Below are 1,100,146 nucleotides of genomic sequence, written 5' to 3'. Positions count from 1 at the left end.
AGTTTCTCAACTTTTGTGTCAATCTAACAATTAATCAATCAATCATAGTTTACGATAATGAAATATTAGTGTACAATTATTTACCTTTATTGTTGTAGTTGTTGTAAATGACGAATCTAAGCACTCCACATTTTCACTACAGACACAGCTGACGATACTTTAACCACACGTGTGAACTTGTATTATGACGCTTTCTCGGTTTTCCAACGCCAAGAACGCTCGAGAAAGACAGAGACACAAGCACGCACCGATTCAACGCGCCTTATTCTCTAGTGCTACGCGCGCAGCGGACCGATCATGTTTGAGTGGGAGAGAGACGCAAGGCATTCGCCGGTCCGGCGGGCCTCTCTCTCGTTCGGTGACTCATCGTAACAGACGTGAGCGGGCGTTACACTTTTTCATGAGTGACTCCGAGCCACAACCTAATTTAAGACGTTGTCACGTCAAAAATATTAATTTATTTATTTGAAATTATTTTAAAACGAGAATTATCAAAATTTAAACAGAATTTAATCGGACGACATTTTTGACAATCGTTACGAATCGAATCTTTTAATGACAGATATTCTTTTAATTTTTTACTTTTCATTTAATTTTATTTAATAAAACAACCCCATCGAGTGAAATAGAGAAGCAAAATACCTAGGAGTCATCATGGATAAAGGATTAACATTTATAAAACACGTTGACGCCACAATACAAAAAGCAAACATGGCAAAAGCGTCAATAAAAGGACTCGTAGGAAGAAAAAGCAACCTGGGGATGAAATCAAAAATAAGATTAATATATAGTATAATTTTTCCTACACTAACATATGCATCTCTCGCATAGGGACACATAGGCAATACTACAAAAAAGGGAATACAAGCGGCTCATAACAGCAGCCTAAGAGAAGCAGCTAACGTATCGAGGTACGTTGCCTAAAGATTTCTATTTAGAGAAGTGAAATAATGCCAGGACAAAGTTCGCAGAACTGGAGAACCATCCAAGTCACATAATGCGAAAGATCATGAGATACGACGCTTTCCACCGAAGGAAGCACAAAAGACTCAAACAACAAATAGTGGAATAAAAATAAAATCAAACCAGAGAGAAAATAAACAAAATACCAGGGAGAAAACAAAAATCACCTTGGAGAAATCGTGGACAAGCGCAACACAGTGTATGCTCAGGTAAATTAATTATATTTATATACATACACTAATTTTGATTTTATGTTTCAAGACATCCTTCACAAAACATAAAAAACACAAAAAACGGCTTCAGTTACCAAAAAAATTATAAAAATTACTAACAAAAACAGGCGAAAGCCAACAAAAGAAATATTAACAAAAATCATAAACACCCGGGCACGTAAGGCCCAACCCCTTGATCACCAAGTCTCCGAAGTGGGCATAGCCCTTAGTTTTGCGGATAAGCCACATGAAGATAAAAGGAGTAAAGCGACTAACGCTATCCTGAATTTTTAATCGGATTGGGTACCATGTTGGAGTTCTATTACCCAGGACTACCACATGAAGCATATTTGGCTGATAGTTGTGCCCCTATCGTGCATCAGAGTGCTATAGAGGGAAAGGGATGGTCTGGAGCATTGGAGCGCGGTGGAGTGACTCCTGCATATATGTAACTCGAATCAATACACCTCGCTCAAAGCGTATAACTAACATGTAGTTAAAGTTATGAATAAACGTATTTCGTCGAAACAATGTGTTAAGTTTATCAACGAGAAACATAAGGAGATCTCTCTTCCTACCTGCTGCACGATCACTAAATCACCCTAGCACCAATATCACACTATTATTCATTTCTTCACACCTGAAGAAATCGAACACGGTGAACACGTGGAATCGTTTAACGATGAGAGATGCTCTGTGTTCACAGTAAAAGAGTTGAGGAGAACACTGAATTTATTGACAAGGTGATGAATTAATTTGGAGAGTAACCTAGACGCCCTCAGTTATTATTCAAATTGTAACGTAATACATGGATTTTCTAACCTTTTTGTTATATAAAATTGACTTAAATATATAGAATATGTCACGGTCTTCACGAATCTAACGACACATAGTTTGCTAAAATTAGTGCAAAAGCAGTTTGAGCCGTAGTGCATTCTGTTGAAATGGTTATACAGATTGAACGAATTTAAAACGGAACATACAATTTAATATATGTCTGTTTGAACTGCATTTGAAATAGTGGACCAATATAAAACTTAGACAAAAATAAATCCATACCCAGTGATAGACATTGTATAAAATATCGTTCAACTATCTGTCTCCTTTAAAGGAAAGAGGAGCTTGCCTAATAGTCGGAGAGATAGAGCCGAAATTTTGGAATGATCAGTAATATGACATTTCTCTATTGAAATATATTCATTGTAACTGGGTTAAGACTTTGCCTTACAGGCGGACGCCCCTCGTGGTACAGGGGGTGGCTATACAGGGATGAAGTTGTAATTTTTTTCGGAAAAATTAACGATCGATAATATGGCTGAAAATTTGCCCAGAGTAAGATCTTGGTATAACTAGACGAAATCCCAAAGGGCAGACGCGAGAGTGGATACATAAGGAGTGGCGGACAGGGGTGAAATTGCAATTTTTTAAGAAAAAATTAACGATAACTAATATGTCCGCCATTTTCATGGCTCATTATTTAGCCCCTAACAACTCTAAATCTAAAAGAGCGGACAGCTGGGTTGGTACAGAGAGCCATAAAACGGGGTCAAATGTACCCATTGCCTGCGCATTTTAGGTCTCGGTAACAGTTTTCAAACTGATTTTATTATGATATTTTTATACCGATTGATTTGAAAATTTGTATGCTCACTTATGTTACTATTCTGAAAAGCGTCAAGTAGAGTTTTCCTCAAAATTTTCCAAAAAAATTTCCGTAAATGAAAATTTTCGTAGTTTTTTGAGGTAAAATCTAATTTGTAGAATCCTTTCGATTTTCTGTCAGTTATACCATGATTTTTTTTAAAAAATTTTCAAACGATTTTTCCGATAAGAAAAAAAAATTTAGAAAAACTTTAAAAATTTCGTCATTTTTCTCACTCTCATTGATGTCATCACATTCATCATCTTCGTCACTTTCACTTTCAATAATATCACATTTATTATCTGCTTCATTTTCAATCTCTACTTCTCGAACTGATTCTGGCATCTGAGGTCCCCTAAACCATTTGAATTTATATGTTTCATCTTAAAACTCCCAACCATGTTCTTCAACAATCAATTCTGTTGGTACTTTTTTATGAGCATTTGTCCAAATATTTGAAATATAATGGGCTCGCAGTAGATGTTGGTGTAATTCATCTTGACATGGTGGTAAGCTTGAAGCATCGAAATTTTTTAGTTTTTTTTTTAAAAAGGCTCGTTTACATCATGCAACTTATACTGCCGGTTAATTAGTGAAAATCTGACATCGTTTACTTTTCTTTTTGGAATTGTTCTCGTCAGTCCTGTTCCATATAAGTGACATATGAAAGTTTCTAAGGTTTCAAAAACTTCATTACAATCGAAGTCAGTTTCACCAAGTTGGATAAAAGCATCTTGATACTTACTACATTTAGCGCATGCGTCTAGAATTACTGGTCTAAATGGAACGCGCATCATTATTATTTTAATATTTTAAAATAATAATGATGCAAAATTAATGTCCAAACAGAATTTGTAAAATTATAATTAACTAATGAAAAAAAAAATTCAATCAATTTAAAAGTTAAAAAAAATATTGAAAATATCTACAAAGTAAATTTCAAAACTTAAAAAATTGATAATTCCCCTATTAAATTGATTTTTATTAATAATTATTTGTAAAATGTTAAAGGAATTCTACAAATTGAATTTTACCTATTGATAAATAGAAATAATATATTTTGTATTTGATTATTAATGTAATAATAAATCAAATTTTTCTTATATCTGAACAACCATTATTTATGCAATATAAATTTAAAAACCTTTTTATTGTAATAAAAAATAAGTAAAATTACTATTTGTTATACAAAAAATATTTAATAGTTAACATTATAAAATTACTTTAATTTATATTACTATTTAATTAACAAATATCAAACATTTATTCAATTAAAAATTAATTCGTAAAATATTTATATTTAAGAAAAAAATGTGATTTGTAAAGTAAATATGACTTTAGTTTGAAAAAAAAAACATTATCATAATATCATTTTAAAACTACAAAATATTCTATAAAAGATTCAGACGATGACGTAGAGTTTTATCAAATGTTTTAGAAAAGTTTTTCTAATTTTTTTTTCTTATCGGAAAAATCGTTTGAAAATTTTTGGAAAAAAATCATGGTATAACTTACAGAAAATCGAAAGGATTCTATAAATTAGATTTTACCTCAAAAAATTACAAAAATTTTCATTCACGGAAATTTTTTGGAAAATTTTGAGGAAAACTCTACTTGACGCTTCTCAGAATAGTAACAGAAGTGAGCATACAAATTTTCAAATCAATCGGTAAAAAAATATCATAATAAAATCAGTTTGAAAATTGTTACCGAGACCTAAAATGCGCAGGCAAGTGGTACATTTGACCCCGTTTTATGGCTCTATGTACCAACCCAGCTGTCCGCCCCTTTGGATTTAGAGTTTTTAGGGGCTAAATAATGAGCCATGAAAATGGCGGACATATTACTTATCGTTAATTTTTCCCCAAAAAATTGCAACTTCACACCTGTCCGCCACCCCTTATGTATCCACTCTCGCGTCCGCCCTTTGGGATTTCGTCTAGTTATACCAAGATCTTACTCTGGGCAAATTTTCAGCCATATTATCGATCGTTAATTTTTCCGAAAAAAATGACAACTTCATCCCTGTATAGCGACCCCCTGTACCACGAGGGGGTCCGCCTGTAAGGCAAAGTCTTAACCCAATTACAATGAATATATTCCAATAGAGAAATGTCATATTACTGATCAGTTCAAAATTTCGGCTCTATCTCTTGGACTATAAGGAAGCGATAAGTGGTTTGATAGCATAATACCTGCTTGTGTAGTCTAGTTTTTTCAGTGATTCTAGGCAACCTATTTGGGTCGAGTTTTGATTTGTTCTTGAATGAATTCAGAATCCAGTAGCCCGCTGAAGTATTGGATTTTTATAATATAATTATTTGACAACCTTTTGTTGGCCAACCACCTAGAGCGGAGTTGAGCCGAAATACATTGATTTCGTATGTTCCGTTTTAAATTCGTTCAATCTGTATGTATATACATAAAAACATACCTACATATCTACGAGCCCCTTTCCATATCAGTTGGCCCATCTATGGAATTTGCAGTTTAAGTCGATTACCATAAACAAATTATACTCTGCATGTTTTGCAAGTTCCCATATTAATGAATATGGGAACCCCTGAATTGGGAAATAGGGGAATATTTCACTAAAACCTGGCTATGTCAATATACGTTGATTTTTTTATAATTACGTTAAATTAAGAGGTAGCTATGGAAAAATAACATCAAAACAATAATATTGTCAGTTAATGTCAAATGTATTTTGTAGTATTGTAAAGCTTTTTGCCGTTTGTGGATTGTACAATGGGTCGAGGTAAAGTTATCGATGAGAAAGTTGGTTCAATCACTATTAGATTTTTTAATTCTGGAAAATCCAATTCGGAAATCGGAAATATGTTGCAATTGCCACGCTATAGTGTAAGTGTCGAAGGGCATTAAGTCCCATTATAGTGAAAAATCGACGAGCAAATTATATAGAGTTAAGCATTTTATGGAGTGACGTTATAGGAAGACACGTTTCTAAATCAACGTGTCACCGAGAGGCCCACAAATTAGGATTTGGTACTGAGAATAAGTTTTATAGTTGAAAAAATTAGTATGAATTGTTTTTAATAAAGTTCATTTATTTTAGGCTAACGAAAAGCCACTTTTAACATTACAACAAAAGAAAAATGAACTAAGATGGTCAAAAGAGCATAAATATTGGACTCACTCGCAATGGGATTCAATACAATGGAGTGATAAGTCCAGATTTGAAGTTGTGTGTTGGAGACAGTAGGAGTCGCCTCATTCGCACGAAAAATGAAGCTTTCCATCCCGACTGTATATCTGAAGAGAAAAGTTAAATTTCCTGGATCTGTCACAAACTGGGACAGCAAGTCGTCTAAAGATGTGAGAAAGTTACATTTTATCGATGGGGTTGAAAACACGGACAAATATTTGAATAAGAATCTCTTTTACCAATTATAGAACACTGTTTCACTTTATCGGAAGATTTTGTCTTCCAACAGAACTGCACAGGTTGTCATATCTCTAAAAAGAGTTCAAAATAGATTGAAGATCATAGCATACCACTTCTGGAATGGGTTTCTAACAGTCCGAACTTGTCCTCGATAGAGACTTTCTGGTGCACAATGAAAAAAGCTTTGAGAAAACATCCTGCCAGGTCCGCCACCAAATTGAAGGAAAAATTGCAAGAAATATGGGATTCGTTTACATTAGAATTTTGTCAGAACTTGGTAAAAACTACGCCTTGAAGAATTGTGCATTTCATTAAAAACAAAGGGGATGTAACTCAGTGGTAAACTTTCACGTTTTTTTATTATTATTATATATTCTATGCGTTTTATAAAAGTACTATTAATCTGTTTAATCAATAGTTTTCATATGGTGAAAAGGATCAGGTAGAAAACTACAGACCAATTTCCATTATTTGCAATCTATCGAAAGTCTTTGAAATAGTTTTGTATAATCGTATTTACTCACGCGCTCGTAATCAGCTATCTCAATATCAACATGGTTTTGTCTGCAATCAGTCCACTGTGACAAAGTTATTAATGGTCACACAATATATCTCAGCGGCCCTAGATAATACATAGAAGTCAAGTTGACGTCATATATACTGACTTTACGAAGGCGTTCGACAGATTTCACCACGGCGTATTACTTTCTAAATTGTGTCTCTTTTGTCTTTCTGAGGATGCCGTGACTTTTATGAGGTCTTACTTGTCAAATAGAACGCAGTTTGTTGCTTATAATGGTTACAAATCGGAAAAGTACCTAGCTTCTTCAGGGGTTCCACAACGTTCTAATCTAGGTCCATTATTGTTCTTGTTATTTATTAACGATCTGTGTGAATCAATTTCTGCACCATGTTTATGTTATGCCGATGATTTACAGATTTATTCATTGATAAGCGACCTTAATGATTGTCATTTTCTGCAGCGTGAACTGAATCGTGTACATAAATGGTATAATGCAAATCATTTGAATCTTAATGCCAATAAGTGCAAAGTAGTTAGTTATTCTAGGAAACAGTCTAATATATACCATCCTTATATTATCGACGTCAATGAACTTGAACGTTTGAATAAAATTAAAGACCTTGGAGTTACATTTGATTATAAACTCACCTTTGTTGAACATGTTAATTTAAAAGTTACAGAAGCACTTAAATCTTATGGATTCAAAATTAGAAATAGTCGAAATCTCACTAATACTAAGGCAATTAAATTACTTTATTACACTTTTGTACGCTGTAAACTGGAATATGCCTTTGTCATTTGGTCACCTTTTTGTGATGTACGTATCCAAATTATAGAGCAGGTGCAGCGTAAATTTTTAAAATTTTTGTCTTTCAAAATTAACGGCAAATATCCCAAGAGGGGCATCAGCAATAGTGAGTTGTGTAGTGGTTTGGACGTAGTATCATTAGAATCTAGACGAATTAATACCTTCCTAATATTCCTGTACAAGCTACTACACAATCTCATTGACTGCCCTGATATTCTTCGACAAATAAATTTTAACGTTCCATCTTATCCAGTGAGTAATTCGATTACGTTCAAAAATACACCTCCTCTATTTCTCATGTGCAACTATTATAATTCCTTAAGTGCTTACTGCGATATATTTCACTGCAGTTTAAAGCAGCTTACTAGGATGGCTGAGATTTACCTAGGTGATTGAGTAGTTTCTTTATGTTAAGGTAAAATACTCGAAAAATGTGTTATTTTGTTAGTACCTATGAATTATTAATATTTCATTTAACTTTAGTATTGTATTTTGTCCTATAAATGGATTCTGTTGGACAATAAACAGTATTATTATTATGTTATAAAATATTTTCTATAATTAGGAAATTCAAAAATGTTGTTGCATGCATTAAAACTTCTAAAAATTACGCTGCGCTTTTATTTTTGTCTCCTCTAACATTTAATTTTCTTATCAATTTAACGTTGAACCAACTGATATGGGAAGGGGCTCGTAAATACATACATTATATACATCCACTCGAAAAGATTTACCCTTTCGTTGATTCAGTGGGGTAAAAAATATGTAATTTTTTTTATGCACTTTATTGGCGGACAGGTGAGTGTAGTTGCGCCTTCTTGTACCCTGTTGCCGGCGCTCATGAGACCATAATGATTTTTGTTTCAGATAATTAAAGACCGTATTTATGTAATGCAGAATTTTAAAATTGCCGTAAAAATTATTTTGGTTTAGTATTTTCTTCATTGCATGTAGCAGTTTATTTTAATGAAAAATATGTAAAATTCATGTAGAAAACTCTACTCCCGGGAGCTTTTAACCGTTGATGGAAGCTTTTAGTTGATTAATTAAAAAGTAGAGTTTTATTGCTTCACGCTAATGGCTACGACGATTTAGAGAGGGTTTTATTTCACTGATTTTGTTAGTTGCACTTCTATTCTTTTTAACTGTAAAGAAAAAATCAGGTGATATTCAAAAGACTTTTTGGATATTAGAAACAAATATTTGTTGTCTAGTTTTCGTAGCTAAATAAATAAACATTTAGTTGAGAATATTTCGGACGGATCTTATACAGATTTTTTTATAGACAGAATTTATACAGTGCGCGTTTAAAATTCTTTCCTTCCACAAATATTTTTTGAACCATAACACAAAAAAAATTATTAACTTTTGGGTAACTACAGTACATTGAACCAACTTACATCTTTAAACGATTAACGAAATTCGCAGAAAACCTTTCGTTGTAGTAAAAGGAACGGTAAACTGTTCAGTATTATTTTAACATTTCGATTCTTTGGCATTCGTATAATGTCACCAAGCCATCTAGCTCTTTGGGCTCGTATTTTTGCCGTAATTGCTGGTTTTCCATACATCCTCATTATTTCTTTATTCATTAGTCTTCTCCAAATATTCTCTGCTGTCTTTATTCCTCCGAAGATATTTCTGAGCACCTTTCTTTCCCAGATCTCTACTTTATTTTCTTCTGGTTGGTTCATAATCCACGTTTCACTGGCATACATTACTGTGGGTCTGATTACTGTCTCGTAGACTCGCAGTTTAGCTGTTCTTGACACAATTTTTGCTTTCAGTAATGAATTTAGTAACCCTATGGCTCTGCTTCCCTTCATTAATCTTTTATCTATCTATTTTTCTTTTTTTCCTGTGTTCGTTATGGTTAGTTCTAAGTATTTAAATTCTTTTTCAAAACTATACACAGTCTCTGCTCCTTTCATTTTGATATATTTGTTATTATTTAAAATGTCTCCTCTCATTTCCATATATTTTTTGTTTGGTTTATTATTAATCCGCATCTTTTTGCTTCTTCTTCAAATTTCTGGAAAACTTTTTCTAAATGTTTTTTTGTTCTCGCTAGTATTTGTTCTAAAACTAGGTTAAATAAATTCGTTGACAGCGGATCCCCTTGTTTTAAACCTCTATTCACCATGAACTTTCTTGAAAAGCTTCCTTCAATTGTTACTCTATTCATCGTGTTCCTAAGCATCATTCTCACTAGCCTTATGCGCTTTTATGGTATTTCTATTGATTGTTCTCATGGCCTTATATAGCATAGTTTGATTTAGGGAGTCATACGCTTGTTTAAAATGGATAAATAGCATATGTCTTCCTAAGTTTTGTTAGTAGCTATTATTTTGTATTAATTTTAACATACTTTGAACAAATTCCCCTTCGTTGGCTCAGTGAAGATGTTCGTTCAGTTGTAATGGAAACACCAAATAATAGTAGCAGAGTTTATTGTTGAGACGTACACTATGGGTGTTGAACCGGGATTACTTTGAGTAGAGACTGATGAAGTTGATCGTTGAAGACTATCAAGTTTGTTGAGTGAATATTGATTGAATGCTCCTCTAGGCAAGAGATCTTAGTTTTATATAAGTTTTAATTGGGTCAATATATTCGCGGACCTCGCGTGATATGTGTATTTAATTTATGTAAATTGTTTAACTTTGTCAGCACTTTTGACTGATGTCCAAATTATATTATTGATAATTGACCAAATGTGTATGTAACCTAATTAACTACGTGTGTGTATTTAATAACAAATGGATTCATTCGGTCTACTGGGTGATAAAAATATACTGTCCAATTTCGGATATGAATTCTGAAGATTTGATATTGGACATACTTATTTGATCAGTAGTTGTTCTTCCTGATCTAAAACCTCCCTGGTATTCTCCAATCACTTTGTTATCATATTTTATTAATCTTTTCCTAATAATTTTTGCAAGTATTTTATAGACTACTTTCAATCGTGCTATACCTCTATAGTTTTCGCACTCCGTTTTTTGTCCTTTTTTATAAATAGGACAAATAAGAGCACTATTCCATTGTTTCGGCATTTCTTCATTTTGCCAAATTATTGGTGTCAAGTGAAATATCCTTTCCTTCAATCTTTCGCTATCTTCTTTAAAAATCTCAGCTGGGATTCCACTTTCTCCTGCACTTTTGTTATTTTTTAGGTCTCTTATTATTTCTTTGACTTTATTCAGAGTTAGTTCCTCGCACGTCTCTTCTTCATCTTCTTCTTGCCACATAGTTTTCGATCGTATGTCGGGTATTATCTTTATCTCTTTGTAGTTTTGCCCTGTTTCTTCTTGCCAAAACATTCCTACATTCTTTATCGAACCAGTCTTGCCGTATTTTTATATGCTCTCTTCCTATATACAGTTCCGCTGCTTCCGACATGGCTGTCTGTATGATCTGCAGTTTTTTATTTATTTCTTTAGTACAACCTGCTTCTCTTTAAGGCGCTCTAATTGGTAATTTAATCTATCTCTAACATGTTTTGGTATTATTAATAGTTCTTGTTTTAGTTTTGCTATTATTAATGTATGGTCACTGTTGGTATCTGCTCCTCTGAGACTCTTGCAATCGATTATTGTCTTATCATGTTTACTTGTAATTAGGACATGATCTATCTGATTTTTTTATTTTTTCATCTGGAGAAGTCCATGTTTCCTTATGAATATCTTTGTGATCAAACTTTGTGCTAGCTATCTTCATTTTGTTCTCTGTAGCAAATTGTATTAACTTTTTCCCGTTTTCATTTGATTTCATATGTAAACTTCGTCCCCCTGTTATTCTTATATATATTTCCTCTTTTTCGACTTTCGCGTTCATGTTACCAATGATTATCTTTATATCGTATTTCTGTATATTTCCTATTAAGGTGCTTAGCTTTTCGTAGAACTTTGTTTTGGTTTTTAAAGGTCGTGGCATATTATCGTGCACGTTGCGTTTCCAGCACATATCGTTTCCGAAAAATATAATTTAAATGGTTTTAAATATGACCAACGCACACTGTCCGGAACATTGCGTTTCAGACACTTGTTCAGTATATTCGAACACAATATTTTACTGATGCCGACGGCTGCGTAACGAGTCGTTACCGGTTTGTAAGGATAATGTTAATTAGATACCCGTCGTTTTCCCCTTGTTGTTTATTTAGGTCTTTGTTTGATTTTGATACAGAGTATTTGAAAAAAATAATTTTCGAGGCTGTTTTTAATAGGAATTTAATAATAATTAATAGGTTTAACAATTATTTTAGAATGAATAGGATTCAGTTTAAATATGTTTTAAATTTAATTTCACCTTCAGTTAAAAAACAAAATACTACATTTAACGAAGCCATACATATCAAACCAAAAAGTATTTTTAAAAAGAAGAGGTATCACTTCCGTACAAAAGTCCTACTTGTTTATCACTTCCGTGATTAATTGTCACAAAGCAATAAAAACACATGCATAAATGACAAAATAGCCTCGATAATTATTTTTTTAAATACTCTATATCAAAATCAAACAAGTTCCTAAATAAACAACAAGGGGAGAACGACGGACATCTAATGCACATTATCCTTACCAACCAGTTACGACCTATGTCCCGGACAGTGTGCGTTATTTATATTTAAAACCATTTAAATTATGTTTTTCGGAAACTAAACGCTATGTGCTGGAAACGCAACGTGCACGATAATATGCCACGACCTAGTCTGCATACGGTATAAAATTATATAACATTAGTTAAATTTATTGTCTATAGTAAATTATCCATACTAAAATTCTTTAACATTTTTTTTAAACCCCATGCCACCCCCACCCCTCAATCAAATCTATTGAAGTGAAGCATTGTAGTCTTTAAAAATTACTTACTAATTTTCTACAGGAAATTGTTGCGTGCGAAAGACGTTATTTCATTTTTCTCACGAAAAATTCTTATTTAGAAAGTAATTGTCAGAATGTGAAAGCGATCACTTTTACGAAATCGATGGCAATCTCACCAAATTTACCGAGAAAATAGTTTCCTTGTGTGTAGTAAGAAACCTCACAAAGGAATTTCGAGATAATCGAAAATTGACCAATAATCTTTTAAGAATATCGCATCACGAAATAATAGCAAAACCGATTAAGGTCTAAAGTAAAAGGCACGTAGCCATTTCTTAAAAACAGCTTAGACAAAAACATCCAAAGAAGTTTCTTGAAATTACTTGTTCCTTGAGTAAAATATCGCATAATGAAGTACATACATTATGTAAAAGTTAAAAAAACGTTTCACTTCTTTTCTTCTTCTCGTCTGCTCTTCTTCTTAAATCTTTATCTTCATTTTTATTTTGAATTAATAAATTTTATCAATTCTACCATGACAATACATTATTCTTCTACTACATTTGAAAATGATTAATTTTATTGCAAGCGAGATAAAACCCAATATAACATTATAAAACAGTGACGGGGTTTTTTAAAATAAAATATTCAGCATTGTTCTGAAAATGTTTGTATTTTACCTAAAAATTTTTATCATACCAATTTATTTCAATTTTTGTCTTGAATTTTGTAGGCATTTTAATCAACAAATGATATAAGTAGGTAATCTCTACAGGTACAAAATATTTACAACTTAGGTATAAAAAAGGGATGCTCAATTTATAAGCCTTCAACTGTCTTAGAAACTATTAAAATTTCCAAGTGGCAGAACCTGTTTTACAGATTGTGAATCATTTTGGTTAAGATTAACAGGTTGTGTTTGTAAAGTTCTGTGATTATAACTCGCAGAATTGTTAGTTCTATAATAAAAAGCAAAAATAATAAATGAACTTGTGTAGTAAAAATGTCACAAACGTCTTATTTTACTCCTACTGAATTAAAGTGTCATTTAACAGTGCCAATGAAAATGTTAGTGTTAAATCTACATGATGCTCCTAAATATTTGACAAGTACTATTATGAGTACAGTTTCAGTAAAGTGTTCAGGTATGACAGGAGTTGAGGAAGCAACTTTTTAAACTTTTAAAGCAACCAAAGAGTGGAAATATTACAGAAGCACCTAAAAGGTCAACATATTAATGAAGACGAATCTTTGCCAAACATTAAAAGAGATAAATTGTGGAAAACTTTACGTGAATTAGGATATATTTATACTAATAACAATAGAAATTCTTCGCTCATAGAGAAAGAAGAAATTATTTGTTAAAGGAGGCAATAGTTAAGGGAAATTCGAAAGTTAGGAAGAGAAGGCCAAAAAATATTTTTTATTTGGATGAAACATGAATAAATGAAAAGGCATTTTGTAAAAAAAAACAAATTTGGCAAGATAAACTGGTTACAATTGCTCGTCGGACGTTTATATAAGATTTATCTACGGGCTTAAAATTTCCAAATGGTAAAGGTCGCGGTTTAATTATCACTCTTATTGGAGGGGACAAAGGATTTGTTGATGGAGACTTGGTAGATTTTTTGCAAATTCTACGAACGACTACCATGAAGAGATGACTGCTGATATTTTTGAGGAATATTTTTTTAGTCAAATGATAGATTTATTACTGAACAATTCTGTAATAATCATGGACAATGCCAGTTACCATTTAAGAGTAAAGGAACTATTACCTAACACTAAATGGAGAAAGCAACAACTCCTAAATAACCAAAGAAATAGTGGTGCCAGCAAAGCTATGCAAACAATAATCACCAAAATTTAAGAATTATAGTGTAGATAAAATAGCAAAAGACCATGGAGTTAAATTGTCACTATTACCACCTTATCACTATGAACGTAACTGTGTTACATATTTCCCCTGGATACTTTAAAACCGAGATTACAAGCACAACAGAGTTTTACAAAAGCTGGAGACTTCAAGGGAATTTATAGGGGTATTGGACCACAAGCTACTGGAAGTGTCCCTCAAGCTGCCCTTTTCTTCCTCACCTATGAAACTATTAAACAATATTCAGAAGGGGTAGTACCAAGCTACGCGGCACCAGCAGTACACATGTTTGGAGGGGGTGTTGCCGAAGTGGCAGCATGTTTAGTAAGAGTACCAATGAAAGTCGTGAAGCAGAGAAGACTCAATCAGGAACTAAACCTTATAACTTAACCCCATAAAACTAATCTGTGCTCAAATGAAGCAATACGTCGGGAGAAATAATACAGCATTTAAACCTCAAGATGTTCATCAACTATTATCTGACTAAATATAAAAAAAAAATTTTGACAATTGGCAAAAAGCTATAAGACGTATCATAGCAGAGGAAGAAACATTCTGGAAACTCGATATGTTATTAGAGGAAACAATAGAACCAGTTATTATTTCTGTGGGAAATAAAGAAACTGATGATGATGATGATGATGCCTCCTTATCGGAAGAAGACAACTTATTGTTTAGGTATATAATTATGTATTTATAGTACTAATTATAAGTTTATATGACGTTAGTATCTGAAATATATTTATTAACAAATTTTAAGGAAATATCCTAAACCAATATTTAGTATTTTTATAAAAATTAATGTTGGTACGTAATATAGACATTTTAGTTTTTTTATATTAAAGTAATTTTATGTTCTCCGTCACTAAAGTGTTCAGTTATTGCTTATTCTCTTAAGGTTTGCTCATTTGCATTTTATGATGTATTGTATTTGAGGTTTGTCGGGATGGTCATATTAAAGTCGACTGAAAATGCAGATAACGTTGTTATAAAATTTGTGCTATCCATTATTTTGAAATGCACTATAGGTGCTATGACCTCATCACCCAACCGTGCCATTCTAGCGAATCTGCAGAAGCCATAGACACTCCTATTGGTTCTAGTCAGCAGTATTGTGTCAATATCAATCGTTCATTTTACAAGAAGCGAATCAATCAGTGACCGACTCCGAATACGATCGAATCATTCAATCGTTCATTCGTATCAATACTTTTCGTTGCCGTTTAAAAGAAATTACGAGTAACCAATTGATTGAGCTGAATCGACTGAAAAGCATTACTTACGCTATTTCACATGTGAAATCACCTTCATTGTCTTTCATGCGTTTATGTTAGTGCAAGTAGGGCGGATAGTTGTTAGTGTTTGTAAACATTGACTGCGTTACAATCTATATTTTCACGCGTGTCGTTTACAGTCGTTGAATTTGAAGTCAAAGAATGTTTCTTTTTTAAATTCACTGTTGTAATATTAAATGGAAATATTAACAAGGGTCTGTTTTTGGCTGTATACATGATTTGATTTAATCTTGGTTAAGTCTTCTGTACTCTAGAGGCACTGCAAATTTGAGGATAATCTGGAATAAAACATACCGTACACATACTTATTAAAGTATCAAAAAATGTTAAACGATAGTAATATTTTTATCAATATCTAGTGGACTCCTGTGTACATTTATTTCTACTTGCTACATACTATCATGGTGTTGGTTTTAACATGGCTTTATACTTTTTAAAGAACCGAACTAAGCTATAGCTAAGTCCCTGTCTTGCATGCAATTCTTAATTCAATATTTAGTATTTTAATTTTTCGATAATTCAAACGAACGGATTCAGCCGCATAGAATATATCGGTCTTCTTCACAAATAAGGAACTACCGAGGACCGAAAGTAATAAAAGTATTGGCTATGGGATTTTGTTTTGGTTCGATCGGCGCCATCGATCAATCGATTTTTGTCACCGCACGATCGGATCGTTATGAACTAGTGGGATTCGGTCGTTCAATATTTTGAAGTGATTAAATCAAAACGAACCAATCAATCGCGATTGATACAGCACTAAGTCGGACCCAGTTGTTGTTGTCATTTTTGCAAAGGATTTGATTTTAGTTGACATCCTTAATCGTAATTATATTCTAAAAGTTTTCATTTGTGATATAACGGCTTGTATACCTAGTTTTAAGTGGCTATTTACACTTGTATCAAGGCTCATTTATGATGGTCTGATAATGCGATGAAAGACGTCAGAAGACGATTTGATGTTTAAACTAATCCTTTTGGATAATTAAAAATTTGAAACGTACCAATTACAAAAAAAAATGTTTTCACACTTTCTTTTTAAAATTTTAAATTACCACTGGTAATTTTCTAATATTCAACCACCGGTAACTTTTCCTTAGTGATTTTTTATACAAAAATTAATGTAAATGAAGAAAATGTTCGTATAAACACTTATGTTTTAGTGACCTTTATCTAACCACTAGACTTCTTTTTCGTTAGTTTTAAAACACAAAGTAAAATTATTATTCACATTGTTTATTAAGTATTAGTTGAAATTAATATTTCTAGTATCTTCAAGTGCCGTGCCCGATTTACACTTACGCCGCTCCTCTACACACTCAATTCATTTATTACCCAGTAATATAAGTCTAAGTATCACTTTAAAGTGTAAAGTAAAGGATAAACGACACAATTGAGGAGTGAGAAAAGGCGCTAAGGTGCTATTATCAAACTCTGTATCTTTAATAATACATATTAGGTGTATACGCTTCTGCTCAGTATATGAACGTGATATATTTTCATTAACTACAAGTGTAGTTTTAATACGCCGAAGATGTCTTGAATTATCATGTATAATATAGTGGGAATCAGAATGTAATGCTGTATTAATTGTAATAGAAAACTCATGAAGAAATTCTTTTTGTAGTTTGTTCTTTGTTAATGTGTGATAAATAGTTTATTAATATTATTATTACTACTACTACTAAGGATTTTCACAGTTTTCACTGTCTTCCTTCACTCAACCGTTTTCTCCAATTTTCCCTGTCATTCCAGTCTCCATCTCGCAGGGTTCTTTTCTCCATAGCCTCGTCGATTTCATCTCTGAATGACCTTCGGGGTCTTCCTCTCTTTCTTCTTCCAATCGGGCTCCATTCTGTGATTTTGTTTATCCAGCGTCCTCTGTCCGCTCTTCTGACGTGGCCGTACCAGGATAGTCTCTTCTCCTCTATATAGTCGATTATGTCTGATTGCACTCCCATTCTCCGCTTAATCTCTGCGTTTTCAATTCTGTCTCTTTTTGTAAGTCTACAGCTTCTCCTCAGGAACTCCATTTCTACTGCTCTTATTCTACCTCTATTTCTCTTGTTTATTGTCCAGTTTTCGGACCCATAAGTCAGGATACTTCTTGTCAGGGTGTTATATATTCTATTTTTTGTCTTTATCGTAATGTTTTTATCCCACAACACTGAGTTTAGTTGTCTTATACAGTTTCTTGTTTGTCTCAGTCTGTTGTTTATATCTTCTTCTGTTGTTCCCTGGCTCGATATTATGGTTCCTAAATACTTGAATTTATCTGTTCCATTTATTTGTCTTCCCTCGTCTATCTCTAGGTTTCTCATATCCTTGTTTTCTGTTGTTAGGTATTCGGTTTTCTCTAAGTTTATTTCCATTCCGTTGTTTTTATATTCTTCTTCTAGTTTTCTGAGCATAAAGCTGAGATCTTCTTCATCTTGTGCGATGACTACTTGATCGTCGGCAAAACTTAAGGTGTATAGGTATTCGTCTCTTACTGTTATGCCCATTCCTTCGCACTTTCTCCTCCATGGTTTGAGTGTCTTTTCCAAGAATATTTTAAACAGAGTAGGGGACGTAGCACAGCCTTGTAGAAGTCCTTTTGTCGTCTTAAATGGATTGTAGGCTTTATTTCCACATTTAATAGCTACTTTGTTTTCTTTGTATAGTGCTTTAACTGCTTTTATTAGTGTTTGTCGGATTCCGAGATCATTCATTGCTTCCCATAATTTGACTCTAGGTATTGAGTCATATGCTTTCTTTAGATCAACAAAGGCCAGATGGACCGGTCTACCTTTTGCCATTTTCTTCTCTATCAGTTGTTCTAATGTGTACGTATGATCTAGGCATGATTTTCCTACTGTGAACCCTGCTTGGTCTTCTCCAATTTTTCCTATTATTTCAGTTTCTAGTTTTTTTTTAATAATTTTCCCGTAAAGTCTACCTACCGACGATATTATACTAATTCCTCTATAGTTTTTACATTTTTTTCTGTTTCCTTTCTTATGTATGGATGTGATGTATGCTTGTGTCCATTCCGCAGGTATTTCTTCTCCATTTAGTCCTCTTTCGAACATTCTATGTAGCATGAGAAATAACTTTTCCGTTCCGTTTTTAATTAGTTCGTTTGGTATTCCTCCGGGTCCTTTGGCTTTTTTGTTCTTCAATGTCTTGATTGCTCTCTTAACTTCTGCCAGGCTTATTTCTATCTGGTCGTATGCCCCATTTCCTGCATGTTCTATATTCTCTTCCTGAAATTGGGGACGGTTTTCTGTAAGTAGTTCTACGTAGTATTCTTGCCACTCGTTTTCACTAATTTTGCCGATCTGGGTTTTCTCTGTCTTATTTCGTTGAAGTGCTTTTAATATTCGCCATGATTCTGAATTTCTCGTTCCTCCGATATGTCGTTCTATCTCTGTGCATGCTTGTTCCCATCGTTCGTTCTTTTCATTTGTTACTCTTTTCTTTACCTCTCTGTTTTTCGCTCTATATAGGTCTAAGTCTTCCTGTTTTTTGGTGTTTAGGTATTTTATGTGTAGTTTTTTCTTTTCTTTTATGCATTTCAATGTGTCTTCCCTTAATTTGATATTCTGATGGGTGTTCCTTTGGTCGTCTTCTCCAAGAGCTTCTAAGGCCGCTGAAATCAGGCAGGTTTTTATGTGTTCATGCATTTGTGCATTACTGCTAATATTATTATTCTAGAAGTTATAAATAGAGAACTTACTTACATTTTTATTTTATTTTTTTAAAGATAGCTTAAAATAACTTTCCTAAGAAAGTAACAGTAGCTTACGTACTTTCCTCAAATATATTCATTTAATATTCGGAAAAAATAATTCATAAATCGCTTAAACGGAATAACGATTAAAATTAAAGTAAGCGGCTCACTTATCTTAGATATTCTGATATTCTGATAACACTATACTTATTACAGATACTTTGCGAGACTTAACAAACACTCCTGCAGGGTGACAGAAGTAAGCAAGCAAAGTGGACTAACCCATAACGTTATTTTTTCCTGAGCTTTCACATCTTTTACGAAAGTACAAGGTCAGTCTTGAAATTACTAATTTATTTGAAACTACCACAACCTAATTTCTCAAGCTTTTTCGCAATTTAATTCTCCTTCTTTCTTCAATCATTTAGCCTTTTATTTTACGTTTTATTACTTAAGTCCACTTACAATGTGTCAAAGGTTATTCAAGTTTTTTATTTTTAATATTGTATATATTATTTCTTCATTACTTATCCTCTTTATAACTGTGATTTTGACTAAAAAACATAGTTAGGATTTGATTTCACGTACAGTGCCTCTACTACTCGCATATACGTTTGTCGTCCTAACGGGACTCATCAGAACGACTTCTTCCCAGATGATCTGGAAAATTACCGAAAGGAAATTTGAGCCATACCAACCAAAGGAGCAGGACGGATTCAGGAAGCATTACAGTACAACAGAACACTTAAAAAAACTAAAAAAAAATAATAGAAAAAACAAATGAGTATGATGTACCTTTGTGGTTGGCCTTAGTAGATTTTAAGAAGGCGTTTGATACTATTGAAATAAACCCAATAATTATTAAGACTCAAAATGGATCAACGATATCAACCAATCTTAAGAATACAGCTACTTTAAATAACAGAAGAAGTTACAATCCAATGAGGAATAGAACAAGGTAATATAATATCCCCTAAACTATTTACTTTATTTATTATTAATATATATAAATAAATAAATAAATATTTATTAAAAACATTACCCTTATGGTTTTTTATTTATTTTCAACAATAAAAAAAATTCACTAAACCCTTGCTACGCATTCGCTTATATCAACATACGTTGATTTTTTCATAATTACGTTAAATCCACAGGTAGCTATGGAAAAATGACATCAAAACAATAATACTGTCAGTTAATGTCTAATGTATTTTATAGTATTGTAAAGCTTTTGCCGTTTGTGGATTGTACAATGGGTCGAGGTAAAGTTATCGATGAGAAGATTTGTTCAATCATTATCAATGTTTTAATGCTGGAAAATCCAATTCGGAAATGCGAATATGTTGCAATTATCACACTATAGTGTAAGAAATATAGTCAGAAGATACAAAACTACAGGTTCGGTCGCCACAACCTAGAAATGTACGAGAAAGTAAAATAAACAAAGCAGATCGAATGGCATTACGATGCATGCTAGTGAAAAATCGACGAGAAAATTATATGGAGTTAAGCGTTTTATGGAGTGACGTTATTGGAAGAAACGTATATAGATCAACATGTCACCGAGAGGCCTACAAATTATGATTTGGTACTCACAAAATAAGTTTTATAGTTAAAAAAAATTGATATGAATTGTTTTTAATAAATTTCATTTTATTTTAAGCTAAGAAAAGTCAATTTTGACATTACAATAAAAGAAAAATAGACTAAGATGGTAAAAAGAGCAAAAAGGTGGGACTAAGTCGCAATAGGATTTAATACAATGGAGTAATGAGTCCAGATTTGAAGCGTGTGTCGGAGACAGTAGGAGTCGCGTCATTCGCAGGAAAAATTAAGCTTTCCATCTCGACTGTCTAAAGAGAAAAGTCAAATTTCCTGCATCTTTCATGATCTGGGGCAGCATTGTTGTCTAAAGCTGTGGGAAAGTTACATTTTATCGATGGGATTGTAAACACGGACAAATAGACCTTCAAATAGACAAATCAACGGTTCAAATAGACAAGAAGCGAAATGAAAAAAGCTTTAAGAAAACATCCTGCCAGGTCCGTCAACGAATTGAAGGAAAAATTGAAAGAAATATGGGATTCCTTTACATTAGAATTTTGTCAGAACTTGGTAAAAACTATGCCTTGAAGAATTGTGAATAACATTAACAATAAAGGGGATGTAACTCAGTGATGAACTTTCACATTTTTTTGTTAATATTACTATTCTATGCGTTTTTTTAAATTAAGTATTATTCTATTTAATCAATAGTTTTCATTACGTTATAAAACATTTTCTATAAAAGACAAGTGGCCACAAAATTTTAGAAGACATTGGGTAGATCGCCAGTTAAAACAGTTGTGCCGTGGGCGCTCGACCCTAGAGTCGGGATTGACAATATAATTATTTCTTTATTTTTTTATTATAACCTTATACCTTATGCATATATATATACATATATATATATATATATATATATATATATATATATATATATATATATATATATATATATATATATATATATATATATATATTATATGCCTTAAGATGATTTTTAAGGCATTTAAGTTACCTACCAAGGTCATGCAGATTCTCATGTTAATTTTGTTAATCTTATACATCTATCACACACAGTTATGTCGAAATTTTACATATTATACCTAGTAAGCATAAGAGCTAACAAAGTTTTTTTATCAGAAAACACAATAGATACCGCAAAATGTTCAATTTCTCCATTTCGGGATAGCATGTTTCAAGTCCCGATTAAATGATTTTACGTTAAAATTTATTTAATTTATATTTAAATGGGAATAAGCCACAATTAAAGGTTAAAATACAAATTAAATATAAATTAATTCAAAATGCCACAAGAAAATAGCTTCAGAACAAAATTTATTTTGTTTATATACTTCAAGACTCCAGTGTATAATAAATAATCAGGTGTAATTTATAAATATTTCATATAAAAACGCTTTGCAAAAAATATATCTCTAATCAGGACGATAAAATATCTTTTACTTTAATTTGGTATTTGAACGCTGTATTTAATTATGGGATTTTAACGTTATTGACTGCTACTACCCTTATAGTTACATTCATGCATTTACACGGCAACAAATATGCAAAGACACGATGTTGACTAGCAGCCGAAGAGCTGTTATGTTCATCTACTCTTGGATTCTAGTAACGTGCCTCCGAGCTGTTCTATTGATTCCATCTTTGACAATGTATCTCTAACTATGTATAAATTGCAAACATAAATTTGTTGTAGTTATATTAGGTATATATTATTCAAATTGACTTGGAACAAGAAACAAAGCGAATAATGTAGAAGTCTGTTTATTGAGACCTTGATTGTATGGTGTTTGATTTAAGCTTTTCTTCTAATTTCTCTTTTTCAAGTATATCAAGTTGAGGAGTTGCACATTAATTATATAGTTTATTTTTTCACGGATAAGGAATATTCCAAACTTGTTCAGTTTTTAATACATTGAATCCTTATCGAATCGTAATTTTTAACGAAAGTTAATCTTTCTAAACACTTATTATATAGTTTTGTTTATGTGAATTGTTGACTTTGTTTTGACTTCGCTTCATAAATTATACTTTAAATAAAATCCAAGACAAATAACAGACAACCGCCATAGTAAAGCAGACAACTGAAAAACTGAAAAGACGTAAGGAGACTATCGAATAAAGCCAAAAAATTGGAAAATTGAAATAAAACACAGGAAATTCTTACTGAATACAGGAAAGAAAAAAGAAGAGCGAAAAGGGAATCTTGGACGAGGTTTTGCCAGAGTATTTCAGATATACCTACTAGCACTAGAATCCGCAAGATTCTTTCCGATTCCGATTTTTTCGTTAGATCCGACACATTAACCAGGCCTTTTAAAAGACATGATAGCACTTATACAACCTGTAACCTAGGAATAACCTGCTATAACCCCTATATGGAAGTTAGTAGGGACCAGCTTCCATATAGACAGACAACCAGAGATACTAAGGGTGTACACTTTTCTCTTTGTTCTTCTTCTTCTTTCTATTCTTCTCCATTCTATAATAACATTAGTCTTTCAAACCACTTTCTCCTTTTCCTTCCGAACAGGAACCAGACCCTCCCCTAGGTGTATGTCGTTATTACGTATGGATCGTTGGACAAGCCCCAAGACCTTCTACAAGAACACTCTTCCAGACTGCGCAGGATATCCCCATATTTAAGATTCAATTTGGTTTCAGAAATAATTATTCCACTATAGAACAAGATAGTAGTATACAAACGCGGTACAGGTGTTTGTCCCTACAATTCTTCTGATATGAATGCTTTCAAGCTTTTCTTCAGTTTCTTATCATATTATGTATCCATTCTTAATTCCGATATAATCAATCTTTTCCTTTTCTAATTTTCTTTAGTTGTTTCATTCTGTCTTGTCATCGTTTTACTTAATTTTTTAATTTTCGCTTTTCTCCCTTTATCTTCTTGAGTTGTTTAATACTTTCAGTTTGTTATTGGACTGAAGCTATTATCTTGCGGTACTTTAATGCAATTTATTATTTATTAAAATTTTAAAGTAAAATTGTGGCTTATCTCTATCAAAAATAACAATTTTCAGTTTGTTTTACCTTATTCGTCATTTCTTCATTTTTATTTATTACTTTTTGCATTATTTTAATTTTTAAAATTTTAAAATAATATACGGTAAAAATATGTCTAATACTTACAGACTATCGAACGTATTTCGATTGTACTGGCCTATTGAATATATTAACGTCTTAAGTTTTTGCAAATCTTTTTCAGTGCTACTGAAGCTTTAAAATCTTAGCAACAAGCAGATACCTCCTCTTTGCTTCTGTTTCAATTCATGCTGATTGAGGCGTCTACCTCAGAGTTTTTACTGTTTTAGAAAGTTTGTTTTTTTAACCAGTTTTTATACATAGTGCTGTTAAAAGTAAGTAATAATTTCAAATTATCTTATAAACATTTCTAAAATTATACAAAGATATATATATATATATATATATATATATATATATATATATATATCGAATTTTTAGTTTTATTTGAATATTTACCGGTACATTTTGTAGTGTATAAAGACCAAATTAAATTAAAATACCTAATTTTTTTTATGTAATGTCAATTCGCCACGTGTTAACCTTTTTCTTCTTTGTATTTGATTCCTATTCTTATTCAACTACATATTTTTCGGTATCCATGCATTTTTATTTAATTTATACTATTATAAAGTTAAAAGAAATTTATTCTTTCATTGTTAACTTGGCATGCCTTAACCATTTTTTCTTTGTATTTCATTCGTATGTTCATTCAACTACAGAGTTTATGTTGTGAGTACGCTCCCGTAGGAAAAATGTTTTTAATTCAGTTTCTTTGTGGATTTTTGTTCAAAAATGTCCCCTTTAAACAAATCTGATGGGTGCCGGGCGAAATTTTTGGGCAGAAATTGTTTAAACAATTTTTGGGCAGATATTTTTTACGCAATTTTGGTACACAAATTCCAAAAATCACCTTTTTTGCTTAAAAAATATTTTTTTAAATTTATTTATCATTTTAAACACAAAAGGTAAAAGGTCTCCTGTGATTTTTCTCTAAAGTTGCTGCTTTCGAGTTTTAAGCGATTTAAAATTTTAAAAATGCGAAAATACACATTTCAAGGCTTCAAAAATCTCATAAATAAGTAAATTATTATTTTTGAAGTTTCCACATGAGTAAATTAAAGTTTAAACATTCAATGAAAAATACAGCAAAGATTCCATTTCACGTACAAATCGTCTATGTATCTGTTTATACGTATTTCGCTTTAATAAAGCTCATCAGAACAGTTATTCATAGGCGTTCTCAACGTGAAAAATAGATCTTTCCTGTCTTTGGGAAGCAACAATAAAATGGCTTCGAAACGGACGCAATAGCGACATCTGATATTAAATCCGTAAAATAGTTTCGAAACACAATTCAGATTTCTGCTTTAATCTAAACCTTCTATAAATGCAAGGTATAACAGACGTTGATAAAGATGTTAATAGAGACATGGGGAATCTAAAATTTGCATTCCACGACATGTCTCCTTAACTAAGCAGAAATCGTTAGCGAATTGGTTTCTTGTACTCATACAGAGTAGATCCGAATAAAATGAAAAAGACAGCAAAGATTCCATTTCACGTACACTACTGCTAAGTGTGTACAGCGGTTGCGGCGATACAGGCGTGCGGCACGTAGAAATATTTGTTTAAATTTAAAAAATTAATTCAATACAAATATTACGTACAATTTATTAAAAAAAAGATATTTCTAATTATTTTTATATAGACATATAATTAAAACAATTAAAATTAATTTTTTATAATGCTATAATAATGTAATTTTTCTTTTAATATACGTGGTGACTATATTATTGAATGTTTTATTACAGTGAAATACATTAAGCAATATATAATTAATTTTCATTGAAAAATATAATAAAATTAAAATATAATATTAATTATACATCGTTTTCATTGTCAATAATTTGAAAATTTTCGTCAACAGCAACAGGAATTCCATCTAATAAGCTGATTTCTTGTCTTCAATAGAGTCGTCTTTAACATTTTTACAATTCTCTGGTGTACATGCACATACTGCGCAGCATTCTAAATTATAGGAAATACAATTACAATTTTTCGTAGAACATTTTCCGGTACATGAGCAGAAATACTTTTGTAACATATCTAAACTAGTTTCGCCTTCAAAATAATTAAAATCGAAACAATTATTTTCCATTGTCCAACCATGGGTTAATGGATCAAGAGATGAAGTAATATTGTTTTTTGCTTGAATCCATTCATTTATTTGCCACTTTGCTCTTAAGTAATGTTGTAATAATGCTGGTTTCGAAGGTGGTCATTTTTCATTAGATGCATTTTTTTTAGCGCCTACAGCACCTCAACCGCTGTACACGCTTAGCGGGATACTCTCGAAAGGCATATTCGAAATATTTATGTCCACGTTTTTAGCGAGATAGAAACCATTTATCCTTGTCAAAATATTCTAACTTATACTCGACGGTTTAAAGATTATAAAGCTATTTGTAAAATTGCAATTCATTTAGTAGTTTTTTAGAAAAAAAATCCCAAAAATCGCTAATTACGGCATTTTTTCAACAAAAAAAAACAAATAACTCGAAAAGGAAGCATTCTTCGAAAACTTATCAGAAAAGTGTTTATTTTGATGAGATACACCTAAAAAAATTGATTCCGAAACAATTCGGTGAAGTTGCTTTTTTGTATAAGTAATTTGTTAATGACAATTGCCGGCCCACTTGTAAAAATTAAAAAAAAATACATTTCATCTTGGAAAAATATATAGAATCGAATAAAAAAGGTTTGGTGCATTAGAAATACAAAAAGAATTTTAGTCGGTTGATGCTCTGCTTATAGGGGTAAACCGCTCGCCTATAAACTGTGAACTTTAGAGAAAAATGACAAGAATAATTTTTTGTTTAAAACACAAAAATCTTAAAGCGGATAAAGGTGTTTTTTTGAATTTGTTAAAAAATTTTTTTTAAACAATTTCTGCCCAATAATTTCACTTGGCATCCTTTAGATTTTTTTAAAGGGGACATTTTAAAACGAGAATCCGCAAAGAAACCGAATCACAAACATTTTTCCTACGGGAGTGGTCCCACAACATAAACTAACAGATTTTTCAGTATTCATCAACTTTAATTTACAGTCTAGGAAAATATGTATTTTTCAGGAGTTCACAATAACAAGATATTTAACCAAGACCAAAATTGACGCAATTGCCGAGTTTTTCTGTTAGCATATACCTATTATAAGAAAACCTTCATGTTTTCTATAGAAATTGCGGTGTTTTTTAATTATTAAAAACAAAGTTTTACTTACCGATAAACAGGTATTTTTATTTATAATATAAACATTTTATATGTTAAGAATAAAAAACATTCAAAATGGCGTATTCCAATTTTTTGTTTTAAGTTAATTTGTTGCTTCAAAATCGGCAAAATAGTTAATTGTTTATAACTTTGGTAAAAATTAAGTTGTTTTTTCATGTATTAGCAGATAAAATATTTATATTTAAGTACATATATAGATACCTTTCTCAAGGATTCTCAATAAATAAAAAATAATGCCGAGTTTTCTGCAAAAAACGTATTATAGATATGTATTAATGAAAACTTCATCAAATATCTGTCTATTTTGAAGTCCCTGGACTGGTATTAAGTTAAAATAATTTATATTTTCAACCCGCTACGTGATAAATTTTATTAACTTGTGATTTAATTCATACTATTTAACGCGTATTTATAAAACATATGTAATTGTTTTTTGTATTACACTTTTTTTATACAAAGTAGTTTTTTAGTTTTGCAAGTCTAGTATAAAAACTTTTTATCAGTGAAATTACACCTTCGTTCTGAAGATTTGCCAATCGTATTTGAAAGTTTTATCTTTTAAGTTTTAATAGTAGGATACGTAGTATAGAAAAAGGGTAATTAAAATAAATTTTTCTTTCGTTTTCAGCTATTTGTTTCTAGCCTTCTACATCTTTTATATTTTTGATATTAATTCAATATTACCTCTATACCCAGTTTTCTTTCTTAAAACACGAGATTTTAATTTTTTTCAATGCTTTTTATTATATTACATAAAGGAACTATTTTTTTTGTATATATTCTTTGAATCAGTTTGAAAAAGACGTGTTTTTGTTGAATTCTGATGCATGTACAATTTAGCTTTTTATCTATATGCCTATAATATTTATTTTCAAATATTTATTATTCAGATATTATTTAGTTCTAGAAGTTTCACAGGAAAACAGTTCTTTATTGACAACCTTTATTCTAGACGCTCTCAATCGCAATGGAAACTGAAGATTTGTTATGGTTGGTTTTCTATACCAAAAAAAAAACTACTTAAATTCCCAATGTCAATCTTTTATATGTAGAATGCTTAGATTTACTTTACATAGCAGAGGGTGGTCATTAAGTAATTGTACAAAAAAGAACCGTAGATTTTACACTTTAAAATATGACGATTTAAACCAAATTGCTTTAATAAAATGTTGATATTAAGAAAGATACAGGGTGTTAAAGTGGAAATTTAAAATTTTAATTTTCGCTATAACTTTTACGTTTGTAAACATTTATGTATCAAAATTCATAACTGGGTACTATTAAACATAAAAAATTACAATTTGGTGCATGCTTTAATGTAGCTGATAGGGGGCGCCACATATGCTACATATGTGGAATACATTTGCACATTAATTTAATACAAAACGTAAAATGTTTGATGTAAAATCCAATTATTCTGTTATTTTGTCAAATCCTACTATTTTATCCTGCTAATATGTTTATTTTATTTAATATTTCGTTAACTATTAACTTTATTAAAGGCATTTCATACTAAAATTCAAAAGTATTGATATTTTTGTCTAATTTTCTTTCGTTGCCTGGAGTAAAAAGCAAAAAAGTTAAGTGCAAATGTATGCCACATATGTGGCACATGTGGCGCCCTCTATCAGCTACATTAAAGTATGCATCAGATTATAATTTCTGATGATCAATAGTACTTAGTTATGAATTTATATACATAAATGTTCACCAGTAGCGCACCTAGAATTTACCTCTGGGGGGGGGTTTTGGTTGGTCACCAAATTTTTTTATGATGTTACCTCCATTTTGAGTCCTTAAAATGTGTAAGTAACAGTGTCGAAATAGGGTCTGGGGGGGGGTTTAACCCCCAAACCCCCATCCCCCCTCGGTGCGCCACTGATGTTCACAAACATGAAAGTTATAGTGAAAATTAAAATTTTTAATTTCCACTTTAACACCCTGTATCTTTCTTAATATCAACATTTTATTAAAGCAATTTGACTTAAATCGCAATATTTTAAAGCGTAGAATCTATGGTTTCTTTTTGTACAATTACTTAAGAACCACTCTGTATAAATATACATGGATACATTTTTAATAATGTATATTTTAAACGCATCTTGATTTTTGATCATTTGGACTGATTTTTTTTATTTGAAACTGCTTCAACCACAAGGGTTATTAGCAATGGTCGATTTTACAGATAACATAAATGTAAAAAAAAGAATACAATTAGATTTTGATGATTAGTCCTGAGGAAACCAAAACAAGTATGGTAGGATTGTGGTCACTATGTTCACTTAGAACGTCTTTTATTGTTGTAATGCGCATTTTCAAAGAAGTAAATAAGTTCTTCCTGTGTTAAGTATCCATTGTTGAAGTTTTCTTTAAAGAATTGACTGGTGCATTTGGTAAAATCTTCTACTAGGTTTCTGTTGTTTCCCTGTTGAGTTTTTGGTTTTTTGCTTTGTGGGTTTAGTTCAACGAAGGCATTTTCGTTATCTCTTATGGGGGAGATATTATTTCAGATACGTTTGGTTTAGGGTGCTGGGATGAGGATGTATCTTGATCTAAGGTATCCATTTAAGTTTCATTGGCTAGGTCACAGTTTACCGGAATATGCTTATTTGATAGAGACGTAATAATTTTTCTAGACGTTTCAGCTTCAGTAAGAGAAGATTGTGTAGAGGAATTTATCGGCAATGGACTGATTTTGTTATGTGAGTAACTGCTGTTTTAATTTATGTTTTCCAATATTTTTTTTTACTTAAATTTTAAATAAAATAAATTTTCTATGCTGTAAAAAATATTAATGAGTCATAAACTAATGTTAGTACATTAAATATATTGTAAACTTTTCAGTTTGGCTAGTTGAATATTCCAAGTGACTTTTCCAAGTTTGTGATTTGCGTATATACCTTTTCCAGTTTTTCTAAAATAAGGTTAAGGTTAGGTTAATGTTTGATCTTCTGTAATTCTGATTATTTTTTTCAGTGTTATTTGCAGTAGTTCTTCCTGCAGTTACCTGTTTGTACTATCTTCTAGATGTTTTCTGTTGGGAGATATCTACATATTTTTTTGTCTATTTTTTTTCTCATCTAGATAATAAGGTTATTTTGGAGATGACTAAAAAGTGATCTGACTTAATGTCGTTTCCTGTGAGAACTCCCCTGTACTAGTGAATTCAGTTTTGTATTTGCAACAACATAGTTTATTATATATCTGAATCATCTTGCACACCTTGGACATTTATGTACAAATTCTCTAAATTTAACCCAGTTTGTTACAATTAATTAGCATAAAAATTATTTCAGGTGAGAAACGATGAAGTCTGCAGTACTTCTTTTAGCCGTGATGACGGCCACTAGAGCAAATGTATTTAATCCTTTGGAGAGTATATCTGATTTAACCAAGAAAGCTACTGACGCAGTAGAAGGCCTAACAAAAATCGGGGAAGGCAGTACAGCGTCTATACCCGACTCTCTAAAAGTTCCTAGGAAAACAATAGAGGAACTAGTCCGAGCTGAAGAGTATCCAGTCGAAAGTCATTATGTTACCACTGAAGACAACTATATTCTAAATATGTACAGGTAAGATCTCTTTAATATAATTTCAAATAATTTAAACCTTTATAGCCTAGTACTATCCTTGTAATTTGCAACTTTTTTCTTTGTTTTCTTTGTAACTCAAGCTGTGTTTCATATATTTCCATTTAATTTCATTTGCACTTTTAAGTGGTTTCTAACAAGTAATTATTGTTTTTTTAATAATCATGTAAAAATTTTACCTATAAATGTTTTGTGTTTTTAACTACATTGGTTTTTAATTTAACTTTTAAAATAGTTAATTGTTATGTGACCTATTTGATTCTTGTACCTCCCTCCTGATAATTTCTATGTTTTCTTATGTATCCACTTATGTTTAAAGATGCTTTATGGTTTATCACAAGGCATTAGTTTTGAAACATGAAAATAATTAAATTCTTTACTTTTTTAGTACCGAATTTTTATAGGCTGCTTGTTTATTTTTTTGTAAGTTTGTCACTTCAAACACTTCCTAGAAAACAATCGGATGAGTTTCCGAAAAGCTCATATTCTGGTCCATATCCATTTACGCAGTGATCTGTTTTATTGCGTTCATCTATACTCTAATCTGGCTTCATTTTGTTTGCATCTTATTCTGTCCACTAATGTTTGAAAGTCTTTCGTTTAAGCCATTCGAGAATCAGCAGTCTACTGCTGTAAAGTTTAATTGAATATTTAAATATTTCATATGACTTCTAAATATTGATCTGTTAATAATTTTTTTATGGGATCTTTATCTTGAATTTGGGCAATTAATTTTGTGAAATTATCTGCCGTCTAAATTTTAGACGTAACGGCAAATGCATATTTGGTAAAGTGGTCTACAAGTAACTGGAGGTATTTTTTTGACGATCGACTGCCTCCTCATGATGATCTTCCTATTGTATCTAAGAACATTATCTCAAATAGTTCTTTTGACGGACCCAATTGTGACAAAAGTACATATTTTGGACCTATTATTTTTACGGCAGATCTCGCATTTTTGTCAGATAATCTTTGCCAGTGAATCCGTATTTTTAATGTAGTAAAAATTTCTAATTTTATTTGTTATTTTACCAGCACAAATATAACCATAAAATTTGTGAACTTTTGATATTAACTCTATTCGAAAATCTTTGGATAAAATTATTTTTTTTTCATTCTTCCTTAATTTATAAAATACATCTTTGTTAAAAATTATTCCCCTTGTATTGTCTATCATTTGTCGATTATTGTTTCGATTTTGTTTTATTTCTGTTAGTGTAACTAGGTTTACTTTTCTTATAAATGTTTTAGCACTTTAGCACAGTCGGCTTCTACATTTTCTTTTCAGATTCATCTTTCCAAGTTCGTAATTCCCTTAAGGGGCTTATGATCAGTAGTAACTAAAAAAATTCTTTAATCGAAAAAGTAAGCTACTGGTTTCATTTCTCCATCTCTTTGTTTTTGTTTCAAAACTGCACCAATTTTTAAAATACTTGCATCTGTATATATATAGTTGCAAGACCATTTGGGTCAAAATCGATAGAATAGGTCCCGAGTAAAGGATAATATTAACCCTGTCAAAACCTGTTTGGCAGCTCAAAGACCACTGAAATTTGATATCTTTTCTAAGTAAATTAAGTAATGGCATTAATAACCTAGCTGAATTTGCTATATATTTCTGGTAAAAATTTACTTTTCCCAAAAACTGTCGTATTTTTTTTTCTCGTGTCTGTTGCTGGAAAATCTTTAATTGATATTCAATTCTTATATAATGGACAAACTGAATTGTTCTGCACAATATGTCTCACCTCCTCTCTTGCAAAATTACATTTTAGTAGTTTTAGTCCAAATCCCTCATCGAGAACTGCTTCCATGAGTCTTCCTAAGTGTTCTTCAAATGATAATGAAAATATTAAAATGTCATCTATGTAGTTTATACAAAATGAGTTTATATGATGTTTTATGATAATATTACTAAAATTCTTTGAAATATGGCTGGGAATGTTGTAAGCCCAAAAGCTAAACATTTCCATTGCCATTGACCATTTTATGTAATGAAGACTGTCTTATATTTATCTTTTATCCGAGCTGGAATACAGCAAAAAGCTGAAAAAGTCTAAATTAATAAAGAATTTAGCAGTACTTGTTCTGGCTGAAGTCTGGGCAATTAATGGAAAATGTTAAGGTTCAGAAATAATTAATTTGTTTTATTCACGAAAATCAATCCACAATCTGGCTTTACAGCCTTCATATTTTTTAAGAGCTAGTGTAATCAGGGCTTCAAACTGTGAAGCTGATTAAATTTGCTTTTAACAATTTTCCTATTTGATATTCTATTTCTTTTTTGTCATCTATTTTGCATCTATAATGCTTCTTTGCAACAAATTTGATATAAATGTTTAATTTGTGCTTTATTATTTTGAACCTGCTTAATGATAAATTTATGTTTCGCAAAAATATAGTCATATTTATTTAATAATTTTGCTTCCAAAAGCTCCATGGGAATTACCTCATTAAAGTTTACTGAATATTCTGTAATATTAATAATATTATTAAATTTTTCAAACTTTTCTTCAATATTTGCATACAATCTTTGATAAACTTCTAAATTAAAATTTTATTTCATTAAAAAACACAAAAAGAATCTAATTCAAGTTAAATATCAGATCCAAACATATTCCTTCCATATCTTCAGGAATATCTAATCTTAACATTTATGCCACCTTCGAATTCAGAAGAGGAACATTTGAGCATGGGTCATAAGCTCAAAAAAATTCTTTATTATTTAGGAATATTTTTAATTTGATCAATGGCAGCAAATCTAGCTTTTTGGTCAGTTACTGTTTCATTTATTGTTTCCTATATTGTTTTTCTATCCCTTTGTATTAAACGGCATACTTCTTCTGGATAAAACCGTCCAGGGAATTCTTTTTTATCACAATATTGACAAGGTTTCTTTTCTTTTAATTGTAATGTACATATTTGATTTGGTAAGTATTTGGTCAAGAACCGATTTTGTTTGTGATTTATTTTTTGGTTTTATAATTAAACTTTCCAGTTTTCGTAATTCATCTCTCAGTTTTTCCATTGTTGTACGTCAGCTCTATCAATATTATCTTGTATATAAATTGGCATGTCTGACACAATTAAATCAATTAGAGGATCAATAGTAAAGTCATTTTTCACATTTAATATTAAATTTTCTTATGAAATGCATATCTAACAAGACCTATATACCTAGAAGAATAAGCTTCCCTATATTTCTGCCAACCTGTTTCACAAAAACTTTCTAAAAAATTAATTTTTCGTACATTAAAGCTATTATCTAAGCCAAATGTCAATATTTTTGATTTAAATAATTCCTTTGTTATTCCATCAAGGAACAAACGTAGAATCTTAGACAAGGAAAGAGAGAGGAGAGGTAACGTTCATTTAATAAACCTTCGAAAAGTGAAGCCAGTTTCGATGTGACCGCATGTTTTGTGACTGTACGTTGCCCATTACTACCTCTTGCAGGGTTACCAGGTCTACTAATTTTTCAGTAGATCTGCTGATTTTAACTTAAATTTACTGATTTACTGAAACACTATATCGATCTACTAAAAAATATTCAATGATAAAATCATGTTCAAAAAGTGATCATTATGTCAGTGTTCAATTATAAATTAAAAAAATATATATTTATTGATATATATCCATTATTCTCAATATACTGAAGAAATAAAATATGACCTGGCAACTGTTCTGGTGACGGTTGGTGCCAATTTAGGCTTCAGTCAATTCCATACGATTACGCGTTCCCTCTCTTGCCTTATCTAAGCGTAGAATCATAATCTTGTTTTAATCAGCATCTACTTTACAACCAAATATTCTGATTCGAAGCTCTTGAGTCATGAAGTTACTAGAATACTTTTTCCATTAATATTTCGAAGTACAAAATCATCTTGTTCACAGTTCTTTCTTTCAACTTACGGTATATTTTATATCACTAAACTTTTGGATTAACTTAATTAATGACTGAGAATATTTAATTGCTTCTGTCTTCTTTACACTGGTGTTAAGGTCTGTTGTAAATACTCATTTTGCAAAATCACATCGTCATCTGTATCAAAATTAATCTCCTTCAAATGATCTTCTAATGATAGTACACATCCTGAAGGAGCTTCTTGTTTTCATAGATGCTAATATTATATCCTTTTTTAGATGGAATTGTTGAAAATGATCATTTTAAAGTTGCTTTTCAGCGGAAATTTCTAAATAAAAACGAGACCTCGTTGGCCTTACATCTTCGAGATGTAAGCTTCGAGATAGCTCTTTTATAAATTTTTTCATTCTTGTATTTTATCGTTGGTATTATAAATTAACTGTCCGTAACTATTTATGACATGGCAATGTTGTTTTTTTATTGACATATGAAAGTTCTTTCACTTTCTTGTACATCTCAAAGGAATCTTACTGTTTTCGGAATTTCTTTCCATGTTATATTTATATTTTGAGTAGTTAGTTGTGTTTGGTGTATTTCTAATAGTTTTTTTTGTTTAGCTTTACAGTAGTTCTATCTTTATTCTACTTTAATCTGTTTTTAGTAGACCTAGGTTGGGTTTTGAGTTTTACATATTTATTCACCTTAATTTTTGTGCGAATATTTGCCACTACTGGATTGTGGTTGATGTTTGCATCAGTACTGGGATACATTTTTAATCTCTGGTATATCTAATATAATAGGTGAGTCTTCTACAGCTGGCGCCGTTTCTCGCATCCTAATTTCATGCCTAATAAGCATCTGGCGGTCATTGCATCTTTGACATCTTCTCTCCATGACCGTCTTGGTGTACCTGGTTTTATATCTTTTTTGGCTATCTATTTTAAGGCATTCTCTGCAGTTAAATAGAATATTGTCTATCTTCTTCTTAAAGTGCCTATCCGTTCCGGATGTTGGCGATCATCACGATCATCACGTGATGATATTGTCCATAGTCTATTTAATTCCGTATTGCTTTTTGTGTGCACTGCTGAAGTCCAGATGCCTAACCTCCATGGAAATAGTTTAAGCCTTTGCTTACCATATTTTTTTGGCAAAATTCTCTTTTATTGAAGGTATTTTGGAAGTTCATCATCATCATCTTTGGCTCAATAATCCTTTGTGGATCCTGGTCTGCTCTAAGATTTGTCGTCATTCTGTTTAGTTTCTAGCGGCCAGCGGCCTCTTGTCATCTTCTGATTTTTAATATTCCCAACCACCTAATTTGCTGTCGGCCTCTGCTTCATTTTCCTAGAAGTGTTCCTGTGGTTAACTTCTTAGCAATCGTATTGTTTGGCATTCGTATTATGTGTCCAGACCATCTAAGTCGCTCTTTTAATGAACTTTACATTTTGGAACTTGCTTCTGTCTATTTTAGCATTGACGTGGCTTAGGACGATGTTAATATCTTGTTTCTTTGGTAATTTTATGTTTGTACATTTTTTTACGATTCCTCAAGTACGTCATGTGTTTTATCATTCTGTGGTTGGTGTATAAACCTGAATATAATCTTTGTAGAGAGTTACAAAATTTTAAACTGCATCTATTTTAGTTTATTCTTAATTTCTAAGGTACACTTGATTGCAGTTTAAATGACGATGTTGTGAAATTAGATTTAAAAGGTGTAATTATCTTATTCTGTTTTTACTTTTAGTTAATTTTGAATTAACTTATTTTCTCGCATTTATGTTTTATCTAAGTTTAGTTTGAATTAAAAAAAAACTTTAATTTTTAGAATTCCTTATGGAAAAACTGACAAAAAACCAACAAAAGTGGTGTTATTGCAACATGGACTTTTGGCATGTTGTACAGATTGGATTTTATTCGGTAAAGAACGAGGTTTAGCTTATATGCTCGCTGATCAAGGATTTGATGTTTGGCTAGCAAACTGCAGAGGTAACTATTATTCAAGGAATCATACCAAACTCAACCCCGACAAAGATGCAGAATTTTGGGACTTTAGTTGGCATGAAATTGGTATGTACGATATCCCCGCCATGATTGATTATATTCTTAAAGAAACTAAACAGGAAAAACTGTATCATGTTGGACACTCTCAAGGTAAATATAAAGATATTATTTAAATATATTACACTCTTCACTATATTTTTTACACTATTACGTGTTTGCCATATGTTTTTTTCCGTATTCTTAAAATTCCTTGGATTGCAAAAGTCTCAAACTAAGAAGTGTTAACACGAATTGGATATGACAATAAGCTTATGGACACAATTAAAATAAGAAAAATATCATGTCTGGGCCACATACTTCGAAACGATAAATAGTCTTCTAGACGGCATTATGCAAGGAAGAGTAGAGGAAAGAAAAAGCCTAAGAAGAAAGAACAAATCTTGGCTGAGGAATGTCAGAGATTGGACTAACTTCAGTGTTGAACAGATATTTCATGTTGCAAAAGATAGGAAAGCGTTTAAAGAAGTTATCGCCAACCTTCGTTAAAAGACGGCACAATAAGAAAAGGAAACTGCAATTTTTCATGCTGAATCTAGATTAGATTATATGAGGTCGTTAAGGCCATGCAGTCTCATCGCATTTCAACCTTTAGAAATCTTTTGTGCATAACTTAATCTAGTTAAAATCTAAGATGCCAATACTTCTAATGAAGTTGATTAGCTTTTTAGGTGACTTATTTCCTATATCAGAGGGCTCTAAACTGACTTCTACTAGGAATTTTAGTCGTTTACAGAACACTGCTACGCATATTATGCTGTTTCTTTTTCGTTGTCACAGAAACGACAACTTTCACTATCTGATTTGCCCCATTTTTTTTTAATGATATCTCAGAGGGCAGTGATCAATGAGAATGCCAATAACCATTTTAATATATTTTTTACTTATTTCGATAAGGCGGTATGTTACAGTAGGCGACACTCTTATGAATCTTTTTGCTTGCCTTTGTCCTGATGTGTTAGACCAGTGTGATCTTTGTTGATTTAGTTCCCAGGTCCAGAGTTCTTTTCCGATGTGGCTTTTCAATAGTCCACAGAAGAGTTCTGGTCCCTGGAGTGGAGTATTAGCTCCTTTTTTTGCGAGGCTGTTATCTTCATCATTTCATGTAATTCACTCGTAACCTGGTACCCACATCAAATATACTTTGTTGCGTTCAGCCAATTTCTTGAGGGATTGTCAGTTAACTGACTTTCACTCACAAGTTAATGACTTTAAAGCCTTTAAGGCGGCTTGGCTATGTGATAAAATAAAGTATTTTGTCCTACCAATGTCTTGGTTGAGACATACTTGGACACTAATATCTATAGCATGTATTTCTGCCTGAATGATAGTTGGGGCATTTCCAAAAGATTTGGATAGCCTGAATTTGGGCCCAGTTACTCCGACTTCTCCCTTTTCATTTTCATCTTTTTCTGGTTTCGGTTAAACTTCTGATCCCATTTGACGGTTTTTTGTGAGCACTTAATATTTGTGTCTATCGCAGTTTTATGGCGATAGTTATTGCCTCCCTCCTTATGCATAACTACAAGGGAGGAAGGTTTAGCATCGCCTAGAGCCACAGTGGGTCATGTTGACATTTCCCCTGTGATTCTCAGACAAGCTAGTTGCTTCACTTTTTGCAGCTTGGCGTTAGCTGTTGTTTGATATATTTTTGACCACCATACGAGTAATGCGTGACCATTGGCCTAATAATCGTTTTATATGAACAGAGGGTCATTTTCGGTTTCAGGCCCCAAATGTCTTATAGCAGGTCCAACTTGTAACCAAAGCTATCGACAAGATTTTTTCGATATAACTATTCCAGGTGAGTTTTTGATCTAGGGTTACCCACAGATATTTTACTTCTTTGAAATAATATCTACCGTTCTTAATCGGAGCCTGTAAATTGTATTTACGTCTACTTGTTAAAGGCATCACAGTCATTTTACTGGGGTTGACATTTAAGTCCTTCTTTGAGCACCAACGTTTAATTTCGTTAAGATAAATTTGCATGAGGCTAGATAGAGTCTGGTCTTGGAGATAGGTCTTGGAGCATCCTTTAGGTGATTACTTTGTGGGTCATCCTCTAGTATTTGTTTAAAAGCCAGGAAAATGAGTCCTCAACAGCTCTCTAATAGTTTCCGTTAGACTCTCAGTACGTTTATCTACAAATGTTGTAAGTTTTTTCTACTTAAAAACTTCAAGAATAGTGTTCTCCTTAAACATAATAGCTTTTTACTGTATTTGATGATATTTGATGTTTTCCACATTTATTTTAAATTGAAAGAGGCTATGAGCTGCTTTTATGTTTGCATTTTATTCATTACATCAGTATATTTTACGTGACACAAAATCGCTTGTCTTTACATTTAAATCAATAATATTTAGAACACTCTATAATTATGTAAACTGTGAAGAAAAAATAAAAGTTTATAATTTGTTGATAGGTGTTAGTTTAACAATGTTGCATTCTTATAATTGATCGCTTTCTTTAAATACAGGTACAACTTCATTTTATGTGATGACTTCAATGAAACCCGAATACAACAAGAAAATCATTCATCACATCAGCCTTGCGCCTGTTGGTTTTATGAACCATCTTAGCAGCCCTGTAATTCAGTTCGTAGCTCTTAATACTCTTCCATTTGGAACACTGTTGCAGTTATTAGGACGTAATGAATTTATGCCCGAAGACGGCTTTCTTAATTTGTTCACCGATGTTTTTTGTTCGAATACTGGTGCGAGTAAGGTAAGTTATGTACAATTTTTATTCATTTTTCTACATCACCTTTGATCGCTATACTTTGAGAATATACTTGTAGTGTTGCTGTTTATGTTCACATTTTTTTTAACAAAGATATTACTCTTTTGTTGTTTCTTAATTTATTTTCGTTACTTACTCCGTGGCATTCAACCCTTCGTGGGTTTTAACCGACCCGACAATATGCGTCCATTTCTCTCTGTCTTGTGTTATCTCCTTATCCAATTCTCCACGCCCATACCTTTAAAGTCTTCTGCTATATTGGCTCGCCACTGGAATCGAGCTGGTGGTTTTCTTTCAGTTGGGACTTGAGTCTAGACTGGAGTCTTCTTGACTTTATTTCTTTTATTATTTTGGCGTCTCGATATAGTTTTTCGAGCTCTTTGTTAGTTCATATTATGTGTTGTCCTGTTCCTTCATCAAGCATGGGCTCAGATCTTCCTTAGGATTTTTCTTTTCCAAATATATAGTCGCTCTTTGTTGTCGTTGTATCTCTTGCCAGCTTGTATCCTGTTTATTTCTTGTGATCTGTTATCGTCTTCAGTTGTTCCAAGATACTTAAATTCTCTGACGCACTCAAAGTTTAAAGTTATATATTTAGTTTTGTTTTCACTGATTAGGAGCCCCATCTTCTTTGCTTCCTTCTCGAATCTGACGGAATTCTCCTTCATCCTTAATCTGGTGTTTCGTATTAGATCGATATCGTCTGAAAATGCCAACAGTAAGTTTGGTCCTTCTTAATGAAATACTGTAGTGGGGGTTTTCGACACCTGCACTTCTAATTATGTGTTTCAGAGCTAAATTAAAACGTAGTGGTGAAAATGCATCTCCTTGTTTTAGTCCATCGTTTATTTCATATGTCTGTTTCACCTTACATAATATCCTTTCCATATAGATCCATATCAAGTTGACTAGTTTTTTTGGAAATCCAAATTCTTTGCTGTCCACAATCTAACTCTGCATACTCTATCAAATTCCTGTTTAAAATCTATAAACATCTGATGCTGCTTACGATCAAACCAGCATTTAGTCATTATCTGTTTTATTGTAAATATCTGGTCAATAGTAGAGCAGCTCAATCTAAATCCGCAATGATAATCTTCAACGATTTTTTCTGGTTCTTTCTAGCAAAATGTTTGCAAGGACTTGTAGGTGGTATTTAGGAGCGTTAGTCACCGGTAGTTAATACATTGCTTTTGGTGTCCTTTTCTCTGGATTGATAGTGACCCCTTCTTTTCGTTCATCTAACTTTGTCTCTTCTCACCAAATGCTTTGAAATTGCTTGTATATGGATCTGTACAACGCTTCTCCTCCGTGTTTTAAGCACTGTGTGGATATACCGTGGCGTCGCTGCGTGGTGCCTTACTATTTTTAAGTTTTTTAGTTGCCTGGGTTACTTCTTCGTATGTCAGGTATTGGTTTTTTATTTCAGCTATATGCACTTTAATTTTTGATATATTTTTGCTAAATTGGTCATTTAACAGTTGATAGAAGTATTCCTTTCAGATTTTTAGGATTTCCTTGTCATCAGTAATAAATTGTTCGCTGTCGTTCTAAAAAAGTTTCCTGTTCTTGCTTGATACTTTACCTTGATCTCTGAATCTCATTTAAAGAATCGTCTTACTTGATTGTTTTTCTGATTTTTCTATATATCTCTGATGGTACTCCTTTTTTTCCTTTTCATAATTTTTCTTGCCTCTGATCTTGTCTGTTTATAACTTACACTATTGTTATGCGAGGGATTTTTTAGCATATCGCTTCTAGCCATGTTTCTTTCCTTTATGGATTACAAGCAATCGTCATCAAATCATTTTTTTGCTATTCTCTTTTTGTGTCCTAGTATTTCATTAAAGACGCTTGTAATAGTTAATTTTATATTTTTCTGCCATGTATCATTATTCCTCAAAACTTCGGTATTCCATAATATTCTTAGTGTATTCTTGTGGATTTTTGGGACGCTATTCTTGTTCTTATCTTTGTTTTTACCAGAAGATGATCAGTGTCTCCATCCGCCCCTCTTAGGCTTCTTACATCTAAGCAGTCAAATGTATTGTATGTCTGTATGTAATGTATGTCTTATTCTTTTTTGTATATTGCTATTTTGCCGCCAATGGCATTCAACAAGATTCTCAAACCGCAGAATTCCTTTACTTCTCTTGTATGTTTTTCATCAGAGTATAAATATTGTTTCTATTTTTTTTATTTACAATTAAGGCGCATCAACCTATGTGGTTATTAGCGCCGCTCATATATACAGATTTTGACATACATAAAAAATACTTTTGTTTGCTGCATTAATTTCTGTATATCAATGGGATCTATTGTTGGGATAGTTCTCTTCGTTTTTGAACGTGTATCCTTAGTAGGCCGTATAAAGCATTCAGGAGTTTCAGGTGGTCTAACTGTTTCGGAGAAAGATGTTTTGCTCTGTGTTTGCAGTGTAGGTTCTGTGCTAATTGGTAAAGTGATCAATGACTCATTAGTTTTTGATCCTGTTTCATTAATGTTTATACCTTCATTTGTAAGCGGGTTATCGTTTTTGGCCTTGGTTTATTTACATCTACATCTTTATTTTTGGATGGTTTAGATTGAGTGTCTTGTACCAAATAATTTGGTTCTGAATGGATTTGTGCTGAGTGTTGTGTTACTTCGGTTATAATGTCTGCTGTAGTCACTGTGTTATTTATTATTGAACTGGAGATATTGTTTTTTTTTGAGGACAGTTGAGGCGATATGGTCAATCTTTTTACAAATATAACAGGAGTGTTGGTCTACAGACATAAAAATTCTATAGTTTATATTGACATGACAAATTAACAAGGATTCAGAAAGTATTAGGTCCACTAAAGGTGAAATATATACCTGTCTACGAAAACTTAGTACGTGTTGAAATTAGGGACGAGATGTGCCAATTCTAAGGAATAATAAGGGAGACATTAGTTATTTTCTGTAGTTCTGATTCTGGAGTATTATGAGGAATTGTTGGACATACATTGGATAATATTAGTCGTTCACTAGGAGTAATTAATCTTCTTCCTTGTATTATTTGATTGTTTACCATGATTTTTCCTTGAACATTGATAAATTTGTCAACTAATTTTTCCTTAGATAAATAAATACAAATACTGTTGTTAGCTATATGAGAAGAAAACAATATATTTTTTGAAGAAGTAATTGATCCTAGTGATACAAGATAATCTTCTAATTTTACATTTTCTAATAAACTAAATACAAGAGCTTAATTTCTGGATGGAAAATTAAGAGTTCTGGTTACTGATGAGTACGATTTTTTAAGTGTTGGTGGTAAAATACAGCTCATTTCCTAAGCTAATTCGGAATTAATATCATCTATTTAAATAAACTTTGAAACTAGTCATTAGATCTGAATGCGGTTCTGTATCCAAACTATAACAAGACAATTAAGCCGGTGCAAAAACAAAAAAGATAAGAAATTCTTGCTTGTATTTGAAATATTCGGTGGTTCTTCTTATGTCGTCAAATAGATAATTTTGTTTATTACTAATAATTGATATAATATAAGCTGACTTACAGAGTCTCTGATGTTACTCCTACTTAGGAACTTCACCAACTCACTCTTGTAATTTTTCAACGGTTTGTTTCTATTTGTATTTTTGTTTTTAGTATTTTTATCCTTTATGATCTGTGATGTTATGTAGTTATCCTTGCTATAGTGTTTAATTTTAAATTTTTATTTTAAATCATTTGACTCTTTGAGCTGAGTACATACCAAATATGAACCTAAAATTATTTAACTTCTCCATGTTTACTACATATTTATCTTTTTTATTTTTTATTATCTATTTATTGGTAACTTATAATAGATACTATTTTTGACTTTATAATATTCTGTAGACTGAATAAGCATTTGTCTCCAGGTGAAATTCTCGCAGTTACGCCATCACTGTTTTTATTTCCTTCTGTAACTATTGATCCCAAATATTTGGAAATGTTTAATCTTTTAAATATTTGCCCGCTCAAAAATATATGAGTGCCTCTCATTTTACTTTTTCCCAAGTTGTTTTCATGTACTTTGTCTTCTTCTTTAAGTTATATCTCCGCGACGAAGGTTGGCAATCATCATGCTATTCTGACCTTCGAGGCAGCTGCCCTGAACAATTGCCTTGAGCTGCAACCAAACCACTCTCTCAGGTTCTTCAACCAGTAAACGCGTCTTCTTCCTACGCCTCTCCTACCCTCCTCTTTTTCTTAAATTATGAGTTTCAAGATGTTGTATCTTTCGCCTCTCATCACATGTCCGAGATATTGCAATTTCCTTTCTTTTATTGTATTTTCCATTTTCCTCTCTCTGCCTATTCTCCTTAACACTTCTGTATTCGTGACTCGTACCCATGGAATCCTTAACAATCTTCTAAATGTCCACATTTCAAACGCGTTAAGTCGATTTATTGTATTCCGGTTTAATGTCCATGATTCAGCTCCATAGTAGATATGTGTACATAGCATTTAATTAGCCTCATTCTGAGGGCCAATGTCAGATCTTTGCTGCATAAAATATTTTTTATTTTCACGAAGTTGGCACGTGCTTTTTGAATTCTGACTCTTATTTCTGCAGTATAATCGTTATTTTCTGTGATTATCGTTCCCAAGTAAGTATTTTTTTTTACTCTCTTAATTTGCTGGCCGCCTACCGTTAATATTTCGTTTGTATTGTTGTTCTTACTAATTTTCACGAATTTGGTTTTTTTATGTTAAGAGAGAGTCCGTATTCTCCTTTAAATCTTAATATTTTGTTCATTATTCTTTCTAGTTCTTCCAAGTTGTCGGCTATTATGACTGTATCGTCGGCATACCTAATGTTGTTAATTAAACTTCCGTTCACTTTTACGCCGACTGTCTCGTTTACCAAAGCTTCTTATATGATTTCTTCAGAATAATCATTAAACAATAACGGCGACAGTATGCAACCTTGCCTGACCCCTCTCCTGATCTCCACTTCTTCTGACACTTCTCTTCCAATTTTCACATTTGATCGTTGGCTGTAGTATAAATTTGATATCAAAGTTACATCCCTCACACCCAGATTCTTGTTTTTGAGTACTTCTATAAGTCAGTCATGTTTTACCTTATGGAATGCCTTGTAGTCTATAAAGCATACATAAAGATCTCGATTAACATCCAAACATCTTTGGGTCAGCACGTTAAAAGAAAATAGTGCCTCTCTTGTGCCCACTCCATTCTTGTGCCCACTCCTGTATTCTATTATGGATGATTTTTAGCAGGGTTTTTAAGGTATGTGACATTAGACTGATCGTTCGATAATCACTACATTCTTTGGCATTTACTTTCTTTGATAGACAAATAAATGTTGATGTCAGCATTTCACGTGGAATGATTCCTGTGGAATAGATTGTGTTCAGTAGTTGGACTAAAAGATCTATGTTTTTTTCATTGACCAGTTTTAGCAATTCACTTGGTATTTCATCTGGACTAGCAGCTTTATTATTTTTCATGGACTTTACTGCATGCATAACTTTTGACTTTGTTATTTCAGGTCTCTCGTCTTGACTCTGATTATCTATATATATATATATATATATATATATATATATATATATATATATATATATATATATATATATATATAATGAACCAGAAGTATTTGTTGACAACGTAAGGAAGTAAACGTTAAATAGTGGGTTTGCAGCAATAAAAAATGAAACGAGTACTCTTTTAAATTTGATATTGGTCATCTAAATGAAATGTTCTCCTATTTGTTACTACTAGATAAATGCAATAATAACACAAACAATAATTTATCAATTGACATTTAAAAGAATTTTGTCAAAATAATGTCATGTATTTATTTAGAATAATTAAGTGTTTTTGGATTTATAGTAATTTTTTAAAATTTTTAAACATAAAAATAGTTTTTATATATTGAAAAAAGATGAGAGACTATGATAAATTTTATCAACATTATAATACATCTTCGTTGATACAACCTCATTAAGTTTGTAAGTAGAAACATTTTTTAATTAATTATACCAACGCCAACAATTTATTCATCACATTTGTAGCTCCCTGATGAAGGACATAACCAATGTCCGAAAGTTTGGAATAAAAATTTAAAAGAGTACTCGTTTCATTTTCTATTGCTGCAAACCCACTATTTAACGTTTACTTCTTTCTATATATATATATATATATATATATATTTTCCTGTCTCTGGTCATGGAATAATTCCTCTATATATTCTTTCCATCTTCCTAATTTTTAATTTTTGTTCTGTCTCCATTATTCTGTTTCCTTGTTTGTCCAATAGTATACTTTAGGTATTTTGTTTTGCTACCCAGCTAATTCTTTAACTTTCTTATGGAGATTGAAGTTATCATATTTGTTTTGTAAGTCTTCTATTTCTTGGCATTTTCCAGCGAAATAAGTCTCTTTAGCTTCTCTGATTTTCATTCTTATTTGATTATGCAGCTGTTGATACTGAGTTATGTTAATATTCTTTTGCCTTCTTCTGTTCTCCGTCATTTCCAAGATTTCTTCTGTCATCCAATCTCCTTTCTTGCATCTGGTTGTTGTGAGTTATCTGAGACTTGGTTCGATAATTGCATTTTTAAAGAATTGCCACTGTTGTTCTACATCACCATCAATTGATTCCGGTATGGATTCTAGGTTTGCATTAATTTCTTGTTTCAGTTTTTCTTTGACGTCTTCTGATTCTAATTTTTGTATGTTCAGTTTATCACTTTTGTAGCTTTTTTGTATCTTTTTTAAGTGAAGTTGGAATTTTGCTACAAGAGGATTGTGGTCCGACGCCACGTCTGCACCTGGGTACGCTTTCACCGATTGTATTCCGTTTCGGTATCTGTGGTTTATTAAAATATAGTCAATTTGGTTTCTAACGATTTTATCGACCTTGTCAGCTGGCGATTTCCAAGTGTAAAGGCGTCGTTTAGGCAGTTTGAAGAAAGTATTCATTACCGCAAGATTATGTTCTTGGCAGAATTCTCCTCTCTCATTTCGAACACCGAGTCCATATGGTCCTACAGTAGACTCACATCTTCCTTCTCCAACTTTGGCGTTAAAATCACCTATGACTATTGTTATATCTCTAGATGTTGTATTTTGTAGGGTGTTTTGAAAGTAATCTTAAAATTTTTCAATTTGTTCCTCTGTTTTATCGGCGGTTGGCGCATATATCTGAATAAGGTTTAATTTCCCATGTGTTGTCATAATTTGTATTAGCATAATTCGATTTGGTTGATCTTTGTAAATATTGTACTTTCTCTATCTATATGAATTGTCATGTTGACAATTCATTAATATTAAATTTATCGGACAGTTGATTTTGAATTATTACTTTTGCTTTGGTGTTAGTTAGACATAGTTTTACTAATTCGATTACCATTTTTTGTACGTTTAATTCTTGCATTATTCTATATAATTCATTTCTAATTATTGAGTCATACGCTTGTTTGAAATCTACAGGAAGGTGATGAAGTTCGGTATTCTGTTCGTAGAATTTTTCCTGCGTTTGCCTGACTGTTAACATTTGGTCTATAGTTGACCTTCCTTTTTTGAATCCTCCTTGATAATACTCTGCTTGTTGTTGCTGTTGTTTGTTCCATTATATTGTTTAACCTTCCTTCAAATGTTTTGCTAACTTTGCATAGTTGACGTGCAAATAACCTTTTTGTTGGTTTCGTGTTTTATAATGAATATTTCTTATTGTTACAGTTAATATGCAAGAACGTACTATTTCTAATGGCTGGATTTAATGCAGATCAAATGAACAACGATGACATCCCACCGATTATGACATATTACCCAGCTGGAGCAGCAACCCGTCAAATCATTCATTACGGACAAGAAGTCAATTCTCACAGATTCTGTAGGTACGATTACGGGCTTATGAAAAACAACAAACTTTACTTAGGCCGGCTTACTCCACCAGATTATGAATTGAATAAAATAACAACAAAAATTACTTTGATCTTCAGTAAAAACGATTGGTTATCATCTGATATAGATGTTGAAAGATTGGAAAATGCACTTCCAAATGTGGTGAAGATTGAGGCCCCGCTGAAAAACTGTAATCATCTTGATTATCTCTTTGGCAAAGATGCACCAAGGCTAATCTACCCGCTAATTACCAAAATCCTTACAGAAAATTAATGTTCTTAGAAGCAGGGATTTTTAAACGTTGTGTTGTTTTAATTTGTATTGTGAATTTTAAATATTTTTATAACATTAGTGATACTTCACATCAAAAACATTTTTTACTTCTGGTGTGAAAATTATGTATTTTATTAAAATTTATATTATTCAATTTACTAAATGAAAATTTTTTAGATATTGTTTCAAATAAATATTTTAAATTATTTTTAATCTGTGACTTTTATTCTTATATCCATACCCAAATACTAGATCTAACTTTATTGAACATGGCAGTAATTAATAAATTAGGTTTTGAAAAAATACGAACAAAAAAAAATAAAAATGCAGCAATAGGAACCAAAAAGTCTTCTTTTTCTTCTTCTTTTTATATAGACATGACTCTTTCTATTTTTCAATGTACCTCTAAGTTGTCGTTCCATCGTTTTCGTGGTCTTCCTACTGATCGTCTTCCTACTGGGGAACCGCCTCTTGTCGTCTTTACTACTCTATTTGTTGTCATTCGGCTTATATGATCGTTACATTCTACTCTTCTATTTCTTACCCAGTTCTTGATTTTCTCCACCTTGCATCTATGTCGTATATCAGTACTTCTAGCTATGTCCCATAGTGTCTTACCATCAATTTTTCTAAGTGTTTTCATCTCTGCTGTTTCTAACATCGTTTTTGTCCTCTCTGTATCAGGTCTTGTTTCTGCTGCGTATGTCATTATTGGTCTGATGACTGTTTTGTAAATTCTGCCTTTCGTTTCTTTTTCGATATTTTTATTTCTCCATATTGTTTCATTTAGGCAGCCTGCGACTCTGTTTGCTTTATTCACTCAATCTTCCACTTCGGTTTCGAGCTTTCCGTAGCTAGATAATGTGATGCCTAGATATTTAAACTCCATCACTTGTTCTATTATCTGGCTTTCCACCTCCAATTTACATCTTAGTAAATTTACTGTTATAACCATGCATTTTGTCTTTTTTGGGGAAATTAACATGTTAAATTTTCAGGCGTTTACATTAAATTGGTGCAGCATACGTTGTAAATCATCTTCACTTTGAGATAGTAGTATTGCGTCGTCTGCATAGCAGATTATTTTAAGTTGTTTTTCTCCCATTTGGTATTCTTTTTCAGTTTTTACTATTTTTATTATTCCATCCACTATCAGGTTAAACAATAGAGGACTCAGGAAATCTCCCTGTCTTATCCCATTGCCAGCTTCAATAGGGTCGGTTAGTTCTTCTTCTACTTTTACTTTTATTGTGTTGTTTTGGTATATATTTTCGATCGTTTTGATTATTCCTAGGTCTAATTTTATTAGGTTTAATTGGACCCGGTTAAATGCCTTCTTTAGGTCCACGAAACACAGATATGCCGGTTTGTTGTATTCTAATGATTTCTCTTGCACTTGCCTCATTATAAATATAGCGTCGGTGCATGATCTTCCCGACCTAAAACCTTGTTCTTCTGCTAGTGTTAGAATTTAATTCAGTTTATTTGTTATCACTTTGGTTGTTAATTTTAGTGTTGTGTTTAATAAATTAATTCCTCTGTAATTTTCCGCGTCCAATTTGTCTCCCTTTTTGAAGAGAAGTATTAGGATGCTTGATCTCCATTCTTGAGGAATTCGGTTTTGTTCTATTATTTTTTGGATTAGTTTTAATAGTTGTTTGGTCAGATGTGGTCCTCCGTACTTTAGGAGTTCGTTTGGTATTCTGTCCTCTCCTGGTGATTTTCTATTTTTTAATTTTCTTAATGCTTCCTTTACCTCTTCGTCCTTAGTATTTATTTCTTCGTTTGACGTCACCTCTGGTGTTGGTGGTTCATTATCGTCACCTTTAGAGCAAATAGGGATCGAAAGTAGTCTACCCATGTTTCTTTCTGAATATGTTTTGTTTTTATTAGTTCGTTTATCTCTTTCCTTTGTCCTCTGAACATTCTCCATATTTCTTTTTGTGTTTCATTGAAGTCGTGTACCATCTGTTTTGAGAAGCTCTGTCAGTGTTCCTTTTTATTTGTCTAACCAAAGTATTCGTTTCATTTCTGATTAGCTTATAGTGGTTGTATGCCTGTTGTTTTTGTTGGGTTTTGTATTTTAAAAAGGCTTTTTCTGCTTTTCTTCACATTTTGTTTTTACTTCCTCTCTCAACTGTAATGTATTCCTCTTTAGGACTGTTGGACATAACATAAAGCTACTTACGATAGGTTTTATTAATTTATTAAGCTTTATAAGAATTGTATAACTTAACCTTAATTCAGTTCACATGTCGTCCATGACCTAAATCTATTGTCATGTGTGGTTGTCATGTCACTGCTGTCACTTAAGGTTCCGTTTGCCAAGTGCAACGTTGCCAAGTATATCCGTACATGAAAACCATACATAACACGTCCCCTTTAATAAAAACAAAATAAACAAAAATTAATTCACATAATATATCATAAGTACATAAATAACAATAATTCACAAATATATCAATAGGTAAATCTATCAGGAGGGCGAATGACTCTACCACTTCTGGAGGTTTTCAAACCAGGTGAAGTACTGTATGATGTAGAAGGTACATTAATGTCATTGATGGGTGATGTTCTATTAGATGTTGAAGGTACATCAATATCTTTGATAGTGTTATTTGTTTTACAGTCCCATGTATCATCAGGTACATCAGGACAAAGAACTGCTCTCATATTTCCCATACTTGTCCTTCCAGTAGTCACAATATCATTTTCATGACTAGTTTTCACATATGCTTGCTCACAATTTGCATTTGCATGTTGCTGTGCTTCTGACCGTACAGGTCTAAGATAGTGTCTATTACGTCTATAAGCAGTATCATTTACTTTAACCATGTAATCCCTTGATCCTTTCTTTGCCATAACCACTCCAGGGTTCCATTTCCTTTTCTTTTCTTGAAGTAAAATTTGTTGTCCTGATTTTAATTCTGGTAACCTATTTGTTCCTTTGTCATAATAGTGTTTTTGTTTTCTTTGATTTTCTCTCAATTGTGTAAAATATCTTTTATTAGAATGTCTGGGCTTTAGAAATTCCATACTGACTGGTAAGTTGGTTCTGAAATTTCTTCCAGTTAGCAACACACAAGGAGCAGGTAAATTTTGTTTTGGAGTTGTATTATAATCTAATACAGCTAGAAATGGATCTTTCTTAGTTTGTACAGATTTTAAAAACAAGTTTTTTATTGTTTGTATTGTTCTTTCCACCATGCCATTGCTACGAGGATATTGTGGACTTGATGTTGTTACTTCAATATTATATATACGGACAAAATTTAAAAATTCATGAGAGCTGAATGGAGGACCATTATCAGAAAATATTTCACAAGGCAGTCCATTAATAGCAAACAAATTTTTTAATTGTGTTACAACACTGCTAGCCGTTTTGTTCATTAGTTTATTAACAATTGCAAACTTCGAAAAATAATCAACCACAACTAAAAAATCTTGTGAGGCTACTGTCATGAAATCAATACCAATTTTTTGCCAAGGTATTTCAGGTACATCATGTGATTTTAATGGCTCCCTATTGTTGCTCTTATAGCTCATTTGACAAGTCAGACAGTTCAGAACAATGTTTTCTATATCCTTCATCAATCCCGGATAATAAATTGCTTCTTGAGCCTTCTTCTTACATGATACTACACCCTGATGAGACTGATGTATAACATCAAGAAATTCACCCTTCAATTCTTCAGGAATAATTAACCTTTTTTTATAAAATAATACATTCTTTAATAAATATATATCATGTCTGTCAGACCAGAATTTTTTCACCTCAGAAGGTACAGAGCTTTTATGCTCAGGCCACCCATTTAAAACATAATATTTAACTTTTTGTAAAGATGGGTCAGTATCAATTGCATTTTGCAATCTTTTTTCATTTTCTTTTGATGTTGCTACAATAGAATACACTTTTAAATTATTTTCATCATCTATAAAATTAGTATTTATGGTTTTATTCAAAGGATCTCTACTTAAATTGTCAGGAACTTTGAGATTTTTACCAGGAACATATTTGAGTGAAAATTTATATCTCATTAATTGCATTGCCAGTCTTTGGATCCTAGGTGACATTTCATCTAAAGGTTTTTTTAACAAACCTAAAAGAGGTCTGTGGTCTGTCTCTATTTCAAAATCTATGCCATAAAGATAGAATGAAAATCTTTCACATCCATACACTATACCAAGAAGCTCCTTTTCAATGTGGTTATACCTCCTTTGGGTTGGAGTTAATGACACTGATGCAAATTCAATTGGAAACCCATCTTGCGAGACCATGGCCCCCAAACCATATGGGCTGGCATCAACAGAGAGTATGGTCTTTTTGTCAGGGTTAAAATAATGCAAAGTAGTGGCTGACGCCACAAGATTCTTTAGTTTATCAAAACATGCCTGTTCATTATGTCCCCAATGCCACTCATTTTTACTAGAAAGTAAACATCTTAGAGGACTAGTGTGTTCTGACAGGTTTGGTATAAATTTTGCAAGATATACTATGGTTCCCAAAAAACGTTGTAATTCTGTTTTATTACTTGGTGGTGTCATTTTTGTAATAGCTTCTGTTTTATCATGATCAGGTGAAATGCCAATATTACTAATCTGATGACCTAAAAATTTCACTTTTGTTTGACAAAATTTAGATTTTCCTAAATTCAAAGTTAAGCCACTCTGTTTAATTTTTTCTAAAACACATTTCAAATTTTTATCATGTTCATTTTTAGAACATCCAAAAACCAAAATATCATCAAAATATGTTATTGTTCCTGATATACTATCTAAAAGTTCAGACATATATTTTTGAAAAATTTCAGGTGCACAGGTAAGGCCATATGGTAATCTCAGATATCTATAACGACCAAAAGGTGTAGTAAAAGTACATAAAAGTGAACTTTCATAATTCAAAGGCAACTGAAGAAAAGCAGATGACGCATCTAATAATGTGAAATAATTAGCCCCTGAAAGCTTAGCAAATAAAGTATCTTGAGTAGGAATTGGAAACCTTTCTCTTTTAACATATTTATTTAGATACACAGGATCCATACATATTCTAATATCAGATCCCTTATTTTTCGGAACAACTACAATAGGATTTTGCCATTCTGTGGGTTCACTAACTGGTACAATAAGGTTTTTACGTACCATATCATCAAGTTTATCTTTAACTTGGCTCCTTATAGCCAGTGGAATTTTTCGTGTCCCACTTATGAATGGCACTGCATCACTAGATAAAGTTATATTAAAATACCTGTTGACCTTTCCTACACCTGAAAAAATGCTCTTATAACTATTTATAATATGATTTGTTTCATTATCTATCATACTAACACTAGGCTGATCACAAACAATTTGAAAGTCTCTTGCTGCCTTTAGGCCTAATAGAGATTTTTGTTTATCATTATCTAAAATATAGAACAGACAATCTTTAAATATTTTCTTGAAAGAGCAAGGTATATAAATTTTACCAACAACATTAATAACATGTCCAGTATAGCTAGATAATGAACTATTAGTATTTTCAAGCATTTTATAATCAATATTTAAATTTTTAAAATCACTACTGTTCAATATATTGACTTCACTTCCAGTATCAACTTTTAAAATACTCTCTTTACCATTAATAATGATTTTTTGGAACCATTCTGAAGAGTTCGGATTAATTTCATTAACAGTCCACACTAGTACCTGTTCATCAGTTAAATCAGTGTCAGAATTGCTACAACTACTATCGTTATCATTGATTTCATGGTGTTGTTATTATCAGGACAAAATTTACGGTAGTGTCCTTTTTTGTTACACAAAGAACAATATCTGAAAAATGCAGGACACTTACCCCTAATATGCTGAAGTCCACATTTATAACACTGAATATAATGGTTACCTGTATTTTTGTCAGTAACTTTGTGGCTTGTAGACTGCTCCTTCTCATATTTTGAACCATACCTTGACTGTCCTGTAGATCCAGGTCTGTTTTCTTCATTTCTTTTCTTCACAACACTAACACTTTCACTTTCTTTGGATATTTCACGTTGAGTAACAGCACTATTTTCCATAGCCCTACAGATGTCTATAGCTTGTGCTAGTTTTAAATCAGCACATTGTAATAATTTTTCTTGAATTCGTAGATCATGTGTACCCAAAACAATCCTGTCCAAAATTAAAGTATCCTTTTCTTTAAACTCACATGTTGATGCTAATTGTTTCAAGGCAGTTACAAACTGATCGATACTTTCATTTTGTAATTGATCTCTTTTAAAGAATTTAAAATGTTCATAAATTAAATTCTTAAGAGGGCTGCAGTATGTATCAAACTTACACAAAACAACATTGTACTTCTGATCATCTCCAACATTTTCATACTCGAAGGTATTGAATATCTTTAGCCCTTCATCTCCCAGCTGATTTAGGAGAATAGCGATTTTTATGTGGTCTGATTTTTCACTTTTGCCGGAGGCTGTTAAAAATAACTGGAACTTTTGCTTCCAAAATTTCCACTCGTGAGAAATATTATTTCCTTGGAAACTAAACGGTTCTAAGCCTTTACAAGTATCTGTCATCTTGATTCGAGCACAGTATAGCTCCTTTACTTACATATATTTTTTTATAGGCTTTTGTCACATGCACCGGCTTTTAACACAACTTAACCTATCGTCACTTTTCCGCTGCCACCATGTAATGTATTCCTCTTTAGGACTGTTGGACATAACATAAAGCTACTTACGATAGGTTTTATTAATTTATTAAGCTTTATAAGAATTGTATAACTTAACCTTAATTCAGTTCACATGTCGTCCATGACCTAAATCTATTGTCATGTGTGGTTGTCATGTCACTGCTGTCACTTAAGGTTCCGTTTGCCAAGTGCAACGTTGCCAAGTATATCCGTACATGAAAACCATACATAACATCAACCATGGTGTTTTCTTTTTTGATATGTTAGTGTTCGTTACTTTCCTCTCTCTAAGTGATTCTGTTGCTGCGTTAATTATGTTTTTTTTTGAGTTTTTTCCCAGCTTTCCTTGGTGTTATCATTTTCTAATATTTTATTTCCAGCAATCTTCTCTGATATTCTTTTCCTGTATAAGTGTTCCCTGGATTTTGTATTTGGTCCTTCGGCTTTGATTTTTGTTTGTGTTGGTGCCGCTCTCTTGGGTGGGAAGTATTTCAGGATGATTCTTATTTTACATAATACTATGGTCGCTACTTACATCTGCTGAGACCAAAAAAGTGTAAAGAATAAATATTGAACGTCTGTATCAACAAAGAAACGAAAAAATTAGATCATACTAATTAGAAAATACTGAAATATTTAAAGTAACGAAGTAACGATATAATATGCTCAAACTAATAAAATGGTTTAATTATAAGGGTTTAACCATTTATTATGAAAAAACGTTTTTTGTTCCATTTTGCAGTTACAAAGTAACACTACCTTCTTATACTTATATAACAATTAACAACACGAAGGGAAACGTAATTATAAAATCAAGTAACACTATAAAATATCTTGGAATAAAAATCGACTCTCATTTAAGATGGGATGTCCAGATAGATGAAATAACAAAGTGTTTAAGAGCTTTAGTTCCAAAGTTTAAATTTCTCAAATCTAAAAAAGATTTCAAATATTTAAAAATATTATATTATGCACTAGTTGAGTCTAGAATTAGATATGAAATTCTTGGGTGGGGCGGTGTATAAAAGACTTATTTAAAGAAAGTCGACATATTACAAAAAAAATATTGAAAATAATAATTAATAAAAAAATTACATACTCCTCTCATTTATTATTCTGTGATACTTACGTAATGAATACGAGACAACTTTATATGTATTCCCTGCTACTGTACACATACAATCATAAGCATATTCTGCGTACCTTAAGGCGGGTACACATATGCGAGCAGAACTGTTCGCGAACCGTTTGTGAACGCTATATTCGTTAATTTGTACGACGGGACGAACCGCTTGCGAGCTGTTCGTTCGTTGCTCGTCAGGAACCACCGCCTGTCGGTTTTTGGGACGAACACAAAGAATGTTCGCAGAACTATAAATTGTGTCTATAAATTGTTTCTGCTAAGTGTGCGATGAGATCATTCGGTTAAACAAAATTGCTGAACGAGCGCGGCTTATTTAAAAGTAATTAGAGAAATTAATCACAGATAATCTAAACAAAATACCGAAATGTTTAGATTAACGAAGTAAATTAATTCTCGGTTTGTTATTAGATACTTAGGGTATTGGATAGCCTGAACATAAACATATTTTCAACGAACTCTTCGCGAACAGCTCACGAGCAGTTCGCAAACAGTTCGGCTCGCATATGTGTACCCACCTTTACCTCATCACTACGAGACTCGTACTAAAACCAATCAACATGTTCAATTGGGAAATATCAAAAAATTAATAGGGCAGAGATCTGCTATGTGTCTTGCTCCAAAAATATTTAATCACTTGCCCAACATGTATAAAATATATATTAATACTCTTAATTCAGTAAATATGGTAAAATCTATATTTAAAAAGTATGTGTTAAGTCTAGATCGTATGTTTGTGCATACACTTTTCGATCTGACTAATTAAGAATAATCAAAATTAAAAAAAAAAGAAGAATATTTGCAATAGAGTGATTTTTTATATTCGTTCGTATAAATATAAAAAAATTAAATACATGTAATATACATACTACATATATATATATATATATATATATATATATATATATATATATATACATTATTATACACATAAATAAATATAATTAAATGTCGTCACACACTAGATTCCCGTGTTCGACCAATAGGTTTTAACGGGTACTGAGTAAATGTTTTTTTTTGATTTTTGAGTGATAAATGTAAATTTAATATGTACTTATGTAAAAAAAAAACTACTAATTATACTTTTTTCTTGTATATTGAAATCAATAAACATTATTATTATTATTATAATATAATTCTCGGGTTGGTATTCGATACTCAGGGTATTGGATAATAACGAATATAAAGTAACGAGTAACTTTTTCGACATCACTTAACTTCATTCACACTTGAGCTTTCCTTCGAATCTTATGTAATAATTGTGTTTCATCTACTCTTAAAATACAGTCAAGTTTATGTCATTAATTTAGTTTTTTTGCGTTTTAACCATGTTTTAGCACATATAAGCTTATTAAATGCAAACGTTTATTAAGAAACAGATTGACTCCCGTAGGACATGGTAGATAGCTCAGTCAGTTAGAGCATAGGCATGGATCGCTTAGATCGTAGGTTCAAACTCTATCCGGTGTCAGTTGTTTAGACATTTATTAATTTGGTTGGTGTTTATTATGATTGTTAATTCAAACTTAAAATGTACCTACTCTATTACGTTGTTCTAAGATCTAAAGTAACGTTTAATAAATACCAATCGGCTAATGGGTAAGTGCGAAAAATTGCAAGACTCTTGCTGCAAGATCAAGAGCAAGACCGAGACCGGGAGCGCAAAACCAAGACCAAGACCAGATGTATTGGCGCAAGACCAAGACCAAAACTGTTCAAGTCTCGTCTTATTCTTGCATTTGGGCATTTGGGCAACACTACTTGTAAGTTTTGGTAATCGTAGGATATTCATGATCTTCTTATAAATTTTAAATCATCCGCGAACATGAAAGAGTGTGCATGGATAAAACACAAGACAATATCATTCACATAGATATTAAAGAGAAGAAGACCTAGGTGCAAACCTTGAGGTATACCAGATGGTCTCAAGGTTCGCACCTATGTAGATCTGATTCGATTGGAAGCCTTCAATATGCACTATGCGGTAAATACAGGAAATGCAAACTTCGTTACTCTGTGCAGTAAGTAATCGGAATTCAGTAGGTAATAGAAATTGCCTACATTTGAGTAAAATAATTACTATTTATATAAATTAACATACATCATAGATAGACAGAACGTTACTAGAAGTTTAGTTTTTCAAGATAGGAAAAATTGAATTGAACGTATTTAAATTTATTTGATTTCCTTCTATTTCTGTTACTATTGAACACTAGCTAAAGATAAAGGTATTTCTGAACTCAAAGAAAAACTCTGAAATATCTAAAAATCTAATTAAACATTTTTTTTGTTAATATAATTGAAATTTATTAAAAATAGACATTTTATTTAATATTCTACTAGATTTTTAAAATCATAATAATATATGTATATAAGCAAGTTTAAATGTGAAATACGGTAAGAATATTGCTGATTAACAAGATATTTAAAACGTGGATCCGTTTATCCACATTTTTCTATTCACGCAGGTTCAATGTCGTGTCCGATCCTTTTATTTTTGAATACCTACCCTATAGCGTCGAAGACGTCTCTTAAATCTGGATTAATTTGAATTAGCTCTTTGATCTAATATAATCGTGGGGTTTCATCCATTTGGGAAAAGTACGTTTTAGAGAATTTTCACGTGCACATTTGAACATTCATAAGGGAGGCAATGAATCGAGAACTTTAGCCAGCAGGCAATTATCGCTAATTAGAAATATTCGAAGTCGATCAAGCATAAAATATCCTTTGACTGAAATGAATTGAGGAAATATTTTACATACCCATTTTTTTGTTAGCCATATGAAAATCTGGAGTTATGTGCACAGAAGGAGAAAAATTTATATCCTAAAAAGGATATAGATTATTATTTATGATGATATTTTTCGAATATGATTCTGATTTATTACAATTCTCATTTAAAGTGTTTTTACATGGGTACAGGTTTAAAACGTTAATTATTATTTAATTTTTAAGCTTATATTTTTTAAAGCAAAGGTCGAAAAATAAGACATTTTAAAAGCTACTAGATATATTTTTAAGTAGGTTTGGTCGTCTACATAAATGTTAAACCATTTCATGAAATAACTGATAAGTTCAGCTTTTCCAGTTTTCATTAGGAGGTACTTTGCAATAAAGTGCTTTGGAATCTACAAAGAAACGTTGGAAATCATGCTGCACAATTTTGATTGAAATTATTTAAAAGATACTTAGCATCATAGAAATTCGAACACCCAATATAAATTATTCTATTTTTAAAATAATTTTGTACAATTATACAATTATCATCATTCTGGCCTTACAACCCTGCGTGGGTCCTAGCCTCCTCAAGAATTTCTCTCCAGTCGTCCCTATCCATCACCTTCCTCCGCCAAGCACGTATTCCCATATTTCTCATGTCTTCATCGATGTTATCAAGGAACGTTGTTCTGAGTCTTCCTCTTCTTCTCTGACCAATGGGTCTATCAAGGAGCGTTTTTCTTGCTGGGTCATTTTGTTCCATTTGCATTACATGCCCTATCCACCTCACATGTCCTATCTTAATATGTTTTACGATATCTGGTATATTCTAGAAAGTTTGAAATTGTATTGTCTTCTCCACACTCCATTGTTATTCACTGCTTCATATATTCGCCTTAGTACTTTTCTTTTGAAACATCCTAACATGTTTCATTATTTTTCTTTGATCTGAAGCTATTTTCTTGTGGCATTTTAAATTAATTACTATTTAACTGGGAATAAGCCACAATTAAAGGTTAAAATACGTTTATTGACGTTTCAATTTCCACTTCGGAAATCGTTCTCAAAATACAAACATTAGTAAATTAAACAAATTTTGTTTTTGTTACAACAAAAACAAAATTTGTTTAATTTACTAATGTTTGTATTTTGAGAACGATTTCCGAAGTGGAAATTGAAACGTCAATAAACGTATTTTAACCTTTAATTGTGGCTTATTCCCAGTTAAATAGTAATTAATTTTTCTTTGAGTCCAGGTCTCTGAAGGATATGTTGGGACTGTTCGTATTATTATTTTATAGAGTTTTATTTTTGTATTTCTCGATATAATAAACAATTCTATAAATATAATAAAAAAAAAAACAATTATAGAAAGTAGCAAAATAAAAATTGCTAACTAGATCCTTCATATTGTGAGTCCTCTAATTGTGGCCTTGGCCGTCATTGTTTTTTGGACTGCCACGTTTAGGTCTATTGTGAACATTAAACCTTGGTCCATTATGACTCCTATATATTTATCTTCATTCTTTCATTCGCTGGGTCTATCTTGTACTGTTAGCTTTTCTTCTGGGCTGTTTTTTTTCTATTTGAAGATAACCGCCCTGGATTTATGTTTACTTTGTATTAGATGCTCCATTCTTCTACTGTATCCAATGCCGTCTGTAGATTTCTTACAGCTATATCTAGGTTCCGGTGTTTTTTTGCAATTGCAGTATCGTCTGCATAGATCTTCCTCTTCTTCTCGTAACACTACAACCCGGGGTAAGTCTTGGCTGACTGCACAACTCGTTTCCATCTCAAACGATTCTCGATAGTTGGGTCATTAATTAGCCTCATTGTTGTTAAATCTAACCATATGTTACCTTGCCATCGCATTCGTGGACATCTTAAGGGGCTTCTCCGTGTTAGAGCTGCGTCTGCCTAGATGACAAGTAGTATTTTGAGTGTTCTTGGAACGTTGTATATATGCTATATAGAAGGAGTAATTAGACTGCCCCCTGTGGTACTAAAACTTCAGAGCCTCTGTGTTCAAATAAAACTTCCTTTGGTCGCTTAGAGACGGGATAAGTCCAGTAATGGTCTTGCTCTATCCCTAATCCTCTCATTTTGTTTATCAATATTTCATTCTACACTCTGTAGAAGAATTTGCTTACATCCAGGATTTTTCTGCATATTACTTATCCAGTTGCTATGTACTCTGTAAGTCTGAGTACTTGCAGTTCGCTGAAATGTAAAGCTCTGAATCTAAATTGGGCTTCTGTGATTAATCCTAACCTAGCCAAGCCTAGCCTTATCCTTAGGACGTGGAATTTGATTTGGACGACTTGCTCTACTATTTTACTAATTGCTGATAGTAAGCTAACCACAACAACTTAGAAGGGGATCCTATAACATTCACAAGAAATAATACGATCAAAATAACAATATCATACATCAGGGTTAAGCAATCTTTTTAATCAATGGGCGAATTTAAATTTTAAAGGTAGTTACACATACGCAGCTTTCTAATCATGCATCACTCAGTCTTGATTGGTAGTCATTTTTTTATTCATTTTATGGCTGAAAATAATTGTTCGGAAACATACGCACTTCCGAGCAGAGACATCATTTGCTTTGCATTTTTCGTCAATCCAAAATTTCTCGTGGCTCACATTTGGAATCATAATTGAAATGTATATTATGCGCATTTTTGAGAAGTAGCAACGTTTTGTGTGACACATTATTCTGTAAAAGAGGCTGTTTCCACAATTTTATTTGTGATCAAAGTCCTCAATTTTTTTATAAAAATTGTGAAAAAACTGTCCTTTGCTTTAAAGTTCCACATTAAGATGCTGAGTCATGTCGATAAGAAACCCAAAATCGCATAGCCATCATTTATTACCAAAATAAGGAAAGGAATATCCCTTCATATCCGATAACAATTGTATTTCGCTTTTTAAGTTGTATACTTATTTAACATTGCACCTCTACTAAGCCAACGTACTTCTGTATTAAAAACCATGTCGCCATATTCAGTTTCTAATTCTTTCCGGAATTCTTTAAATTCACTGTGATTTATAGCGCGCGATTTTATAAAATTGATTAGTTTAATTATTGGTACTGTGACATGTGGCAAACTCTTGGCATCTTTTCGTACACAATTTTTTCTGGTATATTATGCAATGGTTAACGAATATTTCCCTTCCTGTGACCTTCTTAATATCTTGAAATAGCCTTCCCGATACTCCTACCTCCATGTTTGACATTGCTCGTGCTCCGTGTGTCGATATACCAATAATCTTTTCTAATAACATTGATTTCTAATACAGACTTTAGTTCGTCGTACAGGTCTTTACCAGTTGTAGTCCCTAGCATTGGAATCAGTGAACAGAATTCTTCGGTAATATTAAATTTGGTGTCAATATCACGTAAAATCATAGTCAGTTGTGCTGTATCGCTAATAATGCAACACTCATCAAGTGCCAAAGAACAGTATTCGAATTTTGCAATGCGTTCTCGAAGCATTGTTGTTATGTTATTAGACAAGTCTGCAGTTCTCCTTGCAATGGTGAATCTTGATAAACTAATATTTGAAATAATATTTATTCTATGACAAAATGTTATTTATGTAACAACAGTCAAACATTCTTTTATTATCTCTCTATCCACAAAGGGTTTCATTTTTTTTTTGTCAGTATGTAACTGAAAACAAAACTAGCCTTTACTGCCATATTTGATAAAATAGCTGGATTTTTAAAAATAGCCTGTTGTTTTCCTAAGTTTTACCACATTTGATTAAATTTATCTATTCGGGGTTGTCCTGTTAAGTTTTTATATTGTTGTTCATGTTTTGTATCATAATGCATTTTTATGTTATATTTTTTAATGTCGACACAGTTTGTGACCATAGTAAGCATGGAGCTTTATCTTTGACAAAAGTCAAAAAAATAATCAAATTTCCACATTTCTTGGAAACGGATGTGCTCATCCGCAACCTAATGTTTTTTGTTTGCTTTTCTGACATGCTATTATGGATTAAAAATTTGAAAGTTAAAATAATTGAATTAATTTTGAATAAAAAATTGCTACTATTACCTTTTTGACACATAATATTACAGTCACGATGGTCAAGAAACAGAAGATTTGCTAAAATTACTAGTTAACAGCTTACCAGTCTGGCTGATTGTGTGAAAGACTTGCATCTCCAGACCCGGTTGAGTTTCCAGATGCGATTTTCTAAATCCCCCACTTAGAAGTTTAAATTTCCCCAAATTTAAGCTCATATCCCCCAAACTTAAAATTTTGTCGCATAATTACAATTTTTATAAATTTAAAACGACTGTAGATTGGAACACACTGTACTATAATTTTTTATACCGTTTATACTAAAACAATAACAACAATGTTACTTTACGATTTATAAAAACTAATGTCACTTATATTTAAAAATTTCATAACGTCAACCTGAAGAGTTGAAATTTCATTAACACATCCAAAAATACGACATACGACGAGCTACTCAATCTTTCATAGGCGTCAACATGGTAGATTAACAAGAAAAATATAATCGTGATTACATTGAGAATAGGGATGTTCACTAATTTTTAAATATTGTTAAATTCAATAGGTTATAACATATATAAAAACAGAGCAAACATAAAATTGTTTAAAAATATTTATTTAAAGATAAATCAATTCTTAATTTTAATTCTGATGGAGGCTAGAAAAACGGTTCCCCGCAGCGAGGCTACGGTGTGTGACGTCAGCAGTCGTATCGACAACTTGTTTTGTATACGTATTTACAAAGTGTGACCAGTTCTTTAAGTATTTAATCACTGATAATGAAGCCAAATAAGTGGTGTTTTGTTCCTGGGTGTCTAAATACATCTAAAAATAATTCTGAGAAGATTTTTATTACAGTTCCAAACAATTTAACACCATATTTACTTAAAATTGTCAAACCACAGGTTTTTATATCTGTACCTCGGAGGGATACAACACTATGTCCATTTTTTCAATTTTGACACTTTTACAGACTAATAATTAACTTTTATAACTTTATTTAAAGGAATAGAGCATTAGGTCCTAAACCATTTGCTGATAAAGAAAGTGACCTTTAAAAGAACACCAAGTCCATTTTTACTTAGAGGGATAAAACACCATGTGGACTTAATGTCTTGTCCCTCTACGCATGTGAATTACCGCCGCGCATATCTCTATGATGAGAGGTAGACTGTTAGTGATCTAATAATAATACTTTTGGCATTTATGGTGTGTTTACAGCGGTTTGTTACTAATAATAAGAACAATGATCCATAATTCTCGTAGGAGAAAGATTCTTGAAGTACCTACTAAAAAGTTCTGCGAATTCTTCTACTGCATTTACAGGTAAGCTACCTTTTTGCTCATTATTTTTAAATTATTAAAAAACATAACCTCAAAAGGGTAATGTAGTGATTTGATACTAACCTTAGACTAGCAATATTATTAAATCTTTTACAACCAATATTATACGCCTTGTTTAATTTCAGAATCAAATAATACACCAAGCAATGATGTTTTAAATGAAGAGCATATTATTAGAGATGCCTTGAGTTTTGATAACGAAGATCAGTCTGATATAGACAGAAGTTCTGATAAACTATTCGTAGTGGAAATGAAATAAGATCTGCATTACTAAAATGGGCAGATACCGTCATTCCTGACAGTAACATAGAAGAAATCATACTACGGTCTTACAAATGTTACGGCCAGAATAAAAATGTAAGCATTAATACTTGTTTAAAAAAGTAAAAATTATCATCCAGAAGTTTCTACTAAAGAATAATACCCACATGGAGGCGGACACTGTCCATGCGCTGATAGAGCGAAAGAGAAAAAACTTAACATTTCTATTTACACGTCCTGGGACTGGCAGCAGTTAGTCAGACAAACCTCAATGAAACATACCGTACATAATATGGAACTAGATTTTAAAAATTTAAGGTCTTTGTATGATGTCAAAACATCTTAAAATCCGCCTTTGATTAATAGAAAAGAGACATTAACAAACAATAAGTTCTTCTGTCGAACTGTGTTTAACTGCAAGTTAAACAAAACAGCATTGGAACTCTGTTTTTAAAAAGTAATTTTCATGACGAAAACCAGGAGATTGACCTTCTTAGGTTTCGGTTATCACAAAGTCCAATACTTATATCACAACAAAAGTATAACGATCTATTGGCATTACTGTCAAATGTTCCTACATTTTGCCATGATTTTTATCAAAACTTAAAGCATACCTACTAGTAATACTAATAGTGACTATCCAGAAGGAGACTTACTTGAGGATGACTCAGTGGTTTGTACCTAAAATGCCATTTTTACATACATATTTGTATTTGTAAAGGTAAATTGTATGGTTAAATAAATTTTATCAGTAAAAGTCAAATAGGATTGTAGTTTTTATTGAATACCCCATACTAATTCTTACAGTACAATAACTTTATTAGATGGATACAACACCATGTCCGTTAAAAGGGTTAAAAAAACACAGGAACAAATTTGTTTTTAATTATAACAAATGTATTATGTAAATAACAATAAACAGAATGTTCTATTAAAATATTGTTTCGATATCTCAATAAATAGCTGCAGCAATAATACTTTTTGGTGAAAAAAAGTTTAAAACTGCTCTCCTGTAAAGTTTTAAGAATAAACATAGGTAGTGTTGATTCCTTCCGAGGTACAGATATTTGCATTTATTTTTTTTTCTAACTTGCATAATAACTGCCTTTTCTAGTTTTTTCCCTCTCTTTGTAGCAAACACCACTTATTTGGCTTCATTATCACTGTATAAATACTTAAAGAACTGCCTTTAAGGCTTAAGGCCTATCTTTTTGTAAAATATTTAGATAAGTAAATTTTTTTGGTTGCCTTAAAGGTATCTACTAAAAAAACCAAATATGTATATTGTTTTATTTATGTAAGAAATAGCGTTTTGAGCATAAACTCCTTTCTGATAGACCACCGTCGTGTATCAGAGCGTTAATCCTAAAAAACTCTTAACGGAGGTGGCCTAGGTGGCAGAAAATTAATTTTTATATATTGTAAATTTGTTTTCTAATGCCGCCATGGATATGGAATGGAAATTTTCTTCGCTATTGCTAGCCTACAAGCGAATTACTTGATTACTTGGACCTTGTGAATTCCAAAGATCCGCGGATATTTAAATTTTAGTAGTCAAATGTGGAGAGCAGTAAACCAAAATTATACGATTTATCAACAGAGGGCGCTAAGATAATTTATTCATTCCATCATCTTCGATTATATGAGAGTAGAAAAATATGCAATTCTATGTACATTCGCAAATTTAATTGACCATGATCCCTAAAATCCTCCACAATTTTCCTCCCAAAAAATCCCCCATGCGGATATACTCATGATACTATAAACTTCCAGACTGCTTAGATATCATAAAACATATACCAAACATCTTCATTAATTTATGAATTTTTGATATAATATATTATTATATTATATTAATTTATAATATTAGTGTATTTGATTTTCTTTTATATTTGGTTTTATTTATATTTTTTAACGATATATTGATGGGGGAAAATCGATAAAATAAATTCAATTTTAGAAATGTTTGGTGGGCCGCATAAATATGTTTATCGGGCCGCAAGCGGGCCGCGTGTTGCTCATCCCTGCAATACATAAAAGGATTATCGAAAAAACTTAAAACAATAGGAAATAAATTTAACATTTTAACAAGATTCAAAACAAAAAACACATTGAGATCTATTTGATCTAAAACTAAAGCTAACAATGAACAAGAAAGGACAAAGAATTGTATTTATAAAATACCTTGTGCGAACATTTTTATTTAGGTGCAACATCAAGACCATTGAATGTTAGAATAAGTAAACATAAATCTTATATTAAAAATTGAGAATTTGATAGATTTCAAATATGTAAACGTGCATGGGAAAATAAATATAGAGTTCAATCGAAAGATTTAAGTATTGTCCTGAAAGAAACAGATGGTAAAAAAGAGAAAAATCAAAGAAGCGGCTATAAATATGTTGAATGAAATCGGTTACGTCGTAAATTCCTCAGGCAGAATGGAGTAGGATCTGGTTACCCACATTAAAACATGAAATAAATACAAATAAAATCCCACTATAAGTTAATGACATATCGAGGATACATAATTTATGTTTTAAAATAAAATATATAAAATATCAGAGTTTAGTGTTAATATTGGGAGTAAACTAAATGTAAGACAGAATACTTACCATGTCGGCATAATATCATGAGTTTCTTACTGAAACTTATATCAACTTAATATTAAGGCATTTTCCACTAAAATAAGTACGACAAACTGCTGAAAAAACACCCGTCCAATGGTTCAATAATGAATTAATGTTTTATAGATCTAATCTTTCTTCTATTAAACACATTGCAGATGCCACTAAGGATCCCGATATGTTCAAAGTATATTAACAATAAAAATTTGAATTAGGTCGGCAATTACAAAATGCTAAAAAGTCAGCTTACTGTGATTTTATTACTAATTCCAATAATAAATCTAGAGACTGCTGAAAAATAGTAAATTTCAAAAGAAACAATATAAGATCCAGTTTGGTGCAACCTGATCTACCTCCAGACAAAATAAATCAATTTTTTACTACAAGGACAGAGAATATAATTACATCTCTTCCCACTATAAATGTGGATGGCTTCTTCAATTATAGAAATTATCTTTCTCCGAGCAAGTCCTTTTTTTCGTCCCGTTGTTGAAGAAGAGGTCTCTCAAATAATAAAGTCTCTTAATAATTCTAATTGTAGGGACGTTTACGAAATTAATAGCAAAATTTTAAAAGAAACTTATCAAACAGTTTTAACACCTTTCACTCATCTTATTTATTTAATTCTATCAACTGGAGTATTTCCGGAAGTACTAAAATACTCAAAAGTGCTACCTATGTACAAAAAGGTGATCTCTCAAAAACTGACAATTACAGACCCATAAGTATTGTTTCTACTTTTGGGAAAGTGATTGAAAAAGTTATAAAACAATAATTTTATTCCTATTTTGAGTCAAATAATTACTTTAGTAACTCATAATATGGATTCAGAAGTGCTTGTTCTACTACGAACGCAGTATTTAATGTTGTGAGCGAATTGATTAAGAAACTTGAACGCGGCAATCGCATAGCAATTTCTCTTTGAGACTTGTCGAAGGCTGTTGACTGCGTTTTACACATTTTTCTTTACAAGTTAAATTACTATGGAATCAGAGGTATCCCTCTTAAGTTTATAACTTCTTATCTATGTGGCAGACACCAGACGGTAGTATCTAAAGGTCACCTCTCTGATTTTCTATCCGTAAAACATGGAGTCCTACAAGTTTCGGTCTTGGAACCTCTTGTTTAATATTTATATCAACGATTTACCTTAATTCATATCTCCGTACAAATCCGTACAATTCGCAGATAATACGACATACGTTATATCAGCAAAAAATAATGATGATTTAAAAATGTCTTATGAGAAAGTTTCTACTGAATCCAGCACATGGTTTGCTGCAAATAAACTAAAACTTAACTTAACTTTGATAAAACGCAAAATTTGGTTATATCTGCAAGTAATTTACATTATGATCCAGATAACAAAGATACTTTTAAACTATTGGGAATAACCATAGATAATCGACTGAACTGTTCGACTCATATCTCACAATTAAAGAAAAAGCTATAAAATTTATTATTTGTTATTCGTCAACTAGCAAGGGTTGTCAACTTTGAAATATTAAAAATGACATGTTTTTCTTTATTCCATTCTCACCTAAACTGTGGATTAATCATGCGAGGCAATTCAATAAAAGCATAGCCATCAGGATTTTAGCAGGGGTTAGTTATCTAGAACACTTCCGACTTTTCTTCAAGTTCTGACTAAAATTTACAGAAAACGGGCCCATTTAATAAAGCAGTCGGATGTTCACGTTCACAATACGCGAAACTGTCAATACTTACGAACAAATCATTGTAAATTACGTCTTTCAGATAAAATTTGCCTTAATTATAACTATTACTATATTTTACCAAAAAGTATTAAACAGCTAAGCTGTAACAGTTTTAAAAAAGGCATAATATTTACATACTATGTATTTTTTTGACATTTTTGTGGTTCAAATCACATGCTATGATTTTTCTGACGGGTATTCTTAAGTTAAAGTTGATTTCATGTAGTCGAATGAATTATCTTATAATAAAGTCGTTCCAGGAACGCAACTTAAAAATATTAACAATATATCTTTAAAGTCTACTACTTTAAAATGTATAATATATGCCTGAACTGTCAATATGAGTGAGTCAGATAAAATTAAAATAGAAGAATTTTCAACCAAGTAACAAAATACAAAATTTGTTTAGTTTATTAATGTTTTGTATTTTGAGAAGGATTTCCGAGGTGGAAATCGAAACGTACAAATAAATTTATTTTAAACTAAATATCTATAATGTAATAATGATCTCAAACTTATATAAGCAATTCATGTTTAACTTGAGAAATAGCAGATTGAAATAAAAGAAAAGTTATACTTTTATGAATGTTTATTTGGGTCAAAAGATCAATATCAATAGAAGTTAACCGCAAAAATCCATAGATGTTATTTTATGATAACATTTTTATTATGAAATAAAGTAGAGATTTTAAATCGGTAAACACAAAATTTCAATATAAATTCAAATGTTTTACTTTTCGGGCCCTGCCCAATAACCATAAAGTCTGGAATTGCAGCATAGCCGGACTGTCAAAAAATAAATGGCTTCCATGAGGGAGAGAATCGAAAATCCTGTAAAGAGTCCTAGTAATCCGCCGAAATTCGCCAAAAAGTCCGTGGGACCGTACAATTCGTGCCTCTCTGATGTAATAAACTGCGAGGATTTGAAGAATAGAATGAGTTTGGATACGTAGTAGCTAAAACAGATTTTCATTATTTTTTATAACGCTTTCTCCTTTTACAGAGTGGAGAAATATTAAATGTACTGTGGTATACATATGCCAAATGTGATAGATAAAATATATAAAATATATAGGTTTTCAATATACTCGTATATAAAAAAAATTAAATTTAACTCCAATTAGGATTTGTATTATTGTTGTTATTGACACGCTTAAATATGTTTTACATATCTACAACCATGGACATACAGTATGATGCAAATGTATGGAATAAATTTATTATTTCAGAAACAGAAGACTTAAAAAAAATCTTAAAATACGTCAATTTTAATTATTGAATGATCATCAACTGATATATATGTGTTGGACATTACGTCATCAGTTTCGGCGTAATGACGTAATCAACGATTTTTTAAATAAAAACCGAGGTCACGCAGTGTCCTCTCCTGCTGATTTTCCGTTTTTTAATTTCCTTAATGCTTCCTTTACCTCATCCGCCACATACACAAAGGAGCAAAGGTCCATATGATATTAATTTATCTTAAAAAAAAATATGACAGATTACTTCAAGAACTTTTGTGGTAAATATTTTATTTCAATTGCGGTAAGAAATATAAATATTATCCCTAAGTAGACTTTTACTTAGACTGTAGAAACATAACGGGTATTTTCAATCTAAATGGATCACATGTTTGAAAAAAAATTACAAAAATAATAAAATAGTAACTAAATTGACACTTGTCAATGAATATGTATTCCAAACAAATAAAAAATGAATCGTACATACTTGTCAACTCCATATAATATAGTTCCATTTTTGGTTTCGGCTTTTAATGTTTCCATCCATTCCCAATTGCTCTGAGATGTTTCTACGTTATAAGTCAGATCAGAACACATTGGCATGCAGTCACAATTTAATTGAATCGTTTTTCTATATCGCTGACGTCTGGTACTGCTGGAATTTGTATTTGTTTTACTAATTTTTGATCTAAGATCTCCGAGTTCGTATCTTGCTTCAGCGTTTTTCATACACTTTAAGCTTTCGATTCCACAGATATTTGTTGTATTTTCTCCTAAAAAAATATTTGGGTTGATCATTATGGTTTGAGACAAAAATTAATTAGTCTATTATTTTAAATATTTTACATTTTAAATTAGCAATATTAATATACGATACTCTGTATATAATAGGTTGAAGTGAGGTCAAAAGTATATAATCTATTTAGCAGTATTGAGCTGAGATAGATGTCAGATAAGATGGGTAAATGACATCAAAAAATAAATATTGCCGGAATAAATTGAAAGAATGTTGATAGATATCGATGGAAGTACTTGGGAATATATTCCATACTTTGTATGTGGACTAAAATCCTCGTGCAAAAGAAAATACAGTTGAGTCCATGGTTCTTTACCCGTGCGTCATCATTTAAAGTATACGAAATAAGTCGGAAATTTACTTCACGCAACAGAAAGTGACACAAAGTGGCTACAGCTCCGATCACGATTATTTGAAGCGGGCGATTCGTAGTGTAGAAACGTGTACGAACGTAAGTGTAGGAACGTAAACCTTTTCTTATTTTATTGGTCTCCTTTCGGAATGCGCCTAGAATATTTAGTATTTTTTTCTTAACTAAAGTACAATCAGCATTTTTAAAATACACTTTGCAAAATTGCACCATTCCGTCGTACGCTTTATTTTTCATATTTTTGTTCGTATATTCCTTGATTCTATCTATCCATCTATATAAGGATTTTTACAGCCTTTGGCGCCGCCTTCCTTCTTTCAGTCAACGTTTCCAGTCCTTTCTGTTCTGCCATTCTCCATCTCTAAGGTCTCGTCTTTCCATGGCCTCGTCCACTTCATCCTTCCATGATCTTCGGGGTCTACCTCTTTTCCTCCTTCCTATTGGGCTCCAATTCGAAACCTTTGCTATCCACTAATTTCTATTCATTCTGATAAAATCTCTTTTGTTCACTCTGCCATGGTAATCGAATCTCGTATTGCTCGTATTTGATCGGCTCGTCTCAAGCCCACTAACAGACGAGTCAAAACCTGCAGATTAAATTCACACTAATTTTATGACGCGTCATACTTGGCTCGTGACCAATCATAGACGTCTAGATATCTTTACGACTTTGGTTCGCATCAAATTAAACGGATAATTCGCTCGTGTATGGGGCCCTATTCGTTTGTGTAAACTAACTTATTGTTCAATTAACTTTAGTTTAGACTAATCACTCTTGTTTACTACTTTTCCCAAATACAACAGACAGAAAACACAAAACAACAATAAAAACAAAAGAATATATAAAAATTAAGTCAACTTTAACTACCATATACATGAGCAGCCATTGATATAATTGGATGGCCCTTACGTAAATTAAATAGAACAACCACGTATAGAAGCGAAGCAACCACTGCAGAATTTTTAATTAAAAATATAGGACAAACCTACCGACGAACCTCACCCAAATAAATGAACACAAACTAGATCTAAGAAATAAAATATTTTATAAAATTTATTTTATTAAAAATATTTAAAAATAATTTTATAAAACTCGCAATTATCTTTCATCTTGTGTTAGGCATATATATGTATAAGCGTATGTATATGTATATAATGTGATTCACAAGGATAGGTGTAGGAGAATTATTGGTCACAAAAAGTGGAGAAGAAAACAAAAGGATCTTGCCACCTCAACCTTTGATGAAAACGTTTCGTATATGAATTAACACACATCATCAGTTCGTCTAAAATAAATCAAGTAGCTTACAATTATAGAGAAAATTATAAAGAATTGAAAGTACAAGCATATGCAACATTCAGTTGCAATCTAGGATGCACACAGAGACTACGCCTCAGAGGCAGCAACCCACAACTGGGAGTGTTTCGTTAGCATGCAGTATATCTGTTTAAAACTTTAACATCATATGAATTTATTAGCAAAGTTGTAATAAATAGCAAATTTAATATAATTAAAAGGCTTTTTACCTTATACGAGTCATGGGATATTTCAATGCTAAAATAGGTAACGGAAAAGAAGGGCAATATATTGGTCCTTATGGATTAGGAGGTAGAAATCAACGAGGAGAAACAATGAGTATCTTTGCAGCTAAACATGACTTAATCGTGACGCTAAACCTAGACGCCTGTATACGTGGAAATCACCTAGAGACAACAAAGAAGACGTTATTATAAGAAACCAAATAGACTATATACTTGTTAACAAAAGATATCTAAATAGTTTCAATAGTGTTAAAACCTACCCAGGCGCTGATATTCCAACTGATCTAACTAATCTGACTAAAGAAAACATGAGAAAAAACTGTAAAAAAAACATGACATGAGAAAACTGAAATGAAGTGAAGTAAAAGGAATAGTCAGCAAAACAATAAATAGAAAATTCAAAGAAATCAATAATACAACGGAAAGCACAGAAGATAGAATCCCTTAATAAAACGATAGACGACATTAAAGACAATTTTATGAAGAACAAGAAGGTAAGAATAATACATGGATGACGACAGAGATTTTGCAGCTGATGGAAGAAAGAAGGAAAAACAAGAACAATAACTTTATGTATCAAACATTACAACGAGATATACAGAGAAAGATCAGAGAAACCAAAAAGAAAGAACTAGAGGGAAAATGCCAAGAAATTGAAATTCTACAGTAAATACGACGACTTCAACGTGCATAAAAAGGTAAGAGAAGTTACAGGCAAATGTAAAAACACAAGAGTAAGTAAACTTGTTAATGACAACGAAGAGGTAATTGTAAACACACAGAGTATTGATAATACCTGGAAAAATTACATGCGGAATTTATTTTTTGATGAGAGGGAGAGCCAGTCCCCAATACTTATGGAAACAGGACCGCCTATACTATTGGCAGAAATAAGAGCAGCCATAATATCACTAAAAGAAGGCAGAGCTCAAGTTTGAATCCCTAAACTTATTAATGATGAATCTTTATGAATACTATGTAAAATCTTCAATAATATCTATGACACAGGCAATATTCCAAAAGATTGGCTAGTTTCAGAATTTATTACGTTACCAAAGAAACAGGGAGCGAAAAAGTGCGGAGAATATAGGCTAATAAGTCTAATGAGCCATACACTAAAATTTTTTTTTTAAATTATACATCGCAGAATATATAGGCTGTGCGAAGAGATAACATAAGACACACAGTTTGGATTCATGAAAAGCGTAGGTAAGAGAGATACACTGTTTAGTTTACAGGTATTATTCCAAAGATGCAGAGATATGACTTGCGATATCTACACCTACTTTGTGGACTACCAAAAAGTATTTGACACAATTCAACACCGAAAAATGATGGATGTTTTAAGACCGGCGTATAATGAAAAATTTATACTGGAACCCATCAGCCACAATAAAAACAAATCTTGGAGATGAACCCACGGAAGCGATCCAGATTCTGCGAGTCGTTAGACAAAGATGTATACTTTAATATATTACTCAACCTATATTCAGAGGAAATATTTAGTGAAGCCTTGGAAAATTTCGAACATGGTATCTATGGCACCCACGATGTTATATTTGCTCGATATCATGGATGGACAAAATAACCATCGAGACTCTACTATAAATAATGGGGAAAAAAGAGAAGTGATGTATACGATTAAAAGGAGAAAGTTAGAAAGAATATCTCAGACACATATTGAAAAACAAACACAACAACAAATAATCTATTTAAAGCATCAGTTAATAAAATAATTATAGCCAGAATGCACTGATGATGGAATTGTTAGTCCGAAAACGTTCTGTGATGTAGTGCGAAAGGATCTTCTTAATTATACGTTTTATACAGGATTAAAAAAAAAGGGATTTATGGTATACAGTCAACTACAGAAATTTTACTTTCCGTGTGGATTTTAAAATTGTGGCTAATTTCCAATAAAAATAGTAAACTCATTTTTTTATCCCATTGAAAATCACGTCTATTAAAAAATTTGTTATTCATCATTTATTTCTTTTCTATTTGAGAACAGTACATTAAATACCAGTTTATATTATTTTATATCTCTATATTTCTATTTGAATTGACTTGAATAACGATCATTTTTCATCTTGTCTTCCGGAAAGTTGCTTACTCATACTTCGGCAGCTTTTATTTAGTACATCGCAAAATTTCAATTTTCTGTTGATTTTGCGAATTCATCCATTAACATAAAGATTAAATCCCGATTTCCAGGAAGTGCAAGGTAGTGATTTTTATAGGAACTGAACTTGACGTTTACTGAAACAGGAAAGCGGGAAATTTATGGTTTGTCTTTCTGTCTCTTACCTTCAATCGGGTTTAGTTATACAGACTGGAACTAAAATTTTATAGGTATCTATTACGAAAACCACCATATAGGTACTTAATTTTTAACATGTAGATAAATATTCACAAAGTGTGATAAATATTACACAGTGTGAATAATCGGCCGAAATTTAGGTTAATGGAATTGTAAAATACAGTATAATGTTACCAGTTGTTAATAAAAATATTAGTAGTGAATGCATTATAGATTAATATTCAATTATACGTAAAAATATACAATCAATCAATCAATACAATATACAATTAAAAATAATGTATAAAAATACGCAATTTCTCAACTAATCATCCAGGGAAAGATTGAAGGCAAGAGAGGAGTAGGTCGCAAACAAATGTCGTGACTACGGAACATAAAGAACTGGACAGGCATAAATAACACTGGCAATCTTTTGTATGCCGCAAAAGACAGACGTATGGCCTTAAGATAATTCGCCAACGCACTATAGGTGCACGGCACTATAAGAAGAAGATTCAATTATACCGAAAATTTTATTCATTTTACAAAATACATCAGGCATCTTACGATTTCATTATTTAATTTAATAAAAGGCTAGTCACACGTCAAGCTGAAATGCACTTTTCCGGGACGATAACTCCTAGCGCCACCTAGGAAAGAAAGCTGAACTACCACCTGACATTGCATCCTACTGATTCTTAATTAATTATATTTTGTTGTTGAAACAATACGGTTAATTAATTGTTAATTTATTCTACAAATTAATGATTCAAATATCCTTACTAGGAAATTTTACTACTTTATCAGTAAAAAATTTCCAAAAATATTGGTTACTGTAATTTTATAATGGTATGGTATGATGGTGTGGTATGGTTAAGTGCTATTTTTGGTCCGTACTTTTGTATAGTGCAGAAGTGTGGACGCTAAAAGTATCGATCATGAACAAAATTGAAGCATTGGAAATGTGGGTTCATATACGAATGCTAAAGATACTTGGACAGCAAGGAAAACTAATGAAGAAGTACTAAGGAGCGTCAACAAAGATAGAGAATTGCTTAAGACTGTTAGGGTTGTAGGGTTGTGTTATAGAGGTAGTTTTATTGAAACGACCACATCGAGCGTCATAGACGGGAGATGGTTCTAGATAACTGGTCCTCATAAGATACCTAACTCTCACTTATGGCTCCACGTGCCACACCCCAATTGCATTGGTCTGCAGGCTAAACTAAGTGAGGGTAGCCAGACATGGCGAAAATTTCACCGAGTGATTACCGAGTGATTCCCTGATGAAGGGCAGCAGCGATCATCAGTACCAGCTCAAGGCGCAGAGAAAATGATCCTGGATCGACTTGAAACTGGACTACAACAAGCATGACTGGAGCAGTTTGAATGGTTGTGGTACTGCGATGGGGAAGGCAACGGAAAACCACCCCATAAAAATTTCCTTGAATAGTTATCCTGGCAATACACTACGATAGCAAAAACATTACTGATCATGGTGATCCGATCCCAAGACCAGGCAGGGGAGGATGCACACAACCAAATAGTACGACCTCCCAGGTCGTCAGCCAGCGAAATCCCTACGGCCTAAAAAAGGAAGCAAGTCCTCAACAACTAAGGATTGAAACTTGGAATCTACGAAGTATGTACGAGAGCGGCAAAACTCATAACATTGTAAAAGAGATAAAAAGATTAAAAATTGATAGATTGGGAATTAGTGAAACACTCTGGGAAAACTCTGGACAATGCGATGTACATGGATATAAAGTTTATTATGCTGGAAACAACACAACACATCACAGAAACGGCACCGCAATAATAGTTTCCCCACATATTAATTCGGCAGTAAAATCTTTCACTCCCCATTCAGATAGAATATTGCTTTTACAAATTCGAGCAACACCGGTGGATATTAACATATTACATTTATACGCGCCAACGGCAGATAAAGATGAGGCAATCAGCGAAGAATTCTGCGAACAACTGGGAAGCCCGATGAAAATAACAAAAAAATATGAAGTAACAATAGTGATGGGAGATTTCAATGCAAAGGTTGACAGAGGTAAGCTAAATGAGATCGTGGGAAAATTCAGCCTAGGGAAGAGAAACGATAGAGTTGATACACTTATATGCTTCTGCCAGGAATATAACTTGCTGTTAAGTAATACACTCTTCAAGCTCCCCAAACTTTGACTTCACACATGGAAATCCCCCGCTGACTCACCTAACAACATCATAAGGAATCAGATAGATTATATAGCAGTACCAACAAGATATAAAAACATGATAAAATCATCAAAAATGTACCCTGGTGCCGATGTTCCTACGGACCACAATCTGGTGGTATGCAGAATGGTCATGAGGGTAAAACGGCTCGAGAAAAGATCTAATTTAAACGCAATTAATATTAAGAAACTCACTAACCCAGAAACCGAAATAAAAGTACGAGAACAACTAGGAAAGAAAATAAACGACATTAACGAGAACACGTCGGACATAATAGAGAGATGGGATAAATCGAGGGAAGCAATCCAAAGCGTGACAGAAGAAGAAAGAATGTATGTCTGATGAGATAATGGATATGATGGATGAAAGAAGTAAATTCAAGAATAAAAATGCAGAAAAATACCAGCAGATCCACAAAATCATAAGAACGAAAATTCGAGAAGCCAAAGAAAAATGGTTTTGCCTTTTGAAAGGTAAGTTTAATTCTAAATTGTTTCAAAGGAATTACTGTTTTGTTATCTTTTTGTAGAATGCTTGCATCACGTTTATATAGTAGCCAAGCATTATTAATGGATATATCCATAATTTGAGAAAAAATGCCCATATACCATCTATGTGTTTTGAAGCGTATTCTATATAGAGCAATCAATATGTCTACCAAATCCACACCATCCATGTGACTGTTATAGTGTTTTATTAACTGTGGGCGTGGAATGTGGATTTTCCTGTTTTTCATTTTGGAGAATCTTTGTATGGTTGCCATTGGAATGAAGGCTACATAAGAACTACCTAAGGTTACGGACTTGTTATTGTACCACTTTTCAACGACAATGCGACTATCATTATCTACTCTTTGGTCAAAAGAACCTCTAACATCTTTTTTCATTTTCTTATCAGATTCAAGTGGACAACCCCGTAGTCTGTCTTTCCTAACAGTTCCTAACGAAAGTATTCCAAATTCACTTGGAAGATATGTAATAAGTTAATAATAATAATAATAAACTTGTAAAATAGTTATCGAAATAAACCGTCGATAAAGGTTTATTTTGGATTGTTAAACATAGTACTAAAACACATTTTGCCCCAAATCCCATGTTATTTTCTTCATCTGTAAAACGATGATGTTTATAGGTATCGTTTCCTCCATAGGGAAAGAAATCATACACTATCCCCGATGCGCTACAACGAACAAACATTTTGAAACCCTATTTTTTTGGTTTGATATTCACATATTATTTTCTTGAGCCTGCCTTTTCCCCTTATATGGGACCATCATTTCATCCACTAAACATCTAGATTCTGATTTAATTGTAAGACAGTTTCTTCGTACACGATCTAAAATAGGCCTTATTTTGAAATATCTGTCAATATTCAACTCTGCCTTGTTGACAAAATGTAGGCTGCGTCGTATTGCTTGATACCTCTTTAGTGACATTACATTTGCAATAAGTTCATATCCCGTCTCTTAAGACCAATAGTCCGTGTACGCCGACATGTCAACAATCCTCATTCAAATTTCGATAGCTAAGAAATCGTGCATCTCATCTTTACTTGTGTCTACACATTTGTGAAATGTTTGTGTCGAATACAGGTTAATTTGTTCTACGATTAATTTAACAATATTTGGACTAAAAAAGGTTTTAAAATATTGCAAAGGTGTTTTTATGTTTTGGGGTTTTGTAAAATCATTACTTTGTTCTGTTGTTACTTCATATTCAAAATCATCAGTCATCCAGTTGAAGAAAGGCTCATCTTTTTTCTCCAAGCAAGAACTTGCTTGTTTTTGGACTACTGGAGAAAATTCTTGCACTACTGAGGGAGTAGCTGCTGCTAGTCTTCGTTAACTGACTGAAACACGTAATATTTCTACAGCTACTTCTATATATTTTTCAGAAGTAATATTTTTTTCAACATCATCTGAGTTTTCTGTGAATTCCTTCAAAAAATTACGAGATAATACCTCTTGTTTGTCATCACTACTACTTTCTGGGTCGTTTTTAGCACCAACTGGAGGCAAAAGAGCCGTTATTTTATCAATTACCCTTTTTTTAGTCTGAAAAATACGTCATATCGGACGGTGTATACTATACAATACAAAAAGTTTTGATTCGATTTGCTGAAAGAATGTTTACAGTACACCAAAAATTTGTTTATACATATATAGTATAATGCTTCAAAAATAAGTACCCAAAAATTTGCACTGTATAATAAAAAACAATAAACTGATACAAACGCTTACCACTTGTTGATAAGAACAATACGCTTCCTCAGCCATTTTGTCGAGACTCTATCAATACCGTCAGAACTAAATGCGCGAAGTTAAGAATTTTCGGGCCGATTTCCAGTCGGCTATATACGGTAGTGTATACTTAGCTATACAGTGCCAAGAACTGGTTTCAAATAATATTGATTGTCAAATAAAAAATTTGAAATATTATGTATATTATAACATACGTTGCCAACTTAAAGGGTTAAGGGAGATACTATAAAAAAGGAGGAAGTCAGAAACAATTGAATGGAGTTACTGCAGATGGCTATTGATTAGATCTCCTGTTGTAAGGCGACGTGCCCACTCACTAGTTGAATAATAAAGATGATCGGTAGAAGATAAACAAAAAATTACGATGGTGATCTTACCCCTACTTAGAGCGAATTAGCATTTCAATAAAGTAAAGATCGAAGAATGTACCTACGGATGTGCAAATAAAAAAATAAAATAATTTACAAATATTTAATCAAATGTCTAATTTTACTGCTATTGCTAAAATGAGATCTGGTCAAAGTCAAAGAAACCACTAGTGCAATAATAAGCTGTGTTTGCCAACATGTAGCTTTCAAATAAACGTTGCATTTTTCGATGAAAACGTGTTTCAATCATATAGCAATGATCAAAAAAGAGTTTAAATGCAGAGAAATCATAGGTTTGATAAACGGTATAGTCATTATTTAAGAAATAGTGGAGGATTCCTGGCAACGTATAGTTATGGATAAGTGCTAAAGACGTTTGTTCTAATAATATAAAAGAAAAATGAACAAAATTATATTACAAACCTATTCTTGAAAACATATTGTTGCCATCAGTAGTCCAGAGATTCCTCAATAACAACTTCATCTTGCAACATGACAATTTCCTGGTGCATGCGAGTAGACTACATTATTTGAGAATAGTTGCAAGAAACTTCTTAAGGTTAATATTCCTTCGTGGACTTCCCGGAGTCCAGACCTTAACACCATCGAAAATGAGTGGACAGAATTGACAAAAAAATTAAATGAAAGAAACCTTAGGTCACGGAATAGAATTTAAATATGGAAAGCAATTGAGCTGGCATGGGAGGAGTTTGTTGAATATAATATGATGAGGTTAATACTATCTATGAACAGTAGATTGCAAATTAGTATTAATAATAACGAAACTTCCACAAAATATTAATTTGCTATTGTTTATCATTATTCATGATATAGATTTAAAATAGAATCAATATTTTTAACCTCGACTTCCTTATTTTCGTTATTAAAAACATAATATATTTTATTTAAAAAAAATTCTTTCTATAATTTCCATTTTCTTAGATTTTGTAAAATAGATTTATTTTATTTTGATTTTTTAATTTTAATAAAACTATACTGGGGCCGCCGCTGGTAATAAACGTCATGTTGACGTAAAATGTACTTGTAAAAATTCAAACAATAATAATATGTACCACTAGATATGGCTACTAGATACATAAGGGCGTAAACTATTCAATTGCAGCAGCCCTGCATACATAATATGTATTAATAATCCTATGTAAGATTTTTTATAATGTAAATGTTATATAGGTAACTTACTTGGCATAAAATAGTTCACACATCCACAGTGGTATAATGTGTAGTTAGTTAGACACTCCAGTTGACAGTTTTTGCCTGTATATAACTTAAAATACCTTAATTTCTTTTCAGTTGGAAAGAAGCATTCTCTCTTATATGGATTGTACAGTTGCACTGAGCTGTCTGTGGTTATCATGTCTGGGCGAATAGAGGCAAGAACAACTTCGTTTAAAGGAACCTAAAATCATGTTTAAAACAGTAATATAAAAAGGTTCTAAATCTATTTTCCACAGCATACACCATTTCAATATTCAAGAGCGAAAGACTTTGTGCTAAAATATTTGAATAATTTTATTTTTAAAGAATTTTGTCAAAAATTGACAAAGACAAACGTAGGGTTACTAAAGAGCAAAATACGAAAAATGAAATGGACACTGTGAACCTATATAAATTATAATGTATTATTTATAAAGATCGATAGACCTTGGAGACCTAGGTCTAAAAATATCTTTATTTTAATTATTTAAATTGAATTAACTTCTATCGAATGCTTTTTATTTCCAGTCCTCAATGATACTTCTTTGTCAATCTTCCCATACGCTTCTCTTTTCCCTTTTTTTTTATTGATCTTTTCTTGTCTTTTGAATAAGCTTGTTTCATAGTACTATTTTTGATAAAATACTTTCGCGAAAAGTCTTTACTCATGTATGTACTCGTAGAATGAGATTACGCCTGTTTATTAACATGTAATTATTTTTCATTGCATTATATTTTAGTATTTTATTTGGGAAATTGTAACGCACCGTCACGTCATTTACACCGAAACCGTTTAATTATTGGTTTATATTTAATAAATATTAATTTATGATTACTACGAGGTAGGCAATATATATTTACCTACCGAGGTCTCATTACTCGCCGCACGGAATAAGGAAGTTTCAGTTCCTGTATTTACCATATAGAGTTTATAGAGCACCCAAAATTTTGGTTTGTGCTATCGTAATCCTAATACTTCGAGAGAGCTGTGCGTCTGAAAGACTTCACTTCGAGCGATTGAGGGATAGGTTGATTGTGAACAGCTGGCGGCGGTATGTGAATTTTATCGGAAAAAATATTTTAGGTTTTTAAGGAGATGGATTATTTTGGGAAGAAAATTATTTTTATTTAGTTATTTATTATTTTGTTCTTTATGTAAGATTTATTCCATTATCTGACCGGTGAGTTAAAATCTATATCTTTTCCATATGAACATTTCTTTTTCATATTATTTCACAATAACTAAATTTTATTCTATTTCATTAAGAGATATTTTGTATATCGTAAAAATATTGAGAATATAATATTATTCTCTAAGGATTATTTCTATTTTCCATTCTTAAAGTTCTATAAATATCTTAATTAACTCCAAACCACAGTCATTTTTCACTGTGTAAATTGTTCGTATTGTTTAAAAACGTTTTTTAAAACAAAAAATTTTTTGGATAGTTTTTGCTATTATTTGTAGAAGCCAGATGAGTTTTTTATCCAAATTTTCTATGAACTATCCTCAATTAGTGTAAGATATAAAATAATTTTTTCTGTAATTCGTAATGATTTTTCTTATTGTAGCACCCTGATGAAGCAAATAAAGATTTGCGAAAGCTTACCCATGCATGCTCTATTGGATTTAAGTCTGCACTCATTGGGGGCCATCGTAATAAACGAATCCCAACTTCATCCAAGTAATAGGGTGTTATTCTTGCGATGTGCCTACGGGCATTATCTTGCATCAGACGAAAGTTTTCTCCTATTAATGGGGCAAATGGCACTACATGATCTTTCAAACATTGCTGAATATACCGTTGAGCGTTCAAATTCCCCCTTTGAATTGTAACAAGTTCTGTAGGGAAATGCCTGCCCACACCATTATACCACCTCCACCAAATTGAACTCTCGAAGTAAAACAACATTGCTGATAACGTTCGCCAGCTCTTCTCCATATTCTAGGCCGCTCATCTGATGAGGATCTGCTAAATCTTAATTCATCCGTGAAAAGCACGGCACTCCAATCGTAACACCCCAATTAAGATGTTCGTGAGCGAAGAGTAAGCGTCGGCTCCGATGATCTGCTGTTAATAGAGGTCCTATAACAGGTATTCTGGACGTTAATCCATATTCATTTAAGCGTCTTTAAACGCTATAAACGGAAACTGGGTTTCTATGGACATTATTTAATCGTTGAATAAGTACTGGTGCTGATAATGTACGATCGCGCAACGCTTGTAACCTTAGAAAGCGTACTTCAACTTGACTTGTGGTTCTTTGTCTACCTTAACCTGGCCTCCTGGTGTATTATCCTGTTTCCCAAAATCTTTGTATTGCATCAAACAATGTACTTCAAGAAATTCTTAAAGCATTTGCGATGTAACGAATGCTCCACCCATCATCCTGCAAAGCAACAGCTTGTGTTACTTCTTCTGGTGTCATAATTTTTTTAATGCAAGTTTTAATCAGGAGACAATACAAAAACCTACAGCCGAACTTATAATCAGGTACAGTACCGCAATAAACTTAAAATAATACTAAGCCATTAATTTACATTAATAACAAAACGTATGTGAAAAAATGTGTTGCTGTTCGCACAAAACATTTAAACAGGTTCAAACAAGAAATAAACGTTTTCGCTAATAAGGCATATAATACAAGTCAAACAAATTAAACAAGTTTAGATCTAAACACAAAAACAAAAAACAAAAAAAATCGTTGGAAAAGTTGGTAACCTTTCACACTGTAACTATTAGACGTCTCACTCAGATAAGAGGAGAAAAGAAACAAAGCTATTCCATACATTAGAGGAAACGTTTCGTTTTGTGATTACAAAACAGCATCAGTCCAAATTTGTAAGAGTAATACTATTTTAGAAGGATTAGTGAAGCTCTTTAAATAAAACGAGATGGCCAAAAAATGACCTCTCATGTTGAAATAAAGGAGAATAATAATGAAAAAATTACTTACATAACCAGTAATACAATATCGATGGTAATAACAGCTACCAGTGTCAAAAGAATTGGTCTAGTATGAATGTAATCACTTAATTAATAATAAAAAATCAGATTTAACAAGTATATTTGAATTAAAAAATTAGCTTTAGTTGGTAAATGAAGCTTGGAAGGTTGGAAAAACAGCCGCCTGGCAAATATTTGCAAGTTTACACAAGTAAAAATACAAATAAACACAAAGCACGTGTCTGAGAAACCAGTGTAGTTTAAAACAAAAAACATTGTTAGGTAAAAATATTACATACTTATTATAACAACAATTATATTTACTAGTTATTAACAGCACTAAAAGTGCGTACCGGCAAATTGATGAATTACGGCATGATGTAAGTATTCATTGCAAGTCGCCATTATGGCATACCAACAAGCTGTTCGTAGAAGAACCGGCGCAGAAAAGAAGTCAAAAGCTCAACAGGTAAGGGGAGATGACAGGTGCAGGCACCATATATTTTGCCATATTATTTTTTTCATATTGTTGTACAGCTTTAGACAAGATTTGCTTTTTGGTTTACATTAAATTCATTACTTTACGTATAATACATATGATTAGTTGTTAAAATATTCTTTTATTTGTTCCTGCTAAACTCATTTAGTCCAGTCGTCAGAGATATGACCCCTAAAAATCATACGAATAAGCTGAATTTTGCAGAGAATATTAATTTTGGTACCCCAAAAAAGATACATGAAAGTTTACTACTTTTACCCCCGGGCTTTCTTCGAAAATCTCCCTCTCAGGGGGGTAAAAATGTTAAAAAATCGATTTACCAAGAATCTGTACACTGCAGAAAAAAAAAAGTTTTAAATAAAAAATGTAGCTGAGACAATTTTAAACAAAAATGTTTATAAGCTTTTTTGTGTAGCATGAACCGTTCTCTTAGAAACAACGCTTGAAACGACCGTTGATTTTTCATGTCAGTTACGCGTGCGAAATCAATGTTCAAAAACATTTGTATCAGCGGTCTTTAAAAATTCGATATCTTTTAATCCAAATGTTCTATTGACACAAATTAAGATGCGTTTTAAAGGTAAAGAGTACAGCTTTCGTATGCAGTTTTTTGTATTTTGCCGATATAAAACTGAGTTTTTATAAAGGTGTTAAATAAATTAAAGTGGCACGATTTTTGCCATTTTTTACGATTCTCGTGGGATCAATAAAATTGATCACTTTCATTGACCAATTGTAGTGAAATTTCCATTTTTTTAGAAATCAATCTTTAAAACCTATGACATGAAATTTCAATTTTAAGTTGTGGAAACAAATATGAGGCATTTAAAGCATGAATAAAAAACGCAGAATTCAATGTTTTTTTTCTTACAAACGATCACACGTCACTGGAAATGCAATAAAGAAGACAGTTTTGGGTGTAGTTTATTGCAGAAGTTTTAAATTTTATGCGATAGGTTTTAAAGGTTAGGCTCTAGTAATCAAAACTTTATAGTTGCCAGTCAATGAAAGGGATATATTACGTTGATCTCGTGACAATCGTAAAAAATTGCAAAAATCGCGTCATGTTTATTTATTTAACACCTGTATACCATCTAAATTTATTTGCGGCAAAACACAAAAATTGCATACGAAAGCTGAACTCTTTACCTTTAAAACGCTTCTAGATTTTTGTCAATAGGTCACTTGAATCAAAAGATATCGAATTTTTACCGTCGGGCTGATACAACTTTTATTGAACATTGATTTAGCGCGCGTAACTGACATGCAAAATCGACGGTCGCTTCAAGCGCTGTTTCTAAGAGAATGGTACATTCTACACAAAAAATGCTTATAAACATTTTTGTTTAAAATTATCTCAGGTACATTTTTTATTTGAAACATTCTTTTATACGGTGTACAGATTCTTGGTAAATCGATTTTTTTGCGTTTTTACCACCTGCGAGGGGGTTTTAGGAGGAAGCCCGAGGGTAAAGGTGGTAAACTTTTTTGCATCTTTTTGGGGTCCCAAATTAATTCTTTTTGCAAAATTTAACTAGTAGTACCTTCACTTTTATACATTGTTTGTTATAAACATTATTACAGGATTTTTTCAAAAAAAACATTTGATGAAACAAAAGTGACAACGAAATACAGTTTCAGAAGATATTCAGTATTTTTTATGGCGCTTTTCTATTTTATTACTTTGGTTATAATAACCAATATCTTTTAAAAATTTTTAAACTACTTTTTGATTACTGGAAAAGTAAATATTTCATATTAAGAATATTATCCATATATAAACATATAACCATATTGCTATGATAGAACACGTTCCAGTTTTTCTTTAAGAATATACATAATAATAATAAAATCCCAGCTACTAAAACTTTATGGCTATTGTGGACTAGTAAAAAATGAATTTACCCTAAAATATTCCTGACTGGGTCGTGGGATTCTTGACGGAATATGAAGAGAGACCTAAAATAAAAATAAATATTAAGCAGAATGTAGGTATAGGTTGAGGAATAATAAAATATGAGTTACATTAATTTTGATAGATATTTCGATATTGAATTTGTGTTCGGCAATAATAATAAATATGACATTAAACGTAATGCAAGTTAGTTTATTTATGAATGATCAAAAGTAGTGCATTAAATATTTATTTGTTTACAAATTAATATGAAAAGCGTTTCTGATATTATTTATTAAATTTATTATTACATAAGGTAGATGTAGGTAATATGGCCGTCTTACAAATTTCCTACTATTTTTATGTTTAAACGATAGAAATCTTGATACTAGCAGAGAAATACAAATTTAGTGTCGAAATGTGTTAAACAGATGGTCCCACATTCACTATACGTCAGCACAATACATCATTGTTGAAAAGGCGCCATTGTAGAAGCTGGTTATTAATTCCATAATTTTTAAAAAAATCATAACTCGTTCTAATAGGTCAGTTTTTATTATATTAATTGTACTTACATGTTTCGTAGTAGTACTTACACGTAATAATCGTGTACGTGTTCTTATTTTAGTGTATAGTTTTTGATTTATTACATTTTTTCGTAGATAAATATCAAAATACAGTGTTGAGTAATATGGCTAGATGAAAAGTAGGGTTATATGGCCACGGTCATATTTATCTTCCTGTGGCCATATTACTTTACAATAAATATTTTGCTTGCTATATTGATATAATTTCTTTTGTTACAGAAATCAAAAATGCCTCAGTATCAGTCCAGGTGCCTACGAGGCAACTGGACCAAAAAAAATTTGTCAGCAGCTTTAAGAGTGGTGGAAAATGAAACCGCAGTTAACACAGCTAGTCGTACACATCTCAACGCGGATACTTCGGCGATATTTAGAAGAGAGAAAGTAAATAAAGTCTTGTCTAGGGCGAAAAACTATACTTACAAATGCCCAAGAAGCAGAATTAGTTCAACGTATTATCCGTCTTTCGCAAATTGGATATCCACTTACTGGGTACTTAATTGAGTACTTTGTAAGTGTGTATACCGGTATACGGAACCCAATAAATTCCCAAATCCTTTTCAAGAAAGAAAAGGAATAGCTGGTCGTGATTGACTACGTGGTTTTATCAAACGAAATTCTCAAATCAGGCCTAGGCAAGTACAAAACTTAAATCCGGCTAGGGCACAAAAGCTTAATAAATTCATTGTAAAAGATCATTTTACGAAGCTGAAAGTTATTTTAAGAGAAATGGACATGACATAATCAATAAACCCGAACGGGGTTAACAATTCAGCATCAGCAATTTTGGCACAAAAAGGTGCAAGAAGAGTACATGTTGTTGCAAACGAACAATGAGAAAGTGTTACCATCGTTTCTTGTGGTAACGCTCTTGGTACAGCAATCCCTCCAATGGTGCTTTTTAAGGGTAAACGTAGTAAGCCAAAATGGGTTAACTCATTAACTCCAGGTCTTCTTCTTAAAGTTCCATCTCCTATCAGAGGTTGGATATCATAACGGCTATGGTCACTTTGTTGGCTGCTGCTCTGAAAAGTTGTAGTGAACTACAGTTAAACCATTCTCTAAGGTTCTTCAGCCAGGAGATGCGTCTTCTTCCTATGCTTCTTCTTCCTTGAATCCTTCCTTGCATAATAATTCTCAGCAGCTCATATTTTTCTCCTCTGGTTATGTGACCCAAATATTCTAGTTTTCTTCTTTTTATGCTGTTTATAATTTCTTACTCCTTATTTAGACGTCGTAGTACCTCAGCATTGGTAATCCTTTGAACCCACTGAATTTTTAATATTCTTCTGTAACACCACATTTCGAACGCTTCTATTTTTCTTATGTGTTGTTTCTTCAATGTCCAAGCTTCCATTCCGTATAGTAAAATAGAAAATATGTAACAGCTTAGAGCCCTCAATCTGAGATGCAACTGAAGGTCTCTGTTGGTAAGCATTGTCTTCATTTTCACAAATGCTTGCCTTGCATTTTCAATTCGGACTTTGATTTCTCTGCTTTGGTCATTTTTGTCATCAACCCAGGTTCCCAGATATTTATATGTCTCTACTTTTTCTATTTGGGTTTGCTCTATCATTAATCTTTCATTTCCATGTTGCGTTTTTGAGACAATCATAAATTTAGTTTTTCTCTTATTTATTTTTAGTCCGTATCTAATGCAATAATCGTTAATTCTATTTACCAATTATTGTAGCGATTCCAGCCATTATAACGGTGTCATCAGCGAATCTTATGTTATTTACTATTCTTCCATTTACAGAGATTCCATCACCCAGAACCGCTATCGCTTCCTGGAATATGGCTTCAATGTACACGTTAAACAGTAATGGTGACAGAACACAGCCCTGTCTTACTCCTCTCTTTATATCTATATTTTCGGACTTTTGTTCTTCTATCTTTATATTGGCCTTTTGATTCCAATACAGATTAATAATGATTCGTAAGTCTCGTCTGTCTATATCTTTGTTTCTCAGTACTTCTATTAGTTTTTCATGTCGGACCCTGTCGAATGCCTTCTCGAAGTCGATAAAACAGAAATAAATATCTAGGTTCATATCTAAGCATCTTTGAGAGAGGACATTAAAAGCAAACAATGCCTCTCTCGTTCCCAGTCCCTTGCGGAACCCAAACTGAGTATCATCCATATCATCTTCTAGTTTTCTATATAATCTTCCATGAATCACCTTTAGAAATATTTTGAGGGTATGGCTTATTAGTGATATTATCCTATAGTCTGAACAATCTTTGTCATATACTGTTTTTGGTATTGCTACAAAGGTGGACACCAACCATTCCTCCAACCAACTCCAGGTGCTGTTGTTCAAATGACTGCAAAAGACAGCATGAATATTGAAACTTTTTCAGTTTGTCTGCAACACTTTGCAAAATTTAAGACTGCTGGTCCGTGCATTATCATATTTGATGGTGCAAGATGTCACTTGGATCACACTATTGTAGATACTGCCGGGAGATACGAAATTACTTTATACTGTTTACCTAGTAATACTACTCACGAGCTACAACCAATGGACAACGCTGTATTTAGAGTTTTTAAATGTTACTGGGATGATAAAGTTATGAAATATTATTCTATCCATAGGGATTGTGTTATTACTAAACAAACAGAGATTCGGGGCAATTTTTTCGATTATTTGGGACAAAACAATGACATCATCTAATATAAAATCGGGGTTTTCTTTAACAGGAATTTATTCATTTAATCCAGAAGCTATCGCAGAGATATCGTTTGCTCATAGTACTGTCACGTACCAACATCAGGAAGATAAAGAAAATGTGCCATTGTCAGAAACTAACGTTGGTAATAAAGCAGATGATTGTATCCCGCCAACTTCAGACATGCAACAAAAAGATTACCGTTGTCATTCTACTTTGGGATTACAATCGAAAAATAGCTCAAACGAAGTATGTCTGGACACTGATAATAGCAACTCTTGTCGTCCCTCAACCGAAAAATCGCCCGAAAAATCCCTTTCTAGACACTGATAGTAGCAACTCTGACGCATCCTTTAGTTTGCATGACTCTAGCAGCGATGAAGTTATTTATTCAGAAGACGATCAGAGTGCTTCCTCAAACATTCACAATACTTTATTCACAAGTATGCTCGAAACTCCTGAAAATGCAGCAATCAAGAACAATAACGAAAAGTCAAGAAAACTGGCTATCAATAGTCGAGCTCAAGTTGTTACTAAAGATTTATTCGGTAGCTGCATTAGAATAAGCGATTCAGAAAATATTAAAGCCTACACTTATACTACAGGTGGTAAAAAAGTCACGTCAATGCTACGAAAGTTACCCAATTCAACAAAAAGATAGAAATCCTTGCCTACTAAGAAAAAGAGAACAAAAAAACAAGAATCTTGGTTCTGCAAATTATGCAAGGAAGACAGAATGGTAGATATGAGACTATGTAGCACTTATGTCCACGAAGAGTGCATGGGTCTCACAGCCAAAGATAAAATTGATAAGATAATATTAAGATTTTGTACTTTATTTGGTTAACATTGATTAAAACTGTTAAAAATTCTGAAACTATTTTATTGTTTTATGTGTTAAGTTTTAGAGTTAAAGATAAAAATTTATTTATTGTAGAGTGGCCATATTGGCGACACCATATTGGTAATATGGCCAATAGCAGTATTTTTTTAATTACGTCATAAATATCGTATTTTTATCAATTTTTGAGAGATTATAAAACAAATATATATTTAGATAACCCATATAACTGTAATAACAGTTACTTTTTAAAAGACATATTTGGCCACAAATACCGACAAATGTTCTTAATGTGGCGATATTACCTGCATATACCTTATATAGCTTACCCTAAATCCTTGAAGTGACTTTTTACAGCTATGATCAAGATTTCTCTTTGCCATTATTAGGGAAATTGAAAGAGAATTTTTTGCACCAGAAAGAAGAGCTCTTCTCGGATATGGATAAAGTCCTGCAGTTTCGGCGTAACCTTTAGCCATAGTCCAGTTATTCTTGGTTAATCTATCAGCTTTAAAGTAGTTCTGATAATAATATCTTAAAAAACCAGAACAAAGATTCATTAGGAATTAAAATAATATACGTTTATTAAAACTAAAGAAACGGAAAAACGAAAAACTATCACTAGAGCCGAAGGCATGAAAGCAATATGAAATACAATGTTAATATTTTTTTTATTTTTATTTTTATTTATTTACCAACAATCTTAGTTTACTTTTAGATACAATTGTAAAAATTCCAACCTATACCATCAATACTAACTAAATAATAATTTTTACGTAAAGAAATTAAACTAATTAATTTAACTGTTCATTTGTTTAGCACAAATATGCTGCCACTGGTTACAAATAGATCAAAACCTAAGCAAACTTCACAGATACAAAATAAAATCTAAAATAATTACTATTTTAATGGGCATAAGCCACAATTGAAGGTTAAAATAGGTTTATTGACATAATTTGTACTTCGGAAATCGTTGTCAAAATACAAACATTAATAAATTAAACAAATTTTGTTTTTTGGTACTTGGTGAAAAATTCTTCTTTAATTTTATTTAAATCATTTATATTGACAATTCAGACATATGTTATTATACATTTTAAAGTAGACGACTTTAAAATGATATTGCCAATATTGCTGAGTTGCGTACCTGGGACGACTTTATTGTAAGATAGTTCATTCGATTACATGAAACCAACTTTAACTTCCTTTCTACAGACAAGGAAAATACAACTGTGATAATGGATAAAATTCAATATGAAAACAAAATTAAAGATCTCATAACAAACAGACCTTAATTTACGAAATTAACAAAAGAACCAACAAAGCCGATGGAAAACAGAATATATAGAACTGTATTCAAGTTTAAAGATTGTTTAACAAATTATCAAAGAATATTAATCACACCTTATTACAGTAAAACCCGTCATTTTTATGGAATAGGTATAAAAAGTTCATAAAGCGAATATACCACTTAGACCTATTTGTAGTACCATGAATTCTCCTTGTAGTAAACTGTCAAAATTTTTAATAAATAGTATACAACCATTTGCAAATAAAAATGACACATTTATAAAAAATTAACATTTTAAAAAAATATATCATATATTGAATTTAATTTAAATAATATTTTAGAAAGTTTTGACATATTTAGTTAATTTACAAAATGTGCCATTAATAAATTTTAAATATAATCAAGTCAAAATTACAGAGGGATGATACATTGGCAACTACGAAAAAATAGAATCAGCTATAATGGAGTTATTAACATTATGTACTGGTAGTACATATTTTCAACTAAATAATGAATTCTATCAACAAAATTTTGGTCTAGCAATGGGCTCTAGTTTATCTCCATTATTAGCCGATATATTTATGGAAGATTTGGAAACAAATATTATTTCTAAACAAAATTTAAAACCCACAGTATGGTGGAGATATGAAGATGATGTATTCTCAATATCGCCTTATGGATCAGAGTTGTTGGACACATCCCTGAGTGATATAAACGATAAAGAAGAAATAATACATTTACCATGGAAAAGGAATATAATAACACACTACCTTTCCTGGATGTTTTAATCTCTAAGAACAATATTGGATATGAGACTCAGGTGTATGGAAAATCAACACATATCAACAGATATTTAAATTACAAGTCAAATCACAATATGAATATTAAAAAGGGAATCATTAAATCCTTATTCGATAGAGCCAAAATTGCTTGTTCTAACGAAAATTCGTTCTCAGAAGAAAAACATTTATTAACATCTGTTTTATTAAAAAATGATTATTGTTTATAAATAGGGAATTTTTAACAATCGAACGAATATGACAGGACAGCTTAGAACGAGATCCTACAGCATATACAAGGAATAATACGAGTAAAAAACCGTACATAAAAGGATTATCGAAAGAACTTAAAATGATAGAAAATTATTCAACATTTCAACAACATTCAAAACAAAAAACACATTGATATCTATTTTATCTAAAACTAAACCTAACAATGAACAAGAAAGAACAAAGAATTGTATTTATAAAATACCTTGTGAATACAATCAGTTTTATTTAGTTGAAACGTCAAGGTCACTAAATGTTAGAATAGGTGAACATCAATCTTATATTAAAATAGAGAATTTGATAGATCTTAAATATGTAAACACGCATGGGAAAATGAACATAGGGTTCAATGAAATAATTCAAATATAGTAATAAAAGAAACAGAGGGTAAAAAGAGCAAAATCAAAGAAACGGCTCTAATTATGCTAAATATAACCAATTGTTTAGCAAATTCCTCTGCAAAATGCAGTAGGATCTGGTTACCTATATTAAAAGAGGAAGTTAATAAAAAGAAACTACCACTATTAATAAGTCAGTAACAAATTGAGGATATATCATTTATGCTTTTTAAATAACAAACATATAAAAACATAGAATTTGGTGTTTATAGGTTTTTTTCCTGTTTTTTTATGGTGATTTACTATGGAATCACTAACAGGAGATTGTTACTATTATAGCGTCATCATGGCATGTGTTTGTCTTTTTAAAGACGAATTACATGCTATGATTTTTTCTGACGGATATTATCAAGTTAAAGTTGATTTTTTGTAATCGAATGAACTATCTTATAATAAAGTCGTCCCAGGAACGCAACTCAGCAATATTGGCAATATCATTTTTCACCAAGTAGCAAAAAACACAATTTGTTTAATTTATTAATGTTTGTATTTTGAGAACGATTTCCGTGGAGATTGTGGAGAAGTGGAGATTGAAACGTCAATAAACTTATTTTAACCTTCAGATGTGGCTTATGCCCATAAAAATAGTAATTAGTTTAAAATGCCACAAGAAAATAGCTTCAGAACAAAATCCAAAATGTATTTTAAAACAACTCAAAATACTAAAAAATTAAAAAAAAAAAACAAAAAATGAAAGATAATATGTGATTTTTTATTTATAACTGGAACTTTCCCCGGCGTTTTAGAAATTAATGAAGGACAGTCTTTCATACAATTAATGATTTTAGAAGATAATTCTAGGTCTGCGTGGTATCTTCGCACTTTTAACGTTGGTAATGACAAAAGAGAGTTATCAAGTAAAATTTTATCATTCCGTTATTTTGACACGTAAACGCTATTTTTGTACGGTATAAGTTTTAACAGATATGTAATTTTAGAGTTATCAAATGGCCGAATTGGTGCTTCACGTTAATAGTTGGCAGCTGTCAGTCAAATGTCGTATGTGACAGCAAAATAATTATTTTTTTTTTGTTTTCTTTCACCCAAGGTATATATTTTGTCTGGTTTTGTACATTTTGGGTTTCAAATTTTTTCTACAGAAATATGGAAGACATTTTAGAACAAGCAATATTAGTTGAAGCAAATGACGAAGTTATAAAAGATTTAATACTAAACCATATTTTAAATGATAACATACAAAATGTACATTCTGTGTTCAATTTTGATAGCTTAGAGCCTGAGCAAGCCAAACAGTATTTTCGGTTTGAAAAACAGGACATTCCAGAAGGTTGACTCCTCGCACTTCTTTTACTAGTAAAAGGTCATCAGTGCTTGTAAAGCGCAGCCTTTTTGTATTTTTCACTATTTCCCTGTTCATAATTGATAAGTATAATGAGATATAATAAAATGTTTTATTTTTCTCGCAGATGCTTAACCAAGAAAACAGAAACCACGTGTTAACTAATGCACAGAAATAAAATTACAGAACAGGAAGTTCAATCTCCGACCGAGTCCCGAGTCTTGACGAATTGGTGCGATTCGCTGCTAACGTTACCATATATCAAACCCGCTATTCGACGTACGTTAACGGAGCCCGTAAACGTTAAAATCATTTGCGTTATTCAATTTTCATACTGCGCATGCTCCATTGCTAAAATAACGTTACCGTATTCTCTCTCTTTCACTTGATAACTCTCTAATGTCTCTTGCAATGATGAGAAATCGTAAGAATATTCATAATATAATATAACAAGCGAGTCTTCTACAGCTGGCGCCGCTTCTCGCATCCTAATTTCCAGCGTTTTCTGTCGAAGCAATCTTCAGTTGTTAAATCTCTGGCGGTCATTGCATCGTCGACATCGTCTCTCCAGGATCGTCTTGGTCTACCTCGTTTTCTTCTAGTTGGCGGAGTCCATTCTTCTATTTTTTTTGGCCATCTATTTTCAGGTATTCTCTGAAGGTGTCCATACCAGTTAAGTCTTTTGGCTTCGATTGTGTCTATTATGTCTAGATCGATTTCCATTCCTCTCCGAATATCTTCGTTTCTCACCTATCAAGTCTAGTGAGCTGGCAACATCGTCTCCAGTAGTTCATTTCCATGGCCTTAATTTTTGATTTGTTTCTTTGGTTTATTTCCCAGAGTTCGGCGCCGTACAGCCCAATACTTTCTATTATTGTTTTATAGATTCTTCTTTTATTTTCTTTTGTTATGTTTTTATTCCATAATAGTCCGTGTAGCTGTCTGGTGGCGGATCTTGCTTGGCCAATCCTGGAGTGTATTTCTTCGCTACTTCCTGCTTTTGATGTTATTTTGATGTTATTTGGAGAATATTCATTAATTTTTAAAATATTTGCTTTATATACTAGGTACCCTAGAAACCTTTTCTGCACTTGCTCAAGTCTGTGAATATCACATATATAATAGGGACTCCAGACTAAAGAACAATATTCTAATAGGAATCTAAAATGACTACAGTATAATATAATCGAATAGCTATAGTACTTTTAAAGTCTGATGATTTTCTCTTAATAAATCCAAGTATACCTAGAGCTATAAAAACTATCATGTCAATATTTTTGACAAATGAGAGTGTGAAGTCCATAACAACACCAAGATCTCGAATAGATGTGACTTAATAAAACTGTGAACCCTTTATTCTGTATTTAAAATCAATTTTCTTTAGTTTCATTGTAAATATTATGGAGTGACACTTAGAAATATTAAGATCCAGATTACTGATCTTACACTATTCGTCCAGTGTGGCCAGATCTGCCTGATATTTAAGACAGTCCTCAGAGAATGATATTGAGAAATAACACTTTAGATTATCTGCGAAACTCTGTGGAACTACAGAGTAATTGGAAATTTTTTTTAGATAAAAAATTATTTACTTTTACAGTTTGAAATCTTTCAAACATATAACTAGCTAACTATTCTAATAACGTTCGCTGAACATCAGCAATTTTTAGCTTGTTTAATAAAATTTTGTGATGGACAATATCGGACGCCTTGGAAAAATCTGTGTAAACGGCATATACACCCCGATGTAAGGAATCTGAAAGATAGTCAACAAAAATGCAATTAAATTCAAATCCGCCGATCTCAGCTTTAAAAAACCAAACTGTTCCTCCTTCACAGGCAAACCTAATGTTGATCTGAAGGTATTAGCTATTATTTCCTCAAATAATTTTGTAATTGAACTATTACATAATGGTTTGTATTTCTGATGCAAGAGATTCATTAAATAGAATATGAAGTGGATGTGATAGTACAAAACTAAAAATTTAAGAAGAGTAGGTGGAATACACTCAGGATCTGACAAGAAAGACTTCGCTTTCGCAAAAGCAAAATCACTTATACTTCATCTAATTTACTTACCGTTGCACGTCATAGCCCGTGAGGTCACATGATACCAACACGATATATTTAGGCGGTAGGTGTGTTCTTTTTTAGAATCACTTTGCCGAGTACACTGGCATTACAGCCACTAGACATATTTTATTATAAACGCGTAGAAATAATATTTAAAGATTTCTATTAATGTTAACTTAAAGAAATACACAAGAATATGTTTCATTTAATTTGTATAAATGCATTATAAATCGGTTTTATAAAGAACATTTTTTCGAAACACACTGTAACTGTAATCGAACGAAGGTGATATTTTTGCATAAAGTAATGAAAAAACTGTTGTTTTTGTTTAAGTATTCCATTTTACATCTTTATACGACGCATAAAAGCGGCTCAAATTGTTTTTAACAAGATTATTTTTTAACTCTTGTTTTGTTTCTATTTGATTACATTAAATATTAATTTGTTTGGTTGTATAATCCACTTTTGCAATAATTATGTGACCTATTTGATTTAAAACGGATTCAGGATTTTTTTATACTTTGGCAACTATGTCAACTTCGATCTCTGTCAATGATAATGACGTGCAACCTAACTAAGTAAATTAGATGGACTGTAAATTTATATTTATTTACAGTTATACTTACACATTTTCCTGAAATATTTCACTTCTGTCAAGCATGTTAAATGTATAACATAGTCCTTCGTCGGTAATTACAGGTTTAAATATCTTGTTGCAATCGTAAGCTATTCCTATATATTCGCAACGCATAAATGGATCCGTACCTCGACTAATCTAAAAATTAGCTCAAATTATTGTATTATTATTTGTTTTGCTTAAGTTCAATTAAAAATAATATGTATAAAATAAAAATATTTTGTTTTGTTGGTGAATGATGTAAACGAATTTGTTTTTATCCATAGCCAGATATTTATAAAAAATATATATGTAATGAAACATGTGCTATATAGCAACTAAAGGAGGAGTAAATCGACTAAGGTTTCATTGTTATCGAAGGTTTCACATATAAGTAAATTAAAGTCTAATGTTATTGAAAAAATTGTCTGACCTAAATTTTGTATCATATTATCAGATGATCATGGTACAACTTAAGGACACGAGACGCAGCAAAAGAAATGAAAATAAAATGGATAAAAAGATAGATATACTAAAAATTGAGAAGACATATCACATACTAAACATACATACAAACGTACTTAACAAATAACAGATGAAATAATGAATTAAGGTACTAATATTTTATGCCTTTCTAAAAAGAAAAAATGGGTATGGCAGTCCAGTGGGACTGCCGGTGGAAGTTACACTTCTATACAAGCATTCGCCGTTAAAAATTTATTTGGGAGTCAATCTGCACAATCATTACATATGTAATGCTATAGGTAAGACATAGCAGAAAGAGAAACAGAATTAATAACAACTTACTAACAATTAATAAACACCTTTTGACCTGTAATAGGAGTATAGTAAATGAAGGATTCATTTATGTATGAAAGGAGTTGAATGCAAAAATTTTTTTACACATACTCTGCAATAAAATTCATTGTTTATTTTGTTATTAATATAATATACAATATAACAATACAAATACAATACAAATTAAAATGCAATATTCATAAGTATTTAAAAATGACAATAATATACATAAAAAAATACACCACAATACAGTGCAACATAATTCAATATAATAATACAATACAAATTAAAATGCAATATTCATAAGTATTTAAAAATGACAATAATATACATAACTTTTCTACCTACGCATAGATGTTTAATTTACCATGTAATAATATTAATAAAAAAGTGCTCCCCGACTGGGAATCGAACCCCGGTCTCCCGCATGACAGGCAGGGATACTGACTACTATACTACCGAGAACATGACACATACGTATTTCAAAATTGACAGTTCTGGATCATACAGTGATTTATTGAGATTATTATTTTGAAATACAAAAGACTAATATAATTATGAACATTTAATAAATAATACAAAACATATCACATAAATAATAATATTTATAAATATTTTATTATATATATAATATTATATGTATATATATCTTTATATAATATATATAATATTAAATTATATATACAAAAGGTACATTTTTATATTCGAGAGAGGAATAGAGAGAAAATATATCTTCTGTCTCTCTCTTACTCATTATCTTACATATGTAATGATTTTACAGATTCACTCCCATACAAATTTCCAACGTGGAGCGCGCGTATAGAAGTATAACTTCAAAAATATGCATATATTTTTTTGTTAAGTTGTAAAAAAGAGCTATTGAAAATTATTTAACTTGGGTAACAGTAATTTTCCGATCAAATTACTAATAATTATTACATATTACGTCTCTGGCTTGGGGACACATAAGCAAAACAAAAGCAACAAGAAGAAGATACAAGCAGTACACAACAACTGTCTTAGCTACAAATGTGCCCAGGTAAGTCGCTGAACGCTTCCTGTTCAAGCTAACTATGATGGTAGAAAGAGCCAGAATAATAATTCGCTGAGCTACAAGACCACTTAAGTCGGATCCCGCGAGGGATATTAAGGTATGATGTATACCAACGATGGAAGAAAAGAAGATCCATGCAGCAAATAATAGCAAATATATAATAAAGTCTAGATAATCGTAGCTCTACCAAAACAAGATAACTCGGCACTTTTGGTATTGCAATATATAGACTAATGTGTTTTTTATTGTAACAATATGTATCGCCTCGATACCGTCAGCGCTTTGTGCACACGATCGGGCGTATAAAAGAGCTGTCGCCGCAAGAGAATGAGAGTTTAATCGAAATATTGATCTGACAACAACTCCACTGGCCCTAGGGTACTGACTGAAGACCAACCACTTCTGCTAGAGCATTGACCTAGTGGCAGTTCCGTACCCGGTCTTGAAGTATTGATTTGAGACATACCTATTTCTTCCTGTAACCAAGTACTGATTGGTCACCGTCCGTTCCTCGCCAGGCCGAGTATTGATTGGTCCGTTATATCCGTATTTCTTCAATCCGTTTCCTACCGTTTGTATGTATTAACACAATGTAATTGCTATTTAGATTTTAAGTCGTTAATTGTATCTTATTTTTCACAGATATTAAACATTGGGTCATATCGCCATCAATGTCGTCTTTGCAAGGATTAATGGTTTAATTTTCATTGTATATATTTCCTAGGATCTAATTTTATTTTGTTATTTATTTCGAATACATATTTTTATTTAAACCTGTGTTTTACTGAGTGCTGTCTAAAAAAGCTACCCGTCACATTATGTTTTAGACAATCCGCAAAAAAAATTACACAAACATAAAAAACGGTTCTCAGCAACCAACAAAATTAAAAAATACTAACAAAAGGCAAAAGTCATAAACACTTCTTTTAACTTTTTAACATTAGAAGGGCCGGCGCTTGAAGCATACTTAGAATTGCCGCAGCCGTCATTTTGACAATCGGACTTAAGAAAGCAGTTGTTCCTTACTTTAATTTAAGTTAAATGCAAATTATTATATACAATCCAACACGTTGTAGAACACATACACAGGCTACCTTCGGCTACCAGCTCTCATTGTATATTTGCGTGCCATTTGATCGACTATATCAACACCAAATTCTGTTGGGTTAGAAGAAGCAAAAGTTTTAGGGAGCTTTTTAGCATCTTTACAAATTTTAACTTGTCGAGATGCTATTGTACTCAACATTATTACACTTTTTGTTGACTTTCCTTGGTATACAGTAAGAGTTGTGTCGTTGTCCACCTTCAAAATTAACGACGTATAACGAGAGGTTCTAATGCTAACGCAAACTTATCTGCGGTAATAATTTGTTTGATAACAGGTGGTTCTCATATATTGGATCACAAAAGATCAATATCCAAATGACTCATATTATAGTCACCACAAGCATAAAGCAAAGAAATAAATGCTTCTACTTCTGGAAGAGAAATGATCCATCTTTCATTAGTTGATTGTCGGCGGGCTTTAGGCACTGTGCAGATCCTTATGCGACGTAGCATTGAATCGTTGGACAATGAGATTCTCTTATCAACACAATCAACACAAGTCCACTCTGTTTCTTCACCAAAAATTTACGCAAACTCATATTGAAATACAAAATAAATTCAAACAAAACTATTTAGGTGTGCACACTGATAAAGCCGAATTGAAAATTTAGTCAGCTACTAAGACAGCATAAACTTCGTCAATTAAGCTATGAAACAATTTAATGTAAAACATAACATCAACGATACTCGAGAGGACTTCAATAATATCATTATATATAGTGTAAAACAGTTTATAGGTAAAACAAAACTGCCAAAAAATAATACATCCGTAACAAAGTGGATGTCCGTATCCGTACCGAAGTGAAGAAATTGGGACAAATAAGAGATATTGGAAAAAAGTGGATAAAAAATGTTTCTAAAAGTAAAGTTTGAAAAAAATACGCAAAATTTCAGGCTTTCAACAGTCACCTACAGTATCAACACTGAAGCTGAATAGCCAAATTATTACATCACCAACAGAAATTGCCAACATATTAGCATAAAATTATACAAAAATATTTTACAATGAAAATACAATCCGGAAATTGTAGTACAATTTCATATGACATGAGCAATATTCCTCTATATCTTCTCCTAACGCTTCATGAATTGAATAACACACTTTGAAATTTGAAGAAGTCCTGGACCAGATGATATACCATCCATTTTTCTGAAACAACTTCCCAATTCAGCCATAAAGGTAATGCTACATATATTTAGTTTCATATGGCAGCAACAACAGTACCCCACAATTTGGACCAAGGCTATTGTTCTTCCACTTTTTAAACCTCAAAGTTCCCGTCTAGACTCCGAGACCTACAGACCCATAAGTTTTATGTGTTGCATGGGAAAATTGGGGCTCTCAACTATAAACGATTAATGATACAATGAGTGGGTTCGCAGAATCCTTTCATTATACTCAAGTGAATGGTTTACTAGAATTATGATTTGACTCACACTTCGGGTTAAAACGCTAGAACTTTAAAATATACACGTCATTTAAAATTATGTTACTTATACTTACTTCTTCGAGTACTCTATAAAAATCATCAGTGAAAACTTCTTTGTCCGAATATTTGACATAACTGTTTTCTTCACAAACTAGACCCATATAATCAACAACTGTACGTCTAAAATTAAAATTATAGAAATATTGTAAAAAACTATTTTCTAGAGAATACTTTGCTAATAAATCAGAAATCTCTAGAAAATATCTATTTCATTTGAGTTTGAAAATGTACATATTGTAGCAAAATACTATATTGGTTAAGTATATTAATCATTAATTAAGGATATTAAATATCTCTCCAATATATATATCACAACTTGTAACAACAATGTAATAAGTTAAGTTGTCCGTAAATGTACAATTGACATATATTTTAAATACGACCCTGAACCAGTCGTTTGTTCAAATTTCAGACATGTTTTAGGGTAAAATATCACTTTTACATTCCATTGTAAACTAACAAACATAGAAACTAGTAAATATGAATTGTATTATGTAGTGTTAATATAATTAAAGTGATTATTGAAAATAGCAAACAGCCGAAACGTTTAAGCAATAATTAAATTTTTTAGTTATAACAAAATTTTAATGGATTTTTTATAAACATAAAATTAAAAAGTTGCAAATACTTACTCTCTTTCAGTAAGATTTTGTTTGTTAAGAAACTTCTTAACGATTCCCATATGACTATAAAGCGCTTGGGTTGATTTTGTTTCTGGACAAATGGTCACTGCGGGAAACGGTATGGAGTAAATTGGAGTTTCTTTTGTAGCAAAACTTACGATTACAGGAGCCCTTAACCATTTCTTATAAACTTCTCTAATGGAGATTATACAAGCAACTAGTGTCACGGTGAACACTACAAACCACCATCCTCTAAAATAAAATCTGTAGTTTAACAACTTTCTAACAATATAAGAACGTCAACATAAAGCAACAATGTTTTATTTATTTTTTGTTGTTTGATTGTCTACTGTATTAATTCAAAAAAAATAAATTAATTTATTTAAAAATAAAGTATAGTTCTTAAAATATTGCTGGTTTCAAATGCATTGACCAGAACTTCTGATAACAGTAATGCTTAAGCTAACGAAGCATTGGCGTTCCAAAAAATACTTATGAATAACTACTACTACTACTACTATCGGTTTACAGCGTTCTTCGACGCCTTCCGACTCCTAACCGCCATTCTTTCCTATTTAACCATAGGCCTGAAGGGATTTCTCTTTCCTCTAGTTCTTTTTCAATTCCCTCTCTCCAGCTTCTTCTCGGCCTTCCTCTTTTTCTTCTCCCTTGTGGTGTCCACGTCAAAATCTGTTTCGGAATCCTGCCATCTGGCATTCTCTGTACATGGCCGTACCATATTAACTGTTTTGTTTTTATGTCATCAACTATTGTATGCTTGACTCCCATTATTTCTCGTATTCTCTCATTTGGTATCCGATCTCTTTTTGATTTGCCTGCTGCTCTTCTCCAGAAGTCCATTTTTGTTGCTAGTAACAGTTTTTCTGTTCTTTGTTTCATTGGCCAAACTTCACTGCCATATGTAATTACACTTTTAAGTATGGTGTTGTATATGAGTTGTTTGTTCGCTTTAGATATTGTTCACACTACGGCACAGAATGCCGTTCATCATGGATATGCCTTTTCTACCCTGTATGTTTCTGTCTTTTATAGCAGCATCGAGTGTTCCATCTTGAGTTATCTTCATACCCAGGTACTTGTATTTATCACAGTCTCTAATTTCTACCTCATCGTCTAATATAATGGACTGCTTTGTCCCTCCAATACACATGGTTTCAGTTTTCTTAATGTTGACTTCGAGACCCCATTTGTTATATTTTTCTATTAGCTTCCGAGTCATGTAACTCAAGTCGTCATCATTCCCATGCAATTACATTTTCTTTTCCACAGCTTGAGTGCTTGTTCCAGATAAATTTTGAAAACGGTAGGCGAAATACAGCAACCCTGCTTTAGTCCTTTCGTGATCTTAAATCCCTCAGATATCCTTGATCCAGTTTTAATTTTTGCAGTCGTTCCATGATACAGACTTTGGACTGCTTTGATAAGACCATGCTTAATGTTGGTTTGCTGTAGGGTTGACCATAGTTTACTGAGGAGTACACTGTCATATGCTTTTTGTAAGTCTACTACACCAGGTGAACTTCTTTATTGACGGCTGTTTTTTTCTCAATAACTTGCGTAATATAGTACAAGTGGTCTACTGTGGATCGCCCAGCTCTAAAACCAGCTTGCTCCTCTGCTTCGTAATCTCTATAGTCATTTTCTATTTTGTTCTTAATAAGTTTCCCATACATCCTACTTATTGTGCTATTTGCCGCAATTCCTCTGTAATTTTCACACTGATCCTTGCTGCTCTTTTTGTGGATAGTTGACATGATAGATAATTTCCATTCTTTTGGTAATTCGGCCCCATTCAAGCAGTCTTGAAAGAGTTTTCTTAACTGTTCCTGGAGTTTGTCTGTGCCGGCTTTCACTAATTCTGCAGGGATGTCACCAGGACCAGGGAGTTTTCCATTTTCAGGGATTTGGTTATTTCTTCCATCTCTGATTTACTTATTTGTAATGTCGATGAATCTATACGTATACCTATCGTATTGTCTTCCATGTTAGTAAATTCTGGTCTTTGTTCTGTTAGTAGTCTTTTGAAAAATTCTTCCCATTTTTCTGTTGTTATTGGTGATATAACGTCTTTTTTTTATTATTTCTCATACTTTTAATCAATCTCCAACTCTCTGTGCTTATACTAGCTCCTATGTAGGTGTTGATCTTTTGGCAGTTCTGTTCCCATGATTCGTTCTTTTTTTGAGTTATCTTTTTTCTTACTTTGGCTTGTGCTTCTTTGTAAATTGTTTTATCGTTTTCTATTTTTGTTTTTAATAATGTTTGGTATTTCCGACGTTTATCTCTAATTTCCTTCTCTATTTCTTCATCCCACCAGTACGGTTTTATTCCTTTATGGTTTTCGTCACATTTTCCCAGTGCTTCTTCTGCTGCTAAATGAATCGACCTTTTGATGTGTTCGTAGTGTTCTTCGGTATTTTTAAAACTACCCGTTTCTAATTTTTGGTCTAATCGTTTTTTATACAGTAGCTTTACACTCTCATGGTTTAAACTGTCCAGGTTGTACCGTACTTGTTTTATTAGCTGATTTGACTCGATGTGCTCTTTTTCTTTTTCGTGTCTGTTTGGGAGTACCGCTTTAAATTTTAGCAGGTGATGATCGGTACCATATGATGGCCCTCTGGCCACTCACACATCTTGTATTTTAATTGTAGTTCTCTGTCTTACGATGCTATAATCTATTATAGATTTCAGATTTCTGGTCTGTTGTATATACGTGTATTTGTGTATATCGCGATGTGGATAAAATCCATTTAATAATTTTAAGATATTTTGTGTGCATGTTGTTATTATCTGGTTCCATTATCATTTCTGGAATTTTTACCGTGTGCTCCTACCACTTTGTTGTTCAATTCCCGTCCAACTCTGCTGTCACAGTCTCCTAGAAGTATGATCTCCCTAGATGTTCCTACTTTTATAATTTCATCGTTCAGTTGTTCGAAAAATGCATCTTTACTGTTGACTAATGCGTCCTCATTAATTCCATATACACCTGGTATGGATATTCTGCTTCCTTTTATCGTGATGTGTAATATGTCTTCTTAAAGTTTTACGAATAATAATAGCAACACCTTGTTGTGCTCTTTGGTCTTTCGTTACTCCACTATAGAACAGGTCATAGTGACTCCATTTTTCAGAACCCATACCCTTCTTTTTAGTTTCTGTAAGCACCGCGATATCTATCTCTGCATTTTTGAGTTCTGACATGATTTCTGCTGTTTTTCGGGAGATACCTTGCACATTCCATGTACAAAAATTCATTAATCGTTTTCTTTGCTGTTTTCGTCTATTGTGTTTCCAATCTTTTGTTCCGAGGCTTTGGTTAGGCTTCCTAACATTGTACGTGTTTTATGAGTACCGAGGAGTTGGCCCGGTCCTCAACCCTCAACCTGGAGGGTCAGGGATTTTACATCAGAGTATCCTTCTCCAATGCGATTTGCTTCCACTACAGCTAAAGAGCCTCACCTACCCTTCGATTTTAAACAAGCCCTAAAACCAGGGTGCTGCCACTTCCGTCCTTCAGACTGTTGTGAAGTTCTTCTTCTCCACCATGGATGCCGTTGTGGTCTTCATCCGTGACCCTGGACAAGGGACCCTTAGCAGGTACTAGTTTCCCGGGTCAGGAAACACCTGGAATCTGCGGAAGGCAGGTATTGATTCACTTGTCCTGATAGGACTATCCAAAAAGGAGTTCCTACCCGTACCATAATTAACAATAGATCAAATTGTTGAAGATGGGTACAAAATAGACAAATTGTTAAGATTGTAGCATTTTTTTTGTTCTTTTGGAAACATTGGTTTAAGACTGAACTCTTTATGTATCGATGATGTATTGTACGCCATATACCAATTTTTTTCTTCGTTTTCAAGACTGTGTATCAACGTTTTGGATTTATGTTCTTCTTTTGTCATTCTGGGAGTTTCCTGACTTCCCTCAATCTGTGATCAATCCCGAAGGATATTCTTACGAAACTATTCGTCATCCTATTTTTCTTCTTTTTTTAGTTCGATTTCAACCAGTAGTTGAAAGTTCGAAAATTTATTGTTTGGCTGTCATAGTCAACATTAATATTGTTTGATGCTATTTTGGTTATCTACCTAGTGGATAATCATAGCGAAGCTTGCTTAAGCTACTTTTTTTGCCACACGACTTTGTTGAGCTGAAAGAACCCCTCCTTTCGCTTCCAGGAACTTCAACACTGGCCTGTTTCACTATTTTGGTTAGGCTAGAGCATTTTCTTAAAAATCTGCAATCGGTTGTTGTGCTTATGAGCCAACGAACTGTACTTGGTGTCGATTCATCAAGTCGAGCATCCAGTTTAATTTTGTATAAATATATTCCACACTTTAGCGTGTTTGAACTTATAACAGTTAGAACTTCACTGATGGTGATTTACTGGAGTCGGGATATACTTTAACATATTTCATGCTATTCCTTAATACTCACGTTGTGACAATAGCTATAAAATAATAAAATTGTTCCTGGTTGTCCAGTTTTCGCTCTTACGAGAGGGTTGTTTTTCCGTTACACCCCGAATATTATAAACTACCGAAAAATATTCTTAATCTTTCTGCGTCTCTGATATTGATAATCTAAAGATTTTGGAGTTTGTTTATAATAAACCTTTCGTTTGATTTTGGTTCCGTCTAAATATTTACGAAGGAAATAAATAAGATTCTTATGCTTATACTTATGCTTACACCGATATTTAAAAATGAGGTCACTTCTCGGTGGACTGGCCGTGAGAGCGATCGCTTTTATTGGGAGGTCCGAATTTGGTAATCGGGACTTTCATAGTGTAGCAGTAAAAGAAAAGCAATGGGCGACTAAGCGAAGAAGGTTCGTTTTCGTGAAGTTTTGAAAAACCGGCAAAGTTTTCCCTTAATTCCATATGGGTGGTGAGAAAAAGGTGATTTGAGCTCGAAATACCATGTGGCAATCTTTGTAATATTAGTTAATCGTTGTTTGTTGTAAGCTGTATCCTGTGACAAGGGATTTGATAACAGCGTCCTAGGGGACAAGAAAGCCGACATAGTTAGTGGAAAATAAGCAGACAAGTTTGATGGATCACATATTTTGATCTTCCAGGATAACCTGAAGTTCAGTTTTGGTATTTAATTTGATTTCTCCCAGGATTTGTTCAGCCTCCATTTTGTGTCTCTTACAGGTCGGATCTAGATTGTTTGAAGTTTGTGGGACAATGTTTTTTGTTCAAATGTAAGGTAAACATTTGTTTAATAATTTTTAATAAAGAAATAACTAGCCGGTGAAGCAGGTAGTTTTGTTAAATTTTCTTAACCCTAGAAAGGTGGACTATCGTAAATTTGACGACGCTCCTCGGTTTTCGCCGCAGTTCGGGTGCAGTCGCGTAACCTCTGCCCATACACTTCTCAGTAGCTGTTTCTTTAGTCTTGATTTAACAGGCGGTGAGTGCGTTTCTCCACTACTGTATTTATGTATTAGATTTTTTGAGGGCACGTCGTCAATTTTACGAAAGTCCACCTTCTACGTTAGTTTTTTTCTCTCAAGTTTATTTGGACGCCGGTGACGTTTTTGGTAAGTCATTATCTAATTCTTTTTTATATTTGTAGTAAATATTATTTTATTTAATTGTAGCACTATGTCATCACGAAAACCTTTAACGGCAAGTGAAATAAACGATGAAATACAGCGTATAATGAATGGTGAAGATAGTGAGCAGGAACCTTTTGAAGATAGTGGAAGTGACTGGGAGTTAGAAGAAGATGCTTTGGAGTTTGAATCGGACGATTCAGATGAAGAAGATGACTCTAAAAATAGTGATAATTCCAAAATTTTCCAGCCATCCAGTGTATCCAGTTCATCTGTAAATTTAATGGATGCAGATATAAAAGCAATAGTGGTGGAAAGCGAAAAATCTACAGAAGAAGTACCTGGAACATCAGGTGAGAACTCCACTGTTTCTCAGTTTATTGTAAATCCGGGAAAGGCTCTAAAAGGTAAAAACGGGCATAAGTGGTCAAACAAAATACCTTCATTGTCAAAAAGAACGGCAGCTAGAAATATTATTCATTTTATAGCTGGTCCCAAAGGAAATGCCAAAAACTACACAAAAGTTGAAGAATATTTCTTACATTTTTTTTCAGAGGATATATTATGTCGTACTCTGTTACACTCAAATACTGAAATTACAAGACAATCTAAAAAATATGCCAGTCGTCCTAATATTTCTGACATGAGTAAAAATGAGCTACAAGCTTTATTGGCAATTTTGATAATGTCTGCAGCAAATAAAGACAGTCATCTATCTGTGAAATATATGTTTGACAGTAATATATCAGGAAAATTTTATCAGGCTTGCATGAGTGGTCAGCGTTTTAAATATCTCATAAACTGTCTTAGGTTTGATGAAAAAGAAACACGAAAAGAAAGGCAGCAAGATGATCCTTTTGCGCATATACGCGAAATATGGGACATTTTTATTACCACCTGCAGAGAATCATATACACCTTCATCCTATTTGACTATTGATGAACAGTTAGTAGGATTTCGAGGACGTTGCCCTTTTCGAATGTATTTACCTGATAAACCTAATTCGTATGGTCTCAAAATCGTAATGATGTGTGACAGCTCTTCGAAATATATGATCGATGCTATTCCTTATTTAGGCAAGAAAACCAATACAAATGGTTTGCCGTTGGGTACATATTTTGTAAAGGAACTTACAAAATCAGTTCATGGTAGTAACAGAAATATTACCATGGACAACTGGTTCACATCAGTTAGCTTAGCAGAGGAGTTATTAAAAGATCAGTACAAACTGACAATTATCGGAACTCTTCGCAAAAATAAAAGAGAAATTCCACAGGAATTGTTAAATGTAAAGAACAGAGTCCCCAATACATCTATGTTTTGTTTTGATAAAAGAAAGACATTGGTATCATATATGCCAAAGAAAAATAAGGTAGTTTTACTTCTTTCAACACTTCACGAAGGTGCTGATGTTTCCAAAATAAATGGCAAACCCACTATAATAACTGATTATAATGGAACAAAAGGCGGAGTGGATACATTTGATCAAATGTGTTCGAATATGAATGCGGGTCGTAAAACGAGGAGATGGCCTTTGTGTATCTTCTATAATATGATAAATATTGCAAGTATTAACTCGTATGTTATTTACACCACAAACACATTAAAAGCAAACAGAACAGTTTTATCCAGATACGAATATATGGTTGAATTGGCTCGTCATCTCGCCGAACCCTGGCTGAGAGAACGATTGTGTATTCCAACTTTACGTCGAAATCTTAAGCAAAATATTAAAGATGTCCTCAAAATTTCCGAAGAAGTTGAACGTCCGTTACCTGAAAAAAAGAAACGCAAGGCATGTTTCCATTGTCCGAGTAAAAAGAGGCGCATGACTACCACATATTGCAACCAATGCCATCACGCTATATGTGGCGAACACCGAGGTAATATATGTACAATGTGTGCAAACGAGTAGTGTACATCGACTTTATTTATATGTGTACCACTTACTAATACTTACATTTTTTCTAATTTATTGTAATAAAAGTGTTTATAATTATATTTGTATTTTTTTTTCAATTTTTTGTTAGATGTCGTAAAAATTACGATAGTCCACCATAACTGTCAGTAAATAATAGTCCACCTTTCTAGGGTTAAATAAACATTTGTCTGTTCTTCTAATCAGCTAATTGACATATTTTAGTTTGTTTCTAAATAAAATTAACCTTCAATTAATTAATAATTCAGTAAAGAGTGGTAGGTCATTTCGACATATTACAGTTAGTACAATTTTTTTTATTTCTTTCTCGTAGTTAGTTCTTCCGGTCCCCCCCCCCAAAAAAACGAATTCTCATCCATGACCTTAAGTGTTTAGGCTGTATAAGTATTTTTTTAAGTTAATAAAAGCCTTTATTTAATGAATATCTTATAATAAAATACCCCAAAATAGTTAACAGTTATTTTATTATTAAAGTCTAAAATCATGAATTAATTGAATGTATAAAATAAAACAACAATTAAAAAAAATACTCAACTGGTGGCTCAACTGGTGGGCTTTTTTTGTAATCACTGTAGCCAGTAAGGTACACAACACTGATTTTGAAAAAACTGTTAAAACCTTAACAGTGTAAAAATAAAAAAAAAACTTTCCCATAGTAAAATAAAACAGCATAAATACTTCATTCGTTTTCCACGGCTTTGAGTAAGTAAGTATAATATTTAATAATTATTTAAAAATAATTAAATTAGACGTGCTTTATATGGGTCGCGTACTTTATTATAAATTATAAAACTATTAGTTTGTTCAAAATTATTTGTACATATTAATATTTTACGGAAGAAAAATATATTCGATAATTTTAGTATAATATAATCATATTTACCTCTCGAAGTAAGTTCTTTTCTCTCCAAAATATCGGAATCCATGAATGCTGGTGCAATTGCAATATTCTCTAAAGTAATTTCTTACGCTTTTGAAAAACGGCGGTCTCTCTACTTTGACTTCTGCCATTTTGGTGACTCAGGAAAACTGAGCTATTAGAAAATTGAATTCTGGTAAAACACACCAGTTGTTTACCAGTAGATTTCCAGGGTCGAAGGGTGACGTAATTTAATCAACGTTTATCTGATTGAATGATCCCGGGAGACTTCAAAATGTAATGCTTTTTGATCAGGGTGATATAGGGTGACAATGATAACGATAGCTTTACTTTCGAAAAGTCACATTTCTTTTTTTATATAAAGTTTTTCGATGGTTTATTCAAAGTATGTTAACAAAATAAGATTATTTACTTTTGTAGTATTTTGTAGTACTGTAGTACTAAAACTATAAAGATCACAAGTTAAATAAAACTTTGCTCCTAGAAATTAACTCACCATTAATAAGTGTTTTAATTTATTTATAAATAAAGTTTACTAAATAATTCAAATATTATACTTCAGTAAGTGTTATTAAAGTACTTTTAGGTGAATATTTTTTTACAAAATACTTTGCTAAAATTCAGCACTAGTAGGTTCTAAAGCTGTTTCTTGTGGCTAGTCTAACTTAAATATTATATTTAAACTACAATTGATTGTAATTATTGGATAAAAATATATATCAAAAAATATTATGAAAATTGTATTTTAAAGTACTGTTTGGCGTGTTGATTCCCACTCCGGAAATCGTTTTCAGAAAAGATTAGTTTTAAAATTGTGCAAAAAATATGTAACCATTAAGTTGTTAGTGGGTTATGTTTGTTCAAAACTGACGGTTGTTACTAAGCCATAATCTTGTAGGCAATATCTGCTTTAAATTGAAAAAATCTGATGATGGTGGATCCATCCAAGGAAAACTCCGTTGTGGATCTTAGCCTGCTCACAAAGCTTGCTTTTCGTGTATTCGTGATCTGATATCCTAGCAATGTGTCCAGCCCATCTAAGTCTCTGCACTTTAATGTATTTCACAATATCTGGATCGGTGTATAACTGATATAGTTCAAATGGCGCCATAGCCCATTTTCATTTACGGCCCCAAAAATCTTTCTAAGAATTTTTCTCTCACAACTACCAAGAAATCTTTCATCATTTTGAGATAAGATCCAAGTTTCAGCCCCATATATCAAAACCGGTCTTATTAAGGTCTTGTATATATTGAGCTATGAAACTACCAACCAGTGGAACAGGCCGGATTCAGGAAAGGATACAGCACAATCGACCTAATCGAGAAAACCAATGAATACAATCTTCCGCTGTACTTAGCATTCGTACATTATGAAAAGGCTTTCGACAGCATTGAACACTGGGCGGTGGAAGAAGCTCTGGTCAATAGTAGCATATATTCAAGATACCGACAATTGATACATGATATTTACCAAAACGCAACCATGACCGTAATTCTAGACGACAAATTAATAACGGATAATATAAAAGTTAAACGAGGAGTCCGACAAGGCGATATAATTTCACCTAAACTGTTTACCTTGACCCTCGAAGATATAATAAAATCAACAGATTGGGAAAACAGAGGAATATGTATTAAGTACCTAAATCACCTTAGATATGCGGATGATATACTCCTGATCTCCTCGGAACGACAAGAACTAGAATGAATGCTGAATGAACTTCATGAAAAATCACTGCAAAAAGGCCTAAAAATTAACTTCAACAAAAAAAAGTAATGACAAACACGGAAGACCAAGAGGCAATAAAAATACAAACAGAAAAAATAGAACAGGTAAATGAGTATATCTATCTAGGACAAGCAATCAGAGCTAACAGAGAAAATCAAACAGCCGAAATATCGAGACGAGTAAGAATGGGATGGGCAGCGTTCGGCAAACTTTCTTACGTTTTAAAAAATCAAACAATCCCTCTATACTTACGAAGCAAGGTATATAACTCCTGTATAATACCGGTGCTCACCTACGGAGCACAGACATGGACATTTACACAGGCCAATTTGGATAGGATAAGGAAGGCACAAAGAGCGATGGAGAGACAAATGTTGGGTATATCACTTAAAGATAGAAAACGTAACCAGTGGATCAGAACCAGAACAAAGACAGTAGACGCGATAGAACAAGCAGCAAAACTGAAATGGAAATGGGCTGGACACAATGAACGTCTCCAAGACGGGCGATGGAACAATGCCATCGAAAAGTGGCGTCCATACAATGCAAAGAGATCAAGAGGCAGACCACAGATAAGGTGGAAAGATGACATCAGGAAACAAGGAGGTCCAACATGGCAGAGAACAGCTCAAGATAGGGAAAGATGGAAAGAACTGGGGGAGACCTATATCCAATAATGGAAGGATAGAGAATAGGTTCAAAAAAAATATATTGAGCTTTACTGTACGTTTTATATTTTTATGTTTTAAATGTTTCTGGAGACCGTGAACAGTTCTGTTTGTTATTGTTATGCGTCTTTTTATTTCATCGGTTGTCGTGTTTGTTGCGTTTACTAGCGATCCAAGATATGTGAATTCTTTGACATTTTCAAAGGTATGGTTGTTAATTTGAATTCTCTGTTCGATATTTCGGAGGTTTTTAGAAACCAACATATATTTGGGTTTTTCCTCGTTTACCACAAGTCCTAATTCACTTGCCGCGTCCGCAAGCATTGTAAAACACTGCACCATGTCTCTCATACTTCTGCCCACTATAACTATGTCGTCAGCGAATGCGCGAATTTGCATCGATCTATTAAAAATAGTTCCATTCATTCTAATGTTTAATTGTTTGGTTATCTTTTCCAAGCCAATATTAAAGAGAAGACTCGCCAGCCGGTCTTAGACCGTTATTAATGTTAAAGAACGTAGAGTTTTCTCCTTCAATTCTTATGCATGTGCTTAGGTTTTGCATTGTTAGTTGGTCAACTTAACTAACTTATTTAATGCACTTCTTTTCACACTGTCATAGGCTGCTTTGAAGTCAACGAATAGATGGTCTTTATCTATGTTATATTCTAGTGACTTTTCTATAATCTGCCTATGTGCTTGAATTTGATGTGTAGTTGACTTTCCAGCAGTAAATCCGCATTAATATTGACCAACAATATCCTTTGTAAAATATTTAAGTCTTTCAAACAATACATTGCCGAAGATTTTATACGCAGATGCTAACAGAGTAATGCCTCTATAGTTCTTACACTCCAGTTGATCACCGAAAATATTATTCCCTTTAGCCACTTCTGGTACCAATGCATTTTGCCATATAAATACTACTAGTTTATGGATTGCTGCAAAAAGTAGATAACCACCTTTTCATACATTACCGAACATTCATTGTTTCCTGGGGCTTTATTGTCTTTGAGTTTTAGGATGGCATTTAACACTTGTTCTCATGTTGGGTCTTTACTGTGTAGCTGACGTTGTAGATTTTGTTGATTGTCTATGTTGTAACCTCCTTCAATATCATTTATATTTAGATGTTCGCTGAAATGATTGTGCCCATCTGTTAAAAACTGAGTTTTTATCATGTAGAATTTCACCGTTAGTGTTTTAACAAATTTTAAATCGTGGTTTAAATTCTCGACGGCTATTATTTAAGGATTTGTAGTATTTCCTCGTTTCATTTTTATCGAATAAACTTTGTATCTCATTGAGAGTATTCTGTTCGTATTCCGTCTTCTTACGTCAATGGATACGTTATTCCTCTCTTCTAAGACGTCTATGCCCTTCTTTTTTTCTCCGTGTACAACCTGCGTCGATGGTTTTTTGAGATGCTGCGTTCTTTCTATATATGGCAATTTCGCACTCATAATCAAACCAATGATTTCTTTTTTCTGACTTGGTTTTGCCCAATATTTCAACCGATTTCTGTAACACAATATCTCTTATATTTGCCAATAGTTGGTTAATGTCTTCTTCATCTAAGTTTTCTGTCCTTATTTGATCTTCTATTTGCTATCTGTATACATTTGTAATGTCGGGATCTTTCAGTTTATTAATGTCGATTTTTACTCTCCTTTTCCCGATCTCCTTTTTTACATTGGATATTCTCTCTTTACATCGTGCTTTAACTAAATAGTGATCACTATCTATGTTTGCTCTTCTAAAAGATCTAACATCTAATAAGTTAGAGCAGTGTCTTGCATCGATGATTAGATGATCTATTTGATTAATCGTTTTATTTTCAGATTTCCAAGTTCCCGTATGTATATCGTTATGGAGAAATCATGTCCCAGCTATTACCATGTTCTTAGACATCGCAGAGTTTATGATTCTGAGACGGTTATTATTAGAGTCTACGTGTAGGCTCTCTTTTCCGATTTGTACCCTCGGGATATCAAATTTTGACTATTTTGCGTATTCTTTGAATTATCTGTTTGTGTATTATGCATTTGTCTAATATATGTTTATGTATAATATGTTTGTATAATGTGTGTTGCATATATATTATGTATAATAAAAGAGTGGAAACTAAAAATGGTCAAAGTGCCATTTTTTCAAAATTGAGATCTTGTCGACCTAAGAAAGGTTGGAGCATTAAAATTAGAGGGAGTTTCTCATAAATTACTGTGGCTTTATGTACGGCACAATTTTCTGTAGACAGGTCGTAAGTTTAACGGTTCAGACATCACTAGTTCCAGACATTTGCATGTGTCAGTTGTGTGCTTTTATTGGGAGTGGTAAAAGTTGACTGTAGTGCGTTAAAATAGAATAAAATCAGAAAAAAGACCTTAAGGCAGTTATTAATTTAATTATTATGCAGGAACGCTTAAAATCAGTTGGACCATCTTACAAAACATACAAACTTACTAAAGTAGCTGCAAACAAAAATTTCCCAACCAACAGATTTGAAATACAAACTTAATGATTTTCCATTATAACCTTGTATATTTTTGTAGATGCAAGTTAAATTGTAAATATGTGAAAAATTCTACCAAGGAGAGGCTAAGAAATGCCAAGGTACTTTTCTACTGGTTCATATAAGTATTTGTGGTGTACAAAATAGATGACATGACTTGTATGAGATGTGAAATATAACTAACGTCAAGTAACAATATGCTGTTTACTTTCCAATGGTCATGGAAAATTTCTAGGGCGATGTAAAAAAATCATTCAAGATACTTTTTCTGTTAATGATAAAAGATAATGCGTGATTTTTGAGAAGAAAACGTAGTGTGAAACATGTCATACTGATAAACCAACCAGACATGCTGCTCCAAACTTTTATGAATCTGATTATTTGATGGCAAACAATTCCACAAACATGATTTTAAGGGATGTTCGTTATTATTTAAGGGGTAAATTTGCAAAGGCGCACATAAGCCCTGATTTGAACATTTACATATTAAAAAAAGAGGTTAGTCTTTGTATGTGGGTATATTTTATTTTATAAAAACCCTTAAAAGGGCAACATTACAAGCACGAACGTTTTCGGAACAACTGTTCCATCATCAGGTTAAAATGCAGGTTAACATGCCTGAGCCACCAAAATATTTGGGTAAAAACCCTTTAAAATGAAAAATGTTACCAAATGTTTAAAGGGTTTTTTACCCAAATATTTTGGTGGCTCAGGCATGTTAACCTGCATTTTAACCTGATGATGGAACAGTTGTTCCGAAAACGTTCGTGCTTGTAATGTTGCCCTTTTAAGGGTTTTTATAAAATAAAATATACCCACATACAAAGACTAACCTCTTTTGTTATACGTGGTATACAGCCAGCTACAGGAATTATTTTCCTTGTGGATTTACATATTGTTCAAAGCCTTTTTGCAACCAGATTCCACAGTCATGTATAAGTTTTATAGGTCTATGCTTCTCAAGGATTTTTTAAACCTTTCTTTTCATAGACCACGAGATGATACGTGTAGTACATGTGAAATACTTCACTGTCAAATTAAAGCCAAGCATGGGTCAAGAACATCTGCCACAACTAAACTAGAGCTTTACCACCATAACGCTAGAGCATTGTTAAAGCAAGATACTATTGACTTTCCTAATCCCGAAAGCACAAAGTGTTATTTATCTAAGAATCTTTAGTAGGTCATGTTTGTTCCATCATTGACTCATAGCGATATGTTCTATATCTTACATATGTTTTCTCGCTATAACTTTGAGTTCATGTCATTAATACGAATGAGGCGTATATGTGTATGTGAGATAAGGGGGTAGCTTCTCTTGGAGCCAACGAAATTGCCTCATGTGTTTTTTAGCTTGTTGTTAATCGCAGTCTATATCTTAAGAAGGACTTGATAATATAATGTTATAACTGCGGGGGGCAAAATACAAATAGGATTTTACTATTACTTTCATGTTTTTGACAGCTAACGGCGTTTTTCACATTATTCAGCAAAAGCTTCTTGTAAGCGGTCTAAGCTTTGTGTCATGTGACCAAGACTTTTTATTAATCTTAAAACGCAATGTGGAAACTAAAGCTTATGTGCCTTTAGATCTTCATGCAGTAGTTAAATCCGCAAGATATTCTTCACCTTTTAATATTGTTGACATGACACGATATAGATTATGGGTCCTAAAATAAGTAGCAGATGAGCAAACAAACCTAAATATTAGTATATATAATGATTGAAGCAAAGAAACTGAGAATCCTGCACTTGTTAATACAAACACTTTGTTTTCTGGTCTTCAAGAAACAGTACAAATCAATCTCTTAACTAAAGGGATAGCCTGTTACATTCCGCTCATGGGTTTGCTACAAATTTTTCCTAATTAAGTATAATGTGAGCTTCTTCCTTAATTTTTCTCTTTTTGATGTCTGTGCTCATTATCTCAGGCATGCTTGCATATCTGTGATTTGTCGATTTCTCTGTTTCTGACCTATGTTTCATGCTTTTTTATCCTGACACTTCTTGATGTTGAGGTTTCTCCCATACAGAAATTGTTGCATTCGTAGGATAATAACTCGAATATTGGTTATTTTCATCTCTGCTTATAATCACGTCCCTGACATTTGCGATTTTTGCCTAAAAAAATATTTTAAACGTTTTTGGTACTAGGTTATTACAAAGTTCAAATTCCAGCTTCCAAGGGTAACTTCGAACTAAATATAAGAACGAATATAAAACATAAAAATTGCAATATGAGATTGAAACGTTATGATAATGTAGGGTCGCCTAGACGGTAGAGTATGATCAACTGTTCGTAAAATGCCATAATATAGGGTATGAATCAGTTCTTACATCTTTATTCTTCCATCTCACTATTTACAGCTTCACAGTTTATTAATTAACTACACACTTAGTTGGCGATGATACACGGTTGACTTGTATTCGTCTAGTGTGACTTTTTTCAAGTTACTAGGATTATATCTATTTAATTACAGTTAACGATTGACTAATGAACTAATAATTTGTCTAATAGTCTAATCAAATTGACCTCCATTTCTACTTTTATATCATATCAATATGTGACGAATCCAGTCGTTACTAAGGAGACTATTGTTGACATTAAAATGCTGAGCTTCCAAGGTTGTGCTTCGATGCAACTAATGTATTTTTTATAACCGATACACATGTAAAATAAAATTTGTGCTCTAATTTCTAAGAGTTTTAAAAGTATTTTTTACCCGTTTTATTAATCTAGCATATATATTTTATATTAGAACGTGGTGGTTACGATAAAAATTAAATACAATTGTTTTATCAAAAACATCGTAATCATATAATGCTCGTAATGAATCCTTTGAAAATTTGTTACCAACTTTCAATCTCAATTTCAAGGTAAAGTTATTCAAAAACTATAATAAATATATTATTTTCTTATTTTCACAACTTTGTTAAATCGTTCTTATTATTAAGAATATATTTAGTTTGGCAATTTTTTTCGAATAGTTAATTTAAAATAATATTAAAATTTTTTATCTTTAGGTATTATAATAATTATTATTGTAAAATATGTTTAATTAAATACATTTTAAAATAATAATATAATCGAATTCAAGTTTTATTCAAACAATATTAAATTGAAGATATGTTTTAATCAATTTGCATATATGGTGGTGTGTTATATGAAAACAGGAGTCCAGTATTTAGAATCACGAATCCAAAATTATATTAAATTTAAGCTAATAAACGATAATTTAAACGCTAATTAACAAATTATATTATTTATAATTATTAAAATATAAATTAAAATCAAAGTTATTAAAATACATTTCGAATACATCAGTTAATTGTACAAAAGATATGGTTAATGTTCTAATCAAATAATTTAATAATATAGGGTGATTCATTTAGAGGTACTTTTTTCAACAAGAAAAAACGATGAAAAAAATAAATTTTAATTAAAAATATTTATTATCATACAAAAGAACCATTCTTTACAATTACTTCTTAAAGATAATTTTTTTAAATGTTGGCCATGACTACAACTAAGTTGGTTCATTCTGAAGTTCCAATTCTCGATGACTCGTTGAAGCATTTCGATTGGTATTTCACTAATGACTCGAGTAATATTGGCGTCCAATGCCTCAATCGTATCTGGTTTGTTCATGTAGATTTTGGACTTAGGGTAGCCCCAAAAGAAAGAGTCTAGAGGTGAGATGTCAAAGGATCTAGGCGGCCAATTCACTGGTCCAAAGCGTGAAATAATTTGTTCACCGAATCGTTCTCGCAGTAAAGCCATGCTTTCACGAACTGTATGGCAAGTGGCGCCAACTTGTTGGAACCAAATGTCGCCGAGACCACGAGCTTCAATTTCAGGTACAAAATAGTCCATTATCATGGCACGATAACGGTCTCCATTCACAGTAACATTCTGGCCGGCCTCTGTTTTAAAGAAATATGGACCAACGATTCCACCAGCCCATAAACCAAACCAAACAGTTGTTTTTTCAGCGTGTAATGGCAACTCTTGAACCTCTTTGGGTTGTTCATCACCCCAAATACGGGCATTTTATTTATTAACGTACCTATTAAGCCAAAAATGAGCCTCACCTGAAAACAAAATTTTTCTCGAAAACAGTGGATCTTCTGAAAGCTTATCAAGAGCCCATCGACTGAAACGTTGACGACTCGGAAGGTCGCTCGGCTTCAGCTCTTGCACTAATTGAATTTTGTATGCTTTTAAACCAAGATTCTTACGTAAAATATGCCAAGTTCTTGCATATGACAAGCCAAGCTGTTGAGAACGGCGACGAATCGATTCTTCATTATTATCGAGTACACTATTCGTTACCTCCTCTATATTTTCTTCAGTACGTGCTAAATGTGGTTTATTTGGTCGCGTGTTATCCAATAATGAAAACTTTGTTTCAAACTTACTAATCGTATAGCGAATTGTACGTTCGGTAGGCCGATTATGTGGACCATAGATTGCTCTATGTGCACACGAAACACATTCCTCACAGAACTCCCATTTTCAAAATACAACTTAATAATTTCTAGACGCTGTGTCGGGCTAAGTCTTTCCATCATGAAATGTCAAACAATACTGAACAAAAGCGAAATATTAGTTTGACAGTATTCATGCACGATCTCCAATCAAATCCCAACAAAAAAAGTACCTCTAAATGAATCACCCTTTATATTACAATTTTTTTATAAATTATTGTGTTGGATTTTAAGTAAAATTTATATGCACAGTGACCACATTGATAATCTTAATTGTTCATTGAGAATTCTATCTGTCTTATAACCAAGACCAAGGAATGATATTTAATGGCGTCGGAAGTCGAATAACTGAACATACCTATACTATGGTCCATGCTGAAGTTTTTGCATTGGTGGCATGTATTGATGAAATTATGGATGGACAAAGCAGAAGCAAAGATAATCAATATTTATACAAATTGACAAGTTGGAAGCCTTCGAAATGTGGACCTTGCGAATAATGTTCCGCATACCATGGACAGATAGGGTGAGAAACGAGGAAGTGTTAAGAAGAGCAAATACTGAGAGAGAATTGCTCAGCTTGATCAAGGCACGAAAGATTGGATACCTGGGCCACATCCTGAGAGGGGAAAAATACGCAATCCCTCAACTAATTATCCAAGAAAAGATTGAGGGCAAGAGAGGAGTAGGTCGCAAACAAATGTCGTGGCTGCGAAATATAAAGAACTGGACAGGCGTAACTAACACTGGCGAACTTTTGCATGCCGCAAAAGACAGACGTCTGACCTTAAGATAATTCGCCAACGCACTATAGGTGCACGGCACCATAAGAAGAAGAAGACAAGCAGCTGTTTTAGACTTAAAGGCCCCACTCACCAAATCAAAACTGACGAGGAACTGCAAATATCTCCTTAACAACCTAGCAAAAGACAAGTCTTTAATAGTAGTGCCGGGTAATAAAAAGTGCATTGGGATGAACACGTAGATTTTTTGGTAAAACAAGACTCGAGAGAAATCTTTGTTAGCCTAGAAGCTTTATGTGGCATTACCAAAGAGGATTTAAGAAACGATGTTCAGAAGTGGTTGATAAGGAGTCATCAAGAAAAATGGAGAGCCACTCTAGGACAAATCCGGACTAACAAAATAATCAAGAATAGTAATAAAAAGCTCTGTTCGTTTAAGTAAAAACCCATACAAAATAGGTAAAGTGAATGAACCATGGTGCAAAAAATGTGAAATAAAAGAAAAGATTGGGATTAACATCTTACGACCTTACAATGTGCTAAGAGATATGAGCAGGAACTCATTGGCCAATTGATAATTGAAGAAGAAGAGATCCTAAAACTACCAATAAAAAAACTGTTGGCCTTTGTTGAAGCTCTGGAACTTATTAGAGTTTAATTGAAAACACAGGTTATGCTGCAAATGTTTTATGACCAAGTATGACACGTTAATCTTTGTCGTCAGGACTAAGAAGAAAAGCTCTTTTTTATCCCACCTGTAAAATAACGTATGAGTTTTAGTTTTATATGTACAAGTAATTATTATATAGAAAAGTTATCAATCCGACAATAGATAAATCCTTATTTTCTAAATAGGAATTATAAAATTGCGGTATCCGTTTGTAACAAACTTTAGACTGGCATTTAACTCCCTTAGCAATACTAATATTGACAATATGCAAGTTGCACATGCATTTTTTATTTACAAAACACAAATTCATATTTCCCTTGGTGTTTATTCAATACCATTCGCTTTTTCAAGTATAGCAGTATGCAACATTATACAAATCGCCCTATCGAGATGGAAAATGTATAATTAATTACAGAGATGTTATCTTTAAACACATTAGACCCAACCTATACAACAAATTAATATGATTTTCATGCGTTTGATAGAGACGGTTTCTTGGGGATTAAAAATTTAGGTACGGTTTAATTAATAGAATAACCACAATAAAGTACAGATTTTAACACAACTTTTTTATTCTTTCTCTATTTAAATGTGTTTTAAACTCGAAACACGTGTAGAGCAATGGTGGAGTTCCAATTGAAATGAAATGCAATCTTTTACTTTCATATATATATATATATATATATATATATATATATATATATATATATATATATATATATATATATATATATATATATATATATATTCTCTTACTCGTGACGTACCAGTATCTTGTTCTCTAGAAATACGAGAACCGTTAATCGGCACTGAGGTCTCAATCTGTCTACTCCTCAGTGCCGAGTGACGACCGATCTCTTCTAGTCTGAGCAGGATCGGTTGGCGCGGGGGTCGCTGAAGCAGCGGTCGACATATTGCCGGCAGTCTTTTAGCATCACCGTGCGTGTTTAAGCTGTTTGGGTGTTTCTCAATTTCGATAGTTTCACGAATAATTCTCAATTTTAAGAAGCCGATAGGAGCGATGGTTTTTGCTTTTTCTATTTTGTGATCTATCTGAATATAATGTTGTCTAGGGCTGAAGTAGTATCGGAATGTTTTACAGATATAGAATGTTCGTAAATACGGTTGTAAATTCGTCGGTTTGTAGGGGAATACGCGGATTATGTCTTCGTGAATGTAGGAGGTAGGATTAGTTATCAGAGCTGGCTGACTTTTTAGACCAGCTGTAACGCACTCGTTATTATCAGTTAGGCATTTACTGGCGATATAATATAATGCGAAAAAACACTTCGAAGTGTTATTGAACGGTAAAGTGGAGCACGAGGCAGTAGTCATTTGTGCAGTTGGAGAAGATGAGATAAGTGGAAAGGCAATACAAGAAATAAAGAATAACGAAATCCTTCTGGAGGATATATCAACTAATAGTGCAAATATGGGAAAATGAAATAATGCCAACTGATTGGCATGAGTCCCACATATGCCCGCTGGATAAAAAAGAGACAAACTGACACTATCTTACATATTCTAGACTTTGTATATATATATACATATATATGTATATATATATATATATGTATATATATATATATATATATATATATATATATATATATATATATATATATATTTGACAGAGAAGTGGTACACGAATGACAATATTATTTATAATTATTATTTCCTGGCAAACGCATACAGAGAAACTTTTTGTTTTATATATTTCGTATATTGCTATGTTTGGTCGATATTCACTTAATATAGACCATCATCCGTATTTCTATTTAATGGATTTACCAGATATGTGATATGATAAAAGCTGTTACCAAAATGTATTTTATACAACTAGTTTTTTAATGATTAAATTTTAGTTAACCAATTCTGTCGGCTCCATTTTTATATCTACATTTTGTAAATATTTAAATTTCAAAAATCAGTTTAAATACCATCGGATTTAAAATTCACAAAATACCGCGTGAAAATGTTATAGTGTTCCGATAGAATGACGAGAATGTCAGTTACAGTACTGGACAGTTATTTTACACAGATATGTAATTTTGGTTTATTTGATATTTTGCACATTTTACCGTAAGCGTATTATTAAGGGACCATGTCTTTAAAGACAAAGTATTATGGTTAAGTGTCCCAATAATAAATAAATAATTACGTCCGGACCCTCCACGTCCACAAAATGGACGAGAAAAAATAGAAGCGTAGAGAAGACAAAAACCTAGGTAAGTAGAGAAAGTTGAAGGAGAAGCATATACAAGAAGAGGAAGAGAAAGAGAAGAGGTGTAGACAAGAAGAGAATGAAAAGAAGGAGGTTGTAGACAAGAAGAAAATAAAAAAGAGGAGGGGCGTAGACTAGAAGAGGTAGAAACCATAAATATTTATCACAAATTCACAAAGATTTTAAGTTATAGGTCACGAAAATTACTAATAGAATAGATAAATTTAAAGAACAACAGAACAATATAAAAAACGATTTAATTCCACCAAATAACAACAAAACGTTTTAAAATTTAATATAGAAAGACAAAAGGCTAAATTATAAGAAATGTACACTGTTTCAAAGAGAGGCGTATTCTACAGGACAAATCGTTTTAGTAGAACTAATAAAGACTGATCCAAAAAAGATTTTAGTTATTAGAGATTGGCCTAAGCCAGGAAATAAAAAGAAATTACAAGTTTTGTTGTACTTTGTTTATGTTACCGAAAATGTATTAAATATATTGGGCCATACTGCTAAGCCCCTTTATAGAGTAACCGAAAACAACATTGAATTTGACTAAACACCGGATTGTCAAAATTCCTACATATATTCAGGGATTCTACAGTATTCACTGCCTTCCCTCGGCCAACCGTTTCCATCTCTCTCTGTTGTTCCATTCTCCATCGTTTAGGCCTATCTTACTCATGGCGATGTCTACTTCGTTCCTCCAGGATTTTCGGGGTCGTCGTCTTTTCCTCCTTCCTATGGGGCTCCTTCCTTGGTTATTCTCTTTATCCATCTGCTATCGCTAGTTCTTCTTACATGTCCATACCACTTTAGTCTTTTTTGTTCTATGTATGTTAGTATGTCTGTTTCTATTGATGTTCTTTGCTTTATTTCGTCATTACTTCTCCTATCCTTTCTTGTTACTTTGCAGCATCTTCGCAGGCATTCCATCTCTGTTGCTAATATCTTACTGCTGTTTTTCTTGTTTATGATCCAATTTTCAGCCCCATATGTCATAATACTCCGCACTAATGTTTTATAAATCTGTGTTTTTGTCTTCATATTTAGATGTCTATCCCACCATACTAAGTTAAGTTGTCGGATTGCTGTTTTTGTTTGTCCTAATCTTTGTGTAATTTCTTTCTCTGTTGTTGCCCTTTTCGTGATTATAAACCCCAAGTATTTGAATTTATCCTTTTCTTTGATTGTTATGTTGTCATCAATCTGTAGATCTTCTAGGTCTTCTTCACTTGTAGATAGGTACTCTGTTTTCGCGAGGTTAATATCTAGGCCAGCCTTGGTATATTCTTCTTGTAGTTTCTTCATCATGTAGCTGAGGTCGTCTTGGTCTCGTGCAATGACTACTTGATCGTCTGCAAAGCTTAACGTATATAGGTATTCGTTCCGTACCGGTACTCCCATGCCTTCGCATTTTCTTTTCCATGTAGTCAAGGCTTTCTCTAAGTATATTTTGAATAGGGTTGGAGATGTGGAACAACCCTGCAGGAGTCCTTTTGTTGTGGTAAAGTCTCCTATGATTCTTGTTCCCATTTTAATGGACACTTTATTTTCTTTATACAGAGCTTTTGTAGCTTCTATGAGTTCCGTCTGTATTTCTAATTTGTACATTGCCTCCCATAGTTCTGACCTTGAAGCTAAACTGACTATGAAGCTAAAAGCTTATGACTCTATACTAAAGGTCAAAATTCCTTCGTAGATTAAAAAAAGGGTTCAGTCGGCCGTACTGCAGACTAGCGCGAAGCTTCATATTGTTTTCTGTATTTTTAAATTTTTAATATTTTTAAAATTAAAAAAATTAATTGTATTATCGCACGTGCAGACCCTAAATAATATTTAGTTGTCGTGAAATATCGAGACGCATGCAGTAGTGACCTTGCGGTATACAGCAAAATCTTCTTTTACACGGTAGGTGTAAGACGTCTTCGATTTGGATGCGATCGAAAGCCTCTGTCAGGTCTATAAAACATATATATGCTAATATATTTTACTTGATGGCCTTTTCTGTGAATTGTCTTAGTACAAATACGGATCTAAATCCGGATCTAAATCCTTGTTTTTCATCTGATAAAGTTGTTATTTTATTGATTTTGTTGCTTAGGACTTTTGTAATAAGCCTACGTGTAGTGTTTAGTAGATTTATACCTCTATAATTGTTAGGGTCTTCTTTATCTCGTTTCTTGAACATTGGTATCATTATGCTGTTTCTCCATGCGTCTGGTATCTTGCAGTGCAAGATTAGTTTTTGTATAAGTTTTGTCACCTCTAGGGTTATACTTTCTCCTCCGTGTTTTAGAAGCTTGTTGGTTATTTCGTCTGGTCCTGATGACCTTCTATTTCTAAGTGACTTTATGGCTATCTCTACTTTCTGAAAACTGATTTCTATTTCGTGTCTTAATTCAGGTATGTTATTGTGTTGATTATTATTTTCCTTTTCTCTAAACAGTTCCGTCAGGTTCCCATTCGTTTGCTGGTATGTTACTGTATTCTTTCAATTCTGCCATTATTTTTTGTTGGTTTCTTATGAATCTCAATATTTGTTTTTGTGTACAGTAGAAGTCGCTTTTCGTCCTTTTTGTAAATTGTTCCAGTGTTAATTTTTTGTTCTTCTTACCAACTGCTTTGTTTCACTTCGTACTCTTCTATAGGTGTCTCGGGATTCTGAAGTATTTGATGTTTTATACTTCGTGTAGGTATCTCGTTTCTTTTTACGTTTCTATTTTATTTCTTTTCTAAACCTGGTGTATTGTTGTTGTTTCTTTTGTTCAGTATGAATTTGAGTTTTTCTAGAGCTTCTGTTGCTGCTTCTTCAATGTTGTTTTTAATTTTCTCACAGGTCGCGTTAATATTTTCGATGTCGTCTATTTGTTTCAGCTGTATCTTCTGTGCTAGCCTCCTTTGGTAAATTTCTCTTTCTGTAAAATGTTTTGGTTTTATCTTCATTCTTATTTTTGCTAGTACTAGTTTGTGTTCACTCCCTGCGTCTGCTGAGTTTAAAGTTCGGATATTTAGAATCTGATTTGGGCGGATTTTTCTATAGCTGACTATAAAATCAATCATAGATTTGTGCCCCCTGGAGTTTTCAAATGTATATTAATACTGGAGCTCATGGTCGAAAAATGTATTATTTATTCTCAGTTCGTTAAAAGCACAGAGATTAGCCATGAGTTCTCCATTTGCGTTGACATGGTTGTTTAGGAATTGACGACGGCAATTAGAAATAGATAACAATAAATAACTTAATGTTTATTAAATAATATCTGCTTCTTGTATTTCTTAATAAAAAATAAAAATGGAGTAAAATTAGTCTATTAAATTAAAAAATGGTTTGCGGTAACAACAAAGTGCCTCAACTTTTGAATACAGAATATAATTTGGTTGTAGTTAACTCCAAAAAAGATAGAAAGTCAAACAAAAACATGGATTTCCTGATAAATGATGAAAAATTATATTTATTTAATACTTATTTCGTTCCAAATTTGCTTTAAAATCAAAAACTAACATAAAATATTTTTAACTATATAAACGTACTGTAGATATCCCGTTTTCTGTCGAGGAACTTTAATCCGCTTGTCCCATTCTTTGTTTCGAACTTCGGTCGTTCTTCAGTTTCTAATCCCCACAAGTAAAAATATAAAACTCGAATGAAACTTCTGTAGTTCTATTATGTTTCCAAATTGGCTGTACGTTTTCTCATTGTCGTTGTATGGATCTCCTATACTCACGTTTTCAGTATTCTTTTAAAATCACTGGTGTATCAAGTTATATTCCCCTAGGGAATGTAACAATAATCTAATACTGATCTGTTTTTTTAAATTGTTGTGTAGGCATCAAACTGATCTTTGTCCAGTCATCATTTTCATGGAAATTAAAAGTTGATTTATGTGAAATGTAGTTCCGTTTATCCAAAAATGGTATATTGTTCAGATGAAACAATGGAGGTAACGTATCGTATAACTATTTAAAAAATACCAATAAATATCCATCTACCATATATTCATCTAAATATGGAATTAAATAGTTTCATTGCTCAGAGCACTGAAAGAGTGTACTAAATCGATTAAATTTACCATAAAAATTAATGCGAATGTACTTTTATATCGAGGTGTAGCAAAAAATTTTTTTAACTACCTTCAGTCAGAAATCTGCCCAATAGGGCAATAGTCCAATAATGTGGTAAATGACTCATGTAGAGAGTGAATCCAATAAACTACCTAAATTTTGAAAAATAGTCTTGTACCTTCCTCACGGTCTCTACCCGGACTTGAATTTTATACTCCCAGCAGGACGGTGCTGCATGTCATACAGCTAAAACAACTAAAAACTGGTTTGAAGACAATAACATTAAAGTGCTATTATGTGCACTTTAATGTTATTGTCTTCATTATATGACCTTCGAACAGTCCAAAATTTAATTCTATTGAGACATTGTGGCATAACATGAAATAGAAATTGCCTATTGATCCCCCGAGCACCGTCGACGATTTTAAGAGCAAATTAGGTGAATTATGGGATAGTTTCGACCCTGACTTGTCCATTCATTATCATCTATCCATCAATGTATACTTGATGAAATGGGGACCAAACAACAGAGCAGTATTCAAGACCTGAGCGTAACTGAGAGCAATACAATAATTTGAATACAATTGGTGAGAAATCATGACTGTTACGATAAATAAAACCAAGATTACGAAATCCTGTTTCCTTAATTTTACGAAAATGGCTTCTAAATGTCAATGCACAATCCAATAATAAACCCAAATCTCTTATCTCAGTAACTAAATCTAAGAATACATCATTATGAATATATCGATTAGCTATTAAACAATTTACACGACCAAATGAAATACAAGAACATTTAGTTGGATTTAAGCTTAAACCACTTTGTTTTGACCATACACATATATTATTTACATCATCTTGAAGGAGATTTCTATCCGATTTATTATGTATACAACGAAATAACTTAAGATTATCAGCAAATAGCAGGAAATGTGAGTTTTGATAATCTTACCAATATCGTTAATGAACAAGTTAAAAAACAAGGGACCACAATGAGACCCTTGTGGTACACCAGAATAACAAAGGAATTCTTTTGAAATATAATTGTTAATACGAACTTGCTGTGTACGTCCCATCAGAAAACTTTTAATCCAATTAACAATGTGATCGCCAAAGCCAGATGCATGAAAATTGTGGACCAAAAGATTATGATTAACCTGGTCAAAGGCCTTTGAGAAATCAGTGTAAACGCTGTCGATCTGAATTTTATTCTCAAATGCACCCAACAAGTATTGTTGGTAATTGACAAGGTTTGTTACTGTTGACTTCCCGTTAGAAAATCCGTGTTGTTCATCAATAATTATGTTTCTGCAAGCCCAGATGAGATTTATCGATACCAATTTATCAAGAAGTTTCGGAATTGCTGATTGAATAGTTATACCTCTATAATTGTTAACACAGATGATGACAATGATAAATTGAAAATTTGTTGTAAAGATTTACAAAGGGAAAAATACAGTTCTTATTAATTCCGCAGGTATACCATCAGGCCCTGAAGAATATGTAGTTTTTAAACTCATAATCCCCTCGAAAACATCAGTCAGGGCACTAGACCCACGTGTAGTACTAACATACTTCCAAAAAGAGTGGGGATTACTTGAAAGATTTGCTTGAATATTCTCTAAATAGTTCTTATAACATACTGCTTGTAATGATTTACCTTCTTGATCTTTCCCTTAACACCGAGAATTCCTAATATGAGTTGCCTGATGCTTTAAAATTCCTGTGAGCTTTTTTTTCTGTATGACAAGCTCAATTAATTCTCGCGAAAACCAAACTAGAAAGTTTAATGATTTAAACCGTTTGATAGGAACAAAAATATTAATGGCATCATATAAAATATGGTAAAAATTTTCTAAGCAGCAATTTATATCTGATTCATCTAATACCTTGTTCCAAGGAATTGAGGCTAAATATTCATTGAAAACTTCATAAATACATATTTTAAAATCATGATAGAAGACATCATATTTAAGCAACCAATTTAAATTGGCTGCATGTAACAATATAGTATAAGCTGAATGATGTTGCGAAGTACTCAATAGAATATCAGTTGAAATCGACACAACTGCATCCCTCTGAGTACAGAAAACTAAAAACTTCGTAGTAATATTTTGAAGGCTAGGGTGGACTTCCAACACACTTTTCAGCATAAGAACTATCTTGATATTTTTATTCTGGCCACCCCATGAATCACTTCATAGTGTAAAATTGGTGACTCCTTGTCAACATTAGCCATAATATGTTTGCATAAACAAGATGAAACTTCCTGAGTGCCCTGTCCAGCTTGTCCCTCTACCCAAACATAGCAAAAACCTTTCACTCTTGCCACTGTGGATTCTGCAATTGTATAACATCTGTTGTCTTTTGTAGAGCATGATGTTAGTTGGAATACGCGGCATAGGTAGAGTTTTCTCTAAGTCAATAGTTAATGCATCTGAGCTCTTGTTTTCTTTTGCAAACTTCAAATCATCTTTCATTAGAACTTGAGCTAAGTTTGCTAGTGCCACATGCTCCTCATGATTTTCCTAAAGTTTGTGTTTCCTAAAGTTTTTCAGTACTATTTTCTGCACCATTAATCTGTAGAATAAGTGTGTCACATTAATTGAAAGTATCTTTTTTTAGTGGTTTATGTCGTAAATTAAAGTCCTGTAGAAAAATATGTTTATAAGTGCTGAAATACACTGAGTTGCTGTACTCATTTTTATATAAATAATACATTTTCATTAGCGTAATATCAGTTGGCAAGTACAAAGAATCTGTATGGTTTCGTCGATAATGACATTGCAAATTAACCTCAAAATATGGTGCTTTATTGTCCTGTGGTTCTTTGCACATATCTACCATCATTTTACGTCGTGATCTTAAATACATTCTTAATGAGAAAAATGTTATGGTCTTAAACTAAATTGTATTAACACTAACTAAAAACAGTACACGGAAAACACAGATTGAGTTAGTTCCCTCTTGCAAAACACATGACTGATTTTATGCGGTTGTATCCTGAATGCAAATCTCAAAACTATAGTTACGTAAATGGTAGTTGATTCAAACTGTTTTAACACAAAATATTGATGATAAAGCCTTTGGTTTATTTTTGCTAAACAAAGTTTGAACCTTTCTTATGTTAATTAAAATCCTTTGAAAAAGGTATATATTTAAAAACCCAAACGAGCTGTGTTAGACAAAACGTTTTCAGAATCCATCATTCCATGATCAGTGTCCTAGAAAATATGTAACCACTTATTAAAAAGAACATGAAGTTTAAATTTTGACCAAGGTTAATGTAAAGTGTGGTTAATACTTACTAGGAGTACATGAATGTAGCCACTAAATATATGGCTAAAAACCCGTTACCAAATAATTAGTTACATTTGTTTGACATTATTTCTTATAAATTATTAGGATGTTAAAGTTACCGTTGGATTAGGTAACATGGCGACATATGACTCCACGTTGAAGTTGCTAGTCCTGAGACGGTGTGTCTACGAGGACTTTATGGAAGCAACTGATTGAAATGACAACGTTGACAAGTTAGGACGGAAGTCGTAACAGAGCAGTCAATATAACTGTATGTGTCTACTTAAGACAAAAGCCAACGTTATTTAAAATTGTTAGAGTAAAAAATTAAATTAATATAACAGTATCAACCATCAATGTTGTTGTTTTAAAAATTATGTATATGAGATGAAATGTGGAGAGAAGATTATGTGGTTAAAGTTAGGCAACCAACTATACATGTGTGTGGTAGTGTAGTGAAATAGAGATTTTAATATAAGGGCCTTTATGTTGCTTCAACATTTGGTACCTGGAAAATAGAAACTAGACACATGTGGAAAGTTGAGTTCTTGAAATTTTGTTGATATTGGTGGAATATGAATGAATATATTTAAAATATGAAAATGTTCTTGCGTGAATAAAATAAAACTTTTGTAGTATAATGGTCATGTGATATTTAACTTATAACTCGATTATAAAAGGCCCTGTATGTCAAAAAACAACATTTGGTACCTGGTAAATGTAAAACTTATTAAGTTATAAGTACATGAACTTAAATATCTAATTGGGTGTTAACGGACTAAGTGGTGTGGAAGTTTTATTGTATTAACTATTCTATGAAATGAATTCAATTTGATGGTTGGGACATGGTTTTGTAGTGTGTTAATAGTATAGTACTCAACTTATAACTTAAGAAAGGCCCTATCTGTCATAAGCAACACTAGGTACATGGGAAATATAAAAGGATAAGTTATAAGTTGAATGAGTTGCTGGTGTATAATTACCTTAATTGTGAAAATGGAATGGTTGTGGGTTGGCTCTGTTAAAATTAAGTAAAACGAAAAATTATGGTGTCAGCTTTGCTGATGAATAAGTCGTAGGATTTGTTTTTTATTCTTAATGGATATGATGGATATTAAGGTGTTCGTTGAACTATTATATAAAATAAACAAACTTTGATGGTTGGGGCATGGCTTTGTAGTATGTTGCACGTATAGTACTCAACCTGAGAAAGGACCTATCTGTTATAAAGCAACACTAGGTACATGAGAAATATAAATTGATAAGTTATAAGTTGGATGATTTGCAGGTGTATGTAAACCTTAAATGTGAAAATGAAATGGTTTTGGGTGGCTCTGTTGAAATTAAGTGAAAAAGAAGAAAATTATAGTGTTTTTTGAAAAAATGTGAGATACGGAAAGACTACAGAAGGCTGAGATCCCCAGAGAACCGTAACCAAACCCTAAGGGGGTTGTGTGGAAAAGTAAAATGAGAACTGAAAGGTTTGTTTGAAAGGAATGAAGAATAGTCTAAGATTTGGAGGTGCCGACAAGAAGCATGGACAACATTAGGTATAGTGGGTCGGACTAGAAGTTTGGGTTTAATAGAGAGAAACAAGGACAGATTTAGGGTGTGATGTGTTGAAAGAAAAGTTTGGAGTGGACTAAAGAAGATAAGTATTAGACGAACGAATAGTGATAAATGTAGATTTTTATTGTAAAAGTGAATTGGGGGTGAAGGTTATGAGAATAGTTGGCGATGGAGAGGGAGGAAGTCTCGATTGAAATATACATGACGATTGACACAATTTGGGCTCTTTTGTTTTTCTTTAAGAATTTCAAGGTCTTCGTATAGGTCTAATTTGAAGAAATTTTTTTGGGGGATATTGTGAATAAGTGAAACGTCTTCTGGGATATTAAGGGTGTGATTGTGTTCTTTGAGATGTTAAGAGAAAGTGGAAGTGTTTTCTCTTTTTGTGTGCTCTATAGAACATGAGGATAGTGATCTGCATGTTCTACCTATGTAAGAGGCATTGCAATCTGAACATTTTAGTCTATACACTTCATTCCGATCCATATAATTGATGGGATCTTTGGAATTAGATATGTGTTGACCCAAATTGTTGGGTACTTTAAATGAAACATGGATGTTTTCAACCGAACGTTGGATGAGATTTCGAATATCTCCAGAAAGACTTTCATGATAGTATGGGAGTGAAACGTAATTGGGCTTGGTGGTGAGGTCTCTGGGGAAAACATTCTCCTGCAGGGTCTTAAGGCGTTTTTTGCGGATGAGTTTGTTGACGATGTTGTGATCATATCCATTGTTGACTGCTATTTGTCTAAGTATGTTAAGTTTTTTTTTGTAGTTTATGTCTGAAAGTGGAATGGTTTCTAGGCGATGGATGTAACTGTGAAAAGCTGCGTATTTATGTGACATGGGGTGGTTAGATGAAAATGGAATTATGTGGTCAATCTGTGTGGGTTACATATTTTCTAGGACACTGATGATGGAATGATGGATTCCGAAAACGTTTTGTCTAACACAGCCCGTTTGGGTTTTTAAATAAATACCTTTTACAAAGGATTTTAATTAATTTTTTAATATATGGTATACAGCCAACTACAGGAACGTAGATTCCTTGTGGACTTTCTTATGTCATACAAGCAATAATATCAAATTTTGTATTTTGGTAGTTGGTTCCTTTTTGCATAACTACGTCCAATTATTGTACTTTGTACTCCCACTAATAACCCTTAGTGGTTGACGCGGTTAATAAAAAAACGGATTTTCTATGCTTTCTCAGTAACATTCTGTCAATTTTTAAAACAATTTACTGGTTTACTTTCAAATAACGATCTTACATTGTTTATATATATAGTTTATTTATAAGTAAAAAATGTTGTCTAATCGTTTGCATATTCTGATCAACATATTTACCAAAACCAGTAAGATAACTATATCAAACGGTATCTTGGGAAAATCGTTATTTCTCTGGTCTAATTTTAAGTATAGCTTCTAATTGTTGGAAGTAATAATAATTCTAATTAACTTTTATTTTATTTTATATTATCCTATTGGATTTTTAATTTGTCATATATTTTTGGTTGAACTTAGAGATCAAAAATAAATTCTTACACCGATATTTTTTGCTTTGACAGTAACAGCAATTTATAAAAGGATATTTAGGTAAGACATTTCTAGCGCAAATTTGTGAAACGCGTTCCTAAAAAAGTTGCTCCTATAAAAACAAACACATACGTAAGTAATTGTCTCATCCATCTTCGACTTAAGTTGACAAAGAAAGAGGAATTCATCAACAATAGTAAATTACTTACTTTAGATATTGCCATGTTTATATTCCCCACACTTGACAACATTGACGTATTCGGATGTATACTTGGTAAAGTAATAATATGAGTGGAAAAATACCAGCGTGTCACTTCTAATACATAAATTTTAAAAAAATTCTAAATCGTTTTTAATTTATTTCTCGTGGATTGAGATACAATTTTTGTTCTGTCTGGATATTTGGAGCTTTGTTAAATTGAGAAAACGTTTTCGGAATAAGTATTCCATCATCAGTGTCAGGTTAATACATGAATGTAGCCACTAAATATGGGGGTAAAAACCCTTTAAAAATTACTAAATGAAATTTAGTTTACATTATGTCTAGTTTAAAATTAATTAATTTTTATGTACCTTTTTATGAAGGATTTTATTAAAAATTTTTTTAATATATGGTATACAGCCAACTACAGGAACTTAGTTTCCTTGTGGATTTGAAGCTTGTGTTTTGGCTGTTTTTTTCTCCAGATACTTTGTTGGATTATGCAATTCTTTATATGTAGGTCATTTAGAATATCGTTTTAAACAGATCGAAACGCTCGGGTTTGGAAAATCTCAGATAATCACTTTTAAGAGATAGGTACCTACAAAATAACTTTCAAGAGGTCGCCCAAGCAAAAATTTTCTTAACCCTTTACCGCATCATGTGCTATAAATGGCAAGAACCAAAAAAAAATTTTATTGTTTTAACTCAATTTTTGTCCTAGCCGTGAACTGTTGGTTATTACCCAAAAGAGCGAAGAAATTTGATTTACCCCTTTTGGACTAGCAATAGCCGATGCACTATGCAAAGCCGGAAAACCAATTAAACAGAACAGAGTAGGAAGACCGTCAAGTAGTAGCATTCAGCAGATAGCTGTCTATAGCAGACTATACAGGATGTTTCATACCGTATAGTGTATACTGTAGCTTCAAAATAGTTTGACTTTAATATTACATTGTTGCATGATGTTCCATATTTGGCACCAAAAATTTTTTTTTTGTCAATAAATTTTTCCTCGTATTTTAATATTTTTACGTAAAAATGAAATTAAAATTCATGCGGTTAAGGGTTAAAGATTTTTTTTAAACAAATTGTAAAATTAGCTTTTTTGGCATTTTTTTTCGGATTATTCTAAACAAAATGGATATTTTGTAATTTTTTTGTAAACTTTATCGTTTTCAAGTTATCAACAATTAAAAATTAAAAAAAAACGGTAAATAGTGATTTTTAAGGTCAAAAACAAAGTAAACAATATTATTTTTTAATTTATAAAGGGCGGATTAGAAGAAGAGATCCTATTGAGTGGCCACCGAGGTCAACCACCTGACTTTTTTCTATGAGGTTACCTCAAGTCAGTTGTTTATAAAACTCAACCTGCTTCACTTGGGAAATCGCGAGAAAGAATTAGGCAATGGAATATGGCTATTCTGTTTTTCAAAAACCTTTCACTAGTGTAAAGTTGTGGCAACTATGGCTGAGAAATTTTCTAGATCTGTTCAAATTGTTACTTTGATTGGTAATGGAATGAGTCGAAGAGAAGTGGCCAGACAGCTTGGACTCAGTCGTTGTATGGTCCAAAATATTTACCAACGATTTGTAGAGACTGGATCTCACGAACGACGACCAGTCGTCGTTCGTGAGATGTTTGGTAAGATTAAACCTTTTTTTTGGAACTCCTCTGTTTTTGTTTGCTTAATCCTCGTGAAATTCTTTAAATATTCTTGAATAACACTTCCCTAAGAACTTCTTTGATAAGAGTATCAGTCAATATTGATGTTTGGCGACAGCTTCTATCTCTGTTTCATGTTTTTCGTGGACCTGCTTGGAAAAGCAGTCTTAATTTGAGAGGAGTAACCTTTTCAGGGATAAATTCTGGTGTACTTTCTCTCAGTTGAAGTGCCTGGTTGATCTTATTATTCGAAGACATTTTCAATAAGCGCTTTTCCATCTAAACGTTCTGTTCTAGTCTCTTTGTTTTTGTCTAAATTACTACTTCGTAAGTTGGGACGATCTGTGGAATATAATGGAATCAACTCTTCATCTGACAATAATATATTTGCATTAAAAGAATAAATTTCTGTCACCATAAAGCTAGCTGTATTATTTTTGGAAGTAATAGCTTGAGGCAATGCACTGAGAGAACCTCAAGCAAATTCCATGATGCGCGCAAAATGATTTAATAAAGGGAATGTTTACGTCTTTATCGACCTTCTGGAGAAAATTGTTGATGTGAATAATATTAATGCAACTCGCCTATTTAACGTTGACAAATGAATGTCAGCAGTGTGCAGAACAAATTCCAAAAGGTTGTCGCATAAAAAGGTAAGTAAAGTTTGGTCAGTGTCCAGTGGAGAACGTGGAGTCAACATGACAGTTGTTTGTTGTGCAAGTGCTTTAGGACTTTAAGTTTCACCTATGCTTATATTTAAGCATATGCGAATGAACAATAATTTGAGGATTGGTGTTCCACCAGAGAGTATGGTTGAGATATCAGAATCAGGCTAAATGACTATTGATCTCTTTGTAAAATGGCTCCAGCATTTTATTGATTCTGCAAACCCAACAGTAGAAAATAAGTTTTTTTGGTACTGGACGGGCATACAACTCCATGAAGCAATTTTACGGTCTAGAGGGCACTGTCTAATGTTCCAAACACATATTTTCCTATAACTTGGGACGTTCCCTTGGGATGCGACGTGGTGAAGATGAGAACTTGTTCCAGTTTGACTTGTCTAGATGAAATACTGAAAAAATCAGTAATAATAATTGAAATAATTTAAATTTATTGGTCCATTTTTATGTTTGCTCTCTGAAACTGCATAGGTTCGACGACACTATCAATTAAAGTTTTATAAATTTACACACCTTCTGTAATTATTTATTATAGTTACCCATGACAGTTTGATATTATGCTTTTACAGTTTAAATACAAAGGCCCTTCATATTTAGAAAGCCAAAAAAAATACCTAAACTTAATACCTAAGAAATACCTAAATATTTCTATTTCTTTTTAGACTTCATCACAAAACTTTTTACGAAAGACGCCGCTATTTAAAATTATCAAAACTAATTTTAAAACCTAGACATCACTTTTCTAAATAAAATTAAACATCTAAAGTTTGTTAACCTCAATTACTTCTTCCCGAGCTTCTCGTTTTACCTTTGAGTGTATTCAGGAAATAAAGGGTACACCACCCTTTGTAAATAATGAACAACATTTCCCGTCTTGTTTACTTTTAATAAGTTTAATAAGACCGACATTCGAAATAAGAAAAATACTAACTTGGCGAAGTCACAACATCAAACGCGGGTCATGGGTTCTTTAGAGAAGAGGTACATTTCCACTATTAGTGGAATGATGGAAAATAAAAGAAAAATAAACGGGAAAAAATGTTCGAAAAATATAAGGAAATATTGCAGAGAGTATTGTGAATATACCGGCATACATGGTCTTCGTTACTTTGGGGAAAAGAGAAGTATGTTTGAAAAGTAAGTTTTAGAATAAGTATGCTTTTAGTTTTTTTATTATAAACATATTCTAAGATAGATTTAAGTTTAATATAGGAAATCTATCAAGTGAAGTTTGTAATTTGTTTTGGTAAATCATAAAATAGTATATGAGATAAATATATTAACCTGTACTTTAACGGGATTTAGAAAGGTCAAAACTTTCAGTGTGTATATGGCTGTCTTGTCATATCTAACGTACTTTATGGAATTAAAATCGGACTACTTTACGACTCAGTGTTCAAAAACACATCTTAACCTCCGGTTAGTGTGTCTAAATAGATAAATTAGCACGGAAGGTGTTCCGGAGTATGTCATACCCCAAACTAAACTAACGCAGAAAGTTAAAATTTTTAAATTTAATCATTTAAAATAATTAATTTTGGTTTTTTACATATTTATGATTTAAATAAATTAAATATAGTACTGTAAAAGTCTTATATTTAAATGGTAAACATAATTTATTTAACATATTGCAATTAGGCTAGTCAAAAAACAGGAGCGAACAATAGTACACTCAGATACTATGAAAAATTTTATTGATCACATAACTCTAAATAAACTTATAGGCTAAGATTCTACAAACTAAAGAAAAGAATGTTCGCCAAAATACATTTAAAAATAAAAAAGTTACGACTCCTCAAAATTTGAATCGCAAATTGAACACGTCATTATTGCGTGTTCCAAACCAATTGGAGTATCACATATGCAGATGTAAAAAGTCTTCCTATCTTTATTTCTTGGACAAACAGAACATCTACTGCTTGTCCTACGTCGCTTAGGTCCCAACTGATATCCCTCTGGTTGCTGAATATCACGTAGTGGTCGACGCAAGGAAGGGTCTTCGTTGGTTTCGAAACTCAGAAATCAGCTGCACACCCAGTTCTTTAAAAAAAAATTCCTCTTTTTAAGTTATCGTTTTTTGTATTTGTTTTATATATAACTTGAGCATTCACTCATGCTGTATTCAAAAACGAAACAAATTATGTCAAAGTCCAACGACGACTATTTCTTGATACGCTGTAATTAGCAGATAGCTCATCCAATGTGTCTACACCGCCTTTGGTTGAATTGTCAAAGTCGATAATTTCAGGTAATTTCTTTTCACCAGTTTCTTCAATTATAGTATTATCATGATGCAATGTAGAAAAGATAATTACATTTTTTTACTTTTTTGGCACATATGAGACAGCCGTTATATCTTCTTTGAAGGCACTTTTTGAACTGCGAATTTCTCTTCCTCGTGTGTTCAGAAGTGCTGTTGTAATTTGCCTTTTGTTCTTCCTAACTGTCCCAACCGATGTAAGATGATAAGTCTGAAGTAGATGGATCATGAGCGGATAACTGGTAAACCAGTTATCAAAAGTAATATTACGTTTAGCACCAGAAACTGGCCCAAACAAACGTTCAACTATGTTTTGCGGATTGTTACTTTGTCGAAAAGGTCCTTCTGGCTGTGTGCCGACATAAACTTTAATGTTTAGACAGTAGTAAGTTTTGGCAACACTAGCGCAAATACTTTTAAGCCATACTTCGCTGGCTTAGTCGGTATGTATTGAAGAAATGACACACGTCCCCTGAACGGTTCCAGTTTTTCGTCTATTGTAAGATGTTAACTTGGTATATAGTATGTCTAGTTAATCAAATATACCTCTAATTGGTGTCAATTTGTCGATCTGTTTCCGTTCTACTCTATTTTGCACATTATCGAATCGCAAACATTGCAACAAAATGGAATATCTTTGTTGTGACATTTTTGTTCAAATGAGATCAATACCGCTGCCATTAGTATTCCAAAGATCTAAAATATTTTGTCGGTTTGACTTGTAAAGTCCCGTCAAATAGAGCAGGCCTATAACAGCTTTGATTTCTATTTTGTCAGTTTCTTTGACTAAATACTGATGTCGTGCATGGTACCGTGAGGCTTTCGTCGCTAATTTTATATTTGTATAATTAACAATGTCATCTTATTTCTTCTGTAAATAATAACAACCAACAATCAAGAAAACTCTGCTTTTCTCGTGCTATTCCTTTTACACCAGGTAAATATGTAATTAGATTGTCCGACCTTGTTCTCACTTGTTTTTTTTGGGAGCTTAAACCGCTTTATCTAAACAGTATGTCTTACCATTATTCTCACTACCACTTTCTGAACCACTTGAAAATTCACTTCCTTCTTCAGTCTCCACTTCTTCAGAATCCTCCCTTTTGTGTGCTGTCTCTTATTGAGCCCCTTTTTCCAATATGATTGTCTCTTGACTTTCTAATGCGGTTTGTTCTTTCTCAGATTCACTATCAATGAACGATTTATCATCGTCAGAAATACTGCCAAATTCCGCCCATAAACGTTTTAATCTTTCCTGCTCTTGTTCGTAAGACATAATTATTCTATAATTCAGTATCGCTGAAAGAAAAATAAAAATCATAGTACATCTCAAAAAAATATCAAAAATATCATGTAAATACCACAAAACAACTAAAATTTACAACAGTAGTGTACCGGGGTATCACACACCCCAACCATTTTGATCAACTCCTAATTCAGACTGAAATTGTATGTACATATGGTAACAAGGTCATCGTGAGAAAACATGTGTAAACTACAAACAGCTACTAGGCGCTACTTCATCTGCTTTCGATTTTATAGAAATAAAAGGAGTACCTGGGGTATGGTATATCCCAGAACACTAACCGAGGGTTAACAGTGAAATAGTATTAACACGAAGGGTTAATTTATCGTTGGAATTCAAATCAACTTTTTATTTTGTTTATTTTTAACAGTTGAAATGCGTAATATACCTATTATATTTCTTATTCATAGAACATTCTACAATGCAATTGTTCATATTAGGTATACGTTCAAGTTAAGAAAACAGTTAATTCATGTTAATTCTTAGTCATTGTTTAACCCTACACTTCCCAATTTTTTATTTTTGTGAAAAATGTGAAATGTTTCCTATAGGTATGTTTAGAATCAGTTCTTACTTCTTTTGGCGGACTATAAGATGCAGCTGAGCGATCTTTCTTAGCTTGAATTATTTTTCTACTTCACTTGGACGTCCTCTTTTCTTCGAATCATTGGAGGCCCCAATATGGCACAATCAGTATGCTAGTTCTGCGCGAAAATCTGCTGACTGAAGTGTATTATTTTGCTTCCGGTTTTCTGCACGTTTTTTATACAGTTCCAAAGTAAACTAGAGGGTAAGAGTAACCTAAATCCAAATTTTCAAGAAAATTAGACTCAAAAACATTTACTGGTCATTTACTGGAGTAGATCATGTTTTTGAATACTCTTGTCTTGGGATCTTTTACTGTTCAAAATTGGTTAAAAGAATCAAAATACGCAATGCAACCTAAAACTGAGTAAGTGAATATATCCAGAATAGATAAAAATAACAGGGTCAGACTGATGCTTCCAAAAAATTTCTGAACGAATTGTTTGACAAACTCCCTACACAACTGTCGCATTATGTAAGGAATAATTCCAATGAGCTTTTTCTGGAGGAATATATAAATGGAGTATAAAACAAGTCCTATGAAGTAGATTGCAACAATAACAAAACTGAAGCTTTAGGGAGAATTGTATTTGAAAAATATTTCAAAATGAATAATTTGAGCTTATACCAGCCTAAGAAAGAGTAATTTATGTATTAAACATGTGCATCGAAATTTAAATGATAAAGCTTGGCAAAAACATGAAAGAAAAAATAAGACAAGAGAAGGAACGCAACAAAGAAATGACTAAACAAAATAAGGTGATCATGATAACGATGGATTACAGAACTGTAAAAACAGCTCCGCATTTGAACGCAACCGCCATTTATTTCAAATCCAAATAAGCTGTCATAATTGCACCCTTTATAATGTGGCCAACCATGACTGTACCTGTTATTGGTTCTCAGAAGTTGATGCAAATCTATGTGCATCATCAAATTTTATATTATGCATTGTGGATTACTTAAAAGAAAATGGATTTTTATTTTTAATGGGAATAAGCCACAATTTAAGATTAAAATTAGTTTATTGAAGTTAAATTTACACTTCGGAAATCGTTCTCAAAATACAAAACATTAATAAATTTAAAAAAATTTGTTTTTTGTTACTTGATGAAAAATTCCTCTAAAATTGAGGACTCTAAGACAAATATCATGAAATTTTTGGAAAAACATTATTCCCAAATGGAAGTAGACTCAGTTCGTAGAAGTATTAAGCGTAAGCTCAAAAATAGAAAAATTTATTTACCAAGTGATTTTCTAAAAGTGGTTGAAGAAGCAATAAAACCAACACCATATAAATATAAACAATTGGAATATATATTTTTTTGACAATTATTATTTGAAGAAGCTTAAGCGCTACAAATCTTTAAGACATGGTAGATCAACGGCAGATCCTTAACTAACCGATATAAAAGTCAGGAATTATAGTCCTAAGTTGTAACAGCTGTGTTGGTCTGCATCGCTGTCCAGGGTTTTCGGAGCATTCTTGTATGCAACCACATCTCAAAGGCGAATGATCATATCCGTCCATAAGTCCAGGTCTTGGTGCGATGTAACAACACCATATATAGTATTTGATCATTCTTTGACGTAATTGTAGGTTTAAGCTGGGGTTACCGAAGAATTATTTCATTTTTAGATGTTGTGCAAGCTACTTTAATTCTGCATGTGATCGCTTTACTTAGGTCTAGTTTGTCTGTGATTTAGCATCCCAGATATTTAATATGTGCAACTCTCTCAATGTTTTGTTGATCTATCTGTAGGGAAGCTTTGTTGTGAGCTTGGCGAATAAATATCATACATTTTGTCTTAGAAGCATTAATTGTTAGACTTATTTCTCTTCCTGTTGTGTTTACTCAATTACCGATCAGTGAATAGTAATCAGTTCATTGATTTTTACTGCTGTGGTCACTTATAAAAATTAAGGCTTGTAGAATTGCATATACTTCTACAGACAGAATGCTACTTATTTATGGTAATTTAAATTTTAATATAGTATTTGGAGTAACAACTGCTGATCCTACACCATTAGAGGATTTGGATGAATCTGTATAAATATGGTAAAAATCTGAAAAATAATAAAGTTTGTTAAGGAAAGTTTTGTTTACTATTTCGTGAGAGGTTTCAAATTCGTTGTATTTAGTAAGACTTAGATCAATTGTATATGAAGTATCATACAGATCAAATAATTTTGGAAATTGGATTCTGTGAGATGATAAGTGCTTTCATAGATATACAGTGTGTTCATAAAGTGTGGAAACTGTCTATTATCTCATGACTTAATTACTTTCAGAGTTAAAGCTCTGACAGGTCGATTTTTATTTTTTATTCATTTTGGAAAAAAACCCCCACTATCTTAGCAAATGTGACGTCGCCGATAGTTTTTTTTAATAGAAAGGTCATATTTATAAAAGTCTTATAAAAGTTTAAAGCCCATATTTTCTAAGTACAACCGTACCAAACTCATCACATTCAAACTTCAGTATGCAGAGTATAAAGGAAACCGGTGCTCGTATTTCTTAATAGTTAATTCAAAATTTATTTTACAAAGAAAATTATTAAAGTAGCCATTTTCATATTAAAGACAAACAAATAACATAATTACAACGAATGCTCGATTGGAGTGGCCTATTGCTGTACGATACAGAAGGTAGATTGTTTATCTATCAAAGATAACCAATTCCATTCAAATGATAATGGCTTTGTTATGGGCTGTAGATCAACAGTACAATAAAATAAAATGGTAACGACTACTCAGTATATTGCCAAAAATCAAGTAGGCTGTGAAGACATGTCAAATTCCTTAGCAACAAGACAGTAAGTTCGTAGTTACCATTGGATGTGTTAATATTAAATTAATTTGTTGTGTCACATCGATTTAGAAGTCTGCAATAGTATTTTTTTGAGAAATATTATCCAAATAGAAATTATTTGAAATTACGATGGCGCTGTCAGAAAAACAGCGAATAGAAGTTTTGATGATGTTAGATGATACGAGTATCAATAAGTAAAGCGAAGGTAAACAAAATATTACATAAATTTAACAACATTGGCAATGTTAGTGATAAGTGATAAACCCACTGTTTCCGATGATAATCAATTAAATGTATTACTTGAAATTTAAGAAAATCCTCATTCTTCAATAACAACTTTATCAACTAACAATGAGATCTGTCGTGGTGCTGTTCATAAAATTCTAAAAAAGCCCAAATTATATCCATATAAAATTAAACTTATACATAAACTTAATGAAGACGATACTTTTTGTTTAAACAGAAAATCCCAATTGAACAATAAAAGTTTATACCCAATATCCCCAAAAAGTAAATGTATTGGCTGGAATTGTTACGAATACCATTGTAGGAACCAATTTTTTTACGGTACTCTGATGGGTGAAAGGTAGGTCATGAGATTCGCATAGGAAAAGATAACCAAACCGTTTAGCTTCTCCGTCGTATAAGACTGACTTGGGCAGCCTTCGGCAAGCTGAACCATATTTTCAAATCGTCTGATATACCAATATGCCTTAAAAGAAAAACGTTTAATCAGTGTGTTTTGCAGTGTTAACTTACGGTGCGGAAACGTTGACCATGACAAGGAGAACAAACAGTTCAAAAGATCCGTGTGTGTCAAAGGGCGATGGAGCGTGCTATGTTGGGAGTTTTACTACGAGACAAGATCCCAAATCGCCAGCTACGGCAAAGAACAGGAGTGGCTGATGCAGTAGAGAGAGTAGCAACACTGAAATGGAACTGGGCAGGTCACGTGGCTCGAATGACAGATAATAGATGGAAAAAGCGGATACTGGAATGGAGACCAAGAGATGATGCCTACCGAAGCAGAGGTCGTCCACCAACACGTTGGACTGACGATATAAAACGTTGTCATAGGAATTGGATGCAAGAGGCACAAGATCGAAATAGATGTAAAATTATGAGGGAGATCTATGTCCAGCAGTGGATAAGCGAAGATTGAATGATGATGGGTGAAAGGTATTTAGAGATGCTGCAAACCTACGTAGTTCCATTTTTAACCACAACAGTTCCAGATATCAATAATCCTGGTCAAATAGATCCGACCATTTGTTTTCATCAGGATCAAGTCCACATTATGCTGTAGTGCTTAGAAATTTTCTAAATCCAACTTATTCCAATCGCTCGATTGGAAGACGCGGCCACACTGAACGGCCTGCTAGGTGGCCAGATTTGAATCGCATGCACTTTTCTATTTGGGATTATATAAAATGTAAGGTATATGTAAACCGACCTATCAATTTGGTAGACTTTAAACAGGAAATTAGTACTGAAATGCAATAAATTACACCAGCGCTTTTGTCAAACAGAACCTAAGAATTCATTGGACGTGTTGGATATTGTCAATTAAACCAAGGAGCTTAATTCGAGCATTTGTTGTAATTATATTATTTGTTTGTCTATAATATGAAATAAATTTTGAATTAAATTTTAAGAATTACGATCATTGATTTTCTATACACTCTGTATACTGAAGTTTGAATGTGATGAGTTTGGTACAGTTGTACTCAGAAAATATGCGCTTTTTTAATTTTTGGATAAAAATATGCCCTTTCGGTTTAAAAAAAATATCGATGGCGTCACATATCTGCTAAGGTAGTGGGGGTAAAAGTAAATTTTTTTTCCAAAAAGGTTAAAAAATAAAAGTCGACCTGTCAGAGCTTTTACTCTGAAAATAATTAAGTCATGAGATAATAGACCGTTTCTACACTTTATGAATGCACTGTATATTGATAAGATTGTAGTAGAATGGTAGAAAATTATAGTAGGCCAAAGTACCTAGTGAAGAATTGAGATTACGCAACTGCAAAGCCTTCTTGTGAACAGGTTGGTATAAGTTATACCTGTATGAAAAGTTATAAAATTTAAATTTTTTCGAAGAAGTAATTATTTTTTTGTCTATTAAACATTTTTTTGTTTAAGTGAGTTATTTTTTTTTATGTCTAGCTTATTCATTTTTGTTTGACAACCTAAACTGTAACATGAAATTTGAAAATTTAACCGTCAACAACACGGATGATTGATTCATACGGGGACATAAAACACCAACGGTTGATTAGATACCTGAAATGTTTTTATGTTTAACGACATTTTTTACATCAGGGTATCAGAAAAATGTCAGCACATACAAAACAAACCGATATTTCATTTTTACACAGAGATGGATTTGTACAGCAATTTTAATTTTTTATTTGCTAAATAAATACAAATTAATTATATTTTACAAAATGTATTGGCAATATTTGTTTTTATTTTATTAATTGTTTTGAATCATACGTTCAACTGTTATTAATAATGCTGTTTTATTATTGTTTCATAAATGAAGATGTAATACTAAAACAGGTCGATTTTTATACAGAGGGAAAATGTTTGATTTTTTAGGGATAAAATTTGTAGTAATTCAGTACTCTGCGGACATTAGTGTGCAAAAAACCATATACATATTTGAACAATTGTCTTAGTACTTAAATTAAGTTCTTAATTCTCAATTAATATAATCTAAAGTTGCTACTTGTACCACTTCAGTGCCAATACGTTTTTCACACGCTTTTTTTTCTCAGCTACTGATTCCGTTTCACAATATTTTTTAACTAGTTTTAATAAGTTGTGTCTCTAAATTTAAGCAGATAAAGCATGGAGTTCCTCTAGGATCAGTCCTTTATTATTTTTAATATATGTTAATGACTTGCCCAATTTCATTTCTCAATTTAAAACAGTTTTATTTGCAGATGCCACTACTTTTGTTTTTTCTGGCAAAAATCGTTCAGTTTTAGAAGCCACGTCTCAGTATGTAAATTCCAATGCTCAATCATGGTTCTTAGCAAATAAATTTAAACCAAATGATAACAAAACTCAAAATTAAATTTTTTCGTCTACTTTCGATGTGAGTGTTGAAAAAAACGGGTGTGGCAGTCCAGTGGGACTGCCGGTGGAAGTTACACTTCTATACAAACACTCGCCGTTACAAATTTATTTGGGAGTCAATCTGCACAATCATTACATATGTAATTCTATAGGTAAGACATACCAGAAAGAGAAACAGAATTAATAACAACTTACTAACAATGAAGGATTAAATCAATATTTTAATGAAAATGTATATTTTTATTTTCATATATGTATGAAAGGAGTTGAATGCAAATTTTTTTACACATACTCTGCAGTAAAATTCATTGTTTATTTTGTTATTAATATAATAATACAATTGCGTTTTCATCTTGTTTAGCATTTGTGTTTGGGCATAAAATATTATGAGTATTATTGTAGATATGCTTTTCTCGATTTAAACTGTCTTTTAGCAAAGCAAGTTCAATATACGAGCTAGGCTTTGGCTTATATTTAGTACAAGTTTATTTTTCGTTGTTAGAAAAGTCTTCTAATTTTATTTTAGAAAACGGTAAAATTATATTTAAAATACCAAAATTTAGACCTAAAATAATACAATATAAATTAAACTGCCATATTAATAAGTATTTAAAAAAGACAATAATATACATAAAAAAAAATACACTACAATACAGTGCAACATAATTCCATATAATAATACAATACAAATTAAAATGCAATATCCATAAGTATTTAAAAATGACAATAATGTAATAATATTAACAAAAAAAAGTCGGTTGCCTGTAAAGTCGGTTTTACGGGCCAAGATTTTACGTGACAACGTCTTTTTTTCTCGGTAGAATATTTATTGATATGAATATTATTAAATTGCACAATAGGAACAAGGAATTGAATGAAAATAAGAATTGCACAAATTTTAACTATAGAAATATATTTTGTTTACTAAAACATTGTACATGTAAACTTAAACTTAACTAATTTCTATTTGAGTGATTTTGTTGAGGATAGGACGATGATAGGAGAAATATGAAATGAAAGGAAGTGTTTCTGCTGTAATGTGTCTTGAACGCCAAGAACGCTCGAGAAAGATAGAGACACAAGCTGGACACAAGCACGCACCGATTCAACGCGCCTAATTCTCTAGTGCTGCGCGCGCAGCGGACCGATCATGTTTGAGTGGGAGAGAGACGCAAGGCATTCGCCGGTCCGGCGGGCCTCTCTCTCGTTCGGTGACTCATCGTAACAGACGTGAGCGGGCGTTACACTTTTTCATGAATGACTCCGAGCCACAACCTAATTTAAGACGTTGTCACGTCAAAAGTCCTCCCCGACTGGGAATCGAACCCCGGTCTCCCGCGTGACAGGCGGGGATACTGACTACTACACTACCGAGAACATAACACAAATATATTTCAAAATTGACAGTTCTGGATCATACAGTGATTTATTGAGATTATTATTTTGAAATACAAAAGAATAATATAATTATAAACATTTAAAAAATAATACAAAACATATCACATAAATAATAATATTAATAAATATTTTATTATATGTTTAATATTATATGTATATATATCTTTATATAATATATATAATATTAAATTATATATACAAAAAGAACATTTTTAAATTCGAGGGAGGAAGAGAGAGAAAATATATCTTCTGTCTCTCTTACTCATTATCTTACATATGTAATGATTTCACAGATTCACTCCCATACAAATTTCCAACGTGGAGCGCGCGTATAGAAGTATAACTTCAATAATGTCAAATTTTTGGGCATAACAGTTGACAACACATTGACTTGGTGGTCAATATGGTATAACCATATTGACCATCTCAAAGGTAAACTTTCTAGTACTTTATTTTTACTTAGACAATTAAAACTTGTTACAAGTGTTGATACCTTAAAAATAACGTACTTTTTTCTTTTCCATTTATTTTTAAGTTATGCTGTTATTCTGTGGGGAAATTCTTGCAATGCCCCAACAATATTTAAATTACAAAAAAAGCAATAAGAATAATTGCAAAAGTTATCTACTTGGAATCTTGCAAACCGTATTAAATATAAGATAATGCACTTGCCAACATTATGGCTATATAGCGTTAATGTAGAAATACATAAAAACGCTGATACTTTAATTAAACACTCTGACTTACATAACTATAGCACAAGAGGTGCAAATACCATCAGAACAGTTAAGTATTGTTTGAGTAAATCACAAAAAAACTCAATTGACTATAATATATACAATGTCTTACTTAAGAATTTAAAAAAACTTTCGATCAATATGTCTTATTTTGTATATTTTATGTTTTATTGTATGTTATGCGCATTAATGTATTTTTCTCTCCTATTCTATTTTGTGTATTTTATATATTATCTTTTTAACTATTATTTTACTTACTACGTAGTTACATAAATCTTGAATCTTGAATTTACGTATAAGTGATAAAGTTCCATATCTTAATAACGTTGATTTAATCCTTTCACTGTTCTTCTTGTACTTGTTGTGATGTACTTATTTTCTATTCTATTTAATTTTTCTGCTAGACCTTTACATATGGTATTATTTTCATCTTTGAATCCTTTTTTGTGATTTGCTTGTGGTGTCTTCTCTCTGGCTTCTCGGACAATTCTTGGGTTTAGAAACAAATAGGAGCTATGGCCCTAGAATTTTCAAAATTAATTTTATGACCTGTATGCAGATAGTACCTAAAGATGTAATTGAATCGGAATTGCGAATAAAAATGGAATGTTCATAAATACTATTTTGGAGTCTACGGTTGGTTTGGCCTATGTCAGGTCAGGGGCAGTCTGCACAATAAATTTCTTAAACATGGTGATTATTTAAAATAATCGGATGAGATGAAAGTTTTTGTTTGAGGATAGATGCCTGATATTTTCAGATTTACTTGCATCATTGCAGAAAAGTATCGATCTCTAGACAAATGTATGCTTGGCTAGACTGGAATTACAGTAATTAATATTAAATTCAAGAGTTTTCCGGGTTGAACCGCGTCGATTATCATTGCGCCGAGCTTTCGATAACTTCTTCGATTTCTTCTTTAGGCCATCCGAGGTCTCAGTCTCCTAAGCCTCATGACACCACTACACTGATCACCAACCAATGGATTTATGCTACTGGAAACAGAGGACGGTTCATTTATACCATCGATGGTTACGTGGTTTAAGCCTTCAACTTGAGCTCTAGATGGAAATTTGAATTTAGAATCTGCAGTCCAAGGATTTTATTAAAACGTGTTTTTTTAGTAGTATCTAAATTTTGTAGTAGTAGTTTAGTAGTATCAAAATAATTTGTCCTCTTATGCCAAATATAGGGCATAGGAGGATAAATTCGTTAAACTTCCCGTGCTCGAATCGATATTAATAAAGTGTTATGAATCATTTCGGTCCATCCAAGCCCCATCAGACACTTGGGCTGATACAAATTCAAACTCGGAAAGTCCAACGAATATTTCCTAAAATCTGACCACTGCAGTGGTTAGCGTACAGAGGTGCCACCTGCTTTGGAGGCCATGAACAAAACGATATCGTTATATATATATATATATATATATATATATATATATATATATATATATATATATACATTATTAAGATTCCAAATTTTAAACAAAATACAAACAAAATAAATATCACCGACAGTGAAATAATCGAAAACATCCTGTAAATAAATATATTATTTTTAATGATATACCAGTTACGGGAAAAGAAAGTTAGTGTTTTTTTAATTTTAGTGAATAACAGAGAATTTAGAGGATTTCGAGGAAAAATGGACAATAGTAATTTTTTAAACAATTTCGATGAAGTGTACGGTCCGATGTATTAAGTAGGATTTTTGGTGAATCATATTATTTTGTTCTTTTCATAAATATAGAAATCCAAGGCCTTTTAAGTAAACTGTTTGTTGTGTTTAATACGTCAGGTAATTTTTAGAAAAACCAAAAAATGAATTGACACAAATAAGTTGGAAATGCGTTTTAAGAGGGGCTGCGTTTCGAATTGGTTAGGAAGAAAAAAAAAGTAGGAGAATGGGATTGGATGCGATACGATATATGTATCAAGAAATCCTATATTGGGAAAATACGATTAAATGCATTTTTATTTTAAATATAAACAAAAATTTTAGGAAAATTATGTCCTCATAATATTTGGATTTTTTTTGTTTACAATTTTTAACGCATCAAGTTTTCATCGGTCTGCCACCCCATTGACTCGAATCCAATCCTGATTAAGCTGAGATAAAATTGTAAAAGCCAGTTGTTGTTTGGAATTAATATTCTACTCGGACAATCTGCAACTAGTATTCAGATTTTTTGTTAAAATACCAGTTTTTCATTAGCAGGCCGTGTAGGGATTGGTGAAACTGGTATTTTATTTATTACCGAAGTTTTGATTTTGGATTATTATTTTTGCCAATAGTAAAGAGTTGCTCGTTAGTTTCAATATTTAAATATTTTAAAAACATATTGCTTTATAAAGAAAATAGAATTAATTCAACTAATTACATTTAGGATATTACTTTACTGAGAATAATATGCGGTTTATAATAGCAACAAGGGGTAACAATATTTTATAACAACAACCTTTACAGACTCACTCTCAAGATTAAAATGGGAGATTTGTTTATAATTAGTTTTTCGTTGTTTTTGAATTTTGTAATCAACATGGTTTAGTAAAAACTAGTTTTTATTTAGGAATGTCTTAAACATGTTTTTGGATTTATTTTTTTTTATTTAGGTTTAATGTGTCTCAGTGTATAAAAAACAAAAAATAATAAGTAAAAACAAAAGTTATAACATACAGAAAATAACATTATTATATTTAAAGTCAAATAATGCGATATTTATTATTTCGTCCTCTGAATACTACTCGTTTCTCGGGATATCAATTTAAAGTTTTGAGCAGAAAAAAAATCACAAAAGGATGGCAGAACTTGTGCTTTTGGTTCTAAAATTATAGTATATTAAATGAGCTAAAATCTTTTTATGGCTAACAACAAAAATATTATAATTTTTTGAAACAAATTTGATAAAATGTGAGATATTCACTTGTATCACTAAGACAAATAGACCAAAATCGACATATAGTATTTTTCATATAACAATGCGTACACGTCACAATTTGTATAGAGTGACGTCACTTATATTTAAAATTTCCAGAACGTCAACCTTATAGTTCAAATTTTCCTAACACAGCTAATAATACGAAACCCATACGGAACTGCTCGATCTTTCATAGGCGTCAACATGGTGTAATACATAATCAGAAAAATGTAATCATCATTATTATGGGAATTTTAGAATTATATTGATTAAATAACCAAAAACATTTGTTATTATTAATAATATAAATTTTATGAAATAACTCTTTAAGTCTAATATTCCACTAAATAATAATTTTAATTAAATATATTAGACAATTGTACGCAACTGATATGGGAATACTTCAAATTCTTTGACAATTCAGCGTGTGGTAAAATTGTTTAAAGTGTTGCCGCTTTTTTAGAGTAAGAATTTTGTTTATGTTTTGATTTCTTTGATTTTTATATGAAAAATAAGATATGAAAAATCGTACTATATATGGTTCTAATACGTTAATAAATAGTATTGTATAAGAATAAAAATAAGTTTTTATTAATTCAAAGTAGTACAAGATAAATTTATAAACATATTAATATAATAAACTGCGTTAGGCTTTCACGGCCATGGTCTAACTTGTTAAACTGTTTGTTCGGGCTGTTTTTCTCTGAAATTCTCTTCGTCCTCTTTGTGAACCACAGCATCTCCAAAGTGAACTTCTTTATATTGAAAAAGCGCTCACTTCTAATGGTTATACCAGAAGAGAAATACATAAAGCGATGAACAACATCTCTAGAAGAAAGGACCAAGAAACAGAATGTAAAGGCAAAGCGTTCTTGCCCTATATATCGGGGGTAACGGACAGAATTGGGCGAATACTTAAAAAAGCCAATGTAAAGACCATTTTCAAGCCTACAAATAAAATCAAGGACTGTTTAAGATCGGTGAAAGACAAACGCGACCCATTAGCAACGGCCGGAGTATATCGAATACCATGCACATGTGGAATGGTATACCACGAAAAAACACACAAACACAAGGATAAATGAACATAAAAGCCATTGTCGTTTGGGACATATCGACAAATCTGCCGTTGTCGAACACGCTTTGGGAAGCGGAGAACATCGAATACTGTTTGAAGAAACGCAGATGCTGGACAAAACTTCACAGTACTACCCACGGTTGTATCGGGAAGCGGTGGAAATATATAAGCACCCAAATAATTTTAATCGAATAGAAGAAGGATTGAACATTAACAAGACATGGATACCAATATTAAAATCCACAAACACCCTTCCCGCCAAACACGAAGAAAGAAAAGCTACTACAAACGAAGACACGCCTCCTCAAGCCGAAACCAGTGGTGGGGAGGCATGTGGGAGTATAAATCTTGCCTCCGTAGTAGAACGCGGCGTCATTTTTAGGTTACAAGCGAAGCAGTAACATATAACATATAACGAAGCAGTTAACATGCCTAACATTGGCGAAACGTCGAAAACTAATCTCAGAAAATAACGGCCTAACAGCCCGAACAAACAGTTTAACAAAGAATAATTATAGAAAACACAAATTACTCACTATTGCTTATTTCACTTTTAGAATCTGCGTTAGGTTTTTCGCGTGTATCCCTCAAAAAAGTGAGGTTTTCGTAGTAATGTCTATATTCGTTTGAAAGTACCGGAGGATTCATGTGAAAGAGTGCTATACTTTGCTAACTGAATCGAATACAAGGGTCTCAGAGAATTTAGTGAAATAGCTCTAGTTTTCCTTATACAGTTTAGAACTCTGACAATGCCGTCAAAGTTTTCTTTAAATCTAAAAATAAAAGGGGTTGATTTAGAAACATGCATCCAACACATTTTCTAAAAATCATATTCCGTTCTGCATGAATTTTCTAGTCATGTATTTGCTCCTGTGTTAAATCGTGTATAATATACGGTTTATCACCCTTTCGTCTAGCGCACCTAGCAATAGTTTTCCAGTCTTGAGACCAGTTTGCTTTACCAACTCTTTTTAGTTCCGTAGAAATTGCTGAGTGCATAGATTCGCACTCCTTTTCGCTATGTCCCACCGTTAAGAACATGAGATCTATATTATTCACGTGTGGAATCTCTTGTACAGCCGTTAAACATAACATGCCAGCCACAAACTTTTTAAGGTTTTATCCCCCACGTCTGTCACTAAAACACGAAATTTGTTCAACAAAATTAGGTAAAGATATGAAGAAGCTGTAAAGACAACTAGTAATCTCACAGCTGCCACGTTTACCTTCAACTTCTGTCCACATAAAGCAATCTCCCTGTTTCGAAACGATATCATAACTAGTAAAGTTGAATGTCTTCAGACATTGTTTATAAAATAATGCGTTATTTGTAGGATTACTGGGTACAAGAAGAACTTGCTGAAGGTCGAAATTACAACTCACAATTTTTCCATTAGAGTTTTCTGCTATCTGTTGTCGTGATCTTTTTTCATCTCGAGCTCTGGTCTTTTGCTACTAAATGTGCTTGATATTGAGTTTCCAGGGCGGTCTTGTCATTTGCAAGGGTATTATAAGCCATACCAATGCGGCACTGATCTTTTCTTGGACGGTAAAACCCAAGGTTGTATTCTTCAGTGAAGACTTTTCTATAAATAGAAACACTAGCAACTTCTTGATTTTTCTCAGCGCATTCTTTTTTATACATCGATTACATTAGAGCTATATTTAAATCAGAAAATAAATATTTTCGCTGTGTTTTCGCACGGCAGTAATGCGAACTTCTCAATGTGACATCTTACAGTTTCTAATGTTTCAGGTCGTGCGACATTCTTTAAATGCTTACCCCTTTTGTCCTCTAAACTTGTATTTTCGTTCGTTTTATGCTGCATGGCAATGTCGATGACCCCTTTTATAATTCCAAGTGTGTTAACAAACATTGTTTTACACACCTGAATTCTTTTAGTATTTTGTGGTAATTAAAATGTTATCGTATTTTTACGTCTTGAGTTTTCCTTAGTGTGCCATTTTTTTGTTGTTTTGTCGGTATGGTCGTGGATAAAATCCCTTTTTCTTTCATACGATTTAAGTTCATAGTATCTCCTAAAAACCATCAGCCTCTCCTCGTGCGAGATCTTTTCACTACATTTTCGTCTACAGCTAATTGGACACGGATCTTTCATTGCAACTTCTGGTATATGTTTACCCGTAGCAGAAATATACATTTCGCCTTGTTGCCTTTTTAGCTTAGCAACACTCCTTTTCCATGCTCGTGGATTACGCATTCTTTTTCTAGATCTGTTTGTTTTTACTGGCGTTTCTTCCATACCATCTAATTCGATAGATGTGGTTGATGTAGAGTTTATTAAGTCAGTATCGCTATTAGAAGATTCACTTGATGAACTCGGATTGTATTCTGAATTGATTGGGGAGTAAGGTTCAAAATCGGACTCCAATTCATCATTTACATTTGGCGCACTAGGTCCAGCTTCAGATTCAGCAGTAACACATTCCAATTGTATTTCACCTATATAAATAGAAATAAACTATAAATTATAACTATATTTCAAAAGTATCATTCAAATAACTTAACAAAAAGTTTATCTTGCTCTACAGACTGTTCCGGGGTTAATTCGGTGTTTGCATTTACCCGAATGTTTGTGGGGCTTTCTATGACTGAAAAGAAAATAACATTGTAGTGGTTGTTTAAAAAAAATTAACAATTTACTCGGATATATACAGAACTGCTGATGTATGGGTATACAATCAAACAAAAATTAATAGGTACCAGTAATAAATAAAATAAATTATACATAACCTAACTTTGAAACAATTTTCATGTGGTTAAATAATTAACATCAAACTTACTGTTCTTTTGTGTATACAAACACACCACTGGATATCTCGAGACGAACGTGTAAGTGACATTTGGTAAGTCAATTTAGCCGCGTCTATAACTAGATATCTCAAGTTACGCACGTGTACCGTACAACGTTGTCAGATTTACAACTGAATATCTCAAGTTGCGTACTTAAAGTATAAATTTTTTTCAAATTTACGAACTTACCTAGTTTATGTAACTAAATAACTTAGCTATGGATACTCAGATCACTTATCTAATTATACCATCAAAAAGAGCGTACAAAATTGTGTGGGTACGAATGGATACTGGTATTACCTAGTTATAGTATTTAGGGGACGATTTTATAATATGTTTCATAAAAATTAACACGTTCGCTGCCATCCGAAAACGGTTAGCTCACCAAAAAGGTCATTCCTTTTTTATTATAGATATATTTTCAGATTACAAACATATGGATTAATCGTATACCTAAAATAAAAAATATCAATACATAAAATAAAAAAGTAATTATTAAATACGCCAATAACGATATTTTCTTCATTTTAGAATTTGCTGGTTTGTCGTGTTTGTAACAAGTCTCATGGTCTGTTTAGCAGTTATTTATAAGGTTTACAAGAAATGGCAGTTTGCACCAATAATGGTTAACTTTTCCTCAGACGAGAAGGACATCAACGAAATACCGTTTCCTGCAGTGACAATTTGCGGTGAAGTTCGGGTCTCCAAAGAGTATTTCAACTATTCTCATGTCCTTAAGAATCTTGTGGAAAAGCAGGAGCTTAAACCTACAGAGTAAGTTTTAATTTAAAAAAATATTTGGTACAAATAACAATTAAAAAGATCTATAAGTGTAACGTAACAATTATTATCTATTATATAAAAGGTAATACAAAAAAACTTTCACTGGACAAGCCAACAAGACGAAACAGCATTTGAAAACTACATTAACAACACCCTTGAACATAGCATAACACCAAGCAGTGTAGATGAGTTGAAGAAACAACTGGTTGACACACTTAAACTGGCACAAGCACGTTTTTCCCAAAGGCTATACAAGATGTAAAGATCAGTTTAGAAACACAACTGAAAACAACAGACACAATAAATTACAAAGTGATAGGGATATTGACCCACCACACATAAGGGCACTCAATAAAGATAAATCAAAATCTGTAAAACGGAATATACGGTTATACAGAAAAAGAATATCAGAAAAGATCGTTGGGAATGAAATATTAGAAAACGATAACATCGAGAAAAGCTGGAAAAACTTATAAATAACATAATAACGCAGCAACAGAATCACATGGAGAAAGGAAAGTAACGAACACTAACATATCAAAAAAGAAAACACCATGGTTTAGAGAGGAAGTGAAGACAAAATGTGAAGAAAAGAAGAAAGCTTTTTTACAATACAAAACACAACAAACACAACAGGCATATAACCACTATAAACGAATCAGAAATAAAACGAATACTTTAGTTAGACAAATAAAAAGAGAACAATGGTAGAGCTTCTCAAAACAGATAAAACACGACTTCTACGAAACACAAAAAGAAATATGGAGAAAGATCAGAGCACAAAGAAAAGAGATGAATGAACTAATAAAAACGAAACACGTTCAGAAGGAAACATGGGTACACTACTTTCGATCCCTATTTGTCAAAGGTGAAGATAATAAACCACCAACACCAGAGGTGACGACAAATGAGGAAATAAATATTTAGGAGGAAGAAGTAAAGGAAGCATTAAGCAACTTAAAAAATAGAAAATCTCCAGGAGATTACAGAATACCCAACAAACTCCTAAAATAAGAAGGGCCAGATTTGACTAAACAACTATTAAAACTAATCCAAAAAATAATACCACAGAACAGAATTATTCAAGAATGAAGATCAATAGTCCTAATACCTCTCTTCAAAAAGATAGACATATCGAACCCGGAAAATAACAGAGGAATTAATTGATTAAACACATTAAAATTAACAACCAAAGTGATAACGAATAAACTAAATGAAATTATAACACTAGCAGAAGAACAACAAGGTTTTAGGTCGGGAAGGTTATGCAACGACGCTATATGTATTTATTATGAGGCCGGTGCAAGAGAAATCATTAGAATACAACAGACCGGCATATCTATGTTTCGTGGATCTTAAGTAGGCATTTGATCGGGTCAAATTAAAAGATGTTATCCACTTATTATACGCAAGAGAGATACCTCTAGGAATAATCAAAACCATCGAAAATATCTACCAAAACAACACAATAAAAGTAAAAGTAGAATAACAACTAACCGACTCTATTAAAGCTGGCAATGGGATAAGACAGTCCTCTATTGTTTAACAAAATAATCTGCTATACTGACGACGCAATACTACTACTATCTCAAAGTGAAGATGATTTACAACGTATGCTGCACCAATTTAATATAACCGTTAGAAAATTTAACATGTTAATTTCCCAAAAAAAAAATCAAAATGCATGGTTACAGTAGCAAAACTAAGATGTAAAGTGTAGCTGGAAGGTCAGATAATAGAATAAGCGATGGCGTTTAAATATCTAGGCATGGATGGAAATCTAGCTACGGAATGCTCGAAACTGGAGTGGAAGATCAAGTGAATAGAGCAAACAGAACCGCAGGTTACCTGAATGATACAATATGAAGAGATAGAAATATCGGAGAAGAAATGAAGCATTTATAAAATAGTCGTCAGAGCAATGATGACATACGTGGCAGAAACACGATACAGAGAGGACAAAAAGGATGTTAGAAACAGCAGAGATGAAAACACTTAGAAAAATTGATGGTAAGACACTATATGACAGAGCTAGAAGTACAGATATACGACGTAAACGCAAGGTGAAGAACATCAAGAACTGTGTAAAAATAGAATAGAACGATCATATAAGCCGAATGACAACAATTAGAGTAGTAAAGACGACAAGAGACGGTTTCCCAATAGGAAGACGATCAGTAAGAAAACCACGAAAACGATGGAACGCCAACTTACTGAAGGCACATTGAAAAACAGACAGAGTCCTGTCTACATAAAACGAAGAAGAAGAAGAGGAAAGCTGTGAGAAAAAGTATTAGAAGATTTAAACATGGAAAAATTATACAGACTATAGAGAAAAATCAGAGCATAAAGGTAATAAAATGAAAAATATCAACAAGTAGAAAAGGAATTTACCAGTTTTTTTGATGAAAAGTAATGAAAATGAAAAAAAGTAATAACAGACAGACAGAAAATACTAGGAGTAATGAAAGAGTTCTACACTATATTATACACAAACAAAATTAACCATTACATCCTTCAAAATGATAGACAAACGGTACAAAACCAGGAATCTGAGGATATTCCAGAAATTACTCAAGACAAAATACAATATGCAGTCAAAAAGAAAAAATAATAAGGCTCTGGGAGACCATTTAATAGATACAGGAGGTATAAAACTCAGCGGAACCTCTCTACTGAAGAAATACAAGACCTCTTTAATATCTGCTTGATTACAATTCTTCTGTATAAAAAGGGTGACATGAAACATGAACCTAGAGAATTATACGTCAATTTTTCTACTCAACCATTAAAAAAACTTAACACCAATAAGAACCAATTGATTAGATTGATAAATTCTGTGATAGCGGTGGTGCTGAAGGAAGTACTTTGACAAGGTTTAGTGGTATTTTGTCCCAAAAGTTTTTCAGCCGTCTCAAGTTTATTCTGCATAGAAATATCTATATAACCTTCTGCTACAGTAGTCGATTTTCAGCCACCTAGTCTTTTAATAATTAAAAAGTCTGCACCACTGTCATACAGTATTGAGGGAGAGGAACGTCTAAAACAATGCCCAGTGTAGAGATGCGGGTCCTCTAATTTTAAGAATTGAGCAATTACGGAAGGAATTTTGGAAAACGTATTTTGTGCCAACTGGCTGTGTGGAACATTTTTGTTATTTTGGTATTTGCTTCGTTATCTACTATGGTAAATATTCTATTTGTGTGTGTTTTTGATACTTTTATTGTGACAAGAAACTTTGACCCCAAGTCTTGAACGTTATTTGTCTCTAATTTCAATAGTTCGTCCTTTCTTAACGCACCAACCACTCCGAAAATCAATGCAACCTACAAAATGGAATGTTATGAAATACGAGTATTAAATATATAAACTTAATTTACTGGTTTACCTTTATCATTAGAAACACATCGTTAGGAGCATCAGAGATGAATTTCTGGACTTGTTCTTTTTCAAGTGTTTTTGATTTCATTGGTACATAACCTGTTCTTGTTTAAGGTTGATTTTAACATCGAATATTTGGGCCACAAACTTGGTATTAGTCCTTTTTCGGCAATGTTTGAAAAATATGTCAACAATACAGATTCTGAATATCGTATTATTTTTCTCTCGCCACACCATGCAATAAATTGAGCATATGTTTTTTCGTACAACACTCTGCTTTTTTCAGGCAGTAAACTTAAAGATATTTCCTTTGCAGTTTCTGCCACTTCTGGTGGAGTTAAATTAAACTCTTCGTCAATATCCATCTTTTGATTTTTCAAATACACATAATTTTAAACAATAAAGTAAATAATGACATACAATGACAGATAGTACTAACAGCGGCTACTTCATTTTAACTTTTTTAGTGGAAATATAAAAAGGTATATGTTTAGTTGCCTACACCCTAGGTCACTGCCAATCACAGAGCGTTTAATTAATTTATGCAAGCAATGCATGTTGTGTGTTGTCTATAATGAAATCGTTCATTAATAGAAAATCATTCATTAATAGGGGTCATTAATCAATGATTTTGAGGGTGCTAAAATTGATCATAAATGGACGGTCGACGCAAAAAGTTATTAACTTATCGATTTAAGTTGTGTTTCAAATAGTATTAGGGTTGCCTATACCTAAAGTTAATACTTTTGGAGATAATTGTGGTTTTATTTTAAGGATAAGATATTTATTTTTATTTTTGTAGCCTGTATATGAATATGTTATAAATGTTATTATAAATATGTTTATGGTTATTGGCGCTTTTAGCAAATTGAATATCTCATAAACTATTGAATATTTTTCAAGCACAATTTATTGCAACTTTTCCTGCAAAATAAAATATTTATAGTGCTTATTTATAATGAAAATAATAATTTTTTGCAAATTATTTACAATTATTATTTAAATCAATTAAGTGTCAAATATATTTTATCAAGTCTTCAATTAAAAATTGTGTAAATTGTAAATTGTGTTCAAAAATTACCCATTTTTCATTATTTAAACAAATTTGTTCCAACCTTTACCGAATTACATTTTGATTTTATTTTATTTGATCAGTGTAATCACTCTGTGACAACAGCCATTTAATGTGTATTTCAACTTTTTGATACATTTTTAATTTTATATTTTTAGATTAAAAAAACTGCAGTATATGTCTCTTTTATGTGCTGAGGGTAAGATTTATTGCAATGAGATTCCAAACGTTACAACGATTGATGAAGACTTTTACACGTTTTTGGCTAAGGTATGTTTGATTTAGCATAGAGGAAATTGCATATTTAAATTATTTTCCATGCAAGATTTTTATATTAAAAGATGTCAAAAGAATTTAATTAAATTCATCCAATATTGTAGTTAATATTTTGTATGGATCGAATCTAATCTTAAAACAGAAAATCGTTGGTATATATTATTTTATATGAGAGTAAACCACAATAATTTTTCATCGTAATGAGAATTACATTTTATATTTGCTTTAATTCGTTTTGATTTCCAATCCTGAAATCGTTTTTAAAAAATCTAAACTAAAAATTCTGAATGCACTTGACCTGTAAATGTTTCTAAGTAAAGTTCATAATAGAATAATTATAAACATTTACAGGTTAAGAGCATTCATAATTTTTATTTCAGAATTTTTTGAATATTTATTACAACACCAAACATTTTATAATATTTTAACAATAGCTAAATGGCTTGAAAATAAATAATAAAAATAAAAAATTTAATGTTAATTATATATATATATATATATATATATATATATATATATATATATATATACATATATATTTATATATATATATATATATATATATATATATATATATATACAGATTCGGCAAATTTTCAACTACCGTATACGTTATTCAGTATGTGGAACAAAGATAACACTTAATTGTTTGAATAGAAGTGAGAGGCAGACACCATATCGATGGAGTAGGTATGACTTTTAAACAGTGTTGCTATTATTTCTGTTACATCTTTCCTTCTAAAATTTTAGTCCGATACATGAGTCTAAAATAATATTTAAATCCACTACAGTTCATTGTAGAATAAAAATTAATATTGTCCCAAAAAAATTCAAATAAAGTAGCCACGTAATTGTTATTTTCTAATCGATTTTATCAATTACTTTATTAGTTAACAAAGAACAGTGATTTAAGTAATTTATGTGTGGCAACAAAGCATTATTCCCCTGAAGAGTTTCAAATTTTAAGCAACGCCTTCTTTTACAGTGCGAAGCGGCACAAAAATACACCGATGGGCGATGACCGACAGTAATTATCGGACATTGATGGGGTGTAGTTCTTTGCATAAAATTATTTCGTCGCCAACTTTCCGTCGGTAAATCTTTAAGAAAAACTCAAACACTTATAGGTATTCGAGTTTTAAATGTAATTTTTGTAGATTTTTAGGTGTGGTAGCTGGGAAATAAAACAATAATTAACTTAACAAACATTAACTAAATATTTGTTTTCAACCTTTTACCACGACAACTACCTTACCTTATTAACCTTAAACCTACTGTACAGATAAGGACCGCCTATTCTTTTGAGGGGAAGTCGTAGAGAGGGCAAATGGTTTATACTATTTGTCTGTCTACTGAAGTGTGTTATTTATTTAGCTCACGCTGTTGTCGCATCTCAATTTCTCAATTCAGTATTCTTTGTTAATTAATGAAGTAATGATATAATCGTTTAAAAAATAATACTTACATGATTATTTCATGTAAGGTTTGTTGGGGCAATATTAATTTTCATTCTACAATGAACTGTAGTGGATTTAAACATTATGTTACACTCATGTATCCGACTAATGTTTTAGAAGGAGTTATGTTACAGAAATTTCGCAACACTGTTTAAAAATTAGACTCGCTACTTTAAGTGCGTGGATTGTGTCTCACTCGTATTCAAACAATTAAGTGTTATCTTTGTTCCACATACTGAATAACGTATACGGTAGTTGAAAATTTGCCTAATCGGTATATATATATATATATAAAGTAAAAAAACAAGAAGTACTTTGTTGACTCGTACGAAATAAAAAATATTGAGTTTGAGTGGGTTGGTGTCAATATAAGGGCTGTTAGAAGACTATTTTTTATTACTCGGGCTTTCGAATTAATGTTTTACAAAACATTTTTTTCAAGAGTTACAAGAAGAAGTCACCGGTAAAGTGGAAACAAAAATAATGTAAAAATAACTCAACAGATAAATCTAAATTGGTTAATTGAAACTGCTATCTTAAATAACTTAATCAACATTATGTTCTTATATGTTATACAAAAATTATCATCATCATAAGTGGCTCGACAATGCTTTGTAGATCTTGGTCTGCTCACAAATAAGTCGCCACTTCTGTCGATTCCCAACAAGTTCCTTCCATCTTCTGACCGTTAGAATCTGTGTGTCTTCTTTCACATCATCAATCCACTTCCTTCGTGGTCGTCCTATACTTCTGTGTTCTTGATCTGACATCCTAACGATATGCCTAGGCGATCTAAGTCTCTGCACTTTAACGAATTTCACAATATCTGGATCGGTGTATAACTGATATAGTTCAAAGTTGTATCTTCGACGCCATAGCCCATTTTCATTTAAGGCCCCAAAAATCTTTTTAAGAATTTTTCTCCCAAAGTACGAAGAAACCTTTTATCATTTTGAGATAAGGTCCACGTTTTAGTCCCATATATCAAAACCGGTCTAAATAAGGTCTTGTATATATATTGATTTTTACGGGACGTCTTATATTTTTATTTTTTAAATTTCAGGAGACCGCTAACAGTTCTGTTTGCTATTGCTATGCGTCTTTTTATTTCGTCGCTTGTCCTGTTTGTTACGTTTACTATCGATCCAAGATATGTCAATTCTTTGACTTGCTTAAAGGTATGATTGTTAATTTAAAGTCCTAATTCACTTGCCGCATCCGCGCAAGTCCGCAAGTTTTGTCAAACACTGCACCATGTCTCTCATACTTCTGGCTACTATAACTATATCGTCAGCAAATGCGAGAATTTGCGTCGATCTATTAAACATAGTGCGATTTATTCTAATATTTAATTGTCTGATTGCCTTTTTCAAGGCAATATTAAAGAGAAGACACGCCAGCGCGTTCCCTTGTCTTAGACAATTATTAATGTCATAGAACGTAGAGTTTTCTCCTTTAATTCGAACGCATGAGTTTACGTGGGATCCAAAGTGTATCAGTGCATTATATAATGCAGTTCTTTTCACACTGCCATAGGCTGCTTTGAAGTCGACGAAGAGATGGTGTGTATCTATGTAATATTCTAGTGACTTTTCTAGAATCTGCCTATACATGTCCAAACAGATTTCATCGATTCCTGGGGCTTTATGGCCTTTGAGTTTTACTTTGGCGTTTGAAACTTATTCTCTTGTTGGGTCTTTACTGTGTAGTTGACGGTGTAGATTTTGTTGATTTTCTATATTGTAACCTCCTTTTATATCGTTTATATTTAGATGTTCGCTGAAATGTTGTGCCCACCTGTTAAGAACTAAATTTTTCAGATTTCTGTCAAAAATTTGCCAAAAACTGGAGATTTCGAGCCGTAACGAATGAAGTTATTAGACAAAAAAATGGCAATTAATTTGGATGAATCACCTAAAACTTACACAACATTGGCACCAAACCATGGTATAAGTTGACGTTCTATAAAGAAAATAGTGAAAATTAAAAAATATCATCCGTATAAGATATAATTGGTTTAACAGTTTTACTGGCATAATCTCAAATATAATGTATTTTAACTATTTTAGTTTTAATTTTAAATTAACAATTCACCTATTTAAACAAATATGGACAATAGAGCAAACACAAATTGACAAACACCATGTTGTCATTAAATTTGCTTTGTTAGGTTTTAAGCGTAGCGCAACATATTTACCTGATTTACCATATTTGTCAATTAAATACACACAACGCAAAAGTCTAGGGATATTTTTATAAATAGACGTATTTTGTTTATCTGTAATCAACTTAAAAAAAATAATACAAAATTTGTAGTTTAAATTGTTGTTTAATATGTCAAAAACCATAAATTGCAAAAAAAAACAGAAAATTGGAGCAAAAAAAATATATTAAAAATCACCCATGTTTCACATACCACCATAAAATGTCAAAAATACGAAAAAATATAAACTTAAAATAAAGTATGGCCACCACGTTGGTTTATCACAGCTATACATCTACTGTTCATGCTTCGAATCACATTGTTAATGTCTGCTTGAGGTATTTGTGTCCATTGTTCTCTCAGAAGCTCTTTTAATTGAAACTCATTGTAGATATTGCCCATATGTGGAGTAATTCTTCGTTGAAGCATGTCCCATACATGCTCAATGGGATTTAAGTCCGGTGATTGTGCTGGCCACGGCAATACATCAATACCCTCGTTATCCAACCAGTTTGTTACAATATGTGCAACATGTGGTCGAGCATTATCATGCATAAAGTAAAAATTTTAAAGTTAAAAAAAACGGGCGCACAACAGGTTCAAGAATAGTGTCCAAATATTGCTGACTTGTGAGAAAGCCACGTGGGAAAACGAGGTCAGTTCTTCCGCCAATCATGATTCCGCCCCATACCATTAATGTACCATCTCTGTATGCATACACTTCTTGAAGATGTCGTAATCGTTCTCCATCTCCGGGTCGTCTCCAAACTCTTGTCCGACGAGAATCTGGATGAAATCCATATCTAGACTCGTCACTAAACAAAACTGTGGCCCACTCATTGTCAGTCCAATTCTGAAACTCTTGACACCAGGTTAATCTTGCAGCGCGATTGCCTCTAGATAGAGATGGACATCTCAGTGGTCGCCAACTACGAAGATTGGCTTCTTGGAGACGATTCCTCACAGTACTGCTGCTAATTGTTACATTATGTGCAAGCTGTAATTCATTAACCAGCTCGGGTGCTGTGATTGTTGGCTGCCTTCTGGCATTTAAAATTAAATATCGGTCTTGAGCGACGGTTGTAGAGCGACCACGTCCTGGATGTTGCTCGGCTGGACTCCCAGTGTCTCTAAACCGACGCCACCAACGACTTACGACGCTTTGGGAGACACCCAACTGGTCAGCTACTTGAGTTTTTCGCATACCAGCTTGAAGGAGGCCCACGGCTCTATTCATCTCGTCCAACGTTAAATGTTGTCGTTGCATGGTAAAAAGGCAATATCTTTAACTTACCTATTAAGCAAGAATGGTATAAAGTGACTAAAATTAAAAATAAACAATACATAAAAATGTCGATTTTTTTGTCCCTTATAAAAAACATTCTAAAACACGTATTGCTATCAGTTTTACAATTTTTTTTTGATAAGAAGTGAGTGTCTGTAATAACAATTATAGTACAAGCAAATTTATATGGTCATGAAATTTTTGTCATTGCTATTGTCAAATTATTAAAATATCCTTAGACTTTTGCGTTGTGTGTATTAAGTCAAATAAACTAGGAATTAATTTTAAAGAATAATTTACTGGCCTAGCCATATTCGCATCCAAATATTTGATACAAACAAATATTAATGCAATAGCAATATATTAGCTGTTTTTTAGTGGGTTATAGTTTGTTTACTTGAATATGGAAAAAATAGTCGAAAAAATTGTAAAAGTGACTATGAACTAATTTAGTTAAGTATTAACCAGAAAATGTATGTCGTAAAATTAATAATTTAAGCAATTTTAGTTTAGTCAGCAATCTTTTTTAGTAATCATCTCTATTTCCTCAGTATTTCCTTGAGGTTCAAATTCGTTTCTTAAGATAAATTCTGCTTTATCCTCAGCAAATTTTTATATTCTTCAGGTTCTACTCTTGCTTTCCCTATATATCTGTCTAATTTGGCGCATTTGCTTTTCCATATGTCAATTTTTCCTTTCGAAGCTTTTCTTTTCACGTCTTTATTTAACCGGTCATATGTTTTTCTATCTTCTCCTTCTTTTGAAACTAGTCTGATACGCTGTATTTTTGTCTTCTATTATTAAAGATGATAAATCTTCTGACCACCATTCTAAATGTTGCCTGTTTTGTTTTCCCCTTTTTCAAGTGATTTGTTTTCTGCTCTGTGAATGGCTTTCTTTAACCTCCTCATATAAAGTCTCCGCATTTCCATGTTAAATGTTATTTAATTTTGCATTCATTTCTATAGAAATTGACTCTTTTTTGAGGTTTTGCAAATTGTATTTGAGTGCTGTGTAAGGATGCAGGCGGGACGTCCTTTCCCGTCCGCGGGAAAAAGTGCAGACAATCGGATCGGAATGATTTAGTAATTAAAGTTATACAAGTATCTGCATTATGTTTGTAACGTTAAAATATTTATAAAAATTAAAAGGTTTTTAGTTTTAATAATTCATATTAATGAAATATAATTAATGCGACACCACTAGATGATGATACCTTTGAATCTAACCGTGAACGTGATAAATAAAAACAACTTTCTTTCCCTTAGTTACCATTACCATACCAAGAATCAGGATTTTCTAAAACCACTAGGTTTCTTAAAAAACTGCAAAAAACTTACTAGGATGGGTAAAGTATGTCACACTTCCCCGTATGTTGATGTACATAAATTTATTACTCGACTACTTCGACAAAAATACATTAGTAATTAATACTGACGAGGAATTCAATTTAAAAAACTCTTTTATAGTAACAAGAAATGAGATTATCAATGCTACAATGAAACAAATTGTTTGTCCCGCCTGTCCCTCGTTCCGCTGTCATGCGCAAAACACTAGTGCTGTGAGCTTTTTCTCTTCTCGATTTTGGCTATCTTTGTTATATTGTTTACAAATGTATATATTGACCTTAATTACAAAATGGTCTAAAATGGTACACATTGGGTCCTCCGTGTACCCTTTCGTCCTTTATCATCAGCTGTAATTTTTGCATTTGAATGACATAGTTAATAATGCTTTTTTGATTTCTATATGGTTTATCCAGCATTTACTATAATTCTGGATAACAACCGTTTAAACTCTTGGTTTATTGGTATCAATAACTAAAGCTATACATTTTTTAGGGTAAAACACCATTTTTTGATTCCTGTGTATGGATGGGGACAAAATTCGATTGTAACAAAATTTTTCGTCCTATTGTGACAGATGAAGGGTTATGTTATACCTTTAATATGTTGGAGCCAAAGGATATCCTTAATGATATATCGTGAGTATAAGACATAAGAAATATATGTATAATAATAATTTAAATGGCTGCAAATTGCTGCAAACTAAAAATAAATCATAATTGTTATGGTTAACCGTGTATAAAAGTGGTTCTTAACATTATTTCTTTAAGGACCCCTAATATAGCTTATAACTGTACCTTTACTATAGCTATAAAAGATTATCTCGTTGACGTTGTCTCCATATCACAGCAGACAATTTTTACCCAATGCAAGAGGAAAACTATTTTAATTTTAAATAAAAAGTAAACAAAACTATCGATTTGAATACAGGGGTTATTCTTAAATTGTTATTGGTAGCTAATTAACAATTCCCTAATTTTAAGCCTAATAAAAAAATGAACACTCAAATACCTTACTACCTAACCAAAATTTAGAACACTTAGGTGAATAACTTTAGAAAGTAAACACACCGAATACGTGCAATTCATGCGTGGATTATAATATGTATACCTACTCTGAAAGAATATTTATCAAAATTGTGCACAAAATTGTAAAAGGAATTCTACTTAACGTGTTTCTTCTTGATGTGCCTATCCGTTTCGAATGTTGGCGATTATCATGGCAAGTTTCATCTTATCTGCAGCAGCGCGGAAAAGCTGCACAGATGTTGTATTGCACCAGATTCTGAGGTTCTTTAGGCAAGATGTTCTTCTTTCCTGGATCTCATTTTCCAGATATTTTTCCTTGCAGGATGGCTTAAAGAAGAGCATATCTGGATTAATTTCACATAATATGTACGAAGAACTGTAACTTTCGAGATTTGATGGTGGTCAGTACCTCTGGGTTCTTATTAATTCGTCTGAGGACCCCCTCATTTATGACTCGGTCAGTTCACGGGATCTTAAGCATTCCCCGATATAGCCACATCTCAAATGCTTCCAGTTTTCTGCACATATCTTCGTTCAAAGTCCACGATTCAACACTTTAAAAAAGGACGACAGAGAAGACGTAGCATCGCAGCATTTTTACTTTTGTATCAAGAGAGAGGTTGTGACTCTTGAAGAAGGCCCCCATACGATTGAAGGTATATCTAGCTTTTCCGATGCGTGCTCTAATCTCCTGATTGTTGGTCAATTCTTCATTTACTATGGTGCCGAGGTAGTTGTAGTGCGTTGCTCTGTCTACAGGGGATTGGTTGACGAAGAGTTGACCTTTTGTTATTCTTTTCTTGCTAATTATCATAAGCTTTGTCTTCTTAACGTTTATCCAATATTTTACCGTTATCCCATATTTTATTAGTCCATATTGTTAACTGTAATACGTACACTTAACGTGTATCGGTTAAATAACATTAGATATACATATACAGATGGCATGATAGTATTTGAGAACAACCTAGCAGACCTACAAGTTCCTATAAACTAAATCAGATATAATAGTCAATAATATGGACAATATAAATGTAAAGAGGGCAAAGCTTATGATAATAAGCAAGAAAAAAGTAAAAGAAGATCAACCAAACCTCCATAGAAAAGTGACGCATTCCAAATACTTCGACATCATAATAAATGAAAAATAAACCAACAACGAGAAGATAAGAGCGCTCATCAGAAAAGCTAGATCCTTTAACCGGATGAAAAACTTCATCAAAAGCCAGAACATCTCTCTTGGTATAAAAGTCAGAATTTCTCTTTTTCTATTTTTATATTTTGCCACTATTAAGTACGTAGACTTGGAAATAATTCTTTCCATTTTGCCTTCCATTTTTTCCATTCGCAGTCGCCGATTACCTCGTTAAGGTTATGGTTATAATAAATCGGGACCGGGTCTATTTATGAGGCCTACGGACACTTAGATCTCCTAAGAGTGGTAGATTGTATCAGCCCTATGATACGGAATAGGCGCATAAGGACCTAGTCTTTGGCATTTCTGGGGTCCAGGCTGCTCCGGGCTCCCCTATCTGCTATAATCAGCAGGGTATTTAAATCTGAGCTCTTCTTGGCATTCCAAGTGTCTAATCCTTGAGTAACCTTGTAGCCTCACAAAAAGCCACAAGTCTCTATAAGAATAACTCCCTCATTTTAGTTGCATAAAGTCCGAACCCAATATCTGCCACCTCTATTGGTCCAGTGCCGGGCACTTCCAGAGGACATGTGACAAGGAGAACATTCTCCTCCTCATTACAAAGACAGTACCGTGAGACCTCCGAAAATCCAAGCAGATGAAGGTGCCGCCTGAGTCTACAGTGGCCGGTAAGCATACTGACCACCACAGAGCATCTTTTACGGAGAAGGAGAAGTTACGCTGTAAGAATTTTGGATGGCCCAATTATGTGGAGCCTAGCCTGTTTTATACTTATATCTATACAATTGTCCCAGGAGTCGTGGAACCTCCGCAGAAAAAGCTCTTTACGACTACTTTAACTAGTACTTAAGGGCACTCCAGTCACAGGTTCAAGTCCCACAGACAGTATGGATGAGCCCCGTCTTGCCAGGGCGTCAGCCCGTTTATTCGTTTTCACGCCTGTGTGTCCCGGTACCCATAGCAAGGTAACCCTACTGATCAGTGCAATATCAACAAGTGCTCTCTTGCATTAAAGTACCAGTCTAGAGCTGACTTTGGGTGCTTCTAAAACCTTTAGCGCTGCTTGACTCTCAGAGCAGATAGAAATGGTCCTGCCTGACAAAGCCCTATCTATTATCTCACGAGCACATGCCATCATCGCAAAGATCTCTCTCTCTCTCTCTCTCTCTCTGAAAGACTAATACATGGAAGCTAAGAGCCTAGCCAGATTCAAATTTAATTCTGCTACCCTGTACTCCAGCACCTACTTGCTTGTCCATTCTGAACCTATCCGTGAACCAGTTAAGCCCACTTTGCGTACAATTACTACGTTGGTTACGACCTTTTGTGTCCCCACTTAACCTAAACACACTAAATTAACACCCCGTGTAGAAACACTACGTAAATTGTAACGTTTCTTGTAAAAATTTCCAAATCAAACTTTAGGTAGCCACTAAATGAAAGTTTCGGTCATATGAAAAATTTAAATATATCCTCCTTTTTAGTTTTATACCAGAATTTGACCACAAACCTGGACATCCGACATTTTCTAATCAATGGTCCGTTGACTATGGTTATGCACCAAATGCAGGAATCGACACTTACCCAAGACGCGCTCTCTTGGCTGGTTCTACAAATTCTTTGGTTGTAAATATGTATATAAACATTAATGATATTGACTATGCTTGTACCAGTTTTCAAGGGTTTCAGGTAAGTTACGCGTGTGGGATATTTTTCAGTTAAAAACTATTCATAAATATTTTAACATCTAACTATGTAAATATTTTCTTGGAGTTTGGAAATTTATGTTATCAAATACGTCGTTTTAATGTTCTTGATATGTAGTAGTGTATTTTATTTAATTTAAATTCTTCTAGCACCAACAACATGAAACAAAATGACTTTATATTTATTTAATGGTACTAATATATTTTTTGGACGAATTCCTAAAATCTATATAGTATCTATATATCTATATTTATATGATAATTTCAATGGAATTCTCGTGACGGTGGAATATCTGTAAACCTTGACTAAGTAAATTCGATCAGGGGCGTACCAAGTGCTGGCGTAACGTTGCCTCGTTAAGAGATGGTACCTCTTGAAAGCTTGTCGGAACTGGCACTGAATGCTAGTATCCGCAACTAGACTGACCCTCTTTTACAATTTGTCACGAACAATGTCTTTTGTTACCAAATGAAAAAGGTAATGTGTTGCATCCTGAAGTTTCAAAACTTTTCTAGGAGCTGGTAGTTGGAATTGAAGTTCTGCAGCTCGGCCAAACTTCCATTCAAAGATGGATGCCAATCTTTGTGCGTCTTAAATACTGGCCAAAATGATACAGACCAATAAGTAGTCTTCTTAAAGTGTGGTTAGATCTAGCATTCAGTGTAAACAAAGTGTCTTGCTTTACTAGTACCTCCATATACCCCCATGAATTCCTTAAATCTTATGTCAGGTACTTCTTGGGTTTGGTTTACTTCCACTTCTTTATTAACGTCTTGGTCTCCTTTAAATGGCGCCAACTGGTTGTGGTGTATTATCATCATTTTTTCACGCAGAATCTTGCTTATTCGATAGATGACATCCTTAGTCTTCTGTTCAATAAGGTACGGATATTATTAGAACTGCTGGAACTTGGGAAAATAACTCTATCGATTTTTTGGATTAACGGTCCAGACTTTATTATTCTCTTAAAACTTCTTAGCATAATTGCGGGAGCTTAGCTGTAGTTTTTGTTTCCTTCATGCATAGTCTCTCTCGGATTCGCTGGAATCGATAGCTCTCGAAGTTTCTTCTTTGATTATTATTTGATTAAGACATCTGCAATAGTGGCGGCCTTTTAAAGCCTCACTTTGTAAAGTAATCCACGACGACTAACATGTACTTGCAACCATTTGCACTTTTTGGAAAAGCCCCGGCAATGTCCAAAGCTATTCTTTTAAACGGACTATCATCACTGTATTTTCTCATAGAAGCCTTTCTTTTTTGGTAAGGTCTGTTACTGTGGCTTAGGTGCATATTTGTTACACCAGTGCTTTACATCATCAGAGCTATTCATCCAATAAAAAAGGTCCTAAATTGTCTGAAAGATTTTCTTTACACCGAAATGACGTTATTGTGGACTATCTTGTAATTGACAAATTACTTCGGCTATTCTGCTTTTTGGAATCACCAACTGTGTTCTCTTCTCCAAATAATAATCTGCCAGTACTCGTTTAGGCAAGCCATCTTCTATGATAAATAAGTCCCACTGGATCCAAAACCTTTTAATTACCGAGCATGGGTTTGATATTTCTTACCAAGACAGTTGACGGTTTTTTCTTTTCATTTTTAACTTTTGTGTAAAACTGGATCCTTCTCTTGTTTTTCTTTAATCTTAGTAGATGTCCACTCCTCGTTGACCACCGTTGTACTTAGCTACTTCCTTGAATTTATCACAGTCGAAACACCCCGTAAATTTGCATTCCCGTGGCTAAGTCGGGCACAATACTTAATCTTGAAATCGTATTCTTAGAGTTCAATCCATCTGGCTATCTGGATTTTTAGACTGCTACCAGGTTTTTGATTTGTTGTATATAGAATATAAAATTTATATTTCAGATAATACTTTATCAGATTTTTGGACTGCTACCGGGTTTTTTGAATTGTGTTGTATATAGAATATAAAATTTATATTTCAGATAGTACTTCATCAGGCGGTACGCTATCCATTGGTTCAAACTCATTATTTCCGCGTTCCAATGAGAAAAGCAATCGTTGTAGCCATAACACCCGTTCAGATGATAAGTTCAGATGATGTAAAGGAGTATGTTCCCGAAAAAAGGGAATGCTATATGCAGGGTGAAAAACATCTAAAATTTTTTAGCAACTATTCCCAAAATAATTGCCAATTGGAATGTATATCTAATTATACAAAGTTGAGATGCGGATGTGTCGCATTTTATATGCCACGTGAGTATAAACTTATTATAACCAGTACTTTAACAGTAAACCTAAAAAAATTATATTGAGGTGCTAAACTGTTGCTATTGAAGATGTACTATTATTTATTTAGTTAGTACTAGACCTGCTACATTTAAAATATAGTAGTTTTGTGTGAAAATGTAAATTCTGACGTGGAATCTTAAAGTTTGAAAATCTGCAGGATGACCCAATGAAATATTTATATAAAAAAAATAGGAGAAAAATGCCGAAACATATCATCTCAAGAGATCGAGTCTAGGAAATCTTGGCAAAAATTAAAACAAACATCTTAGGTCATTTATGTGCAATACCTTTTTATATAAAATATGTTTTTATGTAGCATAAATCAGCATAATAGTCATTATTTTAGTGCTTATTCAACAGCCAATACGAAAGGTGCAGAATATCGGATCGGATGATATACCGGAAATATCGAGAGAGGAAATTCAACTTCCTCTTAAAAATAAGAATATTAAAGCTCCGGGAGAGGATAAAGTAACCTATGTTTGAATATAATTAAAATTAAATCGAAAAATTCGCTAACAATAATTTTCCTTCATAGTAAAAAAGAAATAAATTAGATCTTCACAACTATAGTCCGATTGGCTTACAAACTTTACAAACTTTTCATTCGAATAGTATCAAGTAGATCTACGAATCACAAGAACAAGCTGAATGTCTACCACGCCATGGATCAAATGAGAATGCACCGACCACCGCACCATGAGCTTGATGTCTCAAACACGTGAAGCGCTCTTTGCATTTAACGTACGAATGCAGAGATGCTTGGATGTAAACCAAGATGTATACATCTGTTTCATAGATTTCAAAAAGGCTTTCGATAAATGACCTTCGAATTATAACAAATTTATATTATAAACAGCAGGCACACATACGCATTGATGAACACACATTAGAAGAGTTCGAAATTTAAAGAGGAGTGCCACAAGGGTGTGTATTGTCACCAATACTATTAAATGCATACTCTGAAAAAATTATGAAAAGAGCTCTTGAGGGAGAAACAGCAGGAATAAAGGTCAATGGAACACAAATTAACAACATTAGATATGCGGGCGATACTATCAAAATAGCAGACAACCTCCAAGACCTACAAAAGCTAATGAACAAGATAGTTTAGTATGAGGAAGAATATGGATTATCAATAAATACCAAAAAAAACTAAATTTATGAGAATATCAAAATCCCAAAATAATGATAAAAGCCTGACATTAACGGTAAAAGTTTAGAAGAAGTTGAAAACTACAATTACCTTGGCATAATAATTAATCAGACAAACAATTACTCCAACAAAATCAAAGTTCGAATAGAGAAAGCACAAACAAACTTCAATAAAATGAGAAAGGTACTTTATGCAAGAGAACAGAAATTAGACTTAAGAGTTAGGCTGGCGGAGTGTTATATTTTCTCAACTCTACTTTGCGGGATAGAAGCATGGACACTTAACGCGTCGACTAATAAAAAGTTGGACGCATTTGAACTGTGGGTGTATAGAAGAATCCCGAAAATATCATGGAACGAGCATGTAACGAACAACGAAGTCATGAGAATAGTCAACAAAAGAATGGAAATATTGGAAACCATCAAGATACGTAAGCTGCAATACCTGGAGCATCTTATGCATAATGAAAGATACAACATACTTTAATTAATTCTCTCTTGCCTCCAACCTTGTCGGTCCCGCGCCGATCTTCTCCAGGTTCTCACGTCTAGCAAATTTTGCGCATCCGCTGCCACTTCATCCTCCCATCTTTTCCGTGGCCTTCCTTTTGGTCTTGCGCCCTGCATTTTACTATCTAGGGATCTTTTCGGCAATCTTTCTGTCTCCATTCTTACTACATGACCAACCCAGCGAAGTCTCTGAAGTTTAACGAATTCTGAGATCGGTGTCTCTTTGAACAGTTGGTAGAGTTCATGGTTATACGTGGATCTCCATATTCCGTTTTCGTTAATAGGTCCAAATATCTTTCTTAGGACTTTTCTTTCGAAGACTTCCAGTTTTCTTTTTGTCTCTTCTGTCATCACCCATGTCTCGCATCCATAACATACTATTGGTCTGATAATACTTTCTTTAATTATACAAGGGAAATTCCAGGGCAAGAGAAGTGTAGGAAGGAGAAGAATCTCATGGTTGCGTAACTTGAGGAAATGGTACGGATGCACATCAATCGAAATATTCAGAGAGGCAGCATCTAAGATCAGAATAGCCATGATGATTGCCAACCTCCGTCGCGAAAATGAAACGTAAAGAAGAAGATGGATCAAATTCTCTTGTGCTATAAAATTCTTGCTGAGACTTGATCAAATATAATACAACCCAGGTCTTTATTTTTGTTTACTTCCACAAATCCTTTGATACAATTAAACAAATTATTAATTTGTTTACTTTGTATTTTGAGAAAGATTTCTGAAGGGCAAATCTAAACGTCAAAATAACCGTTGTTTCAATTGGAATTGTGGTTATTTCGGAATACAAAAATAGTGAATATTCAAATGCCACAAGAGAATATAGAACATCCACTATGATTTTATTTAATTTATATTTACAATGTCTGGTAGATGCTTTGTAAAGAAAACAGATAATTTAAAAATAATATTTTTTCAGGGGAAACTCATACGCCTATTTGTGGAAATGGTAACCGTAATTGTATGAAGCAGGTTCGAAGTAAGTGTTGGTGTAGAATATAACTAGCTTAAAAATCGTTTATTTGTTTTTATGTCCCATTCACAAAGGCAAAAGCAAAATTTTCTTGAAATTCGTCTTCCCGAGCTCATTGGTTTCCTATACCAATTAACTACTATTCCATTGTCTGTAGAACGCATGAGACGTGTAGAATCGTTATAATTTAATATTAATGATACAATCTACGTTAGATTGATATTTAGGTTATACTTGTTCCAGATAGTTTAGATTGGAGAAAATTGCACTTGTCCATTACGTCTGCTGGAAATAATTATAATGAATGCGGATGTTTTCCTATGTGTACCATGTTGGATTATGAAACGGAGATTACTGAAATTGAGTATGATAGATTTAAAGAAAACGAGGCCGTTGGCATACCAATGAAAGAAAGTAAACATAAGTAAGTGGGGAAATATTTATTTTTTATTATTAACTACAAAATAGTTTCATTTTTAGCTTGAACTTCGTTTTTATTATACACGAAAACCACACACACACACACAAATATATATATATATATATATATATATATATATATATATATATATATATATATATATATATATATATATATACGGTATTTCATAAACGACATTACTTTTATATAAGGTTGGTACTGGGTCTTTGATTTTTGAAAATAGTTGTTTGCTGTTCATGGTATTATATAGTATATAGTAATATATTATATATTACCCAGTACCAACTTTATATAAAAGTAATGTCGTTTATGAAATACCGTGTCAAAATGGCTACATTGGTCAAACATCACAATGGCTAAAACAACGCATCACACAACATAAAAGTGATTGCCGCTTGGGAAAAAATACTTGCGCAGTGGTTGAGCACTATGAAAACACTGGTCATATGCTAGATTATAACAAAGCTCACATTTTGGCACATACTGATAACTACAAAAGTAGATTATTTCTTGAGATGTATTACATTAACAAAAATAAAAACACTTTAAATTATAAAACGGACACTGGACAGTTAAGTAACATATATTGTAACCTATTGAACAAAATTTATAAATATTCAAAATATAGCTTATTCATCTTATAATATAGATTATTCATCTTAATAACAACTAACCTTAATAATTCATCAAAGAAATATTATTCTTCTAACGTTTCTTTTATTGTTATTTTTATTTTTACATTTGAAATAATTTTAATTTTTTATCGTATAGCTGTAACGAACGTGCTTAAGACAATTTAATCTTGACATTCAATATTTTAAATACTTCAATGTCAGTTTTTATTTGCGAAATCTTTTAAATTCTGTGAGTGTTTTAAAATGTATTTGTACGCCATTTTTTGTAATGTTTAAATTGTTTTAGTTTACTCCTGAGGAAGCTATTAAATAAATGGCGAAATATTGAGTATCTCAGAAAAAAGAAAGATTTTCATTACAGACCACTTTACCCGATAATTCGAACGTATTTATATATATATATATATATATATATATATATATATATAATATATATATATATATATATATATATATATATATATATATATATATATATATATATATATATATATATATATATATATATATATATATATATATATATATAGTTAAGTAATGACCTTTGAGTCGATCTTTATTTTTCTACAAATAAAATGGATTTAGCTTTTGTAACCTTTACGACTTACCCTACAACAAAGACTTTATAAAACTATTTATTGCATCATCTTCTACCACGAGCAGAAGTTTATGTACAATTTTTCTTTTATTTACAGGTACGCTTGGTCTCAACTTGTAATTTACTTCAAGAAAGTCAACTTTATTCCTCACGTAAGAAGTGAATTATATGGTCATTTGGACTTTCTTTCAAACGTTGGCGGTTTGCTCGGACTTTTCATTGGATTTTCGTTGCTTTCTTTATTTGAGATTATTTACTTTATGACCATTAGAATATTTTGTAACATGAAACTTTTCAAACACTGGTCAGGGGGCCATATACAATAATAAATTGAAACAAAATCTTTAAAATGGACGATGCATGCAACTCTATAATGATTTAATATGTTAACAATAAAGAAATATTTAATTGTGATAGTTTGTTTCATTCGCAATAATATATATATATATATATATATATATATATATATATATATATATATATATATATATATGCTGTCACTATTTTTCCGGGTTTGACTCCGCGTTGTAATCCAGTACTAATCGAGTAACGACGAGAAGTAGATCCACCAGGCTTGAGAATGGCAAGTGAGACCTTGCCGAAACGTCGCCAAAACAATGGTTTTCAAGAAAACCAGCATTTTACAACGCGGAGTCAAACCCGGAAAAATAGTGACAGCACATATAGCTCCCGCGGAAACCTCAAAACAAACATATATATATATATATATATATATATATATATATATATATATATATATATATATATATATAATATATATATATATATATATATATATATATATATATATATATATAATATTTTTTTCACAAGGATATTTGTGGGAGGGTTATCGATCATTGTGAATAATAATGTGAGAGGGATGAAGTAGCAAGAATTTTTTTAATTTATATTTTAATTGATCTATGGTATTCTATGGGTAAATGATAAAAAAATATGAAAAAGCGTTAAATTCATAAAAAAAATCTATATCATTACACTCCCGTTTAGAATTTACTACCTCAGGATTTACCCTTGCGTCTACACTTTGTTTTATTTTTACAAAATAATTAAAACATTAACCAAATTTTGTGAATACAATTCTTTTTACTGATAAGGCAACATTTACCAGACAAAACTTAAATGGAAAAAGAACCAACCAGAAAGAAAAAATCCGCATATTTCGTGGTTGACGAAACCAAACTTTAGATTTTTGCTTAAATCTGGGTCTTCTATAAATTACAGAACAACACAGACGACGAAAGGAACGACATGGGGAATCTAAAATTGCATTCCACAATATATCTATCAACACCCAATATATCAACACCCGGCAAACTTCAGAGGATGCCCCAGATGTCCAACCTGGGAAAGAAAACAACCACAAAGACGACAAGCTCCGCAAAAAAGGCCACAACAAACATCAAGCGGACCTTCTTACGCACAGGCAGCGAAAGCGCAAAATACCGAGAATACCATCTTGATCTCAAAACAACAGCAAGACGGACTAGTGAACTCAGTTAAGAAACTGATAACTAGAATTGTCCACGAGGCGATCGCGGAGATAAAACTAGCACTGAACTAGTGCAAGCAAATAGGGGATACTTGAGGATAGCCTCCTGGAACACAGGAGGCATAAGGACCAACCAGAATATACTGGACGAACTGGTCAATAGATATAAAATGGATGTCGTGGCAATACAGGAAACAAAGCTCACGAACAACAGCAACATCAAGTTTCCGGGCTACAACATATACAGGAACGATAACACAGCAAGATCTGGTGGCACAGCAATATTAGTGAAAAAAAGCATAGGTCACATTAGAATTCTAACACCACAACTAAATACTATGCAAGCAACAACAGTAAGAATACAAATGAGGCAAGAAGAAGTCAGAATTACCTCTGTCTACGTAAGACCACAAGATCTACTCATCGAAGACGACCTAAATACGTTTCTAAACGACGAACCCTCAATTATAATAGGAAACCTAAATGCAAGATCCCCAAACTGGAACGACATAGCTACGAACAGAAATGGAAGACTACTAAACACATACTTAGAAAACAATGACGACGTTATCGCAATGGGCCCTACAGGCCCAACACACTACTCAGGAAACGGACTTCCTATACACATAGACATTATAGTAGCAAGAAACCTATGACTACAAACAAAATTACAAACATTAAATGAAGGCACAACGGACCACAACCCCATCCTATTAGAACTAGGAACGTGAGAAGAGGAAAGTACAATCAAAAGAGTTAAAAAGAAAACAAAGTGGACGAACTTCAAAAGACTCGTGAGTACTGGAATAAATATAGTTCCAGTGATAGACAACCCACGAGAAATAGAAGACAGAGTCCTAGAGTTGGAAAACATCATCCAACAAGCACTCAGTAACAGCACTACAGAAGAGGAAGTAGGAATGCACACGGGAAGATTTAATAATATACCGCAAGAAATAAAAGATTTGATAAGAGAAAAGAACAAAACAAAGCAGACAGCAAGAAGGACAAGGAACCAGGTGGACAAAAATAGAGCAAATAGGTTAAACAGAGAGGTCAAAACAGCACTACGACAACACCGTAGTAAAAGCTGGGAAAACCACATAAAAGATATGGAGGAACAAGGACCAAATATGCAAAATATTTGGAGGCTTCAGAGAATACTGAGAAATGACAGAAAGCCAATCCCTTCATTACATGGAGAAAACGGAATAGTCTACACTACAGTGAAAAAATCAGAGGTAATGAGGAGTACTCTCTCGAGAGAGTGTACATTAATAGCACGTGCATCATTCATTAAACTTAAAAAGTTTCTTTGTTGTCGGGATATAAGGTTAGAACTACGCCTAAGAATGCTTCGATGTTACGTGTTCTTTACTCTTCTTTATTTCTTGGAAGCGTGGACACTAAAACAAGTTCATCTGAATAAGTTGGGCGCCTTTGAATTTTGGTGTTACAGAAGAATCCTACGAATATCATGGATTCAAAGAATGTCAAACGTGGGAGTAACTAGAAGGATAGGAAATGAGGCGGAAATAATATTAACTATCAAAAGACGAAAACTTGAGTACTTAGGACATGTGATGAGAGGGAAAAAATACGCATTATTACAACTTATTATGCAAATTGTTTTAAAACTATTTACTTTTTTTTGGTAATTCTAAGGTATTAATTTTTAAATATCTTATTGCTTTTGATTGCATTACGTTTCATTTGTAATGTAAATTTCAACACTGCCAAACTCATTTGAGGCTATCTTCACTGGGACCAAATGTAAAAAATGTCCTATATAAATATATATTATGTCGTATATATAGATTGTTCTTTGTTCTTTTAAATTTGCCTCAAACATAATCATTAAATATTCAAGATACTGATTTTCTTATGCTCTGTATATAAGCTTGTTTATTAGGAGTTGTAATTTAACAAGAAGTTTATTATACAAAGTTTCAAAGTCTTACCATCTTAGTTATATGACATGTAAACAATTTAATTAAAATAGTAGCAGTTTCCAACCGAATAACTTCCAACACCCTGAAGAAGTTTTCATGACTTAAGTTTGAATATGTGTATAACAAGCACCGAAGCTCGATATATTGATTAATATAAAAAGTACTAAAAATACTAAATAAAATTTTTTAAAATTACTATAACTTACTACTATAAATTACTACTAAAAGACATTATACATTAGATAAGAACGAACAAATAGTTTCAGATAAGGAGATAAAGTGTAGAATTGAAGTAGCTTGTACTTCAGATTTTTTTAAAATGAGGTCACTTTTTTCTAACGATAACTTAAAACTGCAATTTCGGAAACGCTTGATTAGATGTTATCTATGGTTACCTATTGTAGAAGCGTGGACATTAAATATATCCACTATAAGTCGCTTAGGAGCTGTTAAGGTTATATAGACGAACACTCAAAACCCCGTGGACGGCTATGCAAATCAACGAAGTAGTTCTAAACAGAGAAGTACAGAGGGAAGTCGCCATATTAGGTTTCAATAGATTATGATCGAAAGATAAAGGGAAGTTGGTAGAAAACAAGCCTTTTGATTAAAACATAATAAAGACTGCACCAAGGTAAGGAGAAGAACTGTTTAACATAGGTCAATACAGAACGGGTTGTGCCATATTATTTGCCAACATCAGGGAGACTTGATAAGGCACGTCAAGAAGACATTTCAGAAAACTTTGCTAGAAGAAATATTTATTGATCTAGCGATACTCATGAAAATTTATATTCTCCCATCGGATAGTCCGTCAAATAACAGCAAATAACACACCCTCCCCAATAACAAACTCTATATTTTTATATTATCCACAATAGCAAACGCAAATCCCCTTCCTTCCAATTCCTCCTTGGATTATGCACCCCCTTAAACAAACACATATTTAATAAAATTTAAAAGAAATCATCATAAAAGAATTTTTTAAAATTGTACACAATAATTAGTTTGATTAAGTATTATACACCGATGTTTCCAAAAAAGATTTGGTTGTGGGCTGTTTAGTTACCTCTAAAAACAATCTTATCTGTACTTCTTTTAATTCTCTTTTGTGTAGCGTACATACTGGAGAATTGTATAGTGTCCTACGGACTGGTGAGCATATTAACCTCCTAAACAAAAATGTTGCCACTTGTACAGACTCTTTAGCTTCCATTTTATGCATTCAGGAATTATTTGCCCATCATTTCCTTGTCCAAAGGGCCAAAAGTGTTTTTAGAAGTGTTTTTTTGTAGAAAGAGATTACCTTTAATACGGATTCCCTTTCACATTGGTATACCTGGTAACGGTATCCCGGACAATTGTCCGAAATGGACAATTCCCCGAATAGACAATTGGCAGATAAACAGTTGCCCGAAAAGAGAATTGACCGAAAAATATCTTTAAATAGTTATTGCTTTATATGTATTTCCTATATAATAATACGGTAACTTATGTGCTATTCAAATAGTTATTACTGCTTAGATTGTGTTCGACCTAGCTATCTCGTTAATTAATTTATTATTAAAAAATATATTTTTTATTCCATGTTCCCTTCATACTTTTCTCCGGCTTAGGACTGGCAGCGTACCGCTGGCGTGTTTAGAACTTGGAAGGAACATCCGATTTCTAATTTTTTTGAGATTTTTTATTTTTTTGAATTTATTTTATTTTTTATTAATTTTTTTAAATCTTTTATTTTTTGTAAATTATTTTTTAAGTTTATTATAATTTTTATTAATTTTTTTAAATTTGTTTATGCATATGATCTTTAAATGTATTTCCTATATACTAATACGATAAATTATGTGCTATTCCCCGCAACAATTCGTAAGTGTTCACGGGGTCGTAATTGTTTACCAGACTTGCAATCCGCTCTGCACAGCCTCTGTATTTTTAACGTGTAGCAGGGCCTTCCAAGCCTCCTATATACTGTTCAATTTAAAGTTCATGTAAGCTCTGCTTCAGCTAAATGTCTTTAATAAATCTTCAAATGTTTGGATGATCTGCGGAAATCTGTTGTTCAAAGAATCGATGCCTCTATTGGCTGTTCAAAGCTTCTATGGAATTGTTTGTTTTTTGTTAACTTTCTTGGACCTCATCATAACAATTCCACAGATCATGTGAAAATAAGGGCAAACGACTTTGTCTACCTCTTTATGGACTCCCAGTCCAGGTAAACACATCTTGCTCGCAAATCGTTTCAAATGCCTCCACTACGTCTACAGTAGGAACGAATGCTAAGGCCGCCAATGATCGTAACTTTAAAGCAACATCTGAATCAGTTTCATATCTTCTTTTAAACCGTCTGACTGGATTATTCTAATGAGATATTGAGTGAAATGGAAAAATCACCCACGATGTCTTCAGTCGGGATATTCTTGTCGTATAGCACTTATCATACCGCTTTCAAAATCTGTTAATATGGTTGCAGGCGAAGCTCCAGGCAAAAGTTCTTTTAATTTTGAAAGTAGCCGAAGATAAGTTTTTTCTGTCTTGTTAGGTAGTAGTACGTATACTAAAGAAATAGCAGTATTTTTCTCTACCCTGTGGATTGTATATAGTTAATAAAAAGGGTGAGGTACAGTTTTGTTGTGACCTTACCAGAAGAAGCAGATTTTGTCTTGTTGAAAAAATTAACAACCGATCATAGTGTGGACCTGAATCAAATAGAAAAATTTGTTCTTCATTGTGTGTTAGTTTATACTCTTCTGGAAACACAATGTCTCTTCTGTGAAGAGGCAAAGCCGGAGCGGCTTGCTAATTACTTCGTACACGCCTTATTGTTCTTTAATGCTGCTCACTTTTGAAAGCGTGGCAGCTGTAGCTTGACTAAGCTGAACAGACGCAGTGGATATTATATAATGTGACCCATCTTGGGTTTGTGTAGCGTTTTCAGGTTTTCCATTGAAAAATTTTGTTTTTTCCACTTTCCGTGCATCCGCTATATGTTTGTGTGTCCTATTTCTCTTTACTACTGCATCTTCTAAGGTTATAACGCGAGCTTTACACTTGAATGTCTTGTAGTAATCACACTTCCAATAAATATTTTGCTTTTCTTTATCTTTCTGGTAAAGATAACCGTCGATCAATAATTTACTCTTACCCTTTTTACTAAGTATACTTCAAAGCAATTTTGCGTTGTGACCTAGCTCAGAGTTTGGCACAGATTGTAATCTCTGTTAATGGGGTGTACTTATAAAACATTTAAGAGTGGGATTTCTTAACTTCAGGTGATCAGGTAAAATAGAATTCATTTTAAGATATTTTTATCTAAAAGAACAGAAAATAAATAGTAGAATATTTTGAAAGCTCGTTAGCAGTTTAATCACTTTGTTAAAGAAAACATTAAAATGCAATTAGCAAAGGATTATTGCCCTCAATTCTAGCGGGGAATAGCACATAATTTATCGTATTAGTTTAAAGGAAATACATATAAAGATCAAATATATATTATAATAATAAATTAATTAACCAAATAGCTATGTGGAAAACAATTTAATTTCAATAGCATGTAAGTGTAAGTATGTATATTTCAATGCATGTAAGTAAGATGACATCACATGTCCGGCCTATCTGCCAAACATGCCAGTGCCAACTAACAGTGAAAGACATTCACAGAATATAGCAGCTATGCAACATTTTCAGTGATCTCAATCAGATAGACAGAGTTCTTTAGTTTTTTAGAAAAATATTATTGTATCATAAACTCTAATATATCTTTATATGACATAACTTATTACTGCTACTACACCTCTTGTTGTTTGTAATTGCCCCCGTGCAAGTGGCCATAGTTGCCGAGCACGTAAATGTAAATAAAAAATATATTTTGTAGTTAATTTTCATAAACAATTTTTAAGTGCATATATAATACATCCAAATTTAAATTGTTTTTTATGCATATTAGTTGATTTGTACTAACAGCTTATTGTATTTATCTTATATTTAAAACGTTCAAAGTCACACGTTCACCATATCGAATATAAGTTGAAAAACTGCTTCAGTAGAGATTGTCGTAATATATAAGTGATTACCCAAGCATAATATGTGCTTTGTCACCCTCTATTTGTTGTTTTATGCTTTCTCGAAGGACCTACGTAAATAACCCATCGATCTTCCTATTTATCTGTTATAAGATTTTAATCAAACAGTGACACCGCATCAGGAGCCTCTAAAACTTCGTAACTCCAGCCAAACCCCAACGAAACTCCCAGACACACGAACTTTGGCCCTTCTGCAAACTTGGTGATTTATTTCGGAAGTTGACCCTCATATGATGCATGCGAGGTTATAGGAAGAACGAAACTTCTGAAAGTTTACACTTTGGAGAAGTTTAAAATGAAAAAGAATGGAAAAATAGGCATCGGGTGCTTCATGGAAAAATGATGAATGGGGATATTATATGTGAGAACTAGTGTCTCTCCAAGAGACTTTTTGTACTTCTTTAGGATAATGTTTTTTATTTCCGATGACAGAAATATATTGCTTTTTTAGAAATTTTATATCAAGCTTTCATTGAATAACAAAGCATTAAATTTTATGCTTATATGAATATTACTATTTCTTTACAAAGTACCACAAATGTATAAACAATATTTACTGGCAGAATTACTGCTGCAATAAATTATTATCAATTTTGAGATCCCTATACGGAATCAGCTATTTTTATACTAGAAGGTCCTTAATTAATTGTACAAAAACAAACAGTAGATTCCACACTTTAAAATATTACAATTCTAGCCAACTTGTTTTAGTACAATATTGATATACAGGGTGTTGAATTTGAGATTTAAAATTTTATTTTTCGCTATAAGTTTTATGTTTGTAAACAATTATGTATAATAATTTATAATTGAGGACCGTGCTGCAAGAAGGGGCAGCTCCATTTTTGGTCAAATTTTAGTTTATAGATGCACATTATGTAAAAAAATTAGTTGAATCGATTGGTGCAAGAAAGAAGCAGATCCATTTATAAATGGTAAACCTATAACTGTTTATGTACCTTCCTCCGAAATTGTTTGCTGCAAGAAGGATGCAGCTCCGCAGCTGCCCCCTTCTTTCGCCAAACATCGAGACGCTTCGACTGTAGCGACTGTATTCAGTCTATGATTCTTGATTAGTGACGGGAATTTCGGGTCATCTTTAAGATTCGAGTCACCGGTTCCGGTTCATTTAAGAGAACCGGATCACTTTGTCGAGTCCCGGGTCAGTCGGGTCAGTACAGATCATATGCAAACCAAATCTATAATTTTAGCGGTAGGCGGTGAGTGGATAATCAAGTGTAAGAGCATTATGTTATTATGTATAGTATTTATGTATAGTTGTTATTCAATCTTACAAGTAAATGTTATGGCAACCAAAAATTTACTTTGATCTATTAAATTTTACCTAATTTAACTTAAAATTCACATTTAATTTTTTTTAAGCTAATTATATATCATCAACTAAACGTTTTTTAAGCATGCTATTAAGCATACCTATTTAAGGTCTCTTTAATGTATAAAGTACAAAAGATCTCGTAGGTTTTTTACTAAATTATTATTATTATGCAACCAATAATACGCCATGTCATAAAATATTTCGGGAAATGCCATAAATTGTACTTGCTCTGAACAAATACCATTGTGACCAAAAATAATTCTTCTTCAGGTTCCTTCTCCTATCGGAGGTTGGAAATCATCATCGCTATCTTAATTTTATTGGCCGCGCTTCTGAATAATTCTAATGAGCTGCAACCGAACTACTCTCTCAGATTTCTTAGCCACGATATCTTGCGTCGTCCTGGGTTTCTCTTCCCTTGCATAATCAATCTAAGTAATGTAATACGTACTTCTCGCCCCTCATTATATGACCGAGATATTGAATCTTTCTAATTTTAACAGTTTTTTATGACTTCACATTTTTTCTTCATTCTTTGTAACACCTACATATTAGTTACTTTTTCAGTCCACGATATTCTGTGGATTCTCCTGTAGCACCACATCTCAAAGGAGTTAAATTTTTTGATTTCAGACTGTTTTATTGTACCAAAAATACAAGAAATACAAAAAAAAATATAATAACCAAAATAATCACGTGGAAAGCCAACAAATATATACATATTTTTTGCCCATAATTTATATTCTAAGTACTTATAGTTTTTAATTACTATTTTACATCCTATAATTATCAGTAAAATAAATAATATTTTGCTCTCCCATTATCACCGTCCTGACAACCGACAATCAGTTCACGATTCACGTTCCTTTCAAACGAGCAAGACCGCAAAATATTTGAAAAGATTCGGTTCTGTTTATAAGAATTTGGGATTCAGTGTTTAGCTGACTCCTTGCTTTCGCTTAGAACTACATCATTCCGCGCGTCATATGTGTTTGTTACTGACCCGTGATTCGTTAGATTTAGTTTTGAGATTCGGGTCAGTTGGATCTTTCTGAAGATTCGGCTCATTGAAACGGGTCAGTTCTGATTTGCACATCACTATTCTTGATTCAGTCGATTGAAGTCCTAACGGTCTAACATATCCTCGCAGTACATTTTACGAAGGTTGACGACGTTTGTTTCTATAATAACTGTTTATTTATTTTTTAAGTGTTTTTTATTATTTATTTGTGTCATGAGTGGTACAGAATCTGATTTTGATAATGTTAGTCTGTTTAGTAGAGGTTCGTCTGATCTGTATAATCCATAGATGTATATAGAAAATAGATGTAACACGAATTCTACGTAACACAAAAAGAAATATGAAGAATGATCAGAGGACAAAGAAAAGATATGAACGAACTAATAAAAACGAAACACATTCAGAAGGAAACATGGGTAGACTGCTTTCGATACCTATTTGCTAAAGGTGACGATAATGAACCACCAGCACCAGAGGTGACGACAAACGGAGATATAAATATTGAGGAGCAAAAGATAATAGAAGCATTACGGAAATTAAAAAATTGAAAATCACCAGAAGAGGAGAGAATACTGAACGAACTCCTAAAGTACGGAGGACCAGATCTAACCAAACAGCTATTAAAACTAATCCAAAAAATAATAAAACAAAACAGAATTCCCCAAGAATGCAGATCAAGCATCCTCATACCTCTCTTCAGAAGGGGAGACAAATCGGACACGGAAACTTACAGAGGAATCTATTTATTAAACACAACACTAAAATTAACAACCAAAGTGATAACAAATAAACTGAATAAATTTATAACACTAGCAGAAGAACAACAAGGTTTTAGGTCGGGAAGATCATGCACCGATGCTATATTTATATTGAGGCAAGTGCAAGAGAAATTGTTAAAATACAACAAATAGGCATATCTATGTTTCGTGGACCTCAAGAAGGCATTTAACTGTGTCAAAATAAAGAACGTTATTCACTCATTCTACGCAAGAGAGATACTCCTAGGAATAATCAAAACGATCGAAAATATCTACCAAAATAACACAATAAAAGTAAAAGTGGCAAGGACGATCGATAGGAAGACCACGAAAACGATGGAACGACAACTTACTGGAGGCGCACTGAAAAACAGACAGAGTCATGTCTATATAAAAAGAAGAAGAAGAAGTTTATTTTTAAAATTAATAGAGCTCTCAATTCTTGCTCTAATAACAATCTTTTTTCATTCCATATATCTTATTTGCTTCCTTTTTTGTTTTCAAGTATAAATATTGCCAATAAAAAGAAAATACAAAATGCTCTGTCCTACAGAAGCTTATAAATACTGCTGTATATCTTTGATAGGATTTTTGAATAATAACTCTCGTTGAGTTAAATTTATAGAACTATTTATTTAAAAAAAAAAAAATGGATTATAGAGTTGCAATGTTGCAATGATAATTTCTCCGCAACTGCTATTAGAGCAAGTAACAATTTACACCGCAACCAGCTAGCTTAAATGTGGAATCCCACTAATAACACCGCAGAATCAATAAATAATACTCGGCAAATGTTATTCAAGTCATCTCTACAACGACCACTTTATGTGTATACATAATCTTTGCTGCTATTGTTTATTCGTGTGTTATAGCCGAATTCAAAACTGTTACTGTTTACTTTTGGTATAAAATACTATATGACGAAAGAGCTAACGCATTCAGTAATTATTTACTAATTATATTTCATTTCAAGAAAAACATGAATTTTGAGAGATCAATTGCATATGGCTTATCTCGTATTCATAAAATTTTTAAATCCAAATTGGATTTTACTGGTGGCCTTTTAACACTTTTTGCATATTCTTAAATGAAATTTTTTTATAAAACAGATAGTTGCGCTTCCGATACTAGTCAAGATGGACGTTTTATTTACTTAATTTATTTTTATTTATTTTAAATACAATGCCAATGCATTAGAATCGTATCAGAATGCAAAAAGTAATAGTTCTTTTTCGAGAGACGAACATCACAGTCAAATAAACTTGTTTTAAAGTAAAATTGTGGCTTCCAATAAAAATAGTAAATAACACAAAAATATATATAAAAAAAAATCGAATCGAAATTTTTATCGAAGTTAATCAATTTCTTTAGTTATAAAAAAACGTTTCTTGGCTTATTTCAGATGCCCCTGAAGATGATCTAGGGATCGAAAGTACTTGGGCAAGATTAAATTAAACTGTGCTCGATATATGCCTTTTATTTGATTTGATATCTACAAAAATATAAAACTACAAATAAAGAAAAATACAAGCAAATTAAAAAAATTTAGAATGCATGATCAAAATAGCTAAAGAACGATAGATGGAAGAAAATTAAAAATAAATAGAATAGTACAACAAAAAACACGACGCAACTAACCTACATAAAACCGAAAAAAATAAGGGGTAATACTAGTTGCGGGAAGCCACTAGTTATGAGAAATTCATATCGAGAACCACAGTTGTCAGAAAATAAAAGAACACTTTGAGAACACTATTAAAGAATACTTAAAGAAATTAAAAATTCTAAAAATGGTAAGTTAAGAAAATAACATTGCGCTTATGGAGATCAGTGTTGCCAAAACTCTCAGGACGCGTTGTGTTTAGCGTATGGCTACATCACAGGTTCATATATATACATATATATATATATATATATATATATATATATATATATATATATATATATATATGTATATATATATATATATATATATATATATATATATATATATATATATAAATTATATAAATTACAAACAACAGTAAATACAAAAATATTATTCTACAAACAAACATCTAGAATATAAATATATTCGATTGACTCTTTTGTAGCAGCCAGGAAATCCGAAGGGTTGCCGTTATAGGATCTAATCGTGCATTCCTCTACCATGTGTTTTACTGTTTGCCTTTCAGCGCCGCAGTCGCAATTTGGTGATTGTATTTTTCCCCATCTAAAAAGTGAGTCGGAACATCTACCGCAGTTCTTCCTTATTCTATTTAGTGTGGTCCAAATTCGTCTCGGTTGGTTGAAGCCCTCAGGTTTGCTTGTAATACATGGTATGTTTCAGTTAGCTGGTGCAGCGTTATTCTCCCATTGTTCTCTCCACCGTTCAGTTACATTAAAGTTTTGATCTACTAGCCTTTTTGCTGTTTTTAGAGGCGGGTGTCTTGAACATGTCTCTGGCGGAAGTTCCGACATGGGAGCGGAGCTCAGGATCAGTATTGATTGTTGTAAATTCTCTGACAAGGGCATGTTCCCGGCGGATGGGTGGGGGAGCTATATGACTCAAAGCTGGTAACCAGTAAGTGGGCGTGGCCTTGATTGTGCTCGATATAGTTCGCATGGCTTGGTTGAGTTGGACATCAACACGGTGAGTATGTGGACTGTTTATCCATACTGGTGCACAGTATTCCGCTACGGGGTATACCAGTCCTAATGCTGTCGATCTAAGTGTGGGTGCTGAGGAGCTCCATGTAGTGCCGCAGAGCTTTTGCAGGATGTTGTTATGAGTTCGGAGTTTTGCAGCAGTCTTAGTAAGATGCTCTTTAAAGTTTAGCGTTCTGTCAAGTGTAACACCTAAGTATTTTGGGTGTTTATTATAGTTAAGGAGTCTATTGTCAAAATGGATTTGAGGTTTATAGTTGGCCATCTTGTTGTTCAAATGGAAGCAGGACACTTCTATCTTAGTTGGATTGGGTTGCAATCTTCATTTGCGGAAATAATTCCCTAGGGCATTTAAATCGTTTGTTAGATAACGCTTTAGATAAGATGTAACTAAAAAAAATCAAGTGCAGCTTTAATTTTATTTTCATGTAAGTAATAATAACAATTAAATATATAAAATTCTTTCCTTGTTTACAGGGTGAATCACCACTAACGGAACAGAAGATTATAGCGAAAGAGTAATAAAATAAAAAAAAATTAAATTAATAGTTTGTAAGTTGATAACAGCTACATTTTAAAAGTATTTTGAAATATACAGGGTGTCCCAATTTACGGCGTATCAAAGTTATATCGTATCTTCTTATTCTTCTTTCTCTTTATAAGCAATCCTATTTTTTTATTGGCGGATTGACACCTTTATGGAAGGTTATCACTTGTGCCGTCGGCTGATACTTCTACCGATTAATAATTTATCTCTTACTATTTTGACCACACGTGTCTTCCCCATTCTGCTTATGTGGTTATTCCATTCTTTTTTCTATTTAGTGTCCATTCATACACACACACATACATATATATATATATATATATATATATATATATATATATATATATATATATATATTATATGAAATTTTTCGCACTATTACCCAATTTTCACTTTTGCCGGATTATTATTTACAGACTTCTCGGATTTGGCACTTTGTGTCCTCCGATTTGCACACTATCACATAACTTACTCACTGCATATTAACTTCATCCTCATCTTCTCTATCATTGCTATCACTTTCATTACTGTCATTGTAAACCGTCACATTTATTACCACAGAATCAATATCTTCCATCAACCCGTCAATAACCCAAAATGTTTGCTCTTCCTTAATAGCAAGTTTACAATAGCTTTTCCATTTTTTTACTGTTACTACACCAAATGCATTTCTTATTAATTGTTTCATAGCGGCAGTCTCAAACTCTGTGTTGTGTGAGGTAATATGTCTTTTGACTTGACCCCATACCATTTGAATTGGATTTAACTCACACTGGTATGCAGGTAGTCTCAGAATGGCCACACTTTTCTTTTTGCACATCTCGTCGATTTTATATTTTATGTATTTTTGTTTGTACGTGTTTAAGACTTCCATGAGCTCTGATTTTAAATAATCTACTTCAAAAAATCTTAATTAAAGGCTTGTGTCGGAATCACTTCTTCTCTCCTCGAATGGTATGAAGCGTTGTCCATCACCACAACAGTTTTCTCTGGAAGAATAGAAAGCAGCTTTTCCTTAAACCATTGTTGAAATATAGGACCATCTATCTCATCATGATAGTCCGCTGAGTTTTTTTAGCTTAAAACCAAAAAGCAGCAAGTTTCGTCCAAATAAACGAAGGTGTATCCTTGAGAACGAAATTTTCTGATCTCACGCAAATACTGACTATTTAGAAATTATTTAGAATATCGGGCCGTTCAATCAAGCTTGACTTTACTCCTCGTTTGCAAAAAACAGAGTTCATTTCATAGAGTATATTGTCTGTTTGCTAAATCTTTGTCTTTTATATATATATATATATATATATATATATATATATATATATATATATATATATATATATATATAATATATATATGTATCTGTAGTGATCCTTTCCCAAGTTAATATGCTCCTTTTCTAACTTGGCTGCACCGTACTGAAGACGACCAATAGTCAGAAATACGTATATACGGTTGCCTTCCATCGATATACCATTTTTGGTTTTCTGTTTTGCGAGACATGCCATTACTTTTTACTTATAATATATATATATATATATATATATATATATATATATATATATATATATATATATATATATGTATATATATATGTATATATATATATATATATATATATATATACATATATATGTATATAAGGTTCTTGAACTCCTAAGTGGAGCGTAGAGCTTCAGTGAAAACGCGCCATCGGGTTCTATTTTGCGCTAAGGCCTTCACCTCATTCCAAGACTTTCCTTGGCCTCTTATCTCGTCCATGATGGATCTTCTCCAAGTTTGTACTGGGCTACCTCTTTTTCTTGTTCCTTGGGGATTCCACTCTAGGGCAGTCTTTGCGATACTGCAACTATTTTTTCGGAGTGTGTGACCGATCCAACCCCACTGTCTGGACTTAATTTCATTTTGTACCCTCTTTTGTTCGGTCAGGTGTAGCAGATCGTCGTTTCTGATGGTGTTAGGCCAGAATATACGAGCAATTCTTCGTAGACATTTGTTAACAAAGACATGCAGTTTGTTTGTGAGAGTGTTCGTCACTTTCCAGGTTTCACATCCGTAGAGTATAACAGACATGACATTTGATCGGAATATTCGGATCTTTGTCCTTGTAGTATACTCACCAGATCTCCAAACACGGTTAAGCGTGCTGAAAGCTTGTTGGGCTTTTCGTATCCTCATACGAATATCGTCTTCTATACCTCCGTTTTCTGTTATGACACTTCCAAGATACGTAAAGTTTTCCACATTTTCAATCTGCATATTGTCGATAGTAAATAGCGTGTTGCTCCTTGTATTTATTCTCATGGACTTGGTTTTACTAATATTGATTTTAAAACCTATTTTATTGGCTTCAGTGGAAAGTGTTTCCAATTGGTAAGCCAAACCTTGGAACCTTTGACCTAATAGACAGATATCGTCCGCGTATTCTAGATCGCTTAGGCATGTGATTAACGTCCATTGTATCCCTCTTGTATCGGAGTCTAGTTTGGAGAGAACATAGTCTATAGCTATGTTAAAAAGAAACGGAGAAAGCACGCATCCCTGTCTAACTCAAGTAAGTACGTTGAATTCGTCACTGTTGATCCCATTGTGTGTCACGCTGCATTTCGCATCAGTATATAGTGACTTTATAATAAAAATTATTTTTTGCGGGATGTTTCTTAGCTCTAAAATTTTCCATACAGCAGCGTGAGACAAGCTATCAAAGGCACGTTCAAACTTTTGCACGTTTGTCTTTTTTAACCAGTGCAAAATCTTTGTTCAATGTCGGCGGTAAATTTATAAAGAAAAATCTATTCACGATGGCACGTAGTTGTGTATGAACTACTGCATCGTAAGTGAGCTTTCTGCTGTTCACCCTACTTTTGGTTCGTTTTCTTGTTTTTTTTATGGGTTTTAGTCCTCTTTCCGCAGCTTCTTTGCATATTTTAAAAATAGTACTAAAACTTACTCCCGTCATAGCGCTTACTTTATCGGTTAAACTTCTAACACTTTCGCCACTTCTTAAATTTAGATGATAATTAAATACATTTACAACAATTTTTTTTGCACAGATATAAAAGATATTTCTTTAGCTTACTTTTTGAATTTCCATTTTCAATTAATATTTAACTGTAAAGTCAGAATAACTACCAAAGAACCACAAAGTCTTATTATTATTATGTAGTCAGAGAACGACATAAAATCGCTGACATACGCACACCGTATTATTTTAGGTTGCAACTAGTAATTAGATATATGCATTCCAACGCATAGCTGGGCAACCGCGCTACACAAAGCGATACGTTTAATTGCTGATCTTTAATAGCCGGCAAAATGCATGATTTAGCTAAGCAATATTTTCTACTGATTTCCATGATTCATGACATATGGTATTCTCAGCGAAAAACAAATAAACTGTCGTTACTATAACTAAAATAATATTAAATAAAATTATCTTTTGTAAATACCATTTATTTAATTAAAACCATTTTCCCTACTTTTCATCTCTTGTTTCGAATGGGCACTTTTGGTCAACTACGGTAGAAATCATTAATTTTAATTCATATCCGTGGAAACAAAAATACAAATATTACAACCCTGAATCGTGCTTGTGTTCGTCGTGGCATCGCCGCGCTTCTATCGTCCATAAGAAATACATGGCCCTATCTCCGCAATGTTATTTCCTTAACGTGGAATGTTCTATAGTTGACCTAACACAAATTTTAAATATTGAAAATATAGAGTGCCTAACTAAATTATTTAAAAGAATATACCACGACGCCGATGGTCAAATAGTAGATAAATTATTAAAATCTGCCTTTTTACTCTTGCCAAAGAAAATTAATCACTAATCCTGCGATAAGTGCCGACTAGTTAGCCTTATGAGACACGAATTATAAAACCTTTCAGAATACTGCAAGCTATTAAACAATACTTATAAAGTGTGGACATCACTTATGAAATAAAATATTTATTTGCACAGTCCATCTTCTTCTTCTGGTTCCTATCCGTTTCGGATGTTGGAAATCATATTGGCAATCATGACCTTGCTCGCTGCTGCTCGAAACAGCAAGCTCCGTTGAGGTTTTCTTAAACCATGTTCTTAAATAGTCAATAATCTTTAGTTTTAAAGCGACACCCTGTGTATTTTTATATATTTAAAAGCTCCTTAACAATCTGACTTTAACAAAGTCTGGAAACCACTTATGGACTAAAATTGTTTGTGTGCTTATTTTAAAATAATACAAAAATTATATATAGTAAAATAATGTAAGCGACTCAATTTTAAATTTAAATGTGTGCTCTTTAAACATTTATTTAAATGTACAGGGTGCTTATATTCCATCACCTTTATTTTTAATGAAGCACCCTGTATAGTTTTATGCTTTTAAAAGCATAAAAAAGGTTTTAAAAATTTAACGATACATCAAAGGCAAAAACTGTAAAAAATATAGAAATACATATGAATTTATGTACCTTTTTGGTTGGACGCCGTAAGATTCAGTATTGGAGATATTATTTTTATTTAATCATTGTACCCTTCAAAATGTTATATTGTATGAAAGTTTCCAGTTACAGTCAATTTTAGCGATGTTTAGTCTTTCTTGTTAGCTAAATGTTAACATTTTAAATAATTTACATTAGCGGTCCTTACTCATATTACATTTTTAAGTGCTAATGAAATGTCCATAAAGTAGAAAATATGTTGAAACCGAAAAATAATTATGTACACATCAATACAAAACAAAATACATACGTATATGTGAATATTTGTGATTATTCCATTCATAAAATATCAAACAAATCCGATATACCCGATGATATAAAATTTATTGATTAATTTTGCAAACATTGTTTAGACTATTGTTGTCTGTTTAGGTTTATATGACTACAGGCACTATATCCATTCGTCAAATTTCTAGTTATACGTAGTAGTCACTATTTTGCCGTAAGCGAACATTATTCTGAAACTAGCCCAGTTACTAAAATCTAGTGTAAAAGTACTAAATTTTGGTAGCTGAAAAGATGGAAAGATCACGTGAATTGCATGCTCTCTTAAAAATTCCTCTCCCTTGTTATCACTTTTCCCAGGTTTACACCGCTCAACAAAAACGAACTATTTTTTGTAACACTCTCGCTATAATATATTTATACGGTTTTTTACAGGTTATTGATTTACATTAAATTTAAACATTTTCTTGGCTTTTGCGTATAGATTTAAATTCTAAATTTCAATTTTTATAGGGTGGGCAAATAAAAACTTTTTTTGATCTTTTCTTGGAGGTGAAAGAGTGTTTACATCCATATTTAATAAACGTAACACACATTTAATACCAATTTTTAATAAACCTAACTCACACAATAATTAATACAAATTAATATCAGACGTACACGTGAACTCTACAAAAAATTTTTAGCACTGCCTAACAAAATTCACCAGCCAGTGAAAGACAGAGAAAGACAGAGAAAGACAGAGAAAGACAGAGAAAGACAGAGAAAGACAGAGAAAGACAGAGAAAGACAGAGAAAGACAGAGAAAGACAGAGAAAGACAGAGAAAGACAGAGAAAGACAGAGAAAGACAGAGAAAGACAGAGAAAGACAGAGAAAGACAGAGAAAGACAGAGAAAGACAGAGAAAGACAGAGAAAGACAGAGAAAGATAGAGAAAGACAGAGAAAGACAGAGAAAGACAGAGAAAGACAGAGAAAGACAGAGAAAGACAGAGAAAGACAGAGAAAGACAGAGAAAGACAGAGAAAGACAGAGAAAGACAGAGAAAGACAGAGAAAGACAGAGAAAGACAGAGAAAGACAGAGAAAGACAGAGAAAGACAGAGAAAGACAGAGAAAGACAGAGAAAGACAGAGAAAGACAGAGAAAGACAGAGAAAGACAGAGAAAGAGAGAGAAAGACAGAGAAAGGCAGAGAAAGACAGAGAAAGACAGAGAAAGACAGAGAAAGACAAAGAAAGACAGAGAAAGACAGAGAAAGACAAAAAATACAGAGAAAGACAGAGAAAGACAGAGAAAGACAGAGAAAGACAGAGAAAGACAGAGAAAGAAGACAAGAAATGAAAGACAAATAATGGCGGTGTAAACAGTTTCTTAGACAGTCTAGTTTTGTACGATCTGTCGATGCTTGCATTGAGTAACCATGCTACCTTGGATCCGATCTCATAAACGGCCCGGGTATTCGCTCTGTGCGTGACTGACGCGACACCTACCGCCTTCATCTGACAATTTTGGAGTCTACCAATTTTCAGGTTAAACATATGACATTAATGACATATGTTTGACATGTATAAAGACTCCAATTGTGTCATATTTCGCCGCTACGCACGCTGGCATCGTTTCAAGGTACCCCTACCATGGTCACGCACGGAGCGAATAGAATATATTTTATTTAGTTTAACATTTTTTTTTTTATATTTTGCTTATAATTTTTTTTTTCATTGTGGATATTATGACACGGATATTTATGTCGTCGTTTAACGGTCTTTCTATGTGTATTAAAACATGCTTAGACTTAACGGAAAAACAAGTTCTATAGAAATAAGCAATGAGATAGTGAGAAGTACACATATAAGTACAAAAACATGGATTGAATATCTCAAAATATAAGTGTTAGCACTTGACAACCTTGAAAATTTTTAAATATTACCGAAAGAAATCAGATAGCTTATAAAATTAACTAAACAGAGAAGAGTGCAAATGTCACTAAAAAAAACTTTGACAACAAAAATAATACAGCTCAAAAAGAGTCACAAGAAAATAGATCAAATATTAGAACTAATACAGAACATAAAAATAGAGATGAGCGATACAAAAATGATATGAAAGATTTTCGAAAAGAAAAAAAGGAAATCAAAGAAGAAGCAGAAAACTTCAAAAGAGTACAAACAAAAATCAAAAAATTCTTTCGTTGAAAAAATCTCTCGTTACGGCAGTCCTAGCAATTAAAAACGAACTAAAAAAGGCAATGACCAATTTCATAGACCAACATCTCCTTCTTCTTTTTTTTTATGCTCTGCTCGATTGTCGTGCAGTGATTATCAATTGGCTATACTTATTTTGTTGCCAGCAACTTGAAAAATGGATGCAGAGGATCTGGTAAATCATTTCCAAACCAAACGTTAAAAGGTTTTTAACAGGTCAACTGGCTCTCTTCTAGACCAACATCGAGGGATTAAAATAGAAGTAAAATCCTTAAAAAAATAGTGGAAATACTTGCCTTATTAGACTAGTTGATAAAGAAAAAATAATATTAAATAAAAAAAATAAGAACACACAAGTCAATTTTTCAATATTAAATGATTACGCTCCTTTAGAAGATATAGTGATAAAGACAAATCAGACCTGTTCTAGAAATCAGAAGAGGCTTGTAAAACCGTACCCAAAAACAAATAGGAAACTTCAATGCCAAATTTGGAAAAGAGAAGAATAAAAAAAAAGATGCAGTTGCAGTTGAAAGAAACAATTCACGAAGAAACGACTTATAATGAAACGACTGTGAAACTTCGCTTTGGCTACAAACACACATACTGCTAGTAGATAACTCTGACATACAAAAAAGCACAAAATAGCATGACTACTTTCAGGCCAAAGAGAAGGTTACAAAAAAACTAAGACTAACATAAGATGTCAGATCATTAAGTAATGACATACTGTTAATAAAAACATATACTATTAATAGTAAAACTAAAAATGAAAATAATAAAAGAATGCAAGCTCAACAAAATAAGAAAAAAATCTGGAATCTTGATAAGCTAAAGAACATAGCAAAAAAAACTACCAACGGTCGAAAGTGTAAAAATAGAGCATATCCGAAGTACCAAAAGCTACTAAGAGACAGACATATTAGCAAAAACACCAAAATAAAAATCTTTAAAACAGCAATTAGATCTGTCATAACCTACGAAGCAGACAATGTGCTTGACTAATAGCTCTAATGGTTATGTATAAAGTTTTATTATATATAAAATTGATAACAATCACAAAATAATTTTGACTCTATGCAATGATTTATAATATTTTATTTTATAAAATCGTTGATTGAATACCCCAAATTGGGTTATTCAATCAACGATAAAATATAATATTTTACCTCCATCTTAACAAAACAAAAGCGATAAAATGTAACATCTCATGGATTTTAACACCATTTTTTATATTTGGTGATTAATGTTTTTGTGTTCTGCAATTTTATTAAGACATACATAAATACATACAAGCGTAAACCCTCAAAATGTAAGGTTAGCTGCTGAAGGGATAATCGTATATTATCACGTGTATTTGCGTATTCATTTCTTTATATTTTAAAAAGTAAAATAAAACCTAATAAAAATTCCGTTTTTTTATTACTGGTGCGTTATTTAATGATGGATAGATGGTTTTTATGAGGATAATAAAAATAAATATACTGTAATATTCTTTCGAGATATTTCATTTTGAAGTACATAAAATATTGTTAGCTAAAATATATTTTTTTTGTGTTTAATTAAAAAATTATACTTATCATTATTCTCAGTGGTTACCACAACCCTAGTTTAGTCCTTCTACACTGTTTTTTAGTAATTTCTGTCCCTAATCAATCAATAAACAGCTGTCTTAATGGACAGCTGTGTCAGTCTTACTAGCATCCTCATCGATTTTATAATTTTCATCCTAATATTGACATGCTTCCAATTTTATTTTCTACATGTTTTGATTTTGTTGGAGAAAATAGTTTTTCTTCGTTCTTAACAAGTCTCCTGCATATCCTGCATATGCATATCCTGCATATCCTGTATCAAGTATTTTTCTTAAAATTGTTATTTCGAAAATGAGTAAGTAGTAGATGATCTGTATCTATTTTAGAAATGGTACAGCTGGTTCCTAAAATAACTTATACGACTCTTACTAAGATTTGATCATTTTGAGCAGTGTATTTGATTGGTCTGACAATATATTATATTTAATATGACAGACAAATAAGAAAATAAACAAACAAACAACAAAGATTGATTACATATGTTAATTAATAAATTTTGATAATATTTTGAATTCCTGCATGTTATAGAGTATATAAATGATAGTTTTTATATAAAATAGGGTTTTTGTTAGTATTTTTTATTATTATTAAGAAATAAAACAAACGACTTAACTCAACAATATATTAAAGCAAGACTTGTAATCAAATTAAAAGATAACTAAGTTCTATCAGAGGTAGCAAAACATATTAACATAAGCAGAACCACAGTTTTTCTGTTAATAAAAAAGGGAGAGAACAAGAAACTCTCGAAAGAAAGCGTGGGTCTGAAAGACTAAAACTATACTAAATTTAGGTATGTAAAAATAAAATTAATATTTTGTAATATCTCGGTCTTCGGTCCATCTGCGTGAAAGGAACTATGAAATTTTCTTCTTCAGAGAGCTCTTCCCAAACCTGTTGTATACCGTCCCAAACCTCTTCAGCATTTTGAGGTATAAAACTACGCCGATACAACCGTTTTATAATAACCCCCCACACATTCTCCATTGGGTTTCAATCTGGACTGTAGCTGGGCCATGGTAAGCTTTGGATGTTGTTATTCTGGAGCCACTGGTTTATGATATTTGTAGTGTAAACTGAAAAATTATTATCTTAGAGGATAAAATTAATTTCTGGATACAACTAAAGAACAGAAAAGCTGCAGGCAAAGACGGAATACTAAACAAATTACTGAAATATTGTGGAGCAGCAATTACAGAACAATTAACAACATTCATTAATAAAATTATAAAACACAATAAAATACTGGAATATTGGAGAACGAGCAAACTAATTCTACTATTCAAAAAAGGAAATAAAAAACAGCCAGAAAAGTACTGATGTATAAACCTTTTAAATACTACGTTAAAACTTCCAACTAAAATTTTATGAGTGCTAATAAATCAGAAAATAAGTTTAACAGATGAACAACAGGGTTTTCATAGTGGAACATCGTGTACAGCTGTAATATTCGTTATAAAGCAAATTACTGAGAAGTGACTAGAGTATAATAGACCCGCATTTCTGTATCTGATTGACTTAAAGAAAGCGTTTGACAGAACAAGACTCGAAGATGTACTCTATGAATAGAGAAATATAATAGATAAATTGACGTTGAGTTGCCGTTGACTTAACTCAACTGAGTTGAGTTGAGTTGCTTTCATCAAGTCCTCGTAGACACATCGTCTCAGCACCAGCAACTTCACGTGAAGTCATACGTCGGCATATTACCAAATCCACTGGTAACTTTAACATCATATTATGTAATACCTTCTTCTTCTTCTTCTTTTTATTTAGACATGACTATGTATGTTTTTCAATGTGCCTCCAGTAAGTTGTCGTTCCATCGTTTTCGTGGTCTTCCTACTGATCGTCTTCCTATTGGGAAGCCGTCTCTTGCGTCTTTACTACTCTATTTGCTGTCATTCGGCTTATATGATCGTTCCATTCTACTCTTCTATTTCTTACCCAGTTTTTGATGTTCTCCACCTTGCATCTATGTCGTATATCTGTACTTCTAGCTCTGTCCCATAGTGTCTTACCATCAGTATTTTTATCTCTGCTGTTTCTAACATCCTTTTTGTTCTCTCTGTGTCAGGTCTTGTTTCTGCCGCGTATGTCATTATTGGTTTGATGACTGTTTTGTAAATTCTGCCTTTCGTTTCTTTCCCGATATTTTTTTTTCTCCATATTGTTTCGTTTAGGCAGCCTGCGGCTCTGTTTGCTCTATTTACTTGATCTTCCACTTCGGTTTCGAGCTTTCCGTAGCTAGATAATGTGATGCCTAGATATTTAAACTCCATCACTTGTTCTAAGATCTGACCTTCCAGCTCCAATTTACATCTTAGTAAATTTGCTGTTATAACCATGTATTTTGTCTTTGTTTGGGAAAGGAACATAAATTTTCTGGCGGTTATATTAAATTGGTGCAGCAATTTAATACCATACAATGTAAACTAAATTTAAACAAACAATTTTTAACGGGTTTTTACCCACATATTTAGTGGCTCAATACATATATACCTATTAGTATACCTATTATAGTGCACTGACGATGGAATATGGATTCCGAAAACGTTTTGTGATATAGCCCGATTAGGTTTTTAAATTATATACCTACCTTTTATAAAGGATTTTTATTAAAATTTTTTGTGATATATGGTATAGAGCCAACTACAGGAACTTAGATTCCCTGTGGGTTAAAAAACGTTAATACGTTTTAAGTAAAATAGTTTCGCCAAATAATTTAAAGACGAATAAAACTTTTCTTTTTTCTTAGAACACAAAACATTGAGAAACAAAATCTGGAAATTTCATTCTAAACAACAAAATTAGGATTTTAAGCAATAAACCAAACTGAGAATTTCTTCGAAACTTTACACCGTAGCTCAAACGGCAACTTCAGCATATATCATTTAGTTAATGAACAATTTCTCACGCATTCCAAGAAACTTTCACTGAAAACTTTTCCATTATCCATACTTAATGCATATATGGACATAGAAAGCGCTCCCTCTTTACAATTATATCCCCTGGAGCAAGTAGAGAGCGAGGAGTTAACTGCGAAGAGAAAATCAGTATCGCCACTATGGGGGTTGATAATTTTGATGAATTTCGCGCCGTATCGTGAAGTTTTACAGCTTGTTTTGAATATATCGTTATTAACGTCGGCGAACTTGATCATAGGCGCACAATGCTTGTTCTAGAAATGGTTTTAAAGGTCTTCTTTTATAAGGATAAACTAATAATTTTTCGCTAATTAAATCCATATGTACTGTATAATGCCAATTTTATTAAAATTGTAAGAATAAGACGATTAACCGGGAATAGGTAAATATGGAATCTATAGATGAGTTGTATAAAAAACTATTAAATACTGGTGACTTATTAACTCTCCAGGGGCGCGCACGGACTCTGACTTCGCACTTTTGTATCTTCGTGTATAATTCTCCTTAATTTGTTTCTCCCACCCTGCAACGTTTTCTAGCTTCCTGTATTGATCGATTCATCATTACATTAGTCATTAGTACCGAGGCATGGCTCGAAGTGATATGTACCTTGTTTTTGTTTGATGCGGAGTGTCAGTCCGCGCGCGCCTTTTCTTGTTGCAACTTTTTCCAGAAATCCTATTTCATTAAAAAAGGTGAGTACATTGTAAAAATATGTTAATATAAGTAAAGTTACTTAGTAATGCTGTGGTCTTAAATAAATATTTAGAAATAATATAATATAAGTATTATATTCTAACAGAACCATGTCTTCTACGTAATATATTTTTTGTTTCATACAAGTGGTACTAAACAAAAATCAACAATTATTTATTTTTTTCAGAAAAATGAGTTACGAGAAAGAACAAATAATTCTGAAAAGTCTAATGGAAGAATGTCTAAATGAAGACAGTGAAGCTGAGAAAAGTGTTGACGGCGAAAACACAGACGAACAAGATGTGGTGGAAGAAGAAAGTGAAAGCGAATCAGAACAAGAACTAGACGAAGCTGCATTGGGGTACCGGGTTAAAAACCACCCTCCGGAGAATAGACGTGAGTTGGTTTATATGGGAAAGGACTGTACGAGGTAGAATATGTTTCCCCGCTCAATAAAAGGATGATAGTTACCAAGGGAAATTTTGTCAAACAGCTATCTGGACCAAAAAGAAGTAATAAAAGCTTTAAAAATACTAAGGATATTTAGAGTTTTTTTTATAAATGGTAGTATGCTGGATATAACAGTGACAAAGACAAATATTTATATGCAATCTTTGCATATGTCAATTTGGGAGAGTTCTGGGAAAGCAGCGGTGGAGAAATTGAGATATCTCACTTAAACGGTTCAAGTTTCTTCTCAGATGTATCAGGTTTGATAAAAAAAATAACCGTGAGCAAAGAAAAAAGTTAAAAAAACGATAAACCAGCAGAAATTCGATAGTTTTTTTATTCGTTAGTTGACAATTGCTAAGCTGGGTATAGCCTGTCGGAATTCGTAAGTGTTGACGAAAAATTAGATTCGGTAAGCTATGCATTGTACAAGGTACAGATATTCTAGTTTTTCGCTAATTAATTATCAAGGATCAAAGTGTCTCAATTTAAAAAATATTTAGCCTGTGTTTTATATAAGTATTCGAATGTTTTTAGCTCTAGCTGTGCCGGGTCTAATTGATTTGTAATAATTACGATTACCAATTTTTTTAAATCGCGCGTAAGATATTTTACCTTGTATAGCTTTGGATTGTTTCTAGCGATTTTGCAAGCATGTACATAATCTGCTGTGACATTTATTTTACGATTTTAATTTTTTTTTCGATACAGTCATGCATGGCATCAACCTGTATCTGTGTATACCCCTGTTCAAGGTATTTTTGAATAACTGTTACCTTATCAAGCATATGCAGATTGATAAAAGTATTGGCAAGAATGGGGTCAGATTATGTGTTGCGCATCCGTCACTGTGTAATATAATTTCCTTATTGTTATTTGGTAAATTTGGAATAACCTTATTTTTTTAAAAAACTGCATAATATAGATGAAAACTGATTCGCGGTCAAAGCACCTTCAGTTTTGTGTCAAAGGAAGAAGAAGTCGTCTTGTGTTTTGTGTCAGATTTCAGAAGATGTCAAAACATCAAGTATTTTTACTTTTACCAATCACCAAAGGTTTTTCTTCTTCCCCATTTATATTTTTACACAACAATTCAGTCAGTCTTTTCTTAGCATATTTATCCCCAGTGCATTTTTTATTACGAAATGTTACAGTTCTACCTGGTAAGGCTCGATAATACAGACTAATCTTTTCAGTGTTACAAATATCTTCAGGTAAATAGCCACTTAATAAATTTGGAACTTTTCTTTTGCCACTCTGAAACGTCGTTAAAGTTAACATTTGCAGCTTCTCCAGATTTTGCTCTAAATTTAATGATATGCCTTAAGCAAAACTTGTCAAGCCAACCATTGGAAGCTTTAAAATTCAATTTGAGTTTTTTCGCCGCCTTTTAAGCTCTTATTTTTATTATCGATCCAGATAATGGAATGTTCTTACTTCTCACTTTACGAAACCAATAGTACACTATAGTATCGATGGCAGTACCTTTAGTTTTAATCGTCTTTTTTTGTTGAATATTTCCACTTTCACTATATCACATTTTTAAATCGGCCTTTTTTTTTAAATGTCACTAATTTTTAGTTGAGAATAGTAAATTGAGTTTTTCCTATTTGAAACTTTTCGGCCAAAAACTCGAACAATATAATTATTTTTTTTTAGATGCTTCTATCAACGATATTTTTTCTTCAAAACTTAAAAACTTTCATTTAGTCGAAGACATTTTTACCCTTAGAATAAAATATCGTAACTAAATTATAAATATACCTATACAAAGAATGAATAAATTCTAAAATGGGTTTTTCCAAATCAAAGTCGATGTACCTAAAGTAAATTTTGTTTAGCAGAAAATGGTTGACTTCAATTAGTGCAGTCGTAAATATTATTAAATTTAAATGACTTGGCCCATTGTTAAGACCTTGTACCTCAGGTAAACCATTTTTATGAGTTTTATGACCAATAGTATCTACTTACATAATTAATTTAATGGCTACAATAAGTTATGTACATAATTGAATTTCCGGAGCCCCAATTTTAATCTTTTAATCGCCTTTACCTGACCGTGGTTGGCAGCTAAAATTACAATAATTTCTTAGAAAAACTGAAAGCAAATTTTTTCCGGAGTCGTTGTGAAGAGGGTTCGTTGTTCGGAGTTGTCTTTCTATTTACCCACATATAAAAAGTTTTCCTCTACATTGAACTTACAGTTGATTTAGGATACAACAATATGGTCTCACAACTGAAGTAGAATCATTGTTTCTGTTTTTCTCTTCTCTAGCTTGCTTCTTCATTTCCTGGTGTAGGTTTTACTCTTCTTTTCCAATATTATTTGTATCGTAAGCTGCACACGTTTCAGACAAGTCTTTTTTGGAACATAAAGGAAATGGTTCTCCTAACTTTTGAAAAAGTACATTCTTAGGTGTACAGTTATTTTCAGGGCAATAATTTTGTTTGTAAAATTTAAATAACTCTGTTGTTGAACACCACATTGGTTCTAAGTAGAGTTTACTGCTGCATGATTGCCAATAACACGACTCAACTTTCGACAGCGGGTTTAAAAATGTTTTAATTCTAAATTTTTGTTGTCATACATTTTTATTATAATTTTCTTCCTACTTGTTGCAATTTGTTCAATTTCACCCAATTTAGAACTGTAGACTCTGTAATTCCTAACGTTTTTTGCCTGTATCTTAGTTCTAGAAATGCAATAGTTCTACTTGTAATCGGATTTTCTCTTACCTGCGTAGAATAATTCTTTTCCCGATATAAGTTTTTTTTTTCTCGACCATGTAGAATAATCTACTTTGTATTTTTTCGACCTCTTTCTTAAATTCAAAATATCTGCATACACATCATTTAAATGTCGCTGATTTTTATCATTTCCTTTATCGTTTCGCATTTCCCCATCTAATTTATTTTCATATGTAATAACTTCGTTTTCTGGACTACCCCTCATAACCCCTTATGATTCCTTATGGAGCTGGTGCGTGAATGGATTCTTTTATGATGTCTTGTGCATTTTCTTACTTGATTTTTTCGATAAATTAACAGCATGTGGTGAACCAGGCATGTCTTTGTCTTGTTGACCAAGAATATTTTTTACTGGTAAATTATTTTCTGTGACCTCCAATTCAATAATCACATTTATGTTTTCTGCAGCATTAATGTTTGTATGCAAACTCTTTATTTCAAGAAAGGAATCAACGATATTCAAAATAGTATCATCCTCAGGCTCCTCTAATTCAATGTAGGTCTTATTTATGAATCTCTTTCTCTCTCTCTCTTATCGTTTCCCTATTGCTGAGGATCGTGATTTCTTCCAATATTCCTAACAACTTTTCTCCATTAGTCTCTATCTTTAGCTGCTCGGAGTGCTTCGCAGAATGAGTTTCCAGCTGAATTTAGTCGTCTTAATTGGCGTTAATCTCGAATTGGTTTAGAATGGAAACGTTTGTCCTATGAGCTGTCCAAGGTATGCGCAGCATTACTCATTTGCGACTCATCGCATTTTTTGCCATAACATTACGCTTCCGAACTTCTGCTTCACAGATACCATCGTTAGTTATACTGGACCCGAGATAGACAAAACTGTCCACTATCTGGTATTCCTGTAACATGTTAGTCACTTGAATAGTGTAGCAGCCGTAGCTCAGCGGCTATGTTACTGGCTTAACAAGCTGGAGAGCCCTGGTTCAAATCCCGGCACCGACAAAATTTTCAATTGCTAATTTAACTGAGCTGCCACCGTACTTCGGACTTAACTAGTCATTAAGTCATGTTTTGGGTGCTTGCGCGACCTGAAAACCTTAACACTAGACCTTAGCCAGAAGGTTACACAAACTTTGCTTTTTTTAGTTGAATAGTGTGGAATCTGTCGACCACCAATATTTTTGTCTTAGCTTTATTGATTTTCAGACCAACATTACTGCTTTCGTACTCAACTCTTCGCAGGAGATTAAACATTTCTTTCTTATTTGCTGCTAGAAGTGTAGTGTCATCTACAAATCTTATATTCGAGATTTTCCTACCAGCCACTGTTACTCCACCGACCCATCCATCTAAAGCCATCCTCATGACATCTTCACCATAAATGTTAAATAAGTCAGGTGACAACACGCATCCTTATCTAAAACCTCTCTTGATCTAAAATTAATTTGAAAACTTCTGATCTAGTCGTACTGTTCTGTTGCTATATTGGACTGGTACAGATTTTTAATAAGTGTCACCAGGTGTATTGGTCTATTAAAATGGACCATTATTCTATTAAAATGGACCACAGATTTATCCAGCTTACACAATCAAATGCCTTTTGGTAGTCAACGAAGCATATAATCATAGGTACTTAAAATTTTCTAGACTTTTTACTGAGTTATTTCAGGTTCAGGATTTGTTCCCGTGTACCTTTACTCTTTACAAACCTTGCTTTTTCCTAATGTATTTGGTAGATATTTTGTAGATAGGTTTTTAATACATTTTTAATTATATGAAACAAGATTTTACTGGCATGTGTTAGTAGTGACAGTGTGCGCTAGTTTTCACATCTGGTAGTAGTCCCTTTTCTGTGTAGCGGGATATAAATTGAGGTATATCAATCGATGACCATTTTTCTGAATTCCAAACAGCGACACGGATAGAATGGATGATATGTAATACCTGGTTACCTAGTAACTGTAGTATTTCAATTGGTATTAAATCAATGCCAGGGAATTTATTTCTTTCTAGCGATTTAAATGCATCTTTGACTTCAGCGAGTAAGATAGTACTTATCATTTTTATATGAGCTTAAAAACTTTTGAAAAAACAATATTTCGTACTTACTTCTTACTAAACTCCAAACTTCCACTTTAAAACACATATATAACACATGGACAAAAAAATAACAAATTATAGCTGTGTTCATAACCTGTCAATGTTATTGAGTTGTATGCGAAATCCGGGGTTACGATCGTTTTCCCAAACGCATCATCATCGCGGCTGAAGATACAGATTTATTTTTCTACAATTTAAAAGTATCATGGTACATTTTAGGAGTTCTGTAATTTACATACAAATTAGTTTTTTTAATACCCAACAGATGACACTAAAATACCATTTTCTTAAAAATGTGGAGTTACGTGGTTTTCTCCGAAACACGACGATTTTCTTTCTTGTCCTGAGCCTAGGTCCCATGTATCCAGCATCCTATATATTTAAAATTTTTAACTTCTTTAATTAGTTGGTTATTTTCTAATATGTTTATGTTTGGAGTATTCATTTTTGTGATTACCATTATTATTCTTTTCTTTGTATTAATTTAAGAGAATATTTTTCGTCCTCGCTCACTGCTTTTCAGCAGATTTCGTAGTTCTTGTTTCCTTCCGGTAAATAATCGTTAGCATATCAGATTTTATTAAAATTCTTTCTGTAATACCTTTGTGTATTACAAAGTACAGGTTTAATATTAATAGCGAGAGTATACAACCTTGTTTAACTTCACCTTGAAGTTGTATGGTCTTAGTATCCCCCATCTCGGTTCTAATAAATGCATTTTGCTTCCAACAGAATTGCTATTAACAAGTCTTCATTATTATAGATAATAGATTTTGACAAGAGCTATGAGTCATGCCGATGCAGTACACAAGTTTACCTGTTATTTACAAGGTCATAGCTCATGTCAAAATCCATTACCTATTCGCTCCGTGCGTGACTGACGCGACACCTATTGCCTTCATCTGACAGTTTTGGACCTTCCAATTTAAGGTTAAAATATGTTAAATACATACGAAATTGACAATTATTAATAATTAGTTTTTTAATTATATTTTTTTAGTTTATGTACAGAGTAAATGTAGTATTAAAAACTGGGTTTCTAAAAATTCATCTTAATTTATCTTTTCAACTCCAAACGGAAAAGAAAGGGAAAATCTAGTACTGGCAAATCAAGTTTTTGCATGTGGAAGAGCCTGTAATTAAAAACAATAATAGTAAAAGTTATGATATAAAAGCTAAAGTCATCAGGCAGGCTGCAGTTAGCTTGAAGCCGTATGAAATATCATTTAAGATAAATTATTTAAAATTTTCTTATTTCAATTACATTATAATGAAATTATGTGATATTTACTTTTTCATATTAATAGCACGAATCCATCTTTTTCTTTTCTCTAATTTATATGTAATCTTTGGAAATCTATAAAAACTACACTCACAATTTTTGCTATTATTAGCACAATTAAATACGCAACATGTATTTTACCAATTTTTGATAAAATTCATGTGCAAAAAGATCCAAAGGTCCAATTTTGTCATATTTTGCCACTACCCACGCTGGCATCGTTTCAAGGTACCCCTACCATGGTTACGCACAGAGCGAATATCAGCAAAAATGTAACTTAACATTCAAACTATATTTGAAGGGTTTTACCCAGGTATTTTGTGACTTCAAACATGTAAGCTTGAAAAGCACTGATGACGGAATAGACAATCCGAAAATTCTGTGATACATGATTACCTATATACTATTTTATTATATTTAGATTATATATTATTATTACCTATTATTTTATTATATTATTACTTATATAAAATATTTTTTAAATAAAAATGTTATATTTTTCTTTACCTAAGATGTACGATAGAAATTAAGTTGAAGCATTTTTCTTTCAGTTAATATATCAATTTTTATTTTTATTATTTATAATCAGTTATAAAATCTATTATATCTATTTTCCTTGTTTATTCTATTTTTTTTTAATTTATAATATATACGTACTAGTTCTTAAGCTAAGCTTAATCCTAAACTACTATCGTAGGCTCATAGATGACCCGAATTTTAAAAACCTCTAAACAAGATATAAAAATATATTTATTTTTTTTTGTATTTTTGATAAATTCATGTGTATATAAAAAAGAGATTTTTTGTAAACTTAAATTTTATTTCGACAAAATTAAGATGCTGTAATAAAAATTTAGAACTTTTAAAAGAAATTTTTCAAAATCATAACTCATTATTTTATATAAGAAATTAACGGTTCATTTTCTGGAAAGTATTTTATAATAGTAACATCTTAACCTAATTTATACAAAAGAAAATCATAATAGAGTAACCATATGAAAAAAACACAGTCATGTTTTTTTCGTAATGTTAGAATATTGCGAAAAAGATAGGTATTTGAACAACTTTTAAGTGTTTATCTATTCTTTGCACATAATACACGTAACTATCTGAAGTAAATGAGTTTTACAGATTGTCCTATGACATTCTGAGCAAAATGTGGAATGTTTTTTATCCTGACCTCTGGGACACAAGTAGCATCTATGTCTTGCAACTGGATTTTCTAGTCTAGTCTGATCTTGATGAAAAATTTTATTTTCTAATGCTTTGGAAATTATCGAATGTAATTCTCTAGACAAATGTGGCATAGCAATTCTTCTAAATGTTCATTTATACGACTGATTCCCAGATCTTGAATAAAATCCGATCGATTTTTTCTATTCCCAGGATTGCTGCGTGAAAAATAATGTGACTGTTTACTACAGCAATATCCATTATGGAATACCAAATTACTAAAGGACATCGCTGGCATCTTCTACCTGCACGATAAAGTGCACAGTTTTGATCAAGTGCATCAACGCTCCCTTTCGACGAATTGTAAAAAGCTCTTATAAGTTATTTACTTTCCTTGTCAACAGATTTGTCGTGATGCGTGGACGACAACATAATTAAATTTTTATTTTATTTAGGGACATATGATCCGATTGTATTGTCCCATGTAGAACCAAATAAACACTTATCAACTTCGTAATTTTTATTTAGTTGAAAATGTGGAGAAATTTCTCTCTTATTTTTACGTATTGTGCCTACATAGGCAAGTTTAAGTTTTATCAGTTCATCAACTAGCTCTATTGAAGTGAACCAATTATTACCAGTGACATTTCGGTAACTATTGGTAATTGGTTCCCTAAAACAAGTACTGATCTTGTAGGTATGGATCGCTTTTGGGGATTAGGATCATCTGTTTTACCTGTATACACAAAAGAATTTACCAAATAATATGTTTTTGTGTCACATAAACACATGACCTTAATGCCGTATTTGACTGGTTTGGCTTTCATGTACATCCTGAAAAAGCATCTAGCTCTAAAACCAACCATCATCTCATCCACTGTAACATATTCGGAACAGGTGTAGTTTGCTATACTGTTAAATACGAAACAGTTAAATAAATAGGACACTGGGCTGCAAGTCGATCTTCATTGGCCTTCTTTTGCTCTTATTTCATAATTGTCAAATCTAATTGCTGTGAGAAGAAATAAGAATCGTTCTTTTGATATTGTAGCACAAAAAATTGGCCTATCTAAAACACTTGTCGTAAATAATAATTCGACATTCTCATGATTAGACTTTAGTACACCAGAAAGGTACAAAAGACTCAAAAAATCTTAAGTTCACCTTCGTTTAGATGATCGACAAATGTATAGGTATCCCCATAATTCATACTGAGCACGGTAATTTTTTAATTTGTGTCCTCTAGAATAAAGGCCAACATGTCAGGAGTTATGAGAAGTGACCAGGATTCAAGTGTAGTGGATGGTTTGTTTCTAAGGTAGTTCCACGAAGACCAGGAAGGTGTGTAATAATGTTCTGTACGCAAGTTTTTGATGATGCCGAGGCATTTTTAGTCCCCTTATTTCTGTTCCATCCATAGTAAAATTTTTTCATATTCGTCAATTACGTCAATTTTTAATATTGGAGTCACTATAAGTGTCTATTTGACTTTCTCGGTTGGCTCCTCCAGGGATTCGAGAAAGTCAAAAACATTATCACTTTTCACCGTACTTTCGCTAATTCCTAAAGCTATTTTAATGTAATATATTAAATAACAATCACGTAACTACTATGGTGGGGTATACTGAATCCGACCCGAACTTACGTGTGCACTATACCCCTGATCGTTTGCTACTAAGCAGCATGTTAAACTGCGTACTTAATTGAAAGCATAAATGGTATGTCAAATCATGTGTGCCAATATGTGCATATTCTCATGCTTTTTTTTATAATATACTGCTTTTTTATAAAATCGGTATGCTTTTTAAGTTTTTTTTTTGCATTTATTTATGTTGTTAAATCCTAACTGTAATTAATATTAATATAAATAAATATTACAAAGTTTTAACATATTATTGAGATACTGGAACAACCAAATTAGATTCGCAAAATTATAGTTATGAAAGTAAACTTTTTTTTCTGTATGTATACAGTTTTCGCTTATTTTCAAATCCAATTTTGAATATCCTATCTTTGTTTAAAACAAATATTTATCCCGATAATGACTTTGGGTGTGTTTAACTTTATTTTCTTTGTTCAAGTTTCACTTGCATAGCCTAATAAGCCCATAAATTTTAATATTAACCTTAAAGCCCTTGCATTCTACCCACCTATGTTCAAACTTCGATCCAAAAAGCCGTCGGCGTGCGCCAATCTAATGCGCAAGTGAATTCAAAAGTCTGAAGCTCTCAATGAGCTTTTGCAAGCTCAAAACAGAGCCGACAGACATTCGGCACATACCAAACGTGGTGTTTACAGTGTCTGTGAGGCTTTTTATAGTCTGACGTGAGGTTTACGTATGTGAGCGTGTAAAATGTAAAGGACGTGGTAGTAAATTCTTTAGGACTGTATGATTAGATGCTTTTGTGATTATTAATGAACATTTTCAACAGACATTGCTGAAGTTTTACCCCGATCGTCAGATAAGTCCTGAAAAATGTGAGTGTTTACATTTTTTTAGGTAGCAGTAAGAACAGAATAAATAATGTTTAGTTAAATTCTATCAATTCTGTAATATACACTAAATTATTAATGATGGATACTGTAGTAATTTGCTATAGTAAATAATTGAACAACACAAACGAAATTTCAACAAACTAACAACCAAAATATATTAATATCTAAATAAAAATTTTTGTAATGTTTATTAGAATGAGACATAACCTATTAAAAATTTCTTTAGTTTATAAATACTCCACGAGGGTTTGTTTATTTGACTTTCACGCTAAGCTGTCACATTATTTCTATTACATGTGATATGAAAATCAACTAAACTATACCATTAATATATTCTACACATGTAATAAAATATTTTTGCTGAACATTAGGATACTACATAGGGGACAAACTAGATAAAAAAAGGTGAAAAAAAGTTTAGTAGATACTTAAAAGTTTTAAATGAAAGGGGGGTTTTTCTAATGATAAATATATAAAAAGATACAGCCTGATATGCATTATTTTTTATTAGCAATGGGAAAAGCCCAAAATTTACTATTTTGTTTATATAATTTTTAAATTAAGATTGATAAATAACCGGCAAACTGCAGATTTCAGAGTGTAAAAAGACATTCAATTTTATTTTTTAAGAATTACAGTCGATAAAGAATTAAGCTAAATACGGGTCTTGTTAGCAATATTGAATAAATGTTTATAACTATTGCAAAAACAATTGTAAATGTCTAAAAATTTGTACCAATAAAGGAATATTATTTGTCAATGTGTGTTCTAAATTTTAGTCGGATCGGTTTAATAGTTTATGTAAAATGTTAATTGTTTATCTACGAGACGATTTATTTAAACAACTGATCTTGCTTAAAAATGGTTCTAGATTATTTTCTAGACTAGAACTAACTAGCACTAAAATGAAATGAATTCTTGATGGTTTGAACTTTGGGGATTTATCCAAAAAATTTATTAATGGTGTTAAAAAAAAGGTGTTAAATTTTGATTGTTATAAATATTTACAAAATTTCGTTATTTTTCATTACAAAATTATATATATATATATATATATATATATATATATATATATGTATGTATAATATACAATCGTAATCTAATGGATCGTAGTCTATTTTTTATACCACCAAGGGGTAAGGGCTTTTCACCCCAAACATTTTGTTTTATTTTTTGGACATTTTTTATTTTATTTTTTTATGATGTGGCATTAAAAAATACATAAAACCTTTAATTTTTACCTCTCTATTACTAACCCATTATTTTAATAGTCATATTAGTGTCAGAGAGTTAGTTACCATACTCCACCGACATGGATTGACCGAGTTTTATTAAGTTTTATACAATATGTATTCGGTAGGTATTAGAATAGATCCGAATCAATTTTTCATATCCCTATGGGGTAAGAGTTTGTCACTACAACTATTTTTTTATTTTTTGAATTAGTTACTATTTTAATGGGAATAAGCCACAGTTGAAGTTTAAAATAAGTTTATTTTAGTACATGTACCGCCGAAGCGAGTACTACATATTTTATTGTTTGAATAGTCATTTATTTTTGAATAAACTACTATTTTAATGGGAATAAATCGCAATTGAAGTTTAATGTATGCTTAATTTAGTACATATACTCACTTCATTTATTATATATACTAAAATAAACTTATTTTAAACTTCAGTTGTGACTTCTTATTTCCATTAAAATTTTAATTCATTAGTTCCTTAGAATTCCCAGTTCTAATTCATTAGAATGAAACTTTGTATTATTATTTGTGTCTCATGTGACATTAAAAAATAGATACATCCCTTAATTTTCACCCTCATATTACTAATCCCTATTTTTTAATTGCCGTATTAATGCCGAGTTTAGTTGCCACACTCGTTCGTCATCGTTTGACCATTTTTTTTTTATTTTTTGTACAAAGTTTTTTATTTTTATTTTTTTTATGTGACATTAAAAAATACATACAGCCCCTAATTTTTACATTTCTATCATCAACCTCTATTTTGAATAGCCTAATTAGTGTCACAGAGTTAATTGCCATACTCCTTCGACACGTCTTGACCAATTTTTGTAAAATTTATATGTATATAGTGGTACCTCGATATACGATCACCCTAATATACGAGTGTTTTGAGGTACGAGCTGCGAAGCGAGCGATATTTGGCTTTGAGATGATAGCAAGATTTGAGATACGAGGAATCGGTTTTTATTCAAATTTATACCTCTTATTTGACTACGTCTAATTTGCTTTGTAAATAAAAGGGAGTTTTACTGGTAATAGATCTTTACGGCCTCGCCATAAATATCATTGTACGGGTCTGTACGGGACTATTACTTGGACCGACAAATTAAAAATGGTCATTGGAAGTTAAATCCGACAAAAATTCCGATTCTAATACTAACCATATTGCACTTTCGATGTCGGTGTAATTTACACTGTGTAAATTTTTACTATAGACCTTAGTCTGTCTGCTTTGCTTGTTTTCCTCATTTTGTAAGTATTGTATATTTTGTAAGTATTTTCTAAGTATTGTTTAGTAACTGACTTGGCGAGGATGTACGGGCATATCACATCAATGATATGTACTGCACTTAAACGGAAGGAGGTGATAAATGGTATAAGTTACAATAATTTCTAAGGGCGTTACAATAATTTCTAAGCTCCGGACTTCTCTCCCAAAAGATGGAGAAACTACTAATGGTGTGGGTGACAAAGAAGCAGTTTGAAGGAGAAACCTTAACACAAAGCATCATATGTGGGAAGGCACGAGCGATTTACTAAGATTTGCTGAAGCAGATCCCACACACTTCCACAAATGATGAATCGGAAGACTCGTTTAAAGCCAGTCGGGGCTGGTTTGACAACGTTCGTCGTCGGGCATGGTGGGGCAACAAGTTCGGAGGTGAAAGCAGCTGAGGTTTACATCAAAAGGTTTTCCGAACTGATAAAAGCCAAAGGATACATCCCCCAGCAAGTTTTCAACTGTGACGAGACAGAGCTTTTCTGGAAAAAGATGCCGAATAGGACTTACATAATGCCAGAGGAGAAGACGATGTCATAAACCTGTGAAAGATAGATTAACTCTATCTTTCACAAACCTTTGAAAGATAGATTAACTCTACTAATTTGCGCCAATCCAAGTGGTGACTGTAAAATTAAACATCTTATAGTGTACCATTGTATTTGCCGCTTCTGTTAAAAAATATCTACAGAAAAACAACCTACCCATGCAATCCTTCTTGTCCTTCTCAACCACCAAATCTCTCAAAGATGATTTACTCCAAGAGTTTAACTTTATAAAGATTCTCTAGCTACCAGCCAACACCACTCCTATCTTGCAGCCCATGGATCAGCAAGTTATTTCTAATTTTAAGAAGTTGTATACCAAGCACATTTTTTGGCGCTGCTTTGAGGTGTCGAAGAACATAAACCTTACACTTCGAGAGTTCTGGAAGGACCACTTTAACATAATAATATGCCTAGGAATTATTGAGCAGGCCTGACTAGATGTAACAACAAGGACCTTAACCTCTGCATGGAAGAAGCTCTGGCCTGAGGCTGAAGATGAAAGCGCCTGCGAAGGACTGGAACCCGAAGTATCAGTTATAGATGAGATTGTTTCTCTTGGAAACTCCATGGGTCTGGAGGTGGATGAAAGAGATGTGAACGAACTTGTCGAGGAACAGTCTCAGGAGCTGACAACCGAGGAGTTAGACGAACTACATTCGCTGCAGCATACGGTGGTTCAACGAAAAATTTGTTTTGAAGAGGAGTCAGAATCGGAAGACGTTGTCTATACAAGAGATATAAAGGAGATCCTGGGAATGTGGGAGTAAGTTGCAGAGTTCGTGGATAAAAATCACCCCAAAAAAATTACAACTGGTCGTGCATCGGTGTTGTTCAACGAATCGTGCCTAATACATTTCCGCAATATTCTAAAAGCGAGGAAGAAACAAACCTCCTTGGACATTGTTTTTAAACGATCTGCAGATGAAAATGATCAAAGTGTGACGAAAAAAGCGAAGACCACTGACGAAAATTAAGCGCTGGTGTAAGCACTTCACTTTTTCTTATGTTTTTTCAGAATATGTATGTATTTTTAGTTACTTATAAATAAATGTTTCTTCTTTTAAATACATTTTTCATAAAACAAAAACTTGACAAAAACAACTAACGTTTTTTTTTTTGGGACTGGAACGGATTAATGACATTTCAATTAATTTCAATGGGGGAAATTGCTTTGACATACGAGCAAGATTACGGAATGAATTATACTCGTATGTCGAGGTACCACTGTATTTGGTTGAATATACTACTCTTCATTTTCTTCCAGAAAATTTGTTTTCGGTGAAATCAGTTGACACAGTTACAAATTAGGATGAGGTAGTCTACTAACCTACAGAGTTTTTGAATTCATTGGAATTGCCTGGATTTCCACCTAATAATTTAAAATTAAAAGTCGGATTAGTTATCATTATGCTGCGTAACATTAATTAACCTCCACTGTGCAGTAAAATGAGACTGACGGTGAACAGGCTAATTATTAATACCATTGAGGCAACAATCATCAATGAAAAATACAAAGAAAAGGTTGACTTGATCCCGGGTATAAAACGTTTGCAATTTCCCGTACTTTTGGCTTTTGCAATGACAATAAACAAATCACAAAACCAACCGTTTGAAGTTTGCGGAAATAACTTAGAGTTTCCATATTTCTCGCATGAAAAATTATGTGCGTGTCGGAAAACCTTCATGGTTGTATATTTATGCAACGCAAAATAAAAAAAAAATTTTTATCAGAAAGCTTTAACTTGATTCAACTTTTTCATACATAATATGTTTGAGTGATTTTATTTGAGTTTGAGTTTGAGTAAATGTATACAATTAAATGTGTCTACTTTTGAATGAATACAATTTTTATTTTTAAACTAACACAAACGTTCCGTAAATCAGCGTCTAGCATTTTCTAAGTCAATGCACATTTTTAACATCCGTAAAACAAAGAAATTAAATTCGCTATCAGATATAGTTCAGTTCCAGACGGATTGTGCTAGACATTGCACGAGTTGTAAAATAAAACAAGAGATGAATTTATTGGCGCTGAAAGCAGGATGAACAATGCAGGGTTGATGAACTAGTTGAAATTTATATGCAAAAAATCGAAAACATATGTATATTGAAAAAAAAAAAAATCGGTGAGATAATATTGTGATACCAGGATGATAAACTACCAGGGTGATAATAAAATTTAGGAAACAGTAATAAAGTTTTTAATTTTTTACAAAAATAACTAAGAAGAGTATTATAAGTTTTAATAATTGTATTATATCAATAGGTTTTTTTACGAATGTAACTCCTAATAGCAGGACGTGAGCAACAACTTACCAGCTGACATGACAAACTTAAAGTAAGAATTCTGCCCTATCTAATCCAGTATAAGTTTGTGTGTAGATGTGTTGCATTTGGGTTATATGAGAGTATAAAAAGAAACATAAAAACGTTTAGTATCCTAATAAAATTAACATCTCACAGTATTTACAATACAATACAGTCTTTTTATTTCTTCTGCCAACGTTCCATTACTGCACCTTACTATGCTTACTTTGTGTGACTGCATCTTCTTTAGCTACTTATTCCCTATGCTGTTGGACTCCTTAACATCTGTTTCTGTAGATACTAATATTAGGCAACGTACCTACTTCCCTTTAGCAATTTTGTGACTAGACCCTGATTAGATGGTCAATCAGTTTGTAGACTTCTCGATATGTCTTCTGTACCCTATTTTTGGTGAGGATATTCCTGGACTTCTTGTAGCCTCGGTGAATTTTCTGGTTCTATTCGCGGCGACCTCCCTCCCTCAGTTGTGTGACTGGAGCCTATCTTGGATGGTTGCGTTAGTTACTCTGTCTTGTCATGATGATCGTTGCATCAATTTGTCACAATATGCTGTTGCACTCCATATTGGGACAGCAAATAACATCACCGCTGTAACGTAGTCCTAATATAGCTAAATCTACTTGGTCTATAGCCTCAAGTCATTGTTAATATTATTACCAATGAACAGCAGGCCCACCAAATCCAGCGACTTTGGACTTATCAGTTTGACTAGCCACACACTTAAGATACTTTTACGAATTATATAAAACGTGTCACTATTTTTTTTGCGCGTTCTCTTTTATTGTGAGTTTAGAAAGAACGCTACGTGTGTTTTATCGAATTTGAGACGGGATTGGACTGCGTGCAAGACGATACATTTTTCGATTGTCTGTTGGCAGCAGGACTTAACTACAATGATATAAAACTCCTAAAATACTTATATTACAATCAAGTAGCCTCTAACCAAATTAAAGGTAGTCTTACTGAAAAACTATTTATGCCAATGTATATTACAACCAAGGTCTTCGGCTTATAATACAAGGAAAAGTAAAGTCAAAGACATAAATTAGATGAAAGAAACTTTCATGACTGCGTTGTCAAAGATGTAGTTCTACTAGAAACACAGCACCTAAAGAAGAAGGCCTACGATAGTGGACTGGTCTAGAATATGTAGGGTTGAATCAATCTCTTTGCCCTGATGCTTTGAAGTTGAGTTTTCTGTTGAGTTAGACTCCAAGGTACTTAAGAACCTCTTCTCCCTAAATTCCGCTGCCCCTCATCCTTAATTCCTCTTCGGGTCAATTATACGACTGGGAAAAGATGACGCACTGGATCTTTTCTGCGTTGATCTTTATCCTTCGTTTGTTTGTATACCGTCAATTGGGTACATTTTTGTGTATCGACATGATACATTTTTGAAATATACACAATTGCTTGTAGTTTTGGGATGGACAGATCTAGGAAGTTCATATACCTCTCAAAAGTTTAGCCTCGATCTCTAGTTTATATAGTCAAATTGCCATAACGTTATAAATTTTAGTTTAGGTTTCTTAAAAGAAAATTTTGGTGTATCAAGTCATCCGTAGCTTAAAATGATTTGGTAGACATATTTGGTTTGTAAATATCATTTTACAAGCTTTAAGGGGTGACTTTTGTGATACACAAAAATGATTTTTTTGAGGGTTAAACTTAAAAAAAAAATTTTTTATGCAAAACTTACCGTTTTACTTACCAAAAATAAAAAATTACCGTTTATTCGAAAAAAAAAGGGTAGTTATCCTTTTATACAGTAAAAAATGTTTTGACATTACAAGTATAACTATAAACATTAAAATAAAATGTAAATAGTCCTCATCTTTGTTTTTGTGGCATAGGTAAATGGTATTTCACTTCGAAAGAGTAAAAAAAACTTTTGTTTTTAACATGAGACCACGTAAATGTATCTTTCAAAAGTTTGTAAGGTCTCAAAAATGAAACTTCTACCCACTTGTTGGCGACATTGGATGAACCAGCTACACTAAAGACTTGAGCAACAAACCGTTTTACTTGTTTTTTTACAGAACTAACTGGCATTTTAATAAGCAAAAAATTTTCTTCTTTAAAGTCATTATAATCAACTTTGGTTGGGACAGTTGGGCGTGGGAAAATTTTGTATCTCAATAGCATTGTAAGCCACTCCCCTCCGCATGCGCTGTAGCGACTATCAAGTCATGCTTAATAACCACTAAGAACGAGGCCCCGCCTATTACAAGCCCCGCCCTTCAAATGGAAAATAAAGACACGGTCACTGACGTCACAAAGGCTCGCCCACAAAATGGTCGCCTCTTCTTCTTTTTGGTATGTCAACTGTCACAGTTGTTCTTTTCATCTGTCAATTCTTCTTCCTTTCGGTCTGTCACAGTTCTTGTATTTATCGGTCAATTCATCTTCTTTATGGTCAGTCACAGTTCTTTTTCTATTTGTCTGTCAATTCGTCTTCTTTTAGGGCTCTCAAATCTTCTTCATTTTGTCGAGCCATCTGTCAAGTCGTCTTCTTAGCAGACGACAATTGTCAATTCTTCTTCTTTTCTGTCTATCACAGTTCTTCTATTTGTCAATTCGTCGTTTTTTCGGGCTATCAATTCTTCTTCTTTTCGTCTGTTAAATGTTCTTGAGCCATCTGTCAAGTCGTTCTTTTCCGAGACGGCAACTGTCAATTCTTCTTCTTTTCTTTCGTCAAGTCACAGTTCTTCTTCTATTTGTCTGTCAATTCGTCTTCTTTTCAGGCTCTCAAATCTTCTTCTTTTCGTCGAGCCATCTGTCAGGTCGTCTTCTTAGCAGACGACAATTGTCAATTCTTCTTCTTTTCGGTCTGTCACAGTTCTTCTATTTGTCAATTCGTCGTTTTTTCGGGCTGTCAATTCTTCTTCCTTTCGTCTGTCAAATGTTCTTGAGCCATCTGTCGAATCGTTCTTTTTGGAGACGGCAACTGTCAAGTCTTCTTCTTTTCTTCCGTCAAGTCTTCCTATCAGCAGCCATCAACTATCGTTTCAACTGTCAAATCTTGTTCTTTTTTCCGTTCTTTCCCTGTTTCTTTTCAATATAGATATAGACAACGTTCTCTACAAACCAAACTATTATTTGCTATTACTAATACTTGGAGTATCCATATTTATACTCAGTATAACCCGATCACCATTAAACAAAATACACTAAAACAATCATTTCTGGAATTCACACTTCTAATATTTTGCCTCTGGTATTTATTTATTTATATATACATTTAGATATGCTTTTATAACATCAAATTTGTATATATTTTAATCCGAAGAAGACGAACAGAGAAGAATTATTCTAACTAAAGGATTATGACAAATTAACAAAAAGCAGTTGACATGAGGCCTCTCATTTAGTAAGATATACGACAAACACGTATAAACAAAATCTTACACAACAAAATTTAGTCTCATAGCTACATCTTCAAAAACTTTTTTTAAATACTTAATACTAATCTAACTTTCCCTTTAATTCTAGCAAGAACTTTATTAAAAATATACAGAACTGGTAGCGTAAGCTACCGCCTTCTGCTACATTCAGTAGTTCAAAATACTTGGCAGATCATTTGGAATAAGGTTTTCATTTTAAGACCTGTCTATATACGTTAAAGTCAAAGTTCGAGTGAGTTCCGTGAGCGAATAATTGCGTGAGAGACGCCCAATTTCGGCAGTCCCCAAAGAAAACAATGTCTTTATTTGACAGATCATTGAGGGGAACAGTTGGGTGACACAAAATTAGTCGGATTGCTCCACGGCCTGGAACGACTGTCATTGACAAGATTTTCAGCCATCTTCATATAATTTAGAAAGTTTAATATTAGGAGGTTCTAAATAATTGAAGTAATCTTTGGAAACAGTATTGTCTTTATTGAAGTTAGACGTTAAATGAATAAAGTTTTCTTATTTGCCTCATAAAGCTCTAAAGGTGAAAGGCGAAGGGTGATATTTTTTAATATCTTCTTTGAGGCAATAATTTATTAGTATATGAAATCAAGTAAATCTTTAAATCTGTTAAAATACCATTATATATATATCATTTGATTCCTTAAATAAACTATTGTTCAACATTGACAAATCCTTATTATACAGGGTGTCCAAAAACTCTCCTGACAAATGAAGACCGGAGGTTCCTCTTATAGTTGTAAGACAATTTAACCGAATTCATCTAGTCTGAAAATGCTTCGTAAGAGAACTACAGAGCTCTTTGAAGATGGCGCCTTGTAATTAGCTTTTTGTAATACCTCCAGAACGCTTCTAGTTAAAAAAACAAAAACTGGTACGATTATTTATCATCCAAAGTTGAATCGATTACATCATTGTAAATTTCTAATACCGGTCATAGGCGTAATACCGTTTAGGGTTTTAAAGTTATCTGTTTGTTTTTTGACTTAGGACGAACTTTTGAAACTATAAATCATCCAATACTGCTGGAAAAACTTTATCATAGTGGTGTTAGAGGAACTGCGTTAAAGTGGATCCACACCTTTTTATCGAAAAGGTTTTAAAAAATGAAGGTCAATGTGAATGGAAATATAATATTTTCTTCAGAAGAAAGTGCCCTCTCCGGAGTTCCACAGGGAAGTATCATTAGCCCTCTTTTCTTTTTGATTTTCGTCAATGATTTAAATCAACTGATAAACTATAACTCAACACGTTTGGTTCGGAATCCATTAGATAATTTTTCTGGTGCAATAAATTTTCGAGTAGAAAACTTGGAACAAGAATCAGGCTGTTATGTCACTCAATTTGCTGACGATACCACAGTTGCACTAAATTTCATGTAGTACAAAAACAAACTGTCTTGTAAAAAGTATGACTTATTACTGTTTAAATAATGCCCTAATCTTAAATGGATCAAAGACCAATATGGTAAACTTTTCACTTTCTACTATCCAGATGAGTCCATTAGTAAAACTTGACAATGGGTCAGTGGCAAATAGACTCCACTAAGTTGTTAGGTGTTTACCTGGATTCTAATTTGTCTTGGAGCTCTCACGTTGATTATGTAGTGGGAAGATTGTCTGTGCACTGTTATGTTCTATGGCAACTTAGGAATTTTGTCTCCCTAGATACCTTAAAACTTTACTATTTTGCTCATGTACAGTCAATTTTGCAATATTGCTTAGTTTGTTGAGGAAATTGCTCGCGAAATAATGAGGTGCTTGTTTTTCACAAAAAAATTATTCGTACCATGACGTTTAGAAGGCGCTTGGATTCCTGTAGACCAGTTTTTAAGCAATTAAATATTTTAACTGTAATTTCGGTGTAAATTTTCAGTTGTGTTGTTTATGTAAAGTCACATAGATGCAATTTTATTTGCAGAAATGATATTTCCTTAATGAGTAGCTACAATTTTCGTTACAGAAATGATTTGGTGACCCCTGTTCGCCACTTGACCGTTGTGGGCAAGGGTCCTTACCCAACATGCGTTCGTTTGTACAATAAATTACCTAATGATGTTAAAGAGTCAAATATTTATGTATTTAAGAGAACAGTTAAGGACTTACTTCTCGTAGACACTTTCTATTCGTTAGAGGAATACTTGCAGGCATCTTTTTAACAATTTGTATGTTTTTGTGTATATTTTATATTTTTTTATGTTAACTGTTTTTATGTACTTATAGTTTTTACTGATCATATATTATATTTGATGCATTTCAATACTTGTAAAACTCAGAAGACATAAAGAATATTGATTGATTGATTGATTGATTGATAATGTAAGTAATCAGCACCATTGAAACGAGCAGGCAATTCCACAGGCTTAAGTAGAGAATCGTTAACTACCTCTATCCAGACTTGTACGCTAAACCTATGCTGATGCTTAAATTCTTAAACAACGTGGAGATTTTCACAAAAGTATAATATAATATTGTGTATTATGCACAATAAAAATTTCATATTTTGTAAATGTAGTTTTGTCGCTAAACAAAACGTATCTGAAAAAAATCTTCCTTTTGATTTTTCTAATTTTGTAACCATCCTAGGTTACAAAGTTTTAGCGGCAGTACACTTAAGGTTATCTTGAAATTATAGTACAACACCCCTGTAAATCGTTTAGATGAATTGCAACGTATCACCTTACACCCACACAAAGCAATTTCAGAATCTTCAATATCACTTGTAACTCGAGCTTCGTTAACCACTATTATTTTAGGACAATAACACAGCAGACTTAATCTGATTTGGTCCATTTTGTTTAACAAGCTCTGTGCATTTAAGTATAAAACATCAATATTAAATTATATACTAGGGCTACTTACTAGTTTTTTTGAGATAAAATTATGTCGTTTTTCTCTATTGTAGGCTTATTATTAACGAATTTGATTGTTTAAGAATTATCACCTTTCTTAACCATATCCTCTAACTGTAATTTGATTTTCTTGAAATACTCTTGCTAGACTTGTGTTTGATCCAGGAAAACACACACCACTTTGGTTTCTGACATCCACCACTTAAATCAATCTTTTATTTTTGACAACAGTTTTAACATCTTCAGCTGTATTTAGTACTACTTTAATGGGTTTCGTTCTGTAAATTTTCCCAATCTAAATAGTTTTGTATTATTTTTGTTAATATTAAAATCAGTCAAAATATTTAGTAGGTACCGCTTGTTTGTCCTCTGCATTACGTTCCGATTGATTATTTTTAACAGATTCATTAACATTTAATGTAATTATATTGGAAGCCCTATTTTGCCTCCCCAGCATTTCGAAAATAATATCCTCCATATCTGATTCAATAGATGCGACATTTTCCTAGTATCTAAAATAACACACATAACTCAATGAAAAAAATTAACCCCTTTGATGTAAGTCTATTGATTTTTTTTGTTATAACTTTTGTATGTTTTAAGATGGTCTTCAGTAAGTCCATACCTCTGTATCTTCTAAAGTACTATTTTCAAAAAAACTCTCTTCCGTGTATTTCAGTTTCCTTTTGAATTTAATCTTTTTCGAGATTTTTCTTATTGCTTAATTTCTATAGGCATTCTTTTGCACCAAAATTTTTTTAGTATAGATTAGTTTTTTAGATATATTCAAACAAGTCGTGTTTTTAATATATTTTTTCTTCTGTCTATTTTTCATCGATTCTTGGCTAAAAATTTTTAGAGTTTCCGTAAATTGAGTAGTAGGCAAAAATTTCTCAAATTCATACTCGCTGGATTATATTTGCATTTTCTAAATTCCAAATGTTCTTATAACATACAAAACATTTATTTACCGACAATATTACGTATTCTTAAAGGAAAATTAAATTTCTCCTTAATACTTTTTCCAATTAGAGTTAACCTTGAACAACATTCAAATGTCCTATATCTACAAAGTAGATTATTGTATTATCCATATAGGGAGTTATAAAAAGCAGGTCAGAAAAATACTAATATATCTTTCCTTTTCTGATATTTCGATAACATCGAAGCTTCAGAAAAAGATCAAAAAGATTGAAGGACGCGTATGGAATATGAATGCTTTTCCATCATTACTGCTACGACAAATTTCGTTTAAAATGATAAATTCTGACGAAATAGATTTTCTTTTAATATTCTGGATTTACGATTTTATAATAAAACGGAGTACGATCGATCGATGACAATTTTTTATTAATTTCGGAAACAATATTTTATATATTCTGAAGTTAAAAATGTCGATTATTTTCTTAAAATATTATATTTATATGGGAATAATATACAATTGATTATCATAATAATTACATTTTACATTTGTTTTTAAGTTTCGATCTCTAATCGTTTTCTTCTTTTTTTAAGTCTTCTTACTTCTCTGCTGTTGTTCAGTAGGTTTACTGCACTTGAATTAGGTGATTTTCTAACCGCAGTAAATAGCGATTTACAAACAAGACTCTTTGAAAAATTACTACGTATGACTTCGTTAGGGACGTTATATGGTGCAGTAACACTCTGTCTGCCAAACAAGGACCAAGGAGGTTCTATCGGAACCTCTGCAGGATTTCAATATTGGATTTGCTTTCACAAGTCCACAGTTGAGTGGCATAAGTCAAGGCCACTTATAGAATTACTTTATCCACTAATATTATACACTTCCAACTAGCCCGTAGATTTGTCGTAATTGTAACCCAACTTCTTCTTCTTCTTTTTATATAGACCTAACTATCTGTTTTTAAATGTGCCTCTACTAGATTGTCGTTCCATCACCGTCTCTCACCGTATTTACTACGATCGTTTACTTATGATCGTTTCCTTCTACTCTTCTACTTCTTACCCAGTACTCGCATCTTGCTACTTCTCCATCTTGTATCTACGTAGTATATCTGTACTTCCAGCACTATCCGAGATATTATGATCTTTGATCAAATGAAAGGCAAATATCAAACAAAGTTTATTATTAAATCTTGCCCAAGTACTCTGATGCCAACCATAATGTAGTTTCGCCTTTTAAAAAATTTTAAACTGTTTGTCCTTGTGTAGTGTAGTGTATTGTACAATTTTATGTTTATGAAATTCTAAACAGATTGTTGGATAGACCAAATTGACGAAATGCCCCTGAAGATGCTTTAGGAAGCGAAAGTACTTGGGCACGATTTAATTAATAAACTGTGCTCGATATTTGCCTTTAATTTGATCAAAGTTCAGTTATTCAAGCATTCAACCTTATATCAAGATATTATGATATTTAAACTCCATCACTCGTTCTATTATCTGACCTTCAAGCTTCAATTTATATCTTGCCTACCATGCATTTTGCCTTTTTTAGGGAAATAAAAAATAAAACTTAGATTTGATCTAGCAAAAGTCATCAGAGAAAAGGTGGCCAAAATATGGTCACTTTGTAAAATGCTTGAAATGAATCACAAAGATTTGTTTTCTGAACAAAATCAGATAATACTCCGATCAATATAGACATTTAAAATAGGTACGAAAAATTAATTGGAAAGTCAAATATTGGTGAAAAGCTGGGTTTGACAAAAAAGTTATTCAAGGTCAAAGTTCCAAATTTTTGGGATGTTTGGATTTGTCTTACAAACGGTAAGTTCTATAAAAAAAGTCTGTAGTATTAACCTATTTTCAATTTGTTGAATGAAACATGACTCTCTAGCTTTTTTTTTGTTGTGGTAACAATAGATTTGCGGCGATTACACTTTCGTCCAAAATAATGAGTGTCATAAAAGAAGGTATACATTTTCGTCCAAGCCCCTAAAATTGAGGTATAAAAGTTCGTCCAAAGGGTCAGGTAAATTTTCCTAATGCTTTTCGAAGAAGCAATTAATATAAATATATAAATATGTACGAATCTTAGAGTTTATTCATTTGTGAAAATATTCTCAAAGCGTTTATATTCAAAGTCTTGAATTGTGTTAAGATAGTTTTACATTATGCTATTTTCATGCTAGGCAAGAGCCATGCAAGACAGATCATGGAACTGCGCATGCCCACGGGCTATTTGTATGCAATTCCTGTGCTAGACGAAAAATTAGAACATGTTCTATTTTTCATGCTATTTTCTTGCAATTTATCGTTAAAATTCATGTTGCCAACATAACAATTTATAATAGATTACAGAATAAAACATAACCTTATCTCTATCTTTAGCGTATATCATAAATTGCCCTACACACAATGGGAATAAATTGAGATATAGCTGATTCTGATACTCTAAAATTGTACATTAGAGATCGAAACGTTTCACCAGTTGCCAGATACCTTAAAGTTATAATTAATTTTGTCCTTGATGGAATGCACTGGCGAAAATTGCTATCTCTGTTCTGAATTAAGGGATTAATTTTTTCCAGGAGCTTAAGGAAAGTGGACTCGTTCATTCGAAGAAAGTTTTTAAAACTTTGAAGGTCTCTAGCATCCAAGAACTCTTGGGGTAACTTCAAATTTCCCAGTCCTGCATTCAACCAAGGTTTGACCCAGCATTTTCTAGGTTCTCTTTTTTTATTATTTTTCATGATTGTTGCTACAACAGCAATATTCAACAATAACAATGTTTTCTTTTCTTTGGTTGACATCCTTCACCCTTTTAATAACCATAAATAGTGTATATTTATTTATTATAATATAATAAATTTATTTAATAATATTAATATTAATAATATTTATAAATAAATAATATTATTATTTATTTTAGTACTTAATTATATTTATTTAAAATAAAATAACCTCAAATTGATAAATATTTTCTCTGTTGGCAACAATGAAAGGGGGATCTAAAATTGCACAGAAATATCTCTGATGTAAAAAGGTCAAGCTAAGCAAGAGATGTGCCATGCAAGACGGACTTGCATAGCATGAGACTTGCATAGCCTAGATGTAAAGCTGCCTTTATGAAAATCATTTATTCTTGAAACGTTATGGAGAATTTCGGCAAACGTATGGTGGTAAAAAAAAGTGCAACGAAAATAGATGCTCCTCTTTTATTCGTGAATAACTATAAATTCAATTTTGCCGAAAAGTTAAAAAGTGGGGAATCACGCTGGAGATGTCGTACCAAAGGTTGTAACGCTGCCGTCTACATAATTGGGGATGATGTAGTAATTTCTAGACAAAATTTAAATCACTCTCATGAAAGCCTGGAGGCCAACTGCATTCAACAACAGTTTGTAAGAGTAGCAGCTAAGCATAAAGCTGCAGAAGATATAAGTACTCAACCCAGAAAAATTTTACATCTCGTTTTAAGTGAAGAAGAAAATACCAATTTAACTATTATGAATTTGAAATCAGTGAAACGAAATATTTATAATGTAAGAAGAAAATTACTCCCAGTTTTGATGAAAACGTTAGAAGAAGAACTGGAATCATTAGAAAAATTAGAGGACCCTATCATTACGTCTAGAAATGAAAACTTTTTATTAGTAAATGATAAGAGTTCAAAATTGACTATTATATCTTGTGAGACAAATCGCAGACATTTATGTGAGTGTTCTAGAATATATATGGATGGTACATTTAAATATTGCCCAAAATTCTATTATCAAATGTTTACAATTCAAGGATACTACAATGGCCACTACATTCCACTAGTATTATGTTTATTGCCAGATAAATTATCATCTACATATGAAACATGTTTCAATTTGATAAGGACCAAATGTTCAGAGCTAACTTTAAATTTTTTTCCAAAAGATATTGTCATCGATTTTGAAAAATCAATTCATAAGGCTGTTAAATCAGTTTGGGGTCAATCTAAAATAATCGGATGTAGATTCCATCTTTCGCAGGCTTGGTGGAATAAAATTTAAGTAATTGGCTTAACAAATGATTACAAAAACAGAACTGAAGTGGGAAAATGGATTGATTATTGCTTTGGTCTTCTTTTTCTAGATCACCAAGAAGTCGGTGATTGTTTAGTTTTTGATCTGATCGAAAAAATGCCCGAGAGTGTCGAACTAAATGCTTTTATTAATTATTTAGTTGAGACATATTTATGTTGATGAAAACTCAACATTTCCACCGATACTCTGGGCTGCAAAATCTTCAGAAACTACGAGAACAACCAATGCATGTAAATCTTTCCATTCTGATTTACATAAATCTTTTAATACGTACCATCCGAATATCTTTGTGTTTTTAGACACTATCAATCAATATCAAAATGAGATCTACATCAGAATTCAAAGTATTCATAAATGTCATCATCATCATATAACGGGGGTCCTACGGCGATTGCCGCTTCCCGCATTTCAGCCTCCATCTTTTCCTATCTCTCCAATCTCCCTCTTCTAAGCCTCTAGATTGCATTGTTTTTGTAATTTCTCTTCTCCAGGAATTTGGTGGTCTTCCCCTTTTTCTTCTTTCTGGCGGAACATACATTAAGGCTTTCTTTGGCCACCGCTCCTCCTCCATTCTCATCACGTGACCATACCATTGTAATTGCCTTCCTTGTATTCTATCTGAAAGAGTATCTCTACTATTTCCTCATTCCTGATTCTTTCCATTCTCGATACTCGACATGACCTTCTAAGATAATCCATTTCCACAACGTCTACTTTATCTCGTTCATTCTTTGTCATCGTCCAACATTCGGCACCATATGTGGTAATTGGTTCTACAATTGCTCTGTATACGCAAAGTTTGGTATGCATCTTTATTTTATTAGACCACAGTAATGAATTCAGATTCAGTATTCGGATACATTTTTTCCCTTGGGTTATTCGGTTTTGTACATCTATCTTACCTCTGCCATCTGCTGATATGATGCTTCCTAGATATTTATACTGGTTGCAGCCTTTTATGACTGCGATTTCAAGCCTCAGATCTGTGGTATTTCCTCCAATTTTTAAATATTCTGTTTTACTTATGTTTACAGTAAGCCCCTATTTGGCATATTCCTCAAATAATTTTCGATTCATATAATTTATATTTTCCTCATCGGTTGCAACCACCACCTGATCATCTGCAAACAACAATGTATACAGAGTTTCTTGTCCCACTTCGATGCCCATAAATCTACATTTATTTCTCCAATACCTCAATGCTTCTTGGACGTATATTTTAAAGAGTGTCGGTGACAAACAGCATCCTTGCTTTAGGCCTTTAGTGACTTTAAATTCATTTGAGGTTCTGGTTCCAATTTTTACACAACTAACTGTATTTTCGTACAATTTATATATCGCTCGGATATACGTCGAATCCAATCCGGACCTTTTGAAGACCTCAAACATTTTCTTTAACGGGACACTATCATATGCTTTCTCGAGGTCTATAAATACCAAATGGGTCTCTCTACTTCTTTCGACACGCTTTTCAATTATTTATCGTAGGATAAATATATTATCAAGGCAGGATCTCCCGGTACGAAAGCCGCTTTGTTCTTCAATATCTTGTATCTGTCTTTCAACCCTTTTCTTTAATATTCTTATTCTTATTCATAAATGTAACAGACCTAATAACAAAACTGTAGTTCGTGGGAAATTTTTGAAAAGTAAAAAAGAAAATTTGAATGAAAAAACTATTACGAGGCTGGAATATATGAAATATACATCCCACTATTTTAGTTTTTAAGTAAGATTATTCTTATTTGCTATTTATATTGTAAGTTGTAAACGAAATTCACTAATCTAAGATAATAAATTTTATAACGCAGTAAGACAACTTTTTTTTTTAATTATGGGATTGATCCCCGCTGAGCTCGACCCCTGGACAAAAGTGTATCTGCTCTAGATTTGAGGACTACGTTGGTTGAAGCATGCTTCACGGATATGGAATATTTCCGGACTGGTGTTCTGGAACGGTATTATACATTTCATTTCAAAGAAAATAAATTTTATGTAATAAAAATTAAGACTAGACTCCCCTACCAATACCTAGATTTATTTATTAATTACTTGTTAATGAAATTAAATTTTGTTTTACTTTTTATCACTGCACACTTTTGATAATACAACAGAAATTTACCGTAAGAGAATCAAATAAATACTGATTTTATAAATAATCAATAAAAAAATATATTGTTGAAGAGTAATAAAAATGCTACAATCTTTTCAAAAGAGTTAGAACTCCCCAAAAAAGTGTCCCGGTAATTTTGTGGAACACTTTATTAAAGCTAGATAAATAAAATTTATATGCTTATAGAATCACCTTAATAAACATAATCATTGCCGAATTATAAAACTCCACCAAATAACTGGATTAGTTTGAACATTTTAAACATAATTTCGTTAAAGCATTTTATGTAGCTTCTCCTCATTGCTAGCCATACCACTCGTAAATTTCAAATTTTATTACATAGTTACGCTCTTTTCTTAAAATTCAACTTCCACAATGACCTATAAAATTTTTACCGAAATGCCTGCGCTTAAGAAGGTTTATGCCTTTTTTAAATATTGTACGCTCTACAGTAAAACAATTAGGTTTATTTATATGTCCTGGAAGTTTTCCAAATGGCCAGAAAGTATGAGTTCAGCGGTATATAGCTCATTGAGATTGTCCTTATATTACGTGACATTGTAGTATATTAGTATATATTTTGTTATATATATATATATATATACTAAATCATCAGCGTACAAGTTTGCTTTTATAGGAGGCTTAATTATATTTATTACGTCGTTACATGCAATTAAAAATAAAGTTTGGCTTAAAATAGAACTTTGTGGAACACCGCTGTAAAGTATTCTAGTGGTAGAGGTGTATCCATTTACTCTTACTTGTATTTCCCTTTTATTCAGAAAGTTTTTTATAAACGCAAGCATATGTCCTTGAACTCCCCATTTATCAAGTTTATTTAATATGAGGTATCTCCATGTTGTGTCGAAAGCTTTATTCACATCAAAAACGACTACTATAACTTTTTGATCTAGTAAGAATGCATCATGAATGGTTGACTCAAGTGCCACTACGTTGTCGTTAACAGATCTTCCTCGTCGAAAACCACTTTGGACTGTGGTCAGGAGATTTTCATTTTCTAGATACCATATAAGCCTGTAATTTAAAATCTTCTCGAGAAATTTACACATGCTACAGGTGAGGGAAATAGGACGGTAAGATGTGGGACAATCTTTTGGATTGTGTTGTTTATAAATTGGGATTATAATAGCTTTGGTCCAACTATTAGGAAAGTAATGATTTAAAAAGATGTAATTAAAGATGTCTAGAAGTATCTTTTTGGGGAAGATTTTTTAAAAATATTGATGGAATATCATCAGGACCTGGGGATGTGGCTTTTAAGTTTAAAAGAGAAAAATCTAATTCTTGCAAAGTTATGGGTGCATGTATGGGTGAGATCTGGCTGCGAATTTTGATGTCTACAGATTCTGTAGTAATCTTGTGTGTAGAAAAGATCGGATCTAGTACAGAATCGCTAGAGTTTTTTTGAAATACGTCTACTAGAATTTCAGGAATTCGTATCTACGGGAAAAGATGATTTGGTTGTTATATGAAAGTGCATTTATTGAGTAAGGTAAACTTGATCCTTTTATTTTCTTTATTTTGTTCCAGATTATATTTGCTGGGGTAGATGTGTTAATGCTTTTAACATATTCAATCCAGGTCTTCTTCTTACTTTTTTTAATTAAGAATCGTTTACTAGCTCCCAATCTCTTAAATTTTATTAGGTTTTCCTCTGTTTTGTGTCTCTTAAGAAGGTTAAAGGCGTGCTTGCTAGCAGCGAAGACGTTTTTTTATTGCATATTTTTTAGTCTTTAGTAATAATAATATATAGAATTTTCTAGCTGTCCAAGTTTCATTCTTATTACTTCTGTTAATTGATATTGAAAGTTAACAATGCTAACCTATATATAAATCCATTATTTACAAAAACCGCTGACTGCTGCATATTAGTAAATTGTAATTTATCTGATTCGGCAAAATTAGGGGCGTTTTGTAATCAAAATAGAACGCATAAATTCATTACATCGATTACCATGACCAATTGGTTTTCAACAGCTATCCAGTCGTTCGTAACATCCCCATTAAAATATATAATCAAATAACTCTTCTCGTCGGGGAACACGTAACCCCTTACGTTTGACCCTATTATATATTTTTGCTTGTTCCAAATATAGTCCTTTGAATAAAAATAATCAGGAAGAGGAAACGTGCCAAATCGACTACGAATATAATTTAGTTTTTGTTCGTGTCTCTTTTCGAATATTACTTGGAACCAGGAAATAGTTTATTTTTCACAAGATTTTAAATCTTGTTTCTTATGAGAGTCAAGAGTTATGAATAATTATAATACTAATAATAATTATTACCCTATTATCGAATCGAGTCATAACTTGGCATACACCAAAAAAAGGAATCTTTTTACTACCTTTATTGACTACCTTTATTGACTACAAGACGGCATAGATGGTTTTAGATAAAGTATATTCAACCAACTAAACGATTAACGGGTGCCTGTCCGTTCCGAAAGTTGGCGATCATTCTGGCTATAATGACTTTGTTGGTTGCTTTACGGAATAGCTGTGTTGAGGTCTTTCTATACCATGCTCTCAGATTAGCAAGCCAGGATATTCTTCTTCGTCCTGGGGCCCGTTTTCCTTCAATTTTACCTTGCAAAATGCATTGGAGTAGCTCGTATCTGCCTTGATTTCTCATTATATATCCCAAGTACTGCGGCTTACGGCCCTTCACGATATTAATCAAATCCGCGGTTGTGTTCATCCTCCGCAGTACTTCTTCATTGGTGAACTCCTCCGCATACTTCTTCATTTGTCTGTCCATGGTATCTTCAGGATCCTGCTGTATATTCATAGCTCAAAAGCCTAAAGTTTTGATAGAGTTTCCGCCTTCAATGTCCACGTTTCTACTCCGTACAGAAGTACTCCGTACAGATTATTAGCTTGATTTTGCTGGTGTTTATATCCAGTTCATTTGTTCTACTTGTTTTCGTTATTTTGTTTATTAAGTTTTGTAGCCCTTCTATGGTATTGGAAAACACTATTGTATCATCTTCATATCGTAGGTTATTGAGCTTGACTCCATTTATTGAGATGCCTTCATCGATATCTTGTAGAGCCTCTTCAAAAATGTGTTCCGAGTACAGATTGAATATCAGTGGTGAAATTATGCACCCCTGTCCCACCCCCCTTAAGATTTTGACCTAATCTGTATATTCTCCATCTATTCGGAGTACCGCTGATTGATTCTAATACGGGTTAGCTATTATTTTTAAGTCTCTTCCGTCAATCCCTGTCCTCTTCAGCACCTCCATCGTTTGTTCATGCCTGACTCTATCGAAAGCCTTCTTGTAGTCAATCAGGCATGCAAAAACATAACAGCTGACATCTCTACATTTCTGAAACAATACCTGCACATTTGTTCCTCGCATTTCCGGTAAATTCTTTTGTGGATGTCTTTTAGAAACAACTTCAGCAGATGACTGGTTAGGCTTATGGTCCTATAGTCTTCACAAATTTTTGCTCCTGGGTTTTTGGGCAATGGTACGAACTCCAATTTGAGCCACTCTACTGATATTTTTCCTGCCTTGTACATTTCATTAAACATTTTAGTTATTATTTTTATTTGTTCTGCATCTAATAGCGTCAGCAGTTCGACAGGAATTTCATCAAGTCTCGGTACCTTTCCATCCTTCATCTGTCTGACGGCTGCCGTTATTTCTTCTGGTAGGATTTCGGTACCTGAATTTTCTTTAATGGTGGGCTCTTGTATTGTTCTAAGGTCATGAAAAAGTTTATCTAAGTATTCTTCCCATACTTTCTTTTTATCTTCTTTGGTTATGGCAAGATTGCCTTCATCATATGTTATTTTTCCGCTGTTGAGTGTTCGGAACTTTTCAGTTATTTCCTTTACCTTTCGATGAAGTTATTTATTGAAGTTATCATATCGACTCTGATAGTCCTGTATTTCTTGGTATTGTTCTGTTTTTCTTTGGCTTCTTTTATTTTTCTTCTGACGATGGTATGTATTCTCTTATATTCTTGGGCATTTTCTCTGTTTTTTTCTCTGATCCATAAGTTCAAGTATTTCATCGGTCATCAACGATTTCCATTTCTTTGTATCTTTCTTCAGGTGTTGTTCTTTTATTTCTCTTACTGTTTCTTGTATGATGGTCAGACCTTCCTCTATATTTCTTGCATTTCTTCATTTTAGTACCTTTGTATTGAGGTTTTCACTCACCTTCAGTCGAACATTGGGATCTTTCAGTTCTCTAACATCATATTTCTTTATTGACTTACTATGTGTCATTAACCTGTTGTTCATAGTTTTGTATATTTTGTTACATTTTTTTTTAATAAATAGTATTCTTGCATAATGTATTAACGTAAATTTCTTTCACCTGCTTGTTTAATAATTTTTTTTCTGAAATAAATACTACCGTGCTAAGGATAATTTATATTAAAGTAGATATATACAAAGTACTAAAATATCACTTTTAATTTTTGGTAAAAAATATTTCGGAGTAAAATTTTGTCAATTTAAATAGTGGTGGTTAGATTGACCATAAATATATGTCTGTTAGAGTGTACGGTATTTGAGACGTCTGCGATTACGGGTTAAATTTAAGGTTTTGGTAAATATATTTAACTTTTCACTTTTAAATGAAAATACTCCTACTAAAAATAAAATAATTGTGGGAAACATTTTAATTTGTTAATGTACGGTTTCCAACCATTTCTAAACTATTTATCAAACATAATTAAATTACAATCGGCATTCCTAATGATCTTTAGGCTAATTTGCTTAATCTGGTTAGGATCTTTATAAGCAGTTATATTATATGTTACCTCTTACGCGCAACTGTTAGAAAGTTTCTGTCATATTGATCTAAACTCAGTATAAATTAAATATATAATTAAAATATTAAATATATAATTATATAAATATGTAATTCAAACGTGTAGTTTCGAATGACCATCATGCCTAGACGTAAGTTAGATATTGATGAATTAATTGCAAATGTGCATAAATACTTTATCATGGAAAGAGACAATAGTGGACCTTTAAAGTCATTATTATGTAAAAATCAACGTGTTTGTGACCCACTCGGGATAAGTGAAAGTAAGCTTAAAACTGTAATGAGGGCTGTCAGAGATACTCAAGAAGATCTTACTGTGACTAAGTATCACGAAGATAAAGAAACAACTCATAAACATTCTAGGAGCATTGACTTACCTGATGAAGAAAAATTTGAAATTCGAAATATTTTGGTATCGAGTGCGTGAAAACAATCAACATTGAGTTTAGATACTTTACTGGCCAAAATAAGAGAAAGACAACTTTCTGAAATTAAGAGGACTAGCCTTTGGGAAGAGATTTAGGACCTTTGTTGAAAGATTTAGCATTTAATTTTTGAGATACTATACTGGACTTAAATCTAAAAATGCAACATTCTTATACTTAAATGAGACATAGATATTTGCAAAGGGTGGAATTAAAACAATTTGGCAAGAAAACAGCATTAAATCAATAAAACACACAGACAGCGAAGGTAAAAGACACATAATTTTTTATGCAAAGGGAAAGAAGGCTTTATATATAGGTAACGCAGATTTGATTTTTTCTTCAAAATCAAAATCTGCTGATTACCATAAAAACATGAATGCGCGTCCAGAGGGCGAGGCGATTGTAAGATTTCTAAAGTCGTTCCTAGATATGAAGAGTAATACTTATCAGGTGAGTTTTTTCGATAACGTTGTTTACAAAGACGATTTTTCTACTGCTACATAATGTTTCTAAAAAATTTGCCAAAAGCTTGTTAAAAACTTATGAGTTTTCTTATACTTAAGTAACTGCTTATCATTCGGTTTACTAAATTAGTTTTATTAATCGTTAAATTCTTCTATTAATCTCATTTTAGGATAGGTCTCAGTTTTTACTGTATCATACAAATAACATGACTCCTCGACAAGAAATACTCAATTGAAAATTTACGTAAGCAAATAATTGTTATCTATTGATTAAACAATTAAACGTAATAACTAAATATTTCAAAAACATTATCATCCTTAATGTATGCTTTCCTATCAATAATTCAGTTAATTCCATAACGTATTCAGTTATTTCGTCTGGACATTTTACCTGTCATAAAAGCTGATTTGATTTTTTATGTGTTTCTTTTATGCTGTCATAAAATATATCTCCTATATCATTGAGTGTCTCGATGTAGGTCAGATACTACTAGAAAATTTATTATATGTAATATATATGTTGCTTTTCCATGGGATTGACTATATTATTTCAATACTTCAAACCTACGAGTATAATGGAGAGGTTAATATGAAAGTTAAAAATTTTACGTATAAAAATATAAGAATTTTATTATCAGATGTTTTTTATATAATAAATTTTTCAGATTAATAATATTTATTTAAAAAAGTTATAAAAGCTTTTTTATACAGTGTGTCCGTAAAGTATGGAACAAATTCTTTTTTAGCTAAACAGCATTTTAAGAAATATTCCTGAAACACTTCGATTTTTGATTTTAATTTACCGTATTTTCAAATAATGTTCTAATATACAGGGTGAATTACTTTCGAGTAATGACGTTGCCGTCATTTTTTTTTTAATGGAACATCCCCATTTTGTCTCAATTTTCGGATTACTCTAGCTGAGCTGATTCCAAAAATGTATCACATGTTGATTCAAATTGGTACAGGGTGGACAAAAATACAATAGTTTTGTGTGTGGCTAAAAATACAATCTACACCAAACTGGCTTATACCATCTCTAGCCGATCCTTGACTTGACGCTTTCCCGAAAGTTACCTACCAAAGAATTGTATTCTTAGCGTCGTTATATACAGTATATTTATATATATATATATATATATATATATATATATATATATATATATATATATATATATATATATATATATTATAATAATTAAAATTTTACAAATAATTTGGTTTTATTTTTAAATTTATTTACATACACAATAAAATTTTAATTAAAAACTTTATATTTGCCATACTTGCGTTTAATTTCGTCCGATATTTTCTCTGCGATCATATAAACAGCAGCCGTAAGGTGACCTCTTATTATCTCTGGCATAACACCTGCATCTACCACCCTTAGATTTGTAAAAGTATGAACAACGCAGTCCTTATTTACGACGGAGTTCCTCCTAGAAATTCCCATTCTTGTAGTGCATGAAGGATGGTATTCAGTTGCAGTCATATATTTCAAAGCGCAGTACCAATATTCTCTTTCTTGTCCCTTAAATTGATCGCAACTTGGTTGTTCACTTATAAAAGTAGCATTAATGCTTTTAAAAGCTTCTGTTTTTGTAAGGCTTAAAATATATTGAATACCTTTATACATTGTTTCAATATCTTCTCCGTTAGGATCGGAAAAAAAGTTTAAATCGATAACAGGGAAGTCAGAAATATTGTTGCTTTGTAAGGTTACCTGACCTCTTGATTTTGGTTTCATTAGTGACATAATAACTGAAATATCAGTTAATGTATTATAAGTTTTATAAGCATTTGCATAGTTATCCTTTAAGTTTAACGCATCAACAGGATTGGATGGTACACTAAAGGGCGGAGCAAAAGTTAGATATTCTATGTCAGCTACTCCTTTAGTTATAGTATTAGTGTTAATAAAGGCAAGATGTTCCAATCCAGCACCGTTAGTAAAAGGAGTTTCATCTTTTAGATACAGTGCCAAGTTTTCTTCTAATGATCGATTTAGCGCAGTCAGATTTGTTCTAAAATATAAATTAAAGAAAAGAGGATGATCTTGCAGATTTTTTCCAACAGCAGATAAATGAGAAACTACTGGAATATCTAATTTTTTTAATTCCTCTCTTGGACCTACACCAGAGATAAGTAAGAGTTGTGGACTATTTATTGCTCCAGCAGATAAAATAACTTCTTTTTTGGCCTTAGCAGTATGGATCGCTCCATCTTTAATAAAAGTTACTCCAGTTGCTTTATGACTTTTAAGTAATATTTTATTAACAGCGGCATTAAGCATTATTTTTAAATTTGTTCTAGATTTAACGTAGTCTAAAAAGGCGTGTTCAGCATTATGATGTTTGTTATGTTTAATATTGAATTGTATTTTAGACACACCTATCTGCTGCTTTCCATTATAATCAACCAAAGTCAAACCTTTTTCTCGATTAGCATTGACAAACGCATTTGCTATAATAGAAGGAGGACTCGTTTGATTAACAGATAAGGGTCCAGTCGTTCCATGATAATATTTATCATACGATTTAAGGGAACAATTTTCCGATTTTTTAAAATAAGGAAGGACATGTTTAAATGACCATCCTCGAATACCCATTTCTTCCCAGTTATCGTAATCGGAATGAGCGCCTCTAGCATAAACTGCTCCATTGATGGTAGTTGTTCCCCCTATAACTTTTCCTCGAGGGTACATACACTGATTGTTTCGCATGCCTGAAAATTAAAAATATTGTAACACTAGATTACTATTTAAAACAGCAACAGATTAAAAAATAATCTAAACGATTACACAACTTTGCAAACTATGCAAAGTTGTGTCACGCAACCCCTCTCGATTTGGCTTAAATTTTACCGATGTATTCTATATTATAAAACCTTCTATGTACAAAATAGCGATCTATATGGGTAATTCAATTTTCAAAATACTTTAACCTTTAGTTGTAACAGCCAAAGTATAGCAAAAATGTAGTGTAATGTAGGAATTTGAAAAATTGAGCTAGCAACTAACCTATAATTATTATACTAAGGGGCACAAAAAACGGGTATCGCAGTCCAGTGGGACTGCCGGTAGAAGTTATACTTCTATACAAGCGTTCGCCGTTACAAATTTATATATGAGCCAATCTGCACAATCATTATATATGTAATGCTATAGGTAAGAGAGAGCAGAAAGAGAAACATAATAGGTACATAGGTATATGGTGCATCGTTTGCTGTATATAAACAACATTTAACCTGTAATAGGAGTATAGTAAATGAAGGATTGAATCAATATTTTGATGAAAAGTAATGGAAATAAAATACCATTATTACCAATGTGCAGCTACATTGTGCAGCTATGGAGTCCTGGACAAAGAAGTGAGAAATCAAGTACAAAAAGCAAATAGACTAACAGGATGAATTAATAACACTATATGAAGAAACAGACACATTAATACTAAGATGAAGTCAAGAACTTATAAAGTCAATGTAAGACCAATAATGACATATTTCTCAGAAACAAGACCCGACACAGCCACAACACAACGGCTACTGGAAAGCAGAGATGACAGTGAGAGTACTGAGAAGAGTTACAGGAAATACGCTGAGAGATCGAAACAGAAGCGAAGATATTAGAAGATAATGTACCGTACAGTGTATAAGCGAACAGACAATAAACAAAAAAAATTAAAATGGAATAAACTCATAAGCAGAATGGGGGAGACCCGTGTCGTCAAAATAGCAAGAGGTAAGTCACCAGAAGTATCGAACGGCCGGGCAAAAGACGGATTGACAACCTTCCATAGATGTATTAATTCGCCAATGAACAAGCAGAATTGCTTATAAAGAATAAGAATATGAAGAAGAAATTCAATAGGGTTCGACCTTGGACCAATCTATGTATCAAGTATCAAGTTTTTAGGATTGTTCCTTTATAGTTATAGCACATAAAGGCAGAAAAATAGACAGACAATTGAGTCCTTAATAATAAATATTAAAACGGTTAAAAATTTTAGTATATAGTTTGTTCTTATAAATTGTGGAGATAATTACAATATATTCAACATATATTCAAGCGAAAATGAATGAGTTTATTCAATATGATAACGTGGAAAAAAAAAAAGAAAAAACAAAAACAACCCTTTTCTGAACCTTAAAACTTGAATTACTAAATTTTTAGGTAACTGAACTAAGCCTCAGTTTTATTAATAGCGTCTTGGCGCCATTTTGTAAGATACTTTTTAATGGGATCATGGAGAAATTAATATATTATTTGAAAGCACTTTTATAAATCATTAGGTCCCTGGATTTTTTGATTCTTTGTGGCACCGTTTTAAAATCCCCACTAAATTGTGAAAATCTTATTAAATTAACTCTCAGTGAAAGAATAACTCTTTCTTACCAGATGGATAACGTCACTAGTATCATATATATGCCAAAAATCTGAATTTAAAAATGAAATCAACCTTTTTTGAGATTTATCTCCATACATATATATAAACATATACATAAAAGAAATTTAAAATGACAATCATTATATTTGTCTCTTTCATATCTACGCATATGTACTAAATATTCAATGATAAATAAAATAGTTTAGAAAATTAAATATTGTATAAAATTATCGAAACAATATTAAAAAAGATATTATGATTTTTCCATTCTTTGATTTTTAAAACCAAAGTGACAAAAATCAGAACATAATAATTAAAAAAATGTATTCCCTCAATGGGATCGAACTAACGACTTCTGGTTCTAAATATTAAATTAAATAATAAGCTGGCTCAATTTCCAACGTCGAATGCGCGTATAGAAGTATAACTTCAATAATATTTCTAAGATGACTAAAGAAGCGACCGAACTAAAGTCACGAGCGGTGGAACAGTGAGCCCGTGAATGTGTTATTTAATTAATAATTCTTATTTTTCAAGCAAAAATAACAAGAATTATGAGCAGTTTATCAACATCATATTATTTAGCAAATTCTTATAATATATAAAGGCATAATTTTTTTTAAGTACAGTTTTTTAAATTTTCCGAATTTTCTTTATTAGTTAGGCTAATTTTAACACTGAAATCGTATTTAACGGAAAATTTTACTTCAAACATGTATTTCGAGGTATTTATTTTCAACATTATAATGATTTCATCACCAACGATGGGAAAAGAGTGTTGATCTGGGAACAATTCCGCTGGTCCCAGGGTGTTGACCGAAGGCCAACCGCTTCTGCTAGAGTGTTGATCTAATGGCAGCTTCGAACTAGTCTTGGATTGTTGATCTCAGACGTACCTTTTTCGTGACTAAGTGTTCATTAGTCACTTTTCGCTCCTTGCCCGATCGAGTGTTGATCGATCCACCTCTAACCCAGATCATTCCTTCTCTTCACCGTGTGTGTATATTAACATTTTGTTTCTATTTTTATGAAATTAACGGTATTTATTTCTCGCAGGTATAAACAGTGGGTCATAGCGCCATCGATACCGACGTCGTCAAGATTGACATTTTAAAATTTTATTGTACATATCTAGCATATAATTATATTTTGTTATTTAATTCAAATATATATTTATTTAAATGTAACCTGTGTTTTACTGAGTCTGTCTAAAATAGCTACCAGTCACAAATTGACGCCGAAGAAAAAATAAAAATGCCGCTTCGTCCAACAATGACAGATAAAGACTTAGTAGCGGGTGCCACGATAGGTACGTCGTGGATATACCTACCGCCTGTCCAAAGAGGAATTACAGCACGAGGCCAAAAAGGTCGGCTTAGATTTTAAAGGAACCGCAAACGATCTGAGATCAAGAGACTTTTTTAAAGATCACGGACATCTAGAAAAAACCGAATCCAAAGAAGAACCGAAAAAGAACCTAATCGAATAAAAACTGAATGAGACCCGAATAGATACCAAACCAAATAGAAACCGTATAGCAGCATGCCAATTAATAATTTAAAGTGTTTGCCTAAAAAAATTCAAAAATTGGTCTCAGTATGTTCAATACGGTCTGCTAGAAAATAAAAGTAAATGCGTTGAGCGTAAACCGTCGCAGATGCAGCCAGCAAGAAAATTTGACTATCCACTATAGAAAAGCCTTGACACAATGTCCGAATTGATTGACGAAGATCTACAGAGGGGAGTGACCTATCGCCTAACCGATAAAGACCGCACTGGCATACTGATTGCTGTATACTATGGTATACAGCTAACCACAGGGAACTTTTATACTTTAAGCTAATGAATAATGTCAATGGGGCAACGATCATTAAAGGAAGATGATCAAAGGAGAAGATGTATTGCATATGAAGATGATGTAAGCTAATCGGCAATTTTTCACATGGATAATTATAAGTCGCTTTCTGCGCGTCAAAATCCATAGATGAATTTTTACGCACATTACAAATAGACCAGAAATACTGTTAATCAGAAAGCATTAAATTAATTAAACTTTTTTCATACAGAAAGCTTTTTGAGTATTATTTTTTGGTTGTCTGTTAATTTGTAGGTAATGAACATTGACACATTATTTAATTCTAGGGCAGTACGTAGGTCACCGCCGGAATAAGTTAATCATAAAAAAATGTAGACAATGTCTTCTGAGTACTCTTTTAAAATTCTTAAATAATCTGTATGATAATTTCTTCGATACAACGAACTTTTTTAAATACGTTTTGGAAACATAATAGATTTTCTATTCAAAATATAAAAATATTTGAATATTAAAAAAATAATTAAATAAAAACATTCAAGGACATTATTGAAACATAAATTAGTTATCTATTTCTAGTTATCCACTACCTTAAACTAATTAGTTGTTTGTATCATATAATTGTTTTAAACAACAAGGTGAAACCTATTAAAAAAAAACTTGAAACATTTATTCCTTAAACAAGCTTTTGTTTCACTTGATTTAATATTAAATAACTCATAAGCAAGCTGTCTCTAATATCTTAGAAAACAAGTAATAAGAAAGCAATATTTTAAATTTTCTATTAAAATAAAACAAAAGATAACTAGTTTAGATAGTTTAGTATAATACCAAATAACGTAATTAGCATATATCATTATTATAACAAGATATCTAAAAAAGTAAAACGTGCTAGAGCCTTCGAATATTCCTTTCTTTTTTGGTTGGTTAGTCAATCCTTCACAAGGAATTCATCATCGTTTTTTTTTGCCTTTATCCCTGATTATATTTCTATGTTTTTATCTTGTGTCACTCCAATATTGCGTCATCAATTTTACTGATCTGATCTGTTTATGGGACTCCTCCCAGATACCCTTTCCAGAAGACGTTATGACGTCCAGATGTTTTGCACGGTTTTTATACGGAATCACTGTCTAAAGTTGGGGTTTTCAGGGGTAATGAATGGGGCTTATAGGTTATCTTTGAATATTTCAACCTTGTCTAGCAGACTATTGGTTATTTGATTATTGTCTTTGAGGTATAAATCATAATTTTTCTGTTTAGTTAGGATTTTAAATTTGTTCCAAAATTTACCTCCATCTTGGTAGTCCAGACTCGCGGTAACCTGGCTCCATTGTTGTTGTTTCAACAGGTTAATTTTCAGTCTGACAGCTGCCAAAAGTAAGTTATATTCTGTTTAGATTAGAGAGGGTGTCGGTGTCATCGCGTGCCTTAGTCAGTGGACCAATAAGCACGTCGATGCGCATTGCCCTGCTTTTCTACCTCCTATTCTATTTATGATTGGCCGACGGACTTGGAAATGCACATATAGATACGAAATAAAGTTTATGAAAAGAGTGCATTTTTCAAGTCATGACAGTCAAGCCTAGCCTTACTCCGGCTCCCATGTAGGGTCTCCTACACTCTGGCAACCTCCTTCACGGGGCTCTGCTCCCTGCTGGTCCTTAGACTCCTTTGCTGGAACCTTTTTACCACCAAACCGAGTTTAAATTATGAGAAATTAACCAACCCACCAAATTGAGATGGAAACGCAGAGGAAACTTCGAATTGACTGACCGAAGTCCTCTGTAGAGCTCCTAGGGAGCCGATATCGAGCTCTTCTTTGTGAAGGCCCTGACCTCTCTATGGTGGCATTGTAATCTTTTATACTCTCGGCTCCTCAAGACGGCGCATGGTTTGAATTTTAGCAATAATTCTCTGTAGTAGAGTTAGTGTTTATTTTTTATATTTTAGTAAGTGGAATAGCTAGGATTAAAGCTTTTTGTAGAAGACTTTCAATTTTGGAGATTCCTATTGGTAATCCCTGGTAATTCCTAATTCTGGTAATCATTTTTATAGAAGAATCGAGTGTAGTGTTAAGAAGTCCATAAGTCAGTTTTGACTAGAAGAGGCAGATGGTCTGACGTTGTTCAGAAAGATTTCAGCGATTAAAAAAGATTTCCACAATTAAAGCTAAAGCTGAGATTAATACTATCACAAGAATGAATATTAAACTCAACAGTCTTCCGGGTTGTACCCCGTCGATTATCACTGCGCCCAGATTTCGACATTCTCTCTGATGTCTTCTTCAGCAATGCAGTAATACAGCAGTAATGTATCATCAGTTTAAAATTGTTTGGGGGCTCGTGAGACCGAAACCTCGCAAGACCTAAAAAAGACATCAGAGAGGATGTCGAAAGCTCGGCGCAGTGATAATCGAGGCGGTGCAACTTGGAAATCTGTTGAGTTTAACATTAATTCCAGTAATAGTATTAATCTTAGTTGTAGGATTAATATATAATATATATATATATATATATATATACATATATATATATATATATATATATATATATATATATATATATATATATATATATATATATATATATATATATATATATATATATTGTTATGATATGTAAAATCGAGAAAAATATTGGTTTGTTTAAAAATATTTCAAAGTTCAAAAACATTAAAATAATTCAGATAAGTAGGATAATATCCAACAAACATTTCGAAGAAGGAAAGTTATTAAATTCTTGGATTACCTGTACTAAACAAAGTGTAAGCTATACATAAATTATTTCTTTGTTATACTTGAGTGACCCGCATAATTTTAAGTGAAATCCAAAAACAATTGAAACGGGTTTTCCAAAATACATTAATGCAGTGATTAGAGACAAATAGAAGAGATTTTAGAAAGAGGTTTTTGTTAGTTTTTAAGAATTATAGAAAATATTATTTGTAAATAAGTTTTAGGAAATTTTATAATTATAGGTAAAAATTTGTTTGTTATCGAAATGAAAAAATGGGGGAATTGTGACGAGTTTTGATTGGCGGAGATTGAAAAAGGTGGGATAAGTATGTAGGAAAAAGTTTAGCTAGATTGAGGAGAGAGAAAGGAGAATCAGTTGGTTTCCAAGTCTGTAAGACGAACAGTGATTGTTCTCTGGCTGTTCCCGAGATGTAGCAAGCAGTAGTGTTGGATGTTAGTGAGTGTTTGTGGAGTTAGTGTATCTGACAGAAGCTGAAGCAGCAAAATATTGTAAGTCATATTTTTCTACTTATATTCCAAGAGTCACTGTTCAGGCCAACGAGAGATTCAGTTTATCGTAAAGAGAAGATAATCCAAGAGTCATTTTTCACTCGGGCCAACGAGAGATTCAGTTTATCGAGAGGAGAAAGGCTATCATAATTTGAATGATTTGTGCTTTTGAAGGAGATCATTAAGGACGATATACTTGCAACAATCTGTTGTAAGATTGCTGATTACATAGGGAGCGGTTGAGAGGAGATAATATAGTCTACAAGGAACAAGGATTTGGACCACTCATCATCAGAGAGAGATATTTTTGTTTTCTGCAGTTTTTTTCTTTTATTGATAACACAATTTTTACACTTAATTTAGAAAGGATATAAATATTTTGATTAGGAGAGTTAGAATAGTTCGGGATTTTGAGATTTCAGTTAATATTGTTTGTACCATTAATTTTGATTGTTCACGTACGTAGAACAAAATTTTTGAGAATCATTATATGAGATTTGTTTATTGAAAACTTTTGGGTGTGAATTATTTCATTATTTTTATTTCAATATATAGTGTTAGATCATGTGTTTTTTATTATTCCGGTATTCTCTGGACCTTACATTTCACATGTAATAGCATAGATATTGAAGCACGAATTTAACCCTGAGATAAAAGAATTAAAAATTGTGATAGAGTCAAAATCATATCATTTAAATAATTTTAATTAATCAAAAAAATTAATTAGCTAATTATTGCTTGGCGCACCAAGACTTTAAATATCACAATAATATATATATATATATATATATATATATATATATATATATATATATATATATATATATATATATATATATATGTATATATATATATTACAGTTCCGAGAACGTATATATATTACGTTTCCTAAAAGGAACATAGGGCTCTCATGAAGTGGCTCGAACGAACTCCCCTTTTCCTAGTTTTTTAATTCTACCTTCTTTCTCTCGGTTGTGAGGATTTCAATCCAACGCTGTTCTGGTAATGTCATTTGTGCGTAGCCCTACAATCTCCATTTTCTTGTCCTTATTTGCTTTATAACATTTTCTTGATTGGTTTGGTTCCATAAAGTTTTATTCGAGATTCGATAAGCCAAAATATACGAAGAACTTTGTATCTCTCTCTCTCTCTTTCTCTCTCTCCCTCTCTCTCTCTCTCTCTCCAATGGCGCTACAGCCCAAATCGGGCCTTGGCCTCCTCCAAACTACCAAACTATGCCTCCAACCTTGTCGGTTTCGCGCCGATCTTCTCCCGGTTCTCACGTCTAGCAAATTTTGCGCGTCCGCTGCCACTTCATCCTCCCATCTTTTCTGTGGCCTTCCTTTTGGTCTTGCGCCCTGCATTTTACTATCTAGGGCTCTTTTCGGTAATCTCTCTGTCTCAGTTCTTACGACATGACCAGTCCAGCGAAGTCTCTGAAGTTTAACGAATTCTGAGATCGGTGTCTCTTTGAACAGTTGGTAGGTCGGTCTCTACCAACTTTTTGTAACACTCTATTGATAATTATTCATGAAAATTTATAATTGGAGTACTATGTGTGCTATATAAATTTCACAGCCATATAGTAATACAGCTTTTACATTTATGTTGAAGATTTTTAATTTTGTGTTGCGTAATCCTGGATTTCCATATATTATTAAGCACATTGTAGGTTTTACGAGCCTTATTAATGCTTTCCCAAACATCAAGCTGTGTAGTACGTTTACATTTAACTATGTACGCAGGTATACAATTTTCCACTACTCTCTCAATATCCTAGTTATTGATCAAAATTTACAATAGGTTGATTGTTTCTGGTGTCAAATCGCATTTCTTTGGTTTTGGTGATGTTTGTTTCTAAACCAACCTTTGTATCCTTCTTGCAATATTTTTACTTAGTAATTACAGTACATAGTAGTTACATTGTTGTTTCCATATAATATTAGGTTTTTTAGTTAATCGCGAAAAACAGTTAAAAATATGCTTCCTTTGGACATTTTCAATTACGACCAACTAGTGATGGGTATTAAGTAAAACAAAAAAAACTTTGTATAACATTTTTGGCATAGAATTTTGTTATCTATTACCTTGTGAGATTACTCAGAAGGTGTGTCATTCACCGATAAAAGCACACCTTGGCACTATATTTAAGTTGGGTTATTTTACAACTGCAATAACTTTTTTTAGGTGGTATGTTTTACAACTCCTGTCAAAATTTCAAGTCAATCGATGCAGTTTTAAAGAAAGCCTAGCGGAAATTGTTTAGTCACTGTACTAAATACCTTTTATTTTAATGAGTTAATGATTAAAATATAAATCTACATTAATTTTAATAATTGTTATCAATAATCAGTTTAGCTTAAAAATACAAACTAAGTACGTAATTATATTACGCAATATTTAAAAAAGATAATAATCATTCGTCAGACAAATGGTAAAGTAAAATAGTGATATAGGTACGAAGAAAAACAAGAAAACTTATAAAATAAAATATTTAAAAATGCAAAACATGGGAATTTATTACAAAACCGATTGGATGATGAATTATGGAATGACTATGGAATGAACCAACAGACTAATTAAAAAAAATAGATGATTATATGACTTTTCTTTAAATAATAAAAGGGCATAATAATATAAACAGAAGAAGAAGGTATACTTGGTCTTAAAAAATAGTTATAAATTATCCATTCAAAAATTCCTTAAACCAAAAAAGTTGTTAAATACCTTGACAGGATCGTGTTTGTGGAGATGTATAATATCCCCAGTTCATCTCAGATTTTCTTAAATTATCGCTAAATATAGGAATGTCGCTAAAATTGTTAGTTTTTCCACCAGCTTCTAATAACAAAATTTTCCATGAAGAAATTTCAGACAGTCTGTTTGCCAGAACGGAACCTGCCGCTCCAGCGCCAACAATTATAAAATCATATGATCCAGCATCTAAAAATAGGTTTTGATACAAAAGTTTATTAAGTTTAGTGTGGTAATAATAGAGCAATAAACTCGTAAGAATATTGCCAAATAAAATAAATAACTGCAATCAAATACTAGAAAAGCAGATGGACCCATCTTCCCTTTTTTCAAACATTGAACAACAGTTAATTCGTTGGTTGGAATGCATTAAAACTCTTTTTGATGATAATGCAGTATTACAATTTAAAAAAAATTAATCAATAACTAAGAAGTAAAAAATGTTTTAGAACTCGTTTGCTGTGTTTATTCCCAATCTACTACCAGATTTTCCCAATCAAGTACCAGATTTTTCACAAATCGCCATCTAACTTTTGTACGAAGAGATAGTTATGGTGGCTACGCTAGTTATGGATCGTTGGTTATCGATAGGAGAGAGCAACACGACGTTGACTGACAGTTGACATTTTTGACAGAAAAAGCTGGCTTTATCTATTTAGCAGTCAACAAAAAGGATGCAAAGCTTAGCAGAAAAATCACCCTAGCCAATACTGCTTACTTTGCTATGAGCCCGATATTTAAATCACAAGATTTACATTAAAGAACTAAAATACGAATTTACAAGACCATAGTCCTACCGATAGTGAGCTATGGATGTGAAACTTGGGTGCTGACTCAAAAATCTGTAAACCGCATAGACATCTTTGAAAGAAAGGTACTGAGATGAATATTAGGCCTCATAAATAAGAACAGCAAGTGGCGAATCAGACCAGTTTGATATTTCCTGACCGTGAAGATTTAAATAGAAACTTTTTATTTCCTGGGTTTGTCGGTTTGTTGTAAATAAAACTATTTAACTGTTGCTTAAACGTTTCGGCCATTTTTGCCATTTTCAATGGGACAAATTTGTCAACTTTAATTAATATAAGTTTATAATTAATTGGTACTGACTCTTTTGAAATAAAATTGTGAAAATCCAATGAATCCTGTATATGATAGTTGCTTTTAGCAATTGCATTTCCCAAAAATATCTGCAAAATATTGGGAAAGGTTGTATGTTGGACTTCCAATATTACTAATAATTGGGCGAAGAGAAATGTTGTTTTTATGTACTTTTGGATGTCAATAAATATATGAAGTCTTCATCCTGCCAGATGTCATCTGTCAATGTCAGATACCAATTTTTTATCCATGTTAAACTTTTAGAAATTGTAAACATGAAATTTAATTGTAAATTGTAATTTTTATAAAATAAAATAAAGTGCTTATTGAAAATGGTAAATTTGCAGAAACGTTTAAGCAATAGTTAACTAGTTTCAGGCAAAAGAATTACTTTATCTCAGTATGTCGGACTACAGCAGGGGAAGAGTCCTACTGAAAGTCCGAGGGAGAGATGGGAGAATGTCGATAATGTCGATAAGGACACCAGAAATCGTCTTAGCAGTCGATCGTGGAACAGAATAGTAAATATAATAATGGATAGAGAGCCTTGAGAGCCTTAACGGATAGGGCGGCAAGGGCTCGAATTGGGCCTATGTGATAGATGAACTTGAAGAACTGATCACATGCTCTTATTATCTGTGGAAACTTTAGGCATAGGGTCATAGTGTTGAAATGATTTCGTGATTACCTATCAAGAAAAATACAACTTTTTTGTCAATTGTCCAATATTGAGTCGATAAAGGTCGATACATGAACAAACGCTGTTTCTGTATGAAGCACATATTTGTTATCAGCAAAGCCACTATAAGAACAAAGTTTAAGAAAATAAACATTAAACTTACCATATATTTTCGAATCATTGACCCTAAAGAGTTCTTCATTATTTGTAGGTACTTGATAATTTTCAATTTGTTCTAGCTTATTTGAAACAATTGTGTAAAGTTCATCTAAATCGAGCGAGTTAATGCGTGCAAGGCAAAACGAAAAGGCTAATAATCTCGTTAATGTAGACATGATTAAATGTTCTCTAAAAAATAAGTATTTAGTAAAAAACGAAATATATACCCTTTTGCTTATCACGAACGCATAGAAAATCTACCGAGGAATATAATTAAAATGAAGTATCATAAATATACAAATAAACAGCGGTATCAATGAATATACATATTTTAATACGATGGCATTGAATTAAAAAAACGAATATATTTTGCATTAACTAAAACATTTTGAAAGAAAAAACTGTTCCGATTAGACAGTGGTGCCTGCTATCTAAATTATGTTAAAAATGCATTTAAAAATTGAATAAACATGTTTTATGATTGTTTATATTCTAACGATTATAAGGCATAGGGGTGTATTCTGTAACACTTCCGTTAAATTTTAGAGGCCGTTAAAATTTTAACGTCCACTAAAATTATTTTTGTATTCTGTAAGTTCTTCTTCTTCTTTCGTTTTATGGCCTCCGCCTCTTAGGTTACATGGCCAGCTCATGTATGTATTTTCATTTCAATTATAGAAGGGAATTCTCCTCACAGAGATTCTGGAAATAACCATATTCCCTTCAACTATTTTGCACAATTTATAGTGGATATTCTAAAATAATTCTATATGTCATTAATGACGTAGATTTTTCTTGTTCCATCTATTAAGCTATGTAAGGTATATCTTGAATTTGGCATCTTGGACAGGACATCAGTAGTTAAAGGATAGGTTGGATTGAGTATTTAATTATATTTTACTTACATTTTAATTTGGAAAATATTGATAAACTTACCAATCGTTTTCAAGGTTTTAGCATTTTTTGTATTTTTTTTTCATTTTTTAATAAAGTTATAATCCTATAAAAGGAAACATTATTTTTAAGTTGTATTAAGCCTACTGTTTTAAAGATGTTCAAAGTAAAAGATAGAAATGACTTTTTTAATTAACACGTTGAATTACTTTAAATATTAAGTAATAAAAACAATTTGCAAGATTGTTTTCAATAGAGACATATAAGCATGGTATTGGTGATCTTTATTTAGAAGACACATTTACATCTTTGTCCCTTAATCCATCTGTCAAATTAAGTTTAAATTTGGAAACTAACAAACAATCCATAAATTTCAACACTGAGTTAACAATGTGTCTGATGAGTGTATATATTACTCTACAGGAAGAAATTTACTGTGTTTTGTTTTCCGAAAGATCTAACGTGATCGTGACAACGATCACGTTAAATCGAACAATTTTGCATGTGTCCCTGAATGGGGTGTATTCTGTAACATTTCCGTTAAATTTAAGAGGCCTCTAAAATTTAACTTTTAACGGTCCTCTTAAAGTTTTAGGTAACATTGACATTCTGTAAAGCAATATTATAGAGGACCGCTAAAATATATTTTTTAGAGGAATCCTCTAAAAGGTTTTCAATCAGATACGGCAACATCGCACTTTGATCGTGTTTAAACCAGACCACTCTGTGGTTTAAACTACTTGTAAGGTAGAAATTGACCAAAAACTGAGTGTCGGAGGCCAAAAACTTAATAAAGAAGAAGAAATTGACAGTCTGCCTGTTAATTATTTTATTATTATTGAAAATATATTTCATTTTCATTTCAGTTTATTTGTGTTCGCGTTGTATTTGTATTTTCGTTTTAATAAAATTTTATTATGTACTCCACGAACCACAAAATCTCAAATAAATAAATTATTTCTGTTACTTCACCAATGCAACGACATGCTTGGTTGACTTAAAGCAAAATTGTATCCTTGTCCAGAGGTAATTGGTAGCTTCCAGTACCATTAAAGTTTAAAGTTGCTAAAATCTTCAGTTCTTTAGGAATTGCAGATATTCTTTGCCCTTCTTGCATATATGGACTAATCATATCAGTGATGATCCTTGCAACATTTTTATTAAATCTAAAAAGTTTTCTAAATGTTGAAGTGGGTAGCTAGAAAGGATTGCTTATATATCGGATTATTCTTTGGTGTAATCTGAATTCAGCTGTACAAAAAGAATAAAAAATTTGAATTTCGTTATAGGTGTAACATATGGATTATAAAGTAAACTGAGACTTACCTTTCATTATTATTTATTATTTCATCAACTAAACCTTCGCCAAATATATCATAAAAAGCCATTTGCCTTTTTTAATTGTTTATCTATACTATAATATATAAAACAAACTAATAATCATATAAACCTAACCAAACAAAAATAATCAAATGATATTTTAACGGACTGCTAAAAATAAGAGGACAAGTATTGTCATCCTCCAAAATATTCTGTTTTAGCGGGAGTTTTAACGGTTTAGGTTATGATTTTAACGGATGCATAAGTTACAGAATAAAAAAATAATTTTAGCGGACGCTAAAATTTTAGAGGCCTCTAAAATTTAACGGAAGTGTTACAGAATACACCCCAATATATGCTACTCTATAAAATATGTCACTATAAGAAGTGAGGCCTTTAAATATACCAGTCAAATTAGCAAAAAAAAAAGATGAAAAAAATGTTAGTTAAAGTTTTATGATGGAAATTGGCATGTGGGGATATAATACACAAAAAAATTAAACAGCTGAAAAGTTCTGGGGGTAACTTTGGGTGGTGGGTTAAAACGTGGTAAAAAAGTTTTTTTTAATATCCGGCGAAGTTTGATATTCCATCAAAAATTTTTAAACGCATAATTTGTAGATAATATAAAATTCTACCACTTTTATTAAACGTCATTTATAACATAACCTCAAAATTAACGAGAAAAATAAAGTAGAAATTTGTAATGTTTTAGTTTTATATTTTTTATTTCTGTAAGAGTCACTCAATGTTGACAAAACTTAATAATGCAAATATTCTTAATTATGTTCTTAATTCTTATAATTTTTTTTAATAGAATAAAATTATAAATAAAAATAAAAAAAATAAGATGATATGATAAACTTTACAAGTATAGAAAAGTCTGAGGGAATCACGGCGTTTTAGTCTTCTTCTCCCTGGTCGCTTATGTATGTCTTGGGTAAGCGTTTTTGGATGGTTCAGTAGTTTATTTTTGGCAGTGTCAATGAATGAGACAACTCAGCGGTGTCTTTAATATTTTAGATCTAAAGGTTTTGATATATAGCATAAGTGGGCACATACCACGGTACATTGGTAATTCTTAAGTTTCGGTAAATGAGAATTAGATGATGTACCTCATATCTGTATACCGTACGTCCAAACTGAGTATAAAATACATTTATACAGTAAAACTTTATTATGTAGACTTAATTTGGATTTTTCGTTCATGAACCAATACATTTTTCTGTATATTAATCCTAGTTGCAGTTGCTTTGTCCAGATGTGCTTTCCAAAATTTAGTCGGCTGTCAAAATGTCTCAAGCATTTAACATTACTTCTTTTGAGTATAATGGTATTGTTTATACGTACAGATGGTACAGTCTCCCTGCGTAAAGTAAATGTTATATGTGCTGATTTGCTTCATTTACTTTAACTCGCCACAGTTTTAATCATTTCATTAGATCAACTAAATGAATTTGTAAATTTTAACCGGATGTAACCGGAACCAAGCTATACTTTGTTTCAAGTTAAGAAAATATCATTGAGCTTATGGAGATCAGTGTTGCCAAAACTCTCAGGCAAGTGTTGCTATTAGATTGTCCATATAGGAGTAATTCTAATTAGAGCCGTATTCAGCACTATGTAGTTGTAGTTAATTAATTTCACTAATAAAAGGATATGTATAGTTGAATACAAAATAATGCATTATAAATACTTGTTTCTTTAATTGACAGATATAGGTATGTAATTATTATAGGACTAATCACTTCTTCTCTCCTCAAATGGTACGAAGCGTTATCGATCACCACAACAGTTTTCTCTAGAAGATTAGAAAGCAGCTTTTCCTTAAACCATGGTTCAAATATAGGATCATCCATCTCATCATGATAGTCCGCTGAGTTTTTTTAGCTAAAAACCAAAAAGTAGCATTTCTACAAAGCTCAATTCGCTACCCGCAACCGCATGCATTATAACGAATCTGGGACCTAGTTGAGTCGGCTGTTCTAGGCTTGTTGACAACCCCTTAACAATTTCATTCTTTGGAAACACTATGTCCAACATTCACTCAAGTTTCGTCCAAATAAACGACGATGTATCCTTGAGAACGAAATTTTTTTATCTCGCGCAAATACTGATGCCTCCAGTTTAGAATATCGGGCCGTTCAATCATGCTTGACTTTACTCCCCGTTTGCAAAAAACAAAGTTCATTTCATGGAGTATTCTCCACATTGTTGTGCCTGGCATGTTTGCTAAATCTGATGTCTTTTTTAACCAGTGCAAAAACTTTGTTCAATCTCGGCGTAAATTTTTAAAGAAAAAACTATGCACGATGGCAATTAGCTGCGTACGAACTACTGCATCGTAAGTCAACTTTCTGGTCTTCACTCTACTTTTGGTACGTTTTATATGGGCTTTAGTCCTCCTTTCGCAGTTTTTTTTTGCGTATTTTAGAAATAATACTAAAACTTACTCCCGTCATAGCACTTATTTTATCGGTTAAACTTCTAACACTTTCACCACTTCTTAAATTTAGATGATAATTAAATACATTTAAAACAATTTGTTTTCCACGGATGTCCAAGATATTCCCTTGGCTTAATTTTTAAATTTCCATTTTCAATTAACATTTAACTGTAAAGTCACAATAACTACTAAAGAACCGCATAGCCTTGTTATCATTATGTAGTCAGAGAACGACATAAAATCGCTGACATACGCACATCGTATTATTTTAAGTTGCAATTAGTAATTAGATATATACAAAGCGGTCCGTTTAATTGCTTATCTTTAATAGCCAGCAAAATGCATGATTTAGCTAAGAAATATTTTCTACTGATTTCCATGATTATTGGCATATGGTATTCTCACCGAAAAATAAATAAACTGTCGTTACTATAGTTAAAATAATATAAAATAAAATTATCTTTTGTAAATACTATTTATTTAATTAAAATCATTTTCCCTACTTTTCGTCTCTTTTTTCGAAAGGGCATTTTTGGTCAATTACGTTAAAAACATTAATTTTAATTCGTGTCTGTGGAAACGAAAATACAAATAATACAACCCTGAATCGTGCTTGTGTTCGTCATGGTATCGCTGCGCTTCTATCGTCCATAAGAAATACATGTTATTTTCTTAACGTGGACTAATAAAGTTGGTCCCAATATACTATTCTGAGATACTTCCAATGAAATTGGAGATATGTTTGATACTGCTTCGTTTTATCTGACCTGGAAGTATTGACTATTGAGATAGGATCTAGATAAAAGTGTATACAGAGAATAAGAAAACTAAGTTTTAATTTTAAATAGCAGCCCATTATTCCATATTTTATCAAATTCTTGAGATACATCCAAAATGCTGCAGTTCAGTATTCATTTTTTTTTCAATTGCATCCCGTGCTACTTTGGTAACCCTATCTACCTGCGCAATTGTTCCATAATGTTGTCCGAATCCAAATTATTGATAAACCGGTACCAACTTTTGTCTGTCGATTATTTAATTCATTCTTTGAAGAATAATCCTTTCAAATATCTCAAAGATAATGGGAAGCAAGAAATGGGACGATAGGATGATAGTTCGTGTAGATATTTATTTGGTTTCTGTGTTAGAATAATGTATGCTATTGTTCATTTAAACGGTAAATAGCCCAAATAAAGCGTTAAATATGTACATAACTAACCGAAATCCTTCTTCATGTAAATTTTTGCAGATATTTTCCGCTTTTAAATCATACTTTAGAGCTTTTTTAACATTGAAATTTTCAACTAAATCTTTTCATTCGTTTTGATACGTTCTGTAGAAGATAACGTCCGGTAGCGTGCATCTAAGTTTTAGTGAATTCTTCTTCTTCTTCGACTAAGATAGTTCTGAAGTAAGGTTGAAAAATTTGGCTAAGATGATTAGCGAATGCTTCTGCTTTATCGCCATAGGTCTTGTCCCAATCACCATCTTTTTTTTTTCTAATGGGACCATCATTCTTAATCTGATGTTTCAGTTTCTTAGAGAGTTTCCAAATAGAGTAATTTGTATCATCCATCACAGTAAGATAAGAAATTCATTTATACCTTGATATTTTTATTTCTTTAGCTCTCGTTTAAGCAATCGAGTAGCCCTATTCAATTGATTTTTATCCTCAGAAGATCTGAAAGTTTTCCTTGTCGTTCCCCTATGTCCGTAACCTAGTCTAATTTGTCTTAAAAAACAATGTCTTAATGGGTCCGTAGCCGGGAAACAAGCATCCATATTTTATCCCTGTCTTATTCATAATAATTATTTTAATGCTTAAAATTTGTAATTCTGCTTAAATTAGAAATTTATGTTATAGTTTTATATTATGTTAGACAATCTTTCTTTTATTATTTAGAAAATATTAGTATGTTGTGACTGGCTCTATGCCAATTAAAAAAACATAGATTGCGTTAAATAAGTGGTTCATGGATCTACTCCATATATGCCCCCTTTACCACATGAATAGATTATTCCCCCTAGGGGCAGATTTCTAAAAAGGAGGGTTAAAAAGGGGTAAGATGTATGAACAAAAAAGGCCAAGAAAAAGACGAATATCTTCAATTTAATACCTGAGGAAATGGTTCAGAGCATCTACAACCGAAGTATTCCCAAATATCTATCAACAAATTAGGGATAATCACATTGACCGTTATTATCCGAAACGGATATGCACCGTGAAAACGAGAAGTTATAAACATTATTTTCTTTAAAATTTTGAAATCGGATTAGATACAAATCAATACTAATACTAAAAATTATAATTTTTATTTAATTATACAGGAAAAATACCAAATTTTACTAAATTAAATAATTTTAAAACTATCCTTCCCTTTCTAATAACGTTTCTAAGTAACTATTTTTTACCGTATTCGTTTTTAATATCGTCAGATATTTTTTCAGCCACCATATAAACTGTAGCTCCAATTTGTCCTCTAGGTATATCAGGAAAAACTCCCGCATCAACAACCCTTAAATTATTAAAATTATGTACACGACAGTTGTTATTGACAACTGAAGTCATGGTAAATGGTCCCATACGGGTAGTACACGATGGACTGTGGCCACTCGTAGTCATATCTTTTAAAGCACAAGTCCAGTATTCTCTTTCATTTGATTTTAAATGCTCGCAATTCGGATTTGTACTTATCAATTCCGCTTTAACATTTTTAAAAGCTTTCGTACTGATTAAGCTTAAAAAATATTTAATGCCCCGTAACATTGTGTTTAGATCATTTCGTTGTACATCAGAATAAAAATTTGGATCCACTATTGGAAAATCTGTAATGTTCTTAGATCTAAGTGTAACTTTACCTTGAGACTTTGGTTTGGTTAATAACATAGTAACCTTAGCGTCTGTTAAAGTGTTATAGTTCTTATAAATATTAGCAATTTTGTCAACGAAATTTAAGGATTGCTTAGGATCTGCTGGAACGCTAAATGGAGGGGGAGCTATTGTATACTCTATATCCGCTTCCCCGTGTGTTATTGTTTTTGCGTTGATAAACGCTAGCTGCTCTAATGCAGCTCCATTAGTCATAGGACCTTTTCCTTCCTTAAACAGGTCTAAATTCTGTTTTAAAGTATTTCCTTGAACTTTTAGATTTGTTCTAACATAGAAGTTAACAAACATTGGTTGAACCTTTAAATGTTTTCCAACAGCTGGTAGATTAGCAACTACTGGAATACCCAGCTTTTTTAATGCACGTTCGGGTCCAATACCTGATAACATTAACAGCTGAGGAGTATTTATAGCACCTGCAGACAAAATAACTTCCTTATTGGCTGAAACTTTATACAGAGTACCGTTCTTCACGAAGGTAACCCCTGTGGCATTAAACTTATCAAGTAAAACTTTGTTAACTGCAGCATTATAAACGATTTTTAAATTTTTTCTTGCTTTTATGTTTTGGAGAAATGCATGTGCAGCATTCTGCTGAATATTGCCTTTAAGGTTAAACTGAATTCCAGATACACCGATTTGCTTTTCTCCATTGTAGTCTACATTTTTTAAACCTTTCTCTAAATTTGCTTGAACAAACACTTCTCCTACACTAGAATATGGGGCAGTTTGGTTTACGTATAATTCACCAGTAGTTCCGTGAAAATCTTTGTCGTATGATTTTAGAACGACGTGTTCAGATTTTTTGAAATATGGAAGAACTTCTTCGAAAGACCATCCTGGTATATCCATATCTGACCACGAATTGTAGTCATGAGCACTACCTCTGGAATAAATGCCGGAACTTATTGTTGTAGTGCCTCCTAATACTTTTCCCGTTGGAAAAGAACACTGCGTGTTGTTCATACCTAAAAGAAACAAACTGTTTAGTATATAAGACAAAGCAAAGATCTGGTTTTTATTTATAAATATACGATGAAAACCAAAAATAACATACAACAAAATCTTTTACTAGCGACTACCCTCACGAAAACGGGTGTGTATAAAGAGGAGTGGTCTTTTAAGACAGAACATAGGTAAATTAAACCAACTGATCTGCATTTTATGTAGTTTATTTACATACTATAAATAATTTTAATTTATTGTAATTTAGATTTATCAGAAACATAAATGAACACAGTGACATCAGAAAAGACAGTTAAGATTTGATTTTACTATAATCCTTTTACTATTCGCTTATAAGTATTTCGCCCTATCAAGATTCCTTGGAGCAACTGTTTAAAAGCTCTTAACCTAAAATTAAAATTTTTCCGGCAGAAGAAGAAACTATAAAATAACTAGATACTATGGCGCCATCTTAGAACCAACAGTCGAAATTCTGAAACCAAAATTCAGATAATTGCCAAATCTGTGCCTTCTATTCTACTATCTGAGAAAGTGGTATAATTGCAGTTCCGTAGACTTGTTCAGAGATGAATCTCAAAAGTAAAAATAGCTGTGATGATTACCAACCTTCTTAGAGGAGATGGTACCTAAAGAAGAAGTGCCTTCTATAATTTTCAAAGCAAAACAGACGATGCAGACAAAGGTCGATTGCAGCTATTGTCTGGGGATTGTGGCAGTACGAAAGAATTCGAACATTACATCAATAACATCTTTATCAATGAGTTTTAATAATTCGATGGCCACATCATCTGGTCCGGTATCTTTGTCCTCTTTTGTATTTTTGATGGCATAGATGACTTCTTCCCGTAATATTAGTGGTCCGGTATCCTCTGTGGATTCTAATGCTAGTTCTTCTTTTTTATCATTAAATAGCTTTTGGATGTAATTGGCCCAGTGACACAATCTTTCCTTCATGTCATTAATAACATCTCCTTTATCATTTTTAGGGATATTCATTCTTGTGCTTTGTATAAAACCTGTTATATCTTTGATTTTTTTGTGTAAATTAAAGCTGTCATACTTTTTATCCAAATCTTTTATTTCTTTGCACCTGTCGCAGAGCCATCTCTCTTTTACCTGTTGAATTTTCTTTCTGATGTTTTTCTGAATTTCTTTATATTTATTCTTTTGCCCTATGTTATTTCTCTCATTAAGAATTTCTGCTGTCATCCAAGGTTTTGTTTTCCTTACGTGGTTTAAGGGTTTCTTTTCCAAATGCCACTAGGGCTTGTTGAATTTTTTTCCATTTTTGGTCAATAGTTATCATCACAATCGTTATCGAATATGTGTTGTCTTGTTGGAGCCGCCTTGTATCCATGATTTTCTTGGAGCTAGGGTGCTTTACATTCTTTAGTCGTACTCTTATTGACAAAACAACCGGATTGTGATCGGAAAATATATCCGCTCCTGGATAAGTTTTGGATGATATTATAGAATTTCTATATCTTCTGTTGACGGTAATATAATCTATTTGATTTCTGACTATCTTGATGTTGTTGTGAGCTAGTGACCTTCATGAGTATAATCTACGTTAGGAAGTTTGAACAAGGTATTTGCAATTATGAGTTCCTCATTAATCCATAAATCAACTAGGCGATCGCCACGTTCATTCCTCTCCCCGAGTCTATCTCGCCCCACACAATTCTCTACTTCTCCTTGGCCCACTTTAGCTTTTAAATCTCCCAATATAATATTTCTATCAGGTCTTTTAGTCAGATTTAAGATATTGCCAAATTGTTCATATAAGGTCTCTATGGTGTCTTCATCCTTGTCTGCAGTGGGTGCATATACTTGGATTACGTTTACTTTACGTTTTAAATGAGAGTTGAGAGACAGCATTAATTTTTGATCAGAGTAAGGAACAAAGTTACAAACAGCTTTTTGAGAATTATTATCAACTTTAATGCCAGCTCCCTGCCTGTAATTGTAGTTGTTTTTGCTGGAATAATACATTGTTCCATTTCTGGTGTTATATTTTCTTGATTCAGGCCATTGTACATCACTAAGCCCCAGTATGTTAATTGATTGGTATAAACTTCTTACGGTCCATGTTCCAATTTTCAAGGCTATAGAGTTATTCTTATTTGTTTGACAGGAATCTACCGTAATGACGACCTGAGAAGCTCTGTCGTCTAAATCTGATTGTACTCCTCTGCCAAATCTTGGATTCCGAGCTCCATGATCATTAAGTAAATTATCGATTAGTGAGTACATGATGATTGGTTACTAAGGATATCCATGCGAATCTTAAATGTGGTAGTTATGCAATGGCTTTCCACATCTCAATATCGTACTCTAATTTAGCTCTTCCACCATCGGAGTCAATTTTTCAGCGCCAAGGCAATGCAGTTCCCTACCACGTGCCAATTCTTCCACCTGTAGCTGTGGACCAACAAGTGGAGATTACTTATATCGGTAATCGTTTGGTTAATTTAAAACTAGTAGTATCCAATAATAGAACAAGTGAAAAACGCAATTAAGGGAATGAAATTAAGAAAATCTCTACGTCCAGGCGGAATCCATCCAGAGTTGATTAGGTATGGATCATCAAAACTGTTTGAAGTGATCCGAAAATTATTCGAAAGGTGCTTAAACGGAAAAGAAGTTCCAGAAGAATGGAGACAATCGTATATGTCTCCAATACACAAGAAAGACACAAAGACGGACCCTAAAAACTATAGAGGGATCGCAGTGATTGCTACTATAGGCCGACTATACTCAAAAGTAGGTACTACGAAACCTGATAGAAAATTATATTAAAGAAAAACAACCCGAAGAACCAGCAGGATTTAAGGCCGGACGCTCCCCTATTGATAATATTTTCACCGATTTTCCAACTATTGATAAAAATAGGTAACTTGAAAATAAACCCAATTCTTATTAAAGCCACTCAAAAATACTATAAAATGGGATGAGAATTCACCTCTTCTTTTCAAACAACAAAGGGACTAAGACAAGGCTGCTGTCTGTCACCCACATTATTTAAAATCTATTTGGAGAGATCCTTACTGAAATTAGTAAAAAAATGTAGAAACATGGGAATAACGGTAAAGAAAACACGCTATATACACTTTTCTTTGGGGATGACCAGGTAGTAATTGCCGAAGACAGCTACGATCTTAGCTATATGGTAAGAAAACTGCAAGAAGAATATGAGGTGGCAGGTACAAACATGAATATGACAAAATGTGAATATCTCTCAGTGGGAACAGATGAAATATGTGACCTAGTCTTGGAAGACGACAAAATCAAAGGAGTGTAATCCTGCAAATATTTGGGGGTCATTTTCAACAAGAAGTGAAATAGCGCAGATGAAATCAGGGAAAGAATAAACAAGGGCAGTGCAGCAACCCGTGCCTTAAACTCTCTTCTCTGGCAAAAAACAATTTGACAAGAAACCAAAAAACACATTTACGGTAGTATAGTCCAAAATATTACACTTTACGGTTCGGAAGTATGGGACGTCATCAAAACTAATAGGAACAAACTTATGACGACAAAAATGGATTATCTGAGACGAAGCTGCGGTAGATCGAAACTGGAGAGAGTTAGAAATGAACAAATAAGAAACAAAATGAAAATGGAGCGAAATATCAATGATGACATAGAAAGAAAACAATTAATCTGTTTCGGACATGTTAAAAGAATGTCAGAGTACAGATGGCCTAGAAGAGTACCGGAATGGATCCCTCCTGAAAGAAGAAAGAGAGGACGACTACGAAGAAGTTGGCGCAACGATATTGATAAAGCAATGGCGGCAAGCGACTTAGAAGAGGCAACTGCATATGACAGAAAAAGATAGAAATTGTGGAAGGAGAAGCGGCGACAGCCGTAATCAATCCGTTATTAAAAAAAAAGTATACAATAAAAGACCAATCCAGGATCATTTCCCTAACGCTCTATCTTGGTACTGGTGATGCTGCTGCCCGACATCAGAGTAGGATATGGAAAGGGAAACTTTGGTTAATTAGATGGGAGAATGGGTACAGAACATAATTTCTCCTAGGTACCAGGGGATTGGGAGATAATTATGGCTCACGTAAATAGGGTCGCACCCTAAAATAGATCTATCTTCTACCGGAAACGTAAAAGAGTATCTACCCGCTACCTGGGAATAAGTTCATAAAACATTAATTATTGTTAAAAATTCTTTATTTTGGTTGACGTTTCGGCAGGTACCTCATGCCTTTATATCATACGCATACCATATCAATGGATTTTGCCATAGTATTTACAAAACAATTTTTAATAAAAACTTACCACATACATGGTTGGTGAAATCTAGAATTCATAGTTATTACAATAAAACTAACAATTCAGTAAATAGTAAACCTATTCCATGTGCGTATTTAACCTTGCCATACATAAAATGTCTTTCTGAACGATTTAAATATTTATTTGCTAAACATAATATACAAATAGTATATACAGGTTATAACCTTACTAATAAATATTTTAGCAAACATAAAAGTAAAACTCGCCTATCAAAAAAAAAAACAAGTCAACTCCTATATTTCAGATTAAATATAAAGAGTTTTAAGAAAATAAAAGAAACAATATATATATATATATATATATATATATATATATATATATATATATATATATATATATATATATATATATATATATATATTAATGTAGAAACATAAAAATGTGAAAATTACCCTGACATGCGTATTTTTGCGGAGCAGTATAATATCCCCAATTCATATCCGAATTTTGTAGATAGCCGTTCAATATGGGAATATCACTAAAGAAATTTGGTACGCTTCCAGCTTCCAGTAGCAGCACACTCCATGATTCAATTTCAGATAATCTATTTGCCAACACCGAACCAGCTGCTCCAGCACCAACGATTACAAAATCGTATTTACCATAATCTGCAAAAGATAAAAAAAAATTTAATTTAAAAATATTATTTTTCATTTTAAAAGGTGTAGTATGATGCTAAATTCTATAGGACTCAGACTTGTCATTAGGTATCAAAGTATTCTAAGATTTAACATTTCTCTAGTGCATTATTTTGCTGTCAATCATCAGAATGGAACATGGTCCTTCGAATCTTTTCTTTCTAGGATGTTCCTTAAGTTGAAACTGGGTCAGACATGTGGCTAAAAGTTAAGAACGCTATAATGAAATGTGACCAGATGTACAACATGTAGAGAAAGAAAAAGCGTAGAAAGATCGCAACAAAAATAGTAAAACGACCTGAAATGAATAGCGCTTCTAAATTGGTACCATCTAGCTCAGCATAGAGAAAACTAGAGAGTATTGGTAGAAGCGTATATCAAAAATATAGAGAACAGATAGAAGATAGAAGATAGAAGATAGAAGATAGAAGATAGAATATATATATATAAATATATATATATATATATATATATATATATATATATATAATATATATATATTCTGTAGTTTTCCGAGTTTGACTCCGCGTTGAATAATTTTGGTTCATAAAAATCATTGTGATTTTTGGTTTGTCCTGTCCGTGTGGAGGTAGGCGGGATCCTACTGGTCGGTCTTGTAGTCTGACGTATTTTTAACTTTTTTTTCTTTAATACCTATTCCATGTTCTTGGAAGCCTTTGAGTATTATCTCTTTAGTTTAGACTGTTGGGATTTTTTTCTATTTCTATTGATTCTCTGATTTAGCGTTTTCATTTGATTTCAATGTTAGCTATCATCGTAGTGTGGTTCAGGTTTAGGCTTAGGCGTACCTAAGCCAAAGTTTGGGTTTGTGTTCGGCTGTTTCTATTGCTCGCTGTTCTATTTCTTGCATTAACAGGTTTGCTATTACCGGTGACAGTGGTCAATCCATCGGTGCTCCTTCAACTTGTTTAATATGTGTTATTTAAGCAGTGGTTTGTAAGATTTAGAGTATTCTGTAGTATTGGATACTTTCTGCTTTTAATTTCTAATGATTCATCTATAGGAACATTCATAAAAAGTGAAACCATATCGAAGTTGACTAACAAATGTCCCGGCTCAAGAGTCACATTTTTTATACGTTCGATGAAGTGGAGGCTGAAATGCGGGAAGCGGTAATCGCCGTAGGACCCCCGTTATATGATGATGATGATGAAGTGTGAAATAGAAAAAAATCCAGTCTAAACCAAAGAGATAATGCTCAAAGGCTTCCAAAAACATCGCGGAGATGCGGTTCAAGTGTAACATATAATATTATATATATATATATATATATATATATATATATATATATATATATATATATATATATATATATATATATATATATATATATATAAATATATAACTGTTTTGGATGGGTTGGAGTCAATAATAGGGCTATTGGTTAACTATTTTTTTATTCTCGAGCTTTCAATTGTGTTTACAATTATTATCAAGAGCTAAAAAAGACAAAATACTTACAAGGTTGAACTAAAAATTAAAATGGAAGAATGATAATATCATTCACTACCTTTTATACCATCATTAACACCTAAATTAATACAAACACTAAAGGTTATTGACAATATAAAAATAGCAACAAAGAACATCAAAACTATTTCATCTTTATATTCTAAAACTAAATATCCTATAGACAAATTTGAAAAAACGAATTTAGTATACAGCATTAGTTGTACTCAGTGTGAGGCTGAATATGTTGGTGAGACCGGAAGAAATCTTTCAAATCGCATTATTTCTCACAAAAGTGATTGCAGAATTAAAAAACCATCTTGTGCTTTGGCAGAACATGTAATCGATAAAGACCATATTATGGATTTTGATAACATTAAAATTTTATGTAGTGAAAGTAATAAATTTAAAAGGACTTTTTTGGAAATAGTTTGTATTAGCAAAAATGATAAGAGTTTAAACAAAAGATCTGAAATTCAAAATTTAAATAAAATTTATAATTATATTCTTTCTTTATGATTTATATATAAAACTTGTAAAATGTCATATTTAATTCTCCATATATCTATCACATTCTTTCAGACATCTGTCAAGGGTGAATAAATCTTCTTCTTTTTGTTACTAAACAAAAAAGAATGTTTAAACGAAGTTTTACTTTTGGCAATATAATTGTCAAAAATAAAAATTTTATGTTGGCATTTATGACATTGAGGCTATTTGTAATTGGTTGCTATTTGAACTTATTTATAAATTCAATTATTTTTATATTAAAAAAATGTTTTCAAAATTATAAAAATTTTCGGAGAAACATTTATTAGATCAAAACATTTTTGTATTAAATATTTTGAACATGTAAGCAGTGATTTTTACTTACCAAACTAATTTTTATTTGGTAAGTTAACAAAAAAATTGTTTTTTCTTTTTAGTTCAACCTTGTAAGTATTTTGTCTTTTTTAGCTCTTGATAATAATTGTAAACACAATTGAAAGCTCGAGAATAAAAAAATAGTTAACCAATAGCCCTATTATTGACTCCAACCCATCCAAAACAGTTATATATTTGTTCCAAACGAGTCACAAGTACTTCTTTTTTCTTATATATATATATATATATATATATATATATATATATATATATATATATATATATATATATATATATATAGATATTTATTTATTTATTTACCTATATGGTGATTTACATCAACTTGTCATCAGCAGTATCTAATTATGAGATATTTCTGATGTAGTATATCGATCAAAGAGCTCTATGGTAATAAATTCCATAAAATAAATATGTAATGAAAGTCCACTATTGTATAACTTTTTCATACAAACAAATAAACTGATACAATCTTATCACATACATGCATAATCACATACAAAACAGGAAATATGCTTTCTCTAATGTATTTATAAATGAACCTTAGATTACTAAAAAATGTTAAAATGTATATTGTCTTATTTAAAAAGGTATTTATTCAATGAGTTTTGTCTTCCATTTTGAATAAATATTAAACAATAATTAGGTAATTATCATCTATAAGTAATAATGCTATAGGTATACAAAAAGAAAGTTATATAGCTATGATAAACTGCGAAAACAATAATTACAGTCTACGAATTTCCGGACATCAATCGTGGTTCACACTTGAGTTAAATGTTGGGCTGTAGGTATGTATAGTTATTGTTTACAGATATGTAGCCAATTATTAAGGTTTGTAGAGAGTCAACTGCTTTGTCGCATATGTTCGTTTGAAATCTCTGTTCTTTATTAGTTTGTTAACATGACTTTCTCCTCTTCCTTTCATTTCCAGTTGTTTAAATGCTCCTTAGTCATCAATTTCGACACTGAGAAGATGCTTTCTAACTCCCTTTTAATTAAGAGCCATACCCTTTGTAAGTAAGCCATAGTTAAGTAAAAACAAAAGGTTTCTAGTCAATAATCAGGCTTGTCAAAAAAAAACAGTGATCTTAGTACAAACGTTAAATATGCTTGATATAAACTCTTTACCACATGAATTTTTTTTTTGGTCAAAAATAAATTTTTAGATAAGACTTTTAAGTCTATTTTCACGTAAAGATATTGAAAAAAATCTAGCTGCGAGGAAAACTTTAATGACAAAAAAAATTTTGTTTAAGACACAACGGTATTGTGCATTTTGTGCACATTAAGTTACATTTTCTACATATTAGACACATAGTTAATTGGGAGTGACTGCCTTTCGCATTGCAACAGGATCTTGTTATGGGTGAGATCACGCTCTCAGAGCTATTAGAGCTAAATTAATTAGACAAAAAGCAGAATTATTTTTTTTTTCATAGGTTTCGTTTCGTATTTTTTGGGTATATCTTGCGTTTCAAGTGAAACAAAACTACATATTTTCATGGCGTTATTTTAATAAGACCAAATTTATTAGAAGGGGAATTATTAGAAAAAGATTTTTAGTGTAGAAAGCAAACAACAATAGAAATAGATAAACAACGAAGAAAATAGAAAGGGAGGAAAAATACACATACTGGAACACGACAGCTCAATTAAAGAGGACAAAGAAAAGCAACATAAAAGTAAGTACACTATTAACGGACATGGAAGAGATTAAGATATTGCTGAGCCAGATAAAATACTCAATAAATTAATCATATCAGGATATGAGGTAGACCTAGAAGATGAAGAGAGACTAAGAGAAGACATACAAAAAATGATGAAAAAAGAGCTTAAACTGAAATTTGAAATTAAAAGTGCATTTAAGAAATGATACAAGAAATGTATAGTAAAAATAAAGAGCTAGGAAGACCAAAAGAAAATACTGCAAAAAAATGTGTGTGTGTGTGTGTGAGAGAGAGAGATGGCATTAGACAAAAAATCTTTTTGCCACAGAAAATTGTTATAAGGATGTTTAAATTTTTATTTTAGAATCGTTTATAAACTTGATTAGAATATTATATATAGATTTGTCAGAATAAGATAACAGATTGCTGATGTTAACTGGTAGGGTAATATTGAGATCAATTAAATCTAGATATAGGCTTCGAGTCTGTTCCCTATGATTAGGACAATCGAAAAATAAGTGGTTCAAATCTCCGACAGATTTACCATCACAAGGACAGAAAGGGGTTTCATAGATTCCAATCCTATGCAGATGCTCTGGAAAGAGGCCATGGTTAAGTTTTAACCGGGTTATTAACGAAGAATGTACTTTATTATAGTTAAAATTAAAATGGGGAATATTTTTTGGTAAGCATGGATGAATAGAAAAGTAATGGTTTCTTGAAGTCTTCTGAACCTCTTTATATTTTGACATCCATCTTTCCCTGCCAATACTCCTGATAATAGAAAAAAGATCTTTAAAGTAGTAAAAATTTGTAATTTCTGATATCTCAGATGTATTTTTTGCCATACCATCCACTAATTCGTTTCCAATTACTCCATTATGTCCTTTAACCCAGAGTAAAGTAACTGTTTTTTTTTGTGAATTTTAGATCATGTAATAATTTTTTGATATCAAGTATAATGGAGTTTTGAAAACTATCCAATGGGTGGCTACGAATAGCTTGTAATACTGCCTGAGAATCTGATACTATTACGATGTTCTCACAATAATTAGTGACACACCAAGTTAGTGCTTTCTGCAAAAAAATGTAAACTCAGATATACAAGAGACGGTAGAGAAATATATATATATATATATATATATATATATATATATATATATATATATATATATGTATATATATAAATGCAGCACTAACGTCCATGACACCAAGGATACAAAAAGAAATCGTAGACATAGCAAAACAAGAAAAAAGAAAAGGAGCAAAAGTAAAAATCAGATACCAGAAATTAAAAATAGATGACAAAGTGCTAGAATGAATGGATAAAAAGAAAACAGGCAATGCAAACCAAGAGGAAAATAAGTCAAGGTATATTCAGAATAATAAGAAAAATACATAAAAGAAAAAGAGCATTAACTATTTAAATGACAAAAAACATTGGAACATGGAACGTGATGACGCTGCAGGAAACGGGAAAAATGGAAGAAATAGAGACACAGTTAAGACAATACAAGATAGATATTGCAGAAATTCAGGCAATCGAAATGGAGGGGACATGGAAAAATCGAAAAGGAAAATTATACAGTATGGTATGCAGGCGAAGAAAAACAGGGATATGGAGGAACGGCTTTTATGGTGATAGAAAACAGCAAATCGAACAAGTTGTCCATAGCACCCACAGAATACAGTGCTGACTTAACAAATCAGCAGTTCTATGGAACACTAGAAGAAAACGCCGAGAAAATCTCAGGAGAAAAATATATTAATCCTTATAGGAGATTTCAACGCCCAAATATGCAAAAAAAATTGCTTCAGAGAGGTTGCAAGTGCAAACTCAATACATGACACAACAAACAATATTGGAGAAAGACTCTTGTAATTTAGCAGCAGCATTAAACATGGACATAAGTAGCACAATATATAAACACAAAGACATACACAAAATAACATAGATGAGACCAGAAAGTCTGGAGAGAAATCAAATAGACCATGTACTAATTAAAAAGACACACAAACAATCGATAAATAACGTTAGATCTTACAGGGGGGCCAACATCAAATCGAAACCATATGCTAGTGATTACAAAATGTAAAATAAAAACAACGAAGAATGATCGGTAAAAAGCACAGAAAAAATTCTTCTTCTTGATGTGCCTATCCGTTAAGAATGTTGGCATGTCATGTCAACCTTTATCTTAATTGTAGCAGCGCGGAAAAGCTGCACAGATGTTGTATTGAACCAGATTCTGAGGTTCTTTAACTAAGATGTTCTTCGTCTTCCTGGACCTCGGTTGTCAAATATTTTTCCTTGCAGGATGGCTTGAAGGAGAGCATATCTGGATTCATTTGGCCATTCATAATATTTCCGAAGAATTGTAACTTTCGAGATTTGATGGTGGTCAGTACCTCTCGGTTCTTATTCATTCTCTGAGGACCTCCTCATTTGTGATTTGATCAATCCACGGGATCTTAAGTATTCTCCGATATAGCCACATCTCAAATGCTTTCAGTTTTCTGTACATATCTTCGTTCAAGGTCCAAGATTCAACACCATAAAAAAGGACGGAAAAGAAGTAGCATCGCAGCATTCTTACTTTTGTATCAAGAAAGAGGTTGTGACTCTTGAAGAAGACCCCCATCCGATTAAAGGTGGATCTAGCTTTTCCGATGGGTGCTCTAATCTCCTGGTTGTTGGTCCATTTTTCATTTATTATGGTGCCGAGGTAGTTATAGTGCGTCATTCTTTCTACAGGGGATTGGTTGACATAGAGTTGACCTTCTGTTATTCTTTTTCATACTTATTATCAGAAACTTAGTCTTCTTAACGTTTGTATTGAGTCCATATTACTGAGTGTAATACGTGATCATGTTTATAAGAACTTGAAAGTCTTCTTAGTTGTCCGCAGATGGTGTCATCTGCGTATCTGATGTTGTTTAGACGGTAACCATTTAGTAGAATACCTTTTTCAGTTTCGTGCATAGCTTCGATAAATATTCTTTCAGAGTACAGATTGAAGATTAGTGGAGACAAAATACAGCCTTGCCTCAGTCCACGCATGATTGGCACATAGTCAGTATGTTCACCTACAACTATGAGATTTGCTGTCTGATTCCAGTAAAGATTTCTAATTATTTGCAGATCTTGGTTGTTGGTTAAGAACAGAGAAAATAGGACGCAGATAAATTGAAGGAGAAAGAAGTAGAAAGAAGATTTGTACAAGAAGTAAATACAGAGATACAATTCAAAGAACAACAAATGGAGAAAGAGTGGAAAAAATCAAGCAAGGAATAAACAATGCAGCAGAGAAAGTGGTTGGCAAAATACAAAATAAAAGAAGAAATAATTAGTTTAACGATGAGTGCAAATACATAAAACAATATTGAAATGGTGTAGGTGTAAGTACAAGCAAAGAAGATTAATTAGAAAAATACAAAGATCAAAGGCAAAAGACAAAGTAATTATTTAAATCGAACAAAAAATTAAAAAGTAGAAGAAATTATGAACGAGATAGAAACAGAAAATAAAAGACACAACTCAAAACGGTTTTCAGTAACCGAAAATGGACAGCTAATATAGCTATAGAAGCAGAATAATGGTAGAAGTATTTCGATGAAATATATCAAGAAACAGATAGGGAAGAAGAAAGAGAAATAATAACGAATACGGAACAAGATGAAAAGAAGAAGAATTTATCCATACAGAAGTGAAAGAGAAAATATGAAAACTTAAAAACGATAAAACGGAAGGCACTATACAGACAGATTTATGAACTAATACAGAATATATAGAGCAAAGAAATAATGCTTAAAGAACGGAAGAAGGGAATTATAATGACAATCCCAAAACAAGGATACCATAGAATATGCAAAAACTACCGAGCAATTACGACGGAGAAACATATATACTTTTCCTAGACTTCAAAAAACAGGCGTTTGACAAACTAAACAGAAGAAAAATGATCCAAGACTTACAAGAGAGTAATATACCAGATAAAATTATAAGCATTGTAGAAATGACAATGCGAGATTCCCAAGCAATAATGGACACGGGAAGAACAGAAATAATAAAAATGAAAAAATTGAGCAAGAAAAGTAGACGCGCTTTCAAGATAATAAAAAAGCTGTCAAACGCGGGAACTATAAATAAGAATACAGTACAAATAGTAGGATATGCGGACGGTATAACCATAATAGCAACAGATAAAAAGGCATCAAAGAAAATCTTTTAGGAAATAGAAAACGAAGCGAAACTTAGAGAACTGGAAATAAATAAAAATAAAAAAATACATGAACGTAAGCAAGAAAAAGATGACACAAATGACAGAATTAACAGTAGATGCACACATTTTTGAAGAGGTTGAAACATTGAAATATTTGGGAGTACTAGTAAACAAAAGAAGTAATAGTTTAGATATGAAAAGAAGAATTCAAGCGGGAAATGCAGCGTTTTATACAAATAATAAATGTTTAGAGCAAAGAAGATAAGCCAAAACATAATAATGAAAACCTTTAAAATGTCCATAAAACCAATAGTAGTATATGCTGCAGAAACATTTACATTAACAGCAAGAGAAGAAGAGTAGTTGAAAGTTTTTGAGAGGAAGATTATCAGAAAAATACTGGGTCCAAAGAGGGAGAACGAAGAGAATTCAAGACAATGTATGAATCACGAAATACAAGAATGGATGGGCCAAGAAAATATATTTAAAGGAATAAAAGCACAAATAATTGAATAGTATGGACACATAATGAGAAAGGAGGAGAGCAATCCGTTTAGAGTTATAACGGAAATGATACCAGGTAAAAGAACCAGAGGCAGACCTAAACTGACATGGAGACAACAAGTTGAAGAAGACTTAAGGAGTATGGAAATTAGAAATATCGAAAGGACAATCAAAGAGAAGAGAGGAGAATGGAAAAAAGTAGTGGAAATAGCGAAGTTGCACCAGAGACTATAAAACCAAACCCAAAATGGTTCTTCAAGTCAAAACAGCATGTATATATTCGAGCAATAAACAATATATTATATTATTTTCCTAAAAATATACCTTACATACATGTAAAGTTTGTTACATCGGTCGACTCACCAAGCTAAATTGCAAAATAATTCAACGTTAATTTTCCGTGACATAGTGTTGTTGATAAGGGCACAAGGTCAACCAGTTTTGCTGCTATTTCTCCAAGTATAAAGATTGTGATGTCTTTAGCACAAGATCCGATCAAATTTTTTGACAGTTTATGAGCTTGTCAAGATCTTGGGATTCTGTAAATAACTCGAAATGATAATGATGCTTCGAGCGCCATTTCACTTCACATCTTCATTAAAATCCAACTGGAAAGCAGAAATAGTACACTTTTTATTATCTTCTAAATTTCTTTTAAAATATTCAAGAGGTTAATCCTTTTAATCCGGATATATAGCCCCAAGGTATCGATACAGGTGCGATGATTTTAAACTGTTGTTGACCAGGATTTCATTACAAATTACACAAAATGGATTAGATACTGACTGTTCTCCGGCAAATAAAAAACCTTATATTTAAAAAGTCAAGCAGAAGACATAATAATTAAAAAAAACCGAGAAAGAGAATAAATTATGAACACAAGAAAGCTTAAAAATTGAGACTACAGTATTTACGACTGATTTTAATTTTATGTACTTACCTAAAACTATTTGATTTCTAACTTTAAATAATTTCTCATTGTTTGTCGGTAACTTGTAAGTTTGAATATTCTTGAGTGTTTGTGTCACATAATCATACAATGGATCTGTTTTGGGCTTTACTTTTGCCGCCCTAATACTGTTATATAACAGAGTAGAAAATAGTATTACCAGTATTTTCATTTTTCACTTTTTTACTGTCAACCACATAGTCTCAAAATATTTACGTCGGTTAAAACTTTATCCTAATTTGTTTAAAATTTTCATAAATTAAACCTAAATAACCGTGACTTGTATGATATATGTATATAGATTTTAAAAAAGACTTGAATATTTTAGGTGAAGTACAACATACTACGTAGTAGTACTTTATATATATATATATATATATATATATATATATATATAATAATATATATATATATATATATATATATAATAATATATATATATATATATATATATATATATATATATATATATATAAACACGAAATTTGATATATTATCGGCGACTTCAATGCAAAAATTGGGAAAGGTCGACGGGGTCAGACTGTAGGTCCTTATGGTCTAGGACAACCTAACGATCGAGGACAGATTGTATGAATTTTGTAAAGAAAACGATATGATCATTGAAAACTCCTGCGATAAACTACCCAAGCGACGACTATACACTTGGAAAGCCCCATTTGATGATGGCAATAACTCTGAGCCCTCAAGAAATCAAATATACTATATACTTGTATATGAGCGTTTCCGAAATGCCGTCAAAAAAATCACTACATTACCTGGGGCAGATATTGGATCTCATCATCAACCACTTGTAGCAGATATTAAACTAAAGTTAAAACGAATTCAGCGACAAAAACCAAAAACCAATGTACTTAACTTTGACGATTTAAACATAAAACATAACATTAAAAAAGAATTTAATAATAGAATAAAAAACATCGGAGAACAACTAGAAGATACAGAAGAACTATGGAGTGAATTTAAAAACCAAGTTAATGAAATCTCCACAAACAATGATTATAGAAAAAACTTAATCAAAAAAAATAAATGGATGACAGACGACATCTGAAAATTAATGGAACAACGACGACTGATAAAATCTAATGAAACAGAATATAGACACCTGCAGAGAAGAATAAAAAAAGAGATCAAATTAGCTAAAGAAAAATGGATGAGAGAAAGGTGCGACGAAATGGAGGATCTAGTATCTAAACACGACTTATTTAATATGCACAAAAAAACTAAAAGAAATGAGTAACCTATTTAAAAAACGAGTTGCCTCTCTACTCGTTGACAATAATAACAAAATTATTGTAAATGAACACGAAATAAGAAAATAATGGCAGTTGTATATATCAGTATTTAAAGATGACAGGAATATTATTGCCGAATTCTACCAAAACTGTACTGACGGCTCAGAAATAATGAAATGCTAGGTAGAACACGCTATAAATGGTCCAGATGATACACCAACTGAGTTGCTGAAAATAATAGAGGATGATAACATAAAAGTAGTAGTAAGACGTTTTAATTCAATATATAACACCGGAGTGACTCCCACAGATTGGCTTAAATCCATCTTTGTTGCAATACCTAAAAAACACAATGCGAGAAAATATTGATTAATTAGCCTAATGAGCCAGATTCTTAAAATTTCCCTAAGAATACTTCACAACAGAATTAGACGCAAATGATAGTAATGAAGAAAATCTCGAAGATACCCAATTTGGTTTTAGAAATGCTATGGGAACCAGGGAGGCACTTTTTGCGCTTAACATCCTATATATCATGTAAAATTAATGCAAATACTGAAAAATATCGGAATAGATAACAAGGATATTCGTGTCATTAAACATTTATACTGGAATCAAACTGCTATCATATAACTTGAAGAAAACTGTAAGTGTAATAATAGTGTAATTAAATCACTAATGTTTGTATTTTGAGAACAAAAGTAGAGAAGTAAAAATTGAAACGTCAATAAACGTACTTTAACCTTTAATTGTGGCTTATTCCCATTTAAATAGTAATTACTTATAGTAATTACTTTAACATGCCACAAGAAAATATCTTCAGAACAATATTAAGAAACCTATGTACCTATAGTATTTTTGATTTTTTCCCATTGTTCTTTTACACTTTCTTTTTCATTTTCTGCTGATATTGTGTATTAATTTTCTAGTTCCTTTTAAAATTCCTCTCCATTTGTTTTTTTTTTCAAGCTCCAATACTATATTTAACGTGTTTTGAAGGCAGATGAACAACAAGGATTCAGATCCGGAAGATCCTGCGTAGATGCCGTATTTGTACTAAGACAAATCACAGAAAAGGTCATCGGGTACAATAAACTAGCATATCTATGTTTTATAGACCTGACAAAGGCTTTCGAGTGCATCCAAGTCGAAGACGTCTTACACCTACTGTATAAAAGAAACATACCAATCAATATTATACAAACCATCGAAAACGTCTACTTCCATAACCGAATACAGGCAAAGGTAAATGGAAAACTAACACAGTATATACCAGTACAAAGCGCAGTCAGGCAAGGTGACTCGTTAAGCTCACTTTCCTTTAATATAATAATGAACGAAATAATATAAGCAGTACGTGAAGGTCATGGCTACATAATGGGGAACAAATAAATTCAAATATTATGTTATGCAGACGACGCCGCATTAATCGCCGGGACATAAGACGAACTCCAAAGATTAACACACATCTTCAATACAACAGCCAAAAAATACAATATGATATCAGCAGAAAAAACCAAATGTATGACAATATCTAAATACCCACTACGATGTAAAATCGAAATTGATGGGAAGATAATAAAGCAGGAAGCAAGGTTTAGATATCTTGGAATATATATAACTAGTTACGGAGATGTTGAAGAAGAAGTACGACAGCAAAGCTTAAAAGCAAGTAAAGCGGCAGGATCTCTTAATAACATAATCTGGAAGAACAAAAACCTAAGACAAGACACAAAAACAAGAATCTATAAAGCAGCAATTAGACCTATATTAACATACACCACGGAGACAAGACCTGACACATCTAAAACGAGACGACTACTAGAAACAACAGAGATAAAAATACTCCGACGAATATCAGGGAAAAGTCTGTTGGATTGGGAGAGAAGCGAAAATATAAGAAGAGCATGCAATATAGATGACATAAATGGATGGGTGAAAAAACGGAAACAGGAGTGGAACGAACACATTAGTATAATGGCAGAGGATAGGATAGTACGAATAGCACTAGATAGGTCACCAAATGGACGAAGAAGTATTTGCGGACCAATAAAAAGATGGTACGACAATTTAAACAATGTAGGAGGCTAATGTTGAAGAAGAAACGGGCTTTAAAGCCTACATACAAGAAGGAAGAAGAAGTGTTTTGTATGCATAGAAATCATTTTTTGAAATTAGTTACTAAATAGTGGGGTATAGTCAGAATCTGGCCTGACTATCTGCTTCAGGGTAAGCAGCTATTTTAATGCTCTTTTATATTAAAAATTTTTACGTATTAGGACATAATCTATTTAGTTTCTAATTATCTCTGTGGTAGACAATGATATGTATTTTAAATTACCAGCTATTCTTACTTACAGAATTGTACTCAACATATCTCGTTGTTCATTTCTTTCTCTCAAACCAAAAGGTCCCTTGACTTCTTTTTCTGCTCCTTCCATTCCACAAACATGTATGTTATTTACACAGTTCGAACAATTTTATAATTTTTGAAGAAGTGGAGATTTCTAAAAATGGAATGTAAACTCCATTTGTTACCTCTTGAACTACGCATTTTATTATATATTGTTTTAAATTGCTCAATCACAAAAATGTGAAGGTTTACACGTGCAAGTGTAATTTAAAATAACGACAAACTGACTTGCTCCTCACCATTCGCCAGTAGCTTTTTAATGCCATTTTATTTGACTGGCATGCCAACAACTACCAGTGAAGGATTGTAATTCATAAATTATTTTAATAATTTTTGTTAGATAATTGTATAATAATGATGTTTTTTGTTTTAGGTAAGTGTTTTGTACAGAATAGTCCATTGGGTAAGATTTTATCATTTTTATTTTTTGACTTTACGGATATCATAGTGGATAAAGCTGCATATTTATTAATTTGTGAATATTTCGTTGTATTCTGGATTTATCCCGTTAATATTATATAATCATGTTCAAATAAATAACTGTTTCTAATTTAAAGTAAAAATTAATATGATTTTTATCGTTGTTAGTTATATTAAGTTCACAATACTTAGTTTTATACATTTGGACAATAATTCTGTAGTAGATTCTTAATACGAAAAAGAACGCAAATAAAATCTAAACGTTAGTAGTGTTATTATTTATACCAAAGTTTAAAATGTAATGAATTATCTATTTATCATGAGATATATCTACAATACTTGGAAAAATCAAGAAGTTATCAATCTTCTTTGACTTTTATCCAGCCAATTTGGACAATATGCAAAGTATCCGGGTATTATATATATATATATATATATATATATATATATATATATATATATATATTTATAAATATGTTGGAAATATCGGGTATGTCGTCTATATTAAATAAAAATCTTTGTTTTTTCTAAAGCTCAATATTTCGCCATTTATTTGATAGCTTCATCGGGAGTAACTGTAAAAAACAAACATTTCAAAACACTGACGTACACTTAGATTTACAATACTTACAGAAATTAAAAGATTATACACATAAATAAAATTGAATATTAGAATAACATTATTACTGATGAAACTGTACATTTAATAAAATGCATGTTAAAATTTAAAATATCTTTGAGCACGTTCGTTAACAATGAATAAGATGGAACAAGTAAAAATTATTTCAAAATGCAAAAAATAACAATGTAAGAAAACATTAGAGGAATAGTATTTCTTTAATTAATCATTAAGGCTAGTTAGTATGCTTAATCATTAAGGTGAGTGTAGTTTTGTTTAATATATTGCAATATATGTTGCTTAATTGCCCCGTGTCTGTTTTATAATTTAAAGTTTGTTTATTTTTGTTAATGTGGTACATCTCCAAAAATAACCTACTTTTGTAATTTTCAGTCTGTGCCAAAATACGAGCATTGTTGTAGTCTAACAGATGACCGGTGTTTTTGTAGTGCTCGACAACTGCGCAAGAATTTTTTCCTAAGCGGCAATCACTTTTATGCTGTGTGATACATTGTTTAAGCCACTGCGATGTATGGCCAATGTAGCTTTTTTCACATCCTAGACACGGTATTTCATATACCACATTACTCCTATATAAGGTTGGTACTGGGTCTTTAATTTTAGAAAAAAGTTGTTTGCTATTTATGGTATTGTATTTAACTATATTAATATTGGAAACATCTTTAAATATGGATACGACAGACTGAGTTAGACCGTTAATAAAGGGGAGTTTTTTGTATTTGATTGACTCATTGTTAGAGTCAAGGACAGGACCATCATAGAAATTACTGCTGTAAATGAGTTTTTTTAAAATATACTAAATATAGACCACATACCCGATATTTCCAACATATTTATAAATTGTTTTTTTGGTCGAAATAATCACGTTAAATATATATATATATATATATATATATATATATATATATATATATATATATATATATATATATATATATATATATATATCTATATATATATATATATATATATATATATATATATATATATATATATATCTATATATATATATATATATATATATATATATATATATATATATATATTTAAATATAATCCTATTTTACTTTTTAGGCCCATTTTCCCAATTTTATTCCTTACAACAATTAGCCCTTGTGGTAGCTAACAGGGGTAGCAGAGATGAAATATTTTTAAGTGACGACTCTCAAAAATTTATTCTTCTTCTTTCAGTGCCTATTCGTTCCGAATATTAGCAATCATTCTGGCTATAATTATTTTATTGACTGATGCTTTAAATAGATTCGTTGTTGTTGTGGAGAACCATTTCCTCAGGTTCTTCAACCATGATATTCTCCTTCTCCCAATTCCTCGCTTTCCGAATACTTTACCCTGTAGGATTACCTTTAGTAATCCTACAGGGATCCCTTTAGTAATAAAAATTTATTACTAAAGGGTTTTTTGTTGATTCTCAAGATAATTATGCAAATTAGCCGAAAACATACTTATCCTGCAAAATGCAATGTTTTATCAGAGTCTCCCGTTCTCAACATGTATCATTAACGAGCTAGTGAAAAATAATTACTAACCACCTGTTTTTTTTTTCTGTTAGTTGGGTGATATTTATATACTTTAAAACCAACCTTGTTCTACAAATTCAGTGGTACGGTATCACATAATACCTTTGTTCTATATATATTCAGAGATTCTACAGTTGTCACTGCTTTCCCTCGCTCAACCGTTTTCATCTCTTTCTGCTGTCCCATTCTCCATCGTTTAGGCCTCTCTTACTCATGATGTCGTCTTCTTCGTTCCTCCAGCATCTTCGGAGTCGTCCTCTTTTCATCCTTCCTATGGGAGTCCATTCGGTTATTCTCTTTATCCATCTGCTGTCACTAGTTCTTCTTACATGTCCATACCACTTTAGTCTTTTTTGTTCTATATATGTTAGTATGTCTGTTTCTCCTATCCATTCTTGTTATTCTGCAGCATCTTGGCAGGTATTCCATCTCTATTGCTACTATCTTACGGCTGTTTTTCTTGTTTTTAATCCAATTTTCAACCTCATATGTCATAATACTTTGCACTAATGTTTTATAAATCTGTGTTTTTGTCTTTATATTTAGGTGTCTATCCCACCATACTGAGTTAAGTTGTCGGATTGCTGTTTTTGTTTGTCCTAATCTTTGCTTAATTTCTTCTTCTGTTGTTGCCTTTTTCGTGATTATAAACCCCAAGTATTTGAATTTATCCTCTCCTTTGATTGTTACGTTATCGTCAAACCGTAGATCTTCTGTGTCTTCTTCACTTGTAGATACGTACTCTGTTTTCGCGAGGTTAATATCTAAGCCAGCCTTGATATATTCGTCTTGTAGTTTCCTTATCATGTAATTAAGATCTTCTTGATCTTGTGCAATTACTACTTGATCGTCTGCAAAGCTTAACTTATATAGTTATTCGTTTTGTACCGGTACTCCCATGCCTTCGTATTTTCTTTTCCATGTAGTCAAGGCTTTCTCTAAGTATATTATAAATAGGGTTGGAGATGTGGAACAGCCCTGCAGGAATCCTTTTGTGGTGATAAAGTCTCCTATGATTCTTGTTCCCATTTTAATGGACACTTTATTTTCTTTATACAGAGCTTTTGTAGCTTCTATGCGTTCCGTCTGTATTTCTAATTGCCTCCCATAGTTCTGACCTTGGTTTACAGTCATACGGCTTTTTCAGGTCCACAAATGCCAAATTTATATCTCTATTTTCTGCTTTTTTCTTTTCCAACAGTTGTTCCAGTGTGTATATGTGGTCTATGCATGATCTTCCTGGCATGAAGCCTGCCGGATCCTCCCCGATTTTGCCTTTTATCCCTTGCTCTATCTTTTCTAGCAGTATCTTCCCATATAATCTTCCTATCGATGATATTACTCTTATTCCTCTGTAGTTTTTGCATTTTTCTATCTAATTTCTTAAACGTAGATGTCATATATGCCTCCGTCCATTCCTTTGGAAGCTGTTCTCTATTTATGGCTTTCTAAAATATCCATTTTATCATCCGGTGTAATTTTTTTGAGCCGTACTTTATAAGCTCAGGTGAGATGTCTCCAGGTCCCGGTGCTTTTTAATTTTTAATTGCTTTTATGGCCTTTCATTTCCCTATCTGTTATTTCTATTTCTTGTTGTGGGGATCTGTTTGGACTTTGCCTGTTTTCTTTTCCAATGAATTGTGGTCTTTATTCTGTTAACAGTTCCTTGTAATAGTCCTTGTATTCTTTGTCCTGTATATTTTCCAATTTAATTTTTTACTTTGAGTTTTGTTTCAATCCTCTCAGTACTTTCCATGACTCTGAAGTTTTTGTACCTCCTATTTATGTTTCAATATTTAAGCAGATTCTTTCCCATTCTTCATTCTTTTGTGGTGTTATTATTTGTTTTTTCACTTATCTATCTTTTTCTTTATATTTTTTATAAAATTCATCGTTGTTTGTAGTCAGTAATTTTCTGTATAAAATCCACAAGGAAACCAAATTCCTGTAGCTGGCTGTATACCGTGTATCACAAAAAATTTGTTGTTAAAATCCTTTATAAAAGGTATATAATTAAAAAACCCAATTGGGCTATGTCATGAAGACAAAACGTTTTCGGAATCCATATTCCATCATCAGTGTCCTAAAAAGTATATAACCACTTTAATTAAAAAGAACGTGAAGTTTAAATTTTGACCAAGATTAATACAAAATGTGGTTAATACTTACTAGGAGTACATGTTTTGAGCCACTAAATATCTGGGTAAAAACCCGTTAAAAGTTATAGGTTACAATTTAGTTTACATTATTTAATCTTATATATTAGGATGTTAAAGTGACCAGTGGATTTGATTTGCTGGTTCTGAGACAAAGTGTCTACGAGGACTTGATGATAGCAACGTAATAGCAACCGACTGAAATGACAATATTGACATGTTAGGACGGAAGTCCGAACAAAGCAGTCAGTATAACTTCATGTCTGTGCCTAAATATGACAGAAGCCAGCAATATTTAAAAATTGAATAAGTTAAAATTAAAATAATATAATAGTAGCAACCTTAAATGTTGTAGTTTTAAATTGTGAATTTGTCCTGAATTTGTGTTAAGAAAATGGAGAAAAGTGTTTTATTGATTATTGTATGTGGAATGAATTGTGGTGAAGAATTGTGTGGGCACTGATAGGCAACCAATTATATATAGGTCTAAATTAAATGGTGTAAAATAAAGATTCTAATTAAAGGCCCTTTATGTTTTGCAACATTTGGTACCTGGAAAATGCAAAATAGACATATGTGGGAAGTTGGATTCTTGAAACTTTATTGTTGATGGGTGAAATAGGAAATAATACTTTTGAAAGTGCTTAATATAATGTTCATGTAGTACTGTATATGTAGGTACCAAATGTTGCAAAACATATCGGGCCTTTTATTAGAATCCTTATTTCACACCACTTTATTTAGACCTATGTATAGTTGGTTGCCTATCAGTACCCACACTATTCTTCACCACAATTCATTCCACATACACATCAATAAAACACTTTTTTTTATTTTCTTAACATAAATTCAGGACAAATTCACAATTTAAAACTACAACATTGATGGTTGCTACTTTAATTAAAAAGAATGTTATATTATTTAAATTTTTTTAAATATTGTTGGCTTCTGTCCTATTTAGACACAGACATTAAGTTACACTGACTGCTTCGTTCGGACTTCCGTCCTAACATGTCAATATTGTCATTTCAATCAGTTGCTATCATCAAGTCCTCGTAGACACTTTGTCTCAGAACCAGCAACTTGGAGTCGTACGTTGCCATGTTATCAAATTCACTCGTAACTTTAACATCCTAATATATAAGATTGAATAATGTAAACTAACTTGTAACCTATAACTTTCAACGGGTTTTTACCCAGATATTTAGTGGCTTAAAACATGTACTCCCAGTAAGTATTAACCACATTTTGTATTAACTTTGGTCAAAATTTAAACTTCACGTTCTTTTTAATTAAAGTCGTTATATACTTTTTAGGACACTGATGATGGAATATGGATTCCGAAAACGTTTTCTCTTCATGACATAGTGCAATTGGGTTTTTTAATTATATATCTTTTATAAAGGATTTTAAAAAATTTTCGGTATAGTTGTTTTTTCCTTCAATTATTCTTTTTGTTGGTTCATTTATTTTATGATAGTGCTGTTTATTTGTTATATGTTCTTTCTCTCTAAGGGCTTCGAACGCTGCTTATTTTATACTCGCTTTTTTATGCTCGTATATTTCTTAGATGTTGCCGTATCTGGATTCTATTAATTTTTGGTCTAGACGTTGTTTGTATAGTTCTCTTATTGATTGTTCTTGGAGTAGTTCTATATTGTATTGTTTTTCTCTTATAGTGTTCAACGGTTCTTCTGTAGAGGGAGTCGTGTTATGTTTCCAATTAATGCCCATTTTTGGTGTCAGTAGTTTATGGTCAGTTCCACATTATGCTCCTCTTTTGACTCTCACGTATTTTATCTTTATTGTTGTCTCTTGTTTGACTATTACGTAGTTTATTATCGATTCCAGCTTTCATGTTTTTTACCTTTATGTATATTTATGAATATTTTTATGTCTTTTTTGAACCTTTGTTCTATAGTTACTAATAAAAAAATGATCCAGTGGTATTAACAACTTTCGAATGTAGGACCAGGATAACGTACCACCCAATTTGTTGGAAAATGTGGTTATTAAATTATATAAATATTAACTAACCAACAGAAAAAAATTCAGGTGGTTAGTAATTATTTTTCACGATCTCAGTAATGATATATTTTGAAAAGAAAGGACTCCTTATAAAACCTTGCCTTTTGTAGGACCAATATTTTTCGGCTAATTTAGATAATTAGCTTGAGAATTAACAAGAAAACCCGACACGTTAGGGTAAATGGGTTTAGGATTATATATATATATATATATATATATATATATATATATATATATATATATATATATAGTAACAAGAAAAAACTCCGTTATTAATAAATTTTTGAAAGTCGTCAAATCAACATATTTCATCCCTGCTACTCCTGTTAGCTACCACAAACGCAAGTTGTTGTATGAGTTGGACGTCTCATCAAAATTAAGTTACTCACAAGAAATTGGCTTGTTATTAATAAATGGTGAAAATGGAACTCGTATCGCAGAATATACCTATATATGGGGCTATAAAGAAATGAAAGTTACATATAAAAAATAACACATTAGTTGCTAGATCATCTTTATTTATCACGGAATTTTAAAAAAATAATAAAGGGTTTTTATCACATTTACATGAATTGAGTTTACCATATTTAGACTTAATGGTATCAGATATCTTTTCCGCTATCATATGAACAACGGCAGTAGTATGAGCTTTATTTACCGCGGAATTTTAAAAAAATAATAAGTGGTTTTTATCACATTTACATGAATTGAGTTTACCATATTTAGACTTAATGGCATCAGATATCTTTTCCGCTATCATATGAACAACGGCAGCAATATGAGCCTGTGGTATTTCTGGCATAACTCCGGCATCGACGACTCGAAGGTTTCTAATGTTGTGTACGACACAATCTTTATCTACCACAGAATCAGTGGTGTGCAATCCCATTCTAGTTGTTCCTGCTGTGTGGTACTCTGTAGAGGTCATTTGCCTTAAAGCGCAGTACCAATATTCTTTATCGCCCTTATTTTTGTACTGCTCACAATTTGGTTGCGTACTTACTAAGGTAGCATTGACGCTTTTAAAAGCTCTTGTATTAAGAAGGCTTAATGCATATTGAATACCTTTGTACATATTTGCTATATCTTCTCCCTTTTTATCGGAGAAGTAATTTAAATCTATAAGAGGAAAATCTATAATGTTGCTTGAATTGAGTGTCACTTGACCTCTAGATTTAACTTTTAGTAATGATACCAAAATCGAAACATCTGTAAGTGAGTTATAATTTTTGTAAACAGCACTATTTGTGTCGTCAAAGTTAAATCCAAATTTGGGATTTGGAGGAACACTGGAAGGTGGGGCAAAGGTAAAGATTTCGATATTTGGCTCACCAAATAAAACTGTATTGGAGTTAATGAAGGCTAGTTGTTCCAACCCAGCACCGTTTGTAAGAGGAGTTAGATTTTGTAAATACAGTGCCAATTTTTCTTTTAAAGTAGTGCTTGCTGCTGTTTGGTTGGTCCTGAAATATAAATTAACAAACATCGGATGATCTTGTAGATTTTTACCTACTTGCGGTAAGTCAACTTTTACTGGAATTCCTAAATTCTCTAACTCCTTTTTGGGTCCAATACCGGAAACCATCAAAAGTTGTGGAGAATTAATGGCACCTGCTGACAATATAATTTCTAGGCGGGCTCTCACTTTGTGTAAAGTTCCATTTTTAACAAAAGTTACAAACTTTGCCTCACCGCCCTCAATCTCAATTTTGTTTACTGCTGCATTTAGAACAATATCTAAATTAGTCCTGCCCTTAATAGGATCTAAAAATGCGCGTTCACTATTTTGTTTTATATTATCTTTTATATTAAATTGAATTCTTGATACTCCTATTTCTTGTCGTCCGTTATAATCTACTTCTTTTAGACCTTTTTCTAAGTTGGCTCCACGGAAAGCTGCTGCAACTACAGAAGGTGGCGTTGTTTTGTTGACGTACAAATAGCCAGATGATCCGTGATAACCCGCGTCATATTCCTTTAAAACATTAAATTCTGATTTTTTAAAATATGGTAGAACATCATTATAAGACCAGCCAGAATTTCCCATGGCTGCCCAAAGGTTGTAATCAGATCGTGATCCTCTGGAATAAACGCCTCCGTTTATTGTTGTTGTACCTCCAATTACTTTTCCTCGGGGGTAGATGCATTGTTTGTTAATCATACCTATAAAATAAAAATATAATTAATTGACTATTTTGATTGGGAATAAACCACAATTTAAGTTTAAAATAAGTTTATGTTGACGTTTCGATTTCCACTTCGGAAATCCGGAGATCCTAACTAACAGATTACAATAATTGTGCTATTAGGATCACCGGTGTTACTTGTGCGTATTTAACTTTCAGAATTATTATAACGGTTGGCACTGTGAGGACGCTCAAATAGTTTTACTGTGGTACAATAGGAACCCATAACTAGCTTATGGTATTTTGTTAGGTGCGAGGCGTTGTAGAAACGATTAGTGGCATTCATTATCAAGTTTTTCTACGGAATTAGAAGTTTTTTTGGTGAATTTGAAATTATGTGAGTAAGTATATGTAGTTTATTCGTTTTAAAATCTTGTTGCTTCAATATTTGTAAGGATAAACAAAATATTACAGTATTTATTTTACATAACCTGAAATATTTTTGCTTATATTTAATGGTGTATGATGAAAAATGGTGACAGTAAAGATACTGTTTTTAATTGGAATTTGTTATTCAGATCATGGATAATTTACCAAGTACAAGTAAAACAAGGATCACCCGTGATCTTGCTATTTTTTTCAAAATAATTTGTAAGAATGTAAACTTACATTGTATTATTAACCATTTGTATGAATAAATATTGTTTTGTAAGCATTTTTAACTTTGGCACCTGGGGAACGTACCTAACACTCTTATGGTAGCAGCCAATGTGTTAATATTAGCCAGATTTAGCTTACACCCCCTCTAAGGGGAAAATTAACTCATCCCAGATATCTACGGTATCAAAAGGATTAAGCACTGTTGGGACTCTTTCCGTGTTATCGAGCCGTAGGTGACTTCGTGTGTCGGGGTATCTTCCAAAAATTTTTTTACGCGTCTAGATGTTGAGAGCAGTGTACTGCTTATTATTATTAGTATTATTATACAAAAGCAGGGGGAGAACGACAAGTCTCTATTATGGCCAAAAATAAAGACATTACATTACTAACCTAATAGTAAATTACAAAATTACAAAATTAAATTTTTGGTTTAAACGAAAAAAAATATAAAAAGAGAAATCAAACGATTTCTACTTAGCGAAACCGAATTCAAATCTTAACCACTGTGTTTCCTAAAATTTGCGAAACAAACAGCTGGATGAATTACTCGGCAAGGGAATCTAAAATTGCATTCCACAAGCCGTTCATCCTAGTCAAAATTCGTAGTGAATTCAGTTTCTCGTACTTCCAACGAAGTAAATAACAAAACAGAATGACGGAATGACGAAAAAAAATATTTTAAGTATATTATAAAACGGTCTGTTTTTAAAATGCGTTGGTAAAGACAGCAGAGACAATATTATCACTAATGTTATTCCGCAGAATATACAAGCTATGCGAAGAGAGATAACAAGACACACACTTTGAATTTATGAAAGGCAAGATATGACTTGCGATTTTTACACCTGCTTTGTGGACTACCAAAAAGCATTTGACACAGTTCAACACCGAAAAATGATGGATGTTCTAACAAAAGCCCAAATAGATAATTAAGACCGGCGTATAATACAAAATTTATACTGGAACCAATCAGCCACAATAAGAACAAATCTTGGAGATTAAGTATCTCCAAGATCCTCTTAAATCTAAATTAAGGTAAAAAGTATTTTTAGTAACAAATATGTGAATTGCATTTATTTCAGGAGTACTTAATAGCTTAATGCTAATTTTAAAAGTTATGATAACAATGTTAGATAAATAAATGCATACACCACCACTAACACGATTTTCTTTCTCTTTACGATATATTGTATATCCATTTATATTACCAGGGGACTTAGGAATTGAGGGATTAAGGCAAGATTTGGCAATACAAATAACGTGCGGTTTAAGAAGTTGCACTATTATAACTGCATGATCTGACTTTCCTATATGAGAACTGATTTTCAGAGACGAATCAGCTGTTTGTCGTTAAAAAGCACTAGATCTAAAGTAGAAGGTTGGCTATTAATTTTAAATCTATTACATTCTGTGGTGAGTTGTATCAGATTAAAATTTACTACACAGCTTTTAAACAAATTATGAGCGTGGATAAAATTCTGTAAGAAATGTATCCAAGTGTTGCTACGCAACTGGTAGCAATTAACTTATCTTAAAATCTACCGAAGTAAGTTCTCCAGCAAATTCTCATGAAAGCCGATAATGTATTTAAAAGATATTTTTACCCACAGATTAACATTTTTTGACCAATTTCCAAAATTTTCCTGTTAGAAAGCATTCAAAAGGTGGTTTTTACCTACTTCTGTATAGAAATCTCGAAGTTGTCTTGTCCCCCACAATTCCATTGGCAATAGCTAGGCATTGCAATCTACATTTTAAGTATTCAATATCTTTGTAGTATTCGACCAAGTGAGTCGACGCATTTTTTGGTTATAGTTTGTATAACTCACGCGTGGCATTCAATGTCGCATATTAGTTAGCATCGCATACACGCATTCTTGGTTCAGAATTTCAACTGTCGCTTAGTTAAGTAGTTACCTAGTTATTGTTATATAGCTTATAGTTAAAAGCTAAATGCTCATTCTTAATCAATTATATTAATATTGAAGAGAACATCCTTAGTTAAAGTGATAATTATTAGTAAGATTTAAATCTGTATTAGTGCTCGTGTAGTGTGTCGCAGACTAGTGTAAGGTGGATAGAGATCGGCGGTTTAAATAAAAGAACTTTGCGCTAAAACTTTGGCTAGAAATTAACTTAGTTGTAGTAACATTTAATCATTAAATTACGTATTGTTAGAATGCTTGTAGTCTTATTTCCCACGTTAGTGGGTGGTCCTTCGATTTGGAAATAATTACATGATTAAGTACGCTCTAAATGGTAGGAAGATCGCCATCCTAATTTGTTGAACAAATGTCAGTTTAATTCTACCAGAGCGTTTTCGGCGTCAAATAATGAAGTTATTGGCCAGGTTAACTTTGTGAAATTAAAATCTCCAGTAATGATATCAAGAGATAATAGTGCTTCAAGTTTTGTAAAGAAAACATTATCGTGTGCAAGTAGTGTAACAGGTGGACGCTATATACATACTAAATTAAGACAAAAAGGATTTTTAATAACAAATACGTGAATTGTATCTATTCCAGGAATATTTAATAGCTTGGTGCTAATTTTAAAAGTTGTGGTAACAATATTAGATAAATAAATGCACACACCGCCCTTCACACGATTTTTTCTGTCTCTACGATACATTGTATATTCATTTGTATTACCAGATGACTCTGGAATTGAGGGTTTAAGCCAGGATTCGGTAATACAAATAATGTGCGGTTTTAGAAGTTGCAATGTGCATAAAAATTCGTCAAACTTCAGCGGAAAATGAATCTAAATTAGTATATAGAAATAGTCAGTCATTTAAATTGTTGGTAGAAAAATTGTAAACGAAATTTGGTCATTCTGGGAGTGCCAATAATGTATTTAATCGTTAAGTCATATTTACCATTATTCGAGTTTAACTTGGTATTCCAAACCCATTACTACCTTCATAATTCGGAGAAATCGTTGGGGTGCTTTACCGGCTCCATAGAAGGCGATTTGCTTTTATTGTTTCCAACACACCTACCTTACTTGCGTCGTCATTTTTTATGCGTTGTGTATCTCCAGAGGATATATCTATTTAGCATAAAAATCTCACAGAAAGAAATATTGGGTGTCATCATGTTAAAAAATATACTTGGGTTCAGAGGAGTAAGTCCTTTAAAATACTTTAGTTAAAAGTTCAGCAATATAAGAAGTCCACTTATATCAAAGGTGGAAAGATTTTCAAAACCATAAAAATCAATTTCTGAACTAAGAAGACTAATAGGAATTAAAAACAAACAGTTTGTCTAATATAAACAAATAGAGCACATTGAAAGGTGTAAAATGTGAAACCAAGTCCAGTAAAAAATGTAGGAGTGAAAGACCAGAAAAATCGGAAAGACCAGAAAGAGTAAGTAAGTAGTTTATAAAGAGATTAGAAAAGAGAACCGAAGAAAAAACTATAAAAAAATAAGTCTTATATTTAAAATTTAAGACGTTGTAGAACTTTGTAAAGCGATATATAATAATATAATACGTTTTAAAAATAACATATAATATTATAGAGAAAAACTTTTACTCTTACTTTAGATGAACCAATTATAAAACAGGATTAGATAATTAAAAAAAAAGTGTTTAAGTAGCGTATAATAATTTGTTACCTTGACAGCAAGTTTTCTGTGGTGTTGAAAAGTAACCCCAGTTCATATCTGTTCGTCGCAAATTAGCGATGAGTGGTGGAATTTCGCTAAATTTGTTTGACTTTCCTCCAGCCTCCAAGAGTAAGATCCTCCATGAGTAAACTTCTGATAATCTGTTAGCCAAAACTGCACCAGCAGCTCCTGCTCCAATTATAATAAAGTCGTAGTCGCCATAATCTAAAACCGAAAATTTTTTTATTACAAAACATAGGGTCCAAACGGGATTTACCATTACGAAAACTGTTTTGTTTTTTGATGAATGGAAATTTTTTTCCCAGACACCAAAATTCTTTCAGTTAAAACTGTACGATATAGCTTCCCTATATAACTGGTTACGGTAATATCTCTATAATTGCTGCTCTATAAAAATTTTTTTACATACTTTTTTATTATATTGAACTGCTGAATGATAGCTGTGGGCAGTAACTACAATATAATAGTATATACTACAGATATACAGAACTAATTTTTAATATTATACAATGTATATTATGCAATGTGTTAATTTTAAAACTTACAATGGACTATATCTCACGAACAAAAGCTGATGTCGAAAAATGCTTGAAACCGTTTCTAGGATAGTAAGGAGGAACTAAAATGACACGAAAGAGAACTCACCCCCATCAACCTCTAAGCCCCACCCACCACAATCAAAAAAGTTTAAATTGCGAACCCTTACTTGTGATACATCATTGAAAAGACTATAAAAATGCTATCCGATGATATAAATAATAATTATACAGGGTGAAGCAATAATTGTGAAACTTTGGCTTGAATGGAAAATTTAATAAGGTTTTTGTTGAACTACAAATTTGTTAAAAATGTCAATTAAGTAAATGTTCAAAGTGCGTTCCGTTGTTTTGTAAACAATAATACAACCTATTTTATTCTTTCTCCCAATTCCCCAAGTGACGCAGGTTGTGTTTTATAAACAACTGACTTGAGGTAACCCCATAGAAAAAAGTCAGGTGTCAGTAAGTCCAGTGACCTCGGTAGCCACTCAACAGGATCTCTCTTTCCAATCCATTTGGGTTGCCTTGATAGTGCCTTTGGTTTTCTTATTCGTGCACAATTAAAGGTTCGATGGTGTTTTCCAGCACATCGAGATAAATGTCGCCACTTAAATTGCCTTAAATTGCCTAATATTCCTGCCAAACATTCAGTTTTTCAGGATATTGAGTAACCTTCTCTGAATCGATGCGGGTTCGCATCACTCCAGTACCGACAATTTTGTTTATTTACATTAACATTCAGCACAAAAGTATATTCATCAGTGAAACAAATATTTTTTAACATTCTAGGTTCAACGCGAATGTTTTCAGTATGAGATCACAAAACTCAATTCGTCGGTCTGGATCATCAACACCTAGTTCTCGAAGAATTTGTGTTTTGTACGGGTGAAAATTATGTAATTTCTACACCTTTCTAACCAACTCATGTGAAAGACCTGTCATTGCAGATACTTGATGTGTTGATACAGTAGGCTCTATTGCAAAATTTCCAAGGATTTTAATTTGGATGCTTCACTCAGTAATCTTGGGGCATACCTTTTTTTATTTGCACTGATCCCGTTTCACAACTTTTCAACTAAATCGCGGACTTACACGTGACTTACATTTTTGTCAGGATGCCTTTCATGAAATATTTGAGCTGTTCGTAAATAACACTGATTCTGGGAAGTAAATATGAAAATGATCCCCACACATTCAGGTACACTGTAAACCATCGTGACAACTACACTTGAGTTGGACATCTACTAGCTCGTTGTACATGGTTTTTGTTTTTGTCAAGTTCATTTTTAGGCCAACTTTATTGCTAGCTGCATTAGGCTTATAAGTTCTTGTAGTTCTGCAGGAATATTAGCAATTAGAATGATGTCGTTTGCAAATCTCAGATGGCTGTGGTATTCTCCATCAATGGATATTCCTTTGTTTTGCCAGTTTATTTTGCTGTATATATTTTCTAGAGTTGCAGTGAAGAGCTTTGGTGATATTGCGTGTCTTTACTTTTCCTTATTGTCTTACAAAGTTCTGTATATTGTATTCTCTGTATGTTGCTGCTCACTTTCAGTTCCCTTCTTTGTTTTAGCATTTTGTTTGGATTTATCAGACAGTTTACTATGTTGATTTTGTTGTTGCGGGCCTCCGATTTCTTTGGCACTATCCAGGATGGTTTCCATTAATTGAGAGCTGTCGATTTGGTCATGTATTCTTTCATCAATTGTTATTTGGTAGTGATCTGAGTTTTCTTTAAGATTGTTAATATTTCTACCGGTCACTCTTGGATTTGTGATTAAATTTATTCCTTCTAGTTTCAGATCCAGAACAATTTTTGCTCTGATTAGTCTATGGTCGCTGCCTATGTAAAATTTATTTATTATACTGACATCTTTTATTGTAGCAATCTTGTTGGTTAGAATAAAGTCAATTTCATTCTTAGTGATTCCATTTAGGGCTACCCAAGTCCATTTTCTGTTTGATTTTTTTAAGAATGTATTTGGAATTGGCATGTTTTGGTAGTGTGCAAACTGAACCAGTTTTTCTCCCCTCTTATTTCTATCACCGACTCCATACTTTCCCACGACTTATTCCTTGTCGTTTCTCTTTTCCACTTTCGCATTGATGTCACCAATTAAATACTTGAAATGACTTTTATTGTTATTTAATGCTTTATTTATGTTACTGTAGAGTTCTTATTCACTGTAGATATCTTCGTCACTGTGAGTAATCGATGGGGAGTATATTTGTATAATTCGTATATTGTATCTCTTTGATAGTTATAAGGTTGAGTCAGCTACTCTATCGGAGATACTAGTTATTTCTACTATTCTTCAATTCATATTCTTGTTGATTAGGAATCCAATACCGCCTGTTCTGTCTGTTCTTCGTTAGTAAAATGTGTTTCCTGACGCTAATTACAATAGCTCTTCGTTTTTCCGCCTTACTTCGCTGATTCCTAAAATTATATTCATATTCCTATAACATATATATATATATATATATATATATATATATATATATATATATATTTATATTTGAATGTTCATTGTAGTAAATATTATGCTGTAAACTACGAAATTATTAAATTATTTAAGTAGATAACAATGCAGTCGTTTAAAAACTATTAACAGCTAATAGTCAATAAAAACCATTAAACATATACCTATAAATGTTTAAAATACCATTGAAAACTATATTGGTAATGGTAATTATGAATTTTAAAAAATATATGGATATATACAGCGGACGCCAAACCCCTGGTTTTCTTTTATTATGGGTAAATTATGGAGTATATAAATAATGTTTATAAGGAAACTAATGTCTATCAAAGACAACTATAACAACATATTCTTTTAGAATGTCCATTAAAAAAATTGAAATTGATAATTTTTATCAAAATTTAATATCTTACAAAATAAAATTTCCAATGTTTCAAATCTAATGACATTAGAGGATACCTAATATTATCTACATCATAATATATCAGTATATAAAATCTACTAATATTACTTTGTAAGCAGAAAAAAAATCAAAACAATAAATGAATAATATTAAACAATAAAAAAATAATAAAAAGAAATTAACAATAAAAATAAAAGAAAAGTTACAATGTTATATAAAAAAAAAAATAAAAATGAAAATAAGTAACCAAAATATTTAGGCATTTAGGCACTAAAATTATTGTATCCCAATTTAACATGTATATAATATTAATATGTTTATAATGTAAACAATGGAAATGGATGATAGAACTATGAGAAAACATGACTGGCCTTTTGGCATTGCCAGTGCCATTAACCTAGGAAAAAAAAAACAAAAAACCAAAGACTATAACACAGGCCGACATGATTTTTGGTGTTTTGAGTTTGACATGACGTGTTCTTAGCTAATATGGGTACGCTGATTCTGAATATGAATTTGGTTTGAGCCCATCACGTCAAAAATTTTCACAAAATTAAAAAAAACCTTGTGAGATATTATGTAGTAGTGCAAACAAGTACCTTATAGGTGCTTATAAAGTTTGGTGATCGGGACAAACCTTGGGCTCCACACAAAGTGTGCTTTCACTGTGTCAAACTACTGAGAAAATAGACAAAAGATACACGTAACTCTTAACCCATCGGCATTCTTATAGTATGGAGAAAATTACAGTAATACAGACAATTCAATATCCTGATTTGCCTTCTGATAAACGACATGTATCTCATGAACCAGGAATCCCTATCATCCAACTTTACTTCACACCATCTAACAGCAATCATCAGATGAAAGTTCAGACGAAAAAAACCGATGAGGATAAATTCAATTCTGAGATAGACCAACCTCAAAAGTTTATCCAAGCTGAACTAAATGACTTAGTGAGAGACTTGGGCCTATCGAAGGATGCTGTACAAATCTTAGGATCACGACTGAAAGATAAGAATCTATTGTCTCCAGATACGACATTTTCGTGGTAAAGACATCGTGAAAGAGAGTTCACGGAATATTTTTCTCAAGAGGGCTCACGGGTGTATTGTGATAATATTTCTGAAGTAGTCATAAAACTGGGAGCTGACAATTACGATTCCACATCATGGCGGTTATTTAATGATTCTTCTAAGAGAAGTCTAAAGAGTGTCATATTGCACAATGAGAATGTCAATTGCACTTGTGCCTCAGTGCCTGTGGCTCACTCCGTGCATCTGAAAGAAACATATGAACATCTTGAGCTGTTGCTAAATAAAGTATAGATACGAGTGAGACACTCGAGCATAAAATTTACATTACGTTAGGAAAGAGTGGCTACTCAGAGAAAGACTAGTACCGGGACAAAAAAATGTGCAACGTAATACACTAGTTGACCAAAAATTAGTTCTTTTGCCTCGTCTTGACATAAAGTTAAGATTGATGAAGTAGTTTGTCAAAGCTCTAGATAAACAATATGACTGCTTTAAATATACGTGCGACAAATTTCTTGCTCTTTCTGAAGCTAAACTTCAAGAAGGAATTTTTGTAGGCTCTCAAATTCGAACCGTAAAATCGGACAGATTGTTCCAGAATACAATGACTCATGATGAATGTGAAGCAAAACAGGTGGTCGTTGAAAATTTGCGAAGGCATTGTTGGATCATACGTTATTGAACCTTACTTCTTCAACCGAAAGAACGGTTACTGACAATGAGTATCGTAGGTTTATAACAGATGAGTTTTGTGGCTTGTTAGAGGATATTTCCTTGAGAATTGGACAAAATACGTGGTCTCAATAAGACGAAGCACCAACGTATCGTACAAACAATGTTAGAACGTGTGCTAGATAAGATGAACCGTAAGATTTTCAGGAGTAACTCTTCTAAACTATTTTTTGGGGGTATACAACGGTTAGTATACAACGACGAACCCATAACACGGGATTAAATGAAAATTGGTATACAAAATCTATAAAAGACGTTCGACAGTCTTTTATTAACAGTATACGAGTGTGTCTTGAACATAACGGACAACATTTTGAACATTTGGAGGAAACGCTACAAATATGGTATACTTTTAGACATAACCTCTTTTATTGTTCAAAGCAAGCGTGTTTACAATATGGGCTATGCTTCTGTTTTCATTATGGGCTAATGGTCCATATTTAGAAAAATGTAAAACATACTTCAATTGTTTCTGGATGTCAAAACAACAGCTAAAAGAAGATAAAAAAGAAAAAAATGGGATAAGAGAGATATGGAACGTGCAATTATAGCTGTCAGGCAGCGCGAAATGGGTACGCTGAAAGCTCCAAAAATGTTTAATGTCTATGTTCTACGTTGCAACTTTCTGCAAGAAAACGTAAACTAAAGCCAACTGAAGCTGCTCTAATAAAGTTAGGGCGTAAAGCTGTCTTAGGGAATGATTTTGAGGACGAGTTAGTTCGTTATATTTTGGAAATGGAAGCTAAATTTCATGGATTAACCAGAAAAGATCTTAGGAGGAGGGCTTCTTAGTTTCCAGGAACAGTATCAAACATTCGTTTGGAGGTAATACGGCAGACAGAGCCTAGCCAAGACTTTTCCTGCAACGCCATAAAAAGAACATTATATTCACGAGCACGAGGCTTTAACAAAAAAAAAATGTCGCATCCTTCTTTAATGTTCTGGAAAAAGACTATAACAAACGGTTTTACCCATTTGAATGTATCTTCAATTTAGACGAAACAGGTCTTACGGTTGGACAAAACAAGATTGCATAGGTGGTAAGCCGAAAAGGGAAACGACAAATTGTATCATTAACTTCTGCTGAAAGGGACTCTCTGATAACCGTAGTGATATCGATGAGCGCTGCTGGTCAATTAATCCCACTAATTAATTTTTTTTTAGTAATGAACACTAATTAGGTATCTTCTTTAGTATTTACCTGGTTACCTTTGATTTGAGATTTTTCAACGACTAATTAATCAGACATATTATTGTAAATGCTTACAAAAATGGGATATTATAGTGAAGAAAGAATAGAATTAGTAAAGCTATACTATCGAAATAATCAGTGTGCTAAGGCTACTGGATCTTTAATACGAACCACCCAGAAAAAAACGTAAGTCACCAATACGTTAAACATTTAACTGATAAATTTAAAGATATAGGTGAAGTTAATAACACAAAGCACAAAGTTGACCGTCGAGTTCGAAATGAAGCCGTTGAAGTGGAGATATTGTGTCGATTAACAAATGGATAATTGACAGTTCGTCAGACAACTATCTCGTGCACTTGGTGTATCAGCTTCTAGTGTTTATTAAATTATAAAATCCAATAAATTTCACTCTTATAAAATACGATTACTTCGTAAATTTAACGAAGATGACCATCATCGTCGGCTTCAATTTTGTGAAGAATTTGGTAAAATCATAAATAACAACCAACATCCATTGTACAATACGTGTTTTTCCGTCGATGGCACTTTTATGTTAAATGGTTAAGTTAATAGACATAACTGTGGTTATTGGAGTAACAGTAATCCTCATTAATTCATGGAGACACATACAAAAACACCTCAGAAATTAAATGTATGGGTTGGCAAATTAGGAAATTACGTTATTGGACCATTGTTTCTTAAAATAAATCTCAATGGAACAGCCTATTTAAATTTGTTAGAAGACATTAAGACATTTTTTGAATTAACGTTCTCCGAGGCGTTGGATTGGCAGAAGGAGTCCAATAGAGTGGCCGGATGGAGCACCAGATCTTTCGCTTTTGGATTTTATTTGTGCGGATAGCTAAAATCAAAAATATACGCTACTGCGGCTGCAGATCTCGCAAAATCGAAAAAGAATTGTGACAGAATGCTGATTATTAACACCGGAGTTATTTGTATATGTACGAAGAGGCTTTGAAAATATACTGAATTATTGTCTGAAGGTGACAGGAGGTCATTTGGGACATTTAATTGGTTAATTTGATGAAATTTGATGTTTTTTGTTATTACTGTATTCAACCAATAAATTAGTTAAATCCAAAATTATTTTTAAAGTTACTCCGAAAATTAAAAAAATAGAATGACGTGTAGAGAAAAAAATACCTTCCAAATGATGTGCCACTTCACCACAGTTGCTGAAAAAAACGGGGGGTTATTGCAGGGCAGTAGGGGGTTACATTTGAGGGCAAGAATTTTGCATGAAAATTCGTTGCCCTCTCAATACAAATTAGTTTTTTTTTATTTTGAAGAAACTCTTGATTTCTGAGTTTTTGGGGGGTTAAATTTTCGTTGGAACCCACTGTATATTAGTTAGTACATTAGTTTGTTCCAAATATATAAATTAATTAAACAACGTAAAATCTATAGTTTCTCTCTAAATATCTACAAAACACGCTAGGTATACACAACCTTATGTAAAAAAGGACGTAATATTTTCTACCAAATAAAATACTAATATACAGGATGTTCCATTAAAAAAATAGAAAAGTGTAAATATTTGGAAAAATATTTAACTAGTTATAGACATTTAACATCTTCTAAAAACTCTTGTCTTATATTTTAAAAAAATATCAATATTGCTTGAATTATAGAATATTCTGTTTAAAAAATTACAACTTTGGTTCCTTCCGTTGTTCTGACTGACCCTGTATAATCGAAAATAGTTTTACGTCTTTATAGAAAGCCAGAGGTTTGGTACACCCTATAAATATATACATATACATATATATCACACATCTATAAATATGGTGAAATCTGACTGGCATAAAAATTTCTTACCTACAACTTTATCATTTGTTATAGTAAACAATGCGGAATTATCGACTGGAGCCTGATAAGATTGTACCCCTGCTAGTACAGTTTGTACCTCATTATAAAGATTATCTAACTCTGTGTCGGCAGCACATAATGCTAAAGCGTAAACTAAAAAAAATATTACACTACACTTCATAGTGAAAATAATTTGCTACTAATTTCTTGTTTGGTAACGTATTATATAAGTAAACAAAATATTATCAAATTTATGTTTAAAACCATAGACGTACTACGTCTATTATATTACAGATATCAGTTTTACTTGATATTTCTTTTTTTTTATAAATATTTTTTTCAGTTTTTCCACGGTCATTCCCAGGTAGTTAAATATCAATACTTTTTTTAAATTTACAGTTGATAGTCTTCAGATACTACTATTTGTTTTCTTTCACATATTTTGACTCCTTTTCGTTTATTTGTAAAGATAGTTCAAACACTCCTGACCATGGAGCTGCGCGAAGGCGGAGTCAAATTCACGTAAAGGCAGAAAGGTTCTATTGTAAGTGGAATTATACAGTGCTAATTACAATATTACAGTTACAATATTACAATAATCTGATGTCTACTTACGTCAGTAATAATTACAACACTAAATTTGTTGAAATAAATCTGCAAAAACGAGGAGTTAGCAGGCCCCTTTCCATGTCATCTTTGTTGAAAAGTCTCTGATCAGAAGGCCAACCAATATGGCCTGAAAATCGCATTATGTCTTCAGTTAGCTCCGAATGATTGTATGTTATCGTAAAATGTTATCGTAATTTATCATCCAATGAAGAAATTGAAGATGACATCGATGGGTATAATGGAATGCTGGACTTTCAAATTGAAATTAATTAAAATACTATTCCATTATATTATTTAATATTTTTAATACTTATTCCAAATATTTTTAAGTACTTGGGCACAATTTTGAATAGCAACAATTAAGTTGAAGAGGAAATATCAGCTAGAATAACAGCGGGAAATAAGGCTGTGGTAGCTTTAAATAAAATGATGAAGTCAAAATTATTTTTAAAAAGTCTAAAACTAGGAATTTACACACATGTCCAAAAGTTTGGAATACGTACAAATAATATATCTACGCCTATGGTGGTTTTAAAATTGTTATTAATATTCATTCTAGAGCGTTTTTTAATGAAAATGAAAAAATTTGAATCGTTTTTGTATGATTTTGATCACATTCTGATACACATACGCTGATTAGCGTATTTACACATTTTTTCAGTTTTTGTTTAAATTTGAATTGAGCCCTTTAAAAATGTCTAGAAACATGATATCTCGTTTTGACATACCCAGAGTAATTTCTTTGTTACAACAGGGCTTTAGTCAAAGTTATAAAGCGAATATTGTTGATGCTACTCAGAGTGCTGTATCGAAAATTAAAAAAAAAATCCAATATACAAATGAAGTTAAGGATCGTCCCAGAAGTGGTAGAAGTCGATGTACGACAGCAGCACAACACCAGCAAATACCATTGATAGCTTGTAGAAATCGTCTGGAATCTACAAGTGGTATATCCAGAGAAATTTCTAGGCTTCAAGGACTGAATATTTCACGGCAAACAATAACACGCAGACTAAATGCAGTAAATTTATAACGTAGAAGACCGCTACGTGTTCCTAAACTAACCTACCAACACAAAATAGTAAGGTTGCAATGAGCTAGAGAAATGGTGCATCATGGTCCTAACTGGAATTACGTGATGTTCTTTGATGAGTCAAAAATTGGCTTGGTATCTAATTCGCGAACAACACTGATTTGGAGGGCCCCATGAAGACAAACCCGACTAGAAACAGCCCAACTGCGTGTCCCATTTGAAGGTGGCAGTATTATGGTTTTGGGGTGGTATTGTGAGTGGTACACGGACGCCACTGCTGGTTCTATAGAGAAGAGTCACTGGTGCTGTGTACATCGAGGAAGTTTTAAATCCTATCGTACGTCTATTACGAGGGGCAGTAGGTGATGAATTTGTGTTTATGTATGACAACGCACCTCCTCATCGAACAGCAGCAATACAACATTTTCTGGAAGAAGAAGAAATATCTACATTACAGTGGCCCTCGAATTCCCCCGACATGAACCTTATTGAACATGCTTGGGACATTCTCAAAACACGCATCAAGAAGCGAAACAATCCCCCTATTACACTTCGAGAACTAAAAGATGCTGCTCGTGAAGAATGAGAGAGAATTCCGCAAGACCAGCTCGACCAGTTAATCAGCAGTATGCCAAATCGCCTACAGGCATACATACAGGCCAATTGAGGAATTACTAATTATTAGTTTTATTAAAAATTATTTTTTTCTATACTAATTTACTTTTAAATGTAAGTTGTACATTGTAAGTTTTTCACTTCAAGAGAATAAATATTTTTTTTGCATATCGATTATCTGGTTTTGAGATTTATTTAGTATTGTTGAGAATTGAAACAAAATGATGTTTAATTATTCAGAAGAGTTTATATATAAAAATCAATAAAAAGGTGAAATATTCCAATATTCCAAACTTTTGGACATATGTGTATATTACTGTTGACCAGTAGTATTATTCAGTTGCGAGGCTTGCTGCCTAATATTAAAAGGATAACAACGTCTCCTCAACTTTAAAAACAGAATATCGAGAAAGATTCTAGGACCAATACAAGATCCTGAAGGTAATTGAAGGATTTGATCAAATGCAGACATTAGAAACCTCTCTAAACAAAGAAAAGCGAGATCTTTGAGACTTAAATTAATAAGTCATATCCTCAGAAGTGGTAATGAGAAAGCTAGCAAAATATAGATGTGTCGACGACAAATGGAAAGCGCGCGCCGAGTCGTCCGTTACAAAGACTGGTTGACAACTTCAGAAGGGACCTCCAGGAGCTCAATGTATCTGCAGTATTGGAAAGAGCTGTAATGGACCGCAAAGTTATGTGGTCATTGAAAGTAAATACGTTCTTTTATTTGCAATTTCTAACTTTTGTTTAGTATTTTTTAATAACAAGGTTAATTAACCTACAAACGCCGCCAATGGATAGATACCATGATTTCTTGTGTTTCATTAATATTTAGACTTACTGGTTCAATACATTTTCGACTTAATATTCATAATGCTTGATAAATACGCATAAAATATACGCAAATTGTTGTTTATCTATAAAAATTAAAACAAGAATAGATACTGTGACGGGTTTGCTTGACTAGGGTAAATTCTATAAATAATTGAAAACATATTTAATAATAATATTTTTAAGGGGTAATTTTGTAGTTACATGTGAACTATTTATAACAATATTTTTACCTAACATAAATATATTTGTAGCATATGGGGACTAAAAATTTCATTTAATTGCAAGCCTAATAAGGGTTGTCTTTTTAGATTTGCATTTAGCCATAAAGACAAAAAATATATAGACTTAAATCACTTTATTGCTTTTTAAAATATATCCTACCAAGATCAATACACTTTTGTATAGGTTCAAACTAATTGGTGAAACATTTATTCCAGTCTTCAGTTGACACCTGCAAAATCGCTGTTTTAAAGGCATCGATGGCTTCTTATGGCGACTGGAATTGCTGCCCACGTATAGAATTTTTGATCTGTGGGAACATGCAGAAGTCGGGGCTATACGGTAGATAGTTTAACAATTCGATGTTTTGAAACTCCAAAAACTCTATTGTCTTTTGGACATGTGAGCACTTGCATTGCTTGTTGGGCGTTTTGTGTTGTTTTGTCGGAGTTTAGCGATACCTTTTGGTAAAAAAACGGCTTCTTAAGCAATTGTTGCCACATGACCAGATTTTGACTACAAAAATTGCGACCATTTAATTTGACACACTTCGATAATCACTTTTATTGATTCTTCTTCATCGTGAAACACTTACACAGCGAATTGGCGTTTAGTTTTAGGTTCGTAAAAGTAAATCCAAGATTCATCGTCAATAACAAAACTGTTAACGTTTTTTGAGCTTCCTTTGTTGGATAGTTCCAACAATTTTATTAGACACACATTGAGGCAAAACACGGTTTGCTCTTCTGTGAGCAAATGAGGGATCCAACGGGAAAACAACTTTGTAACACTTAGTTTTCCATGTAGGATATTTTGGATCAAGGTATTTAAAACGCCCAAGGATCCTTCTATTTTCCGGTATGTTACACGGCCATCATTCTTAATTCGCTGACGAACCGCATCAATGTTTTGCTGTGTGACTGCAGTTTTGGGGGACCTAGCTTAGGTTCGTTGCTGAGACTGGGGCGATTACGTTGAAATTCGCAATATCAGCAGAAAATAGTTGACTGGTGTAATGCTTCATTTTCAAAAATATAAACCATTTTAGCAAGACATTGCTGTTCAAAATAATCCTCTCCAAAAACTGTAAAAAATTATTTTTCGAAAGGTTTTATTAGTGGCTTCCTTCTCGTACCACACTATTGAATGAGTTTCTAATGATGTGTGTGCTGTCGGTTTCCTTTGACTGTGGACTTAGTCCAATAGCCGAGTTTATAATGATGGTTTGTGACATATGTCGCACCGTAAGCGATTATCGTAAATTAACTGTTTAAATAATATATATCATAATTCTACTTCATCCATGACTGTTAGGTATAGCTTTACTGAGGCATATATCCAATGAACCTATAAAACTTATACGAACAAACTGAGTTTTGCTGATAACCTAAATTTTGTGATCTTAAGAAAGATGTAAGAAGTTTACCACTCCTACCCTCGAGCTTCGCTTAAAACGCCCGTTTCGTAGAAGGGGAGGAAAAACCGATTTACTAATAATCTCTACGCCAGCCTTATTTTTCCGTGAAGAGTACAATCTGTTTCTTCTTTAACTGCCATCTTCGCGACGAAGATTGGCAATCATCATGGCTATTCTGACCTTCAAGGCAGCTGCTCTGGACAATTGCCTTGAGCTGCAACCAATCCACTCTCTCAGGTTCTTCAACCAGGAAACGCGTCTTCTTCCTACGCTTCTCCTACCCTCAACTTTTCCTTGAATTATGAGTCTCAAGACGTTGTATCTTTCGCCTCTCATCACATGTCTGAGACATTGCAATTTCGTTTCTTTTATTGTATTTTCCATTTCCCTCTCTCTGCCTATTCTCCTTGACACTTCTGTATTCGTGACTATATCTACCCATAGAATCCTTAACAACCTTCTAAATGTACACATTTCAAAAGCGTTAAGTCGATTTATTGTATTCCGGTTTAATGTCCATGATTCAGCTCTATAGTAAAGTACACTGTGTACATAGAATTTAATTAGCCTTATTCTGAGGGCAAATGTCACATCTTTGCTGCATAAAATCTTTTTCATTTTCACGAATTTGGCACGTGCTTTTTCAGTTCTGACTCTTATTTCTGCAGTTTAATCGTTATTTTCTGTGATTATCGATTACAAGTAAGTATATCTTTTTACTCTCTCAATCTGCTGGCCGCCTACCGTTAATATTTCGTTTGTATTGTTGTTCTTGCTAATTTTCATGTATTTGGTTTGTTTGATGTTAAGAGGGAGTCCGTATTCTCCACTATATCTTAAGATTTTGTTCATTATTCTTTAGCATACTTAATGTTGTTAATTAAACTTCCGTTCATTTTTATGCCGACTATCTAGTTTACCAAAGCTTCTTGTATGATTTCTTCAGAATAAGCATTAAACAATAACGGCGACAGTATGCAACCTTGCCTGACCCCACTTCTTATCTGCTGGCCACAATAAATTTCTAAATTCGGGACATTCTTCAAATTACACATGGCTAATATTCTTATCCTATATTTGGCGGTCTTGTTAGGCAAATACTGTACAAAGCTACAACGACCACGATGTGGAACTAACATTTCGTCAATTGAAATATGTTCACCTTATCAGAAATTTTTCCTACAGTTGTCCGTGAATTTGTCTGTAATTTCTCTTACTGCTGCTAATTTATCTGTCTGCTTTTGTTGTTAACAACTTGTTTTTTCGTCGAACCTAAGAGCCCCAAGGAGAAACAGGAAACTTTTATTTCCCATACATGCCGGAAAGGTTTGAATTTCTGTATAATTAGTTACTCGCATCTCTCTTAAATCAGTATAGCTTAACATTTTTACACAAGCAAAAAAGAGAATTTCAGGAAGTCTAAGGATTTTCTCTGGTGTTGTTAATTTCATCTCTATTTCTTGTGTAATTTCCTTGATTTTTTTTAATAAAACTATTTGTATACGATGTTATACTTTCTTTAATTTCTTTGGTAAAAAATTGAAAAAATGCTCTTAGCTCATCTTTTAAACTTTTTAGATCGACTAGAGGCCGCGGAAGAATTTTCATATTTTTTGGGTGTCGCTTGGAAAATTTACTTACGATAGGGTTTTTATTCCTAACCATATTTTCGTCGCGAATTGTAAACGTAGGCACTTTTTCTACTTCTACGTTCACTTGATGATCACATACTCTTTGAAATATTTCGTTATCACCTTCCTGCTATGAAGTGAAATTGTGTACACAGTATTCAATAGGATACATAAGGACTGTTATTTTCTTATTAATAAATAATTAAATTTCAATTAATTAAAAAAGTGTTTTGATAATCATGGGCTTGACATCTAACCTAAGAAGTCAGGTGTAATATTTTTTGCAGACATAGGTTACCATACGTTAGTACGTTAAAATTCTCCCAGCTGGAAATTCCTGTATATAACAGTTTTACATACGTAAGTGGTACCTTGGATTCAAAATTAACCTGAAACGAGAATAATCAGCATTACCAAAAGTAAAAAAAGCCTTAATATTCTGAAGGCCGTTAATCGATGCGATTGGAGAGCAGACCCGAAAATAAACTTATTATTTTACATAGCATATGACAAATCAATATTGGACTATGGAAGCTTTTTCTATGGATCAGCTACAAAATCTTGTTTGATTAAATTGGATCGAATACAATACAAGGATTTAATTAATTTATTGCAGAACATTTATTCTTAAATGCCTATTTAATAATCAAAAAAGCTTATTACAAAAAATATCTTATCTATCTGTTGAAAATCTAATAAATAAATGGTGGGCAATGGAGAAGGGATTCCATTACTTGGCTTTAATTATGACATACTATATGAATATAAACTGCTGTAGTAATTCCTTCATCTATTTCAATTGTTCACGAAGATTTATTAGTACAGAACAAGCTGGAAGACTGTAACCATTCTTGTAAAATTTATACCGATGGCTCAAAACCGCCTGCTGGAGTTGGCTGTGCCATTTACATAGAGAATATTCAAGATTATTTTCAATACAAATTAAAATCAGATTGCTCAATATTCACAGCTGAATTGGTAGCCACTGACAAGGCGCTGGATTGGATAATTAATAGCACATTATATTTCTAACGATATATAATTTTATCTGACTCACAGTCCGTCTTCCTCGCATTAAGACACTTCTATAAACACATATATACCAACAGACTAATTGTAGATGCGCTTGATAAGCTAAGGATTCTAACTTCTCTAAAAATAATTGTTAACTTTGTGTATGCTAAAGGTCACTCTAATATTCCAGGCAAAAGTAGACCATTCGGCTAAAGACGCTACTTTAGTGGGTATAGAATACAACGAGTTGCCCAAATGGGATTTAGTTTCAGCTAGGAAGAAACATGGTTCGACTTAATTGGGAGATTGAGTGGCAATCCTTTACTAACAGTAGCAAAAATACATACTGCAGTATATATCCAACTCTTCCATATACTCCCCTAAATAACAGAAACCCCATCTCGGAAAATTTATACTATGTACGTTAGATGCCTTTTTGGGCATGCTACAGTAAACGCTTACCTATATAAAATAAAACTTTCCAAAACTCATATATCTGAACGTAATGGCAGTTATGACGACCTTAACCACTGGATATTTCAATGTCGGTATAATCAAGGAGCCATAAAATTTTTGTTTCAAGCCATCTTCCAACAAAAAATCATACTGCCGCAGAACGTTGTTTCTATTCTCTATTTAAATAGTCGAAATCCAACTATTAGATCGATTTTATGGGAATTTTTCAAACGTACCAAACGGAAAATCTAAACTGCCTTTTTCAGTGTTGTGTGAATCCGAAATGGTAGGACGTTGGTTGTAATATTTTCCATTTCCTTTCCTTTTATGTCATTTACCTTTAACCGTTGCCTGTATTGTTTGTGTAAAAAAAGTCGCTATGAAGGGCACCTTAGCGTGAAGCATGTGTTCTTGTTCAATCCTTTTTGTATAGTCACCCAATAGTGTTTTCAATGGGAAGGTTAGGAAATTGAGTTAATAAACGAATGGTTATGAAATTGTCAGAAATAAATTTAAAGGAAGTGTAGGAGTTAATTGTTTTTACGTATTCAACCAATTGTCTGGCTAAATAGGTCTTGAACCTAAGGCAAAAAAAAATTAATGAAAAATGAACTTAAAGCCGATAAAATATATGCGCCAGCTGCAATAAACACTTTCTGGAAAAAATTGATTTGAAAAACGAAGTTTCTTCTTTAATATTACTACAATCGCGATCATAAAATCCGGGTCACCTTGAAAATCACCGATATTTCATTTTTAACGAGCTTTATCGTAAATAATAATAACACAAATACAAACTAATGCATGTTTCTGACAATTGTTGCGGTTTTCTTTGTAACAAAGAATTCAAATAGTGCCGATTTCGCGATAAAGTGTACACTTCCCAAAATTAACGCTACCTGTAGCTCCGCTTGTTTTAAATGTCTCGTTTGTACTTCGACTTTCTGTTCAAATGCAACGGACAAACGTTTATTATTGCCACCATTAGTGTTTATTAGTGCCATTATTAGTGTTTATTTTTTGACAAAAATGCCTTTGACTGTTGTTGAAACGGCACAAATTGTTGCACTTGTGGAAGACGGTCACACTCAACGGCAAGTCGCAAGAACTGTTGGCGTAAGCGAAACCTAAACCTCTACGGTTCAACAAGTGCTTCAACGCTTTCAGGAGGCTAACCAGGCGACCTGGCTCTGGACGAAGAAGAACGACCAAGGTACTAGATGACCGTTTCCTTGTGTTTCAGGCTTTACGAAACCGGACCTCAACTGCGGTTATGCATCAAAATCGTCTAGAGGAAGTACGAAATCGCAATTTTAGTGTTGCAACAGTCAGAAGAAGACTTCGTTCTTCTTGACTATCTTCTCGGGTAATGGCTAGAGGACCGCCACTTCGCCGGGTGCCTCGAGTTGCACGACTAGCTTTTGCTCGACAATACGCGCATTGGGGAATTAACGATTGTAGCAAAGTGTTATTCTCAGATGAATCCCGTTTCTGCCTAACTGGATCCGATGGACGTGTAAGAGTTTGGAGGAGAACTGGAGAACGATTTTCACAAGCTTGCATTTCTCCAAGAATGCCATTTGGTGAAGGCTCGGTCATGGCTTGGGGAGGTATATCTTCCGACTTCCACACAGAATTACCCTTCATCGAAAATGGGTCCCTAACTGCACGAAGGTACATTACGGAGATTCCGGAAGAACATGTTATGCACAACATGGCAGGGCTTGGAGAAAACGCCGTTTTTATGCAGGATAACGTGCGGCCGCACGTTGCCAGGATCAGTATGTAATACTTGGATGAAGTTGGAATTACGAGGGTACCCTGGCCAGCTAGGTCTCCGGACTTGAATCCCATCGAACATCTCTGGGACGATTTGAAAAAACGTATTCAAACCCATACACCTCCTCCTAACAACGCACAGGAGCTTAAGGATCTGTTAGTGAGAGAGTGGAATAACATACCACAACATGTAATCCGGAGAAAAATTGAGAGTATGCCCCGTCGTCTGCAAGAGGTTATTAGAGCAAGGGGAGATAATACACGATATTGGTCATTGAAATTTCACTGATTTTTTACCACGTTCTGTATTTTCCATTTTTTTTTCGTATGTCTGTTTTATCAACAATTTGATTTGTTTTCTGTTTTTTTCAATAAAAACAATAAAAAACCATTTTTTTTCTTTCAAAACAAACGATGACAAATAAAAAGTACATTAGCCTAAAAAAAGGTTATTACTGCACCAGAGGCAAAAATATTTAAGAAACTTGAAATTTTCAAGATGACCCGGATTTAATGATCGCGAGTGTATAAATAAAAAATTATGGATCCATTGTTTAATTTTAAATTTTATTTAAATTTTTTACATAACTGGTAATAATAATCCTAATAATTTAATCAGAGCCATCTATGTGTGTTTTTAATTTCATCTGAAATTTTTTCAGCAATCATATAAACAGGAGCCATCATATGCCCGGTTGTTATCTCGGGGATAACTCCTGCGTCCACTACCCTAAAGTTTGTATACTCATGCACAATACAGTTTGTATTTACTACAGAATTTCTCTTAGAAATACCCATCCTTGTCGTTCCTACAGGATGAAACTCTGTAACAGCCATATTCCTTAATGCACAGTACCAATATTCTCTATCGCTATTTCTAAGATGTTCACAACGAGGTTGCTGGCTAATAAAAGTAGCATTAATACTTTTAAATGCTTTGGTATTGGCAAGGCTTAAAAGATATTTGATTCCTTTATACATTGTGTCTAGGTCTTTACCGTTTTTATCAGAAAAGTAATTTATATCGATAAGAGGAAAATCGATAATATCGTTTGATTGCAAAGTTACTTTCCCTTTAGACAAGGGTTTCATTAAGGACATCGAAATTCCTAGGTCAGTTGAAGCATTGTAATTACTAAATACTTTGGCAACATCATCTTGATAATTTACCAAATTCTTGGCTGGTACACCTAGAGGAGGAGCGAAAGTTAAATATTCAATATTAACCTCTCCGGTAGTTATATGATCGGAATTAATAAAAGCAAGATTTTCAAGACCATTGCCGTTGGTAAAGGGTGTTTTTCCTTCTAAATAAAGAGCCAAATTTTCTTTAAGTGATAGAACTGGAGCTGATAAGTTGGTCCTAAAATACAAATTACCAAATAAAGGATGGTCTTGCATATTTCTTCCAACAGCAGGTAGGTCGTTTAGAACAGAAATGTTTAGTTTTTCTAAATCACTTCTAGGTCCAACTCCAGATAAAAGTAAGAGTTGGGGTGAGTTTATTGCTCCTGCTGATAATATTACTTCCTTGTTTGCTGTGGCTTTATATATTGTTCCATTTAACACAAACGTTACTCCTGTTGCCTTTTTATTTTTTAAAATAATTTTGTTTACTCCTGCATTAAGAACAATTTTTAAATTGGATCGAGACTTAATATTATCCAAAAACGCATGCTCAGCATTCTGGTGTTTATAATCTTTTTGATTAAATTGAATCCTTGACACTCCGATTTGTCTTCTTCCATTGTAGTCAATTTCTTTTAGATGTTTCTCTTTGTTGGCATCTATGTAATATTTTGCAACAATTGAAGGAGGTGCTGTTTGATTAACATAAAGTACTCCATTTGTTCCATGATAACCAACGTCATATGACTTAAGGGCGACATATTCGGACTTTTTAAAGTAATAAAGAATTTGGCTGTAAGACCATCCCCAATTTCCCATAGCTGCCCAATGGTTGTAATCTGATGGACTGCCTCTGGAGTAAATTGCACCATTGATTGTCGTAGAACCTCCTATTACCTTTCCTCTGGGATATGTACATTGATTGTTGTTCATACCTACAAAGATAAGATAGTTAATAAAATGTCGTTCGACTATGAAGTAAACTTCAAGTATCTACTTCTACTACTTACAAGTCTACTACTACTACTACTACTACTACTACTACTACTACTACTACTACTACTACTACTACTACTACTACTACTACTACTACTACTACTACTACTACTACTACCACTACTACTACTAATATGTATTCTTTAACACGTTAAGTGCCACGTAGTATAATGCGCGTGCCACACCCAATTTTGTTGGTCGGACCGCGTAGCACATATGTTGTGCCTAAATACTGTCTGATATTTTGGAGATCGTGGCTTGCACGGTGTGCCGCACTTGTGTAGTATTTATATGGAAGTTGAAAATATGTGGCCCAGAAAGCCAAGTAGTGTTTTCGGTCCGAAAAAATATTACGACTATATAGTATATTTTTGTCACTTGAAAAAATACAAATTAATGATATATTCCTGTTTGTAATATTTATTCAAAAAATATAAAATAAGGTTACTTGAAATATGATTGAATACCTAAAGACTAAAACAAAAGAAAACGGAAAACATACTTTTAAACATAAGTAGTAATTCTTACATTAACATTTACATTATCATCATCATCATGCCTTCATTTATCACGTCCACTAATGGACATAGGCCTCCCTTAAACTCCTTCATTCTTTGCGATTTTGTGCTCTTTGTTGCCAATTTTTCGTGATACACCTGATGTCGTCAGCCCAACGTGTAGGTAGTCTTCCTCTACTACGTTTGTCTGCTCTTAGCCTCCAATGTGTAATTTTACTCGTCCATCTTGAGTCAATTTACATTATACCCACGCAAATACAATAAAAAAAAATTAAAGATAGAACTTCATGTTTTATACAGCTTTCGCTCAGTGTGTAGTAAAGAAGCATTCAGCACAATAATGTTTTTTACAGAGCCTACATTGCCATTTACTTCACGCACTTTTATTTGTTGTAACTTTTCGGCCATCAGAATTTTTTTAATTTTTGTAGCAAACAACACATCTCAATCTTCAATTAGTTTATTCCAAAGCATGATTTTCGGTATTACCTTCGGGCTTATGTTCATCTATATTATCTGTTCCAATGCGTAACAATGAATAACATAGTTTTTCTTTGAAATCGGTTATGGACAATTTTGTTGTTGTTCCTGTGCGTAGACAGTGAGAATATGCTTTTATTTGGTCAGACAGGTCAATGTAAGATTTAGCTCCGTTATAATTGATTATTGCTTCGGGTTTTTCTACTGCACCACCTCTTTGCAATACTTCTTTTGTATTGTCTCTATGAAGGGTGCTGAGCATAAGCACATCCTTCTTGTCACGCCATTTTATGACCATAATAGCGGAATCACTCTGGCATATATTTCTTTTGGTTTTAATTTTTTTTTAGACCACCTCTGTAGGATTATTTCGTTCTAATAATTTGGTTGCCAAGGAGACACTTGTATACAGTTGTCTATCAGAATCCAGAACATCGTCCATTAGAGTAAACACTACATTCGAAGATGCTTGACCGCCATATTCGGTATCTGCTCCACAATAAACCCGAAGATTATAAGTGTACCCTCCTTCCATACAAAACTTTACAGTTTTATACCGAACTTGTGCCTTGTATTTTTTATGTATTGAATAAATCGTAGTCGACCACGAAATGGTACCATGTTCTCGTCAATGCACACTTTTTTACCAGGCGTTAATACTTTTTTAAAGTTGTTTAAAAGAGCTGTAAAAAAGGAGTAATTTTGCGAAGTCTGTCGTCTGCAAAAGCATTATTATTATTATCACTAAAATGCCACGTACTTAGCAATAACTCAAAACGGTTCCTCGACATAAGACGGCTGATTTCATTTTGATATAATAAGGATTCTTTCCAATACGATCGTATAGTGGACAATTTACACAAGTCCATCCATAATAGGATACCAATAAACCTTTCCATTTCTAGACGATCAGTTGGAGTTGGAGTCCACTTTTTGATGCGTAATTTTTGTGTCGTCCTTCTTTCGCCAAATACTGCTCGCCATAGAGATTGGTTTCGTTAATCATAAGAGTAGTCACTTCGTCACAAACAAATAACTTAAAAAACTATAGGGATCCCTAATTAAATAATATTCATAGAATTGAGCTCTATCTCATTGTATCTTATCCATCAAAGTCAAAATTCTTCAAAGATGATCCGGCAACAGGGTTCCACTGTAAGTTATTCAAGTCAATTAGGTCACCTTGATGATTACTTCTATTTTCTGGGTGACTTTTAACCCTGTACTGGGAAATTACGTATTCAATAACATTGTCTACATTTTGTAAATTTAAAAGTATATTATCTAACCCTATTTGTGAGCTAATCAGCAAATCTCCAACATCATTAGAGGCAGATAAACTATTTGATTTGCTTGAAGATGCTCCGGAATCCATTGTAACATTTACTTCTTGACATAATTTACGTTTTTTTGGGACAAAAACTGCACTAACATCGCTATCTTAATCTTCCGAGTTACCGGAAGCTTGCGAACTAGGAAAGTAAGCATCAGACGAATAAACGGCACCTATTATTACAGAATCACTTTCCTCATCCGACATTAGTGCATCCTACAACTTAAACTGCATTCCTCCCTTTTTTCGTAATCTCTCATTATGCGTACACCTTGTTTACATTGACTTTACTACACTGCTATTCTCAAAAACTCTGTTCATCTAAGGAGCTAACAACAGACTGACTTGCACGAGTCCGAGTCGCTTGATTCTCGAGCCGGTTACTTTGTCCTTAAATACCAGGCAGTGCCGTGACACAACGTATGTACCACATGGCCCGTAGAAGCAATATAAATTTTTTGGGCCGCGTGGCACAAACCTTAGGCCACAAAAAAATCTTTCATAATTCACAATGAAAAGACAGATACCCAAAAATAATATTTAAATTTATTATAAAATACTTTAGCAAACAGAGACTATTACAAAAAAAAATGGTCCTAGGGACCAACAATTTTCATTGTATGGTGGCGCTTAAGGTGTTAATGTTCATTTATAGAGTTTCAGCTTGGATTATTCAAGAGTATAATGCTAAAAATTCAAGCAATTACAGATTACCTTGACAGCAAGTTTTTTGTGGGGTTGTTAAGTAGCCCCAGTTCATATCGGTCTGTTTCAAAGCATTGCTGAATCTTGGTATATCACTGAATGCATTTGTTTCTCCACCGGCTTCTAGAAGTAAAACGTTCCATTTGCTAACTTCCGTAAGTCTGTTGGCTAAAACACAACCAGCAGCTCCAGCACCAACAATTATAAAATCGTATTTTCCAAAATCTATAAATTAAAATATATTAATTTTATTTTTCGTATACCTAGCCAGATTATTAAAGTAAAAAATAAACGAGGAAAGATAAAATTAAAAAATATATACCACAATATTTCGGCCTACTGTTCTTTATGCAAGGGATACGAGGAACGTTCAATACTTAGAAGAATAATTGTAAGAAAATAAACAATGATGACTGACAAATAAAATAATGAGATAGAAAGGTATGGTAAACCAGGAATAGGAACTATTGTTACACATAGGTTTTAAATGACTAGACCATATGGTTAAAATGAAGACCAATTGGATTACAAAATTTTGGATCATTACACAACCAGGTATAAAAAGAGAAAGAGGAACATTATAAAGTTCATGACTGGTAACCTCTTGCGCTGAACAGAAAAAACTGGAAAAGCTCCATCAAAGCCTTGGGCATTTACAGCTTATTGCGCCGCTTTAAATATATAAGAGACTCCAAAAAATTTCACTTGCAGGGTTTTGACTTACAGGGTTTTGACCTACGGGAGATTTCAACTTTGGCGCATTTCGATCTGACATAGAGAGGTTGAAATTAATTCTTACTAATTTTTAGTTAGAAAAATAAAATTAATCAAAAGTCAAGTTACAGACGTCTCAAACATATTTTTCTTTATTATAAATAAACAGTATTTCAAAACCTCCTTAAAATAAACAAAATAAAAAAAGTTAGTCATTTTTTTTGCTTTAGATAATTCGATTGTTTTCTAGAGAAATTCTGGTTGCCTTAGATGTAACATCAGTTTTTGCTAATATACTCATACCATTCCATGTGTGTATTTAATCCATGTGTAAACCCAATCCATGTGTGTATTTAACCTTGCCTTACATAAAAGGTCGTTCTGAACAATTTAAATATTTATTTGCTAAACATAAATTCAAATAGCATATAAAGGTTATAATCTTAATAATAAATATTTTAACAAACCTAAAAATAAAACTCCGCTGAACAGACTTATACACATATAATACTGGGATTTTTCAAATTTTATTATGGTATTATGTTTTGAACGTCTGATGAAGTCATTTTGCCTAGTTGAATACTGGTAATAATCAGAGCTTAAATAAAAAGTAGTTATATTGACTTTTACATGTATACATTAAAAAATATATATAGAAGGCACTGTTAAAATGTATTTTTTTAAATATTGTATATGTATTGTAAATATTGTACAAACACTCTTGTAGCATTCACAGAAGTAGCCCAAGGATTTATATTGTAGGCCAAGTGAAAATAAACAATTGCATAAAAAACATTAAAAAGACGAAAAAGAAAGGAAACGGTACCGAAAAAATGGGAGAAGTCATTCACTGTTGGAGCGGAATAGATAAGAAAGAAAGGGCAAAAGCAGGAATTGCAATTATACTGAAAAGGAAATGGGAACACGCAATCGAAAATTGGGAACCAATAAACGAAAGAATTGCCAAGCTTAACTTAAAAGTATACGGAAGACAAATTATCTTACTAACAGTATAAGGTCCAACAGAAGACAGCTCAATTGCAGAAAAAGAACAATTCATAGAACAACTGCAAGAAGAAATCGAAAAGAGAAAGAAGAACCAAGAAATAATTATCGCCGGTGACCTAAATGGAAGAACAGGAAGAAAAGAAAACGACAGAACAGTTGGTAGATTTGGAGAAGATATAACGAACGATAACGGGGAGAGATTGATTGAGCTATGCGAAATAAACCACTTAAAGATCACAAACGGCTTCTACAAACATAAAGACATACACAAATACACTTGGACACAAGAAACAAGAAAATTGAGGTCTATTATTGATTATGTTATAGTAAACCACGAAAGCTCGATATAAATAAAAGACGTGAGAGTAAAGCGAGGCGCAGAATGCGGCACAGATCACAAACTAGTAATCGCTTGGATGGAATTCCCCTTCATATGGACCCAGCAAAAACCGACCCAGAGAGAGTCTGACCAAGTTACGGCTCCGGCTACACCTGTCAATACGTGCTCAACACAAGAAAAGAAATTCAAAATCAATTTATTAGAAGAAGACTCAATAAAAGATTTATATAAGCCAAGATCGGACCAAAAGCTAGAAGAGTTTCCGTATGAATCATTAGAACAAACATACGAACACAAAAAAACCTGCATGAAGACAGCAGCTCTAGAAGCTCTTGGAGAAGTGGACCAAAAATACACCCACCAAACTACGAAATTAACCGAAGACACACTAACATGCATAAAAGAGAAAAAAGAACTCCATATAAAATACCTGATCACAAAAAACTATGAGGACTTGGAACTATATAGAAAAAAATAAAGAAGTGAAAAGTGGCAAATGAAAAATATGAAAAATGGGAAAAAACATGCACAAAGATAGAACAGTACATAGCAGGAACGAGAAATTCAAAGTCATGGCGCATCTTAAAGTCGCTCCAAAGAAATAAGACAGAGAAAATCAAGATCGGTTAAATCTAAGAAAACGAATGGCAAGAATACTATAAAAAATTGCTAACCTAAGACCGTCCCGAATTCAAAGAATCAGAAATAGACGGAATAGAAATCTACACACATGACGAAATCGAATTAAGCCTAGCTGAGGTAAAAAGAACGATCAAAACTCTAAAGAACAAAAAAGCAGAAGGTCCCGGCGGAATACCAAATGAATTGATAAAAACGGATCGGAAAAGTTATTCCGTATGATACATAAAATGTTTGAGAGAGCACTGAATGAAGAAGACTTACCGGCAGAATGGACCCAAGCATATATGACATCAGTATATAAGGAAATAGAAAAAAATGCGAATCGATGCGAAACTATCGGGGAATCAGCATTATATCGTCTATAGGCAGACTGTATGGAAAGACCATAAAGAAAAAATTAGAAATATATATACAAGATAAAATCGGAGAAGACCAGGCAGGTTTCACAGCGGGGAAAGCATGCTTAGATCACATTTCCCCGGTCGAACAACTAATAGAAAAAAGAATGGCCAAAAATAGATCCGTCCATCTGGCTTTTGTTAATCTTAAGAAGGCATATGACTCAATACCTAGAACCAAGCTATGGAAAGCAATGGAAGACATCGAAGTTCCACGAAGATTAATAAACGCGGTAAAAGCACTCTACAAGAATAACGAAGTAGCTATCAAAACGGGCAATAGAATATGCAGTCCATTTAAGACGACAAAGGCACTACTAGAGGGTTGCTCCACATCCCCCACCCTGTTCAAAGTATTCCTGGAAAAAACCCTGAAACAATGGAAAAGAAAGTGCGAAGGAATGGGTATACCAGTAAGGAACGAATATCTATATACGCTAAGTTTTTCCGACGACCAAATAGTGATCGCACACGACGAGGATGACCTCAGTTTTATGATAAGAAAACTGGAGCAGGAATTTACAAAAAATGGGATGGAAATAAACCTAAAGAAAACTGAATACCTAACAACGGAGAATACAGAAATAAAACAGCTGGAAATAGACGAAGGTAAACAAATCAAAGGAACCGACAAGTATAAGTATTTAGGCTTCATAATATCAAACAAAGGAACAACGGAGGAAGATATAAAAATAGAATAGGACAAACAAGAGACTGCATACGAAAATTTAACCCGGTACTATGGGATAAGAACATCAGTATGAAAACAAAGAAAAAAATATATAATACCATGACAAGAAGTATCCTCACTTATGGGTGTGAAAATTGGACAATAAATAAGAAAACCAAAAACAAAATAAGAGCAACAGAGATGGAATTCCTAAGGAGAAGCTGCAAAGTAACAAGAAGAGATAGAATAAACAACATGGAGATTAAGAGGAGAATGGGAATGAACTCCGACATAATAGACTATATCGAACAGAAGAGGTTAACCTGGTACGGACATGTCAGAAGAGCAGACCAAAATCGGTGGATAAATAGAATAACAGAGTGGAGCCCGATAGGAAGAAGAAAGAGAGGCAGACCCCGAGGATCTTTTAGAGATGAAGTGGACGAAGCAATGAGTAAAAGAAACCTACAGAAAAGGGACTGGCTAAATAGGAAAAATTGGAGAAAACTGTTGAGTGAAGGAATACAGTGAAAACTGTGGAAATCCTTGTATATATATAAAAAAACAATAAATAACTGCTTCATTTTAAGAAAACTTTTTAATTGCAATATTGCGTAATAAACTACTATTTATTCTTTTGCAAACATGATTAATTTAAGATTCCCAACTCATGTTGCTATCAAGATACAAACCTAAAAGTTTGGTGGAATTTGTAGAATGTACCAGGCTATCATTTACTTTTTAAACACCCATACTAAGCAATACACATAAAACAGTGCCCAAACGCTATAAACGACAAAAAGACATAAATAAAAAAAAACATTTTACCATTCTGTAACTCTCCCTGCACTAAATTGCACTCTCCCTGGACTAAAACGTTTGAAATAACAACTAAATTTTTAAAAAGGTCGAATAGTTTTTGTGATAAAATTGTATTTATGTGTTTTATATTATATGTAATTTAATGAAAGACTGCTTTATTTTGCACACTAATAAAACATGCCTATTGCAAATACAGTCTTCAAGAAAGAGACAGAGAGAGGGAGAGAGATAGAAAGAGGGGTGATAAAAAGACATGAAACGAGGTTATTATTGCTACGAAACGAATGGCTGTGATCAATTTTTACTTACCGTATATAGTAGAATTATTCGTTTTAAATATACGTTCATTATTTAACGGTGCCTGATACGTATTTGTTTCCGCTATTTTTGCACTCACATAGCTGTACAGCTGATCGAGATCTTGAGTAAAAACAGAAGATACTAGTAAACAAAGGCAGAGTGTCTTCATAAAGTACTGCATAATGGAAATACAGTAAAGCAAATAAAATTTTTAAATTTATACCGTAAAATCTTCTCTAAAATATAAATATTAAACAGTTTTGATAGAATTATTGGTTTATTTTACATTTTGTGGCATGATTGTTTATTCAAGGTTACTAATATCTATGCTAAAGTATTACAAATGTCTACAAGTGATTAGACCAAATACGTTAGTTTAGCAATTAATATTAACGCTTTCTGTGTTGTATTTATAGTTTTGTTTCTATATACTGCCGATATCTGATCTTATAAATTAGTTTGTTGTTTCACCGATAACAAAAGCGTGTCAAGGAAAAATAACCATAAGTAATAAATAAATAAAGTCATTTAAGACCCATGGAAAACAACATAGGTCATTTCTCTATGCAAAAATAAACAGATTTTGAAAGCAGGGAATTGATCTTTTTCCGGGCCCTCTTCCGTTGTCAGCTCTTTCTTGTAAAACGAACTGCAGTACTCTGTATCGTTCTTAGCTTCCCATAATACGGCCCAGAAATTTCAGCTAGCGTATTTTCATTTGAAGCGTTTATTTGAAAAACAACACTTCTCCAAAAATTAAAATTTTGGCAAATCAAGATAAACTGCCCAGCTTCAATTTATTTCAAATCTTACTTTTACTAAGATATTCATGGGAAAGAATGTGGATATCAAAATACTTGTACAAGTTAATTTCATATATTGATTAATATTGTAAACAAAAATCGGTAGAAACTTATCAAAATGTATTGGAAAATTAACATAACATTATACAAATTTCTACCTTGTAGAAATAACAAAAAATTCTATGATGTTTATTCGCCACCACTGCTATTCTCATCGCTAAATAGTTCTACGACTGGAGTATGGTCCTTGGTTTCCTAGGATTCTAGTTCTAGATTAAGATAAAATTCTTTATGAAGAGGATTCTTGAGATATTTAGTTAACTCCATTAGATCGCGAAACCTTGTATGACTTATTTTATTTTTCGCTTTATTTGATATCAGAGCTATTTGTTTTTGTGTTGTTTTTCCAGTATGGTGTGGAACGTCTATTGGCCGTGATAACGTTGACGTATTAAAACGTATCCAGGATACTTCTCATATATTCGGTACATTCTTGCTGGTTTCAATGAAATTCTTGGTTTTGGATTCTTTAAAAAGAAATCCTTAAAAGTTTCGTCCATAAGAAACCAGTCAGTTTCTTTCCCAGCACTAACCACTTTAAATGGAGAAGGTTTAGACCTTGACTGCCGAATACGATCATCCCATTCTTCTGGAACATCAACAACTACTTTTTTTGCACGAGTAATGACACTAAAGTCGCATTTGCAAGGTGGGTATATATGTCTGTTATCTCTGATGCTAATTTCAGTACATGCATCAGGATATATTAAAAGCGGATAAAGATGTAGTTTTTGTTCTAACCCGGGTAATCATCAGGGAAAAATTATATTTCATCCATTATATCGAGTATATGACCTTTTAGATAATGAAATATTCTGAAAGTTACTTCATTTTGACCACGTTTGGCCATTCCTTCATGATAGGTATACATATGGACATCATTGCCTCCGATGTCGTGTACACCAAATACATAGTACCAAAGTTGACATTTGTAGTCAAATTGGGTAGCGGAAGATTTTGCATAAAGTCAAAGGCTATTGCAGATACATTATTACTATGCTGATATTTATGTGTCATTTTTTGTTTTATATCATAAAATGCCTTTGCTTTAGCGTGTTGAAGGTTTCTCATTTGAAGCAGTTTCTTTTTTGTTGATTCATCTATATTGGGTAGTTTGAGTTGGGTTTCAGTTTTATCACATAATGTACAAGTGTTACATTTAGGGTAAGAAAAAGATATGTTAAATCGCGTTTAAAATGTGTTATAATAAACAAAGTAAGAAACCTGGGACTGGAGGTGAAGTTCTTTAAAGACTCTGTACATATTTTTTACATTTAACTCTGATGATAGATCAATTTTCTTTTTGTCCAGTCTCCGTTTATAATAACTTTGACGGCATTTGAATGAAGAAATGTGAGCTATTATGTTTTCTATATCAGCAGGGTATGTCTTTTTGGGCCCATTTGTATGCTTGCCCTGGGTTTTTTTTTGGAGAACAACTACTCATTGCTAAGCTATTTCTAATTCGACAGATCTGCATTTCAGTAACACTAAAAATACAATGAAGAGCTTTGACACAAATACTTACATCTTTTCCCGGTAGACTAATTTTATACATAAAAGAAGCTACGTGTGGTGGACCTTGTTGATGTCGAATTTTGTTTGTATCTTCATTTCCACTGTCACTAGTAGTACTGTGGTTAGGTAAAGCCGCTTGTGAAATACGACTGCGTCGTCTCTGGACAGAAGTAACTCTAATGAGGCTTGATAAATATGAATCCTGCTTATTTTTGGTCATCATATTATTAAACATATTCAGTAAGTCAGAACCTTGTTCCTGTGTTATTACATAGAAGCATGGGTAACGTTTACACCTACAAACACGATATAAGTCACAAGCATTGCGAAAAAACTTGTTATCATTGAAAAATTTTACAAATGCTATCATCTATCCAGAACAGTTTCCGCTATGCTGAACTATTTTTCTAATACAAAAGAGACAAACATCACCTGGTATTAGCAAAGAACGCACACAACTGATAAATTTAGTGATGACCGTTGACTAAGATGGGACAAGTGTTGCTTTTATGACAAACCGCATGAACATCTGTTGGTTTTTAAAACTATCCGAATTTTCTATGTAGTTTACTTCGGACATGTGAGTTTTTTACACAAATGAATATGTGAGATCGATAAAGAAACTAATATTCTATGCGAACAACATATAAAGTGAAATTTGCAAAAAATGGACATAATGTGTTGTTTTTCAAATAAACGCTTCATTTTCTAAAAATTCTCGCTGTCTCTTTTCCTTTCTCTAAGTCTAATGACTTCTTTATTGGTGATGTGATCATTTTCAGAATCGCCAAAATGTTTTTAAAATCGTCAATATTAAGTGACTTTAATTTGTTTATCAAAGTTTGGGATATAGTATAAGCCTCCACACAGTAAAACAGAATAGAAAACACATTAGACAAGAATATTTAATTTACAGGAAAAGATATCAGCTATTGCAGATGGTAACTATTCTAATACACGTTTTTAGATTTTGCTATAACTTGCTTCATTTCTGTCAAATAATCTCGCTGGCTGTTGACGTTGCTGTCAATATACTACAGGCTAAGTTTTTAGTGTGGAATTATCAGTCGATAATGCCATTATGGTACACAATACGAGAGGTTGCTATTGATATCTCTGGCCTAAAAATGAAATAACAAGTATTTATGGTCGGAAATAGCTTAATTGCTTTTAAAAATATTGTTCATAAAATCATTACAATTTCGCATGCTTTTGAACCAATCTACTAAGCACTTTTTCCACTCACAATAAGGTAACTCCAAAACATAGGTTTTAAATGCTTTAACTAGTTCTTTTGGCGTCGAAAATCGTTGACCACGCACTTTATTTTTGATATGCGGGAAATAAAAGAAGTCATTGGGTGCCAAATCAGGACTGTAAGGCGGATGACCCGTTAATTTGATGTTTTGGCTGGTCAAAAACTCAAAAAAATAATGTCACATGACGATCTTGCTCCATCAGTAAATGCACAGCATCGATGGTTTCTGGTATAGTAGACGATTTTGAGCGACCTTCACGGAATTCGTCCTGGAGAGACCGCAGACCACGACTGAATTCATCGTATGATTTTTTTACGGTGGAAAAAATGGTGCATGACTCCTAGATAACGATTTAATTTCATCCATGCACTCCTGTCTTAATAGTCTACGTTGAAAGTTACGATAAATGATTGCAAGAAAATGTTAATAGTTCAATTTCATTTTTTGGCAGAGACTAATTTTTCAAGCCATCGTAAACACCAATATTACTCACATATTAAAAAGTGCGCATATCCTTAAAAATGTCAAAATTTCCAGTGCAAGTGTCGGATGTCAGTTGGCATTACTAAGTGTTGCCTAAACCAGAAATATAAATAGCTAAGGCGTATGTCATTATTGGTCTGATAACTATTTTGTAAATTCTGCGTTTCATTTATTCCCTGATTTTTTTATTTCTCCATATTGTTTCATTCAGTTAACATGCGACTCGTTCTATTATCTGACCTTCCAGCTCCAATTTACGTCTTAGTTAATTTGCTGTTATAACCTTGGACTTGGTCTTTTTTGAGGAATTTAGCCTGTTAAGTTTTCTGGCAGTTGTATTAAATTGGTGCAGCTTACGTTGTAAATCATTTTTACTTTGTAAGAGTAGTATTGCGTCGTCTACATAGCAGATTATTTTAAGTTGTTTTGGTTTGGCTGTCATTTGGTATCCTTTTGTAGTTCTTATTTTTATTATTATTCATCCATCATTAGGTTGAACAATGGAGGATTCTCACTGTCTTATCCCATTGCCAGCTTTAATTGTATCAGTTAATTCTTCTTCTATTTTTACTTTTATTTTGTAGGTTTGGTAAATATTTTCGATCGTTTTGATTATTCCTAGATGTATCTATTTTGCATACAATAAGTGGATAACGTTCTTTAATTTAATCCTGTCAAATGCCTTTTTAAGGTTCACGAAACATAGATATGCCGGTTTATTGTATTCTAATGATTTTTATTGTATTCCTTATTATAAATGTAGCGTCGGTGCAAGATATGCCCGATCTAAAACCTGCTAATATTATAATTTCGTTCAGTTTATCCCTTTGTATATTAATTTTAAGGCTGTGTTTGATAAATTAATTTTTCTGTAGTTCTTCAAGTCCGATTTGTCTTCCTTTTTGAAGAGAAATATTAAAATACTTGATTTTCATGGTTGTGGTATTCTGTTTTGTTTTATTATTTTTTCTATTATATATTTGTTATGTTATATTTCTATTGTTTTAATAGTTGTTTTGTACGTCCTTTATGAATTTATTCAGTATTCTCTTTCTTTCTGGTGATTTTGTATTTATTAATTTTCTTAATGCTTCCTTTATCTCTTCATTCTCGATGTTTATTTCTTCGGTTGTTGTCACTTCTGGTATTGGTGGTTCATTATCGTCACCTTAAAATAGGGATCGAAAGTGTTCTGCTCATGTTTTCTTTTAAATGTGTTTCGTTTTTATTAGTTCGATCAGTCTGATCATTCTCCATATTTCTTTTTGTGTTCCGTAGAAGTCGTGTTCTTTTACAAAATAAACAGGCTTTCTTCTTTTTTTCATATTTTGTCTTCACTTCCTCTCGAAACCATGGGGTTTTCTGTTTTGATATTTCACTGTTTGTTACTTTCCTCTCTCAAGTGATTTTGTTGCTGCCTTACCGCTCGCGCTCCAAAATTATCTTCCAAAAATATCACTGGTTTATTTTTGATAATTTATTTAATTTTTAAGCTCTGACATATATATATATATATATATATATATATATATATATATATATATATATATATATATATATATATATATATATATATATATATATATATATATATACTAGCCATTTAAAAGGTCATTTCAAGTGCTGTGTCTGTTTCGCAATATAGTGTTATTAGGGCATTCTGTCAGTCTATTTGCTTTTTGTACTTGATCTTTCACTTCTTTGTCCAGGTTTCCATAGCTAGACAGTGTAATTCCCAGGTATTTTATTTCCATTACTTGTTTAATACTGATGCAATCAATTTTTGTTTTATATCTGGTTGGTTCTTTGTTGACTATTGTTGTTTTAGTTTTCTGAGATAAGATTGCCATTTTAAATTCTTTTTTCTTATGTTAAATCTGTGAACCAGTCTTTGCAGACTATCTTCATCTTGGGCTATTATTATTGCGTCGTCTGCACAACAGAGTATTTTTATTTCTTTGTTTCCCATTTTATATCCTCTTCCTTTGTTAACGCTTTTGATGATTTCATCCATAATCAAATTGAAGAGCATGGGGCTCAATGAATCCCCTTATTTTATTTTGCTGCCTATTTCTATAGGTTCTGTATGTTGTCAATCTATTCTGACTTCCATTTTGTTGTTTTGGTAGATGTTTCCAATAGTTTTTATAATATTTAGGGGAACTTCTCGATTATACAGAAGATGGATCTTTGATTCTTACTATGTCTCGCTTTATAACGAATATTGCATCTGTACATGATCTTTCACTACGAAAACCCTGAGGTTCATCTGCTTAACTTATCCTCTGATATATTAGCACATGTAAAATTTTAGTTGTAAATTTTAGCGTAGTAACAAGTTTTAGCGTAGTAACTCTGTAGTTTTTTGGCTCTTTTTTATCTCCTTTTTTTAAAAATAGTAGCATTAGTTCGCTTGTTCCTAATTTTTTCGATATTTTATTGTGTTTTATAATTTTATTAATTTTTGTCATTACTGCTCCACAATATTTCAGTAATTCATTTGGTATCTCGTCGTTACCTGCTGCTTTTCTATTCTTCAGGTGTTCAAGTATTTTCCGAACTTCCTGTACATTTATATTAAGTTGTTCATTTGTGGTAATTTCTGGTGTTTCCGGTTCTAGCGTCATTTGTTCTTCCTTTGCATAGAGCTTTTTTAGGTAGTCAATCCACGTATCCTTTTGTATGTGTTTTGGTTCTATTAGTTCCTTGTCTTTGTTCTTTGACTTTTATGAAGCGCCTTATTTTCTTTTTCAGACCTTAAAAATCATGTTCCATTTCTTTCAAAAAGCGTTTCCAGTGATCGTTTTTTATTTTTCTTACAAGTGTATGCGTTTCGTTTCTAATTATCTTGTAATTGTGGTATGCTTCTTATGTTTTGGTTGACATGTAAATTTCAGGTAAGCTTTTTTCTTTTCTTTATATTTTTCTTCACTTCTGTACAAAACCATTAAGTTCTTCGCATTGGGAACGATTTATTTTTATTTATATTTCTTTCACCAAGAACTGCCTTGGCCGAGGCTAACATATTAGACTAAATGTTTGCCCAGCTTTCTTAGATTCCAACACTTTCTGTGATATATGTGTTTCTGATTTTTTCGGTTATTATTTTTTAGAATTGGTATCTTGTGGAGCCATCCTGTAAGCTTTTGACTTTTTTCCTTGTGGTGTATTCTGGTGTTTTGTTATCAAATATATGTCTTTTCATTTGGATTTTGCACAATACCAATTTTTGAGAGGGCTACCATCCAAGTTTTGAGAGGGTTGTAACTCTCTATTCGACCTAATATCAGTCTATCATAGATCTTTGTCCTCTACTGTTTTTAAAAGTGTATTTGTATTGTTCTTTGTGAGGGAAAAATGTATTATTAATACGTATTTCGTTTATGCTGCAGAGGTCCGTCAGAAGGTCTCCGTTTTTATTTCTGATATTTTCATTATATCGCTGTTTTATTCCTGGAACGATATTATTGCTAACCCGGCGCTAAAATTACTCATAATGATTATACATTTATCATTTGGAATCTCGTTTATTACATTCTTAAGGTGTTTGTAGAAGTTTTCCCTGTTGTAGAAGGGAAGGTTCCCAGAAGTATCTCTGTTGTTCTCGTGTGCATAGATTGCTATCACAATAAAAGTTAGATCTGTTTGAATAAAGACATACCTATGTCTTCTGTCGAGGGAAACCTTCCAAAGACATATAGTTTATCGTATTACTGTAAACAATCCATTCTCTGGCTGTAAACTTTTGAGTGGCGTACATATATAAATTCATTTTTGGATTAATTCGAACCCTAAGAAAACTAAAATTTACACTTAAAGTAGACTTTTAATTTATTTAATACTAACTTTAAATTAATTATAATATAGGCGTTATTAAACAGCCGATTTTATATCGTTATTTAATAGATGGGATGACATTTATGACTTTTGACGTTTATGATTCATTTCTTTGTTTGAGAATCGTTATGAATCGAATTTTTATATCGATCTTTTTTGTCTTTGTTTTAGCCTCTTTTATTGACATATACTTTTAATTTTTTACTTTTATTTAATGTCTATATTTTGTTAATTATTTTTCGTGTACTTTTTAATTTAAACATGCTTAGAGTAAATATATAATGAATAGAAACGAATTAATCGAGAGTAGTGAATCGATGTGAAGACCCGCTATTCCATGACGCTACTCGTGACCACTGCATCTTGTGGCGCTGGTTCCGTGACGCTCCCCTCAGCATTTCACTATGTGTGTGTGTGTGTCATCGAATTTCCTGACTGTGGACTTAATCCATTAGCCGAACTTATTTTTGCTCTACAGATATTTATGTCACATATTACTATTAAAATAAGATTTTGTATTTTAAAGATATACCTAGATTCTATAACAATAAATGGATAATTGAATCTTCAGCTACAATCATACAATATTACACATTTATATAGATATATCTATATCATAAAATATATTCTAGTTATATATTCTTTTTTCTTTTTTTTTTGTTTTTTAATTACATTATAAGGAATGTCAACAAGGAGTACTTCTGCTCAGTGGTCTTTCAGAGCAATGCACACACATAAGACTAGACCACGGAAAGATAGGTAAACAAATGGGATAAACACAGGTATTAATAGTTCACAATTTTAATTTTATATTAAGTATGTGTTTAATTAGGATCTCATATACACGTTCGTCTAAACTAGATAATATTGTTTTTAGATTAAAAGGTCTTGTAATATTGGTTTCTCTATATACTTGATTCATGAATTGATTTATTTCTATTATCTTTAGTCTACAGTTTAGTATCATGTGTTCTGCAGATACTAACTGACCACATTCACAAAGATTACTATCACTAAGACCTATTTTAAATTTGTGTTCTGGAACTAGGCAGTGTCCAAATCTAAGTCTTCATATGTATGAAACAACGATTTTTTCGCCGTGGTAATGATTAAACCATGATTTAGCTGGAATATTTAATTGTATGTTTTTGTAGAATAGCCCTTTAGTTGAGTTTTTATACCATTGTTGCCAGGTTTTGGTTTTATTGCTGTAATATTAGCGTAAACATCATTTAATGTTAATTTATATTCACTTTCATTTTCTTGTTCGGTGGTCTTCTTAGCTAAAGTATCTACTATTTCATTGTGTTTAAGATCAGAGTGAGCTTTTACCCAACAAAATGATATTTGTTTGCCCTTAGCCTTAAGTGCGATATATGCTTTTCATTTCACTATAGAGAAAAAAATGAAATACAACGCCAGTATTAAAACTTCGCTTTAAAAAAAAACTCAGATTTTTATAAATTTTTTGGCTTTATTTTTTTTTTTTTTACATTTAAGGTATAACTCTAGATAATACTTTTTAAAGGTCATACTTACTTATATGATTATAATATTGGTTCTTAATTACATCTGAAATTCTTTCAGCAATCATATAAACTGTAGCCATCAGATGTCCCCTTGTAATCTCTGGCATGACTCCGGCATCAACGACCCTAAAATTTTTATAGCCGTGAACAACACAATTAGTATTTACTACAGAACTCGATTCTGAAAGACCCATTCTAGTGGTTCCAGCGGGATGGTATTCAGTATTGGTCATATGCCTCAATGCACAATACCAATATTCTCTGTCGTTATGTCGAAGATGTTCACAAAGTGGTTGTTTACTTATAAAAGTAGCGTTAATACTTTTGAATGATTTTGTGTCTGCCAGACTTAAAAGATATTTAATTCCTTTATACATCGTTTCTATATCTTCGCCATTTGGATCAGAGTAGTAATTAATGTCTATAAGAGGGAAGTCGATAATATTGTTCGACTTTAATGATACTTTTCCTTTAGACTTTGACTTCATTAAGGAAACCAAGAATGCCAAATCAGTCGAAGCATTATAATTAGCATAAACTTGGCTTATAACTTCTCTATAATTAGAGGTACCTAATGGCAACTGGACTATAGGACTAGAAAAACTCATAAATTCTAAATCGACTTCGCCAAATGTTATATGATTTGAATTAATAAAGGCAAGATTTTCGATGCCAACGCCGTTAGTGAACGGTGTTTTTCCTTCGAAATAACTGGCCAAATTGTCTCGAAGAGAAGGAATTTGAAACGTTTGATTGGTTCTAAAATAAATATTACTAAAAATTGGATGGTCTTGTAAATTTTTTCCTACAGCTGGTAAATTTTTAACAACTGAAATATTTAGTTTTTCTAAATCACCTCGAGGCCCAACTCCAGACAACATTAATAATTGAGGGGAGTTTATTGCTCCTGCTGACAAGATTACTTCTTTCTTTGCTTTAGCTTTATATGTGGTTCCTTTTAATACAAACGTAACACCTTTTGCTTTGTTGTTATCTAAAATAATTTTGGTTACTGCCGCATTTAGTACAATTTTTAAATTAGGTCTTGATTTTATATGATCCAAAAATGCGTGTTCAGCATTTTGATGTTTATGATCTTTTTGATTAAATTGAATCCTGGACACTCCAATCTGTTCTTTTCCATTATAATCAATTTCTTTTAAATTTTTCTCTTTATTAGCGTTTATATAGTGTTGTGATAGAATTGATGGTGGTGTAGTATGGTTTACATATAGTTCGCCACGCGTTCCGTGATAACCAGCATCATATGGCTTAAATGCGACATACTCTGACTTTTTAAAATACTGCAGAATTTTGTTATAATTCCAATTAGCATTTCCCATTGCTGCCCAATTGTCATAATCAGAGTAACTACCTCTAGAATAGATTCCTCCATTAATTGTGGTGGACCCTCCAATTACTTTTCCTCGAGGAAAAACGCATTGGTTGTTTTCCATACCTAGAACATATAGAATAAATTACTATTGTATACAATGGTATATGTCAATTTATTGTATAAAAAATAGCACTGCGCACTATGATATTGCGAAAGGAAGTGGTGCAAAAGATATCGAAAAAAGGGTAGTTTTATTTATTTTTCTTTTTATTTAAACAAATATAACCGCATCAACGACTAGAGGTTATTAGCAGGGGGACATACACAAGCAGTAAGATACATATTGTTACATAAAAAAATATTTTTTTACAATCTGGTATAAGTTTAAGTAAGTCATTTTAAGATAACTTAATAAAGACTGTAAGTTTAACGTTAGTATACTTTTTAAATTGTCACTAAGCGCACACGCGATTTTTTCGTTCTGGTATACTGGACACTCGCCAATTATATGCTTGACTGACAACTGAGTGTCGCACTTGGTACACATCGGAGCAGCCTCCTGGTTGAAGATATGCTTGTGGGTAAGGACAGTATGTCCTCTTCGGAGTCTTTTGATGATGACTTGGTCTTTTCTGTTACTTAGTAAGATGAGTTTGGTTCCTACTTGACTTAGACATTCTTTAAGTTTGTTGACAGTGTGATCCCAAGTAGTTTGCCACGCTCTGTACATGTGGGCTTTGATATTTACTTTGTGATCGGTCCAAGGCATTTAATTTATGATAGCAATACTTTGTTCGGTTGTTGCATTACTTGCCAGAGAGTCCACTTCCTCATTACCACTTATTCCCATATGGGAAGGTACCCAGATGAAGGAAATATCTTTTTATTGAGTCTGTAGATAAGATAACTCTTCTTTGATCTTGAGAAATATGGCGTGAGTTGTATATAGCTGTTTTATTCCAAGTAATGCGCTCATTGAATCGGTGATGATAACAAATTTGCTTTAATTGATAGAACCACATTCTTTTATGGCCTGGTAAATTGCCGTAAGTTCTCCGGTAGGTATATATACAACAATTTGTTGGAATTCGTATGGTAGACTTGACGTCTTCGTAGATTTAGGCTGCAGCATGTCCTTCATCACATTTGGAAGCATCAGTGAAGATTTAATGGGTTGTTGGGTATTTGGATATTACATTTTTATAAACTTGCTGTATAAGGAAAGGATGTGTGGAATGTTTCGGGAGTTCTTTTAGAGACGTGTCTATTTTTGGAGGTTTGGTTATCCAAGGAGGAAAATTTACATGAATAGGCATAGTAAGACTGAACTGTTCTAAATTAAGACCAATACGTTTTATTCGCTAAGGAAATGGTAGTTTTTTTATTACAATGTTTCTGTAAATATCAGACGATAAATTTGTTCTGCAAAGTATTGTTGAGTAGGTTATGTTGCTGATGCTTGCTGAAATTCTGGCAACGTAATTTAGTGATAGAAGTTGCCTTAGTTGGCTTAAGTTAAGGTTAATTAGCCAGAGCTTGTAAGCTACTTACTGGACTGGTTCTTGTGGCACCTAAAACTATTCTCAAGCACATATTTTGAATGTAGTCAAGTTTTTTGTATGTAGTTCAAGATGTTTTGTTAGCAGTATCGTAGCATAAACAGCCGTAGTCTAGTTTACTTCGTATTAGTGATCTGTATAGAGTAAGTAAGGTTGTTGTATCTGCCCCCAAGAGGTATTTGACAGGATTTTTAGTAGATTAATTCTGGATTAGCAAGAAGGTTACAGATTGGTTATGTGACTTTCAAAACAACTCCATTTAGTGTTAATGGAACATTAGGATAATTTTTTTTGCTTAAAATTAAATAATGTGTCTTTTCACTAGAGAATATAAAACCCGTGTTTTGCGAGCAGCTTTTAATTGTGTGTAAGGTAGTTTGCAGTATGTGTTCTCAGAGTTACATTGTTTGTTTTTAGATAAATGACTAAGTCATCTGCATATAGGCTAGTAAATACAGTTAGTTTTATTTGATGTATAACACTATTTATTGCAATTAGAAAGAGAGTAGGCCTTAGAGTAGATCCTTGTGGAGTGCCGTTTTGAAGTACTCGTCTGAAGTAAAGATGTAAATGCATTGGTTTTTTGGTTTTTAGTATAAGATGTATCTTAATGTATATATATATATATATATATATATATATTATATATATATATATATATATATATATTATATATATATATATATATATATATATATATATATATATATATATATATATATATATATATATATATATATATATGTATAAAAAATACGACAATAAGTTTTTGGTTATGCAGAAAGGATGCATGTATACTTGATTCAAGTGTTATTAGAAAGGAATTTTGATCGTCTTTTGCTTTATTATATTTAAGGATTGAAATTATAGCTGCTTGCGACCATAGATCAGGAAAGTCATGGTGAATAAATATATTGTTAAAAATATCAACTAATATTAGTTTTAAATTCAGAGGAAGATTTCGTAAGAAAAGAGAGTGGATATTTTCAGGTTCTGGACTCGAATTTTTAACACTTAAACAAAATTTCAATTCCTGAAGACTTACTGGTTTGTTTATTGGATTGCTGCTCTCTGTGATTTGTATATTTAAAGACTCCGTTAGTTTTTTGTGCTCTAGAAAAGATAGACTGTAATTGGAATCACTAGAAATAAGTTCATATATATCTGCTAGTATTTCTGGAATATCTTCTTTGTTTGAATGCGTTTGGTTGTTGTATGATAGAGTATCTATACCTTGGAAGTATTTTGTCCCTTTTATTCTGCGGACTTTGTTCCATATGTTGCCTAGGGTAGTGGAAGAATTTATTGAAGAAACGTACTTTTTTCAACTTTCTCGTTTTGCTTTTTTGATTGATTGTCTGCTTCTAGCTCTGAGATTTTTAAACCTTAAAAGGTTTTCGATAGCTTTATGTTTCTTGTAAACGTTAAAAGCGTGTTTAGACAAAGTAAGTGCTTGTGCAATTTCGTTATTCTACCAACGAACTGGCTGCCTTTGACTCGATTTTGTCATTTTGTCGATGACTGCATAAAGAGAGATCCATGGCAGAAAATGTACCAATGTATAAATTGAACCTAGCATATTTTCCAGTGTTTAGTAAAACTAAATTTAAATTATCAATGAGATTATTTAAGAGATTGCCACATGTGTCGGTTTTGTTACTTCCACAAGTACTGTTGTGACAATTAAAATTGCCTAATATTAGTTTTGGGTGTGGAATTTGGTTTAGAACATTGCTTAGTTCAGTTATGTCTAAATCAGTAGGATGAGGTAAGTATACATTGCAAATATTGATTTTCATTTTGTGGGTGACTGACACTGCAACTATTTCGAGATTTGTTTGCAATTGTATTTCAGTTGATTCTATGTCATCCCTTACGAAAATTGCTATTCCGCCGCTTGAGTGATCTGCAACTCGGTTTCTTAGAAAAGGAACATAATTTTTTAATGTCACATTTTGGTGCTTGAAATGGGTCCCTTTTTAATTTTGTTTTTGTTTTAAAAGTTTTATGTTTTATTTAAAAAACGGCTTTATTTTTTTATTATAATATTATCAGAGGTCTTGTTTAGCCGATAAGGCGAATCAACAAGCTAAGCTAGGTGCTCTGCCAGGTACTAAGTCGTCTGTAAATAATTCCGAGTGTCAACATAAAAAATATTTTTTATATTGTTAAATTGCATGTTTACAATCTACTCTATATACAGAGTAATAAGTAAGTAGTCTGTAAGTAAATTAACGTGAGTTAGGTATCGTCCAGTGACGGTTCTCTAAGTATTATTGCGGTATGTCTTTTTTTTTATTTACAAAATTGCTTCAACCACTAGGGGTTATTAGCATGGTACAATAAATTACATAAATGTTAATAATATTACACTATATTTTGTGAATTAGTCTTGCATTTTGTAAAAAGTTTATAGTTTTGTCATTATTGAAGCCGTTTAAGCACTCTTTGGATGAAGTGGGTAATCCAGCTTGAAGTCGTTCTAGGGTGTACAAAGGGCAGTCCACTAGCACATGGTCCACTGTAGTTACACAATCACAACTGTAGCACATGGGAATTTGTTCTTTACTTAGAAGGTAATCGTGTGTTAACTTCGTATGGCCTATACGTAATCTAGAGATGCATACTTGGTCTCGTCGCTTGAATGGGAGTTTGTATACAGCTACCTCTTGCTTAATGTTTTTCATGGATGTCTCAGAATTGTTCCAGTGTAGTTGCCATTCCTCGCTTATTTTGTTTCTAAAATATTGCTTCAGGTCGCTATAAACGCATTTAGTGAATAATGTTGATTGTGGATTTTCTGCTGCTTCCCTGGCCAACTGATCAGCTTTTTCGTTTCCAGTTATACCACAGTGTGACGGAACCCAAAGGAATTTAACAAATCGGTCGTTTTCTTGACATCTCATTAGTTCTACTTTATAAGCAATAGAATGGGATGGTTTGTGTATAACTGTTTCATAGAGCTAAGAGCACTTAAAGAGTCAGTTATTATCAAAGAGTTTTGTATGTTTTTATTATTTACAAATGTTATTGCTTGCAAAATAGCAAGAAGTTCTGCGGAAAATATGGTTGATCGTAGGGAAAGTGAGAAGGAGTAATCTTGGTGTAAAGTTGTAAAAGAAGCCCCTACCCCATTGTCGGATTTAGACGCGTCTGTAAAAATGAGGGAGTTATGAGAGCAGTTTAATTTCTCTGCTGCTTTCTTTTTAAATATACTACGTGGTGTGTCATATTTGTTATTGATAGTAAGACTTGTATCACAAATAGGCAGCTGTATTCTCCAAGGAGGTTGATGATTAAGGTTAGTTACATTGTATGTCTCAGGAAAATGTATGTTTAAACTATTTTGTAATTTTTGGATCCGAATATAAAACGGGGGACTTAATCTTTGTGAGGTGTTAAATGTCGATGTGAATCTGTCAGCAAACGTGTTTTTAAATGTCGGTATATGTGGATTGGCTGACAATTTAGCAGCATACACAAGGCTGAGGTAGTTTCTTCTTAGTTGAAGGGAAGGTTCACCTGATTCACAATATAAACTTTCAATTGGGCTAGTATGATGAGCTCCCAGTGCTATTCTTATTCCTGTGTTGTGTATTGGGTCTAGTAATTTAAGTATTGATGTGTTGGCTGAATTATAAGCAACTGCGCCATAATCTAGTTTAGAACGAATTAGAGTTCTGTAGACAGTTATGAGTGTTTGGAAATTAGCTCCCCATTGCTTGTGAAATATGCTTTTCAATAAATTTAGACCATTTTGAGTTGTTTGTCGAAGATGAAAAATATGATCTTTCCAGATTAACCTCTGATCTAGTTTCATTCCTAGGAAGGTAGTTGATTCAACATAAATAATAGGTAACGAGTATAAGGTGAGATTAGGTGGTAGTATAATGTTTTTTGGGCTCTTGCTAAAGAAAATTGCTTTTGTTTTGTTTGAAGATATCTGTAGACCACATCTCTCTGACCAATTTTCTAGTTGATTGATAGCGGCTTGTATATATCTGGTAAATGTTAGAACATTTTTCCCTCGAGAAAATATGACGAGATCATCAGCATATAAGCGTGCTTTTACTAATGAACTAAAGGATTTAGAGATATCATTAATCGCAATAAGGAACAATACTACGCTTAGTGTAGATCCTTGTGGGATACCATTAATTTGTGTTGTTGGCTCTGAACAAACATTATCTACACGAACTTTAAACTCACGAAATATTAGAAAATTTTTTATAAACTTAAGGATGTTACCTTTGATTGACCATCTGGATAAGTTTTGTAATATGTCGGCTCTCCAAATTGTATCATACGCATGGGTTATGTCAAAGAAAACTGCTAAACACTCTTGATTGCATCCAAATGCTTCGTGAATTTCGGATTCTATATCAACTAGATTATCTAAAGTAGACCTTGATTTCCTGAAACTACTTTGAATAGGGGTAAGAAGTTGTTTGTCTTCTAGATACCACAGTAGTCTATTGCTTACTATTTTTTTCAGAATTTTACATATCGAACATGTTAGCGAGATCGGTCGATAAGACTTCGGGTCTGATTTTCTTCTTCCCTGCTTAAGGACTGGAATAATAATTGACTGGTGCCAACTATCAGGAAACACATTTTTTGTCCAGATAAAATTGTAAATTTTTAGAAGGTATTGTTTACCTTCTTCGGGTAATGATTTTAAAAAGGCAACTGGAATATTATCAGGTCCAGGACTGGTATCTTTTGTACAGTTTAATGAATATAGTAACTCGTCCATTGAGAGTTCGTCGTTAAGATGAGAATTAGTATGATCTTCTAAATCTATATAAGTGTTCTCTAAATTTTGTTTGTGTATTATGGAATTTGTAGAGATAATGTCATTGCTGGAGTGTCTTTGATACGTATCAGCAAGTATAGCAGTTATTTGTTCTTTCGTCGAGCAAGTAAGATTGTTATGTTCTAGATAATGGATTGTATTGAAGGATTTTTTTCCATTCATTTTATTAATAATTTGCCAATCGGAAATAGGAGTAGATGAATTTAAGGACGAGACATACGCTTTCCATGCTTCTTTTCTGCTTTTCTTCAATATATATCTACAGTAGGCTCGCTTTTGCTTAAATTCGAGTTGGTTTTGGAGTGTGGGAAATTTTTTAAATTTGTAAAAAGTTCTTTTTGACTCTCTGATTGCCATCTTACATTCCTGGTTCCACCAAGGGACTGGAGGATGTTTTTTTGGGAAATTTATAAAACCTACGGACAATTCTGCAGCTGTTGTTATAAGCTGAATAAAATTGGAAACTATAGAATTAATATTTGCACGGTCATCACTAGGAGGACTTAGCTCTGATATGGATCGAGATATTAAAGAAGAATATAAAGACCAGTCGGCATTCTTTAGATGTCATTTATTAGACGGAGCGGAAGAGGGAACTGTATTGTTATTCGTTATTAATATTGGGAAGTGGTCACTTCCATGTAGATGAGATGTGACTTGCCAAGACAGTCCAGGTTGTAAAACTGGGTCACATAAAGTCAAATCAATTGCTGAACCACCACCTGTAGAGACATTAAATCTTGTAAAACTACCATCATTAAGTAAGTTGAGATTAAGTTTAGTTATAATTTGTTCGATTTTACCCTAAACTATCGGATTTATTTGATCCCCATAGAACATGGTGTGAATTGAAGTCACCTAAAATAATTCGTGGTTGAGGAATTTGATTAAAAAGATCTAATAGTTCGCGAGCTGAAGGATCAGTACCAGGAGGAATATAATATGTATATAAAAATATATACATATTGCAGATGTTTATTTTTTGAGGTCCTTTCAAAGTTATTGCTGTAGCCTCTAATTGTGTATTTAAATCAATTGTTTCTGAATCATATTGGTTATGTACATAAATAGCTGTCCCTCCACTAGCCTGGTTTGCATTAAGTCTATTTTTAATATATGGTGTGTAGTTTTTTAGTTTGTAAAATTTCTGCTGTTTAAAGTGTGTCTCTTGTAGACATATTATGGACGGTATGAATTTGGACATTAGTAATTTAAATTCTTCTAGACGGGTGTAAAACCCGTTCAGATTCCACTGAATTATGGACTTGAATTTTTAATTAATAGGTGTATTACTGCAATCTGTAGAGGAATAGTCATCCTGTAGTTTACAAAGTTTCTTCCTTAGTCTTGTACATCGTGTTTTCAAGTATCTTTGTGATAGCACTGGGTGAAGTTTTTTTAGGAGATCTATTAATCCTTCGATATCTTCCGTGTATGTTTTAGCAATACTAAGCGGATCTGCAGCTCCATGGGTGTTTTCAAGTAAATCTATTATCTCTTCTTGGCTTAAACAGCTACTGTTTGACTTATTTTGGAAAAAATCAACTGTACAGTTAGTAAGATCTTCAGCTAAGTTATGGTGGGTTTGGACGTCTGTTTTTGTTCTTTTGTGTTTTTTATTGGGTTCTTTAAAAGGATTTCCACCCTCCGTTTCAGGAGAATTTGTTATATCAGAAGCATTTCTTTTAGGTGTTTGAGCTTCTGTTTGAGTTTCATTTATAGTTTTATTTATTTTACCAGGTTCAGAAGCATTACTTTTAGGTGTTTGTACTTTTGTTTGAGTTTCTATTTTAGTTTCATTTATTTTACCCGGTACCGTTTCCATTGTTTGGGAGTTATCGAAAGAGGTAGAGTCTTTTGGTGTAGGTGAAGTGATGGTTTCAGTAGGTTGTGGATTACAGATTTGTTTGGTAAGTACGGGAGAATGTAGTGTAGTTTGAGCTGTATTTTGTTGTGAACTAACAGTCTGGTCACATTGTGATTGAGAAATGTGTGTTGTATTGTCATCGGTGGATTGATTATTATGATTTGGGCATCGAGATGCTAAATGATCAGTTTGTTTACAAATAAAGCACGTTTGTTTTTCTAGTGAGAGAAATATTCGATAGTTCGATTGATCATGGTTAATTAGTATTAAATCGGGGATATTTTCAAGATTTGTAGGGGCTATATAAGTAAAACGTCGAAAACTAATGATATGTCTAAAACTAGAATTTGATGTTCCGATCCGTAAAAAATCTATTGGTGTTATTTGATAGATTCCTATCTTTTTGAGTTCATTTTCTATTACGATATGTGGTATAGAAGGAGATACATTAGAAATAATTATTTTTTCGTTTGGAGTAATTAGTTTTCTAGCTTGGATACGATGTTGGTTTACTATTATTATCCCATTGTCTGTTTCCAAAAATGTTTGAACAATATTTTCCGAAGTGAAGTAGATGCATATACGATCATTAACAATTCTGGATATTGCAAGTATATTTTTGGGGTCAACTAAGTTGGCTACAGCATTCAGGTAATCCTCGATTTTTGAATTTGGAACTGTATTTACTACAATTGCTTGTTTTTTGGAAGGAAATATGTTGGTAGGTTCATTTAAAACTGTTGAATATAACTTTTGTGCAGTAGTATCATTTTTGGGGATTACTTGTTGTGAAAAAACATTTGATGATGAAGCTTGGTTCATGTTGATCTACGGAACCTGAGTACGGTCCTCGCACCAATACGAAATCATTGATAATAACTCGATGTAATTAAATAAATTAAATTACTTACAGTTAATGACCAAAAATATCAACAACAAATAATTATTGTCAATAATTTACACTTTACTACACTTTTAGCTTTCAATGTTTTTAAACAAAACCACAAAAACTAGGTGCGATTAAGGTAATTAGGTGTTGCTTCGTTGAACGCTCGAAGTCGAATCTGCGGTAGGTCTTCTGGCCATACCCTCTTCAATCTTCTTTCGGCAAGTGGTTGGGTGAATAAGTTATTTATCAGTTCGTTGTTGTGATCAGGGGTGCGATTTTTATATTTTATTGAGTGATTCTTGATGATGTCCTTAAGTAATGGGATGTCTAGATCATTGAGAAGTGTTTACTTATATACATATCATGGAGCTTTACTTATCATACGGAGTATTTTCGATTGAAATGTTTGAAGTATCTTCGTATTTATATAACTGTAGTATACTAAACAACAGTAAAAAAATATAGGCCTTTCTTCTGCAGAAGACGTTTTAATCCGCCAAATGTGTTCTCCAGAAGAAGGGCTTATGTGAACTTGTTTTAATACTCTTCATTTAAAAAGAAAAAAGGACATATTTTATAAAGGTGTTCTCTATTATTTTATCAATGGATCGAAAATTCTTAAAACTAAAACACTTAAACAATGCAAGTGTTCGTTCACCTTAGGCATGGATGTTAAATCTTTGAATGATTGTTTCTCAAAATACACTTTTAGCAGAGAGGCCTTCTTTTAGTTACCACCTCAATTATAAAAAATTCAACGAATAGAAACCCGCGTATAAAATAAACTAATGGAACGATCTTGAACACATTTGTTAGAGAACATCTAAAATGGTTTTAAAATTATAGTTGTTCGATATTGGAGAGAAATCATAGGCGATAGACAGGAATAGAGTCTAATTGTTGAACGGTACAAAGATCACAAAGAATTGAAGAGTTAGAGAAAGGAGAAGTTGGAGAATAATTTATGCAATCTTCTGAAAAACAGTATAGAAATTACTATTTAAAATATTTATAAAGGATTTTTATTATTACGTTTATTAATATAAATTTTAAAATAAAGGAGAAACCAAAAAAGAGTCAATTAAAAATGTCAATTATTTAATGTTGCTAATTATCTTGATCGCTATTATTTTTACGATGAAGCAAGATTTCTATTTACAGATTTTCATTGGGCAATAGAAATAAATATGTATTTAATAACATACTAACCTAGACAACATGTTGTTTGTGGAGTAGTTAAGTAACCCCAGTTCATATCTGTCTGTTGTAAAGCGGCACTAAATATTGGAACATCGCTAAAGGCGTCTGTTCCTCCGCCAGCTTCCAACAGCAAAACTTTCCATGACGGTACTTCTGAGAGTCTGTTTGCTAAGACGGAACCGGCAGCTCCTGCTCCAACAATTATGAAGTCATAATAACCAAAATCTAAAACATAAAGATATTTCTGCATTATTTATTATTAACCCGCTTACTTAAAAATTTTATTTAAAAATCCTTTATAAAAGGTATATAATTAAAAATACCCTTTCCAGCTGCATCACAGAACGTTTTTGGACTCAAAAGTTCATCATCAGTGTAATATTACCTGGAATAAGTATTAACACTTAAGTGAAATCAAACGTAAAGGTTGAATTGTAACTAAGGTAGAAAAAGCTATGTAGTTAAATACTTACCAGGTATTCATTATTTTTTGTTACATTGTTAAAAATATGTTGTGATGTTAAAGTATTTAACAGATATCCTACATGACAACGTAAGACTCTTAACAACAACGTCGTCTTAAGACACCAGCCAACAGTGTGTTCAGAAATGTAAAATAATAAGAATTATTTAAATTTGCCGCGCATTTGTAGACGGGGCCTTAGCTGTTGACGGTTGACACTTCATGTCTTGCCGAAAAAGAGAAGAGTCGCCACACGCCAGCCGAGAGTGATAGTCGGTCGAAAAAAAAAAAAATAGGTTAACAGATGGCATGTCGATATAGTCGATATTACTTTGTTATAAGAGTTTAGATAATAAATTTGGTATCTGTGCACATATCCTTTAATTTTTACTAGAGATACAGTCAACTAGCGAAGTTAAACCAGCGCACCAGTTACAAGGGCGAACAGAATCATTCAAGAGAACAAGAATTGTCTAGCCTACGCCAACATAAAACACAGTGTGTTAAATGAATATGATGAGAAACTTTAAAATGTTTAATTTGTTGTTCTCTATAACAGTATCATAAAAAGTATAATGGATTTTAGACTAAAAAACTCAACATCATACATGTATGAGTTGGCTACATGTGGAGAGTAAATGGAAGATACATGTATGATGTTGAGTTATTAATTGTCAAAGACAGACGGTTGACCTGTTTTGTGTGTATATATAATATAAAGTTGGATGTAGAAATCTACGAAATAAAAGTATAGAAGAGTTATATCGTAATTTATATTTTCTTGAAATATGTTTGAAAATTGTATAATATAATTATTGAGATGAAATGACAAAGAAAATATTTGGGTTGCAACTAGGCAACCATCAATATAGATAGCTGATGTATAAATAGTCCTACCAGAGATCTAAGAGTCGATGTGTGTCTACCGCAAGGCAGCGGGTTATCGTCTCTGGACAGGATCGTACTTTTATTTTCGATTTACATTACTTATTCGATTGTTAAGTGTGTTTAACAGCCAGTATTTAATATTGTCTACTACAGTTATAATATATGGTTGAATGCTCGAATAAATAAACTTTGATCATATGAAAGGCAGATATCGAGCACAGTTTATTAATTAAATCGTGCCCAAGTACTTTCGCTTCCTAAAGGATCTTCAAGGGCATCTGAAATAAACCAAGAAACGTTGTTTTAACTAAAGAAAATTAATTACTATTTAAATGGGAATAAGCCACAATTAAAGGTTAAAATACGTTTATTGACGTTTCAATTTCCACTTCGGAAATCGTTCTCAAAAAAATTCAGAACAATATAAAGAAAATTAATTAACTTCGATAAAAAACTCGAAGATGATGGTTAATAAAAGTTTTTATGTGATATTAGAACGTTTTAGACTTACTTCGTCAATTTTGGCCTATCCAACAATCCGTTGAGAATGTCATAATATATACACAAATAGCTTAAAATTAAAAAAAAGCGAAGCTACGTTATGGTTGGCACCAGGAGAGAGAATGGCTCCTAGTCTTAATGGAAATTTTTGTTTGTTTGTTTTTTTTTATTTAACACACAAGTTTAAAAATATAATTGCAATATTCATATCGTCAAACTATTCGCTTTTGCAATATCCTCTGCGGTTTGTACACGGTTTGCTTCGTCATGACCACGACCTTTGACTTTGTTTTTTTTTATACCTATTGACGCCTACCTACTTCAAATGACCGATTGGTCTAGTAGTCTGAGCGTCTAGTCATCAACGTATGGGTCGCGGGTTCGAGTCCTACATACGCTATAATTTTTTATTTAATAATAATTTAATAATTTGGATTAAAATTGTCTTATAGATAGTAGATAATAAAAATAGTTGAAATACAAAAATAGTATGTAAACTAATTCATATTAAAAATAACCAATTATTACTGGCCGCGGGGTCAAAGGTCAAAGTGGACTTAAGTGCATCCTTTTCTACTACTGGAAATGTGACATATTATGACAGCTTGGATGGGCAATGACAATCATGGTGATGTGATCTGCTTATTTCAAAATTCTATAAAACTAAGCATTGACCAAAGGTTCAACTGACACTACTATGGGAAATCAACTGATGAAATATGAAATTATATAGAATATTTTAAGTAGATTGCATAATCCAGACCTTACACTTAAATTCTAATTATTATAACCAGGTTTCGACAGGTATAGTTAATATTAGTTAATAGGTAGTATTTTAGAAAATTATTATTCAAAATTGAGCTGTGTCTAAAAGCTGGTTTTATACCGTTATCAACTGAATTTAAAAATATTTACATAAATTACTTATACATAGAAAGTTTACCATTTATATATACAATTCAAAAAGTACTTACATTCAAAAAAAATTACATGGACAAATATTAACACAAAGACCAATGAAGACAGTGTGGTCAATAACAAAACAACCGATAGTAAGTAGAAGAAAAAGAAAAGACGTTGGTATGTTTAGGAAACTAGACCGGAGTGATGTGGACGTCATTAGAAAAAAAAATTATAACATGTATGAATAATAGATCATACCCACGGTAAAAACATTCAGGCATATGTTGCATAAAGTTGACACATGAATCAAGTGCTGCAGTGAGACAGTAAGGCAATTTCTTCTAAAAAACGGCTTTAAAATAAAAACGATCGATAAACGCCAAGTGATTATGGAATCTGCTTGTCTACAAATATGGATGGCGGAATTTTTAATTTAAATTCATAAATATAGAGAAAGTGGAAGAAAAATTGTTTATCTGGATGAGACGTGGTTTGAAACCCATGACGTTCCAAAATGTGGTTGGGCAGATTCTTCTTGTCGCTATACAACAAAAGCTTCATCAAATAAAGGAAAACCTATTACAATAATCCATGCAGGAAAAAAAATGGTTTTATAGCCAATGCTTTAGCCTTGTCATGCAAAAACATTAGGGACTCCCGTGTCGACTATCATGATGGCATTACGTCACAATTATTTGAGAACTTGTTTTCAACGAAGTAATTGCCAAATATAGCACCAAACAGTGTAATTGTGATGGAAAATGTCAGCTACCACAGTCGCAGACCGAATAAAGTTCCATGTTCTAATGACACCAAACTTAGAATCCAGGAATATACGCTGGAAAATGATATATTCTATGAAGATAATTATTCTAAAAACAATTACTTGAAACTGTAAAATCATTTTCCGTCAGAAAAAAATATTATTGCGACAGTTTGGCGAACGAAATGTGTCATACAGTATTAAAGCTCCCTCCTTACTATTGTATGTTTAATCCGATTAAACACATATGGCATGAGCTAAAGGCATCGGTAAGGAGAAGTAATGTTTCGCCCACCCTAAATTCATCTGTGATTCGTCTAATTGAATTAGATGAAGAAAATAGCCGATGACGGCTGCAAAAATAGTGGTGCTCATGTTCTAAAGATTGAGAGATCTTATATAAATACAGATATGTTGCTCAAACCTATAAATTTATAAATGGTAAACTTTGATAACGGTATAAAACCAGCTTTTAGACACACCTCAATTTTGAAAATAATTTCTAAAATATTTTTGCCTCTGTTTTTTTTGTACTCTGTTTAGAAATGATAAAGTTTTATAAATATGTGAATGTAGTGTATGTAAATATTTTTGCAATTAATATAATTTTAGTAGACAATGATAAAGACCGGCTCTTAAACAAACCTAACATCAAATAAGTAATGCAAATCGAAAATAAAACTACGATCCTGTCCAGAGGCGGTCCCCCGCTGCTTTGCGGTACATACTTATCGATAATAAATATTAATGACTCTCTTATAGTGCAGTCATTGAAGCGAAAAATACGATCTTACCTCCGAATTTTTTTACTGTGAACCGATTTGCATGAAATTTTGGAATTAGGCTCATCTTACCCTTAACTTCAAAAGTAAAAATGATCTGAACTCCGCCTATTATTTTTAAGGGGTGTGAACAACAACAAATGGCCCAATTGACATTGGGCCATTTTATCGCCAGAAAACATGTCAAATAGTAAGTGGAGAAATTGTAAAGTATTTTCTAACACAATTACCTCATATTAAAATCATTTTCAAACACTTGAAAATCTTACAACCCTTGCAAACAACCCCTAAATTGAAAAAATCACAAAAAAATACTTTGATATGATATAAAAAGATGTAAGTATTTTTTTAATAAACAAAATATTATTATAAATATATTAAAATATTATATTAAAAACGTGCTCATTCCTTTGCAGACGGAAATATACTGGTCATATTATAGCGAATAAACGGAGCACGCACAGCTGAGCACCTGGCTTTTTCGTTGGCCCCTTCACTCAAATGTGTTATATATACATATAAGAACGTTGGTATGTATTCATGCCTACGTTTCCAAAATATATGAGCCATATTATGTATATATATATATATATATATATATATATACACAATACAATAGTTTTGGGTCTCTAGTATACTGCGTAATTTCACATTGCTCCAAATATTCATAATCCGAAATTTTCAGTTACAAGTAGAAAAAAATATGATAAGTTTTTGGAACTCCATAACTCCTTGAATTTTCATGCTATCACAATTTATAAAAAACCATTGTAAAGGTAATTAAGAGAGCTACAACGTATTTTATTCCAATATATAGTAAAAAAACCTTTTTCTAAAACGGTGAATGGTTAAAGGGCTTAAGAGAGGCTGTGATTGCGCTGCCATGCGCTCTTTAAACAATCATATCTCCGTCAATTTTTATTTGACAGAAAAAACAGAAAAACCAAATTGTTTGTTAGAAAAATATCTAAATTTTTTATCCCTACACTTTTATACGTATCTGTAGTCATTTTTGAGATATTATGAAAAAAATGTGGTCTTTTTAAAAATTTGAATTTTTTTTTTATCGTGACTTTTTTGAAAAATGTGTGTTCTAAAGCAGCCAAACTGATACAATCTATCAAACTCTTTATAATAAAGTTAATTCTAGGCGGAATACGATTAATTTTAATTTTGGTGGAAATGGCACTTATGAAACCCATTGATTTAAAAGAAAAAACATTAGATGCTCCTCTTATTTGCAATACCTCTCACTTATTTTAGGTGAAAAAGACTTTTAATAGTGCTCATTTTAAAGCTTATTTCAAGCACTACAAAACCCGTTTTTATTAGAATGCCTAAAATGCATCTGCTCGCCGCTAGATGGCATTGGCCACATCGATTAAATTTCAGACAAAATAAAAAACGGCTTTGATCTTTAATATCTAGCTCAATATTCGATATTCGAGATTATTTTGAAAAAAAAAATTACCCCCGAGAAGGGGTGGCAACCACCCCCAGGGTGGTTGCGGAGTTCAAATCATTTTCACTTTTGAAGTTAAGGGTAAGATGAACCTAATTCCAAAATTGTATGCAATTTGGTTCACAGTAAAAAAATTCGGAGCAATAATGCTTCAATGACTGCACTATTAGATCTCTGGGGGATATTTAGTCAGTTGTAGTTATAAAAGCTGGTAAATTGTAAATTTAGGTGGTATATATTATAATACGGCCCTTTATGTTAAAAGATAACATTTGGTACCCGGAAAGAATTTTTGTGTTGATTGGGTGTACAGTTGTTTTGTAGTTAAATGTGAAAGAAGTAATTGTTAACTGATTTATTTAAGGCTAATTTTATTATGAAAAAACAACAAAAATAATGTCTGAAAGAGAACGTAATGAAGCTAAACAACAATAAATAACTAAAAAACAAAAAGAAAACTAAGAACTTTAGAACTGCAACCACAGACCACCGAAGAATATGTTCTAATTAAAATTGTAGAAAAATCAACAGAAAGTATGTTTATAAATTTATACCACTGTGTGGTGGGTTACAGTTATAAGAATTGATTGATATTATAACTATGGGTTAATAATACGGCACTTTATGTTAAAAGATAACATTTGGTACACAGAAAAATATTTTTATTGGTTGCACAATTAAAATATATGGGAAAGAAGGTATGAGAAAAAGATACTTAAAATAGATATACAAACAGAGTGGAATGGATAATAAACAGTTGATGAAAGACGAGTGCATCACTGAAAAAACAGATGGGTAGATGAAGCGGATAGTGACGTTAAACAAAATAGTGTTTTTAACTGCAAGTACAAAAACGAGGACTGTGAAGAATACAGAGAAATTGTCAAGCCATAACACTAAACAATATACGTATCAACATACATTTTTAAAATTTAGCATAATGTAAAAATTAAACTTTTTTTCCTGTAGTGGCTAGAATGTAATGAAAAACAAATGAATTAATTTTTGCTTACCGTACACAGTAGAATTGTTGGTTCGAAATAATTTTTCATTATTTGTTGGCACTTTGTACGCTTGTATCTCTGCTATCTTTGCGGTCACATAGTCGTAGAACTGGTCGAGATTTTCCGGCACAACGTACGGGATCAACAAACACAACAAGACTACTTTGACAAGATACTGCATTATTAAAATGGGTTAAACCATGTGCAACTTTTAAATTTATACTGAAATTTCTAAGCTAAAATATAAATATTTAATAGTTTCGGGGAAGTTATTGTTTCATTCTACCTTTTTGCTGTAATTTCCTATATTAATCAACTCAAGGTTAATAATTCTCGTGGAAAACCAATTTCTAAATAAAGATAAAAGTAGTGCAAATACTATAGGTCAACTGGTTTCAAGAGATATCAATAATAAACATATTAATTAAAATTGATTTTTAGATCAGAAAATCTGATATGCAGCCAAAACAAAATCATTTATAACTTACAAAACATTGGTAATTATTTTGAAAGCAGTATAAAATGTTCACCATCACGCGATACCGTATTGCATATTTCGAAATAAAGTTTTAAGGTTCTAAAGTAACTTTTAAAAATATGGAAATATTATCACTGTCTTGAAGCAAAGCTTCTATACTGGCATTGTATTACTTTTTTCTTTATAGTAAAATGCTAAGGCGAGCGTCATGGAACTAGCGCCACGGAATGAAGTCATCACAAATAGCGTCATGGAATAGCGGATCGTCACATCGATTCACTATTCTCGATCAATTCGTTTCTAGTCATCATAGATTTACTCTAAGCAGGTTAAAATTAAAAACTACATAAACAATAACTAACAAAATGACATTTAATGAAAAGTAAAAAATTAATAGTATGTCTGTCAATAAAAGAGAGTAAAACAAAGAGAAATATAAAAGATCGAGTCTAAAATTCGATTAGTAACGGTTTTCTTAATAAATATCAATTAACAATTTTATAGACAAAATAACATACAGTAAGACAAATAAGGTTATTTCGGACAAAAATAAAGCAAGACTGATAGAAACACAATTACCAACCTACTAATTTAAATACCTAAGTTTACTTATAATAATGAAAATAGCTGTAGCTATTATGAAACTGGATGAGACACTGAATTGTACTTTAATCTAAATTGTACTTTAGTCTAATTAGTTTAGATTGTCATTATGAAATCATATTTTTATTTAATACACTTCTTATTTTAAAATAATTTTATGCAAATATAACTTCGTATTTTTACAATTATCAGTTCAAAAATTGTATTAACCCTTTCACTCCAGTCGGCATATATATATCTACATACATAAATCACATTTGAAAAATCGTGTAACGACAATCTGTGATCGGAGTTTCCTAGATGTCAATTTAAAGAAACTTTTTGAAATGTTTTTAAACAATGGCTACCCAAAACATATATTAACAAAACTTATTTAAAACACTAACTTTTACAATAGAGCTTTAATAAATAATCCACAACCAGTTTCATATAAAAAAATACCTTTCATAAAAGATTTAACAGACCAAATTGTCCCACTTTTCAAAACATTTTCGAACATTAAATTAATTAAATACAATCCACTTCTAAATTTAAGGTTATTCTCAAAAATAAAAGTTAAAACTCCAAATTCATTAATGAGTAATATAATTTATAGAATAAATTGCAGTCAATGTCAAAGTTGTTATATTGGTCAAAGTCAACAGTGGCTTAAACAACGTGTCACTCAACTGTAACATACGAAAAAACTCTTGTGCCTTAGTGGACCACCACTTGAAGACAGGACATAACTTTGACTTTAATAATGTAAAAATCTTGCAACAAGTTGATAATTATAAAAATCGGCTTTTCCTTGAAATGGTACACGTTAATAAAACTCCTGAATCTATCAATTATTATAAGACAGACACCAATCATTTAAGTAATATCTACTGCAACATACTAAATAATATATAATGATAGATCTTAATATTTAAACACAAACTTAGTAATTCTCTAGTAACTGTACCTATAATTTTATTACATTCCTAAATATCAGTATTGCAATAACTGACATACCATCAATTACATTTTATAGATCAATTTATCGTGTTCCTGATTCTTTCTCAATTCTGTACTATTAATTCCATCTTTCCACTTTATAATATGGATAATAGTGTCATAGTAATTGTTTATTTTAACCGACTCAATAAAAATTGTACAATGGGAATTCACTCTATAAAATATTGCGGTTACCATAACTTCTAAATAAAATCAAACAAATATGTCATTTATTTAGATATGCTAAAAAAATTTAAATTTTTATTCTTATAGTTATAAGTATTAAAATATTTACTTTGTTTACATATAATAATTAATTATTCTAATAAATTTACAGTTTCCTCCTGAAGAAGTCACAAAATCGTGACGAAATATTGAGAAAACAAATAGAGTTTTATTTCCTGACCGATTGCTGATACTATAAATCAATATATATATATATATATATATATATATATATATATATATATATATATATATATATATATATATATATATATAACTGTGTTGATAACATATTTTTGTTGGCCTAAAGACAATTTTGATTGCTGATTGTTAATTATAAAAGTTTAAGATATGTGAGTACATAATTTAATATTGCTGCTCAGTACGAAATTTATCGTAATGGGCAATAAATCTTGAATGGGATTAAATATCCCACCAGGTGTTTTTACTGGGAAATATTATCCCGACAGGTAAAAACAACTTCTTTTTTTAGCATGGATCGAAAGAAACAGAAACTTACCGAAGATGAACTTGATTACTATGCTAATAACATTGATCAAATAGAAAGTATAGACTATAGTAGTAATGATAGTATGGTGGATAAGGACTTTATTTTGTCATCAGATAAACTAAGTGAGGCAAGTTCACTTGAAAGTGAAGGAAATATAGTTAATGAAACTGAGAACGCAGCTTAAATTTCAGATCAGGAATCCTCTGACGATGATGAAGATATCCAAGATGCAGACGAGGTTATGCAACCTTTGCTGCCAACTAGGACAGAATTGTCCGCTGTTTGGACTGATGTCAATACATAAAATTTTATTCCGAGATATGATCTACCAGCCAGAACAGCCCCAGTTATTACAAAACAACTGAATCGAGACAGTTCTGCATTAAAATGATTTTTAAAAGTATTTCCTAAAAGTTTGTTTATGTATACATATCACTACATTATTTTATTGACCATACAACACAATGGCAATCGCTGTGACATTTTACATGTTTCCACCTCTATATTCATTTCACAGTAGGTACGAATTGTCGTAATTATCACATTGACATTAAAAATTTTAAACAAAGTTCTGAAAGAATAAACAAATAATTAATAAAATGCTTAATACGTTGTATTCCGTCCAAGAAAAAGTGCAATTTGTAACTTGGTACTTTCAGGGTTATTAGATACGCGAAGTAATTGATTTATTTATTGTTGCCTTCGAAAATAGACCCTCACCAAGTGTAATAACAGTTAAAAATACCATTAAACATTTTCAAACTTCAGGATGTGTAAACAGTTGTAAAAAGTGTCATGAAGGTAATGAACCACGTGTTAGACCTGTCTATGTGGAGCGTCAAAACTGGGATATTGATATTTGTGCTTTTGTGAAAGCTAGTGAACCCTGCAATAGTCTACAAATTGCTAAGGAAGTTAACGTGAATGCTCGAACTGTCCAGAACTGTTTCCGGAAGACTTTAGGCGGATACAGTTTTGTGAATTTATGTTAGATAAACAAAATGAAAACGTACACTTTTTAAAAAATATTTTATTTTTTGACGAATTTTCATTTTCATTACATAAAAAACACAATCAGGTATTTTTGTCAGAAAAATAAGCACCTCAGTGTTGTAGTGCGAACGCAGCATCCGCAAAAGTTAAATGTTTGGACTGGGATGTTAGACGATCATATTGTCGGTCCATTTTTTATCGATGGAAACCTAAACAAGCCCAAATATTTACAACTTTTACAGAATGAAATCATACCGGCAGTTTGACGCCTTTCTATTAATTTTCAGGAGGTTTACTTTCAACAGGATGGGTGTTCGTCTCACAACTCTAGAGCAACCTCTTGCCAATCTATTTTACTATATTTAACATAAAGTTTTTAATCTTGTAAATAAAGATAAATGATTTTATTTGATAAAATAAGCCTTTTTCTTGAATTTTGCAGTAACTGTTAAATTCTTGAAATTTTTATAACTGAATACATGTGATATGTCCCTATTATCACGCAAAATAAAAGTCTTTGTGTATTTTTAGAAAAGTTTTATAACTTATTTAATTATAGCAATAATTAAGCTACAAAATAAAAAAAATAATTTTACAAATAAATCCTCATTTTAAAAGATTACCTATGCTTTTTCCAGTAAATTTGTGTTATTTTTTATGTATTTTTTTATATTTATATATATATTATATATATATATATATATATATATATATATATATATATATATATATATATATATATATATATATATATATATATATATATATGTTTGTTTTGAGGTTTCCGCGGGAGCTATATGTGCTGTCACTATTTTTCCGGGTTTGACTCCGCGTTGTAAAATGCTGGTTTTTTTGAAAACCATTGTTTTGGCGACGTTTCGGCAAGGTCTCACTTGCCATTCTCAAGCCTGGTGGATCTACTTCTCGTCGTTACTCGATTAGTACTTTTATACTAGTCTAATCTCAGTACTAATCGAGTAACGACGAGAAGTAGATCCACCAGGCTTGAGAATGGCAAGTGAGACCTTGCCGAAACGTCGCCAAAACAATGGTTTTCAAGAAAACCAGCATTTTACAACGCGGAGTCAAACCCGGAAAAATAGTGACAGCATATATATATATATATATATATATATATATATATATATATATATATATATATATATATATATATATATGTATATATATATATATATATATATATATATATATATATATTTTGATATAATCTACAATTCTTCACCTTTAGTATTTAAAATCAAATAGCATCTTACATTGTTTAAATATTGTTTATAAGGTATTGTTATCAAAAAAATTGGTATTTATTTCAGTTTGACTCACAGCTATTCCAGATGTATAAATTGTATATATGGATTCTGTGTTACTTCCTTAGCAACTTAAAATTCACAAATTGTGGGGAACGGCTTAATTTTTCTGTTTGTTTCATTTAAAAATGTAATATTTTCACGTAAATTTCAAAATATGGCCTCCATGACAGGATGCGCACGTAGATTGGGCGCATTTCATTGCACAATGTTGCCTCATTAAAAAATATAATTATTTTTTATGGAAATAGAGAATTTGTTATTTCAGTTATGATTATTTGTTGCATTTACTTAATATTTATTTCTAATATATAATTAATGAAGTATTGCTTATTTTTGTCTGATATCTTTCTTTTTTTCATTCAATGTGCTTAGCCTTGGCTGGCATGCCTTAGTTGTAAAAGTCTTACATTGTTGGAAAATAAGGAATTTGCTAATTAAATATAAATATTGTTTATTAAGTGGTTAGGTTGGGTTAGGTTTGTTGTTTTTTAAAGTTATTAAGTGATTTGGTTGGGATAATTTATATTGGGCAATTTCAGAAAATTACAATATAATTATTATTGTGTAGCTAACTTCAATTTACTCTTCGCGCTGTTGCCATGTAAATCATCAAACAATCATAAATAAGGAAATACCAATATTTTTTTTTATTAATATGTATCAAATATATTAGCGGAACACTGGGAACTTTTTCGTTATTCCTGTTGATAGGAGGGATGCCGATACTTTGCTCGGAATAATTCGCGAATGGATTCTTCCTGGGACAACCATTTATAGCGATTGTTGGAAATCATATAATTGTTTGGCCCATGAAGGATTTAAACATCAAACTGTGAATCATTCCAAGCATTTTGTCGACCCTGATACTGGCACACACACCAATAACATTGAGAGGTTGTGGCGGGAAGTTCGCAGTAGTATTCCCAAATATGGCGTCAGGCAGGAACATTTTATTGGATACCTCGCCGAATTTTACTTCAAGAGAAGATATCCTGACCGCATGGAGAGGCTCCACCATTTTTTTAAAGCTGCGGCAGAATTGTATCCACCGGCATACTAAGGTAGGTTAATATACATATATATTTGATTTCTTTTGATTTAACAATATATATCTTTGTTTGTTCCATAAAAAATACATTTTAAATATGGCAACAATGTGCAGGTCTACAAAAACTCAACTAGTGCGCATAACGGTAATTTTGATGTGCAACTTAAATGAATTTGGACTATTTAACAATATTAATATGCATTTTTACCTGATTTAACATCAAAATCCTGTTGATAATTACAATTGTTTTATTACATGTCATATTATTATGATAATTTACTATTCTATTAGTTGTTTGTACTGTCCATTTTTAATGATCTACCGCCTTTTATTCCACTTTTAATTTTTTTTTATCTTAATTCATACTTTTATTAACTTTCTGCATTGCAATTATTGAAATTTGGCCTTTTTTCGCATTTTTAAGTCCAAAAAAAAAACCGCGATTTTTGGCAAATCCGTTCAATGTAAATATTTACCAAAACATAATTATTAAAGCGTGTCACGAAGAAGGCTTTTTATTTGATACTTTCTGTGGTCTAGAAAGCTTGAGAAAGACGTAAGCCGCTGTTAGTCAAAACTCTTTTGTAGTTTAAACGATAAACAATCAAAATCAGAACTATGTATTATTTTTCTTAGAAACTAAAGAATTGGAGACCAAATATTCTTTAGAAATCATAAAATATTGTCATAAAATTTAGAAACTATTGTAGAAAAGATGGATATCATACTTCCTTAAAAACAGAAGGAACAATGTAATTTTTAAATTTTTTAACTGAAATTCTTCTAATAATGTTAAATATAATTTTTCCTTTGTTTAAGAAAAATTTAATTAACTACTACCAATAAAGGCTTAAATCGAAAATATTCTACAATAAAAAGTACAACAAAAAACAACCTGTCCAAGTATCCAATACGTATTTGATTTCCAGTCAAAAGAATGGCTTTTCGCAATATTTTCGTTTTCTGTATGCATGTAAAGTAACGAAAGGAACAAAAAGCTTTCCCGTTTTTGCAGTCGATTTTTTGTTGCACAAACAAATACTACGAAGCCGAACGCTAAGAGAGGTTCTTTTGGGTCAGGACAGGACTTACATATAACTAAAACAGAAATTTCGGATCAAAAATATAAGTGTTATTGCGAAATTTTTTTTATCTACATAAAGTGCCTCGACAACTATGGCCATTGGTACAAAAACAATACTATTAAATATATAATAAATAATGAAAACAAATAATAATTATATTATGGTGACACGTTGAACGAGTTCCAAGAAACCATAGGTAAGTTTGGAGTGGTTGATTCGGAGTCGTCTAATAACCGATGCTTCTCTTCTAATTAGGAAGTCCAGGAAGAGATGACCAATGAACGGTTGGAGTTAATGAAGAGTGGTTTTGCTCTTTTGCCATACGTTTTGCCAAGTATCCTCTACTGACTTTTTGAAAACGAGTTTGAGGTAGTTAGCTAATTGAATTGGGGAAACTCCAGTACTATGCTTGGTTTGGAAAAATCATCTGCTGTTTCATTAACCAGTAAATCTAGTATGACAAGACATCCGTATGAGAGAGACTGTTACATAGTGAGCAGAGAGATTTTGGTATATGTCATAATACTAATGGGTGGTTAGTGAAAATTGTATTGACTAAATGTATAGATGAAGGGGAATTTGAACAAATACCAATATCTCTGTTTTGATGGGAGATGTATTTAAAAGCCAACAGAATACTATATAGTTCACCTGTGTAAACGCTGCACAATAAGGGTAACCGCGATGATCTCACCATTTCGTGTTTAGTGGTTTCACTAAACAGCAGGTCAATTCTTGGTCTTTTACGCCTACTCTACCATTGAGATCGCCAATTATTAATATGTTGCGTTCTGCGCTATCTATGATCTCTGTCGCCTTTTCCCAAAAAATGTCCTTGGTGTTCGCTGAGTTTTAATAAAGGCATTAAATAAATAAACGTGTCTCGACTTTTGCCAATTTGAATGATTCTGATGAGATATAGGATTTCAAGCATAGCTCTGATTGGCTTTATTAAGCTTGGATATACAGTTTACTTACAGTAATCGCAGGAAAAGAAAAGATCCATCCAAATACGAATAACAATGGCAGGAGAATATGTAATCTAGCAGCAGCAACCAATACTTTTATTATTAGCACGCAATTCAAGCACAAAAAAGAGCACAAAGTAACGTGGCTAATACCTGGAACAACAGATGAAAACCAAATAGACCACATCCTAATTTCAAAAAAATGGAGAACAATTTTACAGAATGTAAGGTCTTACAGGGGAGCCAATGCTGATTCGGATCACATTTTGGTGATAGGCGACATGAAATTAAAGATACTTAAAGATAAAAACGACAGAAAGAAAAGAAAGAGGTGGAATCGGTCGAAACTAAATACAGATAATGCAAACAGAAAATTCTGCATTAAATTGGAAGAAAAACTACTAGTCTTAAAACCATCGAACATAGATAAAACATGGGAAGACATAAAAGATAGTATCTTAACAACAGCAGAGGAGACGATAGGACTAATGGAAGACAATAAAAGAAAGGATTGGTACGATGAAGAATGCGAGCAAGCTAATAAAGACAAGGACAAAGCAAGACACAGTTGGGTGGCCACAGGGAAACAAGAAGATCTCCTACACTATAAAGAGAAGAAGAAAGAGTCAGACAAATGCTGCAAAACAAAAAAGAAGAAATGGATCGAAGAATTACTGCAGGAACTCGAAGCCAATAGTAATGACAATGCAAGACTATACAAATACATAAAATCACAGAGAAAAAAAGAGATACCGGCAAATATTGGAAAAATGGAACGGGAAACACACTATAGAGAACTGTTTAAAAAGAAAGACGATGCTAAAAATGCATAAAATGAAGAACAAACAGAAAATAGGAATGGAGAACAATCAGAGCCTCCCTCATACAGCGAAGTGTTGGCGACAATAAACAGATTAAAGACAAGGAAAGCGGCAGGACCAGACGCCATTATAAATGAATTCTTCAAGAAAGGGGGAGAGGAACTAGCCCACAGAATCCACAATCTAATAGAATGAATATGGGAAGAAAAACGCATGCCGAACGACTGGAATTGTGGTCTGATAACACCAATCCCTAAAAAAGGCGACAAGACGAAATGCACTAACTACAGGGGAATCACGTTATTAAATACAATGTACAAAATATTAACTAACTTGATCAGACAAAGAATAGAAAAAGAAACTAGAACAAAAATAGGTGAATACCAACATGGATTCAGAGAAGGTAAGTCAACAATAGATGCAATACACATTGTAACGCAAATCGTCGAAAAAAGTTACGAGCACGGAATAGATCTACATATACTGTTTGTTGACTACAAGCAAACTTTTGACAGTGTAATAAGGGAGGAGCTAATTAAGGATATGAATCAATTAGGCATCCAAGAAAAACTCATAAGTCTCACGAAAATGACTATGAAGGAATCAAAGGCACGAATCTTAACAAGGGAGGGCCCGTCAGATGAAGTACAAATGGAGGTAGGTGTCAGACAGGAAGACTCCCTGTCAACAACATTATTTAACATTGCCATAGAGGGGGCAGTAAGAGCAGCCAAAATTATGGGAACGATTATCGAATCTTCAGCCCAACTGATAGCGTATTCAGACGATATTGCACTGGTTACTAGAGATTTAAAAACCACGAAGAACATAATAATAATACTATATTAATAAAGAAGCAAAGAAGAGAGGGCTAATAATAAACCAAAGCAAAACGAAATACCTCAAGTGTTTAAGAGAGAATATGAACATAGAGAAAGAAATTAAGCTTGGTGTATATACATTTGAAAGAGTACACCGTTTCAAATACCTGGGAGTGAAGGTGAATGACAGAAATGATAGAATGGATGAAATAAATAAATGCATCCTACTGGGTAATAAAACCTCCTGGAACTACCAAAAATTTCTAAAAGAAAAGCACATTAGTAAGAAAACCAAATTAAAAATTTACAAGACTGCAATCAGGCCAGTGATCACCTATGGTGCAGAGACGATGTGCCTAACACAAAAAGATGAAATGAGGTTGGAAATCTTAGAGAGAAAGATAATTCGACGAACAATGGGACCGGTGAGGATAAGTGTAGGCGAATTTAGAAGATTAACCAATGAAGAAATTAAAGAAGTCATCGGGGGTGAAGACATAATCAAGTTCGTGAAGACGCAAAGGCTCAGATGGCTGGGACACACAGAAAGAGCTAACCCAGACTCTACGCTAAAGCGAATATCTGGATGGAGACCAACAACAAAGAGACCAAAGGGGAGACCCAAATCAAGATGAAGAGATCAAGTCTTAGGAGACATAAAGTAGCTGAGAATCTTCAATTGGAAGGAGCGCTGTAAGGACCGGAAGGAACGGAGGAAAATTGTAGACACGGCCAAGTCACACACGCTGCTATAATAAAAAAAAAAAACAACAGCGGACTGATTCTCCGCAATAAATGAATCAGAGAGCCCAAAAGGGCGGCAAACACTCCGCCAGGAGTGAATAAGCCATGATGATGATAATACAGTTTACTTTCATTGCTATCGACATATTAAACTTCATCTTTCCTCACTAGAGGTCTCTAGTTGCATACTCTAGTAACCTACAATTCATCCCTTTTATTAACCGTCTACTGTGGTGTTTCGATAATTAGGGAAGTAGGTACGGTGCCCGGTGCCTTAAATTAGTACCTACAGAAGAAGACGAGGATATATCCACACAAAGATGTCCAGGATGCCAAGAGCTCAAATCATCAAGAAGCTGGCGGTGCAAGAGCGGGACGCCGAAGAAGAAAGAAGGCTAAAATGAATGAAATGAATGACATGTAAATTTTTTATGAGGCAATAAACGTTTTTATTTTATTTTTATTTTTATTTTATTATTCGATAATTAGAGCCTAATCTTTAAAACCTATAACATGAAATTTCCATCCGTAGCTGACATCCAAAATCGTCAGTCGCTTCAATCGTTGTTTCTGAGAGAACAGTTTAGTCTATTGAAAAAGTGCTAGTTAACATTTTTGTTTCAAATCATCTCAGCTACATTTTTTATTTGAAACATTTTTTTCTACGGCGTACAGGTTCTTGGTAAATCGATTTTTTTTGAGCTTTTCTCCCTCTACGAGGGAGATTTTAGGGGACAGCCCAGGGTTTAAAGTGGTAAACTTTTTTGCAACATTTTTTGAAGTCCAAAATTTATATTCTCAGCAAAATTCAGCTTGTTCGTATGATTTTTAGGGGTCAAATCTCTAACGACTGGACTAAACATAATTTATTTAATTAGAAAGCTACAAAAGAAAATATTGTAATATCGAAACGAATTACAAACAATAAAAATTACGAGTGAACTTAAACAAAATTGTCTAATATCGGGTATTATGCCAGAAAACATCAATAACCGTTTGCATATGATTTGGAAGGAAAAGGAACAAATTTTGAATAAAAACTTGAGAAATACGTTTATATTCTTCACGAAGCCTGTTTTAAAGTTCTGCAAGAATTTTTGGATGGGCTGGTTGATTTCTAACCCTATGATGAAGTTCATCCCAAAGACGTTCAATGATATTCTGATCAGGGCTGCAGGCTGGGAATTCTAGATTAATAATTCCTTCTTTTCCCAAGTAATTTGTCACGATTCTTGCAGTATGCATTATGTGGATTATCATGCATAAAGACGAAATTGTCCCCAATAAATGGACCAATTGAAACTACTGCTTCCATCAAAATATCCTCTATATACCGGTGAGCATTCAGGGGGCCCTTGATGAAAATAAGTTCAGTTCGAGCTTCAAATAAAATCCCAGTTAAAACCATGACAGCACCACCACCAAACTGTCTTTTCTGGCACATACAAGCTTGGGCATATCTTTCATTTCATCATCTTCAAATTCTTCCTTGGCCATCGCCAGACAAACAAAACCGAGATTTATCAGTAAAGAGAATTTGGCTCCAATCATGTATATCCCAGTGTTGATGTTGTGTCGAACAAAAAGTAATCAATTCCTACAGTTTCTGGGTTATAATTCAGGAACAATACCCGGTCTTCTTGACATTAGTCCTCTTTCATTGACGCGTCTTCTAACCGTTCTTACATTTATATTTCGAACCTCCTGCAGATGGTTTCTTGCAGTAATTGCAGTGGAATGGCGATTTTTTAAAAGATCCATCACAATAAAACAATCTTCTCTTCGAAAAAATTCAAGCAACATCTACTGTAGATAACAGCATATCTTAATTATTCACTTCGTCGAAATCCACGTTTGAAAATCTAAATTACTGTTTAATTAGTTGTTTTCTTTTTAGAAGATCGACAGCGACTACAGAAAAGAACAACATAAACTTCAAAACTGTCAAAGACAAGCATATATGATCGCAATATAAATTAAGACACAATATGAAACAGTTCATAAATCTTCCAATGAATTTTTATTTTTCGAAACTTATAGGGTGGCCACTTTTTTTGCTGTTCAGTAATCATTATTATTAATATATGACATAATAATAACTCTACGGCATAAGTGTGTCTTTAATGTTAATAAAGAATAACAGTGTCTGTTTAAATTTGAAATAATGTGTATTTCCTTCTCTTAAGTGTTATTAATGTTAATTTGAAAATAGAATTTTTTTTCCAATTAGTAAAAGTGATGCAATATGTATAAAATGGCTAAGCTGACTGTTTCAACACAATAGTAGCCAGGCTAATCCCAAGTCTAATAATGAGTCAGCGCTCCTGGAAACTAAGGAAATTATGGGAATTACCGTAACTCCAATATGTTGTTTAATTTAGACTACCGTTTGTTATATCCAGCCCCTACTGCCTTCACAAATTTCGATAAATGCAGTGTGTATCTTTTAGATCTCTATTTGATTTACTTGTGTTTAATTTCTAAATACAAATTTGCATATATCTGTTTAAAAGAGAAAAAGGGCATAAACTGCTTACTGGTTAAAATTAAAATTTATATATTATGCAGTGTGTTTCTTTGGGAGAGTAACATATATTAACTGAAATAAAGGAACGCTTAGACGATCCCAAAAACCCCATACTTAATGAGTTTTACATCCTCAATAACAAAGATACTGGGTGTTTTATCTGTTTTGCCAACTTCCCATTTTGGTTTATAAGTTTTTAGCCACACCATAGTATAAAAAAGAACTTGTAGTTAAACTGTGGCCACACTATATATTTTCTTTATATTTGTCAAGCAAATATTCTTTAAGGTGTCCAATCGACTAATTTATTTATAATTATAAAAAATCTAGGTCTGGATTTAAACATAATGCACAATATTCCGCCCCAAAAAATAATCAGCCTGTACATTAGATATTTTAAAAATGGATTCTGCCTTTGAAAAGAGAATTCAAACTAAATTTTGTAGTAGACTTTTAATTTTACAATAAATAAACATGATTTACAATTAATAAGCATACTGAATACTAAATAAACCTGAAAATTCACTGAAGTAGAGCTATCATAAAAGTAGCACCCCTTGTGCGTAAAATGTGAACAAACTACTATCTAGTTCTTTAATTTCATTTGAATATTTAATACATATATGACAAACATGAATATTGAGAGCCTTTTTAATTAAATAACCACATACATACTGAAAAGCATTTTGGGTTGTTAGTTTTTCTGTTCTGTAATCACAATCTGGAAGCGAAAGAGCCTTCACTGGAGAGTATGATTGACTACAATTTTTTTTTACATTTAAATCCATTAAATATTTATCTAAATCATCTTTGCAATTCATTTTGTTAGAATGCATAAAATTTTAACAAAATAGTTTTTAAATGCCCTCTGAAATTGTATGTGAGTTGTATTGATGGAATTTCCACCTTGTTGTCTTATACTACAAAAATAATTTTCCACACAGTCTTGGTTAAGTCTTCTTGTTTTTAAGTATTTAAAATTATGAGACGGTTAGTTATCCCAAAGCTTTTTAACAACATTAATTGTTACAATCCAACACTTTTTTGATCGCGAACGCCATGTTACATCTATTCCTGTTTTATCTAATATTTTCAGTTTATGTACCAAATTTATCATGGAATTTAGGTAATTGATCTGAAAATCAGTTCCCTCAAATACATTTTTAAATTTGTTAGGATTATTTTTATCATTAGAATTTAAAATATCAAACAAATTATTAACTTTTTCAATAATTTCTATTGTTCCCAATGTATGTGATGGAAGAATACCAAGAGAAATGTATGTATACATAGAACTTGCCAAAGTGTCACTTAAAATTTGAGATGCTAGTTTTACTCGCATTTTTTCAAAAATGGATATCACAAAGAGCATTGATTGAGTCAGTTATGATTGTGTAATTTCTCTGGTCCTTTTTGTTAATAAATTTTAGAGCTTCAAGGATTGCGTATAGTTCTGCATTAGAGATAGTCCAGTTGTTATGCAACTTTAATTTAGCATTATGAGTATAACAGAAAATGGCTGCCCCCACTCTGTCCGTTGTTTTTGATGCATCTGTGTAGATCTGTCGGTAGTCGCTAAATTTATCCATAATATCTTGGAAGTGGTTTATTAATATGGCTGGGGGAGATTCATGTTTATTAAATTTTGATAGATCAGTGATCACTGGTGGTTTATTTACAGTCCACGGAGGGGTAATTGTTTTGTAATTCAACATGTTCATTTTAAATACGTATTGTAATTTTATATTATTAATTGCTTCGTATCTCGACACTGTTGTATATGTTGTGTGCGGCGACCAGAAGAAGAATTAGGTTAAGCAGTTATTTCAGCGGTCGAAAGATCAGGATTGGGATTATGTTCATATTGATAAAATAAAGTTTTTTTAATTAAGTGTCTTTTAATTAAAATGCACAACATTATTTGGCGATGAGTCAACGTATTGTATCCACGTGTAAGTCAGTCCACAAATTCAAGTTATGTGAAGTTAATGTTTAAGGATGAAGTGCCGATGTCACTACGTGTCCACCACCTAACCTTATAGAGAATAGCCAACAAATTGGGATTTTTCACAAGTCTTAAAGTAAATAAAATCTAAAATTATGGCAAATTACCCAATTGGTATTATAGAACATTTCGATCCAAAAGTGGGTGATATACTAAGTTACATAGAGACACTAGAACAACTGTTTGTATGTAATGTGGTAGAAGAATGAATGAAGGTGTCTATGTTATTAATACTGATCGGTGTAGAGGTATATTCAATGCGGAATGATATTTTAACTCCAGATTTACCTAGTGCTAAGAGTTAAGATGTGTTAAAAACAAAGTTAGTTAAACATTTTAGTCCAAAAGGTTACAAATTGCAGAAAGATATATGTTTTGGAATGCAACTCAAGAGCAAGGAGATGAGATTTAAACATGTTAAAAAGCTTAAAAGTTTGTCAGTACACTGTAAGTTTGCTGCATTTTTGCAAGAAGCTCAGAGAGACAAGTTTGTTTGTGGTATTAGGTCGCAAGCCATTAAGAGAAAGTTATTATCAATGGATAATTTAACGTTTGACGTTGCAGTTCATAAAGCTTTGTCTATGAAACTGGCTGAAGACCATGTGTAATCTATGAATACGGAAGGTGCAGTTAGTACGATGGCAGAAAGTCTTGATAAAATTACTTTTAAGAATCAAAAAAAGTCAAATAGTTCCACTGTGTTTAAGAAAGCCAGTCAAAAAGTGATGCCATGTTATTTATATGGAGTTCAAAAGCATGATCCAGACAAGTGTCTAGCAAATGCCCGGGAATGCCTTAAATGCAAAATAAAAGTCGTAAGTGCAGAAGTGAGAAAGACAACAAACTGGATGAATCAAAGGAGAAATCTACTAGCGAGGATGACATGATTCTAAGATTTTTAAGTTTCATCCTCAATACTATTTGGCCAACCTGAGAAAATAAGGTCCTTGACTTTTAGAAGTTAAGTATTAATCTTTGTTAATAGCTTTTTTTAATATCATCTGCATTCAATGGTATTTCATTATATAAGCTAAATGAGAAAATACAGTCATCAACTTCAGTTTGTCTTTTTTAAGGTAACCGTGACAACCCATCGGTATTGGCAATAGAGTTTCCTCTATCATATCTGTAATTCGACAAAGTAAACGCCCATCGAGTAATTCTAGCAGCAGTAATTGCTGAGACATTTTTATTTTTTCCAAAAATAAATTGAAGTGGTTGATGGTCTGAAATAATGGTAAATTTACGCCCATAGTGATATTTATGAAACTTTTTGACTGCAAATATTAAGGCTAAAGCCTCCCGTTCCAAAATAACTATATATGACTCAATACAGCTCCCACTCCATAGTTACTGGAATCACATGTCACATAAATAAATAAAGTTGGGTCATAGTGTGTCAACAGACTATCAGAGGTCAACAAGTCTTTACTGATTCTCAAGATGTCTTCACCTTCTTCAGTCCATTCTTTAGAAAAATCTACATTACGTTTGCAAATATTATACAATGGCTTTAATTTTGGGGACAACATTGGAATAAATTTTATGTAATAATTTAATAACTCAAGATAGAATTTTAATTCAGTAAGGTTTGTTGGAGACGGAGTAGACTTTATTGTTTGAATTTTTTCCTCCGAAAGATGGATACCTGACAAATCAATATAATGTCCTTAGAATTCTACTCTATCTTTGATTAATTTGCATTTTTGATGATTGACCTTATCATTATACACATTCTGATAATATTTCTCTAATATTTTTCCATAACATAAAATATCGTCCAAATAACATTTTGTATTTTCCAATCCTGCTAGAATATTATCCATAACAGTTTGAAAAATTCCCGGGACAGAGCTAATACCAAAAGTTAACCTGGTGTAGGCAAAAAGCCTCAAGTGTGTATTTATGACCAACAGTTTCTTGGTCTTGTTACCTACTTCAAGTTGTTGGTATGTCCCTTTCAAATCAATGACTGAACAATATTGATTTCCACTTAACCAAGCATGGATATCTGCCGGAAGTGGCAAAACAATGATCTGCATCTAGAGCTGGGTTTCACAAATTCTAATATGAGAACTATCTTTTTTTGGCAAAACTACTATTGGACTTGCCCAATTACTAAAATCAATTATTCTTAATATACCTGAATCACACACTGTTTTTAATTCCAACTCTACTTCGCTTTTCAATGCAAATGACATATCGTAAGCTCTATGAAACACAGGTTTTGCTTCTTCTTTCAGATTCAATTCAAATAATGTTGTGTATTTTAATTAAAAGACACTAACAGCACTTTATTTTATCAACATGAACATAACCCAGTCCTGGGCGTTCGACCGCTGACATAACTGCTTAAAACCTAATTCTTCTCTTGGTCGCCCCACACAACATATACACGAGACACTATTCACTTTAATTGGAGTCATTTAAATCATTTATTTGTTTACCAACTGATTCTTGTGAACAAAGATATTTTCATTATATTCTATTACTTATATATAAAAGTGAATTTGTTAAAGCTACATGGGTTCAAACTGTAAATAACGAGCCGGTTATTTCGACCATGCGGCTGCAACCACGCAACTTTTCTCCCCGCGCGTTCAACCGGGATGAATAAAAATGATTAAATCGAAAAATATGCTAGTAAAACCGTTTCACTAAATTTTGTAGTTTCATAAAGTTTTACAACGTTCGGTCAATATGTTATGTTTTTAATTGATTTTTAAATTTTTACAGTAAAATCTCGAAGGATTTATGTAATGCCATACAGTCATGGTTATGTTTAAAAATACTTTAGTAGCTGGTAAAACATTTTATCTGCCTTGTATAATAAAATATTTGTTTACTTCCTAAAAAAGTTATTGTAATGCATGGCTATATTGACGGTTAGCGATAAAACTAATTTTATAATTCTACAAAGTAAAAACTACACATACCACGAATGTTAAAATTAACAGTTATATAAATAAACTCATGGACAAAAATATCGAATATTTTGGAATTTTTAATTTTTTTTTGTAGTCACCATTATTTCAAAATAATTTTAGATTACTGATAACACTCATATAGTAAGCTGATGTACTCAACTGGTTTGAAATATTTTGATGTTTATTTTGACGTTTATTCAGTGGTTAGTGTTATTCGTACATCTTACCATAAAAAAACGGGTGTGGCAGTCCAGTGGGATTGCCGGTAGAAGTTATACTTCTATACACCCGTTCGCCGTTACAAATTTATATGGGAGTCAATCTGCACAATCATTACATATTTAATGCTATAGGTAAGAGAGAGCAGAAAGAGAAAAATAATTAGGTATATAGGTATATGGTGCATCGTTTGCTGTATATAAACATTTGACCTGTAATAGGAGTATAGTAAATGAAGGATTGTATCAATATTTTAATAAAAATATATATTTTTATTTTCATATATGTATAAAAGGAGTTGAATGCAAAAAAAATTTTACACATACTCTGCAGTAAAATTCATTGTTTATTTTGTTAATAATATAAAAATTACAATACAATACACTGCAACATAATTCAATATAATAATACAATACAAATTAAAATGCAATATTCATAAGTATTTAAAACTGCCAATATACATAACTTACTTTACGAAGATAAAAATAAAAAACCAACAACTCCGATTATGTTGTAAATTTTAATTTTATTTTAAAATTTAGCATTTTTGCGTATATTACATATATTTAATAACATTAACGTGAGGTTTTTAAATATTTCAAAAATAAAAAAGGAAATTCATATTGGGATTCGAACTCACGTACACCAGCGTATAAACCAAATACGTAAACGATTTGCCAATTAGACATGATACTAACGGGTTTTAAAATTGACAGTTGTCTGTCATACAGTGATTATTTTGAAATACAAAAGCCTAAAGTAATTATGAACATTTAATAAATAATACAAAACATATCACATAAATAATAATATTAATATATATTATATTATATATATAATATAATATATTTATAATATTAAATATATATACAAAAGGAACATTTTTATTCTCGAGAGAGGAAGAGAGAGAAAATATATCTTATGTCTCTCTCTTACTCATTATCTTACATATGTAATGGTTTCACAGATTCACTCCCGTGCAAATTTCCAACGCCGACCGTGCGTATAGAAGTATAACTTCAAAAACCTTCTTCACATAAAGGAAAAATCACTAATTCGGTTATTTTTAGTTTAATTTATTAAGTTTAATTAATATTGTTTTGATTTAACTAAGTGTAAAACAAGTATCCCACCAATTCGACACTGCGATGAAGCTTAACTATCACATATTGTAATTTTGTATGAGGAAGGATATGCACAAAAAGATATCGCACGACGTCTCAGCAGAACTGAATCTATAGTTTCGAATACTCTAAAAAGGTACCGCGAAACAGGAAATTTTGGAAATGAACTAATAAATGTTAAAGTTAATGTGAGTTCACAAACAGTTGGACGAAGATCAAAACAAGCAAACTTAAAGCCCAGACGCCCCGCCAAAGTTCCACGTCTTCTCCAAAATCATAAAGCTCGTCGTTTGGAATTTGGAAGAACACATATTTGGTGGAATATTGACAACTGGAAAAACATTCTTTTTACTGATGAGACCAGAATCCTATTATGGAAGCCAGATAATCAAAACTACGTCTACAGAAGAGTTGGAGAACGATTCGTCAGCTGCAGTCTCGCCCAGACCGTTTGTTTTGGAGTTGATGGCATAATTCTTTGGGAAGGTGTTAGTTGGGAGGTATGTACCGCACTTGTGGAAGGGATTGTATGGATGACTGGTGATTCTTACGTTTAAAACATCCCGCAAGATCATGTTTTGTCATATGTTGGTTAGATTGGATATGAAAGGTTCACATTAATGCACGATAATGCTCGACCACATGCCGCTGCTATAGTGAGTAATTATCTTGATAAGGTCCAAATTAGAAGATAAGATTGGCCACCATTTAGCCCGGATTCAAATCCAATAGAGCATATGTTAGATCACCTAAAACGCAGCATACAACAAAGAAAACCCGTTCCAAATACGATAGAACAGCTTTGGCTTATTGCACAGGATTAATTTAATGCAATTTCCCAAGGATATGTCCAAAATTTACTTGCAATACTCGTTACTGATCATGCACTTCTTTCAGTTAAAACGACTTGTTTAAGCAATTTAAATTATCATTAGTGTTTAGAGTAAAATAATCTTATTTACCTTATGATAAACATTTATTTTTTTCGCAATTTTCTCCGCATAAAAACTTAAAATTGTTTATTAAACATTGTTAAAATAAAATCTATTTTACAATAAACAACTTGATTGACCATAATTTATTTTGAAAAAACAAAAATTAGAAAATTCCAAAATATTCGATATTTTTGTCCATGAGTGTATATTGTTTACGGGTACATTTTTAAACTTTTTCCTTTTATTAGTAATAACTATAACATATTGTAAACATTAATATTTAAATATTTCACTTTTAAGTGGTTTAATTCTGTTAATGATTTTTTTTATTGTTGTATTTTCCATAGTCGCTTTTCGTAAAATATGTGTCGTACATTCTTCTGTTTAGTAAATTTTTTCTTGGTAGCGATATGTTTCATTTGTATATTTTACACTAAGGTATTTACACCGCAAGGGATTCAATATAATTTTGCATTTATTTACATTTTATAGAAGCGGTAGTTGCGGTCGTGAGGTCACCTTGTACACTACGCGCTAACAAGATATTCCCAGAGATATATACAAAATGTTTTCAAAATAAAACAAAATATACTACATTGCTAAAAATGATTTTATATTTTGGGCTGTGAAGATTGTACCTTACCAATATATATTTATTATATCGAGTTTAATATAAAATATTATGCATATATTTTGTGATTTTTATAAACATAAGAAAATGCACATATATACACATGAACACAAGAAAGTAGAAACCTTAGATTAGTAATTGACTAAATGATTATCAAACAGGACACACAACTCAAAGTCCGCAGTAAATCTTTGAAAATACCATCGATTTCACTTAAAAACCCTACACTACACTATTGGAGATGATGGGCACAATCATCCTGCAAGCGTCCACACAGTTGAGGTGAGAAATATTGGTCCGAGTATATTAGGGACCACTCCTTCAATCCTGAATGCTCCCCAGGCTTTCCTTTATCCCTCCATACCACACTGATGTGCTGGGGGGAGTAAACTTTCATCAAAATGATTGCCATATGAGGGTCCCTGGTACAAGAACCCTCAAATGAAATATTTACTGAATAATGCAGAGCAAAAATATCTTTTAAAAATATCTAGCAATAGGCCGAAATAAAATACACAACACTGAAGGCCTAAGCTATATTGAATCAATACGGTGCACTTAAGCAAGAGCTGAGTCATCGGTCTGTAAGTAGAAACCGTCATGACTCAACTCTTGAGTCATCGGCAGTCAACGAGTTAAATTTATTAACGAAGAAATGCAACATTCTTTAATTTAATGTGGAATAAAGACCAAATTCAAAATTAACAAAACTTCAGCAGCCAGTTTTAGGGATACAAAAACAAAATAGCAAATAAAATTGTAAAACTAGAAGTAAAATAAAAAAACGGGTGTGGCACTGCCGGTAGAAGTTATACTTCTATACACGCGTTCGCCGTTACAAATTTATATGGGAGTCAATCTGCACACTCATTACATATGTAATGCTATAGGTAAGAGAGCAGAAAGAGAAACAGAATTAGGTATATAGGTATATGGTACATCGTTTGCTGAATATAAACAACATTTGACCTGAAATAGAAGTATAGTAAATGAAGAATTTATTTTGATGAAAATGTATATTTTTATTTTCATTATGTATGCAGGAGATGAATGCAAAAAAATTTTTTTACACATACTCTGCAGTAAAATTCATTGTTTATTTTGTTACTAATATAAAAATACAATACAATACACTGCAACATAATTCAATATAATAATACAATACAAATTAAAATGCAATATTCATAAGTATTTAAAAATGACAATATACATAACTTACTTACGCATATGTTTAATTTACCATGATAATAATACTAATAAAAAAATAATAATCATATTAATAAATATTAAATATACAGGGTTTTTCAAAAAGGTATGGCATAAATTAAATCACGCATTCCGGGGACAAAAATAAATTGATTGAATCCAACTTACCTTAAGTGTACACAAAAAAGTTACAGCCCTTTGAAGTTACAAAATAAAAATGGTTTTTTTTTGTCCATTTTTATTACAAAATTTCAAGTAGTTTAGGAGATAATGCAAAAAACCAATTTTTATTTTGTAACTTCAAAGGGCTGTAATTTTTTTTGTATACACTGTTGTACTAAGGTAAGTGGGGTTTAATCAATTTATTGAAGTTATACTTCTATACGCGCGCTCCACGTTGGAAATTTGTATGGGAGTGAATCTGTGAAATCATTACATATGTTACATATGTAAGATAATGAGTAAGAGAGAGACAGAAGATATATTTTCTCTCTCTTCCTCTTTCGAATATAAAAATGTTCCTTTTGTATATATAATTCAATATTATATATATTACATAAAGATATATATACATATAATATTATACATATAATAAAATATTTATTAATATTATTATTTATGTGATATGTTTTGTAGTATTTATTAAATGTTCATAATTATTTTGTATTTCAAAATATTAATCTCAATAAATCACTGTATGATCCAGAACTGTCAATTTTGAAATACATTTGTGTCATGTCCTCGGTAGTATAGTAGTCAGTATCCCCGCCTGTCACGCGGGAGACCGGGGTTCGATTCCCAGTCGGGGGGGACTTTTTTTATTAATATTATTACATTATTGTCATTTTTAAATACTTATGGATATTGCATTTTAATTTGTATTGTATTATTATATGGAATTATGTTGCACTGTATTGTAGTGTATTTTTTTATGTATATTATTGTCATTTTTAAATACTTATGAATATTGCAGTTTAATTTGTATTGTGTTATTATATTAATAACAAAATAAACAATGAATTTTACTGCAGAGTACGTGTAAAAAAATTTTTGCATTCAACTCCTTTCATACATATATGAAAATAAAAATATACATTTTCATCAAAATATTGATTCAATCCTTCATTGTTAGTAAGTTGTTATTAATTCTGTTTCTCTTTCTGCTATGTCTTACCTATAGAATTACATATGTAATGATTGTGCAGATTGACTCCCAAATAAATTTGTAACGGCGAATGCGTGTATAGAAATGTAACTTCCACCGGCAGTCCCACTGGACTGCCACACCCGATTTTTTTGTCCCCGAAATGCGTGATTTAATTTATGATATACCTTTTTGAAACACCCTGTATTTACAAAAGGAACATTTTTATTCTCGAGAGAGACAGAGAGAGAAAATATATCTTCTATCTCTCTCTTACTTATATCTTACATATGTAATGATTTTGCCGATTCACTCCCGTACAAATTTCTAACGTCGAACGCGCGTATAGAAGTATACCTTCAAAAATAATTTAATTTTCGTTAAATTATTTTCTTTATTATTCACTTAAAACTAATATGTTTCTTATTATTTATCCAACGTGTATTATAGGATACTTCCACTATAAACAACTCTTCTTTAGTATGCTTTACTGCCACTGTAAAGGCTCCACCGTATATTTTCTTTATCTTGTTTACTAACAGTTTGTAAACAGCGTCCCTTCCAGAAACATTCCATAACTCTATTCAGCTTACTGATGGTAATGTACGTTCTCCAAGCGCTTCATTTTTCTTGACACTCAGGTCCTTCACAACGACTTGTCTAGAGAGCAAATATTTGATTTGTAAACCTCTTCCTGGTATAAAACCACACTGCATATCCGTCAGCGCGTTCACAGTCTCAAACAAATATCCTTCACTCCCTCTCGCAATCTCTCGAGAAAAGCAACAATTAATGCACAGTTACAGAAAATGCACTGGAGAAAATGTAAATTTAATGAATAATAAATACCGTGTGGAATTAAGAAACATTTAAAATATTAATATTACCAATAAGACCAATTAATTAATTAACGAAAGTTTTTTCCAGTCTTGCTGAAAATATTTAATTTTTCATTTTTTAATAGTATGACAACTACACATATGGTGGTATCTCTGGACGACTTCCTTTTAGGGGGAGTTATAAAGTTAGAGGCGCTATAAAATAAATATCAGGAAAAATTGGAAAATTTTATTAAAAAAAAATATATTTTGGAAATAAATGTGGTGGTAATCAAAACACGTATTAAACAGATTACGTTGTTTTTTGTTACTTGGTAATACAAAAAATTCTTCTAGAACCGAATTTTATCTGCTTCATTCATATTAACAATTCATTGTCTTATAAAAAGGCTGTCAAGTGGATTTAAGGGATGTTAGATGGTTTATCTAATATTTGGCACTACTTTCATTTTAACACTATAGTTATTTCTGTATTAATAGGTTATTGATTTGTTTACATTATCGTCCGGTAATTATAAACTCTAACTATTGACTAACGACATACGCTAACGTTGCGAAATGTTATTCTAATATATAACAATATTAATACTACAGTAATCACTACCATGTATTTATATCCAACTAGTTGCGATTTAGTATTGTTATGAAGCTATTTTCTTGTGGCATTTTAAAGTAATTACTATTTAAATGGGAATAAGCCACAATTAAAGGTTAAAGTAAGTTTATTAATGTTTCAATTTCCACTTCGGAAATCGTTCTCAAAATACAAACATTAGTAAATTAAACAAAATTTGTTTTTTTTTGTTACTTGGTGAAAAATTCTTCTAATAATTTAATTTTATCTGACTCATTTATATTGACAATTCAGACATACATTATACATTTTAAAGTAGACGACTTTAAAATGATATTGCCAATATTGTTGAGTTGCGTTCCTGGGACGACTTTACTTGTAAGATAGTTCATTCGATTACATGAAATCAACTTTAACTTGAAAATATCCATCAGAAAATTTAGTTGTGATTTCCTAAGGTTGCTTAAATGTTTATTTAACTTGTGAATTCAATTTCACACTTGAGCTAAAGAGATTTTGTATTAATACAAACCGTATTGTTTGTGGTATCTTATACGTCTTTTGCGTTTTCATACTAAGGGGTTAAAACCTTAGCACAATATATTATACAGTTTAAAGTAGATGATTTTTACATGATATCAATATTTTTTAAGGTGCGTCTCTATACGTTTATTAATAATAAAGATACTCTATAGTGCCCTTTTGATAGTAGCCCTGTTTTATTTTTCTGTCTTAATATATTCGTTATATTCTCTTCTTTCATTTGCTATGTCGCTTGTTAGAATTCAATCAGTTGTTTATTTTTTACTCAGCCAGAGGTCTTTTTTAAGTCCATAAATTAAAATTTGTTGTATCTTAAATCTATTTTTAACCATAGTGTCCTATTATATCTCGTATGTTGCTATACGTTCATTAATAAAGAAGATGCTGTTTAGTGCCCTTTTTTTAGTCGCCCTGTTTCTTTTTTCTATCTTAATATATTCGTTATATTCTTTTCTTTCCTTTTTCCTCCCCTTTCATTTGTTGTATCGCATGATATGTCAATCATTTGTTTAATTTGTACTCAGTCATAGGCCTTCTTCAGGTCAATAAAGCAAATTTATCTTACTGTGTGTCTATTATTATCCATACTGTCATGTAATATCTCGTATATCACTATACCTTCATTAGTACCAAAGATAAGGTGTATTAACCTTTTGGTAGTCACTACTAATTTTTCTATCTTAATATAATCGTTATACCAATGGATATATGATGTAATGCCGGCGCTGGTGGTTTTCGTTATGGACAGACAAACAGAATAAGCAAACTATACATATTGATTAATTCTGTCATGAGATATCTCGTATATCGGTATACATTTATTAATAACGAAGATATGGTGTACTGCTCTTTTGGTAGTTGCCTTGTTTGTTTTTTCTATCTTAATACAATTTTTATCCCCTTCCCTTTCATTTAATATATTTCATTTATCTTAATATATTCGTTGTATTCTCTCCTTTCATTTGTTGTATCGCATGTTTGGATTCGATCGGTTGTTTATTTTGTACTCAGTCAGACGCCTTTTTCAGGTTGTCAGCAGTAATGTTTCGTTTTGTTCCTCTTGGAGGCTCACATAATCTCTTTACCACTTCCGACGGAGAATGACTTACAACAATACGACCTGGTGGTTATTATCCCAAATATGGCTCCAAATTGCTCTATTTTTATTTGGTTTATTAGATAAAAATAAACAGAAATAAAATGGTCGAGTATATAAAACGTAAATGCATACATTACTAAAGGTGTTGCATTTGATGTTTCCTTAATTTACACTTAAAAAGGGTCCAGCCCGTCCACATTCAGTATCCAATTTAAATTTCAAATTAAAATAAATGGACTACATTATCCCTTGTATAGTGTTTTGTGATTTAATCCGCTCCTGATAAAACCAGACCCTGATCAATTTGGTCTCTCCACACAATTCTAATATTCGAATCCGAATGTGTGTTTGTCGAGATTTAGGTTAATTTATTTAGCTCTTTTTTGATAGCTAATTTTTTGATTTGCCTCAAGTTATTTGTGATTTTCGATTGTAAAGTCACATGTTTGCTTTTACCAGAATTAAATGGAAGACTTCTTTAAAATTCACAAGAAAAACGAAATTCCTGTGGTTGGTTGTATACCATGAATCAAAAATTTTTATTCAACAATCCTTTATAAAAGGTATATCAGTTTAAAATTACTTGGAATAAGTATAACCACTTTAGTGAAAGCATACATAAGGTTAAATTTTGACTAAAGTTGAAAAAGTAATTTGGTTAAATACGTACCAAGTATACATGAGTTCAGGCCCTAAATATCTAGGTAAAAACCAAAAAAGTTACAAAATTTGTTTTGTTTTACATTATTGCAAAAAATACGTTGTGATGTTAAAGTATTTAACAGATATCCTGCATGGCAAAGTAAAACTTCTAATATTGTTGTTGCTCACCCTTAGACCTTGTCTAAATGGGTTCTAGATCGCAACTAATTAAAATGACAGTTTTTGAAGGGATGCATACACAAAGCAGTTAATGTAACTTGTAGTATGTGTCTTAATGTGACAGCAGCCAACAATGTATTAAATGAATATATTTTTTTTTATTTAACATCAAATGTTTATTGCAATCTGTCTCATTACAAACAATAAGCAATATGTATAATTTATGTACAATAACATAGTGGGAAGCTGCCCAGTGGCGAGCACCCAGGTAAGACATAATTTAAATATAATCTATGATATAACAATTAATTTAAACTTTCACTTAACAAACAAATTTTAATACAGATAAACATCATTGACACACATATGAGTATTACAAGGCTAAAAAAAAACAAATTAAGAAAAGATTTAGAAAAAACCAGAATAGAAACTTGTTATTTCACCGCACCATGACACTATGCTCTGTTTCTCCTGGTTTACTAGAGGTCCAAAGGGTCTGGTCGTTTTAATCTTCTTACGTGTGAAATGTTGCAGATCCGTGGCCAGCGGATTTGGATGGCAGGATAGTCTGGTCTTGTATACAGAGTTTACAGCAGATATTGCTTCACAAACTGTTGGTAGCTGTAAATCGTGGTGTAATCTGTGGTTCGTGATATACCAAGGGGCATTACAGATCTGGCGCAGTACTTTCGATTGGAAACGTTGAAGTTTTTGTATGTTGGTATTACTTGCTGTGCCCCAGATTTGTGCTGCATATTGCCATGCCGGTTTTAAAATACATTTATATATCAGAAGTTTGTTCTTCAGGCTAAGATTTGATTTTCGACTCATGTACCAATACATTTTTATGTAGATTAAGCTGAGTTGAAGGCGTTTCTTCCAGATGTGGATGCCCCAATTAAGTTTGCTATCCAAATGGATTCCCAAGTATTTAACGACGGTATTAACTGGTAGTGGAGTGTTGTTTATAGAAACTGGTGGCGCGACACCTTTTTTTAAATTGGTCGTCGTTGGGAGATCTGATGTGTATATTAAGTAGAGGGTGGGTCCTAGTATGCTTCCTTGTGGAACTCCGAAACAAATTGGAAACAGGTTAGTGATTTCCCCACCTCTTTTGACTTGAAAGGATCGATCTGTCAGGTAGGATCTTAAAAGTGAACTTATGGGATGAGGAAATATAGATTTAATTTTGGAGATAAGACCTACATGCCAAACTTTGTCGAATGCTTGAGAGACATCTAGAAATGCAGCAGTACAGTAATTTTTTTGTTCGAGCGAATTTCTGATAGTCTTTACCACCCTATGAATTTGCTCGATAGTACCATGTTGTTTCCTAAACCCAAACTGATAATTCGGTAAAACATTACTGTCATTTAAAATAAGCTCCAGTCTTCTCAGAAAAAGCCGTTCAAATACTTTGGATATAATAGGCAACTAGCTAATTGGGCGGTATGAAGATACTTCCGTGTGATCCTTATTAGGTTTTGGAATAAGAACAGTTTAAGCAACTTTCCATTGGAGTGGAAAATAACCTGTTTTTAATATTAAATTAAATATATAAGTAATTAAACTTACGCCTTCGTTGGGTAGATTTTTTAGTACTAAACTAGATATTAAGTCATATCCAGATATAAGTCAATATTATAAAAATAGAATATCTAAATTGTAGACATTAAACTCTGAGAAATTAAGACCAAGGTACATGCCACAAAAGTTTTTGAAAAAAATCAGCTATAAAGGTTTTAATCAAATCCCGAAATACCCAATATACAGGGTGGTCCTTAAGTAATTGTACAAACAGAAACCGTAGATTCTGCACTTTAAAATATTGCGATTTAAGCCAACCTGCTTTAATAAAATGTTGATATTAAGAAAGATACAGGGTGTTAAAGTAAAAATTTAAAATTTTATTTTTTGCTATAACTTTTACGTTTGTAAATATTTTTAGACAAAAATTTACAATTGGATACTTTGAGCAAGAAATATTATAATTTTATACATACTGTAACTGATACTTATACTGTAACTGATAGAGGGCGCCACATATGCCACATGTGTGGCATAAATGTGAGCTTAACTTTTTTGCTCTTTAAGTTAGCTCTATTTGTGTTAAAAAATATTAAAGATACATTATTTTTACAAAGAAAAGGTATATTAGTTATAAATCTCAAAATTAAACCGTTTTCGAGATAATCGCATTTTATAAGTCAGCTGCATAATAATTCCTAGTTGTGATATTTGTGCGGTAAAGCACTGAGTACCTGTAGATAAGCATAATTCATAGTTTATTCTTATTAAAACAACTCAAAGATAATAATGTAATATTACAAAATGCTTTGTTATGTCTGCTAAATGTCTTACTGGAGAAAAGATTTTTCATCTCCTTTTTTAGGTGCCGTGTCCATATTCAGACGTTGGCCGTCATCATGTTTACAATTTCCCTTTTCTATCACTTCTTAAGTTTCTATACTGGCGTTGTATTACTTTTTCAGAAAACCCAAAATATGTGGTTTATGCAAGGTGGTACCCCACCACATTCTAGAAAGAAGGCAGTGAGAACATACTTAAATACAACTTTTCTGAACGTTGGATTGGTAGTGGTAGTCATATTGCTTGGCAATGTGGTGAGATATTCATACAGTGTGACCCATTTAGATTGGAAACACCTCTATAAAATTTAAAAATGTTAACCGATTTTACCCAAATTTTTTTTTAATGTCATGTAATAAAAGGTCTATTGCGGAACATGATATGAAATATTTAGTTAAATTTTACTTTACGATACTTTTTCTTCGTCGAAAATGGAGAATTTGTATTAGCGATTTTTTTATTAAAAAAATTTTTACTCCACTGGATTTAGAGTGGCTTCAAATATTTATGACAAAAATTTCATTAAGATATATTCATTAATAACAAACTTATGACAACTTAAAATTTTAAAACTCACTAAGCTACGAGTCAAAAAAGAACACCCTGTATTAACAGATAACCATAAAACTAATTATTTTTCAATGGCAATTGAAATATAAAAAAAGAACTGACAATAGATGGTCCAATATGATTCCACTGTGGTATCCAAGAGGCGTCAACAGACCAAGAAGACGTCCAAATTTAAGATGGGACTATGACATAAGGAAACAAACCGGTGGCAAAAACAAGTAACATGGCACAGAAAAGCGAATTTTAGACAATCGTGGCCAGAAATGAAGATTGAATATGTAAGGGAGGCTTATATATATCTTCTTCTTTATGTGCCGTCTTCTACCGAAGTTTGGCGACCATCAAACTATAGGTTTCTCTGTCTTGTGCCGCATGTATTATGTTCGCAGCTTCTGGTATTTGAAACCCTTCTCTCAAGTTTCTCAGCCAGGATTTCTTCTTTCTGCCCAAACCTCTTCCACCTTAAATCTTGCCTTCCACGATAAGCTGTAGCGGACTGTACTTATCATTACGGAACACATGGCCCAGGTGTAACGCTTTCCTCCTTTTAACAGTTGCTAACAATTTCCTCCTCTCCACCTCTTTACTCATTCATCTTAATACCTCTGTATTAGTCACTCTGTCTGTCTAAGGTATTCTCAGTATATTGTTATATATATATATATATATATATATATATATATATATATATATATATATATATATATATATATATATATATATATATATATATATATATATATATATATATATTATTATAGTTTTCATTATATTTTATATAATTCAATCTTAATCAATTTAATAATGTTACCTAAAGTTAAAATTAAACTTATCTAATAATATACTGTTGGAGTTGTATCTTATGATCTTTTTAGTTCTCCACAAATTATTGTTTTTTACTTAAGTTTACTTTACTTAAGTTTACTTAATGTTTTTTACACATTTTTTATATACATGCACAATTACCACATGGTCTTTTGCTGTGCTAAGTTTGAGTTAATTTGTAAACTATATTTAGTTCCAATTAATTGTTTATACATCGTAATCTTATAATGTCCATTGTCGTAAGCTTCGTTACATATTTAATTTTTAATTTAATTTAAATTTAATAATTAATCTTCTATGGATGTTTGGTTTTTCATGTTGTTCTTTTTATATACACTGATGATGCTTTCTGATTAGAAAGCAAAACGTCTTTAATAAATATATGAAGTAGCCACCTTCTTTTTCTTCTCCACTTGACCGAAAAAAACCACCACTCTTCGAGTGTTTCTTCATTTATATTGGATTGACGGTCGTACTCCTTTTCCCGATATATATATATATATATATATATATATATATATATATATATATATATATATATATACATATATATATATATATATATATATATATATATATATATATATATATATATATATATACATAGAGTGAGAGAGGGGGGGGGGGGGAAAGAGTGACAAATTAATAAGACATTTTTTCACATTTTTTCTTGTGTGTGGATTTAATTTAGAGTCCCGTATATAGTGGCACATCCCGTATATAGTGGCGTTTTGTAATTTAATCCAGCCCTGATACAACCAAGCCCTGATCAATTTGGTTCCTCCTCCACACAATTCTAATATTCGAATGTCGAATGTGTGCTTGTTGACATTTAGCGTGATTTATTCAGCTGTTTTTTGATATTTAACTTTCGGATTTGGAATAAATTATACAACGGGGTATAAAAACAGTCGATTCAGTCGGATTTGTCATGTAATGATGTTTGAAATGTTTATTTATGCCGACATTCGAATAAAAACTAGACAATAAAAATAGTTAGCCATGTGGGGCAGGATTTGCGTTTGGTAGGTCCGTTGATTAATTATTTTTCACAAATCATTTCAATTTTATTTGGATGGATATTTAGCTGGCGTTGTTTTAATTACAATCAATTGGACTGAAGCCTAAATCACTTTAATACATCTCTCCCGGCAGTTTGCATTGGAAATTTACTAACTGCTCTTTTTAATTTGAATTCTGAAAACACATATTGTACTGGTACATGTAAGAGCCATAACAATTTAGTTGTACAGCTGGTTCCTAAAAAACCTGATACGACTCTTACAGCGTATTTTGTATAAAATTGAGCAGTGTATTTTGAAGGATACATATATATATATATATATATATATATATATATATATATATATATATATATATATATATATATATATATATATATATATATATATATATATAATCGAACACCTCTCTACCCTAAGGTGTGAGGTAATTACAAATACATGTTACAGATATACATTACATTACATCTCAAATCCAATGATTTTTTCTATTCTATTCTGTGCACAAATTTTGTCCATTCTTGCTTGTTTTTTGCCTTATTTTGAGCTTCTGACCATTCCATTCCCCTACTTTTCAAAATCTGCCCTACTTCGTCATCCCAGGTTTTCCGTGGTCTGCCTCTGGTTTTAAACTTTTTCACTTTAGCCTTCCAGACTTGCTTAACGGGTCGGTTGTCGCTCATTCGGCACAGATGACCAAACCATTTTATTTGTTGTGTTTCAATAGCGTGTAGTACAGATTCTATGCCCAGTTCTTCTCTAACATCTTCATTTCTTATTTTGTCTCGTCGTGTTATTCCTTTGACTCGTCTTAGATATTTCATATCAATGGCTTGTATCTTGCTTTTTAATTGCTTTGTTAAAACCCAGCTCTCGCTTCCATATATCAAGATTGGTCGGAATACTGTCTTATAAACTGTCATTTTGGTTCTTCTGCTGATTTCAGGTTTACCTATGAATGCTCTACTAAGATTATGGTACACTTTTGAAGCACTACTTATTCTTTCTGTTATTTCATTCTGCATGGTACCTTCTCTGTCTATTGTAACCCCTAGGTATTTGAATGCATCTACTTGTTCTATGAGTTGTTGGTTAATTTCTATGTTAATATTTCGGTTCGTTTTCGCTATTAACATCACCTTGGTTTTCTTAACATTAATCTTCATGTTTCTAATTGCCAGCTCATTATTCCATCTATCTATATTTTTCTGGAGGTCTCTCTCGTTGGAAGCGCATAACATGAGATCATCTGCGAATGCACACTCAGCTATACCAACCGGTCGTAGTTTACTATATCCGATATGTACTTTGTGTATACTTGCTTTTGTTTCCTTAATTATGTCGTCAATAATCAATATGAACAGTATGGGGCTCATAACACCTCCTTGTCTTAGACCCTCGTTTATTGCAAACATCTCTGATTCCAAGTTATCCTTACGCACATAACTCTTGTTATTTTGATACAGACTTTTGATAGCACCTATTAGTTGATGGTCAATATTTCTATTTTGCAGACTTTTCCAAACTGCTTCCTGGGACACTCTGTCAAATGCTTTCTCAATATCTAGAAATGCCATATATATTTCTGTGTTCTTTATTCTAGCTTTCTCAATTATTTGTTTCAACGTAAATATATGGTCTTGCGTACTGTGTCCCTTCCTAAACCCACTTTGTACTTCATCCAGATGTGGTTCAACGCTGTGTCTTAATTTCTTTTCTAGGATGCTTTCATATATTTTGGAGACGATACTGAGTAGATTAATTCCTCTATAATTTTCACAAGAACTTGGGTCTCCTTTCTTAAAGATTGGTAGTATTATGCCAATTCTCCAATCTTCGGGGACTGTACATCGGTTCCAAGCCATGTTCATAATTTTGGTTAAAAATTCAACTCCTTTCGGTCCCATTGTCTTTAAAATTTCAGCAGTGATTTTGTCATGACCAGCTGATTTACCTCTCTTTGTATTATTAATTGCTTCTTTGACTTCTTCTATTTGAATATCATTTTCTTGTCCATGTTCTCCTTCTACTTCTATCATTACAGTTTCCTCTTTCGGTTGTCTTGGTGTTAGGAGTTCGCTGAAGTATTGTCTCCATCTTTCCATAATCTCATTTGGACTGATAATCAGTGTGCCGTCTTTACGTTTCACCTGTTTCATCGTTGTTTCTTTACCTTTTCTTAGCGTCTTTAGTGCCTTGTAAAACAATTTTTGGTTACCACGACTATCTGCCTCCATCTTCATTCCAAACTCATCCCAGGCTTTCTTCTTCTTCTTCAGTACCATTTCTTTCACCACCTTTCTTTGTCGTTTATATTCTTCGTAACTATTTTCTGTTTTCTTGTTTAAGTATATTTTCCATTTCTGTTTTTTATATTTTATTTGGGCTTTTAATTCATCGTCCCACCATCGTGTTTGCTTCTTATTTCTGTTTACATGGTTTATTCCACACGTTTCTTTTGCTGTCGTCACGATGGTTTCTTTAAATTGTTTCCAAGTTTCCTGTAAGTTCTCAGTACTATGTGCATTCGTTAATTTGGCTAGTTTTTCTTCTATTTTACTTTTGAACATGGCCGCGATTTTTTGGTCATTTAGTTTATAGTTTTTAATATTCTCGTTCACTTTATTATTTTTCGTTCTTTGTTTGGTGGTTTTAGGGGTTTTTTGAGGTAGTCTTATCTTTGCCATTACCATATAGTGGTCACTATAGATTTCCGGTCCTCTTTTAACTCTGACATCAGTGACCTCTTTCCTAAATTCTCTATTAATGAGAACATAATCTAGAATTGATTTTTCATTTCTGCTCCTGACTTCTCTCGTGAACTTGTGTATATCCTTGTGTTCAAAAAATGTGTTGGTGATAATCAAATTATTCTCCATGCAAAAGTCTATCATCCTTCTTCCATTATCGTTTCTTGTATCTTCCCCCTGGATGCCCAAAATATCTATGTTATCATCGTCTCTTTTACCAACTCTGCTATTCATATCGCCTAGAATGACTATTCTACCTTTCACATTTTCTATAGCATCATTGAGCTCTTCCCAATATTCTTCTTTAACTTTCAATGGTTCGTTATCATTAGGGCCATATGTGACTAATATAGTTGTTATTTCTGAATTATCTAGTGTTATCCCTATCTTTAAATTTCTTTGTGATATAAATTTCCAATTTTTAACATATGACATATAGCTTGCTCTCATTAGGCATCCTACACCTTCTGCCGCTCTACTATCGGTACTGACTCCACTGTACAAAAATACATGTTCTTTATCCAATTCATCCATTCCTTGACCTTTCTTCTTAGTTTCCGTGATTGCCAAAAAATCTAATTGGGCTTTGTCAAATTCGTCTATTAATTCTTTCTCTTTTCCATTGAGGCTTCTAACGTTCCAAGTAGCCATTTTTATGTACGTTTGTAGTCTATTTGCACTTTGATCTTGTATTAAATTTTCTTTGTTACAGTTTTCTTTTTTGTTTAATTCAATTATATCGTTAAACCTTATTCTCGCCTTGCTTGTTATTTCATGTTGATCAGTTCTATTTGGCTGATGGTCTGCTATTTCTTCGTGGATTTGTTGAGAGCCTTCATCTCCCTGTTCCACGTCCATACTTCTCCATTTATAATAAGTTTTTGAAACCCCATTTGGACTGTATTCCCTTTACTCTTTTCTTCCTTAGCTTTAGCTCTAATTTCTTTTTGAATAATTCTCTGCTGTTCGCTCATATCATCATTTATATATACTTTGTGTTCTCTAATATTTCTTAGTTTGGCTTTATTGTTCATAAGTGTGTATTTCTGGTTACTATCTTTTAGTTCTAATAAACAGGTCTTTTCTCCTATTTTAATTGCTCTTTCTATTTCAATCTCAATATTCAGGTGCGTACTTATAAATCTTTGCATATTGCTCTTCACTGTTTCTACGTTATTTGTTTCTATTGGTAGTCCCTGAATTACTACATTATTTCTTCTTTTCTCGTTCTCAAGTCTTTCAATTCTGTCCATTGCTTGTATAAGATCTTTCTTGATCTCTTGATTTTCTTTCCTGATTTGCGTATTTTCCTTTTTCAGCTCTTGAATTTCTGTTAGACATTTTTTTTGTTCTTGTTTTATTTCCTTCATTTCTGCTTCTATAAATCGTTGCAAGCCTTGGATCATATCCATTATTTTTCCTGAGTTATCTTCTTTTTTCTCTTTCATGTCTGGAGATCTTTTAGTTTTTGAGCACTTTCCAAAACCAAATGTTTGTGAGCTTTTCCTTCTTTTGCCCTCATCCGTGGTGTACTCGTCTTCACTACTCATTGCTTTTTAATTGTGCTAGTGATAGTGGCTCAGTTCAACTACCCAATCGCGTAAAAAGTAGACCCCGGTCAACCCGTCGTAAGTCTTGCTTTTATCGATCGGTCTTCTATTATTCTACAGTTAGTTTTCTTCACAATAAATTGTATAATTCTGATCTCTTTAAATTCTTCACTATTTTTGCATTACGGCAACACCGCTTTTCTGCCGGTCAGAATCCCGAGGTCGAATTAGTTCCTTTGCTCTTATCGCTAAATTAAACAACAGAAATTGTTCGTATCGGAACAACTGATTTTGCTTAATATTGTTAATAATTAGCCACTTACTGTCGGTTTATTCCCACTGCGATACGCGTTGTAACTTTACACACACTTATTGCTGCTTTGACACAATTATTTCACTCTGCACCTCTCGATTTTCGGGTTTAATGCAGGAGCAAGCCAATTGCACTTCATACGCTTGACCGCAGCGTTGCCGTCTTTTGAAGGATACATACTTATCCAAATAATAAGCCAAATCTTAAAATTTGTCAGACAACTTATTCTGTTCAACCTCAAAAAATGGCTCCACATGCTAGCAAAGAACTAAAAGCAAGAATTGTAACAAAATTAGAAGATGATTGGTAACTATTTGCCGTAGCGAACCATTTTAACGTAAGCAGAAAAACACTTTTTAATATTAATAAAAGAGACAACAAGAAACTCTCGAAAGAAAGCAAGGTTCTGGAAGACCAAAAATATCTACTGCTCATGAGGATCGTACGCTTTTGGAGAGATTAAAAGAGAATCCTTTTGAAGATGCGAAAACTTCAAGAAATATGTTACAGTTTCCGGGAAGAAAAACAAGAACTTGGCGCAGAATTAAATCATCGCATTGTAGGTACCAAACTGCAGCAAAATAACAAGCTCTTACACTATAACAGAAATAATCAAGACTTATAATTGGAGTGTATAGACCAGATAATAATAGATTTAACCCTTTATGATTATAGATAGTTGATATAGATGTTGATAGATATTGAGCAGCTGGTCATTTTAGCACCAATGTATGGAAATGGATTGCATCTAGAGAAATGCGAATGGTATGACGTATTGATGGCACGTTTGTTGGGCAGACTTATCAGAATATTCTAGAAAACATCATGTTTCCCAGTGTAGAACAGTTGTATACAAAAAAAAATGTATCCTCTAACAAGATACTTGTCCCGTTTACACTGCAAATATAATAAACCAGTGGCTACAGAATAACAACATCGAAACCTTACCAGGGCCCAGCTACAGTCCAGATTTAAACCCAATCGAGAATGTTTGGGGGGTTATTATAAAACGGTTGCATCGGTATAATTTTATACAATTGATGGATTTAACCGTTACTTGATGGAAATTCATTTTATGTAACAATAAAACACTGAAAATTTTTTTTTTCAAAACTTCCACAAAATTTATTATTAAATCTTAACACTACAGCTGTTTCGGCTGATTGCCCTTTTCAAGTGATATTTTTGGCATGCTTTTACACTTTGTCTTTAATGAAATAGGTTGAGGGGAGAACTGTTTGTCTCAGGTTGGCCATTCAGAATTATATCTGTGTTTTTTAATTTGTTAATTTCCATAGATTCTAACAAGTGTAGCTTAGGGCCTTTATTTTGAATGTGAAGAATTTGAAATTTGTCATTAAAAGAATGATTATGATGTAGAAGGTGAAGTGCGTATGTAGAATCTGTTTTTCTATTATTGAAAGCCTTTTATGTTCTGCTATTCGTTTATTAAAATTTCTACCAGTTTGACCGATGTAGGTTTGACCGATGCCACATTTAAGTTTGTATACACCACTGTGTAATTGCTTTTTATTTTGGCTCTTGTTGTTTTTAATATATTTCCCTAAATTGTTATTTGTTCTGAAAGCTGGTGTTATTCCTTTCTTTTTTATGTGTTTGGCTATTTTTGTTGATATTTTGCCTGTATATGTAATCGAGTAGAACGTACTGGGTTTTTTTCTCTGGTGGTGGACATACCAATTTCAGGGCTTTCTTGTGTAGTTTTTGATTTAAAATTTTATTAATTGTTTGTTCGTTGTACCCATTGTTTACTGCTATTTGCTTAATGATATTTAATTCTGTCTCAAAGTTAAATTTAGACATCGGAATTTCTGTTAATCTATGTAACATACTATGATAAATTCAATTCATCATCCCATCCCACACAACATAAACTGGCAGTCTAGCGCACTTGGCACGTCGGCGTATCTCCCAAAGAATTTTTTAAAAATCTAGCTGCATAGTCTTACAGGGATGTTCATTCAGACCCAGCTGTTTTATGTTCCCTAAAAAGCTCTTTGGAATATGTCTCGTAGTAGAAAGAATAATAGGAATCATCTGGATACTTCCCATTCTTATTGATATCGTTACATCTATTAGTGTTGTCTGTCTAGTAAGTAACCAGTATAAAATTTGGTCTATTATGTACCTCTGGTTAGTCTTTGAGTACAATGCGGTCCCAGTAAAGTTTATTGTTGTCATTTGCAAGCATTCTGTTAGAAACATATTGATAATAAGGGAGATGATCGGTTTGCTAGCTTCTAGTTCTTGGTGAAGAATCTTTTCTACTAAGTCATGACGTTATATGTAATCAGTTCCGACGAACGCCTGGCAGCCCCAGGTAAGATGTTGGATAGTTTCTTGGGCTTGGCATGCATATCGGCATTTTTCTGTTAACTATTTTGCTATTCCTCATGTTAATCAATAGTTCGACGCTGTATTATCGATATATTCTTGGATTGGTTAATTTCATTGAGATGTCGCCAATGTAGAGGTTTACTCATCCAGGTGCGCATTTTTTCTTGCTTAGTCAGGTCGACATTATTAATACCAATATTATTATTAAAAATATTAAGGTAGATTTATTACGTTTATTATCCAATATGAGCTCTGCTTTTAAAATATAGTTAAACTGTAACCTTTTGCTTTCTTATACCGTATGATGTGAGTTGTAATCACAAACGATGATGGTTTGTAGTCTATTTCTTCTACAATGTTTAATTACTTTTCGAGTCATTATAGGAGGAGGATTTGTTACTACTCCATCACTTGGAGAGTGTGTTCGCTTTCTCTCGTATAGTTATTTGAGGTGCAATCACATCTTCCCGACAAAAACCTCAAAGTAAGATGTAATTATTATCTTTTCTAAGTACAATGCACACTCTGGATTTCGTCCCGTTTAAGCTATACAGTACCTTATTTGAAATTGATCCTAGGTAGCCAATTCAGCATGTCACAGAAACCCAAGACTTCTTAATTATTGCTACATATATTATTTTGAAATCTATACCAATTTATATACCAATGATATATGAAACACCCTTGGCATGTTGAAGATTCGCCTGAATAAATGTAATCATTATTTTCTCTAGAAGAATCTTTCCACTCAGATACTTTGGTAAAGCCATCTTCATTGTATCTACCTTTACCTTTGTCTATAAGAGGTAATTTGGACTTTAGAGAGATTTTTAGTTACCTCTTCTTTCATTTTCGCGATTGCTGGCCTTGTGAGAAAGAGGATGGCCGATTCACTTAAACTTTCCAGAGATTTTGACTGTTCTCCCCTTGCTTCCGTTTTCTTCGGCTTTAATTGTTCGGAGGAAGAAGATGTCTTCTTTCTCCTAGCATCTTTGGTCTGATGATAATCTGACCAAAGCCGAAAAAGGGCTGAAGTTTAATTTCTCTAAGGCCTTCATAGATGGATCTTCTAATAAGAAAGTCCAGGTATCTCATGGGCCAGATTTCCTACAGTAAAATATATTCCAGTCATGTGTCCTCGGTCATCGATTTATCTTTCTTAGTCTGTTAAGAATTTTTTCAGCAGCAATAAAGATATTTTTTTTATTATACATGTATGCGGTACGTGGTCATTTTCTTCGATCGCATTAAGTTTTGCTCTTCGTCGTGGATTGAGTCTTTAATAGTTACCTTAATTAGCTAGTTGGAGGTTGTATTATCACACCAGTAGCCGTAGAATTTAACTTTTGGTAAGTCTTCAAGTAGATCATCGACGGGTTGTAGGATGGCTATCTGCAACCTCCCAAGATTATTATTATCTATTAGCTGTACTGTGTGCTCAGGGTGGATTACTTGAACCCTGATTCAGCTATTTGTAGCTTTGGAATTTATTTCCTCGGTTCGGGATTGTTTCATTTGCGCAAGTCTCAAGGGTCTTTACTTTTACTGTTAGTTCCATACTGTTACCAGGAGTAGGTAAGAAATAAATTTTTACTCGCCAAGAGCCCCACTTGAACAAGTAAGGCTTCTTGCAATCAGAGGTCACCTGGCATCCAGACGAAATTTTTGAGATCAGTAGTTATCGTGTGATCAAAAATTCTTTAATACGGTGTCTGATACTTTGGATTACTGGTGTTTTCGCTGGTTTTCTCCCGAAGATAATACTAAAGAATCTTCGTGTGTAGTATTGCGATGTTATTAGAATACTTTAATGCTGTTTATCAAAAAGCTATTTCTGATCATTTTTAAACTTGTTCCAATCATTCACTAGACGACTTGATATTAACTATAAATATATTTGTTTATGTAATTGGAATTAGTAGATCCTTTAGAAATTTTAAAATATAACGCTCTAGTCCCCACAGAACGTGAACTAATGATCTTTCTATTGTAAAGTCAGTACTCATCACAATTGGCTTTCGAAACCGAATAAAAACAACGCCCAAAGTAAAAATTTAAAATCCAAATTTTAAATTCCTGAATTTTAAACTTTAGAAAATGAATTATGTAAATCTAACAAACCTAAGAAAAATGTTTTTATTAGAAACCGAAACATTTATTATGAATGAATAGAAGTGGAAACGACTCCTCTAATGCCATTTTCGAATGTTCGTTCGATATGCATCATTTGCGATGCTCACAATTATGAAAATTTTCCTATAACCGTCCGATAAAAATAGTTTTACGGCTTTATTTTTGAAATTGCTTTCGAACCAAATCGTTATCGGGGTGAAAATTGGATTTTACTGTTAAAAGAATAAGTATTAGGTTTTCTTACAAGGCTTAGTTACTAATTTTCAATTGTTTATGAGTTGGATCATAACTCATAACACATCATGTTATGGACATCAGAACCAAAATGGACGAAGCTATTAGACGAAACGTTCCAAACGATTTGGATTTAGAGTAATCACCTTAAACTTGCACAAAAAAGTTGGCATTAAACCATCAAGAATTGTTAGACGATGATTTTGTTGACGGATAGAGTTTTGCGATGAACATTTTTAAAGACAACGAAAATTTGGGAGTTTATGTAGTATTTTTAGATGAGGCAACTTTTTGTTTAAATGAAACAGTTAACTGTCATAACTCTAGATATTAATTAAATAAGAATCCTCATTAGATTTAGTAGAAAAAAATGATAAAGCAGGCGTTACTGTATTATATTATATATAATGTAATATTTTAAAAATAAAAATATCAAATTATGGTCAGTTTTGATATTTTTCGTACCTAACGACCTCGTTAGGTACACAAATGGACTCTTTTTGTATTTATATGAAAATATATTTATATGAAATTATGAAAATATAAATAAATATCATTTAATAGTAAATTTAATTATAAACTAAATAACATGTTTATAAATAACAAGTTGTTTTTTTTATTTAGCGTGCAGGTATTGTTCCAGAAATATAGAGATGTCAGCTGTGATGTTTTTGCATGCCTGATTGACTATAAGAAGGCTTTCGATAGAGTCAGGCATGAACAGATGATTGAAGTACTGAAAAGGACAGGAATTGACGAAAGAGACCTAAAAATAATAGCTAACCTGTAATGGAATCAATCAGCGGTGCCCCGAATAGATAAAGAACAGATCAGGTCAAAATCTTAGAAGGAGTGAGGGGAGTGAGACAGGGGTGCATAATTTCACCACTGATACTCAATCTGTACTTTTTAAGAGGCCTTTTTTTAAAAGGGCCTGCGTAGCGCAAGCGGTAGGATGCTTGCCTCGCATGCCGGTGGTCCGGAGTTCGAATCCTACCGCAGGCAAGAACAACTAGACATTTTTAAAAATGTCTATAGGCCCCAGGTCGACTCAGCCTGAATAAAATGAGTACCTTGGGTAAAACCAGGGGTAATAATAGGCGGTTGAAGCGTAGCACTGGCCATGTTACCTTCCTTGTATACCGTAGGCCCTAGATATAGCAGACTACCCTGCTATACTCCCAAAGCCGCGAAGCGGTATAAAACGGGAGACTATTATTACTTTTAAAGAGGCTCTAAAAGATATTGTAAAAGCCTTTCAATAAATAGATTCAAGCTCAATAACTTGCGGTATGCAGATGATACAATAGTGTTTTCCATTACCAGGAAAGGTCTGCAAAACTTAATGAACAAAATATCAGAAACAGGTAGAACATATGGACTGGATATAAATACCACCAAAAAACCAAGCTAATGATCATCAGCTAGGAAAACATATATATTTAGGGATTCTACAGTATTCACTGCCTTCCCTCGCTCAACCGTTTCCATCTCTCTCTGTTGTTCCACTCTCCATCGTTTAGGCCTCTCGTACTCATGGCGTCGTCTACTTCGTTCCTCCAGAATTTTCGTGGTCATCCTCTTTTCCTCCTTCCTATGGGGCTCCATTCGGTTATTCTCTTTATCCATCTGCTGTCGCTAGTTCTTCTTACATGTCCATACCACTTTAGTCTTTTTTGTTCTATATATGTTAGTATGTCTGTTTCTATTGATGTTCTTTGGAAGGGAAAGAAGGTTCTTTGTAGGAAAACATAACTGGAGCAAATCTGTATGTGAATCAAATGAGAATTAAAGGTATCTCACAGCACAACTACTTGGGAACTATAATTAATGTATATTAGACATTAATTATAACTACGACTATACCCAAGAGATTGAAAGTCGCATCGGAAAGGAAAAAAATGCATTTTTGAGTATGAGCTCTGTGTTCAAGAGCTATGACCTCACCCTAGAAACAAAAATAAGGCTCCTGAAATGTTACGTGTACTCAGTGCTTCTGTACGGATTAGAAACATGGACATTGAAGGCGGAAACTCTATCAAAACTTCTGGCTTTTAAGCTATTGTTATACAGAAGGATCCTGAAGATACCATGGATAGGCAATGTTACCAATGAAGAAGTACTACGGAGGATGAACACAACCGCGGATTTGGTCAATATTGTGGGCTGTAAGCTCCAGTACTTGGGACATATAATAAGAAATCAAGGCAGATATGAACTACTTAAATGGATTTTGCAAGATAAAATTGAAAGAAAAAGGGCGCTGGGACAAAGAAGAATATCCTGGCTTGTTAGGACCTAACCTAACCTAACCTCAACACAGCTATTCCGTATAGCAACCAACAAAATCATCATAACCAGAATGATCGCCAACGTTCGAAACGGGCAGACACCCTAAGAAGAAGAATAATGAATGAGCCATTCTGGTGCAAACGACTGCGTTGTTTAGCGGGATTTTCCCGCAGATCCTGCCGTCTGCTACACGCAAGTTTACTTGACGACTCTAAACATGCAGTCGATATTTTGGTCATCATCATGCAACCTCTTCTGTCCACTGCTGGATATAGGTCTCTCCCATTTTTCGCCACTCTTCACGGTTCTGTGCTTCTGTGCATATTTTGGTCTCATCTAAGAATTTGCTTATTTCGTTAAATTTGGCACCAAAATCTAGCATTGAATTTAAATGGCCCGGAGCGAAAGAATTAAACTGATCGAGTCCATTTTCTAATTGCCCCCCTTAACAATCCAAATTGCACTCCTGTAGGTCATGGGTCCCACGTTGGGAAACACTAGGTTCGAAAGTTTTTGAATGCAGATTTTCCAAACCACTGGATTGGGCGTAGAGGATTCATGCAGTGGCCTGCTCGTTCTCCGTAGTTTTTTCTTTGAGCTTATTTAAAATCCCGTATATTATACGACTAACATCCTTGCGGGATTTGAAAAAGATTTATTGGTGGATGTGGAATAATAAATGGAGAAGTCTTGAAAAGAGTAACTCAGGAATTTATTAATAGGCTTCCATATTGTCAGGAGGTAAACAGCAAGCATTTTGAATATATGAAGTAATTTTTAAATATGATTAGTCTCATTAGTTCTTGTAAATAATAGTTTACCTATTCTTTGACTGTGAAATGATTTATATCTCGTTTTCACAGATTTTTTGTATCAAATTTGGAATATAGGTATTAATTAGGCATAACAATTTTTTTGTTTCAAAAATATTTACTTGGTTTCAATATTTATCTCAATTCTTTATATAGAATATAAATATGTATAACTTAATTAGTAAATATTTATATTGATTTAATTTATCTTAATTGATCTTAATAGGCAAAGAGCCTCTCCAATTTTAGATATCTTCCAAACATTCACATCAGCATTTTAGGTCACACAATTCTTCTTCACCATATTGGTAATTTGTTATTTGATAACTTAGAATAGAGAAAAGTACCACTGGTTATTTTTATAGATGACAAAATTGTAAACCAATCACTCTTATAATATCAAAAATTGTTTAAAACAATTACAAATAACTGGGTAATAAAAAATACACATATAATATTTAATATAAATAACTACTTGTAAGTAAAGATCTAAATAAAGATTTAAATTTCATTGCTGTATACTCATAAGCTGACAATTTTGTAAACTCTACCTACTCGGTCTTTATAAATAAGGGAAATAAAAAAACTTTTGTATAAGCAATATCTCTCCGTCAAATATTTATTCATTTTCATGGCTTTATCCAATACTGCTTCAGATCAAAGTGTAATTTTAGTTGGTGAGAACAAAGGGCTTTCAGCCTGTTGCATGTTTTCCTTTTCATTCTCTAATCCGGAAACCCACTTATATTAGAATGAAGGAGCGTAAGAAACCATAATTGAGTTCGAGTTCCAAAGCTGCGAATTATTTTTAAAGGAAATTTATTACTGAAAGCATTTTAAGAAGTATTTCTGGCTTGAGTAAGAAGTTTTATAAGGAAGAAAACAGGCTAATACAAAGTGTGGGGAATTAACTTTTATATTGTGTTATAAAAATAAAATTTTTGCATAAACAATGTCAGCCACATTTTTCTATTTATATGCTATGATTTGCTTTGATTTTTTTTATATATTTTTTAGTTTTACTTATAGATTTTGCACCACAATTTCTCTTCACAAAGTCAATAAATGCACTTAATAATCATTCTTTTAATTATGCTCCAAACCACTTTAATATAAGGTATATTGTTTTAATACTTATAATATATATAATATAATACTAATATATATATATATATATATATATATATATATATATATATGCAACTGTTAAAATGAATAGAATTCAATATCAGGACAAAATTTAAAACATAATTAATTACAAATGGACTCTATACCAATTTAACAAATTTAACAAAGGATAAAACGAAGCCTTTTTTAAACCAAGATATACAGAATTTTATTCAAGATTAAAGAATATTTACCAAAGAATATTTATCAAGATTAGCAACTAGCACTAGAGCAAGACCCCACATTTTTATGGAGTACCAAAAATTCATGAAGCAAATACACCACTTAAATCCTTTTTTCACTAGAATTGCAGTGCCTCCTGATATTCCGGTAATATCGTTCCTGTATATTTCGTAGCCCGGAAACTTTATGTTCATGTTATTAGTAAGCTTTGTTGCCTGTAGTGCTACGACATCCATTTCATATCTGTCGTCAAGTTCGTCCAGGATACTCTGGTTGGTCCTTATGCCAGTATCTTTAAATATCCCCTGTTGTTAGCCTGCCTTAGTTTAGTACTAACTTGATGTCGGAAATCGCCTCGTGGACAATTCTAGTGACCGGTTTCTAAACTGAGTTCACTAGTCCGTCTTGTTGCTGCTTCGAGACCAAGATGGTCTTGTCCTCGGAGAAGTTTTGTGCTTTGGTTGCCTACGTATCGGACGGTCCGTTTGTTGTTTGTTGCGGCCTTTTTTGATTTGCTTGTTGTCTCTGCTGTTATTGTCTTTCGCAAGTTGGACATCTGGGGCATCCTCGGAAGTTTGCCGGATGTTGTCCCTGGGGCATTTGGCAATCACTGCTGGAATGGTCTTTGGCAACTTTTTTCCGTCACTTTTTCTGGAGGTCATGTTTTTGACTGATTCACAGTCAATGTTATATTCCTCTTTCAATTGCTCGTATATGTCCATGTGACCTCGGTGTTTGAGGGTAGTCCTCTTAAAACCATTGGTGGTTCTATATCTCCCTCTAAAGGAAAGGCTATCCACTGAATGGGCTTTGTTTGGTCGTACTCTTCTATGAGTTTTACCATTGTTCTATAGTCTTCCTGGCTTTTGGCCTGGATGAGGGTTTTCCGTCAGCTTTTAGATAGATAAATTGTTTACCATTATCACTTTTTTCTTTTAAGCGATGTCTGGGATCGCTCCTGTCTCGCATACACTCTGTAATTTAATTACAGGTGGCTTAAGTTTCCATGTGGTGGGTTTATTCTGTTGTTGTGTAGTCTCGCCGTCAGTTTCCATAGTTTGCAATTGACACGGAGTAAGAGGGCGTGGTGTGGCGAGTGCATCACTTTCCTGTAGCTTAGGAGTCGCTGGTGGTGGAAAGTCCTTTTTTGTTGGCTTCTTTTTCCTTTTTTTTGTTCTTCTTCTTATTGCTGGCGCTTTTTCGCAAGCTTCTCGGTAGGTGTTGGGATTTTAGTCTTGGGGATTATTCCCGTAGACTTCTGCTTGTTGGGCTTGGATAACTTTCTGGCCTGGTTTTTCCAGGTGTCCTCTTTTTGGCTTCCTTTTGAGGCCGTTTTTATTTCATCGAACTTGTCGTTGATGAGCCCGATTATTTTTTGCTGGGATTCCAACATCTGGGCCTGGAGATCTCAGAGACTTTTTGTCTCAGAAGCATCCTTCTTCAGAAGATCCTTAACCTTTTCTTTTAGGAGTATCTTCAGTGTCGGACTTTTCGTCGTTACTTTCGTGCCTTTGCCGCTTTGCGATAGCCAATTTTCTGGAGTCACTTCGTCTCCGTTCTTAGTTTTTTCTTCTTTTTTCTTTCGTGTGGTGTTTCTGTTTCTGGGGGGTCTGAATTCCCCATCTTCTCTTCGGCTCGCCATATCGTCGGTTGATTCATATCCTTCTTTGGGAGGGTGTCGAATATTTTATAGTTTGTATTTAACAAACTATCATCGGGGCTTAAAATTGCCTTTCGGCAAAACAAATCTCCCCGGTTTAATCGCATCTATTATAGGCATAGGCTTTTGCCTCTTAAAGGGCCGCGGTCGCTATACCACTAGTCTCCGCGTAGCCTGTCCTCACACTCACGGGCTCAGACTGAAAAGTCCGACTTCGACCTAGCTTCCGCTTTCGCACGTCTGTCTTGTTCTGCCGCTGGCGCTGAACTACTGGTTAATTTGACGATTGTTGCTCCTTATGAATATATATGTATATTATAGTAACATAACTCGCCTGAATACGCTAGCAGCGATATCTATATGAAGCAACAAGAAGTCAGTAGACTTCTTTTCGATTTCGAATTAGGTGAACTGCGAATTCAAGCTTTCTGTTATTATATTTTTTTATTATATAGGTAAGCAGGTTAATATTACTAAAATGGTTTAGACTGTTTTCTTTGATTTATTACTAATTTAAAGTTTGATTAGTTTAATTTAAGTCCTTTATAAGTCTCAGGTTAAGACTTACTGGCGCTTTCCATGTTACAGTTCCTACAATTCAGTATTTCTTGTATTCCTTTTGTCAAACTTTTGTCAAACGCTTATTTAATTGTTTTTTTTTATCTATGTCTTATTTATCTATCTGTTACTTTTCTATTAGTCATATCCTTACGCATTTAAATGAAGTTTTCGATTCTGAGCAACAAGGGTTTTGTATAGTTCTTGTGTACGATAAGCTTATTATTCTTATCTATAATCTTCTTTTTGACAACCTGAGCTCTTTTTCGTTACAAGCTTAAACTTTGATTTAATAAAATTAAATCTTACCTCTTTTTTCCATTTTTTTAAACTGTATTAAATTTTCCTTTGAATTTTTTTAACTTTTGTAATAAAACCATTTGAATTTATGTGGAAAAAATGAAACGATCATTACAAATGCCTTGTGTAAGTTGTGAAAGAAATCCTGTACATTTGGAAAGTCCCATTTTATGAGGGCAATATTTCCGGCTTTTCAAGAAATCAAATAAATTATATACTTTTAAGCGAACATTTTAGAGACGCTGTCAGAAGAGTTACTACACATCCGAGAGCAGATATTGGATCAGATTACCAATCTTTTGTTGCAAATATTAAATTTCGCTTGAAAATGTCAGCTAGAAATGTACAATGAGGAATTACAAATGAAAACTAAATACAATTTTATTTATAAAATTAAAGAATATCTAAGCAACTAAAATATTGAGAAAAATTTTGTAAAAAATCGTATAATAATTAAAACTTAGCAAATAATAGTTACAAAAGTCACCAAACCCAGAGTATGAAATGGGACAGTTGTTCGACTCTGCGTATCCCGGTCCATTCTCTGACATTCTTCAACCACGAGGCTTGTTTTCTACCAATTCTCCGGCGTCTTCGATATAGATGATAGTCAACAAAAAAGATAACAATGTTCAGAACAAAGCACAATATTATTATTTTTTATTAATCAAAGGAGATAAGGAATAGAAAATATGTTAAAATGATTTATTTAAAATACTTAATAAAGAAAATAAATGTTTATTTTAATTTGCATAAAACCTCTTTTTCCAATATTTAGTTGTCAGCATTTTTTGGCTATCAAATAATTAATTTAATAGTAATCAACATAAAATATATAAATAAACTGTAATAATAATTCCATATATCATGAAAAATGTTTTTAAGTTCATATTTACAAGTAAAAAAAATTAAAATAAAAAAATTTCGGTGAATTGGTATTTTATTAGCAAATAACTTAGAGTTCGTAAATATATATGATATAATGATAAACAATAACAAAATTATTATTTGTTGGAAGCCCCGTTATTGCCAATACAACATTGCAATCTTGTGTTCATAGATAATATCAATATCCTCATGTTGTATTCCATAATCTCGTCTCAATCCTGCTCAATTGCTTTTCATAATAATTCAAATGTATTATATAGCCTTAGGTTTCTATTATTTAATTTCTTTGTCAACTCTGTCAACACGTTTTAGATTGGGTTAACGTCTGGACTCTAAAAAAGCCACGGGAAAACATTAACATGAGTTGAGGCAATTGTATCAAATATGTACGATATGTCACTACGATTTTACAGTACCTATTACAATGCAAAAGTATGTTTTGCACTGTATACCAAAAAGTGGAGGAGTTAGAAAAAAATGTAGTATAGATGTTCTGACTCCTTTGAATTTTGTGATATTAAGTATGCGTTTCATGGATAAATACACCAACTACCGCTAAAAGTTGATTTTTATTACAACGGACCTCTGAAACATATGTTCTAAAAATTCCAAAATTTGAGTCTGTTTTACAGTCAATTGTTCAATTCACCCATAAAAGCCAACCAATATTTTATTTTGAGAATTTTTTCCCTTGTAATCTAATAGAAGATATTGTTGCTCAAACTAATCTATATACTATACAAAAAAAAGGCAAAAATTACAAAAACACTAGCCAAGAAGAAATAAGGGCATTGCTAGGTGTTTTTATTTTAATAGGACTGCACCCTTTACCAGAAACAGGTCAAAACTACAGGGTTATAGAGCATTTTTATTAAGAAAAATTTTAAAAAACTTTATTGAAACTTTTGATAGATATATTATGCAAGGGTTCAGTGGCGCACAAAAAGTTTTTTAGGCGGTCTCACTAAGGAAAAAATTGTATCAACTGAGAAAACTGGGAATAGAAATTAGAACTAGAGTATTGAGATGCTACGTATTATCTACCTTTTTGTATAAAGTTGAAGCCTGGATAATTAACTGAAAAAAGACTTGCCAGCTTTTAGATGTTGAGTTATCGAAAAATGTGGAAAATATCATGGACTCAACACGTAACAAACACGAAAATATTAAGTAAGATGAAAAAAGAAACAAAAATACTCAACACTATGAAGGAAAGAAAAATAAGCTACTTGGGTCACATATTAAGAAATGAAAAATATAAGTTGATGCGATTGTTTATAGAAGGGATATTGGAAGGAAAAAGAGGACCAGAGAGACCACGCATGTCCTGGTGCAACAACAGAAATCTTCAGAACTGCTGCAGACAGGGTAAAATGGGCCGTGATGATTGCTGATGTTCTTAAAGGATGAGGCACTCGATTAAAAATAAGGCAAACCATAAAGAGACACCTTTAACATGCTACCAAAATGCACAAACTGGAAATGCCTAAATAATAACTACAATGGATTTATTAAAATATTAAGAGACATTGTAAAAGAAGTAGTAACAATTCTTAATGTTCGAGAAGGTATCTGAGATATTCAAAACTGGCAACAATGTTATTATACATTAAAGAACTTATATTTGGAAAACAGAAGCTATTTCATTGTAGCAATAACCAAGAAAGAATAATTACTTTAACAAACAAATTTGTCAATTTTCTGTGAATTCAATTTCCAAACACATGAGAAAAATAAAAAAATTAAATAACTTCTCCCTCATACGAAGTAAATTCTATTTTCCAGCGAAATGCAGATTAGCTCTCAGATTGTAAAAGAAACATCCGCAGAAATGAGCCCGACTACATGGAGCGCATTTACTTTATCTAATAATACTTCTTCGTCGCCGTAGTGGAAACTCCTCAAATCAAGGTACAAGACCGAGGAAGAAAAGGCGACCACTTCGTTAACGTTAACACACTTCTTGAATGGATTCCCCAGGTCACGATGTGTTTTGTAAACATTGTCTTTGAAAGAATTGTTCGTAAACCGAGACGAGCACATTTCCTTGCGCATTTGATAAAACAAAGAATGTTCTACACTTGCCAAGTAATTTTAGAACTCCCTAATTCTCTTCGCTGAAATTTTCATACAGGTTTGGAACTCCAGTAAATAAAAATAAAACTGTCGAGTGATACATATACGAGAAACATTTGAAGTGTTTAGTGAAAAAGGAAGTTGTAAAGTATACACAAGATAAGCTCTAATTAAATAATATACAGGGTGATAAACTTTAAAAAAAAAGTCCTGTCACTATAATGGATACAGAAAAAAGTTATTAACAAAAAAGACGTAGCTGTAAGATTTTAAAATAAGTTACAATATAACCTTCAAGGTCCGAGTTTTTGGCGTTGTTACAACAAATTAGTTACAATGTAACTTTCATGGTCTAGGTTTAATGTTAGATATTTATTTTTATCTAAAGTTAAATGCTAATTTAAATCGCTTAAACAAGTTTTTTAACTAAAACAAGTGCTTGATCAGTAACTATTATTACGCCACTAGCTCTTAATATTGCTTGTATCCTTCTCGGTATGCTTGCAAGTAAATTTTCAACATATTCTTGGGGAATTGCATTCCATTCATCTTATGCAGCAAGCCGAAGCTGCTCTGTCGTATTTGGAACGTAATTTCTTTTTCGTATGCGTTGTTTTAGCTGATCTCACATGTACTCTATTGGATTTAAATCCGGGTTAAATGGTGGCCAATCCAATCTTGGATCTCACCAAGATAATTACTCACTATGTCGTCGATCATTATCATGCGTTAACATGAATCTGGTATATCCAATGTAACTAACACTTGTAAAACATCATCTTTTAGGATGTTTTAATCGTAAGAGTCATCAGTCATCCGCCCAATTACTTCCACAAGTACGGGCGACCCTCCCAACTAATACCTTCACAAAGCATTATGCCAACACCTCCAAAACTCATGGCCTGGGCGAGATCTTTGGTTTTCTAACTCTTTTGTAAACGTGGTTTGGACCATCTCACATTAACTTTCGTGAAGCAATTTCGTATAGAATTAAGAACCAACAAACGGTCTTTTAGGATAATAATTATTTTTGATTGGTTGAAACCTTGTGGAGCTTTACCGGTTTTCATAATATCTGTAAAAAATCAAGACAATCAGAAATTTGGATACTTGCCACAGTTCATTAAAAACTCTAAGTGAATGGTGTCAAAACCTGAGGTTTTTCGCAGTTTAAGAGGAGAGAGCGTTTGAAATATCTCGGTAAATGAAGGGACTGGATTATTCTGTTTCCGTGACTCTAGCTTTAAGGGATTTAAGATCTCATTTGATGTTAATTGTGAGAAACTTCTCATTTGGCGCTAGAGATTTTGATAGTAAAGGTAAAGCGACGGCGGCGTTTGGATTAACATTTACACGTTGGCAATATAGCACCGCTTCCCAGTTTTTGTGGCTGTGTACGGTTTGCAAAAAAGCTTAATATATCTCTTGGCTGTTTTGTGTCCATCTAGGAATATATTCCTGGTGGTAGCCTTTTGGTAGACGTTTCTTAGCAGTGTTTATTACAGCACAAGCAAATCTTTTGTAGTTTTTGCTGGGGGAAGTTAACATAAAGATTTATCGATTTATATGAAGAATTTGGTCCAATTAGCTTTTTTTATACTCTATCTTTTTCGCAGAGGCCTAGGGACGCGCGAAGCTCTTTTTTCACTTAATATACTGATACAAAGATGCCCGGACGTCAATCAAGATATATACGTATGTTTTATTGACTATAATAAAGCATTCGATAAAGTACGACATAAACAATTAATGAATGTCCGGAAATCAAAGAAGATTGACTACAACGAACTCAGGATCATATAAAATTTAAACTATAAACAGCGAGCAAAAGTACATGTTAACGAATAGCTGTCAAAAGAAATTGAAATAAGATGTGGCGTGAGACAGGGATGCGTATTGTCGCCAATTCTTGTGCCTACTCCGAAGAGATCCTGAAAAACGCTCTTAAGGGTGAAACAGCTGGAATAAAGGTAAATGGAGTTCCCATTAACAACATTAGATATGCAGACGACACTGTGATCTTAGCCAAAAATAATGAAGATCTTCAGAGACTGGTGACCAGAATAGCGGAGTATGGAAAAGAGTATGGTCTAACAATAAATGTCAAGAAGACGAAATTTATGAGAATATCGAAAACTCAAAGAAATAACGAGAATCTTCTAATAAACGAAACCAACGTCGAACAAGTGGACAAATATGCATATCTGGAAACAATAATTAACTCCAAAAATGATTACATTCAGCATATCAAAATCAGAATGGAAAAGGCTAGAGCAAATTTCGACAAAATGAGTAGAGTGCTATGTACAAGTGATTTAAAATTGGAACTAAGAGTTAGGTTGGCGAGGTGTTATGTTTTTTGACTTTATTTTATGGAATGGATTCTTGGACCTTGAATGCGACATCAATGTGAAAACACTGGAATCATTCGAGCTGTGGGTTTATAGAAGAATTCTGAAAATATCGTGGACAGAATACGTCACAAAAAAAGAGGTTCTGAGAAGGATGAATAAAGAAATAGAAATTTTAAATATAACTAAAACAAGAAAATTGGAATATCTCGGACATATTACACGTGGAGAGAAATACACCTTGCTCCAACTGATTATACAGGAAAAGATCCAAGGAAAGAGAAGCATAGGCAGGCATATAATATCATGGCTGCGCAACCTGAAAGAGTGGTATGGATGTACATCAAATGAACTTTTCAGAGAAGCCGTCTCAAAAGTCCGACCTCCGTCGCGGAGATGGCACTTGAAGAAGAAGATGTTCTTGGTTATAGAATGGAATAAATTAGAGATATTAAAGTCAGAAAGCGTATTTTGTGAAACTGCTAGGCGTTAAGGTGGATTTTCACAGGTCCGACATCCGACGGTACGATGATACGATATAAATTTCAGCGAATTTCATTGGTTGAAAAATGACGGGTGGTTTTTTCGTACGAAATTAAAAGTCATCGGAAGAAGTTAAAAATATTTTAACTTTTGCACGAAAATCGGATGAATTTTGACATTGTTGACATTCTAACTTGAACCTTAACCTTACTTTTGTGAAGTGTTTATGATTACTATTTGAAATATATTTAAAATGGAACAAAGACCTAATTATTATATAAATGCAATGAATAAAGTGTTGCTTTTGGGTCTTCTATACTATGTGAGGCAAAAACGACGAGAACGTAGCTCAATATAATATATAATATATATTATATCAAACAAAACAGCTAACATTTATTGACAGTTAATTGAAATAAAAATTAATCTTATACTATATTATTTATCTATGTATTAATCCATCCAATATACTGACACATGATACATTATATATGACATATATGTAAAAAAATTTCGGATACGACAATCAAATATATTCGTACAAAAAATTTCGTATTTCGTGTCATCGGATATAGGATCTGTGAAAATCCAGCTTTAGTCATTATTATTATTCTAATAAAACAAACCAGAATTATATTTCTGTTTATAGGCTGCTGATTTAAGCGTAAAACGATTCTTAACCACAAAAACAAATAAGAGGTTTTCGTCCTCTTTTGCTACGATTTAATACGCCACAGTGTTGTAGTTAATTCGACGCGCAGTATATTATTTGTAACAAAGAAATCGACTTGCTACTATTTGCTCATTTAGTATCTTATTGTTGTAACACATGCCCATCTAAGACAATTTAATTCTGTTGTCTTAATAGTTTCAATTAACCACAAAAAGCCATAGAATTAATTGCGGTTACTTAAGTCGTACGATATACATATTATTATTACACGTATTACCCGAAGTTTAACATAATTTACCGGGCAGGGTTTTATCGCAATTGTCTTTGTTGCACGTATGAGAGATAATGCTATCCTGCCAAATCTACGTTTAACGTGTTTAAAGTGTACCAGGGGTAAATTTTGGTACGTGTTTTAGTGCTTCTCCTTTAAGGATACTAAAGTAATTTGGAAGGAACAAAGTAAAGTGAAAATATTTTATCTACAATTACGGTATATTCTGTACTAATCTCCTTTGCGACATTACCTTTATTACATTAAACAGATTGACTGAATAAATTAGCAAATAAAGGTTGCTTTTGTTTTATATTTGTTTTATTTATTGGGCATTAGAATAATTAGTATATTGCAAATATACTAGGTATTGTGATTGTTTGGACTTCAAATTACACGCCAATTTGCGTAAAATTGTCTGAACGGCAACATTGTTAAAGTGAGAATAAATTGTTCCTTCAAGTGACAAAGACGTTTTTTATTCTGTCAAAGTTTTAATTAATTATTCAAGTTTATTCAACAAGAAGTTCATAACCAGCACAAATATACAGTCCAACCTTCATGGTTTCTTCTATTCCCTTCATGGTTTGGTTCTTCTTCACAGGATTTTTTTTTCTTTTTTTATTGAAAAAGTTTACCGCATCCACCATAAGGTGATTAGCGGGAATACAGTGTAGGTCTACAATTCTAATAGTTTAAATTTTATAATATAATCCTATAAATGTTAAATATTTTCCCAAATCAGCATAATGTAAGTCTGTACCTAAGAGTTTATTGATATTTTTTAGGATATTGAACCTGTTGCGTTCATTTACAAAAAGTGGACAGTCAATTAAAAAATGTTTAACACTCTTTGTTTCGTCACAAATGTCATATTCAGAGGGATTATCTCTGTTAAAAAGGTACGAATGCGTATATCTTGTATGGCCTAAACGTAGATGAGTAATGATGGTTTGCAGTTTTCGGTTTCGAGTTCTAGGTAGCCATTGATAAACATTGTCTTTAATTATCCGTAGTGTTGTCTGTAAATAATTCCATTCTTGATTCCACTTACACGTAATTAAATTTTTTATAGACGTTTTTATATCACCCGCGGGATTTCGTCACTCCGTTACATCTGTTTCGACACTTTACTCGCGCACTGGTCTGCAGCTTCGTTTACATCAATACCAATATGAGATGGGATCCATATAAAGGTAATGCGTCTGGAATTTTCTTCAGCTTGCTTTAGTTCAGATTTTACCATTTTTTCTAAAGGGGTTTTTAGGATACACATGATTTAAGGTTTGTAAAACGCCGATTTGAATTTTGGTATTTTATTATTGTTGATATGTTCAAGAGCTTTGAGTATTGCATAAAGTTCAGCAGAGAAGATGCTGAAATATTTGGGCAGTCTGAATTTTAATTGATTGTTAGATGTTACATATGCAGCACCAACTCCTGTGTTGCATTTGGGTGCATCTGTAAATATCCTGCAGCAATTTTCTTCATGTTTGTTTATGATTGAATCGAGGTTATTTTTAATAACAGCCGGATTTGTAAAATGCTTATTAAATACAGTAAGATTATAATTTATTTTTGGGATATAGGTACACCAAGGTGGAGGATGGTTCAAATTTATTTGAAATATATCTGGAAAATCTAGGTTTAAATATCTTAGATAGAATCGAATTCTTTCATAGAAAGGTTTGTGTGAATTAGATCTATTTTGAAGTGTATGTTTGTTATTTAATGTAGTATCAAAAATAGGTCTATTTCGATTGAATGCTATAGAAGTTGCATGTGTTATTGTTAAATAAATGCGACGGTGTAGTAAAGATGGTTCTCCAGTTTCACTATATAAACTTTCTACCGGTGTTGTTCTAAATGCTCCCAGAGCAATTCTTAATCCGGTATTGTGTATACTATCTAATGGTTTTAATGTTGTGTCGGATGCAGAAATATACGCAAAGGAGCCAAAATCTATTTTAGATCTAATTAATGCTTTATATAGACTAATTTAGTGTATTGTTATCAGAGTTATATATTACCCAAATCCATGTTAGATAAAGTTCTTAATATATTTAATCTTTTATTGCACGATGCGACAAGTTGATCCATGTGTTTTTTCCCGGATAGTTTTTTGTTCAACCAAATTCCCATAAATTTTATGTCTGTTTTAAACATGAGCTCTAAATTAAAAAACTTTAATATTGGTTTACTGAATGCGTGTTTATTAGTGAATACCATTCCCACTGTTTTAGATACGGAAAATTTAAATCCTGTGCCGCAGGACCATTCTTCCAGTTGTTTTAGAAAATTTTGTAAGTATTTCGACATAAGTGAAGAATCTTTGCCCTTGATATAAACCACTAAATCATCTGCGTAAAGACGAGCTTTCAAAGGTTTTTGTAAATTTTTAATTATATCATTTATGGCGATTAGGAATAATGTCGGGCTAATTATAATTAACCCTTGAGGGGTTCCGTTTTCCTCAATATGTTCTTCGGAATATGAACTTTGACCTGTGACTTGAAATGTTTTTTGTCGTAAAAAGTTTTTAATAAATTCTAGAGAGTTTCCCCGGATATTCCATAAGTGCAGCTTTTTTAAAATATTATATCTCCAGCACGCGTTGAATGCTTTCTGTATATCGAAAAATATTGCTATACAGTGTTGTCGCATCGCTAGTGCTTCCTGGATATCGCTTTCTAAATCTAGTATATTATCTATGCCTGATCTATTTTGTCTAAAACCAGTTTGCTCATTCGTTAGTAGATTTGAACTTTCAAGTGTCCAGGTGAGCCTTGTATCCAAAATTAATAATTAATTATCCAATATGTAGAATAAAAAAATTACTGACTGTTAATCACTTCATATGCAAACATAACAAATATTATTTCACATTTTATTAATTGTATTTAACACTGATATTAAATATCAATTAACAATAGATTCAAAGCGATAACGTGTTCACTGTTCGAAGGTTCGAAATGAACTCCCTTCACAGGATTTGGTTATTAACAGGAAGAATATAATTTGTAATTTAAAGTAATCAAACTAAATTTGTCGTTCATAGATCGATAAGGCAAGTATCGTTGGTCATCGGAAATAAACATTTAGCTGCCTGCTCGACTCGTTTCGATCGTCCCATTCTAGTTCCTAACGGCAACACCTACTTTCTTCAGTACTGCGGTGAATGAAATTTGATGTACCCCTTCAGAAAGGTATCGGTCTGGTACTGTTAGGATAGCTTACAATAGGTGATACGAAGTAATATCCTTTTCAACTTTTCTATCTTACAACTTTCTTTGTTTTTCCTTCAAAATAATTTATTATTCCTGATATTTGACTTGAAACTGATAAAATGTCAGATATTGCAATACTACGTAGGAAACAGTCAGTAATCAAAACAAAATTAACAAATTTTAATAATTATTCAAATAAAATAAAAGTTTTGGACGAGCATAATCTTTCAGTAGCGGAGTAAGAAATATGTCTTTTTAAGATGAATAACTTAACGTTTGAGAATATTCAAGACAAAATCGACTGTCTGGAAGATTCTGTGTCTGAAAATGATATTAGTTCAAGGGTAGAGTTTAGAAATGGTTTTTATTCTGTAGTAGCATTAGCGAAAGTTCTTATATTAAAAATCTCTTTTTGATAAATCATCTGAAATGTCTAATAATTCAAAGTCAAATTGTTCAAATAATGGTAACCATAGCAACATTAAATTACCTGCAATAGAGCTGCCTAAATTCTCAGGCCACTTTGAAAACTCTAGATTTTTATGACTCGTTTGAGTCTCTAATTATTAATAATATTAGTTTAAGTCAAATTCAAAAATTTCACTATTTAAAATTTGCCCTTTCTGGCAATGCAGCAAATGTTATCAGCTCGTTGCCACTTTCTTCTACAAATTTTAGTCTTGCATGACAGCTTATATGTGAAAGATTTGCAAATCAAGATCTTTTAATCTACAGCCATGTAAAGGCAATATTCTACTTACCAACAGTGAATAAAGAGAACTCTTTTCAGTTAAGACTATTGATAGACAATATCTCAAGCAATTTACGTTCTTTAAAATTTCTTGGTGAGCGCACTGAATACTGGTGCACACTTTTAAACTATATAGTATGCAGTAAGTTGGATCCTATTTCTGAACGTGAGTGGGACTCAGTTAAGCCTCAATACCATACATTTGATCAATTTTTAGAGTTTTTAAAGAGAAGAGCTGACATATATTAGAAAATAGAGCATTTAAGATCAATGAAAATGAGAACTCACATTAAAAAACAAGTAAAATTATTAATAGAAGTGTAAAATCATTTGTTTTAACTGAATATGTATGTCAATTCTGTCAAAATTCACACAAAATTTCAAATTGTCCAGAGTTTCTTAATTTATCTGTAAAGCAAAGAACCGATGAGGCAAAAAGTCATAAATTATATTTGAACTGTTTACATCTGGAGCATATAAATAAAAACTGTAAATACGGAAAATTTCAAAAATGTGGTATAAAGCATCATACACTATTTCATATTAAGTTTTCTGGTTCTTCACATGCTTCAAGGGTACCTTCAAATCCACAGCATGCTTCTTCTTGTCAGAACATTGTGGATCCTCCAAATGCTTCCATCACTCTTTCTTCTTATTTTTCTGATACTCAGGTATTGCTGTCAACAGTTACTCTTCTTATTAGTGATGCCCATGGCCATTATCATTCGTGTAAGGCTTTTTTGGACTCTGGTTCACAATCAAACTTTATTTCTGATGAACTGTGCAATAAGTTGGGTACAAAAATGGAATATGTGAATATTGCTGTTTCTGGTGTCAGTGAGATACCTTCAGGAATTACAAGTATTAAAGCCTGAAAAATCGCTCTAACTAACTGCTGCAGATAATGAATTGTATGTCTGGATAGATAGAGTAAAACTATGTTAGTTTCCTCTGCAAACTCTAATGTATCCACCCTGCTGCAATGGGAGCTATGTCCATCCAAAATGAGCACGACTATTCCCTCAGGTTTCCTCGGTGGAAAATGGGGCACAAAAAGAAAATATTAGTTTATTGTTACGTACTTTTGTGACATGAAAATTATGGAACCAGGCGGCATACCATCCTTATACTCGGCTTTTTCTTTTTTTTCTGTCAAAGCACATGCTGAAGGTAAAAACATACCCTCTTCATTACAACAAGCGATTAGTGTTATAGTTTCATCCTTTTCACCAGATGTTATTGCAGTTCTACCAACAAATAACCTGGTCTATTATTTAGCTCGGATTCATGTACGTTATATTCCAAATATCTTTTCCAGTTTATCAAGGAGGTTGTACACTATCAAGATGTTCTGCAGCAATGAAAAATAGTTTGCAAAATTTTTCTTATTTAAACCCATTGATCGTGCCTCTGAAACTCCTTCCAACTTGCGGATTTAGAGTTCTGGATTTCGTTTTAAGAATAAATATAGACTCACTATACATCACATATAGACAATTCCTTCCTGCAATTCCTTTTTCACGATTAAACATGTGATGCAGATTACATTTCTTGGCCAGTTTATATGCCATGGTACGTACTTCTGTTCCGCCATGGTACGTACTTCTTCTCACATTTCTGTGTTAAGACAGGCGGCCTAACTAAAGACTTTTTTGTAAAACACCTCTTAGCTATTCTTCTCTTCAGCGTTGACTATGGAACTGCTTTTACGGCATCTTTACACAGCTCTTTTGTCCAGTCACCACGACTGGATCCTCTTTGCCTTTTATAAAACATATGACATCTTTGCCTGAAACAATAATGATAGAAGTTTTACTTATGCCAAGATATACGAGTACAGTTTGTTTTTTTTAATCATTGACAAATCAAAGCAAATCGGACCAAACCAATAAAAAAAAATTGGACTTGGCCGAATTTGAAACAGCGGTGCTAAAAATAGGCATACACGGTGGAAAAGGCCTTCATTATATCGCCCTTGCCCGAGTTCACCATTTCTTCCATTTATAATGGGTGAAATGAAGTGAATGTTCAAGGCAACGATTTCTAAGTTATGTTGGATATAAACAGTCTTAGAAGGCAAAATATATCGAAAAATACCTCTCGGACTAAGCTATCTGAAGCAGCGTCTACAAATGCATGAATTATATAACAATTATTGAGTACTGGATACAGTTTTGCACAAATTACTTACGGGTTTTAAAACGGAGATGGTTTTCACAATTTGCTCCATGCATAAATGATAATAAACTGTTGGCCTTTAGATTTACAAAGACATCTGTGTATCAAAAAAAGAAATAAAGCCTTTCACCATTTTACCCGATTCACCATAACACAATGAATTACCTTATATGTTTGGATACTTTATACAATTTGTTGACTATGGTGTATCTTAAGATCTTTGCTACTATTAAAATTCACTTTTGGGAGTGTATCGTATAGATAGCTCCGAATGATGTTTATTCTATAATCTGTCACTTCCATTGCTTCCAGTATAATTAGTTTGCGAGTTCATTTAACGAATTTTAAATAATAATTTACAACAAACACAATGGGTATGTAAATATAACATAATTTATCTATTTCTACAAACTCTATTTTAAATAATTTTGCAGCTGATGTCCAAACAACACACTTAACAAATATTGGTATAAATACACACAGCTTTCAGTAAATACTGCAACATTCGGTTTTCCGCAACTGTTATGTTGCTTAAAATATAAAATCCAAGAGAAAACCAAAATATATACACTACATTAAAATAAATAGGCCACAAAACCGAACCCACGGACATTGAGAACAAATTCGAACAAAAAGGTGTTATTTCAAATAGGCCAGGAATAATTGATAATAAAAAGAAGATAGCTAAAGAGTTTTCGTTTATTTTAAACAAACACAAAGATATAACTAGTCTTAACATAATAAAAATTCCAACAAAGAGTCCCAAGTTAATATAAATAAATATGAAAAATAAAAAATAAAATTTCAAAATTGTGTGATGGATACAATATTTTATTATAATACTCTAACAAGAAATAGGGGAAAGCGACTAATAAATGTAATATGATATATTAATTGTATGATGTGCAAATCAAATAAGCCGTTTATTAATAAGAAAATTAAAATAATATCGGTTCACAACATTTTAATAGCTAGTACATTTTCATGGGTCATAAGCGGTCCTTTACAGTGAGCCAGCTGTAATGTCAGACGTATTCAAAATGGGCGAAGAAACGAAGCACCAAACCTACCAATTTTCCGCAATAAGATTAATCGCTACGCAATCGATTCAGAAAAGTGTCAGGAAAATTTGTGAACAATTCATGGTGGTAAAATGAAAATTGGAATATGTGCATAGGAAAATACATTTTCAAAGTGTATAGAAAATTAAAAATTTTTAACACGGAAAATATCACCAGAATGAATTTAATTTTATTACTCGGGGGTTTTCGAGGTCGCTAAACACGAATACGATAACGAAGATGTGTTTCTATCTACCTGTTGTCCAGGATGGAGCTTGTCTTCTGGAGTATGTTAATTTTGTTCTATAAATCAGTCAAAGTCATTTCTCGTGGGTTTTCAAGGTCATTGAACGTTAATATCTGGTGCTTACAGTGAATCTCGTCTCCTAAAGTTTGATGTTATACGAATATTATGACGGCGATAGTCTTCGAGCTACAGGTGCTCAGGATGGACCTCATTTCCTGGAGTCTTTTGTTTCATTCAAAATCATTTGAAACACATTACTCGGTATTTTCGGAATCACTGAACACGAATAAGATGATAAAGATGGTGGGCGAGCTGCTTGGTGCCGAGGGTGAACTTCGTTTCCTAAAGTTTTATGTTATTCGAAATGTTTTGCGGCCTGGGCAAAGTTGGTATTATTTTTAAAAAATTTTATTATTTTTAAAAAATTTAATCTACCTTGAAAATTAAATTAAAAAAGCTGGAAAAAACTGTATCGGAACCTGTAAAGGCATGTATAAATAAAATATGCTCGAAAACATATGTGATGTGATTCAAACTTTACGAAGAAGATACTTCTTCGGCTTTACTTCGTCTAACGGGTTTCAGAAAGAAAATTTTAGAATTAGTTGGAGTGACTAGTACTAGAACATCGGTATATTCTGACACAACGACTACTTTCTTGTTACCGTTTTCTGCTATTTCTATGACATTGGTAACAATAGTTCTATCTGCATCAGCTGAAAATTATATAGATTTAATGCCTCCTTCAGACCATTTAATTTGAAACATTTTAATATTATTTTTATTTTTACCGTTGAGAAGGAATTTTTTTGGTTTATTTTTAAAGGCATATTTTCATTAAAATAAACGTCAGATAACTTATTGTTTTTCGCGTCGGGTTCTTCCAGTAGCTTTCGTTGTTAACCTGTCATATCCATAAAAAAATAAGTCAAATTTTTTTCATAATTATTTTGAATAATATATTTTATATAATTTTTTATTATTGACAAAAAAATTTGACCAAGTGTCCACTTTACTTTATGAATTAAAAAACCTCAGTATATAACAAAATAGGTACCTACGTACAGGATCACGTATATGAATGGAAGATTTTCAAAATAATAAGTATAAATCTGATTTGGTATTTTTTCCATAATTTAGTTAATACACGCTTCGCACATAAAATTTCACGTTTCGTCTTTTTTGACTTGATGCAAGTGATCATGATTTCAATAATAACTCTTTGCCGCATCATGTGCCATAAATGGCACAAACCAAAAAAAAAAAAATTTTTAATGCTTTAACTCAATTTTTGTCGTCGCTGCATGGCAGCCCATATCTGACACGTACTAATAGTGTACGCGAGATATGCCGCGCAGTTCTGACGGCGAGATAGGCATCCGTGCGCAGTTTCAAGTTCATTCTTGTTGAAATTCTGAACCACGTGAAACAGTGCTCGAAGTTAGAGGTTATTTTTCACAGTAAAAACGTTTTTTACGGCGAGAAAAAATTGAAATTTATTGTATTGTGATGTTAGATATCACAATACAAATAGGGCTTAGGTAAGTACTAAAAATTAAGAATGTTGAAAGTCTCTCGAAAATCCCAAAAAGAGTTTATGCCATATAGGGCACACTATGAAGTTATTGGCTCATTGATTGTGGGGCTCATAGATAAGTGGGGCTTCAAAAACTTTGTGCTGAGTGGTATTTCGGGACTCAGTTATGACTTTAATTTGTTTGCTGGTCCTAACAGTGTCCTAATCTACAACAACTACATGGGAAGTGTAGATCTCCTTGATTCCATGTTAGGATTTTATCGTATATAAATCAGGTCGAAGAAATATTATTTACGAATATTTTTTGATTTACCCCTTTTGGATACCAAACTAGCAATAGCGGATGCTCTATGCAAAACCGGAAAACCAATTAAACAGAACAGAGTAGGAAGACCGTCAGGTAGTAGCATTCAGCAGATGTGCGAGAACAAACGAAAAAAGGGACCCACTAAAGAAATACCCCAAGAATATATTTGTAAAGATGGGCTTGATCATTTTCCCTATTGAGATGAGAGCACTAGGTCAAAATGAATATTTCCCGGCTGAATAGGGAAAACATATATAGTGTGCAAAAAAGGCACAATACCGTTGTGTATTAATAAAGAAAGAAACTGTTATTTGCAGTTTCATACTGTATAGTGTATACTGTAGCTTCAAAATAGTTTGACTTTAATATTACATTGTGGCATGATGTTCCATATTTGGCACCAAAAAATTTTTTTTTGTCAATAAAGTTTTCCTCGTAGCTAGATTTTTTTTAATATTTTTACGTAAAAATGGAATTAAAATTGTTAAAGGGTTAAAACTATTCAAGAACAATATTTTGCAAAAGATCATATACCTAGTACTCTTATTAGATAAAGAACTCCTCTTAAACAGTCTTAAACAAAAAATAATTGCTTCGTCTTAATACTTCTTTAGACCTAATACTTAGATATGGATTTTAATAATAAGTTCCCCATATTTTGCCCTCAAATGATTATATTGTTTCGTTGATCATTAAAAAAGGACACTGTAGATTAGGTCCCACTTTGTATCTCACCGAATAAAATCGAATTTGTTACTTCATATTTTTGTAATTGTCAATATTCTCAATAGCTATTTAGTGTTTCATTTTATATACTGTCTGGCCTATTTATCGATTTCAAGTTTAACTTAACCACAGGTTGGCTTCATCTAACTACCTGCTCGATTTTCATTATTTTTACCGGCACGGTGTGGTTTGTCCCTAGCTCGTTTCATGCGGAATCGAAAATCACTAACGAAATGGCCAACATAATGGCAGAGACAGCTTTACTGAAATCCTATCTTATTTTATGGTTAGTGAGCCAGGTCTCGCCACACGTACATCTTGTTATTTCTTTTATTTTTCGGGGTTAGGTTAGGGTACACTTTATTGCTACATGTAACAATAAATAAAAGATAGGAGATTTCGAAGTTGGAGAAAAAGTGTAGAAATTTAAGAGTTATCACTTTCAAGTGGAGGATTCATTGTATGGATTATTTTCTTAACCCTCAACCTGAATCTCGAGAAACGACATAATATAAGCTTGGGTTTTACTTTCAAAAATGCAGAATTTGCACCATATTACTTATTTACTAATTTATGGTAAAATAATGACTTGGTTGTTCGTGTGAGCTCATTACAATCTAAATGGTAGAAATAAATGACAGGTTTACTCACAATTTATTTATTTAGTAACCGACATAAATTGACGGGTTTCGACCACTGCAGTTTTCTGGTTACCATTAGCTCAACCAGATGATGACCAGAAAGCTGAAAGCTAAAAAAATTACCTATTATTATTCGTCAAATTTAAACAACCTTACATCAGGTAATTGTGTAAAAAAGATTTAAACAACCTTACATCAGGTAATTGTGTAAAAAAGTAAAGGTATAAAAAATGTCAATATTACTTATGTTAGTTAAAATGTTTTATTGAAGGGAGATATTTTTTAAATTTATTTAATGAATGTAAAGGTGACATTAGTATTAAATAGTATAAATATAATATAGGCAGTATAAATATATTTCAAGTCATTTTAGTTTTTCTTTAATCAATTCTACGTCCCCAACCATTTCTGTTCCTCCTTACCACTTATTCTCCCTTTTTAATCTACTAACCTTAAGTCCTCACTCATCAATAGGCCATTTTTCAACCCTACAATGTTTTCTCTGACATTTCTTTGCTCTCCTCTAACACAATATCATCAGCATAGAGCATTGATAAAAGAGCCCCGTCCCTTACCTTCTCTGGCAGTACATACATAATATGATTAGGAAAAGGTCAGGATTCAGTGAAGAGCCATGATGCAAATCAACCATCACTGGAAACACACGTTTACTTTGGTGTACTCTCTCTTATACATATCCTCCACGAGAATTACGTACTTGTTAGGAACCCATTTTTTTCTAATACATCTCTATAACTCTTGTCTAGGCACTATATCGTACGCCTTCTCAAAATCTATAAATTTCAAATGTAACTCTTTTCTTCTTGCTGTATTTTTCTATCAACTATCTTAAAACAAACGAGGCATTCGTTGTTCCCATTCTGGGTATAAACGCAAACTGTTTTTCTCCTATCGATGTAGCTCTCCTTAACTTTCCATTACACTTACACCTTCCATGCTTTAGGCAACCTTTTTTCCTCATATATCGTACTCATCATTTGCCACGAAACAGCAACCTATGTTATGTATTTTATCAGGTCCTACTGCCTTACCATTTTTTATCCTATTTAACGCCTCCACAATCTATCGCTATTCTTGGTATTACATTCTCATTTGGGATCCCGCGTCCTCTGTCTTTCCTCCGGTATTCTTCATTTCTGGTATTTAGTATTAGAAGTACGAAAGTAAATTGCTTCAGTAATAAAAATATAAATTAAGCCATTTTTTGCTAAAAGTTTAATAAAACGGATTTGGCAGAACAAGAGAATAAAATCTAAAACATACAGATGTAAAAGAGACAGAAAAGACTAATAGGGACTGAGGAAAAGAGACATATTTTATTGCTGGTAAAAAGCATGGTTTTATTGATGAAGTACATCTTATGTGGTCTTTAAAATCAAAATACCCTGATTTATCATGATAACGTGAATCCGGAGAAATTTTTTTGAAATGGTTAAAAGAATAATTTATTTCCAAGTTTACATAAACCATCTTTTATAGTTTTGGATAATACCCCATACCATTCTGAAATTTTAAATAAGCAGCCGACAAATTCCTGGACAGTACATAAAATAAAAAAAATGGTTAACGAATGAAAATATTTTATTTCCTCAGGATTCTTCCAAGTCGAAATTAGTGCAGTTACCAAAAGGAAGGAAAAACCAAAAATATTTATAGTAGACGAGATTATACATGGTTTTGGGTAAGTATTTGGGAAATAAGCAAAACTTACTACGATAACTATATTGGACGTAACGGTTACAGTAACGCAGCAGTTTTGCAAACTTAGCAAGAAGCATTGAATACTGCTACTCCTATAATTTGGGACAAAGTGTGCGGAAATGTGAAACATTGATAGAAGACTGTTGGATGCGCGAAAATCGCATCTAAGCAATTAACCCAGTCATCAGTTACAATCCAAATAAAGTTACGGAGAACAGTGATTATGTGTATGAATAGTAATAATAATAAAAATAATAATGTTTATTTGGGAAGCTTACATTATAATATAAATTACAAGAAACAAAAAACATACTAAATAATAAAAAAAACGGGTGTGGCAGTCCAGTGGGACTGCCGGTAAAAGTTACACTTCTATACATGCATTCGCCGTTACAAATTTATTTGGGAGTCAATCTGCACAATCATTACATATGTAATTCTATAGGTAAGACATATCAGAAAGAGAAACAGAATTGAATCAATATTTTGATGAAAATGTATATTTTTATTTTCATATATGTATGAAAGGAGTTGAATGCAAATTTTTTTTACACATACTCTGCAGTAAAATTCATTGTTTATTTTGATATTAATATAATAATACAATTGTGTTTTCATTTTGTTCAACATTTGTGTTTGGGCATAAAATATTATGAGTATTATTGTAGATATGCTTTTCTCGATTTGAACTGTCCTTTAGCAAAGCAAGTTCCATATACGAGCTAGGCTTTTGCTTATATTTAGTACAAGTTTGTTTTCGTTGTTAGAAAAGTCTTCTAATTTTATTTTAGAAAACGGTAAAATGATATTTAAAATACCAAAATTTAGACCTAAAATAATACAATATAAATTAAACTGCCATATTAATAAGTATTTAAAAATGACAATAATATACATAAAAAAAATACACTACAATACAGTGCAACATAATTCCATATAATAATACAATACAAATTAAAATGCAATATCCATAAGTATTTAAAAATGACAATAATGTAATAATATTAACAAAAAATTCCTCCCCAACTGGGAATCGAACCCCGGTCTCCCGCGTGACAGGCGGGGATACTGACTACTACACTACCGAGGACATAACACAAATGTATTTCAAAATTGACAGTTCTGGATCATACAGTGATTTATTGAGATTATTATTTTGAAATACAAAAGAATAATATAATTATGAACATTTAATAAATAATACAAAACATATCACATAAATAATAATATTAATAAATATTTTATTATATGTATAATATTATATGTATGTATATATATATATATATCTTTATATAATATATATATATATATATATATATATATATATATATATATATATATATATATATATTGTGACGATTAGGGTTTATAGAAAATAATTTATAAGTTATATACTACATAATATTAGATATTTGGTTGTTTTAAATAAGTTATATACTAGAGAATTTAATAAAAATATATTTATGTGAGGGCAGTTTTAATAAATTAGCATAATAATTGTAAAAAGTTGTATTTTAATATTGTAAATATATATAAGTGAGCCATGTGCTTAGGCAACCAAAAATACTCTCGGAGATTGACAGATATTTATACTCTGAAGTGACGTTTAAAAATATTTACGAATATAAAGTGGGTTATAATAATATATTGTTTGAAATGTGTATTTTATTAAATTAGAATGTTAAGTTACTAATTTAATTATATATTCTGATCTGAAAAGCCTAAATGTAAACAAAATTATTAATAGAAAAGAATGGAATTCTCTGGATCTCCGGAGATGGCCATGTTTGCGAAATGGTTTGTTCCAGAAAATTCATACAAGTATGAAATAGAACAAATTGGAACATGATCTCTTACGAGATGGTTCTAGAATGTCCAAAACATATAAATACCCGTGATTTGGATTCAAGATGGCAGTTTATGGCAGTTTTTGAAAGTTTTTAGTCAGAAAAGTTTTAGATAGTGCAGTCAGAAGAGTTTTAGGCAGTTTTTTTTTAAGTTCTTAGTCAGAAGTCAGGCCAGTTTATTATGAAAGTTAGTAGAAAGATACAATTAGTTAGTGAATATTGAAGTAAATTGTTCAGAATTTTCAAGAAGTCAGTCAGAAAAGTTTAGTAAGAAATATGAAAGTTAGTTGGAGTCAGTGAATCAGGTACAAATAGTCCAATTGTTTAATATAGTGAGTTAATGAAGATTAAAAATTATGCATATAATTAATGCACATTTATAATTATACACAAATAATTATTGAAGATAAAAAAAGGTATATTGGAAGAAATTAAATTATATTATGGTTGGAGATTAGTATAAATCAACTTATAATAATTGGATATTGGTATATTGAAAAGAAGAATAAATATAAATGCTGTTTGCTGGTTTGGTTGGTGGTGTATACATGCTGGTGAAGAAAACTATATCTTAAATTGGTAGAAGCTGATAATTGAATAAAGTAATTTCACAAAAAAAAACAAGGATAACTGAAGTACGAAGACATTCAGTGGTGATTAGAATATATATAGTAGAAAACAGTTCATTTAGGCATCTCAGTGAAAGAAAGGTACAAAATTTTGTTAATATAATTTAGTTAGTGTCATAACAATTTCAATTTTGAAGATAGTTTGTTTAAATTTTAGATTGTCTATAGAATTTAATTAGTTTTATAAGAATATCAGTTTAAAGATAGTTTATTTTAAATTTACATTGACTAGGTTAGATATATATGTGTGTTTCATAATAGTTATAATAAAGATAATTTAAAAAAGTACTTACAAGCTAATTCTTTGAGAACCGCGATAAAAACCCTATATATTATTAAAAATACTCATTGCTCATCATTCAAACAAAAAGCACATCATAACAATTTGGCGCCCAACGTGGGGCTCTCTATTTAAAAGAATTAGTTTGGGAAGATAAGTGCTCTCATATAAGTAAATTAATTATCAGTAGAAACAAAAAATTATAGATTTTATTTTTAATTATATTTGAACAAGTAAAGTCTCAAAATGTCTCAAGGAAAGAAAGGTACAAGAAGCAAAAAGAATGAAGAAGATGTGGAAGTAGAAACACAACCTATACAAGAGGAGAGTTTAGTTCAAGTTCCACAAGATACTGCAGAAATGAATCCAGAAAGAGAGGAAAATGTCAATATGGCAGCTTTGATGTCATTAATGATGCAGATGAACAAGGCAATGGAAGAGAATTCAAAAGAAATCAAAGAAGACATGAAAAAAATGGAACAGAAAATGGAAGAGAATACGAAAAAATTGGAAGAGAATTCAAAAGAAGTCAAAGAAGACATGAAAAAAATGGAACAGAAATTGGAAGAGAATTATAGAAAATTAGAAAAGAAAATAGAAGATAATAATAATAAAATTGTAAAACAAATGGATAAAAAACTTGAAGCTGCAGAGAAAAAAGTAGCAAATGAAATAAAAAGTATACGGAATGACTACAAGAAAAGGATAGACAATGAGAGGACAGAAGTAAAGAGGATTATTCAAGATAATAAGATAGATATAGAACAGAAAATAGAGTTACAGAAATGTAACTTAGAAGTAAAAATTAACGAAGACAGGAGAAACACAGAAGAAAAATTAGACGATATACAACAAAATATCCAAATAAATTGTAATCAAATAAGAAATGTGGAACAGAGAATAGATGATATTTCACAAATGAGAGACATAGGGAGACCTTACTTAAATTTAACAAATGAGACTGGGATTAAATTCTCTGGTAATATAAAAAATTTGCATCCTAGAGTATACATAAATAGTTTAAAACATAAATTAAGATTTGTGAATAATATTAATGATATTAAAGATTATATTAGAGTGACATTAAATGACAATGCAGCAACTTGGTTTGCTAGTATTGAGAATGATTTAGATAATTTTCAAACATTTGAAAATAAATTTTTAAATTATTATTGGGGTGAACTAGAGCAAGCCAAGTTTAGAGAAATTCTATATTTTGGAAAGTATAATCAAAATTTAAAATCAAATATGGTAGATTATGCATTGAAATTGATAACAGTTGCAAAATATTTAGAACCACCACTTAGAGAGGATGAAACAGTCTTAAATGTATCTAGACATTTTGATGCTGATGTTGTGCAAACCGTAACTGTACAAAATATTCAAACAATAGATAGTTTTATTAATTTTATTCAAAGAATACAAAGAGGCAATATGACAAGTAATAATAACAACAGAAAAAACAACAATACTTTTCAATATAATAAAAATGATAATCAACAATATAGACAATCATATAACAATAATACTAGGTATGGTGATAATTTACAAAATTTTAATAATACTAACACTAATCCAAATAGACAGAACTTTAATAATAATATGTTAGAAGATGGGATCATTGAGAAGGCAGACACATGTTTTATTAACCCCATAGTAGTAGTACGAAAAAGATCAGGTGAAATCAGGTTATGTTTGGATGCAAGGAATATTAACAAGATTACTGATACAGAGAAGAAGTAAACAAAACAATTAATAATATGTTAGAAGATGGGATCATTGAGAAGGCAGACACACGTTTTATTAACCCCATAGTAGTAGTACGAAAAAGATCAGGTGAAATCAGGTTATGTTTGGATGCAAGGAATATTAACAAGATTACTGAAAAGCAATTTGAAGCACCAATGAGTATAGATGGAATATTAGGAAGAATTACAGGAATGTCATTTTTCACTAAAATCGATTTACAGCATAGTTTCTGGTTAATACCTCTAGAAAGAAAAAGTAGACAGTATACAGGATTTCAGATAGATGGAGTAGTATATCAATTCAAAGTAGTACCATTTGGACTTCAATCATCTTGCAGTGCTCTATGTAGATGTCTTCATGATATTTTGGATCAATATGAACATTTTGTAATTCACTACATTGATGATATATTAATTTTTTCTAAAACGGCTGAAGATCACGAGAAACACCTAAAAATTATAATAAATAGATTAGACAAAGTTGGACTAAAAATAAATCAAGAAAAATGTACAATTTTTCAAAAAGTAATGATATATCTAGGTTATAAACTTAACACTAACAACTTACTGATATATCCATTTTATTCAATAGACTTGATTTGTTAAATGGTAGATGGTAGATTTCATTATTTTGAATCAATTTGACATCATACTTGTTGAATTTTGTATATATGGAAATTGTTTGGTACCCTAAAAATCATAATTTGGGGTTAGATACTATAATTGCTATAAAAATGTCTTTCTAATATAATTATGTGAAAAAACTTACCAATTTATATTGATGAAAGTTATTTTGAATGGAAATAATTCCTAGATTTTGTCTATAAACAAACAGAACACCATATCGATTATATTGTAATTAAGGTTATATTTTATTCTCTCCATTTGACATGACAGTTTGACCATAGAATAGCCGAACTGTGATCCGTTGTTCTCTGCTTTGACATAGACAGCGAACAGGGATGTATTTAACACATTTTAAATAAAAAAAAAAAAATTGAATTATGATTTATTAAATTTAATAAGGTATGAGAAAATTAATATTTAAAAAAATAATAAGTAAATTATTTATTTTAAATATTATTTTTGGGGTATTGTGACGATTAGGGTTTATAGAAAATAATTTATAAGTTATATACTACATAATATTAGATATTTGGTTGTTTTAAATAAGTTATATACTAGAGAATTTAATAAAAATATATTTATGTGAGGGCAGTTTTAATAAATTAGCATAATAATTGTAAAAAGTTGTATTTTAATATTGTAAATATATATAAGTGAGCCATGTGCTTAGGCAACCAAAAATACTCTCGGAGATTGACAGATATTTATACTCTGAAGTGACGTTTAAAAATATTTACGAATATAAAGTGGGTTATAATAATATATTGTTTGAAATGTGTATTTTATTAAATTAGAATGTTAAGTTACTAATTTAATTATATATTCTGATCTGAAAAGCCTAAATGTAAACAAAATTATTAATAGAAAAGAATGGAATTCTCTGGATCTCCGGAGATGGCCATGTTTGCGAAATGGTTTGTTCCAGAAAATTCATACAAGTATGAAATAGAACAAATTGGAACATGATCTCTTACGAGATGGTTCTAGAATGTCCAAAACATATAAATACCCGTGATTTGGATTCAAGATGGCAGTTTATGGCAGTTTTTGAAAGTTTTTAGTCAGAAAAGTTTTAGATAGTGCAGTCAGAAGAGTTTTAGGCAGTTTTTTTTAAGTTCTTAGTCAGAAGTCAGGCCAGTTTATTATGAAAGTTAGTAGAAAGATACAATTAGTTAGTGAATATTGAAGTAAATTGTTCAGAATTTTCAAGAAGTCAGTCAGAAAAGTTTAGTAAGAAATATGAAAGTTAGTTGGAGTCAGTGAATCAGGTACAAATAGTCCAATTGTTTAATATAGTGAGTTAATGAAGATTAAAAATTATGCATATAATTAATGCACATTTATAATTATACACAAATAATTATTGAAGATAAAAAAAGGTATATTGGAAGAAATTAAATTATATTATGGTTGGAGATTAGTATAAATCAACTTATAATAATTGGATATTGGTATATTGAAAAGAAGAATAAATATAAATGCTGTTTGCTGGTTTGGTTGGTGGTGTATACATGCTGGTGAAGAAAACTATATCTTAAATTGGTAGAAGCTGATAATTGAATAAAGTAATTTCACAAAAAAAAACAAGGATAACTGAAGTACGAAGACATTCAGTGGTGATTAGAATATATATAGTAGAAAACAGTTCATTTAGGCATCTCAGTGAAAGAAAGGTACAAAATTTTGTTAATATAATTTAGTTAGTGTCATAACAATTTCAATTTTGAAGATAGTTTGTTTAAATTTTAGATTGTCTATAGAATTTAATTAGTTTTATAAGAATATCAGTTTAAAGATAGTTTATTTTAAATTTACATTGACTAGGTTAGATATATATGTGTGTTTCATAATAGTTATAATAAAGATAATTTAAAAAAGTACTTACAAGCTAATTCTTTGAGAACCGCGATAAAAACCCTATATATTATTAAAAATACTCATTGCTCATCATTCAAACAAAAAGCACATCATAACAATATATATATATATATATAATATTAAATTATATATACAAAAGGAACATTTTTATATTCGAGAGAGGAAGAGAGAGAAAATATATCTTCTGTCCCTCTCTTACTCATTATCTTACATATGTAATGATTTCACAAATTCACTCCCATACAAATTTCCAACGTGGAGCGCGCGTATAGAAGTATAACTTCAATAAACATAAAAACTTACTGCAGTAGAGCTGCTATAAAAGTAGCAACCCTTGTGTGTGAGACTTAAAAATATATATTCAAACAAAGAAATATTTAAAAATTGTATAAATATAAATAGTAACTTACATATGCGCACTTATGTTACATTAATTTTAATTGTAATCTAGCATGAAACACAAATATGAGTACACAAATATGAGTATACAAATGTAAGTATATACATAGGATATTAACTGTAGTAAATTCAAGAAATGTTGTAGTTGCTAATCTAAGTCTATTTAGATATTTAATATTTATTACTACTGTCCATTATTTAGTTTTTCATAGAATTGTGTTGTTTTGTTTTTAATGCATTGTGTAATTTCATATTTATATCTATATTTTCTATAATTTTTAATTTGTTTTAAATTCTCTGGTAGACCGTTGTAGAATTTGAGCCCTATGTAACCAACATATCTCTGGAGTATGTATTTATTACATTTGGGTAAAATTGCACTATTCCTTGAATATTTAGTTTGATAGACATAATTGTTAAAGTTTATTATTATCTTTTTTTTTTTCATGTATATGTGTAAGAGCTTTCTAACAGTAGAAAATCTTAAATTTTTCCCATAAACAATTCTAATTAGCTACTTCTGAATAATGTTTATACAAAGCAAGTAATTATTCCGTATTTCACCCCATTCTAAAAGGGCAGTAAGTAAATTGAGATTGTATGAGTGCATAACAAAGGATTTGTAAATGAGTTATTTCTAAAAATTTGAATCTTGATAGTAGCCCTCTTAATTCCACTACAATATTTTTTGCTTGAGTATTTCATCGTATATGTTTATCAATTATTATACTTAGATATTTAATCTTGTCATTTTCTGCATCGACGTTTAATGAGCCAAGAGTTGGAAGGTTACTTACATACGATATAAATATCATATATTTTGTTTTATCTACATTAAGGTTAGCTTATTACACTGAAACCATTTTTGAATTGTAGTAAAGTCTGTCTCGGCTTTTTAGGCATAGAAAAAGCCGAGAAAAACATTCTGTTTCATCTGTAAAGCTTATTATCTTACCTGCAATATTAATTCTGAAAAGATCATTGATGTAGATATTGAAGAGAATAGAGAAGAGACCTTTATATAAACTGAGTTTATTCTCGGCAAAATACAAAAACTGCATACGAAAGCTGTACTCTTTGCATTTAAAACGCGTTTTGATTTTTGTCGATAAGACATTTGGATCAAAAGATATCAAATTTTTACCGTCAAGCTGATACAAATTTTATTAAACATTCATTTCGCGCGCGTAACTGACATGCAAAATCGACGTTCATTTCAAGCGGTGTTTCTAAGAGAGCGGTTATAAAAATGTTTAAAAACATTTTTTTCTTCAAACGTCAAATAATGATGACATTACTTATCTAACTTGATCCTGTCAAAGTTTGATGTCTCCGCCGGCAGCAGTTTTTTTCCCCATTTCTTTACGGCGGAGGGAAAAATGTTGTCATGGCAACAATATGAAACATGTCACAAAGCAACAATACAAATGTCATTAACAACAATTAAACATCATTTTTATTTATAGTAATATTAAAAGTACAATTAGTTAATGAGGCATTTTCAAAATTGAAACCGTGCAAAAATGTTCCCGACTCTTGATACGCATTGGTAATTGTTGATGATACTGATGGTCGAGAACAACTTTCAGCAATCATTCCAACGTGCTACTGCATCATTAGCCGCGGACTCAATTTCGTTTAGGTTTTCCATTTTCGCACTAAATTTGCGCTTGCGGTTGCAACAACAATAAGCTGTCTTTAATAATTGCAAACAACTGTCAAACAACTGTAACCAGGGAGACGCAAATCCCACCGACGACTTAATTATTTTAATTTCTAACATCTAGACGACTTTGATAGTTGTTACAGTTAATTTCGAGTAAAAATAGCGTATGAATTGTACTATTTATGGTTAAAAATTGCTACGTTTGAAGAAAAAATAGTATACTTTATTCGGCAAAGAAGCGACTTTTCTTGACGCGCCCGATATTACGCGCCGAACGAAGTGAGGCGCGTAATAGAGCTTGCTTCTCCGCCTCATAAACTAATATACTATTGTTTAAAATTATTTCAGCTACATTTTTTATCTGAAACATTTTTTTGTACGGTGTACAGAGTCTTGATAAATTTATTTTTTTGAGTTTTTACCCCCTGCGAGGTAAAAGTGGTAAACCTTTTTGCATCTTTTTTGGACTCCCAAAATTAATATTATCTGAAAACATTCAGCTTGTTCGTATGATTTTTTAGTGGTCAACTCTCTGACGACTGGACTATTTGTCGTGGAATCCTTATACTATTACTTCATTTTTTTTATTTATTTATTTGTGACTGTCTTACTTAATACAGTATTGTGGGAATTTGTGGTTAAAAACTAATCTGGATCTCCAACCAAGTCACCCTTTTTGTTTTCACCACACACCAGCGCGGCGATGGCGTAGTTTTTGTGTAACATTCCGTATACACATTCTGCATAACACACTTTAGAAGCTCAATCTTTCCTACCTCAAATGTGCAAGGGTTTATTTTTTACTATAAACACGGTAATTGCTTTTTATTTCAAGCCAGGGCACCATATAGATCAATCAATATCAAGTATTATAAAAATAAAAGTAGTTATTTAGTTGTCCCGTTCGTTTTTAAATCTTACATCAAATTCTAACTAGTTCTTATGTCGCTACTCCTATATTTGCCACCTTTAAACTCAACTAAAATGACTTAACACGAATCAAGATAAATAGATATGGGTCACGCACGTGTTAAATTAATCACGAAATTATCCACATCGTAATTTTCTGCGTGTTGCACTGGCATTATTGCTTTCTTTTGTTTGCAGCAAATGACCCGTGATGCACATGTAATTCCGCATATTTACGTTTTATTTAACCTATTTAAGTAGAAATTTCCTCCGCATTTATTTTACTTTTCAATCATTACTCTACATTAACCTTCTTAACACCAAGTATATTTTAAAACATCTAGTACCAGGTATGGCGAATTATCGCCCCAGTGTTTTTTCTGTATATTTAAACAAAATGATTGTTAAAATGATATAAAGGCGGTAATATTTTAAGGTGTTATAATTTTGAACACATTTTTACTAATAACTCTTCTTCTTCTTTTTCTACTTCTTGGAGATCTTTCGATATGATTAATTCTGAAGCTGCCTCTGGTTAATTTCCTGGGAGGTAGGTACATTGTCAACTATCCTTCCATCTTTTAGGTGGTCTTCTGGGAGGTCTTTAAATGGGCAAATGGGTTTTCTGGGGCAATTTTTGGGAGTCTATTCTCATCCATTCGTCTTACATAATTGTACCACATCCTCTTACGCTGCCTTTCCCATCTTACAATATCTTGAATTTTGAACTGTTCTTTGACGTTTGTATTTATTACCCTGTCTCTTCTTGTTTTGCCCACTATTGTTCTTAGGGTTTTTTTTATTTCGGCAACCCTTAGCATCTGTTTCGTTTTGTTGGTATCTTCGCGCACTTCTATGCCATATGTCATGATCGGTCGTATGCAAGTCTTGTAGATTGTAATTTTACTATCTGTGCGCATATACGGATTTGACCAGACTATCTCCCGCAGACATTCCGACAATGCGGATGCTTTGTTGATTTAAGTCCTTAGGTCCTTTACTGAATAGTGTATGCTTGATATATCTATGCCCAGATATCTGAATTGCATCACCTGTTCTATGGGGTTGTTCTCAACCAATAATTTACATCTGAGCGGATCTTTTGCTATTGTCATACATTTAGTTTTGTTGGTAGAAATGGTCATATTTAGTTGACGGCTTATTTGAAAGAACTGAAAGAGCTGTCTCTAAAGATCATCTTCCGATTCGGCAATAATTGCTGCATCTTCTGCGTAACACACCATACCAATTCTTTTGTTGCCCATTCTGTATCCGAGATCGAGAGATGTTACTTTGTTTATAATTTTGCCCAGGAGTAGGTGAAACAAGAAGAGGCTTAAGCTGTCGCCTTATCTACTTCCTCCCGGTGTTGGAATATTTTCAGTGAATTGGTCTCCTGCTCTAACTTTAGTTACATTGTTGTTATTTAGGCTATGGACCATCTTTGTTATATTAGTCGGTGTTTTATTTTCTATTAATATATTTAAAATAAAATCTCTTAGGCGAACCCTGTCAAACGCCTTCGTCAGATCAATGAAGTAAATATACGCTGGCCAGCCGAACTCTATAGCTTTTTCTTTTATTTGTTTTATTATGAATACTGCATCTGTTATAGACCGCCTTCTTGTAAAACCTTGTTGTTCTTCAGCATTAGTGATTTGTCTTTCCAATTTGTCCTTAAGAATACTCGTGAAAAGTTTTATCAACGTATTTAAGAGAGTTATTCCTCTTTAGTTTTGTGGGCAAGTTTTTTGTCCTTTTTCAATATGGGGATTGGGATGCTCTTATATGTCATTTCTCTGGTATTTCTGTGTCGTTTAAGATTATGTTAAATAGTTGTAAGAGTTTATTTGCAAGTTCAGGACCTCCATATTTTAAGAGTTTATTAGGTATACTATCTGTTCCAGGTGATTTTCTGTTTTTTAGCTTCTTGATCTTTGCTTCTATCTTTTCGTCATTGATTGTACCGCTTATATCTTCTTCGTATTCGTTTATATTCAGCGTTTCTTCAGGATCATATAGCTTCTTAAAATGATGTTGCAATTTCTCTATAAGTACTTCCTTGGTCTGCACGAACTCGTTAACTTTTCTTTCCTGTTCCGAAGCATTTTCCATACTTTTTTTTTGGGCGTCTTGTAGGTCTTAGTCCATGTCGCTGGTGAATTTAGCCCAATGTTCTCTTTTGATTGATTTTATTCTTGCGTTTACTTCGTTTCTTACTTGGACATATTCTGCGAAAGATTCTTCCAATTGTGTGCTTTTATATCTTAGATAGCATTTGCGTTTTAATACAGAGAGTTCTTTAACCTCTTGACAAAACTACGGTTTCGTGTGGTTTATCGCCTCATGTTAATTTTCCGCTTTCCAATTGCTTCTTCTGCTGCTTGGTTGATGCATTTCCTGATTTTTTGCCAAGTATCTTCTACTCCCCATTCTGGTTGTCTTTAGATCTCTTTTAGTTTGCTGGTAATCCTGTTCTAATAAAGGAGTTTTGTACTCTGTTACTAGTGACTCTATATTGTGTTTTTCGATAAGCATTGTGGGTTTTCTGTTTCGTTGCGGAGGTTCTAGTAGCATCTTGCATCAAACAAGTCCCCAGGTTAGCAGATGTTAGCTGACATCAAGTACTTGTGACGGTGTTATCACTCCGTCACAAGTACGATTTTAAATCATAGTTAAATTGATATACATTCTTTGTCAAATTTATATCATTTTAACAATTTTCGTTAAAAAATTAAATAATTCAAAAAATATACTAAAATTTAGTTTATTTACCAAAATTTTTGTTGGAGATACAGAATAAAAAAATAAAAAATTCATAAAAAGTAACCAAGAACTTTTGTTTAAATTATAGCATAATTAACAAATTGTTGCACATGTAGAACAAAAATATACGCAATGTTCAAGACAAAGAAAGATGTCACATTTCATACATTTCTTTTAAAACTTTCTGTCCTTTCTACGGGGACACTCTCCACATCTGGATATATTTCGTTATTTCTTGTTGGGAGGTCCTTGAGTGTCCTCTCTGCTGTCATTTCTTATTAGTTTCGCTCTTATGTCTGATGGTATTCTTAGATTGTTACTTCGTTTTTTAATGTACGGTTTAATTAGTGCCAAACCAAGTTTTATTAACAAAATCTGCATTTTAATTTGTCAATTGGCTTGTTATGTTGATAAATAACAAAACTATTTATTCCTGCATTATTATGCAATGAAAAAAAAAATGGTTAGAAGCCATCGCTTGCTATTACGAGCCAAATTATATGACGCAGAAATTTCGTTAACCACATCTACGCTACTTTGGTGTGATTATACAAGTCTATAATCTTAGGTTTATTTTATTTGTGGCCAAACTCTGTATCATGATGAAGTGAAGAAGCTACTAACAGTATTTTATTTTTTTTTCGGGACAAAGGACACCAAAGAAATTCCGAGAGTCCGTCACTTCAATATTCCGTGCATAACTATAAATAAAATCTATAAATCAATATTCAGTCGATATCTCTTAGTAATTTGTAATTTCTAAGTTGGTACTAAACAGTGACTCCAAGCGGCAGTTTTGGCAGACATGCTTATCTGCCTAGCAATTAGCGCTGACTCTTGATTTGGCTTCGGGGACGGAAAGTTGGGTTTAAAAAGTAGGTGGCCAGAGATGGCCTAGAAGTTGTTTTTAAGAATATTAAAGTTTTTTTGGGGAGGAAGTTGCAGAAAGTTTAGGTATGTTTTTTTAGTGTCCCGTTTGGTTTATAGCCACTCTGATCCGCCTAATGAAGGAGTCAAGCAGGAGTCAAGGAAAGAATTCTTTATTTTGTTTTTTCTGGGATATTTTTTTTAAAGAAAAAGGGTTTAATTATTCCCTAGTCGGATTTACCTGATTCCAGGGTTGATTCTCGTCTGTCCTAGCTGTCCCCTCAGAGGTCCAGATCTTTACCATATTATTCCCGGACAACTTAGGAAACCAGCCGGAGAGACCTCCCTCATTTAGAGAGTCGAACATTGCCAATCTGTATTAAGTTTTATTCATCAATTTTAATATATATTTTTTAAGTTTAAATCGTACTATTATTTATCTAATAATAAAAACGCGTCATTTTTTTCTTAAATAATACCGAATAATATTTAAGAACTAATTGTCAACTACAGGTTGAGGTTTTAAATCCTCTCTATTAACTCTGTTGTACGGTTTTATGTGTACACATTTATTCAGAGAGTTCGTTATTGATATTTTATTATTATACATTTAAAACTTGGGCATCTATCTTGTCAGGATAGTGTCCTTATTACTTTATTAATATATTTAATTGAAAGCCGAAGTACAATTACATCTCTAGTAGGCAAGTAAATTGCCTTTTTAGGTAAAATCATTAATTTTTTTTTCTTCTATTTATTATTCGTAAATTCAGATAATCAGGGATTAATTGTGTATAACCAGAGAATTTTTGTAGTATATAAGTAACTAGGTTAACTGTACCTAAATGGTGGTGGGTAGCAGTAGATAAAGTATTAGACTGTATATATTTGGATAGGTATTAATTTTGTTGTGAAGACTAAATATTTCAATTAATACCTGTTTTCATTTCAGCAAAAAGGGTATACAGATTTACAAGATACCTTGGAAGGTATATGTAAATACTTTCAAGGCGCCCAATCACATCTTGGAGCAACTTCCATAGTTTATCACTTTCATTTACATTATTCATATATATTTTTTTGATTACTTTATCATTAATTTTACGGTTTCTGTAGGGCATGCAAATTGACCGAATCCTCTTTTGAGTGTCAAGTAGTCACTCTTTGGCACATTCCGCTAGCCAGCCTTTAATAGATTTGTTTTTTTTTGTTACATTGGCATCCAACGCCCATTCACACTTTTTGTTATAAAATGACTTTTTTAAATCCTAAAATTGCGTAATTTTCAGCTCTATTTTTGTAATTTAAAAAGATTGTCGCCATTTTCCTCTTGTTTTTTTACGAATAGTTCCAACCGATGTTAAGCGATGTTCACTTAGCAAATGTTCCATTAGCGGTATGCTAGTAACCCAGCTGTCGAATGTAAGGTTGCGGTTAGTACCACGTATTGGATTTACAAGCCTGTTTACTACATCAAACGGTCGATTACTGAATTGAAAAGGTTCTTTAGGCTGTTAGTCAACATATATAATATACCTCTAAATTTAAAATATGGAATGTTTGGTATCTACTAAGGCAAATATTTCTTATTGGGGATATATTGCCGAAAAGAACAACGTGCCGAAAAGATTCTAATTTTTCGTCTATCGTCAAGTATTGACTACTACTACTTCAGGAACAAAATATTCTTAAGAATTGAATACAAATTGATCAAGAACAGCTTATATAGTTGCCAGTTTCTTTACTCATTTTTGTTCTTCTCTATTTTCGGTATTATCGAATCGTAGGCACTTTAAAAGTAATATAAATCTTTGCAGGGACATTATTAGCCTTAAACTGTAAATTCCTGTTCCTTTTGTAGCCCACAGATCCATCAGATTTAACCTATTTGCTTTATAAACATCTGATAGATGTAATAATCCAAAAACTGCAAGACTTTATTCTGTACCCATAAGCTTGGTGAATTATTTATGTTGGTCATTATAATTCTGAGTGACTAAACTCACCTTTTGATTAGTGCATTGGACAATATCTTCTACAATAATATTATCCATGAATAATTTCCAGCAAAAAATGGGCAACTTGCAATATTTTGGATTATTTAGAATACCGGGAAGTAGAGTAATTAAATTTTTTTGTCGTGTTTTAACCGATTTATTAGGACAGTTCTTTGCCAATTTCTACCAATTCAATCATGTTTCTGTTAAAAAAATCAAAGTTTATTGTGGTAGTATAAGAACTTACATGTTAAAAAGAAACCGGTGTTGTGGGGTGAAAATTACCAAAAACTAAATAATACTGAACTCTAACTGTGTGGTGGGGTTAAAATCACCCACAAGTGTTAAGAAAGCCGACAACACAGTTGCCGGGTTAATTTGTAACCAGGAATATAATCAAATAAAAGTTTGTGTATTTATTTTTGTCTATCTATATTTTTTTATTATTTATTTATTATTAATTTATTTCTATTTATTGTTATCAGCAACTTAAAATAAGGATTTACATGTGTTATCCTTCATACTGCTATATAGACCAAACACTGGTTTTAAAACTAAAACTATAATATACTGTACTATAATCTTTAAATAAGACAAGAAAATAAATTCAGTTTCTCATAGGGCTATATAACTCTTAATTTCAGAGCAATGTTTTATTTATGTACGAATGTTTAGAGTTGATATTAATTGTTTTAATTTTTTTGCGTTGTATCAATAGTTTCTCTTCCCAATTTGTTTTTTTTTTTGGGTGAGAATACACGAGAATCCAATCTATTAAAATCTCGTTAAACCAGTAGTTAAAACGTCTCGTTAAACGTTTTTTAATTGCATTTAGTGGAAAGAACCACAGTCAAGCCCATAATCCTAAAGGTAATTTCAAGACCTTTATTTCAGCTATATTTACTAATTCTTCTTCTTCTTCTTCCTCTTTATAAGCAATTCTGCTTGTTCATTGGCGGATTAATACCTCTATGCAAGGTTGTCACTTCATCTTTGGCGCGGTCGTCCGATACTTCTGCCGATTGGTGACGTATCTCTTGCTATTTAGACGACACGGATCTCCTCCATTCTGCATATGTGATTATTCCATTTTCTTCCTATTTTTCTCATTTATTTATACACCGTATGTTATACACTTCTCTTTCCATCTCTCAGCGTATTTCCTGTAATTCTTCTCAGTACTCTCATCTCTGCCGTTTCCAGTAACCTTTGCGTTGAGGCTGTGTCGGGTCTTGTTTCCTAGGCATATCTTATTATTGGTCTTACACTGGCTTTATAAATTCTTGATTTCATCTTAGTGTTAATGTGTCTGTTTCGCCATATAGTGTTATTAAGGAATCCTGCCAATATATTTGCTTTTTGTACTTGATCTCTCAATTCTTTGTCCAGGTCTACATAGCTCGACAGTGGAATTCCCTGGTATTCCCAGTATAAATATTTATTAATTTAAAAATATTTTAAAGCAATTTTAAAAAGAAAAATAGCAATGTTAAAGGAGAAAGAAAGTAAGTACTTTGTATCTTTTATTTTAAAACCTTTTGAATTATCAAATTATCCATTTTTGATTCATTTTGCTTAGCTAAGGTGTGTCACTGCCAAATTTAGGGTTCTACTTAAGACCTTGATTTCAATTTTTAAAAAGAGTTCATCATCATCATCATTGGCTCCACAACCCATGGTGGGTCTTGGCCTGCTTAAGGATAAGTCTCCATTCTCTCCTATTCTTCGCCTTGGCTTTCCAGTTTCGTACTCCCAACATTCTCAAGTCCTCCACCTGATCCTTAAAACGTTCTCTGGGTCTGCCTCTCCTTCTCACTCCATCTATTCTTTGGTTATAAATATGTTTTGGCGGCTCCATCTTCATTCATTCTCTCTATGTGACCTAAATACCGCAGCCGGTTTATTTTGATGAACCTAATAATATCCGAAAAGTTCGAAATTCTGGCGTCTAAAAGAGTTAGTTAAATTATAATTTAACTAGAAATATAACACAAACTGACGAAAAAATAGCGACATATCCGGAAAACAGAAGATTTCAACCAGATTTTCGTCTTTTAAGTCATCATAAATCCTGTTTTAAGGGTCCCAAATGGTCCATTCAGAGTCCAAATTAAATGTATTAATGGCAACTGATAGCTCACATGATTTTCAAAAGAGTAGCGTTTTTCTAAGGGTGTAACTCAAAAATGGCGAAAGAACAGTGAGACAGCCGGATGACCGACACGACGGTTCTAATCAGATTTTCTTCATCATTCATACAAACACTAATGTTTGTATTTTGAGAACCAATTCCGAAGTGAAAATTGAAACATCAATAATCTTATTTTAACCTCCAATTTTGGATTGTTTCCATTAAAATAGTAACTACTTAACTTAATTGCACAATTAGACTAGCTGTACAGGGAAAATGGACTTAAATGCTACAAATATCGTTGGCGCAGCATATCTACTTAGTATAAGGGTGCAAGACTTGATTCGAGATACAAGAAAAATTCTAAATAATTAATTATATATATTTTTTTGTTATTATGTTTAAAATAATAACAATGTTTTATTTTTCAGTCCAATGCTTATTAAATCGAAAAACAAGTGATTTATCAAACTACACGCGATTGATACAAATTATGAGACTTTTTTTATCGTAAATATTAAATTTATATTTAAATTAACTACTAGTAATTAATAAAACTCCAGTGAACCATATTTAGCAATAAAATTTACAATGCCTAAAAAAACAAAAAGATTGAAAATATAAAACATAATGTTTTTGTATGAGTAGTGTACCATATATAATTATTTTGGTATTAAAAGACTACAGTTTTCTACGTTATCTAATATAAAAACTGAAAAATATTGTTTTTTGTATTGTAAACAAAGAAATTACGTCTTTATAGTAACTTTTTATTTAAACGCGATATCTGCTTTAAAATGTTAATACTTCAGTATCTACTGTCTAATAAATTATTTGGAGTTTTCACTTTAGGTATTTTCCAGAACAGTGATAGTCGAATAAAGAAAATAGAAAATCTGATGAAAACTTGAGAGAGATGAATGGGTCCTATTTAGAATGAAAGTATAAACGTACTTCATTCAAATGTTCAGTAACGGACAAAGCGCCTGAAAACAGAATGGATTTCGTTTACTATGTTAAATAAATTCTTTGATGTAAACATAGGTACATTATATACTATTACAAATTATCTTAGTAGCGTTTATTGTTACTTGTGAAACTACAATCGTTTGGTAATACAAGCTTTATATTAGTTTGACTTTAAAAAAGTTTTATCTATTTCGACATCTACAAGGTAACAATAAACAAAAAGAATTTGTAAAAGAAAACAAAATAATTATTTATTCAGTCATTTGACAATGTATAAGCTGCTTTTAAAATCTTAAATAGGTAAAGCTGGAACACTAAAACTTTATCGTCTTTAAATGCGCTCTTCTTTAAGAACGTTCGCTATTATTACAGCTATCTTTACTTTTGTAAATGATGATGTTGCTGATCTAAACAACTCTAAAAGAGCTACAGTTGTATCAGTATCTTAACTTATTTAAACAAGACACACATCGTCTTCCTATCCTGTTTATGTCCTGTATCTTTACCTTGTGTATAATGATTTGGACTTATAAAAATAAAAAATAAAAATAAAAATTAAATAAAAACGTTTATTGCCATTATTAAAATACATTTCAAACTGTTAAGTATCTTATATTCTTCCTGACGTCCCGCTCTTGCACCGCCTGATGTAGATGATTCTTCCTCTCGGATTCCTGGGCTTCTGCTGTTGGCTTCCTGGCTTCTTTTTCTGTTGGTACTTTTTGTGGCATCGTACCTACTTTCCTGGTTAGCTGTTCTTCGGCAACCATCCGGCTAGACCCTGATCAGGTGGTCGATCAGTTTATGGGTTTGTCCGAACATCCTCTGGAATCTGTTTTTCTCGTTCTCGAGGATGCCCCTGGTCTTACGGAGTCTTCTTGTGGCCTTGTGGAAGAAGTACCTAATCCTTTTCTCGGCCACCTCCCTCAGGATTATGTACTGGAGTCTTTCTTTGATGGTTGCATTGGATATTCTTTCTTCCCATATTGATCCGTCTATGATCCTGTAGCATGATGTCTTTGTGGCTTCAAGTCTCATCCAGTTGTTCTTCGCTATTTAACTCCAAACTGGGACTGCATACATACTAAAAACTGGATCTTAAAATGAAAAAAAATAAAGAACAACAGATTGTTTTATAAGATTGGTGACTGCTGACTTAGTGGAAACCTGTAAAAACCTCGGGTCTCGCTGACTCTGCTGATACTGCATGTTTAGTGATCCTTATCGGCTCTGGTAGTTGGAAGTTAAAACCCGATACTCTGGAAATTGTCGTTATAAGTAAGATTGGTTGCGTAAAAATGCGTATAACAGCTCGCCCTTGTAGATGAAAGTTGGTGCGTTGCAGCAACTTTATAACGATTATTTTTATACCACATAGGGTATTACTATAAGGGGTTAAAAATTGGGAACAGAAATTACGGGGCTAGAGATAGAGTAACCAAAACAAACCAGAACGTTTGCGAAAGGTTACTCAGGGTTTTTCTGGAGAGCTTGATCGTGGATAAGTGAACTACAAGAGAGCTGGATTGAAGTAACTACAAAAATGAAACAAAAAGGGTACTTACATGAATCTCCTGGAGAAAACACAAGACAAGAAGTTTCTTAAGCTATTTGAAATGGACGCCGCTGAGTGGAATCTTCCTGCTGGATGAAAGAAAGGCTCTTTTTTCCTAAAAAATACAAAAAGGGGTTAGAAACTTTCTTTTTAAAATAAATAAACAAATCGGTTTAGGAAAAAAAATTAAATATTTATTGTTATCTCACCCCAAAAATATAAATAGTTAAAAAAAATTCTATATAAATAGTTACAAAAATAAATACAAAATAACAAAAAAAAAACAAACTTACTGTTTTATCCGTTTACACACTCTAGAAGTTCTAGATACTATAAGAACTTGCAGTTGTTACTGGGCGATATTTTGTAGCAGAAATAAATTATTACAAATGAAAAATATCTTTTTAAATGAAACTATGCATAGAGGTTAACCTTTTTTAAAATCCACAAGGAAACTAAGTTCCTGTAGCTGGCTGTATACCATGTATCACAAAAAAATTTATTTCAAATTTTTATAAAAGGTATAAATAAAACACCCAAACGGGCTAAATCACAAATACAGAACGTTTTCGGAATATAAATTCCATCAACAGTGTAACAAAGTGCACATGCTATGAGCCACTAAAATATATGGGTGAAAACCCTTTAAATGTTATAAATTTACAAATATGTTACATTATATGTTATTTAAAATTAAGATGTTTAAGTTACCGTTGGAATTGGTAATATGGCAACGTATGGCGTTACATCGGTTAATTGGTCCTGAGACAAAGTGTCTTCGAGTTGTTATCAACAGGTCCTCTAGGATTTGAAAGCCAGCATTCGAGTTGCATCTTCTTCAATGGTATCTAATAAATTTTCTAAGATTTTGTCATTTTTCAATTTCATTTCATTTCATTTGTTTCTTAATGAAAAATATTCCAATGGTGTTCTTGATTGGGGTTAACGTATACTGGGAGTGGATGATTGGAATAAGTCCGAAAATATTAGTTCCAAACTTTCTTTCCCAAATCTCTACTTTATTTTCTTTCTGCTGGTTCATAATCAACGTTTCACTGTCATACATCACTGTGGGTCTGATTACTGTCTCGTAGACTCGCAGTTTAGCTGTTATTGACACATTTTTTGCTTTCTGTAGTGAATTTAGTGACGCTATCGCTCTGCTTTCCTTTATTAATCTTTTGTCTATCTCTTTTTCTTCTTGTCCCGTGTTCATTATGGTTACTCCTAAGTATTCAAATTCTGACACTTTTTCAGAACTCTAGACAGTCTCTGCTCCTTTCATTTTGATATATTTGTTATTATTTGTTATGTCTCCTCTCATTTCCATATATTATTTTTGTTTGGTTTATTAGTAATCCGTATCTTTTCGCTTCTTTTTTAAATTCTGGAAAACTTTTTCTAAATGTTTTTTTGTTTTTGCTAGTATTACCACATCATCCGCGTACGCTATGCACTATTCCCTGCTATTGAAAATAGTCCTGTTTGTGCTTATATTTGATCTTCTTACGATTTGTTTTAATACTAGATTGAATAAATTCGTTGATAGCGGATCTCCTTACTTTAAACCTCTATTCACTGTTACTCTATTCATCGTGTTCCTAAGCGTTATTCTAACTAGTCTTATAAGCTGTTGTTCGTAACTATTATTTTGTGTTAATTTGAACATACTTATTTGATCAGTAGTTGTTCTTCCTGATCGAAAACCTCCCTGGTATTCAATAATCACTTTGTTATCATATTCTATTAATCTTTTCCTAAAAATTTTTGCAAGTATTTGATAGACTACTTCTAATAGTGCTATACCTCTGTAGTTTTCGCACTTCGTTTTGTTTCCTTTTTTATAGATAGGACAAATAAGAGCACTATTCCATTGCTTCGGCATTTCTTCCTTTTGCCAAATTATTAGTGTCAAGTGAAATATCCTTTCCTTCAATATTTCGCCACCTTCCTTAAAAATCTCAGCGGGGATACCACTTTCTCCTGCACTTTTGTTATTCTTTAGATCTCTTATTATTTCTTTCACATCATTCAGAGTTGGTTCATCGCACGTCCCTTCTTCATCTTCTCGCCAATTCTCATTTCCCTCAAGTTCCTCGTGTTGGTCTGTATTTAATAGATCTTCGAAATATTCCGCCCATCTGTTTAATTTTTCTGTTATTTCTCATAGAAGAATGCCTTGTTTGTTTCTGCAATACTGTGGATTCTTCTTTGTAGTTTCTCTGGATTGCTTAACTTTGGTAGACATTCTTTACCTCTTTGTTTATGTAGGCTTCTTCTATGTTTTTCAATTGATTTTCTGACTGTTCTCTTTTCTTCTTTCTGTAAATTCTTTTCACTTCCCTTCTTCTTGCATAGTTTTCGATCGCATTTTGGATATTTTCTTGATCTCTTTGTAGTTTTACCCTGTTTCTTTTTGCCAAAAAATTCATACATTCCTCATCGAAAGAGGTTTGCCGTCATTTTATATGCTCTCTTCCTATACACTTTTCCATTGCTTCCGACATGGCTGTCTGTATGTTCTGTTTGACTGGATTCTCTAGTTTTTATTTATTTCTTCCTCTAGTCTGTTTACAACCTGCTTCTCGTGAAGGCGCTCTAATTGGTAATTTAATCTATCTCCTACAAGATAGAAGCCAAATATGTCAGCTGTGATATTAGTATTACCAGGCAGCGCCAATTATAAATATTAAATAAGGTAATTTAATAATATTAAATATTATAATTTAATTTTTAAAATAATAATAATTATTAAAATATCAAATAAGATAATTAAATAGGTAAAGTCTAATAATTTTTATTTTACAATTTTTTGAAAACAATTTTGCTGATTGTAAATCGAAACGTAACAAATTTAAAATGTAATTCTTATTACAATCACTTTTGGTATAATCCCATATAAAAAATATTTAACTGTTTATGTTTTCTTTGAAACGTTTAATTAAGAAAATCAATATAAAATTCCAAAAAGTTAAATGAAGTAATTAAACAGCTGATACATTTGACTAATGAATGGTAAACAAGTATTTTAATTTATCATGCAACAATAATTGACCATTTAGATTATAAATCAATTGCTTGTTCCATAAAAGCTACACAATAGTTGAACTCTGTGAATTTATTTGTTCCGCAAAGTATGCAGTGTTGATAGTTGAAAACTTCTAGTGGTATTTTTGCAATAAAGATTATGAGCATAAAATCTCATTTAAAAGCATGTCAGTTTTTGTAGCCATTTTCTTAAATCAATTTGTGTTAATTATATAATTAAGGATACTTGTTTACAAAATAATCATACAAAATTATTTTGTCTGTAGATATGTAAGACTCTATGTAGTTTATATTCAAAGACAAAGTTGAATTTTTAAGGTTTTATTAATGTAAAATAATGATTTAGTTATACAACAAAAAAACACATTTTAACAACTACTGTATAAAATTAGACGATCCTTTTTTAATATCAACTCCTAAGTAATCAATATTATAATTTGCTTATTCTATCTGTCTTTCCGTCATGAAAACTCCAGCGCCGACATTACATCAAATCTCCGTTGTTATTAGTCCGATTGGAGATATTAAGATAAAAACGGACAAAGCGACTACCAAAAGGGCACTACACCTTATGGTCGTTATTATTGAACGTATAGCGACATACGAGATATCACATGACAGTATCAATATAATATAATTTACTTATTCTGTCTGTCTGTCTATCCGTTACGAAACCGTTATTGGTCCGATTAGAGCGTGTGATGCGTTTAATGAAAGGGAAGGGGATAAGGATTCTACTATGATGGCAAAACAAACAAGGCGACCACCAGAAGGCACTACAGCTTAACTCCGTTATTCATGAACGCATAGCGACGTACAAAATAACATATGACAGTATAGGCGATAATACACACACTATAAGGTGAATTTACTTTATTGACTTGAAAAAGGCGTCTAACTGAATACAAAATAAACCACCGATCGAATCCTAACATGCGACATATCAAATGAAAGGGGAAAATATAACAAATATATTAAGATAAAAAAACCAAACAACGTGACTACCAAAAGGACACTAAGCAGCATCTTCGTTATTATTGAACGTATAGCGACATACGAGATATCATAAGACACTATGGATAAAAATATATTGCATTACCTAAACACAAATTTTGATTTATTGACATAAAGAAGGCCTCTGACTGAGTACAAAATAAATAACTAATCGAATCTTAAAATGCGACATAGCAAATAAAAGAGGAGGATATAGCATCTATAAATACAATAAGATAGAAAATCTAAACACGACTACGGATAAAAATAGATTTACTCTAAGACAAATTTTGATTTATTAATTTCAAGAAGGCTTCTGGCTGAGTACAAACTAAGGTAAGTTCTGATACTACCACATTTTATTAGTGTTTTTCTAACAGAAACATAATTGAATTTTTAAGAATATACAAAATTAATTAGATAGTATTAATTTCAAGACATATAGGAAGACGTGTAGTTGGGAGAAAAAACTAGAAACCCTCTTGAAGCTTTGGCAGGATGAATTAACTAGATCAGACTTAGGATCAGAAAGCGAATCTAAAAATAAAAGTCAACAGGTTAGCCTTCGTCCCATTGAGGATATTTTAGAAAACCAACTTTAATCAGTGGAAAATTGTCAGCCTGGAGCTTCTAATCAGGATAGTCAAACATCGTCGGAAGAATCTTCTTAAAACAACAATACGTTTGAAGATGATAGAGTAAGACAATCTTTTGTCGGACAAGATGGGAAAACAAAATGGACAAAGAACTGTCCTAATAAATCGGCTAGAACACAACACAAAAATTTAATTACTCTAGTTCTCGGTGTTCGAAATAATGCAAAACATTCCAAGCTGCCCATTTCTTGTTCCGAATTATTCATGGATAATATTATTGTAAAAGATATTGTCCAATGAACCAATAAAAAAATCAGTTTAGTCATTCAGAATTGTATTGACCAAGATAAGTATATTGTTGTATTATTATTAATCTAATTTATTGTTTTTATTTATTATCAAAGGTTCTACACTTATAACACTTACAAGTTTATTTAAAGTCTTTATTTGTACAATATAACTAATTTATTTTACACTAATAATTATATAATTTATCTACGTGCGTTACATTTTAAAAACTCGAAGCGATGTTCAAAAACTAACTGTTCCTTTAACTAAAATGTCTCATATATAAATAACGATTAGTTCTGGAATTACGGCGAAGAATCGATGACTTTCCATCGAAGGAACTCCATCAAAAGCAGGTTTTTTATCGGAGGGTGCCCATCGGACACTACCTGGGGTCTCCGCCGGCCGGTGTATGATCTAGAAAATACTTGAATAGAAAAGATATTAGTAATAAATATGTTTACAGTTTTGAGTCACATGATGCGTCATTATCTATCGTAACAATATCATCAAGATTATGGATGAAAAAGAAATTTGTGCAGTTTTCTGATTATTATTATTAAATATGGACGATCTTTGGGCTACAGATAGAATAGAAATTGACATTTTCAGGCAAACAATGTCCCTACAAAGATCTATATTACTTTTAAAGTGCCTACAATTCGATAATATCGAAAGTAGCGACGAACGAAAAAGAGTAGTTAAACTGGTAGCAATACGAGCTGTTTTTGATTGATTTGTATCCAATTGTCAACAATATTTTATTCCTAGTTGATACGTGACGATTGACGAAAAATTTGAATTTTTTCGGGACGTTGTTCCTTTCGGCAGTATATCCCCAATAAGCCGTCCAAATATGGCATTAAAATATTTGTTAGTGAATGTCAAAACATTCTACATTTTTAATTTAATTTTATTTACAAAATTTAAATTTTTAATTTAATTTATAAATCAAATAAACCTGAGAATAAAGACTTTTATAATCACACAAAAGAACTTGGTTTGGTACTAATTAAACCATATATTGAAAAACGAAGTAACAATCAAGGACCTCCTAACAAGAAACAACGAACAACATCCAGATTTGGAGTGTGTCCCTGTGTTTGTTTTGAACATTGTGTATATTTTTGTTCTAAATGTACAACAAATTTTTAATTATGCTATTCAAACAAAAGTTCTTGGTTACTTTTTATAAATTTTGTATTTTTTTTATTCTGTATCTTAAACAAAAATTTTCGTAACAAAATGTTGGTTAATAAACACAATTTTAGTATCTTTTTTAAATCATTGAATTTTTAACGGAAATTTTTAAAATGATATTAATTTGGCACATGATATATAACAATATAACCATGATTTAAAATCTTAAGGTTGCATGTAAAAATTAAATATTTTCTCAATTTTATAAATAAAAAAATGGGGTGATAATTACCCCAACACATCTATTTACTGACAGTTACTGTCAGTAAATGTCACCACACAGTCGTCAGGTTAAAATGCAAAATGTCGATTTAAAATGTGATATTGAGTTGATGTTGATTATCAACTAAATTATTTAATAATCTTTTTTGACAACCACTTCTGGAGTGCAAATAATTGTGGCTAATTCCCATATAAACATAGTATTTAACTAAGACTGTAGACATTAACAAGAAATATGTACGGCAAATTTTAAGTAATAATTTACACATATGATAGAGATGATAAAGCCAGAGAATAACCGTGTGTGTTCGGTTATTCTCTGATAAAGCTGCGAAAGAGAAATTGTCACATATTGTGAAGGGTATTACAGAATAACTTCTCCAGCACTGTTTCGAAGGAGAGAAGGATGGCATGGATCATTGTAGGAATATAGAAGGGATATATATTAAAGGATTTATAATAAGTAAATAATTGTAAAATTCAGATAAAAAATTTAAAGCGTATTTAATAGCCACATCGTCGTATTTTTATCTTAACTATTTGTTCGTTTTTTTTAACGTATTTATTCAATTATTCTATACTATTTATCATTACCAGTTTTGACACGTTCTTAAAATGTTGTAAACTTTAAACTATACGTAAATTTAGAATAGCTTCTCAACTAAAAATAAAGGAGACTGAGCTTACGAAAATCGAATCCCATTTCGGGTATAATATAAACAAACCGGTGAAATCCTATAATGCAGGAGGTCTATCTGTGGTTCAATATTGAACCAATTTTGAGAGAATGCGATATGAACTGCAACCAAGCCACAACGCCATTGTTTTAAGGGATGCGGAATAGAATAAATAAGGGGGATGGAGGTGAACAGCACGAAATGCCAACTTGAAACGTTTCAGAGTTGATGCGGATTAACGAAAGGAATACACTGTCTAGTTGGAATAAGCAATATGGTATTCAAATTTGGAAAATGTGAGAGAAATTTAAGACCCCTTTGCTTAATCAGTAATAACAAGGGATTATTTATTTATTAATTTATTACTTATTAAATACGAAATGTTAATGAGTCAAATTATTATTATTGTGGATATACTATATCCAAGTTTAAGTCAATAAACAGTAACATGTAGTCAACTTTAAAATTGTAATTCTATTACAGGGGTTCCCAATTTTTTTTTGGTCTCGGAACCTTAATTGACGATATTTTTTTTAGCGGAACTCTAATTGACGATATTTTTTTTTTTGGCAGAACTCTATTTTGATAAATAAAGAAATTACCTTTGAAAGTAGTTTGAATATATTTTTCATGAAGGGCTGTAAAATAAGGAAGAAATTATGAATTAAAAATAATATTATAAGAAATACAAAATATTAAATATTACTTTATTTATATTACTTTTATATTTATTAATATAATAAATTTTATTATACAAAGATAAATACAATTAAGTAACTATAACTATTTCAATGTGAAGAATGAAAATTTTTCACACATTTTCTTATAATAATAGTATTAAAATTAGGCTTAATGTCTGACATTTGAATACGAAGATCCAGATCTGCATCCAGCCTATTTCTGACTTGTTTTTGGTATAAGCGTAAGCTGAAAAACCAGTCTCTTATCGGTAAGTCATCACAAAAGGAAGTAGAACCATGATAGCTTTCTGAACGATTGCGGGGTATTCATCTTTAAGTGCAATCCAAAAGTCAATCAGATTAGAATCTTCTGATTCGAATTTTTGTTTTGAAGGAATGAACACTTAATGTCGATCAAATTCTCATACTCTGGCATAGTTAGCATCTATGGCTTGGTATGTTTTGTAAATGGATTCTGAACCCAGTCGATGTCCTGTAACTTCTCCGGGAATAATCTTTCAAGGATTTTTCGAGGTTAATTAAATGTTCAATTATGTTTTTTTCATCTGAGGTTACTCCTAACTCATTCTCTTCCAGGAAGTTATTTAAAGTAAAGTAAAGTTAGTAAAACATTAGTAATTTTTTTGTTCCACACATTCTATCCAGAAGAAAATTTTGTTTTAAGGGACGATATTTTGTCGTTTACTGTAAATGTGGTTACTGGTCTCTCTTGTAGGGACTGGCAGAATACGTTGAGTTTATCGAATATATCAGCTAAGTAAGCCAATGTTATCAACAATTGCTCATCATGCAATAGTTCAACAAGCGTACTAACAGATACATAAATGGGTTGATCAGCAAAGAATATCGTAAGCTCGTTGCGCAATTCAAATAATCTTGATAAAACTTTTCCTTTTGAAAGTCATCTTACTTCCGTGTGTAGCAAAAGTTATTGATGCTGACTTCCTACCTCTCCACACGCTTTTTTTAAAAAGCTTCGACTGGAGTGGACGTGATTTAACGTAGTTAACAATTTGTACGGCTTGATCGAGAACTTTATTTAAAACCGATGGCATTTTTTCGCAACAAGGGCATGGTGATGCAGAACGAAGTAACTGCTACTACAATTGGGTGCAATATTCAGTATTCTTGTTACAGTCCTTTTTATTTTGCCGGTCATAGCTGCAGCTCCATCGTTGCACACATCAATACATTTGTTTTAGTCAATATTGTGTTTAGTCATATAATTATCAATGACTTTAATAATTTCTTCTCCTGTTGTATGGGTCTCCAAGACTGTACAGAGAAACAAATCTTCAATTGATCCTTCGAAGGGGTATCTCACGTAAACAAGCAGTAAAGTTGTAAAGCAAACATCTCACTGTCTTTCAACCTAGAGATTAATTCATCTTCAATGTGGTCTGGAATTTTATGAATTCTGTGAAATAGGTGAGCGTCCCCTTTCGCTTCGCAGACAACAACTTCTTCTAACATACTTTGCTAGAGTGTCTTCTAATCAAAACAACCCTATATATAAACTAATATACAAACCCAATAATTTTAAGAACAATAATAAATACCAGACATTACATCAAGTTTTACTTTTCTTTCACGACCTGTTGATTTTTCAGTACCAGATACTCATATACTGTCATCAACTTCTCCATGGATTAATAACATACCAAAAATTAACCTTTCGCTTAATAATTATCACAAAAATGGAACCAATAGCCAAATTCTGAGGCAATCTTTCTTAGAGCTGGTCAACAAAATTTCATATGACGAGATTCTCTACACAAATACATCTAAAATTGAGACAGGTGTTGGATATTCTGTAATAACTTCAAATGGTATCATTTAAAAGTTCTGCCTTCCACAATCCACCTCTATTCATACAGGAGAGCTGTACACCATCCTACAAGCATTAAAAAGCTTATGTAACCAAACTTAAGCCAAGATCACTGCAATATGTACAGATTTGATGTCCTCCATCGACTCAACTTAAAATGTTTTTCCGAACATCTATTAGTTCATGCCATACATGAAGCAACAAACTGTCTCACTTCTTCTGGAACAAACATAACATTAATCTGGATTCCTTCACACGTTGGCATTTTAGGTAATGAGACTGCTGATACTGCTGTTCAACTAGCATCAGATCTAAAACTACTTTTTAGGTCCCAAATTAGAAAGTCCTAGCAAAACCAATGGAAGAACTCAACCTCGAAATCACATAAAATACAACCTATCGAAGCCTTTCAGCTACCTAACTTAAGTAGAAGAGACAAATTAATCGTTCGCAGGCTAAGAATTGGTCCCACACGTGTGACACATGGACACCTGATGGTTTCGGAGAAATCACCTGTTTGTGAAAAGTGTAGTAAATTATTAACCTTTCAACATATTCTTACACAGTGTGTCAAAATACGAGCAAGAACAAAAAAAAACTCTATACATGGTCTTACAAATGTTATCCTCAGCCAATTAGAACTTATTGAGAATGTACTAGATTTCCTTCGAGAAACGAACTTGTATTACAAAATTTAGTGTTTTCTTTTTTATTACTTTATAATTCCTTTTATTGTAAATATACCTAATGTAATGTAAAATGTATAGCAACAAAATTGACCCAGTATTGAGACTTGTGTAGTTGAGACACAATAAACTAAAAAAAGCTGTTTCTATTGTCTGCGCTATAAAATATTTCGTGAAACTGCTCGCTACTACATTTGAAACCAGCCGTATATTAGAAATTTTAGCAGAATTAATTTCATAGTAACAATTCAGTAACGAGCAGTCTCTGTGACGGCTATCTTCTTTGGATATGTAGTTTGGATAATAATCTAGTAAATGTTTTAAGTTCATATTCTCTAAAGGCTCCAACTATATTTTCTATCTTAACTTTAACAGTGTATAGACTTTAAGACCCAGCGCGATTCACAGTCAGTCTATTATTTAAATTTAATTCGGGATGAAATCCCTGACAACTGAGGTTGAATCGTGAAGCTGCTGTTTTGTTGTAAGCAGCTTTCAAGCCGAAAATAAGGGCAGAGTTAAAATTCAAGAGGTGTCTAAATACGGTAGGATTTCTAATGATGAGGGATCAAGGTTTAAAGTGAGTGTAATAAATTTTCACAAGATTGACGACGATGACAATGAAAATAAGGATTACAATATAAACGCTTATTCTCTTTAGCGAAAATATGTTCAAAGTTTTAGGGAAAATAATTATGGAACAAATGAAAAGTAATGTCAGAAACTTTGTGTTACAGTTAGAATATAATGAAAGCAGACTTTGTATAACAGAGGTTTACTCATGTTATTACCTAAACCAAGTGTGTAACTGACGTAGTATAATATATTAGAAGAAAATAAACAATATGATACATATGTATTCTTGTTTGCTTATTATTTCTTGTAATGAAATTACTTTTACGTTTTACTATGAGTAAAAAAGGCACATACTGTACATACTTTACGTTTGTTATGTCATTTATAGCATAAACCAGAATTATAATAATTATAAGAAAGCAGTAATAATCCTAGTAAAAAAAATCCTGAATAAATAGAACGACTATAAACACCGAGACTAACAAGAAGAAAGGAGTAAATTCTAGAACTGATATAAAATAAAAAAAAAATTTTTCAATAAAATCCTTTATAAAAAGGTATATAAAAAACCCATTTGGGCTATGTTAAATTGACAAAACGTTTTCGGAATAAGTATTCCATCATCAGTGTCCTAAAAAGTATTTAACCACTTAATTAAGAAGAACATGAAATAATTATTTTTTTAATATATGGTATACAGCCAACTACAGGAATTTAGTTTCCTTGTTGATATAAAATGACATATAAGATTACCTACATTGAAAAGTCATGATTATTGTCAAACTCCTTTAGAGGAAGATGTCCTCTGCCAACTCAAGCCAACATTTATTTTCTTTAAAATTATTTTGAAGCATATTTTCTTACTGCATAATAAACATGCAGTGTGTTAATTTTAAAACTTACAATGGTCTATATCTCACGAACACAAGCTGATATCAAAAAATGCTTGAAACCGTTTCTAGGATAGTAAGGGGGAACTAAAATAACACGAAAGAGAACTTACCACCATCAACACCTAGGCCCTACCCACCACAACCAAAAAAGTTTAAATTGCAAACCCCTACTTGTGAAACATCATTGAAAAGACTATAAAAAATGCTATCCAATGGTATAAATAATAATTATACAGGGTGCAGCAATAATTGTGAAACTTTGGCTTAAATTTAATGAGGTTTTTGTTGAACTACAAATTTGTTAAAAATGTCAATTAAGTAAATGTTCAAAGTGGGTTCCGTTTTTGTAAATAATAATATGGCCTATTTTTAAATTCTGCACGAACTTTAGCAAATGTTATTCTAGTAATAGCGCGACATGCTTGCGTAATTCTTTCTCGTAATTCCCCAAGTGACGCAGGTTGAGTTTTATAAACAACTGACTTAAGGTAACCCCATAAGTCAGGTGGCGTTAAGTCTGGTGACCTCGGTGGCCACTCAATAATACCTCTTCTTCCAATCCATTTGTTTGGATAATTAATATCCAACCAGTGCCTAACTGGAGCTGCACAGTGAGAAGGTGCTCCATCTTGTTGGAAGTGCAGCAAATCTTCTTCGAGGGATAGGTTGCCTTGATCGTCCCTTTGTTTCTCTAATTCATGCACAATTAAAGGTAAGATGCTGTTTTCCAGCATATCGAGGTAAATGTCGCCACTTAAATTGCTTGGTATGAACAAGGGGCCAATTATAGCATCGCCTAATATTCCTGCCCAACATTCAGTTTTTCACGATATTAAGTGTGACTGAATCGATGCTGGTTCGCATCACTTCAGTACCAGACAGTTTTGTTTAATTACATTACCATTCAGCATAAAAGTACATTCGTGACATCGTGACAACTTGCACTTCCAACAAGATGAAGCACCTCCTCATTGCAGCTCCAGTTAGGCACTGGTTGGATACTAATTATCCAAACAAATGGATTGGAAGGAGAGGTTCTATTGAGTAGCCACCGAGGTCACCAGACTTACCGCCACCTGACTTTTTTCTATGGAGTAACCTTAAGTCAGTTGTTTATAAAACCCAACCTGCGTCACTTGGGGAATTGCGAGAAAGAATTACGCAAGCATGTCACGCTATTACTAAAACAACATTTACTAAAGTTCGTGCAGAATTTGAAAATAGGCTGTATTATTGTTTACAAAACAACGGAACCCACTTTAAACATTTACTTAATTAACATTTTTAACAAATTTGTTGTTCAACAAAAACCTCATTAAATTTTCCATTAAAGTTTCACAATTATTGCTTCATTTTGTATAATTATTATGTATAACATTGGATAGCATTTTTTATAGTTTTTTTAATGATGTATCACAAGTAGGGGTTTGCCATTTAAACTTTTTTGGTTGTGGTGGGTGGGGCCTAGGGCATTGATGGAGCTGAGTTCTCTTTCATGTCATTTTAGTTTCCTCCTACTATCCTAGAAACGGTTTCAAGCATTTTTCGATATCAGCTTTTTTTCGTGAGATATAGTTCATTGTAAGTTTTAAAATTAGTACACTGTATAGACTTTTAACAATCATAGCATAGCATAGCAAGTTTAGATGGGCATAAATAACAATATTTCCGAATCTCTAATTTTTCTTCAGGTTAAAATTTTACTGTTACTTCGACTACATTTATTCTTCTTATCGAGTTTCTTATATCTAAGCTAATTCTAGAATTTTCAAATCGTTTCCTCATAAAAGGTTCTGTCAGGATTTTCGCTAGTGCCTTCATGAATTTGATTAGGGATGTATTTTTATCATTGTTGAAACAATTAGACATGATAAATGCTCATGTTTATTATTTGATAAAAAATAGCCATTGGCCAACGTCAAGTTCTCGTTGATAAGCTGTAAATGGTGCATTTCTCATTTAGTGCATCAACGCCTCCTTTGATTGAATTATAGAATGATATTATTTCAGGTTTGTTACTCTTAACATCTGTAGGACGACAGTGATGCATAGGGGAAATGGGGATTACAGCCTTGTTTCTCTAAGGAATATATGAAACTAGCTTTTCATCTTTTAAAAATCTATATAATGCAGAACCAACTTTTTTTTGCCTTAAATTTTGGAGTTATTTTCCTTTTTGATTTTCTCATAGTTTCGACGTAGGTAAGGCCTCCGGACTGTAATTTTTTCACTAGCTAAAGATAATAAAACTAATTATCTGCAGTAATGTTCCTACTACAGCCACATAGAGGTTTTTATCTTTTTTCCTAGATGTGGCATCATCAAACCTCAAGCAATTTATCAAAACACTAGATTGTTTTCCACTTATAACAGTCCTAAAAATCTCTCTTGCGGTTTCATATGCAGTAAACATGGCCTCGATATCTTCATTATTAGATTTAGAGATCGTGGTATATACTCGTAGTGATAGCTCGTATTTCAGTACTATCCGTATCTTTCAAATCTTTTCGTGTCTCTACAGCTAACCTTGTTCGAATTTCTGCATTCTTTATATTTGTATACTGCACTTTAGTATTTATTATAGCTTCAGAGATGAGAGGATCTTCCATATATCTTCTGAAGTGGCGTCATCTCCTAGTGTACGAGCAGGACCTTTTATTCCTGGTAGGCTTATGACTATATTATGTTTTGGAGTTTGCACATTCTTTACAGGTTAATTTACCATCCACTTTTGTCGACCTTTCCCATAATACTGCTTTTTTCCAATTTCATCCACATTCTCTTAGTTTAATTCTTCATCAATGTTTTTATCATTTGAAAAAGATTCTTCATTATCATTACTTTCACGTGAAGGACGATATTCATGTTCTTCTTCGATATCGTATATCCATCTTCTATATCAGACAAGTCAGATTCTTCCTCATTATATCATCTTAAAAGAGTACTTTCAAAATTATTGTCTAATGGACTAACTTTTTTTGATGTACTAGGAACCAAATTGACACCAAAAAAAAAGTTACAACTTCTAAGTACTAAAAGTCTGAGTGACACGGAGGATGTGGCATAGTGGAGGAAAATGCTGATATCGAACATAAGAGATTGGCAGGACTGCTACCACAGGCGACTGGATTATTTCCTGACGCAGGTGCTCACAGGACACGGGTGTTTTAGAACCTACCTCTCTAGGTTCGGAAAGGCTGACATAGATGAATGCCTATACTGTGGACACTCGGACACTGTGACACATACGATGTTAGATTGCAACAAATTATTAGCAGAAAGGAACAGAATGGAAAGGAAGACAGGTGTGAATTTTGTTAAAGTGAGAGAAATGATTGAGATAATGATTGAAAATAAAGCAAGTTGGAGTAGCGTACACAACTATATTTGTGCAGTTATCAAGAAAAAGGAAGATAAAGAAACACAGCTGGACCAACGGCAAAGGAAAGGTGGAATAACGCTGGAAGTTTAAGATAGAAAAGTGGGCCGGACTGTATGAGATAAAATGCGTGAGTCAGACTATGAGGAAGGAGGAAATACTCGTCTGGGAGTGATGCTGTACTAGTAGCGATGAGGATCTTCTACGCGCTACCTGGAACGAAACAGGGAGCCTCCTTGCTGATGAATGGAGTGTGGATGTGGATGAATGGAGAATGAATGCCTTACAGCGGCAATTCCGGTTCCGGATCGCTGGATGACGGAGGAGGGTCTGTCTAGACTCGGCGACGAGAGGGCATTTTAAAGTACCTCGGGAACTATCGCCGAGAGTACGAAGAACGAATCCTACACTAAGGTCAGTCAGGCGGCGGCGTCCTGGACTATATGTCTTTTGAATATTCCAGACCCCACCTCTATAAAGATAAAAAAGCTCACCGGTTATGGATTACGAAAAAGAATATTTTGTATAAGAATTCTAATTCTAATTCTGATAAAAAATTAGCTTTGTTTTTTTTGATTTCTAAAATATGCATTTTTTGAGTCTTGTAGTAAAGAACTAATTATATTTTAATTATATTAGGATTACTTAAAATCAATATTAAGCGAAAATCATTAAGTTTTATTGTTCAGGTTTTAAAATCATTACAAAGTATCTACAGATAGAAGTGACTTTGAATGTTTCTGTTGGTTTTTTACTTGTTTCCGTTCGACAAAGTTTCAGGAAAACAACTTTGTACGGACGTATTCTTTCTAATGAGGGTGGTAAAAAGAAACTTACCTCCGGGATGAAAAGTGATGACAAAGAAAATTGGCAAGACTTAAACTAGGTCAAGACGATTTTACGGTTTACGGCGCTAATTTTATAATTATTAAAGTGTTTGCACTGTAATAATTAGTATAAACGGTGAACTACTTACAGAACAAGAGCTTTTCAGTATTTATAATTCAGTGTATTACTTAATTTTATCTCATTAAACAACTTTGTTCAAGATTTTTACTGTTTCAAATAAGAAAGTTTTTATGAACGACTTATTAAAACAATTTATACGTCTGTCTAATTAAATGAAACAATAATTGAAATTAATAGCTACTTGGAACTGTAGAATATCAAAACTTCTTCGAGATATTGCCAAAAATAGTTACAGCGTTATACAAATGTTATTAGGGTAAGTCCGGGAGAGATATATCACATTTTTTGACTGTCTCAATCTTAGCACAAAAAAGTCTATACTCTGAATAATTTATATACTTATATTGAAATATTATTTAGAAGAAAGTATACAGAGTTGGTTAAGCCAAGTCTTCCTCCTAAGTGCCTTCTCTGTTGAGGTTGGCGATCAATATGGCATATTTCTCTCTGTTCTGGGCTTGATGAATTAATTCATTTCCTTTTATGTGGGGTTAATCTCATGATGTTTCGTAGCCAAGACTTTTTCTTTCGTCCTATGCCCGTTTTACCTTCAATCTTGTCTTCTAATATTACCTGGAGCTGCTTAAATTCCTTATGGCGCATTATGTGTCCTAGATATAACGTCTTTCTAATTTTGATAGTATTGACCAGATGAGGGCGTGTGTTCATTGCTCTCAATACTTCTTCATTCGTAGTTCTGCTGGTCCAGCTTATTCTTAGCATTCGGCAGTACATCCACATTTCAAACGAATTTAATTTGTTGACGTCATACTGTTTTAATGTCCAGGTCTCACAGCCATATAGTAATAGAGACTACACATAACACTTTAGTGTTCTCAATGTTATTGAGACTGATAGCTTCGGGTTACAAGGCATTTTACGCATATCCATGAAACCAGATCTTGCTATTTCAATGCGTCTTCTAATTTCTTTTGAGTGGTCTAGTTGACTATTTAGTTCTCTGCCCAGGTATATGAAGCTTTGGGAACTCTGAAGAGTGATACAATTTATTTGTATGTTAGGTGTAACTTGTTCATGGGGGTTTTTGTGGAATACCAGAATTTTGGTTTTGGAAAAGTTAATGTCCAAGCCCAGCCTGTGACTTTCTTCTGATAATATGTTCATCAATATTTTTAGTTGGTCTTCTGTTTCTGCTAATACTACGGTGTCATCGGCATATCTTATATTGTTAATGACGATTACATTGGCTCTGGCACCTTCAAGGCGATCTTCAAAAGAAGCTCTAATTAGATGTTCGGCATATACATTAAATAATAGGGGGATAAAATGCACCCTTGACGCACTCCTCGTTCTATATTGATGTACTTGGTGTTTCCGTTCTCGTAAACTAGCTATGTCGTGTCCATTCTACTTATTTTAGCACCTCGATCAATTTTCCGTGTTTGATGCGGTCAAACGCCTTTCTATAATAGACAAAGCACACATACAGCCGTTTTTGAACTTCAAGATACTTTTCTGCCATCATTGTCAATCCCATAATTGCTTCTCTAGTGCCTGGTCCCTTTTTAAAGCCATATTGAGAACGACTCAGGTATTCTTCACACTTATTTTGAATTCGGTTATAAATTATTCGCATAAAAATCTTAGCGGCATGACTCATTAGGGATACAGTTCGATGGTCTTTACATTTCCTTGCTTTTTGTTTTTTAGGAAGAGCTATATATGTGAATGTTAGCCAGTTATGCTGTATTATGCCATGTTCATATGTAATGTTGTAGAGAGATGATAATTTCCTGACAGAATTATCACTTAGGTGTTTAAAATGTTCGGCTGTGATTAGGACTTCGCCGGGTGCCTTGTTGTTCTTTGCGTCTTTTATTGCCTGCAAAACTTCTTCGGTGAGAATGTTTAATTTTTCATCTATATCTATTTGTGAAGGCTCTTCTGTTCTCTGATCACCAAACAAATCTTTAAGATATTGCTTCCATATTTCTTTCTGTTTTTCAGAGTCTAATTCCATTTGGTTTTTCTTGTTTGTTACAATCGATAAGTGTTTGGGTTTCCATATTCCAGCTACTTCTTTAACCTTTCTGTGTAGTTCTCTATCTTTATGCTTCATATGCAAATCTTCTACCTCTTTACGTTTTTCCTTCATCCACTCTTCCTTAGCTACATTTATTTTTTTCTCAATTTCCCTATTGAGTTCTTTGTATCTTGTTAGGTTTTTATTTTTTACCAGCTGTCTCCTCTCCATAATTTGTAATATTTCGTTTATGATTTTCTATGTTTATGGTTTTCTTTCTGTATACTTTGGTCTGCTGCCTCCAAGACAGTATTTTTAATTTTCCCCTACATGTCTTCAATCTTTTCTTTTATTGTCTTCTCCTTAGTGGGAGCTATTATCTTAGACTCTAACTGCGTGTCTACCATGTCTTTATACTTCTGTTGCTGTCCTTGGTTAGCACTACTCCATGCTATTCTGTGACTGGGTTTAACCTTGTCTACTCTTTTAAGTTTTAATCCGATGCTTGCGACTACAGGATTGTAGTCTGAATTTATGTCACTACTTGGGTACGTTTTTACATTTAGAATACCATTACGGAACTTTTTGTTAATTGTAATGTAGTCGATTTGGTTCCTTACAATATTTCCTTCGCAATCTTGAGGAGACCTCCACGTATATAGACGTCTTTTAGGTAATTTAAACTATGTGTTAAGAATCACCAGGTTGTTCTCTAGGCAAAATTCAACAAAGCGTGTACCTCGTTCGTTCCTGGTCCCTAAACCATATGGGCCGATGATCGATTCGACTTTTTGTACTCCTACTTTGGCATTCCAAACTCCCATAAATACGTTGATGACGTTTCATTTCATGTGTTTTTTGATCTTTTCAATTTTTCAACAGAAGCCACATCATTGTCATCAGAATCTGCTGACAATTCAGAGTCTGTATTATGGCCTTAATTTTCACACTGGTCTATATCACTGTCGTCTTCATCTCAAAATACAAACAAAATGTTTGTATTTTGAGAACGATTTCCGAAGTGGAAATTGAAACGTCAATAAACGTACTTTAACCTTTAATTGTGGCTTATTCCCATTTAAATAGTAATTACTTTAAAAAGAAGAAGTTTAAATAGCTATTTTCAGCCAAAAATTTTAGTAATTAATTTAGAAAATAAATTTTAACAATATTTTAACCGTAAAAAACAATATCCCTTGATGGTATGTTACTTTGTTACGTCCTTTATTTTATAGCTTAAAATTACTAAGCTATCTATTGAGTGTGTAATAACTTCTACTTAAAATTACGGTAAATTTAAATAAACGATTATTTAAAACACCCTCGCTAGCGTTAGTCTTTAAACAAGAGTATTAAGGGATTTGCGAAGTGCTTCTCCATTTATTGGAATATAAAGTCCGATAATATGGTTTAAAATTCAATCGTGTTAAATTATACCCATGCTTATAATCACTATTTTATTATAAAGACTATACTGGGTGTTTTAAAAAGGTATGTCATAAATTAAGTCACGCATTCCGGGGACAAAAATAAATTGATTGAATCCAACTGGTCTTAGTAGAAAAGTGTACACAAAAAAAGTTACAGCCCTTTGAAGTTACAAAATAAAAATTGTTTTTTTGCATTATCTCCTAAACTACTTGACATTTTGTAATAAAAATGGACAAGTTACTTTCTTGTTCTGAAAGCATTTTTTATAAAAAATAAACAACAAAATCTAAGTGCATAGAAAAATTTTAAGGCGGGTGTAGCCCTAAAACTCCCCAAACTTTTGAGTACGTTCAAATCAAATGAATTTTGTGGCATCATTAGTTTAACACATTATTTTTAAATTTATTTTGCCTCTAATTACTTTTTTCAAAAAAACAGTTTTTATTGAGTTACGACCCTTTTCATTAATCTTTAAAAAATTACGTGCAACTAAATAAATGGCTTTATTTATTAATATGATATTATAATAAATGTTCAAAATGACCCTCATTTTCTTCAATACACATTCGATATCGTTTTAATAAGCAAAACCGAATGCGCTGAAAAATCTTATTTTTCTGACGAAATTGATTTGCAGCTTCAATTATTTCTAACCCTCAATTGTTGTTCGTCCTCTATTGTTACAGAATACACTTTCTCTTTCATAAACCCCTAAAAGCAAAAGTCCATGGGATTAAGACCTGGACTTCTGGGTGGCCAAGAAATAAGTACGTCACAACCCCTTCCAATCCACCGACCAGGATACTGCCTGCAAAGGTATTCCCGGACTTCATTACTGTAATGCGGTGGAGCGCCATCTGGTAGAAACCACATATTTTGCCTTACTGCAATATTCACATCTTCCAAATACTCTTGTAAATCGTTTGCCAAGAACTGCAAATAATTATCACCATTTAAATTGTTGGGAGAAATATTGGGCCTATTAGATTGTTATCCACAATTCCTGCCCAAACATTAACTTTGAAAGTCCTTTGGTGAGTCGTTTTTTTGGCGTTAGGATTTTCGTCGTCGTGCTCGTTATGATGGTTTGTTACTCCATTTGTACTGAAGGTAGCCTCGTCGGTAAACAAAATATTTTTAATAAAATTATTACTTTTAAAAATTTAAAAACATTTCAAGTGTTTTCCATTAACAACCAGTCGCAAAATCCAATCCTTTTGGGATAAGCTTTAACCAATAACTCTTGAACCGTTGTAAAGTTCTAGGGTTTAAGCAGCTGATCCTTCAAACGTCTCCAAACCGTTACGTGAGGAACATTTAGTTGAGCAGCTATTACCCTTGTACTTGTTCCGGGGACTTCTCCAATAATTTCTAAAATGTCTTCATCAGTTGCATCCATTATTGGACGACAACTTGCCAGCAACTGGCGGTTGGAATGTACCCGTTTCCCGTAAACGACGATCAATGGTCAGAAATAATCGTCTATCGGGTGTATTTCGATTGGGATACATATTTTACTGCATAACGCCTTGCCGCATTTCCTTGACATTCAACTATGATATTCTCGATAGTTTATTGAAATCATAATTTAATCTGATCCAACTTAACCAAAGTTAAACGCATATCTGCCATTTCCTGAAATGTGTAGGCCATTGTAATATCAAAATTTTTAATATTAATCTTATTACCACAATAAATGATAGCTTCAAATTATTGACTATTATTTATAAAACTGTTTGTAATTATTGTATTTGTAGAAACTAATTGTAATTTAATGGCCAACTAGGAAAAAACTAGTTTTTCGAAAAAGTGATAGGAGGCAAAAAAGTTTTAAAAATATAGTGTTAAACTAATGATATAACAAAATTTATTTGATTTGAACGTACTCAAAAGTTTGGGGGGATTTAGGGCTGCAAACCCCCCTTAAAATTTTTCTGTGCGCTTAGATTTTGTTGTTTCTTTTTTATGAAAAATGCTTGCAGAACGAGAAAGTAACGTGTCCATTTTTATTACAAAATGTCAAGTAGTTTAGGAGAAGATGCAAAAAAACAATTTTTATTTTGTAACTTCAAAGAGCTGTAACTTTTTTTGTGTACACTTTTTTACTAAGGTAAATTGGATTCAATCAATTTGTTTTTGCCTCTGGAATGCGTGATTTAATTTATGACATAACTTTTTGAAACACCCTGTATTATACATTACATAGCTGAAGAAAGTTAGTAAAAAGATTTTAAAGTTTAAAAAATGAAAAATAGGTTTATTTTTTCCAATTTTTGATGTATATTTCCAATTTAGGTGGGTGCACGGACTCTCCTTCTTTATAAAAGGCTGAGAACGGCAGGGTTGATGGAGCTATTTATACAGTGGTCTGAAAAAAGTGACACCCTCCTTTTAAATTATATATTTTTTAGAAAATAAGCAAATGCTTGGACAGGTCGATTTCATAGAAAATGTCCACTAAACTGTCCTATGAATATTATATTGTTTTATAATTGTAATAAACTTTTTTGGAGATTGGTTGGATGTAAATCAGTCTAAAAATTATTGTGGAAGTTAACTTATATAAAATTAGAGAAACCCTCGTATAAGTACAAGTATTTAAAAAAAAATTGTTGTATTTCTTATAGATAATAAAAATTTATACTTTCTTCAAAAAGTTCGATAAGCGGCAAGAAATTAATTTGTTATCGTACTGATTTTAAAAATCAGACCAATTTGGTATTAAAATGCCGTGAGTTCAGAATTTTTAATTGTACACCAACGGATGTTGCAAGATCCGTTGCTCTACACTATAAGGTAAGAATCAGGCGGTAGGAGAGCATCATCTGTACTCGATGATTATTTTTTGGTTTCTTTTTTCTTTTTCGAGCTCAACTTTTTAATACGAGTCGATTTATATATTGCATGTACTATCTCTGCGAGTATAATGTGGAACTTTCAGTAACAACTGTTTAACCGGAAGTGATATAAAAACCATAAGTATAAATTTGTTTCCGTCTTGCTAAGGTGCGTCAAATAATATACCGCTTGTACTATTTCGGCGACTTTAAAAAAGTACTTCCGGTTGCAACTCTAGAGCCGGATGTCCGAGGTCAAGTTTATTATCTTCAATACCATCTATGGGTTATAAGCTTTCATTCGACACCTCATTTGTCATTCTATCTATTTAAATAACGAAGGAGTTGTGTTGACGGCGGACAGAAGGCCTGGATAATTCAAGATTTTCACGATTTAATGTTGTAAAATAGGTGAAAACAATAGTAAATAACATGGCACATGCGCCAAATGCGCTGCAGTTATCGAAATTTAAAATAATATTTGCTTTACACAAATATCCTTGTATTATTAATTCGATAAAATATTTGCAATATAATGTTTATTAATTATGTAGAAAAATATATGTTATAGTCTCATCTCATTAAATACATTGTTACAATTTCAATTCTGCAATTAATAAAATATTTAATATTTAATTATTATAAATTTTGGCTAATGAAATGAAAATTAAAGATAATTTTGATAATACGTATTTGAAATTTATAATTTATTTATAATATGTACAAACTATGTATTTAAAGTGATATAAAATTGAATTTTTTTTTATTTAAATTAATGGGTCTCGGTTGCAATGACCATTGACACAAACAATATTGTGTACAATAATTACAATAAGCACATGTAACTAATTGCTACAGTTAATCTATAAGCTTAGAACCTATGACTAAATAATATAATATAAGTAAAGTACATGGAAAACAAGGGGTCATATTCTGTTGAACAACTGAATGTCTTTCAAGAAACCAATTAGGTTAAAGATTTGATCGCGTGACGTCTTTGATATTAGACCTAAGTTTATGTTGCACTCTGTGTTTTGCGTACTGGGGACACTCGATCAGGATGTGTTTCACAGTTAATGCACTTGAGCAGATTTGGCAATTTGGTTTCGGCTCGGACTTCATTAAGTATTCATGTGTGAATCGGGTATGTCCTATTCTTAATCTTCGGATGACAGCTTTTTCGTTTCTAGAGATAGTTGGAAGTTCAAATTTTTCAACAGTCTGCCGGATCTTATGTAATGCACTATTTATTGTGTTCCAGTGGGTTTGCCAGGTATGATACTGTTGTTGCTTGGAAATTTGCTTTAGGTCATTATGGATTTGAATATGTTAGGCTTTTGAGGATTGACTGTTTACACAAGAAGCTTGCTTGGCTGTTTGGTCTGCTTTTTCATTACCGCGGATGCCGATATGGGATGGTAGCCAGATGATCGTGACATTTACACCTTGAAAAGCGAGTACACTGTAAGTTCTATGGATTTATTAAACTAAGGGACGCTGAGAGTATAGACTTTTTATCGATCGTAGTGACGACAGGGAGTCTGTGCATATTGCTTGGTTTTTTCATCTGTTTTTAGTATTTTAAAAGCTTTTAGTATCGCATAAAGTTCTCCAGTGTATACGCTGCATAAATTCGGTAAAAAAGATGATTTCATTATTTCATCATATGTGGTAACGGCACATTCAACGCCTGCTTCGCTTTTGGAGGCATCCGTATACATAAATTTTTGAAATTGGTTCTTGTTTATGATTTCTTTGAAGTGTTTTCTTATGAGAAGGCTTGATGTTTCATGTTTACTGTATTTTAATAGAGAAGTGATTGAATGCGGAATTGGTCTATTCCAAGGCAGAGTATCCAGGATTGGAAAGGGATGTGTTTTAGTAAGGTCGATGGTTTTTCTTAGAGTTAATTTCAGGATGTCTATTATTGATTGGATCCTTTGCGGGGTCTCCGAAGGTAATGTTGAAGTAATTAAATGGTAGACTGGATTGGATGGGTTTGCGGATACGGAAGCAAAGTAAGATTAAAGAAGATACTCTCGTCGAATCCAGAGAGGTGGTTTATTAGCCTCGAAGTAAAGGCTGTCAATGGGACTAGATTTGAAAGCGCCTAAGCAAAAAAGAATAGAAGTGTTATGAACAGAGTTCATCAATTCAGTAGCTTTAAGTCAGATTTTGATGCAGACATGTATATGAAGCTGCCGTAGTCCAGGTTTGAGCGGATTAATGCTATATATATATATATATATATATATATATATATATATATATATATATATATATATATTGTGTACCTACTTGTACAAAGTACATGTGTACTTTGATAGTGCCTTGATGATATTGAGTCTCTTCATTGCATTGCCCTTTAATACACTAATATGCTGTTTCCACGTTAGCCTACTGTTAAACCAAGTATTTTGTGGTGAGTAACTAGCTGCAATGAAGTTTCATTAAGGCTGATAATTGGACTTTGGCTGCAGGGTCTTCTGCTAAACCGTATTAAATTTGATTTAGTCGTTAAAAGAGCTAATCCGGTTTTTTTGGACCATTCGCTAAGTTGATTTACAGCGGTTTGGAGCACGTTACATGTGGCAATTGTGCTTTTTTCTTGACAATATAAAATAAGGTCATCTGCATATTAAGTGCTTGACTGGTGGACAAATACTGGAACAAATATCATTTATTACAAGAATAAATAGTGTTGAACTGAGTACTGAGCCTTGTGGGACTCAATTATTTTGCCCGAATGTGGAAAAAATTAAAATAGATGATTGATGTGATAATATAAAAAGTCTTAAAATCTCTTAATAGATTAAGGCGTTAAGCTATCTTTGTTAGAATCTATGGAAATCAACAAATTAAAAAACACAGATATAATCCTGAATGACCAACTTGAGACAAACAGTTCTCCCCTCCTCAACCTATTTCATTAGAGACTATAAAGTGTAAACGCATGCCAAAAACAGATCACTTGAGAAAGGCAATCAGCCGAAACAGCTGTAGTGATAAGAATTTAAAATAAATTTTGTGGAAGTTTTGAAAACAAAGTTTTCAGTGTTTTATTGTTACATTTTTGTTTTAGTTTTCTTTTTTTTTATTTATTTATTTTATTTTATTTTTAAATTTATAATTGGTACTTACTAGTTCTTAAGCTAACCTTAGAAATTATTATATATGTTTTAGGCTAATTTTCATAAAAAAATGGTTTGTCAAAATGTATATGGATATTTTCATGTTTTTTGTATAATAAAATTTTTTTCCATAAAATCGTTATGCTTTTTAAGATTTTTTTTGCGTTTCTTTATGCTTTTAAATCCGAACTCTAATTATAATATTTTATTACACGTTATATAAAATTCTTAAATATCACTCGTTCTTTACATCTGTCATACAAAATTAGAAAACTCCGTTAAACTTGATTTAATTTGACTGTGTTTGTTTCAGGCTAACCGTTGTACTAGTTATCGCCTCCTTACTCGCGAGTTCATCGTGCACGAATCCTTCCTGTAAAAAGACTCAATATCCGTGTGAAGACGGTGATTGCATCGATGTCAGCAAATTTTGCAACGGTATCAAAGACTGCAAAGATGGAAGCGACGAAAAAGTGAATTGTTCACGTAAGTTCTTAATGGCCTTTAGAAATTGTTTTCTAGATGTTCGTATGAAAAGAGTGGATCTCAGACAATATGCGAGGAAACTAGAACATTATATAATGAAATTACTTTGTTTTCTTTAGCAAAGCGACTTTAGTTAGAGATACGATCTTTGATAATATTAAAATTTCAGTTATTAAGTAAACATTAATCCCATTTTCTGTATCTATAGCTGACCTTATTGTGTTTGTAATAATTTGGTATTATCAATACGCTGTAAGATATATTAGTTGAATATATTCAAAATTTAGGATATTATTTTTTCCTGCAATTTACTGAATAGAGCACGTGTTTCTGGTTAAATACCTACCACATGAAAAATTTTCTGTTTTTTGTTTAAATTTTAAGTACATAAATTTTAATGTTTTATTTAAAAGATATTTTTTTTATTTACATAAAGTACCTCGACAACTATCAACATTGATACAGGACCGGTTGAATATTTTCAACCTTCCAGCCATTTCCACTGGATGAAATAGTTCCTAAACCTTCTCTTCTATATATAAAAAGTTATGTTGCATATCTGGTTCTAATATGATATTCATTATAGAAATTTAATTGTTTAGTGGACTTCTTAAAAATGGCTTTACTTTATAATTAGAATCTCCTTGTAAGAATCCATTTCTATTATCTCTGTTTAAACTTTTTATCAAGGATACATAATTATTTATTCCTACCTAGTAGATACCTAAGAAAACATATCCAAGAAGTATCATGAAATTGTCTCTCAATTCAAACTCAATATTCCATATATATATTATAAAAGATTTATTGAAAGTTTTAAAATTTTCGTGGTTAAAAAGAAAAATAGTACATGGGAACAAAAATGCCATTACCTAGACAACCATATAGGAGAAACAAAGAGCTCTGAAGCCTGGAAAACTATAAAAACGATGAGAACAACGACAAAAAACCAAGTCATAATAAATAGAATACCAGAGAACACATGTGTAGAGCATTTTGAGAACTTATTAACAGAGAGAAGAGAAAGGTTTAAACAGACAAATGAACAAGTGGAAGTAGAAGGAAGAATCGAAATATCAATAGAACAAGTAAAAGAAGCAGTTAAGGGAATGAAATTAAAAAAATCTCCAGGCCCAGGCGGAATACATCCAGAGTTGATTAGATATGGATCATCAAAACTGTTTGAGATGATCCGAAAATTATTCGAAAGATGCTTAAACGGAGAAGAAGTTCCAGAAGAATGGAGACTATCTCTCCAATACACAAGAAAGGCACAAAGATGGATCCTAAAAACTATAGGGGGATCGCAGTGATTGCTACTATAGGCCGACTATACTCAAAAGTACTACGAAACCTGATAGAAAAAGATATCAAAGACAAACAACCCGAAGAACAAGCGGGATTTAGGGCCGGACGCTCCACTATGGATAATATCTTCACATTAAAAATTGCAATGGAAAAACGAGTGCAGAGAAATAGAGAAACTCATATAGCTTTAATAGATTTGGAAAAAGCATATGACAGTGTACCGATCTCCCAACTATGGATAGAAATGGGTAACTTGAAAATAAACCCAATTCTTATTAACGCCACTCAAAAATATTACGAACAAAACTTTGCGAGAATTAAAATGGGACAAGAAATCACCTCTCCTTTTCAAACAACAAAAGGACTACGACAAGGCTGCTGTCTGTCACCCACCTTATTTAAAATCTATTTGGACAGATCCTTAGTGAAATGGGTAAAAAAATGTAGAAACTTGGGAATAACGGTGGAAGAAAACAAGCTATATACACTTTTCTTTGCGGATGACCAGGTAGTAATTGCCGAAGACAGCTACGATCTTAGCTATATGGTAAGAAAACTGCAAGAAGAATATGAGGTGGCAGGTCTAAACATGAATATGACAAAATGTGAATATCTCTCAGTGGGAACAGATGAAATATGTAACCTAGTCTTGGAAGACGACAAAATCAAAGGCGTGCAATCCTGCAAATATTTGGGGGTCATTTTCAACAAGAAGGGAAATAGCGCAGATGAAATCAGGGAAAGAATAAACAAGGGCAGAGCAGCGACCCGTGCCTTAAACTCTCTTCTCTGGCAAAAAACAATTCGACGAGAAACCAAAAAACACATTTACGGTAGTATAGTTCAAAGTATTACACTTTACGGTTCGGAAGTATGGGACGTCACCAAAGCTAATAAAAACAAACTTATGACGACAGAAATGGATTATCTGAGACGAAGCTGCGGTAGATCGAAACTGGAGAGAGTTAGAAACGAACAAATAAGAAACGAAATGAAAATGGAGAGAAATATCAATGATGACATAGAAAGAAAACAATTAATCTGGTTCGGACATGTTAAAAGAATGCCAGAGTACAGATGGCCTAGGAGAGTACTGGAATGGATCTTTCCTGAAAGAAGAAAGAGAGGACGACCACGGAGAAGTTGGCGCAACGATATTGATGAAGCAATGGCGGCAAGAGACTTAGAAGAGGCAACTGCATATGATAGAAAAAGATGGAAATTGGGGGCGGAGAAGCGGCGACAGCCGTAATAAATCCGTTATTATATATATATATATATATATATATATATATATATATATATATATATATATATATATATATATATATATATATATATATATATATATATATATTAAAATTTTCGTACAACACTGTGAATATTTTGTATACTTACTATGAGTCTTTTTTACACAGTATGATGCAAATGTATGGAATAAATTCACTATTTTAGAAATTAACGACTTCGAGATAACGCGACAGCTCATTTGAAAGGTCTCCTTATCGTCTTTGCAACGATGTAATCACTTGAATATTGGTTTTTACAGGGCTCACCAAAATTATGAACTTTGTTAAGTAACATAGAATTACAATAAATATTCATTCGCTGAACTAAAATACACTAAGGAACGCCAGTGGGAATAACACAATATAGTATTTTTTGCTGGTTCCGAAAAAAATACATTGATAACAAACAAAGCTACATTATAATCTGAAATTAATTATTATATTTCAATTATTCCAAGTTATTTTTCAAAAGTAGTTGAATCAATATTGCCATTGACTCTTCTTTATTTGTCACTGATCTGTGAATCTGTCAAATAATAGACGTCAAATTTTTACTCTTCAAGTTTTTTGCCGACATTAATAACAGCATTTACAAAAATGAAACTAACAGAAACAGAACGAAACGAGATTTTAATGATTGGTTATGGAAATAGAATGAGGACTCAAGCAGAAGTTTGTAATTTATTTAATGCCAAATACCACAATCGCGAACCAATTACGCAATCAACAGTCAGTAAAATCGAAAAAAAAATTAGAGAAACCGGCCATGTTAAAGATCTTCACAGAAGTGGTAGAAAATCAATATCCGACGCCAAGAAACTGGACGTTGTACTGGCGTTTCAAGAAAATCCCCATACCAATTCTAGGCAGGTCGCACTAGATAATAATGTCCACCGATCAACTGACCAATCAACTGTCAAACCAAGAAGTAGTGGCATCCATACAAAGTACATCTGGTCCAGGAGCTATTAGAAGATGACTTTGATAGAAGAATCGAATTCTGCGAAACCATTATGGAAAAATGTAACAGAGATCAGGGTTTCATACAAAAGGTACTTTTTTCTGATGAAGCGTCTTTTACGCTGAACGGTCACGTAAATCGCCTGACATATCGATACTGGGCAAGTAAAAATCCACATTGGATGGAAGAGTATAGGACACAATATCCCGAGAAGGTGAATGCTTGGGACGGCATTATAAACAATCAAATTGTAGGGCCATATTTTTTTAAGGGAAAAACATAACTGCTTCTCGTGATCTAGAATTTCGTCAGAATTATCTATTGCCACAGCTGAATCAACTATTTCCAAATAAAAATGATTTGTGGTACCAATTTGATGGGGCTCCTTCACATTACGGCGTTGAGGCACGAAATTACCTTAATAACGTTTTCCCAGGTAGGTGGATAGGTAGAAGGGGGCCATCGAATGGCCACCAAGGTCTCCAGATTTGACTCCGTTAGATATTTTTTGTGGGAATATTTACATAGCAGAGTGAATATTGTAGAAAAGTTGAAGAAGCTCATCACAACGGAAATTGCACAAATAACACCTGAAGTAATCGAAAACGTTAGGAAAGAATTTATTGCCTATCTTTTACATTGTATTATTGCTGAAGTTCGTCAATTTGAACATTTGTTGCATTTTAATTTTATTTAAGTAAATATTTATTGTGTGTTAATTGAATTAATAAAGCAGCAGTTTTGGTTAACCCTGTAGAAATGAATACTCAAATTATTATATCGTTGCAAGGACAATAAGGAGAATTTTAAATGAGCTGTCACGTGATCTCGGTTTGTATTTGAAAAAATCATCGATTATATCGTTACGCCAACACTGATGACGTAATGTCCAACACATACATAGCAGTTGATGGCCATTTAAAAATTAAAATTTTCGTTTTTTAAGAATTTCTCTATCGAAAAACTCCTTCCCTGGTTCTGCTTATAAAAACAGTCCTGTCGATCAAAAGAACTCCCTGACTCACGTTTCTATCTCCTTTTGGGATTGCCCCTATCTTCTTAACTACGAATCTCTCCGGAAATAATAATTTGTTGGTACTTACAAATTCTGCACCCTTTTCCTCCGGCAAATCAGCTTTCAAATACTCCAAACTGCTTGTTCTTTTTTTCATTTATCCAATCAGAAAGGGGTCTTATTTTTGAAAATTTATCGTTTTTATCGAGTTTATCAAAATCTGATAAATGGATATTTCGTTTGATGGAATCAAATTTGTTTCTACTCATGCAATTTCTTACTATCGTTATTCCTTTATCCTCATCTTTTGACCAATATAGTTTTGTAGCTGGTAATGTATGATATCCAGAAAAAATCGGTTTAGAGTAGTTATTTCTATATCAAATGAATGACGATTATGATTATGTGCATAATTTTTAGTAAATAAAACTATATTTTCCCATATTTCATTACTGAAGTACAGCGAAAACAGTTCGAAAGGAGCTTTGCCCGCAACTCTGTGTTCAATTTCTTTACAGCTCTGTTTCTTACACACTTAGAATTATTGTACAAACAAAAATACAAAATCTAAATTTTATTATCTAAATCCGTTAGTCTGTCAACTAAGCGGCGCCTATTACAGAAATTCCCAACGTCCCGTAAACGCAACATTATTGAAATCGATTAGGTATGCAAAAACCAAAAAAAAATTTTGAAATACGACACACTATCTAAGATAATATTATATTTCTGAAATTATCAATTTACATGATATATCTATCAGAAGAAAAGATAGTCTATCTTTTCTTCTGAAAGATATATCATGTAAATTGATAATTTCAGAAATATAATATTATGTTTAGTACGGAAATTACATTGACAAAAATATGAAAAGAGGATTTTCGATTTTTTCAATATTCACTAAATTAAAAAATATTTATACCTTTTTAATTATTTCAAAATATTTTATTAGATTCGTATTTTATGTCCTGTTTTAAATAAAATGTAGCAATAAAAATTATATTTGAGTAGTAATACATTTAAAAAAAATACAATTAAAAATGTTGCGTTTACGCAACGTTGGGAACTAATGGGCTAATCATAACAGTTTATATTATTATTGAATATATCGGAATATAAGCAGATAGCCTACAAAAGCTAAAGCAGGTAAACTCATTCTATTACCGACTACGAAGGTTGTTTGGTCATCAGAGATTTAACCTCTATAAATCATACGAACAAACTTAATTTTGTTGGGAATGTCAATTTTGGGACCCCATCCATATGCAAAAAGTTTACCACTCCTACCCGCCTTCTCCCTAGAACTATAATGCAATAAAAAATGATTGTGTAAAACTGCGGCTTACAATCATGTTACAATAAGCTCTTAAATTTATCATGATTTTATCATTATACTATTTTACTTTTTTTAATATTGTTCTGAAGCTTTTTTCTTGTGGCATCTTAAAGTAAATACTATGTAATTATTACGTCAATTAACTTTTTATTGTCAATTAATTTTTTCTGCAGTCGGCTCGAAAAAAACTTTCGGTGTGATTTATTAAATCGTACCATTTACTAGAAAGTACCATTTTACACAACTCATGATTTCTTACCGAAAGTGGCTACTTTCGGGATTAATTTTTTCACCTTCGGGACGATTTTGGGTAGCTAGGTAAAGGCTTTGATATTATTATCAACATTGTATTTTATTATGACAACGCTTGTAATTTAAGATTCGTGTGGTTTCGCTCAGTTTTTCGTTTTTCGAAATCTGTTATTGTTCCTAACAATATCAATGTAAATAACTGTTATAATTGTGTTGTTATTATTATACATCAGTCGATTTTTCTACTGTTGAATTCACGAGAGTAACTTTAAAGTGTTTAATAAAAGTTCATAAGTAAAGTTTATCCATACATTCTTTTTAACATACAAAACGGCTACAGAAAAAATATTGTACGTAACACGATCAAAAAGTAATTTTACGAGATTCGCAGGATTCCAGGACTCTCCTACGGCTCGCCCTGGAAACTTCCTACTCGTCTCCTAAAATATCACTTTTGGAACTTCTTACTTAAATTACTATTAAACTTCAATTGCTGATTCCCATTAAAATAGTATTTATCTTGTTATTTTGGCATTCATGTAATTTCAAGTTTTTTTCTCTTTTAGATTTATACTTCAAATATCCTAAAAAGAAATAATGTTTAAAAACGCAAAGAAATCTGCCGTAGTAAGTTTATATTAAAGTCAGACAGTGAAGGAAAATGCTCCATTGTCTTTTTCAGACAACTGCTTTTTTGTGCAAATAAATATTTCAAAAATGTCACGATTTTAAAATATGTGCAGTGAACTCAGTTCCTAAGTAATTAAGCCGCTATAATACAGAAAAATCCTTTAAGAACAATTAAATGTTACTCCAACTTCCTCAAATCCTTGTAAAACTCCCCGACAGGAAAAAAGAGCCGAGTCGCGATATAGCAGCCAACAGCCCTTCCCTTCTTAATTATTTCGGTAAAATATTTCCCGTTTTATTCCGAAAGTTTGGGTTCATTCGTTATGATTATGGCAATTAGAGAGGATTTGTGGCGAAATGAGCAGCGGAGCTGTGAATTTGGGTGGCTCGTACACACAAGAAATTAAATTTTAGGCAAATTGTACTGCGAAATTGTAATATACGAAGTGTAATTCGACTGGATTACAATTCTGGCGCGTTACAAACAATGGGATGTTTAGAAATGCTGCGCCCAAAAATGAGCAAATGCTTTCACAGGGGGAACGAAGATTATGAAATATAATGGGATATTTTGAATGGTATGTGAACGGAATTTTCGTTATGATTAATTAGAAATTTCATTAAGTAAAAAAATGAAACGTTTGGAGTGCGCTTTTTTAAACAGGTATGCTTGACAATAAAGAATATCAAATAGAGCAACAAAAATTTCAAGTTAGTATAAGAAGATCAAATTTAGTAAAATATGCAAGACACGATTAAAATACCTTAATTGTTACTCTGTTTTGCAATTTATTATTAACGTTCTAAATGGATATCGCACTGTAAATTATATTTTGCAAAGTACTACTTTCATAAGAGAAAATATACATCACTAGATTTATGCAAATATGCAAAATGCATATATTGCATATTTTATGCAAATCTCTGGGGATTTTGCATATTTTTTTTAATGGCTTTAGCTTATTGATCCATTCAGCCACGATATACACTGTTTGTCAGCCAAATGGAATAAATTAGCTAATAAAAAAATGAGGGAGTATTCGAAAAAACGGTCGAACACGTCGATTAGTATTTATAGTTGCGCATTTTTTTTTTTCATAAAAACTTTTTACACGGGGTGTATCAGATAACAGTGACCATGACCAACTTGCTTATTTTAAATAAAACACCCTGTATATTAATTAATTTTTAGATTCCTCAGATCATTTTAGACATTTTTTGAATAAAATGTCCTATACCTATCTTTGATTGTTTCGGAAATATTAAGTAAAATGCTAAAATTCACATTTAGAAAAGAAAATTATCTATTTCCTGAAAGTCGCTACAATATATTTAAAAACTTCTAAATAACACAAATCTAAACAATAATGTCAATGCAGATGTTCAAAATACTCCTCACGAACGTCTTGGTAACACCCTAACCGTGAATAGAAATTTCTTCTAACGTTACTCAACATCTCAGATGTGATCGATCTAATCGCAAGCGTTATTCGTCTTCGTAAATCAGCTAAGTCGGTGGGTTTAGTTTAGTATCCAATACTTTTCACATATCCTCATAAGAAAAAGTCTAATGAAGTCAAATCGGGGGATCGTGGTGGCCATTCCATCGATGTCCGCCTCCCAGTCCACCGATTTGGAAATATTTGGTTGAGGTACTGCCGGACATGGATTTGGTAGTGGGGTGGTGCTCCATCTTGTCGAAACCATATCATATTTGCTGGAACTTGTGGGTTTTCTGGATCAGGATACATGTTGGCCAACGTTGACACTACATTATTTTGGAGCAATGCTAAATAATTGTTGCCATTCAAATTGCCATCTATGAAAAAGGGACCTATGATCTGATCTTCACTACCCACACGTTAACCTTCCCAGGGTATTGAGTATTGCCTTCTTTCATCCAGTGAGGATTTTCACTGGACCAATAGCAGCAATTTTGCCGATTAGCGTGACCGTGAAGAGTAAAGGTTCACTCATTAGAAAACAAAACATGTTTTAATTGGATCACATTGCTGTCTAACATTGCCATCATTTATTCACAAAAATACGTTCTCCCGTCAAAATCATCTTTCATGAGCTCCTGATACCTGTATAATGGAAAAAATGCGCAACTATAAATACCAATCAAAGTATTCGATAATTTTTTCGAATACTCCCGTATTTATTTATTAGCTAATTTATTCCATTTGGCTGACACACAGTATAAAATAAATACTGTTTGCTACAATATTAAATATACGGATACTATATACATATTATGCGCACATATACACACCTATTCACGCACATGCATATAGGTATTGTTAAATAAAAATTTAAAAAAATATACAAAAAGGAAGTGGAAACATTAAATTGACCTTTATTTATAATCTTCATTCAGGGCCCTAACCAACTTAAATTAATTTACAAATGAGAAATCTACAAATAATACTAAATGCTAATACTAAATACTAATACTAAATACTAATAAATAGTAATCTTTTTCACAGCGCTAAGACATAAACCCGGTTCAACACCTTGGAGGTTTAGGCCTTCTTTGTGAATATTTTTTTCCTTTTTTTAATTTTTTTAATACGATTTTTTTTTTAATATTTTATTTATATATATATATATATATATATATATATATATATATATATATATATATATATATATATTTTATTTTATTAATATATATTTTTTTCTATTTTTTCCTTTTTTTCTGTTTTTCTCTATTTTTCCTTTTTTTCGTTTTTTTAATTTTTTTTCTTTTTATATACATATATTTTTTTTATTTTTTAAATACCAATTTTCATATTTTACAGGGAGGTACTTAATATTACATAAGAATAAACATGAAAAACAATAATTGCTAAACACATTCAAGCCGACTCATTCATACAAGTTAGATTTTTCTCTTAGTCCTTTTTAAAAATTCCCAAATAATTTGTTGTATTTTATAATTTCGTCGAGACAAGTATAAGAGGGAAGTTTAATTTTGTGATAAAGGTATTTGTTCTTGAGCCAGAGTGTGCATCAAATACTTAATTGTATCATCATTATGCTTGCATCCAAACAGCCAATGATTAATATCATCAGCATAACCATTGCAATCTCAAAGTTCTGATTCGGATAGATTTAGTCTATAGAGGTATGTCTTGACAGTGGCATGGTTAAAGAGACATCTAACAAACATGGAATAAATATTTCTATTAAGGTAACTTCTTACGGCAAACGGCTCGGTAGGTAAAACTGGATGAATTTTTGTATAAAGATTATTGCTTCGATTACAGAAAGCAATTCAATTTCCCAATTTTATTTTAGACTTTTCTTGCAAGTGGCTGTTAGATCGCTTCTATCTAGCCAAGTTATTTCTGATCCTTTTAAGATTGCCTCTTTAGCATAAAAATGTGCTTTGAGGTTACCGGAAATACCAAAGTGTTCCTTTACCCAGACGAAATTTGCAGTAGTATGTTCTTCCAGCAGCTTTAGATGGTTTTCTAAAATGTCAACGACAAGACTATTTTTATATAAATGTTTTCGTGCGTTTTCTAAAGCTAATACCGCAGACATTGAATCTGACGTAATTACAACTTGATGGTTAGAAATTTTTTTGTTGACAGACCATTCTAGAGCTTTGTAAATTGCGAACATTTCTGCAGAGTATATAGAGCATTGTTTATCTAACTTAAACATTAGGGATTCTTTGTAATCCGGAATATATACAGCACAACCGACTATCAATCTTGATTTAGAACCATACGTCATTGAACATCCTGCATGGATAATTAAGCTTGGCTATCTGAAGCTGAAAATCAACAGGATTCTCGTTGTCAAAATTGGGAAACCAAACATTGACTTTGGCATAAGAAACATTGAAATTCGATTGAAAGAAAGTTAAGTCACACGGAGTGTTTAGACGCTAAGAAACGTTAGGATATGCCACTGCCAGAATAGGAGAATTCCTGTTATGCCACCATTTGTCGACTAGATTACAAACAAAAACATCACATATTTTTTGTAGTAGCTCAGTTTGATTGTAAAACTGGCATTTGAGAATAAATTTTTCAGCTAAAAATAGTCGTCTTAAATGTAAGGGAGGTTCCATAGGTTCGGCTAGAAGATTCTCTGTAGGTGTAGATTTGAGCGCACCTAGAACTAATCGCAGATCCTTATACTGAAGGCGGTCTAGTTTTTTAAGACGACTGTTTGTGGCAGATCCGTATGGAAAGCTTCCATAGTCGAGAATGGATCTAGATAAAACGTTAAAACGATAAAACATTAAGTTAATCTTAGGGTCGACACCCCATCGATAGCGATTAACTACTTTAATAATATTTAAACTTTTCTCACATTTCATTAAGCACTTATTAATGTGTTCGTCCCATGTGTACTTGGTGTCCAATGTAATACCAAGATAAGTGTAGTGATTGTGAACGGGTATACTTAGACTGTTAAACATAATGCTGGATATAACTGGTAAACGATGTCGCGTAAAAAATACCACAGCTGATTTCTTTGTAGTAAGTTCAAACCTTTGTTTAAAGAAATACTCTCTTGCGTCACACATAATCGTTTTTATTGAGTTAATACTTTGTTGGTATGAATTATTCCCAGTGTAAAAGCAGAAGTCGTCTGCATATGGTAATATATTGCATTTAATGCATATACTGTGAAGATCTTTAGTGTATAGATTAAACAACAAGGGTCTAAGGACAGAGCCTTGTGGTAGACCTTAATGCACTACTCTCGGACCAATCAATCTATCATTACATCGAATGAATAGCTGTCTATTAAGAAACACTAAGTAAAAGTTTACTAACACATATGAACCCAAAGGTGGAATACTTATGTGCTTTAGTTTTTAAAATAATAGATTTAAATTTACGTTATCATAAGCCTCTGAAATATCAAGAAATATGGCAGATAGATAATTATTATTTAAGTAGGATCACTGAATATCAGTCGTTAATTATTGAGACACACACATTGAGACACATTGAAATTCCAATGTTCATTTTATTTCAATATTTCAGTTTTCAATATTACTGATAGTACCTATAGATACTACCTAATATTGTTGGCATTGTTGTAGCAGGTAACCGATTATAATCCCGTAATAAACGGGGTTTTCAAAAGTTTATTACGTGGGGTATAAATAGAATTGTCATATTGCAAATCATTTTGTTTTTAAAACTGAAAGTGATAACTTAAGCATCGTCAGTTAAGCTTGTTTAATTTGTTAACTATTTTATTTTAAAATGTTGATAATAAGTATTGTCGCAACTTGGATTAAACTTTACAAAAAGCTGTCTACGGACATGGACAAAGTTTATTATTTAGTTTGTAGCCAAATTAAGTGTACTAAATATTTAATACTTTTCTTTATTGGATGTGTTATTTAAAATATTTTTAAACTATTGCTGAAATATCTGTGACTGCCATGCAATAATCGTGCAGTTACTTAAATACAATTTCTTCGATTGATTCATTTAGTTTAAGATTATAAAGACATCATTTCGAAATGTAGTTATTTATATTAAAAAATGTATTACAAGTTGTATGCGAAAAAAAATTTCAGACAGATCAACATCTCAGAACTGCATCACATTTAGCCAAAAAAGACAAAACTAAAGAAGAAAAATTTGAAGAAAAATATCAAGCTTGGGTTTCTAAGAAGTTTGTTCGGTCAAGTTCGAAAGACCGCAAACGAACAAGGATACGTTTAATGAAGACTCGTGCCGTGCACTAATCTCTTCAAATATATCGGTTTCAAAATTATCTAATGAAAACTTATTAAAAAAAATGTTGTAAATTGAATATCCCAACTGAAAGGACTCTAAAAAGAAACCATGACAACTCGTCAGTTATACTCGTCAGTAATAGATAATACAAAAACTAATATTAGTGACAGAATGACGGTATTAGATTTTTGTTTTGATACAGTGCAGCAACAACCGCTGATACGTATTTCGACCTTCTTAGGTCTCTTCAGAACGGTATAGTCACTGCTCTGCTCTTCAGAGCACTGTATCAAAACAAAAATCTAATACCGTCATTCTGTTTTGTTATTTACTTCGTTGGAAGTACGAGAAACTGAATTCACTACAAATTTTGACTAGGATGAACGGCTTGTGGAATGCAATTTTAGATTCCCTTGCCGAGTAATTTATCCAGCTGTTTGTTTCGCAAATTTTAGGAAACACAGTGGTTAAGATTTGAATTCGGTTTCGCTAAGTAGAAATCGTTTGATTTCTCTTTTTGTTAATATTAGTGAATTTTCTTCTAAGTGTGTGTTGACGAAACCACTGATTCGTCAGGATCGCTGAAGAAGACTGTTTTGGATTGGTAGGAGTAAACGGTAATTGGTAAATAAGAACACAATAAGTTTAAACAATACGTAGTTTAATAATTGAATGTTACTATAACTAAATTAATATCTAGCCAAAGTTTTAGCTCAAGTTCTTTTATTAAAAACAGTAGATCACTGTCCACATTAGTCCGCGACACACAAAATGTTACTAATAATTATCACTTCAACTAAGGGCGTTTTCTTTTATATGAAGATACTTGATTAATAATGAGCGTTCAGCTTTTAACTATAAGCTATGTAACGATAACTAAAATGCGAGAGATAAAACTCTAAAACAAGAAGCGACCAGCTCAGCTGGGATACAATTTGATACTCCATACGCGAGAGTCTAAACTCTTAAACCAGAAATGTGTCGAATTTGATCGAATACGAAACTAAAAACCAACAAATGTGCGAGAGCGACCAGCTAAGCTGGGATACAATGTTATAGTGACAATACTTAAAATTCTGATTGCAATGCCTGACTATTGCAAGGGATTCGCGGCAAAAAACCAACCTTTTGAATTCTTGTCTAACAGGGAAATTTTTGGAATTGGTCGGAGAAAGTTAATCTATGGGTAAAAATATCTTTTGAATAGATTTTCGCCTTTTATGAGAAGTTGCTGGAGAATTTACTTAGGTATAATTTAAGAAGTGTAAGTTAATTGCTACCAGTGGCGTAGCAACACTTGGATATTTTTCTTACAGAAATTTATCCATGGGTGTAGATTATTGCAGTAGTTTTGTTCTTTTGAAAAACGTACTAGTGTGATTAAAAAAAAAGTTTTAAATGTTTTAGATCGTTTGTTGTGTGAAAATTTAAATCCATCGTTTTATACGCTTATTTTAAATGCCTCACATTTGTTGTTAAAACGCAAAACTAAAATTTCATGCTATAGCTTTTAAAGCTTAGGCTTTAGTAATCAAAACTGCACAGTGACCAGTCAATGGAAGGGATAAATTGTGTTGATCTCGTGAGAATCATAAAAAATGGCAAAAATAGGGACACATTAATTTATTTAACACCTGTATAAAATCTGAGTTTTTTTTGCGGTTTTTTACTGCATACAAAAACTAAACTCATTACTTTTAAAATGCATCTTTGTCTTTGTCGATAAGTCACTTGAATCAAAAGATATCGAATTTTTACCGTCGAGCTGATACTAATTTTATTGAACATAGATTTCGCGCGCGTAACTGATATGTAACATCGACGGTCGCTTCAAGCGTTGTTTCTAAGAGAACAGTTCATTCTACACAAAAAATGCTTATAAATGTTTTGGTTTAAAATTATCTCAGCTACAATTTTTTATTTGAAACATTTTTTTCTACGGTGTACAGATTCTGTGTAAATCGATTTTTTTTGCGTTTTTACCCCTTTACGAGGGGGATTTTACGGGTAAACCCGGGGGTAAAAGTGGTAAACCTTTTTGCATCTATTTTGGGGTCTCAAAACTAATTTTCTCGGTAAAATTCAGCTTGTTTGTATGATTTTTAGAGGTTCAGTAGCATTTTCGTCCCTGACGAATGGAGTATAGAATTCTTGGTCAAAATAATTAAGGAATGTATAAATTTTCTACATGCCACCCAACGTTGCAGCCCATATAATTTTATTTTTAACTAACGCAGTAAATTAATTTAATTATTATAGTTTTAACTGCACATTTTACGATTTATTTGAAATAAAATGTATTTTATAATGTTAATAATCCCTAACGAACCGTTTCCATCTGAAATATATTGCAGACTCCAGTTTAATATTGCACTCGATCACTTTATGAGCCAACCAGTCGTTTTGTATAAAAAACGTTCTCATAATTCACTTTTAACTGCTCTCTGCTTCGCAGTCCAAAAATTGCGAGATATATTTAGTGCCATTTCTACCTCTATCGAAAAAGTTCGTGATTCTAGAGCCTCATCAACTGTTTTTAATTAGTTGTTCTTTCAGCGTTTCAACTTTGCTAGATCTATTTTTAAGGATAAGATAAAATCGGCTTTAATTTGAACTGGAAAAAGGAAAAAACTTTAGAGACGATGTTAAGTTCGTAAAAAAGTAATGACCCACGCGTCCTGCAAACTAAATTTTTTCCGAAAGTTCGAGCACAAACTTTCATTACCATATACAAGAAGAACTCGAATTTTAACTTCGCTGCAAAGTTGTTGAATTATCCCCAGTCAAAAATTTACGATCCCGAACTTACTTTTTCCTGTCTTAAATTATTTTTGGTTAAAAATTTTGATACTAATTCAAAACTTTAGCTTTATTTTGTTAAATTATGGCCAGTGAAAAAATTTGGTTATTGTGCATATATGAAAAGGTTTTATTGTTTTGTTTAATGCAGTGATAAAAGATCACAAAAATGTTTTAAAGTATTAAGGTATTAAGGACTTTTGTTTCTTTGCCATATCTTTTAACTTTATCCTTCCATCATTTGGACCATTAGAAAAATCTAACATTTTTAAATATTTCACCATAATATTCGAAATTTGGCTACTTTTGAGTTCTGCAACCAGGAATACTGCCTATAATACTTCCAGGAATAATACTCGTGTAAGAATATGTTAAATAGTTATAGGAGTAGCTATTATTCTATGAAACTCCGGAACTCCGGAGGCTGGAGTATCACAAGGAGCGGACCTGTTACCACTAGTGTATACAATAGAGTTCAACAAATTTAAGTTTGGGAATGTGACGTAGTGTTTGGCGCAGGTAGGCGGACTGTTTCTACCAATGGCGGGCGGAAACAGGTAGATTTAAAATAATTTTTCATAAGTATATTCAATTAAAATGAAGAATGAATGTTTAAATTTTTATTTTCATGATTTTTAATCGTCATGAAGTTTATAGTCAGTTCCACTCGATAAAATAATGAGTAAAATATTAGGAGCACTTTAATAAATAAAAAATTCCTCAATACTTACAATTTATTAACATTACCATGAAGAATAAGTTTTAAATTTGCAAAAAAAAATAAATAGTTTATTTTAACTAATTCAATAATATATTTATTTATCTAAACAAGAATGCTTTAGTTATAATTACCCGCATGATTCTAAGATCTCTATTTCTGAATTTGAATCACTATCCGTATCCTAAAAAATGCTTGCTTCGTATAAACCAGTATTAAAAACATAAATGGTCCAGCGTAGTGGCTAACAAATGTTCGTTTTCGATTTGAGTGTTTTCATATTTTTGTACGTGTTTACATATAGTAACCCACTCTTCTATTAACATGTCTAAAAACTTTGTTTTTGTTATATTTTCAACATTATTTATATTAAACGTTGTATTATATGTAGCCACTCTACCTTTTACCAAAGCCCATATTTTTTCGATAAAGTCTAACTCCGGAAGATAGGAAATCAAGCGAAGTACTTTATGTCGATGTTGTTAAAGCTCATAATCTAATACATAAACAAGTGGAAAACGTGGTTTATGGGCTTGTATAATTTTATATAACTCCGCTTCGGTTAGTGTTTGTGGAAAAGGAATACTTTTTTCCTATAACTACTTTACTATAATATCCCTACGGCTAGCAGACGTCACATTTCTTCCATTAGTACATTATGATAGGATGCATTATCAACTATATACCAGGACCGAATTTTTGGGTAAGTTAGGGAAGAGCTGACTTCTGATCCACTTTATAAAATTAAGGTGGTTCATATCGTCATCATAGTCGCCACTCTTGGATCCCAAAAACATAAATGTCATAAAATTATCGTACAAATTAATTTAGAGGATTTTTTGGAGAATTAAAATAATCATTGTATATTATTAATATTTTTACTAAATGTTGCTTTACCAAAAACTTTTTGCCGAACGACCTTTGCCTCGTTAACAGAATTTAATTTATTATGAAACTTTAATAGTAATTATGGCTTACAGTACTGTTATTGTTATTAAAATTGATTTTTTAATTATAAGCATGCACCTGATTTAAAAATTAACACAGCGTTAAGTACAAATCCAGTCTCTCTTCCAGCATGAACAATAATCAGCCTTTTGTCCTTAGAAATCGGTTTCTTTAAATTATATGGTTATATCCTCAGATCGAGATTAAAGTAGCTAGTTTAAATATTCTATTCGTTTTAAACGAATATCATAACTTACCATTAGGACACTCCTATTGTCTTCGAGTTTTTGCCACCTGTAATTTGTTCGAGATGATTTGAGAGTATCTGTTCAAAAGTATAATGGTTTAATTTTGTTCATATCTTTTTAGGATATTGTTAAATAATTATTAATAATAACTGAACTAAATCCACTATAGATACACTTAATGACTTAATAATACACTAAATATTACTACCAATATCCTAAGCATTAATCTAAAAAAAATTAATAAAATATCCAACAAGATCAAATCAACAGGTGAAATACTTTGCGATACGTACTTCTCAAACTACGACACTGGCAAGCAGCACGCTCGTTGTTTCCATGGTAACAATAGTAAACACGATTCACTGCGCATAGTCGAGTTACGAGTCATATTCCCAAACTTAAGTTTGTTGCCGTATATACACCGCCGATGTTCCAAAAACACCTGGAACCATTTTATACGCTGCATTTAGAAGTGTAATTCCTTTGTGGTTAGAGAGCATTCAAAGATATCTCCTTTTTGTGTATGGTGTACAGTATTCCAATATTCCAATCATTGGGGAGGGATTTCTGTGTACATATTTCTTTTATAAGCTTCTATAATACCGTTATGGTATCATGGCAACCTTATTTATATAGTTTATCTAAGAGATTATTTATTCTGGATGATTTGTTGCTGGCTAGTTTTTTAACTGCATCTTTAACTACAAGAATCGCTGATGGTTCCTCTTCCCTTTCGGCTGTTCCGTAAGCCTATCTTACAATATAGTTTTTTATTCAGAAAATGACTAGATACATTTAAAGAATTAGGAAGAAGAGCTGTCAACAGTAAATTTGTTTTACATGAAAGATAGTTAGTTATTGTTGAATAGGTATGCACATATACAAACCAAAGATTATATCTAGTGTATCTATTTCCTTTCAATATGAGCCACAAATAAAACATTTAAAATATTTCTTTATTAAGTATTTATTACCTGTCTACACTTGATGAATAATAAATGTTTAAATTCGCCTATGTTTTTATTTCTAATGCTTTAATTTGGTTTCTAGTGAGTGCTTTTAGGTTTCATACTTCTACTTCATGTAAGGATCCTGGTCAAACAGAGCACTTGCTAGTTCCTTGTCTTAGTTTTAAACTGGGATGGTTATTACAAATAATTGTCTTCATTTTCAGAAAAGCAGCTTTAATCATTGCTATTGTGCGCCTAATTTTTATGTCAAGCTGATGTCTTTTATTCTTCATTTTTTTAAACTCGCAACAAACTATATGTGATTGGTTCTCCTGTAAGTTTTATTGAACATTTTACAAATAAATGAATGTTGCTACTTTTTTAAATTTTTCGATGTACAAAGTAATTATGGCTAAAGCTCAACAATGGAATTATAGCTGTAATTTGGTGAAAATTGCATTCGTACTATCACATTATTTTCACATGAGAGAAAAGTTCCACAAAATGAAAACGCAAATGCCTTCATGTTATCCACCAGCTTAATTGTTTTTTGTTGCTACATACAGATATTAAATAACACTTTTTTGTTTGTTTTTTTTACTTTGTTATGATTTATGTGAACAGAAAGCATACGGATAATCCATAAATACATTTTTTGCTTTAGTGTGTTTCATATGCTTCCAGTTAGAAGGCAGACGTCAAAAGATACTAACTGAAAACATTTAAAGAGATTTACATATACAGTTATTATTTGAAAAACATGTAAAATGCTTAAGTTTTTATCATTATATTAAGCGAAGGTACACTACGAAACGAAATACCATTAACAAAAATATATTATGTGACTTGATGTCTTTTCTATGAGATTTATTTATTATGGTTTTAATTGTTTTGCTTCAACAGTACTCAAGAAAAAAAAATATTACTCAAAAAACAGTTATACTGATAAATAGTTATTTATTGTACAAAACGATAAAATTGTACTTTATCTTCGAGAGCGTTTTTTAGCGTCGAGACGTTAGTCGAGACGCTAATTACGCTCGAGAAGATAATGCGATTTTATCGTCGTGTGCAATACAACATTTTTTTCTATAGCAAGACTTCAAGTTCAGGTAAAAAATAGAATTTCAAAGAAAATTGTAATTTTTAGCACAAAAATCGCAATTGTGTTGCTCCGTTGCTAGGGATATGAATTACTCTGTCAACAAATGTCAAACAAATGTTACGTTTTGGTTTTTGCGGAGAATATTGTTGCGTTTTGTGTACAAAGTGAATAAATACGAAATGGACGGAAAATCATCTGTTGCAGAATCTTACATTGAAGAGTCAATAAGCAATAAGATTGCTGTATCCAAGTGTATACTTGGCGGACCAGAAAATCAATCCAGTACCTTGAATCAAGTGTTTAAGCAAACGAGTAAAAGATGTGATGCTCCAAAAATAGATATTTCTAATAATGTTAATTATAAAATTTCAGTTGTTTTTAATCCTTAATGTGTTTGAATTTGTAAATTTTATTGAATAAAAAAAGTTAAAACATTTTATCTACTCTTGCTGTTAAAGTGTCACTTTATCTACCCTTGCGGTTAAAGTGATACTTTATCTACTCAAAACAGTTGTTATAGCAACACTTTAACATTAGCTATGAAAAAAATTAAGTAAATTATAATATTAAACACGCCAGTTTTTAATATATTAAAACGTATTAAAATTTTTTGTTAGTTCTGTAAGTTGTCCATCTATTCTGACTTCCATTTTGTTGTTTTGGTAGATGTTTTCGATAGTTTTTATATTTAGGGGAACTTCTTTATTATTCAGAAGATGGATTACATTTTTGAGTCAATCAGACATACAAATGGTCTATTATACTCTAGTGATTTCTCAGTAATTTGCTTTATAACGCATATTGCATCCGTACACGATCTTCCACTACGAAAACCCTGTTGGTTATCTGCTAAACTTATGCTCTTATTTATTAGTACTTGTAAAATTTTAGTTGTAAGTTTTAGGATAGTATTAAACAAGTTTGTAGTTTTCTGGCTGTTTTTTATCTCTTTTTTTGAATAGTAGGATTCTCGCTCGCTCTCCATTCTTTCGGAATTTTATTGTGTTTTATAAGTTTATTAATGAATGTCGTTAATTGTTCTGTTATTGCTGCTTCACAATATTTCAGTAAGTTATATGGCGCTTGACCTCTTATCAAGCGCCATATTTCCTTTTGCACACCGCAAAAATCATGTTCAATTTCTTTCTAAAAGCGTTTCCAGTAATAATTTTTTATTTTTCTTACAAGTACATGTATTTCGTTTCAAATTGTCTAATGTAATTTTTTGGTGTAACTGCTAATGGCAATGCTTCTCGAACTATTGCCGGAATGTCATTATATAGTCATAGTATGTCCAGAATTGTTAGTTATCCAGAAATCACAGGCTGAATTGACGTACTTCTTGAACGGTTCATAAAGGAGCGATCGAGCGGCTACAGTTTATAAAAACAATTGAATGGGAATGATAAAACCGTCACCCCGTCATATTCTAAATAATTTAAGGAAGCTATAGATAGATAGGAACCATGGTTGTCCAATAATTAAAAGTGATGGTCTGTCTAAGAAATAACCAACATATTTAACAAAATATCTACAAAATTGTAGAAAGTCTTTGTCATTGTCATCCACCCTAAAGGATTTACAGCTCCAGCTGATCCATAGGACCAAAAAATCAGAAAATGCTCTTTAAAATTAATTCGTGGGAATATAAAAGAAAGTGGAATAGAGTTTCCTGTCAGCTCGTTGTTTCAGGAGCTCTTATTGCGAAAGTGCTGTTTTAGGTAAGCCGTAAACCAATCTGCATCAGCTGTTTGGTTTTAATTCCAAGATTAAGGAAATTTGAATTTTAAAGCTTGGGCATACTCGTATCCAAATGTTTGCACTTCTTTGACTGATACGCCAAAATATATAGATATTTTGTTTTTATAGGTTTTTAGATTTTCTTTGAAGAGCTTTTCCTGCTCTGCGATGAACACCTAACAAAGTAACAGTTTTGACCTTGGGGAATACCTTACTTAAAAATTAAGGATCCAGATTTTTTAAACAGTTGATGATATGTGCTTCTTAAAAACATTTTTTTTTAATTTAAAATATTACATGGCGACTTCTAACATATCATACGGTAGTTGATGGATGATTAATTTTGCAGTTCATCTCTTCATCCATAAATTTCTTGCAAAATCGTCTTAAAGTTACTTCAGGGATATCAAATGCTTTTACCTTTCTTGGAATTTTTTTGTATAGACATGCATTTTGTTGACATAAAATAAAATAAGAAAATATGGATTTTGGGTCGGTTTGGTTCACGCATATATCAACCAGCTCCTTAAAGGGTGCGTCAACCAACCCTACGTGATGCCATTTTGTATTTACTAACTAAACCTAAACCATACCTTAACTATTTTATTTGTGTTAAATCTAACGAATACATTTTATAAGCGAAGATTTTGCCTTTATTATACCAGAGAAAATATTACATTATCTCTAAAAATAAAATCTTCAACCAAAAATGTGAAATATTAAAAATTAACTTCTCACACCAAAAAAAATGAAAAATATGCCGTGTATACTCTATCACTACTGATCTCAAACTAAAACCACCGTGTCATCTATCGTTTATCTGTTTGCTGGTGCTGTTCGTTAAAGATTCCACCTCATGCATGAAAATGCTCGTCCACATTTCGAACGCCTAGTGATAGACTGGCTTGCCAACGAAACTATTGATATGTTGCCTTGGCCAGCACAATCCCCTGACCTGAATCCCATCGAGCATGTATGGACATGCTTTAACGAAGAAATACACCACATATGGGTAACACATACACGCCGTTTCATTTTCTAGAGCATCTGATATAAGACTGAGCAAACGTACCTCAACAGGATATCGACAATCTTATTTTGTCTATAAACGTCAGATGTAGAGCCGCAATAAACCAGAGTGGACGCTATACTTTGTTTGTATTATTTTTTTGTTATTGCGACCATATTTTGTGATGAGCTATTTTTTTAATTGTACTTAAAGGCATTCTTGTGATTTTTGACAAATGTTATATATTCAATACTACTAACAGTCCAGTCGTCGGAGACGAAAATGTCACCGAACCTAAAAATCATACGAACAAGCTGAATTTTCAAAAAATATCAATTTTGGAACCCCAGAAGAGATGTAGGAAAGTTTAGGTACCACTTTACCCCCAGGCTTCCTTCTAAAACCCTCCTCGTAGAGAGGTAAAAATGCAAAAACAACGATTTACTAAGAATCTGTAGCTGTAGAAAAAAATGGTGCTAAGATGCAAAAATGGAGGAACTATTTATATAGAGAAAAGTCTGACCATCATACAAGAAATAGTGAGAGAAATAAAAGAACAACACCTGAAGAAAGATACAGAGAAACGGAAATTGTGGATGACCGATGAAATACTTGAACTTATTAGAGAATACATACCATCGTCAGAAGAAAAATAAGAGAAGCCAAAGAGAAACAAAAAACACAACAATGTTAAGAAATGGAGGAGTATCAGAGTTGATTTGTTAACTTCAATGTTCATCAAAAGTTGAAGAAAATAGCTGAAAACGCAATAGCGGGAAAATAACAGATGCTGAAGACAATCTTGCCATAACCAAAGAAGATAAAAAAAAGTATGGGAAGAATAATTGGAGAAACTTTTCCATGACCTTAGAACAATACAAGAGCCCACCATTGAACAAAATTTAGGTCCCGAAATCCTACCAGAATAAATAACGGCAGCCGTCACACAAATGAAGGATGGAAAGGCACCGGGACTTGATAAAGTTCCTGCAGAACTGTTGAAGCTATTAGATGCAGAACAAATAAAAATAATAATTGAAATATTTAATGAAATATACAAGGCAGGAAAAATACCAGTAGAGTGGCTCAAATCGGAGTTCGTGCCATTGCTCAAAAAACCAGGAGCAAAAGTTTGTGAAGATTATAGGACCATAAGCCTAATGAGCCATCCGCTGAAGTTGTTTTTAAAAATCATCCACAAAAGAATTTACTGGAAATGCGAGGAACAAATTGCTCCCAATCAGTTTGGATTTGTTAACGCCGTTGGTACAAGGAAAGCTTTATTTAGCTTGCAGGTATTGTTTTAGAAATGTAGAGATGTCAGCTGTAATGTTTTTGTATGCCTGATTGACTATAAGAAGGCTTTCGATAGAGTCAGGCATGGACAAATGATGGAAGTGCCGAAGAGGACAGGGATTGATAGAAAAAACTTAAAAATAATAGCTAACCTGTATTGGAATCAATCAGCGGTGCTCCGAATAGATGGAGAATATACAAATCAGGTCAAAATCTTAAGGGGAGTAAGACAGAGGTGCATAATTTCACCACTGATATTCAATCTGTACTCGGAGCACATTTTGAAGAGGCTCTAAAAGATATTGATAAAGGCATCTTAATAAATGGAGTCAAGCTTAATAACCTACGGTATGCAGATGATACAATAGTGTTTTCCAATACCATAGAAGGGCTGCAAAACTTATAACGGAAACAAGTAGCACATATGGACCAAGCTAATAATCATCAGCAAGGAAAACATAACTGGAGCAAATCTTTATGTGAATCATATGAGAATTGAACGTGTCTCACAATACAAATACTTGGGAACTATAATCAATTAGTCGTGGGACAATAACCAAGAGATTAAATGTCGCATCGGAAAGGCAAAAAGTGCATTCTTGACTATGAGCTCTTGTTCAAGAGCCATGACCTAACCCTAGAAACAAAAATAAGGCTCCTTAAATGTTACGTGTACTCAGTGCTTCCGTACAGAGTAGAAACGTGGACATTGAAGGCGGAAACTCTATCAAAACTTCAGGCTTTTGAGCCATGGTTATACAGAAGGATCCTGTCATGGATAGACAAAGTCACCAATGAAAAAGTACTGCGGAGGATAAACACAACCGCGGACTTGGTCAACATCGTGAAGGGCCCTAAGCTGCAGTACTTGGGACATATTATGAGAAATCAAGGCAGATACGAGTTACTTCAATGCATATTGCAAGGTAAAATTGAAGGAAAAAGGGCCCCAAGACGAAGAAGAATATCCTGGCTTGCTAACCTGAGAGAATGGTATAGAAAGACCTCAACACAGCTATTTCGTATAGCAACCAACAAAATCATCATAGCCATAATGATCGCCAACGTTTGGAACGGACAGGACCCTAAGAAGTAAAGAAGTAGAAAAAAATATTAAAAAAAATGTAGCTGAGATCATTTCGAACAAAATTGTTTATTAGCACTTTTTGTATAGAATGTCAGTTACGCGCACGAAATTAGCTCGACGGTAAACATTCTATATCTTTTGATCAGAGTGTCCTATCGACAAAAATCACGATGCATTTTGAGTGTGGCTTTTTTATAAAATTTATAGCATGACATTGCAGTTTTGAGTTTTGGCAACAAATGTGAGGCATTTGAAATATGCTAAAAAAAACGCTGAATTAAAACTTTCACATTACAAATTACCTAACACGTTTAAACCTGCTCTTTTTCATTACATTGGTACGTTTTTCAAAAGTACTCAACTTCTGTTTTTCATTGCAGCCAAAAGGTATTTCCCGTGACGTGCGATCGTTTGTAATCTATTCGTTCAGTTTTGACATTAAATATAAAGATGCCTATCAAATATTTGAAATATGCCTAAAAAACGCAGAATGCAAACTGTCATATTACATACAATCGCACGTCACGTGAAATGCATTCACGAAGGCGTTAATGAATAAAGTTTGTAGCTGAAGTCCTGTTGTTTAAAAAAACGTACTTGTGCAATCAAAAAGAAGCAGTTTTAAACGTTTTAGATCATTTGCAATGTGAAAGTTTAAATTCTTTGTTTCTTAGTCATATTTCAAATGCCTGATATCCGTTGCCAAAACTTAAGATCGAAATTTCATGTTTTAGATTTTGAAAATTAGTCTTCAATAATGGAAATTTTACTACGATCGGTCAATAAAAGAGATAAATTTTATTAATCTCACGAGAATCGTACAAAGGGCAAAAATCATGCAACGTTTATTTGTTGAAGAGATTTATAAAAGCCAACTTCATTTGCAGCCGAATATAAAAATTTTAAACGAAAAGTGCACTCTTCTCCTTTTAAATGCATTCTTATTTTTGACAATAGGACACTCTTATCAAAAGATATCGAATTTTTACCGTGGAGCTGATACTGACATTCAAATCATCGATCGCTTCAAGCGTTGTTTCTGTGCGAACGGTTAATTCTACACAAAAATTGCTAATAAATATTTTTTTTTGAAATTATCTCAGCTACATTTTTTATTTAAATATTTTTTTCTACGGCGTACAGATTCTTAGTAAATCTATTTTTTTGCGTTTTTACCCCCTACGAGGAGAGGTCAAATCTCTGACGACTGGACTATTTTCATTCCAAATCGAATATTATTTATCCAAAACAATTAAAGAAGAAATTATGTATCTTTCTAAAAATATCCCTAGACTTTTCCGATGTGTGTAATTTTGAATGAAACAACTGTAATCTTTATTTATTTAATGAGTCCATGTATTTGAACAAAAACATTCTCACAATTCTGGTTTTATGAGTATAAAAACAGAAAAACTGGCTATTTAATGTGCCAAACCTACAAATTACTTATACCTAATTATTATTGGTGCTGAATCACGTGTTTTCAACCGTACCGAACACGAACCAATGGGAAGATTATAGGCAGTGTTAGAAAACATATTAGTGAAAGAGAACCTCCTTCTTTGGAGATAGCTAATTACAATAATAGTACAGTACAGTGGGTGGATCAAGTAATTTTTGGTACCACCTAAATATTCGAGTGTGTATTTGGTTTTAAATTTAAATGTGATGGTAAGACATTTTAATAATCATTATTAGGGTATAATAAAATCTCAGAACAGAGCAATCTTGAAAGTTAGCTAAACCAGTCGACATAGAAGAACCTAGGTCTGTAATTTTTTGTAAATGTTAATTGTAAAATGTATAATAGTCTTTACAATACTGCAGTGACTTGTAGGCATTTTTTGCGATATCTTTTTAAGGCAATTATCGATAAACAGTTATAGAATTTCTACAATTTTCAACATAAAAGAGCACTACCGTACTTGACAGCATGTTTCCGAACTCGTGGAAATCAAATGGACACGACATAAAAAGCGATGACCTATAAGGGGACTCGGAAATGATTAACTCTTTTGAGTTTATAAATATACATACAGGAAACCAGCATTCTTCTCTTCTAATTATTATTGTGCTTGATTAAAGAGTTCGGCAAACAGTGAATTTCCTTGCATTAGTCCTAATTTACTTCATATGTTTATTTGTGAACAATCGTTTTCATGTGATCTTGCTTTTTTTATTCCTACCTTTATTTATATTCATATGATGTTTTTTATCATAATATATTTGTGTCTTTCCATCAAAACTTTCAGACAAGAAAGTGTATAATACTACATATTATAAACGAAAAATATCAAGCTCGTGCACTAATATTGCAGAGAAAAATTACTAAAACTAAAATTCTTTGCGAAGTGTTATATTATAAAGTATATGGTGTAGAAGCCATTGTTATTTCACAAAAGCATGCACGGAAGATTTTCTGTAGAATAAACTTATTTATACAGCAGAAACATAAGCTTGTGAAAGTAATCAATAGCATAAAATACTGCCGGATAGCATGCAGTTCTATAATCCATGTAATGCAAAAAACAGCTATTTCCTTGCTAAAAGTAACTTTGGTAAAGTTATTTTAAAAATGGAGAAATCTGTGTAAATTTCAAAGAGACTGATCTAAAAGAAAAATTACATTAATTTTTATGATTTAAATTTTTAAATTATGACATTTTTGCCAAAGAAAATTACAATTTTATAGTATAATTATATTATTCATTTTCTAAATTTATACACTTTGTTAAAATGAGTCCCAACAGTAATGAAAGCATATTGTTTCTAAAGTCGCCTATTGTCGAAAAAATAAAATTCCACAATTTTGCCCCGCACTGTATAAATTGTAAATATAATTTAAAACTTAGTTAACTGTAATTCCTTTTTTTTTAATATATTAAATTTAACACAGTTGTTAACAGATAGACTGTCTGAGTTAAATGGAGCAAAATAATACTTAAAAGAACGACTGCAAAAGTTTCGAGTACTTATAGCGACAAACCATTCATTATTCAAACAATCACTTCTTGCATCTACCTACTAAAAAACACTGTAACTTTAACCTTATTGTCACCCAAGTGAGCTGAGACTGTTTAACAAAATCCAACTTCTTATCAGCAGTCCGACAGGAAGAAGTTTTGTTCACAATCGCAAAAATTCTGTAGGAAGTTCAGACTCAATGTCACTTCTGGAGTCCAGTGTAATTTATAAAAGTCCTTCCATTTGTCTCAAAGTTCCACTTTATCTTAAACGCGGGCGTAAGATATGTTTGGCAAACGGGATTAGGTTAGGATCGAAAATAAAAAACGATTGTAGTTTTAAATAAGAATATATACCATTTAAGGTCAAAATAAACGAATTTTTTGAGAACGATTTGCGGAATGGAAGTCGACACCTCAAATACAGTTAGTCAAACATGTGATTTTCATTACAAACAATAATTTTTGCTTAATCCCATATGAACATATTCATTAGTTTTCATTTAAAACTCTTCATCCGTTAGATCTTTGTACAAGTATGATCATCATCATAAGTGGCTCGACAATCAGTTGTGGATCTTGGCCTGCTCACAAGGAAGTCGCCACTTCTGTCGATTCCTGGAAACTTTCCTTTATCTTCTGACTCTTATAAACTGTAGGTCTTCTTCTACATCATCAATTCAGCGCCTTCGACGCCGCCTTCTGCTTCTTGTGCCCTCTGAAAATGTTAATCTCTCCGTGTTATTATGATCTGTCATCCTAGCAATGTGTCCAGCCCATCTAAGTCTCTGCACTTTAACGAATTTCACAATATCTGGATCGGTCTATAACTGATATAGTTCAAAGTTATATTTTCAACGCCATAGCCCACTTTCATTTACGGCCCCAAAAATCTTTCTAAGAATTTTTCTCTCAAAGATACCAAGAAGTTTTTTACCATTTTGAGATAAGGTCCACGTTTCAGTCCCATATATCAAAACCGGTCTTATTAAGGTCTTGTATATATTGTGCTTTATTGCACGTTTTATATTTTTATTTTTTAAATGTTTCTGGAGACCGTGAAAAGTTTTGTTTGATATTGCTATGCGTCTTTATATTTCGTCGCTTGTCGTGTTTGTTGCGTTTACAATCGTTCCAAAATATGTGAATTCTGTGACTTGCTCAAAGGTATGGTTGTTAATTTGAAGTCTCTATTGGATATTTCGAGGGTTTTTAGAAACCAACATATATTTGGTTTTTTCCTCGTTTACCACAAGTCCTAATTCACTTGCTGCGTCCGCAAGCCTAGTAAAACACTGCACCATGTCTCTCATACTTCTGCCCACTACAACTATATCGTCACCAAATGCGAGAACTTGCGTCAATCTATTAAAAATAGTTCCATTCATTCTAATATTTAATTGTCTGATTGCCTTTTCCAAGGCAATATTGAAGAGGAGACACGCCAGCGCGTCCCCCTGTCTTAGACTATTATTAATGTCAAAGAACGTAGAGTTTTCTCCTTCAATTCTAACGCATGTGCTTACGTTTTGCATTGTTAGTTGGGTCAACTTATCTAACTTATGTGAGATTCCAAAGTCTATCATTGTATTATATAATGCAGGTCTTTTCACACTGTCATAGGCTGCTTTGAAGTCGACGAAGAGATGGTGTGTATCTATGTTCTATTCTAGTGGCTTTTTTAGAATCTGCCATGTGCTTGTATTTTATCTGTAGTTGACTTTCTATCAATAAATCCCCATTGATATTGACCTACAATATCCTTTATAAAATGTTTAAGTCTGTCAAACAATACATTGTCGAAAATTTTATACAGATGTTTTATAACAGATGCCTCTATAGTTCTTACACTTCAGTTGATCTCCCTTTTTATGTAACTTATGTATTATCTTGTACCAATTCATTCTGTCTAGTGTTCTGTCAATCGTTCATTTTACAAGGAGCGAATCAATCACTGACCAACTCTGAAAACGATCGAATCATTTTAATCGTTCGTTCGTTTCAATATTTTTCGTTGCCGTTTAAAACAAATAGCTCAATCAATCGGTTACAAAAAATAACCGATTGATTGTGCTGAATCGACTGAAAACCGGTTCATTGTTCTTCATTCGTTTATGTTAGTGCGAGTAGGGCTTAGCTTAGATTGTAGAAGAAATATTCTATTATATATATATATTTAATCTATACCACTTGTTACTTAAATCAGATACCAAGAACAATACTATATCACAGATAACTAACTTGACTGATATATCCATTAACAACTAACATACCATTATAATTAATTTTCATTAACACAACAAAAAATATATAACATTCCCTTGCTTTTCTTAGATACATCTCAATAAGATGCAATAATACATGAACAATATAATATAATTAAATAAAGTAAATCAAAATAATATTTCCCTATACTGGGATTTAAATTCATTCGTTTTTTACCAATGAACCTTAACGACATAAAGATTCATAAGAACAATGAAGTTGTCAGCGCTTGCGTTCTGGCTAAACAGAACCTCACTTTTAAACTATCTAAAAATCAAAAATTTAGTTATTGCCGACAATTCAAAGAATTACCTCCTTTTAAATGTAGTTACATTGGGTTTTTCGATTAACCTTGGGTAAGCCTTTACGTGTCAAGTTCAAAGCTACCATACATTTCAAACCTTAAAAAAACTTTTTTTGCACATAGTAACAAAAAACACCACTATGTTACTAGCTAAGTTTTTTAATATTCTAACTCTACAATTCTAAGTTACGGTAAGATCAATAATGTTTTAATAGATAATATATGGTAGCTAATTATAATTTATTCTCTTTCAGCCCTGAAGAAGCCAAATTAATTCTCTTTGGCGAAAACGTTCGGCGAAACAATTGATACACATTAGAGTCTTTCTTGCAGATTTCCCCAATATTTAAGAGTTTACTATATATATATATATATATATATATATATATATATATATATATATATATATATATATATATATATATATATATATATATTGTTATGATGTATTTTTTGTTTTTGAATGATGAGCAATGAGTATTTTTAATAATATAGGGTTTTTATCGCGGTTCTCAAAGAATTAGCTTGTAAGTACTTTTTTAAATTATCTTTATTATAACTATTATGAAACACACATATATATATCTAACCTAGCCAATGTAAATTTAAAATAAACTATCTTTAAATTGATATTCTTATAAAACTAATTAAATTCTATAGACAATCTAAAATTTAAACAAAACTATCTTCAAAATTGAAATTGTTATGACACTAACTAAATTATATTAACAAAATTTTGTACCTTTCTTTCACTGAATGCCTAAATGAACTGTTTTCTACTATATAGATTCTAATCACCACTGAATGTCTTCGTACTTCGGTTATCTTTGTTTTTGTGAAATTTCTTTTTCCAATTATCAGCTTCTACCAATTTAAGATATATTTTTCTTCACCAGCATTTATACACCACCAACCAAACCAGCAAACAGCATTTATATTTATTCTTCTTTTCAATATACCAATATCCAATTATTATAAGTTGATTTATACTAATCTCCAACCATAATATAATTTAATTTCTTCCAATATACTTTTTTTAATCTTCAATAATTATTTATGTATAATTATAAATGTGCATTAAATTATATGCATAATTTTTAATCTTCATTTAACTCACTATATTAAACAATTGGACTATCTCCAACTAACTTTCATATTTCTTATTAAACTGCTTGACTGACTTACTAAAACTGTGAACAATTTACTTCACTAACTAACTTTCATAATAAACTGCTTGACTTCTGACTAAAAAACTGCCATCTTGAATCCAAATCACGGGTATTTATATCCTTTTGGATATTCCAGAACCATCTGGTAAGAGATCATGTTCCAATTTGTTCCATTACTTTCATATAGATGTTCTCGAAAAAAATATCTGTTCGATCCACCGCCATAATCATTATTTCGAGAATGTTCGACTGTAAACAATGGTCACACTCTGCACTCTGGAGAATTCGTTAATGTTCCATTGATAATTTTGTTGATATTTAGGCTTTTCAGATCAGAATAAACATTCAAATTAGTAACTAACACTCTAATTTAATAAAATACACAATTCAAACAATATATTATTATAACCCCACTTTATATTCCCAATTATGATTAATTTCTATCTGTCAATCACTTCGAGAGTATTTTTGGTTGCCTAGTCACATGGCTCACTTACATATATCTACCACATTATAATTACTAAAATACAACTTTTTACAATTATTATATGCTAATTTATTAAAAATGCCCTCACATAAATATATTTTTATTAAATTCTCTAGTATATAACTTATTTAAAATAATCAAATACTTTTTTATATCTAATATTATGTAGTATATAACTTATAAATTATTTTCTATAAACCCCAATCGTCACAATATATATATATAAATATTGATTGTTATTGTGAAAATTTTGTGTTGACGATATTTTATGATTTTAACTACCTAATAACTATTAACAATACAAGCGAAAGCAATCGCTGTAGAGTAAGGGAAATCAACCCTTACTCTTATTAATAAGTGTAAGAGTAGCTTAATAGATTTAATTGGTATGTTTACCTACATAAGAACACGAAAGTATATTAAGCTTCTAAACGTGTTCCTTATCTAAAATATTAATATTAAACGTTATTATATTACACGAACTACGTATACAAACATGGACTTCTCTAAACATCCTGGTCTGTAGCTAAGTCGTGCCTTGCACGCAATTCTTAATTCAATATGTAGTATGGAGGAGTATCACCTAGCCGCAAGCCCTTATCTCTTACCGTACTGCTCCACCATAGGCCGATCAGATACCAGCATATTCTAGACTAAGCCGCAGATTCATTTTAGAATTTTAAACTGCTGCGTTAGCCTTTTTGTTTTCTGTACACCGAGTCGGGGATTGAACTGACATCTCTCGCATTGAAGCGAAGGAGAAGCCAGCCGCCCAGCCCGCTTGGCTAATTCGATCGACAGTATTTTAAGTTTTCAATGTCAATCATTCAAACGAACGGAATCATTTAGCCGCACGGCATCATATATATCGGTCCTCGTCGCAAGTGAGGAACAACCGAGGACCGAGGACCGAGAGTAATGAGAATATTGGCTGTGCGATTTTGTTTTGGTTCAATCTCGATGGGCTCCGTCGGCGGTTGATCAATAGATTTTTGTCGCCATACGATTCGATCGTTATGAACTAGTGGGATTGAATCAAAACGAACGAATCAATCCCGATTGATACAACACTAATTCTGCCATATAAGTACTATTAGCTTATGGATTGCTGCAAAAAGTTGATCACCATCTTTTTTATACATTTCCGAACAGATTTCATCGATTCCTGAGGCTTTATTGTCTTTGAGTTTTAGGATGGCATTTGATACTTTTTCTCTTGTTGGGTCTTCACTGTTTAGTTGACGTTGTAGGTTTTGTTTATTTTTTATGTTGTAACCTCCTTCAATATCATTTATATTTAGATGTTCGCTGAAATTTTATCATGTAGAATTTCACCGTTAGTGCCTTTACAAATTCCGTGAGTTCCGTTAAGCTGCTAATATTCCTGAGGTTCCATTATGTTTTTTACAGGAAGAGGTTGTCAACCTCTAGCCCAACCCCCAACCTAGAGGGCCAGGGACTCTTCTGTTAGGGTTGCCATACCTTAGTCCGTTTTGGTTCGCGGTTGGTATTTTTACGTTTATAGTAAATTTGTTGCTGATATGCGGATATCTTTGGTAGCTTAGGATTTGAGATGTTTTGACTTAATTGAAATTAAAGGAAATGCCTTATTGAAAATACAAACAAGCCTATCTAAAAAATCATTTAAATCTTATAGTCCACGTTCACAAAGCGAAAGTGCCGCCCAGAAATTAAGCACAAATTTTGGAATTTATGAAAGTTCTGAGTGAAACAAATCCTACCTAAACTTTAGGTTTTCGACAAACCATACTGAAGTTGTCATCACTAAAATAACTTGAGGCTTCTAGTCCAACAGAACACGTCGTAATATTCAAAAATTTCGTTTTGGAGAGGCAATGGAATAGTAGTTTCGGTGGCTGTTCCATGATTTTTGCAGGTGAATATTTCTTTCCGAAGTAAGAAATGACCTAAAGGCAACAACATTCGCTTACACCTCAGTTGGACCAATTCCATAGGCTTCGCTAAATTGTAAAACGATTTTTTGTAGTTCTTTAGTCATAGTATGAGGTCCTTCGGAAGCCAAAAAGAGTTTAACGCTTGTGTTAGTGAATCCTTCGTAACATACATGGAATTCTTGGGTGGGGCGGTGTACAGAATTAATTTAATATATTACATATTACAAAAAAAAATATTGAAAATAATAATTAATAAAAAAATTACATACTCCTCTCATTTATTATTCTGTGATAACGTAATGGATACGAGGCAACTTTATATGTATTTCCTGCTACTGTACACATACAATCATAAGCATATTCTGCGTACCTTACCTCATCACTACTAGACTTGCACTTAAACCAATCAACATGTTCAATTGGGAAATATCAAAAAATCAATAGGACAGAGATCTGCTATGTATCTTGCTCCAAAATATTTAATCACTTGCCCAACATGTATAAAATATATATTAATACTCTTAATTCAATAAATATGGTAAAATCTATATTTAAAAAGTATGTGTTTAGATCGTATGTTTGTACATATACTTTTCGATCTGACTAATTAATAATGATCAAGATTAAAAAAAGAAGAATATTTGCAATGGAGTGATTTTTTATATTCGTTCGTAGAAATATAAAAAAATTAAATACATGTAATATACATACTACACAATGTTTGTAGATTATTATACACATAAATAAATATAATTAAATGTCGTCACACACTATTCCCGTGTTCGACGAATAGGTTTTAACAGGTAATGAGTAAATGTCTGTTTGATTTTTGAGTGACAAAAATGTAAAATTAATATGTATGTAAAAAAACTACTAATTATACTTTTCTCTTGTATATTGAAATCAATAAACATCCAGATTTAGCCATATGGCTCACACTCCCTCTAAGGGGAAAATTCACTAATCCCAGATACCTACGGTATCAAAAGGATTGAGCTCTGGTGGGACTCTTTCCATGTTATCGAGCCCTAGGTGACTTGATATGCTGGAGTATCTCCCAAAAATTTTCGTACACATCTGGACGTTGAGAGTAGTACAGCTTTCTGCATGGTCTTGTAGAGATGTTTATTCACACTTAGCTTTTTTATGTTTTCTAGGAGGTCTTTTGAAATGACCTCAGTAGTAGAGAGAATAATAGGTATTGTCTGGGTACTTTCCATTCTCCACTGTCTTCGTATTTAAATTTCCAGATCCCTGTACTTGACGATTTTTTCGTTGTGTTTAACACGAAGATTATTGTTGTTGTGTATCGCCACATCAATTAATGTTGTTTGTCTCTTTAGTTTATTAACTAGTATAAGAGCTTGTCTATTATGTGCCACTGTTTGGTCTGTAAGCACTGTGCGGTCCCAGTATAGCTTGTAGTTGTCATTCTCAAGTATACTTTCAGGAACGTATTGATAATATGGAAGATGGTTTGTTTGAAGAAGTTCCAGTTTGATAGCGATCTCTTGATGAATGATCTTTCCTACTGAGTCGTGCCGTTCCTTATATTCAGTTGCAGAAAATGTCTGACAGCCCCCGGTAAGATGTTGGAAAGTTTCCTGAGCTTGACATCCATATCGGCATTTGTCATTTTGGACCTGAGGGTCTTTGACGATATATTTCAGGTAATTTTTGGTTGGTATAACCTGATCCTGAATGGCCAGTAGTGAACATTCTGTTTCAAGGAACATCTTTCCTGATGTTAGCCAATAGTTCGACGCTATATTGTCGAAATGGTCTTGACTGACCTCATTGGGATGTCGCTCGTGCAGAGGTTTGCCCATCCAGGTGCACATTTTTTCGTCCATAGTAAGATGGTATGCGCATTTCTGGTTCCCTCAGTTTAATCGGTGATGTATCATCTACTGCACAAATCGCGCGATATAGGGTAGATGTCTCCGCCTACACCTGAAAATAAGTTCTTAAATTAATAATTAGTTTTTCTAGTTGCTCACTTATATCCATAAGTCCTCGTCCTCCTAAATACCGCGGTAATGTCGTTATTTCTACTGAACTTCGAGGATGGTATTTTTGTGCCTTTGGAGGTGTGTTTGTACTTTTCGCTGAAGATTTTCTATATCGGTTTTTCATAAATAATAAAATAAGCAGGTTAGTCGTATAGAAAAACAAGATCTAACTTAATGGCTTTCAAGATATCCGGTTCCCTTAATCTTGCACTGTATAATACTAGTGATGGCAATGCGCAAAGATCCAGAGGATCTATTGTATATTTATCAAAACTAGGGAAACTGGACTAAATAATCTATATCGGTACTATGGAGCAGAGGACGCCCATCATCCAGATGGAATGACGACCTGAAAGAGCTGAAGGAGACCTATGTGCAGAAGTGGACGCGTACAGGTTGATGATGATGAGAATTAGGAAAGAACGTATAAATATATTGCCAAAAGCTTAAAAAATTGTTAACAAAATCGAGAACTATAAACATATTCATTTTGGCTGAATGATTAAAAGTCTATGCAAAAAAAAACATATTCATTTCATTTCGTATAACTACTTGTTATTTGTACTAAGTTTGTCTTTTAACAAAATGTTCTAAAAGGGTAAATAATCCTTAAAAGGGTAAGAACAAAGTGAATTTCATATATATTCATTTACACATATTCTCCTACGAAACGCCATTGTATGGTAGCGTCGTTTAAAAAGCTTTAATGTTTATGGCGGTGTTAAAGAAATAAGGGATACTGTAAATTTAAGCAAAAACACAAGTCGCTTTGGGCCAATTAAGTAGAGTAACTTTCTGGGAACGAAAAACTCTCTCTCTCTCTCTCTGTGACTTTACGTTGTATTCGTCAGTCAAATGTTATCAAAATAAAGTATAATGCTATCAATTATACGATATCTCCCTGTGTAGTGGAACGTGTCTCGAAAACGAAACTGTTTTTGGGGCAATAAATTTTCCTAAGCAAGTATCTCTTTTTCTTCTTTTATCTCTTTTAAGGACCCGAGGACTAATTTACGAAAATGAGATGATTTAAGTGCTTGCAGATTAACTTTGTTCTGGCGGGTTAATCTTAGTCTGCCCTCAAATATTTTATTTTGATTAGGGCTTCAATAGCAAGCCAGTTTTTTGTCCGCCGCATAATTTTCTCGAAACTGGAAGATATTTAGCGGAATATTTTTTTAGATAAAGGTTGTTAAAGTATAAAATGAGCATATTGTTTTTTTATGTACAATACATTATTTTAAATGTGGTTGTTTTTGTTTCTCTGTCTGTTATAGACTAAAAGTAAACTTACAATTATAATTATCTAAAATATATAAATATTATTACGTATTTATAGTTTATTTTTATGAACGAGAGAGTAATTAGCATAATTTTAACTGGTACCTCCGACCACTCCATGGGCGTGCTCAAGATTAATTGAAAAATTACTTTGAATAATTGTAAAAAATAAATGAATTATTTCAGTGTTATAAAGTGTTATGTGTATGTAAACAAAAGTGACCTCTTTTATCACACACTATATTAGAACTGACTGGCCTACATTAAAAAGGGTTTTAAAAAATTCACATTTTTTTTAATTTTTAAAAATTACAAAAGAGAAAAAGAGTTTTTAAAACCGTCTAAGGTATGTTAAATAGATGAATAAAAATATTAATATAAAACTTACAGCTACTTGTTACAAATCCAAATCAGATTCAGAAGATGAACTTTCAGAACCAAGATTTATAATAACTGGCTCGATCATTTTATCAGTAATATTGTCCAGCTTCCACATTTTTTCCTCTTCTTTAATAGTGTGATTCACTGCCTTTTCCCAGTTTTCAGGTTTTACATTATTTACGGCCTCCAAAAACAACTGTTTAACATCATGAATTTTAAAAGTGGTATTTTTTCTTGAAACTTCACTCTTTATCTGTGCCCATACCAGTTCAATCGGGTTTAATTCACAATGATATGGTGGGGATCTAAGTACTGTCATTCCACGATTTTTGGCAATTTCATCAATTTCGTATTTTTTAAATTTTTCTTTATGAAGGGCACACGACGAATAAAGTTCCTTTCTTATAGATCCGGGATGGTACGTAATATTTTTTGAACTCAGCCAATTCTGCAAGTCTTTTTTTAACCACTTGGTTGTGGGCAGTCCTTCTATAAGTCTGGAGTGATAACTTGCATTATCCATTACTATTACACAGTTCTTAGGAAGAAGATCTATCATTTGTTCGAACCATTCTTGAAAGACATCAGCGTTCATGTCTTCATGGTAGTCACCGGTACGAGTTGATTCAAAAGTTAATAAACCACCTTCAACAAAACCGTCTGAACTGCCAATGTGTACTATTATCAGCCTGCGTCCCTTTCCTGATGGTGGGTTTAAACCAGTAGATAAGTTATTTACAAAAGCGTGCCTTTGACTTGTAACAGTTTCATCCTGCCAAAATTTATTTGGTGTATGACCCTCGTTGATCCATGTTTCATCAAGATAAAATATTTTTCTTTTTTGGTTTCTCATTTCCTTTATGGTTCTTAGAAAATGTCTTCTCCATATGACAATATCGCTTCTTTCTAATAAAATAGACTTTCTGGGATTCTTTTTCCAGCGGAAGCCTATTTTTTTTAAAAGTTTCCATAACGTACTTCGACTCATTTCTGGGTAATCCTTATCATCTCGAACTGAGACAAGAACTTTATCCAATGTTGGAAATTCTTGTCTAAAGAAGAATTCATGCACTTTCCGTCGAACTCCTTCTTTAAAATGATATTCTATTTGAAATTTTGGTTTCCCTGGAGCATTACGTGGCATTTGAAAACTACCACATTTCTCTTCTTTAATAACTCTGTAAATCGTAGATTTCCCAACACCAAGTGTACTGCTAACTAACTCAACGGTCTCATCAACACTTTCACATAAACGTTTGTCTGTAAATGATTTAAAACAATTAAATATTAATGTTTTTTCATTAACTGTTAGAGGACCAATTTTTCGGCGTTTACACGGCACTTCCAAATTTTCCATAACACTAGTATACACAATAAACTGCACCTTGCAACTGAAGTACCTACTTTTAGTGAACTGTTAAGAATTTTTAATACGCCACTTGGACCTTCCTATATACAAAATGGAAAAACCCACTATCACATTTTCTGTGGAATAAGTTTAGAAGGTAATTATCTAGTCAATTACTGTCGTAGATTCCTGGAATTAAAGAATTAAATGTTTGATTGTTGAAACCCTTACTTCGTGGAATGCACTCATTTCAGATAAAATAAAACGTTTTATTTTATCTAAAGAATTATACTTTATTTTGCAAATAGGTAGGTACTTATTAAACTTTTATTGGTTATATATAACCAATAAAATAAACATCTTACATTTCTTGCAAATTCATTAGTACCTGTTAACCTCCATCACTCCGACACTGGCAACCTTATTTAGGGATTAGTAACCCTCACAACTATTGTATTCTATTCTGCTCCAACCTTTATACCTGGTGGTCATACTCAATTTAAAATTGTTTTCCTATATACTTCTGTAAACTTGTTGACAAATATCTGTTTTTTATTGAGTCACCCGTATCAACAGTTTAGGGATTTGCATACATAATTTATTGCTTTATTACTCTCTCATACATAAAAATACACTATAGAAATAGTTATTAAATATGTAAATATTCTTGTCGTAATTTTAATAAATTACAACCAACCTCTCGCTTAAATGAAGCAAAACGTTTTTTTTTATTTATTTACGCTGTAACCACCAGGGTTATTAGCGACCTAAATATATAATACAGGTAAAGTTAGAAAAAATTACAATAATTGATACAGTCCTGAGTCTTTAAGATAACTTATTTTGTTTTTAATGTTCATGTTTTTTCCTAGGGCTTCCTTTATATTATTTGGTATAGTGTGCTTCTTTCTTGCTGCTTCATATGTTTTGCACTGAGTTAGTATATGCTTCACGGAGAGTGTTACTTGACAATTTTCACACATTGGCGGCACAGTTCGCGTAAAGAGGTGTTTATGTGTAAAGTTACTGTGTCCTAGTCGCAAACGTGTTATTCTCACTTGGTCCTGTCTATTCGCTGTTGGTTGGAGCCACGGTTTCACTAATTGTTTAATTTCCTTGAGTTTATTTTGTGATGCACTCCACTTATTTTGCCACGCACTTAACACTTTATGTTTTATTTCTGACTTAAAATCATCTGAAGAAACCTCATTAATAAGAATCGAGTCGTCCTGGCTGAAGGGTGCTAAGCGTGCTAGTTCATCTGATTCTTCATTTCCTTGTATACCTGAATGTGATGGAACAAACTTGAAGTCAACAGTGATCTTATTATTATTTAGAATCTCTATTTCTGATTTGGTATGTGAGACAATTGGATTATTGGTATATAAACGTTTAATAGTGTGAAGTGAGCTTAGTGAATCGGTTATTATGAGAGACGGGAACTGTTTCGACTCTTTTATGTGGATAAGTGCTTGTAATATTGCAAACAACTCCGCAGTATATGACGAAGTAATGGGCTTGAATTTAAATTTTAAGGATGTATTGGGTGTAAGGATTGCTGCACCAACACCATCTGAAGATTTGGATGCGTCAGTGTATATCTTATAGTGATTTTTAGAAGTTTCCATTTCTGTTAAGAATGGTTGTTTGATCAGGTCTGTTATAGTCTCACGTTTTTTATATATACTAAGGTTAGTATTAATCTTGGGAATTGGTATTAACCAAGGTGGAGAAGTTGGGAAATTTGTTGGGAGAATTTCAGGAAATTTAAGATGTAGGTCATGAAGGTTTCTGCTAACTCTTTCGTAAAATGGTGGATCTAGTCTTGTTGTAGAGAAAGTGTCTTGAAATCGACCTGTGAACGTATTGGTATAAGTATGGTGTTCTTTATTACTAGCTATTTTAGAAGCATATGAGAGAAAGCAAAACGTTTAAAACTCTATATTAATTGTTTACGTTCTGGACATCTTACTAAAAACTGCAAATCTTCTAGCTATCACAAATGTATTAAACCTCATCAACACTAAAAATTTAGAAGCAAAATCTTCTCAAACACCTTGCAATCAAACTACAAACTCATTAACAACTCACAACCATTTTGCTAGTTCCTCAAAAGTTTTACTGTCTACTGTTGTAATTAATGTCTTTGACTCCAAACACAACATGCATGAAGCTCGTGCACTTTTGAACAGTGGTTCGAAAAGTAATTTCATAACTTAACGCGTACTTAACACTTTGAAATGACCCACAACTGCAATTGATTTTTCTGTCTATGGCATAAATCACACAAATTTTGTGATTCTTCTTAAAGCTTCTATTACCTTCAAATCAAATACAATCAACTTTACACATACAATTTCTTGTTTAGTGATGCCTAAAATAACTGATAGACTGCCTTCTATCACACTAAACATGAAACATTCACTCTAATGTTACACTCGCTGATCCACACTTTTATGTTTCGGCTCCAATAGACATTTTATTCGGTACAGATACATTTTGGGATCTTTTATGAGTTGTTCAAATTAAGCCATCACATGTCAACCAACTGTGCACAAAATCCAAGCTTGGCTGGATTTTATTGGGTCATATACCTTTTCTTTCTCGTAACAAAACAAATTTGTCACTTTTTTAGCAACAGAAATCTCGAAAATCAGTTACAGAAATTCTGGGAACTTGAAAAGTTTCCAAAAACCATGTTCTTTTCTGAAGAAGAACTTTCATGTGAGAAACACTTTAAAGAAACTGCTTTCTTTGATTCTACAAGCAGATTAATTGTCTCTCTTCTTTTAAAGTTACCCCTATCAAATCCTGGTAATTCTGATATTTCAGCTACCAAACGTTTTTTCTTTTTGAAAAAGAAATCAAACTCTAAGTGAATTTTAAAAACAGATTACACTCAATTCATCAGTTAATACTCATCTTTGAATCATATGACTAAACTTCTTTCAAATTCAGTATCTTGTCCAGACTTCTTTCTTCCTCATCATTGTGTTTACAAAGGTAACAAGATTTGTATCATATTTGATGGATCTGCTAAAACTGACACTGGATTTTCTTTGAACGATATAATCATGGTAGGTCCTATACTACAAGATGGCGTTTTCACTATTACTTTACGTTTTCGAAAACACAAATTTGCTTTAACTTATGTTATTAAATACTGTAACTTATGGCACTGCTACTGCCAGCTTTTTAGCAACGCAATATGTGCAAGAAGTAGCTCACATTTACTTTGACAAATTTTCTGATATTCCGTCTTTTTTTTTACGCAATTTTTACGTAGATGATCTCCATACCAGTGCTTCTACCTTACAAGAACTTAAACAGATTCAATCTTTAATCACTGACTTACTTTCAAAACATGGCTTTCATTTAAGTAAATGAAAATCAAATTCAAACTAAAAAAAATCGATGATATAGATAACACTGCTTTGGACATAAGTTCTAATGAAACTGTCAAAACACTGGGTCTCTTATTGGAATCTAAAATTAGACGCTCTCTTCTTTAATGTTCAATCCAATGCAAACAATTCTAAGGTTACTAAGAGACACACTCTTTTTGCAATTTCAAGAATATTTGATCCTCTTGATCTCTTAGCAGCATTTACAATAACTGCTACGATCATTCTACAAGACTTAAGGGGTCTAAAAATTTCCTGAGATGAAGTTGTACCCATAAATATTTATACAAAATGGTAAAATTATCAATCTCAAATACTCAATCAGATAAATTTCAATTTTCTAGACAGAATACTGTTTCCAATTTTACATCCATACAATTACATGGATTTTCCGATGCGTCCTTGAGTACTTAGGGAAGTACTCAAGGAAAAAGTTGTCATTTACTCTGTACCAAAACCTATGTAGCTCCTTTGATACATATTCTTGCAGCCTCCCAACTTAAACTTTCTGGACCCTACTCTTATCTAAATTGATGAACAAAGTAAGGCAATTACTAAACATTTTGATGAAATTGTTTATTGGTGTGATTACAACATTGTTCTGGCATGGACCAATACACCTCCCAACTTGTTAAAACGTTTCGTTGCAAACAGGATTTCACAGATTCAATCCTTGACTAATTCTTATTCCTGGAGATATATAAACACACAGGAAAATCCTGCAGATTTATTGTCACGTGGTATTTTACCCACGACACTTCAAAATTCTGATCTATGGTTTCATGGTCCTCCATCGCTTTTATTGCCTGAAAATTTCTGGCCTCATCAACCCTTTAAACAAATTAAAATCCCTAAACTTCGATCTACTGTCAATCTATCCGCAAGAATTAGCATGAATTTTGACATTATTCTCATTTGTCTCTCATGTTCTCTCATTTGTCTTAGACGCATTGTTCAAAATGAATTCATTATACTAGCTCAATAGATTCAACAAAAAAGGAGTCCCTGGTGAATATGTAAAGATTGTGAAAGATACGCACGAGGGAGTAACTAGTGTTACGACAGGTGTGGGTGAGACTGATAAATTTAAAGAATGAAAAAGAAAAATTCCAATAAATCTGGTAAGTTGGTTAGCTGAAGGAGTTAATTATTTACTCTAAAATTTTTAACAAAACCTGTTTCAAATGTCATCTTAAAATTATTTCTCTCATTTTATACAAAAACAATTCCAATTGTAGTGCACTAATAATATTTATTTTAATGTGTGTCGTATCTTGATATGTATGTTTGAACTCTTTCTATAATTAAAAACAAAAAATAAAATAAAAAAAATACATTCATTGCCTAATAAAATATGATATTTTACTTTAGATATTTTAAACTTAAAATATAAATATTAGTTTTCATCCGGCGTCTCGCTCCCGCGTCGCTTTCTGTTTGGAACTGCATCCTCTTTAAAGCCCAAATTCTTCCTCTTCTTAAAATCCAAGACATCTTATTCTCTAGATACTTTATTAAAAGACATCGTACCTACTTTCCTCATTGGTTGTCTTCAGCAACCTCCTGGCTAGACATTGACTATATGATCGATCAGTCTGTGCTTTTCTTTATACATCCTCTGGATTCTGTTTCTGTCACTGATCTCTCTGGTCTTAAGAAGTCTTCTGGTGAAAGAAGTATCTCGTAATGTTCTCAGCATCCTCCCGAGTGGTGTGTACTGGAGCCTTTCTTGGATGGTTGCATTTGTTATTTTGTCCTGCCATGTTGATCCATCTATTAATTGGTATCACGACGTTTCTGTAGTCTAAAGTTTTCTTCAGTTGGTTTCAGTCTGTATATAATATCACAGACCCAACGTAGGCCTAATACAGCTAAATCTGCTTGGTTTTGTTATTGGACTCGTCCTAAAAATAAAAGGATGTATTATTATTTTTGCAATGTTAGCTTTCACCTTGATTATTTGAGTGTTCTTCGTAAAGTTGAGCTTTCTATTTATATGGACTCTTAGGTATTTAACTCAATCTTCTGATTGGATGATGATTCCTCGCAACCTCGCATTGTGAGATTTACTACAGGTGGATTTTTCTGTTGTGTAAAAATGATGAATTGTTTCATCTTTCGTGTAGATCTTAATTTTTCACCCATCTGAAAATTTCGAGATTTTTTCTAACTGGTTTTCTAAAGTTTGGACTGTTTTTGTGTCTTCTATACCTGTAATATCATCAGGTGCTGTATCGTCTGAATACAATGCTGTGTTAGTTATTGCATCTGTTGATAAATCTGAAGCATACATATTATATAAAATGTTTATATAGGACTACTGTTTCTGCTGAATTTATTATGTATCTCCCAATTTTTCGTATGCTAGATAGTCACTACATTTTACTACTGTTTAAATATACTGTGTGAGTATCTAACATTTTTGTTATTGAAATTTTAAGTTAGTTTACTTCTCATTTACTGTATATTTGTGAAGTTTAAAAGCATTAGTTTTATTTTGTATATACTCCAATATCATTTTTGCTATATAAGGAAACATCAGAAGCTTTTTGGTATCTAATAAAGTCTGATATTGATCTATATTGCTTTACATTATCGCCCCTTACAATGGTTACTTATTTTCTTAAATAAAAAACAAGACGGAACTCCCCCGTTGTAGGCAGTAGTCCCGTAATAATCAAGAGATGATATTTCAGGATTCCTTTGTTTCCTATTCTCGATATGAACCTTAAAAAGGCGTAGGAGCAGCGTTTTTCATGGAACTGAGGATCAAAAATTTCATCTTTTGTGTTCTAAAATCCGAGAGCATGATATTCTTTCGAATGGAAAGAATGAGAATCATCCATGCATACAGTAATCAATAACACTGAGCTTTGATACTTTTGAAGCTTTGGCCCTTCTGAAAAATTGATGGATTCTTTTGAATGCCTTCGGAGTTCATTTAAATTAGATTACATACGAAGCGTTTAGTATATTAAATATTAAAAGTATGAGAACATTTTTTTATAACCATTTTTTATATAAAAACTTTTTAACAGCTTTTGAGCATTGGATAATATGAAGTTCTGTATAAATAATATATATTTTCAAGATATAAGCTATATATTAATTATTCTCTTTATAAATTAGGTTTCTTTAAATTTATTAAACTAAACTACAACCATTTATAAAATAAAGTTATTAAAACGTAAGTAAGAAAAAATATATATCCAAATTCGAACTTGCTTAACCTTTATCCGGGCAACACATTTTACTTACGTAACCGGGCAACTTGGGCCCGTTGGGCCCACCATTGAATGTACTATTCATACTTACAATACCCATATATTTATAATATTCTTTTTTGATTTTATATATATATATATATATATATATATATATATATATATATATATATATATTCGGTTTTTTATAACGTCTTACGACGTTGTCCGACTCCCAAACGCCACTGTATTCTGTCTTGAGTTAGGTTTTCGTCCAGATTTCGAGCGCTAATCGCTTTCCTAACTCCCAGGTTCCAGCTCTGTGGTGGTCTTCCTCGTTTCCTCTTCTCTGGGGGTTGCCACATCATCGTTTTTTTAGGCAATCTTTCGTCCCCCATTCGGCTCACATGCCCATACCATATGAGCTGTTTTCTCTCAATATCCTCAACTATAGTGCCCTCTATACCCATTTGTTGTTTTATCACTTCATTCCGTATTCTGTCGGCTCTTGATATTCTCATCGATCTTCTGATGGCATCCATTTCCGTGGCTTCGACCTTTTTCTTATATTTTTCGGTTATTCTCCATGTCTCAGCTCCATAAAATAGGCTAGTTTTAACCATTGTCTCATAGATTTTCTTTTCTTTGATATTTCTTTACTCCATAGAATTCCGTTCAAACATGCTATAGCTCTTCGTGCTTGTACAATTCGATGTTCTATTTCTCGTTCGTCTTTTCCACTACGGTCGAAGATGACGCCCAAGTATTTATATTCGTTGCATGGATTTATTTTTTGATTGTCATCGATATCGAGTTGTTCTGCTTCAGCTCCAATTGAGAGGTATTTTGTCTTTTCTAAATTGATATTTAATCCCCATTTCTGGTATTCTTCAATTAGTTTTCTAAGCATGTATTCCATGTCATCTTTGTCATTTGAGATTACCACCTGATCATCTGCAAACTGTAAAGTATATATGTAATCCTGATCGTTCAATTGTATACCCATTCCTTTGACTTTCCTTTTCCATTGTTTCAGAGCTGCAGAGATATAAATCTTAAATAGAGTCGGAGAGATACAACATCCTTGTCTGAGACCCTTAGTAACTGCAAATTTTTCAGCTAAGAGGTTTCCGAATTTCATTTAGGAGTTTGAACCATAATATAGATCTTTGAGAGCACTAGCCAATGTTTGATGTATGTTTGATGTGCCCAGGACTTCCCATAGTTTATTTAGCGGGACTGTGTCATATGCCTTCTCAAGATCTAAAAAAGTCATATGTAACTCTCCATTTGTCACAATTTTCTTTTCTATAATTTGTTTAAGACAGAAGATGTTATCTGTACATGAACGACCTGCTCTAAATCCTCCTTGTTCTTCGTCTTCAGACGATTGATAATCTTCCTCTATCAGGTCCCGTAGTATTCGACCGTATAGTCGACTCATTGAACTTGTGACCGATATCCCTCTATAGTTTTTACAATTTCTCCTGTCACCTTTTTTATATATTGGGGTCATATATGCTGTTTTCCATTCATCTGGTGTTGGATGTCCATTAATATATTCGTTAAATATCACCGTGATCATTCTGTGTAATTTCTCTGAGCCATTCTGTATTAATTCCGTAGTTACTCCCTCTGGTCCACTTGCTTTCCCATTCTTCATCCCTGCTATAGCTTTTTGAACTATGTTGATGTCTATGGTAATATGCTCTCCCAGAATTTCGATTCTTGATGAATTCATATCTTCTTTAAATTCGTCTCTGTTCTCATTTAATAGATGTTTGTAATAATGTGTCCAATCCTCGGGATTTATGGGATTTAGAATCACTTTCTCGTTAGTCGGCTTCTTAACAGAGTTTATAAACTTCCACGCCTCAGTGCATTGTCGTCCTCCAATATAAGATTCTATCTCTCTGCACCTTCTATCCCACATCTCATTTCTGGAGGTCATAACTATCTTTCTAGTTTTCTTCTTCATTTCATTGTATCGGTCTTTGTCTACGTCATCTTTTGTATTCAACCACTTATGGTAAATGTTGGGGTTATGGTAAATGCTGGGGTTGTTATAGTTGATAAACCATTTATTTAGAACACAACTTTACACTATTTCTTAACATTACTTATTCTACTTATATTCAGTAGTTAGTTGACGTTTCTGAGACTACTTCATAATAAATGATACGCGTTACATCAAGTTGTTATCTTCACGTTAATTTAGTTCTGCCTCCAAAGATAAAAGTCGTTGTCTCTTTTATAATAGACCTTGCAACCGTCAGCAGTCGTTCATTAGTGGGTCAAGTTTTACATACCTAACCTACGACAAATTTGTGTGTTCATAATTCTGCCGACTTTACACAATTCTAATCGAGGCTATTTTATTGATGTCCTAGATTCGAATTATTAAACATATTTTATATAAACAAATACGAAATGTATTACACGTTCCTTTTAAACTTTATCTTTTTATGAATTATAATATTTTAGGGATAATACCACACACTTATAATCTTTTCTTTTCTGTTACCGCATTTTCGACGTCTTCATTCCACCAAAGCTTGTTACTAATTTTATTTTGTTTGATTCCTAAGACCTCCTGTGCTGTTTGATGAATACTTGATATTATGTTCTCATATATGTATTTGGTATTTGTTAGTGTTTCGTCAAGTTTGGAGTTTGATTTTTTATTAAAGTTAAATTTAAATTGTTTAGATTAACAAAAGGTGCCACTATAGTATGCGGTCTACCTTGAGGATGCGATCTACCTGAAGGATTTACACAGAATAATGATATGAAAACTTTTGAAGAAATAATATTTATTCACAAGTAATAAACATTTGGAGCCAAATAAAGACTTAATTAATAAATAAATAAAAACTTTTGTAAATCTATCAGGGGCAATTTTATTTGAAAAGAGGAGTTGATGTTTACGCATACCCTGGAAAAAGATTACGGTGTTGTTGCCTTTAATTATTGTCTGAAAACCCTTGAGAAAAGATTGTGGTCATTAGCAGCTCATATATAAAATACCGACAAAAACAATATTTACAAAATAAATAAAACGCATAAGTCAGAAGAATATTATTTTACTTTTAGAAATTAATACTTTTTCATATCAATTTACTATTTTAGTTGGGACGAAGCCACAAGATTAGCTTATTCCCAACTAGAATAGCAAATTAATATGACAAATTAAATTATTATTAAGTATTAGGTTAAAAAAAAAACAATGAAAATCAAAAAAACCATAGATTAGTCATTTTTTTTTTGTTTATTGGAATACTTACAAATTTTTTAATTATATAGTGTTCGTTACACACATTCCTACTGCATATTTCACATATTTGTTTTTGTTTCCTGTCCTTTTTTGTTGGGCAAACACCTTTTCCTTGTTAAAACTTCAAGGTTTTTCTAGTTTTTGCTTTTTATTGTGTGGTTCAACTTCCTGTAAGAATTTTTCAATACACTGTTTTGTTTCTCATTGTAGTACCCTTGTAAGAAACAATATTCGCTTTGCATTTTTGTTTTCGTTCCATTCTAACATTTTGTACTATTATAATAGAGTATTTTGTACTATTTTGTTCTATTACAATAGAGTATCATATCTGGTTTTTGGTTTTTTGTCAACATCATCTTCACAGTAAGCAGTGTGATGAATGGTGGACAGGACTAGGATACTTCTTTGTTTTTTCGGAAACAAGAGATGCTTTTGGAGTGAATCCAAAAATTGAAGATTTCTCTAAACGGTTCTTATTTGGTAGAAATTCCCGAGGAACAAATCTTTTACTTTTTTTTTCACTGTGCCTACAAGAGTTGGTGAATTTGCTAGTAATTCATCTGCAAGAGCAAGATCAGTGAAATAGTTATCGCAAGTCACATTCCTCTTGGAATTATCATAGGACTCAACGAGTTGCTTTACAACTTGAGATGCAAGACCTTTGGCTACTGTATTTCCGTTTTTTCCTGTATATGGTATTTCACCTAAAGGGTAATATGTTTCCGAGTCACAGACACCTACCTCGATACTGAAAAAGTTGCTTATTTCCGTTATGTTTTTTCCTGGTAAATACTATTTCTGAAAGTTTTGGTTGACCTGATTTCACACATTGCGTATTGCTGCCAATTTGTCGTTTCTTCTTTGTTCAGACCTCGTGTCCTTATGGTCAAAGCGAACTTATCCTAGTAAAAGGAAAAAGACAGTTAAGATTTGATTTTACGTATAGTGCGTCTATATATCCGCTTATACGTATTTCACCCTAATAGGGATCATCAGAGACGGCTTTTCACAGACGCTCTGAACGTGAAAATAAATCTTTCCTGTCTTGGGAAGCAACTCTAACATAGCTTCGTATGGACGCAAAGAGCGACATCTGATAATAAATCCGTAAACTAATTTTTCGAAACCAAATTCAGATTTATGCTTTAATCTGTGCCTTCTAAGAATTGCAAGGTAAAACAGACGTTGATGAAGATATTATTAGAGGCATGGGGAATCTAAAATTGCATTCCACAACATATCTCCTCAACTAAGCAAAAATCCTTAGCGAATTGGTTTCTAGTACTCATAAAGGGTAAACCGGAACAAAAGAAAAAAGACAGTTAAGATTTGATTTCACGTATAGTGCGTCTGTATATCCGCTTATACATATTTCACCCTAATAGGGATCATCAGAGACGGCTTTTCACAGACGCTTCCTGTCTTGAGAAGCAACTATAACATGGCTTCGTATGGACGCAAATACCGACATCTGATAATAAATCCGTAAACTAATTTTTCGAAGCCAAATTCAGATTAAAGCATAAATATTTTTTTGCTAATTTATTTGGTGTACATAATATGGATAATATTGTTAGGAAAAATCCGTGAGATAACAGTCAAATTTCGACTTTGTACATCGAAAAAGGTCGTCTCCATAGCAATACCAATATTCTCTCTAGATTACTATGTTTAAAATGACAGTACCAGTACTGTAAAAGACTGAAGATAAAGGATATAACCAATAAAGTAAGTCTTTAGGTAACTACAGTTATATAGGAAGAATATGCCCTTTTTTGAAGTCAAAAAACACTGTCCAGCATTCGAAACAGATTTTACTGGATCAATTCTCGCCTAGATGTAGAAGATTGATGTAAGAAACGCGATTTATGAAACGATAGAAAAGGCTCTAAAACAAGAAGTCGTGGTAAAATGGCACAATATCTTTCAAGAGAGCCTTTTGAATGACTTGCAGTAGATATTCTTGGTCCACTTCCAATGACAGAGAGATGGAATAAGTACTTAATGGTCGCAATGGATTGTTTTTTAAAATGGTAGCAGAATAGTAGCAGAAGCATTCTTAATATACGTCATATTAAGACATGAAGTTTTTTTGGAGTTATATTTTGATCATGGACGAAATTTTGAATTAGAATTATGACAAGAATTAATGAAAATCTTGGGTGTTGGGTTTTTTCAACATAAAAAAAAACTTCACTGGTGAGAAAGCTAGGAATAATTTAGGAAACTTTCCACAATAAAACCCTTATTTTTCACAAACACAACTCACACGAAATTTTTTATTGGACTAAAAGAAAGCCATGTTTTTTGTCTAATATTTTATAACGACTCCTTTTTGTTTTTTAACAATGCCCATGTATTGGTCAAAAGTCTAAGATAGGACACCTTGTGTCACACAAAACATAAAATATGTTAAAGCAATATATTCTTTTATCGTGATGGAATTTATTTGGCCATCATTGGGTATTAAGAAAAGTCGCACCGCGTCTCTTCATCCTCAACCAGACGAAATAGCCAAAAGACATATTAGAACTGTTTGCCAATTCCTTTCAATCTTTGTTGCTAATAATCAAAAAGATTGAGATACTTTACCTTCTCTATTTCTCTTAGCCTATAGAATTTCCGAACATAAGCGCTCATTCTCCATCGATGATAATCAACGAAAGAAAAATGAAACTTCCTTAGGATCTTACTTATGAAAGATTACCTCCCTGCGTAAAAAAACGTTCATTCATGGCGTATATCGAAAATCTGAAAGAAAAAATTGAAAAAGTTACACACTTGCTCGTAAAAGTTTAAAGCTTCAAAGTAATAAAGCCAAAGCCAGGCTCGACATGCATGCTACAGCTACAACTTTCAAAAGAGGTGACCCAGTATTGTTATACAATCCCAAATATAAGCATGGACTTTGTCCGAAACAATGAAACTGGGAAGGCTTGTACACCATCATTATCATCATGCAACCTCTTCTGTCCACTGCTGGACATAGGTCTCTCCCATTTTTCGCCACTCTTCACGATTCTGTGCTTCTTATAGCTATTTCTTGGATATTCGTCTAATGTCGTTCATCCAGTGTGTTGGTGGTCGTCCTCTGCTGCGTTTGTCTTCTCGTGGGCGCCAGTCAATTAGTTTTCTGGTCCATCTTGTGTCTTTCAGTTTCGCTATGTGACCTGCCCAATTCCATTTCAGCTTGGCTATACGTTCGACGACATCACTGATACCTGTTCTTTTCCTTAAGTATTGATTCCTTATTTTGTCTTTTTTTGTCACGCCGAGAATTGATCTTTCCATGCGCCTTTGTGCCACTCGCATTTTTAGTGCTGTTGTTTTTGTGAGCGTGAGAGTTTCTGCTCCGTATGTCATAATAGGAAGAACGCATTGGCCAAATGTCTTCCGTTTCATAGCTATAGGCATGTTGCTCTTAAAGAAGTCTCTTAGTGAACCATACGCCGCCCAAGCAAGTGTTATTCGTCGTTGAAATTCGCAGGTCTGGTTGTCCTTGCCTACCTAGGCTTGTACACCGTCCTGCAGAAAATAAACGATCTAATTAACCGAATCCACTTTTCAGCTAGAAGGAAACCCACGGTAGTTCATATTAAGAGATACCATGGAACTGATCCACCCTGTTGGCTTCAACCGGTCAATGATCAGTTGTTCGACTATAAAGAAGGGAGCAGTGTTATGAAAGCTCCGTAAGATTTATGGCACATAGAATATTCGAGATGCAATAGAAAAATCCTGAAATATCTAGCAAAGTCTCGAGCGTCAGAAAATGTATATAAACAGACGTTGTTCACAGTTTGAAATAGTACTATTTGAGTTTTTAAAGTTTATAGTTGCCAATGAGTTAAAAGTATTGAATAACTATACCATTAAAATATAGTTTTTTGGTGTTGTTTTTATGTATTTGATAACCTATTAGACAAATAATAATGCTTTAGCCATTATATTTTGTCTGTGACAATAACTGATACGTAACTGAATTTTCTAATTTTAAGATAATCTACAAAGAACGAATTATTAAGACCTAGTTTTTCATAAAAACAATAATTTTTTCCACTATGCTCAAAATAATATTTCCTCTTTCTCAATCACTGTCTCAAAATTTTAATTAATTTAAACGTAGATTTTAGATATCCTTTATATTCCATTAATGTTAACCTTTCTGCTTTGTGATATTTTTTATAAGATCAAAATAATATGAAATTCGTTCTCTGACATATTAAAATTTACTTTAAGTAGCTCCCATAATAATTCAGATAGACGCGGCCGCTTTCTTGTACCTCGCAAGTTACTCTAATTTGATATGCGTGTCTGTTTAGATTCGCGACAAACGTCGCAATTTATCAAAACAACTGGAAAGAAAAATCGATATAATATAAGGAATTTTAGATTGCCTTACAATTTTACTATTGCATGTCTAACTTTTTGATTTAGTTGAGAAAACGAAATAACTTAATTAATCTGACCGTTCGATAAAACGACCTGTAGAGGACAATTTATACAAAACAAAATTTTTATTTTTTGTTTATTTATTAGTAATTTATATAAATAATGTAGGTAATTTTTATATTTATTATTAATTTCATCGTGAGATCAAGCGCTTGAAGAACTATCTTTAAACTTGACTTTCCTTGTGACACTTTTTACTTTCTTACTTACTACCGTTTTTTACAGTTAGTAGAAGTTTTCTTCTTTCAGTAATTTTCTATTTTCTTTCTGGTCCAGTTCTATTTTTTCTGTAGTTGTCGTCAAAATCTTTAAAATACCTTATTTTGTACTCTTCTTTTTTAATTTATTAATGCGCGATTAAAAACGTATGCGCGATTGAAAATTTCAAATACATCAAATAATGTTATTTTCTGGTGAACATTTCGTCTCATACAGGATGTTTCAAAAAAAGGTAACCCCGTCTCTAGGGTAGGTAAAAAACTGAAAAATAATTAAAAAATTTTTGTAACGCCATCCGTTTTCAAGATACAGGGCGTTGAAGAAAAAAAATTTACGCATTTTTTACGATTTTGCCGAAACTACTGGCAACATTGTAATGAAATTTTATACGAATATGTTTTGGAAGCTGATACATCCCATGAATTTGTTTTTATATATGATTCTCATAGAGGGCACTAGTTACACGAATCGTACTAAGTATTAGTCAATATAACTTTTTTAAGAGTATAATTATTATTCAAAATTTCAAGTAAACTTAAACATCATTCAATTTTACACGAAAAAGGTACTCTTGGTAAAACTCGATACTGTGTACCGAATGAAAAATTATAGTTTCGCCACACAAAAAAAGGTTGACTTCTGTGAAACAACTAGAAACATGCTTATGGTCGGCGCACGTGTTGCTTGGTTCTCTCAGTAGTATTTTGTTGGTGGTGTATTCTTTGGTAATATCATGGTGTCTCTTCAACGTTATGTAGAAATGTGCAATCAAATCAAAACAAATTCCCTGAAAAAATGGTACCTGTTTTATTAACTTTTGAATTTTCAGGAGTAGTGTTAAAGCAAATTAAAAGAAAATAATAATAATAATTGGAAATACGTACTTATACGTACTTATGAGCTCTGTAAAGTAGTAGCCTATTCAATACATATAAGCATGAGTTTTCACTTTTTATTATAACAGCATGTAAATGTTTATTAGATCAGTAGTTATGGCATATTATGCCTCAAAAACGTGGACACTAAACAAAAACAAACAAGATACTATAGAAATAAGGCAGAATAGATTCGATTTTTTTGTATAATACCTGTACCTGTAATTATCAGTTATTTTTTGACCTAACTTAATAAACGGCAAATACTTAAATCTAAGAGCTTACCCTATGGCTTACTTTTATTTTATCTATCAACTAATGCACTACAACTAAAATGCTATATCATAACAGTTCAATGCAATACCATTTACACTAACTCAAATGGTTTTTGTCTTTATGAGTCTTCTCTTTACTTTAGTGTTGTCAATAAGTTGGATTGCCTCGACATTCACATGACTTTGCAGCCTTTGCTGGTGACTTGCTACTGTTCTCTTGATTACTTCGGTCACAGTTTTCATGCCCAGGTTCTGGTGAAGGTTGCTGTTACGGATATACCAAGGAGGATCAACAACGTTCCTTAGTACTTTGGTTTGAAATCTTTGAATAATAATAATGAATTTTTTCCAATCAGCCAATATAATTTCTTATATCCAATATCAAGCACCCCTCTTTTCTTTTTGACATGGACTTTCAAGCGCAGCCTCGCGTCTAGGGTGATGTCCAAGTATTTTGCTGATGTTGGAGTATCATAAGGAAATTGAGTATCATTTATTCTAACTGGGAAATTTTCTATTTTTTTATCTGTAAAGTTAATGTGTGAAGATTTGGTCTTATTTAATTTTCTTCGCCATTTTCTGGTCCAGGTATGTATTGTATTTACTGATAGTTGCAACTTATCAGTCGCTTCTTCACTAGTTTCTCCTATCGCTAGTATGGCTTTATCATCCGCGAAGGTATCAATAGTATTTTGTTCTAGCTCTGGAATGTCACACGTATAAAATAGGTACAGAACCAGACCTAATACACTCCTTTGTGGCACGCCAGCTTTAATCTCCCTTAAATCGGTGTACATTTCTTCTTGTTTTGCTCTGAAATATCTACTGTATGATTCTAAGATTTCTTTAGGCATAAACGTTTTTAGTTTATTGTTTAAACCCGTATGCCAGACTTTATGAGACCCCTGTGCTACGTAAAAGAAGATTCTAGATCAGACTTTCTTTTCTTCTAATGTTTTTTCTATTATATTCGTTATTTTGTGAACGTAATCTATAGTGGAATCCTTATTTCTAAAACCAAATTAATGATTTGGTATAAGATTTTTTCTTTCTATTATTGGTTTTAATCTTTTCAATAGCAGTTTTTCAAATACTTTTGACATCACCGAAAGGAGTGATATTGTTCGATAGGATGTCACTTATTTAGGAGGTTTACCTGGTTTGTTTCCAGAGTCGGGAACATTTCTCAATTTAAAAGCAGCATTTATTAGGTGTGTCAGCTTAACTATGGCTTTTCTTGATAGATTTTTTAATACATAGTTTTTTTGTTATGAGATCATATCCTGGAGGTTTCTTAGGATTTATATTCTCTTTTATTTCTCTTGATACTTCTCTAAATGATGTCAACGTTATTCTTTCTTTGGTTTGGAACAGTTGCCATTTTCCAATTTGATAGAAGAAATCAATTGTTGAATTTTTTATATTCTGTATCTCCCTTTTTAGTTTTTGTGTAGCATTATTTAGACTAGTTTTGTCTTGTGGAGCTCTGTATTGCTGCCGTTTCCTTCTGAACTTCCTTTTTTCTGCTGTAAGTTCTCTGATTTCTTTTGGATAGTTGTTCCCTTTTGTTCTAGAAGTTATTGTTGGAGTATTTTCCCGAGCTTCCTGTTGGATATTTTTATAAAAACTTCTAATTCGTCATCAAGTTCCTTCGTGTTTTTCAACGGTACAGCAAGATTAATTTTGTGTTCAAGATTTATTTTTAAGCTCTCCCAGTCAGTTTTTTTATTGCTCAATATTGGATTGAACTCTTTTTTGTTCACTGTATCTCTCAAAGTTAAAATTATCAGTGAGTGTTCAGAGTTCATGTTCCAGCAGTCAATGATATCCATATAGTTAGCTGAGATATTTTTGTAAATAAAGAAATCTATCAGGTCTGGAATTTTGTTTCTATCGGTAGGTCAGTATTTTGGTCTACCAGTAGATATTACTTTACCCTTTTGTTCTTTAACAGCTGACAATAGTTCTTTTTCTTTAGTTGTAATTTAGTTGTAATGATGCACCTTTTTCCAAAAGTGTTCATAAACTCTTTATATTGTTTTCTTTTAATGAAGTGTCTAGGAGGGCAATATATTAAACGCTATATTTACAATATGTGTTTATATCTTCACACATACTGTTGTAGCTTGTATGTGCTCTTTATGTTATATTTAATTATGATAGCGCTTCCTCCCTTAGCTGCATTATCGGGGTGTACAGTAGAATATACTCTATACCCCCTAAATTTTATATAATAGTGTTTAGTAACATGTGTTTCAGAAACGAGACACAGATCAATTTTCTCAATCTCTAGTACTGCTTGCAACTAGATCTGATGTTGTAACAGTCCATTTGCGTTCCACGCCATTATTCGGAGGGCCTTAGCCATTTCTTATTTTCGGAATAGCTCCTTTAGCGCTATGCTCTACTCGGGTAACTCTTATATCGATAAGAATAGACTTGATGATATCCAAACTATGACAGAAAAGGAATATATAGAAGACAAAGCAGACTCAGAACAATACTTTGCCAAGTACTTAATAGGCATGCAAAATTGTTGATCAGGGTAGGATGATTTGGAAACCAATAAAATCATTTTTTTTTCCTTTCACACTTCTGTTTTTTAACTATTAAAAGATACAAAAAAATTATACAAGAATTCGGTATTTTGTTGTTGAGACAATATAATCATAAAAATTTGTATGCATAGTACAGCTATTAAATTTTATTTCATTAAGGAAATAACGCCCATTTAAAAATATTACACAATTTCCTTTTGTGTATTTACATAATCAAATGAATCTTAAGGAAATCCAATCTTAAGACTCCATATATTTTATTAATAAGTAAGCTTACTTTACCTTCTTAATTTCGTCATGTAGTTAGTAAACGAATGGCATTAAATATTAAAATGGTTACGTGAACGATTCATTAGGGCTTTGAGGCAATAAAAACCGTTATCGTTAGTTCTAAAGAGCCCATTTACTTGAAAAGCGAAGGATACGTGCACTGAAATAAGTATTTAGTTTCACTAAAAATCTTAAAATTCCGTATCTTAAATTCTGACGATCGAAAGGTTATTACTGGCATAAAATTGGAAATGTATAAATCGAGAATTGAGTTTACAAACAAGTCTGTAATAGGTAACGTGCTAGTGATTTATGATTCTTCAAAAATGAAGTCTGCATTATGTTTAAAATATCGTTATAAATTTGGAAAGAAACTATGGTAGATTTTGGAATAAATGATATTTGCTTCTGAAATAATATTTCTAAAATAAAATTATGATCTTATAGATTAAAGATCCCTCTTATATTGAAAAAACTGTACTAAATGCTTTTATTACACAAGTAAATATTAAAAAACAAATGTATGACAATCCATTAAATGTTGCTGTTACTCTTACTAGAATGTTCCATTGCAAACTCAAAAAACATCTGCAGGATACAATGATATACCACTAATATTCCTGAAATACCCACCTTTTCAACACTTGTTTAATTCAAGCATTAATTTTTAAAACTCTGGTCCCAAGCAATAACTATTTCCGTTATTAAACCCAATAAGCTTAAATATGTCCCATTTCTCTCACATGCGGCATGTGAAAAATCCTGTAAATAATTTTAAAACTCCTAAGAGGATTTAGAAAAAAAATCATCTCCTTCCACCTTTTAAAGTGGTTTTCGCAATTGAAGTTTTGCTACATTATAAAATAATCGTATTTCACTACAAACCTTAATTATTATTAAAGTCTTTGCAAACAATCGGAAATTAATAGCAATATTTTTTAACATAACCCTGGCAACAGAATACAACATGGAAGAACTCTACTACATTAGCAACACTTAGTAATTATGGAATTCATGGTTCCATGTTAACATTATATAGATTAGACATTATATAGATAGATAACAAGATATTGCTAGTGATTATTGGGTTAACTATTGTTTTGATTTCTTTAGATATTTTAATCAGATTCATACTTTTGAAATTTTACTTCAACAGTCAAGTCCTCTTTCATTTCTTCTTCTTTTTCTTCCTCTTGGTGGATATTCATAAATTGTTCAAATATGGCTGAGTCATTGGCCTCTTCATTAAAATCACAGGAATCTTTCTTTATTGTGCCCAACTGGACATTTAAACAAGACTGGACCTGGGCAATTGGTATATGCTGGAGAACACACCCGCTTTATTGCCACAAAATAAACAGTATTTTTTAAAATAAATATTTAATTCACTTACTCGCGTTCTAGAACGAGGTGGACTTATTTTTGAACCAATAGCCTGTTCCTCCTCACGTTGTCTTTTCACTGCAGCGAATGAAGTTTTCGATGTGTATGATTTTCTGCAATCCACGTGTGTTGTAATGGATTTTTGAGTTCTTAAATACTACTTGCAAATAAAGCAAAACTGAGACATTTTTTAGAGCTATAGAATAGCACAAATAACCTACCTTACTTGTAACAAGTAAGTATATGCGCTTAAACTGAACTCTTAGCACTAAAACAAAGAGGTATATGAACGACACCTACAGATAATGGAACAGCTATAATTGGTTTCAAATGAGTGTAGAGTAATAAATCATGAAGTGTCATAAAATTTGCCTGAATTTCGGTGTCGTCATGGGCGTAGGCAAATGGACGGATGTCAACTTCGTCGTCAAAAATTGATGTACCTCAAAATATCATATTTTGGATATTTTGTGATAACCAATTTTATTTAATTTTTCGATTAACTTATTCTTCAAACTCGTATTCCATTATATGGTCATTAAAGCTAATTACATTTTTATTTATAAAAACAAATTCACTTCCTTACTGAACGAATAAAAGCATTAGAAGAAGCTGATAAGGGTATGACGCACCTCCTAATATTACTAAGAACTAAAATAAATCAACATGAAGACTAATAACGCGTAATGAGGTTTTACTTACACTTTCATTATAATCCCTCTTTTATTTTATTATTATCATTCGACATTCGACATTCGAGTTAGTAATTGTTACTACACCAATTAAACGTACAGTAATATTGTGATATAGAAATAGTGAAAAAGTTATAAAATGGCGACATTTACTCCAAAGAAAAGAGGTGTAAAAAATTCTCCGCTATCTGTTAGTGAAAAAGTTATAATTTTAAATGTATATGATTGCATAAAACACGATCACCCTAGTTTGTCTGTGCAAGAAAGTGTTGAGCGATGTGCCCGAATGACTGGAATTGGACAGTCCACGATTTTTAAATTATTGCGAGAAAGAAAGATATCAGGCCAGTTAAGTCCATGCAAGAGAAAATCAGGAAGACCAATAAAAATCTTAGGTGAAGACACCAAACGTGACATTCGAAGAAAAGTTCATTCGTTTTATTTTAAAAAGGAAATACCCACCCTTGACAAAATACTAATGGAGATAAGCCAAGATAACGATATTCCTTTGATATCCAGAAAACTTTTATGGAAAACTTTAAAAAGTATGAATTTTTCCTGGGAAAAGCACAATCGAAAGGCACTATTACTGGAAAGTGATGAAATCATTTGCTGGAGACGAAAATATTTGAGAACTATAAAACAGTACCGCAGAGAGCACAAGAACATTTTTTATCTTGATGAGACGTGGATAAACGAAGGTTATATACTCCAAAAAATGTGGCAAGATAAAAATGTAACAAGTGCTCGCCACGCTTTCATAGAAGGCCTTTCGACGGGTATTAAAGTGCCTTCGGGAAAAGGGAAGAGGCTTATAATTGCTCACATTGGAAGCGAAGAAGGATTTTTAAAAGAAGGTTTGTTAAGCTTTGAGTCGTGTCGGACGGGAGATTATCATGAGGACATGAATTCGGATGTCTTCGAAGACTACTTCGGGGAAATGTTAAAATTTCTTCCAGCTGATTCGGTCGTGGTTATGGATAATGCAAGCTACCATTCAAGGCGCATAGAGAAGGTACCAACTTCAGCTTGGAGAAAGCAAGAAATTATTAACTGGCTGTCAAATAAAGGTATTCAGTTTGAGACGAATTCAATAAAGAAGGAACTACTAGCCGTAGTAAAACAACATAAATCTCGCTTCATAAAATATGCCGTAGAAGATGTAGCAGAAAAGTATAAAGTAACTGTGCTACGCCTACCGCCATATCATTGCGAATTAAATCCCATAGAACTTATATGGGCACAAGTTAAAGGATATGTTGCAAGGCACAATACCACATTTAAAATGAAAGATGTCAAGGTATTGTTTGATCAAGCCATTATGGAAATCACATCAGAAAACTGGCAAAAAGCAATCCAGCATGTTTTAAAAGAGGAAGATAAAATGTGGGAACTGGACAACTTGGTCGATCAGGTGGTTGACCCTATAATTATAACACCAGGGGATGATGACAGTTCTTCGGATGAAGACTATAGTGATGTAGAATTGTAATAACGTATTCAGTAAAGTTTTTGTAGTTTTTGTGAATAAATTGATTTAAACTCCCCACAAGTGTTTCAATATGTAAAGTTCATTCGTGTGTGTTTGTGAGTATTTCCCGATTTCGGTTCGTATATATTTTATTGTTACATTTTATATTTTTTTAATAACACTGTTCTGCTGTATTACATTTTTATTTCCTTTAATATGATTTTTAAGAATGCATATTCTTTTGTCAATTAACCCACTAGCGCGCCTCTGGCTCAGTGTTTATCTGTCGATAACAATGGACTAATCCCTTAAAACAGGGTGATACCTACCTGCTCTTTATGAAACGACAGAATTTTGCAATGCGGACGGAATTTATTGACGGATTATTGACGGATTACCCTGTAGCGCTTTTGAATACTTCATGAGATTTTATTACTCTACACTCATTAGAAATAGATTATAGATGTTTTTTAAGACCACGTGGGTAGAAAATATTTAGTTATGAACTAACTATCTTTTGAATAAATGTTTTTAGAATTATATAAAAGAGACACAAATGGGTATTTATACTAATAGGTCTGATATGTATATATGTGGCTTACATGCGCATATTATGTATAATGTGACTCTTAGAATAGCGATATCTTAGGAATGGTAACTCTTAAGGTCGTGGCATATTATCGTGCACGTTGCATTTCCAGCACATAGCGCTTCCGAAAAATATAATTTAAATGGTTTTAAATATGAACAACGCACACTGTCCGGAACATAGCGTTTCAGACACTTAACGTTTCCATTCAGTATATTCGAAAACAATATTTTACTGATGCCGAAGACTACGTAACGAGTGGTAACCGGTTTGTAAGGATAATGTTAATTAGATGTCCGTCGTTTTCCTATAGTTGTTTATTTAGGCCTTTGTTTGATTTTAATACAGAGTATTTAAAAACAGAGTATTTAAAAAAATAATTTTTGAGGCTATTTTGTCATTTATGGATGTGTTTTTATTGCTTTATGACAATTAACCACGGAAGTGATAAACAATTAGGAATTTAATAATAATTAATAGGTTTAACAATTATTTTAGAATGAATAGGATTCAGTTTAAATATGTTTTAAATTTAATTTCACCTTCAGTTAAAAAACAAAATACTACATTTAACGAAGCCATACATATCAAACCAAAAAGTATTTTTAAAAAGAAGAGGTATCACTTCCGTACAAAAGTCCTAATTGTTTATCAAAATCAAACAAATACCTAAATAAACAAGGGGAAAACGACGGACATCTAATTCACATTATCCTTACCAACCGGTCACGGCTCGTTACGTAGCCGTCGGCATCAGTAAAATATTGTTTTCAAATATACTGAACGGAAACGTTAAGTGTCTGAAACGCTATGTTCCGGAGAGTGTGCGTTGTTCATATTTAAAACCATTTAAATTATATTTTTCGGAAACTAAACGCTATGTGCTGGAAACGCAACGTGCACGATAATATGCCACGACCTTTAAGAGAAAAATTATAAAGACATTTTTTTTTTTTGATAAAACTTACCGTTTTCGAGAAAAATCCAAAAAAAACCTCAAATTTTGACATTTGACCCTGAAACTTTTGTAGCACACATACGATGGATAGGGGATTTTTAAAACTTTATTTGTAATGATAAATCCCAGCTCTCCACCAATATTTTGCTTTCCGGAAATTTTTGTTATTTGATCACTATTTTTATGTCTAAATTGACCGGATTGTGATAACTATTATGATTTTGTACCACCTACTATAACATAATTACATGTCTTAAGGTAAAATAAACAATATTTTCTAAAAGCATATAATATATTTTAAGCTATAATAAAAAAAAATTAAGAAAAAACATTATCTTGAAGTAATTATTGAAAAAATCTTGTGATAAATTAAAGTTTCGTCGGAAATAATTTAAAAATTTCTTAATAAAGAAGGAAACTTGAGCGATAATTAAAAATAAGAAAATTAAAGTGTAGGGCACAAACGAGCAACCCTTTGTAAAAAGTTTTGACAAGTATTTAATGATTATATCTTTAATAAAAAAGTATACCTATAATATTAAGGTAGTTTTAAATTAATTGTCATTAGAATATAATCTAAATCTCACAGTGTATTGCTGATGTATCCAAAAAATCACTTTTATTAAAAAACAAACGTTTTTTTAAATATGTATATACTTACATGTGTATATTAAATTATGGTATGTATGTATACAAAACTATGTACATACAATAAAATATAGGTATATATGTATGTACATACATATGTATGTATGTATAATGAATGTACAATACTGTTTTACATATCTATGTACATATTGAATTTTCATTTGGAGAAAAAATCAGTAATTTTAGTTTGTTTATCAAAAATTTCTTTTCTAATATCAGTTCTCATAGTTCGTAGCAAGAGAATTTAGTTATAATCAGCATTTTTCTGTTCAAAATAATTTAGTAGAAGTTCTGTTGCCTCCAATGCTTAGTTGTGTAGCGAGTCAGATGAATCGAGTAGTGAGGAAGACGATTTGCTTGACATTGCGAATATGCCAATATTATTTGAAGATTAGCCAGACCAACCTTCAAGAGGCGACAATTCAGAGAATATTCTTGGTAGTGAAGCCTTCTCGGACGACGAGGACGATGTTCCACCTGCTATTTTGAGGGATATAGAACAAAGAAGAACCTGGACCAAATCAGCGGCATCTTGCGTTACTAACATGAAGCAGTTTACTGAAGAAACCGGTCCTAAAATTCCAGATGATATGGAGAGGCCAGTAGATTTTTTTTTACACTTATTTCCCGGAAATCTAATTGACCAACTTCTTCTCTTCATTCACACCAACTTCTGCCAAAGAAATTAAAATTTTCATTGCAATCAATATGTTGATGGGAATCAAAAGGTTGCCCAGTTATGTCGATTACTGGTCATCTAGAGAGGAACTACGATATCACTACATTAGCTCAGCTATGTCTAGAGATCGGTTTGCTTGGCATCTAGGAAACGTGCATTTAGCAGATAATTCGGTGATGCCTGGTCGCAACTCGCCAAATTATGACAAGTTGTATAAAATTTGTCCTTTATTGGATACTTTATCTGAAACGTTTCGTTCTTCATATGGCCTTTCGAAACATCAATCGATAGATGAATCTATGATTCGTTTCAAGGGTCGCAGTTGTCTAAAGCAATTTATGTCTCTAAAACCCATCAAGAGGGTTTATAAAGTTTGGGTTCGATCTGACGAGAATGGATACGTTTGCCAATTTCAGATATATGTTGGAAAAACTAATGATCAACCTGAAAAAGATTTGGCCCAAAGGGTTATATTAGACTTGACTCGAGATTTGGTGGCAAAAGGGTATCACGTTTTCTTTGATAACTGTTTCAACTCTGTGCCCTTACAAAAAAAACTTCAAGCAGAATGTATTTATGCGTGCGGTACTGTCAGGACTAACCGAAAAGATATTCCAAAAGACTTAGTATCTGACACAGAACTACAGATATGGGGACAATCAGACTGGAGAGTCAGCAACGACGGACTGGTATTTGTAAAGTGGAGAGACCGAAAAATAGTCCATTTTTTAGGGAATCATCAAAACCCTTCAGAAGAAGCAACTGTTTCCCGCAAACAAAAAGATGGAAACTCACAAGTCGTGGATTGTCCAACGATGGTCAAAGAATATAACCAGCATATGGCCAATGTTGACAAAACAGATATGCTGAAATCTGTGTATGAGATTGACCGCAAATCAAAAAAATGGTGGCATCGGATTTTGTGGCATTTCGTAGATGTATATGTGTCGTGAATTCTTTTATTCTCTTCAAACAAAAAGCGAAATGCACGGTTCCAAACCTGAAATTTTTTAAGTTATCTGTAGCTTCAGGGTTAATCGGCGCCAGTGGTAGTAAACCGTCAAGAAGTAGGGTTGGTTATCCTACAGTCACAGCGAAACATTTCAAAAAAATTGTGCCTTATGAGAAACGCTTTGACCAATGTTTGCATATGCCACAACACGGGACATCTAGACGATGTGCTTTTTGTAGCACTAGTAAGGATCCTCACAGAACCAGGTGGGAGTGTGCGACATGTAAGGTTGGATTGTGCCTTTCCGAAAAAAGAACTGTTTTTCATTGTATTATAAAAAGTAACCTACGTTTTATATTATTATTATTTAGTTATCAGATTTTTTTTATTTGAGAAAAATCTCTAGTTTCCTAGTGGTATCATGTCGAAACCATAGCCTATTAAAAAAAATAAATAAAAAAAAATAATATTTTTCACTTTTTTGTCTTTTAGGAACCCAATAGAGTAAGATTGTTTAATTTTTACCTCAATTTTTGATCGTAAAAGTTTTCAGGAAACAAAGCGTTAACTGGTTCTTAAACCAATTTGATGTTTTGTAAGTTTATTAATTTAACTTTAATTGTATACATTGTGGATATATTTTAAATTAGCGCGCCACTTCCCACCTCTTATTTGTAAAGCACAGCATATATGCGATGTGTGGACGTGTGCTATGCTAAAAAACAAAGAACGAAAAAGATGGCGAATTCGTTCAACAGCGTGTAACTTGTGTGTCAATAAAGTTCATTTAAAATCATAGTTTTCATCATTCAGTGCAAATTTACTGAAGTGTTTCATACCCTCTACATTAATAAAAAACTTTTTTATTGTATGTTATATAAGTTTATCAACACCTGTATCCCCTGTGTTAATATTCTTCCACCTATTGTACTAATAATTATAAACTCCAATTTATAAACACACCGATATTGTGTATTGTGTGTTAATGGACTGAAAGGGCCATTTTACTGTTTATGAGTGCAAATTGCTGCTTGAGGCATGGCCTTACGCAGTAATCATGCAAAAAGGTCAAAACAAATTTCAGGTCGAAGTGTACAACAACGATACCCGCGAGCGACATTTATTATTAATAAATAAATATCATTTAATAGTTAAAACTTTTATATTATTCTTCGTTTTCCAGTACCTTTACCGATTATCGAACTTTGACAATCATATTATTGGCTATAATAATTTTGTTTGCCTCATCGGGAAAGTCATTTGGGACTGTGATATGGTACCTGTCTTAGATATTTCGGAGGCATGATGTTCTTCGGCCTTGATCCATTTTTTTCACCGATCTTACTCTGTATTCTAAGGTGTCTGCTGAAATCGGCGATAAAACAGCCCAACGTTGATCAAAAAATTTTTATTAAGTATTGGTCAAATTAACATATATAGGAATACAGAACACTTATCGTAATTTTAGATAAGGTAATTTTTCGGCTCGGATATTTTTGGAAAGGTCGTTGTGAACATACAACCTAGCTAGGGAAATTTCGAAGTGGAAGTAAAAGATCAAGTGAATAGAGCAAACAGAGTCCCAGTTTGTCTGAATGAAACAATATGGAGAAATAAAAATATCAGGAAAGAAGTAAAAGGCAAAATTTACACAACCGATATCAGAATAGTAATGGCATACGCAGCAGAAACACGACCTGACACAGACATGACAAAAATAATGTTAGAGCAGCAGAGATAAAAACTCTTAAAAAAATTGATGGTAAGAGTATTGATGGCTAGAAGTGAGACCAGACCAGTGAGAACATCAAGGACTGGGTAAGAAATAGAATAGTAGAATGAAACGATCATATAACCCGAATGACAACAAATACCCACATCTCAACGCTCTCTAAACGTCGTAACGAGCTGACTATTAACGTCCAAGCTTCCACGCCGTGTAATATTACACTATATACATAACACTTTATCATGCGGTATCGTAGGGAAAAATCAAGATTACGGGTAGTGAGTAACTGTCGCATCTTTAAGAAGGTATTTCTTGCCTGATCTATTCTACATTTAACCTCTTGTTCTTGGTCTAAGGTTTCATATATCCAACAGCCTAGATACTTAAACTTTTTCACCTGTTCAACTAGATTGTTGTTGACTAGTATGTTTATAACTGGTGTGTGTTTTTTTAAAATTACCATTGTTTTGGTTTTTTTTACATTCACCTTAAGGCCGTATAGTTCTTCTTCTCGCAGTACTTTGGTTAACAGAATTTGTAGTTCTTCTTCACTGCTAGCAATCAGTACTGTATCATCGGCATACCTGATATTGTTCACGATTTTTCCATTGACTTTTATTCCTTCTTGTGCTTCATCTAGAACATGTGCAAAGATGTCCTCTGAGTACAAGTTGAATAATAATGGTGATAGTATACAACCTTGTCTAACTCCTCTTTGGTGGTTTATGGTTTCAGTATCACCCATTTCAGTTCTGACAAAGGCGTTTTGGTTCCGGTAGAGTTCACGTATTGTATTATTGTCGTTTGGATTCAGGTTCTTTTTTTGCAAGCATTCTATTAGCTGATCGTGTTTGACTTTGTCAAAAGCCTTTTCATAATCTATAAAGCACAAGTAGACATCTTTTTGTTGATCCCGACACTTTTGCATGAGAACAATGAAACTGAACAAAGCTTCTCGAGTTCCCATACCGTTTCGAAAGCCAAATTGTTCCGGATCCATATCTTCTTCGCATTTTTTGTAAATTCTGTTATGGATAATTTTTAGAAATAGCTTCAGAATATGAGGCATGAGACTTATTAATCGAAAGTCGTTACATTTTTTTGCGTAGTTTGATTTGGGTATAGGCGCAAACGTAGACGTTAACCAATCTTGTGGAATTGTACCAGTCTTGTATATACTGTTGAAGAGTCTTGATACTAGTTCTAAATTGTCTTCTTCCAAAAGTTGTATAATTTCACTATGAACGTTGTCAGGTCCAGAGGCTTTTCCGGGTTTAATATTTTTTAAGGCGTATTTTATTTCTAATGTTAAGATGGGCAAGTCGTTATTTTCGATGTTTGTTTGTCTATCAATATTTATTGTTCTATCGTCTGAGAGTAGGTTTTGTATATATGATAGTAGATTCATTAAAATTAATTATCAAATTGTCAGCCCAAGCTTAAGGTTAGTACACTGAATAAGAAATGAAGTAATTTTACAGTGACTGAAAAAAGGAAACTGAAATAAATAAAATAACATAGATTCTAAAGCGGGAAAACATTGGAACACGCGATGAGAATTTCAGAGAAATATAACCTACACCTTAGAATACAGAGTAAGATCGCTGAAAAAATGGACCAAGGCCGAAGAACATCATGCCTCCGAAATATCTGAGACAGGTACCATAGCACAGTCCCGAATATCTTTCCAGCTGAAGCAAACAAAATTATTATAAGCAATAATATGATCCCCAAAGTTCATTAATTTGTAACCGTACTGGAAAACGAAGAATAATATAAAAGTTTTAACCTTTTAATGACATTTATTGATAATTAATGTCGCTCAGGGATATCGTTGTTGTACGATAATGTTGTACAGAAACAATAATAGTGCCCTTTCAATCGATTAACATATTATAATATACAATATCGATGTGTTTATAAATTGGAGTTTAAAATTAGTTTAATATGTGGAAGAATATATCAACAGTAAATACAATGTGCAATGTGCTGAAAAAGGAGGTATTGTTAAATGTTTAATTTCATTTATTAAAGTAAAACGTTTAAATTTTTGGGGATAGTTATCGGTGACAAACACTTCCAGTAAACCATAACGAACAAAAAACTCCCTACATAAAATCATTAAGAAAAAAAATATGAATTAATCACAACTTGTTGATAGATCTGCTCAATTTTAGAAAACCTTTACCACCTTGCAAATAAATTGTCAATATGCGGTAAAGAGAATCATTCGATAAAAGAATTTATATCACCTCCATATTCCCACCACGTTAAATTTCTATATTCTAAAAATTCTACTGCAAAGTTAATGCGCCGCTGGACCATTTTATCTAATTCCATCTCTTCTTCGTTTCTTGCTAAAAAAAGGAGCAACTCTGGGTTTAAAAAATGTGGGTTTGGCATCCAACTTAATATTCAATTTTACTTTTTTTTACTTTTTTAAATTTTAAATTAATATTATGTTTAATATTTTTCTGAAACCCATATTAAAATATTTAATATAGTTTCTCTCTAGTAAAACTGGAGGTTCTTGATGTATCACAAAAATATAAATTATTCATGTACTTTGAGAAGGTTACTGGTAATTTAATTTTACAAATAGGATGAAGTATATTGTGTCCCAAAAAATTTACTAACGAAACATTACTTGAGATAATGGTTTTGTATTAAAATATTTGTTATATTAAATGGTAGGACAGAAACCACAGCACCCGAATTTAATTTAAACTTTACATATAATGTTAATATTAATATACATTGGCGGATCGTTATCTGACGCTATAAACACTGCAAATGATTTAATTTTGTTTTACAATAAATTTAAAAATTTATTTCTACATACAAGTTTAAAGTGCTTTCTAACATTACATAAATGGCAGATGTAATTCTTAAGAAAAATACTTAAGGTAAGTGTTTTCGAGCACACGTTAAAAATTTCTGAACACTACCACTAAAGTCAGGATGAAAATCCGAACTGCTTCTCTGAATCCCACAACTTAAAGGTCTGGTCTCAAAGTTGTCGTTTCTACTGATATGCCTTGACGTCTTCACGCTGTGCTAGTTTCAATATTTCCTTGCTGCGAATCAATCTTGTTATTTGACACACTTGCCTTTCTTCTACGTCTTTAAACCCTTCAATATCCAATAAGATTTAGGAAAAAACCAAAACGTTTTGGTTTTTTAAAATAATAATAGTAATAATTAGAAAGGGCACCACCAGAGCTCAATCCTTTTGATACGGTGGATATTGTGAAAATAAAAATTTAGTGCTGCATGAATGGTTTATAAATATATTAGAAATATGTTAAGTTGGTGGTAGGATAGTGATCATTTTAAAGCATATATTGTAAGATTGGAAGACTATAATTCGCTTTCAAATACTTGGTAAAAACAATATCGAGACTGAAAACATTTCAATCAACCGAGACTTATTCAAAGGAGACTCGTTAAGTTCACTGTATTCTGTCCCATAAAGGTCCCATTAAAACTACTAAACTCAACTAATACAGGCTTTAGCATTAAAAATAACAATACTGTAGTGGCGAAACTTAATCATCTGTTGTATATGAATGACTTAAAAGTATTGACTTCCACTCGAAGCCACCTGGATTAGATGCTAAAAACTATAGAAACTTTCTCTAATGATATTAAAGGCAACATTAGAGATTTGGTCTAGATAAGTGCCACGTTTTAAATATATTAAGAGGAAAGGTTCGGCCCGGAGAATCCAAAATACAAAATGGCCAAAACGTCAAGGCCATGGTTGAAAATGATATGTTTAAATATCTCGAACTAAAGCAAGCGTGGAAAATTGACCATAAACAAATAAAAATTAAGTTCACTTTAGAATTCATACAAAGGATACAACAGCTGCTCCGTTCAGATCTGAACAGTAAAAATTTGTTTAAGGTACTAAACACCTACGCATGTTACGTGCGTAGCAATTCATTTGGTACAGTTAATTTAACTGAAAGGGACATAGAAAATTACGTACACTCCTCACAAAGGCAAAAAACCATCATCACTTAGTTCAGTAGAAAGAACGACATTACCGCGGTATTTAGGATGAAACCTCTACCTATGTTGAAAATATAGCGTAGAACTATTGGTTAACATCAGAAAAGTTGTTTCATAAAACAGAAGTTATCTGACTTGCCATTAAGGATCAGGTTATACCCACCAAAAATTACCTGAAATATATCGTCAAAGACCCTCAGGGCTAACATGGCAAATGTCGATATATACGTCAAGACCAACTTACTTACTTACTTTATCGTGTCCGGACATGTCATTCATAAAATTGCGGCCCAGTATCGGGCTACGTCGGTTCCATCTTTGTTGGCGAGCCATAAATTTTCGAGGGTACATCGATGAGGACGGTATCTGCATGTAAGAAGATGTTCCATATTCTGTGTTTCTCCACAGTCACAGTTTACAGTCACAATCATCTTGGTATATTTTAGTGTTGTCTGTAGGTGAGGGACCGGTCCAGAGTTACTCCAAGATATATAGGTTGGTTTGTGTGTTCTAATGTATTATCATTCCACGCAATTTGGAGTTTTCGCTTATCTTCCTTTGCGTGAAGGTGGAAAGCGCAGACTTAGGTTTTAGAGGGATTGGGTCTCAGGAAATTCTGCAGGTAGTACGCTGTCATTGTTTTTAAGGCAGTTTCGAGTTTCTCCTCCACTTTCTCAAAACTATTTCCTTAAGTACATATTACAAGATCGTCAGCATAAAGGAAGTGCTTGTTTTCGGTCGGATTAGGTTGGTCGTTTGCGTATATATTGAAGAGCATTGGTGCTAAAACACATTCCCGTGGTTGGCCGCTTTTTTGAACTCTCCACCTACTTACTTTTCTTTAGCACAACGAAAAAACGTCTGTTTTGCAGTAAGGAATATACGACCTTACCTAGATGGCGGTCATTGAGGTTTCGTATAATTTGCGGAGCAATGTTTTGCACGTTACTGTATCATAGGCTGCTGTCAAATCTACGAAAGCAGCATCTGTTATAAGTTTTCCTTTAAAGACCTCTTCAATGTGTTCTGTTAGTGCGAGGACTTGACTTGTGCAATATTTGCCGGGTCTTAATCCTCCTTATTGTGGGATGAGGTGCTGTTTTTTCTATTCTGGCGAGTATTAGTCTCTCGTATAGTTTAAAAAGTGACACAATAGCAAAATGGGTCTGTAGCTACTGGGATCTTCTGGGTCCTTTCCTGGTTTTAACAAGGCTGTTATTTAGGTTTTCTCCATGATATTGGAATTTCGCAGGCTTTGCAGCACGTGTTATAAAGTTGCAAGATCCAGTTTTTTGCTCCTTGGCTTAGATGCTTTGTTTGTTCACTGCGTATATCATCCACAACTGCAGCTTTCCTGTTTTTTATCCTGTTCATACCGTCGTAAAGTTCTTTTAATTTAAAAGGAGTTCCTAGGTGGTTTGTCTCCGAATCCAATCTTCTTGTAGTGTTTGGGTCCTTACGAGGATATCGGTTCGTAGTTCTTCCATTCATAAGTCAAGACCAAAAAACCAGACAACATCTAGTCGGGGTCTGCCAGGCATTAAATTCCAAGAAATAGTTAACAAACTGAGACTTCTCCATATTAATCATCTCCTATATTATTAATACGCACCTGCAATTATACCTAAGAATAATAACTACAAGTTACACTGTCCTCACATACCAAAAAATGGCACATAAAAGACCAGATCTAATATTTGTTAATAAATTATCTAATTAGCCTTCTTCGGTCCATCTTTGGACATAGGGCTCCCCAATCCTTCTCCATTCTTCTCTGTCTGTCGCTATAGTCATCCACCTAGAGCCCACGTGCTTCTTGATATCATCTGCTCATCTCATTTGGGGTCTTCTTCTGCTTCGTTTATATTCCCACGGTCGCCAACTTATAAATAAGAATTTTGTTCCATCGTTAATAAATTAACGAGACCCATAACACTAATTGATGTGTTAGACATAAGGAAAAGATCGCTAAGTACCGAGATCTGGAAATTTAAATACCGAGATGATGAAAATGAAAAACACCCAGAAAATACCCATTATTCTCTCTAATACTATATTCATTTCGAAAAACCTCGTAGAAAACATTTAAAAGCTGGGTCGAAATGAACATCTCTATAAGACCATGTAGAAAGCTATACTACTCTCCACGTCCAGATGTGTTTGCAAGTTTTTGGAGAATAAGCATACCAAGTCACCTAAGGCTTGATAACATGGAAAAACTCCTACCATACCTGAATCCTTGTAATACCGTAGGTATCTGGGATGAGTGAATTTCTCCTTTAGAGGTAGTGACAGCTGTATGGTTTAAATCTAAATTAAAAAGTAATATTTTAATGAACATAATATTTAATATTTTCTAGTTTTTGTTTTTGTGATGTTCCTAAATTTAGTTTATAAGTAGTAAAAAGAATTTCAGAATGAGCTGGTATTGACGTTTTTATGGTTAAACCCTGTCTTACGGTCTTCCTGTATAAATTATTACACCATGCACATCATGTTAGGTTAACATGCCATTCCGATGTGACCGTTCACTGACCGTAAATTCAAATGTCTTTTGACCATTAGCCTAACAGTGTCAGTTATGCTTAAATTATAGCTTTTTGTAACTTCTTAAAGAATAGATCAAATGGTTGTCCTTTGCAGTAAACAATACTGCTCATTTTGAACATTTAATTCACCGTTTATTTCAGTTTTCTCAGTGTATGTGTAGCCTTCGCCAATATCTAATTATCAATCAAAATAAAATGTATTATTTAATCCATCTACTAAAAAAATACAGACACATAAAACCTTTGTTTCACCCCCTTTTCCAAAATACGAAGAATAAAATTTAATCAAGTATTATATTTTAAAGTAACGAATACAAAGATTTGAATATTTAAGGAGCAATTTAGGGTGTATAATTTAATTTACCTTTATATCTAAGCTGTCTGTTACAGGGTTTGTCGGATGCTGAAACTGCCAGCTTTAAACCTACTTACATGTATTTTATGTAGGGGTCGCTCCCCTTGCCGATTTATTTCACTTTTCAGGTACTTAAAACCAGATTTTCTTTTCCTTTATCTTTGGATAACTTGTGGGCTTAACACAATGTGGCTATTGAATTTTTAAAGCGAGTTTTGCGTTGTTTTAATACTGTTTTGCCGGAAACCGTATGTGTTAATGAATTTAAAAATAACTATGGACTTTAAATAAATTATGTAAAACTGCTTTAATGCTAATAAATAATATAACACCTAGATTGTATAATTTTATAAAACATATAAAATATAAGGACACTATGTCTCAGGAAACTTAAGAAAATGTTCTAATGAAGTTTTGTTATAAATCGTGTACAGTATATGAGTATAAATTATGGTTTAGTAACCAATTTCTTCTGTGATTTAGTACTATGATTGTCAGTAAGTTTGTAATACATGATTTAAAATCTAAATATTCTTACGGATCAAATTAAATTCCGTCGTCTGATAACTGAGAAAGTTACAGAGTTAGTGGACGAAAAAGGGATATCAAATAGGAGAAAACCAAGTTGAAAAATCTCCTATGTAGACGACGCAATACTACTCTCTCAAAGTGAAGATTATTCACAACGTATGTTCCACCAATTTATTATAACCACCAGACACTTTAATATTTTCCCAAAAAAGACAATAAAGATATGTTATGGTTATAACTTCAAATTTACTAATATGTGACTTGGAGCTGGAGGGTCAAATAATAATAGAACAAGTGCTAACATTTAAATATATCGGGAGATTATATTATCTAGCTAGGTAAAGCTCGCAGCGGAAGTGGAAGAACAAGTAAATACAGCTAACAGAGCCGCAGGATGTCTAAATGATGTAATATGGAGTAATACAAATGTGAGGAACGACATGAAAAGCACAATTTACAAAACAGTCATCAGGCCAATAATAACAAAAGCTGACAGCCAACAGCTGACACACAAATAACAAAAATACTGCTTAAAATCGCATAGATGAAAACCCTTAGAAAAGTCTGTAGTAAGACACTATGGAACAGAGCTAGAAGCACATAATTTATACGACTGATATACAAAGTGGAAAACATTAAGGACGGAGTAAGAAAGAGAAGAGTAGAATGGAACGATTATCTAAGCCCATTGATAACAAATAACTTCAGAAATAGAGTAGTAAATACAACAGAAAACGTTTTTCCATTAAGAAGACGAATAACAAAAAACTAACTGGTGGATTGGTTGGATAACTGGATCATTAATAGCGATATTGTTGCCTATAATGAGATCGTTCATTAATAGAAAATCATTCATTAATCGGGGTCATTAATCAATGATTTGGAGGGTGTTAAAATTGATCATAAATAGACGGTCGATGGAAATAATAAATAATAGATTATTTGCTTATCTTGTCAGAGTAAAAAGAGACCAGTTCAACAAATTTCACTCCTCTTGATTAACATTAACAATAATTTGAGTGAAGTGAAATGTAAATTTTGCATTGTTTTCTTGCCCCTACTTAATAGCCAACTAAATATCTATTAAGCTAACGACTAATGAGGTAAAGATGACGTTTAATTGGACGAATTTCGTTCTAAACAGGATTTCCTTAACATATATTTCCCCTCTTAGTAACAATATAGTACTACTAATCGCAGTAAATTAAGGGGCTCATTATACCCGTCGACTTATGAACCGGAACTGCAGATCGAGTTTTTAAGGGTCTACCGCTTCTAGTAAAACCGGATAATTAAAACCACACATAAAAGCTTCCGCGTGAACTGTTGCTCACATGAATGTTCAGTTGGCGAATTTTCTGTAATTTTTCACAAAATAAAACTGAAAGTTGGGGCAAGTTATTAGACCGAACGTACCATTAGTACGAAAAATAAAAAGAGAGAAATGGCAAGTCAAATATGGGTCCCTCTCATCCTCGAAAGCTTTTTTAATATAAGCGATTTAATTAAACGAAATTCAGAACTTGAAAGTGGTAAATCAGTGCCGGACTTAAAAATACTCATGTATCATACTTCCACAGACATATTTTTGGTCTAAATTAAATATTTTTGAGTATTTTTGGTGGTAATTTAATATAAAGGAAGATTAACACGGTCTTAAAATCTTAGAGGAGAGATCTTAAAATTACAAAGCACAAAGCAGATCGTATAAGAAAAAAGGCAAGGCAAAAAAAGATCGAAGGCAAGAAAGGAAATGAGAAAGCTCAGTTTATTTTTTACTTTCTATCCATTAATTTGCAGAACATTCTTACCAAAATACGTTTATTTAAATGCAGCAACTATTCTCTATAATTAAAAAAACCTATTGCAATTTGTAATGAATAGTTTTTAAATTATTTTAATATTAAATATTAATAATAAAATATTTTTGACACTTTTGAAATACCGTTAACACGAGTTTTATTCAGTGTAGTTTCTGATAATTTCAAATAGAATGGGTGAATCAATCGAAAACCTTAAAAAGGAATTTTGATAATGGTTTGAATCAACTTTACGTGGAGTCAAGTATTAGGTGTACGCTTCTTTTAGAAGACTGTAACATTTTTTTTGTGATTAAAATATTAAATTATTGTTAATTCTTTTACCCCCGTGCTAATACGCTCATGGTCGGTTTAACAGAGGCAAAATTTTTATTGAAACTATCGACTACCTCAAAATACGGAATAACCGACTTATTAAAAACGACGGTTTAGATAATCCTCGGTTAATTCCTTCCGGCTTTAAGGCCGAGTTCCTTTATGATAAATTTGATAAATATCGTCGGGGACACGTTGTAATGTTTTCTTTCTATAATAACTTAATCCAAAGGATTTTAATTTTCTCATGTCCAATTGTTGGTACCGTTGTTTAACTAGAAACTTTCGGAATTTTTACCTTCTTAGAAAGACTACAGGCTGATCTGTCGTTTTTGAGGGGGAAATATCCCACCTTTATTTGGTAGTTTGGTAAGTTTTGTGGGTAAGTAGGTGGACGGACTCCACCTAATATGTTTATTATTTGTTTATGTATTGTGTTGACCAAATTTATTTACTAATTAACTGTTGGTATCTTTCCTTGGATTTGGTCTCACAACCAAAATATCTTTCTTTATCTCTTTTCTTTTCTTAATTTCCTTAAATTAAGGTTTCTTAATTTTCTCCTTAAACCCCAAAAAATTGAGTGGCGCCCTGTTTCTATCTTATCGTATTTTTGGTAACTTTATCCATCTATCTTTTTGTTTATTTCTATATCTTTTCTAATATCTCTTAACCTATCTTTACTTATTTCGTCCGTTGGACCCATTCCCGGTTCCAAAAGCTAGTTTCGAACCCACGACTCGCTCTCCACCAACCATCTGGCTGCCGTCCGCAGTGTCTCCATTGGTGACCTTTCTAGCATCATGCAAAAAAGGTTTTCGAGGTTACAAGACGACTATAAAAAACTAATTTATGAAGTACAAGAATTGGTACAAGTATTAAGAAGTACAAGAATTGCGAAGATTCGGCAAAGCACTATACTATATTCTAAACATTATCGAAGACTCAATCGATATGAATTATTATAGTTTATTTTTATGAACGAGAGAGTAATTAGCATAATTTTAACTGGTAGCTCCGACCACTCCATGGGCGTGCTCAAGATTAATTGAAAAATTACTTTGAATAATTGTAAAAAATAAATGAATTATTTCAGTGTTATAAAGTGTTATGTGTATGTAAACAAAAGTGACCTCTTTTATCACACACTATATTAGAACTGACTGGCCTACATTAAAATGGGGTTTTAAAAAATTCACATTTTTTTTAATTGTTAAAAATTACAAAAGAGAAAAAGAGTTTTTAAAACCGTCTAAGGTATGTTAAATAGATGAATAAAAATATTAATATAAAACTTACAGCTACTTGTTACAAATCCAAATCAGATGCAGAAGATGAACTTTCAGAACCAAGATTTATAATAACTGGCTCGATCATTTTATCAGTAATATTGTCCAGCTTTCACATTTTTTCCTCTTCTTTAATAGTGTGATTTACTGCCTTTTCCCAGTTTTCAGGTTTTACATTATTTACGGCCTCCAAAAACAACTGTTTAACATCATGAATTTTAAAAGTGGTATTTTTTCTTGAAACTTCACTCTTTATCTGTGCCCATACCAGTTCAATCGGGTTTAATTCACAATGATATGGTGGGGATCTAAGTACTGTCATTCCACGATTTTTGGCAATTTCATTAATTTGGTATTTTTTAAATTTTTCTTTATGAAGGGCACACAACGAATAAAGTTCCTTTCTTATAGATCCGGGATGGTACGTAATATTTTTTGAACTCAGCCAATTCTGCAAGTCTTTTTTTAACCACTTGGTTGTGGGCAGTCCTTCTATAAGTCTGGAGTGATAACTTGCATTATCCATTACTATTACACAGTTCTTAGGAAGAAGATCTATCATTTGTTCGAACCATTCTTGAAAGACATCAGCGTTCATGTCTTCATGGTAGTCACCGGTACGAGTTGATTCAAAAGTTAATAAACCACCTTCAACAAAACCATCTGAACTGCCGATGTGTACTATTATCAGCCTGCGTCCCTTTCCTGATGGTGGGTTTAAACTAGTAGATAAGTTATTTACAAAAGCGTGCCTTTGACTTGTAACAGTTTCATCCTGCCAAAATTTATTTGGTGTATGACCCTCGTTGATCCATGTTTCATCAAGATAAAATATTTTTCTTTTTTGGTTTCTCATTTCCTTTATGGTTCTTAGAAAATGTCTTCTCCATATGACAATATCGCTTCTTTCTAATAAAATAGACTTTCTTGGATTCTTTTTCCAGCGGAAGCCTATTTCTTTTAAAAGTTTCCATAACGTACTTCGACTCATTTCTGGGTAATCCTTATCATCTCGAACTGAGACAAGAACTTTATCCAATGTTGGAAATTCTTGTCTAAAGAAGAATTCATGCACTTTCCGTCGAAGTCCTTCTTTAAAATGATATTCTATTTAAAATTTTGGTTTCCCTGGAGCATTACGTGGCATTTGAAAACTACCACATTTCTCTTCTTTAATAACTCTGTAAATCGTAGATTTCCCAACACCAAGTGTACTGCTAACTAACTCAACGGTCTCATTAACACTTTCACATAAACGTTTGTCTGTAAATGATTTAAAACAATTAAATATTAACGTTTTTTCATTAACTGTTAGAGGACCAATTTTTCGGCGTTTACACGGCACTTCCAAATTTTCCATAACACTAGTATACACAATAAACTGCACCTTGCAACTGAAGTACCTACTTTTAGTGAACTGTTAAGAATTTTGAATACGCCACTTGGACCTTCCTATATACAAAATGGAAAAACCCACTATCACATTTTCTGTGGAATAAGTTTAGAAGGTAATTATCTAGTCAATTACTGTCGTAGATTCCTGGAATTAAAGAATTAAATGTTTGATTGTTGAAACCCTTACTTCGTGGAATGCACTCATTTCAGATAAAATAAAACGTTTTATTTTATCTAAAGAATTAAACTTTATTTTGCAAATAGGCAAAGAATTAAACTTTATTTTGCAAATAAATAAAATAAAACGTTTTATTTTATCTAAAGAATTAAACTTTATTTTGCAAATAGGTAGGTACTTATTAAACTTTTATTGGTTATATATAACCAATAAAATAAACATCTTACATTTCTTGCATCAAAATTCATTAGTACCTGTTAACCTCCATCACTCCGACACTGGCAACCTTATTTAGGGATTAGTAAACCTCGCAACTATTGTATTCTATTCTGCTCCAACCTTTATACCTGGTAGTCATACTCAATTTAAAATTGTTTTCCTATATACTTCTGTAAACTTGTTGACAAATATCTGTTTTTCATTGAGTCACCCGTATCAACAGTTTAGGGATTTGCATACATAATTTATTGTTTTATTACTCTCTCATACATAAAAATACACTATAAATATTGAAGAAAATGAACATTTGATAGTCAAAAGACACACTAACGAAGAGGAAATTAAATTTTTTGTTCATCGTGAACAATTATTTCATATTGTGCATACATCCCACATAAATATAAAACATAAAAGAAAAAAAGATAGGTACATCTTTCCGTTTTTTTAACTATGCGTTAGGCAAAGTCTTTAGGTATCTCTCTCTCACTCTCTCTCCCTCTCTCTCTCTCTCCGGTAAGTTCTTGTCAAAAAGTCTTAAAACATTTTTTTGAACCTTACTTGTACCTAAACTTGTATCTTAATAAATGCAAGTTATGCCAGTTGAAGAAAAAATTCCAAAGACAGACTTGTCGTGTCTGACGTTGTCAAGCCTATAATTTCTAAATGTATGAACTGTAGATGTCAGGTAATTATAAAGAGCTAATAATTTTTAGATAAGAAAAAATAATATTTATCATATTGTAGGTTGACCTGATAGATATGCAAACAGAGCACAATGGTCTACATAACTTTATTTTAAAGTACCAGGATCATTTGACTAAATTTTCGTTTTTGAGGCCATTGAAAATCAGAATAGCACTTAAAGTGGCAGACCACTTGGTCAATAATAATAAAAAATGGTCCGAACGGTTAAGATTTAAACAATACAAGATAAACCGATCTTTTCATAGAGGAATTGTTAGGAGCCTTTTTGAGGACATGTTTGACAGCAGACAAACAAATAGTTTAGAAGATACAGACGTTCCGAAAGATGTCCTTAATAAACTACAAAATGAAGAACACTTGGAAGAATTAATAAATAGCTTGGAAAATGAACATAATAATGATTTTTTTAAAAATAGAGAAGAAAGCATCAGTGTAGAATACTGTCAAGAGAATTAAGTGAATCAAGACAAATATAGGAATGAATCTTTAGAAATCCTGGACAATAATGACCTGATTAAAAATAATAAAGATGCACCTAATATACAAGAAGGCAAAGTTGACGGCAATTTCAATGATCAGTTAACCCAAAAAGTAAGAGAATATTAAATGAGAGAGAAGAATCATATAAAATAATGAGAGATCAGGCATCAAAGATAATATTATGTGAGTCAAATAAAAGATTTAATCCTTTAAAAAAAGGGACTAATATTTTAATTCAAGTGCCGGATATTGACAGAGGTCGATCAATTTTAAGAAATGTATTAGCCATTTTTTCTGAAATTAATAATGATGGCTTGTACAAACTCAGTACTGAGAATGGACCACTGGATAGATTATTTTCCAGAAATAAACTCCTTTAAATCGATTAGCAATTCATGTTTTAATCAAATGATATTAGTAGTACGAAAATACCCTTGCGAACTGCAGTAAATATGTCATCCAAAGATTCTGGTAAAGGTTTTCTCAGATGCAACTGTAAAATTTTTTGTGGTCATAAAAATGTTCCTGTAAACAAAGAAACAAACAATTTTATTTAAAGTGTCATGGATCGCTGACATGCAAAAATAAATGAAGAAATTTGGTTCTAAAAATTCTCGTGTTTAACCTTATTTTTATATGCATTTTTAAATAAAATTAGAAGTTTCGTTATGTGGGTATTTGTATTTTTATTTACATCATCTATATAACAAATATATTATGATATAAAACACAAGGCGACTATCAAAGGGGAACTACACGTATAGTGACATACGAGATATCAGAGGCCACTATGGATAAAAATAGATTTAATTTAAGATAAATTTTAATTTATTAAACCAAGAAGGCCTCTGGCTTATTACAAAATAAACTGATCCTAACATGCAACATAGCAAATGAGGGAAGGAATTAACGAATATACTAAGATAGAAAAAATCAATCATTAGACAGAAGTCTGTTTGTTATTAAATGGCAAACACGATACTATAGCTTATTTGTAGTGTACTGGTTTGTGCGCCTTAAAACGTTTTATTTTGCATTTTTCATATTCATTCATAATATCAAAATACATTTGCATATATAATATTTTTTGTGTGACAAAACAAAACCATTTGAGTAGAGCATCGTACCTTATAAAATCCTAATGCGTTAGAATTGGGCCACATTCTAGTTTATATAGAAGTGACTACAATTTTGTAAATAGATTGAATATCTAAAAATTTTGTATTAAATAAAAACTGGTTTTTACTGTGGTCATTTTTTTTGGATCATTTGCCTCTGGCTTATTTCAGTATTTTATTTTACAGGTAATTCTGCAGCATATATTTTCGCTGCCTCGTGCTTTAATCCTCGTTGAAGTCCGTCCCTTTTTAAAATCCCAACGTGTTGGGAGTGTAGCCTAATTGCCGCCTGAAAAACGGCTTCTCTGGTTTCACGATGCTCCCATTAATTGGGTTAAGGTTAGCTTTAATTGCTTTTTGGGGACTGGGGCTAAGAACTGATGTTTTTATTGTAACGCGAGAGGAGAAGCCCTATGAATTTTTAAAATAATCTTCCCAATATTTTATGTTAAATTGCTGTTGGGGACGGTCGTGCGGAGCCGCATATGTGGAATAAATTATAAAAATATGTTTAGTATTATTTTTGGGATTATACCTTAATGTTTTAAAATATTTTTATGGACAAATACTAATCCACTCTTTTCATTTTCTAAATGCTTTGAATTTTTATAAAATATGAAGGGAAATAATTTTGAGTTGGATTCATTCTCGATAATTCCAATCAAAACTATCGATTTTTATATACTTAGCCCGCACACATAACAGAACAATGTTTTAATGTTTATTTCACCGAGACCAATAGTATACCATGTATACAGTGTGTTCCAACGAAAATTTGACCCCCCAAAAACTCACAAGCCAAAAGTTTCTATATATATATATATATATATATATATATATATATTCAGGGATTCTACAGTATCACTGCCTTCCCTCGCTCAACCGTTTTCATATCTCTCTGTTGTTCCATTCTCCATCGCGCTTAGGCCTCTCTTACTCATGGCGTCGTCTACTTCGTTCCTCCAAGATTTTCGGGGTCGTCCTCTTTTCCTGCTTCCTATGGGGCTCTATTCGGTTATTCTCTTTATCCATCTACTGTCGCTGGTTCTTTTTGCATATCCATACCACTTTAGTCTTTTTTGTTCTATATATGTTAATTTGTCTGTTTCTATTGATGTTCTTTGCTTTATTTTGTCATTACTTCTCCTATCCATTCTTGTTACTCTGCAGCATCTGTGCAGGCGTTTATGATCCAATTTTCAGCCCCATATGTCATAATACTTCGCACTAATGTTTTATAAATATGTGTTTTTGTCTTCATATTTAGGTGTCTATCCCACCATACTGAGTTAAGTTGTCAGATTGCTGTTCTTGTTTGTCCTAATCTTTGTGTAATTTCTTTTCTGTTGTTGCCTTTTTCGTAATTATAAACCTCAAGTATTTGAATTTATCCTTTCCTTTGATTGTTACATTGTCATCAATCTGTAGATCTTTTATGTCTTCTTCACTTGTACATAGGTACTCTGTTTTCGCGAGGTTAATATCTAGGCCAGCCTTGGTATATTCTTCTTGTATTTTCTTCATCATGTAGCTGAGGTCGTCTGCAGGGACCCTGCCTGGGGTACAGGTGTTACTCCTCTAACGTGCCAAAAGTTTCTTCAAAATAAAAAAAAAAACACGTCAATTTGTATCGAGAGGGGAACTAATTTTCATGCAAAATTCATGCCCTCAAATGTAACTTCCTACTGCCCCGAATTAACCCCAATTTTTTTTTATAGTAAGTGTGGTCGAGTGGCACATCATTTAAAAGATATTTTTTCTCTACACGAAACCCTTTTTTTTTAATTTTCGGGGTAAGTTTGAAGATAATTTTGAATTTATCCAATTTATTGGTTGAATACAGTAATAACAAAAAACATTAAATTTTATCAAATTAACCAATTAAATGTTCGAAATAACATCCTGTGACCTTCATACATTAATACAGTATATATTCAAAGCCTCTTCGTACATTTGCAAATACCTCCGGTGTTAATAAGCGGCATTCTGTCACAATTATTTGTCAAATTTTGTTCAAATAACACGTATTGTGCAATCGATATTGGTTTTTATTTATGATTTCACTCAATTTTTCACAACATTGAAGCCGACGATCAGAAGCATCTTCGATTAATTGATAAAGTAATCGTATTTTATAAGGGTGAAATTTATTGGATTTTATAACTCGATAAACACTAGATGCTGATACACTAGATGTACGAGATTAGATTAGTTGTCTGATAGACTGTGGATTATCCTTTTGTAAATGACCCAATACCACCACTTCGCTACACTACAGCTTCAAACTTTTCAGTTAAATGTTTAACGTATTGGTGACTTACGTTTTTTCTGGGTTGTTGGTATTCCCAAAGATCCTTGTCGTAGTCTCAGCACATGATTATTTCCATAGTATAGCTTAATTAATTCCATTCTTTGTTCACTATAATATCGCATTTTTGTAAGCCTTTACAATAATATCTCTGATTAATCAGTCGTTGACAAATCTCAAATCAAAGGTAACTTGGTCAAAAATAAAGAAGATAATTAGGATTCATTATCTTTAAAAAAAAATCATATGAAAAAGTGACAAAAGTGAAGTCTTCAAGTATTTTAATTTTTCAGTACATGTATACAAAGTCGACATACTGTGTCGATCATAATTTTTCATACTAACCACGACAGGGAAAATAATACAATTAAGATATCACACCGAATCCGTTCTCTTCGTTCAGCACCCACACGTCGCTAAATTATGCGTTGTGGGTTGACAGCACAGTAAAGCTTTATTTGGTTTCACTGTCTATCAAAAAAAAAATATAACATAATTCCATCTTCTTTGTTTTTGTGAATAAATTATCCTACAGACGTCAAAACATTGTCTAATCTGTATAAGAATAGCTTTATTGCTTTAAAATAGGAATAAAATCTTGCAGAGGTTTTTCATGTAACAAAAATATTAACCACTATTTAACAGGTAACGCTAATGAAAAAAATATTTTAAAAACGTGTTTTTGGCAAAAAATTAGCATAATTAAAATAAAAAGAAAAAAAAATAATTTAAAATTTTTTTATGTAGAAAAACGACTGGTGCGATTATGCCCTACTGGTAAATAGCATTAATTTTTTAAATTTTTTCTTTAATTAATTTTATGATGGCTTAGGTGGGTTATTTTTGTTAAATACTTTAATAAAAAACATTGAGGAATTCGGACTAATTTAAAGCAATACAGTCCTCTCTCTTTATAACGATATGCAAGGGACCGGGAATTTTCATCGTTATAAGGAGAGATCGTTATACAGAGAGAGACAAAATTCGGTACTATAATATTAATAATACTGTACTAAATTACCTATTTTAATTAAAAAAAATTACCAAAACGAATATAAATAAATTAATATTGTATTCCACATAGATTTATTAACGAATAATATAAGCAATACAGTATAAAAAATGACTGTACAATTAAAACATGTGTACTGTACAATAAAAAAAATAATATGCTACTGTAAAATATATTTTTAGCCTACATTACCAAAAAAATCTGTCGCCTTGGTCTGTCTTCTTTTTCCTTTGCACAGAACTGACCTGACCTTGTCCTGAAGACGCATCGAATCTTCCACGGCACTCATATCGTCTTCCTGGTGGATGAAGAATCGATGCAGTACTTTTGAAGCATCCAATGCCTGCTGAGGGGTCGGAGCTGGTTCCGGCTCTGCTTCCACTTCCGAGTCACTGTTTTCTTCTTCTTCTACTCAAAGTGCTTGCAGGATGTCCTCGTCAGAAAGTCCAGATGTTGTAGCTACATTTTCATCAACTTCTTCAAAATCTGTTAGCTCTTCCGGTCCGTAGGTGATAGTAAGTTCAAACTGTCTGGCCCAAACATCTAATGGCAGGTCATCTCCATTATCAGCCAATCCTTGATCTTCCAGCCATCTTGCGTGTTTGAAGGAATGTTTTAGTGTATTGCTCGTCACCTCGTCCCAGGATTTACTAATCATTAGGATGGCATCAAACATGTTTAGTTTAAGATCTCCATTATTCTCAACCAATTCTATCAAAAGTCTTCTCCTGTAATGGCTTTTCAAACTCTTGATGACACTTTGGTCAATGGGTTGAAGAACACTCGTGTTTGCTGGCAGAAAACAGAGTTCGATGTTTTGAAGGTCGCACAATACAGGATGAGCAGGACAATTGTCTACAAGCAAAAGAATTTTTTTCCCTTTAAGCTCGATATCCCACTTTCTTATCGCTTCTTCAAAAATGTCCGAGGTCATCCATGCACTCGTGTTTGCTTTATAGGTCACCGGTAGATTTTTTATGTTTTTAAAGCAAAGCGAGTTTTTCGACTTTCCTATCACTAGCAATTTTCGCTTCACCGAACCTGTTATGTTAGAGGCCACTAAAACTGTGGTGCGTTCCTTAGAGAGCTTTCCACCAACGCACTTTACTGGTGTCATTTTAAAAACAATCCAGTCTCATTCGCATTGAAAATGTCGTCTGACGCATATCGTGCCTTCAGTCCAGGCCACACGTTTTCTAACCAATCATCCGTTACGTTTTTGTTAACATCGCGAGCCTCTCCGTTGATTTGCCCGTAGTCGATCTTGTGCCGCAGCTTTCACTTGCTCAGCTAACCCTCAGATGCCTTGACATTCTCAATTCCAAGTTCAGTTGCAAAAAACTCAGCTTTTGTCCTGACCACACGCCCCCAAAGTGGAATATGGTTCATACGCTGCTGCTGGAACCACTGAAGCATAGCGCGATCTAAATCTTCGTGCTGAGGTTTCCGCAACTTCTTCCTGCTACCGTTCTCCATCTCCGCTTTAAGCCACTTTTTTCTGTCCTTTAATATCGTAGCGACAGTTGACTGAGACAGCCCCGTCCGACGAACGTCATCCGATTGCTTTTCACCTTTCTCTATTACTCGAGTTATCGATAACTTTTCCTCCACCGAGAGCACTTTACGCTTTTTCTAAAACATGTTGACTGTTGACACACTAAGCCACAACTCAAACTGGAAATGAAAAGTCGTCAATAGATGACAATATCTGTGTGATAACAGTTAGGTACGCCGCCCGAACAATAAACGTGAGTCACTTAATTTTCTGATAAGAAAGAGTAGAATGGGTGGCCGCATTCCTTAAGCGCAAAACAAAACAACTACTGGACAATGACCTTGCCACTCGTGACTCAGGTAGTCTGAACTTTAAACACAATAACACATTTGTCATCAACTATTGAACGCTAAAAAGTTATCGCTATAAAGAGAGAACGATATCGGTATAGAGAAAGAATTAATACATTGTCCTTATGACGAACCAACCAATGTTTACTATTTTCATTTTCGTTATAGAGGAATTATCGTTATATAGGGAATCGTTGTAGAGAGAGACTACTGTATTTCAGTAAGTATTTAATTTTATTGATTTCTCACTGGTGCGAAAAAGCACTACTGGTATTAATTATTAATGATTGCATATTAAAAGCAGAGTAGATCAAAACGATAATGAAAAAGTACCTAAAAGAGAAGAAATTGTAGCTATAATAAAAAACTTGAATTGTTGATTGCTGAGATTTTAAAAGAAGGTGGCAAAAGGCTGCAAGAAGAAATCACTGAGATAATCCGTTAAGTACGTATGGATAAAATAACAAACACTTAAGCAATAGAAAGAAACTATTCTATGCCCAATACACAAGAAACGAGACATTGCAGAGTATACAATTTATAGATCTATAATTGTTAAAAAAATTAACATTTTTTTTATTTACAAACTCGCATTAGCCTATGACTATTAGCGAAAGAAAAAAAAATTTAATATCCATAGAATAGTACAACAATAAAATGTTATATAAATAGTTTATTACGGTTAAATATTGAATAATCACTTCTCACCTTCAGTGGCCTAACTACAATTTAGGAGGCCTGGGGCGGAAGTAACTGAAGAGGCTCCTCTCCCCAATATAAGAAAAAGCTAAGACTTACTTCCATATAATAACTACCTAAATACAATACTTTTGAAATTAAAAGATAAAATATAATAAAATTTATGCCTATGCTATGCTAAAGATTACTTTTAATTAAATTAATCTGGTTTGGTTTTATTCATTACCAGATCATTAAAGCAAGGGTTAACATTTATAATACAAGATTATTTTGTTAATATTCATACTTTATTTATTTCAGAGTTTTTACTTACAAACATATTTTTTCTTTATTTTTATCTCTAAAAATTGTTTGATTATGTTGTCGAAGTTGATGTTGTTTGCTACTTCACGTTTAATCGAGAGCATTGCCAAACTCTTGACACGCCGTCTTTGGCTTATAGTGGATCGTAAATAGCTTTTTATGAGGTTCAGTTTTAAAAAAACTCCTTTCATTAGAAGCAATAAAGACACATACTATTCCAAAGACATTTGGAACATATTTTATCAGGTCCATATCAAGAATAAACTACGTCATCTTCAATTTAGTCTAATTTCTGGCCTCTTCATTTATTCTTGCAGCGTTTATATGGTGGCGAAGTCTTTTGAATTTATTAACAATTTCTTGCTTATCGAATTCTGTGACACAATCATTGAGTAAATATACTCGATCGTAAGGATTTTGAATTTTTCAAATACAGTCTCTATTCTTTACATTCTAGCTTGAAGCTCTTGGTGTAGCTTGTCTAAACATTCAAGCATACATCTTGGCTGTTTTTCCAGGCTATATCTGTTTTAAACGTCTAATACTGTTTTACAAGTTAGATTCCCATTTCATCACATTTTTCGAAGCGAACTGGAGAGTCTTCGTGAAAAAATCATATAGACTGTCTTTAAAAAATATTTGCAAACTTCGTAGTTTTATTACGGCGTTTTTTAATGCTTAAAACACTCCGTCCGTAAATACCTTTTTTGACTTTTTATTTCCTGAAAAATATACCCCCATAAATAAGGGAATCGAGGAAATTTGAAATCACAAATACTCGAGAGTAAAATTTCAGCAGAGCCCCGTGTTATAATATTTTCCTTGGCGTCACACAATGTTTTTGTAACTTGAACTAGCAAGCATAACACTCCTGTTGGGGATCTCGTGTAATCAGATATATATGCGTACAAAGACTATAACCAAGCCGCAGCAACGTGATGATCACCTGAAAAATACGATTGGTGAAACTATCAGACCATGGTTGAAATTTTGGTTTTATCTCAAGTAATTTTGTCTGTTTTTTGTGTCATCTGCTAAACTATTTGGTCGTAGAAATATGATTTGAAATTTGTCTCATTATGAAAACAAAATGTTAGTATCCCTGTTAGTTATCTCGCTAATTTTAAATACTTATAATAATTTTTTTCCGTATCTGTATATGCAAGTTCGTTGCCGTTGATTTATTTAACATACGTTTAACATTATTGAATAGAAACTTACGTCGATTAAAAATCTTCAGGTTTTATTTTAATAAAAAGGAAAATATAATTCTTTTATAAAAAAGGGTCCCAAATTGATTATATCAACATACGTGTCGACAGCTAGAACAAAGCAAGATCGAGTTTTTGGAGATTTTTATATAATTTCTTCGTGCGTTCAGAACGTGACTGTAACAAAATTGGCAACGAAAGATTTACTGTCATTTTTGTAAGAATATAAAAGTTACTACTTCTTTGACTGATTATACAGTGAGTGGCCAAATTATTAGGGACAGTAGAAATATTTCTGTACTTTCTAATTTAACCGATTTTTTTTGGCACATACTTAACTGTGGGCTTTATAATAATTTTCTACCAAGTTTTTATAATCTGTATAATATGCCCTGTGCAAGGGCATACTACAGAGATTATAAAGACAAGTTTTGTCTGCAAGGTATGGAAAAATTAGTATGTTTCTGGAGCTATTATTTGGTGGCATTCATGTTTGTTTAATGTGAAATATTTACACATTTATTTAGTTTATTTATAAAACACGCTTTATAATTCGCTTGGTGGTGATAATTTCTTTGACGACAGCTCATTTGGTTCTTCCCTAAGCTCTCAAAGGCGAGTTTTCCAGTCAGAACAAAACAGAAATATTTTCATTGGCCAGAAACACTCGTGTCTGTTTCACACGGTTCTGAATTGTTTGCAAAAAGACAAAAAGGGAAATAATCTTTGAGCTGTAGTAACAGCCGAGTTTGAAGTACGCATATCATTGGAGGTAATATGTCTAGGACTAATGCGCGCGTCAATGTGCATCGCTTCGTCCCGAAAAGCTTCCTGTTGGCCGATTGACTTGGAATTTTAATTATCGCTTCAAACTCCTGTATAGAAATATGAGTAATTCCCAAGTCCTTCTTGGGATTCCATATAGAGTCGTCTGCACTATGAAAGCTCCACAGCTAAAGCTTTGCCCCACCTTTCAATTCACCTAAGACTAAGGTTGATTTGCTTTTCCAACAAATTGCTTTTCATTTTGAATATTAGAACTTTCTTCAGAACTATCTGTAAACACAGCACAAATCCACCCATTAATATATTGATAGCAGACGATTATTCGACACCAGATAGCTAAAGATCTTTGTAGAGGATAGGGCAAGAATCGGGAAACCGTTCATTTTTTCAATGAGATTACATGGTGCCCAATTATTCAACACGAAGCCATGAACCAAGTCACTCCGAGAGTCCATACATCGTATTCCACGCCAGCAGCTACCGGATAATAGAGCCATGCACGATAACAGTTACACCCGCTCTACATCACAAGTACTGGATCTAACATCCGTAATCTAGATTTTTTGCACATCAAATTCCTTGGATACAGCAGATGCCTTCGACGAGCTAGGATTTTTTCAAGTCGGGAGTCCCACAGGCTACCGAAGACCTAGAGTATGCTAGTTATTTCGTTCCCTACCGTAAGATGGTTCGATACACCACGTAGGAACAAGCACACTTGAATACTCCCATATGATAGACAGTAATCACAGGAAACACAAAGACTAAGGGTATGATGAAGCCATCGGAATATGTGATTATTCGGCCGTAGGTTAACATCTCTCGAGATTTCTTCTATGTTATAGTTATAATTTTTAGTATTGCTAGAAAAGAGCTGTTTTTAATAGGACTAAATTTGGAAAAAAGTTTGACTGAACTTATAGGCGTTTTTCTATAGCATACCTACTTTCAACTCTCCCCCTATATGTAACAGGCAAGACTATTATATAATATATTGCCATTCCAATTTAGGATTTTAAGTTCTTCTATGTCTCTTTTAACCTCCTTTTTTCACCTGGTTTTCGACCCACCTTTCCTATTCTTTCCTACTTTTCCTCCCATTAGTATTTTATAAGTAGTCTCGTATTTGGCATCCTTTGAATATGCCTTAATCATCTCAGTCTTTATGATTTTGTGATTTTATGATCCCTACGGTTCATTCGGTTATATTCGGTTCTCCATACATCGTCTCTAGTTTTATATTTGGTCTTCTTATCCACATTAAATTCCATAGCTTTCCTTCAAATATTTCCTCAAGGACTTTTCTCTCCCACACTTGCAGCATGTCTTGTTCTGAACTGTTCATCATCCATGTTTTACTAGCATATAATAGTATAGGTCTTCTGTCTTATATATTCTTATCTTAGCCCATCTAGATATGTTTTTACTTCTTAATAAGTTGTTTAGAGCAAAGATACAACCATTACCAGCCATAATTCTTGTTTGGATTTCTTCTTTTATATTTGGTCTCCTGATAAATGCCGCTCCTAGGTAATAAATTAAATAATATTAAAATTTCTGTAAATATTGATCCAAAACTATCGACGCCTATGGTATTACACACGTTAGTCTGCTCTTCCACTGTAACTGGCGATACTTAATTAGTAATTCCGTACAATTTCTAGATCGTACTATAGCTAAATAGATTGCGGTTTTCGGTCGATATCCCCAAAATTCATAAATAAAGGGCTTTAAAACAAAAAATTAATATGACATTTTAATAAATTTTTTAAATGAACAAAGGAACATTTTTATGCCTAAAATATGAAAAAAATGTGTTCTGTGCAAAATGCTCGTTTGCAGTGATTGAAATAAAGAGACGTCATTCTTCTTTTTTTGGAGGGACAGAGAATGTACGCAGAAAACCTTTGATGTTTTCCCTATTATTCTAACTTGTGCAAACGCTTTCTTATACACTTTCGGGTTACCACCTCTTTTCACACAATACTACAAAACATCGTAGCTACAGTTTGCCGTACCAGTATTCCATTAGTCCAATAAAGCAATAATCGGCGACTTTCACAAAAGACGACCACGACTAATTATCGTGACATTGAACAGTGAACCACGGCATGTAATCAATGCTTCCACACATAAAGACAGTTAATCTTGTAGTACCAGTAAATCCAGTAGCACGTTCATAATGGCAAAAAATACAGATGGTGAATTTTTAATTGGGCTGGTACAAAGTAGACCGGTGTTGTGGGTAAAACTCTGGATGCATATAAACACAGAAATGCGATCAGAGTACATGGAGTGAAATTTTAATGAAGGTTAACCCTGACTTTGAATAGCTAGATGAAACATAAATTTGGTTGTACTTACTCTATTTTGCATTTAAAGTATATACGTAGATTAGTTACAAACCTGAATATATTTGTTTAAATAAAAAAATGTTATTTTCTGGGATGTGGTAAAAGTCTTCAAAGCGACCATTTTCTTCTTTAACATGTAGCTCCATAATGAGCAAAAGGCTCCTTTCAGTGTTTCTTTGACTATTAATATATGTATTTACTTTTATTAGGAATAATTTTACAAATTGTAATTACTTATATTTTTGACATTTACCACGGCAAGCTTCCAAAATCAAGTACAAAATATCTTCCTAATATTATTTGCGGATATACCCCCTCGTATTACATTTTCTTGCGGTAATCATCCAGACCTGTTACTGTAAAAGTATCCTCTACCACAAAACTATCCTTGTCACGTACATTATGTAATACGGTGTAAGCTTTAATATTGTCTACAGCAACATCGAGCTCTACATTTAGAGGTCGAAGAAGTATGCGTTATTTCTTGCTGAGGATGCCAAAAGCGTATTTAACGTACCGTCGAGGTCGACACAAGCTGTAGTTAAATATACTTTTTTGAATATTCAAATGTGATCCCCCAAAAAGATACACTCAGTGTAGGCGATTACGTCTCTGTCTTTTTTTACGACGATAAATTAACCATAACGCTAAAATTTTGGCCCGATTCATTGTACGCCCTGTGCTCTCTGCGAGAATAAGATGAATACTGCCGTAATATGTGAAAGCAAGACGAGTACGACAAACGGTCGTACGACCAAATTCGTATTGTGTGAAAGAAGCGTAACGTTATAATTAGTATTAAATATTAACTAAGATAATTCAATTGCGGTTGATTAATATTAAATTAGAAAACATATTTCCCTCCGCCATTGATAATTTGACGCCCAAAAAGGGCGAAACAGACTATAGTAAAAAACTGATTTTTGTTTCTGTTTTATTTCTGATTTAATTTAGATTCTTTTAAATTTTAAATATTTAATATATAACTAAGTTATTAAATGCGTTAATTTTAATACGTTTACTACGTATAAAGATTTATTTTCCCTAATAATCTTTCAAACGTCTATTTTAATATCTCTTGACAAATCGCAGCTTTTAGTTTCTCTGAACCAACTCATTAATTCTGCTTGGCTTAAAACATCTTTAGTGGACAATAAACGATTTGCACTGGATCTTTAGGGAAAAGCAATAAAGTAGGAATGTCAGAAAATAGGAAAACCCGCAACTGTAATTTCTACATACAAGTAGGGCTCGTTTCTTTGAGCATGTATTTATATGAGCTCTCTTCCTCTCTTTTCGTATGCCGTTTCGTTATATCCTTGCATCGATTGGTATACTCAGCTTGGTAGCATTTAATTAAACTGTATATACGCTAATAAATAAAATTCTAGGTTCTAAAAAGGTATACTATATGCTTTAATATTCAACCAAAAATTGTATATTGCTCAAAAATGTATAAATGTGTCCACGTAAGTTGGAGCTATATTAAAATTTTTATTAAGATTTGTAAAAGCTAGAGGTATTAAATAAATTGGGAATGCCTCTTAGAAATGTGGTTAAAGATATCTATTAATTTTAAATACTAATAGTTTGTCAAAAATGTTACTAAGGAAGTGCCGTAATCATATCATCTGAGGCCAGTGGCACATTCATTAAATTGGGACCCAAGAAAAATTGCAACATTGTAAATTAATTTTAAAAAATCACTGAGATAACTATCCAACAGTAATACTGTGTCTATTTTAGTCAAAGATATAATTTTTAAAAGCTTTGGCGTTTCCCAATCTGGCATTCGCCATGCGTCGCTAAACCGCATTAAAAAAACGCGGGAATTCTAAACCTAAGTACCGTGACAAAAAGTAAAACAACTAATGGATGCGGTCTAAAATTCGTCTTTTTCTTATAGATGCTTTTAAATCTTACTTATTTATTTGAATTTGTATTTAATCTTTGGTTGTATCTAACTTTAATTGATTTTAAGTATTTATATACGATTTATCCTTTTATAAGTTTTGTTAAATGTTAAAATGTTAGGTTACTCCTGAGCTCGCAGCCACTCGCACCGGGAGTCGCGCCAAGCTGTGGACCAGTGGTATTTTGCCAGTTCTGATATCCTATAATTACACATAGTACACATAGTATTACTTAACAGACGCTCAAACCAATTTTACTAATAGACTACTGCTCTAAAAGTTTAGAAGGAACTGGTTACATATTTGTATTTAATTTGCAAACTAGCCTTTGACTTACCCACAAAATATTGTAATTGGTTATATCCCTGACATAAAGGAGCCTTTTAAAATAGACCAACGAGAGAGATTCCCCAAAATCTATCAACATAGACGCAAATTCCACGATTACCCGAAAAACTCCAAAAAAATCAACGGTACTCCAAATCAAAAAGATTTCTTCGTATTTACGCCGTTAACTTAAGTATATTTACAAAGTACAACTAATTACTCAAAACATTTTAATAGTTTGGAATATGTTTAATCTTCAACACATTAAAGAAATTGGGGCTTTGAAGTAGTTTCATATACCTGGGGTCCCTAATAACAAATGACGGAGGGTGTGACAGAGAGATACGTAGAAGGTTGACTATTGCTAGAACAGCTATGACGAAACTGGTAGCAATTTGGAAAAATTCTAGCATAACAATAAACGCAAGACTAAGGCTGGTAAGGGCGCTCATTTTTCCCATAGCGACATATGCATCCGAAACGTGGACCTTAAAGATGGCGGATAAAAATAAATTGGACGCTTTTGAAATGTGGGTATACCGCCGCATGTTAAGAATATCCTGGATTGATCATCGCACTAACATATCGATATTAGAACAACTTAAAGTAAAGGATAGATTGCTTAAACAAATACAACAGAGATATTTGCAGTATTTTGGACACATTGCTAGAAGAACAGGTACGATGGAAAAACTGATAGTCGAGGGTAGAGTTGAAGGAAAGAGACCTAGGGAAAGATCTCCAAGCCGTTGAGTAGATCAAACAAAAATACTGATTAACCAAGGGTTACATAAAGCCGAACAACTAGCCCAGGACAGAGAAGGATGGAGAGAAATCGTGCAAAAACTGTAAAGGCCTGATGGTGTCACCACATCCTAAAAGGCATTAGGACTGAGGAGAAAGAGGTACTAATAAGTAGAGACTTTTTACTCATCTAATAAAAAGTAATACAAACCAACACCAGTCGAATTTTTTATATTCTTTGTCCAACTGAAACGTTGTGCTCTAATAGCATCTCAAGATCTTGTATCGTGATCATGGAAGTTGGAGTATATGTTAAATTTACCTTTTGTAGGCATAAATTTCGATCCTAAAACTTCAATACTTAAATCCTAAATCCAGAAATAGAGGTTTATAGTGTTCCCTATAACCTGCTATTGCAAGTATCCTCACTACTCTTTTTTGTAGTTTAAAAATTTTGTCTTCGTGACAAGAACCACCGCAGACAGTTATTGCGTACTTTAAATAGCTATGAAATGGTGTAAGGTAGCACATTTTCAGAATACTTTTAGGGATCACATAAACTAAGTTGCATATTAAAAATATACTTGTAACAAATTTAGAAATTGAGTAATCTCTATGAGCACTTTAATTCAAATTATCGTCTAAAAAGATTCCTAATCGTGTAACACTATTTCCTGAGATGTATTTCCAATCGGAACCCAAAATCAAATTTTGATTGTTATCTTTATTTCGCTTCAGCCTATTATGCAAAAACCACTTTTTTTGCTTTGTGAGTATCACTATCTGTTTTAATTTTTATATTATGTTGATTAATGTTAGTATTATTGAGAGTTGTATTATCTGCATGCACATTTTATAGAAAAACTACAGTGAAACAAATCTTTCAGATAAATAAGAAACAAAGTGGGTCCTAATATCGTACCTTGAAGCATCCAATATTCGAGAATGTTAAAATCAGAATAGAAAAACTGATTGTTTTTTATGTGTTAGGTATGATCAAAATGGATTAAGAGTGTTCTTCTAACACCATATCTATGCATTTCTTCCAACAGTAGTTCATGCGGAACACAGTCAAAATCTTTAGATAAGTCACACAATGTCAAGGAAACACAATGACCTTCCTCCAATTATCAACTATATCTCTCACAATTTTCTATATAGCTAGTGTAGTGCTGCACTTTTTTTTGAAGCCATATTGATTATAGTGAAGTATTTTGTGTTTTTTTAGATATTCTATCACACGAACATTTAGAATAATCTAAAAAATTTTGCCGAAAATGGGAATAATTGGGAATGAAGATGGAAGGATAATTTCCAATTTCATTTAAGATCCCTTTTTAAACAGTGATAGCACATTTGTTACTTTTGGTACATCTGGAAAAATTTCTAGAGTAAGACAATTATTAAAAAGCATAATTAATTTGTCAATAATTATATCGATACTTTCTTCAATTATTTTTTTGCTCAAGAAATAAAAATCCCTACAGTGTGAATTTTTCAAACTATGCAAAACATTCCTGATTTTACTATCACTAACAGGTAATAAAAATAAAGAGTGTACATCTTTCAAAAAATGTAGCAACGGAAAATGATATTCTTAATAGAATCAATCCATTGTAAATCTGGGAATAAAAACTACATCGATTCTTACTTGGCGTGTCTATTTATTTATGGTTTGTCTAATTTTATTCCTCCTCTCATTATTGCAGAAATTTTGTTATTATAATATTTTATTAAAATAACAATTTAAAGATAGCATCTTGCTTACAAAATATGCTAATTTGAATTTCTTTATGCATTGTTATTTTATTTCAGAACTTCTGGAACAAGCAGTTTGCGTGATAGCTTCATTGTTATAAAAAGCATTGTAGGTCAAATTATAAACTGAAATCATATTTATAGTTTCTCATCAAAAGGCCATTTTGCCAGCACTCCAGGCATTGTAACAGTTTTTGTTACAAGAAATTTCATGGACTGTAACCACCATCCGGTTTTGTTGGCCTCTCGATCGATATTCAAGTAGTTTGAAATGTAGGGGGATTGAATGATTTATCTTGAATCGAGAAGCCAAGAAAACAATATCTCCGCAACATAAATTTTAAACTTTTGAATTGACATATTAATATCGAACGATCTGGTTTAATGTGATTGAAAACTAAACTTTTTTAATACCAGGTAAATTAAATTTGGCTGGCAGTTGCCGTCGAGTCGAGTTTCGGGTAAATTTCGCTTAAAGCTGTTTAATTAAACTCACTTCTGTGTGCGTAAAATTTACGTACAAACCATTGACTGTACTTTGCTTATTCTTTAGTTAATGAATAAAGTAATATAGTGATCAAAACAAAAAAGTAACCCTTTCTAAAGGTATTCGTAGTTTTGAACGAATTTTTTAGTAAATAAGTCTTTTTGTTATAAATAGAGCGAAGTTTTTGTTACTAAACTGTAAATTTTTTTGTGGAAAAAAATTAAAAATTGATAAATTTGAAAAAATCGATTTATCTATTTAATAACACAGTTGCTAAAAATTATTTAAAACAGAACTAATAGCGTGTATGGGCTCCTCTAACTCGCCGAACTTCTGCCCAACGTCCAGGCATGATTTCAAATATATTTCAAATAGTTTCTTGATCTAGATGTTGTTTTATTTTTTCCACAAAAACTTCCTTGACATATTGTAGGTTGTTTAGTGGCTGGCAATCCTGAAGCGCTTCCCGAGTGTCTCTCAAATGTGTCCAATGGAATTTAAATCTGAACTTCTCGCTGGCCAGTCCATATTCTGAATATTGTGAGTAGTCAAATAATTTTGCACTATCCTGTCCACGTGCGGTCCCGCGTTTTATTGCTAAAGGATAAATTCTGGATCTATATTTTCAGCAAATAGGACAACATGTTGTTCAATAATTTCGTTAATGTACCGCTCTGCTGTCATCGCCTCTAACTAATAACTTATAGGTCAGAACGGCCATTTAAAGTTATCCCATCCCAAACCATATTTAAACCTTCAAAAGCCTGGATTTCTTGAGTTGTAGAATCCTAACAGCGCTCACCTGGCCTTCTCCAGACTCTAACACGTCCATAAACATGATTTAAAAAAATTTGACTCAGTCAGGGGTCAGTAAATATCACCTTACTCCATTGTGCCATGGTCCAGTTTATATATTCTTCTCCAAGCGTCTGGCTCCTCAATGAGCAGAAGACAAAGGAGGTACTTTAGCTGGACTTCTTGTATTCAACCCATGTTTGTGAAGCCGATTACGTATAGCTTAAGTATTTACTCTTGCACCTGTAGCTTCCACCAACCTCATTTTGTACCGTTCTAGCAGTATTTCGACGACTTCTGACGGCCCATAGTTGTAAAAGTCGATCCTCTCTAGCTGTAGCCGCCTTTGCATGATGCGTCTTCTAATAACTTCATATATTTTCTGTCTGGTTCAGACACTATCGCAGCATGACTAACACTTAACAGTTTTACTGTATGGCGTCTTAAGTGTAAACCGTTTATATACCTGTTCTGACTTCTGGCAGCGTATTACGGGTACTAACGGAACCGCAAAAGAGCAAAATACAGACTATAGAGATGAAGTTTTAAGAGAAGTTAACGGAGTTACCAAAATGGGTAGAATAAGGAACGAACGGAAAATAAAATCAACATTGGAGTTTATAGAACAGACATAGCTGCGTTAGTGGGGTCATTTGCACCGGATGAAAGAAACCGTACCAGTGAAAAGAGTGTGGAAATCAAAATACTAGTAATAAAATAATCATCAACATCATCAACTAGCCTCTAACGTCCACTGCTGAACATAGGCCTCTCGCATGCTTTTCCACTTAGTCCGATTTTGCGCTATCTGAATCCAATTTGTATTCACTCTTTTTATGTCATCTGTCCATCTCGTTGGGGGTCGACCTCTATTTCTATTAGCTTGTATTCGGGGTTTTCATTCCAAAATTGTTTTTGTCCACCAGTCATGAACTGATCTTGCTACATGACCTGCCCAGTTCCACTTTAGTGTTGTTATCCTTTCAATAAAGTCTGCTACTCCTGATCTTTTGCGTATAGTAGCATTGGGTATTCTATCACGTAGAGAAATTCCTAACATTATTTTCTCCATTGCCCTTTCCGCAACTTGTAGTTTACTCACTGTTGTTCTTGTGAATGTTAGGGTTTCTGCGCCGTAGGTCATTACTGGCAAAATACACTGATTAAATACTTCGGCTCGATTGTTTGGTTGTCTCGACTTATTCTGATCCCATGGCCCAAGTATTTATAGGAGTCAACTGGTTCAATACCTTTGTCTTCTACTGAGATGTTTTTGTTGTGGACTAAATTTCACTGTTAACTAATGTTCACTGTTGTTCGACATGTAGACGAAAAGGTACTGACGAACGCCATAAAATAAGTAACACTATTATTTTATTTAGTTCACAATAAAATAATAGTGTTACTTATTTTATGGCGTTCGTCAGTACCTTTCCGTCCACACGTCGAACAACAGGAAACAACCGGGTTTGCATTAGTGTATAATAGTATAATAGTAGTAATAGAAAGTTGGAATATCTTGGTCATGTGATGAGAGGGAAAAAGTACCGATTGCTCCAGTTAATTATCCAAGGAAAGATTCAGGGCAAACGAAGCTTGGGGAGACGACGTATATCTTGGCTGCGCATTTTAAGAGACTAGTTCCAGTGCACATCTAACCAATTATTTAGAGCAACAGCTTCAAAGATAAGAATAGCAATGATGATTACCAGACTCCGTAGCGGAGAGGGCACTTGAAGAAGAAGAAGATAATAGTTCGCTAGGTATTTGCACTTTTGGCCTGTCAGACTCTACCCGACTATTCGAGTATCTTTTGTGAGTTCGACAGGTAAATTTATTTTATTATTCCTATTTTTTGTGAAGTAAGTATTTTAATTCCTATGGTTCTTATGTAAATATAGTAAGGTTCCAGCCTTTAATATTTTTCTCCTGTATTTAAGATTTCAGTGGCAGATCCTTATCTAAAAGAAATTCAAAGATTACAACAGCTCTACGATGAAGTAGAAGAAGAAAATATTGATTTGGAAAGCGAGCCAAAATCAGATAGATGTGAAAAAAGTGACAACAACACAGACACAAAAGAAGAATAGGAGAAAGAATTGGAAACGGAATTGGAGGAAGGATTGGGGAGGAACCTGCAACTTCAAAATATTTTGAAACAAATACGGAAAACCGGCGGCTCTTTTTTTATGCAAAAGATGGGGTATCCTGGAGAAAACATGCGCCTTCAAAAAATGTTCGGACAAGAAGTTCTAATTTAATTTCATACTTACCGGGTTCAAAAGGAGATGATCGGCAAGCAGTTAATCTTTTAGAATAGTGGAAATGTTTTATTGATGATAATATTCTCGAAACCATTGTGCAGAACATACATATTTATTCCTAAACTAAGAAAAAATTATGCAGATCCGAATGCAACCAGACCTACAGGTACTGTGGAAATAAGGGCGTTTGTCAGTTTATTATACCGAGTTGGAGTTTTCAAAGCAAACCGCCAAACTTGCAAAGAATTTTGGGCCTACTACTGATGGAACAGGCGAAGAGGTGTTTCGAGCTACTATAGCTCATAGGCGATTTGTATTCTTGCTACGTTGCTTGCGTTTTGATGACGTAAATACTAGAAAAGAAAGAAGAACCATAGATAAACTTGCACTAATAAAAAATGTTTTTGATCATTTTTATCAGAAATGCAACTTAATTACGTTTCCGGATCTTACTTAACATTAGACAAGATGCTTTTTGCATTCCGTGGATTGCGGATTCCGCATGTACATCCCAAATAATCCAGCCACATATAGCATAACAGTATTTTTTAGTGGACGCCAAATGTTTTTACACCGTAAATATGGAAGTATACGTTGGAGCTCAGCTTCCGGAGCCAAATCCGCGCGTTAGTACAAAAACCACCGATTTAGTGGAAAGAATATGTGAGCCTGTGTTTCGATCCTCTGGAAATATAACCATGGATAATTGGTTTACAAGTTACGAAATTGTAAAACGCCTGCTGGAGCAGCACAAAATTACAATTGTTGGAACAATTCGAAAAAATAAAAGGGAGATTCCAAAGGAACTTTTTGATTCTAGTAGACCACAGTACTCGTCTATGTTTGCATTTTCCAAATTCATTACTTTGATGTGCTGTCTCCCAAAGAAAAAAAAGTCGTGACGCTGTTATCATCGTTTCACTATGATGAGTCGATTGATGAAGATTCTGGAGTTGCCTATAAGCCCAATATTATTACTCTTTATAACATTACAAAATCAGGCGTTGACTCAGTCGATCAGAAATGTGTGGCTTATAATGTATGCGGAAACATCCGAAGATGGCCAATCGTCATTTTTATTAATTTAAGATTGCAGGTATAAACTCTCATGTCATACATAAATGTAATGCTAATGAAAACGATCTTATTTCGGAACGAAAATTGTTTCTGAAATCAATTGGCTTAGACTTGGCAAGAGAGAACATGCTAACTAGAGCAAGAGACCCTCATTTACAAAAGGATATCAGAAATATCGCCCAAAAATGAAGCGGAGTACATGCAGATCCAGCGCGTCCGTGTCTAAACACACGAAGTCGTTGCGCCTATTGTCCAAATCGTAAAACATGATATTTTTGTGTCTAATGCCAAAAATGGCTATGCTTAGAGCATGTTAAACCAATTTGCGAAGACTGCAAGGAAAACTAAAATTAGGAAAAGAATTTTGTTAATTAAATGTAAGAGAAGTACATTTTTGTTAACTTTTATGATAATATAAGATGTTGTTTAATTTGTCATTGGATTTAAAATGGTAATGATGTCTTAAAAACGAAATAAAAAAAGATTGTGAGTATATTAAATAATTTTATTTTAATATTTTCTAATATATTGTGTAAAATAAAAACTGAGCCTCACAGACCCCACCCGACTGTTTATGTAATTTGCATGTCCCGATTACTCAATGGTTAAATTATTTAACGAAAAACAAAGTTTCATAAACTTTACTAATAAAATGTTTTATTAATAAAGTCATCACTTACTAAACAACCTTAAACTTGTGTGTCTATATAATTCAAAAGATGATTTTAGCTACTTAATACATGAATGCTTAATATATCCATAGAGACCAAAGTTTCTAACCAAAGGCAGGTATAGAGTTATCCTTTGACTCATCGTGCTAAAACTTTGATAGTTTACTCCTTGAATTTGAGAAAGTGCGCGACCGTAACATATTTCTCCAATTAAAGCTGAAAATTGAGTGTCACGCTAAATGTCTGAACGTATCCTACTTTCTTAATTGATAAGACCCCACACACTGGAAATTTCTAAGTTGGCAGACGCCATCTAACCGCGAACTACACCCAATCCCATATATTTCAACTTCAAATTAAAACTTGACACAAAGTATTGTTGTTTAGCGGAAGAGGTTATACACAACAGAGGTACCCACTTAAAGCTGGAGACATTAACAGTGACGCGCTAGATAAATTAGTGTTAATTTATTTTGAGGTGAGGTGATACAGTTTACAGCTCGAGCAACGGTCTGTTTGCGAAAATTTCAATTTATTCTGAAAGGGAACAATGTCAACACGGGCAAATATTTTAATTTACCAAATAATATAATGAGTCTATAGAACAAGTGGAAAATATAAGTGATTCATGCATTCATCTGATATTGAATGAAATTTGTGTTATAGATCAACTAGCAAAGTGTAGAATTTTTTAAATTTTACAATTATATTATAAATTATTGTCTGTATTATAATTATATTACCTATTTGTTAACGGGCTTTAATTAAGCATCCAGAAATCAGATTTAGGTAACCCAATTCAGCTTAAAAATTTAAAATCCAAACAAGATTTGTTGGTTGGGAAGATTTCGTCAAAATAATTGATGAAATTACACAAGAAGTATTGAAGCAAAGTAAAATAATCGGTAAAAAAGACGTACCTAAAGCTAAAGAAGTTAAAGAAAATGTGACGACACATTTAGTCGAATTATACAATAAATTCATAAATTTAATAAGGAAAAATTGGGAGACATTAACGGACAAACAAAGAAAGACGTGTAACAAATATTTTGGTAGAATCAGCGATAGAGTTTTCCTCCCGTTTCAAGCAGTTAATACAAGAGTTATAGTTCTCAGCTCGATACATCAGCTAATCAACAAAGAAATAGAACAGGAACAAAGTGACAAGGATTGAGAAGACGAAACAAGCGACACAGAGCAAGAAATAAATATGGCTCATAAAATCACCGAATTTTTTAATATCGCAAGCAATGTGTTGTCAGCGAGTTTGATGGAAGCGCAGGTAAACTGCAGTTATTTTTAGATGCATTAAAACATTAATAAAAGCAAGGTTAACCAATAAGGCCAAAAACCAGATAACTACATAGGATACAATCCCAAGAATAGCAGCGGCATTGAAGAGAGAACTGAGAGGCGACAGTCCAAAGACGGTAATAGCTAATTGGCGAAGAAAAGACAAGGACATAAAGATGCAGCGGTCTATGCATCTGAAGTTTAAGAATTAGCAAAACAGCTAAAAGTTGCATACATAGCGGAAGGAATGCCATTAGAGCTAGCGAAAAAATATACAACGGAAACTGAAGTTGCAACAATGAAACACAACGTCAACACAGAAAAAGCTAAATTATTATTGGAAGCATGTAACTTTACAACCACGCACGAAGTAATGTCCAAATTTTTATCGATCGACACAACAGAAGATAGCACACAAGAAAGAGTGTTAAATTATAGGACCAATTACGAAGCTAAGAGAGGACAGCACCAGTATAGGAGAGGGTATCGCAACAAATATGACAAGGGGAGAAGACCAACCTTTGAACAACAGAACGAAGCAAAGGGAAACCAACGGAAGTATATACATAGAGGGTATAGATTATACAGCAAATAGGCATATAGAGGAAACCAAAGAGGAGGACATAATAGGAATGTAAGGCTACTAAAGTTAAAAGATAGTCAAGCTAAACCGGAAAACCCGCAGTTGGGGTTTTGAATGATCAAGATTACAGAAATACACCATTTGAAGTGGACTATTACATTTACAACTTCGACTTAAACTTTAAATTTTATGCAGGAACATGTGAACCAAATACAAAGGCAAAAATCAAAGGAGTAACTTTATATATCATTCATAGATGAAGACAGAGAAAATTAGGACATGTGTTGCAGAATGTTTACATACTGCTACAACACAACCCCTAGCGCGTATCATGGATATACACCGTTCAAATTGCTGTATGGCAGGAAAGTAAACTTACCTGAAGACCTTACACGAGACGTTTAACCATGTTACAACATAGATACCTACTACAATGAGTTACGCTATAAACTAAAATTCGCACACGAGAGAGCTAAACTTTCGTATTAAAGCACAAAAAGGGGCGACAGGAAAGAAATAAGTCAAAAGCGACGCCACAACATTTCGAAATAGTAGGCCTAGTCCTGGTCAAAATAGAAGAGAATTGTAAGTTTGATAGTCTGTATGCAGGTCCTTTAATAATAACAGAGGTAAATAACGTTAACTGTACAATTAAGATAGATAACGGTAAGATCAGGGAGGTGCATAAAAATAGACTATACGCTTACAGTCCAGAAACACAGTGAATTAGTAATATGTGCGAACAGGAACAATTATATTGATATTGAACGTTTTTTTGTTACTAGATATAAAGAAATCTGCATCAAAAATGTGTGTATAAATATGTATATGTAAATAGTGAATACAAATAATGTATGTATGTAAAGTAATCAATTGATGACACAAAAAATTTTTTTCTATCGGAAGGGAAGAGTAGAAACAGTTTGTGTAATTGATTAAAAACGAACAGCACTCAGAAAAAATTTCTTCTGAGGGATAGGGATGTAACGAAATTTAATTAAGCATCCAGAAATCAGATCTAGGTAACCCAATTCGGTTTAAAAATTTAAAATCCTTTTAATAATAATAATTATTGCTTATTGCTGAATGCGATTGTTTGTTTATGACATTGAATATATCGGTGTAACTAGAACATGGTAAACACAATTGTTTAAATAAATTACTGGGTTAAATAAACAATTCGCAAATTAACTAATTTTAAAAAATTATAAATATAATAATATTTATATACTATAATATTATAATACTTAACATTAATAAATTAATTAATTTTTGCAACTGTTACCTTGTTGCATTTTATAATATATGCAACAAGGTAACCCAAATGAAAAAGATAAAATCAAGAGGGTGCACATTGCTCTGCTTTTAAACTATTTATCTTCACGAACAGCTTATTTTTAAAGGCAACCTTTTAAAATTTGTTTTTTAAAACTGAACAGCTAGTCTTTCAAATGACGCTTTTTAAATTTTCTAATGTTTATAAATAAAATTGCCGTTGAATTTTTGAATCAACAGGGCTAACTCGGGTTTTAAGGTTTGTAAGACATTGTATTTTTTTTACATTCGTGTAAAAATTCCAACATTTCAAACAAAAAAACTTAACTTCCTAAAAGTTATTTTAAATGTTTATAAGCTTAAAATGACAGTACTTTTGCAAATCTATTTTACAACATTAAGTTGTTACAACAGTCAGCTTAAAGTTTTTTAATAGTTAAATGATTTTATTTGATAATATAGGCTTTTCTCTTCAATTAGTTGCATTCAGAATTCATAGTTTACGCATAATAACGTTGTATATAAAAGCTTTCTGGAAAAAACAATTTTAATTTTGCAATAACTATGTGTATAAAAACTGAATTTTTATACCTAAATACATACAATATTGTCCCCATTCTCACGCAAAATTAAAGTTTCTTGCTAATCTTTAAATAACCTATTAATAATTTTTAAAAAATCGACTATTGATGCTATTTTTACAATAATTAACCAAAAAATTAGCAAAAATAACTTTCATTTCACAGACTCCCATTTTAAATTATTATCTATGCTTTTTCAGTAAAATTGTGTCTCTTTTTCATATAATTTATCGGTCTCTCAATACCTTTAGTAATAAAAATCAAATAGCGATCTGACATTGTTTATTATATTGTTTATAAGTGAAAAATGATGTGAAATTTATCAAAAGCTGTTGTTAGATACATGTATCAAAAAGTTTCACAAAAAAGGCTTTTTATTGGCTAATTTCTCTCATCTATCACCAAAAGAGTTGATCACTATATGCTAAACTAAATTTAAGCCAAAACGTATGTCTTTTTTTACAAGACGTTATCTCGTATAACAATAATAGTCAAAAAACTACATGTAAAGAACTTGTATCTAAAAAGAATAAAAAATTTACCTTGACTTACAAAACAAGTTTCAAAAAATTGGTCAATATAATATGCTAAACTAAATTTAAGCCGTAATTTACGCATTTTTATACGAGACGTTATCTCTTATATCAGTATTAGTCATAAAGCTATGTGTAAAAATAAATTTGGATAAATATTATCTGATGTTAAAATTAAAAGTTATTAGCGCTTCGAGTTAATGTTGTTAATTCTATTTTCTTTAATATTTCGAACGTATTTCCGTCTAAAATAATTTAGTTAGCGTTGATGTATAATCAAACCATAGTATACCCCGCAAAAGCTACAAATAAGTTCTTACACGAACTCTAAATGTGCCTGTCCACTGAACAAACACAAGCCCAAAATTAATGACTATACTGTTTCGCTGTTCAGACGACAGCTTAGTTGACCTCAATCGTTTTAGACTCCTCAGATTAAGTAAGCAAATCGCGTCCCCTGCATTTCATTTGCGATAATCTGGATCTTAATTTACATATTTAAAGGAGTGCGTCTTAATCATAGATATCCAAGTATGTATTTAAGAGATAATGCAACCATAAATAATTGCATTGCCCCAAAATTGCCGCCCATTGTTTTTACATTCGTCGTGTTGGAATAACAATGTTGTATCTGCTATTTTTATTAAAAATAAGTTATTGGTAGAATATAATTATAATTATAGTTTTGCATGAAGTATCAAGATATCAGCACCATCTACTCGATGATAGCTAGATACAAAGTTCTATCTTATGCAGTTTTGCTGCTACTTAAGTTTACAAGGTTGTATCTACTGAATTCTAAATAAATAATTTTAAAAAGTTCCATCTACAGCCATTGTGTGATCACATATTAATTTATTTGAACCGTTAAACTGTCGACACGGTAATAGACATGCATATTAATTTACTTCTAAAATTTTGTCTTCTAAAAAAGTATTTAATAGTATATTTATAGTATGTAATACTTTCAAATAATCTAAATAAAATGGGTGATAGTGGAGATAACAGGATAACCACGTAAGATTGCATTTATTTTAATTTATAAGTAGACCTTCCTAACCTATGTTTTTACAGAGATGCAGATGAAACCATTAACTCGTCGCTTCCCAACAATGGCTTAAAGAACATAATAAAACAAAAAAGAAATTCATTAAATTGGAAAGTAAATGAGAGGAAAAGTATGTGCCAAGTAGGGAAATTATATATTAATGCCAGGCATATAAAGGTTCGAGAAAGGAAACGCACATATTATGAAAAAAATTGTTTAAATAATTACAAATTTAATTATGGAAAGCAAATGTCCAAGGAAGAAGCACAGGAGGTTTTTAATACATACTGGAGTTTGTCTCAGAAGGAACAATACATATATTTAAGTCATGCTACAAAAAAAAGTTTAAAAGTCAGGATTTAAAAATGCAATAGCATTCACGACGAATGTATACATTTTCTTATTTTATGCTGACTCGTGGGGTGCAAATTTGGGTATGTAAAAATTATTTTTTGGGAATATTAGGTATTTCACAAAAACTAATATATACGGCCCATGAAGAAGGATTTACGACTAAAAAAGATAGGAGAGGTGAAACAAGTAGTAGATCGATATCTCATGATGAAAGGAAAGACGGTAAAACTCATATGTATGTATTAACTTTTTTCCTATAATTGAATCTCATTATTGCCAACAAACAACTAAACGGAAGTATTTAGAAGCCAGTTTAAATTTAGCAAAATTATACGACTGATACTTGAAGTGGTGTGAAGAACTAGGAAAAGATCCAGTTAAATTATCCTATTACCGATTTGAGTTCAACAATGAATTTAAATATAGTTTTGATATCCCTAAAAGGGATCGTTGTGTAAAATGTGAAGACTACAAACTTAAAAGTCGTGACAAACTTTTGACAGAAGAGGAACAGCAGGAGTTTGCAGAACAAAGTGAAATAAAAAATAGTATGAGGCTAGAAAGAAATACTGATAGGGAAAATGGAACACCTGTTCTTAGTTTTGATTTACAGAATGTGATAACGTGTCCATGATCGAAAGTTGACAATTTTTTTATTTACAAAAATTAAACATCTATAACTCGACTGCATATTACTCTGTAACAAAAACTGTTTATTGTGTCATATGGATAAAAGAAAAACTAGAAAGGACCGGTAACGTGCTGGCTAGTGCTTTTCATAAAATTTTGGATAGAGTTTTGGAAGATAATAATATCACTAATCTAGTCACATGGAGTGATTCTTGTATATCTCAGAATCGTAACCCATTTATTTCATTTTCTATTATGGAAGCATTGAGACAGCATCCGGAATTAGAAAATCTTACAATGAAGTTTTCAACACCAGGTCATGGAGCAATTCGAGAAGGGGATAATGTGCATAGTAGCATTTGAAAGATTTATCGAAAAAAGTAGAATTTTATTTACCACTTTCATTTATACGCATTTTCATTTGAAATCTGTGAATAAAAGACATTCTTATATTATTTTGCAATTAAAAGATCACGATTTTAAAGACTATGAAACCTGTTCCAAAAATTTGGGTTTCAAAAAAATTCCATTTTCCAAAGTGGTGTCAACTAAATTTACACAAAATTTAGCAGAAGCAAAATATAAGGTCTCTCACTTAGAAAACATATTTACAAAAGTAACTCTTCGGAATGGTATACCACAATATCTTTCTCATTCCAAACGCGGTGGTCCAAAAACCCGTGGCACAAAAGCTTCTTACCTTTAAAAAATAAGCTCTTTAAAGATAAGGTGAAAACAATTGAAAAAATGATGAATATGAGTATGGCCGATATTGATAAACAATATTTTCAAGTGTTTCTGAATTCTTTAAAATAAACTGTTTCATTTTCTAATATTAATTATTAATTTTAAAAAATTATATCATACATTAAGTAGGTAATATTTATTTCGTTCCCATCTCATATGAAATATATATTTTTTTAATATAATTATTAGTATTATTTTCTCTTTTCGTAGTAAGTGATATAGAATTCCAATCTCATTTATAAAACAAGGGGTGTATGTGAAAGATAATAAGGGACATATCTGGTTTTTTCCCTGTGCCCTTCATATGTGTAAATGATTAAAAAAAGCGTGTGTCTGTAACATGTAAATATATTATGCAATACTTTCTATAATATTAGGAATTTACATTTTAAATTTTATATTTTACTACTAATGATTGTAACAAAATAAATTATTTTTATTCGAAGATTTTTTATTTTTAATTTATCACATTTTTATAAAATGCTTTACTTATGTTCTTTTTATAGAAAATAAAATTCCTCAATGTAACATCTATATGACACTTCAAAAAACACATATAATATGAAATTAAAAATTTTAGGTCTATTAGACCCCACCTACTAATGGCGCGACAAAAATCGGCCACATTACTGTAGGATTAAACTTTATTAATATTACAAAAAGATTTCCGTAATTAATATACAGTGCACTAAAAAATTCTTTTTTCTTTTCTAGGTAAGTGTTTTCATTGAATGGTCTTTTCGGTAAGATTTTTAATGTATTTATATGACATTAATTACATTATGATACTACATCTTCTTTTCTTCTTATATAGTTCTTCTATCATTCCAATAAATTTTAACATGAAACTTATGAAGGAACTGAAAAAAAAAACTAAAAAAACATTTGTCTCAAAAACATCACAAGAATACACGTCAGAAAACATAACAAATTATCAACAAAAATTACAAAAATCGAAAAATCAAAAATATATATCTATAAGCTACAAGAAAAGTTTATATATATATATATATATATATATATATATATATATATATTCTACAAAATACACAATACAAAATAGTATGTATTAAACTTTCAAACACACATGAATTTTGAAAAAAATAAACAATAAACATTGTTAATTGATACTCAAAATACTTAAAATTTTTATTAACAAATACTTAATAATAAAAAAACATAATGACACATGTCATCAATAATCTTATACTTTAAAACAGATTGCAGTCATTTATATAATTTAAATAATAAACTTATCTTATATTCGATTACAATCTAAACGAATATCACTAGCCATTGTTCCGTTTTACTTCAATTAACGTTACAAAATTATAATGTTACATTTAGTCTTAACAAAAAATGATAAAAGTTACTGTCCCTAACAGCAAAAAAAAACATTTTTACTACAAAATATTTCACTGACAATAGTTTGTTGACCTTTGAAGATAGGGTCATAGGCCTGTAGAAAAACTGGTGGCCTTCTAGATGTAGAAATACAATATCTTTGTCTCTTCAGCAAAAATATTGATAACGGCGGTTGACCTCAACTTGACAGTAGGAGGTTATGTATGAATACTAGCGGCAACAAGGGAATTGCCAGTCGGCCAGTGGATGTGTAGACAAGTCGGATCCAGGACCGATTTTCGGGGATGGGGTTAAAACTTTTTTTGGAGGGGATACCAGAAGTTCTCGGGGATATTTTATCATAAATCTAGTTCACCTTCAAATAGTATAATGTTTATGTATCACCAATGTCCAGGATAGATGAAAATTGTTCAACTGCTCTCTTCGAATTTTTTTAAAGTTTCACTTCTTTTTCTCTTGTCCTTACGAATCAGTCAGAAGTGTAGGAAAAATGCCCCGTAGACCCAAGCATTCCATTGGTGGCATGTAGCCTTGACGTTAAATCGGTACAAACATTATCTGGAAGAGGTATGTAATTTGAACGTGTATAATATTCTTCTGACCCACCTGGATGATTGGCTCTCTTAGTCTGTCTACCTATAAATCTAAATAACTTCACTTCAACCTCCAATTCGTCTGTTAATTCTTTAACTTCGGTAAAGATCGGCAACAAGTGAATTGCCAGTCGGCCAGTGGATGTGTAGACAAGTCGGATCTTGTCGAATCTTTCTACGCAGTGAAATTTTTTCAAAGTCGACGTGTTATTGGAAACAGCCTTACTTGTTGAGTTAGCATAAAGAAATTTTGTTTCTGTAAGTTGGCTTAGTGTCAATGTTATAGTATGTCAATCAGTGACATCATTGACACTAGAAACTCAGATGTGCAAAAAATTTAACAAAATTGATGCAAGTGTAGCCGTCTTGGGATCCTTCCATGTTGAGACAGATAATAGTGCTTCAATTATATGTAAAATGACAGATCTGAACTCGATTACGCTTTCATGATGCATAACCATCTTGTTTCGCATAAACTTGTTAAATTTTGCCAGAGTTTTTTGGTTTGGCATGTTAAAAAACGATAGTACTGACTTTATTGCTCCCACTGTGTTTATGATGAACGATACATTAATAGAAGTTGAAAGGGAGTTGTTTAAAATATGATTCGGGAAAAAACATCTAACTATATTTTTTGCGATCTTTTTTTATTTCTGTTATTGCACTGACTGCTTCAGAGCTTATTATGCTACAACTGTAAGTAACGATTTCTACATAATTTTTCGGATCCAAGTGCAGTTATTTTAACTAGTTTCAATAAGTTTGATACTATTTTAACTAAGTATTCTCCTATTAGCGTTTTTCTTCCCTTCTTTCTTGATTTTTACAAATTATTTTTATGTTTTCATAGGCGTTAATGAATTTGACAAAGTCTTCAATAATGTTATTAATTTTTGTACTTTGCACTTTGAACCTGATTCAATATTTGTTCAATTATTTCTTCTCCACAACATGTTATCAATTAATGTTGATTGATGCTACTAATGTATGTTGCTCAGGAAGATGCTGTGGATCTTCTGATGCAATTTTAAACCTTAACAATTTACTGAAATTCTCGTCATTGCTAGGTCCAGCATCAATGTCCAGTAGCAGAAGGCCATCATCATAAAGGCCACTTAGAGGAATATTTTATCGACCTAAGAACATTATAGACTTTACTATTGTTTGTAGTCTTTGTCTATTTTTTTATATCTGTGTAGACCTCTGAAAGTCTATCTGGTTAATGACTGATTTGTGCGGGTTGCGATAACTTTGTAGAAAATCTAGCCCAACCTGAAAGCCTCTATGTGGTATGATATTTTTTCATGGATTTGTATGGCACCGTCTTTGCCCATAAGTTTGGCGAAGGGTTTCGTGATAAGGCTTTGGGATGTCGTCCCTTTACTGCGACTACATTTTTATTTTAACCCAAAAAGTAATACTTGCAAAACAATCCGTTTTGAATGTGCGAAAGTACTAACCAACTTATTTGTTCTAAGTGGGGGTGACCCAAGTAACGCTTCACTTCTTTTTCTTTGTGTTTACAAAATATGGAAATTGATATGATTTTGACACGGCAGACGCAGACGCTTAGTTTATTGCTTTGTCCAACAGAGCGCGTTTGTATTATACACACATAGCTAGGTTACTTCACACTTTACCCCGCTCAGCACAACCTCTGCTGTCCTAAAACCTAAAAACATTTTTCTCGTGGCAATCGGGATATGTGATTAAAACTAAAAACATTTGAACTGCAAATATTTAAATTTATATTTTTTAAATTATCGGGGGGGCATGACCCCCATGGCCTGTTTCTGGATCCACCCTTGTGTGTAGATTGGTTCGAAATATTTGTTCCCACGAGAAAATAATTACATTTTAGAACAGCAAAATGGTCCTGTTACTGTATCCCAATCGATAGACAAACGAGATGTTCTTAGCATTCTAAAAATGCATGCTGTTGAAATGATAGTGGTGACCAATCGCAATGGAAAAATTTCTATAATACAAAATATAATTGTATAAGTTATTCCGTAGTTGACAGTCAACGTATTATAATAAAAATCGAACTTTTTTTAGTATTTTTACAAAATCTAATGGATATTGTCAAATATCGGGAAGCACTGTTTTAAGTGGTCCATTCTGTATACATACACATTACAGTAATTTGGTGGTACAAATATTGACTCCCTTTTACTAAAATACTATTTTATATCAAAACCGAATTATACCGAACTTTCCGAATATAAATATGCTTTTTGTATGTAAATATATATATTTCAGCGGTATTTCTGTAACTAAATTACCCCGTACGAATCAATAAAGCATACAGTATTTTTGAATTTAACTCTGTTATTACTAAACTTTAACAAAATTCTCTATTTGCTTTTAATCATTTATTTTGTACAAATGAATAATTTAGAATTTTTTAATTTCGTTTACATTTACGTAATATTACGTTTAGTATTTGTATTAATTATTATAAAACTAAGGTAAATTAGATAACTGCGAAATCATTAATCAAAACTGAAGGGAAAAAGTTATATTAATTTTCTGTTTATTCTATGTTCTCTCTCTCTCTCTCTTCGGAAAGAATTATTCACCTGCAAAATATCAAGGGAATGACACCGAAATTATTATTACGTTCTCTCTCTAAATCGAAATTTTTAAAAGATCAGACCTTAGTCTAGAGCTTAGAATTCGAATGATCAGATGTTAGGTTTTCTCTGTTTTGCTGTGTGGCTCTGAAAGATGTACAATGTACTCTGAAACAGAAAAAAGCATAGATGCCTTTGAAATGTAGACGGATGCTTGGATTTCCATGGATACAAAAAGTTACCAATGGTTGTAGCGGTTATATTTGCCTACCTCATTGGGTATCTTTTGGAACAGAAATTACTGGGTTGGAGATAGAGTAAGCAAACAAACCGGAACGTTTGCGAACGGCTACTCTTGGTTTGGTTGGAGAGCTGAGTCGTAAGTAAGTGAATAAAAGGGGGACTGGAATGGGGTAAATACAAAAAAATGAATAAAAAAATACTTACATAAATTTCTTGGGTAATACAACACAAGAAAGTTCCTAAACAATTTTAAAAGGACGCCGTTTACAAGAATCTTCCTGCTGGATGGAAAGATAGGCTTTTCTTTCTTAAAAAATATAAAAGGGTAAGAATATTCTTAAAAGAAATAATACTACACTTGGTTTAGGGAAAAACATCACATATTTATTATTACTTCACCATAAACAGTTAATACAAATAAAATTAACAGAATTTAAAAACTTACAATGGTTCTATCAGTTTACAACAAACTCTAGACGTTCGGGACACTATAGGAATTTAAAATATTATTTAAATGAAAATATCCAGATTTTTCAAAGGAGCTCACATTGAGGTTATCCTTTTAAAACATTCAAATTTAAAAAATAGAATACTGACTGTCTTATGTCGAAACAAAATATTAAAACTTTTTGAAATATTAATTAAATTTCAAAATTGTTTGCTTTTAAAAGAAGAATAATATGACAATTAGCCAATCCATAAAACTTATAATTTTATTAAAGCAAATTTTTTATTTTAATGAAAAATGTCTATTTTTAGTTAACAAAAAGTACCTTGTATTACTGGCTGATGTATCTCCTTTAAGAAAGTTCTTGGGATTAGAATTGGATTAAAGCACTGCAAACAACACAAATGCGTCTCACTCAAGCTGATAATTGGTCTGAAATGACCAGGGAAAACAAATAGACGATTCTTTGGAAGTTGGGCACTGGATTCGGGCCTCGGATTAACAAATTGCAATCCTCAAACTTGGCCACTCATGTTCTTGATTGAAACCATGTGAACCTCTTAAATTGTTGTAACGCTGTTTGAATAAAATTCACCTTTCTACAAAAAAATTTGCCGGCTTTTTGAAGACTACACCCACCGAGATCTTTCTCCTTCAAAATTTCAAATCCAACTTAAACTGTAACTACACATTTACGTGCTACTATGACTCCGTATTTCCATGACAAAAACAAACAACGAACAAACAATAAAACAATAACGAATTTGAAGAAAATCCGAACTAAACAATGAAACCGACTCGTATTGTGATCTATTGCACAGTGATATCATTCGACCAACCCGGTATAAACAAAAGCATAAACGGAAATAATCTTGTTTATTTGACGCGCAAAATATCCTAAAGCTGCTTCATGATCAAAAGAATGCAATTAAAAATTATTATATACAAACCAGAAAAGTTTATATTATCATTCCTAATAACGCAAAAGGATTGCGAAATTATTTCGGTGTTTTAATACATAGAGGGTGATTTCAAATGCTACGTGGTAAGGTACTTAGGCGCAAGAGTAAACAAAAAGAATAACTCGGCATAATAAAAAAATACAATAGTTGGTTCATGTGTTGAGAGGTGAAAGATATAAATTACTCCAAATTATATTGGAAGGTAAAGTGGAGGGCAAAAGATCAGTTGAAAGACACCAGAACTCGTGTCAGAAAGGCCTGAGAAGATGGTTTGATAGCTAATCCACAGAAATATTTCGTGCAGCAGTTTCCAAATGCACTGAAATTAGTATTAATTAAACCTCTGTTTAAGAAGGGAGATCCTGAACTTCTAGAAAACTATCTTCCTATCAATCTGCTCCCCTATTTCTCCAAATTATTTTAAACAGCGGTATGTGTGAGACTTATAAGCTTTTTCTATTCGCAAAATTTTTTAAATCATCCACACCATGGTTAATTAAAGGAAAATTAATCAACAAGATTGTTGCCGGTTATGAAAATAAACCAATTATCAAATCAGATCAGATCAGATCAAATAAATCAATGACAATTAGATGACGAAGACGTGAGAATCATTGCCAATCTATACCGATATCAGAAAGCCATAATACGAATAGACCAACAAAAATTGAAAGAAATACCTATAAATCGTGGAGTACGACAAGGATGTGTGCTTTCCCCTTTACTTTTTAATATTTATTTAGAAGAATTGTTTAAAGAGGCATTAGAAGACGTAAATGAAGGCATATTTATTAACGGAGCACTTCTGAATAATCTTAGATACGCAGATGACATAATACTTCTTGCGGACAGCAGAGAAGGAATACAGATCGTGGTTGATCGCTTTACCCAATACTGCGAAAGATATGGAATGGCACTGAATACAAATAAAACAGAAATCATGGTGGTAAGCAAGAACAAGATTGAGAAAGACAGTGTTGAGGCTAAAGGAAAACTTTTAGACAGGGTGCATAGATATCAGTGCTAAGGTTGCGAATTAAATAAAGAATGCGATAGAAGTAAGGAAATAAAATGGCGTATTGAGATAGCTAGACGTGCTTTTAATAAGATGAAAGCAATATTAAGCAATGGAAAACTCAACATTGAAATTAGAACTAGAGTATTGAGATGCTACGTGTTCTCTGTCCTGTTGTATGGAGTTAAGGCCTGGACAATTACAAAGGCGACAGAGAAAAACTCATTAACTTTGAAATGTTAATAAGGTTTCTGGTTTTATCGAAGAATGTGAAAAATGTCTTGGACACAACACATAAAAAATGCGGAAACGCTACGAAGAATGAAAAAAGATAAAGAAATACTCAACACTATAATGAAAAGAAAAATGAGCTACTTTGGTTACATACTAAGAAACGAGTAATACGAATTGATGCGGCTGGTCATACAAGGGAAGGTAAAAGGTAAAAGAGGACCAGGGAGAAGACGCACGCCCTGGCTGAAGAATCTGAGACAATGGAGTGGGAAAACGTCAATAGAACTTTTTAGAACGGCTGCAGATAGCGTCAAATGAGCAATGATGATCACCAATGTCCTTGGTGATCAGGGATGGGGCACGTTAAGAAGAATAAAAATAAACTTCTTTCTCTGGGAATCTTTTTAGATTTGTCAAAAGCTTTTGATAGTTTGGACCACTCAATTTTACTGGAGAAATTGAAAAGATATGGTATTAGGAAACCGGCGTATTTCTCAGAGGAGGACTCTCTTACTGTAGTCATTCCACATGGCAGTAATATAGATCCTTTGTTATTCGTTTTTTACGTTAATAATCTAGCTATGAACATTATGAAGAATATAGACAATATTTATATAGTAAACTTTGCCGATGACACGAATATATTATTCTTAGAACCGTCTTTAAACAACCTTCTGGATATTGCAAACGATATTATAAAGGGGGCTCATATGTGGTTCAATATAAACAGACTGAAAATAAATCAGAAGGAACCAAATTATAAGATTTTCAAAACTCAAATGAACAATAGTACCATATCATACAAAATCAAATAAATCTACTGTTTAAAGATATTATCTAATACAAATTTGTTTGGCAAATATACAAATATTATGAATAAACCGTCAACAATGACCAGTCGTTATCACCATTTAACTATCGTTTGGAAATAAAAAATTCAAAAGCAGGACGAAATTGTGTGCATATTTATTTTTTGTGAGAGTTTCAATTAAAAATTCCAATCGTGTTTCTATATTCTGATTTGTTTAACTTTGATTTTGTTTGTAAAATAGGTGTTTGTTAGTGACAAATGATGGGTGTTGTGAAAAACGGTTTTACTTTGATGTTTTGCATATTTATTTCACAGTAAAGAGGCAAATTACTACAAATAAAAGACAATAGAAATTTAAAAATGGAATTTAAATAAATTATACAACGGAAGAATCGGTTGAAATTTTATTTTCAGCCTCTTCATAATAAAAAAAATCAAAATAAAAGAGTACAAAAATACTTTCCTGGTACATCTACAGCTCTAACGCTTATATGGGGCCTCCTCTGCATCTAGATCCACAATTTTGATGAACTTTTCATAACTTGAATCACGCAGGTATATATACAGTTTACTTTTAATGCATAATTTTTGTTAATAACTATTTATAGTTTTTAGCAAGATCGCTAAATCGATTTCTCTTTTCGACAGGTGGATGCTTAGGGTAGACCGGGGGAATCCCGACATACGGGGCAATACCGACACCATGGGTTTTGGTTTTATTTTAGTTGAACACGTCACTGTATAGTGCTGCTGCTTAGCGAGTAACACCACAGTTAGCACTTAGTCAGTTTCTGTCATCCAAAACTAGTTATTTTATTCTGAATTGCTATGTTTTTTATTAGTTTTTGATCTAATTATTGACTTCTCTACAAATGAAGGTAATTCTATAACAAATTATATTATTATAAACAAATAGACAGTGCAAATTATAAAGATAATTTCAGTATAGTTCATATTACATTTTAACATTCAGTTAAGTCAGTAGAATCTTACTGCCTGCGAGCGGGGCAAGGCTTACTGGTTCCACTAGTCTGGGCTGACTGGTTCCGCCCTCGCTGATTTACAAGAGGGTAGGGAGATTTTTGGAAGGAAGGGGATTAAGGACTTCTCGGTCTCAGGTCCTGCAAAGAGTGAGAGGCTATGGGCTTACGTTAGAAGCCGGAGCACTGCATAAGCGGAAATGTGTATCTCTTCTAGCCTCTACCTGTAACGGCCGGGAATAACAAAAAAAAAACAAATTTTGAGTTTCCAATGTATTAAATAGACTGTACACTACAAAATATCAGTTATGACCAATAATGTTACGATCAGGCGCGAAGGGAGACGAGAAGAGACAAAGCAAGGAATTAAAGGTAGGGCAATTCCGTATCATTAGATATACCTTGGGTTAGTATATAGATCTTAGTTACCTTCGCGTATTTAGGCTCTAGCTAATGAATACGCCTCCAGTCCTACAGGGATTCGAGTTCCGTCCGTTTTCTAGAAGACAAAACGGCACGCGAACCTTCGAATCTCCAGATACCGGCACTTATACGTCACACTATCCCGTCGAGTTAAATAGCGCGCTCACTCGCCGCGCCTCTCGCGTGGGCCACTCTCGGGCGCCGCGCTCTTACTGCACGTTTGACCCACTTCTCTTTGTTTTTATCTATTGCCAACTCGTACCTTAGATTCTTTTGTCACGTCCGAAGTGGAGATTTGTTTCTACGTTTTCGTTAATTATGCCATCTATTCCATGGGTTATAACTGGATCACGCTATGTAAAACTTCTTAGTCAGCTCAATTCTTATCACTTGTTTAACAATTCGTACCTTGTATTAATTTCGAACAAGGTCTAAGTGTCGTAATTTTTTAAACATTCAGGCTTGTGTTAAACTGGGTCAGTTGTTTTGTTTTTAATTTGAAATTTATACGTTAAACTGTGTCGAATTTATTCTTTATTTATTTGGAATATATAATAATTACTTAAATAATTATTACTCTTTACTTGACTAATTACCTCTTAATTTTTCCTTCTTTACTTCCTTGCTATGTTTATATTACATGTCTTATTGATCATGGATAATCACGGGAGTCACATCTCTCTTGGTAGTTATGATTATTGTAGATCTAATCATATATACGTGATCTCAATACCACCTCACACATCACATAAACTCCAGCCTTTGAATTTGTCGTTTAATGGCCCCTAAAAAAAAGCATTTCATCTATATATGACTGCAGATATGCTGCAGAAATTTGTGTATCCCGGTATCTCGGCAAAAATTTTCTACAATTTTTGAGACAATAACAACTCTCACATTGTTTAACAATATTATGAACTGACTGTATGCAAGGAATTACCACCATAAAATCATTTTATTGTTTAAACATTTTCTGCGGGCGTATAAACAGACATGCTGTTTACAAAAATAATTTAAAAATCTACGCTCTAAACAATTACTGAATATTGACAAATTAGTGGCAACGGGGCAACGAAGGTTCATGGAAAATCGACGGCGCACAGTGTTGCCATGTTATAGTGTGTATATTTAATTTAAAACTTAACGCACTGTATTATGTAGTTCTTTTGCGTTGCTTGCTCTTAGGACGGTATCATCGGCGTACCTAATATTGTCCATGCTGGTTCCGTTAATCTTGATTTCACCTTGGACCTCGTCTAATGCTTTTCTGAATACAGATTCCGAATACAGATTAAATAATAGCAGTGATAAAATTCAACCTTGTCGCACTCCTCGTTGGATTCGTTGTGTATTCTATTTCAATGGTTGCCGTTTGGTGCCAATATGTGGTGCCTATTTTTGTTGTCAATATTTTAAAAGATTCAAATGGGGTAGTATTTTATGTTTTTTCTTGGTGTTATGTCCAATTATATTATTATTACATGTTTTTGCGTCTAATTGTGACACAGTCCTATGTATTATATTTTAATAGTTATTATAACAATGTTCATATAAGATTAGGTGCTTTAACAAATCATTTCATTTTTATATTAAATCGTTAGTGACATTCACAGCATCACCTTGAAATCCAGTAACGTAGTCTTAGAAAATATTAGTCACGAATGTCCAAGACACATTTTTTAGGAAATTTGCGTTTTGCTATTTTAGATTTTCGAAATATTTATAAAACTTGATTTTTTTTTCATTTTTCTATCTCAGGCCTGTAGATTAAATGATGTTCTAATTAAAAAATATTTAATTAAAAGTTAGTTAATCCTCGAAAATAACTAATAGCCACTATCACGTCTAAATTTGATAAACGTCGCCAGTGCCTTACTAGGAGAGCACCAAACTTGTCAAGTGATAAGTATCTCTATAAATCATCTCGCTAATTCACAACATTTGTCTGTACAAATTTTGTCTGACGACATGTCTAACTATCAAATCTACCAATATATCTTTGTAAAATCTGATATCTGGCGCAAGCCTTAAAGCCGTTAATCTGGAATTACAAGGGAGGAAATTTGCAATGATGCTTTGGGAAGTTGTACATAATCGAGTTGATAGAGAAGTGAAATATAGCTCTTTGGAAAGTTTTAATAAGTTTATTTATATATGGCCTAAGGCTTCTATGGAAAACCTATATACATGTATTTAACAAGAAAAGTAATTGAATGTTTAATTATTTATTTCCTATTTAAAAATTATATTATATTGTTTTGATTTTAATATTATCGTTGTTTTAAATGGACGTAGTTATGCAAGAAGGACTCAACTCGAAAAAGTGTGTTTTTCAGGAAAGACATTTTCGCAAAACTATCTATTGTAATTTACAGGTACAGTAAGTTACAACCTTACTGAAAGTTGTACCATGTTGGAAAGAAATAGTATTTTTATTGTGGATACTTAACTAACAACAGCTTTGGTATTCCCAAAAAATGGTGATTGGTTTCTTGTTGCGTATTATACATATCAATTACATTTCACAATAGGGAAATAAAAACATAAACTTCTTTAGATTATATTTTTATTGTAATTATTTGACAATAATAATACGAACAACTAAGTAAAAAATTAAGGCAAATCTAATATTATTTTTTAGCTTAAAAATAAAAAATGAACTGAACTAAAATATGTAATGGAAATAATTATTATGACAATACTAGTGTAATGAAAAAATTAAGATGTTTTTGTTGTTCAATTTTCTATCCTTAAGCTTTTCAGGCGATATTGATTTTCCTTCTGGCTAGAGACTTCAACAAAGATGACATGGAAGGGGGCCTGCCAACTACTCGTTTTTGCAGATTTATTTCAACAAATGCGTTGTTGTCATTGTTACTGACGTAAATATACATTGGTTTATTTGTAATAATGCGGATTTGTCTAAATTTTAACCAGTTTATCTTGGTGTTTGTGTTGTGTCTTTTTTTCTGTTGACAATACCTATCTCAATATCACTTGTAGACTTAAAGTCAACAGATTCTATTTTTACTACCTTTAAATTATTTCGTATTCTAGCATTCTTCGTAACACTGATATAGTCTTCAGGTATGTAAAGTCTTTGCTGAAATTTTAGGGTAAACTCAATGTCACCGAATTCACTGTCGTTTGGCAGAAAACTGTGTACAGAAACTAAAAATTTCATAGTAATATTTTGAAGGCTAGGGTAGACTTCCAACACACCTTTCAGCACCTAAGAACTATCTTGATATTTCTATTCTGGCCATCACATAAATCACTCCATAGTGTCAAACTGGTGACATCCTTGTCAACATTAGAAATAATATTTCTAACAACATTGTTTGAATATGACAATGTTTCCCTATTTACATTTGCTGTCTCGCTGTGTATAGCCTGGTTAATTACAGCCTTGCTCTCAATATCCTCAGAAGCCATGTTATTGAGGTTTTTAACAAATTTGCTAACTTGATCAGCATCATTATGATTAGTATTTTTAAAGCTTAAACAGTACATTTATTAATTCACGTTTTCTGACACGTCGTCTAAAAACTGATGATTGAAAGCCCTGCCCTCATCAACGAAATTTTTAAGATTTTCATCATTCGGTTTATGTTCCGAGATTAAAGTCACTAAATTTTTATTTATAAAATGTTCTGGAAGTTTATTTGGTAACAAAGTATCTGTGTTACATTAATTCGAGGTGTTAGAAATGTCCAACGTACCTTGAGAAAGCGATTTAAAACTTATAAGTTGCAATTCACATAAATCCTCACTATTCAAGACAGCGAATGTAGCAATATTTGTTGTTGAGGATGTCGGTGTAATATCTAGTAATTGAGAAGTTGTGTTTAATTCCTTAGTATATATATCTTGTTCTTTTTCCTAAAAAAGCAGCCCATATAGCTGACATAAATAAAGAATATAGAATAGATCCATTATTAAATTTACACTTGCAAAATCTCTAACCAACTGAGTCTGTTTTAATAGTCTACCTGTAAACAGAGTGCAACCATTTTTTCTGTTCGTTCTCGAACTGAAATCTGCTCCTATTTGAAGATAATTCCTTAATTCAGAAGTTTAGTAACGGATTATACACAATAACAAAAAATAGCAATACAGTTACTTTAATTTGCGTACACAATGTTAATCTTACTTGCGAATTAGAGATAATTCTAGGCTGTGGCGCATCCGGGGGTGGGGTTTGGGGGTTAAAACCCCTGCCTTTATATGCCCCCCAGGGCATATAAAGTGAAAGATATATAAAGAATAGTAGGAAAATGTAACTTGTCTTTCACACACAATACAAAAAATCCAAAACGCTAATTCAATAATTAAATTACAACTTTAAATATGTAGAACACAATAATTATTGTATAATTACACAATAATTAATACACAATTAATAATATTTTTCATTATATTCAGATATAAATACCTAATATTAGGCTTATGACAAAAGTAGACAGAACGAGTCTGTTGCGAGTAGCATGAGCCTACAGGACTGTATCTGTGGCGGCCTTGTGGACTATCATGGGTTGTGTTCCTCTGCATGTGTTAGCAGTAGAAAAGAGACATCTCTATGAGAGAAGAGAGCATTTGATAACAGCTATAAAAAAAAAAGAAAAAAGGGAAAGATCAATGGAAAGATGGCAAGAAGAGTGGAACAACCAGATGTTGCCCAGTGGACCCAGATGCTGATCCCGAGCCTAAGGGACTATGTAGATTGTCTGTTTTAGGGCGTATCTTCATAGGTTCAGAAAGACAGATACAGATAAATGCCTATACTCCGAATATTCCGACAATGTTACTCACAGAATGCTGGAGTGTAATAGATGTACAGTGGAGAGAAACAGTATGAATCCTGTGACTGTAAGAGAGATGATCGTGAAGATGACGGGAAGTACGGAGGGATGGAATAGTGTTCACAATTACATCCGAGAAGTCATTAAAAAGAAACAAGAAAAAGAGAAATACCAACCGCGCCAACGACAGAGATAAGATCTTATTACTATTTTAATAGGAATAAGCGGCAATTAAAGGTTAAAATAAGTTTATTGACGTTTGAACCTTTGATCTTTGATCTTGCACTAATAACTTGTTTATACTTCAACAATTAATAGAAAAAAGAATATCGGTTGGTACTGAAGTACATCCAGCCTTCATCGACCTAGGAAAGGCGTATGACACAGTTCCAGGGCTTAAATTGTGGCAAACTTTACAACAACTCAACATTAGTCCATACCTTTTAGGAATAATCAAAGAAGTATACAGCGATAACACTACTTACCTCAAAATTGGAAATAGACTAAAAGAATCAACAAAAGTAACCAAAGGGCTAAAACAAGGATACAGTCTGTCACTCTTACTGTTTAATTTATATATTGAGGCAGCCCTCCAAAATTGGAAAAACCACTGCCAGGGAATGGGAATCCCATTAGGAAATGACGTACTGTTCTTCCTGAACAGAGAATATGTAAATAGGGTCAAGTTAACATGAAAAACACAATATTTAGGTATCAATTTAGATGCAAGGTTTAAAGTGTTGATAGACGAGGACGTGAAAATCAAACAAGTGGAAAAATTTAAATTTTTAGCTGCAGTCATTGCTAAGAACGGCTTGGGAGAAACCAAAATTAAACACCGAATTATTCAGGGACGTAAAATTGTAGGATGTCTTAAAAAAAGATTAGGGCAAACCATGGCTAAATCAGTTCTTTGTTATGGCTCTGAAGTATGAACAATTTATGCAGACCTGAAGAGAAGATTGTTGGCAGTTGAAATGGATTATTTGAGAAGAAGTGCTAGAACATCAAGGCAAGAAAGGAAGACCAACGAATCTATAAGAAATAACAAATTTTACACAAACGGTCATTGACAGAATGGAAAGAAGAGGTTCAAAATCGTTTGGACACCTATTGAGAATGCCTGACGAATGCTGGCCCCAAAAACTTCACAAATGGAAGCCCCCTGGAAGAAGAAAAAGAGGTAGACCTCGACATTCCTGGAATGAAGGAATTAGAAGAGCGATGGAATCGAGAGTTTTGGAGGAGGAGCATGCTTTGGACCGGGAGGATTGGCGAAGGAGAACGGGGATACGGCGATAGCTGTCTCCAAAATGTATTATATTTACAAGTTGGATTAATCGTTGGTCAAACGTCAATAAACTTATTTTAACCTTCAATTGTGGCTTATTCCCATTAAAATGGTAATTACTTTAAAATGCTACAAAAAATAGCTTCATCAGAACAATAGATAAAATTTAGATAAGAGAAGGGAGAGAGAAAAATGTCGTCAGCTTTACAGCGGCCACCCCACTTTCGGAGTACGGTACGTGCAACCGTCAACTGCGCACAAGTAAGAGAGCGTGGTTTTAGGTGCTAGGAAGGATAATAAATACTTCAATATTTGGCACTGCTATCTTTAGTACTTTTAATTAAACTAAAACACAAATTTTAGGGACTCAAAATGGAGGTAGCATAAAAAAAATTTAAAACCCCTGCCCCCCCTTCAGACAAATTCTGGGTGCGCCACTGATTATAGGCAAACAATTTAGTTTAGCATTCTATCTATCTTAACAGCCCTTGCTGTCCAATTTTGGACATAGGCCTCCTCTTCCTTCTTCCATGTCTCTCTATTGTAGGCAGTTTGTATCCACTTCGGGCCTGCGTGTTTTTTCAAGTCATTTGACCATCTCATTTGTGGCCTTCCTCTTTTTCGTTTGTAACTGTATGGTCTCCAGTGTATAATCATCTTATTCAATCTGTCGTCTTTCTGTCTTATGGTATGTCCAGCGAACTTCCACTTAAGTTTTGCTATCTGCGTTAATACATCGGTCACTTTTGTTTTGTTGCGGATCCAAGTATTTCTTTTCTTGTCTGATAGCCTGATGCTCAGCATGTTGTCTTTCCATGGCTCTTTGGGTCTTTGCTATTTTTTCCATGTTTTCCTTTGTAAACGTCCAAGTTTGAGAACCGTAGGTGCGAAGAGGAAGTATACATTGGTTTAGCATAACTAGACTAAAGATCAATAATGGCGCTTAGTCTAGTATTGCAATATTAAGAATGGCAGTTACGAATAAGTCTTGCAAAACAAAAAACCCTAAAAAACGAAACTAAACCAAGCGACTAGAATTTCGTTTAGTTTAATTTTGTTAACAATAACAGGGATTTTTTCCAAGACAGTTTTAGCTATTTGCCACCAGAACTCACTAGAATTGGCTCCTGGTCCAGTTATGCATAACGCCGTCCAAATAGTTGTAATTAATGTAAAATAAGCAAAATCGTATAAATAGCGAATGGACCTTTAGCCCGTAATCGCGAATGGAAAGCCCGTAATCATACAAACCCAAGTAAAACAAATTATCTAGTTTGTATTTATATAATATTATTATTGTAATTTTTTAAGTTCAAGAATTAAGAGCGTGTTGATTTAATAAATACGGACTTCTTTCTATGTATTTGTATATTATTTGTTGACATTAAATTTCAACAGCTAATAACGTAAACACCAAACTCAAAATTTATTATTGATATAAATTAAGAATTGCATATTCCAATTAACATTTACAGTTACTATAACCGCCGCAATTTAATTCAGAATTTGATGAATTTAATTGAGTTACTGTTTCTGCAGTTTCTGGTTAATGCATAATTATGTATCGTATACGAAATTAGTTTAATAAACATGAATCTATTATCCCGAAACATAATCTCCAATATTGAATGGTATGTTAAGTCTAAACATAATTCAGATATTTGACTATCTATGTGGGATACTGCGTTGTTTCCTTCCTTCTCGAGGATTGGTGTTGCCGATATCAGAAGCAATAATGTATAATATCATAAGAGATAATGTGTACTATAAAGTATGACTAGCGAGAGGTAGCTTGTTGCACGGTGAGCATATTTATATTATTAAATAATCCGTTTCTTTTCTGATCGTCAAGCAGACGAGATCTAATTCCTAAGGTTAAATTCATTGCAGTGTTCTAAAATATTTGAAGTGGAACGGGTGCATTTGGCAATTAAAATGGAAATTTCTGCGAAAAATAGATGTTTAGGATTACAAATACGAAAAATTATTATATTTTAAAGTTTACTGAAGAAGCTAATTAAGGTACACCTTAAGTAGATTTAAATAAAGTACATGAGTGTGTTCATGTTTACAATAGTTGAATAATGCATACAGTGTTAGTTGAATAATGAAGTAATTGCTGAGGATTTTTTTGTAAAGTGAAATTTTCCAAATTGTATAGGCGGCATTGAAGGAAAGCATATAAGGCTTCGTTCTTTACCAATATCTGGCTCACTGTATTTCAATTATAAGCAATGTTATTCAATTGCTTTTCAAGGTGTTGCTGGCGCTTATTGTAGATTTCTTTACATAGATGTCGGATCATATGGTAACCAAAGTGATGGAGGAATATTTGATGCTATCACATTGAAACAGCGATTACAAAAAAAATGTTTTGCATACCGAAGGAAAAGATTCCACGGACAAATTTTAATGCACCATATGTTCGTTTAGGCAATAAAGCATATCCTTTAAATACATATTTGATGAAACCCTATTCTGACTAAAGCATTGCTGAACAACAAGACATTTATAACTATCGAATATATCGTACAAGAAGGGTAGTTGAATGTGCTTTTGGAATACTGTGTTCCAAATGGAGAATTCTAAAAAAAATTAAATGTCATCCTGACAAAGCAAACAAATTTCATTTCGTTTGTATAGAAAGGTTTTTAAATTATCAAGCGTAAAGTTTGGCTTATCTTGTTTTTTATGAAAATTCTATACATTTTCTTTTATTAGAAAAAAAACTTAAACTGGTAATTAGAGACCAATTTACTTATTTATTTAAGTGTTCTTGATATATTAACGCCATATTAATAATGTTTTTGCCCTTGATGTAAAGAATAAGGTCATGAGTATATAGTCTTTCCTGAACAGGTTTCGCAATGATTTTTATATTATTTATTGCTATTGAAAATAGAGTCGGACTGACTATCGATTCTAGTGGGATTCCATCTTGTTGTTCTCTAAAATAGGATATAGCACCATTCACTCGGATTTGAAATGTTCTTTGATTTAATTTTTTTAATTTTTATTGTTTATGTTGGAAAAAAAATTTCCTTGATATCCTTGATAACTTTTTTAGAATGTTTATTATGCGGTATTTCCATACTGTATCAAATGCTTTAGAAATAAATTGCAATACATTTTTGATTATTTTTGAAACTATCGTGAATAGCATTTTTCAGATCAATAATGTTGTCGTTTGTAGATCTACCTGGTCTAAAACCAGTTTGTTCGATGGTTAGTTGATCAATGTGTTCCAGGTTCCACATGAATCTTTTGTTGACTATTTTTTCATAAATTCACAACAAAATATGTTAATTATATAAGACGATATGATTCTGAGTGTAATTTATCTTTATTTGGTTGAATAATAGAGATAACAATGGCATTGTTCCAGATTTTTGAAAATTATTTTTGTGACCAAATAGTTTTAAATAATTGAAGTAGAAACTCTTTTGCAATTATGGTAAGTTTTTTATTAAATTGTATTGGTATGTTGTTTGGAACTGGTGAAGTGTCTTTTATGCTATTAAGTGCTTCTTAAAACTCCCAATAACTAAAAAGTGTATTCTTCTTCTCATTGCGCCGTCTCCTTTCGAAAGTTGGCGGTCCGAATGGCAATTGTAGTTTTGGAAACTGCTGCGCAAAAGATTTCTGCTGATGAGCAATCGAACCATCTCCTCAGGTCTTTCAGCTACAACTTCTGGCGTCTTCCTACTGATCTTTTGCCCTATACTTTTTCTTCCAGTATTACTTGAAGTAATTCGTATCTTTCAGCTCTCAACACACGACCTAAGTATTGCATTTTCCTATCTTTGATTATTCTTAGTAATTATTTTTGTTTACACATGCGACGAAGTACCTCAACATTAGTAACTCTTTGTACCCATGGAATTCTCAGCATTCGTCTGTATATATACATCTCAAAGGAATCTATTCTTTTTTTCTATTTCAGAGTCCATCGTCGAACTTTCGCAGCCATACTTTTTGGATTACACTGACTATTGATATTTGCTCCCAAATATTTTATGGAATTTACCTGTTCTATTATTTGACCCTTGGCATACACCTGTACGTTTATTGGTGTCTTTGAAAATACTAAAGTTTTAGTTTTGAAAACGTTTAGATGTAAATCGAATATTTCGCTGTGATGAACTACCGCATTTATTATATTTTGTAGCTCTTGTGCATTGCTTGCTATTAAGACGGTATTATCAGCATATTTTATGCTGATTCCGTTAATCTTAATTCCGCCTTGGACCTCGTCTAATGCTTCTCTGAATATAGACTCCGAATATAAATTAAACAGTAGCGGTGATAAGACGCAACCCTGTCTCACTCCTCGTCGGATTTGTATATCTTTGGATGTTGTGTGCTCTATTTCAATTGTTGCCGTTTGGTGCCAGTATAGTTCTGAGATAATTCGCAAGTCTTGTTCGTCAACTCCAGTTGTTTTCAGATTTTCGATCATCTTTTGATGGTTAACGCAGTCACATGCTGTTCGATAGTCAATAAAACATGCACATACATCTACATTCATCTCTATGCATCGTTGCGTTAACACATTTAAAGCAAAAAAGAGCCTCTCGTGTTCCCAATCCGTTTCGAAATCCGAATTGAGTATCACTCATCTGGAACTCGCACTTTTTGTAAATTCTTGTATGGCCAATTCTAAGAAAAGTTTTAAGATAATGAGACATCAAGCTTAATATTTGATAATCATCGCGTTGTGAGGAATTTGATTTTTTTGGTAATGCTACGAATGTTGATTTTAGCCAGTCTGTTGGTATTTTATCTGTGTCATATATCTTATTTAATAGTACTGTTATTAAGTCTAGACTTTTACTTTCGTTATCTGCAATTAGTTTTAGTATTTCGACATTGATATTGTCTGGACCGGTGGCTTTTCTATCTTTATGAGATTTTACTGCGTGGATCACTTATTCTTTGGTTATTTCTGGGCCTTTTTCATCTATTCGATTATCTGTGGATAGTGGAGAACAAGGTCTATCGTCGTCAAAAAGAGTTTGTATGTATTCTTTCCATCTCTCTAGTTTGTCTTTTGTACTTATAATTATTTCGTTATTATCATTTTTTAATATTGTTGCTTGTCTCTTTCTGTGTTTATATGTCATTTTTTTTACTTTTTTATGAATATTAAAAATTAAAAAGTGTATTGATATGGTTGAATTCGTCGGAAATTATAATAGTTACTACCTCCTCCTGTTGTTTGTAGGTTAGGAACTCTTTACTGTAATTTTGGGTAAATTAGAATTTTTGATAGGTATCAGCTCGTTTATTTACTATATTCTGTGGTTCAGTTAGTAACGTTCTTTCTTTTTCTAGACTTACAATTTGTTGGTAGGTATGCTGTCCTGTTACTTTTTTTAATTTTTTTTTAATTGATGATACTCGTATATAATTAAATTTTAAATAAAAGAATATTTTACAACTTTAGTCAATAACAAATTACACATTATTTAGGGATGAAATTACGTTGCCCTTTCTTCTCTTGCCTTTAACTTTGGTTTTCGAGAATCAGGATTAGTAACTTGTTGGTTGTTATTTATCACTATCATGGCTACATAACTAGAATAATTATTTGCGGTGGTTGGTTTTGTGTTGCCTTGCCTAAAAATGGAATATTTTTTTTATTTTAGTAAATGTAACGCTTCTTACTCAGCCTAGGAATAAGCAGACCTGTATTAGAGGAATAAAGAAAATGAAGATTCTATCCAAAGAGATTTATACCGAAAATATTTCGGCCAAAATTAGAACTTGACATTGTGATAAAAAATAAATTTATAATATTCATCAACCCCATTTAAAAAAAAAAGTAATATATAGATGCAAACTAAAGAGAAAACTACTTATAAGGTTTCTATTCTTGATTTATTTTGCTCGAAATATATAATAAAAACGATGTCAAAAAAAACAATTTCAACAATTTTTTAGTTATATTGCTTTACGAAAATAAGATAAATATTTTTTTATAAAAAATCGTATAACTTCGAGTCCCTAATTTAAATATATCGCCACTGGCAGCCATCCCAAATCTATTTCGCTATCAAGAATTTATCCCTAGAAAGGTAAATCCTTTAACATGAAGACGAGCACTAAGCCTCAAAAATGTGATATGGGAAGAATGTATTGACCACTTTTATATTAAAATATTTATCGTTGTGGAAACATATCAAGTTCTATTTTAAAGCACGAATATTGGCAAGGTGTCATTTCGGTTTATTTTGTTCAATAGTTGAAATATTAAAAACACATATCCAATAATTTTCATTAAATTTTTACTATGGGAAAAACTGTGAGGATTGACAGAAATGTCAAAATAAACAAGCTGTGTTATAATTTGCTTTTTAAATTTAAATAGTTTGCATTAGTTAGTGTTGACAATTTTGTACGAAGTGAGTATTACTTCAGTTCGTAATATTTTTTTGTAATAACACCTAAATAGCATTCAAACAATACCTACCCACTAAAAAGACAAGAAAAATTCAAGTTGGCTCTTGACCAGTTTTTAAAACGGTTAAAGAACTTGCGCAATTCTGATCAATAAAATGAATAAAATGAATTCAAATAACAATAATTCTACTTACCACTCTACTCAAAATAATTACTTAGATCACGTAAATTATTTTAAACATCCTACAAAAGAACAGCCCATAGTCATCTCCAGCATTGAAGGTACAAAAGTTTATGATTACGTTGTAGCTGTTGGATCATTAGTTAGTCCAATTAATGTAATTTTTGTCTCTAGAATTGCCATTTCTAAAAACACTATTAACTCCCTTCTTTATACTCCAGTCCAGAAACTCATAACATCTAATACATACCCTACAATCCCGATTGGAATAATTGAACAAGAACTGCAAAAACGATAGCTGGTATTCACGATGTTTCCAAAATATCTTTTCTTCGAGTACGTATGCTTGAAATTGATTATAGCCATATTTTTAGCAGATTTAGAAGACAATCGTTCATTGCACCTTTTGGAAAATATACTTCTTACCGGCTATATCTTTTCATAGACGGATTTAGTGGCTCCAATTTTCAAACTATTGGTCACCAAGAATCAGAATCCTCTAATTCTACAAACCAAACTCCTTTAACTACACTTTAAGATTTAACTTAAACTCCTTTTAAATAATTATCGACAGTTCCATTAACATCAGTTAAAATAATGGAAAAATTATAGTTAATAAATAGGTATCCTTTTGGTTAGAGCACAATGTTTCTCCAGTCTCTTAACACGGATTTCTGCCGAATCGTTTTGTATCTAGCAACCTCCTACTAGCTCTTAATAAATGGACTTGAACCAATATGAACCAAATGGTATATAGATTTTCCCGTGTATTTGATAACGTACCTATAAAAAATTAATCCTGATGCTATAACATTGCGAAGTACGTGGTAAGTTGTTATTGTGATTGGGAAATTTTGACAGAACTTTCTTGATCAATGTAACAATGACTGCAGTATTTCCCGTGCAATAGCCAATGTTGTCCCTCGGAGATCAATATTGAGGCCTATTCTATTTTTGTCGTACATATCTGATTTAACGTGAGAATGGCAGTCAAAATCGGTTTCATATGCCGACGATTTAAAGTTACATTACTGTCCTGATATCGTTAATACTCTTCAGAGCTACCTTAGCCAGCTATCAGAATGAAGCATAAAATGGTATTTTCCAACAAATATGCGTAAGTGTTGTCGTTTAATGGATATAGTATTCCATATATGACATATTTTTTGAATGGTGTTTCTCTGAAATGGGTACAGGAAGTTAATGATCTTGGAGTTACGGTCAACAAAACATAAAGTTGGTCTACTTAAACAGCAAAAACAGTAAAACAAACTCTGCTTTATACTTTATATAAAAAGCTTTTTATATAAAGTCTCCAGACTTGTTTTCCAAAGACTACAAAAGTTATGTCAGACCTTACCTAGAATTTGCAGTGTCAGGTTTGATCACCGCATTTGCAAAAAGACATTAATTTATTAGAAGGAGTACAAAGAAGAGCTACTTAGCTACCTGTTCATTATGAAAGATTAAATTGTGAAACCCGAAAAAATCTCAAGTTGTCTCCATTTAATCATAGACGAGAAAAAAGCTATCTCCTATCTACTTTTAGTATTCTTAGGGGAATTTTTGGGGAACATCAAACTTTTTTATTATCAAAGAAGATGCTAGACTAAGAGGTCATAAATGTAAATTAAAAATGGGGTCTTTTAAAAGTACTGCAAGGCAAAACTTTTTAGTTAACCAAATTTTTGATAAATGGAACAGTTTAAGTGATGGCACAGTAGAAGTTACTAGTTTAAATAGTTTCAAAAACAGATTTAATGAAAACTAATTGGATATTGTATTTAATTTTATGTATACTTTGTAATAAAATAAAATATTATTTTTTATTTTTATTTTGTTAGAAAATTTATTTTACATTATATTTTTTGTTCAGTACTTACAAATATTTTGTACTTTAAACCACAAAAGCTCTGCTTTGGTTTGATCTTTTTATATAATAATAATTAAATAATAATAATATCACATTATTATCCAAACCTAACATACATCAATTTATAGAAACATACCCCATAAAAGCCATATCTCAAGTTAATCCAAACTCTTTTTCGTCTTCTTCCAGAACAACGTCACCAGCTGTAGATAACATCAAAAATACTATAACACCATAAATATCAGTACCTAACCTCAAATACTGTAGAAAATTTCAAACTGCAAAAAAACATAAAACATCGTTTTCTAAAATTAACGAAGACAATCCAAATCCGGACACTCATTTTTAACATCCTTAAACACTTTAAACAAAAAGAAAGGCAAGACTCCTTCCAAAACCTCTTTTACCCTTTAGAAAGCATCCATCAAAGATAAAATTGAAAATAGATTACCTCCATTTGTACTAAATTTTAGTGCAATATGTAATTTCCTAGAAAATATTTTATACTCTTATAACCCTGAAATCATTTTCAAAAGATTAAGCCGGGATCTAGCGAAACTTGGAGCTAAGCTCTCCTTCAGTTTACAGTTGGCAAGATGAAAGTAAATAGAAAATAGGTAATATAAAAAGACAAATTCTAAAAACGGTAGCCAGCGCAACGTGGAATACCCTTCAATTTTTGTGGTTTACGATGCGTGTAATGGGTAGAACTCTCGATTTATGGCCGTCGCGGCAGTCCCGTCATTTGTCAGTAAATCACAATGGTTCAAAGATAGGTTGGAAGCTGATGCACAGCAGATACTTACCCCTCCAACCCTTCCGACGTGGCTAGGGGCTGTTACGGTCAATGTCGTGGTAATTTGTCTATAAGGTCGTCTAACGAAAAATTCCGGTAGCGTACAACAGATTAAACTAAACAAAATCCTTGATACTCGAGAGGACACGCTACATCGAAATGTTCCGACCACATTTTGGGGTAGGCCGAGTAAATTTATCAAAAAGTAAATATTTATTAATTTCACAGTAACGTGCTAAGACAACTGTGCTCTTTTTTTTACACTATTTTTACTATTTTCTATTCTCTTCGGAAGTGCGAACCTTCTGAACTAATTCAGATCCTAAATGTTGTTTACTGTTATACATACACAAAATTTTCGATTAAACTACCAATAAAGAAATATACTTTCTGCTGAAGAATGGAAAAAATTGTGATAAAGTCGTTTTAATTGAGGATACCTACAGCAAACAGTGATTTTGATGAAGATATTAATAGCTCAGATGGACTATGTCATCATCATCCAGCCTTTATTTATCACGTCCATTGTTGGACATAGGCCTCCCTTAAACTCGTCCATTCTTTGCGATTTTGTGCTCTTTGTTGCCCATTTTTGGTGATACGCCTGATCTCGTCAGCCCAACGTGTAGGTGGTCTTTCTCTACTACATTTGTCTGCTCTTGACCTCCAATGTGTAATGAGGATTATGTAGTGACCAAGAATAACAATTATTTGGTTTGAAGTTAGGTTTTAATTGTCTACAAGTACTCTACAAGTTTAAAGTTAAAATCAACCACAACTTTTACGTAAATATTGTCCGAAGTAATAATATTTAATATTCATTGTTTTCGTAATATTCACATCACAACTAAATTTTTGAGGCGGCAACACCGCGTTCGAAACAACTCGTACAGCATACCTATTCTATCTCAATCATAAAACTTTCTTTTCTATTTACGCGCAAGTGATCAGCCACTTCTCGCTTGTCGTACTGTAACCGATAATATAGAATCTAGATTTCAACTTATTTTTAAACAATGACATTTTTAACCTTCGGCGGTTTTATGTCCGACCTATTTTTTTTTTTAATTGCCGATGTAAATTTTCAGAGGTTTTGAAATTAATCGACAACCGTTAATTATGGCGTATTTAACGGTCGCCCTTTTAACCCATGGAAAAGTTTAAAATGGAAAATCGTGACTACAAGCTGAAAACGGCACGGCCTTTCATTTGGAGTGATATAAATACTTAAGCTCAAATTCCACTTTTCAAATGATGGTCCATTTGACTAAAAATTATTCGGAAAATGGCTGAGTCGCTGACGGGAAGTTAACCACTAATTACTCTCTGAATATTACATTGGTAATTAGGATTTGATCATTCAGGAGAGTTTAAGTTCTTCAGAAATATTTAATTGCTATACGGGACGGCATTTATGTAAAGGATTTTTCAATATTACAAAAATTGTAGTTTTTAGTTATAAAATAGAAAAAAATTTAGTAGATGATCAAATTATTAGAGCTCTTGTAACGATGTGCATCGTTTCTGTCCCGTCAGCGCTCCATACATACGCACTTTCACCGCAAGTTCCACATCCATCGATATCGGCAGAGGAGATGGAAGGTATCTACTGAAACACCATATTATAGACCTACTAGAAAATATGTAATGATGAAATAATGTTCAAAAAGTGATCATTTTGTCAGTGTTCAATAAAACATTTAAATCCATTTATTGACATATATCCATCTCCATTACATCCATTCTCAATCTACTGAGGAAATAAAATATGACCTAGCAACTTTTCTGGTGCCGGTTGGTGTCAATTTAGGCTTCAGTCAACTCCATACGATTACGCGTCTCCTCTCTTTTCTTGTCTAAGAGTCGAATGGTACCTCAAATTCGATGCGCAGTGAATGTGTTAATAAGGAATGGAAATAAGTAACCAAAGAGGAGAACGGCTCGTATCTGCTTGCATCGAATGATTAACAGAAGGACTAGGAACAATGTTAAAGGATATCGAGTAAAGAAAAGATGGGAAAAATAATAGCATAAACGGAAAAAGCGGAAGCAAATCAATAAAGAGTTCGAGAAATGGAAAAACTAAATTAAAAACACGTACATAAAAAATTTTACAAACAAGTTAACACAAAAAGAAACGTTTTCAAGCCACAAGCAAACCAAGTCAAGGCTCATTATGAAATTCTTTTGAACGACATAATAGAAGTACTGAAAAGGTTGCAGGAATACTTTAGTACAGTACTAAATAGACAGTAGAGATAAAGATGGAGATGATATAGAACTAGAACAGGAAAAAACTGAGCTATTAACTTTGGAAGAACTATCTAAAGCAATTCAGTCTCTAGCCAGAAACAAGTCACCTGGAGCAGACAACCTATCCGCAGAAATATTAAATGTGGTGGTAAATTATTTGTATCTCTCTTTCACAAATTATTAGTACACGTATGGCAACAACGCGCTTTACTAGAAGATTGGAATACTGGAATTATATGCCCTATACACAAAAAAGGAAGCATACTTGCCTTTTGCAACCTCAGAGATTTCCCTTCTTAATACGGCATACAAAATTTTTATTCTGATAATTAACAAATGACAGGAATAGTATACTGACAATATAAAAGGATTCAACAAAAAAGGGTTATTGAAAAACAGATCTGCCAATATAGCCGATTAACCAAATTTGATAAAAATCCAATGGTCTACAGCTTTTTCGATTTCCAGGAAAAACGGTGCATAATTTTTACCCACATGTTTACCGGAAAAATCGAATTTAAAAATTTACAGTTTTTTTGATTTTCCGGCAAAACGGTGCATAATTTTTACCCACATCTTTAGATTTTTTTAATCAGCAAGTCACCCTTAATCGAAATAATTCAAATTTTAAACAAAATATACACTTTCAATTTTCTCGAAATTTTCAGCGAATACATACATCCAAGTAGAAATTTTTCTCACAAACTGTTAGATGTAGGAAAATTCTGAGTATGGCAGAAAAACGAACGGCCAATTTTATGTAAGAAATTTCCATTCGCTTGACTGTCGGATGAAAATTGACGCCAACATAGCCGATTAACGAAATTTGATAAAAATCCAATGGTCTACAGTTTTTTCGACTTTCCGGCAAAACGGTGCATAATTTCTAGCCACATGTTTATTTTTTTTAAACAGCAATTTATCCTCAATCGAAATATTTCAATTTTAAAACAAAATATTAACTTTTAATTTTCACGAAATTTTCAGCAAATACAGACATCCAAGTGGAAATTTTTCTCACGAACCGTTAGATGTAGGAAGATTCTGAGTATGACAGGAGAACGAGCGGCCAATTTTATGTATGAAATGTCCATTCGCTTGAGTGTCGGACCAAAATTGACGCCAATATAGCCGATTAATGAAATTTGATAAAAATCCAATGGTCTACAGTTTTTTCGATTTTTCAGCAAAACGGGGCATAATTTCTGGCCACGTGTTTAAATTTTTTTAATCAGCAGGTCACCCTTAATGGAAATAATTTAAATTTTAAATAAAATATATACTTTTAGTTTTCACAACATTTTCAGCAAATACAGACATCCAAGGGGAAATTTTTCTTACGAACTGTTAGATGTTGGAAAATTCCGAGTATGGCAAAAGAACGACCGGCCAATTTTATGTAGGAAATGCCCATTCGCTTGACTCTATGACCAAAATTGACGACAATACAGCCGATTAACCAAATTTGATAAAAATCTAAGGTTACCCCCTTGAAAAATTTTTGCCAAATTTTCCAAAAAAAAAAATTTTGTTTAATATTTTGGTACATGCACTTGGTCCAGCTTATTTCAAACATGTGTTTTTTTCTGATTCCTTAACCCCAGTTTGCCGGAAAAGAGGAAAAATCGAATTAAAAAATCTACAGTTTCTTCGATTTTCCGGCAAAACGGTGCATAATTTTTAGCCACATGATTAGATTTTTTTAATCAGCAAGTCACCCTTAATCGAAATAATTCAAAATTTAAACAAAATATACACTTTTAATTTTCTCGAAATTTTCAGCGAATACATACATCCAAGTGGAAATTTTTCTCACGAACCGTTAGATGAAGGAAAAATCTGAGTATAGCAGAAGAACGAGCGGCCAGTTTTATGTAGGAAATGCCCATTCGCTTGACTCTCGGAACAAAATTGACGCCAACATAGCCGATTAACGAAATTTGATAAAAATCCAATGGTCTACAGTTTTTTAAATTTTCCAACAAAACGGTGCATAATTTTTACCCACATGTTTTTAGATTTTTTTAATCAGCATGTCACCCTTAATCGAAATAATTCAAATTTCAAACAAAATATACACTTTCAATTTTCTCGAAATTTTCAGCGAATACATACATTCAAGTGGAAATTTTTCTCACGAACCGTTAGATGTAGGAAAATTCTGAGTATGGCAGAAGAACGAGCGGCCAATTTTATGCAAGAAATGTCCATTCTCTTGACTTTCGGACCAAAATTGACGCCAATATAGCCGATTAACGAAATTTGATAAAAATCCAATGGTCTACAGTTTTTTCGATTTTTCGGCAAAACGGTGCATAATTTCTGGCCAAATGTCTAAATTTTTTTAATCAGCAGGTCACCCTTAATGGAAATAATTCAAATTTTAAACAAAATATACACTTTTAGTTTTGACGAAATTTTCAGCAAATACAGACATCCAAGGGGAAATTTTTCTTTCGAACTGTTAGATGTAGGAAAATTCCGAGTACGGCAAAAGAAAGAGCGGCCAATTTTATGTAGGAAATGTCTATTCGCTTGACTCTCTGACCAAAATTGACGACAATAAATTGTCAAATTACAAAATTAAATTCAATAAATAAATTTTCCCGCAATTTTAAATCGTCAGGGTAACTTTGAACCAGTTTCAATGTGGTGCAAAGTTAGCCTGAAATCATATAAATTATCAGGACGGCCATTTTTTACTTCAATTCCGGGTTATTTTAATAAAACTTGAAGCTCTGATGTACCAAAAGTGATCCTAAATCATTAATAAAATAATTAAGATACCCTGCAAACTTACTTTTTCGACAGAATCGCATACTTCGCAAACATAGCACTTTACAGACCGTATAAAAACTCAAGGTTGACACAATACAACATATCAGACGCCTTCAAACTAAACGGAAATGTTAATGACAGAGACATCTATTGCAATTTATCCAAATTTAACAGTATTAACAGCAAGAATACTACTTATAACGTACACTAATATCAAAAAAGTAATTGGTGCAAAATAAGACCATGTGCATCAAAGTTATCCCGAATGACTGTATCTGTATTTTTATTTTTGTCTTGATGGAACTTCTTAAGGCGGGGTTAATTGTCTCTTATACCATTTAAAATTCTTTAATATAGTATAATAAAGTGTTACCGAATACTCTATTAAAAATTAGAAGTACTAAACTGGCACAATTAAAACACACCCACTGAAGTAAACAAGATTTAAATCATCATAAGTTGAAACATCAAATGAAACTGTATTTCTTTATATCACTAAAAGTTTTTTATTAAACTAATTTTGTTCATTTTTATTAAGTTTTTTTTTAGTTCTTATTATTCTCAACAAGATCTGTAATCAATTCGAGCATTGAAAAATATATTTACTAAGAGACCGCTATAAATAGTGGTATATGACATTCATTGGCTTTTTCTATTAAAACATCCATCTTAACTGAACCATCGTCTTCGTCAAGTCCCTTTCTAAAATCAGATTGCTCTCTTGATTAATATCCATCCAATTTCACATTTTGCCGTTAGTCAAGTAGTTCATTTTAGTTACTAATTTGTACAGAAAATTAAGAAGCTCTATTGGGTGATGAAGCTTTTAAGTTTGATTTATCACCTATTTTATGTATAATTATGGCTATGGATTTTATACTGATTGTTTAGAATTTCGTACTGTTTAATATTTTATTGCTTACAGTGTGAATGCTGTTGATAATGGATGATGTCTTTTTAGCATTTGTATAGTCATTCATAATTATTTATTTATTTTTCTTCAGTCCTCCCTCTTTATTTATTATTAGTTATTATTTAATAATTTCTAGTTGATTTTAAAACCTCATGTTCCTATATTAACCCATATTTAACCAATAACTCTAATATTGAGAAACGTATTTTCACAAACGTGTTTGTGGCAATTTATTATTGTAATTAAAATAAAAAATAAAATTGAAAATGTTTTATTTTTTTATATAGAAAACGACTGATGCGTCTATGTAGCACTGTAAATATCACTAATTTTTTTCAAATCTTTAATTAAACTATAAACTCGTTAATTAAACTCTAAAATGCTGAATGCTCCCAAGCAGAGTCTCATTATTACTGTTTTTTTTTATTTAGAAAAAACATATAATCCACATCAACCACGCAGGGTTATTAGTGGAGTAACGTACACAAGAGTTCGTTATATTTAAATTAAATAGATGTATATAAACGTAAATCTTTTAAATAATTTATTACATGGTCAGTGTTTATGGTTAAAGTGGTTTTGATGTCATCTGAGATTTCATATTTTCTTCTTGTTTCTTCGTGGTACTGACAGTCAATCAGAATATGCTTTACCGTCAATAGGAGAAAACAGTTTCTGCAGGTTGGAGAAGGTTCTTTGTTGATTAAGAATCTATGGGTCAGTGCAGTGTGTCCAATTCTTAGTCGGTTAATTATTACTTGATCTCTTCTATTGGATGGATTATTCAAGATGGTCTTCACAAGAGGATAAATCTCATAAACTTTGGTTCCTGAATCTTTCCAGTACTTGCCATATGTTCATACAGTGGTCTTTAATTAGGTTTTTGAGATCGGAATATGGGTAATTTATTGATTCGGTTGTGTATTGTGAGTTTATTCGACTTGTGTGTGCTAGGTTATCCACTTTCTCATTTCCAGCTATTCCTACATGTAACGGTACTCAGATAAATGCTACTTCTTTTCGAGTTGATTGAATTACATTTATATCATTTTTTATAGCCCGTAATATTGGAGTTGTAGGGTATATTTGTTTTACACCTAATAGAGCATTTAATGAGTCAGTGATGATGACACATTTATTCTCACTACGCGTTTTAAAGAAAATTGAGGCGTCCAAAATGGCTGTGGTCTCGCCTGTGAGGATGCAGCAGTTTGTAGGTATGGATATAGTGTGAGTAGTGTATTTACAGTAGTATGCAGCAGCATGTCCGTCATGAGCTTTAGAGGCATCACTGAAAAGTGTTTAATGAAAATCGGATTTGTAGTTGATTTGGGGTATTTTGTGAGGGTTAAATCAATGGTAAGTGGTTGGATTATCCATGGAGGAAAATTTAGACTGACTTGTAGAGATCGATTTAGCTTATCCATATCAAAGTTTGAAGATTTTATTCGTTCTATAAGGGGAGTACTATTTTTAGTTGGTTTTGTAGAACCAATACTGTGATGGCAAATTTGGGAGAATACTGGATGTTGTTTCTGTGCTGATATTTTCCCTATATAGTTTAGGGATAGTTGTTGGCGTCTAATATATAGAGGTGGTTCTCTTGCTAAAGCTTGTAAGCTACTAATAGGACTCGTTCTGAAGGCACCCAGTGCTAATCTCAAAGCTGTAGATTGTATGCTATTTAGTTTTTTAAAGCAGTTTTGCTTGCAGCACCGTAAGATATGCAACCGTAATCTAATTTACTTCTAATAAGTGATTTGTAAAGGTTAATTAATGTTTTACAGTCGGCACCTCAAAATTTATTAGATAATATTTTAAGTATGTTTAAACGGTTTTGGCATGCTTGTTGTAATTTATTAATAGCACATTCCAATTTAATTTTTTATCGAAAGTTAGGCCTGAAAAACTTACTTCAGTTGACTGTTTTATAGGTAAATCATTTAATGGTAAATTAATTGTATGATGAGTGTTATTTTTACTAAAAATTACGTATTGAATTTTTTCTGCAGAAAAATTGAATCCGGTTTGTAATGCCCAATTTTGAAGTCGATTTAACATAAGTTATAATATATTTGTTGCAGAAACTAGGTTATTAGATTTGGTGTAAATAACAATATCATCCGCGTAAATGCTAGCTTTAATAGGAGCTCTGATTACATTTATGATGCTATTAAAAGCCACTAAAAAGAGGGTTGGACTTAAAATGGATCCTTGAGGGATTCCATTATCTAGCATTTTTGGAGAACTTGTGATTCCATTTATTCTAACTTGTATAGAACGATTACTTAAGAAATTTTTTATAAAAGCAAGCATTATTACTGTTGTTTTCTCTATATCCGGAATATTCGTAATATTGTGAACCATGTGACTTCCAGTCACCTAAACACATCCAACAAAAATCATGTTTACTGTTATAGCATTGTATATGATTGCAACCACCATTTTTCTCAATACAGATGTGGCACTTAGGACAGTCTTTTGTATTTGCACTAATATAATTAGCTGTTTCACTATTATCTGCACATTTTGTTAACCACTTCTTTATTACTTGACATTCTGTGGGTGCATGATAATCACATTCACATTTAAAACAAAAAATAGTTTTGCAATGATTACAACTTGCCCTTTTTGCTTTTATCTCTTTACTATGTACAACTATAGAACAATTTGGACCTAGACAAAATCGTAGTTGAGGATGAGATTTCACATAATCTTGAAATGAATACTGTTGATATTTTTGCCTCAAACTGGGACGCTGTAATTGTTTTAAAACAAAATCTTCTGGTGCTAGTAATTACTGTTGTGTATCGGATTCAGCTTCTTTATATTATTAGGGATTATAAATTATAGGATACTATTAAGAATTAGGGATCTGTAAATTATGAGCATATTTTTTCTTCTGCTCTCCATCGATGATGTCGTTTTCAAGATGTTTCATTTACCAGTACAATTATCCTTTAGATTTTTTAAAAGTATTTTTTAGTTTAACTTTGTAACAATTATATACGCTTATAGGGAGTTAAAAGGGGGGAATGAACAATTACTGGGTTTGGAGATACGGTAAGCAAATAAATTGAAAGGTTTGCGAACGGCTGCTCGTGTTTTTAATAAGAGAGCTGAGTCATGGAAAAGGATTTCTTTATTTGGGGAGGACCGGGAGGACTAATATTGTTCTGAAGCTATTTTCTTGTGGCATTTTAAAGTAATTACTATTTAAAAGGGAATAAGCCACAATTAAAGGTTAAAGTCCGTTTATTGACGTTTCAATTTCCACTTCGGAAATCGTTCGGAGAACGACTAGCTAGAATATATTAGCCAACATGTGTTCCAAATATCTATAACAGTCATGGAGCTAAAAGATTTTAGAACCAATTATTATTACAACTAAATATATAGTGAAAAAATATTAATTTAACCCTTCGTTAGGCGCGTGGTATTTTGTAGCGGCCTTGGGCGCGTGGTCTACATATGTAGACCATTTTCTTTTATTATTAATTGACATCTGATGTGATAAATTTTTAAAAAATAAATTTTTATATTAAAAATAGGTTTTTTTATACATATATTTTAACATAAAATTCATTTTAATTCATATACATATATCTGTGTGTAGTTATTTAAAAAAACGGAAAGCATGTTTTTCTACCTTTATTATTCTGGGATAAGTTTTAAACAACAACATAAAATTCTTAGTGCGCTAAAATTAAACCAAATGTAATTTTCTGATACTAATACATACTAAGCTTACCTAATATTACAAAATTGACAAAAAAAATCATTTGAAAATCATGAAAGTGAGCACAAAATAAGTATATATTTAGTCGGTCAAACAGCTAGTGCACATATCTGCCATGTATTGTTTGCATGCGTAATAATTGCATTTTACACAAGCTTTTCTTGTAGATTTGTTGCAGGGATGATTTCCTTTATATACGCAAAGAGCGTTTATACCCGATATATTCAAAAGGTCGAAAATTATTACCATTGGCCAACGACACGTGTTACTTGCAACATTGTAGTTTACACATAACTGATCGACACAATCTACACCAATTTTAGTTTTGTTATATCGGGTGACGATATCAGGTTTTTTGGAATCCCCTGTTTTGGATCAATAGCATTATCTTGGTGCATTGAAGATACCAAAATAACAGACTTGTTTCTTTTGGGACAATAAGACACCAACGTCATATCCTCCTGAAAACCAAAGATAGAGGTTTTCTCTTCTCTTTTTTTTTATTGGGCAAGAACTCAGCGGGGATCTCACGCTTATTCTTGCACATTGTACCGAGATAAGTTAATTTTTTTTGATGTAGCAATTTTCTGGTCAATGGAATACTGGTGAACCAATTATTGCCTGTAATATTACGATGAGTTCCCTCTATTGGCTGCACCAATCGTAGTACAATATCTTCAGCAGTATTGCTAACCTTATACGGGCCATCAGGTTGCGTTCCGACATATGTTTCGAGATTGAAAGTGTAAAAGGTTTTTGCATCAACCAGCGCAAACATCTTTATCCCATACTTCGCTGGTTTATTGGGTATATATTGCTTGAATAAGCAGCGTCCTTTAAAAGCCAATAATGTTGATTGCTCGTCAACAGTCAGATACGCACTAGGGATGAAATTAATTTAAAAATTAGCCAAGCAAATTTCGAAAACATTTCTAATGGGTGCTAATTTGTCTAATTCCCTTCTTTCTGTTCGTGTATTGATATCATCAAATCTTAAACAATGGAGTAGAAATCTAAACCGTTTTTCGCTTATAGCGAATTATCCCATTGCCTTTGGAATTATCCCATACTTTGCGAGCGTTTTTTCTTGAACTTCTCAGTGTTCCTATTAAAAACAAATTCCTATCAAAGCTCATATCTCCATTTCATCAGTTAATCTAGCATCCCGTTTCCTACAAAATTGCTCTTTTATGTTCTGAATATATATATTCGTTGAACAAACTATTATTCGAATGATTGCGTCAGACAAAAAAAGTTTAAGACAGTCAATTGCAAGCATTGCATTGAGGGCATCACGTTTTGGTCCGGGTAAGTATGTTAGAATATTAGGAGAACGCGTTTGCACTTGTACATTACCACAATCCTTTCTCCACTTTGTCGTCATATCCTTACCTTTGTAAAATTTGCCACCACCAATTTGTTTATCGTCGCTTTGTGATTCATCTTCATCTGATGTGAGTTCTAGTTCTGAGTCAGTCTCATGATCACTTCTTACCACTATATTTTAATTTTCTTCTTCTTCATCTTCCTTATTTTCATCTACTGGGCTCTCGTCTCCACTTGTTTCCTCTTCAAACCATCTTAACCATACAGCTGGGTCTGTACTACTCTGTGTACGCCTTTTCTTAGAGTCAGTCATGTTTCTCTGAAACAAAGAAGAAAAATACTATAAAATTATGTATCAAAATAATGCATACATTAATTTGTGCAAAAACACAAAATTGAATAGGTATTTGACAAATATGAATACATTTCTGAGAAGTACAATTCAAGAAAAAACAACACTTACCTAATTTATGACAAGTTTATTATATAAAAACACTACGTAGGTACTCGAAAAATAATTTCACACTGTTAGGCGCGTGGTCTAGACTCGTAGACCAATTGTGTTTACACGTATTTAAAAATTAGCACTTCACTAGCTCGCTGCAAAGGACATACTGAACTTATAGATGACGGTGTTATTAATAGCTACTGAACGGCACAGCCTCATAGTATATCCCAACTCAAGACAATCGTCGTTCAAACAGATGTGGTCTACAGTCGTAGACCACGCGCCTAACGTAGGGTTAAGATTATTATTTCATAAAACGAAAAAGTTTACAGACCTGCGGTAAACCCGCATCAGATAAACGGTTCTTTCTAGTGGTGCAGAAACGCACCAGTTAATTTAAATCATAAAATTAGAGAAAATCCAAAGATATTTAAAAAGCATTGTGTATCGTTGTCACAAAATAGTAAATAATAGAGAGTTTTTAGGCCCTCTACTTTTTGATGTACTTTAAACGTAAAACGTTATATTTGTCATGCGCATTGAGTAGGAAATAAGGCATATGGTTCTTACTTAAAATCGTTTTTGAATGCTTTCAGAAATTACGCTAACACAAATTAACGTTAATTGACAGTTGACAAACGTTACCTATGAAACGGAAGTTAGATAACCTATTTTATTTGAAGTATTTGCCATAATGAAAGAATAAATTGAAAATATAATAAGACGACGAAAACACGGAGAACTAATAGATCACAATTTGATAAGAGGCTTAATTCTTCACAATATTTTTGATCCTGTAATACCTTTTGCATCAAGACTACATTTTATGTTGGAAACAATTAAAAAAAAATATGCTGAATTAAATTTTAGATTTAAGAAAAGGGATATTCCTTGACTAACTCGGTCCTTACGTATTCCACATCATACGACTTTTTTTTCGTTTTTTAATGATTTAGATATATGGCATTTGACAACATTACAAATACGTAATTCCTTAATAACGTGACCCTTATTTCTACCTAAATAATGGAATACCTTATCCGCTAATAAAGCAATCCGTTATTTTTCTGTTAATGCGCATGAGCAGAATAACGTATTAACGTTTAACGTTACTGAAATAAGAGGCTTAAAAACTCTCTAATATTGTTCTCATTCCGCTATATTTCGTCTTGAAACAACCATAAAATTATGATTGATTTGTTTTTATTTTTGTTAAAGCTTTAGAATAAAAAATGCAGTTAAAATGTGAGATTTTGAAATATTGTAATTAAAGGCATGCCTTATTGTACTTAATAAAATAGCAAATACCGTTTTTATTATATAAAAATTAAATTGTTTCATTTAGATTTGTTTCTTGGCAGTATTGAATGGAAAGCTAATCATCCCTAGGATGTTCGTCAATATTTAAGATACATTAAGTCAATATAATTCTAATCTTTCAGTTACAACCTGTTACACGCTCACCTACTAATTTTATTGATGCTCCTCCCAAGTTCCTTCTTTATCTTTTCCCAAAATACATTTACCCCAGCAGATTTGACGCACATTTTTAATTAAGTATAAGATCAACACCCTTTCCATACGCAGACAAAAATTCCATTCTAATAATGATAAAAGTTTAATCACGAGTTGTAAAGAACATCAACCCTGTTAGTAAAGAGCGGTCTCAAAGGTCCTCTTTATCTCCATCTCCGAAGTGATGCTCACGTAGCCGCTTCCTTAGTTGTAGGTAGTAGGTCATGTTGTGAGCTGAAATTAAATGAATAGCTTCGGTTCGGATCAGAATCTGGGTTCGAGAACTACGCAAGGAAAGGTCGTATTAGACGAAGGGCCAGTTAACCTACGTGATTTTATTTCAAAAATTGCGTTCTTACAAAATTTGTGTTTTACGACTTACAAATTCAGATCTGCTCGTATAAAAAAAATGATAATTTACATAAATTTAAAAACAAGTTTAAAAATAGCTTCGACTAATAACTGTCTTGTGTGATCTCTTTTATTTTATTTTTATTTAAATTATTTTTCTTTTTATACAACAGTTATACATTTAGTAATTCGATAATTATAGCAGTGGACATTCAAAGAACACAACAGACACTAAATTTTAGAAATCTTTCAAGTTTTCGAGAACTATGGTGAGATCTTCTTCTTGTTCTTATGTTTATATAGACATGACTCTGTCTGTTTTTCAATGTGCCTCTAGTAAGTTGTCGTTCCATCGTCTTCGTGGTCTCTGTTGCGCATCCAGAAGCGGTTTTGGAGGTTGACCCCTCCCCCCACCCCCAGGGCATATAAAGTAAACAACATATAAAGAATAGTAGGAAAATGTAACTTGTCTTTCACATACAATACAAAAAAATCCAAAACGCTGATTGAATAATTAAATTACCACTTTAAATATGTAGAACACAATAATTATTGTATAAATACACTACAATTAATAATATTTTTCATTATATTTAGATATAGATACCCAATATTAGGCTTATGAAAAAGTAGACAGAACGAGTCTGTTGCGAGTAGCATGCGCCTACAGGACTGTATCTGCAGCGGCCTTGTGGACTATCACAAGTTGTGTTTCTCTGCATGTGTTAGCAGTAGAAAAGAGACATCTCTATAGAAGAAGAAGCATTTGACAACAACTATAAAAAAAATGAAGAAAGAGAAAGATCAATGGAAAGATGGCAAGAAGAGTAGAACAACAAGGAATATGTTACTCAGTAGACAAAGATGCTGATTCCGAGCCTAAGGGACTGGGTAGATTGTCTGTTTTATAGCGTATCTTCATAGGTTTAGAAAGACAGATACACATAAATGCCTATACTGCAAATATTTCGACATTGTTACTCACACAATGCTGGAGTGTAATAGATGTACAGTGGAGAGAAACAGAATGTATAAAGAAATAGGTATGAACCCTGTGACTGTAAGAGAGATGATCGTGAAGATGACGGAAAATTGAGGCATGGAATAGTATTCACAATTAAATCCGAGCAGTCATTAAAAAGAAAGAAGAAGCAAAAGAGAAACACCAACCAGGCTAACGATAGAAATAGATCCAATTACTATTTTAATGGCAATAAGTCGCAATTGAAAGTTAAAATAAGTTTATTGACGTTTAAATTTTTGATCTTTGATCTTGCATTGATAACTTGTTTATACTCCAACAATTAATAAAAAAAAAGAATAGCGGTTGGTACCTAAGTACATCTAGCCTTTATCGACCTAGAAAAAGCATATAATACAGTTCCAAGACTTAAATTGTGCCAAGCTTAACAACAACTCGACATTAGTCCATACCTTTTAGGAATAATCACAGAAGTATACAGGGATAACACTACTTACCTAAAAATTGGATATAGACTATCAGAGCCAAAAAAATAACTAAAGGACTAAAATAAGGATGAAGTATGTCACCCTTACTGTTTAATTTATATATTGAGGCAGCCCTCCAAAATTGGAAAAACCACTGCCAGGTAATGGGAATCCCCACAGGAAATGAAGTACTGTTCTCCCTGAACTTTGCTGATGACCAAGTCATCCTAGCTCAAGATTCTTATAATCTAGAATTTATGATAAAGCGTCTATAGAGAGAATATTTAAAATGGGGGTTAGCATGAAGAAAACATAATATTTACTTAGTTATCAATTCAGATGCAAGGTTTGAAGTGTTGATAGACAAGGACGTGGAAATCAAACAAGTGGAAAAATTTTAATATTTAGGTCCGCTCATTGAAAGAACGGCTTGGAAGAAACCGAAATTAAACACGAATTAATCAGGGACGTAAAATTATAGGATGTCTGAACTTCTTATGGTGGGATCACAAGATTTCCAAAAGGAACAAACCATGGTTGAATCAGTTCTTTGTTATGGCTCTGAAGTATGGACAATTAATGCAGACCTGAAGAGAAGATTGTTAGCAGTTAAAATGGATTATTTGAGAAGAAGTGCTAGAATATCAAGGCAGGAAAGGAAGACCAACGAATCTATAAGAAATAACAAATTTTACACAAACGGTCATTGACAGAATTGAAAGAAGAGGTTCAAAATGGTTTGGACATCTATTTAGCATGCCTGACGAACGTTGGCCCCAAAAACCTCACAAACGGAAGCCCCCTGGAAGAAAAAAAAAGAGGTAGACCTCGACGCTCATGAAATGAAGGAATTAGGAAGAGCGATGGAATCGAGAGGTTTGGAGGAGGAGCATGCCTTGGACCGGGAGGATTGGCGGAGGGGAACGGGAATACGGCGATAGCCGACTTCAAAATGTATTGTATTTACAAGTTGGATTAATGTCAAACGTCATTAACCTTATTTTAACCTTCAATTGTGGCTTATACCCATTAAAATAGTAATTATTTTAAAATGCCACAAGAAAATAGCTTCAGAACAATAGATAAGATCTAGATGAGAGAAGGGAGTGTTCCAAAAATGTCGTCAGCCTTACAGTGGCCACCCCACTTTCGGAGTACGTGCGACAGTCAACGCGTACAAGTAAGAGAGGGTGGTTTTAGTTGGTAGGCAGGATAATAGATACCTGAATCTTTGGCACTGCTAGCTTTAGTACTTTAAATTAAACTAAAACCCAAATTTTAGGGTAGCATAAAAAAATTTCAAAACCCCTCCCCCCACCACCCCCCCCCCAAGACAAAGTCTGGGTGCGCCACTGTCATGTACATATATTATCCTATGTTTTTGAATTAATATTGCTATGCGTTTTTGTCCTAATTTGTTAGCTCCTGACATGAAAACTTTATAAAGAGAGGCCTTCCAATGTCTTTCACCTTCCCAGCGTGTCTTAGATATCCCGCAGATATCTACATTCTTCTTGTTCAGTGCATCTTCTAATATATACAGTTTACCTCGTTCTACCTGCCCCCTAATAATACACTTTACGATGTGGTATTTTCTACGTTATATCTCTTGATCTTCCAGTATCTCATTTCGCAGATTTTGCCCGGTTATTCACAATCACCTGGTCAATCACGGTAATTTCACATTTGGTCTCTGGGGCCTGATTTTTTTAATGCATGGTGGCAATTTATGTGTTAATGTAAAAAATTAAAAAAAAAACAAGTAGGTAATATTTATATATTTGTTTGGTATTGCGTACATTTTTAACCAATATTTACCAACATTTACCCTACAACTAGTGTATGTTTGATTCGTATTTCGTTACTTTATTTTGTCACAAATATCGTTTAGAGTGGACTATCGATTTTGGTGTAGTGGCTTTAAAGTTACTCTTTCCTTTTATGTCGATTGTACTTATACACGAAGTTTTTTATTTTTATGGCATAACTTTATTAATACAGATTTATTTGATACGCTTAAAGCTTTTCATTGCAACACTTTGGTAATTCTAGACGAATATGTTGGACATTTTGAATTTTTTAGACCTTTGCAAGTATATTTAAACTATTTTTATTCATTTTTAATAGTTAATATTAACGTAAAACTTGTAATATCATTTACAAAATTGATTTTACTTTACATAAGAAGTTTGGAGAAATAATGAGACCATGTCTCAATCTTTTGTCTTCAGGTCTTTTTTGTCTATTTCAAATAATTTATTTAAAAATATGGATAAATTTGAAGAAACATTTTTCAATAGTTTATTATAAAAACAGATAAATATTATTATTATATAAGTTAACCGTTTAAATGAATTACTGCTTAACTCTGAGAATCGACTCCGTATTTAGTCTGATTCTGCTTTTACCACATTTCCTAATTCATAGTAACGAAGCAACTGTCTGGATTCGCCCACGATTATATTAGATCTTCGTACATTTCCTACATAGTTTGATTTTAGACCAATCAAAGGAAAAATAGTACGGTCAATTATTATAAATTATCTTTTTCTCATAGTACCTGTGTCGAGTTATCTTAAGTGTAGTGTTGGGGTTTCACTACACTAGCCTAACTGTATTCTTGCATAAGGATAATTTATATTTATATTTATATATTATCTAAGGATAATTTCTAATTCTAATATCTAAGTTAAAAGAGGAGTGCGACAGGGTGTGTATTGTCACCACTACTATTTAATGCATACTCTGAAGAAATTATGAAAAGAGCTCTTGAGGGAGAAACAGCAAGAGTCAAGGTCAATGGAACACCAATTAACAACATTAGATATGCGGACGATACTATCATAATAACAGACAAAATCCAAGACCTCCACAAGCTAATGAACAAGATAGTTGAGTATGGAGAAGAATATGGATTATAAATAAACACCAAGAAAACCAAATTTATGAGGATATCAAAAACCCAAAATAATGGTGAAAGCCTGACAATTAACGGCAGTGCTTTAGAACAAGTTGAAAACTACCACTATTTTGGCACAATAATTAATCACACAAGCGATTACTCCAAAGAAATCAAAGTTCGAATAGAGAAAGCACGTACAAACTTCAATAAAATGAGAAAGGTACTTTGTGCAAGAGAATTAAAATTGGACTTAAGAGTTAGGCTGGCAAGGTGTTATATTTTCTCGACTCTGCTTTATGGGATAGAAGCATGGACACTTAACGCGTCGACTGCTAAAAAGTTGGAAGCATTTTAAATGTGGGTGTATAGAAGAATCCTGAAGATATCATGGACCGAGCATGTAACAAACAACGAAGTCATGAGAAGAATCAACAAAAGAATGGAAGTATTGGAAACCATCAAGACACGAAAGCTGCAATACCTGGGGCATGTTATGCGTAATGAGAGATACAACCTACTTCAATTGATTATACAAGGGAAAATCCAGGACAAAAGAAGTGTAGGAAGAAGAAGAATCTCATGGTTGCGTAACTTGAGGGAATGGTACGGATGCACATCAATTGAACTATTCAGAGCAGCAGCATCTAAGATCAGAATAGCCATGATGATTGCCAACCTCCGTCGCGGAGATGGCACGTGAAGAAGAAGAAGGATAATTTATATTCAAAGTAGATACAAAGTACTAGCATATCACTCTTAATTTTTGTTAGAAAATCCTTCGAGGTAAACTAGAACACAATGTCAATTTAAATAGTAGTGGTTGGATTGACCATTATGTCTATTAGAGTGTACCGTTTTTGAGACGTCTGCGATTACGGGTTAGAGTTAGGGTTTTGGTAAATATATTTAACTTTTTATTTTCAAATGAAATATTTGTACTAAAAATAAAATAATTGTGGAAAATATTTTAATTTGTTTATGTACGGTTTCAAACTATTTCTAAACTTTTTGTCAAACATAATTAATTTAATTACCCTAATGATCCATAGTAATGGGCGACTTCAATGCCATAGTTGGTCAGGGAAGAGTGGATGGATATGTGGGGGAATATGGTCTAGGAAATATAATTGAACGTGGTGACGGTTTGATACAATTTTGCCCGACGAAAGAATTTGTAATAGCCAATACACTTTTTAAGCTACCAAAAAGAAGATTGTATATATGGAAATCTCCCGGTGATACAACGGATAGAATAATCCGAAATCAAATTGACTTTGTCCTTATTAGACAAAGATTTCGTAATTCCTTACTGTCTGCCAATACTGACCCTGGAGCAGATATTGGTTGAGATCATAACAACTCTTAATTGATATTAAGAGATTAAGGAAACCACAAACAAAGGAACAAACTGTAACAAATCTTTTTGAAAGTCTACGTAATGCCCAAGAACTGAAAAAAAGTAGTTATAACATTGATCAGAAATGGGAAAATATAAAAGTAGCAATAATTAAAACAGCAAATGGAAATTTAAAACCAAAGAAAAGAAAATATAAGACTGGATGACTGAAGAAATACTACTATTAATGAGTGAAAGAAAATCATTCAAAACAAAAAATCCAATGAAATATAATGAAACTAATCGAATATTTAAAAAGTGAATAAAAGGAGCTAAGGAGAGAATGTTACATGAGCAGCGCCAAGAACTAGAAGAAATTGAGAAAAAATATGACTTTTTTAACATACATAAAGGAGTTAGAGAATCAACAATAATGAGAAAAACACTTCAAACAAGGCAACTAAGAGATGAAAGTGGTGCACTTATAACAGATATAAACCAAAAAATGCAGAGATGAACACAATATATAGCACAACTTTTTGAAGACAAAGAGAGAACAGAAGCACCAAAACAATTTAGGGATGATACTGGGCCTGACATTATACGAGAAGAAATTGAATATGCAATGAAACGAGCTAAAGGTGATAAATCACCTAGGCCTGATGAAGTTCCTATCGAATTACTCAAAATTGTGAATACTGAATCTATTGATCTTCTTTTGGATCTATTCAATACCATATATAGAACAGGTATAATATTTGTTTGTAACAGGTTTGGATGCAATTCAATTGAACTATTCAGGCGCGTAACCAACAAAATTATAATTGCCAGAATGATTTCCAATCTCCGATAGGAGCGGAACTTGAAGAAGAAGAATTATCATTAGGTTAACTTGCTAAATGTGTTTAGGATCTTTGTAAGCGGTTATATTATATTTTACCTCTCAAGCATAACAGTTAGAAAGTTTCTGTCATATTGATCTAAACTCAGTAAATTGTAATTCAAACGTGTAGTTTCAAGTGACCGTCATGCCTAGACGTAAGTTGGATATTGATAAATTAATTATAAATGTGCATAAATTCTTTACCATGGAAAGAGACAATGATGGACCTTTAAAGTCATTATTATGTATAAATCAACGCTTTTTGACGCACTCGGGATAAGTGAAAGTAAGCTAAAAGTGTCATGAACTCGTAAACATTTCAGAAGCATTGACCTAATAGAGAAAAATATACCGGAGAATATTCTGGACCTAAATCTGAAAATACAACATTCGTATACTTAGATGAGACATAGATATTTGCAAAGGGTGGAATTAAGGCAAGGCGAAAGCATGAAATCAATAAAACACACAGATGGCGAAGGCTAAAGACACATCATTCTTTATGAAGGAGGGAAAGAAGTTTGTTTAATGGCTTAAGGACAAACTGTTACCTAGTCCGAGTAAACCACCAGTTATAGTTATAGTATAGTATATCGTGTACAGTAGAGGTAACAGTACTGCTCCCTATGGAACTCTAGCCTCCGGGTTCCCGAGTTCGGATAGGACTTGTCTGAGTACTTGTAGCTTGCTGGAGTGTTCTGATCTAAAGCCGAATTGGGCTTTGGGTATTATGTCTAATCTGTCTAATCTGTCTAATCTTATTGGCCTGTAGTTTTGCGGGAATGTGCTGTCTTTTTCGGGCTTTGGTAACATTATGACATGGGACTCTTTCCATCTGTTTAGAATTTTTTTTTTTGAATTTTAGCATCGCGTTGATTATATTTGTTAGATATACTATAGCTCTCGCTGGTAAGTATTTTAGAGCCCTATTTTTTTTTTGATCGGGACCAGGTGCCTTTTTCGGTGTGCTGTTTTTTATTAGTCTGTTTATCTCCTCCGGTGATGTAGGAGGGATGATTTCGTTTGGGTTTTCGGGTCTTTCTCTTTGTCTTTCGACTTCTATGAAATCGATGTCCTCGTCTGGGTGGTAATTTAATGTACATTCTCTCTCGAGAGTATTCCTCATTACCTCTGCTTTTTCCTCTGTGGTGCATCCTATTCCGTTTTCTCCATGTGATGGAGGGATTGGCTTTCTGTCGTTTCTCAGTATTCTTTGAAGCTTCCAAATATTTTGCATATTTGGTCCTTGCTCCTTCATGTCTCTTATGTGTTTTTCCCAGCTTTCGCTACGGTGTTGTTGTTGTGCTGTTTTGACCTCTTTATTTAGCCTAATTGCTCTATTTTTGTCTACCTGGTTCCTTGTCCTTCTTGCTGTCTGCTTTGCTCTGTCCTTTTCCCTTATCAAATCTTTTATTTCTTGTGGTATTTCCTTGAATCTCCCGTGTGCATTTCAACTTCCTCTTCTATAGTGCTATTTCTGAGTGCTTGTTGGATGATGTTTTCTAACTCTAGAACTCTGTTTTCTATTTCTCGTGGGTTGTCAATCACAGGAACTACGTTAATTCCAGTGTTCACGAGTCTTTTAAAGTTTGTCCACTTGGTTTTTTTTACTCTTTTAATTGTGCTTTTTTCTTTCCACGCTCCTAGTTCTAATGGGATGGGGTTGTGGTCCGTTGTGCTTTCGTTTAATGTTTGTATTTCTGTTTGTAGTCCTAGGTTTCTTGCCACTACAATGTCTATGCGTGTAGGAAGTCAGTTTCCTGGATAATGCGTTGGGTCTGTGGGGTCCATTGCCATAACGTCGTCGTTATTTTCGATGTATGTGTTTAGTAGTCTTCTATCTCTGTTCGTAGCTCTGTCGTTCCAGTTTGGGGAACTTGCATTTAGGTCTCCTATTATTATTGAGGGTTCGTCGTTTAGGAACGTGTTTAGGTCGTCTTCGATCAGTAGATCTTGTAGTTTCATGTAGGAGGAGGTAAGTCTGACTTCTCCTTGCCTCATTTGTACTCTTATTGTTGTTAGGGTAATGTGGCAAGAAGCTCTTAAAACTGCAACTTCAGAAATATGAGCCAAAACTGTAAATAAATGTGAAAAATTAATAGAAAAGTGGTTAATCCGGGAAAATAAAATTAGTGAAATTAATCCAGTGATATATAGATTTACCTAATGATAATTTAGTGACGATGATGATGATTTATAAAAGTAAATGATCAATAAGTATACTATTATAATGTTGTGTACAAAATAATTGTAGAGCAGGTTAATCATTATATTTATAGACTGATTATTAGCCAAATAAACAATAATATTTAAAATTTCATATGAGTTTTTACTTCTCATTTTATACAAATTAACTCCAAGTGATAATACAGGCAAATATATTATAAACAAAGTAAGTAATTAAAAATATTATGCAGAACTCTAGTGCAGTCTACCGTGCCTTTTACTACAACAAAAGGTTGTTTGTCAAAACTATCAGAGATGTTATATTTACTAAATTTATTTTTATTTATTATAAAGTTATATTTACAAATGTGTGTTATTTCTTGGCAGTATTGTAATCTTGGCAGTATTGTAATATAGCTAGTTAAGAAGTACTAATCCGAATGTATAAGTTATCCAACGTGGTTTATTATCAAACACAAATTAGTGGAGCTCAATAATTTAGTATTGGTGGTTGATAAAAAATTGTGAAATCAATGGATAAGAAAGGGATAGGACAAAACATGATGATAAATATAAATTCGGTGATTTGCAATTTGTGATTTCTGCCAATTCTTGATATTTATAATCATATGTTTTATTTTTTTATTTATTACTTTATTTAATTAACCAGCTATTTTAATACTTCCTACTTCCTACAGTATGAAATCGTTTATTTCAAGTAGTTTAAGCCCAAACTCAAATAAAGACAATCTGTATTATTTGAACACACGTAAATACTACACACAATAAGAATACTACAGATTCTCTTAAAAAACAGCACAAACCCTCGTAAAAGCACTTTGCAAGAAGTACTAGTAAAAACCAACATTTTTAGCTTCAAGAATAAGAATTTTCTAAGGGACCTTGTTTTATTTTACTTCAATAGTTACAGTCAAAATACAAATTGTTTTCCAATAACAAAAGAACTGTTTAAGGAAAGTGTTTATATCCGTATTTGTGCAGACGTACGACTAAAAAGAAAAATGAGGCAAAGTACATCTGAATTGAATTTTGCAGGAATGAAAAGGACGTTTTAAAAGCGCAAAACGAAGAGTGTTACGCTATTTTTATTTTAAAATAAATGTATGAAGTATTGAACAGTGCACGTAATTTTTGATTTCGAATACCTTCGGGAAAATCGTTTTGCTCTTTAAAGCCACACATAACTAAGGGTATGATGAAAATAAACTAGCGCCATTGGTTTGCTCTAACGCGCTCTGGAAGAAAATAAAAAAGAATTATAGACACGGTAAAAATTCTACTTCTACAATATATGACATCTGATACGTTTCAACGTTTGGGAACTCTAGTTCCTTAATGAATATCTTTCTGTTTGAAATTTGTGGTAGCTTCTCTCAGGATTAAATAGGCTGCAAGGTTTAAGGTTCTAATTTTATTAATTGAAAAAGACTGATATATTTTTGTACACACGTATGGCACATAAAAGAATGGAAAACAAAAGTATCTTTGCAGTACGTAAAAATTAAATTCCTAGCTGAGCACTTTCGGCTTACAAAGTAATCCTCAGAGGTACGCTACAATAAAATACTAATATAAGTTATTAATTTAAGTGTTACAATGATTACTTACGTCAAAGTTTATAAAGTATCACTACTAAAGAATGATCTCGTGGGTGGAAAAATACAAAAGTTTTCTTTAAAAGTTGAAAAACGAGACAGTTCGTCAAACAAGCAAGCACATTAGACTAAACAAAAACATATTAAAAAAATTGTTGATGGTACTGGTGTGAAAACCCGACTATTTAGATGGAGTTGCGGTCGCAAGAGAAAAGAGTCCAATACCGGTGTAGGTAGCCTTTTAACTAGGTACTTACATAAGAGCGTTAAAATTCTTTCACTTCAAATGACTTCTTGAACTATGTATCTTCATACAGATAGGGTTTCTTACAGTGACCGTTGAATGATAAGGGCACGTTTGGTAAGCAAATACATCTCCAGAGACATAAAACACTTGTGATTTAACAGTTTATAATAAAAACTTCAAACAAGAAAGGCCCAACGCGGCCGTACTTTATTGTACAATCTCAAATACACTTTTTGCTTTATATAAAATATACTAAATACCGGTTTGAGATATACCCGAATTTTACATGATTTTGGTGAGCGCGGCGTAAGACTCGCCTTGAGTACTGAATTGATACTTTACTATTTTAGTGTGAAAATTATTTTAACAGCCGACGGAGTATTGCGGCGAAACTTGACCAAATGACTATTCTACACAGAGAAAATGTGAATATAACTACTACCTCGTAGCATTAAAGACACCGTCAAAGATGGCTAATTAGGAAACAAAAAGGGACTCAGGGGACTTCTTCTCGTTCACAATCTCCTACTAACCCGTGACAGAAAAAACACCGTCAGAGATGGTTAATTAGGAAACAAACAATATCATAAAGCATATCATATATTGGACTTAATTAATTAAGTGCTTTTAATTTATGCTCACAATATTTTTTCTTTAAATGTAAACAGAAAATACCAACATCCTCTTGTAAATATTTGGGGGTTCTTCCTTCTTGCACAGTCATTTCTTGACATTTTCAAGATTACTACACCGATTTTTATTTGATTTAATTTAAATCAAAAAACGGTTCATTTTTAATTTATTTCTACAATCTAAGATTTTAAAAAATGGGTAAAACTATAGAATATTTATATTCTTTTTTATATTTATCTAAGTTTATCTTAGATTTGTCTTAGATTTATCTACTCTCAGTTATCTACAATATAAAAGCCGAAACAGCTAATAATTACTTTTACATATATGTGGACCAGACCACTGGCTCGTCAGGAAGATACATTGTGCACTTATTGATTGGTGTACCTACTTAGCGATGACACCTTTCCAAAATCGTATTTAAGTTCCTGTAAGCAAGTGGAAAAAATTAACGCTCTAACAATATCACGGTTTCTACAAGAAGCATTAACCAACTTTTTTCTTCCTGCTGCTATGCCTAATGATAAACTATTGCTTATTTTATCCGATGCCGCATCATATATGGTGAAAGGAGGACAAAATTTAAAAATATTTTATCCAAACTTAATACATGTCACTTATTTAGCGCATGGAATAAACAGAGTTGCGGAGGAAGTAAGAAAAAAATGTCCACTAGTTAACAGTTCAATAGCGAACATCAAAAAGGTATTCCTGAAATGCTGTCCACTGCTGTTTCACTGCCACCGCAACCCATTTTAACACGTTGGGGATCATGGTTGAAAGCAGCTAATTTCTATGCAGATCATTTTGTTGATTTAAAAAAAAATAATTAACCTTTTAACGGACGATAGTTGCCAATCTTTACTGGAAGCTAAGCAAGCGTTCCAAAATAACATCCTCCAACAGCAACTATCATTAATAAAATCAAATTATAGTTTTGTCCAGAAAACTATAACTTAATTAGAATCCTCCAAATTACTATTGTTAGAGAGTACAGTTTTAATAAAAGAATTTGAGTCATTACGTCAAAACGTTAAAGGTACTATTGGAAAGGAAATTTTTCAAAAATTTAAAGTAACCATGGAAAAAAATAGTGGGTACCAGGTTTTTTCTAAAGTGGTTCAAGTACTAGCTGGGACATTCTCCGAACCGTTTAATTTAGAACCATCTATTAGGTATAGTAAATTTGAAAAATTACATCAGTTGATGTCGAAAGAAGTTTTTCTATTTACAAATATATGTATTCAAATAGAAGCCATAAGATTTTATTAGAAAATTTTGAACATCATTTGATAATCTATTGTTATCACAATTTAAGATAATATTTATATGTTAAAATAATTGTATATGTTATGTATTTATAATATTGTAATTATTTTTGTAAATAAAAAAATATTGTAAAATTTTTTATTACATGCATATTTTCTAGATGAATATGCATATTTTGCATAAAATACTGCATATTTTTCCTTTAAATACTGCATATTTATGCGCATATTTCATACTTTTTTATTTGCATATTTTCCTAAATCTACATAAAACTAGTATTAATTTTTTAAAGAAAAACTCGGGTAGAGAAAATGGGAAAAACTGGTGAGTAAGTGCACAAGAAAATATAAAATAAAATTAAATATTAATTTTAGATAAAATTTAAATAAAAAAATAGCTCTTTGCATTTAAGACTTGTCGAGCTTTAGAAATAAATGAATATGTCAACTTATTTTGAAATATTTTAGTTGATCAAACAAGGAATGCAGCAGTTTTGCTACTTATTAAATATTAACATAAAAACAAAGAAACGCATTTATCTACAGCTTAAGTAGAATAGCGGCTATTACAAAAATGTCATTACTTTCATTTTTCACTTGAATTTAGATTACCATAGAGTAGTTATATTTGCATAAATTAATATTAATGTATTCAACAATTTTTCTACGAGTAGAATAAAAAAATGCGATCAATATTTTCCAGTTAATTGTATTTATCGTTGTTCTCCATCCTCTATTCCACAAATTGTAAAATTTCTTCGATGGATTAGAAGTTGTGTAAATTATAAAACATTATTTAATAAGGCTAACAATTCTAATTTAATAAAATAAAGCAAGTATAAATGGTAGTTATGTTGACAGCTAAATGTGACAAATAATTATAGTCTTGCCGCTGTGCGAGAATAAGTAAATGCGGAATGCGGATAAAGTAAATAAGCAACGATTCAACTGACCATCTGTACAAATGATTATATGTAACTTGATATCTTTTAGTGGGTAGCGACTGTAGAAGTCTAGCCGTTCGTCCAAAAAGTGGCGACTACGAACTCCCCCACGCTACCTAGATTTTAATGGGTTCAGTTTTATAGTAGGATTAAAAGCGACTAGGAACTGCCCTACACTATCTAGGTACTTAAACTGTATTCATTTTACAAATTCCCAATTGTCAATAAAAGCACGTGAAAGCCAAACAGGGTTACTGATGTGTATCATGATTTTTAGAAATATTTACTTTTGAAACTGTTAGTGTAAGATTTTCTTGAAATTTAATCATTACATCACAATTAAACTAAACTCTAAAAAATAACACGAACAGTAAATAACTTAACAATAACTATAACATAAATATAACACAATATATTAACTTAAAAATCAACACGATACAATTTGAATTTAAAGTGCTGGCAAGTTTGGATCTGTAACATGAGAATATGTCTGGCTTAAGGTAATAGATTATATTTAATAGTCTCTTGATGAATGAGACGGCGAATATCAACACGTGCTTATGTCTACAGATGAGAATTTGCTAAACGAATGTACTTTAGATAATATTTTTGTGCACATGTATAGTTTTTATTTTACCCAATTCTCAAAGCATGAGCGAAAATTTTAAATGAATGAAACTGTAACAATATAACCGAATAAATCTAAAATAAAGTTTATTTATAAATCTACATTAACTTATATACAATAACAAAAACTACAGTTAAACAATAATAATGCTTAATTCTAATGTCTGATTAGTGATTAAAATAAGTAAGATTGAACACTATATTTTAGATTTTAAAAGTTAGCTGCATAATAATTGCAAACGACTTAATGAACTCTAATTTAGTAATGTTTTGAATAACGTAATATTCATTTAGCCTATTTTCAATAAACTCAACTTTCCTGTTTGCCATTTTATCAAGTTTTTGATATGTCCAGTTCTAATTTTCACATATACTTCTGCTTGAAAATTTAACAAAATGTCTGTAAATTTAAATATATCAGGATGTAATTTATAAAAACATTCGTTAAATTTCGAGTGAAATGATTCACATGCGTTTGTAGTAAATATAAGAGATGATGAATTTGAAGCCCACATGTAAGGTAAAAAAGTTGAATCTTCTGTTAAATAATTATCAACTAGGTAATCACAAAATTGCAAAACTCTGTCATCTTCTGACATAATATTAAAAAGTTCATCAGAAACAAAGTCAACAACATCATTTGGATCTAAATAAGGAATGCCGAAAAGCAATTTTAAATATTTTTCAATAACAGTTTAATTTTTATATTCCGAGGTCAAACCAAAATTTTGAAATTTTCGGTACCAATTTTGTGTGAAATGAAATTTGCAACAAAAAATAATAATGTCGGGCCACACTAACTTGGCAGCATTTTGAATTGCTATTTCAAAATCAGAAATTATTCGCTTCGGTTTGAAATTTAAATTCAAATCTGTACATATTGTTATTAATGTATCAAAAGTAGTTTTGTACGATTGCTGTGATTTATTTTTTACCAAACACAATACTAGAGGAACATGAAAACCATTTTTGTAACCATGTATAGTAAACATCTGACAAAAATATTTAGAACAGTATTGAAAAGTTCCATCTACATAAAAAGAATCTACATTACACAAAAAGTAAAGATTTGTGAAACAACTAAAAATTGCGGAATTATTTTTCGTAGATAACAAAGTTTTTACCTGTATTTGTTTTTAAATTTAAGTTCACTAGCACTTGTAGAACTTCTTCCTGTGACTTGGGCAATGATGGTGTGGATTTTCGTCTGGCAGCATAGATATTTCTTCGAACGCAAGAAATGTCTTTCGTCATCAGCTAGCAGTAAATTGCTGAAATTTTTCTTCCTTAATTCATTGTGGACAATCTTTAAAGGTCTTTTACATATATCTTCTACAGCTTTTCTCTTTGTAGAATTACTAAAAATTAGTGAACCAGGTCCTTCTGGGTTGCAGAAGTCAGTAAGTCCGCAACCTATTGAACCTGCTATCCTACCAAAAACACCAGAAGCAATCAATATCAGTGAACCAGGTCCTTCTGGTTTGCAGAAGTTTGTAAGTCTATTTGAAATATCGCCAGTGCCGTCGTTCAAGAAAAAATCTACAAATGGTGGTAGAAAATCATCGAAATCAACGGTAATAACTTCTTCACCTTACAAGAAAGCATTAGACCAGCAAAACAGCAAAAAAATTAAATGTACAAGCAGTAAAACGACACATTACGACCGAGTCCATAAGTGAGGTGAATAAGAAAAAATTAAAAACAAGTCGGACAGGCGGCATAAAAAGGAAATCGAAAGTTCTTCTGACAACGATAGTGAGCAGGAATTTCAACCAGCTGATGAAAATACGGATTTGGAAGAGATTCCTGGTGTAACGGATCTGGAAAATACGGATGTAAATTGTATTTTCTGTGACGGAAAATTTTGTGAAGATTATCGAGGTAAAAAATGGATTCAGTGCCTTATGTGCAACTTGTGAGCACATATAGATTGTTCTGGTGCAGGAAGAGACGAGTATGTGTGTGAATATTGTATATAAAAAATTTTAAAATAAAAATAAAAATATTTTTACTAGTAGCCCATATTTATATCACCTTTCTGTTTCTTACTTAAATAACACCGTAAGTGTTTTTATGACATTACAGAAAAAAATATCTTACTAGGCAGAAAAACGAACTAGCACAAAAGAGCAAAACAATTCTACATGCCAATTATGTAATTTGAACTTTTTAGATCAAAAAATAGTCAAGATATCAGCAATAAACAAAATGGTAGCCCATATTTGTACCTTCTCCTCTACTATTAATGAACTTAAAAGATGAAATACTGTAAAATTTGGTTCAATAACATTTGAAGTTTTCCAAAATATTAGAGACGACTTGGTAAATAGATTTTATTATTGTTTACAGTAAAATAAATATGAATTTGAGAAGTTATTAAGATAGTTTGTAAGTACTTGATTTATTTTTAATTGCTTGAATAATTAAGTTATTATCATAAAAGTAAAATAAATATACCTAATCAAACATCTAGCTTGTATGTTCCATATTTTTTCTGTTTAGCGTTGGATTGGCGCCAACTAACCGTCTAAAGGCGCGTTTTCACGGGTCGATCTGGATTGAACGATTTAGGTCGATTATGAAATCGAAAGCAAATTGAATATGTAAACCATAAATCGACTTGGCCGTTCGGCGGAGTGAGTCGATTCGACGGAAGTAGAAAGAATGTATACTTTTGATGGGCGATTGTCGCCGAATCGATGACGAATGACTGGAATCGAATGTGTAAACATCTCGTCGAACGAAAACACAACGTGCAGAAAGCCGAGTAGAGTACTTCTAGAGTGTATACAGTTGTTGTTTTTAGGGCGACAAGCTGTAATTTTGGGAAAAAATGAGTGAAAATGGTCAGATGCAGACATGGCAAGATTTTTGGATGCTTAATAAAACTGTGATCTAGTATGGAATCCCCAAACTGAGCTTAATAGCAATCTACAAGCGAGGCGAGCAGCATTGCAAGCAATTCTACAACATATGAATAAACCGAATATGCCTGAAAATTACTTGAAAAATAAAATAAAAAATATTACAACATACAAATTGCGCAACAAATTAATTGCACACCTACATTAATCATTTCAAGTGATGACGTTTTGTACCACAATTAATTCAACATTTATCGCCTATCGTGTAAACCTTTTTGCTTTCCACACAGATCGAATTATGTTCGAACGATCCAAATCGTTCAACCTAGATCGACCCGTGAAAACGCGCCTTAACCATTTCAACGAAAAAAGCCTTTATAAAATAATTTTTAATTACATAATACTTTTCAACTGTTCAACTACAAACAAGTATAACGAAATTGCAACAAGAAGTTTTCTTAGAAATTCTTCCATACAAAATCAAAAGATTAAGAGATGTTTGGTAGATAAATTTACGGATTGTACATAATATCAGTAATAAAAAAATATAGCAACCAAAGTAAATAAAAATGCGATAGCTACTTTAACAAAAAATTCTACGACTATGAAATAAAACAGACTATGTTTTCCAATTTAGCTTTTTGCATCGAAATATATGATTTCAATGAAAGTGGATACATGCTTTTAAAGTTTGAATTTAATTCGATATTGAGCTATCATATTACGTAACCCTTAAACAAATATGTTATTTTATGCTTCGTACATTGGTTTAGTGGACAAGGAATTTCTGACAATCTAAAAATGACTTTGTTGATCAGTTGTCTCTACGTTTATGTGATCTCAAATTTTGAAAGGCATATTTACGTTGTATACAGGATGTGTCAAAGTTGACATCTCTGCTTTTTAAGATTAATACCAGGGTAATTCCACATAAACTATGTAAAGGTGGTCAGACCACCCCTCTAGATTTGGCTAAAATGTTACAGATGTATTCTATACTATAAAATATGTTGATTAACTGAACGTCAAATACAAAACAAAATTCTTTTTCTTCTTCTTTTAATGGCGCTACAACCCTTTGTGCATCTAGGCTTGCTTAACAACGTTCTTTTATTATGCCGTGTCGATACTTCCTTTCGCCACTGCCTGGCGTTCATGGTTTTAAAATCTTTCTCTACATCATCTATTTTTGGTGAGTCCTTCCTTTTGTCCTATTTCCTTGTGGTTTCCATCTCTGGATTACTTTTATACCTCGATAATTTGGCATTCTTTCTAAATCCACAAGCCCGTTTAGTCTTTGTGACTGCATTAAAATCGTAGTTCTTTTTTATTATCCACTAACTATCGCTACAATGGGTTGGTCTAAATATCTTTCTAAATATAAAAAAAAAGAAAAAGAAGTTAATCTTTGTAAATGGGTATATTTTATAAAAACCCTTAAAAGGGCTACATTAAAAACACGAACGTTTTCGGAACAACAGTTCCATCATCAGGTTAAAATTACCTAAAATAAGTATAAACCATTTAATTAAAGCAAACGTGGTTTAAAACTTTTGACTAAGGTTAAAAAAGCAAAATGGTTATACTTACAGGTTACCATGCCTGAGCCACCAAAATATTTGGGTAAAAACCCTTTAAAATATATTATGTTACCAAAGATTGTACATGATGTTGTTAATATTATTTGATGTATAATATTATAATTAAATTTTACTTCAGGTAACATACACCCATGCTTTAAGTGAGTTCCAGTGTCCGGAGAGTAAACCTCTTCAAACAGACTTCAGCTGGTAACTGATTGACAAGATACCCATGAACGGTGTCGAAAACAAAATGTCAATGTACCATGAAACAATATTAGTTAAACATAGTATTACTACAGCCAAAAGATTCAAAACTTTGATGATGACAGCAATCCAGGTGTTGGGATTTAAAAATTTTTGATTATTTAATATTGGATATAAAAGATGTAAAATTACTGATGTTATTAAAGGTCATGTTTCTCTTAAACATGACCTTTAACAACATCACAACACATATACATACTTTTTAACCATGGAGTCGGATGTTGTTGTGTCAAAATTATTCAGAATTGATCTTACTCGTATGTAATAAGGTTTTCCAGTAGGCGGTTTATTAAAGAGAAAGTTAAGATTATTTTTAGAAAAGTATTTTCGAAGAGTGGATGAAACTTATTAGCAGCTACAGAAGACGCGTGTGAAAGTGTTAAAAGTGTCCGCCTATACTGCAATGATGGTTCTCCAGTTTGGGAATATAAGCATTCTATGGGTGAAGTGTGAAAAGCTCCGAGAACGATCCGAAGTGCTGCATTGTGGATTGTATCTAACGGTTTTAGACACAATAAACAATTGAACCGTAATCAAGTTTTATTCTAATGTTTTATACAGAAAAAGTAGTGTAGAGAAGTCGCAACCCCAGAAACGATTTGATACGGTTTTAAGCAAATTGAGTCTTTTTTTGCATGTTAGAGCCAAGTGTTGTATATGTTTTTTCCAGAAAAGTTTTTGATCTAGCCACATACTAAGGGATTTTACGGAGTTTTTGAAGGGAATGATGCTATTGTGAAGATAAAAGACTGGTGTAATGGATGATTTTTTCGTAAATACCATACCAGTTGTCTTTGTAACGGAGAATTCGAAGCCTCTACTAGCTGTCGATTCATCTAGTTGGGTTAAAAATGTCTGTACTATTCTGCACATAGATTCTTTTTGTGCTCCTTTAATGTACACCTCTAAATCGTTGGCATAGAGGCGAGCTTTGAGTGGCTTATGCAATTTGTTTAATATTTTGTTTACGGCAACTAGGAATACGGTATGTTTAAGTACTGAGCCTTGTGGGGTACCGTTTTCTGCAGTATAAAAATGGGAATAAACGTTATTAACTCTTACTTGGAAAGAAAATTCTTTTAAGAAATTTTCGATATAGGTTAAGCAGTGTCCTCTAATATTCGATGCGTGCAATGTTTTAATGATGTTGAATCTCCAACACGTATTGAAGGCTTTCTTTAGATCGAAGAAAATAGCTATGCACATTTGATTCATTGCTAACGTTTCTTGGACATCACTTTGTAAATCTCCGATATTGTCAATGTCAATTGCTGATTGATTACGTCTGAAGCCGTTTTGCTCTGGTATGAAGAAATGAGATTTTTCCAGTGTCCACATAAGCCGGGCATTGACTATTTTCTCCATTTATTTAACCATGGCACATGTTAGAGAGATGGGTCTGTATGGTTCTGGATCAAGTCGAGGCTTTCTGGATTTTAAAAATGGCAAAGTTGTGGCTTTTGCCCATATAGACGGATATTGTTTTTTGCCAAATTTGATTGAAAATTTGCATTAGATATTGTTTTTCTAAAATTAATAATTGCTTTAGGAATACAATAGGAATATTATCGAGTCCTGGACTTGAGTTTTTCATATCCTGTAAAGATTTATTTAGTTCTATAATAGTAAGAGATTGAGATAGGGGGATTGGTGGGATTCTTCTAGAGACAAGATGGTGCGATCTTTCTTTAGCATGTAGTCCCTAAAATTAATGTCGTAGTTTTCGCTAGACTAATGTTGTTGGGAGGTGGAAGCAAGAGTTTTAACAATGTTTTGTGAGAGACCAAGAGACTGTGGTATTGTTTATTTTAAGAGTGTTAAAGAACAAATTTTGGCAGGCAATGAACAATTTAGCCCAATTAGTTTTTCATACATCATGTTGATACTTTGTTTGTACTGTCCACACTCCAGTATAAAAGTATAAAGTGCTGCAGATCTCCCACTTTACCACAGGAGCAATATGGGTTATCAGTAATACCTATGCTGTGTTTGTATGCAGGAGTGAGTGCGTGGTTTGATCTTATTCTTTTTATTGTTTTTATAAATAACCTATTTGTCTCATATTTGAACCATCTCTCATTGGGTATTAGTGGTTGGCAAGCTCTAAAGTTTATTCCAGTTGTACTTTGGTTGTATAAACGTTGCCATCTTTGTTTGCAGTTGTTTCTACTGATATTATCTATGTCTGCTACTGGAAGAAGTATGTTGTTTATATTATGTTTGGTTAAAGCTGCAGATTTAGCTAATTTGTCGACTTCTTCATTTCCTAATATTCCAGATGTCCTTTTGCCCAACAAATAATAATCGAGCTACCTGCGGAAATAATATCATAATGTAACTTCTTTATTTCTATCTCAATATGGTTTAGGTTTTTTGTGGTTTTGATGGAAGTGAGTTTGTCCATAATGTTTCTACAATCAGTCAGAATGATATAATTATTCATACCAATAGAGGCTATATATTTTAATGCAAGAAATAAAGCTGATAGTTCGGCAATATATATTGAAGCTTTATTGGGCAATCGACATGATTCTTTGTAATCAGAATTCCAGTGATATATTGCACAACCCGTTTTATTTTGAATTTTGGAGCCGTCAGTAAAAATATATTGAAATGCAGGCCACTTATCTTTAATTATTTTATTGATTATACTTCCTGGAAGATTTGAATCCATATAATATGTTTCTATTATCTTAGAGAAGAGAGTCTTAGGAGGTTGTGTATAAATTGGTGGTATTTTATTTTGATACAATTGTTCTTCAAATATTGTTAGTTTCCTATAACTTTCAACGTATATGGGAGTTTTTTTGTTACGCCAATATTTATGGCTTAAGTCTAATATATTTAAGTTACGAATATGTTTTAAATAGCTGGAGTTTTTTGATATAGCTCTAGCTACAAACTTATCTGTACAAAACTGTCTGCGTAGTGTAAGGGGTGGCTCTTTAGCTTCAATTTCAATAATACTAATAGGAGTAGATTTTAAGTAACCAAAACATAGCCTCAAACATTTATTTTTTTGGGTTTCAATTTTATTAAGATGTCCTGTTGACGCAGACCCATATAAATGACAACTATAATCGAAAATTGGTCGAATCATTGAGCGATAAAATAGCAATGCAATATTCGGGTCAGCTTTCCAATTGGTTTTACAAAATGCTCTAAGGATATTCATGGAGTTTTCCGATTTTTTTATTATAGAATGAATTTGATCCTTCCATAACAGTTTACGATCCAAATATGTGCCTAGATATTTTACACAATTTTTGATTGGAAATTCTATTTACTAGTTATCTGTTACTGCGTTTATATTAAAAATATAGCATAGCATTAAAAATGTAGCATGTAATGTATATTTACCTAGAGATAATTTATTATTCAAATTAAGTCTCAAAAAATTAACAGTTATGCATGCATAAACATCGTTTCTAATAAAAAACATATATACAAGCGACACTTGCAAAGTCTAACATGAACAATTCCATATTTACATTTTCAATCCTGCAATTTCACTCTTCTGCTGTTAATATAAACGTCTTCTAATTATAAATATTATTCAGAACTAGTCGTCTGCTTCGTTTATGTTCTCTTCTTTACCGCAAAGTATAAGCTGCATGCAGCAGATAAATAATTCGGTAAGTTCTAGAACATTTATAAACAGGAATTCCACTTTGCAAAATCGTGCGGTCGATTTGAATCTAGCTCTCGGTCTAAAATGGGCGAACTAAGGCACAAGGGGCCTTTTCTCTGCCAATGCCGGCATTTTGCCGGCGTTGTGTACATGTATCGGCTGGTGGTTTTGTTACAAGAAAATTACACGGACTTTGATGGTTCTCTTGGTTTTGTTATCCAATGGATCGATAATTGAAATTGCGGGAACAGAAGGGGCCGGCAGAGGTTGTTGGACTAATTGGGTCTGTTGTGAAAAGCGCAAAAACCAATTAAGGGTATATACACCTAAATATTAGTACAAAAGAAGGATCCTTTCGACGACATGGATTATGTTTATAGAAGCAATAAAGTCCCATGTAATCTTGTAGAATCGGCTGATAGGATAGAAGTAATTAGTATTGCCGACTTTACTTCTTTTGTTTGTAAAAATTATTAGGCTACCTTTCGGAACTAACTAGATGGTCACCGGGATTTATGGACAATTAGTTAATTAAATTTTAAACAATATTATTCTGGTAAACCGTTGTTGATATATAGTAATAAAAATAAAATTAACCTTTTACCTCTGAAATATATTGCTATTCTTTTTTTTTGACGGTAAGTTTTGGCTTTTAAATTAAAATAAATAATTTTAATGTAGTCGTTAAAAAAAATAAAATTTAACACTTCCATAAAAAAACTTAAGCAGGATATAAATTAAATCAAATAATTAAAAGGGAAATATTGAATAAAGGGATGATTAAACTCAAATAATAGCGAAGGTTTAGCATAAAATAGGACTGGAGTGGTTAAAAAGAAAAATAGTGTATGGGAACAAAAATGCCATTACCTAGACAACCATATAGGAGGGACAAAGAGCTCTGAAGCCTGGAGAACTATAAAAACGATGAAAACAACGACAAAAATCCAAGTCATAATAAATAGAATACCAGAGAACACATGGGTAGAACATTTTGAGAACTTATTAACAGAGAGAAGAACAAGGTTTAAACAGACAAATGAACAAGTGGAAGTAGAAGGAAGAATCGAAATATCTATAGAACAAGAGAAAGAAGCAGTTAAGGGAATGAAATTTAAAAAATCTCCAGGCCCAGATTGAATACATCCATAGTTGATTAGGTATGGATCATCAAAACTGTTTGAGATGATCCGAAAATTATTCGAAAGATGCTTAAACGGAGAAGAAGTTCCAGAAGAATGAAGACAATCGTATATCTCTCCAATACACAAGAAAGGCAAAGATGGATCCTAAAAACTATTGAGGGATCGCAGTGATTGCTACAATAGGCCGACTATACTCAAAAGTACTACGAAACCTGATAGAAAATTATATTAAAGACAAACAACCCGAAGAACAAGCGGGATTTAGGGCCGGACGCTCCACTATGGATAATATTATCACATTAAAAATTGCAATGAAAAAACGAGTGCAGAGAAATAGAGAAACTTATATAGCTTTAATAGATTTGGAAAAAGCATATGACAGTGTACCGATCTCCCAACTATGGATAGAAATGGGTAACTTGAAAATAAACCCAATTCTTATTAACGCTACTCAAAAATATTACGAACAAAACTTTGCAAGAATTAAAATGGGACAATAAATCAGCTCTCCTTTTCAAACAACAAAAGCACTAAGACAAGGCTGCTGTCTGTCACCCACCTTATTTAAAATCTATTTGGACCGATCCTTAGTGAAATGGGTAAAAAAATGTAGAAACATGGGAATAACGGTGGAAGAAAACAAGCTATATACACTTTTCTTTGCTGATGACCAGGTATTAATTGCCAAAGACAGCTACGATCTTAGCTATATGGTAGGAAAACTGCAAGAAGAATATGAGGTGGCAGGTCTAAACATGAATATGACAAAATTTAAATATCTCTCAGTGGGAACAGATGAAATATGTGACCTAGTCTTGGAAGACGACAAAATCAAAGGCGTGCAATCCTGCAAATATTTGGGGGTTATTTTCAATAAGAAGGGAAATAGCGCAGATGAAATCAGAGAAATGATAAACAAGGGCAGAACAGCGACCCGTGCCTTAAACTCTTTTCTCTGGCAAAAAAACAATTCGACGAGAAACCAAAAAACACATTTACGGTAGTATAGTCCAAAGTATTACACTTTACGGTTCGGAAGTATGGGACGTCACCAAAGCTAATAGAAACAAACTTATGATGACAGAAATGGATTATCTGAGACGAAGCTGCGGTAGATCAAAGCTGGAGAGAGTAAGAAACGAACAAATAAGAAACAAAATGAAAATGGAGCGAAATATCAATGATGACATAGAAAGAAAACAATTAATCTGGTACGGACATGTTAAAAGAATGCCAGAGTACAGATGGCCTAGAAGAGTACTGGAATGGATTCTTCCTGAAAGAAGAAAGAAAGGACGACCACGGAGAAGTTGGCGCAAAGATATTGATGAAACAATGGCGGCAAGAGACTTAGAAGAGGCAACTGCATATGACAGAGAAAGATGGAAATTGGGGGCGGAGAAGCGGCGACAGCCATAATAAATCCGATATCATATATAGGACTAGAGTCGATAAAGGGAGAAAACTCTACCAGAAAATCATAGGGAAGGCAAAAGGAAAAATCACCCCATTATATTTTCCAAAAATCCAAGTGGCAGGTAAAAACAAGAAAATGTCGTTTAGTCCGGGTGAAGGGTGCGAATAATTCTCCCGTCAGCTACCTTTAAGAATCAAAGAAGTGAAGAGAGAATACAAATATATGACAGGATACTACTAATTGTCACTTGGAACGCACGCAGCTTATTAATGTCTGAAAAACTGTCAAACATTGAAGCTGAGATGAGAATAATGAAAATACACAAAAGAAAAGTACATCTATCATCACATATATAATATAGTTACATCAGATTTCAAGCAGAAAAATCCACTAAAGATGTAATCTGTGCTCTAGCAGCTAACATCTGCAAAGCTCTCGATAATGCAAGACCAACTCTTTGTATATTTGTAGATTTATCAAAGGCATTTGACAGTGTTTCACATAAAATAATGCTAACTTAACTTAAAAAATATAGTATTAGAGGGCTTGCATATCCTAGAAAGTTATCTATTAAATAGGCAACATGTTTATATCGATCGTGAAATTAGTAAGGGAAGAATTATATCCTATGGAGTCCCGCAGGAAACAGTCTTAGGACCAATTCTCTTTAATATCTGCATCAATAATATTCAGACTTAATATTACAGGTAAGATAATAAGCATTGTAGAAGACACAGCTATTTTCTATTATGCAAATACCTGAAGTAATATAAAACAAGAAGCCAAACCAGACTTTGCTACAGTTCAGAAAGGGTTTCAGTTTAATAAGCTCACCTTAAATGTAGTTAAAACAATATATATATATATATATATATATATATATATATATATATATATATATATATATATATATATATATATATATATATATATATATATATATATATATATATATATATATATATATGCCATTTAGATCGTATGTATTTAACCTCCCAAATCTTGGCTCATTAAAAATCGATACAAAAAATGAAATTTTATTTACATACGAGATTAAAAATATCTAGGAGGAATAATAATTAATAAATATTGACGATGGAGTACTCAAGTAAATAATATAGTAGTTAAATTAAGGGGGTTCCTATTAATATTCAAATTTTTGAAACAATTTTTAGGAATAACTGATTTAGGAATTCTTTATTATGCACTTATAAAATCTCAACGTACCCTATGCCCTTTTAGGATGGAGTGATATACGAAATAATTACTTGCATTTTATAAACAATATTCACAAGTGGCTAATTAGAATTATTTAGGGAAAAATTTTAAGATATTCAGCTATCATATAATCAAAGTAAATTTTCAACTGTACGTAAATTATTCTGTCTTAAATCCCTTGTACATTAGACATACAAAAAGATAATATTAAACTTTAGTAATCATGCCCATTATTAAATAAACAAACTGGTACAAAAAGTTGTATAACCGGCACGGCCAAACAGAAAAAAGAACTATATTCTTCGGCAAGTTTAAGTCGTGGAAAATATTTTATTTCTCCACGCTTTTACTGGATTTTTATGGAAAATTAAAGTTTATTAACATTTCCATGCTGAAAAATTAAAAAAAAAAAGGTTTGGCCGTCGAGGAGCTAGTTAACCACGGCAGTCTACTCTACTTCTTTCATTGTATGGTGCTCCTACTTCATTCAGAAAACCAAATGTTTCCGATAACTTTAAGTCCAGCAACGTCCAGTTGGCCGAAACTTATCGGTACAGAATCTTCAGATAAAATGTTACCTAGAGTAGACGCGTTTACACAATATCTTAAACTAATCTTCTCGTTGGTTGTACGGGGAAGTTGTTTTAAATCTCACAGATTGGAGGTAGAAAATAAAAGAAAATTTTAAAACACGGTTAAAACTGTGCATGATTCTCTAAATAACGATAAGTTTTGGATTACGATGATTTGCACATAGCAAATACTTTATCTTTACTCTATATTTTTTCTACAGTGGCGTCTAATATGTCAAAAAATTATTCCTTTTTCTTTTGGTTTTCTAATAATTACAGGGAATAGAAGGAATAAAAAAAACCTTGGAGTAAATCATGTCAAATGTTGAAATTAGGTTAATATTAGAATTTATTATCAATAATAATGAATTTAAATCGCAATGAGTTAAAATAAAATGTCTTATCTGTTTTTTATTACCTACATGTGTTTACAGCTTTAATATTACTTTTTATCATTCTCTTTAGTTAATATTTTCTCTTTAACCGTTCAGAAGCTCAGAATTGCCAGAAATATCTTTTAAGAACTCCACTTTATGAAATCCTCGTTTTGTTTGTAACTATACATTCTCATAAAGCAGTGACATTAATAATTATTTCTGTTTCAGCTTGCAACATGACCTACTATGGATACGTGGGCATCACTTATGAAATAGAGATAAAGCGACCCTCAGAGACCCAAATACCCTTTGTCTGTTTTCTGAACTTCACAGCTGGCGGAGGAGCTTTAGGAGAACTCGTCCAGGTAACGATGTTTTCAACTTTTATGCGAATAATACACATACATACACGCGGAGAATTCAAAACTCTCGGGCGCTTACATTATTTTCGGTCCTTTGGGGAAATTTATGGATACGTGATCATAATCTTAATCTCTCTAACTTTCGTGCGGGTTTATTACCAGATTAACATTGTAACCGCCAAAGAATACTTTGTATTTATCTGGAGTTTATTTCTAAAGTTTTAATGGGCCAAACCTGCAGTTTCCAACTAAAGTACCTACGCTATGTCGGTTTGGAAACTAGCAAAGCAATTTACATATAAATATTTTATTATCTTAAATGTGGCACTCGCTATATTAGAATTACACAAAATTTAGCTCCCATTTTAATACTAAATATATTTTACCAACAATTTAGTACGAAATATAAATTGATTGGAAATTTAATGTTTGGATATTGGTGAGTGTATTAGATAACTGATGCGATAAGTAAAATAAGATAAGGAATGTAGACTTTTTATGTGAAAAAGTTATTTTAATTTTTGATTATGATTGAAACTAATCGAGTAGCTGAGATGCAAAACTATCTCGTTACTCTTAAATGAGTTTTTCAGGAAATGTATAACGATTTAAATGACCTACCATATTGGGTATCACTTATATTGGGTTGAAAGTGGGGACTAAGCAATTATTGGGGTGGAGATAGGGTAAGCAAACAAACCAAAACCTTTGCGAACGGCCACTCTTGATTTGGATGGAGAGCTGGGTACGTAGGTGAATAAAGGAGGGACTGATAGGGGTAACTACAAAGAAAGAAATCAAAAAAATACTTATATAGATTTCCTGGGCAACAAAACGCAAGAACGTTCCTAAACTATTTGATTTTGGACGCCGTTTAAAGGAGTCCTCTTGCTGACCTTGATGACTCTTGATGACCAAAGGATTAGTTGGGTAGACATATTGGATTGACTGTACGGAACTTAGAGAATCTGTGAGTATAATATAATTGGTATTATTGGATGCGCTGACAGCAAGGGTGGCCTGGTATAGAGTATATAGTTCAGCAGAGTGAATAGAGTACTCTAAAGGGAGTTTGTATTTATTTGTCGATGTTGGGGTTATGATTGCAGCGCCAGAACCTTCATTTGATTTAGATGCGTCTGTGTATATATGTGTATAATCCTTGTAGTTGTAAAGCATATCGTTGAAGGCGGATTTGATTAACTGTGGGTTTGTTGAAGGTTTGTCGAAAGAAATGAGGTGGGTTAGGCACTAAGGGTTCTTTATTTGAGGACGATTTGGAGAAAAAGCATTCTGAGAATGTGTAGTTTAATTGATTTAAATAGCTTCTAATCCTTGCGTAGAAAGGTTTTGCAGTTCTTGGCTTATTTATGTAAAGATTTGGGAACTTTTCTATAAAACAATTGTGAATAGTAGGGTTTTTTGGGTTAGACCTGATTTTTGCGGCGTATGCTACACTTAAATAAAGTCTTCTGTCTTCTAAGGATTGTTCACCAACTTCACAATAAACACTTTCGAGTGGTGTGGTGCGAAAAGCTCCAGATATTGTACGTAAAGATAGATTGTGAAAACTGTCAAGTTTTTTTTAGCAGTATCTTAGTGGCTGTAGAATACACAGTAGATTTATAATCTAATTTTGATCTGATTAATGTTCTGTATAACATTAAAAGTGTTTAGCAATCCGCACACCATTTTTTATTGTCCAGAGTTTTTCGAAGATTTAGACGCTTGTGACAAGATAAGATCAATTTTGTTATTCCAGCTTAGAGTTTTTTCGAATGTTTGTTTATGAAAAACCGGTTTTGGTTATAAATTTCAGAAACGGATTCTTTGGTTGTTTTGCAATTTGCTGCAGTATGGCCTTGCCTTTTACATGAAAAGCATACCAAGGAATCTTGTGACAAAAAAATCCTATAGTTGGTGTTATCATGATTAATTAATGTGGATTCAGGTACTGAGGTAAGCGGTGGTGTGATAAAAATTGGTCGTGTAAAACTATAAACGTGGCTAAATTCCGGCAAACCGACTCTTATCTTGAAAAATGACATGGGATACATGGTTTTAAGTCCCAAATTTTCAATTTATTGAGTTAGTAAAGCATGCGGAATGGTGGGACAAACGTTTGACAAAATGAGTCTTTCTGCTGGAGTGACTAGTTTGCGTGCCTGGACTTGTTGGTTATTAATTTCTATCAACCCTCCATAATTATTCATAAAATGTTCACCAATGTTTTTGTTTGCATGGTACATACACACTTTGTTGTTAGAAAGCCGTGAGGAAAATATAATATTTTTGGGCTTGATCAACATTCTTAGTGAAAATAGGTAATTTTGAAGTTTTAGGTTTTCAATGGCTAAGAATACAATAGCTTGATCTTTGGTAGAGAATTGTTGTTCAATCACAGCAAAAGAATAAGTTTTAGTATTGTTTTGCTTTTGGAACCTTCTGTAGTCGGAAGTTACGTCAGTTGGATTTAACATTTTTTCTTTATAATTCAAAATTAATTTAGACCTTAAATACGGACCTGTTTTAGAACAGGCAATTTTATCATATCGTTATAGATAACGAATAAAATTGTTTAGAGTTTTTATACCAAGCCGGCTTGATATGATAAATACAATAATTTCCTGTGAAATAACTCTGTTTTATATAATTTTAAAGAGTACTTACAATAAAAAAATCAATAACAACTACTATCTAAATAATTGTTTTTGTTTGGAGCTTATAAATTCCCACTAATCAGTATACCTGACAGGACCGAACTGCGCAGAACCAACTTGTTTGTGTTTGTTTGCATTTAATTCAGGAGGTATTTTCCTTTTTGATTTTCTCATATTTTCGACATAGGTAAGGCCTCTGGACTGTAAATCTTTCACTAGCTTAAGAAAGGAAAACCAATTATCTGCAGGAATGTGCCTATTACTGCCAAATAGAGGTTTTGATAGACCTATTACCGATTGTGCGAATTTGGTTAATTTTTTTTCTGAATTTGAAAGAATTCCATCCGAAACTTATCCGGTATATATATAGCCATTATCGGCAAATTGAGTCTTAGCATAAGTTAAAAAAGTTAAAAAACGTTAGTTTTATACCATATTTTCGTGGCTTATTTGGTATGTACATCCGGAACTTCCATATGAGCCGCTGGTGTTTCTTTGTCTTTCTTTCCTAGATGTAGTATCATCAAACCTCAAGCAATTTATTAAAACACTAAATCATTTTCCGCTTATAACGGTCCTAAACATCCCTCTTCCGAGTCCATCTGCATTAAACCTGGCGTCTATATCTTCATCATTAGATTTATAGATCGCGGTATATATTAGTAGGTCCATCAAAGCTCGTATTTCAATACTATCATTATCTTTCAAATCTGTTCATGTCTCTACAGCAAACCTTTATATTTGTATACCGCACTATAGTATTTATTATAGCTTTAGAGATGAGAAGGTTCCATATATCTTCTGGAGTGGCTTCATCTCCTAGAGTATGAGAAGGACCTTTTAATCCTGGTAGGATTATGACTATATTATTTTGTCAAGTTTGCACATTCTTTACAGGTTCATTTACCGCCCAGTTTTGTCGATATTTCCCATAACAGTACTTTTTTTCAATTTTATCCTCACTGTCTGGGGGTCTAATTTTTCATCAATATTTTCATCATTTGAAAAATATTGTTCATTATCATAACTTTTATTTGAAGGTCATTATTCATGTTCTTCTTCGATATCATACTCATCTTCTATATCAGACAAGTCAGATTCTTTCTCATTATACCATCTTAAAACAGTACTTTCAAAATTATAGTCTAATGGATTAACTTTTTTTGATGCACTATGAACCAAATCCATCTAAAAATAACAGGTTTCACACAAAAATCTTTTGCACCAATTACAAAACTTACCTTAACAATAAGGTGAACACAGAATATCAATAACTACCAATAGTGACTTAAAGGTAGATGAGCGAGCGCCAGATTCAAGGTGTTCGGAAAAAAGTTACAACTTCTAAAGTACTAGGAACTGCGTGACTTCAGCTCATGGATTACGGGTTAAATTTTTGTAATAAATTGATAAAAGTTTTGCTAAAATAATAATTTAAACTAATTTGATAAAATAGATTCACATATCCATGATTAACTTAACGTGTTATTGCTTTTATTGACTATTACATTTGTAACTTAATATACAACGCTTAATGTACCTCTTAATTTAGTTTAGATTAATTTTGTTTTACTTATCTGTCTCGACTAGAATCTTCATCATCAGTATCTATCAAATTTCTATAACAGAGAGAACAGCGATGTTCAATTTTTCAATGTTAGTCTCGGGTTTCCTCATCTTACGCCCCAATTCGCTAAAAACGTCATTTTCAATTAGGAAGTACAAAACTAAAATACCACTTATGAAACCACCAGTTTCGACTCGTTTAGCTACTAATTACAAACAATTCTCTTAATGAAGCTGCGCTCGTGCTGAGTAAATGCGCCAAAACGGCAGTTTTTAATTCTGAAATGTTTCAACGTGAGCTCTGGTAACGAATTTTATATTAAGTAAATTTGAAATATAATATACAGTTTATGCAAGTAGTAAATGGTTTTTATTTTAGTTTCTTGATATGTTTATGAAACAATATTTTTCGTAAAATTTATATTACATATTATTTATGATAGATTTTAAAGTAGATGACTTTAACATAATATTGCTAATATTGATGAGTTGCGTACCTGGTACGACTTTAATGTAAGATAGTTCATTCGATTACATAAATAAACTTTAACTTAAGAATATCCGTCAAAAAAGTCATAGCATCTAATTCGTGTTTAAAAAGACAACCACATGCCATGATGACAAAAAAATTCTCCTGTTAGTGATTTCATAGTAAATCATAAGGAAAAAAACAGGAAGAAAAAATAATAATTATGCGAAATGAGACGTAATGGTCTCATCATGGACGTTATCATTAATAAAGAGCATTGACCAAGGAGCCTCCTCCTTAACCTTATCTATCAGTACATCATTCAAGTTTAAACAGGTAGGGACTCAGTGAAGAACCTTGATGGAAATCAACCGGCACTGGAAAACTTTCTATATTTCTTTTTATATAAATTTTTTATGGAGTTTTCCTATACCTAATAGATATGGTCTCAGTTTATTTTCTATAATTGAGGATATTGTTCCATCTGAATATATTAGTGTTTGTTGTTTTGATCTACATATTCTTTTGATGTAACAAAAAGGTAGATCATAAATTAAATCGCTTTATTCTGGGATCAAAAATAGTTCGATTGAACCTAACTTACCTTAGTACAAATGTGCACTTAAAAAAAGTTACAGCCCTTTGAAGTTAGAAATTGAAAATCGATTTTTCCAATATATCCAAAACTGTTTTTTGGATATATTGGAGTACAACTTGCAGTTGTACTTGGAACTTTGTGGCACTGTAAGCGGTGTATCTGAAATCTTATGATTTTGTTACGTTTAAATTAATTTTTTCTTGCTGTGCATGGCATACAAAAACTAAAATAAATTAGTAAAATGGATATTTCTGGTTAAAAAAATAAGTATTGGTTTGAAAATCGAGATGCTATTATAAAAAGAATGTATTTCCTTAAAGGATTTCGTATTAAACTATTTTTACTTCTTTTGAAATTCAGAAAGCAAACTTTTCATGTAAAGCTGGTCTTCTAATGGTATTCATTTATATGCAAATTCTATTTGCGCAATTTTTTTCTTAGTTAGGGACTTTGCTTTGGAATTGTTGGTAGGATATATTATTACAAAATCTGTAGTATTAAAACTATCACTAGACTTCTTTTCCACTGTTAGTTTGAAAGCCAACTCTTGTTAATGTGATCATCACTTTATATTGTATTTTAAACGGTTTACCTTGCAAAAAACGTAACTGACAGACTTTTGTGTACGGTATTTTGTCGTATTGAAAAATAAACTTTCACGTACACTCTTTTGTAGTTCTTAAATTATGATTCCTACATATAAATGACAGAAAATGGTCTTTTTCTATCAACTTTAAGCAATTTTCTGAAAAATAAGACCATATGTCTGTAATTCTTAATAATTTTTCTATACGTTAATGTACATTATCTACGACCTGTATGCAAGATTGTCCCGGTAGAGAATAATTCATTGTTATCATCTGGATTCTTGGATGTTTCTTAAGAAAGTCAGCGATTGCGAGTGACATAATATGCGAGTTTTTGTTCTGCAGAACACAGCTGCCACTCCAGGTTATATTCTCACTGATTTCCGTATGTTTAGAGACGATTTTTGTAGAATTTATATTAAAGCACTGACTATATTATTACTCGAACGGCAACATATTGTTTTAGGCCATATCCTACAATAAATTTCTTTTCCTATGGAACTGTGTGCTATCAAGTTATTTAATTTTTGTTTATAAATTCAAATCATCCATACCTCTCTTCAAAAAGGAAGACAAATCGAAGCCGGAAAACTACATAGAAATTAACTTATTAAACACAACACTAAAATTAAAAATCAAAGTGATAACAAATAGACTGATCCAAAAGAGGAATTAGCACGGAAACTAGTAGCAAATACCTTTGAGCACAAGAATATAGATAAACTAGCTGAGAAAATAACTAAAGACATACAAGCAGTCACTAAGAAACTTTGTTGTAGAATAAGAAAACAAAAAGAAGCTAAACTACAACCCGAGACTCTAGAACAGATAGAGAAAAGAAGAAGAACAAACAGATATAACCCGGACTATAAAGCGCTCAACAGAAGCGTTAAGAAAAATATTCGAAAAGACCTCAGAGCTTATGGAACAAACCAGATTCTTGAAACCATAGAGAACAATAATAACATGAAAGTACTAAAAACATGGCAGGAATAAAATCATAGAGATAAAAGACGACCGTGGAACATTGTGCTCGCATAAGGAAGAGATCGTTAGAGAAATCCGAAATTTTATGAAACGCTGTATACTTCTACTATTCCGAACCCTAGTATACCAACAAAACATATCTTAAATGTGGGCTCAGAGGATCGCCCTGAAATAATAACATCAGAATTTAGAGCCGCCCTAAAACAAATGAAAAATGGGAAAACACAAGGAGAAGATAAAATTACTTCATATATGCTAAAAATGGGAGACAATGCATTAGAAGACGCAATGAGAGCAATACTGAATAAATGCCTATTGGAAGGACAAATACCAAAAGCATGGAAAAATGTGGATGTCATTCTACTGAAAAACTATCGACCAATAAGCTTATTGTCACACCTTTACAAACTACTAACCCGATTAATAACAAATAGATTGACAGCTAAGCTAGATGCATACAAACCAGTGGAGCAAGCAGGCTTTCGTAAGGGTTTTAGCACTATCGATCACTTGCAAACAGTCCGGAGTTTTGTTCCCTTAAACCCACCAAATATTTGTAAACGTTCCAATTAAATTATTATTTTTTAAAACTTTTTTGCCTCTTAGTACTTTTTCAATTAGCTAGTTTTTATAGAGATGGTGCTACTTTTTTATTATGTTTTAAAAAATCTTCATTTTCTTAAATACACATTCGACACCGTTTTAAAAAGAAAAATCGAATATTTTCGAAAATCATGGGCTTCTAACAACATTGATCTGCAGCTTCCATAATTCTATTCTTTATTTGTTGTTAGTTTATAATTGGTGCGAAATATAAGTACCCTTTCATAAAACCCCAGAAGCAAAAGTCAATTGGGTTAAGATCTGTACATCTGGGTGGCCAAGAAATAAGTGCATCAGGGCCTCTTTCAATTCAACGTCCAGGTGCAACAGAACGTAATGCTCTGGAACGCCATCCTCGAAAAAACACATATTTTTTCTGACTGCGAGATTGACCTCGTCTAGGCACTCTGGTAACACGTTTTGTAGAAAGTGTAAATAATTTTCACCGTTTAAATTGTTTGGAAGAAATACTTGCCCTATTAGGTTATTATCCACAATTCCTACCCAAACATTGACTTTAAAATGTCTTTGATGATGAAAGACTTTTTTGCGTGGAGGTTTTCTTCGGCCCAGATGTGCGTGTTATGATGGTTCGTAATTCCATTTCTGTTAAAGGTTGCTTTGTCGATAAACAAAATATGATTAATAAAAATGATATTCTGTGTGTTTTCCGTTAAAAACCAATCGCAAAACCTCATTATTTTAGGATAACCTTTATAGAGTCATTCTTGAAAAGGTGTTAAGTGATAAGGATGAAACTGCTGTTTCTTGAATCTTCTTCAAATCATCATATGAGAAACATCTAATTGAATCGCTACTACTCTTGTTCTGCTTCCAGGGACTTCTTCAATTGCTTCCAAAATCTCTTCAAAGTTGCGGTCGAAATGTTCCTGTCTCTCGTAAACGACGATCAATGGAAAGAAATAATCATCTGCTTAGTATATTACGATTAGGATATTTTTCTGCCTAACGCCTTGCAGCTGCTGCACTATATACCCTTGGCATTCATCTGTAATTACCAAATTACTAATAATGATCTAAAACCCTAATTAAGCCTGCTCAAATTTACCCAGAATTAAATGCATGTCTTCCATTTCTGAAAACGTGTACACCAATGTAATAGAAAATTTAGATTTTCTTAATAATCCTAAATGCACAATAATTGGAATATGTATTACTGACAATATGTATTGTTGATACTACTATTTAATACATAGTAACCATAGCAACAAGTGTTATACAGCCGACTAGAGAATTTTTAAAACATAATTAAAAAGTTACCTAATCTCGATGAAAACAGGCTTATCGAAAAAGTACTAAGCTTTAAAAACATTCTTTTTAACTAATGGTATCACAATAATAATTTAATTGGAACGTATAAAAAAATTTGGTGAGGTTTAAGGGAAAAAAAGCCACATAAAATGTTTAGGTGGTGTACAAATTTCACTGTTATTTTTTTAAACATATCCCTACAATAAGAAAGTCACATGCCGTTTTCAACTCAACTGCTTCACTTCTACATTAAACTGCTGTCTAAAATAATTTGCAATTTAATATGGCATCTGCCCAACGTAAAATGAGAAAAGCGGTGTTAAGATCAGTGGACGAGGCCTAAAACAATTAAGTCGTGTAGGTTTGACCACGCGGTTTGTAAGGTTTGTAAGATTGGTTTTTCTCAGTGTTTTCCCGGATATAATGTAAATTTTTGAAGCGTATATCCAATATATTTTTCAATTTTTCTATAATTTGTTAAATTGAAAAAGCAACCGATAAACCCACAATGTCCTAACTTTGTTCATTATTCGTTCCAAACTTATTGAAGAAGGATTATTGTATCGATATTAATTAATCTTGAAAACTTTGTTTAATTAAATATTTACGGCATGTTGCTTGTGCTGTTTGGTAGTATCCCTGTTGATTGTAAAAAGCTAAAAGGGTATTATATAATTGGAATTTATTAAATATATGAGTTTTTGTCGTATATCAAAGAGAAAATTTTGCCGGAAATATTTTTGACTGGTATGAAAGTTTGTTGCCTGGCAATTTTCGCGAAATAAATTTTGACAGTTCAATTACAAGACGTCAGTCGAGTCATTTTGTCAAAATTTTATAGTTGAAAATTACCAAAAGGCAACAAGCTTGAATAAAACCGGAAGAAAATTTTGCCGGTAAATAATTTTCTCTCGAATGATATTCGACAAGACCATTTCACGAGACAATTAATGCACAATGTCAACGAAACATAATCTTTATATTGACCTGTAGCATTTGGAGACTCAAAGGTCCAGGGACCAGGACCACTTCATTTGTTTTTCTGAGATTTTCGATTAACTTCTGATGCTGAGTGGAATCCAGCTGCAGATATAGTTTTAGATAGCTTGCATTTGAGTGACCCGTTAATTTAATTAACTCCTGCTTAAACAGGGCTGATACAGCTGAAGTTCGATGAGAATGGTTTGTTATTTTATGTTTTTTTGTGTCTATTCCAATTTTTTCAGCTGACAATTGTGTCCACTTAGATACGGTGTTGATTTCAAGTGGACAGGTATTGTACCAAGATCCAACCTTCTAATTGGGGTGAACGGTAAGAAAGAGTCTGTCTGATAAAATGTTTGGTCCCCTTTATTCCATTAATTTCAAAAATAATCTTACTAAGCATAAATTTTCGCTTAATGAATTTTTTACCAGCCATTTGCTGCTTGCTAACTTTTTCGTCCTGTTGTATTCAATTCGGCCCGTAAATTCTTCCATGACATCAAATTCCTTCTGGAAAAAGTAAATATTGCAGTTTACGGCGTTATTGCTTCTCCAAGCAAATTCAAATGAGCAAAGGTGAAAAAAAACTTTTTCTGTGCTCCATCGGGGGCTTCCTGGTCGTAGCTATGGATGATTTTTAATAAATCTTTGGTGAATAAGGCTTTGAAAAGTTTTCTTTTTTCTAGAACACTTTGAAGCTGCCTCCGCTTGATGTCTCTGGCCAATCTTGCACATTTGACTTTACAGAGAACTCTTTATAGTCTTCACCATTGCCTTTTTTCATGTGAAAGGCATAATGCTTGAGAATTTTTGCTAGTGCAAATCTTTATTTTTCTTCTCGATTTATTATATCTGTCCAAAATTGATTGCGCCTCAATGACGTTTGTCAAACTGACAATAGACTTATCAGACACCTTCGTGACGGATCTGTCATAATTTTGTCACAGAAATCACGAGCAGGAAGGAGTTTTGTCAGTAGGAAACGTGGTATTTGTATGACGTTTTATCAGTTTAAAAAAATAGTTTGATGAAATCCGTGTGTGACCATGGTAGGGGTCACGGTTCGTAGACTTACTACGGTTGCCTCTTCCGACTGGGGTGGGGATGCTTGAGTTACGTCACCAGAGTACACAAGAATACAAAACCCATTTATTCGCGATTGAAACTGAATGTACAGGGCAGGTCGATTGCAGTGTTGAATGGTTGAAGGGGAAGAATTACGTCACGAGAGTACAGTTTCGGGCTTAATGTTCATTGGTTAGGCGGAAGAGGCAACCGTAGTAAGTCTACGAACCGTGGGTAGGGGTACTTTGAAACGATGCCAGCGTGCGTAGCGGCGAAATATGACAAAATTGGCCCTACCTTTTTACACATAAATTTTATCAAAAATGTGTGCAAATACATATTGCGTATTTAATTGTGCTAATAATAGCAAAAATAGTAAGTGTAGTTTTTATAGGTTCTCAAAGATTACATAATAAATTAGAAAAAAGAAAAAGATGGATCCGTGCTATTAATATGAAAAAGTAAATATCACATAACTTCATTTTTATGCAATTGAAATAGGAAAAATTTAAATAATTTACCTTAAATGATATTTTATAAGGCTTTAAGCTAACTGCAGAGTGCCTGATGACTTTAGCTTTTATATTATAACTTTTACTATTACTGTTTTTAAATATATGCTCTTTCACGTGAAAAACTTGATTTACCAGTATCAGATTTTTCCCTTTCTTTTCCGTTTGGGGTTGAAAAGATATATTATGATGAATTTTGAGAAACCCAGTTTTTAATACTACATTTATTTTGTACATAAACTAAAAAAATATAATTAAAAAGTTAATTATTAATAATTGTCAATTTCGCATGTATTTAACAATATCAAACATATGTCATATGTTTAACCTGAAAATTGGTAGGTCCAAAACTGTCAGATGAAGGCGGTAGGTGTCGCGTCAGTCAAGCACGGAGCGAATATAGGGTATCTCGAAACTCTTCTGACAAACAAAGATCGGGGATTCCTCAGATAATTTTAATACAATTTAATCCTCTTCACCTAGTCCGAAAATGCTTCCTAAAGGAGCTAGAGCTCTTTAAAGATGGCACCTAGTAATTAGGTTTTTTTTAATACCTTAAGAATTAAGAACGCTTCTAGTTAATTTTATAAATTATCCTTTGTTTCAATAAATGCGCATACAATTCGTAAAAAAAGTTTGGGAATAGAAGCAAAAACTCAAATTAAAACAAAATTTTATTTAAAGGTTTTTAAAAACAAACTATTTATTACGATGGAACGAAACTAACTCAAAAAAACAAGTATCAAAAGTTAGTTATAAAAGATGCTCGATGTTGATGACCATTAGTCTCTATGCATAAATTTGCCCTTTTGCTTAGAGAACGACGAATTCTTGCAAAAATTCCAAAGTTATTTAGAAATTCGTTGTAAGCATCTTATATCCTTAGCTACAGTTGTGCAGGATTTTGTATCGGAATGGAATAAACAGCTGCTTTTATGTATCCCCAAACACAATAATCGCAAGGAATAAAATCCGGCGACCTTACTGGCCATAAAACTAGACAGCATCTTTCAATCCAGTGGTCTTCATTGTTATTGTCAACAAAATCTCGTACATTTCTGCTTAGGTTTTCTCAAGGCAGTCGACCAATAGCTGATTAATAATATTTTAACAACCAATATTTTTTAATATTACTCTTATATGACCATATAAGATGAGGAACGATGTGCACAGTATGCTGATTTACCAGGACCGTAGCTAGCGTACGGCGACATTATCTCAGCTACATTTTTGTTTAAAACATTTTTTCCACAGCGGCGTACAGATTTTTGGTAAATCAATGTTTTCCTTTCCTCTACGAATGGGGTTTTGAGGAAAAACCCGGGGGTGTGAGTAAAAAACTTTTTTGCAACTTTTATGGGGTCATAAAATTAACATTTTTAACAAAATTCATCTTGTTCGTATGATTTTTAGAATTTCAAGATAATATTACGGGATAAATGAAAATGTCCACTAAAATAATTGTTAAGCAGTGTATTTAGTAAAATTAAGTGAATTTTTAGCATTGCTAGTCTAGTTATTGTAGGTTGGTTGGAACATAAAAATGAAACAAAAAGACAATCCTTATTTTTACTATCTTAAAAGTAATGGTAAGGCCGACTCTGCAATACGTTTCTTCCATTTCCAACAGTTACGACGGTGAAATTCAGCTTATCTGAATGGAAATAAATTTTGTTTTGATAATATAGAAGCAAACTTCGTTCTATTCATCACGTCTAGTTCAATCTAAACGTATTCGTTAAATTTCCAGTATGAAACCGTTTCCACAAACTAGATTGGTATCGGTTTTTGTGTACTGTAAACGTTGACATGGCGAAAAATAGTGGTCTGAAGAGGTTGAAATGTATATTTTCCAGATATTTTGACACGAAATGAGAAAATAACATCTGAAACGGCACTTAATATTTCGGTTAATAATCGTCTCCAGCATATCTTGTGCAGAATAAAAGTTTTGTTACTGTGTGTAATGGTATAAATGGAAAATACAAGGTAATAATATATCGGATGAGGAGGGAGACAAACCAAATCTACAAAATTACATACTTAACATAAATTATATACTTAATTATTAATAAAGTTAATAATTTATACAAATAATGGATACAATTGAAGGATACAAATAATGACCCAGCAAGCGAAAATGACTAAGATGTTATATTCACCCTTCGTTAGGTAAATTAGTGGCTTGTGATACTTCATTACTAACCCAGATGTGACACGTGGTCTATTCTAGATTAGTAGCGCTTGTCTGTTATCTGTGCAGAATATTATAGTTTTCCTAGCTATAATCTTTTGGGTTATAAAGCACGTGGTGTTCGTGTGTATTAAGGTATAAAAAATGCTTATTGAAAGCTTAAAATTTTTATTTTAAAGAAGATCTTTTCGGAATTGAATCATTCCATCATCAGTTTACTAAAAGAGAGAGTAAAAATACCAATATTAAAAAACAAGTAAGTTAAAATTTAAATATATAGAAAGAACACTTATACCATCTTTCTATCAGTTAGCCCAAGACTCCAGCACAGATCAGAGGTAATGTAAGTCGATAAAACCTCACCAGCTACAGGGGGCCATTTTCAGTTTTTATTAATCAACAAGTTAACAGTCTATTGCATTTACCTTGATAAATACCATGAGGATTGTTTTTAATGTTTTTAACAATTTTTTATGTCAGTAGTAAAAAACCAACGTGTTCTTTCAATATATTTAAATTTTAACATACTTGTTTTTTAATATTGGTATTTTTACTCTCTCTTTTAGTAAACTGATGATGGAATGATTCAATTCCGAAAAGATCTTCTTTAAAAGTAAAAATTTTAAGCTTTTAATAAGCATTTTTTATACCTTAATACACACGAACACCACGTGCTTTGTATTCAACAGGTATACTAGCCACTCCTGGATATCTCCACTTCATGGTTTGTTCCAGTTTCACTTTTAACTTTTGGGTTATCTCTTTTGCGGCTATGGACTATGCTGAACTATCCTAGCATTTTTGTCCATACCCCACTTTATTCTTAGGTTCAGTGATCTGAAGTATATCCCGCATCCTAAGCTTTCTTCCATTTTGGAGCCATCGGTGTATATTCAATACGCGTTTGCCACGTTTATTTCCCTATACTGTCTTGTTTTGATTTTGTAGGGTTTGTCAAAAAGAAACTTTGGTTTAATTGAGTCGCAGCCTGCCTGTAGAAGGGTAGCGGATCCTACTCTCCCCGCCAGAAACGAGTTCTAAATTGACCCATTCCTACATCAAGGTTTGCACCATCTGAGCGTAGTTAGATTCATTGTTACCAGCGCCACCTCTTTAACATATATGTCTAGAGGTGTGATACCAACCAACTCCATTGCAGCAGTTGGTGTTGTTTTCATGATACCTGTTATATTTGTGCAAGCCATCCGCTAAATCAGACACTTGCGCCATAGAAACGAAAACATTAACAAAAAAGGACGAAAATGATTTGAGAATATTAGAAAGAAAAATACTGAGGTCAATCCTTGGATCAAAGATAACCAATGAAGGAGAAATAAGAATGTATAAGAGGTAAACAATAGTAAAAACATATAAAAGCAAGGCAACTAGAATGGGTGAGATACATACTGAGAAGAAAACCATCAGAAATGAAATCAGAAAAATAATTACAATATGATCCAATGGGGACCAAGAAATAGATGAAGATGCAAAAAGAGATGGTGGAAGTACATAGAAAAGGATATAAACACAATGAACGTAACAGACTAAAAGACTCAAAATGTAGAAATAGAAAAGAATGGAAATAAATAACCGATATTGAAAAGACACCTAGTGATTTATAAGAAATAAAGTAAAAATGAATAATCTGCCTTAAAAAGGACACGCCATACCTATCGTAGACTATAGAGCTCTTGTAATACGTTAATATTAAATTGATATTCTTCAAGTAGTTGGCGAGTTTAATTTCATTAGCGCTTATTGTTTGATGCAAAAATCTTTCATGCAAATCAACTAAAACTTACATAAAGCTTGTCTCATAAGTTTATTTTTCACTGGTTCGGAAAGCAATTTAACTTATATAATTTAAACAAGTTTATTAACTCGTAAGGAAGCCTTTTCTTAATTAAATCTAATTTATATCTTTGATATAGAAGCCCAAGTTTTCTCCTATCTAGTGAAAATTTATGAACCGTTTTACAATTTAAATGAATTTTCTCGGTTCGTAATAATATTTTGAAAATACCTTCGATTAACTATAATTACGAATTGAAGTGGAGGGTGCTACACGTTCACTCAACTACGTTTAAGAAGTAAATAATAAAGACGATAAAAATGGGGGTCCATTTCCTGAAAAGAATATTTCGCTTAAAGTTATTGAATAAATTAATATATATATATATATATATATATATATATATATATATATATATATATATATATATATATATATATATATATATATATATATATATATATTATACAATAAATGCAGCAACCACCAAATGCAGCGAATTTAGACTAATCAACTTGATGAGCCACACACTCAACATACTTTAACGAATTATATAAAACTATGCTAATAACCCTAATTGGTTGAAGCAAAGAAATAAATAAAAAAAAATATATTCCTGTACGAAAGTAAAAAGTATAATAAGCAATTTGGATTTAGAAATGGTATAGAAACGAGAGATTTTGTATGCGCGTTCTCTTACAAGAAAACTGTGAGTTTCGAAAGAACGTTTATGATTGTTTCATTGACTTCGAAAAGGTATCCGAACGAATACAATACGATACACTACTTAACCACTATGATATAAGACTGCTAAAATACTTATATTACAATCAAGTAGCCTCTATCCAAATTGGAGATAGTCGTACTGAAAAACTACACGTCAAACGTGTACTACGACAGGTTTATGTTTTTGTGTTCCCTTTTCTAGCGAATTTGTTAGCAAAATGTGACTCCCAGATATGTGAAACTTTCTACAGTTTCAATATCGTCCCCCAATTTTGTTTTTTTTGTCACTGAGTCTATTTATTCTATACTTTAAAAAATCTTAAGGAAGGCTTTGGATGGCAGAAAAAGAGGAAGTAGAACTAGACGGAAAAGTAATCAACAATATTAGATACTTTAACGATACAAGATCTCCATACATTAGTAAATCCATTCAGTGCAACAAATTATCAAAGAGTCCTTGAAGTTAACATTTCAAAGACCAAGTAAATGGTAGTTGGAAAGATTAATATAGATTGTAGATGATAGAAGAATGCTTTCTCTTAGCTGGCGAGTCACAACTGCAAACAATTATGCGCTGTTCGATCTAGCTGGAATTCTCAGAAATTGGTCACCGCCTTATTTCCAGAAATTTGTGTCGCGTTTTGTCTACAATTATTGTTCCTATGCTAATCATTGTGAGTTGAGCTACCTTTTGCTTGCTGGTGTTAAGATCGTCAAATAAGGTACTCTAATGTAAAATTTTTTCTTTTATATACCGTTTTGTTTTAAATTGTATTTATTCGAGTTTATTAGTTTCAGTTTCATTAAAAAGTTGTTGCTCTTACTATACAATATGAGTGGAAAGCGGAAGAGAATAGTTGTATCTTTGGAAACACAAGTGAATACATTTAAAAGGTTGGACAAGGGTGAATCAATAAAGAAGGTTGCTTCAGATTTAAGTGTTGGAGAAGTAACTGTTAGAGATTGGAAGCGTAAACGGAATGAAATCGAACAGTGGGTCAACTGAAGTGTGAGTAGTGGAAGTGGATTGGCGCGAAATAGCATGATGAAAGCATAAAATGAACAAACTTCTGAGGCGTTGTTCTGGTGGTTTTCACAAATGACAGGATTAAACAGCTCGATAAGTGGTCCAATACTTCAAGCAAAATCTATTAAATTCCGCAAGAAGTTTTTGAAGGGGAAAACTTTTGTGCTAGTAAAGGATGGATTGACTCATGTATGAAGATATATGGCATCCAACAATTGAATATTTGTGGCGAAAAACTTTCTGCTGACTCAACTGAAATTGGAACATTTTATTTAAAATTACAAAACATTATCCTTAAATATGGACCAATTTCAAATAAAATATTTAACTGTGATGAGACAGGCCTTAATTTTAAAATGTTTCATTCGAAAATACTAGCTGCTAAAAATGAAAAAAACTGCACTCGGTTACAAGAAAATCACAGAGAGAGTTGGAACCATGATCTGCAACAATGCTTCCGGTTAATTAAAATAAAAAAACCTCTTTAAGTAAGAAAATCCAAAAATTCAAAAATATCCAAGTGAATAGCTTACCTAAAACCTATAAAAATTAACCCAATCCATGAATTTTTAAGAACTGGTTTTTAATGACTCTACCAGTCATTCATGCCAACCTAAAAAACAGAAATCTGCTTCCGAAAGCTTTGTTGTTATTGGACAATGCACTATCCCACCCAGACGCGAGTGAATTGATTAGAGGTGACATAAGAGCTGCGTTCCTTCCACCCAATGTGACGTCTCTCATCCAACCCTTAGACCAAGGCTTTATAGAAGCAATGAAGAGGAATTATTGGAGGAGGATTCTGCAGGTATTGCTAAACAGGCTGGATGAAGCGCTGACTATAATTGATGCATTGAAGAAGATCACGTAAAAGTGTCAACTGTTTCTCGTCAGAGGAACTCGTCGAGGAACGGTTTCAGCAGCTGACAACCAAGGAGTATACGGTGTTTCAACCAAAAATTGGTTTTAAAGAGAAGCCAGAAATGAAGGAGGTTATCTCTACTAGAGATATAAACTAGATAGTGGAAATGTGGGTTCGTGAATAAAAATCACCCCGAAAAAGTTGCAAGTTAGTGCATTGGAGTTGTTCAACGAAACTTGCCTAACTCATTTCCGCAATATCCTGAAAGGGAGTAAAAAACAAACCTTCTTGGACAGTTTTTTTTTAAACAATTTGCAGGTGAACATGATCAAAGCGTGACGAAAAAAGCGAAGACCAGTGACGAAAATTAAGCGTTCAGTATGCACTTTACTATTTCCTTTATTATGTTTTTATAGATTATTCTTTTTTGTGATTTATAAATAAATGTTACTTCTTGTAAATACATTTTTCTTGTTCAAAAACACTTAACAAAAAATAGGTGGTGTTTTGGGAGCTGGAATTGATTAGTGGCATTTAAATTTTAATGGGGAAAATTTCTTTGAGATACGAGCAATTTGACATACGAGTAACGTTACGGAACGAATTGTTCATATGTCGAGGTACTTGTCTAATTCCGAAGTAATTACTTAAATAGTTATGTTGAGGATTTAATACATAAGGCTATTGTTTATTAAAAATTATACTTGAAATAAGTGTGTCGAGTGTACACGAAAATGTGTGTAAAGAATATTTTTTTTTAAAGAAATTCTTTTCGATACTTTTAGACGTCGTTATCAATAATGCAATCATACGTAAAACTTGTATGCTACATCTTGACAATGTACAAGAAACAAAGCTTAAAAACTACAAGGTTTTATTAACGCAATATCGATCTCCCGACAAATGTCAGAAGAACAAACTTCCGCTAAGCATAAATCGGGAAAAATAAATATTTATGGGAGAATGGCAATCGAACTTACGAGAGAAAGGTCTTGAATTATTAATTGCTTACTAAAAAAGTCACCAGTTGGAATTTGTACGTTCCAACAGTTTGCAATTTGGAAATGCAAACTTAATTTACAATTTATAGCAGCAACGTGAGATACTTTGTGAATAGGTCAAGTCACTTCTTCTTTGTGGCAGGTAATGGTAGTTTATTGTGTTAAAATTTCAGCATTTCATATTGTACGGAATTTTTTGTTGGAGACTATACATTAATACTTAATATGGAATACTAAGTTGGAACTTGAGGAACTTAAATAGAGAGAAAGAATGTAGAGCATTTTATAAAATAGCACAGTTGGCTTTTAAAAAATACGTCGCTGGGTATTATATGCGGTAATACTAGGTTTTGTTCACAGTCAAACGATATAGCCAAATATCTACCTGCTCTTGTTTCCATTTTATGATGTCTTTTTAATGCCGTAAATTTACTGGCTCTTCTTAAGTGCAACTCTTTCTGCAATACCAACTGATTTTTAATAATCATATCACTACTTCTATTTGTACAATTAGTTTATTACAACGTGAACAAATGTCTGTTCTTGGCACACCAAAGGAAATGCTGAAGTCGTTAGTAAAAACATTCTAATAAATATGATATGACACGTTAATTTTGATTTCCTGCAAAAACATTTTGTGCATTTTTTTACACTTAGCTCCTCAGGTAAAAACACTTTGTCAGTATTTTCTTGTCTTGAGTAATGAAACTTTCTGGTCCAGAAAGATTTAATATGTGTCATATAAGGTATAGAATTTCATCTAGAGTTTTAGGGGCCTATTATCATGCTGCAGGTGGTATTCCAGAAGTTTTAATCGAATCCTGAATTCTCCTGAGTCGACCTCAAGCAATACCATGGAAGCTCAAAAAAGCAGTGTGGCACACCTATTCTTCCTTATCTTGATTCCGAACTTTATAATAAAAGGCTACAGAATGAACAAAAGAAGGACCGTGGTCTTCATCTGCACTATGGTCACGTCGCGGTCTTCTTTGTTTTACGTTTTGAAATGAAATAAGACCAAAAAGGTAGCAATCTTGTTCATTCTTTGAAGATAGGGAATTAAATTTTTCCATTATAAGTGTCCGTTGTTCAGGCTTAATTTTCTCGAAGTACTTATAACGTTTTCATTTGAAACAAAGAAAGTTATTCTTTGTCTAAGTACGCAGTAAATAAGCTATCAAACGTATGTATGTGAGTAAATATATTATTAGACCGTTAAAATGCTTACTTGCAGTCTATTCCTGTAACTCTGGCAGGAATTTCAACGCCCTTATGGTTAACATAGCTTCTCACGATACCTTTTGTTTTTTGATGATATCACTTTTTCTCGGCTTTCTTTTACGTTTAACCTGCCACTCAACATTCGATTCGGGGTCTCTTAACATTCTTAATAACATAGCAATAACAATTTTTTCTTGTCCACCAAACAATAATAGTATTAGTAACAATAATAGTATAAGTATTCGAATGATTCCTCCAATACTAGTTAAGTTTGTAATTTTTTGAAATGGTAACAATCTAGAACACTTTGCCTAATAATAGTCAGACGTAACATTCACAAACATTTTTAAGAAAAAAATTTAAAAATGGCAAAAAATCAAATATTACCAAGCAATATATTCTTTATCTATAAACGTATATTAAATATATTTTTCTAAACTTCTTTACTATTCACTTAATATTAAATACAACCGATTGAAGTAAGATACATTCTTACACTTTATTCGAATAAAATAGTTAACTGGCTGCAGTGGCATCAACCAGAAAAACCAAAAATGTTCAAGTATGTAGGAGCGCAACATTGGTCATAAAACTTCTCTTTTATGATTAAACTCTATCTGAAACGTACACGAATAAAATTGTTTCAAGCTGCTTTTGTGCTCTTTGATCATGTAGGATTTGTCAGTTTTATGACCCAATGTGTTCCGTTCCATAAATTTCGTTAGGAAAGATTTAGCAATTAAAATTTGATTTGTTGTTATTATTTGTCCACATTTTTGAGGTCAGAATTGATGCTAGTTAATAGATATAATATATTTTAAAACATTTAAAACTATTTCAACTATTTCAACTATTTTACTTAATAGTATGTTTGTTAAAAATAAAGAATATAATAATATAAATTATATTTTTGGCACTACCAGGGGTAATTTATGCAAACTAATGGACGCAAAAATTTAAGCATCACTAAATGACCAAATATATCGAAAATCCTTTATTAGCGAATTAATAACTAGCGAATTTAACCTTCTTTATACGAGGGATACGAATTTTTGCCCGAGCTTGCCTATTTCCGTTATGTTTTTTTGTTTTTAGTTTATTTACTAAGTTGCCGACATAGCATTAGGTAAGTTAAAGTAAACTTTAAGATGTGTGATTAAGAAATATTGTTTTTTGAGATTCCAAGGTTATAAAACTGTTGATTAATGATAAAGTTAAACGAACCGAATTGGTTGCGTTCCTTTCATAGCATGTTTTTATTTTTATACATTGCTTTACATTGGCTGACTTACTATCATTCCTTCGCTTAGAAGCTATTATCACTTTATTAACGTTTACAGGTCCTTATTATATTTTCCTAGTAGTTGCTGTACATTCTAAATTTAGTTATGGTTGTGGATAAAATACAGTATATGTATTTATTTTATTTCAATAAAATAAAACCCCATATCATCATAATCTTCTTTTTCCTATGCCGTCCCCATTAACGGAGGTTGGCGACCACATTTTTAAAAGCTTCTCTGTCTTTTGCAACGTGGAATAATTCGTCTACAGTCATGTTTGTCCAGTCTCGAATATTTCGCAGCCATGACTTCCTCTTTCTACCTATTCCCTTTTTGCCATCGACTCTACCCTGCATGATGACCTGCAAAAGACTATATTTATTATTTCTTAGTATGTGTCCAAGGTATGCAGTCTTGCGTACTTTTATCGTTCTCAACAATTTTTTGTCTCGACCCATCCTTCTCAGCACTTCCTCATTGGTGACCCTGGCAGTCCATGGAATTCTCAACATTCTCCGGTATATCCAAAGTTCAAAGGCTTCAATCTTTTTAACTATTTGCGCTTTTAGTGTCCATTTTTCTACTCCGTACAATAGTTGCGACCAGACGTAACATTCAACAAACCTCAGTCTCAGCGCAGTATTCAGATTTTTGTCACAGAACAATTGTTTGAATTTTAAGAACGCTGCCCTTGCCATTTCTATTCGTACCCGGATCTCTTGGTCTGGATCTAATTCTGTGTGATCTAATCTGATGTAAGCTCCCAGATATTTATATTTTGTCACTCTCTCTATTTGCTGTCCACCAAGAGTTAGTTGTTCATTATTTATTGGACTCCTTGATACTATCATAAATTTGGTCTTATTTGTGTTGATGTCAAGTCCCATTTGAATGCATTCACTATTTATTGCATCTAGTAAAGTTTGTAGCTCTTGTATACTCTCGGCCATAATTACCGTGTCATCTGCAAATCTCATGGTGTTTATGATTTCTCCACCAATTCTTATTCCCTCTTTTCTTTCCCATAAGGCTTTTCTGAATATGACCTGTGAGTACACGTTGAAAAGCGTCGGAGACAAGACGCGTCCTTGCCTAACCCCTCTCGCAATCGATGTATTATTTGTTTCTATATCGTTCACCTTTACTACTGCTTTCTGGTTCCAGTATATAGCCTTAATAAACTCAATGTCTTTTTTGTCTAAATTGATGTTTTTTAATTCATCTATTAACTTCATATGCTGCACTCGGTCAAAGGCCTTCCTAAACTCTATGAAGCATACATATGCACTCTTGTTATATTCCCGACATTTCGGTTTTTCAATTTTCCAATTTTCAAGAGAATCTTTAAAGGGTGGCACATTAGGCTTATCAATCTATAGTCATTACATGATTTGGGATTGTTGTTTTTTGGTAGAGGTAAAAATATCGATTTAATCCATTCTTCCGGGATGTTGCCCTCTATATATATGTGGTTGAGAATTCGGGTGAGTCTCTTTATATTACCGTCATCTAAGGCTTTTAACAGTTCAACTGGAATTTGATCAGGACCCGGTGCTTTTCCTTGTTTTGCATTCTGTATGGCATTCTTTACTTCTGAGGGTAAAATTTGTAGGTATTGTTTTTCTTCACCTATATCTTGTTCATTTTCTCTCTCGTCATGGAACAGATGGATTATATATTGTTCCCATACTTCCTTTATTTTGCTCTCTTCAGTAAGTATTTCTCCATTATTATCTCTTGTTATGAGTGTTCTTCTTTGTAAGTTCTTTCATTTTTTTATGTAAGTTTGAGGTGTCATGTTTGTTGCTGAGTTCTTCCAATTCCTGGCATTCTTTGTTCATCCATTCCTCCTTAGCCTTTCTGATTTCATATTTGATTTTATTCTTGATGGTTTTATATTTATTTTCATCTTTATTTTTGTATTTTCTTTTTTCATTTATTAGCTCAACTATTTCCGGTGTCATCCAGTCTTTTTTAGTGGTTTTCTCTTCTTCGCCTAGGACCTCCTTTCCCGCTTTTAGTATGGCTTTTTTCATATCTGCCCATTCAACGCTTCCTTCAGTTAATTTATTTATCTCTGCGTTTAGTTGCTGTTGGCAAATGTCGTCTTGTAGGTTTTTGATGTTAATTTTGGTGGTTTTAACTTTTTTCTCCGGTTTCCTGAGTTTAATGTTGACGTTTGCTAGTAATAGATTATGATCCGTATCTGCATCTGCGCTTGGATAGGTTTTTACACTTTGTACTCCATTACGAAACCTTTTGTTAATCGTTATAAAATCTATTTGGTTTCTGATTATATTGTTGGTGTTATCTTTTGGTGAAGTCCACGTGTATAATCTTCGTAAGGGTAGGTCGTAGTATGTATTTGTTATGACTAATTCTTTCTCCTGGCAGTACTGGACTAGTCTGTCTTCTCTTTCGTTTCTTTTACCTAACCCAAAATTTCCTACTATCATACTATCATATTTCATACTATCATCATAATACATCAAACATTTGTTTGTGTTATGCTAATTGTTATACGATTTTTCTAATACAGAATATATATTAACGTTTTTTAGCTGAGACTCGAAATACAGAACCAACCTAAAAACGTAATATAGTAAGCAACTCACAATACAATCTTTATTCTGCAATTTTTATAAAAAATGTTACGCATATAGCTGTGTATAGTAAAGCACGTTCATTGGAGACCTATGCCTAGTAGTAATCGTTCAGATAAGATTCATGTTAAGCATTGATCAATTAGATGATATCTATATCAAGTAAGATCCGTTTTATGAGGTAGCCATACTGCCATACCTCTTTGTAAAGAGCAGGTGTATGATTGGAGGGAGATACATGTATAGTAGTGATCAATCATTGGAGTTTAGAGTGTAGAGGTCAGAACCTTGTCGATTATGATGATTCGTATATTGTAACGATCGGTTAGAGAAGATTATATAGTTGATGATTGTTGGTTTGGTCATATTTTAAGAATGGTATACGTTCCCATTCGTTTTATTTCCAGCGATTGCCGCTACTGTACGTTATATCTATTTCAATGACTTATTATATAAATTGTTTCGAGATAGAGAGAGAGGCTTTTTTTCGATGAGGTCTGTTTTTTTCATTTCATGGGTTCATTTAACGCTTTTATCTGTCTTTTTAGCTGTTTTTATCTTAACATATTCGTTACCCCCTCCCCTTTCATTTAACGTGTTAGAAGTAGCAATCTGACCAATAGAACAGAGATGTGTTGTAATTCCGTTTCGGCAATGTCTTTGTGTCTGCTTTTTATCTTGAATTATTCATTATCCTCTCATCTTTCGTTTGACGCCTCATACGTTGCAATCGGATCAATAGCAACGAAGATACGATATAGTGCCGTTTTTGCATTATCTTTGTGTTTGTTTTTGTCTTAACAAATTCTTACCACCTCTCCTTTTCATCGATACTTTGCACGTTGTTGTACGTTGAGCTCGTTATACGTTACAAGCTTAGTGTCATTTTGGCAATACGCCGCCATTTTTTTTCTATCTCAACATGTTCCCCATTCCGTCCCCTTTCCAACGAGCCCTCTTACGTCACGATCCGATGAGCCGTCGCACCTCCACCACAAAATGAGCCAAAAGTGAGCAGAATGAATCTTAGAATTTTTTATAGAGATTTACATGGGAAAATGACCTGTTTTGCGCTCGTAGCTGTTCTGCCCTTTTACTAATATCACTTTTAGAAGAATATAAAAACTGTGTGGACGACTACTTAAATGCGGAACCCATTCATGATAGCTCAGAAATCGAGAATAACATAAAAACCCTCATAGAAGAAAGGGATGCGATTGCCAGCAATGACAATGATCAAATAATGGAGCGTAACGACCTACAAGACGTATGGTTCGACAAAGACGAAACGTTTTGGTTAAAGAAATCTCCTTCAAGAAGAAGAATTGAGTTAAAAAATATAATCAGAACCGCCATTGCTGTTCACCATAGTCTATCAACATACCAAAGTATGACAAAATTGTTCAAATGATTTATTTTTGAAGATATCGTATGAGATGTGGCAACTTTTACAAATCAAGGAGGCCGATTTGAGGTAGAAAATCATAATCATGTTAGAAAAACGATACCTAGTTTACAAAGGCGTGAAAGTAAAATTTACTCATATATTGTACTGGTTTTCTGTGCTGGTGATTTGAAAAATAATCGAGAGCCTGTAGGAATGCTATGGCAAGATAATTATTATTTCAAAAGACTGCTATATTCCGCAAAAAAGCCACAGACAATGTTTTTACAAATAATCAGCTGGATGCGCTTTGATGATAAAGGTACTAGGGAACACCGAAGACACACCGAAAAACTGGTCCCTATTCAAAACATGATTGAAATGTTCGTAAGTACTAATTGTCAAAAACACTATAATTCCAGTTCTCATCTTACTAAACAGTTAGTGCCATTTAGTTGTAGATGTGGCTTTACAGTCTATATAAGAAGGAGTCAACAACATATGGGATTCATATTGCTTATTTTAAAATTTTATGAGTGTATTTGGAGAAACAAGGAAATACACCGAAACGTAAAAAAAGGAAGAAGGGTATTTTTAGATTTAGTTTCAATTTTGGGCTCTGGTCATTTAAATTACCACAAATAACTGATTTTCGTCTTTAGAATTAGCATAATATCTCGTTGACAAGAAACTAACACTATGTGAAACGTTACAAAGGAATAAAACGTGCATTTTTCCAGAGTTTATGCCTGCTCAAAATCGTGATATTTATTCTTCAGTTTTTGGATTTCAGTCAAAATGTATATTGATTTTCTAGGTCTCAAAAGTAAACCGAAGTATTATGCTTTTATTTTCCGAACATCAACATTCCACGTTTTCGAAGACAGAAAAAAAAACAGATATAATAACTCATCATATTCCCACAAAGGATTCCGTAGATACACTGGACAAGATGATTACCAAGTACCTCTGCAACAGACAATCCAAAATGTAGCCAGCTACATTGTTTATACAACAATATTGGCATTGCAAAAGTAAATACTTTCGTAATGTGAGTTCGTCTTAATCTTAAATGGAGATATCAATGTTTAGATAAAAGAAGGACGTTTTTGTTATAGTTAGGCAAAAGGCTTTTAGAGCCACACTTAAAAGGAGGAATAAGCGACACAATAATTCACTCTCGTCTAACCAGCAAAACAAAAGAAAATATCAACCAGATATTAAAAGAACTGAAAGATCATTACAACGTAAAAAAACCCATGATAGAACTGGATTCACAACCAAGAAGAAACGCAAGGTACAAATGTTTCCTAAAAAACTGATAATACGACTCTTAAAGCGTATTTTGTAGAGCATTGGATTTTGAACGATAAATACTTATTATTTACATACTGTCACTGTCACTGTAAAATATTAAAATTTGTCAGATAACTTATTCTGTTCAACCTCAAAAAATGGCTCTACATGCTAGCAAAGAACTAAAAGCAAAAATTGTAACGAAATTAGAAGATGTCTGGTCACTATCTGCCGTAGCAAACCATTTTAACGTAAGTAGAACAACAGGTTTTAAAATTAATAAAATATGGAGAGAACAGGAAACTATCGAAAGAAAGTAAGGTTCTGGAAGACTAAAAATATCTACCGCTCATGAAAATTGTACGCTTTTGAAGGGATTTAAAGAGAATCCTTTTGATGATGCGAAAACTGCAAGAATTATTTCACTGGAAATTTTAGCGCCGATGTATGGGGATGGATTTCATCTAGAGGAATGGGAATGGTAATGCGTATTGATGGCAGGTTTGTTGGGCAAACTTATCTGACTATTTTAAAAAACATCATGTTTCCCGGTATAGAACAGTTGTATTTAGAAAATAATATAATCCTCCAACAAGATGATTGTCCTGTTCACACTGATAATATAATAAACTAGTGGCTCCATAATAACAACATCGAAACCTTACCATGGCCCAGCTACAGTCCAGATTTAAACCCAATAGAGAATGTGTGGGGGGTTAATATGAAACGGTTGTATCGGCGTAATTTTGTAACTCAAAATGCTGAAGAGCTGTGGCACGGTATACAACAGATTTGGGAGAAGCTCAATTTCGCAGTTCCTTTCACGCAGATCACGAAGACTACAAGCTGTTATCAACGCTGATGATGTTACAAAATATTAATTTTATTTTTACATACCTAAATTTAGTATAGTTTTGGTCTTCCAGTTTTATTATTTGTCTGTCATAATAAATATATGAATGTCTGACCAATCAAATACACTGCTTAAAATGATAAAATCTTACTAAAAGTCGTATTAGTTATTTTAGGAACCAGCTGTACCATATTTTTCCAAAGAAAAAAGAATGCAAGTATAAAAGCAAGTGTTCTAACTGTAATAATGTTGTGTGTGCATCACACAGCAAGAATGTTTAATTATATAACAAATGTGAAAGTTGATTTGTTAAATTAAATTTTTTTAAATAAAATTATATTTCGTAATGTTTAAATTATTTCTAATAACAGTTAATAATTCGTCCCACCTGCTACTGGTTGTTTTAAAATTGACTTTGTATTAGGAAGTTTAAACAAACAAGAATTAAACAAACTTGCAATAACATTTTCTATGTATTAAAATTGAAAGGTTAAAATAACTTTTTATCATATAAAATTAAGCTAATTAAATTTAGCGGTACAATTGTCGAATATTGATTACTCTTGGTATTGTATTCTATATCTCTGCCTCTATTTGTTTAGGAATACTACTAATTAGGTTACGGAATTAAGAGCAGCCACGCGCTATCCAACTGCCGTTTAATTGCACTCAATAATGCTTTATTGAACGGATTGAGGATTCAAATCCGAACTTCTCAGTGTCCACTCTTACCTTGAATATTCTCTTCACAAAGACAGTCTGGTAAAGTAATGTAGTGAAGCGTCCTAGAATATTCTGTACATCAAAATATAGATTTAGTAAATTCCTGTGAATACGTATCAACTTCTTTAAAGCGTGTAAACCAATTACCAAAATATTATTTACAAATCACCAACAGAACGCTTGAGGATGTACAAGCCAAATTGCTGCAGTACGATACATTTACAACAGAAAACCTTAAAAAAGAGCTATTGAGGAAATATTTATTATCATCATTCATAATCCATTGTGGATCCGGGTCTGCTTTAAGATCCGTCGCCGTTATGATCTGTTTCTGAAGACGCCGTTATGTTACCATGTTCTGATTTTTAACACCCCATCGGTCTAACTAAACCCTATTCAACCATCTAAGGAGAGAGAAGGAATTTAGTGATAACTTCACTTCCATGTTGAAGATCGTAGGTACGTGGAGTTAGTAGGGCCCAAACCAGAACGGTTGTTTGTTTGTTTTGCCGGACTTAAGTGCGGGGCTCGTAAAAAATGAAAAAAAAAATATATATTACAGTGCTGTACGAATAATGTATAAGTACATAATATTATGTATCATTTCGAGAGATAATAAACAGCTAAACAAAGATGAAATAAAGTGAGTGCCGACTGGAAAAAATATAGATAAGTTCGATGTAAGTCTTATTTGATCTAATCTCAGAATATTTGGATATACAATCGCGGAACGTTTTTTTTTCTGGTAAACCTAAGAAATATACCTAATTGCATGTATAACTTTTATTACCTACGTATTTCGTGCAATACAGTGCCATGTTTTTCTGCATAAGGTATGTCCCTAAATTTTTTTGTATTCCCTAATAATCTTTTTTTTGTGTACAACCCAAAAGTTTATATGTTCAGTAATATAGTGATCATGGGGAATTGTTATACATTTTGTTCAGATAATTTGTAGATATTTTTTTATAGTAAGTTATTATATTAATAATATCATGATAATTATGCTTTAGCTTGTGAATTTTAAGAATTTTTGCTAATTTTTATTATTTAAATTCACCTTTCAGCTTTACCCAATTATAAAGGTATTCCACCTAATTTTAGGAATATATTTGTTTTATACCTGATTTGTCTGAATTTACATTTTTTTTTGTGCTTGCCCTATTTGATTTATGTCTACTTTGGTAATGTGTTGACATGCTATAATAACTTTCACCTGGCTGAACTTTTAAAGAAATAAATATTGTTAATTTGTAGCGATTATTTGTTTAATAATCTCTCATAATCATCTTTTCTTCTGGTAACTGAGAAGTTAAATCTGACAGGAATTTAGAGCGACAATATAAGGTAAAAATTTTCGCTTCTCTTTATTTTTGATTGTGTATGGATGTAACGTTATAAACGTCATATCTTTATTAATTTATATTTAAATAGTTATTTTATTTTAATTTCTTTATTAATTTATTTTCTTAACATTCAGTTTTTTTTACTATTTTTTCTTCAAAAAATAGTTGGAGTTCTGTCCGGTAGACTAAATATTCTGTTCTATTTTGACAAAAAAACTTATTCCATCATAGAAATATGTTCTATGGCATCTGTGCTATACTTAATTGTAGACACTCCCCACTATTCCAGTCAATCAGCTTTTCTAATGTGGTGGGATATTTTTTTTGTGTGTAGTTGAGATTTATAAAAGAAGGAAATATATGAAATAAGGTTCATTTTATGGTCTGCAGAAATCTCTTTGGGGTGAGTACTTTCATTGTAACCTATATTTCATCATTCTGACAGTATTTTCAATATTCATAACCTCACTTCTTCCAAAGCCACGTTTTCGATTTTATACATGTAGTAATCTTACAAAGCTTAACTCATTTTAATAATAATTCTATTTTAGTTTATCCTTGCCATCTGCTATTTGTTTAGTTGCGATTTTGTAAAATAATTGGCAAGGAAGTTAATCCCCTTTGAGGTCTCTCTAATACTCCCTGTGTTATATTCTATATGGGATAATTTATTAAATAAAGTGGTGGATTAACCACATATGAAACCATCCAACTAAGATTGCAGATGTCTTCAAGGCCACTCAAATGGCAAACACCTAAGATCTACCCACATAATCTGGAAGCAACAAATTCTTATACAAAAGCAAGCAACCCATCGATGCCATAAGTATCATTTCATTTTATTGTAAAGTTATAGCCAGGGTTTTCTTGTGAAAACTAAGTTTCATTATTTTTTTTATGCTCAAATATGATTAGTTAATTCATTGTTGTATTTGTTACCAACTCAATTTTCATTGCTTAATTCATAGTTTAAGACAAGACGGATTCACACTTGAGAGACTGAGCTAGACAAAGCATAGACGATAAGCTCCTATAGTTGATTGAGGTATTATTTTATAATTGTATTTCAATTCTCTTTGGTAGTCTTATCGTTACATGCATTTTGATTTTTCTAGATAGTTTGGTTTAGTCTATCTGTCATTTTTTTAGTTCTTTTTTAAAACAATCGTCTCAGAGGTCAAATGTCGAGTTTTCCTCGTCTCTCAACAAAGAAATAGGTGGTGCCCTTTTTTCCCCTTTCGTTTAGTACCAAATTCTGGCATTTTCAGTGGTACGTGTCAATTCAAAATTGTGTTGTCTTTAATATAACCCCATCCCAGATCTATAGATCTACGTCCCAAAGCTCACTGTTGGGTCCTTTTAAACACCTAACTTTTACTACAATATTCTTGCAAATATAATATTATATTTTTGCAAAATTTTGGAATGTGTTTAAATCGTAGAACAATTTTAATATTTGTTACCAATGCAGATTTCAATCTTTTACAAATAGTTTTCAAAGACTATTGATGTAAAATAATTAGGGCAGAAGGAATTCATTCAACCGATTAGAATTTCCCATTGAGTCTCTTTTGGTCCTTTGACGATTCAACACCCGGTATTTTAACAAAAAAAAAAACGTTAAATATCTGGCTATTGTGATTTTATGAAAAACAATTATTTCCCTGGACTGTTCGTGTGACAAGAAATTAGTTCCAAACAAATTTTTATATGGAAAAAAACATAAACTTTATTATTCAAATCTCCACACTCATGTTTATAGAGAAAGATTTAAATAACGGGGCTTAATAGAAAGTGACTTAAAAATAATACTATCCATAGTAGCAAGAAAATTAATTATATCTTCATGAAGGTAATAGTTGCAGTCTAATAATGTCCAAAGCAGAGCGTTCAAAGGAATTTGTCGCATATGTTTGTTTAACATTCTAAATACCACGCATAATTATAATATCTAATTAATGTTGGCAGAAAAGACGAAGTTTAAAATGAACAATTAACTGCGATAGGCACCAACAACACGACAACGTTTCTGTACGTACTGCTAGGTATACATAGGAATTCGTAAAATATTCAAACCAAAACTGTTTCGGTGTTTCGCTTAAATTGCTTTAATGGAGAAACGTAATGCGTGGTAGTTGAGCCTGAATTTCACGTGGAATGTGAATACACTTCGTACGTTGCTAAAATAGCAAGCTGTTGTAAATTTAACGGTAATCGGTTTTTTTAATGTAGCTATGGACACATTTTACCATATTCACTATTTGCTCGCCGGGAATTTCAATATACCATCTGTCTCTTGCATTCTTGTAACTAAAAAATGCTTTTGTTTATTTTGTTTTTTTTTTAGTTTTAGCTGATTTATAAAGCATATTGTAGTCTAGAAATATAAAAAAAGTTCCAACTTTTTATACAGTCTGGTGAAGCGGCTTCCTAGAATTTTTTTTGCTTTTTAAAAGCCAACTTTTTAAATATTTTATAATATTTAATTTACATTTACTAAGTAGCCAAAATGTAAGGTTTTCTAATGACAATTAAAACAATTTGGTGAAATGCAATACAATATGAATAAGTCGGAAAATGTGCGAATATTCCGTTCGCAGGGGGTACAACTTGTACACTGCATGAGACACTGGGATAAATTTGGACAAAGGTCCGAGCTCAGCTATCTCTAATCTATCCAGGACCCCCACTTTCACTCACACTTTTTTTTGTAATCAAATAAATAAACTTCTTTTAAAGATTCACTGCTTCTTAACTTTGACCATCCAGTTCTTCAAACATTCGTTCTAAGATAATCTCAATTACCTGATTCCCCATAAGTAATTTTAATATTTATGTATTACTTTTTTTTATTTTACAATTTTTCTTTAAATTATTGAATAAAAAACTTATTTATTTTAACAATTTTTTGGTACATAATACCACTGTTAGTTAATATCTTTGTTATAAAATTGAAAACGGACTCTCCTCGCCGCATAAATGGACTCTTCCAATTATTTCATATTGCTTGTTTCGCGACAATCGCCTCAACATTTTACCATACAAAAAAATTATTACAACGTCAGTACAGAAGCTTCGCTTCAATAATTTCTAGTCAATACGTTTTCAGAAATTATGGATAAAACCATTACTGCTTATTTAGTTTACCAAATCACAAATTATTACACTGTGAACTACCTATCTTATAATACAGTAAACATTTGGGTGTGTACTGCAAATTTTTATCTATAATGCATTTCAACACTCACAGCATATGAGAATCGTTGGTATATCGGAGGGCTTGTTCTTTTGCTGGTAAGAGCAAACCCTTAAAATCTCCGGTAAATGCCTAACTGATAGTGACAAATGGGTCGCAGCTGATCTAACAAGTCAACCAGATCTGCCAACGAATCCTACATCCTACGTCTCCGAAGACATAAGTCGCGTAATCTGTGGTGTCTCCCTTTTTGTGTATTAGTATTGTTTTAGCAGTATTCCATTGTTCGGGTATGTTGCCTTGGAATAGACATTTATTAAATAGTATTTTTAGATATGTGATGGCTTCTTCTCCGCCTTTCCTCAGCATTTCTGCTAGGATTCCATCGAGTTGACATTTGTTATCTGCCTTTTTAAGTTTTGTTTTGAGGAGTTAGGAAGATCGTTTCTGGAACGGTACAGATCGGCGTAGAAATTTTCAATTGAGTTTGCAATATCAGATTTACTTTTTTCTAGTTGTTCATTTTTAATGGTTATTATTATTTTCTTTCCTAGTTTCGGTTTGGTGAATTTGAGACCTTGGGTTTTCTCTATGATTTTTTCTGTACGGTCTTCTTGATGTTTTTTAATGTCCCCTTTTATCCGTTTTCTTATTACTAGATTAAGTTCCTTAAATTCTGCAGTGTCTCTTTTGTTTTGTCTCAGAAGATCTTTTCTTTGTTTCAGCATGTTTTGTGATTCTGTACTTATTTTGGATTTTCGTTTTCTGTTAGCGGTTGCCACTTCTGAGCTTGCAATTAATAGTTCTTTTGTTATGACTTCATTGATTGTATTTAAGCTAAGTTTATCTAGATTTAATACTTTCGCGGGTTTTAACTTGCTTTTATATTGATCTGTATAAGATTTTAGTTTATCGGTGTCTATATTCCAAGTTTTTCTAAATTTATTTCTATTTTTATTATATTTTATCTCTAATTTGGCTCTAACCATTCGGTGATCGCTACTTATTGACGCAGTATTTATAACTGTTACATCCTGTATAATATCTGTTTTGTTACACAGTATGTAATCTCTTTCGTTCCAAGTTTTTCCATCTGGGGATATCCACGTCCACTTTCTTTGAGGTTTTTTCTTATAGAATGTGTTTATTGCATAGTATTTGTGGGCTTGTAGGAAGTTAACCAAGGTTTCTCCTCTCTCGTTTCTAACTCCAGAGCCGAATTGTCCTATATAGTTTTCGGTTTTTTCAAGTCATTGTCCGATCTTAGCGTTGAAGTCTCCTATTATCATCGTATACGTGCTGTGATAATTCGTGCTAGTTTCTGCAATTTTCTCATAAAATTCGTCTATCTCTTCATTGGGATGTGCTGCGGTTGGAGCGTATACTTGAATAATTTTCAGGGAGATGTTCTCATTTACATTTAACCTAATCAGTGCAATTCTTTCAGATATTCCTACGAATGTAGAAGACCCCGAAGGTCATTCAGAGATGAAATCGACGAGGCTATGGAGAAAAGAACCCTGCGAGATGGAGACTGGAATGACAGGGAAAATTGGAGAAAACGGTTGAGTGAAGGAAGACAGTGAAAACTGTGAAAATTCTTAGTAGTAGTATCTAAGAGACGTTAAGAGACCAAGAAGACTTCCAAATTTAAGATGGGACTATGACGTAAGGAAACAAGCCGGTACAACATGGCACAGAAAAGCGAATTTTAGACAATCATGGGCAGATATGAAGAATGAATATGTAAGGGAGGCTACACAATAATTGGTAGAATATGCTGAGAATGTTGATGATGATAATAAATACGTCTATAATCATTTAAATAGAAAGTCATACATGTCATGCTAGTAACGCAAAATGGTGGTTCACTAAATCCTACGGAATTATAAATTTACAGCCTCGTCTATATATCTATATATTTTTTTTTTTCGATAAACCTGTAATTACTGAGGACGTTGCAATTAATTTTTACTTATATATAAACAAATACTTCTTTATTTTCTAAATTCTGTAGGTCTTATTTTTATTTTATTTTTCAAAATTGGATTTTAAAACAGCTGCTGGCTCTAAAAGCTGTAACCGAAACGTAAAATAGAAAGTTTATGGTTTATTTTCTGGTTTATTAGTTAAAGTTAATGGTTCTAGGAAGACACAAAATTGTTAATGACCACGAGTAAAATAGGTATTAAGAGAAGTATATGGTTTGCTTGAAAAGATTCACAAAACTTAAATCTTGCTGACTAATTCAGTGGATAAAGTTTAGAACCGCAAATATGGGGTCAAATAAAAACAACCCGGTTGTAATTCTATAGTAGATCTATAAAGTTTTGAGTGTTATCGGATACATACCAAACAAGATGTTGTTTAGTGTACCGCAATGCTTTATTGCGCCGCGGTCAGAATGCAGAACAGTCGTGCCATAAATCTGAAAATTGTTTCAATTCTTTATGTTTTATTTGTTGTCTTAAATCATGAACACGGATAGGACAGGAAAAGCATACATAACTCTGTTAAAGTAATTTATGGCTTAGTACTTGATATGCAAACAATTTGTTGGAGTTAACCGGGTATAATGTAATTTTTTGGTTAGCATAAATTTCTAACCTCGAAATAGTTTATATTTCAGGATTACTATTGCGATTTATTTTGACAAGCCTTATTTCATTTAGAAAATTGGAAGATGCAGCAGAATTAATTTTATTTAGATTAGGAATATTGCATAATTGGTCCGCGTTATGTAATAACGGATTAAGCGCCAAAAATTCAAAATCTTGATAATAGTGCCATCTAGCAGATAGGGTGCAAATCTATGTATAAAAATATGTTTTTTGTAAAAAAGTACAAAATAAAGCGGTTTTTAAGAACCTGTATTAAGCGACATTGGTTATTTTATTAAGAAAAATCTCACATATTTTTAATATCGAATTTTAATATCAAATTAAAAGCCAAGTTGATTTTACAGAATTAAAAACTCTTACAACAAAAGTTGGAATATCAAATCAAGCGCCAATATTAGTACATAATCCATTGTCAAAAACAAAAATCCTTATCTTCTAAGTGTAACAACGAATCAAGCGCCACAAATAGTCGGTTAATTCTTTATTACAAAGCACAACATATTTGTTGTCTAGCTTTCAAGAGATCGAATTACGCGACATCGTTTGTCGGCTAATTCGTTATTTTAAAAAAAAGTTCAAGCACTTAATGGATCATTGGGCATTGTGCATCAGTCGTCAACCAACTAGCGATAATAGTGTTGTCATTTTTTGCCAAGTTGCACGTGCATAATAAAATTAAATTAGATTTATTTTATTATTCCATCAAAATTAATAATTTAAACCTAATGAATAAAAGTTTTAGAAGTTAAAAACTGATGTGTACAGCTATAGAAAATAGTGCAGTTTCTTTTTCCTTAGAAAAGAAAAATTTATTACCAGAGCCGGAGGTACGTATTATATAATAACATTTATACAGTGAGTCCATTTAATATAAATATCTTCTTCTTTAAGTGCCGTCTCCTAATCGGAGGTTGAATATCATCATCACTATCTTTACTTCTATCTACTGCTGCTCTGAAGAGTTCCATAGAACAAGGTAAATTTGAGTCAGTCCCTTAAATTCTTCAACCAGGACACTCTCCTTCTGCCTATGCTCGTTACTCCTCTTATCTTTCCCTGTGTCTTAGCAGTTCACATCGCTGTCCCCTTATTAACAAATAAGGGGACAGCGAAACAAATTAATGGTTTTAATGGTAAAAAAAGAAGAGTTCAAAGGAGTTTGCGATATTTTAAAGCATACCTATTGTAAATAAAAAGAAAAATATAAATGGGAATTCCATTAACTGGCTTCAAACTAAAGAAATACTCCTCATGGAAGAAAATCCGTTTAAAATGTATTTCAGCAAAAATCACGGCGGAATTTTGCAAGAAGTAGAAATAAGTAAAAGAGTCAGAAGAAATGCAACCAGGACTACATAATTTTTATATTCCTTCAAACTGCAAATTTTGTGGCCTAATGGGAAACCTGTCTCTATTCCAAAGCTTAATGACATAATGTCGTTAATGGAGCTTATTCCATTGGATGCCAAACAATTCTACGAAAATATCGTAAGGAATGAAGGCATTCAAGATTATATTGACAGCGTTAATGGATCATTAGACTTCGATATTGAAGACCTATCATTGTATTTTCTGTAAAAGATATAACTTTTTATATGTATTAAAGCTAAGAATTTAATAAAACGTTATTATAACACGTATTTTTTATTTTGAAACATCAGATTAAGCGCCAAATATGTCTTTTAAGCCGGTATTTCGATCTTAAATCATACATATCTTAAAAAATCATTAACGAATTAAGCGACATTTGATCGAATAACTTTTAAAATAGCACGAAAAATAAATTTAAAATCTTTAAACCCATTTTTCTCAAAACTACATTTTAGCACTTAATTCGCTATTACATAACGCGGTCCAATTAACAAAGAATGGTGTATGACTCATAATAGATGGACTGAAGAGAGGAAATTCATATTTCGACGAATTGAATGTAAAAATAAAGGATCCTTAGTTTATTATTTATATTGCTCTCAGTATTTTGCGATTTTCAAGAGAAATTAATTATCCATTTGTTAGTATCTTATCGAGTTACCCTGGTTACCTCCTTCCTTTAACATCTTGTCAACTTATTGTTTGATGATTTGTAACACGTTTTATGAAATTGGTGGGTCCTCTCGAATTCACTTAACTCTTTTCTTAGGAATCCTTCAAGATCCATATTTTGAGTAGTGTCATTCAAAGCGTTACAAGTTACTTCTCAAAGCTGCGTGTGTCGTGTACTCATATCTCGATCGAATTTAAGTTCGATAAAATTTTTCCTAAGAAATTCGACTCTGAGTATATCGTCTTCTGTTAATCCGGGCATTATAATGAATGTTTCTCGGGTCTGTAAATTATCGATAGCTAATTTCTTATTTAGTTTCATCGATGGACCGTTCCCCAGTTTTGCTCTTTCGCTACAATTTTCTAGAGAATCCTTGTACGCCTGTGCTATTGTATCTCCAGCATAATTTTTAATAGTCCCTGTATCAATTAGGGCTTTATAAGTTTTATGCCCAATTTTTAATGATGCAAAAAGTCAAAAGTCGTTGTTTGTGTGTGTAATGGCGAGAACGATTGGAATCGTTTCTTGCTCCATAGACCAGGACGACTCCTTATTTCTCCAGTCTATTATTTGTTTCCCTGACGCCTTATACAGCAGTCACTGCTGTTAACTTCATCTTTGCTACAACATCAACAGAATTTTTTCCATAGGTTTTTGCAATTTTTACAGATATGACCTGCTATTTTGAATTTAAAGCACGTCTCATTGGCATCGTATTCTCTTAGGGCTGTACGTTTTTGGTGTCTTTAAAGATTTTGATTTACTCTGATCTTTTCGTCTTCTATGGCATCATATTTCTGGGCTAAGTCTTGTAGTTCAGCTAAATCTTCAAAATCTCGGCTGTGAATATCAAGTTTATATTCCGGTAGCATATTTTTATATATTCGTTCCAGTTCTTGATCTTTGGAAAAAGATCCTTTTCATATGATTAATGTTTGAATGTCTGTGATATACCTATTCTGAATGACTCGTTTTGTTTTTACTTTCTATTTCTGATTTGCTACTTTCATCATCATCACTGGTATTACGGCTGTATAAAAGAGCCTCGACCTTCTTAAGTCTATTACGCCAGTTAGTTCTATCCATTTCCAACTGTTGCCAGTTTGCTGCGCCTATTTTTCTACCATCCTCATCTACACCATCCCTCCATTTGAGTTTTGGCCTACCCCTACTTCTACTTCGAACAGGTTGTGACATAAGGATTCTTCTAGAAGGGTTGTTCTGCTGTGATCTTGCCAGATGCCCTGCCTATCTTAGTCTTCCTATTTTTATAAGGGATACTACGTCTTTACCACCAAATATATGTTTATATCTGTGATATATCTCGTAGTTGTACCTCCTTCTCCAAACACCATTTTCACAGGGATCCTTCGTTCAAATATAAGCAGGAGGTTTTCATCTGCCTTGGAAATGGTCCATGTCTCCGACCCATATATCAACACTGGTTGTATAGGGGTTTTGTATATAGTTATTTTTGTTTTTTGGCTTACGTTTCTGCTTCTCATATGTCTACTCAGTCCAAAATAGCATTTGTTTGCTAGGATTATTCTTCGCTTAATTTCTTCCGTCATGACATTCTCCTTGGTGATCAGGGAGCCTAAGTATGGAATTTGTCCACCACTTCAAAGGTAGAGTTATCAACCGTGAATTGGTGGCCGATGTTTCTGGCTCTATTGTTGGGTGTTGATGCCATTATCTTAGTTGCCTAATAGTATACCGTGCCGAAATTAAAAATATTTAATAATGTTGAAATATTTAAAACGAACTGAGATATCGTGGCGAGTTTCATTAAAATTTTGTCTTTTTTCTTATTTATTCGCATGCTCCCCCACTCCAATCAAAAAGTATGGCTGGAAAAGTTGTGCATATTTTTATTGTGACCATTTTGTTACCAAATTTGCTCGGGTGCCAAAAAGTTATAAGTTTATCAAAAACTAAAGAACTTTTTGCAGATTCGCCGCTCGCCTAAAAAGTAATATGTAGCGGTTTTTTCATCCGAATTGAATTTAAACCATAAACATAAATGCATTTATGTAAACTATTATATAATGAACAAATTAAACTGTATAATTTTTAATTCCATAATTTCATACCAGTTGTTTGATGGCGCTCGTATTATTGTGGGCTTTACTAATGTGATGAATTATTCATTGGTCGACAATAGTTATAACTTGAGTGCTCATTAGCAGAATATGTGGCGTAAATTGCATGCAATCGTTGTACCGGTTATACTCAAAAATTTGTCAACAATCATTTAGTATCTAAGAATAAATATATTGTTGTTTCTTATTGAAATTGACAATGACAAGAGCAATTGAATAAATTCTTTTTAATCTTAAGATTAAGCAAATTATACAAATTATATTTGTAGAATATTATAAATATTAATACAAATAAAGTTTACCAGAAATAATAAATACCTTTTAGCTCAGATTGCTTTTGCAAACGACATAGCCACCAAATATATCGTTCTACTTAACCACTATCCTGAAAATTTTAAATATTTGGCAAACGCCACCTCCTCTCGAGACTTGAGCTGATGTAAATTTTTAAAAGTGGTGCAAACACGTAATGTTTCTCTTGCGAATTCCTTGCTGTCCATTAATTTTAATCATCTGTCTATATGTAAGACTCAAGAAGTGCTTTTAAATTTTGAACTCATATTAAAAATTTAAGTTTTACCTAACGGAGTTTGGTTTTAAATTAATGGTTTTAAGTTTTTTATGTTAACACACTAAAATTAAAGCACCAAATTAGTCCAGTGTTGATATAACTCATTATAGGTCATTGACATAAAGATAAACTATTATATCAATAACTCCTCGTTTAGGCCACTCGTCAAGAGCGGTCACTACGATTTATGGATTAGGATCGCTCTGCAACAAACATATTTTAAAAAAATATTTTATGTAATTTTCACGCCTAATATCAAACATAATTCTTCTAGACATTTCTACGAGTACCAGAGTAAATAAACATGATACAATTAAAAACTATTCTACCTCTCTCTTGGTAGGTACAAGGTTGTACGTAAATTTTTTATATATTTTACGTGAATAATAACCAAATATATAACGATTCAAGGACTAAAATGTATTTTATAGCAAATTTTTGTCTTAAAAAGAAATTATGTCTCTGAAGCTGTAGTGTTTGAGAAAATATTGCTGTCTTTCTCCTTCCAACCAATGTCTCCTTAACTTATCCCTTTACTACCATTTCTTGTCTCTGAAATCTCGTCTTTCTATGACCTCGTTCATTTTGCCGTTCCTGATATTTGTGTCCTGTTTGTTCTTTTTCTTTCCATTGTGCTCCTGGATATAAATAACCTTCACACGTGAATGAAATTCCACATAACTGAAAAATACAAATATAAAATTATTTAGTATTGCCAATTCAGGCATACATTATACATTTTACAGTAGATGATTTTAAATGCTACTGTCAATATTTTTCGGTTATGGATATTCGATTAAATGAAATCAACGTTAACTTAAAATAATCGTCAGAAAAATCATAGCATGTGATTTGTCTTTAAAAAGTCAACCATATGAAATGATGATCGTAAAATTTTACTATTGATAATCCCACATCCAGAGAAAAGAAAATAATAAAAAAACATCATAATACTATCCAGACATAGTACCATACCATACCAGACAAAGGACATTCGGCTAAATTTACAGCAGACTTACTTTCGCACAGACGCAGGACTGTCAGAATGATAGTGGGTCTGCTCACTGGGCACTGTAGACTCAATAGACACTTGAGACTCATAGGCCTGACAGAAGAGGACACCTGTCGTTTCTGTCTGGAAGAAGGGGAAACCGCTCTACACGTTCTGTGCCATTGCGAAGGTCTCGCACGAATGCGGTTTCTAGAACTCGGAGAGGAAAAACCGGAAGCACCAGGCTACATGAAAAGGCCACTATCAAGGCTGTTGAGTCTCATTAAGAGGACCAAGCTAGATGAAGTGCTTTAAAATAAGGGGAAAACACAATAGATCTGCAAAGGTCGCAGTGTATCAGGCTCTATTGGCCGCCCCATTTTCTACATTCTACATTCTACATCCAGACATAGTAAATATTTGATCTTATTGTTAACATAATATCATATATGTTATTTTAATATATAAATGACGTATGCTAGATATATTATTAAATTACTTATAGAGGTATTTTCTTTCTAATGATTTCCTCTTTTAATCAAATCGTACTGTATTTTACCAAGGAATTTACGACGCAATTAGTTTTATTTAAGAAAATTAGAGCCGTTTCTTTGATTTTTCTTTGTTTACTATCTGTTTTTGCAGGGATATACTTGAATTTTTTCATTAAACCTGATGTTCATTTTTGCATGTGTGTTTGCATATTTAAGATCTATTAAATTATCTATTTTCGATATATTATTAACGCTCACTTATTCTATCTACAGGGTGAGTCATGAGGAACTTTACATACTTCTACCATATGTAGAGTCCCTCAGGGAGCATATCATGTGGCCACTAAAAAATGTCAACTCCTCTTCTTTATTAAATAACAGGGTGATTTGTGTAATTGACCATTTATTTCATTTTACTGTAGTGTTTATACGGCTCATTTGATTTTTTTAATTTTTGCATGATACAGTACACTACTATTAAGCATTCGACTGGTATTAGCTAAACTAAAAAATTCCAGGACTAGCTTTGGAAAAATTAATTTAGGGATTCGTATTAAATATTACACCCTGTATAAATTTTTTTTAAAATGCAATAAGTGATTTTTAAACTACATAAATAGCCAATGAAAACGACATATGCGACAATGTTGTCGCACTTTTGTTAAATTTTTAGTGAACGATCAAATCTTACCAAAAATAGAACAACCATAATGAAGTATCAAATTATAAGGTATTAATTTAAACAAATGTTATAAATTTCAAACATTTTAATTAAAATGATTTCCTACAACATAATCTAATACGTAGAAAATTAACATTCTTTACTGTCACTTTGTATTATCTCTACGATAGAATCAATTGTTTTTCAATTTTAAATTTTTACTCATAGTTCCTATTGGGGCATTATTTTCGATAAATAATAAATTAAATTGATTAAAAAGTCAAACCTCTTGTATGTGTTAGTTTTTGTTGATTGTAAATGATTAAAATTTTATGTCAAATAATAATACATTGCATCAACTGTACTAAATAAAAATAAATCTAAAAAAGTTTAAAATGAAGGTTGGCGTTGACCGTTTGACGTTTCTTGATATTTTATACCCATTGTCATTATTGTCATTATCAATTGTTATTTATGTATACAAGAATACATATTTCTTCTATCATATCTACGTTAAGTACATTGTGTTAGTTTTGGTAGAGCTTTTGTTACTTTCGTTCAAAATGGTTCAGCGACTACATGCTGGAGATGAGATCGATAGGTTGGAATTTTGTAGATGGATTAACAATAATCGACCAACGCTATACAGGACACTATTTACAGATGAAGCCCAATTTACCAGAGACGGGATAAATAATTCACGAAATTCACATGTGTGGGCAGAAGAAAATCCCCATGCTATTCGAGAACGTCGTTCTCAGTTAAGGTTTTCGGTTAACGTGTGGATTGGTGTCATAAATAACGAATTAGTAGGTCCTCACTTTTTTGATGGTCCTTTAACAGGGCAGGTCTATTTCAACTTTCTACAAAATATTTTGCCGAATTTGCTTGCCAACGCGAACGTTGCTATCCAAGGGATGTATTTTCAGCATGATGGGGACCCCCACACTTTTTACTGGCAGTGAGACAACATCTCAATAATGTTTATGGTAACAGGTGGATAGGACGTGCAGGTCCTATTTCGGGGCCTTCAAGATCCCCTGATTTCAATCCCGTTGATTACCATATTTGGGGACGATTGAAGCAACTAGTTTACGCAGTGAATATTAATAACCGACAACAATTAATTGATAGTTGTTATACATATAACTAATATTATACTAATATATAACTATAATTATACATTATAATTGATAATTATACATTGTTGTAATACTATTAGAAACGATCCCCAGAGTATCTGTAATTCAATACGTCAATTAACAATTCGGCAACAAAAATGTGTACAGGCTGTAGGGTTCCATTTCGAAAATCTATTTTGAATTATTTTTATTTTGTTACCATTATTGTATCTTTTCTAGTTCTAATTTATGGGTTTATCATAACTATGTACATATTTTTAGTTTTTTTTTTAAATTGTTCTTCGTTATTGTTAGTAGTTACTGTTTTTTGTTTTGCAGTGACTCAGTTTATCATTTCAATTAAAATGTTTGAAATTTATAACATTTGTTTAAATTAATTACCTTATAGTTTGATACTTCATTATGGTTGTTCTATTTTTATTAAGATTTGATCGTTCACTAAAAATTTAATAAAAGTGCGACAACATTGTCGCATATGTCGTTTTCATTGGTTATTTATGTAGTTTGAAAATCACTTATTGCATTTTAAAAAATGTATATACAGGGTGTAATATTTAATACGAATCCCTAAATTAATTTTTTCAAAACCAGTCCTGGAATTTTTTAGTTTAGCTAATACCAGTCGAATGCTTGATGGTAGTGTACTGTATCATGCAAAAATTTAAAAAATCAAATGAGCCGTATAAACACTATAGTAAAATGAAATAAATGGTCAATTACACAAATCACCCTGTTAATTAATAAAGAAGAGGAGTTGACATTTTTTAGTGGCCACAAGATATGCTCCCTGAGGGACTCTACATATGGTAGAAGTATGTAAAGTTCCTTATGACTCACCCTGTATAGTGCTGGAAAAAACATCTTCAAATTATTAGATGCCATAAATCTATTTTTTAATTTATTTTCATCTATTATACCAGAAATATGGAATAACTGCTTTTTATATGATCAAGAAAAAGTATAAAAGGAAATGTTGCAGCTCGAGAATATAATTGAAACACATTTTAAACCTCTTGTTATAAACGTTGATGATAGTCACATATCCAGTTCATCAGAATAATATTTAAAGTATCCGAACTGAAACGAGTTAGAAAATCAGTTTGTATTTTTATTCCAAAAACTAACCGTTTTGTAATATTTATACTTTTTGGAAACGTACAAACAACTATATCAAAAATTATAAATAAAACTTATATTTTTTGAAAACACCCTGTATATAAAAATTTTTTTTCCGTGTTTGAGATAAAAAAATAATTGCTTGGTTTTTTCGTCCTGTATAAATAGTTCCTATTGATATAAAATATATCCTATTGTTAGATATCAACTAAAAACAATCAGGTTCTTTGTCTCGTATTTTGCAAATTAAAATATATATTTCGTATTTTACAAGATAATACTTCTGGCCAAACGAAAAGATAATCGTAAATGCGGTCCTGTTAAAGGCCTACACGTGCTAATGTCCGTTGCATCGCTTATTGAAATTTAGTAAAAAATCAAAGTTGCAGTTTTTGTACTACTTAAATAAGTACACATAAGTTATACCTCTTGAAGGCACGTTCCTTTTTTATTGGTTTATCGTTTCATCAAATAATATTTCAGTTTTACTCACACACCTTTAAAAAACAGTGCATTCAGCAGTTATTCGTTGGTGTCGTGATTAATAACATACACCTCAAATTAAGGATTTACCAATCCTAAAACTAGTTTTACTAATGAGGTGGGTAAAAACCTGTCCAATATTTATTTGACTAATAGCAAATTTTGGGTGTTATCACTTAACTGGTTTTGAATGGGAGGAATCGCATTGGTAGTTATTTACTTTCCAATAATTTTATTTTAAGTAGGAAGTCAGAAATTACCAATTTAATATATTTTATAAGAACTGCACACGTTTCAAGATCTTTATTAAAGTTTTTAGTTAATTTAATTTCAGTAAAACAAAGCCTATTTCATATGAGGATGGCTACACCACCGTAACCATCACGTCTATCGCTTCTGAAAATATAGAAACCCATTAAAGCAAAATTTTTATTTTAAGAAAGGCGTATTTCATTAAGGAAAATGACATCAATAACATTTTTTTATTATTTTATTGATCACAGTATCAACCACTTTGGATTATTACCTGTAGGTAGGTACTATAGTTAATTCATAGATACTTAAATCTAAAAAGTATTTTTGATTAATTGCTAGGTTTAAAATTAGGTAAGAATGTCATATTTTACAATTCCTTTGTCACTTTTTCTTCGAAGAAGAAACTTCATTTTTTTGGTTTATATGACACTAGTGTTTCTCTTGAACCAACTCTAGGTCGTCCTTGATTGTTAGAGAAAAATGGAGGAATTTTTCTTCTATTTACTTTTATTGTCGATAAGGGAGTTAAACCATTTTCCTTCAAGCTTATACCAAGATCAACGCTGGTGTACCAATTGTCGGTGGTAACATTTCTCTTAGATCCGTAGAGATAATGACAGGCCCGTTCCGCCATTGCCTTGGTACTAGTGTCTAGATAGTATGGCCCACCCACTTGGTTTTTGCCAACGTATATCTCCATGTTACTGATATAAAATAACTTCGCATCAAACAGTGCAAATATTTTTGTACCGTATCTATTCGGTTTGCTTGGTATGTACTGGCGGAACGAGCACCATCCTCTAAAAGCCTCTAACTTTTTTTCGACGGTTAGGAATTGCGAGTGAGAGAAAGATTTTTGATTTTTGTTCCACTTGGTAATAAGATCTCTTATTGGCGCAAGTTATCCAAACTAACTCTTAGCATGCCTTCTATTGATATCATCAGTTCGCATGTACCTTAGTAAATTTCTGAACCTCGTGTCAGTCCGAAAACCTCTATACCAGTGCCGTCCGTTTTCCACAAGTCTGTTGTATTAAGGTGACTTGCCTTTCTTATATCTGCAAGATATAAGAGACCTAAAAGGGCACGAATTTCATCAATGTTTGTTGGATATATATCTCGATCGTGACTGAACTTCTGCTTTTTTGCTTCTATTTTTGTATTCGTTTCATCAACAATGATTTACAACATATCAGTATCAAATAGATTATTCCAAATATCTAAAATATCAGTTTTCTGTCTGACATATTGTTTTGAACACATTTTGTTTTATTATCTTTGTCCAAAAAATATGGGCCAATGGCAAAATCTGTCTCATCATCTAATTACTCACATTTCTGTTCCGGATCACTTCCCTCCAAGTTTTTTTTTCGACATGATCTTCTTCTTCCGATTCCTCTTAATCATCATACTCATCACCCGTCGAAATTTCTTCAAAAGTGCTAACAATCTTTTTTACTCTTTTTCATAATTCATAATATCTAAAAAGTAAAGCTGTATTATAAAACAATTACTTACAAGTCACAAAATTCTATTATTTCTCTAGACGCATCGGTCCAAAGTCCACTGCACCGGTTTTAGAAATTAAAAACTTACAATTCAAGTATCAACACTGCAATATTACACAGTCGATAAATGTAGAGATAGTACAAACACTCCTGACCACGGCGTAGTAGACGAAATTTGGTTTACAATAGAACCTTTCTGCCTATACGTGAATTTTGACTCCACCTTCGCGCAGCTTCATGGTGTTTGCACTATCTTTACCTATCAAAAGTAGGTACAGAGCCGGAGAAACTTGAAAGTTTCCAATTGGCTTTAGAATTGACTGTCATTGACCGGTCTCCTAGACAAGCAGCGTCTACTGAAAGGTTAAGGACGTTTGGGGGTTAGGCAGGGAAATTTTGTATAGTATTGAAAATATCAAATGTATAGTCCGTCTAGAAAGTATCCGGAATTTTGAATTTTTCCTAATTTTATTAGATTTCCTTTTTGTAACATTTTAAGACAAAAGTAATGCATCAAGTATGTTGTGCCGATAGTAGGTTATGGACAAAATCGCATGACAGCACCATCTGTCAGATATTGTTGTTTGTAAACAGCCTTAGGATTTGTGAAATAATGTCGCAAGTAGAAAAAAGAGAAGTGGTGGAATATTTGTATAGAAAGGGTGTCCGAAACGTTAAAAAATGAGTTCAATTGACTGAACTCGGAAAAAGTGCAGTGTATGAGACAATAAAGCGGATAAACAAGCATAGATATAAGACATAGACCAGTTTCGGGTAGGCCGCGTAAGATTCGCGAAAACAATTTAAATGCTTTAGTGGCTTTAGGACGACAAAATCCGCACCTAGGGTTTCGAAAATTAGCGAACAGATTTGGAAATCAACAAAGAATAAAAGTGTACCCAGAAACTTTCCGCATGTCACTGAAAAAGCAAGGCTACATATCAAGGAATCCAAAAAAAATCCCTACAGTGACACCTCTGCAAAGGCAACGAAGAATAGATTTTTGTCAACGTTTTCGAGAGGATAATTTTAATAATGTCTTTCCATCGATGAAAGTTGTTTCCAGATTGCTGCAAATCATCTAAAAGTCCTATCAAGAGAAAATGTTACCGTTCAAATTTCCAAATTTCCCACTAAAATAATGGTTTGGGGAGCAATATCTCAGCGTGGTGCTACACCTCTCTGTATAGTTAATGGTACTGTAGATAGTGCGAAACATTGTGACATCCTAAATGGCTTTCTTCTTGAAACGGCTCATGTTTTATATCCAGAGGGGTGACGTTTTCAGCAAGATAATGCAAGACGCCATACTTCTGCTTATACTCAAGCTTGGAGGCAAGAACACGAATTGGCAACAATTCCGTGGCCAGCAGCATCTCCAGATCTTAGCCCCATTGAAAACATATGGGGACTGATGAAGATTGAAGTGGAACGAGCACCGCCACGAGATAAAGAAGGTTTGATTCGGTCAGTTTTACAGGCCTGGAACACCATTACCGAAAATTATGGCCTTGACCTAGTTTCTGGTGTACCTGGACGTTTAGTTAAGTGTTTAGATTTAAATGGAGGTTGTATAAGTAAATGAGATGAATTATTTGTTAAAATTTTATACTTCAAGTGATAGAAATAAATACCGTAAAATTATAATTCTGCTTTCGTTTTTCCGGATACTTTCTAGACGGACTATATTATTTGTAGATACCTTGGTGTGTGACGAATAGTTGGCTATAGTTTCTGCCTCTTTAAAAGTAGTATTTTCTAAATCCACGATTATTATTATCATGAGTTTGCCTACATTTTTTGAAACGATTTTTGGGTGATTTGCATTGCCGTGCAGTATGACCAATATTTACTTGCGTCTCATAATTATATTTGTGTATTTTATGCAGCTCTGTAGAAAAATTTTATGACAAAAATATCCACGTAAATATGGGTTTCTAAACATATTTTATTTCTAATTTAAAAAAATCAAAAAAATGTCATAAAATAAATCCATCTAGAATATACGAAGAATCTTAAAACATACATATTTTTAAATCCTAACAAAGTCAGAGTTTACCAAATATTTAAAATTTCCGGGATGATGGTTAAGTAGAACGAAACATTTTGCGATTATGTCGCTGTAAAACGTAATTTATGGTAAGGTTTGTTTAAAATTTTCAGCACGCTTTATTTCTACGACGTCTAATTAACGCGAGGAGACGGAGCTTGAAACGTGCTATAATGGACTTGTCGCAACTTGTTGTTGAAAATGTTGATTTTTCTGTAAATCGAAAAGTATATAAGCAGAAGTATAAAGAGCGTTGTTTCGGTTTTGTTAGGCTCAAAACGTTGGTTATTCGACAACTGTGCCTCGCCATTGTTTCCTGACTTTTGTTGTACGTCGCGATATTAAAACGGTGGCCAAAATAATAATCACCGAAGTCTACTCGAATGAATTCTACGGATTACACCAATGTAAATCTAAAGGCACGATATTGTTTTTGTATTGTGGCAGGTGCTAAATGTGCAGATTGAGTTCGAACTAATACAGGATAAAGCAAATTTTTCTGAAAATACGTAAGTCTTTAAGGAAAAATTTCGGCGCTCAACAAAGTTATCTGCTTACTGTTAGAATTTGTTGTTCCCCAGTTGTGGTAATTAAGAGTTAGCAGTTAATTATTTAAACACTTTATTCTACAGAAGAACTAAAACTAAAACATGTGCTATATTCTAAAAAATAGGATTACAATTGACAGTTGATAATTAGAATCACTAATGACATTCTAAACCAATGTTTGTAAAAAAGTAAAAAATTTCAATAGTTACCTTTTTAACAAAGTAAAATTCTTTTAAAAGAGACGCTATGTAAACTAATTTAAGCTATTTTATTTCTTAACTACCAAGCTGTAAATACTTGCTCTAATTTTAATAAAAAATAACATCTTTTTGGTTTCATTGTACATAGAGACACGGAAAAATTTATAGTTAGTTTTACAAAATTAGCGAGAGTAACTAACATTATGTTTCCCCTTAATAGATAAAGATCAAAATATCTAGTCACCCCCTATTTTATTTTTGCTCCTAGTCTCTTCTCCACAATCTGCGTCAACTCCCACAACGACGGGATCCATCCTTTATACATTATTGGTCTTGGTCTTTATACGTGTGTCTATGTATCTGCAGTATCCTTAAAAGTTTAATGTTTGGATTTTAATTTTTGAGAAAATATATTATTGATCCCTTTTTCATGCATGAACCGAATTTGGTTTCAACAAGAAGGCTGACCTTCACATAATCCACCGGCCGCGAAAGTCGTGAGTGGGTATATCAGGTACACACCAGGTTCAATAAAATGGCACCCTCGGTCAGCAGACCCATCTCCCCTAGATTTTTTTTTTTTTTTGAGCATGCTAAAAACCAATTTGTATCGACATGAATTCGAGCGGGTCACCAACTTGGAGCTACTGAAACAAAAGATAGTCGATCTTATCCAAAATATATCAGCAAATAAACTCAATGCTATGAGAAAGGCGTTTTATAATAGATTTGGTTTCTGTTTGGCAGAAGGTGGTGTATGTTTGAACACCTAATTCGGTAAAACTTTTTTGAAAGTATTTTTGGTTTATGTAAGTAGCAGTTTTGGAATTAATTTTTATTATATTTTATTTTATAGTACTTATTTTATTTTAGAGTCTTTACTTCTAAAAATAGATAAACAAAACTATGGCTTCAAAGATATAATTTGAAAAATATCAAATATTGGCTAATTTTTAATTAAAAGGCGTAAGCTTTCGCCAATTTTAACCTTAACTGAGCATATTTTCCTGTAAATATTAAGTATTAAATTAATGTTGAAATTAATTTTAATCTTAAAGAAACCTACAAAACGAATTTGTTTGGTGACCCCGCCTACACAACGAATGTCAGGTTATTTTAAAGCGACGTTGTATTTAAATCAATTGGCCCAAATTAGATTATCTTATCACATTTTTCAAATTTCAAAAAAGATGACAGTGTCATATAACAATAATAAGTTTGGCAACAATGTTACCCTTTCCTCGCCAAATTCTTCCCAAATTCTTTAAATTTTGAAACGGTATTTTAGGCAACTGATATTGCTATGTCGTTTTAAAAATATTTCTCTCATTTTCTATAAAGTGCATATCCACTTGTAACTATATGCAGTACTATATGCATATATTATTCTTGAATTTGCAATTAATGGCTTCCCATGTCAAAAATTACAGTAGAAAAAAGCTTTTGAAATTTTTAAATTATTTAATGAAAAAAGACACAGATTTAAGTAAGAATTTGAATTTTGGTTTCGAACAAATAGTGTAAAGATATTATTTTGCTTACCATCGGGTAAGAAAATAGGGGTACTTATAAAATTGGGGACAGAAACTATGGGGGCGAAGATAAGGCAAGCAAAATAAACGCTACTAGTGCGTACGATACTCAGTTGGTTGTTGGAGAGCTGGGGTCGTGGATAAGTTGAAATAAATGGGTCGGATTGGGTATCTACACAATGAATGAAATAAAGGGGTTACTTACATAAATCTCCTGGACAACTGGGCAAATAAAACAACAAGGAAGGGCTTCTAGCAATTTAGAAACAAGGGCGCCGCTTTGAAGGATCCTAAACTTGCTAGAGGAAAGAAGAAAAGAGCTCTTCCTTCCTAAAGAGTAAACACACAAAAAAAGGTTAGGAGATTTTTCTAAATTAAAATAAAGAAAATGGTTGGGGCAATAAATTAAACATTTATTTGTATCTCTAACAAACAGTTACAAAAATACAGATTGTACCAAAAATTATTAAAAGTTGTAAAATACAAAATTACAAAAAAACTTACATGTGTTGCCTGTTAACAAAGGAGATTGCTACAAAATTCTTCGAAATGTTTCCTAGGTTATCTTATTAATATGGCTAAATTAAAATTGAAGGATATCCTTGTTCATGAAAATATATAATATTTAACTTTTTCTATAAAACATCTTTCTATACAAGCAAATTAAAAATTGTCACAACAAAAACAAATTAGAGTTAGCTGTCAGATGTCACATTTAATTTTGATGACAAAATAAACAAAAGATTGACAGAAACCACACTTCGTTTACAAAATAATTCCAATTATTGCCAATTCTTAAATTTAAATATGAAAGCAATTATTACTTTTAGCAAAAAAATGTCTGTCTTTACTTTAAAATTAATATGTTAAATGTTACCTTGATTTCACTGTTTAGCACTTAACTTTCAAAAAAAACTTGTTAACATCTATGGAACATATATCTGGACATATTCTCCAACAGGGACAAAACAACCATTTCTTTGCTCAGGAACGAACAATCAAAATATGTAGAATTAGGTTCAGTGGAGGAAGCAAGCTGACGACGGGGACATCCTATATAATAATTTTCCAAATTTCATCAGTGCCGGTGTATTGCACAAATCATATGGTGATTACTGTGTTTTAAACTGCCATATTGCAAAGAGTACTATCACCTTAACCGGTCTTAGGACATAACACAAAAAAATTGAATCGACTCGCGATTCCTAATTACCGAAACATCTTTTTACTCTGACATCTCTCGCTTCACCAACTCCCTTGTCCCCTCGCCGGCCGGTCTTTCCAAACTAGACACAAAATACCTCCCTCCACGCTTCTCACATAAATTCCTTACGACTTCAAATTGTTAAAATTAACCTTGAATCTCTTCCGGAGTTAATGCGTCTCAGAGAGGAAAAGCACAATACTTGCAATATTTTTTTCTAAGAACCTCTTCTCAACCGGGATATTTGGGGCCTTAATGTAAACAAATCGTTGTTCGACGACAAAATGATGTTGAAATATTATAGTTAGAAATAACATGTACGAAATGGGGAATTTTAAATGTAAATAAAAAAAGTGCTAACACCTCTTTAATACGAGATAAACAAAATAGGCCTTTTATCGATTATTTTAACGTCGTTGCAAACAGACAAAACAGGGACGTCTTTAGAAATTTTTAACATATCAATATTTCGTAGTTAAAAGAAAAATTTAAAACGCTACAATAGAAATATTTGGTTTTTACCTTTTTGCTTAATTATAACTAATTTTACACAGAAAATTCGTAATGAAGATTATTGCATTTTGAAATAATGGAATCTTTTAGGCACCTATTGTAGCAAGTTCTGCAAATCGTTATATTTTTTAGTTTTAATAGGTTTAAGTGTTTTTTTTATTAGTTTCAGAATTAAATTAGAATTGAGAACAACTTCCTTAGAGTTACCAGTAAGTTTCCCATTACGTGCTGGTCTCTTGATAGCTCTATTGAAATCAACCTGTTCAAATTTCTCGTGATTAAAATTTGTTTTAAAATACAACAATCCAGGTGTTTCTGCTAAAAACTTCATATATGCAACTTGGGATATTGAAAAGTTTTGATTAATTATGGTTTTTTTTTTGTTAGTGTAGCAATAAGATCTGGATTCTTCATATAAAAGAATAAAATTCTCTTAAAGTTCATGTCCTCAATTGCCACTACCACCAACTTATTTCCACAAAGTCTGAAAAGCTGTTGCCAATTCCATGCAGTTGTTACCGAAACTTGGATGGAAGCTTTCATTTGTCTTTCTATTTATGCATAAATTGTATCCACCTCCACGTGGTTATGTCCTCTTAGAGAATACTTATGTTCAATGCATTTTATTGAAGGTTTTAACGTAAGAATCGAAAAAAGGTAGCACATAATCATCTGAAGATTTCTATTTTGTGATGTACTTGTATCACGCGGTTGGTAGTACCAAGAGAACCTCAGAGTCAGCATCAACGTAGCAGAATTTCACAGTGATGGGCAGACATTACGGAAAAGCTTCTCAACATAGAGTATACTCAGGGAGTACAAGTAACAAATGACCGCGACCAGTAGAAAAATATCATGAATCGAGCTGCTCAATAATATCTGAACTGAACTGAACTGAATATTATCGTTTCCTTAAATAATTTTATATCTAAATGTATTTCATTCCAGTATTTAATCTAAAGGAAAATATTTTGAGATGTCCTTGTAACTCTAGGAATTGAAATCGTAATGCTCAGTATATATTTCAAAAGCTCTGTTGTTTTCTATATAAATTAAATTGAAGTACACAAAGTAATCCAGATAAACAAAATCCCCGATACAACTTTTAACAAGTTAAGCACTACATTGTTTCCTTAGAAACAAACGAACCGAAACAGAACGACCTCAGCTGCACTTTCTTAAGGTAAATATTTAATTAAAGTTTGCTGACGGATTACTTCCGGTTCAATACTGAGACCAACAGGCGAGAGATACGAAGAGAACAAACAAAGCACACTATGCACCTCCACACAAACTTTCGCAATTTACCCCAATAATGAAGCCGCTTTCATGTAACAATAGTTATAATTTGGAGGCTCATTAGAACAATGTGAGGGTCATAAGCGCCTCATTACGTCGACGGAAAAATACTACCGGTAACTAATGGAACAATACTGAGCTTAAATGGGGTTCGCTCCACAATGTTTTATTCAATTTAAGGACAATTTTTACCTAAATATTTTTAACGAACAGATAAATTATAAGCAAAAATAATAAAAGAATGAAGTAGGTATAACTATATAAGCATAAAAACATAATAATGTTTTTTCAGAAAACTTGTAAATCAACTAAACTCCGTTTCTCTGTAAAAAAGTGAACTTTATTATTTCCTGTACATTATTAATTATTAATAAATACATTAAATATAAAAATTGGTAAATTACATTAATGGTAAAATTATTGAATTGTCACTCTCAAAACACCTCACAAGTATGTCTAACATAAAAATAAAAAGAAGAACTTAATGTTTTGACAGTGGCGTAACAAAATGAGAATATGAGAATATCATCATCATTTGGCTCTACAACTCTATGTGAGTCTTGGCCGCGTTTACTATTTCCCTCCATTGCTGTCGGTCCTGAGCAGCTATTTTCCATTGCTGTATTCCATTTTGCGTAGATCACTGGCTACTGCGTCCTTCTATCTCTTTCTTGGGCGGCCAACTGACCTTCTGCCATCGGGCCTTGCCCAGAATGTGGCGTCTTTCGTCACTCGATCTTAGTACGTGGCCCGCCCATATTATTCGGTTTGCTTTAATGTAGCGTACTATGTTTTCATCTCCATATACTGTCTGGAGTTCATCATTGTGTCTTTTTCTCCATTCTCCTGTTGTCTCTTCTCTGCAAGGTCCATTAATAGTCCGCAGTATCTTTCTTTCCAGTACCAGTAATTTTGTCGTTTACCGCTGGTTCAGAGTCCATGCCTCGCTTCCATACGTTATTGTGGGACGAATTATTGTCTTAACTTATAACCCCAATGTACTTGGTCTTGTCCTCGTTGACCTTCAGACCAACTTCCTTGGCTCCGTTTTCGAATAGGGTGAAAACTTCTTTTGCATCTCTGGTGGATTGTGCATTTATGTCCACGTCATCCGCAAACGTTTTTCTATCACAAATTGTTCGGATATTTTGTTTTTATTAAAGGATTCAATACATTATTTTCCATTTGGCTTTGTAACTGTCTCTAAGATCTGTTCTAATGCATCTAGTGGGATACCAGTTGTGGATGTTAGAGATTCTTTCCTTTGAATATCTTGTTGTTCTAAAAGAAAATCATTGAATTGTATATTCCCATCTTTATCCATATAAATTTTTAAAATATTTTCATCTGCAATCCAAACTTTTCTTGTAGTACCCCGTTTTGCGAGAGCCCTTTTTGCTTTATATAATTAGAATTTCCTAAATATAGGAAATATTTTGCATATCATGAGGCATTGCAAAAATTTCATTTTCTTCATTCTCAATTGTGGTTATGCTAATAATATTTGTTTTAGTACCAGTTTGCAATGATTTAATAGTAAATTCAAATCTCATTTTTAATTTTGATAATTAAAAATTATTATATTTCTGTTAGCAAAAATGTTGTTTTGTAATAATGTTTTTATCAGTAAACTTTCAAGGCTCCAATTCTGTTACAGCAGTAACTCTTTTATCTGCCCGCAGAAGTGTTTATGACAGATTGGGATACTGTTTAGCAGTAGAAGGTCAAATATTTCAATCATTTCTGTAGGGCAAAACGAATTATTTCTTATTTTATTACGAATTATTTTTTATTTTTAATAAGAGTATATTTTTTGTTTTATCTTTTTAAAGAATGCGCTTTTATTTTTAATTCAATCACAAAAAATTGTTCTCATTATTAAAAACCAATTCAAATTCACCGCCTCATAAGGGTCAGTGTATTTTTATCGAGTTAATGTTAAAAGAAATGAACCGGGTATACGTAATGAAAACAAAATCGACGGATGGAGGTATATATGTATTGTTATGATCTGCTTTTAACCTGTTGGTATTAATGGGACTCAGCTACATATTTTAATTAATTATTAATGAAAAAAAAATTAATAATTTTTTATTGACTATAGAAAATATTTGATTTTTCTTTCTGGAGTTCCAAGAATAAATAAAATTCCTTATACCTTTATAACCACAACTTAATTTTACACTTTCCAAAAATTGTGTTATCTATTTTTAACAAACTAATACAAAATAATATTTTAATAGTTGTCTACTTTACACAATAATCGCTCTTTGAAATATATACGGGTTACTGGATTTTCCACCCTATAAATGGCTATCCGAATAATCTTTTATTGTTGTGACGCCTTACCAAACATTCATATTTCAGCGGAAACACTTTCTTAAAACTAGCTATAATTATTTTTACAAATTTTGTCATATACAGGGCATTGAAAATTTACATGATCGTGGTCTAGGAAGATGCAATTTTTATTTTATTTTTTATTTCAAATAAGAACATAGCAGTGTATATGCATTTTTATGTGTTACTAAATGGTTTTCTATTTTCTCATTTTTTGTCTAGGTGTCGGACGAGAGCGGAGAATTACAATTAAGTAAATCGGAGAGGCAATGTTGCCGATTTTAGCGCTGCATGTAAAGTGCAATATCTAATCCAAAACTTAACGTACTGTGCATCAAGTGGTGTATATCCAGTGGTGATTTTTGAGGATGCAATGTCTATTTGGCCTACAAGACAAAGAAAACTCTTTTACTTACTGTTAAGCTTTCAAATTTATGTTTAATTGTTTTTCAAAACAGAAGTCGTGAAATGACAAATAGGTTTGATTTTATAAAACGCATATTTAAATTTTTTAAAAATTACTTCCTTAAAATTATATTTTTATCATGTTTGGTTGAATAACATACATATATGAATAGTATACACTTCTTTTGTGTATACTTATATGTTTATGGTTTGTGGGACCAAATCCTACATATATAATATTCAAAATTTATATTAGTGATACACACTGTCCACTTGCTAATCTACTACTGAATAAAATAAACACAGGCATGTTCGAAGGTACTGTGAAGTGCAGATTGAAATAAAAATTAGCGAAGCTTATTGGGGATGCAAATTGTTGACCAAACTATTCGCGCAATAAACAGCAATAAACAGAACGAATTGTGAAGTTTTGCCGTTAGGTAATGTAATTCTAATAAGTATAGTCTTATTCTTCTTTTTCTCTCTCCTTATCAGCAATTCTCCTTGTTCATTTTCGGATTGACACCTCTATAGAATGTTGTTACTCCATATTTCGCGTGGTCGTCTGATATTTCTTCTACGGATTGGTGATTTATCTCTTGCTATTTAAACCACGCTGGTCTTCCCCATTCTGTTTTTGGTTATTCTATTCTTTTTTTCTGTTTAGTGTTTATTCGGTTATATACTGTACGTTACATTTTTTTCTGTCTTCACTTCACTTTTGATCTCTCAGATTAATACCTGTAATTCCTCTCATTATTGTCATCTCTGTCGTTTCCAGTAACCTTTGTATTGTGGTTGTATCAGGTCTTGTTTCTGATGTATATATTATGATCTGTCTTATACTAGCTTTATAAATTGTTGACTTTATCTAAGTGTTAATGTGTCGGTTTTGCCATATGGTGGTATTAAGGCATCCTGCCAGTCTATTTGCTTTTTATACTTGACCTCTCACTTTCCTGTCCAGGTCTCCAAAACTAGACACTATAATTCCAAGGGATTTTATTTCCATTACTTTTTAAATAGTGATACCAATAATTTTTATTTTACATCTGATTGGTTCTTTTCTGATTACTATTGTTTTAGTCTTCTGAGTTGAGATTGTCGTATTATATTCTTTTGCTCTTAAACCCATTACAACCCAGAACCATAAACCTTATTGAAACCATTCAAATCAATGTTCTGTCTTTAAATTGTTATTAAATAAGATATAAAAAATGTTTAAAAATAAAAATCGGTTGCCTGTAAAGTCGGTTTTACGGGCGAATATGTTACGTGACAACGTCTTTTTCTCGGTAGAATATTTATTGATATGAATATTATTAAATTGCACAATAGGAACAAGGAATTGAATGAAAATAAGAATTGCACAAATTTTAACTACAGAAATATATTTTGTTTACTAAAACATTGTACATGTAAACTTAAACTTAACTAATTTCTATTTGAGTGATTTTGTTGAGGATAGGACGATGATAGGAGAAATATGAATTGAAAGGAAGTGTTTCTGCTGTAATGTGTCTTGAACGCCAAGAACGCTCGGGAAAGACAGAGACACAAGCACGGAAGCACGCACCGATTCAACGCGCCTAATTCTCTAGTGCTTCGCGCGCAGCGGACCGATCATGTTTGAGTGGGAGAGAGACGCAAGGCATTCGCCGGTCCGGCGGGCCTCTCTCTCGTTCGGTGACTCACTGTAACAGACGTGAGCGGGCGTTACACTTTTTCATGAATGACTCCGAGCCACAACCTAATTTAAGACGTTGTCACGTCAAAATAAAGTTTGAGAGTGAGTAGTTACCTCTTGAGCACTTACTGACATAAAAACTAAGATTAAGTTTTTTTTAATTTATTGAAATTTAAGTGTTTACAATTTATGAAATTCGTCAAAATATTTATAGTGAAGTGGAACTTGTCGACTTTCACATGCTTTAGTAGTTTTATTTTTATATAGGGAACATCGTCTTCTTGTCTGTTGCCAAACTATTAAGTGGCGGCCTTATGAGGTGGTATTGTACACAGAATCTCTCTTTGATTCAGGCATTTTTCGTTTAAATGCATATTTTTGTAAAAGATGCTATGCAATTTCTCTCCTAAAATATAGATTGTCTTGATCATGTCCATAAGAGTGGGCTAGTTAACTAGTACATAAGTCAATCATCCAATGTTATATTGGGGTATACTACTTTTTTCCTTTCATAGCAACTCTGTAATTGGAAAATATACATTTGTTCTATACCCCCCATGTATATGTTATACATTTTTATGGCATGTGGCTGTGGTACTTCTACTTTCATTTTGTCTTTGACTGAAAACCGTTTGCGTTTTTCAGGGGTTTAACATCAAATTAATTTGACAATACTGTTACGACACTGTCATCTTTCCATGTTAGGACTACGATACCTTTGTCTTTATCTACCGCACTATCCATATTTCCTGTTTTTTTTTTATTATATTTGAATTATTTAATACACATCTCATGGTTTTGTTTTCCTTACTGTTCCGGTTGCCTCTAAATTTATCTTATTAAGTTAGTATACTAATTTTGCAGAGGTGAAAAAATTATCAAAATATAATGAAAAGCGCAAACCAGAAACTCTTTGTAAAACAACAGCAAATATTAGTACCTACGACAGATTGAACATTGTACAAGACCCTAATATTCACTTGATATTTCTTGGTTTTTTTATCTATAATAAATATTAAATTGTAACCAATAGCCTAATTTGGTACACATGACCCAAGTTTGTAGCCGAATCGAATTTTCTTACTGCGTATAATTTGTTTACAGCCATGTTTTCAATAATAAGGAATCATTGACTTGTCGATGAATATATTTGACTGCAAGAGAGTCTATTGCAAAAACTTTTTATTTTAAGGCATCAATAAATGGAAGTAGCTTGCCCATTTTGTTCCGCTGAGGCAAGGTGTTGTTATCACCTGCATGAAAAAATCTAAATATGTCCTTAAACCGATTAAGTCGCATTGATTTAGATACTAGTGTATTTTGCACATCTTATGCTTCTGCCCAAATTAATCTTCTACGAGGAAAGTGGACATAACCGCTAACCAGAAGAATCCCGACAAATACATAAAACTCTTGGTTTGATAGTTCAAACCTTGAAATATTTTTTTTAAGAGAGTACATAATAGAATATCTTACTAGCTCTTTGATGACCAATTGACTCATGAAAAGCTCAAAAAATTCAATAGGATGAGTATTTTTTTATATCATTCCAAGATAAAATCGACCTTTTTGGTCACCTTTTTCCTATTGAAATTTGATCTCGGTTTAAGCTTTTTTTACGACGTTGCACGATTTTGGTATTTAATTGAATATTATTAAATATATTTTCCTTACTTTCGAGTTCTCGTGTAACCGAGTTACCTTCTTGTCTTTCTTCTATATCTACCTCCATATTCGATAAAATTCGCTAATTTTCTCTACTATACATAGGCTCTCCTTCTGCTTAAAGGTATTGAGTACTTAGATGGTTTACATCTTTATCCTCCTAGTCTTCTGAAGCACAGTCGGTATTTCTGCCTTCATTGTCGAGAGGAGTAATACATATGCCTCCTAGCAATATTGGAATATTATCATCGTCAATATTCTCGGCTTCCTCGAATAGTTTAGCAACTTAATGTGACTTGTTCCTAAAAAAATATCAAAATTGTAATAGTTTTAAAAGTGCCCAAAGGGTCGGTAACGACCCAGCAACACATAATAGTTTAATATTTCTAAATCTTATGAGAAAAACAATAAATATTAAAACAGTTATTTACAAGAATAAAGACTTAGAGATATTCATATAAACAAAATATTCAAATAAAAGCTACTTGTCAATAAGAATTTGAAAACATTTCTCTCTATTCATTTACAATCGCAATACTTACTAATTATAAAGAAATGTATGTTATAACTAGTCGCGCGGGAGTGAAAATTAGTTAATGTGTTAGTTAGTGGTGGGGCCAATCCTGGCCCCATCTGTAGATTACAGTCCACATTAGATTTATTTTTGATTTGTGGGTCGTTAACGACACATTGGGCAAAAATGAGTTAAATCTGTGGACTAGTCTTTGCAGACTACGTTCATCTTGGGAGTATTTTTCTTTGTTTCTCATTCTGTATCCTCTTCTTTGTTGACACTTTTGATTATTTCATCCATGTTTAATTTGAAAACTATTAGGTTCAATAAGTCCACCTGTATTATTCCTCTGCTTATATCTATTTTGTTCTGTCAATTGTCCATCTATTCTGACCTCCGTTTTGTTCTTTTGCTAGATATTTTTAAGGGTTTTCATAATGTCTAAGGGAGCTTCTATATTATACAGATGGATTTTATCTTTGAGTCTTACTCTGTCAAACGCTTTTTTTTCAAAAGTCAATCAGACACAGAAATGCTGGTCTAGTATACTCTAGTAGTTTCTCAGTATTTTGTTTTATAACGAATATTGCATCTGTACACAATCTTCCACTACGAAAACGCTGTTGTTCATCAGCTAAACTTAACTTACGATTCATTAGTTCTTGTAAAATTTTAATTGTAAATTTTGGGGTAGGATTTAACAAGGTTATACCTCTGTAGTTTTCTGGCTCTTTTATATTTTGTTAATTATTGTTGTTAATTGTTTTGTCATTGCTGCTCCATAATATTTCAGATAATAAAATACAATACAAAATAAAATTACTATGTCAAAAGAATAGCTTGTAGACCTTGCTATACAATTTGTATAAATAATAAAAATGTTATTTTAAAAATTTCTGGAAGTTTACAAAAAAATGAGTAAATCAATACAATAAATTCGAATGACATTTTTCCAAAACAATGCGTCAGCTTTTAATAATACTATATTTAAAAAAAAATCCCAAGCGAAATGCTTGCTGCAATAATCCTATTTACAGTATATGTAATATAATACACGTGGAACAAATATTTCATATATAAATAAATAGACAATATAGATAGAATTTTAAAAAGCGTATTTTTAAAATTTACAGTTTACTATTAATTAGAGATAACTATGTCGTTTTAAATATAACAGTAAATGCTTGCTTTTTATAACATGACATTGTTACATATACGATTCTATCGTACAATGTGAAGTTTTGGAAAATCTTGACAATAAGTTTTTAAAAATTCACAGTATTTTTACCATAATATTTTGAATAGTATTTTTCATATAAAAATGCGTGCAAAATTTCCAGAACGTCAACCTTAGAGTTCAAATTTTCCTAACACAGCTAATAATACGAAACCCATACGGAACTGCTCGATCTTTCGTAGGCGTCAACATGGTATAATAATCAGAATAATGTAATCATCATTATATTGGGAATTTTTGAATTATATTGATTAAATAACCAAAAACATTTGTTATTATTAATAATATAAATTTTACGAAATAACTCTTTAAGTCTAATATTCCACAAAATAATAATTTTAATTAAATATATTAGACAATTGTACGCAACTGATACGGAAATAAATCCGTAAAATAGTTTCGAAACATAATTCAGATAACTGCCTTAATTTGAGCCTTCTATAAATTGCAAGGCATAGCCAGACGTTGATAAAGATGTTAATAGAGACATGGGGAATCTAAAATTTGCATTCCACGACATGTCTCCTCAACTAAGCAGAAATCGTTAGCGAATTGGTTTCTTGTACTCATACAGAGTAGATCCGAATAAAATGAAAAAGACAGTAAAGATTCCATTTCACGTACAAATCGTCTATGTATCTGTTTATACGTATTTCGCTTTAATAAAGCTCATCAGAACAGTTATTCATAGGCGTTCATAACGTGAAAAATAGATCTTTCCTGTCTTAAGAAGCAACAATAAAATGGCTTCGAAACGGACGCAATAGCGACATCTGATATTAAATCCGTAAAATAGTTTTGAAACACAATTCAGATAACTGCCTTAATCTGAGCCTTCTATAAATTGCAAGGCATTGCCAGACGTTGATAAAGATCTTTATCGATAAAAAGAAACAATATTTAAGTAAGCAGTAAATACTTTTTCAAATATTCACCAATTTTTAATAAATCGAAAAATGACACTTTGAAATTTTGATATGTAACTAAATTACCTATCGAGAATAAATTTAATTGCTTCAATTCCTAAATTATTTCTTCACTGCTAAAAATATCCAATATATTAGTCTCTCTATTTTAGACAAGTCTCTGTATCCGAGAATAGTGGCATGTTATTGCAATTAGATACTGTTTCATAGCTAATTGCTTTCCTGTCGTAGAACTGGTCAATAGACCGTTTATTACATTACACTCTCGCAATAGAGTCCTTAATTATTCTCACTATGAATCTGTAATGGCATAAGCACTTCAGGTCTTATTAAGCCAAATATAAATTAGTAAATGAAATTGTTTCAAAATTTACATGAACATTAAACAAATTATAAATTCTGTGGTTCCAAGGAAAAGGGGCATGCAAGCAATGCAAGCACTCAATATTTCAAAATAATAATATAAATATATAAATCCTTTGTAACCAGAGTAAGGATGATTTAATAAATAATATTTTTGTGGTATTTGTGTACGATAGTACTTTTTGAACATTTATTATTTTTTATTATTTTTTGGACTTATGCCTCTTTTCCAAATTATGAACTAGTTTACGAATAAGTTTAAGCTGTAGCATGTGATACCCGAATATATATAAAAAAACTTTGTTGCTTGTACCTTAACGTACTGTAATCTCTTAGTAATTCGTTAAGAAACTCTATATATATATATATATATATATATATATATATATATATATATATATATATATATATATATATATATATATATTAATAATGGATTTATTACGGCTGTCGCCCCTTCTCCGCCCTTAATTTCCATCTTTTTCTGTCATATGCAGTTGCCTCTTCTAAGTCTCTTGCCGCTATTGCTTCATCAATATCGTTGCGCCAACTTCTCCGTGGTCGTCCTCTCTTTCTTCTTTCAGGAGGGATCCATTCCAGTACTCTCCTAGGCCATCTGTACTCTGGCATTCTTTTAACATATCCGAACCAGATTAATTGTTTTCTTTCTATGCCGGCATTGATATTTCTCTCCATTTTCATTTCGTTTCTTATTTGTTCGTTTCTAACTTTCTCCAGTTTCGATCTACCGCAGCTTCGTCTCAGATAATCCATTTCTGTCGTCATAAGTTTGTTTCTATTAGCTTTGGTGACGTCCCATACTTCCGAACCGTAAAGTGTAATACTACCGTAAATGTGTTTTTTGGTTTCTCGTCGAATTGTTTTTTGCCAGGTGATTTCTTGTCCCATTTTAATTCTTGCAAAGTTTTGTTCGTAATATTTTTGAGTGGCGTTAATAAGAATTGGGTTTATTTTCAAGTTACCTATTTCTATCCATAGTTGGGAGATCGGTACACTGTCATATGCTTTTTCCAAATCTATTAAAGCTATATGAGTTTCTCTATTTCTCTGCACTTGTTTTTCCATTGCAGTTTTTAATGTGAAAATATTATCCATAGTGGAGCGTCCGGCCCTAAATCCCGCTTGTTCTTCGGGTTGTTTGTCTTTAATATCATTTTCTATCAGGTTTTGTAGTACTTTTGAGTATAGTCGGCCTATAGTAGCAATTACTGCAATCCCTCTATAGTTTTTAGGATTCATCTTTGTGCCTTTGTTGTGTATTGGAGAGATATACGATTGTCTCCATTCTTCTGGAACTTCTTCTCCGTTTAAGCATCTTTCGAATAATTTTCGGATCATCTCAAACAGTTTTGATGATCCATACCTAATCAACTCTGGATGTATTCCGCCTGGGCCTGGAGATTTTTTTAATTAAGAAAGAAGTTTAGTTAAGAAACTCTGCCGCTGAATAATATGGTGTTTCATATAGAAAGGCTTTTGTCAATTTACGGAACTTAAGGAAAAAAGTTATAGATTTAAGTTACAAAGGAATATGGTTGTATATTTTTTTGCCGAATATATATAATATAGAATTCTTTAATAACTTATTGGACAGATGGAGTAATCATGATTAGGTCTTGCTGAAAAAACATGTATAATATGTGTACGAATTAAGCAAACAGTTTTAAGAATATATAAAGAGGGAAGAGTTAAAATCTCGTGATTTTTGAAGTAGCTTCTGCAATGTGTTATTCTACTGAGGCCAAAAAGATACCGTATTACTCTTTTTTGTAATTTAAAAATATCATCAGATTGGGCAGCTCTACTAGAACACCAAAAAGGAAGGCCATATCGAAGATGAGACTCGAACAAAGAAAAGTATCTTATTTTAAAAGATGCTAAATTATTTCCTTTGAAACAGATCTTATTGCACAGAAGGCTCAGGCTAGTTTCTTTCTTAACAAATCGATATTAAGAGACCATTTAAGGTTGCTCTCTATAAAAATACCAAAAAATTTTACAGAATCAACGATACTGATCTGGCTGTTATTAAGAAGCAAGGGTTAAAGAGCTATTTTATAGGTAAAGCTACTGTCTTATCCACGTTAAAGAGAGTAAATTAGAGTCGGACAAGGTTTTAATTTTAAGTAGATCAGAAATTATAAATGCATGAGGAGTTGCAATATTAGAGTGATTACAGGTAATACTGATATCATCAGCAAAAAGAAAATTTTTTTTATTGATTTTCAAGTTACCAATGTCATTTATAAAGATAAGAAACAGTAAAGAAACCTGTACTGAACCTTATGGTACTCCACATACAATGCTTTTGTAACTAGAGTCAGTATAATTTGCTCTAACTAGTTGTTTTCTATTCCTCAAGTAAGATTTGAAGCAATTCAAAGAAATACCTCGAATTTCGTAGAAATTTAATTTTTTTATCAAAATGTCGTGATTTACACAATTAAAAGCTTTGGCATATTCACAAAAAACAGAGGCAGTATAAAGATTATTGTTTAGTGATTGATAGATTTCATGTAGTATAGAAAACATAGCATCGCTGGTACATTTATTTTATAAAAAGACAATCTGACTTTGTGATAAAATGTTGTTTTCAACGAGAAAGGACATAAGTCGGGCTGGTATGTCTCTCAATAATTTTGGATAGGACCGGTAGTAAGGCTAAGTAATAGATCTATAGTTGCAGATATTAGATTTTTCTCCACACTTATGAAGGGGAATAATAATGGCTGTCTTTAGGCACTCTAGAAATATACCGTTTTCAAAGGAATCGTTAATTAATGAGACCAGGACTTCCAACACATTATTTGGGAGATTTAAGAAAATTTTTATGGATAGTCCATCAGTACTACAGGAAGTTTTGCTTTTGACACTATTGATTGTTTGGATCAGTTCAGATTTATCAACTGGTCTTATAAAGAATGAATTCGAGACCTTTTTTGAATTGGGGAGATAAGAAATAGATTCTTGTTGTGGCAAAATAGCTGATGTTATATTTTTACTCACATTAACGAAGTATTCATTTAGATTTTCAGGGTTTGGAAGAGAACATTTTTAAGCTGTGTTAGTTTTATTTCGAAGATCGTTTATTAGGTATGGGTTGTAATGAGATGTTCGATTTTTCCCTGCGGCAAAATGAAATGCAATTAAATGACTATTCTTTTAGAGATATTTTGTACTTTGTCAGTGCCACATGAAAACCATTTAAGACAACACAAATTTGTCTTCATTTATGTCAAAGTGTCTTGGTTGAAGTGGTCCTTTTCAAAGTTTGGGAAAGTCTAACAAGTCGCTGTGACGCAATACTTTAACCATTATAGTATCATTTTTGCCGCAATGTTTTACCAATTTATACCAGTCTCTGTTTAATATTTTTTGTTTTAACCTAATCTAATTTTAACGTTTAAGTCTCTTAACTATAAAAGTAATTGCTGTTAAAAGTTGGTAAGTTGATGCTGGAGAAAAAAGCTCTACCTTCGCCAAAACAAGCAAAAAAATTTATACTTCGCCAAAAATTAGAATTGATGAGAGTTTATTTCGCCGTACAAGCATTAATTTTCACATAACAAAGAAAATAGCACCAAAAATGGATAATAAATAAAAACTAATGGAAAAGCATGGAATGTACAAAAATTGCGGATAGATTATTTACGTAGAAATAAAAAATATCTAGCCGAAACCAAACCAACTGACTTCACCGATCAAACTAATTTTTGTATTCTAGTTGTACTAAAAAATATAATTAGAATGATGCAAGAGCAGAAGGTCTTCTAAAATAAATTTTTAGGTGACAAAAAGTTATAATTATTAGTGTTTTAATAAGCATAAATTTGTGAAAAGTTTCTACCTTTCAATGAAGTAAGAAAGGCGGAAACACAAACAAAAAGTAGAGAACATCGTGACGAAATGAATTTTGAAAACTATAAGAAGTGGTTGATAGAATATTACTAAATTCACCACCCAATAGTGTTGTCTGTATTGACATATCATATTACAATATACCTACAACGATCAAGGATCCTACTTTAATTAGTAAAAAAGGAACCTGATGGGTAAATAAAACACCGCTGGTATTAGTAACAAAAGTCTATTTTCTCGTATCAAAGATGAGACACCAGTAATGTATACATCTCCACCAGTATACATCTCCACCAGTAATGTATACAGTAATACAATTTATAAAATACCGTGTTTAGGCTGCGACGGTTGCTATATTGGACAGACAAGCCAATGGTTAAAACAACGTATTACCCAGCACAAAAGTGACTGCCATAAAGGTAAAACACTTGCGTTTATCCCCTTTCTTGAATATTATGCTGATGTATCCAACATTCCAATCATCGAAGATATTTTGTCCTTTTAATAATTTGTTAAATAGTTGAACCAATATCTCATGTAATATTTTTGGTCCATAGTTTACCAACTCAATTGGGATGTCTCCAGGTCCAGCTGCTTTACCGTTTTTTGATCTTTTGAGGGCATCGCTTAACTCTTCGGTTGTTATCTCAATTATTTGTGTATGTTCAGATATTTCTTCCATTTCGATCTCTTGGAATTTACGTCTATCCTCTGTTAGTAAGGCCTTATAATGGTGTTTCCACTGTTTCAGATCTATTAACTGTAAGTTAGATTTTTCCTTTCCTTCCCTCCGAAGAGACTTTATCACCTTCCACGCTTGCCCAACTCTTGTTCCACCCATATACCTATCTACCTCTACATATCTTTGATCCCACAACTCATTTTTACTTTTCACTGCTTCTTTTTTTACATCTCGATTTAATTTTTTATATATCTTGTAATCTTCCTCCTTTCTCGTTGACATCCATTTCTGATAAGCCGTTTTCTTCTTGTTTACTAACGTTTGCGTATTATCCGACCACCATTTTTGATGTTTGTTTTTATAACCCAAAGCTTCACTTGCAGCCTTATGAATGCATTTTTTAAGTTGCTGGTATAATTCTTCCGCTGATATATTTTCTCGATTCACATTTTGTAATTTTGTGGCCAGTCGTAATTTGTAAACAAATTTCGTTGAATCTTCTTTTAGGCTTTCTAGGTTAGATTTAGAGGATGTTACTTCTTGTCCCTTTTCTATATTCTATACCTGAGTGTTATTGTTTTTGCAATAGTTAACAATCACGTTGGCCATAAATAAACAATGATCGGATCCACATTCTGATCCATGGTATACCCTTATGTCAGTTGTTTTCAGCTGGGAAGTTTAACTTTGGATTACATAGTCGATTATCGAGCGCCAATTCCTAGTAGGTTATATCCATATTAATTTGTCTATGTCTCTATGTTGAAAAAATTCATTTATAATTTTCAGAGACATTGTTTCACAAAAATCTCTAAGACGCATTCAGTTGTCATTGGTTATTTGTTCCCCATATCTTCCTACGACTCTGTTATTTTCTTCTCTCCCTACTCTGCCGTTTAAATCTCCTGGTATAAGGATTTCACAGTTTTCTTTAACTTCAGGGAGTATTTCATTTATCTTGTTGTAGAAATCGTCTTTACTTTCTGGAATCTGCATCTTCATTTGGCGCTTACACTCAGACAATTACGATGTTGTGCCCATTCTTTTTTATTTCCAGTATAAGCAGTTGTTCATTTACTTCAGTCCACGATTTAATATTGTTTTTAAAAATTTTTCGAATGGCAATAGAGACTCCTCTCTTAGCTCTGTTATCTTTACCCACTCCACTGTAGATATGTATATATTCTCTTATCTCTTCATTTCCTTTTTTCTTTTTCTTGGTCACGGTGAGAATACGTATATCTATTTTTCTTTCTTCTAATTCTTTGAATACTTTTGCTTGTTTGTTCTAAGTCCTTGTACATTCCATGTAGCCAATATCATTTTCCTTTTCCGTTGCATTAGTCGTCTTTGTTGTGATCCATCCTGTGTACTCCGAGGCTTTTGGTCTAAGTTTTTGGCATTTATTTTTTTTGACAAGGGATGAGTTGCTAGCCCATCGCCTCAACCCTCCTCCTTTATCCGGGCTTGGGACCAGCACAGACATTAACTAAGCTACTCAATCCACCCAACACTTACGGCGAAGTTAGACGTGCTTAGATAAGAATCGAAAGTTATGGTGCAACGTAAGTGAGAGTTGAGGCGATCCTAGCTTTAAGCTGAGCTGGGCTAAGCTGGAGCTTAAGATCTGTTGATGGCAGACAAATAGACAAAACTGCCTGCATTCAAGACAACCTTAAATTTTTTTCTAAAAGTGTCTTTTTAGTTATTTTACAAAGTGTCTTCAGTTCTGTTTTTACAAGTGTTCCTGAGGTTTTTGATGTTTTTGATCTATTTTCCGTATTTTGGCTTTCGACTGGTCTTATAGCTGTCTTGTAGATTCTTGATTAGGCGTTAATAATGTTTTTGTTGTTGGCATATTTTATCGTAATATTGATTTGAAGTTTTATCGTAATATTTTAACTTTACGTTGCAATAAATTTGTTTTAATATTTCGATTTTCTCTTCGGAATCCGTTCTCGAAATACAAAACATTAATTTGTTATGATTCCTTGATTACTTGTCTAAAATGTAATAGAAACAGTAAACAGGTATATTAGTTTAGTAACCCAAAAGGTATTAATGTTTTATAGTTTCGTAAACAACTGAAGTAGATCTAAGACGTGTAATGTATTTATCTACATGTTATAAAACATAGTTACTTAGTTATACTAATAATACTAATAACAATACAACATACTATCTTATCAACGTATATGATAATTACAAATACCATATTCCTGTTCTGGTGGTTGTTATGCATCGTAGACAACGTTAGCTCGCACGTATGCCAGGCCGGAGCTCCAACTGGGGTCGTGGCTTCGCAACCCGCGATTATAATTGGCACTCAGAAATGTACTATATATGTAACCATGATCGAAAATTACTATTGTGCATTGCTTGTCCTGTCGACCGGGCAACGTTGCAGAAATTCATGTTATGCAGTGACTCTAATAATCATAACCATTAATTAAATTTATGTTCAATGGTATTAGAAATGATTTCGAATGCGTTATCGCTGTAATGATTAAGTGCATTATTTCGTAAATATATTACTGGTTTTGAAAGATTACGAATTAATATCTATTAATCCGGATTATGTATATGTCACGTTATTGGTTAAATACAATTATTCGTTTACAAAGTACGTCAAACATATACACGTATATACAATATGGTGGAAATGAAAGGAATAAATTCGTTATTTCGTAAACCGGAGACTTTAAGGAAAAATCCTGAAACCCGTCGATTTTTATTTTTAAATAAGCTATTCGTAAGAATACATTTTTATTTTTGACGTCATCTATGTGAGCGTGATGACGTCATTGCTAAAATTTTTAAATAGAAAGGGGGGTATTGTAATACATCATTTGAAAGGTCTTTTAAATACCTATTCAGCCATATCAATATGTCTGAGTAATTGATGTTTGTAATTGTTTAAAAAAATTAATAAATATTTATTATTACAATCAATATTTATTAAGTATTGATATGATGTATTATTGACACCCAAAAATAAATTTTATAAAGGCCATCACTGGTAACGAAATGTCTTTTTCATCTACTTTTTACCTTTTTAAAGAAATTAGTTACCTTATCAATATGAACATTGATAGTTGGACATTCAAACTTAATGATCTTTCTGTCAAGAGATTAATAGTATTATTGTAGTAAACGTATTCAAAAAGTCTTTGTATCTTTGAACATGAAGCTAACTGAAACGCAAAGAATTGAAATTCTCATAATGATTGGTTATGGAGATAAAACACGTACGCAGAAAGAAGTATGTGAGTTATTTAATAATAAATACCCCGTCGAGAACCAATTTCACAATCCACTGTAAACAAAATTGAGAAAAAATTTAGAGAAACGGGTCATGTTAAAGACCTTCCTAAAAGTAGTAGAAAACCAATATCTGAAAACCAACAAGTAGACGTTCTGTTAGCTTTTCAAGATAATCCTCATAACAGTTCACGACAAGTAGCATTAGATAATGACATGGACCATTCAACAGTTCTTAAACAGCTAAAGAAGGAAAAGTGGCATCCCTACAAAGTAAGTTTAGTACAAGAACTTATGGAATATGATTTTGATAGACGAATTGAATTTTGTGACATTATAATGGAACGACATAACAGAGATCCGATGTTTTTAAAAAAGATTATTTTCTCTAATGAAGCTACATTTCTACTAAACGGTCATGTCAATCGTCAAACTTATCTGTACTGGGCTACGGAAAATCCACACTGGATGCAAGAGTACCGTACTCAATACCCAGAGAAAATTAATGTTTGGGTGATAATAATAGATAATAGGTGTATTGGACCATACTTTTCCGAAGAAAACTTAACAGGTCCTCGATATTTAGAATTTCTTCAAAATTTCTTGCTTCCAGAATTCAACCGGTTGTTTCCAAACAGAAATGATTTATGGCTACAGCAAGATGGTGCGCCTCCACACTATGCTGTCTTGGTACGCAACTACTTAAACAACGTCTTTCCAAATCGGTGGATAGGTCGAAGAGGAACAATAGAATGGCCGCCTAGGTTGATTTATTTTTATGGGGATATTTAAAAAGTAAGGTGTATCAAAATAGACCACAAAATATTAATGAACTGAAAGAAAGAATACGTAATGAGGTTGTTCAAATAACTCCGGAAGTTTTAGAGAATGTTAGAGAAGAGTTCGCGGCACGCCTTTCTCATCGTATTTTAGCTGAAGGTAAACAATTTGAGCACTTAATTTAGGTTTCGTTGTATTTATTGAATAATACTTAATAAATATTTATTGTAATAATAAAAATTTAATTATTTTTTTAAACAATTACAAACTTTAATTACTTAGACATATTGATATAGCTGAATAGGTATTTAAAAGACCTTTCAAATGATGTATTACAATACCCCCCTTTCTATTCAAAAATTTTAGCAATGACGTCATCACGCTCACATAGATGACGTCAAAAATAAAAATGTATTCTTACGAATAGCTTATTTAAAAATAAAAATCGACGGGTTTCAGGATTTTTCCTTAAAGTCTCCGGTTTACGAAATAACGAATTTATTCCTTTCATTTCCACCATACTGTAGATAATCTGCTTAAATCAAAATTCTCAGGGCTACTTTATTGCATAAAATTTACCTTTAATTCGTTGCTTCTAATATTTATTTGTTGCTTGCTTTCTTCAGGATAGACAAGGAGAATAAGTATAACCAACACAAATTTTATAAAATTTCAAATACCATTTATTTAATATACCATATAAAACCTATACCGTTCAGAATTTCTTATCTAATCTTAATTACAAAAGAAACCTTAATTTAGTTATCTCCTTTTTAACCAAATCTTTTTAATTTATTGTTAAAATTGCTCTAATTATTATTTCTCAGAAGAAAACAAATTTTTATTCCGTGTCAATTATCAGATTTTAATTTTACTTTCAACTGATTTTATTTTTACCTGTGAAAGTCTACTCTTTAAATCAATTAATTTATAACTCTAAGAATTTATGGATAAAAAAGTTGTGTCCCAATTAATAACTGCTATGGTTGATATGGGTTTCAAAACATATATGGTACAAAAACAACTCTTATGTCACAAATAATTTGACTGACCTTTAATGTAATATACGCGATGTCTTCCGACAAACACCCATTAATTCTCCTGATTGTGTTCCCACAAAGCTGTTAAAATTCTCCAACACGTGTTCCTCTGCTTCCTCCTTCCAAAGCTGTTACGAAAAACAGCACTCGTTTAGATTCTTTCCACAAATCAAATCTCCGACTCGTTTCAAAATAACAAGGGCACTCTTTCACCCCAAAAATTTTTTCGCCTCGTTTGGGTGTCCCGTAAAAATATAATTTTTCTTTTCTTTACTTACAGAATTTGGAATATTTTCGGACACAAGAAGTTTGAGGTTCTCGACTTGGTCTTGGTACGCCTTTCTTCCACTATTCTGCAATCACAAACTTAACCCACAAAACAACACAACTTGTACTTATCTTTTAACACACTGTATTCAAACTGGACTGCTCGTTCTGGCTGATAAAAACACAATGCTCGAAATTTTCTCGTTCAATTTTAACATCTAGTATCTATTCTCCTTCCCTCGTTTCCCAATCATACACATTCATTCCTCCTATCTATTTTCCTGATATCCCTACTTTAATTTTTAAGGGATCAAGGGTAGTGTACCCACTTGATTTAATTTATAGAAGATTATCTAAATCAAATTTCTTTAATGTTTACAGCCAAATCCGTATTTGTACCAATAATCGGCTGAGTACAAATCATGCTCTTATGCCATCTTACATGCATGGAATCGGCTTATCAAATACGCCCAATTGTACTTGTGGCAAAATAGACGATGTAACACATATTATATTAGAATGTGATTTACAATTTAATAATAAAAACGAACTGTATAAGGAATTAATAAATTCTAAGTGTTGTTTTCCAATAAACCTTAATCTTTTAATATTGTCAAATAATACGAAAATTCTTTATTGCATTTACAAGCATGTTAAAATATGTAAATACAAGTTGTAAATAGTATATAGGTATAATTTGTTAATAAAAAGACCAAAAAACCAAAACAAATATAAAAAAAATACAAAAAAGCTAAACTTACAAAAGAAAAAAAAAACAAAACAAAAGCAAATAAACAAAAAAAAAACAAAGAAAAAACAGAAAGATAATAGAAGAATAAAAAACAAAATAAAAATATATCAAAACAATATTTATATATCCATACAAATATTAGGTATAATGTAGTACTAACATTCTGTTAACAAGAAAATTTTGACTATGATTCTGCAATCAATATTAATTAAAATTTAGTGGACTTTAACAACAAACAAAAACAAGTCTGGCTAATAATTAGCTCTGCCAAAGCCATTTTTCAGAATAAAAACCCAAAATGTTTTTCAACATAAAATGTTCTTAGAAACTAAATCACTTTACAAGTCCACTCTTCTGCGAAACTACTTCTTAATTCTAAATCATTATAATATTTACAAATCTTTATATATATATATATATATATATATATATATATATATATATATATATTGTTATGTTTCTTCTTTCCCAACCAAAGAAAAATAAAAAAAAATCCATCGAAATAAAATTTTAAGATATCAATATAAACAAATTGTATATAGAAATTTAAGATAAGATTTAGTGTAGATAAGAATAGAAAATTGTGACCTTTTTCCGTTTCAAACAAAATTATCAAAAAACCTTTGTTTAGAATTAGAAGACATTTTACCTGTAAGTTAATCTTTTTAAACGGTAAACGGAAACGTAAATTTTTGTAATATAATATTTTTTTTATTCTTATCCTTTTTCTCCCGATAAAAGACAACTATAGATTTTTGAAGCCATCGAACACAGGTAATATAAGGATTTTATTTTACTTTTGATAACAAATATATTTTTTTATTGGCTCAATAAACTAAGATTAAAGTCAAAATAAACAATCATAATATATATATATATATATATATATATATATATATATATATATATATATATATATATAGATATATGATTACGTTATATAGCAGAATGAGGAGGACGAAATGCAAGTTTTGGCGCCTTATAATCGAAACGCACCAGCTAACCCTTACTAACCCGCAGCGAGGCATCGTGATCAGGTACACCTTGCAATGCCTAACATGAAAGACAGAATTAAATCAAGAGCCTAGACCCAAAACAACAACGCTGTATATAACCAAATATAACTACCGCCTGCTATCAAATCAATCTAGACTTGTAGAACTGGGAAAAGAAACTAAAAATATAAAATCGGGCGTCATAGAAATCAGCGAAGTAAGACGAAAAAGTGAAGAGCTATTGGAATTAGCATTCGGAAACATATTCTTCTACCAAGGAACATTAACGGGCAGAATAGGCAATATTGGATTTCTAATCAACAAGAAATAGAAACGAAGAGTAATAGAAGTAACTAGTATCTCGGATAGAGTAGCTAGCTTAACCTTACAACTATTAACACTCCAGTGAGGGCGCGCAGTTTCTGACTACGCACTTTTGTATCTTCGTGTACAACTCGCCTTAATTTGTTTCTCTCACCCTGCAACGTTTTCGAGATTCCTGCATTGATTGATTAATTATTAGTACGATCTTCCATCTTATTTAACTTTTACTCAACTGCTGGTAATATCCAAGTTACGCAGGCCGCTAGTGACGGAGTTTTTGCTTTAAAAGTTCTCCTAAATACCTTCCTTCGTTATTCCTTCTAAGAATCGCAATATCGGCATAATTTAGATTCTATACTGACAAAAACGAAATTTCACCACCAAAAAAAACATTTTTTCCTTTTTTGTATTTTTGATATGCGTTTTTGTGTCTGTACAATTTTTTTTAATTTTACCTGTATAATACGGAATCCAATAGTTTAAACTTAAATATACTCTTTTCCGGTTTTTCCGGTATCATCTTTAGATATGTCTACATCGTCTTACTACCTGCACTATTAATAATAATACATAACTTTGCTCATAATCACGTTTGCATAACTTTTACGTCGTTGGCATCCAACCAAGAATAAAAAAAATGCATTGCACGTTCTCAGATGATAAGGCGTTAAATGTTATCCTTCATAGTTATCTATTTCATTTTCAAACTTCCACCGTGCTCTAATTTGGTCCAAATATAATTATGTAACTAGAAGATTTACTATATTTTTGTGTTATCAGTTCATAGTTTTTTATTCATTATTTTTATTCTAAGCGGACATGCGACTCTTGCTCGCATTCTGTTATATCTAATAAAATATCGGATTCGTACAATGGAGTAATTTTACAATGCAGCCATAAACATGCCTGAACTAGAATGGAGGGCAATGAAGTTACATCTGCAATCCGGGTCCCAACACAAAGTACGTATGCATCGGGAGTAATACATAATAACTCCCCAAATACAAGTGGTTACATATTGTTCCACAGGCGTACATACAATATTTAACTACGGGAAATTTTACATTTTAAAATATAGTCTTTTTTCACAACAAAATATATCACTATTGTAATAAAAACAAAAAAAAAATATAATACTAGCATAAATCATCTTCCCTTTACTAATTTTAAGGTTAGAATGTTGTGAGCATTCTGACATAATATGGGTACTTTGGTTATTTTAAATTTATCACAAAGTTATAGCGGTATACTGGCCAAATATTGATGGAATTTGTGCCCTTACTTATTCACAAATTAAAGTGTCATTTCAGATTTCTAATTAAAAATATACGTTAAAAGCTTATGATATGCAGTATGGTGATAATAATCTAACTCTGAATTTAGATACGTTTTAGGTTCTTTTAATTTTTTCCATTCTATAATACGACTTTTCTTACTGTTTTTGTTAAAGGAGTAAAACAATCTGCTAAATAAAATAGAAATAAAAACCTTAATTACACCAATAAAATCTGACATTTTAAAAATAATATATACTACTTTCTTTTGATCCTCTTGGCTATCGTTTTGCTTCTGCAATAACTTTTGTTTGAAACCGCATCCTCTTAGATTATCTGGTTCTGCTGCTGCTAGATACGTGGACGACTTTTCTGTAGGTACTATTTTCAGTTCTTTATCTTGTTATCTGCTTAGCTGTTTTCAGTAATTGTCTGGTTAGACCCTGATTAGATTTTCTTTATCTAATTTACTCAACCTGTTCTTAGTGATAATATCTCTGGTCATTAGTAATTGTTTTGTGTGTGTACTGGAGCTTTTCTTGATTGTCTGAATTTGTAACCCTGTCTTGCTTATAAGCTTTTTCCAGCTAGTTTCTGCCATGGAATACCATATTGGTACTATATACAACATCAACGCCCTAACGAAGGCCTAGTGTAACTGGATCTGCTTGAATTGCAATAAAGAGCGCAACTGATGCAATTATTTTGATTTCTTAAATGTTTCTTGAAAGTTAATTTGTGTGAAGGTGGACTCTTTGATATTTGACGACATATTTTCCTTGGATCCTTTTTTCTCTCGCCTTTACTATTGAATGCTTGTGATATAAAGGTTGCTGCTTTAATTAATACATTTTGTACGGAGTGTTTAGCTCTGAATTCAAATTGGAAATTGAGGATGAAAGATGTGAGTCTAGTAATTCTATGAGTCTCTTCTTTAGGATCCTCTCATAGAATTTACCTAGGGTGCTGCGTGGTTAGATAGGTCTGTAGGATTCAATGCTGGTTACAGGTTTCCCTGGTTTAGGAATCGTGACTGTGTTGGCTACTTTACAAGAAGTAGGAAAGTAGTTCAACTGGAGATATGCCTTGATTATGTTTGTAAGCACCGGAAAAATACTCTGTGAGTTTTTATGAGTCATCTTTTGTAAATGCTATCTGGGTCAGAAGGTATGTTTTTACTTAAGTTACACATCTGCTTGACAGTCTTCTCTTTTAAATCCAAATTGGACTTCTTAAATGTATAGCCTTGTCTACATTTCGTGTAGATCAGTCCTGCCAATATTTTTCTTAGAAGTTTTAATACAGATATTGGTTTGTAACTTTCTGGTCTTTTTTATCTTCCTTTGGTTTTAGTACGGATATAATAATTGCATGTTTTTATTAATTCGGAAATTATACATCCTTCAGAGAGTATCTATATGTGCAAAATAGCTGTACAATTGTCTTCCTTAGTAATACTTTTAGTTTTGTCTAATGCGCTTTCGTCTAATAGTTTTCTTAATATTCTACCACTTCTTCTGGACTTAAACTATTTTCATCTTTTAATGTTAATTTACTTCTGACCTTTGTCCTCTTGTAATTATAATCCACCATAATTCTGTTAATTTTCTAGTAAGTACATCCACTTTTTCTTGTGTTTCATGGTGTTTTTTCGTTGTCCATCGAAAATACTGTTATCATTTTCTTCTAATGCTGTCATCATCATTTATCATCATTTTCTTCTAATGCTGTTATCAAATCTTCGTAGAACATTTCAACCACCTCTGCCTGATGTGTTGGGAGCATACACTTCTATAATCTTGACCTTGGTTTTATTATCTAGGTCTATTATAAGCTACTCTATCAGAAACGCTTTTATATGTAGAAATGTATGGTGTGAGATACTTTTTGACAAGAAATCCTACTCAACTGTGTGTTTTGTCTATTTTCTCTGTATAGTATAAGCGATTTCCAGAGTTTAGATGCATGCATTGTTCGCCTATTTTTTTCACTTCTGACAGTTCTATAATATCCCACTTTATATTGGATAGTTCTTCTAATTCGTAGACCTTTTCATATTTAGCCATAGATTGGATGTTGTGTGTGGCTAGTAGTAACTGTTTTTGTTTGTTTGTATCTATTTTGGCGCGTTTTGTTGAGCTTGTGACTCCCCCAGAATCCGTGAGGTTGACCAGTTTTCCGGTATGGGATTCTGAGCTGCTAGCTCTGCCTACCTGGGGTATCGTCCCATTTTGTTTCAAGTTTAACATGTTGTGTTTTGAGGGGTATTTTGGTATTAAAACACCACGCTTGCCGGACGGGTTGGTGAGTGTTCGCAGTATCACAGCCAATTAAATCAGTATTTGATTTTCGCCTGCGACTTTGTGGTACCGCACCTGTCAGGAATTGTATTCCTCAGCCACAGGCCAATAATGACACAGCTGCTGACATATGTCATGTCCTCCGCTGATCCGCGGGTACTTATTTGGCGAAGCCTTATTCATACCTGTACTGCATATCTACAGTAACGTTCCCTATCAGCCATTGGGACGCGCCGTGTCGAGGTTGAGGACTTCCCCGCCCAGTCTGTCTTGCACAAAGTACTGAAGGACCGTCAGTTATTATGCAGTTATAAGATTAAAAAAAAATTAAAGATTAAAATTTAATGAATTTAAAAAGCCAGAGAATTTCTCTCCGATGGGAAATCGATCCCCGGCTCCACACATGCCAGGAGGTACTGCACTACCCAGTGTGACATTTAAGTCGCGAAAACTGTAAAACAATAATTTGCTTAAAGCGCGAAATTTAAATAATCGATAAGTTTTTTTAAAATTTTTTAATTTCCTATGCAATTTTCTTACATTTTCTCTCTGTAAGAACCTTCCACGTAGTATTGAAAAACTTTAAATAAAGATGAGTGAAATCGGTAAAGCCGTTCTCAAGTTATGGCGTGACATAGGGAAATAGGGATTCATTAATTCATTCATAATATAGTTTATAACGTACGTATACGAACACACTTTTGAAATTCAGAAATGCCAGAATCAAAACGTATTCGATAACATTGTTCATCAGTTTACTTTACGCCAAACCCCTATTTAATCATTTAATTTAATTTTATACTTATTTTTAACGTTCTGATTCAGATATTTAATTTCAGTTGAGCTTCGAGTCGTTTTCAGTCGGAACTTTTGAATCTTTCATGTCCGGAGGATGCCCTGATGGTGCCGTATCAATTAGAGAATCGAATCGACCAAGCAGTGGTGGTGAATGGTGTGGAAGTGCTTGGGGTTATTCGGTATACTACAGCGAAACGCCCAGCATAAACTTGACTTTGAGCATAAAGACAATTAGTCAACAGGTAAGTTTTTGCCTTTTTGCATACAATTGTCAAATAAAGTGCGATGTACATTATACTAAACACAAGGTTTTTATTTATATAATCTATACAAATAACTATATTTCTAACTCCTCCTCCTCATTACTTGAGCCCTTCTCAGGGCGTGGTGATACGTTAAATATTATTGGCTTGCTGCCTCCATTGGCTCTTCTAGCTATGTGGCCGAAGTAAATTAGGTAAAAAAAAAATTTATACTTGGTTTACTTTTCGACACTTGATATGAATAACACTGAAACTCTACTGTAAATGTTTTGCAACTATGGATTAAATAACATCTATAAAGGATAACCTTTATTTTTGTCTAATAACTTTTATCCTATCTTATGTAAATATAAAGTTTTTTAACAAAATAACCTCATTGTAAGTGCAAAATTTAAATCACTTGGTGGAAAAAATTTTTAACCAATGTTACAATATTGAAAAATTTTATTATTGATGAATATTTTTTATAAAAACATTGTAACATTACTTACATTATTAAATTTACTAATGTTTGTGTTTTTAGAACTATTTCCAAAGTGGAAATTAAAACGTCAATAAACTTACTTTAACCGTTAATTGTGGCTTATTCCCATTTAAATAGTAATAACTTTAAAATGCCACAAGAAAATAACTTCAGAACAATATTAAAAAATTGTGAAATTGATCTTCGAACAGATTCTGTGGCAACATCATTTTCACTCTGAATTGACTCTAAATACATATTATTATTATTAAATATCATTTCAATGTCCATATATTTTGGTTATAACTTTTTTTTTCAAAACATCCTCTATATCTGAAATATTGGAATCGTCAGAGTCTATTAGTGGTAACATTGCGATTCTATTCATTCTTCGTTTGGAATAAGTTCCTAATACGCGACTTGCCATCTGAAAACAAAAATAACAAGTTAATTTATCAATTTATTTATACCACATTGTTACGCAACGTATCTTTTAAGATACCACTAAAATCCGTTGGTTATAAGTGAAAACCCGGTAATGTGTATCTAAAGATACATAGTTTTAAAAGTGACTTCATACAAAAATTATAGAATATATGGAACAAACAACTTAATTTTATGTCTCAGTAGACCTACCTTTAACAATATATATAGGTATCAGCATAAAATCTCTAAAAACTTTTCAATAAACACTGTTTATATGTGATCCGTTAGTTCACTAACCTAAAAATTGCAACGTGCTAGATTTACGTCACCTGTAGAAAGTTTGTAATAGACCCTATAAATGGCGACTCGCAACGAGTTATAAACGAACAATGTATTTAAAGATACATTACCAAAGACTGGCATAATTTTGAAGAAAATACGTTAATACAAATGTTTTATTGATATGTATCTTTCTTCTTCTTAGAGTGCCGTCTCCCTACGGAGGTTTGCAATCATAATGGCTATTTTTATATTGATATCAATGACGTAGATTCTTCAACTATGAGTTCTGCCTTCGGTTAACAGATCTTCTTCCTTAAATCTTTCCCTGTATTATGAGTCTCAAAATTTCATATTTTGGTCCTCTCATCACGTGGCTTAGGTATTTCAGTTTTCAGGTTTGTATAGAGGTGATTAGTTCTGTTTCTTTACCAACCCTCTCCAGTACTTCTTTATTTGTAATTCTATCAGTCCATGATATTTTTAATACTCTGCGGTATAACCAGAATTCGAAAGCCTCGATTCTTTTTAAATTGCATTTTTTTAATGTCCAAGTCTCAGCTCCATAATATAATAATATTAAAAATATATAACAGCGAATGGTACGTAGTCTGATCTCCAAATTTAGATTTTTGCACGTTAGGAGTGGCGTCATTTGTATAAATGCTGATCTGGCAATCTCTATTAGTCTGTTTGTTTCTGCAGTATGATTATTGGTTTCATTGATCAAAGTTCCCAAGTACTGATAATTTTCTACTTGTTCTATCACGTTACCATTGATTGTCAATAGGTGATGTATATTTTGTGGTCTTTTTGTAATTAGCATGTACTTCGTTTTTTAGCGTTTATAGTAATTCCCATCTCAGCACTATTCATACTTAAGCTTTCGATCAGATGTTGTAGATCTTCTATACTCGTTGCTACGATCACAGTGTTGTCTGCATATCGTAAGTTGTTAATTAATTTTCCGTTAACGGTAACTCCCGCTTTGATTATTGAGTGTGTTTTAAAAAATTTCATCAGAATATAAGTTAAACAAAAGTGGCGATAAGACACATCCTTGTCTAACTCCTCTACAGATCTTCATTTCTTCTGAGTGTTGCCCATCAATTTAAACTATGGCACTTTGGTTCCAATAGAATGTTGGCACTATATCTATAATTTTACTTAATATATCTTGATAATGTATCTTTAAAGAAACACTATCAATTAAAGAGTTAAACTTTTATTTCGCCACAGTGAAATCAGTAACCAAAAGGTTAAATGCGAGCAATGTAGCCTCGTTTAAGCTTGTCAATAAATTCACTGTGCCCAACTTGAATCTGAGAAATTTATATATTAACAAATTTTCATTCCTAATTAAGAACAAAAGGAAGACTTGAAATTTATATCAATTACTTATTCTGAATTCTACAGAGATTCCACGGTTACCATTAATTTTATTCTCGCGATTAGCACTTAATAATACCACATTTTATCCTGAATCACGTTTCGATACTACGCCGTGAAAAATCGATCGTTGTTTTGAAACAGTCATTCATCATTATTACAAAAACAGTTTCTATGTTATTTCCGCGGCCAATTCATTTGGAGATGGAAAAGTGATTATTTTTTATTCAGTTTTTGATAGAAATATTTACCGCATATTGACACTTCGGTTACTTACTTCTATTGTAAGATAAAGCAAACAAAGACATTATGGTAGATTTATGTTATGTGTTCTCATAAATATGGACCAAGGAATTAATGTGAATTGCTTTTTGTAAATGGTATGCCAGAGTTGTAAAATTGTTTCATTTAAAACATTATTTTCTTAAACTTACTTTGAAATATTATTGCGTTTTGAAATTTGATAGTTTTAAGTTCTTATAAATACAGATCAATTAAAGTATATATTACATCAATACTAAAAAGAACAAATTAGAAAGACTCACAATTGCTGTATTATATCAAAATGGTAATTCCAAATGATGAAACAGCAATAGGGCGATAATAAATTTGTTGCATGAGAAAAAATATGCATTATCTGCGAAAATAAGCAAGACATGCTTCAAAGTTATGGCCAAAAAGGAAATGATTTGCAGTGTAGGCGCTATAGAATAATTAACACTTCATCGAAACTCAAATATAAAACAAAACAGCTGCTAAAATATGTTTATGCTGTTGTTCATAAAAGAAAAATATGTCAGTAAAATGTTTGGCATCACAGACATAATGGGCGTGAAAGTGGAGAATTTCTATGTGTTAAACTTATTCTTTAAAAAGAAAATCCAACGAAAGTGGATATGGAAAATTCCGAACCAAAGTACAAAAAATGGGATTGATTTCAGACGTAGTGACCTCAAACATTAAAGATTCATAGGTCTTCTTTCCCATATTTATAAACTATTTATACAAATAATTTCGAAACGATAAAAAAAAATGCGAATTTTATCAGCCCATAGAACAGGCGGGTTTAAAAAAGGCTACGGAACAAACGATCACTTATTATTGGTAATATAAAATCTTATAGCAAAATGTACTGAATATAATAAATTACTAGCTTTAATATTTCATGATTATTAAAAGACCTTTGACACCATCAATCAACAAAAAATGTTGCAAGCCTTAGCAGAATACCGAAATAACTATCAGTATATAAATATAATTAAACACATATACTAAAACGCAACAGTGGGTATTCGTTAAATTCAGAAATTGTCGATCCAACGTGGAGTACGCCAGCCATACCATATCACCGAAACGATTTACTGTGCTTTTGGAAAATATATGTAAAAAAGCAAAACTGACCGACAAGGGCATAAACATAAATGGAGAAAAGTGTAAGTGCAGATGATATTGTGCTAATAGCTGATAGGATAGATGACGTCAAAGAACTTTTAAATCATCTCTATCTTTCCTCGCTAAAAGTGGGATTGAAAATAAATATATCTTAAACCCAGATCATGATATCTTGTAGTTCTTCTTCTTCTTCTTCAGTGCCTTATCCGGTCCGGATGTTGGCGATCATCAAGGCTATCATGGTTTTGTTGACTGCTCTGCGAAACAGCTCCGCTGAGGTCATCCCAAACCATGGTCGGAGATTTTTCAACCACGAGATACGACGGCGTCCCGGTCCTCATCTGCCAAATACTTTACCCTGCATAACGAGTTGAAGAATTCGATATTTTTCTACGTTCCGCATCACGTGGCCGAGGTACTCAAGCTTACGTTGTTTAATTAAATTAAGCACTTCTTTTTCTTTTGTCGTGCGCTGTAGGACCTCAACGTTGGTGACATGGTCCACATAAGATATTTTTAGTATCCTTCTGTATATCCACATCTCGAAGACTTCGATTCGTTTTTCAGTGGCTTGCGTCAGTGTCCAGGCTTCAACTCCATATAATAACACTGGAAGAACGTAGCACCACACTATCCGCATCTTGGTTCCCAAACTGAGATCACTGCAGCACAGCAAGGATCTCAACTTAATAAATGTAGACCGTGCCATTTCAATTCTGGATCTAATCTCTTGAGCGTAATCCCATTGTAAGTTGAGGGTAGTTCCGAGGTAAGTGAATCTGTCGACTCTCTGAATCTCTTCGCTACCTGCCATTAGTGTCCCGGGATCTCAATTTGTACGGCTGACAACCATGAATTTAGTTTTCTTAATATTAAGGTTCAGTCCGTACGTTACGCTCACAGTTTGCACTCGGTCTAGTAAGGCCTGCAGATCGTTTAGGCTGGTTGCTAGTAACACAGTGTCATCGGCGTAGCGGATATTATTGATGTATTCACCGTTCACTCGGATTCCCATGTCTAGGTTTGTGAGGGCTTCAGTAAAAATCTCCTCAGAGTATATATTGAAAAGAGTCGGCGATAGCACACATCCTTGCCTTACTCCTCGCATGATCTTCACTTGGTCGGTCAGCTGGTCTTCGACCTTGACTTGAGCACGCTGGTTCCAGTATAAATTCATGATGATCCGAATGTCCTTCTCATCCAATCCTACTCTTTGTAATGCGGTGATCTTGTAGTTAGCGAAGATAAATATATGCGTAGGAATATAGACCAGGTAATCATCCATAGACTCGGTAATGCAGTGTATTCGCACAAGAAAAGATAACCAAACTGTTAATCTTCTACATTGTATAAGACTGACGGGCAGACTTCGACAAGACGAACCACATGTTCAAATCGTCCGACATAACAAGATGTTTTAAAAGAAAAACCTTTAATCAGTGTTGACTTACAAAGTGAAAACGTTGATAATAACAAGGAGAACGGTGAAAAAGATCCGTGTGGCTTAAAGTGCCATGGAACGTGGTATTTTGGACGTTTCACTTTGACACAAGATCCCAAACCGCTAGCTACGACAAAGATCAGGAGTGGCTGATGCTGTAGAGGAAACAGCAACACTAAAAAGAAGCTGTGCAGGTCACGTGGCTGCAATGGTAACAGATGGACAAAGCTTATACTGGAATAGAGATCAAGAGATAATGCCTACCGAAGCAGAGGTAGGCCACCAACACGTTGTACTGACGATCAGATCAGGCATAAGATTAAAACAGTTGGAAATATATGAGAGAGATATATTTATATCCAGCAGTGGACAAGCGAAGATTATATGATGCTGTCGTCTTACATTTACTTTTTTAAGCAATTCACCCACTTGATTACAGACTACATAGTAGAAAAAAAGGCAATTTGAAGAAAAAGAGTTAACATAGAATGGCTAAATAATCAAAACGAAACTCGAAAGTTCTATAGAAATATAAACAAAATGAGTAAAGAGTTTAAGCCAAAAATAGGGAGCTGTAAGGATGAAAAAGAAAATATGCTAAGTGATACGACCTCAATCTTGAACCGGTGGGTTAAATTTTTCAACGCAAAATTTAACGGCCATTATATCGAAATAGCAGATAACACCGTAGCAGATCAAAATGATTGGAATCTATTAAGCCAAATGAAAGAGCTCCTACCACTGATGAAGTTGTCTAAGCCATTAAAAAGCTTAAAAATAATAAAGCACAAGGAACTGATCAAATTTATAGTGAGCTCTAAAAGAATGGTGGCGACGCCCTGCTTCAAGCACTGCATAAACTTTTACTTCTTATCTGTCAAAATGAGATCAAGCCCTGTGAATGGTCTCAAGGCGTAATATGGCCGTTACATAAAAAAGGCGATCAGCTTCAGTATGACAACTACAGAGATTTAATTCTGTTAACAACTGCTTACAAAATACTAGCAAATATTTACTAGCAAAGGCTACAAGTTTACACAATTGGCATAGTTGGAAAACACCAGGCCGGATTTACTCCAGAAAAATCGACAATTGGCCAGATTCTTTTAATAAGACAGATCCTCGAGAAAACAATAGAATTTAATATTGAAACCCATCACCTATTCATCGACCTCAAGGGCGCATACGACAATGTCGCATAAGAGAACAGTACTATACCAATCAATGCGTGAGTTTGGTATACCCGAAAAACTTATCCGATTAACGACAATGACAATGTCTAACTTAAAATCCAGCGTTTGGATATAGGAAGAAAATTCTCGGTCCTTTGAGATAAATGATAGACTAGAAAAAGGCAGTCCAAGATAGACGAATTAGGGACGGCGGTACTATTTACAATAGATCGATACAAATCTTAGCATACGTTGATGACATTGATAAAATAGGGCGTAACAAACGAGATGTTGAGCCAAATTTCCTAGAATTAAAAACATCTTGAACATCTTGACAGGATCGCATACCTTGGCTCGCTAGTGACTACTAACAACAAAACAAGAAAAGAAATTAAAAGACGAATAAACTTCACAAATAGAGCAGATTTTGGAATTTAAAAACAATTCCACAAAAAAAACTAAAATTATTATATACAAAACACTGCTGAGGCAGGTTCTCACATACGGTGTGAAAACATGAACTCTAACCCAGAAGGATGAAGGACTTCTAGGAATATTCGAGCGTAAGATACTCCGTAAAATATTTGGAGCTGTACACGATCAAGGCAGTGGCGCAAAAGATGTAATTTCAAATTATACCAACTCTTTAATGAACCAGATGTCGTAAAGATACTTAGATGGGCTGGACACATAATAAGAATACCTGACAATACGGTTGCTAAAAAGATAAGCACAGGAACACCTTTAGGAAGAAGAAGCTGAGACTGTAGGCGAATTAGGTGGTTAGATGGAGTTAAGACCGACTTAAGGATACTAGAGATCAGAAGATGGCAACACGTTGCCAGAAACCAAACAGAATGGCGACGAATCTTAGATGCAGGCCAGGATCCCCAGACTATGATCGAGCCAGATAATAATGAAACTGTTGGCCAATGATAAACCGCTAAATCAGTTATCTGCCGTAATAATTACGACTGGGACCTGCGACGAGCTCCACCAACTAAAGAGTTATTTCGTTACTGGTATTTACAAGTTTGTACGGTCCTTATGACTGAAATCTTACATAAGTTTCCCAATTGAATGTGTAAAACTTTTTGTGTCTACCGGAGCAAATTTTTAAATGCCATATTTGGCTGGCTTCATTGGGATGTACTGCTTAAATGCACAACGTCCTCTTAATGCTAATAGTTGTTTATCTACTATAAGAAACTCACTAGCAATGAAGTTATTTTGAAGATTCACCAAAAATATTTACAGAAATTCTCTAATTGGTGCACGTTTATCAATTTTTCTTCGCTATCTTCTTGTCTCCACATCATCGAACCGTAGACATTAAGAAATTTAAACCTTTTCTCGCTAATTGCCAAGCAGCATGACTTAACTCCGGATCCTTATCCTTGGAGTTATCCCATATTTTATGTAAATTTTTTCTGGAACTTCTAAGAGTAATAATCAAGAACAATATCCCAATACAAGCACGAATTTCAGTTTCATTAGTTTGTCTGCAATCTTGATTTCTATGGTAATGGAGACGGATCTTTTAAATAAAAATATTTGTTCAGACGATTATCATCCAAAAATAACTTCAGGAATCAATTTCAGTTTTAAAATTGCGTGCGTTTTATTTTGCACGAGCCATAAATTTGATGATATTATAAGAACGGACACGAACTTGTAAATTGGATCTAAGCTTTTTTCATTTTGTTACTGTCTTTTCTAATGTAAAAATTTGAAGGACGTACTTTATCAGAATCGTCCGACGTTCCTTTATCTTGAGCCAATTCTTCTTGCTCCGATGTTTCTAATTCAGATTCTGTTTCGTGATCACTACTTTCAACAAAATTCACATCCACATCGACATCATCTTTGTACTCATCATCACAGTCTTTCTCTTTCCCACTTGATATCTCCTCAAACCATCGAAACCAATCTTTCAGGTCGCTGCTTCATTCCACCCGTCTTCTTTCATTATCAGACAAAGTATTATCTAAAATATAACACAGTTATTACAAATGTACCGAATGGCAATAAATAAAAGTTACCTTGACTTTTGAAAACAATAGAATCAAATATTTGTAATATAGCCAGACGTCGTAACGTCAGTGAACACGTTGTCTACAATCGTAGACAATCGTTTGACAAAATACTCAACCAAAGTGCCGAACACAAATAAAACCATAATTAAAATAAAACGCCCGTTAGCAACAGCTACTAAAATTCGCGCGCTTGTAAGAGAAAATGACAAAGTGCTATAGTCTGGAAAATATTATATGAAACTATAAATCACAAATCACGCGTCTTAAGTGGTCAAAAGTAGCCGAAATCACGTGTTTATCATGCATTATCGGAAATTTTTATTTCGATCGTTGGCCGCGCGTAAGAAAAGTTGTTTCGTTGCTGGTTACTTTACATTTTAACAATATATTTCTGCTTATAATAATAAAAATAACACAATAAATCTAGTTTATAAAATAAGTTCTTATTCATATTAATAATGTGTAGACAGCGTATGTGCGGAAGTCTACTATATACCTAAAGATGTAAGATTTCAGAATGATATTCAATTGTTTAGTATGTCAATAGAAAGAGTGCTAGCAACCGCAGATGCTTATTTGGTTTGTATGTACATATTGTCTTTAAAAAAAAAAAAGAAAGTGTGTTTATCTGCAAGAAGTTATATATTGAGTCATGCATGACATGAATCATATTTTTACAAATACAATACTCCCCGCAATTATTTCTATGTAATGCGTTTATGGCAATAAACAGAACAAAACTTCAATTATCGAGATTCGAAGTTTATGTCTAAGAAAAATTAAATTTCTTGAGTGTCAAATAACCGGGAAGTCTATTTAATAACGGCATTAATCAATGTTCTGACTTTACGTCGAAATATGTTCGAAAAACAGCAAAATAACAACACAACAGATGAATCAACAGCTGAATCAGCAGATTGCCGCAACTACACAACGAAGTAAATACTTTCATTTTATAAGCGTTAATAAAAAAATAAAAATTCCATCAAAGGAAGAACTGGAATACAAAGTAAACGTTTAACTTACATGGTATGGAAAAGAAATGATAACACAGCCCAACAAAATAAAAAAAAATTGCTGCTTAAGAAATAACGAATTTTAAATATTTTTAATGCTCTAATTTCAAAACTGAGTTCATTTTCATAGTAGTTTTTTTGGAATCGATGGTATAATTTTAACTTCGCTCGAAAAGATATACACATACACAAAGGCACCTGGAAATCACCAGACGGACTTACAGTAAATATGATAGATCATTCTATTGTAGACCTAAGACACCAATGCACTATGATAAGCGTTCTCACCAGAAGAGGAGCAAATCCGGATTCTGATCACTACTGGATCGAAAGTAGGGTAAGGGCCAGAATTTTAAACATTTAAAAAAGGAAATAGGTTCTAAACATGAACGATACAATAAAGAAGGACTGAAAAAATACAAACAAAAAGAAAGAATATAAACAAAATATAAACGTCAACCTAGAAAACAAACTAAAACATGTAAACATAAATTAAGAGTGTGAATGGTGCAGAAATATCATGAAAAAAACAGCTGAAGAATTACTAGGCATGAAAGGTAAACAAAGAAGAACAAGAACGAATAAGTGTTTTGACGAAGAATATCAGGTTATAATAGAGAGAAAAAATAGAGCATATTTAATGATGCAATAGGGATATCGAACCCGACATGCAGAGGAGGAATATAAATAACTACGCAAGGAAGAGAAGAAAATCCAACGCAGAAAGGAGAGAGAAACTATAAACAAAGAACTTCAAGAACTACAAGATCTAAGTAAGCTAGTAGAGACGAGAAAATTTTATCAGAAACTAAACAAAAGCAAAAAGGAATTCAAACAAAATAAGTAAACAGATGTAAAGTGGGGTAATAAATTAAGAGAACAGCAGGAAAATCTAAGAAGATGGCATTCCTGAATGAGACCGAAATTGTTTTGGATTACATTGATATATAAGTTTTTCGTTTGTATTACTCCATTTGTAATACTCCTTGTTTAGTATACAGGTGCTAGTACAGAGATATAAATCAAAATGTGTACATTTGTGCAATCGATTTTGAAAAGGCTTTTGACAAAGTCCGACATAATAAAATGCTAGAAATATTGGAAATAGCTGGATTGGACGATAAAGATCTACGAATAATTACAAATCTATACTAGCATCTAGTGGCAAAAATAAAGGTTGAACAAGAACTGTCGGGTGAAATAGATATAAAAAGAGGAGTGAGACAAGGCTGTATATATACAACTGCAGAAATTAAAAGCCGAATAAAACAAGCCCGAGCTGCCTTTGTAAAAATGAGAAACGTACTTTGCAGTCACGATCTTAGCATTGACCTTAGAGTTCGAATGACATCTTGCTACATCTTTCCTGTCCTGCTGTATGGAGTGGAAGCGTGGACTCTAACTGAGGCTATCCTTAGACGCTTGACAGCCTTTGAGATGTGGGTATACAGACGACTACTAAAAATAAGCTGGGTCGACAGAGTTAGAAATGAGGAGGTCCTTAGACGGCTGAACCAAACAACACAACTGGTCAATATAATAAAGAAACGCAAGCTGGAATACTTCGGTCACATTATGAGACACCCTGAAAAATATGATCTTTCATATCTGATCATTCAGGGAAAGATCCAAGGTTATCGTGGTCCTGGTAGAAGAAGAACATCATGGCTGAAAAATCTAAGGCAATGGTATGGAAAATCAACTACATCGTTATTTAGACATGCTGTCAATAAAGTCACGATAGCGAATATGGTAGCCAACATGATATCCAACGATCGATAACGGTCATGGAACTAGAAGAAGAAGAATACTCCATTTAACGTTTTCTTTTTTACAAAAATTTTGCTTTTAGTTATGTGTTCTTAATATGCCATACGCTACAAAAAAATAAATTATCCGCTACTGATACGCTTCTTGATAAATTATCTATGGAAAATTATCCACAATTTTTTTTTTTTTTTAAATTTCAAAAAAAGAAAAAATAAATAAATTTTTCTATTTGAATTAATAAAGTGAATATTTTTAGAAAAACGGAAAATGTGACAACAATGTAAATAGTACCATAAGATAAAAAATAATACTCTCATAATATAATAAGTCTCATAAATTAAGATTTATATAAAAAGTACAAGCCATTTCCGAGATCATTGAGGCGTCCTATACTTTAAATTCACTCTGTATATTCTCTTGTTATATTTTAATCATACTAAATTAACATATTGTTTAAATTTCAATATACAAAATTTGATTTATTAACTTAAAAAACATAAACCGTAATCGATAAATCGACAGACACGTGCGTAGACCATTTATTATAAGAGCAATATAAGATTATTTTGGAGTTTTATAGAGTTTATAAAAGGGCGACACGACAAAAATACCTATATATCAAAATATCCTTCTAAGACCCTCTAAACCTATTTTCCACCATTTTAGATACAGTAAAGGCGTCGAAGCTAAAAAATCAACCCGAATAAACTCCGTGAGAAGTAAAAGAACTCCATACACAGGAAATGGATAAATGCTCCCCAATACGTTTTTTGGATGCCATAATAAATCACCCAATGTCGTGGTATTGGCATTAACTTTTTTCCGAGTTGATTCCACAATGAATTGACTAATGGTAAAATATGAATAGACCTGTGAACTGGCTTTTGTTCCTCCAACCCGTTCTAATTGGTTTGTTCGCTACTAATTTCAAGTGAAGTGTACATACATGAAAAATGTTTTTGTTAAAGGTGGTAATGATAAATGGATCGGCCGGAGCGAGTGATCGGAAGCAGCTGATACTAATGGATTGAAGAATGAGTAGTTTTATTGAGTGGTAATTTATTATGCACTACTCTTTTTCACTTTGAGCGATAATATTTTTTATATTTTATAATTCGCTGGTCATAAGTACGAAATAAAATTAACAGTTTAATAACTAATGCTGAATAGTATATTACATAACGAGAGTTGTAAGAACGTGATTACATGGGAGTAAAAAAGTTGAGCGCGAGCCGCGTAGTGGCGAGCGCAGTAATTTTACAAGCATGTAATAAGCTTACAACTCAAGTTGTAAGTAGTTTTATTGAGTGGTAATTTATTATGCACTACTCTTTTTCACTTTGAGCGATAATATTTTTTATATTTTATAATTCGCGGTCATAAAGTACGAAATAAAATTAACAGTTTAATAACTAATGCTGAATAGTATATTACATAACGAGAGTTGTAAGAACGTTATTACATGGGAGTAAAAAAGTTGAGCGCGAGCCGCGTAGTGGCGAGCGCAGTAATTTTACAAGCATGTAATAAGCTTACAACTCAAGTTGTGTACTATACTTTTTCTACGATTATTTTCATTTATAAAATTAAAAAGTATAACAAGTAACTTTTATTTATTTAACAAAATTCGAGAACAATTTAAATTAAACATTTATTTATAATACTTAATTGTAAAATTTTGGCAATTATTTATAACTATACCCTTATCCGAGTTTGGCGGTTGTTCAATAATACGTGGTGAATGGTGAGAAGACGTAAACTGTACGGTGTGTTCTTTTTGAACATTGTTATTTTCAGTGTATGTAAAGGTCTGTAAATTACTTTTGATTGAATTTATAATTCTGTTGGCCGTTGACGTCTTATTATTTATTGACTCATCGACATATCCTTCAGCCGTTGAAGATTTCCATCCGCCATGTCGTTTAAGAGCCATTAAATCAACACTGGCATCTATCCGCACCGGTAAGTAGGCACATTTATGTTATACTTTTAAATAACATACCTTAATTAACAAGTAATGTACATCAGGAGTTCCATTTAAAAAAAGTTTTATTTCATTAGGATTTAAAATTTTATATTTTTTGTTGTTAAAACCTTCTGATTGCCTTTTTAGATAAGCTCGCAATTTCGGGTAGTTTTCAAACATTATTTTTTAAAGTTATAACACGTCTTAGCATAGAATATATTGCCCATAATGAGAATGGTTTAAATTTCTTAGCGATTTCTCCAAAATAAGCCAAGAGTACGTTTTCAGAAAATGAATTATTACATTATTTGTTGTATGCCAGTCCATAAATTGCTGATATACCTTTTCATATCTTCCTCTAGATTTTTCTGGTAATAGGTTCTCGGTTATGTTCGCAGCTAACTGCATAATATTGGGTGGTGTGCTACTAAATTCATCTTCACTATTCGATGAATTCATTTTATTTACAGTTCATTTAATTTACTTACCATTGCACGTCATTATCATTGACAGAGATCGAAGTTGACATAGTTGCCAAAGTATAAAGAAATCCTGAATCCATTTTAAATCAAATGGGTCACATAATTATTGCAAAAGTGGATTATACAACAAAACAAATTCATATTTAATGTAAATAAATAAAAACAAAACAAGAGTTAAAAAATAATCTTGTTAAAAACAATTTGAGCCGCTTGTATGCGTCGTATAAAGATGTAAAATTGAATACTTAAACAAAAACAAACACTTTTTCATTACTTATTAACATTATTCAACACCGCAACTGTCAAATAAGTGTTACCAATTTATGCCAAAATATCACCTTCGTTCGATTACAGCTACAGTGTGTTAAGAACAAATGTTCTTCATAAAAACGCTTTATAATGCATTTATACAAATTAAATGAAACATATTGTGTATTTCTTTAAGTTAACATTAATAGAAATCTTTAAATATTATTTCTACGCGTATATAATAAAATATGTCTAGTGACTGTAATGCCAGTGTACTCGGCAAAGTGATTCTAAAAAATAACACCTACCGCCTAAATATTTCGTGTTGGTATCATGTGACCTCATGGGCTATGACGCGGATGACGTGCAACGGTAAATAAATTAGATGAAGTATATCTGTATTTACATTACCACTATATTTACACTGGCAGATTAATAATTTTTAATCTGTCAAAATAACGTCGGTTAATTCGTTTCCATGGTAACTCGACCAACGGACTTACAAAGCTTATGTGATATTACGCATTTTTATAGAACTGAAGCGTATTTTTTTTTATTACGTGCTAGTCATTACGTGTCAGTATCTATTTTGATGTATTTACTTAGCATCCAAATAGTAGGTAATATACAATTTACTAGTAAGAGAGTAGAAAAAATAATAAATGGAATTTTCGAAAGATACTTTCATTGTTTAAGATTAGAATGTTGGTGTTAACAATTTAAATCGGTCGTAACATCTTAACTTAATTTGTTTATTATAAATACTTTATATGCATTAAAAAAAATTACATTTTGTTTTTGTGCCCAGAAGGAGCGATGGGCCACGGGCAATGGCAGGCGCTCGTAGTGGACTTTTTTCGAGGATCAAAGCCGTAGCACCAGAATGTATTTGGGTGCATTGTAGCATCCACAGAGCAGCATTAGCTGTCAAAAAAATTCCACTTCTTTTAACTGAGTCTATGCAAGTGTGTGTAAAATTCATAAACTTCATAAAATGTCGCCTACTGAACTCAAGAGTATTTTCTGCTTTGTCAAAGAAATGGGAAGAACATGAACATCATCTTTTAAACTGCTAAGTAAGTTGACTATCAAAAGGCAATTTTTTCCCTTTGAAAAAAACTCCCTTTCCCAAAACTTATTGTGTTAAAGGAAGAAATTTCAGTATTCTTAGAACAACAGCGACCAACGGCTAGGGATGCAATATTTCAATTTAAAGACATTTTTCATGACCTCAATTGGTTAATCAAAGTAGCCTATCTTTATGAGATTTTTGACTGTTTGAACAATTTAAATATGACATTGCAACGTAGCAATGTACCTGTATTTAAAATACAAGAGAAGGTGGAAGCTGCAACAAAAAAAAAACCTAATTTGTGAACAAGTCACGCAGAAGTAGGAAATTACATAACTTTTACAACAGAACTACAAAAAGAGTATAATGTGGCAGTGGCAGTGGCAATTTTATTTTATATAAAGGTAGACTAATTAAAGTTTCTTTATTTCTTATCAATTCTTCCCTCAATTTATAAATATACAATCGTACACAAACAAACCAACCACTGGTAGTAAGAGTGACCAAATACAGGTACACGTTTTTTAACAAAATGTCCTTCATTCATTCATCTACTTCAGTATACATCATCTCTCGGTCTCCATTCCAGTATCCGCTTTTTTCATCTGTTAGCTATCAAACCAAGTTATCTGCCAAGTTCCATTTGAGTAACGGTATTGTCTCTATAGCTATTTGAGCCACACTGATCTTTTGTATTTCCGCTTAACACCAGCAAAACTCATTGTTTAAAGGCTTTTTTAAACATATTGGGAAGTCAGACAATTTGGTTCAACTTTCCAAAGGCTGCCCACGAAGTTTACCTCTTTGTAATAATTATTTTAACTTGGAAACACTTATTTCTAGGTTTTCACTAATGATGGTCTGACAGGACTAAAATTGTTCGAAATTTTTAATCCTTTTGGATAATTTAAAATTTTTAATATCAATGTACCATTATACATAAAAAGGTTTTACTTCATTGTAAGTGTCTTTGTTTTATTCTTATTGCGCTGCCTCCTTTGCCGAATTTTCTGGGTGAATTGTGTGATACACTAAATTAATATCCATTGCATCGTAAATAAGTCTTCCTAGTGAAGTGCTTTTCAACTATGAGACATACATCTATTTTTTATGTCAATAATCACTTTGATTACACTAGAAGATCATTGGCATTCCAACATATTATTCTAAGTTGCTTAGCCATTTCTCACTTTAGGTATCGCATCCTGGCTGCGTTTTTTGAGATTTGTTATTTTTTCATCTAACACATTTAACTTTTCCAATATAGGATTTAACATCGTATCTGTAGTTTTGTTGTGCTTTGGGTTACCAGTATTATTGTTATTCTGATGATTATTATTTTTTCCATTAGAATAAGTATTGACTACTTCATTAATATGTTCTAGTTGCTTGTCTGCTGTTAACATTAACTTTTTCTTCAGTAGGTTCTAGATTTGGGATTCGCTGGGCTGATGTATGGGGCTGTTTAGGCAACAAAAATGTTTTTATTTATTTATTTTTAATTTTTTGGAGCTTCTTAGCCACCATGCTCACTCGATAGTTTGCCAGGTGGCTTCCTTCATAATGTACATATTTAGGAGCAGCATTTTTTAGTTTGTTGCATTAGCTGCTTAGATAGGTACTAGTGCATCTTAGACATCTAGGCTGATTTTCGCAGTATCTCTTTGTATGTTCATAAGATTATGACATTTTTCTTTAATGAAACAATCTTCGAATGTAAGAAGTTAAGAAGCCTCTCATTTCTCACCAAATCCAAGGTTTTCCCTAGCAGATTGTTTTAAGTCCAATTTGGCTTTAAAATTTCCAATTATCATTGTATAATGGGTTTTTGAAATTTGTATAGCTGCTAAAATCTATCTTCATAAAATTGATCAACTTCCTCTTCTGAGTGGCTCGTAGTTGGTGCGTAAGCCTGTATAATTTAAAGTTTGTATCTTGGATTTAATTAAATACAAGATAAATGACTCTAGTACATACACTTTTATTGAAAGTATATTTGGTACCCATTTTTTATGGTTTAAAAAAGCATGTCCTCTGACAAATGATTCTTTGTTTTCTTTGAAATGGCATATATTTCCAGACTTAAGTAATATTTGCTCGTCTTCTCGACGCCTCACTTCACGTATATAGACTATATCCCATTGTATCTGTTTCAGTTCTTTTTCCAGTTCTATCACTAATGCTTCTGTTGATAGACATTGTACGTTATAGGAACATATATGCATTTGTCGTTTGTTATCGAGGCCTGATCTGTTCTGGTGATGTTGAGCACCCTCTGCTTTAACTACTACAACTACATATGATTCCTCCAATCCACATGACTCTTCCAAAAATAATGACAACCAAATACTTAAAAGATTTATCTTGTAACAAAATTAGAAGTTTTAAAATCTCAGAACTTCTACGTCTAGATATTAGCCCTTTACCGAGTACTTCGTCTTATAAGCCTAGTGATAAGGAAAGTCCAAAAAAGGATTTGCTATCTTAACTACAGGCATCTCATATAATAATAATAATATCGTATGGCATTTTTGCCGGGAAATGCTGGGATCGTCTATGAAATCTGTGGAACTGAATTCTTCATCTGACGAGTCGCAGCCTGCTTGTTGCAGATTGTTTTGCATAAACTGCAGTCATATTTCTCTTCATTCAATCACTAATATTATCCATGGCGTATGATTTTTAAGAAAATCACCCATATAGCTATCTAATATAGCTATAAAACAAAAGAACAAACACTAAACAACGACTAAATCACGTGTATGTTTTTTAGGTTAGGTTTTAACAACAGCGGCGCTGTAAACATCAATGTCTGCTATGTATGTCTGCAGAATTAAAGGCAAAAAAAGGGTAGTAGGCAGCTGCTTATAAAAAACAGCAATATAATTAAAAAAATGATCGCAGTGCAAAAAATAACGACTCCATTTCTTCTAAAAATTTATTTTCTGTGTACAATTTTGCTACGGTAATGTTAATGTAAATCGAGATATTTTGGTCCTCAGAATAACGTGGTTTGCGTTAGTACCTACTTTTTGTTACGCCCTGTATTATTAGTTTAACAATTTTTGTCATAAAAGCTTTACACAACTGCAATAGTACGAAGAGTATATATGTTTTACTTCGAAAACTTTTCCAACTTAACTATTTGCCATGTTTCATGTTTACCATAAATATGTTTCAAACTTAACTTGCATACTAAGAACAACTATTCTTACGGAAGTTTATGGATCCCAAACTACCTGTTTTATGAGATTCTAATAAAGTTTGCGGTAACAATAAAGCTTTACAAGAAACAGCCAAAGTTTTCAACCTCCTTCAGTCAAAACAACACATTTGCTAGTAGAAATTATCTAAGGGTCAAAGTTTTTATGGTACTTTAACTCAACAAGCTATTATTGGTTTATTTTATTGGTGTTTTGGTAGTTAAAAAGTTAGAATAGACAAAAGACGGAGTTTTAGGGTTTAAGAGAATGTACGTATATATATATATATATATATATATATATATATATATACATAGTTATATATCTAGTATGCTTTATACCACTATCAGTGATAGCTAAAAAGTGTATGATGAGTTACATTATGAGTAATAAGTAACGATTTTACTTACAAATTTGAAATTGCGGCCATTAGATTGAAACGGCGTGTAAAAAATACTCGAAAAAAAACATAGCACCATGTTAAAAGGAGTAACATTTTTTTTATAAACATTGGTTTAACATGTGAGTAACAATAAAATTATCACAGGACACTTTACAAAACTTTATATTATAATATTAGAAACTTTGATTTGAATTAATGGAGGGCAGAAGAAGGCAAAACAATATCAACATAACTCAGTATCAACATCTGCATAATCAAATAAGAAGGAAAATAAGCGAAGCTAAACAGAGTTATTTCGCTGGAAAATGCCAAGAAATAAGAGACTTACAAAACAAATATGAATACTTCAATCTCCATAAAAAAAAGTAAAGAATTAGCTGGGGTAGCAAAACAAAAAACCTCAAGCATACTATTCGACTAACAAGGAAACATTTTAGTGGAGACAGAACAAAAATTAAGAAGATGGAAAGAATATATAGAGGAATTATTCCATGACCAGAAACAGAAAAATATATATGAAGATAATCAGAGTAAAGACGAGGGACCCCAAATAACCAAGTTAGAAGTTATGCATGCAATAAAGTCCATGAAAATTAATAAAGCTGCTGGTCCAGATGAAATACAAAGTGAATTGCTAAAACTGGTGAATGAAAAAAACATAGATCTTTTAGTCCAACTACTGAAAACAATCTATTCCACAGGAATCATTCCATGTGAAATGCTGACATCAACATTTATTTTTCTATCAAAGAAAGTAAATACCAAAGAATGTAGTGATTATCGAACGGTCAGTCTAATATCACATACCTTAAAAACCCTGCTAAAAATCATCCATAATAGAATACACGCCAAGATGGAGATGGATATTAGTGATTCCCCGTTTGGATTTCGGAATGGAGTGGGCACAAGAGAGGCACTATTTTCTTTAACGTGCTGACCCAAAAATGTTTGGGTGTTAATCGAGTTTTTTATGTATGCTTTATAGACTACAAGGCATTCGATAAGGTAAAACATGACCGACTTATAGAAGTACTCAAAAACAAGAATCTGGATGTGAGGGATGTAACATTGATATCAAATTTATACTACAGCCAACGATCAAATGTGAAAATTGAAAGAGAAGTGTCAGATGAAGTATGGATAAGGCGAGGGGCAGATAAGGTTGCATACTGTCGCCATTATTGTTTAATGCTTATTCTGAAGAAATCATGCAAGAAGCTTTGGTAAACGAGACAGTCGGCATAAAAGTGAACGGAAGTTTAATTAACAACATTAGGTATGCCGACGATACAGTCATAATAGCCTACAACTTGGAAGAGTTAAAAAGAATAATGAACAAATTATTAAGATATTGTGGAGAATACGAACTCTCTCTTAACATCAAAAAAACCAAATTCATAAAAATTAACAAGAACAACAATACAAGCGAAATATTAACGGTAGGCGGCCAGCAGATTGAGAGAGTAAAAATATATACTTACTTGGGAACGACAATCATAGAAAATAACGATTATACTGCAGAAATAAGTGTCAGAATTGAAAAAGCACGTGCCAACTTCGTGAAAATGAAAAAGATTTTATGCAGCAAAGATCTGACATTGGCCCTCAGAATAAGGCTAATTAAATGCTATGTACACAGTGTAGTCTACAATGGAGCGGAATCATGGACATTAAACCGGAATACAATAAATCGACTTAACGCGTTTGAAATGTGGACATTTAGAAGATTGTTAAGGATTCCATGGGTAGATAGAGTCACGAATACAGAAGTGTTAAGGAGAATAGGCAGAGAGAGGGAAATGGAAAATACTATAAAAGAAAGGAAATTGCAACATCTCGGACATGTGATGAGAGGCGAAAGATACGATTACCTGCGTTGTATCCATTAAACAGATCGGTGAAAGTCTTTCTTATATCATATCTTATACTAATACAGGGATTTAAGCTACAACATGTCTTTTAAAATCTATTTCATTGATTTCCACTTGGACTTTTTCCCACAAATTCTTGAATATGTTAGTGATGAATATGAAGAAAGTTTTCATCAAGATATTTCAAGTATGAAAAAACGATATTAAGGAAAATGGAGTCCGAGAATGCTTGCTGGCTGACTACTACTGGACACCTAAAGAGATGTGCCAGAAGCAAAATACTTACAACCACATTTTAATTTAGTAAACTTATACCTTGTATATCTGTAAATAGGTAAAAAATTTGTCATTTGTATTTAACTATCATAAGAAAGCCATATGTGATAGAAAATTACTGTTATCTCTTTTGGATTCAGTGTAAAAGATATAAGAATCAGTCAATTAAACGGTTTGAACAAAACATTTTTTGTGGCCCAGTGAAATAGAAGCGTCAAAACAAAGGTAAAATTACATCAATTTTGGTTTAGTTCCATATAAAATCATATTAAGCAGTTAATATATTTATGGCATTTAGTCTTTTTACTAGTTCATCTCCTTATTCGGTATGTTTTGGGAAGCTTTGTTTATAACCTAACACATAGTTCTGAGTATTTTGTATAAAAGTATTTATAAGTCCGATTTTTAATGATATTATACTCCCGGCCCCCTATTATTTAGAATAGGGCGCCGGAATTAAGCACTTAACCTTTAAGTGACCCGCAAGCTGATTGTTTGAGGACCCCTGTTTAAGGCAAACAAACATTATGAACAAGTCCTATTTGTTTTCACACATTCTGACTACGAAAACCGTATGAAACGTATATTATTCAATGGATAGCATTTAACACGATTGAAGCAAATTAAGTTTAAAACTTCTAGTAGGTATATAAATCCCCGCCGTGCTATTATTCTTTATTCCGCGCATTCGCAAACAATACACTTAAAACTTTTAATAGCTTTTTATAAACTTCGCCTCGAAAGCATATAAAATATTATTATAGCATGGCATTGAATTGCGTATTCGCAAAATATTTCAAACCTATAGCACGCAATCCAACAGTACAATTATAAAATAAAATTTATATGAGAAATTTATAAATTTAAAATAAAAGTTTATGGTGTATTCAGTGAAATTGTTTTTGGTGTATAAAATGGAAAATTATTATTTTAAAAATTACGTACTAAAATTAAATTAAATTCAGCGCAGCTGTTTTTACATCAATATATTCAGAAATTTTTAAGTTGTTTTTAGTGTTTTGCAATTCTGCTAAAGTGCATAAACGTGTTTAAAAAAACTATAATTTTAATAAATGTTATTCCCTGATTTATATGTAGTCGAATGTTTACAATCGCACTGAGTATAGAATTTTTCGTATAAAAATGAGTGCACGTCGTTCAAGATTTACGACGTCAGAACCCCACAGCGTTGCCAAAACATCAGAATAATTAAAGTGAGGAATTTTTAAAATGTCAACTATTTAAGAATACAATACACTGGGCAATTGGCTTTTTAAAATGTAGTAAAAGGAGTAAAAAAAACTGAAAGACTGGTGACTAACATTTTACTGTTTTTGTGGTTCTGGTACTTCCTTTGTCTTCATTTTGACATGTACGACATATTATTCCATTTTGGAAGATTCACGTTTCATAAAAAAAAACTTATACAAAAGTTTCTTTGCAATATAATTTCTTAAAATAAAGTTCTCTATACCTACTGCAATATTAGGCAGTTCCATAACTCTACCCCTTGGAGAATCGTATTTTCATCTGAATCCCAATTCGTTTAATAACCTTATAATATAATAATATATTATAATAAGGTATAAATATAATAATGATGTTTTGAACCGTCAAACATCTGCTTCTTAACCAAGTTGTCTCTTAATAATTTTAAAGTTACATGTCTTTCTACAAAGAAAACACAGCAATTTAATAAACATTTCTTATGAACAATCATTCTGTCTACATTTGCGAATTTATCAAAGTTCTGACTTGTTTTGTACATAATATCGTAAATAACATCACGAATACCACTGACGTTTAACTCTTCTGTATAAGTTATTTTAGGAGGTGATTTTAAAAGTTCATTATTTTTAACTTGAAAAATATTATTAATAGTAGATACACTTAGTTTTAAGATACACAAAAGAAAACATTTTAATACAAAATTATATAGTCTGTATTCTTTAACTTACCTGTTTTAGAGCATTTAATAGTAACAATGTCCCGCCATTATTTCTTGTTCAAAATAATATATTGATGCTTATCAGTGATTATCATATCAAATTCACAATACACAACAATAATTCGTTTTCAAAGCTATTAAGCTAAATTTAATATGCATTTATAAATACAATGTATTAATATACAAGGTGTTTCAAAAAAGTATGTCATAACTTAAATCACGCATTCTGGGGACAAAAATAAATTGATTGAATCCAACTTACCTTAGTACAAAAATGTACACAAAAAAAGTTACAGCCCTTTGAAGTTACAAAATAAAAATTGTTTTTTTGCATTCTCTCCTAAATTACTTGACATTTTGTAATAAAAATGAACACGTTATTTTCTTGTTCTGAAAGCACTTTTCATACTAAATAAACAACAAAATCTAAGCGCACAGAAAAATTTTAAGGGGAGTGTGCATCCATAAGTCCCCCCAAACTTTTGAGTACGTTCAAATCAAATGAATTTTGTGGCATTATTAGTTTAACACATTATTTTTAAAACTTTTTTGTCTCTTATCACTTTTTCGAAAAACTAGTTTTTTCCTAGTTGGCCATAAAATTACAATTAGTTTCTACGGATACAATAATTACAAACAGTTCCATCAATAATAGTCAATAATTTGAAGCTATCATTTATTGTGTGAAAATATTAATATTAAAAATTTTGATATTACAATGGCCTACACATTTCAGAAAATGGCAGATATGCATTTAACTTTGGGTAAGTTGGATCAGATTAAATTATGATTTCAATAAACTATCGGGAATATCGTAGGTGAATGTCAAGGAAATAGTGCAGCAGCCGCAAGGCGTTATGCAGTAAAATACCCCAATCGAAATACACCCGATAGACGATTATTTCTGACCATTGATTGTCGTTTACGGGAAACGGGTACATTCCAACCGCAAGTTGCTGGCAATAGTGGTCGTCCAATAATGGATGCAACTGATGAAGACATTTTAGAAATCATTGAAGAAGTCCCTGAAACAAGCACAAGGGTAATAGCTGCTCAACCAAATGTTTCTCACGTAAGGGTTTGGAGGCGTTTGAAGGATCAGCTGCTTAAACCCTATCACTTTACAACGGTTCAAGAGTTATTAATTGAAGACTATCCTAAAAGGATTGGATTTTGCGATTGGTTGTTAATGGAAAACACAAATGTTAATTTTATTAGAAATATTTTGTTTACCGACGAGGCTACCTTCAGTAGAAATGGAATAACAAACCATTATCAAAGTTAATGTTTGGGCAGGAATTGTGAATAACAATCTAATAGGCCCAGAATTTCTTCCCAACAAATTAAATGAGATAATTATTTGCTTTTCTTGGCAAACGATTTCCAAGAGTATTTGGAAGAAGTGAATATTGCAATAAGGCAAAATATGTGGTTTCTACAAGATGGCGCTCCACCGCATTACAGTAATGAAGGCCGGATATACCTTTGTAGGCAGTATCCTGGTCGGTGGATTGGAAGGGGTCGTGAGGCACCTATTTCTTGGCCACCCAGAAGTCCAGGTCTTAACCCCATGGACTTTTGCTTTTGGGGGTTTATGAAAGAGAAAGTGTATTCTGTAACAATAGAGGACGAACAACAATTGAAGGTTAGAATAATTGAAGCTGCAAATCAATTTCATCAGAAAAATATGTTTTTTCAGCGCATTCGGTTTTCCTTATTAAAACGATACCGAATGTATATTGAAGAAAATGGGGGTCATTTTGAACATTTATTGTAATATCATATTTATAGAGGTTATAGACATTTTTTGTACTTGTTAATTAATTTAAGCCATTTATTTAGTTGCACGTAATTTTTTAAAGGTTAATGAAAAGGGCCGTAAGATATAAAGTAAAAATATTGCGTTAAACTAATCATGCCACAAAATTCATTTGATTTGAACGTACTCAAAAGTTTGGGGAACTTAGGGATGCACACCCCCCTTAAAATTTTTCTGTGCGCTTAGATTTTATTATTTCTTTTTTATGAAAAATGCTTTCAAAACAAGAAAGTAATATGTCCATTTTTATTACAAAATGTCAGGCAGTTTAGGAGATAATGCAAAAAAACAATTTTTATTTTGTAACTTCAAAGAGCTGTAACTTTTTTTGTGTATACTTTTGTGCAAAGGTAAGTTGGATTCAATATATTTATTTTTGTCCCCCGAATGCCTGATTTAATTTATGACATACCTTTTTGAAACACCCTTTATAATATATTGTGAATCAAATTGTGTATAAAATCAAAACATAAACAAAATTCTTACTCTAAAAAAGCGGCAACCGTTTAAAACAATTTTGCCACACGCTGAACTGTCAAAAAATTTGACGTATTCCCGTATCAGTTGTAGTATCATCATTGTCTAATATATTTAATTAAAATTATTATTTTGTTGAATATTAGACTTAAAGAGTTATTTCATAAAATTTATATTTTTAATAATAGCAAATGTTTTTGGTTATTTAATCAATATAATTCTACAATTCCCAATATAATGATGATTACATTTTTCTGATTATTATACCATGTTAACGTCTATGAAAGATCGAGCAGTTCCGTATGGGTTTCCTAGTATTAGCTGTGTTAGGAAAATTTATACACTAAGGTTGACGTTCTGGAAATTTTAAATATAAGTGACGTCACTTTATATAAATTGTGACGTGCACGCATTTTTATATGAAAAATACCCATTACAAAGCCATTATCATTTGAATGGAAATGGTTATCTTTAATAGATAAACAATCTACCTCCTTTATCGTACAACAATAGGCCACTCCATTCGAGCATTTGTTGTAATTATGTTATTTGTCTGTCTTTAATATAAATTGACTACTTTAACCACGTTATGACCACACTGTATAATAAAATATATGTAGTGGTTGTAATTCCAGTGTCCTTGGCTATAAGATTCTAAGAAGGAACAGAACAGACCTACGTCTTGAATATTTTGTGTTGGTATCATAACGTTATGTATTTTACGGCGATAGTGAAGGATTATCGGTCAAAAGTTGGAGAATAAAAGAACAAACACCAGCTACTTCATCCTTTTATTGAAGACGTTTTGTATTTCATATATTAATCAATACACATAATCAGTTCATCCAAAATTACCATCGACAAAAGATCTCACAAACTTTATTTATACTGTGTGTATATTATACACTGACTAAAGGAATAAAATTTATAATACTGTGTACAACAGAGTTACACCTAAATAAAAACATATCGTTTGGAAAATAACTCATTTCAGTTAATAACTCCGAACGTTTTCAAATTATTTTATTAATGGGAAATCATTCAAATAGTATTTCATTTTATAATTAATTTTTATCAATAAATTCAAATGTTATTTCGAACTGACATTTAATTTTACTTTTTGAATTGAACAGCTATAATCTAATTTTTTTTTCATTTGTTATTTCTGCCGCATCAACTACCAATGGTTATTAGAGAGGTGTCGATTTTTAATTTACAATTTGTGAAATAAACGAGTTTTCTTGAATAAATTTTGAACAGTTTTAGTTTGAAAGATTTATTATATCAGTTATATACCGGTTGATTATTGGTATCGAATAAGTGTGAGTACAGATATGGGATCCTTCTCTGACTTAAACCGTTGATTGAATATTCGGATATTCAATCAACTCCTAAATGCAAGCTATCATTTCTAATTTAGCACTATCTATATATTTTTAGATAATCATACGTTGATAATATTGATGTTTAGTCATGTTTGTTTTGGATGTTAATGAAGCAGTGTGATTTATTTCTTAGGGTAGTTCGACTGTGTTTAATAGGTTTTTCCGTAGTATCCTTCAGCATTCGTCTATGAACCCACATTTCCAATGCTTCAATTTTGTTCATGATCGATACTTTTAGCGTCGACACTTCGTCACTATATAAAAATACGGACCAAACATAGCACTTAACCATTCTTTGTCTTAGTTCTAAACTGAGACGATTATTACAAAGAAATAACTTCATTTTCATAAAAGTAGTTTTAGTCATTGCTATTCTTCGTTTTATTTCTATTTATGGGTCTAGTTGGTACGTTATCACAGTTCCCAAATATGTCATTTTTTGAACTTTCTCAACTTGGACTCCGTTTAATTGAAGCTTTGCATCGGGATGTGGGTCACGATTGACCACTAAAAATTTGGTTTTGTTGGAGTTTATTTTAATGCCCATTTTCTCTCCTACCTCGTGAATACGATCAAGCGGAATTTGAAGACCTTCAATATTATCTGACATAAATACTGTATCGTCTACATATCTAATTACATTAAGTAGTTCCCCGTTGATTTTTATTCCATATGGTTTTCTCTCAAGTGTCTTTTTAAATAACTGGTCCGAGTAAACATTGAACAATGTTGGCGACAAAATGCAACCTTGTCTGGCTCTTCGTTGTATGGAGATTTCATCGGTGTATTTATCTCCAATTTTTACGCTAGCAATTTGATTCCAGTACCAATTTTTAATGACACGAATATCCTTGTCATCTATTTCGATATTTTTCAGTATTTGCAATAATTTTACATGCTGTACTTTATCGAATGCTTTTTCTAAGTCCACGAAACATGCAAATACATCTTTTCTTTAAAAATAGGATGTTAAACGCAAAAAGTGCCTCCCTGGTTCCCATAGCATTTCTAAAACCAAATTGGGTATCTTCCAGATCTTCTTTGCATTTGCATCTAATTCCGTTGTGAAGTATTCTTAGTAAAATTTTAAGAGTGTGGCTCATTAGGCTAATTAATCGATATTCTGAACATTTTCTCGCATTGTGTTTTTTAGGTATTGCGACAAAGATGGATTTGAGCCAATCTGTGGGAATCACTCCGGTGTTATATATTGAAAAAGTCTTACTACTACTTTTATGTTATCATCCTCTATTAGTTTCAGCAACTCAGTTGTTGTACCATCTGGAACACAAGCTTTTCTAATTTTAGCATTATCTATAGCGTGTTCTACCTCGCATTTCATAATTTCTGGGCTGTCAGTACAGTTTTGGTAGAATTCGACAATATTATTCCTGTCATCTTTAAACAACTCTGATATATACAGCGGCCATTCTTTGCTTATTTCGTGCTGTTTTACAATAATTTTGTTATTATTGCCAACGAGTACAGAGGGAACTCGTTTTTTAAATATGTTACTCATTTCTTTTAGTTTTATGTGCACATTAAATAAGTTGTGTTTAGATATTACATCCTCCATTTCGTCGCACCTTTCTCTCATCCATTTTTCTTTGGCTAATTTGATCTCCTTTTTTATTCTTCTCTGCACGTGTCTATATTCTGTTTCATTAGATTTTATCAGTCGACGTTGTTCCATTAATTTCAAGTTGTCGTCTATCATCCATTTATTTTTCTTAATTAAGTTTTTTCTATAATCATTGTTTGTGGAGATTTCGTTAACTTGGTTTTTAAATTCACTCCATAGTTCTTCTGGATCTTCTAGTTATTCTCTGATATTTTTTATTCTATTGTTAAATTCTTTTTTATGTTATGTTTTATGTTTATATCGTCAAAGTTAAGTACATTGGTTTTTGGTTTTTGTCGCTGAATTCGTTTTAATCTTAGTTTAATATCTGCTACAAGTGGTTGATGATCAGATCCAATATCTGCCCCAGGAAATGTAGTGACTTTTTTGACGGCATTTCGGAAACGCTCATTTACAAGTATATAGTCTATTTGATTTCTTGAGGACTCAGTGTTAGTGACATCATCAAATGGGGCCTTTCAAGTGTATAGTAGTCGCTTGGGTAGTTTATACTAGGTGTTTGCAATGATCATATCGTTTGCTTTACAAAATTCATACAATCTCTGTCCTTGATCGTTAGGTTGTCCTAGACCATAAGGACTTACAGTCTGACCTCGTCGACCTTCCGCAATCGCCTATAATATATAAAATTTTGTGTTTATTAAGTTTATGTAAGATGTCGTGAATCTGATCAAACAACTTCTCGACTTCATCATCATATTTTCTATCTGCAGTCGGGGCATAGATTTTAATTATGTTAGTTTTAAATGGTTGAGTATTTATTTGGAGTCATATTATTCTATCCGAGACTATTACGAAATTAGTCACATATTTACTCAGTTCTGATGTTACTAATATACCTACACCATTTTTGTAATGCGGATCTTCTGTGCTGTTACCGGAATAATATAATACACTTCCGTCCTTTTTACATTATCCTGACTCTCGCCATCTCATTTCGCTGATTTCCAGTAGGTCTATTTTCATTCTTTACTACTTTAATACTACTACTTTTTGAGAGGAACATAAGTTAACATACTACTAGTATGTTACAAGATCCGTTCTGCCACCCCGTATCATCACTGTACCACCTTTATATGTATAATCTTCCTGGACATGTCTTAAGCGTTCTACATTTCCACATCGTCTCCACACTCTTACTCGACGAGAATCTGAATAAAATCCAAATCTAGATTCGTCGGAGAACAAAACTCTAGCCCAATCGTTGCATTCTAGTTTTGATATTCTTGACACCACTCAAATCTTGCAGCGCGATTGGCTCTGGAGATAGGTGCACATCTGAATGGGCTTCGACTGTGGAGATTGGCTTCATGAAGACGATTTCTTTCAGTGTCACGATGTATGGTTACGTGGTGTGCCTGCTGCAAGTAGCTTACCGAATTAGGTGCTGTAATTTTTGGGTGTCCGGTTTATAATCCGATGTTTTTTATATTTTATGCTGAAATAACCTGAATATTATTTGTTTCATTTTTATCTAATTAGTATTTTTAATTTTGCGGAAACTACGGGTGTATCCTAAAATAGTTTTTATTTTACATAGTCTCAAACTTATTTTTATTCGACAATATGAGCACTATTACATGTACGACCCTGTCGTGTTCTGTTATCGACAGAGAGTGATTTGTATCTATGTATATTGATTTTAAACATAAGTTGAATCTGGTATAAAATTTGTTGCTTGATGATCGAATTGATAATGCCAAATAATATATGATAATTGGTTTAGTTGTTTATTACATGCATTATCCACATTATTTCAAATTGCATTAATTTGGTTGATTGATTGGCAATGCTCGTGGAATATGTTGACTAGAGATAGTTTTGTCTACCACAGATCCGTATTAATTATATATATATATATATATATATATATATATATATATATATATATATATATATATATTTATATATATATATATATATATATTTATATATATATATATATATATATATATATATATATATATATATGTGTGTGTGAATTTAATGTAGAGTACACTAGTCTTTTACTGACTGAATGTTTGTGTAATAATCACCGATATACGATTTGATATATTTCTCATCTGGTCTAAAACAGCATGCTGTATCTGACAATGTTAAAATACAGAAATACGTATAATACATTGTCAGGTTGATGAGCTTTGCATATTATATAAATACATATATAAAGAATTCATTTACAAAGGACGAAGCCTCAATATTTGAGAAATGTGACATATTAGACAGAAATGCCGAAACACCTCATCTTTTAACTTGAGGCAGACACTTTTTAGCGCTAATGTCCTAAATGTCAGATTCACTACCTCCCTACTAAAAATACCTCTTAATTGTTTTTCAACTGGCGTTAGTTCTCAAGTCATGTCTCATTAAAGGTCTAGTAAATCTGTATTTAATCATAGTTTTGTCTTTGATACCAACCTCCTATATTACACTTTTTATAAGCACCGGAGAAAATATTCAAGAAAAGAAAGGTTAAATAATGTGAAATGTATACAATGCGAAGGCAATCATCCAGTCAACTACAAGGGCTGTTCAATATACAAAAAATTACTGTAGAAAAATATCCGACACTTCGTAAAAAGCAAGTAAATTCTGCCAATAATAAATCTGAACAATATTTACAACCCAGTATCACATATGCTCAGGTAACATCTAACAAACAAATGGAACTCCCTAGCAGAATTGCGCTGCGACACCAAAACCAGGCATCACACGAAACTAAAGGCGATATGTTCGAACTGAAACAAATGATAAAAGGACTCATTGAACAAATAATTACGATGTTATACCTTATGACTCCTGTGATCGCCACACTGTCAAAATGACCCAGTTTCTCAAAGTGGCACTCTTGAATGCCAACGGGCTAACCCAACATTCCCAAGAAGTCAAAGTAATCATCAACAATAAAATTGATATAATGCTGGTATCTGAAACCCACTTCACCAGCCGCAGTTATTTCAATTGTCCTACTTATGTAATACACAGCACCAATCATCCATACGGTACGGCACATGGCGGATCTGCATTCATAATCAAGAAATCAACTAAGTGTTACGAGCTTAGCAAAACCACTGAGGACTATCTGCAAGCCACCAGCATATCCATTAAAGATTGGGAAGAGCCAATAACACGACAGGCTTTTTACCTTATACTATCAACACGACATAATATAAATGAACAACAATTCACACAGTTTTTTAGATTTCTTGGATACAGATTCTTAACAGGCGGAGACTACAACGCTAAACATACACACTGGGGATCTAGACTTATTTCTCCAAACGGAAGACAACTTTATATATGTATATGAGACAAAAATCTTAAAATCATATCTACAGGTGAACCTAGTGGCCCACCGACAGAAATAAAATACCAGATCTCGTGGATTATGGTTTCACCATCTGTTTATCAAACAACCATTGAGGGCTTCTTCTAGTTATGATATGTCTTCTGACTGTGTTTCTCTGTTTTGTTAGAAGTAAGTTCAAAAATCCTTAACAGAATACCATCTGCTGTATTAAATATCCACAAACTGGGAACAATTCAGAGAATTCCTAACCAATAAATCAGAATTAAATATGTCACTAAAAACAAACCTGGAAATTGACAATGCCACAGAATACCTTAACGAATCTATACAAGAAGCTGCGTAAGAATTAACGACAATCAAGGAAATAAATTACCGTACTTATGAACTACCCAATAAACAAAAAATCATTGAGAAACAATTATTAAGACGTATTTCGCCTACAGAAACTACCGAGTATTCACTCTGGAAAGCACCAAACCAGGCAAATATAACGTCCTTAATTCTCCAATCCTCCAACCTGCACTGAAGATGAAACATAGGCAAAAAGCAATAAAGAGAAAGCAGACATTTTCGCGGACATTTATTAAATTACATTAAAATTAAACCGCAAAAAGTCCTTAGAATATGACATAGATTTCGTAAAAATCTTAAAATAAATTACCAAGAAAAGTGCCTCTTTATCTTAAACAAATGTATAACGCCATATTGAGAACAGGACATTCTCCTCTAGTTTGGAAATTAGCCCAAATAATATTAATTTCAAAACCCAGAAAATCCTTGGAGGAAATAAAGTCCTACAGACCTATTAGCCTACTCCCTATTATGTCTAAAATATTGGAAAAACTGCTGTTATTTGAAAAAGAGCCAAATTTAATTGACAACCAAATAATATTTCATCACTAGTTTGGCTTTAGGCCACAACTGGCTACCACTGAGAAAATTCACCGTGTTTACCAACAAATACGTCAATCATTGGAAAGTATATCTCTGGAATCTTCTTGGACATCTCCCAGGCATTTGAGAACTTCTGGCATAATGGCTTTTTATACAAAATCAAAAAATCCCTTTCCAACAATTACTACCAAATCCTAAGATACTATCTGCAAGACCGCCATTACCTTGTAACAGGCTTTACCCAATTATGACTGGAGTCCTAAAAGCCAGTGTTCTCGGACCAGTGCTGTACCTGATATTCACTGCGGACTTGCCTACTAGAAGTCACCAGAAGTCACAACAGCGTAGGTAACATTGAGAAACCGAAAGGGAAACTTCCCTCCGGTATCGTTAAACAGTCAACGTCTGCCACAGAAAGAAGACATAAAATACTTGAAAATGCATTTGCATCGCCGACTTATCTGGGAAAAATACATATCGATCAATCGATCGATACATATTTAACAAAAGTACTCACCTTAGATGTTTAACAACGTATTTCTTCCAATTTTAACAAAACGAAAAACAAAATATTAAAATTCAATAACGGCTTGGAAATAGAATCATAACATTCACAAAAGTACTCACCTTAGACGTTTTACAACGTTTTTCTTTCATTTTTCATCTTCTTATTCGCTTCCTTGCCTTCGTTGGTGTGACAGGTGACGCATTAACTTCCATGATAAAAAAATTAATGCTTTTTTGTATATAAAACTAATTTCTTAAACACAAATATAGTTTAGGAAAAACACAAAAGCAATGTAACGAGTTCCAAAACTAAAACAAATTATAATAGTACGATGTAACGGCAAATCTAACCATCTGTTGATCACGTGCGTGGGCTACGTGATTCTTATTGGCTGGACGCAGCGGAGATTGGTTTGGTACTCACTCAGCTATACTTCATCTAATTTACATACCGTTACAATATGTTTCATTTAATTTGTATAAATGCATTATAAATCGTTTTTATGAAGAACATTTGTTCGGAACACACTGTAACTGTAATCGAACGAAGGTGAAATTTTGGCATAAATTGGTAACACTTATTTGACAGTTGCGGTGTTGACACTTTTTGTACTTTATTATTTTAAATTTTAAAGTGAATACCTCTTGTTTTATATTTTTTACCTATTTAATAAAATCTGTTCTTTTTAGAACAAAATTAGTGTCTTTTATTTCAAAAATGTCACGTAAAATTTTAAATAGTCGTTGTAAAGAGTATAATAATAATTATGTGACCTATTTGATTTAAAATGGATTCAGGATTTTTTTATACTTTGGCAACTATATCAACTTCGATCTCTGATGTAGATAATGACGTGCAACGGTTTGTAAATTAGATGGACTGTATGGAGATTGACGCTTTTGATCCCAACATGAAGTTTTAACTGCGATTTGTATAAAGTTAAGACCGCTTTTGATTCTCACAAACAGTTTTATCTAACAGATAATACAGAAACGTAACAGATGGCGTCCCTAACTCAAAACAAGAAAAAGTGGAGTTTGCGGCCTTTGATTTTACATCCCTCAATAAATTGTCCGTTACTATTTATATGGCTACGAACTGTCTCATTACGAGATGTCTTGTCACGATAAGAAAAAACTAAATTAAAATTAAAAGTGAGATTGTGTGAGGTTACTTTAATTTCAATTCTACAAAGATTTATACCTTTGTCTTAGTGTTCGTTACAAAGTAACATAAACGACTCTATATCATCTCTATCCGAAAGAAAAATGAGACAGCAAACCGCGTGTTTGGGCGTTCAGAGAAAATTAATGTGCTAAAAAGTCGACCGACCGCTTTTGGTGGCTGCCTTGACAGATGGAGAGTAGAGAGATAAAAATCTGTTTTCATGATAAATAACTTTTGAGTAATTTGCATAATAGGTAGGGGAAATATAAATAAGAGAGGCATTAATGGCTTCAACGAATATTAAAAAAATTGTTCAACCATTAAATTCGCCGTAATGTGTGAATTATGCTAAACTTTTTGTTTTATATTTAAATAAAATTATGCCGAATGAAATTTTTCTTACTTTGTATTCTAAACTTCAAGAAAAAATAAATATACTATCAACCTTTCATAAAAACAATTGCAGATAATCGCTTTTAACGTAATGCGATTATGCGAGTATATTACTTGGGCCTTTCAACATCAAGGTCAGGATATTTTATTTTTAAATTGTAAATCTTCGTTTTTCAGCTACGTACAAGAAAAAAAAATAGAAATGTATGGTTTTTGGTGTATTTCTTATAAAGAGAGATAAAGCAAAATAATTTCTTCGGTTTATCGTATCCTCCTAATCTAATACAGCACATATTAGTATAAACGGCATTCAAATTGAAAAAGTATCAAGTTACAAATACTTGGTGACTTCAATAAACGAAACTGGAGACCAAAACAATGAAATAAAAAGACGTATGAAAATTGCCAGGGCCACCTTCATAAAGATGAGGAAATTCTTCTGCGACAGAGATATAAGCATGCTAAGGGGCTATGTATTTAACACGCTATTATACGGTGTAGAGGCCTGGACTCTTAAACAGAACAACATAAAAAATATTGAAAGTTTCGAGATGTGTTGCTATTGTTGAATGCTGAAGATAAGTTGGATTTAAAGAGTCACAAACTTTGAAGTAATGCGAAGGATAGGAAAAGACCCAAAAATTTTGTCAACGATCAAATGAAGAAAACTCGAATATTTGGGTCACCTGATGAGAGGACATAAATACGCATTACTTCAAAATATAATGCAAGAAAAAATAGAAGGAAAACGGAATCCAGGCCGTAGAAGAATGTCATGGTTGCGTAATTTGAGAGAGTGGTTTGGCTGTACCACTAATGAACTCTTTAGGTCAGCTGTAAACAAGGTCAGGATAGCTTTGATGATGTCCAATCTCCGATAGGAGTAGCACAAGCAGAAGAAGATTATACATTAAACCAATAGTTGTAATTTTGTGACATACGTATTACTTTTTCCAGAGCAAGATTAAACAGTATGCAGAAGAAAGGGTCTCCCTGGCGCAGCTCGTTATTTGTTTTATAAAGTTCAGACAGTTCCCCCTGAATTCGTACTCTACATTACACTTTTTGAAGAGTTAATTTTGTTAAATTTACCAACTGATTTGGTATTTCTAGCTCTTTCATTGCTATGAACATTTCCCTTTTATTCACAGAGTCGTAGGCTGCTTTGTAGTCTAAAAATATGTGATGAGTGTCTATGCCATATTCCAGTGTTTGTTCTAAAATTTGTTTCAGGATTACAATCTAATGAATTGTCGATTTACCATCTCTGAAACCAGCCTGGTATTTTTCTACTATTTTTTCTGCATATGGTGACATAGTACTGTGGAAAATATTTTATACGCTGCATTTAGAAGCGTAATTTCTTTGAGGTAAGAGCATTCAAAGATATCTTTTTTTTGTGTATGGTGCAAAGTGTTCCAATATTCCAATCATTGGGTAGAGATTTCTGTGGCCATATTTCTTTTATAAGCTGCTGTAATGCCATTATGATATCGTGGCCACCTTCCTTATGTAGTTCAGCTGGGAGATTATCTATTCCAAGTGATTTGTTTTTGGCTAGTTTTTTAACTGCATCTTTAACTTCAAGAATTGTTGGTGGTTTCTCTTCTCCCTCGTCTCTTTACTACCTACCTACTTACCTACCTACCTACCTCATCACTGTCATTTTTCAGGTTTTCTTCTTCTTTCTCTATATTAAGTGCCTGGTTAAAGTATTCCACCCATCTCTTTAATACATCTTTCCTTGTTGTTAATAGGTCACCATTCTGACTACTGCTCTGTCTTGTGGTTGCCTTACATTATTTTCTGTTGATGTTAACTTCCTTATAAAATGCTCTAAATTCTTTCTCTCTGTTGAGGTTTTCTATATATTTAGGTTCCTTATTTAAGTAGTTTCATTTTTTTTTCTTTTGTGTAGGTATCCTCTTTTTTTCTCATTTCTGGTAATCAAAACAGTTATTCTAGTTTGTCGGGTAAGCATATTTCTGTAGTCTTCATTTTCTTCTTTTGTTGCATTCTGGCATTCATCGTCAAACCAATGATTTTTTTTTGAAAAGAAATTTGTACACGTTAAGAACCTAACAGAAGTAAAAAAGCTACTATGCAATTGTTATTAAAAAAAGAGTATTTTTTTTATACACAAATATCTCGGATATTTTATTCTATACATTAAAGTAAATTTTCACCAAGTTTCGTTAAGCTTGAATAATTTTACAGAAATCAAAAATAAAAAACCAAAACATCAAAAAAAAAAAATTTTCTCAAGTTACAGTTAAAAATATTAAAGTTGTAGAGTCTTATATTATCTTCAACTTTGAATACATTTTTTAATATGATGCCAAATTTCGCGCTTGGCCTTCACCTTTATACCTCCCCCCTCCAAATCACGTCAGGAAGTGTTTAGCTGTATAAATTTTTGTTTTGTGTATTATACCCCCACCTACAACTTGGTTATAATAAAACCTTAGATAACATGTTTTTTTTATTAAAATTGAGCTTATTAGTTTGGTCTAATAGTTTGAAGTATGCCATCATATTATAAAAATCACCCAAAGGAAGATGTTATTAAATAAAGGTTATCCGTCACCAACCTATTATCTGAGTTATTGATTATAAACTGGACCGCGCAAATTATGTAATAACGGATTAAGCGCCAAAAATGTTTTTTGTAAAAAAGTACAAAATAAAGCGGTTGTTAAGAATCCGTATTAAGCGACATTGGTTATTTTATTAAAAAAAATCTCACATTGAGATTTGTAATATCGAATTAAAAGCCAAGTTGATTTTACAGAATTAAAAACACTTACAACAAAAATTGGAATATCAAATCAAGCGCCAATATTAGTACATAATCCGTTGTCAAAAACAAAAATCCTTATCTTCTAAGTGTAACAACGAATCAAGCGCCACAAATAGTCGGTTAATTCTTTATTACAAAACACAACATATTTATTGTCTAGCTTCCAAGAGATCGAATTACTTCGGAACCGTCGAAACCAAAGTGAACGACTTTTTTTAAACAGTAATGTAACCCTAGACATAATGTTTAACTTGTATAAAGAAGAAAATCAGGATAGTGTTTCTCTTTCTTCCTATAAACGCATATTTGATCACAGTTTTAATTTGCAAACGAAACGACTTAAAAAGGACACATGCAATAAACGCGATAACTTTGCAGTTAAAATCCAAAGCTCTACATGTAAGCAAGAGAAAAAAGAATTTGAGAGACTAAGAGATACTCATCAAGATGAAGCAAAAGCAGCTAGAAATCTTATAAATTCGGATCTTCAAAATCCTAAAAATGAAGAAAATCTGGAGGTTTTGACTTTTGATTTGGAAAATACCCTACCTCCACCACGCATTCCAACGAACATTGTATTTTACAAAAGGCAGCTGTGGCTTTATAACTGCGGTTTATATTCAGGAAAAAGGCACAGCAGGGAAAGGAGTACAAGAGGTAGGTTCTGTTTTATTAAAATATTTGCAAGAGAACCTAATACCTCAAGTAACTGAATTGATATTATGGTCTGACAGATGCGAAGGACAAAACCGCAATATTAAAGTTGTGATGTGTTTAAAATCTGCGCTTGAGCTTATACCTTCTTTAAAAAAAATAACGACGCGCTTTCTAGTATCAGGACACAGTTTTATGCCCAATGACTCCGAATTTGGGGACATAAAGTCAGCATTAAAGCTCTAGTCAGATGATTATATAAACTATTTTTAATAAAATCCTTTATAAAAAGGTATATAAAAACACAGTCGGGCTATATTAAATAAACGAAACGTTTTCGGAATAAGTATTCCATAATCAGTGTCCTAAAAAAGTATTTAACCACTTAATTAAAAAGAACATGAAATAATTTAAATTTTGACTAAGGTTAATGTAAAATGTGGTTAATATTTACAGGTTAATACATGGATGTAGCCACTAAATATGGGGGTAAAAACCCTTTAAAACAGGAACTTAGTTTCCTTGTGGATTATATAAACGTTATTGAAAATTGCAGAAAGCAAAACAAATTAATGGTTCAAATGTTAAAAAAAGAAAAGTTCAAAGGAGTTTGCGATATTTTAAAACATATTGTAAATAGAAAGAAAGATATAAATGGAAATTCCATTAACTGGCTTCAAACTAAAGAAATACTCCTCATGGAAGGAAATCCGTTTAAAATATATTTCAGCAAAAATCACGGCGGAAATTGGCAAGAAGTAGACATAAGTAAAAAAGTCAGAAGAAATGTAACCAAGACTACAGAATTTTTATATTCCTCCAAACTGTAAATGTTGTGGCCTAATGGGAAACCTGTCTCTATTCCAAAGCTTAATGACATAATGTCGTTAATGGAGCTTATTCCATTGGATGCCAAACAATTCTACGAAAATATAGTAGGGAATGAAGACATTCAAGATGATATTGACGGCTTTAATGGATCATTAGACTTCGATATTGAAGACCCATCATAGTATTTTCTGTAAACGATATAACTTTTTATATGTATTTAAGTGAAGAATTTAATAAAATGTTATTATAACACGTATTTTTATTTTGAAACATCAGATTAAGCGCCAAATATGTCTTTTATTTCGTATTTCGGTATAGATTTCGGTATTTCGTAGATCGGTATTTCGATCTTAAATCATACATATCTTAAAAAATCAATAACGACTTAAGCGACATTTGATCGAATAACTTTTAAATATAAATTATTTTTACAAAATGTAAAAAAACATGTTAGAGTTTTTTATATTTGCAATCCTCTATTAAAATATAAAACTTATCAGTACTATAATTAAGAAATAGCACGAAAAACAAATTTAAAATGTTTAAACCCACTTTTCTCAAAACTAAATTTTAGCACTAATCCGTAATATTACATAACGCGGTCCAACTATCCAATTACTTACCTAAATAGTGAGTGCGTAATGTTCATTTGCTTAACTAAATGCAAAAAGTACGGAAATCTTTATTAAAATTGATATATTCAAATTTTTGAACTCCTGATGCAAATTTTACTTACATATATTTTTATTACACACAGAGCTTCTATATTTTAAACAATATCCACAAACTTTTATAGTGTTTTTAAAATTCGAATATCTAATATTTTCAATGAAGTGGTCGAGTTTTATAGTCCAATATAACGAAGAGATGGGGAAGTAACTTCCCAAAATGCAAGCTTGCAACTGAGAGCAATCATACTTGACGTAAATTTGAAATCCTTCTTGGACATAACACAGAAAAATGTCTTACTACAGAGAATCGACTTGTGTTAAATTTGGTCGCAAGAAACCTACCGAAGCTATTGAAATGAACACACTCCGTTAATGGCTCCATTTACCGCGAGCCAAACGGTATTATTTTCCATCACAGAAATATATTTTTTATTTTTCCTCTCCGAAATCCTCATTTCCGAGTTAATTTATTAGACTGCTTTCACATTTCAGTACCGCCCTAAACACATCAACACATTTTATCCAAAAAAGGTTACCAACTGAATAAACGATAATGTCCAGCTGGCTTTGTTTCAGAGTGGTGAAGTAAGATTTTACTGCCAGATTGAATGGAGTAGATAGATTATTTGAAAGAAAGCGTCAGCTTAAAAGTTAGATTTTAATTTAAACTTTAACACAAAAATATTCTTGCATTTGATGTTTGATTTTTAAAGAACGGAAATAATTAAAACTAGTCTTTAAATTCGAAGTAATTTAATTCTACACTAATTTATAATTAATTAACATAAAATTAGTAAATCTATATAGGGTAAAATCACCAATTATTGGCCTCTTAAGGAGAGCACGTCGATATATCTATAAAATGTTTTTGCCAATATTACATTATGACTATTTTTGTCATCATGGAATTTTAACACCTCGACTGCGGCGGTTAAATACTTAATATACTAGTTTTTGCGTCACATGCCCCCGGAGATACGTTATGGTCTATTCTGTCTGTGCCTCACATGCCCCCTATGGCATGTGTTTACGTGTAAGTACTTCATGCCCTCTAGTACACAGAAGTATAACTTTTGCATATATTACATACAGAAAACTATTATAGAAGTATTAATCTACTTTCCTCTCAAACAGAACATGCCGCCAACATCCGGTGTAACACAAACACGTAAACAAATTTTCTCTTGGAAGTAATTGGATAAAATTAAAGGTGTTTATAAAAACAAAATACTTTATATTAAAATAAACAGAACAAACGCATTTTAAACTTGATTGGTAATTTCTACTTCTTCTTATTAATTATGTGTCTTATTAAAACAAGGCAAATAGTATCCAGGGTGGCCAGGGTAATCGAAAAAAAGTTATAATCCTACGAACTTTTTTATCTACTTCACGGTAACTTAAACTTAAAGATTTTAATACTTGACGACAGCCTCTGCATGGCTTTCGTCGTTTCCTTTCAGGTCCTTCAGATTTGGTAAAAGTATGCACTCTTTTTTTTTAAGTGGTTTTTCTTCAGATGATTGTATTAAATTATAAGCTAACTGACGTCTTAATTCTGTAATGCCCTTTTTGTTTCAGAGCACATATTGAACATAATTAAACTATTAACAATAGCTGTTCCGAGTATCATCTCAAATACTACTTTCCAAAAAAAATTAATAAGAAAGAGATATCAAAATTATAACTTATTTTTTTTGTTACCGGTATCATTAGACATAGCACTTTATGGTAAGTTGCGATCTGGTCAGTATAGTCTACGCCTTTTTTTGCAGAGTTGTAATCAATTATACATTTCAGTTTCACAATATCCTCTTTTTGCCTATTCTGCCTTTCGCCTTTCCTTTCCTGTTGGAATCAACTGTTTAGTATGGGCTGGGACACTTGAAATAATTAACACAGGTCTCTTATCCATCCACTTAATAATTCTTAGTCCATCTTTCATTTTTCCAATTGCCTCTATTGGCTTCATCTTCTTGTACTGGTTAAAAATAGGTGGTATTCCTTTTCTGTTTCCTCTTAGAGTCCCACAGTATATCATATTTTCTGCTAACATCCTTTTACCGAGAGGTATTCCTGAATAATCTTTATCTGTGATACACTGAAGTAATTTTAGAACAACTGCTTCAGAGTGTGCTACATTAACTGGTTGTTGTTCATTTTTTCCTAGGTAAATACTTACATTGAAAGTATACCCATCAGAAGAATAGAGTTTGTATAGTTTCACTCTATATTTATGAGTCTTGTTGGGGATATACTGACGAAAATGGAGTCTCCTTCTGAAAGGTACCATAGATTCATCTATAACGAAAATGTTTCCAGGCTCCACTATTCTTTGGAAATTTTTAATCAACTTCGTAACTAAATTTTCTATTTTGCATAATCTATTAGTGGTATCAGATGTCTCATTATTTTCATAATGAAGAAGTTTCAATAAAAGCAAAAAGCGGTCTCGAGTTAACTTTTGCGATAAATTTATTATAAAATATATCATCTTTATGGGTGTGAGACCCATTTCGATTATTACCCCTAGTAAGGTTCTTATTTCAGTCTTGTTTGTAGCTGTCCATAAATTTAACCTGGATTTTCTTGAGTGTCGCATACTTAATTGTTGAACAGCATAAATGTTGGTTTATTAACAATAATATCCAATATTTCATCAGTTAAGAAATGACTAAAAACGTATATTGGTTTCTGTACTGCATGTGGTTCAATACCAACTAATGTATTCTTTCTAACTACAAAATCGTCACCATCTACATCTTGTTGTAAATCACACCATCTATCACTATCGCTATTCGCAGCACTCTGTTTATTATAATCATGATCATGTAAAATATTTTCAGACATAAGAGATTAACATATTAAAATTATGTAACATGCAGAAATGACTTTAACACCTTGACTGCGTCACGTATCCCCAGGGGCATGTGCGTAATTTTTCAACTGTGCTGTAGTAAAGTTGGTCAAACCGTCGCATCTTGCGGTAGCAATAAAAATGGTACTACTTGTATTTGTACGTCGTTTTAAGTGTAACAAATAGCTATCGATAGCAAATTTTTAATTCTCGCTAGTGATGTCCGTAAAATAAAATCGCTCCTTGAAGAAAAAGAAGAGGTGGAAGATCGTATAGAGATTTGTCATAAAGTAAATTATTGAGAAATCACTAGAGTATAATAGTCCAGCATTTCTGTGTCTGATTGACTTAAAGTAAGCATTTGACAGAGTGGGACTCAAAGATATCATCCATCTTCTGTATAATAGAAAAGTTTCCCTAAATATTATAAAAACTATTGAAAACATCTACCAAAACAACAAAATGAAACTCAAAATAGATGGACAAATTACAGAACCTATAGAAATAGGCAGCGAAATAAGAAAGGGGACTCATTTCGCCCTACGCTCTTCAATTTAATTATGGATGAAATCATCAAAAGCGTTAACAAAGGAAGATGATACAGAATTGAGAACAAAGAAGTGAAAATACTCTGTTACGCAAACGGCGCAATATGGATAGAAAAAAATAAAGATAGTCTGCATAGACAGGTCGACATATTTAACGTAAGAGCAAAAGAATTGATTATGCCAATCTCATCCCAAAAATCTAAAACAATAGTAATCAACAAAGAACAACCAGATGTAAAATAGAAATTGGTGGCACTAGTATTGAAAAAGTAATGGAAATAAAATACCTTGGAATTACACTGTTCAGCTATGAAGACCTGGAACAAGAAGTGAGAGATCAAATACAAAAAGCAAATCGACTGGCAGGATACCTTAATAACACTATATGGCGAAACAGACACATTAACTCTGAGATGAAGTCAAGAATTTATAAAGCCAGTGTAAGACCAATAATAACATATGTCTCAGAAGCAAGACCCGACACAGTCACAACACAAAAGCTACTGAAAACAGCATAGATGAGAGTACTGAAAACAATTACAGGAAATACGCTGAATTTCGAGAGATCGAAAGAGAAGTAAATACATTAGACTGACCCTGAAAACTGCTTTTGTATGATTACATAAGTACACGTTTTTCAAAACAAAATAACTTCAGCTACAAATTTCACTTAATTTCGTCTTTGTGGAAGTATTTCACGTCAACATAAGTTTATAATGTGAAAGTTTAAATTTAGCGTTTTTTATTTATATTTCATTTGTTACATATTTGTTACAAAAACACAAAATTTAAATTCCATGTTATAAGTTTCGAAGATTAGGCTCTAACAATGGAAATTTCTCAGCGACCAGTTAATGGAAGTGATAAATTTTATTGATCTCATTATAAATCTTAAAAAATTGCAAAAATCGCGCAACTTACAAACATTTATTTAACAGATTTACCGGAGAAGCCGAGGGGTAGGGTGACAAACTTTTTGCATCTTCTTGGGGTCCCAAAATTGACATTCTGGGCAAAACTCACCTTGTTCGTTCTGTTTTTAGAGATCAAAATCTCCGACGACTAGACTAAATCCTTATCAAAAAGCTTAATATAACAACATAAGCGTAATCATCGCGTGCTAGTTGCATACAAAATAAACATGTTTAAAATATTAGCCAAGAATATGCAGTATTTGTTTTGAGTTTTATCTAAAAAATTAAAATCTATCGCAAGGCAGATTCAGAAGGATAAAATTCTCTTTGCAAGTGTACTAAATATAAAATATAAATGAGATATCTTTGACATGGATAAATTGGCAAAATAAGAGCAGCTCACTAAAGTAAAAAGAAAAAGATAACTCTGTTATTCAAATGATCTCCATCGTGCATACACTCCAGTTTTTCGGAAAAAATGTAATTAAAACGCTAATTTGTGAATACCAGGTTTGCACCAGGACAAAAAATATAACATCAAAGATAAAATTTTATTTATGTTGACTTGTAACTAAAGTTTGCATAATGTTAAAATTAAATTTGAAACAAACAAGGTTCTTTTAGAGTACACCAGGTTTAAAGTTTAATTGCTAGTATGTAAAAATATCTATTAAATAAAAATAAATATATTATATAATTAATTTGGGAATAATGGAAATCAACCACAGTTCGTTCCCCCCTCGTATCTTTTGAACGGTTATTGTTATAATAGTGAAATTTGGAGGGAGGTAATAAACAGACGTAAACGTTCTCAACTAGTCATAACAGGTGACATGATAGTGGCAGATGACGTCACTATGCGCCACTGTGACAGATAATTTAAATGGAATGTTATAGCAAGTGATACCTCGTTTAATAGGTATTAAAAATACCTATTCAGTCATAATAATTTTGTTTGAGTTTAAGCTCATTTTGATGAATAAATTAAATAAATACTAAAATTGTAGCTTCTCATTTAATTAATAAATATTTAACAACCAGTTCTTATAGTAAGTGTTCAAAATGTGCTCCATCTACCTCCTGACAGTAATGCATTCTATTTCTAGTGAAGTTTGGAGGGAGGTAATAACCAGACATAGCTTACTTAGTCATAACAAGTGACGTAATAGTGACAGATGACGTTACAGCGCCACTGTGACAGATAATTTTAAATAGGACCTTAATGCAAATGATACCTCGTTTGAAAGGTATTGAAAATATCTATTCAATCATACTAATTTTATTTGAGTTCAAGCTCATTTTGATGAATAAATTAAATAAATACTATGTATAAATGTATTAATTAAACCTAGAGCTAAGATTATTACTATTACAAAAATGAATATTAAACTCAACAGTCTTCTGGGTTGAATCGCGTTGATTTTCATTGTGCCGAGCTTTCGACATCCTCTCTGATGTCTTCTTCAGGGCTGTCGAGGTCTGAGTCTCTCAAGCCCCCAGACACTACTACACTGATGCACTACTGCCGTTGGGAACGGCGGACGGTTCATTTGTATGGAATTGTTTGCATATAAACGAACCGTCATTGTTTAGGAATAAGAGAATTTTTCTTTTTTGACGTTGCATTTTTCTGTCAAATTTGTGTAGCTAATCTGCTATGACATCTTTGGTCATCCAGGCCTTCTTATTGTAGTACCAGTCCACTTGGAGTTTATATACATGAAAGTTTTTAAAACATCGAGGATTTTTACTTTTACCAATCACCAAAGGTTTTTCTTTTTCCCCATTTAAATTTGCACACAACAATACGCCAGCCTTTGCTTACCACATTTATCGCCCGTGCACCTTTCATTACGAAATGTCTACGAAAAGTTTTACTTGATAAGGCTCGATAATACAGACCAGTCTCTTCAGCGTTGTAAATATCTACAGGTAAATAGCAACTTAAAACATTTTCAATTTGATAATTTTCTTTGCCACTCTGAACCGTCGTCAAGGTTAACATTTGCAGCTTCTCCAGGAATTACTCTAAATTTATTGTTGTCTTAAGCAAAACTTGTCAAGCCAACCATTGGAAGCTTTAAATTCAAATTGAGTTCTTTCGCCGCGTCTAAAGCTCTTTCTTTTATTATCGATCCAGATAATGAAATGTTCCTACTTCTCCTAACTAATCCAACAAGTCTAAATTTTTTATACGATGCGGTGGTGCTCTTTTAAATACCTACACTACAATACTCATTGTCAGTGACCGTTCGGTCGAAGAAGTAAAGTTCTGTAACGTACGATGCATCAATGCATCCACAAACGTTCAACCATTACCTGTTGGAGACGTGACTCGAAACATGTGAAGATTTTCATTGAAGTTATAATGACAATTATGTCTATTAACGTACCCATTGCGGTGATAGATATGTCGACTCGTCAGATAATAAAATATTTTCCAAAAAATGTATGCCAACGATATCCTTCGATATTATTAGTGTTAGCTAAGAAAAATATATATTGTAAGGTGTTGTAAAAAATAAAATTTAAACGACCACTTAAACAGTTTTTTACATGTTTTTATTATTTTTTTATTACTACAAGTATGTTTTATAAAATTTGAATTGCAATGTTAAATGTGGTTTTCTTCAATAAAGCTGTTTATAAGTTACAAAAAAACTCTACCTCTATATTATTTTTTATTGCAATTGTATAAAAACTCCGACTTTACCTCATAAATTATGCAACATTGCTCCCTACCGAGACTTTTGACGAATTTATCTTCTACTTCCCCTGCGTACACTTTTAAGCGATACTAGACGCAATCATTTAGCTCAAAAAATTTCAATCTGCTTTTCTTTACGACATCCCTGTGGTATCATTTCTATCTTGACTTGTATGCATGCAATCTCGACCCTAAACACACACGCAAGGGCGGCTTGAATTGTTTTTATTGAAGGGAACTAAAATTCGTACAATTCATAGTTTAGAAATAATTTGAAGTGATATATAAAATATGTGTTTTTAGGTTGTAGCGAATTAACTAGATCCAAGTATAATTTGGGAAATATAATCTTGCAACCTATTGTAATTTTCAACTTATATTATTTTTTTTTTCGAGTTTCTTTTCGTATAGAAGATCAGTAATAATTTTGGCAAAATTTCTTTCTGGTTTACGTATACTACAGCCAAGTCGCAAGACCCAAAGCCTGTCCTGTTTCGTATATTCTTAAGGAGGGCGCGCATTAGATCGACTCAGACCGGTCGGCTCGGAACGGTACGATCAGGTCGGCAAAGTGTACCGCGTAATGACTCGGTCTCTTCGGCACGGCACCGGCAGTTTCGTATCGGCAATCGTTGGATACAGACTTAAATTATTTTAAAAATGAGTTCTAGTTCATGAGAGTCTGAAGAAGATGTTATGATTGCATTATCGTGCAATGAAATACAAAAACAGAATCCAACATATTGGATTCATACCATTAATTTCAAACGAGAAACTTACGGGGAGTTAAATTATCATTTGTTTCCCGACCTACTCGAAGATGAGGAAAAGTTATTCAAGTATTTTCGAATGCCTAGTGTTAAATTGTATGAACTGGTCGAGCTATTACCCCTTAGAAAGCAGGATACAAACTTTCGAAAATCAATATCTGCTGAAGGAAGGCTAGCGGTTACTCTAAAGTAAGTATCCTAATTTTCAACTAAAAAAAATGGGTATAATGGTAATACATAATTTACAGAAAAAACAATTTGTTTTTTCAATTAAACTTCTTCTTCTTCCTTTGCCCTATCCGTTTCGGACGTTGGCTATTAACAAGGCTATTTTGACTTTGTTTACGGCACATCTGAACAGTTCGGTCGATGTTAGTCCGAACCATTGTCGCAGGTTATGCATCCATTAGTGTCGTCTTCTTCCCGGTCCCCTCCTACTGTCGATTCTTCCTTGGACTATTAACTGTAGCAGCCGGTACTTAGTATGCCTCATAACATGTCCGAAGTACTCAAGCTTCCGTTTCTTTACGGTTAAGATTATTTCTTTGCTTTTGCCTATTCTCTGCATTACTTCCACGTTAGTGATGTGGTCTGTCCAGGATATCCGAAGAATACGGCGATATATCCACAGCTCAAAGGATTCTAGTTTCTTCAGGGTGGCTTCCGTTGTGGTCCATGCCTCTGCTCCATAGAACAAGACCGGGAAGACATAACACTTGACCAGTCTTAATTTTAGTTCCATTGAGATTTTGCTTGTGAACCACTTTTTCATATTGTTGAACGCGTTTCGCGCTTTTTCAATTCGTGATCTTATTTCTGTTGACTGGTCCCATTTTGTGTTGACTGTGGTTCCAAGGTATGTATATGTCTCCACTTGTTCTATTTTTCGGTTGTTTAATGTCAATTGCATCGGAGGTTGTTGTGTTCTGCTGATGAGCATGCATTTAGTTTTGGTTGTATTGAGTTCTAAACCATATTCTTGACTTGCTGTCTTTGAAGCTCGTTGCAATTAAACTATATTTGATAAATATTACAGTTTTCATTTTCTGGGCAAAAAACTAATTGTGGAGTAGGTGTTTGTGTTTGGGGTGAAGGTATATTGAATTGAGCTTGCCACTGACTTGTATTATTGTCTCCATTGAACGGGCTTAAAAGAGATGGACAGGATACACAAGATGATGTTCTATTTGAGTCTACTAAAGGTAATTGGAAGGAAGGGAAAGTGGAAGGAAGAAGAGATCCAGGAAGAAGAAAATGCTCCTGGTTGAAGAATGTATGAGACTGGACAGGCATGGACACACATTCGATACTAAGAGCAGCTCAAGATAGAGAGTAATTTGCTGTAGTTATACCCAACGTTCAGTAATGGAGAAGGCACCTTAAGAACAAGAAAGGTACTTGAGGATGTAGTGGATGATTATTTGTAATTTCGTTCATCATTAATTGTTTTAGTTCATACTCGTTAACTAAATTTGATATTTTTGATTTAATTTCAATATGAAGACGAGGTGAAAAAGTTCTTACAGTTTCCTGCATAACTTCAAGAAATGTTTCTTTTCCTTTAAAATAATTTTTTAACACTTACGCCATTTGATTCGGTGTTTGTCTCAAAGGCTTAGATGTAGAAGCCCTGAATTCCGAAGTTACTGGTGATATAACATTGTTGTCATGAGGAGGATCTTCCAAGGAATTCGTAAAATTCTCAGTATCTTGATGTATGGTTGTTTCATCGGCTGAATTATTTGAACGGAAAATTTTATAATTTTCTTTTAACGATACGTGAGTGTTTTTAAGAAAAGTGTGACTACACACCAATATTAAGTTTTGTTAAATCAATATAGAACTGTACAGTAAAACATAATAACTAATGTAACTGATGTAATATAAATATTTTTGTAAGACCTAGTAACAACATACGTCGATGCAACTTGATAGCAAATAAAAAAGTATGTTCCCTTCTTGTTATTATCTCTACGCTCATGCAATGAAGCCTCCTATTATTCAAATCCACAGAAAAAATGGAGAAAGGAAGACGGAAGCCGTTATTCCGGAGCCTGAAGTAAATAACTGTTATGAACGTTATGATGGCATATCAGCGATTTAATAAGGGAAAATAGAGATGATATGTAAAAAAAAACCAAAAAAGATTACTAATAAAATTGTTGGACCCGCAAATGCTGTACGTACGTTTTATTAAGCCTTTCCATTTAAAAAAATTCGCGTTAAGTAATAAAATGTGAAAATATTATTAGTAATTATTAAAAAAAACGATAAAATAAGCAACTTTTGCGTTTAAAAAAAATGGTAAGTCATCCAAAACATTGTAATTAGAGCAGATTAAATAATAAACCTTCTTATATTAAAAAAGTCTAGTTACTTTCACACAAGAATTCAAAACACAACTTTGTTTACAATTTTTAGTTTTTAGAGATGAAGTACATCCTTTAAATTACAAAATTACAAGTTCGAGATTTTTTGTTTGTTTTTTGCGTCAATAAAAACATAAAGTTGGTGCAAAGTTTTCGGTCTATAAAACAGATCTACTGATGTTCCGATTACTTACTATAACCATTGTTTCTTTTTTAAACACTGGAAAAACAATAAGTATAATAAGTTAATGTAACTATCATCCAGCCCCATTTTCACATCCATTGTTGAATATAGGCCTCCTCCAAACGTCTCCAGTTCTCTCTATCTCTAGCTGCTGCAATCTAGTTTGTTTCTATTCTCCTTAGGTGGTCGGTCCATCGGGTGGGTGGTCTGCCTCGACTTCGCTTGTCGGCTCTTGGTCTCCACTCCAATAATCTCTTCGTCCATCTTCCGTGTTCCATTCCAGCAACATGTCCAGCCCACCTCCACTTTTGTTTATTGATTCGCAGTATAATATCGTCTACGCCAGTTCGTCCGCGTATCTCCTCATTTCTCACGCGATCTTTCAATGTCAGGCCCAGCATTGATTTCTCCATTCGCCTTTGTGTTACCCTCAGTTTTTCGGCAGTAGCTTTTGTTAAAGTTAGGGTCTCTACTTCGTAGGTCAAGACTGGTAAGATGCATTGGTTAACTGCCTTCCTTTTCAGGTGAATTGGGGTATTTGTTTTAAAAATGTCTCTCATCCTTCCATATGCCGCCCATCCCAACGTGGTTCGTCTATTTAGCTCGCAGGTTTGGTTGTCTCTGGTTATTCTAATTTCATGACCCAAGTATGTGTATTTATCGATTAATTCTACCTTGTTGTTATTGATCTGTTTTTCGAAATTTATCTCCAGCCCAGTTTCTTGTAGTATGTCATTCAGTTCTTGGAGCATGTCTTTGATCTCTCCCAGATTATCTGACAGAAGCACGATATCGTCCGCAAAACGTAGATGGTTTAATCTTTCTCCATCGATGGATATTCCTTTCTGTTGCCATGTTAGTCTTTTAAATGCATACTCAAGAACGGTAATGAACAGCTTTGGTGACATGGTATCACCTTGCCTGACTCCCCTTTTTATCATTATTTAATTATTTTCTTAATGTAGACTTATGGTTGTTGTGGCATTTTTATATATATTTTTAACTATATTACAATATCTGTGGTCGACCCTGCAATCTTGTAGTGCTCTTAAGATGGACGATAGTTCCACTGTATCAAACGCCTTTTTAAAGTCTACAAATATCAATGCCAAGGGACGGTTATATTCGTTAGTTTTTTCTATCAGGGTTTTTAGGCACTGCAGGTGATCGTTTGTGCCGTAATTAGGGCGGAAACCGGCTTGTTCCCGAGGTTGGTAAAAATCCAGCTTTGTCTCTAATCTGTTCGTTATTATTCGGGTGTATAATTTATAAAGATGGTTAAGGAGACTGATTGATCTGTATCTTTCTAGGTCTGCTATATCTCCCTTTTTGTATAAGAGTACAGTTATTGAATTATTCCACTTTGTTGGGATATTTTGATTCCATAGGCATAGATTAAAGAGCTTTTGAATTTTGGCTATCAGTACTGAGCCTCCTATCTTTATCGCTTTCGTGACGACACCGTCCTCCCTCGGAGCTTTGTTATTCTTCATCTTTTTTAGAGCCTTGTAAATTTCGTCCAAGGAGATTTCTGGGATATCTTCGGAACCCTGATTTTGAACCTTCCTCTGCTGATATTCAACTATATCTAGAGTCGATTGGTTGCTATATAATGTCTCATAGAATGATTCCACAATTTGTAACAAATGTTCTTTGTTTGATGTGATGTTGCCATTTCTATCCTTGAGTTTGACTATTTGTTTATTTCCATTTGTGAGTTTGCGTCTCATTATTCTTATACTCTTATTTTCCTCAATGTAAATTGTGTATTAGACAACATGTTACAGAACTAAATTCAAAATTTCTAAAAAAAATGTTTTCAATTAAACTAATTGTTTTGTTTTTTAGGAAATTTACAAAGTAAGTTTTACACATACTTTCACCTTTGTCAAGATAAAATTTATAAGATATTGTAGTGCTTATATTTCAGTAATTTGCATGTTTTATAATTGTCATATACAGGGATGAGTGCCTTAAGAACCGGCAAAATAACGCAAAAGATAGAAAACATAATACGTTAATACGAAATAAAAAGAGATGAAAGTAGTAGAGGTGAGAAATTATCGATATAAACCTATAATTTACTTTACATTACATTAGAATTATCGAAAATTTCTCACCTTTAGACGTTATCTTATGAGCTGGTTGACTTCAGTCATAGTAATACGTATTATTTTTTTATCCAAAATTAAAGTATTGATCAATAATAAACTGTGATTTGAGACGTCACATACACTCTTCTCAATACAGAATTATCATAGCTTGTTATTCTGTATTCGTCAACACAGAATTAATTATCAAATTACTACTAATTAAACTGTTTATTTACATTTGCTTTATTGCCTTCAATCAGTTTTTACTTTATGCGAAATTTAAAAAATGTTAATGTTCGACGTCATACTTGTAATATTATGACTGAAGTCAACTAGCTCATAAGCTAACGTCTAAAGGTGGGGAACTATCGATAGTCCTAATATAATGTAATGTAAATTAGAGGTTTCTATCGATAATTTCCCAACTCTACTACTTTCATCTCTTTTTATTTCACAACGTATTATGTTTTCTATCTTTTGCGTTATTTTGCCGGTTCTTAAAGCACTCATCACTGTATATTAATCATAAATGTATATTAGTTCAAGTATTTATGTACTGTGTTCTTAAAATTTGTGTATAGTATAAATGAACTTATTTTTTATAAATGACATTAAAACACAACACTTTTTGTACAGTATATTTGTTATAAATTTTCTTGAACATATTTTTGTTTTAATTATAATTCATTTTATTATTTTGATTTTTAATTCTTGTTTTTTAATATCTTTCATTATTGGTCTTTCTCTCTCTTTTTTGTCCTCTTAATGATCCGTCTTTTTTTTAAATTTTCAATTTTCGTTAATATTTTTTTTTGGTATTTATAATTGATTTATATTTCGACACTTCCTCAATAATTAAAAGTTTTTGTGAAATTTAAAGAACGACTCCTTTTTATACCGACATAATAATTAACAATTTTAAAGACAAATTAACATACAACCAGAAATAAGGTTATTTCGATAAAAATAAAGCAAATTTGATAGAAACAGAATTACCAACCTACTAATTTAAATACCAAAGTTTACTTTTAATAATGAAAAGAGCTGTAGGTTTTATGAAATCAGGTGTGACACTAAAATGTACTCTAGTTTAAAGAGAACATTACGTAAAGTTAATTTAGGTTGTCATTATGAAATCGGGCTTTAATTTTTATTCTATTACACCTCTCGTTTTAAAAGGAAAAGACAGTTAAAATTTGGTTTCGAAAAATTAGTTTACGGATTTACTTCTCGTTTTATAATAATTTCATATCAATATAACGTATATATGTATGTATATAAAACATTTTAAATTAAACTCTTATATTGATACTGTGAAAGAGATTTCTAAATCAGTACATATTAAATATGGCTTTTTATAAAATAGTAGTCACAGTAAACAATTGGGAGAGTCCATTTACGTAACGAGGAGTGTTCGTTATACAACATGTAAACTTTTTCTATTTTATTAAAATTTATAAAAATGATAAATAAATAAAATTATTTATTCAATTTTAAAAATATTTAAATTTTTAAAATGTAGAATACATAGATGAAGCTTCGCACTAGTCTACAGTACCATCTACTGTACCACTTTTTTATTATTAAAATCCTTCGAAATATTTTATAAAATTTAATTTTGTAATTCTACATTTTCTAAACAAAAAAAAAATAATACAATTTTACGAGGTAGGAGACAGATGTAAGGCATCTACAAATCTTAAACAAATATACGCAGTTATATTCTCCTATTTTACATTTTGTAGTTCTAAGAAAATTAAATCTGTTATTTACGATAGACATACCTATCCATAATCGTATATATGAACACTTTTATCTTCCGCGTTATATCTTTACACATACGTTCTGTTAAAATTATTTTCCCAATCTCCATTCCCCGAACATACGGGATCCCAGCGCTCGCTATTCAAATCCGTCGGTCGACGATGTATACAGCAAAAAAAAAAGAAAAAGCCACCGTTATTTTGGGAACCTAAAGTAAATTACAGTCATGAAAATTATAACCGCGTATCATCAATCTAATATGAGAAAAATGGGGTTTATTTTCCCCAGAAAATGAAGTGGATATTAGATTTCAGCGTCCTGTGGTTTTTATTTTTAACGAAATAATAGGATTAGGATAAGCTCCTTGCCGGATCCAGATTCGATTTATAAACACAGCGAGTAGATACACTTTAAATATTGATTTAAGGGTACAATATTTTTTTCGTTTAATATGCTGCAAAATGTGCTTTTATGATTTGTAATTTTTGGCAATATAGTTGTAATCTGTTCCTGTTTAAACATTACAATGGGTTTACGTAATAAAAATAAGTGTTACCTTAGAAATAGTAACTTTAAACAAAAGCTAATACTTATAAGGATAATATTTCTTATTTATATTTGAATAAAAGTAAGTTTTCTCTGATAAGGTAATACTGGAAAACATTCTGAAATTTAAGTATATACTTTTAAGTGTTAACTTATGCATATAAGTATTTACTTATAAAATTATCTTGCAAGGTTATTTATATCTACAAGTTTTAACAAGTTTTGTAAACGTCGTTGATATTCTATGTAGCATTTCCATTTCAGTTAAATTTTAGCCCTACAAGTAATCATGTCGTCGTCGTCCTGTCGAAAGTGGATGTCAAAGGCTTATATTTGTAAAAATATTGAAAAATCATAAATGGTTTTTCTTAATAAATCAATGATTCGGGCAATTGTTAAAAGTAAAGACAAGGCATGAAACGAAATACAAGACCAATTACTATTTAAATGGGAATAAGCCACAATTAAAGGTATCGGAAATCGTTCGGAATTAAGGCTTCTGGTGCAAGTATTACTATATTATATTCGCCTAACAGAAAAGTAGAATATAAACACTAGGGACGCGTGATATATTCATTTCCAATATCTAGAGATGCTGAAGAGGTATCTACTTGTTACAAAATCACTTATACTGTATTTGATTATATACAAAAGCGTATCGTAATGACAATCTACACCTCTAAACAAAGACGCATAATTTGCTGTTTCAACAGATATGGATTCAGTAATCCTTACGAACATTTATGTCAGTTGAATTTAATTGTATAAATATAATTTTTACTTTTAATAGCTCTATATATGTGTGTGTGTGTTGGTATAGTTATAGTGTTGCTTTATAATTATAGTGTTATTTAAATAAACTTAGAACTGTGAACATTTTTAAGGTGTTTGCTGTTTTCTCTCAACTTAAGTAAGTAAATTTAATATTATTTTGACTCTAAATTTGATATTTTTGACTATTATAATAATTATTATGATGATAAAAGGGTTGCGAGTGTGAGTCCATAATTGAACAGATATATTAAAAAGGTCAATACTCACAATCTAATATTTACTTTCAAAGTTTTACAGAAGCGATCGGCTTCGAGGCTTACAATATTTGCCTCATCCTCCGGCCCAGCAAAGAGTTTGTTTTGTTAAGAACCAATAATATAGAAATCGCCAATAAGAAGTTTTCCGCTTACATCCAGGGTACTGTCTGTCTTCATGTTTTCCTTATGACACTATCATTGTAGTGAGGTAATATGTTGATCAATATACGTATGTAAATAAAAGGTCTTACTAGGTAAAGAAGGTAAAGAGCTTTAGGTCTTTACCTTGTGAGAACTCTTGTGAGAACAAAAAAAGGAAATCATAATGCATTATATGTGATTTTCTACCTTCCACTAGTTTTTAACTATATACAGTCCGGATGTGGCAGCTTATACTGTATGTGTATTTGTCGTTAATTACTTTTAATTTAATTACAAACCAGAAGATAATCCTACCTTTTTAATAATAAAAAAACTTTGACAACAAAAACTAGAACATCCAAGAAGTATTTTAAGGATGAAAGACAACAACTTTTAGCAACAGTTACACGGTTAGAACACATTAATGGCTCAACCATATTTCCAAGAGCCTTTTATTTACAACATATATAATGATCAACATATCACCTCACTACAATAGATAGTGTAATAAAGGAAAAGATGAAGACAGACAGTACCCTGGATGTAAGCGGAAAACTTCTTATTGCCGATATCTATATTATCGTTTTTTAACAAAACAAACTCTTTGCTTTGCCTGAGGATGAGACAAATATTGTAAGCCTCGAAATCGGTCGCTTCTGTGACACCTTGAAAATAAAGATTGTGATTGTGAGTATTGACCTTTTTAATATATATGTTCAATTATCTATTATAATATTTTGCAGGTTTGTATATACAGTCACTAAAACAAATTAATATGTCGGACACGGATTCTGCCGATGAACTCGTAATCATACCTTTAACTCCCCCCCCCCAAAAAGAGATCGAAAAAAGGCCATTTAAGCGTAGACGTTAAAGAAATAATTGTAAATGTGTATAAACACGAGTTACAAGAAAATCCGGCGTTAATATTGTCCGCTGTTGGGAAAAGAGTAGCCGATAAAGTTGGAGTATCGGAAAGTTCTGTGTTCAAAGTTATTAGAGAATATAAAACTACACACACATTAGTTGCACCAAAAAAATGTACCACTCGTAAAAGTAAACTCGAATCTGTAGATGATGATGTAGATGAAATTCCCACGATAGATAGAGTTCTACAACAGGTCAACGACGACCCCAATCTACCTGATTTCAAACGTACTACTTTTTACAAGCTTTTGAAAAATCTTCAATTCAAATTTAAAAAACGTGACAGGAACATGTATGCTTACACACAGAGATGACCTTGTAATCTGGAGAAGAGAATTTTTAAGGCAGATAAAGATCATAGGAATGGCAATCATAAAATATATTATTTAGATGAGACTTGGATTAACGCCGGTCGTACTAAATCAAAAACATGGATTGATAAGTCAGTCATCTCATCAAGACAAACATTTTTGGATGGACTCTCGACAGGTCTGAAAAATCCATCAGGTAATATTTTTTGTTGAACATTGAAATTGATAAATAACATTTGAATTGCAGCGAAGACGGATTTGTTCCTGACGCTCTTTGGAGTTTTGAATCAAAGAAAAGTAGAGATTACCATGAGGAAATGGATGGAAAAGGTTTTGAGAGTTGGTTTGAAAAAACGTTACCCAAGTTGGAAGCAAATTCTGTGATTGTAATAGACAATGCGTCGTATCATTCCAGAAAATCTGAAAAGATCCCCACCACATCTTCTAGAAAAGCGGATATCCAAGAATAGCTACATCTAAACTGATATGGGCAGATATAAAAAATTATGTAGCAGCTAAAAATACAATTTTTAAGTTTGCCGACATGAAAAATGAGTTCTCTTCTTCTTGATGTGCCTATCGGTGACGAATGTTGGCGATCATCATGGCAATCTTCGCCTTATCTCCCACAGCGCAGAAAAGCTGCATAGATGTTATGTTGAACCAGGTTCTGAGGTTCTTCAACCAGGACGTTCTTCTTCCTGGACCCCGTTGTCCAAATATTTTTCCTAGCAGGATGGCTTGTAGAAGGGCATATCTGGATTCATTTTGCATAATGTGTCCAAAGTACTGTAACTTTCGAAATTTGATGGTGGTCAGTACCTCTCGGTTCTTCTTCATTCTTCTGAGGACCTCCTCATTGGTGACTCGGTCAGTCCACGACATTTTAAGTATTCTCCGATATAGCCACATCATAAATGCTTCCAATTTTCTGCACATATCTTCTTTCAAGGTCCACGATTCAACACCATAAAAAAGAACAGAGAAGACGTAGCATCGCAGCATTCTTACTTTTATACCAAGAGAGAGGGCTCTTGAAGAAGGCCCCCATCTGGTTGAAGGTGGATCTAGCTTTTGATGTGGAAATGAGTAGCAATGATAAATAAAAGATACGAAATTATTTGAAATTACATAAACAAAATGGAATATTTTAAAAATGAAAAACTGTAACCCATTTTACTCATTGTACCTATGTAGTTTTCCAGTACTTATTTTTCGTAATTCGATATTACTTTTATTAAGTTTTTTTCATCATTTTCAAAGAAAACCTTTCGTTTTACATTCATATATAGTTTTGTCTCCTGAATCAAAATCTGAAAACGGCATTTTGATATCTCGAACCATCTTCGATATAACCGGCATCAAAGTCAAAAATAGTGACGTCACAATTCTTCTAAATATACATTCGTTTCTGCTGACACAAATAAATTTTAAATCGAAATCGAAACGTCGACTAAATAAATTTTATTTATTAATGTTAATGTAATGTTAAATGTATAAGTCTATCTACCCAATAATATATGTATAAGTATTTTCCCCAACTTTTACACAAGAAGAGGTCTCTTTTTATATCATTAACGATAATATTATTACTTATTTCCAAATATTGGTCTTAAAGCGTAAAATGTATAAAAACAACTTTCTATTTTTTGCCTTTTGATTAATACCACAATTAACTAATGATGTGTGAATGACAGTTTACAAAAACTAATATTAAAGTATACTTCTTTGGAAGATTAATCATTGATTACTATTATTTTAACAGTAATCCTAAAAATTATAAATTAATTCATTTCAAATTCAGATGTTATAGACTGCTAGAATCTTAATACAACCCTGTATAATTATATAAACATCAGGTTTCGCGTGTTCTGTGCATGCATTTGTTGACCGCTACTTTACGTTTAAAAAGATAAGTAGGCACGGTGACTATAAGGGAAAACAGTTTACCTAGGAGCTGTCCTTTATTAGCTAAAAAAGATATTCAGAAAAAGAAAAGGGGATACTATGAAAGTACTTTTAGTAAGACGGGTGCTGTACTAGTAGCTAAGTGGGTCTATAATTCCTGGGCTTTGTTTACATGGCTTCTTGGTGTTTCAGTCAATACCGCTTGGTGTTTGTATCGAAAATCAAACAACTGTCAGATGTCCCAAATAAACTTTCGAAGGGGTATCGTGCAAGTTTATTTAAAGAAATATTCGTCATCTCCCAAAGGCACTGGCAGGACTCCATCTCTATCTTCTAATGCGTAAAGAGTAGCCGATGAAGTTAGATATAATAGGATGGAACACCTAGTGGATAAAATTCCAAAAAAACGACAAAAGAAGACGTTGTGCTGGAAGATTTTGCATAAGTTCAACACGCTCGATGTGTAAAAAATGTAACTTAGGCTCTGTATTGGTTGTTTCGTTACCTATCACACAAACCAAAATGTTTAAATTCCTTTTTTATTATTTTCAGTTTTTCTTTTTTTGAATAAATAGAACTGTTTACAGATATATTTTGTATTTTTTCCACCCATTGGCTCCTAGCGTTACATATATGTAACATGATATACTGAGTGATTTATAAAAGTAAATAAAACTGCTCCACAAAAAATATTAGCATCACATTAAAAACTGCGAAAAAATAATCTGGTTAAAATTGACCCGATTTCACATGCACTAGACGCGTCTACGTATGTTAAATGCCAATTCGACAAAAAGTAGAAAAGTCAAAAAAATGTAGAGGACCCTTTCCAGAATGACCGATTCAGTTATATATTTTTGCTGCCATAGTTTCGTATTTTTTACGTTTTGGTATTAAAATAATAATAATATATATAAATTTAGTAAATATTATTACATAATTTAAATAAAATATGTCTTTACAACAGCATTGATACGTTTAAATCTACTTAATTTAAAGGTATAGCCTTAAAAGGCTGTCGTCATTCGTACTAGACCCACATGTTCGCTTATTCACTTCCGTTTTACTGTTCATTTAAAGACATTGTTATATTGAAACAGAATTTGCAGTCAACAGACGCTTTAAACCTTTGTCCACTTTACGGACAACTAAGCTGGAGTTTAAAATAAAGCCATGCTCTTTGATAATGTAGATGCATGTTAATTGATGTAAATTTTTGGTTTAACTGGTTAAGATTTTAAAATAATAGACACTTGTTAAATAAATCCTTAGTTTACTTTATTCAACAACGTATTTATTACTCTGTAGGAAATAAACGAAATGATTATAAAAACATACTGAAATGTACAGAATAAATAAACTAGTACCGAAAAAATATTTAGTTGTTAAAGCTGGTGATTATTTCTACTGATAACAACTTACAAACTTTCATGTATTATTTTGTGATTCAAACATCAAAAATCCATCACTTAATCCCAAACATTTCTTTGCATCTTTTCAAAAACTTTAATTAAAAGGAAACTGTAACATGTCTCGTATTTTATTAAAAGATAACAATGTTCCAAAGATCTGTAATTTCCTGTGATCAATTTATATAAGTTTTGTCATTATTTTATTCAGGGGCGTAAAGTGAGATAGTCAGTAGGGGTTGCAATACAATTTGATAAGAAATCGGTAAAGAATTTGGAAACACTGGGTTTGGCAGACTAAAAAAAGTAATATATAAATGAGATAACTACTACAGATGAAATGTCTCTAGTTTTTAAAATTGAATGGCCGATGAATGAATTCTGCGCATCAGCATCTTGGCAACACGACATAAGTATTTTAAAATTCCACACAACGCGCAGTCTCATATTTGCTATTCAACCACATATTTGTAATATGACTGCATTCGTAGTGTTATTTCGCCGACTATTTATTTTTCAAGACGTTGATGTAATTTTCAAATAATCTTTAAAAAGTGGTAAGTCGTTACCTCAAGTGTTAACCTGCTAAGTCCATTTTAACTAATTTTACAAGTGAGCAAAAAAACGTTGTAAAACTACAATTTTGCTTAAAATATTAATCTATTAACCGTATTCATTTAGAAATGTCTTTATTTACAATATGTTGATGAAATAAGATGAAGATATATTTTAATTATTAGCTGAAAAGTGCTAATTTTGGAGATAGCAGGTTTTCGCCATTTAGAAGCGGTAGTAAAAATGAACTTGACAGATTTTCAAGGATCTTTTAAAAGAAAACTAGATTTTGTTGCTTTCAAATAAAATGAGTTTATTAATACAAAACGAAAACCAAGTCTTAAATCAAAGTTATTGAAAAAGTAGATTACTACTATTAATCGGAAATAATAATGGAACTTTCTTCAATATTCATGGGAAAGATCGTTATAAAATGTATGGTAATCAATGAGCAGAGTCTTCTTAATAATTTGTAGATCTTCATATTTTCGCGCGGTTATTTTACACCTCTCTGAGTGTAGATTTTTTAGCCGATTCCAGGAACATCAATGAATATTTAGTGATTTTCTTTAAGGAAGGATTGTCCATTCTTCTGTAAAATTCATCTTATAGTCAATTTGTTCTTCGGGTGAATATCGAATAGCACGAACATTAGTAAATTTTGCATCGCCCTTTACCCTCCCTGGTCGGATACTTTTGTAAAACTGAACTGCATCGAATTTCTTAAAGAAGTCAAAACTTAAATAAGTTAAGTACATTATATGGAGGTGGTTTCTTTCTTGCCTGCTGACAGATGGTGTCATAATCGGCAGGTACTATCCTATCTTTACGCTTTTGTTCTATCACTAAGTGGACAGAATTCACTTTCATTTGTGTAAGTCCAGGCTCAAGAAATTTCTGTTCTATTGTTATATTATGATTTTTTGCCAAATTCATTAGGGCATTGGCCATAACACAATTGCGATTTTGATAGCTACAGTCATCAGAAAAAATAGTAATGGTCTCCCCATTCCCATTCTCTTGTTTAACAATTTGGGAAAGAATGTAGGTTTCCAAAAAGGATACCCAAATACTCGCAAATTTTTCGGCATTTAGACCACCTTTGGCTTCATTCCAAAGATAACAAAATACATTACTATTTATTAGATTGTAGAAGCACAGGTTGTGCACTTGTAGTTTTGTTCACGAATAAAGTGTACTGTGTTTTTTTCTTTTCTTACTCTTTGCTGGGAATTCAATGATGCTACTTGAATCTGTATCAGAGTAATCGACAATCTTGTAGCTTCTGATGGTGTCACTGTTAGGATATCAGAAACAGGGATTTTAATACTGTGTGGCATTGACTCCTCTTAAAAACGTTTTTTTTTTCTTTTCTTACTCTTTGCTGGGTATTCAACGATACTACTTGAATCTGTATCAGAGTAATCGACAATCCTATAGCTCCTGCTGGTGTCATTGTCAGAAATATCAGAAACAGGGATTTCAACACTGTTTGGCAGCTAGACATTGCTATCATCAATATCATTGCAGTTATTTTTATATGAGGTGCTACAAATTTGGTTATCATCGTCAGTTTTTGGTTCAATGGGCAATGGTTGTAATTCATAATAAAGCGTACCCTGATTCTTACCTAGAATTGGATGTATTTAGATCAAGAAAAAGAGGTTTTGCAGTATCAGATAACATAATACAATAACATAACAATAACATAATACAATAACAACACAACATAATACAATTATAATAACCTCAAGTTGAACATTCTCAACTGTTACTAAACTGTTGTTTTTTTATGTTGGACCCAATTATTAATGATGACAGCTCTTGGTTCACAACTTCCGATTGATCATTTAAATTAATTGACGTATAAAATTTCGTAAAAACCAATCCAGCTGTTATACAGGGTGAGTTATGAGGAACTTTACATACTGCTACCATATGTAGAGTTCCTCAGGGAGCATATCATGTGGCCACTAAAAAATGTCAACTCCTCTTCTTTATTAATTCACAGGGTGATTTGTGTAATTGACCATTTATTTCATTTTACTGTAGTGTTTATACGGCTCATTTGATTTTTTTAATTTCTGCATGATACAGTACACTACTATCAAGCATTCGACTGGTATTATCTAAACTAAAAAATTCCAGGACTGGCTTTGGAAAAATTAATTTAGGGATTCGTATTAAATAATACACCCTGTATATATATTTTTTTTAAAATGTAATAAGTGATTTTCAAACTACATAAATAGCCAATGAAAACGACATATGCGACAATGTTGTCGCACTTTTATTAATTTTTTAGTGAACGATCAAATCTTACCAAAAATAGAACAACCATAATGAAGTATCAAATTATAAGGTAATTAATTTAAACAAATGTTATAAATTTCAAACATTTTAATTGAAATGATAAACTGAGTCACTGCACAACAAAAAACAGTAACTACTAACAATAACGAAGAACAATTTAAAAAAAAAAACAATTTAAAAATATGTACATAGTTATGATAAACCCATAAATTAGAACTGGAAAAGATACAATAATGGTCACAAAATAAAAATAATTCAAAATAGATTTTCGAAATGGAACCCTGCAGCCTGTACACATTTTTGTTGCCGAATTGTTAATTGACGTATTGAATTACGGATACTCTGGGGATCGTTTCTAATAGTATTACAACAATGTATAATTCTATCAATTAATTGTTGTCGGTTATTAATATTCACTGCGTAAACTAGTTGCTTCAATCGTCCCCAAATATGGTAATCAACGGGATTAAAATCAGGGGATATTGAAGGCCACGAAATAGGACCTGCACGTCCTATCCACCTGTTGCCATAAACATTATTGAGATGTTGTCTCACTGCCAGTAAAAAGTGTGAGTGTGATAATTTGATACTTCATTATGGTTGTTCTATTTTTGGTAAGATTTGATCGTTCACTAAAAATTTAATAAAAGTGCGACAACATTGTCGCATATGTCGTTTTCATTGGCTATTTATGTAGTTTGAAAATCACTTATTGCATTTTAAAAAAAAATTTATACAGGGTGTAATATTTAATACGAATCCCTAAATTAATTTTTCCAAAGCCAGTCCTGGAATTTTTTAGTTTAGCTAATACCAGTCGAATGCTTGATAGTAGTGTACTGTATCATGCAAAAATTAAAAAAATCAAATGAGCCGTATAAACACTAGAGTAAAATGAAATAAATGGTCAATTACACAAATCACCCTGTTAATTAATAAAGAAGAGGAGTTGACATTTTTTAGTGGCCACATGATATGCTCCCTGAGGGACTCTACATATGGTAGAAGTATGTAAAGTTCCTCATGACTCACCCTGTATAATATAGTGAAATCAATGAAATATTTTGTTTGAGAAAAACTTACAGTTCAACCTTAAAATTATATGTTATAGAACCGATATTTCGATTAATTTATTCCACAGCTTTAACCCTAAATTCAAAAATCTAACATTCAATTAAATACAGTGAACATAACAGTTTTACAAATGGTAAAGTGGTCATTTACGTCAATCATACTCGTTAATGCTCATCTGATTCCTCTTGAAAAAAACATAAAGGTACATGAAGCACCTGATGTAAAATTGCACCGACAAAAATAATGGATTATAATGAAAAATATCTTTTACTAAATTTAAATGGAAATAAACTGACACAACAAAATATTGATAATGACCAATAGTCTATTAGACATTAAAGCTCTAGTGATGTTTATTAATATTCCTCAGTATAAAGTGCCAACATGATACACATTCTTCTTATAAAATACTACACGCTGCACAACATTCATAAAAATAGTTGTTATGTACAAATAGTAAACGAATAAGAATGGAGCAAACCAAGTTAAATAAAATTATAAAAATTACATCACGTAACACATCCCAAATATTATATTACAACTCTCTAAGTGGCAAATTTATTGTGTTAATATTCTCTGATGTAAAAATTATGATTAAGAACTGAATGTTAGGTTAAACACATTTAAACTACATCTTTAGAATGCAGGTACAATATTTATATAAAAGCATAAACAATTTTTTTATTCTGAAACTTAATCCATATTGTAAATGTTTTTATTTCTACATAAACCTCAAAAGTTTTTGAACGCCGTGCTAAAGGGACTAACATGATATAAAATGTATAGTCCCTATAAAAATGAATTATAATAAACCAATTCGCTATAAAGCAAATTTTGCAAAAACCAGACAAAAAATTGATATTAAACCATCCGGTTTTACGATTCTCTATAAATTATTAATAGACCTAAATCAATTTAACGTTATCTCAGAATCCCATAGTGGTATTGCCATTTCTATCAAGTGGAAGGTAAATGATCTGAAAGTTATTATACCTATTTTGCGATTATATTGGCCAGCTATCGAATATCGTATACTCGTATCTATAAATTTGAAATGAGGTTCAGCTTACTTCAGCTTTTATATATTGAAGTTTAATACAATAATTTTATATGACTAGTACGTAAATAATATATAAAGTGATATTTAAAATTAATGACAATTTCAGAGAAATCTAACGGTTGGAAAAAATGTAAAAATTTATAATATGTTGGACCTTTACGATGTCATTTGCATTTTAAAATACGTCTGAGCATACCCCTAATGAGATGATCGCTCTAGTGATATCTCATTCCAGCCTACTTGCACCTAGAGCCGAACTAGCGCTAGAGTCAGTGAAGGACGAAGTTAACGGATCAATATTTTTCTCATTATGTTCCACACTTGTTCAATGGGTGGATAGAGAGATTTAGGAGACAAAGGCAAAAAATTGACATAATTTGTATATAGTGGATTAGAATGGAATGGAAGTTCATTTTATCAAGAAATAAAACACTGAAAACTTTCGCTTTCAACACTTCCACAAATTTTTACTATAAATAATTATTACTACAGCTGTTTCGGCAGAGTGCCTTTCTTAAGTGAGCTATTTTTATTATGCGTTTAACACTTTATAGTTTTAAACTAAATAAGTTAAGGAGAGAAGAACTGTTTGTCTAAAGTTGGTCATTCAGAATTATATCTGTATTTGTTAATTCGTTAATTTTCATAGATTCTAATAATGATATGTTAAGGCTTTTATATTGAATGTGAAGAATTTGAAATTGGTTATTAAAAGAATGATTATGATCTAGAAGGTGAAGTGCGTACATATAATCTGTTTTTCTATTATTGAAAGCCCTTTGGTGTTCTGCCATCCGTTTGTTAAAGGTTCAACCCGTTTGACCGATGTAAAGTTTTTGGGCAGTCGCCACATAATTGCTTAAGTTGTTGTTTATTCGTTGTTCTTAATATATTTGTTGTTAATTTCAGGGCCTTCTTATGCAATTTTTCGTTTAAATTTGTGGAAATTAAAAAATTAAAAAATACAGATATAATTTTTGAATGATCAACTTGAGACAAACAGTTGTCCCCTCCTCAACGTATTGAGTTAAAGACTATAAAGTAATGGACCCGTGACAAAAATAGCTCACTAGATAAAGGCACTCTGCCAAAACAGCAGTAGTGATAATTATTTATAATAAAAATTTATGGAAGTGTTGGAAACTAAAGTTTTAAGTGTTTTATTGCTTGATGAATTGACATAATTTTCTTCAAAATTTGGTAACGTAATTCTGGCTGATGCGGTCGCGCAATATCTTGTTGCAAAAATGGGTTGGGGATTATCCGTATATAAAATAGAATGATAAATGCAATTACCCACTTACTGACCAAGGGCTTTGGACAGATGAGTAGGTAAGTGGCAGGACACTCTTTTGTCCTGGAATTGTGAAATTGTCCTTCTAGTTTTAGCTATTATGGCTATAAAAAATTAATGATCATGGATCTCGTAACAGAAGATCCGACAGGAGAGTACAGGCAGAATACTACTCAGGTCGTTATTATGCAAAATCCTTGCAAAATATTCACACGGAATGTCAGAAGCATGTTTGAGGTAGATAAAATACATAATATTATAAAAAAAAATGAGAATAATGCAAATCAATATCATCGAAATAAGCGAAATGTAGTAGCTGGGATCGGGAGTATGTTATTTTGAAGGATATTAAGTGTACTATGCCAGATATAACGATGGTAGACAAATAGGCGCAGCAAACTGGCAACAGTTGGCAATGGATAGAACTGACTGGCGTAATAGACTTGGGAGGGTCGAGGCTCTTTTATAGGGCTGTAGCACCAATGATGATGATGATGCCAGATATAACGATGTTAATCACTATAATAGAGTTGCAATCGCAGTCGGAAAACACTTCCCATATCTGACAGAGACCTCCTTCTCTATCCAATCTTCGTAAGGATGTAGTGACATCATGTAATTTGTTTGACTATTTCTGTTCAATTATCTCTCTCCTCTGCGTCTTGTTTTGCTTCAAGGAATAAGTAGCCAGTCATTTAGTCCGACCATTGTACTGGAGATCTTCATCTGTATCTTTTACCCGCTACGTTACCTTCAACTATCATTCGCTCCATGCCTTCTCTTCTTCTAGTTATATGTCCAAAATAACTCAGTATATTTTGGTCGATAGTTGTGATAAGTCTAGTTTTTATATTAAGTTCTGCTAGAATTGAGTTATTTTTATTGCCAAGTTTCTGAAGCATAGGTGGCGATAGGAAATATCGTTGCTCGAACAAGGCGTAATTTTGTGTTTTTTGTGATGTCAGTATTCTTGAAAATTTTTGTGAGTTTGGCTGTTGCCGATCTGGTCATTGTGATGCGTCGACGGATCTCGTCTTCGCATCCTTTACTGTTAGTAATAACAGAGCCTAAGTTATTAAATTGCCTGACCACTTCGTAACCTGCCATGTTTCTTATCTCTGCTTGGTTGTTTCTGATTCTATCGATGATCATCACTTTGGTGCTCAGCATATTTATTTTCAAACGATATTCCGTACTCACCGTACTTATTCATAGTTTGTTTCATTTCTTCTGATGATAACGCCAGTATAAGAGTGTCATCAACATAACGTAGGTTTTTGATTTTTCTTCCTCGTATTTATTATTTACAGTATTATTTAAATATAGTTTTTGTAATAAATAGATTGGATGTTCTGGCGTACCAATTTTTCTAAGTATATGCCACATTTTATCCTATTTTACGGTATCGAAGGCCCTGGAATGGTCAACAAAGCATGTTTCTATGTTAAACTCTCGAGATTTTTCGATAATGTGACGAATATTAAGAATGTGTTCTCTTGTTCCTCTACCTGGGACGAATCCACATTGTTCTTGGGGAATTTGTGGTAAGACAATTGATTTTAGTCGTTCATTGATGATGATTAGTAGTAGTTTGCTCGCGTGTAATATCAATGCTACTGTACGGTAATTACTGCAATCTTTTGGTTAACCTTTTTTATATATGGGAATAAACGTTTACCCCAGTCATTTGGCCACTTTTCGGTATTTCAGATCTCATTGCAAATTGTAAACATTACTTCCGTCCCTAATTCTCCCATTTTTTTTAGTGTTTCAGCTGTTATTCCATCTTCTCCTTCTGCCTTTCTAAATTTTAGCTTTTTAGTTGCCGCCTCAATTTCACACTTCCCCAAAAAAGACAAAATGGATGCTAAACAGCAAATTTACTAAGATGTAAATTGGAGCTGGAAGGTCAGATAATAGAACAAGTGATGGAGTTTAAATATCTAGGCATTACATTATCTAGCTACGGAAAGCTGGAAGCTACGGAAACCGAAATGGAAGATCAAGTGAATAGAGCAAACAGAGCCGCAGGCTGCCTAAATGAAACAATATGGAGAAATAAAAATATCGGGAAAGAAACAAAAGGCAGAATAGTTGTACACATATGTTTTTAATATAATTATTTGTGTCCCTTCTGCACAAGTGTTTTATAGTTGTATTTATGATGCATATCTCTATTTCTTTTTGTTTTGAATTTGATGTGTCGTTTCTAAGTTTTCATCTTTCTTCTACAGAATTCAGTCTCTTCAGTTATCCAATGTTTTTTCCTAGCTGTTTTGTCTTTGAGATTAGTATTATCGATGTCTTCAGTAATCCATTTTTTTGTGTACTCCCACGTTTTGTCAAAATCCCCGGTAGTCACTGGTAGGTCAGCTTCTATTAATGCTTCTCTAAACTTTTCCGGGTGTTTTGGAATCAATTTTTGTCTTTTATTTGTGATTGTTTAACTGTGTAACTTAATGCAAAATTCTGCTTGTAACATTTTGTATTCGGAACCATTGTTGGAGCTGGTTTTGTCTCCACGTTGATTATTGAACTTATCCATCGTTTAGTGACAAGAATATAATCTATTTGGTTCTTGTATCGTCCTCCAGGCGAAGACCATGTTCAAAATCTCCGCGAATGATGTTTAAACATTGTGTTTACTTTACTAAGATTCATATTGATGGCAAATTAAAGGATCCGTTCACCTCGTTCATTTCGCTTGCCTAAGCCATGCTCACCTATCGTTCCTTTTAAATGGCCATCTATTTTAGTTTTTCCTATTTTTGCATTCCAATCTCCTATTATAATCATTGGTTCTTTTTTAGGAATATTAGAGATGGTTTTATGTATGCGGATGAGGTGGTATGTTTCTTCTACTATATCTTCTGCTGCTTCGGATGTTGGCATATATACCTGTATAATATCCATTTTGGCTGGTTTAGTATTTAGAGTTTATTCGATCATTTACTGGAAGGTATTTATGTACATACATATTTTGCTCAACATTTTTTAATTAATATTACTACGCCTCTTTTGTCCTGATTTGTTAGCTCCTGACAGGAAAACTTTGTAGTTAGTGGCCTTCCAACGTCATTGGCCATCCCAGTGCATCTCAGGTATCCCACAGATATTTATTTTCTTCTTGATCAGTTGATTTTCTAATATAAACAATTTACCTGGCTGTAGCAGCCCCCTAACATTCCATGTTGCGATGCGGTGTTTTTTACGTAATGTTAGGTTTGATCTTCCAGTATCCCATTTCGCAGATATTGCCTGGTCGTCCACAATCATCTGTCCGGTCGCCCATTTCACACCACTTGACCCGGAATCGATATGGCGCCGCGCGCCGGAATTTTCTTGCTTAGTCGTCATTTCATAACGCTCTCTGGGAAGATAATCAGGTGGTTTCCTGTTGCTTGACTGATCAGTCTCACAGCCGGTTGAACTAAGATTTAGTTATCGCCTGTGATTAATTTACTCTAGACCTGTATGGATTATGCAGCACCAGTGCAATAATGACATAGCCCTATGCCACGCCCTTAGTTGATCCTGGACCTTATTCACACTTGTCCTGCATATCTACAGGAACGTTCCCTATCAGTCATTGGGACGCGCTGTATCGGAGTTACGGACTTCTTTCGCCCAGTCCGTCTTCCGTGAAGTACTGAAAAGCCCCCGCTTAGATCACCAACGTAATTCAGGTCTATGCTCCAATACCATCCAGTAATGAATATAATTGAGAAGCATTTTGCAAAGATCTTACTGATGCTGTAGATCTTGTTAAAACAGCAGACTATACCATAGTTCTCGGAGATTTTAACGACAAAGTCGGCAAATAACGCTGTTTGAATATTGTGTGGGATTATGGCTTGGAAAACAGGAATGAAAGTGGAGATCGACTTATCTACATAGTTCTGCCAAGAACACGATTTTATTATATCGAATACTCACTTCAAATTAACACCGAAAACATTCTATATCTGAAAGTCAAAGCAGAATCAGAGAGTAAAATAATTACATATAATTACAAACAATAACATTTTTGTTTTTATTACTAATTACTACAAACTGCATATCTTATCTACAGGCATACCCTACATATTTTAAACCATTTCTTTTACATACTTTTGTATGGGAAGCGAGAACGAGGAATGTAAAAGCTAATTAAAATCTCTTTAATCTCTGTTTTCAAAAAGCACTTCCGCGATGTATCAAAACACCCGTCAGCTTTTCATACTTTTAAATTTCAATTTGTCGACATACCAATATATCTCTTACTTTTTCATAAACGAACGTGGTCCATAAATTGCTTTAATATTAGTTTTATTTTCAGCAAAACTCCGGAAATAAGTTTGAGTTCAAGCTCTCCTACAAATTCCTGAAATTAAGCGATGCACGAATCCGATACGGAAACTCCACGCAGCGATCATACAGGTAGGATATCGAACAAGAATTATTTATTGTTTAATTAAAAAGTTTGTGAGTAGTATGTGCAAAACCGAAGTAGCGTGCTTTTAATATAGATTTTGAAAAGTGGCTAAAGTGGTAAAATATATTAAAATTTTTTTTAGAAACTTGTTTTACAAATAATGTAATTAATTTATAAGAAGTATTTGATAAGATATTAGTAGTAGACCAGGGAAGTAACTATTGTCTAAAGACACTCTTTGATACAGATTTCTTACAACTGCTATCATTTCCTAACCGTTTATCACCCCCTCTCATATAGTTATTTATCATTTTTTAACAATATCTTTTTTACTAATTACCATATCTACTATTAATGATTAATAATAAAAAAAAGTAAAATGTTGCAAAATTAATATTTATTTAAAATTGTTTAAATCAATAAAAACTCAGATAAATAAACAATTCACAAATGAACTAATTGCTATTTTAAATTTATGCAACGAGGTATCCCAAATTAAAAAAATCAAGTAGGTGGGATATACAGTGCATCATGGCCGGCACATTTTTAAAGGAATCGTTTTGAATTTTTGTCAAAACTTGAACTTAAAATGTGAAAATAATAAATCTTTTACATATTGCGTATAGCCCAAAGGACAGAACACAATATTATTAAATCGTTTTCGTTCATGGCCACCAATGTAGGTGGCACCTCTGTACAGGGTGTCCCAAATTGGTATGTTTTGCAGGGTATACCGAAAACTAGAGTTAGTAGTTAAGATGCTATGACTTCTTTTTTCGTTAAAGTAATGACTGTTTAATCAAATTATCAATAACTCCTCACAGTAGTGAGATAGAGGGCGATTCTTGAGAAATGTCGAAAACGGCAGGATTAAATAATATCTTCTTTAGTAAACAAAATTTTTAAAAATTTAATAAAAACTTTTGATATAAATATTATGGAAGCGTTCAGTGGCGTACGAATTTTTTTAAGGGGGTCTCACTAAAGAAATATAATAGCAACTAATGTTTTTTTATATGGGACACCCTATATATTTTTCGTTTACATTGTCAATTCTTTTCTACCTGATATGACATGTTATATATCTATTTTCAGTTTTTGTAGCTTATATGCAGATAATATGTTTATAGTTGACGTTATGTTATAGGCACTTAAAAATAAAACCCTCGAACCACTAATAATGCATTTTAATATTTTATTATGAGGATAAAAGAGCAAAAATAGCATAATAGCAAAAATACTTACTATTAATTGTTGGTTCAAATTGAATTATTATTTTGAAAGTATTGTTTCCATATTTTATAAACAAAATTGTCACGAAATAGGACACACTGTATTTTATTACATTTTTGGTTTCTTTTTATAATTTTTTATCAGATATAATATTATTGGCTTTTATTTTTTTTTTCTAATATTGTTTTGAAGCTATTTTCTTGTGATATCTTAATACAATTGACTAGTTTTATTGGGAATAAGCCACATTAATATTTTCTTTAAAATAAGTTTATTTTGACGTTTAGATTTCCGTAAATTGCATTATTTTTTTATCTAAAATAACATACCTATTATTACATCTTATATAAATAATCATTTCGTAGAGTAGGTTATATTAAAAGGTAATAGGTAATAGTGAAAGTAATATTTAGCGATGAAGCTCGCATATCCAGTGCAGGAATATTTAGCTGACACAATGAACTGAATCCTATTGTATTTGCTAATAAACTAACAGCTGCCGGATATATAGGTATCTTAAAAACGAAATTAAATTAACATTTTTAATGAGAAATACATATTTGGCCAAGAGGAATACATTTTTGTTTTAAGAAGATGGAGCACCTGCTCATAATGCCGAATTCGTTGGAAATTATTTAAATGAAAAATTTCATAATCGGGGATTGGAGCTTATGGTTTTTGTTCACCAGAACTAACTTCTCCTAATTTTTTCATTTGGCGATTAAAAAAAACAGTAGGTACTTATAAAACTGACTTTAATACTAAGGAAGAATTATTTCAAAGCATTCAGAAAAATAAAGCCTATGCATATACTCAATGAAGTAAGATCTGTATGAAAAAGGTGTCAATGATTAATATAACAAAACGAGGGCATTTCGAATAGTTATTACAATTTTTAAATTTTTGTAAAATGTATTTTGTAAATAATTCTGATTATTAAGTAGTTTTTGGTGTTGCTATATGTGTTATTTCAATTTTTTGAGTTATTTGATCTTATTTCTGGTACTAAACTAAACTGCAAAGGATTAATATCCCCATAATAAAATGTTAAAATGTGTTACTGAGTGTTTTGTTTCTGAGTGTCTATAACGTGATGTCAAAAAAATAATTCATTTGCAGAGTAGCCCCAACGACTAAAAATAGAAATATAATATGTCATATTAGGTGAAAGAGAATTAAAAATGCAAACGAAAAATGTCAAAATATATAGGGTATCCCATATAAAAAAACATAAGTTGGTATTATAGTTCCTTAGTGAGACCCGCTTAAAAACTGTCTCGTACGCCACTAAACGCTTCCATAATATATCTATCAAAAGTTTTAATAAACTTTTTTAGAATTTTTCTTAATATAGAAGATATTTAACCCTGTCGTTTCCGACATTTTTCAATAATCGCTCTGTATCTCGCTAAAGTGGGGAGCGATTGATGATTTGATTAGGTAATCGTTACTTTAACGAAAAAAGAAGTCATGACATTTTACCTACTTTTTTTCTATCTCCTCTAGTTTTTGGTATACCCTGTAAATATACCAAGTTTTAGAAGACATTCGTTGGACTTTCTGAGTTTGAATTTGTATCAGTCCGAATATCTGATGAAGCAGGTATGATGAAATCAGTCATAACACTCGATTGATAACGATTCTAGCACGGGAAGTTTAACGAATTTGTCCTCCTAGGCCTATAAAAGTTTATTCCTATTTAGTTAACTTTCCCAAAGTAAAGATGTCACAAGATGTGCTCGGTCTGCTCTCAGCAATCACTTGGTAAGTAAGAAATAATAGTTTTTTTTAATCCGTACCGTATCTTTTAATATTGGAGTATACTTTATGAAGAGAATATAAGAGAAATATAAGAGAAGAATTTAGAAAACATTCATTTAACAACAAAATTTAAATATATCTGCACTTAGGACTGTGCGGCCGGAGGATTCGGTTCCCTTTTAAACTAAGTAAAATGTCTTGCGCGGATCGGTTAAACTCAATTTTATAAATAAGTAGAAACTAACACAAAAATTAATAAACGTTTAATTAAAAAGTTTCTTGGTAGTACGTATAACATCAAAGCAGAGTAATTTCAAGTTGCAACTTTTAGATGGATTGAAATTTATAACTAGTTTGGAATATGGTTTAAAAGTTTATTTCCAATATTGTAATTATTTATAGAAAATATTTTACTGGAAATATAGATTAGGCTGTGGTTGTTTTTTGCTTAAATAATTGTTAATTTATATCAATATTTTATGTATACAAATTAACAGGCTGACCAACTTTTGTAACAAGTCCGTTATATTTGTTATTATGGGAGATAATAAAAAATTTATTTACAAAAATAGGAGGTGGCTTTAAGCTCAAATTTATTTTGTGTTAAATCATCCATCCATCCTATTTCTCTATACATTCCTCTATGCTTTCTTGGTCTTCCAATAGGTCTCTTCTGCTGTATTTTTGCATTTAACAGTTTTTTTGAAGCATGGTTTTATCTATCCTAAATACAGGGCCTGTCTATTGAATATTCTGTATTTATATATATGTAGGAATATTTCTTAGTATAAGTATTTAGCATAGTTTTATTCATTAGTTACGCCACTGCAAGATACCGCTTAAACAATATGCTTAAGTCGCTATAAAAGAGACGGGATTCAGAGGCGAAGGGGACAGGAGATATGTAGACGAGATCACACATTCCTCATTCCTCCTGAGCTAAAGGGGATTCGATTTTTGTCGCTCGAACTGAATAGACTTAAATTATCGTGCACGCCGAAAAAGACGAAAGACGAAACCAATTAACGACGGGGGTGTTCGATATTTTAATTCGCGGACAATTATCCTTAATCTTGTGTATTGTACATGTAAATAACATCATTACAGTTTATTTTATGTAATAAAGACTTCTCGCATGGGTCGCGGACTTTTATTCTAACGTTAGTTTCTCTTCAAATAATAAAAGAAATTAATATAGACCTACATATATATATATATATATATATATATATATATATATATATATATATATATGTAAATACTTTTTTCTTTTTGGGTGTGGTAGTCAATAAAAAATAGAGCTTTGCTAAGGCGTACTATTTATTCTGAATCCAAGCTTTCGGTAGTTTTTTGCCACCTTTATCGAGGTCTACAAAGAAAATTACTATGTTGTAACAATTTGAATGGTGCAAAAAAACTATAAAAAACTTACCCGAATGTAAGATTCGTGGCATAAACAACAACGTTAAATAACATGATAATACTGAAATTGCAACTAAACTTAAAAATGTTACTGTTAAAAAGACACTTAAAAAATTAATAAATGCGTTAAAAAGTTAAAAAACAAAATGAAAGACGACATGTTAAAACAGTCGTCGTTGCAAGCTTGATTTCAGTCACATTTCGAGCAGAAAGAGAAAGTGGAAATACAATTATTGTTTAAATAGTTTGAAGAAAATACAAAAAACAAATTTAAAACTAATGTCTCACAAAATACTGTTTATGAATTTTGAGTACTACCAACTGTATTATCAACTTGAAATTGAGCGGAAAATTAAAAATATTATTTGTAACAAAAACAATAGAAAGAAAATAGTATTTAGTAAATAGGTTTAGAAAAAACAACTCAAACAAAACAAAACTGAATTAATAACTGAAGTTTAATCAAAAATATTCAATTAATAAAGAAATTTAAAAAAAAAAGAGAAAAGAAAAAAGAAAACTCTGAGATACAATATGCAAAATAGCTCAGTCAAAAGTCAATATAAAATTGTAAATTTTGCTAAGATTCTGGATCTCAGATCTTTTATTCAGATTGTTATTATCACTCTTGCTGATATTTACCATATCTAAGAAAGTTCTCTTAAATTTATTTTTCTCTCTGGCTAATATTTTTACATTGTTGAAATCTATCTTATGGTCTAGATCGATAGTATGCTCTGCCAAAGCACAAGTAGGTTTGTTTAATCTACAATCACTCTTATGAGAAATTAGACAGATTCCTTCCAGTTTCACCAATGTACGTGGATGGACATTCAGTACATTGAATGCAATAAACAACATCTGTAGTCTCTAAAGTGGTAAGGGGTTGTTTTATTTTGCTATACAGCTGACGTATGGTTTTGATGTTCTTGTTAGCTATTTTGATATTCTTAAATTCTTTGAAAATCTTAGTGAGTTCAACGGTTAGTTTCGGAATATATGGATTTTTTTTTTGCACCATTCAAATTGTTTACAACATAGTAATTTTCTTTGTAGACCTTGATAAAGGTGGCAAAAAACCACCGAAAGCTTGGATTCAGAATAAATAGTACGCCTTAGCAAAGCTCTATTTTTTATTGACTACGACACCCAAAAAGAAAAAAGTATCTACATATATTTTTTACAAACTAGTCAAAAATTTTGGACTACTTTATATATATATATATATATATATATATATATATATATATATATATATATATATATATATATATATATATATATATATATATATATATATTATATATATATTTAATAATTATACCTAATTCGCCACCTGTTCTTCTCACTTATAGGGCCTATTATTCGTCTCAGTACTTTTTTTCCAAAGATGTCCATGCGGTTTACAGATTTTTGAGTCAACACCCAAGTTTCATATCCATAGCCCACTATCGTTCAGATTATGGTCTTGTAGATTCATATCTCAGTTCTTTAATGTACGTCTCCTGATTTAAATATCGGGCTTATAGCAAAGTATGCCGTCTTGGCTAGGATGATTTTTCTGCTAAGCTCTGCATCATCAATGTTGCCCTTTGTGATTTGGACCCTTAAATTGATAAAGATATCTACTTTTTCTAAGTTGTCAACTGCCAGGTAAAGTCGTGTTGCTCCCTCCGATCGACTTTGTACTGGGATTTTATTGTCTTTTTTATGTTTATTGACAGACCCATTTGTTTATGGGTGACATATTATTAGAATGTGACTAAGTTCCGTATTCTCACCTGTTGCTTTCGTTCTGCTTATCATATTTATGTAATCTGCATATGCTGCCAGTTAGACTGATTTATTGATAAGTGTGTTATTTCTACCTTTCAAACTCAAAACACAAATCAATATTTGCGCATTATATTTTATATCAAACTTTGTCTGGATTGGTCTGGGGTGAATTGAGTAGCTCTATAACCGATGCAGCTCGTCCCAACCCCGGATAAAAGAGGAGGGATAGAGGAGTAACACCTCTAAAAAAACAGGGTTTAGCTGACCCGGCTGATATCACCCTGTGAGGGTCCCTGCCTGGGGTACAGGTGAAAACCGGTCAACGGTCTCGAGAGCAGAGGATAACTGGAAAAGTCACAATGGTCGAGAGGGCGGAAGAACCAAGAGCGTCTGATCCAGAATAGGCGGCTAAATAAAAGGTCCTCCAAATGGGGGTTGTGACGTTACGAATTAGCAAGCTAATACACAGAAAAACATAAGGGTAAGAAGAACGAAAATCGCAAGATGAAAAAGCCAAATACGGAAACACATCCCCGAGTAGAAATCCAACTCTGCCCATCGAAGAATACGGGGGGGGGGGCAATGTTGCGAAGAGAGTTCGGAAAAGACGGAGTCTTTTCCGAACCCCGTTAAGACCCCAGTCTTAACGGGGTTCTCCAAATAATATAAACTAAATTTTGTATTTTGAGAACGCAACGTCAATAAACGAACTTTAACCTTTTATTGTGGCATATTCCCATTTAAATAGTAATAACTTGGTTTTTTCTTTCAAAACTTGAAAAACGCATTCGTATGAGAACCAGACCTGAAATTTCAAAAAATGCTCATGTTTAATTAATTCTTATATTGATATTTAAACAAAATAACACAAATATACCTTTTACCAGTCTTCCACTTTTCAGTTTTTGTACTTTTCTGCCTATTGAAAACATTTTTTAATATAGCCGGAGTAAGTCTTGGATTTCGAGCTGGTATCCTAGCTAGCAGTTTGTTTCCGGTACTAGTACCGACTACCGAACTAGTACCCGACGAACTGTTCTTTCTTAAACGCAAATTCCTTTATCTTTTATCTCCTGGATAAGCATTTGCAGTGATTTTTTTCTGTTTCCTAGACAAACATCTTTTATTTTGCGATCAGTCCTAGAAGTAGTCACACGATATCTTCGGTTGTGACCCTTTCGCTTTGGATCCAAACTAACTCCAGACGCAATTTTCTCTCTTATATTCCCTACAGATTTTCTTGATACTCCTACTATTGCTGCTATTTAACGTTAAGACATTTGGCCAGCTTTTAGGAGTCCCTATATCTGACTTACTGTTTTAGATGACAGATTATCGTTTTTTCTCATCTAAAAATGTATAATACCATTAATTATACCAATAACTGCACTGCGTATGTTTATAATCTAAAAAATAATAAAAAAAAGGTTAAATTACTCACCTTTGCAAAAAAAATTCAGGTCAAAACTATTTAAAACTCAAATGTCCACACACACCATTTGAGGTTATAAAATGCACACTACTTGACAGAACGCAATGCTGGTTAGAAATGGTGTATAGATTGGTGTTGCCAACGTTAAAATAGTAAAATATTGTTACCATACTATATTAAATGTTGATATTCGAAAGAAGACCATTCCTGGTGATAAAAATTATTAATTCTAAAAAATGCAAATGTTCAATGCTTGGCCTAATAATTTGGTCAGGTAGTGTACATATGTATATCCTTATATTACTCATATATAGATTGGTATTCTTAGGACAACGCTGTTAACTAATATTATCTTTGTTTGGAAACTAAGCTACTGGAAGCTGTTAAATGTGTAAAATATGTATGTAATGGAGTTTACAAATAGATCGTCAGAAAAAGTTTATTAGAACTAGCAAGGAAGTTGGGAAAAGAAGTACTCAATAACATTGACAAATACACATATTTAGGTACAATAATTGATAAAAAAAACTAAACAATTGCAGTAAACATTATAATAAATAGTTAAAGATAATAAAAATAGTTTCAAATACTTCAAATAGTTTTCAGAATAAAATGCAAAAGCAAATATACATATGAATTAAAAAGAAATGACAACAAAAAAAAATTCAAAATCAATACTTCAATGTACCAAGTTGTATAACTGATTTATTAGTCGCTTCCTTTATGAAATACGCTCCATAGCGATATTTCCTCAGCAATGAGGTTGCGTGCATTGATTATGCATATTTAATGTCATAGGAAAGCTACCGAGAATAACGATACCCACTAAACTAACCTGGTATTTTGTTTCGCTCTGTAATTAGGTATGCTCTGTTGTTATTTATAGCTTTGAGTAGTTTTAGTTTATATTATGTTGAACATTGTCTTAAATGGTTCACACTTTTATTGAAAACTATTAGTCCGGGAGGTAGTTTTGCATTTTTATCTAAACTATTAATCAGCTGTATTGAAGAGGTGAAGAGACGTTTATATGTCATACATCTATTCATCAATAATTAGCATAAATGCATTCGTAGATAGTACAAACTTATCACCTTAGTAAAACTAAGATTTTAAAGAAGACCTGGAAAGATCTGCAAATCGATTACTGACCCACCTGCACCCCGTGGGAAGTAAAGATTATAAAGTGCTTGCAAACCGTTAAGATTTGCTAATCTGAAAGAATAATCCAAATCCAGATGTATTAAGTGCAATCGTTAGCTGGTATTTGGTAAATACTAAATTCTATTCATATCTACTATGCCAAAATAAAAATTTCTCTTTATTTACCCTTCTTACTTTAACATAAATGGTGAACTAATCATTGATTATGTTTTGAGACAACGCGAACAAAAAATGATGGTTATCATAATTTCAAATTTCAATTACAAAAACTTTAAAATCCAATTGTTCGCACTAGTCAGCCAATCGTAGTCACGTAGTAAAGCTGAAAGCAAATGGGGTTGAGACTGTCGCCATTTGTCTTTTGTGGTGTTCGCTTGGTTAACTTGTAATTGTCAATCGATGTGAGTTCTATTTTTTTTATCTGTATGGATCATAAAACGCGTAAAGTTGGTAGTGAAAATACGAAGTTTTTAACTGAATAAACAGTATTGTTTTATGCTTCCTGATACTAGCGTTGTTCTAGTCTGCAGAGTAAATTAAATATAACAGCGGGCTTGATATTCCTCCTTAAGGTAAACCATCCATCGCTAGCCTTGGACCAATTGTGTTACCATTTACCAATATATAAATTTTTCTACAGTTATATAGTTTTATTATTTTTTAACAAAAACATTCGAAAGAATGACGAAAACGAAAAGACCTATTTGTGTCATTTTGTGGTCTGTTGATTTTACTAGTATTGTTTTTGAAAGTAAACCAATTATTTATGAACTTTTTGAGCAGATGGATGTTTTTCAAATTTGTCTGGTTCTAAAACGTGTTTAAAATAGCTTAATTCGCAGAAGTTCGAGCAAACCCATTTTATCGTCTGCAGCCCATATTTCGGTTATTCTTGTATTGCTTTTTGTCGACAACGGAATAGCTTGAATTGCAGATTTTTCTTGTCCGCTCATACTTCGAAGTAGTATGGATGTGCTTTTTTTGTAAGAAACTAGATATATCTCAAGCGTTTATTGGCGAGCTTTACTTCCCAGAGGAAACTTTTGATAAAACTGTTGATGTGTCATTTTATAATGTCTTTGAGTTAGTACTTTTAATAAGAGAGACAATTATTGTATATAAGGCAAACTGGAACAACGCTAGGTCTATCAGGAAGCGTAAAGCGATACTGTTTATTTAGTCAAAAACTTTCTATTTTCACTTTAACTTGGCGACAGTCACAACGACACCCATTTGCTCTCAGCTCTACTATGTGACTACGATTGGCTTGCTATTGTCTCGTGGATGCCCAAGCTAAGCGACGGCAGTGCTGCAAACTCAACGATGGCAATTAAATGTAGAAAAGGCTTTTAAAATTATATTTTAAATTTGTATGATTGAAAATATTAGAATATTTTTGGCAGTCCAATTTTCGACCTTCCACGCTATGGAGTTGGACTGCGATTCTCCACTTACCGAGGTTCTTAAATGTCTAGCCTGTCCACGCGCTGTTGCCAGCTATCTGAAACTCTCTCACCTGTCAAACATTTATTCGGAAGAACTCTTATTGCCTATAAAGCTGCAGTGTCTCCTAATAGTAGCATTTTGTATGTAATTTCATCCGCACCAGGGGCACGGTTATATTTCATTTCAGATAGAGCGTACGCAATTTCTTCGTACTGGTTTTAATGTTAGTGTCAAATTTTGACACTTTTTTTTAAGGTCTTCCACATATATGTCCTTATTTTGTTTTAATTTGACGAATATAGGAAAGCGAGTTTTGTGGACATAATAAATTTTTCCTCTCCTTTCCGGTCCTGACTAGTTGATGATTACTACCTAGTCGAATTTATTCAGAGTCGTTAAGTCAGCTATTATGTTTTTTTATTGGATATAATCGTTGATTGAATAAGGGAGGAATCAGACTGCTCGACCAGAGCGACCGTCCACGATCGACCAACATTACGAGTCTATGAAAATGTATGCGCAGAGTCAGACTGGTGAACCGTTCATCACTTATAGCTACCGACCGCGATCGTCCAGTTTTGAAATTCGGACTTGTTGGAATTTTTGATCGTTGGTCGATGAATATGGAACATTTCGCATTCATTTATACTGCTCTAAGCAATGACATTGACCATTGACATTTGAAAATTTGTAATTAACCTATAATATTTGGGCTTGCTTATGCGATAATAATTTTGAAATTTAACAGAATGGGATATAACACAAATAATTCTCCTTGTTGGTGTCTTTTTAAAAAAAAGGTCAGTAAAATAATATTACAAAAATGTGGTTATGTTGCTACAGCCTCCTAACGTTTTGATGGTCCGTCGATGGAAAACGATCGAGTAATGTGAGTTTAAAAATAAAAATAAAAGTTGGTTGATCGCCGTCGGACGGTTGGTCGTGATCGGTCGATCAGTCTAATGCCTACCTAACCCAAAATAATATAGCCCATCTCGTTTTTTTATTTTTTAATCCGGCTTCTGCATGTTCATCTTCTATTTTGGAGCGTTTAAAAAAACTGTTCTTATAATACAGGTTTTCGTTTTGTATTTAGTTTATTGAAGTCATTAAACTTGCTCACTCCAAAGTTTTCTCTATTTTTCATATTGGCGGTGTTTCTTTTTCACGTGTAATTTTTTTTTAACGTTCTTCGTTGTATATAAATAGTTTTTTGTTTAAGTTAAATAAATTTATTAAATACTTAATATAAAGTACAATATTTATAATTATGAAATTTTTTATTATAAAGTAAATAAGTAATATTCTCGATAAAATTATATTCAGATTATGTCACGATTACAAAACTGTCATGATGTAGGTTAGAATGTACTTCTGATTTTAGATCTACTTAACTGAATTTAATGCAAACTTGCTTACCTTTGGAAAGTCTCCCTTCACCGAACAACAATGTGCCTAGAATATCTAAATTCATTAAGAAATGCTAGTTGAGATCCCTATGTAGCTTTGTACACCGTTTACATTAATGTAAGTAAAAGCATCATGAATATCTGAGCTGTAATGCAGCCTTAGAGCGGAAAATAGTAAGATAGTAAACTTGTTACCGGTTTCAAAGCGAAATATAACTAAGCTACTTGTACAGGAAAGCAATGGCGTTCAACGTTATTCTTGTCAAGAATATTGCATATCTGTTAAATGTTGAATTTGGTAATATTGTCTCTACTCAAGTAGTTGAGTCCAAATTGTTAGTTTTAAGAAAAACACATTTTTCACTTTTTCGATTTCATTTTGTAAATTATAACTATAATGAAGTCGGTTTAACATTTAGTTGATGACCATTTTTCGGACAAAAATAATGATGATAATAAAAAAACTATTTCTCATATCAAAATCAGTATTTGATAGACTTATATAGTGCATATAAATCGGCCCACTTTAACTCTCATCCGGATACTTGTTTTTTCTGACGTAGTAGGACAGAGTGTGTCCGTCGGACACATTGTAATAATATTATGGTATTTTATGTTATAATTATTAAAATATGTGACAATTCTTTTGAATTTTTATTTTTAGCTAATAAAGTAATAATTAGTGAGTGCTTGGTCTATAAAAACTAAAAAACAACGAAAATCTTAACCTATAATTATAAAGTATCTACAGTGATACGACCTTTTATTACTTTCTTAGGCAACTAATACACTCATGTTTTACACTGCTGTGCTCGTTGCAAACGTTCTTGCTGCAACTATTACAAGTTTGTTTTTCTGTTCTTGATTTTTTAATGGATATAAGTAATATCTTCTTTTCTGTATTGACTGAGGTGTGGCAATTGTGGCAGTTGCTTCTCCTGCAAAGTTTGCCATAAGGAATATGGTTGATTTAGACAGTCCTACGTTCGATCTGCGGATAATATGGGGCTTTATAAGTTGTTCTGCTGTTTCAATTATGAATAGACGTCTTTTTGTATCTTTTTATGTTCCAGTTTGGATGCGGGTTGATCCAAATAACATAAAATGCTAGACAGCATATATCTAACATATTCATAAAATATGCGAAAATCCAACGGTTTGTTTTACGTTTGCACATATATTAATCAAATATATAGTCAAGAATTATAATCCCTGGGTTATGGTTCATCTCCTCTCTAGTCTTATTCGTGTAAAATGCATTCTTGACAACACTATGACACTTTTGATAGGCTTAGGTACGTATGATACCAATGCTGCCTATTTTGTAAAACCAAATGTAGAAGACAATGGCTCCTTGTTCTTACATGGTTGAAACTCAGGAGGAATAAACTTTTCATGTTTTCTAACTGTGCTAGTAATTGTTAAACCATTAGATAGCATATTATAAGCAATATCTAAGTCCGTAAAATAGTTCTCACATGTTACGTTTCTGTTGGTTTTACGTTCCAAACCAGTAGCTACTTGATTACCTTCTTTGCCGAGATTTGGAATCACATTTAGAGGATAAAAAGTTTCTGAGTAACATGCCCACCATATTTTTATTCCATAGTTGTCGGGTTTTGAGGCAATATATTGTTTGAACAAACATGTTTCACGATAAGGAATCAACTGCTCGTCGATTGTTATATTTCGTTCTGGCAAATAATGCTTTTTCAAATTGCCTAGTACTTAATCCCAAATATAAGCGAAATGTGTCTAGTGGGTCTTCAATGCGTGTTCCATGTAGAAGTAGAACTTTGTGTAGTGGTTCTTTTACTAAATTATAAACTCGTGTTCGTCCAGTCGGAAAAGATTGTGATCACCACTCAGTTTTATCTTTAGCAACACACATTGCTGGTTGACTGTTTCTGATGTGTTGTTCAAGAGCTGAAATTGTATCATGAAGTATACTAATCTCAATCTACGTTTTATTTTATACTTACTTATGAATTACTAGTCAAACTAGTCATAGCTTGTTTAGTACTTCACGTGACCGGCAGTCGATAAATATTGATGACCAGTGGCGTAACCGCATCGAATAGCAAATTGTGTCCGACGGACCCTCACTGTCCGGTTACATCAGTTTACTTTAAAGCCAACAAAGTCCTAATTTTTAATATACTGTGATTTTTGAAATATACAGTAACATATCTATAAGTGTGTCCGATAGACACACCTTTTCCGGATAATGTTTAAACTTTTGACATAAACTATATTTTTCACACAAACTATTACTCGGATTAAGAAAATGTACTGTTTAAAAGATAACATAAATGCTTTAGTATGAGTATACATTTGTGAAAATTTATTTCGACGTCTTATGTTTAACATTGTAAAATTAATTCATCAAGCAAATTAACCTTTTTTTATTGCTAACACAAAAAGGGTATTTGACAATTAAAAATTTAACAATTTATGTTTTAATAATAGATATGATCTCCTATTGCATTTATATTTTCTTTCATACGATTAGGCATAGATCTAATTAAATTCATCACATCACATAAATTAAAATTATACTCTATGAAGATTATTTTATTACCTAAATAGTTGGTAGCAACATCTCAACTAAACAAGATTATATTTTTATATTTTTACGTATTATTAAATGTATGACTAAATTGTGAGTATTATTGACAATCTCAACTAAGTATTGAAATAATTTCACATTAACAATAATAAACATTTAGTTTACTGCTTCGTAAACAATAAAAATCAAACATTTTAGAGTAAAATTTTCTCTTTACTTACATCCCATGCATTACCATATTTTTCAGTATTTTTATTCTTCATGTAAGATCTTTAATTTAATATATTCGGACATCTTAAAATTTAAACTTTTCACACATCCTATTACGCCAGATTTTATTTAGACATTTGGACTTTTCTCTTTCCTTCCCTTTATTTTTAATTCAAACTTTTTGAAGTAACTCTCAGTGAGCATATCAAAGAGACAAATAAATAAATAATTCCCCATAGACGCATTTTCTGAGCCGACGTTTCTATCCCCTAGGGATAAACGAGCCCCGGAACCTACTTTGGCCGACTATTAGAGGGTTGCTCACACTAGAGAGTATGGTAAGCTTTTCAATGTGCGGCTGAATATTACCCGACGGTACTAGAAAATTCAACAACCTTAAAATGTGAGGTAAATATAATTTTAAATAAACGATTTGATTTAATTTAAAAGGTAAAATAATAAAATGCAAAGATCTTGAAGAAGAATATATATAATTGTTTCGTTCAAATAAAGAAGTCAGTAATTATATATTTTGATAAATATTCTTTTGACTTTTTCCTCTTTTACTATAGTAGAAGTTTATATTTTTTCATTATAGTAAATGGATTTGCTTGCTACTATTTCTATACAGTTTATATTCTTCTGTGATTCTATATATTTGAAAGCCCAATATTCATCTTTTGTTTAGGTGTGTAGCTAAGGAATCCTGTTACAGTTTTATATAACAAGCGAGTCTTCTACAGCTGGCGTCGCTTCTCGCATCCTAATTTCCAGCGTTTTCTGTCGAAGCAAACTTCAGTTGTTAAATCTCTGGCGGATCGATTTCCATTTCTCTCCGAATATCTTCGTTTCTCACCCTATCAAGTCTAGTGAGCTGGCAACATCGTCTCCAGTAGTTCATTTCCATGTCCTTAATTTTTGATTTGTTTCTTTGGTTTATTTCCCAGAGTTCGGCGCCATACAGCCCAATACTTTCTATTATTGTTTTATAGATTCTTCTTTTATTTTCTTTTGTTATTTTTTTATTCCATAATAGTCCGTGTAGCTGTCTGGTGGCTGATCTTGCTTGGCCAATCCTGGAGTGTATTTCTTCGCTACTTCCTGCTTTTGATGTTATTTGGACTCCCAAGTATTTGAAATTGTCTGTTGGTTTTATATTTCCCATTTCGATTTGTAGGCTTTCTGGTTTTTCTCCTACAACTAAGTACTCAGTTTTTTGTATATTAATTGTGAGGCCCCATTTGGTATACTCATCTTATAGTTTTCTAAGCATGTAGCCTACATCACTCTCGTCTTCAGCTAGAATGGCTTGGTCGTCAGCGAAGTGTATCGTGTACAATCTATCATCTCCGATTGGGATGCCCATATTGCAGCACTTTCTTCTCCACACTGAGAGTGCCTCATTTAGATATATTTTGAAGAGTGTAGGTGCTATGCAGCAGCCTTGCTTTAGGCCCTTACTAATAGGAATTTCTCTAGTTAATCTATTTCCAGTTTTAATGTTTGCCGTCATATTTTTGTAGAGTTGTTGTACTGCTTGTATATTTTTTTGCTTATTCCTTGTTTTTCCATTGCTACCCAAAGCATTGAAAGTGGTACACTATCGTATGCCTTTGTCAGATCTATAAAGACTATATGAGTTGAAAGGTTGTGGGCTAATCTTTTCTCGATAACTTGCTTTAGAGAGAATATACTGTCCATACAGGATGTCCATGGCCTGCACGAAAGCCATTTTGTTCTTCAACATCTGTCATCTCTTTTTCAATTTTGTTTTTTATTATTTTTCCATACAGTCTTGAGAGTGAATTTATGACACTTAGCCCCCTGTAGTTTGCACAATTCTTTCTATCTCCTTTTTTGTAGATGTTGTTAATATGTGCTTTTGTCCACTCCGGTGGTAAGTCGTGTCCATTATAGAATAAGGTAAAGACGTACGCCAGTAATTCCCGTAATACTTGAGATAATCCCGTAATGTTTTAATAATTCATTTGGTATACCTTGTGGTCCGCATGACTGTCGATTTTTTAGAGTTTGTATTGCATTCTCGACTTCCTGTACTGTTATTTCATCGTCTTCACTGAATTCCAGTTCATATGTTGTTGAACTGATGTTCGTGAATTGAGGTCTTGTTTCAGTCAAAAGTTGTGAGTAGTGTTCGATCCAAGATCTTTCTTCTATTAAATCTATTCTACTCGTTTCTTTTCTGTTTGTTCTCAGATTTTTTACCGTTTTCCATGCTTCCCTTGATCTTGTTGACCCTATATATTTGTTGAGTTCTTCGCATTTACTTTCCTAGGAAATATTTTTTGCTTTAGTTACTAAATTTTTTACTTCTCTGTTGGATCTTGCATATGTTCGTCTATCATCTGGATCATTTGTTTGTAGCCACTTTTGATATGCTTGTTTCTTGTTGTGTACTGCATTGGCGATGTCATTCGTCCACCACAATGGAGTATTCTTTTTGTTCTTTTGGATTGTGCCGAGCACTTCGTAAGCTGCTTCATTGATTTTATTGATTATCTCTTTATAGGTATTCTGGGCTGAAGAGTAGATCAGGTTTGCCAATTTTTGGCTGAGTCGCAGCTTATATAAGAATGATGTCGAGTCGTTTTGCAGTGCATCAATATTGTATTTAGGTAGATTCGATTCCAGGGGTTTTGATTGAGCTAGTTGGTTGTCATTTTGATGTAGTAGCCGAGGTCGATACTGTAGGTAACATTTTGATCTTACCATATAGTGGTCAGTTCCGCACTCCGGTCCTCTTAATACTCTTATGTCTTTAACTTGTATGTGTGTTTCTTGTTTTGTGATGACATATTCTATAATTGACTTTGTGTTTCTCGTTGGTTGAACCCAGGTGTACTTATGTATGTTTTTATGTTGGTAGAATCCGTTTAGGATTTTCAGAGAGTGCTGTTTACAGAATTCGATTAAGTGTTCCCCATTTTCATTTGTTTTAGCGTCACCATATTTTCCTACGACTTTGTCATTTGTTTTTGTTCCTGTCCAAGCGTTAAAATCTCCCAACAACACAATTTCTTTGCGGCTATTTATATTTTCAATGAGTTCCGATAAGGTTTCGTAGAATATTTGTTTAGCTGCTTTTGATGCATTTTCTGACGGAGCATATATTCCAATAATCTCGAGGTCGTGCCCTTTCCACGTAATAGATACTCTAATATTTCTCTCATTGATCTGCTCCCAGCTTTTCAGGTTTCCTTTTAAGTCTTTTTTTATCAATAGTGATACTCCTGCTTGTGCTCTTTTGTCTTTCTCTACTCCACTATAAATATGTATAAAACCTCCTATGTCTTCACTACCTTGGCCTTTTTTTTTGTTTCGGTAAGAACCGTAATATCTGATTTTATTTTCTTTACTTCTGCCATGACTTCGTCTGACTTGGTTCTCCACCCTTGGATATTCCATGTATTTATATTCAAAGTCCTTGTTTGCTTGCTAGGTCGTCTTCGTTTTTTCCCGTCCGTATTCCGAGGCTGGATTTTAGAATTTTTTGCAGTAAGTTTTTTCACGGGTGTAGAGGAGCAGAACCTACGTCCCAACCCCCTACCAGGAGGACCAGGATTTTGTGTTAGGGTTTACTCCCTTAGTCAAGAGAAGAGTGTTATAGTTATAGTTTTATTTTCATAAAAATTATACGAAATTGCAGACCTAAAACTGTTTATAAGATAAAAAAATAATTCACTGAATCCATGAGTTATTTTTATCTTTTTTCATAAACTTTTGAGATTTGGAAGATTTGTACTTATTTGTAAAAATGTAAAATAAATTCGTAAAACGCAAGATTTAGCCATTAGGTAAAAAATAACTCAGATAAGTCAATTTTATTTTTCAGTTGCGTGTATTTTTGCTAATAGAGTTGTGACGCCATTATCTTTTTTTTTTTTAATGGTAATACCTTATTTTGACACCATTATCGAAAAGAGCGCATCTTTTTGTATACGAATATCATATTTTTTCTTGTCATTTATGTCGGATAACATTTACAGAAACTATTGAGAAAATTGTCTCTATTAAGTCATCAATAAAATATTTTGAATCCATTCTAAATTCCCTATGAATTTCTCGATGCAGGGTAGCGGCAAGCCGCTTATACGTATTTCAGCCTCTTTAGGTCTCATCAGAGCGGCATATGCCACTGCTCTGAATCAAAACAAAATCTATCCCGTCGTAGGACAATAATTATCAATAGTAATACCACTAGTGATTTAATTTTCGCGATAAGTCTGTCGATTTACTTCTAAACGAAACTGAGTTGCTTGAAAACACCACGAGTCCGTAGGACGAGTGGTGTTTTCTTTAAGAAACTCAGTTGAGTTTAGAAATAAAAGACAGACTTACAAGCTAAATTAAATCACGAGTGGTATTTTATTAGACTATTTCATGAACAAAGTGATAGGTCAAAAATTCAGTAGAATGAGAGGAAGGAATTTAGTTAGTCTTTCGTTGTTATTTTCTGCATCTAATTTGTAGTTGCGATCCACACAGAACATCATAAATTGTCTCTATATATTAGATTTAGATTTTCTTGTATTACTCGGTATATTTTCTTCAATGTTTTGGTTTATAACTTCGTTTGAAGTACCACCGAAACGACTCATTTTGACGTATACAGCTACAATAATTTTTTTGGCAAACGTCAAACTTTGCTTTGCGATCGGTATCCATGGTTACGTCGTTGAAAACACGAAGCTGATAGACCAATTAGAATTAAAAGACAGTTGGTGTTTTCGCGATAACACAAGCTGTCTTTGGTTTGTGATTGTTCAGATTATGTGAAAATTTTAAGATGAGTGAAATAGTCGAAATAATTATTAACAGACGTAACAACGCCATCTAAATAAAAAAAAATTAATTATAAATTGAAACTTTTTTTTCCATAATACCCTCTCAGTCTGGTTCAGCTACTCTCCTGCTAAGTTGATTTTTGTCCAATGAAACTATTTCTTATCGAAATTTGAATTTCCAATCTGCTGCTACTTCTAACTCTCAGAATCTGATGTCCTCTCAAAAAGACATAGACAATAGACAGCCTATCCTCAAATAATTTGTATTTAAAGAACTTACAACTTTGATCTTTAGAGATGTCTGCATGGCTGCTGCCATAAAACTTAACAAACTGTCTTTCATTTCTCAACAACAATATTTCTTTTTCTTTTTACGAAGAAACAAAAAATACCTTTTCTCTTTCAAATATCGTACCGAACTCCTTCCGTAATGTATTCATTCCACTCCTGTTCCGGTTTTGTCAGCCATCCATTTATGTCTTTTATATTGCATGCTCTTCTTATGTTTTCGCTTCCCTCCCAATCCAACAAACTTTTCCCTGACATTCGTCGGAGTATTTTCATCTACAGATATGAAAGATATAAACAATCCGGGCGTTAAAAAACAATTAAAATCAATAAATATGTTCCTCATCACTAGGCAGATGTAATATTATAAAGAGATTAAATAATCAAAGAGAATGCTTTAACATATTAATCAAAAAATTATTGAATTTCATCATCACTAGAATTAGTAATGTTTAATTTAATATCCTAAACATATTATTGCAAAAGTGTTAAAATTGCAAAGGATTTTAGCATCTAGATCGTTAAGATTATAATATGTCAATGGAAATAAAACTTCACTTATAATACAAGGAATAAATTTGGGAGATATTCAATGAAAAGTCATTCACAGCTTTTGAAAGAATGTTTTTCTTCCAGACGTTGTTACCTAGATGGAATCTTACATCACGTCTGTGTAAATTATAGCGTTTGTTGTTTTGTAGTGTAAGAGTGATGTACCTTCTTCTAGTAGTTTTTTTTTTCTAGTTTTTCCTTGAATTTAAAAGTGCATTTAATTTGTGGTTTATTACTAGATGTCTACACAAATGACAATAGACCATATATTTTTATTTGTGTGGGCAATAAGACAATCTCTGCACTTCTTGACAGTGACATTAATGTTAGTATTATTGTTCTCTTTTTATATTTTTGTTTAAAAAGCTTAATTTAGCTGTTAATTATGATCTTTTAATTTAACCAAGCACAGCTGACGAAAACATTCAGAGTACTTTAGGATATGTTTGGTTATATATTACCTTATTCAATAAAACTCAGTCACCTACAGTTTTAGTAGTTTCTTCTATTTCGCAAAAAATGATATTTGGTACGGATTTCATTCATTTGTTTTAAATTTCTTTGGACTTTTCATGTTTTGTAAGAGATTTATCTACTATTAGTTCTAAAAAACTTTTTTAAACTCCGTAATCTTAACTAAATTCAATCATTAAGTTGTTCAAAGAAATAGTTTATTTAGGTCCCATAGGTAGGTAAATAGGTCCCATATTATATATATATATATATATATATATATATATATATATATATATATATATATATATATATATATATATATATATATATATATATATATATATATAGATATACTGCTAATGGTAAACCTATTAAGCAGAGATTAAATGTCCACTATCTTCTATTATCTCCTAGTATCGACTACTTAGTATTGTCATCGTAGCCTACCAACATTCATAAGTATGACAAAGTTGTTTTATACATATGATGACTTCTACAAATCAACGAGGCCGGTTAGAGACTCTTCTTCTTCTTTAAGTTCCATCTTTTATCGAAGGTTGGAAATCATCATGGCTATGCGGACTCTGTTGACTGCCGCTCTAAAAAGTTATGCACTACTGCATTCAAACCATTCTCTTAAGTTCTTAAGCCAGGATATTCTTCGTCTTCCCTTATTTCGCTTTACTCGGATTTTGCGTTGCATAATAAGTTGTAATAATGCGTATTTTTGCCCTCTCATCTCATGTCCTAAGTACTCAAGTTTTCATCTTTTGATAGTTAATATTATTTCCGCCTCATTTCCTATCCTTCTAGTTACTTCCACGTTTGATATTCTTTGAATCCATGATATTCGTAGGATTTTTCTGTAACACCAAAATTCAAAGGCGGCCAACTTATTCAGATGGACTTGTTTTAGTGGCCATGCTTCCAAGCCATAAAGAAGAGTAGAGAACACGTAACATCGAAGCATTCTCAGGCGTAGTTCTAAGTTAGAGATAGAAAATCGCAATTAAGTTAGAAAAACGAAAGTTCATAAAAACGACGAAATTGAAATTTACGCATATATTCTATTAATTTGCGCTGATGAACTGAAAAGGAATCGAGAGGCTGTAGGAATGTTATTGTAAGATGGCCATTGTTTTAAGAGACTGCTTAATTCTGTAACAATGTCATGGATCAGGTTTTAACAAATACGCAACTGGATGCGTTTTAATGATAAAGGTACTCGGGAACACCGTAGGCAAACCGACAAACTGGCAACTCTTCGAAACGTCATTAAAATGTTCGTAGCTAATTGTCAAAAACACTATAATCCCGATTCTCATCTTACCGTTGATGAACAGTTTCTGCCAATTCGTGGTAGATGTCCTTTTAGAGTCTACATGAAATGCAAACTAGCAAAATATGGAATTAAGATCTGGTCTGTTAAAGATGTTGATACCGCTTATTGTAAGAATTTACAGGTGTATTTGGAAAAACAAGGAAACACTCCAGAACGCGTCCAAAGAACAAGGGAAGGTTTAAGATTTAGTGTCCATTCTGTTTTTTGGAATTGGCTGATCTTATTGACAAAAAATACGCACTATGCAGATCGCTACAAAGAATTAAAACGTGCATCCCTCCGAACTGTATATCTGCTCGAAATCGTGACATTTATTATAAAACTTTTTGGTTTTAGTAGGAAATCACATAGTGTCTTACGTCCCAAAAGTAAACAGAAGTGTTATACTCTTATCTTCTTAACACCAACATTCTGAAATTTATGAAGACAGAAAAAAACGTACCTACACTGGACAAGATGATTGTCGACTACACCTGCAACAGACAATCCAAAAGATGACTAGCTACGTTGTTTATAAACATTATTAACATTACAGCAATAAATACTTTCCTGATGTGAGTTCATCTCAGCCCCAAATGGAAATGTCAAATTTAGGACAAAGAACGTTTTTCTTAGAGTTACGCAAAAGAGTTTTAGAGCCACACTTAGACAGAAGAATAAGCGACCTACCAATTCAATCTCGTCTATCCAACAAAACAAAAGATATTGAAAGAGAGGGTGCCACATATGCCCAAGGAAGAAAGATTGCATCTTTCAAAGCAAAATGTTCTAAATGTAGAAATATTGTGTGTCCATCATACAGCAAGAAAGTTAAAATATGTAATAAATGTTAAAGTTGATTTGTTAATTTAAAATTTTTTGAGTAAAATTATATTTTTTAATGTTTAAATTATTTTTTGTGTCATTAATACACTTGAGTGCAAAACAATCGACTCAAAAGCGATATTTGAGATTACACCTTCTGTTTTAATGTAAGAAGTATGAAAATAACAAGATGTAATGTGCAAACAGTAACTTTATTATTGAACTTACAAAAACCGCTATTTGATTATTTGGAAGACGCATTATAAAAACAATATGCTATAAGAACAGAGTTTCTTAAATATTCATCATTGGAACTATCCCAAGAAAGACGTTATGAATAGAGAAATCATCAAGTACGAAATGATTTTTTTTATTTTTCAATATCTGATATTACCACCCCTATTCCTAATTACACTTTCCAGTCGATTTCACATGGATCGGATGACTTTTCTAATAAATTCTTGAGACATTGCTTCTCAGTCATCATTAAGCGCAGCCCTCAATTCCATTAGGCTCCTTGGTACATGATTTCTGTTTCGGACCCTTCGTTTAAGCTCATCCCCAACTGGATTTATGTCCGGGCTCAACGCAGGCCAATTTATTGTAGGTATACCGATCTCAGTCAGATAGGTGGTGGTGACTCGTGCGGTATGACATCGTGCATTATCATGCAATAAAATAAAGGCATCACCAATAAATCCCACGTATGGAACCACATTTCCTCCAAAATATCTCTGATGTAACGATCCGCCGTTACACCTCCACCACGTCCTCCACCAGGCACGAAAACCAACTCGGTTTTCCCATCCATGGAAATGCCTGCCCAAAATATACAAGAACCGCCTCCATATGACACAATTTCTCGTATACAACATTGAGCAAATCGTTCTCCTGGCCTTCCATAGACTCGACGCCTCTTTTCGTTGCCATGTAGGCAGATCCTACTTTCGTCGGAGAATAATACCTGACTCCATTGATAGTCGTCCCAATCCAAATGTTCGCGAGCAAATTCTAGTCGCCTTTACTTCTGGGCTGCAGTTAGCTTGGGACTCGTAGCTGCCCTTTTGGTGTCAGGTTGGCTACTTTAAGTCTCCTTCTGACTGTCCAAACGCTAGTAACCACACCTCGGACCTCTCTAGGCTCTTCTTTGAGATTAGCACCAGTCAAATGTCGATTTCTCAAGGATTTAGATACAAGAAATCGATCATCTCTCTCCGTTGTTGTTCGTTTACGGCCTCCTCCTTGTCGACGGACATAATCACCAGTATCTTGGTACCGACGATATACTCGGGACACAGCAGATTGCCTTACATTTAGTCGATTTGCCACGGCCCTCTGGCTCAGGTCTTCTCTCAATAATGCTACTGCTTGAGCTGCTTTGACAGATGTGGTATCCATTCGTTATGCAGTTGCGAACTTAATTGACTCATGTTTTAGTGCATCGCTATGAAAATTAATGCCTACGATGTTAACCGAACGCGTTAAGTCGGTGCGTCTCGATTTCAATGATTCAAATTCTGACCCCCTCTCTACGTGTTGCATTATTTATTTGTAATACGTCACCCGATTTACCAAAAACCAAAACTTTTTTTAAACTCAATAATGAGGATAATAATTGTACAATAAATATTATTAAATTTACACCTTTTAGATTGAAACAGGAGATGTACTTTCGCAAAATAATTTTGAGTCGATTTTTTTGCACTTTCATTTGTCATTTTAACAATAATTTTGCATAAATGTACAAAAAAACATTTGGGCAATAATTCGCCCCTCATCTGGTACTAGGTATTTTAAAATTGACTTGTTATTAAGAGGTTTAATATAACAATTTTTTAAATTGTTTTATTTTTAAGTTATAAAAATTGGTATTGCGTGTTTCAAATAGTTTGTGTTGTAACATTGTATAAGCCACTCTAATATACAATTTAAATACACGTAAAATCAAAGCGTAAAACCTGAATGTAGTGAATAAATTGTTCAACTATTTTTACTTGATGTAGATACTATATCGGATAAGACAAATAAATAATTCGATGTCGTTGTTCGTCTCCAGGGGCAAACTCAGCGCCGGAACGTACTGCGATCGGCTATTAGAGGGATGTTCAAGAAGGTCTTGTCGGATCCAGAGTCCCAATTATCCGGGGATTTACCCTCGGAATGTGAGCTGCCAATACAGGGTGCGCGAAAGAAACGTTCCGCCGGGAAAACACGCACTGATCGCCGTCAGACAGGCCAATTTCCATTATAAGGAGCACGTCGCCAAATTTGACGGTGGTGACAGAGGGATAAGGTAAGCGTGAAATGTGATGCTTTTTAATGTCTGTTTAAGGAATTAAATATATATCAGAGGTCACGAATATTCTTTCCGTGGTTAAAAATAATGTAGACCTGTCATTAGCAATAATTTAATATAAATTCCAACAAAAGTTCAACTTTAAAAAAATGTATTTTGAATACTTTCTCCTTTATCTTTTATGCCTCGTGAGGATGTAGTGATGTTGTGCCATGGTTAATTACACAGGTCAACAAGAAAATCTGGTCTTAGTTTTTTTATATCACCAATAGTTTTTGAGTAACCTGCTCTTTATAGCTTAAAAACCGTATACGATATAATCGTCGGCTGTATGCAATAGTGGCTTAACTCAAAAATTTACAAAATTGAGTTAACATCACTAGAGGGCTTGAAAAATCCTTATTTATGACCTGCAAAAGTGGCACAATAATAATAGCAAAAATGTCCGCTAGACGTCGTTAGTGTCGCTGACATGTTGTCGGTTGAGATAAATTGTTTCTTGCAGTACTGTCAGTGCAGTGTGTTGATATAAAGGTTTATGCAAAACCGGCACTTTTGAGTTGTGTTACTGTAGCAGACAATTTTAGATATTTTCAAACTGTATCAGTGAAAATTTTGGAGTTGTGTCTCATTATATAATAGTAATAAATGTATTGTTTTAAAAATGTCAGATCCAAACTGTTATCAGAAAAGAAGTGAATTAATCCTATCTCGAGCAGGAGTAATGTAAATAATATAAATATTATTTTAATGTATAATTCCAAATAATTGATTTAGTAGAAAACTTTAGGCGATTTTTTGTTTGCATCTACCGGTTTAGTTAAAAAATAAACCCATTTTAGTTTACACCAACCGGTTCGTAAAGAGAAGATCGTCTATTTTAAGGCATTCTAAGAGATAAAAGACGTGACGAACAATAAACCTAAAAGTAGGAAAAGAAAGGCTAGTCCGGACCAATGGAAAAGAAATGACAGAATGTCTCTTAGAAATTCAGGCCAAAAATACACCAATGTTAACGCTAATCTTGTACAGGCTCGCAGTTTAGGTACCTCTTGCAATCCATGTAGACTGAAATGTGATGAAAAATTCACTTTACAAAAAAAAACTCAGATCTTTGAAAAATATTGGTAAATGCACTGGTCAATAATCTTGCATTTTCTTTGGAAAACCGTGTTCAGAAAAAAATAAGAGTGTGCAAAAAAATTTTCATATCCATATTAGAGTTACTAATAGATGTATTCGAACTGTTATTGGGAAGACGGAAAGTGGCTTTATAAGTAACGATCAAAGAGGTAAATATAGCATGCATAAAACATGCATGCATAAATAGTATTCATAAAACATTTTGTAAGGTAACTAGGAACAGGGTTCGTAAACACCTTTCTTCAATTCCGACAATGGAGAGCCACTATTGTCGAAGTAGTACCTCAAAAAAAATATAAAAGGAGGTAAAATACTGACAGATCTGTACAATGATACTTATAGTGCTGATTATAATATTATAATCAGCACTATAAAGCTGATTATAATATTATAATTATATTATGATTATAAAGCTGATTGTCAAAGAGACAAATATGAATTTGTAAAAATTGGTTTATATCGTAAACTTTTTATTTCTGAATTTAACTATGCATTATTTTCTCCCAAAAATATCAATGTCAGTATTGAGGAAAATCAAATTCGGGCAGTGATGCCCGAATTCAAAGGACAAGAATTGTGTCTTAATGATTTTTCTGACGAAAAAAAGTTAAATACTAAAACAGCGACAATTTTCAATAAAGATGTCCAAGAAAATACTTATGAAGTACTAGGAAGTACAGATCAGTTGATACCACCAAGAAGAAAAACAAAAAAGGTTTACAAAGCATGGGTATTATAGAACTAGGAAAGGCTCATACTGGAAGCCTGCCAATAACTGAAAAGGAAAAAAAACTTACTAGCCTTTGTAAAGACAAGAGTGTTCCACCAATGCACACTGATTTCTACATACATTTAAAGCATTTTTAATCATAACTTTTCCTATTATTATTAATATGTACTTTTTTATTTCGGTGTTCTTACAGTGTTGTTAATAAACACATTTTCTTATTCAAGTAACTTGTAGTATTCTTTATTGAACCTTTATTTCACTTGATAAGAATAACTAAAAAAAATGCCAGTTTTGTCTTTGCCTTAATTAGTCTTAAAAGATGTTGATGTGCAATAGTGGCACAACTCAAAATAAGGTTCAATTTAAAAGTCTGTGTTACTATTCATTAAAGGATACCTAACGCCTTTTCAAATACACCAAAATATTTATTTTTCTTTTAAAATTCCAATCCCTGTAGTATAACAAATAAGACAAAATTATTGCCACATAAACTTTAAACCACTGTTTTGAAAAATTACCATTTATCGTATTGTGCCACTATTGCATACAGCCGACGATATGGTGAAATTAATAAAACACTATGTTAAATTACAATCATGGTTTTATTTACAGTAGGTTACTTCAAATAATGATACAGTTTATTAATGTAGGTTTTACTACTCAGGTGGAATAGGTTTATACTTTCTTTCTCTTTTTGCTTTAGTCGCTTGAAGAGTGACCAAAATTAGTCAATGTAGGTGTTCCAGCGACCCTGATAGCGTTTTTCCATCAATTTAATATCCTAATATTGTCCTGAAGCTATTTTCTTGTGGCATGTTAAAGTATTTACTATTTAAATGAGAATAAGCCACAATTAAAGGTTAAAGTACGTTTAGTGACGTTTCGTTTTCCACTTCAGAAATCGTTGTCAAAATACAAATATTAGTAAATTTACTTGGCTTATTCCCATTTAAATAGTAATTAATTTAATATTCTAGTAAAAACGCTCACCCTCCTCCTCTCTAATGTCTTTCATGTTTGCCAAGAGTAATCAAGATGACTGTTAAAAATGTAAACTTTCAGGCTCATCAAACATCCTACTTTCTTAAATTTCTTTAAGATATTAACTACAACAATTCCATATTCTGGGTCTTTTGTACTTCCTAAGAATTGTGTAACAACTTGCTTGAATGATACCCATGCTTCTTTCTCATTTATGGTTATTGGGTTTGAAAGTTAACGACCAACATCATTTTTCAAAAGTCGGATCCTATAAAGACGCCTTCTCTTGAGTTAGCTTCTGAAAGGTTTGGGAACTTTTGGAAGAGATACTTGAAATAAAGTCCATCTTTAGGCAAACTTTTTCGTAAGGCCTAACTTTATATGTATATATTTATCCCGCCGAGTTTTAAAGACTCCTTCACAGACCAGTTCTCTCTGCGCCAATGTCGATTCCTAGCTCTGTAGACCCATTTACACAAGAAACATGAAAATTTGTTAAAACGTCTTTTGTGACCAAGAAGCATGCATATTATTTTTAAATCGCCACCTCTAATCCAACCATAAGCAAAAAAGCCAATTGTATTCAACACCATTTATGTAGGTTTTCATATGTACAGAATGGTCAAAATCATTATACAATAGTAATGCATTAGCATTACTATTGTATAATGAAACAACTTTTAAACTAGCTTTGGATGAATCAATAAACAATGTCATTTTTTCTTTTGTATTCAACAGCAAAATTCGTTCATCAGACCTGAAATGCCTGAGAAGTACACTAAATCACATTTTTGTTCAAAAACTGTTGAAAACTGCTGCACACTCTTCCTACCCATAAATATGCTGGTTCTAACTGCCAACAAGTTCTTTTCCTTTAGTCTAAAAAAAAAGCAATTCAGCGTTTTCTTTTGTTAACCAATATCCCTAATCAAGTCGTTTAATCAAGTCGATCTGCCTAAACAGTTGAGGCTCTATATTTTCTGCAGTACATTGAAACTCTTGATTATCTTGCTCATCTAGCTCTGACTTTACACCAGAAGACACTTCAGTTTGAACAGAATTCTAATATCATTTGTACGTTCTGGGACTGGAAAATCTACATCGTGCCCTACTAGTCGGATGGTGGACATTAGGTTATGATAGCTCATTATCTTCTTGTATGGCCAGTAATATCAATAGTGTAAAAGTGGCAACTATCAGTTTGGTTTTTAGGCTCATTTTATACCATGGGAACAGTAAACTTAAAGGTTTCTTTCCCTTTTTTGACCCTATTCTAAATTCTTCAATACAAACATCCTTATGCGGGTCCCAAGATTTATCATAATCACCTAATTTACTTACAAAATATGATAAATAAGCCTTTTTACGAAGTTTATAATGTTTCTTTGATGTTTTTTAATAACAAATTCACCACAAATATAACAAAACTGTCAGCAGAGTTCCTCCAAACATCATTAGACATTTTACTAGGCACATGTACTGAAAACCAGAAAGTGAGGTTAGGTTGACAGTAAAAAAACATGTGAACAGATAGTGTTTTAGCAATATTGTCAACTCTTCTACATTTAGTACAAATTAATTTACAATCATCACTATCATGCTGGCTTTACTACCCTATGTATGTGGGTCCTATCCTCTTCAAGAATTTCTCTCCAGTCGTCCCTATCAATCGCCTTTTCTAATTCAAAATATTATTGCAAAAATTATATAATTTCTATTTTACTAATTAATAAATGCATACGTTTGTGCTTTCAGAACTTGGGATCAGTGCAATATGATGCAAGACTATCTAGAAATTTTAGATGGATGGGGACAAACTGCCACGACACTAGCTCACCTGTGTAGTGGAGAAACCATTCCAGAAATTGTCAGTAGTGGTCCTGAACTACTAGTGAAGTTTCACACATCCCCATTTGGTAACCCCTTTCATCCTCTACCAATATCATATTTACCAGGATTCGAATTGGAAGTGGAGGTATAGTAGTAAATATTATGGTAAATGTAGCCTTTATTAAAAACTATAATATGTATTGGATACTTTGATTTTGTAATTTTTAAGTACAATTTGGTTACAACTCGTAATATTATATCAAATTAGATAACCGTATCTGTCGTAACTGTAATATGTATTAACCATTAATATTATAAGTAGACTTCGGCAAATATGCAAATAAAAATGTAGAAAATATGCGCATAAATATGCACGTGTTTACCCGAAAATATGCAAATATTTTACAAAATATGCATACAAATAAATAAAAAAATCGTAAAATAGTAACAATTTTATTTAAAAAAAAAAGTGTACATAACTAAATATTTCCTACTATTCATTAAGATTTACATTTATTTTAAGTAACTACATCATTTTTAAGTATGAATAAACTTATTTAGAATTATGGTAACAATAAATGACCAAGTGGTGTTCAAAATTTTCTAACAAAAACTTGTGGCTTCTGTCTGAGTACATATATTTATATATGGAAAAACTTCGTTCAACATCAACTGATGTAACGGGAGCATTTTTCAAACTAACCAAAACATTTGGTTCTAAATTAATTGTTTCCGAAATATTTCCAGCTAGAACACTGACTACTTCAGAAAGAATATGGTAACCTTTATTTTTTTCCATAGTAGCTTCAAATTTTTTTAAAATATCTTTTCCAATATTACCTCTAACGTTCCGACAACATGACGCAAATTCTTTTATTAATGCTGTACTTTCGAACAATGACAGTTTTGGTGATTCTAACTGAGTAATTGTTTTTTGAACAAAACTAAAATTTGATTTTATAAATGAAAGTTCTTGTTGAAGCAAGTTACTCTGAAAAGTTTGTTTAAAATCCAAAAGAGATTGGGAACTTTTATCTGTTAACGTATCAATTATGTTCTTTATTTTAACAAAATGATCTGCATAAAAATTAGCTGCTTCTAACCATGTTCCCCATCGCGTTAAAATAGGTTGTGGTGGAAGAGGACTGTTAGGTAGCATTTCTTTATAAAGTTGAATTCTTATAGGAGATTTAAGAAATACTTTTTTGACACTGGATATCATGGTATTTACAAGAGGAAACTTTTTTCGTATTTCCTCTGCAACTCTGTTTAATCCATGCGCTACACAAGTAACATGTATTAAATCTGGGAAAAATATTTTTAAATTTTGTCCTGCTTTCACCATATAAGGAGCAGCATCCGATAAAATAAGCAGTAATTTATTAGAAGGAATAGTTGTCGGAAGAAAAAAAGTTGCTAATGTTTCTTGTATAAAACGCGAAATTGTTAAAGAATTTGTTTTCTCAAGTTGCTGGCATGAAATAAGATGAGATTTTGGTAAGGTATCTTCTTTAAGAACACCAATCAATAAATGAGCAATATACTTTCCTGAAGAATCAGTGGTTTCGTCTACAGATATGTAAAAATAATTATCTGCAATTTCTTCCTTAATATTAATTAACACCGACGAGTATAGCCCGTTCACATTATTTCTTCTTAGAGACCGATCACTTGGAACATTAAGTTTGTAATATTTTTTTAGAAACGAACTAAAATTTACATTTGCTAATTTTTAAAGCGGTATGTTTGCAGACACTAATGCGCGACACAAGTCTTCATTAAAAGTTTCTTGCTCATCTAATTTTTTTTAAGTAGATTGGAAACATTTAGCCATTGAAGTTTGATGTTTTCCTCCTATTTTTCCTTTTTTTGCAATGTGTGAAGCAGTTCTCACATGTTGGTCTATCTGAAATTTCTTCTCACATGCTATCTATAAATAAAAATAAAAACCTTTATTTTAACCCAACCTTTAAAATATAAAAATATACAAGGTGTTTTTGGTTAATCAAATAACTGGTTTGGAAAAAAAAACACTCGCTAAGTGTTTTAAATGCAGTATTAATCCACAAATTAGTTTTTGTTACTAACCATTAGTACATCATATAACTTATTTTAAAATTCAACAAAAGTTTTTTTTTTGTTAATTCAATTACAATAAAAATAATTGTGTTTTAGAATAGCTGACTTCATAAAAAAAAGTAAAGGTGAAAAATTTTTCTAAATACACACCATTGTATTGTGCCATGGACAATTTTTTCTCACTAAAGGAGCTATTTTTCATTTAAAAACAACCTACGAGTACTAAATTTCAAGTAAATACGTTTATTGGTTTTAAAGTTATTGTTGTTATTAACTAAAAGAATTTAATTTTTTTTAATTTTAACACCCTGTATCTCGAAAAGTAAATAAGTTTGACCCCTCATTAACTATATCGTTTTGTTCAATTTTTCGAGAAGTATCTACAGTCAAACGTTGTAAGTGTCATTTGGAAACACCCTGTATGTATGATTTATTAGATATTTAATAGAAAATATTAGATACTTACAATTTTGCCACAGACTGAACAGTAGATTTTTCCCATATCCATAGACAGCTCTTTATAAGGTTTAATCCAAGTTGAAGCACTGGTTGTTTTAGGCATTATAAAATCACAATCTTCCTTTTTGTTACGCACAACGAGTGTTTACGCTTTGAATATCAAAACAAAAATGATTTACAAATCTGAGCATCAAATTAGAAATGTTTAGGTACCTAATTCAATAAACTGGGAGATTTTGGAAAATCCCTAAATTAGCAACAAAACTATTAGCCGTTTACCTGCTGTTAAGATACAATAAATTGTAGATAGATTTGGGAATTAGATCATAAAATGCAAATGAGCAAACCCTTAGCGATTATCCAATAACTGAATGCCTCAGTGACCGAGACTTTCTAAGAATGTTGATGGCTACTTAAATTGATCTTCTTTGAAATTGTAAATGTTTTGTACCTGTAGAGATTACGTACTTAGATCATTTCTTGATTAAAATGACTACAAAATTTTATACAAGAATTGAAATAAATTGGTATGTTTAAAAATTTTCAAATACAGTATAAAAATCTGAACTTTTATGCACTTTATGCAAACTTTTATACAAATATGCCAAAATATGAAATATTTGCATAAAATATGCACAATATGCAAAATATGCAATATGCGTATTTGCCGAAGTCTAATTATAAGTAACTGTATAAACCATAAAGTTTATTAACCCTGGAACATTATACTTCAACGATATACAAGAGCCTTTCTGCGAAATATGTGGGACACTCCATTAAAACATGTTTTATTGATGGCGACACTTCACAAATTTTAGATTAGATGTTTATACGTTAATCTTATGTCACCAAGTCGGAGTCTTATTAATATTACTTTGGAGTAACGATGTTTTGAATAATAAAATTCACCCATTGTCCAAAGAATGGTTTATTTAACCTATTTATTTTAAAGACCATTTCACTTGCTTAAAAACTTTTGTAAAAACAAATATATGATCTTAAACATGTATTCGTAGGTTTTATCATTATCATCAGTAGCATCAAATCTCGTTATAAGCCAGAGCCTACTTTAGAATAATACTACATTTACCCTGTCTCTGTCAACTCTTTTCGATGCTATAACTTCAATAAGTTTTAAATTCTTTTTGATCTCTTCGGTCAAAATCTTTTTTGACTATTACACCTTTCTCTCGCCTGATTGCATACCTTATCCATGTAAGGTGTGCTACCTTAATGACTTTTAAAACACCAAATTTCCCAAAACTTCTATACAACTCAAATTTGTAACGCCTACAACACAAACCTATCTTTTCTTTTTCTCGCCCTTTTATTTTTCTGGGAAGTTTTGAGGTCATCTGTCTTCTCAAGGCATATTAACACTTATTGGTAATCACTATTCGTCTTTTACTTTGCCTATTTATATGAAGATGTCCATACCTTCTAGTTATAAATCCTCAATCAATATTCTTCTAGGCGACTGGTTGCTTGACCTAGTATCACAGATATTTTTGGTCTTCTAGACATTTCTATTTATTCCCATTCCTAGTATAGATGCCCTGAATGTCTAAAGTGGTTTGATCAGAGACTCAGTGAATCTAACTATGATATCGATGGCTTGTGCATATCCGACCACTTGTACAAATTTGTAGAGGATAGTGCCATTCGTATTAATCTGGGACTGTCGAAGTACTTTTTCTAGAGCAAGGTTCAATGAAAGATGCGATAATGCGTCTTAGTCCATTATTGCAGTGGAAGATTCTTGAAAAATCGTTTTGGATTGTCACAATGCTCGCTGCTCATGTGAGTGTAAGCTTACTTAGTTGAACAAGATAAAGCAGTATTTGGAATTTCACGATAGCCAAGGAAAGTTTATGACTATTAGCTAAGTTGTATGCAGCTTTGAAATTCATTCAAAATAATGTGTGGTGGGTGTTGACGCCAAACTCTAGGGTTATTTTTCAAGAATCTGCCTTACTGTAAAGATTTAGTCGATTGTTGATTTATTGCGTCAGAACCGGATTGATATCCTCCTTCGATTCGTTATATTGAGTAGAGTAATCACTCTATAATTATCACATACCATCATGTCTCCTTTTTTATGAAGTAAACACCCAAACTAACCAATTTCTAGTCTGCGGAGTTGTTTCATTCTCTTGCCAGATTTCAGTCATTAATTTATGCATATGTTTTAAAAGGGTATAGCATCCTTTAAAAAATTCGGGAGGGAAATTATCCGAAACGAGACTGTGTTATTTTTCAATTTTAAAATGGTTTCCCTAGTTTCTTCTTCGATAGGGATTGGCTGTCGATCATTTTCATTAATATGAGTCATGGAAGCCTCTATGGCATCTTTATCATTGCCATTAAGCAGGTCTTTAAAATGATTTGCTCATCTGTTTAGTATCTTTTCCTTCTCTATTTGTAGTTCTACTGGTTATCTGAATTTCTCTGTCAGCTGTCACAATGGAGGGTCACCCATAGAAGTTACTTTTGATGAGTATGTAAAGATATGTTAGTAACCAGAATATATAAAATTATTTGATTAAATTTCTTAATCATTATTTTTGGATGTGCTTCGTGCTTAGGTTGGAAAGTGAACTTAGGCGCCCAATTACATCCTAGAGCAACTTCCGTAGTTTATCACTTTCATTTACATTATTCATATATTTTTTATTACTTGGTCATTCATTTTCTCATTTTACGATCTCTGTAGGTCATGCAAATTGGCCGAATCCCCTTTTGAGTGTCAAGTAGTCACTATCCGGCACATTCTGCTAGCCAGCTTTAACTTAATTGTTTTTTTGTTACATTACCCCAAATACTTGTGTTACATTACACAGACACACATTTTTTGTTACGAACTTAGCGTTGAAATGTGGCAATGGTACTAACTAACTTAGTATGATACAAGCATTATTTAACAAGGTTTGTGTTCTTCTAATGTTAAAGTATTAGATTTGGTAGGTATTGGGTCAAGAACCAATTTTGTCTGTGATTTATTCGTTTTTTTTTATAACTTTCCAGTTTACGTAATTTACCTATCAGTTTATCTATTGTTGTAACTTTTATATATATATTGTTGTAAGCTCTATCAATAATATCATCATTCAGGCTTAACTCTGCATAGATCTTAGCCTTCTCAAGAATTTTTCTCCCGTCGTCCCTATCCATCGCCTCTGCCAAACACTTATTCCCGTATTTCTCATGGCTTCATCAATGTTATCAAGGAACCTTGTTCTGGGTCTCCCTCTTCTTCTCTGACCAATGGGTCTGTCAAGGAGCGTTTTTCTAGTTGTGTCATTTTGTTCCATCCGCATTACATGCACTATCCACTCATATGTCCTATCTTAATATGTTTTACGATATCAGGTTCCTAGTATATTCTATAAAGTTCAAAGTTCTATCGTCTTCTCCACATTCCATTGTAATTCACTGCTCCATAGATTCGCCTTTGTACCTTTCCAAGTTTCTGTTTAGCGGGAATTTCATAATACAAACGACCCTGTTGACTGCAACCACTTGAAAATATATACATTTTTTTTATTATCAGTACTGCTAACTTCTATAGCTATGCAAATCCTTATTGATGTAATGTTCACTGTCAAATATGTTTTTGCCCAAATAAAAACTTGAAAATTTATTAGTCACTATTTTCTCTTGATTTGCTTAAGTTCTAGCTTTATAAGAGGAATATTATACTCTTTTTGTTGCGAAGGGATAATAGTGTGAATTTATCTAAAAAGAGTTAATTATTGTATAAATTAAAATATTTATATATAAATAATATACAAACCTAAAGACAGAATCAAGAACATTGCTGTGTCTTACAAAGTAATTTGTTTGACAATTGTGTCATAATTTTTTAACGTCAATGATACTTTACTTCAAACAATCATGCAACCTAAAACTATTTATTTTATGAAAGTTGTAGCTGGTTCCTAAAAAACTGATACGGCTCTTAAAGCGTATTTTGTAAAAAATTGAGCAATGTAATTTGAAGGATTAATACTTACGAATTAATACTTAAGAACGACATTAGAAGATGGTTGGTCATTATCTGCCATAGCGAACCATTTTAACGTAAGCAGAACAACAGTTTTTAATAATAATAAAAGATGAAGAGAACAAAAATCTCTCGAAAGAAAGTTAGGTTCTAGAAGATCAAAAATATATACCGCTCATGAAGATCGTACGCTTTTGGATGGATTAGAAGAGAACCCTTTTGAAGATGCGAAAACTGCAAGAATTATGTCACAGTTTCCAGCAAAAAACAAGCTCTTATGCTACAAAAGCAATCGAGACTTATATTTGCTTTAAACCGCAGCTACAAAATCATGATTTTTGGGACAGGGTAATATTTACCGATGAGAAAATTTTCTTCTAAAAAGGGCAAAATTGGAGTGTACCTATAGACCAGATAATAATAGATTTAATCCTCTATATATGTTGATAGATATCAAGCAGCTGGTCATTTTAGCACCAATGTATGGGGATAGTTTTCATCTAGAGGAATGGGAATGTTATGGCGTGTTGATGGCAGGTTTGTTGGCAGACTTATCCAAATATTCTAGAAAACATCAATTTTCCTAGTGTAGAATAGTTGTTCCAGAAAATAATTTTATCCTCCAACAAGACAATTGTCCTGTTCACACTGCAAATATAATTAACCAGTGGCTTCAGAATAACATAACATAACATCGAAACCTTACCATGGCCCAGCTACAGTTCAGATTTAAACCCAATCGAGAATGTGTGGGGGGTTATTATAAAACGGTTGTATCGGCGTAATTTTATACCTCAAAATGCTGAAGAGCTGTGGCCCAATATACAACAGGTATGAGAAGAGCTCTCTGAAGAAGCAATTTCATAGTTCCTTTCACGTAGATGGACCAAAGACTACAAGCTGTTATCAATGCTGATGGAGATATTACAAAATATTAAATTTATTTTTACATACCTAAACTTAGTATAGTTTTGATCTTTCAGACCCTCGATTTCTTTAGAGAGTTTCTTCTTCCCTCCATTTTGTATTAATAGAAAAACTGAGGTGCTGTTTATGTTAAAATGTTTTACTGCCTCTGCTAGTGCTCAGTTATCTTTTAATTTGGTTACAATTCTTGCTTTATATTGCAGGAATTCAAAATAATATTAAAATTTAGACCTTAATAATTATTACAATTTATGAATTAACATATGTAAATTCGCTCATTAGAAGTCTTCGTTGACGTGGAAACAGCTCCCATTGTAAGCTATTATCTCTGTATGTCCCAGACGTTGTGTGAAGAGCATTATTCTGGATATCCAAAAATAAAACCAATAATTCTTTATCAACCTTATCTTGTGATTTTAGGGTTAAAAAAACTAAAGATGTGCACTCTAGCCTTTACAAACTAAAAGTACTAAAAGTGGTGCTATATTACTTGACGACATTCTGCCCCCACAGTTAAAATTTTTTATGATATGTCTGGTTTTGTCAGTACTTTGCTAGTTTTAAGATTGTTCGAGTACAATTTAATAAAAGAGCTACATTTTTAGTTAGTTTAATAAACTTTTGTTGTTTTCAGATACTTTATGTGAACAAAGAATCTCCAACTTATATCGAACATGGCAAGAAGTGTGAATTTGTTGTCACGTCATTTGACAATCCATCGGGATACTTAAAGAACCCTTTACATTCATTACCTCCCAACACTACATGTCATTACCACTTCAGAGGACAATCCAGAGATATTATATGGATTTCCTTCATAAAGTATCATGTAATTAATGAGCGACTTACCGACTTTAATACAGGAGATTGTAATGTTGAACTGCAAATTTGGGATGGTGATATAAAAAGTCAAAATACTGTCCCACTTATGGGCCAATTTTGCAAAGACGATAAACCAAGGTTGTGTGATCACACGTTGCTCAAAAACTCATCAAGAATTACAAGGCCATGTGGTCTCACAGAAAGTTACGTTAGCACAAACTCAGACTTGACAATATCGCATTCTATTAAATATGGAAGCGTTTTATACCCAGTGAATTTTGTTTTACGATACGAATTTGTTGATTTGTCCCAAGAAGGTATACAAATGACTAAGAATCCCTGTGATAGACTTTTTAGAACCCCGAACGGTCGATTTTACTCTCCGAAAATTACTTTTCTATTCGGAAGGGGAGGTAAAGAAGATCTAACGTGTACATATCAGTTCGAATCAAACGATCAACAAAGACTCAAAATAACTTTTAACAAAGCTCAATTTGGCTCAAAAACGTGTCACTCATTTTATGACCAGGACGCTAACAGATGGGAGTGTAAGTCTCAAAAATCTGACAACGGCGTTGCCTTTATTCAAATATCCGAATTTCCGTGGAAGGATATCGAATTGTACAGAGATTGTATTTGTCACAATATCTCGGAACCGTTCACTGTAATTACCAAAACATCCAGTAAAGTCGTTATTAAATTTGTTATTAAAAAAATGAGAATTACAGAGGACTACAATAATTATTTCTTCGATGCAAATTTTGAGTTTATTCCAAATGACAACAATTGTCTCAATCCATGGAATAATAGGCGATTGAGAGGTTCCAGCGGAGAAATAACGATTCGCAATAGTGAACATAGTTTAGATAAACCAGAAAGTATTAGTTTTAAAAACCAAAGTATAAGATATTGTCTTCAACAGCCGTGGCTGATAGAGCCGGAAGACGAAGGAAATTTTATCTATTTAAAAATAAAAGGCTCAAAAAAGAGAGATTTAAGGCTGTGCCCTAGCAAAAACAGAATACTGATATATCCTGCCGGTAGAACTGACATCGTCCATGTAATATGTCCATATTTTGATGGAAGCGAAGATGTCGTCGAAATGTTTTCAGAAGGTTGGATTTTGTATAGTTATAAAAAGACACAAAACAAAAACTCTAGAAGCTTCATTATAGAATTTTCTAGAAAAGAAAGTGGAAATTTTGCAGTTACGTGGATGGAGGTTTCGAAAAACCCTGCCCTCACGTTGCCTACATCCATGTTGATGATAGCACCACCGGAATGTCCACATAGGTAAGTCTTATTCAAATTATTAAACTATTTGCAAAGAATTATTTAAAAAACAATATTTCTAGTTAATTTTTTGATATCATTTTTTCATTTATTATTTCGTAACGGTAATGCGAATGCTAAAGTGTGCAAAAACTGTCTTCATGGTAAACGAATCTCGTTATTATTACAACAGAAAAGGACCATAGAGCTTATACCAGCTATATTTCATCATCATCATCAACTAGCCTCTAACATCCACTGCTGAACATAGGCCTCTCGCATGCTTTTTTACTTAGTCCGGTATTGCGCCATCTGAATCCAATTTGTAGTCACTCTTTTTATGTCATCTGTCCATCTCTATATTTAGCATGGAATAAAAAATTACCATTGGCCATCGTCGAGTATTCCTAGCGCAGTCATAGACAGAGCATAACTTGTCTACGGTGTCAACTTCTCCCTTTGTAGAATTGTAGTCAAGAATCATTTCGGGTTTCATAGAATCCTCATCAATTGTATCGTTATGATGTAAACTAGACAGGAGGAGTACGTTTTTATTTCTTTTTGGTACATAGGACACCACAGTAATATCATCATAAAAAGCAAACATGCTGGATCGAATAGGTCTGCTTATGGGTTTAAAAAATTTATGGGGTAATTCCTTCTTATTCTTGCGACACATTCTTAGAAATGTAAGTTTGTAACCACGAAGCAAGGTTTGGATTATTGGTATGCTTGAAAACCAATTGTTCGCAGTAATGTTCCGTTTTAGAGGCTCTCTTAGAGGCTCACATAATCTCTTTACCACTTCCGATAGAGAATTACTTACAACAAAAGGACCTGCTGGTTGCTGTCCCAAATATGGCTCCAAATTGCAGGTATAAAAGGTCTTGGAATCTGCTAGCTCGAAAATTTTTTAATCCATATTTATTTGGTTTATTAGGTATATACCGTTTTAAACTGCATCGACTTCTTATTTCCTTTAATTTTATATCTATTGTGACGTATTCAAACGGCGTATAACCGTTTTTGCAATTAAAATTAAACATTTCAAAAATCTCTCGTTTGGGACAAAATTTATCTAATAGTTTTCTTTCCTCACGTGAACCTATATCATCAAGAATTAGGTGTTGTACGAATTCTAATATACAAATTGAAGTTGAAACGTCAATAAACTTATTTTAAATTTCAATTGTGGCTTATTCCCATTAAAATAGTAATTACTTTAAGATGCCACAAGAAAATTGCTTCAGAACAATTTTAAATTCAGCGTTTTTTAGGAATATTTCAACTGCCACATACAGGGTGTTTCAAAAAGGTGAGTCATAAATATTAAATCACGCATTCCGGGGACAAAAATAAATTGATTGAATCCAACTTACCTTAGTACAAAAGTGTACAAAAAAAAGTTACAGCCCTTTGAAGTTACAAAATAAAAATTGTTTTTTTGCATTACAGTGGAACCTTGATTATCCGTCAGGGCACCGGACCAAGGGTATGATGGATAATCGAAAAGACGGTTAACAGAACAAAAAAAAGTTCATAGTATAACTCTCAAATTTTATTTGTATGTTTTATTTGACAATAATTTGACACAGCATTGTCGACTGCGTGTTTTAAATTGTATGCTTTCCAGTATTCTGGCAAAGAGTATTCCTCTTCCATAACTAGGTTTTGAATAAATTTTTTTCTGTATCTACTTTGAATGTTTTAATGACCGATTGATCCATTGGCTGTATCAATGATGTTGTATTTGCAGGCAGAAAAGAGCACGTGATATTTTCATCGTCACTTCGCAGCATACCGGCTTCAGGATGGGCATGTGCATTGTCCAAAATGAGAATCGCCTTTGGTGGCAAATTTTTTGCTTGCAAGTATTATCGAACATCCGGGATAAAAACTTAAAAAACAAGATGTTAGAAAAATAGATAAACAAATTTTGGTTTGCGGTACATACCTTTTTGAACCAGTCAGCGAATATTTCCTGGGACATCCATGCATTATGTTATGCGTAGTAGTTAACGGAAAGCACGTTGTCGCGTGTCTCATCGATCATATCTTGAAGCTTTCTTTTATATTCGTCAACGACTTCAATATTTGCGGCGCTCTATTTTTCACCTTCGATTTTCAGTTCCCGTATACCGTGGCGATTTTTGAACTTTTCCAACTAACCGCTGCTTCCTTTGAATGAAGGATTGCGATTCAATTTCATGTTGAAAAACAACGCTTTTCCGGCAACAATTGGTCCAGACAAAGGAACACCTTCGCTTCTTTTTTGAACGAACCACAAATACAGAGTGTCGTGTCGTGCCGTGTCAAGTAATTCATTTGTGGCTTTTTTTCATTGTCTAACTGTTTCATCCGGCCATCCAACGATTCCATTTGCAAAGCATACTTTTCAATTCCATCAGCATTTTTCTTTAAATCATTGATTGTTGTTCTCGGAACATCATACTTTTTGCTCAATGCGACTAAGTTCGAATTTGAATCAAACTGAATTATGTTGACACACAGATATTGACTGTAATAATTATTGTGTGTAAAAGAACGGTATCACTTATCATTACCTATTTAAATTAAAGTTTAATACAGAGCCCTGAATAAGAACAATAATTATTTACATAAAAAAATGCGGTGGTGGCATAACTTCACGTACACATTTCAACGAATTTCGTTTGGCTTATCTGCACTACTCAAACAAAATGAATTGATGACTAAATTTTTATTTTAATATAACTTATGTATGGACCCTGACGGTTAACAGAGGTGACGGTTAATAGAGAGACTGATAATCGAGGTTCCACTGTATTACCTAAACTACTTGACATTTTGTAATAAAAATGGACACGTTACATTCTTGTTCTAAAAGTATTTCTCATAAAAAGGAAACAACAAAATCTAAGCTCACAGAAAAATTTTAAAGGGGGTGTGGAGCCCTAAATCCCCCAAACTTTTGAGTACGTTCAAATCAAATGAATTTTGTGGCATCATTAGTTTAACACATTATTTTTAAAATTTTTTTGCCTCTTATCACTTTTTCGAAAATCTAGTTTTTTCCTAGTTGGCCATAAAATTACAATTAGTTTCTACGGATACAGTAATTACTTTTTCTGTGCGCTTAGATTTTGTTGTTTATTTTTTATGAAAAATGCTTTCAGAACAAGAAAGTAACGTGTCCATTTTTATTACAAAATGTCAAGTAGTTTAAAAGATAATACAAAAAAAAACAATTTTTATTTTGTAACTTCAAAGGGCTGTAACTTTTTTTGTGTACACTTTTGTACTAAGGTAAGTTGTATTCAATCAATTTATTTTTGTTCCCGGAATGCATGATTTAATTTATGGCATACCCTTTTAAAACACCCTGTATTTATTGCCAAAACTCAAAATCGAAATTTTGTGTTATAGGTTTTGAAAATTAGGCCCTAGCAATAGAAAACTACACTTTTCATCTTTAAAACCCATTGAACTTTGTCGATAGGACACTATGATCAAAAGATATCGAATTTTTACCGTCGAGTTAATACAAATTTTATTTAAAAAATTTATTGTGCGCACGCAACTGATATTTAAAATCTTCGATTCAAGCGTTGTTTCTGAGAGAACAGTTCATTCTACAAAAAAGGAGTTAATAAACATATTTGTTTAAAATTATTTCAGCAACATTTCTTGTCTAAACATTTTTTTTCTTCTGCGTACAGGTTCTTGGCAAATCGATGTTTTCCGTTTTCTCTCGTTGCGAGTGGCGGTTTTAGGGAGAAGTTCAGAGTATGAGTGGTAAACTTTTATGTGTGTGTTTTGAGGTAGCCTAATTGACATTCTCAACAAAATTTAGCTTGTTTGTAAGATTTTTACAGTTTAAATAGCTGACGGCTGGGGCTGGACTAATATAAAAGTTTAATTTGTTAAAAAATAAATATGATTTAAAGTTATTTTTTTTGTTTACAATATTACATACCAATAGGCATTTATAAATGAAATTTTAACGTTTAATTTTTGAGTGTAAGTATGTTTAAATTAATAAATAAAAATTATATGAAGTCGTGAACAATCTGATATAGTTTACTTCTCTTTGTTACTGTCTGTTTCTTTCTTTACTTTAGGAATTGAGCTTTATACATAGATACTTCAGGGCTTCTTGGTTGCAGACATGTGTTCTTTTTTTCCTTCTGCTTTAATACCGTCAATCATCATGATTTCTACTCCTAGATCTGTGTTCTGTTTGATTTATATTTAACACATTTGTTTCAAATAGAGGTTATGAACAGTCACCTACATTTAATGGTCACAATATGTGGTCGTAAGTTATCACCACAAAATCATAAAAACGAAAATTCGAGAAGCAAAAGAAAAATGGTTTTCCAACGAATGCAGGGAAATAGAACAATACGAACGGAAATACGACAGTTACAATATGCACAAATGTTACAAAATGCATATGTTACACAATAAAATCAATGACAAACAAGAGAAATTCAATAAGTCACCCAACAGCATAAAAGATAGCAATGGTAATGTTATCTCAGAGCCACCAACGATCTTAAAAACATAGAAATCATACATAGAAAAATTATTTGCCTACTAATTGACCATGTAGAATCTTATGTGTATCTTGGCACCAACGTAAATGCAAAATGGAAACAGGCCACAGAAATTAAGGCGAGAATAGAACTAGCTAGAGCAGCATTTAACAATATGAAAAAGCTCCTCATAAGCAAGGATTTGTCTCTTCCCCTAAAACTACGTCTAGTTAAATGCTACATTTTTCCAATCTAACTATATGGTATGAATGTCTGGACGCTGACAGAGACGCTCACGAGAAAACTAGAAGCATTTGAAATGTGGGTGTACCGACGCATTCTTCGTACATCTTGGACCGAACATGTCACCAACATAGAGGTACTCCAAAGAATCGGAAAGGAGAAAGAAATCGTGAGCACAATCAAACAAAGAAAGCTTGAATATCTAGGCCACATATTGAGACACGATAAGTACCGTCTCTTGCAATTGATTGTCCAGGGGAAAATAGACAGTAAGCGGGGCCAGGCAGGAGAAGACACTCGTGGCTCCAAAATCTGCGGAAGTGGTTCGGGCTCATATCGGTCGAACTATTCAAAAGCGCCGCAAACAAGATCAGAATTGTCATGTTGATAGCCAACGTTCGCGACGACAGAGCACTTGAAGAAGAAGAAAAAGTTATCATACATAAGACATCAACAGGCAATGACAATGACAGGACTGGCATAAGTTCTGCTTAGGTTTGTAAGCTATCGGCTCTTACAACTGAGTGAGTGAAAACAAAATATTTTTATAACAAGCAGTTATTTAAATTTCTTGCTCCCGATTATGGTAGATACGTGGACTGCCACTAGAACTTTTCGAAAATAAAATTGAAAAAATTGAATACAGATACACAAGATCTTTGGATGTTTTTAATTTTAATTATTGTCAAGAAAATCAGTATTGCTGCTATTCACAGCATTTTTATTACAGAACAAAATAACTCAATTTGAAATAATAAAGACTTATCGAAGCATTTTATTATTTCCAACTATGATGGTTTGCATCGCAGTCGACATTTCCTAATGTAAATGAGTTTCTTGCAAATTTCATGAGAATTATCGGGTCAAAATCGGTCTAGGAATAAATTCGACCTTTCTCGTTCTTCGAATCTGCAAACTTTATGATTCTCAAAGCTGAACAAGGCGTAGTTGCTGTTGATGCCGTCGACTGAATTTCCATTTTAAGGCTAATTGTAAAAAGAAGAACGAAATAAATTTATTTAAGAGCTAGAAATAGTCTGATGAAAAGAATCTGCTAATGAATAGGAAACGTTAATCACAAGGTCTTATTGCAGCGTTCATACTTTTTTATTTAAACAAAAATAAACCTGCATCAACTACTGAAAGTTATTAGTAGGGAATACAAACACAAATTACAAGTTTTCAATTCCTTACAATGTATACAATTTAAATGTATTATTTAAAAATGTTGTAAAATTTAATATCTTTTAAATATTTCAATACTTGGATGAACTGGTACCTTAGTAGATCCTTCATGCTGGAAGTGAGATTATTTTTTCTTGTTTCGTGGATGAATGTTTGGCATTCTAACAGGAAATGTTTAACAGTGATTGGAATGTTGCAGTTGGGACATAAAGCCATGTGTTTTTAATTTATTACGTGGATATGGGTTAGTATATGTCCTTATCGCAATCGAGTTATTATTACTTGCTCACTAAGTTTGGGTGTGAGTGGTAAAATGGTGCCAACAGTTTCTAGAACATCTTTTGATTTGTTTAATGTGGAATTCCAGTTATTCTGCTCTAAATTGGTAATATGTTTTTTGGTAGAGGCTTTACGGTCGTTTCTTGTTGGCATGTTTGTTTAAGGATGCTTTCATCTAGTGTAGTTTCGTTTGCAAATTGGTCCACTGCTTCGTTTCTTTTAATTGTCACGTGTGATGGCGCCCATTAAAAAGATGTTTTTATATTTTTCGTTGATAGTTGTATGGGTTCATTTTTTGTTAGTATTGTAATTTTATTTGATGGATATAGTTACTAAAAGCTTTTAGTGTACTTAAAGACTCACATAAATTATAATGTAATAATGATTTATGCTTTATATTACCTTATATTACCTTATAATGATTTATGCTTTATATATATGTATATATATTATACATATACCAGTGTTTCTCAACCTAAGGGGGCGCTGTTACTAATTGGGGGACGTAAGAGAAAAAACTCCAACAACATTGACCAATTCACTAAAATCAAAGCAAAACAAAATTCTGACAAAATAAAAAATAAAATACACATAAACACTGATAAAATAGGTACACCTATATAGAGCACTGACTTGTACTATAAAAAAAAACATGTTATAGACATGAACTTATCAATACTAAATTATGAACAAATTTAATATATAGGTATTAGTGACTTCCTTGGGCCTGTTTTATAGAACAGTGTTTATCGTAACAGAGTTTAATATTAGAAATAGACCCTCTCAGTTCTTTTTCTAGATTTAGCTGCGATCTATATTTGGTCTTCAAATCAGCCACCGCGAAAAATCCTGTTTCGCAAAGGTAGGATGTTAAAAACGATAATACTATACGGAACGCTCTGGTTTTCAGTGCAGAAAACTCATCATTTATCCCCGCCCAAAATTCAAAGAGTTATTTATTATTATATTAAACTGTTTGTTGATTTCGACATTTGCTGTAAAGTTTATGAAGGTTTCTTCTTCGGCAGTAGAGAGCCCTTCGGGAGCAATTTAAAATGGATTCCTAACCCACTCGTAACTAACTAGTTGTAGTGACCGACTTACATCGGTCAAACGGGTAGAACTTTTAACAAACCGATAGCAGAACATAAAAGGACATTCAATAATAGAAAAACAGATTCTTCTTACGCACTTCACCTTCTAGATCATAATCATTCTTTTAATAACCAATTTCAAATTCTTCACGTTAAAAATAAAGGCCTTAAGCTATCAATATTACTTTTACTCTTTGCGGAAAGATACATGCAAGAAAGTTCACATAGTATAGTTAATATATTGACTACCCCTAACTAAATGTTCCAAATCACAATAATTTTTATACCGACGAAAACCTATATTTAATATTTAAATTAATTAACTTTTTAGGAGCAAATATTAATATTCCATATACACTAAAACGTATATTAATTTTGCAACAGTCTGCTTAAAAGCATGTTGACAGATTTAAATGGAATCCTGCATGTCATTCGCGGAATTGACAGTGTCACAGGGATGTATATAAATCATCTCATATGTTGACTTTATATCTCCGTTTCCTACAAAACGATATATGAAACTTCAGAGTTTCTAAAATGAAACTCGCCGTGGCCCTTCACCAAATGATGAATCGTTGGCGTGGTTTGATTTTAAATGTGGAATTGGTATGTTGCGAGTGTAAAGTTTTGCTGTATATTCTACGAAGGCTTATAATTTGATTATGCAGCACTATATCTCTAAAACAAATATTTTCATTTAAGTTTAATGCACAATAAACAATAAATATATATACATACCTTTTTATTATAATGCACATCTATATTTTTTGTTTGAGGATTTAATAAAGTTTGTTTTAAACATGAAAAAAATCGCTAAATATCACTAACTTTTTCTGAAAAATATGTCTTATAAGCAATATAATATGTGATATCATGAGGAATTTACGGTGTTGCCATATTGCATTTTGTATCACTCTATAAATTTTTATTGATTTCTTCTTCATCATATACACTGTGTCCGTAAAGTATGGAACAAATTCTTTTTTAGCTAAACAGAGCATTTTCAGAAATAATCCTGAAACATGTCGATTTTTGATTTTAATTCTAATATACAGGGTGAATTACTTTCGAGTAATGACGTCACCGTAATTTTTTTTAAATGGAACACCCCCATTTTGTCTCAATTTTCGGATTACTCTAGCTGAACTGATTCCAAAAATGTATCACATGTTGATTCAAATTGGTACAGGGTGGACAAAAATACAATAGTTTTGTGTGTGCTCATAAAGTAACGCGTTAGTTAAATTAACAATATCAAAAATACTTATTGCCTAGCGGACAGAATATGAAAGAAATTATTTCTTATCAATTTAAAAGAAACATAGTAGGCTATGTTTTTGTTAAATATCATTATTTGTTTAGAAATTTATTGATGTTCAGTGACAGTTTAGTACTACAATATTTTTGGTATTTGTGAATGTTTTAATTATTGCTTAGGTTTAATTTGAAGTAGAAATGGAGTTAAGTGTAAAGCAAATAATTGAAATACTTATGATGATTGGGTATGGAGACAGATCGCGAACTCAGATGAAAGTGTGAAATTTGTTTAATGATAAATATCCAGAAAGACCTATAACGCATTCAACAGTCAGTAGGATTGAAAAGAAATTTCGAGAAACTGGTACGGTCGAAAATGCACGGCGATCAAGTCGTCACTCTGCAAATACTGATACAGCATTAGATGTTTTACTTAGTTTTGAAGAAAATGCGCACACTTCTGTGCGTAAAGTTAGTCGCGATATCGGTAGCAAAACAACGGTACACAAACTATTGAAGCTTGAAAAATGGCATCCTTATAAAATCAAACTTGTGCAGGAATTAAACGAAGATGATCCCGATAGAAGAATGCAATTTTGCGAAGCATTGATGGATAACTGCCACCGAGACTCTCTCTTGGTACAAAATATTATTTTTTCTGATGAGGTCACTTTTACGTTAAATGGTGAGGTTAACCGTCAGAATTGTAGATTCTGGGCAAAAGAAAACCCCCACTGGATGCGTGAGCATCATACACAATACTCGCAAAAGGTAAATGTATGGGCTGCAATTTTAAGAATTCGAATCATCAGACCCAACTTTTTCGAAGGTAATTTAAACGGGGCAACGTACCTTGAGTTTTTAAGGGGGTATCTCGTACCTACTTTACGTAAATTGTTTCCCAGCAGACGTAATCCTGGAGGTTTTAATAAAAGTTTATGGTTTCAACAGGATGGTGCACCTCCACATTATGCTGTAGATGTTAGAAGGTACCTAGATGAAATTTTTCCGAACAGGTGGATTGGTAGACGTGGACCTATTGAATAGCCAGCGAGGTCACCAGATTTTAATCCTTTGGATTATTTTATGTGGGGCCATCTGAAGAATGTTGTATATCAAACTAAACCAGCAAATATTCAAGAATTACAACAGAGAATTCGGACAGCATTAAACAATATTTCTCAAGACACAATAAACAAGGTTCAACAAGAATTTGTACAACGTTTGGGTTACTGTCAAATACAGCAAGGGCTGCAGTTCGAACATTTATAAAGTCATGTATTTCATCACACTCTGTCCGCTAGACAAAGTATTTTTGATAATATTGTTGATTTAGCTAACGCGTTACTTTATGAACAAAACTATTGTGTTTTTGTCCACCCTGTACCAATTTGAATCAACATGTGATACATTTTTGGAATCAGCTCAGCTAGAGTAATCCAAAAATTGAGACAAAATGGGGGTGTTCAATTTAAAAACAATGACGGTGACGTCATTACTCGAAAGTAATTCACCCTGTATATTAGAATATTATTTTAAAATACGGTAAATTAAAATCAAAAATCGACGTGTTCCAGGATAATTTCTTCAAATCCTCTGTTTATCCAAAAAAGAATTTGTTCCATACTTTACGGACACAGTGTATAGTAGGTGGATTGCACTGCATTGTCTTCAGCCAGACACTTTAATAATTTCCAGGCTGTATCCATGCCTAGTGTCTAATTTCTGATATTTTCGCGATTAAGTATTTGCCTACTTCTATCCTCGTTGGAGATAGGGGGTTCTTATCATTTTACTTTTCGTACAGTTTGCAATTGTTTTCAGTTATTCCAGGAATATAGTTCTACATTCCTTCGGGTTGGGATTTCTTGACGCCAGTTTGATTGCCTTCTGATTTCTAGGGTCTGACTCCATAGATGATAGGTATTCATCTAGTTTCTCTGAAAATTTTTCTAATCAGCTTTCTTAAAATTGAAATTTCTCTTGAATGATTTTTTTTAGTAACAAAATCTCATTAGCCAAATTGGCTATTAGCGAAACAATAGTAGCGAACAATAATTTGTATTATATTTATATGTTTAGAGCGATTAGAGTGTTAATTGAAGTTAAGAAACTTTTTAGGTTTGGCATATTGAGCTGTATTCCTAACATATCACTTAGTTTGTTGAATATATTGTACAATATGCGCTTTGGCGTTTATGCTGGACATTTCTCTAATACATGTATGATTGTTAACTTTTCCTTCACAGTTGTCATATCTTGTTTCTTGTTTATTGGGAAACACATGGCTATAGTTAATCGCTTATAACCCAGTCGAAGTCGCGGTAATATTATCTGGTTTCTCCGACTTGTTTGTAATGTGGTCCAGGGTTTTATCGATTTTGTAGTGCCGCGTAACTTCGCCGATGAAAATTTTTACTTTTCTTTCCACATATATCGCACTTTACATTTAACTGCCGCTTTCACGTCCACATTCGTAAATATTTTAGTATACTCCGCCCTACCACTAGTTGCAGCTTCTTTTGCAGCATTTTCTGCCTCTTTATTTCCTTGAATTCCAATATGAGATGGTATCCAAAAGAATATAATATTTTTTCCATTTAGTTAAGTGGTTAGAACTTCTTGTTTTATCTTGATGACCTAAGGGTTAGTTGGGTAGACATATTGGATTGACTGCACGGAACTTAGAGAGTCTGTAAGTAGAATATAATTGGTACTATTGTATGCGATGAGAGCAAGGGTGGCCTAGTATAGAGCGTATAGTTCAGCAAAGTAAATGGAGTACTCTAAAGGGAGTTTGTCTCAAAAGAATTTAATATGACAATCTCATCTCAGAAAACTAAAACAATAGTAGTTAGCAAAAAACCAATCAGCATCAGTATTTAACAAGTAATGGAAATCAAATACCTGGGAATTACACTGTCTAGCTATGGAGACCTAAACAAAGAAGTGAGAGATCAATTCCAAAAAGAAAATAGACTGGCACGATGCCTTAATAACACTATATGGCGAAACAGACACATTAACACTGAGATAAAGTCAAGAATTTATAAGGCCAGTGCAAGATCAATAATAACATATGCCTCAGAAACAAGACCCGACACAGCTACAACGCAAAGGCTACTCGAAACTGCAGAGATGAGAGTACTGAGAATAATTACAAGAAATGCGCTGAGAGATTGAAAGAGAAGTGAAGACATTAAAAGAAAATGTAACGTGCCGTGTAGAAATGAATGGACACAAAATAGAAAAAAAGAATGGAATAACCACATAAGCAGAATGGAGGAGACCCATGTCGTCAAAATAGCACGAGATAAGTCACCAATCGGCAGAAGAAGTATCGGACGACAGCGCAAAAGATGGAGTTGCAACCTTCCATAGAGGTATTAATCCATGATGCCAATGAACAATCAGAATTGCTTGTAAAGAGGAAAAAGAAAAAAAAAAGGGTTTTTTAAGTTAAACCTAATTTTTGCGGCGAATTCTACACTTAAATAAAGTCTTCTGTCTTCCAGGGTCGATTTACCAACTTCGCAATAAATACAGTATAGCCCAAAATAAGAAGTACTGAACTTGTAATTATTTTATTGTTTTAAAAAATATATATTATTGACACTTTATAACATGTTCTAAATGAGCTTCTCCTCTCTCAAGATAGAATTCATACCGATATTCCAGATTTCTCGTAATGTAATGGAATAAAGATTGTCTCAAGTCAGGAGAATTTTGGAGAATGTGCAGGATAGGGGAGGTCAGTAAATCGTGAAATAAATTTTTTTGAAAAAAGTCCCTGAAGAAATTGACGAACTGCGACAGCAGTATGGCAAGTTGCCCCAACCTGCTGGAAAAATTGGTCTCGTAATGCCAAATTACGTGCACGGCAAAATTGACGTAGATTAGGGATAAAGCGTGTTAAAATTTGAATGTACCTTTGTTGCCTAAGTGTGATTTGCATACCATTTTCTTCGATAAAGTATGGATCAATGATTCTGTGTGGCGAAACTGCACTCCAGACACTCACATTTGCGCTATGTAAAGGAACTTCTTGAACTTCATCTGGTCTGGTTAAGTCCAGAAATCGATTTGTGCGACGATTTACATGGCCTGAAAAATGAAAATGTGCTTCGTCTGAAAATCATACATTTTTCAAAAATTTAGGATTTTCATACTGTAATGCAAGAATTCTGGCACAATATTCCACTCTACTGTGATAATCCCTAGGATGTAATTGTTGATGTATCTGAATCACATACATGCATCCAGCTTGTTCAGAATTCTTTGCAAGGAACTTCGTTTTAAGCCAAGATGCAACGCTGTTCTTGTCTGGTTGGTTTTCGGATTTTCCAAGATTTGCTCAAAAACACGTTCATGGTTATCGTTGTTGTTAACTGTCCTGGGACGCCCTGAGTTTCCTTTAAGTTAGCACAATACATTACCCGTATTTCCAAACTTTTCAACAACCTTCAAAACTCACAGCATTACTTGGAAAACGTTTATTAAACCGTTGTGTCGATTGATCATACACCTATTGCAGACTTGCACTATTACGTCGGCCGATTCCGTATGAGCGAAAATAATGCTCCACAAGAAACACTTTCTCCTCTGTACTTAACACAATTTGTAACAATTCTTCTTCTTCTTTTGGTTCCTATCCGTTTCGGATGTTGGAAATCATATTGGCAATCATGACCTTGATCGCTGCGGCTCGAAACAGCTCCGTTGAGGTTTTCTTAAACCATGTTCTTAAATTCCGCAGCCATAATATTCTCCTTCTACCGGGTCTTCGCTTACCTTTGACTTTACCTTGTAACAATTAAGCCTTAATAATTAATTGTTTAAGGATTACTTGACAGGTCTATACTAGTTAATTTGAATATGACAGCGCACACAGAGACATCTATGTTTCAGTTTCAGTACTGTTTATTTTGGGCAATACTTTACTTTCGAATATTATTGTGCGAAAAGCTCCAGATATTTTACGTAAAGAGAAATTGCGAAGACTGTCAAGTTTTTGTTAGAAGTGTTTTAGTGGCTGTAGAGTACACAGTAGATCCATAATATAATTTTGATCTGATTAATGTTCTGTATAATATCAAAAGTGCTTGACGATCTACACTCCATTTTTTATTGGCCAGAGTTTTTAGAAGATTCAATCGCTTGTGACAAGATAAGATCACAGAATACTACATTCATCATAAGATCAAATTTGTCATGAAGTTTCTAGGTCAGAGTTTCTTCGAATGTCATGCCTTTATTGACGTTACACGTTTTAGGTTCTCATCCGCTAGTTTTAGGATTGGAGTGTTTGTGACATTTTTCTTAGAAAACAGTTTTTTGTGACCAGAAGTGTTGTATAAAGTTCTGTGAGTGACAAAATATATTTTGTTTATTTTTACAAATTTACTAATTAATAATTTCCAATAAATAAACAATTTCCAATTCTTAATAGTTGTAAATTAAAAATGAAAAATAAAAAAGGACCCTACAAATAATTAAACGTGAAAGTGGAAAAATTATCCATCTTTTAATTAAGTTTTTAAAATTTTTATTGGATCTTTAAAATATTGAATTTTCCATCGGCTCATGCTACAACTTTAATATATTGACTTTATAGATTCTAATTAGTTAGCAAAGTAGGAAAGTTTTAAGTACCTATTCCAACATCTTGATAAGCATCTTACACTAACATCTCTTACTTTTTGCATATTTTATTGTCTAATAAATTACTTTTATTAACACGATCAATTTTGGAATGCAGACATTAACGGAGAAACGGGAAAGCTAAAGATGAAACATTGTCCGGAAAGAGCAAACATAGGCAGAACATTTTTAATTTTTTAAGGATACGTTTAAGTGTGGGATCCAGTTATTTAGAGTGATGAATCTACGTTTGAGGAATGTATTGGCGATTCACAAAGTAGAGTTGTTGTTCGATTGCCAGGGAAAGAATATCGCAAAACCCTCAAAAGAAAGGTTAAGTTCCCAGAGCCTGTGATGGTTTTTGTTTCTAGAGTAATTAGGATTTCCCCCGATAGTTGCGGTTACAGAGCACTGACTTGAAGTCAACGAGCCTTTTTGGAGAAAAATATATCACAATTGCTAGGTATGATCGTCCCAATTCAGCTTGGACGATCAAGCTGAACATTACAGGCATAGTGGTAGTGGTAACACCCTAATTCTTTCTACAAATAATGATTTCTCTCCTATAACACAATATGACTTTCTGTTAAATGAATCTTTTTTGAGTTTTTATTGGTTTATAACAAGAATCTTAATCTATACATTCTTTGCATTTATAGATCACCTGATTCTTCCACGGAACTATTTTTTAGAACCTGTTAAATTTGTTAGACGACCTGCCCAATAAAAGCAGAAAGATTCTGTGCAGTGACTTGAATATAAATTACGCTGTTGATTGTTCTACCCAATTATCCTTGGTCAATATACTCGAATCGTATGGTTTCACAATACACGTTAATTCTCCTACAAGAATTACTAAAACAACATCTATAATAATTAATTATACTGACTCAGATTTCTCACCCCTTGATGTACGCTCTACAATTATTAATGCAGGATTATGTGATCATGAAGCAGTATACAATACACCAAGTTTAACACTTTAAACAAACAATCCTTGAAAATCCAATATTAAGGTAGGATTTTTTTGCTGAGAACTTTCGTAAATTCCAAAATTTGTGCTTGACTTTTAGGTGGCACTTTCCCTCTGTATATATGGACTATAATTTCAGTGACTTTTTCGATATGCTTGTCTGTATTTTCAATAAAGCATTTCCTTTAATTACAATTAAGTCAAAACATCACAAACCCTGGACTACCAAAGGTAGTCTGCGGTTTATGCGGATATATCAGTATAGGTATATGCGGATATATCAGTCAAGAATATGCGTTCACTACTGTACATCAAGAAATTTACTACCAACGTCTTTGTCACTGAATATATCTGCAGAGGAACCTATCTAAAACTTATCAAAACAGCTAAAAAAACATACTATCAGAATCGTCTGTGAAGCTCTAAAAATGTTACAAGAGAAACTTGGTCCATAATAAACGATCTTCCAAATAAAACTAACAAATCTCAAGATCCTAATTCTTATCTCCCCAATTCAAAAAAGGTCTCGAATTCATTCTTTATAAGACCAGTTGATAAATCTGAACTGATCCAAACAATCAGTAGTATCAAAAGCAAATCTTCCTGTAGTACTGATTGACTATCCATAAAATTTTTAAATCTCACAAAAAACGGCGGGCGAACTTTCGACACCAAATTGTCTTTGTACCTGGGGTAATCGAAGGGTCAAATTTTTAGTATAGGAAATTTCGACACCGCGGCGTAAAGCAGGTAGGTAGGTAATTAGCGGCGATGGACATTTGCACCCAAGCAGGACAAGCGGGTTTTCCCAATATTTATTGTCATGGCGGGGGCGTGGCACTTGTGTACTTGTGACTAAATTATTTCAGTTGTAATTTATTTCTTGTTTGACGTTGACTTGTGCACGTATACGGATATTTAAAAAATGAGTTTGATAAAAAGTTCCCGTGGTCGAGATTTATTAGTGGTGGAGCATCATTCGTTCTCGAAACAGAAAGTGTTAAAAAGCGGCGAGATATTTTGGCGCTGCATCCAAAGAAACACTAAGTGTTCCGCAAAAGTGTTTACAATAGGCTGTGAGGACCTCACCATCACAAGAAGTGATTCGGTACATAATCATGAAGCCGATTCAAAAAAACTTGAAGTAAAGATGGTAACCAATGCATGTAAAAGAAAAGCTCAAGAGGACATATCGGAAAAGCCTGCCAAAATTACAAGAACTGCTGTTGCTGAGTGTGGTGCCAATTTGCTGACGGTTCGTGACATAGCTAGCATAAGAAAGAACATTTACAACTGTCGTCGTAAACTGTTACCAGGTCCGTTACCAAGAAGCATATCAGAAGTCCATAACGCGGTTAGTAATTATTCTCCTAAAACCTGTCGCAATGAAAGTTTTTTGTTTTTAAATCATCATTTTAAATATACCTGTAAGATAAAAACGGGAATTGGGGCTGGTGTCGAAAATTGCCATTAAATTTTAGTCACTACCTGCTTAGTGTCGAAATTTCCTACGCCCAATGTGTTGGAAGTTCTGGTCTCACTAATTAATGATTCCTTTGAAAAAGGTATATTTCCAGTATTTAACATAAGTATAAGTATTTATATAAGTATTTAACAAGTAATGGAAATCAAATACCTGGGAATTACACTGTCTAGCTATGGAGACCTAAACAAAGAAGTGAGAGATCAATTCCAAAAAGAAAATAGACTGGCACGATGCCTTAATAACACTATATGGCGAAACAGACACATTAACACTGAGATAAAGTCAAGAATTTATAAGGCCAGTGCAAGATCAATAATAACATATGCCTCAGAAACAAGACCCGACACAGCTACAACGCAAAGGCTACTCGAAACTGCAGAGATGAGAGTACTGAGAATAATTACAAGAAATGCGCTGAGAGATTGAAAGAGAAGTGAAGACATTAAAAGAAAATGTAACGTGCCGTGTAGAAATGAATGGACACAAAATAGAAAAAAAGAATGGAATAACCACATAAGCAGAATGGAGGAGACCCATGTCGTCAAAATAGCACGAGATAAGTCACCAATCGGCAGAAGAAGTATCGGACGACAGCGCAAAAGATGGAGTTGCAACCTTCCATAGAGGTATTAATCCATGATGCCAATGAACAATCAGAATTGCTTGTAAAGAGGAAAAAGAAAAAAAAAAGGGTTTTTTAAGTTAAACCTAATTTTTGCGGCGAATTCTACACTTAAATAAAGTCTTCTGTCTTCCAGGGTCGATTTACCAACTTCGCAATAAATACAGTATAGCCCAAAATAAGAAGTACTGAACTTGTAATTATTTTATTGTTTTAAAAAATATATATTATTGACACTTTATAACATGTTCTAAATGAGCTTCTCCTCTCTCAAGATAGAATTCATACCGATATTCCAGATTTCTCGTAATGTAATGGAATAAAGATTGTCTCAAGTCAGGAGAATTTTGGAGAATGTGCAGGATAGGGGAGGTCAGTAAATCGTGAAATAAATTTTTTTGAAAAAAGTCCCTGAAGAAATTGACGAACTGCGACAGCAGTATGGCAAGTTGCCCCAACCTGCTGGAAAAATTGGTCTCGTAATGCCAAATTACGTGCACGGCAAAATTGACGTAGATTAGGGATAAAGCGTGTTAAAATTTGAATGTACCTTTGTTGCCTAAGTGTGATTTGCATACCATTTTCTTCGATAAAGTATGGATCAATGATTCTGTGTGGCGAAACTGCACTCCAGACACTCACATTTGCGCTATGTAAAGGAACTTCTTGAACTTCATCTGGTCTGGTTAAGTCCAGAAATCGATTTGTGCGACGATTTACATGGCCTGAAAAATGAAAATGTGCTTCGTCTGAAAATCATACATTTTTCAAAAATTTAGGATTTTCATACTGTAATGCAAGAATTCTGGCACAATATTCCACTCTACTGTGATAATCCCTAGGATGTAATTGTTGATGTATCTGAATCACATACATGCATCCAGCTTGTTCAGAATTCTTTGCAAGGAACTTCGTTTTAAGCCAAGATGCAACGCTGTTCTTGTCTGGTTGGTTTTCGGATTTTCCAAGATTTGCTCAAAAACACGTTCATGGTTATCGTTGTTGTTAACTGTCCTGGGACGCCCTGAGTTTCCTTTAAGTTAGCACAATACATTACCCGTATTTCCAAACTTTTCAACAACCTTCAAAACTCACAGCATTACTTGGAAAACGTTTATTAAACCGTTGTGTCGATTGATCATACACCTATTGCAGACTTGCACTATTACGTCGGCCGATTCCGTATGAGCGAAAATAATGCTCCACAAGAAACACTTTCTCCTCTGTACTTAACACAATTTGTAACAATTCTTCTTCTTCTTTTGGTTCCTATCCGTTTCGGATGTTGGAAATCATATTGGCAATCATGACCTTGATCGCTGCGGCTCGAAACAGCTCCGTTGAGGTTTTCTTAAACCATGTTCTTAAATTCCGCAGCCATAATATTCTCCTTCTACCGGGTCTTCGCTTACCTTTGACTTTACCTTGTAACAATTAAGCCTTAATAATTAATTGTTTAAGGATTACTTGACAGGTCTATACTAGTTAATTTGAATATGACAGCGCACACAGAGACATCTATGTTTCAGTTTCAGTACTGTTTATTTTGGGCAATACTTTACTTTCGAATATTATTGTGCGAAAAGCTCCAGATATTTTACGTAAAGAGAAATTGCGAAGACTGTCAAGTTTTTGTTAGAAGTGTTTTAGTGGCTGTAGAGTACACAGTAGATCCATAATATAATTTTGATCTGATTAATGTTCTGTATAATATCAAAAGTGCTTGACGATCTACACTCCATTTTTTATTGGCCAGAGTTTTTAGAAGATTCAATCGCTTGTGACAAGATAAGATCACAGAATACTACATTCATCATAAGATCAAATTTGTCATGAAGTTTCTAGGTCAGAGTTTCTTCGAATGTCATGCCTTTATTGACGTTACACGTTTTAGGTTCTCATCCGCTAGTTTTAGGATTGGAGTGTTTGTGACATTTTTCTTAGAAAACAGTTTTTTGTGACCAGAAGTGTTGTATAAAGTTCTGTGAGTGACAAAATATATTTTGTTTATTTTTACAAATTTACTAATTAATAATTTCCAATAAATAAACAATTTCCAATTCTTAATAGTTGTAAATTAAAAATGAAAAATAAAAAAGGACCCTACAAATAATTAAACGTGAAAGTGGAAAAATTATCCATCTTTTAATTAAGTTTTTAAAATTTTTATTGGATCTTTAAAATATTGAATTTTCCATCGGCTCATGCTACAACTTTAATATATTGACTTTATAGATTCTAATTAGTTAGCAAAGTAGGAAAGTTTTAAGTACCTATTCCAACATCTTGATAAGCATCTTACACTAACATCTCTTACTTTTTGCATATTTTATTGTCTAATAAATTACTTTTATTAACACGATCAATTTTGGAATGCAGACATTAACGGAGAAACGGGAAAGCTAAAGATGAAACATTGTCCGGAAAGAGCAAACATAGGCAGAACATTTTTAATTTTTTAAGGATACGTTTAAGTGTGGGATCCAGTTATTTAGAGTGATGAATCTACGTTTGAGGAATGTATTGGCGATTCACAAAGTAGAGTTGTTGTTCGATTGCCAGGGAAAGAATATCGCAAAACCCTCAAAAGAAAGGTTAAGTTCCCAGAGCCTGTGATGGTTTTTGTTTCTAGAGTAATTAGGATTTCCCCCGATAGTTGCGGTTACAGAGCACTGACTTGAAGTCAACGAGCCTTTTTGGAGAAAAATATATCACAATTGCTAGGTATGATCGTCCCAATTCAGCTTGGACGATCAAGCTGAACATTACAGGCATAGTGGTAGTGGTAACACCCTAATTCTTTCTACAAATAATGATTTCTCTCCTATAACACAATATGACTTTCTGTTAAATGAATCTTTTTTGAGTTTTTATTGGTTTATAACAAGAATCTTAATCTATACATTCTTTGCATTTATAGATCACCTGATTCTTCCACGGAACTATTTTTTAGAACCTGTTAAATTTGTTAGACGACCTGCCCAATAAAAGCAGAAAGATTCTGTGCAGTGACTTGAATATAAATTACGCTGTTGATTGTTCTACCCAATTATCCTTGGTCAATATACTCGAATCGTATGGTTTCACAATACACGTTAATTCTCCTACAAGAATTACTAAAACAACATCTATAATAATTAATTATACTGACTCAGATTTCTCACCCCTTGATGTACGCTCTACAATTATTAATGCAGGATTATGTGATCATGAAGCAGTATACAATACACCAAGTTTAACACTTTAAACAAACAATCCTTGAAAATCCAATATTAAGGTAGGATTTTTTTGCTGAGAACTTTCGTAAATTCCAAAATTTGTGCTTGACTTTTAGGTGGCACTTTCCCTCTGTATATATGGACTATAATTTCAGTGACTTTTTCGATATGCTTGTCTGTATTTTCAATAAAGCATTTCCTTTAATTACAATTAAGTCAAAACATCACAAACCCTGGACTACCAAAGGTAGTCTGCGGTTTATGCGGATATATCAGTATAGGTATATGCGGATATATCAGTCAAGAATATGCGTTCACTACTGTACATCAAGAAATTTACTACCAACGTCTTTGTCACTGAATATATCTGCAGAGGAACCTATCTAAAACTTATCAAAACAGCTAAAAAAACATACTATCAGAATCGTCTGTGAAGCTCTAAAAATGTTACAAGAGAAACTTGGTCCATAATAAACGATCTTCCAAATAAAACTAACAAATCTCAAGATCCTAATTCTTATCTCCCCAATTCAAAAAAGGTCTCGAATTCATTCTTTATAAGACCAGTTGATAAATCTGAACTGATCCAAACAATCAGTAGTATCAAAAGCAAATCTTCCTGTAGTACTGATTGACTATCCATAAAATTTTTAAATCTCACAAAAAACGGCGGGCGAACTTTCGACACCAAATTGTCTTTGTACCTGGGGTAATCGAAGGGTCAAATTTTTAGTATAGGAAATTTCGACACCGCGGCGTAAAGCAGGTAGGTAGGTAATTAGCGGCGATGGACATTTGCACCCAAGCAGGACAAGCGGGTTTTCCCAATATTTATTGTCATGGCGGGGGCGTGGCACTTGTGTACTTGTGACTAAATTATTTCAGTTGTAATTTATTTCTTGTTTGACGTTGACTTGTGCACGTATACGGATATTTAAAAAATGAGTTTGATAAAAAGTTCCCGTGGTCGAGATTTATTAGTGGTGGAGCATCATTCGTTCTCGAAACAGAAAGTGTTAAAAAGCGGCGAGATATTTTGGCGCTGCATCCAAAGAAACACTAAGTGTTCCGCAAAAGTGTTTACAATAGGCTGTGAGGACCTCACCATCACAAGAAGTGATTCGGTACATAATCATGAAGCCGATTCAAAAAAACTTGAAGTAAAGATGGTAACCAATGCATGTAAAAGAAAAGCTCAAGAGGACATATCGGAAAAGCCTGCCAAAATTACAAGAACTGCTGTTGCTGAGTGTGGTGCCAATTTGCTGACGGTTCCTGACATAGCTAGCATAAGAAAGAACATTTACAACTGTCGTCGTAAACTGTTACCAGGTCCGTTACCAAGAAGCATATCAGAAGTCCATAACGCGGTTAGTAATTATTCTCCTAAAACCTGTCGCAATGAAAGTTTTTTGTTTTTAAATCATCCTGAATTAAATGTAATTGTATTTTCATGCGAGACAAATATTCGTTTGTTGTGTAAATTAAAAACTTTGTATATGGATGGTACATTTTCATACAGTACCAAATATTTTCTACAATTATTTACTATACATGGCTTGGAAAATGGACATTATGTTCCTTTAGCATACTGTTTGTTAAAGGACAAATTGTCAATGACATACAAAAATTTATTTTTTTTATTAAGGTATAAGATTTTTGAAACATTTCAATTATATCATTAGAGCCAACTGAAATATTTGTGGACTTTGAAAAAGCAATTCACTGTGCTTTATTGTATATGTGGCCCAATGCAAAAATTAGTGGATGCCGTTTTCACTTACACCAAAACTGGTTTAAAAAAATTCAATCTTTGGGTTTGGTACAAGAATATAAGGATACAAATTCAGAAATTGGAAAATGGTTAAGGTATACGTTTGGTTTAACTTATTTAAATCCAGCAGAAGTTGAAGAATGCTTTCTTTATGATTTAATGTCATATAAACCTATAAACGCAACACTTGATATATATGCAGATTATTTACTGGAAAATTACATTTTCGATAGCGCTCTATTTCCACCACACATATGGTCTAATCAGAATCCGTCTATTGCGAGGACCACAAATGCCTGTGAATCCTTTCATTCGAGATTTAATTATTCTTTTTATTCAACACATCCTTCCATTTTTATTTTTATTGAAAAGTTAAAAGAATTTCAAGTAGACACTTATGTCAAAATAAATAGTTTACATATACCACCAAAAATCAAAGATACTACTGTTAAGGCTAAATTGTCATTTTTGGAGAAAATGATGGATAAACTACGATCCCAACAAATACGTAGGTTAGATTTTATAAAAGCTGTATCTTATCATTCCTATAATAGCAAATGAATCATTGTATACAAGTATATTAACGGTAAAATGTACAAAAATTAGGTACTAGTTGTATTATATTTAGATATTATTACAGTTATAAAGAAATAAAATGCACATTACTTTTATTAAAATAAATAAATTAATTAATTATGGTATTTTATTTATGTCGCAGCTATATTTATTTGGTGTCGAATATACCTGTAAGATAAAAACGGGAATTGGGGCTGGTGTCGAAAATTGCCATTAAATTTTAGTCACTACCTGCTTAGTGTCGAAATTTCCTACGCCCAATGTGTTGGAAGTTCTGGTCTCACTAATTAATGATTCCTTTGAAAAAGGTATATTTCCAGAGTGCCTAAAGACCGCCATTCTTGTTGTTAACTTTTTGCAGTTCTAAAATCCGTTTTTTAATTGCATAAATGATATACTTGGAGAAGTAACTTGGGTACTTAGCCAAAACCAAGGAATTTAAAACAGGCAGGGGGTCCGATATAATTATTGCACAATCAATTGTAGACTGTGTTTAAAATGGCAAAGCTTCGTAGATTGCAATAGCTTCAGCACTAAATATAAAAAATATGTTATCTAGTTTGTAGGAATAATTAATATTTTTGGAGGGAATATAAAAAGCACATCCCACACCATCCTTGGACTTGGAAGTATCGGTATATATTGCCACAGATTTGTCGAAGCTTGCAAGTATTGAGTATAATAAGTTAGTGTTAATGTGAAAATTATCGCTATATGAAGGTTTTACAATCTTTATACTTAGAAACAATGAATTGTAATCATAAAGATCTGACAAAGTTGAGCTGGGATAATGAATAATAAATTCAATACGCATTATTTCGAGAACCGTCGAGTTTTGAGGGAAATCCCGAAACAGGTCGATTTTTGTTATAAAATACCCATTTTGTTATAAAATACCAACGTACATGGAAAAGGGATGATGTCAACGGTGTAGGTGTAGTGACGTAATCTAACGTAATTTTTTTTAAATAGAAATCGGTATAACGCGACACCTCATTTAAACGAGAATTTAATTCTCTATTCAACGACATTACATTTTTAACTAAAATATTTTTTAAGGGTACAAAAACAATTTTTTTTAATTCAAATTCAAATTCTAAATTACAACTATGATTTAATTAATAATGTACTTTAAAGTAACCAAATTATGCATAATAATTATTTTAAATTAAATAATATGGTTTCTTGACAATATGCGAATCTACGGACACATTCATCAAGTACATTGCGGATGACTTCTGGAGTAATTAGACTCATTTCATGCCTAATTATATCTTTCAAGTCCTGTAAGTTTTTGGGGTCTATTGACATAAACTTTTGATTTCATGTAACCCCACAGGAAAAGTCTAGAGGTATTAGATCTGGCGACCTTGCTGGCAACGCTATAAAACCTTGTCTTCCGATTCACCTCCTGGAAAGCAATGTTTTAAAAATTGACGTACTTCACGTGCGTAATACGAAGGGGCTCCATCTTGTTGAAACCAGATATTTTCACTAGATAAATTTGGATTATTGACTTTTGGACATGTTAGCAATGACAGGTATAAGTTGATGTCTCAAAAAAGTTAAATAACGTTCTCCTCTTAGATTTTCTTCAAAGAAAAAAGGGCCAATGATTCTGTCATTAATGATCCCTGCCCATACATTTATTTTCTGAGGATATTGCGTGTGTGACTCAGTCATCCAATGTGGGTTTTCTTGACTCCAATATCTGCAATTTTGACGATTCACGGTACCATGTATAAAAAATGTGGCTTCATCGGAAAAAAGGATTTTATTGATGAAATATGGATTGCGGATACATAAATCCTGCATAATTTCCGAAAATTGAAGCCGGCGATCGAGATCGTCGTCGTTTAATTCCTGATGTAGTTGAATTTTGTAGGGATGGTAGTATTCTTTTTAAAAATACGTAATACCAATCGTTGGGAAACTCCAGCATATTCACCCATTTGTGTTGAACTACTGTGAGGACTGTCATGTACATGTAATAAAATATCAAATTTCATTGTCTTCAATTTTAGGACGCCCAGCGTTTGGAATATATTTAACGTGCCCAGTTTCTCCAAATTTTCGGACTATTTTACTTACTGTTGATTGGCTGATGGGTCTGTCTGGATATTTTGCGTTGAATAAATTGCATACCTCGTTCTGTGTTTTTTTTATCTCCGCATCCGCTAAGAATTAATATTTCTATGCGTTGTGTTTCATTCATTTCATTTACGTCAATAAATATTACAGTACATATGCCACTATCACTTGCTTGAATTAGCATTTGACAAAAAGTTTCAGTGTTTATGAGATAACTTTTTGTGACCATTATTATTTTTACTTATTTTTGCTTTTTTTTAAGTATTTAATTCAGAAAGTCATGGTAGGAGCCGATGGATGGCATTCGAACATTTAATTAAAAATAATTGTTATGCATAATTTGGTTACTTTAAAGTACATTATAATGTCTCCCTCATATATCCTGGAGACAGGAGTACCTCAAGGATCAGTCCTCAGCACAACCTTATTTTTACTGCTTCTTAACGACCTTAGTTCCTTAGTACAACCCCCTGCCAAACATAATATCTATGCGGATGATCTAGTTATTTACTGCTCGGGTAAAGTAACAAGCTCCACTAGCACTCTTTTGCAAAATACTATTGATAACATTTCTCACTGGTCTAACAACATTGGTTTTAGCTTCTCGCCTACAAAGTCTAAAGTGATTAACTTTAGCAAAAAATATAAACAAACTCTTCCACTCATAAAATTAAAAGAGCATCCACTACAAGTAGTTGAAAATCACAAATTTTTAGGGGTAATTTTCGACAAAAAATTAACATGGAAGAGACATTTAGAAAAAACTAAAGCCAGTGCCTCAAAAAATATAAATCTCTTAAAATCACTAGCCAATCGACGATGGGGAGCCGAAGAAGAAGTCCTATTAAGTTTATACAGAGCCCTAATAAGATCTAAGTTAGACTATGGATCGATATTATATATGTCTGCCCCTAAAACTTATTTAAAATCACTAGATACAATTCAAAACACTTCATTAAGAATATGCCTTGGAGCCTTCAGATCTAGCCCTACAGAAAGCATATATGTCGAATCGTGTGAACCCCCTCTAAATATTAGAAGACAACGTCTACTAAACTCCTATTTTGCTAAGGTCTCTGCAAACCCAAATAATATATCATTCCAACTTATTAAAAATTTTCAATTAACAGGAGCACACAGTAGAGCTACTGCCAATTCATCACTACAGTTTCTATTCCCACTCTTAGAAAATTTTGACCTAAATCTTACCACCCCCATTAATCAGCCCAATACTCCACCTTGGCTAAAAATATTACCTGGCTTTAACGTAAATTTGTGCAGATATAAGAAAATGGAAACATCCACGATACTCATGAAACAAACTTTTAATGACATAATTAATAGAGGCAAGTTTGATAACATAATATTCACAGATGCATCTAAAGACGAAGAAAGTGTCGGATGTGCTGTTACTTCCACAAATAACAGACTAGCAATGTATAGACTACCCAAGATGACCAGTATATTCACAGCAGAACTCTACGCTATACTTAAAGCTCTAGAGGTTCCAATGCAGGGTACCAAAAACTTAGCAATCTGTACAGATTCATTATCATCCATAAATTCCATTAGAAAAATCTACACATCAAATCCTTTAGTTAATGAGATCCACGAAAGATGTACAGCACTTGCTAAATCCAACACTTAGGTTTCGATGATATGGAATCCTTCACATGTTGGTATTAAAGGAAATGAGAATGCTGACCACGCAGCAAATGAAGCACGTCGCTCTGACCTTACAGATGAAAAATGCCAATTGTTTCAAGATATAATAATTGAAATTAAAAAGTTATCTACCTCAATGTGGCAAAATCAATGGAACAGGTGCACTACCCAACTAAAGTCCATCCAACCAAACATTTTAGGACCTAGAATTTTTTCTACGGAAAGAAAATCGAAGACCATCATTAGAAGGCTTAGAATTGGGCACACCCGGCTAACCCACGGATATCTGATGGTTCCAGAAGAACCTCCAAACTGCCAATATTGCAACTCCCGTCTAAGTGTACACCATATACTTGTGAAATGTAACCAGTATGCAGCAGCACGAATCAAACATGGTATCCACGGAAGTTTATGTGATATCTTAAATTCCAAAAACAATATGTCTAATGTGATAGAGTTCCTTAAAAACTGTAAATTATATCACCTGTTGTAATTGTATCACCTATCTATATTTTAATTTTGTATTCATCTGCTAGTTTTTTATTTTCTTTTTTTTTAGATATCAATGTAACTTAATTTATTGTTTTCTGTAATACAGTTCCTCGTGTCAATGGCCACAGCAGCCGAGACATGTAATTTGAAATAAAAAAAAAGTACATTATAAATTAAATCACTAGTTGTAATTTAGTTGAATTTAAATTAAAAAAAAAATGTTTTTGTACCCTTAAAAAAATATTTTAGTTAAAAATGTAATGTCGTTCAATAGAGAATTAAATTCTCCTTCAAATGAGGTATCGCATTATAACAATTTCTATTTAAAAAAATTAACGGTTATGTCACTACACCATCACCGGTGACCTCATCCCTACTCCATGTAAGTTATAAGATGGGTATTTTATAACAAAAATCGACCTGTTTAAAACTACACACTGTATGGAAGACGTTAAACAAATATCCAAGAAATGGCAATAAGACGCACAGAACCGTGAAAAGTAGCGATAACTATGAGAGACCTATGTACAGCAGTGGACAGAAGACCTTACATGATGATGATGACTTGTGTATCACATGCAGCCCCTTAAACTTATTAATTCGTAATGTTTTATTATGTAATTTCCAATTTATTTAAATTTTGCAATGAGTTGTGTATTTTATTATCTTTTATTTTGTGATATTGACGATTTATGTAATTTCAGTAAATTTTATTATTGTTATTTTTCTGACTTTTGTAAGCTTTGTCCATAAAATTTAACAATTTTCAATGACAATAAAGCATATTTCTATTCTATTCTAACAAATAAAGTATAAATAATTTTAATTTTAAATTTATTACAGATATTATTATTTAAAATTTATTAATACGCATCTGCAATATTTTATTCTTCTGAAAATATGTGTTCTTATCTTTGACCCATTTCTGTAATAGAAACGTTTGGATATCTGCCACAAATTAATTTAACTGGCTCTGATTTCCTACTTTTTATTCTGTTCGAAATGCTCTTTCCGTATATATCGCATTTTTCTTGGTTCTTGTTTTATTTATTTATGTAATCCAGCAAAAATTTATCATCCTATATTGTTTTTGTCGAAACACTACATTTAAAGCTTTAATTAAATTACTTTGTTCCAGTTCTACCGAGAATTGTATTTTATTTCTTGTAAATCAAATTAGGATGATATTACGGAAACTAACCAAATATGAAGCTAATTTGAAAAGCGTATTTCTTCATAAAAAATATGAGTAATATTGTACTTTTAATTTTAAACATTTGAAGTAATGGTACAGACTATATAGTCCAGTCGGGATGTCATTTCAACTTGCATGCCGAGCTACCCCAAATTGTTTTGTTCTAACCTTCAGAGAAAGGTTAATAGTAGTGTAAATTTAAAATCGTCATTGAACTTAGCCTCCGTGCCGCTTTAGCCGCCATCTTGAATTTAAAGGAGAACCGTTTGCTCAATATTTCATTTTCAACCTTTCGACAAAAATGGTAAGAACTGAAATTGTTGCATATGCGATTTCCTGCAATTTCTTCTTTGCAAATTTTATCGTGCGGTCGATATTTCCCGAGTTAGTGGGAAAATAGTGACAAAGCTTAATTATCAAATTATCTCGTTTATTAATAACTATATGACATGAATGTATATAAATAAAAAAGGAGAGAATTAGATGTTATACAATTTTTATCTCTTGGATGTAGTTGATGTTGATGATAATCAAGATATGACGGTGCTTCTACTATGTGATAACTCCTTAAGCCTCTTGTTCACTAAGTTTTCTGGCACGTTTGATGCATGACCACGCTGTCAACATTTTCCAATAATACTTAATGATAAAAGAGTTTATATATCACATTTTTTCACTTTCACAGCGATATTTTCGGTAGTAGCTTCTCCACACACAAAACACTGCTTTATTCTAATTGCCATACGTATATCGCGAAGAGCGTCTATCCTCAAACTGAGCCTTTTTTTACCAGACAGATTGGTTCATTTTTATGGCCTGCTGCTGATGACGTCAGCGCCTAGGGTTCATTAATCGCTTGTGACTCGTTAGGCTTTTCATAGGCATAGGACCGAAAATGTTGATTGTAGCATAAAAAATCAAAGAAATTAAAATTGTATAAAATATAATTCTGGTCATTTTTATTTACGTGCTTTTATGTCGTAATTTTGGTTAGAACTAATATAAGAGATGCAATAATTCAAAAGCATAAACGAAAAAAAAGTGCAACCGGAAAATTTGAGGTAGTGCAGGATTATCAAAAGGATATTCAAAAAATTTACGCCAAATAAGATAGTGCTACTGTGAGTAACATACAACAAAAGTTCTTGAAAATGACTAACACTTTAAAGAAAGCAACGTCAAAGAATATACCAAGAACAAGAAGATATAGAAAAAACAACTGAGTCGATGACAAATGTAGAACAGAGTTAAAAAAGATCAGATTTGAGATTAAAAAGTTTGGGATCGCAAAAACAAGACGACCTAGAAAGATACGCCGAACAACGAAAAAAGTAAAGCATATTGAAGAAAATTACAAGAAAAATTAAAAACAAAATTTTTTAGAAAGAGGTAAAATACATTAAAACTGGGTATCAGCGAGGAACGATGAAGGTAACAGATATGCAAGGAAACCCGATAGTGGACGAAGACCAAATATATGAAAGATGGAAATAAATTTCGAAGAAATGGTAAATGATTGAGTGACTACTTAAGAAAATTACAATGTTTCTAAACCTCAAATAGTAGTAGAAGAAAAACAAAAGCCCACAAGAAAAGAGATTGAAGAAATAGTGAAGATATGAAAAATCAAAAAAGCTCTGGAGAGAGCGGAATTGTGGTAGAGAACTTAGAATATGGAAGAGAGGTTTCAGATGATGCCGAAGAAATACCTCAAGAATGGAACAAGTTTATTATAATTCCTATACACAAAACTGAATGCACAAACTATAGAGAAATAGCCTTGTTAGAATTAATATACAGTTCTTATCATACTAATTAAAAAACGATTAGAAATATATGTGAAGAAGAATCTAGAAGAATACTAGGGAGGATTTTGCAAGAAAATATCAACAACCAATCAAATTTTTATGCTTATACAAATCCTGATCAGTTGCTATGAATACAATATTTCAGCACAAGTACTTTTCATTGACTACAAAGCCGCCTATGATACAATAGACAGAAACAAATTGATAGAAACGCTAAAAGAATTTCAAGGGTTAGAAAAAAAAGTAAGATTGGTAAAAATGACCATTATAAAAACCAGTTGTGCTGTGAAATGCAACGGTACAGTTCAGAAGAGTTCGAAGTGAAAAAAAGTGTTCGCCAAAGAGACCCGTTGTCTACCTTACTATTCAATATAGTTTTAGAAAAATTTTTAAGGGTTAGTGGAACAAATAGGTCCGGTACTCTTTTATAAAAAAAAACACCAATGCTTAGCGTACGCTGATGATGTGGTTTCCATTAAAAAAATGGAAAAGAACTGGCAAATATAGCAAAAAGACTGATTCGGTAAAGCTCTAAAATGGGACTGAAAGTTAATATTAATAAATCCACGTACATGGAAATCTCGAGCAAAAAAGAAATAAGCATTAGGGACTCCTTTAAATTAGAGGTGAAGGATCTGTTGTAGACTTCGAGAAGGTCGACAAATACATCTATTTATTGACCAGACGTGTAAAAAAGAAACTGAAGTCAATCTGAGACTGACCAAGAGCAACAAATGTGTTGGGGTCATAAACAAAATAATTAAGGCCGAAGATATATCTCGTTATACAATAATTAGAGTATAAAAACATACAACATACAAAAACGGGACAACGCTTGAAACATACTGATAGGCCCAAATATTTTGGAGTAGTACTAGAGCGGTCACTAAAGTATAAATTCCACTGTCAGAACACAATACAAAAGGTTGCTACGAGAAACAACCTTCTCCGGAAACTTGTAGGGAGCAAGTGGGGTGCAAACCCCCAAGTATTGAAGACAACAGCTGAGGCCTTATGTTTCTCAGCAGGGGAATATGCTTGTCCCGTCTGGGGTAGATCTAGACACGCCCAACAAGTCACCACGGCGTTAAATGAAACATGTAGAATAATTACCGGTTGTATGAAGCCTACCCCCTACCCCTACTGTACCGGGTAGCTGGATACGCATCACCAGACGACCGTAGATGCGCCCCACAATACGTGGAGAAGTTCAGGCAAACTTTCGATGAAAGGCACCAATTATACGGGTTTGACGAACCGCCAGGAATCAGCCGACTTAAATCAAGGAAAAGGTTTATAAGAAATGTCAGCGTCGAACCACCCGAACTGTTCCCCCTACATCGAGAACGACCTAATGGAATGAACCTGGACTGGAGAACCTGGCGGACACTCAATCGCATACGCACAGGTGTTGCCCCTGTAAAACAGAACCTCATTAAATGGGGCATCAAGACAGACAGCGACGCACTTTGTGAATGTGGGGAAATACAGAACGTGGAGCACCTGAGAGTATGCAGACTTTGCCCATCACAGTGCACTCTTGATGATTTATGGCTCGCAAATACAAAGAGTGTAGACGTAGCCCGATATTGGGCAGTAAAACTGTAGTCGGATCCAGACACGAAAAAGTAAAGTAGAGTATAAAAAACTATAATTAGACTATATTAGGCTATACGCTGCCAAGACATGGACTACGAACAAAACCATACAGAAGAGATTGGAAGCTTGGAAAAGAAAAATACTTCGCAGAATGTTTGGTCTCGACCAAAAAAGGAATAAACTATAAAAAAGTAAAAAAAAAAACAACATCCAATTTTAGTTCTCAGTTGCCAGTTTTTGTTTGTATATCAATAAGCATTCAGACATGTATATTTGTAGTCAAATTATGATCGAAAAACTTCTTCTTCTTCGAAAGCATCTTCATCTGCTTCTTCTTCTACATGTTCCTCATTTTTCAGGTAAAGAATATAAATAAGGTAATGCATTTAGCATACATCAAATACGTTTCTATTCTTATTTTTTTATATGAATATCTGTATATAAATCAGAAGAATAAAAAAATAATATTTAAATCTTAGCACTTATCTTAATTTTTGTGTAGACAATGATAAGTATGAATGGTAATGTAAATATCTGTACCTCAGCTTCAAAGTAATTTTTTATAGGTTTATTGATAACACTATTAGTCGGTAGCAGCCTCATACGGTGGAAAAATCGATGTACACTACCTGTAGACGTGATATTATATGGTGGGAATTGTACTTCCTACTGACTATAAAAGGGTTAATTGTTCCAGTAGTGTATTTGTCTAGTATCTGCTATAAATGTTGCCATTTGACCCGGTCGAACGCTTTACGATAATCAATAAAACAAATGTAGAGTGGGATATTGAATAAACTTAATTTTTCTATTATTTATCTTATATTCAGAAGATGTTCTCGACTACCCTTGGTTAATCCAGTTTTTATCTCAAACCACAGTTGTTTTAAAAAATTTTACAGTTAACTTTTTGTAGGTTGAATTTTATTTAGATTCTTTATAAAGAGTTTTTACCGTTTTAAATAATAAAAATACTCAAAAATAATGCGTGAAACGACAAAGTGTTTCGCTACATTAACCTTTTCTCTAGAAAAGTTTTCGAGAATTTAAAATACAGAACATTTATTTTAAATTTTTGTGCGAAGCATTAGATAAATATTTCACCATAATACATTTTAACGGTAACAACCTTTGACGTAGACGAATAAACACGCCAATGCCAAGCAAAAAATTATCCAAGAAATGTGCTTTCCCTGAGAGCTGTTTCTGAAGTTTATCAAACTATGAATCACCTGGGGATTTATCTCTTAGTCTGCTTCGAACTTTAATGCGATGAACTTTTTATTAAGCATCTAATCCCTAATATCTCACTTGTGGTATTTTTTATCTTGTAGGGATAAATCATTGGAAATTAAAGCAAATATGGTAACAGGTGGATTTGTACACTTTAGCAGTAGAATAATTAACTTTTGGGCCAACATTGAATACAACCTACTGGAGTTAATATAACAATACGTTAATTACATAAATTGGGATAATTTTATGATAAATAATTATTGATTTAAAAACTAAAGTCTAATGTACAAGTTGTTTCCTATTGCACAGTAATACAAAACAAGATTGTCGTAATACAACATACTAGTATATTGTATTATAAATTCTTAAAATGTATCGCATAATATATTATACAGTATGTAAAAGCCAAATGGAATAAATTCATTATTTAGGTTACTGTACATATTTATAAAAAATCCCGAAACACGTCAAATTTAAATTATAACTTGACATTCTTTAACGTGAAAATGCAACCCCTACCTTCAACCCCCTTAGAATGACAGGTACAACCCCCAATTTTTAAAATAGGATGTATAGGCTTGTGATATATCGTTTGAAAGGTCTTTTCATTCTCCATTCAAAAATGTTGTCGCTTTCAAGTTTATTAAGATTAATTAAGATAAAATAAATTAAAATCATGTGGTTACCGAAATTCGCTACAATACAATCAAAAACTAAAATGTAATGCAAAACGTAATAAAATGTAGAACACGAAAAAGAACTATGAATGTTAATGAAGTAGATGTTCAAAATGTTCACCGCGAACGTCTTGGCAACATCCTAATCTCAAATAAAACTGTCTTCTAACATTATTTAACATAACAGGCGTGATCGACCTAATCGCAAGCGTTATTCGTTCTTTTAAGTCATTTAAATCAGAAGGTTTAGTTTTGTACACATGGCTCTTCACATATCCCCATAAAAAGAAATCTAATAATGTAAGATCAGGTGATCGCGCTGGCCATTCAATCGATCCTCGCCTCCCTATCCACCGATTGGGAAATATTGTATCGAGGTACTGCCGGACATTAAGTTGGTAATGTGGTGGTGTTTCATTCTGCTTAAACCATATCGTATTCGCTGGAACTTGAGGGTTTCCTGGATCAGGATATAAATTTGCCAACGTTGGAATGACATCATTTTGAAGTAGTGCCAAATAATTGTTGCCATTCAAGTTGCCCACAATGAAAAAGGGACCAATGATATTGTTTCCTACAATCCCTGCCCAAACATTAACCTTTTGAGGGTATTGAGTGTGTTCTTCTCTCATCCAGTGAGGATTTTCCGTGGCCCAGTAGCGGCAATTTTGCCGATTAGCATGACCGTTAAGTGAAAAAGTACACTCATCAGAAAACATAACGTCTTCTAATTGGATAATATTGTTATCCAACATGTCCATCATTTGCTCACAAAAAAAAGTTCTCCTATCAAAATCGTCTTCCATGAGCTCCTGAGTAGGTATCATCTTATAGGGATGCAATTTATTTTCTTTTAATATGTTTACTATCGATGTATGGCTAGCATTGAATGTAGTGGATGCCTGTCTACTCGATGTATGTGGATTTTCCTGAAACTCAAGCAACACATCTAATTTGAGTTCATCACTCAGTGCATTGGCAGCTGCTTTTTTTATCTGCCTTACATGACCAAACTCGCGAAACTGCTTCTCTATTTTACTTATTGTTCCTTGGGATATAGGCGGTAAATTAGGAAATTTCTCATGAAATAGGCGAGTTACTTCCTGTTGTGTTCGGGTGTTATCTCCGTAACCAATCATTTGTAAAACTGTTATTTTATGCATTTCCGTTAATCTAACCATTTTTCAGAATTGAATTGAACGAACTTTTTACTTAAATTAAAATACTGACAACTTAAATAAAACAATTTACTAATGCGTGTTAAAACAAAGCGACAACATTTTTGAATGGAGAATGAAAAGACCTTTCAAACGATATATCACAAGCCTATACTTCCTATTTTAAAAATTGGGGGTTGTACCTGTCATTCTAAGGGGTTGAAGGTAGGGGTTGCATTTTCACGTTAAAGAATGTCAAGTTATAATTTAAATTTGACGTGTTTCGGGATTTTTTATAAATATGTACAGTAACCTAAATAATAAATTTATTCCATTTGGCTTTTAAACACTGTGTACAATTGAATCTCTATTTCCCAATGTCACGATAAAAACTTAAGAAATTCTGTACCGGCTTCATTTATCCATTTTTTTAAGTTTTGTAATAATGTGTAGAAGGTTCAGGAAAGAAAATTTTTGTATAAAATTTTTTTATAAAAATATTTACAAAAAGATAAATTTTTTTTAAGATAACTTGTTGATTTTTACAGTTGTCCCGAGCTCGGTGCCTGCATTAGCTCTGATCTTTGGTGCGACGGCCTACGACATTGTCCATCCGGTAATGACGAGCAGGAATCCAACTGTTCGATAAGAGGAGGATTTCCCACGGCCTACCTAAACTCAGCTGCTCTATCTGCTTTGGCCATCACCGCACTGCTGCTAGTGGTGATTGCTGCCTTCTACGCTTTTAGGCACTGGAGACAAGAGCAGAAGAACGTGATGGTGTCAGTGACGGAACATACTTTTTTAGAGTTTAAGAGCGGCTTCTGTTGAAAGAAGCCGCTGGTAACTGTGTTGTTGTGTATATTTTAAAGACAAAGCGGATAGGGTATACGGTGGGATTTATCTTGATATGGTTCATGAAATATATGTATTTAGTTTTCAAATAGTAATTTGATATGATATTTTCTATATTTCGTCAAATTGTTATTCTTTATATTAAAGAGAATTGATCAGCAAAACTGTTCTAATATTATCATATTTTAATTCTTATTAAAAATGGATCTTCGCTTTGTGTATTGACACTGTTTACATATTTATTACATACATTTAATATGTTGAAATAATTTTACAAATAATATTAAATTCAAAACAATTCTTGAAAAACAATATATTTTTTCTTTTCGCAGACCATTTTGCATCGTTCTGTATCTTTATAATTGGTCCAAGTTATGAAATGTAATACAGAAATATATAATAGTATATTACTTTATGAGGCGGAGAAGCATGACTTTTCTTGACGCGCCCGATATTACGCGCCGAACGAAGTGAGGCGCGTAATAGTGGGCAAGGGCTAGTCATAGCCTAGTGTTACGACATTTAATTCCTAGCTCTACTCCTTTGTGTGTTTTTGGCCCATCCTATAATAATAATTGACATATTGTTCATAGATTTTAGTTAAGAGGCCTTATTTTATATCTGCATTTGCTTTATTTCTTCTTTTTATTTCTTTTATCTAACTACTTCAGTCAACTTAAATGTTTTACAAGAGTATGCCCCAACCAGCAATGAACCAGAAGAAGAGGTAGAGCTATGGGTCATTGATAAATTTACTTAAACGACTTAAAAAAAAAGATATAACCATTATTATGGGTGACTTGAATGCAAAAATTGGTACCTCAAGCAAAAAATGGTGAATTTATTGGGTATTTTGTTCTAGAGGAGAGAAATAAAACGGAAGAATGATTAAAACTGTTTTTAAAGGAAAAAAAATTGAAATACTAAATACATTCTTAAAACTACTACCAAGACGCTTGTCTTGGATATGCTTAAGTCTCTTTACAAGACCAATCAGGAAAAGTAATATGTAATTAAATTGACTGCATAATGGTGCGCAAGAGATTCCGTAATGGATGCCTATCAGTTAAAAGTTACCCCGGTGCTGACATATCATCAAATCATGTTCCTGTTTTTGGTAAATTTAGGTTTAGATTTAAGATTGCAAAAAGAATAGTAACAAAAAATGTGATAGGAGAAGACTAAAAAGTACGGCAACAAAAGAGACAGTCGCACGGATTCTTTCAGAGAAGCTAAGTAACATGAAGCAAATATATAATGCATGGATCACTCCAGAATATATATGAAACCTTTAACAATATCATAGAAGATAGTCTAATAGAAAAGAAAGAGAACAGGAAAATTTGGATGAATGACAACTTTAGATTGATGAATGAATGCGAGATCAACAGGGAAACCTAATCACAAATAAAAATCAAGAAATTTGCAGATGGACCAAATACATACAAGAACTCTTTGATGATAATAGGTCCTAACAACCTTCATCCTACATGAAATGTCCACTTACCAATCACATCAGATGAAGTGGAAAAGGCAATATCACCAATAAATTATGGCAAAGATGCTGGCCCTGAAAATGCATATGCTGAACTCACAAAACTATTTAACATCGATAGTACTCAATGCCTAACAAAAATATTCAATGATATTTATTTAAGCGGAGGAATACTAGAAACATGGCTAAAGTCGTCATTTATTGCTTTATTAAAGAAAACAAAATTGATTTCTGGACCATCAGCTTAATGAATCATCTTTTAAATATATTTCTAAAAATCAAAGGATATGCAGACTGTGTGAAGAATAAAATCAGCCGTACACAGTTTGGTTTTCGGAATGCAGTGGGAATGCAAATGCTATTTCAACGATGTAGAGACGTAAATTGCAATATTTATGCTTGCTTCATTGATCACTACAAAGCATTAGATACATCAAAGCACGACAAGCTGATGAAGAGATTAACAAATATTGAAATAAACACTTGTGATCTAAGAATTATTAGCAATTTTTACTGGTATCAAACATCGTCTATCTATACAGAGGCAGGAAAATCCGATAATATAAAAACCAAACTTGGGGTTCGAAATAATAACTATCTCAACTGCTGTTTAGTATATACTCTGAGGAAATTTTTCAAGAAGCAGTAGAGGATATTAAAGCCAGAATTAGAATTAACGATGAATGTATCAATAACATCAGATACGCGGACGACACGGTGGTATTGCTGACAGTTAGAAGTTCTCCAAGAGTTATGAGACCCTCAAGAAGAATAAACAGGATAACAGAAGTAAATCAGAGATATAAACTTTCACTAAACATTAGAAAAACAAAAGTATGCTGATCTTTAAGAAGGAACAGCAATTTGGACGAATCAATGTAAACGGTCAATGAATAGAAAGAGTAAAAACGTACACCTACCTTAATAAATGTAAATAGTTGGTTGGTGTTAATATATAAGCTGGTTCTAATTTTATGAATAATCCGGTAAAAATATCACTTAATATGCTATTTTAATATAATATAAATAAACTTTTAACTGAAATTAAATTGTCAAAAATGCCGTACTTACCCTGTCGCCATCTATTGGAAATTTACATAAATAATCTTAACTAGTGTTCTCTTTTACAATTAATACGGCTTCTTGGTTGAACTCAGACAAATACGGCCTCTTAATTTTTGTTATAAAACAGTAAAAAATAGAAAATCAAAATCGATCTGTCCAAACTTTTAAGAAAATGATCAGTTCGTAAGATAAAAGTTTATGAACACAAGGTGTTTATAGAGGCGCTATAGAGGCTCTCTAATCAGCAAAGTACTTATCGTGTGGGAGTCCTGGGTACAAGGCCTCCCACAAGAAATCCTAACTCGAACAACGCAAGCCAGAATCTGCTATCTCTAGTAACTTATTATCGATCTGTATTGCTTGCTTGAGTCCCCATTTTGAGGTAAGCCCAATTCGATGACTGGACACTCGAGGATGTAGGCCCCTGATGTCCGTTTTTTGAGTTTTGTTAGTATTTTTTGTAGTTTGCGCCTTTTGTTATAGCTTATGTGGTTTATTAATTTTTTTGGTAGCCGAAGCCGTTTTTTTTGCTTTGGCTATGTGGAACCTATAAAATCAATATTAGTAAATACAATGCCATGCCAAAGGTGAGCGAATTCTCTTTTTGATAGAGCTACGATTATGTAGACTTTATTATATGTTTGCTAGTGTTTGCTGTTTGAGTTTTCTGGGACTTGTGTGTCCCTATGCGAGAGATGCATATGTAATTATTACACTGAGATGCATATGTATCCTGTTTTCTGGACTGTTGCGTTAACATGTTGTGTAAATGTTAGACCTTGGTCTATTGTGACTCCTAGGTATTTAACTTCGTTTTGCCATTTGATGGTTCTGCCTTACACTTTTAGCTATTCTTCTAGGTTATTTCTTCTCTCTTTGAAGATAACCGTTTGGGTCTTTTTTGAAATTATTGCTATGTTTCATTGGGTACTTTGCGATTTGTAGATTTCTTACAGCCTTATCCAGGTTTCTATGTTTTGCTGCGATTGCAGTGTTGTCTGCATAAAGGCTGATTAGTGTTCTGGGTGTTCTTGGAACGTCTGCTGTATATATGCTATACAGGAGGGGTATTAGGACTGTCCCTGTAGTACTCCAGCTTCTGGGATTTCGTGTTCAGGTAAAACTGATTCTATCTAGACCCTGAATCTCCGGTTGCTGAGGTATACGAAGAGGAGTTTTATCATGGCCTTGCTGTATCCATAATCTCTTATTTTGTATGTCAGTCCTTAATGCCACACTCTGTCAAACGCTTTACTTACATGTAGAAAGGCTGCTCCTGTATATAGCTTATCGTTAAATATAGCTGCTATCTATGTATTCTGTTAGTCTGAGTACTTGTAGTTCGCTGGAATGTTACGCTCTGAATCCAAATTGTGCTTCTAGGATTAACCCTAGCCTGTCTGTCTTCGATCGGAGTCTGGTTTGAATGAATGGTTTTATTATCTTACTGACTTCTGGAAGTAAGCCAATCGGCCTATTTTGCGGAAATGTGTCGTTTTTTCCTTGCTTTGGTATCGTGATTACATTGGCTTCCTTCCATATGTTTGGGAAAAATCTGTATCTTAGTATCGCGTTAGTTATTCTTGTCAGACATACAATTGCTTTCAAAGGAAGATATTTCAGAGCTCTGTTAGTGATTTAGTCTCGACCAGGTGCTTTCTTTGGAAAACTTTTTCTGATCAGTTCACTTATATCTTGATTGTTTTTAAAAGCGGTACTATTTTAGTTTTACTAAAAAATGTATAAAATATTTCATGGACTTTATCTTAAGTATTACTAGTGATTATAGAAAATGAATGCAATAATTTAAAACAATCTTAATAGAAATTGTTGGAGAGTATGCGTGTAAAGTATTTCATAAGAAATGCTTGGAGTCGAATGTCGACTAAAAGTATGTGATGCTTAGTACAAGGAGGAGAAAAATTGTAATACTTCAATGACTGACAATATATCTGTTGTAAATGTATTGTAATATAAGAAGTTTTTATGGGTATTACTAAATAGGACTCTAAGGCATAGTGCTATCTACTTTGTTTTATATTATTTTGTTAAATTATGGAAAAGTAGAATACGTACATTTTCTGAAAATAATAAAAATTGTAAATCTGGTTTTGTAGTTTTTTTTCTATTTTTATAATATTGTGGTATTTACACATAAATAACAAAGAAATATATTATATACAGCAGGGAGGCCAATTCGTCGGTCGAGATCGACCAGTCGATCGCGGCTCCTAGGTCAGTCGATCGTGGGCAAGGAAACAATTATCCTATTCCCGTCCTAAATATTTGGCATTTCGAGCAGATTTCACTGGTAAACTGAGCACATTGAATCTGGTAGGTACTGCAAGGCAAGAACAAAACATTATCAGAAATTAAGAGTTTCATTGCATCATTCAAACTTCAAGCAGTATCTTTGATAGTTGATATTGAAAGGAAAAATTTTCTAAGATTTGCCAACATTAAAGATTACATGGAAAAACACCCTGCGTATGTTTTGAAGCCACAGAAGTATACAGTACAAATTCAGTCAGTGGTATCAGACTTTGAAATCCATTTTAAGGATTTCAATAAAATTAAAAAGTTGGTCGAATGTATCCATTATCCATTCAATGATACTATCAATGACACCTTTGAACCACCCAACCAAAGAGATATTCCAAATGGACCAACTTAGATTTATGGTCATTTGTGTGAAATGATAAATATCCAAATTTAAAAAAATATGCTGAACAACTGCATTCATGTTTTGGTTCAACCTATTTATGTGAATCAGCGTTTATATATTTTAAATAAACGAAGAGTAAACAGCGTTCCAGCTATAAAAAAGCCAGCGACACGTGGATTTTTGATTAAAGGGGGACACATTTTTCGGTATTTTCTATTATTCTACTTTGACCTCTACGCCAAAGTAAGAATCACCCCAACCCAAGTTTCTGCCTTAAGTATATTTTATATAGATGGAATTTGTTCTTCTTAGGGGATTTCTAAAACAAGTTTGATTCATTCCAGATACAGCTGCTAGCTGCTAGTAATTAATATGGAATCTAGGTGAAAATATCCCAACTTTGCAACTTCACTATCTTCATTACCTACAGGCCGTTTAGTTCAATAAAATGTGTTGAATTGTTTTAATAACTTTTATTCATTACATGTATAGATAAATATTGTTAAAAATATAGCTGCATAACACTCTAGACTACAGGCGTCACCATTTCTTCACCTCTCAGACCTCGTAAAATATTTTGAGCTGTTAAATTTGACATGCCATCCCGTGTATTGTTAGTAGCACTACCCAAATGAGGTACTAGCACTAAAAAATAAAAAAAAAAAACAAGAAATTTATGAGACATTAAAAAATATATACAGGGAGAGTCAACCCTAACGGGACGGAAAATTACAGCGAAAGAGTAAGAGATTTTAAAAAATGTTTACACTAATAGTTTGTAAGTTGACAAAAGCTATACTTTGAAGTTATTTTAAAATATACAGGGTATCTCAATAATTTGCAGCGTATCAAAGGTATAGTCTTAGGGGACACCAAGTATTTTATTGCATTTTTTAATTGTTATAGTTTTATAAGGGTTCCCTATACCTAAGTACAGAGTTTTTCTAAATAATGTCGACTTTTCTTAAAATTTAAAGTTTTAGAAGAAGATAATTCTTAACTTATTTAAGCAATTATACCAAATTTTCTCTTATGTCTAAATAATAATAATTGGACATTTATAATTGTTGGGTAAGTTGGGTATTGGGTGAGTATAATAGTTAATCCTTGATTAAATAGAATTATGCAATGTTTAATATGTGGTTTATTTTAAATGGAACACCCTGTATATTAATAAATAATTATATTAACCAAATGTTCCTCTTTAAAATGGTATAAGGATGTTCTATACCTAGGTGAAATAGTTCTTGCGTAATCTACAATTTTCTTGTAATTGATATTTTAAATGGAATACGCTACATTTGAAGGTTAAAATAAATTTATTGACGTTTCAATTTCCACTTCGGAAATCGCTCCCAAAATACAAACATTAATAAATTAAATAAACTTTGTTTTTTGTTACTTGGTGAAAAATTCTTATAATTTAATTTTATCTGACTCATTTATATTGACAATTCAGACATCATTTTAACCCTTTCGCTCATGGCGTCTACTATTGTACACATAATTTTCAAATATCTGGCCTACCCACAATTGGCTTCATTTTACAGTTGTTATGTGATATCTTATACATCCACAGACATTCTATAATAAGTATTGCCTAGTTTAAAGTGACTACTGGCATAAAGAAGCATCAATTTATAAGAGCTGTTTACATGGAAGTTACTGCGTTACACGTTTTATCCAGGTATCAGGTAAGCTCTTGTAATTCCATAAATATATGAAAAATTATCGGTCATAAAATATGGTGTCTCCAATTGTAGACAATTGTATAAAAGAAAAGTTTTATTTTTTTAAAGATATTTTATTTGTTTCAGCAAATCATGTCAAGAGGAAATTTTAGCGGAAAATGAAGAGCTAGAAACGGGCCTTTCTGATATAATAGAAGGCCTTGAAAGTGATGGTAGCGATGAAGATGAAGATATTATAATGCCAAGAAGAATTGGAGATCCTTTACCTGATGATATGGAGGGTATAATCGAACAAGCAGACGAGTTCCATGATGTTATCGAGGAAAGCATTATAGATGAGGAACATCCGACTTCAAATTTTTGGATATAGTTTGAAGTTGAAAAGTTTGAAGATATTTATCGAAATATGGATATATCATAAAGATACGAGATCATATGGAGGCAATTTGTAAAGTTCCAAACCAGAAGTTTGTTTTTGGAGGAACAATCAGTTCAAAACATTTCGCTTGAGAATGAAATATATCCAATAGACTATTTCATAAAATATTTTACAGAAAACTTATTCTAAAAAATGGTCGATTGTGCCAATATTCATGCTCTTCAAAATAATGACAATCATTTCTCACCAACCAATTTGAAAGAGCTGAAAGCTTACACATTACACGTGGATTACACATAATTATTGGTTGTTTGAAGTTTACACGTCTAAGTATGTACTGGAATAAATCATTGAAGGTGGCATTATGATAATGTCCATAAATAGATTCTACAAACTTTGAAACAATCTACATTGTGTTAACAATTTGTAGGACCGAAATCAGAACGACAAGCTGTGTGAGGTGAGACCAGTCTTCAATTCAGTACTAAATAGATAAAAAGAGGATACAAGATAGGATAGATACAGTAGAGACCTATGTTTGCGTGGATGAACAAATTATTCCTGTCAAAGGCCAATTTAATATAAAACAGTATATAAAAAATAAACCGCATCCATGGGGCTTAAAATTATTTCTACGTTGTAGTGCAAGTGGTCTAACATACATCTCTCAATGGAAAACAAGAGAAATAAATCCTATAAGAGCTAAAACAATTGGTCAAGGAGCCGCAGTAGTATTACACCCTTCAGAAAATTTAGCGCCACGAAGACACACATTATTTTGTGATAAATATTTTTCTTCTTACAATTTAATCGAGGTCCTGAATCAAAAATATCTTTATATAACGGACACTATTAGGCTAAACACAACAGTAACAGTTCGTTGCATTTGTTATCACTAACTGGTTTATTTTTATTTGCCTTTTTGTATGCAAAATTAGCCAGGAGCACGGAATTTATTAAGCAACTTCTGAAAAACTTCATTTTTTGGGTGTTTTCTATTAGGATACTTTTAAGCGTAAACTTAAGAAGCTAAGAGACAATTTTCCAAATATTCCTAAATGTAAAGTACCATGTCAACTCTTTCGTAGATAGTGTAATTATTAATTTTTAGGAACAATTAAGTTTAGAGATAATACACGAATGTTTCGGCTTAAAATAAATATTTTATCCTTTCGCTGTAAACTTCCGTCTCGTTAGCGGTGACTCACCCTGTATAATATAAATTTGTTAGTTGAATTTGACATGTAAATGAACAGAAATCATAAATACGTGGTTAATGTTTCAATAATCTCTATCCTAAATATTGCAAACAATAATAATTATTAATTTTTTTAAATGGTTTTGTTATTCTCTTATTTGGTTTTAGTCACGAAGTATATGTAGCAAAAATTATCGATATAATATAATAATCATCTAGCATTCTATCAACTTACCAACATTGGGTAATTTTAGTAATTCATTATCTGGTGGTAAAGGTTCTGGAGTCATCACATCTAAACCAGCGGCGTATATTGTTCCATTTTTTAAAGCATCAATCAAAGCTGGCTGGTCCACTACTTGACCTCTGCTTACATTGACAAATACTGCGGTTTTTTTCATTTTTGAGAAAAATTCTTGGTTGCACATTTCTTTAGTCTCAGAAGTTAATGGGACTACCACTATAACAAAGTCACTCTCTTCTAGTAAAGTGTTTAAAGATACAAATTTTGCTCCCAGTTTAGTACCTGAAATAAAATTTATTCAATTTAACTCATTTACTAGCTGCGAATAGTTTAACAATTATTTTAATGTATTAACTTAATGATAACACACCATTTTATATCCAATCGACACTTAATATAAAAATAATACACTTATTATAAAAATAAAATGTCGTTTATCAAACGTTATTTTAATTTTTTATAACAACTCGAGAACGACGGGATCGATTTGAATAATTTTGATTTTGAAATATTTGTCCAACAAAGGTTTAAAAGGTGAGAAAATATGATGTAATTATAAATAGAACAGTAAAAAACGACAATTTTAATTTCAAATACAAACAGTTATAATATTGTATACTGCTACATTTGCTACTATTGTATACTTGCTATTTATTATATATTCCGAAGAGTTATTGACGCAAGCACTTGAAAACTGTACAGAAGGGATCAAGATAAATAGTGAAAATATAAAATAACATCCGTTATGCTGACGATACAGTCATTATCGCTGAAAGTGAGACAGACCTGCAGACGTTACTAAACACAATTTGTGATACTGGGGAACAGTTTGATTTAACAATAAACATAAAGAAACCTAAAACCATGGTTATCAGTAAGAGGGGCAAAGTCATTACAAGGATCCAGATAAAAAATGAAGATATTTAGCAAGTGGACAAAATGAAATACTTAGGAGTCTGAATTACGAAAGATCTGATCCGAAATCAGAAATTCGCTCAAGAATAGAGCAATCAAGAGCAGCCTTTTTGAAGATGAGGAAATTTCTGAGTAACCAAAGACTCAACCTGCAAATCTGATGTTGGATGATAAAATGTTATATCCACCCTATTCTTCTTTATAGTGTCCAAGCCAAGTAATGTTGACTTAATGAGAAAACTGGAGCTTTTGAGATGTGGCTTTTTAGGACGATTTTAAAGATACCATGGACCGATCATATTACGAACGAAATGATGTTGCACAGAATGGGAAGAGACAGAGAACTTTTGACCAACATTAAAAGGCGAAAGAGAGCATATTTGGGGCACATACTTAGAAATGATAAGTACGAGTCGTTGCAGCTGATTATGAAGGGTAAAATCGAAGGAAAAAGGGGTCCTGGTAGACGACAAATATCCTGGCTGAAAAGCATTCGCGACTGGACCGGGTTAAACACACAGACGCTCTTAAGAAAATCAGAAGATAGAGACGAATTTGCAATGGTTATAGTCAACCTTCATTAGTGGAGACGGCGCTAGAAGAAGAATAATTCTGCTTTGGATTGACGTCACTAAACTAGGCTATCGTTACATCTGTTTACTTTTCACGCGATGGCTGAAGTTCGATTCACCGCCGAGAAGAAATCTTTCATTTTTTTTAATCCAATATAATAAAATATAATGATAATCAAAATGAAGTAATTAAATATAAATACAAAATAATGATAATTTAAATATGATAATTACTAAAATCATTAATCAAAATTTTTAAAGAAGCTTCTACAATCTCCATTAACAACTCTGACAGCCCCCTAAATGCTCCTATAACTCTTCAAGAGTTAGAATTTTTCTCTCAAATATAAAAAACACATCTGCAGGACCAGATGATATTCTACCAGTCTTCATAAAAAACTTACTTACCATTCGGAGCCAAATTAATCCTGTTAGATTTATTTAATACCTGCTTTTGAAAGCATGAATTCCCAGACCTCTGGTCTTAAGCAATAATCATTCCCATTACTAATCCTAACAAACTAGAAGACAACACTACCTCTTACCGACATATCTCTATTACATGTTGCATGTGCAAGATCCTAGAAAAAATTTTAAACCGCCTTATATGGTACTTAGAAAATAATTTTTTTACTTCATTCCAAAGTGGTTTTCGAAGAGGTAGATTCACATTAGAGAAATACGTTAAATTACAGACTTTAATTAATGAAGCTTTTACAAATAACCAAAAACTAATAGCAATATTTTTCGATATAACCCTGTACTATAACGGCACTGTATTCTACAAACATTTAAAGATACTGGCAGTTAAGGTCACATACTCACATTTATAAAAAACTTTTTAAAAAATCGCTCAATTCAAGTTAGAATATGTATATGGTATTACAAGCTGATCTATGATACTAGACAATGGAATCTCTCAAGGTTCGATTCTTAGTCCAACTTTATTCGTAATCGCTTTTAATAGTGTTATGGATGTAACTAAAGTACCCATTAAAGCTAGTCTTTACACAGATGACATTGCTATTTATACTAAATCAAATAATGGAATGACAGCAACTGAAATTATACAAAGTTTCCTAAACCATCTTCATAAATGGACGATAAAAACAGAATTTGTTTTTTCTACTGAAAAAACACAATACATTATTTTTAATAAAAATAAACCCACCTTACTACTAATCTAACATTAAATAATTTACCCTTAGAGCAGTCAAAAAAAATAAACTTTTTAGATCTATCTTTTGAGAGAACTTTAAATTGGAATTGGCATATAAATAAACTACAGCTTTTCTGTCAAAAGAGATTAAATATAATCAAAATATTATCCAACAAAATTTGGGGTGCTGATCATAAAATATTAATTAGGTTTTACCAATAGCTCATTAGAACGAAAATCGATTACGGTTGTATGTTACGATGCTGCATGTAAAACCACTTTTAATAAACTAAACAGTATTGAATCTACAGCTTTGAGATTAGCACTGGGAGCTTTTAAAGCTAGTCCGGTTAGTAGTGTGCAAGTTCTAACTGGAGAACCTCCCTTACATATAAGACGACAGCAACTATCCTTGAACTATATTGCGAAGATATCATCCCAGAAACAGCATCCTGTATTCTTCCACATCTGCAACCCTGGTCTTCCTTCTACCATAAAGACTAAAATCTCTACACCCCTCTAAAACACTCAATGGTCACTGCTGCCTACTACTTTAAAGAAAATTCTAATAGCATATCATTACCAACAATCTACCAACAATCATTACCAACAATCTGCAGTAAACGAACTAGAAACATTCCGATCATTAGAAAAGGAAGCGGCTTTTATTTGGGTACCTTCACATACAGGTATTTATGGAATTGAAAAAGCAGATCAACTGGCAAACAAAAGTAGAATGAGCTCAAACCATACTGAAAAATTGAAAACATATCCGTACATCGATCTAAAGAACCTGGTTAAAACCCACTGTACTAATACTGTACTTTAATACAAAATTAAATGTAATTTGCCCAAAAATAAATGCTGTCCTGGAGCTTTAAACAGAAGAACCCAAGTTATTATTAATTGTCTAGAAATTGGCCATACTGCCTTATCACACAAATACTTAATAACAAAAGAACCACTATCTATCTGCTCTGATCAACTGGCCGTTAAACATATCCTACTTGATTGTCCTCAATTCATGGAAAAAAAGATCCCACGGATTCACAGATGATGATCTCAAAAGAGTTCTCACCCAAAAAATTTCAACAGTGTTAACCTGTTATTTAAGAGGCATTAAGTTATTCAATTGTATTTAATGTAATATTTCTTGTATTAACTTACACTTACAGGGTTACACTAATAACCCTGCGCGGTTGATGTGGTTTTGTGTTTAAATAAAAAAAATTAAAGAAATATATTAAGATTTTTTAAATTTTAAATTTTAATTGTTTATTTAATCTTTTAATATCGACTTCATATTTATTATTGCAGGCTTTCGTTATGCTTTTGATAACGAACTCTCAACTGACTTTGCAAAGCCTGCTTTACATGCTGCTGGCTATATTTTCTCGGAAAATATGACATTGACAATTGAAGTTGAGTGTTGAATAAATTCTTCGGTAAAGTAGTGATTTTACTCAGTAAGCTTTCGATGGGAGTTTTCCGGAATTCTCCAAGAGCAATTTTAATGCCAAGATTATGTACAGTGTCAAGCTTTTAAGTATTGTTGTTGAGGCTGAGACACATGCAATTGACCAGTAATCTATTTTAGATCTTATTAATGTTCAATAATATATACTCTTAATAGTTTTTTTTGATCTGATCTCCAATTTCTATTAGCCAGGACTGTCAATAAGTTTAGTCTTTTATGACATTTGGATAGAGTCTGTTTTATATGCTCCTGCCACGACAGCTTTTGATTAAACCACGTGCCCAGAAATTTTGCAGATGGTTTAAATGCTATTGTTAAGTTATACATCTTTAATGTTGGGTAGACTTGGGGAGGTTTTTTGGTAAAGAATAGTGCCGAAGTATTTGGTTCTGAAAACTCAAAACCTAAACTAGCTGACATTTTTCTAACTAGTTTTACATGTCGAATGAAAGCTGGTTGAAAATCGTAGTCCTCTGTAGGGAAAGAAACTTATTTATATTTATACACAATAAATAATAAATATGCGCTGCTACCTACCTTCAGGTTTTTCTCGATGGCCAGTATACAAAAATTGTTTTACTTTAAAGACTTTTAATCTTTCTACAATTGCTTGTCCAATGTTACCTAGACCGATAATACCAACTGTTGAATTCGCTATGTCTTGTCCAAGCATCCATCCCCATTTGTAGGTTTCCCATTCATTTCTAAAAATATTAATAGCTGTAACTAATCAATGTATAAATGAATTTAATAAGTATATTTGGATATAACGAGTAAAAAGCAACGTGTTTTTCGTCAAAATGGATCAGAGGTCGGTAAACTACGGCTCGCGAACCACATGCGGCTCTTTAGATGTCCAGCTATGGCGCTTTAGTTCTATACGCAAATATTAAAAATATACAAAATCAACAAAGAAAATATTACAATGAAAGCCAACACAAAGACGAAAAAAGAATGGTTAGATACAACCATTATCCAAGCATCCAGAACAGGATGGTTAAATGACGTTAAGAAAAAAAGAATTCTTCTTCTTCATGTGCCGAGCTCGATTATCGAGCGTTGGCTATCAAATTGGCTATAGTAATTTTGTTGACGGCAGCTCGGAAAAGAGATGCAGAGGATCTGTTAAACCAATCTCCCAGGTTTCTAAGCCATGACGTTCTTCTTCGACCTAGTCCTCTTCTTCCGTCTACCTTGCCTTGTATTATTAAATGGAGTATATTATATCTCTCTGGGTGGCGCATAACATGGCCAAAAAAAATAGAATAAGGAGAAGGAATTCGAATTGTAAAAAATAGAAACAGTAATACAGTTAATTTGTTTAAGCATATTACAGCATATTACAGTTACCTCTCGATTTTTAATCTTCCTTCGTGAAGTCTTCTGGAAGCTGCCAATGCGAGTAACACTGCCATATCAGCTACAGCATCGTCGAGTACATTAGGCGTATTACCTAAACGAATACCACGCTTTTTAATTTCTTGTATATCAATATGATTATAGCCAGCTGAATTGCATCCAATAACTTTCATTTGCGGACCTAAAAATATTACCTAAAATAAATATATACAAAAAAATTATGATTATCAAAACAACTACGTGCTAATTGATTTCCTCTAACAAATCTATTTAAGATTGATTTTGTCCACTTGTATATGTGGTTAACTTAATAAGTTAACTTCTCTTTTAGAAGATTATTTTAATATTCGTCTATGCTAGAAATGCCTAGAAATTGAACAACTTCAGGAAAGAAACGACACCTTCAATATTCATAAAAAAGTGAAAGAAATGACAGATAGACACAGAAAAAAATAAGAACCAATATTAAGAAATAATAACAACGAGACTATTATAGGTACAGAAGACAAACTGGGGAGATGGAAAGAATACATTCAGACACTTTTTGACGATGAGGAACCTTGTTCTCCAACATCCACCGCTGCTTTCTTTCTATTATCATTTCATCTTAATCTTCACTAACAACCCTCTGTTGATTTATGCCAACGATGCAACCACATCAAGTAAATTCTGAGGCACAAACATAAAGACGCCCTTCAGGCTATCGCTCCTCAGGCAAAACAGCCCCTCAGGCAGTTCAAAGGACCTACAGTCACAAAACCTGAGCATCGAGGTCACGTGCGACAAGCGTGAGCTCGGTGGCCAGACCTTTCGGGCACTCAACCAGCGAGTAACCGATTTAAAAAATTTACCGATTCAGCAGCTGAGTGACCGAGCACACAAAAATCCGGACATCTGTCTGGAACACACTTTTGGGACACAAGGCTAAAGTCAAGTCAAATAATAAATTCAATTAATCATAGGAAGAAAAGCTCGTCTAGCTACCCATAAACTTAGGTGGAATAACCACAAAAAGTAAAACAGAGGATGTCCCATTACCCAGGGCATCCAAAGTAGTACTCAGTACAAAAGCTTCCATATTCACGTCCTGCGATGGGGAGGGGTGGTTGGTCATAGTTTGGGGGTCAGATAGGTACCGCTTCATTAAAGAGTGTGACCGGTTTGATCTTCAGACATATGGGTCTTACTGATCCATAGTTCATCATTGTACATTGTACATCAATTATTGTTAGCAATTTTTGTTTTAAGGTACCTTTTATAGTTACTTAAGTCAGGAATCACCTTTTGAATTTTAAATCCATATTATGGTATAATTTTATTCTATTATATTATAATTCTATTATAAAAAAAACTGGAATAGAATAGAATAGACTATAAAAATATAAAAATCATATTTTGATAAAGGCAATAATATTAGTAAGTATATATAAAATTAAGCAGTTGAATTTACCTGCTGCATCCAGTATTTCGGCATCCAAGGAAAGGCCGGAAGCCCAAAAAAGAGCATCTACGCCCTTAACATTTTTTAAAATCTCTGCTCGACTTTCAACTGCTAGTAACGTAATTTGACATCTAAAAAAAACTTTATTACTTATTATTCTATAAAAATATAATTAGACTATCTCAGGAGGAACACCATTACAGATTAGAAAAATTAGGATAAGGTCTTGAAATCTTGAAAGTCTCACAGTTAAGAGTGGGGAGTTAGTAGATGCGCTTAAAAGAAAAAGAGTACAAATTGCTTCTATTCAAGAAACTAGATGGAAAGGACAAAGGGAGAAAGAACTAGGTGAAGGATACAAGTTGTGGTATGTAGGGAAAAATTACACTAGAAATGGAGTTTGGTATAACTTCTGATAGTGAAATGAAAGATAACGTACTAGAAGTTGTAAGAACGAGTGGTAAAATAATGTCAGTGAAATTTGTACTTGATAAAAAAATATTGAATGTTGTGTATGTGTGTGTGCTCCTCAAACAGGTTGCGAATGAAAAAAAAAAGCTTTCTATGATCAATAAGGAGACATTGAGTGATATTGGATAAAAGGAGAAAGTAATAATAAGAAGTGATTTTAATGCACGTGTGTCAATCCAAGACAGGATATAAATCATTACTTGGAAGACTAGGATTTGGAACTAAAAATGAAGCTGGAGATGACATGATTGAATTAGCAACAGCATTAGATATGGCCATTGTTAAAACATTTTTTTAAAAGAGAGAAACTCAACTTGTTGCATACAAAAGTGGACAAAATCAATCCCAATTAGATTATTTCATGACAAGAATAGAAAATATTCATGAATGTAAGAACTACAAGGTAATTTTTAGTGAAACAGTAAGCCCACAACACAAGTTGCTTGTATTGGACATCGAAATAAAAAAGCGAAACTAAACCAAAATATCAGAGAGGACCACAAAAAATCAAATGGTGGATGTTAAAAGATGAGAAAGAAGGTCAAAAACTGAGGGCAAAAATATCAGAAAAAATGTGTTGGAACATGAAAGGAAGTCCTAATACAATGTGGAGGAAGATGGCCAGTATCATTAGAGATACTGCTATTGAAATACTTGGAAAAACGTTAGGAAAAAAGTTTGAGAATAAGAAGACCTAGTGGTGGTCTAACGCAGTTCAAGAAAAAATAAGAGAGAAGAGAAGATTATATACTGTCGCCAAAAAGGAAGCAAACGTAGCAGTAGCAAAAGCTAAAGCAGAAGCATATAATAATCTATACAATCAACTTAATACCAGGGAAGGAGAAGCCAAGATTCATAAAATAGCCAAACATAGAGCAAAGAAAGCAAAATATTTTAGATTAGATGTATCATTACATAGCATCAGATTAAATGTATCCAAGATAAAAATAGTAAAATACTAATTCACGAAAAGGATGTCAAAAAGAGATGGAAAAAGTACTTTCACAGGTTATTAAATGAAGAATTTGACAGACAACCAGTTGAGTTAACGATGACAGTAACAACAATGGTCACCAAAATAACAAACGAAGAAGTGGCTTAAGCAATTCAAAAAATAAAGAAACGAAAATCAGTTGGAACAGATGATATTTCTAGAGAAGTGTGAAAAGCATTAGGAGAGATAAAGACAAATTGGTTAACAAGTCTGTTTAATAGAATTATGGAAGTTGGACAAAGGAGAAGCAGTGTATTAGTATCTGTCTACAAAAACAAAGGAGATATACAACAATGTACAAACTACAGGGCCATAAAACTACTTAGTCACACCATGAAAATATGGGAGGGAGTAATTGATAGACAGATACTTGAAAAAACCGAAATATCCGGTAATCAGTTTGGCTTTATGCAAGGCAGATCGACAACAGACGCAATTTTTATTGTAAGGCAGTTAACGGAAAAACACGGGAATAAAAAAACAAACCATCATATGGTATTCATTGATCTTGAGAAAGCATATGATAGAACACCTCGGGACATTCTGTGGTGGGCACTCAATAAGAAGCGAGTCCCCGGTGAATATGTAAAGATTGTGAGAGATATGTATGAAGGAGTAACAACTAGTATTAGGACAGGTATTGGAGAGACTGATAAATTTTAAGTGAAAGTAGGATTGCACCAAGGCTCGGTCCTTATTTACTCTAATTAGTTCTGGATCAAATAACAGCGAAACTACAGGGTAATAATCCGTGGTGCTTAATGTATGCTGATGATGTAGTGTGATGATTAGACTTCGGCAAATATGCATATTGCATATTTTGCATATTGTGCATATTTTATGCAAATATTTCATATTTTGGCATATTTGTATAAAAGTTTGCATAAAGTGCATAAAAGTTCAGATTTTTATACTGTATTTGAAAATTTTTAAACATACCAATTTATTTCAATTCTTGTATAAAATTTTGTAGTCATTTTAATCAAGAAATGATCTAAGTACGTAATCTCTACAGGTACAAAACATTTACAATTTCAAAGAAGATCAATTTAAGTAGCCCTCAACATTCTTATTAAGTCTCAGTCACTGAGGCATTCAGTTATTGGATAATCGCTAAGGGTTCGCTCATTTGCATTTTATGATCTAATCCCCAAATCTATCTACAATTTATTGTATCTTAACAGCAGGTAAACGGCTAATAGTTTTGTTCCTAATTTAGGGATTTTCCAAAATCTCCCAGTTTATTGAATTAGGTACCTAAACATTTCTAATTTGATGCTCAGATTTGTAAATCATTTTTGTTTTGATATTCAAAGCGTAAACACTCGTTGTACGTAACAAAAAGGAAGATTGTGATTTTATAATGCCTAAAACAACCAGTGCTTCAACTTGGATTAAACCTTATAAAGAGCTGTCTATGGATATGGGAAAAATCTACTGTTCAGTCTGTGGCAAAATTGTAAGTATCTAATATTTTCTATTAAATATCTAATATTTCATACATACAGGGTGTTTCCAAATGACACTTACAACGTTTGACTGTAGATACTTCTCGAAAAATTGAACAAAACGATATAGTTAATGAGGGGTCAAACTTATTTACTTTTCGAGATACAGGGTGTTAAAATTAAAAAAAATTAAATTCTTTTAGTTAATAACAACAATAACTTTAAAACCAATAAACGTATTTACTTGAAATTTAGTATTCGTAGGTTGTTTTTAAATGAAAAATAGCTTCCTTTAGTGAGAAAAAATTGTCCATGGTACAATACAATGGTGTGTATTTAGAAAAATTTTTCACCTTTACTTTTTTTTATGAAGTCAGCTATTCTAAAATACAATTATTTTTTTTGTAATTGAATTAACAAAAAAAAAAAAACTTTTGTTGAATTTTAAAATAAGTTATATGATGTACTAATGGTTACTAACAAAAACTAATTTGTGGATTAATACTGCATTTAAAACACTTATCGAGTGTTTTTTTTTTCAAACCAGTTATTTGATTAACCAAAAACACCTTGTATATTTTTATATTTTAAAGGTTGGGTTAAAATAAAGGTTTTTATTTTTATTTATAGATAGCATGTGAGAAGAAATTTCAGATAGACCAACATGTGAGAACTGCTTCACACATTGCAAAAAAAGGAAAAATAGGAGGAAAACATCAAACTTCAATGGCTAAATGTTTCCAATCTACTTCAAAAAAATTAGATGAGCAAGAAACTTTTAATGAAGACTTGTGTCGCGCATTAGTGTCTGCAAACATACCGCTTTCAAAATTAGCAAATGTAAATTTTAGTTCGTTTCTAAAAAAATATTGCAAACTTAATGTTCCAAGTGATCGGTCTCTAAGAAGAAATAATGTGAACGGGCTATACTCGTCGGTGTTAATTAATATTAAGGAAGAAATTGCAGATAATTATTTTTACATATCTGTAGACGAAACCACTGATTCCTCAGGAAAGTATATTGCTCATTTATTGATTGGTGTTCTTAAAGAAGATACCTTACCAAAATCTCATCTTATTTCATGCCAGCAACTTGAGAAAACAAATGCTTTAACAATTTCGCGTTTTATACAAGAACCATTAGCAACTTTTTTTCTTCCGACAACTATTTCTTCTAATAAATTACCGCTTATTTTATCGGATGCTGCTCCTTATATGGTGAAAGCAGGACAAAATTTAAAAATATTTTTCCCAGATTTAATACATGTTACTTGTGTAGCGCATGGATTAAACAGAGTTGCAGAGGAAATACGAAAAAAGTTTCCTCTTGTAAATACCATGATATCCAGTGTCAAAAAAGTATTTCTTAAATCTCCTATAAGAATTCAACTTTATAAAGAAATGCTACCTAACATTTCTCTTCCACCACAACCTATTTTAACGCGATGGGGAACATGGTTAGAAGCAGCTAATTTTTATGCAGATCATTTTGTTAAAATAAAGAACATAATTGATACGTTAACAGATGAAAGTTCCCAATCTCTTTTGGATTCTAAACAAACTTTTCAGAGTAACTTGCTTCAACAAGAACTTTCATTTATAAAATCAAATTTTAGTTTTGTTCAAAAAACAATTACTCAGTTAGAATCACCAAAACTGTCATTGTTCGAAAGTACAGCATTAATAAAAGAATTTGCGTCATGTTGTCGGAACGTTAGAGGTAATATTGGAAAAGATATTTTAAAAAAATTTGAAGCTACTATGGAAAAAAATAAAGGTTACCATATTCTTTCTGAAGTAGTCAGTGTTCTAGCTGGAAATATTTCAGAAACAATTAATTTAGAACCAAATGTTTTGGTTAGTTTGAAAAATGCTCCCGTTACATCAGTTGATGTTGAACGAAGTTTTTCCATATATAAATATATGTACTCAGACAGAAGCCACAAGTTTTTGTTAGAAAATTTTGAACACCACTTGGTCATTTATTGTTACCATAATTCTAAATAAGTTTATTCATACTTAAAAATGATGTTACTTAAAATAAATGTAAATCTTAATGAATAGTAGGAAATATTTAGTTATGTACACTTTTTTTTTTAAATAAAATTGTTACTATTTTACGATTTTTTTATTTATTTGTATGCATATTTTGTAAAATATTTGCATATTTTCGGGTAAACACGTGCATATTTATGCGCATATTTTCTACATTTTTATTTGCATATTTGCCGAAGTCTAGTGATGATGTAGTAGGAAATAGTGAAAGCGATTTGGAACAAAAACTGGAACAATGAAGACAAGCTATTGAAGAAAAAGGTTTAAAATACTCTTCATATAAGGACCAACTAATTGAAGAAAATGAGAAAAAAAAGCCGCAATACAAATTCAAACTGGATGTTAGCGATAGCATACCACCACCGCAAGCGCTTTTGGGAGTGAGTTTAAAAGGATCACTTTTTAGAATAGTTGCTTTTTGTTAAGGAATTATTTTTGTCAAAATAAATGTTTATAAACATGATTTTTAAATAAAATTGTATTTATTTTAAATAAAAAGGTAAATAATAAGATCCTAAAAATTTGTAAAATTTACAGTTCTAGGTCATTCGTATATACGATCTCAGAGACGTACATTAGCACTTATGTCAAAATAATTCACGTTAGCACTGAAAGTTTAACAACGATTGCAAATTATTAAAACCTGTTTATTAAAAACCTTAAAACTGACATCAAATCGTTTCATTATAATCGTATTATGTAACACCTTGCTCTGTTTACTTACCCATTTTCCCTCAACAAGTTTAATCCGCATTGTTGTATAGTTGGGTTAGTAACTAATACCTTCCACCTGTTCATATTCGTTCGGTAAATGTAACACCAACACAGATTACTTTAATACTAACTAGAAAAACTTATATATATAATATAAATACATGTGTATAAAGGTTCTTATCTTATGCAGATAAAGGCTACGACTTGTTTAAAACGAGTGGATATATTTATCACAAACATCAAACATATCAATAAATATATTTATGAATAGGTAATTATTGTTGAAAGTTAGAATATAATTGTTAAGAACGTATAAACTACCTAATTATAAAATCGTCAATATTTTTGTTTGTTTAAAAGTATTATGCAGTATAATAATTATAATCAGTGGCAGCTCGCAATATTTTAGTTTGGGGACATAAGAAATAATCCAAACTTTTTAGTTCATATAAAAAAGATTAAACGGAATCCGATGTGATTTCTGTTTCTATTTATAGACAATATTCCTTATCATCATTCAGCCAGTCTCGTCCACTGCTGGACGTAGGCCTCCCTCAGTTTTTTTCAATGTTCTGTACACTGGGTCGGTTGTAGTCAGTTTCTTGCTAATCTTTTCACGTCGTCGGTCCATCTATATTCTAGCAAATAAATAATGAAATGAGTCATAGGCGTGATATCGTAAGTTATCGTATAATTTAGCAGTCCTTATAAGTTTTATTTTACCAAGAAGAGTATCAGTAGCGGAGAATTTATTTTTTTATTAACATATGGCGTATTAAGAACACATAATTAAAACTAAAATTTTTATAAAAAACGGTTAATGGGTTATTACAAACGCACATTTCTAATATATCAATATAATCTAAAACATTTTCGGTCTCATTCAGGAATTCCATCTTCTTAGGTTTTCTTGCTGTTCTGTCAATATATTACCCTCCTTATCTCTTTACTTCTTTTGTTTGAATTCCTTTTTGCTTTTGTTCAGTTTCTGATAAAATTTTCTCGTCTATTTTGGCTTACTTAGATCTTGTAGTTCTTGAAGTTCTTTGTTCATAGTTTCTTTCTTCTTGCTGCGGTGGATTTTCTTTTTTTCCTTGCGTAGTTATTCATATGCCTCCTCTGCTTGTCGGGTTCTGTACTATTGTTGCATCAGTAAATATGCTCTATTTTCTCTCTCTATTATAATATGATATTCTTCGTCAAAACAGTCATTCATATTTGTTCTTCTTTGTTTACCTTTTATGCCTAGTAATTCTTTAGCGGCTTCTTTATATTTTGTTTATATTCTCTAGTTTTGTTTGTATTTTTAAGTCCTTCTACATAGTATTGTTCATGTTTAAAACCTTTTTCCTTTTTACATATTTAAAATGTTGGCATTTACACTACTTTTGATTTAATAATGATCAGAACCCGCATTTGCTCCTTTTCTTGTGCGTATCTTTGTTATATTGGATTGCTGTCTTAAGTCTATAATAGAATGATCCATCATATTTACTGTAAGCCCCTCTGGTGGTTTTCGGGTGCCTTTGTTAGCGAAGGTAAAATTATACCATCGATTAAAAAATAACTACTAGGAAAAAAATCACTTTTGAAATCAGAGGATCAAAAATATTTAAAATTCGTTATTTCTCAAGCACCGAATTTGTTTATTTTATTGAGCTGTGATATCATTCCTGTTCCATACCTTCTTCTTCTAGTGCCGTCTCCACTAATGAAGGTTGGCTATAACCATTGCAAATTCGTCTCTATTTTCTGCTTTTCTTAAAAGCGTCTGTGTGTTTAACCCGGTCCAGTCGCGAATGCTTTTCAGCCATGATATTTTTCGTCTACCAGGACCCCTTTTTCCTTCGATTTTACCCTTCATAATCAGCTGCAACGACTCGTACTTATCATTTCTAAGTATGTGCCCCAAACATGCTGTCTTTCGCCTCTTAATGGTGGTCAAAAGTTCTCTGTCTCTTCTCATTCTGTGCAACACCATTTCGTTTATAATATGATCAGTCCATGGTATCTTCAAAATTCTCCTAAAAAGCCACATCTCAAAAGCTTCCAGTTTTCTCATTAAGTCAACATTCCTGGCTTCGACACCATAAAGAAGAATAGAGGGGATATAACATTTCACCATCCGATATCGGATTTGCAGATTGAGTCTTAGGTTACTCAAAAATTTCCTTATCTTTAAAAAGGCTGCTCTTGATTGCTCTATTCTTGACCACATTTCTGATTTCGGTTTCAGATCTTCCGTAATCCAGACTCCCAAGTATTTCATTTTGTCCACTTGATCAATATCTTCATTTTTTATCTGGATCCTTGTAATGACTTTGCCCCTCTTACTGATAATCATGGTTTTTGTTTCCTTTATGTTTATTGTTAAACCAGACTGTTCCCCAGTATCACAAATTGTGTTTAGTAACGTCTGCAGGTCTGTCTCACTTTCAGCGATAATGACTGTATCGTCAGCATAACGGATGTTATTTATACTTTCACCATTTATCTTGATCCCTTCTGTAAAGTTCCATACCATGCAAGTTAAACGTTTACTTTGTTTCCGGTTTTTCCTTTGACGAAATTTTTAGTTTTTTATTGACGCTTTTAAAATGAAAATATTTGCTTCGTTGTGTAGTTGCGGTAATCTGCTAATTCAGCTGTTGTGTCTGTATTTTGAAGTGTAAACAATTTTCGACCTAATTTCAGGACGTTGATTAATTCCATTACTAAATAGACTTTTCGGTTATTTGACAGTCAAGAGAATTCAATTTTTCTCAGACATAAACTTCAAATCTCTATAATTGTGTATTTGTGACAATATGATTCATGTCATGCATGACTCGATGTATATCTTCTTCCAAATAAACACGTTTTGCCATGTTAGACAATATATACATACAAACCAAAAAAGCATCTGTGGTTGCTAGCACTCTTTCTATTGAAAGACTAAATAATTGAATATCGTTCTGAATTATTATTAGTAGAAATATAATATTCTATTGGTACAATGTAAAGTGATTAGCAAGGAAACATATTTTCTTACGTGCCGCCAATGATCGAATTCAAACTTTCCGAGAATGCATGATAAACACGTGATTTCGGCTACTTTTGACCACTTACGATGAGTGATTTGTGATTTATAGTTTTATTTAATATTTGTCAGACTATAGTACTATTTCAAACCCTATACCTAGAATTAAAAGCCTTCTCGTAATCGACAAATGGTATGTTTTACTTGATGTATTTTTCAATTAAGTAATATATTTTTAATATGCAAATTTTCATTAGTGCCATATACTGTCCTGAAACCTGCCTGTTATTTGGTCTGATAAAAATCAAGTTTAGGTGATAGTTTCTTCTTAAAGATCTTCATAAAGAGTTTGTACAGGTGTGTCAAACGCCTGATTGGTCTATAATTGTGTAATTTAGTAATTAAACTTTTTTGTGAAACAAGACTATCACTGCATTGTTTCAGTTCCAGATTTTTGTGGAATTTTTTCTCGTGCTTCTATTACCCTAATAACGAGTCCATCACCTTACTTACTTCTAACACTGTAATGGGTAAAAGTAAAGCTTTTGTATCTTTGCTAATGTTTTCGCTTTTGGTGTCATTTTTCTTATAAAATTGGGATTGTCCGTTTTTTATATTGTATGTTATTGTATTGTATGTATTAATTTATTGTTATCGACGTTACTTTGAGTAGAGTACTGGGATTATAGGTTTGGGATTATTACTCTGTAAAGTTGCGATTATATTTTTTATTTATATGCTTCTGGCTGCTTTATGTTTATCGTTACTCTGGCTCTTACTGGTCTGTAATCGCTTTTTACTGATACGTTACTAAGTACAGTTACATTCACCATATAATCATATTTACTTTTAGTTATATCTGGACCAACACACGGTCATTTCCTGTTCTGATTCTTCTTAAAAAAGTGTTCATTGCATATAGTTTATGTTGCAACATAAACTTAATTGACTTTTGACCTCTTTCGTTTCTTACTCCGTTTCCAAAATCTCCGATTACCACTTCTTGTTATTCGTTTTGTCTTTCCGAGTTTGTCGTAAAGATCTCCCATTATCAAATTTTAATATACCAGTTTCTGCTATTTTGCTTTGTCAATTTCCCCATAGAATAATTCATATAAGTTCATCTTCGTAAACGCTGCTGGTGGGGGCGTATACCTGCGGATTCTTTTCAGATGGTATCTCTTGTTCAGTCTTAAATAACTTGCAGAAATGCAGTTAATATTGTATGTTTTCTGTCATTTTCTGTGTAATAATAGACCAATTCCTTAAAATTTTTGATTCTGTTTCCCCTTTATACTGGTATATGTTAGCTGATTAAGTTTAACCTGATTTTCACGTCTGCTTTGGACTGTCATTTTCATATCTTTCGATAAGGTTTTTATTATATATTATATATAATATTAAAATATAAATATATGAATGGTCATTAGGCAGTTCCTTGAAATTTCACCAGTTTGAAAGACGTTCTTGAAAAAATGTGCTATCCAGGTTTTTGGTTTGCAAAAAAGAAAAAACATATCAATGGATGAAATAAATGTCAAAAGAATAAAAGAACTGAGAGAGGTGGTAAATAAGAAAAATCAAAATAAAAACTGTGGTCCCTACGTCTCTTAAGAAAATTAGAAATTTCTAAAAATAATTTTATTTAGGATTATTTATTTTACTAGATTAAAAATTATTATGGAAATAATTTTATGCGTTTAATCGCCTGAACAATATTTTCTAACGTGAAATAATAAAACAGGGCATAAATGTAAATTCTTATTATATGTTTTTATCACAGTAATCATTTTAACCATGCAATATTTAAATCTCACAATTGACAAACACGTTTTACTCATAAGATTAAAATTTATATCCGCGAAATTAAAGTTATTAGAGTGTATATGTTAATTGCTTAGTGTATTGTTATATTATTACAACTTATTTATATAATACCTATCTTACTTATGATTTTCGAAACTATTGCCACTAAAAGGATTTTGTTATCTTCCTCTAACCCGCTTTTTTATCTAATTGGCAGTGTTCTAAGAAATATTGTACTTTCTTTACTAGATTAAAACATACAATGTATAGATTTTTAGAGCTTTGGAACACAATTTGAAGTAGGGTTCCAACCCACATCAGCAATACTCGTCCTTCTTCGCAGATCTTCGTTTCTTATTCGGTCCCGCAACGTCACTCCCAGCATAGACCGTTCCATTCGTAATTGTATTAATTAACCAAAATTTTTCAAGCATTTCTCAAAATAAAACTACTTATCATATGTCGAGTAAATATGCTTAATTTTAAATAGTTACTGACAAATCAAAAGCCCTATTTTTCGATAGCATAGTTTAAGAAATTATAGTGTAGTGCAATCTGTATCGGTCTATTATTGTCTTTACACACATTCCTCATTTGATATTAAAATTCTCGGCAAGATTTAAAGGTTTTTTCTGCTTATCAGTGATACTGTCATCGGCTTATTCATGACGTCACGGTAGGTAGTTCAACACAAGTTGTAAGTGCTGACTTTGCTTATTGGTATTATTCGGACTACCTTAATAATTACGAAAATACTCTAAAACACGTAATAGTTATTTAACCAACAAGTGTATTAATAAGGGCGATTAACAATTGAGATATATTAACGCGCGAGCGAAGGGAGTGCGTTAATGTTCGAGATTGTTAATCGCCATTTTAATTTACGAGTTCGTTACAAAACTTTTCCGTCGACCGTACTTTTCAGAAATAAAAATATCTTAGTTTAAATTTTTATTTACTTAACGATAAATAATGACATACAATGACAGACAGTACACACAGCGGCTACTTCATTTTAAATAATTTTTTAGTGGGAATATAAATAGGTATGTTTGGTTGCCTACACCACAGGTAACTGCCAATCACAGATCGTTAAATGTGGTTAAATTAATTTATACAAGCAATGTATGTTGTATTGCCTATAATGAAATCGTTCATTAATAGAAAATCATTCATTACTAGGGGTCATTAATCAATGATTTTGAGGGTGTTAAAATTAATCATAAATGGACGGTCGACGGAAAATTATATTAGAACGTGGTGTTAATTATTGATGAGGTTGGAAGAAAAATTGTACAATTGACGCTGAACAACAAAATTTTTACAATCGAGAGAAACAGGTTACGCGCCATCATGGAAAGACTAATTACTGTAATATAATTTTTATCGAGTCGAAATTTCGCGTTAAGAGGCACTAATAAGAAGTTCTATCATGGAGATACTGGTAATTTTTTAAAGGCAGTGGAGATATTGATCAAACTTAATCCAATTAATTCTGAACTATAATCAAATTAATTCAGAACACCTTAATAATGTCAGTTAATGTAAAGATAACAAAAACTGAATTCGACCCTACTAGAAGATCAGTGGGCCGTCCCAGAAAAAGATGGAAGGATGATCTTGAAGCTGATTTATCTAGGATTGGGGTACAACAATGGGAAATGGAACCACAAGATCGTAGAAGATGGAGGGCTATAGTAAATGCGGCGAAGTCTCACCTCGAGTTGTACTTACCTACTTTTACTTTATCGTGTCTGGACATGTCATTCATAAAATTTCGGCCCAGTATCGGGCTACGTCGGTTCCATCTTTGTTGGCGAGCCATAAATCTTCGGAGGTACATCGATGAGGACGGTTTCTGCATTAAGATGTTCCATATTCTGTGTTTCTCCACAGTCATAGTTCACATAATCTTGGTCTATTTTTCCCTATTTTGCCATGTTTGATTATACTAGAGCGACTCCCGTTCTTATCCTATTCGTAGTTTTCCACGTTTTAAAGTCTAGGGACTGGCCGGTCCATTGAACCTGGGGAAGAGGAAAATACTCAGGCAATTCATCCTGCACTATTCCAAGGAAGCTTTTCTTGGATTTTCGTCCTTTCGTGGTGTCCGAGATTTGTATACGGCATGCCGCTCGTCCGCGGTCTGTTTAATTTTCTCTATGTGCTCTTTATTTGAGAGTGGCGTTGGTTTCATGCACCCCGTTACTATCCTGCATGTCTCATTTAGCGCAGTATTAACTTGTTTGGTGTAGGCAGATCTGCCCCAAACGGAGCACGCATATTCAGCAGTTGAGAAAAACAGTGCCTGTGCCGTTGTTATTAAAACGCCAGGACGTGCACCCCATTTACTTCCCGTTAGCTTTCTGAGTATGCTGTTGCTAGTTGTTACTTTCCCTCTCGTTTTTATACAATGTTGTCTGTAGATGAGGGACCTGTCCAGAGTTACTCCAAGATATATAGGTTGGTTTGCGTGTTTTAATGTATTACTATTCCACGCAATTTGGACTTTTCACTTGGCTTCCTTTGCGCGAAGATGGACAGCGCAGACTTGGGTTTTAGAGAGATTGGGTCTCAGGGAATTCTGCTGACGAGTTGTCAACCTTGAATTGTAACGAGTTCTGTTAAGCTCGAGTTATAAAGCCAGTCAAGAAAAAGAAGACACTACTTCGGGCAGCATTTTCAAATTGAGATCATTATTTTAGTCGAACTATTAGTAATGTATAACACGCATTGTCGAAAATGCCAATTATGTCATAATTCTGAACTCAACAACAAACGATTAACGTTTGTAATTAGGTATGTGAACTCTACTGATGGTAATGTCTATAGGTATTTTACCTGAATTATAACTGAAGTAATATCACTAGAGAAGGCCTGTGCAATTGTCTATTAGAGAACCTATTACCTAGTCTGCAGCTTGAAATAGTTGAAGTTAAAGTTAAATCCTCGAGCATTACATCGCACACAACAACAGTCCCTTCGAAACGAATTTCATCACCATTAAATCCATTGTATGGAAAATCATGTCCAACAGCTGTATCCACAAGAACTTTTGGTGGTGAACCACATTTTTTATAAAAAATTTTTTGCTATTTATTTTTAATTCAGTTTGTGGTACACTAATTTCAGTTTTAGTTTCTGCTTCGCAAGAATTAGGTCAAAAAATAAATCTATTACAACACAGAATTGTTTCAACACTATCACAACGAACAAAAATATCAACTTGGCATGCTTGGTCACTTTTACTGCCACCCGTACCAGCTACTGACTCAGCTTGTATCATATCACACTCATTTTCACTCATTAAATTGGCTGTTATTTCTGACTCCAAATTCTTCAAATGCACTTCATTCACAGAAGTGATGGGCTTATTATCTATAATTAATGGTGATATTTTTTGTGGACAACGCTTTTTGCAACTCTCATGTCTATTTGCAGATGCATTTTGAATCAATTTATACTTCAATTTTGATAACAATATTGTTGGTACATAATTAGGGCTTACTCACTTTATTTCTTTTCATCTCCAATAAAATGAGCACTGCAGATTAAGTGAGAAGGTGTAGGATTCCAATTGAAATCATATCCACCGTAAAATACAATTTATAATTGCATATAAAGTGCACTTTATTTGCAATAACGTACACTTTAACTAATGTTCATTTTAGACTAAGTTGCATAACCAACATATTGGTTTATATAAGTAATTCTTTTCCTGTCCTATTTGAAAACAAAATTGTAAACAAACTTGAACCAACATGATTATTACTAAAATTTACACTTTAAAGTGAACTTTAATTTATTGTTCACTGGAAAGTTATTACGAAATCGGGCGTAAAATTGCAGCATTTGGTTTATGTTACTTTCTTCTGCTTTATTATGATATAAATCCACTTTTCTCTTTTAGCATTAATTTGTGCTTAGAAGTTGGACACAAATAGAACTTGAATTTACTATTTTTTGTTGTATTTTTACAATTTATAACAAATCATTTGCGAAATCCCATTTTCTTCAATAACTACTTATGAAATATGCTAACAACGTTGCAAGATTTCTCGTATCCCCTCCAAGTACTTGCACACACCGAATAGTACTAAAGGCAGTTTTGACTTGGATTATGTTTATTAAAATCTAAAATTAAGGTGAAGTACTAATCAACTAAAAATTTTAATAATAATAAATGTATTGTAATCTTATAACTAACACTAGAAAATTATACATATCATCCATCCAAAAGAACATACAATAAAACCAAAAACCAATAAGTTGTGTTTTGTGGATTAAATTAATAAAAAGCTTGATTTGTAATTATTTTATTAAAAACACGTTAAACAAATATTTATACCACAGGTGTTAACATTTCTTCTCCTGCAAGACCTCTTAAAATATTTTGGGCTGTTAAAGTAGACATCGATTGTCTGGTTTCGTTTGTAGCACTCCCCAAATGCGGCATTAAAACTAAAAATGAAGTAACTATAAGTAAAATAGAATCAAACCACCTACGTTTAATAATAAAAGAAAATAAATTGGATTTTCATATTATCTATATGATATAATACCTAGTTTAGTTTCAGTGTGGCACTTTTTTGCTGCATTCTTTGGTATTCCAGAACATACTCCACCCTCTGTTCGAGAATGTGAAGAGCTGTTTTCGTAAAGGATCTCTTTCTATTACTAGGTTATCGAGATTTCAACCACATCGTTAACTTAATCTTAGTTTGTCACCAATATTAAAAATAGAAATGTAGATTCATATCGTTAATCTTTGAAATTGGATCGTATTGTATTGATTGAAACAAATCATCTATTAGTAGAAACAATGAACAATTTCCTATATGAATACGATAACCAAAAACAAATACTCACTGAGACTAAGATCCAGCTCTAATTTTAGATTAAGCAACAAAATTAGGAGAGATTGAAATTTTTTTTAACTTTCCCTGCCAGGGATAAATACAGTCATTACATTTAGAAGAAACTTTATATTTAAACAAAAACCGTTCCTTGTATTGAACTTACCGACATTTGGCAATGTTAGTAGCTCATGGTTTGATGGTAATGGTTCAGGAGTCATAACATCTAGACCAGCAGCAAAAATAGTGTGCCTCTTAAGTGCATTTATTAATGCTGGTTGGTCAACTACTTCCCCTCTACTAATATTAATAAATACTGCAGTCTTCTTCATTTTTGAAAAAAATTCTTCATTACACATATGGTGTGTTTCTGTTGTTAAAGGTACGATGACTATAACGAAGTCACTGTCTTCGAGAAGTGTATTTAGTGATACAAATTTAGCTCCCAATTCGATTCCTAAAAAGAAGATTAACTATTTAGTTACAGTGAGAACAAAAACAGTAATTTACCACACTAAAACTCTATCTAATAATAATATAAAATAATATTATTTCGTAGCCATCGATATATGACTAGACCATTAATCTATTACGTCAAATATAAACCAAATCGTGAACACCAAACAAAACTCCTTTAAGTTTAAGTCAACAAATGTTTCTACAGATGAAGCGAACCGCGGAAAAGTTTACAAAATATTGTCCTTTAAATAATCAGTTTTTCAATTTCTGTATTCGTATTGTAGCATTATCACAATAGTTCACTTTTAATGTATTTCGATGGGAAACATTAATCACTTAATAAGTAATTTGATGATTGATGTATTAATATAAATATATACAGTGCTGGTCAACAGTCCGTTCCTCCCCTCGTATCTTTTGAACGGTTATTGTTATAATAGTGAAATTTGGAGGGAGGTAGTAAACAGACGTAGACTTCTCAACTAATCATAACAGGTGACGTAATAGTGACAGATGACGTTACAGCGCCACTGTGGCAGATAGTTTTAAATGGGACCTTATGGCAAGTGATACCTCGTTTGAAAGGTATTGAAAATACCTATTCAGTCATAATAATTTTCTTTTGAGTTTAAGCTCATTTTAATGAATAAATTAAATAAATATTAAAATTGTAGCTTCTCATTTAATTAATAAATATTGAACAACCAGTTCTTGGAGTAAGCGTTCAAAATGTGCTCCATCTACTTCCTGACAGTAATGCATCCTATTTCTAAACTCTTGCCGTACTCGTTCAAATGTGTCATAGGGAAATTGCCTTACATTCTTCAACAATTCGTTGTTTCAAAATGTCAATATTGTCGGTTGCTGTAGCGTAAATTTTAGATTTCAAGTATCCCCACAGAAAAAAATCTAATGGTGTGAGGTCAGGTGATCGAGCTGGCCATTCTATCGTACCTCGTCGTCCAATCCATCTACCACGATATTCCTCATCTAGGTAACGTCTTACTGCACCATAATGGTGTGCAGGGGCACCATCTTGTTGAAATGTTATTTCCAAGTTGCCGAATTCATCTGGATTATCCTCCAGAATTTCAAGTATTAATGGTTCAATTGCATTTTGTAACATCGCCAGATACACTTCACCGTTTAAGTTAGTATTGAGAAAAACAGGCCCAACTATGTGGTTTCCCAAAATACCTGCCCAATCATTTATTTTTTTTTTTGGAAATTGAGTATGCGTTTCACGAAATACGTAAGGATTTGTATCACTCCAATACCTCACATTGTGTGTGTTAACATTTCCATTGAGAGAAAAAGTACTTTCGTCACTAAAACAAATTGTTTTTATGTAATCGGGCTGTTGGTTAATTTTATTGGACTTCACAGAATTCTAGTCTTCGGTCGGAGTCATCATCTGAAAGTTGGTGTACAATTTTTAATTTGTATGAACGAAATTTGTTTTTAGCCAACACTCGGTATACTGTCTTTTGACTGATTCCATAGATAGATGCAACTTGGTCTGTGGAAGAAGTAGGATTCACTACCATTTCTGAAATTATGTCAATTTTTTTGTCATCACTAATTGTTGGTCGACCAGATCGTTTGACATCTTAAACACTACCCGTTTGTTTAAACTTCCGAAGAAACTTCCTCAAATAAGCTCTCGATGTAGGGCAATCGGGATACCTCTCATTAAAAATACTTTCCGCTGTATGGAAATTATTTCCACGTTCACCAATTATTAACACAGCTGCTACTTTATCGGCTACAGTACGTACCATTCTGTGTTAGTAAAAATTTAAACGTCTCGTTAAACAATACTTAAACTAAATATTAACTAAGAACAACTAAACTTGAATTGACTAAAGTATAAAATGCATGAAACTAAATATTGAGCTATAAACGCTTTTGCAAACTAAAAATAACTAGAGAATTGACTAAACTAAGCAGAAACAGAAACTAAATATTTAGCTATAAACGCTTTTGCACACTAAAAACCATGATACTATGATTAAGAAGATAAGATATTGCGCATAAGTCGTGACATAATTGGAGAGTTGCACGTTCGTAATGTCAGTTTTTTGTATGTGTCAATAAATAATCTTTAATAAATAGTTTGGGATATCCTTTTGTGTACGATTATTGTAATTATTAAACCTTTATTCTTCTTCTTCTTCTAATGGCGCTACAACCCTTTGTGAGTCTTGGCCTGCTTAACAATGTTCTTCCATTCCGCCCTGTCGGATACTTTCCTTCGCCACTGCCTGATGTTCATGGTTTTAAGATCCCTCTCTACGTCGTCTATCCATCTTTTACGGGGCCTTCCTCTTGTTCTGTTTCCTTGGGGCTTCCATCTCTGGACTACTTTTACAGCTCGATTATCTGGCATTCTTTCTAGGTGACCAAGCCAGTTTAGTCTTTGTGACTTTACAAATCTGACAATATCTGCGCTCTGCATTAGTTCATCCAGCTCGTGATTCATTTTAATTCTCCACGAACCATCGCTGCATTGGGTTGGTCCAAATATCTTCCTTAGTATTTTGCGCTCAAATATTCTCAGTTGATTTTCATCAGTGGTTGAGAGGGTCCACGTTTCACATCCATATGTGACCACTGGTCTAATTACTGTTTTGTAGATTCTCAGCTTAGACTCACGATTCAGTAACTTACTTTTCATTAAGTCTTTGTATGCATAAAAGCACTTATTACCGCTAAGAATCCGTGCTTGTATTTCTTGACTGATGTTGTTGTTATCATTTATTATTGAGCCTAGGTAGGGAAAAGTGGAGGCATATTTGTAGGTATGGTTGTCTACCTTCAGATTCTCATGTTCATTCGATTTTGTGCACTCCATATATTTTGTTTTGCTTTCATTTATATATAGACCAAACGTAGCAGCTTCTCGTTCCAGTTCTATAACTTTTTCGCTTAATACACTTTTGTTGCGGCTTATTATGGCAACATCATCCGCATATGCGCATATTTGCATAGATCTTGTATTAATACAGCCGTTTATATCCAGTTTTCTAACAACAGCTTCTAAAGTTAGATTAAAAAGTGTTGTTGATAAGGCATCCCCTTGTCTAACTCCATTTTCAATATCAAAGGCCTGCGTCATATCTCCATCTATTTTCACCATAGCTTTGGAACCCTCCAGAGTCATTCGTATAAGTTTAACCAACTTATTGGGTATCCCTAACATAGATAGTTGCTTTAACATCTTTTGTCGATCTACTCCATCAAACGCCTGTTTGAAATCGATATACAAGTTGTAAATAGGTATGTTATATTCAACACATTTTTCATGTATACCTCTTAACATATGTATTTGGTTAATAGTTGACCTCTTTGGTCTGAAGCCACATTGGTATTCACCAATAATCTCCTCCGAAAACGATTCCAGGCGGCTATATATAATTCCTGATAATATCTTGTAGATGACATTTAAAACTGTTATGCCCCTATAATTTTTGCAGAGTCGTTTGTCTCCCCCTTTGTACATAGGAAGTATGATTCCCACTTTCCAATCTTCTGGGATGACTTCTAGTGTCCATATGCGGACGATTAGTTTATGGATACGCCTCCATAGCGCATGTCCACCATTCTTTATCAGTTCTGCAGTTATTCCATCTGTGCCAGGTGCTTTGTTATTTTTTAGATGTTTTATGACGTTTATCGTTTCTTCCAATGTTGGTTGCTCAACTAGTTGTTCTGCTGTGTGGTGAATTATCTCTTCATCTTCGTTTTGTTCTTTTTCTGGGTTTAACAGCTCTTGAAAATGCTCCTTCCACCTTTTCATTATTTCCTCTTTCTCGCTGATAATTGCCCCATTTTTGTCCTTGCAAACTGTTGATCTTGTTATGTATCCTTGGGTGCATTGCTTGATTTCCTTGTAAAATTTTCTAGCCTCTCTTCTGTTATTATAATCTGTAATTTGTTGTATTTTTCTATTCAACATTTCTCTCTTTTTCCTTCTGCATATTTTCTTTGCATCTTTTCTGAGTTCTTCATATGCCTTTCTTATGTGCCTTTCTATTAAACCTTTATTAAATATTATTATTTTGCTAATTGAATAATTTCATCACAGAATGCATAAAAATCCCATTTAACTTTAATAAAAATTCAAATTCTACTTTCCAATGACGGCATGCGCGAACACAACCGATTTTGTGCTACGGGAAGATCCTATCTTGTTAGTCATAGTATCATGCTAAAAACCACTAGAGAATTTACAAACGTCAATATTCACCTGTGGTTAATTGTCAAAAAAGGTGACGTTGACGTAAAAACAATTAGAAAACTGAAACACGTCAATTTTTGACAAGTAACCAGAGGCGGAGGTTTTAATATTTATTAATTAAGTGCGAAACTACAATTTTAGTATTTATTTAATTTATTCATCAAAATGAGCTTAAACTCAAATAAAATTAGTACGGTATTTTCAATACCTTTCAAACGAGGTATCACTTGCCATAAGGTCCCATTTAAAATTATCTGTCACAGGGCGCTGTAACATCATCTGTCACTATTACGTCACTTGTTATGACTAGTTAAGAAGCCTAAGTCTGTTTATTACCTCCCTCAAAATTTTACTTTTATAAGTATAACCGTTCAAAAGATACGAGGGGAGGAACCGACTTTTGACTAGCACTGTATAAATAAATATACTGTTTTCATTTCTATATTTCTTTTATTATTTTATTATTATGCAGAGGAGCTTTCCTTAAAGTGGTAAATTCCACTTTAAGAAAATTTCTTTTATTTTTTCAAATTTTCCAAATCAAAGTCGGACATTAACAATGTGTTCTGGGAAATGCCAGAGGGAAGAAGGTCTGTAGGGCGGCCTAGAAAAAGGTGGAAAGATGCATGTTCCCAGAACAATGTGTTCTGGGAAATGCCAGAGGGAAGAAGGTCTGTAGGGCGGCCTAGAAAAAGGTGGAAAGATGCAGTCAAAGAAGATCTAGAGAAAATGGGAGTGCGACAATGGGAATTTCTGGCACAGGACCGACAAACATGGAAGGCAATAGTAAAAGCGGCAAAGACTCACGAAGAGATGTAGCGCCATTGATGATGATGAAATCAAAGTCGAAGGACTAAATACGGAATCCAAGGAATACTTGTTCGTACTAACGAACACTAACATATCAAAAAAGAAAACCCCATGGTTTAGAGAGGAAGTGAAGGCAAAATGTGAAGAGAAGAAAAAAGCCTTTTTACAATACAGAACACAACATACACAACAGGCATAAAAGAACTATAAACGAATCTGAAATAAAACGAATAATTTAATCAGACAAATAAAAAGGAAACACTAGCGGGGCTCAAAATAGATGGAACATGACTTCTACGGAACACAAAAAGGAATATGGAGAATGATCAGAGGAGAAAGAAAAGAAATTAACGAACTAATAAAAATGAAACACATTCAGAAGGAAACATGGACATGCTACTTTCGATCCCTATTTTTAGAAATAGGGTTCGTTAGAAGTAAACATCTACGACGTAGATGCAAGGTGGAGAACATCAAGGAGAGGGTAAGAAATAAAAGAGTAGAATGGAACGATCATATAGGCCGAATGACAACAAATAGAGCAGTAAAGACGGTAAGAGACGATTCCCCAATATTGAGGAAGACGATCAGTAGGAAGACCACGAAAACGATGGACGACAATTTACTGGAGACATATTGAAAAACAGACAGTCATGTCTACATAAAAAGAATAAAAAGATTTTTCCAACTTTGTACCCGGCATCATAAGGATTTGACTCTGAGGTGTTTTCTTTCAAATTATCGACCTCTATGTGTCCCGATATACTCGATACTTCCACAAGTTTTGTATTTTAACATCGGGAATATCACTACTTTTTCTATCTTATAGTAAAAACCAAATAGACTTACCTTCTTTCTTTTCTTTATGACCAGTATACAACAGCTGTTGAATATCAAAACCTTTTAACCTTCTTGCAACCGTTTGTCCAATTTGACCAAATCCAATAATGCCAACTGTCGAATTCGTTATATCTTGACCGCACATCCATGCAAAATCGTTTGTTATCCACTTATCGCTGAAATATTAAGTTAGTTTTATTATAATTATTTAGCGAGAAAGTCAATTTACTAGAAAAGTGAAAAAAATGGGTGTGGCAGTCCAGTGAGACTGCCGCTAGAAGTTATACTTCTATACACGCGTTCGCGGTTAAAAAATTATATAGGAGTCAATCTGCACAATCATTACATATGTAATGCTATAGGTAAGAGAGAGCAGAAAGAGAAAAAGAATTAGTTATATAGGTATATGGTGCATCGTTTGCTGTAGATAAACATTTGACCTGTAATAGGAGTATAGTAAATGAAGGATTGTATCAATATTTTAATGAAAATATATATTTTTATTTTTATATATGTATAAAAGGAGTTGAATGCAAAAAAATACACTTACAATACAATAAATACACTGCAACATAATTCAATATAATAATACAATATAAATTAAAATGTAATATTCATAAGTATTTAAAACTGCCAATATACATAACTTACTTTACGAAGATAAAAATAAAAAACCAACAGCTCGGATTATGTTGTAAATTTTCATTTTATTTTAAAATTTATGTTTTTTGCGTATATTACATATATTTAATAAGATTAACGTGAGGTTTTTAAATATTTCAAAAATAAAAAAGGAAATTCATAATTGGGATTCGAACTCACAACCACCAGCGTATGAACCAAACACGTAAAGGATTTGCCAATTAAATATTACACTGACGGATTTCAAAATTGACAGTTCTCGGTAAAACATTGATTATTTTGAAATTCAAAAGCCTAAAATAATTATAAACGTTTAATTTTAAATAATACAAAACATATCACATAAATAATAATATTAATACATATTATATTATATATAATATTATATATATATATATATATATATATATATATATATATATATAATATATATATATATATATACAATATTGTATATATAATATATATAATATTAAATACAAAAGGAACATTTTTATTCTCGAGAGAGGAAGAGAGGGAAAATATATCTTCTGTCTCTCTCTTACTCATTATCTTACATATGTAATGGTTTCACAGATTCACTCTCATGCAAATTTCCAACGCCGACCGTGCGTATAGAAGTATAACTTCAAAAACAGTAAAAACCTAAACGTATCTTGAAACAATCTTATATACTAAAACGCTAAGTCCACAAGTTCTTGTCCACCACTTTACTCAAAAACCATATTAGATAATTAAAATATTTTTTCGGAATATTATTAGTATTACGTATGAGATTGTCAAGATATACTTTTGGTACAAAAATTCACTTCCGGTTTTGAGATGACCGGAAGTTAAAATTTACTTTAAGTTTTAGACCCCACAATGTATATATGGATCGAAAGGTCTCGTCGAGACGAATCTAAATATGTACTTCCGGTTGCGATCCGACACCGGAAGTGACCCGAAACGCGCATAAAACGTCAAGATAGAGCAAATCTGACACCGGATTCGTGATCAGCATGCAAAATTAACTGCTAAATGATATCCATGTCGACATTTGATGAACTAAAAATTGCATTCCGGTTTTGAGGTCGACTTCCGGTTTCGTTTTTATTAGTCAAATCAATAGAGAATTCAACGTAGAGTTCAAAAATGTAAGTTCACGAAATTATCATTTATAGTTTTTGAGTTATTGATAAAAATATTTTTACTTTCGGTCATTGTATATATTGTATATTTTTCTCGCAAAATAAAAATTTCATTTAAAAAACTCGATGTCGAGTTGGTCCGCTAGTTATCAATTAAAAAGGGAATGATTGATAATGAAAAATATTTAGCTGCCATGACCTAGCGTGACCACATCAAAAGTTTAAAAGGTCGTCAGTGCCACTATAGTCTGAAAGATACAAAAAAGACTTATTGGCCAGAAGAGCTCACAATCAAAACAATGTTTAACCTAGAAAAAGCATCTAGATGCTAAAGTCTCATATGAAACGTACAGAAAAATTTTTAATAAAGAATTAATTATTGCTTTTGGATACTCCAGAAGTGAGATACTCAAGGAAAAGGCGAGCCAAAAGATCTGCAAAAATAGCAACAAAAAGGAAGCCATCTGCATTGATTTTTCAAAAAATGTTTCAATTCTGAAAATTGCCACTAACGATGTGTACTACAAACGCCAATTGTCTATGTATGCCTTTAATGTACATGTCCTCTCTTCTGGCCAGTCTATTTTTTATACCCATCATGAAAGAATGGCTAAGAAAGAATAATTACTTACAAGACCCTTTGAACAACTGCAAATCTACTATGACTCTGTCGGAGGACAAAATAAAAACTTTACTATTTTTCGATATATGTATTCAATTTGTAGTAAACAACAAAATTCATAATCTGTAAGAAATAAATATCACATTCCCTGTAAGAGGACATTCCTATTTGGAGTGTGACAAAAATGTAGGATTGTGGGATTTAAAGAGCCTCTTTGAGGTCTCGGAAGAGTTTGAAGAAGTCATTAGGCATTCCCGTTCCAAACCACCGCCGTTTGTTATAGCGTGTATCACAAAACATGGTACTGGACTGGAAACCATTTTTAGACACAATATATTTACAAAAATGCCCATTTAAAACTCAGAGTTTGAAGGAAATAGTGGCATCACCTGATCATAGCCGCCTTATCTACTACCATTCAACATACAATGAACCGGTACTATCTGTATTAATATGAAAACTCTTTGACCAAAACTCAGCTTTAAGATGTGGAGAATTTTTGCTGCCTGTTCCAGTATAAGTTGGTAAGTTGTAAGAAACTTTTGAATAAAAATGGGATTTATTCATTTTTTTTTAATTTTCGCTACAGGTCCTTTACCAATTCCAAAGGCTAAGTTTAACGACCTAATGAGTCTTATACGGTTTTGTAGTCCAAAAGCATTTACATTTTTCCAGAAACTGGCTCATCTCTAACAGTAAGTTTAAATTAATAAATGAATAAACATTAAAAAATACATTAATTTTCTTTTTTAGTTCAAAAATAATAACGGCAGGTTTTTGTCTGTTTCAGTTGACATTGCTGCTATTGTTTTTGCAAAACCGTGAGTGATGTAGATTTTTTTGAAATAAAGCCGACTTTAGTGTTTGTAAACCAAAAAACTGTAGTTATAATACTTTATAATAATGTTAACTTTTGTTTTATGTAAACTACTGTTTATAATCCATTTTTGAAATAAAAATAATTGATTTTGAACATTAAAATTAAATTTACTCAGTTGTGAAAAGAAATGACATATTTGGTTTTTTCCCTGTGCCCTTCAATTATCAATGAAGAAAGGAATAATTCTAATGACCAGAGAAGATTGTAATGACCAAATGCAGACCAGAAAAAGCAAGGAAAACAATTTTTAAAATGTCAAAAATTATTAGCTGCCATGATCTAGCCAAAAATATAAAAACTTGGATGCTATACTAGACTGTCTTCGACTCTAAGGACTCTAAGTAGCTAGGTACAATAAAAGGGATGATTATAATATACAAAATGTAGAGCAATAGATTGACTTAGTAACACAACAAAATACTATGAAAAAATAATTAATACTGGAATATGTGAAACCTGTAAGAAATACACGGAATAACAAAGGAAATTAATTTCTAATAATATAATTCAATCCTAAACAATAATGAAATAACGACGCTGCTAAAATTGTGGAAATCTTCTTCTAAATGTGCCTATCTTCTAGAGATGTTGGCGACCACATTACACATTGACACATCTCATTCTATTCCAGTCTTCCTAAGATTAGCCAGCCAGGATATACGCCTACGTCCAGGGCCTCACTTACCAGGTTATTTATTATTTTCACCCGGTTTATTCTAACAGTTCGCAATGTCAGATTTCGTTTTTCAGAGTGAGTCACCCTCTCCAATATATTGTTGGACTATAAACTACACTTACTTTTCTATACTTAATCTAGCTTCATGGAGACGCCTTGACGCTGCCAAAGTTAAAAGTATGGCAATATCGGCTACCGCATCGTTAAGTACTTTCGGTGTGTTTCCCATACGGATTCCACGTTTCCTAAGTTCTCCTACGTCCACGTGATTATAACCAGCTGACATAAGCCCAATTGCCTTTAATTGTGGTCCTTGAAATTTAAAACAAAACAATTAATAGAAATTAATTTTAAAAAGGAAGTATACATAGTAAAATTTAAAAGGGAAATCTCAGTGGTTGGCTGTATACCGTAGTTTTAAAAAACTTACTATTAAGTAAAAACTTCTTGAGTAAAATGGTATCAAATTTATTAAATTTTTTTTGAAAATATCCAAAATGGATTTATAAATTTGCAGCACGTTTTTAGAAGGTACTATCAACCATCATAGGTCGATGATAAAAATTACATTTTTACGGGAACATACAAATCCCCAGCTCGAAAAATGGACCTAATTCAACTAAGGGTAACAACCAACTGACTGACAAGTCTCCATAAATGGGCTCCATAAATGTGTGTTGTTTTATGGTTTAAACTAGCCAAAAATTTAGAAATTTTTTGGAAAGTTAAAATTGGAATTGTGTATATGTAAGGTCCTAGAAAATTTTAAGTGTAACTAGCTGTTTAATTGATTGAATAACTTTGATGTTGAATCCTTTCTTTACTACAAAAAGTTTATGAATAAAATGAAATAGTGACAATATAAATTTAATGTGCTGATAAGGCTAAGTGGTTCCGAGATTGTGATTATAGTCCAGGAAGTTTTCTATATGTGTTCTATATTTGAATAAATAAAATAGATACATGCGCAGAGTGTGATAACCAATTTGACTTAAACCAAGGTTTTTGTTGTGATGGATGCAGAACAGTTCTTTGTATTGAATGAAGTAATCTAACAACATCTGCAGTTAAATGTATGCAGTTGAAAACAAAACGTACACTGAATTTTTTCTGTGTACAGTGTGAATTGGGATTTCAGAAGGTAATAGCTCTGTTAAAAGAAGTAGGTGAACTTAAAGAAAGTATAAATAAAATTCTACACAAGGAAAATGTCGCATCTGTTGTACCAGATATGGAGCATATTATCAAAGAATATAGAGTCTATATTCTTTGATATTATTTCCGAGATGATGGAGAGGCAAAATATGGCTTCCAATATAATTATATTTAATGTTAATGAATCAGCTAAAAATCATGAATCGGAACGTAATGCAGAGGGCAAACAGGCGGTACTCAATATTTTGACTGATTTTAATATTAACAAAAATAATATAAAACTATTTAGAATGGAAAAATTTGCTAACAGAACGAGACCCATTAAAGTACTATTAAATACAGCTGAGGATACGAAAACTATTGTCAAAAATAAAAGATTAATTAGAGTGCCGGATCTCAGAATTTCCCTGGATCAAACAAGAGCCTAGCAAGAGCATTTTAGAAAATCAAATTACAGTTACATTATAGCTAAGAAAGGTGATAATTCTAAAACAATCAAATTCATTAATAATGAGCCTATAATAGTCCAAAAAGACATAAATTTATCTCAAAACTACAAGTAAGTAGTCCTAGTTGTAGGTATATTATTTAATATTGATGGTTTATATTTAAATGTACAGAGCTTGTTAAACAAAATGGATACAGGCTAGTCAAGTCGGCTGTGTTATTGTTCTAAAATAATAGTGGTTAGCGAAGCTCGAATTACAAGTGAAATTGAAGATTCTGAAATTGCTTTGTGTGAGTGGGTATAAGGTGATACGCTGCAATTCATCTAAACGATTTACAGGGGGTGTTGTACTATATGTTTAGGATTTTTTACATTTCTAACCCACCACTTATAATTTCTTCTAAATTTATTGTCGACACGTCCAGGCATCTTGAATTTATTTATTACATATTTTACCATTGTGAAATATACAGTTTTATCAAAATGTGTGGGATTAAAGATTTCTGCTACTTCCCTACATGTTTTATAATAATTATCTCCAACTATGAGAACAATTTCAATATTACTGCCATTTCTAATATCTACATGCTGTTATAATAACTTATGTTTGGGATAACCTTAAGTGTACTGCCGCTAAAACTTTTGCTAAAGAAGATAATTTTTGGTGCAAATTTATTAAAATAGATACCTATTGGTTCTTACAAGATTGTTTTGGGCGGCATGTATCATTCACCTTCTAGTTCTAATGCAGTATTTTTACAGAACTTAGAGCATATTTTTGAATAATTTAAAAGTAATGTCAATTGTATTTTACTTGGTGATTTTAATTGTGATTTTTTAAGTACTACCTTCTACACCCAGAGAATGAAAGCAATGTTTTTACAATGTGGCATTAGGCAGTTAGTAACTGAACCTACTAGAATTACGAATGTTGGTGAAACCTTAATTGATGGTGTTCATGTTAATAATGATCTGGTTAGTTGTTTTGTTCAATCAACACCCAAGTTGAGTGCTTATTCAATAATATCAGTCAGTCTTAGTAATAGTTTTCAAAATTTTAATGTCTCTAGTAAATGTTACATATATCTTAATGAGGAAAAAATATATCAAATCCAAATGAATTTACATTCTTGTGATTGAGATTTAGATTCTACTGACGTCAATACTATTTAAAATGAAAATTTATCAAACAGTCAGTCTGTCATAAATAAGATAGCACCTATTCAAACATGTCAGATCAAAAGTAACATACCATGGTTTGATAATGAAGTTAATAGTAAAATTAAAACTAGGGACAAATTATACAAAGAGTTTAAAACTGCTAACATATGTGATAGAAATGCCAAATGGGTGCATTTTAAAAGAGCAAGAAATGTGGTAGTTATTATGTTAAAACCAAAAAGAACAATATTATTTTGATAAAATCGATATGTACAAAAATAACTCTAGACTTAATGTGGAAAACGTTAAAAACACTCATTAACAATAATGGTCAAAAATTTTCTTATCACATTGAATTTAAGATTCAGAATCAGTTATGCATTCTGTGATATTTACAATTACCCTACTCGGGGTAATTGCAATTTACACATTGTGAAAACAAAAAGGACATCTTCAAGAAACTCTTTGTTGTTTAAGGGTTTTGGTCTTTTTAATAAGCTTCCCCTAACAGTTAAAAGTTATTCATCTGTACAAATGTTTAGAAGCAAATTAATGGACCATATTAAAAGCACAAATAATTAGGTAGTTGTTTTTTAGAATAGAAATAAAACATAGTAGCCGCTTGATAGTAAATAAGCTGATAATATAAACATGTCTAATATGGATAGTTTTACCTGCTGCATCTAAAACTTCTGAATCCAGCTTAACACCAGACGCCCAAAATAAAGCATCCATTCCTCTAGCATTTTTTAAAATATTTTCTCTACTTTCTGTCTGAAGCTGTATGACGTTACACCTAAAATATCATTTATTTTAGATTTAGACTGTAAATTAATTAGTTTTTAATTTATTATTTACTATTTATACAATAAGTAGATATTTAGAAAGAGTAGATGTTTAGAAAAAAAAGCATTTTCTCATATCATTATATTAACTCTTTGTAGCACTTTCTAGTTTACTGAATTTTTTCCTAAAACTGTCTTTTTTGGCATTTCTATCAAATATTTCTACGCCAGTCTCTCAAACTGTAAAATTCTAATATATTTTTAGTTATAGTAATTGGAAAGCTACTGAGAGCTTAAATGATCAATAGTACAAGCTCAGCCGATAAAATGTTCTGAAATTTTAATCCGTTTGGAAAATTTCAATTTATAAAAATAATTTTTAAATACATATACACTATGTTACACTGAAGTTTTTCACTTCACTGTATGTTTTAATAATATTGTTATCTATCATACTTTATTGTCTATTGTTCATATTATCTACTGCAAATTCTAGGGGATTATCGTCCTGTGCTGCCTTGTCCAACATTTTGTTGCAACTTGTAAAAATAAAACGGATACAGAGACACAAAAAGATATTTCTCAGAAAAGGAACATGTGTCACATCTGAGGTTTCAAATAATAAATATAAAGGGGACAAGCAGATAGGCAACCCCTGTAGCAGATTCTGCCTCTGCCCCAAATAGTTCTTAATTAATATGTGTCCTCCAAGCAAACATTTAGCATGGTAAGTGATCTTCAACAAATTTACCTTTTTCTAGTATAAAGTTCAGGTTGAAGTACACCAGAACCAAATTAAAGGTCAATCTAGTATTGGCAAAGAGCTTATACATAGCAGATTTGAAGGCCTCTGAAAAAAATAAAGAGATTGTTGCTAGTCCACTTTCCAATCCAAGGGACGTTAAAGCAGTAAATCAGTATTAAAAGATCTTAAATCTTAACTGGAAAGCTGTCGTCTGTGAGAAGGTCTTCAATATACATTTCTTATTATCTTTGATTCTCTGTAACTCTGTTTTTCTCTGTTTTTTTTTTAACCTAATATAGTTACTTGCTGTTTACTGTTGATTGATAAATTAAAGACATTGTAATAAATGAATATGTTATTTACCACATTTGGAACGTTGAATAAGGTTATTTTTTTTACATAATAGTATCTTACATTTAATTGCCAAAAATATATAGGAATTAAATACAACCATCTCTGAGACGAGACCTTTCCATTTGTATTATATATATTCATATGCATCTATATTATTTGCTATGACGTTTATGAGCTCTCCTAAATAAAATGCAAAATGCAGTAATCTGTCCTTGATACATCAACTCCTCAGATACATCAAGAGGACCACCTTGTATATAGTTTAGATAAGAGAAATATATGACCATCTCCGAGTATTTTATTGTAAAGTTAACATGTAAAAATGTTTAGAAGCTTTACAACTAAGTATATTATACTTACTTACCCATTGTCGTTTAGTAGAGTTATTCCAGAATCTGGAACTGTAGGATTAGTCACTAACACTTTAAAGTTGTTCATTTTACGTTGTCGAGCTTTTCCCAGAACAGACGAAAAGCTAATAATGAAAAATAGTTGTAAACCTAAAATATATAGGAAAAACTTATCTTACACTACAACCGTTATTTTGTATACATACAGATTTAAATTATATTTTAATCATTCATTCATTAATCAAATAATGCGGTTGACATAAAACCACACTTTATGAGGTTTACATAATGCATCTGTTATCTCTTTAACACTTAGCACTTTAGTATGGAAGAAGGTTTTAAATTAAAATATTGAAACCATAAACCCAAATATTATTTGTACCACACTTTTAATACAATTAAATTACCATATTTAACTTATTTTGACAACTATAAAAACCCGATTAATCAATAAAAACATTAACGGTGCCGATCACCAACCTTTTATTTGTATTAGTGCGGAATGTTTATTAATTTTTATTAGCATACTGGATTATAATGAAATAGTGGTTGATAGTCACTAAAATAATAAATTTTGCTAATTCATATTCATTTTGCTCTCTTTATTATGACCAAAGAATATAAACGCAATGCGTCTATAATCTTTGCCTTTGTTATGACATTATATTTATATTATGACAAGTATGTGGTGGACGGTATGTGACAGCAGTGACAGTATCATCTGGTGTCTGTGCAAGGTTGCCAATTTTTGTCGTAGGCTTCTTTCACAGTATAGAGCAGATAGTTTCAGTAATATATATTAGAGATGTGTAGTTCACCATCGAAATAGTTCAAATGAACGATTCTTTCAACTGAACTAATTGAACTAGTTCATTAATTTTCATAGAACTAGTTCACTGCGAACGATTTGCATTATAAATTGTGTCTCAACTTTTAAAGAAGAAAATAATGAATGAATGAGATCATATATTTATTATTTTGAGAATGGGATGGACTGACTAGTTTAAAAAAAGAAGTGTCGATTAGCCTCAGATAACAGATCATAATTCTTATGAACGTGACAATAACATAAACAGTCTTATCTTAATATCATAATGGTTCGGATCTTATGCCCATGCATTGGCTTGAACGTTGACATGCTGTGTTGTTTCTCGTATTGTAATTTTGAAATAACAATTTTAAGTTGTGGTTAAAATGATTGATGTATCTACATAAAATATAATTTTATCTAAAAGTGAGAATGAATATGTGTTATTTAATGTTCCTAGAAAATTCACTGATTTTTTTGTAAGGTTCTTTTAGAAATAACCTAATATAGATACCTATGAGTTTAAATATACGTAAATATAAAAATAAATCATACTTGAACCATATTTATATTTAAAACGGTTAATAATAAACAAATCTTAATAATTTTTTGCAAATAAAAAAAATGTTATGTGCAAAACATTTGAGAAATAAATTTAAAACATTTAAACCCAAACATACGATCGAAAGAAATGGTTCCGAACCCGAACTACTTGTACGGTAGTGAAAGAGTGAAAGACTGACTGAAAACCGAAGAAAACGCGCGGCCGGCGCCGAGCTTGTGTGATGATAAGACGAGACATCTGGCAACCAGTTTGGTTAGGGTTGGATTTCGATTTCGGTCCTACAAATAGTTCTTTCGCGAACTAGTTCACTGAACTAGTTCATTTTTGTGAAATAGTTCTCTTGAACTAGTTCGTCTAAAAGAACTAATAAGCACACCTCTAATATATATTCTTTATCTATGGTATAAACCAAATTTATCTTAAAGATGCAGTAGCAGTAAACAAACCAACACACGTTATCAACATTATGAATATTACGAGGAGCACTCCCAAATCATGATTTACAATGTATAAACGTACATAATATCCACCTCATAAACTATATAAATAGACATCGTATACGAAACTCAGCATACCATATCATTTAGTAGTCCTTGTACGCGGAAGAATTGCTATAACTTAATTGGACCACTGTTGTTCTAGTGATAATATTTTAGCCAGGGGCGTGCGTCAGGGAATTACAGTGCTTGAATTTATTCATTTATATTTATAATAAATGTTATCATTTATATTTTATGATCAGAAGAATAACAAAGATAAAATTAAATTAATAAATGTTAGAATGAGGTTTTCCAACAACATAATATGCGAATTCGTTATTGTAATGCATTGAATTAATAAAATTAAATTAAATATGTAAAAATTGTTTTAAAATTAAATGTAATATCTAATGGCGGTTTCCCACCAAACGGACAAAATAAAAACAAAACAAAACACAAACTCGTATCCAATAAAACAAAATAGCAACTTTTCACAAACTTTACTAAAGACTGGCGTGTTTTGAAACAGTTCGTTTTGTTTTTCGAGTCCCGAGTTTTTGAAACTCGAGTCTGTTTAGTGGAAACGGTCAGTTGTGTTTATTAATGGACTATCTCACCTCTGACGTTACCATGGACAGGGCTTCGAAAACCTTTCTAAACATTTCTACACTAAATACAAGATAGAGCAGCAGTAAGTATAAATAAACCGTCAACAGTATGATTGTTACGAGGGGCACTCCCACATCATGATTTTAACGATGTATAAACCTACATTTTCCTGTATTATGAAATACATATGAAAATATGAAGTAGACATCGTAGCATAAGTCGTTCACAGGAATAACAGAACTGTAAATAACTGAATAAACATGTTAGAATGAGGTTTTCCAACAACATAATAACGTGAATCCGTTATTGTAATGCACGGAATTAAAATACAATTACATTAAATGTGTAAAAATGTTTTAAAATTAAACGTAATATTTAAGGTTGAAACGGAGTTGCCACTCGTGAACTGAGCTCTTAATGGCACTCCATTCGTTTTTTTAAGGAAAACGAAATTTCAAAGCAAAAACCTATGCAAAGGTCAGAAAAATCTTGTCAAAAATAAAAACATTCAACATATCTGAGTAATAAATAAAACAAAAAACTCAAAGTGTAACTTAGGTAATATTTTACTCAGAATCTACCTCGAGTGCCTGTGAATACCTTCTTTTTTCTTTACCCATTTCATCTACAATATGCTTACAATAGTGTATTTTTTTATGTTTATTCACAATAGTCAAAAGCTCGACTTTTAGAACTGAATTGTCAAAACTTTTGATCGCAGCCACTTTTGAATATCCGCTTTCTTCAACTCGGTTGTCGATATTTATTAAACGGGGAGTATATAACGAATATATTAAGATAGAAAAAAACATAGCGACTACCAAAATGGCACTACACATGGGGATAAATGTCTTGCATTTACTATAGTAGTTAATTTCCAGTTCAAAAGTAAATTAAAAATCGCTTTATTTTTAGGTAAAGGAAATAGGTTGATCATTTGTCACATTGGTAGTGAGGACGGGTTTGTTCCTGATGCTTTATGGGCTTTTGAGTCAAAAAAATCTGGCGACTATCATGAAGAGATGATTGGCGAGCCATTTGAAAAGTGGTTCTTTTCGATATTAGAAAAATTAGACAAAAATTCAGTTATTGTTTTCGACAATGCACCGTACCACTCAAGAAGAGTGGAAAAAATACCGACAACCGCGTCGAAGAAAGCGGACATTCAAAATTGGCTACGATCAAAAAATATAAATTTTGACAACTCGCTTCTAAAAGTCGAGCTTTTGGCTATTGTAAATAACCATAAAAAAGAATATACTAAGTATATTGTAGATGAAATAGCTAAAGAAAAAAATCAAATAGTATTGAGACTTCCGCCATACCACTGCGAGCTTAATCCGATTGAGTTAATTTGGGCAGACTTAAAAAATTATATTGCAGAGAAGAATACTACGTTTAAATTTTCAGATATGAAAAATCTTTTTCATGAAGGAATTACGCGTATTACATCTGCCAAATGGCAAAAATGTATACAGCATGTTCAGCAAAAAGTCGAACAAAAGATGTGGGATCTTGACAATATCATTGAGACTCAAGTTGAACCACTGATAATTAACGTAGTTAATGAGAGCAGCACGTCAGACTCTGATTATGAATAAAATATTAATTTACACTGTGAGTTTTTTGTTTTATTTATTAGTCAGATATGTAGAATGTTTGACGAATGATTTTCTCGGACATTTGCATAGGTTTTTGTTTGAAACTTCGTTTTCCTTAAAAAACGAATGGGGTGCGATTAAGAGCTCAGTTCATGACTGGCAGCGCCGTTTAAACCGGAAGCTCTTAGATATTAGTAATCATAATTTCAACGCAATTTAAGAAGTTTTTACTTCTGGCGGCACTTCTTCAAGTGCACCTTATATTTTTTTAATACAAAATTTACATTTATGAAAACATTTTAAGTTAAGGTATATCTGTATTCAAATTTACGAAATTTATGTAAAATGAGATTTCAATTTCTGGTAACATTTGTAATCTGGATCACGTGAGTTTTATTGTTTTTCAAATAAAAACTGAAAACATAATAATAAGTTACTTCTTTTGAGGCGAACTAACACACAATTTACTTTAAAAAATAAGTGTATTTGATGTTTCGATTTCGATCGTTTAAGTGTCAAAACAACGTTGCAATTACTGCTTTATTATTTTTGTCAAACCATTAGTTTCTTTTTATTTTACAGTAGTGAAGCTAATTTTGAATTTCCTTGAAAATAATACTAACATTGTATATTTTATCTTCGTTGTTCATAGTAAACAAATCTTTAATTGTACATACTGTTTTATTAATTTGATAGGAAATACGAAAGCAAAACCGCACGCCTATGGAGTCTTACGTAGCATAGCCTGGTTTTGTTTACTTTTACTGCACGTCGAATTTGAATGAGGTGTAGAGTTATTTAGTCTGTGGCATGATACAATGAATATACTGTGTATTCATTGTACCATGATACGGAGTATAGTTGTTATTTATACTGTGCTTCTTTTGTCACCATAGGAGGGAGGTTAGCGTCTTCACAGGAAATAACTCCATATCAGCTCCCTAGGTGCTCTACAGAGGGCTTCGGTTAGTCAATCCGAAGTTGCCTCTGCGTTTCCATCTTAATTAGGCAGGATAGTAAAATAAAACTCGGTTTAAGTCGAAAAAGGTCCTAGTAAAAGAGTCAGGACAAACAGGGAGCAGAGCCCCGTGAAGGAGGCCCCCAGGCGTAGGACACCCTACATGGGGACCGTAGTAAAGGGTGGTAAAGCTAGGCTTCACTAACCATGGCTTGAGTACTTCGTATTCAGAAGAGTTATTTCCGCCTTTTTGGAACCGTGTGGACGTGGACCAAGCCCGCTACTAAGTACAAGTTCCATGGGAAAACGGTTCCTTTCAGATTGTTGGCCTTTTGTTTGTTTGGGTAAAACGCGTGGAGGATAGCTGTGGCTATGTCCTCACCTAGGATCAGGTATCGTTGTGCAATGAGATTGGGAAATCTCCAATCTCATTGCACAATCTCCCCCTATCCTTGTGATTTGAAGTTGACTCTTAAGGAGTGTGTGTGGGGCTCACTGTTTATTATTTGGTGTTGTGATTAGGTGTTTATGAATGTGGAATATTAGTATAGTTATTGGTTGTGTGTTGTTGGCTTTTTCTATATGTTTATGATTGTGAGCTTGGTGGAGGTAAAATGAGGATAAATGCTAAGTGTGTGTTTGAATGATGTGTGTGGGTTTTGGTATGTGTATATCGGTGTGCATGTAGGTGTAGTGTTGTGTGTTTATGTACGGGTGAAGGTTTGGTTTATTATGTTATTAAAACAGGAGGTGGTTATGGCGTATCCATATAGTGTGTTGAACATCATGTCGTATGACGGGATTTATTTAAGAGTGTATACAGGTTGGGTTTGTTTGTAGTTTTTGAGTTGTGTGTTTCGGTGTGGACACCTTGGTGAGAAGGCGGGATAGGGACCATTACAGTTCGGGCATTTGGGGACAGATATCGTGGGGCATGCAGTAGACCTGTGCTCTAGTCCACAGAATGGACAAATGAATGATTTTTTGGAGCATTCGTTGCTGAGATGTCCGCTTTTGCAACATTCAATCGAACTGGAACGGAATTGCTAGATCTCAGAATCTCGCAATTTAGCCGTTCTCCCTCGATCTTGATACCGTTCGAAAGTGCATAGGCGAATTTAGATTTGGAGTTCGTGAAAACTCTGATATGAGGTGGGTTGGTTTGTGGTGCGGGCAATTATGCGAACTATTTTCGTAAAAGGAAATCTGTTTTCGGATAAGTTATCCTCGATGGTTTTCTGGGAAAGGTTTTTTCCGACTCCGGCTATGACTAAGTGAAAGGTTTGTGAATCATTTGGAGCGGTGAGTTGTGGTTGTTGTGTGTTTGCGGTTTGAGGTTGATAGAGTTGTGAGTTGTTTGTTGAGGTGGGGTCGGTGTATGTATGGGTGTGTGTATGGGTGATGGTGTTGGATGAGTGTGTGTTGGTGAGAGTGAGTATTGTAATTGTGAGGGAGTGTGGTTACTGGGATTAGGGGATGGAGGATCGCAGTAAAGAATATCTGCTTTGGATGCGGACCGGGTAGGGTTGTGTTGTTCTGTGTGTGTGTTGCTTTGTGTATTCTTTGGTATGGTGAGTGTTCTTGGTGTTGTGTTATTTGTGTCTATGTATTCTGCGGGTTTTCGCTTGGATATGGATATGTGACTGTGGTCTGTGATGGCTTGCAGATCCTCTTCCCACTCTCTTATGTTGGGAACAGGACCTGTTGTGCAGAGGATGGCCTGGTTTTCGGAAGGTTCCATTTCCAGGCTGAAAGGGGTATCTCCAAGGAGATTGTGGTTTTTGAGGGTTCTGAGAAATTTTCTATGGCTAGAAAATTTCTTCGGGATTATTGTGATGTAGTATATGTGTGTGTAGTGTCTGTTTTGTGGCGGGGTTTTTTGGTGTAGGTGGGGGTATGGGTGTGGATGGTCGGGGTGGAGGTAAGGAGAGGGTGGCAGAGTTTTTAGGTGTTTACTGGTTTATTTGAGGGCATTGGTTATTACAGTCCTCTCTCTCTATAACGATATGCAAGGGACCGGGAATTTTTATCGTTATAAGGAGAGATCGTTATATAGAGAGACAAAATTCGGTACTGTTATATTAATAATACTGTACTAAATAACCTATTTTAATTTAAAAAATTTATCAAAACGAATATAACTGAATTAACACTGTATTATACACCACAGATTTATCAAAGAATAATATAAGCAATACAGTATAAAAAAAATGATTGTACAACTAAAACATGTATACTGTACAATAACAAAATGATATGCTACTGTAAAATATATTTCACCATGATCTGTTTCCGTTTCCCTTTCCACAGAACTGACCTGATCTTGTCTTGAAGACGAATAAAATCTTTCACAGCACTCATGTCGTCTTCCTGGTGGATGAAGAATCGATGCAGTAGTTTTACCGCATCCAATGTCTGCTGAGGGGTCGTAGCTGGTTCTGGCTCTGCTTCCACTTCCGGGTCACTGTTTTCTTCTTCTACACGAACTGCTTGTAGGATGTCCTCGTCAGAAAGTCAAGATGTTGTAGCTACATTTTCATCAACTTCTTTAAAATCTGTAGGTGATAGTAAGTTCAAACTGTCTGGCCCAAATATCTAATGGAAGGTCATCGTCATCATCAGTCAATCCTTGATCTTTCAGCCATTCTGCGTGTTTGAAGGAATGTTTTATTATATTGCCCGTCACTTCGTCCCAGGATTTACTAATCGTTAGGATCGCGTCAAGAATGTTTAGTTTAAGATCGCCATTGTTCTCAACCAATTCCATCAAAAGTCTTCTCCTGTAATGGCTTTTCAAACTCTTGATGACACTTTGGTCCATGAGCTGAAGGACACTCGTTGTGTTTGCTGACAGAAAACAAAGTTTCTTTGTTTATTCCCCACTTTCTTATCGCTTCTTCAAAAATTTCCGAAGTCATCCACGCACTCTTGTTTGCTTTATAGGTCACCGGTAGATTTTTTATGTTTTTGAAGCAACGTGGGTTTTTCGACTTCCCTATCAATAACAATTTTTGCTTCACCGAACCTATCACGTTAGCCGCCACTAAAACTGTAATGCTTTCCTTAGAGAGCTTTCCACCAACGCACTTTTCCGATTTAAGTTTTAAAGTTCTGTTTGGTGTCATTTTAAAAACCAATCTTGTTGATCAATCACGTAGTTGATCTTGTGCCGCAGCTTCCACTTGCTCAGCCAACCCTCAGATGCCTTGAAATTCTTAATTCCAAGCTCAGTTGCAAAGAACTCAGCTTTTGTCCTGACCACAGGCCCAGAAAGTGGAATATGGTCCATACGCTGCTGCTGGAACCACTGAAGCATAGCGCGATCTAAATCTTCGTACTGAGGTTTCCGCAACTTCTTCCTGCTACCGCCCTCCATCTCCGCTTCAAGCCACTTTTTTCTGTCCTTCCATATCGTAGCCACAGTTGACTGAGACAGCCCCGTACGGCGAACGACATACGATTGCTTTTCACCTCTCTCTACTGCTAGAGTTATCGATAACTTTTCCTCCATCGAGAGCACTTTAAGCTTTTTTGAAAACATATTGACTGTTGACACACTGAGACACAACTCAATCTGGAAATTAAAAGTCGTCAATAGATGACAACATCTATGTGATAACAGTTAGGCACGCCGCTCGATCAATAAAAGTCACGTAACCCTCTGATAAAATTGAGTAGAATAGGTGGCCGCATTCCTTAAGCGCAAAACAAAACAACTGCTGGATAATGACCTTGCCACTCGTGACTCAGGTGGTCTGAACTTTAAACATAACACATTTGTCATCGACTATTAAACGCTGAACAGTTATCGCTATAAAGAGAGAACGTATCGGTATAGAGAACGAATTAATACATTGTCCTTATGACGAACCAACCAACGCTTACTATTTTCATCGTTATAGAGGAATTATCGTTATATAGGGAATCGGTATAAAGAGAGATTACTGTATTTGTTTGATTTGTTCAGATGTGAGTGGTGATTTCCCCTGTTTTTTTTTGTATTTTTTCTGCTATTGATGTGAAGTGAATGCTGGCCGCCTCAGGATTTTGATGGCAGATCTTTCCCAGAGCCTGCTGCCAATTATGTGGCGACCTTGGTTTGTGTCCATCTATGGTGATAGACACTTGTGATGTGTGTGATGATGTGGAATGTGTGTCTGAATCAGTGTCCCATTCTGTAGCTGGTGATTTTGGTGGTTTTTGGTGGTTGTTTCTGTTTTCGTGCTTTTGATCGTGTTCGTGGCATGTTGGTGTAGTATGTGGTTGAGTGTGTTTATGTGTGTATGAATTGTGTAATTTGAAAGTGTATATGTATGTAATTAGTAACTGCCAATTGGCTTGGAAAATGCACCCTTTTTATACACTTTATTTTGTATTAATATGTGCATTTCCTACTCCATCGGCCAATCATAAATTTCGTATGAGGTAGAAAGTCGGGGCGATGCACATAGGAGTGCATACTAGTCCTTAGACTATGGCACTCGATGACACTTTCAACAAAGAATATAGACGCAAAGAATATAGACAAAGAATATAGACGACTTTCAATGTCAAGCATTTAATGATGTAGTCACAGAATAAATAACAATAATTGTTTTATTATTCTGTGGATGTAGTTTACAATTTTTTCAAAATTTGAAACAAATTTTTTACAATTTAATCAAGTTAAGTTTATTTTATGCTTTTATATAGACAAAATGGCAGTGTTTTCTATTAGTAATATAATAAATATTACACAAAAAACGATGTCTAATTATTAATCTTATATGTATTTGTAAAATGTTGGATTAATTAAAGGAAAGATATGGCACTCCGCGAGTGACCGAGAAGGGGAAGCATAGCTTTCTTACCGTCTACGCACGGAGTGATGTTTTTTAATTTAATTTATTTGATTTGGATTGCGTTGATTTGATTTGATTTAAATTAATTTGATTTGATTTGATTTGATTTGATTTGGATTTATCAGTTTGGTATTAAATTATTTTGAAATTCGAATAATCATTATTTGCAATAACCATTGGAAAGTTTTTATTGATTTTATATTTATTTTTAAAAGATATTTTGTTTGTAACTATAATATATAAATATTAAAGTTACCTCTCTTTTCATAACCTTTTCTAATACTAATAATAAGAGAAAAGTGAAATTTTACAATATAAATATTTATTTTAAATTGTTTAAACAAATTACTCGCTTCAATAAATAATTCGTAAATAAAGTAATTCAATTTTAAGGATCTCTGTAACGAGGTGCCTCAAATTAAAAAAAACATCAATTTTCGTTGATTAGAAACAGAGACATCGTGACTTTTATTTTGAATTTATGAATTATTCAGTTTTAAAAATAGTAAAATCGAGAAATACAAAAAATGCTAACTCAGGTTCTAAGCGGTCGTAGGACATTGATTTTTTTTTTCAAATTCGTGTAAAAATGCCAACATTCCGAATAAATAACTTAACTTCCTATATGTCGATGCGTCTGAATTATTTTAAATGTTTATGAAGGTCGTGGCATATTATCGTGCACGTTGCGTTTCCAGCACATAGCGTTTCCGAAAAATATAATTTAAATGGTTTTAAATATGAACAACGCACACTGTCCGGAACATTGCGTTTCAGACACTTGTTCAGTATATTCGAAAACAATATTTTACTGATGCCGACGGCTGCGTAACGAGTCGTAACCGGTTTGTAAGGATAATGTTAATTAGATACCCGTCGTTTTCCCCTTGTTCTTTATTTAGGTCTTTGTTTGCTTTTGATACAGAGTAATTAAAAAAAAATAATTTTCGAGGCTATTTTGTCATTTATGCATGTGTTTTTATTGATTTGTGACAATTAATCACGGAAGTGATAAACAATTAGGAATTTAATAATAATTAATAGGTTTAACAATTATTTTAGAATGAATAGGATTCAGTTTAAATATGTTTTAAATTTAATTTCACCTTCAGTTAAAAAACAAAATACTACATTTAACGAAGCCATACATATCAAACCAAAAAGTATTTTTAAAAAGAAGAAGTATCACTTCCGTACAAAAGTCCTACTTGTTTATCACTTCCGTGATTAATTGTCACAAAGCAATAAAAACACATGCATAAATGACAAAATAGCCTCGAAAATTATTTTTTTAAATACTCTGTATCAAAATCAAACAAGTTCCTAAATAAACAACAAGGGGAGAACGACGGACATCTAATGCACATTATCCTTACCAACCGGTTACGACCTATGTTCCGGACAGTGTGCGTTGTTCATATTTAAAACCATTTAAATTATATTTTTCGGAAACTAAACGCTATGTGCTGGAAACGCAACGTGCACTTTTCTAAACCTATTTTACAATATTTAACATAAATTTTGTATTCATTAAACAATTTATTTTGATGAAATAAGCCTTTCTTTTAAATCTCCTGGAGGTTATGAGCGCGATGATTGGGTGGATTGAGTAGCTCAGAAGTTGCGTTCATGCTCACAGCCGGTCCCAAGCCCGGATAAAAGAGGAGGGTTGATGGGCCAGGTTAGCATCCTACCCATTGTAAAAGAAAACAGGGCTCAAAGAACCGATTTCAACCTCGGAACCTAAGATGACGAACCACGCAAAGAAAAGGAAAACGAGAAGGAAAAATAAGCCCACAATCATATTAACAACATGGAACATTACATTTTTCAACAACAAAGACCAAGAGGTAATAGAAGAACTGATAAATAAAAACGTAGACATTTGCGCAATCCAAGAAACCAAGAAGAAAGGTAAAGGCCAAAGAGACTATAACCAATATTTTCTAGCATACAGTGGAGTGAAGAAAGAAGAACGAGCTGGAGCAGGCGTAGGTATACTTGTCCATAAAAAATTTAAAAGCAACATAAATAACTGCCGTTATATCTCCGAAAGAATAATACATATGAACATCACAATGGACTACCGAAAATTAAATGTCATATCTATCTATAGCCCCGAGGACTGCAAACCTAAGGAGGAACGAGAGGCATTTCTACGAACAATTGCAAACCATCCTGGATTAAATACCTCATGAAGAACCCTTAATTCTTATGGGTGACTTTCATGCACGAATCGGATATGAAATAGTTCCAGGAGTAAAACAAAGATTTAATGAAAACCATGTCAACGCAAATGGAGAACTCATGGCTAATCTCTGTGCTTTTAACGAACTGAGAATCAATAATAGTTTTTTCGACCATAAGCTCCAGTATAAATATACATTTGAAAACTCCAGGGGGCACAAATCTATGATTGATTTTATAGTCACTAATAGAAAAATCCACCCAAAGCAGATTCTAGATATCCGAACTAAACTCAGCAAACGCAGGGAGAGGAAAAGTTCAATGTAGAATTACTGTGGAACGACTCTACAAGAGAAATGTACCAAAGGAGGCTAGAACAGAAGATACAACTGAAACAAATAGACGACATCGAAGATATAAACGCCAGCTGGGAGAAAATTAAAAACCACATTGAAGAAGCATCAACAGAAGCTCTAAGAAAACGCAAAGTCATACTGAACAAAAAAACAATAACAATACACCATGGTCCAGAATAGAAATAAAAGAGAAATGTAAAGAGAAACGAGAGGCCTACACGAAGTACAAAACATCAAATACCCCAGACCTGACACATCTAAAACGAGACGATTACTAGAAACAAAAGAGATGAAGATACTTCGACGAATATCAGGGAAAAGTCTGTTGGATAGGGAGAGAAGCGAAAACATAAAAAGAGCATGCAATATAGAAGACATAAACGGATGGATGAAAAAACGGAAACAGGAGGGGAACGAACACATTAGTAGAATAGCAGAGGATAGGATAGTATGAATAGCACGAGATAAGTCACCAAATGGACGAAGAAGTTTTGGCAAACAAAGAAAAAGATGGTGCTACAATTTAAACAATTTATAAGGCTAATATTAAAGAAGAAATAGGCTTCAAAGCCTACATACAAGAAGGAAGAAGAAGAAGAATAAGAATTTATCAGAATTCTATCAGATTCTATCAGAACTTATGTAGAACTAATATTTTACGCATAATAACGTAGATAAAAGCTTTCTGGGATAAACAATTTCAATTTTTCAATAACCGTTAAGTAAAATTTCTTGAAATTTTTATATACTTAAAATGTTATATTCATGTGTTATTGTCCTTACTATCACGCGAATTTGAAGTTTTTGGTGTATTTTTAGATAAGTTATTAATAATTTTCTAAAAAAAAACTTTTAAAGCTATTTTTGCAATAACTAAAGAAAAAATTAACAAAAATAACTTTACAAACACTTATTTTAAAGGACTTTAAAAGTAAAATTTGCTGCTAAAATCTGCTTTTGCATATAATTTTCCGGTCTTCATCTTTAGTATTTAAAATGAAATAGCTATCTTACATTGTTTATATATGGTTTACAAGTAAAAAATGACGTTTAATCATTTGCATATTGTGATTATTACATATTGTTATCACCAAATTTATCAAAAGCAGTTGTTAGATATCTGAATCAAAGAGTGTCACAAAAGGCTTTTTATTTGCTGATTTCTCTGGTCTATCCGTGGACTTTATTGTATGGCCTACGTAAAATAGTGTATAAATACAAAATAATATACTATGCACATTATCTTTTATCTTTATATAGTTTTCATACTCTCATTTTTAATTTGTTGAATCTTAATTATATTTAAAAAATATACAAAATAATTTCAAATAATTTTATAACAAGTAAAGTAATCATTCACTTACCAATTCTAAGGACATCCATCCTGACTAGTGTCATTTTGCTAATCTTTGTACAAACACTCCTCTTATTAGACTGATTTAATAAATAAATATGAAATAAGAGAAAGGTATCTAAATTATATGACCCCAGAAAACAAGTTTTATTGCATACGCCTTCACCCACTTTATTTCTGTTCGATAACATTTTAATGTATTAGTTCCAAACACTTTATTGGCATAGATATAGGGCGACCCAGTTTCCTTTTATTGGAATTGTAGATTTTTAAGGACATTTTATGTAGTATATCTTTAGTTGTTGATCAACTAATAAATTTGTTTATCAATATTTAAATACATCAATACACCAGAAATTCAAATATCACGATTAAACTGCTGCTATTGTTCAAATAGCAAATAGTTCAAATGCTATATTATCAAACCATCTAGAGCCTGCTATTAAATAAAGACATGTTATTTTTATGAACGCTCTAAATCAGTACATCGAAAATGGGTAAAAAAGTTACAGAAAAGACGATCTTAAGTACAATTTGTGACGTTTCTGGTTTTTTTAATTGTGGCTGTCAGTTTGTTGGACTTATTGCTGTTTTTTTGTCCTGTTTTTTCATTTAGAAGTTATTTATATTACACAAATAGTTGTTTTCACAACTAATTTTATATTGAGGTTTGAAATTGTATGGTAAGTGTATTTTATTTTGCCATTAATTTACAGAAAAAGTTAATCTCATTTTCTAGTTAAGGAATGTGTTTATTTAAGTTTCCGCAAAAGTGAAAAAATGACAAAAAGTATAGTATTCTTTATATAAAAATGCGTGCACGTCATTCAAGATTTACGTCAGAACCCCACAACGTTGCCAAAACATCAGAATAGTAAGTAAGTGGGGAATTTTTAAAATGTCAACTATTTGTCAAACTATTATATTAACAGTAAATACACTTAGTTTTAAGGTTACTGGAAGACACTAAAATATATAAGAAAACATTTTAATACAAAATTATATATTCTAAATTTTAAACTTAGCACTTTTAGAGCATTAATAGTAAAAACGTCCCGCCATTATTTCTTGTTCAAAATAATCTATCTTATATGAAAGCTTATAAGCTTTCTACAGACTATTTAGTTGTTTTGGCATGTCACAATCACAATACACAACAATAATTAGTTTTTAAAGCTATTAATCTAAATTTAATATGTATTTATAAATACAATTTATTAATATAATATATTATGATCAAACTGTGTAAGAAATCAAAACATAAACAAAATTCTTACTCTAAAAAAGCGACAACCCTTTAAAACCATTTTGCCACACGCTGAACTGTCAAAAAATTTGAAGTATTCCCGTATCAGTTGCGTACAATTGTCGCATATATTTAATTAAAATTATTATTTTGTGGAATATTAGACTTATAGCATTATTTCATAAAATTTATATTATTAATAATAACAAATGTTTTTGGTTATTTAATAAATATAATTCTAAAATTCCCAATATAATAATATTTAGATTTTTCTGATTATTATACCACGTTGACGCCTATGAAAGATCGAGCAGTTCCGTATGGGTTTCGTATTAGTAGCTGTGTTAGGAAAATTTGAACTCTAAGGTTGACGTTCTGGAAATTTTAAATATAAGTGACGCCACTTTATATAAATTGTGACGTGCACGCATTTTTATATGAAAAATACCATAAAAATACTTATATGGGCTTGATGATAACTTGATGATAGTATAGTAGAGCATGCTTTAAAAGTACACAGGAACAGCATAAATTTATTAAAAAGTAATTTACACCATGACGTTCAATCTGCTGCAGTTATAAATAATAAAGAACCAGCAAATAAGAAAATACGGAAGCAACAAAGCTTTTATTCTACTAAGAAAAAAAGAATGCTAAAAAAACCCAATATGCTAGGAAACAGTGAGTTGTCCTCAATGAAATCCGTTTTATTGTCAGAAAAATGCATTTTAACAAACCCTTCTGATGAACATAATTATGTAAAAACTATGATATAATTTTATAATTATTAAACTGTGTATATATTTTAATAAAACTTTTTGTAAAAACGCTTTTTTTTAATTTATTTATATTATTGTATCTATCCTTACATTGATTTTAATTTATTCATTCGAATTTTCACTTGTACACATGGTAGGTGAAGTGTGTCTTTCAAGGGAAAGTTAAAATTTCATCAATTAGTTATCCAAATAAATCTTTCAGGCTTCCTATATATTTAGTAAACCTTCATATTAATATCTAATTGGATTACAGTCCCAAAAAGGAAAAATATAAAACTCAGCAATATTATTTCTACTTCAATTATAAACTTCGTACTGAGAAACGTGTTTTTGTTTTTGAAATCAATGAAGTAAACATTAAACAATGAATCAAACAGCTGACATTTTAAATTTCCTGGAGATGTCAATGTCACAGAACAAATATCAATTGTTTTCTGTCCTGTGTCAATGTGTTATAACACGACAACGTTGTAAATAATTTGACTCATGCGCAAAGTAGAGAGCACCACTGTGTCTTTAGCCGCTCCTTGGTACAATAGTGTAGGTTGGCTACGGTGTACTTATGACTTACGTCAAAGTCAACGACTATAAACTTATAAGCAAGACAAGATGGTTGTAATATGTTGTTCTAAATAATATTAAAAAAAAAGAAAATGTTCTACTGATTTTTTTTAGATTATGCCTGGATAAACTCTTACCTCACAAGCATAAGAAAGTTTTAAATTTAATTGAGTACTTTGAATTAGATAAAAGAAATGGGGGACCGTTGGAACCGTTTTCATCTGTTCAAGAGGTACAAAAATTACAATCAAATGTGCACTATTATAAAAGCTCTATTGATGACAAACATATATATTATTAATTGTTATTATTTATTTGTCACCTTTATTATATAACAAAATATTTATAATTAGAAACTTTTATTTTTGGGTTTTTTTCAATTTCTATTAAAATTATTGATAATAAAAAGATAAAAAAATCCTGTAGTATCTTCTCTGGAAAACGGCAGACCTTCTTTAAAAACAAAAACTACTGATTTACCTGATGGCAATAAAACAGCAATTGGAAATACAATATAATATGTACCAGGATAGTAAGTAAATCAACTTTCTGTTGGGAAGTACGAGCAGGAAGTACATGTTATAGTAACATATTAAAATAAATAACTTTTTAGAGAAACATGTCGCCCGTAAAGCGTTGGTCAGTGATCTGCAGGCTATAGAAATTGTTTCTACAAGTAAAATATCCTTGAGTAGAATGTTAGAAGATTCTACTCAAGGTTAGAATGAGGTTTAAATTAAAAAAAAAGATGAGAAGTTATATCGCAGCACAATGAGCGTGTTTCTTACGCAAAAATATGGAAAACACAAATAGTACATATCCACGAGAAGTTGTATTTTTAGACGCATAGAGAAAACGATTTAAAGAGTACACGGCTGCGTTTATTAAGTGTTAATAAAACTTGTACAAATAAAAACCCAGAGTAGGCTTTCTCGTTTGGAATTTAAATGTTTCCTTTCCGAAGATTCTGAGACCCATTCGAATATGCATGATAAAAACTAACGTTCAAATACATAAACATAATACGCCGAATTAAAGCCTTATACATGTTTGCATAAAAGTTACTGCTTTCCGAATAAAATTGAATTAAAAAAATTAAAATATTTTAGAATCGTTAGAAGTATAATGGAAAAAACAACAGTGGTGTTGAAATATTGTTCAATCCTATTATCTTGTTTTAAGAATATTTATTATTTTTATTAGGAATAAGCTACAATTTCAGTTTAAATATATTTATTTTTACGTTCTAAAATCTTAAAATTTTCCGAAGTGGAAATCGAAACGTCAAAACGAACATATTTTCAACTAAAATGATGGATATTTCTCATTAAAAATAATAAATAGTATTACTGAATTAAAAAGTTATTTTTTAGAAGTGTAAAAGTAACAAGTACTTACAAGCGACAACACCATTTGCTAAAGTGTTTGAAATTAACCTTACCCATGTTACAAAATTTTTTTCTGGAACAAAAACACAACTTTGACCGATTAATAAACATGTTTAATGATACACGGTTAAATGAGATATGCATTATATTAAAGGTAACTCATTAAAAGTTACGGTATTTATAATAGATATACAATGACAATTATACATGGTAAATACTAAGAATAGAATACATATTAGAAAATGTTTTTAAGAAACATTAAATTTTTTATTCTGAAGCTATTTTCTTGTGCTATTTTAATACAGTTCACCATTTTTATCGGGAATAAACTACCAAAAATTTAAATTTAAAATATGTCCACCAAAGCTCTGCCATCATGTAAGTATGCAGACAATCTCCACATGTCTCTTCCTATTATGCGTCATATTTTATTTGACTAAATATATTTATATATAGTCTTGGGATTTTACTCTAACATTGGAGGGTTTATGTAGACTTACTATAGTCAGTTTGTTGTTACCAAGAACGATATTGATTCCATAAATTTAAATTTTTTGATTAAAATTATGATTAAATTGAATGACTTCGTATATAATTTTATGTGAAATAAAAATTGTTACTCCCTCGTTACCTTTTATCTCTATTAATTGCAATGATGTTAAAGTTGTTAAACTTAGTGTTATCAGTAGGTTTATACCATGTTTCAGAAATGATTGCAATATCAAACTTGTCCTCCATTGAAATTTGATAAAAAGAATTTTTGTTATCTTTAAGAGATCTAGCGTACCACTAAACAATCTTAATATTTTGTTTAAAAGACATCTTTAAAGCTGTATTTGTTAGGTGTTAAATATATTATCAACAATGTTGTTAACTTTATTTTCAATTTTTATACCTTTAAAATTTAAAATACTACTTGATAATGGATTCTGTGAAAATTGCTGAAAAAAAACTTGCTACTTTCTATTACTGTTGCTGTAAAATAAGGTTTCAATTACTCTGTTACTTTAAGTCACATTCCAATTGAGACAATCATCTGTCAAACTGAATAAGGCATCTCCAGTTAACCTTCCGAAGATGAATAAATCACTAGACAAGACATCGCTAGAGTTCTTAGAAAGTCAAAGCCTCCTACTCCTAACATTAGCCAATCCTAGAAAAAAGCCCTGAAAGAACTTCAGTCAAATCCAAATCTGGTCCTTCTTCCCGCCGATAAAGGAAATGCCACCGTCATCCTAAACACTTTGTCTTACATTAATAATCTATAATAAATAATATTAATAATAAATAAATAATAAATAAATTAAATCTCATTAATACTTCAGACTACAGACCACTTCCTTATAATCCAACAACCTATATGGAGAAAACAACCGAAAGCCTTTATCAATAAAACCGCTCTTCCTGTTAACATAAAACAATCTCTAATTCCTCGTGAAAACTCTTTTAGAATACCTCCAATATATGGCCTACCTAAAATTCACAAACCCGTTATTCCTCTACGTCTGATTGTCAGTACATACAACTGCCCTACACACCCATTGGCAAAGTACTTGGCCAAAACTCTACAAGCTCTCGCCGAAAATGCTTCATCCTTCATCAAAAATTCATTTCATTTAATCGAACTTCTTAAACCAATCCCTATCTCACCTTCAGACATTCTAGTAAGTTTCGATATCGTTTTACTCTTTACAAAAATTCGAAAAAAACGAAACAAAACGAAAAGACGAAACTCTAAACAATCCAACTACAGTATCCAGTAAGACCACTTATCTCCCCTAAAACATTGTAGGTTTAATACTTATTTTATCTTCCAAAATCAATTCAGTTTTGTCTCCACTAGTTCCAGCAATTGCAAATCTTTATGGAAGACTTCGAGACCCAAGCACTATCCACATCAATGCTCAAACCCACATGTTGCCGATACATGGCAGGGATGATTTGGTGTATTTTGGTGTATGGAGGTGGAAACTTATTCATCCCTGCCGTTTCTCAACGTTATCATAAACAAAAACCAATTTTAAGGTGTCCATCACTCTCGTTACCACAAAAATTACATTAATAGGAGCATCCTCAGACATTAATCTCCCACTCAATCTCAACCCAAAGACTCAAACTCTCATCATACGAAAGCTTTTCTTCCTTACATCAAAGGTGTCACTGACAAATTGACAAAATTTTTAAATCAAGAATAAAGACAATATTTACCCCCAACAAAACTTTCATCTCTTGTGTGATCAATCAAGGACCACATTTCAAATGAACAACACGGAGTTTATAAAATTTCTAGTGCAGACTGCCTCCGATCCTATATAGGCCAAACAAATCATAGAATCCAAAATAGGATTTATGAACATTTCATTTTTGTTCACAATTTCAATTTAATTTCAGCTCTAGAACTCTCTAAAACTCCAGAACCATAGCCCTCATCCGCTTCTATTAACCAAGAATTATCCGAGAAGCCATCATCATCAGGGCTTTTCATTCCGGGTGAAATGTTTGCCGCTCCTACTTAGAGCTCTCTGATTCGCTTATTGCGGTGAATCACCCCGCATTCCACTTGTATGTTGTCAAAGTTTGTTGTATGACTTGGCTTTCGTTACAATTTTCTTCCACTCATTTCGATATGTGCATAGTTCCCTCCAGTTTCTCACTTTCATAATTTTGATATCTCTCATGACCTGACCCTCCCATCTCTCTCTGGGACTTCCCCTTGGTCTTTCGGTTGCTGGTTTCCATTTGGTAATCTTCTTGATCGATAGCTCGTTTTTCCTTCTCTCTATGTGTCCCAACCATCTCAGCCTCTGTGCTTTAATAAATCTAACTATATCTTCTGCCTTCATTATGTCTCTTAGTTCATGGTTCATTCTTCTTCTCATTTCTCCGTTGTCCATTCTTATCGGGCCCATAATCCGTCTGAGGATTTTCCTTTCAAACATTCTCAATTTTTTTTCATCTTTTTCCGTGAGGCACATTGTCTCAGCTGCGTACGTAACTACTGGTCTGACTGCAACTCTGTATATTTTCAGTTTTGTATTTCTGGATAAGTTCTTGTCCTTCATCGGCCTATGATATCTTCAGTATGTTTTGTTACCTGCTAGTATTCGTTCCGTTACTTCTTCACTTCTCTTGTTTTGGACATTCACTATTACTCCCAAATATTTAAATTGTTGGACTCTTTCAAAAGTGTAGTTTTCTATTTTAATTTCTCTCGTCCTGTTATCTTCTCTTCTAGAGCAGAGTAGATATTTTGTTTTTCTTTCGTTAATTTCTAGACTTCTTTTCCGTGCTTCTTTTGCCAGGATTGTTACTGCTTCTTTTAATATTTCCTTGTCTCTTCCCATAAGAACTAAATCATCTGCATATGCAACTATTTGTGTTGAGGAATTGGCTGTAGTTCCTTTAATTTTGCTGGCCTCGACTGTTCCTTCTACTGCTATGTTGAATAATGTGGTTGACAGGGAATCGTCTTGTCGCACTCCTGTTTCTATTACAATTGATTTTGTGCTACTTTCTTCTGTTATTACTTAAGCTCGAGCTCCATCCATGGTCATTTTTGTTAATTTGATTAATTTTGCTGGTATATCTTGATTTTTCATTTCAATAAATAATTTATTGCTTCAAATACAGTCAAAGGCTTGTCTGAAGTCCACGAAGAGGATGTGGAGTTCTATGTTGTGTTCGTGACATTTTTCGATTGTTTGTGTAATTATGTGGATCGCATCTATAGTGGATCTGCCTTCTCTGAATCCTTGCTGGTAGTCCCCAATTTTTTTTCTGTGCGAATTGAGTGAGTTTTTGCTTGATGAGGGCTGTTAGAATTTTATATGTTAACGAGCAGCTGAGACAAGATATAATCGAACTTATGCAAAACACATCAGCAAATGATATCAACGCCATGAGAAAGGCGTTATATAATATAGGCGATTTGGTTTTTGTTTTTCACAAAGAATGTTATTTGTTTTAGAATTATTAATTGTTTGGAATTATTTTTAATTTATGAGTTAATTTTATTTCATTTTTATGGAACTAATTTTAATTTCACATCTACTAATTCCAAAAAAATCTAAACAAAAATATTGTTTTTAAAGATAATATTTAGAAAATATCAAATAATATCTTATTTTTAATTAAAAGATTGAATTTTTGCCCATTTTAATCTTAACTAACGATGTATTATCTCCCGTAAATTATAAGTTTATACTGGTTTTAAAATTCTCATTTTTACTATTACAATTTTGGAAACGAGTTTGTTTCGTGGCCCCGCCTAAAAAATGACGGTCGGACGTGAGATTATGCGATGATGCTTGTGCCTTTTTCTTGTGACATCCTAATACAATTTACTATTTTTATTGGGAATAAACCACAGCTTTACTTTAAAATACATTTCCGATAGCAGGTCAAATAAAAACAATATGTTTGGCAACAATGTTGAACACCTCTCCTTAAATTTGTTTCACTATTCAAGTTTTGACAAGGTATTTCAGGGTATATTAAGTACAAATGAATAACATTTTTAGAGCATGAAAAACTGTTTATTATTATTAATTACATTTGCAAATTTAATTCTTTCAACAAGCGGACAGCGGTAGATACTGACATTTGTTTCATGGTATCTCTTGTTTTGAATGCTACGTGTGGCGTTAAAACTGAAACAAATAATTTAAATTAAATAATATATATAAATGTATAGGTACCAGTGTTTTTTAAAAATAATATGTAAAAAAAAATTCGATTTATTAGTTGTAGTTTTCGATGTTTTTCTCGTAAAACATAATTTTAATATCTTTAGTCACAGGCTGGGCTTGGATATTAACTTTTCCAAAACCAAAATTCTGCTAGGTATTCCACAAAAACCCCGATGAACAAGTTACACCTAACATACAAATAAATGGTATCACCCTTCAGAGGTCCCAAAGCTTCATATACTTGGGCAGAGAACTAAATAGTCAACTAGAGCACTCAAAAGAAATTAGAAGACGTATCGAAATAGCAAGATCTGGTTTTATGAATATGCGTAAAATGCTCTGTAACCTCAAGCCTCAGTCTCAAAAAGATTGAGAACACTATAGTGTTATGTGTGGTTTCTATTACTATATGGCTGTGAGACCTGGAAATTAAAATAGTATGACGTCAACAAATTAAATTCATTTGAAATGTGTATGTACCGCCGAATGCTAAAGAATAAGCTGGACCAGCAGAACTAAGAATGAAGAAGTACTGAGAGCAATGGACACACGCCCTCATCTGGTCAATACTATCAAAATTAGAAAGACGTTATATCTAGGACACATAATGCGCCATAGGGAATTTGAGCAGCTCCAGGTAATATTAGTAGGTAAGATTTAAGGTAAAAGGGGCATAAGACGAAAGAAAAATCTTGACTACGAAACATCGGAGATTGGACCCACACAAGAGGAAATGAATTAATTCATCAAGCCCAGAACAGAGAGAAATTTGCCATATTGATCGCCAACCTCAACAGAGAAGGCACTAGGAGGAGGAGGACTTTATTTATAAACTTACTGATAAAAGAGATGAAAATGATCTTTGGACAAAAGAGATTTAGATAAGATAAAAGTTTAGGACAAATATAAACAGGATTTTCCTAAAAAATACAGTGCATAAGTTGCAACTATCTAATGTAGAACGTGAGAAGAACGTAGAAGTACGAACACAAAAATAACTAAGGTTATCACTGAACATGAAGCTTTACGCTTATACGCAAAGCAGATTAAAACAATATTAAGTAATATTACATAAAAAAACATGAGCAGAAGTCCGTATGAAAGGCTAAGACAAGTTAGAGATAATATACGGTGCTATCATTTGGTATTGTGTCAAATATTTGATAATTCTAGACTTCTTTTAAAGACTCCAAGTAAGAATAGATATTAGATATTTAGACATCATATGTACGGTATACATAAAGTCACAGAGTCGAAAGAAAAACGTCTATTTGGAAATTTATGCTCTACAATGAAGACAAAACACAAAAAACGAGAGTACAAATTGCTCACGCTCTATTTTTTGTTAAACTAACATTGTTCTAAAGAAAAAATAAAGACTGGGATGGGAATATTTTTGCCACATCTAAAAAAAGACTGCAAACTCAACTCATTATAGGCAAAACACCGAATGCGTCCCTCGAAAAGTTTCCGTTATCGTAGGTTAATAAAACAAAATAATCACATACCAACATTAGGCAACTTCAAAAGTTCGTGGTCGACCGGTAATGGTTCCGGTGTCATAACATCTAATCCTGCAGCAAATATGTCACCACTTTTAAGTGCTTGTATTAACGCTGGCTGATCAACTAGGCCTGATCTGCAAACATTTACAAACACGGCTTTCCTCTTCATTTTCGAAAAAAACTCGGCGTTACACATACCATTAGTTTCATTATTTAATGGACATCCCATGATTACAAAATCGCTTTCTTCTAATAGAGTATTTAAAGAAACGAATTCGGCAGAAAGTTCTTTTCCTAAAATAAAATAATGACACCAATCAAATAAAACTGATCGTACATTTGAGATGTATCTAAATATTAAATAGCAATATTTGTTTATAAAAACCATTTATAAAACATGTTAAAATATTCCATATGCTTGTAAAAAACCTAAGCCATGAAAATAGGTCGATAATCTAATAAATATTTTTATCTATAAAATTTTAAAATGTTTTTTATGCATCAATTCATGATAAACATAATAAATTATTTATTTCTACATAATATATTAAAAAATATACATTTTCCGTTTCAGGATTATTATGTTGCGATAAAAATATGTAATATTGTGATAATAGTATGTCGAAATGATAAGTTCTAAATCAACAGGCCAAATGAATAATTTTATCTATTCTTTATACATAAATAACTTACCTTCTTTCTTTTCTTTAGGGCCTGTGTATAAAAATCTTTTAACATCAAAATGTATTAGTCTCTTTACTAGTGCTTGACCGATATTACCCAATCCAATAATTCCCACAGTTGATTTTTGTAAACCGTGCCCCACCATCCACTTTCTGTCTGCTCGTACCCATGTATTTCTAAAATATTTCAAATTGATCAGTTGTAGAATAAATAAACCTAATATGATTAAAATAATATTTTTCTATTCATTTTTAAAACAAGTTTTTAAGTTCAATTGGGTCTGCATCACTTGCTTGTAGAATATTGATATTGTATTAAATTACTAAACTATAAACAATACTAATGTAATGTAATCCTAAAATTACTTAAATTTTTAAATAAATTCATACTTGCTACGTCATTGTCTTATTTATTATTATTATTTATTTATTTCATATATATATATATATATATATATATATATATATATATATATATTATATCAATGGTATTCCGGGTTTGACTCCGCGTTAAATGTTGTTGGTTTTGATAAAAACCATTTTGACGACGTTTCCAGAAGGATCCAAGTAAGACAAGAAGAACATCGCAATGCCATCGAACGAAAAGAAACGACATCATCCCTAGCCCAGCATTCTTTGGCTACAGGACACAAAATTGACCTCAAACATACGGTAATGTTAGCGAATGTCGAAAACAAGAGAAAACGAATTATCAGAGAAGCCATAGAAATAGAAAAACAAGAAAATAATTTAAATTCTCGAGACGATGCCCAAAGATTGCCAAAAACATGGAAAACAATTATCCCGAAGAATAACACAAGAACGGAATCGACCAAGACCCCGCCCACTGACCTGCGCACTGGACCAATTACAAGAGCGCGCGCAACGCACAGTAACTACAAAAGCCAGCTGCCTAACACCCGTAGCGTCACTTCCACTCGAACATCGACAAGAAGCAGACCATCCAGAGAGACTTGAAAATGGCAAGTGAGATCTTGCCGAAACGTCGTCAAAATGGTTTTTATCAAAACCAACAACATTTAACGTGGAGTCAAACCCGGAATACCATTGATATAACAAACAGCTCCCGCGGAAATATCAAAACTAACATATATATATATATATATATATATATATATATATATATATATATATATATATATATATATATACAGTGTGACCCATTTAGATTGGAAACACCTCTATAAAATTTGAAGTTGTTAACCGATTTTAACCAAATTTTTTTTAATGTCATGTAATAAATTGTATTAGCGATTTTTTTATTAAAAAAATTTCTATGCCACTGGATTTAGAGTAGCTTCAAATAGCTATGACAAAAATTTCATTAAGATATATTTATTAATAACGAAGTTATGACAACTTAAAATTTTAAAACTCACTAAGCTACGAGTCAAAAAAGAACACCCTGTATCAACAGATAACCATAAAACTAATTATTTTTCAAATAATTTTAATAATAAACCACTACTGTACAAAAAATGTTTAAAATAGCATAAAAATTTAATGCAAGTAATGCACTTACATTATTATTAACTTTACATGCTACAACTTAAATCTCAGTTGCCATGACAACGATATTACTGTTTGACATTATTTGTGGCATATAAATTTCAGTGCTAGCATTTTCTGCATAATCTGTAACAATATTTACTTCAAATTCTTTTAATAATATTTTGTGTCATGGCTGCAAGATTAAGTTTGAGAGAGAAAATTGAAATTTTACGTCTTTTGGGCTGGTGTTACAGGAGAATGTGGAAAATACCAGGGACAGAAAGAGTAACAAATCAAGATGTTTTGCTGAAGATGAGGAAGGAATGCGAAGTTATAAAAACCACACAAACGAAAAAACTGGAATATCTGGGCCACATAATGAGAGGAGAAAAGTACTCTCTGCTTAGACTCATAATCCAACGAAAAATCTCGGGAAAGAGAAATGTGAACGTAGGAGGATTTCCTGGTTGCGAAATTTAAGGGAGTGGTATGGGTGCAGTTCAATACAGTTGTTCAGAGCTGCAGCCAACAAAGTGAAGATTGCTGTGATGGTAGCCAACCTCCGATAGGAGACGGTACTGCAAGAAGAAGAAGATAGAAGGGCCAGGGAAGTTTGTACAATATTTAATGACAGACATGTGGATCGTCCTAATATTAGCTGCGGTACGGTAAACAAAATAAATAGAATATTTAATGAATATGGTGCAGTATCAAAACTAATTTTAAAAAATAACCCGTTACAAAAAAGAAGAGATGATCAAATGATCAGATCATTTCAGAAATAACCCTAATGCCAGTTTAAGGAATGCCAGTTTATATTTGAATGTGCCTCGAGAGAGTATTTGGCGATGTCTTAGGGTAAATAATATTAAACCTTTCAAACCAAAATGCTGACACACATTACAAGAAGGCGACGAAGCAAAACGTTTAGAATATTGTTTATGGGCCCAAGGGAAATATTTAAACAAAATAAATTTTCTAAAAAACGTGTTGTTTACCGACAAAGCCACTTTCACTACAAATGTAGTAGTATCATCACAGAATTGTCGCTATTGGACAGCAGATAATCCCCATTGGGTAATAAACTGTAAAAGCCAGTATTCTCAAAAAATCAATGTCTGGCGTGGTATACTGAACGAGCGAGTTATTGGTCCTTTCTTTTTTGAAGAAAACTTGAACTCACAGAACTTTTTAGAATTTTTAAACACCGACTTGTGGGATGCTATTCATGAGCTCCCAATTAATGAACGATTAAATTTGTATATCCAGTTAGATGAGTGTTCTGTTCATTACGCCAGAACCGTGAAGCAATGGCTAAATGAAAATTTAGCAAGAGACGTAAACGAACTTCGTGCAAGAATTCGACAGGCATGTGCAGAAATTACTCCCCAACAACTAAGAAATGTAATTAGAAATATTCATAAACGCTACGACAAATGTATCCAATGAGATGGTGGATTGGTAGAGACAACTAGGATTTAAACTAAAATTATGTTTCCATGTTTTTGTTAATACAGAGTGTTTTTTTAACGTTAATACAGAGTGTTTTTTTCTTAGTGAGTTTTAAAATTTTAATTTGTCATAAGTTTGTTATTAATAAATTAATATATCTTAATGAAATTTTTTTCATAGCTATTTGAAGCCACTCTAAATCCAGTGGCGTAGAAATTTTTTTATTAAAAAAATTGCTAATACAAATTCTCCATTTTCGACGAAGAAAAAGTATCGTAGAATGCCCTGAAAATTTAACTAAATATTTCATATTTTGTCCCACAACGGACCTTTTATTACATGACATTAAAAAAAATTGGTTAAAATCGGCTAACGACTTCAAATTTTATAGAGGGGTTTCCAATCTAAATGGGTCACACTGTATATATATATATATATATATATATATATATATATATATATATATATATATATATATATATATATATATATATATATATTTCTAAAGTATTCAACTAGTGAATTCAGAGGTTTAATCGGTCATTCAGGTTGGCAAATAAAGAAAGAAGTCAACTACTTCATAAGTTTATCGAAGACGTTTCGCTCTATATTTCTAAAGCTTCATCAGTTCTCTAAAATATAACAAATGACATAATATATATATATATATATATATATATATATATATATATAAATATATATATATATATATATATATATATATATATATATATATATATATATATATATATATATATATATATATATATATATATATACAGGGTGGTCCTTAAGTCATTGTACAAAAAGAAACAGTAGATTCTACACTTTAAAATATTACGATTTAAGCCAAATTGCTTTAATAAAATGTTGATATTAAGAAAGATACAGGGTGTTAAAGTGCAAATTTAAAATTTTATTTTTTGCTATGGCTTTCATGATTGTAAACATTTATGCATAAAAATTTACAACTGGGTACTTTTAAATATGAATAATTATAATTTGATGCACACTTTGATGTAGCTGATAGAGGGCGCCACATATGCCACATCTGTGGCACAAATTTGCACTTAACTTTTTTGCTCTTTGAGTTATCTTTATTTGTGATACAAAATATTAAAGATACATTATTTTAACAAAAAAAAGGTATACCTGTTAATAACTTCAAAACTCAACAGTTTTCGAGATAATCGCATTTTACAAATCAGCTGCATAATTCTGTTTTTGCAATTACTCCAGGCAACGAAGGAAAAATAGACAAAAACATTAATAAATTTAAATTTTCCAAAATTTAACCAAAGTTAATACACTTGAGTGCAAAACAATCGACTCAAAAGCGATATTTGAGATTACACCTTCTGTTTTAATGTAAGAAGTATGAAAATAACAAGATGTAATGTGCAAACAGTAACTTTATTATTGAACTTAGAAAAACCACTATTTCATTATTTGGAAGACGCATTATAAAAACAATATGCTATACGAACAGAGTTTCTCAAATATTTATCATTAGAACTATCCCAAGAAAGACGTAATGAACAGAGAAATCATCAATTACGAAATGAATTTTTTTATTTTTCAATATCTGATATTACCACCCCTATTCCTAATTACACTTTCCAGTCGATTTCGCATGAATCGGATGACTTTTCTAATAAATTCTTGAGGCATTGTTTCCCAGTCATCATTAAGCGCAGCCCTCAATTCCATTAGGCTCCTTGGTACATGATTTCTGTTTGGGACCCTTCGTTTAAGCTCATCCCAAACATACTCTATTGGATTTATGTCCGGGCTCAACGCAGGCCAATTTATGGTAGGTATACCGATCTCAGTCAGATAGGTGGTGGTGACTCGTGCGGTATGACATCGTGCATTATTATGCAATAAAATAAAGGCATCACCAATTAATCCCACGTATGGAACCACATTTCCTCCAAAATATCTCTGATGTAACGATCTGCCGTTAAACCTCCACCATGTCCTCCACCAGGCACGAAAACCAACTCGATTTTCCCATCCATGGAAATGCCTGCCCAAAATATACAAAAACCGCCTCCATATGACACAATTTCTCGTATACAACATTGAGCAAATCGTTCTCCTGGCCTTCTATAGACTCGATGCCTCTTTTCGTTGCCATGTAGGCAGATCCTACTTTCGTCGGAGAATAGTACCTCACTCCATTGATAGTCGTCCAAATCCAGATGTTCGCGAGCAAATTCTAATCGCCTTTACTTCTGGGCTGCAGTTAGCTTGGGACTCGTAGCTGTCCTTTTTGGTGTCAGGTTGGCTGCTTTAAGTCTCCTTCTGATTGTCCAAACGCTAGTAACCACACCTCGGACTTCTCTAGGCTCTTCTTTGAGATTAGCACCAGTCAAATGTAGATTTCTCAGAGATTTAGATACAAGAAATCGATCATCTCTCTCCGTTGTTGTTCGTTTACGACCTCCTTATTGCCCGCGGACATAATCACCAGTATCTTGGTACCGACGATATACTCGGGACATAGCAGATTGGCTTAAATTTAGTCGATTTGCCACGGCTCTCTGGCTCAGGTCTTCTCTCAATAATGCTACTGCTTGAGCTGCCTTGACAGATGTGCTATCCATTCGTTATGCAGTTGCGAACTTAATTGACTCATGTTTTAGTGCATCGCTATAGAAATTGATGCCTACGATGTTAACCGAACGCGTTAAGTCAGTACGTGTCGATGTCAATGATTCAAATTCTGACCCCCTCTCTACGTATTGCATTATTTATTTGTAATACGTCACCCGATTTACCAAAAACCAAAACTTTTTTCAAACTAATAACTAATAATGAGGATAATAATTGTACAATAAATATTATTAAATTTACACCTTTTAGATTGAAACAGGAGACGTACTTTCGCAAATAATTTTGAGTCGATTTTTTTGCACTCAAGTGTAGTTAACGAAATATTAAATAAAATAATATATCAGCAGGATAAATAGGATTTGACAAAAAACAGAATAATAGGATTTTAGATAAAACATTTTACGTTTTATGTTAAATTAAAGTCATAATCAAAACATTTTGATTACAAACCAAATTAAGAAATAGTTAAACTAAATAACATAACTTTTTGTCAAAGTAATTGTTCGATATATCCACCATTTTTTTTAATTCATTTGTCAATACTTTCCATAAAAGATCGTCTCATATTAAATAGCATCATTGATTTTAAAGAAACTGCTTCCCATAGTTGGTTGTGAATGTTTATGGATTCTTAGACACGTTGTTTTAATACGCCCCATACACCAAAATCAAGCGAATTAAATTCTGGGCTACGTGGTGGCTATAATGTATAATGGATGAATATATTCTTTTGGGTACATATCCAAATCTTATGGTATATTATGGAACTGCATCTTATTTGTCACAGAGGTTAAATAATGTATTAAACTGTGATGTATCTCATTCATTGGTTACTTATATACACACGGAATAACCTATCGATGACATTACTTATTTATATGATTACGTTATAGCTTACGAGTAACTATAATTACATCTCGAACAAATGGACTATTATGATTAACTAACGAATTAATAATATGCTGAACAAAATTGCCTGTGTGTTAACTATATTTATAACTATACCATATATATAATATACCATATTTATAAATACTGAGTCTTTAAGGTTAGATTTGTAGCAAAAGTATTATGAAACAAGACACACATGTGTTATTCAATACCTGTGCTTTGGTTTCTAATTGTCCTAATAAAAATGGGTAAACAATTTACGTAATAAATAATAAGTATTCTTTTGGGATTTTTTATAAATTAAATAATTATATCAATATCTTACCACATTTCCAAGGAATATGACTGCAACGACCAATCCAACGTTCAGAAAACTTACATTTAAGTATGCTCTCACTGCCTTCTCTCTTGAATGTGGTGGTGTACCTTCTTACATAAACCACATATTTTGGGTTTTCAGAATTTTACAATAGGGAAAAAGTAATACAACGCCAGTAGGTATAGAAACCTAAGAAGCGGTAGAAAAGGGAAATTGTAAACATGATGACGGACAACGTCTGAATACGGACACGCCACCTAAAGAAGAAAATGAAGAACATTTCTCCAATAAGACATTTAGCAGCCATAAAAATTTGTGTAATGTTACATTATCATCTTTGAGTTGTTTTAATAAGAATAAACTATGAATTATGCTTATTTACATGTATTCAGTGCTTTACCGCACAAATATCACAACTAAGAATTATTAGGCAGCTGACTTATAACATGCGATTTTCTCGAAAACGGTTAAATTTTGAGGTTACTAACAAGTATACTTTTTCTTTGTTAAAAAAATGTGTGTTTAATATTTTTTAACACAAATAGAGCTAACTTAAAGAGCAAAAAAGTTAAGCGCAAATCTGTGCCACGAATGTAGCATATGTGGCGCCCTTTATCAGTTACATTAAAGTATGTATAAAATTATAATTTATCCTACTAAATAGCATCCAATTTTAAATTTTTGTCCAAAAATATTTACAAACGTAAAAGTTATAGCGAAAAATAAAATTTTAAATTTTCACTTTAACACCCTGTATCTTTCTTAATATCAACATTTATTAAAGCAAGTTATCTTAAATCGTAATATTTAAATGTGCAGAATCGACGGTTTCTGTTTGTACAATTACTTAAGGACCACCCTATATATATATATATATATATATATATATATATATATATATATATATATATATATATATATATATATATATATATATATATATATATATATATATATATATTTATATATATTACGAAAATAGGAACGAAAAAAGTAATTAATACTCCGTACTGTTCTATGCCTAATCGACCTTCATGGTATCTTCTTGAAGCAGCCAAGAGCAACAATACGGCAAAATTGGCGACTGTAATAGCGTTCTCATCGTGTAAATGAGTCAGTTTAATGTTTCTTTTCTTTATTTCATCGGTATCACATGAATCAAGCCCACGGCATAGAAGACTTACTACTTTTAACTGTGATCCTAAAAACAGACGTTGTGGTTAATTAAAAAAATAAATAAATCTTTAAATGGCTAACTGGCCAACTGTAAAGCTGTGTTTAGCCCGGAAGACTAATAAATAAAATAAATATAAATTAAGTGTAATATTACCTGCTGCGTCCAAAACTTCTTTATCTATTACTGCAGGTTTCTTAACAAAAATTGCATCTACTCCTTTGACTTTTGACAAAATGGCATCTCTAGTTGGAGTTTCATTTACAACAACATCGCAGCTAAAAATTTAAAAAAGCGTGAAATCTTCTTTAAAGTGCCTTAAAACTTACGAACGGTAAGATATATATATATATATATATATATATATATATATATATATATATATATATATACAGTGTAGGTAAAAGTTTATGGTCGGTATGGTAAAATTTAACAGGATATCTAACGCAGATATAAAATCATATTTTCAGCGAACAGACAAAGATAACAATCATATTTCCCCTTGGTCTCCCCTCCATATTTCTTATTGCTGCCCATTACCCAGTAGTAAGACGATTAGTTTCGATTAGTTCCGATTAGTTCCGATCTGAGATATACATATCTCTGGTTCCTATCCTAAGAAACTAGAGGTGGGTCGTTGACATTTTTATCGGAACCGTTTTTCGTAAACTGTAACTAGTTGATTGTTTATCAGTAGTTTCAAATAAGCGAGTACACAAAAAACATATTGGCTATTATATTGAAAGAAACAAACGAAGGATATATTTATTTTAACTTAAAAAATAAATTAAACAATACAAATAGTACTTACATTTACATGACACATTATTAAATCGCGAATCGTCTAAATTGACATTTAAAAACATACGTTTTTCCACTTTTTTTGTTGTTTCTTCTTTTGTTTAAAATTAAACCAGATTTTGAACATGTATTCACAATGAACAGATTTTATTACAATACTACAATATTTTATGAATATAGTGGTTAAGTTAGGATATACATGGCGATGGTTTTTCCTCCACTGTAATGGACAGTTCCAATCACCGTTCGAAATTTTTTGTGGGTAATATCATCAGACAAATACATGTCGACTTCTTTTATATCTCTAGATACAGGTGTATGTTTAGATGAGTCATGTCTAATAAATTCATCAAAAATACACCATGGACTTAAGTCATCTTTATCAGTTTCTTTTTCTTGTACTGGTTGATTTTCACTAGTACAATCTTCTTTTTCTTTTTTTTATAGAAGTAACCAGCTTCTTAACTCTTTCTTTTGTTTTTTATAACTAGGTATTCTGATTAATGAATGAGTTTCGATTTACGATTGATCTGCATTTTCGATTTCAAATCTTTATTGATAGTTCGTCAAAGGATTTATTTATTGTAAATATTCAATTATGAATTATTTTTCTTAGTCAAAATGATTGACCTAGTATAAGAATAATAATTTTATTTTCAAAAAATACGCATTTGTAGAAGATGCAGCTTTTATGGCCCACTTTCTGAATATTGCAATGATTGAAACTTCTCCTGACGCATTTTTGTCCGTTTCGACTACTTCTACTACAAGTACTGACATACTGCCACCGCCACCCAAGCGTCAAAAGGTGATGGATACTTCCATTCATAAAAATATTAGTTTAGAACAAAAGAAACAAATAGATATGGATTTAATAAACCTATGCAAAGACTCGTTTCATCCGTTTTTCATAGTTGAAGAACAAGCTTTTAAAAAGTTTGCAGGGTGGATTCCTGGATATAAACTACCAACAGGAAAAACTTGTTCATTACGTCAGGCTCATTACTTCAGGAATGTTATACCAAAACTAAGCAAATTATTAGATCACAAGTTGTTAAAGAAGTAGAAAATATCTATATTACTACTGACCTTTGGACATATGGAGTAACTGAGAGTTACATCGCATTAACAGGACAATATTTAACCGAAAATTTAGAATATAAAACGATTTTATTAGGCTGCTGCCATTTTTCTGGAAACCATAATTCAGAAAAGATCGCTTTTGAAATTAGTGAAATTATTTCACTAATTTCAAATTTCAGTTTCTAAAAAAACACATTTCAAAAAAAGTACCTTATCTTTAGAAAGGCTTTTAAAGTATCAATTACAACATAACAAAGTTCCCAAACGGCCAATCCAAGACGTGGAAACTAGGTAGAACTTCACCTATTACATGTTAAAAAGAATGACCGAGTTAGAAGAGGCAACCCGTTCCACTTTTGTAGTAGTTAATACAGACTTAGACTTGGACCAAATCTAAATAATGAAGACTGGATTATTTGTTCTCAATTTTCCCAAATTTTACGGCCTTTTAAAGAAATAACAAGTACAATGAGTGGCCAAAAATACTTGAAGGGTAGTTCAGTGATTGTTATGGTACGCTGCCTTCAAGAATCTTGCAATAAAATTTTAGCAAACGGTAACCTTACATCCATAGTATCCGACGTAGTACAATTACTAATATCGGGTTGTATTGTTTAGTTTATTTTTCAAGTTCAAATAAATATATTCTTCATTAGTTTCTTTCACTTCAATAAATATACACATAAACGATAATAGCCATTATGTTTGTTTATGTAGGTACTCTCTTACTTGAAACTACTGTCAAACAATCATAGTTATTGTTTACGAAAATCGGTTTAGTTGCGTTAAGAGCGTAGGCGCAAAATTTCAGGCCAATGCTTTTTAAATGTATTCATTTTTTTTCGAATCCTGAGAAAACTAACAAATATTTTTGAAAAATTTAAACGCAGAATGAAAGGTGACATTTTTGCCGAGGGCCGAAATAAACAAAAAGTTTTTTTGAATGAGATACTTAAAATTCAAAATCACACTAAATTTTCTCTTTTTTCGCCCCTGTAACTTATTAAAATAAACATTATAGAAGTTTTCAGAGACTTTCAGCCCTCGGTAATAATGTATTCTTTCATTCTGCGTTTAAATTTTTCAAAAATATTTATTAGTTTTCTCCAGATTCGAAAAAAAAAGAATGCCCACCTCTACTCGTTCGTTACCTGTGTTCGTACTTTGATTCGGTGCTTTGACTACGCGACATGAGACGTTGCCAAATAATTTCGTATGAAGGTTTATTTATTGTGGAGTTATATGCATTTTATTATTTTCATTGGAAATAAGGCACAATGTGACTTTAAAATAAGCTTATTTTGATGTTTAGATTTTAATTCGGAAATCGTACTTAAAATACGAAACATTAATAAATCTTATTTACATAAAACGATTTCCGAAGTGAAAATCAAAATGTTAAATTAAACTTATTGTAAAGAAAAATTGTGGCAAATTTAAAATAAAAAACAGTAACCTGCCATTTAAATCAATTCGCCCAAATTTGATTATCTTAGAACGTTGTTAAAATGCTAAAAAGACAACAGGTCAAATAAAACCAATAAGTTTGGCAACGTTGAACTTCTCCTCTTTTCTTAGTTCCACTAATGCTATTTCGACGATATAATGGGCTGACCTAATATACCTCTCTCTTTTTAAATGGGTGTTTCTCACTCCATCTCACATAAGGTACATATCGACCATAAACTTTTACCTACACTGTATATATATATATATATATATATATATATATATATATATATATAAATATATATATATTTATATATATATATATATATATATATATATATATATATATAAATATATATATATTTATATATATATATATATATATATATATATATATATACATATACTTATAGCTTCAAGAAACATTTCTATAATTTCAAATTACTGTAATTCATTTTATAAGTGGAAGGCAATCTTTTCTCTCTAAAAATCTGTCTGACATGGCATGTTTCGTTTCTTTCGTTCTTCGTTTTTTTTTTTTTGAGAACACTACAAGTGGAGCTAGTGCCGAAAACAAACTAAGATAAAAATGCATAGGTATAATATAAGCAAATTTTGCACATATCTCGCTACAAAATGAGTTACAAAATTTTGTACATAAATTTGTTTCTGAAAGTTACTAGCATATTTGAAATTTTACTTACTATTTCCTTAATAAGTCTATGGCTTCTTGAGATACTCCAGTATTTGTTATTAATACCTTCGGTCGTTGTTTTTGAATATCCATACTTAACTGAAACAACGAAGAAAAAATAAATTACAAGACTAATTTACAAAAAATTAAATAGAACATACTTTATGTGAATAAAACCTGTTTATCGTCTAATTGTAGTTTTAGAGTTAGGAAAAGATAAAGTCTACGTTTAAACAATAATTTTTGCTATAAAAAAACTAGTTACAAAGAATTACAGAAGCAATATCAATATGCCATATAGAAGCTCTAAATAATGAGCTTCACCCTTTAGCGATCTTGCTTGGTGAGACAGGCAACAACTAGATACTATTTCAATAGTACCCTAGGTACTGTCTTAATATTACCGCAGACACAAAATTTAAACCTTGTAACGTATTGGTATCATAACAATTCTGAGAAAAGTTTCATTGGATGCCTTAAACCAATAAACCAGTAAAAAATTAGTTAAAATCCTTTATAACGGGTTTTTACCCAGATATTTAGTGGCTCAAAACATGTACACCTAGACACTGATGATGGAACATGGATTCCGAAAACGTTTTGTCTTCATGACATTGGTTTTTTAATTATACTTGTACCTTTTATAAAGGATTTTAACTAATTTTTTGTGATACATGGTATACAGCCAGCTACAGGAACTTAGTTTCCTTGTGGATTTCAATCAACCAGTATCGTGGTAATTAAGTTCGAGTTTTCTATACCGTTTAAAGTAGTATTTAATATTTTAATGGAAAATAACCACAATGTTAATTAAACATACGTTTATGTTAAAGACAAGTCTTATGCTATCATTTTATTTACAGGAGTTCTAAGTTAAAATTAATTCTATGTAATCAAATAAACTATCAATAATTAACTATATTTATAATCAAATAATTATCTTCCGATAAAGTCGTTCAAGAATGCACCTCAAAAATATTGGCAACGTCATTTTATAATCGTTAAGATTTTGCGGTCAAATTTCATTGATGTAATTTTGGTAAATATTCTCCAATGATGAGGATGATTTGAAATTGGTGTAAAAAAGACCTTGTTTTAATAGTATGTGCTTAGTAAACAAAGTATACAGCAACTATTGTAACTTTTTGTTACACTTTTTTTATTGTTTGTCTAATTTTGTGCAGCTTAGCTGACATCAAATACAATCTAAGAAGCTTTTCCCAGCCTCTATCTACAGCGTATTTTTTGATGTAGCAATTCCGAAAAAACTCAGCAGCACATATATAATGGTAGAAGTGTGTAAATAAGTGGTTAAGTACTTTGTATAACACTTAAATACTTACTTGTTTGTTTTTCCGTTTCAAAATAGTATGTGAGAAGTTTAAGAACATGAAAGCTTTTAAAATATATGATGATTCTTTATTGGCATATTTGTTTCTTTTGTAAATAAAATCAACCGAGCAATCTGACAAGGCAGAAGACACCAACTAAGACGCCGTTCTTACTATATCATCGGTGACGAGGAAAGGGAGAAAAAGGAAATTAAATGAGAGAAAATAAGTGAGAAAATGAGAGTCAAATACAAGATATAGGTAATAGAGGATCAGCATACTTACAATCAGATAGTTGTTTAAACCCGAACTCACCAGCTTTGCACTAAAACTGCAAAATAATTTAAATAGTACCTAAATCATTAAATAAGTTTACAAAACTCAGTATTTGTATATCGTTTAGTAGAAAAGGCTTAGTTGGCTTGAATTATAGATTCAATTATATTTAAAATACTAATAAAATAAAAAATTGATAAAAAGTTGTACCCATCCAAGAACATACGTTAAAACCAAAAAAAAGTTGTGTTTGTGGATTAAATTGATAAAAACTTTATTTGTAATTATTTTATTAAAAACACATTCAACAAATATTTATACCACAGGTGTTAACATTTCTTCTCCTGCAAGACATCTTAAAATATTTTGGGCTGCTAAATTAGCCATCGATTGCCTGGTTTCGTTTGTAGCCGTTCCCAGATGTGGGGTTACAACTAAAAACAAAGTAATTAAAATAATTATTAGTCAAATAAAATCCAACCACCTATATCTAATAATAAAAGAATTTTATTGGCTTTCCTATTGTATGTATGATCTATTTTTTTTGTTACTTATTCCGATTGGTTTTATTTAATAAAAATAAACCACGATCTGAATTGAAAATGTTTTATATTTGACGATATAAATATATTTGTATTGTCCATTGATAGTGTTTGCAACAGGCTCAAACTAAATATTGTCCGACAAGCAAAAAAGATAAAAAACTGAGTCAACCCACGAAAACCCTTATAGAACTAAGGTGACAAATGAAAGGAGATAACACTACAAGCAAAGAAGCGATAAATCAAATAAATAAGACCATCACAAAGGCAATAAGAAAAGACATAAGAAACTACAATGTAGAAAAAACAAAACAGGCAAAAGAGCAAAATAAGAACATGAAAGTTTTGAAGAGGGGCGTACAAAAGGGGAAAATAGAAATTAACAAACTTAGAAACAGAACTGGAGAAGAAACAACGAACAGAGATGAAATATTAAGAATAGTTGAAGAGTTCTACACAGAGTTATATAGATCAAGAAAAAAAGATAACAATACGGAACCTCCAATTACACTAAAAACTGGGGTATTAAACCAAGGATCAGATTTAATGCCCGATATAACAAAATCAGAAATCAAAGAAGCCCTGAAGAAAATGAAAAATAATCAAAACCCGGGTGAAGATGGAATAGTATCAGAAGCACTAAAAATTGGAGGGGATGTATTACTTGAAAAAATTAAACAACTTTTCAATATCTGCCTTGACAGCGCCAATATTCCAACAGACTGGAACAACGCTACTATGATTTTATTACACAAAGCAGGAGACAAAGCAAATTTAGAGAATTACAGACCGATTAGCCTCCTCAGCCATATATATAAGTTGTTTACGCGAATACTAGTTAAGAGAATGGAAAGAAAATTAGAGACTTATCAACCAAGGCAACAGGCAGGATTCCGAAAAAGTTACGGAACAAATGACCATCTACAAAGTATAAAAACCCTAATAGAGAAAGCAGTGGAATACAATAAACCTCTAGTTCTAATATTTATCGATTTTCACAAAGCCTTTGACACAGTTGAGCTAAGCAAAATATTACAGGTGCTTAAAGAATGCAGGCTAGATTATAGATATACTAAATTATTATAGAAAATATACCTGCAGGCAACAACCACTGTCAGATTACATACTAACAATAATCGCATAAAAATAGAACGGGGGGTTAGACAAGGAGACCCAATGTCACCTAAACTTTTTAATACGGTGCTAAAACATGCTTTTAAGAATTTGGATTGGATGACAAAGGGAATAAAAATAGATGGAGAATATCTAAACAACTTACGTTTCGCCGATGATATACTTATAATAGCTGAAGATCTAGGTATGGCAAGAGAGATATGGCACAGGAACCCGTTATGGCTACAGAAAATGTAGGTTTAAATATAAATATCTCGAAAACAAAAATCATGACCAATTTGGTACCCAACCAGAACATCAGTATTGGTGGGAAAGAAATAGAACTTGTAGATAGATATAAATACCTGGGACATGAAATTATGATTGGCAGGGATAACCAGACTCATGAACTGAAGAGAAGAATCGGCCTTGGGTGGGCAGCATTTGGAACACTGAGAGAAACTTTTAAAAGTCAGCTGCCCACATGCCTAAAGAGAAAGGTATTTGACCAGTGCGTCCTCCCAGTCTTGACGTACGGAGCAGAAACACTTACCTTAACAAAAGCAGGAGCTACCAAACTGAGAGTCACGCAGAGAAGAATGGAGCGGTCCATGTTAGGAATAACTCTGCGAGACAGAATAACCAACGAAGACATCAGGAGAAGAACCGGAGTGACTGACATCATCGAGAAGATAGCCAGACTAAAATGGAGATGGGCAGGACACATAGCCAAAATGACAGATGGGCGATGGACAAAGAGGTTATTGAAATGGAGGCCAAGGGAAGACAAGAGAAATGTCGGTCGACCACATACAAGATGGACTGACGATTTAAGAAGACTCAATAAAAACTGGATAAGAGCGGCGCAAGATAGACGGGGTTGAAAACATGAGGAAGAGGCCTATGTTCAGCAGTGGACTCTTGAGACTGGATGATGATGATGATTGATAGTGTTTGACTTTAAGTATTTCATATGTTAATTATGGAGGCATCCGACGCTCTTATAGGGCATAAGGAATGCAAGAAGAAAAATAATTAGTGGAAGCAGGTAGATACTGTTTTACAACACTCGTAGAAGTTCAATCTACTTTATGAGACGCTGTCCTCGCGAGCGATGATTACATCTAGACTGCTGTTCCAAAAAAAGATGTTGTTCTATCCCTAATCTTTGTAATCCCTGTAGCGTAGCATCAGCTATTCAGGAAATGCTCCCGTGCCGATCTATTGTTTGAAACTAGGAGGCACGGCTGTATTACAGCCTAGACTGCGGTAATACTCCTACCACAACAATCCGTGTGGATATCGTGACAAATTAAGTATAAAATCTTCTTCTAAATGTGCCTATCTTCTAGAGATGTTGGCGACCACATTGACCCATCTTATTCTATTTACAGCAACTCGAAATAATTCCTAAGATTAGCCAGCCAGGATATAAGCCTACGTTCAGGGCCTCTCTTACCCTCAATCTTGCCTTGTAGAATCAACTGTAAAAGACGGTATTTATTATAACACATGATGTGGCTGAGTAAGCCAATTTTCTGTTCTTCACGGTGTTGATAATTTCTTTGTCTTTTCTTAGCCTCTGGAGAATAGTTATATTATTTGTATAGTGTATATATGAGACCCTCGACATATTCGGTAGTACCACATTTCAAATGCCTCTAAACGTTTTATGGCATCTTCTGTAAGGCTTCAACTTTCTACTCCAAAGACGAGGACACTAAGGACGTAACATCTAAGAATTCTTATGCGTATATTGATACTTAAAGATAGGCTGCAGAGAATCTTCCTAAGGCTATTAAAAGAGCTTCTGTTTTTTTCAGTATGAGTTTTTATTTCGTAGCTGTGATCCTAAGTAACCTTAATATTACATCCCAAATAGCATATTTTTTCCATTCTTTCTAACGGTGTATCACCTATTGCAATTTGGGCGTTTATGTTGGTGTTCTTACTGATTTTTGGTTGGTGTTTTTACTGATGATCATTATTTTTGTCTTCTTGCAATTAAGTTTTAGGTTGTATTTGTTACATGTTTCTACAATGTTATCTATCATCCTTTGAAGCCCCTGCGCACTATCTACCAGCAACACTGTATCGTCTGCATATCTAGTATTATTTATGAGTTATTATATATGAGTTGGCCATTTACAGCAATCCCATCTTCTGATTCGTCCAAGGCCTCTCTTAAGATGTTTTCAGAGTATATGTTAAATAGTGCCGGTGACAATATGCAACCCTGTCTAACTCCTTTTTCGACTGTGAATATTTCGAACAGTTTATTTTCTAATCGCACTGTTGCTTTTTGTTTGAGATATAAGTTTGAGAGCAGTCTTATATGCTTACCATCGAGTCCAAATGTTTTTAGGATATCGATTAGTTTTCCACGTGGGACTTTATCAAATGCCTTTTCGAAATCAATGAAACATGTGTATATGCGCGAGTAAATGATAGTAAGAAGTACTTTAAGTACATGACTCATCAAACTAATTGATCTATGTTCTTCACATTTTTTAGCGTTGGCTTTTTTAGAAAGTGGAATGAATATTAATAGTAGCCAGTCTTTTGGTAAATAACCAGTCTCGTAGATGTTGTTTAATAGCTTCGTAAGAGCTGTGATTTGGTGTACCTCTAATAGCTTTAAAATTTCACCATGCACCTTATCAGGTTCAGGTGATTTCCCATCTTTAATCCGCTCAATGGCCATAGTTATTTCTTCGTTTGTTATTTCTGGGCCGTAGGGATTGTTTATTTAATATATTAATAATTCTTGCATACGTTTTTTTCATCTTTGTCAATTATCTTCAATGGTAGTCAAAATCTGGCCTTCAATGTCTACAACTATGCCTGTATTGCGTTGTTTTCTGGTGTTCTGTACCTCTTTAATTTTTTTATATCATGTTGCATTGCAGTGTTTCAATTTCCGTACATTTCTCCCCAGCCATGCTTGTTGTGCTCCAGTATAAAATACCCCTTTTTAACCCGTCGGTTATAAACCAGTTGAACTGCAAACAGTTGGCTTATTGTAGATCTTTTTTTCATATATGATACCCACGTCAAGATTCTGGAGACTTGTACCAGCTTGAACAAGTCTTGAGTATGGATCACATATGTTTTTGGGGTCACTTGATAGCGTATAAAAAATTGTGGCCACCTCCGATCTAATAGTCCGCAGTCATACAAGATAAGATTGACTATTTCAGGTCCTTCACTGCTGAGTCTGCAGCTTAAGTCCCTATGAAGCTGCCCATAGCTTCCGTAACGGAAAGCCAGAACATTGAAATTTGGCAACAATCAATAGAGTCTATAAAAATATCTGTTTGTGTTTGTTTGTGCATTCCAATAAAAAGACCTTCTCGTAGAGAAAGTGCTGTTCCAAAAATATTTCCAGGACTTCCAAAATATTTGAAAAAGTATGAAGATAGTGCTAACAGGAACAGTACCATATAAAGGAGAGAATTAATTAAAACAGGGAGCAACAAATACAAGACCAATGGCTTCAAGTTATGTGATAGTGAATTTTTGTAGTTTCAGTGAAAATTTTAAATTTAAGTTATTATCTAACGAAATGAAAGTGGCATCTAAAAGAAAATCACGTTTATTTCTATCTTGTAAAATTTGAATGTGGTGAGCCAAATCTTAGTAGTAGTATTAAAATTAAAGGAACAATGGAAATTTTAGCTGGTATTAACCATACATTATTAATAAAAGATTAATTAAATTACCAATAACTTTAAAACTAAGAATTTGGTCACAAATTGAAAATATTGTGTATCTTGTTATTCTAAAGTCAAAAACGCCAGTATTCGTTCAGAAACAATATTATCAAACTTTATCTCTATAAACTTAAAGCTCATTTAATACCAAACATTGAAAGACAGAGCATTACCTTAGTTTGCAATATTTTTAATGAAATAACCCACGTTGCCCTATTTAATTTAGAAATAGTTATAACAATAAAATAATTATAATGGCAGGGTGTTGAGGAAACGGGCCCCTGTTAGGCAATCAGCTACAGCTCAACAAGAACAACAACACTAGCTGAAGGTGCTGCGCTGGAACATCAGTGGGCGCTCACTCAAGAGGGACGACCGAGGCAGCGTATGAAATGGACTGTCCTAGAATGCAAATATTTTGCGCTTTTATTATAAGGTGACAAACCTCGGTCAAGAAACGATTGGCTATCGAGAAAATCTGAATGCCGAATTTTGCAGAGTATCCAGAAATGCAATTCTCTGAACAATGAGTAGGAGATCAATAATGGGTAATTATCAGAAAAATTCATAAGCCAAAGACTAAATGCAATACCATTATACGCATAATTATGAGATCCTTGAAAATCAAGCCCCTAATGAAATACATGAGCAGATTCCTGAGGTTATCATACAAAAAACAACCTGATAATTCACAACAGGATAACAGTTAGTTGCTCCATAGCCTGGTAAACGAAATAGCATACGCTGTATAAGACTTTAATTGAACAAACGCATCTAGCAGACCACCGCTACAAAGAGTAAACTGTTGTAAGAAACTTGGTGTGCTGATATAAGTACGCCGATTTACTGTGCAGCAACAGTAATTGCTAATGTTATGGACATTAAGAATAAAACACGACGGGGTACTAATTTAACTTAATTTAACCATAAATATTCAGCCAGTTGAAAGAGTTGCGTCCTACAAATATTTAGGGGTTTGCTTCACTGATACTAATGACCAGACAGGAGAAATCAAGAGACGAATAAAGATAGCGAGACAATCGTTTGTCAAAATGAAAAAGTTCCTATGCAGCCAGGACATAAATATAAACTTAATAACGAGAATGTTAAGGTGCTATGTTTTCTCCGTTCTGCTGTACGGCATGGAAGCCTAGACACTGATAAAGATAAACATCAAAAACATTGAGGCATTCGAGATGTGGTGTTACAGGAGAATGTGGAAAATACCATGGACAGAAAGAGTAACAAATCAAGATGTTCTGCTGAAGATGGGGAAGGAATGCGAAGTCATAAAAACTATACAAACGAAAAAACTGTAATATCTGGGCCACATAATGAGAGGAGAAAAGTACTCTCTGCTTAGACTCATAATCCAAGGAAAAATCTCGGGAAAGAGAAATGTGGGACGTAGGAGGATTTCCTGGTTGCGAAATTTAAGGGAGTGGTATGGTTGCAGTTCAATACAGTTGTTCAGAGCTGCAGCCAACAAAGTAAAGATTGCTGTGATGGTAGCCAACCTCCGATAGGAGACGGTACTGCAAGAAGAAGAAGGGGTACTAATATCGGAAAAACAGATAACAGAGTTGCATCCTGGGAAAAACGGCTGCTAATGAAAATTAAATCATTGCGCAGGGACATTGATAAAATCACAGAAAATATTCGAGGAAAAACAAGTAGAAAAGTAATCAGAACAGCTGATGGAATAATGCTAACTACTGCAAGACATACTCTATATGATTTGATGCACAATAGTGCCTGGATACATAAAAGCAAAAACTCTCCGTTTATTCAGGTTGACTAAGGAGATACAAAATTAGCAACAACCGGAAATGCGACAATACTAATTTTAAGAATGCTAAGGCGTTCTATCGGAAACTCAATTCTACTGTAGAAAGTACCAACATATCGTACCCAAGCCAAGAAGAAATTTAGTAGTTTTGGGGAAATCAACTTTCCACACCAGCTGCTCTTAATACCAATGCTAAATGGATCGAAGATACGACGCACAATTGTCAACACTACGTTACTTCTCCTTACGAACCCTTCACTACTAAAAAAGTTTTAAATATTATCAAAATAATTTGAAATCTCCTGGATCAGACGTAGTTCAAAACTTCTGGATTAAGAAGTTCTAGAGTTGCCAGTATTAATTAATCACACTATTTCTAATCCGCAGGAAATGCCATCATTCTTAACCCAAGAAACAACTTATTTAATACCAAAAGATCACAATAACGCTCAAGATCCAACCAAGTATCGTCCAATTACTTGTCTTCCTACTTTATATAAATTGTTTACAATTGGTTAGTTATCTACCAATCTAATCTATGTGATAACTACAAATACCTAGGAGTAAAGATCACTCAAGACGGAAAATTAGATGCAGCCATTAAGGAACGAAATACACAGGGAAGGAAAGGCATAGCCTTACTAAACAGCGTACTGTGGGATAAAAACATCTCTAAATACAATAAAAGAAGAATATACAACACCATAATAAAAAGTATCACAACATATGGATGCGAAGTGTGGCCCCTAAAAGACAGATCAGAGAAAATGCTTAGAGCAACAGAAATGGACTTCTGGCGCCGCTCGGCGGGAATCTCCAGACGCGACAGAATAACAAACGAGAGAGTCCGAGAAATCATGGGGGTTACACATAATATTGTTGATGACATCAAAACGACACAACTCAGATGGTACGGACACGTAAGGAGAATGCCGGAGAATACAATACCAAGACAAATTCTTGAATGGCAACCAAGAGGTAGGCGAAGACCAGGAAGGCCTAGAAGAAGTTGGAGAGAAGGAGTTGATAAAGAAATCAGAGAAAGAGAACTGGAGGACGATCTATGGAACGATAGAATGAGATGGAGATTGGAAATCGGAAGACGTCGAAGAACGTTGTAAACCGAAATTATATATATAGTTATCTACCAACAATGTGCTCTAAACAATATCATAGAGCAATCATAGGAAAAAATGCTTTCAGGGTTCCATGGGCTGCAAAAAACAATTTATAATCTACTCTCTCATTTCTAACCATGCATATACCAAAAAAAAAACCTCTTTACTACTTTCATCAACTATAATAAAGCATTTGATTCATTACCACATGAATAGCTTATAGATATATTAAAAACATATAAAGTCGATGGTAACATAGTGACCTTTTTAAAACATATAACGTCAGATTGGAAGACAAAAATTCACCGATATGCCGACATGGATGTCAAGTTTAAGAAACAATCAACATCTGTCGGGGGCTGCCATGCATTAGCTGTTCCTGGCAATGAATGCAGTGCTGGAAGAACAGACCTCTTGTGAGCCTTGGAGGACATCGAGATTGGTACTGCTACGAAAGCTGGAAAAAAGTATCTAGTTGGAAATAATTAATCTTGCATTAAGGTCAGTCAGACGGTGTACTAAATTGAGATGTATTTTAAAAAGTTCAGACCTTCCCCTTCTATGAAGACGAAAAACAAGATGCTATAGTGCCTTTTCTATACGTCTATTGTCATTGAAGTATCGGACTTGTAACTACACCGATAACTTGAGCTAAGTATATCATCAATATCAAAGATCGAAATATTGCATATCTCCAATGTTTGGAATTAGATGCGAGATGCTTCCCTTTTCAGAGAAAAATACAGCTCTTTAATTTAGAAAAAACTTTATTTAAAACACTCCTTCTATTAAACTTACCGGCATTTGGCAATGTTAGTAGCTCATGGTTTGGTGGTATTGGTTCGGGAGTCATAACATCTAGACCAGCAGCAAAAATAGTATGATTCTTAAGTGCATTTATTAATGCTGGTTGGTCAACTACTTCCCCTCTACCAACATTAATGAATACTGCAGTCTTTTTCATTTTTGAAAAGAATTCTTCGTTACACATATGTTTAGTTTCTGTCGTTAAAGGTGCTACGACTATAATGAAGTCACTATCTTCTATAAGTGTATTTAGTGATACAAATTTAGCTCCCAACTCGATTCCTAAAAAAAATAAGAATTTTTTAGGCACAGTGAAAACACAAGCAGTAATTGTTAAAGCGAAAAACGAAGCTTCTATGATGACGTTGTATTACTTTGTTCTCTATAGTAAAATGTTGAGGCGAGCGTCACGAAACTACGCCACAAGATGGCGTCATCACGGGTGGCGTCACAAAATAGTGTTCCTTCACATCGATTCACTACTCTCGATCAATTCGTTTCTAGTCATCATATATGTATTCTAAGCAGGTTTAAAATAAAAACTGCATAAAAAATAATTAACAAAATACTGATATTAAATGAAAAGTAAAAAAATTTTAAAAACCTGTCAATAAAAGATTTGATTCGCAACGATTGTCAAAATTTAAAAGTCATAAATGTCATCCAATTATTAACAATATTGAATCATCTGTTTAAGTATTTATGACATTTCTCATTTTAAAATAATTTCATATAAATACAATTTTTTTTAAACATCTTATTTAGTTTATACAAACGTTATAGTTATCTATACCGAGTTCGTTTCAATATGGATCGTCACAATTATCTCAGAAACGGTTTGGATGATTTATATAAATTTTGGTCTCTAACAGTTCTTTAATATGGCCGATCATATAGTAAAAACCCAATAGACTTACCTTCTTTCTTTTCTTTATGGCCTGTATATAGCAGCTGTCGCAAATCAAAGCCTTTTAGTCTTCTTGCAACTGTTTGTCCAATTTGACCAAATCCAATAATGCCAACTGTCGAATTCGTTATATCCTGACCGCACATCCATTCAAGATCATTTGGCATCCACTCACCGCTAAAAATATTAACTTAGTTTTATTATAATTATTTAGCTAGAAAGTCAGGTCGTCAGATCTTGGAGTGAACAGGCGTAGGACGCATAGGAATAAAAGAGAAAAACTTTTAAGTTGCAATTATGTGCGGTAGCAGCGAAATTAAATAAATGGAGAGGACTACTAAATATCATAAGACAATATGCTGACAATGTAGTAATTTTTCAGATCCGAAGAATTTCAAAAAAAAAAAATTTTATAGTTACTAAAACTAGTAAAAGAACAATAACGATATGCGTATCTTTAGAATTACTACTTTCTTAATATTTTTTACCACATATGAATCAATGACGACTCGAGAATCTTGAATTAAATAAATAATAACATTTTTATTATAATTAATATTTTATCTTGGATATAAATCGATATATTTCTTCTTCTTTTTCTTCTTCTTCTTCTTCCTCTTTATAAGCAATTCTGCTTGTTCATTGGCGGATTAATACCTCTATGGAAGGTTGTCACTCCATCTTTTGCGCGGTCGTTCGATACTTCTTTTGCTGATTGGTGACACGGGTCTCCTCCATTCTGCCTATGTGGTTATTCCATTATTTTTTTCTATTTTGTGTCCATTCATTTACACACTGTACGTTACATTTTCTTCTAATGTCTTCACTTCTCCTTCGATCTCTCAGCGTATTTTCTGTAATTCTTCTCAGTACTCTCATCTCTGCAGTTTCCAGTAGCCTTTGCGTTTTGGCTGTGTCAGGTCTTATTTCTGAGGCATATGTCATTATTGGTCTTACACTGGCTTTATAAATTCTTGACTTCATTTCGGTGTTAATGTGTCTGTTTCGCCATATAGTGTTATCAAGGCATCCTGCCAGTCTATTTGCTTTTTGTACTCTCACTTCTTTGTCCAGGTCTTCCCAGTAATTCCCAGGTATTTTATTTCCATTACTTGTTTAATACTGATGCCATCAATTTTTATTTTACATCTGGCTGGTTCTTTACTGACTACTATTTTTTTAGTTTTCTGAGATGAGATTGTCATATTAAATTCTTTTGCTCTTATGTTAAATCTGTGGATCAGTCTTTGCAGACTATCTTCATCTTGGGCTATTAGTAATGCGTCGTCTGCGTAACAGAGTATTTTTATGTCTTTGTTTCCCATTCTGTATCCTCATCTTTTGTTAACGCTTTTGATGATTTCATTCATGATCAAATTTTTAAGAGCATGGTGCTCAACGAATCCCCTTGTCTTATTCTGCTGCCTATTTCTATAGGTTCTGTAAGTTGTCCATCTATTCTGACTGTTTTGTTGTTTTGGTAGATGTTTTCTATAGTTTTTATAATATTTAGGGGAACTTCTCTATTATAAAGAATATGGATTACATCTTTGAGTCTTACTTTGTCAAACGCTTTCTTTAGGTCAATCAGACACAGAAATGCTAGTCTATTATACTCTAGTGATTTCTCAGTAATTTGCTTTATAACAAGTATTGCATATGTACACGATCTTCCACTACGAAAACCCTATTGTTCATCTGCTAAACTTCCCTGATTTGTTAGCACTTGTAAAATTTTAGTTGTGAGTTTTAGCGTAGTATTTAACAAGTTTATACCTCTTTAGTTTTCTGGCTGTTTTTTATCTCCTTTTTTAAATAGTTAAATTAGTTCACTTGTTCTCCATTCTTCCGGTATTTTATTGTATTTTCAAATTTTATCAATTCATTAATTACTATTTAAATGGGAACAAGCCACAATTAAAGGTTAAAATACGTTTATTGACGTTTCAATTTCCACTTCGGAAATCGTTTTCAAAATACAAACATTAGTAAATTAAATAAATTTTGTTTTTTGTTACTTAGTAAAAAATTCTTCTAATAATTTAATTTTATCTGACTCATCTATATTGACAATTCAGACATACATTATACATTTTAAAGTAGACGACTTTAAAATGATATTGCCAATATTGTTGAGTTGCGTTTCTGGGACGACTTTACTTATAAGATAGTTCATTCGATTACATGAAATCAACTTTAACTTGAGAATATCCGTCAGAAAAGATCATAACATGTAATTATATATCATAATGATAGTATTATGAGGTTTTTTTCCTGGTTTTTTCCCTCATAATTTACTATGAAATCACTAACAGGAGAATTTTACTGTCATCATGGCATGTATTTGTCTTTTTAAAGACGAATTACATGCTATGATTTTTTCTGACGGATATTCTCAAGTTAAAGTTGATTTCATGTAATCGAATGAACTATCTTATAAGTAAAGTCGTCCCAGGAACGCAACTCAACAATATTGGCAATATCATTTTAAAATCGTCTACTTTAAAATGTATAATGTATGTCTAAATTGTCAATATAGATGAGTCAGATAAAATTAAATTATTAGAAGAATTTTTCACTAAGAAACAAAAAACAAAATTTGTTTAATTTACTAATGTTTGTATTTTGAGAACGATTTCCGAAGTGGAAATTGAAACGTCAATAAACGTACTTTAACCTTTAATTGTGGCTTGTTCCCATTTAAATAGTAATTAATTTAAAATGGCACAAGAAAATAGCTTCAGAACTTTATCAATTAATGTTGTTAATTGTTCTGTCATTGCTACACCACAATATTTCAGTAATTTGTTTGGTATCCCGTCTTTACCTGCTGCTTTTCTGTTCTTAAGGTTATTAAGTATTTTCCGAACTTCCTGTACATTTATATTAATTTCTTCATTTGTGGTAATTTCTAGTGTTTCTGGTTCTAGCATCGTTTGCTCTTCCTCTGCATAGAGCTTTTTTATGTAGTCAATCCACGTATCTTTTTCTATGTGTTTTGTTTCTATTAGTTCCTTTACTTCCGTTCTTTGACCTCTTATGAAGCGCCATATTTCCTTTTGCAGACTGCAAAAAATCATGTTCCATTTCCTTCGAAAAGCGTTCCAATGATAATTTTTCATGTTTTTTACAAATGCACGTGTTTCGTTTCTAAATTGTCTTGTACTTATGGTATGCGTCTTGTGTTTTGGTTGATGTATTTCAGGTAAGCTTTTTTATTTTCTTTACGTTTTTTCTTTACAAAACCTCGGAGTTCTTCGCCTTAAGAACGATTTATTTTTATTTATATTTCTTTCACAAAGAACTTGCTTGGCCGAGGCTAAAATATTAGACTTAATTTTTGCCCAGTTTTTTCGACTCCATTACTTTCTGTGATATATGTTTCTGCTTTTTTCGGTTATTCTTTTTTATAGGTATCTTGTGGAGTCATCCTGTAAGCTTTCGACTTTTATCTTTGTAGTGTATTCTGGTGTTTTGTTATCACATATATGTGTTTTCATTCGGATTTTGCACAATATCAATTTATGATCGCTTCCTATTTCTGCTGATCTTAGAGCTCTTACTTCCGAGATTTGAGAGGGCTGTTACTCTTTATTCGACTATATAGATAGACTTTAGTCTATCATAGATCTTTGTCCTCTACTGTTTTCAAAAGTGTATTTATATTATTCTTTGTGAAGAAAAAATTTTTTAATAATACGTATCTCGTTTATGCTGCAGAGGTCCGTCAGAAGGTCTCCGTTTTTATTTCTGATATTTTCATTATATCGCTGTTTTATTCCTGGAATTATATCATTGCCAACGCGGGCGTTAAAATCACCCATAATGAATAAATATTCATCATTTGGGGACTCGTTTATTACAGTCCGAAGGTGTGCATAGAAGTTTTCCCTCGTGGTGGTATCTCTGTTATTCTCTGGTGCATAAATTACTATCACATTGAGAGGTTTGACATCCAGTTTACCTTTTACACTGACTATTCTTTCAGAGGTATATTTACATTCTTGTACTTGGTGTAAAATGTCTTGTACTTGGTGATATATTTCTTCATTCTAATAAATAGTCTTTATAAGGGCCCTAGGTAGCAATTCAGTCTATCTAGGCCCCATATAGAGATTACTTTTTAGAGTCAGCAACCCCCAATTGGGAGTCTTGCGTTGCCATGCAGTATCTCTGTTTAAAACATCATACGAATTTGTCAGCAAAAATGGAATAAATTTAATATCATTTAAAAGGTTTTTAATATATTATTACTATATTTAGTGGCTTCACTGATTAGTGAAGTTAGCAGTACACCTGGTAAGTAATGAAAATGGTGACGTTAAGGAATAAAAATTTCCAAGAATCTAACTCCAGCGCTACTACTATTGTCTTTAGTTAGTAAATTTAAGCATAATATGGAAAACAGTTTAAATATTTATTGTATTCCTAGTTTCTTATTATTATTGGATGCTTTTAGAAGCTGTCTTTGAATTTCTTTGTTAATATGTAAAAAAAAATCAATTTAATGTGCACTTTTTATGCACTGTTAAGTTGGTACTAATGACTAAAAAATTATTACCAATAAGTCCTTTTTCCCCATATATTAAAAAAATAATAAAGTTTTTACAGTTTTCACCGTTATTTTCCCACAGCTATTTATCCTTTTAAAAGCAGCGGTAAACTACAAAAGCCCACCTTGGGCACATGTGGATCCGACAAGGACAAGAATTTTTTTTATTTATTTTCGCCCCCTACGTCACTCGGTAACTTAGCACTCCCTCTACTGCGTACTGACGCGTTCTTGTTAAAACTATTCTAAACAATTTAGTCAAGTACACTTACTGTTCTATACTTAATCTAGCTTCACGGAGACGTCTTGGCGCTGCCAAAGTTAAAAGTATAGCAATATCGGCTACCGCATCGTTAAGTACTTTCGGTGTGTTTGACGTACGGATTCCTCGTTTCCTAAGTTCTTCTATGTCCACATGATTATAACCAGCTGCCATAAGCCCAACTGCCTTTAATTGTGGTCCTTGAAATTTAAGACAAAACAATTAATTAATTAAATTAGAAGATAAAGACTTTTTTTGGGAAAACAGCTGAAAGAATATAGGCTATGTAATGTGTACTCTTTATTCTTTAATTCCAATATTTCGTTGGTGGTCACCAACATCATCAGGGAATGACTGCAAGGATAATGCCATATCGATAGCTAGTCATCATTTAAAAATAATTTACAAACATATAAAACATTGAAAAGTGTTACAAAAACAAAAATACATAAGTGCTATTGTAAAAGCATGCTCTATTTTCCTCTGTGTTGAATTAACATTTGATTAAATGACCTAGTCACCCTAGTAGTCCTAACCATATGTTTAGTTCATTGGCTATTTTTAGCCAATACGCCAACAGCTCATTGGTGTTTTTTTCAATAATAATTTCAATAGTAATTAAATAAACTACACAGTGCTCAAGAAAAATTGCTGCTCATGCTAAAAATTATTTTTTATGATCCATCACTGTTTGCGCGGCAGTTTCCAAAACTACAATTGCCATTTGGATCACCAACCTTCGAAAGGAGGCGGCACAATGAGAAGAAGAAGATCCATCACTTACAATTTTCACCTTCACAATAATCATCCAACTCATATTTCGATCCAAATTCTACATTACGAGTGGATAGGGCAAATATAACTATATACAGACGAAATTATAGACAAGTAAACTGGTGCTTTTTTCAAAACTTCATAAGTAACAAAAATTCTTCCTAATTCTTACTTGGCATCATTTTGATATCTTCGACCAAGTGGTAGCGGGTAGGTACACTTCCACAATTCCAGTGGAGAACAAACTTACTACAGATATGTGACCCTGCCATACGCAAGTCTCCCCAATTTCTGTACTGGAAAGAAATCATGTCCTAATCACATTCCTTCCCAATACCTACTATATCACTATCAATTTCCCAAATGAACTCACTAACCCGTCTAGCAAGCGTGGTGTTTAAATGCCAAAAACTCCCTCAGCAGAAACAGACATTCAAGGAACGGGCCGTCAGTTCCCGGCAGCTCGCTTCTTCCAAACCAAGTCAGCGGTAGGATTCAAGGACAGCGATTAGAGGGTGCGAAGTTATGGGAGGGTTTTAACATAATTACATATAATGTTACAACCTTATCTAAAGATGAGAAAATGACGGAACTGGATGAAGAACTCAAATATGTCAAATGGAATATGATAGGAATTAGCGAATCGACAACTGGAGAAAAAATTGAATCTACAATAGGAGGAACAGGTTTATTAATACACAAAAAATTACAGGAAAACATACACAGAACATAGACTGCATTTCCTTAAGTATTATGTCAATAAATCTAAGACTAAATAAGAGATACAGTCTAAAACCAATCAAGTTATACGCCCCGACCAGCGATTATGAAGATGAACTTCTTCAAGCATTCTATGAGAAAATCGAAAGAGCAAAAAGCAGGAACAGGCCCATTACAACCTGATAATTGGAGATTTTGACACTAAACTCCGTAGGAAAAAAGACGAACAAAAAATAATAATTGGAGATTTTGGAATCGGAGTAAGAAACGAAAGAAGCAAAATACTTACTAAATGTTTGTTGCAACACAGACTGTAGGTATATATTGAATACTTTTTTTAACCCTTTATCGCATGAATTTTTGTTTTTTTTTGTTAAAAATATATTCTCAGATATAAATTTTACTTTTATTTTCTAGCTACAAGGAAAGTTTATGGACAAAAAAAATTTTTGGTGCCAAATATGGAACATCATGCAAGAATATAATATTAAAGTCAAACTAGTTTGAAGCTACAGTATATACTATGCAGTATGAAACTGCAAGTAACATTTTCTTTTTTTATTAAGCCACAACAGTATTCTGCATTTTTTGTACATTACATATGTTTTCCCTGTACAGCCAGAAAATTTGCATCTTGACATAGCGCTCTCGTCCCAATAGGGAAAACGATCGAACCCATCTATACGGACGTCTTTTTGAGGTATTTCTTTAGTGATCCCCTTTTTCGTCTGAAGGCTACTACTTGACGGTCTTTCTACTCTGTTATGTTTAGTTGGTTTTCCCACTTTGTATAGAGCATCGGCTATTGTCAGTTTAGTATCCAAAAGGGTAAATCAAATTCCTTCGCTATTCTGGCTAATAACCAACAGTTCACGGCTGTCATATCAGTGAAATGAATAAATATTCGTAAATAATATTTCTTTGACCTGATTTTTATACGATAAAATCCCAACATGGAATCAAGGAGATCGACACCTTCCATGTAGTTGTTGTAGGTAAGGACACTTTTAAGATAAGTTATTATTTTATGTGTACTTTCTTGTTTGAAACATCTTCTCATCTATGATACCATCGTGGACACGCTGAAGGAGTCCTGCATAATCGAGGCTGAAAGGCGGTTCTGCTCACCTTTGAAAGAAAAAAAAAAGCATTGTTGCCATTGTAATAATGATTTTATTATCAAATCAGAACACTACAACTGACATCCACGTTGTCTATATTGGCTATCTTCTCTACCATATGATTTCTACCACGCTTTTTTATTTCTTTCGCAGCTGGCATCACAACTCCAGGAACACGATTTAGTTTTACTGTTCCCAAAGGTAAAATGTCTGGCTAATTGGCTAAGTTTCAGTGCCATAAAACAGAACACACACACAAAAATAAAATGCCCTATTTGGTCAGATATATAATAATATAATATAATGCTAATGTAATGAGTCAACAGTAAAAAAGAACAAATATAAAGATAATGAAAAGAGAACTCACACTAAGTAAAAAAGATATATACAAGCTGAGAGACATTCTGAAAATAACTAAAGAGTTTTGTAAAAACCTCTTCTTGTTCTTCTTCAAGTGCCTTCTCCGCTACGGAGTTTGGCAATCATCATTGCTATTCGTATCTTTGAAGCTGTTGCTCTAAATAATTGGTTAGATGTGCACTGGAACCAGTCTCTTAAATTGCGCAGCCAAGATATACGTCGTCTCCCCAGGCTTCGTTTGCCCTAAATAGAAAAACCTCTAGACCTATATAACTCTCATAAATCAGGGATCTGAAGTTCTTTTACTCATTACAGTGACACTGACCTATTAACATTGCATAGTTAGCTCATAATAATTAACACCCTTTGGATATCAGTAGCATTTATGCCAAAATTTATGAAAATAAAATCAATACGATTCTATCGATTCGTAAAATAGCACAAGGGAGAAAATCGTTGCAACACATGTGATTTTTTCTACAAAATAAAATTCAATTTTCACGCAGATTTCCCTAGGACACCCTACAATTTTCATGTGCAAAAAATATTTTACCCTCTTTGATTTCGTCTTTCAGTTATCTCAAAGCCATAAGGGAAAAAATCGTGGCTGAGCTTTTATTGAAATCCGACAGTCTATACAGGGTGTTTCAAAAAAAAAGTAACCCCGTCTCTAGGGTGGGTAAAAAACTGAAAAATAATTGGGGTTTGCTTAGTAAAAAATTTTTGTAACGCCATCCGTTTTCAAGATACAGGGCGTTGAAGAAAAAAAAATTTTACGCATTTTTTACGATTTTGCCGAAACTACTGGCAACATTGTAATGAAATTTTTTACGAATATGTTTTGAAAGCTGATACATCCCATGATTTTGTTTTTATATCTGATTCTCATAGAGGGCGCTAGTTACACGAATCGTATTAAGTATTAGTCAATATAACTTTTTTAAGAATATAATTATTAATCAAAATTAATATTATAATATTATAATTATTAATCATTCAATTTTACACGAAAAAGGTACTCTTGGTACAACTCGATACTATGTACTGTTTTCGAAATATTTTGATTTGAAAATTATGAAGTACAACGACAAGAACAATTAATAAAGAAAATAATATTTTAAATTTACTTGATCAAGATCCAACAGTTAGCGTAAGAAATATAGCAAGACAAACAAATACTTCTTCTTCAAGTACTTGGCGGATACTGAAAGAACAGCAATTACATCATTATCATAACAGACAAGTCCACGAGCTCTTGCCAGATGATCTACCGGTTAGTGTGGATTTTTGTGAAACATTGCAACAAAGGACAGCCCACAATCCAAATTTTTTAAAATGCATTCTTTTTACGGACGCGACAAGGTATGTTTAACTCCCATAATGCACACTACTGGTGTGATGAGAATCAACGAGTCAAAAGGGTATCACATCACCAACACTCATTTAAAGTTAATGTTTGGCAGCAACTTTAGGTAACAAATTAATAGGTTATCATATTCTACCTGGAAATTTAAATGGTGATATGTATCTTGATTTTTTAAACAATTCCTTATTCGAGATATTAGAAGATTTAACGCTAAACGAGCGAAGATCTTTATTTTTTATGCACGATGGAGCTCCACCACACTTTGATAGAAGGTGTCGTAATTCGATATCCGAATCGAGAGAATCGTAGAGGTGCAGAAGCTCCGATTCATTGGCCTCCTCGGTCATGCGATTTTAACCCTTTGGACTACGCAGCTTGGTCGTATATTAAGGAAAAAGTCTATGCTACAGAGGTAAATTCACGCCAAGAATTTAAAGAAAGAATTCAACGTCAATTTAATGACATAGCTGATCCCCTACCGATTAGAAGGTTAATGGAATATTTAGAAAAAAGAATAGACTTGTGTGTTCGCAAAAACAGAGGGCATTTTAAACACTTACTGTAATTGAATTTTATTTTATGTTTTTAGTCATTAATTTAATTTTCTTCTTGTGAGTTTTGTTTAATTACTAACTATTTTATACCACCATCAATTATTACTTCAAATTCTTCAAATTCAAAATTTTCAAATCAAAATATTCCGAAAACGGTACACAGTATCGAGTTTTACCAAGAGTACCTTTTTCGTGTAAAATATATTGACTAATACTTAGTACGATCCGTGTAACTAGCACCCTCTTTGAGAGTCAGATATAAAAACAAATTCATGGGATGTATCAGCTTCCAAAACATATTCGTATAAAATTCCATTACAATGTTGCCAGTAGTTTCGGCAAAATCGTAAAAAATGCGTAAATTTTTTTTTCTTCAACGCCCTGTATCTTGAAAACGGAAGGCGTTACAAAAATTTTTTACTAAGCAAACCCCAATAATTTTTCAGTTTTTTACCTACCCTAGAGATGGGGTTACCTTTTTTGAAACACCCTGTATAGTTTCTGAGTAATTTTTAAAAGAATGTAATTTTATAATCAGGCATACTTCTCTCAGATAAGAGAAGCATTAAAGAATAAAAATAACACATAGTAGCTTCATAGTAAATAAGCTGATAATATAAACACGTCTAATACGGATAATTTTACCTGCTGCGTTTATAACTTCTAAATCCACTTTAACATCAGATGCCCACAACAAAGCATCCACTCCTCTAACATTGTTTAAAATGTTTTCTCTAGTTTCTTTCTCTACCTGTATGATATTACACCTAAAATATCATTTATTTAATTAAACTGTTTGTTAATTAGTTTTTAATTTAACATTTACCATTTACATAATAAGTATATGTTTATAGATGATAACATTTACAGGGTAGTCGGTCAATTTTTTAAACTAAGTCTAATAACATTTTCTCGTATTATTAGAATATAAGTCAGGGATATAAGCAAAAAAAGTCCCTGTTTGTGACAATAAACCGGTCAGGCAAATGATAGTTTTTTTGAGTTGTATGGAACTTTGTAACAAACATCTGTTTCCTGTAGTCGATTTTTTAAAGTTAATTTCTGCTGAAACTGAATTTTATGACATTTCAGCTTATTATCAAATATTTCTATTATCTTCTTCTTTTTTACGTGTTGTCTCTGTTTCAAAGTTTGGCTATCAACATTGGTATTTGAATCTTATATACAGCTGTAATTATGTGTTCTGGACATCGAGCAAAATGACAAGTCTTTTTGCTCGATGGTTCTGGATATAGGTTGAGTAAAATTGGTGATAAAGTACAACCTTGCCTGACTCCTCTTTTTATGTTTATTTGTTATGTATATCTATATGTGTGTAAGTGTAAATGTTTAAAAGCTACGACTAAGTATTTAATACTTACCCATTGTTTTTTAGTAGAGTAAGTGCAGAATCTGGTACTGTAGGATTACTCACAAACACTTTAAAGTTGCTCATGTTATTTTGTTAAGCTTTTCCCAGAATGGACGAAAAGCTAATAATGAAAAATAGTTGTTTCAGTAAACCTGAAATATATCGAAAAACTTATCTTACACTAGAACCTAGAACCGTTATTTTTTATATATAAGGTAGAGGCACTAGTACCTGACACTCTAAGGCCAGAAAGATACATTTTCTGATATTAGAACGTTAATTTTGATCAGATTTTTTTGTTCTCTTAAGCAAAATGTATGATTAAGTTTATTACTAATTGTACATGTGAAAGGAGACTTTATTTAAATAAAATTTGCAAAAAAAATTATTTTTAAATACATGTTTTGTCCCCAATACCTGGCATTTCAAATTTTGCAGAATCCGAAAAAATACCCAATAACTGACATATCAAAAAAGGTATTTAAATAAAAAAAAATTAATTTATTTATTTAAATATCTAATTAAAACAGGAAAACTTTATTATTTCTGGAACTCTATACATTCCACGATTATTTAAACTTGCTGGTTCGTTGATCTTCTCCACAATATCAGTATGATTATACTATATTGCATCCTCTTTACTTGGCCATTTCCACGAATTAAAGTTGCTGCTTACCATTACACTAACAAACGCTTTATTTTCTTCTACTTCTTTTATTTTTCCCGGCTAGTGTTGATCTTCATAAATAACAATAACATGGTCACCTTCTTTTAAATGATATTTGTTGAATGTTGCAACAATACTGAAATGTCATCACCACTATCAGATTTCAAATTTAATTGCTCATCAGATATAGATGTTTCAGAATCTGAATTTTCCTTGAAATTTCGTTTTGTTTTTATTTTCTTTCAGAATCTTCTTTTCATCAGAATCTGAATTTTCCTTGTAATTCCGCTTTGTTTTTTTTGCAGAATCTTCTTTTCGTCTCGTTTTCGCTCTTGCTTTTCCCGTTCTTTGAATTCTTCTTCTGGAGTTTCTTCTACGGGGAATGGATTGTGAATTTCTGTATTATTTTACTTAAAATATTTTTGGTAGTTGATTGCATCGGCGTTGAATGGGCACAAACCGGCAGTACGAAAACCATTTAATATAATTTTCGGAGTAATGGAAATCTCTATGGCTTTTGCTAGAACTGGTCCAAGATTCTCCTTCTTAATTTTTAAACCATTGTTTTGTATTCTCCAATTGTTTACTTTATTTCTCCAGCAAGTTTTTAGGGGTCTAAAAACTGCTACATCCATCGGCTGCGTAATATGTGTCGAATTACGATGCAATGCAATAAGAGTCATTTTTCTTTTCTAAGAGGCAAAGTCGAGTGACTAGAATGTCCATCAACCAAAAATATAATTGGAAACTCAATTTCATTTTCCACAGCCCAAGAATAAAAAACGTTTGTTATATACTCATAGAAAGTTTTCGCGGTCATCCATCCACTTTCACTTTTACCAATTGCAAAACATTTTAGCATAGAAGCAGATATACCCGGCGGAATCCTTTCATAAGTAAACATCACCATGTCTGGGGCAATGTTTCCTGCTGCGTTTGCTGTCATAAGAACAGTAAGGCACTCTTTCTCGTCATTTGGTAGATGGCTGTAGACAGTGGAATCTCCCTTGCGTGTAAGAACTCAGCTTCCTTTAGGATTCATATAAAAAGTCGACTCATTAGCATTGAATACTCGTTTAGGGTCATTAAAAATGTCGTAATAATTATTCTCCTCAAGGTACGATTTAATATCCCTAAACCAGCGGCTTAAATTTTCTTCTTTGACAGATGACCTCCCGGTGGTTAGGTTTTGCTCGACTCTATGTGGAAACTCTGGATGTCTTTGTAGAAAGCAAGAATACCACTTTTTGCCAGGTCTTCCATTTTTGAAATTATTTTCACGTTTGTTAACTTTGGAAATTAATTCTACAGAATCAATGAGCTGAAGCTTTGTTGTTGAAAAAACACGATCAGAAATATAAAATAACCATTTGACCAACAGATTTTCTTCATCGGGGGTTAAATTTGTAGCAGGGTCCTTTCTGCATTCTCTAGAGTATTTACCACTTTTTTATATAAGTAGTTTTTTATATAAGTAGTTTTATATATGTAGTTCTTGGGATCCCATATTTTTTGCTTGTTGTGGCAACAGGTATTTCGTTGTTAATATCTGCCAGGGTTTGACGTAATGTCTCATTAGAATATTTCTTCGGCATTGTCAACTGAAATACAAAGAAAATCTAAATTACACCCCCAATGTATATAAACTATTTTCTTGCCGTTTTTGCTTAGTAATTTCGGCAAAACGTACACTTTTACGTCACTTATAAAACTAGTCAATGTCACCAACCTTAAAATTTATTTTATAGGCGCATTGATGCCAACATATTCAAACTATTACCCAAGGAAGTAAAGACCGCCAATACTACAGACTGTAGTGTTTCAAATAGTCTTAGTACATAAATAACAAATTCTGGTGTCGCTTATTGGGGTACCTTGGGGGACCACTACCTTACTTTATACCATATTTTACTCATTCATTTTTCAGTCAAATAGAATGTAGTTGATATATTACCAAATATCGTGAGGTTTGCAAAACATATCTGTTGTCTATCTATGAAACAGTTGCTGGTATGAGCACATATTCATGAATGTTAGGGAAAAGGATCTTATACTTAGCGTTGCGCAGTTAAAGTTTTAATTATAAAATAAATGTATTGTGATGGTTTGAAACTAATAACACTTAACATGCGTACGGTAATTTCCATAGTCTGTCTTACACAATATTATAAAATTATAAAAAGCACCGACTCATAATCAAAAAATAGAATTGGGAATTAAATCAAATCCTCATCGCTGTCATCAGTGTCTGTGTCTGAGAATATATCTTCTATGTGGAAAGTGGAAATTGAAACGTCAATAAACTTATTTTAACCTTCAATTGTGACCTACTCTCAATAAAATAGTAATTACTTTAAATTGCCACAAGAAAAGAGCTTCAGAACAATATGAAAATGAATAATCTGCCGACGTAACAGGCATTGTTAACACGGGTAGTAACTTTTTTTTAAACTATTTCCGCCTCTTATTAGAAGTGACAAAACCATAGATAAGAAAAAACCGGATATATTTCCTGCTGAAACTTCGCGGCCGTCCTTTGCTATATTTTTGATGCTACACACAGAAATTCCTGAAAATATCACCCCAAAATCTATGTCTAATAATATATTATTTACTATTCTTTTTATTACAATATCTTTATCAAATTATGTGTCATGTAGATTTATCAGTATCTGCTTCGAGCTCGATCATTCAAAATTTTTAACTTTACTTTATACTATTGAGATTTATTTATTTAAATATCCATTTTTGACTTAAATGACTTAAAAGTACAATATTAATTTTTGGAAGCACACGGTATTTTGCATATTGCGTAATGTTCGTAGTTTTAAATTGACAACATATTTTAAAAGATCAATAATTTACTCTATAACAGTTAAATTACTGGTTGCCTATCTAGCAGTTTAAAGGTTAATGACTAATTAAACAATAACAGTTAAATATGTCCATATTGTCCATAAAAAACTGCTCTCCATTGTGCATTTGGACTTGTAAAAAATATTATAATGTAGATTCTAATAAATAAACTTCATTAAGAAAACATATTGCACAACCAAGAGTCTTCAGACAACCGTAAAACCCTGATTTTTATTGAATATGCCTAAAAATCGTTATCATGCAGTTGATTGTCATTTCCTGTCAACATCTATAATTTGAAATAAATAAAAGTGAGAGAATTTTAAAATTGTAAATATTTAAGTTATAGTAGTAATGAGTAATGATGTAGAAAATTCAGAAAACACTAATGGCTCTATACATAATGAAGAAGAACCCCAAAATGAGACTGAAAAGAAAAAAACTATTTCAGAAGATAGTGCTCTAGACCCTAGTGGAACAGATTGTTCAGAAAGTAGCAATGAAGACAGTGTTTCTAACAGCGAGTCTATAAGAACTGACGATACAGAGGGTAGTATAACTGATAAGTTAAGGGAAACTGTAACATATCAACAAAGTATAATAGAACAAAAATCGAATAAAGTAAGAAACCTGGAGGTAGATTACTCAAAATTACTACAAGCTGTTAAAGAACTAGAATCCAAATTAGAAATTGCTACAAAGAAGAAAGATGCTGCTGTTAAAGAAAAAGAAGCTATGGTTGTGCGATATGCTGTTTCTGAAAAAAATGTTCTCAGAGAAAAACAACAAAAAGAAACTGCTGAGAAAAAACTAAATGAAGCTGTTCGTGAAACTGAAACGATGCAATATAAAGTTCGTTTAATGGTTAATGAAAAATCTCGAATTTGTCAAATGCTAGATAAAAAACACCATGAGAACAAAATGCTTCAGCAGGAGTGTGAACAGAAAAAAGCAGATTTGGCAGCAAGTGACAACAAACTCAAAAGAGTACAAACAAACCTAAGGACAGAATCAGAGACTCATAAAGATACGCAAGCAAAGCTGGAAAACATCACAGCTAAATATCAAGAGGTAGGATCTTAAATCTTCTTTGATACAGCTTAAATATTTTATATAAACTACAACAGTTTTCGATAAGTATGTAGAATACTTTACGTGCTTAAGTAGATGTCAGTAGACAATAGTCTATTATGGTCTACTGATATTTACAAAACTGGTAATTAAACAAATTACCAGTAAACAAAGTTTATTTTTTACTATTTTTTCCTTTTAAGTACTTAGGTAGTTATATCTAGATATTTGTGTTTCATATATTTACTACTACTTGAACAATATTGTTTTGAAATTGGTGCAATATTTCAAGATTTGAACTATTTTTGTCTCATACTGAATTCCTGTTTGTCCATTTTGGTTTAATGTGCATCTAATTATAGTATTTTTTATGAAAATTAGGACCACCTTCCCTTTATTTATTAATGTCATATGGTGTAATGTGGCTCCATTTTTTAATGTTTACTTCACTGGAGCTTCTAGTTAATAGTCTACTTCTACTACTAAAAATAATGTATGTTGATTTCATTTTGATTCTTATTCTCTGGATCTTGTAATCTTCTGATAGGTACTTTACAGATCAGACATTATATTTTTTTTTGTGTGTTTCTGGTTTATTTTTAACTTAATATTGGCAGAAAGTTGTATCACCAAATTTATCAATATTTGTCTATCAATCAGTATTAGCCTTGTTATGCTGTTGGGTGTAAAAACATCTGTTGAATAAGTACTTAAACAACTGCTTTTTTATCATACTTACATAAAGTATGGTAACACTTAGAATAAATTATTTGTCACTATGCAGGAACACCTAGGGCACTTTATTTTACAGTCCAAATTGCGCCATTAATGGTGTCATTTGTAATAGCGTACAAGACAATGTATGAATGCTTTCAATTTTTGACTAGGATTTCTTACTACTGGTCTTTTTATTTTTTTTGTTTTTGATTCACGTTTCTGCGTTTTGACCTTTTAAGAAATTAACATTTTCAAATCAAAAAGAAAATGAATTTTTTATTGGGAATGTAGCCTTTTGTGTATTTTTAGGCTGCTTGTTGTTAGTAGTACAGCCTAATCTGTTACAATAAGATTTTCAATGGCTTATTTAATAATTTATTATAGTAGAAAAATACTTCTTTAATCTACTTGTATCACCTGTATGATAAATATGATATTTTTATGTATAGGAGGCAACATCAAAGTTTTAAGTTTTGATTGAAAAGTCTGTTTTTAAGTCTGTTACCATTGTTGACTATTTTTTTTAGTGGTAAAAGGGACTGGGGTATGGCAGATATAGCTAATAACACAAATACCTACTATATATCTATTTAGTCTTTGCATCTCTTGTATTTCATTATGCAGTTCTCCTGATTCATACATATCCCTCACCATCCATGTACCAATTTTTATTTCATCATCATCATTATAAGTGGGTCGACAATCCATTGTGGATCTTGGCCTGCTCACAAAGAAGTCACCACTCCTGTTGATTCCTGGCAAATTTCCTCCATCCTCTGACCCTTAGAATCTGCAGGTCTTCTTCCACATCATCAATCCATCTCCTTCATGGTCGTCCTCTACTTCTTGTGCCCTCGGGTTTTGAAAATGTTAATCTCTTTGATTATTGTGATCTTAGCAAGGTGTCCAGCCCATCTAAGTCTTTGCACTTTAACAAATTTCACAATATCTGGATCAGTGTATAACTGATATAGTTCAAAGTTGTATCTTCTATGCCATAGCCCATTTTCATTTACAGTCCCAAAAATCTTTCTAAGAATTTTTCTCTCAAAAATACCCAAGAAGTCTTTCATCATTTTTAGATAAGGTCCACGTTTCAGCCCCATATATCAAAACAGGTCTTATTAAGGTCTTGTATATATTGAGCTTTACTGCACGTTTTATATTTTTATTTTTTAAATGTTTCTGGAGACTGTGAACAGTTTTGTTTGCTATTGCTATGCGTCTTTTTATTTCATCGCTTGCCGTGTTTGTTGCGTTTACTAGCGATCCAAGATATGTGAATTCTTTGACTTGTTCAAAGGTATTATTGTTAATTTGAATTCTCCGTTGGATATTTTGGGGGTTTCTAGAAACCAACATATATTTGGTTTTATCCTCATTTACCACAAGTCCTAATTCACTTGCCACGTCCGCAAGCCTAGTAAACCACTGCACCATGTCTCTCATACTTCTGCCCACTATAACTATATCATCAGCGAATACGAGAATTTGCATCGGTCTATTAAAAATAGTTCCATTCATTCTAATATTTAATTGTCTGATTGCCTTTTCCAAGGCAATATTAAAGAGGAGACCCGCCAGCGCATCCCCATGTCTTAGATCATTATTAATGTCAAAGAAAGTGGAGTTTTCTCCTTCAATTCTAACGCATGAGCTTACGTTTTACATTGTTAGAGGGTCAACTTAATCAACTTAGGTGGGATCCCAAAGTCTATCATTGCATTATATAATGCAGGTCTTTTCACACTGTCATAGGCTGCTTTGAAGTCGACGAAGAGATGGTGTGTATCTATGTTATATTCTAGTGACTTTTCCAGAATCTGCCTATGTGCTTGAATTTGATGTGTAGTTGACTTTCCAGCAGTAAATCCGCATTCATATTGACCAACAATATCCTTTGTAAAATGTTTAAGTCTGTCAAACAATACATTGTCGAAGATTTTATATGCAGATGCTAACAGAGTAATGCCTCTATAGTTCTTACACTCCAGTTGATCACCCTTTTTATGCAACGGTATTATTATTCCCTTTAGCCACTCTTCTGGTACCAATTCGTTCTGTCATATAAGTACTATTAGTTTATGGATTGCTGCTAAAAGTTGATCACCACCTTTTTTTATGTATTTCCGAACAGATTTCATCGATTCCTGGAGCTTTATTCTCTTTGAGTTTTGGCATTTAACACTTTTTCTCTTGTTGGGTATTCACTGTGTAGTTGACGTTGTAGATTTTGTTGATTGTCTATGTTGTAACCTCCTTCAATATCGTTTATCTTTAGATGTTCGCCGAAATGTTGTGCCCATCTTTTAAGAACTGAGTTTTTATCATGTAGAATTTCACCGTTAGTGTCTTTACAAATTTTTAAGTGGTTTAAATTCTCGACGGCTATTATTTAAGGATTTGTAGTATTTCCTTGTTTCATTTTTATCGAATAAAGTTTGTATATCATTGAGAGTGTTCTGTTCGTATTCCCTCTTATTACGTCGATAGATATGTTTTTTCTCTCTTTTAAGACGTCTATACTCTTTTTTTCTCCGTGTGCAACCTGCGTCGATGGTTTTTTAATATGCTGCGTTCTTTCTATTTGTGCCCATTTCGCACTCATGATCAAACCAGTGATTTCTTTTTTCTGACTTAGTTTTGCTCAATATTTCAACAGATTTCTGTAACACAATATCTCGTATATTTGCCCATAGTTGCTTAAAATCTTCTTCTTCTTCTAAGTTTTCTGCCCTTATTTGATCTTCTATTTGCTGTCTGTATACATTTGCAATGGAGTGCTTTAACTAAATAGTGATAAATATCTATGTTTGCTCTTCTAAAAGACCAAACATCTAATAAGAGCTAGCAGTGTTTTGCATCAATGGTTATATGATCTATTTGGTTAATCGTTTCATTATCAGGAGATTTCCAAGTTCCCTTATGTATATCTTTATGAGGAAATTATGTCCCAGCTATTACCATGTTCTTAGACATCGCAAAGTTTATGATTCTGAGACCGTTTTCATTAGAGTCTACGGGTAGGCTCTCTTTTCCGATGGTGGGTGAAAATATATTCTCTTTTCCGACTTTGGCATTAAAGTCTCCTGCTATTATTTTGATGTCATTTTTTGGGCACTCATCGTAATCTCGGTCTAGTGCCTCATAGATAATGTCTTTTTAGTCATCCTTTTTTTCTTCCGTTGGAGCATGGATGCTAATAATGGTAATATTAGTGAACTTCAAGTCTCATTCGAAATATTATCCTATAATCACTAGTTTTGAAATCAATTACACTATAAAAAAAAGTAGTCCGTTTGAAGAGGTTTACTCTCCGGACACTGGAACTCACTTAAGCATGGGTGTATGTTACCTGAAGTAAAATCTAATTAAAATATTAAACATCATATAATATTATAAACATCATGTACAATCTTTGGTAACATTTTTCATTTTAAAGGGTTTTTACCCAAATGTTTTGGTGGCTCAGGCATGTTAACCTGCATTTTTAACCTGATGATGGAACAGTTGTTCCGAAAACGTTCGTGCTTGTAATGTTGCCCTTTTAAGGGTTTTTATAAAATAAAATATACCCACATACAAAGACTAACCTCTTTTGTTATACGTGGTATACAGCCAGCTACAGGAATTATTTTCCTTGTGGATTTTAATTACACTATGTTTGACCTTCCTGTTTACAATAAATCCGGTACCAAATTCGTGTCGCTAGGATGTCCACTGTAGTAAATATTGCAATTTGTTTTTCAGGATGCCTGAGCTAGTCCACCTCATTTTCTGTAAAGCAATATCTGCTTTGACTGTATTCATCTCTTGTGTGAGCAGAGCCTTGGCTCCAGGCTGATAAAGGCTTCTTACGTTCCACGTGCAAATTTTTAAATCATTATCCTTATTTAGTTTGCGAGTTCATCGTAGGTTAGACAGTCCGGTTTCTTTCTTTGTAGCTCTCATAACAAAAGGTTTTTTACAGGGTTGAGTTGTTAACCCAACGCCAAACCCTCTTTTCGGAGGGCCAGTTCACCCGCTCTCGTCACTTCCTGACCCAACTTGCCACCCGGGTTGGATACCGGATCTCCAGTTGGGTTGCTCGGTTTACAGGGGACACCAGCGTGAATGTGAGAGTCGGATGTGAGTAGAAGATACTACTTAATTTGAGTAAACTGAATCAACTAAATGTTTTCGGATTCTACCCCTTTATCTCCTAATTTTTATTTCATTAATAGATTTATCAATGGGATTTCTCTTGTTAATGACCTGACAAACCCTATGGTTTTGATCCAAATTTCCTCCTTTGTTGGATCTTTGTTTCTGATATCTATGGTCAGTAGAAATAGTTTTTGTTGTATAGTCATAATGATTGTAGTAAAGAAAGTGGATCTTTAATGTACTGGTTTTCTAATGCAATTGACTATTATATAGATATTTGCTTTTAATTTTAATTTTATAATACAACAAAAGACTACCATTGCATTTGTTGGCTCTTCTACTATAAGCTGATGTCCAACAATGTGGACTGCTTATGCCAACACTAGTTATGTTTTTCGACTTCAGCGCTTCTACTGTTCCACTACTATTGTAAGTTTATAAAAGACAAATTAGATATTTGATGAACTTTGTAATGAATATATTTCTTCCCTTTTTTGGGAGATTGTCTTCGTTTTGGACCATTTTAAATTACGTTGTTGGTTGTTGCCATTAGATAGTCTCTTTTGCCTTAACTCTTTATAGTTTCATCCATTATTAAATTGAACAGATGACTTAAAATGTCTCCCTATCTTATAGCTGTGTTATATGTAATTTCTGCTGTCATTTCTCTCCCTGGCTTTTTCATTACACATTTTACTAATAAGTTTATTAACTAATTAGCTGTGTTTCATAATCTAATTTGTATTTTAGGTGGTTAGTACAATAGACCAAGTAAAACGAGATGCTGAGGAATCTATTAAATCGTACCGGAATTCCGAAGAAAATAGAGCCCATCTTCTAGAACAACAAGTGCAGGAGCAGCAGGCTTCTTTAATTTTGTTAAAACATGAAAAAAAGGATAAAGAGGAGCAATTGTCGTTACTTCAAAAAGAACTAGAAAGATTGCAAACCAAACAAAAGGAAATGTTACAAGAAAATAATAGTCTTTCTTTAAAAGTCCAACAATTGGAAAAAGATAGATCAGAGTCTGAAATAAAGCTTAGTGAACTACGCGGATGTGCCGATCAACAAAGACAAGATGTAGTTGACTTGCAAACTAAATCTGTACAGTTAGAACAGCTGAAACTTCAATTAAAACATGAACAAGATCAACTTGCGGCCACTAACGAACAAATGGGTCTGCTCAAACAAAGAAATCTGGATTTAGAATCTGACATGGAAACATGCAGAACTAGAGAAGCTGAATTATTGCTATTTACACAGCAACTGACTGATAAGAATGTAAGATTACAATCCGAATTTACTTCCATGGAAACAAGAGTTCAACAGTTAACATGTGAACATACTCTCTTAAAAAGACAAATTAAAGAACAAGAGACTAAGGCTAATATGTACTCCTCCAAGCTTAATGAGGAAAGACAGAGGTATAAAGAAGAAAACGACGATTTAGTTAAGAAGTTAACAGACAAAACTAAACTATGCGAAAAGCTTTCACAAGAGGCTACAGATCAGAAGTCAGAAAATATTGTTATAAAAAGGAAGTATGATATGTCTCTTAGGGAAGTAAATAGAGAACTACAACATTATCATAAAAAGCTAGAAAAATTCGAAGACCCGGATAAGTCTAGCAATAGTAACAGTAGTTCAAATTCATCATTAAATGTTAGTGACCGTTCTGTAGATAGACCAAATACCACAATAGATCAACAAACATTGATAGAGCATATAGTTAAATTGCAAAAGATTAGCGCGAAAAAATCAGAAAAGATCGATTTTTTGGAGGAGCATGTAAATACTTTGGTTATAGAGCTTCAAAAGAAATCCAAGTTACTACAAGGTTATATTTTGAGGGAACAGAAAACGTCAAATTCGATTAAAAAAGACAGTAATAAAGTTAAGTAAATAAATATGTTATTGTTATGTTATTTAATGTGTCTATATATAAATCTATAATTTTTGTTGTGACTGAAACGTTTATCTCCTATCCTATGGTTACATTGTATGCTAGTCAATAAATGCTAAGCATTTGATCTCAATTTTTGTTTTGCATTAACCTTTATCTCTCTCAATACTGCAAATTTGGCTTAAAATTAATCAACTTTAATAATAATAATCCAGTCTAGAAATAAAAAAAATGACCAATTCATGGAAAATTTATTACAGCTATCTAATAGATTTAAGTCGTAAGAGGCACACACTGTCATATCGGACCTATTTTTGTATGACTAAAGGCCAAAGTCCCAAAGTGTAATTTTTTGTCTGTACCATTTTTTTGAATATACAGTCCATCGATACAGTTCCATAGATAAAATATATAAGGCGACAATATGGTCGCCTAACATCCCAGTCCAAACATTTAACTTTTTCGGATGCTGCGTTCGCACTGCAACACTGAGGTGCTTATTTTTCCGAGAAATACCTTGCAACGGACGGATTGTGTTTTTTATATAATGAGAATGAAGATTTGTCAGAAAATAAAATATTTTTTAAAAAGTGTACATTTTTATTCTGTTTATCCAACATAATTTCACAAAAATCCATCCGCCTAAAGTTATCTTCCGGAAACAGTTCTTGTGTTGGTTGTATCTTAAAACAGTGATACCCATTTCTTTTGAGGACTCGCTGGACAGTTCGAGTATTCACGTTAACTTCCCTAGCAATTTATACACTATTACAGGGTTCACTAGCTTCCACAAAAGCACAAATATCAATATACCTGTTTTGACGCTCCCCATCGACAGATCTAACGCGTTGTTCATTACCTTCATGACACTTTTTACAACTGTTTACACATCCCGAAGTTTGAAAATGTTTAATGGTATTTTTAACTGTCTATTTTCGAAGGCAACAATAAATAGATCAATTACTTCGCGTATCGAATGACCCTGAAAGTACCATGTTACAAGTTGCACTTTTTCTTGGACGGTATACAACATAATATGCATTTTATTAATTATTTGTTTATTCTTTCAGAACTTCGTTTGAAATTTTTAATGTTAATGTGACAATTATGACAATTCATACCTACTGTGAAATGAATAATATAGAGGTGGAAACATGTAACATGTCACAGCGATTGCCATTGTGTTGTATGGTCAATAAAACAATGTCGTGATCTGTATGAGGGATATATGTTATTGGAACAACGACGCTGCCAAAAAAAAAAAAAAACAAAGCAAAACCAGCTGAACGTCTCCACGGATTTCTGATCGGCTATCCTTTTTATAGCTTTTAGAACCTTTAAATATTTGTATTAGACTTCTAATTGATTTTTTCACAATTTGTCACATTAGAGTAGTCGTCCCAGTCAAAAAAAGCTACAAAAATCTTATACAGGTATTTAAAGGTGCTAAAAGGTATACGAGGGGTAGCTAATGACAATTATGTTAAGATGTACTGCTAATTTTGCTTTGTTTTTTTTTATTAAACAATCGTAACTAGTGAAAAAAAAATTGTTTTTGCGTAAAAAAAGTTTCTTATACATTTTAGAGAAAAATGCTTCAACTAAAAGTTAAAGATTAGAAAAAGTTTTGTAATATTGAGAGTTCCAATATTAAAATACATAAATAATTGACCGAGATAATTTGAAAAAAAAATTACATTTTAACTCATTCACACATACTTGAAGTTTTGATAACCTTAGTCCCAGTGTCCTATTCAAAAGACGGCCCAAAATTTAAAAATATAGGTACACATGTAAAACAATTTCATGAATATTTTTTTAAACTTTTAGAACAATATTACTGAAAATTATATAGTTATAGGTTAGTTAAATTTTGAAATTTAGTTTGGAAAAATATAGTTTGGGCGTTAATGAGTTGTATCAAATGTGTCTGATTAATTTTTCTGTTCCTGGCTGTTTTCTTCTCAATTATTTGTAATACATTATCTGTACAGTAGGCCAGTTCTTAGATCACCTTGTTTTTTTTCCTCATATTGACTTTATTCGGCCTAATCATTTCTGTTAAGACACCTTCTGGACCACAAGTTTTGCGTTTTGTCAGTCTTTAAACTAGATCTCTTTTATAATTATTAATCTATTGTACTGTTATTTGAGTTGCCTACCTATTGTGGATAAAGTCATTTAATAGTTTCATAATAACAGTGATAATAATTTGCATTTCCTGTAATGATATTGCATGGTTTACAAGATAAGTTTAAGGTTTAAAAAATACAATTTTTTATTTACGGAAATTAAAACGCATTACCTACAATTATTATTATCAAAGAATTATTGCTTTAATCTTGGCATAATTCAGTAGTAAAATAAGCATCGAGTTATGAAAATAAGGCACAAATAATAATTAATAAAACACTTACCAGTGAAGTAAATGTGTGATCTGTAAATTAAAATTAAAAAATTATGTTCTATTAACATCGAATAATCGTAAATATTATATATCTACCTGTTTAATATATCTGCAAATATTTCACAACAAAAATTTTTAGCACTGAAAAACTAACCAATTTTAAAACGTGTTTACTCTGTTGACGTAACTAATTATGGGTATAATAATTACAAAAGGTAATTTTTTAAAACCATTATTATATATATAAAGTTATGAGTGGACCAATTACATTTTGGAGTTTCTTTTTAGAGATAAATGCCTGATAAAATAATTCTAGAAAATAAAATTGACTTTGATACTATATTAAATATTCATTAACAAAATGATATTACAAATTATCTAAGTAGAGTACTTATATTTGCTTATATTATGCAATATAGGTAATTCTGACAGTAACCGATTATTTAGGATTGTGTATGAACAAATACAACATGAGTGTATGTCATATAATCTGATTATAATATAACATGTCAGATAAATTTCTCTGTTCCTGGCTGTTTTGTTCTTAATTCGTTGTATAATTTAAAAACATTATCTGTAGAGCACAGCAGGCCAGTTCTGAATTCACCTTGTTTTTCTTTCTCATATGGTAAATAGAAGATTCAGAAACAGTTTTAAATCTGTCAAAACATATCCAGGAGCGGACATTGAATCTGACCACATACCTTTAGTGGGAGTCATGGATGTGAGACTGAAGACAATAAAGAAAAAGTCTAGACCTAACTACGACATGACAGCCCTGCAACATCCGGAAGTTAAAAAGCAAGTGGGGGAATATATTAACAACCAAGTTAAACAACTAAAAGAAGAAAATAACATCCAACGAGAAATCAATCAATTCGAAGAAATAATTAAGAAAACTAAACAAGATCTGCTAAAACCAAACAAAGAAACAAAGAAGAAATCTTGGATGACTCCAGAAATCCTTCACTTAATGGAACGCAGAAGGTTAATTAAAGGAAATAAAGATGAATATAAAAAAATGCAGGCTTACATCAGAAGAAAAATAAGAGAAGCTAAAGAAAAAGAAGCTGTAGAGAAATGTAAAGAAATAGAAAGACTACAAGCCAAGCATGACAATTTTAATGTACACAAAAAGGTAAAAGAAATAACGGGTACTTTTAAAAAGCGAACACAAATGAAACTCATAGACACCAATGGAAAATTAATCATTGACACCCAAGAGATGAAAGACAAATGGAGAATATATTTGGAGACACTTTTTCAAGATCAAAGAACGGATTATAGGCATCCATTTTCAGAGAGGATGACGGGCCCGGACATACTTAAATCCGAGGTAGAAGAAGCAATAAAACGGATGAAAAGCAGGAAAGCTGTAGGGCCTGATAATATCGAAGCTGAATTTTTAAAACTCTTGGAGGAAGAAGGAATAAATTGGATCACGGCTGTCTTCAATAAAATATACAATACAGGAATCATCCCTGATAAATGGCTAGAATCAGAATTCATAGCGATACCTAAAAAACAGGGGGCTAAAAAATGCGAAGAATATCGAACAATCAGCCTAATGAGCCACATGTTGAAACTGTTTCTTAGAGTCATCCATGGAAGAATTTATAAGAAGTGCGAGGAACAAATATCGGACAGACAGTTCGGCTTCATTAACGCAGTGGGTACCAGAGAGGCACTTTTCGGTGTACATGTACTGATTCAAAGATGCAGAGACGTTAACTGCGAGGTATACGCGTGCCTTATCGACTATGAAAAGGCATTTGACAGAGTTCAACATCAAAAGATGATAAACATTTTAAAAGAAGCAGACCTGGATGACAAAGACCTCAGAATAATTTCAGAACTCTACTGGAATCAGACCACATACATGAAAATTAACGGAGAAGAAACAGATCACATAAAAATACTACGTGGAGTTAGACAGGGATGTATCCTATCGCCGTTGATATTTAATATGTACTCAGGGAAAATTTTTAACGAGGCTCTTTACGGAATAGACGAAGGCATCCTTCTAAATGGTGAAAGAGTAAACAATGTTAGATATGCCGACGACACCATGGTGATAGCAGATAGTTTAGAGGCTAATGGACAGAATAAACGAGTACAGTCAACAGTACGGACTAAACGTTAATACCCACAAAACGAAACAAATGATTATCAGCAAGGAGAATATAAATGGGGCTCATCTATACATTAATGGGACGCAGATAGAGCGAGTAAAACAGTATTGCTACCTGGGAACTATTATAAACGAGCAGTGGACCAATGTACAGGAAATAAAGTGCCGCATAGGAAAGGCAAGAACGGTCTTTAACAAATTGAGCGCCATCTTCAAAAGTCACAACATATCCCTAGATACAAAAATGAGACTTTTGAGATGCTATGTTTTCTCTGTGTTGTTGTACGGGGCAGAGACATGGACGCTTACAGACACCACTATTAAAAAACTTGAAACATTTGAGATGTGGCTTTATAGAAGAATGCTGAGAATATCATGGACAGCAAGGATCACGAACAAGGAAGTTCTAGAAAAAATGAAGAAGGAACCAGACATTGTGTTTACGATCAAACGCATAAAATTGCAATACCTGGGACACGTTATGAGAAATTAGCACCGTTACTCCCTGCTGCAGTCTATATTGCAAGGTAAAGTCAAAGGTAAGCGAGGACCCGGTAGAAGGAGAATATCATAGCTGCGGAATTTAAGAACATGGTTTAAGAAAACCTCAACGGAGCTGTTTCGAGCCGCAGCGAGCAAGGTCATGATTGCCAATATGATTTCCAACATCCGAAACGGATAGGAACCAGAAGAAAAATGGACGGCGTTATGCATCACCATGGCATCACTAGACCAAGCTCAATTTTCTCAAATTGTGGATTATGGCGCTTTCTGGTAGGAAATGATATAAACTATCTACAGAATAAATCCCATTAGTCTGTTAGTAATGGTTAACCAAATATATTTAAAAAGACCTTTCTTCTTATTCTGGATTTTGAATTTTTTGCATAACTAGACCAAGCGACTAATTTTCTGTATTAGTTTTATATCAGTAGACCAAGCGCTCTTGCGAGCGTTTTAATGATTGTAAATCAAATATTTGGCAACATACGTACATAAACGTTGTTGACAATAACTTGTTGAGGCGTTTAGGTTAAGAAGTAGTGTCAGTTATTGCTCAAATTTTTCTATAAAATTAAGAGAGCTATAATTTGTTCAAATATTTCCGAAGTCCCAATAAAGCGTAAAAGAACAAAAACCAGTAACAAAAGAAATACTACAAGGGTATACACAATATCCACTGTGTCAGTGGGTAAACCTTTCTTTTTACAGACCTTGAGAACATCAAGTTGCAAAGTCAATGCAGCATTGAAAGCTATGAAACGTCCAATGGGTTTATTCAAGTTTATACCACAAGTATACTGGAACGTTTGTTGGGCAATACTTGTACAAGTATGTTAAGTGTACATGCGACATGAGATTTGCGGAAATTGTAGAATTTTTGCTTGTGCATGTCAGCCTTGCGCAAGTGTAATTGAGCGTGTGTGTAAAAGACTTGTACAAGTTTGAAATAATTGAGTTTTGACCATTCGTGTAGACGAGCGGTACTGTTGTTTCATCTAGACTGGTGCAATACGAGTTTGGTTATGACGAGTCACATGAAAAATAGACATCGAGAATGTCTTGAAGAATTTATTTCGATTTACGAACAGGAGCCATGTCTGTGGTTCTTAAAAAGCAAAGAGTACCACGATAGGGGAAAAGAGAGACGGCGTATAAAAAACTGATACAAAAATTGAACGAAATCCCCCAAATATTTCCAGGCATTCGTCTTCAAACTTGAAAGAAAATGCTGTAAGTATGATATATTTGTATATTTTGTATATTATTAACAAAGGGTGTTATTTGGTATTTGAAAAATGTTCATTTAATTAATAAAATCGGTCTGCCAAGACACTTTCTCTTCACTTGCAAAGTATTTCATAAATTCGTTTCGTATATTTTTGGCTGATACTGGCTCATTTCAAGGATGAAAAGCTTGTTGTAAAGCTTGTAAATTTGAATTTTACGTTGTCAATCCACTGGCGACTATACCATCTTCTGTACTTTCGAGATCAAAAAAGTATTCATGTGGAGCATAGACAGTCGAATCTTGACATTAAAAAGTTATGTAATGGACAACTTGCTATCTCTACCGACTCAATAGTCAGTTACGAGCGAACCTGTGGAGTTCCTATCTCCCAATAGTGCGTCCGAACAAATGCACGTTTTTTCATTGTTTTTTAAGAAGTAAAACTGATTCGGCAGCGGCCAACACGTTTTCGTCGTCCGACGATGACATGGTTTAAGTTTAAACTGACGCCCGTAATAAACCGTATAGTAGGGTAGGCCTATTTTTCAAAATTACAAAATTACAAAATAAAAAAAAATTATTTTGAACTGCCACATAAATGTCAAAAATCTAAATGTTTATATTAAAAATATTAAATTTTGCATTTTACCACATTGTTAAATAATCAAAACTAAAAGTTTTTTTACAATAAAATTTTTGTATACTTTTAATATTTCAACTGCCACAAGGACATTATGTTAAAACTAAATTAGGCGATCATTACGTGAAGCGACGCCACTGACTTGGCTGTCCGATGTTTTCAGACCGATCGCAATCGATCGTAATGTTTTATCGATTTGAGACAAAGAGGTATTATTTCATTTGGGAATGAAGAATGAATCAGTTTTCGACTAACAACCACGGAATACTAGGCGAGCGGTTACCCCTATAAGCAGAGCATCAACCGACTAAAATTCGTTTTGCATTTCTAATGTACCAAACCTTTTTTATTCGATTCTATATATTTTTCCAAGATGAAATGTATTTTTTTTTAATTTTTACAAGTGGGCCGGCAATTGTTATTAACAAATAACTTATACAAAAAAGCAATTTCACCGAATTGTTTCGGAACCAATTTTTTTAGGTGTATCTTATCAAAATAAACACTTTTTCTCTCTTGATAATTTTTCGAAAAATGCTTCCTTTTCGAGTTATTTGCATTTTTTTGTTGAAAAAATGCCGTAATTAGTGATTTTTGGGATATTTTTTCTAAAAAACTACTAAATGAATTGCAATTTTACAGAGAGCTTTATAATCTTTAAACCGTCGAGTACAAGTTAGAATATTTTGACAAGGATAAATGGTTTCTATCTCGCTAAAAACGTGGACCCAAATATTTCGAATATGTCTTTCGAGAGTATCCCGCTAAGCGTGTACAGCGGTTGAGGTGCTGTAGGCGCTAAAAAAAATGCATCTAATGAAAAATTACCACCTTCGAAACCAGCATTATTACAACATTACTTAAGAGCAAAGTGGCAAATAAATGAATGGATTTAAGCAAAAAACAATATTATTTCATCTCTTGATCCATTAACCCATGGTTGGACAATGGAAAATAATTGTTTCGATTTTAATTATTTTGAAGGCGAAACTAGTTTAGATATGTTACAAAAGTATTTCTGCTCATGTACCGGAAAATGTTCTACGAAAAATTGTAATTGTATTTCCTATAATTTATAATGCTGCGCAGTATGTGCATAACCACAGGAGAATTGTAAAAATGTTAAAGATGACTTTATTGAAGACAATGAAATCAGCTTATTAGATGGAAATCCTGTTGCTGTTGACGAAAATTTTCAAATTATTGACAATGAAAACGATGTATAATTAATATTAAATTTTAATTTTATTATATTTTTCAATGAAAATTAATTATGTATTGCTTAATGTATTTCACTGTAATAAAACATTCAATAATATAGTCACCACGTATATTGAAAGAAAAATTACATTATTATAGCATTGTAAAAAATTAATTTTAATTGTTTTAATTATAATATGTCTATATAAAAATAATTAGAAATATCTTTTTTTTTAATAAATTGTACGTAATATTAGTATTGAATTAATTTTTTTAATTTAAACAAATATTTCTACGTGCCGCACGCCTGTATCGCCACAACCGCTGTACACACTTAGCGGTAGACTGCTCGAAAGGCATATTCGAAATATTTTGGTCCACGTTTTTAGCAAGAGAGAAAAAAATTATCCTTGTCAAAATATTCTAACTTGTACTCGACGGTTTAAAGATTATAAAGCTATTTGTAGAATTGCAATTCATTTAGTAGTTTTTTAGAAAAAAAATCCCAAAAATCACTAATTAAGGCATTTTTTCAAAAAAAAATGCAAATAACTCGAAAAGGAAGCATTTTTCGAAAAATTACCAAGGGAGAAAAAGTGTTTATTTTGATGAGATACACCTAAAAAAATTGATTCCGAAGCAATTCGGTGAAATTGCTTTTTTGTATTCGTTATTTGTTAATAACAATTGCCGGCCCACTTGTAAAAATTAAAAAAAAATACATTTCATCTTAGAAAAATATATAGAATCGAATAAAAAACGTTTGGTGCATTAGAAATTCAAAAAGAATTTTAGTCGGTATATTCTGTTTCTAAGCGTCTTTTGAGGGGTAAACCGCTCGCCTATACAGTCGTATTAGTCGTCGTATCTCTTGATCTTTTACGTCGTAATATAAGTTTGTTTATATGTTTATGTTTACCGATAAAATGGCGCGTAACACCAGAAGTGAGTTAAAGTGTCCTATATTTGGAACGTCCAATAATATAAACGAAACAGTTTTACCAACATATGAAGATATGAACACTTACTTCAACTATGTTGAACATGAATTAAAACCGATTGCAACAAATCCACAACATACCGCAACTGAGATAAGTCAAATTGTAGCAAAGAAAATTCAGGAAATTTGTAGTCGTGCTTCAATTCCAACCGTTCAGCAGTGCAGTATTATAAAGCGAATAACAAGTTATCGTCTTAAAATTAGAAATTCACTAAAACTTTATAAACAACGCAGTGGTGTTGCAAGTTATAAAAAACAGTTAAATGATTTCAGAACCCAATCCAAAGTACTATTTGATGTGGCCTCTTGTACGTGTCTAGATTTAAATATTTGTTCTTGCGATAAAGTATTTAAAGTGCCAGCAGCTGAACGATCATTATTAGAAGACCAAAGAACTCAAAGACGAATGGTAATTGGTGCCATAGATATAACAATGTCCAAAAAGTTACAGAACCGAGAGGAGAGAAATTTATTGAAAATTCAAAAACAATTAAATGAGAATGTTGTTCACTTACCGAAAAATCGATCTCGGCAGAAAAGAATAGCGACGGAAACACTTACACATGAATCGATCAGTTCTGCAGAAACTTCTACTGTGCAGCAAAAATCATTAGCTTCCTATAATGTGTTACAATTACCTGTGCTTGCAAGAACACTCGATCGTTTTGGTATTTCTGATCGAGCTGGTGCTGCAGTCGCTTCAGCAGTACTACAAGACGTCGGTATTATAAATGTGGAAGATAATAGCAACATTATAGATAAGAACAAAATTCGTCGTACTAGAACAAAAAAACATGCCCTTCTTGAAATGGACGATTCTTCACAGTTACTGTTTCGATGGTCGCAAGGATAATACGTGAAAAATGAAAGATAATCGTCGAAAGTTAATTCGAGAAGAACATATTACAATCTTAAAAATGCCTGATTCGAGTTATCTGGCGCATGTTACTCCTGATTCTGGTACTGCTGTGAACATTTGTAAAAGCAGTTTAAAATATTTTGATGACTCTGACGTATCCACAGATGTCTTAAGAGTAATAGGGTGTGATGGGACGAATGTTAATGTTGGAAAGTTTAATGGTGTTATTGTGCAATTAGAAAAAAATTTAAATCGCCCGTTGCAGTGGCTTATTTGCCAGCTGCACTGTAATGAATTACCTTTGCGACACCTCATGAATTTCCTTGATGGTAGTACAACTGGACCTCGTCACTTCAACGGACCTATAGGACAAGCACTCATTGGATGTGAAAATCTACCTGTTGTTAAGTTCAGTATAATTGAATCATATGTACCTACAGGAGAATGTGGATTGGTCTGATTTAATTAATTACTATTTAAATGGGAATAAGCCACAATTAAAGGTTAAAATACGTTTATTGACGTTTCAATTTCCACTTCGGAAATCTTTCTCAAACTACAAACATTAGTAAATTAAACAAATTTTGTTTTTTTGTTACTTAGTGAAAAATTCTTCTAATAATTTAATTTTATCTGACTCATCTATATTGACAATTCAGACATACCTTATACATTTTAAAGTAGACGACTTTAAAATGATATTGCCAATATTGTTGAGTTGCGTTCCTGGGACGACTTTACTTATAAGATAGTTCATTTGATTACATGAAATCAACTTTAACTTGAGAATATCCGTCAGAAAAAGATCATAACATGTAATTCGTCTTTAAAAAGACAAATACATGCCATGATGACAGTAAAATTCTCCTGTTAGTGATTCCATAGTAAATTATGAGGGAAAAACCAGGAAAAAAACCTCATAATATCCCGACATGGTAAGTATTTGATCGTGCATTTAGTTTACCTTCAATAAACACCAAATTCCGATTTTATATGTTTGTTATTTAAAAAACATAAATGATGTATTCTCTATAATATGTTACTGACTTACCAATACTGGTATTTTCCTTTTAATAACTTCCCCTTTCAATATGGGTAACCAGATCCTACTACATTCTGCTGAGGAATTCGCGACACAATTGGTCTCATTTAGCATAATTAGAGCCGCTTCTTTGATTTCTCTCTTTTTACCATCCGTTTCTTTTAGGACTACATTTGAATCATTCCATTGAACCCTATGTTCATTATCCCATGCGTGTTTACAGATTTGAGATCTATCAAATTCTCTATTTTTAATATAGGATTGATGTTCACTTATTCTAACATTTAATGGTCTTGATGTTTCACCTAAATAAAACTGATCGCATTCACAAGGTATTTTATAAATGCAATTCTTTGTCCTTTCTTGTTCATTGTTAGGTTTGGTTTTGGCTTATTCCCATTTAAATAGTAATTAATTTAAAATGCCACAAGAAAATAGCTTCAGAACAATATTAAGGTCTGATTTAAGTACAGATCAACAATATCTTCTTGACATGTGTGTTGCAATCTCAGAGGGAAGTATTGACAACAAACTTTCTAAACGGTGCCCAGGTAAAATAGTGCATTCCCGCTGGTTAACATTGGCTAACCGTATACTACGTTTATATGTTTCCAATGTGGTTCCATCAGATAATTTGATTACCTTAGCAACCTTTATTTTAAAAGTGTATGCTCCAGTATGGTTCCTTATAAAAACCAGACCGTCCTGCCTACATGGAGCCTTTAATTTTTGGCAAATGATTCAGTTATCTAAGTATTTACCACAACCCCTAAAGGATGTAATGGATCCAGTTCTATTGCGAAATAGTTTTTTTGCACATCCAGAAAATATGCTACTTGGAATGTTAGGAGATCCAAGAAAACATATTAGAGAGCTTGCTGTGCGCCGTATTTTTAAAGCTTGAACAAGTAATATAAACCAGTGACTACGAACATTTGAGGTACCACCTGTGCTTAATATGAACGGTATGGGTTATATCAATATCATAAATTGGAGTACAGTACCCTTAACTGAACCACCATTAACAATTGGAAGTTCGAATGAAACTTTACAGGAAATTGTGGTTAATCCGGAGACATCAGCACTGTTATCGGAACTTAAGTTATATCCGTCGTACACGCAAACCGTTGAACGCATGATTAAACTTGTGACAGAGGCTTCAGCAAAAGTTTGTGGTGCTGATAGCAGAGATGGTTTGATCAGAACCAAACTGGAATTATGCCTTTTTTTAGGTCAAAAAAGATTATAAGTTGTAAGAACAGTTTGCTTGTTTAATTTAAGCATAAAATTTATTTTTAATGATTTAATGGTTTTTTTTAATATTAATGTAAATTACGTTGTGGCAGTTAAAATATTAAAAATAAAAACATGAATAATTAACAGCATTTGTTTCATTCTATGTATTATAACATTTTCGGATATGCAAGTTGTAACACTAGTAAAATTTTAAATTCAAAATTTTAGTGACCTTGTGGCAGTTCAAAACAGCAAAATATGAAAAAATTTATTTTTACAAAAAAAATTGTTTTCCTACTCTACATGTTTTTTTGGATTGCAAAATCTGAAATTAAAATATTTTTGAATTTCGTATACAAATCGGCCTACCCTAATGTATACTGCTTAACTTTTAACGGCGTTTAAACTACGTTTACGGCAGAGAATTTGTGTTCGTAGTTCTCTGTTTACGACGCTCGACGCAACCTATCAGTATAGTATTAACCATTGTCTGTTACAGACAAGACAGTCGATACGTGATTTTTGATCGAATAGTTGAGTTGTGATAAAAAATATCAAAGTGAGTTCCCGAACGGTGCCTTCAGTACATCAAACGATGAAGATGAGTATTTTATAGCGAAAGATAAACAAACAAAGTGGTCTAAATATTCAGTGGTGAGCAAATGTAGCAAAAATATTGTAAAAATACTTCCTGGGCCAAAGCTGAGTGCTAGAGATATTACCAATGAGAGAAGTGCTTTCGAAAAAAATTTTAGTGACGACATTATTGAAAATATAGTTGAGTGTACAAACTTGAAAATTGCAAATATGCGAATAAAGTATAACCGGCCGAGACGGGCTAAAGACAGAACAAAAACAGAAATTATGGCGTTTATCGTACTACTAGGTACTTCTTGCAGGAACTAAAAAGCAAAACCATACACATTTTCTTAAAATGTGGACTAAAGACGGAACCGGCTCAGAAATATTTAGAGCGTGCATGAGTGCTGATCGATTTTTGCTTTTGCTTGCTACTCTAAGATTTGATGACAAAAATAGTAGAGGGATACGCAAGGAAACTGATAAGCGTGCTGCTATTCGAGTTACACTGGATCGTTTTGTGGAGAACTGCAACAATAACTACTGTTTAGGAGAAGACGTAACAATTGACGAAATGTTAATACCTTTCAGAGGTAGATGCAGTTTTATTCAATATATCCCGTCCAAGTCTGCAAAGTATGGGTTAAAAGTATTTGTATTGTGTGATGCCCAGACATTTTATGTTACAAATTGAGAGGTGTATTGTGGTAATCAGCCACAACGAGCTTACAACAAATCAAATAAACCTGCTGATATTGTACATCGTTTACTTCAAGACTGAAAAGGGAAAAACCGGAACTTGACATGTGATAATTGGTGCACAAGTTACTCATTGGCCAATGATCTTTTGAGAGATAAAGTAACAATGGTTGGCACACTAAAGAAAAATAAACGGGAGCTGCCGTTGGAGTTCCTACCACATAAAGAAAGAGAAGTTAGATCGTCCCTTTTCAGATTTCAAAAGGAGGTAACTACATATAGTGCCATATGTCCCTGCAAAAAATAGAGCTGTGCCTTTGATATCACCCATGCATAATGATTCTGCAATAGATCCGGAGAAAAAAAAGCCAAATATAATTTTAGATTATAATTCTCACAAAGGAGGTGTCGACACAGTAGATAAAATGTGCGGTACATACTCGGTATCAAGGAGAACGCAAAGGTGGCCGATGGTTATATTTTTTCAGCTCCTAAATATCGCAGGAATTAACAGCCAAATCCTGTATAATGCTGCAAATATAAACAATCCTTAAAAATATAGAAGGATAATTTTAAAGGAATTATCTTTATCTTTGTTGAGACCACACCTTTCAGAATGAGCTGAAATACAGAGTTTGCCCTTACATTTAAAACTATTCCTAAGGAAATATAAAGCTACGGTAGTGGAACAAGAAAAAGAAGAACCACCAGCAAAAATACGAGGAAGGTGCTATTACTGCGGAAGGCGTAAAAATAAAGTGACAACCATTTCGTGTCAGAGTCAGACATGCAGGAGAATGGTTTGCAAAGAACATTCCACCATTATTTGTCCTGAGTGTATTAACTCGAATAACCAGGAAGACGACGAAAGTGAATAAAGACTCGTATGTGTTTATTTTTCTAGATAGTTAAAAATTTAAAAAAATTCGCATATTTTTTTAGGTTGGTGTTTCAATATGTAATAAATTACTGTTTTCGTTTTTTCTCACTGGTTTACCATTTTGAATTATTTTTTAGTTTTATTTTTATTATATAATAACTAATTATTGATTAAACACAAGTTGTATAAAGTACACCGCGCCCGTATTTGAGATTCATGATTGGGCGCCCGTAGTTAAAGGTTAAGTATATATGAATATGTATAGAGGCCAAATGCTTGATATAATTGTAGGAAATAAAATTGACCTTAGTACTACTACATTAAAAAAATCATTAACAAAATGACAATAAAAATTATCTAGATGATGCAATATAGGTACTTCTGAGAGTCATTGCTTATTAAAGATTCTTTATGAACAAATAGAACATGAGTGTATGTCATATAATCTGATTATAATATAACATAAAAGTTTAAAATATCTGATAACATAAAATAAAAAATGTATGTTTCCGATTATTTTATACTGCACCATCTACTGGTCGCTTTTATACAACAAGTAAAAGTTTACTGTAAGATGGACGAGGAATGTAAATAGAAATCGTTGTTTACCTATTTAAATTTCAGTAGATGGTAGCACATCTGATGGATTATAAAATTCATTTCCTTTTTAAGTTAAAAATATCTAAATTTGAAGATAAATGTGTAATCGTAATTTTATTCTTTTCTTTAATCTTTTTTTAGTATATAAATGTTTTTGATACAGTGTTTTAAAGTTGTGATTTTTATCAATTCTTGCGATCTGTTTGCGTGCTTTGATTTCCTGTAGCATTTCAATGTTTTAAAGAGTGTATATTGGTATATATTGGTATTGGTATAGGATATGGTATATGGAGCAGTGGCTATACCGTTCTGAGGAGATCCAAAGAGGTCGAAAAACGTATAAGCGGCTGTCGCTGCCCTGTATCAAAACAAAAATCTAATACCGTCATTATGTTTTATTACTTACTTTGTTTGAAGTACCAGAAACTGAATTCACTACGAATTTTGACCAGGATGAACGGCATGTGGAATGCAATTTTAGATTCCCTTGCCGAGTAATTTATCCAGCTGTTTGTTTCGCAAGTTTTAGGAAACACAGTGGTAAAAATTTGAATTCGGTTTCGCTAGGTAGAAATCGTTTGATTTTTTACATCTTTATTTACAAAAATCGCAAATATACAATTGCACTTAATCCAAAAAATTCATCATCATCAAACATCTTATTTCCTTGGTTTTTTTCTAAAAGAATTTCTAATTACAGCTTGTCTATCTGCTTGTAAAGTTGGCTGGGTGTTTTTTGGTTTTTTTTGTTTTGCTTTTATCAAAAGATAATTTGATGTGGAGGTGAAAACAGTTGATCATTGCGAAGGTCTTGAACTCCTTGCCTGAGGAGGTACCTGAGGTAGTGGAGATATATTATAATGGAGTTACGAAATTTTCCTTCAGCGATGATGGAATTTCATTCGTTTTAACGCCACCTTTCTGTTCTGAAGTACTAACTTCAAAAATTGAGATTGAATTACTAATTGCAAAGCTCTTAATTCCAACTTTATGGTCTGAAGCAACAACTTCACGATTTGAAGCTGCAATAAAAACAGTTTCATTTTTCGAAAACACTCTCGCCGGACTGTTTTCAAAAAGGCTGATATAAAAATTGTTTACTTGATTTCCATTCCTCTCGATCATGTGATGAAGATATTTTACAAATTTTTATTTTCCTTATAAGTAAAGTTCTTGAAAGTGAATAAATATCTCTTCGTAGAGAATGAGTTCTTTATTCATGGATGGGATCAACGATTATATTTTTCACTATATTTCGATCACGAAGGTTTAAGCTCCAACCTTGCAATAGGTTCGGATTAAAAGAACAGATGCCTGTTTTCTTGAATCTACTAAGTCCCTTGTCAAGTACTCTTTGATACGATTTTTCAAACAAACTAGCTATAGTATACAGACTTTTCCAGGATTTGTTTTAAGGCATAAAATAAGTTCTTAATTAAAATACGCCATTAGAGGTGAAAATACTACTACATCCAATGGCTGCAAACGATAGCATTATAGTGCCATTTTCTCTGCACTATTCTATATCTTCGACATACTTGTGGCTTGAATGACCATCAAGCGATAATACGATCCTATTTTCAACTGAGCACTGTGTATGTCATTGAAAATGTTTTAAGAACAGAATGAAGGTGTCAGATTTCATGTATCCAGAATCGTTCTAAAGAGACAGTGTTCCATATAGGGCACCTTGAAATAATAATTTATTTCTTCGTTTGCGAGGAAATATTATAACTGGAGGGATGAATTAACCAGTACCTTTTACACACAGAACAATGGTGACATTTTGTCCCCTTCCAGCGCTTGTTAAGAAACCCAACCTGTTTCCGCCCTTTTGGGCAACTTTCTAGGGACCATCTGGATACCAGGCTCATCCATAATTTATATTCTCATAGGAATTATGTTAATTTTATTTTAAAATTTATTTAAAAGAGAAAAAACTTAGTGACTGTCTCTTTATTAAAGCCTCTCTCTCTGGCAGCTGAGGTAGCGTCAGGAGTTCTAAAAGAAGTCTCCGATCTCTTTAAAAATCCCTAAACCAAGCTATTATGGCTGACTTTTTGTTTTTAGAAAACCTGTGTTAGGCTTTTTGAAAATCCCGTTACATAAAAGAAAATACCGATAATTTTCTGACATCTCTGCATTTTTGCATAAGCAGAATTGTCACTCAAGTTCCCATGCCGTTCCTGAAACTAAATTTTTCTGGACCCATATCGTCCCTTTAATACTACAATTAGGTAACTCAAAATTTGCTATTTTTCAGGAGAGCAGTTTTAAATTTGAAAAGAAACAAACCGTGCTGTATTACAGTAAATGAATTTTTTTCTTACTATTTATAGCAAGAACTTGAAATAAATCTAACTTCTGATTAATTGTAAGCGTTCTAAAGCCTTGTTTTAGTTTTTTTTGTTATTGAAAATCAAGATATCTAGTTGTAGCAATTAAAATTTTCAAAAAAAATTAAATATACCTAGTTGTCGACGTAGCAATAAGTACAACTTTTTAATACCAAAAAAGAAATTTATTAACATATTTTGATCAAAATATAACAAAAAAAGTAGAAGAACTTAACTAATAATTATAGCCAATATTTTTCTTTCACTCGGTCTCACTTATGTCAGATTCACTTGATACTTCTCTTCTTGTTGCTTTAACAGGCAGGTTTTCAAAATAATCCTTATTTTCCAGAGGAATTGCGGGAGGTTTGGTATTAAACAATGTCAATAGATCCTTGTATTTTTCCAGAGTAATAGGGATTATGTCCTTATACAAAGGATTTGGCATTATTGCAGTTATATTTTGAGTCGATTTTGTCCTTCTCTGACAATTTAAAGTTCTAAATTCTTCGTTAAAGTTTTCTTTAAATTTCATAATGGATGGTTCGCATTTAGAAAAGAACATACAACACATTTTCTGCCATGCTACTTGCTGCCCACTTTTGTCCTTACCTCTGAAAATTAAAATTTTATTCGCATGATTTTTCCAATCCAATATTTGTTCGTGAGTAATGTTATGAATGGTGTACGGTTTGTCTCCTTTTCTCCGGGCACATCTAGCAATTGTTTTCCAGTCTTGTGGTAAATGTGTTTTGCCTACTCTTTTGAACTCTGTTGAAATGGCTGAGTGCATGGAGTCGCACTCCATTTCACTATGGCCGGAAACTAGAAAGTTTAGTTCAATGCTTTCCAAATGTGGAATATGTTGAACAGCTGTTAAGTACATACTAGCGACGTTTTTATTTAAATTTTGTCCACACCACATCTATCACTAAAACACTGAACCTGGGTTACTTGTTTCAGCAAAGATTCAAAGTATTGGTATAAACAAGTGGCAATCTTACAGCTGCCTCGTTTTCCTTCAACCTCGGTCCACATAAAGCAATCACCCTGTTTATACACTGTATTAAAAATGGTGAAGTTAAATACTTTTAGTCTTTGTAAAATAAAGCGTTATTTGTTGGGTCATTTGGTACCAAAAGAACTTGTTGAAGATCAAAATTGAAACTTATGAGTGTACCGTTAGAATTTTCTGCTAACTGTCTACTTAATCTCTTTTCATCACGGGCTCTGTTCTTGGCTGCTATGTCAGTGAGATATTCGGTTTCCATAGATGCTTTATCGCTGAAGGGGGAGTTGTAGGCCATACAAACCCGGCACTGGTCTTTACGAGGTCGGTAAAAGCCAAGATTATATTCCTCTGAAAATACCTTTCTATAAATAGCAGAGTTAGCTGGTGTTTGATTGTTCTCACCGCATTATTTCTTGTATAACGAATACATAAGGGTGATGTTAAGGTCTGAGGATACATATTTCCGTTGTGTTTTTGAACGGCAATAATGTGAACTGACTACAGGGAACTTCTCAATATGGTTTTTTACACTTACCAGGATAGCAGGTGACGTGATCTTTTTTGTATGTTTTCCCCGATTGTCTACCAAAGTCGTGTTTTCTTCAGTTCTCTTTTTCATAGCTATGTCTATAATTCCTTTTCGAATTCCCAGGGTATTGATAAACATGGTTTTACAAACCTGGATTCTATTCGCATTTTTAGGTAAATAGAATAAAATGGTTTTTTGACGTCTGGACTGTTCTGCAGTATGCCATTTTTTATCTTTCTTTTCTGTATGGCCAGTAATAAAGTCTCGTTTTCTTTCGTAGGATTCTAACTGGTAATATCTTCGAAAAATCGACAATCTCTCTTCATAGGAAAATTTTTCTGTGCATTTTCGTTTACAGCTAGCTAAACAAGCATCCTTCATGACTACTCCTGGTACGTATTTACCCCTAGAAGATAAGTATGCTTCGCCGTGTTGTTTTCTTGATTTTGCAATATTTCTTTTCCAGTTTTCTTCATTTCTTTTCATCTTTCTTGACTTATCTGTCGTAACAGGCAACTCTTCCATGTCATGCAAGTCGTTGTTAATAGTTTGAAAAGTTCCATTTCCGAGAGCAAGTTCATTGTCAGAAGAATCATCAGAGTCCGGATTATATTCCGAGTGATCAGGAGAATAGGGATCAGAGTCTGTTTCCGAATCATTATAACATTGTTTAGAAGTGGATGGAAGGACCTCAGTATTCTCATCTAAAAATAAAAAATACTTTAGTACTTTTTAAACTAAGTTTAAAGAAATGTTTATATTTTTAAATTTTGCGAATGACAGATACCTATACGTTTTACAAAAAACAACTATTTAAAAAACTTTAACGAATCTTAAATAGTCTAATAGTTTATTAGTCTTAAACCGCTAAAAAATGTAAATAATGATAACCTAAAACTTTTTAAAAAACAACGTTTTACAAATTTATTTTCATAGGCTTTACTAAATAAGTTCTAAAAATAAGTTCACCATAATATGCATACTCGGCATGTTATGCTTTATCACATAAAAATAGTATCCTACGGTACCAATTTTATATTTATGTTCAAAAACTAATGAATCGACAAATACCTAACCTATAAAAATAAGCTCTCCCACGATTTTAAGAAATTTATTTTTCCAAATAGTATTTAAACACTCACCTTTTGTTTCTGTTAACTGGTCACGTACTAATCTTAATATATATTTGACTCTTGTAGACATTTTTACTTTTGTTTAAAAAAATATTACGAAAAATAAAGCAACAATGTCACTCACAATGTATGCTATGACGAACTGCACAAATAGGTATCTTAAAGAAATTCCTGAGGAGGAAAAGCATAACACGAGTTACCCGGGCGCACAATTAGGTATGTCAAGTTAAACACTTGCTGCAGCAGAAATTTTTGGCGTTGTCAGTTGCACATTTAGATATTTCAATATGACCACTTTTAGCAACAATTTTTTTTTTTCGAACTTATGACATAGCTATTAGTGTGTAATTGGATTCTCATGTATAGAATGGGCATAGAACTTACCTAGTTGTAGTATTAAAAAGAGCGTCAAAAATTATATTGGTAACGGTAGATAACTCAAAATCATAAAATTTCGAGTTACCTAGTTGTAGTATTAAGGGGACGATATGCTCTTTGCACTTTAATTTAGTTCTGTTGTAAATTATATTCAAAAATAAATTTAATGTATAGGACGTTGGACTTATCAGTCGAAAGTCGTATAGTTCTGACGTTATTGGATTTAGGAAGGGTTTAGCAAATCTCGCGAATTTTGTGTATATTATTGAAGATTTTTTTAGGAGAGTTGTCTTCTAAGGGCTTTATAATTTCACTGTGAATGTTATGAGAACCAGGCGCTTTTCCAGTTTTCATGTTTTTTAATGTGTATTTTATTTCTGATCTTAGAATGGTTTAATTATTTTGGTTAACTATTAACTGTTGATGTCTTGTTGGATTTTGTATACACGTTTTTCATGCGTCGTTTATTTCTTTCAATGTTGTCCGAACCTTAACATCCATGCTAGTTAGAGTGCCACGCTGTGTATTATTTTTATTCCCAGTTAGTTCCTTTATTTTCTTGTGGAAAATATTGTCATCGTGTTTTTCTGTAAGTCTTCTATCTCTTCACATGTTTCAGCAAGCTTCTCCTTTGCCTCCACTATCTTTCTTCTTATTTTTTTTTTGTGAATTTCTTTATATGACAACATAAAATACGAACATTTCTGAAGTGACATTGCTTACATTATGATTTTGTCCCAAAGTTCGACAAAATACAGGAAATCTTCTGAGGTATGCCTGGGTGTTTTTGGATACCCAGGCATTTTCTTCTTCTGACTCATTTTACACAATTTCTGATTAAAATTTGGTGGATAATCTTTTATTAGACTTCAAAACGACGGTCTAGTTCTTTTACAAATATTGTCGTTTTTTCCTTTATCCAATATCCTTTATTGACTTTTCTTGACTGGATGTTTGCATGTTTTATTGATGCAAAAATTCGGTTTTATTTTGTAACATTTCGTGACTTTTTTAATTTTAAGTGTCCATTTACATGTAGGTAACGTAAGCTATGTCGACTTTTTTATTCCTAAAAATCGTATAATAATTGATCACTAATATTTTTATGACATCCGGTATGGAAAACCGAAACCAATATTATTCCTAACAAGTTTTCCTATAATTACTTTTTAGAAAATATTGTACAGCGGTAATAATTAGCGATTTCTGGAACCCCCGATGCTCAAAGCTGTGATTATGACAATTATATTTATAGAAAGGACAAATCGATTGAAAGCGGACAGAATAGGGTAGAGTTGGGTACGATGTATTTATTAGATAATATAATGTAATCGTTACTTTAAATATAATCGTAATAAAGAGTTCCAATATAATGCTTTACTTTTTTTTTAGAATCTCAACCACACAGCCACTATATCGGTATATAGGCCAGTATATCGATACAGGAAGAGACACGACTCAAGAGCTCTTTAGAGTGCCCTTACCAGGATCACAAATAGTTGAATCACCAATTGAATGGGGATGGGTAGGCAACGAGGCGTTACAGAGAGCCGCCAGAAATAACTTGCAGACAGTCAAAAAGGTTGTAAACTATGAAGAAGCAGAACGGCCAATAAACTCGAGCGAATCGTATAAATTGTTGTGCGGTTGGATCATCCTCCATATTGCCTGGAGTTCTAGGATGATTTCCAGCCGCCGCTCGTAAGTATGAACGAAGGTTCTTCGATTCCATCCTCTGGTTAACCGAGAAGTAATGTGTCTTCGATTTACATAGACGAGAGGTTCATCGAGGGCTCTTCGATTATCAACAGAGATGTCAGTTCCTCAGGCCTCGATGTCTAATCGAGATTACTTTTCTCTATGTATAGGACTACTGGCAGAGTGCCGACTCTGACTGGTCACAAATTGTGGAATAATTTTAAGTCCCCTTCGGACTTTTATTTATTCCAGCAATCACGTCTGATAGCGAAGAGCTCACTTCAGACCGCTACCTCTATTGGAATAATTAAGTCCCTCTGGACCTTTACTTATTTCCAACGAATGGTTTTGCGGCAAAGTTCTTTTTTGGCTCGTTCACGGATTGAGCAGTAATTTTAAGTCCGCTCGGGCTTTTATTTACTCCTACCCGTCGGTGATCTATCGGAATACTATGTTAGTTTCCCTCCCTATATTATGTCGGTTTAATAAAAATATTCAAAATTATTCTTCAATCAAACCTTCAAAAGTAGATATGTTGACTAAAATGTGTTTGATGAAATAGCGGTACAATCGTTATTTGTAGAAGTACTACCAAAATATGACAGAAAGAGAGAGCAGAAAGAGAAAAATAATTAGCTATATAGGTATATGGTGCATCGTTTGCTGTATATAAACATTTGACCTGTAATAGGAGTATCGTAAATGAAGGATTGTATCAATATTTTAATGAAAATATATATATTTTTATTTTTATATATGTTTAAAAGGAGTGGAATGCAAAAAAAAATTTACACATACTCTGCAGTAAAATTCATTGTTTATTTTGTTAATAATATAAAAATTACAATACAATAAATACACTGCAACATAATTCAATATAATAATACAATATAAATTAAAATGTAATATTCCTAAGTATTTAAAACTGCCAATATACATAACTTACTTTACGAAGATAAAAATAAAAAACTAACACCTCGGATTATGTTGTAAATTTTCTCATTTTATTTTAAAATTTATGTTTTTTGCGTATATTACATATATTTAATAAGATTAACGTGAAGTTTTTAAATATTTCAAAAATAAAAAAGGAAATTTATAATTGGGATTCGAACTCACAACCACCAGCGTATGAACCAAACACGTAAAGGATTTGCCAATCAGACATGACACTAACAGATTTCAAAATTGACAGTTCTCGGTAAAACAGTGATTATTTTATTATTAAGCCCAAAATAATTATAAACGTTTAATTTTAAATAATACAAAACATATCACATATAATAATATTAATACATATCATATTATATATAATATTATATATATATATATATATATATATATATATATATATATATATACAATATTATATTAAATATATATACAAAAGGAACATTTTTATTCTCGAGAGAGGAAGAGAGAGAAAATATATCTTCTGTCTCTCTCTTATTCATTATCTTACATATGTAATGGTTTCACAGATTCACTCTCATGCAAATTTCCAACGCCGACCGTGCGTATAGAAGTATAACTTCAAAAATTTAAATTCGCATGTTACTTAAACAATACTTACATAGTAGGTAAATGAAAATAACTTTAGTTACAACGTTCTATTTCGAGATAGCGAAATGTATCATTCGAATATCGCCCTAAAGATTAAATTACAAACACTTAGAACATGAAATTACAATACGGAATTTTCTCTCAGAAAAATAGAAATTTGGAGATATATAATAATGTGAATGCACGACATGTTTAAACACTTTGGTGAAAAAATTTCATGGTATGAAAATATCAATATTTAATTGTCTCTTGGGAAGAAATAACATTTATACTTGGAAAGTTTGCAAATATATGAAATGTTAATGTTAAATTATTTACTTAAACACTTACATGGGGCTTATTCGGGGACATCCCGTGGCGGTGGGGCTGGCCTGATGTCGTCCACATGAATGATTCAGTCGACATCTTGGTTTCTATGTACTTCATGCCTATGGTCGCTTGCAGCTCTGAGGATGGTGTGAGGGCCCGTCCAGGTAGGGCCGAAGTTCCCTTTGATGTGGTTTCTCACCAAGACTTCCTGGCCTTGTAGGTAGGTCTTGGACTGACGAACATCTTGGTTCTCTGGGGACAGATTTCTGACGTAGAAAGTGGCTCGCTGGACTGCGCGTTCCACCCTTTGTTGTGTGTCTCTTCTCGTCTGACCTGGTGCTCGATTTCTGGTGATCTTCTCGGTCGATATTCCATTTGAAGTTCTGCCAGCGTCTGGCCTGTGGCATCATTTTCGCGGGAACCAAGGCTGAAAATGATATCAGCCACGTAGGACTCCCATCTGCGGTCCTCAGGGTATGAGACTTATGCTCGAAGGACTTTCTTTAGCTCCTGGACTCGTCTCACCATGGAATTGGCTCGTTTGTGGTAGGTTGGGCTTGGTTCGGTCTGAATATTATGTTTGTGGAGGAATCGTTGACAAGAATCCGTCCGGAATTAAATTCCATTATCTGTGATGATGGTGGACGGTCTACCTTATCGATTGCAAATTTCTTCTTGCAGAAAGCGGATGATATCTCGGCTTTTGGCAGCTGTGGTGCATCTGTGCTTGACCCAGTTGCTAAGGCAGTCGGTAGCTAGGAGGATGAACCTATTTTTGGCGCCTCTTGCTGCTGAATGTGGTCCGAGGACATCAATAAAAATTCTTTCCCAGGGAACGACTGATTTTCTGGGAATGATAGGTGCTTTTAGCTTTCTGGCTGAGGACTTAGTGGTGGAACAGGTCAAACACGATCTTACGTGTTTCGTCACATTCTTGGAAAATATTGGCCAGTAGTAAACATCTTTAATGGCCCTTGTAGTTTCGTCTTGGCCGGGGTGGTTGGCTTTTTTGCTATCATGATATCAGTTTCTTGGGCCTCTGGCGGTGATTTGTTGCCATCGTCGAATAAATCTCTGCATGCCGGTGTGGACTGGGTAATTTCTTTCATTTCGAGCTTGCAGAGTCATCGAAGACGGAATAATGACTTAGAAGTTGGGAACAAAATCTCAAAACCAATTTGCTGTTCCAATGAAACTTTTTAACTGTTTGACTGATCTGGGTCGCTGAAAACCTTGGATTTTTTCACATTATTTTTTTAAGGGTTGAGTGTTTTTGTCGGTTACTTTGTGTTTCTTATGCTCTAAAGTGTTAGTAGCAAATCGACGTTTCTTCAGTGACCCCCAGAGTCCATATATTTTAAGACGTTCTAGGACGAGATGGAGGTGTTTTTGATGGCCCTCCCAGGTGTTAGAATAGATGATAATATCATCCACGTAGATGTTCGGAGGGCCAATACAATAATTGTTGTTAATAAAACTCGTTGTAATTGACCGACCGGCCACAATTTTTGCACTGTAAAGTATTCATTACAGGTTGTTTCACGACAAACCACAATATATTTACGAAAATTGGCTTATGAGGATTGCAAGTTATTACGAACTTAAAGTAAATAAAAGGAAAGACAGTTAAGATTTGATTTCACGTATATGTATAATGCGTTTATGTATCCGCTTATACGTATTTCATCCTAAAAGGAATATTCGGAGCGGCTATTCACAAACGCTCTAAATGTGAAAACAAATTTTCCTGTCGTAGTAGAAGCAACACTAAAATGGTTTCGATATTTACGCAATAGTGACATCTGATAATAAATCCGGAAACTAATTGTCGAAACCAAATTCAGATTTTTGCTTTAATCTGTGCCTTCTAAGAATTGCAAGGCAAAACAAACGTTGATAAAGATGTAATTAGAGACATGGGCAATCTAAAATTGCATTCCATAACATATATCCTCAACTAAGCCAAAAACTCTTAAGCTAATTAGTTTCTAGCACTTATAAAGAGATTATTATCAGATGTCGCTATTGCGTCGTAGCCATTTTAGTGTTGCTTCTACTACGACAGGAAAGATTGTTTTCACGTTCAGAGCGTTTGTGAATAGCCGCTTCGAAGATTCCTTTTATGATGAAATACGTATAAGCGGATACATAAACGCATTATACGTGAAATCACATCTTAACTGTGTTTCCTTTTATTTCGGTATACTCTTCATGCGTACTAGAAACCAATTAGCTAAGGATTTTTTCTTAATTGAGGAGATATGTTGTGGAATGCAATTTTAGATTCCCCATGTCTCTAATTACATCTTTATCAACGTCTATTTTGCCTTGCAATTCTTAGAAGGCACAGATTAAAGCAAAAATCTAAATTTGGTTTCGACAATTAGTTTCCGGATTTAAAGTAAATAATTTTACAGACATACCATTTCCGATTATACCAGAAGTGAACTACAACTTTGTATTTACTATTTTTGTTAGAGATAAGCCACAATGTTACTTTAAAGTTTATTTGACGTTTCGATTTCTACTTCGGAAATCGCTCTCAGAAAACAAAACATTATTAGTGTTATTAATGAACTATAGTAACTTTACAGATAGATCTTTTACAGATCTGTCTATAAAATACTACCTATGGTATCTCACATCTCTACTGTTCACAAACTGACACTATGTATCCTAGGTTGTAGATGTTATTCATAGCGGGAGCAAAGGCAGTGCCACCTGTAGATTTAGCCAATTGGGGAATATGCGGTTGGGGTTTTCGCGCTGACACTAAACTAGTTATGTGTGTTCGATTGTTGCAGACAATATATTTGTGTTCACTACCGGGAGTAATATATAAACTCTATTTCCAAAGTTGGCTTTTGTATCAAAATCAGCAAGAATTTATTACTAAATCTGAGTTTAGTAAATATCTGACCTATACCTATTTATTAAAATTGTTAAGAATTTACATTAGGAAAATGTTAACTAATAACTAATACTGATCTAAATTTGAAGATGTTAAGGTATTATTAGAAGTTCAGTTCCCTCCTATTCAATTTTCGATTCTAAGATTTCAAACACAGAACTGTTTCGTTGCTCTCGTATTAGCTTAAGAAAATTACTGTAATTATTATTTCTTATAGAAAAATCGTCGACTTTGTATAATAGAATAGAGGGAATATAATATGAAATTCAAAAAAATTTTATTTAAAAAGACTCCTTAACAGTAGCGCACCTAGAATTTTTCTCGGGGGGGGGGAATTTTTTATGAGGTTACCTCCATTTTGAATCCTTAAAATGTGTAAGTAACTGTGTCGGAATAGGGTCCTGAGGGGGGGAGGGTTTAACCCCCCAAACCCCCCTCGGTGCGCCACTGCTCCTTAATAAAAGGTATATTAACATAAAAACCCTTTCGGGCTACATCACAGAACGTTTTCGGAATATGTAACCATTCCATCATCAGTGCTATCCTAAAATAAGTATAACCACTTTAATTAAAGCAAGCGTGGAAGTTAAAATTTTTACCCAGGTTAGTACAAAAATGTGATATATTACTTACTGGATTTACATGTTTGAAGCCACTAAATATGTGGGTAAATACCTTTTAAGTGTAGTTAGATTAACTTTGAATTACATTTTTGATATTTAAAAACTATGATAATTACTATTTTAATGGAAATAACCCACAATTAAAGTTTAAAATAAGTTTATTGACATTTCAATTTCCACTTCGGAAATCGTTTTCAAAATACAAACATTAATAAATTATTAATTGAAAGGTTAAGGAAAATAAGAAGGAATGCCACGTTATATTGTTTTGAGAAAATAGGAAGTTTAATGTTTGTGGCTACATTATCTTTGAACCGTTGCATTAAAGAAATAGTATTTGTTTTTATTTAGTAAACTTAAAGTACATTGTATTAAATATACAAACACATTTTAACCAAATTTTTAAAGAACATACATAAAAAAAAAAAATGGTTGTGGCAGTCCAGTGGGACTGCCGGTAGAAGTTACACTTCTATACAGTCCATCTAATTTAGATAACGATTTACGTCATTATATACGTCAGAGATTGAAGTTGACATAGTTGCCAAAGTATAAAAAAATCCTGAATCCATTTTAAATAAAATAGGTCACATAATTATTAATATACTCTTTACAACGACTATTTAAATTCTTACGTGACATTTTTGAAATAAAACACACTAATTTTGTTCTAAAAAGAACAGATTTTAGTAAATAGGTAAAAATATAAAAATATAAAACAAGAGGTATTCACTTTGAAATTTAAAATAATAAAGTACAAAAAGTGTCAACACCGCAACTGTCAAATAAGTGTTACCAATTTATGCCAAAATTTTACCTTCGTTCAATTACAGTTACAGTGTGTTCCGAACAAATGTTCTTGATAAAAACGCTTTATAATGCATTTATACAAATTAAATGAAACATATTATTGTGTATTTCTTTAAGTTAACATTAATAGAAACTTTTAAATATTAGTTCTACGCGTATATAATAAAATATGTCTAGTGGCTGTAATGCCAGTGTACTCGGTAAAGTGATTCTAAAAAAGAACACACCTACACCCTAAATATTTCGTGTTGGTATCATGTGACGTCACACGCTATGACGCCGATGACGTACATCGTTAACTAAATTAGATGAAGTGTACACGCATTCGACGTTACAAATTTATTTGGGAGTCAATCTGCACAATCATTACATATGTAATGCTATAGGTAAGACATAGCAGAAAGAGAAACAGAATTAATAACAACTTACTAACAATTATTAAACAACTTTTGACCTGATATAAGTAAATGAAGGATTGAATCAATATTTTGATGAAAATGTATATTTTTATTTTCATATATGTATGAAAGGAGTTGAATGCAAAAATTTTTTACACATACTCTGCAGTAAAATTCATTGTTTATTTTGTTATTAATATAATAATACAATACAAATTTCAAAGTATTTCAAAATGAAAATAATATACATAACTTTTCTACTGACGCATATATGTTTTACCATTATACATTTACCATGTAATAATATTAATAAAAAAGCCCTCTTCGACTGGGAATCGAACCCTGGTCTCCCGCGTGACAGACGGGGATACTGACTACTATACTACCGAGGACATGACACAAACGTATTTCAAAATTGACAGTTCTGGATCATACGGTGATTTATTAAGATTATTATTTTGAAATACAAAAGACTAATATAATTATGAACATTTAATAAATAATACAAAACATATCACATAAATAATAATATTAATAAATATTTTATTATATATAATAAATATATATAATATTATATGTATATATATCTTTATATAATATATATATATATATATATATATATATATATATATATATATATATATATATATAATACTAAATTATATATATAAAACGAAAATTTTTATATTCGAGAGAGGAAGAGAGAGAAAATATATCTTCTGTCTCTCTCTTACTGATTATCTTACATATGTAACGATTTCACCTCTCATACAAATTTCCAACGTGGAGTTATTTTGGAATTTATCGGAGTTATAGGGCTTTGTAACCAAAGACCTTGATAGTTTGTTTTAAAACTGATAAGTTTGGGATGCTCTCGGGTAGATTCTATTTGTTTAATTTATTGTACTTATTGGAAATAGGCATTTTTGGACATATTTTTCATTTCCTAAAAATGCATCCCATTTTTTAACCATAAATTGTTCCACTTCCACTACCTGGAATGGTGACGGTGTTATCCTTGACACCTTCAAAAGTTGGAACCAGTCATTGGGTATTTCCATGTGCGTTTTAAGATCCACGAGCCCCATATTTTTATCACATTCCGTGTAGGAATGACCTCTTTCAGGAAATGTTATTCTTATTGATTGCAAAAGTTTTGTATTGTTAACAACATAATGAATAAACCGAAACATTGCATAGTTTTTATTCTGGCCACCTGCTGGATCACAAAATATGTGTAAATGTTTTGCGATTTTTACAATTATTTTTTTACATTTACTTTACAATATTTCGATGACATCCAACACATCCAACTTTACTAACAATCGATAGACCATTTCCCACTCCATTGTTACAATTATAGTCGAGTAACTAATAAGAGATTCGCAAATCACGATCAAACATAATTTCCCGGAAATTTAACAGGAGTGCAATATGTGCCATTTCGATTATGTAAAGGCCGAATCGATTGAATTTCTGACCTAACGAACTGTCCCCGAGTGGGTGCATTCTGTTACAAATTAACGTAGGTTGAAGGTGTCTGTTGTGGAAATTTTCTCTGGTTTCATTATTAGAATAAATAATTAAAATTAAGTGGTGATAAAATATGCAATATGCATGGTAAAGTAAATTTTAAATAAAAAAAAAATAGGATATTAAAAAAATGGCCGAAAAGAAACACAGTAAGGTTGAAATGTCTACAGCAATGGTTTATAAAAAATTACCTATATGTATATAAAATATTAAAAGAAGTAAAAACTACTTGTTTTTATGTAGACTGTTCAACCCCCTTAGAATGACAGGTACAACCCCCAATTTTTAAAATAGGAAGTATAGGCTTGTGATATATCGTTTGAAAGGTCTTTTCATTCTCCATTCAAAAATGATGTCGCTTTCAAGTTTATTAAGATTAATTAAGATAAAATAAATTAAAATCATGTGGTTACCGAAATTCGCTACAATACAATCAAAAACTAAAATGTAATGCAAAACAATGCAAAATGTAATAAAATGTAGAACACGAAAAAGAACTATGAATGTTAATGAAGTAGATGTTCAAAATGTTCACCGCGAACGTCTTGGCAACATCCTAATCTGAAATAAAACTGTCTTTTAACATTATTTAATATAACAGGCGTGATCGACCTAATCGCACGCGTTATTCGTTCTTTTAAGTCATTTAAATCAGAAGGTTTAGTTTTGTACACATGGCTCTTCACATATCCCCATAAAAAGAAACCATATCGTATTCGCTGGAACTTGAGGGTTTCCTGGATCAGGATATAAATTTGCCAACGTTGGAATGGCATTATTTTGAAGTAGTGCCAAATAATTGTTGCCATTCAAGTTACCCTCAATGAAAAAGGGATCAATGATATTGTTTCCTACAATCCTTACCCAAACATTAACCTTTTGAGGGTATTGAGTGTGTTCTTCTCTCATCCAGTGAGAATTTTCTGCGGCCCAGTGGCGGCAATTTTGCCGATTAGCATGAACGTTAAGTGAAAAATTACACTCATCAGAAAACATAACGTCTTCTAATTGGATAATATTGTTATCCAACATATCCATCATTTGCTCACAAAAAAAAGTTCTCCTATCAAAATCGTCTTCCATGAGCTCCCGAGTAGGTATCATCTTATAGCGATGCAATTTATTTTCTTTTAATATGTTTACTATCGATGTATGGCTAGCATTGAATGTAGTGGATGTCTGTCTACTCGATGTATGTGGATTTTCCTGAAACTCAAGCAACACATCTAATTTGAGTTTATCACTCAGTGCATTGGCAGCTGCTTTTTTTTATCTGCCTTACATGACCGAACTCGCGAAACTGCTTCTCTATTTTACTTATTGTTCCTTGGGATATAGGTGGTAAATTAGAAAATTTCTCATGAAATAGGCGAGTTACTTCCTGTTGTGTTCGGGTGTTATCTCCGTAACCAATCATTTGTAAAACTGTTATTTTATGCATTTCTGTTAATCTAACCATTTTTCAGAATTGAATTGAACGAACTTTTTACTTAAATTAAAATACTGACAACTTAAATAAAACAATTTACTAATGCGTGTTAAAATAACGTTGCCACGGAAATTCTTTAAAGTTCTTTAATGATTACCATCTAAAAACCACATTGCTATGGTTTTTGTTCACTTTTTCATTATCAAGACCTAAACGGGAAATAAGTTTTGAGTATATTTTAGCGAATTTCGGTAACCACATGATTTTAATTTATTTTATCTTAATTAATCTTAATAAACTTGAAAGCGAGATCATTTTTGAATGGAGAATGAAAATACCTTTCAAACGATATGTCACAAGCCTATACTTCCTATTTTAAAAATTGGGGGTTGTACCTGTCATTCTAAGGGGGTAGTCTGCCAGTCTACGCAAAATAGTAGACTGGCAGACTACTTGAGTATGTGACTGCAACGTCAAAAAAACGTATTTTAAATGCAATGAAATGAAAAAAAAAAACTATTAGAAATTAAGTATTTAAATAACAAAAATAAAGAAGTAGGTGAAAAAAGTGAGCCAAAGGAGGTAAGTTCTGATAAAAAATATTTTTGTTGTGATATTAAAGTACCATTTAAAAAACATTAATAAACGCTATATCTTTGGTTTCTGCTAGATTGTTTGCTTAAAGTGTTTTTCATTTATTAATACTAAGCAAATACAATTTATTTGGTCATTAGAATTAACATTTTTTAGTTATTATTTCCATTTAGGGTGTCCTGCAAATGCCAGTTCTCATGTATGTGTATAACATTGCCGTAAAAAACTTTTCTGTGACTTTTGAGATAAGTATATGGAATTATAACGAACAACAAATATATCTAAAAAACCTTATTCGAGTCTGTTTAGTAAAAAGAAGGAGACACGGTAGTTACGATGATGCAACCCAAAGCCGGCGCGGCGACAGCGGACATACAAATATATGCTAATAATTCGGGGCATATCTGAAGTTCAGGTATGTAAAATTAAGTATCTTTCTTTTGAAGCTTTTGTTAATAAATTGTGTTCTGTAAGCAAAAGTTAATTCAAATTTTTTCTGGTTTGCAAAAAGACGTTTTGTGAGACTCTGTCAGAAGTAAACAACGTATGCTTTGTTAATACGTCAACAGGTGGCATTACGAGCAAACATAATAATTCATTGAATTATTTGAGTATAATAATTTATAATTTAAGTATATATAATAAAGCTTCGCGCTAGTCTACAGTACAACTTCTTTAAGTCTACAACTGTAACCTCTTATTTTCTTCTTTATTTTTAGTATTTTAAGTTATCCGTCTATTTTTTTATTTAGACAAAATAGTTGATTTAGCTTAACATTGAATTTCCAGTTTAAGTTATTGAAGTTTCCAACTCAAAGATTCGCACAATATATTAAATTTTAGCTATAGTCTATGTCTCCCTACCCTACATTTATCAAATAGTTTTTAAACATTCTGTCGTGCACAGATTAAAAATATATTTTTAAAACCGCACAAATACATCACGAGTGGGAAGGGGGAAGACCAATTTTAATCAACCCTTGTTACTGGCATTAATGGTCAGTCACCTGTTAACTCTACAATGCCAGGAAATGGTTACCGTTGCCCTTTTGCCGGTTAATTATTGTTCGTAACTAGAATTGGAATACCCAGAGGATAAAAAATTAAAACGTTAACTGATTCCGAACCTTCCAGTTTAGTAATCTCAATCTGTCGCATGTAAAATATTTATGAAAACCGGACCATAGTTTTTCGAAACGTTAAAACAAATTTAAAAACATTGTGAGATAGATCGTTTTCAAGCGCATTTATAAGCAGGGATTTATCATTTACAGTGTCCACTATTTTACACTATCACTAATACTACAAGGACGACCAATGGAGTTTTATATTGTTTTTATATTTTTCTACATCTGATTAAGATTTCACATGATCTTTTATCAATTTTTTAAAAATTTCTTAGTACATTGTGCTAAAAGTTTTTATTCCTTTCGTAATCTTTCATCAGTATACAATCTTTACAATTTTAAAAATTTGGGATTACATTTTTAATACGACGCAATTTTTTTTTGATAAATGGGTGATTTATATAACCTTACCCTTTTCTGACTGCCGCCATCTTGGAGAAAGAAGGCCAAAAGTTTTTGCCACCGCATCACGTAAATTAGCAACCCTAAAGAAAATCAAATAAATAAAACATTTGCAAATTAAATTATCTACAACTTTATTCCTATTACTTTTAATCGTAAAATTAAAAATAAAAAAAGTTGTAAACAAAAATAACTAAAAACTTTTCTAACTAAAAAGATTTTCTTTTGGGTCTTATAACTTTTTGTATGGTTATTTTATAATAAACAGACATCAAATAAATATAATAAAGTATGTTTAAAGAATAATTTTCACTACAAACGTGTATAATTGCTCTAATTTGTCTGGGGTTTACAGCACTCCGAAGTTGACTGGGTTCTTGAATACTCATAAAAATACGGTAAAAACAAACCATTAGGCTTAGTTTTTTATTATATATTTTTTAATTCATCTAATTTATTATTTTGTTAACATTCCTATGGCGTTATTAGTTTATTATCGACCTTTTTCCCGACCACCTATGAGGTAGAGTCTGGAGATGCATTTTTAAATTGGTATCCCTATTAAGTAGACCTAATTCAGTGAAAATATCTTCTCCTTCTAAATATGCCTATCTTCTAGAGATGTTGGCAACCACATTATACCACAATTAAGCCAATTTACTGTCTTATGGTGTTAATAATTTTTTTGTCTTTTCTTAGCCTCTGGAGAATAGTTATGTTACTTGTATGGTGTATAAATGAGTCCCTCTATATACGTCGGTAGCACCACATTTCAAATGCCTCTATACCCTGAATTCACTAGGATTGTCAGGGCAGACATTTTGTAGTTCGTTAACACTCGGTGGTAAGCGGCTATATATTTATTTCTTTATTAGCACACAAATCCACTTCTCAATTATCATTTTTGCCAGGTACATCTGTTGGAAGTCCGAACTAGAGAAGGTACACTCGCCTTGTTGCGAAATTTATTATTTAGTATCGCTTGCAGCTTATCTGTGCCATTGAGGTGTACCCTAAGTGCGAATAGAGAGACAGGCGAACACCGTTATTTCTTTTCGAAAGTAATATTTTTAATGCAATACGGCAACATTGTGAAAACTCACCCACAAATAACCATTAAAATCAGGTGCCTGGTAGTATTTCATGAGCGTACCGTTGGGTATCATCATGGCATCAAAACCAACGTGCAGTACATCTGTTAATAAACAAAATAAAAAAAAGGTGGTTATCTGTGAGAGAAAAGCAAATGATAAAATCGGTTTATAAGGGATTGCGTAGAAGATATCAAGGTAATAAACCTATCCAAAAACCAATCCATAAAGGACGTGCAAAAATTGTATTGGACTATAGTACGAAAAGTATAATCCAAAGAAAGGTTCATTGATTTTATTTTAGGAACGAACTGCCCACGTCAAAGGCTATTCAACGAAAAGTTAATGCATGCGCAGATAATACTTTAAATAAAATATCCATAAGAATATTACAAAGAACTTTACATGAAATGAACTTTCGGCATGTGAAGAGAAATCGGAAAAGTTTGTTGACTGAGAGAGACGAATTAGTGATATGGCGGAAAAAATATTTGCAAAAAATTCGTGATTTTAGACGACTTGGTAAAAAAATTTATTATACAGACGAAACGTGGTTGAATGAGGGTCATACAAAATCCAAAGTATGGCAAGACTTGAATACTAAAAGTGCGCGACAGGCTTTCATTGAGGGACTTTCAACCGGCCCAAAAGCACCTTCGGGCAAAGGAATACGTCTCATTATAACGCACATTGGAAGTGATTCAGGTTTTTTACAAGGTGGTTTAAATGTGTTTACCTCAATCACAACGGGCGATTATCATTAGGATATATATAATTATAATATTTCCATGATGTCATTGCATGTTTAATGAGAACAATTAAGGCACACTGCAGAACATTTGAGGCCCACTTCTCCGCAACCACACATACTTTCACAGTTTCACTTTTTTACACAGAATTAATTTCAGAACTTCGGGGGGTACTGAAGTTTTGATTGGTATCTAAAGTTGTTCATGATTTTTTCAGCCCCAATCTTTAGTATCGCAGTATTTCCTGGTGATAAACTGTAACATTGTGGAAACGAGCTGCATCTTGTGTTGGCGGAAGTAATGATAAGTTAAGTGTAATTTTGGTCACTATCTTGGCAAATAGTTTGTACCTCATACTGTTAGAGAATCATCTTTATTTCCACTAAATAAAGACATGAAAAACGTTCGCCAACGACAGTAGGCAAAGATGCTATTCTGCTAGCTAACTAAGGATGTTTCTGTCAAATTTTGATAAATTTAAGTTTAAGTAGGTCGACACTAAAACCCACTTCTGATAGAGCAGTTTTGGGAAGGTCTATTAAGTTTGTTTTGTTCTTTTTATTAACTAGAAATTTATCTTGAAATAATATTGGTATGGTACTCTTATTAAACTATATCTCTGTCCATTGGTGCTTTTCGTGTGACGCAAGCACACAAGGTCACACAAAGTCTCTAATAAATTTATAATAACATAGAAATGTTAAGAAAATATTAATTTATTCAAGATGATACATATGCAATGGGCCGGACATGTGATACGAATGGGAGAGGATAGGCTACCAAAACGAGCACTGAACGCCAGAATGCAGGGAAAGAGACCAGTTGGAAAGCCAAGAAAGCGCTGGGAAGACACAGTAAGCAGCGACGCACAAGCACTTTTAGGAGTCCGTTAATGGAGAAGAGCAGCCACAGACAGACAAGGGTGGAGGCAAAAAATAAAGGAGGCCAAGGCTCATTTTGGGCTGTAGTGCCGTAGAAGAAGAAGAAGATATAAATAAAAAAATATATAATAGAAAACTTAATCTAGTGGTTCGTTTTTATCGTATTCTTATTATTCAATTAAAGTCAGAAAACTGCAATATTTGGGACATGTCATGAGGGGCGAGCGTTATAACTTGTTGCAATTAATAATTCAAGGAAGAATACAGGGTAGAAGTAGTCGCGGAAGAAGACGCATCTCCTGGTTAAACAATTTAAGAAATTCGTTTAACTGCACTTCTGCTGACCTCTTTAGAGCAGCGGTATCGAAAGTGCGAATTGCCATGATGGTTACCAACCTTCTTAGAGGAGATGGCACATGAAGAAGAAGGAGACGAATAATCAAAAGGTCGGTCCACTTCGGCAGAACCCTCTATAATATGGCTTTGATATCATTTTATTTTAAAATATCTAGAACAAAAGGTAAGGTTAAAAAGAAAATGTATTCAAAAATGTATAGTTATGTTTGTTAATAACTTTTTTATTTTCCATTTTAATATTCCAGATTTTTAGATGCCAGTTTTAGTAACTGAAACCCTAAAATGAGCTCAGGAAATTTTCCGAGAATTACAAGTTATTAAAAAAGTAGGTTCAGAAAGTATAAAAAATTTAAACAATGACAAATTTAGTACAACGCCAACTAATAAAATTAGAAAACATACGTATAGAAACAATATATACGATATCCAACGTAAAATCAAAAGGTCAATGGTTAATCTAACTTTGAGAGAGAAAATAGAAAATGTTGAGGTACGAGGAAGAGGTGGCGTAGAAGATATTATAGAATGTATAACAAAGTTAAAGTAAAAATCGGTACAGAACGATGCAAGAAAAAGGAATAATAAATGGACAAAAATAATATAGAGACAGAGGGAGCTGGAGATATTTGGAAAAGCACTATGTTGGACACAGGATAAATTTGAGGTAAAATGTTGAATTGATATTACATTGATTATTTGAAAAACTTTTAATAACAGCAATGTCTATGAATTTGGGATTTTATTCAATCTCAGTGCTTTTTATCAGTTTGTACCACAGCTAAAATATATCTTAGTTTTTGCTCCGGTCACATAAAAGTGTTGCATTATTTGAAAAGATGACTTTTTGCAATTTTTGAACTTTCCTGTTATAGATCAAACCTAACAATAATAATAAATCCTAGATTTATGTTTTAAAAAAAATTTTTTTGATAATAAAGGAGCGATATCACACATATGTTGTATACTTTTAGCGGGCAAAGGATATTTTTAATACATGACACCTTTATTCACTAAGCAATGTGGCTTATTCCCATTATAATAGTAATTACTTTAAAATGCCACAAGAAAATAGCTTTAGAACAATGTTTAAAAATAGTATTATTATATAGTGGATAATATCGTTTCTTCATATAAAACAGGGATTTATAATAATATAATAATAATAATAGTTCCCAGAGACTAGACGCGATACCATAAGAAACTAAGTAAAACAGGAGATTTATAACCAAGAGCTAGTTGTAGATGAAATTCCTAACGAACGGACTCCTGAGCCTCCCATGTAAGAAACTCATCCTGTTAATATGGAGCAGGACAACAACGAGTTGCACGGTAGCCTGGTAAGTGAAATGACACGTGCCGTACAAGAGTTTAATGGGACAAACCCATTCAGCAGACCCGCGCTACCAAAAATAAATTCTTATAAGAAACTTGGTGCGCTGTTACAAATTGTGAACACTGAAATCCTAACCAATTATATCGTGGAAGGCCATACATTGGAATATTTGCATATGCTGATTTACTGTGCAGCAACAGCAATTGCTTATGTTATAGCCATTAAAATCAGAACACGACGGGCTACTAATATCGGAGGGACTGAAAAGAGAATTGCACTCTGGGGACACGATTGCACACGACTGCTGATGAAAATTGAATTATTACTTAGGGATATTAGACAGATTACGCAATACATCCGAGAAGTAAGAAGTCGAAAAGTACTTAAAAGAGCTGATGAAATAATTCTGAATACTCCAAGAAACTCACAACATGATCCAGAATACAACACAGCTCAACACTGCCTGGACACAATAAAACAAAAACTTTTCAAATCATGAATGTATTGCTTATGTGAGTCAATTTCAAATAGGTAAAAAAAATTTCTTTTACCTATTCAAAAATTTTCCATTTATTCAGATTGCCTAAGAAGATACAAAGTTAGCAACAACCGGAAACGCGACAATATACTTTTTTAGCAAGCAGAGAAGGTTTTCTATAGGAAACTGTATTTCGCTGCAGAAAATGAGTTTTGGAGAAACCAACTTTCAACGCTAGCTACTTATAACAAAAATTCTAAATGGATTGAAGACACGACGAACAAATATCAACACTACTGTAATATTCCCTATGAACCTTTCACCACTGAATAAGTCTCGAGCTTCATAACTGGAAATCTCCTGGACAAGATGGAGTTCAAAACTTCCGGCTAAAATGTTATGGAGTGTCCATAAGCTGTTAACAGTGTTAATTAATCGTGTTATTTCTAATAACACTCCGAAGGATCAAAATAACACCCAAGATCCAGCCAAGTACCGCCCAATTACTTGTCTGCTAACTTTGTACAAATTGGTCACATCCTGTATAGCCCAGCGTATCTACCAACACTGCTCTCTAAACAATATCATAGAACCTCAACTGAAAGAATGAGCTAAGGGCTCCAAGGGTTGCAAAGAATAACTTATTATCGACTTCGACTATCGATTTCCAACCTGGCGTGCACTAAAAAAAGGAACCTTTTTACCGCTTTCATTGACTACAAGAAAGCCTTTGATTTAGTACCCCATGAATGACTTATAGATATATTAAAAATACATAAAGTCGATGATAATATAGTGACCGTTTTAAAGCATAAAAAGACGGAGTGTAAGACTAAAATTCACCTTAGAATAACCGGTGAAAACAACTTCGAAACTGAAGATATCCCAATTAATCATTTTAGGATCAAAAATAACAATCCTGTTGTGGCCAAGCAATTTTCTCAAATGATATCAGTATGCATTTTGGGCTAGACCCGTGTACTAAATATAGTCAGAGGAAAGGTTCAGCCCTGAGGTTATGATATGCAAGATTACCAAAACATTGAGGCAATGGGTAAAAATATCTCGGAGTAAAGCAAGCTCGAAAAATTGAGCATAAGCAAATGACAACCGAACTAACTTTCGAGTTCGTACAAAGAGTAAAACAACTAAATCGGTCATATCTTAATAGTTAAAATTAATATTAAGATATGACCGCTTTAGGCATATAGACTATATTAAAACATTAAATACGTACGCCTGTTCCGCGCTGAGTTACTCATTTGGTATTATAGAGTGGTCAAAAATGGATATAGAGAGTTTTCAGCGGAATTAAGAACACTTCTCACAAAGGCGCAAAAACACCATCCACGCAGTGCAGTAGAGATAATAACGTTACCGACATATCAAGGAGGAAGAGGACTTATGGACATAGGTGAGCAACTGAATAAACAGATTGCTAATTTAAGAACTTATTTTCAGGTGCAGGCTAAGACATCGGGCAATTTAGTAGATGATATAATACCGCTTAAACTGAGGAAACAAGAAACACGCATAAACCATCTGACTAAGCAAGAAAAAATACGTACCTGGATAAGTGAACCTGTACATGGGCGACATCTCAATGAGATCAGCCAAGAATCTGTCGACAGTACAGCGTCGAACTATTGGTTGACATCAGGAAAGATGTTTCCCGAGACTGAGGGTTTCCTACTTGCCATTCAGGATCAGGTAATTATATCTAAAAATTACCTGAAATATATTGTTTAATATCATTTTAAGTACAAAATGACAAATGCCGATATGGATGCCAAGTCCAAGAAACCATCCAACATCTTAACGGGGGCTTTCGGGCGTTTGTCGGTACTGATTCTAAAGAACTTCTTGACTTAGTAGGAAAAATTATTCACTAAGCACTAGCTGACAAACTGGGACTTCTTTAAACCGATTATCTTCCTTATTATCAATACTTCCTTGACAAAATGCTTGAGAAGAACACTGGTCAGATTTTAAAACCGATTTTACTGGATCATTTTCTCCGAGATGTAAAAGATTGGTTTAAGAAAAGTGTAAATATAAAAAAGTCTACGAATTTGTTGTTACAAGTTTGAAGCTTCAAAGTGATAAAGCCAAGACCAGACTCGAGATATATGCTTCAGGAACAATATTCGGAAAACGTGACCAAGTATGGTTATACAGGGTGAGTCATGAGGAACTTTACATACTTCTACCATATGTAGAGTCCCTCAGGGAGCATATCATGTGGCCACTAAAAAATGTCAACTCCTCTTCTTTATTAATTAAGAGGGTGATTTGTGTAATTGACCATTTATTTCATTTTACTGTAGTGTTTATACGGCTCATTTGGTTTTTTTAATTTTTGCATGATACAGTACACTACTATCAAGCATTCGACTGGTATTAGCTAAACTAAAAAATTCCAGGACTGGCTTTGGAAAAATTAATTTAGGGATTCGTATTAAATATTACACCCTGTATATATTTTTTTTAAAATGCAATAAGTGATTTTCAAACTACATAAATAATCAATGAAAACAATATATGCGACAATGTTGTCGCACTTTTATTAAATTTTTAGTGAACGATCAAATCTTACCAAAAATAGAACAACCATAATGAAGTATCAAATTATAAGGTAATTAATATAAACAAATGTTATAAATTTCAAACATTTTAATTGAAATGATAAACTGAGTCACTGCACAACAAAAAACAGTAACTACTAACAATAACGAAGAACAATTTAAAAAAAAACTAAAAATATGTACATAGTTATGATAAACCCATAAATTAGAACTGGAAAAGATACAATAATGGTAACAAAATAAAAATATTTCAAAATAGATTTTCGAAATGGAACCCTGCAGCCTGTACACATTTTTGTTGCCGAATTATTAATTGACTTATTGAATTACGGATACTCTGGGGATCGTTTCTAATAGTATTACAACAATGTATAATTCTATCAATTAATTGTTGTCGGTTATTAATATTCACTGCGTAAACTAGTTGCTTCAATCGTCCCCAAATATGGTAATCAACGGGATTGAAATCAGGGGATCTTGAAGGCCACGAAATAGGACCTGCACGTCCTATCCACCTGTTGCCATAAACATTATTGAGATGTTGTCTCACTGCCAGTAAAAAGTGTGGGGGTGCCCCATCATGCTGAAAATACATCCCTCGGATAGCAACGTTCGCGTTGGCAAGCAAGTTCGGTAAAATATTTTGTAGAAAGTTCAAATAGACCTGCCCTGTTAAAGGACCATCAAAAAAGTGAGGACCTACTAATTGGTTATTTATGACACCAATCCACACGTTAACCGAAAACCTTAACTGAGAACGACGTTCTCGAATAGCATGGGGATTTTCTTCTGCCCACACATGTGAATTTCGTGAATTATTTATCCCGTCTCTGGTAAATTGTGCTTCATCTGTAAATAGTGTCCTGTATAGCGTTGGTCGATTATTGTTAATCCATCTACAAAATTTCAACCTATCGATCTCCACCATGTAGTCGCTGAACCATTTGAATGTGATATGGGTATAGATTATTTTTTTGTAAGACTCTACTTACTTTTGATTGAGTAACATTGAGTTCTCGACTTACTTGTCTAGTGCTTATTGTAGGGTTCATAGTAACGGCGTCCATAATGTCATCTTCCTGCGCTTCATCTACATGTCGCTCTGTTGTTCCACTAGGTAAAGTGCCATTTTCTCGCAAATAATTAAAAACTGACCCAAATGTTGGATGACTGGGAGTTCGACGATTAGGAAATCTCCTGCGATATTCTCTACTAGCAGCCCTACCATTCCCATTACAGAATCCATAAACAAATATTATGTCTGCATATTCTGTGGTCGAAAACTGATGTGGCATTTTGAACGAAAGTAACAAAAGCTCTACCAAAACTAACACAATGTACTTAACGTAGATATGACAGAAGAAATATGTATTCTTGTACATATAAATAACAATTGATAATGACAATGGGTATAAAATATCAAGAAACGTCAAACGGTCAACGCCAACCTTCATTTTAAACTTTTTTAGATTTATTTTTATTTAGTACAGTTGATGCAATGTATTATTATTTGACATAAAATTTTAATCATTTACAATCAACAAAAACTAACACATACAAGAGGTTTGACTTTTTAATCAATTATGCCCCAATACGATCTATGAGTAAAAATTTAAAATTGAAAAACAATTGATTCTATCATAGAGATAATACAAAGTGACAGTAAAGATGTTAATTTTCTACGTATTAGATTATGTTGTAGGAACTCATTTTAATTAAAATGTTTGAAATTTATAACATTTGTTTAAATTAAAACCTTATAATTTGATACTTCATTATGGTTGTTCTATTTTTGGTAAGATTTGATCGTTCACTAAAAATTTAATAAAAGTGCGACAACATTGTCGCATATGTCGTTTTCATTGGCTATTTATGTAGTTTGAAAATCACTTATTGCATTTTAAAAAAAAATTATACAGGGTGTAATATTTAATACGAATCCCTAAATTAATTTTTCCAAAGCCAGTCCTGGAATTTTTTAGTTTGGCTAATACCAGTCGAATGCTTGATAGTAGTGTACTGTATCATGCAAAAATTAAAAAAATCAAATGAGCCGTATAAACACTACAGTAAAATGAAATAAATGGTCAATTACACAAATTACCCTGTTAATTAATAAAGAAGAGGAGTTGACATTTTTTAGTGGCCACATGATATGCTCTCTGAGGGACTCTACATATGGTAGAAGTATGTAAAGTTCCTCATGACTCACCCTGTACAATCCCACACGTAAGAAAAGACTTTGTCCGAAACTTCAACGAATCTGGGATGGAGTGTACACCGTCCTGCAGAAAATAAACGATCTAATGTACCTCCTCCAGTTTTCAGCTAGAAGTAAACACAAGCAAAACTTTGAAAATAGACTGCACGTGAAGAAGAAGAAGAATAAACTATACAATATGCAATCTACGAACCAATTGAACAAAATGAAAGAGAACTAGGTACAAATAAATTTAAGATTCCATTAATAATATATTGTTACCAGAATTCGTAAATTTAAAAAAATAATAATAAAAACCTTTTATAATAAATATCTCTTGATATACTGTCTAGAAATTATTTGTTAATGCGTATAAAAAGCACTTTTAGCCATATAAAATTAAAATAGATAGCAACTCCCACTTATGTACATGCATCACTCGGCCTATTTGGTAAATACCTGATTTCATTGCACTTTACATTAAGCGCATCCCTCTTTTAATCTCCATGCATTAATTAACATTAATTCATTTCAACCTGTCATCAGTACGAAATTCTGTGCGAATTTCTATGCTACTTTAAATGGGCCATCGCTTAAATTAAAGCCGAAAAATTGAATGAATGAACCAACATGTGTTATCCTTGTCTGGGGCTACTGCCGCCCTCTCAGACGCAAGCGTGTTTTCAGGAAATTCTGCGAGCAACCCCGTTCAACCCGGTTTCTGTTTTAACAGTTGGTGTGTGGAATCGGCAGGATTGCCGGAGAATTTTCCGAAAACCCGCGAGTTTACCAAAACAGGAATAGCAGTGATTTTTTATTTATTCTTTGCAAAGTTTACGCGCGAGAGTGACTGATTGACTGAGTTGTTGTTTTTGGTAAATATTGTTATGCGTTTTTGGTTTTGTCAGGTAAGTTATATAATAAAAATTTGAGTTTATCGAAAGCAAACATGTGTAGATTTCTTTTAAAAATATATTTTTTTAAAATAATAAAAATTTTAAATACAATTTTGATAATTTCACATACAATTATTTACAATCATTAGATAATAAATTTCAAGAAGATTAAAATATACTGTACAGAAAAAATGTAAGTTCAACATTATAATACATGTCTCAATTTTATTTTGTCTACTTTAATTTTGCAGCATTTTCTTATGTGCTTTAAGTTTTTATAAAGTTTTTCATCCTTTTCTTCATTTAGTTTTAAGCCTTTGTTTTTTAGTTTATATATTTTATGTACTTTACTATAAACAAAATAATTTAATTGGTTTTATAATAAATTATTTTTTTATAGTATTTTTGCTTCATTTATTTTTAATTTATTTTACATTTCTAAAACATTTGTTTTTAGAACTTTAAGCTTTAAGAACAACAAACTTTAAGTCTGAATTTTAGCCTGCTTTGCTTTATTATAATACTTTACACCACGAAAGTTTTTTGTCTTATAACAACTCTCTAACTTTTTTTTTCAATTGGTAGTTTGGTTGGATTTTATTTTGCTTTCTAAGATATTGTTTATACAGGGTCATTCATTAATAATAGAAAATATTTTAAATACAGATTCCTGGGCTCAAAATATCAAGATATAACCCAAAACCTTTAAATAAAGTGTGGCTCCTTACTGAGTTACAGGCTGTTTTATTTAAAAATTTAACAACTATTTGTACCCAGTACTTTAAAACTATTTATTATTTAAGCGAGGTTCCTACAGCCTCTGCCGCTTCTTGCATTTCGCCACCGCTTTCTGTCCATCCATTCGTCCTCCTTGATGGCTCTATCTCTCGTATATTTTCTTCCCAGGCAACTGAAAGCCTTCTTCTTCCTCTTCTTTGTTGTAATATGTAATTTAAAGCTTTCTTTGGCCACCTATCTTCATTCATTCGCTTCACGTGACCATACCACACTAGTTGTCTCGTTTCAATTCTGTCTAAACTGGAATATACAGTATTTGTCCTCCTTCTAATATCTTCATTCCTGATATGATCTTTTTTGGCTACACCACACGCTCTTCTTAGAAAATCCATTTCTACTACTTCCATTCTTTTTCTATCTTTTTTCGTGATCTGCCAAACTTTTGCCCCATAAGTCATAATAGCCTCTACCAAGGTTCGATAGATTGTCAATTCCGTTTCTTGTCGTATACCGTTAGACCATAGTAGAGAGTTTAGAATGTTTACCGCTTTTTTTCCCTGCTGCGTTCTGTTTATAGAGATCTCTTGTATAGATATTTTAGATCGGAAATATTTATATTCATTACATGTTTTTGTGTTTTTAATTTCTAACTCTGGATCTTCTTCATCATCCCCTATTTTAAGATACTCTGTCTTTGACATATTCATATTGAGGCCCTATTTTTCATATTCTTTCTTTAGCTTTCTTAACATGTAGTCCGTGTCTTTCTCATCATTCGCTACGACTACCTGATCATCTGCGAAAAATAAAGTTGTTAGACATTTACCACCGCCTATGTCTATTCCCATTCCGGATACTTGTTTTCTTCACTGCTCTAGCGATGATTGAATATATATTTTAAATAAGGTCTGAGATAGACAACAGCCTTGTTTAAGCTCTTTTGTTATCGGAAATGATATAGATATAAAGTTTCCTTCTTTAACGACACTTCTTGCATTTTTGTATATATTTGCGTGTTAATGTTTAAAACTCTTTTCTCAAAGGTACCGTATCGTATGCCTTCTCTAAATGTACAAACAATAGGTGGGTAGATAGATTTCTTACCTTTCGTTTTTCGATTACCTGCTGCAGAACGAACATACCATCAATGCACGATCGTCGTACACGAAATCCATTTTGTTCTTCTATGTCTTCGTATTCTGATTCTATTCTTTCTTTTATTATTCGACCGTACAATCTCCCCACTGAGCTGATAACAATTATTCTCCTATAATTAGAGCAAGCTGATGTATCCAACATTCCAATCATCAGGGATATTTTGTCCTTTTAAGCATTTGTTAAATAGTTGAACCAACATCTCATGTAATATTTTCGGTCCATACTATACCAACTCAATTGGGATGTCTCCAGGTCCTACTGCTTCACCGCCTTTCGATCTTTTGAGGGTATCGCTTAACTCTCCGGTTGTTATCTTAATTATTTGTGTATGTTCGAATATTTCTTCCATTGCGATCTCTTGGAATTTACATCTATCCTCCGTCAGTAAGACCTCACAATGATGTTTACATTGTTTTAGATCTATTAGATTTTTTTTTCCTTCCCTCCGGAGAGACTTTATCACCTTCCACGCTTGCCCAACTCTTGTTCCACCCATATTCCTATCCACCTCTGCACATCTCCGAGCCCACATCTCAATTTACTTTTTACTACTTCTCTTTTTACATCTCGATTTAATTTTTTATATATCTTGTAATCTTCCTCCTTTCTCGTTGACATCCATTTCTGATAAGCAGTTTTCTTCTTGTTTACTCCATCCATCCAATGGCGCTACAGCCCAAATCGGGCCTTGGCCTCCTTCAACAGGCTTCTCCAACCATCTCTATTTACCGCTGTTCTTTTCCATGAACGCGTTCCCAGGCAGTTCCTGGCATCCTCATCGACTTCATCTTCCCATCTCTTTTTAGGTCTTCCAACAGGTCTTTTTCCCTGCATTCTTGCATTTAATAATTTTCTGGGGATTCTATTCTCATGCATGCGGACCACGTGCCCTGCCCATCGTAATCTCTGCAGTTTAGTATGTTGTGCTAGAGTTGGTTCGCTATATTGCTCGTATATTTCTCTATTGTACCTAATTCGCCAGTTGTTGTTTTCACTTATTGGGCCCAGGATCCTACGTAATATTTTTCTTTCAAACACATCTAATGCATTGGCAGATTTCTGTGTCACCACCCATGTTTCGCAACCATAACTTACTATGGGCCTGATTATTGTTTTATAGACCCGGAGTTTCTTGTTTACTAACGTTTGCATATTCTCCGACCACCATTCTTGATTTTTTGTTTCATGTTTGTCTTTATACCCCAAAGCTTTGTTTTTGCGATAGTTAACTATCGCGTTGGCCATAAGTAAACGATGGTCGGATCCACATTCTGATCCTCGGTATACCCTTACGTCAGTTGTTTTCAGCTAGGAAGTTTGACGTTGGATTACATAGTCGATTATCGAGCGCAGATTCCTATTAGGTTGTATTTATGTAAATTTGTGGATGTCTCTATGTTGAAAAAGCCATTCATAATTTTGAGAGACATTGTTTCACAAGAATCTCTAAGACGCATTCCGTTGTCATTGGTTATTTGTTCCCCTATCTTCTTACGACTCTATTATTTTCTTCTCTCCGCTACTCTAGTATAAAGATTTCACAGTTTTCTTTATCTTCATAGAGTATTTCATTCATCTTGTAGCAATCGTCTTTACTTTCTGGATCTGCATCTTTATTTGGGGCATACACTCCGACAATTACGATGTTATGCCCATTCTTTTTCATTTCCACTATTAGCAGTTGTTAATTTACTTCAGTCCACGATTTAATATTGTTTTTACGATTTTTTTCAATAGAGACTCCTCTCTTAGCTCTGTTATCTTTACTCACTCCACTGTAGATATGTATATATTCTCCTATCTCTTCATTTCCTTTTCTCTTTTTCTTGGTCTCGTTGAGAATACATATATCTATTTTTCTTTCTGCTAATTCTTTGAATAATTTTGTACATTCCATGTAGCCAATATCATTTTCCTTTTCGTCCGTTGCATTAGTCGTTTTTGTTTTGATCCATACTTTGTATTCCGAGGCTTTTGGTCGAAATTTTTAGCATTTATTTCTTTTGACAAGGGATGAGTTATTGGCTCATTGCCTCAACCCTCCTTCTATATCCGGGCTTGGGACCGGCACCGGCATTTACTGAGCTACTCAATCCATCCAGCACTTACCAGAGGCAGAGTTAATATATCCTACTATATTATGATAAATAAACGTTTTTGGCTACCACCAGAGGCGTACGATAGGGGAAAGTGAATGATTGACCCCTTGTAAATAATATACTCTTTATTTGTAACGATAAAATTATTATTTTTCGATATTTGAAGTTAAAAATGAAGCGGCATAGTTATTTTGATTAATGTAATAATTATGTCGGTGTTTTTGGGTCATAGTATTGCATATTATGCAAATAAAATTCAAATCGCTATAAAAAACATTATAAATGATGAAAAAATCAAAATCGTGATTTTATTAAAAACATCTTTTTACTGACGAGGCTACATTTACACGTAGAGAAGTATTTAACTGGAGAAACAGCCACTGTTGGGATATTGAACATCCTATCTTTCGAGAATCACATTTTCAACAATAATTTAAGAATAATGATGATCTAGAACACTAGATTTGGAGACAGTTTGGATCCTTATGAATTAATAGTCAAATTGAATGCTAACTCGTATGTACAGTTTCTACAAACTACTCTTTTCGACGATCTAGAAGATTTGCCACTTAATCAAAGAAGAAATATGTGTACTTTCTCAGAGTACCGTCTCATTGTACTTTAATAATACGGAACTATCTAGATCAGCAATTTTCTCATTGTTGGATTGGCAGAGGTAGTAAAGTTCCATGTCCGCCTATAACACCCGATGTAGTCCCATAGATTTTTAATTCTGGGGGCATATGAAATCACTGGTATACTCAGAAATATTAAATAATCGTCAGTCACTATGACAGCAAATACCAATCAGCAAAGCATATTTTTTTAAAGGTACAAGATCATTTAACGAAAGAATTCATAAGCTTTTTGAGGTAAATGGGATTCACATTGAATATTTGTCTTAAAAGGTTTAGTTAAAATGTATTTTTAATAATTTCGTGTTATTAAAATTGTCCTTTTGTTTCTTCTTCTTCAAGTGCCATCTCCGCGGCGGACGTCGGCAATCATCATAGCTATTCGGACTTTTGAGACTGCTGCTCTGAAAAGTTCATTTGATGTACATCCGTACCACTCTCTCAGGTTGCGCAGCCATGACATTCTACGCCTCCCTATGCTTCTCTTTCCTTGGATCTTTCCCTGCATAATCAGTAGGAGCAAGGTGAATTTCTCTCCACGTGTAATATGTCCGAGATATTCTAATTTTCTTGTTTTTATTGAATTTAAAATTTCCATTTCTTTGTTCATCCTTCCCAGAACCTCTTTGTTTGTGACGTGTTCTGTCCATGATATTTTCAGAATTCTTCTGTACACCTACAGCTCAAATGATTCCAGTTTTTTCATTGATGTCGCATTCAAGGTCCAAGATTCCATTCCATAAAATAAAGTCGAAAAAACATAGCACCTTGCCAACCTAACTCTTAGTTCCAGTTTTAAATCCCTGGTACATAGAACTCTTCTCATTTTGTTGAAATTTGCTCTAGCCTTTTCTATTCTTATTTTTATCTCCTGATTGTAATCATTTGTGGAGTTAATCATTGTTCCCAGGTATGCATATTTGTCCACTTGTTCGACGTTGGTTTCGTTTATTAGAAGATTATCCTTTTGTTTAGATTAAACAAAGTAGTTCTTTTTAGAATCACAATTTTTTTAAAAATGTTAAATGCATATATTCATTTCAATAAATAACATTATGTTTTGTTATTGATAGCGATTACAATTTCATTTGCATAATCTAATATTGACTAATAAGAAAACTGACTGGGAGGGCTTTGAAATAATAAACCTTGAACATAAAATTAATCTTGCTGTGCCATTGTGAAACAAGAGACAACTTGATGACAAATTAGAAGTTTTTATAAAAAATATCCAACAGGTAGCTTGGAAAAATACTCTAGAACAATAACGACAATAACTTCTAGAACAAATGGGAACAACTATGGAAAAGAAACCAGAGAAGTCATAGCAGAAAAAAGAAATTTGAGAAAAAATGCCAGCAATACACAAAAACTATAAAAGGAGATACAGAATATAAAAAAGTCAACAATTGATTTCTTTTTAAGTAATTTAACAGCTGACCAGAACACAGATTATTCGTTATAGAAGGCAACAAAAATAATGAAGAGGCCAATTTTTCATTTTCCTCCTATCAAGTTGGAAAACGGCAACTGGGCTAGAAGTAACGAAATGGAAGCAGAACTACTTACAGATCAGTATTAAAATAAAAAGCTGATATTATTTTTCCGATAAAAAAAAATTGCACTATACTTAAATGACACCCTTTTTAGAACATTTTTTAAAAGTAAAATTCTGTATGAGTAATTGCACCAATGAAAAAATACACGAGTGGCAAAGGAATATAAAATTCCCAATATAAATGGAAAGATAAAAGCGGAAGCGAGAAACGTAATTTATAGCCTATACGGTTCATATAACCCTTTTTGTTTTACACAATGTGCTAGGGAAACGCAACCCCTTGAAAGATATGGGACTAAAATCGTTATCAAACTTAATTAAAAGTGAAGTATTTAGATATAAATTAGCTAGAGCAAACATTTTTCTATAAATAACCACAATTTGTGAAGAGAGGGTTAAATAAGAAATATTCTTTTGCAATAATTTAGTTACTTTAGTATAATATGCTGAAAGGTATTTAGAAGTTCAGTTTATATGTGTGAAAATTATCTATCTATATAAAAGACTAGGACGACAACTAACACTGTCCGGTACGATAACTCCTAGCGTCACCTAAGAAAGAAATCTGAACTACCAAATGACTTTTTCTTCTTCTTCAGCCTTAAGTAATCCAAATTTGGACATAGGCCTCCCCCAAATCAATTCAATGTCTTCTATTTTGCGCCACTTACTTCCAGTTGTGTCCTCCGATGTTCTTAATATCATCAGCCCATCTCATTTGTGGTCTTCCTCTGCTTCTCTCCCCTAACCTTGGCCTCCACTGTTGTATTTCGTGGTTCCATCTCTTATCCTTCAGTCGGGCATTGTGTCCTGCGAAGCTCCATTTTAATTTGGCAGCATGTTCTCCTGCGTCTTTTACTTTCGTTTTGCTTCTAATCCATTTGTTTGTTTTTTTGTCTATAAGTCTCACTCCGAGCATTGATCTTTCCATCGCTCCTTGTGCTTTTACTATTTTATCCCTATTGGACTTGGTGAGTGTCCACGTCTATGAACCATACGTGAGTAAAGGGAGGATACACTGATCGTAAATTCTGATTTTCAAATACTGTTCTATTTTAGTGCATTTCAAAATCCAACTCAGTTTTCCAAATCCTGCCCACGCTAACCTTATTCTTCTGGTAATTTCGGCAGTTTGATTTTCTTTGTTAATTTTCATTATCTGTCCCAGGTAGATGTATTCGCTTACTGTTTCTAAATTTATGTCGTTCAATGTTATTTCTGGAATGTTCGTTGTATTTGTCATTATTTTTGTTTTTTCCAAGTTCATCTTAAGACCTACTTTTTCCGAAGCTTGAAATAGTTGCGTCATCATGGTCTGTAGTTCTTCGAAACTTGTAGCGAATATTACAATGTCATCAGCGTATCTTAAATGACTCAGTTTTCTTCCATTAACATTTACTCCCTTATCTGCCCAGTTAATGTCTTTAAACACGTCTTCAACCAAGTGACATTTCAATCATATCACAGTATATTGCCAAAGAAGTATATTCTTTTAGCATTAAACTGTGATCATATGTTGTTCTTAAAACGATACGGTTGATTTATTGCTAATTCATTCTGCAAATTGATTACTCAAATATTTTTGAGTGTGACGGGGGCAGAATAGTTCGCCGGATCGTGACGTATAATAAATAATTGGAAATGGAATAGAGTAGCGAATACCTATACACATGGCGACATTGCCAAAAGGGCATTACATCATATCTCCGTTGTTATTAACCCGATTGGAGCGTGTGAGCATTAAATAAAAGAAGAGGATAGAAAGAATATATTAAGATAGAAAAAACAAAAAAAGGCGATTACCAAAAGGACACTACACAGTATCTTCGCTATTATTAATGAACGTATAGCGACATAAGAGATATCATAGGGTGAATAAAAATAGATTTACTATAAGACAAATTTTAATTTATTGATTTAAAAAAGCCTCTGGCTAAATACAAGATAAATAACACATCGAATCCCAACATGCGACAAAGAGTACGACAGTTAATTACATTTAAAATATATTCTACAGGTGTGCATATTGCAGAGGTTTGATTGGTCAATTATTGGCAAATGAAGGACGTCAAATACTTCATTAGTTTACCAGAATACGTTTCGCTTTTATTATTATTTAAAAGCATCCTCAGTTCTAAAACAATTTTTAGATTTAGGTGATGTTTTAAAAACTCTACGATAACATTAAAACTTAACAATCTAATCGAGAAGAAAAGCCACAAAAAACTGTATGACACTAATTTTCATTAATTTAATTTTTAGGTGATTTTTATTTTGCCCGATGACTTCATTGGCATGTATTGTTTAATATCTTTCAAGGATCAAATCACACGAACGAAATCGAAAACTCGAGAGGATAGATAACGATATTATTAAATTGTTTTCGTTCATGGCCATTAAAGTAGATGGCAACTCTGTACGCTAACCACTGCAGTGGTAAAGATTAAGGAGATATTCGTTGGACTTTCTGAGTTTGAATTTCTACCAGCCCGGGTGTCTAACGAAACAGGGATGCTAAAATGACATCATAACACTCCATTGATACCGATTCGAGCACGGGAAGTTTAACTACTTTGTCCTCCTAAGCGATATATATATATATATATATATATATATATATATATATATATATATATATATATAGTTCAGCCAAAAGTTCTGCCTAAAGAAATTCTGCCAAATAAGTATTACAAACTAACTAATATATAAAAGAAAAGAGGTTATTCTTTGTATGTGGGTATATTTTATTTTATAAAAACCCTTAAAAGGGCAACATTACAAGCACGAACGTTTTCGGAACAACTGTTCCATCATCAGGTTAAAATGCAGGTTAACATGCCTGAGCCACCAAAATATTTGGGTAAAAACCCTTTAAATTGAAAAATGTTACCGAAGAATGTACATGATGTTTATAATATTATATGATGTTTAATATTTTAATTAGATTTTACTTCAGGTAACATACACCCATGCTTAAGTGAGTTCCAGTGTCCGGAGAGTACGGAAGAGACACTGGAACTCACTTAAGCATGGGTGTATGTTACCTGAAGTAAAATCTAATTAAAATATTAAACATCATATAATATTATAAACATCATGTACATTCTTCGGTAACATTTTTCAATTTAAAGGGTTTTTACCCAAATATTTTGGTGGCTCAGGCATGTTAACCTGCATTTTAACCTGATGATGGAACAGTTGTTCCGAAAACGTTCGTGCTTGTAATGTTGCCCTTTTAAGGGTTTTTATAAAATAAAATATACCCACATACAAAGAATAACCTCTTTTGTTATACGTGGTATACAGCCAGCTACAGGAATTATTTTCCTTGTGGATTTTATTTTAACTAATATATAGTCAACAATTTCAGTGATGCCATGTGCTTTTGTGGGAAAACTGGGTAAAACAATGACTGAATTTGAGGATCAATATTTTTAAATAGCTTTTAAGGCAATCTGAATCTTACATTTAACAATAAAATTGCGAATCGTATATATTGGAGCATAATAGATGTAATTAATATAAAAGGCATACACAAATGATTCCTGTATATCTGGCCAAAAAATCTGTTGGTGGTAATACTAATAAAAATACCAAATCTGTAAAATCTTTGACATCGTCCAAACTAACTAATTCTTTAAATAATAGATCTTCAAAAATCTACCAACTCTTCAACTATAATTAGTGAATAGCACCCCGACGACAATTACAAATTTTCATACAGATACAAAGTGGGAAGACATTATTGCAGTGTTAGTTTTAAATGTGTATCACATAATATTACCGTAGTAATTTTCTTTAAAGTATTTTTTCCTAAGGTCTGCCCTTTGGCCGCTGGACGCAGGCTTTAAACCCAATGTCCTTGTCCTATCAGTTTCCTTCTAGTCACGTTTAGAAAGATTTATTCTACAAATTTTATTGAAAATTGATTTCGCGCGCGTAACACATTCAAAATCGCCGATCCCTTTAATCGTTATTTCTGAGAGAACGGTTCATTCTACATAAAAAATGGTAATAAACGATTTGTTCAAAATAATCTTAGCTACATTTTTTTAAAACATTTTTTTCTATGGCGTACAGATTCTTGGTAAATCGATTTTCTTCCGTTTTTCCCCTCTACGTAGAGAGTTTTAAGGAAAGGCCGGGGGTAAAAGTGGTTAACTTTTTTGCACCTTTTTAAGCCTCATAAAATTGACATTTTCGTCAAAATTCAACAAGTTTGTATGATTTCTAGAGGTTCAGTGGCATTTTCGTCTCTGACGACTGGAGTAGTAGTGCATTCTGCTGATCGTAAATGGACTAATCGTTGTAGGTTTTTAATAATCCATACTATTATGCATATAATATTATGCATATTGTGTATTAGGGATTTTTTTATGTAATAATGAAGTAAATGGGTAGAAAATAAGTAATTAAAATCTTGAAGGTCAGCCTACCTTTGCAAAACAAATCTACCATACGCGTATAACTAGTAGCTCCAAGTATTTCAGTAATATTCGATATTTTTACTTTTTACTGCGTTGAATAACATTTTTATTTAATTTTCTCAAAAAAATTTCAATCGCTGTATACCAAATGACAGATAAAGAAAGACAGGTAATGTTAAAAAATGAAAAATTGGATATTTTAAAAGGGATTTATGTGATCCATGATGATCCATGTACCGGAATCATAAAAAAAATATCGTGAAATTCTCTTTTACTAAAATATACAGCTCCCTATCAGAAAAAACTTAATTGTGAACTATGTGAAATCTTAAAAATCAAAGTTGCATGCTTTTTTTGATATAATTTCCTTAAAAATATTACATAAGCCAGACAAGAAAATTGTGTAGCAGCTTCTCAAAGGATTACCAATACAAAGTTCATAAAGTAAAGACAAATTCTCACTATTACTTAAGAAATAAAAGCGGAAGAGAGAAACGTAATTTATGACATATAAGGCTCATACTTCCTGTTTGACACAATGAGTTGGAAAACGCAACCCTTTGAGCTATATAGGATTAAAATCATTATGAAAATTAATTAAAAGTCAGGGATTTGGGTATAAAAAAGGCTGAAACAAAACATTTGTTTGTGAGGTTTAAAATAATATGGAAGAAAATCTGAATCTGCGGTCAGCTGCTGAAATTAAAAATAAAAAATTAAAGGAAATTTGGTCTGTTGAATAAAATTTTGGCTTGTTAGATAAGAGTCAAGTTAAATGTTTGCAACTAAATTCGACAATTTTGTTTAAAAACCATAAACTCTCTTGGTGAGTTTGGAAACAGTTCAAAATTTAATCCTCAAACAGGCTAAATGATTAAATAATAAGGAAAATTTTTTATTTTAACCAAAGAGTGACTTTACTTTTCTATTTTTGATGTTGGGCTTGTTTCTTCAAATTTAAAAAAAAAATTTAAATAATTTCATATACAAGGATTAAATACTTTATTATTTGTATTAATTTAGATTTTTAAATTCTCGTTTTACTAATCTACCACAGATATTTTCGTTTATAATAATACTTAATTACTAATCGAAAACCGTGTCTTCCCTGGCCCATACATTTATATCATAACTTGACATTTATCTAACTTTTGTTTAAGTTTGCCACTCACTTACATTCTTTAATAATTATAGATTATATATATATATATATATATATATATATATATATATATATATATATATATATATAAATATATATATATATATATATATATATATATATAAATATATATATATATATATATATATATATATATATATATATATATATATATATATATTTATATATAAGTAAAAAGGCATGTCTCGCAAAACAGAAAACCAAAAATGGTATATCGATGGAAGGCAACCATATATACGTATTTCTGACTATTGGTCGTCTTATATATATATATATATATATATATATATATATATATATATATATATATTGTTATGATGTATTATTTGTGAATGATGAGCAATGAGTGTTTTTTAATAATATATATATATATATATATATATATATATATATATATATATATATATATATATATATATATATATATATATATATATATATATATATATATAGAGTTTTTATCGCGGTTCTCAAAGAATTAGTTTGTAAGCACTTTTTTAAATTATCTTTATTATATCTATTATGAAACACACATATATATCTAACATAACCAATGCAAAATTTAAAATAAAGTATCTTTAAATTGAAATTCTTATGAAACTAATTAAATTATATAGACAATGTAAAATTTAAACAAACTATCTTTAAAATTGAAATAATTATGACACTAACTAAATTATATTAACAAAATTTTGTACCTTTCTTTCACTGAATGCCTAAATGAAAATGTTCTCCAAAATAAAGATTTTAATCACCACTCAATGTCTTCGTTCTCAGCCTCGGTTATCCTTGTTTTTGTGAAATTACTTTTTCCAATTATCAGCTTCCACCGATTTAAAATATTTTTCTTCTTAACTGTATTTAGATTTATTCTTCTTTTTAATACACCAATCTCCAATCACCAAATATTATATAATTTTAATTTTCAATTGATACTTTCTTCCATTATCCAATTACCATTTTTACATAACATAATTTTTAATCTTCAATAATATTATCTTTATACTGTTTATTAATCTTCATGAAACTTATTATATTGAACATCTGGACCTTCTGACTGACTATCTTGAACTTACTGAACAATTGACTTCACTAACTAAATGTGTCTGTCTTCTAACTAACTTTCTTACTAACTGACTGGCCATCTGACTGAACATATTTATAGTATTTATACCTTTTCAATGTTCCAGAACCATCTGGCAAGAAATCATATTCGATTTGTTCCATCTCCTACATATCTGAATTTTCTGGAATAATCTATTTCGCAAACAGGTTATCTTCGGTGATCTAGAGAATTCCTTACTTTTCTATCGAGAATTTTATCGACATTTAGGCTTTTCAGATCAGAATATAAACTTAAATGAGTAACTTAAACACTCTAATTTAATAAATTACAATTTTAAACAACATATAACCCTATTTCACATTCGGAAATTATTATTCAACTGTCATTTAAGTGTATAGTTGGTTGCCTATGCACATGGCTCACTTATATATATTTACAATATTATAATTATTAAAATAAAACTTTTTACACTTATTATATGCTAATTTCTTAAGAATATCCTCATATAAATAATTTTTATAAAATTCTCTAGTATATAACTTATTAAAATAACCAAATACTTTTTATATCTATCATTATCTAGTGTGTAACTTATAAATTATTTTCTTTAAACACCAATCATCTCAATATATATACTAATATATACTAATCACTATATATAACCTAAACCTAAGATTAATACTATTACTACTACAAGAATTAGTATGAAACTCAACTCATCCGGGTTGAACGGCGTCGATTATCACTGCGCCGACCAGTTTTCTCTAAACTCAAAAGATAAAACATTAAAATGTCTAACATAGTCTATATTATTTCTTGTCTTCTTCTTCTTCTAGTTGCATGACCGTTATCGATCGTTGGATATCATGCTGGCTACCATATTCGCTCTCGCGACTTTATTGACAGCAGCTCTAAATAACGATGTAGTTGATTTTCCATACCATTGCCTTAGATTTTTCAGCCATGATGTTCTTCTTCTACCAGGACCACGATTAGCTTGGATCTTTCCCTGAATGATCAGATGTAAAAGATCATATTTTACAGGGTGTCTCATAATGTGACCGAAGTATTCCAGCTTGCGATTTTTTATTATATTGACCAGTTGTGTTGTTTGGTTCAGCCGTCTAAGGACCTCCTCATTTCTAACTCTGTCTATCCAGTTTATTTTCAGTAGTCGTCTGTATACCCACATCTCAAAGGCTATCAAGCGTCTAAGGATAGCTTCAGTTAGAGTCCACTCCATACAGCAGGACAGGAAAGATGTAGCAAGATGTCATTCGAACTCTAAGGTCAATGCTAAGATCGTGACTGCAAAGTACGTTTCTCATTTTTACCAGGGCAGCTCGGGCTTGTTCTATTCGGCTTTTAATTTCTGCTGTTGGATCCCAGCTCTCATTGATATTACTGCCGAGATACACGAGTCTCTCTACTCTGTCCAGTGTGGCATTTCCGACTTTTATACCGTCATCCTGTATATAATTTTGTTTGCTAACTGTCATATATTTAGTTTTCTTAACGTTGAATTTTAATCCATACTGATCACAAGCCTGTTTTATTTTGTTCATTAGATTTTGAAGGTTTTCTCCGCAATTAGCAATTCTCCGTCAATTGTTGACGGTTACTCCATTCACTATAATACTTTCGGTTGTCTCCAATAAGGCTTCCTTAAATATTTCCTCCGAATATAAGTTAAAAAGTAAAGGCGACAATATACAGCCTTGTCTCACTCCTCTTTTTATATTTATTTCATTCTACAGTTCTTGTTCAAACTTTATTCTTGCCACTTGATGCCAGTATAGATTTGTAATTATTCGTAGATCTTTATCGTCCAATCCAGCTGTTTCCAATATTTCTAGCATTTTGTTATGTCGGACTTTGTCAAAAGCCTTTTCAAAATCGATTGCACAAATGTACACATTTTGATTTATATCTCTGCATCTCTGTACTAGCACCTGTATACTAAACAAGGCTTCTCTTGTACCCAAGCCACTCCTAAACCCAAATTGAGTATTGCTTTTCAAGTTCGAGTTTCGAGGAGGTATTGTGACAAATGTCGACTTTAACCAATCAGTTGGTAATATCCCAGTGTTATAAATTCTGTTAAAGAGATTACACATAGCTTTAATTCCATTTTCTCCCAAAAACTTTAGTATTTCAGCACTTACTTCATCGGGGCCAAGTGCTTTTCCATTTTTTGCCGTTTGTATTGAACGGGTAACCTCACTTTCTGTTAAGATGGACCTGATATAGCAATCGGTGTATAGTGTTCTACTTTCTCATCTTCAAATAATTCAGAAATGTAGTTTTCCCATTCTTTTAACGGTTCATTGATGTCTAATATTCTGTGTCCGTTTCTGTCTTCTAAACTTTGGGATACTTGTTTCCTTTGTTTCCAGCGACCTCTTTTAATTTCTTGTGCAAATGAAATATATCGTGTTTCTTTCCATATTATTCAATTTCATTACATTCTTTACTATGAAATTGTGTTTTCGCGTGTCTTATCTTCTGCCTGATTATTGCGTGGATTCTCTTGTATTCATTTTTATTTCTTGTACTTATTGTATTTATTTCTTGTACAAATTGTAATTTGCAATACATTAGCCATTCATCAAGGCGATTAAAGGACCGTATTAGCTCACACAAGAGTGATTCGAAGAAATATCCAGATAGGTGTAGTTTATCTATGCACGTTAATCAAAACGATCACACAATGAATTACATAGAAGCCAAGGTATTAGCAATTGAAACAATTATTTCAAAAGATTGTTTCTTGAGATGGCTTTTACCTCTGAAACAGAAAAAACCATAAACAAGAAATCTGACATCAACCACTTAAGTGAGATTTACTCACATTTACTGTTTTTAGATAAAGAGTTGAATACATGAGACAATGGGGGGCAGAGACATACCCTCTTTATTTGTTTTGGGCAGACCGAATATTTTTTGAGCTGCAGCATTATGTATCTTGAGAGAATTAGCAGTAATTGGTGAGATATGGCACATTTTTTCCCATCCATCAACTAATTCTTTATTTTTTTTTTTGGAATATGGAATATATTTATATATACTAGCGGACCCGACAGACTTCGTTCTGTCAAATAGATTTGGAATGTGGCAGTTTATTTCTTTAATTCTCCTGAACAGAACCGTCACCATGATGATAGGACGGTGCGTGAGGGTCAGCTCGGGAGACCTAAGTATCTTCGCTTCCACGAACTTTGGCCCTTTTGGACCCACTAAAACCCCGACTGGGATAAGAGGGCGACTTAAGGTTCAAACCTGATTGAAAAATAATCTAAAGGGATAGAGGGAACCTAAAGGTGACAAATATTTATAATGTGGGTGCTTCAATGACAAAACATAGAGATAATTATTTATTTATTATTATTATTATTAACATAGGATTAATAACCGATGTAATAAAGAATAATGAAATAAAACGTATATAAGTATTTTCAGTAATCGCTTTACTGTAAATCAAGTGAATCATAATTATTAACAAAAATCTGTTTTATTTTTATTGTAGTGCTTTATGATATACATTGTTTTTTTTTTGATTACCTGGTGAATATACAAACAAATCTGATGGTTTTCCAACACGGGAACAGGCAACATACAATTGACCATGTGAGAAACATGGGTTTTCTAGATTAATATCACAAACACCTAATGATTGCCCCTGGGACTTATTTATGGTCATAGCAAAAGTAAGCCGCATTGGAAACTGTAGTCGTTTAAATTTCAATGGTACATCAGGTGGAATCATTATGCGTGGTATCAAAACGTTTTCTCCTTTATGCTTTCCTTTCAGTATAGTTGCTTCTATCACGTTGTTCAATAATTTTTTTTATCGCTAACCGTGTGCCGTTGCAAAGACGCGGTTGGTTGATATTTCTCAACATTATAGCTACTGATCCAACCTTTAATGTAATAATAGATTGTGAGGTGATAATACTGGTAAATCCAGCAAGTTTAAAAATTCAGGCGGATAGTTGACGACATTATCTTGGTTAGTAGTCGAATCAACTGATTTATATATCCTTAATTCGCCTGTAATTTGTTCTTGAATTTTAAAATTTAATTCATTTACATCTATGTTTTTTATAGCCAATATAGCCCGTTCGCTAAACCATTCATGGTTTCTGTAATTTTGAGCAACACCTAGAAACACCTTTTGAATGATTAACTGCTATAATACATACCTTAAAAGTTGGCATGAAATTTTCCCGAACTACGTTTGTTGAAATGACGTCATTTGAAAGCAATTGTTATATTGTTGGATATTTGAGAAAAAGTGTATGGAATCTGGTCCTATTCCTGAAACCAATGAGTGGCTCTGGTGGTGGATCCAATGGTATCAATTTCACTTTCCCATTTGCGCAACACAATCATCCATTGGCTTCATTTTTGTATTTCAATGCCTTACAATGAGAGCAAACCAAGTTTATAGATCCAATAGTAACACACTGGTAGTTACTGTAGTCAATTGACAAATCGTAATTGAAATCAGAGCAATTATTAGTTGAATCTCTCGCTCTCGCTTCCCGCGTTCGTGATATACGAATTCTTTCACGTTCATTTCGGTCTTCACGTTCTTGTGCAGTACGATTAGATCGGTAATTAGTTTGGTTTGTAGCATTTCGGGTTCTTATACCTAAATTACTTCGTCTTATAGGAGGCATATCGAATATACTTAATAATTATTAAATCACAGGTATTAAAACACTTTGCACAAAACACGATATAAAATATTCAATCAAAAATAAATCGAAGAAAACTGGAGAATTTGTTTCGTTTATCAAGTTAACAAAAGAAAACTGAGTAGATAAGGTAACAGAAAAACCAAGAAAAACAACACGTGTGTGTACACCAATGTACACCGGCAAATTGACAGGTTGTTGTCTGTGAAATCTCTACTTTGTCTGTGAAAGAGAATATAATCAAAGAGGATATAACACTACGTTTTAGTTTTTTTTTAACTTTTTTTTTTTAATTTGATATGACTTGGAGTCAAGTCCTTTAAGCCAAAACAAGTATATAAAATTAATAATAAATTAATTATTAAAGATAATAAACGCTTTTTAACCAGGTTTGTTTGACAGATGCAACGTCGTGACAACTGATGCAATTTATGTCGTGTTCTGAAACTAAAACAAAAGAAAGAATATTGCGAGGCCAATCAAATCTATAGCTCTTACATTTTTTGACTTTTCAACTTGGTCAGATTCACGATATTACCACTTTTGTGTGAACGCATTAGATCCTTCAACGCGAACACGCACACACACGAACGCGCACACACATACATTTGATTGAATTTGAACTTTGTGCAGCAACAATAAAGCGAAAATTGACTCTTCAACGTAGGAACACACCTACATTGTTTAGACCACAGTGAATGCTTGTAATTTAATATAAACTTTATTGAATAGCAATAAAGTTCAAATTAACTCTGTTTTACGGGGTGTTTTAGGGTTTTCCCGGAAATTATTCGAATTTTTCTCGCCGTAAAAACCATCCTTAGACTTCAAGGAACGTTTTAAAAAAAGAATTGTTAAGATTGGTCCATGCGTTGTTGAGTTATGCGCTTATTAACACATTTTGCGATTCATTTTTATATTATAGATATTGAACTGTATGTAGTCCTTAACATTAATTAATTCCCCTTAAATATTCAGAAATGTATTATTACCTTTGAAAAAACGTACGTAATTCACTATTACGAAATCGGCACTATCAAAAGCTAAAGCAAAGAACATAGTCTGTAGCTTATACGATTTAAAAGGTATAAAATTTTCCGCTGTACTAACGAGATTAAAAAAATATATTTTAAAATCTTGGAGAAAATTAACACAAAGAGTAAAATTCAAGTATGAAAAACGACAACAAAAGATTTTAGAATTAGAAGCTTGGAATCCAATTTTAAAAGTAAATAAACATCCCTGCAAAAAGTTTAAGGAAGTGAATTAAACTTTGTAAACTGAAAGGTATATTTATTACTTTCTGTTTGTGTTGGGTTGATCAAGAAAAGCCATGATTTTCTTACTAACATTTTTGTTTGATTTTTAAATTTGAATCAAGTGAGCTAAAGTGAAATTCGAAAGTAATGAATAAGTACAGTAGTAAGGTGTTTTATTACATTTATAAATCTCATTATTGTTCTAAATAGAAGTGGGTTCCCTTGCAAATTTATTTTATTTTGTAGATTTTTAAATGTACTGAAACAACTTCCTGCTACATTGATATATTGTTTCCGTGGTTTATTTGCTGCAGTTTGGAATTGTTTCTTTCCGGATTTCTTTTAAGTGTTTGTGTTTGTGTCCGGTAGCCTTTAAATTTTATTGTGATAATTCTTGGTTTTTAGTACGACAGCTGTATTCTCTTAGATTATTTCCAACGGATAAAATTTATACGATCTCTTGAACTGGTTCGAAATCTATTACTTTGTGCAGAATAACTTACGTTAAGTTTTATTTCTACACACTGGCATAACTTATGTGAATATCCTTACGTTTACGATTACGAACTATTAACATTAGGAATGGAGTTAGTATAATTGCTGGTAAAAAAATTAAAATTAATTAAGCAGGGATTTTAAGAACAAGTGAAAGAATAATTAAAGAGAAATTTGTACTGGATAAAGAATTACTCGCTTTTTTTTCGCTTGGCTAAGCGAAAATCCAAAAATCAACTGCAACGAAATAGGATTAGTTCAGAAATAAAAATACTTGAGTTCTGAAATCCAAACTGCCAGGGACAACCAAAATGTTGAACTGCAAAGAATAATCACTTTAGCCTGGGTCGCATATGGAGCTCTATCAAACATATTTAAGAGCAACATGCCAAGTTATTTTAAAAAGAAGACGTTCGACCAATGTGTGCTTCCAGTCATGACTTACCGAAACACTTTTCTTAACCCAGGCTACAGTGCTCAGAGTAGCTCAATCACGAATTGAACGTTCGCTACTTAGACTGACTCAGAGACAGGGTTCTCTTTCTCTCTCTGTCCAATCCTTCCCCCGGAGGGAGTGTAGTGGTTATCGTAATGTCGTGTATTATCCCCCTGCAAAGATCTTTGTCTCTGGTCATTTCTTTTAACTCATGCATATGTTTTATGCATATACTTGTAATTTGATCGATCCAACTTGTTGGAGATCTTCCTCGTGATCTTTGGCCTTCTACCTTTTCTTGGTTCTCCCTGTTTTCTGTATCTGCTCTCAAAACATGTCCAATGTATTTTAATTGTTGGAGATGCACTTTGCTGGATAGCCGTTTGCTGACTTTTAGCTCATTTTAAATTAAAATGTTTGTCCTGTGGTCGGTCTACGGAATTTGTAATATTCTTCTCCAACAGAACATTTCAATGGCGTCTATCTTTCTTCTTTCCGCTTGTCGTTGGGTGCAAGAGTCACATCCGCATGTCAGTATTGGGAATAATAAATCAACCTATTTTATCATTACCTTAAAAAGTATCTTAAAATAGGAGATGATGAAGAAGATCCAGAGTTAGAAATTGGAAACACAAAAACATGTAATGAATATAAATATCTCGGATCTATAATATCTAAAGAAGGCACTACCAAAAGAGATATCGAAAACTGAACGCAACGGGGAAAAAAGCGGTAAACATTCTAAACTCTCTAGTATGGTCTAAAGATATTAGATAAGAAACGAAATTGACAATCTATCGAACCTTGGTAGAGCCTATTATGACTTATGGGGCAGAAGTTTGGCAGATCACGAAAAAAAGTTAAAAAAATAATAGAAGTAGTAGAAATGGATTTTCTAAGGAGAGCGTGTGGTGTATTCAAAAAGATTATATCAAGAATGAAGATATTAGAAGGAGGACAAATACTGTATATTCCAGTGTAGACAGAATTGAAACGAGACAACTAGTGTGGTATGGTCACGTGAAGCGAATGAATGAAGATAGGTGGCCAAAGAAAGCTTTAAATTACATACCACAATAAAGAAGAAGAAAGGGAAGGCCTTCAGTTGCCTGGGAAGAAAATGTACGGCACATAATAAGAGATAGAGTCATAAAAGAAGAGGAATGGATGAACAGAAAACGATGGCTATCGAAATGTGAGAAGCGGCAGAGGCTGTAGGAATCTCGCTTATATATATATGTATATATATATATATATATATATATATATATCAGGTCTTTCAATAACGAGTTCTGGCGTCTTCCTACTGATCTTTTGCCCTATACTTTTCCTTCCAGTATAACTTGAAGTAATTCATATCTTTCGCCTCTCAACACATGATCCAAGTATTGCATTTTCCTCTCTTTGATTATTCTTAGTAATTCTTTTTCTTTGCACATGCGACGAAGTACCTCAACATTAGTAACTCTTTGTACCCATGGAATCCTCAACATTCGTCTGTATATATACATCTCCAAGGCATCTATTCTTTTTTCTATTTCAGAGTTCATTGTCCAACTTTCACAGCCATACAGTAAGACAGAAAAAACGTAACATCTGATCATTCGGATTCTAAGCTGTAGACTAAGGTCTATTCTTGTAAAAAAATGTTTTCATGCTCATGAATGTTTTCCTTGCTTGTTCGATTCTTGATAGGATTTCTTTTTTTGGATTACACTGACTATTGATATTTGTTTCCAAATATTTTATGGAATTTACCTGTTCTATTATTTGACCCTTTGCATACACCTGGACGTTTATTGGTGTCTTTGAAAATACTAAAGTTTTAGCTTTGAAAACGTTTAGATGTAAACCGAACATTTCGCTGTGGTGAACTACCGCATTTATTATATTTTGTAGTCCTTGTGCGTTGCTTGCTACTAAGACGGTATCATCAGCATATCTGATGTTGTCTATGCTGATTCCATTAATCTTAATTCCGCCTTGGACCTCGTCTAATGCTTCTCTGAATATAGACTCCGAATACAAATTAAAGAGTAGCGGTGGTAAGACGCAACCCTGTCTCACTCCTCGTCGGATTTGTATGTCTTCGTCGGATATTGTGTGCTCTATTTCAATTGTTGCCGTTTGGTGCCAGTATAGTTCTGAGATAATTCGCAAGTCTTATTCGTCAACTCCAGTTGTTTTCAGAATTTCGATCATCTTTTGATGGTTAACGCAGTCAAATGTTTTTCGATAGTCAATAAAACATGCATATACATCTACATTCATGTCTCTGCATCGTTGCGTTAACACATTTAAAGCAAAAAGAGCCTCTCGTGTTCCCAATCCGTTTCGAATCTGAATTGAGTGTCACTCATCTGGAACTCGCACTTCTTGTAAACTCGTGTATGGATAATTCTGAGAAAAGTTTTAAGGACATGAGACATCAAGCTTAATATTCGATAATCATCGCATTGTGAGAAATTCGATTTTTTTGGTAATGCTACGAATGTTGATTTTAGCCAGTCTGTTGGTATTTTACCTGTGTCATATATCTTATTGAATAGTGCTGTTATTAAATCTAGGCTTTTACTTTCGTTATCTGCAATAAGTTTTAGTATTTCGACATTGATATTGTCTAGACCGGTGGCGTTTCCATCTTTCTGAGATTTTACTGCGTGAATCACTTCTTCTTTGGTTATTTCTGGGCCTTTTTTATTTATTCGATTATCTGTGAATGGTGGAGAACAAGGTTTATCGTCGTCAAAAAGAGTTTGTATGTATTCTTTTCATCTCTCTAGTTTGTCTTCTGTTTCCATAATTATTTCGTTATTATCATTTTTTAATATTGTTTCTTGTCTCTTTTTGTGTCTACCTGTCATTTCTTTTACTTTTTTATGAATATTAAAGGTGTTGTATTTTTCCTGAAGTTGTTCGATTTGTAGACATTTTGTTGACATCCAGTTTTCTTTCGCCTCCCTGCACTTTTTTCTAATGATTTTGTTAATTCGCTTGTATTCTATTGGGCTTGTTTTATGTTTTCTTCTTACGTCCATGAGATTCATGATCTCTTGCGTTATCCATTTCGTTTCGTTCCATGCGTTGTTATTTCTTCCTCAAGCTCGATATATTTTTTTTTCTGTTCAGGGTTCTTCAGTTGTGAGATGTCTATTTTTGTTGTCACTATTTTCTTTTTGACTTTGAGAAATCTTTTTAATCTAAAATCCATTATAACTAGATTGTGATCGCTATGTATATCAGCTCCTCCTCTATGTATATTTAACACTGAATAAACAAAATAATCAAGATGATGGAGCCCTGAGGTAGATTTCTGTTCAGTTTTTGTAGAACATAACCCATTAATTTGCTTATATGCAATGAAAACACTTTTATTTCTGATTACTACGGTTTGAATATTATATTTACTGTAGAAGTGATTGGATAAACATTAGGTTTCCAGGTTCAAATTGGAAAATTACGTTCATAAATGTATACCCAGATTTTAAAATGCAATAAATGAAATAAAAGAGAAGTATAAAAACGTCCATTGTAATGTTAGTCATTTTCTAATTCATATAACCGACGTAAGTTTGGCCTCATTTTTGATTTAGTTTCTATAATACGAATGACGACAATGTCAAAAGATCCAGTGGATTTACTAAAGAAGACTCTTGGAACTTCTTAAAGAAAGTTCCAGTGCTTTTTTAAAAAATCTAAAATAAAATCACAATAAAACGTATTTTAAAAAGAGCCCCTTTATTTAATAACTGCACTCCATAGTAAACTTAATTCTTCAGTAATAAAAGAAATAAATACAGTCGAAAAAATGCATGATACAAAAATAAAAATGGTTAGATAGATCCATAAAGTAACAAAAACGAAAAGTGTGAAAGTTAGCTTATTAGGGAAACTCTGAAAGTGACACTTATCGATGCAAAAATGAAGGACTAATGGTTAAGGCGGTTAGAGCACGTTAAACATGGAAACTGGCTCACCAAATTTTGAAGCGTGGCATTTCTGAACAAAAATAAAAGAGGAAGCTATCGAAAATAACTGATATGTGTAATTAGATTTTACGTAATAAAAAACAGATTTATATTGCATATATAAGAGAAATGAGTAATCCACACTAAACATATTTATTTTGTATGTTCAAAATACAGTACAGCCCAAATTAAACAGTACTGAACTTGTAATTATTTTATTGTTTTAAGAAATATATATTATTGACACTTTATATCACATCCTTTAATTTATCGATGGTTTGTGGTGCCTGTTTAAAAACGACAGTTTTAACCAGGCCCCAAATGTACGCGCCTGGAGATGTGAGGTCTGGTGTCTGGAGAATGTGAAAGATAAGAAAAGTCAGTGAATCGTGAAATGAATCTGCTTGCAAAATGCCGCTGAAGAAATTGACGAATCGCGAAAGCAGTATGGCAACTTGAACCGTCTTGCTGGAAAAAGTGGTCTCGAAATGCCGTGCCCTAGAGAAATGACGTAGATCAGGGATAAAGCATGTTAAAATTTGTATGTACATCTGTTGATTAAGTGAAACTTGCCTACCATTTTCTTCGATAAAGTACGGACCAATGATTCCGTGTCCCGAAACTGCACACCAGACACTCACTTTTTACACTATGTAAAGGAACTTCTTGAACTTTATCTGGTCTGGCAAAGCCCAGAAATCGATTTGTACTAAGATTTACATGGCCCGATAAATGAAAATGTGCTTGATGATGTACCTGAATTATATACGAAAGCTCCCAGCTCCTTCACGATTCTATGCAAGAAAGTTTTTTTTAAGCCCAGATGCAACGCTGTCCTTGTCTGGTTGGCTTTCGAATTTTTCAAGATTCGCTCAAAAACACGTTCATGGTTATTGTTGTTTTTAACGGTCCTGGAACGGCCCGAATTCCCTTTTCATTGGCACAATACATTACCCGTATTTTTGAACTTTTCAATAAACTTCAAAATTACAACATTACTTGGAGGACGTTTATTAAACCGTTGTGTACACACGTATAGCAGACTTGCACCACTACGTCAGCCGATTCCGTATGAGCGAAAATAATGCTCTACCAGAAACACTTTCTTCTCTGTACTTAACGCCATTTTTAATAATTAGGCCTTACTAATTAATTGTTTAAGGATTATTTGACAGGTCTATACTAGTTAATTTGCGTATGACAGCTTGCACAAAGAAACACCTGTGTGTCAGTTTCAGTACTGTTTATTTCGATCTATACTGTATTAATAAAAGAACTTCGAAGATTTCATATAGACAAAGTTGGTTTAATATAATACAGAATAAAAAACCCTGCTACCTTCATATTAGTAACTTTACGTAAATAATATTTAATTTAAACTTCAAAATTATTTTTGAATAACTAAGACAGGGTATTTATAGTGGTTTAATAAAGCATTTTTAACAAATTTTCGTGAATTGTAGAGTGACGGGGCAAAGTGATCTAAGTGCCAAAAAATCAAAAAATCACTTTTTCCACTCAAAGTATTCTATGTGCCATCGCCAATAGCCCCACTGTGATTTAAGTCCCTATTCTACTGTTACCTAATTTAAAAATTGACTGCATGATCAAGCTAGCGGTATGTCCTTCGGACGTGTCCGGCCAAACTGTTCTAAGTGCCATGCTTCTTTATTAGTATTGTTCCATGCCAGTAGTTGCTTATAAACGTTCAGGAACGTGTCGTTTTAAGGTTAAAATTCCTATTTTGCATGAAATAATGAATGAACAAGCATTTTGTCGCGATGAAACAGTTAAAAACAAAAAACGTAAGAGAAAAATACAGAGTGAGGCACGAGTTAGTGGAAATTCGTACACTACCGATAAATTTAAAAAACTAGTTCCGGCAAGACGTAAACCTAAAAACGAGGTTAGTATTAATTTTTATTTTCGAGTATGTGTGCAATAATGACGTTAGCAACAAAAACCAATATTTGTAATGTAACCTTATATTTTGCTTTTTTTGTTTTCAGGTTGAATGCAAATGTAAGAACAGCTATTGTAAGGAACTGACTGGAATAGAGAAGATGCAACTCCATGAGTCCTACTATTCACTGGATTTAAATGAACAGGGTAGTTATCTTATGGGACTGATTCAGATACTTCCGGTGACACGACGTCGTCATGGTACTTACGATGATGATTCAGAGAGCCGACGCCAACGCACTATGAGTTACACTGTTCCTGATGGTAAGGGAGGTTTACAAAAAGTTTGTAAACAGACATTCATGAAGATTTTTGCTGTTACTCCCCAAAGGATTACAACCATTGTCAAGAAGAAAAAAAGTGGGGATTACATGTACACAGACAAGCGAGGTGGTGCAAAAATGTTTAAATTCACTGTCCTAGCTTCCCTAGAGATGTCAGTCATTACAACCGACTTAAGTCGGACAAAGAGTATTTGGCTCTGATCTGAATGTGCATAGGCTTTTCAGAGCATTTCAAGAAAAGAATCCTTGTACTCATATTTCACACAAGTTTTACCGAAGTGTTTTTTTGAAGGATTTTCCGAACCTATCCTTCCGTCGACCACGAGTGGATACTTGCAAAACATGCGATCAACTGAGCATATCAACCAAAAGTTCTGACCCAGCAACCAAGAAAACAGGGACAACAAAACTTGAGTTACATCACCGCCAAGTAGAAGCTGTTTTCGCATCTATAAAAAGCGACTTTATACGAAGCACCTTGCCAGTAAGTGACACGTGCACCATAACAATGGATTTGCAGAAAGTTTCTTCGTTACCCAAACTAACTCACAGTAGTATGTACTATTCCCGCCAAATATCTGGTTACAACTTTGGTATTCACGTGGCTGATACAGATGATGGATTGATGTGTATTTGGCATGAGGGGCAATCAGGAAGAGGAGGCAACCAAATGGCATCTTGCCTTTTACAAACACTAAACTGTGGACTACTCAATACATACAAAAAAAATCTGTGCGTTTGGAGTGATAACTGTGCAGGTCAGTTGAAAAACAGAATGCTTTTGTTCTTGTACATTTTTCTTGTCTGCCATGAAGTTTTTGAAACGATTGATCATAAGTTTCTTGTATCAGGTCATTCGTTCTCAGCTTCAGATCGGGATTTTACTTTAATCGAAAAAAGAGCAAGACAAAGCAAGCTAATTAATATGCAGGATGTTATGAAGGCGATAGTCACAGCGAGACCTTCACGTCCTTACAAAGTTCTAAACATGGGTGACGAGAAAACGTTTTTTGATTTTGATGCAGCCTCTTCCGCGTTTCTGAATACAGCCAAACTTGGAATTTCTACAGCTATTTGGATTCGAGTTTCAAAGAACAACCCTGGGACCGTCATGTACAAGAAAAGTTACAGTGATTTAGCACCGTGGGAAAGTTGTATAGTCCTAAAACCTGGCATTACTGCCACTACCATCAAAAATGCTACACTGTCTTCTCTTCCAAATTCCTTACCTTTAGAAGAATCTAAAAAGAAAGACATTACTGCAATGTTGCAATTTCTCGATGATGACAATAAACAATATTTTTTAAACATTTTGACAGTTTAAGCACTTTATCATTTTCATTTGTTGTAATATGTGTTATATTTGAAGCATGTTTAATATTTAAAATGACTTAATTTAACAGTTTTTATTTTTAAATAAACGATTTACGACAATAAATTTGATTCAAAAACGGTTTTTTGTGTTTTCCCAATAAAATGTTTTTTGGCACTTAGATCACTTTGCCCCGTCACTCTACAATTATTCTAGCGTGTAAAGGAATTAGGATAAAAAATGTAGCAATACCACAATTACCTAAGCTCGCAAATGGGAGCCGACAAAATAAAAGAATTTAAAGAAGCCTAAGAAAAAAAAATGTCATTCGAGGAAAACATTTTCCAGAATAAACACATATCTCGGAGATAGAAAAAAAATTGAGAAAGCTGGAAAGTATTAAAAAACACAAGGAAAGACAATACCAAAGACATAATATCACCATTAACGGCCCAAAGATGGAAAAACTATTTGGAAACATCCTAATGAAAAAAAAAAAAAGAATTTAAAACCAGTAAAATATGAATGACTGGAATATAACTCAAAAATCTCTCCTTATACTAAATTTTAAAGAAGTAAAGGACGTTTTTAAATCACTTAAGAAGGAAATCTAGTACGATAACTAACAAAAAATAGAGCATAAAAACTGTTCTCTATTATACATGTATACTATTAAAAGATTTGTTTCAGCATTGTATTAATAAATCGGAAGTTCCAGAAGAATAAAAAATATCCTATATATAGTCAATACACAAAAAGGGGACAAAAGCAACAAGCCCGATTTAGAGCGGGACGATAAACAACTGGCCATTTATTGATGACACAAATAATAGAAAAAAAGTTACAGCACATGATTAAATAATCTATACCTATATTATATACAGGGATGAGTGCCATAAGAACCGGCAAAATAACGCAAAAGATAGAAAACATAATACGTTGTGAAATAAAAAGAGATGAAAGTAGTAGAGGTAAGAAATTATCGATATAAACCTATAATTTACTTTACATTACATTAGATCTATCGAAAGTTTCCCACCTTTAGACGTTAGCTTATGAGCTGGTTGACTTCAGTCATAGTAATACGTATCACGTAATGTAAGTAAAAACAGTTCAAGTACGAGTATGTTTAAAGTATTGATCAATAATAAACTGTGATTTGAGACGTCGCATACACTCTTCTCAATACAGAATTATCATAGCTTGTTATTCTGTAATTATCAAATTACTAGTAATTAAACTGTTTACTTACATTTGCTTTATTGACTTCAATCAGTTTTTACTTTATGCGAAATTTAAAAAATGTTAATGTTCGACGTCATACTTGTAATATTATGACTGAAGTCAACTAGCTCATAAGCTAACGTCTAAAGGTGGAAAACTATCGATAGTCCTAATGTAATGTAATGTAAATTAGAGGTTTCTATCGATAATTTCCCACCTCTACTACTTTCATCTCTTTTTACTTCACAACGTATTATGTTTTCTATCTTTTGCGTTATTTTGCCGGTTCTTAAGGCACTGATCACTGTATATTAGATATACGGTATGATAGCATCCTTTTAAGTAAACTCTGGGCAAATCTACTACTCTCTAACATTAATATAAGAATAGCAACTCACAAATGAACGTAAGACGAAACGTAACAAAAGGACTAAAACAAGGATGTTGTCTGTTACTAATATTGTTCAAAATATACCTGGAAAGAGCACTAGATAATTGGAAAAAGAAATGCCAAATCATGAGCATATCTTTGAATGACGATACCATCATGTACACTGTTATATACACTGTTATTTGTAGACGATGAAATTATTGTAGCACACGATAAAGACGATATATAATTGTATGATACACAAAATGGTAGAAACACATAAAATTTGGGGCCTAGAAGTTGCCGTAGGTAAAACCGAGTATATATGCATTGGAGAAATAGAACAAGATTTACAACTAGCAAGCAGTCAAATAATTAAATATGTATTTGTATACAAATACCAAGGGATGAAATAACAAAAGATGGAACACTAGAATAAGCAATCTTCTTAACGTAACTTCTCCATTACTAATGGTTGGCGATGATTACAGCAAATTCCTTCCTTGCTTGATCTGTTCTTAATAATGAATAGGTGTCTATAGCTATCTAGTCACTTAGATTCTTCAGCCACGAGCATTGTTTTTCTTCTTGAACCTCTTCTTCTATCCACTATTCTGAATTCTACTAAATCAATGGCTTTTTCAGCAGTAAAATCTTATTATCACATCTTATTATTTTCGCTGTCAAACAAACTCTTTCCAATCACAAGAACTTCTATGACAAACTTATTAGGGTACCATTAATTTACAACTTGTTTGGGAGTATGGCTAAAGTAAGGTATCACTTTCTTCGAATGGTCAAAAACCAAAGTACAGGATGTGATGGATTCATTAAATATCTAGGCTTATGTTTATCTCTTAGACTCACTGATTAAAACCACATAAAACTGTCTTTAATGTTAAACAAAAAAAGGTTAAACTGCTATGCAAACAAACATATCTACGTAAAGAGTGTGAAGTGCACATGAATTATATCGAAAGAATTTACTTACTCAAATAACTTCTTATTAATACTGTAAAAAAGATTATAAAAAGATTTTTTTAATTTAATTTAGAACTTACTTGTTTCATGTTTTCATTACTAGAGCAATTTACTTACTTACTTCTTTTGCGGTACATTAGAATGGACCATTGGTTGTCGAGTGTCTAGCGATAATCTAAAAGAATCGCAAACTAGAGAAATATGCTATAAAAAAAGTATAATTTTGATGAGTGGCGAAATCTTTAGAATTATTTATTTTGAATGATGTTATGACATTAACGTGAAAAACTTTGCACACTAAATGTTACAAATATTATTATTTGTAGTCTATATTTAGATAGTAAAATCGTGTATTTGATAATTTGTCTGGCTTTGTATAAATAATTATTCAGTATTCAATAACAATTTTACATTGTCTATGCAAAAGGATTAATATGCCATGTGATTTACTAAATAGCAAAATTATATCTATATTTTATATAAAACCAGAACAACATGTAATGTGAATTGCATTGCAAATAATATGTCAAAATATACATATTTGTTGAAGTGTTATTTGGAATAAGTGCCATGTTTTATACGATATGTCAATATTAGAATCGATGAAAATAGCGACAGGTAGCTCTAGACAACATTGTACCGAATAATGATTTATTTGCTATGGTTATTTATTAGGTTTGTGAAACAATCACCATGACGTGAAAGCCATAGAAACAAAAGAAGAAGAAGAAATACTTTATACAAATAATTGCTATTACGTATTAATTACTTCGAATGACAATACGACATTGGCTGGAAATAAAAGCGTTGGAAATACAAATAGAATTGGATTGTAATGTTGAAACAGCCATAAATTTTATTGTTTCTGGTTATGTGAGAATATTCTCATAAAACTTTTAACAGACGCCACCCATATTTGTATCACTGTACGAATACTACACTAAATGTCTCCACTCATATACAGGGTGTCCCCTAAAATAGTGCGTTTCTTTAAGGTATGGATATAATACACAATTTGGAACAAAAGAGTCCTGTAACACTTTTTTCTAAACTTAACCGTTTCCAACAAAAAAAAATTATATTGTTTTCGATATACATAAATTTTTAATTTCAGAAAATTAAATAATCTGTCAACTTCATACTCAGTGAAAGCGTTTCTGAATAAAAACTCGTTTGTGACTTGTAATCAAAAGCTAGTTATCAACAACAAAAAACATAATAAACAGAAACGAATGTCTTTCTGACATAAATCAAACATCAATATAATAATCAATGTCATAATGAATTTATACCAAATTAAATAAAATTAAAATATTGTACTTACATAACTATATAATTTTGATAAGTTAAGTTTTAATGTTTTGTGAATTTAAAAATTTAATGGATTAACCTCATGTTGTAAGTTTTTATACTAGTTTTATACAATGTTATTTATTTCTAATTTCATTGTATTTACTGATACCATATTTTAGCATATCCTGAAGAAGCAAATAAATTTTGCGAAAGCTTGATTAAAGAACAAAAGTTTCACTTTCCTGCCCTATTAATGACTGCAACCTCAAAATAAAACTTTATTTTATATATATATATATATATATATATATATATATATATATATATATATATATATATATATATATATATAATATATATATATATATATATATATATATATATATATATATATATATATATATATATATATATATATATATATATAAACGATATATTTCTATATCGTCAATTTTACTTATTAATTCTGCATCAGTAACACGCCAATCTTAGTTTTATCTTTATACCTTCTTAACTCAGTCTAAAGAAATTTATCCTTGTACCTGTCAGTGACCACATTATCCCTCAGTCCGTGTTTAGAAAGCCAATATGGTTTTTTTTTGAAAAGTTGTGTCTGATGTCTGAAAAGTCCATCATATTTTATTCATAGCGAGTTTGAAGCGGAAACTAAGGAGGTGTGAAAGGATTTTTTAGCGTTAAGGATATATTCTTACATCAATATATCTTTGGAAAAGGTAGAAAGTGAAAAAGATATTAATGATAGCCCAGAGTGTTTTGAACTTTACATAAAAGCTTCAGTGGATATGTAATAAATTTATATGCTTTATATAACAGTTTTTTGGTTTTACTGTAGTAAAATATTTATCTTTTATCTTTTGCGCACAAACCTGCAAAAAATTGTTCAAAATAAAAAGTAACTTTTTAACATATTCTCAAAATGAACAGAGGACCATAGTACTATGCCAGAAGAACACAAATCCAATACTATTTTGGTAAACCTTTTTTTAAAAATAGTTTTTATAAAAAATATTACTAACATACATTAAAAAATGGTAAAGACATTTAAACAAACTAAAAATTTAACGTACTTAGCAACTGATGCTTTACTGATTGTACTACAATGTACGACTATTTTAGTTGAAGTAAATTATGGCTAACTTTAGACAACAGTAAACCAAAAAGTCCATTAAGTTCAGGTTTTGAGAACAAGGGTCTAGGTAATTGGACCAGAACTAGGATATAGCAAAAGTATTCATGTGAGATCCAATATGTGTAGAGTTAGTTTTCCGAAAAAGCTATGTATTGTCAGCAATTTTATTAAGAATTTATTGTAGTTAACTATGATAAAAAGTAAACAGATAAACGGATTTACAGGAAATTGAATATGTTTGGAGTAATAAAAGGCTTAGAGTTTAAAAATAACCAGATTTGTATTTACGGACACAAAATTACTTAATTAGGCGTATATGGCGCCAAATGAAAATAAATCAGTACAAAAAAAAAGATACTGTATACCAAAAACTAGAAGAGGTACTCTTAAAACTACGCAATCAGCGAGAAATATTAATGATGGGTGACCTGAACGCAAGAACTGGAAGAAGACAAAATAATCCAGTAATAGGTAACTTTGGCAAACTTCGGAAGTGACAAAATCAGTAAACATAACAATTTAAATCAGTACTTGACTATATTCTCGTAAAAATATATCTGAAGTGAAAATACAAAACATCCGAGTGAAAATACAAAACAGGGGTATAGAATTTGCAGCTCAAATTTCCTATTTCCTGACAGGGTAAGATTCAAAGATGTAATCCATCTTCTGTATAATAGAGAAGTTCCCCTAGACATTATAAAAACTATCGATAACATCTACCAAAACAACAAAATGGAAGTCAGAATAGATGGACAACTTACAGAACCTATAGAAATAAGCAGCTGAATAAGACAAGGGGATTCATTGAGCCCCATGCTCTTCAATTCGATCATGGATGAAATCATCAAAACCGTTAACAAAGAAACCGAGGATACAGAATGGGAAATTAAGAAATCAAAATACTCTATTACGCAGACGACACAATATTGATAGCCTAAGATGAAGATAGTCTGCAAAGACTGGTCCACAGATTTAACACAAGAGCAAAAGAATTTGATATGACAATCTCATCACAGAACACTAAAACAATAGTAGTAGTAAACACATTAACACTGAGATGAAGTCAAGAATTTATAAAGACAGTGTAAGACCAATAATTACATACGCCTCAGAAATAAGACCCGACACAGCCACAACGCAGAGGCTACTGGAAACGGCAGAGATGAGAGTACTGAGAAGAATTACAGGAAATACGCTGAGAGATCGAATGAGAAGTGAAGACATTAGAAGAAAATGTAACGTACGGTGTATAAATGAATGCAGACAAAATAGAAAAAAAGAATGGACTGACCACATAAGCAGAATGAAGGAGAGTGTCCCCTAGACATTTTTGACGTTTGTAGTAATCCATGTATCCCTCTTTATGTGTTTCGGGTCTATTAGTTTCTTTATCTATGTTCTTTGACCTCTTATAAAGCGCCATATTTCTTATTAACTACCATAAAAATAATGCTTTATTTCTTTCAAAAACGTTCGCAGTGATCATTTTTTCTTCTTTTTTACTTGATTTTGTTCAAAACGATGGAGCTCTTTGTACCTACTGAGAAATATTATTTTTTTTATCTTTCTTTCGTCAAGAATCCCTTTGGCAAAGATTAAGATACTTAAGTGAATCTGTGCTCATATTTGTTCGACTCACTTCACATCACTTTCTGTGATATACATAGGTACTTATGTTTCTGCTTATATGTGTTATTCCCTTTTGGAATAGGTTTCTAGAGTCATCCTGTTGGCTTTTACCTTTTATTTTTATGGTGTATTCTGATTTTTTGGTATTATCATATACAGTGGTACCTCGATAGACGAGCGCCCTAATATACGAGTGTTTTGAGACACGAGCCGCGGAGCGAGCGATATTTTGCTTTGAGATGAGAGCAAGATTTGAGATACGAGGAATTGGTTTTTATTCAAATTCATACCTCTTATTTGACTACTTCTAATTTGCTTTGTAAATAAAAGGTAGGTATACTGGTAATAGATCTTTACGGCCTCGCCATAAACACAATTTTACGGGTCTGTACGTGACTATTACTTGGACCGACAAATTAAATGGTCATTGGAATTTAAATCCGACAAAAATTCGGATTCTAATACTAACCATATTGTACTCTCGATGTCGGTGTAATTTACAATGTGTAAATTTTTACTATAGACCTCAGTCTGTTTGCTTTGCTTGTTTCTATGAACTAAATGTCTATTGAACTAAAACGTGAAATCATTGAAAAACATGAGCAAGGTATGAGTAACTGACTCAGCGAGGATGTACGGGCGTAACACATCAATGATATGTACTGTACTTAAACGGAAGGAGGTGATAAATGGTATAATGCCAGCTAAGGGCGTTACAATAATTTCTAAGCTCCGGAATTCTCTTCATGAAAAGATGGAGAAACTACTAATGGTGTGGGTGACAAAGAAGCAGCTTCAAGGAGGAACCTTAACACAAAGCATCATATGTGAGAAGGCACGAGCGATTTACAAAGATTTGCTGAAGCAGATCCCACACACTTCTACAAATGATCAGATTCGGAAGACTCGTTGGAAGCCAGTCAGGGCTGGTTTGACAACTTTAGAAAAAGGACCGGCATTCACTCCGTCATCAGACATGGTGAGGCAGCAAGTTTGGATGTGAAAGTAGCTCAGGTTTACATCAAAACGTTTTCCGAACTGATAGAAGCCAAAGGATACATCCCCCATCAAGTCTTCAACTGTGACGAGACAGAGCTTTTCTGAAAAATGACGCCGAATAAGACTTACATAACGGCAGAGGAAAGGACGATGCCAGGTCATAAACCTATGAAAGATAGATTAACTCTACTAGTTTGCACCAACGCGAGTAGCGACTGTAAAATCAAACCTCTTCTAGTGTACCATTCAAAAAATCACAGAGCCTTTAAGTCACATAAGATTTTAAAAGAAAAACTGCCAGTTATATGAAGGGCAAATCCAAAGGCGTGGGTCACCAGGAATTTTTTGTGGAATGGATAAACCTGGTGTTTGCTGTCTGTGTGTCTATTAAAAATTATCTACAGCAAAACAACCTACCCATGCAAATCCTTCTTGTCCGCGATAATGCCCCTTCTCACCCATTAAATCTCGAAGATGATTTACTACAAGACTGATGATTTGAAACTGAAGATGATTTACTACAACATGATTTTCTACCCACCAGCCAACACCCAACACCACTTCTATCTTTCAGCCCATGGATCAGCAAGTGATTTCTAATTTTAAGAAGTTGTATACCAAGCACATTTTTCGGCGCTGCTTTGAGGTGAAGGAGAATACAAACCTTACCCTACTTCTGGAAGGATCACTTTAACATTAAGCAGGCCTGGCTAGGTGTTACAGCAAGGACCTGAACCTCTGCATGGAAGAATCTATGGCCTGAGGCTGTAAATGAAAGGGCCTGCGAAGGACTGGAACCCGAAGTGTCAGAGGTAGCTGAGGAAAATCCATGGGTCTGGAGGTGGATGAAAGAGATGTGAACGAACTTGTCGAGAAACAGTCTCAGGAGCTGACAACCGAGGAATTAGACGAACTTCATTCGCAGCAGCATACGGTGGTTCAACGAAAAATTAGTTTTGAAGATGAGCCAGAATTGAACGACGTTGTCTCTACAAGAGATATAAAGGAGATCCTGGGAATGTGGGAGAAACTTGCCTAACACATTTCCGCAATATTCTGAAAGAGAAGAAGAAACAAACCTCCTTGCAGTTTTTTTAAACGATCTGCAAATGAAAATAAGCAGAGTGTGACGAAAAAACAGTAAGCACTTTACTTTTTCTTATGTTTTTACAGAATATGTATGTATTTTTTGTTACTTATAAATAAATGTTTCTTCATTTAAATACATTTTTCTTATTGAAAAACCTTTAACAAAAACAACTATCTTGTTTTTTTTGAGGACTGGAACGGATTGATGACATTTCAGTTAATTTCAATGGGGAAAATTGCTTTGACATACGAGAAATTTGACATACGAGCAAGATTACGGAACGAATTACACTCGTATGTCGAGGTACCACTATACAGGGTGTCCCATAATTAATTGGACATTAGCTAATGGGTGATAGCTGACATCAAAATAAAGCGTTTGAGCTCAAATTGCTTAGAAAAAATGTTGCTAGTTTTCGTTCTACAGGGAGATTCATTAATATTTTTTCATTTATATTATTTTTATGGATATATTGAAAACTATTCAACCGATTTAAGTGAAATTTGGTATCTTGCTATTATTTAGTATGCTTAATAAGAAAATGATATTAGTTTTACCATTGACACTAGGTGGCGCCACCTACTGTAACATTGGTTCATTAATGGGGCCATAATTTTTTTGTCCGCTCTGTATAAACATTCTAGGAAAAAGAACATGAAATAACATTCAATTCTACACAAAAAAGGTATTCCTGTTTCAAATCAAAAAAGTACACCGTTTTCGAAATAAACGTATTTTGTTTTTCGCAAAACAAGCAGGTACCTAGGTATGCTGTGAACTTAATGGCAAAGTCAAGGCGTAAGTACGAATTTGTTTACTATTTGTTGTCAAAGTGCAGTGCGAGTCTATTATTAAAAAAGAATATGTGTGTACTTTGTACGCAGGTAAGAAGTTATACTTCTATTATATGACTTCAACGAAATTAATATATTTTAAACAGTTTATTTGTGTTTTATTTAAATATTAAACTAATTTTAATACTTACACGTTTCCTAAAAATTTTCCTAAATAATACCGAAAATAAAAAAAAGTAAAAGCAAGGCAATAACTTGACATGTTATGTTCCTAAGCGGTCACCCATCCAAAGTATGACCCCGGTAGAAACTGCTTGACTCCCGTTTTCGAGCGACAACTGGTGTAGCCAGTGTGCTATGGCCGTAAAATTCATACAAAAGTGAATTATTTTGACAGATTATATCTACAAATAATATTAAGATTGCCTTTTAATCTTCTTATCATCATATTTTAATATCTATTATCCTATATCCGACGAAGACAAATTCAAAGACACAAAAATTATAAAATATATTTTTTTCACACTTTATTTGCACTGATACATACGTAAATTCAAAGATTTAGCAACTAGCACATTTTTATAAAAATTCACTCTCAACATTTTTCCCAATTGCACCTAAAGAAGTATAACTTCAAAAACCTGAACTATCATTCAATTCTACACAAAAAAGGTACCTAGTCTTCTTTCACATAAAAAAAGTACACCGTTTTCGAAATAAACGTATTTTGTTAATGATGCATATCTCTATTTAATTTTTTGCAAAACAAGTATGCTTTGATTGAACTTGATGACAACGTCAAGACGTAACTACGAATTTATTTATTATTAGGTGTCAAAGGTTTATAACTACGAATTTATTTATTATTAGTTGTCAAAGTGCAGTGCGAGTCATTAATTGTGAAAGTGCTATTAAGTTTTTTATAAACCACTTAAGATAAAGGAAAAATGCCACGTCATAGTGAATTTTCTAATGTAGAAATGCGCGATATGATCTGTTTGTATGCCCAGGAAAATTTTTGTTCTCGTAAAGCAGCTGAACTCTATTTCGAACTAGATAGAGGCAATAGCAATCTTATTCCAATAGAAGGCAACCAAACCATAAAACTATTAGATCATTGTTCGACAGATTAGGCGAAACAGGGTCATTTCATCCCAAAAACAGGAATGCTGGAAGACCGAGAGTAATTGATGCGGATATGGAGGATGAAATTGTTGTGCGTGTTGCAGAAGATCCAGAAACCAGTACAAGGCTTGTTTCTGCGGCCACTGGTATAAGCAAATCTACGGTGTCAAGAATAATACGGACAGAAAATCTGTATCCGTATCGTTTTACTCCAGTACAGAATCTTTTACCACAGGATTTTCCAGCAAGGCTCCGATTTAGTCAGTTTATGATGGGGTGGCATTTAGACGATCCAATGTTTTATAATAAAATTTTATTTACCGATGAAGCCACATTTACTAGAAGGGGTGTATTTAACTGGTGCAATAGCCATACCTACGCGACAGAAAATCCTCATGCATTTCAAGAACATCATTTTCAACACGAGTTTTCCATAAATATCTGGTGGATATTTGGGGATTGTATTGTAGGACCATTCGAATTACCAACTAGGCTTGACGGAGTAACGTATCTAAATTTTTTGAGAAAAGATTTACCAACTCTTTTAGAAGACATACCTCTAAATTTGAGACGGAACTCTTGGTACATGCATGATGGTGCATTACCACATTATAGCCTAGAAGTTAAAAATTATCCAGATGAAATTTATCCTCAAAGGTGGATTGGTAGAGGTAGTGTATACCCATGGCCAGCACGCAGTCCCGAACTAAATCCCCTAGACTTTCACTTGTGGGGCTACCTAAAGTCACTTGTTTATAAAAAAAAAATAAATAACCGTCAAGAGTTATGGCAAAATATTGTAGAGGGAGTTAACGTAATTAGGGCCCAAAGAAACTCATTATTTAAAATAAGACAAAACTTACACAAAATATTTAGATTATGTAGTTTATCTAATGGTGCACATTTTGAACACTTATTGTAATTTTTTTTTTGTTTTGTTTTGAATTATTCTTTTTGTTAATTGTTTTATATTCACTTCATTGTTTAATTTAATTTCTGATTTTTTTAAAATTTGTTACTGATTCAAAGGTTTAATAAAAATAATTGTTTCAATCATATGCATTTTGTTTGCAAAAATTATCTACTACTAATACATTTAATATTCACTTTTATTTAAGACCTTTTGAATAATGTTTGAATTTACATTTTTTTGTTTTTGTAAAATTTTTTTATTTTATGCACGTCTCTAAAAAATACGTTTATTTCGAAAACGGTGTACTTTTTTGATTTGAAACAAGAATGCCTTTTTTGTGTAGAATTGAATGTTATTTCATGTTTTTTTCCTAGAATGTTTATACAGGGCGGGAAAATAAATTATGGCCCCATTAATGAACCAATGTTATAGTAGGTGGCGCCACCTAGTGTCATCGGTAAAACTAATATCATTTTCATATTAAGCATATTAAATAATAGCAAGATACCAAATTTTACTTAAATCGGTTGAATAGTTTTCAATATATCCCTAAAAATAATATAAAGAAATATTAATGAATCACCCTGTAGAACGAAAACTAGCAACATTTTGCCTAAGCAATTTGAGCTCAAACTTCAAACTGATTACTTCCTATTTCTGCTGATGTATGTGCTCTTACATCTAAGGCTTGAACGGGGTGTTACACTGTTCAACAAGATACAGTCCTTCATAAATCTTTGTCCTGTAGAGTTTTCAAAAGTGTATTTATACTGTTTTTTGTAAGGGAAAAAGGATTATTGTTATGTAATTAATTTATGCTGCAGAGGTCCGTCAAAAGGTCTTTGTTTTCATTTCTGGGATTTTCATTACATCGTTGCTTTATTCCTGGTACTATATTATGCCGGCAAAAGCGACATATATAATAACCTTTGTAATAATTTAAAATGTTTTACATGAAATAAAAAAATTGTTATTTCTGCTTTGCTGCGTTTCTGTATTTTTATAGGAGTATTTTATTGAATGTTATCCATTAACTGATTGCGAAAACTAGTAAAGTGTAAATTATGTAGATAGATATTTTGTTATATTTATTTTGTATAAATTACATAGATATTTATTTTTATTCGGAATAATTTCTATCAACTAAATACTGTTCTGCTTGATATCATTTTAAATAAAGCAGCGTTTTGTTTCCATATAGGGGTACTTTGTAAACAGTTAATAAAAGGTAATACACGCTGAGATATCAACTACGCTATAGTGAGTTCAAAATAAACGTATATTTTGCTTACTGATTTATATTTAATACCTATGGCCTCATTACGATTCTGATTATTCATAAGTTAAGTTTACGCAAGATTCTAAAACAGAATGGTTTGTGACTATAAATTGCACAGTCAAAGTGTTCACTGAGCTTGCTAAATTTAATATGGATAAAGACATGTAAATCCAATCAGCTGCCTTCGAGATGTCGTTGGGGCAGCTAATTTTATACAGGTCCGTATCGCCACACACTAATTTTGCTTTTAACCCTTCATAATTTAACGGCATACCCCAGCTATAACCAATATCTAAACTTTATGGGAAATATGGAACATAAAAGGAAACTAACTGTACAAACTTTTGGACAAAATTAAAGCGTCACTTACAGTAAGAGACAAAATTCAACGAAAAGTCGTTTAGTAGTGAAATTATAACGCATAAAAAAGTGTAACAAATACTTTTGTGTTTACTTTTAGATAACTTTTACAAACCTTGTCAAAAGGTACAATGATTATTTATTAAAATTATTAGAATTACATTAAACCTGAAGATAAAGTGAAAATTTAAAAATGAGATTTAGATTTTGGGTAATTATATTAACACATTCTTTTGTTGAGAAAAATACAACCAATATTGGACAAAAAGTGTCTTATACCTGACCATTAATTCGGATTTTGTAACCAACACGCTACAATAGAAAAGTTCACAGATTAAACACAACAATAAGACGTCTCGAAAACAAGCAATACTCTAATGCAGCCTTTTTAACTGCCTCTTAAGCTTTTGACAAGGTGTGGCGTACAAGACTTCTGTATACAAAAAGAAAAGCCTACCTTACACGTATTTCAAATTGCTTGAATAATACCTTACAGAAAGGAGGTATCTGGTAAGGTATAGTGAAGCCTACATAAAACTCTACCCCATTCTTTCTAATGTACCTCAGGGTAGTGTGCTTGAATCGATCCTGTAGCTGATATATACGGCTTATTGCCAACAAGCAATCACTTAACGCTTGCAACATTTGTAGATAGTAATGCTTTCCTAACATCTCATAGTAATCCAGTAATAGCATCAGAGATATTGCAACTACATCTAAACAAAACTAATGAACGGTTTAAACTCTGGACAATTAAATTAAACCGATTAAAATCTACACATACTACATTTACTCTAAAAAGGAATACATGTTCACAAGTTAACCTCGATGGACATCCTTTACCGCAAAAGGACGACGTAAAATATCCAGGCATTTACCTGCACAGGCGATTTACATGGACCAAACATATATGGACTAAAAGACAACGACTAGGAATTTTATACAGAAAATTTACTGGATGCTTGGAAAAACTCACGCCTATCAATCGACAACAAGGTGCTAATATATAAAGTAGTAATAAAACTTTTGGTTATATGATTCGCAGCTCTGGGAATCAGCTAGTAAATCTAATGTCATGCAAATACAAAGATTTCAATCTAAACTCTAAGAAGGATCGCTAATACCACTTGGTATATTTATAATGACGTCTTACATAGAGATCTGCAGGTACTAACAGTCTCTGAAGAGTGTAAAAAAATTTCTGAACAATATCAAAACAGGTTGCGCTTGCATCCTATCACACTAGCACACAATTTTCTCAACAATCAATAAGGGAAGATATTAAAGCGATGTGATCCCTTAGACCTACCTAACCGATCCTGACACTGCTTACAGTAGTGGAAGCTGCGCCTTCAACAGTGCCTAGCCATTGTGATATGTGGCGCTTTTAGTATTCGCTTTCGCGTATCTGTGTATCTGCGCATCCCACCGGTAAACAAGCCAATATTTGTGTTCTGATGCTTTGGTCACAAAACCTTAAATTATAAAGAGGTATAAAAGGTATAAACAAGTTAAAAAATATATAAAATTCTCAAAAAATTGTCTTTAGCATGCAGGTAGTCTCTCCCACAATACTTTTCTATTTTCTGAAATAATATTTTGTTGTACTTGAAGTAACTTGTCTTTTCTTTCCCTCGGAAATTATTTAGGTGAGACTAGTTTAGCTGGTTCCGGTATCACAGGCTTCAAAATCCTCGGTTGCCAGAAAACAAGCTCCTTTTGAAGTTTTTAGATTTGTCATACGTGCTTTTATACTGTAAGCTGTGTTTTACCTCTTTCAAACTTTATGAACAATATCTTTAAGATGAGGTCATCTCTTTGACATTGCAAAGACAAACAATACAACTTATTGTTTTATTGTAAAACAGATTGTAAAAAATCTTAGATGTTAATAAAAAAAAATTCTTAAAATTGTTGATTTTAAAATGTTTATAATAATTTGTTTCTTTTAGTACAAAGTGTTTTGGTGACTTAAATCCATCATATGGAATTTATTTATGTTAATTCCTTTTATTACACTGTATTTTATAAATAAGCAATCCTAAAAAATCTTTTCGTGTTGTGTACTAATCAGAACGTTAACGTGTTACATCTTTATTTTGCATTTAAAGGATATTTCGTTTGACCCAAAAATACAAAGTTGTATCTTTTAGCTCGTTTAAAGACATACCTAAGACTCGATTTTAGCAGACGTTTTATTGTGTAAGGCTTCTGGATTTACCTCGAAACTTTCCCTGAACTAATTTCATTTAGTGTCTTCAAAGGAGCATCCTTTTGGAACAATGCGTAGATAAGTTTTCGACAAACCGACTGTGGGTCGAATTGGAGAAAGTCAGGGAGGTTTCGTTCTGATAAAGTTTCGAAAATAAAAAACAAGTTAAAGGGCCAAGAACTTGTTGTTTAAGACTAAGCAAAATGTTAAATAGAAGATAAGTTTGCCTAATTAAAGTAATGCATTTTGGGAATTTGTCTTTATTGTACAGCCAGCAATTGACGGATTTGTAGTAAACTGTTTTTATTTACGAAAAAACAACTCAAATTCCTACAATATATAAAATTAACAATATAAAAAACTAATTAATTCCCATTACTTACTGTTCTCTTGCTATCTGCTTAATTATTTAAATTTTTTCCCTAATCGGTGATAGTGTGTTAAGCAACGGGAAATTTTGGGTAACATGATAAAACCAAAAAAAAAATTAACTAAAATACATTGTATACAAATAATAAAAATTCGTACCCGGTACAGTTCTATGCGAAAGAGAGACTGTACCACTTATTTTTCATCATCTGTTTGGTCTCCATTTATTGGTATTACTGCTAATTTTATAACCGGACGTTCATATATCCCATTTTTGTTTGAACTATTGCTCGTCCCACTCGCCCATCGGGTGATTTTTTAACTTCAATTACCTTACTCTTTGGCCAATTGCATCTTGGTAAATCTTTATCAAATATAATTACAATATCGCCCTGTTTAATTGATACAACTTGTTTATTCCATTTTGCCGTAACTAGTAGTTCAGGTATGCATTCAGAAATAAAGCGTCGCCGAACTTTTATTTGCAAATTGCTCTCTGTATGAATAATTAAATTTAAATACTTTAACATCTTCATTTAAAAATCCAACTGGTTTATCTCCGTTTGAAGGTCCAGTTAAAAAATGATTTGGGGTTAGAGCTTCAGATTGTTCAGATTCTATTTTAAGATAAGTAAGTGGTCTTGAGTTTACTATGTTTTCTGCAGCTTAAGGGTTAAGTAGGGTTCCTGGTTGGTAATGAATCATATAACGAAATTTTAACCGCTTTCACTGGGCGCTCCCAGGCCCTACCCATATGTGAGGAAAGGGGTGCGTTAAAGTGAAGTTTTAGCTCTGGGCTAATCAGTGAATTGGCTATTAATTTACTGACAACCTTTTGCAGCTCTTCTCTCAATACTCGTTCAGCTGCAATAAAATTTGTACCTCGATTATAATAGATATACCTTGGTCGTCCTCTTCTGTTAATAAAATTTGTCAAGCATAGTATGAAACTGTCCACATCTAGTTTGTAAGCTACTTCGAGATGAACGGCTCTAGTCGTGAGATACGTAAACAAATCCCCATCTTTTCTCCGCCCGTCTTCCAACAGTTACATCTATTAGACCAAAATAATCCATACCAGTGTGTGTAAACGGAGCAGTAAATGTTGCAACTCTACATGGCGGTAGAGGTGATATTTCTGGTGATTTTGCCTTAGCACATTTGACCTTGCAATTTTGGCAATTGGTCCTAATCTTATCAACTAGTTGTCTAAGTTTTGGTATATAAAATTTTTGTCTTATCTCACTGACTACAATTTCATGATTTCTATGATGATATCTTTTGTGATAGTCTTCAACAACTAGTAAAAAACGACTTTCTCTCGGCAAAATTATTGGCCTTTTTGTTTCTAAAATAACATCTCTAGCTTCATCTAATCTTCCTCTTATACGAATTAAACCATATTCATCCAGATATGGCGATAATTTAAATAAACTGCTTGATTTATTCACTTTTTTCTGTAAACTACCAGAATTATTAGTTTTTAATTGTTTTATTTCATTTTTGAAATATTCATATTGAGTTTGCTTTATTAAAATATTTCTAGCATCTAAAAGTTCTTTCGAAGTTAATATTTCTTTTGACTCTTCAGATTTCATCAATTTTTGCATAAACAATTCTTTAAAATCGAAACATATATGCACTTAAAATTCTATTAAATTTACTGAATTTTTCAAAATCTATTATAAGTGGACTATTCAATTTTACTTCATGAGTGGTTAAGATTTCATCAGCTTTTTCCTTTTTAAGAGTGGTGTCTGGAGGCCAACTGTTTTCTAATTGATACAGAAAATCAGGACCTTTAAACCAACAACTCGTGTTTTTTAAATTAGGACGTTTTGTCCATTTAGTAGCTTCGTCGGCTATGTTATTCTTAGTAGGTACATATCTGTGAAACCATTGAGTTTTGTTGAATTTCAACCACCGATAAGCTACATATTTTGGTAATTTTCTTGGGTCCTCATTTCTTAACCAACTTAAAACTGTTGAGGAATCTGTCCAATAAACAACGTTGTGCACAGTTATGGAAAGATGTTGACAAAAGTTTTTTGCAAACCTTGAACCCATTACCGCACCATTAAGTTCCAATCGAGGAATAGTTTGTGGTTTTAATGGTGCTACATGTGTTTTCGCTCCAATCAAAGTACACTCTATGACATATTTTTTCATTATTCTTAGATATGCCACACAAGCACTTGCCTGTTAGCTGGCATCTACAAATATATGCGTTTGCGTATGGGTATCGTTTCAGTTTTCAAGTTTATTAAGAAAATATCTTGGAATTGAAACCTTATCTATTTTTCGAGGCTATTTGAACCAAACAAGCCATTTTTGAAACTATTCGTTGGTTATTGGTTGATCCCAAGAAATGTTACTAATAATTATTTCCTGTAAAATAATCTTCACATAAATCAAAAGTTTGCTAACAAACCTAAAGTGTCATATACAGACATTAAGATTTGTAAAATTTCTCGCTTTGTTGGCTTTCTTAATCCACTTAAAACGTCTTTGTTTTCTTTATTAAATTTTAAATTGAAAATAAAATTATCTCTCTTTAAATCCCACCAATTCCTAGAACCTTCTCCATGCTCTTATTGTTTCCTAGGTCTAGGTTGACTTACTCGTTATTTCCGTGGGTGGTGTTCATAATTTGATTCCCAGTTTCTTATTTCAAAATTTCCGCTGGCGTGAATTAAGTTCTTTTGCTAATTGGATGGCTCCGTCCCCAGTGTCTGTTGATTCAAGAGATCATCGACATAATGATTCTTTACTATGGAATCAACAGCCCTAGGATATTCTACGCTAAATTTCTTCGCATTCGTGTTTTTAACAAACTGTGCACAACTGGGTGAGCAGGTAGCACCGAAGGTCATAACAGTCATGACATAAATTCCCAAAAGATTATCAGAGCTACCATTGCGCCACAAAAATCTTTGTGCATGTTGATCTTCTATTATACCTACATGGAGAAACATTTCCTTGATGTCTCCAGAAAAGCCAATCTTTCTTTCACGAAATCGTAGGAGGACGCCGAATAGAGAAGCAAGTTGGCCATCTTCTTTTAATAATATAGAATTTAAGGATATTCCCTGTACGGTTGCTGTTGCATCCTAAACTAATCTGAATTTGTCAGGTTTGTTAGAATTAAAGGCTGGAAATATGGGAAGATACCATGTTTTTTCTTGATGCTCCAAGAGTTCTTGTTCGGATAGTTTTCCAATATATTGCTTTTCTAGAAAATCTTGAATTTGTTGATTAATTTTGGTACCTAGTGTTGGATTTTTTTTTTAAATTTTGCTCTCTATACACTCCAGTCTTTGAATAGCCATGGGTTAAAAATTAGGGAGTTTCACGTTGTCGTATTTTTAGAGTAATCCAATTTTATATTGGTTACCAATTTGAACTAGGGTACTTTCTTGTATACGAATAGCCCTATGTAATTCCTTGGAAACAGACGGTTTAATATTTTGAACTCCAAGGCTTTCAACTGAAAGCCTTGGAGTAGTCTTATGTGTCTTCGTGCAACACACACAATAAATAAAATTTTAAATCAAAAACTACATAAGAAAGCCCTGAAATTACTATTTCCACCACCAGAGAAAAAACCCAGTACCTTCTGCTCGATTACATAGACAGGCAAGATTTCAACAGAAATAGCCAAACACATAAAAAAGAAAGGAATAACACCAGCTTTTAGAACAAACAACAACTTAGGCAAATATATTAAGAACAACAAGAGCCAAAAGAAAAAGCAATTACACAGTGGGGTATACAAACTTAAATGTGGCGACTACCCACAAACTTACATCGGTCAAACTGGTAGAATTTTTATCAAACGTATACCAGAACATAAAAGGGCCTTTAATAATAGAAAAACATATTCAAAGTACGCACTTCACTTTCTAGACCATAATCATTCTTTTAATGATGAATTTCAAATCCTTTACATTTAAAATAAAGGCTATAATTCTGAATGACCAACTTGAGACAAACAGTTCTCCACTCCAGAGCTTATTCAGTTAAAGACAATAAGGTGTAAAAACATACCAAAAATAGATCACTTGAGAAAGGCACTCTGGCCGAAACAGCTGTAGTGATAATAATTTAACATAAATTTTGTGAAAGTTTCGAAATCAAAAGTTTTCAGTATTTTATTGTTAGGTTTAAATTGGAATTTAGACCATCTTGTATAGATACAGTATAGATTTACGAAGTTTAATTTAAACATTTTTGTAAAATGATAAGTTTATAAAACGATCTCTATAACAAAGTAATATTTAAATGGTGATATCCGAACCCCTGCTCCTTACCCCCACTGACGAGATGGACCCATAACTACAACTTAATTATTGTATTGACCCTGGATGTTTTTCCTCATAATTGTCATATTTCTACTTCTACTCGTTTAATATTGGACAGGTTCTTTATTCGCTCTATTATTCGCTCTTATGTGAATTGTGAAAATAAAAATTTTATTTTCTCTATAATTTTGAAAGTTGTCACTAAACTAGTTTTGTGCCTCATTGGGCTGTATAGAAAATAATTGGCATTTATTTTCTTACTGACGATTTCCCACAAACTTACTGCTATAATAAATCATGTACTTAAATTTGTTTAGTCACGAAACCTTTTTTTAGTAAAGATAAATAGTAGGTATCAATTCAAAAGGAAAAAATAATTAGTAAATGTTTATTTTTACCTCACTTGACACGATGGTTTCCTAATGTTACCAAAAATAGTCCACTGCGAAAAAATTTTTAAAAGTTTGTAAACTGTTATACTAGATATATATATATATATATATATATATATATATATATATATATATATATATATATATATATATATATATATATATATATATATATATATATATATATATATATCTAGTATTTATGACAAAAGAATACAAAGGTGTGGAAACGGATTGTGCAAAGCAAAAAGTTTATAAATATCGATACCTGATTGTCTAAGTTTTGTATAAGAATTTTTTAAAGATAGTATGACCACGCCGACAAACTTCCAATTTGTTAAAACATAACCTGCAACTGAGCAAAATTCCCAATAGTTTATATGGAATATAAACTATAGGGAAATACTATAATATAATATACTATACTGTACTATACTATACTATACTATACTATATTATACTATACTATACTATACTATACTATACTATACTATACTATACTATACTATACTATACTATACTATACTATACTATACTATACTATACTATACTATACTATAACATTTTTCAATTGAAGGTCATTGGCAACATCGCGCTTAAAGCGACCAACCGATATTCCCCTTATCAACTTTACAGAGGCGTACCAAAATAATACTTGTAAATAATACACACACACACACACACACACACACACACACACTCATCACACTCCTTAATGGAGCGGTACCTGTTTGATCCCAAGCTATAACCAACCTCCTCTCCCCATCGTAGTACTTAACCAATAAGGAAGAGGAATGATTTGTTACTGAGCGTTATTTGGATGCCTTGAGCAATGGGACATCCTCTGTTTTACTTTGTGTAGTTAGGTCACCAAATTTTATTGGTTGCTATACGAGCTTTTCTCCCTATGACTGATTAAATTTATTATTTGACTTGACTTCGGACTTGTGTCCCAAAAGTGTGTTCCGGACAAATGGCCGGATTTTTGTCAAGTAAATTTTGATCTCCTCGCCGGCTGAGTGCCCGAAAGGTCTGGCCACCAAGCTCACGCTTGTGGCACGTGACCTCGATGCTCAGGTTTCGTGGCTGTAGGTCTTTTGATCTGCCTCAGGGGTCGTTTTGCCCGAGGAACGATAGCCTGAGGGGCGTCTTTATGTTTGTTCCTCAGAATTCACTTGATGTGGTTGCATCGTTGGTATAACTGCTGTAACAGAGGGTTGTTAGTAAAGATTAAGATGAAATAATAATAGAAAGAAAGTAGCACATTCCGTCTATAAATTTATTTAAACACATAAGTAATTACATCAAAATTAAATCTAAGACAGATATAATTATTAAATTATTATGGATGTTTTAACAGGTATCTTATAGTTGTCTAACAAAACAAAGTAAAATTTTATTGTTATTATAGAGTCTCTAATACACTACTTCAAAAAACAGAAAACTTTGTAAAATAAATTATTATAGTCCTTTCATATAGAAGGAGAATTACAAAACAAAGAAGTGATTACCTTAGTTTTGCTTATGAAGGTTTGGAATCCAGCGACTCTTTCGAAGAGAAATCCCCAGTCACACTTAAGTCTATTATTATTTTGTCGAGAACAGTATCTACCATCCCGTGCAATCTCCAAATTTGCTTTTTTTCCTTGACCACATGTGCTACGGCATTAACCCAATTTTCATTCCGTCCCCGTTCCCTTGCGAATTCTAACAAACGTTGGTCATCAATAATTTTATATGTCACGTTTTCAAGAGCTATATAACCCTTTACTTGAGCCCAGATTAATTCTATCGGGTTTAACTCGCAATGATAAGGAAGTCTCAAAATGCCTTTAGTGCGAGCCATTGTATCTACAACATGCTGGCGGTATCTGTCACGATTCTAATGATACTTATAAGCTCAGCGTTAACCATGTCTTCGGAAAATGGAATTTCTTTTTTTTCTAACCAACTCTGCAGATATGCTTTTCTGGTAGTCATAGTTAACAGATGTTCTAATGTTCTACTAATTGGCTGTAATAAAATGATTTTGATCATAATAGGGCGGTGCTGGAGATGAGTAAAATTGCACAGGATCTTTCTTGATGCTGGTAGAGGTTGACTTTTGTCGTCAATGGTAAAAACACAAAGATCAGGGTTATACTCTTCCAAGCTGCAGATCTGAAAGTGGTTCTATCCTTGATGTGAGTAGGTGGATGCACTGTTCTTTTGATCACTTTAAAAGAAACGAACCATTTTTGTCATTATCAGAGTACTCTCACATCTTATGGTGACTGTAAAAATCCCCTACGTATATGGCTAGGTGTTCGTAGGGGTTAAAGTCATGCGCATGCCAGATGATAGCAGGGGGCTTGTAAATATTAGCTATTGTTATATCGCCGATTTTCATAGTTACCTCGTGGATTTTGTTCTTGGTAGAAGTGAATTTCCATGTTTGTGCATACATATGTTTCTATATTGTAGGCTCTATCATAGATAGCACCTAGTAGATCATAGCCTGGATTTTTTCCTCTTAAGCTTAATTGGATTTCGTTTTCTTTGTGTGTTTCTTGTATTGCAACCAGATCAATATCGTTTTTTTTAATAGGGGAGGACGGGGTAATGCCGTCATACGGAGCAATTCCGTCTTCCGAGTATTTTTCACAAAATATTAGTCCTGCACGCACCTGACTAACGCTGAGACATAGCTTCCGATTGAGCGTGCTTTGATCAGTACAGCTATAGCTGCTTTTAAGATTAGTTCGTGCCAATATCAGTAAAACCGTTATAGTTTAATATTTCTACTTCAGCAAAGCTTACTTAAAGATTGCTACCGTTGGAAAGCAGTGGCAGGATTCAAAGCATGTGGAATTTCTCCGTTTCAACCAGATAAATTCAGTGAAGAAGATTTTGCTCCTGCTCATTCACTCATAGAGCAAATAATTGTTGAGGACAAGGAGGAAAATTCTGAAAAACTCAACGATACCTCTACTAATGAGGCACCTATTAATGAAAATCCTCCTGAAAGTACTGCTACTGATACTGCTATCGAGATTATTAATCATAGTCAACCGGGGAGATCGTCAGGAAAAGTAGATTTTTCAGAAAGTATTCTCGACATTTTACCAATACCAACTAATAGGACCGATCCTAAACAAAAGGGTCAGGAAAGAAAGCAACATTCTATTATCCTGACTTCAAAACCAATGAAAGATATCCTGCAAGATGCTGAAGAAAAAAGGGAGTTGAAAAGTTGAAAATAACAAAAACATTGAAAAAAAATCAAAAAAATTGAAACAAAACAGAAGGACGTTTATATCTGAAGACGAGCTTTCTAAGAATAAAAAAACAAAGAAAATGAAGAAAACTATCAGACCAAAATTCGATTTTGATGAAACATCGACAGAAGATTTTGATGATGACAAACTTTGTGATGATGATTCAAATGGTATCTCCCTACCCACTGTGTTTGCCGAAGAGGAGAAATGTTTAATTTGTGGAGAATTTGGAGACACTGAACTTTGGTATCGCTGTACACTTTGCTCGAAATTGGCTCATTCTCAATGCAGTAGAAAAGACAGTGCCAAAAATTATGTTTGTGACTTCTGTGAATACATAGAATAGTAGGTTGTTTTTAGGTTGTTTTCATTTATCATTCATTATACTGTTATTTTTTTATGTTTCCAAATAAAATTTCAATAAAGAAATAATTTCAGTTCATTAGGTGGCGCCATTACCCCCTAGGCCTGGTGCAATGCCGTCACGTTACACAAAAAAGTGTTGCGTTTATTGTCACTTAATCAAGGCGAATGAAAAATGTCTACAAAATAATTTAAGTTAAAAGCTTAGTTCTTAGATCGCTAGCATAGTTACATATTTCTTTCATCTCAAATTAAGTCACACATAGTGATGATCTCTTAAGGTGACGCCATTACCCCGCCCTTCCCTAATCTATGCAGAATATGCCTTCAATATTTAGTTAGCATACTCATACACTAGGTCCGAGTTCTTTTGTCAATTAGTTCTAAGAAGGTCCATTTATTGGCAGTGTCATATTTAATCACTTTGAAATTTGTGATGTCTTCCTGCCAGAAGATCTTTTGAAAGATTGCGTGGCGCTTCTTGTGCTAGTTCGTTTGGATTACCCAGGTTGTACTATAACGGAAACAAACTAGTTTTATACTTCATATTTCAGTTAAATATTGTATTTTTATGGGGTTAAACTTCAATTGATTATAATAAAAATTACATTTTACATTTCTGTTTAAAACAAATGTAAAACGTTATTTTTATTACACTGTATAATGGCAAATACAAATTTTAATATCTCTATTAAATTCTTCCACATGTAATGCTAGCATATCTAAAAACGTTAATCAGTCACAATTGCTTTTGTGTTTGTGTTGCTTCTTTGTTAATGTCATTACGTATGATGGATCTGGCATGTAGGGTACAATAATTATTGTGTCTTCTTTATAGCACCATAAACAAAGTACATAATGTTTCCTTTAATCGTTAGTCCTGTTTTACCTGTTGAGCAATGCTGGCAAATATTTATTTTTAATTACCATGCAAAACGTTTACACCTACAAGATGGATAGACTGTATTAAACAATTTAGTTTTCAATCAGAATCGGAGTAGGAGTATCGTCTTGTAAGGGTTAATTAATTCCAAATATAGTTTGTATGAGAATCTTATTATCTTCTACACTGTATTCCCTTTATTATGGTTTTGATATCAAAATTCATTTGCGTATGTAGGCCGCTACATATTGGTAACGTGACTGGATCTTGTTTTGTTTAAGCAGCCCCTGATGTTAGTATCGATTCCAAACAAACCAAATTACGTATGCTATTTCCATATCAGGTGATTAAGTATTCTGTTTGAAATAATATTGTACAGTAAATAGTTTACATGTTTATGAAATGAATATAAAGTACATCCCTTACATATCTATGTTCGAGTTTTTTGACATCTTAGGGCCTTCCGGTAGTAGGAATAGCGATCAATGTATGAGTGTTATCGGGACGTGAAACAAAAGCACGATTCACTAGCTCTATCTACACTCACTCTAGAAACTCTATCTCGACTCCATATCATTTTAAACTGAAACCGGTCTCGACCCATGCATCATCTATAAAATCTCACATCTAAGTAAGTTCGCGACGCTTATAAGCGAACGAGACGTCCATGAAATACCATAAAACTTATTTTTAAGACATACTTATCTTGAATTGGAAATAGATTTGGTAATTTAAGATACTGAATTTAGATATTAACATTATAAAAAAACACGGCAATATATTATGTACATTTTTAGGAACTTGAACAAAAAAAAAAGGGAAAAATTGTGATTTAAGAAAGTAATGAAATCATTTATTTCTACGAGTCGGTAATAGCATAATCATCATTGAATGGCCTGATAGTTATGATATGAAATTTTCAATTTAAAGTTTATTTGCGCTTATATTTTTAACTGACATTTTTGTAAAAATGAGTAAGAATGGTATTCCATACAGGAACTATGTCACTGTTATCGAGGCAGCCTATCTTAGGTTGCGTTCTGCGTTCTTCAGAGATTCAGAGATCACGCGTCTTTCAGGGCTCAGACGCATCGCTGTTATTACCACGGAGTTTTCGTCGCTATGTATTACATGTGGTGGGCGAAAAACTTGTAAATTTGCTCTGAAAACGGATAATGAGTTCTAATCTATGTTATGCAATAGTATTAGTCAAAACATGAGACTAAAACACTTATTTCAGTTAGGGTAGCCAAAAAATAGTTTAAAAAATTGATTTTGTTTTGACAATTCTAAGTTGTTCTGTTCTATTAGATCTGTTATATAGAAAAATCAAAAAAGCGGCTCTAATTATGCTAAATGAGACCAATTGTGTTGCAAATTCCTCGGCAGAATGTAGGAGGATCTGGTTACCCATATTAAAAGAGGAAATTATTCAAAGGAAAATACCAATATTAGTAAGTCGGTAACATATAGAGGATACATCATTTATGTTTTTTAAATAACAAACATATAAAATCAGAATTTTGTGTTTATTGAAAGTAAACTAAATGCACGACCAAATACTTATCATGTCTGGATACAGTGCCGGATTTAGTTCATGGACCGCCGGGGGCTAAGTGTCATACTATACCGCCACTCTCCAGTAGGTATAGATGCGTCTTAGGTTAACAATTCATTAAAACTATTTTAACATTATTAGGTAATTTATTACAAATATACAAAAAAAGCCACAAATACACAAACTCACAACTTATAAAGTAAATTAACATAATTATTTACAAACAAATTTTCCTGGACTTCCTACTTGCAAACAGGTCGATGATTTTATTTAAATCAAATTTTGTAAGCTCATTATTAATATTTAATACAGCGAACGAACTTAATGTTTCTTCCGTCATCGTATTTCTCAAATAATTTTTGACTCGTTTTAAAGTGGAAAATGATCTTTCACCAGTTGCATTAGTAACCATCAATGATAAGAAGATTCTTAGCGTTACTTCTACGTTTGGGAAGGTTGCAATTATATTATTTTTATGCAAAAGCTCCATCACAAAAGTAGCACTGTGAATTGTTAGATTTTTATACTCAACTTGGCCTAGTAGTGACTATATTAAATGTTTTAATTGAATACACTTACTTACTAGAGATGTATCCAAGTCATTCGAATAAATATTCACTAATACCGACGCTTTGTCTGAAATCACGTTATCCTCTGAAAGAGGTAGAGAAAATAAAAATGAGAAAGTGATGGAAATATCTTCATAAGCTTTTCCTCTAAATTTCAGATTATTTGCCAAATAATCAATTGTTTTATACAGCACTTGAATTCTAACCTTATTTTGCCGTGTAAGGATCTCTTCTGATCTGCTTCGTCAAACTGTAATTTTCTTTTGCGACTTCTAATCTTTGCTGTATTCTGTTTGTTGTGATAAGAGCTGCCGTTTTTGTTCAAATAAATTACATTTATCACGAAGAGACTTGGAAAAATGTTATAATGAGCTATACAAAGACGAACATGTATGTAAGTCCATGTTTGCGCCTTGTAAAGATTTACTCGCTAGGTCAGTTCTTTCCAGTACTTCGAACCAAAAGGCAACATAAATATCAAATTCTAACGTAGCCATCTTTTCTTGTAAATTGTTTGCATGGCAGCGAACTGGCATCTTCTCGTCATCGTTAGAGGATAACTCTGAAAGTGCTTACTTTAATATATCTTGATAGCATAAATTAAGAGCTTTTACTGCATCAAATCGTCCTGACCATCGAGTCACATTAACTCTTTTTGAAACAAATGTTGTATGGCCACAATTTTTCAATAAATCAGTTTATCGTTTCCATCTGTAAGTTGAAGCTGAGAAAAAAACATAAATTTCTTCAGCAACTTAAAAAAAAGAAGTACTTTCCATAGTGCATTCTGCTGCGTGTTTAACAATCAAATTTAGGGAATGGGCTGGCTGCACATGGTACGTATTTTGCCAAACTATTCCTAGATTTTATTCGGGCTTGGGAGACCGCTATAAACGCCAGACATGTTATTCGCATTATAATACGATTGCCTCCTGCATTCATCGATATTTATATTCAGGTTGGACAAAATTTTTACAATGCTGGCTTCCATATCTTCGGCCAGTGTTGCCTAAAAACTGTATAAATCTCTGGACATGTGTTCCGGTGTCCGATCAATACCTAATAATAAATGTCAGTTGATATGTACGTGTTATATCAGGCATAGAGTCAACACTGATTGAATAATATTTGCCACAATGAATTTGTTTTACAATTTCTTCTAATATGTGATCCGAAAGCACTTGCAAAAATTCAAAATAAATCGTTTTTGATAAATAAGATACTGAACCACAGCCTTTTGAAGCATATTTTCCAATATGTTCTTTTAAAAGACGATCGATCATATTCGACAATCGATCAAAGGTAGTCCCCTATTGGGGACTATGCAAAAGTGAATTTTCGCTTGAAAATAGTCGACAATATAAGCAGAATAAAGAGCCTGTGCTTTTGGAATAAACTAACCAGTTACGCCGAATTTTTTCACCATTCTTTAAAACTTCATAAAATAGTGATTTAGTGCAGTACCTGTTGTGTTCCTGTTTTTCTTTTTGAAGATTTAAAGTCTAAAGATCCTGTGTTTTGAATTCTTTCAATACTTCATCTACACAATTTCTTGGCACGAATTTTGGATCTTGTAAATCAACTCGATTAACACCACTTTCGACTAGAATTTGACGTTTAGGAGAACTCTTTTCAGGATGTATTTGAAGTATCAGAATTTGCTGTGGATGAATCATCTCGGCGTGATGAAGATCCTGCTGCAAATTTTATTTTATGAAAAAAGTAACTAAAACAGTCAAATAAACCTATCTTCTAAAACATCTGAAACTGTTGCAATTGGATCGTCTTGAAAAGAAGTGCTCGTTGGTATACTATCTTGCCCGGATTTGGTAAAAAAGCTGAATCTTTGGGGTTTTTTTAATACTGTATTTATTTTTCGTTGTTTTTTTAACTTTTGTCGTTTCCAAAATGCACCTCCTTTCTTTCCGCTCATTTTTTAGAAACGTCATGAACATTTCACTAATAAATAAGTCAAATTTGAGACTAGTCTCGAAAACTGCGCTAACACGACTGGCACGTATCTTATCGGTAACGAGACGAAGTTTTATTACCATTAGCCCCCCCCCTTAATCCGGCACTGTCTGGATAGTATTATGAGGTTGGTTTGTCCCTCATAATTTACTATGGAATCACTAACAGGAGATTTTTACTGTCATCATGGCATGTGTTTGTTTTTTTAAAGACGAATTACATGCTATGATTTTTTTCTGACGAAGTTAATTTCATGTAATCGAAAGAACTATCTTACAAGTAAAGTCGTCCCAGGAACGCAACTCAACAATATTGGCAATATTATTTTAAAGTCGTCTACTTTAAAATGTATAATGCATGTCTGAATTGTCAATATAGATAAGTCAGATAAAATTAAATTATTAGAAGAATTTTTCACTAAGTAACAAAAAAACAAAATTTGTTTAATTTACTAATGTTTGTATTTTAAGATCGATTTCCGAAGTGGAAATTGAAACGTCAATAAACGTTCTTTAACCTTTAATTGTGGCTTATGCCCATTTAAATAGTAATTACTTTGCTCTTTTTAATTTGTTCTTTGAGAAGGCAGCACGTACTATAAGTATTTGAGACAGGTGACTTAAAATCTATGTTAATATTTTACTTAGTTTCCTAATACTTAACTCACTACTCAGATTATAATCTTTTGGACCCCTATCTTCTGTTATGTGATTCAGTACCTCTGAGCTTTCTTATGTACTCTCAACACTTTTCTTCTTCGGATAGTTCTTTTTTTTTGGTAGGGTCACCTCCTATTTTTCCTTCAACAGCAAACCCAAAATGCACTTTTTTGGCTATGCTTTATCGTAGTTTCTCCAATACCAACAACAGTGCAAAAAATTTAGCACCAGAGATAGTTGGAAAAAGTATTGTATTGAGTACTTTCACTCAGGTCCAGGTTTTTCTTTTTGTTTTCGTTTGCCGACCTAGACCTATGTCTTTTGATTTTTGTTGTATGAATCAAACTAGCAATTATATTTTCTTGTCTTTTCGTGTCTGGAACTTTATAAAACTCTTATTTGAAAGCGTTGATGTATAAAGCTAAGTTTTATGCGCGTAAAACTTTTTGACAATAAACCCTCACATAACCTCAAATTTGTAAGACTCACTAGGTCAGCTGAATGGCAGTTGCAGTGCTCCTATTCTTCTTCTTCTACGGCACTACAGCCCAAAATGAGCCTTGGCCTCCTTTATTTTTTGCCTCCACCCTTGTCTGTCTGTGGCTGCTCTTCTCCATACACGGACTCCTAAAAGTGCTTGTGCGTCGCTGCTTACTGTGTCTTCCCAGCGCTTTCTTGGCTTTCCAACTGGTCTCTTTCCCTGCATTCTGGCGTTCAGTGCTCGTTTTGGTAGCCTATCCTCTCCCATTCGTATCACATGTCCGGCCCATTGCAATCTTTGTATTCTAATGAAGTCTGACAGGGGTGTTTCCTTATACAGTTGATAGAGCTCGTTGTTATATCGAATTCTGAAGATTCCGTTTTCCCTCACAGGTCCTAGTATTCTCCTCAGTACTTTTCTTTCGAATGTGTCGAGTTTGTTTTTGGATGTTTCTTTCAGGACCCATGCTTCGCTGCCATAACATGCTATTGGCCGAATTAAAGTTTTATAGATTCTCATCTTTGTATTTCGGTGGACACTTTTAGACCGAAATATATGGGAGAGGGCAAAATAAGCTTTGTTTGCCTGCGTTATCCTTTTTCGTATTTCTCCATCCTCTGCTCCATCGGCATATATTTCTACTCCCAGGTATGTAAACTTTCCAACCGTTTCAATGTCATCTTCATGCATAAGTGCTCCTATTGGTTGGTTGGAAATAAGCTGGTTAGCATGAACCAGTATAGTGGAAATAAGTTGTCTTGGACGTAAAGGTGGTTTTAAACATGCTTTTACCATTGGTAATATTTTTTTTGCATGAATTTGATAAAATAAACCACGTTCGCTACAACAGAACAATGCATTGGCATATCTAACTCAACTTTGATTTTTGTGTGACTTAAGGCTGTTTGCATGTTACCTCTACAAATATATATACTTTGTGTGTAGTATATTAGATATTTAGCTTAAACATTGGAAAAATGGAGATACAAGAGATGTTCTCTTATATGGTCGACCAACAAATATTTTAAACAAAGGATTAAAAAAGGAAGTAAAAAACGGGCAAGTCATATAATATTAATTTTAACTCTTCTTGATTTACAGAACTCACTTGGCTGTGTACTAGCACAGCGTTAAAAAAATTATATTGCTAGCCATTTTTATTTTTTTTTTAAATAAATATTTAAAAGTCACGATGATTTCTCTTTCTTGCTAATTATATAGTATATTTCGTATTTTTGCAGAGACCAGATTGTATATTTGCAGTTAAATAATAGTTATTTATTGTAAAAGACGATAAAATTGTACTTTATCTTCGAGAGCGTTTTTTAGCGTCGAGACGTCAGTCGAGACGCTAATTATGCTCGAGAACATAATGCGATTTTATCGTCGTGTGCAATACATTTTTTCTATAGCAAGACTTCAAGTTCAGGAGAAAAATATAATTTCAAAGAAAATTGTAATTTTTAGCACAAAAATCGCAATTGTGTTGTACCGTTACTAGGGATATGAATAAAAACATAACAAATGTTACGTTTTGGTTTTTGCGGAGAATATTGTTGCGTTTTGTGTACAAAGTGAATAAATACGAAATGGACAGAAAATTGACACAAGAAAAGGAAAACCTGCCATCAGATGTAGAAAATGCAGCGTTGGAAGCAGAAAGTTTATTGTTGCCACAAAAATCTAGGATGATGTATGAGAAAGAATACCAGTCTTTTAAAAAGTGGAAAAGCATTAAGAATATCAATAGCGTGAGCGAAAAAGTACTTCTGGCGTATTTTTCTGAAAAGTCGAAAAAAGCGATGCCATCGTCATTATGGTCGTATTATTCGATGCTGAAGCGTACGTTGTTGGTGAATGAAAATTGTGACATTTCTAAATTCAGCAAGTTAACCACCTTACTAAAAAACCTGAGTGAAGGATACAAAGCTAAAAAGTCCAAAATCCTGGAGTCAGATGACATTATTAAATTTCTGACAGAGCTCCTTATGACGTCTATTTGTTGATGAAGGTTATTGCTATTTTTGGTATGCATGGAGCGACTAGGTCCGATGAATTGTACAAGTTAGAAGTGTTTAACGTGGATGACAGAATATCGGTGATAATCGTTTCATTATCTGATACTAAAACCAAGCAGGAAAGGTCGTTTTGTATTACTGACAAGAAAAGTGTACTGAGTTTCTTGGAAATTGTAAGAAAGTATATTGCCTTGCGCCCCAAAAACGTACCTCACAGTAAGTTTTTTGTAAATTACCGACAGCAAAAGTGCACTACTCAACCGGTGGGGATTAACACTATATATAATATCCCCAAGAAGATTGCAGATTTTTTTGTAACTTGCAAATTCAGAAATGTACACGGGGCATTGTTTCCGTCGTTCTTCAGCTACTATGTTCGCAAATTCTGGAGCTGATCTAGTAAAAGTTAAACGTTTAGGTGGATTCAAATCATCATCTGTTGCAGAATCTTACATTAAAGAGTCAATAAGCAATAAGATTGCTGTATCCAAGTGTATACTTGGCTGACCAGAAAATCAATCCAGTACCTCGAATCAAGTGTTTAAGCAAACGAGTACAAGTTGTGATGCTCCAAAAATAGATATTTTTAATAATGTTAATTGTAAAATTTCAGTTGTTTTTAATCCTTAATGTGTTTGAATTTGTAAATTTTATTGAATAAAAAAAAGTTAAAACATTTTATCTACTCTTGCTGTTAAAGAGTCACTTTATCTACCCTTGCGGTTAAATCTACTCAAAACAGTTGTTATAGCAACACTTTAACATTAGCTATGGAAAAAAATAAATAAATATATTTTTTATGACATCAAAATTCCACCAATACTAATATTTTTGAGGATCTATAAAATGAATGTATATTACTATTTAAATTTCAATTAGATGAAAATATTTTTCACTACAAATGTGACCTTTACATTTAATGTTGTACTAACTTTAGAGACCAAATCCTTTTGGAAGAGTGTGTTAAAATCTTTATGGAATATTTAATATAATAAACAATATTTGGTCAGTCTTTGATAACGTATTATAGTATTAATGGTATGGTAACTGTGAATGTACGTAATATATTACTATTCAAATTTCAATTAGATGAAAATATTTTTTACTAGTAATGTGACCTTTACACTTAATTTTGTCTTAACTTTAGAGATCAAATCTTTTTGAAAGAGTGTTTTAAAATCTGTATAGAATATTGAATATATTAAACCATATTTATTCAATCGTTGATAACGTTTTGCGGAAAAATTTCTTTGCGTAAAAAAATATTAAAACACGATGCTCAGATGTGTCAGTTTAAATTTACCTACTTTTATGCTTTAAAAGCGCACAAATCCCTTCTATATGGAGCCCTTTTAGAATCATCAAATATTTCAAACACTTAAATAACGTAGGAAACTCCTTTTAAGCTCTACTAATATGTTCTCCCTTTTTTCTCCATAGGTTCGGGCTCGTATTGGGAATAACTCTTAAGTGCTTTTACCTTTTTGTCACCTGGGGAGAGTACACATTCATTTTTTACTTTATTTGACTTGGATAATATTGGAATTTGGGGATATTCGCATGATTTAAAACGCTTTTATCAAAATATTCAATAACAGATAATTTGAATAAACTAGTTATAACTTTTTCCTTATTTTTCTACTATATATATATATATATATATATATATATATATATATATATATATATATATATATACGAAGTCGGTTGCGTTTCGATTTAATTTGAGTCTCTTACCACTCCCTAACACGTGTTTCTGGGTCTACCTGTCATCAGAGAGAGTTTGTAAGAAGACTCAAACTAAACCAAAACGCACCGACTACTCTGGCAATTATAGGAAAAATAATTACCAGAGTATGCTACTAGAGACCTCTAGTGAGGAAACATGAAGTTAAATGTGTCGATGGTAATTAATGAGTAGAAGAATGATGGTAATTTATATGGGTAAATCGTTGATGCAAAGTGGAATATAAATATTCCCAGCATCGCTCTAAATGGCTTGATTAAGCTATGGTATACAGTTTACTTTAATTACCATCGACACATTTAACTTCATCTTTCTTCACTATTTAGAGTTCTCTCTGTACTTGTTGACAATAAAAACAAAATTATTGTAAATGAGCACAAAATCAAAAAAGAATGGGAGCTGTATATATCAGAGTTGTTGAAAGATGACAGGAATAATATTGCCGAATTCTACCAAAACTGTACTGACGGCCCACAAATTATGAAATGCGAGGTAGAACACGCTATAAATAATGCTAAAATTAGAAAAGCTTGTGGTCCAGATGATATACTAACTGAGTTGCTGAAACTAATAGAGGATGATAACATAAAAGTAGTAGTAAGACTTTTTAATTCAATACCTATATAACACCGGAGTGATTCCCACAGATTGGCTCAAATCCATCTTTGTCGCAATACCTAAAAAAACACAATACGAGGAAATGCTCAGAATATCGATTAATTATCCTAATGAGTCACACTCGTAAAATTTTCTTAAGAATACTTCACAACAGAATTAGACGCAAATGCGAAGAAGACCTCGAAGATACCCAATTTGGTTTTAGAAATGCTATGGGAACCAGGGAGGCACTTTTTGCGCTTAACATCCTATTACAAAAATGCCGTGATCAAAGAAACTATGTATTTGAATGTTTTGTGGACTTCAAAAAGGCATTCGATACAGTACAACATGTAAAATTAATGCAAATACTGAAAAATATCGGAATAGATGACAAGGATATTTGTGCCATTAAAAATTTGTACTGGAATCAAACTGCTATCGTAAAAATTGGAGATAACTACACCGATGAAACATTACATATATTTTGTCATACATTTTGTCGCCAACATTGTTCAATGTTTACTCCGACCATTTATTTAAAAAGGCACTTGAGAGACAAGCATATGGAATAAAAATCAACGGGAAACTACTTAATGTGATTAGATAAGCAGACGAGTAATTCTGTCAGATAATATTGAAGGTCTCCAAATTTTGCTTGATCGTATTCACGAGGTAGGAGAGGAAATGGGCATAAAAATCAACTTAAACAAAACCAAATTTTTAGTGTTTAGTCGTGAGCCACATCCCGATGCAAAGCTTCAATTAAACGGAGTTCAAGTTGAGAAAGTTCGCAAAATGACATATTTGGGAACTGTGATAAAGGACCAACTAGATCCAGACATAGAAATAAAACGTAGAATAGCAATGACTAAAACTACTTTTATGAAAATGAAGTCATTTCTTTGCAATATTCATCTCAGTTTAGAACTAAGACAAAGAATGGTTAAGTGTTATGGTTAGTCCGTACTTCTGTATAGTGCAGAAGTTTGGACGCTAAAAGTATCGATCATGAACAAAATTGAAGCATTGGAAATATGGGTTCATAGCAAGGAAAAGTAATGAAGAAGTACTAAGGAGCGTCAACAAAGATAGAGAACTGCTAAAGACTGTTAAACATCGAAAAATGTCTTATCTGGGACATATAGTAAGGGGAAGTCGATATAAAATATTACAACTGATCCTTAAAGACAAAATAGAGGGCAGTAGAGGTGTAGGAAGGAAACGGGTTTCTTGGTTAAGGAACATTCGAGAATGGACTCGGATATTAAATGCGGAACAGTTATTTCATATTGCAGAAGATCGCGAAGTCTTCGCAATGGTGATCGCCAACGTCGGATAATTCTGATATGGCACTCGAAGAAGAAGAATAAGTTAATAAATAAAAAGGTTTTTCCACGGTTTTGGTTTTTTAATGGCATTTAAAGTCTGAAATATATTTTATCATATGGAGATTATCGTTTCCACACATGAAGAATTTCAGAATACAATTTGAGAAAAAATATAAAATTTTCGATTTTTTCGAAGTCTTTTAGTTCCGAGTCAGTAGTATTCAGTATTCAAAATAACTCAAAAATTAAGTTATATTTTTTTTAGCGTTGATGAAGTATCTGACGGTTATTCAAACTAATATGATTTAAAAACTTCAGTTGAGTTTATCTTAACTAACAAAATAATAAACATGTTCAATATCAATCTAGTTATTTATAAGATTTGATATATTTATTATTAAAGTTTTTCTACTTTTTCATGTCAGTGTGTTATCGATAGCAACAGTGTGTTATTGATAGTGTTATTTTATTTTTAGTTTTTATTTTTAGTTATTAGTTTTTAGTTTTTATTTTTAGTTATTAGTTTTTAGTTTTTTTTTTCGTCTTACATAACCAAACTATTGTAGTCTTTGTTCTTAAATCGTTCTTTCTAAAACAGCCTGTATCCTTTTGGCAATTTCTCGATCTATTGTCCTATTTTCCGTTAAGTAGGAGAAAAGGAATTTAAATTCTTCTGCTCTTGCCAGTTTTTCTCCAAGCATTTCTTTGTCCCCAACCATTCCTCTACCTCCTAACCACATATACTCCGATTTCGGCCTGCTAATCTTAAGTCTTTCCTCTTCAGTAGCCCTTCTCCAACCGTCCAACTTCTCCTTAAAAAATATACCAGTGCAACAGTTATAAAAAACGCCCAACATTTATTAAAAATATTCGTCAAAATTCAGACTAGTGAGTACTCAAGATTATTAGTTTTTTTTTTTCATTTTATACATAACACATCCTTTCTTTTTATTATTGTTGATTTTACATAAAAATATCTTTTCAGTTGTCGGTGATAGTAAAAATGTCATTTTCATGATGGATGTTGCGTAGTGGTCGATTGTTTACTTTAATATTACATTCTGACACCATAAGATATTACGAAAGTATATTGCGATGAAAAAACATCCCTCTATACTTGACCAATACACTGCCCAACTAAGGAAAAGTGCAAAAATATTGAATATTGAGTTATATATGGTTTCCTATATTTTTACGGGACAGGACGACCACCGACTAGATGGACCGATGATATAAAACGTGTAGCGGGAAACTGGCTGCAAGCGGCCCAGTGTAGAGAATACTGGAAAGAACTGAAGGAGGCCTATGTCCAGCAGTGGAAGCGATTGGCTGATTGATGATGATGATGATGTATCACATGTAATACATAAAACATAGCATCACTGGTAAATTTATTAGATTTTGTTAAATTTCTTTATTGTTGTGTAGTTGGATTCTCTTTTTTCCTCAGCAGTCTTCTTTTATCTGTAAGCTCTTTGGTATTATGGCTTAGCTTTTCTTTATGGATTAGAACGGTCTGGCAGACCTCCCTTTGCGTTTTTTGCGTTTGTTATGCCATCATTTACTTGATCTACATCTTCTATTTTACCTTAAAGTCTTGTATATGTCTGGTTAGTGTATCTTCATACCGGTCGTTGTTTTCTGGGAAAATCCATATTTTTTTCGTCTTTTTAGGATCATTTTGTTCTTTCCAATTGCATATTTAATAGTATTTTAGCTCGGATAAATCTGTGGTCGCTTCCTATCGAAAATTTGTTGAGTACTTCGATGTCCCTGATTAAATGTTTTCTTTTTGTCTGATCCATGTCCATTTACGCTAAGGGTTTTATCGGAAAAAGAGTTCATGACGGATAAGATATTTACCCACTGGTACTTCTGCATCATCTTGTTTAAACCCCATTTTCGCATTAAAATCACCGATAATTATTCTGTAATATGCTGGTCTGGCAGGTAACGCTGTTTTTAGATCCTCATAAAATTCTTCAATGTCTTCATCCGAGTGGGTAATCGTTGGAGCACAATGTCTGGATTACCTTAAGGTTATATCTTACATTTACTTTGAAGGTAAGGTATACAATCATCGGACTTGTGCTAATAATTTCAACTATATTTTGTGTGTGTTTTCAATGTATAATGAATCCTACTTCACCATTTGAACAACCCTATACAGCATCAACAAAATAATAAAGATTGGAAATAGAAATTTTTTTAACTTAGACATTACTCATAAATATATAAACAACTCAGTTAATTAAAACGCTCATCCGCTGGTATGGTACATCAAGAAGATAATTTGCAGTTAATACATCCAGAAAAGAGGGTAATTTTAGCAGACTAGGGGATTTGCTGTAGGCAAGCTCTTTCTTCATGAAAAGATTGTGCCGGTTTCTTAGTATGATAGTTAAGAATATTTTCACTTTATTACAAAATTTTAAAGTAGCTTATCTTTTTTATTGTTTATTGTGTGCAAAAATAAACCTATTTTTCTAAACTAAAGTCTTGTACATCTTCTAAATAGTAAACAAGATAATTACTTTTTACCAGAAAAATATAATTAGCTCCCCAATCTTGCCAAATTTATCTTCATTGGCTACAAGTTTTAAGTTGTATAGCTAAAACTTATCATCTCAGAAACAAAACGTTTTCAACAAACTCCCGCTAGAGTTAATTTAAATTGCAATTTCAGTTAACAGCTCGAATTACTAGCTACGAAACTCGTTAAATTAATGGCCAGGTATACTAGCACAAAGAAAAATAATAACGTGTTTTGTTTCCTTTATTTCCGTTATCTCTTTTTGCAGCTCTACTCTTTTAACCTACAGGAAATAGGTTCCGCTACAAACACTTGGCAATTACAGGAAAGTCACTCTTTTTATTTGCAAAGTTTTTGGTGTTATATGTCCTTTGAAATTTCTATGGCTACTTCTGCCAGAGCGTTAAGTTAATTAGTCCTCTTGTGTACGTTAGAAACCTCCAATAATATATTATAATTTAAATTGGTCAATTATAAATAATAGCTGTGATAAATAGAATGCTTTAAAAAAAGTTTATTTACTTTAAACTATCTATCTAATTTGATACCGTATACATGGACCACTTTGCAGCAAATTTCAGTTTTATTAAAATATTTCTTTTCTTATATAAAGCACATATAAATAAATACAAAAATTATTTTGAGAACTTCGAGATATTAACAGAAAATGTACTTATCATTTTTCATCACAATCTTTAACACAGCCGAGAAAAATAATTAAATACAAGGTGGGCAAAGTTGCCCCGAAAAAGTTCAACATTGCCCACCTATTTTAAATTCACTGTACGGCAAAATTGAAATGTAATAAGTAGACTTCGGCAAATATGCAAATAAAAATGTAGAAAATATGCGCATAAATATGCACGTGTTTACCCGAAAATATGCAAATATTTTACAAAATATGCATACAAATAAATAAAAAAATCGTAAAATAGTAACAATTTATTTGTTATATTTGTTGTATTATGTAAAAGTGTACATAACTAAATATTTCCTACTATTCATTAAGATTTACATTTATTTTAAGTAACTACATCATTTTTAAGTATGAATAAACTTATTTAGAATTATGGTAACAATAAATGACCAAGTGGTGTTCAAAATTTTCTAACAAAAACTTGTGGCTTCTGTCTGAGTACATATATTTATATATGGAAAAACTTCGTTCAACATCAACTGATGTAACGGGAGCATTTTTCAAACTAACCAAAACATTTGGTTCTAAATTAATTGTTTCCGAAATATTTCCAGCTAGAACACTGACTACTTCAGAAAGAATATGGTAACCTTTATTTTTTTCCATAGTAGCTTCAAATTTTTTTAAAATATCTTTTCCAATATTACCTCTAACGTTCCGACAACATGACGCAAATTCTTTTATTAATGCTGTACTTTCGAACAATGACAGTTTTGGTGATTCTAACTGAGTAATTGTTTTTTGAACAAAACTAAAATTTGATTTTATAAATGAAAGTTCTTGTTGAAGCAAGTTACTCTGAAAAGTTTGTTTAGAATCCAAAAGAGATTGGAACTTTCATCTGTTAACGTATCAATTATGTTCTTTATTTTAACAAAATGATCTGCATAAAAATTAGCTGCTTCTAACCATGTTCCCCATCGCGTTAAAATAGGTTGTGGTGGAAGAGGAATGTTAGGTAGCATTTCTTTATAAAGTTGAATTCTTATAGGAGATTTAAGAAATACTTTTTTGACACTGGATATCATGGTATTTACAAGAGGAAACTTTTTCGTATTTCCTCTGCAACTCTGTTTAATCCATGCGCTACACAAATAACATGTATTAATCTGGGAAAAATATTTTTAAATTTTGTCCTGCTTTCACCATATAAGGAGCAGCATCCGATAAAATAAGCAGTAATTTATTAGAAGGAATAGTTGTCGGAAGAAAAAAAGTTGCTAATGTTTCTTGTATAAAACGCGAAATTGTTAAAGCATTTGTTTTCTCAAGTTGCTGGCATTAAATAAGATGAGATTTTGGTAAGGTATCTTCTTTAAGAACACCAATCAATAAATGAGCAATATACTTTCCTGAGGAATCAGTGGTTTCGTCTACAGATATGTAAAAATAATTATCTGCAATTTCTTCCTTAATATTAATTAACACCGACGAGTATAGCCCGTTCACATTATTTCTTCTTAGAGACCGATCACTTGGAACATTAAGTTTGCAATATTTTTTTAGAAACGAACTAAAATTTACATTTGCTAATTTTGAAAGCGGTATGTTTGCAGACCACTAATGCGCGACACAAGTCTTCATTAAAAGTTTCTTGCTCATCTAATTTTTTTGAAGTAGATTGGAAACATTTAGCCATTGAAGTTTGATGTTTTCCTCCTATTTTTCCTTTTTTTGCAATGTGTGAAGCAGTTCTCACATGTTGGTCTCTCTGAAATTTCTTCTCACATGCTATCTATAAATAAAAATAAAAACCTTTATTTTAACCCAACCTTTAAAATATAAAAATATACAAGGTGTTTTTGGTTAATCAAATAACTGGTTTGGAAAAAAAAACACTCGCTAAGTGTTTTAAATGCAGTATTAATCCACAAATTAGTTTTGTTACTAACCATTAGTACATCATATAACTTATTTAAAATTCAACAAAAGTTTTTTTTTGTTAATTCAATTACAATAAAAATAATTGTGTTTTAGAATAGCTGACTTCATAAAAAAAGTAAAAGTGAAAAATTTTTCTAAATACACACCATTGTATTGTACCATGGACAATTTTTTCTCACTAAAGGAAGCTATTTTTCATTTAAAAACAACCTACGAGTACTAAATTTCAAGTAAATACGTTTATTGGTTTTAAAGTTATTGTTGTTATTAACTAAAAGAATTTAATTTTTTTTAATTTTAACACCCTGTATCTCGAAAAGTAAATAAGTTTGACCCCTCATTAACTATATCGTTTTGTTCAATTTTTCGAGAAGTATCTACAGTCAACGTTGTAAGTGTCATTTGGAAACACCCTGTATGTATGAAATATTAGATATTTAATAGAAAATATTAGATACTTACAATTTTGCCACAGACTGAACAATAGATTTTTCCCATATCCATAGACAGCTCTTTATAAGGTTTAATCCAAGTTGAAGCACTGGTTGTTTTAGGCATTATAAAATCACAATCTTCCTTTTTGTTACGCACAACGAGTGTTTACGCTTTGAATATTAAAACAAAAATGATTTACAAATCTGAGCATCAAATTAGAAATGTTTAGGTACCTAATTCAATAAACTGGAGATTTTGGAAAATCCCTAAATTAGGAACAAAACTATTAGCCGTTTACCTGCTGTTAAGATACAATAAATTGTAGATAGATTTGGGGATTAGATCATAAAATGCAAATGAGCGAACCCTTAGCGATTATCCAATAACTGAATGCCTTAGTGACCGAGACTTTCTAAGAATGTTGAGGGCTACTTAAATTGATCTTCTTTGAAATTGTAAATGTTTTGTACCTGTAGAGATTACGTACTTAGATCATTTCTTGATTAAAATGACTACAAAATTTTATACAAGAATTGAAATAAATTGGTATGTTTAAAAATTTTCAAATACAGTATAAAAATCTGAACTTTTATGCACTTTATGCAAACTTTATACAAATATGCCAAAATATGAAATATTTGCAGAAAATATGCACAATATGCAAAATATGCAATATGCATATTTGCCGAAGTCTAGTAATAAGACTACTTTGCCTACGGCATACGTTTTGATTGACTACTTTGCCCACGATTTACGTTTTGAATTTTATTTTTAATAAAAACTAGAACAAAAAGCTCTATTTTTCTGATTTTTGTATTAAAAAACTTTATTATAAAAATACAAGAAATATTACACTTTTATTAAAAAAACATAAAAAAAATTATAACTGAAAACAACTTAAATTGTCTTTAAAAAATATTCATAAAATAAAATAAAAAATAGCTCGCTTCGCTCACGCGTTAAAATATCTCAATTGTTAATCGCCCTTATTAATACACTTGTTGGTTAAATAACTATTAAAATGTCGAAAAAATTAAATGTATGATTCCTCAATACACATTGTTAAGTTTATTTTAGAAGTGCTATAATAAATGTCTTTCTTACATCAGATATCAAATTTTTTTTTGGTAACTTTTGATAGGTAAGTGAATTAGTTTTACAATTAATTGCGTTAGTTTTATTTATAAAGCTTCATTCCAAAAGCTGAAACGTTAATTTTTTAATTTACAGAAAGCATTCCTCAATATTATACCATTGTATACGTTCTTTTGTTAGAAAATGTGTAAATTCACCGTCGTCATTGCCAAGAGAGGACAACTTACTGCGAACAATCTTCGCCAGTAAAAAAGAAAATTTGTCACTTAAACTTGACGTATTCCAGATAAAAAGAACCCGTCATCGCTATAAAAAAATATATGGTAGGTAATTATATTTTTCGCGGGAAAACACTGGCATATAATTTGGGGTATTTCTGAGAGACGAATGCTAAATGAAAAAACGCTTTTATCTTTTAGTTAGACAAGTGTTCGTAAAATATAATATGTCAAGCATGTCAGTTAAAATTTGGTAAGAAAGAATGTTTACTAGAGTTACGTTTTTTAAATGTAACTGTTGTGTATGAAAAATAAAAACCCTTTGGGATTAACATATGCGTCATGTTGTCATGCGAATTACAAATTTTACATTTTATAAATTATTTTTATATGTATATTTCTTATTTAGCGTATGGCATGACACATTTATGATATTGGAGAATCTTATATACTAAAAGGCTAAGCCCTTTTCTTGTGCGCAATACTCCTCCTTAACGGTGATAGATAGGGGAATAATTTTTTCGAATAATTAAACAGATTGTTGAGTAGATTTCCCCCAAAGTTTAAAATTTAAAAAATTCGAAGCGGTTTAAAAACGGCGGCCATAAAATTAATTTTTCCTATAGTAAAGTATAGGAATTCAATATTATACACAATGCAACAACGCGTCAATTCTCGAATGCTAAAATGCAACAACAAATGTTACCACTTAAGGAATAACGATAATGACTACTCAAAATTCGGGATCCTCCTGTCTCCGATTTTAATTTATGGGGTCTGTTTTACACTATCTAATGAGTTGGTATTTTTTTATTTTTATGTTTAGTTAGAAAGTATTCTGTTTCCAACAAGTGCAGCGCGTGTGAGGTGTTGTGATTGATATTTAGAGATTTAGACTACGTTTTGAGTTTAATGCTAAATTAGGTTTATTTTAAATAAATAAATAAAAAATAAACTTATTATAAAGTAAAATTGTGGCGTATTCTCAAAAAAGTGGAACAGTAGGCGGTAGTGTAGACTAGCGCGGAGCATCATACTGTTTTCTGTATTTTTTAAATTTAAATAATATTTAAATATAAATTTAGTTGGTTAGAGTTTTCAACCGACTTCTTTTTCTTAAACGTGGCATTTTACAATCTAAAATATGCAAAAAAAAGTAACTTCCGGTTTTACTTCCGCTTTTTATTTAAGAGGGGCGGAGTCTAACAATCATATTGTTTCCGTTTCCTAATGTAAATCTTCCTGAAAATCCTAAAAAACTACTGTATCGATTTTCAATTTAAAAAAATTGGCGTCGATACAGTTTATTTTTAGGATTTTTGGAACATTTACACCAGGCGACGGAAACGATGGATCGTTAGACTCCGCCCCTCTTAAATATCAGCAAAACTTACATCAAAACTCGATATCGAGTTGATCCGCCAGTACTACCTAATTATGAAATTGCTTCAGACCGTACCTAAGTAATAGCAACACTAAATTCAAGATTTGTTGAGAAGGAATCACAAGACCGACTGGAATCTGTTTAGGAAAGAAATACTTTAAAAAATAAAACAATATTTTCCTAAAATCAAAAGATAGACTTAACCTTTAATTTGGCAAGCCTTAATATAACAGTAATTTTTGTGAAATTGTTGTTTAGGTAGCGTGATATGGTATATCACAAGGCATTTTGACCGTTTTTATATTATTATTTTTATAAATAAGAGAGATATGGAGTGTATTCCACAGGATACATAGTCAAATATCCAAATTTATTGTAAAAGTTTATTATGTATCTTATAAGAAACATAGTCTAAGATTGAAGGTAAAACCTCACAATAAAAGCAGAAACTAAAAGTACTAAAACTAGTTTGTTGATAAAAAATGGAAGCAAAAAGTAATGAGGTAAGATATTAATTTTTCATTCTGGTCAAATACAACCAAAACTGTTGTAAAACTTATGTGCTTTTATAAAAATAATTAAAACAATTTCTATCCTTTACTAAACACAATCTAAGAGAACATTTTGAACATGACCATTGTGTCTCTCCTGATTTGCAATACCTACACCTGCCTTTGGTATCATAAATAGGAAAATGATTAATTTCGTTTCGCTCAGCAAAAACACTCTTATTTTTTCTGCCCTTTGCTGTTAAAGCTTCTGCTATACACCGTCTAAATATTTGAGAGTAAAATCTTTGGACGTGTGTTGTAAAATATTTTTATCCCTTCTATACAGGATCCATGCGTTATTTATACAAATATCTAGTATTTGTGCAAATATGGAGAGGTACCAGCAACGAGTTTTTAGGGGAATTCTGTAAAGGCTTACCAGCATGTCCGTCAGATCTACTCCACCCATGTGAGAATTGTAGTGTTTTATAAGAGAGGGACAAAGGATTTCAATTTTTGCTCGCTGACTTTTATCATACCTTTTAATTGTTTGGACAGGTGTAGAAGATATATATGTACTAGCTACGATAACAGGTTTGTTGTCAAACCATTTCACAACATTTATTTTATTAAAGTTTTCACTTCTTGAACAAAACGCCCCTTTTTTCTTTTTTCTTCCGAGAGTTATCATGTTCTAAAACACAATTGTTAAATAGATCCTTTCTCATTGTTCCCAGTGCTAAAAGTCCATAATCATGGCGAAGAATGTAAAACAAATATAAACTTGAAAAGAAATTATCGACATAAATAACACAGAGCGCCGGTGATTTCATTTTTTGTGTTGGAGCAAGAACAACTTTCATCATCAGCCGTTTTGAGTCCACTGCTGGACATAGGACTCCCGTAAATAATTTCAAGGAATTATTTATGGAACAACTTTAGCCCCTATTAATCATAAGGATTCTTCTTTTTAAGTATGCTGCCTAAAAGGATTATAACAAACAATGAAATACCGGCTCTAACAAATATTTTAAAACTCCATTTTTTTTGTTTTAATTTTATATACTGTCCTCGTGAACCAGCCTTTTTCCCTTTATACGGAACCATCATCTCGTCGATACTCTGGCGTTTTTCATCTTCTATAATACAACAATTTCTTCTCACTACATATGTCCAAAATTGGGTGAATTCGGTAATACTGATCGTTGTTTATATGATCGTTATTAGCGAAGTGAATATACCGACGAATTTTCTGATATTGTTTTGAGAGGTATATATATATCGTTTCTGAAGTTTACACTCCAGTAGTCCAAGTATGATGGCATAGCTACTATACCCATCAAAACCTGTATCGCTATGAAGTCACTTATCTCATCTTTAGTAACGCTTATCGACTTGCCTGTTTGCTGAACAGAAATAAGGTTTGTATTGTTGACAATCAATTCTAATAGATCGTCTGAAAAAAACATTTTGAAATATTCTAATGGTGACTTTAATTTATCCACCTCAGAAAAGTTATTTTCGAGAATGTTCACAGGATATAGAAATTCTTTTTCCGTCCAGTGGTATTTAACCAAATTCTGTTGTTTCGTGCATTTACTTTGTAGTGTGTCTTTAGGTTGGTTAGTGTTTTAGTTAATCTCTTTAGAGGGTCCAGGTATCTGATGATGCGATCGTGTTTTTAGAGAACTCAAAGCAGATATAGGTATACTGCAAATAGATTTAGGCGTACTATAATCAGATTGATGTGTTGAATGTATTGATAGCTCTGGTTTTGAATGTTCAGTTTAGGATACTGAATCTATATCTAGTAATATATCAAAACTCTCTTGAACTTCAGAAGGTAAACTTTCGACTTCAGAAATTTCATCGGTTTCAGAAATTTGAGTTCTAGATGGTTTGGTATAACTTTTATTTTCTTTATTGCTCCAATCATCCATTTCAAATGAAGGTGGTGGAATTAATGTTCAAATTTTTTCGGACCTTGATAATGTCATATTGGTATTTCGCTGAAACCAAGGAAACACTATACTTATATAACTAAATGAATTCATTTTGAAACGTGTCATTAAATCAAATTCTACTAATGTAATTGGAAGTGAGGTGTGGGATAGGTACAAAACAAAAAAATGTTTCACAATACTGAATATATGGCAAAGTAAACTATTACATAAATAACAAAAAAGTTCCATTAAGCTATATTTTTATATATTATAATATTTATATACCTATGTATGATCACAACACATCATCACTACAACTTTACCTCCTGTATTAAAACAAATTACTTATTTTTACACTAATACTGAATAAAACTTACCAGCCTTTTTCTAATCGGCGTTCGCTAGGCGATCAACTTATAAACAATTGTGCCTAACTTTAAAAGCTATACAGAATAAAAGCAAGTTTAAAATTCAACTAAAATATATCTGTGTCAAACCTATTTATACTTTTCAAGCACAATATTTTGCCAGGAAAACGAATTTATCTAGCTATGTTAAAATATCTGAGAAGCTTCTTTTCAACCATGTCTACTTTTAAAGAGAATTCAAACTTTTGAAAGACGAAGCGTAGCTGAGATTACTGTAAAATATTTACTTAAGTTTCTGAGGAATTTTTGTAGCATGATATCATACAAGAAATGTCTTTTGTCATAGCTTAAGTTCTCGATAACAAAACAATATTCGTGAAGGTAATTTAAAATAAATATCCACGACTAAAAGTTTATCATCCTTTGTGCAAATATAACATTGAAAGTTATACAAGTGTTATAAAATATACACAATATATTATAATCTTGTTTAGTATAAAAGGTTCTAAAACCTATTCATTTAATGGAACATTTCTTTAAATTTTTTAGTAACAGCACATGATTTTGTCTATTTTTAAGCCTTTTTTATTAGTGTTTGTAATACATGGTTCACTTTGGCAAACTTTTTAGCATTTAGTTCTGTTTGGCATGAAAAGTATAAATAAATCGTACTTTTTGTTTGCAATCAGATTTATTAATAAAAAAATAATCGTAGCAATATTTAGATCGCATTGTTCATCTCATTTACCTCTTTATTGTTATTGTCGTTCTCTTCTTCCATATCATCTTCCAATAATTCACTTTGTTGAAGTTGATTGTAAAATTGGTGATAGCATGGTGGTACGAATTTGCAAAAGTGATCTGATGTCATTAAGTTTTGCTTGACTTAATTTTCGTCCTTCAGGGTAAAAAATGCTTAAGTTTAAAGGAGCTAGGTTTACAAGTCGACCTTTCAATCTCTTATTTAGATTTGCTAAATAAAATTATTGTGTTTCTTTGTTATGTGTGTATTTGAATTCCATAACTCCTGGATGGTCTTGAGTAAATCTCATTTGTTTTATTTTTAACCATTCTACTTTTTGTTCATCTGAGTATTTTTTGCGATTTACCAGATTTTGTTTTAATGCATCCATACTCTTGAAATCATCTTTTTCCATGCATACTACTTTAAATTTGTTCTTTTTAACTTTTGAGTTTGAATTTATGTTATGCCATTGTGTAGGCACATAAATTTCAGAATGATATTTTAACTTATTTTCTATATCACCAAAACTGCTATCGAAAACGCGGCAATATTAATATTGCGGTTTTGGCCGCTGCGCCACATGAGTCGGACCAAGCAATCAATATGTCCTTATGATCATGGCTATTTATGAATTTTAAAATACATGATCCTATTTTCTGGAAACCTCGTGATGCAGTGCTCTCATCCCAAACTTGCATTGTCCCGACATCATTTTCAAAATTATGTATACCAAGATTGTAGCATGAAAGCTGTCTTTTATAGTAAATAACTTCTGTCGTTAGTTTAGAAAGAAGCATTACTTTCTGAAGATCAAAACTAATTACTGTAGCTTTCCCTTCTTTACGTCTTAATTTAGTCTGTGCTAGCTAACTGTACTTTTCTGTGGTGTAGTTCCTGGTTTAGTTTCTTAGCCTTTAACATTGCTTCATCTTTGAAAGGAGGTGGAAGTGGAAGGTGGAAGTTTAAAACTAAGGTTAAAATGACGTCTGAACACTTTTTCATAAAGCGATTGGCTTGGAATTTTGTCGACATTTTTCTCCCTTAAACTATCAACATAGAGTCTGTACATTAGTGACAAATTTAAATTATAATCCAAGTATTTTTTTGGGATTGAGTTCTACAGAAATGACTTACTATGGTAAGGAAACTTTGTATGTGATTTTTGATTGAATCCATTGTGGATGGTGAAGTTTCGTTATGAGACACTTTTTACCATCTAAGATCACTTAAATTTCCACTTTTTTTCTTAAGCAAAGCGCTATGTACTCTGCTACTATTGATTTGTAATATTTCCATAAACTTTTTTTGCATACTTTAGTATCTCTTTTTTCATAAGGGATATAAAATTCACGATTTCCTGTTTTTTTTTATTATTAGTATTTTTATGACGTCTTATTATCCTTCTACATTTTACAGCACCACTTATTATGTTTTTTTGAGTTTCCCAAGACTGTGACTCGTTACAAAACAAATTAAAAAAACTGTAACGACGGTATTAGATTTTTGTTTCGATACAGGGCAGCGGCAAGCCGCTTATACGTATTTCGGTCTCTATAGGTCTCCTTCCTCAGAGCGATATAGCCACTGCTCTGACTCGAAACAAAATCCTTACACAAGACGGTGTATCCCGTCGTACACCAATAGTTATCAAAATAACTATTTATGGACGTAACTACGCCATCTAATAACAAAGAGAGAAATCATACGATTTCTACCTGGCGAAACCGAATTCAATTTTTACCACTGTAAATCGTCTATAATGTATCGTCTGTAAAACACAAAATTATTAATATTTTATATACGTAAATATTTCCCAAGTAACATCAGTTTTTTATGTTATAATACACAAAAAATACTTTCAGACACACATTCACTATGTATAAGACAGACAATTTGTATTTCCTTTTTTCAAAGTGAACTATGTGCTTTTTTTCACAATTCCAATACAAAAATGATAAGATATATTGCTTAATTCTAATATAGAGAGGTAAAAACCATGTTCGTACGTTGGTACAACTGATAATATTTCACTAGCGCTCCTAGCGGACACTGAGTGAGATATATTTTCACATGCTTCGCTTTGGCAAAAGAAACATTCCAAAAGATAACCACACTTTTGTAATGAAGTTTTATGTTAATAAATATTATTATCTTACCTGATTCTGTAATATTAAAATAAGAATTTGTATGGTAATCATCTGAAGACTCACTACTAAAATCAGTGA

General features: G+C 32.5%; 14 protein-coding genes across 24 annotated transcripts; 4 read left to right on the top strand and 10 right to left on the bottom strand.

The window, feature by feature from the left end:
* Window positions 1–24,057: 24,057 nt before the first annotated feature.
* On the top strand, window positions 24,058–47,796 carry LOC140448107 (lipase 3-like). The gene is made up of 5 exons (XM_072541175.1): window positions 24,058–24,197; window positions 30,455–30,730; window positions 36,445–36,770; window positions 39,158–39,405; window positions 47,146–47,796. Exons 2-5 carry the CDS (start codon window positions 30,465–30,467, stop codon window positions 47,581–47,583), a joined length of 1,278 nt encoding a protein of 425 aa, XP_072397276.1. The 5' UTR covers window positions 24,058–24,197; window positions 30,455–30,464; the 3' UTR covers window positions 47,584–47,796.
* Window positions 47,797–50,043: 2,247 nt separating this feature from the next.
* On the bottom strand, window positions 50,044–54,137 carry LOC140449140 (uncharacterized). The gene is made up of 4 exons (XM_072542289.1): window positions 53,414–54,137; window positions 52,356–52,982; window positions 51,558–52,190; window positions 50,044–50,528 (listed from the first exon to the last, which is right to left on the bottom strand). Exons 1-4 carry the CDS (start codon window positions 54,135–54,137, stop codon window positions 50,044–50,046), a joined length of 2,469 nt encoding a protein of 822 aa, XP_072398390.1.
* Window positions 54,138–68,688: 14,551 nt separating this feature from the next.
* LOC140448106 (pickpocket protein 28-like) lies at window positions 68,689–110,244 on the bottom strand. Its single transcript, XM_072541174.1, has 9 exons — window positions 110,077–110,244; window positions 101,671–101,913; window positions 101,053–101,158; window positions 96,600–96,748; window positions 90,192–90,396; window positions 85,776–85,829; window positions 80,409–80,625; window positions 69,835–70,120; window positions 68,689–69,062 (listed from the first exon to the last, which is right to left on the bottom strand). The coding sequence occupies exons 1-9, from the start codon at window positions 110,202–110,204 to the stop codon at window positions 68,837–68,839; spliced, it is 1,614 nt and encodes a 537-aa protein (XP_072397275.1). The 5' UTR covers window positions 110,205–110,244; the 3' UTR covers window positions 68,689–68,836.
* Window positions 110,245–137,134: 26,890 nt separating this feature from the next.
* LOC140448616 (pickpocket protein 28-like) lies at window positions 137,135–177,760 on the top strand. Its single transcript, XM_072541713.1, has 9 exons — window positions 137,135–137,276; window positions 155,667–155,909; window positions 160,530–160,641; window positions 167,434–167,576; window positions 170,607–170,811; window positions 172,785–173,055; window positions 175,691–175,750; window positions 175,988–176,168; window positions 177,517–177,760. The coding sequence occupies exons 1-9, from the start codon at window positions 137,143–137,145 to the stop codon at window positions 177,743–177,745; spliced, it is 1,578 nt and encodes a 525-aa protein (XP_072397814.1). The 5' UTR covers window positions 137,135–137,142; the 3' UTR covers window positions 177,746–177,760.
* A 35,626-nt stretch (window positions 177,761–213,386) lies between these two features.
* Window positions 213,387–866,279, top strand: LOC140448105 (uncharacterized). Its single transcript, XM_072541173.1, has 9 exons — window positions 213,387–213,596; window positions 461,537–461,709; window positions 636,138–636,274; window positions 715,946–716,146; window positions 786,666–786,766; window positions 811,487–811,723; window positions 816,336–816,555; window positions 824,513–825,993; window positions 861,305–866,279. Coding segments are annotated over exons 1-9 (2,835 nt in total). The 5' UTR covers window positions 213,387–213,594; the 3' UTR covers window positions 861,588–866,279.
* Window positions 239,318–252,485, bottom strand: LOC140448104 (glucose dehydrogenase [FAD, quinone]-like). The gene is made up of 3 exons (XM_072541172.1): window positions 252,247–252,485; window positions 250,277–250,492; window positions 239,318–240,828 (listed from the first exon to the last, which is right to left on the bottom strand). Exons 1-3 carry the CDS (start codon window positions 252,416–252,418, stop codon window positions 239,363–239,365), a joined length of 1,854 nt encoding a protein of 617 aa, XP_072397273.1. The 5' UTR covers window positions 252,419–252,485; the 3' UTR covers window positions 239,318–239,362.
* Window positions 259,200–275,607, bottom strand: LOC140448615 (glucose dehydrogenase [FAD, quinone]-like). Its single transcript, XM_072541712.1, has 3 exons — window positions 275,397–275,607; window positions 265,462–265,677; window positions 259,200–260,757 (listed from the first exon to the last, which is right to left on the bottom strand). Exons 1-3 carry the CDS (start codon window positions 275,575–275,577, stop codon window positions 259,304–259,306), a joined length of 1,851 nt encoding a protein of 616 aa, XP_072397813.1. The 5' UTR covers window positions 275,578–275,607; the 3' UTR covers window positions 259,200–259,303.
* LOC140448103 (glucose dehydrogenase [FAD, quinone]-like) lies at window positions 286,351–300,696 on the bottom strand. The gene is made up of 3 exons (XM_072541171.1): window positions 300,503–300,696; window positions 292,260–292,475; window positions 286,351–288,016 (listed from the first exon to the last, which is right to left on the bottom strand). Exons 1-3 carry the CDS (start codon window positions 300,672–300,674, stop codon window positions 286,521–286,523), a joined length of 1,884 nt encoding a protein of 627 aa, XP_072397272.1. The 5' UTR covers window positions 300,675–300,696; the 3' UTR covers window positions 286,351–286,520.
* On the bottom strand, window positions 310,653–320,377 carry LOC140448102 (glucose dehydrogenase [FAD, quinone]-like). The gene is made up of 3 exons (XM_072541170.1): window positions 320,170–320,377; window positions 315,276–315,491; window positions 310,653–312,169 (listed from the first exon to the last, which is right to left on the bottom strand). Exons 1-3 carry the CDS (start codon window positions 320,339–320,341, stop codon window positions 310,722–310,724), a joined length of 1,836 nt encoding a protein of 611 aa, XP_072397271.1. The 5' UTR covers window positions 320,342–320,377; the 3' UTR covers window positions 310,653–310,721.
* On the bottom strand, window positions 329,533–348,383 carry LOC140448101 (alcohol dehydrogenase [acceptor]-like). Its single transcript, XM_072541168.1, has 3 exons — window positions 348,092–348,383; window positions 341,326–341,541; window positions 329,533–331,108 (listed from the first exon to the last, which is right to left on the bottom strand). Exons 1-3 carry the CDS (start codon window positions 348,261–348,263, stop codon window positions 329,643–329,645), a joined length of 1,854 nt encoding a protein of 617 aa, XP_072397269.1. The 5' UTR covers window positions 348,264–348,383; the 3' UTR covers window positions 329,533–329,642.
* Window positions 866,280–867,294: 1,015 nt separating the features above from the next.
* LOC140448100 (glyoxylate reductase/hydroxypyruvate reductase-like) lies at window positions 867,295–883,178 on the bottom strand. The gene is made up of 6 exons (XM_072541167.1): window positions 882,964–883,178; window positions 877,281–877,402; window positions 875,822–876,011; window positions 875,009–875,175; window positions 870,340–870,630; window positions 867,295–867,481 (listed from the first exon to the last, which is right to left on the bottom strand). Exons 1-6 carry the CDS (start codon window positions 883,035–883,037, stop codon window positions 867,363–867,365), a joined length of 963 nt encoding a protein of 320 aa, XP_072397268.1. The 5' UTR covers window positions 883,038–883,178; the 3' UTR covers window positions 867,295–867,362.
* Window positions 883,179–892,078: 8,900 nt separating this feature from the next.
* On the bottom strand, window positions 892,079–925,772 carry LOC140448099 (glyoxylate reductase/hydroxypyruvate reductase-like). Of its 9 annotated transcripts, none has more exons than XM_072541164.1 (7): window positions 925,674–925,772; window positions 907,946–908,081; window positions 906,372–906,493; window positions 903,056–903,245; window positions 898,993–899,159; window positions 892,801–893,091; window positions 892,079–892,239 (listed from the first exon to the last, which is right to left on the bottom strand). In XM_072541164.1, exons 2-7 carry the CDS (start codon window positions 908,017–908,019, stop codon window positions 892,121–892,123), a joined length of 963 nt encoding a protein of 320 aa, XP_072397265.1. In that variant the 5' UTR covers window positions 908,020–908,081; window positions 925,674–925,772; the 3' UTR covers window positions 892,079–892,120. The 9 variants fall into 9 exon arrangements, with proteins under 9 accessions (XP_072397265.1, XP_072397262.1, XP_072397259.1 ...); XM_072541161.1 differs by having other exon boundaries at window positions 907,946–908,056; window positions 925,674–925,758; XM_072541158.1 differs by having other exon boundaries at window positions 925,717–925,735.
* Window positions 925,773–930,176: 4,404 nt separating this feature from the next.
* LOC140448095 (uncharacterized) lies at window positions 930,177–981,247 on the bottom strand. 3 transcript variants are annotated; one of them, XM_072541153.1, is made up of 14 exons: window positions 981,074–981,246; window positions 980,988–981,007; window positions 967,221–967,331; window positions 966,484–966,605; window positions 960,954–961,143; window positions 956,140–956,306; window positions 955,214–955,504; window positions 946,462–946,574; window positions 944,544–944,632; window positions 940,663–940,784; window positions 940,344–940,533; window positions 932,550–932,716; window positions 931,860–932,150; window positions 930,177–930,312 (listed from the first exon to the last, which is right to left on the bottom strand). In XM_072541153.1, exons 3-14 carry the CDS (start codon window positions 967,292–967,294, stop codon window positions 930,212–930,214), a joined length of 1,917 nt encoding a protein of 638 aa, XP_072397254.1. In that variant the 5' UTR covers window positions 967,295–967,331; window positions 980,988–981,007; window positions 981,074–981,246; the 3' UTR covers window positions 930,177–930,211. The 3 variants fall into 3 exon arrangements, with proteins under 3 accessions (XP_072397254.1, XP_072397253.1, XP_072397255.1); XM_072541152.1 differs by having other exon boundaries at window positions 967,221–967,362; window positions 981,074–981,245; XM_072541154.1 differs by lacking the exons at window positions 966,484–966,605; window positions 967,221–967,331 and having other exon boundaries at window positions 981,074–981,247.
* Window positions 970,818–978,697, top strand: LOC140448093 (coiled-coil domain-containing protein 186-like). The gene is made up of 2 exons (XM_072541148.1): window positions 970,818–971,804; window positions 977,418–978,697. The coding sequence occupies exons 1-2, from the start codon at window positions 971,088–971,090 to the stop codon at window positions 978,567–978,569; spliced, it is 1,869 nt and encodes a 622-aa protein (XP_072397249.1). The 5' UTR covers window positions 970,818–971,087; the 3' UTR covers window positions 978,570–978,697.
* Window positions 981,248–1,100,146: the final 118,899 nt, after the last annotated feature.

Source organism: Diabrotica undecimpunctata, chromosome 8 (genome assembly GCF_040954645.1).
Source record: "Diabrotica undecimpunctata isolate CICGRU chromosome 8, icDiaUnde3, whole genome shotgun sequence".
In the NCBI taxonomy this organism is placed as follows: Eukaryota; Metazoa; Arthropoda; class Insecta; order Coleoptera; family Chrysomelidae; genus Diabrotica; species Diabrotica undecimpunctata.
Note: the sequence above shows the minus strand (reverse complement) of the source record. Positions and strands in the feature narration are given on the sequence as shown.

What these genes read in the sequence shown, in the direction of transcription:
- LOC140448101 (XM_072541168.1), bottom strand. Translation starts at nt 348,263, where the DNA reads ATGCAGTATCTTGTCAAAGTAGTCTTGTTGTGTTTGTTGATCCCGTAC. An exon ending in CAACAATTCTACTGTGTACG is followed by an intron (nt 341,542 to 348,091) that starts GTAAGCAAAAAT and finishes TTTATGTTTTAG; the next exon opens with ATTTTGGTTATTATGACTTC. An exon ending in ACAAACAACATGTTGTCTAG is followed by an intron (nt 331,109 to 341,325) that starts GTTAGTATGTTA and finishes TATATGTTCTAG; the next exon opens with GTATGGAAAACAACCAATGC.
- LOC140448099 (XM_072541157.1), bottom strand. Translation starts at nt 921,880, where the DNA reads ATGTTATCGAACAGAAATAAAGTGGGTGAAGGCGTATGCAATAAAACT. An exon ending in GCTAGATTAAGTATAGAAAA is followed by an intron (nt 899,160 to 903,055) that starts GTAAGTGTAGTT and finishes TTAATATTTCAG; the next exon opens with CGATAAGTGGATAACAAACG. An exon ending in ACTAACATTGCCAAATGTCG is followed by an intron (nt 892,240 to 892,800) that starts GTAAGTTCAATA and finishes CTTCATTTTTAG; the next exon opens with TTTTAATGCCGCATTTGGGG.
- LOC140448105 (XM_072541173.1), top strand. An exon ending in TAAAGACAATTAGTCAACAG is followed by an intron (nt 716,147 to 786,665) that starts GTAAGTTTTTGC and finishes TTTTATTTTCAG; the next exon opens with CAAAACTCCGGAAATAAGTT. An exon ending in GATTCGAATTGGAAGTGGAG is followed by an intron (nt 816,556 to 824,512) that starts GTATAGTAGTAA and finishes TGTTGTTTTCAG; the next exon opens with ATACTTTATGTGAACAAAGA.
- LOC140448102 (XM_072541170.1), bottom strand. Translation starts at nt 320,341, where the DNA reads ATGCAGTACTTTATGAAGACACTCTGCCTTTGTTTACTAGTATCTTCT. An exon ending in GAATAATTCTACTATATACG is followed by an intron (nt 315,492 to 320,169) that starts GTAAGTAAAAAT and finishes TTTAATTTATAG; the next exon opens with ATTTTGGAAAATACGATTTT. An exon ending in ACAAAAAACTTGCTGTCAAG is followed by an intron (nt 312,170 to 315,275) that starts GTAATCTGTAAT and finishes TTATCTTTGTAG; the next exon opens with GTATGAACAACAATCAATGT.
- LOC140448615 (XM_072541712.1), bottom strand. Translation starts at nt 275,577, where the DNA reads ATGAAAATACTGGTAATACTATTTTCTACTCTGTTATATAACAGTATT. An exon ending in TAGAAATCAAATAGTTTTAG is followed by an intron (nt 265,678 to 275,396) that starts GTAAGTACATAA and finishes TATCTTTTGCAG; the next exon opens with ATTATGGTAAATACGATTTT. An exon ending in GCAAAAATACGCATGTCAGG is followed by an intron (nt 260,758 to 265,461) that starts GTAATTTTCACA and finishes TGTTTCTTTTAG; the next exon opens with GTATGAACAACACGCAGTGT.
- LOC140448095 (XM_072541153.1), bottom strand. Translation starts at nt 967,294, where the DNA reads ATGAGCAACTTTAAAGTGTTTGTGAGTAATCCTACAGTACCAGATTCT. An exon ending in ACTCTACTAAAAAACAATGG is followed by an intron (nt 966,606 to 967,220) that starts GTAAGTATTAAA and finishes ATGATATTTTAG; the next exon opens with GTGTAATATCATACAGGTAG. An exon ending in AAGAAATGTTAACACCTGTG is followed by an intron (nt 944,633 to 946,461) that starts GTATAAATATTT and finishes TCGTTGTTTCAG; the next exon opens with TTAAGTATGGATATTCAAAA.
- LOC140448107 (XM_072541175.1), top strand. Translation starts at nt 30,465, where the DNA reads ATGAAGTCTGCAGTACTTCTTTTAGCCGTGATGACGGCCACTAGAGCA. An exon ending in TATATTCTAAATATGTACAG is followed by an intron (nt 30,731 to 36,444) that starts GTAAGATCTCTT and finishes TTTAATTTTTAG; the next exon opens with AATTCCTTATGGAAAAACTG. An exon ending in CGAATACTGGTGCGAGTAAG is followed by an intron (nt 39,406 to 47,145) that starts GTAAGTTATGTA and finishes TTATTGTTACAG; the next exon opens with TTAATATGCAAGAACGTACT.
- LOC140448106 (XM_072541174.1), bottom strand. Translation starts at nt 110,204, where the DNA reads ATGGCAGAAGTCAAAGTAGAGAGACCGCCGTTTTTCAAAAGCGTAAGA. An exon ending in AAAAGAACTTACTTCGAGAG is followed by an intron (nt 101,914 to 110,076) that starts GTAAATATGATT and finishes ATTTTATTTTAG; the next exon opens with AGGATGGTGGTTTGTAGTGT. An exon ending in TTTATAGAGTACTCGAAGAA is followed by an intron (nt 96,749 to 101,052) that starts GTAAGTATAAGT and finishes GCTAATTTTTAG; the next exon opens with ATTAGTCGAGGTACGGATCC.
- LOC140448616 (XM_072541713.1), top strand. Translation starts at nt 137,143, where the DNA reads ATGATGGAAAATAAAAGAAAAATAAACGGGAAAAAATGTTCGAAAAAT. An exon ending in CCAGTTTTCAAGGGTTTCAG is followed by an intron (nt 170,812 to 172,784) that starts GTAAGTTACGCG and finishes TTTATATTTCAG; the next exon opens with ATAGTACTTCATCAGGCGGT. An exon ending in TTGTATGAAGCAGGTTCGAA is followed by an intron (nt 175,751 to 175,987) that starts GTAAGTGTTGGT and finishes TACTTGTTCCAG; the next exon opens with ATAGTTTAGATTGGAGAAAA.
- LOC140449140 (XM_072542289.1), bottom strand. Translation starts at nt 54,137, where the DNA reads ATGACAGATACTTGTAAAGGCTTAGAACCGTTTAGTTTCCAAGGAAAT. An exon ending in TGGACTTCAGCATATTAGGG is followed by an intron (nt 52,983 to 53,413) that starts GTAAGTGTCCTG and finishes TCTATATTTTAG; the next exon opens with ATAATGATAAACAAAAATCT. An exon ending in TATGTCTGAACTTTTAGATA is followed by an intron (nt 52,191 to 52,355) that starts GTATATCAGGAA and finishes TGAAATTTTTAG; the next exon opens with GTCATCAGATTAGTAATATT.
- LOC140448104 (XM_072541172.1), bottom strand. Translation starts at nt 252,418, where the DNA reads ATGTCTACATTAACGAGATTATTAGCCTTTTCGTTTTGCCTTGCACGC. An exon ending in CAATGATTCGAAAATATATG is followed by an intron (nt 250,493 to 252,246) that starts GTAAGTTTAATG and finishes ACCTATTTTTAG; the next exon opens with ATGCTGGATCATATGATTTT. An exon ending in ACAAACACGATCCTGTCAAG is followed by an intron (nt 240,829 to 250,276) that starts GTATTTAACAAC and finishes TTTAATTTTCAG; the next exon opens with GCATGCGAAACAATCAGTGT.
- LOC140448093 (XM_072541148.1), top strand. Translation starts at nt 971,088, where the DNA reads ATGAGTAATGATGTAGAAAATTCAGAAAACACTAATGGCTCTATACAT. An exon ending in TCACAGCTAAATATCAAGAG is followed by an intron (nt 971,805 to 977,417) that starts GTAGGATCTTAA and finishes TTTGTATTTTAG; the next exon opens with GTGGTTAGTACAATAGACCA.
- LOC140448100 (XM_072541167.1), bottom strand. Translation starts at nt 883,037, where the DNA reads ATGAACAGGTGGAAGGTATTAGTTACTAACCCAACTATACAACAATGC. An exon ending in CGAAATACTGGATGCAGCAG is followed by an intron (nt 876,012 to 877,280) that starts GTAAATTCAACT and finishes TAATATTTTTAG; the next exon opens with GTCCGCAAATGAAAGTTATT. An exon ending in ACTAAAATTACCCAATGTTG is followed by an intron (nt 867,482 to 870,339) that starts GTAAGTTGATAG and finishes TTTATTTTTTAG; the next exon opens with TGCTAGTACCTCATTTGGGT.
- LOC140448103 (XM_072541171.1), bottom strand. Translation starts at nt 300,674, where the DNA reads ATGAAGTGTAGTGTAATATTTTTTTTAGTTTACGCTTTAGCATTATGT. An exon ending in AACAAATGATAAAGTTGTAG is followed by an intron (nt 292,476 to 300,502) that starts GTAAGAAATTTT and finishes TTTCGGTTTTAG; the next exon opens with ATTATGGCGACTACGACTTT. An exon ending in ACAGAAAACTTGCTGTCAAG is followed by an intron (nt 288,017 to 292,259) that starts GTAACAAATTAT and finishes TTTATTTTATAG; the next exon opens with GTATGATTAACAAACAATGC.